This window comes from Chrysemys picta, chromosome 1 (assembly GCF_011386835.1).
Source record: "Chrysemys picta bellii isolate R12L10 chromosome 1, ASM1138683v2, whole genome shotgun sequence".
Lineage (NCBI taxonomy): Eukaryota > Metazoa > Chordata > Testudines > Emydidae > Chrysemys > Chrysemys picta.
The window spans coordinates 72,250,385-73,222,797 of NC_088791.1; the positions used below are offsets into that span (position 1 = coordinate 72,250,385).

Here is a 972,413-nt window from a genome sequence, read left to right on the forward strand (position 1 = left end):
AACCATTGGACCTCATTATGCCTTTTTCTGTTAGATTAAAGAGCAACCTACTATCAGAAATTTCTTCCACATTTTCATGATCATCACCTCGTAACTTCCTCTTGGATAAATTAAATAGATTAAGCTTCTTTAGTGTGTCACTATAAGGTATTATTTTCCAGACCTCAAATCATTCTTGTAGCAATTTTTTGAAGACTTTCCAATTGGTCAACATCCTGCTTGAAGTCTAGACATCAGAACCGGACAAAGTATCAGTCTCACTAATGCCAACTATAAAGGTAATACCATCTTCTTGCTACTACTTGCTATTCCTCTCCTTATGCATTCAAGGTTCATGTTTGTTCCCTCAGGCACAGCATCGCCCAAGTCGCATTATTCTCCTAAATCCTTTTCAGTATTACTGCATTCCAGGATACTGTGTCCCAGTCTGTAAATGTAACCTACATTCTTTGATCCTAAATGTATGACCTTGCATCTGTATTAAAACACATGTTATTAAAAGAGCCTGCCTTACCAAATGATCCAGATAATTCTGTATAATTTACACCATCAATTATTTAACACTCAAGCAATTTTTTCTGTTACCTGCAAATTGTACCAGCAATAATTTTGTATTTTCCTCCAGCACTTTGATAAAGATATTGAATAGCATTTGCCAAAGAACAGATTCCTGCTGGACCCTACCTGAAACATGCCAGATGATTCTGATGATTTCCCATTTACAGTTATTTTTTGAGATCTATCAGTTAACCAGTTTTTAATCCATTTAATATTGAACTATCAGTTGTCTGACTATCAGAATGTCATGTGGGACTAACTCAAATGCCTTATAGATGTCTAAATATATATAACAACATGGGTATATAATACATTTTGTCATAAAATTCAAGGTAGATTCTAATTAGAAAAGTCAAACCAGTTTTTACGTGTAAGACAACAACTGTTTGATGTAATTTAACCTTGCACGTTTCTAAGAAGAAATGTGAAATTCTGAAAACTAGGGTGCCGCATAGGAAAATGATGATTCTCCTTAATAAGGATGTCTTTTTTCCAGGGTGAACTCTCACAAACTTTAACTTCCTCACTGTCTCCAAAACTGAGTTATCTTTGATATAATGCAGCGATATCTGGTGCTCTGATGCAATCAGATTAAACAAGTAACAAATATAAAGCATTTGATACAGTTCCACATGGGAAATTATTAGTTAAACTGGAGAAAATAGGGATTAATATGAAAATCAAAAGGTGGGCAATGAATTGGTTAAAGGGAAGACTATAATGGGTCATGCTGAAATGTGAAATGTCCAGGTGCAGGGAGGTTATTAGTGGAGTTCCTCAAGGATTGGTTTTAGGACCAATCATTTACCATTTTCATTAATGACTCTAGCACAAAAAGTGAGAGTGTGTTAATAAAATTTGCAGATGACACAAAGTTGGGAGGTATTGCCCATATGGACCGGAATATCCTACAAGAAGATCTGAATGACCTTGAGAACTGGAGTAATAGAAATGGGATGAAATTTAATAGTGCAAAGTGCAAGGTCATGCACTTAGGGACTAACAACAAGAATTTTTGCTGTAAACTGGGGATGTATCGGATCTTCTTCGGCACATGACCAAGATTCATCACCGAATTTGATCCGCTGGTTATATCATTAGCTTCTCTGGGATGGGCCAAGTACTGACAGGGAGTGCGACGTGAACACTGATCCATTAAAAAGGCTAATGCAATCCTAAAATGCGTCAGGTAAGGTATTTCCTGTAGAGATATGGAAATGTTATTACCATTACGCAAGGCACTGGTGAGACCTCATCTGGAATATTGTGTGCAATTTTGGTCTCCTATGTTTAAGAAACATAAATTTGAACTAGAATAGGTGCAGAGAGGAGCTACTAGGATGATCAGAATACTGGAGACCCTACCTTACAAGAGGAGATTTAAGAAGCTTGTCTTGTTTAGCCTAACAAAACAAGAATGAGGGGAGATATGATTGTGTTCTATAGCTACATTAGAGGGATAAACAGCAGGGAAAGAGAGGAGTTATTTAAGTTAGGGGGCCAAAGCTGGTACAAGAACAGATAGATATAAACTGGTCATCAACAAGTTTATGCTTGACATTTAGAAGAAGGTTTCTAACCACCAGAGGAGTGAACTTCTGGAACAGTCTTTCAAGGGGAGTAGAGGGGACAAAAATACCTAATTTCTTTAAGACTAAGCTTAATAAGTTTATGGACGGGATGGTATGATGAGATTGCCTACAATGGCATGTTGCCTATCCGCAACTGCTATTAGTAAATATGTCCAACTGCTGATGATGAGACTAGAGGGGGAGGGCTCTGAGGTATTATGGGGAATTCTTTCCCAGGTGTCTGGATGGTGGTTTAATTTATTGCCATGTTTGGGGTCAGAAAGGATTTTCCCCCCAGGAGTGGGGAGGTTCCCTTTCCTCTGCAGTATGGGGCACAAGATACTTGCTGGTTTGACCTAAAATAAATGGTGGGTTCTCTGTAACTTGAAGTCTTTAAATCAAAATTTGAGGACACAAGTAGCTCAGCCAGAAGTTATCAGCCTACTACAGGGAGTGGGTGGGTGAGGTTCTGTGGTCTGCAATGTGCAGGAGGTCAGACCAAATGATCATGATGATCCTTTGTAGCCTTAAAGTCTATGAGTTTATATAGCATTAGTGTCCATTAACATTTATCTAGTTAAAATAGGAGCTCACATACAAGAACACAAGGTTTTTTAAATAAAAAATTGGTTGGCAATCTAAAGATGGTGGTGATTAATCTCCTAAAGCCAGATTCACCTTTACTCTATGGTCTCCTTACTCTACTCTGGTAGTGTAAAGAGTCCTTACATTGAGCATAAATTACATTTACATGCACTTTAAAGATTTTTTAGGCTGCCAGAGTGGTATAAAAGGGCCTGCATGTAAGTGAGAACCTAATCTCTCATCCAAACTAGAAATTTAAGATTCATTTGCAGCCAAAACAAAATGAAAACACTTAATTATACTTCAAGCCGATAAACAATAATATATTATAAAAAGGAAATATGATATAGCTATTGCAAGTTATCGCACATACATGAGCTAAGGCAACATACTACCATATTGAATTGCCAAACCGTGTGTGTATAGTGCATCAATTTATCTCCTTATTAGCATTTATCTGGAGAGCTGACTGATGAATCCCTGTAGTCCAGTGACAGAGATTTTTAGACAACAGTTTCTGAGCTAATGGTATAGTATTCCCAGCTAAGTACTAGTGTAATTGGTTCTGCCTATCAAAACTACTGTTTATGCTATTATTAAATAAACATAGCATTTCTCAGCATGCACTCTTTTCTTGATAACTGAATAATGGAACACAAATTAAATGCTACCACTAAGTTAGTCCATGCTACAGCTGCAGATGCACTTTCAGGAAGCAAATGTTTTTCTATGGAATAATACGAGCAGCAGAAAATGGACTCTGTCATAAAAGATAAATTAACTAAGGCCTAGACTATGTGACCCCCTTTCTGCACTAAATTGCATTTTCCTTGTTCTTAATTCAACTAAAATCTTAAATAAACACTGATAAATAGCAATGAGTGATCACATTGTTGCTAAAAGCTGGGCTTTACTGCACTCAAGTTTCATAAACGAAATAATACTTTGCCTTTTGTCTGTGCAGGTACTTGTTTTGTGAATACTTCTTTATTAAATCAGACATTACAACTTAGAAATAGAAAAGTACAGACAATGAAATGAAGCATCTGAAAAATAAGGTGAGTGATAAATGCCAAGAACTAAAATGGATTGATAAGATGACATATAGCCAACAAGAATGACTTTATTGTGCCATCCTACATGGATAGACTCTGAAAGAACAAAGAAATAGACACCAGAACAACTATTAGCTGTACAAGAAAATCACAAGTAAAGAAAAGGCCCACTTAGCCCAAGTTAACTGTGTCTCAGCATTTATATTTCAATTCAACCAATATCTACAAGAAATCCTATGTTCTCTGCCCTATAAGAAGCCCACTTAAAAGGCCCTCCATGTACCAAGTTTAAAAATGACTAAGATGTGCAACAAAAATAGTGGAGGACAAATCTAGAAATTATGTGAGGTTAATTTACTGGACATACATTACAGCTGTTATTATTACAGTGCCAACAATGTCATAAGCACTTTATAATGTTTCCTATAGCTTTGCAATCTTGTGAGCATTTCTGATATCAATAAATTATCATTAAGCTGTGAAATAATATGATTTGTTTGGGACATGGTTAAGGCCTCGATTCAGTAACCCATCCCTATTCAACAAAACACTTAACCAGGAGGCAAACTTTAAATGTATGTTCAAGGCCCATTGACTTTAACAGAACTTAGGCATGTGCTTAAAATTAAGGAAATGCTTAAGTGCTTTGCTGGACTGGGACCTAAATTGAGATTTCTCAAAGGAGTGAAGTTACTTGGTACCATCAGGGAAGAGTCAAAGTGGGATGGCTGGCAGAGCCAGTCAAAAGAGTTAGAGATCTCTGAAGCAGACAAGGCAGCTGCTGGAGAGGGAAGCATTATAGATTATTTTGAACAAGTTATCTGATCATTAAAATTTTGTAATAAACAAATGGATTTCCAGTCTAGGTTATTCCAGAGATATTTTTAGACCACTTTAAGAATCAGGTGCAACTGAGAGATAAACCTTACTAAGAACTCAGTCTCCAATTACTTTTTCCATTTATTCTGCTAGAATGTTACACCTGGAATTTTAAAGAAAGAGTTGTGCATATTTTCTTCAGATTAATAGAGCTATCCACTTGTTTTATTCTTAATTAAGTTGTTCTGAGTCCTTGGGAAAATGCCACATGCCAAATGCCTAACTCATGTTGCAGAGAGTGCTGGCATGTTATCTGGAGAGTGCTATGCAATCCTTCACCATTACAAATTTCTATTTCTTTTCTTTTCTTTCATTTCCTTATTTCTATTTCTACAAGCAAAGCCTATTGTTACATATTTCTCTGTCTGTGTATCTGTGAGTAAACCAATACTTTTGCATACTTCTTTAAGAACATTTTAACAGAAGAATAGCCTTGATGTAGAACCAAGTTCAAACTTTAGACTAACACTTCCTCTATATTCCATATCACAAATCTAAACAAATACAATTTTAGAATAACTATTAAAAATAATATTGCAACAATAAATATTCCATAGTCTGAGGCTGAGGGACTAAGTCTTTCCTTCATCTAAACTCCTGATTGTGTCTACCAAGTTTGCAAGATAAATGCTTGCAAATCCTTTACAGATACATAAATCATCTTGAAGTAAGTTGCTTCTTTTACCAATTGTTTTGTAATATGAATTGATTGTATTGTGCACTCTGATCAAATTTGCATTTAAATCATTCTTCTTTTATTAATTTTTAATTGCTTTTTTCAGGTAAATAATTTCATTCATCATGGAGGAAAAGGCCAAAATTAAAAGTCACATAAACTAAGCAAAGCTATTAACATTTCTCTCCCCCGCGACTAATGGACTCAACATTATTTGTAACCTCTTAAATAAGTGTTGAGTTACCCTACAGGCATAGTAATTAAAAAAATCAAAATTAGTGTCTTCATGAATTCACTGGATTAAGGTCTCCATTCAGGAAAATTGAGATAGCATTTAAATACATGATTAAGTCCCAAGGAAAATGAAATGAACTTAACTTTAGACACATCCTTACATCTTGAATATAAGGATGGAGTTATGCATAAGATGAAGTGTCTTCCCGAATCAAACCCCAAATCCTGCAATATTTACTCAGTCAAACCTCTCACTGATGGGAATAGGAAAGATGGCAGGATTTGACCCACAGGTTTTTTTTTTTTTTGGAGAGATCTTACACCCAGGAATTGCAGTTTAATTGCACACGCAGGCACCGATTTAAACCAGATCCTATACTGCTAATTCAGATATATCCTCTGAAGTCAGCTAAAAACCTCAGGCTATGCTATTAATCCAGCTGGATAACAGGCCTCTCACTATGCAGCAGTGGAGGTGGTAGCAATAAAACATTATAAATTCCTGTGTGTAGTTCCAGAGCAAGAGGTTACTTCTACCAGGAAGAATACAGATAAACGGTAGCATATGTTACAGCATACTCTGAAAGAAAGTTTTCATAGTAGGAGAACATGTGCTTGGTTCAATTGTTTGTCAGCCACTGCTGTATATCAGAATGGTATGAATACTAGTATTATAGGTAACTGTAATGGAGTCATTGCATAAGCCATAATTTTGTGAGGCTTCTGAATTGGCTATTTCTAACTGACGTGAAACATAAATGAACGGCTGAGGTGATGGGACCAGAACAAGAGCATTGCTTCAGCAATGGCTGATACTAAAATATGCATCAAGGGCCATATTGTGCTATTGATTTAAGCAGAACTCCCTGATGTAAAGGAGAGCTCTGATTAAATATTAGTGGCACAATATGACAAGGAGGATTCAGCAGTTGGCCTCACCATAACCCCCAGCTGCCCACCAAAATGCTAGGTTCTTTTATTGTCCTAAAATGTTGACTTTTGCATAGCCAACGTTTTGACCAAATTTCCCATAGCCCAAGCTATGGGAGAAAAGCTTTCTACCTAGCACATGCAGCACATCTTGAAAGTGAACAAGAGCCCGCCTGGCATTTTGAATGAAAATTAGAAACAGTCAAGTTACTATAGTAATGTTTGATAAGTAGCTGTTCGTGTTCAGCAAACATGGAAAGTACTTTCAGAAGCTGTCAATGATGCAATACATTATTATTTAGCACTTGTATAGCACTTTTTATGCAGGACTTAAAGCAGTTTACAAAGCTGAGTAAGCTTTATGGTCAGGACTGACTAGGATCGTAACATCATTAAAGGCCCTAGAGTGTACATAGCATCCTAAGGTCATTTTAATGCATAAGCCTGTGTGCTCAAGATATTTCTAATACGTGAAAGCTTCTAGGGTTGATTGGCATTTCTCTTATAACCAGCTCTTTTGGGGGGAAATAATATATCACAAGTCAATTTCAATGTAAGCTATCAGCAGGTTAATTTTTTTTTAACAACAACAACAAAGTCCTAAAAGTCACAGAAGCTATTTAAAGAGAAATGATACAGAGTAGAAACTAATAAACAGTTTGTTGTCTACGTTTGGGGATGGAGGTGGGGAGAAGGCATTAGATTTTTGGCATCAAAGATGAGCAGATTTTGAGAGGTTAAGAGATTCAGTGTATACCAGCTCTTATCAATCAGTGTGTTACAAAAATAGCCATGTTTAAAAATAGGTGTGAAATAAGTTTGTGTTACTGTACATACTTCTTTTGTTGGCCTATGTAGATAGAAAATGACTGTGCCACAAACACATTTAAACATGGTTATTTTTGTAGTGTGATCAGTACGCTGAGCTCCTAAACCATGGCTCCTAGGTAGCTTAAGATATCAGTGATTGAGCTGGAAATAACAGCTAGCATCTTATTTTGAACTGGTGGTAAAAAGGGTAGCTGCTTTCTAAAAGGACTATGGATCTTCTGTGCAAGTGCTCAGAACTATATAGGGGGGAGGGGGAGGACACATTTCTAGGGATGGTTTGAAAATAGGAATGATGTGACATGAAAAATTTCAAATGAAATGGAACATTTTTCATTTCATCTGAAAATGTTCATAGCATTTTTCCATTTTTCATCAATATGGTTTGAAATGAAAACTTTCATTTTGAGTCTGTTGAAAACAAATTTTTTAAAAATCATTTCAAATTGTTTTGTCAGAAAATTGGAAAATTTCCAGCAATACAAACCATTCTGCAAATCTTGTTTTGTGTTTGAAAAGCCATTTTTTTTTCATTTAGAAAAGTTTCAATTACATTTTTTTTCAACCAGCCACTTCCTCAGTTTGCCCAGGCAGAATAGCCAAAAATATGGGCAGAGGCAAATTGGCCTGAAGTCTATCTGCTCTGAAGTTGAAAATGTTTCTATATTTAGTTAAAGGGCTAGGATAAAATTTTCAAAAGTGCTTAAGTGACTTAGGAACCTGAGTCAAAAGATTCTGCTCTTTGCAGTAATCCACCAACCACAGTTGGTGAGTTGCCTTTTTCTCCTCCAAATTTTCAGAGACTTTGTAAGAAGGATACTAATTACACCTTATTGTCACTAACACTGATACTTTATAATTATGTAGCGATGTGTGTGAGATGGATGAATGAAATTCTTGGGGAAAAATTCAACATGGCTGACATCAAGTGAATGTAGTGCCTTTGAGATTTGACAGGTTGATGGCTCTATAAACAGAACTGCTCTATCCACAGAATGGCCATAAGAGAGACAATTAGTAAGACTAGTGTTGTTTAATATATATATTAATGAGCTGGAAAGGGGATGAATGGTGAGTTGGCAACATTTGCAACATTAGTTTGGTTAGTCAAGAACTAGAGAAGCATTAAGCATTTCAAATGGATTTTAAAAACTGTGATGAATGGGCAGTATGATGACAGATGAAATTCAGTGTCAGCAAATGCAAGGTAATGCATGTTGGAAGAATCATTCAGACATTTTACTAAGTTCTAAATTAATTGTAAACAAATGGGGGGGGGGGCAACCCAATCATCCATATAGACCTTTCAATGGAGTTCTCTGCTTAATTTGAAATGGCAGTCAAAAAAGGCAAATATGATGTTGAGATGTATAAGGAATGGAATAGAAAATTACATATATAATGGCATTCTAACATGTTAATAAACGAGACACCTTCACCTGGCATACTGTGCTCAATTCTGGTCACCCCAGCTCTAAAAGGGCAGCAGAAATAGAAAGGTTCTAGAATCAGAAACTGAAAATGATTTAGCAGCATGGAAAAGAGAAACTCAAAACTCTGGGAGATTTAGAGAGAAGACGAATAAGAGGGGACATATAGAGGTTCAAAGCAATGAATGGTATAGAGAAGGTGACTCCGTATAGCGAATGGTATAGAGAAATAGAAGGTGACTTCTATTTCTCATAATACAAGACTAAGGAGATAGTCAATTTAAGAGCAACCAATTTTAAATAGCTAAAAGGAAATATTTGTTACACAACCAGCTAGTTCTGCAGTCAGCAGAACTCATCACTACAAGGTATAAGTAAGGCCAAAAGCTTAGCAGGAATGTAGTGGTTCTCAAACTGTATTGGTTCATATACCACCTTCTTAAATAACTTGGTGAAGAGAACCACGGAGCTCATTTATCACCAGTAGCACAGGAACCTGGTTTGGGTATTCATGAATATGGCCAGTGAGAGCAATCCAGTTACGCTGGGCAGCATGGTCAGTTAACAATCTACCCTGAGTGACTTGGGGCAGTGTATAAGTGCACAGCACCAGGAGCAAAACAGGGACCATGTTGTGACTCTTCAAACCCTGACTCCCTCCTTGTTCTAGGATGGAAGTAACCAGCACTATCTAACCTGCACTCTGCTGCACTAGACAGTACACTGGGATTGGCCAAGTCCTGACCCAGCCCACACACTCTTTGACCAGATGCTCAGGCGGGGAGTAGTGGCCCTGTGGTTGTGGAGGCTGCTACCTCCCCCCATAATATGGGTAGCTCACACAGCAGAGTAAAAGAGTAAGTTATATCCTCTTATTCTTCTGGATGGGCATATAACACAGGTCTTAATTCAGCCCGTTATTATTATTAGAGAGGGTTTGAAAAGATCTACCGGTAAATTTTGATGCTTCAGGACATACACCAACCATTAACTAGAAAAGATCTACTTCTATGGGCATGCTGTCCATAGTTCTCTACTCCAGGGAGTATCTGATACTGGCCATTGGCCAATTTTTGGAGACACGGTACTGGGCTTAGTGTGTTATGGAGCAAGGTAACACTCACAATCGACTCAGGTTCAGCAGAAGCAGCATCAGGCTTTATTCTGAGACCATAGCACCTGGTGGGTAAGGAGCCAGCCCGACACTGCACTGAGCAGACACTGACTGGCACTCGCTGAGTTCTTATGTAGCTGGCATGGGAGAGCTCTGGTGGGCAATGACCAATGGGGTAAACTACAAGCCCTGCATAGGCTGCATGAGTTCCTTACATGAGGGCCATTGGTCTGATCAATATGTGGTGTTGTACGGTCCTGTGTGGCAGCTCACCCTTGCTTTCCGTTGCCACATCAATATGTCTCAGTGATACTTTGAAAAGCCAACCAGAAGAATAACTGTGTATTCCATCCTAGGTCTCACTATTGAAGGAGTACCAGTTAGTGGAGTGGAATCACCAGCTAATTTCACATAGGTCAGTTAATACCCTCACTTGCTAATCCCTTTCAGTTAATATGAAATTACTTACAGAGTCAATTTATTAATAATCAGCCAAAATACAAAATAGGTTTGCTAATAAAATATGTTTGAGATGAGAGTAGCAGAAATCATCCCAGAAGCTGAAAAGCATCATAAAGCCATTCAAGAAAGAATATAACAAGTTCCATAGTTAAGCATTCAGAAGTATTGTTCTGTCCATAGGGAGGTCACTTTAATCATAAAGTGGGAAGACAGAGCACAGCTGAGATGGGACTTAACATCTTAGTTTCCCCTGTTTATGCTACAAAGGCACAGTAGCAATGGAATGGAAAAGGATTGGCCATGCTGGCTAGTTCTGGTAATCCATCAGTCATAAAACTTTAATACACCTAATAATATGTGGCAGGTCAGAGATAAAGAACCTCTGTAGAGTTACAAATCGTCCCATGGACTAGCAGCTAAACTGTGCAGAGAAGCATCTGGACTAAGCTAGCCTAGAAGAAAACAGACATACACTAAAATTAAACAAGGAGCTATGGTGAGAACTGGGGATTTTAATGTCTATTATTTATTTATAAGTTTTCCTATATCACCATAGAATCTGAACAGTGCCCAACATCCCTGTGAAGTAGAGCAGCATTGTTATCCCCTGAGCCCCATTTCAGAGCTTTTGCTCAGACCCCATGAATTGTGCTGCTTGGATTATTCACCTCCATTCTCTTCAGGCCCTATCTGCCTGAGCTGTGCACATTTAAATAAAAGCTGATTATGATAATTTCTTTGCCCTCCTCTTTAGAAAATTCAAAAATAAGAGGTTGGAACATCAGTGGCTCCTGGGAAGTGGTGAGGGAGGTTCCTGAGTGCAGTGGTCAGAGGGTGGGAGATTCACTGGGAAGTGCAAGGGACTGTCTCAGCAAAGGGAGGAAGACCAGAACAGAGGAAATAGAGGAAGAGAGGAGAGGTAGAAGGAGCATAATGCTGGAACAGAAAAGAGGGAACCAGAGGATGTTGGGGAGCAGGAATTGTGCCAGATGGACAATGGCCTCCAATACCACGCATATTGAATTTGTTTTAACATCTTTGAAATTCGTTATCTTAAAAATGCAATTGTGTATATGCTATTGTATGTATTTCCATGGGAAGGGTAAACAGGAGAACAGCAGTGAGTGATTAGGCAAATTCACTCAGGTTGTGACATTGACAGAGAAGTCACACACACACACCCCGGACAGGGATGCATATACTAGTTCCAACTGAATTCTCCAGGGACCAGCAGATAAAGAAAGAGGTTTTGGATAAATTGTCTTGTTTTAAACTGGCTCAGTATCTTTTTCCTGATCCAGTAAATAGACAGGACCTTCGATCCCTGGAGGGCCTGATCCTTAGGGTAGGGTTGGAAGGACTGAGTCTGCCAGGTTTGGAATTAACACTGGTAAGTGATTAGCGTACGTGTGGGTTCTTCCACTGTTTTTAATACAGTGTTCTCTGTAATGCTTTTTACTTTAAGAATAAAGTAGGTTTACTTAAGAAGTGCTGCCTGGTAACTTATAACTGTTGACAATCACTCTGTTTTCAGTCTCTGAAGAGAAAGAAAGCAGGTGTCCTTGGGCAACCTGTCTGTGCTGTGCCACACACAGTGAACACAGGGACCTGTGCAGCCTGGGTATACCGAGGTCAGAAGGGAGAGAGATGCAGCTCTCCACCCAGAAAGGCAGCAGCTGGGGAACTGGAAACTGAGAGTGGGTGTCCTTGCTGAACCACTGAGGGGAAATACTGGTGCAGTTGCCTTGAACGGTGACAAGAACAATGCAGTAAGAGAGGGGAGAGAGGAGAGACAGACAGAGCAACTGAAAAGGAAGCAGAAGATGCAAGCAGGAGTCAAGTGAGCAGGGAGGCCTGACGGAGAGGTGTTGTGGGGGACCAAAGTAGGAGCAGTACCAGCGGGCCAGTGGTAGTGGCAGCTATATGCCAGCTAGTGGAGAAAAGAAGCGTGGGCTATGTGCATGTATCACTGGTGAAGGGGGAGGGGCCTGAGACAGGAGGGACTAAATGAGAAAAAAAGTGGAGTGATGAGGAGGAGCTGAGAACCAGCCAGGGAGACTGTGCCCTGAAGACTCAAGATCTAATGGTAGCACGACTCAAAAGCACCACAAGCCCTTTCATCAAAGAGCAGTTCTTCTTCGGCACTATTCGGAGCCCTGGCAGAAAAGGGTTAATCCTGTGTCTAGTGTCAATTCATTTCCTCTCTGAAAGGATCTAATCCACTTCTTCTGGCCACGTCCTCTCATTCGGAGTGCCTGGAAATATTTATATGACTGCCAATCTGAAGGCATTATAGAAAACCCATTCTTCCTCTTTAGTCGGTGAGATGACAGGATGTATGTAACACAAAACATTTATACATAATATACTTTCTCCATCATACAGCATTTAGATCACCTCTTTCAACTGGGCTTGCACCCGTTCCCATTGAAGTCAGTGGGAGCTTGCAACCAAATGTACTGTGAGCAGGATCAGCACCACCTGTGCACAGGCCACACCTCAAACAGAGTCTCTCCTCTAACAAACAAGCAGCGATGAATGGGAGCAAGCTGCTTCCCTTGCTCTCTCCTGAAGCGCTATTTTATACCCACCGTCTGCCCACCCATCTGCTCAATCTAGATTACCAAAAACTGAAACCATCCACTGCTTTTTAAATGGAAAAAAAAATACATTTTAAACAGGACCAGAACTCACATGATTTCCATGAAACGGCTGGAGCATTGTGCCCTGTGCTGCTGGATATGTGAAGTTAGATGAAATGACAAAGTTTGTGTCTTTTTAATAAAAAAAAATCTTTATACATTCCCAGGAGCTCATGAAAATGGTTTGTTTTGTCAAAAATGTATTGCCAAGACATGGATGACCAGCTCTGGTGTAACTTGTTTGCTCCAGGTCCAATCCTGCATGGTTTATTCTGGTGAACAGCCCCACTGATGCCAATGAGAGTTTTGCCCTGGTGGGTGGACTGCGGGGATTGGACCTGCATTTTTCCCCCAGATTTCTGTGAAATTCACTAAGCAACACCAAATGTCACAGAATGATGATGAATCATGGCAAAATTGCACAGTAAGATTTTAATTGGTGAAACTTTGTGTCACAAGGTGAACCTGGAGGGGAGTTGACCTCAGTCCCAGGTGATGAATTACAAGTGGTTTCAGCTTCTAGTATTAAAAACATGCAGATAACCTTTGGATCTCTTTAATTAGTTTAAAATCAAGCAGCTCCTTCTGCTCCTAGCCCTTGATGCAGCACATAGAGAAGCTTGCTGCATAAAGAAGAGGCTTATCAACAAGCAATTTGTTTTTATTGGAGTTAAAGTGTACCATTTTTTCCCCACCAAACTTGGCTTCCATTAGAAAAATTTATATTACAAACCACTGAGCCGCTGTGGCGATGCACTGAGCAGCAGCAGATTCAGATTCCATTTCCAGCCGAGTGACAACGGACTGCAATTATACCTAAAGCACAAGAGGCCAGAACACAGCTTGCGGGCCAGATGTGGCCTATATTTAGGATGACCAGATAGCAAGTGTGAAAAATCAGGACAGGCAGTGGGCAGTAATAGGCACCTATACAAAGCCCTGAATATCGTGACTGTCCAAAATCAGGACATCTGGTCACCCTACCTATATTGTTCTGAAATGTAGCTTGTAGTCCAGCTGCTCGCATTTGAAGTGGTGGCCCTTGGAGACTGCTAGTCCCAGCATGCAAAGTTCAATTCTGATACCCAGAGCTAGACTGTTTCCATAAAGTCATAGAGATTAAGGCCAGAAGGGACTACTACATCATTTGTCCTCCTGTATATCACAGGCCACCAATAACACCCAGCACCCACACACTAAACCCAACAAGGGTAATGAGACCAAAATAAATGAGGTCCACAGAAGATTAGACTGTTGTGGGCCACAGGCAGAGAATAGGAGGGACTAAGGTGCACCAGTACTCAAGGCCCCTGCAATGGCAGGGAAATGAAGGAGCATTGTGTGATGGAGCCGTAGACTCTGCATTGTATATCTCCATATTAAAGATAATAGTTGCTGCAAAAGATCCATTTCACTCAGATGGGCTAAGGCACTCAGACTCCTGGCAAGTTGTCACTCTGCCCGCACATAGGCAACGTTTGCACTCTGTCTTTCAGTATGATGCACAAATTGCGCAGTTTAGGCTAATACTTTTTTTTTAACAGCAAAGTGAGAGCTTTCACTCTTCATTGTCTCTAAAGATGATATGTGAGGATTTTCTTTTCTTTCTTGTCTGTGGCTTACGATGCACAAACCAGTTTGGCTAAAACAAAACTAAACCTTAATCCTAACTCGAACCAAACCTGGGCTTTTTGTGAGGTATGTGGAGATATATAATATTCAGATACCACTGCATTTCTGGCTGGGGCTGAAAGCAAAAATGGGGGAAGATTTGCTCTGTTGCCAAGGCACAGCCAGAAAGTACTACAAATTTACTCAAAAACTCAAAGCAGTCACAAGTCATGTAGGCTAATGTTGAGACTGACAGTTGCACATGTCCTGTGCTGCCCAAATGGCCCAGCATGCACTGTCGGGGTGACCTTACGAACATACTTCACTGCTAGAGTGTGCTGTGTGTTTGCCACAGTAATCCCAAGCTGTGTGGGTTCTTCTGTTCAGGGGTGCTCTAGTTTAAGGGTTTCTTTTTGGAAGTTTTAGGCCTCTTTATTTCCAGCACATTTTTTTTATTGCAATCACTACTTTATGTATCCCAATGACCAGTATTTAGTAATAGCACTTTGCTGAATGTTATTAACATAGCAAAGGAACAATCCTAAAATGCCATGTGCACAGGCTGTTATAGAGATCTGACCACAATCTCCACAACTAGGAGCAAGTACATAAATGCATAGTAAATAACATCTTGGTGATGGCAAATGACTGTGGCTAATGCTGAAGAGACAAGATGGGTGAGGCTATATCTTTTATTGGACTAACTTCTGTTGGTGAAAGAAACAAGCTTTTGAGCTACACAGAGCTCTTATTCAAGTCATGCTAATGCTGATAGCAGTCATGAAGAAGGGAGACCAATATTTTGGCATGTGTGTCCAAACCAGTAGGGTGGGTTTCAGACTAGTCCAAGGAATAATAGGATTACAGCTGTGCAGGAACCAGATTTTCAGTTTCACAGGCAACTCCACAATGTTGATTTTTTTTATGTTCCTAAACAGAATGAAAAAAAAAATTAGAAATTTCATGTGAAACAAAACTCTGAAAAAAATAGTTTTGGGTTGATCAAAATATTTAATTTTGATAAAATCAAAAAGTTTTGTTCTTATTTCAACTTTTTCATATTATTATAACAATTTTTAAAAAAAAATTGAAATAAAGACATTCCCATATACAAAATGAAACGTTCTCTTCCAAAAAAACAACAGAGGGTCCTGTGACACCTTTAAGACTAACAGAAGTATTGGGAGCATAAGCTTTTGTGGGTAAGAAGTGAGGTTCTTACCCACGAAAGCTTATGCTCCCAATACTTCTGTTAGTCTTAAAGCTGCCACAGGACCCTCTGTTGCTTTTTACAGATTCAGACTAACACGGCTACCCCTCTGATACTCTTCCAAAAAAAAAAAAAAAAAAGCAAAACCTCCTGTTTCGACATTCTTGGAATGGAGTATTCCAATACTTTTTACAACAAACTTTTGTCAAATTACATGTTTGGCAAAATGTTTCAATTTCAACAAAACAGCATATTTTAATGGAAATTTCCTACCAGTTGTAAATGGACCATAGAAGAGGAGCTATGGTGGGGGAACAAAGATAATCTTGGAATCCCCCTGCATTCCCCACTGCAAACATGCGCCTTTTCTTAGAATTGAGGGAGTTTCTTGACACCCAACCCTTTCCTCCGAGCTCCTATAGTGGTCACTATCTCAAGGAAGAGTGCAAACCCTGCAGCATCTTTGCTGTCTTTACAGATCAACTCCAATATTGACCACATCCAACCCCTAATTGGCTTGTGCAATCTAAGGCTATTGCAGCTCGAAGTCGTGCAGCAGCAGTCATTATAATCAGCTTGAAGTTTCAGTTCCAGGCACCGGTGTGCATCATGAGCTAAATGAGATCTTATGCTATGTGGCTAATGGTATAATTGCCGTTGTCAGCATTGTAAGGTTGTGACTGTCATCCCTCTGCAGTAAATATAAATGTCTGTGCTGGATTTCAGGGGGTTGCAGAAAGGGAAGATTTAAGGTGCATGGAGAAAATAATAGGTTAGAAACATGAATTAAGCTAGAAATTTCCAAATCCCACAGGAAATAACATGTTTTCAAGGAGGATGTTCCCCCCCCCCCCTTACAGTGATGTCTCATTGTTAGGTAATTGCTATATTCAAACTGAATGATTTTACAACATTTTTAGAGATAGTCTGGTGCTTATTAGTGTCAGGAGCGTGACCATTTTAAAAGGGAGATAGACAAAACAGGAAACTTTTACACTCTGTTTTTATTGGTGTGCAATGCTATTGGATTTTAAAGTCATTTTTTCCCAGTTAAAGGGCTGCTTTGTAGCTTTCACAACTACTATATTTTCTTCTGACAGAGAAGGTGTTCAGAGGAGCATTAAATATGACTTGTCATGTTTATTATCCTGAAGTTTCTATGTTTAAAAATGGAAGGGGCAGGCGATGAAGGTGTTTTTCCGAGACTAAGGGAGTATATCACTAAGGACACTAAAATGTATTTCTCCTTCTCAATGTTTTAATAGTTTGTATGTTTGCTTGATCAGGATGGATGTGTAAATTTTACCTACCTTCTATAGACATACGTGGCTGGTTTTATATCATGAGTATAATCTGGAGGAGGACATGCCGCACAGTGTATTTACTGAGTTTGTGAGGTGAAATTAAACAACAAAATGAGTTACAGCCCATAGTGATAACTCCTATTAACTGTGTGACATATTTTTGGGGGGGAGGGTTACTCCAGTTCCTCCTATCTGTAAACTTTAAACAATTTTCCCAAATGCCACAATAAATCTCTGCCTTTTTTCACACCGTCTGGATTAAAAGCAAACTGTGCCTGCTTTGCACAGCAGAACAATTTAAAAGATCACCGGATGTATGTGAAGAATGTCTCACTATTTGCATGCTACACAGGAGATCTGTGAAACAGGTCAATATCCTGCCAGGAGCACATGGTGCCAGCTGCGCACTGGGCATTTGAACCAGGACTCTGGGCTCAGCCCATCTCCCACACACATGAATGCAGGCCTTTCATGCTCTTGACCTGAGGCTGAAGTCCTGAGTCAGACCTTATTCAGGCAAAATGTTCATTGGAGTCAATTGGAATTACAGTCCAGAGGGTAATGCACTAATTTAATACTTGTTAATATCTGATTTCTGCTAGTGATGGTGCTGTCTACATCTAGGAAATCATGGGAGCTTACAAAATGGAACCCAAGTGGGACACCAACTCCAGTGGTCCTGCAAGGAGGCTTTGTAGAGAGGAGCGTTAAGGACCTCAGAAGGCAAAGGGGTCTGAATTGCCTCGCTCCAGAAGTTTGTCTGTAAATAGAAGCCATCTGGTCCAAGCTGGTGCCATAACCAAGCCAACCTTGCTGAGCATCAAGAATCAGGGCCTGCAGCAGAGCTAGTCTCCAGGCAGCCTTATCCGTAGAGCTGACCTGCAGCAGGCTGCCTGATTAGCCACCCCTCCTGTTTGGCTGCAGAGCCCAGCAGGTTGGCTCTTAAGCCATTGGCAGCAGCACCTTGCTGGCTTCTCAGTGCTCATGCCAGCCCCTTTGCCTGTCCCAGCCTCAAACCCTCCCTTGCCTGTGTGATGCTGGCAGATCAGGTGCTAGTTCTTGCCAAGGCTGTGGGCATCAGCTGAGCATTGATAAATTCATAGCTGGATACCAGACCAGCTCACCTGTTTGTTAGTATGGTTCAAGATAGGTGTTAGACTTGTAAGGATGTGTTTAGTGTTTAGACTCTATCAAATGCTTGTAAGTTACTGCATGAGTTCATCTTATGTGTAGTGTCTGTATCTCATGCTATAAGACAATATGTAAGTTTTGCTTTATGACTGTAAAAATGCCTGCTCTGAACTTGTGAACCCAGCCAGGAGGAGTGGTTCCTTTGCCCATCAAGAAGGATTATCAAGACTAAGAGGGCCATTGTAAAACATTATGATACAAAGACTGGGTTGATGGTCCTCTTACATCCATGATGGTGGTATGTGAGAGAAAGCTCATCCCATCAGCTTAAATTCTGGAAGAAGGAAATAAAAACAGCTGACATGAAAATTCTTCATCTCTTTGCTGTTTGGACTCTCACAGGGTTGGAGATAGGGAAAAAAGCAGAGATTCCCAGCACCAAGCTGGGTTAGCCCTAAAAGACATTCAGTGTTGACAGAATACTACAACTCTGTCACCTTTTGGAACCATAGACTCTAACTCATTTGTATGCATATGATGCCTGCTTTAACCTGTGAATAACTCTATGTTCCTAGTTTATAAATCCTGTAATTAGTTTACTATAGGATTGGTTACAAGCATTGTCTTTGGTGTGAGATCTGAGGTACAAATTGACCTGGGGTAAGTGACTGGTCTCTTGGGACTGGAAGCAACCTGAATCTTTTGTTATCTTTGGTGTAAGTGACCATTTACCACTCAGTGGCAAGATAGACTGAAGGGGATTGTCTGTGACTCTATGGTCAGACTGTTATAGTGCTTCAGGAGTTCACACTTGTTACTGGGTTGGTGAAATCTAATTATAGAACATACAGCCAGTTTGGGATGGTTGCTCTGCTTTTTTGACAGTCTGTCTTGAGGCTGGCACTCATGGTTGCCAACCACTCCAGACAGCGTGACAGCCAGCTACCCTGCTTGCTCCAGTTCCTGCCTTCCAGTTTGACCATGGCTCCAGCTTCTGACTAGTGACTCTGGCTTGACCCTTGGCTCTGTAACCAGTTCCTGCCTTCCAGTTTGGCCCTTGACTCTGGCTTCTGATCCTGGCTCTGACCCTAGCACTTTGGGCTTGATGCCCACTGCATCCACTAGGCATGACTGCCCTTATCCCAGTCAGCTGACAATGAGCCAGGGATAAGACCTCTGTGGCGGGAAGACTTTAATATCTAGAGAGAGGATAAACCTTACTGGGAAATACACTCTACCAATTTAGACACTGACTCTACCCACAATTAATGTGTATTCTTTGATATTTCAACATGCTGATATCTCATTTAAAAAATAAGCTTCCTGTGTCTCTGTTGCTTTGGTGGTTCTAATCCTCCACTCTGCATTTCCTTCCCTTCCTATCTTTCCCTGTCTGCCATTCCTTCTTTCCTTCTCCTCCTACCTCCCTCTTTTCCCATATTTCAAGTTGTCTCCTGCCCTTCAACATTCTCTCTCCCAGCCTGGAGTTGGTAGGAGTGGTTTTTTCTTGGTTGGTTCCCTCTGTGCAGTGGGGAGGTACAGAACCAACATATTGTTCACCTGAGGTTGAAGGGGCACAAGAAGTACATATCTCCTCTGCCCATACATCAGAGGGGGGAGTAAGTAGGCCACTTGGAGCTGGACCCTCAAGCAAATATTTGGAGTGCAGCATCTTGTCACCCAACTTCTGTTGTCCCTCCATTTCTTCATGTTTAATACTTCCAGAGCAATTAGAAACAACAAAGCTTTTTCACTGAGCAATATATGGGAGCAGCAGCACTGCAGCCTAGCCAGAACACTGGCTCATGCCCAGTTGCCTTTGACAGGCCTGCTCTTGAGTAAAGGCTGGGCATTTTTTTCTATTTGTCTGTCTTTTCCCTGACAGCACCAAACCCTGCTGCTTTTGTAGCAGAAGCTGAGGACTGTTTGAAATTCCCTGCAGCCAAGGACTCCTCAGAGAACATCCCTGAACCAAGGGTTGGCCCACGTTATTTACCAGTGGGGCACTAAACGATTGTAGCTACATTTCTGAATCAGGGGTCTCACTGGTCTGGGCAGTACCCAAGGGTAGGGCACTTTTGTTTGTTTTTGTTTTTCCAGAAGAGCTTGCAGTAGTAAAATATTTTGTTTACCCTTCATCTGCATAATTGTTTGAAGCCATTGGTAACCAGCCAGTGTACCTATTCCATATGGTTATCAGGTTCTGTAGAATCTGGACATACAAGAAACCTTTTTGGTGAGGTCATGCTGCTTCTTATTATTAAAACAAATACTTTTATTATACTGGGTGATTAATGATATTCTGACTGATAATTTACTCTAATCTTCCTGCTATCTGATTGCAATCATATATTTAGAACAAAATGAAACATGTACATTCATAGATCTCTCCCCACAAACCAGGGGAAGGAGAGAGAAAAAGAAAGGGATCTTCCCTTTATTAGGTTCACTTTAAACATTTGTACAGTGTTCTGATACCACCCTGATGGTACAGTATAAATTGAGAGAATAAATGGATGATAGGTTGTGTTACATTTTAATTGATGTTGCCTCCTAAGAGATAATAATCATTACAAGGCCAGATCCTTCCCAAGAGTACATTGGTGTGACTCTACTGACTTCAGTTGAGCTTCACCAATTTGCACTAACAGAGGATGAAATCTCATTGAATCAGATTTCACTGTTCTGCAGTATTAAAGTCTGGCTTTAAGGAGTTATAAGTCACTTATTCTAGCAGGAACAGTCTCTATCTTTCTTTTTAATATTTGCAGGCTCTTCCACTTCTACTTTGTCCATTCATGTTTTTTCTTGTCTCTTTCTGTATCCAGTTCCTTAATGTTTCCTTTTAGTAAAGATGCGACAGGAGATGTCAAAAGAAGGGGTGTGTCTTAAGCAAACCATAGCTTTTATTATTTACTATTAAACTAATAATAGAGTAATATAGGAGATAATTTATCTCCTACCGGCCTGACCAGATTAATGGCCCATTATGCTAGGAACTGTACAGGCAAACAGTAAAAGAATGTCCCTGCTGCAAAGGACTTCAAATCTTAAGGATTAGAGGCAACAAGTAGATGAAAGAAACAAAAAACCCAAGGAGGGCAAGAAGAGGACTAGGTAAAAAATAAGAGTCTGTTTTTACAAAACCTATCTGTGAATAACTCATAGGTGTATTAAGCTAATCAGTAGTATAGTTTGCCAGCTGCCTACTTCTGTTGTTTAGTCTTGCACTTAGAATAGACTATGCAGAATTGAAATTTCAGAGCATAACATCTTACCTGTGCTTATATTACTCATCTGTGTCATAGCTGTTTTCTTTCTTTGCATATTCCTGTGTGTCTAGAAACAGTCATTGTACTTTAATCTTCTGGCTAATTGGGGAACTGGACACGATGAAACAAAATGGTGTAAAAAAAATCAGTCTCTGTCAGCAAGGAAACTCTGTATGTTCCCTCTGTAATCAACCACATTGGAAAGTACTGTTTAGTGTCCTGTAGACAAGTTGTTCTTTCTCAGTTCATTAATCATCTAATTCTACACAGTGAACCCACTCAGAGATGTAGAAAGCAAGGGCAGATCGCTAAGTTAGTAAGTCCGCCTGAAATAGAGATGTTCTGAAAGAGTTCCTGGGCAGAAGACCTTCCATCCTAGTTCTGAGTTCTTAGTTAGAGTTGCTGATTTTTCCTTTTCAAGCACCCTATGCCTGATGTTATTTCAGTGCAAATAACATATGTATCCAAGCTTTTTTTTTAAGGTGTAAGAACTAAGAGATAATTAGGAAATCAAAGTTTGTGATATTGTTTCATTCCTTTAAATAATTACCAGGGAACACTGCAGAACAGCCAGACTTAGCATGATAATTAACCCCAGCATAATGTTTAAGAACATTTAGCCAAATTCTCCTCTCAGTTTTACTGCTGGCACCCACTGTGTTCATTATCTGTTCCTTCCACTGCAAATGCACCTCAGATAGAGGGGTCCTCCTGTTATCTGTGTTCTTTCATTAAGCTTGTACACTCCAGCTATGAATACTTTCTTACCAAAATCATTATTGAAGGTTCAAACATGCCTAGGAGGACACTAACAACTCCAGGAATATTCTCGTCGAAAAAAAGACAATACCTGGGTTTGACCAGAAATGAATGATTGACTGAAATATAACTATACTGCTGCAAGATGTGAACTTCAGAGTCTTAAACCTATATACAGCCTGCTGTCCAAACAATGCACAAATGTGTTTATTTCTGCTAATAAAAAATCATTTTACAATTACATGGGTAAGCACTACGAAAACATGAGTTTTACTGTTTTGCAACAGACCAAGCTATCTTATTCCGTTCACTTGAATTTCATTCAATACCTCTTCATTTCTCTGAGGTTTCTTGTAAATCTATAGAAATCTCACCAGACTCCTGCACAGAGTGACTTGGGGGAAATTATACTGCCTAGTAGTATATAATTATATCTGATCTTAAAAAACAAACAACTCCCGCAAATTTTAACACCTAAAAACTAATAGCCTGATCTTGTAGTCCTTCACATTGACTAAATATATCCATTCAAATCAAGGGTATCTTGTTTTGTTTATGGAGTGCAGGTTGATGCCTTAGCATTCAGTCTCATTTCAGAAACATTCCAAGTAAGAACAGATAAGCTTTTTGACCCATCTGACACTACTCACTTAGGACCAGATTCTCCCACCCTTGACATCACATATGGCATCAGGTTTGCTTTTGAAAATAAGATACAGCTCTCTTCCTCCTTTGAATATGCGGTATAACATATTGGCTTAGATTTTCAAAGCCATCTAGGAGATCTAGACATCCATTTCCCAGTTCGCATCCAGATCCCTTAAATGGCTTTGAAAATCTCGGCCTATCTGTTACTCACACTCTTGCAGGCAATCTAAAATCTCCAGTGGGATTAAGGCTATATTTGGGAATCAATCCTCAAAACCAGGTTATTTCACTCATTTCTAGATGCATCTTATTGTCAGACAAAATCGGTGCTGAGCATCTGTATAGAAATAAGTTGATATTATAAATGTACCCTTGGGAGCAAAAATGTTCAGCAGAAGACTTTTTTTTTTTTTTTTTAATTTTTCAGTCACTGCCTTAACTTGGATTCCAACAGGCATATGTTGCTTCCTTGATGCCTATATGCAATACATGTTTCTCAAACACAGGATGTGATGCTGATATCTTTTCAAACTGTACTCTCTATTCTTTTTCCTGCCTTTCTGTTAGATAGATTTTCTGTCTGCCCACTCTTAAATGCATCCATCCCTTTAGCATCTAAGTGCAGAGAGACAATTAAGAGTTGCACTGAAATTGTCCATAAGATTCTACTCTGCATCATGCCTTGCTTCAGCTGTTATTACTTAGGCTTTGGGTATACTCAAGAATATCCCTGACATAACCACCACTGAAGTCCAGCAATTGGTCTGCTACACTGATGGTGGCTCATAATGGCACATCTACACTGCATACTCCTGTCAGTGGCGTGTAGAGTACACACACGGCTAGTCCCCCTAGCATGGGTATAATATAGCAGTGTGGATGGTGAGGCATTACTTAGGCAAGTAAAGAAACTTCTGAATCCTGTGGGTATATACTCTACTATGTACCTTATATAGCACTCAGCTCGCCAAGCAGTGCCTCCTGTCTACACCGCTATTTTTAGCAGTGTGGTTTCCTGCTGTCTTCCCACTGCTGGAATCTTTCCCCCTGCAGAGAAGACTCTTGTAACAGGGAACTCCTAGCACTCAAAAGCTCAATGCCCAAGGGCTCCGGCAGCTCCCTGCAGCAGAAATCTTTCCCTGTGGTGGGGAAAGGCTCTGGCACCTCCCTACTGCAAGGGCCTTTCCCTGCAGCAGGGAAAGTGTCCAGTGCAGAGGGAGGCTCCCTGCTGCCGAGCCTTTGCCTATATCTCTCACATGCCAGAGTCTTTCACATGTAGCTATACAACACAGGTTGGACGCAACCTGCTTTTCACTATAATGAATAGCTACATGTACCTTACACACTGCCACAAGAGTTGTGCGCTGTAGCCATAGCTAAGTGTACACAAGGAAATGCAGAAGTTTGCCTCTATTAAGTTAATGAGGGTTCACCTTTATTTATAATCAGGTAAACCCCAATTAGCTCAGTGCAAACCCAGTCTTGATGAGATTTTTCTCTCTTACTCCTCCTGCTTCCACCCTCTCATCATCACTTGTCCAAGAAAATGATTGTCATTATTGGGGCTGCTCAGTGCTGGAGTACACCAAACCACTAAGGTGCCAGTCAGGTGTACTGTGCCTCAGAGGCAAGTATTGTAGGTGCTTCAGCAGTTAGGCCTTGTAGCTGCTAACCATGGTAGGTCCCAGTTACCACTCAGGGACAGGGCTAAGGGAAAGAGTGTTTAACTCGAGCTGGCAGGAAAGGGAAAGGTAGATACAGAGGCTTAAAAAGTTACAATTTAATGTGAGCAACCACAGTTTCTATTTGGGTCCCTGGGGCAGTCCAATCAAAAGTCAGGGCTCTTTAGGACTAGTGCCTGGGGCACCTTCTCCAATCCGGTGTCTATTCAAGTAAATAGAAGCTTGCAGGTTTCCAGGCCGCACTCAGTTAGTGTGCCTCATTGGGCACTGTACTGGCTCCATGCCCAGCTGCTTCGGCTCTCTCCAGAAACCCCACGCAGACCTGCACCCAGCTGTAACATAAGGCAGTCACAGCTTGTTCCACACACAGCTCTGAGTTCAGTTCCTAGGGATTCTGCTCTGCATCCAGCTTCCCTGCAGATCCTGGCTTGCCATACAACAGCTGCCTCCCTATTCCCAAAAGACTCTGGTCACTCCTGGTTTAGGACCTTTCCCCCTGGCCAAGGACAAAGGGAAGTGCAGTGAGAGAAGGGCAGAGGGTGTTGCAGTCTCCTTAGCAGATCCATAACATGATGGGTGTCTCTTCAGGCTTTGTTATTTAGGGAATGCATTTGAGGAAAGGGTCTGGCATCTTGTTCTGAAAATGGACAAGTAGGCCTCATTCTGATCTCTTGAAGTAATTTGCTCCACAGTTGGGGCACTTCTACTGAGAATATTTTCTCTAGCCCCCAAGAGTTTCAATAGTAAAAATATAGTGGAAGAAGAGAGTGATTTCAGTAAGTTGACTTTGGCCTTTAAGACCATGGACTTACTGGATGGGTTCTCCTACAGATCTTTACAGAATATCCAGCATTTCTCAATGAGTTGGAGAATTCCTCAGGGACAGACTCAAACATGATTGGAGGAACATACATATCTCAGTCTTGAGAACAGTTGGGTCAGTCACACAATCTTTAAAGAAAACTCTCCACTATGGAAACCTGTGACAGCATTTATAGGAAAATTATCTCCTGGACTCACAAAGTAGTCAAAATTCTTCTACAGAAAATTGAATCTCTGGTTATTGATTTTCCGGCTGAGAAAATTTCAAGGGGAATATGTTACTTTGAAATAAAGTTACAAGCTTTGCCTTGGCTTCAGTGCTCTTTTGTGAAAAAAAATACTTGAGAGCTCTAAATCAGCTTCCCTAGTGATGTATTAGGCTTCACGCACTCTCTAGGATGATGACCTAGTTGAGATGTTTGGCCTACTTCAGAAACAGAACTATAATAGTTGTGGTAGAGGTTTTTAAGTCTAAATGGTCTATATGGCTGTTGACATCTAGTGATTATGTTGCAGATGGTAAGGCTTGATATATTTGGCTTTTATTAGAATTCCTGGGATGTACTATTGGATGCTGGAAACTTTCTCTAAAAACAAACTTTTTCCCTTCCATTTTAAAAAAACATTCATTGTATTATAATGTGCACAGTCAATGCTGTATACTGAAAAACTGCAGGCACTTTTGATCCTGGATAACTTTAATCTCATTTAAGGAAGTGAACATGTTTTAACAATCTCATTCTGTTCGGAAGTTATCTAATACTGAAGTTGTTCATCAAAGTTTAGAGCTTGACACTGTGTCCCCTTGGCAACTACTTTGGGCCCATTCCAACACTGTGTTAAGGTTGAATGAGAAAACCTTCAAATGCAAGCTGCTTTTGACTGACACTGGTGGGGTCAAGCTACTCTAAGGTGCTTCTACTGAACAGGAGACTTGTTAACAGGACATTGGAGGAAAATAACCAAGTGAGCCCTAAAAATCTGACGTGTCTTGCCAGTGTCAAAATCTCACTGTTGTTTGGCACAGACAACAAAATAAAAGTTATTTAAATTGTAGCTGACTCCCATGTCTAGATAAAGAAAATCCCTGATCAATTCCCCCAGATCCCCATTGTAGAAAAACTTGCTCTTGAATTACCACAGTAGGGCTACATTTTTCTATCTTTTCTTTACTTTCACCTTCTTCAAGGAATGATGTTTTTTTATACAGTGATGTACTGGCAGGGTCTGTGCTCTACTTTTTGTGCTGCTGCTAGTGTGCCTTTTCTTCGGTGAGTCCATTAATCATTCTTGATGAGTTTTACTGTGTACCTGCCACACACTGTGTTTCTAATGACATTTTTACTACGAATGTTGATGAGTGTTTTCATTCTTAAACCAGTTTTATATTTTACAGTATTATTATTGTCTTGTTTTTGAAGCAGGTATTGGTGCAAAGTCAGCAGGGTGAAAACTAGTTGGGGATGGGTCCTGGAGTGGCCTATGAACCTTTGAGATGGGTTTTAAAAAACAGCAGCCAGTATGATGAAGGTGTTATTTGTATGCATAGCTGCTATTCCTAGCTCTGATGGAAGCGAGAGAGGGCTATAGTAGGCAGCACAGTAAGTAATATAGACCCACTGTGAGTCAGCTTAGACGGTTAAGAAGCTTGTCAGACATTTTTGATAGCGTGAGCATGGCCACTAACAGACTCTCCAGGCCCTTTGCAATTCTTATTAATCCCATGAAGAAGAAAAAATACTTTTTGCTGAGTAAAGTGGACAAATACCAATTTGCACATACCGTACATACTCTAATTTACATAATGGGTGTGGTTTGGACATAACAAGATTAATGGCCTTGCATACGCTGTCTGATGTCTCTGTTTGCGTATAGTGAACTGACACATGTTGGGTTTGGAAGATTTTCATGCCAGCGCTAGAGGACATTCTAAAGGAGGGTGGCTCATCTGCTTGCTCACAAGCTAGAAGTTGGTTATGGGGGGCACCTCTTGGATCATCCCCCTTCCCCACCCACACACACCAGCTCAGAAAGGGGCAAAATCTCTAGGCTGCTAGGACCACAGGGAGACCCTGGGGAAAAGAGGGAAGGAGTAGCTTGTTCCATGCCCGTTGCTGTGGCTGCAACATGTTGTTTTTCTCCACACCCACCATCATCTGATTTAGTTGGTGTTGGTCCTGCTTTCAGCAGAGGGTTGGACTGGATGACCTCCTGAGGTCTCGTCCAACCCTGATCTTCTATGATTCTATGATCGCCATCTTCTCCAATTCCTTATGCAGCTGCTAAATCTTCATCTTCCTCCTACCTGCAGGGTGCTCAGCTAAAGAGCAGAGGCAGCAGTGCTTCACGGAGTTGTGGTGCCAAACTTTTTTGTTTTCTTATGTACACTCCTGATTTTCCAACCCCCAAAGAATTTGTAAATGGTATGTACTGTAAACATAGAACATGTATAGTATAGTGACAGTAAGATTTCTAAATGACTATATTGTTTAATGCTAAGGAAAAGAATACCGCAACACTGGAAATGTCAGCAGCATTTTTAATGACTCAATTTTTTTAATCAATACTAGAGCCTTCTTTCCACTACCCTCCGACTGCCATGCTTTACAAAGAGATAATAGTAAATGTCATGTCTAGAAAAAGCAAGTGGCTTTGCTGCTACAAATCAATGGGAAGCATTATTCTGCTAAGTGTGACAGATATAAGTGACACAAATGCCATCTTCTCCAAAAATCACTATTACAATATCTGATCCAAAAATGGATGCCGGGGAGTGCTGCATACAGCCTTGGTCACTGTGGATTCTGTCTGGCAGCAGAAATGCTTGCAGATATTAGGAACTGAATTTGATTGGAGTAAAAATGTACAGTGTGTCCTGCTTGTTGTTGGTACAATCATTTTTTGGGGAGGGGGCATCATAGAGCCATTTCCATAGGAAAGTGAATTCCTGACGTATTTGAACGGGCTTGCATTCCTCTTTAATCATCTTAGACATTCAGGTTTAGAAATAAAATAGCTCAGATCCTCTCATATGTCTAGCATAATTCTAAAACCCCCAGAATCATAGCAAGGGATTTTCTTTATGGACAGATGGAGTTTACCTTCAAGGAGAGAGAATCACCCAGGATGGGATTCTTTGTCTTTTTGCTGTCTTCTAATCTCTGCAAAGATGACAGTCTTTGTGGTTAGTTCTGCAATGTTCTTCTGGGAAGTAGGCAGCAGTAAGAGTCTGTACATTTAACAACCAGGTGCACAAATGTCTGGCTTGATCAAAACCACAGTCTGGCACTAGCCCTGCCACTGAAGTAAATGGAAGAGCCAGACTGTCACCTAGTAATCTCAGTGACAAGCCTTCATTACATCAATGCCAGAGCAGGTGAAGGATGACTAATGCCAGGGTCTAAACTAAAGTATGTTAAATTCATCCCATACCCTGAAAGTCAGGACATTTGAATATTAAAGTTGCACTCCCAACCTTAATTTTACTTCCTTGCACTTTATGCAATGGTCTATAATAAGGATGGGGAATATATGTGTCTAGAGTCCTGATCCAAAGCCCATTGAAGCCTTATGAGCAGTTACTCCCTTGTGTAGGCATGTTCCATTGGCCACAACTGTTCCCTATGCTAGGCACGCAAAGGTACAGACTCGCAGGTCCAGCACCTCAAAGGTACTGAGGCTACCATTTAAGCACCACTGAGATTTTCAGAAAGTGCTGCTTAGTTGCCATGTAACCTTGTAGGTGCCCAAGTCCCTGTGGGTCAACATTGGCAAAGTCTTGCTGCCACCCGCAAGCCAATGAGCTGCTCAGAGCGATAGCTCAAACCAAAGCCCCAGTGGCCCCAAGGCTAGATTCTCAAATTGGGAAGCAGGGGCTGATCCTGCAGGCATGCTCCGGGCACGCCAAACACCTGAGATTCATCAGCCACAGCAGGAGGGCCAGATGCAGGCCATTGGTGGGTGTGGTGGTGGTGGAGCACCTGCTAAAAGACAGCAGGGGTCACAGGGTGGTGTAGGGTATGTATGGGAGAGGTATCAAGTGTGAGCTGGAGACACACAGAAAGAGAGCCTGTTTTGGCTGAAAAGGCATGGGCTACCTAAGCCACTGGCCTGGTTTAGGTATCCAATAGCTTGTCTACACATTGAGTTACTGTGCAGGGTGTGAATTGTCAGCACACCAGCTTGCTACACAGTAACTCACTGTGTGGACACAGCTGCAGTGCAGTGCAAGTCCTGCAGTGCAGCTCGGTAGCTAATTGGGCCAGTCACTGTACTGTTAAGCCACACTCGAGGACTTTCTCTGTGTTGTAGCAGTGTGCACACAGTAGGGTGACCAGATGTCCCGATTTTATAGGAACAGTCCCTATTTTTGGGTCTTTATCTTATATAGACTCCTACTACCTCCCACCCCCTGTTCCGATTTTTCACATTTGCTGTCTGGTCACCCTAGCACACAGTGAGTTACTGCATGGCAAATTGGTGCACTGTCCTGACTTGCCATGCAACAGCTTGCCATGTAGACAAACCCTAATTTCAGAAGAGGGTTTGCAACTGAAGATTGTGAGTGGAAGGAGGTGCCTATCTCTGGCTTATCAGCCAGCACACCAGCTCAGCCAATTAGGTGCCTAAGCACCTCTCTTCTCTCCACCAGTTCATTTCTGGTTAGCTTAGGCAGCTCCCTGCTCAGCTTGCTGGTTTCTAAGGATCTGTTAGGTGTTCAACTCTCCCCTCACATTGCATGGGGAGCCTGGACGCCTGACTGGGGGCTGGGGATTCCACCTGCCTATGGGTTCAGCGTTAGAACGCTGAGGGAGCAATGCCTAGATATCTTTTAGGATCTGGACCTCAGCACCTTGCAGCAACCCTGGTCTACCTGGATGGCTGTTGCTTATTGGTCAAGCTTGCCTCTTTGGCTCACACTATGCCAGCTCCTCTTCACCCACTTCCTTCTCACTGCTCAGCATGCTGCCCTTATAGAGTCACCCCACCTGAGCCTTTCCTAGGCTTCTCTAAGAAACCCCTGCCTACTGCCCAGTTGCCAGACTCTTATGCCACATTTCCTAACCCACTTCTTCTCTATGCCTGCCCACCCATTCATCCTGAGTTTGCTTTTTCACCACTGATCATTCCTAAGTGTCATGGTTGGGTGAAGGGGTTGATGTCTGAAAATTAACACAATAAAATAACACAAAATAATACGCACATTCAGGGAGGTTGGAGGGGGACTAACATATTTGCTGGGAACATTGGAACTTCCCAACTTTTGTGCACTTAAAAATGTAAATGGCAACATTGTGTAACTGTAGGTTTTGCATTTAATTTTATTCTTACAAAGGCCTGAAATGGAATGCTCTATGTGAACCCCACTGAGCCTTGGGGACATTCAGATTTTGAATCCAAATGTTTCTGCTGCCTTCAGTAATGGCTTGAACTGTGACGTGGAATCCAAAAGCCCCCAAACATAGGGGAAGCTTGGTTTGACATTTGATGAGAACCCCGGGAGTCAGCTTTCCATTTATACTATTAGACCCAATGTTATTAGTTTTTAAATTTAGAGCTGTTAACAGACTTTTCTGCCTTCTTTTACTGCTTTTTGAAGACAGCTTCTGTTTCACTGCAGCTGAAAGATAATAAGGACCCCAGGCAATGCAGCTCTTGCTGACCTATTTCTTTAAGTGTAGAATTGGCAACAATTCGGGTTCTGGGATTGGAAAACATTCTTTTAAAAAAATCTTCTGAAAGATCAGACTGTTCTACATACAGTGTGTTTTGCATATTTGTCTGCTCACAGACTAATTCTATTGACATGGTTTGTGCCTGTAGGAACCAAAAGCACTTAGCAGAGTGGGTTGGTGTCTGTCATGAACAGTGATAAGTAAAGTGGGATTTGGGAATACATTAAATGGTTGAATATATAGACTCTTTAGGTGGAAAGACCATAATTGCATGATCACCTTCCAGCTCTGAAAAATGTTCTTACTGTGTGTTACCCAATGTACACTACCCATAATTTTGGGGGCAATTTCATTTAGTTTGACCTCTCAGCAGGAGAGGTATTGGATCTCTTGCTTGAACTAATGGAGCTCATTTAATCTGACCTCATGCTATAAATGTTACCAGGCTTCCTCTCTGACCTGTGAGGATTCAGCCTTGCCATAATTCCATGAAACTACAGGCTAAAACCTGGCCTCTGATAAGGCTTGTTTGCATTGGCAGAGCAACTAGATCCAGATACAATTGCTCTGATTACATGCCCTAGTGTGAGGAATCCCCTAACTCCTCTATGCTATCCTGTTCTTGCCCGGCACAGAGGGCAGGAAGAGGATGGGAAAAGGCATGGCAGGAGTGTACTGCCCTTTGCCAATCCCTCGCCATCATAATAGTCCCTTAAGGCTATGTACAAGCCAGCAGTGGTTAGAGCATCCCTGAGTCTACTCCATCTATAGAGACCAACCCACGCCCTAGCAGCAGTGGGAATTGGACGAGTGCAAATCTGGCTTTGAGATACATCTTTGCCTCTTCTCAGATGCACTTAAGCGGGGCTCTGGCATACTGAGAATCTAGGCTTGTGGTTGCAAAGGTGCTATTGTACTCTATTTCAATGTAACTAAACATCACTAGTTCCTTCAAGACCTATTATGCAAAAGCATCCCAATGTCATGTGTCCAACAGAAGTGCTCTTGCACTTTAAATATATTGTCGAGTGGTTTACTCCAGATAGTGCACCACACAGATATTTAGGGTATGAACACTGCAATTGCCCTTCCACCTTCCACCACAAACTGAGTGTAAATCCCTCAAAAAATGGTTGTAACTCCACTCCCTTTCTTTTGTTGATTCAGGCCCCGAATGAACCAGGTACTGAAGCGTGTGCCTACATTTAAGCACCTGAATAGTCCCATTGATGTCAGTGGTACCTCCTGTGTGTTAAAAGTTGGGCCTGTGCTCCGCTGCCTTGCTGAGTCAGTGTTCCACTGAAATTCTCACAGATGATGTCTGACAGACCAGACATGTCTTAGATATAACATGAGACAGCATGGTGATCCTGCAGTGGGAATGCTACAGACACACAAAGCAAAATAGCTAATTATGTCCTAGGCAACAAAATATAAGCAGCCACCATGGTTCAACTTTTATTATTTGGCATGTATTCTTCACACTAAAACACGGATGGCGATGGCAATGGCAATTGCACAAAATCACTATATTACCACAGTAAAAATACTGGTGCTCCTCTGAAAGGATAAATAATATTAGGAACCATCAGTGCTATAATTCCATTCAGACGTGTTAGTTGCTGTGATGTGTGCATGGCTCTGAGCGCTGCCCTTTGAAGAGCTTTTCTTTGTCAGCAAGTCCTGTCATGTTCTTGGAAACCCTATTAAGATTTCTGGGAAACCCAAGAAATGTATTTGCTTAGAGCAGAACAACAGAGAGGCTTATCATAGCAAAATATTTCCCGTGCTATGGCATCCAAGATTGGGCCACAAGATTATAATTGGGTTATAATCAGGAAATAAATTATCATACTGAGGGGGAAATAATTCAATTCTGCTTGTTAAAATAAAATAACTAGTGTGCTAAATACAGGCAGGGAAATGTTCAGTGTTTACTGGATAAGTATGCCAGATGGTAGGCTGGCCCTTTCAGAGATTTGGGCTCTGCCCCACATGTACCTTGTTATCCAGTCTCAGGTGATGGGTTTGGGTCAGGTGACCAGGTAGAACAAGGGAGGGAGCTTCCTATAAGAAAGAGAAAGCTCCCTCAGAGAAAGCAAGACCAGGGGATATGGCAGGGCTTTTCAGGACTCCGGGGAGCTGAGAGAGTTAGGGCATGAAGCTCTGATGCAAGGGTATCTGGCGATCCAGGGTCAGAGAGGCCCAGAGAAGAGGTTCTCCACACCAGCCAGAGGCAAAGGAAGCAGAAGCCTTAGGGGGAGGAATAGTGTTGAGAGGCAAGAGGCTTGAGGAAACACTAGGCAGCAAGACCTGGGTTTTGGAAAAAAAACTGTTGAGCTCAGTACAGAGCTGTAGAAGCTCTAGAAGTGGTGGAGCGGGCCCTTGTTTTGGTTTAAGATGACATCTGAACTATGATAGCTTAATAAGCCAGATTCCAAGAAGGGGTGTTCATTGACTTGCAAGCAATGGGGGGTGAATTTATTGGGAAGCCCCAAAAGGTGAAACAGAAGGGTCCAGCCTCAGAGAGGGTAAAATCTTGTTAGTCTTACCTAAAATTATAATCAGAATAGCCTTGTAACACTGTCCTCTGTTGCACAAATGGATGATTCCTGTATGATTGTGTAGGCTCATGTAGATTCATTCTCATAGATGGAAATTAGAATGCAGGACCAAAAATTGCATAGCACATATATGTAGTGACATTTGAAGCCATCCATTGAGTGTCTTGGGAATATATTCATTTTTAAAGCAGATTAATTATGTAACCCCCTTAAATCCACTAGGGATTTAATCATAGATGTTTGCCAGATGTTGCATCTGGGACCTAGACTCTGGGACCAGAGTCTAGATTATTTGTTGTAATCTGCTTCTTTTATTGTGATGCTTCTCAAATGCTGCATCATACCACACAGGCTCCATGTTGGTTTTACATACAGTATATTCTATCATTAGAAAAAGCACTTAATGTGGGAGCCCAATATTCGCTTGTTCAGTTTTACCCCACAGGCCACTTTGAGATTTAGAGTAAGTATACAGTAATTTCTGGGTTTGCCAAACTCAATTTAATATTTATAGCCTCTGCAGTACAATATCGTATTTAACAGGAGAGAAAAATGAAGATCTGAATTATGCTAATACAGTGTGCCCTCCCTTTAGTATTCTTGTTCAGTGTAGACAGAATTTCTATTGTGACTGGAACAGGTAAACTTGCCCATCATTAATTCAAACCCAAATCTGAAGAAGATTCTGAGCATTAAAAATAGCTAGATCTATTCACTCTCCCCTCTATGGACAATGATAAGCTATTTTCAATTTACTATTATAGCCACATAAACAATGGAAGGTTCAGGGAGACAAGAAGGGCCTAAGTCCACCACTAAGTCCACTCTCTAATGGTATGTGGGTATGCCCACCTGATGCTAATGCATGACTTGCTTCCATAATTTAATATTCCAGAAAAAGCGGAAATAAAGAAGATCCCTGGGAATATACCATAGAGGGAGGGATTCATCTGCCACCTCATATCTGGCAACCAGTTAACCCTGAGCACATGAGCAAGAATCCAATCTGTTTATAACCTAAAACTCTGAGTAGTTCAAATTGTATCTGTTCATTTGACTCCTTGATTATTTGCCATTTTTGTGTGTGAGGTATAAAAGGAAGATTCTGAGTAGCCAGCAAGCTATCCAGTGCAATAATAGGAGCCAAGCCGTCTGCCACTTCACCTGAATGTAATAAATAAACTAAATAAATGTATAGCTTTCACAGCATGTGGATATCCTGGTACAGTATAACCTCATCCCCTGCCCCATGTAATTGCTACCTTAACTCTTCAAGAGTCATAACATGTGACACACATTTTGTGTGTAGTGCTATAGCATTCAGGGACAAAGGGGGCTAATATATTCTGAAAACGTATAGTATTCGCTGAAACTACTACAATTACTGTTCCAGATTAGCAGACTCTAATCCTCAGTACAGTAGTCTATTACATGATTTTAAAGAACTATGATATGCATTAAACATACTGTCCTGGATATGCACCGACACAATGCTGAATCTTGTTTGGCCAGCCGTTTGTTTCCTATTCTAATTTACTTCTGATGCTTTGCCCTTAGTAATAGTCTTTTCCAAAAGGACTAATAAAACCTGTCACCTTAAAAATGAACAAAATACATTTGAAAACAGCAGGGTGTTCTCAGGGTAACCAAAGTACTACGATGATATAATCCAATTCCCAAAGCACATGATCCATAATGACAGGGAACAACTGTTCATGTTGTCATGGCAACAGGAAATCTTAGGTTTAAATGTGTGTAGGGTTGCATATTCATAATTTAAAAAGATGATCCGAGCATGCAGATAGTGCTTACATTGCAGCTACAGCACCTAGAGCCAGTACCAAATTGCTGGCATATTTTTTTTACCTGCACACCTTTTATTATTATTATTTGAAATGCCATTCTGGTTCTTAAAAGGGTTTGTCTACCTTTCTTTTTATAATGTTCTTTTTAATCTGGTTTTATGCTATTTTCTAACCTGCACACATCTTTTCGGTACATGACTGGGGAGTTTTGTTCATCTATTTTGGAATATCAGATTATGGGCGGTTATTTTTAAATGAAGTGTGCTTGTATCTTTCTTAAGGCTTGATTGATTTTGTGAACTTCTCTGCGTACTGTCGTGTTGGAAGTGTAAGAGTTAATAAACTAGGTGTTGTAATCCAAGAAACCAAAGCAATAGCATATCATTGCTATCTGGCTAGTTCAGCAGTATCTTTACGTTGTGAAAGAACCTCTGTAAACAATAATAGAAAACAATAATCAATCGTCATGGTTGTCGCCTAGTGAAATGTTCTTGATGTCCTGAGTACTGTAGCACTGCACTGATAGCTGTATTATTTTCTGAAGCCAGGCAGATGGATATTTTTCTCTGCCAAAAGTTAACCCTTGGGTGATGGAAATTGGGATTTCCCAAGTACCTTATTAATGGTAAATGCTTAAAGCAATCAGCCCTATAATAGTAACTCTGAACCAAACAGCACTAAAAAGTTAACAATATGCAGACTATACTATAGGTAACATATTGGGTGAAATCCTACTTCTACTGAAGTTAATGGCAAAATTCTCATTGTCTTCAGGGGGGACAAGGATTTTAAAATAAGAAAATGTCCTGATCTTAGCTGAATGCTGAGTGAAGGAAGGCATATAATAAATCACACGGTGTCCTTTCTTGATCTAAGACACAAGACTATGCTACCAATCGCACAGCATGAGGGAGTAATCTCTCCATGCTGCCATGTAGGGGCAATGGCTGCATTTCTCCATCTTGATTACTTATTTCATGCCTTTGCAATGAATTAGCACCTGACCTTCAGGATGGTTTTCCAAACCAAGTCTTTGAACCTTGCTTATCCTTTCTGAGGTGTTCAGATACCATGGTGATAGGCATGGTGTGGGAGCCATGACAAACAGATACATTATTTCTGACCCACATACTGATCTCCCAACAAGGACTCACATAAGAATTTGGCAGTCTCCTTGCCAACAGGTTTACTAGAGAACTCTGTGCAGTTTTCAATTTAAAATTATTTAAGTATCACTAAAAATAATTCCTGAAATATTCCAAAATGATTAAAGCAATGATGGGATGGAGGGGAGCAGGCAAGACATCACTCTGTAAGCCGTAAGAACATCAGTGCATTGAAGAACACTGACATGCTGCAAAAAGGCTCAGTTTGTTTATCAGTTCACTGCATCATATTTAGAACTAAACCCCTAGATTCAACACAGCAGTGTTTGGTGCATCTGGGCAGGCATGGGCAGCTGAACACAACCTATCTGGTGCCCTGATATTGAAGGCCTGCCAGGGAACAAACCAGCCTTTGGCACAAGTTAGAGAATCCTCGGGACTTCTCTAACTTGCAGGGCCATATAGCAGCTCCCAAGGAGCCACTATGCCAGGCCAGCCATGATTTCTGGAGTGCATCACATTCCTTCCTGCCACCAAAATGCCCCTTCACTACCCTGGAACTCTCTGTGCAAGAGAGGGTGTATGTGTGTGTGGGGGGGTGTCTGTGGAGGAGGTAGGTAGCCAATCTATGCCTAATGAGGATTTCCCTGAGGGAATCTTCAGCTGCTCCCATAAGGCAGATGTAAGCCCTATAGTGGCACAAATGGGACTTTATTAGTAACCAAGAATCTGGCCCCCTCTCTTTCTATATGGCAGGGCAGGGAACTTTATAATGATCTTGATGGATGCTTAAAATGTAGGTGCTTCCTTCAACCTGTATTTCAGTGGTTTTCAAACTTTTTGTATTGGTGACCCCTTTCACACAGCAAGCCTCTGAGTGAGACTCCCCCCCTTAAAAATGAAAAATGGGGGGTTAATTTAATTTAATGGGGGCTCAGGGCTGTCAGCCCTGTGGAGCTGACAGCTCATGACCCTATGTAACCACCTTGCAACCCCTCTGAGGGGGACACGACCCCCCAGTTTGAGAACCACTGCAGGTGTATTTTTACCCCTTTGCTTGTCCTCTATTACTGCCGCAAGATTTAAAGGCTATGTGACCCAAGCCCTGAGCTGCCTGTCTGTTCTGTTTCTTCAAAGCCCCATTTCTCTGGCCTCTCAGTTCTGCACAAGGACAGAACCCTTGAAATCGATGTGGTGTGACCGCAGCATCCGAGTAATGAGTATCACAAAGAAAGTGGGGATGTGCGAGCGGGGGAGAATTCATCTGTTTAAAATGTCAAAGCCAAAAATGCTGCTCCCCAGGATTTTCAGGGCTGTTTGAACCCAGCTGTGAGCTGTCTGCTTGTTCCACTTCAGGCACTTCATCTTCAAAGAGCTATGGCCTGTTTAGAATAGAGATATTTTTCAAATCTGGATTCACATGCTCCCTAAAACTGTTTGTCTAAAAATTCAGATTTTTAACAAAAATAAAAGTAACTATGTATTAAAGTACTCCAGGGTGTGCATTTATCAAGGTACACGTTCACTTTAGAGGTATGCTGAAGGCAGGAGGTGTGACATGCCTGCTGGGTGTAGACAGAACCTTATACAAAACCCATTGAAGCCTTGGTCCTCCTTCCATTGACTTCAGTGGAATATGGATCATGCCCTTGCTGAGTGAGGAATGCATTGTGTTATTGCTTACATTTTATAGCTCTCCAATTATCATAATTTGATTACAACAATTAATATTCATGTCCTAAAAATGGTAGTGGCAATTTTGCAAACAGAGTGGTTTTCAAAGTACCCTATGTGCATATAAATGGTTTAATTTAAATAAATGTTATAATTATCATCTTATTTGTAACATAAATCAGGACATGGAAATGCTAGTAGAGTGCCATACAATACAGTATTTTTGACAGAGAAAATTCCAGGCATTTACAAATATGTAAATGGGCGAGGGGACTCAGCACGTCCCCTGGACTGTTCAACCTGTGAAATCTTCAGAGGTGCAGGGAATCATATAATAAAATACAAGAAATAAGAAAGTGAAAGGCAAGCAAACGTGGCAAAATTGAAGCCAGAAAGCACACTGCTGTGGCAAAAAGACTGAGCTGGAATTACCATGAGAAGATGCTGAGTTTGGATCCACTCAGCTGTCAACATTTCAGCATTTTACTGCATTATTTTTAGTAAAACACACAATAGAAAGCCTTTTCCGGATGACAAAAGCCAGTCTTCCTGCAGAACTATAATTCTAGACTAGCAGGGTGGAAAATAATAGCCTAGCAGCACCAGGCTGTACCGTCAGCATGTCAGCTTTCAAAGAGTAGCAAAGCACGCCAAATGTTAGCTCTGCTCCCCTGCTTCCCAACACAGATTTCTGGCAATGTGAAAATGATTCCCAGCTTATCTGGGGCTCTATCTGCAATATTTCGCTGTTTCAAAACGTTGTTTTACACTGAGGATGTTAGCAAACAGCACTGTTGATGCATTCCTCTGAGATGTAGGGGAGACTTCCATTTCCTAGACCATTCTCTTGTTATCACTTTTTCTGAGTGGACTGGGACTTTTCACCTCCTTCAGGGCCGTGTCACCATTTCTTCATCACTGCTTATGTCACCACCCTTAATATAACACAACGGGAATTTCAGACAGGACTGGATGGGATTCCCTTCTGCATCTGCCCAGTCTGCTCCTTAAGGGCCTGATCCTGAGAAGAAATGAGCATCTTCAGCTTACAAGGGGCTGGATTTTCATTTTCACTGTGGCCACGCTACCCCATTCTGGCAGTGTAAAGGAGCCTTGAAGTGGAAGCAAGTATAATTACATTTCACTTCTTTTGGAGTGTTCAGTTTTCCCTTTCTTCTAAAAGCATATCTCAGACACATCCAGATAAGCTTCTAATTCCTGACTGGCAGGTGGAGTAACAGATAATGCTTAAGATGGCTACTCTACACATCGATCTGTTCACTGGATCAATAATTGATTCCTCTCACCTAAGACTGTACCTTGGCCATGCCCTGTGTCTGCTCCCTCATCCTCATTAGGAATAAATGGTCAGTGTTATGGGGTGGATTGGCCCCACACTGGTACAGCGGGAATTAATCCTTCCCTCCTAGCAGAGGAAGCCACGCCTCTGAGGCTCTGCCGGGCATGCTCCACTTGGAAGTCAGGTATAAAAGCCTGCAGAGCTGCTCAGTTGGGGCGGACCGCTGGAGGGGAAGAAGGCTCATCGCTCTCTCCAGCAGAAGAGAGGTTTGCACGCTGAGATGCAGAGGTCAGATACGCCCAGCTGCACTGCAGAGGGGAAGCCGAGGATGCCACGGACCTGGCTGAATCTGAGAAAATGGTGGGAAGTGACCCAGGGAGTTCTTAAAGGGGAACGATGCTGAGACTGTTCAGGCCGGCATGTTTCAGGAGAATCCCCGCTGGACCACTGGTGAGGAGAACTCACCACTAACAAGGCCCTGAGTCAGGACCCGGTGGAGTGGGTGGGCCCAGGTCCCCCTATCTGGATCACCCTCCTTTGAAATGAGCTGGCCCCACACAGTGAGTTATATGGACTCTGGCCATTGGGACGCATTGCCCTAGAGGCATATTGCATGGACCCCAGCCGCTAGGCTGCCTTACCCCACTAGGGGAGGGGAATTAGGTGGACTCCGGCCATTGGGCCACACCGCCCTAAGGGCACATTGTATGGACTCTGATGCTAAGCTGCACTACCCCAATTGGCAAGGGGAATTAGATGGACTCAGGCCATTGGGTGCAAACTACAGAAGGGTTTAGAACACAGACTTGGGTGTAGAAAGGCCACGCTAATGTGACATTATTGACATGAACTGTAACCATATAGATCATTGTTGCAACCAGGATCCTATGGTTGCACCAGGCCTTGTACAGAGGAGACCAAGTGGGGTGTCTATGGAAAGTTTGTAGTTCGTTGGTTATGATTATGCTGTCTGTATGTGTGTATCATTTTTGTATTTAAAGTTATGAATATTGGCTATGTACTTGTATCTCAATGTGTTTGAGTCTAAGTAGCTTCAAAGAAGCATTTGGTCAGCTGCTTGAGAAAGGCTCAGTAAGTGCCCAATCAAGAAACACTTACATGACAATGGACTTTGGAAGATGCCAATCCACATCTGAGCTTTCCTGGGAACGTTCAAACTAAAGTGTAACAATGGTGTCGGCCTGCAAAAAGCTGAATCATTCATGGACATGTGACTTGCCCAGGTGGCTACAAACTTCATCTTGTTGCTGTGATTTTGCACAGAAGAACAAAGGGGTTTCTTCCCACAAGAGAGAGCATATAAAAGGCCCTGGAAACCCCTCAATTTTGTCTTCAGCTGGCTCAAGAGATAGTCTCTCCACCCCCAAGAGATGCCTGAAAGAAACTGGAACAAAGGACAGTAACTATGGGGGTGTGAGTGATTGCTGGACCCAGACTAGCACCACCACAGTCAGTTTTCAGAATGGAGAGAAGTACATAGTGGTGTCCTCCAGGGGTCAGGACTGGGACCAGTGTTGTACCACATATTCATAAATTATCTGGAAAAAGGGGTAAACAATGAGGTGGCAAAATTTGCAGATGATACAAAACTCCTCAAGATAGTTAAATCCAAAGCAGACTGCGAAGAGCTACAAAAGGATCTCACAAAACTGGGTGACTGGGCAACAAAATGGCAGATGAAATTCAATGTTGATAAATACAAAGTAATGCACATTGGAAAACATAATCCCAACTATACATATAAAATCATGGGGTCTAAATTAGCTGTTACCACTCAAGAGAGAGATCTTGGAGTCATAGTGGATAGTTCTCTGAAAACATCCACTCAATGTGCAGTGGCAGTCAAAAAAGCGAACAGAATGTTGGGAATCATTATGAAAAGGATAGGTAAGAAGACAGAAAATATCATATTGCCTCTATATAAATCTATGGTATGCCCAGATCTTGACTACTGTGTGCAGATGTGGTCGCCCCATCTCAAAAAAGATATATTGGAATTGGAAAAGGTTCAGAAAAAGGCAAGAACAATGATTAGGGGTGTGGAACGGCTGCCATATGAGGACAGATTAATAAAACTGGGACTTTTCAGCTTAGAAAAGAGACAACTGAGGGGGGATATGATAGAGGTCTATAAAATCATGACTGGTGTGGAGAAAGTGAATAAGGAAGTGTTATTTACTCCTTCTGATAACACAAGAACTAGTGGTCACCAAATGAAATTAATAGGCAGTAGGATTAAAACAAACAAAAGGAAGTATTTTTCACACAACACACAGTTAACCTGTGGAACTCCTTGCCAGAGGATGTTGTGAAGGCCAAGCCTATAACAAGTTCAAAAAAGAATTAGATACTTTCATGGAGGATAGGTCTATCAATGGCTATGTGCCAGGATGGGCAGGAATGGCATTCCTAGCCTCTGTTTGCCAGAAGCTGGGAATGGGCGACAGGGGATGGATCACTTGATGATTTTTTGTTCTGTTCATTCCCTCTGGGGTACCTGGCATTGGCCACTGTCGGAAGACAGGATAATGGACTAGATGGACCTTTGGTCTGACTCAGTATGGCCGTTCTTCTGTTCTTATGTTCCTCTTGCTCAATAAAATGGAGAGCAGATATGCAGGTTTGCTCACATTGCTCAGGACTGTGGGTACTTTTCTTCACTATGCAGAAGCTGCTGAGGCAAGTACTGAGGGCTCAGGCTCTTTCCATTTCTTCATCAGTGCTCAGCAGCATGCAAGGGTTAGCCCTAAACCAGCAGAGAAGAGCAATATATCAGGGTTCTTGTACTGTGTAGATAGACTACAAAGAATCTGTAGATTCACTGTTAGTATATAAGCTGAAAAGTCAATACAAAGATTATTTATTAAAAATTAATTAAAAATTCCAAGGAAGTGGATTTAGAGAATAGCGCATTAGGCCTGACCCATCATGCGTTGAAGTGAAGAGAGTCCTTCCATTGACTTCAGTGGGAGTTGGAATAGACTCTTACTCTCTAGATCATTGTATTACAATAGTACTCAATCATCCTATGTGTGACTCTGCAAGGGAGGGAAGCAGTATCCCTATTTAATAGGTAAGCAAAGTAAAGTAGAGAGGTTAAGGGACTTCCCCCAAATTCAGGACTTTGTAAAAGTTGTCAGGATTCTGTTTTAAATGAACCAAAGAAAAAGTTCCAAAGATAGGCAAGTATTCCTAACAGGCCATCATATTTAACATTGCACACAGCTATGTACAGATATTCATTTAATATTGATTATTTATATTGTGATGATGCCCCAGAAAGTGCAAGGGCACTTCGAAACATCTAGAACAGGGATCGGCAACTTTTGGCACGTGGCCCGTCAGGGAAATCTGCTGGCGGGCCAGGACGGTTTGTTTACCTGCAGCATTCGCGGGTTCGGCTGATCGCAGCTCCCACTGGCCACGGTTCGCTATTCCAGGCCAATGGGGGCTGTGGGAAGCGGCAGCCAGCACATCCCTCAGCCCATGCCGCTTCCCGCAGCCCCCATTGGCCCGGAACGGCGAACCACGGCCAGTGAGAGCTGCGATCGGCCGAACCTGTGGACACTGCAGGTAAATAAACCAGCCCGGCCCGTCAGCGGATTTCCCTGAGGGGCCGCATGCCAAAGGTTGCCGATCCCTGATCTAGAAAGAGGCAATCCTGCTCTGAAGTACTGACATTATAAAAAGACACACAAAGGGTTTCAGAAGGGACTCAATATCAAGGATGCCTCACTTTTTACTTTTGTAAATCTTACTAGAAATTCTAACAAAGATGTACATCTTTTAAGTTTGCTGATGTTTAAATCTTGAGATTCACTGGATTTTGTTTGTGTTGGGGTTGTTTTATTTTGCTTTATTTAAGATTTCCATCATATTACGAACCCTCTTTTGTTTGTAAAGCGCTTTATGGTTTCAGAGCTGGTGTTTTTATACTACAATGGCTACATTATAAGATCTGGGAAATTCAAAGGCAATGACAGAACAAAAGTGGAGAATGTGTATGAAAATGATGATGGATAAACAATATCTATTTATTACTTTAATAAGAACAGAAGCGCCCTTTGGAGCTTGCACAGGAAAGATGGATAGTATCAGTTTTTTAGACAGTTTCCCAGGAAGCTCTCATTATTATATATGTTCTTAGTACTTGAACTGTTGTGAAACATTTTGTAGTCTCTGGCAGTTGTGATGCTTCCCCAAAGGCAAGGTTTATGTTTAAACCACCATTGTTATATGAATACATTTCACTCTAGAGAGAGGGCTAACCAAAAGTTAGCATTCGCTTTCTTCAGGGACGTTCTGATCCAGATCTCAATTTTGTATCTCACCCCATCACTGGTTTTTTTTAGCCAAGTGAGAATGGCAAAGCTTTTTTTCTTTTTCTTTTTTTGGCTGAATTATTTTTTTAGTGAAAAGTTCCATAGCAGAAGAAATCATTGATAAGGATTGATAATTGTTATCCTCTTTCTCTTCTTCAGACCTTGACAAAAACACAAAAGAAGCCTCTATGCAATCAAATATTACTTCTAAATAGTAAAAGATTTTCAACACAATTGTAGTTCTGGCTTAGCTTGACTCACGCTGTTCTCTTAGTTCAGAAGGAAGTTAATATTAATGGTATCTTAATTGCACAAAAGGAATCTGGAAATGTAATAGCAGCATGGCATACCCCTTTAAGGGCCAGGGGCCTGGACCAGCCAACCTAGATACTAAGGAGGCACACCTGAACAAAGACAGTTGATGCCCTGCAAAGAATAATAGGAAGTGGAAAATTTGTAGCTGAGAGAGTTGCAGGAGCTACAGTAAAAGGAATGAACTGCAGGGACTGCCAGAGACATTAGCCTTGGAGGAAAGACCCTGAGGCCACAGACTAAGGCCAGCAGGGTAATTGCCTAATGTTTTCACTTTGGATTTGTTGTTTCTTGGAAAATAAATATAGCCTTGCTGAAAGGGCCTGCAAGACTGATCTGTTGTGAGATTAGTTAGGGGGCCCTTGGAAGGAGTGAGATAGGACATGCCCTCAACCAACTGATAGACTAAGGAACGTTTCTACACTGAGGCAGTGTCAGCTTCCTCCTCCACTTGTTTGGGGGCAGACTGACACTGCAAGCCTAATATGAGTGAGGGGCTGTGGAAGGCTGCTCCTAACCAATGGTGGTGGTGGTGAGACATGGGGAATGCCACCAGGGACTAGAGGTCATTGAACTCAAAAGGGACCCTGAGACCGAACTGAACTTCTTCTGGGAATGTTGAGATTGTCCAGGCTCCCATAGGGGCCCTAGTGGCAAGACACGAAAAGAGACTCTGGCTGAGCCCAAGGTGGGGGTTGGCTGACTACAAGAGGAGGAGATTCATGGTGGGGTACTGCAGATCCACTCAGGCCATATAGGGGTGCCACGGAAAGGGTGGATTAGTTACAGACAAGATTAGGCATTTTGGGAAAAGGAGTTTCTTTGATTAGCACAGGACAATGATGTTATGGATAGTCTGTGTAATGGGGCATCTGTCCCACACCATCCCATAAGGGGTTAATAGAGCCCTAGGGAGGCTGCACAGAAGGCAGCCAATTAGAGAGGGGCTGCAAGGGGCAGCCAATCAGGGTTGGAATGGCCCATATAAAAAGGGCTGCAGAGTAGAGCAGCTTCAATCATTCCCTGGGGCTTGAGGAGGAAGGTGGACTGGCTGCCTTGCAGGCTGAAGGCAGCAAGAACCCTGGACAGAGCAGTGCTGAAGGCAGAGACCTTGGGAGCTGAAGGCAGCTGTTAGCAAGCTGCAGGGATCTGCAGACTGAGGCCAGGGCAAAAAGAGTGCTGGGGCCATGGGGAAGTGGCCCAGGGAAATCTGAGTAGTCGGAGGGGACGTAGCAAGTGGCAGCATCTATAGGGTCTGTGGGCCAAGAACCGGAGTATTGGGCAGGCCCGGGTCCTCCCCACCCCGCGCCTTGCCACTGAGGAAGTGGCCAGACAATTGGCTGCAGCTGGACAGCGGACAGTGATGCTGTCCCCTGGAAGGGGGAGCACAGAGTATGGCACAGCCTCAGGGCTGTGTCCTGAAGAGGACGCTGTGGTCCTTGGAGTGATGTGGGTCCTGGAGCAGAAGTGACAGTGTCAAGACATCACCAGAAAAGGGTGCACTGGCAAACAGAGCTAATCCCCAGGACAGCCAGCAGGAGGCACCACAGTGGTGAGTGAATCCTGTCACAGTCTGGAAAACTATTGCTTCTAAATCATTCTGAGATGACAAATGGAGGGAGTATATGGGTACCTCTAAAGCAGTGGCTCTCAAACTGTAGCCTGTGCGCCATAATCCTGACACTCTTCTAAGCAGTGTCTGGAGCTGTTTCTATCACACTGATGAAATATGCATAATTGAAAGGAGAGTTGATCCTGGAATCCTATCATATTTCAGCTATCAAATAGTAGGTCTTTCATTTCTACCAGAGTCCCCTTGGATTCTTCTGCCTGTTTATTGTACAGGAATTGTAGCTAGTTAATGTTTGTTTCTCTATTGAGTAGATGTGTTTTAATATATAGATGATATTACTATTGAAGAATTGGCAATCACACAGGAGGATAAAACCAAACTGCAAAGTGACCAGGGCATAGAAGGGAGGGCACCAGACAATGAGAATATTCAGTACTGTTCATGTAAACACTTAAACTAAGGAAGAGGAATTAGGCAGTAAAAAATGCAACATACATGGAAGAAGCCAATCAGGTTTTCCAACAAGCAAGTTCATTTTCACTGACACTGTCACCACCACATCATATGAGAGAAGAGTGACATTGAAATAAAGGGTGAGATTTTTGTGCTGTGCCTTTAAGAGACGCAGCACAGAACTTGCTTGTGAGGGGGTTCTCAGGAGGCAGACTTAAAGCTGTCTTCCACAGTTCCTGCACTGGGGGAATCCTCCCTTGTCTGGAGGGAGGCTTTCAGGGACCCTTTTTGCTGCTCTATCCCTTTTATGCAGCATACATGGCCTGGAGCAGGGATGAGGATCTCAACCAATATTGTTTTAAAACCCAGCAGTCTAAGTTACCACTCTCCTTTGGGTCTCCCAATGTTTCCTTTCTTCTTCAGGCCTGTTCTTTGGACTCTCCAGTCTTGCTAACACTTAAGCACAGGCATAACTCCACACATTCAAGGGGCCCCCTGGTTTTCAATTGGGTTATTCACTTGAGTGATGTTCTGCATGTGCTTATGTGGTTATAGTATAAAAGCATTAAATAATAAGCTCCCTGGGACAGTGTACGGTGTTGTACAGAATCTGAGGACTGTAAAGTACCATTCTGAATAATTAGATGCCTAAATCCCATTAAAAATCTGGCCTTTATGTGCTTGGGAAAGACTGTTAGATAGATGGGTTAGTGAAGGAGAAATAGAGCTCAGGAACAGGTTTGCGGAGTTGGAAAATGAAGGAGGGGCACAGCAGGTGGTTGCTGAAGGTGAGAGGGCAAGGAAGAAGAGAAGAGCAGCTAGTCCTACAGGAAGAGGGGAAGAGTCAATGGAGATAACAACACCAAATATGAACCCCGGGAGGATACGGGATGGGTTGCGTAGGATTACAAGGGACAATAGAAATCGAGAGGACTTGCACCCAGAGGGAGCAGGGGATAGACTGGAGAATCGCACCATTACCAGGAAAAGGCAGGTCTACGTGATTGGGGACTCCTTACTGAGAAGAATAGACAGGCCTGTAACTAGAGCTGATCCAGAGAACAGGAGGGTGTGCTGTCTGCCGGGTGCTAAGATAAGGGATGTGGACCTGAGGCTGAAAAGGATCCTAACGGGAGCGGGAAAGAATCCACTGATTGTCCTTCATGTGGGAACAAATTATATGTCTAGATTCTCGCTGGACCGTATCAAGGGAGACTATGCCAGGCTGGGGAAGACGCTTAAGGAAATCGAGGCTCAGGTGATCTTCAGTGGGATTCTGCCTGTTCCTAGAGAAGGGCAACAAAGGTGTGACAAGATTATGGCGATCAACATATGGCTCAGGCAGTGGTGCTACAAGGAGGGCTTTGGGATGTATGGCCACTGGGAAGCATTCATGGACAGAGGACTGTTCTCTCGGGATGGACTTCACCTGAGTAAGGAGGGAAATAGACTTCTAGGATGGAGGCTGGCACAACTGATGAAGAGAGCTTTAAACTAGAAATCTGGGGGAGATGGTTGGGAGATGTCCAGGTAATCTCCACGCCGGAATTTAACATTGAAAAGGAAGAAAATAAAGTAAGAAAGGATACAGCCGTGGGTATGAAAATGGGTGTAAGGAGGAAGGGTTGTGTAGATACCAGTCTAATAGGTGACACTGGCAGTAGAATGTCTGTGCCTAATTGGGTAAAGGATGTCAGTGAAGCCAAACGGCAAAAATTAAGATGTTTGTACACTAATGCAAGGAGCCTAGGTAACAAAATGGAGGAACTAGAGCTACTGGGTGTAGGAAGTGAAACCGGATATTATAGGGATATCAGAAACATGGTGGAATTGTAGTCATTACTGGAATACAGGTATTGAAGGGTATGTGCTGTTTAGGAAAGACAGAAATAAAGGCAAAGGTGGTGGAGTAGCATTGTATATCAATGATGAGGTAGACTGTAAAGAAATAAGAAGTGATGGAATGGAGAAGACAGAGTCTGTCTGGGCAAAAATCATATTGGGAAAGAAACCTACAAGAGCCTCCCCTGAGATACTGCTTGGGGTGTGCTACAGACCGTCGGGATCCAATGTGGATATGGATGGAGACCTCTTTAATCTTTTTAATGAAGTAAACACTAATAGGAATTGTGTGATCATGGGAGACTTTAACTTCCAGATATAGACTGGAGGACAAGTGCTAGTAATAATAATAGGGCTCAGATTTTCCTGGATGCGATAGCTGAAGGATTTCTTCATCAAGTAGTTGAAGAACCAATAAGAGGGGATGCCATTTTAGATTTGGTTTTGGTGAATAGTGAGGACCTCATAGAAGAAATGGTTGTAGGGGATAACCTTGGTTTGAGCGATCATGAGCTAATTCAGTTCAAACTAGATGGAAGGATAAACAAAATTAGATCTGGGACTAGGGTTTTTGATTTTAAAAGGGCTAACTTTAAAGAATTAAGGAAATTCGTTAGGGAAGTGGATTGGACTGAAGAACTTGTGGATCTAAAGATGGAGGAGGCCTGGAATTACTTCAAGTCAAAGTTGCAGAAACTATCAGAAGCCTGCATCCCAAGAAAGGGAAAAAAAATCAAAGGCAGGAGATGTAGACCAAGCTGGATGAGCAAGCATCTCAGAGAGGTGATTAAGAAAAAGCAGAAAGCCTACAAGGAGGGAAGATGGGAGGGATTAGCAAGGAAAGCTACCTTATTGAGGTCAGAACATGCAGGGATAAAGTGAGAAAGGCCAAAAGCCATGTAGAGTTGGACCTTGCAAAGGGAATTAAAACCAATAGTAAAAGGTTCTATAGCCATATAAATAAGAAGAAAACAAAGAGAGAAGAAGTGGGACCACTGAACACTGAGGATGGAGTGGAGGTTAAGGATAATCTAGGCATGGCCCAATATCTAAACAAATACTTTGCCTCAGTCTTTAATGAGGCTAATGAGGAGCATAGGGATAATGGTAGGATGACGAATGAGGAGATGGAGGTAGATATTACCGCATCCGAGATAGAAGCCAAACTCGAACAGCTTAATGGGACTAAATCGGGGGGCCCAGATAATCTTCATCCAAGAATATTAAAGGAACTGGCACATGAAATTGCAAGCCCATTAGCAAGAATTTTTAATGAATCTGTAAACTCAGGGGTTGTACCGTATGACTGGAGAATTGTTAACATAGTTTCTATTTTTAAAAAGGGGGAAAAAAAGTGATCCGAGTAACTATAGGCCTGTTAGTTTGACATCTGTAGTATGCAAGGTCTTGGAAAAATTTTTGAAGGAGAAAGTAGTTAAGGACATTGAGGTCAACGGTAATTGGGACAAAATACAACATGGTTTTACAAAAGGTAGATCATGCCAAACCAACCTGATCTCCTTTTTTGAGAAGGTAACAGATTTTTTAGACAAAGGAACTGCAGTGGATCTAATTTACCTCGATTTTTAGTAAGGCATTTGATACGGTTCCACATGGGGAATTATTAGCTAAATTGGAAAAGATGGGGATCAATATGAAAGTTGAAAGATAGAGAAGGAACTGGTTAAAGGGGAGACTACAATGGGTCATACTGAAAGGTGGACTGTCAGCCTGGAAGGAGGTTACTAGTGGAGTTCCTCAGGGATCGGTTTTGGGACCAATCTTATTTAATCTTTTTATTACTGACCTTGGCACAAAAAGTGGGAATGTGCTAATAAAGTTTGCGGATGACACAAAGCTGGGAGCTATTGCTAATACAGAGAAGGACCAGGATATCATACAGGAAGATCTGGATGACCTTGTAAACTGGAGTAATAGTAATAGGATGAAATTTAATAGTGAAAAGTGCAAGGTCATGCATTTAGGGATTAATAAGAAGAATTTTGGTTATAAATTGGGGACACATCAGTTGGAAGTAAAGGAGGAGGAGAAGGAGCTTGGAGTATTGGTTGATCACAGGATGACTATGAGCCACCAATGTGATATGGCCGTTAAAAAAGCTAATGCGGTCTTGGGATGCATCAGGCAAGGTATTTCCAGTAAAGATAAGGAGGTGTTAGTACCGTTATACAAGGCACTGGTGAGACCTTATCTGGAATATTGTGTGCTGTTCTGGTCTCCCATGTTTAAGAAGGATGAATTTAAACTGGAACAGGTACAGAGAAGGGCTACTAGGATGATCTGAGGAATGGAAAACCTGTCTTATGAAAGGAGACTCAAAGAGCTTGGCTTGTTTAGCCTAACCAAAAGAAGGCTGAGGGGAGATATGATTGCTCTTTGTAAATATATCAGAGGGATAAATATCAGGGAGGGAGAGGAATTATTCAAGCTTAGTACCAATGTGGACACAAGAACAAATGGATATAAACTGGACATTAGGAAGTTTAGACTTGAAATTAGACGAAGGTTTCTAACCATTAGAGGAGTTAAGTTCTGGAACAAGGAGAGTAGTGGGGGGCAAAAGACATATTTGGCTTCAAGACTAAGCTTGATAAGTTTATGGAGCAGATGGTATGATGGGGTAGCCTAATTTTGGCAATTAATTGATCTTTGATTATTAGCAGGTAAATATGCCCAATAGTCTGTGATGGGATGTTAGATGGGGTGGGATCTGAGTTACTACAGATAATTCTTTCCTGGGTGCTGGCTGATGAGTCTTGTCCACATGCTCAGAGTTTATCTCATTGCCATATTTGGGGTCTGGAAGGAATTTTCCTCCAGGGCAGATTGGCAGAGGCCCTGGAGGTTTTTTGCCTTCCTCTGCAGCGTGGGGCATGGGTCACTTGCTGGAGGATTCTCTGCACCTTGAAGTCTTTAAACCAGTATTTGAGGACTTCAATAACTCAGGCATAGGTTAGGGATTTGTTACAGGAGTGGGTGGGTGAGATTCTGTGTCCTGCGTTGTGCAGGAGGTCAGACTAGATGATCATAATGGTCCCTTCTGACCTTAAAGTCTATGAGTCTATGAGATGATTTGCCTTGAGTTATGGTCCTTAATATGTATACGAATCACTATTCTTAAACACCTTCATAAGAGGGGAAGGAAGGCTTCATGAGTTTCCACATTTGAACACCTACTACTGTTTTCCCTAATCAAAAGTCTTCTATTTTCCTCTGAATCTGGATTTTGTCCATTAATATGTAGATGTCACTGTTGTACAGATAAACTTCAACTCAATGTTTATTAGGCCATTAACAGGCCAAGAAATCACTGTGTTGTTTTCAAACCAACCTTCTAATGGTATTAGTTTGACGCTAAGTGCCTCAATGACCAAAATTATTGCTTTCAGACATAAAACAAAGTGCTATAAAACTAACATAAACACTGTGGACTGATCATTTTTGTTGCCATGATACGTAGTTAGATTCTGCTCCTAACTCCCTCAGATGAATCATTTGATCAAAAGCAGCTTGCACAAAATCTGATGTTTCACATTTGCCAGGTGTTTGAACCAGGAAGCGTGAAATATTAATTTTTAAGCACTAATATCATCCATTGAATATGATGATATAATTTACTACATACTAGGAACAATCACTGTGAACAAACAACAACAATATGTGTAGATTCCTGGAATTGCTGTGTCATGTTAACTCATCACAGTTTTCTTTATGAAATCGTTCACTTCACCACTAGAGCAGCACCCACAGTGAATGTCTGATGAATGAGAGCTGTGCTAAATTATTAAAAACTTTGTAAACAGAAAAAAATCCATTTTAAAGATAGCAAATGAGGAAATTTGATTATTTCTACAATTAAAAATCTTAAATTGGTATTTGTTTCCTAACTCTGTAACTAAAAGCTGGCACTTAGTTCTGAGAACATGAAATCTAGTAAATCAGCATTCAGTTAAACTTCCAATCTGCAATGTAAAGAGATGCTTGTATTTTAAAGCAACTTGGGGGCCCTAGTCTGCTCTTTCACACTCTTGGTAGGTAGAGGGGTGATATTTTCTCCATTATGAGTATACAAGTCTATTTTTGTCCTTCAGTGTTCCTTGGGTCTAATATCCAAGGTGCATCTTTAAGTCCATACCCCTCTTAGGCCAGGTCTATACTACCTTATTGCTATAACAACTTTGGTCGGGGTGTGAAAAATCCACACCCCCTGAATGAGGTGGTTACACTGACCTAACCCCCCATGTAGACAGCACCGAAACTCTCCCATTGACATAGCTACTGCCTCTTGGGGAGATTGATTAACTACACCGACGGGAGAAGCTTTCCCGTTGGCATATAGTGGCATCTTCACTAAACACTGTAGCCCGTAGACAAGTCCTTAGAAGGATGTAAAGTCTTAGGCCTGGCCTACACTGCAAGGTTAGGTCGAATTTAGCCATGTTAGGTCGATTTCATAATGAATGCGTCTACACAACCAACCCTGTTCCGCCGACCTAAAGGGCTCTTAAAATCAACTGCTGTACTCCTCCCTCACAAGGGGAGTAGTGCTAAAATCGACCTTCCTGGGTTGAATTTGGGGTAGTGTAGGCACAGTGCTGGGCAATTCGATGGTATTGACCTCTGGGAGCTATCCCAGGGTGCTCCAATGTGACCGCTCTGGACAGCACTTTCAACTCTGATGCACTAGCCTGGTACACAGGAAAAGCACCGGGAACTTTTTAATTTCATTTCCTATTTGGTTAGCGTGGGAGCTCAGCAGAACAGGTGACCATGCAGTCCCAGAATTGCAAACGAGCTCCAGCATGGAGCGAATGGGAGACACTGGATCTGATGGGGAGAAGAATCTGTGCAGGCAGAACTTCAATCCAGCAGAAGAAATGCTGATATATATGCCAAAATCGCACAGGGCATGGTGGACAGAGGCCACGCCAGGGACACACAGCAGTGCCACGTGAAAATAAAGAAGCTCTGGCAAGCCTACCAAAAGACAAAGGAGGCAAACAGTCACTCTGGGTCAGAGCTCCAGACATGTCGCTTCTATGATCAGCTGCATGCCATTCTAGGGGGAGACCCTACCAGTACCCCAACACTCTCCGTGGACACCTGCAAGGTGACAGCCTAACACAACACAGATGAGGATTTTGTGGATGAGGAAGAGGAGGAGGAGGAGAATGAGCAGCAGGCAGGTGGAGAATCCATTCTCCCTGGCAGCCAGGACCTTTTCCTCACCCTGGAGCCAATGAATTATGAAGTTATGGATGTGGAAGAAGCCAACCCCCTGTACCCTTTGGCTTACCATGGCTACCTGCAAACTGAATTCTGTTGCCCAGCTGTGTGTGATGTGTCACCATACCAGCAGGCGCTCAATATAAAGAAGCAAATTGCGACCTTGTACCTAAAACACTTGTGCTGTCTGCTGTGAATTGCTTGATTCACTGTGAAAGAGTCTCTCTTTTGTTCTCAGAAATGTATCTTCTCAAAAGTCTACTCTCCCCTTTTTCCCCCCTCTGCAGCTGCAAATGCTTCTAGGCTCCCCGCATCAACCTCATCCCTGAGGTTATCGCAGATTAGAAGTCGAAAAAAATGCACTTGCGACGACATGTTTTCAGAGCTCATGCAGTCCTCCCGCACTGATAGGGCACAGCTGAATGCATGGAGGCATTCAGTGGCAGAGGCCAGGAAAGCATACAGTGAGCATGATCAGAACACGCAGAAGGAGATGCTGAGACTAATGGGGGAGCAAACGGACATGATGAGGCATCTGGTGGAGCTGCAGGAAAGGCAACTAGAGTACAGACCCCCGCTGCAGCCATTGTGTAACTGCCTTCCATCCTCACCAAGTTCCATATCCTCCTCATCCAGATGCCCAAGAACGCAGGGGGAGAGGGTTAGGGGAGGAGAGGCTCTGGGCATCCTGCCACTCAACTGCAGGGGATGGTCCAAGCAACAGAAGGCTGTCATTCAAACAGCTTTGATTTGTAGTGTGGCTACAATAAGCAATGTAGCCTTGTCCTTCCCTCCTCCCCCACCCCACCCCGTTATCAAACCCTTTGTACACCCAGGGTTCATTTTACTAGTCAGCGTTGTCAGTGATCGAAGGGGAGAGGGGTATTGGCTTACAGGGAAGTACATTCACCAAATGGGGCGGCTTTGCATCAAGGACAAACACACACACACACACCTGTCACACCATAGCCTGGTCAGTCATGAAACTGTTTTTCAAAGACTCTCTGATGCGCAGCATGCCTCAGTGTGCTTTTCTAATTGCCCTGGTGTCTGGCTGTTTAAAATTGGCCACCAGGTGATTGGCCTCAACCTCCCACCCCGCCATAAATGTTTCCCCATTACTCTCATAGATATTATGGAGCACACAGCAAGCAGCAATAACAATGGAATATTGCTTTCGCTGAAGTCTAACCTGCTCAGCAAACTGCGCCAGCACCCTTTTAAATGTCCAAAGGACATTCTACCATCATTCTGCACTTGCTTAGCCTATAGTTGAACTGCTCCTTACTGCTGTCCAGGCTGCCTGTGTACGGCTTCATGAACCATGTGAGCAAGGGGTAGGCTGGGACCCCCAAGGATAACTATTAGCATTTCAACATCCCCCACCAGTAATTTTCTGGTCTGGGAAGAAAGTCCCTTCTTGCAGCTTTCCAAACAGCCAAAAGAGGTTGGTGAAATGGCGTTATGCACCTTTCCTGACCATCCCATGCTGATGTTGGTGAAATGGCCCTGGTGATCCACCAGGGCTTGCAACATCATTGAGAAGTACCCCTTGTGGTTTAGGTACTCTTTGGCAAGGTGGTCTGGTGCCAAGATAGGGATATGTGTTCCGTCTATCACCCCACCACAGTTAGGGAACCCCGTCGCAGCAAAACCATCCACTGTGACCTGCACATTTTCCAGAGTCACTACCCTTCTTAGGAGAAGGGTATTGATTGCCCTGGCTACTTGGATCACAGAGCCCCTACGGTAGATTTGCCCACTCCAAAGTGATTCCCGACTGACTGGTAGCAGTCAGGTGTTGCAAGCTTCCACAGGGCTATTGCCACTCGCTTTTCAACTGTTAGGGCAGGTCTCATCTTGGTATTCCTGTGCTTCAAGGCAGGGGAAAGCAACTCACAAAGTTCCATGAAAGTGGCCTTACGCATGTGAAAGTTTCGCAGCCACTGGGAATCTTCCCATACCCACAAAACTGTGCGGTCCCACCAGTCTGTGCTTGTTTGCCGGGCCCAGAGTTGGCATCCCACTGTATCAATATGACTCAATGCTGCCATGATATCCCAATTGCCATATCCTGTGCTTTCAGTAAGGTGTGTGTCCATGTCCTCCTCACAATCTTCCTCGTACTGACGGTTCCCAGCTGGGCTCTGTATATACTGCAGGATAATGCACGAGGTGTTTGCAATGCTCACAAAAACAGTGTGCAGGTGAGCGGGCTCCATGCTTGCCAAGCTATGGTGTCTGCACGGATAACCCAGGAAAAAAAGCATGAAATGATTGTTTGCCATTGCTTTCAATGAGGGAGGGGAGACTGACGACATGTACCCAAAACCACCCGTGACAATGTTTTTGCCCCATCAGGCATTGGGAGCTTAACCCAGAATTCCAATGGGCAGCGGGGACTTTGGGATAGCTACCCACAGTGCACCACTCCATGTATCGATACTAGCCACAGTATTGAGGATGCACCCTGACGACCTAATGCGCTTTGTGGGGACATGCACGATCGACGATATAAAATCAGTTACTAAAGATCGACTTCTATAAAATTGACCTAATTTCATAGTGTAGACATGCCCTTAGGCTCTTAATCTCACAGGCCCAGGTGTGGTTCTAGCTGTGAAATTATAGGCAACAGCAGAGTGCGAGATTTGTAGATTACAGTGGAGTCTAAAACTGGGATTTAGACCTCTAAGTCAGGGGTATAGATGCTCTTTACCTTTGAGGATCTGGACCTAAATCTCTGTCCATCCTTAGAGGACCTGTGGTCCAATCCTTGCCCTCCAAGTCACCTAAAGTAGAGAAGGAGATATGGAAATTAACCACCCATTTATGAACCTTATAATCATGATGCTGCATCACCTACACTTAATGATGTTTAACTATATAATAAAGAAGAAATACATCTTTTTCTTTAGATTGTAAGAACAGAATAGAGTCTCAGTAGAAGACCAGGAAGTTCTTCTGTCTGTGATGGGATGTTGGCAATATTCCCATAGTTGCCACTGACAGCTGGAGAGGAGTCAGAAGGATGGGTTTTCTGGCCCATGTATTGATAACAAGATGTTGTGTAGTGACTCTTAGAGGGAACCCTGTGCTGCACCAGTAGCTCTGCAAGTGAAGTGGAAGTGCTGTGCAACCATAAAGGAACCTAAAGAAGGCTAAACAGATGCTTGTGTAGGCTCCTTGTTGAGGGAATGAGGGAAGGGAGCCACTTAATAATATGATTGGACATGGGTACTCTGTACATGCATAAGGAGACTGTAACTAAACTGTGTCTAATGGTCCAAGTAAATGGTCCATCTAAAAGACCTTTACCTGTTTCATTCTCTGACTTTGGGGCTTCGCCGGGGAGCTTATCTGTTCAGCGCAATGAAGCCGGGTGGAGGATTCTTCTTGTTGCCATGGTGTTCTCTGTAGTGCCTAGTGCTTTTCATCTGTAGATTTCAAAGTGATTTAGAAAAGTGGGCAAAACTATAAGTATTCCTATTTATTTTATAGGTAGGGAAACTGAGGCTCAGGGAGGCTAAATCTCACACAGTAAATCAGTAGCCCAGATGGGTGTAAACCTCAGTTCTCCTTGGGCCCAGTTCCATGCCTTTTCCAGTGGACTATACACCTACACCCCCTCCCCCCTGGTCTTTCTTGTCCCCTTCACTGTCACTGTTTGGTGAATACCATCAATACTTAAATAATAACATTATTGCCTTTCATAGAAACTCATTAGATCACCGTCCCCGTGTGATGGGAGTTCCCAGATGTGGGAAATGAAGGGTGAAACAAGAAAGGCGCTCATCGCCTGGACATTTGCATTGTACTTAATTTCCTTTTAGAGGGTAACAAAAGCTGTTGACTTCAGTGACCTTTCGATCAGGCTAATGGGGACCGCTCTTTTTTCCACTGAAGACAATGACAAAACCAACAGTGACTTCACTGGGATCAGGATTGGGCCCAGAGTGACTTTTCTGTATTAGAATAATGATAACTGTGTGAATGATTTGCATTCCAAATTCAGCTGCTGCTGCACCAAGAAGGAATTTACCGATAGATTGATGCATCTAAATATCATTTTGTTGAGGGATTGTAATCTAAAAGTAATCCATATAACAAATAGAAAAGGCACAATTGATTAAATAGAATTAGAACCCTTTATCTATTCATGGAACCGAGTGTTAATCTCATGTGACAGGTCTGAACAACTTTTTGTCTCTACAGGAATAAAATTAAATAAACGTTGTATTTGGCAAATTGAATTGCAAAGCTTCAGAAAAAAGTGGTCTACAGTGCCTTATTACCAAAGTACAGTGTTAGTAATGTCCCAGATTCATTTTAAGTCACACCTGGTTAATAGGAATCGGTTTGAAATCACCACTTTATTTAGTTTGGTAACTACATTGGACTTTCCTCAATTAGGCCCAATTTAGCAATACATTCCTATTCAGCAAGGGCCTGATCCAAAGTCAATGGAAAGACTCCAACTGATGTAAACGGGCTTTGGCTCAGGCCTCAAACTGTTTAAGAATGTACTTTGGTCCCATTGACTTCAATAGATCTTAAATGTGTGCTTAAATACTTTGTTGAATAGGGACGGAGTTAAACATATGTTTTTATTATATTTCTGAACTGTGTCCTTTATGATTCACAGTCTATAAAACCAAATATCCAGAATTTAGAATAAACCTCACACAAATCATGCTTCAATCTAAAACATTTCTATTCTACTTATCAGATTCTAGTGTTTCTCATTTGTTTCTGTTGCTGTCCTGTTTGATGCATTCCAAATTCGTTTGCCTTTCGCTGTAATGCTTGTTATGCTGGTTAGCATCATGTTCATTTTGACTGAGTAAAGGATGCTATAACAGCAATCATAACCTGTTGTCATTTAGGACATAACCTGTTGTCAGAACTGGAATCTGATTATGATGATTTTAAAAAGTGATTTGGGAAAATATTCCTTTTAATCACTATAGGTGTAAACCACTTTCAGACAGGTTGGAAAAAAACATCTGACTCAGAAAAAAAACCATCATTTTTATGGAAACTTAAAATTAGAATGGAACTCTACTGATTTACACCTGCTGGGGATCTGCTATCAAATTTAGCCCAGAGTGGCAATGAATTTCTTTTGAGTAACTGTTTCTGCTATGCTGTTCCCATCCTCTTCTCCTGACTTCTAAAAGACAGTGACTGACCTGCTTTTATTATGGATTCTCTGTCAGACAAAAGGTAAGTGGGGCCGTCTCTGCAGTCAGTGTGAGGTGACATGAGGAGCATAGTGGAACAATGGGCAATGTTATGAAATTCCAAGGGAACGGGAGGAAATCTCTTCAACTTTCACCACTGGAGAGAGATTTGGGGTAAAAGAATCAATTTTCCTCACACAACTTAGGCGTCACTGGTATAACCTTGTCCTGCCAAATCCTCGGTTGATTGTAGAGGACAGGAAAAATGAGGTGTCATTAATCCTATTGCTACTTTCATTGGGCATTTCAGGAGTGCAGTGTATTTCTAAAGGTTTTCTGAAGATGGAATGTTTTCAGATGGCTCTCTTTGCAATTACTGTGAGGGAGTAAATTGGTATCTTAATGAAATCCAGCCACTCTCTTCACTGTGTGGGAAAAGAAGTTCCAGTGAGTGGGATGGGGAACTGTCTCCTAAGGATAGGGCTAAAGGGGTGTGTGTATGTGTTTTTTTTAAAGAAAGTTGTGTTGGATCAGCAAAAAAAACAAAAAAAAAAGTGGGGCGGGGAGGGGGGAGCTACACAGCAAGAGGCTGCATGTATTCACTGTGATGGAGGCTGGCTTCATGGTCCAAGGTGACATTTCCAGCTTTGGTAAAAAATCAGCACAAATACTGATAACAGGACCATACATTTATTTTTCTTCTTGCTTTCACTGCTTTTCTAAACTTCACAGTTTGATGCTTAATCCCTAACCTAAAATTTGCAGCTTTTAGTTTGTTGGATTTTTTTTTTGGCAAAATGCCATGATGTAACTAAAAATAACTAGGACAGCATGAGCCAGGGTGGTTTTACAAACAGTAAGTGGAGCTTAGCCATCTTTAGCCTCTTTTCTGTTCAGAGTGGAGGGTGGGAATTGACCTGACCGTGTACCTAAAGAGGATTGGTGTCCCTCCATTCAGTGACTTTGCCCTGCCTCATCTCACCTTGAACAAAGAGCTTTGAAAGGCATCCTGTTTGGATTTATTTCGACTGAAACTATTGGATCAGCCTCATAAAATTAGCCATTGGGAAAAGGGAGGATGGGTGAATAGCATATGAGCAGAGCTGAATACTGAAGATAGTTTCCAGCCCATGGTGAAAGGAGCTTTAAGAAAGCTGGGCTGGTTCCTTCTTGCAGGCCCCCACCATGGAGTGAGTTCATGATCCTTGTCAGATATTTTTCAATTAAAGCTCCTTCCTTTACCAAAAAAAAAAAAAAAGAGAGAGAGAGAGGTACATATTAGACAGGGCAGCCTGGGACATGTGCTCACTGCTAGAGGCTCTTCTTCAGCAGTCTGACTAAAAGACTGGCCTTAGGCTAGACCGCTGTGGAAAAAAATGTTTCTTGTCTCCTTGCAAGGTGAGGCAAAGGTGGAGGGTTTTTTCCACTGTATGTATTGTTTTCTCTATGTATAACTATCCGTTGTTATAGTTCAGGCTGCATCTGTATGTATTATAAGGCTGTTTCTAATAGTCCAGCCATTTCATATCGTGTCTGAGGGAGACTTGAAACGCAGCCTGTGAGCCTAGAGACAAACTCATTTTATTTTGCAGAAAATCCCCCTAAGGAGCCATATCATTTTTTGTCACGCGGATAGGGGATAATGTTTAATTGTCAAACTCTGTAAATTTCATCTCCAGGAGACCCATCACATGGAGGCTGCAACTGGTACGCAATACAGAGGCTGAGATGAGGGCATCACATTTGTGCTCTGCAACGTCTGCTGGCTCCCCATTTCCAGACCAAATTCAAAATCCTGACCCTAATCTAACTGATTAATAGAGAATTAAAGGAGGGTACTATAATTAATGCAAATTAACCTGGGTTTATGGAAAATAGAGACTGTAAATAACTAAATTTTTTATGAGAGATTACAAGTTTGGTTGATAAAGATAATAGTGCTGACATAATATACTTAGACTTGGAACTGCATTGAATTTTGATATTAAAAATTAAAATGATATAAAATTAACATAGCACATATTACATGGATTAAAAACTGGCTAATGCACAGGTCTCAATCTGTAATTGTAAACAGGGAATTGTCATCAAGCAGATGTGTTTCTAGTGTGGTGTCACAGGAATCAGTTCTTGGCCCTATGCTATTTAGCATTTTTATTAATGACCTGGAAGAAAACATGAAATCATCACTGATAAAGTTTACAGCTGACACACAAATTGGGGGAATGGTAAATAATGAACAGGGCTGGGCACTGATTCAGAGCAATCTGGATTGCTTGGTAAACTGGGTGCACTCAAACAAATTGTTTGACTCTAAAAAGGGTTTAGGGATCATGATAGATAACCAAACATAGCTCCTCCTAGTGTGACACTGTGGCCAAAAGAATTAATGCGACCCTGGGATGCATAAACAGGAGAATCTCAAGTAGGAGAAGTAGGGTTATTTTACCTCTATATTTGGCACTGCTGCAACCGCTGCTGGAATACTCTATCCAGTTCTGGTACCCACAATTCAAGAAGGATAAATTGGAGAGGGTTGAGAGAAGAGCCACGAAAATGAATATAGCATTATTAGAAAAACATGTCTTATAGTGATATTCACTGAGCTCAATCTATTTAGCTTAACAAAGAAAAGGGGTGATTTGATTACAGTCTATAAGTACCTACAAGGGGAACAAATATTTAATAATGGGCTCTTTAATCGAGCAGTGAAAGATGTAACATGATCCTCTGGTTGGAAGTGGAAGCTAGACAAATTCAGATTGGAAATAAAGTATACATTTTTGACAGTGAGGGTAATTAAGCATTGAAACAATTTACCAAGGTTCATGGCGAATTCTCCATTACTGGCAATTTTTAAATCAAGACTGAATGTTTTTCTATAAGATATGCTCTAGTTCAAAGGGAACTATTAGAGGAAGTTCTATGGCCTTTGTCATGCTGGCGGTCAGAAGAGATGATCACAATGGTCCCTTCTGGACTTGGAATCTCTGAATCTACAAGACACTAAATAGAATTAGTACTTGGCTATCTCATAAGGCCAGCTCATCATCTGTGAGCCCCTGGAGCTGCCTGTGCCCCACAGTAGCAATGGAGCTGCAGAGACTCTCAGAGTAAAGCTCTGAACTGCTGGGTGGAGCATTTGTGGCAGTTGGACTGCCAGATCATGGACCACTTTGCCAGAGGAGATCAGACCAAACCCACACCTACATTCCTATGACATGCAGGAAGTCATATCACATATTTTAAGTCCCTCTGTGCCTTAAACTCTATGAAAAGCTATTCACATCAAAAGGCCAGGCTCCCATTTTCAATTAAGCATTTTCCCTAGCAATGACTTCCCACAAACCAACAAATCCCTAAAACGTGGGCCAGAGCAGAGAAGAGGACAGTTACTGGATGTAACACAACTGATTATTCCTTTGTGGGAAAGAGTAGTAGCTGTGAGGAGGTGCAGGAAGTGTGGGCTGCCAGTATCTTAGTGCCTGAGGATCCAGAGAGAATCCCATCCAAACCAGGTCATTGGGAGAAAGTGCCTTCCTCTCTGCAATTAACAGTCCAATGAGGTGTGCTCTCATTGGTTGCTTGAATACTCTTACCCCTTTGGAGGGAGCTGGAAATTATGGAATGAAAAATTAATGCTGCAATGAGGAACAATTAATGTCTGTGTTAACCAACAATTCTTCCACTGCTGATGCTTACAGCTGTTGAATGGCTTCATCTGTCTTTGGCTAGTCACAGCACCATTTTCCCCTAGTGCTTCAAATGCATATTTGGTAGAAGGGAGTATGCCACCTCAGGGGAAAAGGAGGGCATACAAACTAGCCTCATTTCCCCTCCTTCCGTGATTTACGATTGTTTGGCCAGTATTTCTGGTCCTTTGGCTCCCTTCTTCCCATACAGCAGAAAACATTAGACTGTTGCATTTAATTGATGGCTAGGTGGGTTGATGCAGGCAGTTTAAGTTAAAGAAGGTATTTTTCATTTTCTACATTAAATGGTTGTAGGCACACTTAAGAACTTGCTGCAGTGCATTTCAGGAGGGACTATGTGTGGCGGACAAAGTGATCCCTCCGTGTAGTTTTCATATTATCGTTTGCACTTACATAGCATCTAACATCTGAGGATCTCAAAGCACTTTATAAACCCTGAGCTAAATGTCACAAAATCCCTTTGAGATAGGGAAGTACCATTATCCCCTGTTTTACACCTAGGAAAACTGGAGCATGTACTGTAGAACTTAACTGATTTGCGTAATTCCACATAGAAGCCAGGAACAGAACCTGGTTCAAAAGTCTAAGAAGAAAAGGAGACAGGATTCCCTATGGCCAAGCTACACCCAGATGTAGTGAAGAGGAAGTCAGTGGCTGCCTCCTGATTCAGAACCATCCAACTCCTCTGCCAGTTAAGTCTGCACATGAGCCTTTTACCAGGGGAGGATTGGGAGTAGCAACTCTCCTTGTTCAGCCTACACCCCTCCCCTGGAATGCCCCTGTGACATATGCTTTCGTTCTCCTGATGCTGCCTCCACCAGACTTATGTCAGCTGAGACTTCCCTTGCACAGAGGGAATTTTCCATTGGCCATTTCTGACTACTTTAAGGCCATGTGGTACAAAGTGGCCCTAGTGGACCAGAGAATCTGGCCTGCAGAGAGAGAGATCCCTTGACTCCTGTTACAAGAGATGTCTGTGTATATATAAATAGTTAATAGGCAAGGTACCAGTAGAGGATGCATTACATTATGTTGCCAAGTTCCTGGGTTTTGTAGGACCAATAAAACTTCTTGTTATGCACAGCAAATGGCTTCCTTTGTGCAGGTCTTTACATCAGCTCTTAACGACTCCCGGTTCTGTGCTTTACTAGCAATACCATCCAGCTGAAGTTTTCAAAGACACTTTGGGGAATTGAACGTCCAGTTTCCCATTACAATTAATGGGATTTGGGTGACCAAAGCCCCTAGGCAGCTTTGAGAATCTCAACTTCCTTCTTCTCGAGTTTGTAAGTGCTTTGAAATCTTCAAAAGAAAAGCCTGAAGTTGTTCTTATGGGCACTAGCTTTTCACCTGTAAAGACAGTGGTCCAAACCTGCTTTATTGTACATGAAAGGAAATTTCATTGATTCAACAAAAATTGATGAACATATGTCCAAAATTCAGTGTGTTTGGTGATCTCTGCACTTGCATGTCATTGCTCAGTAAGAAATTGATTAAAAATCCCAGAATATTATTGGTTGCTGTTCAGCAGAGATCCGAGAAATCCGATTCCCATGGAAAAACATGGAATTTGCATTTTTACATAGAATCTTTAGTCTTTATATTTTGTGAAAAATTAAAAACATATATTAACTATTAACTAAATTTTATTGAAAGTACCAGTATCACTTATTCAATGTGCACAACTTCCCCTTCTTACGGTTGATTTTTGAATATGCTTTAAATTGACATTGGAACCTCATTTATCTGATCTAATTTGGACCAGATTGGATAATTGAATTGGGATAACAAGGAGAATTGGCAAAAAAACTTCCTATCCCTATTTTCAGATGGAAGGTGGAGGTGGGGGAGTGCTTGGGCCATCAGTCCTGCACGGAAGGGATCAGGTGGTCAGCCTCACGTGGCCCTGACAACCAGAGCCCCAGCCGCCTGGGGTTGACCACCCAAGCTCTACTGCTGTCAGCCCTGATTGGCTGGTGGTTTGGGTAAAATGGAGAACCGGATGGTGGAGGCTCAGATAAATGGGGTTCTACTGTATATCAATAAAACATTGTGTTCAACTGATACCTATATATATTGTGGTTTGGGAAACTAGATTTCAATGTTTCATTTTAATCATGGAACAACACAGATTTTTATGGTTGTTTTTTTTAATCAGAAGTTGGGGTTTTTATCACTGAAAACTAGGATTCCTGCTGTTCAGAAACTAATTTTTTTAAATGTCTTACAATGTGGCTGAATTTGGTACTCATAAAAGCATATAAAGGCAGACATAATAGCTTCCTCTACCAGCTGGAGGTACCCTCCAAACACTTAGGAAACACTTTGATGCGCTAAGTGATTGCTTTGAAAACTCATGGTGATTGGGGGAGGACTCGGATGACTGGAAAAAGGCTAATGTAGTGCCCATCTTTAAAAAAGGGAAGAAGGAGGATCTGGGGAACTACAGGCCAGTCAGCCTCACCTCAGTCCCTGGAAAAATCATGGAGCAGGTCCTCAATGAATCAATTCTGATGCACTTAGAGGAGAGGAAAGTGATCAGGAACAGTCAGCATGGATTCACCAAGGGCAAGTCATGCCTGGCTAACCTAATTGCCTTCTATGATGAGATAACTGGCTCTGTGGATGAGGGGAAAGCAGTGGACGTGTTATTCCTTGACTTTAGCAAAACTTTTGATACGGTCTCCCACAGTATTCTTGCTGGCAAGTTAAAGAAGTGTGGGCTGGATGAATGGACTATAAGATGGATAGAAAGCTGGCTAGATCATCGGGCTCAACGAGTAGTGATCAATGGCTCCATGTCTAGTTGGCAGCCAGTATCAAGCGGAGTGCCACAAGGGTTGGTTCTGGGGTCAGTTTTGTTCAATATCTTCATTAATGATCTGGAGGATGGGGTGGACTGCACCCTCAGCAAGTTTGCAGATGACACTAAACTGGGAGGAGTGGTAGATATGCTGGAGGGTAGGAATAGGATACAGAGGGACCTAGACAAATTAGAGGATTGGGCCAAAAGAAATCTGATGAGGTTCAACAAGGACAAGTGCAGAGTCCTGTACTTAGGATGGAAGAATCCCATGCACTGCTACAGACTAGGGATCGAGTGTCTAGGCAGCATTTCTGCAGAAAAGAGCCTAGGGGTTACAGTGGATGAGAAGCTGGATATCAGTCAACAGTGAGCCCTTGTTGCCAAGAAGGCTAACGGCATTTTGGGCTGTATAAGTAGGGGCATTGCCAGCAGATCGAGGGACATGATCATTCCCCTCTATTTGACATTGGTGAGGCCTCATCTGGAGTACTGTGTCCAGTTTTGGGTCCCACACTACAAGAAGGGGGTGGAAAAATTGGAAAGTGTCCAGCGGAGGGCAACAAAAATGATTAGGGGCATATGACTTATGAGGAGAGGCTGAGGGAACTGGGATTGTTTAGTCTGCAGAAGAGAAGAATGAGGGGGGATTTGATAGCTGCTTTCAACTACCTGAAAGGGGGTTCCAAAGAGGATGGCTCTAGACTGTTCACTGGTACCAGATGACAGAACAAGGAGTAATGGTATCAAGTTTCAGTGGGAGAGGTTTAGGTTGGATATTAGGAAAACTTTTTCACTAGGAGGGTGGTGAAGCACTGGAATGGGTTACCTAGGGAGGTGGTGGAATCCCCTTCCTTAGAGATTTTTAAGGTCAGGCTTGACAAAGTCCTGGCTGGGATGATTTAGTTGGGGATTGGTCCTGCTTTGAGCAGGGGATTGGACTAGATGACCTCCTGAGGTCCCTTCCAACCTGATATTCTATGATTCTATGATTCTCTGTCACTGTTTGTTTGTTTGTTTGTTTGTATAAATTATAGCAGTGCTATAATTTTTAAACCTTCCAGGAGTTCATCCTACTTTACCATGAGCCACTTATAGCTTCAAGAGCGCTAAATCAACACCTGCAAAGCAGTACTACCTCTTGTTCCCTTTGAGATACTACTTTTTGGAGTGCTCTAGGTCTAGACAATGTATTATTGTGATACTAGTGGAATCAACAGCCCAGGTAGGATGGGCAGATGCTTTAAAATAATAGAGGGTATAAAATTTGGGGGGCTTAATGTAGAAGTCAGACGTTTGTTTCTAATCCACAATTAAAAGGTGAGTAGCAGGTCAGTCACAACATTGCCATGCTGGTTAAAATCCAGTCAGGCAATAGTCATATGAGAATTCAGATAAAAATCTCCCATATGGTTTACTTTGTTATGCTTACAGTTAACATCTAACAGTTATGTTGTACATTGCAGTAGCACTTATAGGCAGTGTGGGTCCTGTTGTGCTAGGTATTGGGCAGACACACAATAATGGTGCTGCTTCTTCTTTTTTTTTTTTTTTTTTTAATTCATTCAAGAAATGGGCTGTACCACCAAAGTTTTGGCACAACAGCCTTTGTGGGGGCTTGAATACATTGCCTCAACTCGGATAAAATTGCTACCGTGTATTGGGTGTGTGTGCATTTGAATAGCTAGAACAAGTTGTGGAATGCAGAATTTTTCTGTGTATAGCTGTTGAGAAATTGCACAGGTTTCTTTTTAAGGGACCACTGGATCCCCAGTCTTCACCCAATACAGGCCAATTCAGAAAAATAATTAGTATGTGCAGTCATTTTCTTTATTAGAGAGCCAGATGGGCTGCCTCTCAGACCTATATTGAGGAGAAAAGACAGCAGGTTTCCCAGGACCAAGCCAAGTGTTGTGAAATAAATGCAGTATGTAAAGGATGTGACAGTGAGCTCAGCAGGATGTCAAGAGATATGGATATGGTAATTTCTGCATTATTATTTGTTATGAATTTCAAAGATTGTAGACTGGACTCCAGAGCAGTTTATTAGCTGGGTTCAGTGAATCACCTCTGCCCTTGTTTACTGGTATAACTGAGCAAAGAGGGAATAATACTGTAATTCAAGGAATTATAGAGAATTCATTACAGGGAGTGTTTGCACCATATAGCCAGTTGCTAAATGACATAAACATTAAAAGGCAAGACCCCACTTATGCTTTTGGAATGGGTAGAACCTCTGTATCTAAGTGAAAAATAATGTTAACCTATTTGAAAGCAATAATCCAAGAGGGTATTGTTGATTCATGTACACTTTAAGAAAAGCATATCATCATTACCAGCTTCTGCAGGCTGATAATTTTCTTCCCTCCCACCCCCCATGTTTGTTTTTTTTCCCCTGTAGCTGAGCTCTGATTGTACTATTGGCTTTTTCATCCCCCAGATGGCAGTGCTGCATTCCTAAATTATAATGCTCAGTAGCTCTTGAAGAGGAGTGCGTGCAGTCTCTGCTGGTGTATGTGCCGTGTTTCTTCGTTTCAGAGAAAATATGCTACAATTCTCATGTCACAAGACTTTTGTAATGAGGAACAAATAGCTCATTCCAATCTAACACAGAAGCCATCTCCTACCGGAGGCATGTGCAAGATCATAGCCAATTATAATAAATAGGTCCTTTGAATGTGATCAAATGTTAGGATTTACCTTGAACTTTATTTTAAACATTTATTTGGTTAGGGTTTGAAATGGTCTCCCAGATGAAAAAGGCCAAAGAGGAAGAGGAAAAGGTGTGTTCATCTCGGGCAAGAAGTCCTTCACTGAGGGCCCAGTCCTGCTTTCATTTAAGTCAGTGGAAAAATTCTCATTAATTTCTTTGGGATAGGATGGGACCTTAAGAGAAGCAGTGTTGCTCAGTGGGTAGAGCTCCTCATTAGGACTGGGAAGACCTTAGTTTTTTCCAGTTCTGCCACTAGCCTGCTGGGTGACCTTGAGCAAGTCACTTTGCCTTTCTGTGCCTCAATTTATTATTTTGCTAAGTGCTTTCAGATTTATGGATGAAAGATGTTATATACACATTAAGTATTTATTATTAATAATTAGTATTATTTGATTAGGGTGTAAACCAGTTCTCATAATCCTGAGTGGGAGTAATACTGGGCTGTTAGTGGACAATCGCTGACACTACACACTCAGAGGGACAATTATATCCTATACACAATGAGTACAAATAACAGATACAAATTATAGGTGAATGGAAACCTCCTGGGAAATCATAACAACCAAATCCTAAAACGTCCCATCACTTCAAAGCCAAACCACATACACAATATTTCTTTACCAGACAAAAATAAATGACTTAAATAAGGAGGGGCACTTGCCTCATAGAAGTTTTGGAGAACATGTGGACCACAGTGAGAGCTCAACGCCTTAGCTCCAGTTCTTAGATGGAATGAGGAGCACTCAACATATCCCTTGCAGAGGATCGCAGAGAACAGTCTGGGGTGAACAGCTGTTACGGCTGGGAGAACTTCAGTAGGGTGTGATAACCCCCCTTAAAAGGTTTAGAACATTCTCTTCTGTTCTGTTTAGACTGGGGAGGGAGGGCCTGCCCAAGTAGCGGTCAAAGTGGGTTTCCTAAGCTCTTGCCTCTCAGTGCAGCCTCTCAAGTTGTTTGTATTGTTCCTTTTTGGTTGGGAGTCACTTCACTTCCTGTGTTTTGGTTTGGTTCAAGAGCTCCCCTGCAGTCGTGCCTCTTTCTGATGAGGGAGAAAAATCATACTAGGCTAAATCACAAAGAGCAAGATTGTGCCTCACTCTATGCTCCACGTAGAGTAATGAGGCTTATAAAATGGCCCTTATTCCCCTGCCTGGGCTGCCTGCTTCGAGGGCTATGGTGCAATGAGGAGAGCAGTCTTATGGGGCTGCTACTCTGCTTTCTGTGCAGCTGGGCATGGAATGAAAGTGCGTGGAGCCTTGACTCTGCCCTGTCTCCCCCTGTGCCAATCAGCCAGCCAATGTGACCAAGGCATCAGAGTGGGGGGAATGAGCTGCTGCTGAGACAGGCTGGTTTAGATGACTTCCTGCTGGAGCAAGGGAGGAGGGAGACCAGGAACTGAATTGAGACCGTCTGAATAAAGGTTTTGTCCCTCATTTGTTCTGGGGACAGTGCAACTCTCTGCTGCTCTTTACTCAAGGTTAGTGGTAAATCTAACCGAGAAGATTGGGGTAACAGGATAATAGAAATATAGATTTGGTTTGGCCCAGATACTCTTATTGCTAATGGTTCTTAAATCACATAGCCTGTCCTCAGTCTCCTCACAACCTGAACAGGAGCATTCTCCCTACAGTCCTACCTGAGAAATCCTTCTTGAAGAAGGAAAATGTCTCCAGTCCCTCCTCGCTCTCTTTAATTCACCCCACCTCAGCATGCCTGTCGTACTCAGAGTTACAAACCCTTATTCCCATGACCACCCCCTCTGGAGTGCACCTCTGTATTTAATCTAGGCAGAGGTAATCCATGCTTCCTAAAATGAAGAGATAATCATACATAAATCATACAGTCTCAGCTCTGCTGCAGCATGGAATTTCTCTTCTCAGCTCTCTTACATATAGAGAAGCATGGGGGGGGGGAGATACAAGCAATAATTTCTTTTAGCTTCTTGATTAGGAGTACTCAGCCCTCCAGTCGACTGACAAGTCCAAGACCTCCTCGTCACTCTTGTGCAATAGCTCAACAAATAAGCATAGTTGTTAATAAAAAGCAAAACCAGCTATGATATTTCAGACAGAGGGGAAGCAAGCTGTCCTTCAAAATGATGCCTGGGTGTAACACACTGTTTTCTCAACCTAAAGCCCTTTCTTCTCTAAACATATTACCAAAGATGGAAAAGAAATTATTTAGTATGGTTAGTGTTCAAGAGCTGAATTAATTAGATCTTTAAATTACTTTTATTTTTCACTTAAATCTACCCTACAGTGGGAAGCTGGAGGGGGGATTCTGCCATTTAAAGACACATCTGTTCATCACAGGAATCTGATTTCAGCTGTCACCAATTCACCTGAAATGATTATGTGGGAAACGAAGCTTATCAACTCCAGTTTTCCATTTCTGGTGATTATAGCAACTTGCAATTCTGATATTCTTTGTTACCTGCAGAATGTGGCAGGCTGAAACACACTAATGATTTATTTTTAAAATAATCAGATTGCTCAGTTCTAAAGAAAAGCAACACAAAATAAAAGCAACATTTATGTTGCTTGTACATTATAGATTCTTGCACATCTATCATAAAAATATGCAGTTCTTTGGAATAAGAGTGTTTTCAAGTAAGCTGCTATGAAATTACCCATAGCTAAGACATAATTTGGAAAAATGAAAATATTCAAGGTTTACTCAATAGAAAGATGATTTATTTCCAGTATGACATACAAAGCCCTTTCTCTCTCTAAAGTAGAAATAATCAAGTTTGTATCACACTTGGAAAATATTCCATTGTAAATTTTGAAGTGGCTTTGAGGCTTTCCTTTAAATGAACCGAATAGATGACTTCAACATAACACTCAGAAATGATGTCTGCTTTGTTTCAAATATTTTAATTGGAGGATAAAACGGTACAATATACACATGATATAACAGAACATATTATATCTTAGCCTGCAGAAAATGGATACAGTGTATACTGCAAATTAGTACCTTTCAAAATAGAGATGATTAAAAGATTCAAGATGTGACAAAGACATCCGCCTCAGACTGTCAGTGGCTTTACTTTATTCTTTGGTAGTCCTATATGCTATATTTATAAGGAACAATGTTTAAAAATCATTTTGCTAATAGAGTGCCACCCAAAAGGAGCAATCATAGATCTACCTACTTTTGGAAGAGAGGGAAGACCATGGCTCCTCTTCGTCTGTTTAAAAGAGAAGGAGACCTCCGCCTCTTCGCTCTTTGTACCTTTTCTCCCAGTTCTGTGTAAACTGTTCTTCCCTGTCTCCTCCTGGATTAGTGTGGTGAGAGTTCCCACTTATGTTTCGATCTACTTCACCCATTGTTTATTATGCAGCTGGATGATAAAAATTCACTTTAATTTTAATTTACACCTGAGCCTGTAATGTCAAATGGTGGAAAGAGCAAATCCCTTGTTGTGAACAATTTTGGGTACTGGGTATGTCCAGAGGTATTCCAACAATGGCAAAAGGCTTCATAAAGCTTTCCATCTGACTCAGGGTATGTCTACACTACGAGAGTAGTTCGATTTTACTTAAAGCGAATTTGTGGAACCGATATTACAAAGTCGAACGTGTGTATCCACACTAAGGATAGTAATTCGACTTTGTGAGTCCACACTAACGGGGCTAGCGTTGACATTGGAAATGGTGCACCATGGGCAGCTATCCCACAGTTCCCGCAGTCCCCGCTGCCCATTGGAATTCTGGGTCAAGCCCCCAATGCCTGCTGGGGCAAAAAATGTGTCAAGGGTGGTTTTGGGTAACTGTCGTCATTCAACCCTCACTCCGCCCTCCCTCCGTGAAAGCGCCGGCGGGCAATCAGTTCGCGCACTTTTCTGGTGATTGACAGCACGGACGCCACAGCACTGCGAGCATGGAGCCCACTGCGATCATCGCTGCAGTTATGGCTGTTGTCAACACCTCGCGCCTTATCATCCACCTTTTTCAGAGGCAGATGCTGAGAAATTGGGCGAGGAGGCTACGGCAGTGCGGTGAAGACATTAAGTCTGAGAGGGGCACAGACCTCTCACAAAGCACGGGATCCCACGCAGTGAACATCATGGTGGCAATGGGTCATGTTGATGCTGTGAAACGGCGATTCTGGGCCCAGGAAACAAGTACGGACTGGTGGGACCGCATAGTGCTGCAGGTCTGGGATGAATCACACTGGCTGCGAAACTTTCGGATGCGTAAGGGAACTTTCCTGGAACTTTGTGAGTTGCTGTCCCCTGCCCTGAAGCGCAAGGACACCCTGATGTGAGCAGCCCTGACTGTCCAGAAGCGAGTGGCCATAGCCCTCTGGAAGCTTGCAACGCCAGACAGCTACCGGTCAGTCGCGAACCAATTTGGAGTGGGCAAATCTACTGTGGGGGTTGCTGTGATGCAAGTAGACAACGCAATCGTTGAGCTACTGCTCTGAAAGGTAGTGACCCTGGGAAATGTGCAGGTGATCATAGATGGTTTCGCCACGATGGGATTCCCAAACTGCGGTGGGGCTATAGATGGAACTCACATCCCTATCCTGGGACCGGACCACCAGGCCAGCCAGTACATTAACCGAAAGGGCTACTTGTCAATGGTGCTGCAAGCATTGGTGGACCATAGGGGACGTTTTACCAACATCAACGTCAGATGGCCGGGCAAGGTTCATAATGCTCGCATTTTCAGGAACTCTGGTCTGTTTAGACGGCTGCACAAAGGTACTTACTTCCCGGACCACAAAATAACTGTTGGGGATGTGGAGATGCCTATAGTCATCCTCGGGGACCCAGCCTACCCGCTAATGCCCTGGCTCATGAAGCCCTATACAGGTGCCCTGGACAGTGAAAAAGAACTCTTCAACTACTGGCTGAGCAAGTGCAGAATGGTGGTGGAGTGTGCTTTTTGGATGTCTGAAGGGGAGATGGAGAAGCTTACTGACTCGCTCTGATCTCAGCTAAACCAATATCCCCATTGTTAGTGCAGCTTGCTGTCTGCTCCACAATCTCTGTGAGAGCAAGGGGCAGACGTTTATGGCGGGGTGGGAGGTTGAGGCAAATCGCCTGGCTGCTGATTACACCCAGCCAGACAGCCAGGCGATTAGAAGAGCCCAGCGGGACGTGCTGTGCATCCGGGAAGCTTTGAAAGCTAGGTTCCAGAGTGAGCAGGGTAACCTGTGACTGTTAAGTTTGTTTAAACAGAAGCTGAACCTGCCCCCGTTTCTTTACCCAGTTAATGTTGACTATCCTCACCAGTTACCAACCCTCTTCCCTCCCTTCCAACACACCTTTAAAAATAAAATAAATGAAACTTTGTTCATTAACACCATTTTCTTTATTAAGGATTTCGTGGTAAAGTGTTGAAACTGGGACGCAGACTGTGGTGGGGAGCGGGTGTAGTGATGGAAAGGACGCTTCTAAACTCGAGGAATGACAGGCTCCTGCTCCTAGAGCGGTCCGCAGTGGTGGACTGGTTGTTTCAATGGAGCCTGCCACCCCTCCTTTTCGGGACTGTGTGTGTGGGGGCTATGTGACTTTGTGGTGGGGGAGGGCGGTTACAGATCCCCTGCTGCATGGCTCTGTCATCCAGGCTAAGGACCGCTGCATAAGATCTGTAACCGCCCTCCCCTGCCACAAACTCACATAGCCCCCCCCCACAGAACATGAAAACCACCTCCCAGACTGTCCAGTGACTGCAATGTGTGTGTGACCTTCTGCTGAACCTGCCCCCGTGTCTGTACCCTGGTAAAGGTGACTGTCCTCTCCAATTACCAACCCCCTTCCCCCCCTTCAAACACACTCTCCTCTAAAAGAACATGACGGAAACAGTAATTAACAGAAACGTATTTTTTTATTAACAACTACACAGTTAGGGGATGAAACTGGGACGGGGGCTTGGGTGAGGTGCTTTTGGAGTGAAGGAAAGGACTTATCAAATCTTTGGGAATGAGAGCCTTCTGCTACTTGAGCAGTCTGCAGGGGTGAAGTGACAGTTTTCACGGCCCCTGCCGCCCCTCCTTCTTGGGACTTTGGGTGAGGGGGGGATGGGAGTTTGTGGTGGGGGAGGGCGGTTACAGAGAGACTGCAGCGGGGCTCTGTCCTCCTGCCTCCGGTCCTGCAGAACATCTACAAGGCTCCAGAGCATGTCCGTTTGCTCCCTCATTAGTCCAAGCAGCGTTTGAGTCGCCTGCTGGTCTTCCTGCCGCCACCTATCCTCCCGTTCGCTGTGTGATCACTGGTATTGCGACATGTTCTCCCTCCACTGGGTCTGCTGGGCCGCCTTGGCTCAGGAGCAGCCCATAAGTTCTGAGAACATCTCGTCCCGTGTTCTTTTCTTTCGTCGCCTGATCTGCGCCAGCCTCTGGGAGGGGGATGCCGGGATAGCTTGGGAGACACTCGCAGCTGTGGGATGCGAAAAAGGGAGTGAATTCCTCACAAAGATACAGTTTTGCGTTTATAGTCTCTCTGTGAACAAGACCATGCACAGTACCTTTCACATGCGCACTCAGTACAAGGTCAAATTTTCGGCCTTCCCATTGAGTGCCTGGGGTCTTGCTGTACAGATCACACAAGCGGGGCCGGACAACGGAATTCGGCTAGCAGGCGGACATGGTAAGCCGTAGACTTTTGGCTGCTTAAAGCTTAATTTATAGCAGTGCCCTTCTTTCAAGTTCCAAGCAATGCTCCTAGCGTTGGCCAGTTCCTGCTGCCGGCAAGCCGGCCAGCATGAACTCTGCCCCTGTCCTACCCCCCTCATGGCTGTCCCCGGGAAAGATCCCTGCATGCTGCCCCTGTCCCGCCTCCACCACGTGGCTGTAAACCGCCAGTTACAGTTATGTAAAGGAACAGGCAATCAGTTCCAATACTAACATTCCCCTAATTCAAAGCAGGTCACCATGAGTGATATCACTCTGATGAGGATTTCGGAGACAGAGAAATACTGCATGCTGCGTGAATGCCAGCAAACACCAGGGCTGTATGCCGCCATGCTTTGTGAGGCAATGATCCCGGAGTACTTGCTGCTAGCCTGGCATGGAAAAGTTTCCTACCATGGAGGACGCAATAAGGCCACTCTCCCCAGGAACCTGATGCAAAGGCTTTCACAATACCTCCAGGAGACCTTCGTGGAAATGTCCCAGGAGGATTTCTGCTCTATCCCCGGACATATTGACAGAATATTCCAGTAGCTGCACTGGCAAGGACTAAAAACTAAAGTGCCTAGGGCAAACTAATCATGAAAAACCCATTGTTAAGATACCATTCCTATTCTGTTCAAAATAAATGTTTAAAACACTTACCTACTGATCCTTCCCCTGATTCACGGTCCAGGTTACCGCCTTGGGAGGGTTGGTAGGGGATCTCCGTGAGGGTGATGAAGAGATCCTGGCTCTCGGGGAAATCAGCGTTGAAAGCGCTGTCAACTCTTCGTCCTCCTCATCTCCTTCCTCATCTTCCCCGTCCATGAACATATCCGAGGAAGCGGCTGTGGACAATACCCCATTGTCAGAGTCCACGGACAGTGGTGGGGTAGTGGTGGCGGCCGCACCTCGAATGGAATGCAGTGCCTCTTAGAAACGGCATGTCTGGGGCTGGGATCCGGAGCATCCGTTTGACTCTTTGGTCTTCTGGTACCCTTGTCTCAGCTCCTTGATTTTCACGTGGCACTGTGTTGCATCCCGGCTGTATCCTCTCTCCGTCATGGCTTTTGAGATCTTCTCATAGATCTTCGCATTCCGTTTTTTCGATCGCAGCTCCGAAAGCACGGACTTATCGTCCCACACAGCGATTAGATCCAAGACTTCCCAATCAGTCCATGCTGGGGCCCTCTTTCTATTCTGCGATTGCATGGTCACCGCTGCTGGAGAGCATCGTTGCCAGTGCTGCTGAGCTCGCCACGATGTCCAAACAGGAAATGAGATTCAAACTGCCCAGACAGGAAAAGGAATTCAAATTTTCCCGGGGCTTTTCCTGTGTGGCTGGTGGCTGGTCAGAGCATCTGAGCTCGGACTGCTGTCCAGAGCGTCAACAGAGTGGTGCACTGTGGGATAGCTCCCGGAGCTATTAGTGTCGAATTCCATCCACACCTACCCTAATTCGACATGGCCATGTCGAATTTAGCGCTACTCCCCTCGTCGGGGAGGAGTACAGAAATCCATTTAAAGAGACCTCTATATCGAAATAAATAGCTTCGTTGTGTGGACGGGTGCAGGGTTAATTCGAGTTAACGCTGCTAAATTCGACATAACCTCCTAGTGTAGACCAGGCCTCAGATTCTGCAATCCTTACTCATGTTGAGTAGTACCTTATTTTGTGAGTCAATTGATTTCAATGGTTTGACCTGAGTGAGACATCAACGTGCTTAAGGGTAGCAAAATGCAGCCCACTGCAATCATTACCAACCAACATTATCTCCACATGTACTTGAATTCAGTCTTATCCAGATATTGCCAGTTTCAATTAGTTTTTTTCTTACTCTGACCCTTGAGTTAGCGAGAAGCATCTATAAAAGAACCTGATTTTTTTTAAAAGGTCATCACTGTCAGTCTAGTGGTGAAGTCCACCATTCACTGTTCAGTAAGACATTTTAATCACTGCTGAGGTAAACGTTGCCAACACACCTACTGCATATGATCACCGAGGGACAGATTCTGCTATCCTTACAATGAGCTGTGTCTTAAACCTCAAAGTTGACCCATTTAAATTTAGAAGCTAGATTAATATGCAGAGGATGACTCTAGAGGGAACTGTACTGGGTAAGTGGGTTCTGACCCTAGGGTATGATAGAGATGCTGAAAGGGGTGGACTAGCATGAGGGGAAAAAAGAAAGGAAGGGAAGACTAAAACCAGTTCACTTCTGCTTCACATAAGGAGCATATATACTTTTGTGCAGTGCTTCAGTAATCATAACCTAACATTCAGCTAAATTCTGCTTTGGCGTCCCATACTGGAAAGTGGTCTATACAGTCTGGGGCACTGGAGTATCACTTCTGCTGTAGGCTTTAATGGGTTTGGCATTAGGCACCAGCTAACTTGACACACAGGCAGTCTGTGGTAGAGCCAGGAACTAAACCCATATCTGCTAAGTCCCAGTTCAGTGCCTTAACCACAAGACGATCGTTTTCCTCTATTTTTTAGTTGAAGATTAATGACCTGAACCAGTTCCCATTCAAGTCAGTGGGAAAAAAAACTCACAGTGACTTAATTGGGAGCTGGATCAGACCCTGTTCCTACATGGTAAACATTTTATTGTCAGTTGCTCTGGTGTTTTACACCATACAATTCTTTGTATTTAAAGGAAAGGAGCTCTCCTAGCCCTCCCCCCACCCCCAGAAGATGTGCAAAGATGTTGTTTTGGCATTGCGCACCAACCAATTTAAAAAGTATATGGGTATCTACTCCTCAGAAATAGCCTAATAAACTTCTGCCAAACAGCATAAGATAAAACATCTAGATTAATTTCCTATTCAATCAGCCAGATCCTCACTATGATCTTTGCAATACTGGAGATTGATGGTTTCTGGTTAATTGATCCCACTATCACTTCTCTGTGATGCTGGATAATCATATGCATATAGGCACATTCAGTTGTTTGAAGCATTTATTTCATTGAAGATTTTGTTGCGTGGACATACAACATGATCCTTTATCCCAGCGTGATTCAGAAAAATACGCGATTAATTTGCTACTGTGTAGTACAGCAAATCCCTCCCATGGAAAGAGGATGACTCCTTCAGAGAAGCAAACAAGTTTTGGATGGTGCTATCATCAGCTGTTAAATACAGATTGTATTTTCTTTACCAAACTGGAAAGAAAAACAAAGTTTACGGTTCAGATTCACTGAAGATTCTACAGTGAGAGAAATTGTCAAGCCTGACCTGCAGTGCCCAGGATGTTTTACCCTAGGCAGGCCGTGGGATTTCTGCACCGTCTCTCGAGGTTTTCTGTCCAGGGGAGCACCTGAAGTAATGGCTGGAACTCCATGGAGTGGAAGCGGCTAGAGACTGTCATCAGTCCAAGGGAGCAAGAGTTGGTAATTCTCTTACTTTTTGTCTCTGATGGAGGATCTTTTTGTGGTTTTGCTCAATGCGTCCTAACTATAAGATCAAAAAGTTGTACAGTCCAGTTCTGCTTCCTTAAATGTTGTGACTTGAGTCTCCCAAAGGTGGTTTAGCTTACTTGACTCTTTTCCCTGCTGCACAACTAAACACATGGGAGTCAGATCCTATCATTGATTTACCTATGTTAGTATTCCGAACCTGAAAAAAATTAATATATTTTGCAAGTAAGTCTGCTAATATTTCTTGACACGTATCCAAAATTCAAGATTTGGGGTGATATTTGGAGCTTAGTGTTAGTGAAATTCATAAAACTTTTCAACGAGGAGTCTCCGTGACACCTTAAAGACTAACAGATTTATTTGGGCATAAGCTTTCATGGGTAAAAAAAAACCCCCACTTCTTCAGATGCATGGAGTGAAAATTACAGATGCGGGCATAAATATACTGACACAAGAAGAGAAGGGAGTTACCCTCCAAGTGGAGAACCAGTGTTGACAGGGCCAGTTCAATCAGGGTGGATGTGGTCCACTCCCAATAACTGATGAGGAGGTGTTAACACCAAGAGAAGGAAAATTGCTTTTGTAGTGAGTCAGGCACTTCCAGTCCTTATTCAAGCCCAAATTAATAGTGTTAAATTTGCAAATAAATTATAGCTCTGCAATTTCTCTTTGAAGTCTGTTTTTGAATTTTTTTTTGTTAAAGTATGGCTACTTTTAAATCTGTTATAGAATGTCCAGGGATACTGAAGTGTTCTCCTACTGGCTTTTGTATGTTACCATTCCTGATGTCTGATTTGTGTCCATTTATTCTCTTATGTAGAGACTGTACATGGCAGAGGGGCATTGCTGGCACATGATGGCATATATCACATTTATGCCTATAAATGCCACACAAGCTAAATCTGTAATTTTCACTCCATGCATCTGAAGAAGTGAGGTTTTTTACTCACGAAAGCTTATGCTCAAATAAATCTGTTAGTTTTTAAGGTGCCACCGGACTCCTCATTGTTTTTGTGGTTACAGACTAACATGGCTACCCTTCTGATATAAAACTTTTCAGTTTTGTTTAGTATTCTTACAAGTAAACCCATCCATATCATAGAGTAATCTCTTACCCCACTATCTATTCAGTTAAATATCAGTTAAACTTTACTGTGATAAAGGAGAAAACCCAATTCCTAGAATACCTTTCCATCTCTAATGGCTGGATCCTTTTTGTTAGTACTCACTATGGATCTGAGGCAAAGCCTACCACAGTCAAAGGAAAGTTTTCCATTGACTTCAATGGGCTTTGGATCAGACCCAAAAGGAATATGACAACTTTCATTTTAAGGGAAAAAAAGCCGCCTTACAATGCATTGAATTGGACCACGGAGGAGAGCTAAAGTTTCTGTCCTTTCCTTTGCTCATTTAAAAGCAGAACCGAGCAGTATTGGTAGAGAGCAACATATATGATAGGGTGGACTACTCTTAGGTAGCAAGGGTGAAAAATCGAAACAGGGAGTGTGTGTGTGGGGGGGTGGTGGTGGTGGTAATAGGCACCTATATAAGATAAAGCCCCACATATTGGGACTGTCCCTATAAAATCAGGACATTTGGTCACCCTAACTACTCTCATGGCAACCATGAGGTAAAATTGCACTGTAGTTTTGCTCAGTGCATTTTTGCACTAGTTGCAAGGGCAATACAATTTGAATTAATGGCCCCATTTGTACATACCTGGATATTAAGATTTTGAAGGGCAGGTAAGTTGGCAAAAGTAGAAATAAGTTAGTGGACCTTCAGAAATGCAGTGTTTTGCCACACAATCAATGCCTAGAGGCTGAAAATGTAATTCTGTAGTTAAAGCAATGTGCTGTGAGATAACAATAGCTCCCTGTATTCAGTGAAAATCTCTAAGTATAGATTGCCTGCACTATATCCTTATTGTCCAAGAGCCTACATGTGCTGCCAAGAGATTATTAGTATTTACTAAGGAAAAGCACTGTGTGGAGGAGTGAGCTGGCAAATGTAACAAACATCTTCCTGATTTCCTCCTGCTACTGCCTGACTCACACTGTGACTGCAGAATGTTCTGGAGGGAATTTCCTGTTGAAAAATGCCCTGGTGAAAGGACTCTTCAGAGGGTTAGACAGATAAAGGACTGTTAATGGCATCACCAGGAAGTTTGGGGATTTGGATTTGGACTTGTGTCCCAATAATTGTCAGATACAAGGTTCAGGGTGGGGTTCCATGCAAATCCCTGTTATACAAGTGCATTATCATGCACAGAAGTTGAGATTGTGGATAAATCTATTACCCTGAGAAATCAGCACTGCACCTAAAATTAAAGTACAGTACAGTAGTTAAGAGGCACAAGTCATGTACCTCAGTTATAAACACAGTATGGATGAGCTGTAACTTGATTTATTTATTTGTTGATATATTTATAGCACTGAAGTACCTATCCTGAACTGCTTAATTTGTGACTTTTCATTATACCAGTACAGGCTATGGATATGTGTACCAAACCCAAACTTCTCTTGGATTATTTTATTCCAGAAGGTCAGCCTTTGGCAAAAAATGTACTCCCTCATTATCTATGGCTCTTTCAAGCATGCAGCGAGGGAACAGATGAAGGCTTGTTAGTGCTGCTGACTAATTTTAGAGCAGAGCTTAGACTACTCTACTGTGAGGAGTCCAGTCAATCTCAGAACCTAAAGAAACTTCAGGGATCGATCACAAGCTACATTTTATAGGAGAATGAGCTCAGGAAAGATTACTTATCACAAAGTGAGGCTGGAAACTGGCTTTCTTTCCTCCAGTGAATTGCTTTGCATTTTCTCTCATTTAGCTGTTCATCAAACATTTCACAGATAACAGTGGCAGAAAATAAATCACCAAAACATTAGATTTTTGCACCTGAATGATAAGAATTCCAGCAAATCTCAATATTTAAACAATGTGAGAAGTGAGAAAAAATGATCACCACTTTGATAAACCTTCAGTTTTCCAGCTTTAATCAAGGAATTTATGCCCTGGTAAAGACTGTGTGCTGCTGAATTATTTTTAGGAGTGTTTATCACAGGTGTTCTACACATGCACAGCACACCTAAATTCTAATCCTTTTAATATGCTCAGTAATAATAAGGCGGTTTCCTGATAAAAGGCATACCATATGATTTTTGTTTTCCCAATTACTTTGGTCGTTAGTTTTAAATAAGGACTACCTATATGAGATTTGCATTCTTCTTCTATCAGTCAGACCATATAGTTACAGCTTAATCTGTATAAAAGGGCATCTATGCTGGATAACTCCTACTATATAAAGATAAATTACATGTATAAATGAAAAAAAATCTGAGTTTTATACCAATTCCCTCTGTGCACACAGGGTTCAACTACTGGGAAAAACTGACCAGTTGCCAGCACTTTTTCTTCTGATGTGCCCCCCTCTTGTGCATCATTCATCTTGTTGATGAGAATGTGGTCCACACCGTAGGGCTACACTGGTATGGTGCTAACAGAAGCAGAAATAACTTGCCCTCCCCACAATACACTGATTAGTCTCATTAATTCATTACCTGAGACAGAGTTCCAAGCTTCTCTAGTCAGATGATGGATTGCAGCAAGATTCATATGTATCTCAAGCAAAAGGCGAGGGCATATAACGGACAGTAATGTCCACGAGACAAAGTTTAGAACTGGCAGTATCCAGCAGGGAATGTTGCTATATGAAAGTTTTAAAATGTTATTTCTGAGTGGCTTATTCCCTTTTTGTCAAAATTATACTTTTATTAGAAATGTATGCATTTATTTAACATAATGGGAAAAATGTTCTATGTGAGGAGACTGAATGTCCCAGAGGGCATGTAGCACCTGAATAACGGCCTCTGGAACATATTCAGAATGGTGATCCACACCATTTCTAGTTCACCATATGGAACAGTGCTGATGTTCTAGCATTAAAATGACCTTCAGTGCATGAAGGTCAAACATGCAAAAAAACCTAAACTCTTTTCTTTGTAAGCATTAGCAGAGATATAACTCACCCAGGAAGTGCATCTGTTCCTTAGCAACATTTCAGAAACTGGATGCTAGAGATCTGCAAGCCCATTAAAATATGGAAGTAGTATCTCATAGTCCATACCAATATGCATATCACAAGCTTAAAATAAAACCCATCAACATACTGTATATAGCATTTTAAGTATGCTTTTTATACCGGGATCCAGTTTCATGTGGGATTTCTTTCAGTAGCATGTAGTAAAAAGCATTGCTTCCTCCTGGTCCAAGCCCAGTGTTAGTGTTCTTTTTTGACTCAGTGGGGAGGCGAAAACCAAAAATCAAAATAACGCAGTTAGCAGGTGTTACTTTTCCCATTCACAAAATGGCCAAATTCTCAGCTCTACTCAACATAGTCTACATCACCTTTCTACTCCTCTGAGCCAGGGATCATTGGGGGCTGTTGGGGCTGCTTTAAGCAGAGGGAGCACTCCACCAGATGAGAACTGGCCAGGCTTCCCCTTACACCCCTCACTTTACCCAGCTTTGCACCACTTTAGGCTTCTCCTATGTCAGGGGAATCTTCAGATGCTCCTTGAAAGGTAACTTTCCTACTGCTTTGCACTGCTTCAGCCATGCAAACAGACTGAACAAGGTCAGAGATGTGGTCTCTTGTTTGGATCAGGGTTGCATAAACAAACAACACGCAGGCACTGAGCGCTAGTGGAACATGCCTACCCATCTCCTGTTTGAATGATCCATGGTATTTTTCTTCACCAGTTGATATTGCAAACAGTTTCATTTACACAACTCTCAAATACTTAATACACAGAATGATTGCTCATTTATTGTCTGTAAACACTCAACCCTCCCAATTTTGTCCAATATTAATCCTTCCAGCAGCTCATCCAACAGAAGCATTGCTCTCTTCTATATAGGCTCTTATACCTTGCTTATCACTGTAGTATCAGAATGCCTTCCAGTAGTGCATTAAGCATCATGACTACACATCTGGCATGTGTCTGCTTCAAATTAAAAAACCCATTCAGAGAGATTCGGACTGGAGAACTTTACTAAATACAGTAGATCTCAAACAGTTTTTGTTCCTTCTAACCAACCTCCAAATCTTGCCAAAATATTCTTCCTTGCAAAGATACTGTTTATACTTGTAAGCAGGACACCTCACAAGCCTCAGTGAAAAGTGATACATTTGAGGGTTTTTTGTTTTGTTTTTCAGAATACAGCCCAAATACACTCCCTGCCAATCTAATTTAACTGGAAACATCTGAAATGACATCAGCTAATTAAGTATGATACAACCACTGATTTGTGACTTCTTAGCCATTTTTAAAAAGAAAGTCTGAAGGCATATGAAATGTTGCCAAAAAAAAGGACAAAACTATTTTTTATCACTGCAGGTGATTGAAAATAGAGAAGTACAAAGTCATACACAGTGAAGTACACAATGCTCTATGAGACTGGCACAACATTATGAAGCATCTTATTTCAGCTGTCAAAAGGCTCATATTGATTTTCTTTTATTATGTGCTTTTTTTTTATGATGTGCTGTATGTGCTTTTATGGATACTCTAAATAGAGGCTCCATTTTACTTTTATGAAACCCACCTTGCTTAGAAAAAAGTAAATAGTGTTTTCCACTTGGAAAAATAGCAGCTTAGGTTGGCACTTTAAATTCCAGTCATTCCTCAGGTCCGAATAATTGAGAGGTCAGGCCCCAATATAGCAAACAGGGCCTGCTGTTTTCCCCCGTAGGTTGCCATTCCTGGCTACCGTGGAAGAACCTACACTAGAACTTTCCTGATTTTGGATCTTTGTACCCTGCCTCACCCCCTCCCCCCCAAAAAGTGCAGGAATCCTTATATCTGGCATTCTTTGCATCACATGCTTGCTTGTAGTCACATGCTCTGTATCCAATTTTAGAGTGGCCAGGGGCCATAACAGGTGCACTATATGCATGTGTCCCCAAGGTCCAGTGCCCTGTTACAGACACCCTATTCTGTTGCTATTTAGGACAAGAGAGAGAAAAAAATGTCTTAATGAGCTCCAGTGTGGGATACTAACAGTTTTAGGGAAGAAAAAAAAGAATCTTATGACTCAAATATTTTCTTCTTCTTATCTGTCAGAATTAAAAAGCCCACAGGAAACTAAACATATACACCTGACAATGTATAGCTTAGGCAATGTGAAGTGTGATTATGCCTGACTCATTCCCATTCTGGGACACCAGTTTTCTTTAAACATCTGGGTAGGTCCTGTTTAAAAAGTGACATTTTACAGCTCCATTTTCAGAATGATTTTTAGTTATTGTTTATAACACTCAAATAGGAAATTAATTATTTTATTTTTAATACTTAATTCTAACTAATCAAAGTATTATAAGTTTACATGCCAGATTATTAATGAAAATATTTTAGCAGTATGTTTCTAAGTTGTGTTGAAATAACTCTTCTGTGGGTGACTGTAAACTGTATCATTGAGTTGGTGTTGATACAGTCCCTGTTGCTGCATGTTCTACTGCAAAGGGAATTGTGCATCTTGACCTGAGGGTGACAAGTTATTGACAATAAATAATAATAATGCTTAGTATTTATATAGCACTTTTTATCTGAAGAAATGAAAACCCTGTACAATTATTAATAATTTTTCATAACACCCCAAAAATGTTATGGAGTGATATGTGGGGAGCACTTTATCCAGCACTGAATGTAACCACTTCTTATGGATCACAGTTGCTATTTACAAGATTTCATCAACAATACACAGTAGTTTAGGGTATGAAAAATTGCTTGATACCATTGAAACTGTAGAGGAATTTGGGTTTTCAGAATGCAGTAACCAGAGATGGACTTTGTTCTGGACACCTGGGCTAACACCCTTATTTACAAAAAATCACAGCAAGTGTTTAAGAATCTCCATTTTAGATCCCACCAAAACATTAAACCTCCAGCATCACAGTGGCCTCTGATAAAATCCTGTTGTGGCACTGATTCAGTCCTGAATCACCAGCACTACGTAGTGCTGACTCAGCCTAACATTGCTTAACTTGAAAGATTTGTCAGGCTGACAGCACAAGGTGGCTCAGTGGTGGGAAGTGCTGCCAACAACAACAACAACCGAGGACATTTTCAGACGAGTTTCTTTTATTTGTTCATTTCTGAGTATTTCTATCACTTTACTCTTATTATAGATGGTGCAGGTAGTGATGCCTATAGTTAAGGTTCTCACAGTTTTTACTGAAAGACCCTGTCTTCTGTTGCTTATAACATTTGCAAACCATTCCATCTGAAATTTTCCATGCTGCATCTGCCGCAGACGGAATTGTTTTTGGAAAGTTTCAGCTGTTGGTGAGACCAAGTTCAGAGAAAAATGTGGTGCTTTGCCATGTTAAACAAATTCTTACATCCATTTTATTTGAGAAGCTCTAGTGCCTCATGCTTTGGCTCAGAGACTTGAAATTTAGCAGGGGTCATGCTGGTATCAGGGATGTGCTTTTTGCTGTTACCATGAAAAAAAACATACCCACATTTGGCCAAAATCTCAGTTTGTACATGCTCAGTAGCGACTAGTTAGTTTGGCAACTAAATTCTCTGATGTTCCTATGTGCCAGCTGGACTATTCAGGCACTGTCCCTGTAGAGTGACTAAGCATGCTTCAGCCCAGGACCAGAGGGGCTGAGCAAGACTTTCCTTGCAATTGCTCCTTTGGTCAGGTGTGCACCACTGTGGCAAAGGCAAAGGACTCTCTCTCCTGTGCTAGTGCCCAGGCAACATGGGGAAACAGGGGGGTGGGGAACTCAGAGGAATCATAGAACTGGAAGAGACCTCGTGAGGTCATCTAGTCCAGTCCCCTGCACTCATGGCAGGACTAAGTATTATCTAGACCATTCCTGACAGGTTTTTGTCTAATCTGTTCTTAAAAATCACCAATGATGGAGATTCCACAACCTCCCTAGACAATTTATTCCAGTGCTTAACTACCCTGACAGTTAGGATGTTTTTCCTAATGTCCAACCTAAACCTCCCTTGCTGCAATTTAAGCTCATTGCTTCTTGTCCTATCCTCAGAGGTTAAGAAAAAACATTTTTTCCTCCTCCTTGTAACAACCTTTTACATACTTGAAAACTGTTATCATGTATCCTCTCAGTCTTCTCTTTTCCAGACTAAACAAATTCAGGTTTTTTCAATCTTCCCTCATAGGTCATGTTTTCTAGACCTTTGATCACTTCTGTCGTTCTTCTCTGGACTCTCTCCAACTTGTCCACATCCTTCCTGAAATGTGGTGCCCAGAAGTGGACACAATACTCCAGTTGAGGCCTAATCAGCGTGCAGTAGAGTGGAAGAATTACTTCTCATTTCTTGCTTACAAAACTCCTGCTAATATATTCCAGAAGGATGATTGCTTTTTTTGCAAAAGTGTTGCACTGTTGACTCATATTTATCTTGTGTTCCACTATGACCCCCAGATTCCTTTCTGCAGTACTCCTTCCTAGGCAGTTCTTTCCCATTGTGTATGTGTGCAACTGATTGTTCCTTCTTAAATGGAGTACTTTTCATTTGTCCTTATTGAACTTCATCCTATTTGCTTCAGACCATTTCTCCAGTTTGTCCAGATCATTTGAATTTTAATCCTATCCTCCAAAGCACTTGCAACCCCTCCCAGCTTGGTATCGTTCCCAACCTTTTAAGTGTACTCTCTCTATGCCATTATCTAAATCAGGGGTCGGCAACGTTTGGCTCATGGCTCGCCAGGGTAAGCACCCTGGCGGGCCGGGCCAGCTTATTTACCTGCTGACGCAGCAGGTTTGGCCGATCGCAGCCCCCACTGGCCGCGGTTCGCCGTCCCTGATCTAAATCATCAATTAAGATATTGCACAGAACCGGACCCAGAACAGATCCCTGCGGGACCCCACTTGTTATGCCCTTCCAGCATGACTGTGAACCATTGATAACTATTCTCTGGAAACAGTTTTCCAACCAATTTTGCACCCACCTTATAGTAGCTCCATCTAGATTGCCTTTCCCTAATTTGTTTATGAGACGGTTGTGTGAGACAATATCAAAAGCTTTACTAAAGTCAAGATATACCATGACTACCACTTCCCCCCAATCCACAAGGCTTGTTACCCTGTCAAAGAAAGCTATTAGGTTGGTTTGACACAATTTGTTTTTGACAAATCCATGATGACTGTTACTTATCACCTTATTATCTTGTAGATGTTTGCAAATTGATTACTTAATTATTTGCTCCATTATCTTTTCGGGTACAAAAGTTAAGCTGACTTCCCCGGGTTGTCCTTATTTCCCTTTTTATAGATTGGCACTATATTTTCCCTTTTCCCGTCTTCCATGACTTTTCAAAGATAATTGCTAATGGCTCAGATATCTTCTCAGTCAGATCCTTGAATATTCTAGGATGTATTTCATCAGGCCCTGGTGATTTGAAGACATCTAATTTGTCCAAATATTTTTTAACTTGTTCTTTACCTATTTTAGGGAAGGGGAAAGATGTAGATGGGAGTGGGGACAAGGTGGTTAGGAACAGGAGCTAGGAGGGGGTTGTTGTCAGTAGCTACTGGTGTGGTGCTCTGCTCTTGTTTGATGTTGATAACGGTGGGTTGCGTGCATGTTCCCTCTGTGTGCTGCCCCAGTTCTGCACAAATAGCTGACACAGCAAACCCCAAGAGAACCCCCAAAGACCACAGACTCTAGTAAGGTATGAAGGAACCGGAGCCAGGTTTATTGTCAAACGAAGCACAGTAATAGTTTCCCGTAGACTCTACAAGATATACTACGAATTTGTGCCCCCTGGCAATGAACCAGCTCAGTCAGTGGTGGGACTTTCCACTGCCCCCTAGGCCAGACAAAGATGTGCACTCTGGGACCTATTTTTATACAGTTACAGGACAGATTACTCCTCCCTACTGACGTATTGAGGTACAGCCCCTTGACTCATTAGGGTGCTGTCTCCCCCTTTCATCAAGTTGTTTCAAACAAACAGATCTATCCATCATGCCGTCCTTTTGACCCTGTCTTTAAGATGCACCTGCCTGTTCCTTGTTATCTCTGTGGAGTGTCCTCATATCGGGATGTCCAGGTGCCATCTTGGCACAAGTTCCTCTTATTAGCATTTATATGTGGATGCACCTGCTTCTAGCAGCCCTCTTCTTGCCAACTTCTGTGAGTGGGACCTGCCTCTGGCTCACAGCCCAGCTTTTGCTTAGCAATGCCTGGAAGTACTTTGGTTCAGGCTTCAGGCCTCAGACTGGGCCTTTGATACAAGAGTTTATGTTTCAGGGCCTCATCTTACTACAGGCGTATAGAGACAGAAGATGGGGAAATATAACAAGAGTGGGGGAGAAGGCCAGGAGCAGGAGGGAGGTTAAGATATAAGTGGGTATGGGGACAGGAACAGAGGCACGGGGTTGGGCAGCAAGTGTTATGGAGGGTAGGGATACAGGCAGGAGTCGGTAAGGAAGGTAGGAGGAGCAAGGGTGGAGAAAGGGGCAGGAACAGGGGAGGTGGGAATAGGAGCATAGGGGACAGAGAGAGGCTGGGAAGGACAGAGGGCAGAAGGGCCTGTAACCACAAGTGCATACTCTCCTACAGAATTGGGAACTGAACCCAGTAGTCCTCAGTCTTAACACCTTTTCTGTTTAGCAACTAGCTGTGAAACCCACTGGCAAATTGTGTTTCACCATCCCCCTTCAGTGGCAGGTCCATATAGAAGATTATAGCCTTTTCCTGCTACCAGTTACTGTATTAGGTCAAGTATAGAGGGCAGTGCTGTGAACCTAAGATCAGAGCCTTGATAACCCATAGTCGGAAGGGGGTTAGGATGGTTCCATATGATTAAATTTTTGCTGTTTCAGTGTTTCAATTTGTGTCCCTAGGAAGGGACATAAAAGGCAATATGGGGTTCTTTAAATACTTTAGAAATGAGAGAAAGAGGAAGGAAAATGTAAGTCCTCTACTTAGTGGGAAAGAAGAACTAATAACCGCAGACATCACAAAAGGAGAGGTGTCTAATGCTTATTTTGCATCAGTTCTTCACTAAAAGGTTAATGGTGACAAAACAATTAATCTTAACAACACAGGAAAGGAACACAAGCCAAAATAGGGAAAGAATAGGTTAAAGACTATTTAGATAAGTTGGATCTATTCCAGTCTGCAGGGCCCAATGAAATTCATGCTAGGGTACTTAAGGAACTAGCTGAAGCAATCTCAGAACCATTAGCAATTATCTGCAGGAACTCATAGACATTGGGTGAGGTCCCAGAGGAGTGGAGAAGAGCAAAGATAGTACTGCTCTTCAAAAAGGGAACAATGTGGGTCCGGGGAATTGTTGACCAGTCAGCCTAACTTTGATACCCAGAAAGATACTGGAACAAATTATTAAACAATCAATTTGTAAGCACCTAGAGGGCTAGAAGGAATTTGTCAAGAACAAATCATGCAAACTAATGTAATTTTCTTCTTTTGACAGGGTTACTGGCCTAGTTGATAGTAAGGAAGCAGTTGATGTGGCATATCTTGATTTTAGTAAGGCTTTTGACACACTCCCATGAGACATTCTCATAAGCAAATTAGGGAAATGTGGTCTAGATAAAATTATTATAAGATTGTGCACAACTGGTCGAGTATGGTGTTTCAAGGAGTAGTTATCTAGTGGGGTCCCTGAAGGTCAGTCCTGGGTCTAGTAGTAGTCAAAATTTTCATTAATGACTTGGATAATGCAATGGAGAGTAGATTTATAAAATCTGCTGATGACATAAGCCTGGGAGGGGTCGCAAGGACTTTGGAGGACAGGTTCGAATTCAAAATAACCTTGACAAATTGGAGAATTGGTCTGAATTCAACAAAACAAAATTCATTAAAGACCAGTGCAAAGTACTATACTTAGGAAGGAAAAATCAATGCGCAACTACAAAATGGGGAATAACTGGTGAGGTGGTCATACTGCTGAAAAGGATCTATGAGTTATAGTGGATTGCAAATTGAATCTGAGTCAACACTGTGATACAGTTATGAAAAAAGGCTAATATCATCCTGGGATATATTAACAGGATTGTCATTTGTAAAATACAGGGGGTAATTTTCCCGCTCTGTTAGACATGGGTAAAGCCTCAGACGGAGTACTTTGCTCAATTATGGGCACCACACTTTAGGAAAGATGTGGCAACTTGGAGAGACTGTAGAGTAGAACCACAAAAATGATAAAAGGTTTAGAAAACCTGACATCTGAGGAAAGATTAAAAGAACAGGGCCTATTTAGTCTTGAGAAAAGAAGATTGAGTGGGAACCTGACAATAATCTTCAAAAACATGACAGGATGTTCTAAAGAGGACTGTGATCAATTGTTCTTCATATCCATTGAAGGTAGGACAAGAAGTAATGGACTAAATCTGCAGCACAGGAGATTTAGGCTACATCTACACTAGAAACTTCAAAGTTTTGAAGTGTGAGTGTGGTCACGCGCAAGTGCTGGGAGAGAGCTCTCCCAGTACTCCTGGTAATCCACCTCCAAAAGGGGAATAGCTCCAGGCACTGGGAGTGGGGCTTCCAGTGCTTGGAGCCTGTCCACACTAGCGCTTTAAAGCGCTCAAACTTGCTGTGCCAGCAAGTTAGAGCGCTATAAAATGTAAGAGTAGACAAGCCCTTAGATTAGATATTAGGAAAACGTTCTTACCTTGAGGGTAGTTAAGCTCTGAAAAAGTCTTTCAGAGGATGGTGTGGAATCCCCCTCATTGGAGATTTTTAAGAACAGGTTGGATAAAGACATGTCAGGGATGGCATAGGGTTATTTGATCCTGCCTGAGCACAGGGTGCTGGACTAGTTGACCTCTCAAGGTCTTTTCTATTCCTATATTTCTATGAATTATATTACTGTACTTATTTTTTTAAATCTATTTCAGTGCTTCAGAAAACAAAACCTACTCTATGGTCTCATATTTAACATATTTGGAGTCCTCCTTGGTTTGAGGAATTTTTAAAACTTCTTTAATTTACAAAAGGTGTTACAGCCCTGGCTGAGTCCCTCCCTTGTGGATGGTCAGTACACAGTTATAACCAGACCTAACCTTTGGATCCCCATGCTTCCAAGCCACTTGGGTCTGAGCAGAGTATAAACACGGTCTCTAGTTCTGGTCTCTTGGGCACATTCCCTGTCTGGTACTCCTCCTTAAGATTTAGGACCCTGCAGTCCATCTGGCATAGGCCCCAAGACCAATGCTGAACCCCCCCCAAGTCTTCCCATTAGCCTATGCATGCTGATCCCAGAGCTGCAACCCTGTGGGCACTCCAATTTACAGTTTAACTCTTCAGGGACTATATGATAGTTAAAGGAACACACATTCTTTGTAAAGGACCTTCTTAAACCCATGCACTATTCTCATAGATAGCACAAGAGATTTACAAACCTATGGAAAAGCAACAAATGGCCGAACATAGTTTCTTCCCTAAGAAGCCTAACAACTCCTCGGAGTCGTTTGGGGTTTGGTCAGTGTCCTTCAAGGGGGTCAGGACCTTCTGGCTCCTATCCATCTTACTCGGTCTTCTGATTCTGGTGATGGTCTGCCTCTTTTCTTGCTAGAGAACCTGTCCCTTTTAAAAGCAGGGTCTCACACCTCTTCTTGCTTCTCTTCTCATGCTGGGATTTTCCATTTTCCCTGCCCAGGAGTAGGGTTGCTGACAGAAGATCATTAAGTCTGTCTCTCAGCCTGCCACCCCGACAGTATCACTGAGTTAAGACTGTTCAATTTTTGATAGCCTTTGGTAGCCCTGTTTCAGATGCACAGAAATGGTCTGTCTTCTTCCATCAAATGGAAGTTTTAATCCACTCTGAAGATTAGTCATAAACTGAGCTCATAAATTCAAATGGGATTCATAAGATTACATAGATAGATTCCCAAAACTGTCACCATCTCTAATGCATTTGGAAAATTGTTGACACTTGAACTTAATTTGAGGATTTTTCTGTGCAATGTTTTTTGGCTACTGTATGTTTACATAATTTGGATAAAGAGTAAAATTATGGAAATTGCTGTGAATCATTTCAGATGTTATTCACTACTTTATTGCAGTCATTAAGTCCATTATTTAAGCTCTGACTGATGTAACTTTCCATTATCAAAAGACATAATTACGACACTGTTGTGTTTCTATGCCCATGAGTTTGGAGGAGTGGAAATTTTCTGAGAATATTCTTACAATTTTTCCCCCTCAGGAAGCCCTCCAAATTCTTTGGCATCCTGAGTATTTCCCCATTGTATGCACTTTCTATCTCTTTCCTCATAGGCACCACAGTGGCGTAACCTCTTCTCTAACAGAGGAAGTTGGACAAAAATATCATTGACTCTGTCATTTCTTCTCTTGTATAAACCAGATGGGATCAATAGAAAGCAACAAAAAGTCCTCCCTCCATTTCCACAAGCACTGAGTTTACTACCACCACAACACTCCTAGCCTCTGCTAGTTGGAGTGCTCAGGATTTGAAATTAGATTCCATGCAGGGGCAGCATGTTGCTTGACTGCAAGGCTATCCCCCCGCCCCTTCTATTGTTTTTTTAATGGTGCCACACTTTGTCCTTTTGAATTTTTAAGTAGTGAAAGATGCATTATGAAATAGACTGCCTGACTTGCTTGATTTTGAATGATCAGAAAGTAATTTACCCAGTAAGGATGTTTAGATTGTAATGAAGAATTAAACACCTTAACTGAATGTCAGGGGATTTGCCAGATTTACCCAGGAGCTTGCAGATACAAGATAGCAACCAGTACAGATCAGCAAAGAATCTGGTTATTAATGGAAATGACAAGGAATCAACTTCTGTGATAGCTAGGCCATAGCTTAATACAAGCTTTCCGTGTTACCCACCAGCCAGCATGCTGTAAACAGGATGAATGCAGGTTTAGAGAAACCAATACATTCATTATGTCATTCACTGTGTTCTCTGCAGAGCTCCAAATTAAGATTTCAGCCCTTCTGACCAAGATTACTATTTTTTTAAGACAAAAAGCTAGAGCAGGGATCGGCAGCCTATCAGAAGTGATTCTATGATTCTAAATGGTGTGCCGCGTCTTCATTAATTCACTCTGATTTAAGGTTTCACGTGCCAGTAATACATTTTAACATTTTTAGAAGGTCTCTTTCTATAAGTCCGTAATATATAACTAAACTATAGTTGTATGTAAAATAAAAAAGGTTTTTAAAATGTTTAAGAAGCTTCATTTAAAATTAAATTAAAATGCAGAGTCCCCCGGACCAGTGGGAAGGACCCGGGCAGTGTGAGTGTCATAGGTTGCCTACCCTTGAGCTAGAGCGAGAAGTTGGCATTATTGCTGGGGAGATATAATAGTCCATAGGAAACAAATATTCAGAGTCTCTGGACACTGAATGACACACTTATATTAAGTAAGCATGATACTTGTAATTTCTGTGGCAAAATAAAACCTTGGCACTTCCCAAAACATCAAAAAGCTGAAATTTTATCCCACAAGAATTTCACACCATCACAAAGTGTTGGGAACCTATTACCTATTAGCCATAGTTCTATTCGGAGCCTTCCTCTATAAATAATATAGCAACAGCTTTGTTCAGGAAAAGAGAGAGCGAAGACTCAATTTCTACAGCAGGATTAGCTGGAGGGGGTGGAATTTGGGAATCAAGCCCCAACTTGCCTTTTACTTTGGGAAATACAGAAATTTAGTATTCATCTAAGAGGAATGCTTTAAGGGATGCTAATGTTAAATTTTGGATTAGTTCACTAAGAGTAAGGTTTGCAGGATGCATAAATATCTGGGAACGGTTTAGCTTGATGTTAACCCTAACCTTCAACTACCTGAAGGGGGGTTCCAAAGAGAATGGAGCTAGGCTGTTCTCAGTGGTGGCAGATGACGGAACAAGGAGTAATGGTCTCAAGTTGCAGTGGGCGAAGTCTAGGTTGGATATTAGGAAACACTATTTCACTAGGAGGGTGGTGAAGCACTAGAATGGGTTACCTAGGGAGGTGGTGGAATCTTCATCCTTAGAGGTTTTTAAGGCCTGATTTAACAAAGCCCTGGCTGGGATGATTTAGTTGGTGTTGGTCCTGCTTTGAGCAGGGGATTGGACTAGATGACCTCCTGAGGTCTCTTCCAACCCTAATATTATATGATTCTATGATCAGATTAACTGAGAGCCTTTAGGAGCCCAGATGTATTTCTGCTTATCATTTTTCAGTTTGTGAGGGGATTATGGAATATTTAACTCCAGTTATTGGTATCTAACAACTGATGCTACAGTTTTCCCTTGACAGCCCTTGAAGTGGTAGTCACAGAAATAACATTACTGCATTGACCAATCGGCTATCTAAGTAACCTATTTGTTTATTATGGGTGGTGCTACCAGCCCCACATATTATTAAGGTTGTCAGACACTTCCCATTATAAAACGCTGTTTTAACTGTTGTTTTTAACTTGACCAAACTTTAACCAGTCAAAATGAAATTTTCTGTGCTGGGTGTATGCCTCAAGCTGTTTTTATTTTTTCCCTGAACATATCAGCCAAATGGTTCAGCCATTTACGAGAACAGAAGTAGGAAAAAACACATTGTTTTGCCCATGTTAAAAAATTCAGTAAACCTTTGTAGCAGGGTGTCATAACTATAAAGGGAAGGGTAATAGCTGTCCTGTGTACAGTACTATAAAAATCCCTCCTGGCCAGAGACTCCAAAATCCTTTTCCCTGTAAAGGGTTAAGAAGCTCAGGTAACCTGGCTGGCATCTGACCTAAAGGACCAATAAGGGGACAAGATACTTTCAAATCTTGGGGGGGGGAAGGCTGTTGTTTGTGTTCTTTGTTTGGGAGTGTGTTCGTTCTCGGGACTGAGAGGGACCAGACATCAATCCAGGTTCTCCACATCTTTCTAAACAAGTCTCTCCTATTTCAAACTTGTAAGTAAATAGCCAGGCAAGGCGTGTTAGTTTTCCTTTGTTTTTCTCAACTTGTAAATGTACCTTTTACCAGAGTGTTTATCTTTGTTTGCTGTACTTTGAACCTAAGACTAGAGGGGAGTCCTCTGAGCTCTTTAAGTTTGATTACCCTGTAAGGTTAATTTCCATACTGATTTTACAGAGATGATTTTTACCTTTTTCTTTAATTAAAAGCCTTCTTTTTAAGAACCTGATTGATTTTTCCTTGTTTTAAGATCCAAGGGGTTTGGATCTTGATTCACCAGGAGTTGGTGGGAGGAAGGAGGGGGGATGGTTAATTTCTCCCTGTTGTAGATCCCAGGGGGGTTGGAACTGTATTCACCAGGAGTTGGTGGGAGGAAGGAGGGGGGATGGTTAATTTCTCCTTGTTTTAAGATCCAAGGGGTTTGGATTTGTATTCACCAGGGATTTGGTGAAGGTTTTTCAAGGTTTCCCAGGAATGGAATCCATTGAAATGGTGGCAGCCGAACCAGAGCTAAGCTGGTAGTTAAGCTTAGAAGTTTTCATGCAGGCCCCTACATTTGTACCCTAAAGTTCAAAGTGGGGATCCAGCCTTGACACGGGGTGGTCACCCCGCTCCTGCCTGGAGGGGTTAAAAGCAGCCCTGGAGAGGGCTGTGGCAAGGCTGATTGTGGAAACAGCCACAGCTGAGGCCATGCCCCAATCAGGCCACAGCTGGCTCTATAAAAAGTCTGTGAGCGAGGAGCTCAACGGAGACTCTCTCTAGAGCTTATGAGAGAGAAGGACCTGGCTGCCTAGGAGCTGGGTAGGGTACCTGAGGTGGAGCAGTGCTGGGGAAGGGCAGAGGGAACTGGGGAGCTCCAGCATAGCAAAACCCCAGGCTGCAGGCTGAGTTAAGGGCCCACAAAAGGGGGGGGAGGGATAGCTCAGTGGTTTGAGCATTGGCCTGCTAAACCCAGGGTTGTGAGTCCAATCCTTGAGGGGGCCACTTAGGAATCTGGGGCAAAATCAGTACTTAGTCCTGCTAGTGAAGGCAGGGGGCTGGACTTGATGACCTTTCGGGGTCCCTTCCAGTTCTATGAGATAGGTATATCTCCATATATTATATTAAAAGGGTACTAGGGCTGCAGAGGGACAGCCCAGATATAGGCAGAGACAGCTGGTCCAACCCCCCTTGCCAATGATGAGTGGTTTATAGACTGCAATCTGCCCCAGGGAGCAGGGGCTAGATGATGACTGGCAGTAGCCACTGAGATAAGGTGGGGATAAGGGGATGGGGGTTCACCTGGATGGGGAGAACCAGATTGTGGGTTACTGCAGGGGCCGAACCCTGACATAAAAGGGCACTGGGTTCTGGGAGGGACACGGGGGCCAGCGGTAGGCAAGACACCGGCCTGCAGAGGGTGCTCCAGGCTGGAAAGAGCTAATTCCCCGGACAACCAGCAGGAGGTGCCACACCAGTGAGTCGTCGCCCCACCACAACCTTTTATTTGAAAAGCTCTAGTATCCTCATACTTTGGAGCAGGGACTTGAAATCTGGTAGGGGGTGACTTTTGCCATCCCTGTGCAAATCTGTCAAAATTTGGCCAAATTATAAAGCCTTTGAAAAATTGCCATCTGCACGTATTCAGTGGTGACTTCTTTGCCTTTAACAGCTAAAACCTCTGAAGATTCTGTCCCCACTAAGCATGCTCAAGTCTTTCACAGCTACTAGTCCTGACCACACTGCTGATGTGCATACCCCCTACAGAGTGACTGAGCACCTACATGTAACAGGAACTCACATGTGCCATCCCCACAGATCAAAGCAGGCTCCATCTCCTCACAGCTCCTACATGTGAATAGTCTGTGGGGATAGCACACACACAGGGTGATGAAGCATGCTCCAGGTCAGGGCCACCAGAGCTCAGAAGGACTTTCTCTGTAATGGCTGTTTCAAGCTAGAGTGGGCCAGGCACTGAGAGCAGGGAGCCTGTCACACCTATGTTCTCACTGACCCTCCCTCTGCTGGCACCCAGGAAGCATGGAACCAGAAGCTATCTGATTTAAATGCAGAAGGGATAAAAGCTGAACCAGGGCGTAGTGAACGAAGTACACATGGACAAGCATCTGATAAGTTTGGGACTAGGACAGGGAGAGAAACTGGGACTTGCTGGGCAAGAAGACTAAGTCACAGCCAGGAGGAGGAGAGAAGGCTGGGAATGGTCAGGTGGGGAAGCTGGGACTTGGATAGGGAGGGACAGATTGGGACTCGGAGCTAGTAAGGGAAATGTGGTGGGGGACTTCGAGCCAGTTGGCTGCGATGATGAAGAATACTGAGATCAGCCAAGAAGCTTGGGGGAGACGGGGACTGGCTGGACAAGGAAACTGAGATTAGAAACCAGGAGGAATGGTAGTGGGGGGAGAAGAGGAGGAGCCAGATATGATGACAAGTCAGGGTGTGCGGGGAGAACTAGGACTGGCTGGATAAAGAGACTGGTACAAGGAACCAAGGGGACTGGGACAAGGAGTCAGGGAGACGTGGGGATGGGAAACTAAGATCGGATGAGGGTTGGGGAGGGAGAGTAGGACTGGAAACCAACGTCACAGGGAGGAGAGAGACATTTGGGACTAGGAGCAGATAGGGGGAAACTGGGACCGGCTGGAAAAGGAGACTAGGACTGGGATGGTGAGGGGGAGAGATTGGGACTCGGCCAGTCAGCTTGGAGAAGGAGACTAAGTCTGGCTTAGCCAGTATTACCTTAATAAAGTTTAAAAGATAGCTGGGAGTAAGGGAAGAAGATTATACTTGTGGACATGTAGAAAACCCTATAATAGCTAAATAGACCGACCACTGTAATGCCAATCAAAGCACATCATATATGCAATCACATAGCAAAGACACTTTGACCACTAGTTTTGAATATGTTTGGCCGATAGAATAACATAAAATTTTGGTCATGGCACTTAACCCTCAATATCAAGACAGCTGCAGACCACAAGTTTATGAAACCATAAGAGACTTTTTTAGAAGATTTTTGATAAAACGGATTTTTCTGGTTGCTGCTAGTTTTATTTGGCAGAGTCTCTCTGAGCTATACAAGGGTTAGGTTTAAGGCCTGTTAATACTCACAGAGAAACCTTTGGAGTCCACTGCAGAATTAATTTTTCCCGAACAGTAGCCTGAAGAACTTCCTTCTTCCACCTTGGTATCTCACCAGAAGATACAAATATGAAATGCTACTGGAGATTTTGGAGGGTGTCATTGAAAGGCCACATGACAATAGTGAAGGAGTGCTGTGTAACTCTGCACTTTCTGCATTCATGATTCTGGAGCATCTAAGAGAGATACCAAAAGAACTCCATTCCTGTATGGATGTCACTGGGATTGTGTTAATGGAGGGCATGTATATTGTAAAAATGCATTGGTTCTGTCGCCCATTAAAAGTTGTTGATTTACTTGGAAAATGAGAAATAGAAAGATGTGTTTGTGGATAAGCATTCAAGCTTGTCTCTCAGTACAAAGGACTGAGAATGGAGGTGAAGAAGCCAAGGAATGAGAAGAATACAGAAGACACCCATGCATCTGGTAAGTACCATCTTGTACAATAAGTGACATGCTAATTTCCTTTCTGAATATTACATACTGTGTCCTTGCTAACGTTTATTATCAAGTAAATTAAACTGGAACTTACTGCCTCCAGTACATCACCAAGTCCAGAGAATAAATACATGTCATTACTTTTTTAATGCAGAAAAGAAAATTGACTTTATTTCCACATTACCAGTCAAGTGGAGTAATGCGTGCTGTCTACGGTGTGTATTAGGTGCTGTATCATCTGGTTACACAACACTGCATGGGGTTGCTTGGAAGCCAAGGCAAATTAGGAAAATGACCATAAAAAATCCCAACTTCTGAAAAGCTTGTTAATTTCATTTCCGCTAAGAACTCTTTTAAATAATGTGAAGTGATTGAGGCAGAATGAATTATTCTAATGTTGACCTCTTGATCCTGACCTACTGTCTGAGAATAAGGTCTGTGCTATTTCTATGATCATTTTAAAAGTAGTGTATTCACAGACCTGCGAGCTCATCTTTATTTCCCCTGCAATCAAATCTCATGTACAAAAAACAATATTTTGACCAGCAGGAGTTCAGGGACCTTATAAGGTTGAACTCATGGATGGTCCCCAGAAACAGAAAATACAGGGATAACAATTTGCCTATTAGCAATAGTAGTTGCTCCCTTTTGGGGTTGGAGTGCAAATCAGACTGTTGTCCTGGCAAGTTGACACAGGTTATTTGATGTCTATATTGACAAGGTTTCTTCAGCAACAATATTTTTATGAGTTGATTTTGACTTCACTTGAGGTACATGTGGTAACCTATGCTAGGGGAGGTGGTAGAATGTTTGGCTGTCGATGCTGCTCATGCAGCTGCCAGCTCTCTAGCTTCCATTATATGTTGTCTATTCTCCTTTATCGGGTACAAATCTGGTGTCAGCTAGTTATCACGGATTTTAGGGAATCATATTGTATTGCCTCATATGATGCACTAATTTCTCAATATGGGATCCTGTTCAGCACTCTCAGAATGTCTCCTGTCTGCGCCATAGGCAGTGCTAGAGAATTTCACTGTAAAATATAAACATCCATGAAACTGTAACTCCTTTATGAGGTACCATTTTCCCCAAAAGAAGTAAAGTTTGATTAGAAATAAAGAAATTGCTAGCTGATGCCATTACTGAGCTCACTGATGTCTCCATGTGGGCGTTCCCTATTGTAGTTATGCAGAATAAATCAGGGGCTGTATGGGTGATTTAGGGGAAATTAAGAAAGCAATTACAGCAGATAGTGGCATAGAACTGGGGTGAGGTGGAGGGGTGCAGAATAGTGTTTCAATAACATGCTGGCTCCTCACTTTTTATCTCACCTGTCATGGCCATGTACAGTTTAAGGGGGGACAGAGTGGTTGGGGGTTAGGAAGAGAGATTGGACTGGCCTGGGGGAAAAAAGAGAGAAAGAGGTGAAATAAGGACAGTCATGAAGAGGAGGAAACTGTGGGAGGAAAAAGAGGGGCAGATACAGGGGAGAGGACAGAGTGAAGGAGGAGAGGAGGGAAGTGGAAAGAGGCTGAAAAAAATGGAGACCATATTACTGGGGGTCTAGCAGAACTTTAGAGAAAGGGGATATGGAAAGAGGAGACACTGGAAAGAAAGGCAGAGGGTTCTGTGGATCCTGGCAAAGGTAAAGAGAGGCTCAGGGACTTGCAGGGGCATGCACAAGGGGGGGCAAGCAGGGGCAAGCATTAATCATCAGGGGCACAGAACTCCTGCAGCTCCAGAGCCATGGTGGTGGGGATGGTGGGAAGAGTGAGCTCCTGCCAGGGCAAGGAGGGGGAAGGGAAGAGCTCCTGCTGTGGTGGAGTGGGTGGGAGGGAAAAGCGAGCTCCTGCCAGGGTGGGTGGGAGGGAGGGAAGAGTGAGCTCCTCCCAGGGCTGGAGCAGAGGGTGCACCCAAAAAGGGTCAGAGTTAAATTTCCTGGGGATTTGTGAGGAAAAGAGGGATTAGCTTACTGGGGGGGGGGGGGATGTAAAATTAAATACTGCAATACCTGGTTTGGGGGATCTGAATATATAATCCCTGATTTCAAGTATCACCTGAATATTTTACACAATTTGCCCATTTCTAGTAGGAATAGCTGCTTTAGTGAATGCTAAACTTTGCCACCCCCATTTTATACAAAACAGACTAAACAGTGTCAGCAGCTAAAGCTCCTGTGTTCTGAACAATATTCTTGTTCCAGTAATCCATCAGTGTTATCTCCTGAACTGCCGCCTTCTCTTGTGAGCCTGCAGTGAATGCAGTCGCATTGCACAAAGCACACAAATCACCTTTGAAAGTCATTTATATCAGTAACATCAGCTAACTAAAGGGGTGCACCATTGATCAGCTTCACCAGGTCTGAGTCAGCTTCAGTCCCTGTACTAATTCATGATGGGAGAGGTATTGATGGTGCCAGACATTGTGAGGTGGAGCAGAAGTTCAAAAGCCCCATGATAAATTCTAAAATGAACAGCAGTGTGGGTACTCTGGGGGTAAAAATGAAATAACACAAATTTTACTGAGCTGGGTGGGGAAAACGTGATCAGCAAAACAGACTACTACTTTCTATGGCTTTGGATAAAGACAGTCCTGTTTTAGGCCAGGTTGTCTGCTAGTGCGAATTTTGCTACACCAATGTAGTCTATGTGTCAGATTCTCATTTACTTCAAATCAGCAGGGCTTCATTGACTGTAGTGGTGCTTAACTGACACTGATAAACTGAGAATCTGGTCTTGGATCTGTCTCCTAAACTTTCATTTACACATTTGCACAGTCAACCTGTAGAACTCTTTGCCAGAGGATGTTGTGAAGGCCAAGACTATAACAGGGTTCAAAGAAGAACTAGACAAATTCTTGGAGGATAGGTCCATCAACGGCTATTAGCCAGGATGGGCAGGGATGGTATTCCTAGCCTCTGTTTGCCACAAGCTGGGAACAAGTGATAGGGAATGAATCACTTGATGATTACCTGTTCAGTCCCTCTGGGGCATCTGGTATTGGCCACTGTCGGAAGACAGGATATTGGGCTAGATGGACCTTTGGTCTGACCCAGTTCTTATGTACTTCAACATTGTTCATGTTCCTGTGGAATAAAATGTATCTTTCACATCTGTGGCCTAGTAGTCAGCGTCCAGAATCGGAAATCATGGAGTTCAGAGTTCGAACAGCCCCATTGACACTGGCACATCCTGTTGCCTCAAGCAAATAATTTAATCTCAGCACCTCTATCTCCCCATGTGGGAAATAGTTTCACCCACGTGGGTGTTGTGAAGATTTATCTGAATTCACCCCTGCAGTAAGTCAATGGAGTTTGTAATGTGCTTGGAGGATGTAAATGCTAATAATTTTTAAATCTCTACTTTCATTGCAAAAATGGTTCAAAAAAAATTCCTTAGGGCAAAGTTATGTCTGTTTTTTTTTTTTAAATCGGTCTTAGCATAGATTTTGGATTTTTTTCATTGCCATAAAAGCTGTATTTGTTGATTAAAAATAGTTAAATTTCACCTTTAACGGAATTAGAACAAAAGTTTAATTTTTCAGTACAAAAAATGAAGTGAAGACTCTTTGATACAGCTCAATCAGATGACTAAACTCTTCTCCGCTTTGCTCATAGTCATGGTCTCTCTCCTGTGTAGTGTAAATAACTAGTAGTTAGATTCAGTGGTCCAGATTCACTGGACTCAAACCTGGTCAGCAAATGCTGACCCAGACCCATGAGCCACAATAAAATAGCTTCAGGGCTGCTCTCTTATGCCAGCTGGTTGTTTCAAAGGGCCACCAGGGGACTGCTGGGGATGAGGAGGACATTGACTCCCCATCTATTCCCTGAAGGTTGGTGCACAGGAGGAGGGGCATGAAGTAGGAATCACTATATCATTCAGGATTCTCCTGTGCTGTGATAATACCTAGGTCACCCACAGTTCTAGCACACCCACGTAGCAGTGGTTTTTATTTTGCTGACAGTTCTGCTAGCCTCTTTCATGGCACAAATATTCCTGAAAAATGTGTGTATTTGTTTACTTTAAAGTTCAATTAAATGACAGCACAACTGTTTTCTGAAGGCGCATGGCACTGTGCTGTCACTCCACAACTACAGACTGGAATTAAAGGGAGTGACCCGACCAGTTGTTTATATTCCAGATCTGAATCCTTTCCATGCTGTTTTATTGCAAAGAAGACTTTGGTCCAAGATTATGTGTAATGTTCTCCAAGATTGACTTGTAGTTTGAAATCCACTGGTCTCGTTCACCCTTCTCAGACCCCTCTTCCTCTTTACCCTGAAAACACAGGGGGTGCATAGAGCCGCCATCATTCCAAACCCATAAAGCAGAGTGCATGGTACATCCTGGGCAGCCTCTCTTTATGCAATGCAATCTTGGTAGTTCTGCTGCTGTTTGTACATTGCATGCCTGTGCAAAGCAGGATTTGTCCTTATACAGCAAACTGAATATATATGTATTCATCTGAGATAAATGTGCTAGAAAGATTGAGACACTGTTATGCCTGCCTCCTCCAGATTGATTCCTATTGTCTGTCAGTGTTTGATAGATGATAGTGCTTCATAGCTAGCATAGTTGGTTCCTTGCTTTAACACTCAAAAGGGAAAATGTAGCAATTTACTAGAAAAATTGCCTGTAAACATTATGCACAAGCTAAAACCTACTGCTTGGTACTGCACAACCAAATGACAACATAAACATGGTGCCACACCGAAGATCTGCAAACTCCAAGAAACCAGGTGTGGGCTTGACAATTGCAAGAAGAGTAAAGGGAAAGCCAAGGTACTATATATGCTACATAGACAAACCAAAAGGAACAATAAAGTAGTACTGAATTAATACTTCTCAGGTCAGTGTTAGCTGTGTCTATTGCAAAAGTGTGCACTTCTGTGTCACAAAATATAAGCATTTCAGAAGATATTTTGAGTGTACAGGAACCATCTGTAAATAGGTGTATTGGATTTATCTCAGGCTGGAAAGAACTTGGAAAAAGGTCACTGCACATTTCCATATGCTTTGGCCTCTTACTACAGATTCTGCTATATCTGTAACAGTGCAAAGTTCTTCATTTTATCCCACACACTGTTCCCATGTTTTTTATTTAGTTCACCAATGGCTGTTATAGCCACATATATAGCCAATAACAATAAACATTTTTAATAATTGTTGGCATTACATAAATTAATGTATCAAGCTTAATTCTGTGGTAATTGTTCCAGATTTTAGCCCTTTTCACACCTTTCTAAAACAAAGCAGAGCATACCCTATGGCACTTAAGGTCTAGCTTAGGTGTAATATTCTCCCAGTCTTGTTTATGTCTTGTCCCATTAAGGGAAAACAGTCAATATTTTCAAACATGGGTGTCTAAAGTTAGGCATATCAACCCATACTTAGGCACCTAAATAAGTAGCCTGATTTTCAGAAGTGCTGAGCTTCTGTAGCTGCCACTGGCTGCAATATATATAAAACCTTGCATGCTTTGGGTCCTATTGAACTATAGGAACAAGTAAGTCTAGGAACAAGTAACCATAGCAAGCAAAACCAGAAGAAACTGGAAATTCAGAAAATCAAGAGAATTAGCTACTTGTGCATAATGCTTGGAAAATTTTCTCCACCTGTGTAAATACTGGGACATGGTGTGTTTAAAACACACATTACTTTGGTGGGCTTAACCATGTGATAAATTGTGGCCCTGTATAATATATTACAGAGCCATGTGATGAACTTCATTTGCATGCATTTTAACATCATCATCCCCACTGTGCCCATTGCTCAGTCTCCACAGATAGTACTTTGAACATTCCAAACTTATCAAGAAGGCAAAAATACCAACATGCCAGATAAATGTTTCCTTTTTTCTGCAACTGATGTGGAATTTATATTCAAGTCTTTTCAAAACCAGAGAAAAGGGAAGGGTAAGTCTGTTTATAGAGAGGTTCAATGGCTTTCCGTTGGATAAAAAAATATTTATCTTCCCTCCCCCCCGTCCCCAACATCATTTAAAAAGTGGTGTGACAACCCAGGTGTGAAAAATAGTGTGGTTATGTTCCCTGATTTATAAATAGGAATTTATAATGAAAAAGTTGTCACAACCTAAAGTATACTTGTCTCAAACACACTGTCCTAATCAACAATGCATTAATTAGCAGAACAGAGATAAATACATCAGGAAAAATGTCTTTTGTTTCTCACCAAATTTCACTCTTTGAATACTGTACCAGAATTCAGTATATACTATTTCCTGTTAAGGGGATACTCACTTGGGTTTCATGGGCATATGATGTGTAGTGTACACTTTATTCACCAAGGGGTATAGATTATTACCTTTAAAAATGTGCTAGTCCTGATTGAAAAGCTCCACAGAAAAAGACATTCTGCTTAAAATATAGAAAATAAATATTTGTTTTACCATTGATTCTTAGTATTAAGGACATTTGCCTAAAAAACATTTATTCCTTAAAGCTCTGATCCTGCAAGTGACTTCATGCAGGATGCGGAGACTGTGCAGAGCAGGGTTCTGCCTACACGGAGTCACAAACAGGAGTGGGACACAGGAGTTAGTTATCCTGCCCCTGAAGACATACCCTTCTATCTGAAACACCACAATTAGTTAACATGAAGAGCCTGTGATGTCGATGGTAGATGCTGTGGGAGAAGTGATCAACTCCTAAATAGCGAAATTCCTGTTTTCAAGCAAATGTCCATAGTATTAAAATTTGAGGGGAAAAGAATACAGAAAATGGATGATAAATAAGCAAAGCTCTTTGCTAAACCAAACAGTTTTCCAATGAGATGATAGTAGGTTTTTACAATGACATTTGTAAATTGGACATTCAGAGTTTGGCTGTGATCATTTGAAAAAGAAATGAATCAGACAAATTGCTCTCAATGTTCATCCCTAAGGCTAGCATTATTGATATTTAACAAGTACCTATCACTTTACTGAAATACCAAACTACCTCTATTTAAATCTAATGTTATAGGCACCCCGAATCGATAAATGTTCTGTATGTAAATCAAGCCATTACTAACTTCCACATGGGTTTCAAAAGACAAATTAAATGGTTAATCAACTGATCATTAAATTTCATAATCTGTAATTAGCAATTTAGGTCTTCAACTATTCAAATTTCACTTTGAATCCCTGATTGCTTTCCTCTGACAGTATATTGTATAGCTCCATTTTTCCATCTCATTCAGATACTCAACAACTAAAATGTTTTCAGTGAAAACAATTTAAATTACAATTTAAAAACATGATCTGGGATATTTCATACAGAGAGATACAATATACCTATATAAATACAGAAGTATTTATATACAAATGAATATACACAATCTCACTTGGAAAAAATATTCACTTTGATCATCAGCATGATGCCTATTTAATAAGGATGACAGCAGGGAGTGCATTAGGATGCATAAAGTCACTCAGACACTGCATTCAGTTGAACAGGGTAAAGCCATCACAAGGAGGATGGTCTCTTGTTTTTGCCTGTTTCCAATGTCCATACTTTGGACTTGGTTCACACAGTGTATGTGTAACATTCTGGTAAAGTGTGTGTCATGCCATCCCACAAACAGAATAACAGCCCACTACTACTTTACCTCAAGCGATGGAGATCTGTGCTTTGGTGCAGAAGTTTCAGTTCAAACATTGCTGACAATCCATTGTGGAGGATATGACATAAGGCTTTTTTTTAAATTGTATGTAGGTGTGGGAAGAGAGGGTTCTGCCTGGATACTCAGAGGACTGTTTGTGATCCTGTGTAATTTTATAACCAGCACATAGGTAGGACTGGTCTTGCTCAGTTTTTGCAGAGACTAGACTCTCTGGTTAGATCATCAAAGAAAAGTCTAAAATAAACACAAAACAAAAGTCTTCCAGCTCCAGTCTCAAATTGGCCACCATCCATTCTTCCCGAGGATCTATATTTTCTTCCTAGCAGGGAGAGATTGAAAGCTTCCCAGGAGAGACTGGAAAGAAAAGACAGATCCTCAGGAAGAAGGGGCAGGGATCAGCTTGGGCCTGGAAGTCTTGTTTCATGCTTACTTTGGACTTTTCTTTTATGACTTAACCAGAGGGCCTAGTCACTACAAAAACTGGGGCAGCGCTGAGCCTGAAGCCAGACTGTGTAGATGGTGCTGTTACAACTGGTGTAGTCAGTAGGGTTTTGTAAGACCCACCTCCCATCAAGGAAGGATGACAGAGTAGTGAAGACAGCAACAGAAAAGGTATATATAGTATCAAGGAGAGATACTGAAATACCTGCTGCAGCAACAGCAGACTCAGGCTGTCCTCTTGCAACATCTGCAAGATCAGCAGAGGCAGCAGGAGATACTGAGAGTGTCCCAACAGAATTGGGAGGTGTGTCTTCAGGTCCATGACTGTCAGCAACAGAGGGAACACCTGGGCTCCTCTTTTAAAGGTAGGGAAATCTGGAGGCAAATGTTTGAGTACCTCTGGTGGCAGCATGATGACTGTGTGGTCAGGTCAGGACTGGAGATTCTGGGAGGAACTGACCTGAAAAGGTATGAATGTTTTAGGTGTGGAAAGATGGGACGCAACAGTCTGGTCTGCCCCTTGAAGAATGAAGAACATGGCGTCAGAGGCAACACTTTCGGGAGGGGACAGAGAGTCATGTGCCCCCGCACCCAGATTTCTGCCAGGGTGGGAGTTGGCCTGAACATGGCTGAGGGGGGACATGCCTGGGGACATACACTCCCGCTGAGCCCAGCTAGGAGAAGGGATGAGAGATGGGATGGCAGGGCAGTTCTGCCAGAGGGGTGCAGGGGAGTCCTGTTAGCCCCATCCCTTCCTCACCACCACAGCTACCTACTCAGTAGTAGGTGTCTGGTGCTCACTCTGGCCTGCACCATGCCCACAGCAGGGAGCCGATGGAAGAAGTAAGTGGCGAAGGAGCTGTGAGGGAAGTGGGGCAAGGTGGTGCCAGCTTAGAGTGAGTGTGGGAGGCACAGCGGGAGTGGAAAAGGGGCTAGAGGCTACACGTGGGGTGGTCACATGCCCCACCCCAACCTTTAAATGTTGTGGTTCCCCCCCTCCCCCATATCAAGAGTTATGGGTCATCTTTGTATGGGTGGGAGGGGCATGGTGTCTATTAGACGGGAAGAGCCCTGTGGACCCAGTATAAATATTCCCCAAGCAGAGGCCAAGGGGGAGATTTTGCAGGAGACCCCAATGCAGAGACAAAGGCCAAGCCGCCATTCACAGCATCAGAATCTTAGAAGCAGGGACTTGAAATTTGGCAGGGAGTGACCTTTGTGTCAGGGATGTGCCTTTACTGTTTACATGAAAATCTGCCCAAATTTGGCCAAATTATAAGCATTTGAAAAATTACGCTTTGCACATGCTCAGATTTCTTAGGTTTTTAGCAGCTAGGCTCTCTGAAGATTGTCCTGGACATGTTCTAGCATGTGGTTGAGCAGCCCTTTCCCTGCAATTGCAGCACTGGGCTGCTGCCATGCAGGGTCCAGGTAGATGAACTGAAATCAGGGAGCCTGTCTTTACTGTGCCCCAAATGCTTCCCCTTGCTGGGCCCAGGCATTATGCAGGAATAAACTGCCTGATTTGAATGCATAGGAGACAAGAGACAGACCTGTAGGGTGGAGAGAGGACTGTGACTGGAGGTTGGTGGGGGAAGAGAGGGGAAATGGGGACTGTGAGTTGGTGGTAGGGAGGAGGGGGGCTGGGATTGGCTGGGCAAGGAGTCTAGGAGTGGAGGATGGACTGGGAGCAAGTGTTTGTGAGGTGGGGAGACTGAGATTGGATGAGGTGCTGGGGGTGGGAGTCAGACGGACTGGTTAAGGAGACTTGTGTGGGAACTAGTGGGATGGGGAGGAAGGAAGTGAGTGGAAGGGGAGACTGAATTTGAGGAAGAGTCAGGATGCAGTGGGAGAACCTGGACTAGGTGACACTGAGTTTGAATGAGAAGCTCAGGGAGGGAGACTAGGGTTGGGATAAGTGGGACTGGTCAACTAGAAGCCAGGGTGGAAAGAGAGAGACAAATCAGATGAGGAGCCCAGGGGGAGGAACTGGGACTGGCCAAGTAAGAAGACTGGGAGTGAAATAGAAAACCTGTGCACTGAAGGAGGCAGAGGTTCTGTGGAAATATTAGTGATCATGGAATTAGAGACTGTATCAGTGAGCATATTCACAAGGGGGCTGAATTAAGGTTATGCAGGCAACCTTAATTCTGGCTTTTCCTAACTGTTGAGTGTTTGACTTTGCAACCTAACACTGTTCTTTTAACAGTTGTGTGTAATTTTTATATTTGGCCTTTTAAAATCTCTGACATGTTAGCAAGCTTCAGCATTTCTTTTCTCTTTATTTACTAATCACAAGTTCTGTTAGACCATAGAATAGACTCCCAAGGGAAATTATGGTTGCTTCATTGCTTGTCATTTAAAACTAGAATGTACAGTACAAAGAAATTAACAGTATACTGTAGGGAACAACACTGCATAGGTAAGCCAATGGACTACGGCTTAGTAGGCTTTTGTCTCTCTCTGCTTTATATGTTTCTGGGAAAGGAAGTTACCTGTTCTCATTATTATCTTGTGACTCTACCTCATGGAAAGAGCCTAAATAGGGTAAAATAATTTTACCACCTCTCCTTCCCTTTCTCCTGGCCTCACATACAAAGTTACTGTGGTTATATGGTCAAAAGGTACACAAAGCATGTAGCTGATCAGTTCTGCTGCCATCAACAGGAATGTGTGTTACTCTGATGGCACTAGGGATTATGGAGATATTATCTGACCAGCAAAGAGAAGAAAAGCCACCCAGCCTTTAATAAATTGGTGGTATCAATGGAAGCTTGGGAAGCACTTGATCAGTTTAAACAGGATAACATTTAGAAGAAAGCTGGAGGATTATCTTTTAAACTCTATTTGACATTGAAAATGGCTAAGGCAAAATGTTTAACTATGAAAACCAAGTGCCTTTTCCCTCAAAGCATGCAGCATATATGCATAAATCAGAACTCAAACTAATTTCTTCCCATCTCATTTGCATTTATTTTCTTTTCCTTTGTGTAGGAGTCACTCCTGCAACATTGCCTGGAAAGCCCTAAGATCCCCACAATTGGGCCCTGCCTCCTTGATTAGTTACTAGGAAATTGGGGGCACCTGGCTGAACTGCTGTCTTTCCCTCCTCTCAGACACTGTTCTAAATTTATAATCTCCCTCCAACAGCTGCTTGTCTTTTTGAAAACTCAGGGAATGGAAACCCAGCTTTCAGACTGAGTGGCAGTGTTGCTGGCATGTGAATAAAGAGCTATACATCTCAGCATTGGTGATGTCTGTAGAGTAGCCTGAAGAAAGAAATATTGCTGTCTAAACAGGGTAGGTAAGAAGGGGAAACAACTTCAGCAAATACAGTTGTAACTAGCACTGTGACATTTGACGTGATTTCTTCAATTACCTGCTCCAAAAATCATGTGTTCCTGAATTATAGTGATACAGGTAGTATCTACTATAGTGAAGTTTGTACAACAGTTCCGGCTCTAACCCCCTGTGTTCAGATGCTGATCACTTTGTTGAAACATTCAACTATTGGCTAATGTCCTACCTAATAAAAAGAACAGGAGTACCCCCCAACCTAAAGCAAATACTCACCAGCAACCACACATCACTGAACAAAACCACTGACCCAGGAACCTATCCTTGTAACAAAGCCCGATGCCAACTCTGTCCACATATCTATTCAAGTGACATCATCATAGGACCTAATCACATCAGCCATACCATCAGGGGCTCGTTCACCTGCATATCTACCAAAGTGATATATGCCATTGTGTGCCAGCAATGCCCCTCTGCCATGTACATTGGCCAAACCGGGCAGTCTCTACGCAAAATAATTAATGGACACAAATCTGACATCAGGAATCATAATACTCAAAAACCAGTGGGAGAACACTTTAACCTGTCTGGCCATTCAATGTCAGACCTGCGGGTGGCTATCTTACAACAGAAAAACTTCAAAAACAGACTCCAAGGAGAGACTGTTGAGCTGGAATTGATATGCAAACTAGACACAATCAACTCAGGATTGAATAAGGACTGGGAATGGCTGAGCCATTACAAACATTGAATCTATCTCCCCTTGTAAGTATTCTCACACTTCTTATCAAACTGTCTGTACTGGACTATCTTGATTATCACTTCAAAAGTTTTTTTTCTTTTACTTAATTGGCCTCTCAGAGTTAGTAAGACAACTCCCACCTGTTTATGCTCTCTGTATGTGTGTATATATATCTCCTCAATATTTATTCCACTCTATATGCATCCGAAGAACTGGGCTGTAGTCCACGAAAGCTTATACTCTAATAAATTTCAGAGTAGCAGCCGTGTTAGTCTGTATCCGCAAAAAGAAGAACAGGAGTACTTGTGGCACCTTAGAGACTAACAAATTTATTAGAGCATAAGCTTTCGTGGACTACAGCCCACTTCTTCGGATGCATATCTGATATGCATATCTGATATGCATCCGAAGAAGTGGGCTGTAGTCCACGAAAGCTTATGCTCTAATAAATTTGTTAGTCTCTAAGGTGCCACAAGTACTCCTGTTCTAATAAATTTGTTAGTCTCTAAGGTGCCACAAGTACTCCTGTTCTTTTTGCGGATACAGACTAACACGGCTGCTACTCTGAAACCTGTCCTACCTAATGTCTTCTCAAAGGTAAAGGCAGAACAAAATCAAAATTATATAAGATGTTCCTACATACTATTTCCAAATAATACATTATAGTCTACTGTCTTTCACTACCACCTTAATTAAACATGTTCTATATTAAATGTTCAAATCCCATCTAGTCTAGAGAATGTAATTCTCTTGTTGTTGTCTTCCTTAATTGTGTCAGGGAAAGGTATTTTTTGTATAACAAGTTGCTCTAACATGCTTATATAGTGGGTAAGACACGTCCATTGCTTCAGTCTCTCTACACGTTTAGAAGATTGTCTTCTTAAGTGTGAATTAGTGCAGGGTCTGTCTTCACAGCCAAAAGGGCTCGAACTTTAATAAAAACAAACAAACAACCTTAAATTTTACAATTTAGATTAATTTGGTGGGCCTAGCCTGTGCTGCCTTATCACGTCTTTAAGCCCCTTAGCTCCTCTATTGAATAGAGGTGTCATCTTGGGTGCAGTTGAGGTTACATATCTACAACTTTGATGCTGGATTAGTACTGTAATACTTTCATATAGGCAATCTAAGCTTTAATGTGCTCTGTTAATGATGGCTGTGTAAAACTGATCTCCTGCAGGTGCTGTTTCAATGGGATGAAACTAAAACTGTGTGAAAGCACATTTTATTGTACTAGAAGGTCGCTACTCCTTCACAAATGGTTCAATCATTTAGAGGCATGGAGTTTCCTGCTCTGTTCTAGAAGACACTTCCTGTTTTGCTAACTGTTCCCTTCCCTTGAGACCTCCCTGCTTCCACTGTATGGATGTAAACAGCCTCCCGTCACGGCTTCCTATTGCCTGCAGAAGCTAGAAAGCAGGGAGAGAAAATAATCTTCCCTGAACTGGAGGTCAATGATATACTGCACCCTGGCCATCAGAGAGTACCTAAAGAGCAGGCCAGCCTCAGCATCCCTCAAGGTAGTTTTGTCTAATGGTGTGAATATTGGACTGGGAGCCAGAACCCCTTTGCTGGCTTTGCTACTGAGTTTCTAAACAGCTTTGAGGGGTCACTTAAATTCTCTCTTGCTTCTGTCTATCCAGCTGAAAAATGGGGATGGTATTTGTTCATCTTTGTATATTGAGATTTTTTTTTTTAATGAAAGGTGCTATGTAGTGGGAAACATTATCCTCTCTTCTTAGTTACATGGCAGTATCTATGGAGGAGGGAAGAATTCTCCTGATCTCATTCCCAAAACTTTGCTCTAGTTTGTGACTTATTGCTAAATTCCAGCCTTGCTTTATAAAGCTTTGTTGGAGGGAAAATGTTCTATCAAAACCAGCAGACTAGCATTCAGTTCTTAAATGCTGTGCACTAGTTTAACGAGCATTACCCTTGGTCAAGCAAGCAAGAGACTTCTTCCTCAATGAGTAGCATGAGATGAAGTTGAAAAATGATCTGCCACTTGTGTGAATTGGACAGATTTAAGAGAGCTTCATCATGGTGGACAGAAAAGATTAATGGGAGCCGGGACTTGAGTCAATTGGTGTCAAAACTAACCAAAGCAATTGGTTAAATCAAACCACTTAACAGAGCCTGTATCAATAAATAAAGATGACTATTGATGCAGACTCGAAAGAAAGTGTGACTGCTACAAAGAACAGAAAACAGTTGAAGGAGAAGAATTTCATGATCTCTCAGTAACTGATCATCACGCCATTAGGATTTGATCACTGTGGAGAAAATAAAAGCATTCAGCAGATTTGATTCTTGACAAACACTCTCCTAGGGTTTGCTCAGGAAAAACAGGACCATTTCCTGTCACATAGTAGTTCTGTGTTTAACAAATATTCCTTCTGCAATTAGCCCATACATCATTTACATGGCACATCGCTTGTCTTGTTCATTCTGAATGTGAATCATTCCATTGACTTCATTATATGAATGAGATGAGCAGGATTTGACCACTCTGGGGGGCTATTTTAATAACACTTTTAAGTATAAAAACTAATGTTCAGACCATGTTCTTCCCTGTAACAGGGTTACTGCAGTGTGTGTGTGCACATGCACGTGTGGAGGGGGGATCAGCTGGGATTGTTGGCCTGTTCTGGTCTTAGCAGGAGGTCTAGGGGTGGAAATTAGTGTGAACAGGTTGATTATACTGCTGATAGCAATCCTGTGAATGGCAGCAGGGAGTGCTGAAGGGGCTCCTAGGTATGAATGTGCATCTTTCTTCTTCCATGGTGGTAAAGAGGGGCAGGGAAGAAGTTGCCCCTCCGCAGAGGGAACTAGGGGAGGAGATTGCCACTGCTTCAGGCTCCTGTTTCAATTCTAGAGTCAGGAGGGAGGAGGTAAATGTGACGGAGATTGAGAAGGATGTGGTCTTGGCTGTAATCGGGGTCAACCCCCAGTATGGACACCAGTGTAGTTACACCACCACAACTGCAAATTGTAGGGTAGATGGGCAAAGCACAAGTGGTTGCATTAGTGCAGCTACATTGATCATTGTAACAAGGATAAATGTCAAGTGTAGTCCAGGCCTGTGGGTAAATCTGCACCACGAATTTAAGGTGTGATTGTAGCCCAGGTCGGCATGGACTTCAGCGTGGGCTAGCAGCCCCAGTACATACCCACCAGGGACCCTGGGGGTACACTTGGGTTGCTGACCCATGCTGAAATCTTTACTGCCACATCTTCCCTAATATTGTGACCTGTACCAACTAGATTAAAGCTAGTGTGGGCAGGCGTACCTATCATATGCCACAAATTAAGGTGTGATTGTAGACATACCCTGAGAGAGGGGAACAGAGGCAGAGTGTGTGAAATGAAGAAATGACTGGTGTTGGAGACTGGGGAAACAGTGGTGTGTGAGTATGAGTGAGTGATTTGGGGTGAGGAGGGAGAACAGAGAGTGACCTGAAAAGTGTTTTAGAGATTAATCTTATGCACTATTTTCTTAAAGGACTGGTGTGCCATGTATTGTAAGGGAACCCCAGGACTCTGGCATAACCTGGGGAAGATAACACATTGTTACTAATACATTCTATATAGAGCTATTTGATAAGCTTTTAATAATAACTCAGCTAGGTTTTGGGTTTTTTTTAGGGAACTAGAATAGGTGTCTGGTCAAATTCATGGAAAAACTGGAATGGTTTTACCTCTTGTTTTGAGCCCCATAATTCCTGACTACAACCCTGATAACTTAGGCACTGGAAATACATTTAGAAAAAATATAAAGTTTTCCTAATAGCTTAATTTGTGATTAGTGTAAAGTTATCTTTAAGATACAGACGCCTTTCATAAAGTGATGCAGCTTGGAGGGGAATATGAAGTTCCTTGTATAGAATCAAATTGAATTAAAATGCCCTTCTGAGTTGGGATCTGTCCGGGATAGATAGAAGAAACAGAATAGAACAATATCATGTGGCTTAAATTAATCTTTTTGTATCTCAGCTCCAGGAAGTTAGTGTATGGCATGACCTCACTGAGGTTGATCTTGTTGCTAAAGGGATTTTTTTCCCCCCCTGAGTAAGAGCAGCTAAAAAAGCTAATGCAAAGAGAGAAAATGAATGCTACATCTACCACACTGAATGAGAGAGAACAGAATTGACTCTTGGCCTTAATGTTGCTGCTAATAAAATAAATTGTGGTTTTTGCTATTAATTTAATTCAGAGCAGAAACAAGCTCAGGAAGTATTACTTTTTTTTTTTTTTTTTTTTTTTTTTTTTACAAGAGAGCTGTTTCTAGTACTTTCAAGCAACATCAACAGTAGAATGATACAATATTTTTAGAAGTTAAATTTCCCTACTCCATGTAAGTGAATTTCTGCACGCATTTAATTAAGAGGAAAATTTTGCCAAATATAAATAAATAAATTAATGGTGATATCCTATCTCCTAGAACTGGAAGGGACCTTAAAAGGTCATCGAGTCCAGCCCCCTGCCTTCACTAGCAGGACCAAGTACTGATTTTGCCCCAGATCCCTAAGTGGCCCCCTCAAGGATTGAACTCTCAACCCTGGGTTTAGCAGGCCAATGCTCAAACCACTGAGAATTGGGGGGTGGGAGGGATTCCCCCACCCAGGTTTTGGTAAAGGATCCCTGTGATTTCCCAAAAATTTGGGACCTACTGTAATGAACAAATTGACTGTCTAAAAGATGTGGAACATTGTGACCGAAACCAACTCTCATTTCTTGCTTTGTCCTTCAGACTCTTCTTTGTATTTGCCTACCAAGGCCTGATCGAAACACAACTCAGAGCTTGTGTTCACGTACAGTACAACAGCGGCTCTGCTGCACCGGTGCAGCTGCGCCGCTATATGTGCAGATGTTACTATGCCAACTTCTTCTATCAGCGCAGTTAATCCACCTCCACGAGCTTCTCCCATTGACATAGTGCCTCTCCATGGGGGGTAGGAGATTTTTCACACCCCTGAGTGATGTAGTTATACCGATATACAGGTCTGTAGTGTAGACTTGGCCTCAGTAGGAATGACAACTGTGTTCGTGCCCCTTGCTTGAGACTGAGAGGAGAGTGTAGCTTGCAGACATGGCCTACACATAAAATGTTTTACTGCCATAACTATGTCTATAAGGGATGTCTGTCTCGCTCTCTCTTTCTCGTGCTCTCTGACTCTCTCTTTTTTTTTAACAGACCAATTTTGCTAGTGAAAGTCCACTTATGCCAGGGCAAGGAGTTCTACAGCAGTATAACACATTTTGCTTCCCTGAACTGGAATAAACTGTACTGGGGAAAGCACTCATATCAGAGTGTGTAACTGTCTCTATTGGTGTGGATGTAGTCCTTGATTCAAACTACTAAATTCTAATGTAAATTCATGGGGCGGGAGGGGAGGCTAAAATCATAGGCCAGCATCCTTCTCCTCTTCCACTGCCACCACCTCCTCCTTGCTCTGCTAAGGGAGCACTGACCACCCGCAACAGCACCGTCTGCTCCACCACCACAACCCTCATCCCAGCCCATTGTGGAGGGGAGCCCCGAAGGTGGGGACACTGCAGGATTGGAGAGCAAGCTTGTCCTCCATTCACCCCGCAGCAATGACTCCTGTCCCACAGGGCTGCACCCGGCTCTCTGCTCTGGGTGTTTCAGCCTGTGAGCCATGTTACACCACCACTCACACATATTTGGCCGGGTCAACCCCTGTCATGACAGTCAGACTAAACGTGAGCTGGGAGAGGGGGCCTGGTCAACTGCACCCAGTGCACATTGGTTAATCTGGGCCTGACTTCGGTAGGTGTTGTTGCACCCCTGGACAGCTCAAAAGCAGCCACTCATCTACACAGGGGGATTTTGCTTTTTGTCTATGCCGCATAGTTAAAATGGCAACATTTTAAAGTGTGGATAAGGTCAAGAAATTTTACTTGTCATCACCTCTCCTTAGAGGCTGCAGGGTTCTCTTCTCTGGGGTTCTCTGTGTGAAATTATCCATATGACAGCAATTTCCATGTGAGAGAGAGAGAGAGTGAAAGGACGTCTACGAGACTCACACAGGCGGGGGAATGGTGCTGCTGAAGAAGTGGTCTTCCCCATACCCTGTTCGCCGGCTGCCTTTGCATACCTACCCTCAGAGGAGATTTTCAGAACCTGTCTCAAAACTGTCTGAGTTTAAGTTATACAGTCCCCATCTTTTATGTCAAATTGATAGGTGTAAAGAAATGTTAACTTTAGACTTAATCACTGTGACATGCAAAACCTAGGAATGGATAGGAGTTCAGTTTTAAGTTTCTCTTGCTTTCAATTCCCAAAATCATAGGCCGGCGTCCTTTTCCTCTTCCACTCCTGCCACCACCTCCTCCTCACTCTGGTTAGGGGGCACTCACCACCCACAACAGCACAATCTGCTCCAGCACCACAACCCTCATCCCGGTCCAGTGTGGAGGGGAGGCCCTCCCTTGCTAGTGTGAGATTCTAGCCCATCCTGAAGTTAATTTAGGTCAGGAGTAGCAATAGGTGGCAAATCTGGACCGCCATATGCTTTTGAATGGAACCTGAAATCTTTTTATTTACTTATAATTATTATTATTTTTTTTTTTTCCCCCCCCTGGAGTCTGGATCTTGACTATGCCTTGACCAAGAAATTTGGACCTTGACAAAAAATAATTGACTACCCCTGATTTAGGTAGTGGTGTCTGCAATCTTAACTTAGTGCAGGCCTTTCACGTTAGGCCTTGGTGCTCCCAGAGGATTTAGAGAGGGTCTTGTGGGCTTTATAGATTTTTGTTTGTTTGCTTGCATTTGCCTGAATTTCCTTTAATTAAAAAAAAAGGGGGGTCTGGGGGGGAGTTCCTTTCTGAAATCCCAGAACAGAGGCAGAGGAAAGTTTGGGGGTTTTTTGTTCTGTGACGCTTCAGAGAAACTTTCTATCCTAGGTACTGCAGGGAATAATAAGAGTTTTGACTGTAACAAGTCAGTGTTGTTCACTTTATATTCTTGAGATATAAGCCTGGGATTTCCATTGAATCTAGTCTCTGGATTTCTTTCTGTGTCTCCTTGTCCCATAGGATAGCTGTGCAGACTAATAGGAAAATCCAAGTAGCCATTTTAAACACTGGAACAAATCAAGAGCTTTCAATTATAGGGAAGTAGTGAGGATACCAAGAGAGGACTAAATCTGGCTTCTCGAATCCTTATTTAAATATTTTGCACTTTCTCACTGAAAACTGTGTTTACAAGAAATGCGAGCTAAGGTCCTAATCAATTTCATATAACACCAGTATGAAGTTGGTGGTTTTATATATATTTTAGCAATGGGTAAAAGGATCACAGAGTGGTTGTGCTTTATCCAAATTCTACAGGGAATCAGTGGCAGAGAGCTAAAAACAGAACCCAGAGTCCTGACTCCTGGGGCTAGATTCACAAAGCGATGGGGGCACCTAAAGTAGCAGCTAGGCCCCCAAGTCCCAGATGTAGGTGCTATTGGTATTCACAAAACACCCACTCAGCTGCTATCTAAACTTGTAGGCACCTAATGTTTTGCAGTAAAAGTTCCCTAGGTGCTTATGTTTCTGCCCCTGACCATGTGCACTGCTGCCTCCCTCTAGGCATCCAGAAGTCTAAGACTCACAGGACTGGTGGAAGATAGGCTCTCCTTCACCTAACTTGCTTGCGGGGCCTGATCCAGTAGGCACGCGCACCCAAAACTGCCTGGGTGTGTGGGGGAATCTCCTTCATAACTCTTAGCTGGTTGGTTGGGGTTCTCATCTTCCAGAGGGGTAAAAGGGATTCGTACAGGGAGATGCCACATCTCAGGTGAGTGCCCTAGTCATTGTGCAATGTGATACTCTGCTGTGGGGCTTCCTCAATCTCCCCTATTGAAGCTGTTCCATTGTATATCAATTCAATCATTGGGACAGAAAGAAAGAATGACTTCTTAGCCTGCTGGCTAAGGCACTCGCCTGAGAGGTGGCAGATCCCTCTCCTCCCTCAGGGCAAGGGGGGGAAATTGAACCTGGGTCCTACCTGGTATGAGTAATTACCCTAACCACTGGGCTGAAAGCTATGATAGAGGTCATTCTGTGGCTGCCACCATCACCACAGCAGCAATAGCATTTCTGGCAAGAAATGCCTTAGTCCCCTGACTCCAGGAGAGGATCCATGACTGAATCCTAAGCAGAGGTAGGTGCCTCCCTGCAGCCTAGACTTAGGTGCCATCTCCGAGAGCAGGATGGGGCTTCGCACACACCCTGCTCTCCTTGACATCTGCCATGGGCTAGTTTTAGGTGTCTCCGGACTCAGCCTGCACCCTTTGGTGAATCCCATTCCTAAGTGCCTCTCTCTCTCTCCTTGTTCACTGTATAGAGACCTAGGTGCTGAACCCAGGCTTTGTGAACCCCAGTGATTTTTTTTTTATTTGCCTATAAGTTGTGTTCTAATGCTGAGTGTCCCCAGTGCCCAAGTCCCTTAGTAAATCTAGCCCATAATATCTCTTCCTCTGGAGAAAGGGTGATGTTTCAACTGTCTAATCTTCTACAGTCACATGTGGTATTTCATGCTGGTCCCAATGGTTAACGTACTGAAGGACTGAGTGTTTTACCCTGTGACTATAAAGCAACCTGCTGAATTGCTCAGAGATAAATTAGTCACAGAAATCAGATTTGGTACTTCAGTTTTAGCAGAAAGTAGATGATTAATATTTTAAAATAAAATTAGTGACTGTATGAGGAGTGCAGTGTTGTTTGTGTGGATAGCAAGAGTTGTCCCAATGTATTTTGAAGTATTACTTTTTAAACCAACCAAGAAACAATAAGCTGGAAGTAACTTTTTGATATTTATTCACTGAACAATCTAAGTGTTTCCACACAAACTTAAATCCTTCCCTGGTGTAACTCCACTGAGCTCAGTGAAGTGTCACCTGGAATGAATTTCGTCCTGTGTGTTTCTGTTGTACCTACCAGAAATAAATGATTCTCAATAGACTAGACATATTAATCATCCCTCAAACTGTAGACAAACCTTGAAACAGCTTTGTGTTCTTAATAGAGGGCTTCCAATTCCGTTTGTTTTTCTAATTGAAAAAAACAAGGCTATTACAATTTTCATAACGAATTGAGTCAATACAATTGATTTACAGTGTTTACGCCCTGAATTTAGGATTACAATGGTCTCTCAATCATCAGTTACTAATAAATCATCAGTTACTAATAAGCGCCGGAAAGGTATGACTTTAAAAGCATATTTAAAGCATGTTATATTTCCCAAAATGATGCACCAATAAAAATGGGGCCCTTTTGACACTTCAGTGACTGATTTCCCACCCACAATTATGCCTAGTAAGTACTAAACTGAAATTGCATAGATCTTAGCTACTATAATCTTCAGATATTTGGTGAAATATTCCTCGTTTACTATATATATAATGAGAAACACGTGGGGCTGTGGTGCACTTTCACAATACTTTTAGTTGGGCAGTGGGTGTGGGGGTGGGTGTCAAAGTTGTATTTAGCAACTAGATCCAGTATTAGTCACATGTTTCCAGAAACTGGTACTGTTTTGGATAAGGAGGCCAGATAAGCAGCCTTGTTTTATAGTACAGAAAATATTTGTTTTGCTGAAAGTAATTTGGAATTCAGATATCTGAGAGAGTTATTGCTTAGCCACCCCTCATGACCCCAGCACAATATTCCTGTCCTCTCCCTCCTAGTCGCCATTCCTGATACCCAATTCTGCATTCGGTATCTGAGAGTTGTTTAGGCTAAATTCTTGGGACATACTGAAGTCCCCCCTCCCCTCCCAATAATTGCATCCCGACAACCAGCAAGGGTGTGTCTTCACTAGGGGAGAAGTGTGTGTGTTTAACTGGAGTTAAATAACACAAGGTAAAATCCTAAAGAAAAAGCAGTCTGCAGCTTTCATCTGAGTGTTTGCAGGTCAAGTTCGACTACGGGGGAGCGTTTTACTTTGACTGCCTAACTTGGTAGGGTTTACCTTGATCTCCTACCTCATGTGATAATTACAAACTGCCTTGTCTTCAGTAGCATTTTACCTCATGTTATTTAACTCGAGTTAATAACTCTTTCCCCTAGTGAAGAGAGAGGTAAAGAGAGTTGGTGGATGAGTGTGAACGTAGTGCTGCCGCTTTGCTGAGAAGTGTGTGTGTTTTAAGAGAGCTATTGTTTGCATACAGAAAAGGCTTCATTTTGCAAATAGACCCAGTAGCTACGGTATCTTGGCTAAAATAGTTGCTTTTTTGACACTCAGTGAATGTCTGCTTGCCTGGGTGTTGGCCTTGGATAGCTACTGGAGGAAGGGTGCCTTTGGTAAGGGGGGAGAAATAGAAAGAGGACTGAGCCACAGAATGTTGAGTAAGAGATGTGGGAGCACTGATGCAATGACAGTTCTACAGTGTGCTCCTCAGGCAAGTCTGTGCTAGTCTGCTGCCTGCCCACGGACTGCACACATCTGCAGGCTAAAACTCAATGGATAGACTAGCCCTAGGATATAGGGAAATGTCAAACATGATTAAAGCAGCTATTTCTATCCACACCTAACCTCTGTCAACTACTCTTCTGTTATTTTCTTCCCAACTGTTATGCTACTTTAAAATCAGACTGTATCCAAAGATCCGTAACACAGGCAGTCCTAGAGAGCTTTTAGTTGCAACCTTATTCTTCCATCTGACCCATTTTGGAAATCCAACTATAGAGATGTTTCCTGATCAATAAAACACTGTCTCTAATACCTACACCTCACCTATATATTTGCAGACCTAGTGAAATAGTTTTGTGAAGGAGTTAGAGCCCCAAATCATCACATTACTATTGATGTTAAGAGGATCAGATCAGCATTACTGCAGCATATAGTAGAAAATGATTTCTCCTTAACCAAAGAGGTTGTTTTTTTCTTTTTTCATGCCACCTTGAAATAGTCAGAAGGCCAGCATGCATTAGGCGTGAGCAGCATATATCAGGGGCACTTGAGTCAAGCTAAAGTCCTTCAAGCATCAGTTTGTAATTAGAAATGAGAGTAGAGGCATGGTCCTTAAATCCTGATTAGAAGTCACTTAAAATAATTACAAAAGCAATGCATGCAATTTGAATTATTCACACACTGCTAGGGAGCAGCTAATCCTGATTGGTGAGCAGACATTGCCACAAAACATTCTTGAAACTGCTAATGTAAAATTTAACACATTTCAGAAATTCACAACTCAGATGCAAAAACAAAAACCAGCCCAGAGCTTAGAGAGCCAAATCCTCAGCGGGTGTAAATTAGCATAGCTCCACTGACTTCTGTGGAGTTCACAAGCTCTATTTACAACATAATACTGATCTATTATTTGTATTTGCCTGAACCCTTCTCTCCCTATGTCTTAACCTCTTCCTTCCGCCTGCCCCTTCCTAATTTTGTCTGATTTAGGGTATGTCTACACTGCAATTAGAACACCCCTAGCTGGCTGACTCAGGCTTGTGGGGCTATAAAATTGCAGTGCACGTGTTCCGGCTTGGACTGGAGCCCAAACGTCTACACTGTGATTTTTATGGCCTGCATGCCTGAGTCAGCTGACACCGGCCAGCCAGGGGTGTTTTAATTGCAGTGTAGACATACCCTAAGTCTGTAAAATTGTCCGCATCAGTGAGCCTTGTCTCTACACCTTCTGAAAAGTGCCTAGTACAATGTGAGTAATAACTGTTTAAGGATGAGGTTAGACGTATGGGGGATTTGCTAAGATGTTTTGTTTTGTTTTTAAATCTGGACAGTGTGACACACACGTTATGTAGTGTAGTTGTCATCTCAAGGCAACCATCCACAACACATTGACCATTGTTTCATTTATCTGCTTAATCACATCATTTGCATGACTCATCAGAAGCAGGGAAAGACCAGTTTGCTTTTTCTGGCTAGTATACAATCATCTTGAATGTGTTTTCTGATATTCTAATTCAGTGCAGAGTATTACAAGGCTATTGGACAAGAAATGTCTTTAAAAGCTTTTGTGTTGCTACTGTTTCAGCAAAAAAAGCTTTGCAGCAAAAAAAGTCTTCTTTTTTGGTCTCTCTGTAGGTGGGGGTAGCTGTTCTATTACAATAATTTGCTTTTCAGTCCTTGCACAAGTTTTGATCCATTCATAATCTGCAAAGAAAAATCAGAATTCTTAGTAACTCTTTTCCCCATTTTTACAACTATTGTTTATTGAATAGGAGACAAGCAGGCAACAACATGACTGTGAGGTTTATAAGATACTCATTTTTCTTGCTGGTTTGCAAGGAAGTGTAAGTACTTCACAATTTTTAAGTTCCTACTGCTTTTTGGCACTATTTACATAGCTCCTTAATTGTCACAGGTGCCTTACAATGACTAGATTTTATTAAACCAAGAACAAAAAACCTCTGCGCTAAATTTCCAGCTTAAGTAGAAGACAGTACAATAATAAATCTTTTCTGAGTCATGGTGTATATTATGACTCTGAAACATTATGAGCTATGGTGCAATCAGTACTCATTATTTATACAGTGCCAGAAGTATGCATAGTGCTTAACAGGCATGAGATGACATAGCCCCTAAAGATCTTGTAATAAAAAGGTCTTCCGACAATAAAAGGAGAGTGGAAGAGGAATATGACAGTCCTTGTAACTTGGATTATATAGGTTAGGAATCCTTATTGTTTTCATGGTGAAGTCAACACAAAAGTGGCAGAAGGAAGATGAAAGGTTTCAGAGTAGCAGCCGTGTTAGTCTGTATCCGCAAAAAGAAGAACAGGAGGACTTGTGGCACCTTAGAGACTAACAAATTTATTAGAGCATAAGCTTTCGTGGACTACAGCCCATCCGAAGAAGTGGGCTGTAGTCCACGAAAGCTTATGCTCTAATAAATTTGTTAGAAGGAAGATGGCCATTTTAACAGATTTGAACCTGGCATTTTTGCAATTAAATGTATTAATTTGTATGCATGTCTGCCACTGATCTCTACAGGAAGGAAATATCTATTATGTCTGCTCAATGTATCCATTCCCTCTATTGGCTAAGTTAGTCAAGGTTGCTTTATTAGCACACCAGGTAGAGATTTGTGTGTGTTCATGTGAAGCTCTGTGGTGTTCGCTATTGGACCAACTTGTTTGTGTATTCACAGATCCTTAAGCTGCTTATATTTTTTCCAGGTACTGATAGAAAAACTGGCCTGTATGAAAGGGAAAGGTTGAGCATGTGTCCGAAAAAGTGTAGAAAATGGGACGGTACAGAAGTTAATATGAAGATTTGTGTTCCCCTCTAAAAATCTGTATGTTTGCAAATGATGGGTGAACAGATTACATACTAACCTATATGTTCAAATGCAACTCTCCCATTTAAAAAAAATTCACGTTGACATTAGAAAATATGTAATTTTATGCTTTGATTTCTCTCTAACTGAAGGCACATTTTGGATTTATTTTACAATTCATCATAACATTAGATTCTAACATAATTCTTTACCATATTACCTTAAATACTAAAATAGCTGGTACTTTCATGTTTTAATAACAGGCTGAATATTCTTATGGGATTCTTTGAGGGAGCTAGAGATGTTTTGGATTCTATTTGTATTTGTCTCTTTTTAGAAAGTATAACAGAACCTCTCTCTCTCTCTCTCAAAAAAAGAGAGAATTGCTTTCTGAGGCTTCTTATTTTTAGGAATCTCTGGAAAGGACGCACAAGGACTATTCCGTGCCTTTTGTCAAACTTTTAATTACAAAGTAAATGAATTTCTGATCCATGGTGTAATTAACTTTGTTTCGTACTTGATTTGTTACTGAAATGAGCTTTGAATTAGTTGGTTAAGCATTGATAATAAGAAAAAAAAATCATGTCTTTGGGTGAAATATTTAGATTTAATTATGAGATGAAATTATTACTTACTATCTATATTGGGGTAGTTCCTTGGGGCTTCAATCACAGATCAGGACCTCAATGTGCTAAGCACTGTACAAACACACACAAAAAGACAGTCCTTAAATATAGGTGGCAATTCACAGTTGCTTAGTTGTGAGCTCATTGCCATTGGTACTTGGGAACTCTGTTCAAGAATGACTTGAGCTTTAAATTGAACATGACAGGAATATGCAAAGGCAGCACAATTGCTTAATTACACACAAAAAATCTACTTTAAAGAAAACTAAGGTTGTAAATTCAAACACTCAAAAGTTAGGCAATTCCAGAATTAAAACTGCCTGTGCACAAAACCCCTATGATGGGGGTGGCTGCGTATTTCCATTTTACGGATGACAAACTGAGGCACAGAGAGATTAAGGTCAAAAGAAGCCACTAAGTTTGGGGGGGTCCAATCTGAGATATACAGGACTTGGACTTTTTTCAGGGTACTTAGCATTATATGGCACTTACATGTTCAAAGCACAGCTCACATTGATTTCAGTTGCAGCTGTGAGTACTCAGCGCTTCTGTATCTCAGACTCCAGGACCTCAGGTTGAACACCAAGCAACTGAAGAACACACAGTAAGTAATCATGTGTGAAAAGTTTGGTTTAAATGACTTGCCCAGCATCACATTAGAACTCTGTAGCAGAGGCAGAGATAAAATCCAGTGCTCCAGGGCAGCATTCAACTTTCTTTCTCTTCCTGCCATCCCTGCCTTATTCACCACATTCCTTCTAACTTCTACAACAAATGAGGCAGGGGCTCTTAGATTCACTATGCAACTCTGATTCATTCCCAGAGCAACTCTATCCTGTGGAAAAAATAGTCTTTAATTACATGAACACATACTATCATAATGCACATGTGCAAGGAGGCCGAATTAAGGTTGACTAGGGAACCTTAATTCTGGTATTTCCTAACTTTTTTGACTATGTGACATTGCACCCTTCATCTTTTAATGGGGTGGATGGGTTTGTGTGGGGGAGATTTCCCAGGATTTTGAAAAAGCAAACTGAAAAACCAGAAAATAAATCATGTGACATCATATTGATATCAACATGGTTCATCACCAGGGTAGAAACCTGTAAGTCCACCACACAGACTTCTGCCACGTGCAGGGCCAGTGCAAGGAAGTTTCGCGCCCTAGGCAAAGGCGAAACTTCCACCTGGCGCTCTCCCCCCCCCAGCCCTGCGGCAGCTCCCCCCCTCCGCCCTGAGGCGCTCCCCCCGCGGCAGCTCCCCCCACAGGGAGCCATGCGGCAGCTCCCCACCCCAGCTCACCTCTGCTCCGCCTCCTCCCCGAGCACGCCACTGATTGGCGCTGCAAGCCTGGGAGGCAGGAGAAGTGGAGCAGCGACTGCGCACTCGGGGAGGGGGGCGTAGGAACGATATAAAAAAAATTGGGGGCACCGCTTTTTGGCGCCCCCAAATCTTGGCACCCTAGGCAACCGCCTAGTTTGCCTAAATGGTAGCACCGGCCCTGGCCACGTGAGTTAATGAGTAACTGATCGAGGAGGACATCCTGCTATTGCTGTGTGCACTAAAAGTACAAGTGGACTTGACACACACATTGCCATTTGAGTTTTGCAGATATTTGCTGACAGCAAAGGAAGGGTGAGAGTCTGGAATCCTGGGTTCCAGTCTACACACTCAAGTGTGCTCTAGTGGGCCCAGACTCTTCTTAAAACTTCACCCCCACCCCAAGCTTGATCCTTTCTGCCCCTTCCCTTCCACCCTGTGCTAGTCCTGTCTCTACTCCATCACTGACTGCTTGTCCTAGTCCCATTCTCCTCACCTAGTTAGTTCCAGTCTCCTTACACTCCTTACGTAAGTCATAGTCTCATCCATCCAACTTCCTTCCCTGTCCTAGTCCCATTCTCCTTGACCAGCCAATCCCAGTTCCCTCCCTCACTCCCTGATGTCTTACCCACCCATCTTCCCCATCCTCGTGGCTCCCAGTTTTCTCCCCAGACAACTCATCCAAACTGTGTCCTCAGCTCCTTATCACAGTCTCTTTGCCAAGGCAGTTCAAGTTCCCCTTTGCTCACTCCTGATCCTTGTCGGACCTGTTTCCTCTCTTCTCCCATCTCCCTGCCCCCACCAGCTCCTTGTTTCCCTCCCTGGCTCCTAATCATAGAATCATAGAATTTTAGGGTTGGAAGAGACCTCAGGAGGCCATCTAGTCCAATCCCCTGCTCAAAGCAGGACCAATACCAACATCCCAGCCAGGGCTTTGTCAAGCCGGGCCTTTAAAACCTCTAAGGATGGAGATTCCACCACCTCCCTAGGTAACCCATTCCAGTGCTTCACCACCCTGCTAATGAAATAGTGTTTCCTAATATCCAACCTAGACCTCTCCCACTGCAACTTGAGACCATTGCTTCTTGTTCTGTCATCTGCCACCACCGAGAACAGCCTCACTACATTCTCTTTGGAACCCCCCTTCAGGTAGTTGAAGGCTGCTACCAAATCTCCACCCCAAGGTTTCTTATCCCAATCTACTCCCCTGCAGTGCCTTAGTCTGGCTCTCATCTCTTCTGCATTTGAATTGGATGCTTGCTCCTCATTGCCTGAGTGCCTGCAAGGTGGGGTGGAGGTGTAATTGACACTGCACAAGAGAGAGGCTCCCTCACTAGTGCCGGCTTCCTCCTTTCCCCAGGAGTGCTCAACCCCTGATCAGCCCCAGGCACTGCCCCCACTCCACCCCTTCCTCCAAGCCCTCCCCCCCTCCAGTTCCGCCCCCTCCCCCAGGTGCACCCCGCCCTCACGCCTCCCCACAGTGCCTCCTGCATGCTGCAGAACAGCTGATTGTGGTGGATGGGAGGCACTGGGAGGGAGATGGGGACCTGGCTGCCAGTGGGTGCTGAGCAGCCCTGCAGCACCCATGGAGTTGGCACCTATGGGCTCCCTACTATCAGTTCCAGTGTCCAGCTGGGAGCAGTCACTACAAAAAAATCTGGCATTGTACTGTAGTTCTGGGCTGGAGGGAGCATGCTCAGCTGATCTGTAGAATGGCAGGTGCATGGCCCAGTCACACACAAGCTGAGACCTGGAGCATGCTCACTGCTCTGTGGGAAGGGTGCACGTGTAACGTTTGAGTGGGTGGTGGGCTAGTTTACTTCACTGCACCTGTCTTAGTGCTTATACACAGCTCCTATAGAAAAGCGCATGGAGACCCGGAATTCAGTCACTGAGGATTTTCAGCAAGGATTGCACAGTCAACCTCCCAACAATCAAGTCCAAAAAGAATTAAATCAAGTACCAAGTTTATAAAATCTTATAATGCGAAAGAAACATAATAGCTTAATTCTCTATATAGTAAGGCTATTTCATAATCCACATGAATTATCTTTAGGTATACATCAATATGAACAACCCCCAACCACCACCAACAATCTAAAGAGGTTAGTTCCCTCAAACACACAGTGGGAAGTAACTCAGAGTTCCAAAAACTTAGCTTGATTTCACCTGAATCTCAGCTAGAGTTTTTGTTCATCAACCATCAGCTGAGTCAAAAGCACTGCAGTGCTATCTTCCTCCTCTAGCTTACAGAAATTTCCATCTGGAATCCAGGCAGACTGTTTATCCTCCTCTTCTGGACTGTGGAATTGCTCTGTTAGCATGTCAGCTCCCCAACCTACCAACCAATCAGTATTAAGTATATAAATAAAACACCTTGTTACCAGAAAAATACAGAACAGAGAATACCAAAATATAGATAACTTTTCCCCCGACATCACATTTAACTGAGAAGAGAGTTGGTGAAGCCTACTGGTTAAGATAATTTAACTAAACCCACTTAGCTAAAATCAAATAACATTCAGTGCATACAGTTGAAATAAAATAAGTTAGTTTTCTCTCCCAGGTTCCTGTTCCTTTAACTAACACTGCCAGGGCTTCCCTGGGTTGGAAAACTAACAATAGCACTAATCTGCTGCAAAATGCTTCTGAGGCCTGGTCCACACTAACCCCCCATTTCGAACTAAGGTACGCAAATTCAGCTACGTTAAAGTACCTTAATTCAAACTTACCGCGGGTCCAGATGAGGCAGGCAGGCTCCCCCGTCGATGCCGTGTACTCCTCTCGCCGAGCTGGAGTACTGGCGTCCGGCAAGCACTTCCGGGATCGATTTATAGCGTCTTGTCTAGATGCGATAAATCGATCCCAGAAGATCGATTGCTTACCGCTGGACCCGGAGGTAAGTGTAGACCTACCCTGAGTTAGGGGAAAGCAGCCTCTTTTCTGCTCCTGTAGCTCAGCTTCTCCCAACATAGCCATGCAGATCACATGCCCTTATGTAAACCAGCTGCCCTGACTGCTCGCGCTCAATGGCGTCCAAGTCCAGTTAGGGGGAACCTTTCCTGAACTACTGCACCCAATTCCAAAAATTTCCGGGTGTGGAATGCTAATTGTGCATCAACCTTGCCCAAATCTGGACAGATTTTCATATGGACAAAAAAGGCACATCCCTGACACGCAGGTCACTTTCTGCCTGTACCAAAGTATGAAGGCATGAGAGATTTTCAAAGGCAAGGTCATTTAACATTGAAAACCATGTATTTTTCCTTAGCCTCATTCTCAAATAGCTAACCATTGTGGCTGAAACTTTAGCAACTCTCCTCCCTGTACTACCTCCTCCCCCAAAATCAGCCTGAGGCAGACACCTGCCGTGGAAAATTTCAATCGAAATGGGCAAAGTCTGGCAAAGTTATAGGTAACTGAAAATGGGGGTTATAATGGGAAGTGTTGGGCAACCTTCATAACAGGTGGCACTGCCAACCCCACCTATTACACCCTATAGCAGCATTTGCTGGTGGCCTGTGGAGAGCTGGCACATTGAATGAGCCTGAGATCCTATACTAATCACATAATTGAAGACTATCATAATGTATATTAACAAGGGGGTTGAGCTAACCTGGCCATGAGCAAATTCAGTCTGGAAAGTAGAAGGCTTCTAACCATCAGAGGAGTGAGGTTCTAGAACAGCCTCACAATAGGAGTTGTGGGGATTAACAATGTAGTTCCAAGAAAGAGGTGGACAAATTTGAGTGAGATTGTATGACTGGGTATTTGTCATGGTTGGGGGCAGGACTTAGCAGCCCTACGGGTCCCTTCTCATTTCTGTCTTATGTTCCTAAAGCTTATGCTTCAGGGCTTCAGCCAATCATCTGCAGGGGTCAGGAAGGGACTTATTTTTTCCTCCAATATATTCTGGGGTGGCTTTTTTATTTTTTTATTTTCTTCCTCTGAAGCATCAGAGATGGTCATAGCTGGAGATAGGACACTGGGTCGGGTGGGCCAGGGCTCTGAGGTAGCACTGAACATTCTCTCTTTTGGGTCCTTGGCTGGCTGGCTCTGGCTCGTGTGCTCAGGGTCTAACTGATCACCATATGTGTGGTGAAGAAGGAATTTTTCTCCAGGTCAGATTGGCTGTGACCTTGAAGATTTTTCAACTTCCTCCACAACATGAGGTAGGGTCATTCCCCAGGATCATCTGGATGTATCTTAGGGCTGGTCCACACTAAGCCCCCAGTTCGAACTAAGATACACAACTTCAGCTACGTGAATAATGTAGCTGAAGTCGAAGTATCTTAGTTCGAACTTAAAGGTACTTACCGCGGGTCCACACGCGGCAGGCAGGCTCCCCCGTCGACTCCACCTACTCCTCTCGCGGAGCAGGATTACCAGCGTCGACGGCGAGCACTTCCGGGATCGATTTATCGCGTCTAGACAAGACGCGATAAATCGATCCCAGAAGATCGATTGCTTGCCGCCGAACTAGCGGGTAAGTATAGACGTACCCTTACTTACTCAGTTCTCTGCTACTGCAGGGTCCTCAGGCATTGATCCATCTCGGGCCCTCCTAATCTTTGCCTATGGCACATTAGAGTTTAGTATACTGAGGACTGTGATTCTTTGGTCTAATTTTGGTTGTTTGGTTTAGTCCGTGGGTGCTGCATGGAGTTCGTGGCTTGTAATAAACAGGAGCTCAGACTAGATAATCTGGTGGTTCCTTCTGGCCTTAAACTCTGACTCTGTTAAGGTTTCATGGAGAACCTTATCTGGCATTTCCCCATGCTGGCTCTGGAACTTTAATGTTCTATTTTAACTCTTTCAAACATAATGACTATCTGTGAACCACTGCACAGAAAGAATACAATGAATTATGAGAATACCCCAAAGAGCTAATATCCTACATAGCTTTGCTATCCGTGTATTTCAAAATATGGCCTGTGCTTATTGACATACCAGTGGAACTCAATGGAAATGTTTTAGTTATGAACGTCTGTCTATAAATGTTTATTCATTCCCAAAAATTAAAAATAGATTTCATGTACTGTAGGGCAACCAAGAAGATCACAAGACATGAATGGGAACATAATGCTTCACAATTAAAAATGCTTTAGCAGTGCAATTCCCCATGACATTACATGCTCAGCTAGAGGAAAGAAACAAATTTTAAAAAAATCATTACTGAAAAGTGGAAAATGTCATTCCCTATGCACAAAGTTAGCATTTAATATATCCTCAGCTGTCTATGAAAAATAATGAAATGTTAGTTTGAGGGCTGGAAAAACATTGTTAGATTATATTTTAATACAACGGGAGGGGATGCAGTAAATTTCATGCTGTAAAATGAACAGTGGTGCCTGTGACACTTGTCAAGCATGCTCACAAGCACTGCCATTCAGTTGAAGGAACATGGTATGTATTTACTGAAACATGATTGTACATTTTTAGCAGGATGCATGGGAAATTGGGTATATTGCTTCAATGGTGATAACAGAGATGTGTGTCTAATACCCTATAAGCTGACCAAAAAAAAAAAGTTAGAGGCTAGATCCATGCCAGGGTCTTCATTAATTTCTGCTCCCATAGACCCTGGTTAGAAAGCATGGTAATGGAAAGACCACAAGGGGAGGAAAGTATAAGTATGAAAACTTGTAGCTGTTGTCAGATGTTTGGCTGCATGTGTGTGTTCGCTCCTTGTGCTGTCCCAGCTCTGCACAGACAGTTGGCACAGCAGACCTTGATCAGACTGCCAAATAACCATAGACGCTGACTTCCTTTCTACCTGGGGGGTGCTCGACCCCCCCCAACTCCACCCCTTCCACAAAGCCCCTGCCCTGCCTCTTCCTACCGCTGCTCCGCTCCTGCCCCACCTCTTCCCACTCCCTCCCCTGAGCACGCCCCATCCCTGCTCATCTTCCTCCCTCACGGAGCCGACCTGCACACCGTGAAACAGGGGCTGCTAGTGGAGGAAAGGTGCTGGGGGGCAAGCGGGAGCTTGGCTGCCAGTGGGTGCTGAGCACCCACTAAGTTTTCTGCATTGGTGCTCCAGGGCTGGCACCCATAGAGTTGGCGCCTATGCAAATAACTACAGACTCAGTTTGTAGTGAAGGCACTTGGTCAGGTTCATTGTCAACCAAGCATGGTTCTAATGTCCTGACTCAATGGTTACAGGGTACACTAAGGCCTTGTCTACACTGCCACTTTACAGTGATGCAACTTTCTTGCTCACAGGGGTGTAAAAAAACACCCCCTTGAGCAGTGCAAGTTTCAACGCTGTAAAGTGGCAGTGTAGACAGTGCACCAGCGCTGGGAGCTACTCCCCTCATGGAGGTGGGTTTTTTCAGAGCACTGGGAGAGCTTTCTCCCAGCGCTGGTGCTGCGACTACACAGCTACGTTAAAGCGCTGCCACGGCCATTGCAATGGACTAGCTCAGTTAATGGTGGGACTTTCCACTATCCCCTAGGCCAGCCAAAGACACTTCCTTTGAGATACCTCTTTATACACCAGTACAAACAAGTTACATATTGCCCCTGAAGTGGCTTGGTGCCAACCTCTGATGTAACTAACCAGCACCCATTACCTTGTACCTATTGGTTTGGTCAAAACATCTTTATCCATCATGCTGTCATCCTCACCTTGTCTTTAAGATGAGTCAGCATGTCCCTCTTATCTTTTGGGGAATGTCTTTGTACCAACTTGGTATCAGGGTTTTCCGGTACTACCCTTCTGGAATGTGTCTGCAAGAGTATTTTGTGCCTAGCACTTCTTAGGAATGTGTGTTTCTGCAATATCAGCCCTGTTCTTGCCGGATTTTGCTCACAACTTAACTTTGCTTTATATCAGCAAAGCTTTGACCACTAGTTTAGCCCAGGCCTCATACCAGGCTTCTGATACAAGGACTTATGTCTCAGGTTCTCTTCCTGCTACAGTAGCTATCTCCCTTGCATGTGAATAGCCCTAAAAGTGGTGACATTGACTGGGAAGTGGGTATGACCAGAACAGGGTTTGAGCTCATTTAAACACCTTTGCAGTGGATCCTGCCCAAAGAGCACATGTTGAGCTACTACTCAGAGACTAGAGGAAGACTGGCAGTTAATACTCTTGCCTTTCCTCAGAATGAACATTTCCTAGTGTGTAAGGGTAGTGTGTGTGTGGGGGGGGGGGGGAAGTGATTCTCATTGGTGCAGCCCAGTCTAATTCACATTTCACTGTGCCACCTTGTTGTTCTAGCCCTGTATCTCTAGGAGGTAACATGTATGACTGAGATTTTCAAAGGATTCAATCCTCTTAGGCTCCTTTGAACATCCCAACCTATTTGTTTAAACAAGTTATGTACATCAACATAAAAACAAATCAAAATAAATACTGTGGCAGCTAACTAAATATGATCTGAATTTCTCCATGGGGCTGAGTACTAACACTTTTCACTGAAACTGAGGGGAGCTGTGAGTGCTCAGCATGTCTGGAAATTGAGCCACTCTTGTTTTAGGTACCTGGAAATGGAACTGGGAGCCTAACTTTAAGCACTCAGGTGTCAAAATATTGGCCATAGTTCAGCAAAAGTTTCCTTTTATAAATATAACCTTTCATTTTCCTCATAGTCCTCCGAGATAGGAAAAATAAAATGCCACCCTCCTCACCATGTTTCTTGCAAAATAGCTGATAGCTATTTAAAAAAAAAATCTTAGAAAAACATTCTATTCAGGAGCAATTCTGGCTGAACAATGTGCATTTTCAGCAATTCTTTTCTCTTGGTTACAAAGGAAATTTATGAAAAGCTCCATCTGCTTATTTCCTTCATGAAGTTATAATTCTGGTTGTGACCTCCTAACTATTTTCACAGCAGCCAAAGATGTCTCAAACAGATATCAGAAACAAAGCCTTACATTTCACGAAAATAACTCGGGTGGTGATGAAAAAGGGGAGAGGAATAGAAAGTGTGGTATGTTAAGCAGAACTGTTTCTAAATAGGATGGTTCCTCAAAATTCTCCATAAGCTGCCAGATGAACTCTAAAGGCTTGTGTGTTTCAGCAAGTACAAGCTATGCTTCAGCAAGTCTGAGTGTAAGTGACAATAACATTAAATGAATATTGCCCACTTCTGTAAAAAGAGCAGTAGGAAAAAAAAATAAATCACACTTGTCTAAGGATTCAAGAAAAGGGTGATTTGTGGGTGGATGAGATTTAAGTGTCATATAAATAATCTGACTTGTGTTTTTGAGACAACTGGAAGCTGCTTTAGAAAGCAATAAAGACATAAGATTCAGTGAATATAGCAAGGCATTATAGTCAGTATATACACTGCTGGAATAGATGAAAAGCAAATATCATATTTCTGGCTTGACATTTGAACAGTACATGTAGTCCCAATGACAACAGATAAACAGCATTGGATGTAACTTTTTGGTACAGTAATGTGACAGTGAACATTACCTTGTGTATACATATTGGTAGAGAATTGCTGTAGACGGAATATATTTAGGTACCTTCATTGTTAAAAATATTGTATAAATCAGAAAATTTCTCTAGAGCTTCAAAGTATTACACTAAAATTAAAATGATCACAAGTCACTGCTATACAATAATATTTTAATATCATGTTTATGTACAGATACATATTGTAGATAACGAGTATATGGAAGATCTCCCAAATGAGATCCAGAATTAGATTGTTCTATGTGGGAGTCATTGGTGAATTACAGATTGGATCTGATGTAAAGTGATTCAAAATATAGGAAAATCTTTTAATAATAATACTTATCTGTGTACTTTCTATTTTGCAACTTGGAGAGCTTTATCATTTTAAATGAAATCTGAAAATGCTTATTTTTCCTCTTGCCTCCATGTTCTGAAGTGGCTCTCTAAAGCACTTTTCAATATGTATCTGCTCTGAGGACAGTTTAAATGACTGGGGAAATAAGGCCTCAATTCTGCAAATGCGTATGCATGTGTTTAACTTTCACTTCAATGGGACAACTCACATGCTTGAAGTTAAGTATATGTATATCTAGCTTCCAGGCAGGGGTGGCTCCAGGCACCAGCACACCAAGCGCGTGCCTGGGGTGGCAAAGCTGCGGGGGGCGGCCTGCCGGTTGCCATGAGGGCGGCAGTCAGGAGGCCTTCGGTGGCATGCCTGTGGGAGGTCCTCCAGTCTCGCGGCTTCAGCGGCAGGCATGCCGCCAAATCCGCGTTACCAGCTGGACCTCCTGCAGGCGCGCCGCCGAAAGCCACCTGACTGCCGTGCTTGGGGCAGCAAAATACATAGAACCACCCCTGCTTCCAGGATGAGGGTCTATGTTTGCAAGCAAAATCTTCTCCTCGGGTATTTGGATAGCCCATTCCATGATGTGATCCACATCTCTGGTGGAGTGATCTTGTTTAGTGAAGGTGGTTTTAAGTGTGTTTTGGTGTGTATTGGCAACTTCCTCTTCAAAGCAAATTCTGTGGTATCTAAGTGCCTGTCTATAACATAGACGGATTCCATGGTTTGTTTTGGGGTGGCTGTGGAAGTTTCTGCCCACTAACCCTTAATTGCCCGCTTCATTTTAAGTGATCTCCTACAGCTTGTGTGATCCCCTTATGGCTAATCTGTCCTAGGTTTTATTTAGCTTAGAGAGTCTCTCTGGTTACATTGCCCAGACTTGAAGAAGAGCTCTGTGAAGCTTGGAAGCTTGTCCCTTCTACCAACAGAAGTTGGTCCAAAAATAAATTACATAACCTCACCTACCTTGTGTCTTTCATATCCCGGGACTGATGTAGCTACAAACTGCAAACAACTAAAGATTAAATGTAATGCATAATTTCTCTCAATTGATCTGCATACTCATTTGTCTGATACTAATTCATTTTAACTGACATTAGGACAATTCTTTGCTCCTGCTTTAAAACATGTTAACATTCTATGTTCAGAGATCCTTTATGTATTTTTTACTGCCATTTCATAGAATCATAGAATATCAGGTTTGGAAGGGACCTCAAGAGGTCATCTAGTCTAACCCCCTGCTCAAAGCAGGACTAATCACCAACTAAATCATCCCAGCCAGGGCTTCATCAAGCCTGACCTTAAAAACCTCTAAGGAAGGAGATAACACCACTTCCCTAGGTAACCCATTCCAGTGCTTCACCACCCTCCTAGTGAAAAAGTTTGTCCTAATATCCAACCTAAACCTCCCCCACTGCAACTTGAGACCATTTCTCCTTGTTCTGTCATCTGCTACCACTGAGAACAGTCTAGATCCATCCTCTTTGGAACCCCCTTTCAGGTAGTTGAAAGCAGCTATCAAATCCCCCCTCATTCTTCTCTTCTGCAGACTAAACAATCCCAGTTCCCTCAGGCTCTCCTCATAAGTCATGTGCTCCAGACCCCTAATCATTTTTCTTGCCCTCCACTGGACTCTTTCCAATTTTTCCACATCCTTCTTGTAGAATGGGGCCCAAAACTGGACACAGTACTCCAGATGAGGCCTCACCAATGCCAAATAGAGGGGAATGACCACATCTCTCGATCTGCTGGCAATGCTCCTACTTATACAGCCCAAAATGCCGTTAGTCTTCTTGGCAACAAGGGCACACTGTTGACTCATATCCAGCTTCTCGTCCACTGTAACCCCTATGTCCTTTTCTGCAGAACTGCTACCTAGCCACTCGGTCCCTAGTCAGTAGCAGTGCTTGGGATTCTTCCGTCCTAAGTGCAGGATTCTGCACTTGTCCTTGTTGAACCTCATCAGATTTCTTTTGGCCCAATCCTCTAATTTGTCTAGGTCCCTTTGTATCCTATCCTTACCCTCCAGTGTATCTACAACTCCTCCCAATTTAGTGTCATCTGCAAACTTGCTGAGAGTGCAATCCATGCCATCCTTCAGATCATTAACAAAGATATTGAACAAAACCAGCCCCAGGATTGACCCTCGATACCGGCTGCCAAATAGAAATGGAGCCTTTGATCACTACCTGTTGAGCCCGATGATCTAGCTAGCTTTCTATCCACCTTATAGTCCATTCATCCAGTGCATACTTCTTTAACTTGCTGGCAAGAATACTGTGGGAGACTGTATCAAAAGCTTTGCTAAAGTCAAGGAATAACACGTCCACTGCCTTCCTCTCATCCACAGAGCCAATTATCTCATCATAGAAGGCAATTAGGTTGATCAGGCATGACTTGCCCTTGGTGAATCCATGCTGACTGTTCCTGATCACTTTCCTCTTCCTCTAAGTGCATCAGAATTGATTCCTTGAGGACCTGCTCCATGATTTTTCCAGGGACTGAGGTGAGGCTGACTGACCTGTAGTTCCCTGGATCCTCCTCCTTCCCTTTTTTAAACATGGGCACTACATTAGCCTTTTTTCAGTCATCCGGCACCTCCTCGGATCGCCGTGAGTTTTCAAAGATAATGACCAATGGCTCTGCAATCACATCCGCCAACTCCTTTAGCACCCTTGGATGCAGTGTATCCGGCCCCATGGATTTGTGCTCATCCAGCTTTTCTAAATGGTCCTGAACCACTTCTTTCTCCACAGAGGGCTGGTCACCTCCTCCCCATACTTCGCTGCCTAGTGCAGTAGTCTGGGAGCTGACCTTGTTCGTGAAGACAGAGGCAAAAAAAAGCATTGAGTACATTAGCTTTTTCCACATCCTCTGTCACTAGCTTGCCTCCCCCATTCAGTAAGGGGTCCACACTTTCCCTGATGTTCTTGCTAACATATCTGTAGAAACCCTTCTTGTTACTCTTAACATCCCTTGCTAGCTGCAACTCCAATTGTGATTTGGCCTTCCTGATTTCACTCCTGCATGTCTGAGCAATATTTTTATACTCCTCGCTGGTCATTTGTCCACGCTTCCAAGTCTTGCAAGCTTCTTTTTTGTGTTTAAGATCAGCAAGGATTTCACTGTTAAGACAAGCTGGTCGCCTGCCATATTTACTTTTGTTTCTACACACCAGGATGGTTTGTTCCTGCAACCTCAATAAGGATTATTTAAAATACAGCCAGCTCTCCTGGACTCCTTTCCCATCATGTTATTCTCCCAGGGGTTCCTGCCCATCAGTTCCCTGAGGGAGTCAAAGTCTGCTTTTCTGAAGTCCAGGGTCCGTATTCTGCTCCTTTCCTTTCTTCTTTATGTCAGGATCCTGAACTCGACCATCTCATGGTTACTGCCTCCCAGGTTCCCATCCACTTTCGCTTCCCCTACTAATTCTTCCCGGTTTGTGAGCAGCAGGTCAAGAAGAGCTCTGCTCCTAGTTGGTTCCTCCAGCACTTGCACCAGGAAATTGTCCCCTATACTTTCTGAAAACTTCCTGGATTGTCTGTGCACTGCTGTATTGTTCTCCCAGCAGATATCAGGGTGATTGAAGACCCCTATGAGAACCAGGGCCTGTGATCTAGTAACTTCTGTTAGTTGCCTGAAGCAAGCCTCATCCACCTCATCCCCCTGGTATGGTGGTCTATAGCAGACTCCGACCATGACATCACCCTTGTTGCTCACACTTCTAAACTTAATGCAGAGACTCTCAGGTTTTTCTGCTGTTTCATACTGGAGCTCCAAGCAGTCATACTGCTCTCTTATATACAATTCAACTCCCCCACCTTTTCTGCCCTGCCTGTCCTTCCTGAACAGTTTATATCCATCCATGACAGTGCTCCAGTTATGTGAGTTATCCCGCTGTTATTCCAATCACATCATAATTCCTTGACTGTGCCAGGACTTCCAGTTCTCCCTGCCTGTTTCCCAGGTTTCTTGCATTTGTGTATAGGCACTTAAGATAACTCATTGATTGTCCTGCTTTCTCAATATGAGGCAGAAAAAAGTCATCGAAAAAGAAAAGTATATGAAATTTCTTGATTTAAATTTTTACTTTTAATATTATAAACACACAATTACAACTTCCTGGGGTTTTTATCCAGGTCTGGGTCCCATTGTGTGAGGTGCTGTACAGGCATATAGTAAAAAATCTGGTGATTATAGCCTCTGTGTTCATCTGTAAATAACATTTGCTTTGTGGCTAGTTCTCCAGACAATACTTTTCTTATTTCAGCACAGATATAATTTAATGTGTCTTAGTTCATATTGCTCAGCCTCCTGACATTTTATATCTTGTACTGCTTTCTAAAAGAATTAATGTTATGATTTTTATAAAGAAAAATCTAGGTCTTTTTTTTTTTTTAAACTACAATGTTTGGTAGGTTCGTATAAGATTAGATTATGTTTTGGGTTCTTCCAGGCATTTCAAATGAGTTTCTGGTTAGTAGTGGCTTTAAAGTGTTGCCTTCCCTTGATCTTCCAATAGGCTCTAGCTGTTCCCTCAATCTTGATGTATCTCCAGAGCCTCCAGAGGCTGATTTCTTCCCTTGTAATTCTTCAGTAAGGTTTGGACCCACTTTCTTTACCCATCAATCTCTACTTGGTCTGTATTGCCCTTTATTAAGGGCCCGATCTAAAGCCTTTTAAAGTCAATGGGAAGACTCCCATTTATTTCACTGGATTTTTAATTCAGCGCAGGTCCACACTGTGACCCTGCCAAATACCCCCAAATGTCTCCTCCTTTCACACAGTTCTCTTCCCTCCTCCTAAATTTGGAGATCCACTGCTGGGTCAAACAGCTGTCATCTTCTGTACTGTATGATGAAATCTGGAGCATATATCCCACAGCACAAGCAAGTTGAATTCAACTTTCTAAAGCATATGATTTGAAAGCAGAAAGTCATCATAAATTCATAGTTTTATTACTTTGGCAAGCTTTAAGCAACTGTATATAACTTTGCCCTCATAAAAATCTTGCTCTAGATCCCTTTAATACATGATTAGCTCTTTTTGTATTCCAACTACCCATAGAAGCAATTGAACTTGTTTCTCTTTCTCAAAACATCCCTATGCTGACATTTTTTTCTTTTAAACTATTGGCATATTTAATGGAAGTGGAACACATCAAGGGGAGAAGAATAGAGACTGCAGAATACGCACTGAATATTTTGTTTCTTTAAGATGAGGCAGCATCAGTAGATTAGAAATTTTTCCCAATAGATAGAGAAGGGTGATTTAAGCTTACACAATAACTTTTCTTACTCACTGTGTTGCCTGTTATTTTACGATCTTGAAGAGTGTGTGCGATGAAATGGGTCTTTCATTTTTCAGAATGTTACAATAGGAAGCTCTTGCCTCCCCTATGAAGCTTTCAGTCATTCTGCCATGTAGTCACAGCCAATATTTCAAAAATAAGTCTGGGATGCTATTCAGACTCACCACTGTGCCGCCTCCATGACAGATGGCATTCAGTTATGCAGAGGACACAGCTGAAAGTAAGTTATGGAGGTGTGATTCCACTGTAACGATCTAGTGCTGCTGCTCGGGCAAACTCCAGTGCAGGAAGGTAACAGCTTTAAATTCCTCTGATGTACATTAAAGAGTTTATTCACCCATTACACAAAGGTCTTGAATATATTGCAGTGCCCATTAACATAAATGGGAGTTACCTGACTGCCATAAAATCTCTTGAAAAGACAAGGTGGGTGAGGTAATATATGAACACCTACTTCTGTTGGTGAAAGAGACGAGAAGTTGATCCAAAAAAAGACATTGTCGGTCGCCGGATGTTAGGGAGACGTGGCTACAACTACACTGCGTGCATAAAATCTCTTGTACATCCAAAGAATAGATCTGTGAAATCTTGGTTTGCAAAGATGGCAGTGAAAAATATATTATGCCAAAAGATGCTAATGTCTTGCACATTAGTGGTCATTGATATTTAAGCATCTACAGAAAAATCTCACCCAAAGAGTTAAGGGTATCTCGTAGGTTAAAACATTCTTCTTTGTCTGGGGCTACTAGACCTTTCTGCAGTTTCTTTCCATTGCAAAGCAGCTGCACAAAAGAAGGGTAAACAGCCAGGCTCATCTTTCCAGGACATGTACTCTCAGGGCTTGTCTATACTTACTGTGCAGCTGTGCCGCAGTAGCGCTTAGTGAAGATGCTACCTATGCGAACCGGAGAGGTTCTCCTGTCAGCGTAGGTACTGCACCTCCCTGGGAGGAGGTAGCTAAGTCAACGGAGGAAGCTGTCCCATCAACATAGCGCTGTCTAGACTGGGGGGTTAGGTTGGTATAACTACAGCATTCAGGGGTTTGGAAACTGCACACCCCTGAGCAACAGCGTTATAGCTACATAAGTTTGTAGTGTAGACCAGACATCAGTGATCAGCCTTGCTCTAGGGATTTTCCATATGAAAAGTGCTGGGGCTGAGGGGGGAAAAGGTATACAGAGTGTGTGTAACCAGTTGGATCTTTTTTGAGACTTACTTGAGGCCCCGGAGAGGAGCAAGACAGCTGCTTCTGGGAAGAGGACAGAGCTGTAAACCTGAAGTTTTCTGCAAGATGAGGTTGCCTATATGCAGTCTGTTACCACTCCTGTACAACAGAACTGGATTTGTGTACACTTAAACAACTTATGCTAAGAGAATCTTTATTTACTGACTTCCACATAAATGATTTCTGCTGCAAATGGGAAACTGAACTGCAAGGCCCCAAAGGCTACCACTCATTGAAGGGGAAACTGTGTAAATCCATTTATTTACATTTTCATATTGCGGTATCTGAGTGTGTGATGTAACTCTTTCTATAAATCAACTTATATAAAATACTTATGAAAAACACCAGGCAAATATCTCACAGGTAAAAGAAATTCATCCTGCAGAATCTCTCTAACCTCATTTGGCATCTCTTAACCGCATCACATCCCTACCCTTTATTTTCCCTCCAATCAGTCTACTCCTTCCCCAAGAAAAGTCTGGGGAAACAGAGAGACAGATCCTTCAGCATCTCCTGAATGTCACAACGCCTGTACTCTGAACCAAGGAAGGAAAAGAATTCCAGATTGTTCACTAAGAACATCCGCTATTATGGACTTGATACAGAAATTAGCATGTGATAATCTATGGCTTGTGTTAAGCAGGAAGTCCAGATAATAATGGTCCCTTCTGATCTTAAAATCTATGTATCCTTCGAGCAGGCCCATCCAGTTATTACAATTACTGAGTTAATGTACAAGGGTAGCAATGAGCCAAGGTATTTAGGGCTTTAATTTTAATTTTAAAATACCACCTTTAATATTCACTTGCAAGTTAATTAGCCATACAGAGGAAAGCACAAGTGTAAAGTGCATGAAATTTTGTTTAGCAACCTACATTTTCTCCACCATGACTCTTGATGATAAGCTGTTCCAATGGTTAATTATTCTCCAATGGTTAATTATTCTCCCTATTTCCAGTGTGAATTTGGATTGTGTTATCTCTTCCTCTTCTAAATTGAAGAGCCAATGATTAAATATTTGTTCCCCATGTAGATACTTATAGGCCTTAATCAAGTCATCCCTTAATTGTCTATTTGTTTAGCTAAGTAGATTGAGCTCGTTGATTAAAGTATGAGAAAATGTCATATAGTGATTGACTCAGTCTCATGGCCCTTCTCTGACCCACTCTTCCTTAGCAACATGCTTCTCAAACCTTGGTCACCAGAACTGGAAACCGTGTTCCAGCAGTGGTCACACCAGTGCCAAATGTAGAGGTAAAATATCCTCTCTACTCCTACCTGAGATTCCTCTGTTTGTCTCCTAGGACTGCATTAGCTCTTTTGGTCACAGTGTCATGCTGGGAGCTCATGTTTCACCATGACCCCCAAATTTTTTTCAGAGTCACTGCTTCCCATGACAGTCCCTCATCCTGTAAGTAAGATCTGCATTCTGTGATCCTAGATGTATATATTTACATTTAGATGTATTAAAGCTCACACTGTTTGCTTGAGTCCAGCTTATCAAGCAGTCCAGATCTCTCTGAATCAGTGACCTTTCTTTTTCATTATTTACCATTCCTCCCATTTTTGTGTCCTCTGCAAAGTTTCAGTGATGGTTTTGTTTTCTTCCAGGTCACTAATAAAAATGTTAAATGGCATACAGCTAAGAGCCAATTCCTGGGAGACCCCATTAGAAAAACACCCATCTACAATTAGTTTGAGACCTATCAGTGAGCCAGTTTTTAATCCATTTAATGCGTGCCATGTTAATTTTACATCCTGCTAGTTCTTTAATCAAAATGTTGTGTGGTGTCAAATCATCCATATAGACCAGAATGTATTAGTAGATTAAAGAAATAAAGGACAAATAAAATTTCAGGTAAGAAAGCAGAGGATGTGTCTCTCATGAAAATCCTCTCTCTGTGATCGCCTCACAGCCCTGCCCGCTAGCAGGTGAGCAAACCTATTACATTTAAAGGCTAAAACAGAATTGGAACTACATATACCAGAATGATGATCACTAATGAAACCACAGTGACACTTACATGTACAAATACTCTACAACAGGGATCGGCAACCTTTGGCACGCGGCTTGTACCTTGGACCACGCCGCTTCCTGCAGCCCCCATTGGCCTGGAACGGCGAATCACAGCCAGTAGGAGCTGCAATCGGCCGAACCTGCGGACGCTGCAGGTAAACAAACCGACCTGGCCTGCCAACAGATTTCCCTGATGGGCCGCATGCCAAAGGTTGCCCGATCCCTGCTCTACAAGAAACCATGTTACTGATTCATGTCACTTGCTCTCAATGGGACAGTGCATGTGAGAGTGACAGATGGGTTACTGAGAGTGGGCCTAAAACAAATAGATATAAACTTGCTTGGGCCTCCCACCATGACCACCCTGATTCTGAGAGGTCTCTTCCCCTCATGTTTTCCCAGTTTTATACTTTTCATTTGAGGCATTATGGTTTTCTTGTAAATAACTCTGAGGGGCATGGCTCTAAATTGTTTTCAAGCTGATGACTCCGTTTTATAAGCTGATACACACTGCTCAGCATGTTTTAATGTTTTTTATTTTTCTACAGAAATTAAAACACTTGCCAACAATGTGTTTCTCCTGTTTAAATGTATCTTTTACCACCTTGTTAGCTGGCGGGATTTTTATCCTACAGGTGCACAGTTCCGAGCACAGCTGTGTCTCTTGTCTTTTCAAGAAGACTTGTCATAGGTTGGCAATATTTTTATTTTCTGACTTCTCAGAGGAAAAATGTGTTACTGATTATCCATTTTTGTTTTCTCCTGTAAAATAACATGCAGGTGTTCAACTCCTGTACAAACCTGCCTCGTGTGCCCCCTTTTAATCTTGTTGCAGAAAACAAAAATATTTGCCAATTTGTCTTTAACAAATATATATATATAAAATGTGCATCAAAGTGACAGTCTTACCATCAGTCTGGCAACCAAGGTGGAAAAAACAACCTGATGCTTTTGCAGGTTGGCAGCCAAAATGGGTTTCTGTTGGCTGGTATTGGCAACAGCTTTCATAGAATTAGGGTCTAGTCTCAAAGATAGACTTTAATAGTTGGACACTAAGGCTCCTATCTGTGCAGGCAGACCTGTGTGCTGTATGAAATCCCCTGGAATGACTTGTCCACTGTGGATAAATACTTAGGTCATTATTTGTCCAGAGGCAGGGAGTAAGAATGACTCTGTTGTTCAGTGTTCATGGCACCAACCTAACAAGCTCTGGTCTAGGCCTCATGCTCCAATGACTCTATTTAGCCACATTGGAGCAGGTTCATCAGGAGAGTCTGAGGGCTTGTCTACATTACCGGTCGGATCGACGGGCAGCGATCAATCCAGTGAGGTCAATTTATCGTGTCTAGTCTAGACATGATAAATCGACCGCCGATCGCTCTCCTGTCAACTCCGGTACTCCACCAGGGTGAGAGGCGCAGGCGGAGACTACAGGGGAGCATCAGCTGTCGACTTACCACAGTGAAGACACCGCGGTAAGTAGATCTAAGTACGTTGACTTCAGCTACGTTATTCACGTAGCTGAAGTTGTGTAACTTAGATCGATTCCCCCCCCCCCAGCGTAGACCAGGCCTGAGGGAGCTCCACATCAGAATATCTGATAGTTCAGCAGTTAGAGCATCGTCCTTCCGGGTGGGAATCCTCTGTTCAAATCCATCCTCCCCCATAAGCAGAGGAAAGGGGAATTGAATCTGGGTCTCCCACATCCCAGGTGAATGCTCTAACTACTGGGGTAAAAGTTGTAAGGTGGACTGCTCCTCCTCCTCATCCTCCTTAAAAGGCATAGGTGCCTAACTACAGGAGAGCTCACATCTGAGGGCACGTCTTCACTACCCGCTGGATTGGCGGGTAGCAATCGATCTATTGGGGATCAACTTATCGCGTCTAGTGAAGACGCAATAAAATCAATCCCTGATCGCTCTGCCGTCGACTCCGGCAATCCACCGTGGCAAGAGGTGGAAGCGGAGTCGACGGTGGCGCGGCAGCGGTCGACTCGCCGCCGTCCTCATAGCCAGGTAAGTCAACCTAAAATACGCAACTTCAGCTACGCTATTCACGTAGCTGAAGTTGCGTATCTTAGGTCGACTCCCCCTGTAGTGTAGACCTAGCCTGAGAATGGCAAGCACAAAGAGGTGCTTCCCTGCAGCCTGGACTTAGGGTGTATCTATACTGGAATAAAATACCCACAGCTGGCCTGTGTCAGCTGACTTTGGGCGAAAGGGCTGTTTAATTGCGATATAATGCTTGGGCCATTTGGGTCCCAGAGCACGGGCTCCAGCCCGAGCCCGAACATCTACACCACAGTTAAACAGTCCCATAGCCCGAGCCCTGTGAGCCAGAGTCAGTTGACATGGACCAGCCATGGTTGTTTACTTGCTATGTAGACTACCCCTAGGGGCCTATTTTGGTATGAGGGGCAGGTCTTAACACACATCCATCTTACGTTGGCTAGTTTAGGTGGCTTCCCATCTAGTGTGCTGGCTTTTTGCAAGTCCCATTCTTAAGTGCCTTTCTCTCCCCATTCATTGTATAGGGTGCCTTAATCAGCCTTTGTGAATAGCAGTGATTTTTCTAGGTGCCTACAAGTTAGGCACTGTGATGCCCAGCTGTAGCTTCTTTTGTGCATTCAGCACATACTGTTTAATTTTACAGTGCTAAAAAGTCCTGGAGAATGACGACAGGGTTTCCCTGCAATAAGAATGAAACCATATTCCAGCATACTTAGAATAAATGTTTTTGCTGTGAATATCTGCTGGCTATTTGAATTCTTAAATATAATAGTGTGCATGTATTTTTGCTGACATAGGCTTAACAAACAAAATAGCCAGGGATTTTTTTAATTGATTGTATTTGGCAGAACCCTCAAAATTCAACCCTTATAAAAAAAAATAAAATAAATTAAAAATCCTTGCCACTACTGACCAAATCCTGGTTATTCTTCTGATGTGGCTGATTCCTTTGATTATTCCTTGCCTGATTAAGATGAGCAGGATTTAGCTCTTTTAGAATCCTTAGTTGGATTCATGAGTATGGTGATTTAATGTTTTACTTTCTTCCAGTGTGATAGAGGGACTTAATCAGTAACACAGGACTATGAAAACAAAAACAAAACAACCAAGCAACCAAACAAAATACTTAGTGAGGGCTACTCCTATAAAATATTTAAAAACCTCTTTACAATGCAACGGCTGAACAGAAAACTCTTAAATTATCTTTGTTGCTCTTTTAGTTGAAGATACTCCCACAAAACAATTTGTCAGAATGAAAAGCTCTTGAAATTACAACATTCCTAGAAGAATGTAATTCAAAGCAGCAATGTAAAAGTTGTAGGCAATATTGTATATGTATGCAATGTGTATTTTAACAGTTCTATTGTTTTTTTTTTCTAATAAACGGCTCAATCCTGATTCCACTGAAATAAATTGAAGTATTCCTCAGTGAGGATCGGATAAGGCCCATCGTCTTGTTAACTGTGATTTTTTTTCTTATTTCTGTTTTAGCTTCCTGAAAGAAATCACTAGTTTGCTGTGTGGGACATCAAAGCAGTAAAATGTTGGAGTTATAGTGACATGTGCTTTATTATCTCTTGTCTGCCGACAGCATGATTTTTGCCTTTTGTATTCCAACATCCATTTAGCCTGTACATAAAATGAGATTGTGCCATCTCTTCACAGTAACAGTTTATTTGGTATTTCTCATTCCACCACAATAAAATAGTTTGTTGTTGCTAAGGGAGGAGCAGTGTTTTATTTTATTAGCTGTGGAATAATATCCTAGAAATTAGAGAAGGCTATTTGGTACATCACTCTGACAATGCAGGATTATTCCTTAAATTCCATTAATAGTACTTCTCCTAATCCAGTTTTAAATGTTCCATTCTTCCACCATTTTACTTGAGAGATTATTCCTCACAGCCAAGAATTGTTTCCTGATATTAATGCTAAATTTTATTTATTAATTTCAGCCCATTTTTCCTAGTTATGCTCCATTGTACCAATTAAAAAAAATCTTCTCCCTTGTTGGCATTTATTCTTCAAATATTTGTAGACTTATATCTCCTTTAAGTCATTGCTTAGCCAAGTTGGCATGTATTTAGCTCATCTAATAAATTCTTATCTCATTCCATAATTCCATTTCACATGCACTTATTCATTTCTCTTATGCTTCTCTGAACTCATTCTAATTTGTCACTGTGTCTCTGTAATGAGGTGTCCAGAACTGAATGCTACTGTAGGTGCAGTTGAATCAGAATCCTACACAGAGGAAGTAGCCTCTGTATTCTTATGCAATACTTCTAAGTGCAGTTTAAAATCCCTATAGCCTTTGTGCTACTTGCCATGCCACAGCGCAAAATCACTGCCAATTTTCTGTCTATTACCACTGCTAAGTCGTCTTTTTATATTACTAGTTTCACATTTCTCCTATCCATTGACATGCTTGTTTCAGTATTTTTTGTATTTAGTTTGCCTTTTCCTAAACTGAATATCATTTTTCTAGCTCATATGCCAATTTACATTGTCAGTCTTCATTGATGCAATAATCCAATCTTCTGTTCCCTGTTAAGCATAATCTACAAACTCTGTTAAACTACTGTTTACCGCCCTTTCCAGATAATTAATGAAGATCTTAACTCAAATGAGGACTAGTATCAATCCCGTAATAACCTCTCTGCCCAGTTCAATAGGTTTATCATTAGTCTTTTGTTTTAGTCCTTCCAACAATTCTAAGTCCATGTAACAGTTTTCATATCGTGCCAATTAAATTTAGTTTTTAGTTAATTTCATGACACGCCATATTAAATACTTCACTAAAATTCTCCATTGGATCATAACATCATCCCTTGATGTTTGTTTGGCAGAATGTGTTGGCTGTCTGGTTGCTACTCTCTCATTTTATTAGAGTCGCCTGTGGTTTCAAATACCTTCTTTTGTTGTTTGTTTGATGCTCTACCATCAATGCTCAAGTTGTAAAGTTCTCAATGTGCTTTCAGTCTGAACAGACCCATTGGCCTAAATTCTGCTGACTCACCCCTGGTGGAAACCCCACTGACTTCAATGTAATTTAGGACAGAATTTTGTCCATATGCTGTACTATACGGACTGCTAGGAAAGAGGTTTATCTTAACTCTAAAACTCGTTTTTGGCTGATAGAGCAATCTTGAAAGTTGGCTAGAATGAAAAAAAGAGCTCTTGTACTCTCCTCCAGTTCTGGTGGCCAGTTTAATGTCAATTTTCCACATTAAGTTCCAGGCAATCCTCTTTCAGCACCTGAAACGGATGGTCATCTAAAATGTGACCTACCTAGTATATGCTTGTTTACTATGCTTAGAAATGGTGAAGAAAGAAGACTGGACAAAGAATCTTGTTGTAGATGCTTCCAGGCCATTTTTAGTTTGTAGAGTTTAGGCTTAAGTTCATAGGCTATTTTTGTGGGGAAAGTATATGCTCATAAATTAAGCTTGCTGTGTCTAAGACTTGCTGTGTCTAAGAGTTTTAGTTTTTTTCTTGCAGTTGGTGGTGGTGAAGATGTCAAGGATAAGGTAACTTTCCCATTGGGAATTGCTCTGTGGATTCATCTTTGCTATGCCAGGTGCAGCTGAAGATATTTCAAGAAGTAGCCAATGATCTTTAGCGTCTCTATTGGGGATGTAAAAACAGAGTCCTAATTAAAGAATTGTCTTTTTAAGGTATTAAGCTGGTTACTAGTAGACTATGTCTAGGCTCCTTTCTGATTCTTTTTAAAAACAAACACACAAAAAGAGTCAGAGGATGATGCTGGTGGTGGCTGCTATTGCTTCTCTGACTATGGCTAGATAGCTAGCCAGCAGGAACCTCTGATGTTTCTCCTTTTTGTGTGACTTAAAAAACCTCAGCCATCTAGCTGGGCACGTAAGTTGCCACTAACAATAGATTTCATTGCTGTTCCCTTCATCTCCCTTTCTCAGCAGCTTGCTGTTGTGTGTGGACTTAATTTAGGTTCTGATCCTGCAATAAATTACATCCGGCTTCATTGCCGATGGGGGGCTTAGATTGTAAACTATCTAGCTTACGGACTTCATGTGGATTTACCTGTATGGCACCTAGCACAGTGGAGTCCTGATTCTTACTGGGGGCCCGAGGTGCTATTGTGATGCTGCTGTTGATTATTTCTTCATTGAAATCTTGATCCAAAGCACATTAAAGTCAATGGAAAGACTCAATTGATTTCAGTGAGCTTTGGATCAGGCCCCAGGTGTTCAAAAGTGTACTAGGTGCTATGCAAACATAACAGATGTGGTCGCTGGCTAAAGAGCTAAGGGTGGGATTTTATAAAGTCTCACAAAGAGATTCAGGTACCTAATTGCATCTTTAGGTGCCAACTCCAACACTTATGCATCACTGACCTTCACAAAAAAAACTGCTCATCTGCTGCTTAATCCTATAGGTACCTAAAGTTCCTCAGGTGCCTAAATTCCAGTAGGATTTACAAACTAGGTGTTCCCCCACCTAACTTGCTTTTGGGACCCTATCCTATAGGCATGCTCAGAGCACATCGACACCCACACAGAACAGCAGGAGGTAGAGGTGGTGCCTTGTTCATAACATTTAGTCCAGTGGCTAGGGCACTCTTCCAGGATGTGAGAAACTTGGATTCAATTTCTTCCTCTGCCTGATGTGGAAAATGGACTTGAACTTGGGTCTCCCACCTCCCAGGAGTGTGCCATAATCTAAGCAGGGGTGGCCAAACTTATTGATCCTCCGAGCCGCATACAACAATCTTCAGAAGTTCAAGAGCTGGGGCACACTTGCTGGGACTAGGAGCTTCTGCCCCGCAAGAGGCACCTGCCAGGGCTTGGGGCTTCAGCCCCACTCCTGCTAAAGCCCCGAGCCCTCGCAGGCATGCCCCATTGGGCTGAAGCGCCGAGATCCCCTCCCCCAGGGCAGAAGCCCCTAAGCCACCATCTCCCTAATGAGATCCCTAATCTCATTTGGGGGGGGGGAGGAAGGAAATGCAGTGTTTTGATAAGTGTGTTTTTTGTTTTAAAATGTATTTTCATATTAACATAAAATAAAAAATATAAAAAATTCAAAATTGACACAAAGTTTAATTTTTATAAAATTGAATCCATTTTTATTAACCTGAAATGTTTCAATTGACCCCAAACTATGTTGTTGGTTGTTTTTGTTTAGGTTTTCCCCAGAGATTTCGTTTCATGGGAAATTTTGATTCTTTGTTCTGACATTTTTCTTTAAAACAGCAGAATTTCCTGTGGAATAGAAATTTTGAGTTTCAACTGCCTCTAGTGTCAAAGTTGGGATCATGAGTGACTTGGGCAAGGACAATATAGTAGGAAGCTAAATTAGATCGTAATCAAGAGAAGTGAAAGACATGAACTGAGGTGCCATTAATAGTAAATAGTAAAGCATTTAGGTTTTGTAGAAACAAATTGTTTGTAGTTTTTTCAAATGTCAGTTCAGATAATACAGGTTAACATGAGCACAGTCTAGGTTCTAGATGATCTAATAATCCTCTAATTATTCCTACAACATTTATCTGATCTTCATCTTTTCGCAGCGCTTGGCCCCACTGAAGTCCCTGTCTGTCTCAGCCTTGTGCAGCTCCAAGCACATCAGTGCTTAACAGATCAGAGATATGTCACTGCAGCCATTTAGAGGTCAGCATAAGTTCTAATACATCATTTAACAGAAACTTTCATCTGAAGAACAATTCTTCTGCCTAAGGGAAACTTCTCATTTGGCAGCAGCTTTCCATACCCCTGGTTTGGAATGCTGTAAAATTTCCTTCACTTTTTCCAGAGGGCAAGTAACACAAACTGAAGAAAACAGTGCTGATTTTCCAAGTAATCACCAAGACACATAGCACAGCAGTCAAAGAATACTCATAACTAGGCTCAACTGTGCAAAGTAGATAGAAAGCTCAGATTGATGGAAATCATAATTAATACAAAGATAGCTTTGAAGTGTCCAAATGCATCCATAAAGTATCCAGAAGTAATGAATCATGCTATGACCATCACTTAATGAGTACACAGAGTAACAGCATTCACAGCTGAACATCAACATCTTAAATATTTTTATGAGGAGACATGGTAAAGGAGAATAAATTGCATATAAAAGCTATGCTGGTAACTGAATTCATAGTTCCCAACAGTTATTTCTCTTTGAATCAGATCATTAATTTACTTAGAGGTGAAAGCTAATTAAGACTTCAATGAATACATACAAACAAAGAATGTACCATTTGTTCATTATTAGAATGAATGGCTCTCACAGACCTTCCAACATTTGCAAATACAGAGTGAATGTAGTTATGTTTACAGCTGGCAAACATAACTGAGAAGTGCCTAGAATAGTTCATAATAAAAGCAGTATGTCCAGTCATGGACAAGGGATTATGTTATGCTTCTAAATGTAACTGGGGTTGCTGTAATTAAATATTTCCAAAGAAAATCCATTGTGGAGAGACAGGTTGTTGACACGTGATTCTTTTCAAGAGTGGCTGGTAGTGTTTGTGTTGTCGAGTGTTGTTATTGCTGCTGGTTCTGGAGCTCCTCTGTATTCAGCACCAGCATAGAGTGCAGTTTGCTGATTCATCAGACGTTGATGTTACTCATAAAGAAAGACCATAGGCTCAGTTCGGTGGTGAAAATGCCCGGCCAGGTTTATTGTTGACAAAGCATGGTACCAGTGCCCTGGCTCAATTGTTACAGATACACTAGCACATGTATGCCCTGACAAGGTAGCAGCTCAATAACATAATGCTGTCCCCTAGGCTGGTGCAAAGATGCCCCTCCTATGACTTCTTCCTTATACATTGATACAAACAAGTTACTTGTTACACTCCAGATGTTTTTAGTTACCAACCTTATACCTGCTAGTTCAAACAAAACATCCTCATCCATTATCCTGTCATCTCCTCCTTATCTTTATGAGGGGTTGATGTGTTCCTGCCATCTCTTAGGAATGTGTTTATGTAGCTACTTGAGCATTTGGTGTGTTCTGTACCACCCTCTCAGGTGAGGAATGTGCTTACTTGGTTAGCTGACACCTAGTGTGTTACCATTCTGACAAGGCCTACTCTGGTTCATACTCTTAGTTATGCCTAGAGCTCCAGCAAAGCCTACAGCTGGCTTGTAACTCCTCTGTTACTGAGCCTGGATTTCTTTTGCATGTGGTACTGTATGCCACAGCCTTCCATCCATAATAGATTATCAAAAATCTAGTTTAAAATTAGAAGAGTTGGGCAAAAGATGTTTGACTAAATGTTTTTTCTGTCAAAACCAAAATGTGTGGAACACATATTTCAATAAACTTTTTACCAAGAAGGTTTCTTAGGTCCAGGATGAGAGAGAGAGACACCCACCCCAAAATTACGGGTGGTGGTTAGGGTGCTCAGCTGGGGCTTTGGAAGATCCAGGTTCATGTCTCTGGTCTCCCACATCCCAAGGTGAGTGCATAACCACTGGACATTCTAGGGTCGGTGTGCTGCATGTTTTCATGAAAAAAATTCAAAAGATATCATTTTCATTTCATATGGTGATGAGAACAAATTTTGAAACCTCAATTTTTTGCAAAATAGAATTGTTATTCCAGCTAGCCCTATTTAAAAGCAAACTTTATTGAAACATCTTATTGTACACAGTCTAACTGAGGTATGATTGTCAAATTTCTCCTCTGATTAGTAACCCAACCTTGCCAATTACCTTAAATAGGTAAAATAGTTTGGCAAAAATACAAGATAAGATGAACCTGAACTCAGAATTTGAATCAGATCTTTTCTTTGGTTCAAAAATTGCAGAGAACATCACATTTCCCAGCTCTCTCTTTTTAATAATCTGTGGCTTTGCATTTCCTAGTTTTGGTTGGGCCCATTGATAAACTTGTTAAATTTTAAAACAAGCATCTCTGTGTTTTCTCCCTTGTAGCCCATTGCACTTGGGAGATGTGCTCCATGCACATCTACAAAGCTACCTGACTATTCCCTTTCAAATCCCTCCTTAAATTTTCTCGTTTGTTGTGACGTGAACATAAAACTTGACAGTGGCTGGTGTGCTGAGACCTCTGCTGATTATGCTGACCAATCTAGTCTCATTGTTTACTTGTACTCCCTTGCCTGCCTATCTGTATCCATTTGTTGCTGCTTGTCTTAAACTTAGATTGTAAGCTCTTTGGGACAGAGACTGTCCTTTTGTTCTATTTTGTTCATGACTAGGACTCCTAGGTGCTATGGTAATCAAATAATAAGTAATAATTTAGTCTAGAATACCATGAAAACAGTTGTTCTGTGGTGTTCCTAGTTTTGCAGATTCAAGTGGTTTGGATTAGCATCCTAATTTCTGGAGTGAAATCCTGGCTCCACTAAGTCAATGGCAAAACTCTCATGGGGCCAGGATTTCACCTCTGCTTTTCTAGCCAATCCAGAACGAATCTCTGAACTATTAGAGATTCACCCATTACTATAAATTGTAGGCATTGGAGCCAATCCAATGACATGCTGCATTAATAAAAACTGAAGCACGAATATTTTAATTGTGATGAGATTCTTTCATAAAACTATAAATATTCTGTCCAAAGTGCAGCATAAAATTGTTAGACTGCTATTCCATTAGCTCAGAAGCCAGAATGAAACTATATAATGTTACTTATATAACAACATCAGAAGTCTTTACAAGAATGGTGTGGCTTTTCTTTTTGTGATCAGAATAAGAGGAAGTATGGTCAGTGAAAGAACCATTCGATTGGCTCAACACTTGAAGCCACAGAATAATTAACAAGGCACTGAGGAACAATGGAAGAAATGTTCCAGGAGGGTATACTATTGAAGTGCAGTTGATCCAAAGCCAACACTCTGGAGGTTCAGACTTGCCCACCAATGCTGAAAATAAAGATTATGCTGTCTTCCAGATTTTGGAATAAGTCTTCTAATTTACTTCAATACAATGTTAAGTTTGAGAATGTGCATTCTTTGAGAAAATTCAAAATTAACTCAGCCAAAATATATATCCTGTATATTGTGTGGTAAAGATTAAAGACAACACTGCAAGGTTCATGCTCCTTTGAAAACAGGAGTAGAAAATATTTCAGTACCTATATGGAGTATGACTGATGTAACATTGGGCCTCTGTGGCAAGGTGAATCTGAGTTGGGATGGCAGAGGGGTATTTTCTGTGCCCTTCTACACTCATTGGCACCCAAGAAGCACCCTTAAATGACCATAGTATATCTGTGTGAAAACAACTTGGGATTTTGTACGTGGGTTGTACAGAGATTTTTCCCAGACCTTTTCCCAAGGGTGAGTGTAAACTGGTCTGAAATGCTACAGTGGAGAAGTTGGCGGGGAGCTGCTAGGTTTCCATAGGTAGACAAGGTCAGAGGTAGTGTGTGTCATTGAGAATGGAAAGGATTAGTAACAATCCACCAAACTATTATATCTGGTACCTGAGGGATGTTGGGGTACACCTCTCCGAGTGGGGAATGGATATATTTTTGGCTGATGTTAGTTAACAATTCCTTCCCTATCTGGAAATCTGTTGCATGTGGAAGGGGAGGAGGAGGCAGCCAAGCTAATTGCTAGTGCCTCTTTGTGGCAGATGTCCAGTACAGGTACTCATTCCATTGGGATGCTAGTTCCCTGATAAAGCGGAACTGGAGGTGGATTCAGGAGAAGGTATTCTCCAGAGAAGCTGGAGAATGGTGGGTGAGGTGCCCAATTTCTGGTACAGCAAGGAGACAACCCACTTACCTCTCATGTGAGGGAAGGATGGTGCGGTTCCAGCAATAGGTTGGGGACCAGCTCTGGAGGGATGGGGGTCTGATGGCAGCCCTTTACTAGGTAGAAACAAATTAAAGAAGGAATGATGCCCTGCACTGTGCAAGTTATTGCTGCATAGTTTCCAGATGAGTTAAGTTAATAAAATTGTGGCCAAATTAAACCACATCTCATACAGTTTTTTGTGTCTGGGACAAATGCCTGACGCAGAATCAGACCTGTAAGGTTCCACAGAATTCTATGGGTCCTAGGTGTAACTAGAACTTTCAAAAAGTGTTCCTATCACAGTCATTACTGTGGAAACCATCCAGACATATTTGGTTTGTGCAAGAATTATATAGAAAGAAGAGCTAAGTACACAGAGATGGACGGTCCCCATAAAAATCACTCAGACAAAAGGAATACAGAGATTTTAAAAAGAAAAACTTTCCATGGATGTGTCCTGTCTCTCCCTCAGCTGGTCACAAAACCAATGGCCGACAATAGTTTGTGTAAAGACATGAAATATAGTGAAAGCCATGAATTCAAACTCTTAATAATTAACCAAATCAGTTTCACTTTCAGCAAAACATAAACTGTTACACATCCAATTCATGGTTACCATGGTAAACTAAAGTACACAGTGTAACCCCAGCTGTGAATCATTATCCAAACATTCAATTATTAATTCAAGTATCTTCAGTCACAGCATCAACTATTGCCATGTCAAACTAAGGTGCATAGAACAAATGTATTTAGATCATCCATGCTGCAGAACATGCAGCTAGGTGATACGGTATTCTTGAGTATTCTTAAATGCTAATAATGATATTTTCAGTCCAGCATGAAGAGGAGAGCTCAAAGGAGGAGAATAGCCCACTTGGAGGCTGACCCAGAAGGAAGACAGAACTCTGTCTTTCTGGAGGGTGATTGCAGCCCTGAGATGGAGCTCGCTTGCCAGCCAGATCTGCCCTCCTTGAAAGACAACCAGAATTGGGCAGGGACCAGTGGAAGAACAGACTGCTTGGGAGCCCTGAATGGAAAGGCAGGGCACCATCAAAGGTTCACCTGTTTCTGAGTTATGAGTGCTTTGATTACCTTTGAACCTTAACACCTGAAAGTGGTAGGACTAAGGGATGCTTTGTCTGGAAGACTGAATCTCCATTACACAGATCCTCATAGAGTATGTCTACACTGTAATTAAACACCCGTGGGCCCAGGTCTGAGTCAGACAGAACTGTGTGTAGATGGAAGGGGGATTTTGGCTCTAGCCTGAGTCTGAGACCAGGCTTTCTTTGCAGTGTAGACATACCCTCAAAGCTGTAGTAGCTGTAGTACTGTAATAGTTCTGATAAATCCAGAATGCTTTGACCCTCTAACAAGGTCATGTTTCTCTGGCTGCAAGGATTCTTCAGACTTCTTCACTGATGATGGGATCCAAACTATTCAGCTTGCCACAACAATAGCGGATGGTAGTGAAACTGAATGGAATTCTACCATTCAGTTTCTATAACTGAAGTTTTGGTTACATGGGGAGTTGCAGCTGACCACTTGAACTTGGACTTTTGGCCCTCCTGTCTTGCAAACACCAGCCCAGCAGTCTTAATCCCACAATTGATGGACATTTGTAATGTCCACTTTCTTACTATCCTGAGTGAATATTTTTTACTGAGCCACATGTGAACTGTTAATGTTCTGTCATTTTTTTCTTTAGATGGTGCGCCTGTGAGTAAAGTCTTAAAAGTGAACTTTTTTCAAGCTAAAAATGTACATTTATATCCTGCTAGGATATCTCAAAAATCGCTGAAGTGACTTTCCTCTGACTTTATAGATCAATTAATATTTTGACTGAGAACAAGATTGAAAATTTCAGTCCAAATGAAGAAACTTTCACACAATTAAATTAGTGACAGAAATGAAACTTATAAATATCTTTTCTATTTCCTTTCATTTGGATTTATCAAGTAGCTGTCCAAAGTTCTAGATGTTAGACATATCTTATAAACATCCACACATAACAACCATAACTATAGCATTAGCTACCCTAAACGGTGGTTTAAAGATTTACCTCAAGAACTGTATGAAATACAGCAAAATTGAAAATGCTTAGGAATTGGCCTTTTTGAGTCTATGGAGCACCACAACATCTCAGAGTCTTCTACGGAACTGAAATTTTGTCCAGAATGAGCACAGAACATTTCCCGCTCTCCATTGAAACTTTGTGGCAACTTTTCATGGTGTATTTATTTTATTTGGATGGGGATTTGCTTGGCAATCCAGTTCAATAGGATTGGTATCGATTTGGCTGGAATTGGTTGCATGGTTTCAGTTACATAGTCCAGTGGAGTGAGGATTTTACTGAGTGGAATCAACATGATTGGCTGGATGACTTCTGGTGTTCTTAGTAACTGGGAAGGCAGGCTGGCTTCTGGGAAACTGAACTAAGTTAAACATCTGACCCCCCCCAATTCAAGTCCCCTATCTTCCTTTTTTATTTTTTTCAATTTAAAAGACTAATTTAGGGTGACTAGTGTTTTCCCTCTTCATTGATTGTGCAGAAAGATCCTAGTTATTGTGACAGTGCTTCTACACTCTTTCTAATTTTATTTTTCAATACAGTATTCCTCTCATGCTAACTTGAATGTAAATGTGTGTTTTGACCTTCACAGTTTTCAGCTGACAGAAGCATTTTAAATTTCCTTCTCTGAAGGAATAAGCTTCAGCCAGCTAAGCACTGGGAAGCAAAACATTCACAATGAAAATAGTTGTCTCGCTAAAATAATGCTCATGAGAATTTATTATTTATAATACATTGCAAGATTTCATGATGTGTTAAGTTACTATGGGCTATTTACAGTATTTTATATTGACATAATGGGCAGAAAGTGAGGTAATGAGCTGGAAAGTATTGTAACTTGCAAGAGAGAAATTCAGATTTTCAGTCTGTGTATGTGTGTGAGGGGAGAAGGAAAATTTCCCATTACAGAAGGTCTTACTTTGGACTGAGGCCGCCTCCTTCCTCAGTAGATACAATAGATATCATGCCAAATTTTCAAAATGTTGTGCACAAATTATTTGTGGCCCAAATGAGGGTATCTACATGCACAAAATTCCAGTTGTATGCAAACATAAGGCCTGATCCAAAGTCCATTGAAGTGAATGAGAGTCTTTCCATTGACTTGACTGAGTTGTCAATCCTTTCCATAGTGTTCATAATGTATGCATGCAAAAATCATATCTTATTTGTGAGTACAAATGATAACTTGGAAAAAATCTGCATGCCCAAGTGATTTTCATGCACAAAAATAGAGGCCATATTGAGGCCCTTTAAAATTCCTGTTCCTCTCCTACCTACACACTGCAGGGTAAGATGTATTCTGTTTTTGTGTGTGTGCCATGTACAAAATTCCCAACTAAATTCAGATTCCAAAGTCTCCATGCTGGAGAAAGAAAGGCAGAAAGAGCACTTCTGTTTTTGATACCAGATTCAGTTTGAAGTGCTGGCAGTCAGAAATATCTTGGAAAATGAGGAAGCTTCGTACAAAAATCAGTGATGGAGAATAATTGTAGAATGCCATATAGAACTGAGATTTGGGGTGGGGAGGGTCATTTTGTTTTTGTAACTTGCAAAACAGCAGCAGTCCTTTTCTTTATAAGGTGAAATAGGCAGAATGAGTACACTGGACAGTTCCAGTCCTATGGCTCAATCCTGCCCCTATTGAAATCAATAGGAGGAACAGGGCTGTATAAAGATGCACAAACGTATTTTGCCTAACTTTTTGGTACCTCACTAACATCCTGAGTTTGAAATGTTGACTGTAATATTACTGGGGTCATTGGCACTTGAGAGACTATTAAAATGGTCTGATTCTAATTATGATAAATTAGAGTTGATATAGAGGCTGTCCAGCATTGTCAGCCTTGGTTTTTTGTTGTTGAGAAAAGGGTTACAGGAAAAAATGGATCAAAACTCTCACTAATTTTGTGAACTCTCCAAAATTACTTGTGATTCACGTATGTTTATTGCTGACCCTAACTACTATTTTTTGGGAAAAGAAAAGGATTAAAAGTTCTCAACATCTTTATATAAACTGCAGATATTTTAAAAGAGTCAGGGGGTATATAATGGACTGTCCTATACCTTAGACCATTTTGCCCTTCTTAAGACAGGGGGGTTTTCTTCAAATAAAGATGCTGATGTGTATTAGAACACAAAAATACTTCAGTTTGATTCCTTACCTGGTGGAATTGCTGATTGTCTGCTCCAGACTTTCTGCATAGCTCAGAAATTTGGATATGTAGAAGTCTGCTGTTATAAATTGACCAGACACTTGTTAATAAAAGCACCTGAATCTTCTGATTCTGCGAAGCTGCTTTGGGAGTCTACCCATTTAAAGGGCAAGCAAGGAAAATTCTGTTGTTCTGTCTGAATGTAAATTAGGCAAAGCCAATTAAATCCTTTGTTGTGTGTTTGAATGTAATAACAATTCGAGATCTCCAAAGAACAGGCTCAAATGGAATTATTTAATCAGAGATTAGTACAGCACTATATGGAATACAGAAAGAATAGATCCATCACCACCTTTGGTATAAGAGCTGACCTCTGTGTCAGGTAAGATGCCGACAGTTTTGTATTCTCCTTCTAATTCCCAATACCCCTGTCTTTTTTTATAGAGTATGAGACAAAGAAACCCCTTTTGTGGATGGAAAAATACTTTCCCATGATCAATTTCCCCATATGATATGTTTTAACATTTTTGTTTACCTCACTATTTATAGAATTTCCACTATGGTATCTTTATGTTACAAGATTGATAAGCAAAAAGAGAATTCTAATTTTGTCACTATCCCTACAAGATGGGTTAACTGGCAGTTTCCCAAAACCTCTTTTTCATGGATCCCCATTTCTTCATTGCAGCCTGCATCTGCAATCACAATTATTCCTGATCAATCAAGCAGTCCTGCTTATGTCACTGTAGACACTTTTGGTAGTTCGAGGGGGGAGGTCTCTTTTCTGGACATCTGTTTTCCTATAGACTTGGAGGTGCCAGCCAGGATGGATTATAGTCCAATATTCAATCCTAAAGAATTCCTGGATATAGGTCACTCACAGGTTATGGACCAACACTTTGGCCTTACTATCCAAAAACACTCTTTGCTAATACCATAAGGAATTTTGGTGAATAGTTAATACGTAAACAAAATTAATCTTCAAAGGAGAGGACTAAAAGGGTCAATATTTACTGACAAGTACCAACACCTTTTCCCAATGTAATTTATGTGGATGGTTGGCACCCCTGTGTGAAAGATCACCTTACCAATATTATGTCTCTGTGGCTTTTCCCCCTCTTCTATTCAACTCTGAATTGAAAGTATACACGAAGATAATCGAAGCAACTGATGCTCAGTCATGCTCCAGAACTACCTTTTGGTGTCCATCCACCCAAATTCAAATAGCCATTAAAAGCCACAGATGGCCAATATCACAACTCCATAGAATCACAGAAATGTGGGTCTCAAGAGGTCATATAGCCCATCCCCCCACCATGCTCAGGGAGGACCAAGTATACGTAGGCCGTCCCTGACAGGTGTTTGTCTAAACTGTTCTTAAAAAGCCCCAGTGATGAGGATTCCATAACTTCCTTTGGGTAACATACTTCTGTACTTCACCATCCTTGTAGTTAGAAAGTTTTGTCCCAATATCCCATTAAATCTACTTTAAAGGTTAAACCTATTACTTCTTGTCCTACCTTCAGTGGACATGGAAAATAATAGCTCACCATCCTCTTTATAATAGCCCTCAACATATTTGAAGACTGTTATCTGGCTTCTTCCCTCCCCTGTTCTCTTTTCTCAGAACTAAACATGCCCATTTTTTTTAACCTTTCCTTTTAGGGCAGGTTTTCTAAACTTTGTATGATTTGTGTCCCTCTTCTTCCCTGGTCTCTCTGCAGTTTGTCCAATCTTTTCTAATTCTGTCCTCCAATGTACTTGCAATCCCTTCCATCTTGATCATCTGCAAATTTTATAAGCACTCTCTCCACTCCATTATCCAAGTCATTAATGAAAATATTGAATAGCACTGTACAGACCCCTATGGGTTCCTGCTAGATACGTATTACCAATTTGACAGTGAACCACTCATAACTATTACTCTTTTAACTGAAGCTCTTTATTGTAGGTCAGTCCGCAGTGACTAATCATAAAAACAGCCACAAGTAAGGTACATGATTGACCATCTCCATGCTGAGGAGAAATGCTGAACTAAGAAAGCATGAATACTGAATCATTTTCTCGTATGTCAGGGTAGAGTCACTGTCAAGCAGTATGGTGAAGTGCTTTAAAATGCAGCTGCCTTTAATGCCTGTGACATGGCTATAAACAGACTTTGGGCTCCATACTCATTGTAGAACCTTCATGGGTATAACTAAACAAGAAAATGAAAGATATACTGTGAGACAAGTCCCTTGTTTATGTACACTTCAGCAAAGTGCAGTATAGGGACCTTATAGTCTCTTAAGATGACCGCAGGGAACTATCTTTTAGGATAGTCAAAGAGATATTTTATTTCTCATGTTTTATCTCTGCTTGCCTTTTTTCATCAAACTGCAGACTTGCCTGGAATAAGAAGTGAAGTGTCTCAGTAAACTGAAACTGTCATCCTTTATATCTCTTGCTGCAGATTTGTTCTGTTGATCAAGTCAGTTTACCCATCCCAATGGAGGTGTTGGAACATCAGGATTGCAGATATGAAAAAGGTTGGGATAAACTAATTACTGTTGCCAATTGCTTTTTAGGTGGAAATATTTATTCATATTGGAGAGACAGAGGATGAAAGAATAACTTTAGAAATTATCTTGCAGCCCTGATGGAAGAGATTGCTAAAACAGTAGTATGTTTTGGGTATGTATGTGTAAGACATTCTACACAAGAGTGTAGTTTCATAATAGCTTGTTCATGGTTAGATACTATAGATTGTGGGTTAGATTCAGTCCTGGATTGTGCTGTCTTCTGCTGACATAACCTAAGGTTATGCGAACAGCAGAGGCTAACAGCGGGAGTTTGCCTGGGAGTTCGTGTGGGGAGAGCGCACTGAAGCTTTCATCTGCAGGTTTCTCTGAGTAGTTCCTGCAGCAGTTGAGGAAGCTTTTAAGAGGACGGTGATATGGAAGGTGAGCGATCAGCTATTGTCACCTGCACAGGTTGTGCCATGTTTGTCTTTCTTCCACAGGACAGAAGCGACTTTGTCTGTACAAAGTGCAAGCTGGTCTCCATATTGGAAGAGAAGGTTCGAGGCCTGGAGAAACGAGTGTCGACTCTGCGTTGCATAAGGGAAAATGAAGATTTCCTGGACAGACATCAGGAGATGCTTCTATGGCCACAATATTCTGAAGATTCAGAGCAGGCACAGCAGGGACAGAAGGATTGTGAGGAGGTTTGGCAGCATGTGACCTCCAGAAGGAGAAAGAGGAGCGTCCATGCACCAGCAATGGAGATACAGGTGAGCAATCGTTTCCATGTTCTCTCTACAGGTACTAATGCGGAGAGTGGACTAGATGACCCATCTGAGGGAAGGGAGCAGAAGGAGACTCCACCGATTGGAAGGCAAAAGATGCACTGTCCTAGGGGTGGGGGTTCCACGACCACCACTCCCAAGAGGAGGAGGAGGGTGATGGTGGTCGGGGACTCCCTCCTCAGGGGGACTGAGTCATCTATCTGCCGCCCCGACCGGGAAAACCGAGAGGTCTGCTGCTTGCCAGGAGCTAGGAGACACGATGTGACGGAGAGACTGCCGAGACTCATCAAGCCCTCGGATCACTACCCCTTCCTGCTTCTCCACGTGGGCACCAATGATACTGCCAAGAATGACCTTGAGCAGATCACTGCAGACTACGTGGCTCTGGGAAGAAGGATAAAGGAGTTTGAGGCGCAAGTGGTGTTCTCGTCCATCCTCCCTGTGCAAGGAAAAGGCCGGGGTAGAGACCGTCGAATCATGGAAGTCAATGAATGGCTACGCAGGTGGTGTCGGAGAGAAGGCTTTGGATTCTTCGACCATGGGATGGTGTTCCAAGAAGAAGGAGTACTAGGCAGAGACGGGCTCCACCTAACGAAGAGAGGGAAGAGCATCTTCGCCAGCAGGCTGGCTAACCTAGTGAGGAGGGCTTTAAACTAGGTTCACCGGGGGAAGGAGACCAAAGCCCTGAGGTAAGTGGGGAAATGGGATACTGGGAGGAATCACAAGCAGGAGAGCACAAGAGGGGAGGACTCCTGTCTCATGCTGAGAAAGAGGGACGATCGATGAGTTATCTTAAGTGCCTATACACAAATGCAAGAAGCCTGGGAAACAAGCAGGGAGAACTGGAAGTCCTGGCACAGTCAGGGAACTATGTTGTGATTGGAATAACAGAGACTTGGTGGGATAACTCACATGACTGGAGTACTGTCATGGATGGATATAAACTGTTCAGGAAGGACAGGCAGGGCAGAAAAGGTGGGGGAGTTGCGTTGTATGTAAGAGAGGAGTATGACTGCTCAGAGCTCCGGTATGAAACTGCAGAAAAACCTGAGAGTCTCTGGATAAAGTTGAGAAGTGTGAGCAACAAGGGTGATGTCGTGGTTGGAGTCTGCTATAGACCACCAGACCAGGGGGATGAGGTGGACGAGGCTTTCTTCTAGCAACTAGCAGAAGTTGCTAGATCGCAGGCCCTGGTTCTCATGGGAGACTTTAATCACCCTGATATCTGCTGGGAGAGCAATACAGCGGTGCACAGGCAATCCAGGAAATTTTTGGAAAGTGTAGGGGACAATTTCCTGGTGCAAGTGCTGGAGGAACCAACTAGGGGCAGAGCTTTTCTTGACCTGCTACTCACAAACAGGGAAGAACTAGTAGGGGAAGCAAAAGTGGATGGGAACCTGGGAGGCAGTGACCATGAGATGGTCGAGTTCAGGATCCTGACACAAGGAAGAAAGGAGAGCAGCAGAATACGGACCCTGGACTTCAGAAAAGCAGACTTTGACTCCCTCAGGGAACAGATGGGCAGGATCCCCTGGGAGAATAACATGAAGGGCAAAGGGGTCCAGGAGAGCTGGCTGTATTTTAAAGAATCCTTATTGAGGTTGCAGGAACAAACCATCCCGATGTGTAGAAAGAATAGTAAATATGGCAGGCGACCAGCTTGGCTAAACAGTGAAATCCTTGCTGATCTTAAACGCAAAAAAGAAGCTTACAAGATGTGAAAGATTGGACAATTGACCAGGGAGGAGTATAAAAATATTGCTCAGGCATGCAGGAGTGAAATCAGGAAGGCCAAATCACACTTGGAGTTGCAGTTAGCAAGAGATGTTAAGAGTAACAAGAAGGGTTTCTTCAGGTATGTTAGCAACAAGAAGAAAATCAAGCAAAGTGTGGGCCCCTTACTGAATGAGGGAGGCAACCTAGTGACCGAGGATGTGGAAAAAGTTAATGTACTCAATGATTTGTTTGCCTCTGTCTTCACGCACAAGGTCAGCTCCCAGATTGCTGCACTGGGCAGTACAGCATGGGGAGAAGGTGACCAGCCCTCTGTTGAGAAAGAAGTGGTTCGGGACTATTTAGAAAAACTGGACGTGCACAAGTCCATGGGGCCGGATACGCTGCATCCGAGGGTGCTAAAGGAGTTGGCGGGTGAGATTGCAGAGCCATTAGCCATTATTTTTGAAAACTCATGGCGATCGGGGGAGGTCCCAGATGACTGGAAAAAGGCTAATGTAGTGCCCATCTTTAAAAAAGGGAAGAAGGAGGATCCGGGGAACTACAGGCCAGTCAGCCTCACCTCAGTCCCTGGAAAAATCATGGAGCAGGTCCTCAAGGAATCAATTATGAAACATTTAGAGGAGAGGAAAGTGATCAGGAACAGTCAGCATGGATTCACCAAGGGCAAGTCATGCCTGATCCACCTAATTGCCTTCTATGATGAGATAACTGGCTCTGTGGATGAGGGGAAAGCAGTGGATGTGTTATTCCTTGACTTTAGCAAAGCTTTTGATACGGTCTCCCACAGTATTCTTGCTGCCAAGTTAAAGAAGTATGGGCTGGATGAATGGACTGTAAGATGGATAGAAAGCTGGCTAGATCGTCGGGCTCAACGGGTAGTGATCAATGGCTCCATGTCTAGTTGGCAGCCGGTTTCAAGCGGAGTGCCCCAAGGGTCGGTCCTGGGGCCGGTTTTGTTTAATATCTTTATTAATGATCTGGAGGATGGTGTGGACTGCACTCTCAGCAAGTTTGCAGATGACACTAAACTAGGAGGCGTGGTAGATACACTAGAGGGTAGGGATAGGATACAGAGGGACCTAGACAAATTAGAGGATTTGGCCGAAAAAAACCCGATGAGGTTCAACAAGGACAAGTGCAGAGTCCTGCACTTAGGACGGAAGAATCCCATGCACTGCTACAGACTAGGGACCGAATGGCTAGGTAGCAGTTCTGCAGAAAAGGACCTAGGGGTCACAGTGGACGAGAAGCTGGATATGAGTCAACAGTGTGCTCTTGTTGCCAAGAAGGCTAACGGCATTTTGGGCTGTATAAGTAGGGGCATTGCCAGCAGATCGAGGAACGTGATCGTTCCCCTTTATTCGACATTGGTGAGGCCTCATCTGGAATACTGTGTCCAGTTTTGGGCCCCACACTACAAGAAGGATGTGGAAAAATTGGAAAGAGTTCAGCGGAGGGCAACAAAAATGATTAGGGGTCTGGAGCACATGACTTATGAGGAGAGGCTGAGGGAACTGGGATTGTTTAGTCTCCAGAAGAGAAGAATGAGGGGGGATTTGATAGCAGCCTTCAACTACCTGAGGGGGGGTTCCAAAGAGGATGGAGCTCGGCTGTTCTCAGTGGTGGCAGATGACAGAACAAGGAGCAATGGTCTCAAGTTGCAGTGGGGGAGGTCCAGGTTGGATATCAGGAAAAACTATTTCACTAGGAGGGTGGTGAAACACTGGAATGCGTTACCTAGGGAGGTGGTGGAGTCTCCTTCCTTGGAGGTTTTTAAGGCCCGGCTTGACAAAGCCCTGGCTGGGATGATTTAGCTGGGAATTGGTCCTGCTTTGAGCAGGGGGTTGGACTAGATGACCTCTTGAGGTCCCTTCCAGCTCTGATATTCTATGATTCTATGATTCTATGATTCTAAGGTGCAGGGCTCCTGGCATCAGAAAATATATCAGAAGGGGATTGTGGGAACCCATCTCCACTAGGGGCTTGCACTTGCATCCTCAAAAGTAAGGGAGTGCAGTTTGGAAGAGGGTAGGGTTAGGGAGGCTGTGGGCTGTATCAATTCTGCACATGCCCCGGAGAGTCTTTGCTGGTGGAACTTTTATGAAGCTCCAACTGCTCACTGTTCAAAGCTGCCCTTAGCAAACCCCCCGTGGGAGGGTTGCAGAAACCTGTATGCTCTCATCTGTGGTGAGTCCTTAAGGGGCACAGCTCTCATTGGTCAAGGAGGTGCAGTTTGTACTGTCTATCGCAAATGAACGGTCTATGGCAAATAGTGCAGCCAGTGCATGTAGCCTATATGTTATAAGGGATTATATTAATTCCCATTTTCTGTGGAAAAATGGACAATGAAACATCACAACATATTTAAAGTATGGTTACGACTAGCATCTGTGGAGCTTCTTGCCAATCAAAGATCAGTTCATGATAAGTAAACTATTGCATATCTCCTTGGGACAGAGACCATGTCTTCAAATGTGTTTGTACAGTTCATTGCACAACAACTGTACAAAACAACAATAATGCTAGAGCTTGTTCCTTGTTCTCCATTTATTAAGGAACTCTGTTCCTGTAGAAAATGGATCTCTCCAGCCATCCTTTTGCTGAAGTTCACCTTTAGGAAATCTAATTTTGAAAATGTGGCGAGTGCAACAGTGAGAATGTCAGAAAGGCCTGAAAATTCATCTCCTCCACGTCTATTACTGTCAATGTTCTTTTCATTATGATTTCATCAGGATTAATTAACAGGATCTGTGATAATATGATGCATGTATTTGATATACAAAACCAAATTAGCTGTACAATTTATGCTTCCGTGCAGCTGCTACTCTATGTTTTGATAGTCAGGAGTGTAGATTGGATGCATTAGCATACACCAGCTGTCTGTGACACTACTTGGCTTCCTGCTGTCTGATACCCATGAGGTGACATAGGTCACAGTGAATGCTGGTGCTAGTGGTTGAACTTGCTGGAGTCATGGCTTCTGAAGTGGACAACCAATACAGAAAATCATAGGTTTTCTTACAAGCATATGTATTAAATGTTTTTATATTATGTTAGAATACTATATTTTAAAAATATTTTGCGGCAGATCATGGAATGTCTAATAATATTTGTTTTTCGTGTGGTTTCTCAATAATCATTCATGTAAGAAACTTGTAAGATATATTACTGGTATGATTTATCAGTAGCTACAGTAAATCCAGGAAGAGGCTGCTTGTAAAATTGTTCAGAGGAGGAGGTCAGATTTAGCACAGACAAGCTTTAACCAGATACTACTGGAGTTATTGACTAATCTCCTTTCTGTATAACTACCTGGTTCTGACATGAGAAGTCACTTTTACAGGGATTATTTTCTCAGCAATTTAGTAGAGCAGTTAATAGGTTAAACCCTTGGGTCATATTTCTATCTTTTTAAAATATAGTATACCATTCTATGCACACAGAAAATGCTGTATTGACTATGTTTTGAGAGCCTGATCTGAAGCACTTAAAATCAGTGGGCATCTGATCCCTGCCTTCACAGGGTTTCGCATTAGGCCTTTAATATTTACATTTTAATCTTTTCCATTTGACTGTAGTATGTGTTCATATTTGGACTCAGTCTTGCGAAAGATCTCAGGCTGGCAGCCCAGGAGACTGAAGCCTTCTGTTTATTCACAAAATAGGTACAAAGTTCAAACTTCCCTCACCAGTTAAAGTGTCTATCCCGAACTGGAGGGACCACTACAAGAGATGCAGTTGTTCAGTGTCCATACTCAGTTCCTTCACCTCTCAGAAGGCCAACAAAAAGAAGCTGATTTAATGTCCGCTGTGGTGGGTTTATTTTTTATTTAGGGAGCAGTGTTTTTTTTGTTTTTGTTTTTTTTAAATGGATATGCTCATCTACTGGTAATGAAGGCACCAAATAGCCATAAGATGGGAAACAATTTTGGGTGACTACTGACCTGGTCTGGATTTGAACTGATGATGTAGAAGCAAAAGACTACATTTCACTACGGGTCCCAATGCACTATAATTAGAGCTTGGTGAAATTTTTTAACCAGGACTTCTTTTTTTCAGTGAAAAATGCAGATTTGGCCACACTGAAATATTTCACTAATTATATCCATTTTGTCAAATTGTTTTGAATAAAAAAAAAATCCCCCCAAATCAAAATGTTTTGTTTCAACATTTTTGAAACATTTCAATTTTTCAGTTTGGAACAACTTTCTGTTTTGAAACTTCCTTTAATTTAATTTTACAAAAAAATCAAAAAAATGTTTAAAAATGTTTGAACTGGAAACAATGTTTTGTTTTATCTGAAACACTTCCCCCCCCCAACTTTTTGAAATTGCCAACAGGCTGAAAAATGCATTAGGTGGTCAGCTCTCATTATAACATTGTTGTGAGGGTCTTACCAGAAGCTCAAATATTTTTAAAATGTTTCAGCTAATGAAGGAATGCAAAACAGAGGAAAACATGTTCCATGAACATGTAGTAGGGGTCTCTGTACTGAAATGTGATTTATATTTAATAGAAGAGGGTAGCAGCTCAGATTATAAATGTAATGCCTTTGTATTATACCCGATGCACATTTATCTAAACAGTGTCGGGCTTTAAAACAGCTGACATTAACTCTGCATATGTGCTGTGAATCCAGAAAGGACTTGAGGTTTGCTCAGTTAAGCCATTTTTCATGGTTTTGGCAGGTGAGAAGGAGCTTGTTACTGATACATGTTTGCTTCCCTTCCCTCCCCTTCATTGCACACTTCTGAAATGGACATAGTAAATGAGGAAAGTAGATTGATTCTAAGATAACAAATGGAGTGAGAAGGAAGGCACATTAAGCAACAAAGAGGAGCATATTACAGCTAGGTGGATTATGGGAAAGCTCCAAAAAGTTTCCAGTTCTCACTTTGCTCCAAAACTATTAGGCCTGACAGTTTAACATGCATGAATAGGAATTTCTCCAGTGTGTTTCCTTTGAGATAGTATTGCATGGAACACTTATGGGACACCACAGAATGTCTATGCAGATCCAGCAATCCTTCTGCTAGTAGATAAACATTGTGCCACCTCTTTATGGGGTTCAGTTCATTCCCTCCATTGTGCTTTGAGAAGTGGTACAGAAGGGCAGAGGGAGAAATGCACTTGCTTTCTCCTTTAGGGCACTGCGCATCCCTTATGGTTCCCTCTCCCGCCTTATGTATAGTGAGGCATGTGTCTGCATCTCCCATAGTATAAAGATGGCTATTCTGATTGCCCACAACGTCCCTCTTCTCCAGGTTGCACACGCACATAAGAATATGACCTAGAATAAATTATTTGTGCAAAAGTGACCCTCTTCTCAGAAATCTATTCGCTGATGCTCTGTTTCTCCATCTTTAAATATCGAAATCATTGTCTTATGTGGGGTAGGAGAAAATAATACATTAGCTGGCCAGTGATTGCCACTTGGCTAGCAAATGCCAGGGCATTCTCAAATCCAAGTCTCTTAACTGATGCAAATAATTTCTCCTTCATGACAAGATCCACAGATCTATTACAATGGGCTCTTCAGTCTGCTTGCAGTTGGGGGGCAGAACCACACCTGACAGTCACTGACAAGTTGGTTCAGTAATAAGTCTGTCAATTCCCTGTGTCCCAGGCTGCATTTGATTTTTGGGGATGTTGTCCCTTCAGCACCACTTCCCCTTCTGAGGTATTTGCAAGCTTAAGGGAGAGAGGGAGGGCAAGGAAAGCCAGAGGCAGAAGGGAAGGGTCTGTGTCTTTTGCTCCCTTCCTTCTTGAGTGTCTTATTGGGGCACTCAGTGAGCTCTTTGGGAACAGAACAGTTTCCCACACAGGCCCGACAGGGTTACCATGGCCCCCTGCTCCTTGGCAGGAAAGCAGACAGGCAGGATGGGAAAAGAACTGGCTCTAGGACAAAGTCACCCGTATCTCCATGAGGGGAGCAAAGCCAGAAGGGCAATGCACTGCACAGAAGATTGCAGAGCTCAATCTCCTCTCTCTCTGCTTCCCCTCAAATCACTGATGGAGGGTATCGGACACAGAACAGGCACCATCAACACCAGGGAATGTGGTAAGGGGGTCTTCAGTATTAGTTCCCCCCACCTGCTTCTGCTTCTATAACACCCCCCCACCCTCCCACTGGATATCCCTACTAGGATCCCAGGTCAAGATCTTGAGGGGAAACACTGACCTCTCTGGCCCAAGTGGACCCCATACAACAGAGAGGGGTCTAGCTTCTGGGGAATCCATCCTTGAGCCCCAGGCCCTAGTACCTCCCTTGAGAGATCCAAAAGGGCCCCACGTTGTTGGAGCAGGGACATGAAGTCAATCATATGCCTGAAATGAGGATGAATACTATCAGATACAAGGTCTCATCTCAGAAGGCTGGTAACAGAAGATTCAAATGGCCATAACAGCAAACAAGTGGTATCACAGAACAAGAATCCAGTTCTGATTGGTGCCTCATACAGAAGCATGCTTCAGTGAGGCAGAGTTCACCTGATACATATTCAGTAATTCTGGGTATCCCCTCTGCAGCTCACCTGTTGGCAGAGATCTAGCTCCAATTGTATATTCTCTGCTCCCTCAAATGGTGAATTCAGAGAATCAGATACTTTTAAGGGATCCTTCCAATTCAGTTCTGCAGCCTGGGATAAGTTTGGGTGCACATGCATGAGCCATTAATAACTGGTGAGTTATGTACATTGTTTAATAGATGAGACTGGTGAATCACATAAGTATTGACATGAACACTTTATTTACCATCCAAATAATTAGTGCGACTGAGAAAAATACAGATACATACAATAGAAAGGCCGCTTGTGCGGTCATACTATCAAACTCCTGGAAGCCATGGAAAATACATAGTAGAAGATAGTTAGTGGAGTCCATCATAGGTGGAGGCAATGGCCCAGTTTACACCAACCTGTCAATCCCGATATGTCCACTAGGGTCGGGCAAACACTTTTAGTAGACCTTTATCCCATTCTACCCACATAGATCCTGGACCATATCTGATGAGGTTTCAGCCCCCTGCCCACGTGTGGTATTCCAGGAAGCTTTCTTTGGTAATGTAGCTAACCAAAATCAAACTTCTGAGGCCAGCCTACATTATTTGCATCAACTCCTTTCCCAATACTTTTGAGGTGCTGTTGGCGTCATGGATACATTTACTATAAATCCCCCAAAGCTACTATTTTAAACTTGTTTTTGCTTTAATTGTTTGTCAAAAGTTGTATATTGCTAAATCCTGTGATCACTGGTCAAGTACTCCTGCTTAGGTAGGCTTTTTATTGGGGCATATTTAAGCTCAGCCTATTACCAATAATAATATGTCCCTACTTGTGTTTCTGCTATATTAGCATCATTTATAAAACACTTTTGCACATAACATATGAGTTAAGATTGCCTCATAACTTCTATAATATCAGGCTCTGAGCCACAGGTCAACAGCTCAGAGAATGGGCACAAGAAAAAGAGAGCACAGCATCTACCAGTTGGAACACAATGATTCTCAGAGTATGACTGCTTCCATGGATAACAGATCTGTTCTTTTTATAATAGTCAATGTGTCAGAGAGGGTTTTCAACAATAACTGGGAAGAAAACACCATCAGCCCTATCCCAAAGAGTGAGTCTCCTATCCTGGATGTAGTAAAGCTTCCTATCTCAATGTGCACTGCTCACCCAGGGGAAAGATGAACTTCAAGGCTTACATAGCAGAAGTCGGATTAGAAGAGCGGTTCCTATACCCGTAAATATCTCCGTCATCGCAAGTCAGTGTGGCTGGCTGGAAACTGACCTCTTTGCATCTGAAAATGAAAATGGTAAATAAAGTGCCTTGCAGTCTCTCTCTTTCAGGACTCAGGTTGTGGAGATGGTATATGACCTCTTGCAAAGCTAGGCAAGGTCCCTGCCATGTCTTCCCACCTTTTCCACTGCTCCACAGGAGAATACAAACAAGACAGTGGCAGGGATATTTTCTGACATTCTGGCTGAAAAGGCAATGGCTGTCAGGCCTGGTTAACCTAGCACTGGATCATCAGATATTTCTGTCTCTCAGAGGAGGGCTGCTATGGCAATACCAGTCCTCCATCCTGGACCAGACATGTTTAAAATAAATATTGGATGAAGTGATTTTATTGCTCTCATGGACCCTAAAAGAGAAGTCAACAAATAGAACTTATTCTACTGGCTGGTTCAAAGTTCACAGTATAACTACCATGCTAAATCAGTGAAACATAGTCTTGAATGGCCATATCCCAGGCAGGCTTTATTGTGGGTTTGCAAAACCGTCCAAGCAAAAAGGTCAAGTCTCTGTAGTATAATATTCTCAGCATGTTCAAGAGAGTGAAGCTTTGTACAAATCCCTATATTAAATGCTCCCATAGGGCACCAATCTTATTGCAATCCGGTGAGGTCGAAGAGCATGACTTTGGAACCCCATTCTACTGCTGACACACTGTCTAAGCTGAACTCCTGCTGAATGTGTCACGGTACTTTCTATCCATTAGAGTAAGCTACTACCTCCAATCAAATGAATGTTTTTATATGAAGCAGGGAACTTTCTCTGAGACCCAATATTGTACTTTTCATTCAGACAGGAACTCCTCACAACTGTCACAGTACTCATTGCTTAAGTAAATTCAAGAAATATTCCTCCTTCCGGTAAGTATCAGTCCAGTCCTTCGGCGCATTGATAATATCAGGGCAAAGTAATCATGTCGCCTGTATTGAGGCCATTAGTTCCCCACATTTTGTATATTGGCTATCCTGTTTTAGATTATGCCATTTCCTTCCTTTTGGCAGAAGTCTTCACCATGCTTTAGTGACCAGGAGAAAATGGAGGAGATTATATAATCTATTTTGGTTTAGATTACCATCTTTAAAGGATGATTCCCTTTACCACCCTGGAGGTACCGAGCTCTGAAAATGACATTGTAATGGATCTGTGGAACTTAGCATGAAGAAGAATAGAAAAATTCATGTGTGCTTGCTTGAAAATTTCCTTTCTTTTGAGTAATAGGGTTCACAGATCCAGACTACTCTAGAGAGAAATGGATTATGCATAAGGCTGCGATTTAGTCACGGAGGTTACGGGATCTGTGACTTCCAAAGACCTCCATGACTTCAGCCAGCACTGCCTGGGAGCTGCGGGGTCCCTTGCTGCCTTTCGAGGCAGGGAGCTGCAGGGTACCACCGCCTCCCCAGGCAGCAGGAGACCCCCAAAGCTCCAGGCTGCTGCCGGAGGCAAGGGGAGCCCCCAGGGCTCTCAGCCCACCAGAAGCTGTCCAGGCTTTCCATTTTGTCATGGATATTTTTAGTAAAAGTCAGGGACAGGTCACAGGCTTCCGTGAAATTTTCATTATTGCCTATGACCCGTCCGTGACTTTTACAAAAAATATCCATGACAAAATCTCAGCCTTAATTATGCAGAATAGAGATGGAAATTTACACCCAAAAATTTGGGTTTGTTGTCAGTAGGTAGAATATTCCATGCTCTACATTAGGAGAAATTGTTGTTTTTCCACAATCTGTAATATAAGAAAGTAGGTTTGAATTATTCCAGCTGTAGAGGGAGGGAACTTCAGGAGGGAACTTCAGGAGGGAGGGCATTCTCCTGTTGCCACTGAATGACAGATCTGGTTTTGACCCTAACCTCTAAGGAGGGGGAAATACCACTATTACATCTCTGTGGATCTTACTATGTAATGGAAATGTTTCAGTAAATACTAATATAATTTCCTATTCTATCACCTACTAGCCTTTTGAAGAGGCTTACATACATAACATCTCTGTAAAATCTCTCAGATAAAGTTAAATTTACAAACACAATTCATTATTATTATTTTACTGTGTATATTTTAGAAATGGTTTCATTCCTTGTCTAATGAATGAATTTGAATTTGAATTTCACTGTCCCTCAGATCTCCTTTCCTGATGCATACACACATTTCTAGTCTGTATAACCCAGCTTCAAATACTTTCTCTTTAAACAGAAAGGGAGCTTGCTTTTCATTATATGACTTCCAAAGGCAATTGCTCCACTAGGAAGATAAGGTGAAGAGGCGACTGAAATAATATATATCATTAAAACTAAAATGTGTTACAATTTTGGTGTAGTATTACTGAGGGAATTCCATTTCAACATCCTTCCGTCTGTGCCCCAAAGCATAATAGACTAGTGAGCGTTCCCACTTTTTTCAAAGTCCCAGTTATGACATACACTGGAGTATATGTGCTGCAAGCAAAAAACAAAACTTGTTCCCCCAACATAAAATCTCACTAGCTTTAAATCTTCTATTACTGCTGGCTACATTATAATGGAGTGCTTGTACATGGAAAAGTGTTGTATATCCTCATTCCCTAAGAAAGATACTTTGGGGGTCTCAAACAAATAGCAGTACAATATCCTCAGTGTGGTCATGCAAAATTGTCTCAGTTAATCAAGTCCATAATATGCTTTTGGTACAGTGTGTTGAGTAATATCTCTTGAGAGCTTTGTAATAGCAGTCTGTAAACTCTGTGGTTGGTCCAACACATCATCAAATCTGGACTTTCATGTCTCACACTCAACAAAAAGCTCCACCTATTTATTTGTGTTACATTAGCCCCTAGAGGGTCAGGATTGAGGATCTGTTGTGTTTATACATCATTTAACACAAAGTAGAACAGTAATCCTTGTCTCGAAAAGCAAGATATAACAAATCGTGGGGGAAAGAGGGATGAGGAAAACAACAAAAAGGCTCCCTCTCCTCCTTTCCTCACTACTCTCTACCCACAAATATCCATGGGGGGTCAAAGAATAAAAGTCAATGAGTTGGACTCTAATCTACATGATCAGAAAACCTACTGAAGTCCACTTAGAGAATCAGTTATCCAAGACTGAATAACAGCTTCTGTAATTTCCTGGGGTGATACTGAGCAGGGATGCAAACAGTAACAACTCCTCTCTTCCCATTCTCGTCTTTGTGTGTGGGTGTAAATATGATTCAATACAAAATTGTAACATCAGAAAACATCAACAACTGGGTGGAGGGCTCATTTCCAAAAGTTTATTTCAACTTGGAAAAGGTTTTGGATGAGGGTGTCGGAGGAAGAGATAATAAAAGCAAAATAATTAGGAGAAGGGAAAAGTAAGAAGAAGTCAAAGAGAAAAACCTCCATTATTTTCAGTGAGGCCAGCATAAGGTGTTGCCTGATTTAGGGTGTTCATATATTAATTTGGATAGTATGGGTTTTAGGCTCGTCAGTCTGTTAGATCAGAAGATAAAAGTTCTTGTCCAGAATCAGGCTCCACAGACTTTACAAAGGACCGACAGGAAGCTCACACTAAGACAGATATAGCCATAAAGCCTTTTTATTAAAATCAATGGAATAGTAAGTAAATGGTAAAATAATCAGAGTTACAAAGTTACAATTGCATTACTGCTATTCAAAAGATACATATGGTATTATATGCTACAAAGCTTTGGTTAATATACTCATACCTTTCCTCGATAACCTGGTGGTGAGGGACACAGAACAAGCCTCGCGGTTCAGGTTTCTCAGTTCTTGAGTGAGAGATGCAGTGCTTAGAAGAAGCTAATGCTAAGAACTATCTCAAAGCTAACTTAGAGTTTACTTGATTAACTTAAATGTAAAATCAAAACCTAATAAACAAACTAAAAACAAAAGTTTAGGGAAACCAAGCTTAGCCAAGTCCCCTCGGAACTTAAAGTTTGAAAGAAAATGAGTACGGCCTACTAATAGTTAGTAGTGTCATAGATAGATAGCATAGACAGAAGAGGAATAGAGTAGAAAATAAAGAGAGAGTACTCTAGCAAGGTGGGGTCACCTCTTTTATAGGGCACAAGTGCCAGAAATCCTTCCTCCTATGCGCAAATTTCATTCTTTGCCCACAAAATGTTAGTGTATGCTTACTTCATAGGCTAGTATGTTTGTGCGTATTGATGACATGTACATACGCACATATGTTATTTTTGTTCTTTTTAATCATTTCAGTTCTTTCCTTATGGTGTACCTGTTAAGACTGTGGGTACAAACTTGGAAACCCCCTATACCATTCTTCCATTATCTATCTGTCTAGATAAAAGGTCTTAGATATATACATGGGTGCTTATCTAGGTAAAAGGTCTTAATATAGATATGCTAACTTTGCCTTAGCTTAACATACAGGATATGGCTTGTAGGTCCCTTGCATTACAGCCAAACTTACTTTAATATAAATTCATATAAACCTATTACAATAAACCAAAATACTTAAACTATAAGAATATATGCAAATAAGCAGGTTAATCCTATAGGCTACATGCCCACCTTTGATGGGGTGGTTTGCACCAATGAACCCTGTCACATAGGTACCATGTAGGTGGTTAAGTATTTAGTGAGTGTGTACTTTGGATAGTTAAATCCTGATAGGCTGGGTCGGACGGAATAATGGTGATGTTCCTAAAAGTGGGAATAGGGAAAATAGCTTGATTTCCTATTAAAATAGGTTGCTTTGGAGTAAAACAAACATTTGGTTCTGTAACAGGACACTCCAAGGGACCATATTGGTACCGCTTTTGGTTGGTAACCACACAAAATTGGTTATTTCCAGGATAGGTCACCCTCTCCATCGGCGTCTTCCCACTTGGTCAGACTCACTAGGCATGACAATGATGAATTCTGTACTTTCTCTCCCTGCAGTCCACACAGAACTGTTTCAAACATGTTACACCTACACATGTACTGAGGCCCCTTTTTAGAGCAACAGTCTATTTGTGTCACTTTCCAAGTCTGAGTTGGAGTGTGATAGACCACCAGGGGAGGTGCATTAATGCATTCCTTATAGATGTTGACTTTGAGGTGACCTATAGAATGGACAGCAACCAATTGCCTGTACACATCCTGTTTGGGTCAAATACTGGTAACGAAACTGTAAATGAGACATACAAGGATCGTGCCATCATATAGTCTTTTGAAAGAGAACAACTGTCTCAGTTGGGGTGAGGTGTCACAGATCTCATTTCTCTTATAGCACCCACTGATAAATGCTGGCATGAATTCAAATATGTGGATCGTTCCTTTTCCAGCTTTTGAAAAATACTTGGGACAGTACCAACTTAACAGTTACTTATCTTTAGTTAAATCAGGAACCTTTCACAATTTTAAGGATCATAATGCATCAGTGATTGCATTTACGACGTATTTCCCATATGAAGAGCATATAATTTCCTTTCCTAAATGTTGATCCCTGTGCTGATCATTCTTTAAAGCGATTAGCTGATTAATTTTACGTTGGGTCTCATTAAACAGTTGGGTTATGTTATGCATATTATAAACAGTAAATTGCTCTTCCTGTGGATAAGTCCTGGGTTGAGTATAATAGTCCGTTTCTTTTGTGTTGGTATGTCCTGTTTCACGTGCTCAGGCAATTGAGCATGACCGTGTCGTCTGGTTTTATGGGGTTGTAACAGTTCAGTTACAAATTTGTGATTTTGGCTCAGTCTTACCCTTAGAGCAATGATAAGGGTGTAGTAAATCAGAAATATTAATGTCCATTTCATGGTTGCAATCTGCTGGACTCGTTGTCGCGATTCTGTCAGATGCTGTTCACTTAAGTGCTGAGGAGGAAATTGCTCCTGCAACCTGAATGATTGATACAGCTTTAACTGATTAGTGTGATAGATTTTGTTTCTATTACACTTGCCTCCTGTTATCCTAATTTTATATACTGCTGAACTGAGTTTATCGATGATTCAGAAGGGTCCGATCCATCGATTACACAGCCCGTGTTCTGGTGTTTTATATGAGAACAGCATTACTTGGTCTTTAATCTTTCAAGTATTCTCTCTTTGGTTTTTGTCAGAGTAAGCCATTGCCTTTCCTTTGGATTTTCCCAATTTGGCTGATACCTGCAAGTGGATTTGATTTAAATGTTTTTGCTGATTCTGCAGGTAGGTATCCATTTTTATTCCCTCTAATTGAGTGCCACTGATGTGCCAAATTAAATGTTTTGGTAATCACATCGTTCGGCCTGTCATCACTTCAAAGTGTGTTTTATCAGTAGATGCAGCCAGTGTCACTCTCAATTACATTAAAATTAGAGGCATGAGAGTGTCCCAGTTATGTCCATTGGTATTAACCAGTTTCCTCAACATCACTTTTATAGGACGATTGGATCGTTCCACCATCCCAGATGACTGTGGTCTGTATGGGATGTGTAGTCTCTGCGGAACTCCCGTTAAGTTAAGACCGACCCTAAAGAACTGTCCAGTGAAATGTGATCCCTGGTCCAATTCTACCTTTGCAGGGATCCCCCGTCGAAAGAAGACTTGCTCTATTAGGACTTTGGCAGTGGCTTTTGCAGTATTGGCATTAAGAGGAAATGCCTCTACCCATTTTGAAAAAGGATTGAGAACTACTAATAGGTATTGGTTACCTCTTTGAGTCCTTGGCAAAGGACCTACAAAGTCAATCAGCAAAGCCATCCAATGACCTTCATACACCTGAGATTTTAATGGTGGATTTCTTTTGGATGGAGTTGAATTGGCTTGGGCACATGCCAGCTAATGTTAATGGCTGAAGTAAAGTTGATCCCTGCCTTATTGTGGGCCTAATTCTGTGGCATTAACATCAGGATAAATGTGGAGTAATTCTACTGAAGACAAGGGAGTTCATATTTATACTGAGGTAACTCAGAATTTGGCCCTTTAAAGAGTGCAGGTTGGATGGTGTAAAGTCAAGAATTCAGGCATTCACGCAAAGTTTGGTTCATTGAGCAGTAAGGATAAAAATAATTAATTTGATTTCTTTAAAAAAAATAATGTGCTTCCTATTGATAATAGAAATTATATTTTAGTTTTCGTTGACGGCAATTGTACTCTGTGCCATCTTGCTCTTTGTATCTGTTTTAAGTACTATTTCAAAGTGAAAATGTCAGTCTCTTTCCTCATTCACTGTACATCATCCTTGGTAGATTTTTATCTAAACCCCATTGAAGTCCTTTGGAAAGACTCCCAAGGATTTCAATGGTCTTTGGATCAGGCTCTGAATGAGGTGGGGGCTCCTGTGGAAAATAATAGTGTGAGATCTTGTAATTAGAGGCCGATGCAAAAGGGGGAGGATTTAAGGTAGCATAGGCAGCTGTAACTTTATTTCTTGAGTGCTTAACTTTCCAAATTGAATGTTCTCTTAATATAATACTTTGTTTGAAGTTTTACACTGTAATTGTAGGATCATTTCCCAATATTCTGTGCCCTACAATCCTTATCAAGAGATTGGAGTCCTGTTGCGCATTTTTCATTTCCTATTAATAATCTTGTTCACCAAACTGGGCATCAGGAATTGAAGGTCTAATGTAATCTTGGAAATTATTGTAATGTGCTAAACTAATTTTGACCTTTTCAAGGCTCTCCATTTTGATTGCCTGGCTATCCCACCCCTTCAGCATGAATCAGTGAGACTGCAATCAAAGGAGAAATAAAAATAAGCAGAAAAATGTGAAGTATGTTAAAGTTTCAAATCCTACATCTCTTGATATGATCCAGAGCTACTGTCAAAATCTCAGGGCAGGTCTACACTACCGCTTAAGTCGCTGTAACTTGCGTCGCTCAGGGGTGTGAAAAAGACCCCCCGCGAGAGACACAAGTTACAATGACCTAAATGCTGTCCATATGGGCGTTACAAATACGTTACGCCTCTCGTGGAGTAATTTTGTCAACCGGAGAGCGCTCTCCGTCGGCATAGAGTGTCTTCATCAGACACACTACAGCTAGTGCGTCGATGTAGCATTTCTAGTGTGGAATTGCCCTCAGTATCAGTGCTTAATCTTCTCCTGGAAACACAGGAGATATTAACATTGGTTTAAATGGAATCAGTCACATACCACTTCGCTTGCTAATGTGAATAAATGCTTGCAGGAGTGATTATTCTCACCATTCCCACTAGATTTTGACTGCATGATATACTGGAGCAACCACATTTTTGTGATTTTTTTTTGCTTATGTTTATGACTGGGAGCTACATAACAATTAACTGAGAACAAGACCCATTACAAATGATTGATTGATTTATGTTGCTTCTGCGTATCTGTTACAAATTGCCAATATGAATTGCATTTTAATTAAAATTACTGCTTTTGTTAATAAATGTGACTATAACCAGCTGAATATAAATTAGGAAAACCTTGTATGCTATATCCCCCTTTATAGACACAAAATGATTTTCTATTCCTGTTACCAGGATAGTGTTTTGTGTCTCAAATCAAGTGTTTAACTCCATTAATAATATAAGAAAGTTTGTGCTACAATCAACAAAAGCAAAAAAAAAAAAAAAAAAAACAACCAAAAACAAAACAAAAAAACCCTGAAGGTTATATCTCTGGGAATTTGTAAAGGGCTTATTGCCAACAAATTTCAGTTACTTGCAAAGTCTTGACCCCCAAACCTGGTGCCTTTATAGCAAGTCTGAACTGTTATTGGTAAGAGATATGATTGAAAACTGGGTTTAATCCAAGTTTAGAAATAAATTGGGGATATCTTGCATGGTTTATTTTTTTAAAGCACTGTCCCGCAAGATAAGTCCATGGATCAATTGTCATTGCAAGAACATGCCTTGAATTAAATGGCAGCCTGTTTGTACGAAATGATTCTCTCAGATATACAACCATAGGACACAGAAGTTAGAAATTGAAGAAACCTAAAGTCATCTTGACCATCCTCTTCTCCTCTCAATGCAAGACTATTCTTTTCGGGGTATTTACTAGTTCTTTCTCTAATATAATTTTAAGTGTTTGTATCGCCACTTCACTTGAAAGGCTATTGCACAGCCAAATAGATCTCAGCATAAGGAAACTTGTCCTAATAATCAGCCTAAATTTTCCTTTTTACATTCAGTCTGTTACTCCTAGTTGCCTCCCTTTAAATTTGTGCTATCCTAATTTCTGCATCTCCTTTGTGCTTACATTTGGTTACCTTCCCCCCTTTCCCCCCCCCGCCTCCCCCTCCTCCACACAGATGTGTCACTTAGCAAGGCTATTCATGTCCACGTTGTGCCACCAGTGATGACTTTGGTCCAGTATGTTCAGTTTGTTTGTGAAAAGTAAAAAGTCGAAAATGAAAACACTTGTAGAGCTAAATATTGGCATCATGTTGAGTATCATAGTTATTGATGCAGGATGTTGTTGCTTAGAAGCAATTTGTAAGCAGGTCAATATTCTTACCTTAGCAAACAAGGTATTATATCTAGTATGTTTGTTTTGCATTGAATGTTTGTTTTTGCAATTTGCTCAGTTGTTATGTTGGGCTGGGGGATTAAGCTAATCATGTTGGACAGAAGATTACAAAATTCCATGCCTATTTATAAAAAAAAGTATACAGGGTTTGTGTAGCCACAACATGCAAATTATGTGGTTTTACTAGGGAAGAAAAATACTCATCTTTGCAATACAATAAATGTAATCTTTAAAAAATGGTAGTAAAGTAGCATCTGCCTATGGGATATGTCATATGACTGTTCCTATTTTAAATCATGTTCTTCAGGGGGTTCAGGATATCATGCCATAGATGAAGCTTACTGTTTTAAATTATCCTGCTTGACTGTATGGAGTTAAATTAAAGGAGGCTGCTTGGTGTGGAGGGAGGGGGAAGCAAAGGAAATGAAATAATGACAAAGATAAGACTCCTTAGGGGAATAAAGGGGAGGGGCAGCCGTTAGTTGGGCAGAGGGTATGTAGGAAGAAAGGAAAGAATTTAGGATGAGAAGTCAACAAGACGGGGACAGCAGTAAAAGCTATTCTGCATCAAGAACATGTGGAGAAGGAAGTTAAAAGGTAGAGACAGAGAATGGATGGAAATCAAAGCAATAAAAGCCAAGGAGGCAAACAATAAAGAGGATTCTAAAAAGCTTTTTCTAGTATCCAAACAACTGATATCACAAGTTTTAAAACATGTGGCATTGTGAAGGCTTAGGATGTTTTGATATTAAACCACCGAGGAGGGACAGAGACCCCACTGATATGAATATTTCCAGGCTGTGCCTAAGCAGCCAGACCCACTAATACATTGAGAGATGTGAAGAAATAGTGGACTTACCTCTATCACTAGGAATAATTGCCTTTGCAGAAGTAACTAAGGCCATAAAACAACTGAAGAGTGGCAAAGCACCAGGCTATAAGATAGATGCTGAAATGTTAAAAGCTGGAGAGGAAGGGATGTTGAATTACATTTGCATGTTGTATACAATAGTTTGGGGAAAGGTCTGTCCTAGAGATTGGAGAAGAGCTGTTATCTGTAAAATGCCTTAAAAGGGGGACCAGTTTATTTGTGATAACTGGAGTGTTTTGTATTATCATTTTGAACAAAATGAAAACTGCTGTTGACAAAATACGCAGGGAAGAACAGGCTGGATTTTGATCTGGTGGGTAGTGTTCAGATCAGATTTTCACTTTGAGAAGACTTATTGAGAAAGGCCTAGCATACCAGCAGAAGACTGATTTTTACAAAAGCATTTGAGTGTCCACAGAGAACCCCCCTGGAAGTTCCTGAGACACTATGAAATTCCAACAAAGGTAGTGAATTTGATCAAAGCTTTGCATGATGAATCCGCAGGCTGTATCAGGACAGAAAATAAACACATGGAATGCTTTAAGATTGTGACTGGTGTATGGCAAGGTTGAATACCCTCTCCACTTCTCTTCTGCATAGTCATAGGCTTTGCGATGAGAAGAGTGATGGCTGCTGTGGAGGACACTGGTATTGTTTCAGCAAGACTTAAGTTGCAAGCCCTAAATTTTGCAGATGACGTAGTCATGCTGGTTTCATGACTGGACCATGGGCGGTCTGATCTAGTGGTGTGAGCAGGGATCTGGAATCAGGTCGGGTCAGATACCAGGCAGAATCCAAGCCAAACCAAGCGTCACATGTCAGGAGGCAGGCAGGATCAGGTTACCAGAAGATCAGTAGGAGCAGGTATTACAGGGGGAAGCAGTCCTAAGCAGGGAGAACCCAGTTGCATGGACAACTTCCTGTTGCTGTATTGGGTTAAATAGAAGCTGGGGACCAACCAGGAATCTCTAGAATTCCACCAAAAGAGTTGATGACTTTGCTTATTTTGGAATAACAGTATCTGTTAATGGCCAGTTCACTTAAGAAGTGAAGGCAAGAATCGGCAAAGCCGGTGGATCATTTTCCCATTTGTCAAATATCTGGAAAACTAAGACGATATATCTAACTAAAATTAAATTTGTAAAATGTTCTTGTCCTTCCATCATGGCTGTATGCTTCAGAAATATGGCAGATGGTGGAAGTACACAGCAGGAAGTTCAATGCACTCAATCAGCTTTGTTTAAGAAGAATTTTTTGGAGACCATGTGTAACCAATGTGGAGGTGTTACACCACACAGGTCAGCAGATAGTCGACTCAGTAATTAGACCATAATGGAGACTGCTGATCAGCTATGTCATCAGGCTACCTTGTGGTAGAGGCACAAAATATGTCTTAGATTGGATTCCACTTAGAGGGAAGGGAACACGTGGAGGACAAAAAATGACCTATTGCAGGATGAATCATTCCCATCGTGGAGACAACTTCTGATAGAGACAGTCATCTTGCTCTGAACAGACAGAAAAAATGGGTTGCCTCATTTGCCACTAGGCGCGGGTGTCTCTAAGTCTAAATAAGTGAGTGGCTAGTGATGAGTAACTGACAGAGTGGCTCTTCCAACCCACAGATAGAGGTAACTGGGCTGAATAGATCTTACCACAGCTTGCCAGGAAAGATTAGGTAATGGAAGTATACATATAGGTCCTTGTTGTTTTTACCCTTTGCTCTACTTTTGGATGAATGAACAAATAATGCTTTGTTTTTTAATAAGCTTTTTTTTTTTTTGAGTCGCTTGAATCAGTTGCTATCACATGATCCTGGAGGAAAAGGGCTTACAGGTGCCAAGCACAGTGAGGTATGTCATGTTAACACTGTTGGTATAAAGAAGGGGCTACAGATCAGAGAGCCAATCTAGGAGTGCTAAGACTGCATGATGCCACCTGGAGAGGAGTGAAGGTAGCAAAACCTGTCCTCAAAGGGATGCACTGGAGATGGACTAAAGAAAAACTCACCCTATAACTGTGACAGCTACCTTTCAATATAACTGAGACAAATGGGGGTAGCCAACTGGGCCGTGGGCTGTCATGCCTAATGTTGGAAGTGAGAGTTCAGCCTACAGGTTAGAACTGGGTCCTGGGTGGGGAGAGGGACAGAAGCCAAATGCCAGAGCTGGAGGGTAAACAGGAGTTGTGAGGCAGAGGCAGAACCAGGAATCAGTACCGGAAAGGCAGAAGCCAAATGCCAGAGCTGGAGGGTCAACCAGAGTCATAAACCAGGGATTAAAGCCAGAGGGCTGAAGCTGAAAGGGAGCAGAGTCTGAAAGCAGGCTGGAGCAGGGACTGGAACAAGGGCAAGTGCAGCTGTGGGCATGGTACATGTTGAGCAGCTGCTCGTCTGCTGTGGGGGCCAGACTTATAAGCAGGGCTGCTAAACCAGCAGCCAGTCAGGGGCTGTGGCCACTCTGTCAGTTCCAAGGCAGTGCAGTTGGGCTCACTGGTTGCGCAGCAGCAAAATTTGTTAGGGAGCAGGCCAGCAGCTGGTCCTAGCTTGTCTGGTCCCTGACCATGGGTAAGGTAATATCTTGAGACCAACACAGCTACAACAACACTGCTTTCAACATAGCTCTGAGTCAACACCTTTGGCAATAAAAAGGTGGGTATGTTAGCTAGGCAGATCCTATGAACCATTTCCCCAAGATTAACTGTATAATCTAGTAATCTGGAATCAAAATAAAGGTTTAGAAATTTAGAAATTTGATTATACTGTGTATACTATAACTGGCTACACAGTAACACTCTGTCAACCTGGTGTATTGGCTTCTACACAAAATTTATATGTGAGGCAAACGATGCATACAGCCAAAGTGTGCTTTTAAAAAATTGCTCATGTTTCACCCAGTTCTGGACATATTGTACACACATGCTCTTCTAATATATACTTTCTCGTAGAAGCATTAGTAAAACTGGGCAAAGGAGTATGACACGACTCCAAAAATTCCATGTACATCAGATATTTTGTAATTTTTTTTTTTACAAGGGAGCCCATCAGCAAACTAACCGTGTGACAAACCTAGAGGCGATTCCAGAGCTACTAGCTTAACTGCCAAGGGAGCCGGCCAACACGCCAGATGTCACTAGGAATGTTTCTGTCACCACTTAGCTTCTGGGTCTGTGGCTGCCCTCAAACAGGAGAAGAAATGGGACAATATATCTCACTACTGTAGGGCAGCACCCTTTCTATCACTCTGCTGGGACTTACTGCAGCTATTTAAAGCAAATGTTGGGAATGGGGGAGGGGAAATGTCATTACAATAACGTATAATGAAAAGTCTTTCTAATTTATTAAAAAAATTTCAGTAAATTGTAACTCTAGAGTAGCAGAGTTTGGGTCAAGACTTTCTAGTTTGGTTACAGTGGTTTGGTTTTGTCTGTTAGTAGGGTTCTCCATGCAGATGAGATGCATTTCAAAGTTTCCCAAAGATAGGGAGAACACATCTGGAGCTTGTGCTCAGGCCCATCTCTGGACAAAATATCAGTCGTGTTTGTCCCCATCTTTGCTGTAGTTACCAACCATCACTTTATATATTATTGATGCATGTTAACTCAAACATTTTTCTTTTCAGGAAAAAAAAGTGTTTGCAGTTTCCTGCCTGACTTCAGCAAGGTGGCACCTCTGAGAGTAAAATTAATGATGGAAATCATGGTTAAGGAAGTACAGATATGGACTACTGCATGCTGCAGAGGAGGGAAGGTACAGATATACAATAAGATAATGCTCCAAGTGGCAGTGCAGAAAAATTCTGATTTGTCTCTATTTTTAGACACATGGCATGACCTATATCTTTAGTATACTGTTACTGTGTGTGAGTGACTGAAGTGCTTTGTTCATCCAGATGGCAGTTCATCTCTGTGCAAAGGGCCAGAAAAAGGCCTGTGCACTACTCAAATCCCATTTGAGTTCTCAAGCAAGGGCTTAATTGTAACTGGTGTATAGGCTTTGTGTTGGTCCTCTGTACAGAGGTGATTTTTTCGCTTTCACTGAATAACACTGTGTGGTCTTCCCAGCACCAGCCTGCCAGTGTGCCTTATATCTGTCCTTGAGTGACCAGCCCTAGGGTTAACTGCACATTTCTATATTAACAAAAAAAACCGAGGCGTCCTTGTGGCACCTTAGAGACTAACAAATTTATTTGGGCATAAGCTTTCATGGGCTAGAACCCACTTCAACAGATGTATGAAGTAAAAAATACAGGAACAGGTATAAATACATGAAAGGATGGTGGTTGCTTTACCAAGTGTTAGGTCGATCTAATGAGGTAAATCAATTAACAGCAGGATACCAAAGGAAGAAGAATAACTTTTGAAGTGGTAAGAGTGGCCCATTACAGACAGTTGACAAGAAGGTGTGAGTAACAGTAGGGAGAAATTAGTATTGGGGAAATTAAGTTTAGGTTTTGTAATGACGGTATCTAGTTTGCAAATTAATTCCCGTTCTGCAGCTCCACGTTGGAGTCTGTTTTTGAAGTTTCTTTGTTGAAGAATTGCCCTTTTGAGGTCTGTTATTGAGTGACCAGAGAGATTGAAGTGTTCTCCTACTGGTTTTTGAATGTTATGATTCCTGATGTCAGATTTGTGTCCATTTATTCTTTTGCATATAGACTGTCTGGTTTGGCCAATGTACATGATGGTATATATCACATTGGTAGATGTGCAGGTGAACGAGCCCCTGATGGTGTGGCCGATGTGGTTAGGTCCTATGATGGTGTCCCTTGAATAGATATGTGGACAGAGTTGGCAACAGGGTTTGTAGCAGGGTTTGTTTCCTGGGTTGGTGTCTTTGTTGTGTGGTGTGTAGTTGCTGGTGAGTATTTGCTTCAGGTTGGGGGGCTGTCTGTAAGTGAGGACTGGCCTGTCTCCCAAGGTCTGTGAGAGTGAGGGATCGTCCTTCAGGATAGGTTGTAGATCCTTGATGATGCGCTGGAGAAGTTTTAGCTCGGGGCTGCAGGTGATGGCTAATGGCGTTCTGTTACTTTCTTTGTTGGGCCTGTCTTGTAATAGGTGACTTCTCGGTACCCTTCTGGCTCTCTCAATCTGTTTCTTCACTTCACCGGGTGGGTATTGCAGTTTTAAGAATGCTTGATAGAGATCTTGTAGGTGTTTGTCTCTGTCTGAGAGATCGGAGCAAATGCGGTTGTATCTTAGAGCTTGGCTGTAGACAAGGGATTGTGTGATGTGGTGGCTCTTCAGTCCTTTCCTTTGCTGCTGAGGAAGAAGCAAACTGTACTGTTGATGCCTGTGCAGTGGAAGATAGACTGAAATCAGCAATTTAGTTAAGGCAGGCCACTAAATAGCCCTCACAGGATGGGGACTGGCTATTCCTACCAGCCTGAGATGGCCTCACATCACTGAACTAAATCAGCACTGAGCACATTGGTAATCACCTGAGCCAGCCAGTGTCCCTGTCCTCCTGCATACATTAAACTGTACAAAGATTGGTCCCTTATGTAAGTGTATTTGCCAATGCCTTTTATGAAAATTATATTTTGCTACCTGTGGGGACACATTAACAAAAAAAATTACCCAAAACTAAGTGCAATGCCCCCCATTGCCTTGGATGTTATGTTGAGAGAGTCCAGGAGAATTCACTCCTATGGTAATCTGAGACTGAGAAATTCACAGTTGTTTTTCACATTCTGCTTCTCCAAACTCCTTACTGCTGCTGTAGCTTTACCTCTCTGGTGATGGGTGACTCCTCCACCCCTCTCCGCATTAAAATAAAATAGGATTAGGTTTCAAAGGCCCTGATGCTTAGTGGGAGGAAAAAGAAGATTCTTGTGTTCAGCATCAGCAGCTGCTACTATCATTACAGCATCTGTCCTCTGCCTCTATGCTTATCAGTACTGTGGTTATCAGGCTTTGCAGCAGTGGCATCTGTAACTGCTATTTCCCCCCCTGTTTCTTTTAAATTGAAGAAAACATGTTTAAAAATGTATTTGGTCCTGGATGGTCTTCCCAAAATTTGCTTGATTTGAATGGGACTATTTATGGTTCCAGATACTAATGAGTGTGAGTAAAGGTAACATAACCCGGCCCTTAAACTAGAATTACAATAACCCAGACATGAATTAAAATATCCATTCAAGTGTAAAAGGAAATAATACCATCGCTATGCGAATTAAAACTGAACAAAACATCACAATAGGATCTTGTATTTTTAAATTTCCCTTTAAATGTGTTTTTCAGATTTTTAAAAATAAGATAATACAAAATTGTGATGATGATTACTGGCAGTTTTGCTTTATTTCTTAGCCTGTCAGTTTCTGATTGGGAGATAGGAAATCTGAGTATAGAAAAATTGGGGGGGATAAAAATAAACAAAAGACACTTTGTTTTTAGACACTAAATAATCCTGTTTGGGTTTTTTGACCTCTCTAGTTCCAAGAATTTGGCAAGCTTTTTTAATTGATGGTATAAATTGTCAATACTCTATATAATGTGTTATTTAATTTCCATAGGAATATATCTAGACCTGCTACGTATCCAACCAAATGCCTTTAGCATACTAGACTATTCTAGAGACATCACTTTATTGAGGGTTACTAAAATGAAAGCAAGAGCCCTGCACGTTAAATTCTTATTTCAAAAGATTTCCATTTTCTTCTGCAGACCTGTCACTTTACTCTCTGGTTGTATTATGAAAAGCTGTGCTAATAGTAAAACTATTGTCAACTGAAAATAGAAAATGCTTTGCTACAAGGGAGTAGCTAATTCACTATTCTTCAGGGACTGATATTCATCTGTCCTTCAATAAAAGCTAATGGCTAAATAGACTCAATGCACTCAGCTAATCTAGGAAGAAGTCAATGCTTGGGGGTTGGGATTCAATCAAAGTTCACATAGAAGTGCTTGTATTGCAGACAAAAACATACTTACATTTACCTTTAACATATGACAATGTTATAAAAATAGTCTCAAATAGTTGGGTAATTTTTTTTTACAAGAGGAAGGACATGTCATCAGACTGGGTCACAGGCAGTCTGCCAGTGGTCAGAGTCTAAATGCCAGAGCCAAGAGTTTGAGGCAGAAGCAGAGGCAGAACTGAGGTCAGAACCGGATTACCAGGAGTCAGGAAGGCAGGAGTAGGGCTGGCTCTGAGGCAGAAGCAAGGCTGGAACAGGATGCGAACAAAGCTGATTGTACGGCAGGATCTGGGCTAGAGCAGTGGAGAAACAAAGCAGGAGCGGGGTTTGGAGAGTCAAGCACAGGGAGGCAGAGAGTCCACCAGCATGTGTATTGAGCAGCCAGTGAGCTACTGCTGCCGCAAAGTTTAAGAACCACCCTGCTGGTTTCCTCAGCCAATCAGGCAGGGTGGCCCATCAGGCAGCCTACCTGACTCATTAGGGCATCAGAAGTACTGACCAGGCTGAGGGCCTTATTCCTGATAGTACTGGAATATCCATTTGGTTGCTTCTGCAAAAAAGTGTTTTGTTGTTTTTTAAACATATAGCACTGTGTTGTACTTATTTTCTTTGAAAGGATTTGAAATATTTAAGCAATAGGGTTTTTTTATTATTTTCTGTTTTGGTTTCGTTTAGGTTGGTGTGTTTAATAACCCACTGGCTGGTGTTTTGCCATTTGGATTCTAACATAAAAGGCAATTTTTGCTGTGCATTCCCAGAGGGATGGGAGAAGAGAAGAAGTTTCTCTTCATATAAACATCGCTCCGGTTACAGGTACTGCTGTGCAGTGCATATCAACTAGTACCAAGAAGGGAAGAATTCTCATTTGAGAAATCAGCAGCAGAAACACCCAACCAAACCGAAACCAAACAAAACCACCCACAACCAAAATAGTAGCCTACACAAGTGCAGAATGGGTTTTTACAAGCAAGGTTACAACTTGAAGTAAAATATGCAATCATGTGGCTTCTGGACAGCTGCAGCAGCCTATGTCTGTTTTGGTTGGTCCTTCAACAGATGTAGTGAAAATGTTTAATCTATACTTAAGGGAATAGTAATATAGCCATTTCGTGCATGCACACCAAGAGTTATATAATGGTCTGAATACAACAACTTTTGATTTAACTGAAGTATGCAATCAATAGATCACAAACAGCCTACTTCTGCTCCCACTGAAATCAATGGCAAAGTTCCCAATGGTTTCAATGGACGCAGAACGGTACCCAGACTGACTGTGAGTCTGTCATTACTTTAGCAAGAATTCAGGGGGAATGAAATAAGGTACTCTGTATTCAGACCATGCTTGTGGATCTAAACTGATAACCACCAAAATGGAAATGTTTTCATGTGAACAACATGACACAATTGGATAGGTTCTCTGTGAGAGAGGCAGAAGATTCATTGCTTTCTCTGACCCATTAGGCACTGGTCACCACCAGGTGGGGGATCCCAGACTGTGAGAATCAACTCCTATTCTCCAAATAATCTCTAAACATACCATTTACATTTTTAAAAATATTATTCCTCCTCATCCACTACTGCATGGCTAAAGAGATCTGTGCAGATCCCTAGAGCATCATCACTTCAGGGTGTGCAGGAAGAGGGAATCCTCTCGAATTGGACACCGATACTAGGAAGATGGGATTGTCTTGTGGTTAAGGCACTGGACTTAAAACACCTGGGTTCAGTTACTAGCTCTCCTATTTCTGTATGACCAAAGTGCACTGACCCTAATTCTTATCTGTCAAATTGGGATAATATTTCACTATTGCACAGAGGTGTTGAGATTAAATTAATTAATGTTTGAGACACATTTATGTTAATGTGCAGATATATTGGAGTCCATATATGAAGCCATTCTAGTGAGCTGGCCAGCAGCTTTCATGTGGTAAAGGAATTGCAGAGTAACTGCAACCAATTGTCATACATGTGACAATGGAAATTTATTTGAATACTTCAGATAGTTTTGTTATGTACTTCCCCTTTGATATGAAAGATATACAAACAGTGCTTTTCACCAAGGGGCGAAAACTTGTTACAGTAATTGTGTAGCCATATATTTTACACTCTTCAACATATCAAACATAGTCTTGGACACTATAATCCATTTTAATGACAGGGAAAATATTGACCAAGACACACATTGCCCCCTAATCTTTTTGCAATTAAAAGTGCAAGGTTACATTTCACTCATACTGGGACCAGAGTGTCAAACTGGTATTTATTTTGGTTCAGTTCAGTTTTGGGTTCACTTGCATTCAGTGTGTTTGGGTTCAGTTCTGGTTCAAGCCACCAAAACCAAAAAAAATAGTTTGGTTACTGGTTCAAATCAAATTTCAATCATAGTGGAAGTAAATTCAAAGAAGAGAGTTGAAATTTAAAATTGAAACTATTTTTATTTTGACCATTTATTTATTTATTGAACTTTACATAGGTTTTCCTTATGTGTTTGCGTTGTCAAATCAACCAAATTATTTTTCATGAACAATTTGTTTGAGCGAACTAAAACAAAATAGTCAATATTTGCTCTGCCATATTGGACTTTTGCCATGAAAGAATATATTTGAGTTTGGGGCATGGGCCCTGCCTCAAGTGGGGCAATTGGAGGAAGGATCTGCCCCAGGGGTTGGGGATGGGTGGGAGGAGACCAGTCTAAAGGGGAGAAGGGTTGGGAAGCCATTACCTTTTTCTATAGGCTTGAAGAGTTATTGTTAACTTCTGGGACCAGGAAACATTCCACCTCTTCTCTTCCTAGTGGGGAGTCTGAGAGAGTTCATATATTTCTGGGGGGCCCCCTGCTTCTTCATGTGGTGTGTCGGCAGCTACTAAGCATCCCCTCTTCCTCCCTACTCTTGTGGGCTGGACTCCTTCTGTTCTCATTTTCTTCTCATTACCCAGGCACCAGTCTTTCTGGTAACAATCACATGCCTATTTGTTATTTTGTTGTCTTGTTTTATAATGAAAATGAGATCATAGTACTGTAGGGTTGTTGTTTTTTTTAATCTTGAGCTTAAAAAAGGTTTAACTTTATTTTAACTTGTGACCCACATTTTTGGAGTTCCTTTCTGGTTCAGTAGGAAGGACAAAATTATGGTTCAGGTTTGGTTTTGGTTCACGTAAAAATACCAGTTTAAATTGGTTCTCGTCCAACTCCCTGATTGGCACAGCCACCAGAGTCCAATAGAAGTAGTCTTGGTTCAGCATTGCAATCAAAGGACCATACATTAGTGGGAAACTATTACAACAACAGACATCCCCAGTGCAGTTGCACTGGCGCTAAGCTGCTAGCATAGACAAGATTTGTGAGTTTCTGTTGCTGTGTCCTGAAAATCTACTCTGAGCAAGTCTCAGTTACGTAGTGGTGATAAGCTGTGCTACTGCTTACTATCATTGCAGGTAGTATGATATGGCTACTAGTTTTTCTAGTGTATACACTGTTGTACATATTCTAATGTTTGTATTACCAGTAGGAACCTAAAACCTGGTGGGGGAATTTAACTTATGACCTCCATAATGGAGAATACTATCACTGTAGCTATGATGCCACTAGTGTCTTATCCTATCATTTAAAAGCTGCTCAGTATATTCCTTTTTAATTGCGCATGAGGTTCCAATTAGCAGAATAAAATATTCTAATTTAATAAACAACTATAGTGTTATTAATTACTGTTACAATAATGACCTCTAGCAAGAGGTACTGCCACACACAGCACAGTAATATACCACAGGTAGATAGGTGCTTAGATCTGCTAAAATTACTCATCTTCCAGTTTACACAAGAAGGGAATTTTAAAAGTTGTTCTGTGAAAGATCTGCAGCTGCTGTTTGCTATCATTTAGAATGTCAATGACTCCTTCAAATCGGTTTGTGAGTGACAGAATTGTTTAAGGAACGATCACTGAGGGCAATGATTGATTTAAATCACACCTTAAAACAGCTTATGAATATGTGGTATTTCATTTCCCAGAGTGGTGTTTTTACTAAATTAAAATGACCTTGGAGAACTAAATTATTTGGTGAGTTCTCTGAATATGATGCTTCTGAATCAATTGTATTGAATGGTTATAAGTGGAAAGACCTGGCCCATTCAAATGCATGGTTTTTCATTGAAGAGTTCTGGTAAATGTACTGCTGAATGTAGATGAGGCATTTAATACCAGACACAGAGGTCACAGTCAGCTTGAAAAACAGAAAGAAGCAAAAGTGCGAACCAGCTGATATATGTGAAGGAGGGATATTGAGTAAAAAATAAATCCCCCATAAATTCACATTATGTTTCCTTTTGCCTCTTCTGCTTTTGTAGAAACTACTGACTTTGCTTTTTAAATGTCATCCATATTTATCAGACTGCATGGTTCTTGACATTTAGGAATATTTTTTCATCAAACTGTAACTGAAGCTTTGACAAAGGGTGCTAATTATTAAGGGGCTGGAGGGTTTGGGTTTTTTTGTTGTTTGGTTTGGTTGGTTGTTTTAAGAACCAGCAGACTATGGAGACAGTGTGAATTATCAGCCACTCTCAAAGCTGTCTTTTCCCCCTACAGTTACAAAAGTAGTTCTAATTTTGAATTAAAATAATGACTGAACCATGTACAAAGTATAGTGGGAGTTGAGTAGCAGTAGATGCCAAATGACGGACAAGTCATTAGGTTAGTTACTCTAACGCTTTCTGGTAGTACTACCTGAAATAGCAATTACCGAACAAAAAAGGCCTGACTGAAAATGCTGATAACTTGTTGGTGATGATTTCTTTGCCTTAGGGATGCCCAGTTTGTGCAATATTACTACATGACCCATCGCAAAAATTGCCCCTAGAGTATGGGAAGTTGTATGAGCAAATTGCTCTAATGCTTAAACAGAGGATTAGAAAATGTCCACAGGGAAGAAAGCTGCATTTTTGATAATCTGGTGTTTGTCACTAAAAGTTGTGCATAATGGAAGCACTCTGATGCTCTTGTCCTCCTTCATTGTAAAGATGTACTGAGCTCTGATCAGCCACACAGGGACCGTTTGTACAAATCCTTTCCATGCTCATCCAAATGAAGGCTAATGTAAGAGTATGGATATACATTTGCATTCTATTATTAATCCATCCTCAGTTGCCTAGCAATGGCACAACTAAGGAAGCAAGAAAGATATGTGGTGTAGAATAAATTTTTATTGGTATTGATAATCTTGGCTCCATATAGTTCTTTTCCACTGTGACGCTATGTGCCATCACCTATAAATGATTTGATTTCCTTGGCTGCTCACGTATAGCACACTTTTGGCTTGAAGCAGGAGTTTTGCCTAAGTAAGAAATGTTGTATCAAGCCCATTAGAAAATCAGATTTAATTTAGTTTCTGTGTCAAAGGTTACTTTGAATATGTACTCCATGATTTCATCTGTGCTAATAGTGACTCTGAGGTCAGGTTATCAGAATCAATTTGATAAGAGCCTAAGGTAAACAGCACTTGTATATCTTGTGCAGGGACACTTTAATGTTGTTAAATGTAAACTGACACATTGTCCTACTTTAATGACAGATGGGCATCCAACCCTGGTTTCTGCAGTGAAAGTATAAAGCCTTTCTTTGCTGCAGAAGTGAAGCCAGTCTCAAGTGGGCACCTGTGGCAGAAGAAAAGTAATATAGACCTAAGCACTTCTGATAAGGCTCTGTACTTCTCCTAATGGTGAGCCTATCTTATCTTCACTCATTTCCACCATCTCTGCATAGTATTTCTTAATACAAGTATAAAAATAAGAAACATTAAGATGGACATTTGCTTGCATGCTTTGAATCCAATAAGGGAAAATAAGTAGAAGTGCCTTTGAGAAGAATGCACCATAGGTCCCAGATTGTTCTCACATCACTCATAACCTTATCTTATGTACTTGTTTTTATCTCTGAGAAATAATTCTGGCATTAGTGAAAAATCCATCTTTTCCAGATTACTGAAAAAGTAGGAGTTTGGGGGCCATAGTGTCCTTCAGAAAGGTTATTCTCACTTAGAGAACTTCATCTTCATAGGGTTTACTTTCTATGATTCTATGCAGAAGGTGAAGATTTGGGCCCCTATGCCTCCCACCCCAAGTGTAATTGACAGTAGTTTAACCCATATAACCTCTGGATTTTAGTGGATCAAAGTGAAAATTTTATGTTGCCTTCTAATACAAATATTATCCCTTAAGTTTTCTTACCTTGGAAGTCCAGCTCCGAAAAAGACCCAGAGCACAGACTGGGAACGCCATGTCCGCATTAACGTAAGCAGGAAGTTTTACCGCGGAACGGGAGACAATTCTGCAAAGAACAATACATCTGCCTGGCCCCACCTCTTACTTACCCACATGGCCCAAGCCCTACAGAGAACCAATAGAGGGACTTCAGTGTTGGGGAACAATGTCACAGCGGTGGTACTCTCCCTTAGCCCTGGCATACAGTTGGAGAGGATGATTTGGCCCTTGGTTCTTCAAGTGATAGGACTTCTGCAATTTTTTCTAGAAGTCAGAGAACTGAGAAAATGTATTCTGGTATCAAGAATTGTGCAATATAGAACACTGAATTCAGCAAGTAAACCAATAGATAACTGATCTAGATAGCTTTATGTCAGTTACTAGACAAACTTAAGGACTACCAAGTCCTTAAGTTCTGTGTTATATTAAATTAGATGTGGAGTTATTAAGCCAAATTCTGTAGGATTTATCCCATTTTATATATAGATAATTAATTTGCACACCTGGGCTTAATTCTCCACTGTAAGCAGCTACACCTGCATAAAGTGGGTATAAAGTTTACCATTATTGGATTCTCTTCTTGTACAAAATAGATGCAATTATTGTTAAGCTGTCTGTCTGTGAGCTGAGGAGTGATCATTAAAAAGGGTGTGATTAGCAAAAATCTACATTGCCCTTATTCTCTGGCTTGGTGCCTCTGTAAATCTGGTTTAATTGGCAGGTGTCTGATGAGACATGTCCCTTTTCATATTATCCATTCTGTACTTCCACTTTTGTATATTTATTGTCTGACAGGTGGATCATGGAAACTGCATTTTTGTCTGATATGGAGGCACTCACTGACTGACCACATTTGCATGGGCACAATATTTGAAATTCACCGAGGGCTTGTGCAGACAGGAGAAACCAAAGAGGAAAAAGTAGCAAAGAAGCTGAGAGGATGGGACTATTTAGAGAATCTATCTACAATTTATTAATTCTGTTTGCGATTGTGAAAACTCTATGTTTAAGCATTTATGATGATCTTTACTGCATTCTTGCTTTCAGACTCCTTGTGCAAAGGAGACAGGGAGGAGCACCTGAGTCTCTCTCTGAACAGCTGAGCCATTAAAGACTGTCAATACCCGAATAGGTCTTACCTGAACATAGCAAGAGGATGGCTGCATCCTAGGTGAAATCAGCTTTTTCCAGCTTGTCTGCCGAGAGCTAGGGTATGGAGAGGTAGAAAATCCCCAGAAAGAGAACAAAGAAACCAACTGTTAGTTCAGGCCTTGTTAAAGCCACAGAGACTGAGAAATTTGGAAGAGAGGAATAAAGGGTCAGGTTTCCAGAGCGAGGAGGAACGTTTTTGACTGCCTGAAAAGACACTGACGCAAATCCCACAGAATGCACAAGAGTGGTGAAAAGACTGGGGGAGGGAATAGTGTAAAGATGTTTCTTGTTTTACCTGAATCTGGGTTTCTCTTGGGCCATCTAAAGTAAAGAGTGATTGTCTTAGAAATCCTTCTGCCAAACTATTATCATGTGTTCCTGAAGGGGTAAACTATAACTGTCATGCCCACAAGGAGGGAACTCTGGGAAAGGGTGTTCTTAGGCAACTGGGTTGTCTTGGAGGGGTGGGACTCAGCATGGTGCTGAGGACGTAGGGCAGCTGGGCAGTGGGATCCTACTTCCAGAAGAGGTATCAGACAGATAGCTTCCACCCGGGAAGTATGCCAGAGAGAGTTCCGGAGAGTACCCAGAGCTAGGGAAGCTTAAAGGTGCATGGGTCTAGCGTGAGGGATCCAAACACTGCAGCTTCGTGAGTGTTTAGCAGGGGAAGCCTGAACAGGATTATGACAGAAGGTTATATTGGCTGGTAAAAGTGGAGCCTCTTCTTTCCAGCTAGACCTTGTCAGGAGTAGGCAAAAATCACTTCTAGGCTGAGACTTGATTATTGAACTAGTGGAGATGTGGAGAACTTTAGTGGTTGGGGCATGGGCATGAGCATCTCTCCGAAGATGCATTCTTTTTCTCTGCAGAATTATTCTGAATTTGCCTTAGAGCTACTTGTGCCTGTTTTTCACATAAAGTCAACACAGATCTCTTTTACCAGTGTGCTACTCTTCAAGCACACTCTAAGAAGCAGTGACAGGATGAGCAGGTCAAGGATTCCAGTGCCCTGGTGAGCTACAGCTACAGAAGGGAAAGAAGGAATCAAATATGTGACTGAGAAGCTGATATCTTTACCCAAAGTTGCTCCATCTATGCATCTATCTATCCATCATTCTTCGATACTCATATGGCCCTCACTACTGTTGTATCTGAGCACCTCACAATCGTCAGTGTATTTATCCTCACAACAACCCTGTGACGTGGGGAAGCGTTGTTTTACAGATAGGGAACTGAGATGCAGAGAGACTAGGGTCCAGATACTCAAAGGTGCCTGACTTCCATTAATTTCAGTGGGAGTTAGGTGCCTAAATTCCTTTGAGGATCTTGGCCACATTCACCCCTGCGCCTAGGAGCCGGACATGTCGGCCGCTTCCGGGAGCTGCGCGGATCCAGGTCAGGCAGGGAGCCTGCCTTTGCCCCTCTTGCACCACCAACCAGACTTTTAGCAGTTCTGACCAGAGCCACCGGGGTCCTTTTTTGACTTGGCATTCTGGTCGAAAGCCTGGCAACCCTATCCCAGGTTAGCACCCCAACCACTACACCATCCTTTCTCACTCAGGCATTTCTGCTGTAAAAACTACTGAAGAATCAGAATGCTGAAACTCACATTTCTGTTGTCCCAGAGTTATCCATGGAACTGAAACTGCAGTGTGCATTTTACACCAGCACTATCCACTCCATTGTCTCTTCATTCCCCATCCTTGAGATGTCTGATACAGCAATTAGCAATGTTGTTGAATTGTGATGGGGTGTCTACCCCCACAGATGACTAGAAGGGGTTAAGATGACCAGGTAGGCCAATTAACTCCACAGGCTGCACCTGGAGGAGGACGCAGGATGCAGGGAATTGATTGGGAGTAAGCTCAGCTATACAAAGTCCCAAGAGCTATCATCAGAAGAGGCTGCAGGGAAGTAGGCTGTAATCACTCCCTAGGAAAAGGAAGGTGCATTAGGGGCTAGAGGTTAGTCCACAGTTTCCCTGAGAGGAGGGAGTTGGGAGGCTGGTGAACCTAGACATGGGGAAAGCAGCAAGATTGGACAGTGCAGGCCATTGCTGCTGGTCAGAGGGCCCCTGAGCTGGAACTCGGAGTAGAGGATGGGCTCAAGTTCCCCTACCAGCCACTGGGGATATGGCAAAGTCCAGACAGAGGACAGCAGACTGCCTGGGATGGTTTGTCTGAGAAAGACTTTGTTACATTCCCCACCCCAGAAGGGAAATACGTGTGGTGACCCAGCCAGAGGACTGAATCACGAAGAGGAGGCTTCAGTTCCTGGAATGAGAGAGGCCACAGATGAAGATAGGATGGGTGAAGCCACCACCTGAGGAGGGTGCAACGCCTGGAAGAGCTAATCCCCAGGATGGCCAGGAGGAGGCACCACTAGCAGTGAGTGGACCCCATCACAAGAATATAAACCTATTTTGCCCCCCCCCCCCCTTTTAATTGTGTTGCATGTAAATAATGGTACATTAAAAAAGGTAAAGTTTTTACCAAGTGCTGGAAAATCAAAGGGGTCTTAATAAATGTTTATATATTCACGGTAGTTTTAAAATAAACGTAGATTCTGAAGTTATATTTTGAAAGTTTATTTAATCTGTTCAATCAGTTGTTTCAAGCACTGAGGCTTTTGGTTTGTGCTGGGTCAATGCGTGGTCAAGCTCCCTGGCACAAGCAGCACTGAAACAAGAAGCTTTGATATGGAGATTGCCAAGAGCATACAGTAAACACATTTTTAAACTGTAACAGTACAGTAACTCCTCACTTAAAGTCGTCCTGGTTAACATTGTTTCGTTATTAGGTTGCTGATCTATTCAAGAACATACTCGTTTAAAGTCGCACAATGTTCCATTATAAGGTTGTTTGGCTCGCCCCGCCCGGCATTCCAGCTGGGGATGGGCAAGCCCCTGACTCTGCTCCCCGGCAGGAGCGCCGGGCGGGCAGAATGGGGCAAGTCCCCACGCCTCGACTCTACTCCCCAGCTGGAATGCTGGGTGGGCAGAGCAGGGCAAGCCCCCATCTCCTGACTCCACTCACCAGCTGGAATGCTAGGTGGGCGGAGCAGGGCAGGCCCCCGGTCCCAACCCCGCTATGCCCCTGCCTCAACCAAGCTTCACAATCATCATTGGGGAGTACAGTATTAAATTGTTTGTTTAAAATTATTTAAAATGTATACTCTATATGTATATAATGTCTTTTATTTGGCAAAAAAAATTTCCCTGGAATCTAACCCCCCCCACACACACACTTACATTAATTCTCACGGGGAAATTGGATTCGCTTAACATCATTTCGCTTAAAGTAGCATTTTTCAGGAACATAACTATAATGTTAAGCAAGGAGTTGCTGTACAGCGGGGGTGCACATATAAATGGTCATATTTTAAACATAGCTGCCTTGTTGCTGACCCGGGGCATACAAGAGGGCAAGCTGGGGTTTTCACCCACTGAGCAGTTCCAGCCCTGCAGAGACCAGCATCCAGAGTGTCGGAGATGGGACCCAGCACTGGCTACTGAGAGTCAGCCAAGACCCCAACGGGACTCCGAACTAGAGAACCAGAAGAGGACCCTGCCCCTCGGAGGGGTGAAGACAATGTAAGGGGACCCCTTTTTGTTTTAGCTGGCCAATGTTCTCAGCACTGCAGCACTTATCTCCAGACTTCTCCTCATCTGCCTGAGAAGGTGCCAGGGAGGTAGCCGGAAACAGGGCCGGCTCTGGCTTTATTGCCGCCCCAGGCAAAAAAGCCTCCGGCCGCCCGCCCCCCCCCAGCGCGGCAGGGGAGGGCGGCCGGAGCGCCGGGGGGAGGGCGGCGAGTCCCGGTCGGGGCTCCGCTCTCCCCGGCGGCCAGAGCGCCGGGGGGAGGGCGGCGAGTCCCGGTCGGGCCTCCGCTCTCCCCGGCGGCCAGAGTACCGGGGGGAGGGCGGCAAGCCCCGGCCGGGGCTCCGCTCTCCCCCCGGCGGCCAGAGCGCCGGTGGGAGGGCGGGAGCCCGCCGCGGCTCTGCTGTCCCCGGCGGCCAGAGCGCCGGGGGGAGGGCGGCGAGCCCCGGCCGTGGCCCCGCTCTCCCCTGCATCCGGAGCCGGAGCACCGCGCCGCCCCCCTCCAGGTGCCGCCCCAAGCACGAGCTTGGTGGGCTGGTGCCTGGAGCCGGCCCTGGCCGGGAACTTGGGATAAATTGTGTGTTGCGAGATGGGGAATTTGTTGATTTTATTAATGTTTAGTACTTAGTAATGAACCCTCTTCTTCCCCAAACCCTTTTTTCCTGTTCCTAAGAAATTCCCCCTTTGTTATATTGTTGTTTTGGGGTGTGTCATCTCCTTGCTGAGGTTTGTGTTGATGTACTTGGTTTCTTGTGTAGGTTTTATACAACTTGCCAGCTGTGGTAGCATTATTCATTTTCCTAGGGACAGCACCCCTTGTGTCCCAGGCACAGTGAGTAGGCACCGGGGCGTCACAAAAAAAGAACCGAGGACCCAACCCATAAAGGGGAGAAGCCACGCCAAGTAGCAAGCACCAGGGAGGTGGCTTGAGACACACCTCTGGGGAGGGGCTACATTGGAATTTTGGTTACGCTGTTAGCCAAAATCAGGCAAAGGCTCTCTCAGGTTGGGCAACCACAAAGTGAAGCACCAAAAATCAGTGGCCACTTTTGAAAAATGTAGACATTACCCTTTCTATTCCTCAGTTTCCTTATCCACAAAATAGAGACCAGAATACCTATCTCGTATGAGTATTGTAATGTTTTATTCATGTTTATAGAGTACGCAGTCAGCAGGCACTATTGAAATACAAAATGTTTTTTTTATTAAAAGCCATTCCATGGCCTTGTCCTATTTTATTTATTCCTGTTTGACCTTTGAAATTGGTGAATCCTGAACTTCTTACCATTCCTAAATATCATCTGAAGTCATGTGGTTATAGAACCTTTAGTCTCTTTGCTCTTTAGCTTTACTTATCATTGGTGATTGAAGTAAATGCATCACCTGCTGATGCTTTTGAGAGGTAAAGGTTATGTTTTCTCTTAAGTATTTTTATAATCATTCTTTTAGGAAATATCCATGCTTTGGTATTAACAGTCCGTGGCTCAGTGCACTAGACAACTGGATTTGGAAACCGTCGCTACAGGGACTGAGTTTGTTCCTGTAGTGCATAGGAATTGAATAGCATTCCTTTAAATAGTTTGGGGTGCCTTCTAATGGATCTCCCTGCCTTCTATTGCAGATGCCACCAGAATCCTGCCAGAAGGGCAGTGTACATAGGGAGACAGGCTTTGTATACAGTTAATAAACATGGTTATTTGGAACTCAGTTGTGTCTCCTTATTCTGATGGGCATGTAGAGAGCAAAGACTCAACAGTTCCCAAATTGGAAAATATCCCGATTTGGAAAAAGTAACTAGCTATCTGATCAAATTCAATATGTGCAATGGGCTGGGACTCAGGCAGATATGATTGGTAATAATAACTGCCCTTTGTTAAATTTCCTTAATAGTATGTTGCTTGAAGATGAATTCTTAGTTATCGGACAATGCAGAGGTTCAATTATCTACCAAAAGACAGGCAAAACATTAAATTTAAGCCTGCCTCAGTTCTTTTTTATTTTTTTAAAAGGCAAAGTGATGGGGAGGGGAATGTATTTTCTTTTAGCAAAATAGCATAAAGGGCTGTTACATCAGAGGACCACTTTAGTAAAGTCAGACAGAGAAGCCATTTCTAACAGATAAATACTGCAAAGGCATGGACTACATGCATAGACAAAGACAAGGGGTGCTTAGATCTTTAATGGACTGTAAAAACTGTGTTAGCTTACATTAAAATGGTATATGAAGGATTTAGGGATGTAAACCCTCTCCATAAAATTTTGAAAAGACTACTTTCCTGCAAAGCTTTCTAGCTGCTACCTGAAAAGGATATCATTACTAGGGGAAGCAGATGTCCATCTTCAGGAAAACGCTAGGTGAAACTACCATTGAAGAGATTCCTTATGGTAAATGGTGCTACTAAACCCTCTGGACAACATATGGGAATAATGGCTTCTCCTGGAGACTTCTTCCCTACCTTGTGTAGAAATCACTGTATATTTCCCTCAGACCTATTTCATGTGCATTTAATCCATTCTTCAATATAATTGAGCCACTGTATCAGTTCCTTCACAGTTTTGAAAATAGTATGACCACTTATGAGTTACATGACTTTTAACTTTGAGAGCTATTCTTTTTGCAGGTCCTTGTAGTGTATTTTAAGGTGCAAGGAACCATCTCCTGTATGCAGGGCCAGCTCCAGGCACCAGCAAACCACGCAGGTGCTCGGGGCAGCACATTTTCAGGGGCCACATTCCAGCCAGCCTCTTTTTTTTTTTTTTTTTTGGTGGTTGGGCGACAAAAGCCTAGAGCCGGCCCTGGCAGCAGCAGCGCGTCCTGCACTGGTGGCGCCCTGGGGCCGCTGTGGTTCGCGTCGGGGAGCAGCGCCCGCACCTTATGGCCGGGCAGGCTCCGAGCACGGGACACTCTCAGGCTGGGGGCCACCAGTTGGGGCACACGGAGCCGCCTGCAGGCGCCGCAGGGCGGCCGCCCCCCAGCGCCGTAGCCGGGGCTGGATGAAGCAGCCAGAGCCGCCCAGGGACTGCGGCAGGGCGGCCAGGAGCGGGGCCATAGAGGGCGGGGCGCTGCCGTGCAGGGCCCGCATCCCACTCTCCGGGGCTCTGTTCCCTCTGGGGCTGCCCTGCCCCGGCTCCTCAGCCCCCTGCCGGGGTGGTCCCCCGGCTCTGTCCTCTCCGGTCCTGGCCGGTCCTGGAGGCGGGACCCCCGACTAGAGGGACCTGGGCTGAGGCGTGGCCTGGGAGCCCCGCTGCTTACCCCGACCCTGCCAGTGCTGGACCGGCTGGAGGCGATGGGGGAGCCCAGCGCTGGGGCGGCGGGTGGGGTGGGGGAGAAGAGCCCAGGGTTGGGGTGGCAGGCGGTGCGGGTGGGGGGGAGAACCCAGGGTTGGGGTGGCAGGGGGTGCGGGTGAGGGGCAGCCAAAACTTTTTTTGCTTGGGGCGGCAAAAAACCTAGAGCCGGCCCTGCCTGTATGATAAAGACAAGAACCTCAAAAGCCTTGCCAAGTCACAGAGCAAACTGCAGCTTAGGTGGCTCATATGTTTATGGGATGTCTGTATGTTCACTGGAGATACAAAAAAATTCATGCACAGTTCCAAGATTTTACAGAATCTCAGAACTTCCAACCTGTCCTCCCTTATCCCTAAAAACCAATCTACAACCTCCTTTCCCACTCTAACAGCTGCCCCTTCTCTTTTAAGAGTCAATGAGCATACAGCAGGTCTGGTGGCCTCTTGGCTGGACTAAACATGTCATTCCTTTCACATTTGTCATCTTTTGGGCTTTCTGGTTTTTGTTTCCCATGGGGTTCTGTGCACCACCTCTAGGCTTGGCAGTTTATAGCCCCAGCACCTCTGGGCTTGCTACATCAGTTACGAGTGTAAAAAACTTGCTTGAACCCCAGCATCTCTTTCATTACAAATTAAGCACTGTATTTATCCATTACTAATCTGGATTGACTGCCTTGATTCCTGTATATCACAAACCAGCAAGTGAGCTATACAAAATACCTTTGTCCTGGAGGGAGTCTTCTAGGACTGGTGCCAGACTACCAAAAGTTAAATAAAACAATTGGGTGATAGCCTAACAATATTTCAGGATGTCTCTGCAATATATCTTTCTGTCTTCAGAGAATACATTTTCACTTAAGGAGATACTTTATAAGTGATGTGATGGGGGATGTAAAATGAATCTGTTTGGGGTATTTCAACAGAGCAGCATGGGTTAGTAGATAGAGCCCTGGACGGGGACTGAGGAGACCTATGTTTTATTCCCAGCTCAGCTGCTGGCCTCCTGCTTGAATTTGGGCAAGTCACTTCCTCTCTCTGTGCCTCAGTTTCTCCACCAGTAAAATGGAGATAATACTGACCCCCTTTGTACAGTACTTTGGTTTTCTTTACAGCTACTGAAGTGGTAAAAATAAAGGGAAAGCAATGTGTACAGTAAGGAGCTTTTGGGGATTAAAATAAAATGGTTAGGTATTGTTCGGTAGCCAGAGACCCAGGGACGATAACTGTTTGTTTGTTAGCTCTGTAACTGTGCAGTTTAATCTCATATTCAACAGTGGTGATTCACGTTCTCCAGCATACATCAGTCTGAACATTTCATTCATTTAACTCATGTACACGGAGGCTCCAAAGTTCTACCTGAAGACCTGTTGTTCCATGCTGCCCTCAGGCACTGTTTTGACTCCGTGTCAGTGTATGTCCCTTGAGATGTGTTGACAAGATTTTCCAAGAGGGCAACAGTCCTTATCCTGCAGAGAACTCTCCAGGCCTAAGTGCGGGGAGATGGTGACCCTAAGGTGTTTGACCTTGCCTCTTCTGAATAGAACGGAGGAAGTTCCAGAAAGGGGACCCTTTGTTCACAGATCTCAGCAGTATGATCTCATCCATTGTTCCATTTTCACCAAGTGCATACTTCTATCAATTTATTGATCACAACATTTAATTAAATGGAGGCTTCCACTTAAGGAAAAAAAGTTATTTTTTCATATTGTAGCCATCTGCAAAGCTATTCGCTCCCAAAGGCTGACACGAGATGAAATAATTCCTACAATTTCAAAACTGCCCATTTACTCCGTTTTGAATCATTTCTTCTTTTTGGTATTTGACAGCATGTAAAATAGACGGACTGTGTTATGCTCCTATTCACTACATATCTGCTACTTCCTGACAATACAATTTTGGCTTTATAATAAATCCTTGCTGCAAATCATTTTAAGAATTCCAGACCCATAATTCGCCAAAAGCGTTTTGACCTTGTTAACTACAGATTTTAGAGTAGAAGTTTGAAATAAATGTCAACCTGGCTGATGCGGTCTTATTGTTTCCTTCCATTAAGATAACTTAATAGGCTTAGACGGCTGGAAGTGAATATCCTTTATAAATTTTAAGAGCCATCATTAATTTACTTTAATGAAAAGCAAAACAGAATGACAACAACCTTTGTAGTGGTCTGTGTGTACTAATGAAGTACTGAGATCTGTAATGAAACACTGTTAAAGATGAAAGGAATAACCAAAAGAAAGTCCTCTTACTAGTTGTTTGTTATCCATTAGATTATCATTGCTAAGATTGGTCCAGATAAATGAATGTACTGACCCTGTAACAATAAAGGGAAGTGTGTTTTGACGTTGCTGCTATTGTAGCAGAAATAAAACAGCAGTATGTACCTGGGATGCTTCATTGAAGGCCTGCTCCTGCTCCCATTGAAATCAACAGGAGGTTTGCCATTCACATCAATGAAGTCAAGATTGAGCCCTGAATGAAGTACACTGTTATACAATGAGGGCTAATGGGACAAAGTCCCATCAATTATTTCTTTAAACAAAACAAAAAAGTTTGTGGCCAATGCTCTTCTTCCTTTCGCTGCCTTCTCTCCAGCTGCACAATGGAGAGAAGAGAGCAGTGGGGCGGCAAAGAGAGGCTGGCAGCATCTAGTTCTTTTTGGTACAGTAGCACCATGAATGCAATGAGGAGTGGTGAGCTGGTGACTTCCAGACACTGAGATTACTCCTCCCTCCACTGAAGGTATAGACAGGGCCGGCTCTAGGCACCAGCAAAGCAAGCAGTTGCTTGGAGCAGCATATTTGCAGAGGCGCAAGAATCCAGCATGGGAGCTGAGAACCGACAGGGAGCCCTGGGAGCTGTAGTTCCTTGGTTTGCTCCCTGCTTATAGAGCCAGCCCTGGAGCAGGGAAAGAACTACATTTCCCAGCATTCCCTCGGCTGTTAGTAATGGGAAAGGGAGGGGGAAGGAGTGTGGAACTGAAACCTCATGCTGCAGCTTGCTGTGAATGGTAGGGGCAGAGCCAGCTGCCGCCCCAGCTCTGGCCCCCACCTGCACCCCCCTGCTGCCCCAGCCCTGGGCTTCCCCCCCGCACCCGCACCACCTGCCGCCCCAGCTCTGGGCTCTTCCCCCCCCCTCCCCCCCGGCACCTCCTGCCGGCCCAGCCCTGGGCTCTTCCCCCCCCCCCGCACCCCCTGCCACCCCAGCTCTGAGCTCTGGCCCCCACCTGCACCCCCTGCCGTCCCAGCTCTGGCCCCCACCTGCACCTCCTGCCGCCCCAGCCCCAGAATAGCTACTGATTTTTCACACCCATGAATGCCATAGGTATGTCAATCTAAGTTTTAAGTGTAGTCCAGGCCAAAGAGTCTGAGTCCAGGTCCAGTGCCAGTGTAGCTTAGGAGAATCTAATTATCACAGGTGTGAATAAGAGACCTTGTGCTTCTCCCATTACAGCTATTGCTGTGTATTCCCAGAAAGACCTGTCTGGAGTTCCATCTGGGAGTTAGCCAGAAACATCTCATGCTATTGTCAGGCTCGGTGGGCTCTCCCGCTAAGGATGTCTGCATGTCCTGCTTCTCCCACATAGTGCACCCAGTATAAAGCTCCTCACATACTCTGTTACAGCCACGTAAATCCCTAATATAGTACTACACTGACACTTGTGTGCAGCAGGTGTAGGACGGAGTGACAGCCAAAACAACAAAGGAATGTTGGAAGTTTTTTTTTTTTTTTTTAAGGAATTCATATTTGTGAAAAGTGGAGTAAAGCATTAGGGGCTGCTGACAGTGTCAAAGGGACAGGTCCCCCTATTGTACAAAACAAAATGATAAATACACAAACTAAGCATGGCATGAGCCTGCTGTGGTTCCATGCAAGTGGACCTTTGCACCTGTGCAGAGCCCTATCGACTCAAAGGGACTCCGCGCAGGTGAAAGGGTCTATCTGTCCTGAGTGGAGCCAGTCACAGGTTTGGAACTCACTGCCTGCTCTTTAGAATTGTAATGATGCTTTTAATCTACAGGAGTTCCTGAAGACTTTGTACCTGAGGCAGAACAGGGGTGGCTACTGCTACAGTCTTTTAACAAGGTAGTATTTGCTCCCACTGCATCAGATCAGCTCTGCTGAGAGCCTCTTTGGACCTTCTAGTGCTGGCTGCAGCACTAGACTTTCAGAGCACAGCACTGAGAAGATACTGCCTCGACTTTTTAAAGAATGGTTTCTATAATTCCTAAAGGGCTAATGCCTGCCAAGGCATCTCACTGCTCTTTGGTATCAATTTCATGCAACTCTAAGCTGTCTCCCTTGTTAAATGACAGAGATTTACAATACATTTAAATGGAAATTTTTAAATATATCATGAGTGAATTTAGTGTCCCTGACAGTAAATGACTAATACTAGGGCCTTAAGTGAAGCATAAGGGGCAAACAGGTGTTAGTGCGCAAGCTGTCCTAGGACATTCTGCCAATGCTCCTCTGTCCTGAATTGCAAAACTCCTACCACTGTTAGCTCTGGGTTTTTCTTGAGTAAATCTAGCCCATTGGCCTGTATTTTGCCATGCAATATTGGAGGTGTATGTGTGAGGTATGTAGAAAAATAAGACTACTAGAGTGAAGCTGGCACACTCATTTTTGTTTGTGACTTGCCCAAACCAGAATATTAATCATTTTGTCTTTTTATGAAAATTAAACAAATTAAACAACAGAAAATACAAAAAGGTATCATACATTTCACAGGATAGCCAATAAAATTACGCAACTGAACAACTTGCCCAAGCTGCAAGACCAGACAGTACAAAATCAGACAATATTACACAGACATAACATGTTAGGGCCGGGGTGACAATATATTTAAAAAATGCATAAGTAGGCAAAAAGGGGAAATAGGGAGTGGTGGGAGAAGGAGGGAAAAAGTGGAGAGGTCAGGTGGAATGAAAGTCTGGCATCTGAGCTACTCAGCATTCTTTATCCAAATGCTATTCAAGAAACAGGGTTCAAATTTCTTCAAATTCATGTTGCTCTTTTCATCGATAAAACTATTCTTTCTTTCGCTGCTAACTCAGACAGGCCCGAATACCTCTGCTCTATTCTGAGCGTAAGCCTACTCCTCCATCTTTGTAAAATCATTTGCTTGGCTATCACTGCAGCCTTGTGGTAGAATTAAATCCAGCACAGTAGGTACATAACCTAAGATACAATTTTCAGCTGAGGTTTGGTTGCTGAAGCCAAGCACTATTTTCACTCTTGTGTCCACCTCTTTCCACAGCTGCCTGACTCTGGAACAATCCTGTAGCATATGTGTCAGGGTTCTTTTTCCTTTATGACAGCTCAACAAATGGTAAGGAACAAGGCTGCCAATTTGCACAACTCTGTGGCATCCAATACATTTTGAATAGACTCTCTTGCTGTAGTAACGTAGCCTGAGATCCACTGAAGCATTTTTAACATTCCATAATATGCTCTACCATTATCTGTTCAGGGCTGTCATAATTCCCCTTCCCATGCTTTCACAAACAACTCCACATCAATGGAGTTCCTCTTCATTAATAAGGCAGACAGAGTGGACATGGGCCTGGGGAGTTTCTAAAGCGTTTCCAAGGTTCTGGGGCCTCTGGCAGTTCTAGGGCCTTCGGACCAAACCGATACATTAGTAAGTTTTTAGTTTTAAGTATGACCATACTGCTTAGAGTGACAAGTCATATTGTCACTTTAGTGTTAGAAAGAGACTAAATGGAAAATGTTAATGACCGTTTTGCATTCACATAGCTAAAGCCTGGTCTAACAGCTGTTCCCTGGCATGCAGGAGGCTCTGGGAAGGAGGGGGAGGAGTTGAGTTGATCAGCGGGCCCCGTGGACCCCCTGGAGTACCCTCACAGACCCCCAGGGGTCTGCGGACCCAAGTTTGAGAAACGCTGATATAATAGGTCGTTTTCATCTCCATTGTATATGATTCACTGAATGCGGGATACTCTCCTTTATCTGAAGACCTGTAAGTATGTCAGATATTTTAAATTACTAATCTGGAGGGGAATTACAATGATTCCATCATGTTGCAGCATCACTGTTGATGCCATAGTCTTCTTAGAAGCTCACCTTCCCCTTTAAAATGCTTAGGGGTAGGTTTGATATTTTGTGATGCTTGAATTTGTCCTTCCTTTCACCCCCACATAGAATTTATATTGAACATGCACTGTACTCATGGTAATATATTGTGGGGGGTTGTGTATAAGAGGCAGGCAAATAGTTGGTCAGTAGCAAAAAACAAACAAACAAAAAAGATCGTAATGGATGTTTAGCCTTTCAGATTCTCTCTGAGGTTGAAGATACACATTTTAGTTGGCATTATAAGATGTTTAACACTTGATGGTTAGCTCATTCTTCTGAACCTGCTACAGTGAGCATGAAAAAATACCACTTGCAAAATAAATTAAGCAAATTATAGTGAGGGCTACAAAGAAGAAAATTATGTGTTGTCACCAACTTAGGCAATAGAATCATTTAAATAACTTTCTCCATTAATTTTGTCATTCCCTTTGTCACTTGTACATTTCTGTTGGCTGACTAAACATTATAATGGTTTAGAAAGGCACAGATTAAAAGTTTTTTGTGCATAAAGTAAAGATTTCCCAAGCACACTATGTTTAGTTTATAATTCTTTGTTGTTTTCTCTTATTATTCATTTAAGATTCAAAGATCAAGAATAAAATTCCAGCTGAAAAGGCAGCCAGTGTTTAATTTGTACACGAATGCAGACTATATCCACTTGGGCAATTGATGTTTTGTTTCCAACTGACAACACTGACAAGAATATATAGTCTTTTGTCTTGTAATTATATTAGCCTGGGAAGATAGCCCAGTGGAGCAGGTCACGCTATTATGATTTCAAAAGAGGTCTTTTCAAATGCTGAGCTGCTAAAAGTGAAGAATGGAGTCTGTTAAGTCAGATAGCTGCATAACCAATGGATGTTGGTCAGCCACAGAGTTGGAGCAGGAAGACGATGGGGGAAAAAAAGATGGTAAGTAGCCAGAAAACCGTGTTTGAAAACACATGAGCAATTGCAGGCATAAGGCACTGTGGACAACCATAGTGCTTCCCTAGTGACACAAAGTATTGTTAGAAAAGAGGCTCCATCAGGGTTGTAACAATTTTCAGATGGAGCCACTAAGCAACAATTCATAAACAGCTATGAGGGGCCTCCTTTTCCCAACCCTTTCTAGCACCCTGATCTTTTCAGGCCACCCTGTGCCATGTCTGTACTAACACGTGCCTCCCTCAAACAAACAAACAAAACCAAATCAGTGATTCTGCCCCTTCAAATGTTTGGTGTTTTGCTAAAAGCTGGGCAAAATTCTTAAGACAAAACATTTTGTGCCTCAAAAATGCAGATTTGATCAACCAAAATATTTCACAAATCCATGTAAAATTTGCCATTTTTTTTTCACTTTAAAGCTTTTTTTCAACTTTGATTCAAAACAAAGTTATTTTGAATTTTACTTTGATTTTATTAAGATTTTTTAAAACGTAAGAAAAAAAAAGACAAAAAAAAAAAACCCCTCAAAACATTTTGTTTACTCCCAAATGATTTTGTTGTTGTTGTTGTTGTTGTTCAGCCACCAAACCAAAATATTGGTTATTTACACAGCTCCTCTCTTCACTCCCCATGATTTCTATTCCATTCCCCCTCTGCTGCCTGGGATGCCTCTGGCAAACAAGCACAACTGCTGCTGGTTGTCAAAAGTATACTTATGCCTATTGCTACTCTCCTGTATTCCTCTCACAACTTGCTTCTGCAGGGCCACTGGAGGGGATGTTGGCAGGTAACAGGCTGACAGTTCAGCAGGTGACTTCAATGAAGTTTTATTCTGCTTCCCCTACTCCCTTTCTGCAATGAGGATGGGATCTGGCAGGGTTTTTTTTACTTCCTCTGGTGCCTCAATCTTTCTCGTTTTCCTTGCTCTCTATCTCTCCCATTTTATGCAATCTCTTTGCTCCTCTCATCACTCTGATTTCTCCTTTACCCCTTATGTCAGACCCTTCATTGCTTTCACCACTGTTTCCCTTCTTGTCTTTTATTTTCCCTTTTCTATTTCCTCTTTGGCACTTTCTCCTGTTTTTTCCCCTAAGTTTCTCTGTTAATTCCTCCATTGTTTTATCGGCTCCCTGTTTTCTTTCTCTTTGCTGTATTTTCTCTTATTCTTCATCTTTACCAGCACAGTTACACAGCAAGAGAAATCCTCTTAGCTTTGATTATCAGCCTTTGCCAACTGCTATACTCTGTAATTGATAATGTCTTTGTGGTATGTCCTGCCTCTGTGGGACAGTAGACGCTCATTAGTAGGAACATCTTGGTGCCCTTTTGCTATGTTGCTCCTAAGCGGCTGTTGCTATTATGGGGAGTGTCCACAATTCACAGTAGGGAAAGGTTTCAGAGTAGCAGCCGTGTTAGTCTGTATCCGCAAAAAGAACAGGAGTACTTGAGGCACCTTAGAGACTAACAAATTTATTAGAGCATAAGCTTTCGTGGACTATAGCCCACTTCTTCGGATGTATATAGAGTGGAATAAATATTGAGGAGATATATATACACACGTACAGAGAGCATAAACAGGTGGGAGTTGTCTTACCAACTCTGAGAGGCCAATTAAGTAAGAGGAAAAAAAACTTTTGAAGTGATAATCAAGATAGCCCAGTACAGACAGTTTGATAAGAAGTGTGAGAATACTTACAAGGGGAGATAGATTCAATGTTTGTAATGGCTCAGCCATTCCCAGTCCTTATTCAATCCTGAGTTGATTGTGTCTAGTTTGCATATCAATTCCAGCTCAGCAGTCTCTCGTTGGAGTCTGTTTTTGAAGTTTTTCTGTTGTAAGATAGCCACCCGCAGGTCTGACATTGAATGACCAGACAGGTTAAAGTGTTCTCCCACGGGTTTTTGAGTATTATGATTCCTGATGTCAGATTTGGGTCCATTAATTCAATCCACACAAGCGGTCCATTTCCTGGACACTACTGTGCTAATAAGCGATGGTCACATAAATACCACCCTATACCGGAAACCTACTGACCGCTACACTTACCTACATGCCTCCAGCTTCCATCCAGGACACACCACACGATCCATTGTCTACAGCCAAGCTCTAAGATATAACCGCATTTGCTCCAATCCCTCAGATAGAGACAAGCACCTACAAGATCTCTATCAAGCATTCTTAAAACTACAATACCCACCTGCTGAAGTGAAAAAACAGATTGACAGAGCCAGACGAGTACCCAGAAGTCACCTCCTACAAGACAGGCCCAACAAAGAAAATAACAGAACACCACTAGCTGTCACCTTCAGCCCCCAACTAAAACCTCTCCAGCGCATCATCAGAGATCTACAACCTATCCTGAAAGATGATCCTTTACTCTCACAGATCTTGGGAGACAGACCTGTCCTCGCTTACAGACAACCCCCCAACCTAAAGCAAATACTCACCAGCAACCACACATCACTGAACAAAACCACTGACCCAGGAACCTATCCTTGTAACAAAGCCCGATGCCAACTCTGTCCACATATCTATTGAAGTGACATCATCATAGGACCTAATCACATCAGCCATACCATCAGGGGCTTGTTCACCTGCACATCTACCAATGTGATATATGCCATCATGTGCCACCAATGCCCCTCTGCCATGTACATTGGCCAAACCGGACAGTCTCTACGCAAAAGAATTAATGGACACAAATCTGACATCAGGAATCATAATACTCAAAAACCAGTGGGAGAACACTTTAACCTGTCTGGTCATTCAATGACAGACCTGCGGGTGGCTATATTACAACAGAAAAACTTCAAAAACAGACTCCAACGAGAGACTGCTGAGCTGGAATTGATATGCAAACTAAACACAATCAACTCAGGATTGAATAAGGAATGGGAATGGCTGAGCCATTACAAACATTGAATCTATCTCCCCTTGTAAGTACTCTCACACTTCTTATCAAACTGTCTGTACTGGGCTATCTTGATTATCACTTCAAAAGTTTTTTTTCCTCTTACTTAATTGGCCTCTCAGAGTTGGTAAGACAACTCCCACCTGTTTATGCTCTCTGTACGTGTGTATATATATCTCCTCAATATTTATTCCACTCTATATGCATCCGAAGAAGTGGGCTGTAGTCCACGAAAACTTATGCTCTAATAAATTTGTTAGTCTCTAAGGTGCCACAAGTACTCCTGTTCTTTTTACAGTAGGGAGAGTGTTCCCTGGGGAAATGTTGCTAGTGAGCAGCGGTTGCTACATGTGAGAGAGGGGATGTTATGGTGGCCTGTGGGGATTAATTGCCACGAATTACCCTTGTATGCTGCCCAAAGATGTAGACAATTACTGTATCTTCCTCCAGGCAAGAAGGTAGAAAAGTAGCTTTCAGATGGAAGAGAGCAGCATGAAAGGGGACATTTAGAAGGTATATTCTTGCTTTGAGATGGGTTATCTTACTCGGGGAACTCTGCCATAACAAAGCATGCTTACATATAACAATGTTGTGGTACAGACAGTACTGCATGACAATTGATTATTTAAAAAGAAAAGGCGGCCAATCAGAGATTAAAAACATAAAATGAAATTCTTTACATAATCAAAGAAAATGCCAGGTAATTTCACTTGGTTGTCTCTTCTAATTTTAGTTTCCATTGTTTAAAAATGTAGCTACTTAGCAATTTTATCCTTTGACAAATGAGGAAATATTTATTTTATTCTGTGGCTCTAACAATACTTCAAATAAGTACATTTTGTTCACTTTTTGTATATTGTGACCATCAGTGATTCATGTGCACAGGGAATAGGTTTTGTTGGTGTATTTATGTTCTAATTCTGTAGCAACCCAGTAAAATAATATTTAATTTTATTCAGGTCCTGTATAAAGAGTGATCACTTTTTGTTACAGTTCCACAATTACAATAGTGATAATTTCTCATTTAGAAGCCAACGGGCATTTCCCAAAAGATTTATCTTCTTTCAAAGTATACCAGGTTTGGATTTAAATAGGTTGACAATGTCCATTTAAAGATGCACAATCCAACATACTTTCTCTGAAAGTCAGTATCAAAAGTGGGTTGGTTTTTAAAGAACTACAGTAAGTGATTATTTCTTTTAACAAAGCACACTAGGTCATAAATGTTAGATTTGCAAACAAACTGTTTTTTTTTTTCAAACTGATATGGCTGGCAAACTGTTCTGTGCAGAGCATCCATTTGTATAGATTTTGAACACTGAAAAGAACCAGAAACAAAAGTGGACATTATTAAATACCAACACTGTCAACAGTAAGCTTAATATTACAAACCAGCGAAGAAAGATTTTGTCCTTTCAGGCTGAGACTAAATTATGGTTTGCTAACACAGATTAGACAACAAGCTGAATCCAACTAACATTTATTCAAAAACAGTATTGTCATAGAAAAACACTGTACAATTTAGAATACAGTACAAAAAACACTGCCTGTTTGTGCACAAATCCACCTCCTGTGTCTATCTTGGTAGCTTGTAGATCCAATCAGCATAGTAAATGAGAACCATAAACAAATATGTCCGTCATAAAACCACAAGTAGTCCCCATAAAAATCTACATTGATTTGCTATTTTATTGGTTTATTGGCAATTGTCAGCTGGCAAATGTTATGAACTGTGTCAGGTTGATTATGGTATGTGGGTGATAATCTTCAAAGCTGCAATGACATGAATCCCACTTTAGTACTCCTGCTGGAAGAAACAAGTAGCTCTGTTGGGAGCCGCTTTGTTAAAGTCAGGCCTACTACACATTTTGAAATATCCTCGATAGCCTAAGTAAAATGTGTTTGAGAGCTCGCTATAGTAACCACCAAAAGATAAGCTGATGATCAGCATCCAGACACTTTGACATGTACCCATCACTAATATATATTTTTAAAGCTTATATTTTCTTGTGTTGGGGGTGTCTGAATAAATAAAATGAGACCACAATTGTCAAAAAACCTTATGCTGTCAGACCCTTCCTCACAAAGCAGTGCCTGTCTCTTTATAGAGCAACCACCCCTCTCCCCACACAGTTCAAAAGAACATTTTGTTTTAATTTCATTTCCATTTCCTCCATCTCAAGCCATGTTCACCTGCAACACTGCGAAACTCTGAAACTACCAATCCCATGAGGCAATGCATCACTGTTGGTAGATGCAGTTTATTGTTGAACTGATTTGAAATTAAATGTTTTGAGTCTGTTCAACAAATCAAGATGAAGCATTTTGATTCAGGAATATCAAAATGTTCTGTTTTAATAAAACATGTCAAAAATAACCTGTTTTTCCCTTTCCAATTCAAATTATTTCAAAATATTTCCTTCAATGAAAAATGTTGACATTTCAACTTTCTCCTGATCCGAGATGCAAGCAAACATTTAAATATTGGAATTTTGGATTTTTCGCTTAGCTCTGCTTATATCAAAGATGCACTAAATTACTTCAACTGGTAAATTGTTAGTGGTTTGGAAGGTTGTTAAAAGTGAAACACCTATAAAGTGTTCACATTTTATGGTATAAATATTACTTTAGTTTAGAAAAAAGTTATGAAATCATGCACATGGAGAAAAAAATAAAAACTGTAGAGTTTATTTGGGAGGCCAAGTGCTGCTTCAACCAGGATGTTCAGCACCTTGCAGGAGTTGCTCAGGTTTTGGTTCCTGGTTGTTTGTATGCTTACTTGGATAGCCCCTTTTTTCGTGTATGACCATATGCATATTCATGAAGATGCCAAGGGGCGACAGCAGTGATACAATTACATTCTAGAATACTTCCATAAATCACTCACAATATAATTTAGGACATTAGGTTGTAACAACTACATTCAGTCTAACAATCATCACTCAATCAAATAAACAATGCTCATTCTAGACAACTGGGAGGGCTTATTAAAATAAGAGATTTTTTTATAACTAAATAATGTAGGTATCTTTTCAATGGGTTTTAATACTGCAGGGTTGTGTCGCCAAAACCCAGCCCTTCACCCCAAAATATAGGTGGCTTTTTCTATAACTGTCATCAGAAAAATATTGAAAGTTAGCAGAATAATGAGCCAATTTCTATGGAAATAGTCTCGTTATTATTTAATCAAGCCAGCAACTAAGCGATTCATGAACGGCCTGTTGAAATTCAATAAGCAGTTCATGAATCTCTCAGTTCAGGATGTCTAAAGGAAAAAAGCAAAAAAAAACCCACCCAGGAATCAGTAAATACTTTGTGTCAATGATGAATGTCACCCAATTTACTTCAAAGCAGTTATGAAGCTCCTTAGTACCTCTGCTCATTCTGAATCCACTTAAAATCACTGTAGCGTTGCTCAACAAATATGACATCTATACCTATATGCTGAAAATATTTATTTTATGTATTGCGGTAGCATGTAAGAGCTCCATTCATGGATCTACTGCCCATTGTGCTAGGTGTTGTACAAATCTGGAACAAAAAGACAAGCCCTTGCACAAAATTGCTTATAGACATTAATGTGGCCAATGGTGCTTAGGTTGCTAGGAGGGGAAGCTTACCATCCTTCATTGATTGCTGCCACCATCTATTCTCCCACTGAAATTTGGGAGTATGTTGAGTAAAGTCGGAAGCTTAGCTGTACTCAGCGGTAGGAATTGAGACATTAGAATAAAACTGTCACATGTACTTCTAATGGGAATTATTCCCATGCGAGAGAATTATTTTTAATTGTCCTCTTAAGATTCCTGGCCTTAACTCCAGAGGAGGAAGATGTCCTCCACCATTATCCTTATGTTGTGTGTGGAAACTTTAAGATTTTACACTCTTCTTCCTTAAAGAACAAACATAAAAAGAGACATGCTCCTGAGCTAAAGACTATTCCACTAATGTTTATAATCAACTGATGCTTAAAATAGGTAAATGAAGGAATTGTGTCTAAGCTCATTGCGCAGAATGAATCCAGGCAGCTAAAGCAGATTTCCAGAAGAGTGGTATTGACTCCTTGGGGACTTGAAGCTTATCCACCTTAATATCATTTCTGCCACCAACTAGTCTCCTACCCAATAAGGGTAGGAGGAAAAGGAAGGAACTGAGGACAGAGGGGGAAGGATGGAACACAGCTTGCCACTGGAACAAATGACACACATTGAATTCTATCGGTGTTCTGTTCCTGTTTTTAGACTGGTGATGTACACAGCTTTTTTTTTTAAATGGAAAAAAAAAGTAATCCCTTTAAAGTACCTGACTGCTTTGCTCTTGAGTTGCATCAGTTTTCTGTCTCCTTTCATCTGCTTTTTTAATTCAAAGTATAAATGCAGTTCCATTGCTTTAACAGAGCACAAAAAGAATCCTTGTGATGTTTTACCAAGGCAAAAATACATTCTCTCTCTCAAACAAACACACTTGCTTTATTATCATTGCTAGCTTTAGAATAATAAAAGCACAACTACCACCTTAAGCACAGAACTCAGAAGAAATATGGTTGTTTTCCAGATCATTCTGGATGTACTGTGGCTATTGAAGTCAGTGGAAATTCAGCTTGTGCATTAGGCCCATATCCTCAAAGCCGCCTAACTCTCGCTGGAATCAATGGGAATGAGACACCTAAATACCTTTGAGGATCTGGGCCTAAGTGCTTTGATGAATAAGGATGAACCGCTGGATCTGGGCCATGGTGCTTATACAAATTTGATTACAAAAGTGATGACAGCATGTTGAAGGCAAATAAAAAATAAACTAGGTAATAAAGAAGGCTACTTACACAGGGACTTCGTATAAAATGAAAACGAAAGCTGAGAACTGTCTGTAGAAAATAGCTGGGCTTTCTTCAACTTCTACCTTCTCTAGAGTGAAACCAGGCTGCTTGCTGTCAGAGCAAAGCATGTGTTCACAGTCTCTCTCTCTATGCTTATATCTGCCCTCTTGATTATTGTAACCTGCCCTGTAGAAGGAGGTCCTTCTATAAACAACCTCTTCTCCATTTTGGATTCTTTGTTTCTACTGGTGCAGAGAGCAGCCAAAAGCAAGGTAGCTTTTACCCCAAATAAAAAGGGAAATAAAGACATTGTGCAACTTTCCTATTGGTCCTAACAACTAGTGGGATCCTTGATACTGTTTTGCTACCTCAGAGTTTTAATTAATGGGAAGGTTTGGTTTGCCTGACCATCCCTAAGAAACTATGGAGGAGGAGAAGGCTACTGGCTTTTCTACCTTCCGGTTTCTTGCCCCAGTTTGTTAGTATGAGGCAGATTTTCACTTCCAGGCATCTGTCTCCCTGTCATGGGGCCAGTATATTCCATCCCCCTGGAGACAAGGCAAGGGAGGGGTAGGCCCATAGTTAAAGTCAGTAGGGCTCCCCTTGGCTGCGGGGAAGCGCGGTCCAATGGCCAGTCAGTGGGGGGTGGTTTGGTGGGCCACCCCCCAAAGGGGGCAGCCAGGTAGGGAGACCCAGGTCCTCCCTGCTCCACCAGGTCCCAGTCCAGGGCCCTGGTAGTGGGAAATGGGTTCACCACTAAGTCAGCGGGGAATCCACCCATAACACACCGACTGCTGCCAGGACACTGGCTAGTCCCTCCCTGGGCTACTTCTTACTGTGACTCCTGCAGTTGAAGTCGAGGTGTCTTCAGAGTCTCTGGGCTCCTCAGGTGGCAACTGCAATCTCCCTCTGCTGCCTTATCCTTGGGGCTTGGCTTGGTAGGGATTTCCCACTCAGTGCACTCCATGCCTGTGATGCATCTCTGGTCACCTCCTGCCCATGGGGTTAGTGCAGTGAATGCATGGCCTGCTCCTGCCAGCTGCTGCTGTCTTGCTGCAGAGTTAGAAGTGCTGAGACTCCTTGGCACACACATCCACGGCAATGCACACAGCACAGCAAGGTGGCAGCAGCCAGCAGGAAAGGGGCATGCAGTTATCATCCAGGGGTGATCATAGGTGACCTGACCCAACCCTGAGAGGGTTGGGTTGTTTTCAGATCAGACCCAACCTGAATCTGACAATTGAAGTCACTGGGTCCTGTCAAGCTTGGGTTGAGTTTCAAGGCCCTACACCAGGTTCCAAGGTGAGTGAGTGACATTTGCCTCAACTGCTTGTTTACATGTTTATTGTGGTGGTAGCTGTGGGAGAAAGTTGCTTTTTAAAAAACGCCTAGGGGGACATGTTAAGGGGGAGGAGAGAATTGCCTCGCTAAGCATTTTGTAACTTTTTTAGGGCTGTCAAGCGATTAAAAAAATTAATGACTATTAATCACGCTGTTAAACAATAGTAGAATACCCTTTAAATATTTTTGGATGTTTTCCACATTTTCAAATATATTGATTTCAATTACAACACAGAATACACATTTATTTTTATTACAAATATTTGCACTGTAAGAAACAAAAGAAATAGTATTTTTAAATTAACCTAATACGAGTACTGTAGTGCAAACTCTTTATCATGAAAGTTGAACTTACAAATGTAGAATTATGTACAAAAAATAACTGCATTCAAAAATAAAATAATGTAAAACTTTAGAGCCACTCAGTCCTACTTCTTGTTCAGCCAATTGCTCAGACAAACACATTTGTTTACATTTGCAGGAGATAATGCTGCCCACTTCTTGTTTACAATGTCACCTGAAAGTGAGAACAGGCATTTGCATGGCACTGTTGTAGCTAACGTCGCAATATATTTACGTGCCAGATGCACTAAAGATTCAAATGCCCCTTCATGCTTCATCCCCCATTCCAGAGGACATGTGTCCATGCTGATGACGGGTTCTGCTCGATAACGATCTAAACCAGCGCGGACTGACCCGTGTTCATTTTCATCATCTGAGTCAGATGCCACCAGCAGAAGGTTGACTTTTTTTTGGTGGTTCAGGTTCTGTAGTTTCCGCATCAGAGTGTTGCTCTTTTAAGGCTTCTGAAAGCATGTTCCACACTTCGTCCCTCTCAGATTCTTAAGCCTTGGGTCAAGTGCTGTAACTATTTTTAGAAATCTCATATTGGTACCTTCTTTGCGTTTTGTCAATTCTGCAGTGAAAGTGTTCTTAAAATGAACAATATGTGCTGCGTTATCATCCGAGACTCCTGTAACATGAAATATATGGCACAATGTGGGTAAAACAAAGAACAGGAGACATACAATTCTCCCCCAAGGAGTTCAGTCACAAATTTAATTAATGCATTATTTTTTTTAGTGAGTGTCATCAGCATGGAAGCATGTCCTCTGGAATGGTGGCCAAACCATGAAGGGGCATATGAATGCTTACCATATCTGATATGTAAATATCTTGCAATTCCAGCTACAAAAGTGGCATATGAACGCCTGTTCTCACTTTCAAGTGAATAAGAAGCGGGCAGCATTATCTCCGTAAATGTTCAGCCAATCACTAAGACAAACAAGTTTCTTTACAAGACTTAGGGTTGAGTGGACTTGTCGGCTCTAAAGTTTTACGTTGTTTTGTTTTTGAGTGCAGTTATGTAACAAAAAAAACCCCACATTTGTAAGTTGCACTTTCATGATAAAGATATTGCACTACAGAACTTGTTTGAGGTGAATTGAAAAATACTATTTCTTTTGTTTATCATTTTTACAATGCAAATATTTATAATAAAAAATAATAATATAAAGTGAGCACTGTTCACTTTATATTTTGTGTTGTAATTGAAATCAATATATTTAAAAATGTAGAAAAACATTCACAAATATTTAATAAATTTCAATTGGTATTCTATTGTTTAACAATGTGATTAAAACTGCAATCAATCGCAATTTTTTTCAGTTGCAATTCATTTTTTGAGTTAATCGCATGAGTTAACTGCGATTAATCGAGAGCCCAACTTTTTATACTTCTACTCACAAATTCTTACATTATGAAAACATTAAAATTTGGCTCAACCTGGTTGCTTCTTGTGGTCCCCTAGGTCCATTTATTGTGCTGTGCTGAAAATAAGAGTCGATGTATAAATATTTATAGTATTCCATTACTGGAGAAGGTATTCTAGAGGCAAGGGTGAAGGAAATATTCCTGTCTGGGTGTGCTTACAACACAGGGAAATGAGCCTGCAATCAGACCCTTATGGACAGACTCATGGACTTTTTTAGAGCCCCATTGACTTCAGTGGGACTCCACATTGACATAAGGGTCTGTCTGTTTTGATCAGTCAGCGGGGTCAGGGACTAAATTAGACAAAATGCAGATCAAGAAGGCAGGAAAGCATTGACACAAAAAGCAAAGGGACTCAGTATTTTTAGCACAGGTCTTGTTAGTTTGGGATTTTTAAAAGATCTATTTTTAACCATCTGTTATAAAGTGAGCACAATTGAAAGCTTTAGGAATGTGAGAACTGTAGTGGAGGTTAACAGGTGGACTGCTAGCCACAGAAGTGAGAGATTATTGTAGCTGCTCCGTGCTGGGGTACACCAGACCTCTAGGGGTGTTAGTAGTGTGCCAGGTGTACTGTGACTCAGAGGCAAACATTGCAGGCATTTTAGTGGCTAGGTTTTGTAAGCACAAGTGGGTCCCAATAACCACTCAGATTCATGCCTAAAATGAACGGGTATTTCACTAAGCTGCCAGGCAAGGAAATGTTGGGAAAGGTTGCAGATACCATATGTCCAGTGGCTTAAGCAGTTACAACTCAGTGAGACAACACTGTTTCTTATTTGGTCCCCTGGTGGAGAGAGGGGGCAATCCCATCAAGGGTTAGGGCTCTTTGGGTTGCCCTCCCCAGTGCAGGCTTCTGTTCAAACCAACTAAGAGGTTGCAGGTTTCCAGGTGATGTGAATCACTGAGGCTCCTCTGCACTCCCTCCTTCCCCAGTCTCAGCACAGTTGTGTCTGGGGCACATTGCTCCCCAGTTTCTGCATAGCCTGTTGTGTGCCTGGTTCTGGGGGGTTCTCCTCTGCAGGTGACTTCTCTGTTGCTCCTGGCTTCCCAACAGCTGCTGCTTCTTCAGAAATGCATGGTCATTTCCTGGGTCAGAGTCTTTCCTTCTACCTGGCCATGAGGAAGGGGATGGGCAGTGGGAATCATAGTCTCTTGCTTAACAGGCTCATCACATGAGTTGTAGGCATGAAGTTGCTTGATGAACTGGAAGAGGAAGTCTGTTCCAGATGTAGGGAGTGAGATGAATAAAGGAGCAGAATTGTGAGTGGCAGAGGAGAGATATAGGGCTTCAAGGGGTAGGAAAATCTGGCTGAATATTGTGCACTAAAAAGAAATGTAATAGGAACAGAGACAATGTATACAGGGATGATCCCTTTCAGAGCCTTGAAAATGAGGATGAAGCGTCTGCCAGTAGTTATATGTAAAGCTGTAACCTGTTCCTTATCATAGATGCAAAACTGTGGAAATTCATATTTAGCAATCTCCAAACTCAGCCTTGTTATCCAGCGACTACCACACTGAATAAATAATGTGAACCATTTAAAAGCCCCATAGGCTGTTCAAATGACTCGAAGCCACTTGCACTAAGCTCTGCTGCCTGGCTATTGCTTGCTGTAAACGTGGTGCTCTCTAGGAAGGCTGCTCTATGGTTCCATGGAATGGCTGCCCTCACTTATATGCTGACACAGTCAGATTACTGCTCACACAGTGGCCTTGCAGGCCCTCGATGAATAAATGTTCTATGCAAGTAGCAGCTCTACTTTCTGGGACACTGTGTTCATAAGGCAATCATTTATTCTGCACTTACTGTTGTGTATGACTGTATAATCAGGAAGAGCAAGGGGAACAGGCAGCTGCTTACCAAAAAAATGCTGTAAATAAGAGAATCTGTGCAAGAGGCAGAAATAAAAACCTGGAGGGAAGAGGCTGCTTTCTGCGGACTTCATTGTCATCTTAGAATCTCTCCTGAGAGACGGCCAGCATATAGCTGCAGTGCCCCAGGAGTAGTAACTCTTGGGGCTTCTCTTCACTGCAGAGTTAACAAAAGCTCTTACTCAGCTGTTGCCTAGTTTACTGAGGTGATAAGAACCTTGCGATGTGACCTCAGAAGCCCTAACACCTCACACAGTTGAGTTATGGCACCAGTGTGGACACAGTTGAGTGGACTACTCACGCCTCAGAGCTGATCACCTGACTTAATGCTGCAGTGAAGACATGCTATTAGGCTATTTCTTCACTGCAGTTAACTTGCATGATCCCCTCTCAAGTGAGTGCTAACTTGATATGTAGCTTATACTCCCTGGTGGGCCAGACAACTTGAGTTAAAAGCACCAGCACCCTCAAGTTAAGGGGTTTTGTGTGTGGATGGGACTTGAATTAGGGGCAACGCTCGACTTACAACTCTAGTTACTTTAGCAGTCAGGACCAGCCCTCAGCCACAATCGGGTTGCTGTTTCCCCATTGCTCCAAGTTGGGGAGCAGTGATCTGCATTAGCCCTTTGCTGGTTGGTGCATGTGAGTAGAACCAATGCGCTGCCCACTCCACAGCCACCTGTGTGAGATGGGAAACATCAGCCCAGTACAGGCTGAGTTTTCATCCCCTAATTGGCTTGGATGATGCAGGAAGCCTACACAAGCTAGTAATGAAGATCCTTTCTTCCCTTTACTCCCCTCAGATGGTATGCTACTGGGCTCACCATTGAGCCCTACATGGTTGGTTTAAACTCTGGGTTGCAGTGAATATAGCTTGAAACCATTAAAAATGTTATTTCAGTTGTGTAGATAAAATAGCTGCTTTTCATTTGAACTGCCTGCTACCTTGGAAATGTATAATATGGTCATTTCTTTAATAAAATGTTTTAATATCAAAAGGTTTATAAATTTGGGCGTAAGGGAAATTTTGTATATGTACCCCTAATCTGACGGAAAATTTCACACCATTTTAGAGATTAAATACCCTTTGGCAGATGCTGTGTCAATGCCCTTATTGCCTTGTTACAATATCTAAACCAATCGTTGTTGCTGTCAAATCAGATTTCATACAGGATTTGGGTCTCAGTACATATGGTATGGGCACTATGAAGCCTGCACTTGGATCCAGCCAGACTTACAAGAAGTATATTTCAGATTCTTGAGCATCTGGAGACTGTGGGCAGACTGCTCAAAGAACATGTAAACTACTTAATGCATCCAAACTGGAAATATCCATGCCAAATTAGCATGTGGCTTGTGAAATGCAAATTAAAATGAAAGGTTAAAGATGAGTTGGATTAGCAACATTCTGGTGTACGTAGGAAATCCATGTTTGGAAATGGCATCAGGTCTCCTGCCATCCAGCATGAAGCATTACACAACAGGTGATACACTTGAATCTTGAGGGAGTGGGAGCAATTTGCTACACAAGTAGATACACCTATGCAAAGTGGCGGTAAAAACACTACAAGACCAGCATGGTAGCATTTTACATTAACTGTGCACTCACTCTGCACAGTTTTTTTTGTGTGTGTGTGTTTAATTTCTAACTTATTTTCAAAAAAGCAGACACTGAAAAGTACATAAAGGTAAATGATTTACAGCTTGTATATGTTTCCAAATACCGCATGCTTCACGGATTGCTAATACAATTATGCAGTTTTACAACTTGTCAAAGCTGCCAGCCCAGCCAATAAAAAACAGCCAGACCTACATAGACATAGTATATTAGGGTACTATAATAGGGAAAGACATGCACGAATAAGGAGCGGAGGGGAAAAGAGGAGGGGTTTGATGGATAGAGGTCTGCTATTCTTTGAGCCATCTTAACATTTTTATCTAAGTATATCTAGAAACAGGGTCCAAATGTCTTCAATTTCATATAATTGCTGTTTAGGACAGTTGTAAAGGTGTAGTCATTTAGCATTTGGCCTGTGGTGCATAGGGAGAAATTTAAATATATAAAATGAAAACAAGCATAGGGAAAACAAGTTAACAGCTCAAATGGTTCTTTAGAAAGCAGGTTCTTTAGAAAGCTTGGTGCCAATGTTACAAATACACACACATGCATGCACACAGTGTGATTGTACATGCTAGGTGCTTACAGGAGCTGTGATTCTGTAGAATAAAGTGGGCTAGAGGGAAATGAAAAATAGAAAGTTAAAGAAAATTTGTCAAACATCAAATAATCTTTAGTTTGAACTTGAGACAAAGGTTTGTTGATTGGGTCCAGTATTACTTTCGATGCTCACCATCTCCACCTTTAATGCTGCCTATTGGTACTGAAAAGGATGAGCTATAGTAGAAGAGAGTAAAATATCTGTGTCTGTGGGGCTATTTTATGTAGCGGCTGCTACATACCCCTATGTCTCACTTGTTAAAATATATTATTACAAAAGAATAGACTCAGCTAATTGCTTGGGTAAGGAACCAAACTTTGCCCATCTAGTTTGTGTTTGCCACTCTTTCTTTAGTAGTCAGCATCTGATGACTCACTGGAAGGCAAAAGCCCTTCCCTCTCTCTCGAAAAAAAAACAAAACAAAACCCAACCAGCATACTGTGACCCTGCCCCTTTTGCAATGCTGGGATTTCTTCCGGAACCTTGAAGGTAATCCGTTTAGGCATAAGAATAAGATTTGATTGCTCTTATCTCACATAGGTACATACAGTAGTTTTTCCACCTGTTTTCAGATCCATTCAGTGCTTATTGAGCTCTTGCTGCTGTGTATTGCACACGCAGACCATAAGGTGTATCAAATAGTATTTTCTGTACATATCTTGCCCTTTAACCTCATGGAAAAAATAGGATGCTGGATGTTAGTTTCAGCTCAGTGATGTTCTTATTTTCAGGTTTTGTCACGTCATCAGCACTCGTATGTGATTTCAATGTAGCATGAGCCTGAGAATCAACTTGTCTGGGTCTGTTTTGTTGGCTGGCATTGGACATGTTACAAGCTGAAGCTGCTAGTTCAGCAGTCAATTCAGTTAACGGAGAAGCAACTACAGGTCTACTGTGCTGTGTATTTAATAAAAAAAGCTAAAATCTCCATGGGATCTCTAGGTGAGAACCTATTATATTTAGAAATATGCACTTTCTAAAAGATTTCTAGCAGCCAGGATGTGTAATGGAAGTTGTCTTTCCTTGGACGTTTACATAATCATTTAATTTGATCCTTCCTGAGATATTTCTCATCCACTACTTTAGTTCTTTGATCATAATACAATAGGACAAATGTCAGAAAATATGAGCCTACAAAGTGATGTAAATCTTGTTTCCTATCAGAGAAATGACTAAGAATGTTACCTTCATGATAATTGCATTGTTTTCCCAGTTCCATGGTAAGAGTGAATATTGATTTTTTTTTTGAGTTAAAGATAAGATCACACCTACATATCAGGTAATCAGACCCTGGCATCTAAACTGGTAAGAAAATATTTTGGCTTGTACTATTTGTGGAGGAAAATATTTTTGATAAAATTGGCCTGAATATTTTTGGTAAGCTGAGTGATGTTACATTGTTTTTAACGAACCATAGGTATTGTCTTAAGTGGTGCTTGCCATCATTTCAACTCAATTGCTATGATGTATGACAAGACTTACATTTATGTGTCTCTCACATATCAGTCACACAATGAACAGCACAGAAAACAATGCTTTTCTTACCCTTTGATAGCTTGGGTTATTATGAATTACTGTAAATTGGAAAAACAAAAATTTCAGAAGATAGTTGATTTAGATCATTTTATCAATAAAAGCAGCAACAAAGGGCATCCAGACATATAAATCTGTATAGTTTCTTGCAAGTTTTATATTTGTCAGTTTAAAATAAAGAGAGCTAGGAAACATTCCAGTCCTGTGATAACCTGACTTTTATATCCATTTCATCTGAGTTTCATATGAAGATATGGTACAATTCAAGATTTACAGTAAAAGAAAAATTGGAATAAAATGTGGAGGACCTTGAAACAGAGTCGAAAAGTGTTTTATATGCTGCCATCTAATATTTCAATGTTTTGTACATAAGGATATTTTTTCTCAACAATGAAATCCTAGCCTGCTTTTAATTAATGCCACATTACTCTTTGTAATAACATCAGTTAGATGTCTCAAACAATAAATTAATGGATGCATTCCAATGGCATTCTATTAGGTTTTCCCAGTTAAATTAGCATGATGGTCTTTTAATGGATATTTTAATAGACATTATTAACCAGAATAGTGTAAAATTAAAATCAGACTCAGTGAGTACTTTGAATTCCTGTTGTAATAGTCTTTGCAGTCATTGATGTTGAGTCTCTGAGGAATAACTAGATATACATTCATTTAGTTTGTGACATTTGGCAGGAAATAGGACATGAACATGTACTGTTTATGAAGAGAAAAAAACCCAAATGTTTACCTAATTAAATGGCTGCTGATTTAAAAAAATAATCTGATACTTCAATTCTGTGGCTTAATGATCTTCTTAAAATATTGGTGGCAGAGAGAAACTAATTTAACAGATTTAGAAACTTTTGGTTATTCCTAAACTTTGGGGGGTGGGGTATCTGTGGCTACTGCAGAAAGTTTCTACATCAGTAGATAATCCTCCAAAGCATCATACACATCAGAACTCAGCCCTAAAGAAGTTTTCTTTTCCATACTAAGGAGCCACTTTCTCTGGGATCAAGTATCAGAGGGGTAGCTGTGTTAGTCTGGATCTGTAAAAAGCAACAGAGAGTCCTGTGGCACCTTTAAGACTAACAGATGTATTGGACCATAAGCTTTCATAGGTGAATGCCCACTTCGTCGGATGCATCCGACGAAGTGGGCATTCACCCACAAAAGCTTATGCTCCAATACATCTGTTAGTCTTAAAGGTGCCACCGGACTCTCTGTTGCTTTTCTCTGGGATGATATGCTATTCTCTTTATGCAGTGTCATCAGCCATTTCTATTTGTCTCTGACATTAAGTCAGACCCTTCTTCCAATTTTTTTTTAAAAATACACATAACTAAGAAAGCTATACCATTTCTTCACTAGATTTATTTGCTTATCCTCATCCCCTTCCATTCATCTTTACATTGTAAATCCTTCAAGGCAGAGGATTGTCTGTCTTCTGTGTTTTTACAGCATCCAGCACAATGGGGGGCCTCAATCCCAACTGGGGCCTTTGTCAGATACCACAGCATACTTAATAATCATTAAGGTATGTTGCATCAGACAAAGAAGTACTCCAAAACTGGGCAGAAGGAATGCTGCTGATCTATCTGCAGAACAACTCTTTACAGTAGTTTCTTGGCAAAAACTGAATTGAGATGAAGGCGGAGAATACTTATTTAGTAGACTCCATGAATCAGTATTGGAGTATGTGCAGTGAATTCCGTGAACACACTATGATTTAAATTCTTATAATTGATTTTCTACATGCCAACCAGATTGCTGAAAATACATATTCATCCACTGCAGTCACTGTGCTCATTCTCATAAATTAAGAGCTGCAGGCCATATTCTTTCAGCAGCAATTGAGACACATGTTTTTAGTTCTGCTTTTATGTTGATTCTTTTTCTTCTTTATGCTGTTATATTGGTGCCAAATGGCAGTCATATTTAAGAACTTAATGCTCCAGACAACATTTTTGGATGTTGAACCCCACATTTTCATAAGCCAAGTGGATCAGGATTGTGATGGTTGGTCCTTGTTGGATGTATTGCCTAGTGGTTGGGGGGGGGGGAAATCAGTTCCTTTTTAATGTGGAGGGGATACTGGGCAGTCCTCCACCAGACTCCAGGCCAGGATCTTGTGTGGGTTACCAAAGGCCAGACACCCAAGGGTGCCTTAAGGCTGCCCTCCCTGGGCCACTTCCTATCCACCACTGTCTGGTCCAAGCTTTGCAGTCTGTAGCAAAAGGTGCTAACTGCATCATCTATCTACCTGGGGCCCAGGGGTAGGTTCCTTTTTTCCCCAGAGGGGCTTCTGCAGCCACACTTCTCAGGAGATTGCAGAGCAAGGTAGGTCCTTCTCCCTGCCTTGTCAGCCCCCTTCTGAGCTGCCTGGCTTCCCTTTTAAGCTCCACCTTCATCTGGAGCATACTCTTCAGGTGTGCCTGAGTTAGGTCATCTGGGTGCAACGTTGCTGTTTAACCCCTTCAGTTCCGGTGTGGGGTTTACACGCCCTGTCAGAAGGATAACCAGTGGCCTGACATGTTGAATAATTTGTTCTCTCTTAGATTTGGGCATAACTTTGAAGAACTCTCCTAGTTTTGGGTGCTCTGGAAACACCTGCCAAGATGTGTTCAAACCTGTAACTTCTGGGAATTTGGGTGAAAGGTTTTCCCTCACTCGAGTGACTTTAATCACTAGGGAGTTTGTTTCAAAAATCAAAATGTGCTTGTCTCATTGTGTAATGGTTTTAATTTGGTAAACACACACAACTTGCAGATCTGGTATGAATTTGCCATTGATATGAATCCAAACCTTAATGAAAAGGAAGAACTAACCAAACCCCTTCTCATCTCTGTGACAGGGTATGCTAACGCCACACTAGACAACAGGGGGTTAAGGAGCTGCTCTGGGCTCAGGCAGCTCCGCCCACCACACCTGCAAAGCATGCACAGCCTGGAGGAGGAGTTTAAAAGAAGAACAGAACAGCTCACTTGTGAGTAGATCAGGCCAGAGAACAGACATTCAGCTCCTGAGAAAAGCTGACTGAATGCAAGGGTTTCCCAGGTGACCACTGCCTGCAGGCCCTTTCCTGAGGGAAGGGAGAGCGAGATCCTGATACACTATGAGAGGGAGTCATTTCCCTCTGTTCCTTATTAACTCCATTTATTTGTGTTAATTTCCCTTGCATTTTTGTTCCTGGGCTACCCTCAAAGGGGAGACACTTTAAAGTGACCTGCCTGGTGTGCCACATCACAGGAAGAGGCAGGTCACTGCAGAAGGAGGCTCCAGCAGTGAATCCACCCCTTCACGTCTCACAGAATGTCTTGCCAAAACTTGTGTGAACTGAAATCTCCATTTCTCATACATCACTCTGTTACCTGCCCACATCTAATTTGCAGCTTGTGAACATTGTGGTGGGTTCCTGACCTTCCAGACTTGTCCTGTTTCCAAGTAAACAAATGTCATTTGTAGTTTGAAGCGTGTGTGCTTTAGAAGCAACACACAGTCACTAAACAAGCAGCATGATCACACCTATTTGGTGGAAATGGTAGGGGAATCATATATTGTTTGCAGCAAGAAGAGAAGTTTCTGTATTTTAAAAGTCCAGCCTTTTCATATATAAATATTAAGAAAGTGCCTAAAATAAGCTGTTTGAAAAGTGGACTGGAGGGACATGTTTCTCATAACGTTGAACTTCACTCTGTCTGCATTCTCTTATGTTGTGCAGAGAAGCAGTTGTCAAAAGAACATGCCTGGAGGCTCTTTCAAGAAGAGAAGACGGATTTATTATAATCCTGGATCTCAAAAGTTCCCACAATGCAGCGGGATGCAAACAAACATGAAAGCAAACTTTGTTATAAGAAAAGGTGAATTCCTGCAGTGCTGAGTAGGCTGGAATACACTGCAAATTCCTCAGAAATCAGCATTAACACCCTTTTGGAAAGAGAAAAGTAGAAATAGGGTTTTATAGCAAATCTGTGGGAGATGGTTGTGCCAGTTGTGCCAATTTTTAAAATGGGTAAATGAGATGACCTAAGTAATTACAGACCTATCAGCCTGACATTGATCCGGGGCAAGACAACAGAGGGCCTGATACAGGACTTGATTAATAAAGAATTAAAGGAGGATAATGTCATTAATGTCCATCAACGTGGGTTTATGGAAAATAGTAGAGCTGCCCAGAGGGGGGGAGGGGGCAAGTGGGGCAATTTGCCCCATGCCCCACAGGTGCCCCCATGAGAATATAGTATTCTATAGTATTGCAACTTTTTTTTTACGGAAGGGGCTCCCGAAATTGCTTTGTCCCAGGCCCTCTGGACCCTCTGGGCGGCCCTGGAAAATAGATTGTATCAAACTGACTGGATATCTGTGCTGATGAGATTACAAGTTTGCTTGATAAAGTAATAGTCTTGATGCCATATACTTAGACTTCTATCTGGTGTTTGACTTGGTACCACACAACTAGAACAATATAAAATTTACATGGCACACATTACCTGGATTAAAAACTGGCTAATTGATGGGTCTCAAAATGTAACTGTAAACAGGGAATTTTCATCAAGCAGGTGTGTTTCTAGTGAGGTCCTGAAGGGATCGGATCTTGGTCCTATGCTATATAACACTTTTATCAATGATCTGGAAGAAAACATAAAATTATCACTGGTAAAGTTTGCAGATGACACAAAAATTGATAAATGGGAGTGGTAAATAATGAAGAGGGCAGATCACTGATACAGAATTATCTTGATCACTTGATAAGCTGGGAACAAGCAAACAATATGTGTTTTAATATTGCTAAATGTTCCTAGATGTGTACATTCACAAAGAATGTAGATCATACTAACAGGATGGGGGTCTCCATCTTAGGAAGCAGTGACTCTGAAAAAGATTTGGGTGTCGTGGCTCCCAATATGATGCTGTGGCCAAAAGAGCTAATGTGATCCTGGGTGCATAAACACAAAATCTCGAGTGGGAGCAGAGTGGTTATTTACTCCAGTATTTGGAACTGGTGTGCCTGCTGAGTTAGTGCTGCTGAGTACTTAGGAGCAGCCTAGTGGAAGGCAGTGACAAAAATCTTGGCGCCTGGGAAGTACTGGGGGTTTACAAAGGAGAAAGCTCCTGAAAAGAACAAGAATCTAGAAGATAGAGCTCTGTGCGGATATCCACACATATAAAGCAGATATCCATGGAGCTGCAGGGCTCTACCAGGAGCCACAGCAGTGAAATCAGCAGCATGTTGGGCTGCCGCTCGCAGGAGCCAACGCTCAGTCCGGGCAGCTCCTCCAAAATGGCTGTACAACCATAGATGACCCTTGCCTGATGACAGTGGGAGGCACAATCCCAGATCAGCTGAAGTCATGTCCTTCCCCCTCCTGGTAGCTCTCCCTCTTTCCCCCGCCCCCGGGAAAGCAGCAGTCTGTCTGTGCAGCTCCCAGCTGTTCCTCTGCCTCTCCCGGCAGAGTTAAAGCAGTGACACCTCCAAGCAGCTCCCAGCTGTTCTTCCACTCTGTCCTCTGCCTCCACCTGCCCAGTGCAGTTCCCTGGCTCAGCTGCTCTGCAGGGCGGGAGTCCAGCCGCACCATGGGAACAAGCAATCTGGTGGCCATGTGATCTCGTATTCCATCCCCCACGTGATGCCTCTGTGTACTGTCCCAAGCCTGCCCACTGGGGCGGGCACCAGACACACCAACAACTGTCCCTGGTTGCACTAGTATGTGCAAGTGGCTCACACGCTCCCGGACAGGAGACGCAGACCCGCTGCATGGAGGGGACTCCTGTCCAGCAGCATGCTAGCCACTTGCATATACTAGCATTACCAGGACAGCTGCTAATGAGCTTGGTATCCGCTCCAGTGGGCAGGGCTAGGCAGTACATCCATGCCAGAAGAGCTGCCCCGGCTGGGCACTGGCTTCTGCGAGCGGCAGCCCAACACGCCGCTGCTTTCACCATTGCGGTTGCTGGTAGAGCCCTGCAGCTCAGCGGATATCCGCTTTATATCCGTCAATATCCGCATCTGCAGATATAAATTTTGTATCCATGCAGGGATCTACTAAAAGATAAGAGTGCATCTATGATTGTAAAGTATAGAAAAAATGTAGAAAAACAAGAAAAGATCCTGAAACTGAAAAAGCATCTTTAGAATTAGGAGTAATGTTAACATTTACAGCAGAGATGGTACCTTATTGGAGAGTATAATAAAGTCATTAAGACCTAGAGCATTAACTCTGTTTTTTCACTGTGTTGATGTAGGTCATCTCATTCATGGAAAAGAGAAATAAATCTTCCTTGTATTGAGGAGAGGTGTTAAGAAAATATCTTGCAGCTAGTATATCTTTCAGATCTGATCTTATAACGTAAACAAGTGACAGTATGATTTTCTTTGATATGAGACTTTCTTTAGTGGTTATTAAATCTGCTGTGCAATAGACAAAGTTGTTCTACTCTCAATTACTTGTAAACTGTGACACTGAGCACTTCTTTCTACTTTGTTATTCTTCTGTCTTTTCAAGAAATCAGTTGGGTATTTACAATAGAAATGAAATAGCATCCATGGTATTCTCCTATTTTTATTGTATTTTCAATGCTATAAAGAAGAACAGAGGCAACATTTTTTATGGTCAATTATTTTTAATGTAAGCTATTCAATCTAAAAAGAAGTGTGGTCTGCAGCAGGGAGCCCTAGGGAGAAGACTGGCTTCCTAGGGGGCTACAGAGAGACCAGTACCTGGGGAAGGGCAGGTGCTAACAGGGACCAGGGGAGCTAGGGAGAGCTCCTGATGGGCTACCAGGACTTACAGGCTCAACACCCTGGGAAGAGGACAAAGGAGCTGGAGCCAGAGGCAGAAGCAAAAGGAACTAAGGCTGTGAGGAAGCAACCCAGGGAATAGAGATAGTGAGCAGGAAGAAAGAGGCAGCAGGAAGTTGCAGTTTGCAGGGTCCTTGGGCCGGGCCCCCCCTCCCACTAGCCACTGAAGGAGTGGCCCAGCTGTGGACTGCCAAGCTGCTGTGAAGAGTGGCTGGACTTTTGTTGGAGGTGACATGGCTGGAGGGCTGTGCTATGAAGCAGACGCTAAGAGAAAGGAGCTGTACCAGGTCTGCAGGCAGAGGCGAGGATGGGAAATCCACTACCACCTGAGGGCTCCCCCCTGGGACTGAGGTAATTCCCAAAATGCCCAGCAGGAGGCACCAGTGTGATGAGTGACACCATGACAGATCAACATACCTTAAGTTAATCTCAGTCATACCTGTCAGTACATTAAAGATACTTATGGCGAACACATCTGGTGTAGCTCCAGAAGGAAGTTCTGTAGCCAGTCCATACCTGGTATAGAAGACTGTCCTACTAATAGCAGTCCTGCAACCTACAGTGTACAAGGTGTACATGACATGATGTCAGAAGTAAAATAGTGCCAGAGGAGAACAGCAACAAAGGTTGCAAACAGAAGAAACAAAGGCAAGAGAGGTTGCAGGATTTAATCAACACGCCACTTTTCATGCGTCCGACAACTTCAACTTTGATCAGACCTTCCGAATGGACAGACTGGAAGCAGTGTTTTGCAAAATTTCCCATTGCTATAAAACTCCACAAGGAAATTGAGACATTCAGATATGCTCTCTAATTTATGCTATGGGGGAGCAGGCATAGTATATCTTTAAATCCTTTGACTTTACTGAGGATGGTCACAAAGATGACTATGAAAGATTATGGCTATGTCTGATGCATACTTTATACCTCATGGAAATGTGGCTTATGAATGAGCATGTTTTCTCCAGAGAATTCATGGCTAGAGGAAAATGTTGCATGTTTTATAAAAGTTCTGCATGTATGAGCTTAAAACTGTGATTTTTTTGGGACTACAAAACATGAAAAAAATCAGAGGCAAGCTGGTTATTGGGTTAACAGTCAAGAACCTTTTCACAGCAGCTACCAATGAAGACAGTCCTAACCCTAGACTCAGCTATATAGATAGCAAAACAATCTGAACTAGTCAAACAGCAGAACACCAGGCAGGAGCAACTTGGAAAAAAACTGAAAAACGAGAAACTAGCTTAGAAGGTGTAAACAGCATGAATGCTAAAAGTCATTTATCATAAAATCCCTGAGGCAAGAAGAGAGAACTTCCAGGCTAAGTAGGACAAATACTAGTCAAATGCCCAAACCTTCCAGCCTAAATGCACAAGATGTGGAAAAATACATTGCACAAGAGATGGTGTATGTTCAGCCAAGGAGCAAGGTATAATAGATGCACAAAATATGGACATTTTGCAGTTAGTTTCCATACCAAGCCATTGCTTCTGGGATCTATCATGTGTGATAACAGAGTCTACCTGCAGAGCGAAACGGAATATTTGTGGAAAGACTGTTGACTTTAAAATTGACTAAGGAGCAGATGTGACCATAATCTCAGAATGGATTTATAATCACCTTCAAGCCCTCCCAGAGCAGAAATTACCTTACACCGCCTTGACTATCTGGAGGTGTTCTGAACTGCATGGGCCAAGTCACTACAAAAACAACTTACAAAGACAATGTTTTAAATTCAGAGTGCATGTGATCAAAGAATCAAAGATCATCAACCTTTCAGCTGAAGCATGACAACCACGATGGGCCTAGTGAGAAAGGTGGAAGAACTCAATGGAATATTTGCTGATATTGAACTTTTGAAAGGAGATCCAGAACAAATTACTTCAAGAAACAATGCTGACACACACCTCAAGACAGACCTTGAAAGAGGCTAGCTGAAGATTTATGCAAATTCAGAGAACATCATTACTTGGCTGTAGTAGACTGATTTTCCAGGTATATAGAAATAATGTACTTGAAAGACACAATATGTCATAGTGTTGTCAATGAACTGAAGTGCATTTTGCTCACTTTGATATTCCAGAACAAATATGAAGGACAATGAACCACAATGCATTGCAGAAGAATTTAAATCATTCTGAATGAAATATAATTTTGATCATATTACTAGAAGCCCACATTACCCACAAGTGATTGGAGGGGCTGAGAGAACAGTAAAGACAGCCAAGAACATCCAACATTAGGAAGATTCATTCCTTGTTCTTCTGAGTTACAGATCAACTCCATTAGCAGCTCCTGGATATAGTCCAGCATAAGTCCTGATGGGAAGACAATTCAGAACTGCTGTTCCAAATTTGGAAAATAACCTATTTCCAAAGTGGCCAGACATGACGAGAATAGCCAATGCATATAAATGGGCAAAAAGAGCTTACAAACTCTTTTAAAACCAACATCACTCAGTTTGAGAACTGCCAGGTCTAGAACTCCCGCTGTCCATAAATAAAAAGAATTCAGTGCCCGGATCATATGAGATCGAGACTGACAGTGAAGAGTTCAACAGAAACCATTGACATCTACAGTTTGTTCCTCAGAAAGAACAATCAACACAGTAAACTCTTCAGATGGCAGAACAAGAAGACTCAAAGATTCCAAACAACTGCAGCCAGTCATTGTAACTAATGGCCAGCCAGATGACCAAGTTATTACCTGTTTGGGTCATGCAGTTACAAAAAGATTCAGAGAAACTTAGACTGATCCATACTGAACTTTCAGGATAGGGTGATAGTGTACATTTTGTAAATGATTGGAACGTAAAACTTAAAGGGGCAGATGTAATGGAATGCTAAACTGTATTATACTATTCCACCAGTAGGTGGTTCAGTGTACAACATCCCTTAAAAAGCTAACCTCAGCCATACCTGGCAATACATTAAAGGATCTTATAGTGAACACATCTGGTGTATCTCTCTCCAGAAGGAAGCTCTGTAGCCAGTCCATGACAGGCCATAGCTGCTCTTCACAGGAGATGAGACCTTTGTGTTTCAAAGGGGGAAGGGAGCTTCTTTTGGGCAGGGGACAGGGGCTTGGTATGTTTAATTGAGGGAGCTGATTTCAGGTGCTCTTATGTCACATTGAGATGAAGTTTCTCATTGTATGGGTCTTTGCTGTCTGAAATTGGGGTTCTTTATATGATGAGGCTTTAGTATTTTAAAAGGACAGAGGAGCTATTAATTTTGAGTATGTGGGAAAGGAGAATATAGGGATTCTGAATTAATGAAAATGTATCTTTGGGAATGTGTCTAAGCATCTGCACTGTATGGGTTTCCCTGTCTCAAACTGGGTAGGAGGGATTATTCTCTGTTGGAAGACCTCATGTTTAGACTGAAGGAGTGACTCCTTGTAGGTGAAGTTTCAGTGTTTGAAGGTAGTAGGTGGAGAGAGAGTGCTGTTTATTTAGACTTTACTTACTGGCGAATATTGTCTGTATGTTGGGGTACCTTGGATATCTCAAGTGAAAGGGAAACTTCTAATTTTGGTAGATCTTTGGGCTCTCTTTGGTAGAAATTTGGGATCTCTTCTTTGTGAAGATCATTGATTGTCCCAAATTGAAGAAGAGGAGAATTGCAGTGCCTCAAACTGAGGAGAAGCTCTTCCTTTGGATGACATGCTATCTATAGCTTTACCTGGATGAGATAATTTAGGCTTTCTGTGTCTGAATTTGGGAGAGCATAGCTATTACTTCTGCAAGAACTGTGTCTGAGGAGCAGGTTTAATTAACATTGTAGTAAAGACTCCAGCAGTTGATGAAGTCTTTATACCACGGTTCCCAAAGTATTAGCACTGGTTCAACCTCAAGAAGAACCTTTCATAGACAGGGATTCTGTGTCTGGAGCTTCTCCTTGAGGTCTATTGACTTCTTGTTCTTCTGGCCTTTTGTTTCTGCTAAAGCTTAGATAAGAATGCAGCAACTGGAAGTTTTTCTGTATCTGATGCATTGTTAGTAAATGCTAAGTGATCTGGGTTGCAGCATGTTACTTTGGTGCCTTCAGTACTGGCAATTGCAAGCATTCAAAAATCATGAGCTAGGCCTTAAAAATCATAAGATCAACTTTAAAATGAGATTTTTAAAAATAAATGTTGATATCTTTTTATTTGCATTTTTGAGGCTTTAGATTTAATGTTTTCAAGCTGTTGTCTACAACCCTCAGGACTAAAAGCTTACTTAAAATAAATAAATAACGCTGAGATTCTCATATAATCCTAAAATTCTAGAAATGGGGTTTTAAGAAAAACACCAAATATTGTGAGTTGGTAATACCGTGACTTCCCAACTTTGTTTTCCATTTCATATCTTCAAAATGGTTGCTATCTTGTTTGCTAAACTGGGAATTACAAGAATGTGCATTGGAAGCAGCAGAGAACAGATGACTGAAATCAGGTATATAAATTAGTCCTCATCCGGATTATCATTTTAATCAGGTCATATGGTTCCTGTCATATTGCATCATACCATGTCGCTTGTTTTCAAAACAGCTCCTTGCAGAATCTGATAGGATGTTTATTTGGCAACCGATCTTTTTTGGATAATCATGCATAAAATGACTTTCAAATTTTGTTCATGAAAGAGAGGAAGCATCTGAATTCTGTGAGTAACCCCAGCCACATGCCTTACTGATATAGCAGTTTTTCTCCCTGGCTGGAGACTTATTTCACTGCTTGTAAGTGATAAGCGGACATTTCAGCTTTCAAACAGAAACATAGGATTTCTTTTAAAAAAGCAAGAGAGAGAGAATGAGAAAGAGAAGGCTGAAATCATGACAGAGTCAGAAAGAGGGAGACATAAAACAAAGATCAAAACTATATGGAAGCTAATACTTACATTTTAAAGCTGGAAATGTTCTACTATAATATAACTAGGTTTTTAAAAGCAGGAGAAGATGTTTAATGAGGGATCACACGATGAGAGGGGGATGTCGTACAGTTTTAGCCCATACTAGGAACTGCTGACAGTTACTAAGACAGATTTCATGCAAATCAATGTGGAAACACTTTGAACCTATCTAATAATCATTATGGACTGTTGCCTCCATTGTGAAAGATCCATTTTGAGTGCTTTCAGATAAGAAATCTGAGTACTGCAGGGCTATTTTTCTCAAGTTACTCTGCCATCGAGCACCTGCAACTCCACTGACTTCACTTGGACTTGTTGCTGCTCAATAAAACTGAAAACTAGGCCCCCATAATATTTTATTTGTTGTTCTGCCTCCCACTTTATGTTGTTGACTCTTTTAAAATAGTTTCTTTGCATTTGAAACACAATTTAGCACTTTTCCTTAATTTTAAATAAGGCTGGCTGAGCTAGTTCTGACAAAAAAAAGAACCAACTTGAATCTTTGTCTGAAATGTGAAAATTAACCAGATAGTTTGCAAAAGCTTGTAACTTTTCCCCCCCTTGAGTTCATTTTTATGCACCTCTCTGTTTCTTCTTTTTATCCAGAACCTGAAGGAAAAACGATTAAATTGATTTAATAAAGCATAGATGAAAATGTCATGATATATCAAAACTATAAATACATTTTAAGCTTTGATTAAAATTTGAATAATAAGTCAATATAAATCTGGCAAGATGACTGTGTAGACTAAAAACAGAGATGGTAGGAATGGAATTTCTAGAAAGAGACTTAAAATTGAGCACAGTTTCTAAGTGGGAATAGATGCAGAAATCAAATTATGCAGGTAGAATAGCATTTCAGAGTGAAAGGCTTTTAATGTCAGGGTCAACACCATTAACTATATATATAAAAAGCAGGTAGTCAACTGAGGCATATAAGTAACAGGATTATATGTAAAAAGAACAGGAGTACTTGTGGCACCTTAGAGACTAACAAATTTATTAGAGCATAAGCTTTCGTGGACTACAGCCCACTTCTTCGGATGCATATAGAGTGGAATAAATATTGAGGAGATATATATACACACGTACAGAGAGCATAAACAGGTGGGAGTTGTCTTACCAACTCTGAGAGGCCAATTAAGTAAGTGGAAAAAAAACTTTTGAAGTGATAATCAAGATAGCCCAGTACAGACAGTTTGATAAGAAGTGTGAGAATACTTACAAGGGGAGATAGATTCAATCAATTTAGGATTCAATAAGGACTGGGAATGGCTGAGCCATTACAAACATTGAATCTATCTCCCCTTGTAAGTATTCTCACACTTCTTATCAAACTGTCTGTACTGGGCTATCTTGATTATCACTTCAAAAGTTTGTTTTCACTTACTTAATTGGCCTCTCAGAGTTGGTAAGACAACTCCCACCTGCTCATGCTCTCTGTATATGTGTGTGTGTGTGTGTATATATATCTCCTCAATATATGTTCCATTCTATATGCATCCGAAGAAGTGGGCTGTAGTCCACGAAAGCTTATGCTCTAATAAATTTGTTAGTCTCTAAGGTGCCACAAGTACTCCTGTTCTTTTTGCGGATACAGACTAACACGGCTGCTACTCTGAAACCAGGATTATATGTGAGAATTGGTTTTAATATGAAGAGGGTAGAGACTAATAAACAGCAAATAGACCATTAAAATAGTCCATATGTAAAAGAATTAGGGCATGTCCCAAAATTGTGTCAGTTAGCACATAGGCCAGGATTTTTGAGAACTTGAATAAAGGAAATTGTCTTGTTTAATCCTCTATATGTAAGGGAGAATGATGTATTTCAAGTATGTTAGGTACTATTTAAATAATACTCAAGAATTACATCTAGTCCTTCAGCCATTGGGTCTGGAGAAATGTTGGAAGAATTTTCACATAGAGACCTGTAAGTAGTATGATGAAGCCAAAATTTGGCTTATCTGTGTTCTTAAAAATAAATAACAGTACTCCTCTAGTTGGGGACATCTCTCAGACTATGATAAATACATAAATGTGGAACGCAGGAAAATATTGAAAAAGTAATATAAAGATAACTCCACCTAAAACTAATAAATGGGCTGAGTCATCAGCATCTGGAATGGGAATTGAATGTGAGCGTCTCCAAATTTCAGGGCTGACCAGAATTTTTCTGTGAGCTCCATTTTATGGAGGAGCCTGAGTCACAAAGGTCCCAAATCCTGTAATTTGCATCTGCATGTAGCCCCATTGCAGTCATTGAGACTCTCTGTGGGTGCAGTATTCCACCCTTGTGCAACAAATTACAGAATCCTGGCCAAAGTGTGGCTCTGGATCCAGATGTGAACTTCCCAATAGTTTGGGTGGGAGTTAAGATACAGTGTTTCTGTTCAGGGCCATAAGGGATGACAATGCACTGGGTGGCAGAAGGTAGATAGAAGTAGGTCTAATATAGTTCTTCTGTGGAACAAGCAACTGTAAATAGTATGGCAAAGATACATCAGAAGCACAAATTGCCCAAAATGACTGGTGAGAAGGTCATCTCAAAAGTGCCACCGCTGGATAGACAATAGTGATGATGATCAAGATAATAGTTTCAAGAAGATCCAGTGTATCAAATGCTGCTGATGGTTCCAATAAGAGCAGAAGAGATTACATTACCATGAAGATAGCCACATCAAGGGAACTGTATATCTTTATCACAATGGTTTCCATCAACTGCCACACTCTAAACCATGACTGAAGTGGTTTTATCTGAAGATAGAGGTGTAGTAAAAGCTGTTCCAGAACATGCACTCTAACAGCTTTGAAATAAAAGGAAAAGAGGACTGTAAAACATCTAGAAAACTGTCAAAACAAACTTTCATTCTGTTATATTTTCTGTTGTGGAAGATTCTGATTTTTTTAAAATAAAACCGAAGGAATAGATGTACAATGAATCTCAAGGGAAAAAGTAATATAAAAAGGAAATGGTGATATTGAAACAGGATATAAAAAATTATTTATAGGGAGACAATCTTTGTTACTCTGAAGTAGCCTTAACTGCATGTATATCCCACTCAACCAAACCTTTAAATCAAGGAAATACCATGTTGAGAAAGTATCTCCTACATCTGGAGAATGCTGTCAATAAAAAAGGGCATCCTTTTTTATTCCAAAATATACTTCAAACCCACTACACACTCATCATGCCTTTAGCAATGCCCTTCTGACTTCATTACTATACCAGCTTTAATACTGTTCCTTGCGGAGGGTGCATATCAGTATATATCATTATGATTATATGCATCTTCTCTTCCTAGAATGACTCTGTAAGTTGGACTGGGGTAAAGGGCTCCAAACTATAATGGGGAAGTTGTACAGAGAAAGATGAGCAAAGATGCTGAAGTTTCCATCCTGTACTTGGAGAATGTGAACGGGTATGAGGTAATACCAGTGGCAGATCTACACTCTGGTACGTTCAACACACTGAACAAACATTAACTGTTTACTCTTCCTCTCCTGGACACACATGGACCAGAGAATTTTTTTCCGAGCTGCTCCCTGGCAACAGTGTGGTCAGATGGCCATGAATCTGCTGACATTGTGCCTCTTATAATCTGTTTCAATTCATCCTGGAGACTACAGTGTGTCACACTGACTGAGACATGAGTCCATTCCCAATTAAGCTGTAAATAACCTTTTTATATACCTCTTTACCCAGACTAGGCAAAGCCATACTTCTTATGGAGAGCTAACTGTAGGGAAAGCCAAAACTTGGAAAAGCTATATTTGAGTTGTAGTATAAGTGGACAAATAAATTAGTCTCTCTGCAAAAGTCAAAAGTAATTTTTTGGAACTCTGTAATACAAAAATGGCTTGACCAATTTCCCACAACAAAACGTTCAAGTTTGGTCTGAGATGAAGCACAATAATTTGCAGGCAGAAAGTACCGGTAGTTATTTAGCCAAAGTTAAAAGGTGCTTACTAATAATGTTTAGAATAGAATAGGTCTTTTTAAATTTTAGAGTTATGACTTATTGCTCCTTAAATCATGGAGATTATCCTGCATATATGACCATATATATGAGGAAATACAAATTAGTGTCACATTACAACTGTGGTATGGGTCAGATATTTACAGGGAACCCAAGGACTCAAAAAGTAATAGCAACAAAAAAAAATTAGGTACATCAGAAGCAGGAAGCATGCTAAACAACCAGTGGGGCCACTGGACAATCGAGATGCTAAAGGAGCACTCAAGAATGATAAGGCCACTGTGGAGAAACTACATTAATTCTTTGCATCAGTCTTCACGGCTGAGGATGTGAGGAAGAGTCCCAAACCTGAGCCAATCTTTTTAGATGACAAATCTGAGAAACTGTCCCAGATTGAGGTGTCATTAGAGGAGGTTTAGGCACAAATTGATAAATTAAATAGCAATAAGTCACCAGGACCAGACAGTATTCACCCAAGAGTCCTGAAGGAATTCAAATGTGAAATTGCAGAACTACTAATTGTAGTCTGAAACCTATCATTTAAATCAGCTTCTGTACCAAATGACTGGAGGATAGCTAATGTGACGCCATTTTTTTAAAAGGGCTCCAGAGGTGGTCCCAGCAATTACAGGCTGGTAAGACTGACTTCAGTTCTGGGAAAATTGGTTGAAACTGTAGTAAAGAAGACTGTTATCAGCCACATAGATGAACATAATTTGTTGTGGAAGAGTCAATGTTTTTTGTAAAAGGAAATCATGCCTCACCAATCTACTAGAATTCTTTGAGGGGATCAACAAGCATGTGGACAAGGGGGAACCAGTGGATACAGTGTACTCTAGATTTTCAGAAAGCCTTTGACAAGGTCCCTCACCAAAGGCTCTTATGCAAAGTAAGCTGTCATGGGATAATAGTGTAGGTCCTCTCTTGGATTGGTAACTGGTTAAAAGATAGGAACCAAGGGGTCGGAATACATGGTCAGTTTTCAGAATGGAGAGAGGTAAATAGTGGTGTCCCCCAGGGGTCTGTACTAGGACCAGTCCTATTCAACATATTCATAAATTATTTGGAAAAGGGGGTAAATACTGAGGTGGCAAAATTTGCTGATGATAAAAATTGCTCAAGATAGTTAAGTTCCAGGCAGATTGTGAAGAGCTACAAAAGGATCTCTCAAGACTGGGTTTCTGGGTAACAAAATGGCAGATGAAATTCAATGTTGATAAATGCAAAGTAATGCACATTGGAAAATATAATCCCAACTACATGTATAAAATTCTGGGGTCTAAACTGGATGTTACCACTCAAGAAAGTATTTCTTCACACATAGCACAGTCAACCTGTGGAACTCTTTGCCAGAGGATATTGTGAAGGCCAAGACTACAACAGGGTTCAAAAAAGAACTAGATAAATAGATGGAGGATAGATCCATCAATGGCTATTAGCCAGGTTGGGCAGGGATGGTGTCCTTAGCGTCTGTTTGCCAGAAGCTGGGCATGGGTGACTCGATGGATCACTTGATATTTACCTGTTCTGTTCATTCCCTCTGGGGCACGTGGCATTGGCCACTGTCGGAAGACAGGATATTGGGCTATATGGACCATTGGTCTGACCCAGTATGGCTGTTCTTATGACAGAAAGGAATTCATTACAAGTATCAAAGTTTAATCTGAGATCTCCTGAAAAAGAACACTTTAATTTAGAATTCCAGTATCAATAACTGTATGAAATAGTCACCCCTTTGTAAAACGCGGGACCAGGACGTATCTGGCAAAACTCCTTAAACTAATCAGCACTAAACCATCATTCGAGCTGAGTTTTTTACCCGGATCAAACTCATTAAGCTAGTAATATCCTAAAGCGACTGAACATCTAGACTAGAATGAGCTTCTGATACTGGAGACCAGTTTCATAATCCCTTGTCTCCACCCATTTTGGTGTTTAGCCAATCAGACTCCTCTGCCTCTCCATGCAGCTTTATTTAATTTATTTATTTATTTGGATATGTGCATGTTTTTTTCCTTTCTATATTAAAACATTACTTATTACTTCTGACCACCCCCACACCACCTAAAATAAACAAATCAGAATCAAAGCCCTAATAATTTAGGGCTTCTCTTCACTGCATTGTTAACTTGAGCTATAACTAGTTTTGCCCCAACCTGATTCATGTCCATACACACAAATCACTAACTTGAGTTAATAGGTGCTTTAATCTTGAGGTAGCAGGCCTGCCAAAGGGGGGTGGAAGGATGGAGGATAAAGGTGCAAATAACAAATTTTTGGTTTGCTGGCATTTCCAGAAAAAAGTATTAAGTAGTAGTTTTAGGTCAAACAATGTTTCACTTGACCCAAAACAGAATGTTTTGTTTGATTTCACGCCTTTTAAATTACTTAAATTTTTAATAAAATTAAATAGGGCTGTCAAGTGATTAAAAAAATTAATCTTGATTAATCACATGATTAAAAAATTAATCGCGATTAATCGCATGATTAATCGTGCTGTTAAACAATAATAGAATACCATTTATTTAAAATTTTTGGACGTTTTCTACATTTTCAAATATATTTATTTCAATTACAACACAGAATACAAGGTGTTTTTCATTTCACCTAATACAAGTACTGTACTCCAATCTCTTTATCATGAAAGTTGAACTTACAAATGTAGAATTATGTACAACCCCCCCCCCTGCATTCAATGTAAATCTTTAGAGCCTACAAGTCCACTCAGTCCTCCTTCTTGTTCAGACAATTGCTCCGAAAAACAAGTTTGTGTACATTGGCAGAAGATAATGCTGCCTCCTTCTTGTTTACAATGTCACCTGAAAGTGAGAACAGGCGTTTTCATGACACTGTTGTAGCTAGTGTTGCAAGGTATTTACGTGCCAGCTGCAATAAAGATTCATAGTCCCTTAATGCTTCAACTATCATTCCAGGGGACATGCATCTATGCTGATGACGGGTTCTGTTTGATAACCATCCAAAGCAGTGTAGACCAAAGCATGTTCATTTTCATCATCTGAGTCAGATGCCACCAGCAGAAGGCTGATTTTCTTTTTTGGTGGTTTGGGTTCTGTAGTTTCCGCATCAGAGGGTTGCTCTTTTAAGACTTCTGAAAGCATGTGCCACATGTCATTCCCCTCAAATTTTGGAAGGCACTTCAGATTCTTAACTCTTGGATCGAGTGCTGTAGCAATCTTTAGAAATTTTACATTGGTATGTTTTTTACATTTTGTCAGATTTGTAGTGAAAGTGTTTGTAAAATGAACAACATGTGCTGGGTCATCATCCGAGACTGCTGTAACATGAAATATATGGCACAATGTGGGTAAAACAAAGAACAGGAGACATACAATTCTCCCCCAAGAAGTTCAGTCACCAACTGAATTAATGCATTATTTTTTTAACACGCGTTATCAGCATGGAAGCATGTCCTCTGGAAGTAGGACTGAGTGGACTTGTAGGCTCTAAAGTTTTACATTGTTTTTGTTTTTGAGTGCAGTTATGTAACCAAAAAACCTACATTTGTAAGTTGCACTTTCATGATAAAAAGATTGCACTACAGTATTTGTATGAGGTTAATTGAAAAATACTATTTCTTTTGTTTATCATTTTTACAGTGCAAATATTTGTAATCCAAAATAATATAAAGTGAGCACTGTACACTTTGTATTCTGTGTTGTAACTGAAATAGCTATATTTGAAAATGTAGAAAAACACAAAATATTTAATAAATTTCAGTTGGTATTCTATTGTTTAAAAGTGTGATTAATTGTGATTAATTTTTTTGAGTTAATCGAGTGAGTTAACTGCAATTATTCGACAACCCTAAAATTAAATAAATGTTCAGAACATATTAATTTTGAATCAAAAAATCAAAACTGCATTTTGAAAATTCCAGTACAAAACATTTCATTTTTTTCCAGATTTTTTTTTAGGTTCTTTTGACCTAAACAACTTGGCAAAATGAATACAGATTTCAGGGGGAGGGATAGCTCAGTGGTTTGAGCATTGGCCTGCTAAACCCAGGGTTGTGAGTTCAATCCTTAAGGGGGCCACTTAGGGATCTGGGGCAGAATCAGTACCTGGTCCTGCCTAGTGAAGGCAGGAGGCTGGACTCAATGACCTTCCAAGGTCCCTTCCAGTTCTAGGAGATAGGATATCTTCATTTATTTATTATTAAATGTTTCAGTGTCATCAAATCTGCATTTTTCACTGAAAAATGTTTTCTATTGAACACTTTGCCCAGCTCTATTGCTCGTGGTTGAGCTAGCAATGAAGTGAGGATTCAACAGCTTGAATTACGACAACTCATCAGATGCTTATCAAATCACTCTGTGTAGTTCCAGTGTGTTGCAGTGTGATCATTCTTTCTCAAGGGAGGCTACATGAGTGCATGAACTTGAGCTAATAATGCAGAGAAAATAAGACCTTTGTGTTTGTCCATTTTCAGTCGGAAGCAGCAGTGCTGCCTTCCTTCCAGTACTACCTTCATAACACCAGATGCTGCTATGTAAGATACAAATAGCAACACTTATTAACTCCCTTAGATAACCTAAAATGGAGTCCAATACTATGGCTTCTCATGGCTCCAGAGAAAGCTTTACCTCTTGCAAATAATGAAATTTGTGCTCCTACTTGAGCCAGTCTAGAGATAATGGAGAAGCTCCAGCCTTCACAACATTGTGGACTGCACAGGGGGAGAACCCCTCTGATTGGCTGCTTTCCCACCTCCTACCAAAGAACAACCCACCACAGCTGCTGCAGGAGGTATGCTGAGCAATTCCCTGTACGCCTCATGATACAGAGAAGTTTTTAGATGGGGGGAGGGAGAGCAGAGGAGCCAACTTATACTATGCTCACAGTGTGGGAGGAAGAAGCAGAAAAAGCCTAGAATCTCAGAGTGGCTCTTCACACCCACAACCCGTGTGTGTGTGGGGGGGAAATGGTTTGGCTCATTTCTGCTCCTTCCTCCCCTCACTTCTCTCCAGTGCTGCAATACCAGGCCTAGAAAGGGGAGAACAGGACTTCCCCTGGAATTCCCCACCTCCACACAATGTAGAAGGGGTGCAGGAAGAACAGAGGTAAGTTGGGGGGCAAGCGGGATGCAGAATTGTTGTGCAGCTTTCTGAGTGGAGACCATGGGGTGTGTTGAGAGTCCAAAATTAATTGATTTGTGGCTGGGGGTGAAGAGTTGATGTAGGAGGAGTGGCACAAAACAGGCAGTTGTAGAGAGAAGAAGTCAGAAAGGAGGTCTGGCAGGAGGTCACAGCAGTATTCTGCATGGCTGGAGACAGATGAGCATGGGCAGGCTGTGCCCACCAAAGAGAAGAGGACCAGGAAGAATTCCACACAGCTAGAAGTTTTCCATTAATACCAGGTCCCCAGCATGGAAACTGGATGATACCTCTCAAGATCCAGCTGGTCCAAGAGACTGGAGAGATGTGTGGAACACACCTGTGGATGGTAGCTCAGCCCAACCTGTACAAGAATCAAGTTTGCCCACAAAGAGTTCTCCAATCGGCCAAAGAAGACAACAGTCTGTGCTGGACGATCTACACTCAGAAGAATCGAAAGAACATTCTGCAAATGACAGGCAGACAACAGATCCAAGACAAAAGACATCACTTTAAGATTGGATAGGCTTTTGAAGCTGACTGGTAAAGATCTGGTGTTGATGGTTCATATTGGCACTTATGACACTGTCACAGGATAGCTCATAGATAATAGCTGACTTCAGAGAAATCAGAAGTGTGCTGCTGATGAAGAAAAATGTCCACGCAATCTTCTCTGAGATCCTTCCTCTTCCACACAGCATAGAGAACAGAAAGCAGAAGCATCTGGATGTAAACCACTGGCTAGCTAAGTGGTGTATGGTGAAGGATTTTGGTTTTGTGGAACATTGGTCCTCCTTCTATGGAGAGAGGGGGCTTGATCATTTGGATGGCCTTGTGTAAGTCTTGGACTTCTACTTAGCAATAAGATTGATTCAGCAGAGCCCTCGAGGGTATTCCCAGATGAGAGAGTTGTAGGATTTTTGAAGGTCAGCCATTAAATAATAGATCAAACCATGTGTGGTGACACTCTATTGGCAGTACAGCATATATTATCATCAGTGTAGTGTATAGCAGTGATCAGAAATTAATAAACCAGGGGGAAGCCATAACATCCACATCAATAATTTATGAGGGGGAGCAACAACATCTGGGAAAACTGGAAGCTGTGGTTCAGCACTTCATCATTTTATATAATGAACTGTCTAACTAAAGGACTGAGAGGAAAACAGGAGTTCAGTGGCGATTTTGTCCCAACCGCAATGAAAATATCATCCTGCATTGGTTTGAATCATATCAGTACCCCCTGGCTACCTTTAGAACAACCTGATTTTCAAAGAAGGAAGGCTCAGAAAAACTTCGCTGTTAGCCCAAAGCAGGATCCCTGAACAAGGGGCACCATAAGAACAGCCATACTGGGTCAGACCAAAGGTCCATCTAGTTCAGTATCCTGTCTTCTGACAGTGGCCAATGCCAGGTGCCCCAGAGGGAATGAACAGAACAGGTAATCACCAAGTGATCCATCCCCTGTCGCCCATTCTCAGCTTCTGGCAAACAGTGTCTAGGGACACCATCCCTGCCCATCCTGGCTAATAGACATTGATAGACCTATCCTCCATGAATTTATCTAGTTCTTTTTTGAACCCTGTTGTAGACTTGGCCTTCACAATTTCCTCTGGCAAAAAGCTCCACAGGTTGACTGTGCATTGTGTGAAGAAATACTTCCTTTTGTTGTTTTTTTTAAAGCTGCTGCCTATTAATTTAATTTGGTGACTCCAAGTTCTTGTGTTATGAGAAGGAGTAAATAACACTTCCTATTTACTTTCTCCACACCAGTCATGATTTTATAGACCTCTATCATATCCCCCCTTAGTCGTCTCTTTTCCAAGCTGAAAAGTCCCAGTCTTATTAATCTCTCCTCATACAGAAGCTATTCCATACCCCTAATCATTTTTGTTCCCCTTTTCTGAACCTTTTCCAATTCCAATATATCTTTTTTGAGATGGGGCGACCACATCTGCACGCAGTATTCAAGATGTGGGAGTGCCATGGATTTATGTAGAGGCAATATGATATTTTCTGTCTAATTATCTATCCCTTTCTTTTCAGAGAACTATTCACAATGACTCCAAGATCTTTCTTGAGTGGTAACAGCTAATTTAGACCCCATCGTTTTATATGTATATGTATAATTGGGATTATGTTTCCCAATGTGCATTACTTTGCATTTATCAACATTGAATTTCATCTGCCATTTTTGTTGTCCCGAAACCCAGTTTTGAGAGATACTTTTGTAGCTCTTCGTAGTCTGCCTGGGACTTAACTATCTTGAGTAGTTTTGTATCATCTGCAAATGTTGCCACCTCACTGTTTATCCATTTTTCCAAATAATTTATGAATATATTGAATAGGACTGGTCCCAGTACAGACCCCTGGGGGACACCACTATTTACCTCTCTCCATTCTAAAAACTGACCATTTATTCCTATACTTTGTTTCCTATCTTTTAACCAGTTACCAATCCATGAGAGGACTTTCCCTCTTAACCTATGAGAGCTTACTTTAAAAGCCTTTGATGAGGGACCTTGTCAAGTGCTTTCTGAAAATCTAAGTACATTATATCCACTGGTTCCCCCTTGTCCACATGCTTGTTGACCTCCTCAAAGAAGTCTAATAGATTGATGAGGCATGATTTCCCTTTACAAAAACCATGTTGACTCTTCCCCAACAAATTATATTCATCTATGTGTCTGAAATTTTTGTTCTTTACTATAGTTTCAAGCAGTTTGCCCGGTACTGAAGCCCGGCTTACTGCCCTGCAATTGCCGAAATCACCTCTGGAGTCCTTTTTTAAAAATTGGCGTCAGACTTGGACTGCAATGTGTCCCGTTAGTATGCGGCTGACTTCTGTACAAAGCAGATGCTAGCTGGTGTAACTATACCTGAACTCCCCTCACTGGAGGTTTTCCATGCACTCTGGTTCCTTGGGCAGATTTAATTTGATTTACTACACCCTTGAACTAATTGTAAGGATATCTGTCTCTCTTCTTCCCCTCTCCCACACGCTCTTGTACCTAAATTCAACTGAAGGTCTCTGGACAGGGGGAACTACTAGAATATACTTGATTTCATTAGCTGCGTATAGCTGGGTAGCTTCTCGTGTATTCATTTGTCTTTCAGAGGATGGTTCTCACTTCTGTGTCTTACCATCATCAGTTGTTTCCATCTGTTTCACATCAGTCTCCCGGTACAAACTCCACTTTCTGTCTCTAAGAATACACTTCCTAATTGCGCTATGGCCAGATGCTCAGATGGTATAAATCTATATAGCTCCACTGCAGTCAGTGGAGCGACACCAATTTCCACTAGCTAAGGATGTGATTTCATGTCTTAGTGAGAATCTGTCCTTGGATCCCTTATAAATTCAGTCTGGGGTGTGCATTTAACTTAAGAGAAGAAAGGAGATATAAAATGGAGTGTTTTCAAACCACAAAAAATGAAAGAGCTAAAAAGGGCTTGTACTCATGCCATCAGAACTTTTCCGGAAGTCCTAACCCATCTGCCATCTCCTTCAGTGCTAGCTATGTGGACTGCCCACAAACCAACATTTCTGAGAGTCACAATAAGCAAAATAAATCAAAGAAATAAACTAAGTATGTAACTTACTAACTAAGTAACACAGATCTGTTGGACAACATTGTTTGAGTCACAGATGAATCCTTATTAACTTACTATTCTAAATTATCTACTTAATAAGTTAACAATGTCATCAATATCATTCACTTTTGGAGGCATTCAAGGCACTTCCATTGCAGATCCACCATCTTGTGCATCTAACTCTGGCTGTGGTATTATTGATGCCATGTCTACATACAAAATTAAGTCTACACAAAGCTGCTGCAGCAATTAAATCACTTTTGCATGTCTACACTATGCTCTTTATGTTAGCAGAGCGCGCCCTCACTAGCAGCGCTTCCATAGATGCAGAGAGCAGTGCACCATGGGTAGCTATCCCACTGTGCAGCTCTCCACCTTCTAGCACAGGGTGTTTTGGGAAGGGGCAAATGAGTCACACAGGTGATTGGGAACATGGGTTTAGCGTACAATGATGCAGTTTTCTCCATCCCATCATTCCATGGGTATCCTATTAGATTTTGTACCTCTTCTCAAAATACCCGCAAACCTCCACATCCACCATCTCTGCGAGAAGCATGGATCCTGCATTGCTCTGCAATACTGTGATGAGCGGTATGAACACAACCTGCAGTATTGTGATGAGCATCATGAATGCGCCTGATCATGCAATATTTCCAGAGCTGTGAGATGGAATATGACTGCAGGCTGCCTTGCTGTTTGCAAAGGGAAGAAACAATTCAAGGTTGTTGTTGGCATTCATGGAGCAGCTGAACACAATGGACTGCCATTTATGAGCCTGAGAAACAAGCACTGACTGGTGGGATTGCATCATTATGTAGGTATGGGATGATGAGTAGTGGCTGCAGAACTTTCAGATGCACAAGGCCACATTCATGGAACTGTGTGTGGAGCTCACTCTAGCCCTCCAGCACAGTGACACCAAAATAAGAGCTGAATTCACGGTGGAAAAGTGAGCGACAATCGCTGTGTGGAAGCTTGCAATGCCAGATTGCTACTGATCAGTCAGGAATCAATTTGAAGTTGGGAAATCCACTGTGGGGGTTGCTGTGATATAAGTGTGCAAGGCCATTAATTGTGTCCTGCTACGAAGGACTGTGACTATGGGCAATGTGAGGGAAATAGTGGGTAGTTTTGCAGCAAAGTGGTTCCCAAACTGTGGTAGGGCGATAGATGGCATGCATATCCCTATTTTAGCACCAGACCACCTTGCCACAAGGAAAATCAACAGAAAGGGCTACTTTTCTATGGTATTGCAAGCGTTGATCGATCACTGGGGTCGTTTCACCGACATCAATGTGGGCTGGTCAAGGAAGATGCATGACACATGAATGTTTAAGAACACAGGAGTTTACAGAAAACTGCAAGAAGGCACTTTTATTCCAGATCATAGGATTACCCTTGAGGATGTTGAAATGTCAGTAGTGATCCTGGGAGACCCAGACTACTCCTTACTCCCTTGGTTCATGAAGCCTTACACCAGCCACCTCGGCAGAGCAAAAGTGCTTCAACAACAGGCTCAGCACATGCAGAATCACTGTTGAATGTGCTTTTGGCTGTTTGAAGGGTTGCTGGCACTCTCTTCTCATGAGATTAAACCTTTGTGAATAAAATATCCTCATGACCATAGCTGCCTGCTGTGTGCGTCATAATATCTGTGAAGCAAAGGAGAAGTTTCTGCAGAGGAAGGGCACAGAGGTGGAGCGCCTGTCTGTTGATTTTGAGCAGCCAGATATCAGGACTATAAAAGTGCTCAACGGGGAGCTATACAGCTCAGGGAGGCTTTGAAGGACCATTTTAACAATGTGCCACAGTAATATGTTACTGTAATGTGCTGTGTCTGGCACTGGTTTTTTTGCACCCTGGTATGACCCTTGTAAGGAGTGCTGTGTGTGTGGCAATAGAACATTTCAAATGCATCTATTGCTATTATCTGTGAATGACGTCAGTCCCAGCAACCGTATGTTGTAGACTAATAAAGTTTCCATAAATAGTGAATTAAGTTTCCATAAAAGTACCTTTGAAAGGGAAAGAACAGTCATTTCCATTTCACAAACACATACATCAACTGTCTCTCTCATAGGTCAGTGTATGTGCAGTTGTGATTGTGTGTACTCTCCTGTGGGGTAGAGTGGTAAGAGAAGTGCTGGTATCCTGGAAGATACATGGAATGGGCTGGGGGGCGGGAAGAAGCATAAGGAGGTCCCGGAATGCAGTTCTTTATGGGCTACAGGGGGAGGCAAGCATAGTTCTGTTCAGCCTGAAGTTCAATCAGAGACCGCAATCATATCTCTTTGCTCCATGAGGAGTGCTATCATCTCTTGCTGCCCATTTCTCCTATCCTCACTAGCCCTCTGCAGTCTGTCCTTGAGCATGACTCTCCAAGCCCTGTGCTCAGAATCTGAAGCACAAGAAACTTGCAGGAGCTCCTGGAACATGACTTCCCTTATCCTCTTCTTTTTCGTCCTTATCTGGCCAAGCCGCTATGCTGGTGTGGATGGAGAGACCCTCAAGGCCACATTTCTAGCTGCTAAAGAAACAATGGACAGAGGTACTACTGGGAGTGCATTCACTCTCCTTGACAAGTTAGAAGCACAACTTTTACACTTCTCCTTGGGATTCATAAAGCACAGTGGCAGTCCCAGCCATGGTGAGTACAGCCCAGGGAGGGAAGGGGGCAAGTTGGGACAATGTGGTGGGTAGCTCAGGGGCATCAGTATACGTGGATAGGGCAATTGAACTAAATGCTGGCACCGTTTGGTGATTTTAGCTGATATCTCACTCCTGAGGCTAATGGTGGCTGAAACAGAACAGTTCCTGCACGGGTCTGGCTGCAGATCAGGTCAATAGGCTGCTAGCCTGTGTGCTGCAATGGTGCCTGCTGAAGTAATTGCTGACTGGCATGGGAAAGTATCTTACCATGTTGGAAGAAATAAGGCAGCCCTCCACAGAAACCTGCAGCAGAGGATTACAGGCTACTTTCAGGAAAGTTTCCTCTAGATCTCCATGGATGATTCACCGGACATCCCAGTGCACATAAACAAACTGTTCCGCAGGGTCCCCTCTGCCTAGCTGTACAGGGGAATGATAAGTAAATAGCAAATATACCTCTACTGGTTATTTCACTACCTCTTCGAGCCTGATATTTTTTTTTTTAAAGTAACAACGGATGAGTCCCTGCAATATTGAAGCAAACTGCATACTCCCCCACATCTGGCTTGCCCGTGCGGGACTGCTGGGGGTGGCTCGTTCAGGAGTCAAAAAGAGGTCCTGGCTCACCATTCTACAGGATCCCCGGGTCTCCTGTCCCCCATCCTGCTCCTCCTCCTCTTCCTCGTCCAACACCTAGTCCTCAGGGTTTATTCCGATGGCCTGTGACTCCAGTTCCCCTGAACTATCCACGGGGCCCTTGGGACTTGGGTCGTCGCAGAGCATGGCATGCTGCTCCTTATAGCAGTGGCCTGTCTGAGACTCCACACCAGAGCAACTGTTTGCCTCCCTTGCCTTCTGGTTTGCCTGCCGCAACTCCTTGATTTTCATGTGGCACTGCTGCATGTTCTTGTTGTAGCCCTTCTCCCCTGCCCCAAATCATCTGTCCGTAGATTGTGACATTTCAATGGCTGGATTGGAGCTGTGACTGCACAGCCTCCTCTCCCCACAAAGCCAGGAGATCCACCATCTCCTGTGGACTCCAGGAAGGAGCACGTTTGCTGCATGGAGCCAGCCTGGTCAGCTGGGCAGTTGCTATGTGAACTCTCCACACTGAGCAAACATGAAATGGAATTTAAAATTCACAGAGCTTTAAAAGGGGAGGGACATGTTCCTGTGTGCCTGACCGCCAGGCAGCAGAGTTCAAAACCAGGGTCAGAGCAGTCATGGTGGGGCATTGTGGGACACCTCCTGGATTCCACTAAAGTTGACATAAGTAACATAGTGTATATGCTGACACTGCATCGACCTAACTACATTGAACTAAGCGCTATGCCTCTTGCGGAGGTGGAGTTATTAGGTCGATGTAGCGGGCGAGTTAAATCAGTGGGAGGAACATTGTAATGTAAATGTTTACTCAGTTAGGTCAACATAAGCTGCCTTGGATTGACCTAACTCTGTAGTGTAGACTGGGCCTGAGTCACACAGGGGCTGACTTAGAAAGGGAATCCTGTGGCAGTATAGGCCCAGAGGCAGGGCCCCAATGGCTGGTTTGAGTGTGCTGTGGGCTGATACATTACAAATTCTGTCATTCCTGAATCTGCTCTTTATCTGCTGTAAAACTGGTAAGAGCTTTATTCATGTCATGGCCTGAGCGTGTGTTTTTGGTTTCATTTGCTCCCAGCACTCTTAGGCTCTCTCCATTTTGTGGAACTGGTTGGTCTCCTTTTTTCTCTCTCTCCACCACCATTTTACCGCTATGGTCCATATTTATTTTCCTTTCCCTCCCCCCTTCTTCCAAGTCATAACTTACAGAGAACAGAAGCATAAAAATGAGAAAGAAAAAACACGGTGACATTCTAGTATTTTTATTTAATTTTTGAGACAGGCCATGATTTTCAGTTTCTTCTCTGATGCCCATTGTAGCTTCTTCTATTCCAAAGCCTCTGTATTGTGACAGTTCTCCTTGCTTAGTGATCATTTAGAGTAGACTATGACCAAGAGATACAGGGTTAAATATGGGTCTGATCTTGCAGCTTATTGAGGTAGGATCTCTCATGTAATAACTGCATGATTGGGCCCCACTTAATGTCCTTTTAAAAAATGAAAGGGTAATCTAATGTTTTAGAAGTATTGTTGGCCCTGCCTGAGGGCATTTATTCAGGAGGTAACCACAATGCTGATCATTGTGCTTCATGAACGCAGTGGGAAAGGCTAACTAGCCCTTCTGGTCAGATTGGACATTCCTCCATGGATTCTGAGTAAGGCTATGAGTTGGTCACGGACTCCGTGATTTTATGTGACCACCGCAACTTGAGCCCTGGGTGGCAGGGGCTCCGGTTGTCAGCCCTGGGTGGCAAGGACTTGGGCTGTCAGCCCCACACTGCGGGGACTGGGTTTCCGTGATTTATTGTTTATTGCCCACATCCTGTCCCTGGTTTTTACTCTCTAGGCTTGTTGCAAGACTTGTCTTTTCTCATGGCTGTAAGAATTCCTTAGGAACTTGGTAGCAATTGGTTTATCGCTAGACACTCACCCTCTTTCCCCTGAGAGGTGGGTAGATATTCAGTAGGGGAGTGAAGTTTGCTTACAGTAAGGGAGGCATCACCACATAGGCTAAATAATGTTTTGTTTGTATAATGTAAAAAAGTCATAGGTGCTTTGACTGGGCTAGGAGGGGCGCATGATGCAAATTCCCCCCACCATCAAAACCCCATACACACACCCAGCCCCTACCAAATATGTCATTGCCTTAAACCAGGCAGACTTCCTGTGGAGGACCTCTAAGATAGGGATGTGGAGCTATGCAGTTCTCGTGCTGCCTTCTCCACATGTGCTAATTTCTGTTCCTTTCTTCTTGCATTATAGGAGGGGTGCATTGGGCTTAAATTATATAAACAAAACACTGCTCAACCCTGTAGGACGTGATTCTTGCATTCCTTGTGCACACAAAACTCCCATTGACTTCATTGTGCATGTGTGAGTGTGCCAGGGATGCAGTATTGTGTCTGTAAAATTATTGGCACTGAAATAGCTTTCTTTTAACTCACCAAGTAAATGACATATAGAAAGAAGCTGCTGGGGTCTTTGGATCTGGGGACAGAACAGCAGTTTTTATGGACACACTGGAAGTAGGTGTGTGATTTTGGCTCTGAAATTTGTCAAATACCACATTTCCCCCAAGAGCATAGCTAGACCTCTTGGGCTAAATTATAGCTGTTTCTCCATGGTGCATTAGATGGGTGCAAATAGCCCCTTCCTTTACCCCCTCCCTTCCCACCATCATGGCCTAACACACCTGTACAAGAAGCAGTCACACTTTGACTGCTAGAAGTGGGGAGTTGTCTAGCACTGATAGGACCAAAGGGTGTGTATTTGAACTGAGCAGGAGCAGGGCCATAGCTTTCCCCTGGAAAACACCACTAGGGAAGTGTTGGGTATGAAAAAGCAGACTATACTTTTTTTCCCCTGAAGGTGTAGTAAGACTCATTGCTTACTGTGCTTCCAATGGCAGCTGGGGCATTATGACTTCCAGAGTTGTCATGCCCTCATACACTACTGCTGATGTGCGCCCCTTCCTTTCCTCTCCTCTCCCCCCAAATCTAGATGCCATAATATACATCTTAGATGTTAATGCATCTTTCACTAAGCATACTAAATAAAAACAGGCACATAGTTATGGAACCTATTGCCGTATATTAAAGCTTAATACAAGAATTGTAATCCTGTAATAGTCTGTACTGGCCAAACTATGGTGTATAAAGTGTAGATTACGATTCACCTTTGCACCTGGAGTGGTACCTTTGGCCAATGAAAAGGAAAGATATTAATGTGACATTATTATTTATAGAATTTAACGTTTTCCATTTGGCAATTCTGAGAAACCTTGACACCCTGTGATTTACATGCAGTAATAATGTAATTTAGGCAGGAAAGAAGCTTATTCTTTTTATATCCATTATTTATATTTGCAACCGCTACATTTACATCTAGAACTGCCTCCATTTCCCCTTGGAACCTCCGAGTAGCTCTTTATGTTCTATTAAACATTAGACAAAGAGGACAGGTCTAATTAAAAGTTGAAGAAATGTGCTTCTGTTAATTGAATTTGTGGTACAGTTACATTTTGCGGACCAATATTAATCAAAGCTCCAGTTCAGAGTGGACGGAGCTAGGGAATTAAGTTAGCTGTTATATTTCCTTACCTGAAAACGCCAATAAAATCTGCTCTGTAAAAACCAAAGAACTCAATTATGGCGAATTTTATTTGCAGCCATTGATTAGATGTTACTGCACACGAACTCCTCAAAGCTGTAGGGTTGGAAAGCGCCCATCCAGAAGGCAATTTAAAAAAAAAGGAGTATTAAAAAAGGGTCAGAGAAATGAACAAGTTCACCAGCTCCGTTTGCACCTGAAAAGCAGCAGCAGCCGCCTCCTGGGCTCTGTTTCTGATTAAGACTCTTGCTCTTTTACTTTTATTAGTGCCTATGGTTCCTGCTCACCCCTCTGCCCCATCCCCCATCTCCTGCTTTTCTCTTACTGTGCCTCTCTTTGTGGTCGGTAAATGCCATACTATAAATTGCCTGAAGTCCCAGGGGGTGGGGCGAATCAGGTCACCCAGCCGTCTCTATTTCCAGCGCGCAGCTTGCAGCACTGCTTGGGGGTCATCACTTTGCCGGTCCAGAGGACTGATTTGATGTCCTTGATTGTCATTCGCAGGGAACTCCCTCCCAGCCCCCTTGCCCGCTGGGGGGGACAGAGACTAACAGATCCCTGGGATGGGCGATGCCAGCTGAGCAGGTCCACCTATTATTAGTGCTGCCTGATTGGATAGCGGAGGCAGCATCCCCGCCTCTCAGCCAATCAGGCAGCCAGGGCTGGGGGATGATGGGCTGCCTCTCACTGGAGGGATTCCTGGAGAAGCTGCAGTGTGGTGATGCTCTACAAGCTGCACAGCCCCCAGTATCTCTCCTCCTCCTCCACCGCCCAGCCAGCAGCAGCTGAAACTTAACACCCAACACAAAGCGAACCCCACTGAGAGCAGGGGGCTATAGAAACCTGCTGGTGGATGTGGGAGGTCTGCCACACACACACACACATCTTTTTGTATTGCAGTCTCCTCCCATGAGAGGCAGAGAGAGCGTGTGATTGCTACTAGACAAGGAGGCGAGAGCACTGAAGGACAAACAGACTCCTCCTGCCCTGGTTGCCAGGTAAGGCAGTGGTGTTAGTGCTTCTGCTGCTGCTGGATCTGTCTGCAATGTTTGCTGTCTTGCAGTGACTTGGATTTTGTGGTTACCGTGTGGGGGGGATTAAGAGATGTGTACAGAGAAAGAGAGAGGGAGACCCAGGTGGTCTATTGTGTGGGCGGTGATGAGAGCGCACATGTTCCTGTTAACAGAGGCTGGAAAACAGTTTGTCCGGTGTCTCCTGATTTGAACGCTGGGTTCAATTCTGGCAATCCCCACCCGCCCAGTGTTTCTCCTGTCTCGGAGAAGGCTGCTTTCCAGTCCACTGGAAGGTGGCATGGGACGAAATTGGGGGAGATCGGAGGGGTGGGATTCTGCAGGCTAAAGGAAACTAGAGGTAAAAAACGGAACCTAAAGCAATCAAACTGCTTACAAGCGAGGAAGCAAATCCTCGAACTCCTGCTGTGGGAGAGGGAAAACTGCTTGACTTTACTCGTCTTCCAAGTGGATCTGCCTTTCACTTGACTTGTTCAGCTGGAAATAAATACATGTAATTGTTGGTTTTAAGCGTCAATCACCTGACTTCTCATTCCTTCTCTGACCCCCTCTTGCATGATTGTTTGACACCGAAAAAAGAGTTTCAGTATCAAAAACTTGAAATCTCAGGTAACAAAATAGAGAAGGATTCGTTTCCAAGATTTGCTTGCAATCTTTGAACAGATAGTGTTCTTATTAAGACTTGTTGTTTGAAACACTGGTGTTGTTCTCAAAGCACTATTCCCTGGAGGATCTGCTTTTCTGATGGTAGAGGACTAAATTAATCCGCTTTGTATTGCAGTTAAAAAAAAAAACACCTTAATTAAATGCCATGACGCCTGCTTCCCTTTCTTAGAAAAAGCTGACAAATTAATTTTCTTTAGATTTTTCATATAACTACATCTTTCTACCTTTAGACTTGCATCTTTCTACTCTCTCTGTCCTCCTCTTTATACTCCCCTTTTGCCTTGTTTTCTAATATTTTGCAGTGTGTATATTATGGGCACAGAGGGTGCCAATATGGGTTCAAAACTGTGTTTAAAAGTTAAATGTGTATTGGCTTAGGCACCTATCACATTACAAAAAGTTTAGGGAGTATAGACAAAAAGTGGCACAAATGTTTAATAATTTTTCACAGAAAATGGTGGTTCTTTTTTGTTTTAAGTCTTGTAAAATAAAGACCTCAAACAACTACAAGCTTCTAGCCCCGAGCAGAGTAAGTAAATTAAATGTACTCATTGGAATGAGCCTTTATGGCAGTTTTAACAATGTGTAATTCAATCATCACTGATACAAGCTGCCTTTTACCATTATTCATCAGACCCAGCTGAATGATTTCTGTCAGATGGGAAGTAGAAGAGAGAAATCTCTAGGTAAATGTAACTGGAAAGCTTTCCAAGAGGAGTCCTAAATGAGCACAGAAAAGCACTTGGCCACAATCTGCAGACAGATGTTAGTATCTAAATAAATCTTTTCCTTTGATTGTCAGGGGGGAAGTCAAGTCTTATTTTTCTTACTTAATATCTATTTGTGAATGAAGAAGGGGGATCTCTGTGCTTAGATGACTATGACCTTTTACATTTAGTGTAAAATGCTGTATTTCAATAGTATTTCCCTATCTTTCAAATGCTGTATTTTCTATACAAAGGTCAGTACAGTAATTTTAGATACTCGTGTGTTGTCGCCTGCAACCAGACCCTCATTCTGTCAACTACATATTGATCCTCTGAACAGATATCCTATTTTGCCATCCGTGTTTCACGTTCATCATTCTTATGCATTTTAAAAAGCGCTGTTTCATCTGTAAGAGTTATTTCTTCTTCAAAACCAGACATTACCAGCAGTTGTAGATCTGAGAGGAGACCACCTCCCTTGTGGAGTGGCATCCAGAATTACATAAATGTAATTATTTTAGGGGTGATCTCATACCAATATTTAAAAACAAAACACTACCTATAACCTTCCTGCTCTTTTAAGAAATGATAGATTTGGCTACAATGACAAATGGGCAATAAATTAATTTACCTTTAGTATAGTGTATGTATGTAGGAATTAATAAGCATTAGTCATGGTAAAATGGACAAATAGCAAAAGTATAGCAGAATTCCTTATATTCCTTCCTGATATGGTCAGAATAGTATTTTCTTGTCTTTATTGGGGAAAAAATAAAACTTGACCTGGCTTTATGTCTGAGAGACATTTTTTCTCTCCAAGTTTTTGCAGTTGTAGTTCTATTAGTAGTGTCCAAAGGGAATATACCTCAATATGGTATGTTACTTGACTTGTGATGTAGTTGCTCAAAATTTGAATACATGCTGTTCACAAAATGAAAAGTATGTAGCTTGGAAACTATATAGCTTAAAAACATAGTGCAGATAGCCTGAGTGAAAAGAGAGAATTTTAAAAAGAACCACAGGGCAGAGGATAATGACATACTGTAGGAAATTATCGTACTACTGCACTTGCAAAAGCATGAAATGTCCTAGTGTAGCCATTTCATACAAACCCAATTTTCCTTCACGTTAAGAGCGCCTAAGTGAGCCATATTAATGTTTGATGCAAAAGATGCTAAATCTATTTTCAAGTATTTATACTGGACTTTTAAGCATTAGCCCATAGATCAAGAGTACTTGTTTGCTTTTCTACACATAAGTATAAAAATAGTTGTTTACAATGTATAATAGTAGCGTAAATGAAATATAGGAAACTCCATAAGAGATGAGACTAGCAATTTATCCTGCCAATAAATCATGGCTACAGAATAATATTTGGTTTACAATACAAAACTTTATCACATCTTATTCTTAACGTAAACCAAATATCTGGAAAACACTCACTGTCTTATATTGGCTTGATAGTTTTAAGGATGTAAGAGAACTGGAAAAAATCTGCATTTGTCCAATTACCATAAAGAAACCATAAGCATAAACTCAGGTGGTTTCCCCCCCCCCCCCCCGCCCACACACACACACACATAATCTTTTGACAGGTTCACTATCGCTATATTATATATATTATAGCGCAGGGTCTTAACACAAGTTTTTAGAGCCATTCACCCTTCTGGAACTCAAAGTTAATTGATGCCTCAGATGAAACAGAAACTCTTATTTGTCATACTGTGTCTTGCCTATACAACAATATATAGGATGTTACCGTTTAGGAGATCCTGGTATATAGAATGTTACTGGTAAATGAGATCAAAGTAAAGATGACAGTGCATCCTTATGACATTACATGCTGAGAGACACCAAAGTTCACAATAATATTGTAAAGGGCAAGCAAAGATTTCCCAACGTTCTCAAATAAAAACATGGAAGCATCATTACTTATAGATTCCATGTTCTTCTCAAATCTGCTTATGCAGCGCATCTTCATGTTCAACTTTACAAAGAAAAATATCTGACCACTTTGGGTTACTTTGATCCTCTACAGGATATGTTTGTTTTAAACATTATTCTGTATCTTGGAAGAGCTTAATTAGAAATACACATAAGGGAAGCTTGCTAGCCAACTATGAATTTGTATTTACCAGTGACATTTACAAAAGATACTTCAGGTTAAAATAAAAGCATTTGCCAAACTGAATAAACAAATCATTATGTTAACAAATATTTTCAGGATCTTTATATATGAAAGTCCTCTTTGCTACAATCGGCTTAACTCATTCGTGATACACTCCAATCAAAGAGAGAGGATTACAAAATGCTGGAAATAATATTGTATCTTTTTCAAAAAATAACAGAGTAGTGGAGAGTTCAACATTAAAAAGAGGACATCTATATAGGGCTTTTAGTGGTTCTTTGGATGAAAGACTAAGACCAGCTAGAGACAATGCTAATATGCTGTCTGTCTAAATCTTTCTCTTTACTCAGGATTTATGTGGATTTGAGGAAAGGTTGTTTATATAAACAATGAGTGAAAAACTTGCCCAGTCAAACAAAATGGAAATCTACACTTAGACATTTTTTGTTCTAAAGGAGAATATATTTTTGTATGCAAGACTTATGATTTGAAAGTATGAGACCGGCTGTGATAAAACTGTTTTCTAATACTTTTATCAGCTGTTGCAATCAAAATGTTTTTTATATTAAGCTCTTATTTATTCAAGGGATTTTATGAGTAGGCTATCATCAGTTTTATGGATTTTCAGTTTTTTGGGTTATTAAAAATCCTTACCAAAGAGTTTAGTATTTTCTTACTATGTTTTTATTTGTCTTTGGGAACTCCCCCAAAACTGCATGCATTTAATGTCTCCTTTTCTTTCTAGAGGGACTGGGGCCTCCCTCTTTAAGATTCTCAAACATTTGCTAAGTCAAGACATCACTTTCTCTTTCAGCCAATTAGCTATTACCTAAAATAAGTGTTTTAACATTCAGCAGTTGTTAATTGTAACATTAATATAAAATCTCTTAGTTAACTGTGATTTAAAAATAATTATGATTACTTAACTGTCTTAAGGGTAAATTTCCAATGACTCTTCAGGATATATGGATAAGCACAATTTTATCGTGGTGTGCCTACGTAGTAGAACTGATGCTGTGTGTTGTCTGCTCGATGCGTTTTGTCTGCTCACTGCTGATTTAACAGAGTTTGTTATAATCCTGTTTACCTATTCTGTTTGATACTTTTTGTCTGAAGAAATAATTTTATTGCAATGAGGGTGAAATTCAATTCACCAGTGTAATGTGGGGGAGCTAGGGAAACACAAATCTACCATTATCCAACCTGGATCCAAGACATAAATCTGTAGAAAAGAACCTCATCCCTGTCACTTGGTGACTGAACCTTTAAGAGGTGATGGGTCCAGCCCCAACCTGTGATGCACTTAACGACACACTTAGCTCACCTCCCCAGGTGTTTGGGTTTTTTTGTTTTTTTTTAAAGCAAAGCTCATGGCAAGCAGGTCATGTGGCTAAAATCAAGCCTTCTGGGGTGGCTATAAAAGCAGAAGTCTCTGGAGAGCCAAGGAGGAGAGAGAGAAGAGAGGCTCCGCAAAGCAGATTTGGACCCTGGCTATTGGAAAGCAGGGAAAGCTGGCTTGAACCACTCCGCAGTCCCATGGAGAACTGTAGAATCCTTAACAAGGAGGAAGGGTTTGCACCTGAGGGGCCAAAGGAGACTATTTTTTATAAAGGCTTAATAAATTGGACCCCAAGAATGGGAATATTACTCTAAGTACTTTGGACTGTGAACAAGTTATTTGGGGAGTGGCAAGAGGGTGACATACTACACCCTGTGAGCTGAAATGTGACCATTGCTCATTTGTACCTCTTAGAAATGTAGGTCAGTCCAATGGTCCATCCAGTTCAGTACCCTCTCTCTGACAATGATCAATACCAGATGCCTTAAAGTAAGAAGTACACCCACACAGAGGCTCTGACTTCCAAAGTTCTTGGGGGTGGGATGCTCCATCTTCTCTCTGCCCCAGGCCCTGCCCCCGCTCCACCCATTCTCCCAAGCCCCTGCCCAACCTCTTCCCACCCCGCCTCTTCCTGCCCCCCATGCTCTGTCCCCCACCTCTTCCCACCCTGTTCTGCCCCCTCCCCTGCTTCTTCCTGCTCCTCCCCGCTGTACCTCCTGCACGCTGTTGAACAGCTGATCACCGACAGGCAGGAGTCGCTGGGGGGGGGAGAGCAGGGAGAGCTGATCGTCAGGGCTGCCAGTGGGTGCTGACCACCCACTATTTTGTGTGTGTGTGTGGGTGCTTCAGCCCTGGAATACGCATGGATTCGGCACCTATGCACCCACATAATGGGCAGCTAGCAATAATCTTCCAACAGGCTTACTTTCTTCTTAATTCCAGGTGTTTAGTGGTTGATTTATGAATGGCATGAAGGTTTTTATCCCCTATACATTTTTGTCCTATCTAATGAAACTGCTGGTATTATTATTAACCATTGTCTCCTCTTTGAATTCTATTAACAAGCCTTGGAACAATGGGGAAGTTCCAGAGGGCTGGGAAAAAGCTAATTGTGCCAATATTTTAAAAGGATAAATGGAATAACCCGAGAAGCTTTAGAACAGAGAGCCTGACACGGCGCCTGGACAACAACATGGAAAAGTTGATGGGGAATGCAATCAGTAGAGAATTAAAAGATGCCAATAATTAATGTCAATCAACATGATTTTATGGAAAATAGGTTTTTGTCAAACTTGATATTGTTTTTTTTTTTTGGAATCACAAGTTTGGCTGACATAATATACTTAGCCCCCATGACATTCTGATTTTAAAAAACAAAACAGAAACTCACTATACAACAGGTTTCAGAGTAGCAGCAGTGTTAGTCTGTATCCACAAAAAGAACAGGAGTACTTGTGGCACCTTAGAGACTAACAAATTTATTAGAGCATAAGCTTTCGTGGACTACAGCCCACTTCTTCAGATGCACCGAAGAAGTGGGCTGTAGTCCACGAAAGCTTATGCTCTAATAAATATGTTAGTCTCTAAGGTGCCACAAGTACTCCTGTTCTTTTCACTATACAACATCAGTGCAACCCCTATTAAATCAAAGAAAAGCTGGTTAAGTGATGATTACAAAAATAATTATAAATGGGGAATCATCATTCAGAGGGGGTATTTCTAGTGGGATGTCACAGAGATCTTTTCTCAGCCCAATACTGTTCAATATCTTTATCAATGATCTGGAAGAACATTCGCAAATCCACACAAAAATTGAAGTGGGAAATAGTGGTGGGGCAAGACTGTTATACAAACTGATCTGGATTGGTTAGTAAAGTGGAATGAATTGAGCAATATACAAATGCATATTTGTAAGGTCCTAGTTCTAGAAACAAAGAATGTCAATGACACTTACAGTTCCCCTACTTATATCCTGGAAAGATGTGACTCTGAAAAGGACTTAGGTGGTCCGGTAGATAAGCAATTGAATGTGAACGACCAGTGTGATTCTGTATCTCAGAGGGAAATATGCAATTCTTGGATGTATAAGCAGGGAAATATCCAGTAGGAGTAGGTGGTTTTATCACTTTATATGTCATTGGTGAGACTATTGTTGAAAAAATGTGTCCAGTTTTAGTGTCCAAACTTCAAAAAAGATGGTGACCAATTGGAAATGGCTCAGAAAAAAGCTACAAGAGAATAATATTAGGTCTAGGAAACGTCTTCTAGCGAGAAACTAAAGAAGATTAATCTATTTAGTTTATCTAAGAGGTTAGAAGGTGCCTTGATCTTGGGCTACATGGAGAAAAGGTTTCTGATAGAACATTCTTTAATGTATCAGAAAAGGCACAATGAGATGCAATGGTTGGATTCTGAAGCTAGACAAATTCAGACTAGAAATAAGGCACAGTTGTTTCTTTTAAATAGTGAGAATAATTAACCATTGGAATAATTTACCTAGGGATTCTTGGTCACTTGAAGTCTTTAAAACAAGACTTGATCTCTTTTCTCTTAAAAAAAATTATAGCTCAAACAACAGTTATGGAGTTCTTGCAGAAATTACTGGGTGAAGTTCTTTGGCCTGTGTATGCAGGAGCTCAAACTAGATGACCATAATGGTCCTTTCTGGCCTTAAAATATATGAATCTGTGAGCCTTTTAGCCTGAATATCTTGTGGCAGTGAGTTCCATAGACTGAATAATTCATTGTGTAAAAGAGTAAAGTATTTTCCTTGGGTAGGGATAGGGTACAGAGGGACCTAGACAAATTAGAGGATTGGGCCAAAAGAAATCTGATGAGGTTCAACAAGGACAAGTGCAGAGTCCTGCACTAGGACAGAAGAATCCCATGCACTGCTACAGACTAGGGACTGAATGGCTAGGCAGCAGTTCTGCAGAAAAGGACGTAGGGGTTACAGTGGACGAGAAGCTGGATATGAGTCAACAGTGTGCCCTTGTCACTAAGAAGGCTAACTGCATTTTGGGCTGTATAAGTAAGGATATTGCCAGCAGATCGAGGGAGGTGATCATTCCCCTCTATTCGACATTGGTGTGGCCTCATCTGGAGTACTGTGTCCAGTTTTGGGCCCCACACTACAAGAAGGATGTGGAAAAATTGGAAAGAGTCCAGCGGAGGGCAACGAAAATGATTAGGGGTCTTGAGCACATGACTCATGAGGAGAGGCTGAGGGAACTGGGATTGTTTAGTCTGCAGAAGAGAAGAATGAGGGGGGATTTGATAGCTGCTTTCAACTACCTGAAAGGGGGTTCCAAAGAGGATGGATCTAGACTGTTCTCAGTGGTACCAGATGACCGAACAAGGAGTAATGGTCTCAAGTTGCAGTGGGAGAGGTTTAGGTTGGATATTAGGAAAAACTTTTTCTTTAGGAGGGTGGTGAAGCACTGGAATGGGTTACTTAGGGAGGTGATGGAATCTCCTTCCTTAGAGGTTTTCAAGGTCAGGGTTGACAAAGCCCTGGCTGGGATGATTTAGTTGGGAATTGTTCCTGCTCTGAGCAGGGGGTTGGACTAGATGACCTCCCGAGGTCCCTTCCAACCCTGATATTCTATGATTGTATGATTTCTTTTATCACTTTAATCAGTGGCCTTTACATTTCAGAGAGTATATTCCTGATTCTTGTAATATCGGAAGCATGTATTTGAGCTGATCTAAAGCCTGTTGTAAGTCTTCACATTGACTTCTGTGGGCTTTGGATAAGTCTCTATGACTCTCTTATATGAGTCTCTCAATGCCTCAAATTATATTTTATCAATGAGAATTCTGCTTAAAAAGTGATGATACAATAGGGCTCTCTGCTAGGTTCTTCTAGTGTTCCTACATAATATTAGGCATACAGATAGTTTGCTTTCTCACTGTTCCCTAGCACTACTTTTCCAGGCAATAATTAGATTAAATGCTGGGTGAATCAGTTTGGATCCTAAATGAATGAACCATTTATTTTTACTCTTTCTATCTTTTAGCCTGTTTCCAATCCATGACAGAATCCTCTCTCTCTCTCTCTCTCTCTCTCTCAAGATTACTTTACCGGCATTAGTGATGGACTTTATCAAAGTCTTTTTTTAAAATCCAAGTAAAGCTACAGGTGGTTCTTTAGCATGTATTGTTGTGCAAGATTTAAGGCCACTGAATCTACATAGTGGATGGATTTTGTAGGTCTGTAATATGCTTACATCCAGCAACATGGCTCATGCCAGGCTTTGAAAGGTCAGTTTGGATACCCCTTCTTTAGTATACAAACTCCTCCCAAAGTAGCCGCTACATCAAGAGTCCTCTTCTAAACAAACCTAATGGCGGTCTTGTGTTATGTGGATGGCATTGTCCCGGACCTCTGAACCAGAAGGAATTTCATTGTGCAGATACTACCTTGCTCCAGGGTAACTTGATCTTGTGTGCATCACCTTCCAGACCCTAGGTGCTAGGAAATTATATTTACATACACACGCCATAGACCAGGGGTCGGCAACCTTTCAGAAGTGGTGTGCCGAGTCTTCATTTATTCACTCTAATTTAAGGTTTCGTGTGCCAGTAATACATTTTAACGTTTTAGAAGGTCTCTTTCTATAAGTCTATAATATATAACTAAACTATTGTTGTATGTGAAGTAAATAAGGTTTTTAAAATGTTTAAGAAGCTTCATTTAAAATTAAATTATAATGCTGAGCCCCCCGGACCGGTGGCCAGCACCCGGGCAGTGTGAGTGCCACTGAAAATCAGCTCGCGTGCCGCCTTTGGCACGCGTGCCATAGGTTGCCTACCCCTGCCATAGACTGTTGCCACTGTTTATAAGTGAGTCCTTTTCATTTTCAGTGAACTGCCTTGGTGAATTGACAAGAAAGGATGGTTGGAAGGGCTCTTCTCCTCTGGGTGTGTCACTGAGTTGTAGAAAATGGGAAATTAGGTGGCTCAGGCATAATTGAAAAGATGCTTATTGGGGTGGGTGGAGCAACATCAATCTTCTAGATTTCTTGTGCCTGAAATTAAGAAATGATGTTTCTATTTGAAGGGTCCAAATGTTTAAGTAAACATACATTTGGTAAGCTATTGCTTTTGATATAAATCTACAAATTGATCACCTTTTTATTCTTCTACACTGCATTTTACCATTGCTGTTTCCTGTTTAATAATAATCAGGACACATCATGAATTTGTTCCTCACTTTGATCTTTCTGAGTAACTGATGGTTAAAGCAGAGAGACAAGGGGAACATGTTCAAGTGACCTTGGCAGAGGTCAAATAGATCTGCATGATATACTAGAATTGCTTAAAGCTATGAGCAATCTGATGTGTATTGCTTTTATTTTTATAAATACTTGCAAAATGGGATTGGAATGAGGTTTTATATATTAATGTGTATTTAGTACCATTTAAACATGTTGGGATAAGTGCTAAAACAGAAGCACTCTGGGACAAAATAAGCTTGCAGGCATCTAATCTAACTCTATGCACTGTTGCATTTGTTCTTTTCAAAATTTATATCCATTTTTACTGACCTTGACAATGACTTAAATTTATTTTAATACATGATCTTCAAAAGTTGGATTTACCACTTGTACATTAATTAAGATAACTGTTAGCTGGTTACACATGAAAATTAATTTCTTTATAAATGTGGACAGAAATCCTGTACTTTTAAAGGTAAATAAGGCATGGAACCCACTATGAAAATCAGCAGTGTCTAAGAAAATAGTGGCACTAAATATTTCTAGCTCCCAATCAGGCAGCTACAAGAAGCTGCAATCTTAAATTGATCACTGTTTACCCAAATGTCAACTGACTTCCAAAGTAATAAACAGCTAAGTGTTTACTAAAGGTGATGAATCAGATTCCTGGAGGAATAATTGAGACTGTCTTCTCTGACTATTCTTGAAGGATTCAAACGTATCCCTAAAGCCAAAATTTATTTCTGCTTTTCTGACTAACTTGTGGACCTCTTTATCCGTCAATTGGATTCTAAAATGCACGTATCACATCTTTGTGAGATGAAAGATAATCAGTGCTAGCATAATGAAAGACGACAGTGCCCCTCTATTGGAATTCCCTTTTTTAAATATCAACATGAGTTTTGAGTAGCATATAACTAATCAATTTGCATTTTTATTGGGTTGAAATTTGGCTCTAAGCAATGGCTTTTTTTATTCAAATAATTTTTTGGTTTTTAAAAAGACATAAAACAGTTCAGCAGTCTTAAGGGCTCATTTCAGAGCTACAAGGGAAAATTCTTTGCTGTAAATTGACTCAACTTACTCGCAAACCATATGGTGCTCTCCCTCCCACACTGCAGTTTCAGTACAATGGACACCTTCCTGAGATGAACTAAAGCCATCTCCTCTGAGGAACTCTGTATGTACAATTTGTAGTGTGTTAGCCTTGTAGGTTCTCAAGAAGATGAAGGAGTGTAAAGTTAGGGAGATCTGTTGCTGATGCACTAGGGTAGAAGGAAGGGCTCAACATGAGTATGTAGAAAGTAGTGAGCCTTGTTGAAGGGTAGAGCTTTTTGTATGATAGTGTAAAAGGTTGAGCACATTTGTTCCCCCTGCTAGGCCAAACATTTTCTACCATACAGGTTATTCTGAGGATAAATTGTATTGCCCCATCATTGTAGTATCTGAGCACATCAAGTATCTAGAAACAAGTAGGCATGCAAAATGTTGGTGTTTGTCTAGTCCTTCCCTAGTTACACCCACGATACTACTAGGGCTGCATAAATGAAGTTGCTTTAAGCAGGCTTAGTGGTAATTATGCTGCTCAAATTCTCAGTACAGTTTCTGGGTCAGCTATGATGTCAATAATTTTAAAGTTCTAACACAACTCAAATGTTTCCTTTGAAATATCCATAAGGGTCAGATTTAAGCCATTTAGGTAAGGGCACTTTAATTTAAAACTGTTGTTCCATCGTCAGTCAGATCACGCTTTCGCGTCTTCATGAAGCTATTGCACACATATCAGACTGCCCACTTTACCATCTGAAATTATAACAGGGCTTGGTGAAGTTAAAGATAATGGGCTATGTTCAGTCCATGCCTGCATGGGTGTATAAGGAGGGGGGGAAATGTGTACAGTATTAAAGAGTAGCTGCAAAAATCTGTGCCCATGATGTTGGGGTAAATATGATATATATCATAACACTACCTGCCAGAGTGAGACTGTTGCTTCAACAGGGCTAGGAGCATGGAATGAGCAAATTCACCACAAGGTCAGCCAGAGTCCTGGCAAATGTGTACATAGTCATTCACAATAAGCACAAGCTGGCAGCAATCACAGCAAGTGAGTTGCTCAGAAGACCAGGGAAAGTAGCATGTGCCCTGTAGCACATACAGGGCAGCCTGAAATGGAAGCCTGCATTGATGGAAGGTTTCTTGTTGCAAAACCGGTTGCTGTCCCATATTCCCTTGCGTTTGTGCAGGACTTGGTGCTTTGTGGCACACTCCGCTCTGAACATCCTTGCTTTTGTGCATTTAAGTCACATCTTTCTTTTAAAGCATAGTTCTATAAAATGTAATTTCCTTTCATAGGAGAAGTTTAATTCCATCTTCTAAATTTTAATTTAGATTTCAAAGCACCAGTGAATAAGCCATGTGAATGATGAAGAAAGTTGCACAAAACAAATCATCCCGTGTCAATCATAATTTAGACAACACGAGTCTAAAAGCCTTAACCGGATATTACTTTTCTTTATATCCCATCTCTTGTCCTGCTTTCAAGGGCTCAACAAATGATTGAGAAGATCGGTTTCAAAATGCACTCCCAGTTGTTTGACAAACATAAAATATAGTTGGCAAGTTTCTTCCCTTTTGCCTGAAAAGGAAAAGTAGGAGCGGATGGTACTCAAATTGTCCTTGTCCTCATATTAAAACTATGTGAGTTTATAATGGTGAGTTGCAATCAGTGGCAGCAGTTTCAGAAAGGAAAAAAAAAATATTCCCTATCAGGAAGAGGCAGCGTTTACTCTGATTGTAAACCTTTCAGAACAGGGACCATCATTTTAGTTGTGTTCATATAGTGCCTAGCACAATGGGACCCTGATCCCTGACTGAGAACTCTACCTGTTGCTACAATACAAATATTAATGTACCCAAGTGCTCTAAAGGTGGGGTCATTTATGGTACCTGCAGATCAATGAACACTTTGAACGGTAGATCTCTGTAACCATATTAACCATCTCCATCATATTATGGATCCTGATTGTGCTTTAAAACTAGTGAACATTCTTTATTTGTTATACTGTTATTTGCTAGATATACAGGAATTGGTAACAATACAAGTTATAATGGGGAACAGATATACTAGGAAATTGGGATACTGGATTTATTAACTATAATTAGAAAGGTTTCAGAGTAGCAGCCGTGTTAGTCTGTATCCGCAAAAAGAAGAACAGGAGTACTTGTGGCACCTTAGAGACTAACAAATTTATTAGAGCATAAGCTTTCGTGGACTACAGCCACTTATGCATCCGAAGTACTCCTGTTCTTCTTTTTATAATTAGAAACTAGTTCTGTTTGGTTACCCAGTATACCAGCTTCCCAGTATAGCCAATAAATCCATTTTCTAGTTTATAAGCAGCACAAGTTTCCCATTATGCCAGTTTCCCAGTATGTTCATCCGCCAGTTTCCAGTATAATCCCAGTGAATTGTTTGCTAATTTTAAAATAACTAGCATATACATAGGGCCAGATTCTCAACTGAGATATGGCTCCTTTGCACTATAGAGAACCCAAAGGGGTTGGATTTTGGCTGTAAACTGCCAGCAAGGAATTTAAATGGGCTGTAAATGGCAAGCTGATGAGGTGGCTCCTGTTTCAGCAGCCCCCACTGCCTCTGGTGTTGGAAAGGGAGGGGACATGTCAGGGGCCTAGCACTTTTTGTCTTCTTACAGTACGTGCTGCCCACAAACCTGTTTATGTTGGTAGCTGCCTATATGGTGGCCCCCATAAAAGCAATATCTGACAGCTTCACATCACATTAATAAATGCCCTGTTGAAGTAGGGATGTATAAACCTCTTTTTACAGATAGAGGTGGGGGATAACAGAGGCACAGCAGGTTGAAGTGATTTATCCAAGGTCATTCTGGAAGTGTGGCAGATTTGAACCCAGATCTCCTGAGTCTCAGGTCATGGTCTTAGCCCCAATATCACCGAGGGAAGTAGAATAAGGCCCATGGCTGTAGAGCTAGCACAAGAAAGGCTCAGTAGCATTGTAAACTAAAAGATTTTTCTTTCAAACCCACTGTGCGCGATATAATTAAGTGGGTTTTGTTTTGTGTGTGTCTTAATAATGGAGGTGTCAAGCTAAAACTTTGGTTAAAATAAAAGCAATCATATATTTATTTACTTTGCTGGAGTTTAGACGATTGTATTTCCTTAAAGGTCATACGTACCCCCACCTCTAGCAGATATTTCATTGCAATATCTTGACAGTATAAGGGAGTAGCTAGTTAAAAATAAACCACTTTATTCAGAGCTCAGAGTGTGTGCGCAGTTTTGCCTTATTATAAAGGAATTGATGTGTGTGTTTGCCAAATCCCTGCAGAGCTGTCAAGAAAGAACAAACTTTCTATCCTTGAGCAAGATTTTGAATGGTAATTAAAACTTTACTATTGGCTGCTTAGAAAGTTGTAAAGTTAAGAGCCAGTAAAACTTTAAATGAAGACCTAACACAATGCTTTTGGGGGGAAAAAAGTTTTCTTTATGTCCTGAATGTGATGGGGGCAGTGGTTAAAGATAAAAGGGTAGATATTTGTCTACCTGCCTACAAGTGTTCAATAGGGAGAGGGTGAAAAGAAGTTTCCCCCTGTCTTATTGCTCTTGCACAAGGTTTATCAATAACTGTGATTCCTGAGGCATTCTCCAATGCACATTGAAGTCCATGGGAAAACTGCCATGGTCTTCATTAAGCTTCGGATCAGGCACGTCACGTTGAAGGAACCAAGGAGTTCAGCACCAACGGTAGTGCCAGAAATATCAGAGGGTGAGAATGATGAGGGTGGAACCATGGCTTCTCCTCTCTGCAGTCTGCAATGTTGGTCTAAGTTGACTAAGCAGTTATGGTTTTTGAGCTGTATTATAAAAAAACGTTTAAGATATTTTGTATTATTTATCTGTACGAACTTGTTCAGAAGATCTGGGTAGCTTGTGACCCCCTCAAAGTCATGGCATCACAGTTCTTTAAATGGGAACAGTATGTGATGTTAAAGCCTCGGGGTGTGAAAACACGTTTTCAGTGTAGTGCTGGAAAATATGCAGGGGAAAAGAACTCTGCTATATAAAGATAAAAGAAAAGCTGGCAATGTGGAGAATAAGATATTATGTATATTTTAGGCTTATAAAGATTTTTTTTTTTTTTAAATCTGAGACTGGCTGTTGTTTCACAGTATCGTATATTGCAGAAAGTATATTTTTACATCAGCTCTAAAGAGGAGTGTTAAGTTAGAACAGTCTAGGAAGCGAGATTCAATACAGCATGTGAAAAATCAGATCCCAGCAAAATGGTCGTCCTTGTTGATCTCATTTGCCACTAAAATGTATCACTCATTTCCATCTTCCTTCAAACTAACAGCTAAATGTGATGTTTTGGTAGTTGATTTCTGGCTTATAAAGGTTAATTTAACTATATATAAATGCAAAATAGTGGGTCTACAACTGATTTCTCTACAAGTATGGAAATTCTCATGTATCTGGTTTCGCTCCCTCTCCTACTTTCCCCTTTGTATTTTGATATGAATTCATGTGAAAGAGGCCAATTATACTTTGACCATAGTATAAATAATGCAAAAGTTGTTGCCATCAATAGAGGAAACAATTTATTTTTAAAAACCTGTGACCAAACACAAGTTGAAATGTTGAGGAGGGGATTAAAGGGACCTTTTAAAAAAGAGAAATAATTTTCATTCTCTTTATCACCTTATCACCTGTTAAAATACAGTGAAACACAATCTTAACAATTTTAGCTTATGTAGTCTTTTTTTTTCTTCTTCTTGGTCTGAGTATTAAATTTGATAATGAAATCCCAGATCATCCTCTGAGAACTGTGCGCGTAAGAGCATCTTCCATGCATTGACCTCCTCCTGTGCTGCCTCTGTAACATTGCCCTCCTATTTTCTCTAGAGCCTGTGGAAGACGATGCACCTTCATTCTCAGTCAATTTTGGGAGAGAAATGTTTACTAGAAGACACCTAATTGTCCTTCTCTGGCCCTATGGAGAGTACCTAGAAAAATTAATACAACCACGGACTGTTATTTTTCTGTGGTTATCTGTAGCTATCTTCAAGCGTCTGCTGTTGTCAGAGGGAGTTCTTGATAGCACTACTTCAATGGAACCATGCTACAGATTACTGGGGAGGTGGGAGAGAGCAGTCTCCATGAATAGATTTGTAGTGACATTTCCTCCCCAGTGATTTCTCCCTTGGGTTTCATTCTGGGGGAGAGTGAACTGGCTTGAAATTTGACACAATCTATACATTAACATTCAGTGGGGCTTATCAACCTCTGTAAATCAGCTTATAAAAATCATCTGTGAATCTTGCTGGACCATATGCCTGCTTCTCCCATGGTGCCTCCTATTGCAGAATCAGCATTGGCTTAAGAACTGACTTCACATAATTACTTGTTCTGTTTTCAAAAAGAGGTGCTGTTAAAGGTAAAAGAACCTTTCTAATGGGAAGATAAATGAAATACTGCATCTTCACTGGGCCTTAAAACAGGAGTAATGAGATAAGCAAGTATCTTTTCTCTCTTTTTAAACAGGGAGCTCAAATTTATGCTTTTCTTCTTTATCTTGATGCTTTCATGATTGAGCTGCTTCCTTCCAGATGGCGCCTATGCGTGCAAGGACTGGAATACACATAGCTCAATCTGTTCAGCTGCAGGCCTCTGCCATCAAAGGGAGCTGTAGGTGCTGGACAGGCTAGTCTTTTCAGAGTGGTTCAAGAGCCCATCTCTTAGCAAACATTCTCATTTATAATGCTTTTATTTCCAGCTAAAAAGGCTTTGGAGTAGTTCTTTTCATAGTTGATGATAATAATACTGTTACAGGATTCAGCTGATAAGAAATGCAAAAATCCAGAGATATCTACCACCTGTCTACAGAGGGAGAATTAATTCTCATTTCCAAGCATGTTCATGCCACCACAGAACTGTGACCTAGCATTCTGAGTTTGCTCCAGGCTTTTGCTTCTTAGCGGCCAACTTCTGTTCATTGTGTTGCTGCTAAAATGTCTGAAATGTTCAAAAACGTAGCATCATATTGGAGGAAATGCCAGAAAGAATGTTTAAATGGTTGTAAATTTTGCAAGGGACTTCTACCAAAAACCCAAAGGGGTGAAGAGTTTTGATCTGAAAACAAAAACTCAATATGCTTGGCCACAGAAATGCTGGTCAATCCTGGCAAAGGATCTAAACAAATCTCACATTTTTGGGAAGCTTCATTTTTAGTCCCTCATTGTTTATGCCTCTGGCTAGATTATGTCTAACCAGATTGAATATGTCATTTTTTTCCTTATTTTCTCCACTCCCTCCCCTTCACTCTCTCTGATTTCCTCCCCCCTCCCCCGCTTGAAATGAATACATGTGCAGTAATAAAATTTGATTGCAAGCCAAAGAGACAAAACAGATTTACCATACTGGAAGGCTCAAAAGGTGCCATGTTCATAATCAAAAAATAACTGTCAATAATACAGTAAACAAGATGATTATATACCACATTGTTGACCCTGTGTGTTCATTATTGTGTTTCAGTGGGTCACTCAAGTTGCTATTTGACAGTTAAAGAGGGTGAATTTTTTCAGTGCTGCTACTGTATTCCCACTGGGAGGTTATAAGTTAAAATGTAGTTTCCATGTTTGCCTACATTTTCAAGACCCTGATCCTGAAAGGTGCTCTGTGCATATGGACCCTTAACCTACACAGATCCCCATTAAAGTCAGTGGACTAGTGTGCAAGCAAAAAGATTCACCCACACAAAACATCTTGCAGAATTGGACCCTAAAGATATTGCCATCAACTGATTGCTTAAGGAATTGAGTCCACATACTGTAATGGAAACCTTCATCCATTGCTAGTCATTTTAGTCAGAGACACAAAGCCATTTTTCTATGCTAAGGATCATCTCAAGTAACACATTATCAATATATTTGTTTATGAAAGAATACTATAGAGATTAATAGAAAATTATATCCTTGTGTAGAATTCTATGAGACATTTCAAAGAGCCTATGGAGAGAACATCATTCTCTATGACATTCTGGTTACAAATGCCTGTTAAATTTACATAAACCCCTATTGGCTTAATCCCTATTGAACACTCTATCATTGTTTTCTTATCAGAAAACATTTCAGAAATATGTTTGTTCTTAAAACTGAAAAAAACATAGATTTATGTTTGTTATTGCACGTAAGACTGTGACTGAGGCTCTTTGGTCTTAGAATCTATTTGCCTGGAAGTTTGTCTGTGTTTAGAAACATACATTCTTGAATCAAAGATACATTTGCTCTGCCATATTACAGCAGTGCTAAAAATAATAGCTGTAAATGTATAGGTTCAGACGGCTATCATGGCAGATAGCTGCAAAAGAATGAAGAAGTCCCATGTGGAAAATATTGTCATTATTCGCATGATCTCAACATTTCCCAGAATGATGAAGGTCATTTTATCAGTATCCAGTATTAAAGAGCCCAAAGAACAGAGCCCTTGGAATTGTATTTCCTGTTTCTTTAATGGTCGTTTGAGAGAAACGAAAGAGAATTAAAGGATTGCTACTTCTTACTACAATGAGCAGTAAAACGAAAGGAAAAGCAGTCATTCAAGTCACTTGGTGACATCAGTGAACCTTCTGTACAGGTTAAATTTTTATTTTATTTTTTGTGGTAGTCAGAATTGATTTCTCTATTCTGCTTTTTGTAAAAACTAAATATATATCCCTGGATTCCCCTCCCCACACTTAAAACAACACCATAATACATGTCATGCTAAATTTGTTTCCCTCCTCAAGTGGAAGAGCGAGGGGTTTATTTTCCTGTCAACAAGTGAAGACAAATTATATTCCAGTTTCCCTACATCATAAGAAGTAGTGATGTATCATGCCTTTTCATTTAGGTTGTGCTTCATAGCTTTTGCAATAGATATCCTTGGGTCATACTCCAAACTCAAGATGTGGTCAGTCTGCTACTAGGATTATTTGGTTTTGGGTGGTTTTCTTTCTTTCTGCCAGAAAAGGAATTACCGGTATGTAAAAGAAGCCTCTTCAGTGAACAGTTTGCTTGTACTGCTATAGTTTCAGAAAAGTTGAGTGAGATAAGAACTAATCAATTTTAATGTAATAAATGATTTGACCTCACTGCACATTCCAGGCAAGGATAGGAGCTAGTGCCCTCTTAAAAAAAAAAAAAAAAAAAAAAAGGCTCAGATGAATTCATCTCCTCAGTTTCTTATTGGTAAATGACAGCACTGAATAGTAAATTACTGTTATTGATAAGACTAGTGATTTAGAGTATCCAACTTAAAACACTTTTAAAAGGGCTTCTTGTCCACAAGTGCTGAGTACACACACTTTGGAAGTCAGGCCCTGCACAAGCTCCACCCAAAGGCTATTTTCATTCATGTGTGGCAGAAGCTGAAGTACAATTGGATAAAAGCATTACGACAGTCCTGATATAGGTCAGGAGAAAGTTAGTTATTCTAGCTAACTAAGGGCCTGACTCCTTGATGTACATGGAAAGATTCCCATTGACTTTGTAGGCACTGATTCAGGCCTTAAATGTGTAACAGTGCTACCTAAGAGGCACAACTGGGGCATATTTTTCTCTGCTTCATGGAACTTGCTGTTTTGCCTTGACAAGTATTGAAGATCTGATACCAAATAGGAGGTGGGGAAATTCTGGCTTATCAATTTCAGGCTTCAGTTGCCATAGAATTAGGACACTGATGTCCAAGTGGAGATCAAAGAGCTGTCAATGTTTGTCTCACCCCGCCTTCAAGCAGGAAATGTGAAGCCAGATTTTATTGACTAATAAAGAGGAGCTTAGAAAGATGCACAAATTCTACTTTTTTGTGAAATAAATGTAATAGATTTCCCTGGGTATTGACCAGCTAGTATGTATTTATTAGCTACAAATCACTCAAACAATCTGTACTGGTAAGGTAGAAAAAGCACTTTAAAGTAATGCATTCATATGTTAAAATCTAATATTCTTACCTAACAGTGTGCTGGTGAATAGTTTTGTCATTATTCTTCTTTGTATCTGATACATATTTCACTTGGTGTTCTGCAATTGATTTGCATGCATGATACTTTGATTTTACAAACTTGAATTTCTGCATCTCTTAAAACACAAACTGCATATGACATGAAATGTTCCTTAATAGGCTTCTGTAGAGTGCCTTTCAGTACTCAGTCAAATGTTTACATGATCACTTAATTGGAAAACAGACAGAGCAATTTAAGATTTTTTTTTCTTTCTTTCTGTCCCTGGAAACCATAGATATGTGCAAATATCTCAGCCCAAAATCTGGAAAAGATGGTATAAAATGTAGTTGTGCAAAGCTATCTGAAAGGCTGATTTCACCACCTTTTTACTATATATAGAAATGTATGGAATTTTAGACATATCTTAAGTAAATAAAATATATTTGACTGAGGATATTTAGGTGTGTTTTTTTTTCTTTCTTTAATATTAAGCTTACATTACCAAGTAAACTGTTACTAGCACTTGTACCTCTCTTCCTTGTCTCATTGGCGAACCCTGTCCAGCATTGCTATAGATTAGATTTTTTTATTATTATGATTACTATGGTAGTGTCTAGGAACCCCAGTCATGGGCCAGGGTTGCATTGTGTTATAGGAGCTCTACAAACTCAAAACAAGAATTTTGCCACAAAGAATTTACAATTCTAGCATACTTATTTCAAGCTTAATATAATCTGAGGCCAGTTCTAGATTTGCTAGACTACTTAATTTTTTTTTTGTTTGTTTTGAGGCAGCCAACATGCATAAGAATATCTAAATATTAACAAAGCCAATTAACAATACACGTTTGCTAAATAATAAAAAAAATGTGGGTTTAGATAAAATATCCAACCCAAATTCTTCAGGCGTTATATAGGCAAAATTCCCAATGATTTTGAATAGTCGTCAAATAAATCTCTTCTTCCTGTTAACAGTCCCTGAAGTATTTCTCTTTTGCTCCATCTGTTGGCTATCTTGTGCTCTCAACAACTGCTGAGTTTACTTTCTCATTGTCCGCAGCCAGTCAGAAGTAAGACTATAATAATGATAATTAGCTCCTAGCTGAACCATGTTGTATGGAAGATTTATTATAAAGCCATATTTTTCCCTGGAATATGCAAGGGTGGGAACCTCCTCCCCCAAAATCCATCACTTATGAGAAGATGGAATATTTGTTTTAAATCAATGTAATATGTACTAGATGGAAATAAACTCCAACCCTTTTCACACCTTCATGAGATAAAATCACTGACCATTTCATGAAACAAGATCTCTTTATTAGAACTATCCACTGTATGTATGTATGTAGATGAATAGGATCATTCTTAAATGTATTCTAGCTAAGGCCCCAATACAGTAATACATGGAACCACTTCTTACTATTAAACATGTGAATAGTCACATATGACCTGAGATTAGTTTTCTATTTAAGGATTTTGTCATACACCACAGTGGGACTGCTCATATAATCTTAAAGTTACGTGCACTTAAGAGCTTTGCTGGATTTGCTGATCCAAAGTCCATTGAAGTTAGTCTACACTAGATTTTTTGTTAACCTCAGGTTGATTGTTAATTAACTCAAGGTAGTTGATGAGATGCATCTGGAACTGCTCTATAATAATTTATTAATACTGGATGTTGACTTGATTATGAGGATGTTTGCTATATGAATATATTGGATAAACTGAATAAAGGGATGTTTAGAAAAGCAGGCAGGAAAGACGAATACAGTAGAACCTAAGAGTTAAGAACACCCCCAGGAATGGAATGTTCATAACACTGAGCAAAGCATTATGGTTGTTCTTTCAAAAGTTTACAACTGAACATTGACTTAATACAGCTTGGAAACTTTACTATACAGCAGAAAAATGCTGCTTTTAACCGTCTTAATTTAAATAAAGCAAGCACAGAAACGTTTTCCTTACTTTGTCAAATCTTTTTTAAACTTTCCCTTTATTTTTTAGTAGTTTACATTTAACACCATACTGTAATGTATTATTTTTTTTTGTCTGCTGCCGCTGCCTGATTGCATACTTGTTGTTCCAAATGAGGTGTGTGGTTGACCAGTCAGTTTGTAACTCTGGTTTTCATAACTCGGAGGTTCTACTGTAGTTCAAGATAGCCACTTCTCAGCAAACACTTGATAGCTGTTAAGGGATAATGCAAGGACAGGAAAAGGCCTGCAAACACAAGAGATCAAAGGAATTCTGGCAAGTTTAAATGGTACCTTCTATCAAGAGAGGTAGCAGCTGTTCAGAGAAACCAGACTGAGACACGGGCACGCTGTGGGTGTCTTGCCAAAGTTAGACCTGCATAGGTCACCATCAAAGGATGTAAGAATCTCTAAAACAGTCTACAGGCATGTCTACCTTGCCTAAAGTCGTCCCCCTCCCAGTGCTTATTTCCTACTGTTAAAGTAAATAAATGTCCTACTGTTTGCTTATTTCCTACTGTTTTTAAGAAGGTTGCCTGGTCGCTACATAGCACTAGTCACAGGCTCCCACAGGGAAGAATCATGGATACCTGAACTCAGTTGGGTTAACAGGGTCAGGGCCGGCTCCAGCGTTTTTGCTGCCCCAAGCGGCGAAAAAAACCCAAACAAACCACAATCAGCGGCACTTCAGCGGCAAGTCCTTCCCTCCAAGAGGGACTGAGGGACCCGCCACCGAATTGCCGCCAAAGAGCCGGACGTGCTGCCCCTTTCCGTTGGCTGCCCCAAGCACTGCTGGTGCCTGGAGCCGGCCTGTACAGGGTAAGCACAGTGAATTCGGAGTACTGCAGCCTAGGGCCCGTCTAAGAGTGGGAGAATTGCAGAATTCCAGCCCATGACAGGAAAAGCTATAAGGCCAAGCACCTGCTATAAGGGTGCACTCAAAGGGGACACAGATGCAGCTAAACCTGTAACTGTACATTTGTAAAGGCTAGTGTGGTTACCCCCAATGTTTGTATTCTGGAACAAACCCTAGATAAAGCACAAACATTTTTTTGCCTGGAAGAAGCATTTGGAGATCATCCACACTGGTCAAATACGTTAACCACCTCAAGTTAATTGGCAATCAGTTAACTGCGTATAAAAGAAATCTAATGTAGATATATCCTCAATGACTATAGTGAGTTTTGGAGTAGACATGAGATTTTTTTTTTTTTTTTTAATTGGGTTCTTTTATTTGCCGTCTGGTTTTGCTTGTTTTTTAGCCTGGCAGAGGGAATCACATTTTCAAGCTATTCTCTATAACCATGAGAGGTAGAGCCCTTTTTTTTTTAAATGCAAAATGTGATTCTGGCATAATCATGTGACTCTAAGAGCTGAGACTTTAAGATATTGCAAATATTGTAAGACATTCAGTAAAATCTTGAGATAGACAATACTGCTGTGATTTTCTCTTTCCTGTGTAACCCACAAACAATACATGATTAAATCCCTAATATAAAACAAATCTCACAATGTATGCTATTAATGTTTAAATGGTAATTCCAATTAACAATATAACATATTGAAAGTGTCTTTAAAAATGTAATAAGTGATTGTGTAACAATATTCTAAGAAAATGTCACAAAATCAAGAATATGTTTCCCTAAATAATCCCTAATGGACAATGATGCTAGGGTTAAAAACAAAAACAAAAAAAACCCTCTTTTAAACAAGCAATTATAAAACAGTCAATGGTAGGTTTAGTTATTAACCATTGAACTTATTTACTGAAAGTTACTTAGGACTTGACTGGTCTACACAAGAGCAATGTGATAAGTAAAACGCACTAACATGCTGCACTTTAATTTCCCTGAGTAGACCCTTCTGGTGAGCTCTAAAAGGTAGGTAGTTTGCACGAACATAGGAGTGTTTGAAACAGGACTAAATTAACTCTAAAAAGTACCTAGTATGTGTGCGCCAGCAGGATCTACGTGGCAGTTAGAGCACATTGCCAGCTCTGTAAAGACAAGCCCTTAGTTCATTAGAAGACTAGTGGCATTCAGTAGGGAATAGTAAATAGGCAAGAATTTTTTTTGTTTTTGTTTTTTGCACCACAAGAGAAGAGTAATTCTCAGCATGTTTGGCCTAGCAGTCTCTCTAGAAATGGGCATGAATGTTTATAGCATTTTCTCTAGAAAGGTGCAGTAAAATTGAATTATGTTTAAGGGAGCACTTTTAGAAGTTCAAGAATATTTTCTCTTCTCTTTTTGTATCTTTGGAAAAAATAAAATGAACTGAGATGCAAGTCGTCTCATGCTTTTACTTATAAGATGCCTGAAGGTGATACTCTACCTTTTGTAGTTTAGAACCAAATTCATTTTTTCTCATTAAGGACTGAAAGTTTTGTTCCGTTGCAGACCGTGGAACAGTATACAAAAGACATAATTTTTAACCATATATTTCCTTATATCAGCTTCATGACTGAGCTCTTCTGACATATGTTGTTTCTTGTCACATTGTTCATGATTTGAAATGTTAGCTAGCTAGCTAGGTTTACTGTCTTGTCTTTTATGATCTACTTGAACCTTACAGATTTAGTGAATCCCTCTGGAACACACAGTGGGAATAAACCCTTTTATAATGTGCCTGAGGCATACTTATGTGATGTGATTAAAAACGAGGAAACTGTTCAGTTCAACCTACCACATTAGAACCAAAGTTCACCAATTTCAGTATACAAAGCCAGCATAGATTCCATTGTGTTACTAGCTGTTTTTTAAAGTTAAAGTACCACTGTTTTTAAAGTGGTTTTTTGTTTGTTTTTGTTATAAATTCAACCTTTTTAAGTTTAGTTTCTAGCTATCTAATTTCATGAATGTGTTGTCTGAAACCTTTCTTTATCAATTATTCTGAGACAAAAAGCCATCACAGGAAATAGAAATAGTGTTACATTTTTATACGAGTTAGAAGCTTGTATATCTCTGTTAGTATAATAGCACTTCATATAATATTGGGGGCGGAGGGGGGGGCGGAATTGATGCCTATATTTGGCTCTGGGGCCTGAAAATGTGCAACAGGTAAATTAGTCTGTAGATAGTGAAGAACTGACTAAAAAGAACTGGAAGAATATGCAACTGAAAGTGATCTTTTGTAGTAAGTGTCAACAGGGCTGGTGCAACCCATTAGGCGACCTAGGCGGTCGCCTAGGGCACTACAATTTGGGGGGCGGCGACTGCGGTGGTATTTCGGAGGCGGGACCTTCTGCCGCCTCTGTGGGGAGCGGCATTTCAGGGCGGGACCTTCCGCTGCCTAGGGTGGCAGAAAAGCTGGCAGCGCTTCTGAGTGTCAAACAAGTCAAGGTCAGTTTCCTGTAGTGTTTGTTAGGCTAATGAGGAAATATTAGCCAAATGACACAGTAAGAAAAGAAATCAAAAAATTAAGATTGGAACTTGAAAAAGAAACTGAAAAACAGCAATAGAGGGAGAAGTGAACAAATGGAAAGAAAAAGGAAATAGCTTTATCTACTAATAAAGATATTTAAAGGAACCAGTAGCTTGGACATTAAATGAAAGAGGGGTCTTCTGTATCGGTATCTGAACTAGAGGGTGTAGTCCTGGTGGTGACTGATGGAGATTGTGGCATTAGATGGCTCAGGAGAATGAGACTTGGAGAGGAGACTTCTGAACAAGGTGTTTCCAGAAGTTCTGCAACTTTGTGAGGATCTGCTTCCAGATATGACTGTCAGCAGTGCCTTGCACCAGAAGGTACAGGATTCTCCAAGGTTCCCAATCACCGGAGTGATGTAAAATGGGATGCTAAAGAATTTTATTAGTTCCAACTATGCTAGTTGTACAGAAAATATGGGTAAAAATAATGAAGGAACAGCCAGAACTTTTTTTCTGGTTTCTTTTCCTCCTGGATAGGTGAGCCCAGTTACGATGATTCTGACATTATAATGCTGGGTTTTACTGTGATCAGTGAGTACTGGTAGGAAATTTAAATCCTCAGCCAAACATTCTGATTCAGAATTCTGTATCCAATTCAGAGTTCTGAAGATTCTGTCCAGGAAGGGATTTTTGGCTGCCTTTTCCCCTCTGAAATGATGGATGGGCTCAAGATTCTAAAGTCTCTTTGGGCTAAATTCTCTTTGGGTTTCTAGGAGACTTGCACTGTGAATGTGATAAAGTGGCTGTAACACTTTGGATGTTAAAATATTATTGTTTGTGACACTTTCTTTCTTCTTTTTAGCTTTTATGGTTAAAGATCTGTGCTTCACTGATTCTAGAAGTTATTTGAATACAAGAGCATATGTTGATTGCAGCTGAAGAGATCATGAGGCAGATTTTCAAAAGTGCTTGCCACCTAATAGCCCTCATTTTAAGTATACCATAACTTATGGTTTTTCAACACTTGGGTAACTTCCTGCCCCAAAAAATATTAAAATGGCTTAAAAATCTTGAAATTTTAAAAATTGTAGGTTCTTTTTATTTGTCTTCTGATTTTTGAGCCTTTTTTTGTGCAACCATGAAGACTTGAAATCTTTTTGTTAAATGAAAGCTGATATTTTCACATCATGGCATGACTCCAGGAGCTTGAGGCTTTAAAAAACCAAATATTCCTGGACTTACACTGCTTTTTGTGAACATGAGAATGGTATATTGAAAGAGCTGATCATTTGAATGGAATACTTAATTATGTTCTGTTGGTCCTAAAATCTGAATGCTAGAAAATAAAAACAAATAGATTTAAAGAAAAAAAAAACTGGCCAGCTGCTGTTCTCATCCAAAGTTAGGATATACCCCAAAGAACTTAACAAAAATATGGTTGACTGACCATCGTGGTTCAATGGAGTTCACTTAGTTGGATTCATAGTGTTTACTGCTACAGTAGTATGTTAATCTGGTTGTAATTTTAATGTTCAATAAATACTTCATACTAACATGATTGCCACTGACACATCATGGCAAATTCAAAATGTTGCATCTAGGTACATATCAATGTTGATATGCAATTTGGCTTAGAATTGATTATTGATGGCATCTATTTGTTAAAATTAATGTGTCAAATTTTGTTTCCTGTCAAATTTCCTGGTAGTGGGATTGCACGGGTATAACTGAGAACAGAATTTGGCTCTCTGATTGTTCTTTTCATTTACTTTAGAACTTTGAGGCAGATTAAAAGATTACATTTGGACCACAGTGAGAATTTCTGATCTATAAATGAATAAAGAGGTATAATGATAGCAATACATTAATTTATTTCTACTAAACATGTACAGTAAGATTGAAGCAGCCTGACTCAAATGCAGAGGGGACAAGAGCTTGACCTGGGCTGGGGGTGAGGGCAGAGAGAATAGATTGGGGCAAGGAGCCTGGGCAGGGGAGACTGGAACCAGGAGCTAGGACTGGCTGGGCTAGGCAACTGCAATAGGATGCCAAAGGAGATGTGGTGGTGGTGGTAGTAGTAGTTCTTGGGAGTCAGTGGGGTGAGAGTTCAGATTGGAGGAAGAGCTGTGCAGGGGGATGCTGGGACTGGCTTGGAGAGGAGACTAGAAGAAGGAGTGAGGAAGGGGAAAGGCTGAGGGAGGAGGGACTGGAACTGGAAGTGTGAGGAGAAGACCAGGACAAAAGAGATCAGGCTCTTGGGGAATACAGAGCAGAAAGGTCTGTGACCACAAGACCTACTGCCTTTCAGAACCTGGAATAGAACCCAAGATTCCAAATTGTCACTGTTCCTCTGTTGTTAGCCAAAATCGGTGAAATCTACTAGCAAAACATGCGTTCCATCCCTCTCCTTCGAACTGGCTCACATAGAGGGTGACATACCTGTAAGGATATGGAGGATTATATAAAGCTCTGAATGAGAGTGGCCCTGGTTATATTCGAGACCTTCTTCCTGAGCCACCACCTGATAGGTATTAGTGGGCAATCGAAACTTTGCTATGGCAGGTTTGACGGTGTGGAACTTGCTCCCTCCTGAAATCCAGTTCATTTCATCTCACCCATTTAAAAAAAAAAAAAAAAAAAAACTAAAAATTTACTTTTTTCAGAGCTCTTTTTAAATTACTATCCTGGTCACTGTACGCCACAACATAATCACGACCGCTGGCTACTGCAAGAGTCGGTCTGCTGCTCCAGCCATGGTGAGTAAGGCCACGAGGCATGGGGCGAGAGGTCTTGTGCTGCAGCTTTTGTGAAGACATCCTTGGGATCACAGGTTGGAACTGCAGAAAAGCCGCCTTTCCCCTAGCAACCTCCATGTTGCTTGAGAACAGGCACCAGTGTAAAGTCCCCCCAAAAGTTTGGTTTTTACAGAAGCGGCACCAGGTTGGGGGTAGGGGGAAGGGCGGAAAGGGAGACAAACGGGAAGCCACCCCCCATTTTTAAGTGCAGATTGCAATACATGGTGATCACTTCCAACCACAACCATGGCACGTTTAGGAAAGCGTGGTTGTGTGACCCATATTTGACTAAACAGGGTGCGGATTCCTTGTTGAATTGTTTGCAGTTTAAGGGCTAGCATTGAGAACTTCCCCCATTTCCTCTAGGTGACCCTATGCAATATCACTCTCCTGAGGATAACACAGGCAGCAAAGGAGCAGATGCTGCAAGCGTCTGGGTACAGACCTGGTCCTTATGCTGCAATGCTGTGTTCTGCAATGATGCCAGCAGAGTTAATACTGGAGTGGCGCGGGAAAGTGTCATACCATGGTGGACGAAATAAGGCAGCCCTTCCCAGAAACCTTCTGCAAAGGATTGAAGAATATCTCCATGAAAGTTTCCTAGAGATCTCCATGGAGGATTCCCGGGCCATCCCCGTGCACATAAACAGTCTTTTTCGGAGCGCACGCTCTGCGTAGCTGGCGCGGCCATCGATTCCCACTACACCTACTTTTTTGTTAAGATTAAACATAAAAAATAATAGCATGTAACCCCTCCAGTTTGACTGGAAATGTGTACTCACCAGTGGTACGTTCCCCAGCATCACGCACCGCCGCCAACTGGTCCTGTGAAGGGATGGGCCCCGGGGTAAAAAAACGGTTCTTGGCTATTGGGGAGAATGGATCCTCTGCTTGCCTGCCTCACATTCTCCTCCTCTTCCTAGTCAACAATGTCCTCCTCATTGTTGCTTGAGGTCACCCAGGGCTCCTGGGAAGTATCCAGAGAACATTTTGGGGTAGTGGTGGGGGTCGCCACTGAGAGTTGCATGCAGCTCCCCAGAAAAGCAGCATGTCTGTAGGGCAGAACCAGAACTACTGTTCACCTCCCTTGTCTTCTGGTATGCTTGCTGAAGCTCTTTTATTTTCACACGGCACTGCTGCATGTCCCTGGTGTAGCCCTTCTCCCTCATGCCCTGTGCTATTGTAACCCACTCACCTCCTGGGTGTTCTGTTCTGTCCCATCTAGTGGCTCCGAGACCACTTGGAGATTAATGAGTTTGCTCTACATCCTTAATTAACAACCAGTTGGCTTTTAGCTCATGCGGTAGAGACTCATGCTTTAAGTTCCAAAGACCCCAGGTTTGATCCCACCCGCCGATGACCGGGGTCTGTTGGGATTGCATCTCTTGGCATAGATGTCAGCATTTCTTCTGCTGGATAGGAGCTCTGCCTGCACAGACTCTTCTCCCCACACAGCAATAAGATCCAGCATGTCCGGTGTACTCTATGCTGGAGCACTTTTGCGGCCTTGAGTCTCAATGATCAGCTGTGCTGGTGAGCTCTCCACGTTTATTAAACAGGAAATGAAAATTCAAAAATTCTCGGGGCTTTAACAGGGGAGCAGCTGTTTCCTGTGTACCTGACTGACGTGCAGTGGAGTTGAAAGTGCTCTCCAGAGTGGTCACAGTGGAGCACTGTGGGACACCTCCTGGAGGCCAATTCATTCCAATTACACAACGCAGTGTCTACACTATCCCCATCTTGACCCATGGATGTCGAATCAAGCGCTACACCTCTCGCAGAGGTGGAGTACAGAAGTCAACTTTACAAGCCACTTAGGTCAGCGGAAGGGACTCAGTAGTGTAGACACATATGTTATTAGATCGACTTAATGCGGTTATGTCAACCTAAGCTTGTAGGGTAGACTAGGCCACAGTGGGGGTTTTCTCTCATCACCTGTTGCATGACTGGAACAATAAGCTTCCATTAAGCAATTGATATAAATTGGGAAAATGTATGTGCTTATCTTAAAAACTGTAGAGTGTACCAGCTCAAAAAATGAAGTTAATTCATTCAGTAATAGGTCTTTGTTCATTGCTTAGTCACACAAATTCACGTTGATTTTTCTGTGAAACTAATTTTCGTCGTGTGCTATTTAATAATAATAAAAAGAGATTGTTCAGTTTATAAAAGCAGATCTGCTTCTTAGATGACAGTTAAATGCAACTAAAGAGAAGAATGGTTTATATATATATATATATATATATATATATATATATATATATTAATAAGAGAGAAACTTGTAGAATCTGTTTAATTTAAAAAGTTATCTGCAATTTATTATCCAAAGTTGTTATCCACTTCCTCTGGCAAGATAAAATAAATTACAGTATATTGTTGCATTATTACTCTGTTTCTGAATAATATTGAGCTAGAAAATGTCTGAAATGGTATACGGATAACTGTTGGCTACTTATTTTTTGGTTTCTTTGTTTTACTTGTTTGTTTTTTTTACTGCCTCTTGCATAAAAGTAAACGATAAAATCTATAGGTATTTTAGGTTACCTTGACTACTATTCATTAATTGAAGAGCACCATCAGATTGGAAATTTATAGGATCTTTCCTGGGATTTATTCCAAAATCTGGATTATTTTCTTTGTTCTATAAATGAAAGCAGTTTGAAGATCTGAGCCTTTAAAATAAGCCAATTGCCTTAAAGTCAGAATTAGTTGAACAAGAAAGTGGCCTTTTATTGTATTACAAGGATAGTTGAAAATGCTCTTTAAATCCTGCTTTATCTTTCTTTAGCTAAAGAAAGCTCAAATTGCAGTGGCTGGGTTAACTCTTTCATCAAGAAAGATCAGAACATACCAGGGCTGAGCAATGAACACAAGAGAACAGCACTAGAGAGATACGTTTAATATGCCAATCTATTAAAAACTGACCAACATGGAATCTGTTTGAAAGATAAAAATTCTGCTAAGATAAAAAATTAAAATATTAATAATTTGTCTTCTGTTTTTTAGATTGGAAAAAAACATTTAGAAAAGGAGATGCAGTTGTTGTTTCTTTTAAATATGTCTGATTTCTTAGGATAGAGTATGTAGTTATTTTACATCATCATATATTAGACCAAATATTCCAAACAAGATGATGATGTTAGCAGAGTAATTGTGACTTTGTGATTTTGCTTCCAATAATAACCAATTTATTGGAAGTAATCTCATAGTCCAGGGGTGGGCAAACAACAGGCCACGTCTGCTCCGTCTGCCCTTTTAATCCGGCCCTCGAGCTCCTGCCTGGTAGCGGGGTCGGGGGCTTGCCGTGTGGTGCCCGGAAGCAGCAGCATGTCCCCCTCTCCAGCTTCTATGCGTAGGGGTAGGCAGGGTCTCTTTGCATGTTGCCCCTGCACCAACTGTCGCCCCCTGTAGCCCCCATTGTCTGTGAACCGGGGCCAATGGGAGCTGTAGGGGCGGCACCTGCGGACTGGGCAGCACGCAGAGTCGCCTGGCTGTGCCTCCATGTAGTAACCAGAGGAGGGACATGCCACTACTTCTGAGCGCCACTTGAGGTAAGCGCCGCCTGGAGCCTGCACCCATGAGCTCCGCCCGTGCCGCAACCTTCTGCGCCAGCCCTGATCCCATTTCCACCCTTCAAACCCCTTGGTCCCAGCCCGGAGCACACTCCTGTACCCCAAACTCCTCATCCCAGAGCCTGCACCCCTAGCCGGAGCCCACACACACACCCCGCACCCCAGACCGGAGCCCTCTCCCACACACTGAACTCATTTCTGGCCACACCCCAACCTCCAATTTCATGAGCATTCATGGCCCACCATACAATTTTTATACCCAGATGTGGCCCTCAGGCCAAAAAATTTGCCCACCCCTGTCATAGCCTGATTCTGACTCGGGGTGCAAATATTTAAATGTATTTCAACTGGTATAAAATTATAACAGATGTTCATCTTTGAAATCTCCTTCAGGTTTCCATTGGGCTGAACACTGAGTGCTTTCTTCTTCCTTGAACCTCAGTGATTCTACAAATTATTATAATCTGAGGTCCCTGGATCTGACTGTTAAAACACAGCACCACGCCACACACCAAGTACTAACCTTAAAAACACTCGCACAGGTCCCATCTGCTATAGGAGAATTTATGCATGTTTGTTAAATGGCAGAATTTGTCCCACCACTGTGATACAGTAGATTGTCCAGCTATACCAAAAGAAGGACAGGAGACACTTGAAATAAAGATTTAATCAGGCCGTAACTTTATTAGATGTCTGGGACTACCTGGCAAATGAGAGTGTACAGTGCAGGAAATTCCATGTTCATTCAAATAACTACCTGGGGCTTCCACCAGCCCCCGCTTCATTTTCCATCCAGGTTCCCCAGCCAACCCATGGCTGGGACCTTACCATCCAACTCCCCCACACCCCTGAGAGTTAAGGTGGCTATAAGAAAGTGGGTTGGCTCCCTGCCATACCAATTATAGGAGCCCTGAATCCTCCCCCCCCCCCCCCGTTTTGTTCCTTTAAGAAGCACCTCCTTTTTAAGTCCTTTAGCAGGGCATTTATCTGGTCACTGGGTGCCTTCCATATGGAGTACCTGCACTGGACATCCATCCCACACTTACATAAAGGGTGTGACATCATAGCTTAACTCCCTTTCCTTCTCACCATAATAGGTCCTCCCTGACACCCACTGTGGAGAAGGTGGAAAAAAAAAAACATTCCACCTAAGCCGATATGGTGGTGAGGGAAAAATTCCTTCCCAGCCCCCTACAAAGGAGCAACTCGCTCAATACCCACAGCAGGCCCTAACCCAACCTCATATTTATCACATCGAGGGGAGAGAGGGTGGGTACTGCCTTGCCAGCTGTGTGGCAAAAGCAGGGCCGGCTCCAGGGTTTTGGCCGCCCCAAGCAGCCCAAACAAACAAACAAAAAGCCACAATCGCGATCTGCGGTGGCAATTTCGGTGGGAGGTCCTTTGCTCCCAGGCGGAATAAGGGACCGTCCGCCGAATTGCCGCCGAGTACCTGGACATGCCGCCCCTCTCCGGAGCGGCCGCCCCAAGCACCTGCTTCAGAAACAGGTGCCTGGAGCCGGCCCTGGGCAAAAGGGCTTCTAACGCCAGGGCTTGCACCTTTTAAAGCCTTCCACCCTTATGGTTCCAGGGGATGAGTCAGCATCGCCGAGCTGACCACCACCCACCTTTTTGCAGCAGTTTCTGACCTCCTTCCCCCTGCCCTCCCCCTAATAAAGCACTGCTACCTTCCTCTGGCAAACCCAAACAATGTCCCCTCTGCTTCGGGTGCAGTGCAGCCAACCTCTCTAATCTGCACTTTCCTAATCCACACAGTTTATAATCTCCACAAATATTGGTGGTGTCTCGTCATCTCTCAGGAAAACTTTAATAGTGAATGCTAATAGCTCTATGATAAAAGCTAGTACAGTGCATTTACTATTATACAAGGAAGCATTATCATGAATAATTAAAATTAAACTACAAGTGACAAAATAAATGTGTACATTTAGTAATGCCTTTTTGTTTGTTCATTTAGGGTCAGGTTTTTAAAAGTACCTAGGTGACTTTCAATGGTACTCCTAAACAATGTAGAGTCTTCTGAAAATCCAACTTTTATTCATTAATTTGCAAAGTTCTGTAATTTGCAGTAAATCTTCCACTCGAGGTTCAACTGAACATTGGCAGATGATGATGAATTCTTAATGAGAAACATTTACTACCTTCCCATATATAATTGTATCTATCAAGGACACTGACATTTTTTGTATTGTATTTCTTTCCATTGCAATATTCTAAAGGCCTAATTCCTACTTTTGACCACTGTGGACATCTTTGAGTAATGTATAACCAAAAGTAACAATGAACCAAATTTCTCATTCTATAACTTACTCTGCATGTGCTACTATGTGAACCTATTGGTCCAGACATCAGTGTAGGCTACTTGCCAATTCCCCTTTACCCGTGTGCAACACACATGGGTTGACAGAGCTGCATATTTCATGCTCAAATAAACCTGGAGGAAACCCAAAAATATTTAACCAGAGAGATGGGACAATAGGCCATTCTCTACCACGCCTTTGGAATCTCAGCTCTGGGCTTGGCACCTCACACTAGGTCTGGGCACCAGAATTGAGAATAGGGAGACTGCCTCTCCTGTGCTCTTAATGACTGCATGCTGGGCCTAGGCTTCATGCAGGAGGAAGCTTCCTGCTTTGACCATAATGAGAGAACAAGATCCAGACCAGAGAGAAGGGCATAGAAACTGGCACAAGGATCTTAGGGGGAATGGACATTGTGATTGAACAAGGACCTCTAAGAAGGAGACTGAAACTATGAGCCAGTGGGGACAGGGAATGAAGGTGGGAGAGGACTGGAAGTCAGAATTGGGAGCAAGAGACAGAATGGTCGAGGAATTGGGGTGGGGGAAGTGTGGACTGGACAAAGAGACTGGGGATAAGGACCAAGAAGGAAGGTGGGGTGCTGGAATGGCTGTCAAGGAGACTGGGATGGGGAGTCTGGAGGAGTGAGAGTAGCATTTTCTGGGGAAGAACACTGGGACTTGGGACTAGGATGAGAAGCCTGAGGACTGGAGACTGGGAGTGTGTAGGCAAGGAGAATGGGATTGGGAAAAGGAGCTGGGGGTGTAGAAGAGACAGGACAGGGACAGTTTGGAGGGAACAGGGCAGAAGCGTCAAGCTTAGGAGGAATGGGCAGAAGAGGCTGTGCCCAGTTAGACCACACACCCCTCCAGAGCCAAGATTCCTGAGTGTACACCGTTCCTTTGCTATCAGTACACATCTGTGAAACCCAAATGGCAAGGTGTCCCATCCCCCTCTAGTGACAAAACCTGCCAGATCTGAAGAGCATATGTGCTGGTTCACATGGAGTATGACAACATACTACTGGTATCAGTTACTCGATGAGCTCAAGTGACAGAGGACTGTGTGGTGAATCTAAAAATGCCATCCCTGCTGATGAACAATGTGAGTATCAATATACCACATGAGGGACTTTCTATTTGCTTTATAAATCTACACAACTACACAGAAACTCTCTATACTAAAAGAACATTATTAAGATTACAAAATCAAGCACTCAAAATTTAGGAAATGCCAGAATTAAGGTTGTCTGTGCATATTATTTCACCCCCTTTGTGAATATACATTATGATAATTCCATGATCACCTACTATTTTTTCCTGGCTTTGAAAGAATCTAAAAATTAGTGAAAAGGTTTCAACTTGATGATTTGATATAGTCATAATTATAAAACTGCATAACTGACTCTTCAAACTTGACTTCAACTTATCTGAGAGAACCTTAATGCTGAGTTGCCTTATCACAGAGGAATATTTATAATAAAAATAGTTCTCCGCACTTAATAGTATAATTTATTTATAGGCTTTCCTATGGTGATTGAGTGCCTCACAAACATTATTGAATGTCTTGCAATACCTCCAAGAGCGTTATGACTTCCTCGCCTCATTGACATCATTGAGACCAGCAGGTACTCCGCACCTTTGAGAAGCAAGTCAAGTTTCACATCCATCTAAAATGAATGGTCGCTTTTGAAAATATTGGCTTATGTGACTTGCCCATCACCATATAGTGAATTAGTGGCAGAGATGAGAACAGAGTCCTGATTTTTTGAGTCTCAGTACAAACTTTTAACCATGGACCCATGCTACCACTTTTGGACTTGCATAGATGTTGAAGCATTTCACAACTATTAATGAAGTAAGCCTTGCAACACCTATTTGAAGAGGGCAGGTGTTGTTATCCCCAATTCACAGATGAATAATTTTAGAAGGGCATGTCTGTTTTCGCTCTGCTTCCACAAAAAAACCTTTGCAGATGTTAAACAACTTGCACAAGGTCACACAGGAAGTCAGGCAAAATTGGGAATAGAGTCCAAATCTTCAACTACTAGTCCCATGCCATAACCGCAACATTCAACCACATTATTGGTGGAATAATTTTTTGCCGTATTCAGCCAGCTACAGTGAAATTAGTTCAAAACAAAGCACTTCACAGTTCAGTTTGTTTATTTTATTTCAAGTAATCCTAATTCTAAAATTACTGAATTTAAGTTAATTTTCTTCAGGTTTGTTGTGAAGATGTCAATCTTCACTTAAAAAAAGCTTAAACTTTTTAAAAAATCTGGCCAGCTCTGAAGAGCATGTTTTTTGGTTGTTGTGTTGTTTTTTTGTTGTTGTTTTTTTTAAGTATGCTCACAACATGATTTCTTAAGCACTGGCATATTTTGTCCAGTCAGGCTCTCTGCTCCCCCTAATAGAAGCATTGAGAATGGTACCCATCACAGAGAATTTGCACAGATATTTGTGGAAGTAATCCTTCTAATCTAAGGGCTGCTCTACACTTAGGTCAACCGAGCTACGTCACTCAAGGGTGAGAAAAATTCACAACCCTGAGAGACTTAGCTAAGCTCCCCTAAACCCTTGTAGAGGCACTGCTAGATTAGCGCAATAATTTTTCTATTGACCTAGCTACCATCTCTCAAGAGGGTGGATTTACTCCATTGATGAGAAACCATCTCTAGTTGCTGTAGCAGGTGTCTACGCTGCAGTAGCATAGCTGCACTGCTGGAGATGTGCTACTATAGCACTTATAGTGCAGACACAACCTAAGACTCTTCACACACAATATCAGCCTCAGCTTGAGGAGCATGTAAATGTGTGCCAGCTCACACTGATGCTGCTTCCTGGTATCATGGAGACTGGCTCTAATACAATCAATTTTCTCATCAAAAAAGTTCTAGAATCTCTCCTAGTGATCAACTGATGAACCTGCTTTAGGGAGAGATTCTCTGGATGCACCAGACTCTGATTTACTTCCCTGCTTTAATAAGGATGAAGGCATTCACTTGTGCTAAGAAGAAATGGAAATAGGTGAAGTGGGAATATACCCTGTGCTATCCCTCTGAGTGTGTGGCTGTTTGAGGAGTCCTGATTAGTGGTAACAGTTAAGTGTATTGTCCATTATTGAGGTAATTTGCAGTGATGCAGATTTCCTTCAAAATTGTGCACTGTATGGTTTTGACCCCCTTCTTCTGCCCCAACCCCAGTTGGGACTAACATTCATAACTAAGAAAGAAAACTAACATTTTCAGCTTCCCCAAAGCTAAGAGGGAATTGTATGACCTAAAACAGGGCATCAGACATTTGAGACTGCAGTTTGAGCTTTTGCTTTGTCTGTCGTACTTTCTTTGTTTTGCTGATATTCTGGTGCCTTTCACTTACTAAGACCATTTGACTGAGTGCTTGCACTGAGGCTGGTCCTTAATGAAAGGTGCTGACTGTTTATCTTGCTCTGTTAGTAGAGCAGCTCTTACAGAAGAGGTGGGGACAATATAGTAGTTGCTGCAGTGATCGATTTAAGACTTGGGATATTGTCTTATGTTCTGATAAGCAGAACTGAAATTTCAGGAAGATGTACTGAGATTACACACATATAAGGGAAGAAAAAGTAATTGTAAATCCAAAGGAGAACACAACTTGCACTTGCACAGGCATAACATTTTTCACAAGCTGTGTTTCAAAACAAGGTTGCCTGAATAGTCATGAGGCGCCTAGAGGTGTGGTCACTTTTGAAATGTGAAATCCCACCACTCAAAGTAGCTGTGAATTATTTGTCTCTGCATCCAATGTAGTTGACTCATTTTCACCTTTAGGGTGAAATTGTTGTGCAGAGCCAGCAAAAGACCTATGCACAATTTAGATCCCAAGTGTTTTGAGGACTCAAGTTGTCCATAGATCTGTGCTGCTATTCTGTACAGAGTGAATTTCACTATTAATTAACACTGATGCGTTTAAAATCATCCCAATACAGTACTTTAATCAAGATTGTGAGTTTCAAATGAATGATGAATGGATTTTATTATTATAATTTTTGGAAAAAACTATTAAACACGAAAACCTCCTTTCCCCTATATATCCTGTTAGTAGGCAAAAACCCATCTCTTCTTTTTATTCCCTTTGCAGCAGTATCAATCTGACAGACTACATTTTAAAATTTGTGAGCAGTTTATAAGGGATTTGTAGAGAACATAATTCCTGTCTATGTTAATCCTCTCTGTGATTTTTCATTTCTGTCTCTCCATCAATAAAACTAGTATGCTGCTTCTGATTGAAGCATCTTAGTCACATGGCCTACCAGTGAGAGTGGAACTAGAAGCAGGGGACACAGAATTGTCATGGCATCTCAATGCTGCCTACTGTTGGTAGCCAGTTAAGCTGGCTTTCCAGCTGCTTCATCCTGCCAGAACATAAGAGAAGGTATAGGCCTAGATACTTAAAGCTTGATTGAAATATGATTGATACAATATATATTTGCAAATACTGGGTTTCAGTTCAGGGAGGAATTAATATAATTAGTGGGCCACAACCCTGCTTACCGTAGTGATCTTGTTTTTTATTTTTATTGTGGCAGTACCTAGGAGTCCAAGTCATAGACCATGGCGCTAGGTGCTATAAATACACACCCTGCAGCGGGGGTGGTATCATAGAATCAGTTCTGTAGCAGTCGAGAGATTCTCTGAGGTAAATACACCTCTACCTCGATATAACGCTGTCCTTGAATTCGGATATAATGCGGTAAAGCCAAAAAAATCTTACCGTGTTATAGGTGAAACCGCGTTATATTGAATTTGCTTTGATCCACCTGAGTACGCAGCCTCCCCCCCCCCCCCCCCCCCCGGAGCACTGCTTTACGGCATTCTATCCAAATTCGTGTTATATCGGGTCGCGTTATAGCGAGGTAGCGGTGTATCACATATTACATACTAGCTCTCACCCACAACCATACAGACAGTGAACTTCTTAGCTTCTGAACAGTTATATAATTATTTTTAAACCCATAAATACACATACCACCTACCTCCAAAAGCAATTAAACACATTTTATAGAAAATAATGTGCACTTCTTGACAATAGAGAAAATGGTTCTCAGCTGTGCATGCTAACTAATAATTTAAAAGCAGGAGACCTGCAGCAGGAACCAGATCAAGTCATCCCAAAATCCTAAGAAAAGTTTGTTTTGGGAAGGAAAAAGGCAAAAAAATGTTAGGTTTTGTCTGATCCTTTGGGGATAGTAGTCACTGATCCCAAGGCTGCAGCTAGCCTTTGTAGTATTGGCACTTGTTTTCAATTACTCCATATAAAAGACAGTTAAATGGTTGCATTTCGAAATGTAAACAAGCTCAGAAAGTAATTGCCAATACCACTCTTAACTTCAACACACTGTTGGTTCCATGTCTCAAGTATACAATGCAACAAGCTTGTTGGGCCTGAAGAAAAGAAAGGAAAAGTGTCTCATGCAGTTCATGAATGCTCTCCTTTGACCGTACATTATCTTGTGCTTACACTACACTTGAAACTGCATTGTTTCTTTTCAGTGCACAAATTTCTGTGTCATGACCTGGTTTCAGCAGAGTAGCCCTATGAAAATTTGATTATAATTAGCAGGGCATATTATGATTTAAATTACCGACATGTCTGTAGATATTTGAATTTCTAAAATCTATACCTACCTTAGTGTTTGATGTGTAAAATAGCAGTTCAGGTTAGATATTAATGATGAGCAGGGATCATAGAAATCCATTCCAATGCCAAATTTGTGTTTTTACAGAGAACTTTTAGCTTTTACATTTTTGTGGAGGAAAAAAAATAAAAACATATTAACTGTTAGCTAAATTTTACTGAAAGTACCAGTGTCACTTTTTCCAGTGGTGCCCAACCTTATTACACAAGAGGGCCACATAAACCTAAGCCCAACCTTGTGTGGGCCGAACAGATTCTGCATATTTTAATAAAATTTCAGCTGGCAGTGGGAGCCCTGCCACCCAGTTGAATAAAGTAGGAGCTTTATTTTTTGTTCATTTAAAAAAAAATTCTGAAAATATAGAATACAGACATAGAAGTATTTGTATATGTAAGAAATACACATTTCAGTTCTACAGATTTTATTTTATTATAATGATTGATGACACTGGTAGGCTTTGCACTTGCTTAAAATTGTAAATATATCAATAAAACGTTGTGTTCAACTGATACTTTTATATATATATTGTGGCTAAGGAAACTAAAATTCAGAATTTCATTTTAATTGCAGAAAAGCAGATTATGGGAGGGTTTTTTATCTGAGAACTTTTGGGGGGTTTTCACAGAAAACTAGGATCACTGATGATGAATGTAATGTCCTTAACTGAAGCCTTAACTATTTTAGAAACTCAGATGCTGACAATATAACTTAGTAGTTGCTCTTTTATATAAATAAGACTCTGTCATAGGAGTGAAACATCCCATCACAGACCATGTGAGTTCTGTGTGTAGATGAGCAACCTAACTATCTCTGGCTTAACCAGTCCACTTAAAGCCAAGGTCTTGACAAGTTCTCTCCAAGTTCTGGATGAGCAAACCACTGCATCTTAATAATGATGCATTCATTGGGCCACAGTGAGAGTAAGAATGGCTCTATGGTCTAGTGGTTAGGGCACTCAGCCAGGTATGTGGAAGACTCAGGTTCCAGTTCCCCTGCTCCACATCAGTCAGATTGGGAATTTGATCTAACCACTGGGATAAAGGTTATAAGGGGAGGCACCATCACCTCTTCCTCTATCCTTTGTGTGGATTTAGGCATGCTACTGGACTGGGTTCCAATGCAAGATAGGCATAGGAAGCCTAGTTTGTGCATCCCATTGGGGCTTAGGCATGAGTTAAGTGCTGAGATGTTGGGCAGTGTCAGGACTTGGACAGCTACGCACATGCCCTCCCACTGAAATTTAGGTGACTGTGGAACTTTAATGGTGGAAACTTAGTTGTCTAGGGCAGCAGTTTGCAAATTGTGGATCGGGACCCCAAAGTGGGTCGAGACTCTGTTTTAATGGGTTGCCAGGGCTGGCTTAGACTTGCTGTGGGCTGGAGCCGAAGCCTGAACCCACCACCTGGGGCTGAAGATGAAGCCTCAGGGCTTCATCGCTGGGCATTAGGGCTCCGATTACAGGCCCCCTGCCTGGGACTGAAGCCCTTGGGCTTTGTCCCCCCCACCTGGGGTGTGGAGCTCGGGCTTCAGTCCCCCCTCCTGGGGTCATGTAGTAACTTTTGTTATCAGAAGGGGGTTGCGATGTAGGGAAGTTTGAGAACCCCTGGTCTAGGGACTTTAAGTGCCTATAGGGTTAAGCAGCAGCTGAGCACGGGTTTTGTGAATGCCAGTGGTGCTTAAACATTGGACTTAGGTACCTAAAGTGGCAGCTGGGTACCTAAGAACCCCTTGTGGTTCCAACCCCCTTTTATCAAAAATGATGAGTTGATGCCTAATTAGCAGGAAACAGGGTTACCTGCAACTTCTAATCACCACCAGGTTGGGAGACCCAACCCCTTTCCCCCTAATAGTTATATTGTCAAAGTGTAATTTGATCGTTGCTCCAGGACCAGCTGCCACAGTGTCCCTACCCGTGATCTTAGCTGTTTGAATCTGTCCAGAATCTGGTTTCCATTGTTTTTCAAGGAGTTTAGTATTAAGTAACAATTTAGACACAGTTTAACCTCAACCTAAGGCCATGTGAGATTCAACATAACCTTAAAGTGTGTTTGGATGCACTTCCATATTTCACATGTGAAAGGTGAGATATGGTGACGTGGCTAAATAGCAGCCAGAGATCACCTTGTCAAGGGAAGTTACCGGGGATAAGGCAATGGAGCTGTAACTGGGCTGCACAAGTACAAAACATGGCTCTAGGATCTATGTATCATGAAGAATTTAGTTTGCAAGGACTTGCTGGAAGGAATTGATACTTTGGAGGCTACCAAAATGCAAGTGTCAGAATAACTTGTAAATAAATTTTGTATTGGTGATTGGCTTATCCGCGCAAAACGGGAAATAATAAACTCATTGCTTTTTTCCTAGACACTGTAAAAAGCAACAACTTTAATGACCAATTTTATTAAAATATATCTAAAATCCACTTGCGCAGTTTCTAAAGTTTCTAAACATTAATAATCGTTGTTCAGTTGCATTGCATATGCATTAAATTAACAATTAGAAAACACGATTGAGGTATTTAACCAAAACAAAATATATTGTCTGTTTACCTCATTATGGGCTTGCTCCAGCTCCCATTGATGTCAACAAAAATGCTCACAATGAGAGCTGATTCAGGGCCAGTAGAAAACTAGCAAAAGTATATTTTTGTCTATTTTAGGAGAAAGGATAAAACATGGAGAGTTATTTTATTTGTCAGTTTCTCTACCTACCTATTTTCTTTATCTTTTTTAATAAAAAGGATGGGTTACATGCGTTAGGACTAATCTCCCTTGATCATAGTAATTCATTTTATTTTTGAAGTGTACCTATAAAAAAGGAAAGGACAAAAATACAGAACCGGATGACTTTTGATGGTATAAATTAATTTTGGTTTCACTTCTGGAAAAGGGTTTGGAAATGGCAATCAACTTGTAAAATAAACTATTAGAAACTTCAGAATTGCAGATTCCAGCATGATATTAATGTCTTAAATTATTAGCTATCAACTTGGAAAGGTAACGAATGAATTACAAAGCTCATTTAAGAAAAAAACAACAACCCACTTTTGACATGTGCACCCCCCTGTCAAGTCCAAAATGTATTAAGGGATATAAGCATCTTTTCTAATCTTCCTTCCCAAAGCTGATTTTCTTTCTGAAAGCGTAATAAAATAGCAGAATAATTAAAATTTACAGTAGAAAAGATTAAGCAACACAGGATTCTAGATTAGTTCCACTTGTTCCAATTTCAACATCAATAACCCCAAGTAATATCTATCTGTTCTAAAGATGAAGTATACCCTCTGAAAATCATAACAGAATTATCCAACCAGAGAAAACATTAAACCAGAGATAATTCTGGTTGCTATTTTCCACTATGGTTCAGAATGCTAATTATTTGGTTTTTAATAGGGTATCAGAGCAAGTAAAGCGAAGCTGAGGGAGTTTTTAAAATGTGTATATGTACATACAAGTTTTCTTCTCTTTATGAACAAAAAATATTAAACAGGTGGTGGTACTAATCAAGGAGTGCTTTTTAGACAACTCTTCTTAACCCATTCCAGCTACTGGATTGTTTCTAATTATGCAGTGCACTAATCAACAGCTCTGATTCCATCAGCTTGATTAGTAATTTTTAATCATTAGAGAGAGGTGGGAGAAAATGCTAATATATTGTAAAATAAAAGTAAATTGAGCTCCATACACCATGTGTGGACATTGTTTTTCCTTGCATAAATACGTATCAGGACTGCCTTGACTAATAGATCAAAGATGCCAAATGACTTACAGATATTAGGCATCACACCCAGGTTGGGATACAAATTTGTCTGGGGGTCTGGATATGTGATACTGGGAGCCAGCAACTCCTGTCATCTCATTGTCATGCCCTTCCTGGCTTGTGAAAGAGTCATGAACAGCTGGTGCCTCTCCTGACCAAAATAGCCAGTGCTTCATTCAGAGAAGGAATCTTCCCTTCCTCCTTCAAATACACAGTCATCAGACCAATTCTGAAAAAAAAAAAAAAAAAACCTCAGCCTGGATACTTCAGTTGTATCCAACTATCACCAGTGTCAAACCTTCCATTCCTGAGTAATCTCCTAGAGAAGCTAGACAAAGACTGACTACATGCTCATCTAAGTGAAGCCAACATTCTAGACCCAACATAATGCAGATTCAGGCCAAGACATAGAACTGAAACTGCTTTAGTGGATAGAGGACTGACATCCATTCTCATCCTTCTGGACCTCTCTGCAGCATTCAATGCTGTTGACCAGGAGATACTGCTGTCTTGCCTGAGAGAAGGGGCAGGAGTCCAGGCAATGTGCTAAAATGGTTTTAGCTCTTCTTGGGAGGGATGCAACCAAAGAGTAGTGATGGGAAATTGCACTTCCACCCCTAGACTTCTCATCTGTGGGGTTCCACAAGGATCAATTCTCTCTGGTGCTTTTCAACATCTATGTGCAATTACTAGATGAAATAATCAGACATGGACTCAAGTGCTGGTCATAAGAACATAAGAATGGCCATACTGGGTCAGACCAAAGGTCCATCCAGCCCAGTATCCTGTCTACCGACAATGGCCAATGCCAGGTGCCCCAGAGGGAGTGAACCTAACAGGTAATGATCAAGTGATCTCTCTCCTGCCATCCATATGCAGATGACATACAGCTCTACCTATAGTTCACCCTTACTGCCAAGATAGCCCAGAGCTTGGAAGAGATTCGTTCCTGAATGAAGAACAGCTGACTGATGCTGCACCTGTGCAAACCAGAGGTGATACTGATGGGCAGAGGAAAGTATTTTGAGGAATTTGCAGCCATGGTGCAGTCTCCTTTGATTAAAGGTTCACATCTGCAATTGGTCAATTCAGTACTTAGTCTTGGAGTACTCTTGGATTCCTCTCTGACACTTAGCTCTCACATTGCAATAGCCATGAGTAGTGCTTTCTACCATCTCCAATTAGCTAGGAGACTCCATCCTATCCTGGCAGATGAAGACCTGGCCTCATTTATTCATGTCTTCATCACCTCTCAGCTGGACTACAGCAATGTGATATACCTGGGTATAAAACCTTCAGCACATGGGAAACTCCAACTAGTACAAAATACTGCAGCGTGTCTCCTCAGGAACACAGGCCATTGTGAGCGTATCACTCTTGTCCTCCGCTCTCTACACTGGCTTCCCATAGAATTTTGAATCAAGTTCAAGGTCTTGGTCTTTGTTTTCAAAGCACTTGTGGTCTGGACCCAGGAAACCTAAAAGACCATTCAAAGATCCGGGATGATGACTGTCGTCCATAACTTCGCTCCTCTGGCACTATGGAATTCTCAAGAGTACGAGTAAAGCTCATCTGTGCAGGAGACAGAACCTTCTCTGGGGGTTGTCTGAGATTGGGCAATGAAGTTCTCCAGGAACTAAAGACTATCACAAACTTCACCACCTTCCATTTCAAGTGCAAGGCACATTTCTTTTACCTTGCCTTCTCTAATAAACATACCTGTTGCTATGTATTTATAACAGCAAACCAACCCCCTCACCAAATCAAGACATTCAACTCCACATGCTTCTCCTTCTGGGGAGAAGCTGAGAGAACAAACAACACATGATGGATGTGTAGTCACGTTGCCCTGCACTACTGGAAGACACTCAGATACTACAGTGATGAGTGCAGTTTAAAAACTTATACAGAATAGAATAGAAGTGTGGCTCTGTCTCTTTATAATCTTGGCTAAAATTTTCAAAAGGCGGTCTCTGAATTTTGGTGCCTCCATTTTGGATGCTCAACTTTAAGTACCCATGAGCTTGTTCCACTCCTGCTGGCCTCCTTTTGTGGCAATTTATCTGGAGCAGTCTCACAGGTGGTGAGAAGGCCTTTCAGTCTGGATGCTTCATCTCTACACCTCCACCCCATGAAGCCTGACTGCAGGGCCTGTGTGGTGTCATGTCATCAGGGTCTTGCTCCCTGGATGTGTTGGAAGAGTGAGGTTTTGAATTATGGAGACCCCTTGTAGTTTTCTCATTTTGCCATAATCTTGTAATACTCTTTTCAGTTATTCTTTCCTGATGAGATCGGCTTTTCTGTCTGAGCGGTTGTGGATGGCTCACTCAGCCAGTCTGCCTTACTACTTCAACTTCCTCAGACTGATTCTCTTGGTCTTTGTTTTCCAAGTTCCCACACAAGACTTTGATTGCTGGCACTTGGTATTTTTTGCCTTTAAAAAGAAATATAAGGGTATTTTGCCTTCTTAGGTGAATGCTACTGACATGGTTCCTGAAGGCACATAGGAATGGAGGGGATTTCGGACAGATTTAAATAAAATATAGTAGGTTGGTTACTTGTCTGTTTTAAATTTGTCTGATTAAAAATTTAGCTTTGCAATGCATGACCTGAAAACAAGTTCACCTACTCTCCTCTTAGGACATCTCTGAGAACAGAAATAATTGGACTGTGATTAATATAATTTTTATGACAGTGAATGACTCCGTAGTAACATCTAGTTAATGAATCCTAGCAAAAGTCCATTACAACTTGATGCTTTTTTTTTTCTGCATAGGATAGAATGACATAAAGCATACATTAAATCTTGTTTCTTTGGTACTGTTGATTTGTACCATGAAGGTTGTGCTGTTCCCTAGATTTACATATGGAGGGCATACATGCATACATAATGTTCATTCAGCTATTACTAAATAAAATATCCCACAAATGCAGTGGTGGTATATGTGAGGCAGCCATGGCATTAAATGTGAGGAAGTGTATGGTCCATGAATGAGTTTTCCCTACCTTTCAGAGCTTATTCTATTCAAACTGTGGGGTTTCCTTTACTACAACCTACAGGACTGTAAATGAATGAGGCTAGTTGTTTTGTGCAACATTAGAAAGTGACCTTTTCCCCTGAAACACTGCTTGAGTCATTGCTATATTTGCTGTATTTTTCAAAAACAGCAATATGCTGGTACTGTGGTGCAATTGTGATACAATATGTTTAACCAGCTTCCAGATTCTTGACTATAGACAAGCCTCGAGCCCCTAAGCAGTAATTCTTCACTCACAACTCCTCTTTCTGAAATGATCGACCACTCTGGAGACCTGGCTGCACATCTATGGCTCTAAGATAGAAAGCATCTCTCTTCCTGCCATTTGCCTTGTGTTCACATACACGTTTTCCCAATATTTGTACAATATCATGATAAAAGGCCTGGTTCTTTTCCCATTGAGGTCAATGGCACAATGACCATTGACTTCAGTGTGGACCAGGATCGAACCAGTGGTAGAAATTGTGTTTTGGGAGATTAAGGGTGGGATTTTCCAAAGTGTTCATCGACCATCAACTTTAATGAGAGATGAGTTAGGCCAAGAGCAGTCTAGGCCTAAATGTAAATGAAAGATCCAATTACATGAAAATAACTGGAGTTCCAGAGAAATTAGACCCATTAAACATTTTCTTAGTAAATACATTTTGATTCAATACCTTATATTAGGAAAATAACCTCAGCTCCATAGTTTTGGTAGTGCACAATGATGTGAAGAGGATATTAAGAAGAGGGACTTTCTTTTGTTTCTGAAAGTGATGCACTTAAAGTGTAACTAGATCCCGCTTTCCCCCAGAGTCGTCTTATATAAACATAGTTATGCTTAGAACTGTATATACTGCTTTTCGTGTTCAAAACACATTACAAAAATTACCTTAATTAATCCTCACAACCCCTGTGAAAAAGGTAAAGCAAATATAATCCTCATTTTTACAGATTTTATCCAGAAACTTGCGTAATGACACAATGGGAGACATGGTCAGAGCTAGGCTGGGAACTCAAAGGTTCTTTTTTCCCAATCTTTTACTTTGTTTGCTGCAACACAATTCTTTCATACAAAATGTTTCTCAGAGTTATAAATTTTTAAGATATTACTGGTCACTGTTGGACTACAGTGTTTTGGTTTGTGTTTACCCTTTTTGGTCGAAGCAATAGTTTAATCATGGAAGCAATCGAATTCGTTGAAGGTAGAATATAACACAATCCCTTTAAACAAAAATGTCGTGTTACTCGTCTGTTGGGTCTATAATTAGATAGCAAAAGGTAGTAGGCAATGTTGATTATGATTGGTTCATGCAATTCTGCAAAGTCAACAGTCATTTAGATATTTAAGCGTATAATGGAATAGGCACTGTTCTATGAAAGGAAGATATGTTTACTCTTCTCCTGCAATCTATTGGTTCAGGGCACATTAATAGAACAGTGCCATATTACAATAAACGCACAACATGCTGCTTGTGAAGATTTTTTTTCAGTGCCATGCATTTTGTTTGACTTCAGGAAAAATGCACATGCTGTGCATATATTTATTGGAGTAGAATTTTCTGTTCTGATAAAAAGGAAAAACAGGATATGGGGTTGGTAATTTTTATCCATTTTTTGAGTGTAGTTTAGAATGCCAGGAATTGAAAATCAATACTGTGCTTCTCCAATTATACTTTGAAGGGAGGCATGACTGTATTGGGTGTCTGCAAAAATTCTAGAGTACCATCTATGTCTTAGGTCTCTAATCCCGCAAGCAGGAAGACATGTAGAGGCTGAATATGTTAAATGAGTTTCCTATTTGCTCAGCTTTTGAGGGACAATTTGACACAGTATAAAACCCTAGAGAGTCTGGAAGGTTAGTAAATAATACATTTTAAAGGGGAGATGGAAGAAGTAAAAGTTAAAGGAGTGGGATGGAACTTTGGGATGGAACTTTGGGATGCCCTGAAAAACTGTAAGTCCTGCAGAGCATATATGAGGAATCTTTGGCCTGATTCTCCACTGCCTTACACCATTTTCACCTGTGCAAATAGATTGCAAAAGCGGGTGTAAAATGCTACCCCTGGAAGTGGAGAATTCTCCATTGGTAGGTTTTTACACCCACTTTTGCACTCATTTACACAGGTGTAAATGGTGTAAGGCAATGGAGAATCAGCCCTTATGAATTTAACTGAAGGACAAGATTTTAGTAATTTGACCTGACATTTGACTGGCTACATGTGCAGGGTTAGTAAGAAAGAACAGGATCATTTACCCACAGGTAGCAAAATTAGTCATCAGCTGAAGTGTTAAGTAATTTTTCAGAGTAATTATTAAACTTACTACAGTTGCTAGCGTAGTTACTATAAGATATGGAAATTTGAAATGTCATTAGCTAGCACCCTCCTCCATCCTTTTTAAATTTTAAACTGCAGATTATCCTCTCTTACGATTTAATCAAAGGATTGGATCACATACAAATGTAACTGTTTATGATGCATGTTATCGGAAATAGTCATTTCTTACCAGTCCGTCAGTTCTCTATATAATACATACACTTATTTTACAAATCACGGTTTGTAAGTGCCTTATTCCATTAACTATATAGAAAGTGTTTATCCTTTTTGTTTTTCACAGTATGAATACATTTAGTAGGCAAGAGTTATTTTAAACTGTTCTTGGAATCTTAACATTATACACTCAGTAAATTGCCTCCTTGTCACTGGATTTTATTTAACAACCTCGGAGAATTTCAGAAAAAAAAATATTGCAATTTTTAATTATTAACATTAATAGCTATTCCAAATTATTTAGCATTCAAATTTCTTTATTTCTAACAAATTAAATCCTCTGTAAGTGTCCTTCCAAAATAATCTACTATGAATATAGCAGTGATTATTTTTCTTTTGTTAGCTACAAATTTAGTGAGACAAGACATTTTCCAAAAATATGAACACTAAGGACTTTTATTTCTTTCATTCCCCTCTGCTGCAATCTCGTGCAAAGGCTTGAGTTTGAGATAATCACAAAGCAGTGCCAGGTTTTGATTTACAAGTCAAAAAGTCATTTTGTTTTGTAAAGTCTTCTGATGGATTTATTCAGATGGTGATTAAGGCTCAGCTGGCAAGTAGAGTCTAAAATTTGAATGTTACATGCACAAACTAAAAGGTCAGAAGGTTACAATCTTCTCTTTCTGATCCCCTTTTCTGTCATCTTTCTCCAAGTGGTCACAATCTTTCTTAAGCTTCTGTGCTATGGCTTCCAGGATTCTAGGAAATTTTATCTCAATCTCGCCTCAAAACCAGTGAGTCTTCATCATGACTAGATTTCTCCCACGATTCTACTCCATTTTGTACTCAGTGTCATTTCAAGTCACCTCAGAACTCTTGATTATGTGTCGTACTCATCCCTGAAACCCCGCGTCACAATGAACTCACACCTCCCTGGTTCCTTCACAACTGGCTAGCATTTGGCTCACTCACGCCTCTCCCAACTGGAATGCATAGATAACAGCAGCTTTTAACAGCTTGGGAATCACTTGAACCATGTCCCTGGGGGAAAAAACTGGTAGACTTGAGTTTTGTTCAAAGTCTTTCTTTGCTTTCCCCGAGTTTATTCCAGAAGTTGGTACTGAAGAGAGGTGCTTTTGATGCCCTATATTTTTTTGTAAGTGACCTAACATCTGAGCAATAAGGGCACTGATACGGTTACTAAGATAATAGAGCCACAATATGCAGAAGTGTTTAAGTGTGCAGGTATCTGAGGAGGTTTTTATTAGAGCTTCCAGGATAACTGGTTTGTCAGTTTATCAGAGGTTCAGAAAAATCAGAAAAAAAAAACATTTTGGGTTAAACAAAATGTTTCATTTTGATTTCATGCTTTATGTTTTTTAAATGAAAATTGAAGAAATGTCAAAACCAAGTCACTTTGGATCAAAATGGAAATGTATCATTTAGAAAATGTCAAAACAAAGCATTTTACATTTTGTTTAAATTGTATCTGTTTTTGTTTTTTAAGCAAAACAATTCAGCAAATTTGACAGAAATTTGCAAAATGTTCAGGTTGACCCAAATCTGCATTTGTGGCTGAAAAATGTTTCAGTCAAAAATGTTCACACAGTTCTAGTCATTATAGCAGATATCAGAATGAATAACTTGAGGGGAAATATAATTTTGCAATAAACTGGGTAGATCTAGATAAGGGAAAGACATTTTAAAAGGGGAAATGGAAGTTAAATCACCTGAGTGCAGTCACTCATTGTGAGCTGAAGGTGCCTGCACTATTCAAATAGCTGGCAAAGAAATATAAGACTCTACCTATAATCTAATCTGTCTAGGTGCTTGTGTGTATATAACTGTATGCACACTGAGGAAAACTTCCCCATTCTAGGCTTACCTGAAGGATGGAGGGGAAATGAAAACCCATGAGCGATAAGGATACAGATTGTTTAGAAAGATATTGGAAGGGAAGTATTAGAAATAGCTAATACTTCAAATATACTGTTATGTTCAGGTTTGCATAAAAAATAAAACCGAGAAGAGAGATTATGTCCCCAGAGCTCAAACTTTTACATAGCTCCAACAGATTGGTCTGTGACTTCAGTGAATAAAATTCTCTGAAATCCTTGGCATATTGTAACTCCCTGCTCCTTCCTTTCTCTACAGTTTGGGAATGCATAAAGGTCTCAAGCATCTGAGGATATTATTCTTGCACTGCACAAAAAAGATGAGTGAAACCACATTTGGGATACTGTGCAGAATTCTGAACAAAAGTCTGCATATCAAACCAAAAATAATTTCAGGATAATTCTTTACAATGCAAATAAATAGTACCTGGGATAAATAACTAAGCACAGCAATAAAACAAATAGTGTAGACAGTTTAGTAAGTATAATTATTGTGAATTATAGCAGCTAACCAGATTTGCTTTCGACTTGAAACTTCCTGTGTTCCTGTTTTGTTTCTGTTTTGCTGGTATTCTACTGAGGACTGTTGTCATGAGAGAGAGAGAGAGAGAGAGAGAGAAAGGATTACCACATCTTATTTACTCTTCTTTGCAGGCAGTGATGGAAAGAGGTTCTTTTTTATTATGTTTGATGAGTAATAAATTTTAAAAAGGCAGATTTTTGTTAACAGCTTGTAAGTTCCACAAAGGGTAAGTTTATTAGGTTTTTATTAAGTAGGCATCCTTGGCCTAGTAAATGAATCCATTTCTTACAAGTGATGTTTTCTTGGATGGCAAAGCTTGAATAAAATGTGAAGCAAACTAACCTGATTCTACAGTTATTCTAATATATTCCTTTTGGGTAGGTGTCAGTTGACTCTAGTCCAGTGGATTTTGTACATCTAAAGTGAAGATTAAGTGAAGGAGGCCAGACTTTCCCTTACATCAAAGGAGAAGAATTAATGTCCTCCATAAGCTAGTTATTTTGCTACTGTTCAGTATAATATAGCTGTGATTAATCAACTTAGCCAAATTGTCCTTCGCTCCTGTCAAGGCTGATTTCCCCACTCAGGCATTTTGAGTGCAGAAGGTGGGGGCCCGCAAGGATTCTAAAAATTAATACTGGCCACTCCAGGCTGGTATTAAATTCCCAAGGTTACAGCTTTTCTTTGACCTTGGATGGGTATATGGTGCCACCACCCAAGTGCAAAAAAAAAAAAAAAACCACCGCTTTGAGAACTCAGGAAGGAGCACTTGGAAATTTCTTCCTGTGGGGTACCCTCAAGCCCCTTCACCCCCCCTTCAGGGAAGAGCTGAGAAAGAAAACAAAGAAAATCAGCTGTTGTCACCAGTTAATTAAACAACATGTGCACAAACATCTTAGGACACAAAATCCAATCTTGTTCTTTAAAAAGGTAAATTTTATTACAAACAAAAAGAAAAAATACATCTAAAAATTCAGACTATTGCTAGATTTTAAAAAGAACCATTTATAAGGAGTAAGCATTAAAATAACTTCCTTGAGGTCCAACTTAAAGGTTACAAGCAAAACAAAAGCACCCGGGGTTAGTACAGAGGAGTCCACAAGCCATAAAGAAATAAAAGAGATAAACCTAATCACGTCTTCCTTGACATTTCCTAATCTACTTACATATCTGGAGTTTCAAGTGAGTAGTTTCTAGGTATGATTTTATGATTTTTCATACTTGGCTCAAAGCTGCTTACAGCATTGCTGCTCTGTGTCTCGTCTCCGCAAAACAAGACAAAAAGGGGACAGACAAAAGGGGAGTCTTGTTTCAATTTTAAAAAGTTATAGCCTTCCCATTGGCTCTTTTGGCCAAATGCCCACTCACGTCCCTTTAACTGTGCATGCAGTCAGATGTTTTAACCCTTTACAGGTAAAGCAAATAGAGAACAGCTACTAACGGGAATTTAATAGCTAACCGGCTGGCTGGGTGTCCATAAAAGGTAGCTCTCCCCCCTTCATTTATCACACTTCCTATCCCCAATTTACTTCTGAAGAGACTAGGTAAAATATACAAAATGTGGGCAGCATAATTGCTTGCTTATGAAGAGTTTATTTCATTGAAACATTTGTAATTCTAGACTTAAAGTAAGTGAAGTAAAGGTATACATACAAATGATATATACGCTAATTACTTCTAAAGCATATGGACTCTGTCTGATCCAAATCTCACTGAAATCAGTGGGGTCTTTCCATTGGCTTTACTGGGAACTGGAGCAAACCCAAACGAATTCAGTCTGGAAAAAAAAAAGTCAGTTGAATAAAGCCTGTCACGTGTACTATATAGAAAGAGTATTTAGTAAAATAATATAAATAGGTTTAACAATAAAAATAGATTTCACAGCAACGAGGAGACCAGTCTTTTGTTCCCACGCAGAGCCTCACTGACTTAACAGGGACTACAAGGTGGGCATAAAGGTCCATTCACTCAGGTCCATTTGTAGGATGGGGCCAAAGTGAGACTACTATTTTCATCTAGAGCCTGAACTTGATTGTTTTAATTGCACAATATAAAATCTTAATTCAGTACACATTATAGATCAGATATGTCTTGGCAGCAATATCAAATGGTGAACTTTTCAGTGACAGTAATATATATTGCTGACAAGACATCATCTGATCTTTATAAAAACTTATTTCAGTATACATTATATAATATGAGAAAGAGAGACACTTTGCAGTATCCCACTTTTTGATACTTGGTACAATACCGGATGTTTTTTACATGATAGGGAAGTTTCCCACAGTGATTATGTATGAGTTTGTTGTATGCATAAAGTAATTAATGGCATTCATCAAACAGTTTTAAAAATATCTCTTCCAAAATGCAGGTTGTGCAAATACTAATTGTGACCCAAGTGCAGCTACCCTTACTCAAATTAAGCAGTGCTTTTCTCTACAAGGAGTCCCATTGATTTTTATTGGGACTAGTCACAGAGTAATATACTACTCTGTGTGCAAGTTCAGCAGAACCTGGCCCTATGTTATTATCAGAATGCCTCAGTCAAAAACAATTTTATTTTTATAGCCTTCATTAGAGAGGCTAGTCTAGAGTATCATTTTACAAAATAAAGGCAGCCCAAAATCTGTAAACTAACCTTTATATCATGTTGTTTTTCTATCCAGTTACATGTGCATCGTATAATATTACCTACAGAAAATCAAAGATACTAAGTAAGCCCTCAAGAGGAAATGCGAGAAGCAAGGCTGCCCACACAATTTTAAATTTGTCCACCTTGTGTGTACATGTTATTGTAGTCTTTCCCAACATCCCACGGGAAGTCTATGGTAGAGCCAGGAATAGTACCCAGCACTCCTGCATCCCCATTCTGTTCCTTAATGTCAAGAGACCCTTGCTCTTATTGCAATCCTCAGCTTTCTTTACTGTCAATGAATCAGGGGTCCTGCAGAGCATAATATGTGATTATATAATTCTGTCATACTGCATACACAGGAGGGGGTTGAATTAAGTTTGCTTGGGCTTTGCTCAATAATAACCGCTATAAATTCCACAGAATGATTAATACTGGTAAATGGAAGAGATGGGTGTAGAACCCCTGTTTTCTTCCTGGCTCCTACACACTTCTCATAAACCAAATGTCTGCTGCTGCTACATTCTGTGTCGATGTAAGCTTGGGAGGGTATGAGCGCATCCTTAATGAAGACAGGCTGTTCAAAGACTTTAGCAAGCCTCCAAAAAGCTCTGAGCGTGTCAAGTGGCAACTTTTAGCAGCTTATATGGTGCCCAAATCTAGGTATGTTGTCATGGGAACAGCACAAGGCATCTTTCTGGATTCTGAACCATGCCTGTGTCAAATTTTAATCTTCCTATTTCAGACAATGGAAGCAATTGGGGGGACATGGAATTTAACACTTGCAAAACTACCTGTTTTTTCCCCATGTTCGTTCTTGGAAATGGCTGAAAATTTTGCTGCAACTCTCCAAACAAACTTCAGGCTGATGCAGGGACCAGGCATAGAAAGTTTCAGCCCAAATGGTTAAAGTTTGGCATGGATATAAGCAACTGAAAACAGGGGTTTTATAATGGAAAGTATTAGATAATTTTATCTATAGATAACACGGCCAGCTCTGCCTATAGATTTATGAAGAAGATTTTTAATATTATTTTAATACTGACATCAAAAAAACTAGCTACCAGTTAATAAACACATTGTTCTAATAGTGAAAGTCTGAACAATATTGAATAGAGACAGCTCTTCAGCTAGTATAACTTGACATAATTGCATAGAAGTCAATACTTAATATAGTTTAAAAGGAAAAAGAAAGCAAATGCCATCTATGATTATTTTGGGAGCTGTAGAAAATTGTTTTTATGTGACCTTACAAGCCATTTAATGCATAACATGGATAGAGAACAGTAAACCTGATTATTGATCAAATATTAGTAAATTAGTTTCAACATACAATGTTTAGAGTCTGTTACAATGTCTGCTGAAGTAAATGGAAAGACTCCTGTTAATATGCAGCTGCTCTTTAATAATTTATGAATACTTTATGTTGTTGTAACTATTGGGATGAGGTTTATTATATGTATCTATTGCTTTAACTCAATAGGTGTCTATCTGGATTACTGGACCAACATATATAAGATATTATCTCACCCACTTTGTCTCTGTATCTGACATACAGGCAGGAAGGAAAAGAATAGTTCAAGATAGCTACCAATCAGCAAACACTTAAGAGTTGTTAAGGGAAAGTGCCAGCTCTGTTAGCCTTGGTGAGTTTGTCTCTGGTCTCCAGCCAGCCTATGAACCTGGTTTGTCCAGGAAATGACAAGACCTGAAAAACACAGAAGAACAAACAACTCTGAGCATTTAAAAAGGGCCCTGTCAGGGGAGGGAGATCAAAAAGTGGAGGGGGAGGGGGCAAACTGAAATGAGGTGCAGACACAAGAACCCACTGAGGGTGTCTAGAGAACCCAGGCCTACCTAGATGGCCATCATAGAATGGTAGGACTTTAGGCAGAATAGACATGCACGCCAATTGTTCGTTGTTTTAAAATCCTTTTTTCTCTAAAGCTTTGTTCTTACTGATAAATAAAAAACACTTTTATTTTTAAGAAGGCTGTTGGGTGCATCACTGGCCACAGATGCAGGTGTCCAGTCAGTCCTGCAGGGTAATAATTGGTTGGCATAGTGGTTGTGCCCAGATCCCATCTAACAGTGGGAGAAATGCAAAAATTCCAGCTCAAGACAGGCATGAGGTCTACAACCTAGGGGCTGCACTCAGCGAGTCAGAAAGGGGACAGCACAGGAAGCAGTCCCATAACAGTGACAACTCCCATTGATTTCAGTGGGTGTTGGATTAGGCCTTTAATGGACATGTCAAATTGTGCAACATTTAATAACAGAAATGAGTCCAAACCAAAACCGAAGATTTGAACACTTCTGAATTTTGAGGAAGTTCAGATCCAGATTAGAAATTCAGACCTTGTAACCACGGCTAATTATCAATATAGCGGGTGAAATTGATTAATGGTGCATATTGTCAGAGCTGGAGCCTCAAGGAGTGCTTGTACAAACTATATCTTGATCAGATATTTCATCTGACTATGAAATGTAATAGCAGATGTAATTTCTAATAATAATGCTTTTTTTTTCTTGCAGGAGAACACATTTGTATTGACATTTAAGTATTGCTCAGCTAAAAAGTCACACAGCTGAGGGAGAAGGGAAAACTTTCACTTCCCAACAAATTATAATTCTTTCTTCTGAGTGACTAAATTTGACAAGAGGGGAGGGACAGAATAGTAAAAGGGCCACAGAAGGATAAACACTGTTGTTCCTACCTGCCCTTTGCTGTAATGTGTGCCAGTTTTTCAGGGGCTCTCTGTGGTTCCACTTTCCCTCCAGCCTACTCCATCCCCCACCAGCACCCTTCCCTGTGACAACCCTCACCAGTGACCCAGATCTTCATTTTGAAAGGCAATCTGTAGGAGGTGGTTCCTGCAGCCACAGCTCTTATTTTGGGGACCAGCTGCCACTGCTAGGTAACAAGAAGAGAGAACTTGGTGACTAGTTGGCAGGGAGAGAAAATGTTGTTCTTTTGCTAAAAATTGTTGCATCTATTTAAAAACAATCCTGTCACCAATTCTTTCCAAAGACTCCAATAGTTCAGTCTTCCTTAGTCTTTACAAGAATGTAGCTTGGAGCTTAAAGAATTCACTAAATGTTCTTTAAATAGCATCAGATATTACACTTAAAACGTATCTACAGTTATCAGTCTCTTTATGCTGACTGTTGACATGTGCTGAAAAATTTGGGTACCAGAGTTTTCTAGGTGCTTTTTCTAGCAGTCTAGTTTTCCCTAGTATTTAGTAGATTTAAGTAGCGGAATATAGTGAATTTATTCTATATCTTCAGAGAAAGAGATTTATAGTCTGGACATGATATACATTATTCTAATCTAATCCACTCTAAATTTACTATGCATTATAAAATTGAAATACTCTCCAGTTACTAATTGGGCCATTTTGGGCCACCATCAAATGTAATCAAGATGCCATATATACTGGAAATATTCAGTTCAGACAGGCTGCTACTGGAACAAGGTATAGTAATAAAAGAATTAACTTCAATCCTTTTGCAAGATCTAGTGAGAGATGTTTTCTGAATTCTGATGAGTTACTGCATCTGTGAACCATTATCTGAATTGGGGTAATGGCTCACTCTGGCATCTGGAGCCTATCTTGAGATGTTCAGTGCAATCATGTAAAATCTTCTGAGGTGTACAAGATTAATCTGCATCAACTCTATATTATGTGCATTGAACCCTGCCTGTTTTGGAGATCAGCAATAGTGCAACCTTGTGGAAGAATCCCTGTAGTAGTTACATATTCAGGATATTAGTGTAATTGCATTTTGTATACCAAGAAGTGTCAGTTAAGAACAACATCTAACGAGGAAGTAAAATGAAAAAGCTGACTGTATGCAAGGTCCCAGTTATCTTCCTAGATAGTTCCACAAAAAAATGACAAATGAAACTCTGGCATCCCTAAGGTCCCATCAGCTTAAAATAATAGTAGTCTTGGATTTGTTTAGTATACACTGAGCTTCTTAATTGACCTTAACATGATGCATAGCAAGGTTACTTCTAGAAAGGCAACAGTGCCAAAAATGTTTGACCATGCAGCGTGAACAGAAGGTTGGTTGACAACTGCACACATTGTATTCCTGTGTACCTGTGAGCATTTGTACAGTGTAATATACGATGGTGGTCCTCAAAGCATGCAGCTGGCTGTTCTTAAGTGTCTTATAAAATAAGAACACAGGTGGTAAAGGTTACATCAACTTTTAATTTATAAGTTGCCATTTCTATCTCAGCTATTACAGTTTATTTTCAGTTTGACAAATGTTCTCATTTTTTTAGCTTTCTTAAAGTTCTACAGATAGAAAATAATTTAGATCTAGTTTCAGATTTTTTCTCAAGCTACAGACAAAATAGCAAACACTGTTCAACTTTGACAAACAGCATTTGGAATGCAATTAGTTCATAGATATCCAAGTACAATTGGTATATGAACTAACAATTCTTGTAAATATTTGAGGTAATGAGATTTTGAAAACTAGCTATTAAGAGTACCTAGTAGACAATTTCAGTAACTACAGGTGAACAATTTTATTAAGGGATAGGCTAAAAGCTAACCCAAACCTGAGCCATTCTTTTTAGGTGACAAATCTGAGGAACTGTCCCAGATTGAGGTGTCATTAGAGGAGGCTTTGGAACAAATTGATAAACTAAACAGTAATAAGTCACCAGGACCGGATAGTATTCACCCAAGAGTTCTGAAGGAACTCAAATGTGAAATTGCAGAACACTAATTGTAGTCTGAAACCTATCATTTAAATCAGCTTCTGTACCAAATTACTGGAGGATAGCTAACGTGATGCCAATTTTTAAAAAGGGCTCCAGAGGTGATCCTGGCAATTACAGGCCGATAAGTCTGACTTTGGTACTGGGCAAACTGGTTGAAACTATAGAACAAAATTGTCAGACACATAGAGGAACATAATTTGTTGGGGGAAGAGTCAACATGGTTTTTGTAAAGGGAAATCATGCCTCACCAATCTACTAGAATTTTTTCAGGGGTCAACGAGCATGTGGACAAAGGGGATCCAGTGGATATAGTGTACTTTAGATTTTCAGAAAGCCTTTCACAAGGTCCCTCATCAAACGCTCTTAAGCAAAGTGAGGTGTCATGGGATAAGAGAGAAGGTCCTCTCATGGATTGGTAACTGGTTAAAAGATAGGAAACAAAGGGTAGAAATAAATGACCAGTTTTCAGAATGGAGAGAGGTAAATAGTGGTGTCCCCCAGGGGTCTGTACTGGGACCAGTCCTATTCAACATATTCATAAATGATCTGGAAAAATGGGTAAACAGTGAGGTGGCAACATTTGCAGATGATACAAAATTGCTCAGGATAGTTAAGTCCCAGGCAGACTGTGAAGACTGGGTGACTGGGCAACAAAATGGCAGATGAAATTCAGTGTTGATAAATGCAAAGTAATGCACGTTGGAAAATATAATCCCAACTATACATATAAAATCATGGGATCTAAATTGGTTGCTACCACTCAAGAAAGAGATCTTGGAGTCATTGTGGATAGTTCTCTAAAAACATCCACTCAATGTGCAGTAGCAGTCAAAAAAGCGAACAGAATGTTGGGAATCATTAAGAAAGGGATAGATAATAAGACAGAAAATATCATATTGCCTCTATATAAATCCATGGTATGCCCACATCTTGAATACTGCATGCAAATGTAGTAGCCCCATCTCAAAAAACAGATATTGGAATTGGAAAGAGTTCAGAAAAGGGCAACAAAAATTATTAGGGGCATGGAATGGCTGCCATATGAGGAGAGATTAATAAGACTGGGACTTTTCAGCTTGGAAAAGAGATGGCTAAGGGGGGATATGATAGAGATCTATAAAATCATGACTGGTGTGGAAAAAGTAAATAAGGAAGTATTATTTACTCCTTCTCATAACACAAGAACTAGGGGTCACCAAATGAAATTAATAGGCAGCAGGTTTAAAAGAAACAAAAGGAAGTATTTTTTTCACACAATGCACAGTCAACCTGTGGAATTCCTTGCCACAGGATGTTGTGAAGCTCCAAGACAATAACAGGGTTCAAAAAAGAACTAGATAAATTCATGGAGGATAGGTCCATCAATGTCTATTAGCCAGGATGGGCAGGGATGGTGTCCCTAGTCACTGCTTGCCAGAAGCTGGGAATGGGCAACAGGGGATGGATCACTTGGTGATTATCTGTTCTGTTCATTCCCTCTGGGGCACCTGGCATTGGCCACTGTCGGAAGTCAGGATACTGGACTAGATGGACCTTGGTCTGACCCAGTATGGCCATTCTTATGTTTATGTTCTTAACCAGTTATACAAATTCCCCCTAACCTTTAAGGAACAAGTTATTACAGTGGTTAGAGCAAATCAGAGGAACTCAAGAGAATTGTGTCCTAATGCTGTCTCTGCTACAGTCTCACTTTTTGACCTCAAGCAAGTCACTTAACTTCTTTGTGCCTTTTCCCTCCTTCTGGATAATAGTATAGATAAAATAAATCCAAATTTTATGACATTTATTCAAAAATACCTGGGCGTTCCTAACCTAATAATGGATTTTTGTATTTTCCTCTGACTTTACAAAAAGTGGCTGTCCCCTGAGACTTTATAAAATCTAGGTTTACTTGTAATAGCTTTTGTTAAAGCATTCTGACATTCCAGAATGGTGGTTGCTATATACATGTATATTATTGCTATAATAACTATAAAATGGCATCTAGATCCACACCACCATTTTTTACATTTAACAAGATAAAACCTGGACTGGTGAGAACTTGAAAACCCAAAGTCACTCAAAGTTTTGCTGCAGACTGGAATACCCTAACCATGCTGCTACTCCCAAACTCAGAGGTTTGTCTAAAATTGGACAAACATTTGAACCACTCCTATTTTGCAAAACAAAACCAAATCTCAAAGTACTTTACAACCATTATTAAATGTCAGAACACTTTACAACCATTATTAAACGTCAGAACACTGCTTTGAGTTGATTAAACATTATTTACCTTATTTGACATATAGGAAAACTATGGGAAATTTATTAAGATGCCAATCCTGTGAGGAGAACTAACTATCTGTGCTAAGTGCTGTGTTTGTGAGGGGTCACACTGAAGTAAGTATAGGCATATACACTTGAAGATGAGACGCCTCTGTGGCTTATGCCAGGCCATGCAGTGAGTCTGTGACAGAGTTCAGTGTAGAAAATCCTAGGAATGTTGCCACCAAGTCTTTTATCCCCAGAACTAAGCCACACTTCCCTATTATAACTAGTGCCCTACCAAATTCATGGTCATGAAAAACCCACTCCTATACTATACAGATTTTGGAGGAGGGGTGGGCGAGACTAGTGTTTCTCAAATTGGGGGTCCTAACCCAAAAGGGAGTTGAAGGAGGGGTTGCAAGGTTATTTTAGGGGGGTCATGGTATTGCTACACTTACTTCTGCGCTGCCTTCAGAGCTGGATGGAAAAAAGCAGTGGCATTTGGCCAGACACCCAGTTCTGAAGGTGGCATCTTTACCTTACCTTACCTTACCATGCCATCCTTACTTCTGTGCTGCTGCAGTCAATGGCTCTGCCTTCAGAGCTGGGCTCCCGGCCAGCAGCTGCCATTCTCCAGCTGCCCAGCTCTGAAGGCAATGCTGCCGTCAGCAGCAGCACAAAAGTACGGGTAGCAGTACTGCAACCCCCCCTTCAATAGCCTTGTGACCCTACCCCCACAACTCCTTTTTGGGTCAGGGTCCCTAGAATTACAACACGGTGAAATTTCAGATTTAAATAGCTGAAATCATGAAATTTATTATTTTTAAAATCCTATGACCATGAAATTGACGAAAATGGACTGTGAATTTTGTAGGGCCCTAATTATAAACTATTCAGATTTTGTAATACGATGAGTTGAAAGCTAAAACCATTTTTGACTCCATTGTACATTGTAAATAAGAACAGGATCAACTATATGGAGAAAAGGCTAATGCTTTGTATCTAATCTTTACAATTAGCGTGAGGTTTTTTTAGAGTTAAGTGGGGAGGTAAGGCTTCCATGTGTTGTTAACTTGTCCTGTTGTGTCTGGGCATTATAGCACATATGGTGCTCTATCAGGAGTTCTAAGAACAGTGGGAGAACTTACAAACCATATGTTCTGCAATACCTAGTCACTTGCAGGGAGTTGAAGATGATGTGGCAGTTTTAACTTATAATTTCTTTTTATTGGTATGTATCTCAACTTTAATGTCCTCATTTGCATAAGTTTAAATAACTATGTAAATTATAGCTTTGAAACTGACATATGGTATTTTTATGTGCACATCTATCCTCTAACATATACTTAAGGAATACAACACTTTGACTAATAGAGCCAAAATGCTATACTAGAGACATGTTGCCTGCTTCTATAGTTTCTACATTTCATGTCTGAATTAAAAAAAAAAAGTCCTTTTTATTCTGCGATAGTTATTATGTAGGATGCAGTTGAGTCTAGCTTGAATTCAAATAGAACACAATATAACGAAAACAGTATGTCATAGTGAGAAGTCTAAGGTATTTACAAAACAGACTTATTTAGATTTTTAAAATCTAAATGGACCTAAAGTTTAATGGCTAAATTCTTAATAAGAATATTTTCATGAAAGGAATATTTCAGAACTCTCCCAGAACTCCTTTTTCAGAACACTTGGCAAAATTCTTGTTTGCTTACCTGTATGCTTTACTAAGATGCACCTGGCAATCTTTTACAAAAGGCACCATTACAGAGTTGGCCACTACTGTTTATAGTCTCCACACTGTCACCACAGATACCTCCTGTAGTAAGTATAAGTGGGAACTATGGTAAACTCAGATAAACTCAGTATGTGGTAGTTCTTTGTCAGTGTGATTTTAAATGAAAAGAAGGTACATTCGGGTGATGTTGGTGCATCCATATAAACAAACACAAAACTAAGTGATAGACAACTCAATAAGAAGGAAATATTAAATACAAAAGTTTATGAGTTGGGGAGTTTGACATTATAGAGCACAGGGAGAAAATGGAAGAGTGAGTGATGAAATTACTAAAATCCTGAAACTTCATTTCCCTTAAATTAAGGCTGCTGGTTAAAAGCAGCTGTCACTGATGATAGCTGCTATGGAGCTCTATGGCTGGCAGATCCATTTTAAAAAAGCAAGCTTTATTTTTTTTTAAATGTGAAGAAAGATGGGGGATTTTTTTCCAGCTAGCAAGATACTTACCACTAATGTTATTACATTTCATGTTTAATGCAGAGGATCATCCGCTTCACTATTTTATTTCCCTAAGGTGAAATTCTTAGCTCCAGTGCAAACTCTGAGTAAATGGATTTTGCACAGGTGGGGGAAGGATGCAAAACACCTTCACAGCTGATCTTGCAGGTAGAAAGGCTTCACTGTTCACAGACTGGCTGGCCAGCCATATCCCTACTGTAAGTTCAATCTACCTACAAATTCTCCTGTGTACCTTTATGGAGTTCTGCTACATGTCTGCTCTTCCACCTGCCTCCTCTCACCACTGATCTTGTTTCTTGCAGGACCATTATAAGTCTCTTTGTCTTTGAACTTTCCACAGTGGTGGGATGGGTCAGGATTTCACCTTTTGTGAGGCTAGTCAAAGATAAAGGCAAAGAGCAGGAGAAAACGAAACACATTTTATTTTTTCTCTTATTCCAAGTGTAATTGGAGCTGCATAGCAAATTATGAGTTTACTATTTAAAACTCTGGAATGGGAGAAACAAATATCTCTTGACATATCCTTTTGAATAAAAAGTGGAGTTTTGCCCATAGCTGAAGTGCTCTTAAATCCTGTAGCTGTCCCTGTGGGGTGAGGGATATGCAGTAAGTAGTAAATCAAGGAAGCTTTTAAAAAGCTAATATTAATGTTGTACTTAAACCATCTGTAGCTTAAGAATTTTGTTGTCAATAACTAAACCTATTTATTTTACTAACTTTAAGTTTACTTCCATCCCTTGCCCTAACAATTTTAAAAGATGTTTATTTGAATTTCACAAAACATGCATGGCAATACGCTGAATACATAACTCCTGGGGTTTTTTAAGTAATCAGAACTATATTTGTTGCAGTGGATACTTTCCCCACCCATGGTTTATTTTCCTTTTTCTTTGTTACAATAAGACTAATCAGATGAGACAATGAACGGTAACTAAATGCTCAAGAATTCCTCTTTTCACAGATGCTTCTATACATTATTTTTCAAATAAGAATATACATTCACTTTTTAAAACCCAGGTTATAATAGCAGCAACATGCCAAGTAGCTCTGCACTTTTTGGGTGCAAGAAGATGATCTAACATGCATGTTTCATATATGCTTGGCGTAGGATTAGAATTCAAATTAAAAAACAAAAACTGACAATGTTGTGCACTTCCAGTTATGGCATCTGGTAGACAGAGCACAGGATTGAGATTCAAGAGACGTGGGTTCTATTCCCAGATCTGTCACTGCCTTACTGGGTGACCTTGGACAAGTCACTTCACCTCTCTGTGCTATGGTTTTCCCCATCGGTAAAATGGAGATAGTGATACTGACCGCCTGATGAAAAGCACTGTATAAGAGCTAGGTGTTATTTATTATGATAAGAGATATTAGACCATATGAGCCAAAGCTTGCATTCCTGCATCCTATATAGAATTTATAGTGTAGTCATTTCTAAAAAATATTCAGGCTTAATTTACCACTGTTATTCCAGTGTTACACCAATAAAATGTCCTAGAAATCAGTGAAAATGCCATTGAAATCAGTGGTAAGTCAGGCCCAGTACACTTCTAAATGACAATGAAAATGGCAGGCTGCTGCTTTCTTCTATTTCATTTTTCCTCTCTACACCCCCACCGTTAACAAGCGAGCGTTTATTTTTTAATATTTTACTCATGTACTATTAAATTAACCCCCTCTCCGCACATGTCGCATGTCACCAAGAATTATGCAGGGGGTTCAAGTGTCCAAATTTGCTTCTATTTAAGTCAATGGCAAAATTCCCAATGACCTCAGTGAGAGCTGGATCAGGCCTTTAATGGGTAGGGGATGGATTATTGAAACATACGTACCAACCTGTTGACAGGGCCAGTGGATGCAGCATAGTCTCTCTATGATCAATATTGCAGCCTATGGATGCTTGGGACTATTTAGGAGATTAGAACTATATAAACATGAGTCTACCCCCATTCTGCCCAATAATACTGGCCTCTTTGGAACAGCATGGAATAACCTCTATGGTATCTAGGAGGTGTGGGGACCTGCTGCTTCTTTCACATCTGTGCTGTATTGAAGGCCTGTGTGAGCCCTGTACACCTGGGTGGATTTTACCAAAATTTGCAGTTTTCATTCAGCAACATACTCAGTTATCTCCATACTGATTTATACCTGCCTCTGGAAATTTCCATTACTTGCATTTGAAGAAGTGAGGTTCTTACCCACGAAAGCTTATGCTCCCAATACTTCTGTTAGTCTTAAAGGTGCCACAGGACCCTCTGTTGCTTTTTTCAGTTTTCTTTAGCTTCCTTACTTTTCTTTACAGTTGCATTTAAAACGAGCAGAATTGCATTTTGATTACTAGTGAGCCTGATGAGCCCTGCCATTATGAAGCAATCAAAATGCTTTTTAATTACTTTCATTACTATATGTTTGATAGTATTCGTTCAAATTGGGGCTTCTAATTCCGTCTTTAGTAGTTCATTTCTCCTAAGGAATGTCATTCGTTTGAAACTCTGCCTTTTCACATCGTTTAAGGTTTTACTTCAGTGTATTTGTGAAGCACCTCCAGTGCAACTTCTATTTGTGCCTTCTTCAATAATTTTTGGTCCCTACACCGGTATCTCCTGCATATTGTCCTTTCTAGGACAATATCGTTAGAAATACATGCATGATACACCCGTATGCAAGGTTGATGCCAGCTTCCTTATAACAGCAACATATTAAAGCTGCCCGCTTTGACATGCTACTGCCAAATCTCTCTCTCTCTCTCCCCCACTCCCCTCACATCCTTGTTTTTCTTTCTTTCTTCTCCAGGGAAAACTCCTCTGTGGAGCCAATGACTTACTAATAAACACTATGGCCTTCCTCCCCAGTGCTGCTAAAAACATCTACTACTATTAAAAAGCTCTGTAGTTTGTTAGGTGACACATTAGCTCCCTATTATTCCAGTCCTGTAGTCAGAATAAAAGGTGCCACCAGGATCCAGAAAACGAAAGCTTGACTTGCTGATTCCCACTGTTTTTCACAGTGCTAAGTAAAGATCACTTATCACATCACCATTATGGAGCAACTGAGGAAACAAATTCACCTGACTGAGAACTGCAGAAAAAGCAGCTTTAACTTATCCAGCCTCTGAGTAGTCTTTCAGCGACAGCAAGTGTGTAATGATGCAAAATGATTCTAATATCTTGGGATTTAGACATTTCAGACAGGGAAACCTCTGAGGCACCCTCTGTCGGGGATTTAGTTCTCTAGATTCTTCATGAATACAAAGTCCTGTGATGCAAACAATTGGTGGTTAACGGTGTTTAGTTGAAATGATTAATTTGAGAACCTGCCAGGTTCTTAGGGGAAAAAAAATGAGCAAGTGGATAACTTTTTCCAGTAAAAAGAAGAACAGGAGTACTTGTGGCACCTTAGAGACTAACAAATTTATTAGAGCATAAGCTTTCGTGGACTACAGCCCACTTCTTCGGATGCATATCTGAAGTGGGCTGTAGTCCACGAAAGCTTATGCTCTAATAAATATGTTAGTCTCTAAGGTGCCACAAGTACTCCTGTTCTTCTTTTTGCGGATACAGACTAACACGGCTGCTACTCTGAAACTTTTTCCAGTAAGAATCTGGCATATCTGGGGCAAAATTGTGTCCTTGTTTTTGGAGGGCACTTTGTGGGGTGGGTGGTGGAAGAGAAGGTGGGTGGGAAAGAGATAGAAGATCCAATGAGCCGCTTGTCTTCTTCATCCCACTGGGCATCTAGTAGTAGAGCAGGTTAGACTTTTTCTGGCGCTCTAGCTCTATGCTTGGCTAACATGCACACTGATGTTCTACAGGACCAGTGGGAGAGGCCATTAACCCCACTGTATGCATGATGCAGTATGCAGCATGGGAAAGGTGGATACAACCACATTCTGGTCCTTTGAGGAGCAGAAGAAATGTGTGCTCCAGAACACATTCCCTCGGGCCTCCTTAAGCATCCTGACCTGCACCAACATGATAGATGCAAAAAGCTATTTCTAGCAACAGAAAGATTTGCTTTTAATTTTTCAAAAACAAAAACATATTTGAATGTGGTTTTACAGTTATCTGACCAATATGAATGGTGAAACAGGAACTTAGACATATTTCTAAGTTCCTTCCTCACAGGTCTTCATTATTCAGTAGGTTAATAAGATCAGCTGCATTACTAGTGCAAGGTCTTGTCACACCCCAATTCTCTCCCACCTCTGGTTTGTGTTTGACACATCAAGGTTTGATTAAATATGTAATCTTTTAGGTTTGCTCTTCCTAATACACCACCAGTGTTTTCTGGCATTCACTGCACCTGAATAAAACAGTCAGTGTTCCTTTATCTTTATCAGAAACTCCTCTTGCTGTTTATTTGTTTTAATCTACTGATGGACCGACAAGTACATATTTAATACTTTAATTATGATTGTGATAGCAGCTGCTTGCTTAAATTTGAATTGACCCAAGTTAACTTTAATATTATGTGTTGGAGCAGGAACACCAGAGAATGTTATACTGTATTTTCTGTTAATTCCCTTGGTCGCCCATGGACATCTGCTCTGTGGAACTACCTCTTGACCCACGGACAGTTCTGCTACCAGATTAATGCACTCTTGGAGTGAAAGCAAAAAGTGAATTTATCTCACTTGATAGCGAAAAGGCTGGGAGGCAAGTGTGAACTGAGTGGATTGAGAAGCGAATTAATGATATTGATGTGTGAATGGGGACTGGTGGAATGTCACAGAATGAGTGGGAGAAAGACAATCACATATTCTCTCTACCTTCATTAAGAAGATCTAGGGAACCAGGAACCAGTAGCTAATGTCAGGCAGTAAAGGGGACCATTCGATACCATAGCGAAAGGGCAACCTTATAAAAAGCCTCAATAGATAAATATACTTGGGAGCAAAGCAACGGCAATGAAACTTGCCTGGTGTCAGTGTGACAAGGGGAAGTTGAATGTAAAGTCTGCTAGAGGGTCATTGCATTTATTTTTCTTTGTCTGTCAGGAAAATACCCAGGTATTTTTAAAATCTAAAGTCCACATAAGCAGCCAAATAAAATGGCTATAAGAGCAAAAGAAGACAAGAAAAGATTTGAAATGGCCTAATAATTCTCTAAGCACTGCTCTTCGGGTCCCTGAGTCATGACTCCAGTGTATAAAGCTCTGTTAGCCAATAAAGAAACAGGAACATTACCATGTAAGTTAGGTGGCCAATTACAAACTGAATGATCATAATAAGTATATATAGAATTTGCATATTGTCTATAGACTGTCATTTGTTCGTATAAATAAATTGACAAACTCTGGCAAATAATGAACCAATAGAGGGAAAAACATGACTGGCGGAGCTTACCACAGATCTCAGGAAGTGGCTGCCGGGTCCCTACAGCCCCTAAACACATGGGCGGCCAGGGAGGCTCCGCACGCTGCCCTCATGCCTGCAGACACTGTCCTCGCAGCTCCCACCGGTTGCGGTTCCCAGCCAATGGGAGCTGTGGAGCCAGCCCTTGGGGTGGGGGCAGTGCCCGGAGCTTCCCTGGTCACCCATGTGTCTAGGGGCTGCAGGGACCTGGTGGCTGCTTCCAGGAGCCGTGCAGAGTTAGGACAGGCAGGGAGCCTGCCTTAGCTCTGGGCCCCCCTGCACCACCAACCGGACTTTGAACGGCCCGGTTGGCAGTGCCGACCAGAGCCGCCAAGGGTCCCTTTTCACCTGGGCATTCCAGTCGAAAACCAGATGCCTGGCAACTCTATCCCTACTGCGTTTTTAAATGCTAACCTATACACTTGAAGATATACATACCAAAGGGAACTTGTTATGCATACAATAGTGCAGATTTTTATAGCGGCAAGTTGGTTAAAGGGATAGGACATAACAACATAGTGTGACAATGTTCTTGAGAGATTAGTGAGACAGGGTAACTTTCTGAAGGGAGAGATGATGGAGAATGTTTTCAGATGCGACCAGGGATCAGCATAGATGAGATCATGGATAAAAGAAGGGAAGGGAGAGGGTATGTTGTCAATAGCCAAGGATAAGACTGGGATAAATGACAGGACTATGGAAGCTAAGGATGGAGGTGAAATTAGAGGAAAGAGAGTGAAGATGAGTACTTGACTGACTCCCACTACTCTTAGGCAGATGAGCTTTAACTCCTCATAAGTCTATGGAGAGCTAGTCCAGCATCAATCCACTGATCTCCAGTTCACTGTGAGGGAGAGAAATGAGAAATGTCTGGGGGTGGTGGGGATACCCCTGACCATCCCCTTGTACAGAATGTGCACTGCGGATTAAAGGTTGGAGGAGAGAAAAGGCAACTAAAAAAATTGCATCAAAATTGGAGATGAATGCTAAATATTCAGTCATAACTTGGAGTTGGAAGTTAATGAAGTTAATGGAAAACCAAACCACTCTGCCAAATGGTTTCTGCTAGGTTAAAGGTGGCTAATTTGCAACACCAATATAACAAAATTTGTTATGCTGCCTTTGTTTCTTACACAGAACAGTATAAAAGTGTGTATGTATTCATAGTATTGTATAAAATGATTGAGGTCCTCAGCTTTTCTCCCAGATTTTAAAGTTGTCCATGGTACCTTCAAACTTGAATAACGTTGGTTGACAGTATTTTGTGGTTTAGATTTATTAATTATTATTATTATTATATATATTTTTGCATTCTATTCAATTTGTAAAATCGTCTTTACAAAAACAAATTTCTCTCTCTCTGTTCATATTTTGGATTAGGTCAGAGTAACCAAAAATAATCAATGGTTAATAACTTACTGTATGAATTCCATCAGATTCAAAGTCATGCCTCCTAACCCAGGCACTTCCCACATTAAATAATCATGAAAGTGCCTACATGTTTAAAGCACTTTTAAATATTTCATTTAATTTTTGTGATTATTTCACTTGGATGGAATAGGAGATGTGAAGGTAGAATGATTCTGCTGCAACTCCTCAAGGATCATAATTACTTGACCCACTTTGCATGGGTACTGTAATAAGCTAGCTGTGTTTGCCTGGAACACTTGCCTCTCCTGTTGTTAGCATGTGTTGCTCCTGCTTAGAGAAGATTTAATAGGGCTCTACTGATTCAGAGTCAGGTGAGTTATTAACCTACTGGTATAAAAAGGACATGTGAGTGTGTGGCCCTCTTAGAGGAAACAGGCTCTAAGATGTGGACTGAGCAGTCCTGAGGGGATACTCCTAGGATCACTGAGATCTGGAGAGAAAGTTTGAGACAATGTTTATTATCTTATTGTTGTCATTGTTAATCAAGTCTAGGGAATGAGTGTGAACAGTGGTTCTAAGACCAGTTTGGGGAAGGTGTCTGTTTAAACAGGGTGTTGGAAATTATGAAGGGGGGTTGGTTGTTTTTTTTTAAACCCTCTGCAAGAAAGGTATACAAAGGAAAAATGGAAAAGAGATTGAAATGGATGATGAAGCAAAAATGACAGCAAGCCCAAACTACGGCTCAGCACCACCGACTGTGCCAGGAACTGATGTTATAGAAGCTCACTAACCTCAAGATAAGGAATTGGAACTGGCCACAATTTCTGAATACATCTAGGCTTTTTCACCCCAGCTTTGACCTTATTCTAGAGGTGATGACATATACTAAACCCTTTCTTGGAAATTACTGTAAGATTACATTGTCACCAGTGCCTCCACTTTATTTGTACACCCACCCAAAATGTTTAAACCCCTCTGAATTTTCATATGCTCTGAACCCCATTTCTCTTGGCTAAAAGTGATATTATAACACCTACATTACAGGCCAGGTTCTCCTCTCCATTATATCAGGGAAAGTTAGCGCTGAACTGGTATACCTAAGTGAAGAATTGGGCCCCATACCTCGCTCAACAACATTAGATAAGAATAACATCAGTGACATTTGACCACTTCTTATTAAGTATTTCCAATTACATTACAGTGTTCTCACCAAGTAATTACTCTATAAATAGATATTTAAGTACAGGTTTGTTACATGTAACTATACATACTAGCAATTTACATAATTGTTATAATTTGTGATATCTGTAGGTACATAATTACACCAGTTTATTGGATGGATTTGTTGGGTACAAAGTATTCCTTTTAACAATGTCAAGTCTACATTTTCATAGTGTCATCGGTTAGCTCAATTTATAATTCACTACATTTGCCATTATCCTTAATTACACAGATCAGGAGACAGGATTACTCCATTAAATAAAAAGTCAAAATGCACCCAGCTTCAAATCTCACAATGGACTTGTATTGTGCTCTAATTAGACATTTCAAATGTACTTGTTGAATAAGTACATGGACTTCATATTTACAGTCTTCTCCTTATATATGTACTTAATTTAGAATCTCATAATTTATGTATATTTGAGGTGTCTAATGCAGTCAGGAAAACTAAACCTGGAAAAAAATAAGAACAGGTTTATTTCTAGAAATCATCACTTTAATAATTTTCTGGTAGTGATAACATACAAACTTCAGGTACTATGGAAATAAGAGACTTTAACGATACTAATTAGAAAGTTTTATCATCTATTCTTGTTTCTACTATCATTGTTTTGCATAATGATGTATACTGTAACTAAGTCATAATTAAGTAATATCTTGGTTGGTTTTCAGAGTGGCAATACTGATGACTACTTCCTGTAATACAGATGGATCAGTATAAAAAGTACTGTATAGCAATGTTCTTTTTTTGCTATCATAACTAATGTAAAATTCTAGCATTTATTTGAAAACTGTGTGGAAGTGTTGAAGCAGAAAAACAAAATGGTTGCACAGTAATTGGTTCCTCTTTGACAAAATATGTACTTTCAGCTACTCTGTCATGTTAGCTCTTACACCACTGAGGGGAAATTATTCCCTTAACAAGAGAGTGGCTATCTGTACTGATATTCTCTTTCTGGTGTGTAGGTGTTTTTTGTTTTGTTTATGGTGGTTTCTCTGATGTTTTGGGGATCATCTGGACCAGTAAGGGGTTCTGTCAGCACCTACCTTGTAACTTCGGGTGCTTTAATACTATGCTACTATGACTCAGAGCCCTGGCACCAATAGCCAGTGCACAAGCATGGAATTTTCACCATGGTTCTCACCAGCTTACTTCCTCCTTGCAGGATGACACTAATAGCCCTGCTGGTCCTGAATCTTCCCAAATCCATCTACCCCGAATTCTTAACTACAAGACACTTGGACTTTTCCCTGCTGGTTCATCACACCTGAAGGTGTGAAAACCTCCCCCAGTTATCAGTTTACTTTGGCACCCACATGCCACACAGTTTGCACACCAGAGACCTGCTTGGGGTAAAAATAAACAAAACGTTGGTTTAATCGAAAAATCACAGATTCAAAGATGAAATAATAAGGAAAAGCAAACCCATACAAGTCACACAGAAATAAACATCAAGACACAACTTCAGTCTTTACGTGTCTATATTAGATAAATGTCCTTCTCTTATACAAGTTACCTATTGCCTTTGAACAGTTTCCCAGCATGTCCCAGCCCTAAGGTGCGATCTAGTGTTCCCAGATAGCCCCCACAACTCCACTGCCTTTGAGACTGTCCCTCTGTTCTGGATCAAGACTTCAGTTTCAAGCTCCCTTTTTAAAAGGCCTTTTTTTCCTTTTCTTTTTCTTTTTTTCCTGGTATGGTGACTCATGGTCACTTAGGATAGGGAACTTGTAGCTGGGATTTCTCAGTGTTTTTCCATTAACCCTAATGGCCTAATTTTGTCTTTTTCCTGAGTTGTACAATGCCAGGTGCTTGGAACTAGTCTTCTCTGGTTGTGGAGGCAGCCCCTGCCTGCTTTTACTGCTCTGTTGTCAGGTGATAAGTTGCATCACAGTTACAATTAGAATTTGCTACATATATAATACATTCATAACTATAACCTGTATACATAGCTCACAGGGACCAAGTTCAGAACATTACAAGCTTTCATAAAAGACCTTGACCTATTTTGATACACAATAACATTGTATACAACCATTTGATTCAATTGCTTATTCTTTGGGGCTCAGACCCCCTAGTCTCCTCTTGGGGGGTCTGCACCCTGATGGTCACAGTTTGTTTTAAAAAAATCACATTTGGGATTTGTTGGTTTATATGAAATTGTTGTATAGGTACTTGGAGACATTTTGCAATGGATCCTTTTTTAATACATTGAAAAATAGATATATAATTACAAGGCATCTGATGTTTTGGACCCAGATTCTGCAAGTTACTCCATGTGGGCACATCCCCTGCATCTTCCCTGAAGTCAGTGGAGCTCCTCCCAAAAACAGAGTTAATTGTGGGATTGGAATTTTGGACTGTGATCTCCTTAGGACAGGGATTGTGCCACTAGCTTTTTTTGGCAAGCCCCCAATATATTGTGAGTGCTACTAGAACTATGTAATAGACAATAATAATTTACTTTGTTTATTGGATAGTTTTGGAGACCTGTCTTACTCTAGACTGATATGACACAGAAAGGGAGAATTGTGTCAGTTCTCTTCTTGCCCCCCTTTGGGATATATTACACAGCAGTGTGTGTTGAACATCCTCTTTTAAATCTGATCTTTGCTGCCTCATCCTTACAAAATTTAGTATACAGTAGTAAGGAAATCAGATTTAAGACAATCCCAGGGTGGACAGTCTACCATTTCAGAACCCCTGTAGTGTATGGACGTGACTTCATGGAATGGTCTAAAACTAATATACAAAGACATGTTGGGAATAATTAAAGAGAATATCAGCCTCGACTTTCCACTTTGAATTTTCCTGCTTCTGTGAATCTGATGGTTATTTCACATTGATTTTAATTAATCTGTTTGCTTTAAATTTCATGGATATGTGACTTCTGTGTTTTAGAAAACAGTATTTTTGTTTTGTTGATTATTTTACCTCTAGATACTAATTTTCATCTCATTAATCTTCTACTAGATGTGCTTCATAGTGTAGTATCAAATTTATTGGTACACTTTTGCCCAACCTCTAACCTCAGATGCATAGTAACAGATTGTTTTCAAGATGTGCTGTGATGTGCTCTATGCATTTGACTCTTTCTATGATTAAAGTAATATTTTAGGAACGATTTACTTGACTTTCCCAGGGTGGAAAAAAAATGAAACAATTTTTGCCTTAATTTGATTTTAAAACATCTAATTAACATATTTTAAAAATGCTGTTGGGACTTGTGTTCCCCACCCCATTAGATGAAGGCTATCTAAGGGTATGTCTACACTTCAATTAAACACCCATGGCTGGCCCATGCCAGCTGACTTGGGCTAAGGGGTTCGGGATAAGGGGTTGTTTAATTGCAGTGTAGACATTCAGGCTCACACTGAAGCCTGGGCTCTGGGACCCCATGGTGGGGGGAGGGAGGGAGGGTCGCAGAGCCTGAACATCTACACTGCAATTAAACAGCCCCTTAGTCTGAGCCTGGCGAGCTGAGTCAGCTGGCACAGGCCAGCTGTGGGCTTTTAACTGCAGCGTTGGCATACCCTTAGAAGTGATTCATTTAGACAAGGGAGTGGAGGAGCATTAGGAGTGCTGGCTGTACTGTTCAGCACTCTTGGTTAATTCCTGGAAGAGCAGGCTGCATATATTACTGCAACATCAGGGGTACAGCTGCTTTCTTTGTGCACTTTCACAACTCCCTTAAACAACTGGCTGATTAGAAATTGAGAAAAAAATGCTGCTCAGCACAAAACAAGAAGGTAGGTGTCTTTCGTAGATTCCAAGGCCAGAAGGGACCATTGTGATCATCTAGTCCAGGGGTCGGCAACGTTCGGCACGCGGCTCGCCAGGGTAAGCACCCTAGCGGGCCGGGCCAGTTTTATTTACCTGCCAACGCGTCAGGTTTGGCCGATCGCGGCCCCCCACTGGCTGCGGTTCGCCGTCCCAGGCTAACGGGGGCGGCGAGAAGCGGCGCGGGCGAGCGATGTGCTGGCCGCGGCTTCTCGCGGCCCCCATTGGCCCGGGACGGCGAACCGTGGCCAGTGGGGGCCACGATTGGCCAAACCTGCCATGTCAGCAGGTAAATAAAACTGGCCCGGCCCGCCAGGGTGCTTACCCTGGCGAGCCGCATGCCGAACGTTGCCGACCCCTGATCTAGTCTCACTTCCTGTATAACAGAGGCCATAGAATTTCTCCAAAATAATATCTTTGAGAAATGCTGATCTTGATTTAAAAACTGTCAGTGATAGAGACTCCACAACTCTTGGTAAATTGTTCCAATGCTTAATTACTCTCACCATTAAAAATGTACACCTTCTTTCCAGTCTGAATTTGTCCCAGCCATTGGATCATGTTATACCTTTTTCTGTTAGATCGAAGAGCCCATTATTTAATATTTGTTCCCCATGTAGCTACCTAAAGACTATAATCTGGCCACAAAGGAGGATGGAGAAACAGCAGGTGGTACAGCCTGGTTTAATGGACACAGCATAGAACTGACAGCAGAGTATTCCTATCTTCTAATCTAGCTCCAATATATAGTCTGGGGCCTTAATCATGTTGCTTAACCTTCCTACCTTAATCTCCGTGCCCATAAAATGGGAATATGTGCCTCTGTCACAGCGATGTTATGATGATTGTATAATAAAGCTCACCTGTATGCATACATAGGCCCTCGGTGACTGAGGCTTAATAGACTACAGGCACCTGAGCTAATTAGAGAGAATTTTTTCCTTGAAACACTTTTAATTGTTGGCAACCATGCATGGCACCACGCACACCAGCTGGGCTCCATGCTTCCTCCCTCTGTATATACATTGAATTAGTTACATTTGTTGTTAATTGAGGATCTCACTGACTCCAGACTTCTAAATGCCCTAATCCTGGCCTTGCCTGCACATACTGTTTTCAGTTACATTTGGAGTGGAGTGCAGTGGATGTAAAAAAAAAAGGTTTTGCAGGCCCACCCCAAAATGCAAAGCCTGGATCAACTTATGATAACAAAATATGTTTTCCAGCTACCTCTGCCATCAGAAATTATGGTAATTATTAAAACTCCGCTATATTTCCCATCAGTCACTCTTCTTAGATGGCTGGAGACTTCATTTAACTGTCTACAGGCAAAGGCGGGACGCTTTGAAATTCTACTGAAACCAGTGAATGTGCTACAACAAGGGCAGAAGATGGATTTATATTTATATTCATCTTCACCCCATCTTATAGAAAATTCCTGTTCAAAAGCCAGGGCACACTATGAAAACAGGACAGACTGCTTACGTTGACGGAACACCTCACTTCAGACAGCCATCAGGGAGTAAGTACTAATCATGCCAGTACTCAGTAAGCCATGTCTGAAAGCTTGCTTGTTCCTCTGGGCTTAATATGGATAAAGCAGGTAGTGAAAAGAAAAATTGGGAAATGTGGTTTTACTGATAAGAAAACCTACCATAAAGTTTGAATTAGTGGCAGTGTAACAGATTTGCTTCTGGAGTGTTTCATTAGTATTGTAGGGGCTCCATTGCATTTTAGCTTTTTGCTGACCTGATGTAATTCCTGTTCAAATACATGCATTTAAGAAACAAGCTAGTTTCTCACAATCTCCCCCCTCCCCGAAAAAAATCAGAATAAAATGACAGATTGGACCAGAGACATAGATCTAGTCTGTCCAGGCAGTGAAGCTGTGTATGACAACATTAAGCAAACAGCTGCTGTCTTTGTGTTGCTCACTATATAGGCTGTTTTTTGCAGATCCTAATGAGGACAAAACCAATTAACAGATTAGAAATTGCCAGGAATAAAAGAGAGAGTACTTAAGTAGCACCAAAAGTAAAAATGCATTTCATCAGTAGTGTTGCCAAGTACTGTTGATCTAAGGATTGTAGGAGAAATCACTGAGCAATACATTGTTTAAAAGGTCATATTTGTCCAACTCTTTTTTATTTTGTTTATTTTAACTGAGATCTTGATGAAATTCCAGCATTAAACAAGTATACATTCTGCAGCTGAAATAGTATGCTTTTAAAATGGAACCTCAGAGAACTGATCAAAGCTAATATTCAAGGGCTACATAAAATAAACTGCAAAACTGTACATGTTAATAGTTTTAAAGTAACATGAGAGATATTTTTCAAAGAATATCTATATCTCATTTAAATGTAAATTTGGGGTTCAGTTATCAAAGCAGACATGGCTTTTTATAGTCCTATATTTCTAGAGATCTGGGATCAAAGTCATTGATTGGACTTGCAAACCAAGTGTTTGAGGTGGCTAGTGGTAGGGTATGAATTGCATCGAAGGTAGAGTTCTTATGTAACTTTTGCAGCAAACAGAATAAAACTGAATTAACAGTAGAGAGATTCCAGAGTAGAGAGATTCCATAATATAAATAATACTTTGTACCTATACAGCATTTTTAACTATGCTCTCAAATGAGTTTACAGACATTAAAAGCCAGATTTTGCCTAGGCAGGTGCAGAAAGGAAAAAGGGGATAGGGGTAGGAGCTGGACATGATAGTAGTTCTTGCTCTCTGGCAGTGCAAGAACTTGGCAGCACCTCTGATACGAGCTTGTGTAAAGGGGGCATGGATGCACCTGGAAAAGACCATGCCTTGGGGTGTGTAGGTGAAGCCGGTCAAATGTAGTGGGAAGTGCCTGCAGCACTTACTTTACTTTGAAGGTGGCATAGCAACTGCAGGCCAGCTGGTACTCAAGCATTGTGTCTTCCTAAGGTATAGTGCATACAATTTAACCCTGACTGACGCATTCCAGGGCAACTCTGTATGCACCTGCGTAATCTGTAAGCAAGGTAAATTGAAACATTTCTGTGAGCTTTTGGGGGGTAAAAGAAGATGAACAAAAATTGTTCAGGAAAGATTAAATTGAAGGAAGTAGAGTCACTGAGCCAAATTCCAAGTAAATCCAGAAAAACTTTAGTGGAGTGAACACTTACCAGAAAAGAGCTATCGTGTTAATAATCTAGAGAAGTAATGTTGAGTAGCCATATGTTGTAGTGAGACGTAAGAGGAAGGGCCATACATATGAGTGGCTGGTCATAAAATTGTCAGCAAAATTCAATCAGAGATGTACTTCTCCTTTTCTCTCTCTTCTGTTGAAGTGTATAAGAAATCTGTTTTTATTACTTGTATCACATGCAGTAAGCTGGGATAGAAATGAAGTGCTGTTATGTCTATTCTTTATGGAATGATGCATTTGTCTTTCCTACCATCTGCCTTTTTGTAACTGTTTGTTCTGATATAGGTGATTTTTATTATGGCTTGTTGTTGTTATTAAAGGAGCTGTCATTTTAATAGGCAATTAAATCTATGGTCTGAAACTGAGAACTGAATGATTGCATTTCTCTTTATAGTCATGCTAATAGTATGGAACTTCACAAAGTAATTTTTGGAACAGTCTCTGCTGTTGTGAGTCAGGTGTTAGGAAGACTCAGTATCATGAGCCGATCACCACCAATGGGACATTGAAAAACCTCCAGAATAAACAGGGTGGACAGAATTCAATTTTTATTTTATATAACATTTTGAGAGACAATATCAATGTTTAATTTTGAGCATATTTTTATTTTTATCTATTTAATTTTTTTACAGTTGCAGAAAATTATGAGCGGGGGGTCAGACAATAATTATTTTGATGGCAGATTTTGAGATTCAAAAAGTTCAAGCTTTATAACTGTTAAAACACCAAGGATCAACATCACGTGTCAAAAAATGCAGAGTAAATAGCCTTATATCAAACTCTAAGTTTTCAAGCAGCATTTTCCTTACTTTGCCTATGTGTAAACTTTGATCATTATTGATGGAAATATTTTGTCAGTTTTTGTGTTTGTATGATGGAATTGACATTCACTGATTAAAATCTAATCCTTCTAAGCCTAAGAATAAAGTACAAAACCACCCCACAATGGCAGACCACAGGATAAATTCTATCTGACAACTACTTATTCTATCCAGATAAGTAACTCAGTCACCAGCTCTACATTACTCCATAGTAACCATGTCTTGGAAATTAGATCTCAACCATCCCCAAAAGTGGGCTTTTCCCAGTCTAACCAGACCCTGCCTGTTCACTCAGCATCAGAGAGAATCCTGTGCTTAGCTCTAGGGAAAGGAGTAACTGTACTGAAGAGGCAACTAACCTGTCATCCCCCGTATCCTTAGTCTGATCCTTAGTCATTCTTATTTCAACAGATGACAAGGGCAATACTCTCTAAATATCCCTTTGTAACTGTCTAGAATAATTCAAAATCCCTAAAGTCATGTGTCTAGTTAAATTAGCTTGTTCCTTTATAAAATAGTAATCCAAAGACATTTATTTCTAAAGAGGTCAGAACTGAATGCACATGCATATCTATCAAGTGAAGCTATGGTTAATTGAAAGAGCTCAGCAGATATGTACCATAACCATCCGGGTTTCTTGTATTCATTCAACTAAGTACATTTTGAACTATGTTCATATAAGTTTAAAAAAAAAATAGCATACCAGTGTTGTATCAACCATTGGTCTCCAAGTATGTTGTTACAATATATTAAACAAAAGTGTATGTATATTGAGAGAGGAAGGATGGTCTACTGGATAAGTCACAGAAGTAGGACTTTGGAGATCCATTTTCTGTTTCTAGTACTGCATTAGTATACAGCCGAGGGTCTCGTATACTATGTTGATGAGCCATAGAAAAGCCTTTAACTAAACATATATTTCACCTTCCTCTAGGTAATGAGGGGGATTTCTTATTGTGTATAGAAGTTGAAAATTCCTTACTTCTACCATATGCCAATTTCAGATCAAAATATACGGTCCCAGGTCCTTTGCAGCACAGGACCATTGGCATAAAGCAATCCTGAAATTAGTATAGCCAGCCATGGTAGGATCACCTCACCAACATGGTGCCTCCTATGCCTCATCCCTATTGCAGTTTTACAGGCTTCCTTATGCCCTGGAGAATTAAGGTTGCAGTGTCATTTCTTGAAACTTAAAGCAGGATTGGGGTGGGAACACAGCCAGGCCTGCTTAGGGATGTGGGAGCGCTACTTTTGCACAAATCATTTCCTGAGTAGAGCTGGGCAAATAAAAAGATTTTTTGGTTTGCTTGAAAAATTAAAAAAAATATCATTTCAGATCAAACAATGTTTAGCTTGAGCAGAAACAAAACATCTCAGTTTGACTTCAAGGATTTCAAATTTTTTAAAAATTAAATTAAAGGAAATCTTGAAATAGTCATTTTGAATCAAAACGTTTTGACCTTTTTCAGAATTTTTTTAGGATTTTTGGACCAAAGCAATTCAGTGAAATCAACATGAACACTCAAATATTTCCATGTTGCCAAATCTGCATAGTCTTCCCCCCCCTCTGCCCCCAAAAAAAGTTTCAACAGAAAATTTCACCCAGCTCTATTGCTGACCAATCCAGTGTGTTCCTTGGCCATTGGTGAGGATCTGGTCTAGAGGCTGGGAAGTCCTATTTTGTAATGTCCTTCTTACCCTTTGTGAGTTTAACAATTTCAGTTTTATTGCGATGCTCTGATTTTATGGCACTCCCATATTTCTAAATGTATTTTTATACTCTTTTGTTAAATGTCTGAGCATCGTAGCAGAATTCTTAAGCTAGCATTTTATAAGCTGTCTAAATAGCCAGTAGGCTGCTAGTTGTGTACCGAGAAACAGTATTTGGACTATCAAGAAAGGAGGCTTGAGCAAAGCACAGACAGCAGGATCAGAATTATGAATTTGTTCTGAAGGTGAAGCTCAAGCTTTTTATAGAAGAAAGGGGAAACTGGTGAAGGTATTTTAAAAGAGAGACGATATGGTCTGAGTGTCAGGACAAGAGTATGATCTTCACCATTGAATTCTGTATAGACTGAAGCAAAGAGATAGGAGAGGACAAAGTCAGAGAGGCAGGTGGTCTTGCCTTGTAGTTATGACATGAATCAGATGTAGAAGGCAGAGCAGGTGTCTAGGTTGGGGAATGAAACTAAGGATCAGCACCAGAGTCCACTGCCAATTACCAGAGCCAGGGGCCAAGCCAGAGTTGGAACCATTAATCAAAGCTGATGGTCAGAGCCGAGGTCAGATACCAAATGCCAGAGCCAAGGGTCAAGCCAGAATCAGAGTCAGAAGTCAGAAGCCAGGATCAGAGCCAGGACTGGTGATTGAAGGCAAGGTATAAGGGCAGGAACTGGAGGAGAGGCAAGGATCCAAGCACTGAGCAGGAGCAGAGGCAGGAGTGGAACAGGAATAGGGTTGGGTACAGGAGACAGGTACAAGCTGGGTCCAATGCAGCCACAACAGGAAATCACCTCACTGGTCAGACAGCTTCCTGTGCTTCCTTTTGCCTTAAATACCATGATTGGCCCAATTGTTGGAGTCAGGTGATCCTCCAATCAGGGCTTCTAGGGGTGGAGCCTTGGCTGAGGCTATAGTCCTATTAGCTGTCTGAGGACTCCCAGGCCTGGGTTTAAGACATGGAATATGACATAAGGAAGATGAAAGCGAACTACCTTACCTATGATATACATGGCATAGAGAGAGAGGCTGAATTTTGTATGTTATAAATACAGTAGTGATAGGATTTACTAGCTGTGAGGAGAAAAGGTGAGAGAATTATCAAAAAGGACACTATGATGTCGAGGCTGGATGCTGAAGAGGTTGGATGCTCACAGAAGTCTGCAGTAATAGGATTAATAGAGAAAGGTTACAGATGTATGGCTGTGGGAGGAAAATGAGAAGTGGGTCTAGCCATGTTGGGCTGAAGTGGTAGAGGTTAAAAGGAAATACGATATAGAAGCTCAGGGATTTAATCTCAGTTTAGTATGGCTTTTTTGCTTAGCTATGGAGAAACATTTTGGAACCTTATGCCAACTTTCTTGACCTCATTCACCCACAACATGGCTGTTAGTGAAATATAATCTTTTGACCTTTGGAAAGAGCAGACAAAATATTTTGCATGCTGATGAATAATGCAAGCACACTGTAATGTGGTGCATTAGAAGTGAATTAAATTTTCTCTTACCTGCCAAATGCTGGGGCACTGTGTAATTTAGCTGCATGTCTCTAAAAAAAACTAGTTTAATTGCTGATAGAATCCAATACTGAGAAAATTTCCTTTGCATTATCTATTATCAATACCCATGTAAATAATTCACTGTTAGATCTCTTCTGTACATTAATGTATTAATGCAGAGCAGTGTCTTCTGAAGTTTCATATCCCAGGAAGCTCACAGGGGTTTCTGTTAAGACTTTTTCTTAGTCATTTATTTATTTATCATTTGGATTTCCTCCTACCCCATTGTTTGTTTTAACTTGTATAGAAATCAGCATGCCTTCGTTTTGTTTGTTCCCTGGCATGTGAGGGAACAATACTGATGATGCTAACAACATTGTGCCTAACTCTGGAGAGTAATGTTTGTTAATTGCTGCTGCATATCCAGGAGAGGAAAAACAAGAGTATCAAAGATTGTTGGGTTTCTTTTGCCCAAGTCTCATTTGAATAATGTCTTCTGGGAGGGGTATGTGGCTTTATTTTACATGAAATGTTGCCCAGGTTTCACTACACACTGCTGATTCCTGACTCTGTTTGGCAGCTGGCATAACTTACAGTAAAGTTTAGACTGCTCAAAATTGCACTGGGGGATTGGTCTGCCAAACATCAGGCTCAGCACTCCATCTTTGCACTTCGTCTTGAACAGCGTTGTTTTCTCCTCAGCTGTGGCTAGGGAGCTGTGCCTCTATATTTGATGGGCGTACTAATACGAGGTATATAGCTAGATGGGTGTTCCTTTCCCCTCATTCTTGAATGCTTATCTTAATCCAAGATAGTGAAGTTTGTCAGATATTTTTTAGGTAAAAATGAGACAAATTTCTTGTATATATCTCTGTAATGGCCTAATCAATTCCACAACTCTGAACATCATATGCTTTAGAATACTGGACTGAGGTAATAACTTTGAGACTCAAACCCATCCCTTGTACTTGGTGGAATAATGTAATTGATGTAGCTCAAGTTGTTGGGCCAAAAGGTCCCAGTTGGGGAATATTGTGTCAGGTGCTGTACGTACACACACACACGAAAGATAGTCCCCCAAAGAGCTTACAATCCAAATGTAAGACAAGAGTCAGTAGGTGGATGCAATGGAGCAAGGAGGAGACCAAGTTAAGTGTAATAAATGGGGGTTGCAGCTAGAAGTGGGTGAAACTTTTCAGGCAAATAGCTAATTCTCCCAAAAATACAGTTTTGGTTGAACCAAAACTATTCATGAATTTGACACAAATTCGCCAAATAGCTTCAGCAAAAAAAAAAAAGGACTGAGGAGCCATTTGCAAAAGAGGAGGAAGTGGAGGTGGTAGTACTGCCTCCTTTCCCTCCCCACAACCCATCTAACCTTTAACCCAGTGATTAGTGCACACACCTGGGATGTAGAAGATCCAGGTTCTAATCTTCCCCCTCCAATTAACACTAATTATTTATATGCCGTGGAACAGCTTCAACAGGAGAGAGAGTGAGTGAGCCATCCCTGAATAGCCTGGAGTTAGGGCAGGAACCTGACTTCAAATTCCTGTTCCAGAGCAGGTATTCAAACCTGGGTCTCCCCCATCCTAGGTGAATATCCTAACTACTGGGCTAAAGGTTATAAGGGGGCATTGCCACCTTCTCCTCCAGCCATTTTGTGAATCTATCCCCTTAAAATGCTCAGAAACAACCTGTTTTGGATTGAATGTAACATTTAACACAGTCCAAAATGGACTTTTTCGGTTCAGCAAAAAATTCAGATTCCATTTAGTCAATTGCCTAGCCAAGTGACAGTGCTACAGTTTGAGAACCTTGATTCTAATCCCACAATGGATGCATTTTGCAGGCTAGATAATTACTGTATTATGTAATTCAATTTGTTTAGTGATATTTTTTCCACTATTAATTTCATCTAAATTAAAATCCCAGTTCTGCAGCCTTTATACTGAGTAGGGTTTACTCATGTGAGTGGGGCCATTAATTTAGTTAGCAGCATGCCATATAAAGACAACAGATTTGGGCCCTATACTAGCAGTTATGAACTACACATTTTTGTTTTCCAAATTTTAGTGGCCTCTATCCCACAGTAAGGAGTCAGCCAGCATGACTCCATGCCTGTCAAACTTCAGTTTAATTCTCAATGAAAAATAGCAAGTGATGTTTAATTGTACTTGCCGTATGGCAAAAATGGCTTATGCAGTGACATGAGAAACCTTTCATAGTATTATCTTCTTTGGGTGAAGGCCTTCCACTGGTGTGGAAAAAATACCTCGTGCAACAGGAGGAGTTTCACAAGGATAACAACAAAAGGTGTTGAACCTGATTCATGTTCCTAATTGAAAGGCTTATGGTAATTCAAGTCTTGCATGCAAATATGTTCTCTAATAAATCATGGGGATAGCTGATTTAGGTGAAAGGGATGAAAACACTCTGTATAGATCAGGTTTTTTTAGCTGTATTGCGACTTACAAATGTCAGCATCGTGGAGTTTATACTAAAGGAATTGTAAGTGATTTAGAGGACTAATATTTTATGAAAACACCACCTACCTCAGTAGCATAATATTTAAATGATTAATACAGTATAAGGAATAGTTATGAACAAACTGCAGGCAAGACAATAAATTCTCCTCAGCTAATTTTAACCATTTCATTAAGAAGACGTCAATAATAATAATTTTCTTGAATTACATTCTGAATTGTCAAAGTATAACACGATGACTTGTTTTATGAAACATTTTCAATCTAAAGACATTAGCATCATTTTATTTGCCTTATCATAGCACCCAGGAGCCCTAGTTTTGGAGCAGGACTCCATTGTGCTATGCACTGTACCAATACGGAACAAAAGATAGTCCTTATTTCAGAGACTTTACAGCTTAATCATAAGAAAAGAGACAACAGATGGTTAGAGGCAAATGGGGGAGTACAAGGGAACAATGAGACAATATTGGTCAGCAGCACTTGAGCAGTCTAACTGTTGTCAATTTTTTTTGTAGGCATAATTTTGAGGAGGTTTTTGGGGGATAATGAGTGAGTTTTGTGGATGTTTATGGGGAGCTCCTCCAAAGCATGAGGGGCAGCATGGAATAAAGCATAAAGGTGCTTGTCTGAACATTTACCAAGTGAGTGATGGAGCTAACATCATGGTCTGATCAGAGGCAAGAGTCAACCTCCAGATAGCAAATGAGAAATGGGAGCGAGAGAGGGGATAGGCCATGAAGGGCCTTGAAAATAAATACAAGCAGCTTATATCTGATGCACTAGAGAAGGGAACTGTAGACTGTTTGCTCAGTCAGTTTAGAGATGGAAGGGAGTTGGGCAGTGGGATCAAGGATGTGAGTGTGGTTTTGTTTTTGTTAATATATATGGAAGAGATTAATGTATGATAATATTGGGGGCGGGAGACAAAGGAAGAAATTGGTGAGATCGTCTGTGGAGAGAAAAGTGGAAGCAGGAAGAAAGGAAGATTTGAGGAGTGAGTCAAAGGTGGTGAAAAGGATTGTGGGCATAGAATTCAGGTAAGGTGGAGAAAGAGTTGTTTAGCAAGGAAGATGGCAGAACTTAAAGAGGAGAGAATGAATTTGTAATAGAGGAAGTTGGCTTGGTCATGGGATTTCCACCAGAGACACTCTCCAGTGAGAAAGCATGAGTGGGGGAAATGGGTGTAAAGGATGAGCCAGGGTGGTTGTTGACAGGGTGGACTTTGATATAGGAAAGAGGGTAAAAGAGTTAAGGATGGAAGAGAAAGAAGCCTGGAAAGAATCGACAACTATATAAATGGAAAAGAGGGAACACAGGGCATGGAGGAGAAGGCTGAAAATAGATGAGAAGCCACCAGTGCTGGATGGACTGGAAGTCACAGAATGGCCAAGTAACAGGGCATGGGAGGGGGAGGTAATGCTGAAAGGTAATGCTGAAAGACACCAAATGAGGGTGGTAGAGGGAGATGGGAGAGAGAGAACTCCGCAACAGAGATTAAAGAGAGAGCAGTGCTTGATGAAGACCAAGTCAAGTGGGTGGTGCTTTTGATGAATAGGAGAGTTGAACTAGAGCTGCAGGTCAAATGAAAAATGTGCAGCTAAGGAGTTGGATGGGTAATCATCAGGGAAGCTTGTGAGGACAGGATGAGAAAGAGAGAGATAGGAGTTGAAATAGGAGAGAAAGGCTGATGGGGAGGAGGAGGTGCACGGTAGATGACAGAAGAGTCTGATGCAGTGCTGTTAACGAGAGAGAGTGGGAAGGGGAAAGGGTGGAGAGGGAGGAGATGGAAGCAGCAGGAACCAGGCAGAAGCCCAGCATGGTCTGATCCAGGGGACCTCATCTTGGAAAAAATCTTTTTATTTGGCTTTCAAACAACCCCCCAACCTCTCCAAGCTCACCATTAGAAGCAAACTCTCATACACCAGGACATACCAACTCAAAGTGGCACCAGACCCTGCCAGAACAACAGATGCAAAACCTGCAGACATCTCTCCACTGCTACAATGAACAACACACCACACCTTTCAAGATCCATGGGTCCTCTACATGCCTATCACAATCTGTGGTGTACCTCATCCAGTGCACTGAATGCCCGCATAACAACTATGTGGGTGAAGCCAGACAATCACTATGCTCTCTAATGAACTCACACAGGGAAATGATTGATAAAAGATAAAAGCATCCTATCATCTGTGAGTGAACACTTTTCACAAACCAGTTACTCTATGGCTGACCTATCAGTCCTCATCCTCAAAGGAAATTTGCACAATGCCTTTGAAAGAGAAGCCTGGGAGCTTAAATTCGTAATTCTGCTGGACACTAAAAATCATGGGCTGAACAGAGACACTGGATTTATGGCTTATTACAACAATCTATAACCCACTAACCCCCTCTTTTTGTCTTATGACTGTAGAGGTGTTAACAGGCCACTCGACTTGGAATGGTCCCTTAGAATATGTGTTGACCATTTATGCTAAACCATATGTTCCACCTTGGATTTAGCTGTGTCACTCAGAGTACCTTTCCCAGACCCAAAGATTAGCTCTGTGTGGCTTGAAAGCTTGTTTCAACAAAAGTTGGTTCGATACAAGCTATTACCTCAGCCACCTTGTGTCTCTAACATCCTGGGACCAACGTAGCTACAACTATGCTTGCATACAACATTTTTAATTACTGGCCATTATCTTGTGTAATACTGAGTTTGGCACTGAAAGTGAATGGTCATGTAGTCTCTAGTCATAGTTCTGTTTGTTGGAAAGGAGCCAATTTTTCTTGTGGCCAGATGCTTCTGTGGCTACACGTTGCTGTCCCTTCTGTAGGTGCGATGCCTGTCCAACCAATATCAAGTCCACTACAATTTAATACAGACTTTCAGCTTTCTTTTCAATGTAGCATGCGCTATGAAGTAGCCACTCCCCAGCTCTAACCCCACTCTGGCTTGTCTCCTTCTTTATCCACTCCAGGTGGAGACCCTGAGTGACCTTGTTGATTAATACTTATTTTGGGTGAGTTAAATATACATTTCCCATATATCTCATATGCAAATCTACATGAAAGAAAGGATCAATCTTTCCAGATTTCATGTACCTAACAATATGCTCTAGACTAATAGAGCACTGTGAATGTTAAAATGTTACTGCTCTATTTTTCTGTGCTAGAATGATGGTGGTTGTGGGAGCTGATCTCTTTATTTAATCATATTCTATAAAATCATTCCAGTATTTCACCTGAAATGAATTGCTGTCCAGAGGCCTTATAGGGTCTTACTTCTGAGTTTCTTCTCGAATACTAATGTAGGCTGTAATTAATCATTTGTGATCTTACAAAGCATAAAGCATTTATATGATCTTCATACCTGACATCTGAACTCTCCACAAGAGACTAGCTGAAATAGGACTAAAACAAAAAAAGTATATTTCTTCTAGAATGTTCATACATTTGTAATGCTAGAATGTATGTATTTAAAATACGCTTTGAGAGAGGTCGTTCAGATATGCCATTTGATCTATAGCTCTGCATACAGTCTTGATTTTTAGTGTTGACATAGTTAGTTCCCTTGTACCTATTCTTAATATCTAAAAGGTATTTAAATAAAAAAATACTTGCTTTGGTTCAGTACTGGTGTTTTTAGAGAACAAAATACAAACTTAAATGTTAATTACAATATTTAAATTATTCTGTTAAACTGCCAAAATTGTAATTGTAGCCTTCACATGACTATTTCTGGCTTACAACCCTGTTAGTTAAAATGTTAAAAAAATGAAGTAAGGATGAGTAGTGCCACTCAAGAAATAAGCAGTTTCTTAAAGGACCTCAACACGTTTTGCTGTTTTTAGTAACATTGGTAATGTCTTTTTTTTTTTTAATCCCCAAAACTTCAAATAAATAAATCAGTGCATTGCTGTAAATAACTTTTTGCCAGATATCAATTAGAAATGTTTTTAAAAAATCAAAATCTTTCTTAATAAAGTATTAGCTGTAATAACTACAGGTTTGTACAGTGTCTAGCACAATGGGGCTTCACCCGTGTTTGGCCCTCAGGCTCTATCGTCATAAGCATATTGATGAATAATAATAATCTGAATGGAAATAAATTTCAGTTTCTGTGAGATCTTGTGCCTAATCTGTCACTGGTCAATAGGAGCTATCATAGATGTGAATCTAATTTTCAGTACAAATAATAGTTCTTGTTACCCATGACAGTTTATGAAACCTACTTGCTATATCGTGCTTTCACCTTAACAACAATATTGTAATTAGATGAATATAACCTTATATCTGCACAACTCCTAGCACAGTGCGTTACTAACTGGGATATCTGGGTGCTGCTGCACTAGGAGTAAATAAGAATTCTAAGGGGAAAAAAACATTTGTTATAACACTTGGACATACAAACACCATGACACCTTAAAGAATGATAAAACAACTTTTCTTATTTTGAATAGATTAAACAAGGAACGGGATGCTCTTTGGAATTACCATGGATCCATCATGCTACTCATAAAGCCCTGTTCAGTAAAATGCATTAGTATATTCATTTTGATATAGTTTTCCAACATGACCAAATAGGTGTTCTGGATGCACATCTGTGATTGGAAAAACTCTGAATTGCCCATCTGCAGAAAGCCATATTATTAGCAAGTTTTCTTTTCTAAACACCACTGTAAGTCATTTCTTAATAGGAGCATTGTGGAACTTGACTATGGGGAAGCCAGCAGCTGCTACGGCTTGTTGAACAACTGAGTGCTCTCGTAATGAGGATCATACACTTAAATTTGTTCTATATTGTCTTTCACCCACACAAGAAATGGGTGAAGATAACCAACTTTGTAATAACCCTAAAACAAGGTCTTTCATATTTTGCAGGTACATTTTTGTGTCCATAATAAACTGTGGTATTAAATTGCAAGCACAATTAATTGTATGCATAAATAGTATTTAGACATCTGACTTATTGATTGTACCTGCAAACCAGGTTATTAGCAAGCGATATGATCAGATTAGCATTAGCAATTAAATAAATTGAGTAATAATGTAATAATGACTGCTAAAATATTCTCTCAAAACTGGACATCTTTATTTAAAATGTTGGCTCTGTGTGAAAATGTTAAATATGGCATGTGAAAGAAACATTGAGCTGAGCAAAACGTAACCTTCTTGGGCTGGATGGTGGAGAATCATGCAAACACAGAAATTAGAGATGGAGACTGGGGTTGGGTTATCTACTTCACTCAGCCACATTAGAGTTTGATTCCCTTTAGCACACCTGGTAGAGCCACTGCCTGCAGGTCAGGTATCCTCCAGTTTAAGGTTTGTTCTGCTGCTTTGAACATTATACTCTGGTAACTAAATCATGGGAGAAGAGTCTCTGCTAGTTGACCTAGGGCCAGATTTAAAGGTTTTTAGATGCCTAAAGATGTGGATAGGTGCATTTATAAATCTCACCAGATGCCTAGGTGAGTTAAATACCTAACTCCCATTGAAAGTAAATGGGAGATAGACATGTAACCTGCTTAGAAGATTTTGTAAATCCCATTAGGTTCCTAACTCCCATTGACTATCAAAGGGGCTTAACTCACTTAGGAGCATTTGTTAATCGCAGTAGGAGTCTAACTACCTTTGTAAATCTGGCCCCTACTCTAGACAGGACCTCATACTAATCATACATTGATGTAAATTAGGGGTAACTCCTATAGAAGCCAATTGAGTTGCACTAGTTAAAATTAGAGTGAGTTCAGAATTGGGCCCAATGTCTCTGGTTGTCAGTGGGCAGAGAAACCAACAACAACAAAAATGCAGAAAAATGCATTCTGAAGACAGGAAGACAAAAAATTAAATTACATCCATGTGACACAAAGACATTAGAAGCTTGATAAATTTGGATTAGTTGCATCTTTAACAATAGCTGATATTAAATCCCTGGCCAGAAGATAGATAATTGGAATCACACAATACACAGCACTTTGGTTTGGCATCAGTTTCATAATATAATAAAACTTATCATTTGTAAGCTTGTCTGGTTTTTAGAAAGACTTGGAACAATTTGATCTGTCCTGGTACATCAGACAGCACAGTGCAGGTGGCTTAAAAACAAAGCATTTAATCAGGCAAAATTTTACTTAAACTACCTGATGATTCATCATCCAGTCCTTGTTCATTGTCAGTTGTCTTTCTAAGCTATTATTCACAGAATATTTAAACAGCATGGACTGCATGTGCCACTGCCATGAATGCTATTGTACTGTAAATTACAGCTCCAATTTGTTTCAGATTCAGTATAGACTGTCAGCATTGCAGTGACTCATCCTTCTGTGTCTATGAATGCTCTGCAATAGCTATACAGAAAATCAAGCTTTGCCACCAATAATTTCTTGGTGACACTGGAATATTCTTAGACTATTCTTTTGTGGGCTCGAAGAAATACTAGAAATTTAGGCAAATCAGAAATGTAACATTTATTCTTTCCCTCATGTTTTCTCTGCCTCTTATACATGCCGCAGTATCGAATTCTATTGAAAATTGTGCCTTTGACAATATGGGCTGTTATTTAGGTGCAGTCTCTGTGATCCCAGTATCAGCAATGCATTTAAATTCCAAACTGTTAGTCACATTTTACCTGCTTCTCCACAGTAGTTCCCTGATGGTCAGAATAAAGCAAAATAAGGAGCTTTCATAACTGCTTTTTGATTGGATTGCATGGAGTATGGGGAATGTCAGGGCGGTCAGAGGGAAATTGTAGTAGTCAAAGTATGAACTGATCAAGAGCTGCACAAGACTTTTGGCAGCTGGAATAGAGATGAAAAGACATCGTTGAAGCAGCTGTAGAAAGGTGGGGAAGCAGGATTTTCTGGTAGTTTCTCTGTGAGGCATCAAAAATGTCAATATAATTTTGAGGCTGAGAGACAGGAGAAGGTGAAATTGCCATTGGTAGTGATGGGTACAGGACTTGAGAGAGATGAGTATTTTTTACATTGAATTAGTGGTTGAGGCTAGAGATGAGAGACTAGGTCGAGTGGGAAAGGTCCTCTGGGAGTCCATGACAGTAGTTTAAGCTTAGATAGAGTGGCAAAGTTAGGGATTGTGTGTAAAGATAGAGCGGGAGAGTCAAAAATGGATCCCCCCAAGGGACACTGGTAGTGACCAGAGCAGGCTGGGGGAAAAAAGAAGTAAAATTTTAATGAAGAATTTTTATCAGTGTCATATTTTCAAAAAAAAAATTGATCACTCTGTAAGGTGGTCAAAAAACAGCAAATATTTTAATTAAATTAATTTTTATTAAAATCCAAACATCATCTGGAACTAGCAGTGACCTATTGCTTTTGTGTGTATACTTCTGTATTCATGCATGGTGATACCTTACCACCACACCCCACTGAGCCAGTATTCTAAAGAAGCTCCTTCAGGCCCTACCTGATGTCCTAGAGCCAGTGGTTATCACAATTCCTGGGATCAGCTCAGTAAACAATTTTGTAGGGTTTCGAAAAGAGAGACCCCAAGACCCACTGGTACTGTATCATTCAGTGGCAATGACTGACCAACCTTCAGTACCACAGGATTGCCATTAGGTACCGCACAATCACACTCAGGTACCTACCTCCTTGGCATCAGGAGACACCCAGGAGCAGCAGAAACCCTAGATCAGAGGTGGGCAAACTACGGCCCACGGGCCACATCCGGCCAGGTCCCTGAGCTCCCAGCTGGGGAGTTAGCCCCCGGCCCCTCTCCTGCAGTTCCCCCTCCCCTGCAGCCTCAGCTTGCTCCGCCGCTGGTGCAATGCTCTGGGCAGCGGGGCTGCGAGCTTCTGGGGCAGCGCAGCTGCAGAGCCGCGGCCTGACCCGGTGCTCTGTGCTGTGCGGTGACGACGATGTGGCTGGTTCCAGCTGGGCGGCGTGGCTGTAGCGCTGCCAGCCACCGGTGCTCCAGGCAGTGCAGTAAGGGGACAGGGAGCGGGGGGGTTGGGCAGGGGAGTTCAGGGGAGTGGGCAGTGGTGTGGATAGGGATCGGGGCGATCAGAGGGCAGGGGTCCCGGGGGGAAGTCAAGAATGAGAGGAGGGGTTGGATGGGGTGACGGGGGGGCAGTCAGGGGCAGGGGGTTTGGAGGCAGTCAGGGGACAGGGAGAAGGGTGGTTGGATGGGGCAGGGGTCCCCGGGAGGCAGTCAGGAAGGAGCGGGGGTTGGATAGGGTGGCGGGGGGGCAGGGATTCCAGGGGCAGTCAGGGGACAAGGAGAAGGGATGGTTGGATGCAGAGGTCCCAGGGGGGCCATCAGGAATGAGAGGAGGGGTTGGATGGGGCAGTGGGGGGCAGTCAGGCAGTCAGGGACGGTGGTTCCAGAGGCAGTCAGGGGACAGCGAGTGGGTGGGGAGGGTGGATGGGGCAGCAGTCCCGGGAGGGGCCATCAGGGAACAGGGGGGGTTGGATGTGACAGGAGTCCCGGGGGGGGAGGGGCAGATAGGGGATGGTAGCTGGGCCATGACCGCCTCCCCTAACCGACCCTCCATACAATTTCCGAAACCTGATGCAGCCCTCAGGCCAAAAAGTTTGCCCGCCCCTGCCCTAGATTGAGGAAAACTGATCTCCATCAACTAAGGCTCAGAACACTACCAGTACCGAGTCCTTTCCTTTGGGCACTTTGCAGCCCACACAGTCTTTACAAACTTCTCACAACACTGATGGCCCATCTATGTCAGAGGAGAATAGCAATATTCCCTTACCTGGATGATTGGCTCCCGAGGGGTCAATCAGCTCTACAGGTCCACTTGGTGAGCAACATCCAGAACTCTAGCCCTATTTCAGGGTATGTCTACACTACGGGATTAATCCGAATTTAGATAATTCGGATTTGAAAAACAGGTTGTATAAAGTCGAAATGAATGTGGCCACACTAAGCACATTAATTCGGTGGTGTGCATCCAAGTACCGGGGCTAGCGTCGATTTCTGCACCGTTGCACTGTGGGTAGCAATTCCATAGCTATCCCATAGTTCCCGCAGTCTCCCGCGCCCATTGGGATTGTGGGTTAAGATCCCAGTGCCTGATGGGACAAAAAACATCGTCGCAGGTGGTTCTGGGTACAGCCTCACCTCCTCCCTCCCTCCCTCCCTGCATGAAAGCAACGGACGGCAAACAACCATTTTCACGCCTTTTTTCCTGGGTGGGTGAACACTGCAGACTCCATACCACGGCAAGCATGGAGCCCGCTGAGCTCAAGACAGCAGTCATGAATATTGTAAACACCTCGCGCGTTCTCGTGGAGTTTATGCTCAGCCAGGACCAGAAAAACGAGGCGAGGAGGCAGCGCAGCGACAAGCATGATGAGGACATGGACACGGATACAGAAACCATGGGCCCCGGTGCTTTGGAGATCATGTTGTTAATGGGGCAGATTCTATCCATGGAACGCTGATTCTGGGCAAGGGAAACAAGCACAGACTGGTGGGACCGCATAGTGTTGCAGGTCTGGGACGATTCCCAGTGGCTGCGGAACTTTCGCATGCGTAAGGGCACTTTCATGGAACTTTGTGACTTGCTGTCCCCTGCCCTGAAACGCCAGAATACCAAGATGAGAGCAGCCCTCACAGTTGAGAAGCGCGTGGCGATAGCCCTGTGGAAGCTTGCAACGCCAGACAGCTACCGGTCAGTCGGGAATCAATTTGGAGTGGGCAAATCTACTGTGGGGGCTGCTGTGATGCAAGTAGCCAAAGCAATCACTCAGGTGCTGCTACGAAAGTTTGTGACTCTGGGAAATGTGCAGGCTATAGTGGATGGTTTTGCCGCAATGGGATTCCCTAACTGTGGTGGGGTGATAGACGGAACCCATATCCCTATCTTGGCACCGGAGCACCAAGCCACCGAGTACATAAACCGCAAGGGGTACTTTTCAATGGTGCTGCAAGCACTTGTGGATCACAAGGGACGTTTCACCAACATCAACGCGGGCTGGGCGGGAAGGGTTCATGACGCTCGCGTCTTCAGGAACACTACTCTGTTTAAAGGGCTGCAGCAAGGGACTTACTTTCCGGACCAGAAAATAACCGTTGGGGATGTTGAAATGCCCATAGTTATTCTTGGGGACCCAGCCTACCCCTTAATGCCATGGCTTATGAAGCCATACACAGGCAGCCTGGACAGGAGTCAGGAGCTGTTTAACTACAGGCTGAGCAAGTGCAGAATGGTGGTAGAATGTGCATTTGGCCGTTTAAAAGGTCGCTGGAGATCATTATTGACTCGCTCTGACCTCAGCCAAAGAAATCTCCCCATTGTTATTTCTGCTTGCTGTGTGCTCCACAATCTCTGTGAAAGTAAGGGGGAGACCTTTATGGCGGGGTGGGAGGCTGAGGCAAATCGCCTGGCTGCTGATTATGCGCAGCCAGACACCAGGGCGATTAGAAGAGCACACCATGAAGCGCTGTGCATCAGAGAAGCTTTAAAAACCAGTTTCATGGCTGGCCAGGCTACAGTGTGAAATATCTGTTTGTTTCTCCTTCATGAAAACCCGCCCCCTTTATTGACTGATTTTCTGTAAGGAACCCACCCTCCCCCTTCCCCCAGCTTGCTTTCAAACCAAATAAAGTCACTATCGTTTAAAAATCATTTATTTTTTATTAATAGATTAGAAAAAGAGGGAGGGAACCCGGGTGGTATTTGGGAGGAGGATTGCTGGGAAGGAAAAAGCCACAAAGAAAAGGTTAAAAAATGACAGCCTTTTGCTTGGGCTGTCTACTGGGGTGGAATGGGAAGGTGTACGGAGCCTCCCCCCCCGCGTTCTTACACGTCTGGGTGAGGAGGATACGGAACATGGGGAGGGGGGAGGGTGGAACAGGGGCTGAAGCGGCAGTCTGTTTTCCAGCAGCCGTTCCTGAACCTCCACCAGACGCCGGAGCAGCCCCAGCGTTGCATCCTTCATCCTCTGGTCTTCCTGCCGCCACCTCTCATCTCGAGCGTCTCTCCTCTCCTCACGTTGGTCCCTCCTCTCCTCACGTTGGTCCCTCCTGTCCTCACGTTCACTGACTTCTTTCCTATACTTTGAAACTGTTTCCTTCCACTCATTCAGATGAGCTCTGTCACTGCGGCTGGATTCCATAATTTCCGAAAACATCTCGTCTCGCGTTCTCTTCTTACGACGCCTTATCTGTGATAACCTTCGGGATGGAGGAGGGAGGCTTGAGGAATTTGCAGCTGCTGTAGGGAGGGGAAAAAGAGAGAATTGTTTTAAAAGCTACATTTTGCAGAACAATGCTTATACTCTTTCACGGTGACCAACACTGTTCACATTACATAGCACATGTGATTTCTGTGCAAGGTCGCATTTTGCCTCTTAATGCTGAGTGCCTGTGGCTTTGCTGCTAGAGATCACAGGTCTGGGCAACAGAATTCGGCTTGCATGCGGCCATGGTAAGCTTCTGCGCCCTCCTTTCCCACATACCAAGCATAGCTTGTAGAGTGCTGCAGAAGCCTGGCCAATCTCAGCCAGTTGGGGGGGGGGGGGCAGTGTGGGGGGGCTTGTCTGGGCCCCTTCAGGCAAGTAGAGTGCTGCGGTTTTTCTGTTAACATTCATCAGCAGCAGCAGAAAACAAACTAACCACCCCCCCTCCCGCCATGAATTCTCTGGGATGATCACGGTACCCCTCCCCCCACCGCGTGGCTGGTAACAGGGAAGATCCCTGCTAGCCAAACGCGAAAAACTCAGGGCCAATTTCCCATCTGCGCTTGGCTAACTGCAGGGAAGGATTTATTTTCCGCCACAGGCAAACAGCCCAGTAGGAACGGCCACCTCTGTCCCCTTAATTAAGTTCCCGTATTTCAACCAGGTTACCAGGAGTGATATCACTCTCCTGAGGATTACACAACAAGATAAAGAACAGATGTTGCTTGAATGCCAGCAAACACCGGGACCATACGCTGCCAGGCTTTGTCAGGCAATGATACCAGATTACTTGCTGCAAGCATGGCGTGGTCAAGTGTCCTACCATGGAGGAGGGAATAAGGATGCACTGCCCAGAAACCTTCTGGCAAGGCTTTCGGAGTACCTCCAGGAGAGCTTCATGGAGATGTCCCTGGAGGATTTCCGCTCCATCCCCAGACACGTTAACAGACTTTTCCAGTAGCTACAGACTTTTCCAGTAGCTGAACTGACCGCGAATGCAAAGTCAGGCAAAGTAATCATTAAAAACCGTTTGCTTTTAAAACAAGTTTTAAGTAATCATTAAAAACCGTTTGCTTTTAAAACAAGTTTTATATTTTAAAAGGTAAACTCACCTGAGGTCCCTTCCATGGGGTCAGAGTCTTGGGTACTGGCTTGGGAGGCTTGGGAGGGTACTTCAGTCAGGGTGATAAAAAGATCCTGGCTGTTGGGGAGAATGGAGTGCTGTGTGCTCTCTGCAAGCTCATCCTCATCCTCCTCCTCTCCCCCATCGGCAGAATCCTCAGGCATCGCTGATGAGACTATCCCCGACCCAGAATCCACGAACACAGGTGGGGTAGTGGTGGCAGCCCCCCCTAGAATTGCATGCAGCTCGGCGTAGAAGCGGCATGTCCGCGGCTCTGACCCGGAGCGACCGTTTGCCTCCTTTGTTTTTTGATAGGCTTGTCTGAGCTCCTTGACTTTCACGCGGCACTGCTCAGAGTCCCTATTGTGGCCTCTCTCCATCATGCCCTTGGAGATTTTTTCAAAAGTTTTTGCATTTCGTCTTTTAGAACGAAGTTCTGCAAGCACTGAATCCTCTCCCCATACAGCGATCAGATCCAGTACCTCCCTCACGGTCCATGCTGGTGCTCTTTTTCGATTATCAGCCTGCATGGTTACCTGTGCTGATGAGCTATCTGTGGTCACCTGTGCTCTCCACGCTGGGCAAACAGGAAATGAAATTCAAATGTTCGCGGGGCTTTTCCTGTCTACCTGGCCAGTGCATCCGAGTTCAGATTGCTGTCCAGAGCGGTCACAATGATGCACTGTGGGATAGCTCCCGGAGGCCAATACCATCGAATTGCGGCCACACTAACCCTAATTCGAATTGCTAAAATCGATTTTGGCACTACTCCGCTCGTCGGGGTGGAGTACAGAAATCGATTTAAAGGGCCATTTACATCGAATTAAATAGCGTTGTTGTGTGGACGGTTGCAGGGTTAATTCGAATTAAAGCTGATAAATCCGAATTAAAGTCGTAGTGTAGACCAGGCCTCAGTCTCTAGGCTTTTGCATCAATCAAAAGAAGTCTACATTGACCCCAATCCAAAGATTAGACTTCATTTTAGCCACTCAGGCTCTGGCAATTACAGAGTCTAATCTCCTCACAGAAAGATTCGCCACTCTGTCCAGTTTAGTCTCGACAATACAACACAGCCCACAAACAATGGCAATGTTTGCTCGTAGGCACGTGTCAGCCTCCACATTCATCACCTTTCATGCAAGACTGCACCTGAAGTGCCTTCAATGTGGCTAAGGTTGATGTGCAACCCAAACAGACACGGTCTCTCCAAACGCAACACAGAACCTCAGAAAGTTCTGGACTTTCTCGGGTGGTGGAAAGACCCAATGAAGGTCTGCATGAGAACCCCATTTTCACATCCCCCACCCTCAAGGATCCTCACAACAGATGCTTCTCTTCTGGGATGCGAGGGGCTCACCTCTAAGGGGCCATCGCCCAGGGCAAGTGGTCCATACAAGAGGTAATGCTCCAGGTGAACATTCTGGAGCTGAACACAGTTTGTTGTGCTTGCCAACACTTCCTTCACACCATCAGGGTAATGCTTGACAACAGAGCAGCAATGTATTATATCAACCAACAGGGAAGAGCAAGATCTTGTGCATAAATTGTGTAACTGGTGCATTTCCCATCGGATAGAAATCTCAACCATCTATCTTCCAGGCCTCCAGAATACAATGGCAGACTCCCTGAGCAGACACTTCCTTCAGGACCACAAATGGGAGATCAGTGATTCTGTCTTCCACAGCATCTGCCAGACATGAGGCTCCCAAGGAGCGGACCTCCTTTGTCAACCTAAACAATGCAAAATACCATATTTTCTGCTCCCAGGGAGGATACAGCTGCAACTCATAGGGAGATGTCCTCATGACACTGTGGCCCCTAACCTACTGTATGTTTACAGACCTCTTCCTCTAATCCTCAAGAAATTACTCAAACCATACCAAGAAAGAGCAAAGGTTATCCTCATAGCACCATCCCCCCCAAGATAAATGTAGTACTTGAACTTCCTTTACCTCTCTGTGGCAATGCTTCTTTGAATATCTCTCAGGAAGGATCTCTTGTCACAGAACTCGGGGGCCCAGATCCATCCTAAGCACTTCTCCTTGAACCTAAGAACATGGTTCTTAAATGATTCTCAGGCATGGAACTCATCTCTTTTTATGAGGTCCAGTCAGTTCTCCTATCTAGCAGAAAACCTAGACCTTGCAAAACTTACCTTCAAAAGTGGAAACAGTTCCACTCCTGGTGTTCCTGTCACTCTTCCCAAACCTCAGATGTTCCACTCTCCAAAATCCTGGGCAACCTCTTGGATTTAAAAATGCAAGGTCTGTCAATGAGCTGAGTGAGGGTACGTTTGGCCACTATAACAGCCTTCCACTCACAAATTGAAGGCTTCACAGTGTTTGCCCACCTTCCAACAGCTAGATTCCTCAAGGGCTTATACAACTTGTTTCTCCCCCGCCCTCCATACAGAATCTGGCTTTTCAGTGGGAACTCAGTTTAGTTCTCAATTCCCTGAGGAAACCTCCATTTGAACTTGTGTTAATAAATACAGGTTTCACTGCATCCCCATCCTTGCTTCTCCCCAAAGATCTCTTCAGAATACCACATTAATTAAGAGATACACCTGCCAGTGTTCTACCCAAAACCTCATGCTTCTAGAGAGAAGACCAGCCTACGTACACTAGATGTCAGAAGGGCTCTCGCCTTCTATCTTGACAAGATTAAGACCTTCCAGGCTTCTCCTAAGCTATTTGTATCACTTGCAGAGAGGATGAAGTGTCAACCTATTTCCATTCAAAGACCGTCAAAGTGGGTTTTGGGTTACATCTTAATCTGCTATGAATCCACTGGGATGGAAGCTCCTCATAGAGTGACAGCACATTCCTCTAGAGCTCAGTCCACATCTATGGCTCTACTCAAGTACATTCATATAAGAGAAGTGTATAGGCCTGCAATTTGGTCTTCCATTCATACCTTTGGCCAAGCATCCTACCTGCTTCCAGGGATAACTTTGGCAACAGTCCCCTGAACCATCTTGGACTTCCCTCCTTAGCACCGACCTCCTCATTGAGTTACTGCTTGAAAATCTCCTATGGTGGAGCACCCATAGGGACATTTACTTGAAGAAGAAGAAGGAAAAGTTACTTGAGTTCTTTGAAGTGTTTTGTCACTACGGGTTCTCCACCTCCTCCCCTCCTTCCCTTTGGGTGTGGAGGCTTTGCTTTACTTTTGAGAAGGAACTGAGTGGTGATGGGTCCACACCAGGGCCGGCTCCAGGCACCAGCTTACCAAGCAGGTGCTTGGGGCGGCCACTTCGGAGAGGGGTGGCATGTCCAGCTGTTCGGCGGCAATTCGGCGGACAGTCCCTCACTCCTGCTTGGAGCGAAGGACCTCCCACCGAATTGCCGCCACAGCTCGCGATCGCGGCTTTTTTTTTTGTTTGGTTGGGTTTTTTTGGTTTTTCTTTGGCTGCTTGGGGTGGCCAAAACCCTGGAGCCGGCCCTGATCCACGCCTACTTATATGCCCTAATTTGGAGTCATGAGGTGTTGCTCTGCACAGGTGTGGGCCTGCAGCACTGCTTTTCATTCTCCGGTTGAGAATGCACTGGTGTGTGCTCATCCTATGGTGGAGCATCCATAAGGACAAAAAATCTAAAAACTCAAGTTACTGTAAAGTAAGTAATCTCTCCTTTTTTACTGTGAGGCAGATTTTTTTGTGAGTGATATATCTGTGAGGAGCTAATGGATCCAGGTGGTGCCATAGGCACCGACTCTGGGGTGCTCTGCGTCCGCCGCCAAACAGCTGTTTGGCAGCCTGGGCACGCTCCGGGAGGGAAGGGGAGGAGTGGGAACATGGTGCGCTCAGGGGAGGAGGCAGGGAAGAGGCGGGGCTGGGGCGGGGATTTGGGGAAGGAGTTGGAATGGGGCGGGGCATGAGTGGGAAGGGGCAGGGCAGGGGTGGGGCCTCATGAAAGGGGTGGAGTGGGGGCAGGGCTGTGGTCAGAGGCGGGGTCGAGCACCCAGGGGAAAGAGGGGAAGTTGGCTCCTATTGGTAGTTCTGTATCCTATTACTTTGTTTGTCAGTTAGGGACATGTTATAAGTAAGAGCTTACTCATGCTACTCACGAACTATCAAGCATTTGTATCTGGTTATTTTCTGCACATTTCATTTTGAGGCCTTGGAAAAATAAAAGCATTAATCTGCAATTAGATCATTTCATCTTTCAAAATGTCTAGTTAAGGTGAAGTGTATAATTAGATGTATAAAATTGCATGCCATTGCCACCCACTCAGAGGCGACATGTGCTATTTTCCTTCCCCATTAAGTCCTGTACAAGAATTCTTTCATGGTATAATAGAGCCATGGCTTCCAGGGTAAATAAAAGTAACTGAACATGGTATCTCCATCATTATACTGGATGTTCTAGTATGATAAAATGGATGTTGGGTGGGTATACTGTATATCTAATATATATTAATAGAAGGAAGGTATTGATAGAAAAGACTCAGTAAGTTGTGTAGTATTCCCTCTGCCAAGGCAGGATTGTACCCTACAGTGTACTTTGTTGTATTTGCAAAAATTAGTTTCAAATATCTCAAATATTTTCTTCCACTGTATCTTTTGGGGTTAATTTTGCTCTTGGGGATGTGATCTTTGATGTTCCCCTATATAGTCAGATCTTCTCCATCACCTCGTTTTCCCCCACCCACCCAAAATAATAATAAGAAAACAAATGAAAATGTAAAAACTATATTGGCCTAGCTGAATTGTTGTCTTTTAGGCAACAGAATCTCATACATCTAGTTTAAAAGGAAACAACTCACGTTATAGTAAACAGTCTACTTGTTGCAACTAAGCTATAACACAATAAATGACTACATCATGTGAAAATGAAGTGGTAGTGAACTTTTTTTTTTCCTTTTAGTGTGAACACTAATTTTCAAGGGAGCTAATTAAAATCTTTATCTGATCCTTAGCTATGAGAAAGCTCTGCCTGGATGCACGTGATAAGTTCATAGCCTTTGGGATTTTTTTTTTATTGTATGATTTTGAGTTGTCATGACTAGAGGTGGTTTTTTTTTTTTTAAATTATCATAGACATTTGTTGGAGCAAACAGCAACCTCTCCTCTAAATGCTGTTGCTAAGGAACAACCATTTAAAAATGAAAGGTGTGTGTGCGTGTAAATAACGTTTATTTTAGTTCATCATGGCTGACGGGGTAGGGGGAGAGAGACACATCATCTCCCTCCTTACTAGTTAATGAGTTGTTGTCTTAAATTCTGTCCAACAGAGGGTACAGTGTATAGTGCTCAGTGTGATACCTTGGTAACTTGCAAGATCAATAGTCAAAGCTCTGAAAAAAGTATTGTTTTATCAGCTTAAAAAAGTCACACAGAGGTCTTTAGATACAGAGTGATATTCTGTATCAGTTGGACATCAGTAAAGAGCAATAAACTCTTATGTTGGGGTTATAGGCTGTCAGCTGATCACATCAGTTGACTTTAATATTTTCTAAATGAGCACTTACACAAATCAAGAACAGAGAACCTCAAAAAAAATTGCCCTTTTTCTGACAGCTTGTTAGTTTTATGTGTGCAGGTTTTTTTTCCCTTGTAGCATTAAAAAACAAGTTTTTTTTTCCCCATCTGCACAAGGGTCTTATACCAGCAGATTGATCATGTTTTTTGAAGTCTTTCATAAATTGAAGGTCACACTGATAGTTTAAGCTTGAGATATTGTGCTTTAGCAGCAAGTAAATGAGTTGATCGGTATGGAATTGGGTTGGCAAGGGAGGTCAGAATGTAGACTTACGGACAGGACCTGCTGCATTATAAAGAAATGGTGTAAAATGCATGTGCTTATTGTGTAGTGACCTACGGATTTATTTATTTATTACTGTATATTCCAGCATTTGTGCCTAGGGATAAAGCTTATGGGACATCTAAGCAAGAAGCTCTCTGTATATTCTAACCTAGCTATAGAAGAAAATCAAAGTTAATAACTTGAATTATAGTTTAAAACCAAAAATATTCTAAGGGGTAGGAGAGATCCCAATTAGGGGATTCCATCTGATTCTGGTTAATTGCTGACAAATAGTTTGTGTGTCTGTTATAGCCAACAGGTCTCTTCAGAATTTGATGGCAAATGCAGAAGGGACACTAGCAGATTTTCTAGAAGTGTTATAATCTATGTGACAATATTAAAAAGCTATATAATTTGGGGAACCCATGCTGACACAATTTTATAATCTCGCTTGCACAACACTGACACTTTTCTAAAAAACTATATACACTTTATCGTCCTATGACTCTTGAGAAGGAAATAGAGAAAGAGGGCCAAACTCTGTTATGTGTACATCCTGAAAAGTAATCAGTTAAAGTAATAGAGTTAAGAATTTTGCACAAAGACTCCTTTACCTGTAGTCCTGGTAGATATACTGGAAGTTAAGAAGAAGGTAAATATTTTCTTGGAAACAAGGATGGCTGATTCTCTTCCATGGCCTTAACACACAAGGTATTGTACAAGTATTCTATTGAGCAGAGAACATGAGTCACAGAAAAGTCAAATGGCCTAGAACAATGTGTGAGCATCAGCTGGGTAATGCTGAAAGGTAACACACAGATGTTGGCAAGAGAACTTGCAGGTCATTATTTTTATAGAGGTTCTTATAAACAATACCGAATACAATTTATATGAATAACACATACTCTGTAGTGGCTGCTAAGCAGAACAGGAACAGTCCTATTGCATGACAGCCATTCATGTGCAGCACTGGCTTTACTAAGAGTTAGCCATGCCACCAAGCTGGCAGGATCTGTGCTAAAGTTGTCTCTATATAAACGGATACAACATCTGTATATAAAAAAGATTATTTATTGTCTCTCATCCCTTATCTGCTACATCCTTTAGTTGCAGGAAAAGAGAGTGGGTTGGAGAAAATATCCTGCAGAATGTAATCCCAAGATGGTTGTTGCAAAGTTACTTGGCTGGTCCAGAGTTATTTAATCTCCCGAATAGGACTATATGTGCTTATGCAGTTCTTTCTGGTCTTATATTTTGGCAGGGGGACTCAGTACACCTGGTATTGGCACTCTGGTATCCTGCAATAATTTTTGCCAAGTAATGGAAAGGAAGCATCCCAAGTTAAAGCCATAAAAAATAATTTGGCACAAATGAATGTGCATTAATTTCAGTTCATGATTCATGATTGGGGCAAAATGCAGAATGCATTCTTCTCCCCATGCTTGCACAGCCTTGCCTAATCCCTTGATTGATCAGGCATCAATTTACATATCTGCCTTTGTTCAGATATAAAATGTGGTATAACTCAAACCTTGCCACTCTGGATGGGATTTTTCATATGTACAGTACTCTACTAAGCCTTCAAATTTTATAAAAATACAGGATTGGCCATTTGTTTCAATACAAAATATTGCAAAACACTTAGTCTCTGGAATACAAAGACTATACCAGAAAACTTCCCATGATAGTTTTTACATCCAGAGAATATAATTTCTCACTGTGCAGTTCTAGGGCAGAAATGACAATACTGACAAATGTTTCCCCACTGCATTATTTGTGGAGTCCATTGTGAACATGGTCTCTATTAATGCTACACAACAGCCCATTAACATTGTTAGTAGAGTTAATTGCAAAAAAATTAATGTGGAGACTCAACATTTGGCTATAGAGTGCATATCAAGTTTTGTAGCATCTAAATGTTTGTTAATATCCTAGCTATTATTGTACAAGCTGTGTACGAAAGCTATGGAAAAAGCGTACGGTGACATAAGCCGGATTTTGTTGAAACCTGGGCAGTTATCCAAAGTATCAAATAGAAGGGCAAGGAGGATCCGTTATATACCAACGAAGCCCTTATTATTTATATGTTTTGTGATTTTCATTTAGACAGGAGAATCATGTAATAAACTTTTTATATTGTCCCCAATTTAGTGTGGTGTAGCTTAAAGATTGTAGTGTAACTGAATCATAACAAAATATAATGTGATCCAAATAGCTGCGTGTGTCACCTCATGCATTTAGGTCAAGGCTGACTGAAAGCTCTTACTGTATAGGAACAGATGCCAGACTTCTTAGAGATTCTTGTCCCCATTGTTGAACAGAGATAAGTTTTAACCTGCCTCAGACTAAAATAAATGCTATTATGATGCAGGAGATAAATGTACAGTAGGCAATCAGATAAAAGTTGAGATGATTTAGTATATTTTAGAATTATAATAATATTTGAATTTTACTTGTAGATTAATGATGCTTCCTGAAACAATTCTGTATTTTTATGGCTCTAACATCTTAAACTAAAAAAGGAACAGTGCAACACATCGTATAGTATTAAAATCTGATTTGAGAAAGGATTGAAAAGTTTAAAGGAGGTGTGAATATTGGGTCAATTCATAAGCTCCTTGCACTGGGCTAGATTGTGTTAACTGCACACACCACAATAGAGGGTGATGCAGAGAAAGAATTTTTATTCTGAGCAAGAAAATTCCTCTCAGATTCCAGGTGTGCAATGAAGACACACCTGCTGCTTACACCCTTCCTCTCCCCTCCAAAATACTCTATCTCCCTACATTCTCCATCACCACTTGCAGTTCCAGGATGCTCTCTGTCATTTTGGCTCACAACTTCATTTCCATTTTTGATCGCTGTCCCTTCTCCTTCAACATTAAAACTGTCATTGTTTTTTTCCCCCCATAACAGCTTCACCAGAAATCTGTCCTTCATCCTGAGTCCAACCCCCAAGCCCTTTGTCCAGGTCTTGATCCTTTTATTCACCTTAGCTACAGTAACTTCCTCTGCTCCAATCTCCCTGATCCTTACTTTACTCCAATGAACCAACCAATCAATCCAAAATTCAGCTGCAAAACTGGTTTACCTTGTTCTCTGTTCTAAACCAGTCTAACCCCTCTATTATATACAGGGCTTTGGAGCTGTGCTCCAGCTCCGGCTCCGCTCCAGCTCCAGGCAAAAACCTGCAGCTCCACTGCTCTGGAACTGCTCTGCGCTCCAGCTCCGGGCTCCGCTCCAAAGCCCTGATTATATACCTTTGCTGTCTTCTCCTAGCATTCCTGATCAACTTCATGCTCTTTGTACTTGCTTTCAAGCACCTATAGAATTTCTCATTACTACCTCTTGGTACTAGTCTCTCTTCCCTTTCTATTTTATCCCCTTTGCTCTACTCAAGTTGTTCAACTAAACCTCTCCCTCGTCTCCTTCCATGCTTACCTATTCTACAGACTCCCTGTGCCTGGATCCCCCTTCCTGACCATACCCGTCAAGCTTCCATCCTTTCCTCCTTCAAGTCTGTTCAAAACAGTCTTTGGTGAGACCCAATTTTTCCCTTGTGTGTATGTTTTAGAAATAAAAAAAGCCTCCTAAAACCCTCAAAGCTTTGTAACCTTCAAGATAGATTAATTTACTAACTTCAGTAGCTGCATAATCCATTACTGTAGCCCTTGTCTTCCCATTCTCTTATCATCCCAGTATTTATCCCCATTCTTTGTTAGATTTTTTTGGTCTTAAACGGCAACCTTCTTGGAGAAGGTATGTGCTCTGCATTGTTTGTAATGGCTCTTAGCTCTTCCACTATAAAAATTGTTCCAGCACCCCTGCTTTGGCCCATTGGGGTTTGGTTTTTTGTGTGTACTGAGAAAATATATAGGATACACAAGTTCAACCACTAGCTGTTGAATGAAACCAGTCTGGATTTTTTTTTTTTCAATTAAACATTTTTTGTTGGAAAATGTAGATTCATCAAAACTGAAGCTTTTTGTGGAATTTTTTTTGGCCAAATAGAATTCTTGTTTTTCAGCCAATCCAGTTGTGGAAGAAACTAGGAATGTCTCATTAAGTATCTCGGCACCGGTTGGCAGATACCAAATACTCTGTTTCACCAAATTTTCCTGTGGACACTACTGTAGCATAAACATATTTTTGTAAGCATTCAGACATGTTAGTTTGACTATCATTACATCATGTCAGCATGAGCTCATTGTGTGGTTCACCAGACCTCTTTTTTGGAAGTCTACAGAGAATATTTTCCTCTTGCAGAAAAATTTCAACTTTTGTAAAATCTCTTTCTCAAGTTACATTGACTGTGTTAGAGATGTTGGGAAGTTACTCGGGCTAACACACACCTATTTATTCTAGTCTTTACAATGCAACTGAAACTATGATGGTCTTTAAAAAATTCTCAAACATCTTCAGATTTAAATAAACACTGCAGTCTTCATATGCAAGCAAAACAAGGGAATGCACTGACCTCTGTATCCTTCTAAGAGGGAGTAAGCACTGAACTGCCCTTCTTGGGTCTGGATAATGAAGTCTACTGTAATCAACTGGTAACAAACATTTTGTTTCAAACTGTGGAAATGGCCAGTCAACGTTTTTTGTTTGTTTGGACTGAATTTTTTTCTAGACAAAGTTTAGACTTAATGTTTGATTTTACCTACATCTTCCAGTGCTGCTATTACTATCCTGTACTAGTTGATCACAGACCTTTCTAGATAAGAGAGCCTTTTCCTGCCCATTCATGATGACTCTCTCTCCTTCTTCCCCTGCCCTTGAAAAAAGACACTAATTGTGCTAGGAGGCTGTCTGAGGACCAGGATCTCAATGAAGAAAGGCTAGTTCATTTTTTTTTAAATGGACTGCCTAAGCCACTAGCTTGAACAGGTATTAATGAATCTGAAAATTTGGATACAAAATGCAAATGGAAAAGATTTCTGCATGTGATTTGTATTTATACAAAAGATATGTCAGAACTTTTTCCATAAAGAACCGTTGGTATTCGGCAGTTTGCTACATAGCCCATCAAAGTGCTGATAGATGCAGTATTGTATAGAAATTTAAGGACTATATTCAGGTGTTCTATATGCATCATGCAAATAACTGAGAACTGAGAGTGAGAAGTATTATGAGAACAAAGCATTTAAAATCTGCTAACACTGCTGTATTTCATAATGTTGTAGGATACCAAAAACATCTGCTTGATTTTTCCTGCTGCATTTTGTCTCAATAGCCAAGTTTGCATATATTTAGGCTTCTTTATTTCATTATGCAGAGTATTATGCATTGTTCGTCCAATAAGTGAGGCACTCATTTTGTAACCCAAGGGACTTGTTCTTGGCGATCTAAAACATCTCTTTATACTTACAAATACTTGTTAAAACATGGATCATGTTTCACTATCACTTCTATTAATAATCTAAAATGTACATTGTTGACTAAGTTATCTATTTCTTCCTGACTCCCCAAAACTAACTCCTGTTGGTATCAAAATATTGCTGTAAATAGAGTTTTCACACAAGGAAGACTCTTAAACAAATAGTACTCACCACCTAAGGTTTGCCCACCAGTTTCCATTATAAGACCCTGTTTTCAGTTGCTTATAACTTCACCAAGTTTAACCGTTGGGATGAAATTTTCCATTCTGGATGTCTGCTTTAGGCTGAATTTATTATTTATGTAGCCCATAGAATTATTTTGCTAGCTATTATATCCTACTAATCCAGCCAGCCGTATCAAATAATATGTTTCTCTTTCTGAATTAATCCATTTCATTCTTGTATTTTATCAGTATTAATTCCTTTGAATTTAGGATGTGTTGAGGCATATGATATGTGTTTCCTCATAATTATACATAAGTTTTGCTGAAATGCAAGAAGCCTATTGGCCTGTAAAATCCAGTAAGATCTGCTATATAGCAAAATGTATAATCAGTTAAGAGTATGTCAGCATAAAAGCTGGTAACCTTTGGCACAGATAAGAATGGTCCCTGAACCTTGGGGAACCAAAGGGAAGAACTATACACATCACTAAACAGGTTTATCTGGCGTCTACAACCAGTTGGTACCGCAGGGTAAACCACAACTTGAAAGTCACCAAGAGAGCCTAGATTGCAGTTTTTGGTGTGAGATAATCCTTATTAATATATAGAGAGTAAGTGTCATAAGCCACTAACCTATAGGATAAGGGTACCCATAAATTTCTTAGGGTATGGAAATAAAATTTGGGTATAGTAGGTTGGGCCTGAATTACATAGTGTCAGGATCCTATAAAATACCTTTTAGCCCTCTTTGAGCGATTCTTCTAGTCTTTAGCTCTTTCTTTAGTTCTTCTATATTCTATAGACTACCTTTTTATCCACCTATCATTCTATCTTCTATCACGCTATCAGCTCAGCTTGTGCAGTATAGTATTACTACTCAACATTTCTAACTATTGGGGGAAGCCAGAACCATCGCCAAAACTTCACCTCCTATTACCAGGTCTTCAAGGAAGGGTGTGAGTATGTTAAGTTAAGGAACTTAGAGTATGTCTACACTACCCGCTGGATCGGCGGGCAGTGATCAATCCAGCGGGGATCGATTTATCGCGTCTAGTCTAGATGCTATAAATCGATCTCCGAGTGCTCTCTCGTCGACTCCTGTACTCCAGCTCGGCGAGAGGTGCAGGCGGAGTCGATGGGGGAGCAGCAGCAGTCAACTTACCACAGTGAAGACACAGTGGTAAGTAGATCTAAGTACGTCGACTTCAGCTATGTTATTCACATAGCTGAAGTTGCGTAACTTAGATCAATCCCCCATCCCCACCCAGTGTAGACCAGGGCTTATAATAAGAACGTTACCATCAGAGGTTTTGGAATTCTTTTACTGTTTTGCAGTTATAAGTTTCATATCATTTATTATTCTTTTGTTAATCTCAATAAAGTTTTTATCAGTTTGGTGTTGTCCTCAGTGCAAGTGTTTTTGCCAAGCACCCCGAGAGTCCTCTCCTGATATAGAACTCTCTGAGTTCTTGAACCCTGTAGTCTGAATTGGACAAGAACCTATAAATCTTCTAGTCAGATGCAATCAGTGGCGAGCCATAACAACTAACCTATCAAATTCAGGTCAACATTTATTAATTATTATTATTATTTTATTTCAGACAAAATGGTGCAGCTGTTTCCAAGAATGAGATTAGGGAAAATTAGCAGGGACTTGAAATTTGGAAGAGGGGTGGCCTTTGTGTCAAGAGTGTTGTTCTTTGACATCCCTGTAAAAATCCACCCAAATTTGGCCAAGATATATTGGAAAAATTGCAGTGTGCGCATGCTCAGTAGAGACTTGCTAGAGCTTAATAGCTAAAATCTCTGAAGATTCTGTCCAAGGAAGCATGCTCGAGTCTCTCACAGCTCCTAGCATTGACCCCATGGAGCAACTGAGCATGATCTATCCCCTCAGAGATCTTACACACGACAGGACTGCATGCTCCATCCCCACAGAACAACTGAGCGTGCTTCAGCCCAGGGCTACGAAGGCTTTCCCTGTAATGGCTGTTGCCAGATGCTCTGGGCTGGAGTAGGACAAGGCACTAGAGGTGAGAGCAGGGAGTCTGTCTCTTCTGTGTTCAGTGCCTCTACCACAACTTGTTGGCACCTGGGTAGTGGGAAGAGGGAGGTGTCTAATTTGAATGCAGAAGAGAGAAAAGCGAGACTTGGGTGGGGGAGGGGGGAGAAGCAAAGAAGTAAGTTGGGACAAGGAGCTTGGGGCAGGGAAAGTGGGAGAGGAGGGGAGAAACTGGGAGTTGGAGGGGGAAGACTGTGATGGTTTGGATAAGGAGACCGGCAGATGATGGGGAAAACAGGGCTGGGTGGAAGAGAGATCTGACAAGGAGCTGTGGTTCAGAAGAAGAAATGGGACTGTCTGGGCAAAAAGACTGGGTTCTTGTTCCATGGAGGGGGTGTGGTGGGGACTGGAGATTGGATGAGGACCCTGGGGAAGGAGACTGGCAGGCATCAGGGTGGGGAGAGAAGTGGGGAGAGACGAACCAGATGAGGAGCAGGGGAGGGCTGGGACTGGCTGGGCAAAGAGATTAGTACTATGTGTAGGGAGGAGGTGAGACTGGGGCCTGGATCCATAGTGTTTATCTTGTGAGTGCCTAGAAAATCACTGGAATCCACAAACTGGAGGTTAGGTGCCTAGGGTCCCTATGCAATGAATGGAATCCATAAACGCCAGCGTGCTAGGTGGGGAGCTGGCTATGTCAGCCAGTGGGAGATGCTGGTGAGAGGAGTGTATCCTAAGCTCCAACCCTCTCATGAAGTGAAGTGCCTAAGTCTGTGGTGGAGGGAGGTACTTATCTGGTCTTGGGATCCATAACTGGGAACCCCTCACCTGGAGTCAAGTGTCCAAGGTGTTTCCTGTGAGAATGGCTTAGGCATCTAACTCTACACTACATCCAGGGGGTGGGGAGGAGGAGGTGACCTCCCTTATAAACTTTAAACCAGTAGTTATGGTGCTGGGCTAAAGGCTATAAAGGAGGCCTCTTTCTCCCACCCTAAATCTGGGATTCAGGCACTTAAATCCATTTGTGGATCTGGGCCTGAGCATCAGGGGGAGGGGAGAGATTGGGACTTGAAGAAGGAAACGAGAGATAGCTGGGTAAGGAAACTGGGACTGGCGTGAGACATCTGAGGACTGGAGACAGGGACTTGGTAGGCAAGGAGAATAGGACTGGGCCAAGGAACTTTGTGTGGGGAAGAGACAGGACTGGGACAGGGTGGAAGGAACAGGGCAGAAGGGCTCAAGCTTGGGGAGTGGGGATGGGAACATGCAGAATCTGTGCCCACTAGAGCACATTCCCCTCCAAAGCCTAGAATGAAACCCAAGACCCCTGAATCTCACCATTCTAGGAAATAGCTGTGGAACTCACGGGCAAAGTGTGTGTCTCATCCCCCTCTAGTGTTGGTCCTCATAATAAGCTACTACTGCTATCAGTTATCATTACCTCAAGTGGCAGAGTCTGGGCAGTAGATTTAAAGGTTCCAAACCTGTTGATAACCGATGTGGGTGTCAGTACGATGCCTCATGATGGAGTTTTCTATTTATTTATTTTTTTAGTTTTCTTCTTTGAATCTCAGAAATTGCACACAAAATAATGTTAAAACATGATTAAAGTTACAAAGTCAAGTACTCAAAAGTTAGGAAATGGCAGAATTAAGGATGCCTCTGCTTAAGTGGCTCTGGAAAAGCTAGATTTGAAAGTAATTATTTCCCAACCGAGGATATTCTTTGAAGATTCACATGCATCATGGGGAATTTTGAAGAATCCTGGATTTATACATAATTCTGTTTTGTCATTTTATCCCCCCCCCCCCCCTTTTTTTTTTTTAATACTAAACTGTTCTTTTGAAATTTATACTGGCACAGAAGAAAAGAGGATATTTTCAAGCATCTAAAGAGGAGTTGAAGAAAATAGTCTAAAGCTATAGAAAATATTTAGAAAATATTTAGCAATATCTCTAAGCACAATCTCCTGTTTTTTCTGCAATTTTAAATGTAATCCTGTGCTTTCAGTGATTTTTAAGAAAGTGCATTTAATGTCTTCTGCTACAATTGTTTCCAAGACCTTGCAAATATGGAAAAAGCCTGAACTTCACAATAATGTGAAAAAGTCACTTACTTTTCTGTGCTTCAGTTCTCCATCTGAAAACTGAGTAGGACACATCATTTCTCCTGTCCTTTGACTGCCTTGTCTATTTAGATTTCAGTTCAGCGACTATCTCTTATTATGCATTTGTACAGCACTAGCGCAGGGGCATATAGTCATAACTCTAATGTTAATAATATGCAGCAAAGGCTATTTAGCTCTTTGGATGCAGCACCCTAATGTGGACTTGCATCAAGGGACCCGTTTGCCTGAAACACCCCACCAACTTCAGTAGGTATTGATCTGGGGGAAAATTGGTTCTACTAAATCACTAGGTGAGGTGACTCATTTACCCCACCTGAGGTCGGATGTAAGGTGTGGGTGGAAATTTAGGAGTAGCCAAGACTGTAGAAAAAATTTGAACTGATCTTTGTTACTGCTGCATCTTTGTCCAAGTGGGTTAGCCAATATTCAGGGCCTTGCTGCGTTGTTTCATTAGGAGGAGAAATTGATGATGAGTAAAGTCCTGTTTTCCTGACCCCAATTGGAATAAGCAACAGCAGGGAGTTTTCTTGCTTATCACTTCCAAGCCTGCCTTTCCACCCTCACTCATGCCTTCTTTTCTGCCTTTGTCACCCACGCCCCACACAGAAAACCACAGCTGCAACCAAACAACCTCCCAGCCCTTGTGTTCACAGTCAGTCCCAGGGAGAACCCTCTCACTCTCCCTGAGTTAGTTCTTGCCCGGGTCTTCTCCTGTGGCACAGTGTTGGGGAGGGAGGGGGGGAGGTCTGGTTTTTCAGGTATCTTATTCCATAAATAACTGCTCCTTCCATTTGGATGAATGAAGGGTGGCTCACATGCCTATAAGCTTTAATGAGGTCTATGATTGCCTACAGCTCAAAAGACTTGCTTGCTCTCAGTCATTAACACCTTCCAGCATAACATTATGTTGTTGTGGTTGTTTTCTTTGTTGATAAAGCTAAACCAAAGGAAGACTTTCCATATTGTGTGAACTGTGTTTATAGAGCAGATTGGAAAAGCCACCTGCTCAGAGGGCCAAATTCTATAAAGACTGATCCAAAGCCTATTAAAATCAATTGGAGTCTTTTGATTTATTTCAGTAGACTATAGATCAGTCCCCATAATCTTTACCCAGAAGAACTCCCATGGTAATCAACTGAATCCATTAGGTATATTAACTGAGTAAGACCTGTGGGCTGTGGCCCAAAACAAAGTGTTATTCCTGCAGAGCAAATTCTTCTATCCTCACATTTTACAGTAAAGAGTTTACTCAACTCTGACTAAAGTAAGGACACCTGGGATTCCTGTCTTCAGTTGCCACAAGTTTCCATTGACTTTTCTAAAGTCCATATCAGCAAAGCATTGTGGTGAGAGTGATAAACATTCACATAATTTTGGTTATGTATTAGGGCCTTTAATCTCAAACAGGCAGAAAGAGGAATGAATCATCAAGAAGTTAAAACTATGGAATCATTCTCTCACATGTTTATCAGCTGGCATACAAGTATCTCATTGGTGTGACAGCACTAGAATGGCAAATTCACCACGTCTGCCTCAGTTTTAAAAAGTGCAGAAAACAAAAAATATTGTCACATTAATAAATTAAATAAATAAAACCCCATGTGTCAATGATAAAGAGTATCAACATAAAGAAGGAAGAAATTTCTTTATCCAAGGTTCATTTTTCTAGATCTTATGATTGATTATCCTTTGTTGCCACTCAACCTCTCACAATCAAGAAATGAAGGGGATAGAACAAACCAAGAATAATTAATGTGTTTTCTAAACAGAAGTTTGTTGTGGGCAAAGAGATAATAGCAAATGCAAGTAGAGAGGTGCCAGACAGTGTTTAAATGGAATCTCTCTCACTTTCTCTTTTTAAAGTGAAAAAGAAAGGGGAGCTTGAGCAGTGAAGAATTTAGAACCTGACTGGTACATACTTCACTCGAGATTTCCCTGTGAGCAGAAAACTGCATTGATGCCGATCATATAAGGTATTTTAAAAACACCAACAAATGTTTGGTATCCTTGTGGATTTTGTATAGCTTGTGGTATGTTTTAGTGCAAGATACTTTTCTATAGAGAAAATTATTATTTTTTCTAAAATGGCTTTTTCTGATTTCAAGGGTATGTCAAATTAGTGGAGGCGTATTTTTATGGCTCTTATGTTGCTATTTCAGATTGCAAGGATAAGCAAAAAACAATCTGTATGCATTTGCTGACTGTTCAAATATTTCTTGCATTCCTTTGACTTCTTTCACTATCAACTTATGCTTCATCAAATTCAAAGTTGTCATGGTTCATTATCCATAGATGATCTTGAGCAGTCTTGCATCATAAAAAAAATATGCTGTGGCATCTGCCTTTGAGCTTTTGTGCACCACTGTACATATCACTTCTAGGCAAGGTTATCTATCTTTGATTTAACCTATGTTTAATATACAGTATTGATGGGTACAGCAGGATGTATCATTGTTTTACATATGTATGTCTCAATCCATGGAAACTGTATACATTACATTGTTATGAACAGTGTAGTTGTGTTTATAAAATGTCTGCTTTATTGTTTTAGCTAATGAGTTTCATCCAATTCAATTATTTCACAGCTCAGAATCTTCATTAGCCAATCAAATTGCTCCCTCAGTCTGTCATTTTGAGTTCTTGTACTGAATGTAAGAGAGTGTTTTGAAGTTAGTTGTAATTGAATTATGAATAATGATCTTTTTATTCAGTCCCATGTTTTCTGAATATTCAGATTTTAGAAACCATAAATGAATTCCACAATCCTGACACTTTATATTATTAATATTGATTATATTAATAAAAGTTAATTATGTCCAGACACTCAGAATTATGTTTAATGAATTGAATAACCATAGAGGAAATAAAGATTCAAGTGGTTACTAGTTTAAAAAATACCTTTTTAAAATGAAAACTTATGTACTTAGATAATGGTAAATAAATGCCAGTTCATGCTCTTTTGTATCCTACAATTCACATGCTGAATGCCTTTGATTAAGGATGTTTTGAGGTTAACATTTCTCTATGTACTACTTTGATGGGGTAACATTTTAAATTTAATCAGATGTTAACTTACTATTAAAACTGCATTCATTACTTCTGACTACTTTATCTGAAAACAGATGCTTTCAGTAGTGCCATTCACTACTAATTCTTTTAGCTTTGTTTCAATGCCTCTTGAATTAGTAAATGTTTGAAATAATATTGTCAAGGCTACTTCCCCACTTTCAACTTTAGGGTACAAATGTGGGGGCCTGCATGAAGACTTCTAAGCTTAACTACCAGCTTAGTTCTGGTCCGCTGCCACCATTCTCAAAAACTAATTCCCTTCCCTGGGTAGCCTTGAGAAACCTTTCACCAATTCCCTGGTGAATACAGATCCAAACCCCTTGGATCTTAAAACAAGGACAAATTAACCATTCCCCTCCTTCCTCCCACCAACTCCTGGTGAATACAGATCCAACCCCCTTGGATCTAAAAACAAGGAAAAATCAATCAGGTTCTTAAAAAGAAGGCTTTTAATTAAAGAAAAAGGTAAAAATCATCTCTGTAAAATCAGTATGGAAAATAACTTTACAGGGTAATCAAACTTAAAGATCTCAGAGGACTCCCCTCTAGTCTTAGGTTCAAAGTACAGCAAACAAAGATAAACACTCTAGTAAAAGGTACATTTACAAGTTGAGAAAACAAAGTAAAACTAAGACGCCTTGCCTGGCTATTTACTTACAAGTTTGAAATATGAGAGACTTGTTCAGAAAGATTTGGAGAACCTGGATTGATGTCTGGTCCCTCTCAGTCCCAAGACAAACGAACTCCCAAACAAAGAGCACAAACAAAAGCCTTTCCCCCCCCCAAGATTTGAAAGTATCTTGTCCCCTTATTGGTCCTTTGGGTCAGGTGTCAGCCAGGTTACCCGAGCTTCTTAACCCTTTACAGGTAAAAGGATTTTGGAGTCTCTGGCCAGGAGGGATTTTATAGTACTGTACACAGGACAGCTGTTACACCCTTCCCTTTATAGTTATGACAAATATGAACTGAAATAATTGGCTTTATGTACCCAAGTGTAGTTTATTCTTAGTACACTATACACAGGTACTTCTGCCTACTACAGCCCAGGGATTTAGAGACACTCGGGTGACATTCTCCCCTAGGAAGTCATAGCACAAGAGAAACATTAGATTCCCTATATTGTTACAAGCTTGATACAACTTTTGATTAAAATACCGTAGTATGCACCATTCCTTCTGACTGTTGAAAGATATTTTCATAGTCTGAAGTTATTTTCAAGACTTTTGATGTATGTCACACATTATTCATATCACTTTTTTCTTGCTTACATTGCAAGGACTTCATTTCAATAGAGCTTCATGCTGCTTGTGTGTGTATGTGTATGTGTCTGTGTCTGTCCCCTATGAAAATAATACACTTACAAAAGCTTAGTATTATTTTTCTATTTGTAGAGGGGGGTCCCAGTGAAGCTAAGTCTTTCAGTCCATCTGTGACCTTAGCTATGTCTCTTGTTTTGCCAACAGCCTGTTTTATTTTCAGTACAAAAAATTCAATACAACTTTTTGCAATTTGTAAGAAAGGGGAGGAGAGATGGAGATTGGAAAAAAAAATATCTTCTTACTCCCCCAACACTTTCTCACACAGATACTGTTGAAAATGAATCTTGATTGCAGTAGGAGTGTGTTCATTAGGATGATAAAGATTAATTTCCATCTCTGTGTGCAATCATATGTGTCTCAGTCATGTGTAGCTTCTTCTGGGAATATGAACTACTTCTCATGAATGTGTCTGGGAGTTAAATAAGTCAGCAATGTTTAAATCTGTTCTCATAGATAACTCATTCTAATTGAAATGAGAACTGGCAAACATTTTGGGATCTGAGAGCTGAAGTTCCTATTTGAACTGTGGCTTCCAGGACTTGCACTCACATCTGACTGTGTTTGAACCTGGATTGCTACTAAACAGCTTACCCACGAATACCTGTGATTGACAATAAGATACGTAACTAAGAACATGGAATAGAATAAAGTTTCCTGTAAAGTAAATATAAAGTGGAAAGTACAAATGGAACAAAACTATGTCTAGGCATATTTCAGAAAAATCTATAAAGGGAATGTTGGGACTGAATGGGCTGCACAAATCCACTTCAAGCACTTTAGCAATGAACTCTAAATGTCTGCCAGGTAGCAATCACCATCCCATTCTTTCTTAGCTGAGCATTCCGGCATTGCGTTTTTAATAGCATCTTCTAATATTGATAATTGTGCAATGTGTTACAAGTTATCAGTAAAATTTTGATTAAAGGGAATTATCTACTAAGATCTCAATTACACAATGGGATCCATGCAGATGGACAATTATGCTGGCACAAAATCCACTGGACTTCACTGGGATCCTATTGCATGATCAGAGTGTGTATCTTTCAAATTACAGATTATAACATTTTGTATCAAGTGACTTTGGAAACTTTGGATAAACTCAACCTTTGGGCCAAACTCTTCCCTATCACAATTACCTTGGCCTCTCCAGAAATTCAGAGTGACTCACCAGAGATGTAAAACCACCTTATCAGAGCCCCTGGGGATTCTCATACTTTAAGAGGAATCCTCAAATGGCATAGAGCTGTCAAAGCAGGCCTACTTCAGCCCACCGGCTCTGCCCCTGTCATAGGTGGAATACGCAGGAGAAGGCGGGATAGCCAGTGAACCACTATGCCCTAGTGATTCCCCAGTTATTGGAATGGCCCCTTTGGGACTAGTAGCAATACGAATACTGCGTACAGATGTGGTCTCCTCATCTCAAAAAAGATATACTGGCACTAGAAAAGGTTCAGAAAAGGGCAACTAAAATGATTAAGGGTTTGGAACGGGTCCCATATGAGGAGAGATTAAAGAGGCTAGGACTCTTCAGCTTGGAAAAGAGGAGACTAAGGGGGGATATGATAGCGGTATATAAAATCATGAGTGATGTGGAGAAAGTGGATAAGGAAAAGTTATTTACTTATTCCCATAATACAAGAACTAGGGGTCATCAAATGAAATTAATAGGCAGCAGGTTTAAAACAAATAAAAGGAAGTTCTTCTTCATGCAGCGCACAGTCAACTTGTGGAACTCCTTACCTGAGAAGGTTGTGAAGGCTAGGACTATAACAGCGTTTAAAAGAGAACTGGATAAATTCATGGTGGTTAAGTCCATTAATGGCTATTAGCCAGGATGGGTAAGGAATGGTGTCCCTAGCCTCTGTCTGTCAGAGGATGGAGATGGATGGCAGGAGAGAGATCACTTGATCATTGCCTGTTAGGTTCACTCCCTCTGGGGCACCTGGCATTGGCCACTGTCGGTAGACAGGATACTGGGCTAGATGGACCTTTGGTCTGACCCGGTACGGCCTTTCTTATGTTAATTGCTACAACTTAGAGCTGCCCACAGGCTTTTGTGAATTTGGTGCTTTTGGCCCTAAAATCAGGAGCCCAAAGCTAAACAGTCTTGAGAATATGGCCTCTTGAATTCAGTGAAGTTAAGCCTGCTTATGTCAGAGCTGAATATGTTCCTGTTTGGCAACTCTTTTGCTTTCTTCTTAACAGTGTTCTGTAGCCCATTGATTCAGAAACACAAGAACAAAATCTGGAAACCTTATTCAGTTCTCATGCTGCAAAACTCTGGTGACTCTAATAGAGTACAGGGATTCCAGGCAAAACTCCATTCTAGTCCATGGAGTTGGCCAGTGGAACAAATGGAGAATTTAGCTCACAGACATTTTATCTTCAATATAATGCACTTATTAATCTTATAAACATATATGAATATCTACATGTTTTTATGCAGTTAGCATGGAGTAGATATTATGCCAAAGTGTTGCTTCCTGAGTGTTCTTTAAGTGGGTTGAGAAAAATGACAGGTCATCCTAACTAATCCCAAGTATTTTTTCCTCTTTTCAGAACCCTTTTTCCTTGCCAATAGACTTACCAAATTCTCTGGACACCGAAAGTAAGGCATTATAAAGTGTTTCTATATCAACACCAACTATTTTCTGAAGTAAGGGATAGTCCAGCTGATGAACTCTCACTTGAAACTTGTTCATTGCAAGTGTTCTTCAAAGCTGTTAGAATTTGCAGATTTGTCTCAAAGAACAAAGGTCATAAAGTGTAATAACACCTATGAAAATATGAACATCTGTCCATGTTTCCTCTTTCCCATCTCCCTCCTGATCTCATAACCAGTACTCCTTTCTTTTCTTAATCCTCCTCTGGTTACCCAGTGATAAATAAAAATCCCTCTATGAAAACCTCTTGGTATTCCCTAATTAACTTGGAAGTAACACAAAATTCTTCATTCTGTGGCATCACCAATACCATCAGTTGCAATGAGACTTCTGTTTTTTTTTTGTTTTTTTCCCCAGATATCAACAGTGAACAAGAAGTACCAAGAGGATTTTGCAGGAAAAACTAGAATTTAAAGCAGGTAGCGTAGCTAAGCACAGGCTTTATTCTCCCGTATCAGAGAGAAAATAGAAATGCTGGTCCAAAAAGTTTTTTCCTCTTGGTGGGGTGCTATATTTATTATAGGCCTTTAACAAAGTTTGTAAAGCCCCCCAGAAAACAACCACAGCCTCTCTACATTGGGTCTCAAGCCTACTGTTTCTGTTAGTCTGAAACAGAAACAATTGTGCACAACCAGTTCAAAAGCTTGAAGAATCACTCCAGCCAACTAATTGGGGTAGGGGCCTTACTGTGAGCTCCCTGCTGTCCTCGGTCTCCCAAGAACCTTCCCAGTGGAAGTCAACAGGGAAGCTGGTCAGGAAATGGGCTTTGTTTCTACAGAAGACTTCAATTTTTTTCAAAAACTTGAAAACCAAAAAGATTTCAGTTTTCATCAAGGGGGAACTGAACAGCTTTTAAGGAAAGACAAGGTTTGGCGCAAACATTTTCATTGGATCGAAAACCCAATTTTCTATGGAAAAAAAGTTTTGAGGGAAATTGTTTGACCAGCCCCAGTCACCAGATTGTGATCCCTAATTGGCAGGGTGATAGGTCCAACTCATTGTTGCACAATATCATTGAGGCCAAGAACATAGCAAAATTCCAAAAGTCATTGGACATTTATATGGATAACAAGAATATCTAGTGTCATCTTAGCAAATTCCAAGAGAAAGTTTTAGAAGAGAGAGAAAACTGCATGTTCAGGGCATGAACCAATCTCCAATTACTAGATGTTAAGAGGAGCCTCCCACGGAGGTCAGATTATACTACATCTAACTGCATGCATCTTCCTCTGAAGTATTTAGTCCTGTCAGATACCTTGAGTCAGATCCACTATTGCAATTCCTATCTCTCTTGCATCATAGTATGAGATAGACCCTCTTCACTAAAAGCTTGATCAAAACCAACAACTTGACATCCAACCATAGCAATCCATTGTGGGTTCATCTGAATAATTACATTTCCCATCCCTTTACTCCCTGTGCATGGAAGGTACTTAAGATAATTAATTAAAATATTGATTCATGCTATTTTTCCAGCAATTCAATTGTTTTGTTTTGTTTTCTGGTCTGTGCATTGGCTGGAAGATAGGCCAAATTTTTCCCTGCTTGCAACTCAACAGACATCTGGAGGGCAAATTTGGTTCACTATGACACAGTGGTCTCAGAGCTTTGCAATGAAGCATACACTGTGTAACTTCCCCCTCTAGGAATTTAGTAAAGAAATTACTAGGATTAGGCCTGTTATCTTCATTACCTCTTGTTTCCAACTAATGATGCTCATGCAATTTTTTTTCTTATCTTGATGTTTCTCTGTTGTGAAGAAACCTTAGCTGATGAGCAAAAACAAAGAGCGCAAAAAATATAGTTTTGTGTAAACTAGGAGACAGTGTAGACTGACTAGTTTATACAAAAAGGCAAATACTCCTCTCAATTACAGCAGTGTAAGTTAGGAGTAACTCCTTTTTAAGTCAGTGGAGTTACCTGAGTGTGAGAAGAGTATTTGGCTTAATATACATTTTGGGGGCAATTTTATTTTTCTTCCAGGTGTATAGTGATCCAGAACTTGACTTCCTGGACTAGGAAGAAGTCCATCTCTTTCCTAGGACTCGGAGATAGATTTCTCTGTGCCCCAACTATACTCTTCCCCTTTAAAGGTACAACATTGGTTGCCTTTTCTTCCTTACAGTCTGGAAAAATTCATATTCTGTGGACACAGGGGGCCTGGCTCTTCTTTTATCTTGACATCTAGACATTTATATTTGAACAAATCAGAATGGAGTCTATAAAGAGGATCAGAAGTTTAGTGCTATGGCCTAAGGCTAACAAGGATCTGAACTAGTCTTAGTTTTTATAAATGGTATTGGAGTCATGGACCTGAGAGGGGAAAGAGCCTTTGCCAAAACTTAGTCCTTTCTGCGCAGAAAGGACTAAGTGTAATAGTGAATGACTCCTGACATTTGTGTATGATCTCTATATAGCAAACACTGTGTATCACCTTAAACATGAAATGCACATTTCATATTTGAAGTTACTATAAAGAACAAAACGGAGCTGAGTTTCTATTATTAGCCTATCCAAATGATGAAGAAATTCTACTTAGGGCTTAATCCTGCAGTCAAATTTTTCACATTTAAAACTCCCCGTAAAGCAGAGTTTTGCCTATGTAGGACTGCAGGATTGGGTCCAAAATAGGGTTGCCAGCACTCGAGGATTGTCTTGTGGTCTCCAGGAATTACAGATTTATCTTTAATTAAAGATTATGGTCATGGGATGAAACCTCCAGGAATATACCTATCCAATATTGGCAACCCTAATCCTAAATATGTATAGTGTTACTGTTTCATAAATACTGAGCCTGGTTCTGATGTGGGTTTTTTATTATTATTATTGCTGTAAGAACATTGATTTCAAGGAAGTTCTTCTGTCTTTATGCTTCCTATGAACTCAGAATCTGCCCCAAAGTTTATTTTATGGAAATAATTTTATTTTCAGCAAAACTGTGTTTATGGTAGAAGTGGAGAGCCACTGATTTTTGTTGTTTAATTATTTGTATCCAGTGTGCCTTGAATCTTGTGCTAGTAAAGAAAAGCAAGCAGGCTAAATTCTGCCATGGTGCATCCTACTGCCCATACTTCCTATCCATTCAGCCTTGCTGGCCTGATACAGATAAAGAATGCACAATGTACATAGTATGTGTGTGTTTATAACCACCTCTTAACTGTCATCATTCAAATTCTATGCTAATAATGCCACAAACACCACATTAATGGCCAACTTTCTAATGGCAGCCACAGTATGTAATGACTGGTATTTATATTATATATGTCTATATATTATGGAAATGTATAGGGTTAGAGTGATATCAGCATTACTACTACTGTTTATTCCTGACATTGTGAGGAAAGACAGAGAACCAAGCAAAGCAATTCACTGACTTTTACAACATGACCAACTGGTTTGAACAGTTTGTCCAAACAATTGGTTTCTTTTCTTCTATCTTTTTTTTTTTAGATGATATGATGTGAAATGTTTGTATTTTTGGAAATACAACTGCTTATCTGTGCCTGACACCACATCATATCATTATGAGAGGTCCAAAATTTGCAATTCTTTCTTGGATTTAATTATCTAGCACTTTTCAACAGTAGCCTGACTGCTACTGACATGTAGAATTTCAATTTGTTCAAATATCGCATGTGTGTGTGTGTGTGTGTGTGTGTGTGTGTGTGTGTGTGTGTGTGCCGCCTCCTTGATATTGATAACAGTGGCTTCTGTTAGTGCTTATCTACTTTGATTCTTAAAATGGAATAAAGAGGGAAAATACAAAGTAATAGCTACATGCTCTAGTTAGCGAGGCAGCGATCAAGGCTTTTTATCACACTAATATTTGGAAAAATACAGTATGCGTGTTGAAGCTTAGTTTTTCAGATATCTCAAGGAAACAGAGATTGCAAGGAACAGGTTTGGCATGGCAAATATGCCCACAAAGCAAAACAAATCATCATCCAAACAAGGAGTGATTGGTCTTGTGGGATTCTTTGTTACATATTCCTGATAGCTTTCTGACATGTTAATTATCGTGTTTATCTCGCTTGCTAGCTACAGTTTTTTGATTCTATGGTGTACTTGATGTTTGGGTTCGTTGCCCAAACACAGCAGAGATGAGAAAAGAAGCCATTGTTAGTTTTTCAGTGTAACATGAACCAGTCAGAGTGGCCAGTCAAGGTAAAGAAAATTGTGAAGAGAGGAACCCTGTATTCTTGTGTTTGCGAAATAAAATAGATTCTCTAAGTAATGAACAGTTGGCAAAATGGAAGCAGAATTGAAAATATGGGTGAATTTGAATTCATCTGTAAAGGAAGTCATAAGATTCAGAAAGCATGGATAATGTAGGCACAGGTCAAGTGTTATATTGTGCTCCCTTTTAAATGAGTGGAAACATTGAAGACCTGTATATTAAAAATACACTATAAAACACAACTTATGTTTATAAAATATTCTTGTGGCCCTGCCACACCCCATCCCAGAGAAAGGCAGTAGAGAGTTCCTCCAAGTTGCCTAGAGTGGCTGTGTGGGAAGCAGCCAACCATGGCCCAGCGGGTCAGTATAAGAAGAGCTGCAGGGCCAGAGTGAGTTCAGTTCCTTGCTAGAGCTGAAGGAGAGTGGATGGTGTTCCAGGCTGGCTGCTGGGACTCCATGAAGACAAGGTCCTGAGGTAAGGGTGAAGAGTGTGTGTGAGCCACGGGGAAGTGGCCCAGGGAATTATAGCAGCAACACAGTTTATTTAAAGGGACATTGTGAATGACTGCTATCTATAGGGTCCCTTGGCTGGGACCCAGAGTAGAGGGCAGGCCCAGATCTCTCTCCTCCCCCCTCCCAGCCACTGGGAAAGTGGCCTGGACTTTGAGGCACTCCAAAAAGGGGACTGAACTGTAGTGGGCCAGCTGAAGAGTTGGGGCCAGAAAGGCCCTGAGAGGGTGAAGACACTGCCTCCAGGGAAGGAGCCCTGGAGCACTGCTCTATTCCAGAGCAGGGACAAACTGAGAGAGACTTCACAGAGGGCACTGAGAGAGGCCCCTGTTGGACTTGTACCCCAAAAGGGGTTTGCACTGCTTTCATCACAGATGGACAGTGTATGCGACTTGGCCAGAGGGCTGAATCACTGAAGACCTGGCAAGAGAGAGTGCAGGCAAATGCTCTCAGCTGGGGGGCACTCGTGAGAGGTGAGTGCAACTCCGTTACAATAATAAATACAGTATGGTGGTGTTTAGTTGACATTTTGGGGGTGAAAATCAAACATAGTCTATAGAAATATGAAATGCTGGTATTTTCTAAGTTGCAATTTACACAAAAGTTTAGTCTTAAAGAATATTAATTCTATTTTTATAGCTGTCACTTAGGAAACTATTTTGGGCAAAGCAAAACGTTCTTGATATACAGTGCCCTAACCAATGGACTGTTGGATGCACACAGGCTATCAATTCCTCTATGTTGTTTTTTTGTGAATCCAGCCCTTTATATCTTTTGCTTTTGTAATGCCCAAACCAAAACACTTTGTGTGACAGACTACATTATTATGTTCACCTTTTTTATAAAACTATGATAAATTTTGTACGAAGAATGCTGTCTGAGGTATCATTTGAAAACTCATAATTTGCTGAACATTATTGTTCTGGTAAAATATGTGTGGCACCATTGTATGTAAAGTTTATAAGATTCATCTGTATAACATTGCTGTAACATGTTCCAAAGTTAGAAAAGCAGACCCAAACCAGTTCTTTAGAGTCAAAAAGAGACACTGAGGCCCTGGCCAGGTATTGGCATAATCAAATGGACTATCCTGAACTATCACCTGGCAAATGGCCATTCTTTGGAAGGAAGAAGGGTGTGAGCAAGAACTTTACATATTGGCAAAGACACAACTGGGGTTTTTCCATGTAAACAGACTATTGCCTGAGCCCCAGCTGGAGGTAATCCTCAAATTGGGAAGAAGGGTATAAGAATGAGAAACAGAGGCACCCAAATCACCTCTTTCCCCATCTCTACTCACAACATCAACATCTTAAAGACAAAGGAAGCATTACTGAACTGTGGGGAGGTCCTGGCTGAAGCAATCCAGCCCGACTGCTGTAAGCTTATAGTGAGGAAAAACCTTTTGCTTTTAAGTACACATAGCTTGATAAGTATCAGAGGGGTAGCCGTGTTAGTCTGAATCTGTAAAAAGCAACAGAGGGTCCTGTGGTACCTTTGAGACTAACAGAAGTGTAGGGAGCATAAGCTTTCGTGGGTAAGAACCTCACTTCTTCAGATGCAAGAAGTGAGGTTCTTACCCACAAAAGCTTATGCTCCCAATACTTCTGTTAGGCCAGGTCTACACTACCCCCCTAATTCGAACTAAGGTACGCAACTTCAGCTACGTGAATAACGTAGCTGAAGTTCGAAGTACCTTAGTTCGAACTTACCTTGGTCCACACTCAGCAGGCAGGCTCCCCCGTCGACTCCGCGGTACTCCTCTCGCCGAGCTGGAGTACCGCAGTCGATGGCGAGCACTTCCGGGTTCGACTTATCGCGTCCAGACTAGACGCGATAAGTCGAACCCAGAAGTTCGATTGCCAGCCGCCGAACTAGCGGGTAAGGGTAGCCAAGGCCTTAGTCTCAAAGGTGCCACAGGACCCTCTGTTGCTTTTTATAGCTTGATAAGTTAGATATTAGTTTGCCTCTTATATTTTATTTTCTTTGTGACCAATTCTGACTTTTATGCCTCATTACTTGTACTCACTTAAAATCTGTCTTCCTGTAGTTAATAAACTAGATTTATTGATTTTTATCTAAACCAGTGTGTGTTGGGAACCTTCACTTGAGATAACAGGACTGTGCATATCAATTTCCATTAATGAAATGTCAGACTTTCTATGAGCTTGTATTATGCAGGAGGTTGCTGGGCAGTACAAGATGAACATTTCTGGGGGACTATCTGGGACTGGGAAGTTGCTGGTGTTGTCCTATATATAATTAATGAGTGGCTAGCCAGAGCATTCATGTAATTCATCAGGGAATGATGTTGTAGGTACTGGCCAGGAGTGGTTGTTCTCACAGCAAAGCAGAGTAAAATGCATCCCAGCTTGGAGAATTGAGGGGGGACAGCTGCTGAACAGTCCAGATTGTACGCTGCAGAATATCACACTTTGTTACACCCAAAATGAAACATTTCCAACTTTTTTGATTTGCTGACAATTCTGAAAAATTTTGGGGTTGGGTGGAACCAACATTATTTTTCACTTTTTTGGAACTGAGTCTGTATAATTTGAGTTTAAGAGCCAAACTCCAAATTTATTAGCTGTAACACTCAGATATTCTCTCTAGATTGTGTATATAGTGGCAGGGGACATGTAACATGCACTGACCAGCGGGAGGGTGGGGGATCAGTGTGTGTAGAGTCAGAGGGTGGGAAGAAATCTTTCTTTATAATTGTGAGCCTCGCCAGGAGGTGGGACAGTTGGGTACATCTGATATATTGGCTCTTGTAAGTAAGTTTTAAAATCTACTGGAACAGCACTAAAAAAATAAAATTAAAAAAAAAAGAAGCAGGTGGAGACAAGACAGAGAGCTTCCATCACTTAACATCATTCCAGTTCTTTCTTTCTTAGAAACAGATGGTTGCAATGAAATGGGATTCCTTTCTATTTTATAAATCTTAGTACACTTTAAAGTAAAATTGTACTTTGTACATTGAATTTATAACACAGGGAGAGAACATAGGACTACCTTTCAGGGGAAGGAGAACAGATGAAAGACAGCAGGTTGGCATCCTTAGTATATATGATTGGTTTTGGCAGGAGAGGTGCAGGTCATTTTACAGTATTTACTAAAAGACAGCTGCGTTATGATTTGTATTTGATGGTAGAACTCTCGTCCACATCAGTTAAGATGCACATGTACTGGAGAATATAACACCTAAATAATGGACAAATTGTCTTTTGCAAAAACTTGAATAAATGAAGCACAGCGTGTGAAATTTCATTCAACTGCAGCAAAATTGTACATATTTATGAACGTGGGGGATGCTTGATACTTCTTTGGTAAGCTTGGAAATACTTTACAAGTGAATAGTTGTGTACATCACACTGTGACTTACACACATTTTTTCCAGTATATTTCTGCACTGCTGTTCATTCTGCTTCCCTTTTTCACCAGCAACAAAATGGCTTCTTCTGTGTTAATATATTTTCCATGTTTGCTGCTGTAAGCAAGATACATTCTGGTCTTTCTATACTCCATGTTTTAAAATGTGCACTTTGTCCATTTATAAGCAGCACGGGACACTACCTAGCTTTAACGTCTGGCATGAAGTATTGCATGGAAAAATCACATTATAATAGTGAGAGATGTATATGCAGCTTTATGTTTAGAATGCAGGCTCATCCATATGGCCACTCAGACGTGTTCTATCTTTAACAGCATAAGGAGGCTGGCTAGATGATTTTAAATTCCCAGACATTTTCCTCTGCTAGGTTTCTGTGATTCAGCTACTCCAATTACAAGCCAACAGGTTTCTTTCTCTTTAATTATGAATATCACAAAGTAGCCAGTATTTAACCAGGGGTTGTTGGGTTTTGTTTTGTTTTTGTTTGTTTTCAGGGGGATTTAATCATCACTTCCATCCTCTTCTTCAGCCTGTCTATATCACAGTTCACTTACTGCTTGAGTACTGAAGGGTCTGGTGTTAGATGTCACCACTAGGCCATTCTATTATTATGGTTTGGTTAATGTTGGTTCCCTGGAATAAAAATATTTAACCGCCTTCAAGAACCAAAACTTACTAGGACAAAAAACAAATCAGGGAAGCAGTGAATGGAGAAGTGTAAGAGTGTTGGACAGACTGGTTTGAATAAAATAAGCACTGGTCCAAACCTTCACCTGTCCCTAAACCAAAATGTGAAGCAAACACTTTGAAGATTTGAAAAAGTTCTGAACCTCATTTACTTGCCTGTTGCAGTGGATCTTTTGGGGGTAGGAGAGGGCTTCTCCTGTCCCTGAAGAGGTTTACTTCCTTCTCAGTGGGCTTGGTGTCCGCATTTTTAAATGCAAATATACTGTATCACCAATCTTCTGTATAACTTGTGACCATTGTGTTCCTCTTAGTTTTTAAAATCCCCAGAACAAGTATGAATCCCTATCCAAAGGTTAGCAGGAAGGAAATGAGCTATCTAATGTGCTCTGGAATTTTACTATCCATCACTGCTTTCCAGGAAGTCCCAGCGTGCCTTTCCATGTTGAATTATAGTTCAATAGGGCTGAGTTCCACCTGGTGCCTACTTATTGCATCCAGGTGGGGTTTGGGAAAGCTGTCTACCTCACTGTCCTCTAAAGAGGAAACCTGCTTCCTAGCAAGATGCAGTAACTCCTCACTTAACGTTGTAGTTATGTTCCTGAAAAATGCGACTTTAAGCAAAACGATGTTAAGCAAATCCAATTTCCCCATAAGAATTAATGTAAATGAGGAGGTTAGGTTCCAGGGAAATTTTTTTCAACGGACAAAAGACTATATTTTATACACACGCGTACACGTATGCGCGCGCGCACACACACACAAACAGTATAAGTTTTAAATAAACAATTTAATATTGGTACACAGTGATGATGATTGTGAAGTTTGGTTGAGGTGGAGGAGTCAGAGGGTGGGATATTTCCCAGGGAATGCCTTACTGCTAAATGATGAACTAGCAGTTGGCTGAGCCCTCGAGAGTTAACGCTCACATTCTACAAGGCAGCAGGAATGGAGGGAGGGGAGAGAGCATCGCAGACAGAGACACACACCGTGTGTGAGAGAGATGCGCATTTCACCTTTAAGTACGCTGACCCTACTCTTAAGTACACTGCCTTGTTAATTAGATCAGCTTGCTGAGACCGCAGCTGCTGCCAGCAAGCTCCCTCCGCGCTGAGCCCTGTTGTTTGTCCCCCCTGCTCTATGGAAGATGGGGCAAGCGGTGTGCAGGAGCAAGGGGGAGGGGACACCCTGACAGCCCCCTCTTTCTCCTCTCCCACCTGCACAGCAAGCAGGAGTCTTGGGGAGCAGCTCCAAGGCAGAGGACAGGAGCAGCACATGGCAGTGGGGGGGAGGGACAGCAGCAACTGCTAGCCTGCTGGGCAGCTGCTGCACAGGGAACTTAGGGGAGCGGGGAACTGATTGATAGGGGGGCTGCCGGTCCACCCTGGTTCCAAGCCCCCACCAGCTAGCTGCAATGGGCTGCTCTTCCTGCAAGTGGACAAAGCAGGCGGCTGCCAAACGACGTTAGAAGGGAGCATTGCACAACTTTAAACGAGCATGTTCCCTAATTGATCAGCAACGTAATAACGAAAACGTTAACCGGGACGACTTTTTAAGTGAGGAGTTACTGTAGCATGGACCAGCTGAGCTACTCCTCTCAGCTAAAGTGGATCTGCTAGATGAAGGCTGGTTAGGTGAGAGGGTATTCTTTACTGGGGAGGGTGATGCTGGAAGCCTATGGTTAGGACAGTTGAGAGAGATTTTGAATAAACATCTATAATTTCAAGTGCTTATCTAAATCCTTTGAGGTTTGTCCACCACTAATGTATGTTATGTGCTCGCACCACCCATAATATGATCTCTTGCAGGAGCATTTTGTTCAGTTAGTGACTTGGCCAGCCATGACCTGATGACCAGTTAACGTGAGTGCAAAGATGCAGTAATGCACAACATTATGTCACTAAGATCAATTCAAAGTGCTTGACTTGTAATGTTACCACTTTACTTTCCTACCATTGCTTTTGCAGCATGTTGAACATACTACTACCATTACCAGGGGAGAAAGGGCTTTTTCAGCCTGCATGACCAGGAGGAATTCTTTTTGATGCAATTTTTGCCCCTTCTGACCCTCTGCAGCAAATGCCCAAGAAAAAGCTTCAACTCTTGCTGTATTTAGCAGCTGCCGCTTGGCAAAGTGCCTCAATCTTATCTGTGAAATTCTGCTGGGGATATATGGATATTTTTAGCTTTGATTTCTGTCTTATGCAGAACATCATAAAGTAAAGACTTGTAATGGGTGGCAGTGTTGGCCTAAACTACTCCACTCTCCAAACAGATGTTGCTGTTATGGGAGGAAGAATTAAACTGGCTCTGAATTTCTATGGCAGGTGACTTATTTCCCTAACTGGATGTAAGAGAAGTGGGAGTAACTCTCAAGAGAGATGGAGGATCTAGGGTGGAGGAACTAAGCAGTCTTGGGATAGCAGTCTCTTGGAGCAGTCAATCCTGGGAAGAAGGCTGGAGTTGAACTTTATTTTAATTCAGTTTTTTTTTTTGTTAGCAAAGCCAGAATCCAAGAAGAGGATTTTTTTTTTCTACCCGATGTGCAGACTTAGTTATAGAGCGGGTTCAGAAAGGCACTGCTCTCTGGCTGCTCACACACTCCCGTTGACATTAGTGGTCATGTCACTCACGCTTGGGGAAGAATAGGGCCCCAACTCATTTAGGGTCTGCTCTCCCCTTGCATTCATCTGTTCAAGTCCCATTGATGCTAATGGGACTTTTCAATATGTATTGACAGGAGAATTAGACTTCCTTTTTTCTTCTGTCACTTGGTATTTATATAGCTTGACTGCTTCACCGAGAAAACTGCTGTTTTGCCGATAGAACTAAGTTTAAAGAGAGGATCAGATGGTGATGACATAAGGGAGGCTGTTTTTCCTTTTTACTTCAGTGTTTTCCTACATGTCTCTCCCTACAATTATCAATTTAACTCAGGCTTTTTCATACCCGTCCTTTCCTTGTTCTTGCCCATCACCTTGAAATTCCTCCTAGATACTAACTGTACTTCTGCTGATCCACTGACTTCATTTTAACAAGTGTCTGTTCAGCCAGGACAGTGCTAGTGTTAATCAATTACATGGCTAGGGCCAGCAACCCCTAACTGCCAGTTAAGAGGTGACTGCTAGATTGAACACATCTTTCCTTGAACACCTAATATCACATAGCAACACTGCAATATCAGTGCTAGCCTTGGGATTAGACATAGATTAAAATTATGTAACCCTTCTGCCATGGGCTGTCAGCAGCAAAACGGGCTGTGTTCAAATATCTAGGGGTTCCTCTTGAAATTTACAAATGCCACTGGCGCAAATCCCAATCCAGAAACCTGGGAGAAACTAAATACCTTCCCTGGCCCGCCTTAACAAACACTGCTTCCTCTCTTGCAAGCACAATCTGTGTATAACGCAAAGAACTTTATTAAGGGGGAAACGACCACAGCATTAATTTGGGGAAACAAAAAACAATAAATGTAAAGTATGTTTGTACAAATTGTAAGTAAAATGCGAACCTTGGGCAGTAGTTCTTTGCCTCGGTTTCTTGGCCTGCTGGTTTCAACCTGGGATTGACAAACAGTCCTGGTTTGTTGTCAGTGGTTAATGAAGTCCCAGAGCCTAGGAGTGCACTCGGGCAGGTCCATCTCAAGCCTCTGTAGGAGGGAAGAAGGTCTGCCTGGCTTCCATGAAGAGACACAGTCTCCGCCTGTAGCCACGATGCCATCTGTGTGCTGTGCTGTTACCTCTAGCTGCACGCTGTCTTATGTGCTGTCGCTCCTAACTGCCTCTGTATCACTGTCACTGCACCACTGTCTCCATGCCATCGCTCATCTCTAGTCACAATTCCAGATCTAGGTCTTCCAGTTCCTAACTCAGCTATAGTGATCACAGCTCTTAGAGTTGCTGGTAGATGCTGGATCCAGCTCCTTGCCAATAGTCCTTCAGCTCTGTCATTGTACTTGGAGGGAGTTCAGTAGTACTGTATGTAGGACAGTTGAGTAGAGCCCTTGCTACTAGGGATTCACTCCTCCCTACAAGGTAGAAGTCTGTCTTTCTAATTTCCATTACCCAGCAGTTTTGGTTAGGGCATATCTTCACTCTGGTCATATCAAGTACAGTTGTATTGCCCTTTTGTCACATAATAAGAATATTATTTTTTATTTGTATAATTGTAGCATATAGGAATTCCAGTCATGGATCAGGACCCCATTTTTATGAATTTTAACCAAAATGCCCCCACTGGGAGGGAGAGTAACAAACATGCAAATAAGGCTTGCTCATTCTAGCTCAGCCGTCATTCTCCAATAGAAGGCAGCAGAGAGCTCATTCCCCGGAGCTGCAAAGTTGCCAGAGGTTTCCATATATTATCCTGCTGCTACTGTTGCTTTGTTTAAAGAGTTGTGTTCTTTAATGATTTCAGATAATTAAAAGTGACAATGAAGCTATTGACAAGCTTTGTGCTAAATTTCACTTCCCCAACCAGTTAGTCCATTCTGTGAATCATAATACTTATCATAAACTGTGTATATGACACAGATGTGTGCGGGTCTATCTGTATGTGGAGAGAGAGAGTGAGAGACCGAGAGAACACACACAAACATAGCACTAGAGCTTTACAATTACATTTATCCTGTGGGAAAGTAGTTTCTGTATTTTTGGGATGGAGGGGATGGTTATTTTTATTTTAAAGAACTTCAGCGTTCAGTGTCTTGCAGAACATCCTCTGCAGGAACTGTGAAATCTTGAGGTTCAGAGCTCTGTGTGTGTGTGTGATATTTATATAGTTATTCAAATATATGCTCCATCAGCGTGCCCATGCCTAGCTCTGACCACCCTTCACAAACTCTTAAAAATACAGATTGTGGCAAGTGCCGACAGATAACAGTACCCTGGCAGCAACATAAATAACAAAAGCTTAATAAATCCCACCAACAAAACCACAGCCAAAGTCTCCCTCCATTCTTTGCATGATTTATATGGCTTTAAAACAGCAGTCTGTAACTGTCTACCATGACCCAAACTTGCACTGCAGAAAGACAAAAGAATCTTGGACTTCTGTGCTCCAAGTAATGGATAGCAATACTAAAGGTCAAACATCATGTCAGCTGCACTTCCAGACTCTGATTGTATTAATCAAAAGTAACATAATAAGCAGTCTAATATTGCATTCTTCATCCCTGTATATTGTAGCATCATTGCAGACCTTTAACTATTTTATGCAAAACTGACTCAAGACTCAAACAATATAACAACCTATCTGTTGAGAAAGAAAAGAAAGAAAAGACTACCTTGTGGTGCTTAAATACATAGGAAGTAAAATGTTTGCTGCAGCCTCTTGTTATGTTACAAATCATAGCTTTACTTTTCACTTTTTACGTGGATTTTCTTGTAAAACTAATAAATTGGACAAAGCAAGATACAGTATATTGGAGTATACTTTGTCATAAAATGTCTAATCTCATAAAAGTGAGAGACTATTGGCACAGGGAAGAACAGGACTACTTGTGGCACCTTAGAGACTAACAAATTTATTAGAGCATAAGCTTTCGTGGACTACAGCCCACTTCTTCGGATGCACAGGCTAAGGCCAGGAATCATGTAGCTAACTGCTATATGAGTTTCCTCACACCATTCTGCCAATTTTGAGCTCAGTTCATACTGGTAAAACTGCTATTTCAATCCTAACCACTCTTGGGCAGAAACTCAGCCACACTAAACTATCCAAAGGGTTTGAACTGTGAACATATATGTACTAGTTACCAAAATCATTTTTACTTTTTACCAAGCTCTAGTGTTGTGCCAGCTCTTGAGAAAGGACCGTGCCTTGCAATACACGTCCTTTTTATACCGAACTTATAGCTTTATATTGTATAACTACAGACCCAGAGGTCTGTACTGGGACCAGTACTGTTCAACATATTCATAAATGATCTGGAAAAAGGGGTAAACAGTGAGGTGGCAAAACTACTCAAAATAGTTAAGTCCAAAGCAGACTGCGAAGAATTGCAAAGGGACCTCACAAAACTGGGTAACTGGGCAATAAAAGGGCAGATGAAATTCAATGTTGATAAATGCAAAGTAAAGCACATTGGAAAACATAATCCCAACTGTACATATAAAATGATGGAAAGAGATCTTGGAGTCATTGTGGATAGTTCTCTGAAAACATCCACTCAATGTGCAGCGGCAGTCAAGCAAGCTAACAATGTTGGGAATCATTAGGAAAATGATAGATAATAAGACAGAAAATATCATATTGCCTCTATATAAATCCATGGTACGCCCACATCTTGAATACTGCTTGCAGATCTCATCATTTCATCTAAAAAATGATATATTGGAATTGGAAAAGGTTCAGAAAAGGGCAACAAAAATTATTAGGGGTATGGAATAGCTCCCATATGAGGAGAGATTAATAAGACTGGGACCTTTCAGCTTGGAAAAGCGACAACTATGGGGGAATATGATAGAGGTCTATAAAATCATGACTGGTGTGGAGAAAGTAAATAAGGAAGTGTTATTTACTCCTTCTCATAACACAAAAATTAGAGGTCACCCAATGAAATTACTAGGCATCAGGTTTAAAACAAGCAAAAGGAAGTATTTCTTCACACAACGTACAGTCAACCTATGGAACTCTTTGCCAGAGGAGGTTGTGACGGCCAAGACTATAACAGGGTTAAAAAAAGAACTAGATATACTTATAGGATAGATCCATCAAGGGCTATTAGCCAGGATGGACAGGGATGGTGTCCCTAGCCTCTGTTTGCCAGAAGCAAGGAATGGGCGACGGGATAAATCACTCGATTACCTGTTCTGTTCATTCCCTTTGAAGCACCTGGCATTGGCCACTGTTGGAAGACAGGATACTGGGCTAGATGGATCTTTGTTCTGACCCAGTATGGCTGTTCTTATGTTTTTAAGTACAATACAGATTATTTAGGGCAAGGTTCTACCACCCTTGACTATGGTAAGTAGCGCCTTACTTCACAAGTAGTCCACTGGTTTTAGTGGGAATAATCATGGATTAAGATGCTATTCAACATGAGTGAATGGCAGAATCTACCCCATAAGGTCCTAGTCTTAAAAACCCTTAAACAACTAGTTCTTGTCAGCAGCTAACGAACTCACTCAAAGGCGAGGAGTAGAAATAAACCTGCAGGTAGTTAACGTTACAGCATAGTGTTCATTAACTTTAGCAAGAGGTGATTTTGAGGGGAAATGTTGCTATCATCCAATGTGTTAAATAAGCAATCATACCTTGGACCATATCTTGGATGGTTTAGACCCAACAAATCCTGCATCTGGGCATGGGATTAGACTAGATGACCCTTGAGGTCCCTTCTAACCCTGTGATTCTATACCAAACAGGTGATGGGCAGAGATCTGAGTTTCCATGAGACAATAGGTGGGAGGCAACTCATTTTTCCCCAACAGATATAAATCTTGCATAGTGAATTGTGTAACTGTAATAAGAAATGTTGTGTGTCAGGTATATGAATCATAGAAGCTGAGAAATTTAAAGACACATTTTGAAAGGGTGTTCTTGTATTTCTTTATTTGTTTTGTGCTAGAGGCCTCTATAGGGGTTCAGGCCTGATTATGCTAGGCACTAAACACACACATAATGGAAAAGACAGTCCCCACCTCAAAGACCTATTTATTTAGCACTAATTTGTTTGTGCTCACTGAATTCAATACTGCAGCAGTTCTCCTCTTTACTGCCCATTAGTTGTGTATAAACATCACTCAGATGTGGAATATTACATCTATAAAAATGTCGATCTTTCAATATGGGTAGTCTGCTTACACATGATGAAATACAAAGAATAATATGATGTGATGAATGAACAGGTTTGGATAAAATAACTCACAACCTGATTCTTTGACCAAATCTTGCATTAAGTAATTTTTTGAGATTTAGGGGGTTAAAAGCATTTTTGTTTTGTTTTTTTGCCAGTACTTTTTAATTTAGCAATCTCATTTGATTATTAGCTTTGGCTAAGAATGAAAGTTTGAAGTTTCAAAATATTCTTAGAAAATCTGTTCTTAGGAAATTTCCAGTTCTCTTGACTTAAAGGTTAATATTCTGTAGCTTTGTTCAGCATCTCAGCTTTCAGTGCTCATCCAAACAGAGCCACTGACGTGTCTGAGCTTCACTTTTCACTAATACCGTGTGTTCACTTTCACATACTGTGTGTGATTCTCCACTGCCTTAAACCTTGCATGGTCACACCTGTGCAAAAACAGAATGAAACACTCCCATTTGGATTTGCTAGTATTTTATACCTGCTTGGCATAGTCATTTTCACTTGGTCAAGGTACACGGCAATGAAGAATAAGTCCCATTGTGCCTGGGTAGGTTTTGCATTATCCTGGATGGGCTAGGGATATAAAGGTATGCAGGTGGTAGTTAAAGATCTCATGGCACGTTTCAAACAGAATAGTCCTCAAGTGTCCCTTTGTAGTGTCCACCCCTTGTTCCACTAAACACTCTCAGATTCTCTACTCCCAAAGGAATAGTACATACTGGCTTACTAGTTTTAACCCAGGATCACCATTCCATTTAACACATAGCACTCAAATATATTTGAAGTGAAAACAAGAATAAATGTATTATCAAAGAACAGAGATTCAAATGATAGCACATAAGAATATTGGAAATAAATGGTTACATATAAAACAAAATCGTAACATGCTTTCTAGAGCCTAAACTTAACTCACAAGACATTCCCCTGTCTACTACAGCATAGCTTACCCCAAATCCTTTCCCCAGCTTTTTTGCCCAGGATGGCTGAGATCTTTTTTTCATAAATTAAAGCCTGCTGGCAATTGCCTTCTCAGACCAAAGGATACCTACATCCCAGATATACCAGACCTTTCGATCTTTGCCTGAAGACAGGGTCACCCCACACTGTTAATTTTCTTTGGGAGTCCCCATCCCCCAAGCTCTTCATTAGCATTTGACTCGGTATGGTAATAGACTTCTATTATAAGATACACACTACACAATGGTTAAGTAAGGAGATAAGCATCTCTCACCTCCCGTCTGGAGAAGTTTGTCTCAAGGAATGCACGCTCCCTTTAACTGCAAGGCCTTAAGAACATAATTTCCAACATATCTTCCAACATACCAATGATTATGATGACCAGTGTGGTGCAGGCTTTCATTAGAGGTTTTAAGTGACATTCTTTGGGACACTAGGATATAGACACCAGACCCAGAGGATTCCTGTAACACTGATTTACCTCTGTGCCCTCTGCCAGTTGGCACAATGAAGGTCACAGGTGGATTCTGTTTTAATAGGTTTGCTTGCATGAGTCCGTACTATTCAGCTGGAGTAAGAGTTGAAGGAATGGCTTTCAGAAGTGGAGCAGGAATCTGAGCTGAGATTAAACCCTTTCTCACCAGACTGAGCAGTGCCTCTACATCCAATCACAGCTTTCTGTACAACCAAATTCTGTCTCCTGTAAGGGAAGTGACAAAGAACCATGGAGAAGAATAATTCAATGACTGTGTGAAGTGTGTGCCATTGTCTTCAGTGGAGAATATTTTTGTAATATTAATCAAAAGGAGTAAAAAATGTTTTGAATTATATGGAACTCAGAGTCCTACAAGAAGTGGAAACTAGGTCAAATTACAAAGGATGAATATAAACAAATAACACAAGTACGTAGGGACAAAATTAGAAAGGCCAAGGCACAAAATGAGATCAAATTAGCTAAAGACATAAAGGGTAACAAGACAACATTCAACAAATACATTAGAAGCAAGAAGAAGACGAAGGACAGAGTAGGCCCATTCCTCAGGATGGGAGAAAAACAATAACAGAAAATGTGGAAATGACAGAAGTGCTAAATTACCTTTTTGTTTCAGTTTTCATTGAAAAGATTGGAAGTGATTGGACATTTAACATAGTGATGCCAGTGAAAATGAGGTAAGATCAGACGCTAAAATAGGTAAAGAACAAGTTAAAAATTACTTCGATGTCTTAAAGTTACCAGGGCCTAATGAAATACATCCTAGATTACTCAAGGAGGTGACTGAGGTGATATCTGAGCCATTAGCAATTATCTTCGAAAAGTCATGGAAGACAGGAGAGATTCCAGAGGACTGGAAAAGGGCAAATATAGTGCCCATCTATTTAAAAAAAAAAAAGGGGGGGGGGAAATAAGGACAACCGGGAGAATTACAGACCAGTCATCTTAACTGGTCTGAGTCCAGTTCTGTTCAATATCTTCATAAATTATTTAGATAATGGTATAGAGAGTACACTTATAAAGTTTACGGAAGATACCAAGCGAGGAGGGGTTGCAAGTGCTTTGGAGGATAGAATTAAAATTCAAAATGATCTGGACAAACTGAAGAAATGGTCTGACGTAAATAGGATGAAATTTAATACGGACAAATGCAAAGTACTCCACTTAGGAAGACACAATCAGTTGCACACATACAAAATGGGAAATGACTGTCTAGGAAGGAGTACTGTGGAAAGGGATCTAGGAGTCAAGTTAAATATGAGTCAACGGTGTAACGCTGTTGCAAAAAAAAGCAAACATTGTTCTGGGATGTATTAGCAGGAGAGTTGTAACCCAGACAAAACAAGTAATTGTTCCACTCTACTCTGCACTGATTAGGCCTCAACTGGAGTATTGTGTCCAGTTCTGCGTGCCACATTTCAGGAAAGATGTGGACAAATTGGAGAAAGAGTACAAAAATTATTAAAGTTCTAGAAAACACGACCTATGAGGGAAGATTGAAAAATTGAAATTTGGGTTTGTCTGGAGAAGAAAAGACTGAGAGGAGACATGGTAACAGTTTTCAAATACATAAAAGGTTGCTACAAGGAGGAGGGAGAAAAATTGTACTCCTTAACCTCTGAGTATAGGTGAAGAAGCAATGGGCTTAAATTGCAGCAAGGGAGATTTAGATTGCACATTAGGAAAAACTTCCTAACTGTCAGGGTAGTTAAGCACTGGAATAAATTGCCTAGGGAGGCTGTGGAATCTCTATCGCTGGAGATTTTTAAGAGTAGGTTACCCAAACCTCTGTCCCAGACGATCTAGATAATACTTAGTCCTGCCATGAGTGCAGGGGACTGGACTAGACCTCTTGAGGTTCCTTCCAGTCCTACGATTCTATGATTAAGGCAACAAAAGAATTTTTTTGGTTCTTTGTTGTGACTCTCAGTTCTTCATCTAGGTGTTTCTTTCAGCTTTCACTTTTTCTTTATTGTAGTAAATGCTAATTTTTTGGCAGTCTCGCCCTCCAATTCAGAAAGCCTGGGAATGTTTAATTTGCATGGATTAAGCGAATGATTAGATTAACTGAGAGGTTTGCTTTAGGTAATTTCAAGCTTTTGTAATTCTACTTTAAGTGCATCCTCTGCTTTAATTATTTGCATGATGAAAGAATTTAAATATTTAAAATCAAGGACCACAGGCACATCAAAGAGTTTCTAAATCATTATTGAACAAAGTCTAGTATATACTGGATCTGTAATGCTACAAAAATGCCTAATTAAAATCACTTTACAATAAAGATTTTCAACACTAGATGCAAACTTTAGAAGAAATTGTATGGAAAAGGTAAGTTTAATAGCAGAATAAAGTATGTCAGTGCGACTCCCCCCTCCCCCCCGGGGATGGAGGGAATCGTAAATTAAAAGTCGTCATGGCACGCGCTTTCTACTCATTCTTTATAATTTACATTCATTAATAACTTATTATGTCTTATAGCTGTGATTTTAGGAGAAGGAATAACAATATATTTCTAGCTTCAAGATGAAAGATTCAACATGCTGCATCTAATCCTCCCCAACCAAATGCTTTTGATTTCTACTTTAAAAAAAATGCTTTGAAAATATAAATATTTTCTGATCATCTCCTCTTCTCCTGGTTGGTTCTTCTGAAATGGTTTGGCTCTTGACTATCCATTTCAGTACCTAGGTGACTATGCTATAAATGGTCTGATGTTATATTTGAGTTGCCCTGAACTCTTGCCTCCAGCTTATTCAATTTATATGCCATGTTAACTCTGGCTGTGCAACTAGTATAGCGTCACTTAAAACTACATTCATTTAAAGATCATATTGTCTTTGCAACTAAATTGTTAACAATTCCTATATCATTTGCCCATTCTTAGTTAGGCTGAGGGAAGGAATAACTGATTTAAAAAAAAATCCTGTGTGAATAATGAATTATGGTTGGTCGCGCTCTCTCTCTCTCTCTCTCTCACACACACACACACACACACACACACACACACACACACACACACACACACACACACACACACTCTAATATGTGGCAGTACAGTATCATGATTTTATAACCATAAATTTGCAGTGATCAAATGTACTAATGAGTGAGTTATGTAGGTCATTCCAGCTGAGTGTGCATTAAAATCTTTTTATTCTTCAGCACACAACATATTGTGTTTATACCATATATTTTAGAGAAGTTATATTAGAAAATTTGTTGAGTTTCAGATTTTTGGGTGGATGTAAAAGTATTATTTTTCATATCCTCTTAACTGTAAAGTCAGTTTGCTTTAGTTCCCATATACAGAGGGGAGAAATGCTATTACATTTTTAAAACCTCTTAAAGTGAACTTCAGTAACTATTTTATAAATCAGGAATTCATTATTTTAAGGTCTGAGCGCTTGCAAACTTCCATGAATCAAAATGTATGTTGTTTCTCACTGGTAAGCCTGGAATCTCAACTTGCCAGTGAACAGAATGTATTTGTAGGCAAAGCAAGTCCCACTATCAGACCATAAACTGTCACAGGTATGAACATGAATATTTCCAGTTCTTGATCTTGAACCAGAGTAACTTGCTTCTCTGATTTCATCTGATCCATATTTGAGGGTGGGCTGAAAGGGGGAAGGAGAAATACATTTTGAAAGATTTTAAATAGCTTCTTAAATATTAGAATTTGATATGTTGGAAATGTAGAAGAAATAGAAGCAATTTTGATCAACTTCAGCTGCAAGTCATGTTAGCATATGCGAAGTATCAATAGTGATTAAAATGTATGTGAGTTCAAAGGTGCAGAATAACAGCAGTTTATTTCATGGTTCTACTGTTTATTCTATGGTTATAGTAATAATGGAATTTAATCCATGCTTATATTGACTGTATATGTGGTATAAATAAGCGTGTGTGTAGTTTCAATATCTCAGTAAAGTGGGTCTGAATTGTTGGAGACATGGGGGGAAATTTTCAAAAAGTACAAATGACATTTAGGTAATGGGAGTTGGGCACCAAACTGCCATTTGTGCTTTTTTTTTTAAATCTCCACCAGATTAATTAAAAAACTGAGGTTCTGATTGCTTAGGATCATTAATGAGCCAAAAGCACTATGTAAGGGCTCTTTAGATACTAATTTAGATTATTATATAGTGTCCACCTATGCCTAAAATTTCTCCTGCAGTAATATGTGTATTTACACAGAATACAGCAACCTCTAGAGTGGAACAGAGTATGGTAGTTTCTCAACATTGCACAGGAACATAACAATTTAGGACAGGAAGTATGTTTTAAGCATTTGGAATTTTAGGTAAGTGGCTTTAGACACATCCTTCTCTTGCAGAAACTGTGCAAGCTCTTTAAAAGTAATCAATCAGGATCTGAATTTTATTTGCCAGGACTTCCACTTCACCTGAAAGTGCCTCCAACAACATGATGCCATTTTAACACCATGCCAGAGTACTCTTAGAGAAGTACATGCTAGGGAAGGCTGTGTCTTCACTGAAGAAAAGGTGTGTGTTTATACCAAGATAGCTAACCGAAGAGCGCTGCCTTGATGTATAATCCTAGTGGAGACAAGGCACTGTAGTGTTTACCTTTCATGTAGCTTGCTGAGATCAACCACAAGTGGGTAGTTGATCTCTATTAGCCACACTGAGGTAAAAACTACCTATGTGTTGTCCTCACTAAGGTTTTGTACCAAGTTAGCTATCTCAGTATAAGTTAGCTACATATATGTTACATCAAGTTAGCAACCTCTGATCCAGAAGATGACTGGCCCTGACCTTGCTTAGTTTTGATTTCTGGCTGCAGGCAATGAACTAAAATTGATTTTAATGCAAGAGGGAAAATGTACTTGAGAGGCATGTGCTTACACTGTAGTGAGATTCTGTAGTAACAAGGGAATAATTTCTTGGCAGAACATACTAGGCCTGATCCCCCTCCCCAGTGTAACACCTTTGCCATTGATAAAGTTACTACTGATTCACACTGGTGTGATGGGAGAATGGCTAATTAAAAAAATATTGCAGGGGGAGCATAGCTTCATTTCTACTAATTACAGAAAGATTCATTTCATTTTATAATATTATGTACAGCTTTCTTATCTTCTTAGGCCTAATCCCCTAGCAACTAGTGCACTGGATGGTGATTCAGGAGACCTGGGGTTCTATTCCTTGCCTGGCTGTTGGGTGACCTTAGACAACTCACTTTGGCTTTCTCTGCCTCAGTTTCCCACATCAGTAAAATGGGGATAACAATTCTGATCTCTTTTATAAAGCACTTTGAGATCTACTGATGAAAAGTGCTATATAGAGGTTTGATATTACTACTGTAGGGATAGTACAATAATAAATCTTAATTATTGGTCAAATTCACCTAGTTGAGGGTGCTCAGCACCTTACATTATCAGACTCTATGTTCTTGTTTCTGCCTTCTAGTAAAAACATTGTAATCTTTTTGAAGTCAGATTGATTCTGCATACTACCAGGCAAGATTTGAATTATAACTCTGTAAATAAACTATTTTCCACTTTTAATGTATTTATGATAGACTCTTAAGACATCTGTTCATTGAAACTGCCTTAGCTATGAACTCAGTATGGTTTTAGAAAACAGTCCAGTATGTGAGAGGCTGAAGTCCAGGAGGCTTTGTGAATCAAAGCTTGGGCCAAGATTTTCAAAAGTGTCAACTTATTCAGAGTGACTCATTTTTGGGTGCCCAACTGGAGATACCTAGATGAGGCCTCAAAATCAGGACCCTTTAAGTTGTCTCAAATTGGATACCCAAAAATAGAGGCACCCCCACATCACTAGTCTTTTCAAAATCTTTCAGTGGGTTCTTGTTTTTTTTTTTTTTCTCTTCTTTGCTTTGGTGGTTGTTTGATTTGTTGTTCTATCTTCCTTTGAGGTGGGGGAAGGTTGGACCCATAAACCTTGTGGCCTTGTACCTTGGGTCTGGCCTAGTTCAGTGCAGGACAATGTGGTCAGGGCACAGATGGCTTTACTTTACAGACCTCTATTCTCAGTTCCTGTCCCTAATTTAGCATCCAGTGGATATTAGAGCAGCCTGACTGCTGCTCTAACTTGTGTCTGGCTGCAGCAGTCTCCAAGGGGCCATCTCAGAGGCTGAAGATCACTGGAGCACAGCACTGCTCCAGCCACATCCTCTGACACATTCCCTTTACCACCCAGAGATTCCTCTGTTCTGGACTGGAACAAGGCACCTACAATCAGAGCTAGAATCTGGCAATATATATTTCCCACTTTATTAACATTAACATTTAAATAACTGCTGTCTCATTGACAAAGGTTAAAGGTGCTTAAGTACATGCATAGGAGCTTCGTTAAATGGGACCTATGTTGAGAACGAGTGCACCTACAAAATGTCAACATCACCCAGAGTCTCCTTTTCAGGAAGTCCTCTGTTAGCACAAAAATGACTTTTAGAAGGCCCTCAAAGATCAGAATACTTTGCATTGGAAATGTAAGGGCCTAATTTTCTCTTGGTTTGGCTTCTCTGAAACAAATCTGCAGGGAGAGCTTGGTACTAAATGTTGTCAGTACTTCTAGCATTCAGATCTTGTAAATGTTAAAGCTACTTTTTACACTTTCCGTGTCGATTTATCTGAAATGGCATGACTCCTGACAGTCTAGCTGTAAAAGAGTCATTCACTTTACTCTCAGCTCATTAGAAAGCCGTATATTTAAGGGTAGAAAAGAGTAGCAGTTAATTAAGACCTCTATAAAATAAAAACCCAATTTCTTTTAACATCCACTTTTGTGTGCTATAGAGTTTGAGTTAGTGGTGCACTGATTGAGTAGACGGAGCAGTAATACTTTCAGTGCTGCATGGGTGGATGTGGCAGCAGGCAGTAATCTATATTGCCTTACACTTCTACAGAATTATGACTTGTTAAAGAAATTCTATTACAGTTGGGAGATTTTTTAACATAGTGCTGGGACACTGTCCATTTTAATGTTTATGACACAGCTATTTGTAGATAGAATGGAATAAGAACAGCAATAGTAGACTCTTAAAATGCATGACAAGGTTTCTTGTAGATGTAGTGCTAGAAGAGTTAACTGATGCAAAAATATCAACAGATTCCCTAAAGTTTATATTAGGACATTTGACATCACTTTCACTTTTAGATGTACTAGGTGGGTTTTTTTTTTTCATTTCTTTCCTCCAACAGATAAGAGTTCTTAAGAGCTGTGCTTCTTACAGAAACCCATTTCTAATCCCATTTATTTTTCTCCTTTTATTTACATTTTTAGATCTTCATTTGACCTATAAAAATCTTATTTGCTGAGCTGATTTGGGATGTTCTGTTTTTTTCTATGTCAAGATTTGTGTGTGTGTGTGTGTGTGTGTGTGTGTGTGTGTGTGTGTGTGTGTGTGTGTGTGTGGTTTTTTACTCCTTTCAGTTTGGTGGTGGTAGTTAATTTTTAAGTTGATGCGTGAAGGCACCAACACCTCTGTGTTAGTGTCTGACAGCTTTTGTTGTGGGTGTTGTGAAATGCAATAGTCTAATAGAAAGCTTGTCAGGTCCCTATACCTAATCTGAACAATCCCCAACCTGAACACTCATCTATGTAAGATAAAATCCTATTCACCTAATGTATATTTAGATAAACACCAAAGATGTACAGCTCTGTACAAGACACAAAAACATCTCTGGCTCGAAGTCTTTCAGACAAAAAGACAGATGTATGTAAAAGAAGATGCACTAGAAGGCCTATGGGTTTTTGTTAAGTTAGCAAACGTATTTCCTTCCCCTCTAATACAATATGGAGGTGAAGAGACTATTTAACCAATGTGGATTAGTGTTTGTGACTTCACGCATTAGTGTTTAGAAGTGGTTTGAATTGGAGAGAAGAGTAGAGGCATCTGTGGCACTGTGGTTGCCTTGGGGGCAGCTTGGAAGAGGTCACAAAGCCAGGAGTTAGAAAAGGAGATGAACAGAGGGGTGAAGCTAGCATCACCGATAGGGTGAGGAACAAACAAGCTCTGAGGAGTAGCTTGGAGCAGGGACGTGAAGGTGAGAAGGAATAATTTATACTTGATATGATGGGAATTTCAAGAGGATAATTGTGTGATCTGCTTGGGTGAGGAAGATAACTTTAGCTGTTGTATTGTAGGTGGACTTCAGCATACCAATGTGGTAACAGGGAAGCCAGAGAGATGGAGGTTAAATAATGAAGGCAGGAAATGACCAGACCCTCACAAGTGTTTTGGCTGTTGAGAAAGAAGGGTTAGGGGTGGAAGGTTTTTTCTGTATTGTGGAGGAAGAAGTGATAGGATTTAGGGCTTGTCTTCACTACAGGGGTAAGTTGACCTAAGTTATGCTACTTCAGCTACATGAATAACATAGCTGGAGTTGACGTACCTTTGGTCAACTTACCCCAGTGTCTTCACGGTGCTGAGTCAATGGGAAATACTCTCCACTTGACTTCCCTTACTCTTCTTGGAGAGCTGGAGTACCAGGGTCGATCGGAGAGCACTCTGCCATCAATTTAGCAGGTCTTCACTAGACCTGCTAAATCGATCTTTGCTGCATCGATTGCAGCAGTGTCGATCTCCCCATAGTGGAGACCAGCCCTTAGTAGCAGCTTGGTTGTGTGGAAAAAGGGTAGAGTGTGACCAAGTTTTATGAGCCTGAGTGATGGGGGAAATAAGGGCTTTGTCCACAGCAATGAAGAAAGAAGGAAGCATTTGGGAAGAAAAATAAAAACTTCAAGTTTGGCTCCGTTAAGTTTGAGCTGGTAGCAGATCACCCAGGATGATACATTGAAAAGATAGTTAGAGGAGACTGAACAGTTGGGGAGAAATAGATGTGAGTCATAGGCATAGATATGATAGTTGAACCTACATGAGGTCCCCCAACGATAAAGTTAAAGAGAAGGTGACCAAGGACTGAATGCTGTGGGGAAGAGGAAGGAGGAACTACAAAAGGAGATGCTGGAAGAGTAGTTGGAAAGGTGAAAACCAAGAAAAGACAAGACCACAAAATCTAAAGGATATCAAGGAACAGGGAGTAGAGAATAATATCAAAGGCTGCAGAGCAGTCAAGGAGTATGAGGAATAGAGGCTCTAAGAGTGAGTTGGTTGGGAAGAGATCACTGGAACCCTTGGGGAAACCGTTTCAGTGGAGTTGGGGAGGACAATGTCCCGACTGGAGAGCATCTAGGACAGCGTCACAGGAAACAAAGTAGTTATAAGGTGAAGGGGATGAATAAGATCAGGGCCGGCTCTAGGCACCAGCAAACCAAGCATGTGCTTGAGGCTGCACTCCGGCCATTTTTTGTTTTTGTTTTTTGTTTTTGCTTCAGGCGGCAAAAGCCTAGAGCCAGCCCTGGCAGCAGCAGCGCGTTGTGCGGGGGGGGGAGGGTGCCCTGGGGCCACTGCGGTTCACACCGCGGGGGAGCAGCACCTGCACCTTGTGACTGGGCCGGGCAGGCTCCGAGCGGGGGACACTCGAGCTGGGGGGCCGCCCCGCTGGGCACATGGAGCCACCTGCAGGTGCCGCAGGCCGGCCACCTCCAAGCGTTGCAGTAGGGGCTGGGTGAAGCGGCCCAAGCCGCCCAGGAACTGTGGCAGGGCAGCCAGAAGCAGCAGCAGCAGCGGGGCCATAGAGGGCGGGGCGCTGCCGTGCAGGGCCCGCGTCCCACTCTCAAGGGCTCTGCTTCCTCTGGGGCTACCCTGCCCCAGCTCCTCAGCCCCCTGCCAGGGCAATCTCCAGGTTCTGCCCTCCCGGGTCCCGGACAATCCTGGAGGTGGGAGCCCTGGCTGGAGGGACCCTAGGCTGAGGCGTGGCCCGGGAGACCCGTTGCTTACCCCAACCCTGCCAGCGCCGGACTGGCTGGAGGCAAGAGGGGAGCGGGCGGAGTCAGCACTGGTGGGAGGGAGCCCAGGGCTGGGGCGGCAGGGGGTGTGGGTGGGATGGGGGGGGGGGAGAGCTCAGGGCTGGGGCGGCAGGGGGGCAGCCAAAAATTTTTTTGCTTGGGGTAGCAAAAAACCTAGAGCCAGCCCTGAATAAGATAGTAGATAAAGAGACAGAGTCTGCTTTTTTTTTTTTTTTTTTTTTTTAAGAATGTGGACTATTGTAGCATGCTTGTACTTTGAGGGGAAGAAGTCAGAAGAGAAGGTGAGATTGTTGATAAGGAAGAGGGAGGGATAGCAGTAGCAGCATGGGACTGCAACAGTCAAAAGAAAACAGGGTCAAGGTAAGGTCATAAAAAGGTTGGAGGCAGAGTGTGAAACACTTCAGTCAGCAGCTAAGAGAAAGAAAGAAAACACAGGAGGAGGGAGGAGGAAGAAATAAACTCATGCCAGATTTTGTCAGTCTTCTCTTTAGAGAAGTCTGAAATAACTCAAGGGCAGAGTCAAAGGTGGCAAATAGGCATTGCAGTTATCGTCATCGGACTCAATGAGGCATGAGAAATAGAGCCATTTGGTGAGGAGAATAGCTGTGCTGAAGTGTGGGAGGACAAACTGAAGTCAAATTGAACTCACAGCTCATATGAGTGAGACTCCGAAGGTCTGGTCTATAGTATATTTTCATTACAATCCCAAGTATGAATTGATAGCACATATCACAAGCATAACACTTCTAACCCATAGATTCCCAGCAATGGCTTAGTCTTTTAAATGTTCAGCAATTAAAAGATTAACCGTTTTGAAATACCACATTATTTTGAGTGTTACCAATTCATACTTGGGACTGTAAAGAAAATAAAACTGCGGGCTAAATCCTGTTCAATCAGATAGTCCCACTGACTTCAATTAAAACGGCACATTGTATGTTAAGGGTGTAGATAAGTACTGATCCACCTAGCCCATCCAGCACCCACTGGGAAGAACACCCTGCTTAGCAGCAGGCAGACCCAGTAATATTATTGAAGATGTAAGTACATTCTCTTATGATCATTCTTTTTCCTACTTGCTCCTTCTCCAGTCACCTCTTGTGACAGCATAGAAATGCATCTTCTCCCTTCTCTCAGATATGTCATATTACTCCTTTTTCCAGCTTCCAATTCAGTTATTTTCTATAATCTGATCAGCTCTTTCTCAAGAATACCAATACATGCTATGATCAAGCCCCCTTTTACTCTTCTTTTAAATGCTGGACATATTCAGAGCTCTTGAAGCCTTTCATCATAAAATAACTTTTTAATCCCCAGATAAGCCCTCCAGCTCTCCTTTGCATCCTTTCAAGAATATGAATGTCCTTAAACTTGGAGTCCAGGACTGGACATGACATTCCAAGTGTGGCATACAAGGTAATGTTTGTACCTTGCATCTGTGGGTTATTTAGCTTTCCAGTGTTAACTGGCCCTGCTCTGTGGGAAGACTTCAGCCTTTCCGTACTGGACTCTATATTCAGTCACCTTTTCTTTGCCTCGGTGGAAGCCTGTGACTACTTCACTATCAACACCCAATTCAGTTTAGATTAAACAAATAAGTAGTATTTATTGGGAACTAACAGAGCACAGAGACAACAGTAAACAGAAACTAACTAAAATTTGTACTCTAGCATGTACAAATTTCTCTAGTACACTCTTCTCCTACAGGAAGAACCTAAAAGCTAACGTGACGAGTATGAGTTACAGAAGAAGATTTTAAGATTTCCTTGACTGTACCTTTACCTGTCAGAGATACTGTACCTCCAGGAATGGTGGCTCTTCCGAGAAAGCAGTATTTTGAGCCATGGGAAATCTAGCCCACATGTAATAGGTGGTTCCTGCGAACTCAGTTTGTCAAAAGATAGGTTTCCCTTATGATATTATATCAAAAATATATCCGCTTTTGTTGCAGACACCTGGCCCATGTGAAGTTGAGAGTACACAGTTGACTACCCTCCTTCCTCTTGGATTATCACTGATTTTCCTTTTTATCTTCCTTTATATTATTCCAGTTCATATATAGTCATCCTCTATTACCCTGTTTCTGAGTAAATAAAATTATTGTGTAAAGTTTAATCATCTCTTCAAGTTGCCTATCTAAAGATTGACAGGAACACCATTTCTGCCATTAAAAGGGTAAATTGTCAATTTTTATCTGCTTTATGTAAGGAAATCTTAAGTTCGCAACCGTAGAGATTTCAACTCTTAAAATCCATATGTACAGTTATTTCAAAGATTAAAAATTTGGAGAGGCTGGATATAGCCTGCAACATGAGGATTTGGTTTAATGTAACCATTATTTCTTTTGATTCATAACTAATCCCTTTCCTTATGCATCCTAAGACCTTACTAGCCTTTTCCTTTAACAATTGTCACACACTGGTATTCTATCTTCAAATTATCACATACTGATTTCAACAGTGTTACCTGAAATGTAGGATATAGGCTTGTATTGCTTTTTGATTTGCTTTCCCCAGGTGCGTAACACTTATTAACCTTAAATGTTATGATTTCATGTTCGCCCCATATTCCTGTCCTATTTAAATCCTCTTCTTAGTCTGGCAATGTCTCCCCTGCTAACCACCTCCAAGACTTGTCTCATCTGAAAATTTTATCATTATTCATTTCAAATCCATTTCTAAATCATTAATATGAACTTTAAACAAAAATGGCGTATATGTTAACAGTTCAAATTCAGCCCAAACCTGTAGTGGCTGAAAGTCATTATCGGCTGATGTCTGCTTGGTGGTTTATTTGAAGCGAGCCATTTGTTACTCCATTTCTCCAGTCCAGTATGAACAGCAGCATTTTTGACCTTTTTATACCGGCTTCTTGTGAGATACTTTATCAAAAACTCAGCTAAAATCGAGATAAATTAAGTCAGAAGATCTCCCTTTATCTAGTTAGTTACTCCATCAAATACTGTGGCTGTTGTTGGAGATTGGATAAGTTTGGTCTGTAATAGGTCAAGTGAAAAATTCTCTAAGTTATATCAAGCACCGGAGTAATCACTGTACAAGTTCTAGATTAAAATATGCAATAATAGACATACACATTAGTGATCCTTCATGATTCCACCCTTCTGGTAACTGGAATTAAAGCTCAGTTTTTTTATGTGTTATGAAATATGTCCATAAGTATTATGTCTGCCTTTAAATAACATTGTTCATATTTAAACAGCTGTTGTGTCTTCAGCTGAGTTTCATTTATGCTGGTTATAATTGCAGTGCTGTACAAAATAGCTATTCTATTTTAATTTAAAGCCTGACATATGAGTAACTTTACAAGTAAACAGAGAGAGGTTTTTCAAAATCGGAATCAATTTAAATATTAACTAACAGCAGTGGTGGAAACATGGGACTGCGCATTCAGACATATAAAGTAAAAAATACATTTATAAAATTCATGAGTACTTGTGAAGATGAATTATGCTTTATTAGTATGACTTGACTTTTGAACTGGAAAGACTGTTTCCTGAAGAAAAGTGTAAAAATTTTTCTTTTACTTAATGAGTCATTTTCTTTGATTGCAACTGTTGTAAGTGCTTAACAGTGTCTGCTTTTTATATTTCTGCACATGCTTGGGATATTAAATGTCAGTAGCAACAGGTAAAATCTGGCACCTTTGCCAGTCTATGGCAGCACACTCAATAACTGCCAAATATTCCTTAATTTTCAAGAAAGCAAGCTTTTACTAATTCCATTGGGGAAAAAATCAATTAAAATAGACCTTTACTTTCTCATAAATATGTAATTTATTCACTTTCTAATCTCTATCTCTACTATTTGGGTTTCTTTCCATCCTCTTTGCAACACACTTTTGTTTTCCTTAAAATGGGAAAAAACCCTCCTCTAATTTACTCCCTTGCTTCTATCTGCTACCAAACTCATTTTACTCTCCTGGCCTTCTTCCCTTTGTTCCCCTGTAATTTGGCTTTTACCCCTTTTACTCCCCAGATTAATCTTTAAGCCTTAGAGAAGTGCCTTTTCTTTGTCCTTCTGAAATACCATTCAAGTTTGGCTGAATTATACACTATGAAAATTACCATTTCCCTTCTGTTGTGTGCTTTGCGCAGGAAAATATTGGCAGCTTGCCAGTATCATTGAACATTCTGGGGCCAGGCTCAAATTGCCACCAAAAGCAGCCGCACATGACTGTATTTTCCATTGCCCTGTTGTTTTTTAAAGGTTTAGCACTCCAGAGTGTGAGGTCCTGGCAGCCATGGGCTTTTGTGTGCTGTGTGCTCATGGTTTGATCCTTGACAAATTTCAATAAAATGATCTAATGTGAAATAGTTCAACCTGGTCTGGGAGTGTAGGGGACACGTTATACTGGGAATGCCTGAAAGTTGCTGAGGCAGCTGTAGTTGGGGGTGAGAGAAAGCCAGCTGGACTCTGCCCAACCACCTGCCCCTGAACCCAGCACATGATCTCAGTAAGACTATCCTGGGGTGGGAGAAGAGAGAACAGTGCCCAGGCCGCCGCCTCCTCCTCCTCCTCCCCCTTCATTGGCTAGACCAAACAACTGGGCACCAAAGCCTACCTTCCCACCTTTCCCATCCAGTATGATAAGCTTCACCTATGGCTAGCTAAAGCAGTTTGTCCTGTAGTTCAGGTGGTTGAACTCTGTACCACAGTGTGAAAGGTTCACATCCTCTTCATGTACAGTTGCATGTAATTTGTTTTTTACCTTTTTTAAAAAAGAGCTTAGGAAATGACATTTAAAAATATGTTAAAAGAACATTATTTAGGTTGCAAAGTCAAGCACTCAAAAATTTAAGAATTGCCAGTATTTAGGTTGCCCCTGAAATCTGAATTCTCTCCTTGATGAATATGCAATATGGTACAATCTTAATTACGTATTCATATACAGATATTTTTGTTCTGTAGAGCCCTTGCCTCATCCTCATTCAGTGAACAAGATGGAGGCACAAGTGGGCAGAATTAAGGTTACACAGGCAACCTTAAACTGGCCTGTCAAAGACAGAGCAGGGCCAGTGTACCTGTGCCACATCAGCTGGACAGGATTAGGCTTTAAAAGAGGGCACATGGGCTTAGGGAAAAGGGATGTCTGGTGAGTCAGAGCTAGGAAGCTGCAGGATGGCCAGAGTCACCTGAGAGGGTAGGCTATGAAAACCTGAGAGGACCTGTTCTGAAAAGGGGGATTCAGGGAGAAAAGCACTGGTGGGTGGTGCTCAGGGAAGAAGGCAGAAGAGATGGGAGCAGGACTGTCAAGAGTTCCCTGGGTGGGGATGGAGTCAGAGTATGTGATGTAGAAGGGAAACATTGGTGAACTGAAACTGTTTATTTTTGTTTGTTCTGTTTAAGATTGATGTAGTAAATCTGCCTTGAAAGACTGTGGGTGTGGCAGTGTCTTTGGGAGCTGGGGAGGAGCCCTGCCTAGTTATACATGGTGGAGAATGTGGGCAGACAATTGGTCCCTGGAACTGAGGGGAAATTGAAACTTAGATTTGACTGTGTTGGGATTTTGTGGTTCCCAATGAGTTAGATGCTGGGCAGAATCAAGGGACTTCGATTCGATGCGATGCAATTCAATTTGATTCGATTCGATTCAATTTGATTCAAAAGGCTTTATTCAATGTGCACAAAGGGAGAGCCCCTGGTACAAAAATCAGGCAGAGTCCCTCCAGGAAGGAGACCCTCCCATTGTTATTTTATAGCATATGGCACTTACATAACAAGTTACATAACACAAACCTCTAACCAATCGTATTTAGCCTTTCCATATATGGATTTGTTCATCACATGCTCATAGTTCTCCACTCCACATGCTGAGCTCACCCTCCTCCCCTTGACCTTCTCTAGAAGGGTGGTGAGCCACAGCATGCTTCCCTATGCATAAGCACCCTGCAAACCACATTTTATCCAAAATGAACACAAGCATACCCTTCAACTGATACCCTCAACCCAATTTGAGTGACCAGGAATTGATGGAGCTGAAGTATGGGGAAGCCTGCTTTGCTAAAGGTAGATCCATCCTCCCAAGTTGGTGCAAGGAAGAATGGCAGCAACTGGAGGAGTTCCTGCTCCAGTTTCCGCAGGTGGCCAGATGACTAAAGCAGCAGGAGGAGGTGCAGCTTGATCTACAGAAGTGACTATCCATACTCAAGGAACAGCAGCAGCAGCTCCTCCTGGAGATCCCGCAGAGGGAAAAGATCTGTGGGCACAGGTATAAAACAGTAAAGTGGCATTTGAGGATCATGCAACATGCGGCCCAAAGGAGGGAATGTTTTGCCTCAGGGCAAGAAGGACATATAAGAAGCATTTCTCCTTATGTGAACTGTGCTTTTAAGACTGGCTCAACTGTTCAGAACATAGAAGAAACAGGAGAGTCCTAGTGAGTCAGAGCAGACTGGTTCAATTCGGAAGGGCAGGTGACAGCTGCCAGAGAACAGGGGACCTGAGGAGTCCCAGAGGGCAGCAGGGAGAGGCTGAAGACGGGAGAGAAGTAAGAGGGGTTTGTTGGCTCGTGTCTCCAAACCAGAGAGCCAGGGCTGAAGGAGAAGCTTGTCAGCTCTCCAGCCCTGGAGATGACTGTAGGTAGTACAGAGGCTGTGGAGTTCCTACTGGGAAAAGTGGGGGTTGCACTCTAGCTGTAAGGACTGAGGTGGCTGTGAGCAGGAGAGCACTGCACTGAAACCAGGGCACGATGAGGAATGCTGGGACTGCGCTGGAGAGCCCAGGTAAAAGCAGAGAGGTACAAGGGAGTGGAAGCTCATGGTGGAGGCGAAACACTTAATAGCAGGGACCCAGACATGCCTTCGGCTGATCAATGTGTAGCAGGGACCCAGAGGGCCTCAGAAGAACAGTGTCTGTGAGAAGGGCACAGGTATGAAGATTGCAGGAAAAAATGGATGCTGCAACACTAAATGCATCAGCACACCATGAGAGGAGAGGCGAGGCAAGGCCTGTTTTTTGTGAAGGAAAAGCGCTGGGTAGAGCTTACTGCTTCTGAACAGTGCTGGCAGCAAGCCCTAAAAGGAAAGGAGTAGTTGAAAGAAATCCGAGAGTTGAAGTTACAGGTTGAGCTCCTGGAGGATGAGTGGGATTTGAAATATATCCAGGGTTTGCAAGAGGTGCTCCAAGGGAGAGATGAGTTATTCTTTGAAATCAGCCAGCTAAAGGAAAAGCTGGAGCAATTACAGACTGAAAAACATACTGGTAAGGCCAGAGATGGGGATGATGCTCTAATGGTGGTGCCCTGGTGTGGGTATGAACTACAAGGCTAACATAAAACCCAGAGTGGCAGGGTCTGGGGACTTGTTTCCTCCAGGAGTGGTGTGTGTGTGTGTTTGATTTTTTTTTTGTTGTGTTTTTTTTTTTTTTTTTAAGACTTTGAGGAACTTTCTGTGCCTGAATGCACATGGAATAATTGGAGTAAAACATTTGTAGGGAATGTGGGGAAAGTTTGAGAGTCCACTTTGGGGGGCGGGCTGGACTAAGGATGGGTTTTAAAAGGCTTACCCAAGGGGTTTGGGAAGAAGTGATACAGGGTGACACTGGCCCTCTAAAAGGGAATAGGGCCAGTGCACCTTGCTGCATCAGCAGGGCCGGCCCACAACATTTTGGCACCTGAGGCAGGGAGCTCAAATGATGCCCCCAAGTCCCCTCGCTTGGGCCAAAACTTTGAAAGGTCTCAATTCTGCCTTCTTCCTGTTCGTCTGCTCTCATGGTACTGCTCTGCTACCTACCCCAATAAAGGAAAACTAACAACTTAAAATGCCTTGTTCAAAAATTTTAAGTAACACTTAACTTTCAAACACCTGAACAGCAAATGTAACCTTTCTTGTCTGCATAGTAAACACTGGCATTTTTATCTGTTTGAATAATCAAAGTGATGCTTTCCCTGCTTTCTTGGTTGCAAAGATTTGAACTGCTTCCCGCTGAAGGTCCACAGTCTGGGCCAGCTCATGCTCTATTGAGATGGTTGCAAGGCCGACCAGCCTCTCCTGTGTCATTGTGGAGCATAGATGTGTTTTTATTAACTTCAGCTTGGAGAAGCTGCGTTCTCCACTGGCAACCATTACAGGAAGTGTTTAGAAGTATGCGCAGAGCAACAAAAGCATTTGGAAAGAGGGTGGTCATCTTATTTGTGCACATATATTCCAGAACAGCCTTTGGAGTTGATCCTGCTGAAATGTATCTTGAAAGGGCTTTCAGTTCATCACCTAAATCACTCGCATCAATATCGTGCATCTCATCATGTGTCAACACTGTCTCTAGTGCCCTGCATTGCTGGTGTAGGTCTTCTTCAGGTATAGTGAGGAGTTTTGGAATATCGTACAATATTCCAAATATACTGCTGTGTTTCTTGAGCTGCATGAAACGTTCTTCAACTGACTATATTGCACAATCTAGCAGCTGGTTAAAGAATTCAACTTTGAATTTTTGTTTGGGGTCTCTTATGGGATTATCCCATGCCTTGTAATCAAAATGTTGTCTTCGGTGACTCTTGTATTCTTGAATGGGTGGGAAAATAGCTTCAGTGTGAAGTTCCTCTGCCAACTTCGGTGCACTCTTCAGAACATTTTGAAATCCCTCATCTGACTGGTCAGACTGTAGGTATGACTTTGCTTTGTCCACTTGTTCCAGATATATCAAGGTCAACACCTTGGAGTCTCTTGCTTACAACATTTATTTCAAACAGTATGTCATGCCACAACACTAAGCCACACAGAAATTTCAAGTTATGTATGTTTCTGGTGATACCATTTCCCTCTGCCACTGTTCTCCCATGAACAGTTCCTGTCATAGCATTATCCTCCATAATGGCAACTGTGGCATCATCTATCTTCCCAATTTGGTGTTTGATAGGCTTTATTGCGTCCACTCGACTTTCCCATCATGTGGCACTCAGTGGTTTCAGTGTCAGAGAGGATGTTCCCAGATGTTGCTTCAAAATTTGCCATCGATGAGTTGATGCAGAGAAAAATACACAGATGCTTTGAATTACCTTAAAAAATTCAGCAGCCTCACTAGAAGCTGATGCTGCATCACTGACCACCAAGTTCAATGAATGAGAACTGCATGGGACAAAAAAAGCTCGAGGGTTTAACTCTCGGATCCATGTCTGCACTCCTCTGTTCTTTCCTCTCATGTTGGCACTGTTATTGTAGCCCTGACCTCTCATGTCAGTTATTGCGATTCCCGTATCTTCCAGCTTTTTAAGAAGCACATTTGTCATACCAGCTCCTGTAGTATTATCAATGTCATTAAATTCTAGAAAATGCTCTCTGACAGTCACCATTGCAGGGACATTTTCACTAGGTTCTGTTGTTGTAACAAAACGCACCATTAAAATCATTTGTTCCTGTCAAGGCTGTATCCCCACGTTGAACTTTAGGGTACAAATGTGGGGGCCTGCATGAAGACTTCTAAGCTTAACTACCGGCTTAGTTCTGGTCCGCTGCCACCATTCCCAAAGCTAATTCCCTTCCCTGGGAAGCCTTGAGAAACCTTTCACCAATTCCCTGGTGAATACAGATCCAAACCCCTTGGATCTTAAAACAAGGAGAAAATAACCATTCCCCTCCTTCCTCCCACCAACTCCTGGTGAATAGAGGTCCAATCCCCTTGGATCTTAAAACAAGGAGAAAATAACCATTCCCCTCCTTCCTCCCACCAACTCCTGGTGAATACAGATCCAACCCCCTTGGATCTAAAAACAAGGAAAAATCAATCAGGTTCTTAAAAAGAAGGCTTTTAATTAAAGAAAAAGGTAAAAATCATCTCTGTAAAATCAGTATGGAAAATAACTTTACAGGGTAATCAAACTTAAAGAGCTCAGAGGACTCCCCTCTAGTCTTAGGTTCAAAGTACAGCAAACAAAGATAAACTCTCTATTAAAAGGTACATTTACAAGTTGAGAAAACAAAGTAAAACTAAGACGTCTTGCCTGGCTTTTTACTTACAAGTTTGAAATATGAGAGACTTGTTTAGAAAGATGGGGAGAACCTGGATTGATATCTGGTCCCTCTCAGTCCCAAGAGCGAGCGAACTCCCAAACAAAGAGCACAAACAAAAGCCTCCCTCCCCCCCCCAAGATTTGAAAGTATCTTGTCCCCTTATTGGTCCTTTGGGTCAGATTCCAGCCAGGTTACCTGAGCTTCTTAACCCTTTACAGGTAAAAGGATTTTGGAGTCTCTGGCCAGGAGGGATTTTATAGTACTGTACACAGGACAGCTGTTACATCCTTCCCTTTATAGTTATGACAGTTCCGTATGGCTGATGTCAGGTGTGCAGTCCAGAATAACAGAGTAATACCTTGCTGACTTCAGATCTGCCACAATCTTCTGTTTGACTTTTGTTGCCAGTACCTGTATGATCTCATCTTGAATTGTTTTTCCAAGGTAGTGGTGTGTGTACATTTCTTGGGTGGTGACTCTTCTCAGATGCTCCTGGAGTACAGCTTCAAACTCAGCCATCAGCTCCACAATTTTAAGGAAGTTTCCATTGTTTGGCACATACAGCTGATCTGAAGTGCTACGCAGTGCTAGGTTTGGGGTAGCAAGCATTCTCACAATGCCAATGAGCCTTTTCAGAACATTTTGCCAGTAAAGAGACTCTGATGCAATCTTCTCTTGATGCTGATCATTTATGGTGGCCTTTAACCTTAGTCTCATCTCAAGCTCTTTCCACCTATGGAATGCTCTCTGGTGATGTGCTGCCTTCTCATGCTATGCCAGATTTCTAGCCAGATTTTCCCAGTCCCTTGTTTCTGTAGAATCCAATGTGGCTGGAACATTAGACTGGAAGAGTTTGCAACAAAAACAGTATGCAGCATTCTGGGTTTTTGAGTACATAAGCCATGGCCTCTCCACTTTGTCACCATTGGCAATTTCACGCCAGTAATGTGTTGGATGGAAACTTCTATTTTCATTGTCTTTGGGGAACATGAAGTTTTTCACTTGCTGTGGCCTGTGCAGTACAAGGAAGTCCCTCAGGCTACTGCTCAAGTGGGTTCACAGTCCTGGATCATCTAGACTTAAGGAACTAAACTCAGCAGCAGCTGTTTCTTGAGCTTCCACCACACTCTTCTCTGAGCTACACTTTTCTTCAGGAATGTGCATGGTTACATCCATTTGAGATGGAGATACGGATGCTGCAGTAGCTGCCAGGTCACCTGCACTCTGACTAACTGGAAGATCAGGCATCTCCTCACCATTCACATCCTCACTGGGGCCGGAGGGCTCACCGTGAACATTTGTGTCTACGTATTTCAGGAGAGCTCCTTCCTGCTTAGATAGAAAAGCTTCCTTTGCTTTCTTTCTTTTTCTGAATGCTGCCCTAGAGGGGCGTTTTCTTTTTTTCACTCATGACTGCTGTTCTGTGCCAACTATAGTGGCTCTCAACACTCAATTGAAGGGGACAAATAAGCAGGCTGGTAGCAGGGCCTGAGTGAGGGAAGATATCAGCGTCTTAAGGGCCTAACTGGCTCCTACTACTTCAGTTGACTACCTGTTTTCCTCAAGTGGGTTCACGGAGGCAGCAGGAAACAAGAAGCTCCCTCAGAAGCTGGTGTTAATCAGTCCAGGCTCCTGGGGGTGCTAGAGAGGTACATAAGAGGCTTCTTCTCCTCCTCCTCCTCTCCCTGCGGCTCCTGCTGCTTTCTATTATTCCCTCTCACCTTTTCTCCTGCCTGCTTGTGATGTCTCTTGTGCCCTCCTTCCTCCAGCACAGCACTCCACCCATCTCTGTGCATGTAGAGCAGAGAGAATACATATGCACCAGCAGCAGACACACTTTTCTACACTCTGGGTCCTAGTGGCGCCCCCCCACAGTCTGGCAGCCGCCTCAGTTCGCCTCATGGTAAGGCCTGCCCTGTGCGTCAGCTAGCCCAGATTAGCCTTTCAAAAAGAGCACCTGGGGATGAGGGAAACTTGGTAAGTCAGAGCTAAGAAGTAGGACTGCCAGAGTCCTCTAGGAGGTAAAGTAGTGAGATCCTGAGAGGTAAAGGAGAGATGAAGAATTGTTTGTTGTTGTTCGTTTTATTATTTATTTGTTTTTGTTTTTGCTTAAGTTTTGGACACTAAAGCAGCCTGAGACTGTAGGTAGGGCAGCGTGTCTTTGGGAGCTGGGGAGAAGCCCTACCTTGTGATATGGCCTTTCCGAACTCTCAAGTGCTTGACTTTGCAACCTAAATAACATTTTTAACAGACTTTTTATTTTTAATGTGTGTCTGTTTTAAAACCATATTAACAGAGTAACTTAAGTAATTTAACTATTAAGTCTTCTTTCCAGTGACTTTCTAGTATACTTATCTTTTATGTTTGTTTTTATGATTGACACCAGTTGAGAACAGCTGACCTGAGTCCAATAGTTCATTAGTAAGATTGGTATGGGAGTTATCGGAGCTTGCAACAGCATAACTCATTAACATAAACATTAAAAATGAAAGCATGTTACTGCTGTCTGACAGATACTCTATTTGTACTAAATGGCCTGATGGATAGTTGAATAATGCTGAAGCATTGTCAATTAAGTATGACTCCAATAGCATACTTCAACCTATTTTTTTCCTGCAATGTAGCAGATACAGAATAATTGTGGAAAAGATCCTGGCAAGGACTAATTGTCTCTTTATTCGTATTAAAATATTTTCCTTTTTCATAATTCATCTTACCAGTAGGTATTCCCTATCAAGCAAAATAGATTAATTTTTTCTATCCATAATGTTACACGTTGCTTTTGAATGATACACTGCACCATGTAATGACACTCGCACACTGAGCTGATGCAAAACTTCATTTTGAGAAACAAAACTAGTGTCAATTTATGGCAAGAGAATGAATACTATATTCTTAACTCATATAGGATCTGACATTTCAAAACTAAAATAAATTATTCGGAAGGCCTACTCTCTTCTTCATTGACCTTGGTATTAATAATATTTGTGCCCCCAGCATGTAAATGAGGCCCGTTACCAAGGCCCTTCTCCATCAAAGTAAATTAACAGCTTTTTAATTCATATATCTACGATTTATTTTCAAACAAGTAATTTCCATCTATCTAAATCAATTTAACCAGGAACAAGGTTCGGATGTGACTCATTTGTTTCATGCTAGTGGTTAGCATTACATTGTCAAACAAGAAGCCCTGACAGATTTGTCTAGACAGATTTGTCTAATCTGTTCTTTACTTTACTAGAACTTTACTGGCTATTTCCAATTAACATAATTCCCAGCATCTTCCCATGCTAAAGCCCAAATGTGGGATGCAGAGTGTGACAGAAACTTTACATGAAGGTGACAGACAAATTCATCTAAAAATACTTTTAGATTAATTCTTTTAGGGTAAATTCTTTCTATAACCCCAGTTTCACCATTCTTTCTTTGTGACATAAATATCAATCTCAAAAAGGAGGCAACACCAAACTTGTGTGGCTGGAGGTAATTTTGGCACTAAAAGTAAATGATGTCCCTCACTGAGGGACATGTAAAGAGGTATGCTTTCCATGTCAATAGGATAAGAAACACAAAGCATTTGCAGTCAGTAAAAATATGGATATTTAATGGGTCAAATCCACAAATCCCTACTGCTTGCTGCTCAAGGTGAAGAAAGCTTCTTGAGAGGGGTTCAGCAAAGTGCTGAGCTCTTCCCAGGAGGCAGTCAGCACTTCTATTGGATCAGGTCCTCACTCAGGTAAAGGCTCTGTGGAAGTCAACTGGAGTTTGGACTGAGAAAACAATGAACAAGTACTTCAGGTGTTAGCATTATTAATCAAACCATCCTAATGACAAAAGCAGTAGGCAACAAAAATAAAAACAACAAAATACTAGCTTGGGCATGAAATGTGTGACTTTGTTTCTGTGCACGCATTTGGCATATTTTTTCTTTCAGTTGCACCTGTGAAACCCCAATTTACTCTTCTCTTCGGCCCTGATCTTCTAAATCCACGATCGGCCGAACCTGCCGCGTCAGCAGGTAAATAAAACTGGCCCGGCCCGCCAGGGTGCTTACCCCAGCGAGCCGCGTGCCGAACGTTGCCAACCCCTGCTCTAAATGCTGATCCATGCGCTTCACTTGATGCCTACTTTCTTCAATGGGACTGTTCACACATATAAAGCTAAGCATACCTGTAAGCATTCACAGGACTGAGGTCTTTTGAGGGAAATGTTTTGGAAATAGTGGTCAGTACACGTAAGCCTTCTTTACTTGCAACTGTATCAAGAAATGTGTTTGTTTACTTAATTCATGAGAAATTCTGGGCATAGATGCTGGATAAATGGACAGAAGTGGAAAGACAGAATCAGGTGTTTAAAATTCCTAGTTAATGAATTGGGTTTATTTTTCTATGATAGCTCAAAGCCTCGTATTTCCAGAATTAGAGTTAATGTTTTTATTTGTTACTGGATCTTTGCTCTTTAAGTAACACTTACTTATTGTAGCTATTATCAGTGTAGCAAAATCTGCAGTACTTTTATGAGTTTTGAAAAGGAAATTAACAAACGAATATCTGGAAATATGCACTAAAATATTAAAAAAAGAATTACTCTTTTTGGAATATATTTTTGATCAATGTCCCTTTTTTATTAAAAGATTTTAAAGAATGATAAAACTGAATCACAAGGTATTTGTTGGAGACAAGGAAGTAAACACAAGCAAAATCCCCTTTGAACTTGAGGGGGGAAATATTAGTAATACTAAAAGCTAACTTAAGATGAAGCAATATGAATAACTTGTAATGTGAAGCACCTTGATTTTTACACCCAGTCAAAATACTCAGCATAAGGTTGACTAATGTACAAAATTAGTTTGTGGTTAGTTTCCTCCTTTATGGAAGACTCAGTCACAGATGCACAATATATTGGGATTTTTCATTTCGCTGTCCACCAAATTTTGTGGCCAGGATGTAAAGAAAAAGTAGTTACAAAAGGGGAAATATTTTTATTGTTACTGTTGATCTAGCCTAGGTTAATATGAACATGCCCTCTTATTAGATATTCACGTTCTCAGGATAAAAAGTTCCCAGCTATAAATTCTGCCCACTACATTCATATAGAATCATAGACATGTAGGACCATACAGGACTTCAAGAGATCATCTAATCCAGCCCACCTCACTAATACAGGACCAACTATACCTAGAGCACTGCTGATAGGTATTTGTCTAATCTGTTCTTAAAAACTCCCAATGATGGGGATTCCACAACCTTCTTTAGTAACCTATTGCAGTGCTTAACTACCCTTATAGTTACAAAGTTTTTTCCCATCTAATCTAAATCACCCTTGCTGCAGTTTAGTTCTTGTCCTACTTGCAGTGGACATGGAGAACAACTGATCACAGTCCTCTTTGTAACATCCCTTAACATTATTGAAGATGGTTATCAGGTCCCCTCTGAGTCATCTTTTCTCAAGACTAAACATACCCAATAGTTTAGCTTTCCTCACAGGTCAGGTTTTCTAAACCTGTTATCATTTTTGTTGCTTTCCTCTGGACACTCTCCAATTTATCCACATCTTTCCTAAAGTGTGGTGGCCAGACTTGAACACACAACTCCAGCTAAGACCTTACGAGTGCTGAGTGTAGCTGGACAGTTACCTCTCTTGTCTTTGGTATGACACTTCTGTTACTATACCACCAAATTATATTAGCCTCTTTTGCAACAGCATCACACTATTGACTCTCATTCCATTTGTGATCCATTATAACCCCCAGATATTTTCTGCAGTACTATTGTTTAGCCACTTATTCCCCATTTTGTAGTTGTGTATTTTATTTTTCCTTCCTAAAGTTCTTCCTTAGTCCTTTCCACTTTTCTTTATTGAATCTTATTTTGCTGATTTCAGAGCAATTTTCAAATTTTTCACTTTGAACTCTAATATTGTCCTCCAAAATGCTTTCAATCTCTCCCTGCTTGGTGTCCTCTGCACATTTTATATGCATTCTCTCCATTCCATTATCCAAGTCATTTAATGAAAATATTGAATAGTATCACACTCGGTAGCAACCTCTTTGAGTATGGTTTTTCAACCAGTTGTGCACCCACCGCATAGTAACTTAATCTAGACCACATGTCCGTGGTTTGCTTATGAGACTATCATGTGGCACTGTGTCAAAAAGTCTTACTAAAATCAAGATATATCTTTTCTACATCTTCCCGCCCCCCATCCAGTAGGCCAATAACCATGTCAAAAAAGGAAATTAGGTTGGTCTGGCATGATGTATTCTTGACAAATCCATATTGGTTGTTACTTATCACCCTATTATTCTTTAGGAGATAACCGTATCCAGTATCTTTCTAGATATCAAAGTTAGGCTGACTGATTTATAATTCCCTGGATCCTCTTTGTTTTCCTTTTTAAAGATATGTACTATGTTTATCCTTTTCCATGTCTCTGGGATCTTACCTGTCCTCCATGAGTTCTTGAAAATAATCCCAAATAGTTCTGAGATTGCTTCAGCTCTTTCCTTACCTAGGGTAAATTTTATCAGGCCCTCTGACTTGAATACCTTTAATTTATCTAAATATTCTTTAACCTGTTCTTTCCCAAATCTGGCTTGTGTTCCTTCCTCCTTGTTGTTAATATTGTGTTGAGTATCTCGTCACCATTGAGCTTTGTAATCAAGACTGAATCAAAATAGGCTATTAAACACCTCAGCCTTCTTAATATCATTTGTCATCAGCTGTCTCTCTCCTAAGACCTACACTTTCCATTATCTTTCTCTTGCTACTAATGTATTTCAAAAACCTCTTTTGCCTTTTATGTCTCTTGCTAGAATATAGTAACTTATTTTGTGCCTTAGCCTTATTTTGTGCCTTAGCCTTTCTGCTTTTATCTCTACAGGCTTGAGCTGTTCTTTTGTATTCATCCTCAGCAATTTGTGCATGTTTTCTTTTCTTTTCTTTTCTTTTAATTTTTTCTTTTCTTTTCTTTTCTTTTAATTTTTTCTTTTCTTTTCTTTTCTTTTCTTTTCTTTTCTTTTCTTTTCTTTTCTTTTCTTTCAGGATTCCTTTTTGATTTTCAGGTCATTAAAGAGCTCCTGATGCAGTCATATTGACCACTTACTATTCTTCCTATCTTTCCTTTGCATTGGGATAGTTTGCTGTTGTGGCTTTAATATTGTCTCTTTGAGAAACTGCCAGCTCTCCTGAACTCCTTAGTCCCTTAATTTTCTTCTCAAGGGACCCTACCTACCAGTTATCTGAATTCATTAAATCCTGTTTAAAAAAAATCCGTTGTCCTTATTCTCACTCCTTCCTTTCCTTATAACTGTGAAATCTATTGTTTCATCATCACTTTCACCCAGATTGCCTTCTATCTTCAGATTTGAAGGCAATTCCTCCCTGTGAGTTAGAATCAAGTCTCACATGGATGCCCCAATGGTTACTTCCTCCATCTTCTGAAACAAGAAGTTGTCCCCAATACATTCCAAGAACTTATTGAAGATTTTGGGGTTTTCCAAATTCTTTTTCCAATAGATATCTGGTAGTAATGGGGGGACTTTACCCAGGTTTTGTGAGTTGGATATTTGTTCTAGAAATGCCTCCTCCTTCTGGCTTCATGGTATGTAGTAAACACCCTACCATGACCTCACACCTGTCCCTTGCCCCTTTTTTCTTCACCCAGAGACTTTCAACTGATCTGCTTCTCACCTCCTTTTTGGACCTCAGAACAACTGCCTACATTATTGATGTATTATGCAATACCTACTCCCTCCTTTCCCTGCCTGTCCTTCCTATACCTCTCTATACCAATATCCCAGTCATTAGATTTATTCCACCAAATCTCTGTGGTGCCAACTAAGTCATAACTTAGTCTGTGTACTCAGACTTCTAGCACTTCCTGTTTATTCTACATATGCCTTTCATTTGTGTATAGACATCTAAGATATTGAGTAGATTCCCCCATTGTATTTCTCTTGTTGTTCCTGTGACCCTGTTGTAACTTATATTTTCCCACACCAACTTCCAGAACTCTGATAAGGTCACTTTTTTTTTTTTAAATATCAGAGCTGGAAGGGACCTCAGGAGATCATCTAGTCCAACCCCCTGCTCAAAGCAGGACCAATCCCCAACTTTTTTTTTTTGCCCAAGATCCCTAAATGGTCCCCTCAAGGATTGAACTCACAACCCTGGGATTAGCAGGCCAATGCTCAAATCACTGAGCTATCCCTCCCCCACTTACCTATACAGACTTCCTTCACAGAACAGCAACCCCTCTTGTCACACCATTTGTGCAGCCTCACACTCATCTCCAAGATCGGCATGTCCTTGCTTGGCCCCTCACCCCCAATCAGGAGGATGGATGAGAACACCCAACTCCTCCACTCTAATGTATGTGTCGTTCTTATGTGGTGTATGTACAAGATCTGCAGGTTTGTTCCACCTATTCCATCTCACAGGTTGGTTAGATCCTTTCACTGAGAACTAGAACAACATTCTGGAAGTTCTATCTCTGCGAGAGGAAATTCTTCTTTTATGATAGCATTGCCATACTGGTGACATGCTTTTTAACCTTGATTAAGGTTAAAAGTGATTTCTTTGGTTGTCTATTTTTTAAAAAACAACATAATGTGTCTATATGCACACTTTTAGATGTACAGGCCAAGATTTTCAGAAGAGGCTAGTGATTTTGATGCCTGTTCTTGGGTCTCCAAATTGAGACCCCTTAAAAGGGCTTAGTTTTTCACCGTGGGTGTACTGCACTTGAAAATCAGCAAGGAGTCTGGTGGCACCTTAAAGACTAACAGATATATTTGGGCATAAGCTTTCGTGGGTAAAAACCTCACTTCTTCAGATGCATAGAATGAAAGTTACAGATGCAGGCATTATATACTGACACATGAAGAGCAGGGAGACCCCCTGATACTTGAAAATCAGGTCTTTTTCAGGCATCTCAGGCTGGGCATCGAAAATCACTTATCACTTTGGAAAAATCTTAGGTGTTGTATGTAGAAATGTAGTACAATTACAGGGAAAACAGAGGTACAAATAACAAATGTGTACATACCGTTTGTTAAACTGACTGCATTTACAGAGCTCTATCATGTAATGTATTCGGATGGTTGGGTATCGATATCTTACATTACTGTAACTCAGCTAACTTAAACAGTCTAGTAATAGGAAGATATAATTATTATTGTACAGGACCTTGGGACTACCACACAGTATTTATATATTTTTGAGAAGAATGAGCCAGAAGAGAGGTCAAAGAGCAGGGAGGAGAAGGGGGAGAGTAGGATCAAGGGAAAACACTCAGAAAAGAATTAAGTCAAGCTGGGGGGCGGGGGGGATGAGAAGTAGAAGGCTTGTAGTTTGAAAAAGTAGTTGTAGTTAGAAGCAAGGCGGTATGGAGTCAAGGGGGGATTGAAGATCAGGAGGAGTTGGAGTTTATGAAAGAAGAGAAGGGGGGAGAGGATGTTCAAAGCAGAAAAGTGGGGCGCAGGGGAGCAACAGATGGGTGGAAAAAAGAGGTCAGGGAGGATCATGTTGAGCTGTTTGAAGAAGTCTATAGATCTCATGCAGGGGACCTTTAGAAGGGAGTCAAAGACTAAATAAGTAGAAGGTGTAGCATTCATCTAGAGTGGAGAAGAAGTGTTACTCAACAAGGAGAGTAGCAGAGCTGAAGGAGGAGAGAGCAGACTTGCAGTGGAAGAAATCCACTTGGTCCCCAGCTTTCTTCAGAGGCATTCAGACTAAACAGAAATATGGTATGGGACAAGGAGGCTAGAGGTTGGAAGGAGAGGGAAGTACTAAACATGTTGATTATGTTTGAATTTAGTTCTAAATCATTTATAAATCCCATATTTCATTACATTCATCAACTTTATCCTGAACTCTAAACACAAATCTCGTAAGAACTGACCTCTGAAACTCAGAGCCAATTTAGTTATTGCAGATGTCCTTCCAATATCTGAGCAATGTCATTGTATCTATCAAACTTATCTGGAGCCATTCGATTCTAGTGGGAATCAAAATAGAAACCCTAAAACAAAAAGCCAGTTTAAGTATGTTTTCATGTAGCAACCTTCTTATTCTATCGCTATTCTATATGGCTTTTTAAGCCATGATCATCACCATAGTACCTGAGTGCCTTTCAGTAGTGTACACATTTATCATGTTTGTTCTCTCATCCTGTCCCCAGAGGGAGAAGTGTGTGGAGTGTCTTGTTTTGGTAGGGTGTAGTTTTTATTATTGTTGTTAAATATGCCTATTGCTCTGTGTATGTTAGAGAAGGCGAGGTCAAAGAAATGTGCCTTGCACTTGGAGTGGAAAGTGGTGAGGTTTGTGATGGCCCTTAATTCCTGGGGTAGTTCATTCCACAGTGTTGGACCATTGCCATAGAAGGTTCTGTTTCTCACACAGACAACCTTTCTTTTATTGTTGAGAATTCCATTGTGCCAGAGGAGCAAAGTTGTCAACCACCGTCTTTGTCTTGGAGCTTTAAACAGTCTCCATGGCCTGGGCCCCCGGATTGCTTTGAAGATAAGGACAAAGACCTTGAAACAGATTCAAAATTCCATGGGAAGCTAGTGTTAGAGAGAAGAGGACAGGTGATCAGCTCATGGTAGGCTGTGTTGCTGAGGAGATGTGCTGCAGCATTTTGTACTAGTTGGAGTTTAGTGCTGAAGGTTTTGTGCATAGGTATGTTGCTTTGCTGTAGTTCAGCCAAAAGGTGATGAAAACATGAATAACTGAGGCCAGATCTGCATCTTCAAGTAGGGAATGGAGTCTCCTAGCCAATGGGAGATGGTAGAAAGCATTACTCATGATCACTGTGACATGAGAGCTCAGTGTCAGTGAGGACTCCTAGACTACAGACTGAATTGACTAATTGTAGATGTGAACCTTAAATCAAAGGAGACTGAGGAGTTGGCAGCCACGATTCAAAATAATGTGGACTTGAAAGGGGTAGTTTTAAATGTTTGGACACCGAGTAATTTTGTTTTAAAAACGACTACAAATATTTAGTTCAGAAAAAAACAAGAAATGGTAGGTCAGCTCTTACTAATTGGTTCTCTGACTGCCAACTCAGCGGTGTGGAGCCCACTATTGAGTCATAGGGGTTCTTTTACATACTTTAGAGGCACCATGATCAGGACTAGGCAAAATAATTATCGGTATTGACCATGGCTACTTTATTGTTCAAGAAAAGAAATCTGCTTATTTAAAATGTTGTGGTCTATTTCAATGTAGTTGGGCTGAGAGGGAGATAAACAATTTGCAAAATTTTACAAAAAAAGCCATTTTTAAAGCTTTTAATTTCAAAAGCTATTACTCAGTTTCTCAGAAACATCTTGGAAAAATATCCGTTGCTACGAAGAGCTCGACCTTAAAATGTTGAGAATATGGTCATTTTTATTTTTGGAGTTCGTAGGGATAGGACAATATTCCTGAGAATGGAAGCCTGGTTACAACCTTAACAGCAGAGCTCAGAATTAGAGAGAGCCTACAAAGAGTTCACATACTTTAGATGCGAGCAAGACAGCCTGTATTACCTTTGTAATCCTTTGAGATGACTTGTATGAAAATCTATTTAACCTGAGACATCAAGCAACAAACTGGTTCATGACAAAATACTGAACTTGTACTCTGGACACAGAAGTGTATGATTTCAGAAGGAACATAATAGGTAAGGTCAACAACTGGGTATTCTGTACCTTTTTAAGGACATGAAACTGCTCTCATTGAAGTCAAGTGTGTGTTTTTCTTTGAATCACATGGGCTAGGATCAATTTCAAACTGAGATAAAGGCATACAGAGCTTTGTGCTTATTTTCCTGAGTGGAAAACATGCCTGATAATCCAAGATAATGTCTGTTTGCACATAACAAATGTAATCAAGTCATGATCACTTGCACCTAAGCAACCACTAATACTTAGTTCTGGGATCAATTCCTCTTTACCTGTTTAGATGTGGTCTAATATAGAATTCCCCCATGTTGAATGCAACAGCTTTAGTTAGGAAATTGTCATCTATAATTTTTAGAAATATCAAGGACATTTTAGTACTGGCAGTATGAGACCTCCAGCATATTGAAATCCCTCCCATGACAGCGCAACTTTCCCCTCCTATATATGATAGATCAGGGGCTCTCAACTTTTTCTCTCTGAGGCCCCCTTCAGCGTGCTATAAAAACTCCAGGGCCCAGCATAGGTGGGGATGGGGACTCGGGGCACGAGGCTGGGGATGGGCTCTCAGGCATAGGCGTAATTTGAATTATATTTTGGGGGGAAGAGGCCAGTGTGGCTTGAGCCAGCTCTGCACAGCAGGGTCCAGGAAGGCAGCGCCACCTCCACCCCGACTCACCTCAGCAAGCCACCCAGACTGTCGGGGTTGTGTGTGGTGGGGATTCGGCTCAAAAAATTAGAAAACTCCTCAGGGTACAGAGACGGGGGTAGCTACTGGCTGTGTGGAGCCAGGGGTGTAGCTTGGGGTTCAGGAAGAGGGTAGCTAGGGGCTGTGTGTGGGCAGGAGGGCAGCTCAGGATGCAGGGAGGGAGTTGCTATGAGCTGTGTGCCAGGAGAGCTCCCCTTTAGTCACTGCTCCCCAAGGGCTCTGCCGGCCACAGAGCAGGGTCCCCCTGCCTGGGCAGCTCTTACAGGCTGTGTGAGCTGAGGAGCAGCTGCAACCCCAGGCACCAACAGCAGACGGGGGAACGCCGTTGCTGCCTACTCCATGGCACTAGCCAGAGCAGCAGCTGCCCCACTGCCCATTCCATCTCCCGCCTCCGACCTGGCCAGGGGGTGGGGCCTCGGGGATAGGGAGAGGAGTAAGGGGGGGGTGGAGCTTCTCCCGGGACTGCCCCCCTTTGGCACTGCAATGGGGGAGGCAACCAGTGCTCAGGGTTTCAGCCCTGTGGCGGGGAGCGCCGGGGCTCCAGCTTTGCGGTCCCTCTGAAAGGGGGGCTGCGGCCCCCCCGTTGAGAACCGCTGTGATAGATGGTCAATCTGTTCTTTAGTGTGATTTTACTGGTGTGTAGCAGACAACAACTGGTATTCCATCTTGTGTGTTTTATCGATTAGAGTGTTGATCCATTAACATTCAAGATCACTTGCTTCTGAGTTGTCAGTGATCCTGAAATAGATATTTGATGTATCTCCCTCCCCTTTTGCCAGCTTGATCCTACCTAAATAGATTTGTAAAATTGACTTTAACATTCCAATCATGCACATCTTCCCACCAGGTTTCAATAATACCAACTAAATCAAATTTATGCTCATAGTAGAGCAGTTCCAATTCCTCTTGTTTGTTACGCATGCTCCTTGCATTGGTGTATAGGCCATTAAAAAGTTTCTTCTCCATGGCCCTTGGTGTCTTGATTAATTTGTTCTTAACATCTTAATTTTGTGCTAATTTAGTGTTCATTTTTTTCCGTCTTCACCCTCCCCTTTTGCTGTTAGTTTAATAGCCTCCTGACTGCTCTAGCTAGCCAGTCCCCTGGCAGATTTGCTCCCTTTCTACTGAAATGGAGGCCATCAAACCTGTATAGCCCTCTTATCCCATAGAAGGTGAACCAGTGTCCACAGAACCAAAACTCTCTATTTTACACCACGTATCTAGCCAGTGGTTTGTTTCTAGAGTCTTTCGACTTCTGTCTTCCTTCACTTGTGGGACAGGGAGGATCGCCAAGAAAATCATTTGGATGTTCTTTTCTTTCAGCACCCTTCAGAGTTCCCTGAAGTCATCTGTGAGGTATTACGTGAAGCAGTGTAGCTAGCGCCCATATGCATCATCACCAGTATGGTTCCTTGCACTCCAACTTCAGAAGTCTAGCCAATCTTAGCGTATGTCTACACTGTGAAGTTGTCGATAAAACTTTTGTCTTTCACGGGTACTTAAAAAAGCCCCCCTATGAAAGACAAAAGTTTTGCCGACGCAAATTGCAGTGTAAATGCAGCTTTGTCGCTAGGAGTGCTCTCCTGCTGACAAAGCTAATGCCACTCACGGGGTTGGAAGTATTCTGTCGGCAAAAGTGCCGACAAAGTACTGACAAAGAGCGTTTACACATGCTGACTTTTAGCGACAAGGCTGTGTCGACACAGCCTTGTTGCTAAAAGCTGCGTGGTGTAGACAAACAAGCCCAGAGTCTTATCTCATGTTTTGACTCCAGGAAGACAGCACACCATCCTGTTGTCTGTTTGTCCCTTGCAGAAGGTTGTTAGTATAGAACACCTCAACAAGGATCTTCTGTCTTCTTTGGATGGTTGAAGATCATTCTGGGAACACTTGATTGTCTTGCAGGTTGGGCTGAGCTGCCATTCACAGTTGTGTCCTGTATAATGATCTGTTCCATTTGAGCAGCTGAATCTTCAGAGATAACTTCTGTAGTTTCCATGCTGAGAACCTGATGATAATTTGAATACTGCTATCTGTGTGGAATTCCTCCTAGACGTCTTCATTTTTGCTCGGGGCAGCTTGCCATCCTCCACTTTTGTAGAATGCCACCTGGTCCAGTTTCCTCTGGTGCTCTGCCAAGCACCTTCTTTGATTAATTCTCTCTCTAGTTCCTTGATGTCCAGCTTCTTTCTTCCTTGAATTTGGGGTGGTGATGTTTCCTGAATCTTTTACAAAAGAACTCCTCTCAGCCTCTATGCTCCATAGTATCTGTACTTACAAACTGTTAATCTTTTCTTCCCGCATGGCCACCAAGTTGCATTTCATACACCAGAAATAAAAAAACACAACATATCCATTGCAGGTCATAAGCACTGATTCATTACTGACCATTACATTTTTAAGTTTTGAGTTGTACCTAGAAAGAAAGCCTCATGCACTCTGACATACCGGCGTACAATCCAGACCAGTGAGGGGCCTTGTCACTCCTGCCCTGTAACCTGGGGTGCCTTGCAATGCCTTGCCTTGCAGTCTCCAACCTGGTCTGCTCACAACCAGCCATCTGCATACAGGTCTGTCTGTATGTATTCATGTAACTGCAGCCTGCCAGTTACACCCTGGCTCTCACTAGTGTTGGCTATACTGCAGGATGACCCCAACACTGGACACTCAGTCCTGGACTCTCCCCAGAAAGATATGTTCTGTACTGCCCAGTCCTCTCCTAGACAGTCCAAATATATTAAGTCTGCTATTCCTTTAAAGGAATAATATACACTAACTTGTTATTTTAAATAGCTACCCAGACACTTCTGCTTAAACACACTGGGTTAGGTAAAACAAACTTATTAACTGCAAAGAGAGATTTTAAGTGAGTACACGTGATTTTTATGCCTCATTAGAAATGGTTACAAGAAAAATAAAGATTAAATGTTTTCTAGCACCTTACTTAACAAACTAGATTAGATTCAAGCAAAACTTCTCACCACATGCTTTCCAGCAAGATTACTAATTAAACTCTTCAGCTCAGGACCACCCTTCTCCCAGTCCAACAGCTGTTTCGTTTTCTTTTCTCAGGTGTGGATAATTGGATGGGCAGAGGCATGGGGGTGCCTTGGGCTATTTGCCCTTCCTTTTTATAGTTTCTGTCCCCTTCTTAAAAAATATGTCCAGCTGAAAACCAGCAGACAAAGAGTCTATGTGGAAGGATGTTCCCTTCCACCTATTTGAGCATCCTCTGTTTTCCCTTCCTGCTTGATGACTGTTTATTGCTTAAATACAAATTAAGACAAGCAAATAGTCCTTTGTTCAAGACAGACCTGTTTGGCCAGTTTGGTGCTACATGATTCTGAACATGTGTTTTTTAACATCATTCAGGGGAAATCGATAACTTTATGCATAAAGCTGCTGCACACATTTTACCATGATATTACTGATCAGCACATTATGAGCTTTCAAGTGATACCTCGTAAGATATACCTTGTACAAAGATTATTACAATAATGTGTAGGGTGTGAATATAGGGGTGTATTCCATCACACTCCTCCAACTTCCTCCAAAACTCCCCGGTTTGACACTTTTGTTTGCCTGCCAGAGCTGATCTCACTAGGAACTTAGTGAGTAGGCAAAAGCTTGTTGTAAAATCAAGAAACACGTTTCTATGTAAACTCTAGCAGCAGTCTTTCATTTTGTACAGAGGCAGGATGCAACTCTAGAAAATAGGGCAATGTAATGGCCTGGTAATTTGGAAAATATAAATCCAATCAATTAAAAAAAAAAAGGAAGTTTGAGGAACTTGGACCCAATTACTGTCAAAAATACTAATTGGGCAATTACAGTGTCCTTGTTGTAGTATTTTCTCTAGTGAGGAATGCGTATGTATCAGCACACCTGCATTGTATCTCGGAAACATGCTCTAGTGTGACTTTGTATATTTGTGGAACTAAAATTAATTTGATTATTTTTTAGTAAGAGGTCTCAAGGACCAGATCCAGAATCATGCTTTGCCCTGCCCCCTGCTATCATCCTTCTCTGATTTTTCTAGGGCCATATGCTACCCTCCCCTATCCAGTGCCAAATTGAATTGGCCTTGTTAGCACTGACCCTCCACTTGGTTAGGCAACTCCCATCTTTTCATGTGCTGTAATATTTATACTGCTTACTGTATTATTTATTCCGTGCATCTGATGAGGTGGGTTTTAGCCCACAAAAGCTTATGCCCAAATAAATGTGTTAGTCTCTAAGGTGCCACAAGGACTCCTCGTTGTTTTTGTGGCAGAATAGGATCTCATTTTAACTGTAGAGCAGGAAGAGCAGTGGCTCCCAGGCATGCCCTTCTTTGGCCCTAAACATGTGAGTAGCCCCACTGGTGCTACTTCTTTTTTATCAGAGGCTTCATGACTAGGGCTTGGTAGAGATAGGAACATTTGTGGAAAACCCTCTACAAACATATGAGAGTTCACAATCTGAATTAACACATGACACAAGCTGATATAACAAACCGAAGGAATAGAAGAGGAAGGTAAAGGTTGACGGGGAATATTGTTCACTGGCCTCTAATTTTGTTCCTAAAATCAAGTGCCTGAGAATCCGAGGCAAAACCAGTTGCAAACAAAAGATAGAATTCAGAGGCGGAATTCTGAAGTGCTCAATGTCACTCTAATACTGCTCCTGTTGAAGTCAGCAATTGTTTGGTACCAACTAAGTCCCCAGGCCTACAGTCTGATTCATGCAGGCACCTATTAAGGCTTAAAAGGCTATATTTAAAAACTTGATCTTGTGTGTTCAAACCATTGTACAGACATTAACTAATTAATCCTCCCAACTCCCTTGTGAGTTTTAACTTAACTAAGGTCACAGTGAGTCAGTGGCCAATCCAGGATTAGAGCTCAGGAGTTCTTGACTTCCAACCCTGTGCTCTTTCTTCCAGACCATGCTGCCTCCATAATAACAACTCGGTACTCACTGAGAAATTTTTGAAACAGTGAAAAATGTATTTGTCAATAGCTCCTTTTCTTGCCAGTACAAGAACGGTTCCTATAATACATTTTCTAATGTTTTTCTTCATTTAGTTTTAAGTGTCCCAAGCAATAAGGCTTCTACCACTTTTCTTGGCAGACTATCCCCCAGCCTACTATGTCTTAAGGAAGCTTTTTCTGATAGTGAGCCTACACTTCCTTTTTCTTAATTTCATTCTCTTATGCCTACTTACACCTGCTGGTAACACTTCAAATAGCTCCTCTTCAATCGTGGGTGTTTTCATCCTTCAAATTCTTACTGTGCTAGTGTCTGCTCTGAGTTTTTACCTACCACATTTATATATATTTCCTCATAAATCAATCTGTTCAGGTTCCTAATCACTTTTGACAAAATGGAGGAAATACAGAGAAAGGTGACAGTCTTTTCGTGATATTGATGAGCCCAGAACTGAATGCAGAATTCTAAATGTCATCTCATGAGACCCTTATAAAGCACTATTGTCTCCCTGTAACATGCACTGATGCCTCTGTGTGTGAAGCCTGAGTTACATTGGCTTTTTTTTTTTTTAAATTTTAGCTGTTACATTGTAAACTCACACCTTAGGACAGTGCACTGGTTAAATGATTGGAATTAGAGCCCAGGTCTATAGTCCTATCAAAGACTTCTGTGTGATTTTGGGCAAGTCACTTATCCTCTCTCTGCTTCAGTTTACCCTTATAAAATACTTATTCTGTTCTCAGGGATGTTGTGAGGTTTAATTTGTAAAGTGCTTTCCCATCTTGGACTCAGAGGAGCCATTGAGGTGCAAAGAATCCCTTATTACTCTCTTATTGTGCAGATGTGACTCTAGAATTAAAGGCAAGTCTAGCATTCTATTAAGTCCCAATGTGTCTACACTACAAGCAATACAGCGGTTCAGCTGTGGCACTGGAACTATGCTGCTGTAGCGTTATAGTAGTAAGTGCCCATACAACAATGGAAGAGGGTTTTCAATTGCTATAGTAAATCCACCCCCTCAAAAGGTGGTAGATAGGTTGACAGAAAAATTCTTTGCACAGGGCTGAGTGACGTAGCTAGGTTGACCTAAGTTTTAGGTGTAGACCAAGCCTCAAGTCGGGAGGAAGCGGGAGAAGGTGAGGAAACAAGACAGAGAAAGGGGGTGAATCAGGGAGATGGGGGAGATTTTTGGTTTCTTTTCAGTTACATCTTGTCTCTGAATTTTTAGGGGTTTCTATTGTTTAAGAAGTACAAAGTGAGGTAATTTTGTCCTTAAGTTACTGATATGTGCTATCAATCTTAAAGTCAGTTAAACAATTATGTTGGGTTATTATTTATTAACCCTTCTTGCAACTTGTTGTGAGCAAGGAACTTTCTTTGTTGGATCCTAAAATCTCCATGTGTCACAACTCTGTATTAAAGATTTGCAGACTGAATTGTACAATTCCATCGAGTGAATTTACTTCATGTGCCACACTTCTGTTACCCCAGAGAGAGCACTGAGAGCTGATGGAAGAGGGCTGATTTTGCCAAAGGGAAAAGAAGCAGACATTCAGAGTTTGCTGACTGGATATTTAATATCACTGGAAAGTTGAGATTAAAAAACTGTCTGCATACTTCAAAGATAGTAGAAATTGATTGAAACAGTTGATTGTGTTCTATTCGAGGAAATTGATGGTAGTCATATGAACACCAAATGTGCCAGCCAACTTCAGCAAGTGCAGCTACTGATTTATTAACTTGAACTTCAGATTTCCTTTTTACAAAAATTTATATTAAAAGCTTCCCCTCTCCGGATTATCTTTATCAGATGTTTCCCCTTTGCTGAAATGTAATTTTAGACACAAACATTCCACGGAGCAGGGTGGGATTTTTTTTCTCCCCAAAAAATCCATTTTAAATGCTCTTAAAGGTGCTGAAATGACAGCTCCACTTAGTGAAGTCTTGTATGTAATCTCCCTCACACATGCACCCACATATTATTCTTCACTCACTCACACATCCACAGCACGTTCAGTTGTGTCCATCTATCATTCATAGTTTTATTTTCCTCAGCCCCTTCCCCTGCCCCAATAAGCTACAGTTGAAAGAACTGTCCAGTGGCATTTGGTAAGGGCTGTCCTGGGACATCCAGCAATGGATGTTTTTGGAGTTGGTGTGAAGGCAGCAGCAGCAGTTTGGAAGCTTAGATGAAGAGAGAAGGAAAAAAATCTTCACTCCATTGCTGGACTGACTAATACTGGGGATGCCATTGAAGAACTGGACAAGGAGGCTAGTAGAAGTTATTTATGTGGAAATTATTGCAGGGGTTGCTCCCTGGAGTTTGTCCACTCAAGCTGTTCTAGAAATAGTAGCATTTCCTTCCTGAAAGGGGTGTGAGAAAGAGCCCTCCTAAAATGTTTAACAAAACGTAATTAAGAGAACATATTACAGTACTATGTACACAATGGCCAAACCTCACTTTGTCAGTGAGAGAAATGAACAAGACCCATTTTGGAGGGTGATTGTGCATTGAGCTAGAGCAGGGGTCAGCAACCTTTCAGAAGTGGTTTGCTGAGTCTTCATTTATTCACTCTAATTTAAGGTTTTGCATGCCAGTAATACATTTTAACATTTTTAGAAGGTCTCTTTCTAGAAGTCTATAATATATAACTAAACTATTGTTGTATGTAAAGTAAATAAGGTTTTTAAAATGTTTAAGAAGCTTCATTTAAAATTAAATTAACATGCAGAGCCCCCCGGACCAGTGGCCAGGACCCGGGCAGTGTGAGTGCCACTGAAAATCAGCTCGCGTGCCACCTTTGGCACAAGTGCCATAGGTTGCCTACCCCTGAGCTAGAGTGTATACCTGCCTCTAGTCTAGACAATACAGACATCTGTTATGTTTTCTAACTTTGTTTCTTGCTGTTTTGTGTTATGGGTAGTACAGATTGCTTTTGTTTTATAGGTTTTGCTAATATGTTTGCAAATTACAATGAAAGAATCTCAGAAAATTACTCCATACATCAGTGCAGACAGTACAAATGATTTTTCTCCTTCAGACTGTTCTAATGTGCCACTTGAGTGCAAATCAGCACTTATAAAGTGGCTAAAATCAGGTCTGAATAAGGTAGCTATGCTGTAAAGAACCCAATAATAAAATTAAAATGTTTTCCCACAACAACTAGAAAGATTAAATTAAATGGAGGTTTAGGTCAAACGTGGTTCTACAAAGATTTACAAATATTTCTACATGGATTACAGTACTTAGCATCATTAGTTAAACTGGCCCAATTAAAATATTTGCCATATGTCTTTTAGAGTTTCAAATAGTCCTGGTTTTCATTTTCCTTGATACAGAGATACCAACATTGAATACAGCACATTTTATTTTAGCTGAATAAATCAGCTATCCCTATCAGATGTCCTCTGGCAATATCTGGCTGAGACTGATAATTTTATAGCCAAATGCAATAGCAAAGTGTCTCTTCTTCATTCAACTATGTAAGAAGCAATAACCTTAACTGCCTTTTTTGCTGTTTCCAGACATCTCTACCTAGATTCATTGCATGATGTGTTGCTTTCTGATTGGACTGTCAGACTTTCTGAAGATCTTCTTGATGGTTCCTGAATTGTCCTTTCATCTGAATTTGCAAAATCAGGGCTTGTTTTATGTGTTGTATCCTGTCACAAATTGCTTGCATTTAATCTGCAAGGATTGCTTCTCTAGCACTCTATCAGCGGAGTCCAGAGTAATAACTGTATAAAAGAAGTTAGGACTGAATTCTGCAGTCTCTATAGTTTTTGCGTCTAGTTTCATGACAAAAGAAGTCCATGGAATTTTTATCTTTAGCACCCCAAAATCTGCATTACAAAAATTGTGTGTATTTGTAAAGTATATGTAATGTTATGAAGGACAAATTTAGTGCATTTCAATATCTAAATTCCTTATCAAAAGGAATTACTTTCTGCTGGCAATAGGATAATCGAGTATCATAGCTGTATAATCTAATAACTTTACTCATTTTAGGCCTTTCCAGGGCACAACCTGAATTCGTCAGGTTTTATGTAGGGCTAGCTCCATAGGAAAGTGACATATATCCTCTAAACTGTGGAACGGCTGTGCAGCTACAGTTTCTGAGGCAGCTATAGCCCCTATGGCTACACACTATATCCTCCAATAACTTTCAGAGGCCATGGTCATGCAAGATCTCCTCTCACTCGTTCAGATTATATCTTCTTCAGCAACTTGTATTCTGACCAAAAAGTTCACCATTAGCTTGCATTTATATTAATTACTTACAGGGCCGGCTCCAGGGTTTTGGCCGCCCCAAGCAGCCAAAAAAAAAAAAAAGCCGCGATCTGCGGGTCTGCTCCATCTGCGGGTCTGCTCCGAGCGGGAGTGAGGGACCATCCGCCGAATTGCCGCTGAATAGCTGGACGTGCCGCTCCTCTCCAGAGCGGCCGCCCCAAGCACCTGCTTGCCAGGCTGGTTCCTGGAGCTGGCCCTGATTACTCATAGCTCTCAACTTGCATGGATTTTTCACGCAATTATTAACTTTGGCTCTTCCCCTTTGCCCTCCTGGGGTGCCCTCATGCACTTCTCTTCTGTGTCTAGGCAAAAGCTTTGCAGGAGCAGAGAAATCCAGTGACTGGTGCTCAAGTAGAAGTAGTGGAACACCAATCACATTGCTTTGTGCTCCTTAGCCTCTACTTCCCTAGTGATGCTATTTGCTGATTTCCCCAGGGCACAGTCTTACATGTTACCTTGATGATGGGTGATAAAAGTTCCCAGCCAAGTGGGGCAGACAGGTGATAGTGGCAGTAGTAGATTTGCAAAACAAATGTAACCGTTTTTTATAAAAACTAGACTAGTCAAGCCTCAGTGGCACCTCTTTAAAGTCCTGTCTTCTTTACTGCTTGTCAGTTTTTTTCTTGTTTCTTTTTTCTTCTTTTCTTGTTTTACAGCTTCTGAGAGTTGTAGAATCATCAGCCAATCAAAATGCAAATTTCTTTACAACTGCATAGTTTTTTCCACTAATTATGCAGAGGATTAATATTCCGATGTCTTATTCCAATGAAGAAGACTGAAGGTGGCATAATGTGAATTCATGTTCTTTTGAAGAAAAAAATTGTAATGAGTAAACAGAGACACTTTTTTTGTTGTTGTTGAAGGGTTAGTAATCAAGTTTTTGATAAATTTGATTAATAAACCCCTGTCTATTTTAGCTTGAAAACATATGACTGGCCACTTTAAAACCTCCAAGTAATATTTTTATCAGCAATTTCAATATGCTCCCATTTAAAACGATTAGTGTTTATGAATTTGGTAGGGGACTTTCACAGTGTCTTAAATAAATGGCCCCTGGGTGATTATGACTAAAGACCACATGAAGAGACAAAAGGCCAGACCATTTTCTCATGCAAAGGGCATAGCTTTACTGAAGCCAGTGGAACTTCACTCACTTACCTTCACTGAAGAGTGGCCAATAAAATCCTCTTTGACAGTGGTCAGGTGTCATGCAAGGAGGCAAAGGTAGTTTTGTGCTGCACAGTTTCCAGCTCTTTGTACAAAGATTAAAAGGGGGCAGGAGTGTGGTAGAGCAAATCATGTGGCAAAGAATGTGACAGATCATGCCTGAAAGGAGTCAGAAAGTGACGCATCTTTATATAATATTAGTTCTGCTACCTGCCAGTCCATACCTTTGAGCAGTCCTTACCTCTTGGATTAGTAGATAACAGAATGGGGGGAGTGAAAACTTTGTTTATGATTGGCTTCACCTGAGGTGTGTTTTAAAAATAACACAACTGAAGGATCACTACTACATGAATAGGTTCATAATTGTTATGTAACCCTTTGGCCAGGTGGTGTAGGCAGCAACAAGGGCTGGATTCAGTATTTCGGGATTCCTCTTAACCATATAAAACAGACCTAGCTCAAGCCCCCACCCAAAAATCTGAGAAAACTGAACACCACCCCTGGCTGCTTCTAAGAAGTAATACTTCCCCACTCACAAGCATTGAGTCTATGTATAACACAAGAAGAAGAAAACACAGCATTAATTTGGGGAAATATTGCAACACTAACTTGAAAGAACCCAACCAATAAGTAAAACACCCACCTTACAATATCTTGGGCAGTGTCTTTTTTTCTCTGTTTCTTACCTTGCAGTGGGGAAATCCAAGAGATGAATGTCTCTTGGACATGCCACTCCCCTTTTCCCTCCACTGCACTCACTCATAGTTTGTTGTCTGAGGTCAGTTATGTGTCCAAAGTCCAGGCATGTGTTTGGGTGGCTTCACCTCCCGAGGGGAGAGAGTGATTGTGTGAAGCCTCCACTTCTGCTCATCAGTGTCAGTCTTTGGCTGCTATATGTTGCTATCACTGCTGCTGTCATTGCTGTTGCTTGTAGCTGCTGCTGTTGCTGCATCCTCTCACTGCAATGCTGTGTTCTGAGGTCCTACCAGTTAGCTGAAATCCCTGAAGTGTGTTGTCTAATATTTCACTGGGTAGTGGGGAACCTTTCTGCTGCTGCCTCTTTGTTGTCTTTTCACCACAACACTGTCTCTCTAGCAAGTCTAAGGTTCAGCCCCTTACATCAGCAACCTTGGCACTAGTGATCACGGAGAAAGAAAAAGTTGCTCAAATGCATCTAGTCAGCTCAGTCTTTAAACACTGGAGATGGAGGGTCAAATGGCTTCTGGGAATCTTCAACAAGGCCACACCACTAAAGAGGAACACCTGTCCCCATCCCCAAATCGCACTTGGATTTGGCATCACTATCCTCTGCTTAGCAAGTGAGGTTAAAGTTAGGATGACCCTGTCAGTTAGGGTGATCCCCTCAGTGAAGTGCCATCCTGCTGCCCTTTACTCAGGATAACATTTCATTACCCCTGAATTTTCACCCCGAACAGCCAAAATTAATCACTTTAACAACACAGGTCTGTCTGCTGTTCCCTTAATCAGAGTAGGTGTGTCCATGCAAATACAGTCTGCTCTCGAGGTCTTTCCCCACCCCAGTTCATTACCAGATGTCAGGGGAAAGCTCATTCAGACCCTGGTTATGGTTAGTTTACTTTTATTTTCAAGCTTTTGTTTTACAATAACTTTTAGTTATTAAGCCAAATACCCATTTTATAATAATCACTTTAAGAGGAGTTCCATCATAAGTATTAAAACAATAGTAAAAATTAGAAGGAGCTGTATATGAGAGAACATCTAAGATGCTACTTAAACCCCAGTCACTCTTCAACAATCCATACTAGTTTTAGTGCATTTGTTCTCGTGTACGTCAGAGTAACACTGGCTGTGTAGCTGTTTGGGTCACTCTTAATAGTTTTCTTTGAATGTATCTAAACTGCCAGTAAAGATTGAAGTTGCTGCTGTCTTTAGTCACCCTTTGTGTATTATGGCTATGAAAACAATTTACCCATAGGATTATATTACTTGATCTGCTAAGGTGCTACTTAGCAAGTTAAAAGAGTATGGATTGGATGAATGGACGATAGGGTGGATAGAAAGGTGGCTAGATTGTCGGGCTCAACGGGTAATGATCAATGTCTAGTTGGCCGCCGGTATCAAGCAGAGTGCCCCAAGGGTCAGTCCTGGGGCTGGTTTTGTTCAACATCTTTATTAATGATCTCAATGATGGGATGGATTGCACCATCAGCAAGTTAGCAGATGACACTAAGCTGGGGGGGAGAGGTAGATACGCTGGAGTGTAGGGATAGGGTCCAGAGTGACCTAGACGAATTGGAGGATTGGGCCAAAATAAATCTGATGAGGTTCAACAAGGACAAGTGCAGAGTCCTGCACTTAGGATGGAAGAATCCCATGCACCGCTACAGGCTGGGGACCGGCTGGCTAAGCAGCATTTCTGCAGAAAAGGACCTGGGGATTACAGTGGATGAGAAGCTGGATAAAGTCAGCAGTGTGCCATTGTTCCCAAGAAGGTTAACCACATATTGGGCTGCATTAGTAGGAACGTTGCCAGCAGATTGAGGGAAGTGGTTATTCCCCTCTATTCGGCATTGGTGAGGCTACATCTGGAGTATTGCGTCCAGTTTTGGGCCTTCTACTACAGAAAGGATGTGGACAAATTGGAGAGAGTCCAGCGGAGGGCAACAAAAATGATTAGGGGGCTGGGGCACATGATTTATGAGGAGAGGCTGAGGGAATTGAGCTTGTTTAGTCTGCAGAAGACAAGAGTAAGGGGGGATTTGATAGCAGCCTTCAACTACCTGAAGGGTGGTTCCAAAGAGGATGGAGCTCGGCTGTTCTCAGTGGTGGTAGATGACAGAACAAGGAGCAGTGGTCTCAAGTTGCAGTGCGGGAGGTCTAGGTTCGATATTAGGAAACACTATTTCACTAGGAGCGTGTTGAAGCACTGGAATGAGTTACCTCGGGAGGTGGTGTAATCTCCATTTTTAGAGGTTTCTAAGGTGCAGATTGATAAAGCGTTGGCTGGGATGATTTAGTTGGTTGGCCCTGCTTTGAGCAGGGGGTTGGACTAGATGACCTCCTGAGGTCTCTTCCAACCCTAATCTTCTATGATTCTATGATACTCTTTGGAGTGTTTTATGAGTGAATTGCTGGCCTACATTAATGCTTCGTTGTAAAGCAGTATCAAGACATTTTATACATCAGACTTTCCGAACAAAAAGATCAGCAGCATTTTGAAACATGTAATCATGTCACACAGTGGATTGCATAGCATTTTGTTGGCTCTTTTGTCCTGTGATAAAAGCAATTAGATATTGAACCTCTTAACACTGAAAGACGGCCAAGTGAGTATCGAAGATACTGAAGTTCTTATAAGTGATTGCCACTAGATAAACTAGAGTTGGTTGCATAACATACACCATCTGTAAATGTCAAGATCTATGTTATCTGGCTGGGAAGGAGTTGGAAGACTGATTAATAACCTTCATTTGCTGCTGAATAAAAGCTTTGATATAGAGTTTTAGTGAACAACCCAAATATGATTTCTGAAATCCACTTCATGCTAAAAACTGTTTTATTTCAGATCTAATATAATCAAAGAAAATCTGTCAGATTCCCTTTTTACTCCTAGTTTGTTTAGAAGCAATATGGGGGAAAGTAGTTGATTTATTTCTGATTCTCCATGGGGAAATAATTTAATAGTGGCAGTTTTTTGACTTTTTGTCTAGGAATGTCAGCAAATATTTCGATTCAGATTTGATAAACTACTGTCATCAATGTTGGTAGTTTCTACTGATGTCATGGGAATCTTTACCAAGCAAATTCAAGGTAACTTCTGATGCATAAGCTACTAAGGACTTAATGGTATTAATATGCATGTTCTAATGGTTTTATCTGTGTGTGCATATCTGGACCTATGTTTTGTGCTTCATGTAGAGCCTGAGGGATGCTTATGTCTTTATCTTCTAAGTGGCTTTGGACCCAGGGCCAAGCTAGAGTAGCAGGCCTTGCACTGGATACATGGAAGTGGGAACTGGGGGACCTGTGAGGGGAAAATAATTCTCTTCCCACACCTAGGAACACCTGGAGTCTTGCTACATGGAAGTTATAGTCCAGATACTGAAGAATCCCTCCATAACCCGTTGTTCTGCCCCATCTACCACCTATTCACTGACAGAGAGAGCTCCTTGGAGATGGGTCCCATGCCATATGAGGTGCATGCTTCTTGCATATCCACTCCCCACCCCTCCTCATACAATAGAACCACATCAGTTCTGCTGCCTGGGGTATCTCCATGAAGGTGAAGCTGGATGTAGCATTGAATACAAGGGAAAAACCATAGTAAAGTTTCAGAACTCATATCTTTTCAGGACCCCTAGATATAAACATGTCTCCTCATATCAATGTGATTCTAAGTAGCTGATTCAAATACTGATCTGTGACTGTGCTGTCATTGGCTACACAGTGTGTATTGTTTCACTTTAAGTGCTTAATGTGAGAATGATTTTGTGGGTAAATAAAGGTGTCACAGTGAAGTAATTAACAGGTTTTTTTTCTCATGAAAAGAGAGCACTGTAATGCCCACTGATTCCTGTGATTGTTTATTGATCATGGTGCTCTGATACAGAGACAAGCGTTATCATAGTTCAGTTATCAGAGTAGTATGTTGTCAAATGATGTGCTCTTTTGACTTGGGATCAAGCTGAGGATGAAGCAGAAGTTGCAGAAAGCTATATAAATCCATCACAAGAGCTATGGGAGCCTTGAATCCTTCCAGGCTTCTGTCCCCATTTCAGTGTGTCCACCTGCTGCAGAGCGATATTGACCAAGATATTTAAATCTCTGAAGTTGTGCTTCAGAGGCTGGGCCCTATTAACCAAATTGCCTCTGAGGCCTGGGCACCAACACTTTTAAGACAATGAAGGAAAATGAAGCTAAGCCCTTCAGTCTGGAATTTCATTTTAAAATGTATAACACGATGGTAACTGGGGCAACACCATAAGGAATGAGATCACAGAGGTGTGCAGCAGAGTGGGTTCTGGCAGTACATATAGTGAAGAAGTTGGACTGGTGAGGATGGAGCTAGAGAGGCAGGCAGGCAATTAGGAGTGGCAACAGCTACTGCTACCAGATTATTGAAGGAGCTATAGCTGCCTGCCAGCTATGCACAACAGAGAAACAGCATGTCAAAGGAGAGAGGATGGGGGAGTAAAGAAGTGAAATTGGATGGAAAAGACTGATAGGGGGAGTCAGAAGAAGATTGTAAGCTGCAACCCTTTGACCGCTAAACAGTTTTGGACTGACTTTTTCCCCTGAGGTGCCAGTGAAGTTATATGGAAGCAATGGTGCTCACCACCTTTGAAAATCTGGTCATTGAGATGTTGGGCTAGCTAGATTAGAATGTGAGTGAAAAGAGGCCAAAAGATTCAGGCCTATGGCGTTGTTGCTAACATAGTAAAAGTGTTTCCAGGGACAATTCTCCTAACGGGCAGGGTTCTGGGGGATGTCTTGGAGGCTGAAAGTGGATTTTGGTGAACTACAGGCCAATTTAAATATGAATATCCTAGTTCAGGGTAGGGTTACCATCTTTGAAATGCAACCCACACGCGGCAAGCCCTCCACAACCACAAGTCAACTCCGTAACCCCCTCCAACAGCCACTTATAGTGTCTAGAGAGATAACATCCCACGTCTCCTCACTCTTGTGTGACTCAAACCCTTTCTCACACACGTGCGGTGCACTTGTGCATTGGTGGACAGACAGCTGCTGTATTTTCAGCAGTTTTGATCTGTTATTGCATAAACTGCAGAAGTGGGAACACTGCAGCATCTTTAGCTGGACACAAACTTTTAACATTGGCTATTCTAGTGTATTGTGATAATAATAATAATAATAATAAATTCATAATAATAATGCAAATCTTTAGACCCACATAAAAAAAAAACCAGCAGATTAAATTATTTTTCTAGCAACTGGCAAATCCATTTTTAAAAAAAAGCCAGATAGTAACCCTAGTTTGGGGCTTGAAAAAGTTTGGGGGCTAGAAAAATATCTGAAAATTTGGATATTTATCCAAAACTGTGGAGATCCCACAACAGACCCTTCCTCTCAACAAATGTTTTGTCTCTGGATGTCTTCTTGTGAGGAGGCACTCACTGGTGTATTTGGAGGAGGACGACATTCCTCCAGCATCTCCCTCTTGGGGAGAGGGAGTGGAGACAGTTTGGAAAGGGATGGTAGGGCTTTTCCTCTCTCTGGGATACTTTCCTTGAGGGGAGATAGGGTTCTCTCATTTCTCCTGATTTAAAATCCCATTTTTCTCTCTCTGCTTGGCCTTTTGTCCTTGTGTGTATCCTCCAATCCTGGCTCCTTCTCTGTCTTCCCATTTCAGTGTGTCCCATCTATCCTCCTTTGTGCGCCCATTCCCTCCACCACCACCACCCCTCTGTCTCCCTTTCCCCTTCCAAGTAGATTCCTTTTCCATTTCCTTTCCCTTGCCCTCTCTTTCACTGCTGCATTGGGGGGGGGGGGTGTTCATGATCCTCCTGCACTGGGCAGAGGGACGTAAACAGGGAACTGACACTCCTGCTTCTGTGTAGAACCTGCAGGCAGGCAGCCACATGACACAATTTCCTTTCCTACTTCCTGTATTAGCTTCTCCTGCTGGTGCACTAGAGATTACAGAGAGGCTAAGGAAGGGCTTGGCCCTGCCTGCTCTGTACAGAGACATCTAGTGGCAGGAACACTGTTTGCTCTCGTTTGGTAAGTATACCTAGGAGTGCTCATGAAGTTTATCCAGACCTGCACACAATTTTAGAGGGCTGTTTGAAAACATGGCTCAGATCAGTGTTTGCATTGCCTATGAAAACTTTACTTTTTAACAATACTGAATAGTTCTCAAATTTAAATCAAACATTTTGTATAATACATGTGTGTTTGTGGTGTGTCTGCTCAGCAGAGCACTTTCTGCTACACATTTTTGGTATACAACATAGCGATGACTATTGAACGTCTCCTTCATTATTCTCTCACCAAACTGAGTCATCACCCACAACCATTCAGTACTAACATATTTGTAAAGTAAAATGGATATTATTTTTTGCTGTATACTGTCTACCATTTGTTTATATGGTGGTGAATGCTGTCATTTAAAATTAATGAACTTGAATGAATGATATTTAGTCTTTTTGTTTTTCTTGGTATATTTAAAAGCAGGTTTCCATTCTATTACATTAAAGGCCTCAGTTCAGACAGTAATGACCTGAATAGTGCCTGTTTTAATGTAATCTCTGCTGACTGCTGTTCCAAGAATAAAAATTTAAGCCCAAAGATTTAATGAAATCCCTTGAGATTAGTGCTTACTGTGCTGAAGAAATTGCATATCAACCTTTTCTCTGCACTCTAACCATAAGGTTTGGTGTTTGAATAGAAGGGTGTCCAAGAGAGAGACAACTCTGAGTTCATCAATAATTTACATTTTTGTTACTTACAAACCTGGTATTTGGGATTCTGTTGCTATAGCAATCCATCTGGGCCTGAATGGATAGTGTTTTAAGTGGTGGTTGTATACGGATTCACAGTGTGTGCTTTAAATCCCATGCTAAACTAATCCTTAGATCTGTGCTGTGAATTATTTGAGGCTTCAACAAAATCAGTGTTACTTACAGTTAATGTTACAGACATATTGAGAAAATTAAGCTTATTAAATATTTGAATATGAATATTGGGAAAGAGTTTGAAATTGCACTGCATTGCAACTTTCATATGAATATGTGAGGCATTTAACAAATTTACACAACTCCCTCTATTCAAAATAAATCTAATTTGTTGCAGATCTGGAATTTATGTAGGTTATATATTTTGATTTAAGATACAGACCGGCTTTCTACATAATCTTACATATCCGGATATTAGCTTGGCTTTCCAAGGTACCATTGTTATGTCTTAAGAACATCCTGTCAGTCATACAGTATAACTCCAGTCAGCATACAGTATAACTCCAGTCTTCAAATAATCTGGTTTTATCTCTGTGAAGGTAGTCCGGGTTCTAAGGCTGAGAACAAGATTTTAAATTCCCATCTGCTTTGCTGACATTAAACTAAATTTACTATTTGCAGTTGAGGTTTTAAATCCAGCTTCATAAAGCCCAGCAGTTTTATTTCACACTTTGGTTTCAATTTGCATGGTTTTGCAATCCCAAAATTCAAAATGAAACTAATTTGACATCACCTGGTATCTACATAAAACCATAAATCTGCCCGGGGTCAATGAAAAATTCAAAGGCATGAGCATCTCAGTGAACCTGAGCTGAGTTTCAAATTTACTGCAAAACCAGAAACGAAGCAAGTTTATAGATTCATGGATTCCAAAGCCAGAAGGGACTATTGTGACCATCTAGTCTGACCTCCTATATAACATAGCCCATAGAACTTCCCTAAAATAATTCCTAAAGCAGATCTTTTAGAAAAACATCCAATCTTGATTTTAAAATCCTCAGCGTTGGAGAATCCACAACAGTATTTGGTAAGTTGTTCCAATGAGTAATGCACAATTTTATGTGGCTTCTGTTTTTTACAAGAAAAATTAATGCGGTTCGAATCTAAAATTATAGTCAAATCTGTCATATGCCGTCATGACTTTATTATCCCAAAATAAAGAAATTCCAGTTTGGAAAATATTCCCAGTGTTCAAAAGAATAGATACGTAAATACACAATAAAGTAAACAAAACCTGGACATATTGATCCAAAAATTTAAGGAGATAGGAATTGTTATCTCCATATAGAATAGACCTCCCCATTCATCTTGGGGGTGTTGTGCATGCAAAACAGTAATAAAGTAAAACTGTCACAAATGTTCCAACAAGTCTTGAAAAATGTTTAATTACTACACAGCTACTCTTTTGAAAACAGGTCTCTCAGAGAAGAAGGAAGCATGAAATAGAGGGGGGTCTAGTTTGCTAATGTTTTTATAAAGTAGAGGGGTTCCATGTTTCCCGTAACAAGTTCCAATCTACTTCTGTTCTATTTAAATGATTTAAAACAAAACAAACCCCTATTTATTTTAAAGTTATAGGTGATATTCTGGCTCCATTGAACTCCCCTTGCCAACGTATTAAGATTTCACCCCATAGCGACATACTCGGCATATTGGACTAGGTTTATTTTAGGGGTCCCTAAAAAGGTTTATTTTGATCCCCTTACTTAATGGAACTGTTCTCATAGTAGGGTACTATTCTGTGTAACTGGGGGTGGAGGAGTTAAAATGAGACCCAAAATGGCTTTATTTTGTTGGGTGAGTAGTCATGAGTAAATGAAATAGACGTTGCAGGTTATTTATGTGACTGCTTAGTGCCCTGAAGTATCTTTTGTAGACACCATATGTAAAATATAGATTATGCTTCAAACAGATATTGTAAAATGCAGCCAAGCATATCTAAATGTATTTTATTCTGTTGGTATTTCTAATGGCTTTCATTAGAAAACTGTTTCCTTTCAAATACCATTGAAATGAAACCAAATCGTGCAAGAGACTAGTAATGTGACAGATGCTACATCTGTAGCTTTGGAAATGTAGTTGTCACTACAGGGGATCTTTCGCACTGAAGACCCACAGGAGCCCATAACTAAAGCTGAGTAAATTAATCTTCCAGCACATCTCATCAAAAATATTCTGTTTAATAGTAAGCAATAGAAGCACAGATGAACTCCCATTGTAGAGACATTTTTTATCTTCCTTTTACAGTATGTATTTTTTATTTCTTTTGTATCTCTATTGTATTTCTGAACTCTGATAGTAACTTTGAGAAGAATTTCAGTATTTAGTCTAGGCAAAGCTTTCTGGTCATTGTGCTATGGGGTTTTTTTTTATTTAATTATTTATTCAAGGCTGTTAATATGTCACAAACTGTAGCCTAATCTGTGTACCATTATTACCTTGAGGGACACTCCCTCTGTTAACACCAATGAAGGTAGACAGGCTCTCTTTATTTTTCACTTAATAAACCACCTGACATGGTCATGATGTTGCATAATTTTGTTTCACTTTTTTTGTCTTCTCTGGGGCAGGGACTATATTTTTATTCAGTCCTTTTCGATTAATACTCAAGTAGGAATCTATATTTTCATAACTTTATCTGGCATTCTCTGTCTTTATGGTAAAAAGAAATAGTTTTCCTCTGTGACACATAGTGATAATATGACACAGCTTGACACTGACAGCTTATATAAACAGAGTAAGACTGAGACAGTATACAACAGCGCAGGTGTGACTGTGTGTGTTAATTTGTCTGAGGCTCGGTAGTTCTATCTGATTTAATACTAAATGTACACATGGATCTGAACCCCAGGAGTAGGTTTGGATCCAAATTTCTAGCTGAAACATATCTTTGTAATGAACCAAATGTGAATATGCTACAATTTGGGAAGGTTCAGATTTGGGTCTGAATTTCAAATTCCCAAATTTTGGAGGATTTGAACCAAAGTTTGATCTAGAGCAGAGGTGGGCAAACTTTTTGGCCCGAGGGCCACATCTAGGTGGGGAAATTGCATGCAGGGCCATGAATGTAGGGCTGGGGCAGGAGGTTCGGGTGCAGGAGGGGGCTCAGGGCAGGGAGTTGGTGTGTGGGAGGGGTGCAGCAGGGGGTGTGGGATGCAGGAGGGATTCGGGGTGCGGGCTTTGGCCCGGCACCGCTTCCCTGGAGTGGCTGCAGGGTGGCAGCGGGGCTAAGACAGGCTCCCTGCCTGCTCTGGCCCTGTGCCACTCCCAGAAGCAGCCGACACCATGTCCCTGCAGCTCCTGGGGGCAGGGGGGGAGGCAGAGGGATCCGTGTGCTGCCCTCCCCTGCGGGTACCTCCGCTGAAGCTCCCATTGGCTGTGGTTCCCCATTCCTAGCCAATGGGAGCTGCTGGGGGCGGTGCCTGGAGGCGAGGGCAGCGCACAAAGCCCTCTTCCCCCTCTCCCCCAGGGGCTGCAGGGCTGTGGTTTCAGCTGCTTCCAGCAGCGGCGCGGGGCCCACGGCACCACAGGGGTGGCAATCCCGCTGGCCAGATCCATAGCCCTAATGGGCCGGATCCGGCCTGCGGGCCATAGTTTGCCCACCCCTGATCTAGAGGTTTGGTTCAGCCCACTGTAGAAATAAGAAGCTGGCATCCAGGAATTTGGATTAGGCCCAACAATGGCAGAATCAACAGAATTTATATTGTATCTAAGAATGACCAAAGTCATTGTTCTATATGCATGCATGAGATTACTCACAGCTGAACTGAAAAATCTGGGGAGGAAATTAGTTCAACCCACAGCTATGTGTTGCTAGATTATTCTAAACCTAACCTCTTCTTTTTGAAATAATGGTCTCCTGTAATCCTGCCAGTCAATTTTCTATTATTTCATTGCTCCAGAACTCTTCGTCATTTTGTCATACCAGCGACTCTGCTAGATGGAGGAGCTAGAACATATAGTTTTGAAAAAGTTTAAAAATTAATGTTCTATCCCAAAGGCTGCAAAATAATGTTTTTTTTCAATGTAATGGAATATGTAACCCATCCAGCTCCATTGTCCAACAGGTGTCTCTAGCTGTGACATGTGAAAGGATGGGTTTTGGGGCACCACAGTGACTGGAAGAACAGCACAGGAGCTAAAATTAATGCTTTAATAAAAAAAAAAGGAGGGAAGCAGATTTACAATAATTTACATGCTGAGTCCTTTGCTAATTGTGTCATAAAACATAGTTGCAGGGTTAACTAATTTGGAGTGGGATGATGGAGGGAATAACAAATTATCTTTTTTAAAAATATGATATGGTTTAAAGGTTTTCAAAGAACTCAGCCCTAGGTACTGCCAGTGCTATTCCTCTGTAGAAAGGTTGAGGTAAAAGTACAACTGCATTTACCTCTCTTTGTAACCCTCCACCTGGCTTTCTAGTTTCCACTGTATCAGACAAATTGCTCATCTTCACTTTTAAGTTCCTTCAAAGATTGGTCCTTCCCTCCATTTAATCTCTTATATCCTAGCAACCATCGAGTTCTGCCAATGATGCCTGCCTTTGCCCAGTAGTCCAATTTTCCCTCAAACACCTTCCTGTTTTTACTATGCTGCCTTTATGCATGGGAATTGCTCCTTGTAACAAACTGTGAAGTCACTATGTTACACGCCTCCAAATCCAGCCCTAAAACTCATCTCTGCTGTGATGCCTATAAAACACCTGACAATGGTGAGGTAGCTGGTTGCTGTGATCACTGCTTATCATATAACTGACTGACTGCATGACAAGGTGGAGTGAGGCATGAGGAACCCCTGCAGCATTTTCCCCACTCTTCCTCTGTCAGGAGAGGGAGAAGGCTGAGGCAGTAACAGCGAAGAAATAGCATATGTCTCTAGCCTCTTCATTTTCATGGGGACCCTGTTTAAGAGTTAATACAACCAGAATGTGAAATTTAAGTGGAGGATTTCAGTGGACATTGCCCCTAGGTGAAGGCCTGTCAGCATAAGAGTTGAGGAGAGCCTCAGGAGTACCTCAGAGGCCCAGATTTCAGAAGATATTGGACAATCCATGGGTTCTGGGGGGGCCAATCTCTCTGCTTCTACTGCAGGATACAAGAGTCAAAACCACTGGGTTCAAAGGAATCTTTGGAAAGGGAACCTTGAAGATTTTCCTCCCACTCTGTCCCCTCCCATGGTAAACCTGGGCTGTAAATCTTAGGCTATGTCTACATTGTAAATGAAGCTGTGATTGTAGCATGGGTAGGAATACCCATGAAAGCTTTGATTGAGCTGGTCTGGGTAACAGTGATAGTAAAGTTGTGGTGATGCGGGCTAGTCGCCTCACTACATGCCCATTCGGGATTCTGTGTATGTTCTCTGGTTGCTGGCCCACACCAGGATCTGTACTCCCTCATCTTCACTGCTATTGTTAAAGCTAGCAAAATTTAGTACCAGCTCTAGCTAAATTTAAATTAGTGAGGGTATGCCTACCCGGGTTGCAATGACACCTGCATTTGTGGTGTAGATGTACCCTTAGAGCGTACACAAGTTAACTAAAAAGGCGAACCTGTGGCATGAAGTAAATGACCTGATTTGTTTTATGCATATGAGAAATCTAATTAATGTTTTTCTTACAGAAACCTGGAATCCTGAACAAAGAAAAGATTTGGTCACAGAATCTGTATTCTGAACAGTAAGTAGTTTGATTACACACTATAAAGATGAACATTGGTTTTTTTACCCCACTGTAGGTAACTTTCCACATTTGCCTTTCTTCTACCTGTGTAAGAAATTTAGTGTAGTAAGCAGTTTCTGCCTTCTCTGAAAACTCAATTTCATTTCACTGGAGTGGATTTTTATTAATTTACCCTATAATCCTCTTAGATAAGATCATGATAATCCATGCAATGTATCTTTGGGTCAGTACATAGTGAAAATATTGGTGTTGCTTTTACTTTTTTTGTTTTGTTAACAAAAGTGCATTGTTGTAATACTTGAAATTAGCAAAGTAATAAAGAATAATCTGAAAATTGGTCAAATCTGGGATTCTATGTAGTTTAGTGATAAAACAATAGCTGGCTCTTCGGTTTGAGATATACAATTCATTCAACGTGGACAGGGTGAGGAGAGAATTCTGTGTGCTCATGTTATCTCTTTAATCATTAGTTCAGAATCACAAAGTGCTGACATAGTCACCTACAAGCTTAAAACTTACAGCTGTTCTGTAAAGATTAGTCTTTGATTTCTACTGCTTCATAATGCATCAGGAAATTAAAATTGTCTGCAGAGATCAGACAATGAACCATGATGTCTGTGTTGTGAATAATATTGGTATCTTCTTTTAAAAGAATTTTTCAGGTTGGTGATGAAGTTCAAATTGTGGCCTGAAAAAAAATGCAGACAGTGTTTTTATTTCCAATCCTCAATAGTATTCTTTGCAGAAAGTAGCAAAAGGTATATTAGTCCTGTATCTTTGGGTATCAGAAGTGACAACTCTCTAATAATCAGCATAAATAAATGTGTTTAAAGCATTTCTATTTACAGTTCAATCCAAACAGCTGGTGTGCATTATGCACTAGTAGAGGCTGCCTCTTTGTGGCAGAATATTGTGGGCAATGTGTATTGTACATAAGACATATACTATTCTTTACTATGCTTTGTATACTGTATAGTGGAAATGAGGGCCTTTTCATGGTCATATTTGAAATCTCTATTCAGATAACTAGTTTGTTGTATAATCCTAAATAGACTAGAATAGAATCACACATTGTGAAGACTCTTCAGCAACACAGTGTGGCAATATACTTTGGCTGCATAGAAGATCCATGGGAGGCCGTGGGGGGATTTATATATGTAAGTTTTTAAAAGCCAGAATACAGCCCTTGATCTCTGTATGTACCCAGGTTCAGTGAATGGTTTTAAGATTCGGTTAATCACTGACATCATGAAAAGAATTATGTGACATTCTGTTAAGTTGCGTCAAGTGGTATGCTTCTTTGAAAACCTTAAGCTCCATCTTTGCCGTTGTTCATATAGCACCCAAAAGTAGGTACTTTACCAGCATAGAGTGAATGCATGCCCTATACCGCTTATCTAAAAAGAATGCAACATTTTTTAAACGTTTTATCCATCAACTAGTATAATGATTGCAACCAACCCTGAGCTCTTATTTTCCATTTTTAACTACACTAAATATATTGCAAAATATGTTTAATTTTTTACACTTTGTTCGTTCCCTGCAACTTTTGTCCGTTCTCCCCAAACTTTACTCTTTCCTGCAATTGTTTTTCCCCATTTCCTACTAATCGTAACCCCATCCACTCCTCCTCCCCACCATATAGCCACACAACAACCCCTAACCTCACTTAGTTTCTCACCACGCACTCCTACCCAAAAATCACCTGTCTTCCTCTTCACAGAGTTGGCTTTTAGTATGTTTCAGGTTAAAATATTACAGTATACAAATCAGCCACTATGGATAAAATTGAAATTACAAGCTAAACTTGTGTCCTAAACTAGGCAAAATGCTTAATTTCCAAGTGTAGTATGGGATAGAGGCCATGTGTGTCAAGGCAACCTGATAATGCAGTGAATAGGTTCTCATATATATATCTAAGGAAATTGAGAGGGATTGCAAAACATGAAATATGGATGAACTGTTGCAATTTGTATTTGAAGTTAGACCTGCAAAAAGATAGCTTTTTGACATTGGAAAAAGGTGCAAATAAATCAATTATAATTTAGCCTCAAAGGTTTAGGTTCTAGCAGTAGATCATTGATGGAGGTGTGTGTACATGGATTGTAGCAACTCCCCAGTATTTTATATTGCATTAATGGTTTATGCATTACAAAAAATTTCATGAACCTCTATATTTCTGTCTATAGAAGGTGAATTTCTCTATCCTCCCTACACATTCACATACTCTCACAAATCCTCCTCACCTGTCTTCCTCTGCTAACTGGCCAGAACTTTTTAAATAAAACAGCTGTTTCAAAAGAGTGTGAATTTATTTGTGTACACGGAGAATAAATTAATCAACTTTCACTGGTGCTCCATCACATACAGATTCCTTCCCTCCCGCTGGCAGAATAGGATGATGGAACCTTTTCAGAGAATCCATTACTTAATTTATCAGTCATGGTATTATGGTTATAGAATACAAATGCCCTATCCATAAATATATAATTACAGAAACGGAAAAATACAGTGATTATTTAACATTTGTAATACATAATTTATTTAATATCCTCTTTGGAGTATATGTTAGAAATTAAAATAAACATAGAAATTTATTTTTATCTTACACCCATCATCTTCAATAAGTCACATTACTAATTTGATCAGGCTATACATCCAATCATATAGAGTAAATTCAACTCACATTGGCTTTGTACCATTCAGCTTAATGTTTTTCACATGAATTGTACATTTCTTATACACTAGAATGTTGTCATTCATTTGACCTGGGATAATAAATTATATATTACCATTTTAAAGTATTTTTATTTCTCAACCGTTTCTCACAATGAAAATCCTGAAATGTCTAGAGTTAGTGTAAAAATACAGAACTTATCTCAAAAATAGGAGGAATATAATGAATATTGCATTAAATGCTCACCTTGTTTAGCTATACAATATGACATTTTGAATTATGTTGATGTGTTATTTTATAGTGCACTTACAGGTGCCCAGAAAATGCACAGAAGACAGACTTCTTCAGATATTCAGTCTAAGGCCCCAGTTCAGAAAAACACTTAAGGATGTGCTTAATTTTAGGCAAATAATTACATCCCGAAGTTCAGAGGGGTAGCCATGTTAATCTGTATCCACAAAAACAACTAGGAGTCCGGTGGCACCTTAAAGACTAACAGATTTATTTGGGCAAGCTTTTGTGGGTAAAAAACCCCACTTCTTCAGATGCATCCTTGTTGTTTATATCCCAAAGTTAAGGACTTGCTGAAGTACTGTCCTGAAAAGGGATACTTTCCTAACTCCCATGATCTTCAGTGGGCTTTGGGTCAGGCCCCAAACTTACAAATGGATCTGCATGAGCATATCCCTGTGTTTGCACAGAGCTCTGTTGACTCCAATGCAGCTGCACACCAGTGCCCATTCTATTTGTGTACGTATGATTGCAATATTAGGGACTTGATAACAAACCACTGAAGATATAATACACACCATCAAGGCGGAAAAATCACAGGTTATGCATATACAGTTATGCACTCTCTTTGTTCAGGCAGGCATATGTCTAGTCTGTGTCTTTGATGGGTTTCTTTTGTTGTTAAAAATACACTGCTGCTTACACTTTAGGAGTGACTCAAGCAAGATTACGATGTAGGCTTGTTAAGTACATTTGCAATAACGTGAATAGTGTCTTCCAAATCTATAAAGTTCTGATTAATAAAAACATTCTTATTCAAGACAGCACTTAAGCAAGTACTTAAATTAAGCATGTGCTTAAGTTGCATGTAAGTTAATTGCCCCATTATGTTTAAAAAATTACCATCCCATATCATTATTACATCTTTGTCTGCTTGCTATAGAACTAGTGATAACGAAGGGGCTGACTTCCCTTCCATCTTCCTATTGACTTTAATGGGAGCTGGCTCAGGCTCTCATGCTCTTCCTAGAGCTCTGCTCATTTCTGTTTATTTTAATGAGAGTTCATGCAAAGACAGAAAAAGATCACGGAAGGGGCAGCCATCTTAGCTTTGGCTTAAAAGGCTTAGACACCAAAGTAAGTGGGGGAAGAGGGGGATGCAAACTATTCTGTGCTTTTTAACTTTTAGCATCTTCATTTGAAATGCAGCAGCCCTTGTAATTTGGCTTTGGTATTTTAAAAGTTCAGAATCGTGCGGCTGTGGAGGAAGAAAAGAATCTTGCAATATGTGTACCACAAGCGGTGTTCATCATCCTTCCGCATTTAACTGCAATCAAATTTCATCTGTCACTACACATATTTTGGTTTATCATGTAATTGACAGCTTTGATGGTTTTTAATGGCTGTCTGGTTAATGACAGGTTTTTTTTCCATTATTTATGCATAATAAAGACAAATTCATGTAATGTAATATAAATTAGGAGACTGCTCAAATCAACAATTAGTGCATGAGGAGCCTGGTAGAACTATAGTCTGCTACAATGAGATGAGAGTGGACTTATTCTATTGAAAATAATTGCATGGGCAGTTTCACTCCATTACTTCTAGAGGAATTGAATTCGTGTTTTACTTATTAGCTCACAAATACCCAGTATTATAGTGTGTTGTTTACTCTAACTTCTGTTCTGAAGCTACCGTCGTATAGAACATTCATGTATTGTAATATCCCAATAAACAGATCCTATGAGAAGCAGGTATTTTGATTTTGGAACTGTCAATTTTGTATAAGATGAATTTATAAAGATTTGAAAAGAAATAAGTCAGTGCTTTCTGAATCTTTCATGGCAATCAGGATAATGTTATGTTTCATTAAAATAATATACATGCTTTAAAATCTAGAAGCAGCATGCAGTCACCCTCATTCCCCGTGCTCCTAGTTTTCTGATTGCCCATCAAGACTTGTGTGCATATACCACAGCTTGGGGGAGGGATAGCTCAGTGGTTTGAGCATTGGCCTGCTAAACCCAGGATTGTGAGTTCAATCCTTGAGGGGGCCACTTGGGGATCTAGGGAAAAATCAGTACTTGGTCCTGCTAGTGAAGGCAGGGGGCTGGACTCGATGACCTTTCAGTTCTAGGAGATGGGATATCTCCATTAATTATTATTAGCTATAGATAAAATAATTAATTCTAATGCTCACACTACCCAACTTACTCCATAGTGTTCTCACATAAATTGATTTTACATAATTTCTATGAAAGTACAGACTTTTGTTACTGCAGGGTATAGCATTTGCACAGAATAGTATGATTTATTTGTTTTTACCTCTCTTTTTGTTGTCTTCTAAGAACTGGTGAAAGCAGCACATTCTTTGTGACTTGCCTGCTCATGAATTCTTATGCACAAAAACTATTTTCCTTCCCCCATCACTTGTCTGTATCTGATATTAGGGCTACAACATTACATTTTCAGCTGAGAAACCTCAGACAGATTTAGATTCAGTAGTGCTTTGAGATATACTAGTTATGCAACCTAATTTTGCAAAATGGCTGTCTACATATTTCCCTGGGGCTTCAGTTTAGTTGTCGTCTATCATTTTAGCACCTTGATAAATTAAATAGCAGAGAATAATCAATCTTCTGTTTCTTAGCTTTTTCTTCAGTTGGCAAATACATACTTTTCTAGACATATTTTTAAATGCAGTGCTTGCCAAGTGCCCTAGAAGTGATGCCTGGAGCCACCTCTGGTCAGAAGCTACAATCGTGCTCATCTAGTCTGACCTCCTGCATATTGTACTAGACCCCTAACCTCTGATTGAGTTACTGAAGTCCTCAAATAGTGATTTAAAGACTTTATAACTGCAAATTTACTGGCTTAATGACAGGCTTCTTTGTAATTCACAGAATATTTTCACTTTAAAATAGAAAAGTAAGCACATGTTAAGTGTGCTGGTTTACTAACTTTTGACATTTTGAAATATGAAATAACCAACACAGTATTGTGACTTTAAATTAGGTTACTACACACACTTCTGGGAATGTTTTTCCATTTAAAAAAATCAGGATTTTTTGCATGAAGATTTAGTGTGTATGTACATTTGGCAGCAGGAGTGAAATGACTGACCATAACATTTCCAAGGAAGCTACTGCAGTTTATTGGGTCTGTGATCCATGAATCAAGAAGCTTGCACTTTGAATTTCTTTGCTTTCCTTGTTTTGTGTAGACTTTAAGGCCCAAAAGGACAATTGTGCTCACCTAGTCTGAACTTCGGCACATTGCAGGCTACAGAACCTCACCTACCCACTCCTGCAATAGAGCCATAACCTCTGGTTGAGTTACTACAGCCTTCAAATCATGATTTAAAGACATCAAGTTACAAAGAATCCACCATGTACTCTAGTTTAAACCAGCAAATGAGCCATGCCCCACACTACAGAGGAAGCCCCCTCTCCCCCCCCCCAAAAACCAACCAAAAAACAGGGTCTTTGCCAATCTGACCTGGGGGAAGATTTCTTCCTGACCCCAAATATGGAATCAGTTAGATCCACAAGCCAGACACCTGGAAAAGAATTCTTTGTAGTTACTTAGAGCCCTCCCCATCTCTGGCCCTTGGAAACATTTTACTCCTGCACATGTCCAGAAAACAGAGGTGAGGCCTGGGGGACACACCGGGTGATGTGCCACTGTCCCCCCCGGCTCCATTTCTGCGAGTGCAGGGCTACCCGGCTGAAAGAGGGTGCCACTTGCTGACTCTGCAGCTGGATACTGCCTCCTGGGTTCTTGTGTTGGTTGTGCTCCCTTTCTGTGTGCTGGGAGCCATCCTGTTCTCTGTACAACAGTGAGTGCCCAGACCCCCTGTGTTGAGCCCCAACCACCCTCACCTTGACCCTCCCCTGCACAGTCAGAACCACCCAATGAGCCCCTGTGCATCCAAATTCCTCACTGAGCCGCCCACTCCCAGATTGCCCCAACGCAGAACCCTCTTGCCCTCCCCCCCGCATACGCTTGGATCCTGCTGAGCTCAGCCTGCCTGCCCACACCTGGGGTGTCTGTTGCAGAGGAGTAGGGCGCCAAAGTGTTTCTAGGGCAGGCCCGGCCCTTGCACTGTGTCAGGGCCGGCTACAGCCTCACTGAGTCTGTGGCCCAGGGGAAGGGGGGGAGGAAGGGCTCCAAGGTGATCTCCCACCTCTGTGCAGCCAGTCACCTATGCTTCCCACGGCCATGCTGGAGACTCCACATTTATTTATTGACAAATAAAATTTGCAGAATTTTAAAATATTGTTTGCAGATTATTTATTTATTTATTTATTGTGCAGAATTCCCTCAGGATTAATATTTGCTACTAGCAGTTGCATATGGGCCGCAGGACATTGTAGATAATTTCATCATACCATCTTCTCCATAAGTTAATCAAGCTCAGTCTTGAAACCAGTTAGATTTTTTTGCCTCCACAAATCCTTCAGGGAGGCTGTCCCAGAACTTCACACTCCTCTGATGGTTAGAAATAGTCTTCTAATGTCAAGCCTAAACTTGATGATGGCCAGTTTATATCCATTTGTTCTTGGGAAACATTGGCACTTAACTTAAATAATTCCTCTCTCTTCCTGGTATTTAACCCTCCTAATGGATATACAGAGAGCAAACATACCTCCTCTCAGCCTGTCTTTGATTAGGCTAAACAAGCCAAGCTCCTTAAGTCTCCTCTTGCGAGAGGGGTTCTCTATTTCTCTGATCATTCTAGTAACCCTTCTCTGCGCCAGTTCCGGTTTGAATTCATCTTTCTTAAACATGGGAGACCTGAATTGCACACAGTATTCCAAATGAGGTCTCACCAGTGCCTTGTATAATGGTACTAATGCTTCCCTATCTCTACTGGAAATACCTCACCTGATGCATCCTAAGATTGCATTAGCCTTTTTCATGGCCACATCACACTGGCAGCTCATAGTCATCCTGTGATCGACCAAAACACCCAGGTCTTTCTCCTCCTCTTTTGCTTGCAACTGATGAATCCCCAGCTTATAGCAAAACATTTTGTGCATGACCCTGCACTTTATTAAATTTCACCCCATTTTTTTTACTCCAGTTTTCAAGATCATCCAGATCTTCTTGTTTGATATTCTGGTCGTCCTCCTTATTGGCGATACCTCCCAGCTTTATGTCATCTGTAAATTGTATTAGTATGCGCTCACTTTTTGTGCCAAGGTCATTAATGAAAATGTTAAATAAGATTGGAACCAAGACTGATCCCTGAGGAACTCCACTAGTAACCTCCCACCAGCCTGACAGTTCACCTTTCCGTATGGCCTGTAACCATTCCTTACCCATCTTTCAATTCTTGTATTGATCCCCATCTTCTACAATTCCCCTGTAACCATTCCTTACCCATCTTTCAATTCTTGTATTGATCCCCATCTTCTACAATTCCCTAATAATTTTTCATGTAGAAATGTATCAAATGCCTTACTGAAATCAAGGTAGGTTAGATCTACTCCATTTCCTTTGTATAAAAAAATCAGTCATCCTCTCAAAGAAAGATCAGGTTGGTTTGGCACAATCTACCTTTTGTAAAACCATGTTGTATTTTATCCCATTTACCTGTATGTCCTTAACTGCTTTCTCTTTCAAAATGTGTTCCAAGACCTTGAGGTCAAATCTAACAAGGCTGTAGTGTCCTGAATCACTTTTTTCGCTTTTCTTAAAAATAGGCAATTCTCCAGTTATAGGGTACAACTCCCGAGTTTACGGATTCATTATAAATCCTTTGCTCTTGGATTTGCGATTTCATGTGCCAGTTCCTGTAATATTCTTGGATAGAGACTATCTGGGCCCCCGATTTAGTCCCATTAAACTGTTTGAGTTTGACTTCTACCACAGAGGTCCTTGTTACTTTCCCTCAGTTTTTAATAAAGGTATTTATTTAGATGTTGGACCAGGCCTAGATTATCTTTAATCTCCACCCCATCCTCAGTGTTTAGCGGTTCCACTTCTTCAGTAAGGTGGAAGCTGTAATTTATCTGAAGGATTTTCTTTGGTTGTGGATTGTACTTAACATTTTGTGGGGAAAAAATCTCTGTTCAGAAAAGCTGTTCAAGGCACAAATTATTAGGTTGTTTTTTTTACTACCTCAGCATAGTTCCAACTGTGCCATATTCCTGCCTTTAAAACAACAAGTAAATAAGACATGCACTTCTCCGAGATGCAATCAACAACCTGGCGTGCACATGTCAAAGACAGTGTGATCAGCAGTTGTTTTTCTTTCTTTGGATCAAAGACTGTCCCTTCACATCCTCCCTCATTCAGGGAAAAATCACTTTGGATTCAGATACATATTTAGTTAATTACCAGTCAGTAATCTCCAGCCCATATTTCATTAAAATGCTAGAGATAGCAAATGTCACAATCCTGTCATACCTCTTGACATACCTTACTGATTTCGTCTTATGAGACTATCAGAATTCTCTTTTCTATCGATCCAGATGTTTGACAGTTATGGCACACGAGGTTTAACTTTGACTTCTCAATGGTATGTTACAAATAGCTGCATGTATAATTTAATATTGCCTGGCTGAGATGGGTCTCTGGTGTGCAGATAACGCTAGCTCATGATATTGAGTCTTTATTATCTTCTAAAAATAATTTGGTAGTTTTGGGTAAGCTCTGTGTAAAGACTTATTCTTCAATGCTACTTTTTCTTGTCTTCCTGCTTTTTCTTTCAAAGATTTCCAATGTAGACTTTCATTTTAGGGATTTGTAGCCACCATAAATATCACACTCTCAGAGATTTTGAATCAAATGCTCAGCCTGTACACATTTTTTTGTACCTAAGGTTAGAGACATTTTGTTCGATTGGCTGAAGATCAAACTGATTTAAATGGGTTCATCCAGAGTGGGAAAAGGTATGTCTGGAACATATTAACATCAAACTTGACCTTCATCTGTTTTGAGTCAGTGATATGCTGCCAAGATTTTAACATTGAGCTTCTTGTAGAGAGAAGGGAGAGAGGGTTGGGAAGCCTAGTCATTCATTTTCTTAGTATATGAATACTTTTTCAGAACCATAACCAATGAAGGGTAGAACTGCTTGGCAAAATATATTAAATGCATATTGCTAGAGAAGTTTATACTTGATTTCTTACAAATATTTTGCATTACTGGTGATATAGGAATTATTTTTGAAATATCTGTAAATATCTGTTACTTCGTGCTGCTGGGGGCATTTTGAATAAAAATAATTTTGCATTGGCGACGTATTTTTCTGTTTCCTCTGAATAAGGGGACAGAAATGATTTAGTAGCATCCAGAATGAGAGTGAACTCTTTCAGAGGCAAGAAAATCACCTGTCACTTCAATTTGTTGGAGCGTTAACAAGCAGCTCCCACAACTCCAAGTGCAATACAGCACTGATTTGAGCTGAAGGTAAAAGCTTTCTTAATTACAGGTACATAACACGGTCTAATTTTTTTTTTAAAAAAGGTAAGACAACAGGTGGCTGTAAGCCAAGTCTAAAGAAGTCTACATCTTCAATACCATTGTTTATGCCTAGGCATTGCTATGACAGTACTGCCAACCCCAAGCACTCAAACATCATAAGTCAGACTGTTGAAAATCATGAGATTGGCTTGAAAATCATGAAAGTTTTTCAAACAATAATAGATGTGGGGTTGTTTTTTTCACTTGCCTTCTGGTTTCTGAGTCCTGACACTGCACTTGGGTCACATTTTCAAACTTTTTTCACAACCATGAAGGCTAGAATCTTACTACTTTTTTTACCTGAATTGTATGAATCCAGGAGCTGGGGCTTTAGGAATAAAAAACAAATATTATGAGACCTGTGATACCATTCACTGAGAGATTTGACAACACTGGGTAAGATCCCTCACTGGTCGCAGGACTCTGTTAATACTATTAATCTCTTCCAGATCATGACTTGCCCAGAATCCTTCTCACATGTAGCAGAGACCATCCCCGGCCATTTAGCAATATAGGAAGGGTCAGGTGGTCTTGACACCTGGGCACTTATTCACACGCCTGCACGTTCATGATGGTCTCCAGTTGAGAACATATACTTTAGAGCAAGAGGGTAAGAAAAAGGATAACATGTCACTTGGGACGTAGAATCTTAACTATTAATTTTTTTTTAACCGAATTGTGCTCTGGGTAACACATGATACAGAATGTGACTCTTTAATTTGAATCAGACCCATAACACAAATAGGGTGTTTAAAGGTTTTTAGCAGTAATTTAGGAACCCCAAAAGGTCTATTAAAGTGCAGTTTAAAACTATTAGCTATGCAATTATGAATTTATCCCGTAGACCACAATGATTCCTTCTGAGGAGTTATGGTCTGTTGGGCAAATATGTATTTAGGGAGCTTTTAACATGTGAATTACTTCCTAGACTATATAATTATGTATTTAGACCTTTCAAAAAGTATAGTAATGCCCTTATTTATACAAGGAGTATCTGTTTTGTTCTAAACTGTAAGTAAAGTAGTAAATCTGCAGTAGTTACATTTCAGTTGCTGTATCTTTGTCACTTTAATATTTTAAGTAAAATTTCTTCCAGGTCATTGATAAAAATGTTAAAAAATGTAAGGCCAAGAACAGATCCGTGTGGGACCCCCACTAGAAACAGACCCATTCAATGATGATTTCCTGTTTACAGTAATATTTTGAGACCCATTAGGTAGCCAGCTTTTAATAATATGATGTGTGCCATGTTAATTTTATATCATTGTAGATTTTTAATCAAGATGTTGTGCAGTACCAAGTCAGTGCCTGACAGAACTCTATGTACATTGCATCAACACTACAAATTTGGTTGATAAAGGTAATAATCTCATCAAAAAAAGATAACGTTAATTTGACAGGATCTATTTTTCATAAACCCATGTTGATTGGCATTAACTATTTTATCCTCCTTTAATGCTTTATTAATCAAGTCCCTTATCAGCCACTCCATTATCTTGCCTGGGATACATGTCAGACTGACAGGCCTATAATTACCCGTCATTCTTTTTACCTTACATTTTTCTTGCACTCAACCCTTCGTGGGGTTACAAAAGGAGAATTTCCCTGTACTTTCCCCCACTGGCGTATCTTCACAGTGCCAAGTGACAGAGTCGCAGTAAATTGGCATTTTCCTTGTTTTTATAGCCCATAATTACCATTTGAGACCTACCATCTGAGTGGCGCACTCAGACACCACCTGCTTCCCAGGGATCTTACCATGGCTTTTTTGCGTATTCATTTTCAATTGAGGAACGGGAATCATACTTTGGGATGTTCCCTTCTCCACTTGTTTGTCTCCAGCTCTTCCCTCTTTGAAGAAACATGGAAAGACATTTTTTCTTAAGAATGATTTTTAATATGATCACTATTGTTCCCATGTTCTCTTTCTCCACACCCCATATTTTAGACACTATGAATTTATTTTATATACATTTTAAGGGGCGGGTAGGTGTGCACACAAGAGACTTTTTTCATGCTGTCATCAGTAATATTGTGGAGTGGTCTAGAGGAACAAACATAGGATGCAGAGTCAGGAAATCCTGAGCGTTAATGCCAGATCTTCCCATAACTTTCTATGTGCCCCTGGGCAACTCACTTAAACGGTCTCTGAGCCAGTCTCCCGACCTTTGAAATAGGGATGATTGTAATTGCATGCTTCCCAGGGGTTTTGTGAGGATAATCCTGCCCTGAAGTCAGTAGGATTTTTGTCATTGACTTAAATGGAAATGGGACTGGGCTTTTAATTAGTTAATGTTTACACAGCACTTTGAATATATAAAAGCTACATAAATGCTAAATGTTATTTATTATTATTAATTCAGACTTTGAAAGCTCCATAAATATCTATTTGCTTGATAGACCATAACTACATAGAAGAAGCTGTTATGGTGGAATATTAGGTTAATGAATTTTCTCTGCGTCTAATTATGTTGAGACCATGTTTATTTAAGCTGCTGTTAACTAGAGAAACCTTTAAATTCCTGTTAGTTTTCCTTGACTTCTTGTGGCTTGAAAATAGTTGGTGTAAGTTGGATGAATGCTCAGAATTCAGTTCCATAGTGGGCTTTTAGTCATCAGTATCCTTGTTTTTGTTGTAATGTCAACATTTGAGGCGGGGGGGTGGGAAAAGGGAAGGGAAGGGGAATGTTCTGATATATTACCATCTTGATCTGCTGCCGCCTCTTTTTTTTTTTCTGCCTACCATTTAGCCCTTACCCTACCGCATTTTTTCATGCCCTCATCTCTCTTTTGAGTTTTACTCATCTTCCCCCTGCAAACAGGGAAGTTTGGGAGTGGGAGAAGGAGATTCCCCTGCTGAATGAACAAGGTGCGAGTACTAACATTAGGGTGAGTGAGTTTGTTTGGCTGTTTGTGTTTTTCTTTCTCTTTCAGGTTATTTCAGTTATTTCAGTTACTGGGTCAGTTGGGATTGTGTGTCTGGGGCCTGTTTGAGCCTTTGTTCCGTGGATCATCCTTGATCATCTTTGATCAGCCTCAGTCAGCTTTGTGATCACCCTCACCTGTGTGATTAACGAGGGAGTAGGGTTGACCTAGGAGAGAAGGGCTTAAGAGCCAGAGGCTAAGCAACTAAGGGGAGCTAGCGAACAGGGGAGTTTGTAGGAGGGAGTTGTAATATAGTCACTATGGTTAGGAAGGGCTGCTTTGCCAGTGCCAACGCTGCTCCTGTTTCCTCCACCTGCCCCTGTATCCAGACAGACAGCCTAATCATGGATGCCGCTACCCAGATCCTGGTGTGGATTTGCAGAGACTGTGGCCTGCATTTCCCACTCTCAGAAAGCCAGGCTGGGGGACCATCCAGCGTGAAAGGTTCCTGCTGGTGGAATTTCTCAGGAAGCAGGTGGGAGAGCTACAGGAGGAGGTGACTAGGCTGAGGAGCATCCGTGCCCATGAGGAATTCCTCAAGAGTATTCACATGGAGACATCCAAGGCCGAGTAAGCTATCCAGCTACAGAGGATTGCTGTCACACCACCAGAGGAGGAGGATATGGCTCTGTCACAGGGAGGACACTGGCAGATGGTTACTTCTGGCAGCAGGCATTGTTCCACCCCTACCCCAACCCACCCACCATGGCGATGGAAAACTGATATGCTGCCCTGGCAATGAGCGATGAGGAATCACCCCCAGAGGATAAGGAGAAGCCATGTATCCCCAAGGCTGGGAGGATCACAGCCACCACTCCCAGGAGGAAACACAGGGTAGTGGTGGTTGGTGACTCTCTTCTGAGGGGCACGGAGATACCCATCTGTCGCCCTGCTATGGCATCCCGGGAGGTATGCTGCCTGCCAAGGGCCAGTATCCAAGACATTACGGAGGGATTGTCGAGGATCATCCGGCCCTGTGACTACTACCCTTTGCTACTCATCCACGTGGGCAATAGTGATACTGCGAGGCATTACCCTCAGCAGATCAAAAGTGACTACAGGGCTCTGGGAGTTGGGAGCACAGGTGGTGTTCTCTTTGATCCTTCCAGTCCAGGGTAGGGGCCAGGCAGAAACAGATGCATCCTGGAGGTGAATGCCTGGCTGCGAAGATGGTTTTGCCAGGAGGGCTTCGGCTTTCTTGACCACGGGATGCTGTTCTGGGAAGAAGGATTGCTAAGCAGAGATGGGGTCCATCCATTGAGGAAGAGGAAGAGCATAATTGGATACAGACTGGCTAACCTAGTGAGGAGGGCTTTAAACTAGATTCGAAGGGGGCAGGTAACCAAAGCCCAGGTACCATAAGTCAAGAACATGGAGACCTGGGAGAAGGCTTGGAATTTGGGAGGAGCATGGGCTGTTATAGCAGGGATAAAGGAGAAACAAGACAGAACTTAGATGTCTGTATACTAATGCAAGAAGTATAGAGAATAAGCAGAAAGAACTCAAAATGCTAGTAAATAAACACAACTATGACATAGTTGGCATCACAGAGACTTGGTAGGATAATACACATGACTAGAATATTGGTATAGAAGGGTACAGCTTGCTCAGGAAGGACCAGCAGGGAAAAAAGGGAGGATGTTGCCTTATATATTAAAAATGTATCCACTTGGACTGAGGTTGAGATGGAAATAGGAGACAGACTTGTTGAAAGTCTCTGGGTAAGGATATAAGGAGTAAAAACAAGGGTGATGTCATCGTAGGGGTCTACTACAAACCACCTAACCAGGAAGAAGAGATGGGTGAGGCTTTTTTTTAAGCAGCTAACAAAATCATCCATCACAGGACTTGGTGGTGATGGGGGACTTCAACTACCCAGACATCTGTTGGGAAAATAACACAGCAGGCCACAGATTATCCAATAAGTTATTGGACTGTATTGGAGACAATTTTTTATTTCAGAAGGTGGAGACAGCTACCGGGGAGAGGCTGTTCTAGATTTGATTTTGACAAACAGGGAAGAACTGGTTGAGAATTTGAAAGTGGAAAGCAGCTTGGGTGAAAGTGATCATGAAATGGTAGAGTTCATAATTCTAAGGAATGGTAGGAGGGAAAACAGCAACATAAAGACAATGGATTTCCAGAAGGCAGACTTTAGTAAACTCAGGGAGTTGTTAGGTAAGATCCCATGAGAAGTAAGTCTAAAGGGAAAAACAATAGAAGACAGTTTGCAGTTTTTCAAAGAGACATTGTTAAGGGCACAAGAGGAAACCATCCCACTGCGCAGGAAAGATAAGAAGTACTTCAAGAGACCACCCTGGCTTAACCAGGAGATTTTCAGTGATTTAAAAATTAAAAAAAAAAAGAGTCCTACAAATAGTAGAAACTAGGTCAAATTACAAAGGATGAATATAAACAAATAACACAAGTATGTAGGGACAAAATTAGTAAGGCCAAGACACAAAACAAGATCAAACTGGCCAGAGACAAAAAGGGTAACAAGAAATCATTCTACAAATACATTAGAACCAAGAGGAAAACGAAGGACACGGTAGGCCCGTTACTCAATGAGGGGAGAAAAATAATAACAGAAAATGTGGAAATGGCAAAGGTGCTTAATGACTTCTTTATTTCGGTTTTCACCAAAAAGATTGGTCGTGATTGGATGTCTGACGTAGTGAATGCCAGTGAAAATGAGGTAGGAACAGAAGAGGCTAAAATAAGGAAAGAACGAATTAAAAAGTACTTGGACAAATTAGATGTCTTCAAGTCACCAGGGCCTGACGAAATGCATCCTAGAGTACTCAAGGAGTTGACTGAGGAGATATCTGAGCCATTAGCGATTTATCTTTGAGAAGTCATGGAAGACGGGAGAGATTTCAGAAGACTGTAAAAGGGGCAAATATAGTGCCCATCTATAAAAAGAAATAAGGACAGCCCAGGAAATTGCAGACCAGTCAGCTTAACTACTATATCCAGAAAGATAATGGAGCAGTAATTAAGCAATCAAGTTGCAAACATCTAGAAGATAATAAGGTGATAAGTAACCATCATAATGAATTTGTCAAAAACAAATCGTGTCAAACCAACCTGATAGCTTTCTTTTACAGGGTAACAAGCCTTGTGGATAGTGGGGAAGCGGTAGACGTGGTATGTCTTGAGTTTAGTAAAGCTTTTGATACTGTCTCGCATGACTTTCTCATAAACAAACTGGGGAAATGCAACCTAGATGGAGCTACTATAAGGTGGGTGCAAAACTGGTTGGAAAACCATTCCCAGAGGGTACTTATCAGTGGTTCACAATCATGCTGGAAGGGCATAACAAGTGGGGTCCCACAGGGATCAGTTCTGGGTATGGTTCTGTTCAATATCTTCATCAATTATTTAGATAATGGCATACAGAGTACACTTGTAAAGTTTGCGGATGATACAAGCTGGGAGAGGTGGCAAGTGCTTTGGAGGATAGGATTATAATTCAAAACGATCTGGACAAACCAGAGAAATGGTCTGAAGTAAATAGGATGAAATTCAATAAGGACAAATTCAAAGTACTCCATTTAGGAAGGAACAATCAGTTGCACACATACAAAATGGGAAATGACTGCATAGGAAGGAGTACTGAGGAAAGGGATCTGGGGGTCATAGTGGACCACAAGGTAAAGGTGAATCAATAGTGTAATGCTGTTGCAAAAAAAAAAAAAAAAATCCTTCTGGGATGTATTAGGAGGGTTGTAAGCAACACACAAGAAGTAATTCTTCCAGTCTACTTCGCTCTGATTAGGCCTTAACTGGAGTATTGTGTCCAGTTCTGGGCACCACATTTCAGGAAGGATGTGGACAAATTGGAGAGAGTCCAAAGAAGAGCAACAAAAATGATTAAAGGTTTAGAAAACATGACCTATGAGGGAAGATTGAAAAAATTGGGTTTGTTAAATCTCGAAAAGAGAAGACAGAGGGGACATGATAATTTTCAAGTATGTAAATGGTTATGAAGAGGAGGAGGAAGAAAAAAATGTTTTTCTTAATCGCTAAGGATAGGACAAGGTGCAATGGGCTTAAATTGCAGCAAGGGAAGTTTAGGTTGGATATTAGGAAAAACTTCCTAACTGTCAGGGTGGTTAAGCACTGGAATAAATTGCCTAGGGAGGTTGTGAAATCTCCATCATTGGAGATTTTTAAGAGCAGATTAGACAAACACCTATCAGGAATGGTCTAGATAATTAGTCCTGTCATGAGTGCAGGAGACTGGACTAGATGACCTCTCAAGGTCCTTTGCAGTTCTATGATTCCTCTGTATCTCTATCTCTCATTTTTACCCATTTCTCCAGATCTTTGTCTCTCTTCCCCAGTCCCAAATCCACCCGAACCCCTTCCCCTCTGTCTCTCTCCTCACTCCCCAGAAAAGGTCCCGATCCCCTGTGACATAAATTGTCCTCCTTGGTCTAACATACCCTCCATTGTCACTCATTACCTGTGTTCCTAATGTCCCACTGTAACAGAGCGCACTCGGCTCTCCTGGCTCCTGCCTCTGCTAGGCTCAGATAAAGTCACTCAGAGACCCTCGGGTTCTGAAACCACTGGTGCTTTTATTTACAAGTTTGTGCTCCCACCACCTTCACACCATACAGCGTACACAGCTCTGGGTTCCTTGTGTTCCTACGTTAGCTCGCTCGCTCTCCTCCATCCCACCACCCTGGCTTCCTACTTCCCAGCCTCTTTTATAGCCCTGGGCTAACTGGGCTGGCAGCTGGCTCTCATTCCCCAATTAGGGCAAGTTCTTTCCAGCCAGCTCCACTTTATTCACCTAAATGGGGCTGGCGTGGCAGGGGGCGGGTTCTGCAGTCTTTCTGCTCAGCACCCTGTCACACCCACTCCCAAGTTTGTTCCCCACCCCCTGTTCCTTGCTTTGTGGCTGGCCATGGAACAGTGAATGGGATGGAGGTGGCTTCCAGCTGGTGGTGCACAGCACAATTGCCCTTTTAGTTCTAAGTGAAGTAACTGAGAAGAATGAAGATAGTTATCTTCACATCCACATATCCACATCCACATATCCTCATCCAGCTGCTAACAGTTCTTGCAGCATGCTACAGCGGATGGCATGGTGGTGGGGTAGGGACTTTGGAGCAAGCTTTCTTTCCCAACTGTTTTCTTCATTCCCTGACCTTAGCTTAGAGCAGAGGTTCTCAAACTTGGGGGACTGTATTCTGGGAGGAGGGCAAGAGATGCTTTGGAAGGGGGGAAAATTACAGCACACGTTTTACTCTCAGCAATGAATAACTAGCAAAGCTGATTCGTCCAGACATATCAGATCCTCGGATGGCGCTGTGCCTTTCACTCTAGATTGGGGTGGGCAAACTTTTTGGCCTGAGAGCCACATCGGGCTTGCGCAACTGTATGGAGTGCTGGGTAGGAAGGCTGTGCCTCCCCAAACAGCCTGGCCCCCGCCCCCTATCTGTCCCCTCCCACTTCCTGCCCCCTCACTGCTCCTCTCAGAGCCCCCAACCGATCCAACCCCCCTTCTCCTTATCCCCTAACTGCCCCATCCCAGGACCCCCGCCCATCCAACCCCCCTGCTCCCTATCCCCTGACTGCCCCGACCCCTATCCAAACCCCCGCCCCCTGACAGCCTGCCCAGGACTCCCACCCCCTATCCAACCGTCCTCTGCTCCCTGTCCCCTAACTGCCCTCCCGATCCCTATTCACATCCCCACCTCCTGACCAGGCCCCCTGGGACTCCCACTCCCAACCCTCCCTGTTCCCCATCCCCTGACCGCCCCCTCCCAGAACCTCCACCCCATCCAACCATCCCCTCCTCCCTGACTACCCCCCAGAACCCCCCGCTCCCCATCCCATTACCAGCAGCAGGAGCTCGCAGCCGCGACACCCGGCCAGAGCCAGCTGTGCTCCCCACGCTGCCCAGCGGGAGTGGCGGGCCAGAGCGTGGCAGTGTGGAGGAGGAGGGGGGGGCAGCGGGGGAGGGGCTGGGGACTAGGCTTCCTGGTCGGGAGCTCAGGGGCCATGGCCAGATGGTCCCGCAGGCCGGATGTGGCCCATGAGCCATAGTTTGCCCACGTCTGCTCTAGATGGTGCTGTGCATTTTGACGGATTTCTGTTAAGCTTGCATAGCATTATACAAAGTCGTTGCCATCTCTACATTAATCCATGTGCTATGACACAATGTGCACATTTAATTGTAAGCATTGACCACTATAGCAGCTTTGCTTTTGCTCTTATTACAATGGATCGTTGGCTCTGTTTGAATCAATGCCTTACTGTTTTTAATATTTAGTGAGAGTTGCATATTTTGTTTTGTTTTTTATCAGTATATGTACTTGTGTGGTGGTGGGGGAGGCATAAACAACTACAGACACAAAAAAGGGGGGCATGATTGAATAAGTTTGAGAACCACATGCTTAGAGAGAAGCTCTTTGGACACTGGAGGACTTAGTTTGCTTCATCTGCAAACTGCCTCCCGCTGCTTCACTCCCACCACTTTCTCCCCATGTAGTGACCCAAATGGAGCAATTTTTAAATTATGCAGTAAATGCTACAAGAACTTCTTCCCCAGCTTTTTGTTGGTAGTTTAATTGTTAACGTTAGCAAACGGAACTGTACCTAAATTATCTGACTATAACACGCATTGTCTCTGATCTGTTTGAAGAGTTTCTGCTTGCTGCTGTGATTAGGTATTTTAGTGAGAGCTCCATGAAACTCTATGTTTATGGGGGAGGGGGAGATTGTTGGGTTTTTTTTTTATTATGTTTGCTGGAACATCATGTCCTTGGTTGTCAAATAGCTTTTCTCAGCTGAAGTTTCAATGCTCAATTGAAATAAATTAAGCAGAAGCACTGGAAAGTGGCTCATTATTACAATAAAACTGAATTTTAAAACACAAACTATTCTAAAACACAAACATTATTTAAAAAAAAAGAACCCTGCTATCTCCACGAAAGGCTCACTAAGATACAGTACATAAAAATACAAATGCTGTGACACAATGATTATGGAACTCCACAATTTTTTTATGATGTACTTGTTTGGGTTCAAAACAAAGCTCCCTCTCCTTAATTCTAAGTGTCCTTTCATTTGTTGCAGTAAGTTAAATCAGGAATAACCCTCCAAGGTGCAACTTCTCATTAACATTAGTGTCCTGGAGGTACAAAGCTAATCTGTAGCAATCAATCAACTAAAGATTGACACAACACAAGAAATAAATATGGATGGTTAGGCAAGAAGACATTAGTGGTACATAGATCATAATATCCTTCTTATTCATGCAACACCAACAGGAGATTTTTTAAAAATAACTAAGTATACAGCATTCAATAAATGTATAGCTGCTAATAATGTGTCTTTATTGACTTGTTAAACCAATGTGGTGAGTTAGTATGTTTGTCTGAAGGAGAATGGGAATGACAGATTATGAGTTATAGACTTCCAGGAGTTGTGAGCTACAAAGAAAGCAGTTAATATTCATCTAAGAACTGTATGACAGTGGTGAATCATAGCTGCATAAAAAATCTCAGGTCTACAAGCAGATATTGCAATCTGCAGTAACATTTTCTGCAAACCTCCCTACCTGAATTTTCTCTTCTTTTTTTTTTTTTTTTTTTTTTCCTGAGGTGGAGATCACACCCTTCTAAGGAAATGCCCATGAGAGGAGGCCTAAGCATGAAGCCTTCACTATGTTCCCTTTGCATTTTCCTCTGAATTCTTTTGTTAGGAGGTGGGATTTGCAGGGGGTCAAGGAAATCTTAACAGATATGCTGGAAGCATACCGCTGTCTGTGCAGAGGCCCTGTACCTCTGCACTGGCTGTTGGCCTCCTGAAAACCCTCTAGTTCCCTGGCAGATTGAGTCCATTGGAGCCCTATTTCCAGTGACTACCCATCCAACAGATACCCTGAGACACCCCAATAAAGGGATTTCTGTAGCACTGAGAGCAACTATGCTAAAGTTACTATGGAGCTTGAGGACCAGAAGTAAAAATGCACAAAGCCCACCAATCCCACCGGAGCCTGTCCCCTGCCCAGGCATGCAATCCAAATGCCACAGAAGTTGCTCCATCATTTTGTTGCCCTGGGGAATGAAGGGGAAGTATCCTATAAGGGCTGCACCTGCTTCCAACTCCACAATTCATTCCACATGTAACAGGAGTGGACCATGAAAGCAGGGTCTTCTCTTCAGGTTGATCCTGCGGTAAAGAGGCAGTTCCTTGCCCCACCGTCCTAGATTTATAGTGAATTCCCACTTTATTGAGCTATCCCAGACAAAACCTCTTGGTTTGATCAGATTGTGCTAACCACTTGGTGAGAATCATCTCAAATGAGGTTTTAAAAAATTCTTTGCAAGAAAGACTTGGATAATTTTCACTTGTAAGTGTTTTTAAATTTAATCAACTGTTTTATAAGAACTGTTCTTCTTCAAGGGATTAACATGATAGCAGTTTTCAGGTATCTAAAAGGGTGTCATAAGGAGGAGGGAGAAAACTTGTTCACCTTAGCCTCTAAGGATAGAACAAGAAGCAATGGGCTTAAACTGCAGCAAGGGAGGTCTAGGTTGGACATTAGGAAAAAGTTCCTAACTGTCAGGATGGTTAAACACTGGAATAAACTGCCTAGGGAGGTTGTGGAATCTCCATCTCTGGAGATATTTAAGAGTAGCTTAGATAAAAGTCTATCAGGGATGGTCTAGACAGTATTTGGTCCTGCCGGGAGGGCAGGGGACTGGACTTGATGACCTCTCGAGGTCCCTTCCAGTCCTAGAATCTATGAATCTATGAATCAGAAAATCCCTGCCACTCAATACTGCTTGGTGGAAAATGTACAATGTGCTGATTTCAAGGGTGGTTTGCTATTAAAAGTAACTTTGAGATTTGTTACACTTATTAAAGCGGTTTCATCCAAAGTAACTACAGAAAACTTTTATTTTGTTTAATAGTTTAAGAATGGGGAAAGGGGGGGGGGGGATATTTGGCTTAAGCCTGATCTGAGAGCAGTGTGTATATTATGACAATATGTGAATACATTTAGGCAGAAACTTCTGTATATATAACATTATAATGTCTATAAGGCTAAATATTCCAAATATGGCTTTCTGTGCAAGAGCAGCTTTGCTTGCAAAACACTTTTGTGCATTACTATTTCTGCATACAAAGGATAGAATTAATACATGTATTCCTAATTCATTTAGGACATTAGAAAATGGATTACAGAACATATGCAACACTTAATTTTTGGTTAATTTAAAGTATGCTTACTGAACTGGCTTCTTTACACAAGCATGTGGATGTATTTATTTGTGCATATGTGAATTGGACTTATTATTTATTTATTTTACACAAATATCTTGCCCCCAGTAAGCACAGTCTTTGAGCATTTTCAAGGCTTTGAGAGTAGCTCTTCCATAGTTTGGTTGCCTTGTTATTTTCTGGTGCTGCTGATACAGTGATGCTTTTTCTTTGGGGTGAAATGTATAGGAACATTACCCTGCTTTTCTGGAACAGTGAGCTACAATACAAGATTTTCCTCAAGAGAAACCTGTGAATGAGGTTTCTTATTTTGCTTTTGCATGCAGTTTAATTTGCTAACTCTACTAATTATGCTATCACCCTGTGATATAACCATAGCTAAAATACTGTGCAGACCTTTTTAAATGACACTGTCTAGGTTTTTTAAACAACTTATGTAAGAAGATAACTTGTAGCATCAAGATTTCTTAAAAAATAATCCAAGGCAAAATGAATTGAGACATAGTGTCGCAGGTATTCGCTGACGCGAATGCCTGCATTGGTGATCAGGTGCACCTCTGTTAGTGCAGAACGCCCTATGGCAGGGGTTCTCAAACTGGGGGTCGGGACTCCTCAAGTGGTTGCAAGGTTATTACATGGGGAGTCATGAGCTATCAGCCTCCACCCCAAGCCCGCTTTGCATCCAGCATCTATAATGATGTTAAATATATTCAAAAGTGTTTTTAATTTATAAGGGGGGGGTTGCACTCAAAGGCTTGCTATTTGAAAGGGGTCACCAGTACAAAAGTTTGAGAACCACTGCACTATGGGGCCTGATGAGTACCTTATCGACAATGTAGAGGTGGAGGTATTGGGGCTGCCCAATACAGTGGCCAGTTGTTCTACCACTATGTGGATTTACAAGTCAAATCTCATCTACCCCAGCAGGACTCCAGTTGCTACTGTAGCTCATGGGCTGTAGAGAAACTGATCAGGGATAAAGATTCCCTCTCCTCTATCCTTTCTTGGATGCCTTGTGCAAAGCTCATTTACTCTGAATTAGTCAGAGGACGGCAGCATCTCTCCATCAGTGGGGAAAAAAGCATACCCTTGCTAGAAGTTGTTGCTAAGTGGAAGTGATTTCCAGCAAGGTAAGTCTTGCTAACAATGAACTACTCTAGTTGGGTGAATTTTACAGGGAAGTCACCAAATTAATTTCTTGCATGTTTAAAGTAATCTGTTATTTCTTGCTCATTAGTTGTGTGATTCTCTGCCCTATGCATCTTGCCATGTATTTGTATTTTTTTGTGTCTGAAACAATATGTAGTTTATTCATTGTACTTTAGATGTTAGGGTGGCTGATTAATAATTATTATGATGTTGATATTACCAGGCCTAGTGAATGTCTAGTTAACTCTGGGCACTGGTATTTTTCATGCAGGAAAGTTGTCTTTTTCCCCTAATTTTCATTTGTACACACTATCCTGATTCTTAGGAAAAATGTAGTTGATTCCCAGGAGCAAAAAGCTTTTCATGTGAAAAGTTGGCCCTTTGTGTGTAACAGAAGGCCCTAAGTATTAAAATGTTGGCTTTCCCTTCATCACTCATTACTCAGCCATCATCATAAGATAGACACTTGCCAAGAGGCTGTCTCCTCCATGGCAGAAGCTCAGACAAATTACTTCTGTCCAAGGGTGTGCGTGTGTGTGTGTATGTGCGCTTTACTGTAAAAGCCCACCCTTTTTCAATAGTCCCTCGTTATCAGGGAAGGCATTCAGTCCACCCTTAGGTCACATCATTGCTGCTTCTTAAGCTAGCAGCTAAGGCTTGCTTGAGGATAGCACAATATGGGGCATTTCCCCAGAGACTGAGCCTGTCACATCCAACCCACTCTGTGATGCCTTTGAAATTTAAGTACAAAAATATCACCTGCTTGTGCCAATGGTGCTGTCAAGACAGCCAGGTAAATTGTGAATTAAACATGCATCTGAGTTACAATAGCCTACCAAAGGGAATTCCCATAATGAGCTTGTTCAGATGCCCCACGCTATAATTTACAGCTGGTATGCGAACATTTGGATACTCTCTCTCTCTCTCTCTCTCTCTCTCTCTCTCTCTCTCTCTCTCTCTCTCTCTCCATATATATATCTTTAGGTGAGGGATGTACACATGTAGCACATCTTTCTGGGAAAAGAATAAACTGGTTAAATTCCATAGTTTCTTTATGAAATAATCAAAGACTCTCCAAGCCATGTTGCAAATTAAACAAAAATGTTGACTCAATGCAAATCTGCAACACAGGACCATTGACTAATAAACAGCATATCTGGTTTTGGAGACTCTTAAAAAATAGCTCTCAGTTATCATTTTGGCTACTGAAATATATGGAAAACAGTAAGTTGACATAGTGTTTGGTGCAGCATGTGTTCCCCAAAACAATATCAGCAAACATGATGTTGTTGTTGTTTTTTATGGCTACATCTGAAAAAGACTATTTACCTCGGGGACTGTTCATGGTCTAGTGATACTCCAGGTCATAAAAGGGAAGTTGATAATGGCCTTTAATGTAGTTGAAGTAGCATGTAATAGTACGTAATAGTCCTATATCCAAAGTCACTGTATAATAGAGTTGTTTTCTGAAATATGCATAATTATCCACATTTCAGTGTGGGTAACTAGCAGATGTGAAAAAAGATGTATGATTTTTGCCTGCACTGTTGCTTTCCATTCCCTAATAAGTATTAAATTCATTCTATGCTACCTGAATTAATACTGGATGTCAAAGCTGGGGGGGGAACCCCAAGTTTTTGTGTTTATCATGGAAAGTTACACTGTAAACTGTTTTTGGTTACTGCCAACTCATGTACTTCGTTCCAAATAAATATGCATCTATAAAAACCAAAAAAGACGTTGAAATTATTATTGCTGGGTAGATAAATGTGCAGCAATTTATTATCATTTATCTAAATAACAATTAAGTGATCAGATTTGCTCTTAGAAATCCATCTTAGCCCTTCTACTTTCCCTTTTACGTATTGCCTATTCTAATCATGGTTTTGTTTATTGGCTACCCGAGGGTTAGATTTTCTAATTTTGAAAGATTTGTTAGGCTCAAATAACCTCTGAAACCTTTTCATTTAGTCGTATTGGTTTACTTATTTCCTTACTGTCACTCTCCTTGTTCAGAGGTATGAATGCCTTCTAAGGAGCTATTATTGTATTTTTATGTAGCATCTATACCACATCTAAGAATTTTACTTCCTTTACTTTTAACATTTTTAAAGCATTTTTGACTAGATGCATCGTTTTACTGAACTCACTCATGTCATGGAAACTGTTGTGATAAAATAGAGCATGATCACCTAACTTTAGCATTAATTAATAAATAATTAGGATCAGATTGCTCCTGAGAGAGCATTGTTGGTTTGGGCTTTTGCTAATTATTTAATCTAATTTTTGGTTTAAGTGCTAAGAACATATTAAACATGTGGAAAACATAGTTTCAGGCTATATTGGCCTAAGTCCTGGGCTGTGTTAGGAGAGCTTTGTGCCAGTCCTCTTAGTCTAGTGGAAGGTTACTCAACATTATACTACTGCAAATCATCCCTAGATTGGTGAGCACAAAAGGTCGCCTAAAACTAGAGCTGGTCAAAACTCAAAATTTCCATTTTGTAGGGAATTTTGACATTTCAAAATTTTGTTTTCATTCTGAATCAGAACAAAACCAAATATTTTTGGAATTTCCTGCAAAATAGAATTTCTGAAAAAAATCAACTTGGAAAAATTTATTTCTTAAAATTTTGAAATTTCAATTCAAAATGTATTTTATTGTTTCTTTGTTTATATTTATTATACTATTTCATGACATCTCACTGGTAAAGCACATAAGATGACATACTACTATATGCCTGCTACTATACAGTGCTGACATGGCATATGACATAATAGTCAAAATATTCTATTAATTTATTTTCAGGTAAGTACTCAGTGTACTGTTAGAGCAACAACCGTTTTCAATATCTAGAAAAATTATTTCAGGATGTAGCGGGGTGGTCACCCGCTCCTGCCCTGAAGGGCTTGAAATCAGCCCTGAAAGAGGGCTGCAGTGGTAAAAGCAGCCCTGGAGAGGGCTGCAGCTCTAAAAGCTGGGCTGATTGGGGAAGCGGCTGCAGCTGGGCCCCACTCCAATCAGGCCACAGCTGGCCTGTATGAAAAGGCTGGGAGCCAGGAGCTCAGAAGTCTCTCTCTGCATTCAGAGAGAGAAGGGCCTGGCTACAGGGAGGTTAACCAGGTATCTGGAGTGGAGTAGGGCTGGGGAAAAGCCAAGGGAGCCAGGCAGCACCCCAGACAATAGGGCACCGGGTCCAGAAGGGACACGGGGGGCAAGCGGTAGTGGGACACCGGCCTGCAGAGGGCGCTCCAACAGCTGGAGAGCTAATCCCTGGAGACGACCAGCAGGAGGCGCTGCAGGGGTGAGTCCCACATTGCTACGCAGTATAATACAAGAATATTAAAAACAGCTTGTATTAATAGTACACTTAGTGCTTATCTGATTTTCTTGTACAAAGTGTCACACTGTTTCATTACAACACAAAGCATGAGAAGGAAGTTTCAAGCAATACAAAGTAGCAGCTGCCCTTAATGTGTATAAAAATAATAAAGAAATATTCCATTATTTTATTTTAATTGCTATAATATGTCATAGTATGCCCTTTGACTACTATGTCATAAAATGTAAAAATAATAACATACAAATGAAAAACATTTTAAAACATATTTTCCAATTTGAAATGAAATTTCTAAATGTTCCCAAAACAAAATTTCAAAACACATTTTTGCTATCCAACTATTTGTTTTTGAAGGAAATTTTATTGAATCGCTATGATTTTGGAAAAAAAAATCTTCAGTTTAGATGAAACAGTATTTTCTGTCTGAAAACTGTTTTGATGAAAATTTTTCACCTAGCTCTACTTAAAACCACCAACCCCTTTTTTCTGAGCTTCACAGAGTTCTCCTCTGTCCCAGCCCATGATCTGAGTATGCAAGATATATTTGCATGTCAGCAGTGATTCCAGGGGAGAGGTTACAAGCCCATTCTACTATCCTGAGAATGTCCACGTATGAAACAACACATCCAGTTGAGATTACAAAAATGTTTCCAGTCCAGTTCTGTTAATGAAGTTGAAAGGGGATTGCAAATCTGACTGTCACATCAGCTTTTCAATAGGAAAATAAGAATGACCACAGCGACCCTATGAGGTCAAGGCTGGGGAGAGTTTCATCCCCTTCCTGTCCAAGGGCACTGGCCTTCTCATGTTGTTGTTACTAGAACCAGCCAAATTACTAGCAAGTCATAAATTCAAAATATTGTATAAAGAAAACTGCCTATAAAATTAAAATCCCTTTTTCTCTTCTTGTTCTCCAATCTGTTTTCCTATATCTTGGTGCACTTTCTCAGTCCTTTCCAGTGTCCATATTTTCCATCCAAGTAATTTTTCAAATGTTTCCATTAATTTTCAGAGACTCTTCTTTTTTGATATTTGCCTTTGTCTCTTAACTTTTACCCTCAGTATTTTCTCTTTCCTATCTCTGTCCCAACTTCTCCCCACCATTTCTTCCTCTCCCCAAGTCCTTATTGGATAAGAGCTTGAGCACAGATGATGAGTGGTGACAGAGTGTATTTGCTGTGTATCGCTCCAAATGTGAGTGAGCTGACGGCCCTGCATGTAGCTGGCTGGGAAAATCCTGTTGTCTGGAAGGCTAGAACAATGAAAAACCAGTTTGGACAAATAAAATGTAATTACATGTTGCCCCACAAATAAGCAGCTGACCTGTATTTTAAAATCCTGAGTACACAGATTGAGTGACATATGTCAAACCTGAGGCTGAAATGAGAATGGACCTTCCACCTCAGTTTCCTTGTATATGCCACGGAATGACAGAATTGTATGACTTGTTCAGCTAGCCAACCGCTTTGCAAAAAATTCTTCTTCTGGCCCTGCTCAGTAAGTTATATTCCCCGTATTGTATCTTAGAAAGAATGGACATGGCTAACTGTATTTCCTCTACTCTACGTTTTTATATGGGGCACAACTGCAGTTCACTGGTATTTACAAGAAAACTGAGGCAGGAGAGCAGTTCTCTTTTTCAGCCCCAAATCTGACACATCAGTCAGCAAATCCAGGATTTCTACAGTCAGGTCAGATCAGGTCAACAGCTTGTCCTTGACAAAGAGACATACAACATTGTCATTTTGGGCTGGTTTGAGTACTAAATTTGGATTCAGGTTATTTCTGGACAAATTGCACATAAAGCATGCCCTAGCAGGTAGTAGCATGTGTGTTTTAAAAAGTTTGGCTTGAAAACACCTAGTCTATTATTCATACAGCTGAGTAACTAAAATAGTCTGATGTAGTGAATGTTCCAGTTGTGGCAAACAAATGAAGCAGCCTTCTGAATACGCTTTTCAATATTGTCCACAAATAATGCAAGTGAATTTTGTGTTTTCATACCTTATTGAAGTATGACTTCGTAATATTCGGTACAAATGAATAACAACAATTAAAATAGAAAATCAGTGAATAAGAAAAACATTGAAAAGGGTCAGCAGAATACGTCAGAAACACATTTTTGCATCATACTCTTCCTGTAGGGATATTTTTAAACATTGATATTGCTGTTTGCAATGGCATTAGCAGCCGAAAGCCCAGAATGTAGTTTAGCTTGTGTATTTTAACAGACTGTTTCATCAAATGCAGTTCTGTGTACTGTTGAAATTATCTTAAGTTTTTTTAATTCATTCCCTGTTTATCTAACAGGTTTCCATGATAAATAGCTAAGAAAAACTCATACGGAAGTAGATAAGGAAGCACAGCTTTGAAAATACTGATACCCTCAGTCCTGTCAAAAAATACTCATTCTTCAAAAAAGGAGCAGAGCTGGAGTTTGCTTTAGTGCAAATTAACCATATATCTTGTTATTCCAGCTGAGATTTATTCATGTAAAATTGTGGCTGATGGGAGGTGGATAAAAATTAATGGAAGGAGGGCTCCATCTTGTTGTGTGTGTCTCTGCTTGTATGTGTGGGTTCATGTCCATGAGAATTCTACATTGATGTTTTCCAAAGGTTTGACATTAAAAATGTCAAAGTAATTAGTGGCAAACATGTAAATGTCCAGACTACCGAAGAATGGAAAATGGCACTTCTTCTATATGTAATGCTTTTTAAAGCCTGGAATAGAAAGGGTTGGTCAAGAAACAAACCTTTAAATTAGTTCTATGAAAAAATAAATAAAGTCACATCCCAGTGAAATATTAGATCATATATAATATATATGTAATCATAGAATCAGAGAAATGTAGGTCTGGAAGGAATCTCAAGAAGCCATTAAGTCCATCCCCGTGCACTGCGGAATGGATAAGTATACCTAGGCCATCCCTGACAGGTGTTTGTTCAACCTGTTTTTAAAAACCTCCAATGATAAGGATTCCACAACCCCCTGTGGAAGCCAATTACAGTGCTTAACTACTCTTACAAAACTGGACACAGTATTCCAGTTGAGGCCTCACCAGTGCTGAGTAGAGGGGGACTGTTATCTCCAGTGTCTTACGTATGAGACTTCTGTTAATGCACTCCAGAATATTAGCCTTTTTCACAACTGCATCATATTGTTGACTTTCATTCAGTTTGTGATTCGCTATAACTCCAGCTCCTTTTCAGCAGTATTACCACCTAGCCAGTTATTCCCCATTTGATTTTCCTTCCTAAGTGTAGTACTTTGCACTTCTCTTTATTGAATTTAATCTTGTTGATTTCTGACCAATTATCCAATTTGTCAAAATCATTTTGAAGTCCAATCCTATCCTCCAAAGTGCTTGCAATCCCTCTCAGCTTGGTGTCATCGGCAAATGTTATAACCATACTCTCCACTCCATTATCCAAGTCATTAATGAAAATATTGAACAGTATCAGACCCAGGACTGACCCTACAGGACCCCACTATATACACCCTCTCAGTTTGACAGTGAACTATTGATAACTACTCTTTGAGTATGGGGTCTTTCAACCAGTTTTGCACACATCTTATAGTAACTTCATCTAGAGCAGGGGTTTTGCAAGACATTTTTGGTGGCCTTTAGTGCAAACACCAATTCTTGCTGGTGGCTGCTCTGACAATTTTTCTTAAGATACTTAACTTTAGGAAAAATAAATATGCACATATACATGTCCAAATCATTGTAATTTATTTATGTAGGGTTTTTGCTGACTCAATAATAAAAATAATATACAATTATCTCTATTCTTTACTGGACATAAACAGAATAGAAACAAAATAAGGTGCTTTGCATGGTCTTGTCCTTTTTTGTTGTTTCTTTTACTTTTTTTATTCCTTTTCTTTAGATTTGCTAGTAGTAAGTCTACTGCTGTGAAAACTGATATTTGCATGTTTGTTAATATCACTTTTAACAGCAGACTAACTATCTAGCTAGGAGGTAGTGAAAATTGATATTAACAAACATACAAATTTCGCTTTTCACAGCAGACTTACTCAGCCCCGGCACAAGCCGGGTGACAAATTAAGCCCTGGATAGAGAGGTGGGTAGGGAGCCAGTGCAGGTCAGGGCGATGGAGGGCAGAAGGGAGTGGCGGGGTCCAGGAAGAATGGGGGGTTGGTGAGCCTGCAACCGGAGCTTGAAGCCCTGCAGCCGGGGGATGGAGCCCTACAGCTAGAGTCAGCCGCCCGCCACCCCAGGGCAGAAGCCAGAAGCCTGAACCCCACTGCCCCTGGGAAGATGGGGAACTCACATCGGCTGCCTGCTCCTCTGGCATTCGTGGCTCCAGAGAGTGCCAGGGCCCAACTCCTGCTGGTTGCCCCAGGAGAGGGGCCACTGCTTTGCCCCCCCATCACTGTCCAGAAGGGTGTGGCCGCAAGAAGAGCCCCTGGTGACCACATTTGAGAAACACTGATCTAAACCATATTTCCTTAGTTTGCTTATTGAGAATGTCAAGTGGGACTTTGTCAAAAGCCTTACTAAAATCAAGATATTTCATATCTACTTCTTTCCCCCATCAAGTTTGGCATGATTTGTTCTTGACAAATCCATCTGGCTATTCCTTATAACATAATTAGCCTCTTACTGGTCTTCCTATCTTTTCTTTGCATTGGGTTAGTTTGCAGTTGTGCCTTTAATATTGTTTCCTTGAGAAATTGCTAGCTCTCCTGAATTCCATTTTCCCTTAGATGTTCTTCCCAAGGGACCCTATTTAGCAATTATCTGAGTTTGTTAAAGTCTGGTTTCTGAAGACCATTGTCCTTATTCTGCTGCTCTCACTCTTTCCTGTCCTTAGAATCATGAAATCTGTCATTTCATGATCACTATCACCCAAATTGCCTTCCACTTTCATATTTGCTACTGATGCATTCCTGTTGGTCAGAATCAAGTCTAAAATGGCTGTCCCGTAGTTGTTTCCTCCATACATTACAAGACATCATTGGGAATGTTATGTTTTGCTGTATTACTTTTTCCAACAGTAGTTTGTCCCCCATTACTGCCAGTTCTTGTGTTCTAGATATTTATTTGTTCTAGAAATGCCTCATCCACCTTCTCTTTCTGATTTGGTGGTCTATAATAGATTCCTACCAAGATGTCAACCCTATTTTTACCCCTCTTATCTTTACCCAGATACTCTCAATTGGGCTGCCTCCCACTTCCTTCTGGACCTCAGAAAAAGTGTATATATTCTTGAAGTATAATGCAACACTCCTCTTTTTTTACCCAAGCTGTCCTTCCTGAACAAGCTGTAACCCTCTATACCAATATTCCAGTCATGACACTTATACCACCAAGTCTCTGTGATGCCAATTTGTGATAATTTAGCTTATGTACCAGTGCTTCCTGTTCATTCCCTATAATCCTTGCATTTGTGTATCGATCTTTAAGAAGTAGAGCAGATTCCGCCACTGATTTCCCTTCTGTTGATCCTATGACCCTATTGTCATTTTCTATGTCCCCCTCCAACATCTAACCCTTTATTAAGATCACCTTTTTTTATACTTACTTGTGGGCTTTTGTCACCTGCCCCCTTTGAATGTAGTTTAAATCCCTCCTCACTAGGCTGGCAAGTTGATGTGCAAAGATGATGGGCCCCTTCTTGGTCAGGTGGACCCCATCTCTTGCCTTCTTCCCAGAACAGCATCCAAAGGTTGTGGAAGCTGAAGCCCTCCTGAGAACACCATCTGTGCAGCCATGCATTCATCAAGATGGGAGTGTCCCTGCTCGGGCCAAAAACAACAAGGAGTCTGGTGGCACCTTAAAGACTAACAGATTTATTTGGGCATGGGCCAACAGCTTCAGTCGGGAGGATGGATGAAAACACAGCCTGTGCTCCTGACCTTTTCAGCCTAGCTCCCAGAGCCCTGTAGTCACTGCTGATCTGCTCAGTGTCAGACCTGATAGTATCCTTAATGCCCACATGAGCAATGTGGGATACTGATCAGAGGAATGGTACCCTTTCTCTAGTGTCTCAGCTGTGGGCTCCAGGCAGACAACGTGCTTCCCAGGACATCATATCAGGCATGCAGTGTAGTTGTAGCCATGTCGCTCCAAGGGTGTTAGAGAAACAAGGTGGGTGAGGTAATATCTTTTATTGGACCGACTTCTGCTGGTGAGAGAGACAGGTTTTTAAGTCATACAGAGCTCTTCTTCAGGTATGCGAAAGGTACCCCAAGAGTCACAGCTGAATGCAAGGTGGTATCGATTGTTTAGCATAAGTAGTTCGCACATTTCTAAGGGATTATTCAAGGTAGAGCTCTGTGTGGCTCGAAAGCTCTGTCTCTCATCAACAGAAGTTGGTCCAATATTACCTCACCCACCTTGTCTTCATATCAGGTAGGCAGATAGATGTCTCCATTCCCCTCAGAGGGGAGTCCCCAGCCACCAACGCTCTACACCTACCTGACCTGTGTGTGGTAGCTGTAAGTCTCCCAGCCTTGGAGATGAATTGCTTCTCCTCAGCCATTGGGGTCTGCTCCTCGCCTTCTGTTGCCATTACAACATGCCAGTTTTTCACCTTGATGGATGGGGCACTCGATGGGTGGGTGAGTGGGTAGAGCACTGTCTACTGCCTAAGGTGGATAGCAGCTAGTTCTCCCCTTGTACTGCCGCCAGTTTTCCTTCTTCCTCTGGTGTTGCTGTAATCCTCTGTAGTCATCTAGCATCCTCTATCCCAGATGGCTCCATGTGCATCCTGTCAATGAAGTTCTCGTGTTCCCAGATGGTATGCAGATGAGCTGCCTCCTCCTGTAGCTCTCTTACATGCTTCCTGAGGGACTCCACCAACAGACTCTTCTCACACTAGATGGTTTTCAATGGAAGGAGTATGCAGGCTGCATTCCCAGCAAGTCAAGATCAGGGCCTGGGGGAAGCCTCCAGAATCAGAATGCTTGTCTGATGGGGGCTCCAACAGGTGCAGGCAGAGGAAGAGCAAGCAGTGTGTTGACGACATGTTAGGGCAGGTTCTTTATTGTAGGGTACCTGCAAATAAAGCAAACAAAAAACAACTCTGCCGCCCTCTGCTGGCAAAATTAGCTGGTTAATTCTCTTAGTCTCCCACCTATATTCATTTCCTATATAACATATATAGTGTGTGTGTGAGAGACAGTTGTATAAATAAAAAGACTTTGCAACCTTAATAATGTTCTTTTAAATTTAGGCACTCAGAAGTTAAGAAATGTCAAAATTAAGGTTGCCAGTGTAACCTTAGTTCAGCCTCGTTGTGTATATGTATTTTGATACAGTCTTTATCACATCCTACATTTTCTCCTGCCTCGTGCAATGCACAGAATAGATGGTGCTAACTTAATGAGGAGAGATTCAGTGTTTTGTTTGTTTGATGTGTGCCCCCTCTTATTTACTGTGCACTCTTCCAGTCCTGCTCTGAAGACAGAATTATTAATTTCCTCATGGGCTCCCCTATGGTGCTCATCTATATGGTATCGGAGTGCTTCACAAACAATAACTAAAAAGGGATGAGAGACTCAACTTACCAATGGGTCTCTCCGATATTTGTTGACACCAGAGGCATGATGAGGAACTTTGGGTTCAATTCCAGATAGTAGAGGAGTGTCTTCTAGTGCAGTGGTTTTCAAACTGCGGGTCGTGACCCAGTACTGTTGTGGACTGTAGAGCACTGGGTCACAGCGGCTCTGCCAACTGGGCCATTAAAAGTCCCGACAGCGGTGCTGCCTGGCTAAGGCAGGCTAGTCCCTTCCTGTTCTGACACCGCACTGCACCCCGAAAGTGGCCAGCAGCAGGTCTGGCTCCTAGGCGGGGGGGCCACGGGGCTCCACACGCTGCCCCCACCCCAAGCACTAGCTCTGCACTCCCATTGGCTGGTTGCTGGGGGACGGGTGGTGCCTGCAGACAACAGCCATGCGGAGCCGCTTACGTGCCTCCGCCTATGAGCCGGACCTGCTGCTGGCCGCTTCCAGGGCACAGTGTGGACTACAGTGCCAGGACAGGCATGAAGCCTGCCTTAGCACCCCCGCTGCGCTGCTGACTGGGAGCCGCCCAAGGTAACCCTGTGCCCCAATGCCCTGCCCCAGCCCTGATCCCCCTCCAAACCTGGAGCCCCCTCCTGCACCCTAAACCCCTCATCCCTAGCCCCACCCCAGAGCCTGCACCCCCAGGCCAGACCCCCTCCTGCACCTCAACCCCCTGGCCCAGCCCAGAGCCCCCTCCCACATCCCAAATCCCTCATCCCCAGCTCCATTGGGTCGCGGGCATCAACAATTTTCTTCAACTGGGTCACCAGGAAAAAAAAGTTTGAAAACCACTGTACTAGTGGGCAGAGCCCTCCTGCCCCTGTTACTCCTTCCCAAACCTGATCCCTTCTTCCTGTATGTCCTCCAGCCTTCCCTGTGATAGCCCTGTTTTCCCCCCAGCTCCTGATGCCAATCTCCCCCACCCAGTGCCAGTCAGTCCTGGACTTCCACTCTGAGTTCTTTGTCGAAGTCCACATCTCCCTCACAACCCAGTTTCCTTGCCCTGCCAGATCCAGTCTCCTCACACTCCTGTTCCCACTCTGAGTGGTCTTCTCCATGGGCTCCCAGTTCACATCTACCTTCCCCCACCTCCATCCCAGTTTACTTGCCCAGTTTTGGCCCCAGTCTCCTTGCTCAGCCTGTCTTAGTATGTATGTATGTACATTTACGCCCCCCAAGCGCACACCCTTAGGCTAGGTCTACACTGAGGGGGGGGATCGATTTAAGATACGCAAATTCAGCTACGCGAATAGCGTAGCTGAATTCGATGTATCCGAGCCAACTTACCCCGCTGTAAGGATGGCGGCAAATCGACCTCCGCAGCTCCCCTGTCGACAGCACTTACTCCTACCTGGGCTGGTGGAGTATGCGTGTCGATTCGGGGATCGATTGTCGCATCCCGACGAGACGCGATAATTCAATCCCCGAGAGATCGATTTCTACCCGCCGATCCAGGCGGGTAGTGAAGACAAGCCCTGAGTCTTCCCCTAAACCCCATGCTGACTCCTTATCCCAATCTATTCCCTGTCTGCCAGGATTAGCTCCTCACCCCACTGAATTTCAGTCAGTCAGCTTCCTCCTCCGTGCCGCCTGGGAGCCAATGGGAGGGTTATTGAGAGCTTAGGGGAGACAAGCACCCTGTTCTCAGTTCCTGGGTCCAGGACCCCTGCAGTCTTGGGAAGGAACATCCTTAGTGAAGGTGGAATCTTTGGGAAATTTAGCTGCCAAACACTAGCCAATCTCTACTGAGCATTTATGGCCTGAGACTATTTCAAAGGCTCATCACTTAGTTATATGTAGATGATTTTTCACAGGAATCAACACATTTCTGACACCAGAGCAAATCTCTTGGCAAATTTCAAGTCTCTGTGCTCCAGTCCCTGGGGATGCTAGAACCGCTCAGTGAGAAGTCGGTAAGAAATTTTTTAACGTCGATTAAAACAACATATTTTCCTCTAACCTCTTTCTGAGAATGGCTGAACTGTTTTTACTGAAATATTCTTGAAACATTCAGTATGAGGCATACTCCGGGTGTGGGAAATTTCAAAATGAAATGTTTAACTTTATCAAAGTTATAAGCAATGAAAACTGGGTCTCCTAATGGGAAGTGTCGAGCAAATTAAGTATAGCTGGTGCTACTTGTCTTGTCTATAACATTTTAAAGAATTTATTTTTTTATCTATCTCTCATATATTTATATGTAATGACAACATTAGTAACTTTGGTGTGGAGAGGAAAATCTTTAAGCTAAAGTTCCAAATGACTTTTTATTAAATGAATGGATGCATAAATCTAACTCATTAAGCTGGGGGGACAAAGCAAGAAAAAATTCAATTATAGGATCTAATAGTGCATTGTGCTGTGATTTAAATGAGTCCCATGAAAGGATGAACAAAGTGCTTTAGATTTTTATTTCTTGACAAATTATTTCCATTCAAGACTGTAAGCTTATTTTCATTAAAACCCTTAACTATGGGAGTATCTTCCTTTCTTCAGGAATCTGGCTGCTACACGTTTTCAGTAAATTATTTTGCAGTTTTGAATGTCAAAACTTTCTAAAATATCAAGGTCAAATATAGACTTGCAAATGAATGCAAAAAATGTAATTAACATACCAGTAGTTATTATTCTAGTCAAATGCCACTATTTTTACACTGGAGGATGCATTTTAAAAAAAAATCTTTAAATTCTCTGTGTTTTTTACAATTTTATCAGCTGAAACTGATGGCTTAGTGTCATTGGTTTAAGCCAGGCATGATGCAGGCAGGTGCTGTGTAAGATTTTCCCATGGAACTCTGCCAATGTAACTCAGTCCTGACCTGAAAAAACCCTGCTAATCTAGTCCTGGCTCTCTTGAACAGAGAATGACACTCTTGCCAAGCAGCATGGTACTTTTTTTTTTTTTTAAGTGAACAACATAGAAAATAAAGATAACACTACTGAATAGGCAGGTTCCTGTTTAGGCTAAAGTTCAGATTGTTACAAGGGGCTAGCATTTTTGCCTGTCTTAAATAGAGAACAAAAATCACGTTTTCACTTTATTTTCTAGACCTCTTAGCATGAAATTCATCCATCTGCAGAAGTGAATATACGTAAGCGTTCCCAGGCCTTGTGCAGGCCCCCTACATTGAGGGTAATTTCAGCCTTTATTCATTTAGAACATGCATGTCTATGCAGAGGTCACAGCACTATTAATATCATGTAAGTGCAAGTAGAACATCTTTCATGTTAATACAGGAGGGACATGTTCACATCCATGAGTTCCCTTACACAGGGAACATCTTAATACATACATAATTATATCATGAGTAGTACTTCTGGTCTCAAAGTGTTCCTGTTATGCTGTGTCTCTCATAGAAATTGGAAATCATGAGTAGAGCTGGTTGGGAATTTTTCAACAAAATGTTTTTTCTTTGGAAAATGTTGATTCCTCAGAACTGAAACTTTTTGAGGGGACCATATTGGTTTCAGTGACCTTTCATCAGGAAAGGATTCTCAAGTCCAGCATGGCATTGAGAGAAACACCCACACTAGAATAACTAATAGCCCAGAGGGTCAGGTGCTCACACACCATGTGAGAGATACAGGTTCAAGTCTCTGTTCTGCCTGATTCAGACTGGAGAGCTGAACCTACATCTTCCATATCCTAGGTCAATGCCCTGTCCTGGCTATTCTGGGGTAGGGTGTGTGTGAGGTTTCTCTTGTTTTTCATGAGAAATGCCAAAAGATCTTGGGTTTGTCATAATATGGAATGGGAAACATTTCAAAAGTTTTCATGGGATCGGAAGACTGTTTCTCGTCCCACTCTAGCCATGATTCTAAGGATGTACCAAACAGTTTTCATTTGCAACTCTAAAAATTAAACCATCATTTTAACTGGAAAAAAATAGTGAAGTGAAAATAGTAAAGGCTTGGATAGTATCACGGGAGAGCCAGTAAACAAGTAAATCTAACTTAGATACGAGGCTAGTATTAATTCAGCAAAAATCCTTTTTTGAATTTAGCAAATTAGTGAAGTCCAAACTGTGGAAAATGTGGGGCAATGACTAGATTGCTGATCCATGTTACAGGATAGCAGGAGGATAAAAGTTAGAAGCAGGCTAAATATCATATTTGAAACAGAAATGCCAAAGGAACATTTGATCTTTGTCTTAGCCCATCCAACTTTCTATTGTACTCTAATTCCTGTTTTTAAAAAAAGTGTTTTGAGCTGCCTGTCTTCCTAAAAGAATCATTTTAGAAATTGAAACCCATAAGTCAGTTAAGTGTAGCAATTTGGTATTAAAACCTTAGGATCTCTTTGAATATTGGCCTGTTAACTGTCAAAGCAAATGAACATCATAGAAAATATCTAAAAAGCTAAATAGTTTAGCTGACTAGTGTCTTCATTTTAGTTTAGGCTTCTACCTTGAGCCTTACATACCAATTTCTATATGTGGCAATGAAGTTGTGGTGAGGGAGAGCTGTTTGACAGTGTCCACACCATGTCTGTCTGCAAGTATAGACTCTCTTCAGCTAACAGACAGAATGAGGCTGGGCTGTCAGTCAGGATAGGATTTTAAGTAAAAGGCAAGATCATTTTAAAAAGTGATAAAAGGAAGAAAGTAGTCAGAGAGCAAAATCACTTAGACAGGAGGTCAGGTGCCTTTTTTGTCTAAATCTTAAATAATTTTGATTTCTAGACACCAACTATGGTCCTTACTAACCCCATCCTTCTCCTGCACCTCCTTTGGATCAGGGGAGGTTGTATAATAGAAATACTCTTGTCTTGGGCTAAAAAATTCAGTATCTAGCTGTGACTTATGCTTTAAATGACTAGATGAATTTGTCAGAAGGCTCTTCCACCAGCTTTTGTGAGCCTCCTATCTCTGCAGCAGGCCAATTAAGTCAACAGCAAGAGAGACTGGTACATGCAGACAGCCACTAATGGTTACAGCTGGTAAGAGCCCGGAAAAGTAAGGCATACATTTCCGTAACCCTGCTTCACGTGCAGGATGCACCCTTATTGAAATGAAGCCCTCACTTGCATGAAAATGATGTGCTCTGATTTACTGTTGCATTCTAATGATTTTATAATAATAATAAACATCTGATGCCATTTTGTTAATAAGTAAATATAGTAATTAATATTAAATTGCTGGGAGCAATTTGAAAGGAAACAGCTCACTAGTTAAATGCAAATAGTTTTAATTATTAGCTATTAGGCCACAGGTTTGAAGAGGCTAAGCATAGTATAACAGCAAGGGAGACAAAGCAAAACTTCATATTAGTTCCACTGGGTGTCTTGTTCTTTGGTTTGAGTAATGACATGGATAAATGGACAGTTTCCAAAAGAGGATGGAAAAGCTGGTGCTTGCTGTGTGTGAATGAGAGAAGATGAGCAGGGGAATGGGCAAATCGAATATGAAATTTGACAAACAGCATGAATGTTAATGGGATCCAGCTGGGTAGTACTTTGACTCAGCACGTTTCACTGATATCTATCACAAGAGCAGAGAATTTCCTTAGACTCCGTGCACTCTGGGTCATCTCGGAGCCCCAGATTTAAAGGGCAGCATAGAAGCAGCAGAATGGTTTCCTGGCCCACTGTTTTCCAGTAATTCAAAAAAAAGTTTGTGTTTTGAAGCAGACCCACCTTGCTGGCTCCCTGATGCTCATCAGGGGGAAAACAGAAACTAGGAGATAAGGGATCAAGGCAATGGCTGGTCACTGAAAGTATTGGAAAGCAAGGGAGTTAACTACAAGTAAACTTCCCATCTTTCACCTAACCTTCCTCCCCCGCAGTATAACAGTAGATACCAATAATGGAGAGTCTTATTGGAGGGAGAGAACCATAGAGCATGAGAAAGAAGGATGAGTCATTCACATTGGGGGTGTGAATGTTTTCTGAATAGTCAGACCCCCAATTACTGTGTGAATATCATCAACACTAAATAATTAGCTACTAGCCCTTATTAGTGAACAACCCCTACCACTGGACCAGATTGTGTTCCTCTTACTCCAGCTGCTGAGCAGTTACTCTCATGAGTCCCCCCACTGACTGCTGCAGAACAGGAGGAAGAAGGCAGGTTCAGGAGAAGTCAAAAGGAAAACACCTCTGTGTCTTGGGTGCTCTATGGCAGTGGTGGGCAACCTGCAGCCCATCAGGGTAACCTGATTGCGGGCCGCGCGACATCGATCATCCGCAGGCATGGCCCCCGGCAGCTCCCAGTGGCCGCGGTTCATCATTCCCAGCCAATGGGAGCTGTGGGAAGCGGCGGGCCGCAGGAACATGCTGGCCGCCGCTTCCCAAAGCTCCCATTGGCCGGGAATGGTGAACTGTGGCCACTGGGAGCTGCCAGGGGCTGTGCCTGCGGACGGTCAATGTAAACAAACTGTCTCCCAGCCCACAATCAGATTACCCTGATGGGCCATGTGCGGGCTGCAGGTTGCCCACCGTTGTTCTATGGCCTCAACTGTCCATGGACATCCAGAGGGAAGAAATATGACAAGGTGGAGTAGGGGTGCATGAACTGCTGACCTAACACCTGGCCATTACTGCTGCTCTAGCCCAAGGGCTGGAGTAGCATCTGCTGTGTGGAGGCTCAAGTGCCTCCTATTTAGATGGAAGAATTTTCTCCTCTTTAACCTCAGCATAGGTCACCCTTGCAAAACCCATTCATTCCCCAAGGGAATAAACAGTTATTTGTGTTTTAAACTACCTCTTTGATGTTGGTTGCATAGGTAGGGAGTTTGTGCAAAAGCTGTTGGAAAAGTTCCTGGTGTACCAGTTACAGCCAAAGAAAATCTATCCTGGAATTTCAAGTGTCAGATATTTTTAGTCAAGCTTCTATACAGATGTGGAAACTCTACTAATAGCTGCTGAGGAAACAATCAAAAGTGACCTTGGGGCACTGTGGAAAATAAATAGTTGCTTATTGTCAATCACAGTTGAATGTCAAGCTAACTGTAGATAATTTTGTTGTCGAGCTCTGTTTCTGGTGACTTCAAGCTATTGGATTTCTGTCCCGCCTTTCCTTGGTACTTCATCGGCTCAGAACTTGGAATATGAAATACTGTATGTTCATTAGGAAACTACTAAATTGCTGCTTTGAAATGCTGATGCTGACACGATAGCTCTTTATAAACTATTTGTGTGTTGCTTTGCCTGGAATTTGGACAAGCTGGCCACCGAAGCAGAAAAAGCACAGCCAGTGTTGTCAACTATTATTGGTGCAATGTGCCTTTATATGTGCCTGGCTGAGCAGCATCAAATGGCATTTGACATGGTTCTTTCCCAAGGCCATAGCTTGCTGTGTACAGCAGACTCCAAGTTAAATCAGTTATAGATAGAACAAGATTAACGTGAAGAAAAAATGATATTTTACAAAGTAGGCTGGTGCATTATAAGTGGAAATCCTATAGAGATGTGTATATATCATACCATGTGTATAGGGGGCCTTGTTATAATGCCTCAGCCTGCTTTGCGTAAATTTGTAAAGTACCATTTTTTCAGGTTAATCTTGCGCTCCGACTGATTAATCATTTGAACCATAGCATCATTACTAAACTAGCTGAAATGAACAAGCATGAATGCATACAACAGTGATGCTATACAGCAGTCAAAAATAAGATTTCTTTAATAAGTAATAAAGAGCAGGCCTAAAACCAGTAATTTAGCTGCTATTAAAGGATACTATTGGAATTTTTCTCGGTGATTCTTTTGGATGATGCTTTTCAAACCTGTGAATATTTGTTTATATAAAGCAATGAATTGGCCTTAGAATTATGGGAGTACATAAGCATTATTATTTGTTTCTGGTATCAGTGCAAATACAAATCAAATCCATTAAGTAATATGTTCTACTCTGAAAGATGAGGGGAAATGTCAGAGTAATTCTCAAATAGCATTATTTTAAAATAAGCCTGTGCTTTATTAGTAAAGATTTCTTTAAAAACCTGTGATTCAGCTCCAAAAAAAGCAATGCTTGTTTACAGCACTCCGTTATTAATATTCACTTTGGAAGTGATGAAAATAGTATTTCAGATCCTAATTACGATTGATGCCCAACATGCATAAACCTAACACGCTAACAAATATGTGCTTCTCTTTTTGCACAAAATCATTTCCTAGACCAATAAACATAGTTAATAATTGGAATTAATATTGGAGACAGGCTGCAAGTGAATATAGCTTGTGTAGGTCTAAAGAACTGAATATGTATTTATTTTTTAGTTGAATTCTGGCTAGTACAGACAGAATAATAAAGGTGAATCATATTCTTTTTTCTCCATGCTGTTTTATTTTCTGTACCCCAACTCACTTGAGGCTGAGAAAAAAAACACCTGCCAATCGGTACTGAAACATTTGTGTTTCATGGATTGCTACCTGCAGGGACTATCCTAGTAATGACTGTGTAACAACTTTGGGGTGAAAATGATCTCCTTGTCTAGTCTTGTGTGGGATAACGCCCTAGTGTGAAGGACAAATGGCCAAAACCCCACTGCTGCTTTGCTCTAGGCTTGTCTTTTCAGTAAGATTTTATTCACCATGCTTCCTTCCTGCTGCTAGCTGCAGATGTATTTTTTAGACATAGTAGATTCTTTCTTATGAAAAGACAGTTTTTCTTACCATATTCAAGTGATCCTATTAAAACCTTTTGAAAGGTTTGAAACACAGTGCAATTAAAGCCTGTGCATTCTATCCTTATCTTGACAAGACAAATCAAAGTATTAACTTTTGACTCAGATAATCTATTTTTTAAAAATTCTTCTAGCATCAAATTGGAAAGAAAAAAAATATGGTGGATTATTTCATGAGGTAGAAAATAAACTTTAGATGGTAAGAATAAGATGTTTTGGGGCATAATATAAAGCTACCTCAGGCTTAGTAAGTCTCTTACTTCTTTACTCAACCCGATGGTACTTAACTGTATTACTTTATGTTGGTGATCAGAATGTAAAGGGACACCATCAACTTGGCATCTTATCATTTAAAAAATGTATTTAAATAGGTTCAGATACAGTCCAGCCTCTCTACCAATTTGTGATTTTTATAGTAACATTTTTCTAATTTTTCAATATTTTTCTCCTCCCCTTGGTGTGTGAAAGACCCATACCAACAAATGAGGAAACTGCCTCCATAACTGTGAAATTGACTAGACACAGTGTGCTATGAGTAGAGCTAAGTGAAATTTTTCAGACAAATTATTACAATCTTCATAGCACCTAAGAATACCAGTCACAGATAAGGACCCAATTGTGCCAGGTGCTGTACAAAGAGAATTTTGGGTGAATAGTTTTGGCCAAGAAAAAAAGCAATGGACATTTTTTTAAGTCAAAATATTTCATTTTGACATTTTCAGAACGAAACATTTCAAATTTTCATTTCAAAATAACATTTCAGTAAGAAATCCAGCTAGGATTATATAAGACACAAAAAGGATTTTACAAAGCTGTAAATTAAATGAAGAAGACCGTGTTTCAGCAAGAAAAAATGGAAAATTGGTGTTTCTAGTCACCTTGAAACAAATTTTTTTCAGATTTTTTGTTTCAGCCACTAAACCAAAAAAATTATTATTCTCTGAGATTTAGCTGTCAAATGCGCAGAATAAACTGGACACGATTAAAGAGACATATTTCTCCTCTAACCTTTTTCAGTTATGGCAATGTCAGGTGTAATAGTATGGTTCAATTTTGTTCAAAAGAAGCACATACAAACCATACCTTGGTACCATTTATTTCATTTTCTGTAGATTTTATGTTTAACATTTATTTAAACTCCTTTGCAGTACATTCATATCTTCATGCGACAGTATTTCTAGGGAAATTTTATTTCCAGGATAGCTGTTTTTAACTCATTTGAACTGAGAATTGTGACTTCTAGATACTTTTTGCTAATTGAAAGAACAGATTTCTCATATTGTGTGTAGCGTGAGGGTGGGTTTATATTTACAATTTTCTGCAAACCTGTCAACACAGCAAAATGTCATAGCAGACTTTACTTTTTTTTGGGAAGGCGGGATGCCTTTTTTTCATTATATTAATGTAACCTGGCTTGATGAATTCCACTGAATTCTTGTTAAAAAGACACTGCTTTCTTGTAGGGCAGGTGGAATTTTAAGCTTTAATGTTGCTTATATTATCAATATGCAAATCGTACTATTTTTGGTGAACAGAAGATTCAGGACTTCATCTGATTTTAAATTTCTCCCCCCTGAATATGAACTCTTAATTTTGTGACTGGGCACAGGTAGATGAAATACTCCTCTTCGGTGTCTTCTGGATGCTTGAAGCTTGAACATATTGGCCAAAATTTTCAAAAGAAACTAGAGAGACAAGGTGGGTGAGCTTGTCTCTTTACCAACAGAAGTTTTTCCAATAAAAGATATTACCTCACCTATCTTGTCTTTCTAATATCCTAGGACCAACACAGCTACAACACTGCATACAAAAGAAACTGGTAATTTTAGGTGTCCAACCTGAGATGCTTCAAAGGGGCCTGATTTTCAGTCAATCCTGAGCATGTACACTCTGAAAATCAAAGTGCCTGCAAGGTATCTCAAATTAGGCACTCAAAAAAATCACTTTTGAAAATCTTGGCTATTGCTTCTCTGAAGTGATCATATACAAGAGCAGCTGCTTGCCAATGGAGACCCCTTTCATGATCTGTTGATATATTGAGTTCTTTTGTGAACTAATAGGCATCGTCTGAGACAGATCTGATTTAAGAAGAACATAACTTTCATGATCCTAGAATTGTTGCCTCACCACATATTATTTCAAAGCTTGTGAACAGCACACTAAAAAGGTTGTTTGAAGAGCAACTTGAATTGGTCCACTATATGAGCATTGATTTTTGTCCTTTGGAGCTTTGCCATAGTTACACTAGGAAAAATAGAGAAATAACTGCAGGAGGCACAACCCAAAAGCAATTTTCTACATTGTGAGCACAATCAGAGGAGAAGGTACTGTTTTAATATGCTCAACACTCAATAGCCCTGTTTTTGCACGGCATCTTGGCTAGTGACAAGACGGTAATGAAGATTGAACCAAAAGAGTAGGTAGGATTCAGTCCTGGAGGATGTGGTATCTTTAGTGTCCCTGCTAGACAGGAAGTGAAATCATTCACATCCGTATTACAATGAAAATGAGTTGCACATCGTTTTGTCTGACCTTGGAAACAGCTAACCAAACATTTTAAGTTATTCTATTCAAATATAGTAATCCACCTAGCATTCAAAAAGATTTATTAAACCAAACACTAAAGCCTGGTTGCAAAAAAAGAAGATCAAGTCCAATAAATGTTCCTTTCTGATGGTCATTATTTATTCATTGCAAGTAGAACTTTAAAGCAAGGTAATTTGGAGTAAACGGATACATTGTTAATGGTTATTCCTCACATAGGAATAAAAATTAAAAATTTAAGACTGATAGGCCTAGAAGGCTGCTGTTTTGTTGAAAGTGCCCTTTTTAAGTGCACAAGAATGTAATCATCTACTAAAATGCATTTTGGAAGTATGCATTTTATTTTTCAAATATTGGGTCACTCCTTGTGACCAGAGAGAGAAAATGAAGTGATTTATTTTTTCAGTAACATGCACTGCTTTGTTTTGATTTGTTTTCATTTTAGTCTTAATTTTCGCTGGGGTTTTAGAAAGTATGCATGCCTTGAGAAAGGAAAAACACATTTGAAATCTGCCTAATTAGCTTTTAAAAGGACTCTGACCAAAGACAATTGGCAAAACTCAACCCTTTTGTATCTCTGTTGAATTTTAATGCTTAACATCTATGGATTTACAGCAGAGATGAGATTGACCTACAATATTTTGTCTGTTGTCAAGCCATTGTTTCTATTTGTATATGGCTCAGACAAGATTATACTTATTTTTCTGTGTACACACAATCTTGAAATAAATATAACTATTAAGACAAATGAGATTGTAACTTTAGCTTCATGGTATGTGCTTTCATGGGAATAGTTTACTTACACAAATATTAGAAAATACAGAATGTGTTGAAAAAATATTTAAGATTCCTCAAAAAGGGATTTTTCTTTTCAAAAGATTCACTGATAAACCCAATGAGTGAGATTCTGTGCTCTGCTTCTTTGAGGCCCCTGTACCTATGCGAAGCTCATTGTAGCACCAAAGCCTAGTGATGCTTTGAGAAACAGTGGACTGGCTGGAGATTATATGTAGGGGTTCACAGATGATCCAATCCCCCTTGCTCCTGAAGTTCCGTGTACCTCCTTAAAAACATACTGCGTACAGATGTGGTCTCCTCATATCAAAAAAGATATACTGGCACTAGAAAAGGTTCAGAAAAGGGCAACTAAAATGCTTAAGGGTTTGGAACGGGTCCCATATGAGGAGAGATTAAAGAAGCTAGGACTCTTCAGCTTGGAAAAGAGGAGACTAAGGGGGCATAAGATAGAGGTATATAAAATCATGAATGATGTGGAGAAAGTGGATAAGGAAAAGTTATTTACTTATTCCCATAATACAAGAACTGGGGGTCACCAAATGAAATTAATAGGCAGCAGGTTTAAAACAAATAAAAGGAAGTTCTTCTTCACGCAGCGCACAGTCAACTTGTAGAACTCCTTACCTGAGGAGGTTGTGAAGCCTAGGACTATAACAGAGTTTAAAAGAGAACTGGATAAATTCATGGTGTAATGGCTATTAGCCAGGACGGGTAAGGAATGGTGTCTCTAGCCTCTGTCTGTCAGAGGGTGGAGATGGATGGCAGGAGAGAGATCACTTGATCATTGCCTGTTAGGTTCATTCCCTCTGGGGCACCTGGCATTGGCCACTGTCGGTAGACAGGATACTGAGCTAGATGGACCTTTGGTCTGACCCGGTATGGCCTTTCTTATGTTCTTAACATCCAACAGACACAGTGGTCACCAGGACTGAAGTAGTGGCTTGCAAAGCTGCTCTGCAACCTTGGAAGAGGATTGTATTCCGTACCTTTTTCTTTCTTCTCACAGAGTTGTATTTTATTTAATCTGTGATGAACTCAAGAGGGACCTAAGTAGACACAGAATGAGAAAAGGTCCATGAAAGCAGCAATTAAATACTATCAGAGTTGAAGACGCTTCTTCTGTTGCTTTGGAAATGCTGTGTACCATACGTCATGTGACTTGCTTAAATATTTGACTTGAATCATAAAAGTTGTTTGAAAAAAATCAGCAGCAGAAAAAAATTTGCCCCACAGACTGTTCAGGTTTTACTGAATGGAGAGTAGGAGGAATTGTAAAGAGACTCAGGGCTAATTGACTCATAAAATCCTCAATCAATTAATAAGTCATTTTAAAATATATAAACTTCAAACCCGTCCGAACAATGAATCACAGCATTTTGTAACTCATAAATCATTATTAATACATTAAATTTCTTAGAATAAGCCTTTTCTGAATTAACTCATTTAGGCATCATTTATGTATTCCACAGGTATTCCAATCAAATTTAACATAAATATTCCTTTGTTTATGCCCTAAAATCCTGCACAACGGGAGCTGTCCATTTGGTTGTAAAGCTAACACTAGATAGTAAATGGTAAAGGACTCTTTGGGACAGCCATATGGAACAGTCAGTACTAATTCTAAATCAAAGCATGCAAAACTGCTTTGGCTTCATCTGCCCACTTCATATTCTTTTATGTGCTCCATGACATGGTAAATGATGTTGGATGACATGATATGTTATAAATTATAAGTTAGAAAAACAGACGAAGGTGAATACAGGCGTGTGGAATATTTCTGGTGAAGCCAAGGACATAGAATGTCAACTGGAAAACAAATACATTGTTTGTAAAAATGAGGCACTAGTAAATCCACAGCCATTTCAAACATCTGGCCTTCTCTACGGTTCTTTAATATTGTAGTATCATTACAACTTAGGGAAATTGGAAGCCCAAATCCGTAATATAGTTTTGCTTGGGAGTTATAATAATTAGGTGAACTTAAGCAGGTTTCAAAAATTGTCCTAGAATGTATGCTGCCAGACAGCTAAAATGTTTCATTTAGCCAATACTACAGTGATATCCCTTTAACATAGTTAATCAGTTGTGTTACTCTGTGTCTGAGAGAGCTGTCTAATCATCCATTAACAACATCTTTAGTTATTCCAGGGCCACAAAATGATGCCTGTACTCCTGTTCAGTGCATTTAACAGTTTACTTGTAGGGAGATTTGTACAACTTACCCTTATTATGGAGTAGAGAGTGTGTCACAAATAACAGCTACTGTAATCTATAATAATACAAAATAGAGTTTGGGTAAAAACCAAACCATCAAGCAATTTTGATGGACAAATGCTGCAGCTCACTCTACACAGACAAAGTAAATAATTGTTAATCGTCTAGACAGACCCTTTGGTGCTGATCTACTCCGTGTAGGTTGTGGCGTGAATTTAAAATGTGGCATAGCTCTGTGCTGTGGTTGGTGTGAAGTTGCATTTCATCAGTGAGCTAAGTAGTGAATGAAATCTGAGGATCATAGTATGCAAAAGGCCAATCCCCACATATCTGTGGCAGACAATGTGAAGTGGCTTTTCCTCCACAGTCCTTCAAGCCATCCCAAGCAGGTGGTCTAGTTACAATGCTGCCGTTGGCTCCGAAGCTGTTGTAACCCCACGCTAAGGTTGTGTGGCTCTTTATCCCCATCTAGCAGCTAGATCATGTGTAGAAATGTATGAGTCTGCTACTGCATTTTAGCTAATGTACATGGCTTAAGCAGTAGAAGTTCATGCATTTAGATTTGGAGGTCCTGAATTCATTCCCCAGAAAATATCTGTTTTGGGGGCACTGTTACAAGTGTGGCTTCCTATAATGAAGCTTCTGATCAGGTCAATATGCTTGGGACCGGGTGCTTTTCCCTGTGGCTGTGCGCTGTTAGTCAGCCTCCATGTAAAACCCATGGAAGAGATCGTGAAACAACATGAACTAATTTGCCAGTGCTGTGCAGATAATATTCAGCTCTGCAGCACCTTTGCATTTGGTGCATACAGCACCATCTGCCACTTATCTCAGTGCCTTGATCAAGAGAAACTTTCTGAAGCTAAAATGATGATGGAGAAAGACAAATATTTCGAGGAACTGGATTCACTGATGTCCACAGCTGCTAAAAATAATGCTTCCCAGCTCTGGCTGCTCAGAAGTCTGCAACCTCTCCTCAAAGATGAGAACCAGGTCATGGTGATCCACTTATTTTGCACTTCCAGGTATGGCTATTGCAGCACATAACAGGGAATAAAAACAGGGTCCCTGAAACAACAACTGCTGGTTCAGCAAGCAGCAGCACACCTGCGCTTCAACCCAAAGCACTAAGAATATATCACTCCTTGCCCAGAGACTCTCTATTTGCTCCCCACTGAATACTGGATCCAAATCACAATTGTGCTCCTAATCTTCAAAACCCTTGAGTGAGGCAGTTCAAGGCAGAGTTTACATTACTGACTTTTGTCAGCATAGCTGTGTCAGTCAGGTGCATGACAAGTTGTGATCCCTGACCAACATAACTGTGTGGGCAAAAGCCTGTAGTGTAGGCTGCTGTAACATCAAAAATGTGCTACTGTTGGTATAACTTGTTTTGCTCCAGGGCTGGAATAAGTTATATCCGCAAAAGTGCAGCTTTGCTGATCTAAACAGCATCTAAGCAAGAGGCACTTAACTTTGTTAGTATACTGTTAAAATTATACTGTGGAGGCTAGAAGCATTTTGCCCTGGCCAAAGAAACCTCAAAGATCACTTGTCACTTTAAGATTAAAGACCGCTTCATTACTTGAGGACACTGGAGTTGTCAACAACTAGAGTGAAATTAGTGGGAGTAGGGACAAAACTTTCCTGTTAGATGGTCCCGTTATGGAATTCCCTTCCTAAAGAGCTGTGAAAGAGTCTGTGAAAACAGACCTGGCTCTTAGTGCATTCAAGACAGAATGAAAAATCCACCTTTCTGTGTTGTGTTTGCCAAGAGGATGACTTATAAAGCAAACAACATCCACATCAAAAGCAAAGCAGAGAGGGCAAGTATTGAATAAAACTGGAGACAATTTTTTGTAAGTCATTGTTGAAGACCAGTGTCCCAAGGGGATGGTGGATACTTGTATTTCAGCCTGTGCTGTGCCTTTTCTCTGGATGAATGAGACTCCAAGTGCTAGGGCTGCCAACAAGCAATTTTTAGGAATACCGCATTCACTTAACTTTTTAAACAATATGGTTGTCTTCACATAAAACAAAAAGAACATCCAATGGATAATCCTTTTACTCTTCATTGAAGTTTACTGTAAATGGATGATTTTGGGAGATGTGATGGCATCATGCACATTTCTGTGATGAACTCTTTTTTTGTAGTATTTATTTTTAGATAATGAACCTACTGTAAGAGCAGAATATACATCTTTTCAGCAAAACGATACTACACTGGCTGAATCATGGCCTGACTAGTACAGGATGTAAGGGAGTTTAAGGCACCCCCTTTACACCTCTGTGTTGGCAAAGGCTCTACAGAGCTGCTACATCCCCTCTGTGTGCAGGTGAGCAGGAGACAGCAGGGAATGGATGGAGTCTTGGCTCTACTCCCTCAATATGTCCAGCAGCATAGCTGTGCCGGCAAGTCCAGGCGCATATGCAGTCTCAGTATAGATCAGAATGTCATGATCTACCCCCAGATAAGTAATGAGAGAAGGGAGTGGTTCCTTTGTAGCTGGTGTAGCTTTATGCCCATTGTACTTTTAGAATACAAATAGTTGCTTAAAGCTATTGTTTCTTTTGTAGCACTTCATCTGCAAGAAGTGATGTTGACAAGTCTTGACATGCACCATTAGCACCTTAATGAAATTGGGCTTTTATTTTTATAAGGGCATGAGTAGAAAAAACAACAGGATACTATTGCTTTTAGCAATTATTTACCTGAACTGATAGGCTGGAAAATTGACTGGAGTCTTCCTGGGTCTTCTTTCCAGATTGTGATAGCCTGGAGATAAAGATGTGCGACAGAACGTTTTATAGATGAGCACTATGTCACTGCTTAATGTTAGTCATCTCTTCTCTTCTCTTCTCTTTCTTTCTTTCTTTCTTTCTTTCTTTCTTTCTTTCTTTCTTTCTTTCTTTCTTTCTTTCTTTCTTTATTTATTTTTATTTTCTTGGTGAGAAATAAATAAAACAGAAGACTCTACAAGTAAATGTGTTGTCTCTGATCCAGGAAGTTATCGTCAAAGACAGACAATGGTACTGTAGCTGAACTTCCTGGTGTAAATTGACTTTACAATGCATATAGCTTCAGAACATTAATGAGGGGAAATATTTATGCTCACTCTGTTGATTCATGCTCAGTTCAACCATATTTGTACCCCTTTGTCTATGTATTTTTGTGAATATATTTAAGTTATGGATTTGTTCATCTGAATTGAAAAAAAGCTTAGGATTGTAGCTAAAATTCTTTTTTGTGATAATATACATTTGGTTTGCCTGAAAACTAAGGTAGGGGGTTTATGAATGACAGGAGACTGAGTAAAAATAAGAAGTTTAGTTGGAGAGAGAGTCGAGGAAGAAATTGGAACAGAGGGGAGTTGGAGTTTGAGGAGGAGGGAGTTGAGAATGAGGGCGGGAGAAGGCAGATTGTTTTTGTGTAAGTATTTTCAGCATAAAATTTGTATCATAATTAGGTGTTACTTAGTTTGGTATAAAGCATTCTATAGTTCTTTGACATAGCTCTGAGGTGGAAGCACATTTGGGTTACTGGCATACCAAAAGAACTCCGTCCAAAATACTATAGAGATGTTTTGCAAAACGTACTCTCCCACATTGAAAATCAGAGGTGAATTAGTACTTATGAAAGATTCTGCATTGATGGCAACTGAAATTCTGCCTTTATCTACAGAATAGATATGAACAGTGTCAGTGAAAGCTCCTCGAGATTGCCATAACAGTGCACTTGAGCCTTTTTCTGTGTTTAAATTATATATTATATTGTTATAGTTTATGTTTAAATTCAAGCTATATCAACATATATAGAAGTCAGAGGGACATTCTGGGTACTGGTAGGCTGATAAGGTCATCAAGAGCTTCCCAGAATGTAAGAGCCTTCTGTTGTGAGTTGTATATTTTGACACGTGAGCAGGGCTATTGAGGACAGAACATGACCCTCCCCCCCAGATATGTGTATTCATCCTATTCAAGGTCCTCTGTGTGGAATAGCAGTCTGATTTAGCTAAAACTGGGTATATTTCCAAATATATTCTCTAATGGAATAGACTCACAGAGGATGAATTTGGAGACTACTCTCCATCACTCTCACTTGCAAAGTACATTCTGTATAGGGTGGGGAGTCAGTGTCCAAACTATTCACTGTGTCACCAATTTGCCTGCATCCTGATTGAGCTGGGAGAGATTTCTGTGTACTAGAATGCAAATATCCATATATAAGGCAAAATAGTGCTGATTGATGTCAATTCATAAGCTACCACTGCTACTAGTAAGACATTCTTCTACCTCACAGCTACGTAACAGTAGTGCAAGCATATTAGTGATGCACAAACAAATTAGTGATGTTTAAAGGTTTGGAGGATCTGTTCAGTTCTGTTGCAATATGCACCCCAAAATAGACAGTTTAATTTCATACATGCAGGCTTTCCTTCTGGCCTGACTGGAAATCCCGAAGCAAAGTCTGGGCAGCCTTTCTCATGGTATTGCTGCTTTTGACCTTAGCCAGTACTGGAATTGCAGAGAAACTTGCAAGTGAAAACGTATAGGGTCAAAAGTGTTTAAAACATTTTCAAACTTCTTAAATTTCATTTGGACAGAGTTTTCATTGAAAGTTTTGTTTGGCTCATATTAGGTCTGACCTGTTTTGCTCATCTCCATAGGAGTAGAAACTCTGAAAAGTAGAAGTTAGTCTGGAATTTTCAGAGGCCTAAGAGTCAGGTACTTAACTCCTGTTGAATTCTGAAGACCCCTTTGAAACTCCTAAACATATTAAGTGTAAAGAACGGCATGTAGTTTATTTGCTAGTTTACTTAGAAAACGTCACTGATATTTTAACCACTCATTGATCAAAATTCTTAACTGAATTCCAGCTGAGCAATTACTTTCTGCTTACCTCAAATTGTGTCTCCTTTGGTGCCATACTCTGCACCATGCTCTGTCCGGAACCGTGGCATAGTGCAGTGCGCTTTTAAAGTGTTGCTCCCTTCCACCCCAAAGATGTCTGCACTCAAGAAATGCATGAGTGATTTCCTTCCAGTGTATTCTGGGAAAGGACGGCAAGCAAGCTTGTTCTCTTTTCCAGCATCTCCCCTTTACTTCTTTTGGGTCATACTAAAGGGGTATCCTCTTTCTTCCCTTGGGAAGGCAAGAGGATACTCCCCTCTCCTTTTACTTCTGGGAAGTAGTGGGCTTCCTCCACAGCTCCCAGATCCCTGAAAAGATTTCTTGTGCACTTTAAAGGCTTTAGGACATGGGACTTCAGAACTTTATCTTGAAATGATGGATGAAGTACCTGTTGGCCTTTTAAGCTGAAATCCAATAACATCTACCGAGAATGGCCCTAATGATCATGATAGCGAGACACTTTTTTTTTTTTTAATTGGAAGGAGTGTGACTTTTGTAGCCTTATTACCACTTTAATTGATTTACAGTTCAAATGGTGAAAAGTTGGATTTTCTTATGCAATGTAAATGTCTAGCTAGAATCACACCTCACCAAAATGAAGAATGAATAAATAAATATGTAACTTTGTTGCTGCAGATAACTGAACTACTGTTCAGCTTTACAACAAAAGCTACCTGATTTCTCCTTGTTTTAAGCCTCTCAAATCCTCATGATTTAGTTCTACAAATATAACAAATCATTTCTTTCCCTGGGTTGCTCTGTACTGTTAAAAAACAGAGGAAGCTACATGAGGCCAGTATGAAGAGACTGTTAGTGTCAGTACTTTACAATACTTACGATTGTACTTGAAGATGTCTTTGCATTATCTATGTATCTTTAAGAAGTGCATTCTTCTAGTTCATTCCCATAAAAGAGAAGAACTAAACTTGAATCTCCCCATTTGATGAGTTTTTCAGGCTGTACAAAATGGCTATTAGGACCAGAGAATTGTGACTCAGTGGGGTTAAATTAGATTTGTTACTGCTTGCAACTGAACTCCCTTTGGTAGTTGGAGTGAGCTTCTATAGCAGATGGAAAAAAATAGAGCATGAGGCACACAGCAATTTTTCATAGTTATTACAGGTGACATATCTAAACTGGCAGGATGCAGGCACAGGAAGGGCATATAAATTAGACAAATAAAAGTTTCTGTAGACTCATTCAAAATCACCAACAGAAATATAGATAGAAAGAAATGAACTTCAGTGGGGTCTGAGTGTGAATAAAATTATCATGCCTTCTTAGATATCTTTCAAAGAAAAAAACCTAGAGGAAAGAAATGTAGCTGTGGCCTTTCATTGCGGAGTGACTCAAAAAACAAGTGTGACATTTAAGCAAAATCTGTACTAACTTGCCCTGCTTCAGAGAATGGTGTGCATGATACATCGTCCTTTCATTTTAGAAAGCATTTAAAAATCCAGGTCATTAATGATCTCTTCAAGGATAAATATTTTGTAAAGGGTTGAATCTTTCTGCTCCGTGGATTTTATTAAAAGATTGTACACTTTATTCACATTTTTATTGTGTGAAAAGAAGATTCAATAACAATAGGTCACAAGTAGCATGTGCATCATACTTAAAAGCTAATTCCTGTGAACATTTTTCCCCATTGCAATACAGCCACACTATCTGTTAGGGGGCATATGATTATTGCAAGTGAGGACTACTGATAAAGCGGTCTGAAGATTAATTCAAGCAGGGGTGCTGAAACAATTTGTATGGTGAGAGCCATTGAACCAAACTGTAAACCCTATATATAATTGAATCCACTTCAAGCCAGGGGGGTGCAGCAGCACATCCCTAGTTCCAGCACCTATGAATTCAAATATTAACCAGTGCTACAGTACTCTTGTTATTCTATCTAATCTTATCAGATTTAAGGCATTTGTAGTGCACACTCTGCAGTGTTAAATACAATAGTAACACAGAGTCCTGTGGCACCTTTAAGACTAACAGATGTATGGGAGCATAAGCTTTCGTGGGTGAATGCCCACTTCGTCGGATGCATGTCACCCACGAAAGCTTATGCTCCAATACATCTGCTAGTCTGAAAGGTGCCACAGGACACTCTGTTGCTTTTTACAGATGCAGACTAACACGGCTACCTCTCTGATACTAAATACAGTAGTGCAATTTTAAAATACTCACTTCTATGCGAAATGAATTATTTATCTGCTCTTCCCTCACACAAGAGATCTTCTTATGCCCTGTGCTGGGGGTGGGTAGGTAGAGGAAGAGAACCTTTTTCCTTTTCATTTCTTGTTTTGTTAGCCAATTTTATTGGAGGTGAAACATGGACTCACCTTGATCTTCAGTGGTGAGAAGCTACACAGCCGAAGGCCTCTCTACCGCAATTGTCCTTTCTCTGTTTTGCTAGAAACGTATCATTGGCTCCATCTACTGTAATAACCCCACAGAGCAGTGCATTCTTGGTTGGCTGCATAAAGACAAGGGTCCCTAAGATTGTCAGACTGAAGCCCACTGAGAGCTTCTACTAATCTTTCATTTTCAGGAACATCAAAACTGTACAAGTGAAAGTGGAAAAACACAGGCCTTTCACTTGAGAGACGTGCAGAGAAAGAGTCAGGAAGAAAATAAGTATTTTGAGATGTAAAATCTATATTTGAAAGAAACTAGTTGTTAGAGTTGAAATATTTCTCTCTGTTTCTATAAAAATGATTGTACTTTTGCATTAGTCTCTAGTAAATCGAGGCCAAGGTATTATTTCCCAACATTATTGTGAGGCCAGTCTTACTATATCCTCAAATAACTAAGGCGGTTTATAAATGGTCAAAATAATTTTGTTGAAGAAAAGGTGGATCATGCTGGTTATTAATAACCAGACAGTTGATAATTGGGCAAAATAAACAATCTTAATCCCATGAAATTAAAGAAAATATTTAAATCGGTTACTTAGAAGAAGTCATTTAAGGAGCTGTTTTAGGCCTATTACAAGTATTTGGAATCTCAAAGCAAACTAAATCCCACCATTTACTTGTTTACCAATGGTCTCTTCTCAGGAATACATGGTCTCACAATTTGGTGATTAACAGGAGATACTGTTAATATTTTAAATTACAATTGCATTTCAACATTCCAATAAAATCATTACAAGAGATTTTAAATCTAATCCCTTGGCAATGTCTTAGTTAACTTTCTTTCACCAATCCATGTTGACATTTTTGGGAGGATTTCCTTGGACTGGTTTCTTCTTGAGTCGTCTCTGTTCTTAGCTGTTTGTAATAGTTTGCTTGTAGAGATGGACAGGATGAGTTGTGAAGCATTTGCAGGGTAGCAAAGGATGTGTGTGGGGGGTGCTCACTTCAGAACTCTTCTCCTTCCTATTTCCATGAAATTATAGGAAGACACACCTGCGTCAGGCTTGTTTAGATTCACAGTTGATTGCTGTCACCTTTTACCTGGCTCCATGGCTTTGGGGTTGGCTTAGGTGACACCTTCAGCTCCTCAATATTCAGTCTGCATAATGAAAATGCAGCTAGCTAGCAGGAGTAGCAAACAGGAGTTTTATGAGGAAGTTCTCCAAATGAAGGAGGAAAGACTACATGTCTCTTGAGGTGAGTTTGTCTGCCAGTTTGTTTTGTTTGTTGTGTGCTTGCTTGTTTTCTGTGTCTCTGGCTGATTAAAGAATACAGTGTTGTCTGTTATGTGGGCTGTGTGCTGAGCCAAGTGGGCCTGCTAAGCTAGGCTGAGAGCTTCTCCACTCTTTTGTTCCCTCACCCTTTAAGCATTCCTTGAAGGGGGGCACTAACTCAGGGAGAACAGGGGTTTAAAAAGGAAGCTCCTAAGTGGCAAGAGCAGCAAATGGGAATTTTTTGAGGGAGTTTAAAAAGGGAGTGTGAGAGGCAGATACACTTAACAAACATACTCTAAACTTAGGCCAATAACCCTCCATCCCCCATGCCCAAAAGTACCCCTTGCAAGAGGGACAATGATGCAGCCAAAAGTCCTGCAGAAGATTGGAGGCTATTCAGGTTATTGCTCTGAATGCAGAATACATGATTACCTGTCTCATGGGTAGGAGGCATGTGTGTTCATACAATGCAAGCAGCTCTTGGCCCTCAGAGACACCGTACAGAGTCTTGAGGCCAGAATGGCTGAAGTGGAGGAGCAAAGGAAGACAGAACAGTACACAGAGGAAACTTTCAGAGACACAATAGAGCTTTCCCACCTCCAATCTTATAGGTTGTGTACTGTTAAGGAAGATTAAAGTCTCTCAGGGTAGGAGGCCATCAGGCTGGAGTGGAGGTAAAGAATTCCATAGTTTGGACCCTCCTTTCAGATGATGTCATGGTATCCTCTTGCACTGAGGCTATCCCTCTAGGCGAGGGAACCCCAGTTACTAGGAAGGGAAGAGCCTGATAATATTAATGGGGGATTTGATTATTAGAAATAATAATAATAATTATTATTATTAGAAATAATAAATAGTTGAGTTTCTGATGACTGAGAGAACGGCATGGTGAATTGCCAGCAAGATGTGAAGGTGGCGGACCTCTTGAAACATCTAGATAGACTTATGTGCAGTGCTGGGGAGGAGCTAGTGGGTGTGGTAGCAAGGTAGGTACCAGTGACATAGAGAAATGTAGGAGAGAGGTTCTGAAGGCCAAATTTGGGCTTCTAGATAAGAGATTAAAGTCCAGGACCTTCATGGTAGCATTCTATGAAATGCTTCCAGTTCCACGTACAGGGCCAGGAAGACAAGCAGAACTGCAAGGTCGCTATGCATGGAAGAGATGATGGTGTAAGATGTTGTAAGTTTATTAGAAACTGAGGAACCTTTTTGGAAAACAGGAGCCTATACAGGAAGGATTGGCTCCACCTAAATGAAAAAAAACAGATTGCTGGCATATAATGTTTTTTTAAAATAAAGGCTGGGGTAAAACTGACAGATGCAGTGGAGCATATGGTTTGAGTGGAGACATCTCCTAAGGATGCATTTGTAACACCGACAGCCCCTGGTCATCGACGGGTGGGATCAAACCTGGGACCTCTGGAGCTAAATGCATGACCCTCTATTGCATGAGCTAAAAGCCATAAGGCTATTAGCTAAGGCTGTAGAGCAGATTCATTAAACTCTAAGTGGTCTCAGTGCCACTCTGTGGGACAGAGCACCACACCCAGGAGGTGGGTGGGTTACACATTTATTAAAGGAGGAACTCTATATCCTCATAAAGAGGATAGGAAAGAAGTTGTAAAGTCCTGGTAGGAGCTAATGAGGAACAGTCGTATTTAAAAGAGTCCCATTTAAATATAACACATGAAGGCAAAAAACTGAATATTGACAAAATGTACAAGTGCTTATATACAAATGCTAGAACTCTAAATTCTAACATGGATGAACCAGAGTGTCTTGCATTAAATGAAAATATTAATATAATAAGAACATAAGAATGGCCATACTCAGTCAGACCAACGGTCTATGTAGCCCAGTATCCTTTCTTGTTTCAGTAGCCAGTGCCAGATGCTTCCATCGAAATGAATTTATTGAGTGATCCATCCTCTGTCATCCAGTTCCAGCTTCTAGCATTCAGAGGGTTAGGGACACCCAGAGAATGGGGTTGTGTCCCTAACCATGTTGGCTTGTAGACATTAGTGGACCTGTCCTCCATGAACTTATCTAATTCTTTTTTTAACCCAGTTATACTTTTGACCTTCACAACATCTGCTGGCAATGAGTTCCATGGGTTGACTGTGTTTTGTGAAGTACTCCCTTATGTTTGTTTTAAACATGCTGACTATTAATTTATTGGGTGACTCATGGTTCTTGTGTTATGTGAAAGGTAAATAACACTTCCTTATTCACTTTCTCCACACCATTCATAATTTTATAGATCTCTGTCATATCCCCCTTTAGTTGTCTCTTGTTCTAAGAGAACAATTTCAGTCTTTTTTTGTCTCTCTTATGGAAGTGCATGCATTTTGGTTGCCCTTCTCTGTGTTTTTTCAATTCTAATATATATTTTTGAGATGGGGGACCAGAACGGTATGCCATAATCCAGGCATGGATATACCATGGATTTGTGTAGTGGCCTTTACTAGCTGTGTTTATCTGTCCCTTTCCTCATGGTTCTTAACATTCTGTTAGCTTTTTGACTGCCTCTACACACTGAGCAGATGTTTTTGGAGAACTATCCACATTGACCCCAACATTTCTTTCTTGAGTGGTAACAGCTAATTTATACCCCATCATTTACTTTATATAGCTGGGATTATTTTTTCCAATGTCTATTTGCATTTATCAACATTAAATTTCATTTGCTATTTTGTGTCCCAGTCACCCATTTTTGTGAGATCCCTTTCTGATTCTTCACAGTCACTTTGGACTTAACTATCTTGATAATTTGTATCAGTTGCAAATTTTTCTACCTCACTGTTCACCCCCTTTCCCCAGGTCATTTATGAATATGTTAAACAGCACAGGTCGCAGTACAAATCTTTGGCAAACCCTGCTATTTACCACTCTTCATTGTGATTAAAAACCCATTTATTCCTACCCTTTGTTTCCTATCTTTTCACCAGTTACTATGAGAGGACTGTCCCTCTTATCCCATGACTGCTTACTTTGCTTAAGACTCTTTGGTGCGAGACCTTGTCAAAGGCTTTCTGAAAGTCCAAGTACACCATATCAACTGGATCATCTTTGTCCACATACTTGTTGACCCCCTCAAAGAATTATATTAGATCGGTGAGACAAGTTGTCTCTCCCCAATATATCGTATTCATCTATGCGTCTCTGATCATTCAGTTTTTTCCTATAGTTTCAACCAATATGCATGGTGCTGAAGTTAGGCTTACTGGCTTGTTAATTGTCATGTTATTGCCATTTATTTTTTATGCTTATATCTGACACCACTTGAATATAGATTTCAAACACAGTATGGTATGACCACTTCTATCCCTTCCCCTTCTCCATTTTGTAACAACATATTCAACATCCCTTTATGGTAAACTTTTGCCAACAGCTGTTCCACATGCCCATCAGCTGGTTGTTTTCAACCTTAATTGGAAGCAACTAGTTCCAGAGATACTATTATGGAACTGGTTGCATCTTCTGAAGTTTGACCGTAGTTCTACCCAATCATGCTTCAGGAGCAAATTCGCATCCAAGTATGGATGTGATCAGTTAGCTGTCAGCAGCAGAAATCCTCTGGCTTTTGAAGCATGAAGGTGCAGAACTCCAGTCAGCAACATCTACTAAACAGATGGTTGCTGTTGTTTAAATTGGAAAAAATGGAAAAGGTAGAGTTGATGGGTCACACAGGAGAAACTTTGAAATGAATTCTTATAAAGCCATATTTATGTCTCTTGATGTGTTAATGATTTGGTGACTGTTTCTGCTATCCTATGACATAAGGCAAGGGAAAGAAATATTAGAGACATATTCCCAATTTGCTTTACCCTGTTATAGATTAATAGATTCCAAGGCCAGATGGGATGGTTGTGATCATCTAGTCTGATCTCCTGTATAATATAGGCCATAGAACTTCCCCAAAATAATTCCTATAGTATATCTTTTAGAAAAAACATCCAATCTTGATTTAAAAATTGTCAGTGATGGAAAATCTGCTGCATCCATGATAAGTTGTTGCAGTAGTTAATTACCATCACCCTTAAAAATTTACACCATTTTTCCAGTCTGAATTTATTTGCTTCAATTTCCAGCCTTTAGATAGTATTATACCTTGTAGAGCCCATTATTAAATATTTGTTCCCTGTGTGCATACTTATAGACTGTAATCAAGTCACCCGTTGGCCTTCTCTTAGTTAAGCTAAATAGATTGAGCTCTTTGAGTCTATCGCTATAGGGTATTGTGATGGGGTTGTGACGGGATGTACCCCTGGGATGAAGCCTGGAAGATGTTGGAACCGCTGTGCCCCCTAACTATTAAACTGTTGGCCTCTCACTCTGCTTTTGCTGATGACACACAGCCAGCCCCTCCAGGCCTTACCATTCAACAAGACAGCAGGTGATGCCACACCCCCAACTGTTTCATGTGAGTGCTTTACCTAAGTAGGGTGACCAGATGTCCCGTTTTTAAAGGGACAGTCCTGTTTTTTGGGACTTTTTCTTATATAGGCACCTATTACCCCCCACCCCCGTCCCGTTTTTTCACAGTTGCTATCTGGTAACCCTATACTTAAGCCACTCATGGACCAGCAATGGAGGCACCAGCCAATTTCCTAGCCTTGCACCCTACTGGAGTATAAACCCAGAAATATACCATCTTGCACTGCATAGGGATCTGTGCAGTGCAAGCTCATTAATTAGTCTGGTCCCCCCTCGATGTGGGGCAGATATACACTACCCTTTGTTAGCAGAGCTAAGATTCCCTAACACTTCACTCAAAAAAACCACTGGTTAAGATAAAACCTAATACAGGTTTATTAACTTTGGAAAGATAGATCTGAAGTGATCGTAAGTGATAACAAACAGACCAGAGCAGGTTACCTAAGATTTGATTCAGCAACATCTCACCCTCAAGAGAGAACCAGAAGATGTGTTCTGGTGTCATTTGCATTCATCAAGGAGGAAGAGGATCTGAGAACTTGAGCCCTGAGGTAAGGGTGAAGAGAGAGGATTTATACGGGAAAAGGCCCAAGAAATAGCAGCAGCAAACTGGAGGTAGCAGTACATGGATGCTGTTTATTGGGTCCTGGGTTGGAACGTGGAGTGGTGGGCAGGCCCAGGTTCCCCCACTGGCCACTAGCAAAGTGGTCTAAATCCCAAGAAGAGGATAAGGCTTGCTAAGAAGCTCAAGTGAAGGGACTTAAAGGCCAAGAGATGGGGCTGAAGACCCTGGTGAGAGCAGATAGGGGTTTGTTTGGGTTTTTTTTTTTTTGGACTTTTGCTACCACAGAAGGGGTTCATCTATTTTGATTGTGAGACGTGGCTGAAGAGCTGAGCCACTGAAGACCTGCCTAGTGAGGTCACCAATCTACAGGGGACATCAGGAATAGGGAAAAAAGATTGCACACTACACTCAACTGCTAGGAGGCACCCAGGAGCTGAGTGCCCAATCACAGGCATGTTTTGTAATCCATTAATAATTCTTGTGGCTCTTCTGTCAACCCTCTCCAATTTATCAATATGCTTCTTGAAATGTAGACACTAGAACTGGATACAGTATTTCAGCAGTAGTCAAACCAGTACTAAATACAGAGGTAAAATAACCTCTGTATTCCTACTCAAAGTTCCCATGTTTATGCATCCAAAGATTGCATTGGCTCTTTTGGCCACAGCATCACACTGGGAGCTAATGTTCAGCTGATTATCCATCATGACCCCAAATCTTCTCAGAGTCACTGCTTCCCAGGATAGAGTATCCCATCATGCAATTGCGGCCTACATTCTTTGTTTCTAGATGAACACATTTACATTTAGCCATATTAAAATACATACCATTTACTTGTGCCCAGCTTACCAAATGATCCAGATTGATATGAATCAGTGACCTGTCCTCTTAGTTATTTACAACTCCCCCAATTTTTGTGTCATCTGCAAACTTTATCAGTGATGATTTTATGTTTTCTTTCAGGTCATTGATAAAAAATATTGAATAGCATAGGGTCAAGAACCAATCTCTTTGGGACCCCATGAGAAACACACCCATTCAATTATTTCTTTACAGTTACATTTTGAGACCTATTAGTTATCCAGATTTTAATCCATTTAATGTGTGTCATGTTAATTTTATATCTTTCTAGCTTTTAATATAAATGTCATGCTATGCCAAGTCAAATGCCTTACAGAAGTCTAAGTACTTTATCTCAACACTATTACCTTTATTAACCGATTTTGTAACCTCATCAAGTTAGCTTGACAGGATCTATTTTCCATATATCCGTGTTGTTTTTTGCTAATTACATTACCCTCCTTTAATTCTCTATTAATCAAGTCCCATATCTGCCTGTCCATTACCATTCCCGGGATCAGTGTTAGACTGACAGGCCTATAATTACCCACATCATACCATTAATGCTTTTTAAATATTGAAATGACATTAGCTTTCTTCCAGTCTTCTGGAACTTCCCCAGTGCTCCATGTTGAAAATTAACATTAATGTCCATCGAATTCCTCAGCCAGTTCTCTTACAACTCTTGCATACAAGTTAATCAGACCGTCTGGTTTAAAATTGTCTAAATTTGTTAGCTGCTGTTTTACATCCTCCTGAGATATTAGTGCAATGGGAAGAGTTATCATATAATATGATTACATCATCTTTCTTTCCTAGATGCAGAACAGAAATATTTATTAAACTCTACTGCTTTTTCTGCATTATTATTGATAATTCTAGTAATGGACCAATATCATTGTCAGTTTTTTTTTTCCTAATATACTTTAAAAAAATCTTTGTTGTTCTTAACACTGTTGGCCATAGATTTCGTGTTGTGTTCCTTGGCTTCCCTTTCAGTTTTCTAGAGTTCTGATTTATACATATTACTATCAACTTCCCCTTTCTTTCATTTGTTGTGTTATTTTTATAACTGTCTTCACTTCCCCTCTAAATCAGCTTGATTTTTAGCCAATACGACTTTCTTCCTCAATTGTAGGATTGTATCAGAGGGGTAGCCGTGTTAGTCTGAATCTGTAAAAAGCAACAGAGGGTCCTGTGGCACCTTTGAGACTAACAGAAGTACTGGGAGCATAAGCTTTCGTGGGTCAGAACCTCACTTCTTCAGATGCAAGTAACGGAAATCTCCAGAGGCAGGTATATATCAGTGTGGAGATTCCACACTGATATATACCTGCCTCTGGAGATTTCCATTACTTGCATCTGAAGAAGTGAGGTTCTGACCCACGAAAGCTTATGCTCCCAGTACTTCTGTTAGTCTCAAAGGTGCCACAGGACCCTCTGTTGCAATTGTAGGATTGTGTCTTTTGGGTCATCTAGTAACGTGTTCTTAAATGATTCCCAATGATCATTCACATTTTTCTGATTTAAATTCTTCATCTCAATTGATTTGGCTCATAATGTGTCTTCAGCTTTGTGAAACACCACTTATATATCACTGGTCTGGACTTCATTCTGTTTACACATCGTAGATGTGATCAAATTATGATCAGTTGTACCTAAATTACCATTAGTTGTGGTCAGTTCCTTTATCTATCAAGGTGAGGTCTAATATAAAATTCTCTTTTGTTGGATGCAACACTTGAGTTAGGAAATTGTCATCTATAATATTTAGAAATTTCAGTGATGTTTTAGTACTGACAGCATGAGACCTCCAGCATACGTCACTCAAATTGAAGTCCCCCATGATCACACAGCTTTTTTTCCCTACACAATCTAGACAGGTATGTGGAGCTGGTTATCTTGTTCCCTAGTGTGATTTGCTGGTCTATACCAGACACCAACTAATACCCCATCTTGTGCTTTATCTGTTAAGACCTTGATCCATAACTTTTCAAGATCATTTTCTCCCAATTGATCACTGGGTATGTCTACACTGCAATTAAACACCCATGGCTGGCCCTTGTCAGCTAACTTGGGCTCGCAAGGCTCGTGCTATGAGTCTGTTTAATTGTGATGTAGATGTTCGGGCTCAGGCTGGAGCTTGGGCTCTGGGACTCTCCTGCTTTGCAGGGTCCCAGAGCCCAGGCTCCAGCCCAAGCCTGAACATCTACATCACAATTTAAAGAGCCCCTTAGACTGAGTCAGCTGACACTGACTGGCCGCGGGTGTTTAATCGCAGTGTAGACATACTCAGTGACTTGGAAACAGTTTAGTGCCATATCTAACATAGAGTTAGGTTCAGTGAAAAGGTTAGACACATTTGTAATATGAATGGTATGGTGTTTCTGAAAAAGGAGATGAGAATACATCTGAGCAGTCGGAAAATGGCGTGATGTGACACCAACACACATGGGACTCCCTTTTCTAACAAAGTTTAACTTGCTGCTTCTTTCTTGTTAAAGTCAGTGGTGGTGATACTTTAAGAAACCATAGGGGGCTACGCCAAGATTTTTTAAAAAGCGACTAGTGATTTGGGGCACATCAATTTTTGGGTTCCCATCTTCTGGTCCTTTCAAGGGGTGCTCAGCACTTCCTAAAAATCAGACCTCTGGAGATGTCTTGAGTTGGGCACCCCAAAATTGAAATAACTCCCTGCTTTTGAAAATCTTGACTTTACATATTTACACTAGCTGAGGAACTGGATCCAAATGGTGTAGGTGGCACCACTTTAATCTTGTAATTAACTATGACTAATCCTGCTGCTTACTGCAAAGCTGTGAGTATAATGGAGTGGTTTTATATTTCTGTATGCATGCACAGTACCCGCTCGCTATTAAAGATTGACATCACAATTAGAGGAGAGGAACTTTGTGGAGTTGGACAGATTTTTAATTTAGCTTTCAAATTATTTTGGGGGCTCACCGTGTTCACAAATCTGGTTGGTTTGTGAATAATTTCTTCCTTTAATTTATAGCTATGGATTTTTGCCAAGAGAGGTTTGGTTTTAAAAAACAACTAATACAAAGTCAGTGTTCTGTGTTAGGTACAGTATTAGGGAGAAGAAAATCCCTCAAAAGCTAGGCTGACAATCCGGTACCCTAATAAAGTAAATGAACAACATTCTTAATTGAAATTTTCTCTCGCCTTCTCAGCTACTTGTTTTACAGACTCTTTATATTTGTTTGTCCCTCTTCAAGCTTTGTTCCATTTTCTACTCTTCTCCGCCCCCGACACACAGACACATATACACACACTGGATTTTTCTCTGTGCCTTCATTTCCATCCCCTAAACAGAATGTGAACCCAGAGGTGTTCAGATGAACTTTTAACCCCCATGTGTGTGTACTAATTTGAAAGTAAGTACAGCAAGCAGTCCTATTCCTAACAATGGTATCATGATAATACTTGCATAGCACCTTTCATCCAGGGATCTCAAAGTGCTTTGTAAATGTAGGAGAGCATTATTATCTCCATTTGACAGATGGGGAAACTGTGGAACAGAGAAATTAAGGCAAAAATGGGTGGCTTAAAATTAGGCACATAACAAAATTCATTCCACACATGGATGGAAAAAATTAGAGGGAACTGCTTATGACTTATAATGGGGCCAGAAACAACGGTATTCTTAATATTTTATTTTTATATTCCTGGCTACTCGGTGCTTAATTTGTGCCGGGCCTTGCTGGGGCTATGCCTCGGCGCCTCTAGGCTTGGCAGTTCTTAGCCCCGGCTCCTCTGGGCTCCCAGCCATCAGCCACTGACCAGCTGGCTGACCAGCCAGTGCTTAATTTGTGCCAGAGCTTGCTGGGGCTAAGCCCTGGCATCTCTTCCATTACAAATTAATCCCTGTGGCTACCATTTTTTTCCATTTTGGGGGGTAGTCCAGAGATCTCGTCACCCCAGGGAGAAAAGAATGCAAGAGGTGCAAATATACCAACTATTTAAATAAAAGTACGGCAGCATTTTTATGGTGCAATATACGGGTAGCAATTATAGTATCTTTCATTCCTAGTCTAGTTCAAAGCACTCAGACATTCACTGCACCTGAGTTAATCTGTATTTATATGTATACAACTTGTGAGTTATTACTTAAGAAATATACTCAGACTCTGTGATATAGGGAAAACTATAGCATGCATTTCCCAAAACTTTATAAAGAGAGTTGACAAAGGAAACATTGTAAAAGAATCTACTAATGAATCTTTTGTGTGTGCAAAAGCTAATTAAATATATTAGTTGATTGCAATTTGAATAGTTACACTGCAAGTAAGAGTAGAAGTTACAAAGAAAATGTAAAAGCTTAATCATCTAATTCCAGAGGTGAAAGTAGCCAGTACACCCCGGTACGCCGTACCAGGGTGGATCAGCTTCCCTTGGCAGCAATTTAAAAGGCCTGGGGCTCCCAGCAATGGCTGGAGCTCCGGCAGCCGCTCCGCCCCAGCCTTTAAAATAGCCACTGGAGCCCCGCCACCGCCTCCCCAGGGCTCCGACAGCAGGGCTCCAGGGATGATTTAAAGGGCCCGGGGAGGTAGCGGCAGCTGCAGCCGGAGCCTTGGGCCCTTTAAATCACCGCCCGAGCCCCGGCTGCCACTGTTCTCCGGGGCTCCGGCAGCAGGGCTCGGGTGGTGATTTAAAGGTCCCAGGGCTCCCACTGCCGCTACCCTCCGGAGCCCTTTAAATCGCCACCCGAACCTCACTCCTAGAGCCCTGGGGTAGTGGCAGTGGGGCTCTGGCAGTGATTTAAAGGGCCAGGGGCTCCCGGCTGCCGCTACTGCACCGGGGTAGTGGCGGCAGCCGGGATCCCCCTCCAATGGTGATTTAAAGTGCCCGGGGCTCTGCTGCAGTAGCGGCCTCTGCAGCTGGGAGCTCTGGGGGTGATTTAAAGGACCTGGGGCTCCCAGCTGCTGCTACCACAGCCCTAGCCCCGGTCCCTTTAAATCCTGATTTAAAGCACCCGGGGATTTAAAGGCCCCACCTCTTCCGGTAGAGGCCATGCCCCCTCCTAAGGACTCCGGAGTACCGGTAAGTCCTTTAAGTTACTTTCACCCCTGTCTAATTCTTACATTTTCTTTCCATAGTATTTTTATTGCTTAATATTTTCCTCCATTATTCTCTATTCCAAAAATTAATAAGGTTTGAAATCTCTTTTCAATATACACCCCCAAGTGAAGATTCTTGCACTAATTATTGCTTCCCTTATCTACAGCAACTCTTCTAGCAATAAGCAGTCTCTACATGAATCATATGTAAAAATTTGTTGAGGGGGGAGGGCGAGAAAGAAATCATGATTACCACTCTTAGAACAAACTCAGTGATTTATTTCAGTTGGTATAATCCAAGAAATATCATATAGAATATAAAACATAAAAGGGACTCATTTAATTTTTATAACAACATTATTTGAAACAGCTCAACATTTAAATTCAATGAGTGAGATTGTGGTCCCATTGAAATCAATGGGAATTTTGTGATTGACTTCAGTGGAGTCAAGATTTCACCTATTGTGGATGTTAAGGGAATATGTGTAGAGATTTCATGGAATATATAGATGTTTTAATACATAAATAAAATTTTCATATGGGTTGCATTGTCTTTGTTATCAATATGAATAACATTGCCTATTCACCAGTTTCTTGTGCCTCCCAGTTAGCCATTTTCTATTTATGTGCTTGCTCAGTGCTTCTAGTAGCTATCACTAATGCATCTCAGTAACATAAGTAATATAAAGATGGTGTTTTAAAAATAAATCTAAGCACAAAATAAACATATCAAAGAACGAATGCTACTTAGTTCAGGTGAGCAAGTACCTGACTTGACTGTCTATACTTGTGGGCCAGGATGAAAACAGTTTCAGCAGATTAAATAATATATGCTGAGTGCAGGCGTGGGAGTCTGAATCTTCATGAATTTCGTACTGCATGTTCATTTCTCAAAGTCTAAAACAAACCATGATGGCCAGTTACACCAAATCTATGTGTGGGTAATGCTTAGTAATTAAATGGTTCATTTTTCTTATTCAATAGGAACAAAAAAAAAAGTTATTCAAACAATTCTAACCAACATTTCTAACGTTGAACTCTCTGTCTCTCTGAAGACCTAAGTCTCTCATTCAGGTTCTCATTATCTCTCCCATCTTTGTCAGTGTAGCTTCCTCTTCACTGATATGCCCAACACACGCATTGCTGTGCCCCCCTCCCAACAGTCCGTATAAAACCACCAGCAGAGATCTTATGTTCTGTTCCTCTGACCACATCTTGTCTCTGAATCTCTCTTCTCCACCACATCAAGTTCAAGAGTCTTGTGAAAGCCATTATGACACTACATGGCTCTGCCCCACTCCTGTTCTTGTCTCTCCTTCAATAACCCTCCTCTTTCCATTCTGTCAACAATTTCAGCTTCGTAACAGTAGGGAGGAAAGAGACATATTTTCAAGGTGGGTGAGGTTATATTTTCTTAGTGCACCAACATCTGTTGGTGAAAGAGACAAGTTTTTGAGCTTCTTCAGCGCTCCGTGTAGCTCAAAAGTTTGTTTCTCTCAGCTACAGAATTAAAAGATATGACCAATAAAAGATATTACCTCACCCACCTTGTCTCTCTAATATCCTGGGACCAAGACGGCTACAACAACACTGCATACATATTTTCAAGTTTGATAATGTGTGTGTAAAATTCACTGGTTAAATCTAACTGCGCTTTGAAGTGTTTTAAGAAACTTTGGCAGCATGTGTAAACTTTAAAGTTGCTCTTTTGCGTGATTGTTTCATTAGTGAGAGATGATCTCTTTTGATTAAACTAGCTTCAAATGATATGTTTGAAAAAGGACATCATTTTATGGAGATATCTTTCAAGATTTTGTAGAGGACCTCTCCTTTTTCTGTATAAAAACAAGCAAATTTCAGTTGTCAGAGAGTTCATCTAGTTTGCACATTTTTCCATGTTAGTAGCATACTGCATCCATTAAACATAGATAAAAGGTTAAAAATGGCAAGATGTGATCACTTTTAAACGGGATTTTTTGGTGATATTTTTTTCACATTGTGTCAGTTAAATGAAAAGTCAACCCGGCTGTCCCACTTCGTTGTTTAACTGTCCTAGCTGTGGCTGCTTTGAAAGTGCCTGTGTGACAGTGCAGGCAACAGTTTTACTGTAGAACATCCCTTCAAATAAATGGAATGTCAGTATGTGCCAGGTATCTTTCATGTGCCCTTAGAAAAGTGCATTCACTAGCTGTATCTGCTCCATCATTAACAGTGAAGTGGTTGACATCATTGACATTTTGAGATTAAAAACTTAACAATTGAAGCTTCAACATTAATACCACAATCAGATGAATCAGGAAGTTCATACTTTTTTTCCTTGGTGCTAGTGTTTCAACCTGTTAGGTTGCAGGCTAGGCAAGATGACAGACCATTGTTTTACTTTGCAAAGGTTATCTTCACAAGCAGAAGGGCTAGCAGCCTCCTCACTATAAAATAAAAGCTTAGATTTTGGAAGACCAACAATCAACGTAAGAAATCCCTAAATCTGCACATTTCCATTGTCATTGGTTACATTAATAACTTTACAATGTGGAATAATGTGTTGCTAAAATACGTCACATCAATAATAAATGGCATATATAATAATAAAAGGATTCAAGATGTGAGTTAATTTCTCTTAAGAAGATAAAGGAGTGGATTTGGACACAAGCTCAGAAAATGATTCAGTAATTTTTATTTACGTTATGGTATAGTTTCTATGTGTGGCCTGTCTATCTTGATTACTGTGGAATATGAAGGAAAGCTGCTTGAAATTAACTGCTGTGAATAATCCTCGTATTATTTCAAATGGGCCCTCTGTGTGAGAGACAATAGCCTATCACATCTCATGCTTGCCAAATATGGCTCCCATCCAGCAAGTTGCTGAGCATCCGCTACACCCACTGGTGTTAATGGGAGTTGAGGGATTTCAGAACCTTGTAGAAAGCACTCTGAGAGCTTGTCTATATGATCATCTCCAGGGATCCCGCCAGCTTGCTTCTGAGTGAGAATTGTTTGATTGTTTTAACTATTTGTTGGGAAACTCCTTTGCATTTTGTATTGATCTTACTTTATAAAATAATACAAGAGTGTTATACTTTTGACACATCACAGGACCTTGGGCCAGATCATGTTCTCAAGTAATCATCTCCCCAGCCTTATATCTTGCATTTCTGCATAGATGGGTAAGAACCAGTTACCTTCAGGGCATTATCTCCCCTTCCTAAAATCCTACAGAAAGTTGTCCATGGAGTTGGGATCTGCAAAGGAGAGAGGAGGGGGTAAGGCAGGCTTAGGAGCTAGAAGAGGATAACCCTATATTGGGCAGAGTTTGGGTCAACTTATATACGCTGTCTCCACTCATTCCCAGGCAGCACAGAGCTTACATGGTGGGGATTCCCATTTAAGGTGTCTTTGTATTCCTGACCCCCTCAACAGTCTAGGAAGAATCATTTTCAATTGACTCACCATGTGTTTGTTTGGTCCTAAAGCATCTCCAGGTGGCTTATCTTATTACTTTAAACTACCACAGCTTGCTGTAAAACAATCTTTTCCTTGCCTTTTGGAAGCCCTTCTGCCTATTGATTCCCAGTTATAAAAGGTGTGGTGTGGTAAACTATTTTTAACCTGCAATGGAGTCCAGTGACTGGACACACTGAGTCACTTTAGGGAATAGATGAATGGAGTCCAGTGACTGGACACACTGAGTCACTTTAGGGAATAGATGAAAATTAGTTATGTTAGGGTTAAACTTTCCAATAGTATTTCTTTATGCGAAACTCCCTTTGACTTTCTTGGATAAGCAAACAAGTGGATAAAGCTTGGGCTCAAAGGAGTTAGATGACACCTCCTCTCAGGATAGTTTATAATTTTCTACAGATGGAAGCACTGGGTGCACCACTAGTAAAACTTGAGGACCACTGGGGAGAGCTTGTTGGATCCAGAGTTTTTTCACCATGGGTCGTCCCAATTGCGCGTTCTCTCACTCTTTTGACAGGATGATTCCTTTAATACCAGTGCTGCTCTTAGCTTTCTATCTAGATGCTGATGTGGCTCTCATTACAGTATTTTCTCACAATAATTAATTGATTTTTATCTTCAGAACACCCCTGTGAGGTAAGCAGTGCTATCCCCATCCGGGGAGTCGAGGCACAGGATACAGTGACTTACACAGGAAGTGTGTGGCTGAGCTTTGTCTTAGCCTATCCGTTCTACCACTGTGCCTTATCCATTAGACCATCCTTCCTCTAAACCCTTGTCTTTTCCCAAGCCCATCCACAGAGCTCCTCGAGGGACTTCTTCACTTTTGGGGAGCTACGGAGGAGAATGCTGTGGACATGCAGACCTCTCCCTTCATGTCTGTGGCCCGTTCTCTCCTGCTATGTTCTCTTTTGCCTTGTCAAGAGGAGAAGACCCTGTTACTCTGAATAAGGAATACAAAATCTAGCCTTTGGTAATTTGTACTCTATACAGAACCTGTGTTGCCAGGCTTTTTCTTACAGTGGGCATCATTTACAAATTTAACATTTGCTATTCTGCAGTTATTGTCATGCTGCAAAATCTGCTATCCTAAATGCAGTTATTGCAGGTATTGAAACTGTGTTTCCAAGGGTGCCCACAATATGCAAGCCCAAACATGGGTGGAAGGCTCAGTTATTGTTGCTGCTTAATATATATCAAGCCTTTTATTTTTTTGTAAATAGATAACTATTGAGGTGGCTTTCAAGAGACATACTCTCCCCAATGTCAATAGTGTATCAGTTTAATACATCCTGTATCTTTAATTGGAAGAACAAATCCTGATACTGTATCAGAATGTTTTTCAAATCTTCTCCTGTTCCTCATTTCAGAATACAGAACAACCTTGTAGCATATGCAATAAAATTCAGAGAGCTGAAAGCAGAGCACCCCTTTTCTCATAGCAATATCTTTAAACGTGATTTCTCCTTGGCCATAGTCTATTCACTGGTTCACATTTTAATGAACTTGATCCCCTTTGGTCCCAGTTCTGGAAAATGCTGAGTACTGTTAGCTTTCATTATCATCGGTAGAAACTCTGATCCTCATTCAACAAAGCACTTAAACAGTTGCTTAAGTCCAACTGAAGTTAATACTTTGCTGAAACGGGGTCTTGGAACACTCAGCACCTTGCTAGATATGCCCTAAATTATATTCAATATACTTAATTGATTCCAGTACAAAGTAAAGAGTATTAATGCACTAATTACTGCATTACTACATTAATTCAGTAATTAATATGATTGTAACATTGTTAATAAATAATACAGAATTGTATTTTCTGAACCTTTGAACCTGTAAACAAAGAAATGAGTAGAATAGCAATGGGAAAAGGACATCTAAAACAGGTTTTGCTAGTATAGGTGCTACTACTTTTCAGATATCTAAATCCTGTCATTCCTGGGGAGTTTGGCACACACCTCTCTAAAATGTAGCCATGATATCAATTCATTTCATTTACTGTTACCAGTATTACCTTGTCATGTTACAAGACCATTTGATGTTAGCCTGCATTGAAGGCTATGTGATAATCAGAATGTTGCATTAGAATACATCATTTTCAATTACAATTGTGTACATCACTTTCACTACATCAATTATGAGTTGTCATTAGTTAATGCTTCATGCATTGTAGAACTATAGCTAAAACTGTAATTATCACATAAAATCAGCTTCTTACAGAGGTGATTTCATACTAGACCAACCTTCCAAAATTCTACTCGCTTATCTGCCTGGAGGAGGTGAATAATCTTTTTGATGGGCAGATAAAATGTCACCATACCATTGCCAGAATGAGCATGTGGGGTTTTTGCTTAAGCTAGTATATTTTTCACAATGACTTCATAAATCTCTATTAGCCTATTTTTCATGGATTTATAAAGATTTTTCTTTGCAAAGGAATGTTAAATTGTTGCTACCACAAAATATCATTCTGTGTTACTTTAACAGAAAGGTCTGTATCTCTGAAGTGAATGGTTGAGAAAGCTGCCCACCATGTGACTTGGGAGTTTATGAATAGAGACTATAATTTTTTAGTACTGGTGCAAGTTCCTTGTTTTTCATTTGTAAAAAGTGCAAAAAAACAAACAAAAAAAGATTTTAATGGATTTATTATGTTGTCATCTTGCTGCTCATCCATTTATAACATAAACCACCTTCCACAGAGTTTAAGATCATTTTGTGAAATTTTCCATGTAACAAAATATATTTGTATTTAATGCCTTCTGACTGCTAAGTTTTTATTTGAAGCGGGTATTTTATAAATGCATTCACAGTGCTTTCCTAGATATCAATCAGAGTTTTAAGAAGTTTAATTTGGCCTCTCTTGCTTTAGAGCTTAGTAGGAATTCTTCAATTTTAATGCTGAGGATGAACCTGCAAACACCGTGGAAGATAAATGTGCTAATGAGAAAATATTCAGGAATGCTTCAAATCTGTTTGTAATATTTATTTATTTATTTATTTTTACTTCCTGCATTGACTGTTAAGTAAGAGAGGGTAGCTTAATGACTTATAACATTATAATAATGTGTCATGGTAATTAAAAAGGTACGTGAACATTTTACATAAGATTGTAGGCTTTCTAATTACAGCCTGAGAAAACCCACCTGGTGAGCAAGCTTGATTATTATTGTTAATTTTATTTTACTCTTTTATGTATTTTATGTAGTAATTTTTTTCGTTAAAAAAATCACTTCACTGATGCTCAGATTCTGCAATAGGTTGTAAGCCCCATTGAAGTCATTGTTTTAGTCAAAGCTCCCTGATTGTCAGGGCAGATCGAGGCTACAGTGAACTCTGGTGTAGGTTTGAACAGCATGGGGGCTGCTCTAATTTATGCCAGCTGGTTATGGTGCCTAAGGAAACATGCACCAATTCAATATAGCTGAAGTGCAGTGTGCTCCAGTTCCTATGCTGGAAACAAGTGCGGGGGCATGGTGCAGCAGAAGCTATGCTGGTTTCATGCCTACTTAGAGCTCCCCCCATGCCAGGAATTGCTTTCCAGTGTTCTGTGCTGCTCATGTGGCTCAAAGGACCATGTTCTTGGTTGCTTTCTGGTCCTACTATGGAAACACTTATGATCATGTCTGATACCGTGCAGCAACAAGTTATGTTCCTACAAACTCTGTAAATTTAAAATAAAAATTGTGGCCCTAGGGATAGCATAATTAAAGTAAAAGGATCAGTGAAAAAGGGAAGGTAGGATTGTAAGAAAAAAACAAACTAGAAAGGAAGAGAAGATAAAAGGAAAACAACGAGGAAAAAATAAGTGTGACACGGTGGACTTTAGACAGAATTGAGAAGGGAAGATTTGGTAATGGTAATCTCCCTGTTTAAAGTATCCCATATAGGGTTCTGCATAAGAGGCATGCACACAATTGTGCATATCTGCACAGATTGACTGGGAGAAGAACAAAGACACTGGCCTTAGTCTACACCACAACAGGCTCCATGCTGAACCAGTTCCATTACTCAAACTTCCCTTTCCCGTTCCACCCCTAAGTAGCTGCCAAATTCTCAACAGTTTGGAAATAGATTTTTTCCCCTAATTGTATTGCATAATGCTGCACCATGGCAATATTGGGAATCACATATAGAGATAGGAAGATGAATGAAGAAGTCAGAAAAATTACTGGACAAGGTACCCTCTCACAAATAATCTACAAAAGAAGACATCAGTGGCTGGGACATGTGCTGAGAATGGAAAAAAACGCTTACCAAATACCGCCCTTGAATGGAAGCCAGAAAACACAAGAAGAAAGAGAGGAAGACTGCGAATAACATGGAAACGAACAGTTCTGAACGACATCAAGATTTGGAGAGAAGGGCAGTTGACAGGCAAGGATGGCAAATGCGGGTAGCCCAATGTGCAGCAAAGCACGGGATGGACTAAGGTCTAAGTCACCATGGTGTTGGGGAGCTTCTGTGAAGGAAAAGGATGTAGTGAAAGTGCTATCTGGAAAGTGTTCACTGATATCCCTGTTTTTTTAAGCCTAGATTTGGCACTGATTCCATGTGTTGTACCTTTGCTGGACTTCGCCCTGGCTGGTCACAGCTGCAGCTGTAGTACAGGAACTTTTTATAACTAATGCCTGGGTTGATATATTACAAAACCCATGGAGGTAGATCCCATAATAGTGGCCTTAAATGTTCTTTATTATTTGGCTTTTTTCATTATCTCTGAGTCTCAAGTGAGCTTTTTCCAAACTAGTAGCCTGTGACCCAGGACTAAGGAGATAAAACATCTTAGAAATATAAAAGGCAGAAAAAGAAATTGTGAGAAAAATTAGTTTCAAGCTTCTGTTGATAGATTTTTATATAGTAAAATAAAATCTTTGCCCATTATGCCTAGACAATGAAGTGATGCTAGGCTGTTGTAATAGGTGTGCAGCCCAAAGCACAGCAGAGAGAAAAGCATACAGTGTTCTAACAGTCAGGCGGCGATGTGTCCGCACTTAAGGGAAGATCTCTCCTCCAAAGTTTGCTATTTTACTGTAACTTGGGGGCAGAATCAGCACCAGCATCTGGTATGGATGGCAGAGATGATGAGAAAAAAATCTGTTTCATGAAAAATATTGAGGTTTCAAAATTTGTTGCCATTCCAACATGAGGCAAAAATAAACCCTTTCACATTTTGTGAAAAAGAGAAAGAAAGAGACCCACCTCAAAATAGCCAGTAGCCTGGTAATCAGGACACTCATCTGGGATGTGGAAGGCCCAAGTTGAAGTCCCCGATTCAAATCAGATAGAACCAGTTTATGAACATGGGTCTCCTACATCCTGTGTGAGTGACCTAACCACTGGGCTACTGACTATTCTGGGTTGGGGTAGTTTGAAATTTGTGTTGAAACCAACATATTTCCATTAAACACTTTGCTTTTGACAAAATAGCATTTTTGATGGGGAATAAAAATCATTTTTTTTCAACCAGCTCTTCCAGAGAGAGGCCAGGTGATGGAGGAAGTAGAACTCTGGAGATGTGGATTCAATTCCTGGCTTTCCCACAGGCTTCCTGGGTGACCTTGGATAAATCCCTTAATCTCTCAGTGCCTCTCTTCCCTGTGTGTAAAAGGAGGAACATAACATTTCCTTTCTCCCACCCTTTGTGTGCCTTGTCTGTAAGCTGTTCAGTGTACGGATTGTTTCTGTGTTTGTACAACCCCTAACATGAGGGAACCCTACACTTGGTTAGGGCATCAAGGTACTACTTATTAATTATTGCACTGTATTGTATTAATTGAATTTAAAATTATTTATCTTACTAGATGATTGCTCATCTACATAAATATTGAAATGTTCATAACTGAATGTTTCAGAAGATAGAATAGAGAATTTAACTTAATGAACACAGAGAAGGGAATACAAAGTTGCAAACAAAGCTTAAAAGCACAACAGGCCCAATCCTATGTTCCTTACTCATGGAAAACTCTGATTTACGTCTGTGGGAGTCTTGCCAGAGAAGGATTGGGACCTATTTGTGTTAAATTAGAAGTGCAAAAATGGTGTGAAAGGAGTGGTGATAAAACACAGCTGTGGGAATTAATAAGCTGTTTCCTTCCCCTATGAACAGAAATACAAACAGCCATAATATGACTGCAACATGCTGCCCTGATCGCTGTGTTGCCATGTTTGCTTTGTAACACTTCATCAATATGCAGTATGTCACAATGCAGTGTCATCACATATTAACTCAATACAACACAAGTATGTCAACACAATGCCAGGAATGAATGGCTCCATTCAACACAATATATCCCTCTTTCTCCATCCTCCCTTCTGGCTGCCAGAGAGGAAGAGAGAGAGAGACCCCAGCAGTTCCTTATCTCGGATTTGCGGTTTGGGATGGCGCCCAAACCTCTGATCTGTTTTCATTAGGGACCACTAATCAGACTGGTATAGTCAGTAAGAACCACGAACAAACAGCTGCTAAGTATGAGGCACGTGAGCTACAAGCAAAGTATCTCTGCCTTAAGACATAGGAAAGCAGGGGCTACGGGACACCATTTGAAATGGGGGACTATGCTAGGTGGAGAGATGAGTCCTGCCCTCTGGGGCTTGTGATACAGGGGTGGGGGTAGCATCCTGCCCTCATGGGTGAAAAGTCCTGGTTTGGGGGTGGGAGGGTTGGACACCAATCCCATCCCGAATTCACCCCACAGTGGCTCCTGTCCCAGAACTGGTCTGCTTCTCCACTCTGGCACATTGACTTTCCACATCATGCAGGCAGGGCCCTCCTCCCATGATTCCCCATCCCCACCACTGAGTCTCCTGCCTCAAGCTGGGCTAAGGTGGGCCAAAAAGGTGTTGGGCCATTGTTCGGATGACCGTTCACCCCTCCAGCTCCATAGCGTATGCAGGACAGTATTGCCAACCCTAAGAGTACAAAAATCACAAGTCAGAACAATCAGAATTCATAAGAATGGGCTAAAAATAATGAAATTCAAAAATATATATTTTTGTTAGTCTGATTTCTGGTTTTTGAACTCCCAGTCTCTGCTTGTGTGTGTGTGTGTGTGTGTGTGAGAGAGAGAGAGAGAGAGAGAGAGAGAGAGAGACAATTGCAGGGTGAAAATTTAATTTTAAATGCCTACAGAATGTGTGCACAAGCCCTGGGCTCCCCAAATCATCCCCACTGGCAATCTCCCACAGCTGCCCCATCATCAGCCAGCCCAAGAAGGGCTTCCAGAGGGCTCTTCCGTCCCCCTCACTGTACTGTGGTGGAGGAGGAGAGGGCGCTACTGCTGAGCATGGAGCAGGGGCCAGCTCTGCTGTACAGGGCCTGCTCATGACCACAGCCCCCTCCAAGCACACAGAGGTGTCTGGAGCTCAGGTATCTCTAGTGGTCAAAGATGGAAATTGCAAGGAGTTCTGGCAACATTCCTGAGCTGGCTGTATTTCATCACAAGAAACCCTCAAAGTCTATAAAATCACAGTAGTGCCACAAAGTTGACCCCAACTGTAGGATGACCTTGTAAAACAACTTTCTCTCATCATTCAGTGTGAACATTTTTGCCGATTGCACATGTAAATTCATTTAATTAATTTCTAACTGTTTGTTTGCACAAACTTTCATCTATAAAAGCAGTAGAGGTTACAATGGGTATCACAAAACACTTACAAAAACGAAAAAGATTAAATATATTCTACTCCCAAACTTAATTATTGTTGTTACATAACATTTATAATAGGATATTTGGAAACCAAGAAAATCCTTAAGAATATGTTGCAGTAATTGTTACTTGACAAAAATAATTATTGTGAATGATCATTCACTTGAGATAATTCATTGCTTCAGTGTCAGTTGGGAGATCAACACTTATGCACTACACTTTTTTGCTTTGATCATGCAATCAGTGTCTCACTTGCTAACAGCCTATATGCTGTCTCACTGAAGGACAGGCTGGATTTGCGCAGATTCATAGACCTTTCTGTATCGTTCTCCTTTCTCCTCATTTCCTCAGCCCTCTTCCCCATGAAATAAATTTTTAGCCATTCCAAATAGAGTTCATGCTGCATAGGCTGTTTCTCTGCATAAATGCTTAACTTGGTAAGGAAGATAGTTGTAATATCCATATCCATGACTTTTGTTACTATGGGAATTCTTATATTGTGGATTGTTTGGCTGGTGTTTGTTCATTTTCTTTATACACATTGATACAGCTGCAGCAGTGTTATATAACTCAAAGTGTTAATAAAAAAAGCATACATGTGCTTAGAAATGAAACATAAAGACTGGGAGCTAAATCAGTGCAGCGGCTAAGAGACATGTCATATTGATATTTCCCTTGATGAGAGGCTATGAAAATGTTCAAAGTGTACAGTAAAACTTTATAATGTTAGATCATTGTCTGAATCTCTGTAATCAAATGTATTTTAACCTCTTTAATCAGTCTAGACTGTTCCACAAAAAACATTGGGTTTAAGTTAGAACTAGACTCTAGTATTCATTGCATTTTCTATCATGACTTTTAATCATTTATTGATCAAGTGTGTGTATGATATTATGAGACAGTAATAAAACATTACATTGTGAATCATCATTCATTATTCAGGTTAAATAGTCTGTCATTGACTGGGGTATCTTTCTTCAGTGTACTCTGATGTGCACCAGGACCCAGCAGCTTGAGATATGGAATTAGCATATTGTTTCTCGGGGAATGCCCTTGAATGTGCTTGAGTAGCTGTCTTTTGCAAGACGTGAGCTGCATTGCTGAAGGAAAGAGGGGAAATTTTGTTTCTGGCACCAAGTATAAATCCTGTGTGGCTGTGTCTACTTTTATATCTCAGGAAAGCTCTTCAGAAATGTCAGGATCACTGTTCAGTGATTAACGAACAGCCAGTGCTGGACTAGTGTTGCAGCTGGGGAATCAGTGCTAGATCACTTTACAGCACACTTGTGTAGAGCTCCAGAAAGGGACTATATTGGGTACCAGGTAAGAATCTAATCCTCACGTCTAATGCTCTGAAGATATTGCTGAGAAAAAGATAAGCAGAGCTAAGGCCTCTCCGTTGCTACCATATGAAAAATCCCCTCATGTAAATTTTTAAGAAAGACTTTTATAATGGGTGGATTTTCTGAAATGTATTTAAGATTTAAATAGAGGCATGATTGACAAATCTCACTGAACATAAAAAGCTATCAAAGATCAACCTTGATGTGACCAGCCAAGAGAGACAGCCAGCATGACTTTTTATTAATGTCACATGCCAGGGAACATTGTGTCACTTGCTAAGATGGATGGAACAAAATGTTTCCATTTGGCATAATGCTAAGAAATGGAGAAAATTGCAATCAATCAAATGCAGCAACCTTAGTAAATCAGGAAAAAAAATAACACTAGCAACATACTGTGTAACTGTCTCCTATTAACACTCATTTATTTTATGTACAGAAATATAAGATTTAAGTCTTTTTTTTATTTTCAGACTTTTAATCAAAACTTGTATTGTGAGAATTAAATGTGTGTGGACCTACTGCTTGAAGGAATTATTCTGTACTTCCCTCATCATTTAAAGCTGAAAATGTCTGTGCCTGCCTATAGTGTACAGTACTTTAATTAATTTATTTATGGTAATCATGTGAGCCACAGAAAGCTAGAAAAATATTACTCTTTGAATTAGGCAATATCAGACAACAGGCTGCAAATTGTGATGAGCACTGGCCTATGTCCACATGTACCTTTTTGTGTGCAAGGTAAATCCAAATGCTACCCAGACATGTGACAAGTGAGGATATATAGCAGAGTGCAGACCCTGGATATTTTTATTGTAATGGCATGGGTTTTTTAATATTAAAAAAGTCGTATTGCTGTGCAGGATCATAGAGATACATTTTCTGTATGCAGGTAGGTACAATATCTAACAATGATGCTAAGTATAAGTTACATCTTTTAGCAGGAGATCTTTCAGTAATCATAGGAACATCACCATTAGTGAGAGTCATATACATGTATGCATACACTTTCCCATAATTCCCATCAATCCTTTGTTATGTATTATGCTCTCTCTGTGTGTATGTGTGTTATGTTGTCATAGGTAAAGCTTAATAGATGTTCCCTTCCTGTTAAAGAACATACATCACTCTTGGCATTAGGTAAGGCCTCATCTACATGGGGAGTTGTTGAGGAACAGCTATTCCTGATTAACTCCCCGTGTAGACTTTCTAATGCTACATCTACACTACAGGGGGGAGTCGATTTAAGATACGCAAATTCAGTTACGTGAATACCGTAGCTGAATTCGACGTATCGCAGCCGACTTACCCCGCTGTGAGGACGGCGGCAAAATTGACCTCTGCGGCTTCCCGTCGACGGCGCTTACTCCCACCTCCGCTGGTGGAGTAAGAGCGTCGATTCGGGGATCGATTGTCGCGTCCCGATGGGACGCGATAAATCGATCCCCGGGAGGTCGATTTCTACCCGCCGATTCAGGCGGGTAGTGTAGACCCAGTCTTATTCCCAAATAAGCATGCTTTTATTCCAAATTAACTTAATCTATTTTGGAAGTGAATTAAGCTAATTCATAGTAAACTAATTTGGAATAAGAGCATCCACATAGGGAGTTAATTTGGAATAGCTATTCTGCTTGAAATTGACACCCAAATTTCATCTGAATTAACTTCTCAGTGTAGACAAGTCTAACCTTAAATAAAACATTATTCTTTGCCTGCAAGCTTCATCTCATTTTCATTCACTTTTTACTTTACTATAAAAATGAATGTGTTTAGCTTTCTTACCTTTATTTTTCTTCATGAAGAAAACAAACTCTCTGCCATCGTGGGTGAAAATTGCTGCTGAAAGCCGTAGAGGAATCAACACAGTCAAAGAGCAAGAACATTTATAACAAAGAGAAGCTGTTGTCATTGCTGCATGTTGTAGTAGTGCGGCAACTACAGTCATGGCACCTATAACTTTGATTTTGCTTTGGAAACCCTAAATCAGGAGAAGTAAACATCTCTTGGCTAATCTAGATAAAAGGGGGCAAACTAGAAGCAATGAGGCCAAAAGTGAAGGGGTTATTTGAAGACTAAAGCCCCCTAGAGATGATGAAACACAAAGTCTCTGGAACAAAAAGCACATTTTTGCTAAAAGAGATTATGACCCTCCCTGTGGGAGAGATTCTGCCTTGGTTACACTGGAATAAATCTGGAGTGGCATATTGAATCCACTAGTGTTAACTCCTAATTTTTTCTTTGGTGAAAATGGGAGCGGCACCTGACCCTATACTAATCCTTGTTATAAAACTTTGCATGGTCATTTTTTAAGTTCCATTCAAAGGATATAAATTTTACAAAACATCATTGATATGCAGTAGACTCTGTCAGATAACATTAAATTAATTGGGCTAAATTCAATTCTCATTTACCTAAGTCAAAATATGCAGCGGATCTGTTGAAGTCAGTGGAGTTACTCCGGGTTTATATTCATCCAGTTGAGAGCAGAATTTGACCTGATAATTTTAGATGAAAAAATTTAAAACCTCATTCTGTAAAATGCATTATTTAGTATTGACTCCACCATAATCTTATTTGGCTAAATTAAGTAAAGCAAACAATCAATCAGTGTTTCATTTCCTTTTAAATATCTATGTCCATCTCAGTTAAACTAGTTTCATAAGCACTGACATTGTTTAGTTCTTTGTTAATTAAACAATGTTTCAGTCATTTGCAGTCTTTATTTTTATTGACCCCCATCATGTGTGTCATTTTTCATTTGCTTAATAATTGGCAAAAGCCTGTTGCTGAATTTCCTATTCCCCACCAAGTCATACTTGCCACACACACACACACACACCCCAAATCAAAGTGTTTCAAACACATTTCTACTAATTTCCATCACTAGGTTGTTCAAAAAGCCGGAAGCACTGATCCTAGTGAGCGTCACGTCCTGGCCACTCACTGGCACTGCTGTGAGGAGAATCCAAGCTGCAGCTGCTCGGGACCCCCACCCTGAAAGTGTTTAAAGCCCTGAAGTCCATCCATTGTCCCAGTACCCAATATCAGAGTCACTAGGACACTCAGGACACAGACTTTCTATCGGTGTTGGAACCTCCATCCAGCTGCCTAGCCCCTTTGAACACACCGCTGACCCTTCACACTCCCCAGCACTTAACACACCCCTCTCCCAGAACTCCACCCAAAAGGTCTGAAACATCTGATTTACAGTTTAATTCTCTCAGGAGTCCACAGCAGTTGTTGAGCAGTTAACACACACACATATAAAGCACTGGGGAGTACAGATCCTGCAAAACAAACATCTCAGATGGCAATATTCCTCATTTTCTCACATCCCTTCCCTTGTGAGTCCTTGAGGAAATCTCCATGTCCAGGAAGGCAGGTAGGCAAGGTGTTCCTTGCTCATGCAGGCTGTTGCATGCTAATTGGTCTTTCTCCGTCATTGGTGAGGGGACCCAGCTTCTGTGACCTTACTGTCTCCTGCCCCATGCTTCCTCCTTCTGAATGCCACCCCACCTTGTTCCCCTGGGTTTCACTATGCAACTCACCTAGTTTTCTTCTTCCTGTCTTTTGGGTGACTTTCCATTGTGCTTGCCTTTTCCCCTCCCTTTGGAGGAGTTAAGCTAAAATTGGTTTTCTAAGGATGCAGTTCACCCATTGTTCAGCTGTTTGCATCTGAATAGAGTCATTGAGTCCCACCCCATTGTTTCTCTGGTGTGTGTGGGAGAAAGGGGGGGAGAGAGGGTAGAGGACTTGTCAGCAGTGGTAGATCCACATACATATAGATATTCATGACACAGCAGTTTTTCATAATACAACTTCACAATATCAGCCAGAATTCTTAAGTGGTACAGATTTAGTGACAATGCATCACAAAGGATAATAAGCAAATCTTGCCTTTTTATGGGGAAAAGTGTATAATAAAGCAGACCCATCTAGTTTTTATTGCTTTTCAACGTTATTCTTTCTACTTCATTCATAGAATCATAGAATATCAGGGTTGGAAGGGACCTCAGGAGGTCATCTAGTCCATCCCCCTGTTCAAAGCAGGACCAATTCCCAATTAAATCATCCCAGCCAGGGCTTTGTCAAGCCTGACCTTAAAAACCTCTAAGGAAGGAGATTCCACCACCTCCCTAGGTAACCCATTCCAGTGCTTCACCACACTCCTAGTAAAAAAGTTTTTCCTAATATCCAACCTAAACCTCCCCCACTGCAACTTGAGATCATTACTCCTTGTTCTGTCATCTGCTACCACTGAGAACTGTCTAGATCCATCCTCTTTGGAACCTCCTTTCAGGTAGTTGAAAGCAGCTATCAAATCCCCCCTCATTCTTCTCTTCTGCAGACTAAACAATCCCAGTTCCCTCAGCCTCTCCTCATAAGTCATCTGCTCCAGCCCCCTAATCATTTTTGTTGCCCTCCGCTGGACTCTTTCCAATTTTTCCACATCCTTCTTGTAGTGTGGGGCCCAAGAACTATGTGCTTAGCTTCTTCATATATTAGAATTTTCTTACCACTGTGGTTCTAAGCTACATAGAATGGATGGTACCCCTCAGATAAACTCTGCTCTCAGTTATGCCAGTAGCTTCAGTAGACATATTGACTTTGGTGGATTTACCTTGATGTAGAAGACAACAGACTTTGGCCCCTTGCCGTCAAATAAAGAGGTTCCAGGCATGAACTCGTGCAGCCTTCACAAAAATCCCATATGCAGCAGACACGTTATGATGAATTAGTGATTTCAGAGAAGAGAATGAGAGAACTTGTTTGCCATAGCTCAAGCAATACAACAAGCACAAAAAAACTGTCTGTTTTACTGATGTGCCATTATGTACATTATCAGTCTACAGCATATCATGAGTATCAGTTATGGTATATCATCTGAAGGAATTTATGTGTTACTAAACTGGTCAGCATCCTAAGATTTATCTTTAAATAAAAACCAATCTGTATTGGTTTATGAACTCATTTACATATTTAATTGCTGAAAATGTTGAGAATAACATGTAGCTGTGATTCAATATTCAACCCATGAAGTATGTCATAAACTACTGTAAAAAAAAACAACCACTTATTAATGGTGAAGTGTAGAAATGGACAGAAGACTGAGTAGCAAATAGAAAAATGCACCGCTATATTGGTGCACTGGGCTGGAGAATTAGTGTCTGAAATTTCATTACAATGAATTATTAATTTTGAAAGCCAGAAGAGGTTTTTTTAGATGAAGATGAAGAATAATTTGTTGGCTTGTGCAGGGTTAAATTGCATTTAGAGAGCTTGGATTTAATGTGTCTGCCAAGCAGTGACCAGACAATTTAAGTGTATTTAGGCAATCAACAGTGAACCTCTATTCATGGCTGAGCTTGTTTTTGTGTTCACCATAAGTGACACAGCAGCCATGCCTCACAACATGACATTCTGTCTGCAGGCAGTGTTTTACCTGGTGTGGTAATAGGAGCCAGTAAAATTTGTGCTAAGTTTTCTCACCTGGAAGTCACTCACAAATATGACACAGAGACGAAGGAAAAATAATTAGAACTGGTTAATATGTAAAGTAGGCAGAGCTACTTAGGAGAAAGCAATATGGGATATGAGCAATAAGAATTTGACTCTTGTGGTTTTTACACCTGCTATGGTAAAGCCAAAATGAGTAAAGATCTCTCTTTAGGAGGCCAGTATCAGGGGATAGCCGTGTTAGTCTGTATCTACAAAAACAACAAGGAGTCTGGTGGCACCTTAAAGACTAACAGATTTATTTGGGCATAAGCTTTCGTGGGTAAAAACCTCACTTCTTCGGTTGCATCCGAAAAAAGCTTTTTTACCCACAAAAGCTTATGCCCAAATAAATCTGTTAGTCTTTAAGGTGCCACCAGACTCCTTGTTGTTTCTTTAGGAGACCGTGCATGAAAACCTTTATGTGTTGGTGATGGAGGAGGAGGAAAAATGAACACCCATGTTAAGGTGTAATTGGACTCTACACATTTTAATGCTGCATCTGGAGAACAGATTAATATAAACTGCTGCAGGTATAATTACTGAAGATAATTGCAATGCAGCATGGGTGGGGGGGGCGTTTAAAAAACTGCCAAGCAAATAAAACCACAAGCATCAAAAAGACAAAAAGTTTGTGATAAATGGTTCATTTAGGTATACAGTGCTGTGTGGGCAAAATTGGACTGCAATCATAGCCATTTCAAAAAACGAAAACATTAAGAGAAAAGGAAATTGGACAGAAATGGCATGGAAATTACAGCCTTTGATCCGTTTTTGAAGAACCTTTTATGAGGCATCATCATGAGTGGGCAGCAAATTCTTTCCAATCTCCTCTTAAAGCACTTGTGAAAGCCTGGAGACCATGAGACAGAAATAAATGTTTAAGTACAGATTGTGGTGGCATATCTCTCTGACCTTTTTTTAGCTTTTATAAACAGTATAAAATTGCACTACATATTTAAATTGTTTTCAGATTTTGATATGGAAAGGAGACCATATTTTTTTTATAGTACCATTGACCTACTCACCAATGTTCTGTTAATAATCAAGAGCTACTGAATGAAAAACACTGGATATTACTGTTCGTGAGGTGTTAGAACGGCAGGTAGTATTTGCAGGTTTACTGTCTGAAGGCTGATTTGAGTTGGGTTGGTTGTTTTTCTCTAGCCAAGACAAATCTGCCATCTTTATTCTTCTTAATCTAGTAATGTTTTGAATCTTTTGGGTTATCCTGCTATCTTGAATGAATGATGACTTCCTTTCAAATATACAATAAAATAAGTAAATGTAGACCATGTTTGGAGTGAGGAAGTAAATTGTTAACATGAATAAAATACTGTAATTGCCAAGGCCTGCACAGTCCAGCTCTGTATTAGCTACAATTAGATTAAGCTCTGAGGCTATAAAACAATGATCAGAGGCTTGTTCAATCCAGTATTAAAATATCTGTAATTCTGCTGTAACACATTCATGTATGGATATACTCTTTGGTGTTCTTTATTAAGTACCAGTAATTAATGGGTTCAACATACACTGAGCTAGCTGACCCATTTTGTAAAATCAGAGTAATTAGCTTTCAGGTAATTGGTCAGATTAGTTACTGTACATATAATGATTGCAGAATGTTGTCTATGAAAGGGAAAATGTTACATCCTGATTTCAAGGAGCAGGGATGCTGTCATATAAAAGGAATAAGCACATTATTTTACGTTTCAGTAAACAACAGCTGGATTCTTCTGAGACTGCTGCTTAAATCAGATTCGGGCTGCCTGAAGCAAAATCTCTGTTTATTTTCTTATTTTATTTGACTTGACTGGGTTCTGTTTTCATTAACATTTCTATTTGACCTTTTGAATTAGAGAACCTTTCTATTCTACGACGATGTTGCTATTAAAAAAAGGTGCCAGTTTGCTTTAGATCTGTGAAATTTGGGATCTATGGCTTTTTGTAGCATTAATAATGTGAAAATAGAGGCCAGATATTTCAACCAAAACTAGAAGGGGAAACAATATAAATTCATTAAAAATGTTTTCTGGACTATAAGTGACATACAACAGAATGTCTGTCTGGGTTTTGTTATTGTTTTATTGCATAGATGGTGGAGATAGATTTGTAACTTACACTGTTGTTGCTTATATTGTTATTATTAATAATAATATATATATTTCCCAAAGGTTGCTATTCACTTTACAAGCAAATAAAAGATGCAGTCCATGCCCTGAAGTGTTTATAATCTAAAATTAGGCAAAGCACAACAAGGGAGACAACACATAGCTGTGCCTGGGGCAAGGGAAGAGGAGAACAAGAACTATGTGATGAGAGCATATTGTTGCGCTTCTTAAAGATTCTACATTTGAATCCTTACATTTTCTTCTCATTTTACATACAGCAATAGCTAACAAAATTAGTAATTGTTTAGGTGGGACTAGCCTGAAGAGATTGGGGTTGATATGAGGGAAGTGAGCATTTGAGAGGGGAGGTAGAGGAGGTCTTTTGCAGAGTAAAAGGAGAGGGAAGAAGAAGAGATGGACACAATGAGGGGTGCAGATGAGAGAGAAGGAAGACAAGAGGGGTGCATAGATGGAGGCAGAAGGTAGATCAGAAGGATGAGATGCATGGTGGGCATGTGAGTGTGAAGCTGGTGAGCAGAGGGAGTGGCTAAAGACCTGATCCAATGCCAATTGAAATCAATAGAAATCTTCCTGTTTATTTCAACAAGTGTTGGTTCAGCTCATAAATCCTGGAGGTGACGGGATGTTAGAAACAAGAGATACCACAGTCAAGACAGAGTTCATTCCTGAAAGTTCAGCTGATGCCTGGGGCCTTTTGAGTTTGAAGCTTTCCTCCTCTACCTCCTGCTGCTGTTGGTGGCTGCTGCTGTTGGGACATCTGGAGCTGGGGGCCCTGTAAGAGGTAGCATTAGGAATAAATATTGGTTTGTGGAGGTTTTTGAATGATTATCTGCCTCCCAATGGTGCAGAAGTGAATTGATTGAATGACCATGCAGAGAGTTGTATGCTGTGTTGATGTAGCCATATTGGTCCCAGGATATTAGAGAGACCAGGTGGGTGAGGAAATAACTTTTATTGAACCAACTTCTGCTAGTGAGAGAGAGAAGCTTTGGAGCTTACACAAAGCTCTTCTTCGAGCTCTGTAAACTCACAAGCTTCTCGTTCTAACCAACAGAAATTGGTCCAATAAAAGATATTTCCTCATCCATACACAGGATGTGTTTTAATACATCTCTTCAAAACACACTGAAGTGGTGTAGAATGAACTCTGGGCTAAAATGATATTGTAAATTCTCAAGTTCTCACAGGAAAAGCTAAAAGCAAAGCTTTGATTTAGAACTTAAATTATAGTATTTTTTATACTGAATCACTGAACTATAAAGAAACTTAAATGGTCTTTATCAATTTAGCACAAGATTTGCCAGTGGGTCTGCTTTGCAAGAAATTATACTGTATGCACAGTATATCATGAAGCCCTGAGCTGGTAGTTTAATTCAGTCTTCCCCGCCTTTCTTTACTTTTTTGGCATGCACATGCTTTTTTTTTAAATTTTAACACTATTCCATCATCTAGTTGTGTGATAATGTGTGGTATACATGCCAATGTTACTTAGCCAAGAAACTAAATGTAACTTCATCCAACCTCAAATGCTAATCTGCAAAATCATTTAAATTCCATCATTGAGAGCTCTCTCCATGTTTAGGACATTGCTGGCCTGTTTGTTTCCTGCTGGGAGGATAAGTAATTGGGACTTGGCTGTCTTCTCTGATACTTCCCATATTGGTCCATGTGTTGTCGTTGGAGAATGCTACAATGTATATTTATTTCATGTATTTATTTTGATTTATAAAATACACCAATAAACACAGGAACCATAGAAATCCTTTGCAAAAAATCCTGAAAACGTCACACTGTCTCATTCACAAATGCTCCAAAATAAAGATGAGTTTTATAGTGTGTCCAAACAGTTGGTAAAGCAGACTTCTGGCAGACCAAGGCAGGAAAATGCATTCCAGAGCAAAGGTGTATACCCCTCTCGTGTAGATCTGGAGTGCTCTCGCTTGAGCACAACTGTACAGAAGTTTGGCAGAAGTAGAAGTGGGGGGGAGGGGTCAGGTATAGCACATTCCCCCCCCTAGAATCATAGAATTGTAAGACTGGAAGGAACCTTGACAAGTCCCCTGCACTCACGGCAGGACTAAGTATTATCTAGACCACCTGTGACAGGTGTTTGTCTAACCTGCTCTTAAAAATCTCCAATGCTGGAGATTCCACAGCCTCCCTAGGCAATTTATTCCAGTGCTTAACTAAAACTCAAGCACATTAGGCCTTAATAGATATTCATCTGCATCTCAGATCACAGCATACAATAGGTGAAGTGAAAAAGGATTTAAATATAACAAGCAGGTAACAAAGGCAATCTTGCTTCAAGTAGGAACTCTCTATACTTAGAATAGAATTGTATGGCAATGGAAAATGTGCCGAGTCCCATAACTGTTCGTTTCTAGTCTTTTTTTTTTTTTTTTTTTTTTTTATATTTGGAATTACTTTAAATATTAGGAGGTTTGTACATAAATTGTTTGTTTGTAATTGTTTGTTTTCGGGATTCTCTGGAATCCATAGAAAAACACAATCACCCTTATTTCTTTTTAATGGGTTTTTTAATGTGTGTGAGTTTTTCTGTCTTTCAATCCTTTCTCTCCATCCAAATTGAGATTGGGACTGTAAAGTATTGTTTTATAGTAAAGAGTCCCATTTTATTTACAAACTTCAAGCAAATAATATAGAAAGTTGTTGTTGTTCAGTAATATTTGTAAGGATATTGAAAGAATATTTTATAACAAGATGTTTCTCAGGTTTTAACATACTGACTTTTTCATTATTCTTTCCAGTGGTCATTTTCATATAAATGAAATTTGTAAGTAGCAACCTGATCCGTTTCCGCATTGGATTGATTACAGTGAATGGTCCCAAGGCCAACAATGTAGAGACAATCTTACCTCTGCCACTCTTTCAAGCTAAGTCAAGGATCCAGAACTTTTTTCAATAAATGCTGGATGTTATCAACATAATAACAAAGAAAACAACATTAAACTATCTTTCTCTTATTTCTCGTTTATTTCCTTTTTCCCCCCCATAGTCACCACTAGAGCTGTGCAAATATATTTTTAACCCAAAGTGAAATTTGCTAGTTCTTCTTTCCGCAAAACATTTCTAACAATGTGTCTGAAATGTCACTGCCAGACTGGAATACTGGCCCTTTCCTTGCCTCACCTTCTGCACTAAATAGAAATGAAAACCCTTGAAAATCACAGGCCTGTTAATTATTTTAAAAAGAAAAAAACAATCTAAGGAGTGGGTTTATACCTCTGAGTGCTACCTCTTCCCTTTCCCTCCTATGTTTTCTTGTCAGTTTCAGCATCTTTTCCAGCCTGCTGTCTTCCTGGAGTTGTAAGGCAGTGCATTGTGCCTTCCTGCAGGCACCAGTGCTGTCTGCAACCTTCAGAATCTTGCCACTAGGCCACCAGGGATTTGGTGGCTCCTAGGAGGACAAGGTAGAATCCAGGCAAAGTTGTTAAAATTCCTTAGAAAAACTCATCTCTTTACAAAAACTATTATTTTCTTTCATGAAAAGGAATCCATTACCTAGTGCTGATTACTGTCTGTAGAAGTTACAGATTGCTGATTACTGATGACTTTTATATTACTTTGGTGTCGTATGTTTTAGCTGCACTGTGACAATTTAGCTTTTTGGAGTGCTGTGACAGCCTCCCTTACACCTGGAACATAGATGACTAGATTGGTTAGAAAAGCAGTGTAAAGCTCCCAGAGAAGTATTTCAATACAAGTTCCTGTATCTCATCTCAGGCGGGGAGGAGGAGGAGGAGGAGGAGGACTTATCTTATTAATAATTAATGATTAATTAATTAATGAAAGATGTCACTAGGACCCACAATGAAAACAAATGTTGCTGCTTGTGGAATTCCATGCCTAATCAGTATTCCAAAACCTACTCTCCAAGATGCATTTTAACAAAGCTTTTACTGGCATGGTCAAGTGGAAGCTTGCTTGTTGCTCAGTGGTACAGCTGCTGTGTTTGATCCATGAAATTCCTCATTACAGTCGTGGATAAAATAACGTTAAGGTCTTGCACAAAATGGGGGGGCTCTTCCAACTCCTTAACGAATGGATGAATGGACTATAAGAGGGATAGAAAGCTGGCTAGATTGTCAGGCTCAACGGGTAGTGATCAATGGGTCCATGTCTAGTTGGCAACCGGTATCAAGTGGAGTGCCCCAAGGGTCAGTCTTGGGGCCGGTTTTGTTCGATATCTTCATTAATAATCTGGAGTATGGCATGGACTGCACGCTCAGCAAGTTTGCAGATGACACTAAACTGGGAGGCGTGGTAGATACACTAGAGGGTAGGGATCAGATACAGAGGGACCTAGACATATTAGAGGATTGGGCCAAAAGAAATCTAGTGAGGTTCAACAAGGACAAGTGCAGAGTCCTGCACTTAGGACAGAAGAATCCCATGTACTGCTATAGACTAGGGACTGAATGGCTAGGCAGCAGTTTTACGGAAAAGGACCTAGGGATTACAGTGGACGAGAAACTGGATATGAGTCAACAGTGTGCCCTTGTTGCCAAGAAGGCTAATGGCATTTTGGGCTGCATAAGTGGGGACATTGCCAGCAGTTCGAGGGACGTGATCATTCCCCTTGATTCAAAATTGGTGAGACCTCATCTGGAGTACTGTGTCCAATTTTGGGCCCCACACTACAAGAAGGATGTGAAAAAATTGGAAAGAGTCCAGCGGAGGGCAACAAAAATGATTAGGGGTCTGGAGCACATGACTTATGAGGAGAGGCTGGGGGAACTGGGATTGTTTAGTCTGCAGAAGAGAAGAATGAGGTGGGATTTGATAGCTGCTTTCAGTTACCTGAAAGGGGGTTCCAAAGAGGATGGATCTAGATTGTTCTCAGTGGTACCAAATGACAGAACAAGGAGTAATGGTCTCAAGTTATAGTGGGGGAGGTTTAGGTTGGATATTAGGAAATACTTTTTCACTAGGAGAGTGGTGAAACACTGGAATGGGTTACCTAGGGAGGTGGTGGAATCTCCTTCCTTAGCAGTTTTTAAGGTCAGGCTTGACAAAGCCCTGGCTGGGATGATTTAGTTGGGGATTGGTCCTGCTTTGAGCAGGCGGTTGGACTAGATGACTTCCTGAGGTCCCTTCCAACCCTGATATTCTATGATTCTGTGATTCTAAATCTACTCTTCTCTCTGACCACCTGTTGGCAGACAAAGGTGTCTATTCATTTAAGAAGCTTTTTATCACAGCTTAAGCAGACTTCCTCCATGAACGTCTGTTCTGTTGTATTTACCTCTGTGGAAAATGATTCCAAAGAAGCTTGTATCTGTTATATTCTATTACAGTTGATTCCTAAGATGTCTAATATCTCTAGTAATTAAACTTCAATTTCCCTGCCCAATTCAGCAAGATTTAAATCGCTAGGTTGAAACTACTCAATTGTGTCTTAAGGACTGTTGCTGAGTTGGAAGTTGGAATGCATAAAAAAAGTTAGCTTAAATTTATGATAGCTTAGTGATTACTTTGACATGCAGTTCATATCTTTTTTAAATGACTGTGATTAAGCTCAACTGCTGATGGAAAATAGTATGCATTAATTAGTACAAGGACTGATAAGCATATTAAATCAGGCACATTTGTTGCATATAAATTATAATATTACGAAAGAGAGGTTGATGATCGGGATGTACTAGTGCTAATGGTGATTTATAAAACAATTTTTAAAAAGGAAGTTGATAAAAGCTGCCCTCAGAGGTAGACATTCAACATACAGAAAACTTCCTTACTTTTCTGTCTTCTCCCTACCTCACGCCAACCCTTTCCTTGATCAGTTACTCTAATTACATAATTTTAATAAGAGAAACTCCATTTTCCCACTTCTTCAACATGGCCTCTGAATAGAGTCTGGCATTTAATTCCATGCAGGTTTCTTTTATTAGGCAACAAGCATGAGCATGTGTCAGTGCTAATGGCAGAGGAGCAAATGATCAGTATTGTTCATCCATTTTGTAGTTTGACAATATTAAACTTTACAATCAAATTACCCATAAACTATTACCTGAACTACTTAGTTTACTCACTTAGACTAGAGAAATGTCTCTACTCCTCTAAATTTATATTAACATCTAAGGTTCAAATGTACTGAAAATTAAGCCACAGCAAACTTTTTGTATTATGTTGACATCATTTCACAGAAACTCTTAATTCCCTTCTTTGAAACCACACACAATAAATAACAATGGTGATAAAGCCTGTTGAAGTGCAAACTACCTTGATAAGACACCGAAGGACAGGTATTGCTCACTTGTTTGCGAAACCTTAAAACATCGTTAGATTAAAATTAATATGTCCTATAAATATTATTTATATTTTAAACAGCTTTTCACTCCAAAAGATTCCAAAGCATGTGAGAGGTGAAGGGCTCCCACTGAGGAGTTTTACCTGTATAGGGAAAGCAGGCTTGTGTGTGTTTGTACACACCCATACCTACAACCACCCAACCCTCTTCGCCCAAACACACACACAAGAATGCACTATTTAAATGCAACCAGCTCTGGGGAGGAGGATGCAACATATTGCACAGCAATCGTGGAAGGGTAAGTTTGGTTAAGAAAGCCAGTTTTAAGGCCTGCTTTTTCTAAAAGAGCCATGAAAGTTACAAAGTCCACAGATCAGAGAGAACCTCCAGCCAAACTTTTCAAATGTAGGTGCTCAAAATTAGGCATTTAAATCTATATTTAGGTACCTAAATAAGAGGCCTAATTTTCAGAGGTGCTGGGAACCCACAGCTCCCATTGGCTTTAAAAAGCATTACATGTACACAGCAACTGTGAATAGCTAGTCACTCATTTATGTGCCTATGATTTTAAGTACCTATCTTTTCGGCAGTCAAATTAAAAAGTGACTCCAGTGTTCTTTAAGGTGTCATCTGAAAGACCCAGCTCCCATTCCACCTCTGCAGTAAACATTATGGTAATTAGTCTATGAAGGATGAAGAGCTGAATGAACATTGTTGAGATATGAACCACTGTAATCTAGGAAGTCCACGTTTTATGATAACCTCTAAATTTGTGCCTGCCAGATACAGATTATATTATAAATAAAGAGCTGTTAAGAACCCTAAAGCACGAAGTTTGAAATGTTAGCTTTTTCCATTTTCTGATATAATTGCATGATTGTTTTAGAATTCACTTATTTTAAGCAAAGTAAAAAGTATTAAAATACATTTTAATTTAAAATATAGTATTTGCCCAATGGGCATTGACATACAAGCTGTCAGTTGGAGCTGTTAACTTGTTTTTTTTTTTTAATTAACCATAATTATTTTTTTGGCGAACTTATAAGGCTGACTTAATGCCTGTAGTTTTTAGAAAGCTGTTAATAATTTAGAGTTGTCCTAGATTCAGAAAATGTTGTTAAAATTTGTGGATTAAAGTATGCCTGAGAAAGACCCATTGTTATGGGTTAAAATTGCCTTTCTTATGTGGAATATATGTTTCCCTATATTTTTATTTGCTCTCTAGTGGAAAATAAGAATTTCATCTTGTGTTTGCACACACACATTAGGTTTCCTGTGTTCCTTAATATTTACTATAGTGAATGAGATGCAGTCACCTCTCTGACAATCTATTGGAAATTCTTAACTATGCACCAATTTGGGGGTTATGACATTTATGTTGCCTCTCAATAATTCCTTTACGTTTTTGTTTGTTTGTTAGTGCTATTTCAGTGATCTAGCCTTTTGGCAGGCGGCAATAACAGACTTACAGTCTTAGACCCTAATGCCTCAAGGTCCATAAGCAAATGAGTGGTCTCACTGAAGTCAAATTTGAGTAGGCAGGGCCGACGTTAGAGGGTAGCAAGCAAGGCAATTGCCTGGGACCCCACACCACAGGGGGCCCTGTGAAGTTAAGTTACATGATATCTGCAGAGTCACTGTGAGTAAATGGAGTATGAGTAATTTAATTTCTAAGGGTGGGAATAAATCACACTAAAGCAGAGGTTTTCAAGCTATGGGGCACATCCCCCTAGGGTAGGGTTACCAGACGTCCTCTTTTTCCCGGACATGTCCGGCTTTTCGGCAGTCAAACCCCCGTCCGGGGGGAATTGCCAAAAAGCCGAACATGTCCGGGAAAATGGCAGCTCTGCTCCTCCCCGACTCTTTGGCTCTGTTTAAGAGCCGAGCTGCCCGAGCGCTACCGGCTTCGGGCAGACCCTGCGCCCCCAGCCAGGCACTTCCCCTCCCGGGCTCCGGCGGCGCAGGGTCCAGAGGCACGGGGGCTGCCCGAAGCCGCTAGCGATCGGGCAGCCCGGCTCTTAAACAGAGCCGAAGAGTCGGGGAGGAGCAGAGCCGCCGCGGCTGGAGGCTCTGCTCCTCTTCGGCTCTGTTTAAGAGCCGGGCTGCCCGAGAGCTACCGGCTTCGGGCAGCCCCCGTGCCTCCGGACCCTGCGCCGCCGGAGCCAGGGAGGGGAAGTGCCCGGCTGGGGGCGCAGGGTCCGGAGGCATAGGGGCTGCCCAAAGCCCGAGCGCTACCAGCTTCACGGTTTGCCAGGCAGCCTCCAGACCCTGCGCCCCCGGCTGGGCACTTCCCCTCCCGGGCTCCAGCTGCGCTGGCCGGCCGGGGGCGCAGGGTCTGGGGGTTGCCCGGCAAACCCTGAAGCCGGTAGCGCTGGGCAGCCCTTTCCCCCCGGCTGGGAGTGGGAGGGAGGAGGGGGCGGAGTTAGGGCGGGGAAGGGGTGGAGTTGGGGTGGGGCTAGGGGGTGGGGAAATGGGCGGGGTCAGGGCCTGTGGAGGGTCCTCTTTTTTTATTTATGAGATATGGTAACCCTACCCTAGGGAGGCATAGAGGAACAAGGGAGGGCAAGTGGTGACACCAGCCGGCTCAGGCTTTAGACCCAGATGGTGGGGCTCGGGCTTCAGAGCCAGGTAGCGGGGCTTGGGCTTGGCTTTCAGACTCAGGTAGTGGGGCTCGGGCTTCAGTTTCAGCCCCAAGCGGCCAGGCTTGAGCTTTGGCTTCAGACCCAGGTGGCCTGCTGAGTCCAAGTGCTGTCTGCCTAGAAGTACTATTTCAGTGTTTCTGCAATAGTGTATGCCGGTGAGCACAGCATTCAGCTAAATAATCAAAGTAAACTATGATTATTATCTGCTGAAAAAAACTCCTCTTCTTTAAGTAGCTAGGTTTTAGGGTAATTGTAGGCTCTGTAATGTTTGGGGCTAGGGCTTGCAGCAAGAGCTGTTACAATGATTAAATATCGAGACATTTACATTGAACTGGGTTTTCCCTGTGTTACTTTCAGATGAAGGTTATAGTAGTGAAAGGTTGTTCCCAGGCTACATACTCCATGTAAATCACATTGTGCAGTTCGGAAATGCCAAACATGAGTCAATATTTATTGTATTAATCTGTACAGCACAAACCAAATCTTCTGCCATCAGGGCAAACTCTGCTGACACAGGTTGAAATTTATCCAGGTATGGAAGGGCTGTGCCAGACCCTCTTCATTTACCCTCCATGTTGGTCCCAAACAGGTTTGAGTTGGGAAGATGATGTGGGAGGGCAGAGATTTACACAGATAAGTAACCCTCACACATTGATCTTATGTTTTCAGAGTTGGTTGCTGCAGAATGATATTCAAGCTCCATGTCCTGGCACAAACTGAGGGTTTGAATTTTACCTCTGGACCCCTGCTAATTTTAGTTCACCAAGAATTTTGTCTGCATAAGGGCTACAGAATTGAGGAATTTAAAAGGGGTTGTGGGGAGAGAAGCTGGTAGCGACTTTGTTTCCTTTCTTGCTGCTGGAGAATACAAAACAAGTAAGTTCTGCAGAGCAGTGATTGTCTTTTTCTGTGTTTGAAAGCACCTAGCTCATTTTGGTTACCACTGCAATTATTAGTAATAATAGCTGATATTAACTGTAACCACAGGCTACTGCTTCTATACACAGTGTACAAAATGTACCGTGTATGACTACAATATGTTACAATCTACATGTATTCAAACAGATGCTTAAGTGATCTGTAATTGGCTATTGCAATTTGGGGCCAATTATTTATCATTACAATAGCTGAAGAGGTTTTTATTGGCAGGCATTTGCTATTGGAAGAGTTGTTTTGTTTTCTGTTCTAAAAAGACTTTATAATTGATCAATATTTGTTTTATTAATCTTAAGTCTTTTATTGCCCTGCGTTTATGGAAATTTTATTAACATTTCTCTACCCTGGTTTAGTCCAGGGTTTAGGGGAAGTAAGAAGATCCCTATCCGTTTGTCTGAATACACATTGGTATATGTAACCTCAGTATTTCTCTGGACTTAGAAGAGCAGTTACCTGTGGGTAAATGTTGGCTTTTTAATGGTAACCACTGTATAAATCATATACGTATAGATGGGCATGAAAACTCATACTTTTCAAATGTATTGTGGTGTTTGGTATGGCTGGAAGATGACACAGATCATCAACTGTTTGTGGTTTCCATCATTCGATCTGAAGTCAGCAAGTGATCAGATCTCTTTTTTTGTGGTGAGACTTTGTTGAATCCCCTCTGCCTGAAATTTCATCCCTCTTTACTTAAAAAACAACAATAACCAAATCTCAAATACTTCTTTAAATCCCCAAAAGTGTTTTTAGAATGGCTCTCTTAATGTCTTTCTTTCCTTTAAGATTGAATACCCTCCCTTGTTTTGTCTTTGGATTTTCAGGTTGTGTTGTTTTATTAGGCTTTTATTATATTGCATTTGTTTTTATTCTGTTGTATAACAGCTCAAATGCTTTGCCAAAGCCATTCTATGTAAATAAAATTATTTTATTGTTGTAGTTGTTAATAAAGGAGACACTGTCAAAGTTGACTGGCCAAAATCCTTTTAAGAAAAAAATCCTCCTGGCTTATTTTACGCTTCTTATACTCTGGTTGTTGTATCATTTTTGTGAGAAGATGGGACATTTAAATGTTTAAGAATCCTGCTCTTTTCACCCCTCTGGTTTACTTCAGCAATAACTCCTGCATGATTTTTCACTCATAATTCTGTGCTCAGAGAAGGGGAGCATGCTGTGCACATGGGGAGCTCCCCTTTCCAGATGCCACTTTTAGACCTACAGAAACAACCTCATGGGTCTTTGATGGAGGGGACTTCCACAGTGTCCAGAGGCAAGAAGGGATCATATCATGGTGGCTTCTCCTGCTCCTGTAGATTTGTGGAGTTTTCGGCCTCATTTTGCTCTTTGCAACACATTCTGGAGGGCTGCCTATATGACGTTCAAAAGGCAGCATGATTGTTGCTCATTACATGATATCTCACTAACCTTAACCTCAAATTTACCTCTGTGCTGTGAAGACGTGGTGTTACCTCCGGTGTTTATTTGTTACATGAAATGGTGATGTAGCCATCTGGGTCCCAGGATATTAGAGAGCCAAGATGGTTGAGGTAATATATTTTATTGGACCAGCTTTTGTTGGTGAGAGAGACACAAGGGCCTGGTCTACACTACAAAGTTAGGTCAAGGTAAGGCAGCTTACTGTAAGTGTTTACACTAAAATGTAGCTCCCACCGTAAGTCGCCCACTATATCAACTTAATAACTCCACTTCTGTGAGAGGCATAGCACTTAGGTCGATCTCATTAGGGCGACACAATGTTGGTGTCAACACTACGTTACTTACATCACCTGTTGACTGTCAGCCTCACGCGGGGGACAGCTAGAGCCATGCCACCCCAGGCAGGGAGGGCTCCAGCTATGAGCCGCGTGCCCAGCTGACAGACTGAGCTCCGGATGTGAGCCCTGTGCCGGGCTGACTGCTCGGGTTGTCAGCCTCAGGGCAGCAGGACTCCAGCTGTCAGTGCCCCACAATGCCCCGTTTCAGTCGATGGAAGCACTCCTGGTGAGGCGCACACTGCCAACAGAAGGAGCATAGTGTGAATGTGAAACACTTTAAGTCAACTTAACTTAAGTCAATTTTTGTAGTGTAGACATGGCCAAGATTTTGAGCTTACACACAGCTCTTCTTCAGGTCTGGGAAACCAACTCAGTGTGTCATGGCTAAATACAAGATTTGAACAGATGGTTTAGCATGAGTAGTTAACACATTTCAAGGGACCATTGAAGGTGAAATGGCCTGTTAACATCCTTCCAATTCAAAGCTGTGCCAGACCCTGCCAGAACAACAGATGCAAAACCTGCAGACACATCTCCATTGCTACAATGATCAACACCCCCCACAACACACCTTTCAAGATCCATTGGTCCTACACATGCCTAACAATATGTGGCGTACCTCATTCCTGCACTAAATGCCCCAATAGCAACTGTGTGGATGAAACCAGACAAGCACTTATGCTCTTGAATGAACTGACACAGGAAAATGATAAAAGACAAAAACACCATGTCACCTGTGTTTGAACACTTTTCACAAACCAATCACTCTATATCTGACCTCATCCTCAAAGGAAACCTGCACAAGACTTTCAAAGGACGAGTCTGGGAGCTTAAATTCATAACTTTGTTAGACACTAAAAATCAGAGATTGAGTAGAGACACTTATAGTTTATTATAACAATCTATAACCCACTAACAGCCCCACCCCAATTACTTCCCCCTCCTCCTTTTTCTCACTATGACTAGAAGAATGCTAATGGGCCAGATTTCCCAGACCTGAAGAACTCTGTGCCAGCAAAACTTAGCGACAAAAGGGCTAATGTAGGCATGGCCACAGTTTCCCAGACCTGAAGAAGAGTTCTGTGTAAGCTCAAAAGCTTGTGTCTCTCACCAACAGATAAAAGATATTACCTCACCCACCTTGTCCCTCTTTCTATTTGTCGTAAATTAAGACATCAGAGATGCTCTATCTTAAAGCAGAGGCTATTGGATATGTGCTAGGTCAAGAAATTAACCACACAGCATTTTAAGGTTTTGGTTGTTTCTCATTTCCATTCTATTGTTGAATGTTTATGTCCATATATTGAGGGCCATCGATGTCACAGCATGCATGATGCTCTTGTGATAAAGACACTGGAATGGGATCTGGGTTCTGTTTTGAGTTCTGTCACAAACCTCTCTTAATTTTTATGTGCCTCAGTTCTCCACTTGTAAAGTACAGAGATAATACTTTTACACCACCCCAGGGATAACCCTGTGCTGAGGGAATCCTCAGCTGTCCCATTATTACAGTCCTCTTTGCAGTGCTAGTGTAATGCGAAGGGCCATATCAGACCAAAAATCTTCCTCTACTTGTTTCACGCAGCACTTTTCTTTACAAAATGTCAGCTAATTAGTGTGTTGTATGTATTATATGGGAACAAAGACCCTGCACAAAATGAAGTTACTAAGATGTAGTAAATCAAAATGATATATTTCACTGTCATGGGATAAAATCCTGGACCCATCGAAATCAATGGCAAAACTCCCATTGATTTTTTAAAGGACCCAGGATTTTATCCATTATTTACATCTGCTTCTTGGAGTTCATATATTTTACACAAGTGACTGATTAAAGGAAAAGTTCTGTTTAATATTCAAGTTGCTGTGCCAACGTGTGAATGGAGTTTATGTGAATATAAGTGGGTATGTAGTGGCAAATTTTCTAAATGGCCTTTAACCAGCCTCCCTCTGTGCACTTGCAAACAGCAATATGCACAGGTGATCCATAAACACCTAGGTGTGGAGGTGGCAGTGTGAAAAGTTCAGGTGCCAGTATTTGCACGTGCAGAATGGCATGCACATGGATGGGAGTCGTGTTAGAATGTAGTCCATAACTTTCAGAACTTCACAAAGGGTAGCATGGGCTAATTTGTTTATCTCTGGGGAGGTTGTATTTATACACAATACCATTTTTTAAAACATTAGTTTGAATCCGTTTGGCATTGAACACTATATAGCTTTACATGGATCTGTGAGAGTTAGAATACTTGGCAATATTTTGCAACAAAAAATACCAATCCAGTACATATAAAACATGCTTTTTGAAAGTGGGTTTAAGTGCACATTATTCCAAGAATCCAATCTACCTAGCCTAGCAAGTTTGCCATATCTCAGATAGATTTATAATGAAAATAGATTTGGGAAGTGCTAAGTAGAAAGGTTGACGGTGACCATATAAGAGAAATACCTATTGCAAGATATTGCCTTGAAATGTAGGACAGTAGAATAATGAGCAAATCAAGGCTGATTATACCTTAATCAGTAAACAACATGGAGGAGCCAAGAAAAGGATCATGACTAGGTTTGTTTTCACATTGTCTTCTATACTGTAGTTAAAGGGAAAGAGTCAAGGCAAAAATCATGTTTTTAAAAACCAATTTCCTTATTTGTGTAATAAAAAAACAAAACCCAACCCCCAAAACCTACAGTGGTTAAAACTGAAAGGGTTTTTATCATCTGATGTTCTTCTCTCCGTGCTGTTTGCTAACTTACAGCATTTCTCTGAGCTTGGTCAATAATGGGGACGGGTTTATAGTCAGTTTCACAAAAAGGTTCTCATTTTTTTGCACAGTGCTGCCATGTTTGGGTTGCAGGCACTTCAGAGGTATGTTTACATTCATATAAAAATGGTTTCCATTGGGATTTTAAAAAATTGAACCCATGGAGTAATTTTAGTTTGTCTATGGTTATGCAATTTTAATTTTTACAAACCTAAATTTTAGGGCAAATTTAACTTGGCAGTATCCCTTCAAAAGGCACTTAAATGTGAAACACACTAAATTAAATCACATTGTACCAATTTTCATGTAACATTAAAAATATACTCTGGCAGAGCATCCCTGCTCATCACCAGAGCAGGCTGGGAGCAGGTGAGGTGTATGCTTTAGGTCTGCCTACCCTGTTATGGATGTAAACAACTTCTATTGGTTCCCTTAATATCTTGTTGCCATTTTCTGCCCATATCCTGTAAATAACTGAACTAGTGCAGACCCCTATGTGATGGGATCTACAAACCCCACTTTGGGCAGGAGGGAGTCAATGAGGGCCTGTGGACCCAATCAGCCCTGCCTCACTACAGCTGCAGTCAGTGTCAGAAGTGTAAAGGGGAGTTAAAAAGAGGGCTTAGGTCAATTGGGGGCTGATCAGAGAGGAGAGCAGACCTCTGCCTCACTCTCTCTGAGGGAAGCCTCATTGCAGCCAAACCTGAGTCTGCCTGGTAGCTAGGTGGGCCTCCCCAGGGACAAGGAGACAAGCCCAGAAGAGAAGGGCAGGGTCCTGCTGAAGACATGATATATGACCCCCTCTTCAGTTCCCTGTTCACCCAGAGAGAGGCAGCAACCAACTAGAAGAGACCCTATGGCAAGGTGAGTTGTGCCATATTGGACCATAAGGGGGGCACCATGGAGGTAAACCCTGCCATACCCTGCAAGTCTTTGGAAACCTGTGAAAGTCTGGAGCCCTGCATGAACACAAATGTTTATATTAGCATACCTGCTTGCAGGAACAGGCCCTTAGTTTTGAGGTTTCCACTCACTGTTGGATCCTTTCCTTTCTGTCAAATAATGTTGTCCAAGTGAACAATTAAAATATGACAAGGGCATTTTTAAAAAATCCCTGCTCTTTCTTCTCTGTCTGCTGGGACCATAAACCTATCTACAGGATGTTGTTGGCCCACTTCCTTGTAAAGTATATAACAGAAATGACCTGGAGGTGGAGTATGACATCTACTGACTAATGCTATTGCCAGGATGGCACACAGCTTTGGAGGGAGCCCACAGGGCAGCACTGCCAAAACCAGCCCATTAAGGACCTCTGTCATCTTTTGGTTTACATCTAAAATGAGCTTGACTAGCACCTGGCTTAGCTTCTCAAATTATTACTTATTAAAAGAGCTGTGTTAAATTGGGTCTGCAGCAGCAAGAGGGCTAAGACACATCTTAGGTCTGGAGTGTAGACCTAACCTATGTCGGTAAAATTACATTGCTCAGGGGTGTGAAAAATCCACAAAACCCCAGCGACGTAGTTATACCGACAACGCCCCATGTAGACAACGCCATGTCGATGAGAGAGTTTCTCTCCATCAATGTAGCTACCATCTCTCAGGGAGGTGGGTTAACTACACTGAAAGGAGAGCTGTTTCTCCCATCAGTGTAGGAGCGTCGTCACTTAACAGCTACACATCAGTGAAGCTGCGCCAATGGAGCGCTTTTAGTGTAGACCTGCCCGTAGAAAAGCCTTTGTGTGGTACACTGCTTTTAATGACTGATGACCAAACTTTCAAAGGTTCTGAGTACCTTCCTCTCCCATTGACTTTAATAGGATTTGTGACTGCGCCATACCTTTGAGACTCAGCCCTTGAAGTTATTTTCTTTTCTTAATGTGAAAGTATTTTATACATTTTACTAACAGGTAAAACAATCACAATTTTCCCTTTCCATTTTATCAATGTAATAAGTTACTCCCTGCTGTGCTGTAGATCTGATCATTTCTCTTCTCAGGTGAGTTAGGGGCACTTGGCTTCTCATAACTCACTGTGCACTGAAGACTCCCATTAATCAATATGAAATATCTCTCTTCTTTTTTCTTAGAGGCAAATAAAATAGTGACAACTTTAAACTAATTTTGCTATATTTAAATGAACAGATTCCACATTTTATTTTGATAGCTAACTGTAATACACAGTGAGTGCATCTTTGTAATAACCATATTTTCTGATAAAAATCATTCACTCAGCACCTTAGATTACAGATACAATACAAACAGCCTCCAGGTTAATAATGGAGAACATGGTCTAATAATGAGTAATCGCCTCTACAGTAAAAGCAAACCAATGTGCTCAGCTCTTTCTTAGACAATTAAATTATAAATCAGATTCTCATTAAAGGAGATGAGGTGCTTCAATCTGTTTTGAAGGGATATAATTGGTGCCACTTCTCTGTGTTTTTGCACGTGGCAAAAGCCTGCTTGTTCTGTAAAGTATGGGTGCACGAGAACTTCAAGGGGTGGCATGCTACTGCAGCTCAGGCACACAGGGTGGAGCATTCATGCTGGCCCTCCTCAACCCACTACTCAATGCTGAGAGCTTAAGCTGGTTAATTCACCTAGTCGAGGATCCACAGAACCCTACCCTACCCTTTGCCTCTCTCTGCATATACCCAAATCCTTCCTCCCAAGCTAACTACTGAGGCATTTTACAGCCCCTGAATACCTTGTCCTTTCTTCCATAGTGGAACTGGACCATTTATGCTGCATTGAGGGCTCCTCATTTGGTCCAGAGGATTTAGCCCATAGAAAGCTGAAGTTTTTACAGAAGTAATTTCAAGGGTGCCCAAACTTTGCTTAGTTAACACCAGTGTTGGTGATTTACCAGGAAACCCAGAGCTATAGCTAATTGCATTAAAAGGAGCATGTTGTACCCACTATTCTATTTAATATAGAGGTATAGTCCTAGGGTGCTGAGACCAACATACAGGAAAGTTTAGAATCTAAGGGATTGTCTACCATTCTGTGTTTGTACAGTGCCTATTGCAATTGGGCCTGATCTTGGTCATTACCTAGGCACTACTACAATAAATATGATGAATATAACTAACACTGTCATCTGTGCAGACTGCTGCTTCATATTGTTTTAGTTCATTAGACCATCATCACATCTAATTTAGTAAATTAAAGCTGTACAGCATTCATTGGATCTAATAATGCTAAATGGTAGTGCTACATAATCAGAATTATTCTATGATCCATGAAAAATATTCCATTGTCTAATTGACCTTATATGTGGTTTCTTTCCTCATATCTAACTTAAATGTTCTCTTAGTTTCAAGCTATTACCCGTTGTTTACCACTTTAAACAATTCCTCCTTCACTTTTATGTCATTAGTTCTCAAGCGTGTTGAGAATGAGAATGAAACCCGTTGAGATATTTAAAGTATCCTGGCATTACTGATAGCCTTTTTTAGAATTAGACCAAGTTCTTCATTACACAATGATTTTAAAACCCTTTTGGTAATTTTTATTGAATAAGTTTTCTAGATAATCACTAAAGATGAGGACAAATTAAAAAGATGCATAAGTTGTACTTAAAATTTTTCTATCCGTATGAAGGGATTCATCAGCTTTAAAAATTTAGTCCTCCAAGCCCTTTTGAAATGTTCTTGGTATGGACAATATCTGTTGATAGTAGACATACTGAATAATAGAGTCAAAGCAATCATTTCTATTTTGCTTTTTATAGCTTTCAGTCCTACCTCCTGTTGCTGTGTGCGGACGTATCCGTTTTGTTTTGCAAAATGTAATTGGATTATGCTATTTCAGAGGTGGTTAGTGTGACAGCAACTCACACCAGGCTCTTACTGGTTTTCACTCAGCTTCAACAAGTCAGCATTTATTACTTTTGAACCAAGACAAGGGTTTGGTTTGAGAACCTCTTTTTTCTAAAACTGAGTAGGACTTTCCTTTTAACAGTAATTGCTCTTGTAGGAAAAGCCCTATGGAAATGAATAGGGAATGATGAACTTCATATAGAATTTTTAAACCAATCTGCAAAACTTAGCTGTATGAGTATAATTCTGTATTAAATTGTTTTGGGGGGTTGAAAATCCTGTAGAGACGTAATAATTCCATACGTTTTCAGTGTAATTTCTGTAGTAATTACTATTGGATTCTTTCCTGTTCAATTTAATAGGACTTTTCCATTAGAGACTGATATTGTAATTATGTCAGAGCCTGTGAGAGAAACAGAGTTTTACCAGAACACTTTAGTTTTTGGAGACAGAGAGATGGTCTTTCTATTGCATTTGTGTGAAGCTGCAATGCCATCCAGTGCTTTATCTGGTTAATATTATTAGGTTTTTGTTTGTCCCAAATCATATTTCATAATTAAGGGTAGTGTTATGAGGAGGTTCTTATCATTTTATTTCTCTATTCAGGCTATTTCTATTGAGCACTTTCTTGTATTGACAGAGAAATCATGTAGCAGTGATCATTGAGAATCCCATGGCAGCAATTTATGCAGCATATGGGGAACTCATGACTCTACCCTTGGTTGCATCTAGTGATTTTTAAACAAGTATATTAGAACATATCTGGAGTATACAGGCATGGGAATTTTATTAACTGATATTTTATGCACTGGTATACTAGCTTCAGAAAAACCGACATTTAATGACTATGGCTAGCTGTGAAAGGGGAGGATTATGCGAGTAGCCTTACTAAAATAAGTTGTATTATATAAAAACACATACATTCCTTCATAAAGTATGAGGGCTTTGAAATAACCTTTGTACTATATGAACTGATCCTGTTTGTTTTCCTAGAGAGGCCTGAATTTAGAACAGCACTGCTCAATCAATATGAAACACGAGCCAGAAGTGGGTCACAAAGGTCACACACCATACCAGCGAAGGGGTGGCGGGTGAAATCAAAAAAATTCCTCACTCTTTACAACCCAGCTGGAGCCTGTGGAAGAGAAGAAAAGAACAACACACTCCCAGACAATCTTCCTCTGCTCACGGCTTCTGCTGCTGGTGCCATCCCTCCACGGCATGCCCCCTCATTTAAGCCAGTCACACTGGCACTCCCCTCTTTCCCATCTAGCACTTGGCTCTCCGTGCAGCAGTACCAGCCTCTTCCACCAAACAAAAATTGCCAAACAATTCCTCTATAGGTTATTCTGGGTTAAAGAACCAGAGGATTAGGGAATATACGTGTTCCCTGTTTAAAAAGTCGACATCTGACAAAATATGTAAATAATATATGAAAAGATTATGTTGTATTTACATTTCCTAAGCAATCCACTATGCAGTTCTCCGTTGCAATTGATTTTTAAAAAGTGACCTAGTCCGTCGTCTTTTTCTCGTATTTTTTTTTAAGTCCACACTCCATCCAGTATGAGGACTCTTCAGACCCTTTATGATTGTCATCTGACTTGTATCACAAAGCCAGGCTCCTTCAGTGTCAATAACCCATATTGGGAATGTGTCCAGGAAGCAAGGCCTAAAAGAAAATGCAATGTTCATAGCAGAGAGAAGACTGTGCTGATCATAAAAGGTGCACATGGAACACCTATATTCTGCAGTAATTACTGTCCTATTGGTGTCATTGTAAGTTCAGTGCCAGCCAAGATGTTCTCAGTATCTCTCTTCTCTCTGCGGATGCTATGCATGTCCATCAATCTCCTGGCAATGACAGTGGCTGTTCCCCTGCATGATCAAAAGAGAGTGTATTGGAAATGCTGCTTCCAAAAAGAGGCACACACCTGGGATCATGGTGTATTTAAGGAGATTTTGTAATTTTTGTGTGTTTTAGCAGTGAACACATTCCCAAAAAATTGTTGTAGAGTTCTATTACACATTCATGTATTCCTGCTCCACATCTGTCAGGGAGCATTATAAAAGCCTTTATGAAAGAATAAGTTGAGCCCTGTTCCTCCTCCTCAAAAACCACTTTCACATCCTTTGCAGTTTGTCTATTGGGTAATTAGGACACTTCCTCCAATCAGTTGGGGTCAGTTTACAGATGATGAGACTTGATGGCCTGCAGGAAGCAAAGCACATTTTCTGGTCCTTATAGCATGACTCCTGCGATATAATGGAATCAGAACTCCATTGACCTGGGAAACAAGAAAAGTAAAGCTCCTCTTAAACCCAGCTTTAACATATATCAGCAGGCAGAAACGATGCATAACTATGGATAGTGGGGGGGCGCACAATTTAAAGGTTCTAGAGGGGAATTTGACTGCCCCACACGTCTGAACTAAATCTAAAACAGAGGTTTTCAAACTGTGGAGCGCGCCACCCTAGGGGAGTGAAAAGGAACGTTCGGGGGGGGGAGGGCGAGCAGTGATTCCAGGTGGCTTGGGTCAGTGATGTCAGGTGGTTCAGGCCAGTGACACCAGGTGGCTTAGGCATCACTCTAGGGCTTGGGCTGGCCCCACACAGTGGGGCTCAGGGAGGGAGTGCCACCTCCACCCCATGACTCACCTTAGAAGGAGAAGCAGCCGCATGTAGTGAGGGCGTGGGCAATGCTCAGCCCACAGCCAGCCAGCCACCCTGCTGCTTCCTCCCTCCCAACAACGCTGCACAGACGCACAGTGAGTGCCACTGCCAAGGGGAGCCGCTGCATCCTCGCTGCTGAACATCCCGGCGAGAGGTGGGCCAAGGCCTTGCTTGCCCCTGCTGCCCTGTGGGGCGCAGTCTGCAACAGCACTGTGGAAGGGTCCCTTCAGATCATTTAGCTGTTGCTAAATGGAAGGCAGAAATCTGGAGGAGCATGTGACCCAACGTACCCCCACCTCTCCCCAAGCATCATCTATATCAGCAGGCTCTGATACTGTGAAACTATCAGACCAGCTGTATCATCTCTCTTTCCTGGGCATTTGTATCATTGGGATCACTTGTGATGTCTGGTTTTGTCCACACATTTCAATGAGATGTCAGGTTCAAAACATGCATATTTACTTTTAAATCATGCTTTTATTGTAGAAACATTGTATAAGAGGGTTTTAAATCATTAATCACATGAGACTCTGCCACAAGTTGCATGTCGCTTCGTGCACTATTTGGCCTGTCATTGTACTATATTTTTATTTGCACCATCTAATTTTATTTGATTATGCTGATATATTCAGTGACTATAGATTTTCAAAAGACCAAAATGCTGCATCATAGTTTTTGAATGTGTTTTCCCTTGCATTTATACTTCTCAAAATACCTTGGAATTTTGTCATGGTGCCTTTCATACATATACATGACACGCCACTGGAGAAGACCGAACTCTTTATTTTTAGAACTTATGAAAAATGCATCCAAACTTCAAAGATGAATTAGAAATCAAGCTTTCTGATCAGATATTTTAGGATTTAGATGATGTGAGACTACGGGAGTGTAGACAGTTTAAAAAAATGTGCTGTTTTATCTCTGGAGGGGAAAAAGAAATGTTTTATGACTCCTGAGTGACCATCCAAAAGTTCAAAAGGCAAGAAGGGGAGGCCAGGCAGAGTGTCAGAATGACTCTCTAGCCTGTGGTTAAGAATGACTCTTCTATGGAAGACAGGAGACCCATTTTCTACTCACTCTGCTCCAATCATATTTAATTGGTTATGCCACTGTGTCAGTGCCTTTCTGATTGTCATCTGACTTGTATCACTGCACCAACAGGAGAGACTGAGAGAGCCATGTCCCAGAATACCCCATAGAATAAGGTTACTCATCTGGGAGGTGGGAGACCCAAGTTCAATCCTTTTTCACATCAGGCAGAGTGGGGATTTGAACCCAGTTTTCCACATCCTGAAAGAGTTCCCTAGTCACTGGGCTGAAAGTTTTATAAGTGAGAACTACTACTTTCTGTGGGTTTAGACATACTCTGAGCATATCTACTGGATGGGGTTGGCAGGCAGGGGAATGACTAGTTTGTGAATCCTTCTGGGGCTAAGGTGTTAGGAGCTGAGCTGTGGGGTGATAGAATCATAGAAGTGTAGGACTGGAAGGTCATCGAGTCCAGTCCCCTGCCTTCACAGCAGAACCAAGTACCATCCCTGACAGATTTTTGCGCCAGATCCCTAAATGGCCCCCTCAAGGATTGAAGTCACAACCCTGGGTTTAGCAGGCCAATGCTCAAAACCACTGAGCTATCCCTTCCCCTCCCCTCCCCCCCCCCGCAGGGGTGCCTAAGGTGGCAGTTGGGCATCTAAGTCCTCCTTGTGAAGCCCACCTGAAATGTGAAAGTTGAGGTTGAAAGGAGAACTTGACTCCCTAATTACTGTGGTTTATGTTGTGTAAGGCTTTTTCACGAATAACATGCTATTTCTAAAATATATGGATAGCTATCTGGCAGCTCGTAATACTGTGTATTACTTTATGGAATGTATGCTCATTATGTTCATTAAAGTAAAAGTATATAGTAACCAACTTAGACAATATAGTATAGTATAATGAGCTATAATTCCAGAATAATTAGTGAAAGGCATTCTCTTGGCATATATAAAGCTTTTCAATTAAAGTATGGAATTGACTCCCAATAACTACATTACCATCCATACTGCTTCATTAATACACTTATTATAATTATACTATTATTATTTAGTGCAATTAAATACTTTGCTGGAACTATACATTTTTAAAATCAGATGATGGGCAACGAACAGTTTTACTTTAGTTGTAAAGTTAGAAATACCTTGTTAACATTCAAACCAGCAGTGCACAAATATAAATTCTTTACAAGAAAAGATTGTACAGTATTTTAAATACAGTATATCAGAACCTTGCTAAACCATGCTTTCTATTCTATACAAAAAACTTTGGTATCTCATGCCACCTTTCAAAAAGATTTAACAGATGCAGTAGTGAAGTCCATTGTAATGAAGAAATTAGTGTAAACATACAAGACTGAAATCATATGTGAATCTGATGTAGAAAATAATTTTCTGCAATATCATTTGAGAAAAATTATGTGATTATAGAATTAAAGACTAGTCATAATTCACATGAATAACCAGGAAAGCTAGTTTCACGTTCAACATTGGCATTGCCAGTCTATTGAACATTTACATTTGTAACAAAGCTTTGGTAACATTATATTTTAATTTCCTGTTTCTTTGCAAGAAAAAACAGGAAAAATCAAACCGTCTTATGTTCGTGAAGCTTGTAAGATCTTTGAACTATGTTCAAGGCCTCAAGCTTTTGGAATACTCAAGCTTTGCCATTTGAAATTGCTTCATCAGTTTGCTCTTCCGGTGATTATATATTGTGCCAAAGAAAGTGTCTCTTCTGTGGAGTTCTCAAGCTAAGCCCAAGAAAGAATCCCTGCTGTGTAGTTTACAAGCTGTGTAGCAGAATAGAGACTTCAAAACAGAATCCGTTTCCACAGTGAAATCTGTCTACAGAGAAAATCTTCCATGTTTAAAACTTTATATATATATTGCGCTAGATCTTCAGTAAGCATGCCCATTTAGGCATAACTGTGCTCATTCACACCAGCTGAGGATCTGGCCCATTACGTATAATATTTACTTAGCATTGCACTTAGCATAATAATTCGTCCCAAAGGCAACAATAATTCGTCCCAAAGTTACTATTGCACATATGCAGAATTGAGTTTTTAAATAGTCGCAGCTTATTTTCTTCAACCAACAAAAGAGCTTAGTTCTCAGTGGGGACTAGACAACCTGAACATTTCAGATGTGCAAAGTTCTGCTGTTTTTTTGTTGTTTGCGCAAAATGTGTCTGCGTGGACTCAAAACGGAAAGTGTGCATTTTTCATTCTTGATTAATTCAGACATCTGAAGAGACTTTGCTCAACAATTAGACGCCACCACCACACACACACTGTCACTAATGTGCTGCATGGAAAATTTCAGGGAGGAAAATTTTTGCTAGGCAAGAACATATGAAAATGGAATTTTAATTGAAAGCCCTGAAGTTAACTTTGATCATAGAAGGCACTGTGAGGCACCCACTAAAATGACTTCAGAATTTTGCAAGATACAGTATTGCACTGTGAAAGGGCAACAGTGAAAGTGGTTATTGCTGGTACGTTCAACTGCCTAACTGAAACCGTGTTTAAATGTTTAGACTTCTTAAATGTTTGTAACTATTTTATGATAATTAAATGTAGTAGTGTTGGATAATTATCACCTAAATTCCCATATTTACAGAGCTTAATCATGATTCATATCTTGTGTGAATTATGCAGCAAAATCACAGTTGGAATTTGGCCAAATGCAGCTGCTCCACATGTATACATATGGAAGAATATAGTAATTTACTATACCGGATCAAACCTATGGTCCATGTAGTCCAGAATCCTGTCTCAGACAGTCACAGATGCATCAGAAGAAGGTGCAAGGTTCCCCAAAGTGAGTTGTTATGTAATAACCTGCCCATAAGGGAAGCTTCTATCTAAACCTCTGTCAGCTGGAGGTTACCTTATGCCCAAAAGAATGAGCGTGTATACTTTCAATATACTGACGGTATCGATATATATATGGGGGAAGGGAGAGGGTATTGGAGAAATGAGATTTGATAAGTCGGGGTCGGAGGGGTGTCTGTTTGTCACATTCCATTTCCCCTCCACATGGACACATCTGATATGAGCATGGTCAGTAGAATGGCTTATTGCTTACTTTTTATTAGTGTATGTGGTGGGGCGGGGGCGCAATTTCTCAAGCTGTTTGATATCTGGTTTTGTTTTAGGAGAGCATCAAAGAAGAATCACATCTATATCTATATATGTATATGTATGTTGATTACAGGCTTTTCTTGACACAAATTAGTTCAGATGAAAGAGCCCCAAGTTATGAGTGACCCTGTGTTTATGTAGTGCTACTTTCCATTACTAGTGGAAGAGATGATCTTAGAAATGTAGCTGTTTAAATTCTACACAGCATCATCAGGGTGCAGTACTCAGCAGGGCACCCAGGGTTGGGTAAAGAGCTTTGGTTTTTGTTTCCTATATTATTATAATGATTTTTCTATCACAAAGAAACCTTTCAGCAGTCTTATACATAATGGGACAGTCCCTTCATTTTAGATTCTAATTTCTTTCACCCCCCACACAGTTGTGATTTACTAACATCACAGGCATGAGCAACGTTAAAAAAGGCCTGCTTATTATTCATATGGTATTTCCAGCTATACTAATTGGATGGATTCTCCACACCTGTACTCTCTCTTAGAAAGAGAATATCCAGCCTGCTCAAATATCAAACCTGTGTTCTCTCTAGTAGTTGAACTAATGACTCTGCAGCTTTAACCCATTGCATGGATGCCTGTATTATTTTTTGTAAGCAACTGTCAGGAATTCTATAAGTAACTTATTAAACATTTATACGGCCCCATTATCAATTTTACTTGGTACTTTCTGGGAAATGTAAAAGGACAGTCCCTGCCCCAAAGAGCTTGCACAATCTAAATTAGAGAAGCAAAGAAAAGTAAAGATAGTAGACAAAGGAAGGGGACAGGAAGGGAGGGAGGGAGAGAGAGACAAAGGGTACAAGAAATAAAAATTAGTCTTATTCTAGAATAGGAGAGTTAGAGATGTAGGGGGAGATTTTTAAAGGCACAAATACAGACACCTAAGTTCCCTTTATGCCTTTGAAAATCTCCCCATAGAGAGTGAGGTAAGGCAAATGGGAGGAGTAAAGCAAAGAAATGAAAGAGCAACACAGGAAAGAGCAGGAGAGGAGGGAGCTTCAAGGAGGGAGCTGAAGAAATGGTGTGAAGGCACTGATGCACAGGAAGAGGGGTGTTGTTCCAGGGTTAGCAGAGTAATATGGAAAAGGCACAGAGGTGAAACTTGGAGGAGAGAAATGGAGTAAAAAAGGCAAGAAACCTGGAGCAAGTACAGGGGTGAGGTGAAAACAACTGGAGATAATAATTGAGATGGAAACAGAATCTTTGAAGGGAAGTCAAGAAGTATGAATTTATGTAGAAAGAAACAGACCTGCATGATACCCACATATGAGGGAGGAGGGCATTGGGCTAGAGGTGATGGTGTAGGCCCATGACATACCCTTTATGAAAGACAATATGGCAAAGAAGAGGAGGCTTGGCTCTATATGTCAGATGAGGTTCTGTTCTCAGCTGTGCCTGAAGTGACCAACCACTTAGTTACCTTATTTGTAAAATGGGTGAGAGACACTTGCCTGCTCGGAGGGCAGGAGTATGAGGATGTGGTCAGAAATATGGGTTGTGAACTGCACAAAAATATTAACACTGCTCTAGGCAACACTCTCCTCCTAAAGCAAGAAATAGAAATCAGGAATTCTCATACCCAACACTCCACCGTTGTGTAACCCTCTGGCAAAGTGTGTGTTGTATTCTCCTCTTAGAGGACAATAGACTACTTCTGTTACCAGTTATTCCTTTAACTCAAGTAGAAATTCTCTACTGTGGATCTAAAGACCTTGGATTCAAACAGTGTTGATGGTCTAGGTCAGAAAAAATACTATGTGATCATAATACACCTCTACCTCGATATAACGCTGTCCTTGGGAGCCAAAAAACTTACCGCATTATAGGTGAAACTACGTTATATCGAACTTGCTTTGATCCACCAGAGTGCGCAGCCTCGCCCCCCCCCCCCCCCCAGAGCACTGCTTTACCGCGTTGTATCCAAATTTGTGTTATATCGGGTAGCGGTATATCGGGGTAGAGATGTATATAGGCACAAAATGATCAAATTAAAGTTGCACAGGTAACCTCTATGTCATACTCCCTAACTTTTGAGTTCTAAACTTTGCAACCTTAAAGTTCTTTTCAAACAGCCTTTTTGTATGGTAGGTATATAGACAGATATACAGACAGGAACTCCTCATAAGTCAACACTTACTGGGGGACGGCATGCCTTGGGACACTTCTAATCAGCTACTGTTGTCACCAGTTTGAATCCAGCCCAGCTCGTAAGGATTAAAAGGATGCAATCTTCAACTATTCCCAATTTCACGTGCACAGTATGCTGCTAATGGAATGTTATACCACCATGGATTGTTACAGAAGGCTGGTAAATTGTATAAAAGGGATGCAAACCCTGAGTTGTGTTCCTTAAAGAGTCCCCTACTGATTTTGGACTCGTGGGATTGGTGTGTAGGATAAACAAATAATTAGTCAAGCAACCACCAAGCTTTAATCATGGTTTTCCATCCACAAATGTTAGTAAAGGAATGTTTGAGTGGGAGGGCGAAAGGATGAATTTGTTGAATCTAAAACTCACTAAAGCAGCATCATTACACTACGCTGCTTCTGTTAAATTTTATTTTGCACACAGGCATGAGATTTCCCAATTAATTTTCTGATTGCACTGTATCTAGACTTCTTGTTCTACTATAGTGACAACCTTTAGTTTGGTTGGTAGTAGCACAGTTCCTACATCTTCAGCATATCTTCCGCAAGAACTGAGAGTGTTTCACAGAGATGGAGCCCGTCCTCCTTTGGAGACAGCCAGCTGCCACTATATTCTTTCTCTCCCAGTGGAGTACTTTGGCAGTAGATTTCTTTTACAGTTGTGACTACAATTTCAATGAGGAGAGTATTGGTTTAGAAAAGGAGGTATTTAGCAGAGCACAGAATTATTGTTTTAAATGGCTGGGAAAGTGATGAGAATTCCACTCCCTGGGTTGATCTTGCAGATTAAACACAAATATTACTGGCTACCATAAATGTTGCCTTTTACCCTGTGTGACACTGGGGCAGCTGAGCTAACTGAGACACACATGCAGGAGTTAAATAGGAAAGGGCTTTCAGAGAGGGTCTATTGAATCTAAAACTTCAAACTCCAGTGCTGCTCATACTGACCACAGATTTGTTAATCTCTTAAAGGACTATCACATTACATGGGCTTTTGTATGTGGGAAGAGATCTGAGGTTCTTTTTCATTTGTGGGTATTGGGGTGGGATGGGGGGAGAGACAGTTGGAGTTATTTATTGGTATTGAGCCACTTTGTAAAATTATTCATTATTTTTGTATTGTAAGTGTGCTAAGAAAATATGCAAGTTAGAGAACTAATAAAGTCAAATATGGCCCTATTTGAGCTCAAATTTCCTTTTAGTTTTTGAAATGATCTTAACCTATTCTGTTTGACTTCCTTTAGCAGTAATAATGTAAATAAAATGAAGTCCTGGTTGCCTTACATAAAGTACCATGATTTAAAAACCCCAGAACATAATGCAGTTACCCTAGTTTGAAAACTAAACCAGTTTTTGGTATTTACTGTATTTGTTTAAAATGACTCTGACCTGCTAAGTGACTTTTTCTCTAGTACCACCTTCTCTTCTGGATATAATGTTCTTTGTTTATGTGTCTCCCAACAAAGTGCTAAATTCTGGCCTGACTTAAATCATTGGCTTTGTTTGGGTTGCACCACTAGACGTCAAGCTAGAACTTGGACTATAGTCTCTTTGCATTTCTAATAGTCTTTGTCTTCCTTGTAACATTCCCTGTATGTTGAATCTATTTTGATTCCCGTGGTACTCTACTCTCCATTATAATAACCAACTTTCTACTTGTACTGTACAATCCCTAAACTATCCATCCTTTGCTGCTCTGTTTTCATCAAGGTCCTGCCCTTGGCAACTAGGATAACAGCCTGCTAGAGAAGATTTCTTCCTTTCGCACACCACAATACATCTTTACTTTTCCAAAGAGATTTCTGAAGCTCTTCAGACAACCTCACTACAAAACAATGTGTCCATGTGCTCTGTCCCAGATAGCCACCTTTTCTTCTCACACAGCTTTGAAAGAATGCCAACTTATTTATTAGGTTCATCTAAACATAAAGCAAACAATTCATTATTCATGTTAAATCCTTCTGTGCTCCCTTTTTATACAGTTGGTATAATAGCTTCTGAGGAGCTCTGTGATTTCTTTAGCAACCAATTCTGTAGTCATTGTGCAGCAACCAAGTTCCAACAAGTGTCATTTATTTCCAGTCCAGGATCCAAACCTCTGACGTAGCTGAAATGCACAGAGTACATATTAGGAATATGTGTGCAACAGTGGCTCAAAGCTCAGGTTTGCAGTCCCCTGACCTTGTTGCGATTCTGTGCATACTAACCCCACCCTATACTGAAAAGGCTTCTTTAATTTATGCCAGCTACAAATGGTATAGGACTGCTACAAGAGGTTGAAACTGAAGAAAAGGATCTATGTGGCATCCCAGCCACTCCCTCTTTCCTCTGACTGCACCTTCTTTTCTCAGCTATACAAGCAGCAGTGAAGATGAACGACATAAGAACTCCGCATACTGACTCTTCTCCTTTAGAGAATCTATGTTTTGTCGGGGTGACTCCTTGAGTTGGTTAACCCCACTTCTCAACCAGATTGTGCTGTCATTTTAAAAGTAGCCATACCCCATTGGAGGATCTGTTCCTTAATGTCTGAGTTCTATACTCTTAAATGCTCTCTGACTTCAGGGTGTCTGCTTCTCATATCATGGGATGGTCAATAACCATGTTTTTGATGGATAAAATTGTGTTGATTAGATCAGTGACCATGATTGCCAATTTGTTATGTCATAGCTGAACACTGAGCTTTCCAAGAAGTTAGAGTAAAAAAAAACAAAGTCAGGACAGAATCTCTGACTTGAAAAAACTTCAATCAGAGGACATGCATATGGTCATGCTAGGATAAATTACCATATATAATCGTTCATAAACCGAATATTTTTGGAAAAAAGTTACGCAGCAAAGAGCGGGGGTCGGCTTATAAACGTGTCTACACCAAAATTTTAAACTCTATGGAATCATTGAATTGAATATCTAATACCGTGTTGTTTTGTTTACCTGGACCATCTGCAGGCATGGAGCCCCTCGGCTCCCTGTGACCGTGGCCACTTCTCGCAGCTCCCATTGGCTGGGAACAGCAAACCGTAGCCACAGGGAGCTGAGGGGCTCCATGCCTGCAGATGCTCCAAGTAAACAAAATGTCCTGCCAGCAGTTTACCCTGACAGTCCGGGAGCCAAAGTTTGCCGACTCATTTATTGATGTCAATATTGCAGCCTTTTAAAGTTGCAAAGGCTTTGTTTAGTGGACTAGATTGGCATGAAAGGAATACTAAAAGAGCAGTGCTGCAGATCTGCATGACATTTGACCCATGCATTTCACAAAATGCTATGCCTTACAAGCCAATCAGAAAAATGCAGCGAATGATCATATTATAGCATTGGTGTCAGTCCACTACTGTGTAATTTGATCTCTTCATGCATTTCTAGCAATGGACCTCTTGGAGCGTCTGCAGGCACAGAGCCCCTCAGCTCCCAGTGGCCGTGGTTTGCCGTTCCCAGCCAATGGGAGCTGTGGGAAGTGGCGCGCCACTTCCTGCAGCTCCCATTGGCTGGGAACGGCAAACCGCGGACACTGGGAGCTGAGGGGCTCCGTGCCTGTGAACACTCCAGGTAAACAAAACGTCCAGGCCCGCTAGCAGCTTACCTTAATGGGCCAGGAGCCAAAGTTTGCCAACCCCTGAAATATAGGGTCGGCTTATGAAAGGGTCATAGAGTTTTTGCTATTTTTACCTAATCATCTTGGGGGGTTGGCTTATAAACAAACGGGCTAATGAACAAGTATATACGGTAAGTGTGAAAAGATGACCAAATTATTAGTATGTTTCACAGGTGGGGTTTTAGAAATGATAAGGTGGAGAAGCAGGGTATCAAAGAGAATTGTGAGTTCTTTCATATTTCTCTCTTGACTTCAAGCTATTCTGATATTTTGTTGCACAAACATTTGCTCACTTGCACATCCCCTGTTGGTATTCAGCAAAACCCAAGTGTATCTTTACTGTCTATTCTCTGCTTGAGTAAGGTCCATGTAATCTTTCTGGATCTTCTGCTGTGTTCATTCCTTCTGAAAATGAAGACCTGTTAGCAGATGAATGTAGCACCCCCTATCCACCTAGTTACCTCCTTTAACACCAATGTCCTTTCAGGTTTTGATGGACAGGCCTGGGTTCTTCTGGATCCAACCTCCAGCTTAGCAGGGTGTAACGTAGTTTATTTTCTTCCCATATGAATTTATTTAGCAGTGTCTCTGCCCTCCTTGCTCCTTCCTGGCAGGGTCACCAGGACAGCTTGAAAGGAAAATTCTAATCACAAGGAAACGCCCAGTTATTTGCCAGATAGTTGGAAACTCCCAGGAAATAACACAAATACATACAATATATTCAACAGAGTAATTATATTAAACAGGAAGTAAATATAACAGAACAGGGTAAGACAATACTCTTAGAGTCACTGTTGCCTGCACTGATAATATGCAGTGAATTTCCCCAGTCATGTGACCTGATATAGCAAGACTAAAGTTTAGTGTTCCATTGGTACGCGTACTTTGTAGGGGTCCTTGATGGTCTGTGACCATGATATTCTCTGTGCAGCAGTTAGCAACTTGGCCGACTGACTTCAGTGCAGTCCAAATGACATGGGATAAGATGGTAAATCCCTCCACAGATTTAATAGCAGCAGGTAATAACATCCCCAAACCCTTATCCCCTGGCTTGAGGACATTGGGATCTCCCATGCAAGTTCCCTGACTATCTAACTAGCAGATGGTGCACTCACAACTCCGTGAATGCACCTCAGATTCGGAGATGACTCTGGACTCCTCAGTCACTGCACAGTGGCTGATGACCACTGCTGGCAGGGATCCTTTTCATGCAGGAGTCAGGCTGCTTCTGGTCCTCAGATTTCCCCTCATCACAAAGGGAAGCAGGGTTCAAGGTGCAAATTACAAAAACTCTATGAAAGACCCTAACTTTAGTCTCTCCCCTTGTGCTCAGATATACTCACAGCAAGCAAGCAGCCCTGGATTAGCAGCCAGTGAAGAGCTGACTGATTATGCCTATAGAGCTGGAGGGCTTCCTCTGCCTGGCTGGGTGGACAGTTTTCCCAACAAAACTCTATAAACCAGCTCACCCACAGCCAGTCTTGCCCTTTCTGTGGCTGGCTCCAGACTACTCCAAAGTGGCTTTCCCCTCTCACAGTGGTCTCAAAGGTGAGCATCTCACTTCCTATTGGTCAGGCTAGCTCTTCTTCCCAGGCTTCGTTGGAAGGGCGAAGTGGACGATGAGAGGAAGATGAAAAAGGAGGGGAAACACACACCCAGCAACATGAAAGGCTGTGAAAATATTACCATTAAGGGTGCACTCATTGCTATCTTTAATTGCTGTAGAGCACGTAGATACCAAGATGACAGGCACTTTAGAACAGAGGAAAAACATGTACTTCCAATTTTCAAGCACTGTCGATTTGCTTTCTTACATGCTAGATATTAGTAGAAAAATTGCTTTGTGTACACCTCCCCTCCCATTCGTAATCCTATAACATCCGTGTGGCAACTACATGTTACATAAGAGTAATAGTAGGAAAATGACATTGTTAGCCACTTTAAATGTGATTTAGCAGGAGGAGAGTTAGAACTGTGCAACAAGCTAGCTCTCTGGACCACCAGGAGCTGCCCCATGGCCTCCAGTGTCACCCAAACACAGTTTAGGAACTATTAATTTATAGATTACACATCTACCATAGGTACAGTACTTCTGCCCTAATTCAGATCTATCTCAAATGGTTTCAATCCTGAGTTTCACAGGGCAAAATGTCTATAGTTTGAGATTTACTCCTAGAAATCCCTATATAAGAGCTAAATGTCATTAAATTCAAAATCCTCTGACTGCTTTCTTCCTCTCCCTTTGTTTTATCTCTTCATCCTCATGCAAATGTTGTCTTCACATGTGTTCTATGTATATATTCGGTTGCAAAATCCTTCAAACAGTGCCTTTGTCTTGAGTGCCTAGCTCTTCTCTGGAGCCATAGAAATAATAACAACAAAAATAATGATTGTGATAAAATTTTAATATCCTAACTCACCTTGGGATCATCATTCATTGCTAAAATAATTGAAAATGTAAATATCACTTAGATGGACCATTTATAAAGATCATTCTCCAATTCACCATAGGGACTCCAATCTTTATAATCGTAAATTAGCTTGCTTTTATTTTCAGCAGAAAAATGTTACAAATTAGGAACTAATTGTCCCATGATCGATTGATAATTTTCCCTCCCATTGTGTGTGGAAAGCTACTAGATGGCAAGCATTCCGCTTCCAACAGCAGGGGAAAGTATCAGTCAATTATGAGACAATTAGTTCAAATTTCTACTACTTTTTTGCATGTGCTGACAAGATTGCCTTAAAAGTGTAAAAACAGTGATTAACCATAGACAACATGTAACTTACTTTTAAACTTAAAAATCAAACCTAGAGGCAGATGCTTCCAGAAGTCATTGTTTCTTGGAGAGGTGAAATTAATGAAATAATAATTACTGTTTGACAGCAATTAGTAGAGACTGTCATGACCAAGTCAACTTACATTTGTGGTTTTTCAAGGCTGCTCATGATTGCAGCTTTGACATGACATGAAATGTTCTTGAAAACCTCATCAACATTGTTAATTAATTTAGACTGTGCATCATAGACAAACCCCTTACTTCACCACAGCACCCCTGAAATAACCCCCAAACATAAGTTCCTTTATGCGAACATTCGTGGAACAGAAAACATCACAAACTTCAAGGATCAAGACATAATAATACTCATTAGGTCAGCTTCATTCTCGCCCTTACTGAATAATAATGCATCACTAATCTATAGGATGTATCTGAGATTTATTCATGTAACTTATGTATGTGTATATACACTACATATATTAAGTTAATATTTGTGTGCTAAACTCATGGTCATTTTATAAATTACATTTGTCCTGCGCCTTTTGAGTGCAACATTTGAGTCCTCTATTGCATTCACATTTGCAAAGCTTTGAAGCTGATCTTCTTGATTCAATCAAATTCAAGTATTCTTCCCATTAGAATGCTTGGGTGACAAATGTTGAAGTTTTAATACCAAATACCAACCATTTTCAAGTAAAATGTTTTTCTAAATGCCAATGGTATAAACTCAAAGAACTGAAAGACTAACTGAGTTATTTCCTTCTCCTACATGCCACCAGTAACACAGGCCAAATTTTATGCCCTTTGGTACACAACCACGTGTAACCCCAGTATTCTAATTATGCCTTCAATGACCATACTGCCTACAATAAGCTTTCACAAATGTATCTGACTGGCCCTTGGAATTTAGTAAATAATTCTGTTGATGATGATGCACAGGAGGAATAGAATCCAGCCCACATTCTCTTAGTTGTTTGGCACTGCAAATTTAACAGAAAGAAAAAATAGTCAATACTTAAGTCCAGATTCTTTAATCATTAAAGTCAACAGATATGACTGAATATACACAGGGAGCAGATCTTTTCAGAGAGAAGGTGCCATTATATATAGTCACTTGTCAGAGAAGAACCACGTTTTAAAGTACCAGTTATTTTGCAACCTAATTCTAAGGATTAACTACACTGTGAGGTAACACTAAAATGTGCTTCTCCGGTCCCTGTATTTAATACTTCAATGCATGCATCATCCTGCATGTTCCTAATTAATTTAACTAATCCCATGGTTACTGAGTGCAGAAATTTGGACAAGTAAGAAATATCAATTGAAGGAAAATTCAAATGGGAAAAAAAAGTGAATTCAGAATTGTGGCTTACAGATATTAAAGAAAGCATGTTACAGTAATAGCATCTGTCTTTCATGAATTTTACAATTTCTGTTGTATTACTGCTTATGAATTTTATCACTTCATATTTAATCTCTATGGCTTGTTATTAGTTTCTAGTCTTTTTTTAAAGACAGTGATTTGACAGTAGCCAAATATGTGAATAGAAATTGATTTTATGCAATACACACAACAAGAATTTTATTGATATAAAGGGCTTCATTATTTGTAGAATTACTCTAAAATTATTTTGGAACAGCAAGAACTCTCTCTGGACTATATTAAAATTTCATGCCTAAATGCAGTTGAACATTAATTTTTATGTGAGTTCTTTGTTTTGTGCTGCAGTATAAAAGAAGTCTGTTGGAAGTAAATATCAGGGGAGTACAAATGCAGATTAAAGCTTCAGGAAACAAGATGTAAGTGTGAAAAATGACAGAATGATCATGTGGGAGGCAATAGCTGTAGCTTTTTTCTCTCCTTCATTCCTATTCATAATTATGGTTAAGAGCAAGGACCTCAGTCATTTTACTGCAGCATTCACAGATAATCGCGGGAGATAGTGCGGTTAAATTATATGCATTCAGACATTTTGGCAGGTTCAATAATCTTACCAATCTTGATACTCAGCAACCATGTCAACATCTAGAGATACAACTTTGTCTCCAGCACAGTTTCCTTTAATATTAAGCAAAAACATATTACTAAGAATTTCTGTATTTAGGGTCAAATCCTGGCTTCAGTGTATAGCCCATTTAACAGGGGCTGGCTGGAGTTCAACTCCAGCCACATGTATGTATTGGGAATGTTTGCAGGGGATTTGTGTATCAGGATGATGATGTCTTTACTCTACCCCAAATTGCCATTTTTAGGCTGTTATGTCTGCCTTATAGCTGCTATTATGACACCCTCTTTGCATAGTGGAATGGCTATTGCAATCAAGTTGCTAAGGCTGGAATTTTCAAAATCATTCATTTCAAAAGTATTTGTTGGCCTACCTTTGCTCTCATTGAAATCAATGGGAGGTTTACTGATGACTTCTGTGAAAGCAAAGATACACTAGTCCTGAGCACTTTTGAAAATCCCACCCAGAAATTGAATGTTGACTGATATTACTTATCATTACATTGGGCTGATACATTGTCTAGGCATGTCGCAAAATGAAAATTAATGGAAGCACATGCAATTTAGAGGCTAAGATAGAAATTCTATATGCCATTTATGCTTCTCGATACAGTTACTGCAAATCCACGTTTGGCCCAGAAACACAGTTTTCTTTGGAAGAAAGTTCAGAATCGTTTTGAACCAGGAGTTGATGTTCACTTGTGTTATCTGCCTGACCAATGAAAGGTGGCAGTCCTAGAGCTTTTAAATGGTCACGTACTGGTAACAAGGCTTGGTAGTACCACATGCTTTCTGAGTGGCTGTTTTACAGTTTTGTGTATGACTGTTTGACAAGAGACCGATGACAGTTTTAATGTAGTACTATAGCCCTGGAGAAATGTTTTGAGTCGCAAAATAGTAACTTTGGCCTGGATACACAAAAGGAACTAGGTGTTGTGTTGCTGAGCATCACAGCACCTAACTTTTAGGCACCTAGAAAATCACTGGGATTCTCAAACCCTGAGTTAGGCCCCTAAACACTTTATACAATGAATGGGGGGAGAGTGGCACCTTCACAAAAGCCAGAATTCTAGGCAAGGAGCCACTTAAGCTAACCAATGGGAGATGCTGACCAGAGGGATGTGTGAGCCTCTCGCAGAGTTGGGTCCCTAAGTCAGGGCTGCAGTGAGGTGACGATTTTTGAAGTTAAGCAACTGCTTCAACAGGAGAGATTGAAGGAACCCCACATTTGAATATCCCTTAGGTCAGTGGTTAGCTCTGACAGATGTCAGACCCCTTTTCACATCCCTTCTTCCCCCTGAGGCAGAGGGGAGACTTCAACTGGGGGGTCTCCCACATCCAGGTTGAGTATCCTCATCCCTGGGCTAAAAGTTATAATTGATGATGCAAAAATCTAGGTGCCTACAGGGTTCAGCTTGAGTTTTGTGTACCTTAGAGATGCCAAAACTGGGATTTAGATACCTAAAGCAGGGATTTAAACACCTAACTACTTTTGTGTATCCAGGCCTCTATAGCTTAGACGGGAATACCGTAGCTGAAGTCGACGTATCTTATTCCAACTTACCTCCCATCCTCACGGCGCGGGATCGATGGCCACGGCTCCCCCGTCAACTCCGCTACTACCGCTTGCTCTGGTGGAGTTCCGGAGTCGATGGGGAGTGCGTTCGGGGATCGATATATCGCGTCTCGACAAGAGGCAATATATCGATCCCTGATAAATCGATCTGGACATACCCTAACACTATAAGGGATGTTTTCTACTCCTTTAATCATTCTTGTGGCTCCTCTTTGAACCTCTCCAAGTTATCAACATCCTTCTTGAATTGTGGATACCAGAACTGGATGCAATATTCCAGCAGCGGTCGTGCCGATGCCAAATATAGAATTAAATTAACCTCTCTACTTCTACTTATGATTCCTGTTTATGCATCCCAGAATCTCATTAGCTCTTTTAGCCATAGCATCAGATTGGGATCCCCCTGATTACTCACCATGGCCCCTGTGACTGAATGCATCCCTATATTCACACCCTGCACACATTTATAATAATCTCTATAAAAAATATGCCTTGTAAGGTATCATTTGAAAACTAATAACTCACTGGTCAATAATATCATGATGAAATGTGTGCAACAACATTATATAAAAAGTTATAAACATAAGCTGAAATTAGGTCTGAAATGTGTTTACCAGACAAGTCTGGGTAAACCAGTTTCTCAAAGACAGAGGACAAGCTGACACTTCTAGCTAGCTGTCATCAAAGCTGATGGTCAATCAGCTATAAGTGGTCTTTTTTAGCAAGGAAAGAAGGCAGGAACAAACAGATCATGGAACAACATCATGGAACCTTTTTTAACACCAGACTCCTTGTATCCATCCTTAGCGGAAATGAGCTTTCTCTAAAGATAACCCTCAGGAAAATGCATGTCCAAAGGGTGACTGAACTATAAAAGCTGTTGGACTTTGGGTACAGATCCTGGCCTAAGAATTTGGTGAGCAGTGTTACTGGAAACATGTGGTAAGGGATTTCACCTTGAACCAAGTCTAGTTCACTAAGTTTTAGTACTAGGAAGCATTTTATCTTTATTTCTCTTCGAACTATTTCTGACTTTAATGTCTTGTACTCACTTAAAATCTCTATTTGTAGTTAAATAAACTTGTTTTATTCTTTAATCAAAACAAATCAAGTGTTGTGAATTGTTTGAGTAACTCCATTTGGGGTAGCAAAGTGTTTTATGTTGTTCCTTGCCAGCGGCAACAAACCTAAAATATCTGAACTGTCCAGGAGAAGCTGGACAGTGCAAAACACATGTTCTTGGGGGCAAATTCAGGAGTGTGTTGGGAGTCACCCTGCAAGTAGTAACCAAGGCTGCTGGAAGCCAGTGCATAGCTGGAGTGTGCTGACAAGCTGCTACGGTCAGAGTTGCTGGACCAGGGCTAAGGCTATACACAGACACTCTCAGCATGACCTGCATGCTGACAGGCTGATTGGGTGCCCCACAATGCTTTGCTGTTGTAGCTTCCAACTTGGGTCGCTCACAAAGTTGCAGGGCAGGAGCGATACAGCACCTAAGTTCCCGCTAAGCTGTGCAGCTGCCGATTAAGCCCCGTGAAGGAGCTCAGGTTTGTGGCGGGGAGAGATGCCTCTCCCCCAGCACGGACTTTCCGTGGCCAGGGGAGAGGAGCCCCTCCTTCGGCCTGGCTCGGCTCGGGCCCGCAGGAGCTGCTGGGAAGAGGAGCCCCTCCCCAGGACCACTAGAGCTGCCTGGCAGAGGAGCGCCTCCCTCGGCCCAGCCCAGCCCCGCTGGAGCTGACATGGCTGGGAAAAGGCGCCTCTCTCCCAGCCCCAAGCTGCTGTGGCCATTCAGCAAGAGAGGGCTGGGGGGAGTCCTCTCTCCCCACCGCAGCCCCGGGGCAGCCTGCACCCCAAACCCCTCATCCCCAGCCCCACCCCAGAGCCTGAACCTGCTGCACCCCAACCCTCTGCCCCAGCCCTGAGCCCCCCCCACTCCGAACCCCTTAACCCCGGCCCCACCCTAGAGCCCGCACCCCCAGCCAGAGCCCTCACCCACCCCCCCGCACACCAACCCCCACAACATGAATTTTGTTATGTGCACCAATATGAAGGTGATGTGTCACACATCACCTCCATATTGATGCACATAACAAAATTCATTCCGCACATGGACGTAAAAAATTAGAGGGAACATTGCATAGCACCTCACTGGTCTGGATTGCATCCTGGAATGTTACAGCCCCCAAGCCTTTTTCAGAGTCGCTGCTTCCCAGGATAGAGTCTCCCATCCTTTAAGTATGGCCTACGTTCTTTGTTCACAGATGTATCCATTTAGCCATATTAAAACATATATTGTTTATGCCCAGTTTACCAAGTGATCTACATCGCTCTGAATCAGTGACCTATCGACTTCATTATTTACCACTCCTTCAATTTTTGTGGTATCTTCAAACTTTATCAGTGATGATTTTATGTTTTCTTCCACCTCATTAATAAAGATGTTAAATGGCGCATGACCACAAACTGATTCCTGTAGGACCCCAGTGGAAACAGACCCATTCGATGATAATTCCCTGTTTACAGTTACATTTTGAGATCCAGCTGTTAGCCAATTTTTTATCCTTTTAATGTATGCCATGTTAATTTTATATTCTAGTTTTTTAATCAAAATGTCATGTGGTACCAAGTCAAATGCCATACAGAAGTCTATCTATTAAATCCACACTATTACCTTTATCAACCAAACTTGTATTCTCATCAAAAAAGATATCGTTAGTTTGACAAGATCTATTATATAGGCAGATAATGCCCATAATTGTTCACATACACATTCCTTCCACATAAAGGGCAACATAGATCCCAGGGAGATTTAAATTCCACCTTCATCATGTTGCCTTTTTCACAAGAAACACTGGCCATTTCCTGTACCTTCTTTAAAACCATACTAAATACAGTTTGTATTTGAAGGCTCTGTGGCAGTGTTGAAATGGCTGTTTTGATAGAACATCTTTATCATGACCCTTCCATTCTTCTGAAAACATAGTTACAAGCCTATCTTTACAAAATGCTTAGAAAAGTTCTTTTTGGAGCTTGTCTTTTTAAAATAAATGTCAGTTACTGAAGCTCGAAAGATAGGCTATTTCATTAATGGGGAGATGAATGAGGAAGAAATGTATTATTAACGCCAGAATATTTAAACCTGGGAAGAGATCATTTATTTCAGATATCTTTAGACACTCTGCTAATGCTTCTATTTTGTTAATGATGAATTCACTTCATTTAAAGAAAAAACTAATGGAATTTGGTACATTTTCAGTATAATGTGAAACCTTTCTCCATTCCCAGTATATACTTATCCTGGCCCTACTGTCACTGAAGGTTAATAATGTTGTCTCTCGCCTTCATTGTGCTATAGGATATAGCTGTAAACAGAAAATGATAGAGCAACTAAAGTAATTTTTACTTGCCAAGTATTTAGTTTTATCTTAGTGGGTTTTTTTCCTAGAATGTGTTTTGTAATTATGTTCAAAGTAAGTATTGTGGTGAAGATGTTTGGGGTGCTGAATAGATCTACTGTACTGTATATACCATGCATAATCTGGAAGCAAACTTCCAATATTTGATTCTGATTAAAGTACTGTACCCCTCACTGTAGTTGCACCACAATCATTGAAGTAATGTTCATAATTATTGCTCAGGGTTTTATAACTGCCCATCGAAATCTATTCTGGTGTGAAACTTGCCATAACAGGACTTTAAAAAAAAAATAGTTTCAGCCAATTTAATTTGTAAGAGGGTGGTAAATAAATACAGTTGGTACTTTGCAGATCATGTTACTTACTCCTTTAAATTGATAATACTTTTTTAATGGCATTGATGAGGTTCCGAGTTGGTCCAGATGCAATATTTTGAAATGGCCAAAGATCTCAAACATCTCTAAAAATCTTCATATTAATGATAAGAGGAAAAATAAAATAAACACTTTCCAGTAAGTCTCTCACTGATCAAGCTGCCTTGCTCCTTCAGTTTGGATGTAAAGGAGCAAACAAAGACAAGGCAGGTGCTTCCATAAAGAAACCTCTGATGAATCCCCAAGATTTTCAGATTTGTGTGGTTGTAGACTGTTCAGATACTAAAGAATCAACAGTGTCGTACCTGTCCTAAAAAGGTATGTACCTTCTTCAGAGGAAGAGTTAGGAAGAAACCGAGTTGACACTAATGGAATGTCCATTCTCTAGTGATTATTCATGCATAGTGGAGATTGGAACCATAAATTCTAGCATTCTCAGTGGTTCAGATTATCATCTCTCCCAGAATTAGTTTCCAATTCCTGCAGATTTCTATATAGAAGAGAACAATTTTCCTTAATAAGAGCTCTCGATAACACTTTTACATTCTCTGTCGGCTTGTTTGGTTCTTTGTTTTATATCTAGCTTTTAAATATGACTTCTAATAAACTAAGTACTAACATGTGTGGATAGCATTAGTGATACACAAAGGAATCAGTATGCATAAGGATAACAATTGTCTGTGGGGTATTTCAAAATCACGCAATGTTGACAGTATTACACTATTTGGCAAATGCATTAGAATATAACACAAGGAAACTGCACTTTTTCTTATAACTGTAAATCCATATGTAATATTCCATAGAGGTCAGTATAATCATATAATAAAACTGTATTAATGCTGCAAAGGGAATCATAACTTCATTCCATGGCTACTTATTTCTTAACCGAAATTTAGTTTTGATTATTTTGTGTGCTTGTGTCTATGGCTGTCACTTCATAAATCGCAAATATTCTACTATTGTAAAAAGCTTTATCTTCACAAACACACTGTAGTATTAAAGTAATCTTTATTTTACAAAAGAACAGTACACTAATCATTCAGACTCTATGCATTATAATAATGCCACTACAGTGTTTATACCCTCCCTGTGGAATAGAATAGTAATATGGTAATGGCAGCCATTGGGTGCCATCTCTGTGCACATACGTGCTGCTCAGAAGCTTGAAATTTATTGCAGGGAACTTTTCTGGATCACATTTTTTTTTTTCTTTTAGGTCCGTACACATCTTCTAGAAATATGACTGTCTTTGGCATGTAAAGGTGGAAGGCTTTATGGCAGGTCTCAGAGTATTTGTGCATGCCTCATTAGATATAGTGACCTCTTACTGCACTATGAATCTAGAGAGGACTGGTCCTAGAGATCAGAGGAATCTATTTGTTTCATTATTTTTCCTTCCTTTTTTTTAAGAAACATTTCAAATGTGCTCTTCCAGTACATTTTTAAAAAAAATGTGACTCCAAAATTATAAATAAATAAATTACAACATTTGCCTTAATTTTTAATTAGCTGAAAGTCATCACTGGAAATTGTGTCTTCCATTACAAGCCAGAATATTCAACTGCCAGGCCTGAAATAATTAAGCAATATATTACAATTAAGCAATGTAATTTTAATTTAATTATGATATATCATAGGCTCTGCTTCTGATTTAACTGACATTCATTGACAAAATGCTATAACGTAAAATAACACTAAAATATACAGCTAACGGCTCTGCATGTTTTATTTCATAGTATTTGGCATTTATCAGAGCATAGGGAGAGAGATCTTTCTAGTCTGAAATAGCTGGCATGTTTTTTAGTGCTGGGCACAAATGCTGCAATTTTCATTTTGCCCTAATGTAATTGTGGTCAGTGACTGAGGAGAGTTAGTCATAAGACCTGATCCAAAGTCCACTGAAACCAATACGAATATTTCCATTGACTTAAGTGTGCTTTAGATCAAGCCACTCTTGAACTTCCCCCACCCCATTATAGGCAGTAGGTAAATAGATTCATGTTTGCAAATAACATAAGCAATGAAATATTAGACAAAGCTATATCATATAACCTCTGGTGCATCATTGTCGTCATCCTTTTCTGTTAGGCTGGAAACGGCACAGGGCAGATGCAGAGAATAAGGTAAAAAGCAAAGAGCAAGACAAGGAACACAGGGGCACTCAGCTCTGGGGTGGGGCCGGGGATAAGGGGCTCAGGGCTGGGGCAGAGGGTTGGGGTTCAGGGGGTGAGGGCTCTGGCTGGGGGTGCGAGCTCCGGGGTGGGGCTGGGGATGAGGGGTTTGGGGTGCAGGAGGGTGCTCAGGGGCTACAGTAGAGAGAAAGGACTCCCCCCAGCTCTCTCTCCCCACAGCAGCACCTGGGATGGGGGGCAAGAGGCACCTCTCCATGCTGCAGTGGCTCTGGGGCTGGAGAATAGACGCCCCTCCCCTGGCCCCAGCAGGTCTGGGCCAGGGGAGGGCCGCCCTAGCCCGCCTGGGTCCGGTCCAATCCAGGCCGGGCCACCCCGGTCGCAACTGGGGCTGGGCCGCTTCAGCCATGCCAGGCTGCACCGCAGCAGAGTTGGGACCAGGGGAGGGGTGCCCCGGCCACAGCAGGTTGGGGGTCGGGCTTGGTGGGAGCTGGGGGAGGGACGCCCCTTCCCCGGCCATGTCAGGTCCCCAGGCGGGTTCCTTGAGTGCCTGTGTGGTGCTAAATAGGCTGCTGCATGGCCCTGCAGCTTACAGGGAACTTAGCTGCCAACTCTCAATTGAGTGCTCTAACCAGTGGGCTCTGGGATAGTCTAATGTGGGGCTCCCTCAATCTCTCCCTGCTGAACCTGTTGCACTGTGGATAAATACAGTCATTGGAGCAGGGGGATTGGATTCTGGGTCTCCCACATAGTGGGTGAGTGCTCACTATTTTAAAACATTTTAAAATTACAAAATATACACACAAAAGATATTCATAAAATAAAGCAAAACATAGCTTAATTAAGTGAACATTTAACATGAATCACTAAAACATCATCACCAAGTTCACTCAAAATATTGTTAACACCAAGTCACCCGAAAAGTGTCCAGGTTACATGTCCGTTTATGAAAAGTATAATCAATCCATAGCTGGGCCACAATGGTGCACGTGGAACAGCTCTAGCATGTCACACCCCATAACCCCAGCTACTATGTTCTCATGAAATTTCAAAAGGGCTAGTTTTGCCTGACCCGGAAACCAGCCAAATGAGAGCACTGTCTCATTCCCAGAACAAACAGGCTTGGAGAAAACTCATCCCAAACCACTGAAAACTGCTGCAAAAAAAGAAAAAGAGGAATCAAACAGGGGTGTCTGAAACAGAGCAAAAGGGATACTGGGCAAATGCCTCGGGGTAATATGGTGCACAAAATAATTGATTGCTACAAGTCACTGAAGCACTTAGGCAGAGGTTTGTACAATGTACTCCAAGCCAGGGATATAGTGTCACCAGGGACAGAAGCATCCTACAGGCTGAATCAGGAAGATCAGAGAGGGTGGCATAATACTGCACTTTGACTCATATATTACAGAGTTGCTTCTTGCTTATGGTTGCAAAGGGAACATTCACCAAATCCTTCCAGTACCAACAATCTGCTGGTTGCACAAGGATCTCATCCACAGAAGGGGAGTCAGCTAGGGAGGGGAATACAGGATTCAATCTCTGCAATCTTTGCAAAAAACGTACTGCAAATACTGAGCTGTCTGTTGTCGAAGCAACACCTGCAGTTCAGCGAGGACCTTGTCCAAAAAATGCACAGACCGGATTCTGGTCTGAACAGCAAGAGTTGTTGTCAACTTCCAGCTTGACCAACTAGAAATAATCAGGTAGGAGAGCTTGGTCAACCCAGCCTACATAAAGGCAGGCAACAGGCTCCTGGAGGAGAGCACTTCATCAGGAAAACGTGGGTTAAAAAACAGCAGCTCTTCCGAGAGCCATAAACTGGAAAACACCTGCTCAGGCTGCACTCTTTGCAGAAGTCACCAGGCATTAGAGATCATTATAGAATCGAAGCAAATCTAGACTCTGTAACTGAACAGGTGCAATAAAAATAGGTGAGAGTCAAAGTCCATCCCCCCAGCACAATGGAGGAGAGAAAAAGCAAGCGACTTCCAGGCCAGCAGGGAGTCAGAGTACAGCAAACGCTAAACAGACTAGAGGCAAAAAGCTGCCACCGGACTGACTAAATCAGTGAGCTTCTGGCCTCCTTCATCTAATGACAGGAACAGCAAAGCAGGGCACAACCAATGGGAACTATTTAAAAAAAATGATTAATATACCTCTGAGTACTGTCCCAAAAGCCTGGGGAGGGTCCCAGACACATTAGCCGGTGCCACAACATTGAGGCCACAGTGTTGTTGGCAATCAAAAACCTGTCCCCAAAAAGAGTCCTGGAAGGAACCAGCGTCATTTCTGCCAGGTGATCTTGCACCTTCTCCTTGGCCGCCTCCTAGTTCCTTAGCGTATATTGCTCAGATCCGGAAAAGACCCCTAACATGTTAGTCTTAGAGGTCCCCTATGGCAATTGTTAGGGCAACAAAGGGGGATCGCTACACTGTCAAGAAACCAGTAAGACTGAATTGCTCTTAGCCCAGTAATGCAGGCAGACAATGCCTGTTCATACACTTGTAAACAAGCGCACAGTGCCTGCACGTCACTGTCAGACGCGAGGAAAACTGGCAGAGAAAGGCCAGACAGTTTATGAGGCAGCAGTGGCTCCAAACTAAAAGCATACAGCATCCCAGAGGACACCACTGACAAATGCCTCTGTGAACTGGGAAGTTGAGGCTAAAACCCCCTTTAATCTTTTAGGAAAATAAAAACATTATGGTACAATAAAGAAATGTATGAAGCAAACTCTGGCCCAATCCCAAAAGCTTCTATCATTTATAAAAGAAAGTTATAATTAATTCTGTCAAAGGCCTTCTCCTGGTACATTGAAATAAGCCCCAGATCCAGATTACAAAGTTTGGTAACCGTAGTACATCACCCATCAAAAACAAATTATCAAAAATACAGTGTTTAGGAATACAATATATTTGATCGGGGTGTATCAAAGAATCCAGATAGTCCTTCAGTCAGTTAGCTAAGGTCCTGGATAAAATCTTATAATCAGAGAAGAGAAATAGGTCTCCAGTTCCATGAATCACAGAGGTCCCCTTTTTTGAGATCACTGCCCTGCAGCCACTGAGGGGCAGTTTTTTCTCCTGGATACACTCCAGCACCACTAGAAAAAAGTCAGGACCAATAAGATGCTAGAAATGCTTGTAAAATTCAGATTGCAGCCCATCAATATTTGTGGCTTTGCCTGTAGAAAGCTGCTGGACACCCTGCAGTGACAGAAGGGTGTCCAGGCACCGCTGTTCCTCACCAGTCAGACGGGGTAACCCCTGGTCCAGCTCCTCTATTGCCAGCACATCACAGGCATCAGGTGAGTACAGAGTAATGTAAAAAGGAACAGCTGCTTTCCAGCTCTCAGCAGGGTCAGCCGTCAGATGACCACCCAGCAGTTGTAGGCAAAAATCTGCTGACAGCCCATAGACTCTTTCTCCAACCCGAAAAAGAACATTGTAGGAGCATCAATTTTATGCAGCTGAGTAAAATGGGCCCGAACCAGGGCTCCTTTGCACCTTCTCTTCCAACAAGCACCTCAGGAGCTGGTAGTCCTCAGTTAAGGTTTGGTGAATCTGCACCTGGTTTCCCACATCAAGGTTGCCATGAAAGCCCAAGATGTCTCATTCCAGGGCATTGATGGCCTGATGCAAAGACCACGTGGCAGCATGGGTATACTGTTGGCAGAACAGTTGAATCTGGACCTTTCTGACATCCCACCACTGGTTCCTGTCTAAAACATAATGTACAGTGCAATTGAAATTTCTTCCCAGAACAATAATATCAGAGGATCACAGTCAAGCATGGCATGGGCAAGTGTCTGCAGAAAGGAGAAAAGATGTCGCCTCAGAGTAGGGACATGCACAGTAAAAAGATTAAAAACAAAAGTGCCAGTAGGTGTTCCCTCTTGAAGAAGCCAACCCTGCACAGTCTCCTTCATAGGAATGATCTGTGCCACTGCACCCTGGGAAAAGAGAACAGCCACCCCAACAGTGACATTGGCTCAAGGGAGCTGTCTGTTCCTTCAACCAGTTTCCCTGATTATCAGAGTCCGAATTGCATCTCTTGCAAAAGGATAACATCAGCCCGTTTTTGTCTGAGAAAGAGTTGTGCCCTTTTATGACCATCCCCGCATCCATTAATAGTTAGAGTGCCAAAGTTGAGCAGCACCATAGACTCTAGAAGGAGAGAGTCAAGCAGCAGAGAGAAACAATGGAAAGTGGAAATACTTTGAACAAAATGAGCCATGGAGAGGCCTCCCCACATGCTTCCTCACCTTTCTCAACAACTTTCTGAGATGGAAATGTTTCCTACAATCAGCCGAGGTATCCCTCTTTGTGCTTGTGGTGGGGTGTATAAGCCCCATACCAGGGGAAAAAGGGTTAATGAACAGCTCTGGGCTCAGATGCCCTGCCCAGCCACACCTGCTCGGCATGCTCACAATTGAGGCAGAGCTCAAAAGGGAGCATCCCAGCTCAGTCAGGGCAGACTACACAAGGGAGCAGTCCTAGGCTTGTAGCTTCTCAGAGAGGCTGCAGGAGTTCCTCACCACCTGGACCAGACCCTGCTGCCGAGCTGCCGGAGGCCCCCATGTAGACTGGGAAGGGCGGGCCACGACTAACAAATAGAAGCCTCCGGACCCCGGTCATAGAGAAGCCCCCCTTGGTGAGTCCATAAGCTGACTCCGCTGTGACTTTGGAGGTGCAGAAGCCACGCTAGGAAGTGACCTAGAGAGTAGGTTTTGTGGCATCTGCCCCGCAGGCTACATATCCAAACAGCTAGTCACAGGGCCCCGCTTTGCAACCTGTTGGAGCAGGAGGACCAGGTTTCCCCTAATACCGGTTGTAGACTCTTGCTGCTTGGCAACATGGCCACAGGCTCTCGGCCACAGACTCTTCGCTGGGCAATACTGCCAGACTCAAATGCAAACCCCCCAACACAGTTGAATGAACGAAGCACTGTAAATCAGGGAAACAGGCCTCGACGTCAATTCCCCGCTTCTCTTTAGCGCTATCTACAAAGTTACTAATCTCCGTCATGCTGTACCCCCCTTTCTATACAGCTGACTGGCTGGGACATCAGGAACCAGTGAAGAGTCAGAGAGATCCTCATCATCTTCTTCCTCTCCCTCAGATTCCACCATCTCAGAAGAATGTTGAGCTGCTATTGTAACATTCTCATTATTCATGAAGGAGCATGCTGACACATCTATTTTCCCAAGAGTGGGAGGCAGCACAGCCTCAGGCTGGGACCCAGCATCATCACTGCAGCATGCAAGACTGGAGGCTTGAGGACTCACGATGCCAGGGGAAGGCAGTACCCCACTGGGAGCGCCACGCATGGAGCTATCACCCTTTGCAACACTCTGTTCCTTTTCAGGGCATGCAGCTCCATTCTCAGCCACTGCCAGCAGCTCAGGGGTTTCCAACATCTTAGCCCTTTCAGAAATAATCTCAGATAAATGTCTCGTTGGTTTGTTCTTCACCTCCATCTCTAGAATCTGTCTCTCCTTCCTCCGCAGGGAGGGGCTCCTCAACCTCCTTGCTTCTGTCCAGGTACAAGTGATTGAGTCACAATAGAGGTTTCCTTGGAGAAGGGGAGGAGCTGCTCCCTGAACAACAGCAGACCATATATGGCAAGGGGGGAGATAGAATCTGTCAGTACAGTTGCCGGCTGTTTCCTGCTGCTCCCTTGATGTCCCAGCCCCTTCCCCACTATTCCTGGGTCTCACATTCTTACCAGGGGCCTCCTAGCCAACAGTGGGCAGGAACCCTTCAAATGACCAGGGCCACCACAAAAGAAATATTTCATGTTTCCAGAGGTAGCAAATACTGTCTAATCCACCCCATCAGTGTGGTACTTTAAAAATGGGTTCAAGGGCTATTTGGGGTTATTTAGAGCCCCATAAACCTGGTGCCAGAATGACATAACATGCCTCATATTTGGGTTTTGCATCCTAACAGAAATAGCGTAACAGCAGAAACTGCCTTCCCATAATGGGAGAGAGCAGACACTATCATCTCATTGTGAAGGACATGTGGGACTTTGGAAAAAATTACTTTAGCAGGAGGAGTAAACAAAGGAAAACATGAACAAAAGACTCCTTCACCCAAAGTCCCTCCTGTACCAAACAATTCACAAACTGCTCCTGGGCCAGGAAAATCACTATAGATTTGCTCATATGAGAGGCAGATTTTATAGTAGCACAGTCAGTACCTTACCTACTCTCAGCAACATATCTTCCCCAGTGCAGGAGAGAGCAGGGACACACAAAACCCCTTACTTACGGGTCAAATTGCTAAACCCATCTGAAGTGGGCCCCATGGAGAACCCTCACCTAAGACAAAAGGGGAGACCCAACAATGCCCCTAAAACAAAGAAACAGCCAGTAACAAAACAGAAAACAGACTAACAGAAACCAGCTAGTGCACACAGCATGTAACAAACACATCTTCCGTCTCAGGGGACCGGGGGGCGGGGGTGAGAGAGAACAAGAAAAAAGGCACAAACATAAACACAAGTGACTTTATAGAGTGGTGGTTGGAGCTCTGACCCAGGATATGGGAGACCCAGGATCCAGTCTTCCGACTCCAATTACTCTAATTATTTACCCAGAGTGCAGCAGCTTCAGCAGGAGAGGTTGAGGAAGCCCCACCTCAGAATATCCCATAGCCCAGTGTTTAGAGCACTCATCTAACAGGTGGCAGATTGGCAGGCAAATCCCTTCTCCCCCTCAAGGGGGGGGGGGAATTGAAGTGGGGGTTTCCAACATCCCAGGTGACTATCCTAAGCATTGGGCTAAATGTTATGAGGGAGAAAGTCCTCGTCCTCAGCCTTGTGCAAACATGGCATAGGGGCCTAACACCAGGAGAAGGTTTATAGTTGAGAATCACTAGCAGAGAGAGGTTTGAAATTAGGCCCCTATCTCCATGAGAAGGATGGGGCTTAGCACACATCCCTCTGATCAGCATCGCCCATTGGCTAGCTTAGACGGCATCCTGTGTAGTGTGCTGACTTTTGTAGATCACCATCTAAGGCTCCTATCTCTGCCCATTTATTGTGCAGGAGCCTAAGTGCCTAACTCAGGCTTTGTGAATCCCAATGATTTTTCTAGGTACTTAGAAGTTAGGCACTGTGATATTCAGCATCACAATGCCTAACTGAAGAAGTGGGTTTTTAGTGCCTCTGAAGTAGGTATTTTACCCACGAAAGCTTATGCCCAAATAAATCTGTTAGTCTCTAAAGTGCCACTGGACTCCTCATTGTTCTTATTGCCTGAGTAACTTGAAGAGGCCCATGATGTAAGTTGAGAAAGATTTGGGTCTTGATTCATGAATTTGCTACGTGGAAGTTTTTTGCTCATTTCATTTTCATGTGTCTCATTTTGTTCATTTGGTGGTTATTTAAATTTCTCTATGGAAGGCTATAGGCCAAGTTCCTTTTGGGACTGTGAGAGCAGTAGTATACTCAGAGCAATAATGAATGATTGTTATCTCTCAAATCCCTTCTCCCTCTGGTTTTCTGAAATAAAAAATGAAGGATGATTAGTCAAGTCAATGATATTTAGGACACAGTGGAACATCAGAACACTGTTAAACCAAGACAAACACTTCAACCAACCCTCTGGTAACACTAAAATTGTGCCACGTGGGCCCCATAACAAGTTTTTATCCTATAGCTCAAGTAAAGGTTTTGCAAAATGCACCTCAAATAAACATTACATTAAAAGTATGTTAATGTGGGAGCATATGTGTGTCAACATTGTGGTTGCTTCAGTCTGGCTTCAGTTAACTACCTCATCGACATAGTTCATGAATACACCGGTGAAACATAATTTAAGAGAATATTGTCTGTAGCAAATGTCATAGGAAATGACTAGAAGGGAAGTTACTTTCAAAAAGTGAGGATCAGGAATGGATACTAATCAATTTCTGCATAGTGTACAATTCTGCTTAACTGGGTACAACAGTAGATTATTGGTTTTGCAAGAAAGCTTGGAGGTGTTTTTCTTGTATGATTATAATTTCTTGATTTATTTTACATAAACATCTTGGCTCTGACTCTTCTCACCCCCTACCAACACACACGCACTTCTGTAAATACAATATAGTGTTTGTTTATCTTGAACTGCTGTCAGTGAGTTTACTTACACTTTCAAAATTAAAGGGCAAAAAGCTAAATCTAAGCAACAGGGTTATAGCAACTGTGAGGTATCTAACAGATTCAACAGTTCAAAACTCAGCAGTGTTGGAGAAGGATCATAAGATAATAACTACGGCTGATACTACCTCTGGAAAAGACCCTTCCCTGTAGTCTAATAAATATTGTATGAACCAACAAGAAGCAATATGCTAATGATGTGATATTTACCCAGTATGCTGGAGCATCCATTGATGTCCTGTATCTTTGAGACCTGTTGATATGAGAACCATTTAAATATTTTCTTTTGTTTCTATTTTTCCAGTAGCTGTTTCCCTGGAAACGAAAATGGTGAGTGAAAGTCGTCACGAGGCCCTGGCCGCACCACCAGCCACCACCATTGCAGCTTCACTGCCAATTAATGTCACAGAACCAGCCAGTCCTGGAGCAGGAGGTGGAAAAGAAGATGCATTTTCAAAGTTAAAGGAGAAGTTTATGAATGAACTGAATAAAATTCCATGTAAGTAAAATATGGTTAGATAGACACTCTAATGGTAAAAAGCTACTGCTAATATTCTAGATCTTTTTGAGAAAATATTTCTACAGTTTAACTAGAAAATATTAAAACCATATTTGTGGGCCTTTCAGCAAATCAGGTGGATGCACCAGGAATGCTGACACTTGATTAATTTTATTTTCAGTTTCCAAAACATTAACTATATAGTTATATATTTTCCAAAACATTATTATATGACCAAACCTCTTTACTACATATAATTATATATTATTAATAATAATAAATAATAATAGTTTATGAAAATAAAGTACAGTTAATAGAATATTATTAGAACCATTTCTGAAGTGATATTGCATTTAATTATAAAATTCCTTTTCATTTTAAAAATTTCACACAGTGACACAAATAGGTTTTTTTGATACTTTACTAACCTCCAAAATAAGTTAAGGTTTTTTTTGAATAGCAGCTATCATAACAATGTCCATGCTCTTAAAAAAATAGCAAGTAGACAGTACAAGCAAATTAAAAATATATTTGGAAAAGCATTACATTTAACAAAATAGGTTTTTTCCCTAGAGGTTATAACTTGTGGAAAGGTATAATATAGTGTGACCAATAATGACAGGTAACAAATCAGAATATTAATCGATTTTTGTCTCTGAAATGGATTTTGGCAATCTGGCAGATGCAATTTTTGCTAAATTGATAGCAAACAGCTTTGGTCTGTCACTCCAAATTCCCACTTGTAAGAATAGAGGTGTTACAATAGCAAGAAGGCTGCATGTCATTAGTTTGGTAATCTGCACAGTCCAGCATGGACCACATTCAGGCAGAATTGTCTGATAATATCATGGGGAAAACAAAACTACTAGGAGCAACAAGAAAAAAAAAAGCATTTAGGAAAGTGGTAACATGGGAGCATCTTTATTGTTTAATTTATAGTTCAGGGTGTTATCTAAATGAGGCAGACTAGAATTTTATATAGGATATACCTTTATTTTTCGGCTTTGATGTTAATATGACTAAGGGCATGAATGGTTTGTACTATGCGAAATTCTGTAGGTTGCAGGTCTGGGAATGGAGTCCATACACAGAGATAAACTTGAAATGCAGCACATCTTTCCTTTCTAAAATAATAATGAAAACAACTGGAAAGCCTAATATTGAGAATTTGCCTTTTGTTTTAATAAAAAGCTCCTATGGTGCACAGCATTATGGATGAAGGAGGATAACCTACTATTAGTCTCTGAAATTACTTGCTGGAAATTTTTTTTTAAATCCTACATGTTTCATGCACTATTTCATAATATACTAAAAGTGACATGAGTCTGTACCTTGACAGTTTCAACATGACTTGTTCTTCCTACCTGCGTTAACTCTTAGAGAAATACTGTTATGTATTATCATTTAAAAATGGAGAAAAAAGGACTGTATGGATGCAGAATACCAGTAAGCGAGCCAAGCCCCAAAATAATTCAGTTAAGCTAACTATCTATATTCCTGAATGATGCTGGAAGTGGATCAGATGACCAGCTTGGTGATTTCCATGTGTATTACCTACCCTTTAGATAATTCCCCTACCTGGAAACATCTGTGCATGGGGATAGAAAACATCACAATGTTCCTTCACAAAGTTTCACCAGATCATGCTTTTTGGAACAGAAACCCCTGGTCCTTAAAAAGTCAGGACCTTCATTGCATCTCCACACTGCCTCCGGGCACTCTACAGCTCTCTCGCTCTCCACCAGCACAGCATCAGTGAGCTCTGTAGTACTCCCAATATATCCCCGCTGCCACTCCCCAAAAGAGGGTTGCATAGTGCAGAGGGGCTCCACAAGAAAATTAATGCAACCAAGCTATATTACCCATTTATATGGGCCCCCATCACGATAGTCTGAGTGCCTCAATCTTTAATGTATTTGTCCTCTCAACACCCCTGTGAGGGAGAAAAGCGCTATTATCCCCATGTTGTAGATGGGCATCTAAGGCACAGAGAGGCTAACGGCTAGCTTTTTAAAGGGATTTAGGCACTCGAACAGATATATGTCTACATCCATCATGTAAGCACCACTGGCATTTTCCAAACCTCAGCTCAGGTGCTGCCTAACACCTTTAAGTGCCTGTGCTTCCATCAGGTGACATTTTCCAACCAGCCAAAATGCTACTCAGAGTGATAGCTCAAACTGGAGCTCCAGAGGCCCTGGGGCAGGATTTTTAAATTAGGCAGGGAAACACCTATCTTGCCAGCAGGGCCCAAACCTGTAGGCCTGCTCTGAGCACATCTGAGACCGGTCAGACCCTGCAGCAGGAGGGCTAGATGCAGGCCACCAATGGTGCAGGACAGCACAGCACCCAAACAAAAGACAGCCAGGGGCACAGGGCACTGCAGGGTGGCCGCGAGAGAGCTATTGAGTGTGAGCAGGAGACACAGAGTGAGAGACATGGTTTTGGCTGCTAGGACATGGGTCTGTATCAGCATAACTATATTGGTAAACATTGCACCCGTACCCAATACAGTTATAGTGGCACACAAAAAAATGTGTGGGGACTAAATTGTTTACAGTCACATTTCCCTACCTACACACACAAATCATAAAATGTCAAGTCATGGATATTTTGTAAAAAGCCATTGATTTGTGGCGTGCATGATGACAGCCACAAAAATGTAGTCTCCCTTTAATGATCAGTGAACACGCCTGAAATATACCTTTCCTTCCAGTACTTTTCAGTGAAAACTGTATGATTTATTTTAATGTGGATTAAAAGGGAATCAAAAATCTTTAAAAATAGTGCATTTTGTAGAACATTAAAGGTCACATGCCTAATGTAATGTGCAGGCCTAAATAAGAACAAAGACAGTAGGCATGTTTTAAAGCAGAAATTTAAATATCAGCTGGCTCTTAACAAACTAGCCAAGATTCCAGTCCAAAATGTTAAATTTCACCTTACTCTACAAAATTCCAGCGTGGGATGCATTGGATTTAAGTGACATTCATCATTGTTGATGTGCTTTATAACACAATAATTCTATTCCTCCCAAAGGCCAAGGAGCTTCCCACAGTGAGGGAATAAAATTATTGCCAAGGAAAAGAGAGGGGGCCAATTACACTATTGCTGCTATAAGCTTAGTTAATACAAAATTTAAAAACCTTGTTACAATTCCTACTTATAGAGGCTCAAATCTTGGCCTTTCACTGATATCTGTTCCCCTAAAAAAGAACAGTGTACTGTCCCCCATGTTGTGTACGAAGAGTCTGAGCATCAGAAGACATGCAGAATGTTCAGGAAGATGTCTCATCATTCATTCTACTGTGGATAAAATGACTGGAGTCATTTTATTACAGTGACTCATACAATTAAAGTGCAGAGATGCTATAAGGTTACTGAGGCACAACTGTAGAGATTTTTTTCTCAGTAATGCAAATCCCTGCACTCTGGTTGTGAGTGTCTGATTTTCATAATCACAGAACAGTTTCTGAATAACTGTACTGTATGTAAATCTCTCTGTGCTGATTGGCTGCTGTAATCCTTCCACTTTGAATTGTCTCCTATATGCAGAAATTTCAAACTATTTAGAAGCAACAAAGACTCCATCTCAGCTTTTTACTTCCTTCATTTTAAACAGAAAAATCCCAACATTTAAATGAAAGAGAAGGAAGAAACAAATCAAAAGGAAAGAAAATGGCACTGTCAAACTGATGAAAGGGAAATTGCTTTGAAAAGTTTTTCAGACCTCCTTTTATTCATTTCTTTTCTTTCTCTCATCGTTTTTCCTCTTGGTCCCTCTCTACAGGCCAGCAAAGCTCTTGTCCTTACAGTAACTGATGTATATTAATGTTCATTTTCTTTACATTCGAGAATCCCAGCCCCGCCTCCTAAATTCTGTAGTGAACACTATGTAAACAAAAGTGTATTGCAAGTGGTTGTGGGGACAAGGGCCTTACAGTACTGAAGGAAGGAGAGATCAGGGAGGGAGAAGGTGAGAGGGAAAAGGATAAATCATAGAACAGAGGAGGGGGAAGTAGAAAGGGCAAAGCAGGGGGGCTACCCCTTTTTAAAAAAAATCCCTTTAAGCTGCTTGACGGTCCCCATGGGATTTTTATTGGGGTGATTTCCCCCTTAATTTGAAGTTTAAATGTTTAGTTTAAAAATTTGATGATGATGATGATGATAACGATAATTACACTACATAAATGAGCACCCATCTCAAATGCTAGATGACTTTGAAAAACTCTTTAAAATATATTCATACATAAACACATTCCTGTAATTGCCCACAGATAACACTCTCCTGGGAGCAACATAAGTTTAACAAACATAAATAGGCCCCACAACAAAGCCTACCAGTGTTCCCCTAATAATAATAAGTAATAATAATAATAATAAATATGAGACTGCTTCCTGTACCCTTAGAAGTAACTGTATTGGAATTCAGCTGTCATAACTTCCAGAGCTTGATGTATGTTTCTCCCTCCCTGTCTTTCTTTTTCTATCCATTCTGGCCCCCTTGATTTACCAGTTTAGGTTGGATTAAGTGTTCTTATTACCCCCTCTAAGAGACATTAAACTCATTTCTTGATTTTTCTCTCTTCCTTGACACCGGGATTTTGGGCTATTAGTTTGAATGATACTTTCTAATTACATTTTGGGTTTTTACACACACTCCTACATGGTATTTCTGAAATCTAACTTTTATGGGCCAGCCATTTTTACTGTATTTAGAAAATAACTTAGGGCTTTGTTCAGCTTTCAACTTTCTCCATAGTTGTCACTCCACTGAGGTCAATGGGACACTCATGAGGTTCTGGTCAGTGTGACTAAGGATGGATAGAGAATTGTCGGAGAAAAATACAGTTCTCACTTTTTGTTTGGGTACAGCAAGTCTTTATTTTCTCTCTATCAATTGCATAGAGGGAGAGAGCTAAACAGGTCTTTCAACAGGTAAACAATTACAGCAAGCATTTATACCTTTTGTTACAGACAATAATGAGCAACAGCTGCATTTTGTTTATACAAAGGTCATTCTGATATCTTGTTTTGCTCACTAATGTAGATTCAGTCTACATTCCATATTATCTACACATTATCTACACAAGGTCGCAACAACTTCTCACACAGTTCTTTCCCACTCGCCTCACACATTCCTCGCGTCTACAAATCTCGCGTTATTAGGGTTACAGTTAGCATAACCCTTGCTAACAAACTGTCATGCATTGCATCCCCTTCCTGTCAGTTCTTTCTCTGCTTCCACAACCCCCCCTTTTGTACTACTAGTACAACAAACATTTTTCAAATCTCTATTTGCATTAAGTCTTGGAATTCAGATTCTACTTCAGATGCTTCAACCTTAGGGTGGATAGATCTGACCCAATCATGCAAACGGTGCTCAGGAAGACCTATTGAGTTTCAAAACTGTTCTAATACGCAGAGACAACAAATATAGGAAAATCAGCATTAACTTCTTATTAATTATTTGTATTACCATAACACCTAGGAGCCCCGGCCATGGATGAGGACCCCATTGTGCTAGGTGCTGTACAAACACCAAACAAAAAATCATCCATGCCTCAAAGAGCTTGCAATCTAAGTATACGACAAGAGGCAACAGATGGAGACAGCAGACAAGGGAGTGCAAGGAAACAATGAGACAATATTGATCAACTGTCTCAGTACTCCGGCAGTCTAAACCTTGTTAAGTATTTTATAGGCTTCGTGGCAGAGGAGAGTTTTTAAGGAGGAATTAGAAGGAGGGTAAATAAGTTAGTTTTGTGGATATTTATGGAGAACCCCTCCTGAGTGTGAGAGTCACCACTGGAAAAAGCACAATGGTCCTATGCTCACTTCCTCCTGTATCACCCCCCCATCTTGCAACACATGTTCAATTGGCTCATGTCATTCAAAGACATTCATTGTTCTACATGGGTGGCAAATATGAGTAATTATGAATAGTGCCTTATTGGTGACATACAATAGAAATGGGAAGAAGATATGACAGGGCAGTAGCAGGACAAATCAAAGATCCAATGTTCTTAACTACTGCAATTTTTTTGCAAATCTCATAATAAATTTCATTAAAAGCCCATCTCCTAGAGTCCTCCGATTACATAAAATCTCAGCTTTCATTCTTTTTAAAAACAGTTTGTTGTAGAGACAGGCTAGAAAACATGGCACAAATGCACCCTGAAGACTCAGAAACCACAAGGTAAATAAAAAGAACCCAAATTTATTATTTTTTTTAGAAATCTCATTTTATAAGCCACCTCAATTTTGGGGAGCCTGACCCTTAATTTTTGAATGCTCAGGGTTGATATTACTGAAAATCTGGTTCCAGAATGTATTGCTCTCTATGTCGCTATGAGTGAGTGGAAAATATAAACTAAAAGCTCATTACACAGAGCACGACTGAAAAGAAGCATTTGTTAAGCAAATCACAGAATCTGACATCCTATTTGATTATTTAGTGATGTGGTGCTTATATTTGAACAACTGACACAAACAAACAAAAATTCCCTTAAGGAAATAATGATTAACCCAGGTTATCCTAGTAAAATGATGATTGATATCACCTCTTTAAAATGTTCTGTACATGATGTATTAGGGTGCATGTCTAACAGGCAGCATCTTGGTTCTCAGACTAGGAACTGAACTGGGGACCTACAGAGCTTAAAAGGGGCTATTACAGACACATATGCTCTGCAGATCAGGCACAGGGGGAACCTGTAACACATACTCACAAGCAGGTTACATCCTTCCTCTAATAAAAGAAAGCTTGTCACAGACAGCTGAGGTTTACAGCAGTTCTAATCCAGGGCAAGCCCTGAGTTATGTGATGACCACCATCTTGGCTGACATACCGAGGATTGAACCAGAGACCTCAATCAAAAGTGAGAGTTGCTACAACCTCAGCTGAAGAGCCAGCTGTAACACACACACTCACCCGTGGAGGGAGGGATTTGGCAACCTATCAATTTGTTGTCCTAAGTATAAAAAATGCTTTCTCTTAGCCAGAACCCCAGAAAAAGCTAAATCTCCCTGCCAAAGAGAGTGACACACTATTAATTACATTTTCTGGAAACTCTATATTTTGTTCCTGAAAAGGATACTAATTAAACCATTCATATAATATAGTGTTTTAATTGTGTGATTTGAAGTGAGGGGAAGACAATTAAGACCTCATAAGGGACCTCTCGTGAATGTTTTTGAAAATACCTGGTGCAATCATATTTTCTCTACCACAGGGAGAAAAGGAATCTATGATAAAGAGGGGGTTGAGCACATACCATACATTTGGTGACAGGATTTTAAGAAGGGACTCCCAACAAGCATCAAGGGTCCCTGTTCACCCCACACCAGAAAGGAAGGGATTAAAAGCAGCCTCGGGAGGCTGTGCAGGAGTAGCCAATCAGGGGCTGGTGGGCTTACATAAAAGGAGCTGCAGGGCCAGAAACAATCAGTTGCTTTGGGGAGCCCCAGGTGTGAGGGCTAGCAAGCTGCAGAAAGGGTAGCACCTTGGGCAGAGCAGTTGCTGGTAGGGACTTGGGGAACAAGAGGGAGCTCCTGGCTGGCTGCTGGGATTTGCTGGCTGAAAGCTCTGAGAAGAGTAGTGGGCGGGCCCAGGTCCCCCTCACTCACAACTGGGGAAGTGGCTGGACTGTTGAACTCAGATACTCCTCCCGCCCCCACCCCGGGAAGGGCGGAAACACAAATGGTGACACGGCTGGAGGGCCAAGTCATGAAGAGAACGCTGCGGTATTTGGACTGAGCAGGTCTGCAGGCGGAGACAATGATGGGAGATGCACCACCTGGAGAGGGTACACCAGCTTGTGGAGCTAATCCCCGTGATGGCCATCAGGCCGCTGTGGTGAGTAGACTCCGTCACAGTCCCCTCCAGCACATCATTGTGTTTATTTCTTTATAGTCATTACAATGACTGTGTAGATATTTTATTGCATTATGGATATGTCAAGTTGTGGCAGTTCTTATTAAATTGAGTAGAGAATTTAATTTGCAACCAGAAAACTGTGAACATGTTGTTCACAAGTTTATTTTCAGCACTGGGAATTTCTTTTTTAATTCTTTATATTAGAAAAAGGTGGTACAAATGTGTTAAAAATTATTTACATATATTGTATAATAATTTTGCATGTTCTAAAAATTACATGTAGATGGATTATCTACTAAAATTATGCTATATGTATAGTTTATTATGCATTATTGTACTGAAAATTCTTGTGAAGAAAAGGTGCACAGGACAGTTATGAACTCACAATTAGCAATATATTAAAACTGAGTTTTTCTGCAGCAATATATTATGTGAAGAAACATGACATTCAGTACTAAGTTTAATACAGTTATTTAAAAATCTAATAAAGATATCACAAAATCAAGGATATTCAAATTTAAGCTTGGCATTGCATCTTTAACTCATCTATTTGTGCCTAGGTAGCATAGCATCTCTAAGCCATTATCACACAAAGTTATGAAAAACCTGCAGTAGGTTGGCACAGAGGTACAAATTAAGAATAGACCATCGGTCTTCGCTATTATTGTTTGTTAAACAGTAGTGTTTCATGGGATGTGCTTGGTTCTGCAGAAGATCCGAAAACAAGTAAGACTTCCCTGATGCATATGACAACATTAATTTAGGTTTGTGTACGTTAACTATCTTGTTTTGTTAACTTTTAAAAAAACATTGCTATATCTTGGAAGGCTTGCTCAACACTTCTGACAATCAGGCCAAAGTCACTCATGTTGGGCACCCAAAAACTGAGGCACAAAACTGATGGATCCTTTCAAATATTTGAGCCCATTAATTGTAGTCCAAAGTACATTGGATATAGCTTTCTTCACCTTCCTCTGGTCTTTATTCAAAAAAAGTCTTCCACGGCTAAAACTAATCCTATGTCTAATATACGTCATCTGTAAGAAAATATGTGAATTAATCAGGACAAGCAAGTGAATGGCCACAACTTTATTAAAATTGAACATCAGAGTGGGGGGAGTTTTTTGCCCATCTCCCAATACCAGGCATTCAGGTGGGTCCAGTGCAATGTTTACAAAACAGGCCATCTATCATATAGCCCATAAGTCAGGGTAAACTGTCCACTGCCTACCCCGAGAATTCAGCTTGTTTTGCGGAATCCTCTCATCTTCCCCCTACAAAGGGGATAGAAAGTACCAGATGGGACCCTGATCTGCAGACTTCAGGTCTCCTTTTTGCCCATAGACTTGGGGTCCACCAGCAAAATCCCATGTCTCTGATTGTTTGCTCTTTGGCCTTTTATTCGTGCTGGACTCTGGCTGCAATTTATGACAAACTAACATTCATACGATTCCTAACATTAAACTCCAAAATCCTATATTTATCAAATCTAACTGTGTCTCCATGATGATATGAGGAAGGCAAAAAAAAAAAAAAAGAACTAGGCCCCAGCCAATTGGCTCCAATGGGAAGCCTTACTGGTCCCTTCAGCAGGTGATCAGTCAGGCCCACAGCATCCTTGTACTCTCTTACCTTTTATCCTATAGCTGTCTGGCAGCTTGCAGACCCAATAAAATTTCCCACCTGTTAAATCAGCGGGTGGCATTCTAATACTCGGATTTGTCAGAATGAGAGGGAACTAAGCATTTACTTTATTGTGTGGTTCCTAAATATGAAGTTAAACAATTTTATAATTTCCAAACATTTTGAAGATGGAATCACGGAAAACATTTATAGCACCAGGAATAGGTTAATATTAGTTGATTCTGTAGACCAAAAGACTTTGGTACACATTCTGGATCACTGCCTGTCATTGACATTTCGCTGTTCTTCTGTAGAACTGCATCCATGCTGAATTCTTCCTGAATTCTCTTGTTCTGTTTAGGCTTATAATTGCACTTCAAGCCAGATCTTCGACTGGTGTAATAGCTTTATTGACTTAATTTGAGTTATGCCAGTTTGCGCCAGCAGAGGACTTGGCCTCAAACCTTTATAAGAATCCTGGTGTGGGTAGGTGAGACGCTTACTATACAAAAGAGACTATAAAACCCTGTTGGAATGATGGGCTTGTGAAGACTCAGTTCCAATTGAGTAATCCATCTGCTAAATCCCATGCAGGCTTCTCAGTCTGAATCTAATCTTAATTATCAGCTTCGGCAAAAGCAGCCTAATTTGCTCACTGCCCCTATATTATCTGGGGGTACGTTTCAGTACTCCGGCCAGCATCATTTCCCAAACTCGGGAAAGGATTGCCAAAACGAAAGAAGAGGGGATGGGTGGGTCTTTTCAAATGGCACAGAAATCTACTGTGACCTTTGACCAAAACATGTCCTCCATCTCTTGGTCTCTTGTTGTCAGTGTTCTGTAAGCAAGACTTTGTCATTCATTATGTTATCTCAGTTCCCACTGAGTGAAACACTTCATTTACTAAAGATGTGAAGTTTACTTTTCCTATCATGAATGTGTAGTCCAGGAAGGCAACATGTTGTTGGTGTTTAACAGTAACAAGTGGGGATGTGTGAAGACAAAGCTTTCCTCTCCCAGGTGGTGGTGATATTTATTTTTATGAGTTATTATTACAGTTTTCAATCACTCCTCACCATAGAAGACTTCTCCATTTCCTTGCCATGTCATTTCATTTATGCATTTATTAACACTTCCTTATTAGTCAAAGTCACGTAGAAGATTTGGCCTGAGCATGGCCATCACTATGCCAACGTTGAGGCTTGTTTGTTGTCTTTGCTTAGAAATCTCCTTGCTCTTCCTCCAAGTCCAGACCTTTTATAACCAGGTTTCTCAGCTCACAGCAACCCACTTGCTCTGTGCTGAAATGTAATATTCTAGGTGTCCATCCAGGAGCCAGCTATTTGTTTGTAAATTCCAGTGATGCAGATTTACGTGCAGCTTGGGCAATGGAAGAAAGACAGTGGAAGATAAGGCAGGTTTACTATTCATAACTTGCAGTCTAGCATATCCTTTTAGATTATACCTCTGTGATGGTAATCACTTCACATGAAACTGCTCCAGAATACCAATTTCTAAACTATCTTGCCTTGTGAAACATTTGTTGAAGGGTTTTAAGTCCTAGGACTGGCGAGATGTCCCAATGCACAGAAAAATAAGTTTTTTTTTTTTTTTTTTAAAGATTAGTAGACAAATAGAAATACCTAATGTAATCTTAACTCGGGCATAGCATTTAGCCTTATAAAATGTCATGGAAAAAATACAAGTCAAAAGTGACTTGACTGATAGCAATTCTGAAGCAGCCATGCGTATATTTAATAATGATTGTGTGGTATGGAGCTATTTAGTCACGTCACCCTCTTCATCTAAATACACATACTGTAGGAAGGAACAGACAAAATTGGAGAGAAAAAATCTTTACTTAAAGTCTTTTTCTATTTAATTAATATATAAATAGAAGCTTAAGGTATGTCTACACTACTGCTGGGAGCTAGCACAAGAAAGTAGCAGTGTAGTTGGGGGTAGCTTGGGCCATGGCTCAGGCTAGCCACCTGAGTACACACCCAGGGAGTCTAGACAGGTTGGTATTCAGGCAGCTAGCCTGAGCTGCCCTCCATGTTACCGCTGGCTACTGTGCTATTTTTAGCATGTTAGCTTGAGCAGAACTAATGCAGGTCTGTCTATCTGCACTGGGAAGCATGCTCCCAGCTGCAGTGTAGACATACCCTTAGAGGCCTGCAACATCCCAAAGCCTGCTTTTACTGAGGGTAGGTTTACACTATGTAGCTATTCTGCCATAACCCCATAGTGTAGACACAGCCTACACTGATGGACAAAGTTAGTTTTGTGGTGTAGGAACATCTCAAGCAAAGTTAGTTAAGTTGTCAGAAGGATTCTTCCATCGACATAGCTGTATCTATGTTGGGGGTTAGGTCAGCATAGGGTTACCATATCTAATAAATAAAACAAGAGGACCCTCCACGGACCCTGGCCCCGCCCATTTCCCCACCCCTAGCTCCACCCCAACTCCGCCCCTTCCCCGCCCTAACTCCGCCCCCTCCTCCCTCCCACTCCCAGCCACGGGGAAAGGGCTGCCCCAGCGCTACCGGCTTCACGGTTTGCCGGGCAGCCCCCAGACCTTGCGCCCCCGGCCGGCCAGCACAGCTGGAGCCCGGGAGGGGGAGCGCCCAGCCGGGGGCGCAGGGTCTGGAGGCTGCCCGGCAAACCGTGAAGCCGGTAGCGCTCGGGCAGCCCAGCTCTTAAACAGAGCCGAAGAGTCGGGGAGGAGCAGAGCTGCCGCGGCTGGAGGCTCTGCTCCTCTTCGGCTCTGTTTAAGAGCCGGGCTGCCCCAGCGCTACTGGCTTCGGGCAGCCCCCGTGCCTCCGGACCCTGCGCCGCCAGAGCCCGGGAGGGGAAGTGCCCGGCCGGCGGCTGGGGTCCGGAGGCAAGGGGGCTGCCTGAAGCCCATAGCGCTCAGGCAGCTTGGCTCTTAAACAGAGCCGAAGAGTCAGGGGAGGAGCAGAGCCGCCACTTTCCCGGACACGTTCGGCTTTTTGGCAATTCCCCCCGGACGGGGGTTTGACTGCCGAAAAGCCGGACATGTCCGGGAAAAAGAGGACGTATGGTAACCCTAGGTCAGCATATCTATGTCAGTTAGGGTGTGGTTTTTTCACACTCCTGAACAACGTACCTATGTCAACCTAACTTCAGTGTAGACCAAGCCTCAGGCACAGAGGTAATTGCAGGATTGGGGCCTTACTGCCATGCTTGTGTGACCAAAGAAGGAAACCAAAAAAATAATTTATTTAACAATAAGAACAACTAACATGATTCATTTTTCTATTCAGAGCTGAACAACAAATAACCCCATTGAGGCAGGAACAGAAGATTAAAGGTTCTTAAAAAAAAAAAAAATCAACATAAGTTGCCCCACTTCAAACAGTGTCAACACAATGAGTCCAATTAACAGACTGGTGTGCCACAATCTACTACAGGTTTTAGAATCATATAGGCCTCAGTCCAGAAAAGCACTTAAGCATTTGTTGACCTTTAAGCACTTCAGTGATCCACTGACTTCAGTACAGCACATACTAAAGTGCTTTGCTGGTTCAGGGCCATAAAATCTTAATACCTCAACTGCATTTAGTTTCATTTAAAACAGGGACAGGGGGCAGAGGGTAAGAAACCTGAAAAAAAAAAAAAAAAGACACATGCAGCAATTTATTTAATGGAATATTGTGTTCATTCACCTGTTTTTAGATTGTTTTTCCACATGTAAAATAGTTCTACTGTATTAATAACTTTATCTTAATAGAGAAGACATTTAAAACAAAATAAGATGCAATAGCAAAAAAGTGTATTGCCATGATGTACTATATGTCAGAATGTTCAGTACCAGAAAAATTTCCTATCAAAATATTCATAAATACAAACCTGTTTTTCCTCCCAATTCATTTTAGCGTTATTGTTTTCCACAGCTGCTTGTTGAGTGTGTGTCCTTTCCATTATATTGACCCAATGACTCATTATCACAACATGCTTCTTCAAATTTGCTTATCAAAGAGATGGTATTTAGCTAGTTGTTAAATTCTAAATGTGCAATATTTTTCTACTTTGACATAATTATTTGGGGAACTATTCAAAGCTTCCAGTGAAACTGCTTGGAGAATTCAGGTAGGGAGAATATTACTATCTTTGTTGAAATTTTCGCCAGATTGCTAAACATTTTAATCCAATTCCTTCTGAAATGATTGAGCATCTTTCCATTTACTTTAATAGGAGTTGGATTGGGCCCTCAGGCATTGCTATCCTTGTAAGAAGTCCCATGGGGATGTTTAACCACAGGTGCTCAGTACATAAGTGTTATGCCATATTCAAAGGACAATACCTCCTGTAGTAGAGTGTTTTCCACGCCATCTCTGGGCAGTGTTATTAACTCAGAGGGAAGCCTGCCACCTTCAGCCTGTCTGAGTGGGGTCCAGGATACCGGCAAATGGCATTGTTAATTTTCTTCCTGTCTATTATGTTTATGTGGTCACACACACAGCATGGTGATCTGGGTGGCTGGTGGGATAGTGCTGATGTGTCTATAACAGTGATCAGGGAGTGGTTATAACATCTTGCTAATTCTTCCATTCTTTGGGTTCTTGGTTGGTAGAATTTTCTGTAAGTGAGCTTTGGAATCTGGCAGGGTCCAAGAGTTTTCAGTGGCAGTGGAAGGTGAGGCTCTTATTCTTGTGGAGAAATGAGTTTTCAGGATACTCTGGAGGTTGATCCCCAGACCATCTACTGCTCTCTGGCTGAGCTCCAGCATGGAGAAGAATACAGTGGAAAAAATTGTCTTGGAGGTGTATGCTGATTTGTGAGTTCAAGATCTCCATGTTGCTGAAGTACTGGATGGCCCTGAATAATACTGGGGACTTCCAGACTGTGCTAGTGTTATTGGTGGAACTCACTTCCTAGTTCTTTGCCAAAACTATTATAAAAGGGGATAGTGGGCCACATTTTGTTATTACTGTAAGTCATGCTATGTGGTCATACAGGCTGTGGAGTATCACAGAGGGCCACTTTTGGATGGGCTGGTAAATTTCTCAATGCCAGAATATTTTGTAAAAGATGTACAGGAAAGGACAGGCTGTGATACTGTTACCCCTATACTAGGGTTACCATTCGTCCGGATTTACCCGGACATGTCCTCCTTTTGTGTGCTAAAAATAGCGTCCAGGGGGAATTTGTAAAGCACTCACAATGTCCGGGATTAGCAGAGCGAGTGGCTGGGAGGGCTGCAGGGAAGTCCCGGGCTGGACTCAGGAGCAGCTGTAGAGGAGCCGGATCCGCCCTGCATTCTGAGCCAGCAGCTCCCTTGCAGCCCAGTCCAGCAGCACTGTGCAGGGCCAGACCGGGTTTTGTTGTGCAGGGCCAGGGACCAGGTTTTGTTGTGCTGGGGGAGCTCAGCCACGTGTCCGGCTCGGCTGCACAGAGCCCAACACTCTGTTTCTGAGCAGCTGGGTAAGGAGGTCAGGGGGCAGGGAAGGTTCTGGAGGTGGAGGTCAAGAAACGGGGGGGGCTTTTTGGGGGGAGTGGAGAAAGTTTTGGGCAGTCAGGGTACAGGTAGGGGGTAGGGTCCTGGGGGCAGTGGGGGGGGGTCTTAGGAGGGGGCAGTTAGGGGGACAAGGAACAGGGAGTCTTAGGTAGGGGTGGGGTTCTGGAGGGCAGTTAGGAGCAGGGGTCCCAGGAGGGGCAGTCAGGGGACAAGGAGCAGGGGGGAGTGTTTGGGAGTTCTGGGGGGGGCTGTCAGGTGGCAGGGGTGGGGAGATGGATCGGAGCAGTCAGGGGACAGGGAGCAGAGGGGTTTAGATGGGTTGGAGAGTTCTGGGGGGGGCTGTCAGGGGGTGGGGAGTGGTTGGATGGGGCGTGGGAGTCCCAGGGGTCTGTCTGGGGTGGGGGGTGTGGGATAAGGGTTGGGGCAGTCAGGGGACAAGAGGCAGGGAGGCTTAGATAGGGAGTGGAGTCCTGGGGGGCAGTTAGGGGCAGGGGTCCCAGGAGGGGGGCAGTCAGGGGACAAGGAACGGGGGGAGGGGTTGGGGGTTCTGGGGGGGGCGGGAAGTGGGAGGGGCAGGGGCGGGCTCCTCCCGTCCTCTTTTTTTCTTGCTGAAATATGGTAACCCTACCTATACAGCAGGGAAATAAATGGTGTGCCTGGTGCTGAGGTACACAAACCCCACACTGGGCAACATGTGGGTTAGTGAGCTAACGTGGGGCTCAGGTGGTCCCACCCCATTACACAGTGAGTGATGTCAGAATTGGAAAGAAGGAGCTTAAGTGGGAGAAACCCAGGTGAGTTAATGGTAGGCCAAGAAGGAGCAGACCTCATACCTCAGCTTCTGGAGAGAGGGCTATGTGAAGGCAGGAGCTCTTGGAAGGCCCCTCAATGAAAGAAGGGAGGACCTGATCCTGACTCACTTTGAGAGGCTATTCCTTAGTGTTTACCAGTGAACTCAGAGAACCTTAACCCAGCTTTGGAATGATTCCTCTGGGTTTAATTCCCCTTTTGTTCTGTTCATTGACAACCCGAGAAGGGGCAGACTATCCAGGATCAGCTGGAGGACTGAGCATCTTAGGACTGGGACTAGAGTGGAAAACCCACCTGGACATTGCAGAGATGTGGCCCAGGTTAGTGCTGGGGCTCTGCCAGAGCCTACTAAAGGGTTTGGCAACCTTCGGCTCGCAGCCCATCAGGTAATCTGCTGGCAGGCCGCGAGACATTTTGTTTAGGTTAACCATCCTCAGGGCACGGCCCCACACAGCCCAGGAAGTCGCGGGCCGCAGGGACGTGCTGGCCGCCACTTTCTGCAGCTCCCATTGGCCAGGAACGGCAAACCACGGCCACTGGGAGCTGTGGGGGGCCATGCCTGCGGATGGTCAATATAAACAAAACTGTCTCGCGGCCCGCCAGCGGATTACCCTGATGGGCCATGTGCCAAAGGTTGCCGAAGGGACTCCAGTGACAGTCTGTACTTACTGTAATAGTTGGGGAGCCTGCTTATCCTTTATTGGCCTGGATGATGAAGCTATACCCAGGTTCTGAGGGTGTTGAGAAACAGCAGGTTAGTGACTGTCTCAGCACTGACAAAATGGTGGTGGTGGTTGCTGACACCGTCCATTTTCCCAGACAAGCATGGTAAGGGTGGCTCTATGCCATTGTTTCATTCAGACTGTTATTCAAGGAGTGGTGAATGAGAAGCTATGAAATCTCCATGTTCATATTCTGATGTTACATGACCTTTCATTAAATTGCATTGTAAATAGATAGTTTTTGTTAGTCAATCATTCCTATAATGTAATAAGGAATTTGACTGAAAAACATTTCCATGGAATCCAATAGCACAAATATTTTTATTAAACAATAATGAATACTTTTAAAAACATTTCAAACTATGTAGAGCCTGCAAGCTGAAGTGCAGCTAATGTGCTTATATGCAACAGATGGATCACAATGATAGTTCATGTCTTCGCAGTACCTACAGGAAGTAGATCTGCTGTTTTGGAATAAATAGGCCCTTCATTCTAGGAGTAAAGGAAATAAGAATCATTGCTATGAAGTATGTTGATTAGAGATGGGGCTGGAAAGTATCAGAAGTCATATCTGTGGTCTGGGAGTAAATGATATTAATGCAGCCATCATCATATGTACACTATAAGCCCATATCTCTATCTGTTGACTGCAACTGTTCTCGTGAGTCTCCATTTCCTCTGTCTTTTCTTTCATCTCTTTCTTAGTCTCTCTTCCTTCTGCTTCTCTAGAAAAACCAGCATTCTGTCACCCACATTATCCATAAAGACCCTCCTGGAGTCTATAGTCTTCTCTTAATTTTTCTTCCTTATCTGCCTTAAATTAATATCCTCTGACACTCTCATAGGTTACTTTTGACATATAGATGATGCAGGGACACTACGCATTTGGAATGGGAGGAGGGGTTGTTATACATGGTTGCATCCTCAGGTGGTCTGGCAGGCCTGGGATTCTGTTAGTAACATGTGAAGCATTTCACTCTGTGAATTTAATCTCATCAGCCTCTGAATGTGAGCTACCCTTTCTCTGCTGAACATTGTATCCCAGGTTCAAATTGTGACCTTGATGTCATTTTTTTAAAACTCTTCACTACACTTCAAGTCAACTGTGCTAATTTCTTTCCTTAGAAAGGACAAAGGAGGGCTGAAAAACATCCAGCTAGCCTTATAGCAAACCGGACCACTGGATAGTGATTTTTTTTAAAATAACTTCAAGTCTAATATACTGCAAAACATATAGAATTCAGTAACACAATAGCGGGACTAGTGAACAGAGGACTCACTCTTTCCTTCTTGAATGCTTCTGCCATTGATTGCCCATTACCCACTGTGACTCTATTGAACATTCCTCTGGTGACCAGTGAACTAGAAGCTAAATCTCTGCTCAGATTTCTTAAAACGGATATGCTCCTATATGGTTGGACAAGAAGGGTATTTGGAAGTAGGGTCAGAAGGTAAATGTGCCCCCCCCCCATCCCACCCGTGACCCTGGTGCATCAGTGGCTGTCAGGAAAGTTCTATGTCATCTTAGATAAAGGTCAGGGAAAGATACAAGCTAGGATAAACTTCCTCATTGGCTAGAACACAGAGTAGTGAAAGGAAGAGCTATGCATCAAGAACTGGTTACAATGCTGGCTCCCAGAAAGCGGTAGGGTTTTTCTGGCATGAAATGGCTTACTTGAAGGCATCCCAAGACCATAAGATAGTTACTAGCCACCTGCAAAGGGGTTATTTCACAGAAATTGGCTACAATCTGTGCACTCTGCCCCCAAGGGGGTCTAGCAAAAAACTCCTCACTGATGGCCCCAGGATAAATTGACTGCCTACACAACAATTTAATAGTTTCTTTTAACATATTTTGGATGTTCTGCTTATGGAATCCATTACAAGGATGCTGGATCTCTGAGCTGTCAGTACTGAAGGGCATGTCATTTAACTTCTGCACAATACTGCTTATGCTGTTAACAAATGCTGCACCACTAAGACGTTCTAGGAAATGGTGCAGTTCCATATTCTGTTATGCAATTCAGGGAGCTTTGGTGGAAGGGGCTGAGGCAACATTACTAATGTGAGCGATTATTGATTGGGGATTGGTTGAATATTAGTCACAGCAAGAAAACAATTCTATCTTCTGGGCTCACTGCAGACTGGAGGAAATAGAGAGAGAGCTTCTATCCTCACCGTAGGACAGTTTCGTCATAGCAATAAAAACTGGCATGGCTCTATTCCAACACTCACCATCTGCACTGACCAGGCCCCAAACTGCATTCTGTATGTAGCAGCAGCTGTGGCTCCATAACCATTCTATACTTCTAGCATGACCCATAAAACAGTTTTCAGTGTTGTCTTCCTTCTCATATTCCACTTGCAACTTGTGGACAGTGATGAACCTGATCCCAAGATTCATGGGCTCTTTGGCAGGTCTGGTTATGAGCACCTGGTCCATCTCCTCAAAAATGAATTAGGTTGTCTGCCGGTTGCTGGAGACCTTATTTGCATCCTTGAGTATTGGACCTGCATGGGCTTTATTTTTCCCCAGTACTGTAGCAGTCCACATGGTTAAGGTTCAGCTGTTAATAGTATGGCACAGTAAAAGATGTCTTTGTGGTCAGAGTCTTAGAATCTGATTTCCCTGGATCTTTGAGTCCCAATGTGAAATATTTTAAAATAGCCACTTACGAGCTAACATTTTTTTAAAAATACGGTCTTATTTACAAAATATTTTTATTTTAAACTACCATTTTTACATATGTTTGACCCTGCCAGCAGGTAGGGGATCTTGGGGGACAACTACTGCACTGGTGGGGTGCAAAATAAACTTTATTAAGAAAATGCAAAAACAGGGAAAAAGTCAATAGTGAGGGGTACGGGGTTTGTTAAGGTAGACAATTGGGGAGGGGGTTCTTTTAGTAAATAGGATAGGGGGTTTCAATAGTGGGGTACAATACAGTGGGGTCCAATACAGTTGGTAACCAATTAACACTGAAGTATAATTGTAACGGGTAGCTAACAGTTCCTATGTAAAGGGTGTGTCACAGCAGCATATAACCAACTAACAGTTATTGGTAAAATGTGTTAAATAACCAACAACTCTAGGTAAAAATATGTCACAGTGGTGTAAATGTAAAATGTGAGGTGTGTTAGAGAGAAAAAGGGTAACCAATGGGGTTTTATGCTAGACTTCAGTAATACAATTGAGGTTTGGCAGCAGCAGGAGCGGGGTGAGCACATGGGGGAAGGGATTAAAAGAGAGAGAGAGAGAGAGAGAGAGAGAGAAAGAAAGGCAGTGGTAGAGGAGTGCGGTTGGGGGATGGGGAAAGAGGAGCATGTGGTGGAGCAGAGACCAAAGGCGGAGGCGCTGCGGAGGGAGATTTAAACTCAGGGAGACACAGAGATCAGACAGGCTGTAAGTTTAAACAGCAGAGAGATTGCAACGAGTGACTGGGGAGCTCAGGGGGAGACACGGGCAAGCTCGGGGGGGAGGGGGTTAGGGCAGCGGGAAGACAGACTTAACCACAATTATACAGAACACAGTAAAATCTTATCTATGATCTAACTTAACCAAGACTATACAAATTAGCAAGTAACAGAACACAATGCAACAATTTTTTTTTAAACCTAACTTACAGAGCACAATACAAACAATTCTTTAAACCTAACTTAACCACAGCTATGCAAAATGAAATGACAACTTATCTAGACTAAGAACCTGATTCTAATAGGTGCACCTTACACTATGCCGCCTCTTTGATCGGGAGGGGGAACAATTCCAGAGGGCAGAATGGTGTGTGCCCAGGGTACAGCCCTGGGGGGGGCTTAACTAGTGGTGGCTGTAGCAGTGGGGTGGCTGCAAGCCGGCAGCCCAGGATACAGTCCAGGAAGGCACAGCCTAGCAGCGGCACAGGCTTATTTCCAGCAGCAAAGGCGCTGCGGAGCAAGAAACAGATTACAGATACAGACCAAGGAGTTAGCTTGGGTCTGTCTGCTGGGAAAACAAGGCCAGCAGCTAGGACAGGGGGAGTTTGCAAGAGGGAGTTCTTACCAATCCCCAGGACAGCAGCAAGCACAGAGACAGGAACGGCAGTAGCATCGGAGGATGGAGAGAGGACTCGATTCGCTTACAATAATCAGGAGATCTCCAGGCACAAATTTTGTTGTTCATGGGAGGGGAGTTTAAAAACGGGGGTATGCTCAAAAACAAACGAGAGCAGGGAGAGGGCCCCCCAAAGACCCCTAGCTGATCAGACCAGGTGGCAAAGCAAGGACCTTCTCCGAGGTCTGATCAGAAAATGTCCGGCTTTAAAGACAAACTCAGGCAGTTTCCCACCAGTACTTTTGATTGGCTCCTCTTGATACAGGGGAGGAGAGAAGGCAGGGAAAGGCTGCAGGTAAGCATAGGCATGCCTGGGCATGTTCTGAGCCACAGGTATGACTCATATGCTTAATTAGTTGGCCACTTCAGGTCTTGCATTTCTGGGCAGTGCCCCCCACACCAAGCCCAGGTCTGAACAAAGGAACCAAACAAAGAAGCAAGAAGCCCCCTCCCTAGGCAGAGCAATGGCTCCAGTTAGTCTGTACAAGCCATTCCTATGAATAGGGCTGTGACTTTAGTTAGCACAATGGCCGGGAGGGGCGGCCACACAGGACAAACAGAAAGGAGAGGGGGAAAAGGAATGCAGCAGGGGGACAGCTGTAACAGACAATGTTATAGAAGGCTCCTGGGCTTGCAATCTTGATTGAGGTACAGGTACTTCACTGGTTACTGACCCTACAAGGCATACATACGTTATACAAGGAGTTTACTCTGTATACAGTTTGCTCTGTATATTTCAAGCTAACCTAGAAAACCAAAGTGATCAAGGCCAGAGCAATACAAGTAACTGCACTATGTCTAAAGTGCTGAATGTTCAGCCAGTTGCTTATAGCCTTTTAAAATCCACGGTACAAAATACAGTGAGATCAAAATAAGAATTTTAACAATAACTATTTCTTCTAAATTCTCCTCCACACTCTGCCACAAAATTATGGTATCTGGAGAACTTTACACCAAGGAAACTCTACTTTGGATTTTGATTTTTTAAAATCTCTGTCTATTTATTTAAGTGCCCTAAAGTGTTTTCACTCACGCCTCTATTCAGTTTATAAACAGAAAAAAAAAATACAATACCTTCTAAGAGGGCCCAATTGGCCTATGCCTTTATACTGTAGTTCCCAGCGCCATTAATCCCGAGTGTACTTATTCACATAGGGCAACATTCACCCCAGTGCAGAGGTCTGTACAAGAGTCCATGCAGCACTTAAACCTCACCTTAATGTGGGTCTTAAATTATACAGTGCTCCTTAGCAGGCCCTCTACACTGCAGTGAAGAATTTTTAAAAATACCATGAAGATTGATCAATGAATTGAGTCTGACATTTTATTTGAAAATTAACTATGACTTTTTCTGCAGATGGCAACTGATGGTCTCTGGCAGGTTAAAGTGACACTGTCAAATTAAAAAAAAATCAAGCACAAACACTTCCTTACCTATGTCGTTAATTCCACCTCAAAACCTAGTCCGGTCCACATTAGTGAGCATAGTGCTTGTTGCCATTAATGGGACTACTTATAGCTGGAAGTACTGCACCTGGGAATAAGTGTTTGCAGGAATGGGCCCTTCAATGGTTTAGAATAAATAAAAAGTAATGGGATTTCACTCTAATCCCTGCTTACTGAAACACAGTTAAGTGTAAATGGGTTTCATTGTATACTGAACAAAATATTAAAATAAAGATAAACAATAGAATAAATATAGCGTACAGCAATCAATTGTGCTATCCTTAAACACACTAACATTCCTAAATCTGTTACAACATGGCTCTCATTTCAATGATGAATCCTTATTTTATCCTTACAGTGGATCCAGATGGGAACTGCTCCTGTCCAGAGGCAATGGGCAGGAGGAAAGTGACTTCGGCCTTCTTTGTGATTCACAGTTTCTGGCCCAGGCAAGGAGTTTGTCTATTTTAGCAGCCCCTACAGTGGCTTCCCACAGCCATCTCTGGGCTCCTCCAACAGTCCAGAATAGCTATAGCATAGTCTGGCCCCACTTTGTCCTTCCTCAAGATGGGGTGGCATAGAGCAATTCTGCCAGCTCTAAACAAGCAGGGAAGCTTTTTTATGCCGCTGTTTTTCCTAGGATCTGTCCCCCTTCATACTCCTTTCCCACTACGTGAGCAGAATGAAGTGACCAGAGCATGGAGAGAGAATTGAGGCCTGTATTGTTAGTTCTAACACTACACGTTCTTGTTTAAATTCATTATTACTTTCCTTTTAATGTAGATTGAAACTTCTCTTATTTGGTTCCCATCTTACTTTGTCTAGACAGAATGGTGAAGACCCTGGGGTTTGTTCTTTTAAAATTCCCTGTCAATGTGGTTTCACACCCTATGTGAGTGTGCGCTGAGGAGAGGGGCATGGGAACTAATTTCTAGGTGTTATTTTATTCCCTCATGGAACATTTTGATTCTCGGCATTGATAGCTGTTAGGTCAGGATTTTGATCATGAGCAGTGAGTTTCCTTGCCAAAAGCGTGTCTGTGAAATGATTATTTACTAGGGGAAAGTATATTAAAAATATATATTCCAGCTACTTCACAAGCTAACACCCTGATCCTGCAAACATTTATGCCCATGCTTAACTTTACGTGCTTGAGTAGTTGTGTTGAACTCAACTATTCACACGAGTAAAGTTACACATGTGCTTAAGTGTTTGCAAGATCAGGATCTCAGTTTATTAGTGTCCAATGCTGCTTTTCTCCCCTCTATGCAGTGTTGTGCAATGAAGGATCTTAACACTAACTAGAAGTGATTTTGTTAAAAGGCAATTCCAAAGAGTGAGGAAGCTAAATAGCAGCCTGACCAGCTTCCAGCAAGCTCTTTACAAGCTCAGAAGGCATTCTCAGTGCAACTGTGTTCTATGCAGCTCTCAAGCTGCTTTGCAGATCCACCCCATATTTAATTAGACAAGGCTTAATTAGATTACAAAGGCAAAGTTGCATCTGTGTATCACTTAGTACTTTCAGCCAATAACAAACCAGCAGCTCATTTGCATTTGTTTTAAAATAATTAACCTTTTATTTGCTGGATTACGTGCTGTGCAAAGAATATATATAACACAGAGGTTGATGTGTAGTTATTATCGTGCAGCACCTTAGAGCAAAGACAACAGGCCCAAAAGATAGAATGTTCAAGGGAAGAGGGAGGTAAGTTGCTCTGGAGAATAAATGTGCTGTAAAATGTTTCTGAAAACTCATTAATACTTATCCAAATAACTTTAAGAACACTTATTTTCCAAGGCAGTTTTTGCTAGCCTTTTGCTGTTTTTTTTTTTTTTTTTTTTTTTACCCTTAGTAACCACTTTCTTCTGAAAGTTATGTTTTCTTTGTTTTCATTTCTTCATGCTTCATAGACACTATTTTCTTTTGCTCAGTGTATCTCTCTCCTACAGCTAACTTATTCAGAGACAAAGAATTAATTGTTCAGTGCTGGTGATTCTACAGGTTTGAAAGAATTGTCAATTAACTATAACAAAGTTTCTGTTAACATGAGAAAGCACAGCTGCTCCTTTAGTTAATGGCAAAACACTTGCCTGGGTAAATGAAGACCTGGGGTGAAATGCTGGTTCCATGGAAGTCAATGGGAGTTTTCCATTGACTTCACTGAAATAGGGATTTCACTCTTGGGTTCCAATTCCAGTGGTGATTATTTTCCCTGTGTCTTAATTGTGTTTTTTTTTAACATCTCCTTTTAATGTTTTTATTTTGACTGAGCATAGGGCTTAACTACTTGCTGTATATTTGCATTTATATAAAGACTGCAGCAAGAATCCACTTGTGTGGTTTTTGCTGTAAGATTTTGTGATTTTCAGCTTAACAGAAAACTTGATCTATAGCAATGAAATGGATCCACAGGCAAATTGTTTTTTCTGGCTTTTGCCACACACAAAAAAATAAAGCACAAGGCAGAGGATCCCATTTGGCATTTTTATTTTGATTATACAGCAAAAAAGAAGACTAGTCCATATGCAGGAGCTTCTGGGGGTAATTCACAAATTCTGAAAAACAAAACTATGCTATGGTGGGAATGCTGACCATCCTAATAAGAAAGATGTGGTCTGAGTGTCTTTTTTTGTAAATCTCTTTTTTGACACATATGTCCTCTGTGGCTTTAGACAAGTAATTTATCCTCCTTGCCTCAGTTTCTCCTCTGTAAAAGAGGAATAATACTTCACCTCTCAGGAGTATTATGAAGATTAATGACTTCATGTTCATAAAATGCTTTGAAGATGAAAAGGAATATTTAGAAGCCAAGCATTAACATTATTACATGGACATTGGGAAAAGTAAGCATGTTGGCAAACCCCATACTGTAGATCTGAGTCCTTTATGGGAGTATGGAACAGATCCCAATGGCCATTTAATGGAGTAAGATTTTACATGGCGTTTATTGTTTAATAGAGTGTGTGTGGAGGGGAGTTCAGAATATACAGTTCTAAATATCTCTTTCCTCTGGAATTGTGGAGGTTGGGGATATTGCAGAGGTTGGGTTTTTACTGAGCCTGTAGCTGTTATGTCAAATTCATTTGGCGAACAAGGCTTGACCAGGACATAACCTTAAGACTCCATGGCCAATTGGCCCTTCCATTCATGGCAAGATACTCAATAATATCAATGGAAGGCTGCACATGGAGTAAGGGTAGAATCCGGCCTTTATCTAGTCACTAGCATTTAGTTACTATTATTTATGAAGTACATTGTCACAATCAATAGGCTATTTCTTCTCCTCCAACTTGGGCCACTTCCTTCATATCTTTTCCTTCCTCACCCTCTCTTCTCTTTTTCTCATATTCTTCTTGGTCTTTACATCTCCTGTGTTCATCCTCTGCGTTTCCTTTCCTGGAGCAATACCCAGTTCTCACCCCCATTAGACTTCTCTTCCTTTTCCCTTCTTCGGTCGATCCACTCATAATCAACAATGCAATAATTAATGTGGACATTAAAGTGTCATCGTTTTAGCTGACACTCCAAGGAGTTTAACAGGCCACAGGAGTGTTTGCATCTCTGAGTCATTATTTCAAGCTCGCTGCAAACTCAGGGAGGTAACACAGCAGTGGTTTGCCTTCAGTTCCCATTTGGAAGGGTTTTTTTTAGCAGCCATGAGAGCTAGAAAGATATTATTTTATGAAATATAAAGTCCCTCTATTCTGGATGCTAATGTTACCCCAGTGACTCCACTCCCCTGTGCACTAGTCCGGAGAGCAGGCCAGCTATTCAGGGCAAGAGCAGGGTCACTGTTTTTTAGGATGATGCCTATGTGCACTCAGTCAGACACGGTCCCTCCCAGAGCTTCCCCCAGGGAGGGACAATTCCGTAATTCCCCTACTCAAGGTTTCAGCTAAATATTGCAGTTCACATCGGACAGATGTGAACCTTGTGCTGTGGCTGTAACACACAGTAAATGGTCTAACGGGGTTGAGGGCCAGCCTAGAGCATATGTGAATTAATTATGCATACTATAATTAGTCCAAGTCTAAAGCATAACATGAGGCAAAACCTATTCCTGGAATGCAAAATGAATAGCTACTTACACCATCCTCATCTGCTAGGTATGGGAAGTGACAAGTACAGCAGAGATTATGATTGTCTCACACTGGTGCCCTCCAGAACAATAGATGAAGGATAAGAGAAACAATTTGTAGTTAGAATGTAGAAAATCTAGATTAAAAAGCCAAAAAACAGATTGCAGTCTTGTCATTTCACAGTCACGGAGAAGCCAAATTATCCACAACACAATCCAGCCTTTCCATGTAGATTTTTCAGTGTTTGTATGAAATTCATGCTGTATAATGATTTAATAGATTAGGCGTTCCTAATTCCTAGCAAATGCTAGAAAATCAACCCTGCAGATATTTTCTCCCTCAAATTAAACACAAGGGACTAATTAATCAAAGAATATTCCCCAACATTCTTGTTTGGCATTCTATATTCACATAGGTTTTTCCTGATATTTTGTAAAATGTTCCCTGATCTTTGATAGTTACGCAGTTTAAGCATTCAACACTGCCACCCCTCACAGGTCCCCTCTTCTAAATCTGACCAGTAGGTATTTTAAAAAGCATTCACAATATCCATTCATTCAAGACTAAAATTTTTATACCATATATAGCACTTCTTCAGTCCAAACATCCAGCTCCCACAGAGACCAATAGAAGTTGCAGATACAGATCAAGATCAGTATCTGGCCTTCTGTATATGGACTGCTGGGATAGTTATGAAGAACGTTAGGACCCAACAACAGATGCTTATTCTCCATCCCCAAGTTATTGTTACTCAGAGCTTCAGTACTAACATAAATGGCCTTTGAAAGCTGAGCAATTTGCCAAGATACACAATCTTCATTGGCCTTGTACAGAATAAAAGCTTGTAGTTATTTTTTTGTTGTTTTTGAATTGAATCCTAAATACGTTTAACTGACTTTGTAAAAACCAATGTGCTCCAAAGCCAAATAGAAAGAAAAGAATAAGGCAATAACATTTGCTTTAAAACATTTTGGGTGAAATCCTGGCCCCACCTGATGTTCAGTGGGGCAAGATTTGACCATTTGAGTTTATTGGGACTGGCAAAAAGAGTCTCAGTCTACTCTCCTAAAATAATTGTCCTTCTCTTTAGGTACATGTAACTTTGGATTTGATTAGAAGCCATTAATGAGGTCAAATAATGCTTTAGTCTAGTAGCTAATGTAAACCAAATCTATTTATCACCTTGGCAGTGGCTTCTGCAAGGAAGTTAATGACCATTACTGCTCTGCTACTTAGCCAATCAGAAATCATGCTTTTTGTGCAGAAAAGCAGAAGCCGGTAATCAATCATCATCATCCTCATCATAATAGCATGTTAAATGGGCCTCTAAAAAGGAAAGAAAAGCAACTTGGCTATTAACCTCAAATGCATCTTCGAAATTGGTTTCTTTGTACATCGGCTGTCTCAGAAATCTGGGTTACATTGGAGGTGAGAGTTCCTTGCAACTTAAAGGAGGTGGAAACACTAGGCAATAGGAGAACCCACGTTTAGATGTTTTATTATATCTTTAAAAATAAAAATGTATGTTTAAAAAAAAAAAAGTTTGAAAAAGAAAAACCACCCGTTTTATTTCCCTAAAGACTAGTTTAAAATAATAGGTAAAAGCACCAATTTCTTATGCAAAAGACACAAGTTTCATGCAAACCATAGATAATCACATGGGATTTCTTTCTTGTCTCAGCATTGTAAATGGTTAATAGCTTCCATGCATGGATGTATTAAAATTACCTCTCTCCCCCACCAACAACTCACCTTTGTAGTAATGCCTACAAAGAACTCAATAATGGCTATGCAGTTGGGGAGCTGACACTGCTACATAAAATGCCAAAGATAATTGTTTCACTTGTTTCTTTTCCTCGCCCTCATTTGTTTGTTTTATCCACCTGTTGTCTCTTGTCACATGCTAAAGTCCCCTTCCCCCAATCCTGCACTGTAATTGGCAAGAGTGAACTGGTGCATCCACACACAACACATCACAGACTTGAGGCCTTAGGGCAGGGGTGGGCAAACTTTTTGGCCTGAGGACCACATCGGGGAATAGAAATTCTATGGCGGACCATGAATGCTCACAAAATTGGGGTTCAGGTTTGGGAGGGGGTGAGGTCTCTGGTTCAGGGTGCATGCTCTGGGCTGGGGCTGAGGATGAGTTTGGGGTGTAGGAGGGTGCTCTGGGCTGGGACCAAGGTGTTCAGAGGGCAGGAGGGGGATCAGGGCTGGGGCAGGGATGCAGGTTCCAGCTGAGGGTGTGGGCTCTGGGGTAGGACTGGGGATGAGAGGTTTGAGGTGCATGAGTGTGCTCTGGGCTGGGATCGAGGGGTTTGGGGAGGGGGATCACAGCTGGGGCAGAGGGTTGGGGCATGGGGAGAGGTTCAGGGGTGCAGGCTCCGAGAGGCACTTACCTCAAGCAACTCCCGGAAGCAGTGGCATGTCCCTTCTCCGGCTCCTATGCTGTCCCATCTGCAGGCACTGCCCTGGCAGCTCCCATTAGAGCACCGGAGGGGGCCACTGGAGCGCGGTAGGAACCAGAGTGGGGCCACATGGTGCAGCCCCCAACCCAGCACCCCGGCTGGAGCGCTGGAGCAGAGCCAAGCCATGTGTTGTGGCACATGACCCAGCGCCCCGGCTGGAGCGCCGGAGCGGGGCCGAGCCATGTGTTGCGACCCACGACCCAGCACCGGAGCGGGGCTGAGCTGCGTGGAGCGGCCCCTGATCCAGTGCCCCGGCTGGAGCGCCAGTGCAGGGCCAAGCCACAGACCCCGCACCCCAGCAGGAGCTGGCGGCCAGGCTTAAAATGGCTTGCGGGCTGGATGTGGCCCGCGGGCCGTAGTTTGCCCACCCCTGCCTTAGGCCAAAAAAAAAAACCATGGCAGAGGGTCTTGGAGCCCAGGTTTACAGCTTTGGGCTCATGCTCTGACACTAAAAATAGCTGTGTAGACAGTCAGGCTCGGGTTGGAGTTCAGCCTCTGAAATCCACCCCAGTTCCTGGCTTTCAGAGCCCAAGCTCCAGCCTGAGCCAGAATGTCTACATGGCTATTTTTAGTGTCACAGCCCAAGCCCTCTGCCACTGGGTTTTTCTCTTGCTGTGTAGACATACCTTAGATTGTAATTAAGCCCTTTGGGCAGGAACTGACTTTTTGTTTCGTGTGTATACGTTGCTGAGTACTCTGGGGTCATGAGCTTTGATTGCGGCCTTTAGGCACTACCATAATTCAAATAATGTAATATTAATAATGATAGTATTGCATATAAAAGAGTCTCTGTTAGTTCAAAGCTAAATGTGTACAGTTAAAACATGAGGAAATGTGGAAGTTGAATTGATTTGTTGGGGTTGCTGTTCAGCAAAATAAATATGCATATTCAGAATCATTAGATACTTTTCTGGCACAGGAAAGACACAACCCATCCTCTCAACAATTATTACATACCTAATACAATTGACCTAACATTCAGTATATAAAAAAATATGAATAAAACTCTGAGAGTAATTGGGTTTTTTGGTGTGTTGTTTGATTGATATGCTAGTTGAATTTTCAATACTCCAGGCGTGTGATTTAAGAATTTAATGAGAAAAAAAATCGCTGACAAATAGGGAAGACTTTAAAAGAACTCCTGTCCCTACTTGGGAATGAAGCCACTCCAGCTGTTAACTACATTTAAGCAATGCTTTCCTATTGAAGTGATAAGAAGAGGGGTTTCCTTTTGAAAAATTACAAAGGTTTTTAGGACTGAAAATGTTAACCGTTTTTCACAGTCAGTTGTTTCCCTGATTTTTAACAGCAAAAGATACTTAAATCCTGGGTCATTATGCTGCAAATAAGTTATGGATAAAGACCCAGTTTTTCATCAGTGCCTTCTCAAAGTCAATATAGCTCCACATAGTCACTCTGGTGGATCGCAGTGCAAGATCAAGGCCTATGGGGCATTTCTGCCATAGCTCTCTTGGATTCCATGAAGTTCATCATTTAAAAAATAAAAATCCTTGGCTCTTTACCATGTTGGTCTTATATCATACTGGTAGGCAGTAAACAGTTGCAATTACAACAATTACGTTGAGAATCTCAACAGCTGCCAGTTTAAAATCTGAGCTGGATGTAAGGCTGAGCGACAGCAGGAACTGTCCGATATTAGGATTAGTGGTTTCCCACAGGGATCTGTGTAAGTGATTCCAGGCAGCTCCCTGCAGAGATTCAATACTATTTTGATTAAAATAATACAAACCATGGGGAGTTTAGCATTATTTTTATTATAAATTCATGACTTGTGCCTTTTCTCCAACATCTAGTCCATGTTTTTTTGGATAATTTACCATAAGGGAACCAGTAGGAAAGGGGGTAGGGGGTCAGATCACACAAGGGACCTAAAGTCATTGCTGTTTGTTGTTCTCACAAACTGCCATCACAACTGGCACCCATATGGTATTGTCAATAGAGACTGAATGAACTCCCTCCTAGAAGTAGCTCATCTACAGTAGAAATGACTCATTATGGTGAATAAACGTGCACTGCTGTTTGCCTGACACCTTTTATGAGCACTAAATTTACTTACAGTTTTTATAAGCTAATAAACATCCTGCTGATACTGGCATGGGACTCAGGAGATCTGGTTTGTATTCCCAGCTCTGGCTTACTGGATGACTTTGGGCAATTCACTTTCATCTCTCTGTGCCTCAGTTTCCCTGCATGTGAAATGGGGCTAATCATACTGACCTCCTTTGTAAAGTGCTTTGTGGTCTATTGATGAAAAGCGCTTTAGTCTAAAACAATATGACCCAAGCAATAAAACTTAATATTCCTCTGTACTATGCTTGATGAAGTTAACACTGAGTCTTATTTTGAGGTCTTCTAAATTAATGTTGAGCATCAATAAATCAAAGTAATGACTTTCCCTGGGAGTTGGGCATCTAACTCCTAAGACTGCTGAGTCACACAATGTTATGTGTTTTCTTAAAGTCCCAACTCCTGAATTCTTGCAGTAAGTTAGCATATCAGCTTTTATTTGAAAAAATGAAGTATATTTCTAGCCCTCGTGGCTTCAGGACAAACATTGAAAATGTGACCCAAATGTGACCCAAAAGATCAAAAACTTAGAAGGCAAATAAAAATAACCCAAAATATATTACTGTATTTTTAAATATCTCATAATTTTTAAGCCAATGTAATGAATTATTGAGGCCTGACTCAGGATTTTTGGATGCTGGGGGTTAGTATTACTGAACTTTCTTAGCTGCCGTTGAAAATCCCAGTCTAAAATCATAGGCAGATGTCTTGAGTTTTTCATTTGTTTTTTTTTTCCTTGAGACTATCGATCAAAGCTTGAAGTGTAACATACAGTAAATGTCACAGGAAAAGTGAAATGCTCTTTAACCACAAAATACCATTGTCCACAACATGATTGAAAATGCTGTCTCAAGCTTCTACAGGTTTTTAGAGCTGAATATTAGCTCCTTGAATTTCCTTGTTGTCCTCCACTGGCAAGTTACCTGCCATCACCGTATGTTTGCAAATGCACCTTTCCTGAAAGCCTGCAGCAGAGCTGCCTCCTGTCCAGCTTTTGGCTGGAGGCTCCAGCTTTCTGCACTCTTCTCCAGTTGTGCAGCATGCCCCTGCTGCCTTTGGCATTTCTGGAAGTCATCCAGAGCTTTTCATTTTGTTATGTTTTATTCTAAAGGCTTTATGGCCACAGCTACGGTGCATTCCCCACTAACTGCTAGACAGGCAGGAAGCATCAGGCTCAGAGACACACTTCCTTCCCTGGCCCAGTTGCTATACATGCACAGGGCTGGCTTTAGGAAGTGTGGGACCTGATTCGAATACCCGGCGGTGGTCCAGGTCTTCGGCGGCACTTCAGCGGTGGGTCCTTCATTCGCTCCGAGTTTTCCGCGGCACTGAAGGACCTGCCGCCGAAATGCTGCCGAAGACCCGGAGCGAGTGAAGGACCCGCCGCCGCAGTCCCGGACCGCCGCCGGGTGAATAAAAATTAAAAAGGCGCCTAAGTTAGGTGCTCTTCTTTAGGTTGCGGGGCCCTCTTAGGCATGGGCGCGGGGCCCGATTCGGGGGAATCGGCCTAAAGCCGGCCCTGACATGCAGTGAGTGTGCTAGGGGCCTGTTGGAAAGGAAGAGATTTGGAAACCCCTCTGCCCTTCTTTCTTGACTCTGCAGAGTCTCTCAGAAAGGATGGGTCAAAAGGAGCAGGTGAGAGGGGAGTAGGCAGAGAGATTTGGGGGGAAGGGGGGTAAAGAAATGTGGGGAGAGAAATTGGTGACAAGGAGAAAGGAAAAAAAGACTCACCCATACAGAGGAAGATGGGGTGCTGGCCTGGTGTTTATCTAGGGAAGAGAAGCCTACCATCTGCCCTGAAGATGAAGTAATTAAAACAAATTGCATTTCCAATAGTTTGTAAAGCATATTTATGTAAATTAGCATCCACTTTATGCAGATTTGGCCTCAGGCATTTGAAGGGCAAGGTAAGCAGGTCTGCTCAGCCAGCATTCCAAGTGTCTTGGCTAGGTGTATAATCCTGTCAAATGCTGCCAGATAACAGGCTGCAGCTCCTCTGTGCCTGCTAGACTGCAGGTCAGTTCATTTGCCAAGTTTGGAATATTCAGCCATACAAAGTGTGAGTGATTTTGCATGATAACAGCTAACAAACCGTTTAGGCAGCAGCATATTCAACAAGTGAAACCCATCTGATCAGCACACTTTCGTGTCACACTATTTTGCATGGAGGGAAGTTTTGCTGTCATAACACACATCTCTTAGCTCAGTTACAGCTTCAGTAATTTCCAGAAGGTATTCATGGAGACTGCCTTCTGCAATACCACTTTGAATGCTCAAACAATAGACAGTGGGGAAATGTCAGCATCATTCCATTTCATTAAGATGCTTTGTCCTGGTTCCCTCTAGTGGTAGGTAGCATTTAAACACACATTATAGTAAGCACTAAGCAGAGCCATATAGAAAATCTAAGATAGAAGTAAGGAAGTGAAAATGGGAGTGAAGTGTGAATGCCATATGCAAAGTGTGCTCACAGAGCCACACAGCATATGTAACTGTGTCTGGGAAAAAACACATGTGCAAGTAGTGAGTGTTAATATTTAAACTGTATTGATATGATAGGTGGTTTTTCTCTTCATGCCTTCCCAGTGCATTCTGGCATTCTAACTAGTCCACACCAGTACTTATATTTGTGTTTTTTGGTAACCTGCATACTGCCTCCTCAGTCAGCTGTCGTATCTTCTTCCACTGTTTACATTCCAGGGTGGGTTCCCAGAGCATATGTTCTTCAGTCAGCCTCAGTCTCATCCTTTCACCTGTGTTGCAGACTAGTTTGGTGGATGTGGATTTTGGGAGATAGGGACATTTTTTTAATACCTCCTGAGCTGTAAAGGTACTGTTGGACAGCTGTGAAGCTGCCCTTTCTTTTCTGTTTTGGCATCATCAAAAGTAAATAGCAGGAGTAAGTCTAGAGCATATTATAGAAAAGACTAGACAAAAAAGTACCCGTGCATCTACACAGTACTTCTTAATAATAAAACTGGGGTTTGTTAGTCAGATGTGCAATCCGGAGATTTTCAATCGACAACTTCTTATGGATGGATGCACAGAGAGCAGCTGTTTTCAAAACAACTTTCCAACGTCAGTGCTTGGCAATAAGCTTGCAACCCTTTTTTCATCTGTGAAAGTTGTCAGAGTTATCCATGCTTTTGCCACCACAGTTGGAATGTTTCAGTGTGCTTCACATGGGATTACACCTTCAAACCATTTGGAAATTGCAGCTGCCTGCTTACTGAGTAGTATGTCTCACAGAGAGCATGATTTCTGGCTGAGATGCTGATTTTGATCAATACATTCCTAAATGGTTTGGTTTCTGACTGCCTTAGAGACCGCCTACAGTTGCAAACCCTCCAGGATTGTCCTGGAGTCGCCAGGAATTAAAGATTAATCTTTAATTAAAGATTATGTCATGTGATGAAACCTCCAGGAATACATCCAACCAAAATTGGCAACCCTAAGACCACCTGTTTCCCTGTAGTATACCCTGGCAGTTGCCATCAGCTATGGGGAATTAGCTACTATTCCCCTAGCTTAAATAGGAGTGGGATAGTGGCAGGGCCTTCTTGATAAGGGGCCCTTAATTTTGGAATTCAGTTCACCCTCTTGGTCCAAAGAGCACTGTTCTTTTTTCCCTCTTCCTTGTTTTTAAGCTTCAGAGCACCAGGCTTTTCCCTGATGTTAAAGACTGGATGGAGGAAGGGGAGATGCTTACTGGTGTGGGTGTTTGGTGGGTAGTGGTTGTTTTTGTTTTGGTGGGTTTTGTGCCTTCCTCCCTCACTCCCACTTCTTATAACTGTACAGCACCTAAAGCCCTTGTGCTCACATAAATAAACTAAATTTAGGAATGTTAACGTTACATATGCTGTTTTTTGCTTTTCCTCTCTTTGTTCCTTTCTTTTTCTTTCCCCCTCCCACTTCTATTCTCTCTCTTTTTTGTGGCTTGACTTTTCTCTGACTTAATTGGGTCTCCCTTGTTGTGTCCTTGGGTGATTTCAAAGCACTAGTCCTTTATACAATTTTTCCTTTTTTTCTGCTGTCTGTTTTCCGCATTCCCTGATACTTCCTTACTCCAATCTCTCCATCTTTTTTCCCCCTGCCTTTATCCTTCCAAACATCTGAGCTCCCTCCAATGGAGGAGAATTTTTTCTCCTGACACTGAATGAACATACCAACTTGTCTGATTTGGCCAGGAAACTCAGGGTTTGAAGGGCGCAATCTCTGTTCAATGCAAATAAGTAAGGGAATTTGGGGGCCCAGGATTTGGTGTGTATTTAGTTTAATTAGAATATATTTTACCAGTGTCAAGCTGTTATGCTATAGAATTCTATTTTCATACCAAGTAAGATTCAATTTTTTTATCATTTAGTTGTTAAAAAAAAAATTTATGATCATCTAAAACCCAGAAAATTTCCACTGGTATTTTCAAATCGGTTTCCAAAGGCAGATTCCAAGATTTTAATTTAAACCAAACAAAAAGCCTTAACAAAGTTGTCCCTTCTGATCAATTGTAAATGTTGGCAAATATGGTAATTTGTGTCAATTGGCAATTATCTCTTTCTTCCCTATCCTACCCTGTGTGTGTGTGTGTGTGTTGCTAGGCTATATAATATAAGACAGGCATAAATCAGTAGGACTTATAAAAGCAAACTGGAAAATATGAGGATTTCACAAACCGAACCCATGCATAAAAGTTCTGCTCTACTGAGGTAGCAGCCACTGATGTGCTAAATTAAGTACTACTTTGCTTTTGATTATTCCAGGATAATCCATTATAGTTGGAGCAAACTTGTTGTCAAGCTCTGTTCCTATATGCATATTCATACATGTCTGTGTTAGGGTGATACAGTTCAAAACATCAAACTTATTGGACTTCTGGTCACCTTGTAGTTGTCTGTAAGTTAGCCAACACCAGGAGGATAATACATGTCTGAGAATTATGACAAGCCTGATGCCACAGTTATTGCAAATGTCCTTATAAAAATACAGTTTCATTTGACTAGGGAGTGTCGAAAGCCAGTGGTGCATGCCCTGAATTAGAACCTGTCAAAATCAGTGTTGAAGCTTTCCAAACAAGGGCTTTTACACCATTTTGTAGTTTTATAGATATTCACATTTATTAAGGCATTTTTGAGTTGTTTAGTAGGAGGGACTCTATCTATGCATTAGTACTTTGATGCTGATATGCAGCTTTCTTCTTCCCTCACTTTGCCTCTTTCTCTGGGATCAATTGTCCTCCCTGGCAGTTAATAGTTTTAGATTGTCTCGCTGGAATGTCAGTATTGAACTTCTCCAAGCATTTTTTGTAAAGCTAACCACAAAAAAAAAAAGGTTTTATACAAAGGACACAATTTTGCACCTCTTCCCATTTTGCAGCTCACTCACGTAAGTTGTCCTTTTGAACTTGGTGGATTCAGTGGGACTACTCGCATGAGTCATTGCTGCTCAACATGAGTGAGGTCAACAGAAATGGTCCCTAAAATATCTTGGTTAATGATACAATCCTGATGCTTATCTCTTTGGTTCAGTGTTATTGTTTAGGGGGGGAGCTGTACCTTTGCCCTCTCTGTCTCTCCATGGGTACCCTTTCCAAGTGATAGGCCTACACCTGAACTTCTCTGCATCAAATCCCATGATTCACCCCACTTTAGACTGGATCACCAGGCTGCGGCATCCCTGTTGACAAACCATGCTACCTTCAGCAGGTCCATCTTGGTTTGGCCCCTGAAATAGACTTCTTAAAAGCATGTGACCGGTATGAAATTGCAGTGACTCAGGACAGCTTCTTCAAAACAAGTATTAGGTATTTGTCCACAAGAACATATCAGGTAGGGAAGACAACACTGAAAAGCCTACATTCATGTTATCTTACTTAAACTTTAGTCTTTCCTTGCAACTATATCTTATTCCTGCTTGTTTCAGGCACACCCACCCACCCACCATTGGGGCTGGGTGAGACAGGCTGTACCTCCTACTGCTCCTGCCTTTCTGATGGTCTGACCCACCAGTCAATGTGTCTCCCTCAGGTCACAGTCTGCCTTTTTATCCTTTTCAACAGTTCAATGATTCTTTTTTTCAAGAGTCCCTGCCCCAGATTTCCTGGGGTTTTGAGCAGCCTGAACCCGGTCACACATTTCTTCAGAGGGGGTCCGAGATCGCCTTCCAGCAATGTATTGCCCATTGAATTAGAGTCTTTGCCAGATTCTTGGATACCCGGCAAGAGATCCAGCTGGAATTAACCTTTAGGGTTCCATAAAGCCAGCCACCCCGTAGTTACTACCAAATCTACAGATTATAAGCTTCATAAAATTAATACAGATATCTCCCTCATTCTTCATATTCAGTATGTCAGAAAATTAAAGGCTATAGGCATACATTTGCAAAAGTGACTAGTGAGTGCCTCTGTTCTGGGATGCCCAACTTGAGACATTTTAAAGGGGCCTGATTTTCAGAGGCTCTGCTCTTTCTGACAATCAAGCCCCTTTAAGGTATCAGAAATTGGGGCACTTGAAATCACTAGTCTCCTTTGAAAATCTTGGCTTTATCATATAGCATAAGTAATTCTATTCAAAAAGATTTAAATAAAATTTCTATGAAACATTCTGAAAACAAACACTGGTTCTGTTTCAAAGCCTATACAGTTGAAATTTTACTTGTTTTAAACCTCATTTGTACATTCAGTGCCAGTAATACAAGGCTGAGTGCTCTCTGCCAGTAGCAGTATTGTGATGAGCCATCTTCTTGACAGAGATTGTACACTCATATTGAAGAAAATATTCTTTACAGTCTGTCTGGTTTGGAGTTTTTTCCTTTCTTTTCCTGAAGATTTGGTTGTTGACGTTTTTTTGAAAGTCTCCAGAGTTTGAACTGCTTTAAAAGCTTCCTTCCGTTATACCTGTATTTGCTTTAACAAAAAACTGGGGAGTGTCTTCTTTGAAGAGATCAATTAAAAATTCTATATTGCTTTGAGCATCGCAGTCATTTGTTTGTGATTTAATTATAACACAAGAGTTACTGTCTGCAATTAATTACAAATGGATTAAAATAAACAGTAAACAGTTTAACAAAGGAGCTGAGGGTCTGTGTGTCAAGGCAGCAGTGCTTGAAGAACTCCCCAGGGTGCTGCTGCCTCATTACTCTGGGGAACCAAGGCAGCAGTGCCAGAGGACCCCTTCATTCAGTATGGAGGCATCTGACTGCCCCAGACACCCCCCTCTCATATCGTCTTTCTTCCCAGGCAACGTGCACATCCACGCTAACCCCCATCCTGCTAATCTCAAGTCTCAATCCCTTGTGTCCCCCACCCTGGGTATATTCTGTTTGCCTCTCCATATCCTCCCTTTCTCCCTCTCCCCCCACACAGAGTCCCCTCTTTCTTCTGAAGTCCATCTTCATACCTCCTGTTGCCAGCCTGCCTCCCCACATCACTGGGAGTATGTGCAAAGCACAGCTGGTGAAGCGGGTTGGCAGCACTGGAAAACAGAAATAGTTGATGGTTCTGAGCAGTTCCTTTGGTTAATCTTGGCATAACGCAATTAGATGATACCAAGTAAGGAGACTAGCACTTTATATTTAATTTCAGATGTTAAAAGTGGTCTACACGTCTGTTGTAGTTGTAGACTGTGTTTACATGTGATGTTTGGAATTGACAAGGACTGTGGGCTGGTGGACGGGGGGGTTAATAACAGAGGAACCCAAAGAAACATGAGGAAAATAAGGTAAAAATTCCCAAAGGCAGCATTTTAAAATGGTTTCTTCTGGAAAAGTTAGTAAATACTTTACAAAAAAATAAATGACATAGAAAAGTCAATTGCCCTCTAAAGTATTGTGCCAAATTTGAAAACAAAATTCAATCGTTAAAGCATGAAATGGAGATTTTAGTCTTGCAATAAGTGCAGATTTCAATGCAGCCTTAACTATGGAATTGCTACTCCCACCTCCATAAAATCTCTCTCTTAAACAGCTGCTAATCTGCTCACTGTATCTGTTAACATTCATTTCTTTGATAATCAGTTCACATTTATTCTACATACGGTACAACATCTCTTTTATGGCAACTACATTAAATGAACATTTGGAGACACATAAAGTGTTATGGAATTTATTATTTAACTATTCCAAACATGTCTCCTACAGTCTTTTTATATCTATCAGTAAAGCAGTTTGAAAAATAAAAAGTACAAATAAGGAAGCTGCTCACTAACACTTTAATTTCCTTTTGAAGTGGCAATCTCTAGTGCAACTTCCAGTATTCATGCTTTCTACTCTACTTGGCTGCTTTAAGCAATTAATTTTTCTGTATTTTCACTATCCATTTTCCTTTTGTAATTCACTGATGTAAATTTGGTTACCACTTTCATTGTGCCCTGTATAATTTTAGAGATTTTTATGTATTGAGTTGAGAGAATACCTTGCAGATCTGATAGGCAGAATACATTTCAAGACACAAAAAATGTTTCTCCTCTTTAAAACCCCATTGTTTATCACGTTATGTATTTTGTCATGTATGTCAATGAAAAGTATGGGAATCAGAAGAGGTCATATTAAAGTTTACTTATGTGAAGATAAGTCTCGTCTTAATTTTTGCAAGACCAATTCATCATCATTATTATTATGTATTCTTTGTTTGTATTACAGCAGTGTCCAAAAGCCTGGACTGAATGAATAAACTAAATATGTTTTTCTTTATAAGACTTCAATGAAAACATAGATGTACACTGAATCATTGCCAATATCTGAAGGACTTGATGGTTATCAGCATAGATGCTGGATTGAGCAGTCCTCTGACCTTGGTCATTGTTTACTGATAACCTTGACCTCCATCTATAATGAGTAGCTCTCTAGTCTGTCAAATAAAACAGTGGAAAAATGCTGCTCATTAAAATTGCCTGTATGGATCAGAGGCACTTCTTTACCTAAGCTCTGTTGGAGGCAAGTCCCCAGTCAGCGCCACATGACTTCAGGCTAGGTTGGTTTACCAGGCCATAATGCCAGGTGGGTTACAAGAATGATTATACAGAGAGATGTAAACAATTTCCTCTAAACATGATTAACATTTTAAAGGTGGTTTTTAAATTGTTGCTAGATGCGTATCTTGTGAGTACATTAGACAAATCAAATTATTCCTGCTGATTAATCTAAATAACTGCAAGTTCCATTCTTTGTTGTTTATTTCCAAGTATGTAGATAGATAATGCTTGCTTTGTTATATTAATGTTCTCTGTGTAAATGTTCAATTGAGGGAAATATACAAATTCAACAGAATATTTTTAGATACATGCTCAAAAGGTTGATAAAAGGTTTGGCTACAAATGAAATCTATTGGTTTTTACATTTAAATTTACTAACAGTGTGCCACTTTGTGTGTGTTTCTTTTTCTCTTCCAGTGCCACCTTGGGCCTTAATAGCCATAGCCATAGTTGCAGTCCTATTAATCCTTACCTGCTGCTTTTGTCTCTGTAAGAAATGCTTGTTCAAAAAGAAGAACAAGAAGAAGGGAAAGGAAAAGGGAGGGAAGAATGCTATTAACATGAAAGATGTTAAAGATTTAGGGAAGACCATGAAAGACCAGGTAAAGTAGCCATCCTGTTCTTGGACACTGTTTATGTTTAAAGTGTTAAGTCTTCTAGCAATTATCTATTTATGGTATTGCTCAATGGTTGGATAGTGGTGCTGAGTAGTGGAGACCAGCTGTCTGCGCTTTGTATTGGAATTCCAGTTAGTAACCCCCTGGTGCCCACTGGAGGATGCCGACTCTACAGGCAAACGCTACTGGTGGCAGCACTAGTCAATGCTTTCAAAGCAGCCAGTTCACTTCTCTCCAAATGAGAGGAGGAATACTGCAACTGGTCCATATAGAAGAGAGGTTTTTTGAGAAAATGGTGGTCTCAAAAATATAGCTGTGGGAGAGTCTTACAGCCATATCTATATAGGACTTTGACTAGGACCAGGTGCAATAGTGAGGTAGAGAGAACCCATGTTTGGATGACTGGTACTAATCAAGTTCTTGTGAGACTAAATGACATGCAAGAGTGGACCTGGGCTACTAAATCTCTTGCTGCACAAAAACAGAAGCTTACCTAGAGAGAGACCAAAAGCAAAGTGCAGCAGAAGAATGGTGGAAGAGACACAAAGGGACAAGAAAAGGAAAGAATAAAAGAAAATTGGACAGGGGGATGAAGGCAGAGTTATATATGTGGGAGGGAGAAGGAGATTAAAGGTGACAGAACACAGTTTTAGCTGAGAGCCAATGAATGGCTCGGGGACAGATCATCATGCTGCTATTTGCGCAACATTAATTGGAGAACAGCAAAGAAACCCTTGCTTCTGACCTGTTGTGTGTGAGAGAGGTGCTATACTTGGGCACTAACTGGAAGGTTGCAGGACCCTGCATCTAATCCAATGTTCCCTTGGCGCCACAGAATAGATTAGCATTGATCTGGAAGAAGACTGTCTACACTTTTGATCAGAGGAAAATTCCACAGTGTTGGCTCTCTTGTGGGATGGGGTGGTAAAGAGTTCAGATGTATGGTAAATACAGGGGTGGTAAAATACAAACGAAATCATCTTCACTAGTTATCTAGTTAGTGCTAGGGTTGATGAGTGGGGATAAAACCATACTGTTGTGTAGATCATCTGGAAGTATTTCAGCAGCTAAGGCCACACAGGAGTACATTTTTCAAATAATGTATATTCAGGAGAAGTAAGGAACTGCAGCACAAAACCTTTTCAGCTGGAGTAGATGCTTCAGCTTCACTTCTGCAAATAATTAAGACTTTGCATGGGGAAGATTAGAATCTGAAGGCACTCTTTGTGCACTTGGGATCTAATCCTGCACCACTGAAGCCAGTGGAAGTTCCACGGTTGACTTCAGCGGCAGCAGGATCAGGCCCTTAGCAGCATGCAGTATCCAGCTAGAGAGCTCTCTAATATTTCCTTACTCCTTACATTTGCAGGCCCATTGACTAAATTTAGAGGCACAGTTTGCACATAACTGAAAATGGACTCTTCATTTACACACCATTTGAAAGCAATTAGCTTTATCAAGATATTACAAGCAACAAAGAGTCCTGTGGTACCTTATAGACTAACAGACGTATTGGAGCATGAGCTTTCGTGGGTGAATACCCACTTCGTCAGGATTCTTTGTTGCTTTTTACAGATCCAGACTAACACGGCTACCCCTCTGATACAAGATATTACAGGCATTCCCTATACTGAATAAGTAATATTGTGGGGAAAGCTCATTACTTTAAGACTATATGGATCAACATTTTAATGGTGACCACTGTATATAGCTTTCTGTCATCAGAAGTGCCACAAAATATGTTAAATTTCACAGTTAAAGGGCTCAATGAGGTGAAGCTCAGACTATTACTGAGCAGAAAACTTGGATCCTGCCTTGCAAAAGTCTAATGAGGATTTTGTTTTACTTAATATGAGAAATGTGAAAAAGAAATGTCTTATACTGTCTTGATTCAGGCATTTTGAGGAGGCATGCTTGGACTCCCTGTGTTTGAGCTATACAATTTGTTCTAGTTTATTAATATTAAAGTACTTGTGAGATATTTCCCTCTGAGACATTGTCTGAAAAAGCAGTCCATTAAATGCTTAGTTAGCCCTGGCCAACTTTAGCAAACTTTTGACCGTAGAAGTGAAAATAATTTGAAAATACCATTTGAACATTTTTAGGATAAAATTCACTGTGTTTGTTGTGTGCTATGAAATGATACTAACGATAACAAACCTAACATTTCTTTGTAGGACAAGTAACGTATGTTGTTAGTAGATATCTGTATGAGATGTGTTCTGTATCATATAAGACTGTTCTTGTACTTATAGTATATTATTAAGTATATTATTAAGTACTTATAGTATATTATTATACTTGTTATGACCTGGATAAATGACCAATGACTCTAGCATTGAAATATAAAATTACGCTTAATAGTTAATGAAGAGTTTGACACATAGTCCCTTTTTGGAGGAAAACAAAGGTCAAATTCCAGTTACTAATTCATTGTCATGGAGATAATCAAAACTTTGCAAAAAGCATACAAAAAGCTACAGTTTCAAGTCATATAGAACTTAATATCTTCACATGATCTTTATATTTATTTTAAAATAAATGTGTCCATATATTTAGAATTTAACTAGTGGTCTGTTGATAAATTTATGCACCACTGAACATATAGGATTGGATCCTCAGATTGTGGCAATTGTTATATCCATTGAGGCCAGTGGAGCTATCACAATTTCCACCAATTGAGGATATGCCTTGCTTGCCAACATTTTCAGAAATGGGTTGCTAAAGTTAGGCTCTTAGGTCCATATTTTGGCATCTAAATCAGTGGCCTTATTTTCATAAGTCCTAAGTACCTATCAACTACTATCAGTTTTAATTCCTAATCTGGAAAACCTTGACCATAATTTGCAGTATTTGTTTTTCAGTATAAGCACAATCAGTTAATGATTTATTCTTGAATCAACACCTCAGGTTTTAGCACTTCCACATGAAGACAGTGTATTGCTAAATTGAATGTAAGCTATTTCAGAAGGTAATCATTTTAGTGCCGCTGTTACAAATAAAATGGCAAGAGAGTGCCTCTGAGATATCAAGGAGATACATTTTAAAGCAAAAAGACAAATCTATATGAAAAAGGTCTACTCTAATCCACCTGGAAAGAATTATTGCATTGGCCATGTATGGTACCAGAAATCTGAAATGTTGCCAAAGCACGAAGGCTTAATCCTGTAGTCATTAGGCCCTAACCTGCAAAGTTCTGATCACCTCCTGGATTCAACACAGTGCCTTCACTTCCCTTTGATTTCAGTGGAAGTTGAGTGCTCAATACCTCTTGGTAGGCAATAGGCAGCTTGCAAGTTCCAGTCCATAGTGCATGCAGAAGTCCCATTAACTTCACTGGGAATTATTCCATTTGATAGAGCTAAAGGATTGGGCCCTCAAAGTAACTTCTTTTTTTCTTCTTCCAATAAATATTCATTAAAATCAATAACATTCCACTGACTCTAGGCCCTGATCCTGCTAATAGCAGCCTCTGTGCCCACCTAGAGCCCCTCTGAAGCCAATGAGGCTCTGCATGGTCACAGGTGTCCATACTAGTAGATCTAGGGTGACCAGCAGAAACGGGACAGGGGGTAGGGGGTAATAGGCGCCTATATAAGAAAAAGTCCCAATAAACGGGACTGTCCCTTTAAAAACGGGACATCTGGTCACCCTAAGTAGATCTGATTGCAGAGTCAGAACTTTAGCCTTATCACTGGTAACTGTTAGACACGGAATTGTGTAATATCCAGTATTCAGAAAGATTTGTCATATTTCAGCATGTTCTTTTTCTTTAACATAATTTTCATATGATATTTTGAATAAATGTTGTTGCTGTGAAGAGGGAGAATAGTTAAAGTACAGATTAGGATCCTGATCTTCAAACCCTTACTCATGAGAGTAATTCTTATTTATGCAAGTAGAGCTATCTGCTCCAGCAGGACCAATCGCATGAGTAAAGGTTGCAGGATCAGGCCTTCCTTGTGTAAAGGAGGTGAATAAAGAATATATTATCTGTGAAAAAGGTCATTTCTCCATGGTTTTTACTAATGTTTGTGCGTGGATATTTTAATTTTTATTTCTTCCTTCTATGTCATCCTTATCTATGTTGTGTCTCATGACTGTTCTGGATTGTCACTTGCGGTAGGTTTATTTTGCTATTTGGACACGCCTAATCTAAAGCTCTGATATATTTAGTCTCCTGACAGCTGTGGCTCCTCAGCTAAGATTTATACATAGCTTTGACACATCAAAAGGCTGAACTAAATTGATTTTTTTTTTGGTGGGATAAAAGGTTGTCATTTTCTCCATACTTAAAATATATTAAGTCAAAATGTACTAGAAAGCTCAAGTTTAAAATTGGTATGCGCAAAAAAAGAAATGAACTGCTTTTATTTCTTTTTAATATGCATTTTCACTGTATCAAATCTAGACCAAAACAGAAAAATATTCAAAAACACCAAAACAATGGTCTCTTTCTACTGGTGCTAAAATAATCGGTAACTCATGCTATTCCTTTATTCTCGTTATTTTGTAGTCTTAATACAGTGAGTACACTTCAAGGTGTCAGCCAAAGTCTACTTCACACCAGATTGATTTTAGTGGGGTAATTCCAGAATGACACTGGTGTACCTGGATGCAGACGGAGTCCAACATTTTTTAAAGATATCCCTATCACAATTTTCTGTGCTTCAGTTTATCAGTCTCTACCAATCTCCCATAATTTTCTCCTGTGTTTTTTTTTTTCATCTGTAGAAAAACATCCAACTCTAGAGACACTGTAATAGCTGCTGATTTAATGGGTCTGAATTTAATGCATTGGTACAGCAAATTTCTTGCTTAAGCTCAGCCTTTGGGAAAGGAATAGACTTATTCACTTCTGTGATGAACAGTGGCACTGAAAAATTATCAAAAATTCAGCCCTGTTTCTTGGAGAATAATTGCCGTGATGGTCTGCACCTTTTATTGGGTCACGAAGTATTTGTGAAGAAGGCGATTTAATATCTCAGCCATTTCTAATTGCATCAGGCTGAAACACTGCTATTTGTGAGAGATTTTTATCTTGGGAGGAGTTTGTGTATTAGCGAAAGCAGAAGATTGGAAATCAGGCTGTATGGATTCCATCCCCAGTCCTGCCATTGACTCACTGTGTGACCGGGGGTAAATCACTTAAGAACATAAGAATGGCCATACTGTGTCAGACCAATGGTTCATCAAGCCCAGAATCCTGTATTTCGACAGTGGACAGTGCCAGATGCTTCAGAGGGAATGATGGACCTATCCTAAATGAACTTGTATAATTTTTTAACCCAGTTATATTTTTAGCCTTCACAACATCCATTGGCAATGAATTCCACAGGTTGATTGTGCATTGTATGAAGTACTTCCTTATGTATGTTTTAAACCAGCTGCCAATTAATTTCATTAGGTGACCATTAGTTTTTTTGTTATGTGAAGAGGTAAATAACACTTCCCTATTCACTTTCTCCACACCATTCATAATTGTATTGATCTCTGTTGTCTCTTCCCTTAGTCATCTCTTTTGAAAGCTGAACAATCCCCATCTTTTTAATTGCTTTTTGTATGGAAGCCATTCCATACCCTTGATCTTTTTTCTTTCCCTTTTCTATACCTTTTCCAATTCTACTATATATTTTTTAGAAATAGGGCAACCAGAACTTCATGCAGTATTCAAGGTGTGGGCATATCATGAATTTATATAGTGGCATTATGATATTTTCTATCTTATCTATCCCTTTCTGAATGGTTCCTACATTCTGTGGGACTTTTTGACTGTTGCTGCACATTGAGCAGGTATTTTCAGAGAACTATCCACAGTGACTCCAAGATCTCTTTCTTGAATGGGAACAGCTAATTTAGAACCCACCATTTTGTATGTATAGTTAGGATTATGTTTTCCAATGTGCATTACTTTGCACTTATCCACATGGAATTTCATCTGCCATTTTGTCACCCAGTTTGTGAAATCCCTTTGTAATTCTTTGCAGTCAGCTTTGGACTTAATTATCTTGAGTAATTTAGTATCATCTGCTAACTTTGTCATGTCACTGCTTAACCCCTTTTCCAGATCATTTATGAATAGGTTGAACAGCAAGCATAGCAAATGCTCTCTCTGGTCATTCCACTTTGCAGCTCAGAGTATAGTCCAGTCACTATCTCAAGCAATTGTGCCAAAGGGGAAGACAACTCATTGCCTGATTTTAACCTTTATAGCAGCCTGGGGCTTCACATATCATAAGGCTGGCTATGCTTATGTTAATTGCACTGTAAAATGCATACAGTCCAAATTGGATAAAGTGACCTATTGTGGTTATAATGATTCATTTAGATTATCATGTTCAATTTCAGCAAACTGATACTGGCTGCAGATAAAGGGGTTGCTTGTGGGGACCATATCTCCCACACTTAGTACAGTGTCTTCCAGCTTCCAGTCCATGTTCAGATTGCACCAAAGATAGCAATATGGCTACAAACAATACCCAAATGAGCCACTGATATCTAATGAAACACTTCTAACCTCACAACAGTCCTCAAAACCAAAACATTTTGAGTAACTGGCTGTCCATTTAAAACCTGTATAACAAGGGAGAAAGTGATGTCAAAACACTTCGTGTTGGACACAGCTCATTACGTGCCTCGGTATGGCCCACTGCTGATGCGGGACAACAGTCTTGCAGCAGTAATGGATAAAGTAGATTTCACAGTAACCAAAGCCTGGCTCAGCCACTGGAACCTGAGAAACAAAATGGGTTTTTAATGAATTCATGGAGAGAAAGCAGATGCTGGAAGAATGAGACTTGCCTCTCATTCTGAGGGACTCTGATAAGCGAATGTAGTTACAATAGCGAGGAGACCAGGCTGTTGTTTTGGTGGATGATGGGAAATCAGCCAGTAACTTTTAAAGGTCCTCCTGTCCCTATGGGATAAAAGATCAGGAGAGTCACAGCTATGCTGTTCTTGAATGTGTGTGGAACTGATATGATAAAAGATATGTACTCATATTGTGGGGATTTCAGCAGTTCCTCATTGTTTTCTTTGGATATTCAATCCACCTGTGGAGGTTAGAAAAAACAAGCCTGAATGATTATGCTTGAGTTTGGCTTGAAATAAGAGAGAGATATGGAGCTTGGCCATCAAATTTGGGAGAAGGAGGGAAATTGGCCTTGCGACAAACTGCATTGTTGGACATAGCACAAAATTTTCTCTTTATAATATGAATATTGTTTTCCTGCCTGCACATTCAACAAGCTTTGCACAATCCTGAGGCCAGGGCAGCATGCAGGCATTTAAAATAACCCTATTTTTCACCCTATGAACAAAAAGATTGGTTGATGGGATAGCCTTGGGTGGAATTCAGACTGCAGTGAACGTAGCTTGGCAGGTAGACTTACAGACTGTACTCTACATGATTTTGTTTTATTTTTACTACCGAGGTGCTTTCACGGTTGCTTTTGTTAACTGTGTTTTGAAGCATGAATTCATGGTCCACTTAGTGGGTGGAAACAATCCTGATGAAGGTATCCTTCTATAAGTGACACTGAAAGAGTTTAGCCTATTTGGAGTCCTAGTGAGGTCACAGTGAAACTAGTGAGGAGCTAGCAAATGCAATCCTGTAAGATAACTGAGACCAGAGGCATAATGAGCTGTAGACTTCTTCATGGATCTTTGCATGGAGATCCCTCATACATGATTCCTTTCCCTTTCTATGTAGTAGGTGGAGGAGGACAACCCTTGCTGCAGTATTTTCCCATTTTGTGATTCACATGGCTCAGCTCTGTGTTGATAGAGATTCAGGAAGTTGAGGAGGATCAGAGGACCCACTATGCTCAGTCCCTTGCAGACCTTCAGAGTTTCCATGTGAAATTCTGAGAGTGAGTAAATAGAGCCTGGAGCTGTTTTAGTCATTTGGGGTCCCCTTTGTGGCTGATGCTGAGAAGTTACAGGTTAACCCAATCAATGGGAGCTTGGCCCTGATGGGGGGCTATGCTGTGAGGAGGGAGGAAGGGAAGGACAGGAGAACCAGCAGAAGAACAGCTGTCCCTGCAGGATAGCTCCTGTCTGCACATGAAAAGGGCTTGTAGGGTGAAAATTCAAGCAACACTCTTCGTTGAAGCCTACAGAATTCTGACTCCTCCTAAGTTTTTCTAGCACTGAGGGAGTCAAGAAGAGATGAGACTACTGAAAATGAGGAAGAGAAAGGATCTTTGTTCATAGCAATGCACAAGGAAATAGAAGTGTACAAATCCACCCTTAATTGTGCTATGGAAATGAGGAAAGAACAAGCACGTTGTGACTGTCACTCACTTCTGACTTGAATTGTTCTAACGTAGTTTTCCGGAAGGCACTTAAACAGCAGAAGAGCTTTAAAAAGAGTTAACTAAAACATGGCACAGAAAGGGAAATCAGAGTGTCATATGTTAATTGATGTCTGGACTATTGGCTAGAACTAGTTACAATGGTCATTCAAATATGGATCAAATAATACATTCGTCAACAATCTTTATAATCATCAAAGTACCGTAAAACATACAAGATATATAGTGTGGCTGAGTTATGTTGTAGCTGGAACCTTAACTTTTGCATTTCCTGACTTTTTGTGAGATGCGTGCAACCTTTCACCTTTATGTTGCACTAACACAGGAGTTTTTTTGCACTGCTCTGCATGTTTACATATATGTATATACACAAAACACACATACATATGATGATATGGTATCATGATATTATTGTTTTTTGTATATATTACTCAGAAATGGTGAAATCTCATGAGTGAATTACGAAATCATCCCAAATTAGTGCACATAAAGCCTATCTCCACAACCTCTCCATGATGTAGTCTTTTTATGCTGGATATTTTACAGAAAAACAAATTTTAAAAATATTTAATGGCCTTTAAAAAATTATTAGAGAAACTTTTCACATCCCTCTCCCTGTAAACCAGTGCTACCTGAGTACCATGAAATCAACTGTACAGGCATGAAGAGGAAGAGAAATTATAATTATAAACTTTTTAATAGTACTAAAAAAAACCAAAATAGCTTACAGGCATGCTAGATCACGAAATATTGGACCTAAAAACTAAACCACTATGATCAGCTGGGGAAAAAAAACCCAAAAAAACCTGAGGGTCACAGTACATTTCCTTTAAATATCCCCTATCCAAAGAACCTCAACATAAAATAAAAATCCCTAGGTGGTGCTTCAACTACTTTGACACAATCCAGTGCTTCTTCCTCTTTGGAACAGAGTAGATGCATCACACGAGAAACTTCTGTGCCAACTTCTTTTGACCCAGATTCTATTAAAGTACCAGCCTTTGATTTGAAAGCAAATTCCTTCCTTAAAGATAAAAATTATTGTACACAGCTTGCTATGGTAACAACCAGTCCCTCCTCGTCTCCTGACCTTGGTAAAATCAACACACTTGATCCTATTCTCAAAGTTTGATAAGTCTCCTGTATTTCTGGTCCAAGGTCAGAAAGAACGATCTGGCTCCTTGATAGAGACAAGTCATATGGTACCTTTTCTTTCTCTTCTACCCAACAGATGCCTTCTATAATGCATGTGGAAGGGATTCTAATAATTCACTGGGGTCTGTGTGCACTTAGCATTGTGCAACAAATCCACCACTGTTATAACTTCCTGTGTTCCCTGTTTTGTTTTATTTGTTTGTTTTAAGATTTGTTTGATAGTGAGATCTCTGTAGCTCTGGCATCTGTGTAGGATACTTTTTCTTCCCTAGAGAAAACAAATTACTTGCATGTAATTCTTGTTCTCTGCAGGCAGTATCCTAGATTATAGAGACTTATTCTCACCGACCACTTCTCAGTGAGTCAGTAGATGGCTAACATCACTAAAAATATAGTCAGAGAGGTCTTCTCTCCACTCCCTGAAAGACAAAGGCCACAGTATTTGGCCTCTTTCCCCCTCCCCCCGTCCCCCCCCTCCCAAGAAACGGCAGCAAGGATGCCCTTGCCTTCAAGAGAGGCAGGGACAGCAACAGGGGGATCTCCTCTTCCTCTGCCCCTTCCTTCCCCCCCCCCCCCCCCCCCGATACAGAGGATGGGCAGTGCTCACCCCAGCAGCTAGGGTGTATCTGGATGAATATGCTGGATCTGTTTAATTCTCCTGCCACAGAGTCCTCTGCTGCGGTGATGTTAACAAGGCTCCTCAGAGCAGTGCATCATGGTGTTAACACACAGTTTGCCCCTCTCAGAGCTATTATTCCTGGCAGTCTGCAGACTCAGTCACATGTCTCTGTCTCAGTTACACATGGTCGCAGCCTCAAATTCTTCTTCACAACTGAGGGGCCTAGAAATGTACTTTTATTTTTTAAAATGAAAATGGAGATTCTGATGTAATCACATGATAACTCCAAAAACTGGGGCCCAAGACATGGGCCTTATTCTGGCCCTGCTCCGATGCTATCCTTTGTTACCAGGCAGATCATTTTTGCAGTGCCATCTTTGCCAGCACTTAAAAGATTGCCATTCAGCCATAGCAAAGGAGCTTCAGTAGAGACCAGCAGCTCAGGGATTAAGAAATGTAAATGTTACTCACATTTTAAATAGGTTTAGCACAGCCAAAATGAAATATTTTTTATTAGAAAAATATTCCACCATCTCTTTCAGGTTTACTGACTTGACTTCATAGGAGATTTTGATCATTTTTAACGTTTTCTCCCTTGTTAAAATATCCAGTAATTTATATTCTTACTAAGAGAGCTCAAATCATTAATTGGCATCCATCATTCACTAATAGAATTGGTATCTGTAATATCTGGACCAGATCCTCATCTTGCATAAACTGATGTCACTTCATTGACTTCAGTGAAGAAAGTATGCTGATTTACACAAGCTGAGGATCTAGCCCATTAGCATCAGATTGCAAAAGTTTATTATAGTACTTTACAATTCTGAATCTGACCTTTAGTTTACAAGTGATTCTTGACAAACGAATGTTTCTGCTTCAGTATTCCTATTCGAATCACTGTTGCTCAGCGCCTGCTCTCTTTACAACTGACTAAGAAGGTTGATGCTTTTGCAGAGAACTCAAGTTGGCAAAGTTGTAATGCATGAGTTTTTGTGAGAACTGGTATGATGTCACACAGTCCCCCGATCACAACTCCAGAAAAAAACAAAAAGACTGAGTGAGGTTGCTGAGAGGGACAGTCTTTTAGTAAAGCTGCCTAATATCATTCAGCTCTACTTTCCCATCAGTGACTCCCCTCTACACCACTCAGCTTCAGTTCCTGTCTGCCCACTGGCTGATTGGTTCTCACTCCCAAACAATCTGTCTCTGGCCAGCACCCCCCCACACACACACACACATTCCAGAAGTGCATGGAAGCAGGGCACTCCTCCACCAATGAGGGGGCTGTGGATGGCATAATGGTGGAGCCCCCCTCCCAGCTCCCATGACGGAGGGGCAGCTGGTCTAAATTTAAGTGACATTGTGACCCAGCGCATGGGCTTCTGCTCCTAGAGATTTCATGAAGTAAGCATGAATATGTGAGACAGGGTGTCAAGGCATGAATGTGACATAAATGGTCTGGCTTTTGCAGCCAATATTTCTTTGGCAATGAGTGCCAACTGTAGGTATAGCCTTTGTCACCTTCATTGTACCTGGATCTCAAGTATATACACCCACCTGACATCTGTGTCTTTACAAATAATGTCGATTCATTCTAACCATCTGATGGCATGACAGGAAAAAGAAAAACAAACAAGTGGTTCTCTCACTGTCCTGTACTCTCTGCATTTTATTACAAATGAGTAATATGAGCCCTTTTGAAAATAATCAGTGCTTTTATATTGAATGCCACTTTCATGCTCATAAAATTTGCATATATAACACTGTATATCCATACAATCTACTGGTGCAAACATGCCAATTATCCCTAGGTAAAAAGAACAATCTCTGATTTTTTGCAAAATATTTAGCATTTTACCTTCCAGAAATCTTAGTCCAGTATTTTAAAGGGGTTGAAAGGTACAATCCTATTTTTTCTTCCCACAAGTCCCTCTTCTAAAGTTCAAGTGCTAGCAAATATCCTATATATTCAGTAAAGAGGTTATTAATAACAAAAACAAGGATAGTTGGAACAGGTCCTTACTATTTGACTTTCTGAGCTAAAGCATTTAGGACTTTCAATAATGAGGGGCATTGGGATACCAGGGGCCAATCTTCTTCACATCAAAGTAAAAAACTAAACTCCCGTTCGCTTCAATAGAAGTAAGATCAGTGTATATTGTCTTCACCGCAATCACTGGCTTTTGGGAAGTTATAGAAATTTCAGAAGCTTTTCAAGTACTCCCTAAAAGGTACATGCAAGAGTGTAAATCTATGATGAATTCAGTTTTTCTCATATCAATTCCAGGTAAGTATTCAGTGTTTAATTCTTGATATTATTTTCATGCTTATGAGGAAATATTAATCATTTTATTTTAATATTTGGCTCATTACCCTGAGCCCCATCCTTTAGTTCTCCCTCTGGCAAAAGTTTGCAAGATGGGGCAGTTTTAATGTTTTCATAATTGTATGTATTCCTTTGCAACAAGAATACTTCTGCTTTCTGGTACAGCACAAAAGGATGTTTTCAAATTGTATTTTTCTCTTGTGTAGCATCTAAGATAGCTGCTGCGTCTTAAAAAGAAGAATGCTGTTTTATATAATAGACAAAATTTATATTTCTCTCTAACATTACTAAAATCAGTGCATCTGTAAATCAGTTTGGTTCAGCCTAGCTTTGTATAAACAATGAATAAAAGGACAATGGGACTAGTGTGATGGCCTTTTCTATGAACATGCATTTGCTAGTGGCATGGTGATACCTTTTGCTTTCATATTCATCCTAAATAACAATCTGTCAAATGTAGGAAGAACTCACCCACAATACTCTCTTTTTACCAGCCGTAATCCTACAGAAACCCATGGCTCTATTGCAAATAATTCACAGCATGCACAGCTAGATTTGACATTGCTGAGATCTCTTTAAGAGGAATGAATGTGACTTTGCCTACTTAATAGCATGTTTGTCCACATTTGGCCTCTTTAAGAGGCAATTGGATTAGAGCAGACTTTTTAAAATATCAAGTTGACATTTGCTTTCTGTTTTCAGACTTTGTAACAGTTCTTGCTGGCCATGTCCCAAGAAGCTTTCTTCCTACTTCCATTGCTTCCCTGCTGCTTGCTGATTTAAAAAAAGTTTTCTTGCGCAACTTGAATACTATAAATATATGTAAACAGCATATATGGATTTGTGCCATCATGCTTGCTTTAATGGCTTTACAATAGATTTGAGGACAGAGTATCTATTTTAGGTTAGTGTTAAGAAGCTAGTCATATTTATTATGGTTTCTTTTCTTCTTTACAGGCCCTTAAGGATGATGATGCTGAGACTGGGCTGACTGACGGGGAAGATAAAGAAGAACCCAAAGAAGAGGAAAAATTAGGGAAAATCCAATACTCTTTGGATTATGACTTCCAGAACAATCAGGTGTGGAACAAACAACCAGTGATACATTGCTGTGCAGGTGAAAGGAGACTGCAAAAATACAGGCATGCAGAGTAGATACTTGGCATTCTAGCTTGCATTGAAGAAAATTAGAAAGCAAGTCTGAGGCTTTATGAAACCATTCCTTCTCCATTTGTGTTTAATACATGTTAAGGGTACACTGCATTTCTAGAAAAAACTTTGGCATAAAGTTTGATTAATGATGATGATGATGATTTATTAACTATTTGTATTACAGTATCGCCTATAAGCTCCAACTAAGACTGGGCCCCATTGTGCTAGGCAGCCTATGAATGCATTGTAAGAAACAGTCATTGCCCTAAGGAGTTTATAATCTAAACAGATAAGACAGACAAAGTGTGGGAGGGAAAATGGAGGCCCAGAGAGGCGCAGTGACTCATCCAAAGTCTCACCACAGGTCAATAGTACAGTGAGGGATAATCTCCTGACCGCCAGTCTAATGGTCTATACATTGGCCCATGCTGTCTCTCTAATTAATTAGAATTCCAGGCTCTCTTATCTAGTTCTGTTGGGTTGAGCAGAAATGTACAGCCTGCTAATCAGTTCTTAGTCTGTCAGTGAAGTCCAAATAAAAGGGCTCTGCCCCTAAGAACTCTGCAGGGAGTTGGGTAGAAAAAAATCTCCTACCTCCACTAATACCACGACCTGAAATTTGGAGGCTAGAAACTGATACAATTGAGGTTTGGCTGCTTCTCCAGACTATGAACAGGAATAGCGGCCATAAAAATTTCAGGGGCGTGGATCTGTTTTGTACAGACCTGCTTCTCATGTCTTCACCACTCCCTGAGCTTGCCCACGTTCCTCCGCTCTGCTTGGCTTCTTGCCAGGCATGGAGTGCAAAGCTTCCTTGTTTGGGATCTGCCTTCTTCAGTCTCCACAATTTACATGCTCGTGCATAAGCACGCACTCACATTGAATAGACTATTTCATTTATTTGGGACAGAAAACTCCAAAGAATGTTTCTTCTCCAAGTTATTGTCTTTGGGTGAACTTTTCATTTGAGAAATCAAATCAAAGGTTTGTTGTCTTTAAGGCAATTGTTCTCTATTTAGGGAAAGAAATTAATATTGACTGAAATTCCTGTAAATTTCTTCATCTAAACTAACTTCCATATGTAGTTTGCAATCTATTTCCACTAACATAAATTCAGATTCTTTAGCTAATGGTCTTCTTGGCATAACATATGTTTGTTTCAGGGGGCGAAGGGGGAGTATAGGCAAAAATTAAGTAAATTCCCTGTATCTACAGGAGGACATTGCATAAGGCTATGTCCTGGCACTATACTCTCCAAATCATTTAAACTAACTTCTGTCCCTGCTTCTGCTTTTCAAAGCAAGAGGCAAAAAGAATTCTGAAATCTTTCTAGAGCCTATGGATGAAGGAATTTTTTCCTCAACTCCGCAAGAAAACACTGTAGTAAGAATTCTCTGCCCTATAGTCCTTTACCTGGCCTGTCTTCATCACTTGAAATCCGTAGGAAACTTTAGACTCTTCAAAGGGTAGAAGATCTAAGAGAGAAAAAAGAAAAGAAAAGCTGCAAATCTTTTGTGATAAATAGATCTGAGATCCCATAGGAGATGAAAATAAACTTTCTTTGCGAATTTTATTAAGGAAATGCCACACTGAGGTTGAGAACTAAATTTTCCAAAAACAAAATAGAATGTGATGAAAACCATTTATTTCTTTTCCCCACACCACATCTTTGATAGTGTGCCGTGTTTAATTAAGGTGCGAAATTGTATGGTGTTGTGGGTTCCTATTTTATTCTGCTGCCCTAACTCTAAGATTAAATTTCCCTTCTGAGCTCTGGTACTTCCTTGGGATTGGATGTTAGTGGTGTGATGGTGCAGCACAGCTGCATGGAGCTGGAAACCCAATTACCATTTGGTGTGTTCAGCTGGGTTAAAAATGGGGACAAGCTGACCAAAATACTCTCTCAAGCATGATGTTTCCGTTTTAGAGTGCAAGCTTTTAAAATGGAAGTAAATTCCTTTTCCACTCTGTTAACTGTCATAGGCTCATTTTTCACTCTTTGATGTGAAAGATTTGAGGTAGATCCTGAGCCCGTCCATGTATTCATGAACTATTATGCATGTAGAATAGCAATGAAAGAGAAAAGGAAAAGTGCCGAGTAGAGGTAAAGGAAAAATGCTTCATGGAGCTTAAGAAGGTAGGAAAGCACATATGACACATTTTGAATTTAAAATAGGCAAAAATAAATCCCACTTTTAAGAATCTATGAGAATACAATTCCTTTCCCAGGAGAGAATTTAGTTGTTCCAATTGCTTGAGCTCCTATTTCTAATTTTCAAACAACTGGTCTATGAGAACAAAGAATGTCTTGTGGTAAAGGCACTGGATTGTGTCTTAGAAGGATCTGCTTGTGTGTCCCAGCTTTGCCTCACATTTCCTGTGTGACCGTGGACAAGTCATCTGGGCCCAGAGTTTTAAGGTATTTAGGTATTGCTGCACACAGTGTTGCAATGTCTAACTAATCTAGGAGCCTAAATCTCAGTTTCAAAAAAGGATTTAGGCACTCTGAGTTGATGGGATTTTGGCTCCTGTGTACCTAAATCCCCTTTTGAAAGTGAGATTTAGGCTCCTAAATCAGTTAAGTATTGCAATGCAGTGTACAAAGACGGCTAAATGCCCCTTTAAAAATCTGGGCCACAAGGACTCTCTGTTTCAATTCCCTGCCTGTAAAATGAGTTTGCTAATACTGCCTTTCTCTAACCCTTTGTATGTGTTGTCTATTCAGCTTGTAAGAGCTTCAATGCACGGAGTGTCTTTTACTAGCCATATGTACAGCATTTAGCAGAGTAGGGCCCTGATCTCAGCTGGTTCTCTAGGGGCTACTGTAATACAAATAATAATCATCATCCGCTTTAGAGCAGGACATCCATCCTTCTGTGACTGAAAAAAATGGATACTGTGGGTAAAATTACCAAAAGTGCCCAGGGCCCAGGTTTTTAAAGGTATATAGGCATTGCTGTGCTCAGTGTAGCAATGCCTAAGTGATTTAGGAGCCTGTCACATTTTGAAAAGGGGTTTAGGCACATAAATGCTTGAATTCATTTTAAAATTAGATGTAAGCTCCTAAATCAGTTAGGTATTGCAATGTTGCATGCAGAAATGCCTAAATACTTTCAAAAATCTGAGCCAAAGTGCCTTTGCCACCTAAATCTATTTTCAGAAGTGATTTAGACACCTAGAACCTAAACCTCATTGACTTGTAGTCATTTATATGCCTTTCAGAATGTTACTGTTTAGTGCCTAAGACCCATGTTTGCATAGAGAAATAAATGTGAAATGTGAAGATTGCAAGACCCACTTGTTTCTATGAAAATTCTATCCCATACCAAAGATTTGCATTTAACGTTCTTGTTTCTTTTTTTATGTAGTTTGAGGATGGTTTTGGAATACAAATTTCATAGTCAAAATTGCACAGTGCCCTGCACAGAAAACGAACATACAAGCAACTATAGCAATTGGGAACCTATTTGATTGCAGTTTAAAAAAAATGAATTTCATATTTAACTGTAATCAGCTGCTCTTTAAAAAGCTTCTTTTCTGCTTAAAAACACACTGCCTGGAGTCTCCTTCTTCCATAATTGGTTTTGTGCAGTCTATAGCTTTGCTCCATTTGCCTTGTGTGCAGAGGCTCTGGAAAGGATGGTAGATGTTTTTGTTTGCTTTTTTCTTTTAAAGCCGAGCAACGAGCAAAAAAGAAAGGGTAGTAATGACAGAAAAATCTCCATTTTTTGACTACATAAATCTTTCCTTAAATGTCTCTTCAGTGTTCCGTTCTCTCTCTCTCTCCTTTCAGCTTTTGGTAGGGATTATTCAGGCAGCTGAGCTGCCTGCTTTAGATATGGGCGGAACATCTGATCCCTATGTGAAAGTTTTCCTGCTGCCTGATAAGAAGAAGAAATATGAAACAAAAGTCCACAGAAAGACCCTTAACCCTGTCTTCAATGAGCAATTTACGTTCAAGGTATTCCTTTGATAATTATGTTGCATTTATTTCTTTGCTCATTATATAGAGTAAAGGTTCATCTCATGCTCAGTTACAGTATTGCTCATGTCTTAGTTAGTTGGTGACCTGAGGCACAGCGGATTTTTCTGTTGCAGAAACCTTTGAGATTCAGTCTTGTGATGAAAAATGTAGTCACATTGGGCCAGATCCTTTGAGGGTGTAATTAGACTTAGCTTAATTGTAGTGAGTGAAGCTATGCCCGTTATTCTAACTGGGGGTCTGGCCCCTACCTTGTAGTTGGAGACTACTACAAAATAGAGTGACACTTTGACAAAGGTCTATGTGAATTTCCCTCAAGCAGCATTTTCTTAAAAATCTGTTGCAGTCTGATTTATGAATTCTGGTATAACACTCCTTTTCCCCCTCCCAAATAAATTAAAGCATGAACAAGGCATATGGATGAAGAGAACAAGTATGAGATCAATCTTGCTCAGTTTTCCTATATCCTGACATAGTAATGCTTTACCATGCTCCCTTACATAAGAGGCGAAATCATGACCCCCAGCTTATAGGGCACGTATTAAATAAATGTAGTTAAGGGTTTGGTTGTAAAATTTCAGCAGCAGTATTAATAGTGACTTAAGAAAATTCTAGCCATGCTAAAAGTCCAGTTAAATGTAATAAAGAAGCATCGGGTAACATATTTCAAAGGGATTTTCCTAATGCGTGTCTTACTTCTATTACTTTAGGCTCTTCCATGTATATGCTCAGTCTTATAATGACAGCTCCAGTTTGAGAACAGGAACAATAAGAGACTCAGGCTATGCAATCACTCAACGAGAAAGATATCCCCAGAGGTTACAGCCACTACTGCATACATAGTCTGTTTTTCCCCTTGAAGATGTTCATAAAAATAATCCTTTTTTGGGACATTTCTTTACTGAGCTTTCCTATGAGAGTATTTAAAAGAAACCAGAGCTATAAATTACAGATCCCAGGGTAACATACACAAGAAACAACAAACAAATCTGTCATCTAGCAGGAAGACACAGTGAATAAATCAAAACACTCACTCACAGGCAGATAATGTCCACTTATTTTAAGTCACAGCTTTAATAGTCACATTTTGGAACCCAGAAGGAAGTGTATGCTGAAATCTTTTGCCTAACAAGCTGTGACTGAGGTGTTTAGGTGCACCATAACACAGTACTGATAGTGGGCTAGATCCTGCAGTCTTTACTCAAGCAAAACTGACGGTGGTTTTGCCTAAATAAGGACTGTAGGCACCGGCTCAGTGGTATAGTTGCTTTACTTTCTGCAACATCAGTCGTTTGTCTGCATGGCTGCATGCACGCATTGCTTTCGGGTACTTCAACACAACATGATTTTATCTTGGTTTCACTGCTTTGAAGGATAAAAGCAGCTGTTCTTTGAAATACCCACTGTTTAAAACATTCTAAATTCTTAAATTACATTTATTATCATAAATATTAAGAGGGGGGAAATTTAACCTATACAGCTACAGCTTGCCCACAATGCATGGAAATGGGAATCCAATTGAATGGGATTTATTCCATTAGCATATGGAGGTAAAGTGCTGTTGTAATTTAAAGGGTTCTCTTTGGAGGGAAACCCCAGAAACAATTTCTTGGTGGTGTAGGGTGGAGTAATTTCTCAAAAAGAAAGAAATCTTCAATCTCTGTGTTTTCTGGGCTGCTATCCAGTGTCTTGCAAAGAGAAAAGTTCACCTCAATATCTCAATTAGTGTAAGTTTTGCCACTGCCTTCACTGGGGTCAGAATTTCATCCTTTATATTGTACATTACACCTGGGAGAATTCTGCACTACTGCATGCGTGAATAATTAATGAGCTGTGCATTTGCGCAGAAAAAAGCTTCTGCTGAAATGTTGCTGCAGTTCTGCCTTTTGCCCACCTGAAGGCACTGTGGTGCAAGAACAGCAGCAGCTCCCAGCAGAAAATAACTTCTGCAGTTCTGCCTTTTGCCCACCAGAGTCCACTGTGACAATAGAATGGAGCAGCAGCTCCCGGCCAGCTAGGGAAAAGAAAGAACCTGCCTTCTTCACAGCACCGGTCAGGCTGGGTCAGGAGACAGGGGTTATGGGGAGACAGACAGAGTGGGGTGCTGTGGGGGATCAGGCAGGGGCTCATAAGGACTAGTAGGGGAGGACAGACTGGGGCAGGGGCTGAATGGGAGTGGAGGTACAGGGCCACTTGGTGATGGGGGAGGGGGTGCAGAGCTACATAGGGATGGGGGTGGCTGAGTGGGGTTACAGAGACACATGGGGACAGGGGGAGGGGATACAGGGACACATAGGGACAGAAGAGTGGCTAGGTAGGGGCACAGAGACACATAGGGATGGGGGAGCGGGATGCAGGGCCACATGGGGAGGGGAGAGTGTGTGTCTGAGTGGGGGTGGAGGGATACATGTGGAGAGAGGGTGAAAGGACATATGGGGGTGCAGGAACATTTGGGGACAGGGGCATATGGTGCCTGACTGAATGGGAGAGCTGAATGGACTTCCAGCTGTCAGTGAACATGGAGGTAGGCAGTACAGCATAGACCATCTGAAAATAAGATTGGTGACTGTATGCTGGGCTTGCCAGATGCCATCATTTTCTTGGACACAAGAGAAAGAAATCAAGACACCAGGGATGTGGTTTAACTAGGTTTCAGCTTTATTAATTAGTGACGCATCTGGAAACTAGCTGGTAATAACTTGTCCAGTGCAGGGACAAGTACCTTCTGAGTCTGTACCCACTTGGTAAAGGGCTCAGCCCCCATCTCCTCCACACACACCATTTACCTGGCCCCAGCACCATTGCAAGAAGAGCTTGCACAAGGGCTAAGGTAGGAGGGGGGAAGTTTCCATGCTGCACCAGACATTAGAAGCCCCAACCCCATTCCCCACCACCTTTTGGGGATGCCTTTTTCTAATCCACTTCCAATTCCTGCTTATCAGGGAACTAGACAGGAATGAGTACCTGTAATGGGCACTTGCCAAGTTGCAACATCTTGAATTTTACAACCTAACTACCCACCAAGTCCCTGGGCTGCTGAGAGAAAGGTTAAAACCCTGCTCTGCACAGGCCAGTATGGGAATGAGGGGGAAATTTCTTCCCAGATTACAAAAGGTGACTAATGCAATGCCCAGAGCAAGGCCCAAATGTCCAGTCATCCTCTGATCCTAATTGGAGGAATGGGGAGCATTTCCTTATGGTGCAGAATGTCACCCTGTGCAGGGGGAAGGGCTTATAAACCTTCCCCTTATAAGTGAAGTAGCCAATAGATTTACATTGTTTCCCTTCTCTCCTAACCAATCAGCCGTAGAGCCTGCCTCCTGAAGCCCGCAGAGAAAGAAGGAAATGAGAGGGTACCAAGGGTTTTCTTTGCCCTGCTGGTCCAGACAAACCCTCCCAGCCTCTGAAGCAGGGGAGAAGAGGAGGTGGCATTGTTGCCAAATCTTCTTTTAAAATGTATTTGAATAAACTAAACTTTAACAAAATACAGTGCCTAAAGTTACTGAAGATAAAAATTAAATAATGGCTAATATACCTTATCAAATTGATAGGGTACATTAAGTCTAATGCACAGTGAATATAAATTTATGAAAAGGGACACTTTAAGACATGTCTGTGTTCAGGAATTTGATCTTAATATTGCTTTTAAATCAAGCGGAAATGTACTTAAAACTTTTCTTACTGTATGTTTAAACCTACTACACCATTTAAAAAGCACTCATTACAGAACTAATTTACAATATTCAAAATACATTTTGCTATTGTGTTTGTACCATGTTAATGTGCAGGCCTGTTCCCACTGAAGTTATCATAGACTTTAGCAGAAGCAGGATCAAGTCCTTAACTTGAAATATTCTGTGTAATTGTTCTATAACACTTTTTGATTAAAGGTTACATACCATTGGGTCAGTCAATATTTTAAAAAGCAAGTGAAAGCCAAATAGTCACACAATATTTGAAGACCCAGAGCTCAACAGACTAGAACTTTTGGGTGTTCATGTGACCAAATATTGTGCCACGCTATGGATTCCCTTTTTATGTAGACAGTTTACTAGAGAAATGTTTACTGAAGCATATGGTAATCATTTAAACTTGCAAAATATAGAGAATTTATTAAAATTGACCAAGCCTTCAATGCAAGTTCAAACAATTTTAATTAGGCTTTTCTACCCAGCTACTCAAGTGTAGCTTACCTGAACTGCATCACTTATCCCGAATATTAAAAATGTGTCTAATAAAGATCCTAACCCAGAGCATCTGTCCCACACCCATCAGAACAGCTGGAGAATTAGTCAGGACTTGGCCTGCTGCCGCCACAATTTCTAACCATACACTGTGTCTTAGAATGAACTTTAGCATCTATGGTGTGAAAGGTATAATATTGAAAAAATATACCTGGATAAGTAATAAATAGTTACCCTGTAAGAAGACGATCTAGTCTCTAATTACCTTGTGTCAAATGCAGTAAGTCAGTTCTGTAGTTTCTCATCAGTCTCTGGGCTACCCTTTTCTGAGTGTTGACAGTATGATTTATTGGCAGAAACCATACTGCAGTGTTAAAAGCTCATGTATCTTTGGGGCAAATAACTGGCCTCCAGTTTCAGTTTCACCACACACAAAATAATAATTGAGGACAGAGGGCAAAAACTGGAGAGTGATAAGTGAGCTGCCACATTGTTCTATTGAGTGCCATATTCTGGTCTCGGGAAACAGTGCATCAGATGACTACAAAAATATATACCTCATAATTTTCCCCCCGTTCAATTTACCCAAGATGACAGCTGGTAAACCAAAGAAATTGATTTGCATTGCAGTGAACCCATCTTTATTGTCTGAGCTAGAGAGCTTGTCATTTTTTCTTCTTTATAGGTGCCATACTCCGAACTGGGTGGAAAAACCTTAGTGATGGCAGTATATGACTTCGATCGTTTCTCCAAACATGATATCATTGGGGAATATAAGGTGGCCATGAACACAGTGGACTTTGGTCATGTGACTGAGGAGTGGCGGGATTTGCAAAGTGCTGAGAAGGAAGAGGTAGGAAAAACAATTGTCATATTTTTGGCTGCATACTTTTATCATCGCCTGGTGAAACAGTCAAACTAGTAAGTGGGAATTGACTTATAGCAAGAAACCTATCAATATTTCTCAAGTTAACCTGATAGCAACTTGATGGAACTAAACCATCTTGTAAACATGTATTGCTATCAGAAGATTTTCATGGTGCATTATACCTTGTTACCCCCTAGTTCCAATCATTTGTGACAATTTTGGCACTTTGTTGTGGGACAGACTTAAAAAGGGTGACCTTTCTCTTCAGTGGGTGCAGTTTGCACCTACAACATTTGCACCCTCATTTGCAGTTGAATAGTGAGAGTGATTTACACCTGCAGTTAATAGTGAAACATACATTTGAGAATTTGTATTTCTATGCATCAAATTGTGAGGGAAGATGTTGTTGGTTTTTAACATACAATCATAGAATATTAGGGTTGGAAGAGACCTCAGGAGGTCATTTAGTCCAAACCCCTGCTCAAAGCAGCGCCAACACCAACTAAATCATCCCAGCCAGGGCGTTGTCAAGCCGGGCCTTAAAAATCTCAAAGAATGGAGATTCCACCACCTCCCTAGGTAACCCATTCCATTGCTTCAACACCCTCCTAGTGAAATAGTGTTTCCTAATTTCCAACCTAGACCTCCCCCACTGCAATTTGAGACCATTGCTCCTTGTTCTGTCATCTGCCACCACTGAGAACAGCCGAGCTCCATCCTCTTTGGAACCCCCCTTCAGATAGTTGAAGGCTGCTATCAAATCCCCCCTCACTCTTCTCTCCTGCAGACTAAATTACCCCAGTTCCCTTAGCCTCTCCTCATAAGTCATGTGCCCCAGCCCCCTAATCATTTTTGTTGCCCTCCGCTGGACTCCAATTTGTCCACATCCCTTCTGTAGTCGGGGGATCAAAACTGAACACAATACTCCAGGTGTGGCTGGAGTAACATGTGGCTTTAACATACTAGATTGTTATTATCATGTAACAATTCAAACAGTATTCAGTGATAAAAAATGATATATTAAAAAAGAGTGCATTGGAATGAACTGTACTATACCATAATATTATTCTCTCCCTTGCCTTTTGCTGTCTCTAAAGATCTGGTTGGTCACAGTCAGCTTCAGAGAAGGACGTTTATAATAATTTGCTATCTACAGTGCTGTGTACACATATAGCACTCTTTAGAAATATTTAATGACTAAATTGTGCATTCTGCAATGTTGTTCATACCAGCATATCCACATTTTGCTTATCATGAGAACATTTTTTCTTAAATTTTACATTTTTCATTTTGATTGTCAGATAATAAATAGCTTCCCACTCGTAATAGACAGAATGTACAGCATATTTCAGTTTTCTGGTGAGGCTAGAACGAATCTGAGTCTGATTTCCTTATTGTCTAGTTTAGCCAATAAATTGCTTTAGATTCCAACCTTGTTTTCTATGATTAGAAGGACAACTACCGGATAAAATTCTTTGCCAATCCATGTGAAGAAAAGCTGAATACTGGATTCAGGTTCCTTGTTCTGAACAAAACATTTAAATTTTCTTCCTTCCCGCTTTATATCTTCATCACCAGTGTCTTCTCAGATCTTCAATTATGTATTTCATAGTCTGCCTTTTCTGTGTTAGCTTTTGATGACTGTATCTGCCAATAGATTTCTGTTTTTCTGGTGTATACTCATTTGAAAGTCACTGCTGCATTTAGATATTTTTCTGTGGCATTTTCTTGGTCATCACATCTTTCGTAGGTTTCTCTTACTAAAGAAGTCTGTAACATTGGTAGCCGTGTATTGTGGCATGTTTCTATCCCGCTCTTAAAGCAAAGGTCGAAGTATGTGAATCATATTATCCCAAGAGGGCCTGATCCTAGGTAACTCTTCTTTAAAGTCCGTGCACACAGGAGAGTCAGAAAATGTTAAACCAGTGTGTATTTGATCACTCCACTCTGTAGTAAGTGCCATGAATGTCATGGAATCAGATTTTTACTTCACTATCTCATGACTTCTATTTTGTCACAATAAAAGCTACAATCAGACAGTATCAGGGTCTCACACCACCGCACCTCAAAAAGCATAAAATGAAGCCAAATGATGCATGAAAAGTATTTGAACCTTTACCTCTTTAACAAAAACTTAACCTTTCATACAAACTATTACTTTCATGTGCAGACAGCCAGTAAAATAATACAGGTTAGTGCTGGGTTTAGCTTGTAATGTGACAGATAACCGTCTGTTGAACATGTACTTTCCATGTTCGCAGTAATATTTGCCTTAGTCCCTCTGTTCTTTGGTAAAGTTCACACACTGCTAATACAAAATGATGTTAAAGTTGCTACAGACAGATGTTCCACAGTGCATGCTAACTCTGTCAGTCAAATACTTGCACAACAGACTTCTGACTTGACTGGAGCCTGGCTTTTTATTAAAGGTGAAGCGAATTAATTAAAAACATACATTGTTCCTGAACTTGGAAGTTAATAAATATAATAATTCATGTAAAGTACATACGGCCTAGGGCTGCAGGTAATGATGCATTTTATTTGTAGATGCAGGGGCCATAAATGCACGGACAAATGTGGTATTTTTATGTACGCATAGAAGTTAGACATCTAACTGGCAATGCACACATACAGATACCATGTTTGCATGAGCATTGTGCTAACTAATGGATCCCTTCATTGATTCCCACCAGTTCACATTTAAGTTTTTGCCCTCACATGTAAAGCCTCCTACAACACTGCCCCTCCCTATTTATTCACTTTGTCTCTTATCTCATTGCCCTACCCTCTTCTATTGTGGTTTGATCCTGCAAGGTGAAGACTCCTGCAAGATACGAACTAAGTGTCCTCCACTCCCATCAGTGGGCTGGGGGTGCTCAGCTTGTTCCAGAATCAAACCCTTAATGGCATGGTAGGAAGATATTTGTCAACATGTCATTTCCTAAACCACCCCACCCAGGCGCATGCCCAGCTCAGTAGGTGAAACTCCAGGTCCAGCAGCACCAGGGCCAGGAAGGGACAGGACATAGCCAGGGAAGGGCCCCGCCTGCATGCAAACATGCATATTGGTGATGCTGTGACAGGTTCCTCTAAACCCAAGAATGAGGCTGGAGCAGGGAGCCAGGCCCAGCTGCACAGGACAGGAAGCACTGCTACAGGATGCAGGCAGAGCTGGCTCAACACCGCCCCCCACAAGAATATTTTCCCCAGATGCCTGTAGCTAGGGTAAATAACCCCAAGAATGTATCATTTCCCACATCCTCCCTCTGTTCTTCTCTTTTTATTCATTATATTTACTCATTGAAGTAGTTTCAAATTTGATTGCAAGGTCTTTGGTGCTACCCTAAGTTTGTATGGCACCAAGCATGATGTGGAACTGATCCTGAGTGGTGTTTCTATATGCGATCACAATATGAATAACAAATAAAGATAATAGCTGCTACGCATGCAGGTCAGGTGTGCAATTGTGCATCGCTCAGGGCTTCTGTCCCTTTGAAAATCAGGTCCCTAATCTCAAACACATACATCAAAAGACCAAATAATTCCCATTTCTCATTCATTTTAAGATTAATTCTCTTCTCTATTCCTGCCTAATTGCTCATGGCTATATTCCAGGTATCATATGTACAGAGGAGAATTTCCATTTGTGTATAATCTGGTTTGATTTGGTTTCCCACTATTATTATGTGGCGATTTCCCTTTATAACCGTTAGGCAATTTGACATGGAAAAATTTCCCACTGCATAAAAATATTTGTCTTGTAGATGATTGAATCCAACCACTAAATACATTCCCATAGTAAATGGAGTAAGTTTCCAATTTCTTTTTATATCTCTGATTATATGCCACATCTATTCATGTGAGTTTCCAATAAATGTGGAAAATTATCATTGTTTAGGTTAGCTGAAGACTTAGATTAAGTTTAGATTTCTTAATGTTAGAGCAGTTGTTCTTTTGACAGTATACAGCACTGCAGTACACACAGCTATCACTGCACCCGTGCCAGCTGTGGTATTTTTGTTGTTATCGTTAATTATTCTAAGCTCATTTCTTGTGGACATCATGGAAAAAGTGGGATTTTAGGAGCAATTTGAATGAGGGGAGGGTTGTTGTGCAAACTGTGATGCATTGGATAGGTAAGCTATTTCACACAATAGACTCAGACCTTACTTCCACTGGCTCCCCCCTCTCCTTTCCCACACCCATGACAGACTTATACAAACCTCCAGAGCCCAAAAGAGAAGAGCTCTTTGTTTAAGAATATTGGATTTTGCACTGTTCTTAGTAGGTCTCTGAAAGATGAGCCTTGCACACAGTCTCCTCAGAATGGATTTTGTTATTCTCCATTTAGATTCTAAAGGACTTAATCAGATGGAGATAATAACACTACAGTGATTGCATAGGAGTTTTTTTTTAAACATTCACTAGTCTAAAATCACTTACGGGTTCTTTACTAACCAGTTTATGAAATGTGCAGTGCAATACACTGCAGTATAGCGTGATACTGTATTGTGTTTTGCAAACAAAAGTCTCACAATGTACTACCATTATAGTACCATATAATGTTTTCAAAATGTAGTAAGAAATGAGAGGTAAGCGGGAATGCAAGGAACGACCCAGGAGGTATCTGGATATAGTCAATATAGGAGAGGTGCTTTCTGAATTGTGTTGTTAAAAGTATCAGTGAGAGAGGCTTAGCCAAGGTTCCCTTTCACCTGGTAGGGGGAAATTAGCATGCAGAGGGTCTCATCTGTGCGTGATATTGTGGTGGGGGAACAGTCCTTCCCACCCATTCCCTTGGGTGAGATCAATGACAAGGTCATTTATTGGAAAGGCAATTCTGAACTTCTTTCCTTGGGTTGATAATCAGTATTTACCCTTCACCTCTTGGGCCCCATGTTATAGGGGTTGGATTTCATTTCTCAAACCACTCAGCACTTCACTCACAGTTATGGCTACATCTTCACTGCAGAATTAACTCAAGTTGACTCCCCATGAGTTAGCCTAACTTGAGTGAGAATTAATCCTTGAGCTACACTGAGTGCTTGGATTACGGCAAAGAGTGGTTGTACTAGCAGCTGATGAGTTGTACAAATTCAGGCTGTAGCCTGTACTCACAGTGGGCTAGCCAACTTGAATTAAAAGTACCACTAGGCTCGAGTTATGGGTGTGTGTGTGTGTACAGTACTCAAGTTAGGGGCAACACTTGGGTTATAACTGCAATGACGATAAGCCCATATAACCCAGTTATTTGGGTTCTATGCAATGGATTTCATCCAAAGAGTCTTTATGCATGTTTGGTCTATTATGAATCCTATGTTTATTTGTCTTACATTGAGCCTGATTCAGAAGAACTTCATTGCTTATGCTAATTCTGGAACCTAAATCTCTCCAAGAACAACAGAGATAAATCTGTAAATGGTTTGGAGAAATTTATTTTGCAGGACATTTCTTGGTTTTATATTTTCTATTTCTTGGCATTTAGCTATCAGCAATGTTACAATCTGCTCCCTAACTCTGCAGTGACGATACCAAACAGCCTAATGGCAAGACCTGACTCAGGAGAATCTCTAGTAGAGCTTGCTCTGAGGACAGAATAACTTATGTTTGGTGCCCTGTTCTTCTCTCCAAAGATTAAGGCGACTGGGCCCTTAGGATTTGAACAGCCTTCATTGATTCAGGATCTTAGGAAATTCCCAAAATACTGCTTTCTCATTACAAATGAGGAAACATTTTAAAATAATAGTAGTCTACTTTATATGAAGATATAAGGAGTCTGGATATTTTGTAATTCAGGAAAAAGAGAGCGAGAGAGACTGGTTTGGTAAGCTAATAGCAAACTTCTACTGCATGCATGCATGCAAATAACAATCCCTTTCAACTTGCTCCTGTCATGACCAGGACATAGGGAGCCTGGCCTAGCGGGTAGAACCAGGAGTCAGTAGCAGACAGTCAAATCAACGGTTGGCACCAGAGTCAGGGGTCGAGTCAGAAATTGTAGCTGGAGCCAGGGATCAAGCCAAAAGTCAGAGCTGAAGAACAGAACCAGGGTCCAAAGTAGGGAACAAAAGCAGGGTCTGTGGTAGCAACAGGCCAAGTACTGCCAAGTTGCACAAACAGTTTCCTGGAACTTATTCTATGTTTGAATAGTGCACCTGGACCAATCAGAGGTCATGGGGCATGCTGTCAGTCGGGTCTTCTGTGGGCAGCACTTCCTGTGGTGCTTAGTTACCCAGAGTTTATAGTGCTTTGATTGCAGCTCTGTGATGGCTGCCGGATGGTGGCGTGGAAAAGTCAGTCACCTGAAGACTTGGGTTCTAGTTTTCTGAATCCTTACAGCTTCTACAGCTCAGGTTCTAGCACTGATTCTGAATCAATCTGGGTTTTAGCTTCAAATGTGCATATCAAACACCATCCTTTGCTTCAGACTTACTAAATACAAGACTGCCACTACAAAGACAAGAACAGAGTTTACCTAGGCTAGATGTACAGCAATGGACCGAGGCGTGTCTTGTTAGTGCTCATGAGCATGGTGCAGCAACCTAATCTACTAATTACAACCAAACATGATAAAAATAGGATAAAACCCTAAGGAATTGGCTAAAATTGTATGGACAAATGTAATTACATTAGATTACTGCAGTGACATTTTATAGCATATTCCACATATAACTGCAGAATGTAATGTTCATCATTGAAAAGCAAAATCCGTATATAGTCCGTTCATTTATAATATCCATTATATGAGGAATATCATGTAATTTATTTGCTTACAACATTAGTTAGGTTTTTTGGGTCCTAACAACTTGTCACTAAGTGGAATTATAAATAAATTGGCAATTAAGTAGATGTGAAGTCAGATGCTGAAATGCTCTTAATATTTTAAATGATGACCCTGAAGTAAGATGTATTCCAAAGTGTGTTAATGGCAGTCATAAGCAATCACTTTGCAAGAGTCACCTAAGTGACCTCAATCAACTTTAGCATGAAGATCCCGTTTTATCGCCCTTTACATAGAATTCAGTTGTTGCACATAATAACACATACATTTTAATGAACAGCACAATCACAGAGGAGAAAAGCATCTGATGAGCAGTTAGCCTCCTTTTTGTCCACAAAGCTCCTCTGTGCGTCTCAGCCTCTTCCTAAAAGTATCTCAGAAGAAGTCAGAGGGTGAGAATTTAATGAGATATTAGAAGCTTCCTTCTACTCTCATGACCCAGTCAAATTTGAATGCCATCTTTTCCCATCTCTCTTGGAAAAGGATGATTAATAAGTTAATGTTGCTAAAGCCCTTGAAAGATAAAAGTCTCTATATAAGGATTTGTTATGCACTATGCAAGTTTTAAAGAACAGGGTCACTCTGCTCAATGATTGCCTGATATTGGGCAGTCCATTACACATGAACTACATGCCCAGAATCCATTTTACCTTAGTCCTGCTATCTTTGTGCATAATTGCTGCTGATATAATATATTCTTCAGGTTCACATGACTGGAAGAGTGGAATTGATGGAAGAACTGTTTTCCTGCACCAACTTTGGCATGTAAAATTTTGGGCAGAAAATGTAGAAAAAAAAGGTGTTGAAAGGAGTTTGCTCCTCAGTGGCATAGGCCAGATGTTGTTGCAACTAACTTCATATGCATCGTGTGGATGTTAACACTTCAGTACAGTGGACTAGAGATACCCCCTTAATGCTTATTGCTTTGTGAATCTTTTAGAATGTCACCTTCATTTATTGCACATGATTAATTTTTTTTTCCTTCAGACATTTTGACAGTATTTGCACTTAAGCCGAGATACAGCCCCAGTGACCAGTCCAAGGAACTCAACTGGCTGATGGGAATCTCTGTGGGGGGGAAGGAGAGAATCTTCCTCATAGACAGCAGAGCAAGAGCAGAGCCATTAAGGCCTGGAGTAAATTCCACAACCCTAATAACTTCCTTCCCTGGGGAGACGAGCTGCCAGCACCCACTGCAGAGGGAGGTGTGTGTGTGTGTGTGTGTGTGTGTGTGTGTGCCATCCTTCCCCTTCCATACACAGTGGTTCTGCTGTGTTGGGGACCATCAGTACCTGACGTGGAGGAGATAGGAGTTGGGCTTCCAGGGGGGACTTTTTATTTTAACACTCAAGCAAGCTTCATAGAAATTAAAGATGGAAGATACCAATTAAACCATCTAGTTTGTTGAACCCCCAGTGCAGAAACTCTGGAAGTGAGAGTTCAGGTCATTTATACAAAGAGGAGTTCACTTCACCAGTCATTTTCTGTTATATAAAAGATGGACAAATGATCTAATAGGCCTTTTCCATCTCTAATAATAATATTTGGCTCTTACATAGCTCTGTAGATAGTGATTTACAAAGGAAAGTATCATTATCCCTATGGAGATGCTGCCCACAGTGCCAGACACATTTTTTAAAATTGAAGTTTTTATTTAACTGAATATGAAAATGAACTTCTGTGTTTTCCGCTGTGGTGTTTAATTATATATTAAAATTATTTTACATTTTTAAAATTGTCATGGTGGTGCAGAATTGTGTATTATCATTGCACCATGCTGTGTTATAGCACTTCTCAGCAGGAGAGATAGGGGACGGTTGGGGCTTTTGGAACCTGCGAGGCAGTTTAGGTTTGTGGGAAAAGCATCTTAGCTGGACGTTAAAATCACCAGCAGTTAATTAGTTGCTGTTTACCAGGAAATATGCACCATAAAATGTTATAACTTCAGAGATCACACCCCACTGAGATGAATGGAGTGGGGGGTGAACGCTGTCTGGTTGGAACTATTGTTTCAGGATTTGCAGAACTATATATTTCCTTCAGGGCCCCTCATATTTACGATGTTGGTAATCCTATTACACACCTTCTTTGAAGTAGCATCCTCTTTTTGTACTCCCTCTCTGGAAAGAAATGTGCATATGGTGGTCATGGGCATTTTTATGTCATAAATGAGGGATTTAATTGGCTCATTGAAATCAAAAGGGGAAAAAAGCCTATTTGTGTGTCTTGATTCACCTCAGACTACATGGAGATATTGCCATAAAGTGTACCACCAAAACAGTAAAAAAGAAACCAAATATTCCGTGGTGGATTTAAAATCTGCCTCTTTTGGGGCCTTTCTGTTTCTGGGCAGCAGGCTGAACAGAGTGTGTTCTGAGGTCAGAAAACCTTGTGTTGCTTATTTGTCAGAAACAAGTTAATTACCCATTTGACTTCCACATGTAGAAATATGTCTTGAGCTAATCTGCTGAAAAAGTACTTCCTGGCATCTATATATTTGCAGCTAGTGTTAAAACATCTTTTACCAATCAATATACAAAAAAGAATAATACCAGGCAGAGTACATTCCTGACAACGAATAATACCAGATGGAGTACATTCCTGACAAGTGTGCAGAAGGTCAGTGGAGCAAAATGGAGTTACAACAAGAAAGGTAGAGAAAGGTAGGAATAGCAGAGAGAAGCTTTGCTTTTTTTTTTTTTTTTAACAATAAAAAAATAGTTTTTTTCCCCCCATGTTGAAGTACAGGACAGAGAATAGAGGAAATAGATAAATTCAAGTTCACTAAACTTGAATGATTAACATGCTATGGCATTTGGAAAGTAGTGTTATACAGGTTTTTCTATAAGCTTCTTAGAAACATGGTGGGAGAGGTCAAAATGATCTCAGCTAATTCTTTCTAACAGGTTTACGGAGAGCCTGGATTGCTATGGGGCGGGCAGTGGTCTGCCAACCAATTACCTCTAGGTCTTTAGTTCAGATGATTGGTATGCCAATCATTTACACTGGTTGAAATCCAGTTCAAGGGAAAGATTCTTCCCTCTATGCTGGAGATGCATTGGAGAGGGCTTTGTCTTGCTGTGGAGCTGCAGGGGGAATTCTGGTCTAGTCAGCTATAATTTCTTCTGGGGTCTCCTGGTGTGCACGTATTGTAACAGTAGCTCTGGCACCCTGGGGGAGATTGCAGCACACTCTGTGCTCTGCTACATCTGGTGGCTGATGCAGAGGGGCAGTGGATATGTGTCCCTTGTTTTGTGTCTATGAGTTTGCCTGCATCCCTCTTTCCCAGCCTTATTTAGACAGCCAACGTCTGGGATGTACTGTCCAGAAGCAGAAACTGCATTCCTCAAAAGGATTCTGGTCATTCCCCTTTAAAGAAGTCCAAGAAGAAATGGGAGCTCCATGCATTTCCCCACACTCTTTGCAAACCCATGCAGGGTGTGGCTAGATTCTGGCCCCAAGTCAGCAAGTGACCAAAAATCATTATCTGATTGCTGTTAGATGAACTGACTTCATGAGTCAGATATTTGTGTCTAAATAGTATAATACCCCATCATAGGTGTCAAGAATTGGCAACCTTGTTTGGTAGTCTCTCAGCATGGAGATCTCAGGTCTATTACAGTGCAGGAAATACCAGCTTTCACACTGGTGAAATTGGTCCACTCAAAAAAAAAAAAAATTGTTGAGGCACATTGGTGTTGCAGTGCTCCTGCTACCCATGCTGTACCTACTCTGTGGAGAACTAGAGCTTTCCAGAAGCATCAGAAAAATGCATTTTTGAAAAGGTTAAAGACAAAGGTTTGGGAGTAGTAGTCCATGAAAAAGAGAAATTAGTCATTTTCTTCATTTTCTTTTTTCTGGCAGTTCTTAAACACCAATTTAGACCATGTCATCGATTACCATAGTAACCATTTAGCCTCTTTTCTGAGCCTTTTGTGTTTCAGTTTAGTTTAACAACTTGCTTAACTGACAGCTGAAGCACTTCATACTGTAGCTATGATAGGTACTGGTAGCATGAATTGCCTTTTTTTTTTTTTTAATTGCAGCTATAGTCTAAAACACACCACAGTATTGTAAACCGTAGTGTGTTGGACTTTTACTGTAGATTACTGTAACATTTTAAAAGATTAGATTACAAGAAGTTAGTGTATGATATTGTCATGTGTCTGTTGGCCCCTTCCTATTTACTTTCTGTGATAGGTGGAAGGCCTGCAGGGATTACTAATACCTATTTTATATCTTAAAAACTGTTTTGGATCTATCTAATTATGCACATAACTGGTCTCTGTAATCATATGTCCTTATTGCTATAACTCTCATATTTCCTTTCCCCTTTCCTTCATCTCTTTATTACACTTACTTGTTGTTATCGTACCCCTAGAAAGACCATTGGCTGCATCATGTCTTAAATTAGAATATAAATTCTTTGAGGGGAGCCTTTTATTATGTGTTTATACAGCACCTAGCACAGTGAGGCCCTAGTCCTGACTGGCACTAATCAGTTATACATAATATAACTAATAATGTGTAGAAAAACCCCTTCCATTTAATTTCTGTTTCAGGATTTTATGCATTCCTTCCTGCTATGCTAGTAAGAGACTGCCATTTCTAGGTTTTAAGACTTTGCAGTGTGTCTTACATACATGCAATCTCTTTTTGTAGGAATGATTATAGTGAATCTTTAACTTCAGTCACACAGATCAAGGTGAATAATAAATTCATAAGATTACTTATCATTCTCAGATATTCACAGGTAGCACATATAGGTTGCACAGAGAAAATATTTAAGAAAACAAAAGAGGGCTATACATGCTGTTCTGTAGATTAGTCTAGAACATACATTTATAAAGGTGGTAAAGAGCAATTTGAATTGTATAGTACCATCTGTATCATCTGGGTTTCTCACACTGGAATCATTCTCAGAACTAGACTATTCTGTGAAGATCAAACCAACACCCGTCTCGACATTCTCTCTCTCACTGAAATCACTGACACCCCCATTCTTCCCCACCCCCCACCCCCCGATTGGAGATCATAGTAAAAGTTAGACTGATCTCCTAACTTCTCATCCTGGTTGGCTAATTTTGAATTGTTCCATCCTTCTGCATATGTGATTTGGATATGATAGCTTAGTTGCACTTTTTAGCCTGTGTACTTTAAGGTGCTATTGCTCTTTCATGATGGCTCTTTGGTCAAGATATTCAACTTTTGTGAATCGTTCTCTGCTAAGAGCATTTTCATTGTGCATATGTTAAAAATGCAGGCCTGGGTATGGCACAGAAACATATCTGTCTTTTCTGATCTAGCCACAGTGGAAGAAACCAATAAAGCCTCCATGATGATTGATTTAGTTCTGTTAGCAGCCTTTAGTACCATTGACCATGACACCATTGACCATGACGTTTTGTTGACTCATTTGTGGTGCTCTGATTGGATAGAAGGATGGATGAAGTGGTCCTTTTCTTCTTCCTGCAGAGATGCCAAGGTGTAGAGTGAAATCTGCCTCAAAGAGGCTTTAGAATGCATATTGCCACAGGGTTCCATCTCATTACCCCTGCTGGCTGCTGGGACAGAGTGCAAGGCATTGTGGGCTGCAGTCATCTGTATGCAAGTGACATGCAGCTCTGATCTCCTTTTGAATCCACATTGTACTGTCTCTGTGCTTCTCAGTTCTGAGTGATGATTTGGATCTGGATGGGAGAGAACTGACTGTGATTTAACTTGATGACGCTGGTGGGCCTGAAGATTCATTTTAAGGATCGTATCTGCACTTACAAACATAGAAATAATGCCAGAGAGCAGCTGTGAGCTTGAGTGCCTTTTTTTCATTTGTGGCTGACCATAATACTGCATTCTTTCTTCTTCAACACAGACCTTGTCACAGAAATCTATACCTATGGCACTTCCAAGCAGAGTTAGTGTAATGTGCAGTTTAGTTTCTATAGGTTGGAATCCCTATAAAGTTGGTGCAAAACATGGCAGCCCACCTTCTAAGTGGGTTGGATGGCTGACTATGTGTGTTCCACTAGCTCCCAAATCAGTTGTGGGTACAATTTAAAGTGCTTGTAGTCAGGGCCGGCTCTGGCTTTTTGGCCGCCCCAAGCAAAAAAAAAAAATAAAATAAAAACAGGGCGGCCAGAATGGCAAAGCAAAAAAAAAAAACTGCGGCGCAGCCAGAGCCAGGGTGCAGCAGGACTCCCTGCACTGCAGATGTGCCCCGGCTGGCGGGGGAAGGGGGAGGGGGCGGGGGGGAGCCCCGCCGCCTGCCGGGAGGGCTCTGCACTGCTCCGGTCGGCTGAGAGGGAAAGACGCGGGCTGCCCTGCCAGGCTTGCTGCAGGGCGCTCCCGTCCTCTGTGCCGCCGTCCCGTACAGGGTGGCCGGAGCGGAACACCACCAAAAATAAATAAATAAATAAATAAATTTTAAAAAGTGGCCGTGCCGCCCTAGGATTGGGCAGAACGCCGCCTCCTACAAGCTGCCGCCCCAAGCACCAGCTTGCTCGGCTGGTGCCTGGAGCCGGCCCTGCTTGTAGTAGTCTTCTAAAGTTCTACATTGTCTGATACTCAGTTATTTATGTTCTGCCTCTCCTTATCTTCCATAACAACTTTTAAAATCCATTGAGGAATCTCTGTTGTTGATGCCTGGCCTTGCTGCCAGTTCAGAAAACTGAATGCGTTATCATCTGAGTACCCTAATATCCTGAACTTACTTCTCCCGACTGTCTATTAGTACCCAAGCCAGAGATTATTTAGTTTCACATTATATTGCACATGTTTTTGGTTCATTTAGGCTTTTATATTAATCAGTCAGGCTGAACATTCATTTCTTCTGATGATGTTTTCTGTGAAAGGCAGGACATTTGAATCAATTTTGATTACTCTAACTTTCGTTTGCACTTTTGTACAGAAGGTAGACACAATTGTTAAAAGTGCTATACCACCAAAATAAATTCTGTACATTTCCCCTCATGAGGAAATTTCCTTTAGTAACCATGGTTTTCTTTTTTGTAATTTTAGATGTAATTTCCTTCATTTTCTTACTTTTCATATTACTTTTTAAAATATTAACCTGTATATTACAATGTGCATCAAAACCCTACTAAAGAAACCTCAGTATTTGCATGTGTTATCCAAATATGCAACTAATCTAATGTTTTTGCCTCATTTCTACAATGGGAGATGTTTCAGCTCATTGACATTTGACATAGCTACCCAGAATTTTTTTTTAAATCTATTATTTACTGAACAGTGTCAGTTAATATTTGGTTTCAGAGTAGCAGCCGTGTTAGTCTGTATCCGTAAAAAGAACAGGAGTACTTGTGGCACCTTAGAGACTAATAAATTTAAATAAATAACTAATAAATTTGTTAGTCTCTAAGGTGCCACAAGTACTCCTGTTCTTAGTTAATATTTGATACTGATTGCTACAGGAACACACAAGTATGCAATAAATGTGCCTTCATGTCACCAGATCCTGGCTAAAGTTTGAATTTTCAAATAGCAAATGAATCATGTTAGAGAGCTTATTCCTTCACTCTCCCACCTCCCTGGTCCTTCTCGCATGAACAGAGAACAACAATACCCAAAGTCCGAAGGTACAAACAATTCGATGTTTATTGGGGTGAACTTCCAGCAAGCTTAAATCCAAGTTCCTTTTTCCTTATTTTCGAATCCCAACTTACTTCCTGTTTGCCCCTAATTTATATAGTAATATTCCTAGCTATACCTTAACCAATCATTCAACTGAAATTTACCTAACCAATCCTAACATATTGTAACATGATTAGCTAACCAATTATATCCCACCACCTTAATTAGTTTACACCCAGCAAAATTAATTATACAGCAGACCGAAACAATCACAGAACCAGACAGAGACCATGCAAATATACAATAGCAAAGTGGGAACTATAATGACAAAACAATACAGAAGTGAGGATTTCACAACTACATCTATACAGACATAAGGGTTTCCCAGCTGTGTCTATTGATAAGTGAGTTCTTACCAGACAGAAAACTATCAAATTACATTTCCTTTTACTGTTCCCTTTCTCTGGAGGTGATAGCTCAGATCACCTTCCTAACAGCCCCAGATCGCCTTATTTCAATATGGCTAGTTTGGAATGTGAGGATGTGACCGCACGCTTCCCAGCTTATGGCTGCCTCTTAGCCAAAGGCACTGGCCTAAGAACAGGGCTTCAGACTGTCACAGTGAGAGAAGGCCCTTACACAGATTCTTTCTTTTATATCTCTATAACTAGCTAAATGATAAACCTAAATTCTTAAAGTATAGGTCTTTACAGACAGGCTTGAATATCCTAACAAATCATAGAAGGCAGAGATAGAAATAACCTATTGGATTATCCAGTCAAATTTCTTGCCACGGCAGAATTGTTCTCTATTGTACATTTGCTAGTATTCTGTCCAGTCTCATTGTATATGTTCCATGTGAAGGGGGTTCCATGTCGTTCCTTGCAATCCTATTCCACTGCCCTAATGCATTTTTGTCAGGAAGTTTCCCCCTGATAATATATCATCAAAAAGGAATGACTATAGCTAGGTATTATTCACAAACAGAAGAACTGTCCCCCTTCCTAGACTGGACACAGCTGCAACAAAACAGAGGAAGTATATATAGGAAAATACTTTTGGAAAAGAAGCATGTAATAATGCAATTGTTAATTATGTGGAATTAATTTTATGCATCAATTTACTAAAGTGTCCGTCTCCAGAAAGAGTTTATGGGACAGGGTCCATACTTTAGATAAATTTAAAGAAAGCTAGAGCTAATTCCTAAAAAAACAGCCATTCCTTAAAATCAACTGACCAACAAAAGAAGAAGTTATGAAAAAGAATGGGCAAAATGATCAAGGTGTTACCCATCTTAATAGCAATCTGCATTGCACCACGCCTCAAAAACAGCCACAGAGGGAGTTCCATAGATTGGATCCTGACTGGAGACCTCCTCTCCCACAGACAGCTCAGATGGAACTTGTAGAGAGAGAAAATCTATATGATCTCGATATGTTTGGAGAGTAGTGTGGGAGAGAGAGTTGCTCAAATATTTTTAATGGACTTCACACAGTATGAATAAGGCCTTAAATGAAGTATGTGTATAACTTCTGCAGTATTTATAAAGTTTAAAAAGTGTTCTAATGTCTCTGAGAGCTGTGACTAAATCCATAATGGTTTCTTCATTTGCAGTGCCAAGCCCCCTTCCCGGTTTTCTCAATCCCAGCAGCGCTGGTCCTTTTCAAGCTGTGCACCACCATCTTAGCTTCAAGATCCTGAAAGTTCCATGGTTTGCTGTGTTCTCTTTTTCATACTCTTTCTTTCCTATTGACACCATTTTAGGTTTCTTGGTCTCTGATACTGCTTTCTTGCTTTTCATCCTCTTGAATTTTCTTTGTCATCTTCTGGCTCTCTGGAATCTTCACAACAGGAGGAATAGATGTAGCCGGAGCTGTTGAAACATTTTGCAGAATTTATCAGCAATTATAAATAATTATATTACTATGACCCTATCCACTCTTCTCTTGATCCCCACCCACTGGTTTGTTTAATCTATCTGTTTACAATCTTGATTAAGGACAAAAGCAAGGTCATTGCGTCAGGAAATCTATTTATGCTACATGTTTGTACAGCACCTAGTACAGTGGAGCACCGATTCCTGACTGCGACCTCTAGGTGCTACTGTAATACAAAAAGTAATAATGTACTAGGAGGTAGTTTGTGTGTACAAAATTAAGCTTTGCTCACATGTGTTCTTAAGCTTTTAGAATCCAAACATTTTAATTACAGTCCTCTGATGTCTACTGGCCTTGTACATTTTCTGATATGCGATATAATGTCAATCTAAAATCTCTGATACAGTCACTTTCAGAATCCAAGGTAATCGTTCGATAGTAGGAACTGCATTAACTAAGCAGTAATGTGCACATACTTATTATGAGAGATGTCTTTAAATCAAGCAAGGGCACTGTACTATGGCCTCCCTTGTCCTCTCACAATAGGACAAAGATTATCTTTAGCGTGGCTACAATAGACACATAATTTTACCATAATTATGGAAAAGCGTTCCTATTTGACTTCTTACAATATCTGGTAATCAAAAAAAAAATTCCTTCAAATGTATTACATTTCCTCTCGGTGTTGTACTTAGACTATTCACTCAGAGAAGAGCCTTGTGACATGCTATAGTTAATAAGTTTTCCATGCTGTCAAAAGTAATAATATTAATGTGCCATTCTGAGTTAAATTAATTTTGTTTTGTGCATTGGCTTGCATAAACGTGAGTGACATTTAGAAATATGATCAGGCAGGAGCTGAGGAGAAACCAAGTGGCAAAACAGAATGAGATGCAATCATTAGAGCATAACAGCCAGCTGCAAGCATTTGTGGGGTAGGCAAAGAGTTACAAAACGCCATTCCATCATGCTTTTGGGGTATTTGTTTTAGTTCATTTTCCCCCTTCTCATTTATTCAGAAATTACATTTTCCCCTTTTTAATTAGGAATTCAAGATGTTTGGTAGCGTGGCTCCCTGTTTTGAAATGGAAGTGCACATTCCTGCTAATCTCTGATTTCAAGTGCCTTGAGCCACAGCTTATTCTCATTCCACAAGAGGCAGCTGATTGTAATAGCTTTTAAACTGATGACCATGAAGTGGTATTTTCAACTCATAATGACCGTGTTTATTCCTATTTCTTCTGCTTTTTAAAAAAAGCATCAGTAAAAGTGCTTTCTATAAACAGTTAAAAGTAATGAAGAGTACCAAAAGGAGGAGGCTAACAGAGGATGAATAATAAATATTGTGATCAAAATGATTGGTCCAAGTTGTTGCCTAACTTGCCCTCAGCTCTGATTTGCCAATACACTGGAAAGCATTAAATGATTAGGCCATTTAACAAAATATGAATCCATTTATTTTTCTACATACTTTTCACTGCTTTGTTACTGTGACGAGAGAGAGGCCATGAAGCCATGCACTAGTAACCAGTGATATAAATTAGTGCAGTCGGATTTAAAAATAAACAAACAGCCCAATTTATATAGGTCTGCTACCACTACTCTGTCTTTTCTCTCTGAGAAAAGATGCTACGACTGGTGGGACCTCTGCTATTTCTAACCTATGGGGAATGTAAGTAACAGATCAGTAGGTGTGCGAAAGTTACGTGCCAAAGGAGTAAGAAGAGTAGGATGTAGTAGGAAAAGCAACCAACTGGAATGTACAAGATCAAGCAGCTCTTCCTCCTTTCTTACCAGTCCTATTTCTACACCCAGATCTCCTCCTACTTGCTTAGCATGTAATTTTCACCAGATTGATGATTTTGCTCTTTCCATTACACAGATTCATAATTTATACCACTATGTACAGCAGCTTCCAGTTTGGTCCTTTACTTCCATGTTTAACCCTAACTACCATGTTTTCACTGAGGAGCCAGAGCTAGGATAGATCTTCCAGTACTTTCAATAAATTCTCCTGATTCACACAACCATTTCAGGTTCCGGTTCAAAACTGCCCTCCTAGTTTTGAAAACCTACCTCCTGGACCTTGCCTCTCTGATTTCTTTCCATCCCTTCTCAGAATTTTGTCACTGTTTGATGCAAAAACCTTCTTCCCTGTCGTTTGGAACAGGCTTGCTGCATCTCTGTGCCCTCATGGACTTTCCACATCTCTTCTTAAAACATAACATTTATCACTTGACTGTGCCTCTTAATTTTCTCTGAGTTTGTGACCAAATGCTTTAATTTTAATTAATTTTTTTAATTTTAATTTTAATTCAGTTTTGAGGTTCTACCAAGGCATGGGAGGTTTGAAGGGAGAATATGACCAATGTATTGTATCTAAGCCCCAGTAATAGTAAAATCAAGCAGGGAGATATTTTGTCCATTGGTACTTGAGATCACCTTGGAGGTTAATCACCTGGACTCCTGTGAATAAAGCCTGCTCTCCTAAGTAAGAAGGTGCATGATAGGACAGCTATCTGTACATTATTTATATTTAATGATAATTTAAAATATTTTAATCAGGAAGTGTGTTTTGTGCAGTTCTGAAGATTATTTCTTTTTTAAAAATAACTTCTTAGGGATTTTTAGCACCTGTATAGGTACATTGAGGCAGCTGTTTTCTTGATAACATGGAAGCAAAATAATCTTAGCACTGCAAAGGAATAGTTCTGCTTGTCAGGTTAATAATTTCATAGAATTCATCTAGTCCAGTCCCCTGGACTCATGGCAGGACTATGTATAATCTAAACCATCCCTGACAGGTGTTTGTGTCATTAAAGTCCCTAAATGTATATTTAGAGGGTCTATAATCTACACTTCAAAAGTCTGTAAATATGTATTTCCATAATCAGCTTTTTGAAAAGGTTGGGGGAAATTATGCTACCAGTCTCACTGAATAGCACCTTACCCCAAGAGCAGTTCATGAGCCCATGGGCAAGATATTACTCAGTGTGAATGAGGGTGGCAGAATATGCCCCTATGCAAATATATAGTTACGTTGTTGTTAAGCCACTTTTGAAGATTTCCTGGTTTGTCATGTGAATAATAATTACCTTCAGGTGATTTTCTGTCTTTCGGGGCAGTTTTGCCAGCACAGTTGCTATTGATGTGATTGAGTTTATTTTGAAAAGAAAATTAATATACACACAGAGTTGCTTGAGTAATGCTCAAATTGTTCCACAAATTGACAAATCCAAAAAGATTCAGTGCTACTACTGACATCCTATTCTGAACTCTTCCCAGTGCCCCTCTAGACAGGGCACCTCTTTCAGATTTCGGTGTGCAGAGAAACAGAGACATCTTTGGCATCATGGGCCCATCATCCCCTTTTGCAAAAAAACCCATGAGAGAGGAAAAGATACTAAGGAAGGTCTGTGTGGTTCAGCAGGTGGAGTTTCCTAGCTACCAAACGCTCAAGAAGAGAGATTTGCAAGCATGTGAGGGCAGAGCGAATGAGGATGGCCTTCCAGCAATGTGAAGCATGCGACCCAACCTGGCAGAACTTGATGCAGTTGAGAGACTGCCCCTCCATGGGTGTCCATCCTCACTTGAGATATGTGTTTCTAGCACCTAATCCAACCTGTGCCATCCCCACTTTCCCAGAGAATTTTAGAAGGTGTTGATTGGCAAGAATGCTACTGAGAGCAGCATAAATTCTGTCTGGAAATGTTGCTGGGGATAATGATACATGAAGGAGTCCTTTTCTCCCCCTCCTTCCAATCTAACATGTAAACCTATGGCCAAACCCAACAAATTGCAGTTGCAACTTTCGAAAGCCACATTGCAGCCCCTTTAAATGCTCCTTTTTCTGATCATTTTCTACTCCTCTCAGTGCTGCACAGCGGACAAGATAAGGCCCAATATTGTTTGGGGGTTTTATTTGTTTTTTAAAGTATGTCAGAAACATCAACTTTTTTGTATCCTTCTTATAAAAAGTATGAAGAATATTATATGCTAGAGAGGGGCACTATTCCTAGAGATTAAGCACCATGAATGAGAGTAATCTGTGTATACAGCATTTTTTTTTTCAATACCTCATTAGGAAACTATTTTACCAAGACAAAACTGCAGAATCAAGAGAAGAATCATCAGAAAAGCATGAGGCACTCAGAGGCTTCTCTACAAGACAGCGTCTATCTCAATAGGTCTTAAACTGGCCTTTTGTAAAGCAGCAAAAATGGTGCCTGTGCTGTCATGAATTCATTTCTGTTCTGCTCAGTTGCAGCCTCTTTAAAAGTAATGAAATTATCAAGCTGCTTAGATGGAAGGAGCCTTCTGATTGGCAGTTGGACGTTCTAAGAGAATAGGTTAATGTCTGTGAACCTCACAGTTGGATGTTTCTAACACTATAACTGGAAGTTTCCATCCAGTGATCAAAGTAATTTATTAAAATAAATTATTTATACACAAAGCTGAAAGAAATTCAAAATGACAATAAAGCCCCTGCATGAGATAATCACCCCATCAGAGGCACTAATCTGTATCCTGTAGCCCTGTAGGGGTTGGCAATTATCTCACAAAAACCACACCTCTACTGATGGCTTTTTATTGCTTCACTGCAATACTGCCACTCAGAGTATTTTGGCTGCTGAATATTTCAAAAAGTTAACAGATAAATTACAGTGCACATTAGAAATATAAAATTGGATGCAATATTGTACATATTAGGAATAAAAACTGGACACAATAATTTACCCCAGAGGCAATTTCTTTGATGTGTAGGAAGCATTTACGGGACGCACTAGCACAGATTTGAACAAAAAATTGTGTACTACATGGTACTTTACAAGCTTTTAAAGAAGTGCTTAAGCTGTTTTCTCAGGTTTTTCATTGTGATGGGCCCATGTTTTAATGCAGTTTCCCAAACTGTAGTCCAGGTAAAGCTTGTTGGTGATCTGTGAACTAGCTGTTCACATGGTATTGGCTGCTCCTCCTTGTTTCCTAGGTGCTAAATTGCATGCGAAGAGGCTAAAAATAAATGCTTTCCTAAAGTGACATGCTTTCCTGCATGTAAACAATTGTAGTAGTTGCCACAGAGATCTTACATGATTGCGAATGGGAAGAGAGGTAATCCATATGAGACATGACAGTCTGTCTTTTAGGATGTGGTTCACCCCATGAAAAAATCCGGGAAAGCCTAATTTAATGTGTTGGCATATGAGAGCCTGTAACTTTTAAAAACTAAAAGCATTATTGAATTGTATGAATATCAAGAATTAAAATCCCCTAACTTAGGGTAAAATGGTATTCCTTGTCATAAGGGGAGCTCTCTCTTGAGTTCTGTACTTAATTTTAGAATAATTGAAAATTAAAAATTGATTTAAAGGAATACTGGGCTGCACAATGCAGAGATATTCTTACTACTTAAAGCCCTGATTCTGCATTCTTCTTTCTTCCTTTCTTTCTTTCTTCGTATGGTTGGGGTAGGTAGCAACAACTACAAATGTATATCTAAATTTGATAACCAGCACATTGCTGCAGCACTGAGCTGGTGAACGTCCTTCAGGCTCCCCAACAATAGAACGAAGGGAACACTCAGATACGATGTGCTCCATTTTTTTGTGCCTGGTGACTAGTAGGGTGACCAGATGTCCCGATTTTAAGGTCTTTTTCTTATATAGGCTCCTATTACCCCCCCACTCCAGTCCCAATTTTTCACATTTGCTGTCTGGTCACCCTAGTTACTAGGGTTGCCAAGCATCCAGTTTTCGACCAGAACGCCTGGTTGAAAAGGCCTGGCGGCTCCGGTCAGCACAGTTTACAGGCCTGTTAAAAGTCCAGTCGGTGGCGCAACGGGACTAAGGCAGGCTTCCTGCCTGCCTGCCTGCCTGGCTCCACGTAGCTCCTGGAAATGATGAGCATGTCCCTGTGGCCCCTAGGCACAGGTGCAATCAGGGAAGTTCCATGCGTTACCCCCGAACCCCTTGCCCCAGATCAGAACCCCCTCCTGCACCCTAATTCCCTCCCAGACACCGCACCCCAACCCCCTCCCCCAGGTCGGAACCCCCTCCCGCACCTCAACCTCCTTCCCCAGCCCAGAACGCCCTCCTGGAGTCCACACCCCGTCCTACACCCCAACCCCCTGCCCCAGCCCAGAGCTCCCTCCCATACCCTGAACCCCTCATTTCTGGCCCCACCCCAGAGCCTGCATCCCCATCTGGAGCCCTCACCCCCTCTTGCATCCCAACCCCCTGTCCTAGCCCAGTGAAAGTGAGTGAGGGTGGGGAAAAGCGAGCAACAGAGGGAGGCTGGAGTGAGGGGATGGGGCCTCAGGGAAGGGGTGGGGTGGAGTTGGGGCAGCGGGGAAGGGGGCGGGGCAAGGGTGTTAAGTTTTGTGCAATTAGAAAGTTGGCAACCCTATGTGACCACAGTTGCATACAGGTGTTTGCCTCATTTTCCATTTAAAGAAGGTTTGTCCACATCTCCCATGAGTTGTCCTGATGCGATTCAATCTGTACCAGTCTTTCCGACTGTAGCGGGGTGGTCACTGAAGGGGTTAAAGCAGCCCTGGAGAGGGCTGCAGCTAGGAAAAGGTAGGCTGATGGGGAAAGCAGACACAGCTGTGGCCAGCTTAATCAGGGCCCAGCTGGCCCTTATAAGAGGGCAGTGGGCCAGAAGCTAACACACACACTCTCTCTCTCTAGCTTCCTGAGAGAGAAGGACCTGGCTGCCCAGTAGCTGAGAAGGGTACAGTGAGAAGGGTACAGTGCTGAGGTGGAGCAGTGCTTGGGGAAGGGCAGACGGAGCTGGGGAGCTCCAGCTTATTAAAACCCCAGGCTGCTAAGAAGGCCTAAAAGGTACTGGGGCTGCAGGGAGGCAGCCCAGAGACAGGCAAAGGCAGTAGGTCCTAACCCCCCTTGCTGATGATGAGTGGTATACAAACTGCAGTCTGCCCCAATGAGCAGGGGCTAGATGGAGACTGGCAGTAGCCAGTGAGGCAAGGTGGGGATAGAGAGTTGGTTCCCCTGGGTGGGGAGACCCAGATTGTGGGTTGCTGCTGGGGGCAGAACCCTGATGATAGAGAGACACCGGGATCTGGGAGGGACACAGCGGCCAGCGGCAGGCAAGCCACCGGCCTGCAGAGGGTGCTCCGGGCCGGAAAGATTTTATTCCCAAGATGGCCAGCAGGAGGCACTGTGCCAGTGAGTCGTCGCCTCGCCACACCAATATAAATCAAAACCCAGTGGTTCCTTGTTAGGGTCAACAATGAGCTGTTTGTTTTGAGCAGTCAAAACACTCTATGTGACTCTCCATTGAGCCTCAGCATCGAAATTGGCTGTAAGGGTCTTGATGCGGTTCCATAAAGGGTTGCGGGATTTTAATCTTGTCTTTGGCAGGTTCTGCAGCTCATCGTGCAGCGGGAGCCTCACGTTTGCATTGACATGGTTAAGAAAGCGAGATGTCTGAGCAGCTCTTCTAATCTGTGGAGGGGCTGGATGTGCTGTAGGACCGGGACACAGTTGACTGGAGTCGATTTGAGCGTCCCTGTCGCTATGTACATAGCATTATTGAGTTGAGTGTCAAGGAGTTTAGTGTGACTGCTGTGAGACCACACTGGTGCATAATATTCTGCTGCAGAATATACCAAGCCAATTGTTGCAGTTCGTAAGGTCCATGGACTGAATCCCATGATGTTCCAGCCAATTTTCTGATAAGCGCGACATGAGACCTGACCTTATCCCGGTCAGGTGTTCTCGAAGTGTTGTCGCAAGATGAAACTCCAGTCCAGTATAAGACCAAGATATTTTGGACCTTGTGGTTGATGCTCTTACCGCAGAACTGCACATCAAGTTTGGTATTAGCCATTTTATTGTTCAGATGGAAAGCAGTTATCATGTTTTTTTTTTTTCAGGTTAGGCCTAAGTTTCCAGCATTGGAAATAATCAGCCATTGTGCTAATATCTCGGGTTAGGGTGCAGCTGATGGTATGGAGGCTTGTATGCTGAACAGCCAGGGCAACATCATCCGCATACATGAATCTCCTTGACTCCGTCATTGGTATATCTGTGGTGTATAGATTAAAGACTATCAGAGTCAGGTCAGAGCCCCGAGGAATGCCATTCTGCATTGAAAACCATGTGCGCAGGCCCCTGCACACTAATGGAGCCCTGCTGAAGTCAAGCCATCTAGTTCTTAATGTAGGATTGGGGTGTAACATTTCAGTATGTGCTGCATGGATGCATATATGTCTCCGTGCTGACAGGCTATGGGTTCAAATCGCACAGCAGGATCTGGTTCATATTGAGTGTTGACTTTGAAATGATGGTGTAGAGGAGGTACTGTCCTATTCAAAGTATTGATAGAGAAGTTTAACAAGAACTACAGAGTAAATATATAAAATATATATTAATCACTATGGATGATATTTTCAAAAGCATTTAAGTTATTTAGGAGCCTAAATCCCAATGAAAGTCCATAGAAATTATACTGCCAAAGTCACTTTTGAAAAATGGGACTTATGCTCCGAAACCATTTAAGCTCTTTCAGAACTTTTACCCTGAGTGTCTAAAGATAAATAGGTACCTAGCGGGCTTTTCAAAAGCAGCTAAGCAGGTAAGATGCTTAATTGCTGTTGCCAGAAATAAAGTTGCTCTGAAATAATTTCCTAACTTTTGAGTGCTTGACTTCGCGACCTCAAAAATGTTCCTTTAATACAGTTATTTGTATATAATATTTATCTAAGGGCCAAAACCTGATTTTTATGCAGGACTCTCCATTGTTTCCTTTGGGGAGTTCTGTGTGAAGACTTTGAGCAGTGTGTGGTTATTAAAAAGTGGTACTCAAACTTGCTGAGCTAGACAGCAACTTTGTCACTGAACAAAAATTAACAAAATCCCATCCAGTGTGGGAAAATATGATTACAGCATAGGGGAGGCTTTTCTGGATGTTACAGAGGGTAAAATAGTAAATTTGTCCAAATTAGATAATGACAATGCCACTGTGAATTCATTCCCTCTCCCTGTACTGAAGTACACACTACTTAGGAAAGCAAATATTAAACCTGCCCAAATAATGCAATTAAAATACAACTGTGTATCATTAAAAATAGATCTGACGTGAAATACATGTAATAGACAAAAATAATATCGTTACTTTTTTATGCCTCCCTTATCTTTCCCTAATTATCTTCCTTTCCATCTGCTGTCATCTCTTCCTATGTTATGTCTAATTTAGGCCCAGTCCTTGACTATGGTGGGACTTTGTGCCAGAGTAAGAGTCTGTGCATGCAGCTTTACGTTGTAGGCTCCTTAGGACATGAACACTCTCTTCTGCATGTCCGTAATATTTCAGGCACACTTATGGATCTGTTTAAACAATATTATCAGTGATTTTCCTCCTCTTTCTTAGCTGAGGCTCTGATTTGTACACTTAGTTTCTTCAAAACTGGCAGCTGCCATTTCCTCTCCAAGTTGGGAACCAGCTGCACTTTCAAAATTGGCTAATTCGGACGAAACAAAAAAATCGTCAAATAAATAGACTTGTACTGTACTGCAAAGATGCATTTGTGGGCTGGAAAGATTTCTTTGAAGATAGTTCTTTTCTTTGCTCCCAAAATTAACTGTGGGATTAGATTATGTGCCAAAAGGAGTGCCATTGTTTGAAAGAGAAGCAGTGATGTCTGAAATGCCTAATTGAAATGTTTAGTGTAACCTGATTCTTCTGTTTGCTAAAGCAACACAGATAACTCCCCAGAGGCACCATTGTGAATGAGAGGAGATAGCAGATCTAATCACCCTCATGATCATTTCTGAAGAGTGTTTTTGTTCATTTATATCTCTCTTGTATCTTAAAGTTCAGAAGTATTTGTCCTTATTTTTAACACAAAGTTTCCATAATTTTGAGAGTAATTCAGCCTTCCCTGAAGTGCCATCACTGTAACTAATATATTTAACAGCAAAACACAACAGGTTGTGGTCGCAGGCTCCCCACTGATATGTTGTAACGCTCAAAGCAAAATGAAGTGCCTCCAGGCACTCAAGATGTGTAGAGGTTAGCACTGTGACCCTTCCCAGAGCTGCCATCCTATCCAATCTGGTACAATATGAAGGAGACAAGACCCTTTTGCAATCATAGAAATGTAGAGCGGGCAGGGACCTTGAGAGGTCATTTAGTCCAGTCCCCTGCACTGAGGCAGGACCAAGAAAACCTATACCATCCGTGATACATGTTTGTCTAACCTGTTCTTAAAAACGTCCGTGGACGGGGATTCTACAGCATCCCTAGGTGACGTGTTCCAGTGCTAAGCTACCCTTATAGCTAGCAAGTTTTTCCTAATAACCAAACTAAATCTCCCTGGCTGCAAACTAAGACAATTACTTCTTGTTCTACCCTTGGTGGGCATAGGCAGAGGGTGAAAATATTGTTTGGGTGTGAGGGGCTGAGGAAAACTTAATAGCTACCCAGAGAGGACCGGGGTGTTGGAAAGTGACTCTACCCCACATTCACCGGCCTGCAGTGTATGTACTGAAGTCCCCTACTACTGCCACATCCTCCTTTCTGCAGGAGAGAGGGGACCTTTCTGCTCCCTAGGGGAGTGAAGCCCCTGCTACCATTCCTGGGAGGGAGGACAAGGAGTCCCAGTGCCACAGTTCATGCCTCGCTGGGAGAGGACCCCTACCACCAACACTCCTAAAAGATAGGGGATCAGAGTGCAGGGGCGAGTGACCCAGGACATAGTGGGCCCAGTCAGGTGACTATTCAGTGGCCTACCAAATCCTTCTGTGGCATGTTTAGAGCATCCATTACTGTGGTACAGAGGTCTATGGGAAGCAATTTGGTGGTCTCAGTTCCTTTCCTGCTGAACAAATATCCATGCCCGATACAAATATTTACAAGTATTTTTCCAAAGCACTGCAGCTCACCACGAAAAATGAAGGGACATTTCAAGGGCAATAACTGACATTCTTAGCTTAGAGAGGCCAAAGACTGTACAGGTCAGGGAGACTGATATTTTCTGTCACACACCGATCAGGGAGAAGTCATGTTGGCAGCAGTGGCTTCTGTCCCCCAGGGCTGGGCCCAGGCTCTGTGCTGGGCTGGCATGGGGAAAACGGGTGGTGAGGTTGGAGAGTGGGCCTGCACTCACCCAGGGGACTTGGGAACAAGCCCACCCAGCCCCATACTCACCCCCAACAGCAGTGGCTCCCTCCTGTCCTGTGGGGCTGGACCCAGGGCTTGCAGAGACAGTTCAACTAGCTCTGTGTTCAGTCTGGGCAGCAGCAGTTCCATCCTGTCCCAGAGTGCTGGCCAGGGCCCAGTTCCCCACTGCGTTCCATTGGCTCTTGGCGCTAGGAGGAGCCAGCGACTGCATCATGTGGTGCACATCAGGGCTGGGCATGTGGTGGCAGGGGGCAGATGTGTGCTGAGTTTATAGATCTGGGGGGGTCTGGACCCACTCTATCCTAGCCACCCGATGCCTGTGTTGGTGGGCCTGGAGAATATTGATGACTGTCTCTTTATAACAGCTTCTGACATATTTGAAGACTGATATCATGCACCTCAGTCAGCCTTCTGTCCTCTAAACTAAACATGCTAAAATTCTTACCTTTTCCTCATAGATCATGTCTAAATTTCTTATAATGGCTTCTGTTTGCATGGTAGGAATGACCCTAGTTTACTGTTTCACTGACAATAATGTAATGATTATTTGGATGAGTGCTAACCAAGCAACTGAAGCTGAAACACAATATGAGGAACAAAAATTGTAACTCTGCTGCTTTGTGTTACAGCACAAGTGGAACCTCTGAAGGCCTGATCTTGTGGGGGGCTGACTTTGTGCAACTTGCACTGAAGCCAACTGAACTCATGGGCATTCAGCACCTCACAGGATACAGCCCAACGAGCTTAAAACAGAGTTGCTGAAGCAGGGTTCAGGTTTCCCACTTTTTAAACTGAACAGCTTGAAGCTGATTTCTCAGACTGTAATATTACACATTTTATTTTAAAACAAGTGTTTGAAATACAATCCAATTAACCTACTTTGTGGGCTTTCAGAAATCCATGTTTTTTTAAAAAACGTACTTAAACTGATTAAAAATAGCACATTTCCTTGTTTGTTTTCATAGCAAGAGAAGTTGGGTGATATCTGCTTTTCCCTTCGCTATGTGCCTACTGCTGGCAAGCTGACTGTCGTCATTCTAGAGGCAAAGAATCTGAAGAAGATGGACGTGGGTGGCTTATCAGGTAAGTTTAAGGAAGTCTGCATGTAGCAGATACTCTGCTAACCTGTAAAGCAAAGGAACTGCTTTTCCACAATAGCCCTCTCCCTTGAGAAAGTGAAAAGTCTTGCTTATATTCTGAAGTGAATTTTGCAGTCACTGGTACTCATTGGATAGCTGTGTACATGAGAGCCCATACATAACTTAAAAACAATCCAGTGCATTATGCATTGCATTCAGGACTTAGACAAGATCTAAACAATTAAACAGTCAGATGACATTGCAACCTCACTGTAATTTCTTCCTTTCCTGTTGCCTGGAGATAAATCTGGATTATTCAAGAGGAAAAACTCTGATTATACTTCTATTGTCTTTCTAATCTCCCACCAAACCTTGAGAATGAGCTGCATTTCTCTGCAATGTTTCAGACACTGTATAATACAGGTACTTACAATAGGTCACTATACTGGCTAGTGATTGAGGTGCTGGAGGTGACTGTGTCTACATTGCAAGGGCTTGATTGTGACTGGCTCATGCACAAGGGTAGGAGGGACACCCTCTCTCTTGTTCCTATGTGCGGGGGTGGTCACAGTTGCAGTCCCTGTACTTGTGGGAGAACAGGGGTTGCTTCCTCCCTGCCCCATTGGTTGCACAATGCCCGAAAGGGGTTAGGAAAGCATGGCCCCATCTACCTTTTGGCAACAGCTCATAGTAAGGTTGGCACACTGTGGGTAGGATCATATGCCATTCTAAGGGATGGTGAAGCCTGCACATGGGAAGATTGGAGCAGGATTGTGAATCACAGTCCATTCCCAAAATCCTTTGGGAGTGGTGGAGCTCCACACTGATCTCCATTCATGGCTGTGTCTAAAATACAGAATCTAGCTAATGCATGAATTACGCATTAGCAGAAATCAAAGTGTGTGCTGTTAAATAAGATAGTTTGTACAAGGAGAGATCTTACAAAAAGTTTTTTTTGTTATTCACCTCATGTTTAGAAGAGACTATTTGTAATTTCTCATCAGTTTATACAAACACAATGGGAATGGGGTTGTTTCTAATAACAACTAGGTCATGGTCTAGAAATAGAAACCTTTAATGATGTCACTACGGTGGAGAGAGGACTGGAGACTATACCATAGGGAATGATCTCCAGTTGGCAAGGAGATGATGGATGAAATGATCTCATAGGTATGTTTTGCTTATTTCTACAAATCTATGTTAGGACTAGAAAGAGTTGTGTCAAATATTCATACAGAACTCAGGAACTTGCTCAAACGACGTACTGCATTTGATAAACTTAAGGAGGGAAGGTCACAAAGTGAGGAAATCTGAGTTCCTCACTAGCTGCCTAGGTCCCTTCTTTTCCCCACCAAATTTTGGGTCCCCACCCTCCCCCACTATGTGCCATTTTTTTGTCTTCAGGGAAACAAGGTGACCTTCCCTTCTGATACTTCCTGTGCCTTTGGGGGCAGAGGTACCCACTACTCCTATCTTTATAGAGGGACTGCCAGCCTGGGTCATAGCCCCTAACTTCTACTTACAGGAAAACAGAAGATGGAAACACTCCCATTTTCATCACATCTAGCTCTGTAATAAGCCAAGAGGCAGCAAGTACCCTTAAGGTTTAGCATAGTAATTAGAGATTCCCTAGGAAATCACTATCTATCATGTGCTATCAGTAATGTATTCACAGACCATAACGATAAGACAGACAAACTTGTATTTTTAAGATAGCAGACAAGGGAACATCCATAATGAAGATTCATAGATTTTAAGATCAGGAAGGATCACATGACCATCTAGTTTGACCTCCGGCATTACACATTTTATAGAATTTTCCCCAGCAATTCCTAGATGTAATGCAATAACTTCTGGTTGAGCTTGAGCAAATCTTTAAAAAGATATCCAGGTTTGATTTATAGCTTCAAGTGGTGGAGAATTCACCTCATTTTCTGGTGTGTTGTTCCAATGGTTAATTCCCCTATTAATTCTTTTATTGAAACTTTTGCTATTCTGAATTTGAATTTGTCTAACTTCATCTTCCAGCCATTAGATTTTTTTATGTATTTGTCTGCTAGATTAAACTGCCATCTACTATCAAAAATCTCTTCTCGTTGGTAGGTACTTATATACTGTGATCAAGTCACCTCTTGACCTTCTGTTTGGTAAACTTAATAGATTGAGCTTCTAAAATCTTTCACTGTAAGACAGTTTTCCTGAACCTCAAATCATTCTTGTATCTCTTTTCTGAATCGTTTCTAATTTTTCACAATCCATTTTGACACGTGGACAATGGAGACGTGGTACTGCAGGAATAGCCTCATCAATGCTGCATATGGAATGAATTGCAAATAGATGCTAATGTGCATCTTCTTTGAGCCTTATACTGTGATCCTTTCAATAGCATTTTTTATACTTTGTATTATAACCTATGATCAGGTTCACATCATGGGGTAAGTCTTGTGACTCAGTTACAGGGCAGAGAGTCAGGACATCTGTATTCTACTCCAGGCTATGCTACAAACTTACTGATATTGGAAAACAGTAATTCAACTGTGTAAGTAGTAATGGGACTACTCATGTGAATAAGGGGATCACAATGTGGCCCTAACCTCTATGTACCTTGGCGCTCTCATCTGTTGAAAAGGGATGCTAATTCCACAAAACTGTTTTGTGAGATTTACAAACCTTAATGAATTAAAAGCATTCTGTGAATTTCAGATGGAAAATGTTATCTTAAAAATGATTTGCAAATAAGCATGTTTAGTATTGCTCTAAGTGCTGAAATGCCTCAAATAGTGCAAGAGATTATTTCTAGAAGGGGGAGCCGTGTTAGTCTGAATCTGTAAAAAGCAACAGACATCTTGCATCTGAAGAAGTGAGGTTCTTACCCACGAAACCTTATGCTCCCAATACTTCTGTTAGTCTTAAAAGGTGCCACAGGACCCTCTGTTGCTATGTCTAGAAGGGAATTACATTCTGCATTCCTTTGCTAGGACCAACCCATCCTAAAGATACCACCCCTCCTCGGCAACAAGCAAACCCAACAGGACCCAGCAGTTGTAAATGGTGGGGTCTGAAAGTCAGCTGTAGAAATATGAATTTCTGCCAGAGCCTGTTTATTTGGAGCCTTTCAGAACATAATACAAAACCTATTCTAGGGTAGATGATTAAAAAGAATAGAATAGAATTAAAATAAAAAAATAATCAAGATGATTGATCACAGATGGCAGCGTATTACAGTCCTCCATGCTGTTGACCATCATCATTTTGCAACACATGAATTGAGATCCCCTCCACAAGAGTTTTGTTTGCCTGACAGTCACAAATAGCAGTAAATACAATATCTCTAATATAAAAACCAAGGCCTTGTCTATACTACACAGTTCTGTCACAAAAGTCAGCTTTTGTCAACAAAACAGCAGAGGTGTACACCCGGAAATGCTCCTCCTGCCAATCCCCTGTTATGCCGACCTAATAAAACCACCTCAACGAGAGGCGTAGGACTTATGTCGGTGTAGTAAGGGCGACGCCATGACTGTGTAGATGCTGTGTTCCTTACAGCGGCTGTTAGCTGTCATTCTTGTCTGCTGCCTAGTCTCTGCTCCAGGCTCCCCACTCCCTACCGGGAACCCTGCTGCCCTCTGGCTCCCTGCCCCCCCCACGGGAAGCCTGGCAGCCAGCTGGACTCCAGGTGTAGATCTCCCTGCTGGAGGTGAGAAACCCTGAGCAGCCTCCCCCTGCTCCTGGCTGGGAGCGTGAAGGTGAGAAGCCCTGGGGGGCAGCTGGGCTCCCAGTGGGGAGCTACATGGAGCTGAGAGCCCTCGCTCTGAGTCCCCCACAATGCCCTTCTTCAGTCGGTGGAAGTGCTCCTGGCGAGGATGTGCACCTCCGACGGAAGAGGGAGGGTAGTGTGGGTATCAGTAATTACTGCGATGGCTGTAAGTCAGCCTAAGATAGGTCAACTTATCTTTGTAGTGTAGGCATAGCCTAAAGGTGACATAATGTTGGTTTAAAGTGGGAGAGCTGTTTTTACCATGGAATATCTCTCTCCCACATAAATCATGCAGAAGCAACTTTCAAAACCAAGACCCAGATTCTGCCCCCACCTCACACTAAATAGCATCTTACTCTGCAAGTAGAACTACTCTTGGAATAAGATGTTATTCAGTATAAGTTGGGGTGGCGGGATGTGATCCCAACAAATGAACTCCTTTCCCAGTATAGTTTTGTGATTTCTGTCCCCCAGAAGCAAAAATTGCTTTTCATTTTGTAAAACTGCATCACAGTGGAGGTGGGAATATGTGAACAATCAAACATGATCTTAAGCTGAATATTGCCCACACATTCAACAGCACTTACTGTCACTCGGAGGAGGCCATTAGCAGGAGATGGAAATTATGTAGGTGTCACATGGAAAAAAAATCTTAAAAGTTTGTGAAAAATAGAGAAAAGTCTGCTGTTTTTCAAGTTAAAAACCATTTTATTTTTTGTTATCCTTTCCTGTTGTGAGAAGGGCATGCAAAAGGGGGAATAGGAAGGGATATGGCATTATGTTACATCTGAATTCTGCGCCCCACAGAAGAGTTTGTTACCTGTATGGCACGTTCAAAGGAGGAGGAGCACCCCAGCTCCTGTGGAATTCTGACATGGGCATGCTTCTGGGCAGCACACAGATTGCAGGTGCATCAGAGAGAGGGCAGCAGGTTTCCTTCACCTTTTGGGTTTTGTTGCTGGTGTTGGTAAATGTGCAGTGCCTTTTTCACATGGAGGAAGATCCCTGTGCAGCATTTTAAGGGGGTAGGAACTAGTACCCTCAGGGTATGTCTACTCTGTAGCACACAGACTCACACTAGCGGGTCGGGAGCTATAATGCTAAAAATAACAGTGAGGACATCATGGTTTGGGCTGGAGCTTGGGCTTGACCCCCTAGGCTTCAGAGCCCCAACTCCAGCCCAAGTCATAACAACCACATTTTCATTTTTAGCACACTAGCTTGCAGGGGCGGCTCTAGGCACCAGCAAAGCAAGCACGTGCTTGGGGCAGCCCATTTGCAGGGGCAGCAGGGATCCAGCATGGGAGCTGAGAACCAACAGGGGGCCCTGGGAGCTGTAGTTCCTTGGTTAGCTCCCTGCCTATAGAGCCAGCCCTGGAGCAGGGAAAGAACTACATTTCCCAGCATTCCCTTGGCCACTACCAACAGGAAAGAGGGGGAGGGAGGGAGGAAGCTGAGACCTCATGCTGCAGTAGGGTGACCAGACGTCCCGATTTTATTGGGACTGTCCCGATATTTCCTTGTTTGTCCCGCGTCCCGACCGACATGCGGTCGGGACACTGGACAAACAAGGAAATGCCCCGGAGCCTAGAGCCCGGAAGTGCTCGCACCCCGCCCCCGCCCCGACTCCGCCCTCTCCTCCCCCGATTGGCTCCCTCCCCGAATCCCTGCCTCTTCCCCGGACTCACCATTCCCCCTCCCTCCACAAGCGCTGGAGGGAGGCCCGGCAGACGCAGGGGAAGCGCGGGGCCGGGGTGAGTAACAGTCCGGCCTGGCCCCGAGCAGGCAGGACTCAGTTGGGTGGTTGGGAGAGGAGGGGGCGGCCCGCGGTGCCAGGCGGCGGCTGTTCTCACCCCCAGGCAGCGGGACTCGGGAGCAGCTGCTGCTGCAGCTCCCACTGCCGCGGGGGAGGAAGCGGCCATGGCGCTCCGCGGCTGCGGCGCCTCCGAACCCCCCGAGCCGGGGCCTGCTGCAGGGACCCAGCAGCGCGTACGCTGGGCCCAGCCCCTGGCCGGTCGCGTCTGGGCTGCTGCCCAGCTGGTGCTATCCCGCGGCGGCCCCGGGGCGGAGGCATCGGCAGCCCAGCCCCGTTCGTTCCCCTGCGGGACGGGGCCGCCACTCCGGGGCCGCCGCGGGATAGCACCAGCTGGGCAGCAGCCCAGACGCGACTGGCCAGGGGCTGGGCTGGGCGCAGCGTGCGCGCTACTGGGTCCCCGCAGCAGGCCCCGGCTCAGGGGCGCCAGAGCTGCAGCCGCGGAGCGCCATGGCCGCTTCCTGCCCCCGCGGCAGTGGGAGCTGCAGCAGCGGCTGCTCCCGAGTCCCGCTGGCCGGGGGTGAGAACAGCCGCCGCCTGGCCCCGCGGGCCGCCCCCCTCCTCGCCCTACCACCCAACTGAGTCCTGCCTGCAAGGGACCAGGCCGGACTGTTACTCACCCCGGCCCCGCGCTTCCCCTGAGTCTCCCGGGCCTCCCTCCAGCACTTGCGGAGGAAGGTTTTTTTTTTTGGCCCCGCCCCCTGCCACGCCCCCCCCGCGTCACCCCCCCCCCCCCCGCGTCCCGATATTTGTCTTGGGTGATCTGGTCACCCTATGCTGCAGTCTGCTTTGAATGGAGAGCTGCACTGTGAGTAGGGATACCATATTTTAACATTCAAAAAATAGGACACTCCACGGGGAGGGAGGGTAGCCCCACCCTGCCACCATCCACTCCCTCCGACTGCCCCCCACAGAAATCCCAACCCATCCAACTCCCCTGTTCCTTGATCACCCCCTCCCGGGACCCCTGCCCCAACTGCCCCTCAGGACCCCACCCCCTATCTAAGCCCCACTGGTCCTTGTCCCCTGATTGCCCCCTCCTGAGACCCCCCCCCAACTTCCCCCCCCAGGACCCCACCCGCTACCTGTCCCCTGACAAACCCCTGGGACTCCCATGCCTATCCAACTGCTGCCTGTCCCCTGAGTGTCCCCCCGAACCTCTGCCCCATCCAACCCCCCCACTCCCTGCCCCTTGACTGCCCCCCCAGAACCTCCTACCCCTTATCCAACCTCCCAGCCCCCTTACCGTGACACTCAGACCAGTGTGTCTGGCTTCGCGCAGTGCCAGACACGCTGCTGCATACATGCTGCCGTGCTCCCCTGCGGAGCCACAGCCCCCCACCCACCCCCCCAGCACCTGCCTTCCAGATTTGATCACCTCAAAATTCAGGAGTGCTCAAGCTCAGTTACTTCATTTCTCCCAAATCAAATATACTGATCCACTGTAACTTGCTGTAGAAAAAGTAGGATAAAACTGAGCAAGAAATGCTTCCCAGTGGTTAGTAGGACTGGAATTGCTATTTTCAGCAGCCATTGCCTTTTTTGTTTGTTTGTTTAAAAGGAAGACCGTGATATCGCATTGGGAAATTCCCCATAGAAAGAAAGAGTGGAACAAAAGAATAATAAAGGCACCTCAACTTTTCCTCATTTATGGAGGACAGTCTTATAATATGCATCCAGATATCCTCCAATCACACAAGCTGAAAATTGTTCCACTTTACTGCAGTTCTGTAACCATATGGGAACCAATTCTGTCTGTGTTCTGTGCACATCCAAAATTCCTGCTGAATGACCTGCCCTGGGAGCAAGTTACCAGTGACCCAGGGCTGCAGCGGAAGGAGGGTGCAGGTGGTGGGGGGAAAGCCCAGGGCTGGGGCGGCAGAAGGTGTGTGTGTGGGGGCAATGGTAGGGGGGTAGGGGGGAGCCCAGGGCTGGGACGGCAGGGGGGTGCAGGTGGGGGGGGTGAGAGCCCAGGGTTTGGGCAACAGGGGGGTGTGGGGGGGACGGCGAGGAGCCTAGGGCTGGGACGGGGGGGGGGGGGGGGCAGACAACATTTTTTTTGCTTGGGGTAGCAAAAAACCTAGAGCCGGCCCTGCTAGCTTGAGTTGCACTAGCATGAGGCTGTCTAGCTGGGCTGGGAGGTTCAGTGTAGACATACCCTCTGTCTTCCTCTGCCCCTCTTCCCCCACATAGAACTGGCCATGATGTCGCCCAATAGCTTCCTAAACCTTAATTTAGCAATTTGTAAAATTGTTGTTGTTGTTCTAAGACACCCCTGTTCAGGACAGCATTTTAATTTACCATTATAGTCAGTGGGATTTAAGGAGATACTTAAAATTAATCATGCATTTAAGTGCTTCCCTAAATAGGGATGGGCTGAAGTGCTTTCGGGAATGGGCAATAAACTTCTAGGCCTTAAACTTAATTGCAACATCAGGCAGCAACTAAAGCAAGCCTTAGCTTGAAAACTGGAACTGCTTGGTCCTAGCTCATCAGCTCAACAGAACAAATGGAAATTCTTGCTGTTGCTGGATTAAGGCTTCTGGCAAACAATTATGTATGTTTAAAAATGACATTTTTAATATTTTACTGCACTTTGATATCTGGAAAGTGTTATCTAGAAATGTTGGGTGTGAAAAGATTGTCTCTGTTTGCCAACATTTGGTAAGACCTTGCTACATGGTTTTATAGGTAAAATTTTCAGAAGCATCTAAGTAATTTAGGCACCTAAGTCCCTTTGCAAGTCAATGGGAGATCAGCTCCTAAAGGACTTAGGAGCCTTTCAAAATTTCATCTATATTATTTGGACAAGTTAAAAAGATTTCAAAAATGGGTTGCAACTCAGCCCCTCCATACAGCCCACAAAGTAAGCCCAGATTTACAGCCTCCTCCCTGCAGATACTGTCTGCATTTCCCCAGCAGGCATAAAGCCTGTATGGCAAGCTCCTATGACACCTGAGCATAAAGGGTGAAGAGGAGCATGGCTGGAGTGCACTGCATTGGACAGTGACTTCGGATAAATTATGGCCCTAGACGGCTCTAATCTATGCCAGAGTCAGGATTAAAGAAGAATTGGGAAGAGAATAGAATTGTAATTGGCTCCTTGGTGGTCCTTTCTGCAAAATCAAGCAGATCTTGGCATAAAAGAGAAACTGGCCCATAATCCAGCCCATTATGTTTCTAAACTAATCTCAATATTAATGGATTATAAATAGAAAATACAATCAGATTTTCAGCATCTTTTTGTCTGCAAAGCAAAATACCATAAACATAAAACTATCCCAAGGGATCAAATTATATTACAACAGAAATAAAGCTACAGTTTCCTGTAATTAGAAATCTATTTTCAACACCACCTTCACATTTTAAAAGGCTTTCTTGGGTGTCTTATAAAAAAAAAAGTCATCGACAAGAAAAAAATAGTTTAGAGTCAGAATTTTTGAAGAGATAGTGAATGCTCATGAATTATGCAAGTCAGAACTTTCATTTTAATAACTTCATTAAAATATAAAAAACCTTAAAAGCCAGCCAACATGAATACATATAATATTGTAGAAGAGAAATACATTGAGTGCTGTGACCTTGCTACCAGCCATATTGAAAGAATAACGCGAAAAACCTTAGAGGAAAAGAAAAGAGATTTATTAATGGGCAAAATTAACAATAAAAAACAAACACCACCACAACTACATATCCACCTATATTAATCCTAAAGACCCCATCAGAGTCTTTACACTCTGTACAGAAGCTATCCAGCCATCTTAGGGTTGTCTGTAATGCCTATCACCTTAACATCTAAGCTGTCACTGACTGGCAGAAACACAGGCAAAAGATGAGTGCAGCCTGCATAGTTATCTAATCCCTCCTGAACAGCCTCATGTGTGACCCCAATGTAAATTCTGTCTGTGTTAGATTGCCCACCTGTGGGGCGGGGGGAGGGGTCAACTCAAAATAACCAGGTATCATCTTCATAGCACCCTTGTGTTGAAACTAACTCTTCTATGTTGATCAAAATAGCACCTAATGATGTCCTCCATATCACTGTGTAGACAGAAATTTACCTCTCTGATCCCAGCCTTTCTCTGCTCTGGCACAGCTGGTAATTTCTGTGCAGTCTTTTACCTGCACAGAAATTACCTGGCAAGTTGCTATTTCGGATTATAGAAAAGGCCTAAGGGAGTTGGTCTGTCCAATCCAACTCTGTCCATTCCATCCATCAGTTGATCATTTTCCTCAACCGCGGAAGCCAGTTCTGAGGCTGAAAGCTTCAGGGATTTGACATTTATATGGGCTAAAAATCTCCATATTATATCAAAATTAGAGCTGCAAACCTCATACTTCAGGGCATATGTCAGCCTGGGTTAGGAAGAAACTTTCCTTATGGATAGGTTTTCCTATGTTTGTTCATTTGTGGCGTGAGTGGAGGAAGGGAAGAGAGGGTTGCACTTTCCACTGAATCATCTGCTACAGGCTACTTGACTGCAACAGCATATTGAATTAGATGGACCATCTAAAGTATGGCAATTCCTACTAAGAAGGGACATTATTTCAGCAGAGTCAAATTGTTCTGCTATGTTTTCTTGCAATGCCTAGGGTGAGAAATAGATTGCACATGCCGATTAATGATTAAATTAGAATTGTACCGAGCTTGTAAACATTGCTCTCAGAAGCTTTAATACAAGCCCTTTACTACAAGCCAAAGACATATCGATTCATTCAGGATTTACATACAGTAGCTATTTTAGCAACTGGATTATTTGAGAAGGGAGAGATTTCTAATTACATGTATAAACACCTATAGTAATACACGTTGACCAAGGATAGAGTGATCAACAATCAGCTGGTCAGATTGATAGATGAACCTTGTAAGCAAACTGATCATTATCTCAACTTCAGATCCGCAAAAAAAAAAAAAAAATGTGGAGGAGGAGAATTTATCCTTCCAGTGCTAATTTTCCTTTCCTTCCCTTTCCACTTTTAAAAATTAGTAATCTTACCTTTTTAAAACTAGATTTTCTCATTTGGTCTAATTTTAAGAGGGTTTTTGTTTAATTTATGTTGTACACCTCTACCCCGATATAACGCAACCCGATATAACACCATTTCGAATATAACACGGTAAAGCAGTGCTCCGGGCGGGCGGGGCTGCGCATTCCGGCGGATCAAAGCAAGTTCGATATAATGCGGTTTCACCTATAATGTGATAAGATTTTTTGGCTCCCGAGGACAGCATTATATCGGGGTAGAGGTGTATTTGTTTTTATTCTGTTGTACAGCAACCCCAAGCAAGAGGAAGGCCTATCTACATATAATTATTATTAACTTATTAATAATTATTTTATTAAAAATGTAGCTCTTAATAGCCAAGATTTGGCTTAACTCTACAAGAACATCATAACAATACGAGCAGCTGTGAAATAGATTCAGAAATACTGTAGCTAGTGTTGCAGTGCTGGAGTTCTTGAGGCGATTAGTCAAACAGAGTTGCACATAGGCTTACCAGCAGGTTTAATTTGCTTTCAATAATGCTGAAAGCTGCCGCAGTTGAGATACTGGCTGTAAAGCTGCTGCCTATTTCTTGGTTTTGCTATAATTGTTTATAAGAAACAATTTTAAAAAAAATATTATGCTAAAATCAGGGAAAAAAGAACCAGAATAAATATATTTTTAGATCAATGCTTAAATTTTGGCAAAAGCTTGAAAAATATAGTTTAGGATATTGGGGGTGAGGGAGGGACTCCGTAATGCCACATGATTTGTAAAGCACCACAAGCATTTTATTGACATTGCTGTGCACTTCAAGTTCTAGGGAGCTTGTATTACTTTCTAATGAAATTATAAAACTGATTTGAAAATCTGATTACACATTACTTACATTTTACATGCTTTTTTCTCCTTGTCTAAGCCTTGTGTGGGCAGGACAGGTGATTGATGTGTACTATTTTGTGTGTGACTGTTTTATAGGCTTCCCTGTTCTGTTTGTAGTTGGGAAACTGGCATGTGTGTGCATCTCAAAGGAAAGGGAAAAAATCACAAATTAGAGCCTTGATCCTATATTCCCACTGAAGTCAGTGGTAGTTGTTTACAGTAATGAGAATTGAGACGTCTAATGCCCAATACTGTGCTGAAAATATACCTGTGAATGTATAGGAAATGGTGGTTCTGGCACTTCTATTGCTAATGTATACTTTTCTTGTAATAAAATATATAGGAAAATGGGTTATCTATTTCTTATTCTCTAGCAATATTGCCAGTTTATATATACTTTTTCAGGTGGTTTGTTTGTGGAAATTTGTTTACTAGTCTGAAGACTCAAGGTTCATCAAATATGTTAGAAAATGTGTACTTGTCACTGGGAGATTAGATTGCCAAACAAAAATAAAAGCAAAGTTCCAAGTTACAAAACTATGCCATATCAAAGCTCTTCTGTTTCAAGGTAAATAAAATTAAGAGAACAACATGATTTCTTCTCTCATTGAGTCCAGGCTCCTCCGCTTTCAGTTATCCATTTCTCTTCTGCTTTCTGTGAACATCAGCTTGATTCTGTAACATAATGTGCCTCCACAGCATTCTCTCCCCAGCAACTTTACATGTCCTGGTTTATTTCCATAACCCTGGAGAAGTGACAGAGAAATCAGGATCATGGGCCTTGGTCGTACCTGGGCAACACAAGCCAAGCTGTCTTTGGGCTACTGTGTACAAAGGGGTAGAATATCCATGACAGTAACTTAGTTACATGGGAATTAACCACTTAAGAGGATAATCAAATAGCTATGGAAAGTGTAGAATTACCATTTTTGCCTCTTCCAAAAGTAGGACGATGATGATGGAGCTGAGAGAGCAGTGTGTATCAATAGCTGCATGGTACAGTTTCTTGATTGCCCTTCTACGACAGCTGTGGCCCTGAAATCTCCAGTCCTTTTATTCTAGATGTTATCAACCTAAATTACAGATTTGGGGGGAAGGGAAAGGAATTAAGAAGAGCTGAGTGTACCTCATTATGCAAGAAAGTCACTATGTCCATTCACTTGGGATCATAGTATATGAGGAAGACTGAGGGCATCATTAGAGTTCAGTGGCCAATGGAAATAAAAACATCAGTGTTTTGAGTTTAAAGATCTGGTATCCATTGAGAGCGCTTGTTGCTCCCAGCACATTAGTGAATTATCAAAACTAACTGGGTAAAATGCCCATGACTGACTGCTCTTTTGAGACTATTTTTCATTGCATTGGGTAGCTTCTTGTTAGTACATCTGACAACAGTGCTGCACAAGTTTTGAGCACCACAGTTTAGGAAAGATGTGGATAAACTGGTGAGAGTCCAGAAGAAAGCAACAAAAATGATAAAATGTTTAGAAAACCTGAGGGCAGGTTAAAAAAACTGGGTGTGTTTACTCTTAAGAAAAGAAGACTGAGGGAGACCTGATAAAAAGTCTTCAAATATGTTAAGGGCTGTTGCAAAAAGGATGGTGGTCAATTGTTCTCCATGTCCACTGAAAGTAGGACAAGAGGTAATGGGTTTAATCTGCATCAAGGGAGATTTAGATTAGATATTAGAAAAAAAATCTAACTATAAGGATAGTTAAGAACTGAATAGGTTAACAAGGTAGGCTGTGGAATTCCCATTATTGGAGGTTTTTAAGAACATGTTGGACAAACACCTGTCAGGGATGATCTAAACATACTTGATCTTGCCTCAGAACAGAGGGCTGAACTAGATGACTTCTCAAAGTCCTTTCTAGCCCTATATTTCTATGATTCTCTTAAAAGAATAAATATTTTATGCCTTGTAATGAGCATATTTAATAGGCTGTGTCCCATGGTTAGTATAAACCATACAAAATTAAGTATATACAATACTTCGTAACCGCTTAACCGCATCTGAGTGTATCAGGTATGTCTTTAGCAACTGGGAAATGTTTGCATAAGCAGGTGCAATGGGGGCACAGCAAATGAGGTTAAATTAAAATAAATTATACTAATTCATAATGCTCTTTATTGGCAAAAATACAAATTTTCAAATAATTTTAAAGGGAAAAAAAGCTCAGGAGAATTACCCATTTCCCATGTTAAGACGCATCAAGCAAAGCAAGGATGCTGAAATATTTTATAATCATTTGAATAATGAGTTGATATGAGGAAAAAAACCCTAAGACTGAAATTTTTAAATTAAGGCACCTAAAGTTAGTCCCTGGGATGAGAATTGCAAGTGGGATTTGAGCATCTAATTGTCTTAGGTTCCCTTGAAAATTCATAGAGTCATATATTTTAAAGCCAGAAAGGATCATTAGATCATGTAGTCTGACTCCTGTAAAACAGAGGCCACCGAATTTCCTCTTGTTATTCCTGTACTGAGCCCAATAACTTGTGTTTGGCTAAAGCTTATCTTCTAGAAAGACATCCAGTCTTAAAGACTTCAAGAGATCGAGACAATTTCACTTGCCTTGGTAGTTTGTTCCAATGGTTAATTGCTTTCACTGTTAAAATTGTTTACCTTGTTTGTAATTTAAATTTATCAGGCTTTAACTTCCAGCCATTGGTTCTTATTATACCTTTAAAAAATCCTTTAGTACTAGATATTTTTTCACCTTGAAGATACTTATATATTATAATCAAGTCACTTCTTGATCTCCCTTTTGATAAACTAAACAGATTGGGCTTCTTAGGTCTCTCACTGTAAGGGTATTTTTTCTAGCCCTCAAATCACTTTTGTGCCTTTTCTCTGCACCCTTTGCATTTTTTTAGGGATAAGCATGGGCTTGCAACATGTAGATTTTTTTTTAAGATCAGAAGCTATGGCTGTGCAGAAGATGAGGGAGGGATAACTCAGTGGTTTGAGCATTGGCCTGCTAAACCCAGGGTTGTGAGTTCAATCCTTGAGGGGGCCACTTGGGGATTTGGGGCAAAATGGTCCTGCTAGTGAAGGCAGAGGCTGGCCTTGATGACCTTTCAAGGTCCCTTCCTTTCTAGGAGATAAGATATCTCCATTTATTTTTATATGAATAAAGGTTTGTTTGACTTCACGATATCATCTGCAAAGTGTTGTAGAGCAAAACTCTTCCAGCTGGTCAATAGCTAGATTAAATCTGGGTTAATCTCAGCTGCATTTTTTTAGTTATAGAGTATTGGTGGGATAGGGTGAATGGTTAGAAAAAAGTTTCATGTTACTTTGTAGATAAAATCATTTGAATGTTTACAGAATTGTCTACTGCAGTGGAAACACAGCACTGTTTTGAGGGGAGTCTTCTCTTCTTGCTACTTTCACTCATGGTCCCTCATGCTAGGGCTGCTCCAAGTTAAAGGGGTCCAATGGCAATTAGACCAACGTCCTTCCTGGCTGGTGAAGGCAAGTAGGGAAGTACTGTCTCAGTTGTTGCTGGAGATTGTCCATGTTACCTTGTGTGTATGCATGTGGAGGTGGGAGCTATGGTGATGGCTATTCTTAAGAATGTTATTATCTGGCTGTGGTGGGGTCCCTGAGGTGCAACCTGGATTATGGGACTGCTGAGCCCTCCAAACCCACCAACCTGGGTTGCCTCTCACATTGTGATGCTGATGTCAAGCTACAAGCCTCTGAAAGGCACTGCACTCACACAGACATCCACAGGCAGGGACATGCCTAACTAGTTTCATGCATGATCTCCCAGCTAACTGTGAACCATCAATAGGGAGGCTCCAGCCAATTCCCCCCGCCCCAGCTTCCCAGTCTTGCACCCCAGAACTGTACCATCTTCCACTGGTCAGAAGCCTGGCCAGTGTAAACTTAGTTTGCCACTTTGTCAAAGGAAAGTGGACATGCACCAGCCTTTGTTATCTGAGCAGATTTCCCAAGCACTTTAGACAAATTCACTTGTAAGGATAAAACATTAAAATAAGTTTATTAACTACAGAAAGATAGATTTTAAATGATTATAAGTGGTAGGCATCAAGGTCAGAGATAGTTACCTTAAGAAAATAAAAAGTAAACATGCATTCTAAATCCTAAACTTTTAGTGTAAACAAGAGTTGAATCAAACCGCTTTTCTCACCCTGACAAATGGTACAAGGCTGGAACTACCTTCCCGCTTGGGACCAAACTTCCTCAGTTCAAAGTCTTTGTCCTCCAGACATCCTTCCAGGTGTTGAGTTGGGGTGGGGAGAGAGAGAGGCCAAGTGATGATGTCACTGTCTCTGTCCAGCTGTTAGAAAGATCCTTGCTGTGACAAGGGAGGTCAGTCAGTCCCCATTGGTCAAGCAGTCTCCATTGTGTATGTGCCTTCTCTAAGGACTCTCTGGAATAGTGGATTGTGTGTTGATGAGTCATTAATGCCATCTGGCTATTGATGGCTACTCCTTTGTTGTAACTGAAAGGCTGGTTATGAGTGTTCCCAACCTCACAATATATTTCACTAACACATATAGCAATACTTCATAAATTTACATATAATGATAGCACTTACAATCCAACAGGATATTAATGTTTAACAGATTGAGACTTTTAAAATGATACCTCACAAGGTATACTTTGTACAAAACATATCATAATTAGAAGACAGTAGTGAATATGGGGCTTTCAGGGTGCTACTTTGAGGTATGGAGTGTCACACTGGCCTCTACTCAAGAAACCAAAATTCAATGAGGATAAACAATTGGCCTGGTTGAAAACTTTTACTGTGTTGGGATTAGTCACTGAAAAGGTTGTAGTAGAGCCATTCCGGAAATTTCTTGAATCTGCAGATTTCTTTGACTTCTGTCAGGCAGGTGTCAATCCTGGGTGTGGGGTAGAAACTGCTCTTATAGCACTAGTTATTGATCTCCTCTTGGCCATTTATTATGTTAAAGGGCCTGATTCTCCTCACACTTACACCTCTGTTAATCAGGAGTAACTCTTGGCGTGAAGTGTTTTGCACTGTTGTAAACTGGAACAAGTGGGAGAAGAATCAGGTCCCAAGTGTCCATGCTCTCGTTTTTAGCTCTGTCAGCAGCCTTTACCCCCACTGACCACATGTTTCTACAGACTTATCTTTGGACTCCAGCTTGGGTGGGACAGCATCACTCCTAGGTGCCTCCATTTTTATTTCCCTGAGAGGAGTCAGAGGGTAATGGGTGGGCAATAGCTCCTCTGCATGTAAGATAACATAGGGGTCTATTCTGTCCTTCCTGTTGCTCAATGGGTATAAGAGGCTGTTGGGAGGGTTAGTGAGGAGACAGAGACTACAATGTAACTCCGTATGTTCATGTCTCTGCCTCTACCATATCTGACTTGGTTGGAATTCCTCTCCGAGTGCAACTTTGTTTACCTTCTGGGCGCATTGCAAGGCCCATCTTTTTTCCCAGGCATGTGGGAAGCAGGTTTTATTTCTCTGCTTGCTGTGGAGGAGGCTTTATTTTGTTATTAAGTCATCTGGGGCACATTTGTTCATTTATTGCAAAGATATTCATAGTGAAAATTAAAATGATGTATGTGTCCCGTCCGTCCCCCCCCTCCCCCCCCGAACCTAGGATAGATGATCTTTTATGTTTTTTTAATCAAAATCAATTAATCAATCAGCACATCTCCCATGTACCCTGGTCCCACCCTTCTCTGTCTGTCTAATATATTTATGCCATAATATCTAGGCGTTGTCACAGTCAACTCAAAATCAGACAGAGGATGGGCTTTGCACTGATGGAGTACCCCAATGCCCTAAAATAAGCTGACCAAAGACAAAGCTGAATATAGTTCTATACATATATATACACACATATAGGACTATATTTTATATATATTTTTTTAAAAGATCGTACATTGTTCTGTACAACTGCAAACTGCAGAGACAAAAATTCTTTGCTGATTTGTATTTCACTCTGTTCCAATTTACTTATTGTGTGTCTGGTTTCAAGCCCTGGCTAAAAGAAATTAATACAGTTTTTCTTTTTGGTTTCTATACTGTTCATAACCATTCCTAGAAGCCATTACATTCCTCTTCATTTCTGATTGTACTGTATCCAGAGAGGACCCTGAATCTGGGGATTGCGTTTCAACAGCCAGACTGAGTGACCTAAATCATACAGATTTTATAAAGCACTTTCTGCAGCTTCTGTTCACTCTTGATTTCAGCACAGAACACACAGAGTCCCTAAGCCATTGCTATTTGCATAAGGGTTTGCTTACTTGGAGTCATTCCTAGTATAGACACATTGACTTTCCTTGTTTACATTCTGTTTGCTATATTTTCCCCTTGTTTACAGTTTTAGCATATTTGAATGCTGATAGAAGATGAAAAGGAAGAATAGAATCACCCAAAGTGCTGCTGCCTGACCTACCCAACACACATCTTGCTTTTAGAAAAAACCCAATCATTCTTCAGCAGTGCTTTGAGGTACATTCAAATCTGCTTTGGCATCTGTCCAGCCCTGCATAATATCAAGCAGGGGACGTCCTGTCTGAGAGAACAGATTGTTAGTTCAATTATACTCCTGAAATTGAGTTAAATTTCCATGAAATCTGCTTCAAAATGTGAAGAGCCCCAGGGGAATTTTTTTGTTTGTCTGCTATTACAGCAATCGGGCATATCAAATGGAAGAATGACATATATTGTATACGTGTGTGTTTTGTATGCTGTTTGTGGTTGTTTATTTCACGTGTTGGGTAACAAGGCAAAGGTGAACTGCTGTAGCTTGAGAATGTTGATAGTGCTGCCATCTAAAGACAAAATCCAGCTGTTGTACATGCCTCAGTAATGAGAAAGGAGGAGCTGTGACTTTTTTACATTTAATTGTATAATAATGTTATTATATTATAACCAAAAGGAAATTAGGAGTGCTTTAAGAGTCTACCTCTGTAAAGATGACTAAAGGAATTCCTCAACAAGATAGCAAGCTGTTTATATCGTAGGTTTGGGTCAATAGTTTTTAAAATGACCCTTATATATTGTACTACCTGGACTCTTCAGGACCGACTTGATAGCAACCACTCTACTAGTACCTTATGTTGTTGTTGCTAGAATAATAACAATATTTCCCCATGAGCATCACATCTGGTGCATACACAAGCATGACGAGGTTTCCCTGAACTTTACTGCATCACACAACTTTTAGTTCACTTTCTGGCAAAGGGACATACGGGTGCAACTTTTTTGGCAGTGACCCAAATATCCATATGGTACAAACTTGCTCTGCATTGATTTCAATATTGTTTTAATAAAATATATTCTTCTAGTTACATGGATCCTGTCACGCCTGGTTTTACATGTTTTACCTTTGATTTTCACTCTCCATTTCTATATTTTTCTCTAAAGTTTGAAAACAGTATTTCCCCCTCCACCTGTTTTGTCCTTTCCTTTACAATGAACATTTATTTTCCTGCCTCCTAACTTCACACATTTCTTGGGAAACACAAGTCAACACAGCTTTAACTTACCTTGGGTCAGAGTCTACCACTCCTTCTCAGGTTGATAACATACATACTCACAAATTGTCCCATTGATTTCAGTGTATAACTTGCCTCCACCTTCAGTTTTTGAAACATCCTTGTTTAAAAAAAGGTCAGCAGTGTCAGCACAGGTTTGAGAAAAAGGTTTGCAATTTAGCTAGAGCTCTCTCTGATGGGTAGATAGCTGCCTCTCAAGAATCATCAAGGAACTTTGTCTATTATTTATTTTTAATTTCTTGGTGACAGTTGGTGGATTTTTGTTTTTAGCTTGGAGAGGGTTGGGGGTGGTTGTAACAGTTTTATAAAATCCAGAGGACCTTTTCCAATATGCCAGTTCTAAGAACGGTCAAATCTAGGTCTTGAGAGTGTCCTTTTCGTTGAAAAATGAGAGAAATAAATGCTTATTAATGTCTATGCTGTATCTTAGGCAATTCATGGCTTTTAAAATAGTCTGCATTTTACTTGTAAGGCAGTAACTTTTTTTCATTTAAGTATAGCACTCTTTGATTCTTTCCTGCAATTTTCCTGTCAATTTTTACTTGCAGAGAATGAAATTAGACTGTATAGCACATATTCCAAAATGGAATTTAAGGCATAGAAAAACAACAACATGTGATCAGATATTGCCTAGCAAGCTTATCAGATATTGTCTAACAAGCTAATCAGAATGTAGGAAAGACAATAGGCTATACTAGAAACAATAAATCACTTGATGACTTAATTAGGTTAGCATGACTTCCACACAGTGATATACTGTAGTTTCTTAAAACCAAATCTCTAAGAAAAGTATTTGAAAGTAATGACATGCAAATTGTCAGGAAGGCAATAAGCTTGGCTTTCCAAAGGACACCAAGAGGTGCAAGCTATGCATCACCACAGATTGTTAAGGCTGAAAGCATGCTCACACGATGGGTTTGATAAAGATCATAAAACACAAAGTAACGTAGAACAGTACAAGCTGTGCAGTATCCACACTAATCTACATAAAACTTGTGCATGTATTTATTTATTTATTTATTTATTCATTCATTTTTGGCATGCACTCTTTCTCTGGACATGTCTAAGTAAGCCCAAGTATTAGGATTGGTTCAAATGCATATTTTTCAAGCTTTACATCAACTCATTTACAGGATGACAGAGGGTAGAGATGGATGGCAGGAGAGAGATCACTTGATCATTACCTGTTAGGTTCACTCTCTCTGGGACACCTGGCATTGGTCACTGTCGGTAGACAGGATACTGGGCTGGATGGACCTTTGGTCTGACCCAGTATGGCCATTCTTATGTTCTTACATTCTTTTACACTGCTTTGACAAGTAAAGGAACCTTCAACTGGACAGAAATCTCCCCACATAATACCCCTTGTTTATTAATTAAAGACACTTTAATTCATATAATACCTTCTAATGCAAGTAGCTCTATAAAGAATCTTTTGGGCTTAAGCTAATGCCTACCTGAGCTTTTTCAAATTTGTAATCATAGAGAAATACTTGACTACATCCAATTTTAGTCATCTATCAGCTAACTGAGATATCCAAATTCAAAAAGGAGCATTCGGAAGAATCAGGTGGATTTGTATTACACGCCCTTAAGTCCTTAACTCCACAAACCCAAGACTGGATTTCAATGAGAGTTAAGCACAGTGACAAATGATAAAATGTTATTTAAATGAGAGTTGTGGCCATTACTTCAGACCACTACTCTGAAATTTTCCAAGAGGTAAAACAAAGAGAGATGACTAAAAGAGAAAGAGAAATTAATGATATGTGTCTGGGATATGCCACTAACCTCTGCATCAATGGGTCTGTGTAAATTATAGTATCTCCCATGGCCTGGGCACCATTGTTGTGCATGATCCAGTTGATATAGTTGATGGGGAGGCAGAAAGTCCAAGATAAATGGTCAATTTCTGCTCTGATTTATAAGTCTCTTTGCCTGTATTGACGCCTTGTGTTTATGTAATAGGAAACAGAATTTGAGTCAGAGAGTTTAAGGTAGAGCGTAGCTCATTATATTGTAGTAAATAGGGCAGTGGCGAGGATTCAGGAGACCTGAGCTCTATTTCCAGCTCTGCCACTGACCTTTTGTGTGACCTTGGGCAAGTCACTTCATCTCTCTGTGCCTCTGTTTTCCCTTCTACCATTTGTATTGTCTATTAAGGTCTTGAGGTAGAGGCTAGCTCTTACTGTATGTATGCACAATGTGACCTCTAGGTGCCACTGTAACATTAATAATAGAATAGACACAAATTCTTTGAGCCCTTCTGCACTCAGGAGCACTAAGCTGTGGGGGTTTTCTGCCTCCTTTTGGCCTTGCAATCCAGGCTGACCTTTTCCCTGTATACATGGCCATATTTCTATTGTTTATTATTTGTGGACAGTACAAACACAGAACAAAAAGACAGTCCCTACCACAAAAAGCTTGCACTCTAAGTAACAGTCCAGAATAGTCAAATTAAACAAGAACCAATTTGTGCTAAATGTACTTGCTCCTCCCTACCACCTTAACATGAGAGTCGGGAATCATACTGGTGGGCAGACAATTTTGTGCACATATGATAAATGCTAGGGGTAGAGCTTTTGTTTTTCTTGGCTTATTTATAATTCATTGCTAGTGGCATGTAAATTTAAGAATCATATGATATTAATCCATCCCAGTACTTACAATAAAATGCAGGTTGAAAGAATCATGACTGAAAATGCGATGGAATGCATTTTTATAACCACAAAAGGTCCATTTTGCTGTTGTCTGTTCTCTCTTTTAAATTTCCTATGTACTCAATCCTGCTGATTGAATTAGAGAAAATCTCCACTCCATTCAGTAGTAGTAGGTACCTGAATTTTGCTAAACTATTTGGTACCTCTGTAGCTGAAACTGTCTCAAGTTTCCACTGAATCAGATAATTCTTATCAGATATCCTTGAGGATGATAAGAGGATCAGTGCTGTCACCAAGAGCAAAGCAACACAAAATTATGGTTCAGTTTAGAGCTGTTTGCTGCCATCCTGGTACTGTGTGGCAAGAGTTTTGAATGATTTGAATATGAGATTTCTGATACAATAATTTCTGCCATGAATGAGACCTGAAATGATTACTTGTCCCTGTAGGGTAAATGGAACAGCTCATCATGAAGGTCTTTGTAGAGATAATGCATATACCTATTAGGAAGATTTAATATTCTTGGTTGAAATACCAGGTCTGCAGCTCAAGGGTTAGGAAGGATGGTTAAGCTTTAAAATTATTTGGAAGCAGCTGATTTTAAGTTGCCATGGCAAAGGATTTTCAGACAATGAGAGGCTTTTACATTAATAGCATTGTAAGACTTGTTGTGATAGAATTGTCTCACTGAAGAGCAGCCTCTTTTTTGCTCCTGCCGACACACACGCTGATAAAATCATAAACTAATTATATAGTGTTATAATGATTTCTGGATACCTTTTCTGAGGGCTTTGTAACTGGGTTGGAGATTACTTTTCTGATAGATTTTTCTAATAGGACCTGTACTATTCAATATTTTTATCAATCAATTATCAAAATATGCCCCAGGACTATAAAAATGCTACTTTATGGAAATGACAATGAATTTCAGTTATGTTAGTCTGTTAAACTAGAGGCATGGCTGACTGTGAACAGGCTGCTCTTTACTTGAAATGGAAAATATTTTCTTATGGTTTATTGTGATTTTCCTTTAGATTCTTCAACTTTTGGGCTGCAGTGGCCTCTATGTGCTGCTGATGTTCAGTTGCACATCTTCTCAAATCCATTCCCAGTGTGTAGCCAAGATAGAGGGTTGGAGAAGTGTGATCCAGCTGAGGTTGAACCTGGATAGGACTGATGCTTTTTGGTAGGGGAATGTGTTTGAAGGAATTGATAGGGGTTTATTCTCCTCCCTGTTTTGGATTCCTGGGGTTGTCTTCCTTTTCCAAGATCTCCATAGAAGCAGTAGTAGCCTATAGTGCCCCTTTCTATGTATGGCTATCTAAAAAATAAAGCAGCTTCTCTTTTGTAATGCAGAGCATGAGTGAAATTCTGACTCTGTTAAGGTTAGTGGGAGTTTTGCTATTCACTTCAGTGAGTCCAGGACTACACCGCTTGTCATTGTTATCTACGTCTTTGTAGCCTGGGAGACAGATGCGCTCCCCTGGTTCCAGGTGCTTTGCACTTCTCAGGTGGTACAAAATGGCTGGAATCTGGCCCTACTAACTGAAAACGTGTCTGGCAAAGGGAATCTCTCAAATGGCATAAATCCAGCATAAGCAGCCCATGTGTCTACTGCCCTTCTGGTGTATGGGGCATGTTGGAAGTGGCTGGGGGAGAGGCAAGGTGGAGTGGAGCAAGTCTGTGCCCTGCCAATTCTCAACTGGAGTTTGGTCCCTTGGGAACTACAGCCCCCTGGTGTAAGCTGGAGTAGCTCCTAGGTTGCTCTAATTTACACCAGGGCCACAACTGAGGAGTAGTAAGTAGCTGACTGACTGCACCGACCTGCTTCTCATCCCTCTCCTTTCCTGACTAGGCTTCAGTAACAAAGAGAATATAGGCCAATATTATATGGCAGTGTCCCCTACTGGGAGCTGTCCACTCCACCACTCAGAAGCCTGCAACTGGTGCAAAATACTGCTGCCCACCTCTAATGTGGGAGAGGATGCTGAAAGCCCATCATGTTGGTGCTCTGTGTTTTGCCCTTTCTCCCTATTGACTTCGGGGTGAAATTCCAGGTGCTGATTGCATGAATAGTCTGGAAGTCAATTATTCGAAAAGCCCCTTCTCTTCCTTACTGCGGTGACAGGATAGACTGTCACTAGTCACTCCTGAGATAGAGCTCTCTAGGTTGACAGCAAGGCTGTTTTGGCCGCGCCGCATGTTCATTTCCTGTGGCACTCTGTGAGACCAGAGTTTGATGGGCTTCAGGACGTAGTATGAGGCACATTTGTTCTGACAAGCTTTTAATTAAGGCTTTCATCTGAGGCTTTTAATTGAATTTTTGCTTGACACTGACCACTTCCTTGTTCGTGGTTCAACAGATCTAGATAGATTTTAGTGGGGGGGGGGAGGGTTTATAATTGTAGGTTTAAAATGTAGTTATTAGTTATATACTATATGGGAGTGCAGGGAGTGCACTGTTTCTTGTATGTTAGCATGGTTCAAAGGCTGCTTAACTGAGCTGCTGTGCCTGAGTTGAGGACTGAATCCCCATTACAAAGCATTGGCTCCACGGTCTATACTGCAGCCCAGGCAACCTATTTATGTAGTTTTAGTGATAACAGCAGTACACAAGAGAAAGGGGGTCTGACAGCATGTTGCAAATATTGTCAATTTAATGGTGTTCTGTAAGCTATATGAAGCACCCAAGTGCCATGGTGATGTACAAATGTAATACATTTAAACAATTATTTAAAAATAAATAGATCAATCCAATGAATCTCCAGTCCATATATTTTTGTAGTAGCATGTGGCCTTTTAGCTACTCAGTTCCCATTAAAGCTCATGGCTGTTGCACAGAAAGGCTTAAAAACCCAAACTCCAAACCCTGCTCAGCTTTGAAAACCCTCAGTCATTAACCCTTGAAACTAGACAAATTATTTACCCTGGGTGAAATGAAAAGATTAGGTAAGGATTGTAGAGGCAACTGAAATTATTCACAATGCGATATTAAATAATTTATCGTAGCCCCCTGAAAAGAAGTCATTTTGGAGGAGCCAAAGTTATTAAAATCTGCAAAAGCACGGCTAGAGAAGATTCTGAACTGTTGAGATTAAGATGGTTACATGATAATGGTAATTTATAAAAATGTTACTTATAGATACAGCAATATAAGAGAAAACATAACTGCCAGTTGTTGATCTTGTTAGCACATGACAAATTTCACTCAGAGACCCCCAACTTTGAGAAATAACCACACTGCAGGATTTTCACATGTTCAAAACTCCTCTGAAATCCTAAAGGGCCATAATTTAAAGCCGCAGTGAGATTTTACGGCACTTTTGATCATATGGTTTGCTTTTTTTAAATTAAACTTGTATTGGTATTTTCAATATAGTTGACAAGATATTAATTCCAATCCTATCCTCTTTATTTAAAAACAACCATAAATGATCCTAGGCTTGATTTTCAGATGTATCAAGGTCTCAGTCGCCTTTCTGACTACTCTGAGCCTGACAGGGGAATAAACTGACCCTCAGCATACCTTAGAGATGCCACAGGGCTGCTTTAACATACAATGGCTGGAAACAGTTTCTCAGGGGCCATTCCACTGACTGGACACATTCACAGAAGCAAACCACATTCTGGCCATACTGCAACTGCTCCTTTGGAACTCCCGCTGTGTGGAAGAGGGTGCAGTGGGTGGTATAGAGACATGCCATGGTGGCCTCCCCTACATTAGGGAATACCCAGTTGTCCTTTATAGTCCTGTTTGCACCAGTGGAGCAATCTGATATAGGGACCTGGCCCCTTTTACGTGTGAGAGAACCTGTACGCTGACGTGGATGAAACAGGAAATTAATCATTTAACACTTTTAAAGTTTTGCGACAGAACAATTTTCTATGCCACAGAAGTAATAACAATAATGAAGGTAAAAGTAAATGAAAAGTAAAACTGAAAGGATAGAGGGTCAAAATATGGCAGAAAAAAATGTACCATAAAAAGGGCAACTAGAATAAATAGCTGTAATTTGGGATGGGTTACAATTAACAATAGAACCCTATAATCTAGAACAGAAAGCTATTTATCTACTGAACTAGAGCTTGTAAATGTTAGCATTAATGAACAAATAAATCCCTTGAGTGGGAATAATCCTCCATCTGGAGCACGACTGTACAGATGCCCTCCAGTTGCCCACACATCAGACCACAGGAGAGCAACTTGTAGTTTTCAGAACCAGGGCAATATGGAACTAATGAATGAATAAACATCCAGCACACAACATTAAGCGGATGGTCCACATCTATGTTCATCACTGGCAGGCATTTAGGATACACACATTTGTGCACTTTGCTACTGTCAACAAATGCATTGGTGAGTTTTTGATGATAAGTGAAAGTCTCTTATTTTCCAAGTATTTATTTTTCCATCTGGATTTTCACCTATAAATTTAGGAATTGGCAATACACAAAAGAAGAATGGAGAATAGAACTAAACATGACAGAATTATTTAAGATTTCAATAAGGTGTATATCAACCTTGCTGCTTAAATGTCTAGAAAACCAAAGCCCACAAATTCTAGTGGGGTTCAGGAACCATAGAATGAAGAAAATGGTTTCAAAAGCCTAAACTATTGCCATGTAGTAGGCTACCACTATTCAGCATAAAAAATGGCTCCATATTGATGCCTTTTGTGGATCACATACTGGATTGGAATCAGGGCAAACCAAACTACTGTGGATGATAGCTTGGGAAAACAGCATAACTCACTACATTATAGACTTATAGTGGGAACATAATGCCTGTTTGAGCGGCAATAACTTGATGTTGGCAGAAATTTTCTCCTCAGAGTGGAAAGTAGATTCCAAAGCATCCTGGGTAAACTGCAAATACTGTGAGGTGTATCCCAAAGGGGTGAAAAAGCTTATTGCAGGTGTAGCCATAAGTGTAGCAGTGCAGTGCTGTGTTTCGTTCCCCAGCAAGGGAATTGACTTTTTTGCCTTTCTTTATCGGTCATGTCTAGTCCTTCTTACTGCCAACTACTAAAAATACTTCCTTTTCTCTTATGACTGGGTGGCATTCTATACATCAATTTGTGCAGCCCGTTTTTGTAATGAATTTGTATAGCATTTTTCCCCTTTTGCACATTTTTATTACCTCTTAAATAATGAAGCCAATTTATGTGCAACCCAATTATTTTGGAGGAATTAGAGTTTTCTCATTACATTTTAAATTACATTGTGAGTCCAGTGCATTTGAGTGGAGATTCAGTTTTCGCACAAAAATAGTGGAGAATTGTATCCCCCACACTGTATTGCCAGTTTTAATATATGGTTCCCTGCTATATCATAACACGTTTTGAAGAGTCACATCTACCTATGAAAGAGTATGTTGATTCTGTTTTCTTGGCATATATGAAAGAACTTTATTGCTCTTTATATGTGAGGCTTAATTGGCTTTCTCCTGAATTACACAGACAATATGTTTCTTAATTTGTTTGTATATAGGGTGTTTAATATCAAAAACTCTGAATTATTGTTTGATTGTTTACCCTTTTCCAATAATGATTATTTACAAAGAGTAATTTATTGTAAACATCTGGTTTGTGGATATTGGTATCCAATTTGGAATAAGCTAACTATTACACTGAGAACTGTTCTTTAAATATCTAGGTTTAAGAATGTAAAATGTAATCCTATTTGTCAATGAAATTCTTGTGGTATTTGAATGTCACTTTTGTTTGCTATATTTCTTGTGGATAATTAGTTTTATGCATATTCATTGCTTATCTGGCCACCCGATTAGCATTTAAGATGATTCTTTCTTCCTTCTTTTTATACAGTTGACAAAATATTCAGTGAAATATTAACTGAAACTATGTTTCCACAGAAAATTAGCAACCAAGATGTTCAGGAGATTGTGACCTAATCATGGCATCATGAATCCTTGCTGTACTGGACGGATTTTTTTATACAGAAGTTGTTAAGAGGTTTCAGATTTGCTTAGTCATTTGAGACACAATAACTTTTGTGTTGTGAGTTCATCTTGAGAAAAAAAAAAACACTTTTTGAAAAACATGTAGAAAATGACTAGGTTAATCAAAATAAACCCAGCCAGGGTCATGCCAAATGTGCCATCTGTTGAGAGAGACAGTAGCCTGACAGTCCAGCTTAGAATTGTTCAGCCATTTTGACTGCAACCACACTGATTCCCTTCCTTCCTGTGCTAGTGAGTTCTGACAGTTGACCCTGCTTCAACACTCATAAATACGCTGTCATGCAAGGTACTGTACCAATTAGACAATACGAGAAAATGTTACTTTTCATTTTGGTGGTTGGAACGAAGGGGATCTCTTGCCTCAGATTAGTACAATAGCCATCCAAGGGTCACACAATGACTTAACATGGAGAACTTAGGAGCTTTATTTAATACAGTGGTTAACATTAATAAGTCAGCATTTGTCAGTATTTAGCCATAGAGTGCAGTCTCAGACACTTGTTTTACATATAACCATTATGTGGTAAGGGTGGCCTACTAAAAAGACGGTTACTCACCTTTGTAACTGTTGTTCTTCGAGATGTGTTGCTCATATCCATTCCAATTAGGTGTGTATGCGCGCCGCGTGCACGATCGTCGGAGAAGTTTTTACCTTAGCAACACCCGGTGGGTCGGCTGTGGAGCCCCCTGGAGTGGGGCCTTCATGGCGCTGAATATATACCGCAGCCGACCCAGCGCCCCCTCAGTTCCTTCTTGCCGGTTACTCCGACAGTGGGGGCGGGGGGCGGGTTTGGAGTGGATATGAGCAACACATCTCGAAGAACAACAGTTACAAAGGTGAGTAACCGTCTTTTCTTCTTCGAGTGCTTGCTCATATTGATTCCAATTAGGTGACTAGCAAGCCTTACCTAGGCGGTGGGGTCGGAGTGAGACATTGCCATGTGCAAAACCGCCGATCCGAATGCAGCATCGTCTCTGGATTGCTGTACAAGCGCGTAGTGAGCGGCGAAGGTGTGGACTGATGACCAAACTGCAGCTCTGCAAATGTCCTGGATCGGAACTTGAGCCAGGAAGGCAGTTGAGGAGGCCTGGGCCCTCGTGGAGTGAGCGGTGAGGTGCGGAGTCGGGACACCGGCCAGGTCGTAACAAGCACGAATGCAGGACGTGATCCAAGAGGAGAGGCGTTGGAAGGAGACCGGTAGGCCCTTCATCCGGTCCGCTACTGCAACAAAGAGCTGCGTCGTCTTACGGAATGGTTTTGTATGTTCAATATAGAAAGCAAGGGCCCTGTGCACATCCAAGGAGTGCATGCGCTGGTCTTGACGCGTGGCGTGCGGTTTAGGATGGAAGACCGGGAGGAATATATCCTGGTTCACATGAAAAGCTGATACCACCTTGGGAAGAAAGGCAGGGTGGGGGCAAAGCTGCACCTTGTCTTTATGGAAGACTGTATACGGAGGCTCAGACGTGAGCGCCCTGAGTTCAGAAACACGCCTTGCTGAAGTGATGGCTATGAGGAAGACTGTCTTCCACGATAGGTAAAGGAGCGAGCAGGTAGCCAATGGCTCAAACGGAGGCCCTGTGAGCTTGGAGAGAACCAGGTTAAGATCCCACACCGGAACAGGTTGGCGCTGCTGCGGGTATAGCCGGTCCAAGCCCTTGAGGAATCTGACAACCATCGGGTTAGAGAAGACCGAGGAAGCGTGTTCTCCTGGGTGGAACGCCAATATAGCGGCCAGGTGAACTCTGACTGACGATATCGCCAAGCCATGCTGTCTCAGGGACAGGAGATACTCGAGTATGATGGGAATAGACGCCTCCAGAGGGGGCGTGGCCCGCTGTTCACACCAGCAGGAGAATCTCTTCCACTTGGCTAAGTAGGTGGTCCGCGTAGAGGGCTTTCTACTTCCTAGCAGAATCTGTTGCACCGGATGTGAGCATTGCAGTTCCGTCTGATTCAGCCATGGAGCATCCACGCTGTAAGGTGGAGCGATTGCAGGTCGGGGTGACACAATCGACCGTGGTCCTGGGAGATCAAGTCTGAGCACAAGGGAAGCGTGATCGGCGTTTGAATCGATAGCTCCAGAAGCGTGGTGTACCAGTGCTGTCTCGGCCAAGCTGGCGCGACTAGAATCATACGCGCCTGGTCTCTGCGTAACTTGAGTAATACCCTGTGGACCAGTGGGAACAGAGGGAAAGCGTAGAACAGCTGGCCCTTCCACGTTAGAAGAAAGGCGTCGGAGAGGGAGCCCGGAGATCGCCCTTGAAGGGAGCAGAACTCGTGGCACTTCCTGTTGGCTTGAGATGCGAACAGGTCGACCTGGGGAGATCCCCACCTCTGGAAGATGGAATAGATGATGTCCGGGCGAATCGACCACTCGTGAGTCTGGAAGGATCTCTGAGACGGTCCGCCAGAGTGTTCTGGACTCCAGGGAGGAAGGATGCCATGAGATGTATCGAGTGGGCAATGCAGAATTCCCACAGGCGAATGGCCTCTTGGCATAGGGGAGACGACCGGGCTTCTCCTTGCTTGTTGATGTAGAACATGGCCATGGTGTTGTCTGTGAGGACCAACACGCAGCGGCCATGCAGGTGACCGAGAAATGCCTGACAGGCTAGGCGTATGCCATGAGCTCCCGAACATTGATGTGCAGAGCTAGTTGGGATGCGCTCCACAGGCCTTGGGTATGGTGTTCCCCGAGGTGAGCCCCCCAACCCAGAGACGAGGCATCCGTGACTAGGTGCAGGTTGGGCTGTGGGGCGTGAAACGGTATTCCTGCACAAACTGCCTTGTGATCCAGCCATCAGGTGAGAGAGGTCAAGACCGAGCTTGGAATCGTGACTACCATGTTCAAGCTGTCCCGAGAGGGGCGGTATACCGACGATACCCAGGCCTGAAGCTGACAAAGCCAAAGTCTGGCATGTCTGGTTACATAAGTGCAAGAGGCCATGTGGCCTAACAGACTGAGACATGTCCTTACAGTGGTGATCCGGAAGGCCTGAAGTCCGTGGATGATATTTGCGATGGCGTGAAACCGAGTGTCTGGCAGAAGAGCTCAGGCAAGTGTGGAGTCTAGGACTGCGCCGATAAACTCTATTCTCTGGGTTGGCTCCAGAGTGGACTTCTCTTTGTTTAGTAGAATGCCTAAGTCTTGGAATGTTTGTAGTATTAAGCTGCCGTGTGCCCGAACCTGTTCCCTGGTACGGCCGTGGACCAGCCAGTCGTCTAGATACGGGAACACCTGTATCCTTTGCTGATGAAGGTATGCTGCCACGACAGCCATGCATTTGGTGAACACTCTCGGGGCCGCGGACAGCCCGAAGGGAAGGACAGCAAATTGGTAGTGTACCTTGTTTACTACAAAACGAAGAAAGCGTCTGTGTGGGGGGTAGATCGCTATATGAAAATAAGCGTCCTTCATATCGAGGGCGGCGTACCAGTCTCCAGGATCCAGGGAAGGGATGATAGTCCCCAAGGAGACCATGCGGAACTTCAACTTTACTATGAACTTGTTGAGTCCGTGCAAGTCTAAGATGGGTCACAGACCCCCTTTTGCTTTGGGGATCAGGAAGTAGCGGGAGTAAAATCCCTTGCCCCTTAACTCTGGGGGAACCTCCTCTATGGCCCCCATAGAGAGGAGCCCAGAAACCTCCTGTATAAGGAGATGCTCGTGAGAAGGGTCCCTGAAGAGGGACGGGGGGGGTGGGTGGGAAGGAGGGGAAGAAGAAAATTGGAGAGCGTATCCCCTCTCCACCGTGCAAAGGACCCAACAGTCCGAAGTTATAAGGGACCAAGCACGGTGGAAATGGGAGAGGCGATCCCGAAAGGAAGGAAAAGGATCCTGGGTGATGGCTGGTATGCCGTCCTCGGGCGCAGCTTCAAAAGTTTTGCCTAGGGCCTGGAGGTGGCCTAGGTGGTTCCTGATTCTGACCCTGCTGAGGGCTAGTCGACCTCCGTCTACCACCTCGTCCCCGCCGTCTGGGGAAGTCCTGTCTCGGACGAGGAGGAGGAGGGTAGAACCTCTGTGGTTGTGGCCTAAATGGTCTGCGTTGGGGTCCTGGGACATGCATCCCCAAGGAGCGCATCATGGTTCTCGAGTCTTTGAGGCTCTGTAACCTAGAGTCCGTCTTTTCCGAGAACAAGCCTTGTCCGTCAAACGGCAGATCCTGCAGGGTCTGCTGTAGTTCCGGTGGCAACCCCGAAACCTGGAGCCAGGAGACATGTCGCATGGCTATCCCCGATGCTAGTGTCCTGGCAGCCGAGTCCGCGATGTCTAGGGAGGCCTGTAAGGAGGTTCTAGCCACCTTTTTGCCCTCCTCCACCAGGGCCCCAAACTCCTCCCTTGAGTCCTGGGGAACCAGCTCCTTAAATTTCCCCATGGAGTTCCATGAGTTATAGTTATATCTGCTTAAGAGCGCCTGTTGGTTTGCGGCTCTAAGCTGCAGACCCCCCGCCGAATAGACCTTGCGTCCAAACAAATCAAAGCGTTTGGCGTCCTTTGATTTGGGCGCTGCCGCCTGTTGTCCATGGCGTTCTCTGGCGTTCACTGATGAAACTACTAGTGAACACAGTGGGGGATGTGTGTAGAGGTACTCGTATTCTTTGGAAGGAACAAAGTACTTCCTCTCTACACCCTTGGCAGTGGGAGGGATGGAGGCCGGGGTTTGCCAAATGGCCGTAGCGTTAGCCTGGATTGTTTTGATAATGGGTAATGCTACCCGTGTTGGGGCATCCGATAAAAGGATGCTCACCACCGGGTCCTGCACCTCCACTATCTCCTCGGCCTGTAGTTCCATATTTCGTGCCACCCTACGTAACAGATCCTGGTGGGCACGAAGTCTATAGGAGGTGGGCCTGCGGGTGTTGTACCCGCCACTGCCTCATCTGGGGAAGATGAGGAGGACGCCTCAGGGGGTAAAGGACCTGAGTGGGGTTCCGGCTCCACGGGACTCGGAGGTGCCGGATTCCCTGCACCAGGATCTGGCTCTTGCATGGGTGTCGGGGCCAGGGCCTCCATACCCCCTGGTGGGGGGCGGGAAATGGTGGCCTCAGGAGCCCTGTGCTCAGAGTGAGTCAAGCGAGAGGGCACTACTGGAGCCCCCCTGAGCCTGGTGATACGCCCAAGGGGTCCAGAAAGACCAATGCGTAGGGTCTTGTCGCAGGTCTTCTGCCACTTCCTGCCAATGGCCCAAGTTGTCTTCAGCTTGACCTTGAGCAGGGTACACTGAACGAGAGGCTCCTTCAGATGAGCGCGACGCCGATCTCGAGGGCCAGGGTGGTGCCGAGCGTGTGTGCAATGAGTCGTCTTGATACGGTGCCGAGTGGTGCCGACCCAATGGCGAGCGACCTCGGCACGGTGCCGGCGAACGGTACCAGGATTGAGAGCGGTGCCGATGACCATGTCGGTGCCAAGACCCAGATCTCGATCTGGACGACGAAGATCGTCTGTAACCACAGTGCCGGGAGCGGCTTCGCGAATGTGAGCGGCGCTCGTACCGGTACCGGGAGTTGCGCCTTGACTCCGACCGGTACCGGTGCTCGGGTCGGTGCCGGGAAGAAGATCGGTGCCGGGAGATAGATCTATGCCGCGAGTACGACCGGCGCCAGGATGGAGATCGGTGCTGGGACTGCGAGCGGCGTCGAGACCTGCTCCGCGAACGGGAGCGGTGCCGCGAGTCCACGCCTGGATACGGCGGGCGTATCAGGGTAGGCTTGCCCCTGGACTGTAGTGTACGAAGCGGTGCCGCAGGTTGAGAAGGCGCCGGCTCCGTGAGTGCGATAAGGTCTCGCGCCGTGGTGAACGTTTCCGGTGTGGAAGGGAGACAGGGCTCCACCACCTGACGAGGCGGTGAGCCAGTCCGCGCCGGACTCGACGGCTCTACACCCAGTGCCGGAGTCAACGGTGCCGATGGTCCTTGCACCTTCTGTCAATCAGGAGCCGGGCGCGGCTCTACCCCGCAGGGGGAGCCGGTGCCTGAAGGACCGCAACGTCCTGAGTCTTACGGGGCCTTTTAGGACCCAGAGGCAGGGACCGGCGCCGAGGGGCTTGAGGTGGACGCGGTGCCGAGGGAGGACGGTGCCGAGATGCCTTCCCCGCGTCTGCCCGCGGTGCAGTACCGGACGGTGCCGCTGGGGCGCTACGCACCGAGGCGCTCGGTGCCGGAACCTGGCGCGCCGAAGGAGGATCCGGGCTAAGTGCTGCCTCCATGAGGAGCTGCTTAAGTCTGAAGTCCCGCTCCTTTTTCGTCCTTGGCCTGAAAGCCTTGCAAATTCTGCACTTGTCCGTTTGGTGAGACTCCCCTAAGCACCTCAGACAAGAGTCATGGGAGTCTCCCGTTGGCATAGACCTAGCACATGCTGCGCACGGCTTGAAACCGGGAGCCTTGGGCATGAGCCCGGCTGTGTGCCTGGGGGAGGGGGAAGGGGGGGGAATATAGCCCCCTTAACCCCCACTAACTTACGAAAACTATTTATAACTATTTATAACTATTTATACTACTAATCACAACTAATCTAAAGAACACAACTAACAACTATCTACAATAAACAACGGGTAAGCTAGGAGAGTGGAGGACAGCTATGCCGCGCTCCACAGTTCCAACGACCGTCACGGGCGGTAAGAAGGAACTGAGGGGGCGCTGGGTCGGCTGCGGTATATATTCAGCGCCATGAAGGCGCCACTCCAGGGGGCTCCACAGCTGACCCACCAGGTGTTGCTAGGGTAAAAACTTCTCCGACGATCGTGCACGTGGCGCGCACACACACCTAATTGGAATCGATATGAGCAAGCACTCGAAGAACCCAGGGTTATGAGTTCAATTCTTGAGGGGGCTATTTAGGGATTTGGGGCAAAAATCTGTCTGGGGATTGGTCCTGCTTTGAGCGGGGCGTTGGACTAGATGACCTCCTGAGATCCCTTCCAACTCTGGTATTCTATGATAAATCTATGATAAATCTCTATGATAAAAGTTCTATTTTAATTGGCACTTCTCTACTGTTGGAGGGGAAAAAATCTACCTGCTGCCTAGGACTCATCTAAAAAATCAGAGTTAAAGGACTGTCTCAGCTGTAGTCTCTGGAACTGTAAAAAAGATGGTGTTTACATATAGCATTCATGGTTTTTACATTGCATTTAGATTGTAAGTATTTCGGGTCAGGAATTATCTCTTACACTCTGTTTATAATGGTGCCCCTTTGACACTATCATAAAAACATAACAGATAATAATATATCACATTTCTGTATTTTAATACCAAAAATAATAAATGTTAAAGTACAGAACTTGTTACCAGAATTTTATGATTCGAAAAAACATGTTACCCAGTAAATGGTCACCTGAGCAAATTTCTGAATAACATGAGTCATGTAGACTTGTTTTGGTGGCTCAGACATATAAACGTGTCACAAAAGAGCAATGATTTAGAAAACAGAGAAACATTTTTTTTCCAATGCCAGAATATCAGGACTAAGGGGAATTTGGAAGCCTGGTGCTTAGAATTTTGAAAAGCTCCTTGGGAAGGGAAGAAACTAATTTAATAAAGAAAGACACAGTCCATAGGTCATTAACTCCAAAGCATATATCGGGAAGATGGCCAAGAGCTAAAGTGGACTCCTTTCATTATTTTCTAGACATGGATAAGATTGCCAAGAGCAAAGAAAGACATTCTCTTTTCAGATCATTAAAGTAGAATCTTTAGTTGATCCTCCAACAGTGTTGAGTATAGATAGCAAAAATTACACATGATTACACCACTAAGGGAAGTGAGAATAGAAAATAGATTGTTTTTGTTCAAGCTGCTTTGCTTGTTGTGATGAGAAGCCAAAGAAATTCTAAAACACCTGAGAGTGCAAAATATGTGTGAAAATACAAGACAACAACATGAGTCTACATATGGCACCTAGCTGAAGCAATGAACAGAATAATTGGGCACACAAGTTTCTGAGATAACAGTCTGCAAGCTAATATGTTCTAGTGTTGAGAACCCTCATGCACTAATGAATATTTTATCGGTTCCCAAAAATTACAATATTCTGCTCCACTTGAGCATTTTAAATGGCTGTGAGAATACTCCTGGTGCTGTAACCAAACACACTGTGGAAAGATAGACAACAACCACTGATGGTTTTATTTTGTTTCATCCAAAGGCAAAGGTTAAATCTGCTTGAATAGTAACAATAAAGCTTGTGGCACCTTAGAGACTAACAAATTTATTAGAGCATAAGCTTTCGTGGACTACAGCCCACTTCTTCGGATGCATCCGAAGAAGTGGGCTGTAGTCCACGAAAGCTTATGCTCTAATAAATTTGTTAGGCCTTGTCTACACTACGAGAGTAGTTCGATTTTACTTGCATCGAATTTTTGTAATCGATATTGCAAAGTCGAACGTGTGTGTCCACACTAAGGACAGTAATTCGACTTTGTGCGTCCACACTAACGGTGATAGCGTCGACATTCGAAGCGGTGCACTGTGGTCAGCTATCCCACAGTTCCCGCAGTCCCCTCTGCCCATTGGAATTCTGGGTGTAGCCGGCAATGCCTTCTGGGTAACAAAATGAGTCGAGGGTGCTTTTGGGAAACTGTCGTCATCCGTCCATCACTCCCGCCCTCCCTCCCTGAAAGCGCCGGCGGGAAAACAGTTCGCGCGCTTTTCCAGTCATTGACAGCGCGGACGCCACTGTACTCCGAGCATGGAGCCCGCTGCGACCATCGCTGCAGTTGTGGCCGCTCTCAACGTCTCGCAGCTTATCATAAAGGTTTCCCTGAGGCAGATGCAGAAAAGTCAGGCAAGGAGGCTACGGCACCGCGGTGATGTCCTGAAGTCTGAGAGTAGCACAGACCTGTCAGAAAGCAGGCGACCCAGCGCCGAGGACATCACAGTGGCAATGGGTCATGTTGATGCCGTGGAACGGCGATTCTGGGCACGGGAAACAAGCACTGAGTGGTGGGACCGCATAGTGCTGCAGGTCTGGGATGAATCCCAGTGGCTGCGAAACTTTCGCATGCGGAAGGGAACTTTCCTGGAACTTTGTGAGTTGCTGTCCCCTGCCCTGAAGCGCAGTGACACCCGGTTGCGAGCTGCACTGAGTGTACAGAAGCGAGTGGCCATAGCCCTGTGGAAGCTTGCAACGCCAGACAGCTACCGGTCAGTCGCGAACCAGTTTGGGGTGGGCAAATCTACCGTGGGGGTTGTTGTGATGCAAGTAGCGAAGGCAATCGTTGATGTACTGCTGCCAAAGGTAGTGACCCTGGGAAACGTGGAGGCGATCATAGATGGCTTCGCAGCGATGGGATTCCCAAACTGCGGTGGGGCCATAGATGGAACTCACATCCCTATCCTGGCACCGGACCACCAGGCCACCCAGTACATTAACCGAAAGGGATACTTTTCCATGGTGCTGCAAGCACTGGTGGACCACAGGGGACGTTTTACCAACATCTACGTGGGATGGCCGGGCAAGGTTCATGACGCTCGTGTTTTCAGGAACTCTGGTCTGTTTAGACGGCTGCAACAAGGTATTTACTTCCCGGACCACAAAATAACTGTTGGGGATGTGGAGATGCCTATAGTCATCCTCGGGGACCCAGCCTACCCGCTAATGCCCTGGCTCATGAAGCCCTATACTGGCGCCCTGGACACTGAAAAAGAACTCTTCAACTACCGGCTGAGCAAGTGCAGAATGGTGGTGGAGTGTGCTTTTGGCCGTCTCAAGGGGAGATGGAGAAGCTTACTGACTCGCTGTGATCTCAGCGAAACCAATATCCCCATTGTTATAGCAGCTTGCTGTGTGCTCCACAATCTCTGTGAGAGCAAGGGGGAGACCTTTATGGCGGGGTGGGAGGTTGAGGAAAATAGCCTGGCTGGTGATTACTCACAGCCAGACAGCCGGGCGATTAGAAGAGACCAGCGGGAAGCGCTGTGCATCCGGGAGGCTTTGAAAGCAAAGTTCCTGAGTGAGCAGGGTAACCTGTGATTTTATAGTTTGTGTACTGAGAAGCTAAACCTGCCCCCGTTTCTTTACCCAGGTAATGTTGACTATCCTATCCAGTTACATACCCCCTTCACCCCCCCTCCAACACACGTGTCGAAATAAAAATAGTTCTACTTTGTTAAAGCACACCGTTTTCTTTAATACTGTTTTAGCGGGAATTTTTTAAAACTGGGACGCAGACTGTGGTGCGGGGCGGGTCTAGTGTTGTGATGCGAATGCAGCTTCTAAACTCAAGGATTGACAGGCTCCGCTGCGGTGGGATGCTTGTTTCAACGGAGCCTGTCACCCCTCCTGATCGGGACTGTGTGTATGGGAGGTCTATTTGACTTTGTGGCAGGGGGAGGACGGTTACAGATCCCATGCTGTGTGGCTCTGTGATCCTGTCTAAGGACCGGCGCTTAAGATCTGTAACTGCCCTCCCCCGCCACAAAGTCACAGAGCAACCCACCCCCCCCAACATTACATCAAAACAACCTCCCAGACTAACCGGGGCAACTAGTCACTGCATCACTGCACTGTGTATGTGCCCTGCTGCTGTGCCTGCCCCCGACTATGTACCCTGCCAAAGGAGACTGTCCTGTCCAATTTCCAACCCCCTTTCCCCTCCTCCTCCAAAAGAACATGATTGAAACAGTAGTTAACAGAAACGAATTTTTTATTATCAACTACACATGGCATTGGGAGGTGAAACTTGGACGTGGGCTTGTGTCAGGCGGGAAGGAAAGAACTTTTCAAATTTTGGGAAATGAGAGCCTTCTGCTACTAGAGCTCTCTGCAGGGGTGGAGTGAGAGTTAGCAGGGACTCTGCCGCCTCTCCTTCTTTGCACTTTGGGTGAGGTGGGTATGGGACTTGGTGGCGGGGGAGGGCGGTTAGAGATGGACTGCAGCGGGGCTCTGTCCTCCTGCCTCCGTTCCTGCAGAACATCCACAAGGCGCCGGAGTGTGTCCGTTTGCTCCCTCAGTAGTCCAAGCAGCGTTAGAGTCGCCTGCTGGTCTTCCTGCCGCCACCTCTCCTCCCGATCCATGTTGGCTTGGTGCATTCGGGTCAAGTTCTCCCGCCACTGGGTCTGCTGTGCTGCCTGGGCTTGGGAAGAGGCCATAAGCTCAGAGAACATGTCCTCCCGTGTCCTCTTCTTCCTACGCCTAATCCGCGCTAGCCTCTGGGAGTGTGATTCCAGGCTAGGTTGTGAGACAGTCGCAGACGGGGCTGTGGAAATGGGAAAAAGGGAGTGAATTCCTCTGAAAGATAAATGTAGTTGTGAACAAAGAACATAGTCTTTCTCTGTGAACAAGACCATGCACAGCACCTTTCACATGCGCACTCAGCACAAGGTCGAATTCTCGGCCTTCGCATTCTGTGCCTGGGGTCTTGAACAGCACATTTGAGAAGCGAGGCAGCACAACGGAATTTCTGTTGCAGGCAGACATGGTAAGCCGTACACTTGTGGCAGTTTAAAACTTTTATATTACCACTGGCCTCATTTCACATTTAAATCAATGTCAGTCCCTGCTGCCAGCAATCCGGCAAGCGGGAACTCTGCCCCTGTCCCACCCCCTCGCGGCTGTCCCCGGGAACGATCCCTTTCGGCTGCCCCTCTCCCGCCTCCACCGCGTGGCTGCAAACCAGCGGTGACAGTTCTGTAAAGGAACGGGAAAGCAGTCCCAACACTAACATTCCCCTACCTAATTAAAAGCAGGTCACCATGGCCGACATCACCCTGATGAGGATCTCCGAGAGCGACAAAGAGAGAATGCTCCGGGAAAGCCTCCAAAGACCAGGGCCGTATGCCGCCCTGCTGTGCAGAGCAATGATCCCCGAGTACCTGATAATCTCGTGGCGCGGCAACGTGTCATACTTCGGAGGACCCAATAAGGCCGCTCTCCCCAAGAACCTCATGCAACGGCTTTCAAGTTACCTCCAGGAGAGCTTCATCGAGATGTCCCAGGAGGATTACTGCTCTATCCCCGCACATATAGACCGCATTTTACTGTAGCTGCAGTAGCAGGGAATACACAGTAGAGCGGCTTGTGCAGGACAATCACTGAAAACCGGACATTGCTAGATTTCTTTTCAAAACTTGCACTGCCCCTTACTAAACCGTTAAGCGCCTAGGGCACACTAATCATGAACAACCCATTCTTTTAATTGTTAATATTCCTGTTTTGTTAAAAATAAATGTTTAGATGTTTACAACACTTACTGGCTGATCCTTCACCAGATTCTGTGTCCGGGGTAATGGCTGGGGACGCTTCGTAGGGGATCTCTGTAAGGGTGATGAAGAGATCCTGGCTGTCGGGGAAATCAGCGTTGTGAGAGCTGCCAACTGCCTCGCCCTCCTCATCTCCTTCCTCATCTTCCCCGTCCCCTAACATGTCTGAGGAACCGGCCGTGGACAGTATCCCATCCTCAGAGTCCACGGTCACTGGTGGGGTAGTGGTGGCGGCAGCACCGAGGATGGAATGTAGTGCCTCGTAGAAACGGGATGTCTGGGGATGGGATCCGGAGCGTCCGTTTGCCTCTTTGGTCTTCTGGTAGCCTTGTCTCAGCTCCTTGATTTTCACGCGGCACTGCGTTGCATCCCGGCTGTATCCTCTCTCTGCCATGTCTTTAGAGATCTTCTCGTAGATCTTTGCATTCCTTCTTTTGGATCGCAGCTCGGAAAGCACGGACTCATCGCCCCACACAGCGATGAGATCCAAGACTTCACGATCAGTCCATGCTGGGGCTCTCTTTCTATTCACAGACTGCATGGCCATCACTGCTGGAGAGCTCTGCATCGTTGCCAGTGCTGCTGTGCTCGCCACGATGTCCAGACAGGAAATGAGATTCAAACTGGCCAGACAGGAAAAGGAATTCAAATTCAAATTTTCCCGGGGCTTTTCCTGTGTGGCTGGTCAGAGCATCCGAGCTCGCACTGCTGTCCAGAGCGTCAACAGAGTGGTGCACTGTGGGATAGCTCCCGGAGCTATTAGCGTCGATTTCCATCCACACCTAGCCTAATTCGACATGGCCATGTCGAATTTAGCGCTACTCCCCTCGTCGGGGAGGAGTACAGAAGTCGAATTAAAGAGACCTCTATGTCGAACTAAATAGCATCGCAGTGTGGACGGGTGCAGGGTTAATTCGATTTAACGGCGCTAACTTCGACATAAACGCCTAGTGTAGACCAGGCCTTAGTCTCTAAGGTGCCACAAGTACTCCTGTTCTTCTTTTTGCGGATACAGACTAACATGGCTGCTACTCTGAAACAATAAAGCTGAGTTTCAAGGCCCTTACATATCTAAATTGAAGAGAAACAAAAACTGAAGTACATGAGAACATTTTTTGTTAATTTAACATTTTCAGTGAATTTAATGCCAGGTATCAGAATGACAGCCCTGAGCTAGATGCTCTCTCTTCACAGACCAGGTAGTGCCACTGCTTGGGCAATGTGCAGCATCAGCCATGTTCTGAAAGGAGCCACTGGTAGGCATGAAAGCATTATTTCTGGTTAACCTACTGTATGTAAGAAAATCAGGACTCTGACAATACAGTAGGTAACATGAGCACTTTATATTAGATTTCAGAGTAGCAGCCGTGTTAGTCTGTATCCGCAAAAAGAACAGGAGTACTTGTGGCACCTTAGAGACTAACAAATTTATTAGAGCATAAGCTTTCGTGGACTACAGCATCCGAAGAAGTGGGCTGTAGTCCACGAAAGCTTATGCTCTAATAAATTTGTTAGTCTCTAAGGTGCCACAAGTACTCCTGTTCTTTATATTAGAAGAACCCCTTAAAAAGAAGGAGGTCATGTCACAGGGATCAGAAGAGAAGATTCCAGAAGGTGGCAGGTGAGCTCAGCTGGAGAAGGTGGAATGAGAGCAGGACAGGGTGGAGTTCACTATATTTTTCTGATTCAATATACATAGACATTTATAGCAAATAATATTACACAGCATATTTTGGGTGCATGGGTGTTTGTATTGTTAACTAAACAAGAAAACCTATTGTAATGAAGCAAATCAAAGACTCCCTTACTGTGTGCATACTGTACACACAGAACATGCAACTAACATTTCAGAGAAGGCTATGCCATTTCCATGGGATGTATCTTTTTAAGTCAGTACCGGCCGCTGTCTAGGCCTAAGACCTCATACTGCAGTGAATAGAGGTGATGCTATCAGTCTCTGGGAGAGAGTACAAAGCATCTATCATGTTTAACACACTCGAGCAGTAGAGTACCAAGAAGAGGTTATAGTCGCAATGGAAAATGACTTCGCAGCTGCAAGTGCAGTGACTGCAGTTGCCAAAAGGGAGCAGGGACTGAACAACTCAAGTAAGATGTGAGGAACACACAAAATGTTATTCATATACAAATGAGGACAATACCTTCATAACATTTATATATTGTTATTTAAATCTGGAATTAGAGAAATCATTCGAGGGAGAAGATAGACTCTCTCTCCCCCATCAGCCCTTCAGCTGGACTTCAGATTGCAAGCTAGAAAAATCATTATTAAGGAATTGTTATAGAGAGTAGATGAACCCAGATTTCCTAGGTGGACAAAAGGTTTTACTCATTTACCCCTTTGCAAAGTAGATATAAAATGCCACCAGATCGGAATGGCAGGGTTTTATATTCACTTTGCACAGATGAAAATAACAATGCCAGGTACAATGCGGTGGACAATGAGGCCTAAGGAAAATAACCCCACAATTTTGGACTGCTAAGAGGATTGCATCATGCTGGAAGGTGTCCCAGGTGTCTGAATGGTGAGTTTATACTGCACTTATTAAATTCTGACAAATTTACCATTCCCTGCTGCTTATCCTGATATTTCTAGTGGATATGACTAAATACAAGTAGTAATATACTGATCTGAATAGAAATGGGCAGGCTGATATTACTGTAAGTTGGGATGTCCCTCAGGCTCTTGTCAAAGGGGGAAATGTTATCACTGGTTTTGCTTGGAATAAGCAATTGAAAGTAGAGCAAATAAAGAAGGAAAAACTTACAGGAAAAAGACAAACAATGGGCCAACATTATCCTAATGCAGCTTGCAATTGTTCTGGTCTAGTGAAGATGACGTGCTGTAGTATCAAAAGCAGTGCACCTGTTGTAATTCAGTATTACAGTATAATGCCATTTGACAGCATAACAATAAAACCTAAGCTGATGTTGATAGTATAGGATCCAGGTGCTCCTACCCAATACTTTGTTCATATACATAATGGTGGGAGGAGAGTCCAATGGATCTCTGTTAATCAGATTTTGTTGAAGGAAACATGCCTGAGTTAATTGTCTGTTAAACCTGATTTAATTGGTTTTCTTGTGAAATTCTCTGCTGGTGTAATTTGACAACATTTCATTTAAGTCAAGGGTGATGTGCCCTCTTACGCTAGCAAAGAACTTGGCACCATATGTTTGCTGTAGTTTGAAATGTCTTTCTGGCTTTGTTTTGTTAGAACCCTTTTCCAACTATATTAAACCAGTGCACTGGGGGCTGGTTCATGGAGAGCACTGAGAGGCATTATTATTATTTATTATTTGTATTATGTAATGGCAGCTAGGTGTCCCAGCAATGGAACAGGGCCCCGTTCTTTGCACGATACAAACAGATGACAAATTATGGTCCCTGCCCCAAAGAGCTTACTGTCTATTCTGCTCCAGGGAGATTGTTACAATCCTTGATGGGGAGCAGAATAATCTCCAGCCTGCTCTGTACCACTTGGAAGATAGAGAGAGAACACTCCCTCTGCGCCTCTGAATATAAGCCTGTAGTTGTTCCAGACTCTTATGTGAGTTACTAAGGAGGTTGGGGAAAGTATGGTCTGGCCCTAAGCCATAAGACATAAGTCAGACAAAACTCCCAGTGACTTCAGTTGCCATTGGCTATTTCTCTCTGCCTGCATATAGCTCACCTGCCCCAATGTACTTCAATTAATATTCAGGAGACCAGTGTTTCTCAACAATCAGTCCATGGACTGGTGTCCGTCCCAGAGATCTCCCTGACACAATTTAGGAAGGCAGCAAGCCATTCTCTGGTATCATAGAAGGTTGAGAAACACTGCAATGGACATGTCATTGATTTTTGACTGCCTGGGTCATCCTTATTTCTGAGGTTACCTGTGTTTTTGTGAGTATGGTTTTTACTGGCAATGAGTCCAATCCTGAAGTCCTTGTTCAGGCAAAAGACATATTTACTTCAGTCTGAAATATCCACAGCAGGAGTGTCAGAACTTTCTGCGGAGATGGGCAAATTCCATTTTTAATTATAACCTGTGAGGCACAGTATAAATTTAGCTCTGCACCCTACCCTCACTCCACAGCACAATTCCTACTGATGTCATGGGAGGGCTGCACAAAGATCCAGGGTAGAATACTGAAGGACATAAATCTAAGGTCCTTCACACAAATTAAAAAGGAAACAAGATGTGTCTGAAAGGGGATGAGAGACTTCTATCCCTGGCCTAATGAGGTGGTAAAGTAAACATACTCACCTCTTTTGGATTTCAGTCTCAGATCCTCAGCCAGTTCACAAACTTGTATCCCGGACGAGCCCCCAAACTGAAGGACATAAATCCACACCGTGTAGAGGTCAAAGCATAGGGGTTTATTACACACAGCGCTGGCGGAGTGTCACCTGGCTTATTAGGCTCAGAGACACTGTCAATTAATTGATTACAATGAAATATATAGATTTTCCATGGGCGGGGGAAAGTGACGGGGTAGGCAGTTCCACACCCCGGGATAGGTTTTGCAGCAAGACAAGATAGCACAATAGCCAATGGTTAAAAGGTTACACAATGTCTCCGCCCATGGTCTCAAGTTAGCAAATTAACATTTGATTAATACTTTGATAAAATGTTATTAGTATAAAATATATATGTTGAATTCTGATTTGGGGTCCATAGGAATGGAGTAACTCCTTTGATTGTCCGACAGGTACATGTCTAGGGGATAAAGCAAAGAAACAGTGAAAGCATATGAAAATAGAGATTGTCTCCTTTATGTCTTAAGGCAGGGCATTGGTCCCTTGGAAGGGAGGTGGAAGGGTGCCATATCATTATAGTGACATGTGCCAATATTTCATAAACTCAAGGTTGGATCTGTGGGAAGACTGTTTTCCCTTCAGGAGAAACACAATAGGAACAGGGATCCTTTGTTCAATTTGAAACATTGGATGAAACATAATTATTCAGTTATTGCTTCAACATCTGGCATTTCTACTGACCAAGCAGATCTTAGTAAAGGCAATGTTATTTTGTTTACCCCAGCTTTCTCGTAGCTGATCACTATTAGCTAGGCCTCTGGTCTCCAGACCAAACTCTGGACTTCGGGTCTGAAAAAGAGCTGGCACAATCCATATATACCAGGTTGTTATATAACATGCACATGGATTTTAACCCTTCACCCAGCTTTCTCGTAGCTGATCACTATTAGCTAGGCCTCTGGTCTCCAGACCAAACTCTGGACTTCGGGTCTGAAAAAGAGCTGGCACAATCCATATATACCAGGTTGTTATATAACATGCACATGGATTTTAACCCTTCAGTCCCTCCTCTTGACCCTAGGGTTCCGTAACCCGCCAGGTCAAATATACCAATTTTAATGTACTCAGCCTACTGCGGAGTCGCCGATAAAGCACCAGTACCATCAGGAATGTTAGGATAGACAATCCCCACATAACTTGACAAAATAACACCCAGATCCATCCCCAGGGGACCTTGTCACCTGAGATGGCATCGCCCATAATCATTGCTTTAACCTCCACTGCCTGGTTCCTTGCCTTTGAGTACTTCACATCGGCCTGGTCCACGGTTTCTCCTATCTGAGTGTACCTCAGACGGCCTTCCCCAATATGCCTCTGGGCCTCGGCCACCAACTCCTCGATCTTCGCCTGCAGGGCCTGTAGACCCTCCTCTAGATACTTACTGCCGTAGTGCCATTCCGGATCCCATGTTAGGTTACCCATCATTGGCGGAGTACGGTGAAGCCGCGTCCCGTCAACAGTCAGGGTTGACCTTCGGGGGACCGTCATGCACACGGATGGATGTCTCGAGGGGCAGGGCTTTCCATTTAGCTCGATGGAGTGGTTCTGGGCAGTCACACACTAGTAGGTACCGTTCATCTGGACCAGCTCCGTGTGCGCCAGTTTCTCAGTAATGGCCACTTCGAACCTAGACAGATTCGTTAGAACATTATATGGACATGTACACAGAATTTCCTTATCAGAATGGGTGCAACATTCACTAGGATACAATGCTCTCCCTGCGACCTCAGCGTATGCAACGCCTTCTATTTTAATAACATGACCCCTTCTCCATACTGGCAGGGAGGTCACCATCCTAGCTTGTGGCAAATAAGGGATGCCTAAAGGTACCAGAAGGCTAAAGAGTATACTGTTACCTGTCCAAACTGGTCTTTGGACTCTCATTGATTCTCTGTTTCCCCATGCCCACGGAGGGGTACTGGGGAGATAGGGTCCCACCACTTCCATAAGGGCTGGATGGACCCGGCCATCAAGGAGATCGGTTACAATTCCTTGTGTGGTGATAGCCAAAGTTTGTCCTGCTCTCCAACAACTTTCCTCCAGTGCCTTTATTTTAGTCCCATTTATTAGCAGGCTGGTGACTTCTTGACCCAGGTATTTTGTTATATCTAATGAGGTGGATACAGAGTTTGACAGATCCTTTAAGCTATCTAGGATCAATCGACTGGCCTTAGTAGTATCCAGTCCTCCCCGGGCATTAGAAATTACAGTGTCAGCCAACCTTGATTCCAGCCGGTCCCTCCTCTCAGCTTGGCGTGCTATGGTATAGGAGTTGCCAACAGAACTACCTGCACCAAACCATCCTGCAAGGGTATCTAGTAATCCCCTCTTCTGTCTATTTAAGCGCTCACCAATTTGGTTTGTTAGGCTAGTAATGTTTCTACTCATTCGAGGCCTGACCTTTGCACATTGTCTGTTCACTTCCTCTAAAGGAATACGCACCTCGACCCTGTAAGTGTGGAATACCACCGAGGTGAGGATCGGTAGAGCTGGTCCTATCAGTATCAGTCCTGGTTTTGGAACAGGGATTTGTTCAGGGCATGACACACAATCGGGTGGTTCCACTCTGTCTCTGATAACCCGGTTAATTGTTACCAGTCGTGGACATTCTAATTTGGGCCATCGTTTAACAAATGTATGCCATGCCTTTGGGGTTACCTCCGTTCGGGCTTTAAGTGGTAAGCCCCATCCTGATTCAACAGGCCCAACCTCCACTGGTACCATGTCAGTATAATTGGCACATAATCGTTCATGAGTGTTTGGTTTCTTTCCCACAAAATCCCACACAAATTCCAGTATCGAGGTCTGTGTGTTTCCTCCCAAACCATCGTGGCAATATGCCATGTAATTGTGTTCAAATGAGGGATAGCCCAAGACTTTGTAGTCCCCTTCACTAGTAGTACGCAGCTGTCCCCCTTTAAAGGTAACTCGGACACTGGTTGCATTAAGTATAGACACTGTCCCTCTAAGAGGGCCACAACATCGTCTAAGAGCGTCACCCTGTTCAAAGGGGTAGCTTATACACTTCCATGATTCCTTCCAAATGCCTCCATGAAACTCCATAATCTCTGGTACTTGACACCAGCGAATAACAGGGCAGTCAGCTGTTATCAAAATTGTAATGTTACTAGCCTCCCTGTTGTTATGAGCATCAGTGTATGATTTTATTTGGACCTTCTTGTGTTCTACTGTGTGCTCATGTCCTAACCACAGTGCCACCTTTACTTCTGGCCAAACTTGTTTATTGGCCATTGCACGTGTCTTGCAAAAGCTAAGTGTTTTCTTAGTGCGGCAATTAAAACGAAGCAAACCCGGAGGAGGGGGGTTAGTGACCCATTCCCAGTCCTCCTTTTCACATGGCATACTACTTGCGTCCTTCCTCATGCACCACATGGACAGCAGGAGCCACAGCAGAAGCCTCCCCATGGTCGTTCTGGTTGTCCTGGTCACCCTTCAAATACAGCCTTTATATAGTAATTAAGTTCTTTGTTATGATATTATATATGACCTTTTCAATGCCTTATTCCTGTACTCAGCTTCAATCAGCAGAAAAATATGGTCATCGCTGTTTCTACTCTTTCTCTTCCTTCCCCATCATCCTTCCTCTGTATCTCTCTCCATTCCTGTTTGTCATATCTCCTGTCCTGTGTTCCCTCTGAAGTACTCATAATTCTACACACACACACACACACATACATATATATTTGGGGCTTTTTTCTCACCCTCTTCTCTGTTCCATCTTCCAAAATTATCAGCAACGAAATTGTGAATGTTGACATGAAAATGTCATCAGAAAGCTTTAGAGGGAACAACCCAGTGAGATGAATGCTAAGTGGGAGAGTTCACTCCTCTCCGATACAGGTAGCCTCTGGGGTTACAGGTTGCCTGTTTGCAGACTCAGAAAGATAACAGTGCAGTAGTTCACATTCATTTCACATCTGGAAGGTTATCTTTGCAACCATGTGAATTAAAAATATACACAGACAGGCTCTGAACATGGCATGAGGGCCACAAAAATACATTTAGTCTGGCTAGCTCCAGCCTATCGGCTGGGTGTTTGACATCACTGACAAACAGGATCCAGCTACATTATATGGAATATATTTTACTTATGAGTAGCCATAGGCATTTGTTAATTTTGTATCACTTCTTGACCTTATTAAGGAAGTGTAGTGGATGCAAATCACAGATCACACAAATGCACCATAGCTACATAAGGGATTTGCACATCAGCCACGCTGATAGCTAAAATCTCCACTGAAGGCAAGGCCCTAGTGACTCAGAAATATACCCAATTTATCATTTTGTGACTAAACACAGAGAGCGATTGGTCTGTCGCATAACAGAGTGGATTGAAAGGGAGAGTGAAATCTCCTAAAACATGTTGTACCGATATTCTACCTCCAATACATGAGTGGAGCTGGAATTCACAAAGTCAATAATAGAACATCATTTGTGTGTCAGTAGATATCAAATTAGTATAAAATAATCAGCCCATATACTTCTTATAAAAAGAATGTTTCCCCTTGTTCTTTTGAGCTGGGTGTACAACTTTCTTGTTATTAGAATGATGGTTATTGGGTAAATTTGAGACATCAATTTGTACAATTTTGGATTCATTTCAATATGCCTTTTTTCATCACTCATTACATTGTGCAGTAGTCATTATTTCCAGCTTCTACAGCTGCAGAGAAAATAGTGTGAAGATGAAAGTCAAACTATTATACTCCATTGACAAATAGTGCCAGGAAAAATGACAAGAATTTCAAGACTGAATCTAATAAATGCTAGAGTTGTGTCAAGGGCACCTTTTCTTTAGATGGTAAAAATAATTCTACAGGGGAATTATGGTACAAAGCATATCTAGAGATCTCCTGCTGTTCTTGTGAGACATGATATTTGAAACTAATCAACTGGTTTTGTTGACATTAAGGACTTCATAGGAATAGGTTGCTGCACCCTGCCAATTACTTTTGACAAACTCTACCAGGACACAAAATCTTGTTTTGATCTACTCTATAAGTTCACCGGTAGAAGACCATGAAGAGGTGTGGAATTATAATGCTTTTCTCCCACTCTAACAACTCTCCCCCTTCTGCTTATTCTTATTCTGAAAAAGATAATCCAAATCACGAATTAGCAATGGTATAACCCATTAACCAAGGCTGAGTAAATTCAGTAATGTCATATGTGCCGGGTAAATAGACATTTAGATGAGCAGTCTGTACAGACTCTTCTACAATGCCTTTTGTTGTGCAATGCATCTTTAAACATAATCTTCTATAAAATGGTTGCCATCAAAAAAGTCAAGATTTACTGTTCCTTGGTGGTTGTGTTGCTTTGGTACTCCAGTTCTGAATATGAGTAGTAAGTACTGAGTTTTTAGTGCATCTACTATGTAATACCCTAAGAATCAATACAGAAACAAGGCAAAAAAATACATCAAATTCAAAGATACTTGTGGTTCCTTAGCGATGTCTGGGTTCATCGGGTTTCTTTAAACCCCATCAAAGCCAATCAGGGGACTGCAGAGGGCTTATAATGTACGTAACAGGAAAGTATATTAATGTAGTTAGCTCACATTGTCTAAATGCAGACTGTGTGAGCCAATTGCATTAATCTGAAGTCTTTAAATCAAGATTGGATACCTTTCTGAAAGGTACGCTCTAGCTCAACCATAAGTTATGGCCTTGAGGCAGAAATCACTTCATGAGATTCTGTGGCAGGAAGTCAGACTAGGTTGTGATTCCTCCTGGCCTTCAAATCTACAAATGAAACTGAGATTTGAGGAAAAATAAACTGCAAGGGAGGATGTGCACTGGCTTCTGGAAATGTGATCAGATTCAGGACATAATGATGACTTAACAACAATGGAAGTAAGATCCCCTTTCATGTAAATAAAGGCAAAAAAGTGATGTTGTGTATATTTGTTATATCTGATTAACAGCCCTGGTTTTATATAGTATAGTTTAAGATTAGGGTTGCCAACTTTGGTTGGATGAATGCCTGGAGATTTCATCACATGACATGACTTTTAATTAAAGGTTAGTCTTTAATTCCTGGAGACTCCAGGACAATCCTGGGGGGTTGGCCACCCTATTTAAAGTCAGCAGACATTTTCTTCTAGCTACAGTCGACATGAAAATAGGAAGAGACAAAGTGGGTGAGGTAATATCTTTTATTGGACCAACATCTAAGGATGAAAGACCAGCTTTTGAGATGATATAGAGCTCTACTTCAGTGTAAGCTCAAAATCTTGTCTCTTTCAGCCACAGAAATTGGTCCAATAAAAGATACTACCCCACCCACCTTATCTCGCTAATATCGTGGAATCAACCATGCAAACAACATGTAAACAAGAAGTAAGACAACTGTGCTTTAAATAATCCAGAGCTTGTAAATCCATGCTAACAGACCACGGGCAAGAAATCTGATGTTATTCGTTGAGCATATTAGCCTACAGAAGCGTTCTTACTCAACCCATGAAAGTTCTCTTCCTAAGTATCATGATCCTGGGCAGGAGTGAATTCTTGTTTCATGCTAGTCTTGAGAGTGTTGCCAAAGCTCTAAGTCTGACCTCCATAGAAACAGAGCAGGACAACCTGGCACCTGAATCAGAATTATGCAGCACAACTGCTTTGCTGTGGAAGCCACAGGAAGATTTTGTGACAAGGACTGCAACGATCTACTTTTGTCTGATTAGATTCCTAAATTTGTTTACTTTTTTGCTCATGAGTGGCAACCTAAATAACAATAATTGACAGTGGTTGTTATTTCCTCCTACCACATTTTGAATGTGGGCTATAGGAACTCTGATGAAAAATCGAACAGCAGTGAAGAAGCATAACTGAGGTCAGAGCTTTGAGAACTGGTGCGTGCTTTAGCTCACCGCAGTCTGGTAGTGAATCAGACAACACAGTTTGAAACCTCTAAGAAGAGCCCCGGTCTCCAAAACTTTTGCAGCACTTATAAAAGACAAAGCTGATGCCTTGCCCAGTTAAGTTCAGTGTGAGACAAATCCCACCACAACAGGTTGAGAGCAGCAGGCAGGGACATGTAGAAAACTCGGGGGCGGCATATCATACTACTATTCACTTTCACCCCAACAAAAGAAGGTGGGAAAGTTGGCAGGTAGGGTTGTTAATGAAAGGGTTTATTGCTATTTTTTTAAGATTTTATCATGGCTATATTATTATTTTTAATCCGAGAACCACAAGACGAGAGGTAGTAAGGTGATTTATGTTCTTCTGTTGATAATTAAAGGAGAGTATCAGTATTGCCAACGCCATTGGTTTAGAGATTGGTCTTGATATTGGTTTAAAAACCCATGAAATTTTTTAAAAATAATAAATGTTGGGTGCTTTCCTGGTTCTGAGCCTTTAGGGTTTAGGTTTTCAAGCTTTTCCTTACAATTAGGGTGGCTACAGAAATACTTTTTGTTTCAAGTGAAAGCTGAGATTTTTCAGATGATAACATGCCTCCAAGAGTTGGGGCTTTCAGAAATACATAGCATATTTCAATACTTGCAATAAAATTACACAAAAGTTGGCAGCACTACAGTATTCCCAAAGGAAAATTTATATACAGTTGATTTTATAGTCTCACTTCTATAATGATACAGATCTTATGGCAGCCAGTTGTTAGCAAAGCTGGAGTTATTAAATCTATAGCCATTAAAGGGCTTGATGCATTAAAATGAAGTGTGTATTTTGATCCACATTAAAAGAATGAGTATAGTACCCTTTCAGAACTCAAACAAGAGTGCAGAGGCAGCCTGAAAGCCAATATGATGCCCAGGAACCAGTGGCAAATGAGAATGTTTAAAAATAACTGCTTTACTTGTTAAACAAGCTTAGCAGCATCACGCTGTTTGGCATAATTCAAGTTTAAGCATTAGTCTTCATCTGTGACTTTTTGTCTTCTGATTGCAGTGGCTGTCTCAGACAAGAGGGAGGGCTGTCTCTGTCATGAGGAAGGGCAAGAGACTCAGCTGACATTTTGCTAGAGACCTTTAACACTGTATGGTCATCTGTGACTCAGACAAAATGCTGGAAAATAAAACACTAGCTTTTGCTGTCATTGAACCAGCAATATTTAAAATTGCCACTACTTTCTTTTTGGTTTTGGTTTTGTTTGCTTTAATATGAGAGCAGTGCACGAAAAGTGGCTACAAATTTCCCAAAAGCATCTTTCTTCCATTTTTATAAAGTGGTCTAGTGCATCTTACAAGTTTTGGCGTACAGTAAGTATACTTATTACTGTGATACAAAATTGGTTGTTCTTTTAAATGCCCTCAACAATTTTCCCCTAAAATGTATTTGATTGCAGAACAACAGTAAGAACCATTTAAATGTTCAAATGCTTCCTTTCCTTCCAGAGCAGCCATTTTTCAAGGCAATGAAGTTTTAGGTTAAAAATTTCTTAGGTGCCTAATACTATATTCTGACCTAGTCAGTGACTGGAAACTATAAGAGGTTTTCTCTCAGCTTTTGTGCTCCGTGGCTGCATTAGTGACTGAGTGAAAAATGGGATATGACACAGGCGTCTTACCCATGATCAAAGTTTGGCAAAGTGACCTATTTAGTCATGAAAAGTAAAACATATAAAGGGTTGTTTTTTAAATCCCTCTCCATCTTTTTAGTTGTCTACTACTGCTTCTCAGTCTGGGGTTGGATAAAGAACAATATTGTCACATGTAAAGACATATTTATGACATGTTCAAAAGCTTAAGAGGCAAAGATATTGATGAAGGAAGAACACCGTGCCTTGCTACCAGTTCCAGGGACTTAGGTTGAGGCTCTCTTTTGGGGTTCTCCAAGGGCGGCATGTGAGGGTAAATGTAGGATGAAGGGGAAATTCATAAAAGGATTATTGTGGTGCAGTGGATGTTGCACCACAGGTTAAGTTTGGTTTACAGAGTTCAGTTTTAATAGGAGCTTTAAACCTTTATTTGTAAAAATCTCATTGAATTGTGAAAAACCAAAGCATAGTATTTCACTGGATTATCTCATGTTTTTAATACCTCTTTTGCAACAAATCTAAAACAGTTTGGGACCTCTGTTGTGACCAGAATATCCTCATGTGCTTATTCCTAGAATATCAGTTACACATTGGTAGTGTTTGTTATAGACTATTTTATAACTTTAGCCATAACAGAAAATATGCCTGTCAAACTGATGACAGATTGGTTGTGGTGCAAATGCCATCATTCACTTGCAGAAGAGAGAGGGAGTAAAATGAGACCCAGTTCAGGACATCCCTCCCCCCCCAGCACCCACCTATATACAGAACTGTGCAGGTTGGGGCCTTCTATTCTGAGGCTTGTGAGAAAACTGTAAAAAGAAGCCAGTAACAGACTGTAGCCAATGGGGGCAGAAACAGCCAAAGCAAGGGTCTTTGGACATTCAGAGAACTTTCTACAGATTTGTTTGGAATTTGTCTGCCCCAGTGGTTCTCGATATATTTACCATTGTGGGATGCATATGCAGTTCTCTATATGTTATGTGGGCCGCATCCGCACAATATATATATACTACCTGTTTGGCCCTGTGGATGTCACATGGGCCGCAGCTGTGTGCTGATTGAGCCACAAGCGGCCTACGGGCTGCAGGTTGAGAACCACTGCCCTATACTGACTGGCTGCTGGCTCCAACCCTGCTGCTTCTCCTCTCGCAGCCTCTTCACCTTAACTTCACTCCACGCCTGTTAGGGTGACCAGACAGCAAGTGTGAAAAATCAGGACGGGGTGGGGAGTAATAGGTGCCTATATAAGACAAAGCCCCAAATATCAGGACTGTCCCTATATAATCGGGACATCTAGTCACGCTAACGCCTGTCCCTCTTATCCTCTCCTCCCCTGCTCTGTCTTTTTTCAACCCTTTCCTCTTCCCCTCCAATATTGCCAACGTCAATGGATGGAAAATCATGAGATTGCCCAAAAATGTCATTAGATTTTTTTAATATATTGTGGGTGGGTTTTGGTCTATCTTTTGATTTTTTTTTAATGCCCCCTGCCCATCCCGTGTCTGTGGATGGGAGTATATGAGAGAGAGAGAGAGAGAGAGAGAGAGAGACACACACACACACACAGTTAGTATTGCCCGCTCTCCTATATGTATGGGGTAAGATGATTTTGGCTCCACATCCACAATCTGTCCATCCCCTACCTAGCACTTAATCCCGTTTCCAGTCCCCACATAAGTTATGTCCCAACCCAGCCAACTCATCTGTTCATGCCCCACCCCTCTCAATTTAACGCCACCCCCCCAGCCTCACCTCTGCTCCTCCTGGAAGTCTTCACTCCCCTCTTCCAGGCCTGGGGGGTGGGCTGCAGTAGGGTCCCCTCTCCCTCTTCCTGCCTGGGGGGCAGCTCAAGGGGCTCTTCATCCCCTTTTCCTCCTTGCCAGGCCAGGGGCTATGAGGGGGAGGGGGAGGAGCAGAGCCACCATCCTGTGAGAATGGTGAGCGGAGGGAAGACACTCTACTGGTTACTAGGGTGACCAGATAGCAAGGGTAAAAAATCGGGACAGGGAGTGGGGGGTAATAGATATCTATATAAGAAAAAGCCCCAAATATTGGGACTGTCCCTATAAAATTGGGACATCTGGTCACCCTACTGGTTACCAACAGGGTTGAACGTCTCCAGGGGACCAGAGCCTCTTGCGGCATCATGAGACAAGCTTCAGAATCCCCCAAAAGCTCATCATTTATTAAAAAAATTATGAGAGTTGACCACACTGCTTTCTATTTCCCCTAACCACCCACCCTCTTCCTCCCCCCACAAAAAAACAGTGTGGAACTAACATGTGGTTTGCTATCATCACTGTGTTCACTGCTTGTGTGTTACACTCCTTCCCCCACCCTTGTGGCTGTCATGTCTGTTTAGATTCTAAACTCTTTAGAGCAGGGTCCATCTACTACTCTTTGTTTGTATAGTGCCTAGCACAACGGGGCACCACTTTTGGTCAGTCCTTAGGCACTACTGTAATAAACATGTTAAATTTAAAAAAAGGTCTATCAGTCACCCCTTCACTAAATACCTCAGAAGGCTAGGGCACAATCTCTGAGGTAAGATAGAGAAGGCTGTGTAAAGTCCCATGTAGTACACTAATCTTAGTATTGACTTCAGCTATGAACGCAACCTAGAAAACATTTACAAAAGAGCTACTTTGAACATTCCCCCCTTTTTAAAATAAGTTATTTCATTTTTATTGATTCTTATCCCTCCTTAAAACTCTCAGTAGCTGTGTAAACTACTATATCAGTGGCAGGTTTTGTTGTCACCTCTAACTAGAAAGAAACCTCAACAGTGTTAAAACAGGTTAAATTCCCTAATGCATGGAATTTGTGATAGATGTGCTGACCTATTGATATAATTGTACATGAGGTCCCTGTTAAGGTTTTTCATTGGAGTATGAGTTTGCTGAGGGGGCACATAATGCTTTTTTGGTACAGATGGAAATGAAAGTTTTATGGAGTGCTGGAGTGTGCTGACATATTACAGGCAATATAAAGGTGGAAAGGAATGCACAAATCTTTCCCGTTGTTTTTTTATTTCCTTCCTTCCTTTTAAGGTTTTGTGTGAATAGAGAGTGTCCTGTCGCAATCTTGATGGCCACTAAGCGTAGTTGTGTTCATAAGTTTTGTGGCCGTTTGGCTGGCCAGATAAGACTGACTTCCATCAGGTTGAAGGCTCAAAATGTCAGTATATCCAAATAGGTGAAAAGACAGCACACAGTCATTAAGCCATTGGTAGAAGAAGAGACACCTTTGAGGATAGAGCCAGTATGCCTGAGAGGAAAGGAAGTGTCATATTACCACAAAACAGCAGCTCCTTTCCCTTAGCAAAGACCAGAGAAAAGCGCAAGTTACAACTGCCAGGGCCACTCCTTCCTTCCCCTCAGCCACTGTTTATTTCCATACCATGCAGAGGTGCTGGCATAGAGAATCCCTTTGTGTCCCTCTGTAATCAAATCCCACTCTAGGCTGCTTTAGGCTCCTGCCCTGTCAGAGGAAAGGTTAGTGGGACAAGACCCAGAGGGAAGTCAAAGAAGCCCAAGGAAACAGGGCTTAGTCTAGGTATGTATGCAGCAATTCCCTTGCTTCCTCCCCAGTGCTCCCAAGCAAAGGCTACCATCACAAATACAATTCTAGCCTTTTTAGAAGGTAGAGGTACTGCTGTTGCTTAGCAATGTACCACTCCCACTCCTCTCCCCACTCTTATTTACCATGCAGATGGTTTTATGTCTGTGGAAATTTCAGCTGTCTAAAACTGAGTCCACATGGATTTCAGAATGAAATATCTACTGGTAGAATGTTGTTCTAAAGAAAACTGACATGCAGCAGAAATATTAGTTTGCATGAGGTGAGAGAGGGTCTGCTTCACGGTTAGCATGATTATATTATGAGGTCGTGAGTAACGTGCCTGAGATGACAGGCTAAATAATATAGTTTTAAATAAAGGGAGTTCCAGCCACCATGTCTGTTAGCTTTCTCCCTGTTCAGATGAAATCAGAAAAGTTTGTGCATTCTGAACACTCCCATTATAATCCTAGGAATTTGCAAAGCTTGAGGTAGGATTGGAATTTTTGGAGTAGAATCTATCAGTCTCAGTGTGAACTCCTGGACTGCCAAGCAGCAGGAGTGAGCATTTTCTTGTGTTTTAGTGGCTTTTGGCTTATGTTATTGTATGTTGTGCTATTACATTCACTCATATTTATTATTATGTTAAGCATTCATGCTTTATCTACACAAGCCATTTCTCCTACCTAAAAGCCCCAATCCTCCAAAGATTTATGCATGTGTGTAACCCTTCTGCCAGATGGAGCCAGCAGCAACAAGGGCCAGGTTCAGTATCTAGGGGCTCCTTTTCCACAATACAACACAAAACCAGCTCGAGCCCCCACCCAGTGACCTGGGACAATTACACATCACTCCCTGGGTGCCTCTAAGAGGCAATACTTCCCCTCTCACAAGCACAGAGTCTGAGTGTAGCAAAAACTTTTAATAAAAGGAGGGAAGCAACTCAGCATTAATTTGGGAAAACACGGCAACTAGGGTTCATAAACACAAACCATGAGCAAAAGACCCACCCCCAAGTAAGTTGGGCAGTGTCCTTTTCCCCTCAGGGTCTTAAGTCCAGCAACCCAAAAGTCCCTTTAACGTGCCCATCCCTTCTCTGTACCCCACTCACAGTTGGGGTCCTTGGCCAGTGCAGCCCCAGAGTTCAGAGGTTCATCCGCAGAGTTTGCCTCCCACCCTGGGTGGAAGGGGGTTGTAAGGAGGCACCTTACATGCTCCGCTGCTCAGGCAGTCGCTCGTCGTCCCAATGGCCAATTGCTGCACTTCTCTGTGGGACTCTGCTCTGGCCCTCTCTGCCAGCCACCCTGCTGGCCCCTCACCAAGATATCAGGGCCCCCCACTTAACATAGCTCTCAGTGATTTCAGCTCTTAGTGAGGTAGCCTCACTGCTGGTGCACACTGGGCAGCTTCTTGCCATAGAGACACTGTCCCAAAGTAGGTCTAATACTTAGACCTCAATATCAGTGATTTCAGCTTTCCAGCATGCAACAAGACTATGAGTTGAGTCTAAATTAGTTTTTTTTTTTTATTATATCATGGAGAAAAGAAGGGTCAAATAGTTTCCAGGACCCTTAAACAGGGCACACACACCACCCAGTACAAATATCTGTCCCTGCCCTCTCTCAGTTCATTGGGCTTTGGAACCAATGTCCCCTGCCTAGCGAGTGCCGTTCAGTTGAGAGTGAGTCCCTCCATCACGGTATGCCAGGTACGGTTCTGTTGCCCTCAGTTCACACAACAAGGATAACTAGCCTTTATTATTCCTCCCCCAATAACAAGGAGACCGGGGATCCAACACCAGTCACAAGTGATCATTTGGACAAGCAATCCCATCATGCTAAGCACCTAGACAGGGTGGGTATGTCCATGCAAACGAGATCAGCTCCTGAAGTCCTTTTACACAGCTCACCACTAGATGTCAGGGGAGAGCTCATTCAGACTCTGCTTACATATGCTTAAATTTAAGTATGTGTGTAGTCCCATGGGAGTCCATAGAACTATGCACATGTGTAAATTTAAGAAACCATGTAAGTCTTTGGGACCTTAACTTGTTACCTTCTTTCTACATAATGCTATTCTACATTGTGCCATCTGTTATTCACTACAGCAAGAAGATCTATGCAAAAACAGTTATAGAGGCCCTGATTCAAGTTGATCTTTCCATATTTGTGCCATGTCTCTAGATTTGCCATATTAGCTCATTGCTTATAAACCATGGTCTTGGCCTAGGTAGTCTTGAGGCAATTACAGAAGGCGTTGCACAAGACATGATCCTGTTTAGATTGTCTTCATGCATGTCTGTCTATCATGTTTTTGGCAATATGTACTATAAGTAACAACAGACAACTTAAATGTACTACCTAGTCTCTATCCCCTACTCACAACTTCCATGGGAGTCATATTATTAATTGCCTTTATTAATCTGTGTAGTTTTAAACAACATTTCATATGACAAAGGATTGAAACTTGCAATCCCATGTTTCCAATTCCCATGATTTTAATCTTGTTTTTCTTAAAGTTCCAGCTTCTGGAGGCAACCAATTATGAAAGAATCTCAGCTTTCTTTCTTTCTTTTTTTTTTAAGTAAATTCTAGCCCTCATGGCTGGTGAGAAACACCTGAAAACATGAACCAAAAGGCTCAGAAACCAGAGGGTAAATTGAAGAAAAAAGCCCACATTTATCATGTTCTAAAACCTCATGATTAAGCCAATCTCAGGATTTGGGGGGTGTGGGACTGACTCATAAATTTTGACTACTTACGGTTATCAATACTGCAATCCTCACACAGACCAAACTCCCAATGGAACTTCAATAGGATTTTGCCCTGAATAAAGACGGCAGGATTTTCTCCTTTAAGTTTAATTATCTCAAACTCATATGCATCTGAGCATCTCTCCCTTCTATCCTTTATTTATGTTTCTTTACCTGTTTGGGTATTTTTATTATTATTATTATTATTTATTTTATTATGTATTTGTATTACAGTAGCATTTAGGAGCCCACATCATGGATCAAGATCCCATTGTGTTAGGTGCTGTACAAACACAGAACAAAAAGATGATTCATGCCCCAAAGAGCTTACAGTCTAAGTTTAAGAGGACATAACAGACAGACACAGACTAGACAGGCATGGGACTATGTGGAAACAACAAGATAATATTAGTCAGCATGATAGGCTGTGCTATCAGCACATGTACAGACTGTTTTGTCAAGTTTTTGGTAGGCTTTACAACTACTGAGTTTTAAGGAGGGATATGAAGGAGGATAATGACATAACTTTGTGGATATTCATGGGGCGCTTCTCCCAAGCATAGCACAGTGTGGGAAAAAGAACAAAGATGCATGTTTGAAAATTTAACAAGGGAGCAATGGAGGCTGGTATCATTAGTGATTTGGAGGTGGGAGACAACATTTCAATAATGAATGAGAGATAGGATGCAGATGGACTGTAAGAGCCTTGAAAGTAGCTTAACAGACAAGTATCTGATGCAATAGAAAAGAGGGAGCCAATGGAGAGATGCAAAAAGAGGGGTGATGTGGTCAAAGTGATACGCCAGTAGGAGAATGATCTACGCAGCAGCATTCTGAATGGATATGAGCGAGGTAAGACTGCATTTGTCAAGACCAGAGAAAAAGATGTTGCATTATGCGAGACACAAGATAAGAGACCAGACAGGAGTTCTAGCTGTGTGGATGGATAAGGAAGGATGTATCCGAGCGATGTTTCACATAAAGAATCAGCAAGATTTAGACATAGCCTGGATGTGACGGCCTATAGAGAGATCCGAGTCGAAGATGACACCCAGGTTTCAGGTCTGAGTGACAGGCAGGATGGTGGTGTTGTCCTCAGTGATTGAGAAAGGAGGGCAAGTAGGGGTGATCTTCAGTGGAAAATATTAGGAGCTCTGTTTTAACAAGTTGAACTTGAGCTGATAGCTGGACATCCACAGGGAAATACCAGAAAAACAGGCCAAGATTTTAGTTTGGAAAGCATGAGACAGACAGGTCTGGAGTACAGAGGTAAATCTGAGTTGTCAATATAGAGATGGTAGCTGAATTTGTGTTTGTGGATGAGATTACCCGAGATGAGGTCCAGAGGGAGAAGAGAAGGGGACCAAGGACAGAGCTCTGCGGAACTCCCCACAGAGAGTTGGAGAGAAGCATAAGGAAGATTCTCCAAAGGACTTCTGTTGCTTCAAATTCCTGTATCAGGCTTCATCTGGCTGCATGTAGTGATTAAGAATTTCAGTCCCAGCACTTCTCAGTACTTGGTGCCTAATGTTTAAGTACAACTGAAGTAAAATCTATAGATTTTAATCATTTCCACTTGGGACTTCTTCCTTACACTGATGACACAATGAGGTAAATAGCCTGTTACTGGGGATGGCGCAAAAAGCAGCCATAGATATGTTTTGAAGTATGATATCAAGTACTACAGCTCTGCTTTCATACACAAAGGGCTGGATCATTTATAAAGCATGTACTTTAAATGAGATTTTCTATGAAGTACAAGACAGATCTCCAGTCAAAGAATTACTACACTTATGATTACAGGAAATCGCAGTAGAAATTGAATGGACAGATTATCAAGTGGTGTGAACTGACATTTACTTCAATAGAGCTATGCCAGTTAACACCAGCTCAGTTTCTTCACTGCAATATGGGCTGTGTATCTGACCCAAAAGGATTTATTAAAAATATTAGCTAACTTTTGAAACTAAGGATTGGTGTGTGACTCACAGCTCAGAGGCACAACAAAATGGAAGTAACAAGGTTTTCTTGTGTGTCCATTAGATCTGCTGGTTTCTAGCCAAAATTTAGTAGAAAGTCTGATAGAAGTGATGGGGCACTATAATAAAGCCTACTAGTCATTTTTTATTATTACTGTTATTTATTTTGTTTCCTCAACCATTTTGCTTTACTCATTTAGCTGGAAGGCAAACACATTCCCTGTTGATTATCCCCACTCAGCCATAAGCTTCTGCTACACATTTTGATTCCTAATATGGTAGCAAGAGATTTTGTATGAGTTCCAAAGAGCTCCTCTCAGCTTGTGGAATGCAGCAAGAAAAGAATCCTGCAGAGACAAAGATCTGTGTACTTGTACTAATAAAGAACAGAAAATGGACTCCACATACTCTAAAAGTTTGTGCTTTCATTATTCTTGAAATCACCACTTTGTCTTACTTTACACCAATGCTACAAATTTTCTGTTATTTTCCTGAACAGACTTTATTAACCATTTCAAAAATCATATGTCCAATAACTTTGAGGTTTCCTTTACCAAGTCTACTCTATCAAGATGAAGTTTTTATTATACTAGCTTATAGCCTGAAAGCGTGCTGCTGTCACAGTACCAGTAGATTAGTTACAACACAAGGAATGAAATGTTAGGGGAATTGAGAAAACTTAGAGATTTCATTTTAAAAAGTATTTTAAAACATTTAAAACTTTTCAGTGCTGTGAAATATCTGCTGTCCATTCACTGGATCGGGATAAGACCAGTTGTTTATAATCAGCTTTTGTAATGTTTATGAAGTGCTTTCCAGATAATTTTCTGGACACTTCACCAAATCCAGAAATGTTTGCTGTTTGAGCAATAACCTTGTGTGGGCTCTGTTCACTGAAGAAATTTAATCCTTTGGGTCTTGGTACTGTGGAGTGTGGAGTTTATTTCACCCAAAATAATGAACAGTTTGTAGTAGTCTGGCTTTGGATAAATATTTCTTAAAGTTATATCCTCTTTAAGCCTCACCTAGCTTCTGTAGAAAAGGTGTCATAAGGCAAATATAGTCTTTCCTGAATCTTACTGATCACTTTTTTGTGTGTAACTTTAGCGCCCTCGTGGCCAAGATGGAGTCTGCTCTGCAGACAGCTCTGGCCAAGAGAAGGCGCGCACAGGAATGCAGCAGGAGAAATCCCTTCCACCCCAGAGGCACCTGTTCCAAACCCCACAGAGTGAAGACACACACCCACAGGAAAAGTACAGTGGATATAACAAGGGAAATATTTATTTACAGAGGGATGAGAGGACAAAAACAACAAGGGGAAATATAGGGGGAGCAATAAGACAGGGCTGCATCCAAGCCAAGGCCCCACAGGCCCAGTGGTAGCACAGTCTAGAAGGGCAGACACTGAGCAATGTATCTGCACACAGAGTTCAGGAGTCCTGAGCAAAGTTCCAGTCCAGTGGTGAGTCTTGGGTGCTCCTGGTCGTATTCGGCACCAGTGAACTTTCCCCCAACAAACCCCTCCAGTGCCCTTTTCTGCCGCTCTCTGCAAAGCCACCCAGAGCGACCACCTCCCCACTTAACTAGCTACAGCCTCCCTCCTTGTTCCCAATGCAGAGTCACAAGCCCCAGTACTCACAGCCCCATGCAACTCTGGGCAGCAGTGATACTGGGTCCAGCTCCGGCCTGTCCTTCGCGGCAATTCCTCTCTGGCACAGTGCTCCTCCTGGCTCCTGTCCTGGGGTGTCCCCGATCGGCCCTGTCCTTCTCAGGCCTCGGGCAGGTTCTCTCTGTTTCACTTTTCCAGGGCCTGCAGGTTGCCTCTCCCTCTCCTTGGAGCTCCAGCACTGCCCCCTGGAGTTTCCCTCCTTTTTTCTTACTCTCCCCCTTAGGAAAAAGCTTTAAAGGGCCATGCTCTCTAAACCCCAAAGGGGTTACATGTGTGTTTGTGTTTTTAATTTTTGGTAATAGACCATCTGGTCTTTCTTACTGACATCCACATATTTAAGATTCTTGCTGCCACTTGCCCTAGCTCTGGATGGACAGTAAATAATAAGAATTTAAACTATTAATGTATTAACAGGTGACAATCCCAATTCTCAGCATTCAGAGATAAAAGGCTTGATTTTCAAAGCTATGTAGGTACCTTAAGATACAGATAAATGCCTAGTGGGATTTTGAAAAGTGCCTAGCCACTTTACTCCTATTGATTTCAATACAGGCACCTATATAGAAAATTTGACCCAAATTAAATATTTCTCCACCATCATAATGTTTTCTGCCATTGTTTCTGTATCACTTACACTAAGTAGTGCCTTGGCTAGGATAGAGAACACCATCCATCCTGTCCCAGCTATCATATTATTTTATTGAGCTTGAATACAAACATTTATCAGTCCTCCTACGCTCCCAATAAGTGTAATAATCTCAAACAACTAGACTCATTCTTTCAACTCTGAAATTTCAAAGGTCTTCTGAAATTCATACATGATTTATGGGTTGTTGGTTTTTTGACATAGCAGATGTTCCTTTGACTAGACTGTGTCCAGATCTTGTCTCAATAGAATGGCAAACAGAAATATGCTGAACTGCTCAAATTTAATCGAAGTAGTCAGTGAACCACAAGATCTGCCTGCTCTACCACTTTCATACCGAATTGGATATCTGCAATCCAAATCTGTAGCTGAAAACTATCATGTACCTTCAGGTTTCTGATAGTTTGTGTCATGTTTCACTGCCTTTTAAGCCAAAGTGAGATGCAGTAAGTGGCAAAACCGCAACATGTCAATCAAATACCAATTTGTATTGGTGAATGGCTGGAAGAATTTGAAGCATCCTGAGATACATTGGGCCACAGGCTACTGACCACATTATCAGAAACACTTTCTCCCTTTTTCTAATGATGCAGTTTGCCAGGTCTTCTTTTCTCTTGTCTGATAATAGGAATAACGTTCTTGGTGTTGGAGTATTCTCACCACTGTTGTTGATAGCCTTGAATACTTTTTCTCCATTCTGCCTTGAATATTAGCACTTACATACTTTTCAGGACTTTTGTCTGAGACAGAAACCTTTTCATCTTGTACCTGTTTGTAAATTGCCATTCACACATATGGTGTTATACAATAAATAACACGTTCATTCTTCCAAACAATTTCAACAGTTGCATGTATCTTTTGAGGTCTGACGCTCAGTCACGTTCCAGTTGTTCAGAGAACTGTACATCATAAGTTAGTGGCTGCTACTTTTCAAGAAGAATAACAAATAGCTCTTGAAGAGAAGCACCTAAGCCCAGATGTATCTTTGCAAGCACTTGTGTTCAAAGTCTGCCTTCAGTACGTTTCAGATTTAAGTGGAGAGCGGAAAGAAGTTAGTTTTATTGTGAAACAGCAAAATTGCTTTTCACCAGATTTTAAGACGTCAGCTTGTTTCTTGTTCAGCTAATTTCTTGCTACCAGTTAGCACAGTTGCAATCTAAAGTTCCACTGAGACATTTTTAGGAAGTGGAACCCTGATCATTAATATTATTTAAAAGCAGAAATCATGCAATGAGGCAAAATAGTAAATCCTGAAAGCCTAATCTCTGAATAACATCTGTGAGTTGTCTTTCACCCTTCCATTAGTATAGTAAGGGACAGATTGCGGCTATAAACAACTTAGCACAACAAAGGGTAATGTGACAAGGACATACTGGGCAAGATCAAGTTGCTGGTGCAAATTGAGCCTAAACAACATCTCAAACTACTAAAACAGAGATAAGGGTGTTGTCCTGCACTAGGAAATGTGGTCAAGTTTAGGTTGGGTTTCTCTAGCTTGTGGTAACTAAGCCCTATCTAAACTTGACCACTTTTCCTAGTCTGGACAGAGCCAGTCTCTCCAGGAGTGTCAAGGGAGCATGGGCCAGAACTGCCCCTTTCGCACCTAGAAAGGATGCAGTATGTACTCCTTCCTGTGCCAGCCCCACTGCCAGTTTCCAGTCCTCACCCCTTTAAGGAGGCAACAAGAAGCACACAGGCTGTATTTGTCACTAGCCCCTGCACAGCAAAGAGTGGGGAAAACATCCTCTATCAATAAGAATGTAGAAGTAGATGTCCATAGCTTATTGCTTTAGGTTTCAAATGTAGGATTGTTGATATAAGCTTTGAGCCACTAAAGATTGCTCCAGCCTTTTGGGAAAAAGTTTTGTTACCTTGGGGAAACCAATACAAAACTGTTCACGGTGTATTCAGAAAAGGCTGCTAATGGAAGAGGTGTGTATGTGTGTGTTGGGAGGGAGGGATCTGTTAAACAAATACTTTCTCCAGGTGTTGGTGACCTAGTTGTTCTGGTAGGCAAAAGCAACACAACAATCGTTCAAATATACTGAAGATCTGGAATTTTTTTCCTTAAAGCTGTAATTGCTAGAAAGATGCAGACACTTAAAAAAACCCACATCACTGAGCTACATGTAAATATGAATTTCTCAGGTAGAAAAAGGAAGTTGTTTCAGATTGAGAAGAAAAAAATCTGAGTTAGTGGATCCTTTTTATATAAAACCATTGATGAGTAAAATGTGGTATGAAAGTCATGATATGCTCTTGAAAATAAATATCAGCTTTGATAAAGCGTAACTAGGACTGGTTTCTCACTCAGCTGTGAAGTGTGGAGATCAGGTTTCTTTGATGGTCCTTGTAGTTGCAGAAGCTATAAGAAGAAAACTCCAGGACTGTATTTTTTATTCTTTCTATACTGCAGTATTCCTACAGTATTAGATGTCATTGATTTGATACTTTTGACTTAATGATTTGAATCATAAAACATGCCTCTTTCATGCTGTCAGATGTCAAAAGACTGCATGTTTTCCTAAGCTCGACTAAGAAAAACATTGTCAATAAAGCAGCAGCAATGGGCTTTTAAACAAAATTCTACAGTTGTACAATCTGTAGTTTTGCACATTTTTCTCTATACCTGATACAAATTAAAAGTATTTTTCAGGCCTGAGTAATTGGTTTCCTTACCTTTATAATGTATGTAGCTATATAGATGTGAATTTAAAATAAAATGAATTAAATTTTAATCACTCGTACATTACTTTCCTATTTCATCATCTCCCTGTCCTCTCTACTTTTTCTCCAACACACTTATTTTTGATTAGGAGTACGTCATATCCAGTCATAACCATGTTTGCTGAATTTGGGGAAAGACTAGCTTGTAAGTAGAGTCATAGCACAGTAGTTTGTATAAGGGGCAGCCTTTTTCTCTGCTTCTGTCATCTTTCCAAATATGTTGCTTCCAGTTCTCTGGATAGGGGAGGAGGAGAGAGATTATTCGTAAACATTGTATCATCCTTTTTTCCTGTGCTGAAAAGCAGAACCATGGTGATGTGCTGTCAAGCCACAAAGCTGTAGTGTAGTATGATGCAGCATTAAAAGACTATCACATGAAATGTACATTTTTGCTACAGTAAATTGCTAATAAACTAATTGGACCTGTTGCTGTTGTTAATATACTTCCCTTTGATAAACATTGTCACTCAGATTCTCTTTTTTATCTGTGATAGTGAAAGTATTGCCTGCCCTCAGGTCAGTTTGGGATTAGATGAGGTCTTGTTACTTCACAGTGACCAGGCTGTTTTTACCATGAGAGACGTTGTTTTGGTCTCAATTAGTAGTTTCTGGGAATGTAGACAGGAGTTAACTAGAGATAGAGAAAAAAAATCTATCAAGTCATTTTTGGTAGGCAGTGCCTGTCCCAATACAGGATTATTCCCTATAGCAATATATACTTTACAATGCTTTGTCCCATCCATTTCTAATTGATTCAAGTGATGGGACTTGAACCACTTTCCAGGAGAGACTATTCTAGTATAATAATTTCTTTTCTGATATGTGTTCAATCTAAAACTTCCTTTAGTTAATTTCATCCCCATTTCTCCTAGTTATATGCCCCCTTTCGACATCTTAAACAATTCCTCTCCTCAACCTTCATTGACTTTCACACGACATCATAACCCCACTTAGTCAGTGTTTGGCCAGGCTGCACACATTTAGTTCTTCTACTCTTTCGTCCTGTCAGTCACTCCAGTCACTTAATCATATTTGTTACTTTTTTCTGAATTACTTAGTTAAATAGCTGCCCTGGTTCTGGAGAGCTCAGAACTGTACCCAGTATTCCAGATGCTTCAGCAAGAAACCATTTCTGTGGTTCTATTAGAATCTTTTTTCCAGTTGGCTTCCTGATATTTCTAACCTTTCCAAGCCCCTTTGTATTCTTTTTCTGTCCTGCTCATATTTGCTCTACCACCCAATTTAATAATATCTGTGAATTTAACTAATGTCCTGTTTAGCCCCTCTTCTTCCATAGCATTAATCATTATCATTAAAACACTAACTAAAACCATGCCCAGCACTGATCTCAGCAGCACCCCATTGAACCTCTTGTTCCAGCTTGATAGATTGCCACTTCCCTCTGTGTTGAGTCTTTTAGCTCGAAATCAGTCCCTGTGATGCTGTTTATAGCCGCACAATTTGAATACATGTATTGAGAAAGATTGCATTAAAGATAATAGGTAGGTTTGAGTTATACCCACTAGTTCATGCTCGCCATCATTTAGTATCAAGTCTACTACAGCTCGATTATGATTACCCGCACTGCTTGTGTTTTTGCATAGCCACAAAGTATAATACCATTCCTTTCTATTTTTGTTGTTGTTGTTCTTGCCTAAAATTGAAGGACCACTCCTTCTTCTTACTCAAACTAGAAGCACATGCTGAATTTTTTTATCTGCATTAAAGCCTGATCAACAAGCAGCTCCACCCCCTTTGAAGTGAGTAAGCTGGTGCCCCATCTGATGCAATGGAAACAGGTTTACTGCTTTGTAGTTTGGTATTTCATTTGTAATCAAAGTGCTTGATTCGGTTGCTTTACTATTACAGCAGGGCATTTAGTTTTGGCTCAGGATTAAAACATAAGGCATGTTTTGCTGCTGGGTTCAGCCCAAATTTACTGTGCTTTCTAAAACAATTTGTTTTGCATATCTGTAGCTAGGTTAAAATGGCTGCCAGTATTCAAGTGAGACAGATCAATTGCCCATTCTTTGGCAGTAAACTTTACCTCAGGCTCATAAGCACTAGGCTGTGCAGTTTTTAAATAAGTTTGGGGGCGGGGGTTGTTTTGGGGTTTTGTTTTGTTTTGTTTTTTCATTTAATGCATCTTTTCCCATCTGGAGTTCTAACATTTGTTGTACAATTCTGGTTGGAGACCACTGTGGATGGAATTACAGCCTCAGCTTCTGTCTAAATAGTCCTCAGGCCACTATGAACAATTCTGTTTCTACTGTCTGCTTTACATGGTTAGCAATCCCAGCCTGGAATTCTCAGATGAGTAAATCATTGGCTCTTTGTCAGTTTTCCTCCCTTGCCCCAATGTTCTCTGATTCTCTGGATTCAGCATTTTAAGACCAACTTCATATTCATTTAATTGTACAACAGTGAAAGGTTGTTATTTTTGAATCGTGTTTGGCTTCTTTCCCCATTTTAATTTCCTTTGCGGCATAGAGGCTATTGTTAGTACTTATAGGGCCGGATTCACAAAGAAATTTAAGCATGGTGATGCTGAATAAATTTTAGCTGCCTAGAAAATCACTGGAACTCACAAAGCCTGAGTTAGGCTCCTAGGCTCTCTATTCAATGAATGGGGAGAGAGACAGACACCTTAGACTGGGATTCACAAAAAGTCAGTGTGTTAGGCAGCTCCCCAACTAAGCTAGGGATGCCAAGCTGAGGGATGTGCTAAGCTCCACCCCCCTTTTCAGATCCAGGCCCAAGTCCAGGTTGCACAGAGGCACCTTCCTCTGTTTGGGATTCTCAGCTGCAAACCCTCTCTTAAAGTTAGGTGCCTATGCTGTTCTTGCAAAGGAGGAGGAGCAGCTCTCTCATAACTTTTAGCCCAGTGGTTGGGGTACTCACCTGGGATGTGGGAAATCCCTGGTTCAAGTCCCCCCTCTGCCTAAAGGGAGAAGGTTTTTGAACAGGGATCTACCACCCCTCAGGTGAGTGCTCTGAGCTATGGGATAGTCTGACATGAGTAGGGCCCTACCAAATTCACGGCCATGAAAAACACGTCATGGACCATGAAATCTGATCTCCCCTGTGCTATCTGTCTATTGTAGGGGAGGGGCAGGGCTGGGGGCTTCCCAGCTGAGGGCTCCTACCCTGTGCCGGGCTCCAGCTGCTAGTCCTAGCCAGGCTGGGGAGGGACAGAACTTCCTCTTCTCTTGCAGGGGTGGCTCTCAGAGCTGGTTCAGACCCACCTCCGTGAACCTCCCCCAGCTGCAGGAAGCTCTGCGGGTGCTGGCTGGGAGCCCAGCTCTGAAGGCAGCGCAGAAGTTTGAGAATGGCACACCTTCCCATGCTTTCACTCTCTGCCTCTGGCCCAATGACTCTTTCATTATTTATTCACAGTGGAACAGCTTCAACAGCTTTCCCCTCCTCCTCTTCCACCCCATTAATCATTTTGTCCAAGCTCACCTATAGGCGCTTGCTTCAGTAGGCGAGGTCTGAGCATGCTTACCAGATCAGACCCCATAGATGAGTTAGATGGAGGGAAACCTATCTTTCCCTTGTTTGTGCATTGCACTGAGGCTTATGTGTCTGGGTACATGGTAAGGGGCTGCAGTATACATGCACAGAGGCAGAAACATAGGTACCCAGAAAACTTATACTGCAAAAATGTAGGCACTAAGCAAGTTTAGAGGGGTTAGCAACAGCTGAGCAGGTGGTTTGTGAATCCCTGTGGACGTGAATCTGGGACTTAAAGACCTGAAGAGGCATTTAGGCATCTAAGTCTTTTTGTGAATGTAGCCCATAAATGTGAATTCCGTGTAGTATAAAAAAGTCCTTGCTATCAAAAAAGTTGCTGTTTCTGTGAGAAAGATGTTTAATTTTAATGAAACCACATTTATAAAATGCTTCCATCTCAAAATTCAGCACTCTGTGAGCTCTTCCTTTAGAGGGGCTTATTTAACGATGCGTAAAGAAGTAGGAGTCAGTCAAGATATGTAAAACTATAGACCTTATGGACAACAAATTCCAAGGCTTGGCCATGCTGCATCTGGTTCAGATCCCAAAGGAGGGGCTGTAAGCAAGCACCGACCTGGTCTCTGACAGAAGGTAGAGCAGCCTTGAGGCTGCTCTATTTTACACCCAGTTGCATATGATGCTCAAGGGCCAATCTGGCAGCCTTATAGACTAACCTTATCAATGACTCTTTGCCCTGGCCACGGCCACTATTCCACGGGGTGGCATAAGGCCAGCTTTCAGGAATTCCCCCATGTAGCAGAATCTCCAGCATGCTGGTTAGGCTGGCTTTAAAGGCTGCTCTGTATTGTTGAGGCCATGGGTGGCACAGAAATCACCGCAGAATCAGGATGCTAAAATGGGCACTTTTGCAGCCCATCCTTTCCCACCCCCAGCTGAACCCAGAAGATACTCGACACATCTCAAGATCTGTCTCATAAACCTCAAGTGAGTTATGCTGTTATGGAAATTGTGATGATGTCCCAAATCAAAGAAATCTTAATAATGGTTGAGGAATAAACATTAAACACCAAATAAACTCCAAGGACTCAACAATCCCATTTTCATGCAAATATTGTTGGCAAGAAAAACAAACAAACTATATTTTATGCCAAGAGAATTGTTTCTAATTACAAGGTTTTTCAGTGTTTTCCTTGAGATGTCAGCTGCTCTTAAAAGATAACACTACATCTTGCTCATTTGTGGAGGCATGTAGAAGGCACAGCAGCATGAGTTAATGAGTATAAATCATAACTTTTATGAAATGTAGAATGCAGCACAGTATTTGTACTGATTCTTAGCCGTTGTGCCATATATTGCTGCTTCCCCAGAGAGTTCAATCTTTCTCCTTCTGGCTTTCCTTCCAGTTCCAAGGATCACTCAACACTCATTAGAGGTTAGTTCCGAGGCCTTAATTATCCCCTCCCACACACAAATACACAAAAGGAGAAAAGTTAAGGCAAATTATTATCCATGGCTTGAAAGCCACAAGCATCAGACTGACTCATCCCCTCTCACAAGGGAGGGAATTGTGGGCCCAAGGAGAGAGGATGTCCCAAGATCCATGGGAAAATCCAGCCATGGTGAGGAAGCCACATGGAGGGCTTGCCCTGCAGTGCTCCTCTCTCAGGAGCTATGCTGCTTCTGTCCGCCTCCTCCCCCCCCCACAACCAAACCCCTGCCCCACCTCTTCCAAATGCAGGAGACAGCATAGGGTAGACTAAAAGCATTAACCCCCAATTCAATTGCCATAGAAATTCAATAAGTTTGCTACGTAGAGCAGGCAAGGAGCTGTTCCCCATGCTGTCCTCCCATCGCCACAAAGCCCTGTCTGCACAGTAGTTGCAAGGAGGAGTTGCAGCAGGCTCCGCATAGCATAGTGCTGTACTGATTCCATTGCCTGTCTTGCTTCAGCCTTTGGTACAAATCTTTTCCATCTCTCTGTGCAGTGGCAGCCGGGAGAGAGCAATTCTAGCCCTCTGATATCTTTCTCATTATAGCTTTACCCTTCAAATCACCTCTATTCCAAACATGTTTTGAGATCCATGTATAAAACATGCATTTCCAAATTTGACTTTATTGGATGCATTTCTGGGCTGTTCTCAACAGTTTATTCTGTTCCCTAAAATGGAAACTGTACTGAACACTTGGCATTTTGTGGTACTGCTTTGTCATCAGTTTTGATCAACGTTTCTCCTTAAAGGTGGAATGTGCTAATTAGCACCCTGAACTTCATAAACAAAAATTTGACTGTAGGCAATTCTAACCCTATGTTTCTGCCCAATTACCAATTTTAATTGCCAAGTATCATCTGACATATAATTTTGTCATGTGAAAATTTATGATTATGCAACTGCACTTATTACTAGATTAGTCTGGCTCGGTTTTTCATCTATTATTAAGCGTGCTGGCTCACTCAAGAGTTACAGAATTTGTGGGTTTGGGGTGGTTTTTTTTCTGATCTCCACTCAGGACTGTGCAGATTTATTTCTTCTTTTAAACAATCACACGGACCCCTAGGAAAGTAGTCACTCTTGTAATCAATTTCCAATGTTTTCACCTACAGCAGTTTCCAAATTTGTCAACTTTCTATCTGCTAGCTTTTCGTACTTTGATTAGATTACCACAGAACAGAGACCTGACAAATATTTATCAAAGATCAGCACTATTTTTATGTTTGTGTTCAGAATAAACCCTTGTAGTAATACCATTCCTATTTGGCTGCTTTGTTGACATTGCTGTGCTGAAGAGAATTTGTTTCACCAATTGGAAATTCATGTGTTCTGTAAATTCTGTTCTTTCTGAAGGAAAATAATACTGATTTTTCATTTAAGACTAATCACCCACAACTTGATTTTCATCTTAAAATCCGCAGACAAAGGCTCTCCAGCTCCTTATTTTGTTTGTCAGAATATTTTTATCTCTATTTTGTTGCACTTTACAGACTCTATCTTGACCTTGAATTTTAGATGTTGCTGACACAGGTGATTGACTGAAATGTGCCATTTTCTGAGATACACATTATTTTCGCTTGAACGTCAAATACATTACTGTTTTTTCTTATCTAACAAATTAAATGCACCCAATCCACAAAGTGGTGGTGATCTGGGTATTAGTTTTAGCAGAATGATTCTGGTATTTTAGTAGCACTGTCTCTAAAATCAATAACTGTGTGTTTACTGCCTAGTTGACACTACTTCAGCTTCCATTTCAGAGGAAGCACAGATCTTTTAGTTTCCTTTAAATAACACCCTGACATTTTTACGGTAAACTTCAACAAAGCAAAGAATGCCAGGTTGGCACCCCAATGCTTTAAAAGCTGCCTTATTAGCCTCCCTTGAGATATTTTTGTAAAACCCATGATGCACAATTTGAGTGATGATTTTTACAGCTTTTTTGCATTTGTGAATAGAATGTTAATGAGAGAGCAACTGAAGTAGAAGCAACTAGTATTTAATCCCACCGTCATCTTAATATGAAGTTAGCAGGGGAGCATGGCCAGTCCTATCCCCGAGGGAGCCCTATCAGAGGAGTACCTGTGAAGTTACACACACACAGCCCTTCCTCTTTCACATGGGCCAAGGGAGATCCACAACAGAGGATCCCCTCATTGTGGAGGTAAGCTGTGCCCCTGTCTCAGTTTGATCTAGGCAAACCGTTAAAGTTGATTCAAAGAAGTGCACTCTGCCTTGTGAGTTGTGGCTACATTCATGCTGTACAACTTTTGTCCATTGTGCTCAGGTCTATCACCCTTACTCATGTTGAATAGCATCTAACTCAATTAGACTATTCACATATAAGGTATCACTCAACATGAGGAATGCTGGCAGAATTGAGCCTTTGGTAAAACTAGAAAGTATAGCTGTTCTCACTAAACTTTATCACGGAAAATCACTTGCAGTATTTTTCTGTGACTTTTCAGATAAAAGAACAGTCTATCATCATTATTTTCACTCTGTTATCTTGTGTTCTTGCAATGGTTTGCTTCTGTTAGTTTGTGGAAGAGAGATTCTTTTTAAAAGGGATAACTTTATTTTATTTTTTTAATTGAAAAATCCTTTCCTTTAAATCCTTACATATTCTTTGTCATGCTTTGCTCTAGAGGGATAATCCACAATATAAAGAAAATATTTTAATCATAAATGTGTAATACAATCTTTCTTTGCTAGTAGTTGTAAAATTTGTTGAATTATGTAATGAAGTAAGGTAATTTTTTTGGCTATAATAAGGGGGGGAAACAACAAAGTAATAACCATCAATGGCTATTAGCCAGGATGGGCAGAGATGGTGTTCCTAGCCTCTGTTTGCCAGAAGCTGGGAATGAGAGACAGGGAATGGATCACTTGATGATTACCTGTTCTATTTATTCCCTCTGGGGCACCTGGCACTGGCCACAGTCGGAAGACAGAATACTGGGCTAGATGGACCTTTGGTCTGACCCAATAGGGCCGTTCTTATTTCTTATGTTTGCCTTACTGGTTGAAATTTTATTATTAATTTCAGTTCTAACACCACACTTCACTGTAGCAGATCGTAGCCTTCTGAGATGAATGGCTACTACAGGTTACATGCAGTGTTGTTTTAATCGTGTTGGTCCCAAGATATTAGAGAGACAAGTTGGGTAAAGTTATATCTTTCATTGGACCAATTTCTGGTGGTAAAAGAGACAAGCTCTACTTCAGGCCTAGGAAAGATACTTGGGGCATGTCTGCACTTAAAACACTGGATCAGCGCAGCTGCGCCACTGTAGCGCTTTAGTGAAGATGCTCTATGCCAACTGGAGAGAGCTTTCCCATTGACATCGTTAATCCACCTCCCTGAGAGGTGGTAGCTATGTTGGCAGGGGAAGCTCTCCCGCCAGCATAGGCCTGATCTACACAGGAAGTTAGGTTGGTATAACTACATTGCTCAGGAGTGTGGATTTTTCACACCCTGGAGCAATGTACTTATACCGATATAGGTCTGTCATGTAGACCAGACCTCAGAGTGTCACAACTAAATACAAGGTGGAACAGATTGTTTCACATAAATAGTTAGCACGTATTCTAAGAGACCAGTGAAGGTGAAGTGGTGAACATCCCTGTAGTCCAAGGACAAAAAAGGGCATTAGTGGGTTACAGATTGTTGTAATAAACCATAACAATGTGTAACTCACTAAACCCCCCTTTGTCCTACGACTACAGATGTGTTAACGGGCCACTTCACCATTTAGGTGGCTTGCTGCCTAGTGGAATCCCTAGCCCCAAGTTAGGCACTTAGGCTCCCTGTACCATGTCTGGGGAGAGTTAGATGTCCTCTGTGTACAAAGCCGGCTCCAGGCACCAGCTTACCAAGCAGGTGCTTGGGGCAGCCACTTCGGAGAGGGGCAGCACATCCAGCTGTTCAGCGGCAATTCGGCGGACGGTCCCTCACTCCTGCTCGGAGCAAAGGACCTCCCGCCGAATTGCAGCCGCAGATCGCGATCGTGGCTTTTGTTTGTTTTTTTGTTTGGCTGCTTGGGGCAGCCAAAACCCTGGAGCCGGCCCTGTCTGTGTATATATATCTTCCTACTGTATTTTCCACGGCATGCATCCGATGAAGTGGGTTTTAGCCCACGAAAGCTTATGCTCAAATAAATTCCTTAGTCTCTAAGGTGACAGAAATACTCCTGTTCTTTTTTCTTTGAGCATAAGAATGAGATTCACAGAGGCCAGCAAGCTGAGCAGAAAGCTGCTAATGCTAGGGAATGCTGAGAGAGGTGTGTGGCCTAAGCCCAGCCCTTTGAGTGATTTAGGTGCCTAAATCTAGACTGGAGGGAAGATCCTGCCTCTGCCCAGATTCACAACCATTAACCCTTTCCTGGAGTTAGGCACTTAAGAGGGTTTTTGAAAGACACAACATTGGTGGTGCTGCTGCTGTGGTGGTGGCAGCTGCTGCTTAGCCCTTCCTCCCGCCCCCTTATAATCTTTATCCCAGTGCTTAGAGCACTCACCCAGGCGGTGGGAGACCCATGTTCAAATCACTCCTCTGCCTCATGAGAAAAAGAAATTTGAACTTGGCTCTCCCACCTCTCATGAGAGTGCCCCAAGCACTCGGATATTCTGGGCTGGGGTCTCTCACAACCTTTCTTTTTCAAACCGAGCCACTATATGCAAATAATTAAATATGTATTGGGCCAGAGAGAGAGTGAGAGAAAGTGACTCTGTAGGCCAGTGGTTAGTGGCATTAAGGCTCCTAAGTCTCTGTGAAACTAGTCCTTTGCTTCTGTGATTTTCTTCACCCACCCCTAAACTTCTTTAACACTGTTTTCCAACCAGTACTGATGCTGAAATGGTCTTTTATTTCAAACCAGCTTTACACTCAACATGGAGCCTTAGCAAAACCGACAATCTAGACCACTTCTTTCGGGGAGCAGAGAACCATCTGCTTTACACCATCAAATCCTTAAAAGCGCTGGTGCTAAACCCAGTGTTGAGGCTGCAGGGGCAATAACTCTTCTACTGAGAAAAAGCCAGGAGAGTTTTAAAGCTTTTCACACAATACTTCCTTATTGTAGGAGGATGCAATTGTTCCCAGATTCTTCAGGCACCGATTCTATTGGACAGTCCTGGAAGATTGTGTACTCGTAGTAAAGATAAGGAAATTTAACAACAAAGTGTTTACTGGTTTCCCTTCCCCTCACCTGCTTTCACAGAAGGGAGTGATGCTCTCTTTGATAGAAATAATTTAATAAAAACCTTCATGCAAGATATGCCAATAGCGACTTCCAGCTAGCAGGCATTTGGCACAGATCCTGTTGTTTTGCCCTAGGGGAGGCTTCCTTGTTGCTTACATTGCAGAATTGCTATCTAAAGCCACAAAGGTTGTTAGTCAAGTCGTGGCTGCAGTAACGTACAGGATGTTACAAACAGTGAGCCTGATTCTCTCTACCACTCAGTGCTTTAATTGTGTATGGCTTAAAACAAGTGACTTAGTGAAGTTACTCCTGATTTACACTGGTACAAGAGGAGAACTGGGTCCAGTAAGTCCATTCTCTGAATGGGGAAAAGGATCCACTAAGCACTCTGTCCTAAGCAGGCACAATTCCAATTGAAGTTCTAGCCGCCAAGATATTATTTCAAAGCAGTAACTTCACTGGGAGTTGAGCTTGTGCAAGGAATCTGTGATTAGGTGATAAATCTGTTCTTACGTCTGGCCACCAGTACTCATACAAACTCATGAACAAGCAGAATTCAGTAGAGAGTAACAACACTTAGTTATATATGTATGCGTCTGTAAAGAGCACAGTAGTCCCCTACCACTATGTAATCTGCCTGCTTCTACAGACAATCAAACCCAGTGCACATGGGAGTTCGGGGGAGTAAGAAGAGCAGCACATGCGGGGAGATTGGGATAGAACTATTATGCAGAGTTAGAGTGGCTGGGACTGTCTTCCCAGATCATTATTCTCTGTGTTCTAGAAGTGGTAAATGCCAATTTCAGTGAAAGGCATTGTACTAGACCCTGTACAAACATATACCATGGAGCAGAGTGAGGTTGGGATTTACCTCCTCCTTGGACTTGTGCATAAGTGGATATAACAAGAACTGGTATGTACCTTATTTAGTACAGTTTGTATTTAAATGCCAGATATAGCACTTGATCAGATTTCGTCCAATGTAAATACAGACTTTGTTTAAATGACCATTGTTTGCTATGAACATGTCTAATTTTTCACCAAATAGTCATTTCAGGGATTACTCTATATGGGGATAGTCAATTATTTTTTGTGAAGGTCCACTTTTCTTGGTCAGGGAATAATCAAGGTCCAGACTCCAGAGAAAATAATAAATAATTATTATAAGTAAATAAAAAGATTTCAGGGTCTGCTTAAAATCTGGATTTGGCCCGCAGTCCACCTGTTGACTACCCCTGCAATACACATTAACTTGATTATCATTTCTTAACTACGCTTTTTCATTGTAATTATTCAGATCCCTATGTGAAAATCCATCTGATGCAGAATGGTAAGAGACTGAAGAAGAAAAAGACAACAATTAAAAAGAACACTCTGAACCCCTACTACAATGAATCGTTCAGCTTTGAGGTACCCTTCGAGCAAATCCAGGTAATGTCAAACCCTGCTTTCCCCTTCCTCTGAATTCCATTTCTCAGCCCTCATAAATATTTAACAGGGACCTTGTTAATTCTGAAGTGTGCATGCCTTAATTAGCACCTATGTGCCAGCCCCGCTTTACGTTAGATGAGTGTGACTGCTTCAAGAGGGAAATGATAACATGCACGGAACTTATGAAGTGTTGATTCATCAGTGAAAAATGGATAACTGATGTTTTAATGTCAGAAGCAATGGATTCCAAAAAGAAAAACCAAACAGGAAGATAGTGATAAGAGAAGAAATGCACTAACAAAAGTTATAGGGATAGGAGTTAAATGAGTTTCGGCCATTTTCCCCATATCATATTCATTATTTAATTAGCCTCATCATATCTGTGGTATCTGGGGATGGAGGTGTGATGTACAGTTTCAGTACAAAGGCTACAGTGGCTCTACAGAGTCGGGCCCATGCTCAGAAGGGGCCCCCGCCTGCTCTGCTTGCACTGCACCCCGAAACCCCACTGGCTCCCCCGGCCCACCACTTGCTCCTCTCAGCCCCCTGGTTGGACCCCAGTGCACCTCTGGCTTGGGACAGTCTCTGCTTCCCACCACCTGTGAGTCACCACCTATCTCCCCGGAGCTGAGCCGCCCAGGACTGGTGTAGAAGCCTGGCCAATCTCAGCCAGGTGTGGGGGGAGACAGTGCGGAGGGCTTGGCTGGGCAGGCCCTGGCCTAACTGATCGCACCACTCCCAAAGGGCCGGAGCGATTCACGGCCCTGGGACCAGCCCTGGCTGTGCTGCTGGCTCAGCCCGGTAGACACGGTCGCCTCCCAGCAGGGCTGGTGAGTGCGGCTGGGAGGCAGGGCTTGGGGAAATGGGTCTGTGGGGAGCATTGGGGGATGCTGGGCTGTGAAGGGGCGGAGAGGATCTGTGTGTGTTGGGGCACTAGGTAGTGATGGTTCTGTGGGGGGTGCTGGGCAGTTGTGGTAGGGCTGAGGGCAGAGGGGTGGTGTTGTGCAGGGTGCTGTACATTTGTGGGTGGATCTGGGGGGCACTGGGCATAGTGGGTCTGGGGGGGCCTCTGGCCATAGGGAGTCGGGGGGCGTTCGGGGAGGGGGCTTGTGGTGTGGCTTACGCCCACCTCCAAGGGGAAGAGGTATGCTGGCAGCAAAGGGCCAGGCAGGCCATTTACAACTGCCGGTTTGTAAATAGCGCCCTCGCACTGGATGGAGTAGGGCCTCCCCTGCCATGCCATGTCCCATTGCCTCTGGCTGGTCCCTCGCTCCAGGGACTGACCTCCCCACACCATGCTCCATTGCCTCCATGGGGGCCCACAAATATGTTTGGCACCAGGCCCACAAAAGGTTAATCCGGCCCTGGCAGTTATAGTTCCTGTTGTTTGACTCTTCTGAATTATCCATTTTAAATGGAATAAAATGCTTAAACACAAGTAAGTTAACTGACAGATCAAGAAAAATTTTCAAAAGCAGCTAAGTCCCATTTTCAAAAGTGATTTAGTAGCTAGATTTATCTAAATATCTCAGTAGTCAGGCACCTAAATATAAAAAAATCAATGGGAATTAGGCACCTAACTCACTTACGTGCTTTTGTACATCTGACTCTTGGGAGCATAAGTGTCCAAGGCCCTGATTTTCAAAGGTATTTAGGTACCTAGCCCTCTTTGAAATCAATGGGCCTAAATATCTTTGAGGATCCTGGCCTAAATCACTTATGAAAATTGGACTTAGGTACCTTTGAAAATTTTACCCGTCCTGTTTTAATTGTTTCAAATTTAACTTTCTTGTGGTTCTGTTAGAATGGTTTTATTACTGTTTACCTCATCAGGGAGTCTCAATTCAAAAATATGTAATAGGGGACCAATATCATAAGTCATTGTATTTAGGTATTTGTTATAAGAAACTGTAGTTTAAAAGGTAAGTTGTGGTTATGTTACTTCCATTTATAGAAAAACGTATTTAAACATTATTTAAATGAATACTGTAAATGTTGCTGTGACCTTTGGTACTTCAGGTATAACATTCATTTAGGTAAACTTCCACTAACATGTCGGGTAATGGAATAATGGTTATACCAGGTCCAAGATCATTAGAGAGCAGAGAAGAAAGGGATCTTGGAGGCAAAGCAGAGTTGTCAAAACTAGTAGGAACAGCTCGTTAGCAGCACCAATGTGGACCGTAAAACAGGATACGAATAATGTCTTTCAACAACCTCATCATAAATTCAGATTTGTGTATTTGTGAACAGTCTGCAGCTATGCATGCACACAGAATTGTGCAAAAGAGAGAGGTGATCCTGGAGCACTGAGTTTTTAAAAAAAGATTTTAGTGAACTGCTATCTTAAAAGTGCTGAGTCGACCCCACTGGAGTGTGAAATCCTACACAGGACAAGCACAAAATAGGCAGCTACCCCATTCTGTTCTGCCAGTGTCCAGCTGTTAACCTCTGAGTGTGAAAGAATAGTTCAGGCTCCATGCCCACTCTGGCCACTCTGAGGTTGCCAATACAGGTGCTTATTGCTGTTAATGGTCTTTTATAGCAATATCCACAGACATTTGCACTGAAACTTACGTTTCAAATAGGCCACCAATCAGCCACCAGATGGCAATGATTTTCAGTCACTAATTAAGCCGTGCAGATTTGAATCAGTGACCAGAAAATGAAACTCATTTCATGATCAATCCTTTGAGCCCTCCATTCCCACCCTCTCAAGGCCACAACACTGTTTGTACTGTGTCCATCCTTGGGGGTATGACAATTAAAAAAAAACATTCCACTAGTCATTAGGCTAATGGTTCCCAGTAACATCAGGCATTTTATTTTGTACCATAATAAGAATTTTAAACAGTTTTACACTAAGATAAAGCCAATCCACTTTAGAGCAATGATCATACCCTGCTCTAATACATAAATGTCCATTTAGGACGATCATTGACAATAAAAACAAATACACTGCAAGCAACATTATGTTGTAAGACATCATTCTGGCTTCTAGAAATAGAAGCATGAAGGATATTGCATTTTATCATGACTGGATTTGGGGAAGAGAGTCTGAGTTTGATGTGCACTTTTGTCATAAATGATTATGTAAATACTTACATGCTTGGAGCTGTCATATCCTCCTCTGGCTCATTGATTTGTGCACTCTCTCATGGGAAGGGGCTATAAAGAGTCATTATGACTCAGCTCTTGTAGCCTTTACTCACAGGAGTAATCCCATTAATAGTAGTGGAACTACTACTGCAAGTAAGGACTGCAGGATCTGGCCTTTTTAGAATAAAAGGATGACTGACCCCTTGGCACTAAAAATATTTATCTTTGTAAATTACGTTTTCCCGCAATTCATAAAACCTACCTGTAGAAACAAATCCCAGTCTATCATGAATCCAGGAGCTGTGTACATTTATAATATCATGAAGCAGAGTTGGGAAAACAGGCATACATTCATCTTTTAAAATGAAAGTCTCGAAGGGAAAGTGTATACAGTTAAGTCAAATCAGCCTGAGGCTGTTTCATCTCAGATGCTATTGAGGAAAACCCAGTTTCACTAGGGGAATAAGTTATGTTTGTGCTATTCAGACAAATAATAAGGACCAAATGAGCACACACACACTTACTAATGCACAACATCGACACCCTGAGATTCACTTAGACTGGGCCATATGGGAGGCAATACATAAAACGGTGTAATATCCAATCTCATTCCAACCTCCTCAGCATGTAGATTACATTAGCCTGACTTGCCTTAGACTTTCTCATGCACCTAAATGTAATTTACACCCTTATGTAACAACTCTGAATTTGGTCTCCTGAGTCTACATTGCTGTAACTAACATCGTGGAGGACTAGAAAAGAGGCCTGGAACACAAAATGCAACTAACAACGAGGCGAGTCTAAGAAGTTGTAAGTCACACTTCTGAATCTGATCCTCTGAGTTTGTGGGTGTAACTTACACAAAGGGGAGGATATAAGTTACACCAATGTCAACACTTTTAGATTCACATCTCAAGTTAGCCCTACAAGCCTATGCCAGTCTAATCATCTTTCCACAAAAAACAAGTTAAGCTGTTCGTCTTTTTAAAAATATTGCCTCAGAACCCATTTGAATAAGAAATTTGATTAGAAGAAAGCTGTGGGAGGGACTTTGGCTCAGAACCCACCCACAGTAGCTTTCTTGGAACGTGCTGTTTATTGTCCTGCTTTAGTGTCCTGGCTTCTATTCCCGGCTCAGCCACTGACCAACCTTGGAGAAACTGAGGCACAGAGAGGGGGCAATGACCTGCCCATCTGTAAAATGAGGATAATGATGCTTACCTCCTTTATAATGCACTTTAAGGTTTACTGATGAAGTTCACTATATAAGAGCTAGGTAGCATTATTATTGACTTCCAAGGTGGGTGCAAAAGCCCATTCCATGGGAAGATAAAGTGCACAGTAGTCATTTCACATGCTCTGTTGCTGCCTGCAAAAAACAATAGCACTCTGACTCCTATGTAATTCTGTTTGTTTGGGATTTCACATCAGAAGCCCAAATAAAAAGACGAGAATAAACAGCTGTGTTTTGGCTCTGTGGGTGGGTTTCTTCTCCAGAGAGTTGTACTTTTGCAGTCATGTTTCCTGTCGGAGCTGATTAAGATAATAATAATAATAAATTTTCATGTGGTTTTGAAGATATATCTCATAGTGGGCCAAAAAAAAAAAATAACAAAAGGTATATCCATACCTGGCTATCGTATTTTACTTCACACACATCTGATCCCTACTCACATGGTTCCTTTCAGCCAACCACTGCTTTCTTTTAGAATCTTTCTAAAGTCCATGTCTTCAAACATGCAGAAACAGGAGCTACATCATCTTATGTTGATATAAATGAATGTAGACCCAGGGTGCAGCCCTCTTGGTGTGGCAGGGTGGAAGAGCCACCCTACACATTGGCTGTGTGTACGCGATTTGGGGAGCACAAGAACACTGGGGTATGCCACCTCTTGAGCTGCACTGTGCATTCCTTAGCCATAACAAAGGATCTCGTCCATATAATGAGCGTACCAATCAATTGCCATGGCTGTTTTGATCTTGATTTCATTCGTAGGAGTTTGCTACCTATTATTTCAGACTTTGAATTCTCATATCATTAGGAATCTGCTACTACTCATTGTGCTACCCACCCTCCCCCTTCTCACCCACAAACTCTGAATTCCAGTTCTGTACTGTATTTACCTGCAGGTCTTGCTCATTGCTCTTTCTTATCTCCTTTTAGAAAGTGCAAGTTGTTGTGACTGTTTTGGACTATGACAAGATTGGCAAGAACGATGCTATCGGGAAAGTCTTTGTGGGCTACAACAGCACTGGTGCAGAGCTACGACACTGGTCAGACATGCTGGCCAATCCAAGGCGACCCATTGCACAGTGGCACACCTTACAGGTTGAGGAAGAGGTAGACGCCGTGCTTGCAGTCAAGAAGTAAACAAAAAACAAAAGAAGCCTTTCTGCATTTGCCCACATAGTGCTCTTTAGCCAGTATCTGTAAATACCTCAGTAATATGGGTCCTTTCATTTCCAGCCATGCGTCCCTAACACAGATGAGTGGTACTTAAAATCCCGTTTTAATTTGCACAACTTTAAATGTAGAGAGCCCTCTAAAGGCCTTTCATTTCACCACTGCCCCCAGATCTACTCTTCTTTTAAGCAATATGATGTGTAGATAGAGCATGACAGAAATTATTTATTGTATCACACAGTTGTATATACCAGTATGCTGAGAATTTATTTCTAGTTTGTGTATTTGTATGTTGTAAACGTTTCCTAATCTGTGTATATCTAGATGTTTTTAATAAGATGTTCTATTTTAAATTATGTAAATTGACTGAGATATAGGAGAGCTGATAATATATTATAGGGTAACTATTGTATCGTCTGCATTCCAGCAAAAATTCCAACTTGTAAGGCACTAGTAGTGTTACACTGACGTATTAAAGGACAACTTAAATCTGAGCTTTCAAGTGAACCGTTTAAAATAACAAGATATGCCTACGCAGTACACCTTGGAGGGGTGAATCCAATTTTGTAGACTTCTTTTTCACAGGCAACTTAGCATGATCTGAGCAGCTCTGTGGCTGACCTCAAGGAAGCGTAGCCAATATATCATTTTTTCTGTATATATTTAAAAAACTGAAATCATGGCTTTACACTGACAGTTGAGGAAGCAGTTCCATGGGAGATAATTTAACATAACAACCACATGGGGGAGATTGTGTAGGGGGTGGGGGGAATTTCAGCAGTAATGAAACGCTGCATAGAACCATGAAAAAAAAAGTAGCTCTCCATTATCACCTTTATACAAAATTAACATACTGTGAATTCCAGTTGCGATTTCACATTCTAGGATTCTAATGAGTTTGCACATTAGACTTTGTAACAAAATATTTTATTATACTAACAGATTAGAAGGAATGCAGAATATTTTTAAGCACAGCCGTGTATGTTTATTATACAAGTTTCATGGTGAACAGACAGTATTGTAATCCCATCAAAAGAAGACAAAAATTAGCCATAGTTCTGAATGCACTTCAAAGTAAGCCAAAAGAGAACAGCTAGTGACCTTTTTATATACTATTTATACTTAAGTTTTAATTTGTCCTTTAAAAACAAGTGAAACAAAACAAACAAGTTCAAGAAAACTGAAGCAACCTCTTATGTATACTAGATGCTCATTTCAGGAGGAGTTTTTAAATGTTTTCAATGTTATTCTGTAGTAAATGGCACTATTATAAAGCTATTAGTCATTCCATAAGAGTCTTGAAAGACTGCTCTGTGTACCACTGTGACTGCCGTGTGTGCTTAGAAATGTAGTTTTCTCAGTGGATAGCAATCAATTTATTCCGTAGTGATAGTGTACTAATACTGCCATTCCCTTCTACTGCACTGCCGAAGGAGTGCATAGCACAAGCACGTCTAGTTACTATGGACCAATTTAGAACTGACGCGCTATGCGTAGGACAAGGATGTTATATAGATTGGGATGACCACACAGCATTTTGTCCAGCACTGTGCAATATTCCACATTCCACCCCTTCCCTCCCACCCTCCATTTGTAGACAGTTTCGTCTCATGGCTAGACAGCATATGATCTCAGATTGTAGAATTTCATCCTGTCATTTTGGGCATTACGTTTTATCTCACATTTCATCCTTTGAGACTTTATTTTATGGACTGTGAATAATGCTTTGAAGACTTAGTTCTTTTCAGTACCACTAAACACCAAAAATACACAATACACCTTTTGGAGGTGTGATTTTCTTTAAAAAAAATAAATAAATAAAGCTACAGCCTGAAATTATGTTAAACTAAACAGGGGTGTGAGCAATGGAGTCCATACTGAAAAATAAATTCCCCAGCCCCCTCCAGATTTTACTTATGAGGGATAAGGTGTAGTCCTACAGAATTCAGCCCATGTGTAGCAAACCAACCCAACTCTCATTAAACTGGGAAGCCCAAAATGGATATGAATCACACCACTATAGTCGCTCCCCACTCCAAAATATAGGAATAGCAACACTGATCATTTTTAGAGTTGTTTCTTTTGACATGAAACATGGAAAAGGTACAACTAAGGCATATTCTGAGATAACATGTGTGAACACAGGAAGTGTCAAGCTGGAATATTTTTTAAAGGACCAAATCCCACCAGAGAAAGGAACTAGGTTGACAGAGTTGCAGCAGAGAACAGGTATTCAGCTTCATGATATCCAGCTTTAAGTTGTTCATTCAAGAAATTTGCAGGTTCAAACTGCCAGAACCGATTCATTGTGTTAAGGTATTCTTAATGCATTCCTACACTGCCAGACTGAATGTCACCAGAGAATTGGTTTGTAATGTACTATGACTCTCAGAGACCGAACCTGCTATATGACCAAGATGACATATTCATCCTCAAAGAAGCCACATGTACCTTTCTGACAAAGCTGTGTAAAGTATTAGAATCTGATGCTGTAGAAAGATCCTAGTTGCCTTTGTGTATATTTACTGCCTGCTTGAGTGTTTCTACATGTGGGTTTTCTCTGTATCTTGTAGAAATGTTTGGGGTGTTTTATCCTGCCATATTGCTCGTGACCCACGAGCTGACAACTTTAGCTGTATTTTACCTTCATTTTTGATGAGGTGGTTTATATTTTGTTTCACTTTGTGTAGTAAATCCCCCAGTAGAGCTGTCGTTAAAATAACATACATAGATATTCAATAAAAATGTTTTATTTCCTGTTGATGTCTCAGTCTTTCAACTCTTTTGATTTAAAATAAAAAAGACATTGCTCCCTAATGTTTATGAGCACAGTCACAGTCTGGCTTCACTCTGATACAAGTGGACAAGTAACCAAAAATCTCAAACTTAACAGCTGCCTGGTCTCTGTAAGTATAAGGGCTAACTACGAAGAAAACCCAGACACTGTAAATGTGCTTCCATTACTTTCCATCAGTCAAGGGCAATAAATTGTTTTTACAGCTCAAGTACTGTTTTCCCAAGTAGTTTGAAGTACTGAGTGTTTATTGGTGTCTATATTATGATTTAGGACTCATACTGCCCCATCAGGACATGCATTAGCTTCTATACCGAGGCAACGAGTAAGCCCACCCAACCAGCTTCTATCCATTTACTTTGTGTTAAAGTGACAAACATCAGAAAAAATACTCATCTTTTTATTTAATTTCCACTCCAAATAGTGAGTGACTGAAATATCTGGAGGAACATGACCAGTGGCAACACAAAGCACAGAGAAAGGGTTCAGGATTTAAGTAACTCCTTCCAAGAAGAATGGTAAAAAATGAAGTAAGTTTTTAAAGGCATTTAACTGTCATTTAACATTTACAAATATTTATCACCCTGTGGGATTCCACCTACTGTCATTGCTTTCCTGTTCTCAGACCAGGAGGTAACTGTTTGGTGGATCCCACACAGTGGTAACTGTTGATAAATATCTTTTAGCAGCAACCTCTGTATTGCACCACTGTTTATCAAAAAGTACAGTATCAGGGGTAGCCATGTTAGTCTGTATCCACAAAAACAACGAGGAGTCCGGTGGCACCTTAAAGACTAACTGATTTATTTGGGCATACGCTTCCGTGGGTAAAAAACCCACTTCTTCAGATGCATGGAGTCATGCATCTGAAGAAGTGAGTTTTTACCCACTAAAGCGTATGCCCAAATAAATCAGTTAGTCTTTAAGGTGCCACTGGACTCCTCGTTGTTCAAGAAGTATAGCTTGTTTTCAAATTGGTTTTGTAATTTTTTTTTTGGTTTTTACACATCCCTGATTATTTTGTTTTATGAGTTATACTGCCACCACATAATCCTTATTTCATTTGCATTCAGGGCTAAGGGTAGTTTTCCGTGCTCCTCTTTACTGTCCAAATAGCATTTGCACAGTTCAGTGTGTTAGGCTGGTTCCCTCTTTCCTGTAGGCCTTGATTCAGCAGTCCATCCCTATTAAGCATGTGCTTAATTTCTCTTTGACATAAGTACTCTACTGAAGTGCTTTGCTCAACAGGGACAGCTTTAAGAACATGCTTAAAAGCTTTGATAAATGTGGGGCTCTAGTGCTGCCCTTTCTAAGAATAAATGACAGTCTTACAGTCAGCGTTTAAGACCAGACGGGACCACCAGATCATCTAATCTGATCTCCATACAGCACAGGCCACCAACACACTGAACCCAGCAACTGCAAATTAGACCAAAGTATTACAGCCCACAGGAGCCTAGACAGTTATGTGTCACAGGCAAGGAACAAAAACATTATGTGACAGATAATTCTGGCAAGTGGCCCTCACCCACATGTTGCAGAGAAAGGTGAAGAACCTCACCATGGTCACAGCTAAGCTGACCACAGGGAAAATTCCTTCCCGCTCCCTGACATATGGTGAGCAGCTAGACCCCGAGCACATCACCAAGAACCAACCAGCCATGCACCTGACAGACAGGAAATGCTTGATGTCACCTCAGAGTTGTCGTTGTCCACCCTGCCCAGTGTCCCCTCTCCAGCCATGGACATCCCGGATGCTGCAGAGAAAGAGGATTTTTTTTTTTAAACTGAATACATTTGGCGGGGGAGAGAGAGAGAATCCCTTCTTGACCCCTGCAGGTGGCCAGCTGAAACCCTGAAGCATAAGCTTTTAGGCACATAAGACAAACCATAAGTGAGCCCCAGGGCTGCTAACTCCTGCTCCCACCCACAACAATCGACCCTGTTATATAGTTGCACTCAAATTTGTCCAGCTCTCTCTATGTTGTTTGCCCCCACAATTCCTTTTGCAAGACTGGTCCAGAACCTCACCCTGAGATGGTTAGAAACCTTCTAATGTCCAGCTTTGTTCATTTGTTCATGGCCACTTTATACCCATTTTTTTCTTGTGCCAATATTATTCTTCATCTTAAATAACTCTTCACCCTCCCTGGTCTTTATTTATAAAGAGTACTCATAGCCCCTCTCAGCCTTCATTTTTTTGCTACACTGAACAAGCCAGGCTCTTTTGGTCTCGTCTCATACAAGAGACCCTCCATTCCCCGGTCATCTTACAGCTTTTCTCTATACTTGTTTCAGTTTAACTTCACCTTTCTTGAACATGGGTGACTAGAAATGTACACGGTATTCCCAATGAGGTCTTTCCAGTGCCTTGAACAAAGCCATTAATAATGCTCTATCTGTGTAAATGCATTGCCTGATACATCCTAGGATCACATGGGTGGTTCACAGTCATCCTGTGCTCAACCCACATGCCCAGGGCTCCCACCTTATCTGTCATTTCCAATCAATAAGGCCCCCAGCTTGTAGCAGAAATTCTTATTATTAGAGCCTAAGTGCATGACCTTGCATGTTGTACTACTGACTTTCATCCCATGTCTATCATTCCAGTCTTCAAGACCATCCAGATCTTTCTGTATAATAGTCCAATCCTCCTCTGTATTGCTGATGCCTGCTAACTTTGTGTCATCAGCAAAATTTCATTTGTGTGCTCCTACTCTTTGGGCCAAGATCGTTATAGGCTTGACTGCAGCTCAGGTTTGAGAGCCCTTCAAGCCTACTGAATACCATGAAGAAGTTCAGCACCTCACAGGTGTGCTGAGCAGTTTACAGGATCAAACTCAAACTGATGGAAAATAACGCAACTCGTATTTTATGGTAGACTTATGATGAAATACATGTATCAACAAACTACAATTATAAAGCAAGCCTTTGCTTACAGCCATGTAACCAAAGAAGACTTGCTTTTGTTCTTATCTAGCCCTATGAATTGTCTCATCAGCAGCGTCTGCAGATGATCAGAGTTAGCCAGTGGGTGTCTTTACAGTCGTCTGGAACCCTTAGTCGGTCTCCCAATTCAATCTACCAGATAAACCTGACCTTGCTGAGAATGCCTAAAGATGCTAATGCCCGCAGACTATTCAGAATGTCCTCTCCTCCCCTAGTCACACTGTTCCCCCACCAACCAACCAACCAAAACCTTGGGTCACTGACAACTCCAAGCAAGACAAAGCAGTCATACGTCTTCTCAAGTTTCCAGCCCCAAAGTGATCTTGAGCGCAGTCAGGCTTTCAGGTAAATGATGCATGGAATCTGCATCCATGTATTGTCAGAGATGCTGTGAGGCGCTCTCCCTACAGGTGCTGCAGTGTACATAACTTCCCCCAAGCTGCAAGTGGTACCAACTTCAGGAGAAATTGGCTTCTTTTTCTCCGTTCAATCTAAGCTTCTGCATGTTCATAAGAAGCATCTGGTGCCTCGGCTCAATAGCTTCTGATCCCATATGAGCAGCAGTTTGCTTGAACACAGTTTTTCCACTTTGTCCTAGCGCATAGGAAAAAACAAACAAACAAAACAAACCCCCATGCTTCCGTTATCTGCTCAGTTTCCATTCTTATCAGCCATTTTAGCTGATTTTCAAAATGCTAGCCTTATGGCAGCCAAAATCAGTTTTTCTACCATGGATAATCAGTTAAATCTTGTCTTTACAACTAACATAAGGGGAAAAAATGCTTCAGATAATAGCTGTTATACTAAGTGGGAAAAGCAGCAAAAATTACTCATTTTATTCAGCTCATTTAACCCCTAATCAACTGTCAAGTAAAATATTCTTCCCAACTGACAGCCTCAGTTAGCAAGGACCTACATCTCTCAATCACTTTTCACATCATGAGTTACTGAAAGAAAGCTAATTGCCTCCTACTTATGCAAAATGAGAATGAGGACATTATATATTCTGATTACTGTATAGGCCAGTTTCCTTATTTATTTTTCCATTAGTATTTTCATTTTATATATTGTCAGATCAACTCCTTACCCTTAAAACTGATTTTGCAAGATATGCATTAAGAAAAAACATTACTGCCGGATTCCTATTTCTGGCGTCAGTTTAGGAACAATTTTATTATCCACACTTGATTTTTTTTTTTTAATTTTTAAGAATGTTCAGTGTGCTAAAAGTTATTTTTTTCCCTCCTACAGATACTAATGTAGGACTTTCTTAGGTCACAGGAAGAACAAACACATCATTTCTGTCTTTGAGTGCTACAGTAGTGGCCATTGGCAATTTTGCCGAAGATAATTAGTTACGGTAACCTTGTCATCTGCAACACTCCTTTGTACTTAATATAGGGTAGACACTGAATATTGCAAATATTGAGGTTACCTAATTTCACTCAAAAGTTTAGGGGTGAAAAGTTACGTTCTGCAAAGCGGTATTAACCGGTATGGTACTTGGCGATAACTACAGTAATGGGCTCTGAAACAAGTAGCATCACCAAGTAGTTTATTAAGATTTATCCTGTATTCAATATAAAATTACATTTAATTACTAGGGACACATCCTGTGTGATACTTAGTGGCTCTTCTGAGACACCAAACCTGCCAATGGGAGGCAAAAGTTTTACTTGGATTTTTAAGCTCCCTGGGCATGGGCATATCTGTGTGTACAGTGCCTAGCACAATGAGACCTGAATCAGTGGTCTCTAGGCACCACCCACAATATAAATAAATAATGGGGGCTTGGCCTCACACAGGATTGTGCCTACCATGTGACTCCTCAAGCTGAGCTCTTAGACTGATTCAGTGAAGATTTATTAACTCTCAGTCTTGACATGTACTATATGTATCATCATTATTTAAAAACATTAAGTCATGAAACCGCTGCACAGGCTACTAAACTAATACCACTAAAAAGCAGTGCTATTAGAAGCAGCCTTTTGCCAAAGAAAAGGAAGGCATAATTCCAAGTGGCCATTATACATAAAATCTAATCTCCAAGCCTATCCCACATTCCTTCACAAATCCCTCAACATTTTACCACTTCATCCTTCCAGCCCTCTTATCTATGATTCCAGGGACATCTCTGCCCTTATAGTCTTATCACATGTGTTGCACTTGGCCAGGGATGCCTATTCTTTCATCTTGTCTCTTTTTCCTAAAATATAACTCACATCACCCCTAAGAAGTTGTTTCCAGTGCACTGAACATATATTTGTCATCAAAAAAATTCCAAGTATGGGCTTAGGATAAATGATCTATGGGACAAGATAAACTTATCACAAGGAAGTGGTCTGTGACTGTAAATCCTGATTGAAAGTCTGTCAGCTTGGCACTCGGAATGTAACACTGCAGTCAATTGTTTCACACCTAGTCAAAAATGTTATCATCCACTTGTTCTGGCAAAAGACAAAATGGAGTGTACTCACTCATATCCCACTTGTCACATTTTCTTCTTTAGGAGAATGGCAATTTTATTAAACCAATTTCTTAGAGACATTTTCTGTGACATTCAGAAAACCAACTGATCTTTCATATGCTGTTTCTGAGTTTCTTTTTCTTATAAAAAAAGATTGTCCTACTCTTACACCATGAGGGTTAAGATTTTCAAATATGATTCACTGAAATTAATAATGTGTGGTTAACTTGCCTCGTTGGTTTTGACAATCTACACTTAACTTTGGTAATCTTTTTCAAGGTTCTCAGATTTTTCACTCATTCCTTCCTCATAGCTGATCTTGACTGACAAGGTCCCAGCTGGACATTTTTTACAGAAATTAAGTGATCATAGGTTGAGAGGTAGAGCTCTCGTCATGGATTTAAAAATGGCTACGAGATAAATCAAAGATAAAAAATAAGTGATCAGTTTTCAATATGCCATCAAGTTAATGGAGAAGTTCCAAAAGGCTCAGTACTGGAACTGATATTTATTAATGATCTTGAAAGCAGAGATGAACCGTGAGGTGCTGCATTTGCCAATGCACAAAATTATTTGTGTTGGAACAGATCTGAATTATGAACCCATCTCTAATTTCAGCACCTTTAATCATAAATATCCATGTAGGCACTTCAGCCTACAAATATTGATTACTTTTTCCACAGTGGTCCATATGCATGCGTGTAATATCTCCAAAAGATACCAAATAAGGGGTAGAAACCACAACTGCTGCCCACGTCATTAATGAAAAGCCATTAATGAACAAGAGGACAGAACCCCTTACACTTATACAGAGCCATTACGACAAAAACCAAAAAGCTCTTCTTGTTGATGGTCTCCTGGCCATACTATATGCACACATATGCAGGATGCAACTAAAAGTTCACAATGAACTATATATTGAGTGTTTTAAGCAAGACACAAGAAGAGGTTACTTCTGTAATTGGAGGTTCTTACAGATGTGCGGGCCCTACCCACATTTCACACGTGGGGTGCACATATATGCCTTGTGCCTGAGGCCGAAGTTTTCTCCAAGCAGTGTCTGTTGACCTGCAAATGTGCAGTGTCTTCTCTCGTGCTTCCGACCGAAGGTATAAGGCACGGTCTGGGTCAACGCCACTCCAGTTCCTCCTCTTACTGCAATGCAATCAAATCTGAAGCAGAGGGGAAGGCGGGTGGGTAGTGGAATACACATAGGGACCATACATATGTAAGAACCTCCAGTTACAGTAAGTAACCTCCTCTTCTTCAATCATGGGCCCTATAAGTATTTAACACATGCAAGCAGTGATTAGTGTGGCGATAGGTGCAAGGAGGCCGGTGGCAGAGCAGTTTGTAATATAGCCCTTCCTACTGCTGCAGCCATGGCTGTTGCTTGAGTCAAGGTGTAGTGTGCTGTAAACAAGTGGACAGATCACTGTGTTGTGGCTTTGCAAATGTCCTGCAATGGGCTGGCCAATAACAATGCCATGGAGGCAGCCTGCGCCTGCGTAGAGTGAGCTGTAACATTCCCCAGGAGAGGGAGGGTTTGCTATCTTATAGCATTCTAATATGCAACCCACAACGTACCTAGAAATTGTCTGAGAGGATATGGCTTGAACCCCCCCCCCCTTGATCTTTCTGCTCTTGCAACAAAAAGTCTTGGAGACTTTCTAATGGGCTTGGGTCTTTTCAGCTAGACAGTAGGCGTGTCTGACATTAAGGGAGTGCAGTTTCTTGTCTTCAGGCGAGGCATGTGGCTGATTGTTTGAGATGGAATTCAGACACAACCTTGGGAAGGAATTTGGGGTGTAACCATAGGGCAATCTTCTCCATGTGAAAAACCATATAGGGAAGGTCTGCCATCATGGCTGCTAGCTCACTGATTGACCTGGCCAAAGTGATGGCTACTGAGAATGCCATGTTCATGGAAAGGTGGCTTATGGTACAGGTTGCTATAGGTTTGAGGAGAGCCCCTGTGAGAGAGACAAGGTTAAGATCCCACTGGGGCATGGGTTTGACAACTGGAGGAAGGAAGGCACTAAGCACCACTAGGTGTACTTGGAGGGAGCTTAGGGCTAAACCTATTGTCTTTAGGATAAGGATAAGTGGGCTGCTCACTGTGTTGAGAGAATGGTGATGGCGGTGCACCCACACCGAGAAGTGGTGCCACTTAGCCCTGTAACATGCTCTGGTCAACTCTTTCCTGCTCTGATTAAGGATCTCCTGGACCGAGGCAGAACATTCACATTCTATGTCTGATACCCACCCAAACACCAGGTCATGAGGTGGAGAGAGCTCAGACTGAGGCGCTTGAGCCTCCCATGATCCTCTGTGAGAAGAACTGGGAACAGCCAGACCCGATTGGTGGAAAGTCTCAGGAGATCTGGAACCAGAACTCCCGGGGGCAATAGGGTGCTGGGAGGATGCCCATGGCCTCATCCTGGCAAACTTTCTGGAGAATTTGGGGAATGGGGGGAAAGCATATCGAAGGTCAACTGTCCAGGGGAGCAGGAAAGCATCGCCATGGGAGTCGCTGCTTATGGCCCACCTCAAGCAGAACATGTGACAGTTTAGGTTCATCTGGGATACAAAGGAGTCCTAGTGGGGAGTATCCCACCATGTGAAGAGATTGGTCAGGACTGGGACATGTATTTTCCATTTGTGGCCTATACCAAGAGTTCTGTTCAATGTGGCTGCCAGGGAGTTCTGAGTGCCCGGGTGGTACATGGCCTGCATGGTAACCTGGTGCCTGACAAAACCAGTTCCATGTTCTAACCACCTCAAAAGCAGAGGGAATAAGATCGCACCCCTCCCTGCTCGTTGACATAGACAACAGAGGTCAGACCTGCGGACAGCAATTCTGGGCCCTGGGGCAGAACAGTCAATGGGCACCCTATAAAGGGATGGCTGAGGTTTGATTCATGCAAGGCGGGCTGGAGCCAGGCCCCACGCTGCTAACGGCATCATGGGCACAGAGCTGGACCATGTGTGGCAGCTGGTACATGCATGCACAAGCCACGCCCGTGCAGACGCAGTCCACCTGGCATTGGGCAGTGCTGCGCCTGCGCTGGCTGGTGCCCAGCAAGCTGCTGCTCGGTGCACTCTTCCGGCACAGCTAGTATAGGCACTGACTCCGTGGGTACTCCAGGGGGAGCACTCATGGGAAAAAAATGGTGGCTGCTGAGCACCCACTGGTAGCCGCCCTACCAGAACTTCCCCAGGGCTCCCAGCTGCCACCACCGCTACCGCAGCAGCTAGGTGGACAGCTCTGAGCTCCAGTATATTAATGTGCAACCTGGTTTCCCGTGGTGGCCAGTCACGACCCTGTGCCATGTGGTGGTCCAGGTAGGTACCTCCCATCCCATAAGGGAGCTGTCCATCACAATGGTGGCCCTCAGTAGGGGAGGGCCGAAGGGAATCCCAATCATGACCTTGGAGGGATCAGACTACAAAATGAGAGATGCCAGAACTTCTGCATGAACAGTGACTCTGGCATCGATGAGCTACCTGGTCGTCGAATGGAGCCAGGCTTGTAGGTACCGCAGGTGGAATCTGGAAAGGGGTGTCCCATAGACGCAGTGAGAGAATGCGGCCGAGCAGGGTGCCTATCGCAGAGAACCTGTCTGCCGGAAAGAAGGCTCGCATGGAAACCAAATCCAGCCTTGCCCCTATAAAACTCATCATCTCTGTGTGTGACAAAACAGACATGCCTTCATTCAGGCAGACACCTGAACTGTATCAAGAAGGCAATTTCTTGTTGGGATTGTCCCACCAGAAGCCAGTCATCCAGGTACGGAAACACCATATGGCCTTGACGTCACAAATAGGCCGCTACTACTGCAAACACTTTCGTAAAGACCCTTGGTGCTGTCTCAAGACCGTCGGTGAGGAAATGAAACTGGTAGTACCGCTGCCCCTCCTTGAATCAGAGGAACCTCCTGTGAGATGGGTGAATGTTGACATGGAAATACACATCTTTCATGTCTAGAACCACACTCCCTCCTGGAAGGAGGAGATTATCAATGTCAGTGTGCCCAAGCTAAATTTCAGCTTCCTGATGAAAATATTGAGAGGTTGAAGATCAGGATGGGCCTCTGCCTTGTTTTTTTGTTGTTTGTTTTTTTGGAACAAGGAAATATGGTGAGTAGAGCACACTTCCCTGGTATTAGGCAGGACACCCTCTATCGCAACCTTGAGGAGCAAAGAGTCTGATTCCCACTCATTTGTTGGGATGGGTCCCTGGAGGGGGGCGGGGGGTATCAGGTGGGAAGGGAACTCTATAGTATGGATAATCTCCAGTACCCAGATGACCTATCAAGGTACCTTCCAGTCCTGTATTTCCATGATTATATCCAAATCATAGAATTGGAAGGGACCTCGAGAGGTCATCTAGTCCAGTCCCCTGCACACAAGGCAGGACTAAGTATTATTTAGACCATCCCTGACAGGTGTTTGTCTACCTGCTCTTAAAAATCCCCAATGATGGAGAATCCACAACCTCCCTAGGCAATTTATTCCAGTGTTTAACCACTCTGACAGTTAGGAAGTTTTTCCTAATGTCCAACCTAAACCACCCTTGCTGCAATTTAAGCCCATTGCTTCTTGTCCTCTCCTCAGAGATTAAGAATAATTTTTTGCTCTCGTCTTTGTAACAACCTTTAATGTACTTGAAAACTGTTATCGTGTCCCCTCTTAGTCTTCTCTTCTCCAGACTAAACAACCCCAATTTTTTCAATCTTCCCTCAGAGGTCATGTTTTGAGAAAGGATTGAAAAAATTGGGTTTGTTTAGTCCGGAGAAGAGAAAACAGAGGGGAATTCAAATTCAAATTCCCAGTTTCACATAAGCATTATATTCAGCATATGTTGTGTTATATAAATACTTTGCGGTTCAATAGTGTCTTCCACCCAAAGTGCTTTACAAATAGTGAACTGAGCCTCAAAATGCTTTATAGGGAAGTATGTTGATGTAAAAGCGTACTGTAGGATCTGGCAAAGATTTGGGAGAGCTCTTCTGTTGAATCTCCATGGCAGCCAGATCAATAGCTCTATCAGAGGATATTAAAAGATTTGAGTGTATCTGCAGCAGAGGGGCACTGCAGGGAGCAACCCAAAAAACAGCCAAGCTCAGGTGAAAGCACTTGCAAATTTATTTTGGTTGCCATTTAAATTAATAGCAAAGAGACTCCAGAAAGTGGGTATGTATGGAGCCTGTCTACAGTCTGTGCATTGTGTTAGACCATGTCCATGCTATGGGTCCTTCAGCGCTGCAGCTATAGCACCATAGTGTTGATGCCTCCTACATCGACACAAAAGTTTTTCCCAAATCGCTGTAGTTAATTCACCTGTCCGGGAGGCAATAGCTAGGTCGATGGAAGAAATCATCCGTTGACCTCTCCAAGTATACGCCAGGGGTAGGGTTGGTTTAACTATGGCACTCACCCCGAGAGATGCAGCTAGGTTGATCTAATTTTTAAGTGTAGAACAGGCCTTAGATGCAGGTGGGAATGCCCCATACTTATGGAACACATTATAGATGAAGAATTTGAGGTCCAGACAAAGGCAAGGAAGAAGTGCAGAGATGTGGGTTGTAGTCTAGGATCTGCCATGAAACTCTCTGTGCTTTAGATACAAGACCATTTTTTAAATTTGAGAGTACAGCAGGGATCGGCAACCTTCGGCACACAGCTCGCCAGGGTAAGCCTCCTGGCTGGCCAGGCCATTTGTTTACCTGCCACGTCCGCAGGTTTGGCGGATCGCAGCTCCCACTGGCCGTGGTTTGCCGCTCCAGGCCAGTGGGGGCTGCGGGAAGCAGCGCGGGCCAAGGGATGTGCTAGCCGCCGCTTCCCACAGCCCCCATTGGCCTGGGACGGCAAACCACGGCCAGTGGGAGCCGCAATCGGCTGAACCTGCGGATGCAGCAAGTAAACAAACTGGCCCGGCCCGCCAGGGCACTTACCCTGGTGAGCTGCGTGCCGAAGGTTGCCGATCCCTGGATTACAGTCACTATACCAACTGAAATTTCATGTTAAAATTTTGACGATATTCTTACAGTTTGTTATTTCTTAAGATTTAACATTAAAAAGAACAGCCATACAAAAGCTCTGAGCACTGTGACCATAATCAGACTCACAGTGGCTACCAATCCAGCAGCATAAATACTAATATACAAATAAATTAATTCCTCCAACCAGCAACCTTAATAATCAAATGGCGATAATAATTTACCTCAATCAGCTGACAATAAAAATTTCCAGAAAAAAAAAAAACACATCATACCTAGGCTGGCATCCTCATATAGGGCAACCAGATGTCCCAATTTTATGGGGACAGTCCTGATATTTGAGGCTTTTTCTTATATGGGCACCTCTAGCCCCCCACACTCTGTCCCAATTTTTCATACTTGCTGTCTGGTCACCCTATCCTCATATATCCCCCAAATAGGTAATCAAATGTTGGTTATTTTGGACCAAAATAGGGAGCAAATTCCAGAGGTTGGGGGCTCTCCCTGAGAATACCCCTGTGACCAGCCCCATCTCTTTTTTAGACATTTAAGCGTGTCATAAAGTTTCTCAGATGAATGCATCTCCACTGGCCTGCAGACCAGGATATTAATCATCATGATGTGCTCATAAAATCTGTCCTATTTCTACCGAAACCACTGTAGATCATACATCGCCCATCTGATGTACTATCTTATTTAGCGTATAAAACCTTCATCAAGCTGAAAGGAACATTAGAAGATTTACAAAACAAAATACATTGTGGAAGAAACTAACTCCCACCACCGTCAAAGTGATTAACTTTTTACGATTGGGTTACCCTCATTTGCATTAATGGATAATTTCCTATGGTTTGTACCATCTACTCTGCACATGTTCATACTTTCCCTTTCTGCTCCCAGACCATATTTTCATCTCACAGTTTTCTTCCCCTCCTCCTATTGAGGACCATTGCTGTACCAAGGCTACATTTTTTCATTAGGCTCCATCTTCCCCCCTATTCCTATCATAATAATGTACACATACAATGCCTCCCATCCTGTTGATCCCAAATATTTGCTAATCTATGACAGTATGGATCACCTCTGCAGTGCTCCATCATTCATCTAGCCAACAAACAGCTCAGCTGTTAATTCTTCCCATCCTTCTCCTTTCTGTACCATTACTTCTATACCTCTTCCCTTCCTGATGCTTTCCCAGACTTTACCTCATAAATGGTTCCTTCATGCATGGAAGAATCCCATGCACTGCTACAGACTAGGGACCGAGTGGCTAGGCAGCAGTTCTGCAGAAAAGGACCTAGGGGTTACAGTGGACGAGAAGCTGGATATGAGTCAACAGTGTACCCTTGTTGCCAAGAAGGCTAACAGCATTTTGGGCTGTCCTCTATTCGGCATTGGTGAGGCCTCATCTGGAGTACTGTGTCCAGTTTTGGGCCCCACGCTACAAGAAGGATGTGGAAAAATTGGAAAAAGTCCAGCGGAGGGCAACAAAAATGATTAAGGAGCTGGAGCACATGACTTATGAGGAAAGGAGAATGAGGGGGGATTTAATAGCTGCTTTCAACTACCTAAAAGGGGATTCCAAAGAGGATGGGTCTAGACTGTTCTCAGTGGTACCAGATGACAGAACAAGGAATAATGGTATCAAGTTGCAGTGGGGGAGGTTTAGGATGGACATTAGGGAAAACTTTTTCACTAGGAAGGTGGTGAAGCACTGGAATGAGTTACCTAGGGAGGTGGTGGAATCTCCTTCCTTAGAGGTTTTTAAGGTCAGGCTGGACAAAACTCTGTCTGGGATGATTTAGTTGGGGATTGATCCTGCTTTGAGCAGGGGGTTGGACTAGATGACCTCCTGAGGTCCCTTCCAACCCTGATATTCTATGATTCTATGCAGGGAACAATTAACCGTCACTTAATAACACAGGATTTGCTGTATTAGCCTTTACAGTTAGCCAACACCTGATGTGTCAGAGGACACAATGCCTCTAATCAGTTCCACAGTACCATATGTGCTGTGCACGTGTGATGTGATTTGATCAATATATGCAATTCCTTCCTGATGATCACTTTATGACCAATCAGTGTACCATATACTGATAGGTTAACACTATCTTGAATTCCTCAATCAAATCCCCTGTAATCCCTTTAGATTTTCCAGGCTGAATAACCTTAGTCTTCTTCAATTTGTCATTGTAAGTAAATTTAATTGTAGCCAAAATTGATATATGGGTCATCCCCATATATTCTGGCCTCAGCCAGTTTTCCACTAGCCCTGTTTGGAGCGGGAATTGCAACCGCTTTTCTCTTGACTAAGCGCTAGACAATTGCCTTAACTCCTGGCTCAGCCTCTAAGGTCTCAGCTCAGGTTCCTTCTCTCCAAGACATCTCACAATGAGTAATGCGAACTACACCACATCCAAATCCAGTTATCTTAATGAAGAACAAAGGTTATATGCTATAGAGTAGAAATTAAAAATGAGGCAGAATGCAAGTATAGCTAATCACTATGAAAAGCACAACTAACTGGGATCTAAATTTGTAACTACATATTAAAGGTAAACAAAAACCTTTAATATTAGAGTTCCTTTCCTCACCCCACCTCTGCTGCCAGGATATCTTCTTTAAAGTGTCTGAGTCAAAGTCTCTTTAGTAATTTGTATTACATCAGTTATTGATTAAGTATCAACTCCTTCATCCCGCTTATATTCTTGATATTTCCCACAGTTCAACTCTCCAAGGACAAAGAGGCTCCTTCACACAGTAAGTTTCCTGCAATAACACAATGTGGTTCTTGACCATCAGTTGTTGAATATAAAAACTTCTTAAAATGTTGGGTCCCCTGTATCTCCTGAAAGTGCAGGTCTCATTACCATGTAAATAGCAATAACCCGTTCCCTGTTGACTATGCTGGATGACATAACTTCCAGGACCACAGCATTAAAAAAAAAGCTTTCAGAACCCTAGCAACTAACTTTGCAGATTTTTAAATACCTGCAGATCTACAGACAGAGAATCTACAGACAGACACAGCAACAGTCATGTACGCCACCAGTCAGATCAACAGTCATGTACGCCACCAGTCAAATCATCTTAACTGAAAACCATATGGACTTTCTCTCAAAACTCCATAGAACTTGCTGTGCACTTCCTCCTCCAGATATAAAGAGAAGTAGTCCTAATACTCTCTTCCAGTCCATCCCCTTATTAACTTCTTTCCAAGTTGTAGATCAGCCATTCACCATAACTTGGTTTCATTGTGCTTAGCCAGTTTTTAAATCCATGCCAATAGCAAACCCTCCACATCTTTGCTACCTACCAGAACCCAACAAAACATTTGTCCCTATTCATTTTCAAGAGGCTGCTCTAAAATAACTGATTCCTAACACATCACTTCTTCAAAGACTGTCTGAAGTAAATGGGCTAACTTTAGCTGTCAAGGTAGGAGGAGGTTAACAGACATCTGGGGCCAAGTTTAGAGACACTAGCTACTTGCTCATATTGTGAAATCAGTCAGCCAATTTTCCTTAGGTTATTACTGCAGTATGCTTAGCGCCAAATTCTCTGCCCCACAAAAGTAGCACAAAGCAACCAGTTTTGTCAGGACCAGGTGGGGGCCTGTCAAAGATGTGCTGATTAAGGGCAGGAAGGGGGCAGAACCAGAATCTCTGAGCTCTTCTGGTGGCCAGCCTAAGTCAGAGCAGCCATAAACCTGCTCTAACTGGTGCCAGATGTCTGTTAGACCTCCAGCAGCCACAGAACTGGGAGAGGAAAAAGGTGGCTGAGAGCCCTTTTCTCTCCCCAGCCTCCCATCAGCTGTGCCAAGGTCTGAGGTTAATAAGTCCTTGACCTCCAAATACATTATTGTAATTTTATATCAATAATAGGGCTCAATCGTCTGTACTGTATACAAATGCCTTCAATCATATTTTTCCTGAAAAGCCTTTGTATTTCTGTACATAAAAAAATGGATGTAGCACAGTTATGAAATTTTCTGAATGTGTTTCACCATTTGCAGCACCTCTGACTTCGGCACAATTCCTTTTGTATGTGACAATGTCACATTTGGTATTCTCAGCACTTCAGCATTTTGCATGGTTCTACTTAGCAACAATAATGTTTATATAGCACTTAACTTTTCAATGTTCTGTACACGTTTTAACTATGTCATTCTGAAAATACCTGTGTGAATGGTAGCATTGTTACCCATTTTACACATGTAGAAACTGAAGAACAAAGGTTCTATGTTTTACCCCAGGCAACATGGTAACTCAGTAGCATAGTTGCAGTTAGAACATTGGTCCTAGCTCAAATTTCAAGACTCTGTGGGTTCTCTGACACTGCGAGTAATGATAATTGGAGGAATTTATCAAAGGATTTTAACAAAGCTATGTTATTATTATTGTATTATATATCACTGTACATTTACACTTTACAAAGGAAGGAAAATATGAGCCTAAGAAAGCAACAACATCTGCATACAGATATAGCTAGATTTCTGACATAGGGCTTGTCTTTACTACCGGGAAATCGATGCTGCTGCAATTGATGCAGCAGAGATTGATTTAGCGAGTCTAGTGAAGACCCACTAAGTTGACAGCAGAGTGCTCTCCAGTCGACTCTGGTACCCCAGCTCCCCGAGAAGAGTAAGGTAATTCAACCGCAGTGCAGTGAAGACCCGGGAGTAAGTCGACCTAAGCTATGTTGACTTCAGCTACGTTATTTACGAAGCTGGAGAGGGTAATTTAGGTCAACTTATCCTGGTGGTATAGACAAGGCCATAGTTGCAAGACTGAGCTGCTATGTACTTCCACTTTAAAGATGAAAAACGTATCTGCTGGGCACTAGTCACTACTCCTAAATGAAAGCACTAGGGGACCTGTTCTGAAAAACAAACAACTCCCTTCCTTGAGAGAAATATACTAGACTGCTGTAAGATAAGTTTTGTATCCTAAAGTAAAGAAATGGCATGGCACAAGGAAGCACTCTATACACTTCATTGCTCACTTGTGCTGGATTAAGGTCAGAAGCCCAATTTCTGCACCTAGCGATCCACAAAGTTAGACTGATGAATTATCCCTCCTTCTCTTTCAGTTGACAGGCAGCACCTTTGGGTCAGTTCAGACTATGATTTCCTTAAGTGTTGATCCCTGATACACATTTACTTCTCTTAGTGCAGTTGTAGCTCCACTGTGTGGAAAATGAGGGAAGACAGAAAGAGATCCAGGTGTGATACTTACATGGTTATGTAGAGGTTTTCCAAGCCTCAAGGATGCATAGAAGATGTGTATTTAGAATCTAGGGTATGAAACGTCTCATCCACCAAGAATTAATCACTAAGCCTTCTCTGTATCTGGTTATATATTCACAGTTCTATCTGAAAAAATATAGCTGAGACTTGAAGGAAAATTTATGAGGACTAAACCAACCCCCACCCCGTTCATTTTCAATGGAAGGCTTGCACATTCTCCCATAAATCTTTGCTACTTTTCAGTGCTCTACATATAGATATCACTGAAACAAAATACATCTGCAAGATACTGAAATCAAGAGACTGAAGGAAAACGATTTCCTGCATATCTAGGTATGCAGCCATGGAAACTGGCAGGCCGCAGTTTCCAGCTCTGTAAAAGGAAAGGATGCTTTTTCAGCATATGCAGTCTCCTGTTGAGTATCATGATGGGAATTAAAGTTTTTTTCCCCCCTTAGAAAATCTTCCATTTTTAGCGCCAACGATGGAGCTGCAGTAATATGAATTTGGGTACCCAGATACTATAGTGATGGATGCCTTCAAAATGTGTGTAATAATTAATAAAAAATAATAATAGTGATTTTCAAAAGACTGCTTTCCTCTTTCACACACTGGGGTGGGTTTCATGGCATTTTTTGCCATGAGGGACTGGATTTCTTCAAATGATCATCTGGCCATTTGCTCATCTGGAGGTTTTTCCTGTTTAGATGGTAAGGGCTTAGAAGCCTCTGCATCCAAGTAACATCCCTCTTCCTTTTCATAGGCAATGATCATCTTATCACAAACAGGTGACGCAGTACAACATGTTGATGCTGTCAGAGTACCACTGACAGAGACACTGTCTGCACCTTTCCTACCAGCCCAGGTTGTGCTGGATGTCATGTCACTGAATAGACCCCTCTCACTACTGTCCAGGTTCCGTGCTTCTGTGGAAAGTATTCTTCTCTTGATCATGGTCAAATTGGACACGCTGAGAGCCTTGATGCTCTGATCAGTGCTGGATACAACAATTCAAGATACACCAATTCAAGTAGGATACAGCTTGTCATATCAAAATAGTGGAAGCAGGGATCTAAGACTTATCTTTTCAGACGTACAGTGCTGCAGGTAGGGACACCAGTCTCAACTCTGGATCCTTTGAGGCCAATGCCTTCAAGGGTTTCTAGGCCACCTTCAAGCCATGCTGAGCAAAAGAACTGAGGGCAACCAGGAGAGCTTTGGAATGTTTCCTCACTGGGCCATCAATCGCCATCTCTCTTAGCGCAGTCATTAGCTTTGTTGAGGAGAAAGGGGGAATGATGTAGGCATTCTCTGAACACTTTCAACATTTCATTTCAGTACTGCTCTATCTGAAAGAAAGAAGGAAGAGGAGAAAGGGGGGAAAAGTAACAAAATAATTTGATGCAACATTCAGAGAATGTTGAGTTGGATGCCTCAACTACTGCTGAACTGGAGCTCTGACGCCTACGTTCAGCATCGAGGGATGCCTTGAAGCAATAAAGCATGAAGCTTGTAGCACTTGAGGAGAGCACTGAAAGCTCAACAGTGGTCCAAAGGGAGCAGAGGAGAAAGCTTGATGCTGCTGGGTACCTTGCTGATGGCCATATGATCAAAGGAGACCTCCCCCTAAAGAGCTCTGCAAATAGGCCTGGAGCCCTCACGTTCATTGACTCTGCACCTGCACAATAGTAGCTCCAATAGGAACAGGAGGGGAAGGCATGAAGCTCTAGTGGAATGGACAATGCCAGTAAATAAAGGCTGAGAGGAATCACCATGGAGTATTGTGTAAAGGGATCTGGGGATCATAGTGGATCACAAGCTAAATATGAGTCAACAGTGTAACAATGTTGCAAAAAAACCAAACATAATTCTGGGATGTATTAGCGAGTGTTGTAAGCAAGACACGAAAAGTAATTCTTCTGTTGATACGGCCTCAAGTGGAATATGGTGTCCAGTTCTGGGAGCCACTTTTCAGGAAAGATGTGGACAAATTGGAGAAATTCCAGAGGAGAGCAATAAAAATGATCAAAGATCTAGAAAACATGACCTCTGAGGAAAGATTGGAAGAATTGGATTTGTTTAGTTTGAAGAAGAGAAGATTGAGGGGGGACATAACAATTTTCAAGTACATATCAAGTTGTTACAAGGAGAAGGGAGAAAAATGTTCTCGTTAACCTACAACGCTAGGACAAAAGCAATGGGCTTACATTTCAGCAAGGGAGGTTTAGGTTGGACATTATGAAAAACTTCCTAACTGTCAGGGTAGTTAAGCACTGGAATAAATTGCCTACTGAGTTGTGGAATCTCTGTCACTGGGGGGTTTTAAGAGCACGTTAGGCAATCATCAGTCAGGGATGTGTAGATAATAGTCCTGCCTTGAGTGCAGAGGACTTGAACTAGAAGACCTCTCAAGGTCCCTTCCAGTCCTACGATTCTATGATCTACTCAACTAGCATTCGTACAAACTGCAGACTCTTCAAAAGACATTTAAAAAGATATAAATGTAATGTCTTTGCAATACTCTTTTTTTTTTTTAACAAGAGTCAAAAATGATTGAACATCTTGGAAAAAATAGAAGATCCTTTGGGTCTGAAGTTCAAATAGGGTGACCAGATGTCCTGATTTTATAGGGACAGTCCCGATTTTGGGAGCTTTTTCTTATATAGGCACCTATTACTCCCCATCCCTTGTCCCAATTTTTTACACTTGCTATCTGGTCACCCTAAGTTCAAATTAGTCCAACCTGGGAAAACCCAGTGGATTTCTCATGAACGATCCTTGGCTGTCGTCTTAAAATTAGTGCAACCATTATTACTGGCTTTGGGAAGTATCTACCAACATGGGACAGATCTAAGTAGTGAAGCTGGTGGACTACTTTTGCTACTACATTCAGAAAAGACAATCGCCATTCTCTGTCTTGTAAGTCTACTGTTGAAATCTTTTGGGTCATTAAACAATGCCATCCAGGGATCTGCTACAACTGTAGTAGATCTTTGTCCAGCAATAGAAGCTACACTTGGATCTATCAGAGATATATCCATTGAAAATGTACTGGGAGAAGTAAAGACTTCAGTCCAGAAGTCAGCTAACCAAGGCTCTTACACTGAATCCTTAAGTGAAGAGGACAAGAGGTATTTGTTAAGCCAGCTGAAAAAATACACAGACTTTATTCTTACAAATCTACAACAGTGACTTCTGGATTCTACTCAACCTCTATGTAGCTTTTACAGATGCTTGTCTTTCAAACAGTGACAGTTGAGTGAAGTGAGGCACTACCAGAAATGGGCCTCCCATGTAATCAGGACAGAATAGAGAATTTGAACACAGGAGTGGAATGTCATACAACGAATGAATGAAGATTTGATTTCAACTTATTTTTTTATCATTACTAGTGGCTTGACCCAATCTTTGTACGATGTTGCCTGGGATGAAAGAAGTAGGAATTCATCCCTTGCTACTTCCAGTCACAACAGCTATAGCTGAATAGAATTTGGTGTTCTGAAAGAAGACAACAAGAAGGATGTAGAGGTTGGGCTTCATCGAAAGCTTGAATAGCCAACTTTAATTTGTGTGATGATTTTAAAACATAAGTTAAATCTAATAAAATGGTTGTGACACATTTTTCAATTTTTACTATGGTACCATACTGCCTGCCTTTGCCTTCACGGTCTCACCCCTCACCCATCCCCCTGTAAATTCAAACCCCTCCCTAATTTCAATTCCGGGGGGGAAATACTGAAAGTGTCTCTCTCAGCGGCCCAGGGCAGCTACAGACTACAGCCAAATGAACTGACTATTGGAGTAGTGGCAGCAGCCTATGAGACATGCCCAGCTAGTGCCAAGGGCTTAAAGAGCTTTAAATTCCTGCCTGCTCCCCACACAGACCCATTAATCCGTGGTGGGAATTCCCGGAGACAGATCTCTTTAGAAAAATCAAAATGTCTCCTTTCTTGGATAGCTCTAGGGCTGCAGACCATGTAAACAGTTTGAGTCTCTGAATGAATGGAATGTTGAGTGGAATGAAGATGAGGGAATAGATGAACAAAACAGGCAGCTTCTTTAAAATTAAAAACATACCTATCTACCCACTGCTTCATACACATGCATGACTGGTTCAGGTTGTTCCCAGGAAGAACAAGATCGAGTCGTGCGGCATGCAGGAAAAAAACTTTAACCTTTACTTAAGGAAATGAACTTTATGAGACTCTAAAGCATGTGTCACCGTGAGGCTTATCTGTCAGTAGGGAGAGACCCTGAAGCTGCCGAGTGAATTGCTGAGTTAATTTGAAAGCAATCCAGAGCCATCACAGGAGAGTTAAACACATCGATTTTATATCTTGTGCGCTTAAAAAAAAATGCTCTTCCCCTTATTTCTGAGCCATGATTTAAAAAATAAACTATGTATTGGTGACCTAAAAGCTAGGAGAAACTTAAAGACAAGAGACTATCCAAAAGTTTGGGTGAGATTTTGTGTGTGTTCATGTACGAAAATAACCTTAAATGGTTGTGAAACTTGAATGCAACTATTTCACAAAAGCCTGGCTCTTACTCAGAACCTGACGTTACAGTCAAACTCTTCAGTACACTAACATTCAGTATTAATTTATAGGCTCATCTAGAGCTAAGCTATATGTTGCAGTGGGTGACAGTCAACACAAGGTGGCAGAAACACACTGTGAATTCATGCTTCTTAGCACAACAGAACTGAAAAAAGGTGTCTTAGCTACAGGAGTCTCACAGAATCTGCAGTAGTAAACACTCCCTTCATAAACAGCTGGCTGGTACAGATGCCAATGCTAATATTTTAATCATTATTTCACACTCACGGAGGGTAAGAAAACTAGGAAACATGTTTATGACTATTTGTTATTCCAGCAAAAAGGTGAAACAATATTATCCTTTCCACCTGATGTTGTTAGTGCTCTCAATTCTTCATCAGAAAAGTGATCAAGCCATAGCAGAGGTAGGTATTATTATTTTTAAATACTAAGTGTTCTATACAGATTATACATGCTTAGGTCAAGGGGCCAATGCCTTTTTTGTTTAAAATGTAGTACCACAAATCATTTTGATAGCAGAACACATTGGAGCCACAATTCAGTCTGTATACTGCAAAGTTACCATGTTTCCAATACGTAAAGCCACTGAAGCAAGGATTTGAATCAAACCCTTTTACGCCATTTTATGTAAGGAGCCTAGGGGTGGAATAAACTTGAATATTGTATTGTGTATATTTTTTCCTGTCCACTACAATTCCTTTTACTTCATTCAAGTGAAAATGTCAATTGTCATTAGTGAAACTGAATTCAGTATACTGTAGACCTAAATATTCGTGAAAACGAAGAATATGGTGTCTCATCACTCTTTGGTCTTTCCCTTCGCTAGGAAAATCTTGACTCTTTGCAGGTTTTTGTGATGACATGCTCTTATGTTTTCAGAGGGTGTCTAAACCAATGAAAACCCCCATCCATAATCCTTAGTGACTGGAAAGTGCAGTAATGCAAAGAATCAGTAACAAGACTCTGGAGAGTTCACTCACAGGTGGCTCTGGTCATCCATCATAGGCCGTTTAGGAACTAATTTCCAGCCTATTTGAAAACATTCTGTACAAACGTGTCCCAAGAGCTTTCAGTAAATGGATTACCAAGTCTTTATGCTGTCCAATTCTAAATCACTAAGGATCCTATAGACACTTGACAATCACCACTGCTTTGGCAAGTCTAAATTCAATAGACTTCAAAACATGTGATTTGGCTGTCTTGGAGACTCTTTCCATAAGGCTCCATTTGGCAATCTCCAAGTTGTTCCGACTCCCACAGATGCACAGAACTTCAAGAAAGAACAGCCTGGATTTTGTTTAAGTGCCAAAGTCCTTTTTCAAATACCCTGGAGATAAGGCCTTGGCTGTCCCAATGTTAAACAAAGGGACTCGGGAGTTGAGGGTTGGTGGGGGTGGGGGGGGGAATGTATTTTTGGTTCAGTAACTAAACTGACTTCATGAACTCAGATCAGAGTATTTTCTTTCTATAATTAGACAATTAAAGCCTTGTTTACAATAAATAAATACTTTACTGCCGTTTTTAACTCTTACAGGCTTAAAATAAGCTACATTCACTATCTGACTATGTTCATTAGTTATTCTAATCATTCAATTGCCCTGCAAAAAAATTGTTCGTTCTAGGGTCTAGTACTGGACATTTTTTATGTAACTCTAATGCTGCAGCTGCATTAATCTTTTAGTTTCTAATAAATATACACTTTGACACTCTTGTCCATGCCTCACAGAAGTGGATTACCATTACACTACGATTTTTTTCTTGTTGTTTCACATCAAACGAACTAAATTAACTCAGATTAATGAAGCCCAATTTGATTCTAATCCAAACCACACACCCTATAGGTTCCTGCCAAATGGGCTTTGAATTACCAAAAATCATGAGCACTTCTAATTTAGTGACCTGCAGTACTGGAATTTATAATAGGGTTGACAGGATAGCATTGCAGGTCAGGAAAAGAATGTTGAATGTGGAAGACAGTAAACAGATTGGCCCAGAGACCTAACTTTATCAAAACTATGTTTCTCATGGAATTCACATGCTAAGAAGAGAGCAGAACTTTGTATCAGGAAAGACGAGAGAGAGAGAGAGAGAGAGAGAGAAAGAGAGAAAAAAAGCACTTTCTTTATATGCGCAAAATAATCTTTCATTGTTTTAGTTACAAGGACTGGGTAAAACTGCTTCATGAAATATTTGCAATAAAATTAAATTACTATGTGGGGCTGTACAAGAGAATAGAGACTGAAATTAATTTCCCCCCTTTAATAAAATTAGCAAGTGAGTCAATATTTGAGTAAAATGATGTAAGCGCTGCCTCTTCCTTATTACAAACACTTGGGAAGTCTCTTGTTTAAAAGGCATTCCTTTACCTTAGCATAAAGACAGCACTAAGCCAAAATTCATCATTCTTTTTACCCATGCCTTCCCACCCACCCACCCCTTTTACTATAGCTCTAGTAGTTATATTTAACTTGTGTTAAGATATAGTACCTTTTATACATTGAAAAAAAATGCAGATGGACTGTGAGCTAATATTTCTAAACAGTAATGCCAAGTAATCCTGCAACATATTTCAGCTTAAACAAAATGACAGAGTGATAGTGTGGCTTACTCTATGGTGCCACCAGGCCTCAGTCTCTCTCTGGCTGGTTTGGTCAACTCCAGGTTTGTAGGATGATTTTAGTACTTTGGTTCTCCCTTTCCATATCAGAATAAGAATGCAAACGAAACACACAAATCCAAATGGAACACGTTCTTCAGGGTTGACTCGATGTCTTTTGCCATATCTGGGCTAATCGTTCCTTCACGCTCAATGCAGGACTCCCCTTCTCCCTTTGTATCAGAGCTGACCACAATCCCTGTGTTACACAGCACAGTTGTCTTTTGCCTCTGGTCTTAAGACTCTTTATCCTTGAGGCAGGAGCTTCTTTAGGGGACATCATAGGAAGGTCCTAGCCATGAGGGGGGATTTGATAGCAGCCTTCAAATACCTGAAGGGGGGTTCCAAAGAGGATGGAGCTTGGCTGTTCTCAGTGGTGGCAGATGACAGAACAAGCAGCAATGGTCTCAAGTTGCAGTGCAGGAGGTCTAGGTTGGATATTAGGTAACTCTATTTCACTAGGAGGGTGGTGACGCACTGGAATGGGTTACCTAGGGAGTGGTGGAATCTCCATCCTTAGAGGTTTTTAAGGCATGGTTTGACAAAGCCCTGGCTGGGATGATTTAGTTGGTGTTGGTCCTGCTTTGAGCAGGGGGTTGGACTAGATGACCTCCTGAGGTCTCTTCCAACCCTAATATTCTATGACTCTATGGGAACCTAAACTGTAGGCAGTAGTTTGCTCCAAGCCCAAGTCTGCCCTTTCCACTACTTCCCATGGCCATTTACTCCTTCAGGTCTCAGTGAGTTGGCCCTCTTCAAATGGTCCTTTGCTGAGCCCCTCTTGGGTGTTTCCCTATTTTCTCTGATCCAGACAATCACCAGACGTACTTCAAACCCCTGGCTGCTGAAGAGCTTTTCCAGCTAGCTATTGCCCACTCCAGAAAACTCTGCTCCTGGCTCTCCCAGATCAAGCCCCTCCAGAGGCCTGTTTCTTCTTCAAGAAGTGCCTCACAACATATACTGCTCAGCTTGAATCTCTGTCTTGAGTAAGGCATTGTGATGTGCAGGAAGTCTTAAGTAGTCCTGCCCTCACATGATCCTCCATAGTATGACCCTTCCTAATCAGTCTCAAAGAGCCCATAAACCCTAACAGAAAGCTTGGTCCTTAATGGACCAGCTCACACTAACAAATATTTGTTTGAAATGTCTTGTCTGAAATGTATGTTTTCATTTGAACTGCATGATTACAATAATTAGACTATTGAAAGCAAAAAAGTTGACTTTGGATGTTGATCCTGCAGTATCTGCACAAGTTTATATCATCTCCTATTGCACAGTCTACAATTTTCAGAGAGACAAGTTGGGTGAGGTAATATCTTTTATTGGACCAACATCTGTTGGTGAAAGTGACGAGCTTTTGAGCTTCACAGAGCTCTTCTTCAGGTCTGGCAAAGTTAACCAGTGTGTCCCCGCTAAATACAAGGTGCAACAGATTATTAGGCATAGGGAATTAACACATGTTGCAAGGAACCATTTAAAATGAAATGGGAAATTAACACCTCTGCTGTCATACAATGAAGGAAATTAGTCAGTTACAAATTGTTGTAATGAGCCATACAACCAGGGTCTCTGTTGAGTCTAGCAGTTATGAATTTAAATTCCAAGGCTTATCACAATTCTCCAAACAGTTCATCACATGACACAGAACTGTTTCATTAGCAATAAGCCATGCAGTAGACAGGCAGTGTTGTAGGAAAGAGATTGTTACTAAGTATGCTGAGAGGCCAGTGTTATATTCTAGGGCTCCAGAGTTCGAATGCAAGCAGCCTCTGACCCATCTTGCTTTCCTGATTCCCTTGGTATGACACCAGACTAGGTCCCTCCTGAAACCTGACCTTTTGTTTCTTCCAGTTCCACTCATCATATTACAGAATGTGGAAGAGATGTGAGATTCATAAACAACTTAATACCAGTGTCTCCCCAACGGTGGTCCTTAGAAGTATGTGCCGGTGTTTTATGGAGAGCTGGCGGGTCATATGATGATCCTTGTGTTTTTTCAGAGAGAAACCAAACAGGAGGAGAAATGCAAGGAAGAGAAAAAATAGATAGTGTGGTTAACATTTTATGCAAGCATTTTCTGTAGTTGTCACAGGGGTAATCTACCATCCTCAGTGGAAGGAGGGGGTGTTCACAGTACTCTATATAGTGAGGTTCATATTATGGAAAATTGTGGAAATTCCTGCCTTATACTTATTATTGTTGCTTGCTGTAGGGTGACATTTTTCTAATGTGAAGGCCTTCCACTTGGCTTGCTGTAACATTTAGCCCCCCTACACTAGGGCTACATGAGGATAAGGGAATGTAGGTGGAGTCCAAATAAATGTTGTTATATCTGTTTTTTTAACTGCCTTTTTATTTACTTAGATGTATATAGAAACCAGATTCTAGAATGCTCATCCCAAGCTCTGGGCACCCCTTCCAAAACATAAAATTCTAAATAAAAATAAGACAAAACAATTTACTTCCTGTATTTCCAGTCATAATCAGATGTGGGTCTAGAATGCAACTCTCCCATGCCAATAAAGAACCCCATCGAACTATCTTTGCATTGACTCTCCAAATGCTGGGATGGGTTTGGGGGGAAGCTGAGCTTTACAGTGTATCCAAAAGGGTAATAAGTCCAAGCTCCTATATAGTAAACATGAATGCATAGGGGGAAGCGTAATCCAGAGCTGAGGACTTCTCAGGGAACACACCCTACCAGCAGCTCCCTCTCCTTTATCAAGGAAACACCCTCGTGAGTACGGTGACTTGCCCTTTAAAGTAATCTGGAGAGCTAGTCCAAGATTTCTGTGTGTGAGATTAATTTTATTGATTTTCAAAAAGAAGCAGACAATGAGAAGTACAAAAGGTAAATGATTTACAGCAAATACTGCTTGCTTCACAGGATCACCAACAGAATTATGCAATTACTCAGCTTTACAAATGGAAAGCTACAAGACCAGACAATACTACATAGACATAACATGTTAGGTGGGGGAAACCATAATAAAATAGGAGAAGACATACAGGAATAAGGAGAGGAGGAAAGGATGGGACCAGCAGGGAAGGGGAAAAAAAGAGGTCTGGCATTCTGAGAGTCATCTTACTATTTTTTATACAAATGTATCTCCAGAGAGGTCCAAATTTCTTCAGATTCATATAATTGCCTTCTACTTCAATACACTATTCTTTCTTTGGCTGCTAACCCAGACAGATCCAGACAAGACCAACACCAACTAAATCATCCCAGCCAGGGCTTTGTCAAGCCGGGCCTTAAAAACCTCTAAGGATGGAGATTCCACCACCTCCCTAGGTAACCCATTCCAGTGCATCAACACCCTCCTAGTGAAATAGTGTTTCCTAATATCCAACCTAGACTTCGCCCACTGCAACTTGAGACCATTGCTCCTTGTTCTGTCATCTGCCACCACTGAGAACAGCCGAGCTCCATCCTCTTTGGAACCCCCCTTCAGATATTTGAAGGCTGCTATCAAACCTCCTTCACTCTTCTCTTCTGCAGACTAAACTTCTATGATTCTATGAACTAAGTGCTATGTGTTGGCAAATACTGCCCATTTATTGGTGACCACTGTATCTCAATGCCCCATTCTGTATCCTGGTTATCAGAGTGAGTTTCTTCTCTTGCTGTGGAATTATCAAATCCCAGACATTTCACTCACTGGTTCATGAACTCCCTGGGAAACTCTGTTTGCAGCCTGCATTGCATGCTGAGTCACAGACCTCTGTGCAATGCTCCCACCCCACCCTGGCAACCTACATTCCGTAGCTGCTCGCCCATCCCCAACATATGAATTTCAAACAAAAGACTAGAAGGACACACCCACACATCCTCAGAAAACCTCCCTAATTTCAATTACTCATTCTAAATCCAGAGTCTGCTGTTGCTTCTGTTCTCCTGTTTAATCACTCCATGTGGAGCAGAGAGACACCTCATTTCTCTTTCCACTGCTTCACATTGCTTACATTTTTAAAAACGTGTCAAAGTGTCCTAAAAATACATATACATAGTACATCTGCTACCATCTTCACTAAAGGCCGCTACAAAGTAACATCAGACTTTTTATCAACTAAAGATTGACCAAACCGCTAGCATCTAAAAAGAATTAACTGCCTGGAAAAGGAGAACCTTTGGCCCTTACTTTTCAGTGTATAGTGTGGAGGCCATTCTGGATGACTGTTTGACTGCTATTATTTTTGCTGGATGCTGGAACAGGCTCCACTCACTCTTCCCTTGCATTTCACTAGCTGTCTCCATTTTCATTTGTTTGTTATTTTAACTCCTTCCCTGATCAATTTTATTTGGAATACTGTACTTTGATTTGTTACCTTTCTGCCCCTTTTGTTATCTCTTGCCTTGAAGATCGCTTGCCTCTATACCTCCCTTCGCACTGCCATCACTCCCTATTGCACTAAACAAACAGTCCTAGAGTCAGAAAGCTCGGGATTTCGATTTTAAACCAAAAACACCACATTTTTGCAGGTTCAGTGTTGCTTGGCTAGCACAACAGCGCTTTCCACAACACAAACATCTCACCCAACAGCACTGTCTTTGCCCATCCCATGTCTGAGTCTCCTCCCCTCCTATTGCCCCAAGCTAATGCATCTTCCCACACATGCACCTAACTCCACTGTGAGTCCCCTACCTGTTGTGCAGTCTGACCTTTATTCCAGCTCCTCTCTTGCTGACACACCCTAGAATTCTTTAAGCAACAAAAAAAAGGGATTTTTCGTATGAACACTGCAATACAGTTGAGCAGACTAAAAAAGCACTAATTGAGAAAGATAAGAGACTCCATAAATCCACTAGGCATTTTCCCTGACTCTATTATATTTCATTTGATTTCAAAGGCTTCCTTTCACCAGTCTTGCAGCTTACTCTTCCAAGCCTGTTACCTTATAGCCGTGCTATTAAGAAAATCCAGCTACTTGTTTAATCTGCACACCTATTTGTTGCGATCTTGGACCTCCAGCACTAGGTAATGTAAACTATAGCCAAAGCTGCCTTTTTTTCCTATGTATTTAAACTATAGCCAAGGCTAATAGAGACAAGTCCTCTAACACATGCTTGAAGAGTATAATTGTTCTGCCACTGGTAAATTATGTTACAGTGTGGATTTTTAACAACTTTTATTAAAACACTAAAATCTGCAAATTACTTTTCCATTTTGACATTTAAAAGATTCAGTTATAAACTTCTATTAAGATCTTGTTTTACAGGGATCTGATTTTATAAGTACTGAAAAGGTTATTCTTCAGAACTATGTATTATCTTTTCTTTGTCTTGCAAGTGCCAAGAATGTTTAACAAACCAAGGAATGGAAGATTATTCGAGGAACAAAATAGGATTAACTTTCCTCACCGCAGTTCTGAATTAGGACATTTTTTGCACAGATAAACGCAAAGACAAAAAAAAAAAAAAAAAAAAAACCAACGTACTATTTGTTTTCTATGTCTTAAAACAGTATGTTATTTTAATTCTTGTGTAATTGAGGAGGAAAAATATGTTTTGTTCCAATCTCTTTGGAGAACTTTGTATGGCTTTGTGCCATAGTGCTGGGGGGAGGAATCTCTCTTTAGTGCTTAGTAAACTATATCCTGTGTCTCACTGCCTCAGAGCACTCCAGAACAACCAATAGCTCTGTTTCTTGGTATCAGAGCATAGTGTATTTTGCATTAAAAAAAAAAAAGAGAGACAAAAATTCAGAGATTTGGGGTGATGGGGAGAAAATGACATGTTGCCAGTCTGCATGAATTGAAGTTGATTCATACTGTCTTTTGGACCCCCATATCAGCACTTGGTTAATGATTCTGCCCTGTAATATGTTGGTTCAACACTCTAGTCATAGCAGGTTACTAAGACAGGGCAAGTGTAAGGTTTAAGAGAAAAAAATAAAATTATTTACCAGTAACCATTCTTCATCTCAGTGGATTACTTTCTCGTAGGCTCTGGACATCTCTGTGCTTCCCAATGCGTAACCACGCAGGACTTCTAACAGAGTCAAAATGTTGGGTGTTCAGAGGCACCACGAGGAGCGTCTCATAATATTATCATCATTGTGTGCGCTTCTGTCAGTGCCTTAGGCTGCCCGTATTAGACTAAAAGTCCAGTAAAATATACAAAAAAATTACAGAACTCTCAAAGCTCAGAGAAAGAAAGAGGGAAGCTGGTAATCCACTGGGATATCCTTTGGCAGATAAAAGAATATATAAATAACTGGATGCATCTCAGGGGAGTTTAGCTCTTGAAGACTAAAAGAAAAAAAATCAAGGGATGTCTGTAAAATGAAGCATAACAGAAAAACTGCAATGGAAGAAAATTGCCAACTAGACTTTTGTGATGTGGAACTCTCAAGAAAACAGCAACCAAATGAAACTAAAATAAAAATAACTAATACTAACAAACAGAATGGAATGGTGTTGAAAAGGTACCAAACGGACCGTCTGGAGAGTAGGAGTACTTTATTAATCTACTGAGTAGGCAGAGCATGGACATCCGCTTCACTGTGCACCCTACCAGCGTTCTGGAAGCACTGCCGTGTACTTGTACCTGGAATGGAACCACCCCACTCATGTTATGTAGGCTGTCATGAAACTTTGTCAGTCACTACCATCTCTGAAATATTAAAGATTTCCAGTATCCGTTATATATCCTACAAGGCAATCTACTCTACTGGATTAGGAGACCATTAAAATCTGCTAGGCTACAGGAGAACAGTTTTCTGCAAATTCTTTGCTGCTTCCATTGGTGGAGTAAATTATAGCTACTGTGAACCACCGCTTCAGAATATGGACTCCTGCCGAAGGTGTCTAAAGTAATTTGATCTGTTGTCAACTCTCTCAGATAAAATATTGATAGTGTTCGAAAGCCTTCTGAAATTGCAGTAGACAGGTTTTAAAATAAAAAAGGATGAGATAGCTAGACAGACTGTTACTGAGAGAGGCAGCTGGCTGCTTTAAAAGGAGTTTGAAGAAAGAGAGCACGTAAAGGCACTCTAACTTTGAAATCTAATGAGTTTATTTAAAAAAAAAAAAAAAAAGGAATTCAAAGAGGTTTTAGGTAAGTGCCTTTCTTGAGACCCCTGCTCATTTTTGTGGTTTTACAGTCACAAAAGAAACATGTATACAAAATATTTTTCTCCCGCTGTTGCTGTGCAAAAGAACCACCCAAAACAAAACAGGAGAAACTGATTAACTCAACTGATTTCAGAGCGGAAACAATAAAAACTACTGTACACATAGTAAAATAGAAAAAGTAGAGAACTTTTTTTTCCTCTAATCTCTTTCAGTTTTAGTAGTCATAGGTGTTACTTGTAACAATAACTACTGTAGATAACCATTACAATACATGGAGAAAAATGGCTTGCTAGTGGCCAATACTAGGGATGATCAGAATGTAGTAAAAAGTGTTAGGTCACGACACCAGCCAGCATAGTTGCTAATCCTACTTAGTATTTCCTGTAGGACATGGCTATTTGACAAAAACAAATTCAATGCAATAATTTAAAATAGTGTAGAGGAGAGAAGTATGTTCGTTCTAAAACCAAAAAGAATCTTTAATGTTGGACACTTAAGAAAAAAAATATAGTGCCAGGGTGACTTAAATGCAACATGTTTAATATGAAAATCTATATAATTCTATTGTCTGCCAATAAATAAATGATATGTGAGCAATATTTTAACCAGTTTCCCATAAAAAATCCCTGTCTTGGCATGTAATGCACCCTGTGTACCATCTGTGTGTTTGTTTGCAGAACTGTTTGCTAGTAAACACAATGGATTGGGGAGTATAACTGGGGGTAGAGAGAGATACCTGGGATCTTTTTCACTGAGGAGGCAAGCGGATAGCGTGACTTGTCTCATGAATGGAAGATCATAGGGAAGCCTGGCTGTAATACACTGGAAGGACCTGGGGGTGAGTATTTCTCTATAAGACATGACAGTAATTAGTTAAGTAAGTCTAGGTTCTAGAATATATATTGTTTTTATTTTATATGTAACCATTTGTTTCCAATATTTCTACTTGCTATCACTTGAATCCCTGTCCTTTGTCAAATCTTTTACTTGTTTTCATTATAAACTTATCTAAGTGCTGTGTGCTAAACAGAGCAGTGATCAGAGATGAAGCTGGTAAGCTGGGGTGTATTGTTTCTTGGGGAAGCAGTAACTCTGTGAACACTAAGTGTCCAGTGCAGCAGGGACTCCAGAGGGACCTATCACTAACTTGTAGATATCAGGACCCTGCATAGACTGAGTGGGCAATACTTGTGGTGCCTGTGGCCAGTGGGATCAGGGAGTTGACTCACGGCTGGCACAGAAAAGGTTTCCTTATGCTAGCGGCAGGTGGGAGAAAGGTGCTTCACCACACTGGGTACCCTTGGGAAGTGTCACAGGACTGCAAATATTTAGCCAATACTTCGTTCCTAAAATATAGGCACACAAGAGTACATTAGAATATATGTAATTGGGTGATTTTAAACCTTTTCTTCTCTATTTTAAACTATTACACAAGCACCTACATACAAGAATATGTGATTTAAATTAAATCAAAGTTAATCAAATGAATTGACAATATAACACTATGTCCCATTTATGTTTTAAAAGATGGGAGAGCTGGTTTTTGTTTTAAACATCTGACATAATGCAACACGGTACATTCTGCAGGCAAAACATTTGTCTTCAGAAGCCCCAGGAATAATTCATCTTTGGCACATTTTATTTTACAGCATGCAGAGAGAGGGAAATCACAACTCCTCTGCAATTTTCTGACAGAATTTTAACAAGAGACTCCCACCATAACCCAATAGCCACCTCCAGCACATCACTGCAAGGGATAAATAAAATGCTAAATAACCAGGGCCAGTTTTAGACAGACTACCCAGTCAAAAACACAGTATTACCACCCCGAGCCAGTTTGCAGCCCTTGACAATTGGTTGGGGCTGGAGTGGGGGTGGGGGTATGGATATCCAGGAAGAGTAGTATGATTTGGCATATAGCCCCAAGTCCTCTGCCTACAACCCAGCCAGGACTGAGAAAGATGATTTTTAAGAAACACAATTCTAAAGAATTCCTTGAAGAAGCAGCTAGGAGCTATTGTCTCTTGGTTTCTTGTAATTATAGTTCAGTCTTGTGCAGGGTAGGGGAAAACTAAAGGCTGAAGCCACTATTGTTCGGAGTGGATCCTGGACCGACTAGACAGGAGGAGTGGCTTCAGGTCCTTATTAAACAGGGGCTTCAGCTCCCCATTTTCCCCTCTATTTGATGCTGCCAGAGTAATGAAGTGTCACATCATTTTGTACGTATATTTTGCTACAGAATACAGTAAGCAGGAGTAGGCACATAAATAGAGGTGGGAAGAGAATGTCCCTAATAGACAGAATTAAAATCTTTCCTTTCATTTATCCATGGAGAAATTTGAGAATTGTTCAAGTTTATTCAAGAGTCTAAACGCATGAAGACTCGGTAGTTTGTATTCTCCCCTCCTCCCAACCCTTTAAGCATATTTGGTTGACTGCAACCACACCTACACTGCTGCAATCAAATATTAAAATGTTTCTAAAATGCATCATTGTTATTAAGAGCCTTGAGTCAAAAACATGGATTAATTAGTACAGAGAAACAAAAATTTCATTCCAGACTCTTGGTCTACAGAATCCGTCCGAGTTCCAGGGATAAATACTAAGGGGTCAATGTCAACATGCCAATAACCATATTGGAGATTGTTCAGGTAGTCTTACGAAACACAGACCCTGGGAGCCTAAGCTTGAATGTTTAGACTGAAATTAAACAGCCTCACAGCCTGAGCCAGCAGGCATGGGTATCTAATTGCAGTGTAGACATACCCTAAACATGACCTACGTATTGACATGCCATTTCTGTCTGATACATTTTCATCATCTTCTGATTACTAGCAATTTCAGTTCCTGAACAAAATTTTATCTCTCATTAGCTACAGTAGTCCACTTTTTCATTAAAAATATACAGCACCACACTAAAAACAAAGTATACTTAGTTTCTTGCTCTCTGTGGTAGATGACTTCAGTTACAGGTTTGCTCTGCAAAGACGCCAGGAGATAAAAGGTGCTGTGTTTAAGGATTTGTGAGGTAGCAATTTTTGACTCAAATATTTGCTTGATTAAGACTTAGATTTTTACTGTTGATGGCTTGTAACTGTTTTAGCACTAAACAGTTGACATTAAAGGAATATAAACATTTCTCTGAAGAAAGCCTAAACTATAAATGAAAAAGTGAGAGAATGCATCATGACCTCTTGGAGCAGGTATTAAAGCTGGTCACATACCATTTATGAGAGTGACATAATAAAGAGGAGCAGAACTGGCATGAGAAAAGAAAAATTATCCATAATTTTGATTCTCTGAAGATATCTTTCAGGACGAGTCTGAGCTTGAGATTGGCAAAACGACCTTAGTTCTCAAGGTTTTTGACCCTCAAAGCCAGTAATAGTAGGGCAGAGCATGAGCTGGGTTTTCTAAAGGCTGTTGCACACCAAACCCTGCTGAATATAAAGGACTGCCCTCCAAACATTCCAGTCAGTTTCTTAACTGATCCGGAGGTGAAGATTCCATAAAGAAAAGTTAATTCAAGATGATTGACATGCAATACACTAACAATAAGGTGCAGGAGGGGGAAAAAAATCTAAAAAAATCCTCCCAAGCTCTTTAGATAGGTGGACATGTGAGTGGGAATCCTGCAAGAGGATACATTTAATTCTGCTTCTCTGTAGGCAAGTAATTTCCCCTTCATAACAGAGACCATCTGTGCAACAGTTTCCCACTCTTGGACAGTAAGAAGTTTGAGGAATGCACAAAAGAACATGAGAGAAAAGCTGCAAGGAGAAGCAACAAAGCTAATACCAACAGTGCGAACAGAGGAGTTTGTTTAATTTCTATTAGATGCATGTCAAAATATATAAGGTATGATTGATTTACAAGTCTATGCAATGAGAGCACAGTTTGAGAAGAAAACCTTACTGAAAAAATTTTGGTCACCCCAAACCAAAGGACATTCCAAAATTAAACAAAAACAAAAAAAATCCCTTATTTTTGCAAGGGTGGCAGATTTTGTCCTTCAAAACAAGTTTTGAAGCAGAAAATCTAAACCAGGATTCCCTCATGGAGACTAGATTCAAGCGGTAATGCTTTATGAAAGCGTGGTGAGAACCACATAGCTGTTTTACAAATATCTGTGAAGGAAACATCTGCAAGGCAGACCTCCTCTCAGCAGGTAAGCCTCAATGTGGCCTTCTAGTTTTAGGCCAACCAGATCATAACATTGGTCCTCTTGGCAACAGCATTATTTAACAAACTCAATTCAAAATGAATAGCTAGATGGGCTTTCTAAGAGGTTCAGTCCACTTCCAGATTGTGCAGGCATGCCACTATTACCTCCAGGTATTTCCTCAGAACATGCAATGGTGACAATAGTCTAAAAGGCAAGTCATTTAACCCTACTACAAATACAAGATACTTTCAGTACTTAGTAATTATCCTTATGTACACAAAATTGTCTGCAAGAGCTAGAATGAGTGGCCAGCTGATCTTCTCTAGAAGAGCTATGATAGCTACCAGGGTAATGACCTACAAAAAAAAAAAAAAAAATTCGGGGGTGGGGAGTGGGTGGGAGGGAGGGCATGGGAGATAATTTAATCCCTTTCATCCAGGATGGGCCAGAGCTTTCCAGTCTTTCGCACTATCATGAACTATTTGGAATAATACCCTCTCTTTTCTTTCACCCAGTGGCACAATGATGTTTACCACTGCAGCTTCCTTTGATATTGAGAAGCATGAGATCATTTTGGAGGGATTAGAGGCAATTTGAAGAAAAACAAAACTTCCTCCAAAGAACTGGATCTTGTAGTCCAGCCCTGAGCCTTGTTCAGTGGAGGAGTCTGTGGTGACCATGGGATATGCAGGATAAAAGGTTCCTCTGTCTGAGGCAGACTTGAAGCCCCAGCCTGCTACTGGTAATAGAAGACTATATAAATGCTAAAGGCTTTTGAAAAGTTTGAGTGCTTGCTGAATGAGGACTTTGGATCCCCTAGACAAGTACCCTGTGGAGGACAGCCATTAAGGACACTAGATCTGAAAGCCTGATTTCCAGACAGAGCTCTTGCTCTGACGGAGGGACCCAAGTGACTAGTCCAAGAGAATGAAGTGCAGCCTTTTTAAAGTGTAAAAAGGTCTGCACCTGCCTCCCAAGCAAGTTCTGTGGTTTAAGGCATGTGCTTGAGATTTCTCTAAACCTCGTGGTGGAATCCAGATGCCTTTAGCCAATCAGACCTACAGGGAGATCCACCTTTGAGGCAATGGCAAGAGGCGCAATAAGACCAGAACTTCCTGAACCAGAAATGCCAACTCTTGGGTGCAAGCATCAGTCTCAGTGCAAGAAGTGCTCCAACTCCACAATATCCTCTGTCAATGCAGACCAAAAGAAATGCAATGAAGGTGATAGCTGGGCTTCATGGTTGTCTCAGAAAGGATCAGGTGTGATCAAGCTACATCACTGAACACATGCTAAAGATCAGAACTGCCATCAACCTCTCTACTTTGAATACTTAAATGCAGAAGGGAAACATCTGGAGACTTCACTATAGGAACCCTGACAGAAACATGTCAGAAAGCAACTGGTCCTCTCTTGGTGCTTCCTACTTGGCTAATTGCCAAAACTCAGCACCATTGACTTTAAGTCCTGAATGCATCAATGAGTCAATGCTTGGCAGTGTCATCAGCTTTACTGGTAATAAATGCAGGAACTTCAGGATGTAAAGCCACCCCATTGGGTTTACCTTTGAGAGAGTGGTCCTGACACTGAGATTTAAGCCTTGAGTATTAACCCTTCAAAGCATTCTGGCCAGCTGAGTGTTGAATTTACAAGAGATTCCCTGGGATGTCTCAAAGAGAACTCAAAAGATGCTCACTATGTGTCTCCAGCATGTGGTGTGACATCTGCAGAAATATCTGGCATTCAGGCATGTTGTAGGAACACAGAAATTGCTATACTGGATCAGATACGAGGTCAGTCTAGTTCAGTATTCTCTTTCCTACAGAGGCCAATACCAGATGTTTCAGAGAAAGATGTAAAAATACTTATGCAAGCCTTCCATTCCAGAATGCCTTGCATAAGTTGGATTTTGAGTAAGTCGGGAACATATCTCCGACAATTACGCAAAAAAAAAAAAAAAGGAACTTATTCCGTAAATCCAGATTTCCGTAAATTGGACTTGCATAACCTGGGGTGTGTCTGTAAACAGATGAGGGTAATTCTGCCCCCCACATAAGATCTCATCCTGATTTCTAACAGCTAGAGATTGTCTTGAATCCTGAAGCCTGAGGTTTAATATCCTTTCCAAAGTTTATAATAATTAGAAGTCTGGACAATCTTGTTATCCATATATAAATGTCCAATCTCTTTTTGAATCTTTTTAAGTTCTTGGCCTCAACCGCTTCCTGTGGCAATGAATTCTACAGTCTAATTACTCACTGTGTGCAAAGTATTTCCTTTTATCAGTTCTAAATTGTGTTGGACTCTGAACAGACAAGACAACAAAAATGGTTGCCAATCAGAGATGTTGTTTTGCCATACAGACGTGCTTTGAAGCTGTTAAATGGTCTTCCTTTTTCCACTGATTCCAAACCTACAAAAGAAAAGTGGATAGTTGTGCTTTGAGGGAAATATTGGACCAAGCAAAGAAATATGTGCCCAATACCAAGATCATATAGATGTTGAATTGCAACATAAAGAAATTTGGCAGCAAAGAAGCAGAGCAGGCATCTATGCACCTTGACTTAAGGTTTCCTAACAAGAACTGGGACACAAAAGATAGACATTGAAGTGGCATGAAAACAGATGCCAAAGCACCAGAAGTGCTCTGAATTACTCAAGACAAACACCTAAAATTTGAAACTCTGAATTGTACCTCACTGGAAAGATTAGCTCCAGAGTTAAAAAACAAAACAACCTTCATCAGTCTCTCATAAAGGTACTACCATATAGGAGTGATACCATCTGTGCAGGTTTATCTTTAAAAAATAATTCCAATAATTAAATACAAACACATACCACGTCTTATTCAAGCAGGTGTTTTTAAACACATTGATTATCATCATCATTGTGGTATTTCTGTAGTAAGTGGATTGTTTGAATCAAAAGATTAAAATCAATATTATAAGCTTCAAAATAATTCATTTAAATCGGTTCCATTTCCCTAATGCTCCGTACTGTTGCACACCGATACACAATAAAAAAAAACGAACAAGTGTATGCACTAGGCTGCCCTTGAGGCCTCTGCATGTACAAATGTACACACACACACACACACATGTGCAAGTCCCAGAGGGACTGAGTGTATTGTGGAGTCAGTGCTTTCAGCACCCTCCAGGAGGAAGCATCTTGTATACATCTTCTAAGACCTTCAGCCAAGTGAAATAACTGGACTTACAGCTCTAGAAGCAGCATTTCCAGATCTCTTTACTGAAGGTAGGACATGATTTCAGTCTATGAAGGTGAAATGGGATACAGGGTAAAAGAAGAACCAAGTAGAAGGCTACAAGTGGAGGTGGAAGGTGGTTCTAAAGTAGAAATTAGATGTAGCCAGACACAAAGAAGGTTGTAGCTGGATCTGAATTTATACTTTGTTTTTAATCTATAGGTCTGAAGTGTAATTTCAGAGTAAAAATAATGAAACTAACAGCAACTTACATGTGAGAACTTCCCAACTTTGATGATAGGCCACAGTTAGTGTATTTGGTATTAATTTTAGTCATATACTATTATTTCTCTTTGAACACATTCAAGAACAAACTCAGACTTAAAAGCATTTTGTTTTTATTTGGACAAAAGGAACACAGTCTTTATTGGTAGGTTAATAGGGATATCTTACCTGCAAAAGTAAATTTCTCAATACCATTTTTTTTAAACAAATGTTATCATAAGATAGGAAAAAACACAACTAGCCAATGTTCAAAAATAAAAAACATTTAGTTCTTTATAACTAAGTGATGATTCAGCTTTTTAAATACATATAACGGTTATATTTTAAAAATGACTGTACATAAATTTTAAGACTGGATTATGACTGAAAATTTTAAATGAAAAATGTAGTGGGTATAACAATTTTGCCTCCTTTCCTCCGCCCAAAAAAAAAATCTCACAACCACAACCCTGAACAACAGTACACCAGAAATCCAAGAATAAAAGCAACAAGACTAAATTAACAGAATAACGTACATCTGTTGCAATATGAGGAGAAAGGCATACATTGAGATACAGAAAAAGTGATTTTAGTAAGTTAACACTTTAAATTCATGACTTGGTACATCAGCTGCATAGTTACATCATTTTTGTCCTGCATACATATTATAAGCGGTTCTACATAAATGCATAACACTAATATAAGTCATGTCTACACATGTATTGACACCAAAATTATTGGCAGGGAATAGACCTATAGTGGTATGGAAGTTTTCTTTTACGGCTTCAAGTTACCTGATCGCTCCCAGTAACCAATTTTTTCATTTGTTACTGTTTGTAGAAATGCTATAATCAAATGTTTAAGTTGGAAAACACATTTTTATGCTTTTCTTCCCATTAGCTGATTATGACTGTGAATTCACTGGGTTCATAGATACTAGTGCAGACGGGTCCACGGGGCTCATCTATTCTGACCTCCTGCATAGCTCAGGCCATAGAACTTCCCTGAAGTAATTTGTTTGAACTGGATCAGACCTTTTAGAAAAAATATCCAGTCTTGATTTAAAAATTGCCAGTGCTGGAGAATCTACCACAACCAGTGGTAAATTGTTCCAAATAATTAATTACCATCATTGTTAAAATTTTACACCTTATTTCCCATCTGAATGAGTTGGAGGAAATAAACCGTTTGCTCTGGCAGTTCTCCTTCATGACAGAAGGCCATCTTACTTGCTTATGATGCCAGCTGTCTAGATTATTAATCAATACTGATGAAAATGCATCAATACAACTGACATCTTCATCCAGAGAAGTATGAACTCAAGAAATACTGAGAGGCAAACATGATAGTAATACCTAAATTTAAAAATAAATTTGCATCAATAATTTCCACTAATTCCCAATAATCACCTCTCTACTTCGCTGCTATATCAAATTACTTTGCTTCCAGCTGGAAAAAAGTAGCAAAGACCTTGCTCCAAGACAACAGTTGAAGCCTACATCTCTCTACGTTAGTAGTGCATTTTACAAAGTAATGCGATCGCCAGCCTTCCACACTGACCTCTCTTACAGCAGCAAAATCTGCATGTTGCCAGTACACTAGGCAAGCTGAAATGCCACTTGATGGAGATTAAAATCAGCTTGTTTGAGCTATATTAAAATTATTGAATAATGTTAATGCCAATCATATTCACTTTAGCTAGTTCTCAGTACAAATAACAAACAAATTGCTAGGTTATGCTTGATACTTTAGGGCTATCAGTTGGTTAATAAGTACATCAAGTAATGTCAAAGCATAAGGATGACAGCTTAATTCTTTTAAAAATTATAAAAAGCTATTCTGATTTAAAATATTCATATACCATTAATTTCTTATCTTCAGAAAAAAATCCCCAAAATATTAATGCATACCATTTGTGGTCAGTATCTACATGTGCTATTTTAAATTTCAGGTCTTCGGACATAATATCTGTCTGCTGCACAACAGAACTTGACAGTCATAGTCATAGAAAAACCTCATTAATGCATGGCAGCTCATCCATTATGGAATATATCATGTGCCATTCATTATGAAAATAAGATAAAAGGAGATGTCTGCCCTATTAGTTTTATTAACAGTCTACACCGACATTGGTTAAAATTTCCAAAGGTGACCAAGTTTAAAAAAAAAAAAAAAATTGTAAAGAAATATGTTAAGTCTATGTAGTTTGGTCCCATTTTTAAGAGATGAAAGTACGTAAATCTGTCTCACAAATTTACTTGCACAATTTATATCAGAACATTAGTGAAACCAAACCTCTTGCATGTTAGGTTCACCTTACTACAAAATATCCAGATCAGCTTAGGAAACATACAACCTTCCCAAATGAGGTGGGGTTTCACTTTAAGGCCTATTAAGCTATTGCTCAATTTCAGTGTCCCTGATATTTAACTCACCCCAGTCTACATTAATTCCGAACAATCCAGCAGTAAGTAAGTAGGTAGGAGAAAATAAACAAACTGTAAACGATCAACAAAAAGTCCTTATACTAGAGTAGCTAAAGTAACACCCTCCCAAACTACTTAGATTAAAAGCTTGCTGTGTGTTTGAGTTTAAGGATACCCTACTAAGATAAAAAAGTATTGGCTACACAAATATTATCAGTTTAAGTACTGCATCATTTTCCTATAGAACGAGACTACCAAACTTCTGCCAAGAGCCTGATAATACCGTAACTTACCATAAATTTTTGCAGTGACTGAAATACTTTCCACCGGAAATATTTAAGATCTACAGGACAGTTGACTGAAGTGTGGGGGATCTTAATGGTGCAGTTGTGTAAGATCATGCAGGGTATTACATATGTGCATTTATGCAGAGCCACATTAATGCCATGAGCCACTTTCTGTCTAACTCCCACAATTTGTATTAAGGGACCACACTTAATGATGGCACTGTAATTGAGTTGAAGCACAGTCATTTTCAAGGATGTTAAAAACTTTACCTCAAAAGCCCCCAGGGAAGTCTATTGTAAATACTTCTCCCATACTATTAAAAAATCCCTCTCAAATTAAATGTGTCAAAAGGAAAAAACATTGTTTGTGAACTTCAGCCATTATCTTTAACTTAATTCGTTAAAAAAAGTTAATTTATGAAGAGGTAATGAGATATAGAGAAATACTGGTCCATTTGCTTTTTTTTCTTTCATGGGCTGAAAATACATGATTATCTAAGAGACAATATTAAAAGACAAAAGAGCAAACTATCCTGATGCGAAGAAAAGCTCAGAAGAAGAATAAAGGACCAATACGCCTCCATCAGGAGTTCTTTAATGACCTGAAAATCAAAAAGGAAACATACAAAAAGTGGAAACATCGACAGATTGCTAAGGAGGAGTAACAAAAGAATAGCACAAGGATATAGGGACAAAAATCAGAAAGGCTACCCTGTTTCCCCGAAAATAAGACAGTGTCTTATATTAATTTTTGCTCCCAAAGATGCGCTAGGTCTTATTTTCAGGGGATGTCTTATTTTTCAGAAATGAAAAATGCCTTATTATCGGTGGATGCCTTATTATCGGGGAGGTCTTATTATCGGGGGGATGCCTTATATTACAACGAGAGGCAAAACTGTAAGTAGGCCTTATTTTCGGAGGATGTCTTATTTTCGGGGAAACAGGGTAAGGCACAAAATGACAGTAAGAAGAGTTTCTATAAATACATAAGAAACGAGAAAGATGAAGCAAAGTGTAGGTCCTCTACTTAATGGGGAATGAGAGCTAATAACAGACAACATCAAGAAGGCTGAAGTGTTTAATGGACTATTTTAATGCCTTCAGTCATCACTTAAAAGGTTAATTATGACCAGATACTTAAAACAATATTAACAAAAGTGGGGGAGAAAGGAAGCTAAAATAAGGAAAGAATGGGTTAAAGAATATTTAGATAAGTTAGATGTATTTAGGGCCTGAAGGAAATCACGCTAGGTTACTCAGAGAACTAGTCAAAGAAATCTCAGAACCGCTAGCGATTATCTTTAAGGACTCACAGACAACGGGTGAGGTCCCTTAGGGGACAAAGGGGAACAAAAAGGACCTAGGTAATTTTAGGCCAGTCAGCATAACTTCAATACCTGGAAAGATACTGGAACTAATTATTAAGCAATTTCTATGCACACAGAGGATAATAGGGTTATAAGTTATAGCCAGCCTGGATTTGTCAAGAACAAATCATGCCAAACCAACCTAATACACTTCTTTCACAGGGTTACTGGCCTAATGGATGGGGGCAAGTTGCAGATATGATACATCTTGATTTTAATAAGGCTTTTAAATAAGTCATGACATTCTCATAAGCAAACTAAGGAAGTGAGGTCTAGATGAAGTTACCATAAGGTGGGTACACAACTGGTTAAAAAATTACTCCAAGAGTAGTTATCAATCATTTGCTATCCAACTGTTGGGACATATCTAGTAGGATCTTGTAGAGGTCTGTCCTGGGTCCGGTACTAGTCATTATTTTCATTAATGACTTGGAGAATGGAGTGGAGAGTATGCTTATAAAAAAATTTGCAAATGATACCAATTTATGAGGGATTGAAAGCACTTTGGAGGCGAGAATTAGAATTCAAAATGATCTTGACAAATTGGAACATTAGTCTGAAACCAACAGGATTAACTTCAATAAAGACAAGTGTACACTTGGGAAGAAAAAAAAAATCAAATGAACAACTACAAAAATGGGGAACAACAGGCTAGGTACTTTTGAAAAAGATCTGGGGGTTATAGTGGATCACACATTGACTAAGTCAGTAATATGATGAAGTTGTGAAAAAGGCTAGTACTCTGTGGTGCATTAACAAGAATGTTGTATTTAAGACACAGAAGGTAATTGTCCCACTCTATTCACATGTTGAGGCCTCAGCTGGACTACTGTGTCCAGTTCTGTGCACCATACTTTAAGAAGGAAGTGGAAAAACTGGAAAGGGTCTAGAGGACAGCAACAAAAATGATAAAAGGTTTAGAAAACCTGATCTTTGAGGAAAGGTTAAAAAAGGGGGCACATTTAGTTTTGAGAAAGGAAGCTTGAGGGGTGATCTGATGACAGTCTTCAAATATATTATGGACTGTTATAACAACGATGGTTATCAACTGTTCTGTGTCCCACTGAAAGTAGAACAAGTAGTAATGGACTTAATCTGCAGCAAGACAAATTTATGTTAGATACAAGGAAAAACTTTCTAACTAAGAAGATAGTTAAGCACTGGAATAGGCTTCCCTAGGAGGTTGCGTAATCCGTCATTGGAGGTTTTAAAGGACAGGTTAGACACACACTTGTCAGGAATAGTCTAACTATACTTGGTCTTGTTACAGCATAGGGGACTGGACGACATGACCTCCTGAGATCACTTCCTGCCCTACATTTTTCTGTGATTCTATGTGAAATATAATTTAGAAATATCCAGTTCATAACTGTTTATATCTGACATTATGGTCTCTGTATGTTCAGAGTATGACACTAAGCATCTAAATTTTCTTGGTATTACATCAAATATAAATTTGGAAGCACACTCTACAAATCCTTAAATTTTGCCTACAGATTAAATGGAGAGGGAAATAGATGCTATTTCAAATAAAGTTTCAATGTTCGGTTCAGATCCATTAAGCCCACTTACATGTGTGACTATTATATAAAGTTGTTCTTTCCCCACCTCTACATGTTTAAATTTCCAATTTTGTAAAAGTGATCAAATTAAGGACTTATTATTGCTGGACCAAGATATAGATTAGTGCTCACTCATGATCTTCACCCTTGTGCCAATTAAACCCTGCATTAAGGATTTAAGCTCCGAGTAAGACTGTGTGGGCTCACTCCTACTGTGAGCACTAACTTCCAAGCACATTAGAAGGTAAATGTACTGTGTAATACTTCTTAAGCTCTCAATCTCTTCTCTCTCATTGGAATACAAAATAAACAAAGCAAAGTAACCTGTTCAATATTCAGAATGAAACCAAAGCATCTAACATGGAGTGATAATTCCTGGATTTAAAAAATTAAGAATTCTTTAGTCTCATTAAACACAAAGACTGTTTAACTCAAAACGGAAGCTATGGGCAAATCTTTGTAGATGGCCATCATTATGTATTAATGTTATCTTTATATTTTAAGGCAACAAAAACTGTAGATGTTTCAAACTTTGTATTCTGGTATATTCAAGTTATGAGAGGAAGAATGCTCGGAACTTCAGGAAGGTTTTAAAGCTGATTTTGTAACTCAAACGCCTTAAATATTTTTTAAAATCAGGGATGAGTCCAAGCATAAGTTTCAGTCTAGCAAGAATTTTTAGGCCAGAATTATTTGTGACTGAAGACAGTGGTTTATATATCATGAAAGTGTCATCTTGTACTAAAAAACAATGCTAGCATATTGCCCCAAGTGGCTAAAATTAACTGCATATGCAAGCTTTAATTTTCATACGCACTAGCAGCAATTAAGATTCAATGTTTTTATTGTATGTTGCATACTTCATGTTTTTCAAAGGCCTAAATAATTTATGAAACTTCCCTTTCATACATGATAACTAACAAGCTTTATCACAGCTTTAAAAACCCTTAAAACTCATTTATTATGAGCACTAAATATTTAAAATAGGTAGATTTAAATATAATTATGTTTTAATACTTTTGCAAAATGAAAGCTCCAGGCTTTGTTTATATTCTCAATACACAAAACAAACTTACTGTAGGATAGTAAATTTGCATTTCACTGCTAAAGCACAAGCATTATGATATACTATAGTGCACAACAGACATGTTACAAAAAAATTTAATGTTGGTAACTACAGTTGATTTATTGAATTTTAATAAAAACTTATTTTTCCCCAAGACAACTGCTATACAGAAGAAAATCACTACTCAAACATGGTCTGTCTTTCAGATATAGTAAAAAACTCACAACGTACAAGTTTTGTATTTTAGAACAAGTAATCAATCTGCAAAATGTTACACATCAATAAGGCACCTATACTTTACAGCGGTCGAAACAAAATGAAAATATTTCCCAAAATATATATATTTTGGATCTGTGTAAACAAAGCTTATTTTTATTGCTTCCTTTCGTTCAAGAAAAAAATATACACCCAACAAAGACCAAAAGTGATCCTGGCGCTCTGATTTTTAAACTACTATAACCAGATTATATGTAGTAAGAAGACAAAACCCAATACAACAACCATGAATTTAATGTTTTTGAAAGATATCAATTGTTAATTATTCTTGATGTAAAAGGTAAGGTTAAAAATACCCACAAAAGTTGATGCCATTTTACTGAATGAAAAAGAATGTATTATGAAAATAAACATCCATCTGGTTTCCTAATAATAAATATAAAGACTTGGTTATTTTAACATACTGCAACACAGGAAGTATTACTGTAATGTTGACTTTATCAATCAGTAGTTTTTAAATCTCTCTCCTCATTGAGGTTTGAATCTTCTACCTTGTCAGCTGTCCAACAACTTTTAAGAGGGTCTTATTTTCCTGCTTTAATTGCTCATTTTCATCCTCTATATCATCTAGGTCCTTTGGGGAAAAAAATAAAAACATTTGTCAGGATGCAATAATGGATTCTTAAACTAGTAATTTAAAAGTCCTGGAATTTAAGAGATCAGTACATGAAACCAAGAGATTATAGGGCAAAGACAGAGGAAGAGTTAGTTTCACAGCATATATATTTAAAAGGGCTAATGAAGCAAAGCAAAAATGGCTAAAAATTCACATATTTCCAATGCTACTGTCATGACAAAACATTCATTTCACATTCCCAGGTGACAAGCTTCTTTTCAAAATAAATATATAATCAAAAACTGACTGTGTCAGGAGATTAATAATAAGAAGCCACTTGGCACGTGCCCATGTTACTTCATATTTGCAAAATACAGGGGCTTTCGCGCACCACAGTGCACTAGTAGCCTACTGACATACACACAGTTTATTAGCATAGGACAGCATATTAAATTTTATGTATTTTTTTTTAAATATAAGTTTGTTGTCAGAGGCTTATGAAAAGTAAGTTAGCACACTTTCAATTCTCATTTTCTATTTGAAAAAATAGTTGAAAAGCCGTATCTTGCCCGTGTCAGAGTTCTGATTATAGCTAGATGGCTTGAAAATTAGAAGTCCAATTTATTTTTTTCAACAGAAGGCCAGGGTAAGGGGACCAGAGAACAGCAGGGTTGATTAAAAAAAGGGGCATCCTATTTCTCTGCTTCCGTCTTTCCTTCCCTCTTCGCTCAATATTCTGCCTGCCATTCCCCCCATCTCTCTCGCCAGCTTGCCTCTTCTTCCTCCTTTGCTTCTTCACTTCTGCTCCCACAGTGAAGTTTAACTGAAAGGCAGCACAGCTGCTATGGTCGGCAGTGCCGTAGAAGAAGGGAAAAGAAGAGAAGTGGAAGGAGAAGGGGAAAAGGTAGAAAAGTTGCCCGGTGAGAGGTAAAAAGAGGTGGATGGTGGAAGTTTGGAGGAGAAAAACCAGAGATGGGGAATTAGGGTTTCCGCTTCCTTTTCAATGAAATCCCCACAATAGTTATGTCAGATGGGAGGGGGAGGGGAAAAAAGTGGTGAAAGATTATCCACTCCCCCATTCCCTTAATTTTGAAACACACACTTAACAAAATGATCATATGAATTTGCCTGTTCCTTTTGGTGGGGGCATCCCAGAAGTGCACCTTTGGGCCTAGGTGCTTAGCTGTGCCATCAGTATAAAGCTCCAGCCTGCCAACCAAAACATGGCTTTGGCAATCAGTGCTCAAAGCCACACTGCAGTACCTTTGCAGTTACTCTTTTGTCCTATGTAGCATGCAATACAGAGATTAGCAGCAGAACATCTTATGTGCCTAACAAAAATACAAACATTTTAGAGATGTTATATCAAAATACAGCTGGCTTTCTGGAACAGATGATATTTAATTGTTCTGAAGACACAGATGAACCAAACATTTAATCATGATATATAAATCTGGTAATTTGTATTTAGAGGTAAAAACAGTGCATGAACACATAGCACCTTATTTTAACTAACCATTGTAGGCTTTGCTTTTTCTATTGCAAAGTCCATGTCAGCAACAGATGTAGTGGGAGCAAACAGTTGTAAGGAATAATGAAACGGCACCTTTTCAATAAAATGGTTGAAGTGCAGCTTTCCGTAATCATAATTTTATGCTTATTTTTGAAGCTAACTCAGCCAATTATGTACTATAAGTAAATGGTAGATGACTCCATTACATCGAAACAACTGTTTAAAAGCCTTTGGACAAAAATATTTCAGAGTTACTCAAAAATTAGATAAAATATAAAAGACTTTGTGGAATGTTTATGCTACAAAAATAACATTCCAAAGATTACTGTAAGTATGGGCTACTTGAATACAATCCAGTAATAACAACTGACTGTAGTTTATATATCTAAAGAAATAATAATAATGGATGCATACATGTAAGTGACTTTTACCACTTTAGATTTAAAAAATTACATTATTAATTTAATACTGTTTATTATAAAAGAACTATAATGGCAGAGAAGTGTAGGCTTCAGATACCAAAATGACAGATGACTAAACAACTGATACTTTAATCAGAGTGCAAATGCTCTCTGAATATATTCTCTCCAAACACACATTTAACTACAGTGACTCCCCAGTGAGGTCACAGATGACCAACTCTAAACTACTCCAAAGTTGAACTAAGTCAACAAACAGTTTAATATCTTCAGATGCCTTTCCTTTCAGACAGCTGGGAACTTTATGTACACATTCTCCCTTTCTTTTAAAAGGTAGCGAAGTTCATCAAATAGCTCAGCCATTGAACCGAGACAACTCCATTTATGGCACAAGGTTTTTGCAGGGTTCTCAATGCAAAGGGATCTCTTGTTCTAGAAGCTTCTCCGTAATCTGCTGCCTGGTTTTAGTAAAAATCTTGCAAGTAAAAAGTTATTTAACCTAATTTACTTAGAAGGGACACAACTTAAGAAGTTTTCTAGATTCGTTAAAAAAACAAGTTACAAAAGTGAAGATTTACTTACCACTGACTAGAGTCCTTGAACAGCCTTTGTATACCCACACTAATGGGGGACACATCACTGGTGCAGCAGGACCAGCAGAAACCTCTAGAAGTGGTGCCTAGAAGTTGGAGTGTGAGCCTATGCCTGTTGGCAGCTCTGAGTGTTCCGAGAGCTAGACTATAAAAGGGGGCATCATAACAGCTTCAGTTCTTTCCACCACAAATCGACCGCCTAGTAAATAGCAAAAGGTCTCTAAGGAAAAAGGGGAAGGTGGAGGAATAGCTTGAATGTCCAGAGGCATAATTAGAAGAACTCTATCTATTTATAAGGAACCTTCAGTACTTCTGTGAGTGGGCCTCTGATAAACTCCCGTTAGTGGGAATGTATAAACAGTGCATCCTCTTTTCAGAAGAGTGGGATGAGGCTGACTAGCTAAGGAGTAATTGTAGTACTGATCTCCCAAATTGGGATTCTGAACCTAATGCTAGGTCCATTGCATAATGTTCTGTGAATGGGTGGATTGAGCTCTAAGAGGCAGTTCTAAAGATCTCAGCTATTATGTTATGCCTCAGATAAGCCATAGAGCCCACTCATCTAGTGCTAAGGCAACCTCTCAGTCCCTCTGGCACAGGGACATTAGCCTTCCCCAATACACAGCCTGATCCAATTGGTCAGGCATTAGGTTGTAGGGGCCTTTTACCAGAAAACACAAATGTAACCAGGGCCGGCTCCAGGCACCAGCCCAGCAAGCAGGTGCTTGGGGCGGCCAAGGGAGAGGGGCGGTACACCGGGCTCTTTGGCGGTGGGTCCCTCACTCCGTCTTGGAGCGAAGGACCAGCCGCTGAAAACTGAAGCGGCAGCGGTAGTGCGTAGATCACGATCGCGGCTGCTTTTTTTTTTTTTTTTTGGCGCTGCTTGGGGCGGCAAAAACCCTGGAGCCGGCCCTGAATGTAACCTCAGAAACCTTCTATACCCTTTTGACTTACATATATGAAAGGCTACAATCCGCAACCTCACCTCCTGGGGATATGAGCGTGGTTTTGGAAGAAATACTATTAGATTCAAGGTTTGGTTAAGATGAAAGCCAGTTACCACATTGGTGCATAAATTTAGTTGCCTCTGAAAGAACTATTTTGTCCTCATGGGAGCCCATAAAGGGTGGGGTCAGCAATGAGCATTTGCAGTTCAGAAACTCACAGCTGATGTCATGTCTAAGATAAAGACGGTCTTGATGAAGAGATGGGAAAGGGAACATTTTTCCCTGGGTTCAAAGGAGAATGCATCACTGAGTGTCACACCTCGCTGAATCCTTTAGTGATTATTCATGCTAGTCTCGCTGATTCCTGCTCATGTGGCCAGCAAGCATGTTGTCCTTTCCTGCCAGATGGGCAGCCACAGGATAAGAGAGAGAGGCGATGCATCACTGTCATAGGATATTGCTTCCCTTCACTGCTGGGTGGAGGGAATCCTTCCCTCCCCTTTTTATTGACATAAAACATTGTTATGGTATTGTGGGTGACTATTTGCACCACAGGTGACAGATTGAAAAGGTCCCTGCAGAGTTATAAGTGGCTAACTTAGTAATGGCAACCTCACTGGGGATGATTTGTTGGTTAAAAAAAAAAAAAAGAGAGAGAGAGACTGAAGGGGGCCTACGGACTTGGAAACAGAAACTTGAGAAGTTTTCACTCCCATATCTGCAGTCTTAACTTTTGCCCTGGAACCATGATGAAATGTCTCTCTCTTAGGAAAGGAAGCCTATGTATCTGTTTTATGCTTCTGTCCTTCTGTCCCTTGTGTGTAAGGGTCAAAGAGAGAGAACTGAGTCCCAATTGCAATCAGGGCCGCCTTTAGGCCGATTCCCCGGAATCGGGCCCCACGCTTAAAAGGGCCCCGCGCCTTAGGCACCTTTTTAATTTTTTTTACTCACCCGGCAGCAGTCCACTCTGGGTCTTCGGCGGCACTTTGGTGGCAGCTGGTCCGCTCCGGGTCTTTGGCGGCAGGGGGAGTCCTTCAGTGCTGCGGAAGACGTGGAGCGGACACCCTGCCGAAGTGCCACCAAAGACCCAGACCGCTGCCGGGTATTCGAATCGGGCCCCGCAGGTCCTAAAGCTGGCCCTGGTTGCAATTCTCCCTCATCCGGATTCAATACCAGGTTTGAGGGCCATTCATGGCCTGGGACCTTAACTGAAATGGGAGCCATGGATCTGCAATGGCCATCAACTGGGGCGCTGGGAAAGACTGATTCCCTATACTCTGAAGGAACTGCTGAAGCTTTCAAACAAGGCTTGGTCAATAGAATGAGCCAGTAGGTGGAGGTGGTCAGATTCATACGTGATGGATCCATGACTATAAACACCTTTAGGCTTAGGTCTACACCCAGAAGCCAACATCTTAACAGGCCAGTTCCTTTCTAGCAGTCGGATATGCATGTCATAAGATCCTTATCAGCTGAATCTTTAAATATGGCTCCATGTATGGGGACAGATACCTGAGAAGCAATTTGGCCAGGTCTCTTAGTCCTTAGGAAGGGCATTAGGACCTGAGGAACACCTCTCGAAACTTAAAACATTCAAGGAACCAGGAGTATCTAAAGCAAACATCTTTCCCATTAGAGCCTCTAGTAGGAAGACTGTCTACAACCAGTTCTGTAGCTCCTTCCTAGCCTTTTGGGTGAAAGTCTTGCAGACAGACCACCTAGGTGCGGGATAACATTCCCATAGAAAGTTCAGAAACAGTCTCTGGGTATCTGAAACCAGGAAGGTGGCAGGAGTAGAGGGGCACCTCTCAAACTTTGGTCTCTTAGCTTTGGAATCTACCCTCATGAGTATGGGAATGTGCAATATGTGGCAGAAGATCCCTAAAGGCCCAAAATATTCCTAAAAATTATCTAAATTACCGATACTCACTGGAACTAAAGTTTTATTTAAACAACAATAAATTTGTGTAAGAAAAGTATTTGAAAACCAAGTTTCCAGAGAATTGAGTCAAAGTGTCAGCAGAGAGGATCAGGAGCCTCATTATTGTGATTGGAAGGAACTAAAATGGTTAAGCCCGGCCCTACCCATTTTTATAGCCTCTCAGAACATTCAGAGCAGCAAGGGGGAACATGCAGGCACTGTAGTGGGCATTGCGTCTAGACGTTTCCTCTGGTCCAGTTGTAACACTGGCACTTTACTGGGAATGGGCATAGGCCACTTCAAGAAAGAAGTCTATTAAATCTTAGAGATGGAAGAATTTGGAAGCTTTTCTCATCCTTGTGTAATACATGTACTTACTCTGTTTAATAAATCAATTTCTTCCTTCAATTTCCCAATCTGTTCCTCTTTGTCCTGTGTCATCCTCAATAATCTTACATTTTCTTGCCTCTCCTTGGCTAGTTCCTATTAAAGACACAAATTAACAGTCTCAAATTGAATGTTCTTCCAGCACTCCTAAAAAGTAAATTTGAAAAAGGACAGTTTTAATATACTGTAATTAGGAAAATTTTGCTTCTTACCTGAAATTTCCTTTCTTCAGATAGCTAGGCCCACAAATCCTGCAGTGTGTCTTCAAGCCCTTGTAGTTCAGGGAGGCCAAGCAGACCTGTTCTGCCCCTGAAGAGCCCACCAGTGAGATGACCTCCAAAGCTGAGCTTTTAACTGATTAATTTCTAACTTAAGCCCTGATCCTATAGTGAGTTCTGAAACAGTGCCCAAATTGGATATTAAAATCAAAATATCAACTCCTAAAGTAATCACGCTGGTGGGCTTTTCAGAGGCAGAATATTGCTCCGATGTATGACTAAGGTCTACTTGGCCTCCTTGACCTATAAGAGCTTGAAGACCCACCCATGGGCCTGAATACAAAGGTGTATGAAACATTTGTCATACATGAGGCTTCAGTTACTGAAGAAGTTATTCAAACTCCTCCCCCATCTCTTGCTATCCTTTTGGTAGTTTGACTGGTTTGGGAGGAAGCCAGTTTTGGAAGGGAGAGATTACAAGGCAATTTCAGTTAACTCAAGGATTCCGTGATTCCTAAAAATATATATATAAAGGCTTCCTGGTGTTTTACTCCCATCCTTTTTAGAAGGAAGATCTCCCCCAAACAATATTTTTATTTAGCAACTTTCATCTACAAGGATTCAAGAGTATTTGGTAGGTTATATTATATATTATATGGGGGGAGGGATAGCTCAGTGGTTTGAGCATTGGCCTGCTAAACCCAGGGTTGTGAGTTCAATCCTTGAGGGGGCCACTTGGGGATCTGGGGCAAAATCAGTACTTGGTCCTGCTAGTGAAGGCAGGGGGCTGGACTCGATGACCTTTCAAGGTCCCTTCCAGTTCTAGGAGATAGGATATCTCCATATATTATTATTATTACAAGGATCACTTCAGAGGGAGCACGGAACCGCAGCAATATGACAGATCAATGGCTCAGGAAAACATCTGTAAGGGATTAGGGTTTAGGTTATGTTTCAGTGCCTGAGAGGAAAACAGGAGGTGGTTGGTTCTCTGATCAAATCACCTTTAGCCTTGGTATTATTCCCTGGTTGGGCAAATGGCAATTTAGTATTTGTAATAATACAAATTTCACATTCTTCTCAGACAATCTGATTCTGTATGCATATTGGTATTCACAAGAAATTATTGCTACTTTTTATTAAAAATGTAGGACCATTGCTTAATATTTTTGTAATACTGACCACCCCCAGTCATCATCAGCGATCAAACCTGGGACCTCTTGAGCTTATTGCATGAACCTCTACTGCCTGAGCTAAAACACACATCTCTTAGCCAAGACTGTAGCAGGCTCATCAATCTCTACCTGGCCAAGCCACCACTAGAGAGGGAGAGAGTTCCACACCGAGTTGGCATGGCACTAGTATCTCCTCATGGAATTTATAAAGTATTTTATTTTGAAACTAACATTGGGCATAAGTTAAATTTGTATTTACCCTTTCAAGTTCTTCAATCCTCTTTTCCAAAGCACTGCCTGGTACAGAATTCCCAGAAGAATTTGCATCCCTGCTGTATCTGCTATATCCTGTCCTGTCTGTTCGGGAATATCGATTTGGACCATCATCTTCAGGTGCATTAGTTGCACTGTGAAGTAAAGATTAAACTTTATTACTATGCCTAGTGTAAGAAATAGGTTTTAGTAAATATTTCCTGTGTCCCTCATATTTTTCTCCTAGTGCCCATACATTCATGTAAAATTGACTTATTCATATTGTAAAATGACCACTACTTCAAGACAACATGGATAAAACTTAATTTTCTTACCTGTAATTTTGTCTTCTCTGAGAAACAAAATCAGTTGCTCGGTCAGACCTGCAATTTCTGGGTTTTTCTGTCTCTAACTGGATTTTCTTTTCTTGTCTCTAAGGCAGGACAGCGGTACCTGTTTCCCAATACCCCCAATGCAATCTGCCTCTCATTGATCTATATAGAACTGCACAGCTGTTGCTCCAAAGTCCCTGAGTTTCTAGGAACTCAGGTTAATTCCTTCAAGGGGTGCATGGGATCCAGGAGGAGGGTGGGAGAACAAGTATTTATATCCCTTGGCAGGCACAGAGTATTTTTCTCTGCCAATCTGAGGTGGGAGGAAGAGAAAATGGATCTGCCATAGGGACCTGACAGGATCCATAATGGTCCTGTTGAGGGGTAGGGTCATCTTTTATATGCGCTCTTAGTTGTCTCTTTCCAAGCTAAAAATTCCCAGTCTTTTTAATCTCCTCATATGGAATCATTTTTGACCCAGACCCAGAATCATTTTTGTTGTTCTTCTCTGTATCTTTTCCAATTCTAATATATCTTTTTTGAGGTGGGATGACCAGAACTGCAGGCAGTATTCAAGGTGTGGGTGTACCATTACTTTATATAGCAGCATTGTTATATTTACTGGATTATCTATCCCAGCGGTTCTCAAACTGTGGGTCGGGACCCCAAAGTGGGTCACAACCCGTTTTAATGGGGTTGCCAGGGCTGGCGTTAGACTTGCTGGGGCCCAGGGCCAAAGCCCAAGCCCAAGCCCAACCGCCCGGGACTCGGACACTCTGACCTTGGCTTCAGCTCCTGGTGGTGAGGCTCAGGCTTCAGCTTCAGCCCTGAGTGACAGGGCTCGGGCTATCGCCCCCCCCCCCGGGGCTAAAACCCTTGGGCTTCGACTTTGCCGCACCTGTCTGGGGTGACGGGGCTTGAGCTTTGCCCTCCCCCCCCCCCCCACGCCCGGGTTGGTGGGGCTTGGGCTTTGCCCCCCAACACACACACACACACACAGGGGGCGGTGGGGCTCGGGCGGGCTCAAACTTCAGCTTCCTCTCTCGGGGTCATGTAGTAATTTTTGTTGTCAGAAGGGGGGTCGCAGTACAATGAAGTTTGAGAACCCCTGGTCTATCCCTTTCCTAATTGTTTCTAACATTCTGTTAGCTTTTTTGACTGCTGTCACACATTGAGCAGATGTATGCAGAGAATTATCCACAGTGACTCCACTGTCTCTTTCTTGAGCAGTAACAGCTAATTTAGACCCCATCACTCCCTATGTATAGTTGGGATTATGTTTTCAATGTGCGCTGCTTTGCATTTATCAACATTGAATTTCATCTGCCATTGTTGCCCAGTCATCCAGTTTTGAGAGATCACTTTGTAATTCTTCATAGTTCTTTGAACTTCTATATACTGAGTAATTCTGTATTATCTGCAAATTTTGCCACCTCACTGCTTATGCCTTTTTCCCGATCATTTATGAAAATGTTGAACAGCATTGGTCCCAAAAAGAATCCCTGGGGGACACCACTATGAGAGAACCTTCCTTCTTATCCCATGAGTGCTTATTTTGCTTAAGAACCTTTGGTGAGGGACCTGGGCAAAGGCTTTCTGAAAGTCTAAGTACACTGTATCCACTGGATCCCCTTGTCCATGTTTACTGACCTCCTCAAAGAATTCTAATAAATCGGTGAAGCATGATTTCCCTTTACAAAAGCCATGTTGACTCTTCCCCGACAAATCACATTCATCTCTCTGTCTGATAATTCTGTTCTTTACTATAATTTCAATCAATCTGCCTGGTACTGAAGTTAGGCTTACTGGCCTATAATCACCAAGATTGACTCTGCAGCCTTTTAAAAAAAAAAATCGGCATTATATTAGTTACTGTCCAGTCATCTGATACAGAGGCTGATTTAAGCAATAGGTTACATACCACAATCAGTAGTTGAGCAATTTAATATCAGGTCCTGGTGACTTATTGCTGTTTAATTTATCAATTTGTTCCAAAACCTCCTCTATTGACCCCTCAATCTAGGGCAGTTCCTCAGATTTGTCACCTAAAAAGACTGACTCAGGTGTGGGAATCTTCTTAACATCCTCTGCACTGAAGACCAAAGCAAAGAATTCATTTAGCTTCTCCACAATGGCTGTATCTTCCTTAAGTGCTCCTTTAGCACCTTAGATCATCTATTGGCCCCACTGATTATTTGGCAGGCTTCCTGCTTCTAATGTACTTAATTCATTTGCTGTTAGTTTTTGAGTCTTTTGCTAGCTGCTCTTCAAATTCTTTTTTGGCCTGCCTAATTATACTTTTACACTTCATTTGCCAGAATTTATGTTCCTTTCTGTTTTCCTCAGTAGGATCTGACTTACAATTTTTAAAGAATGCCGTTTAGCCATGGTGGCACTTTTTTGGTTCTCTGACTGTATTTTCTGATTTGAGGTATACATTTAATTTGAACCTCTATAGCAGTGTTTTAAAAATATTTTCCATGCAGTTTACAGGCATTTCACTTTTGTGACTAACAATTTCCATTTAACTCACTTCTTTATTTTTGTGTAGTTCCCCTTTCTGAAGTTAAATGCCACTGTGGTCAGCTTCTTTGGTGTTTTTCCTCCCACAAGGACATGAAATTTAATTATACTATGGTCACTATTACTGAGCAGTTCAACTATATTCACCTCTTGGATCAGATCCTGTGCTCCACTTAGGATTTAATCAAGAATTGCCTCTCCCTTTGTGGGTTCCAAGAAGCAGTCATTAATGGTGTCTAGAAAGTTTATCTCTGCATTACATCCTGAGATGACATGTACCCAGTTAATGTGCGGATAGCTGAAATATTATTGAGTTTTCTTTTTTTATAGCCTCTCTAATCTCTCAGAGCATTTCACAATAACCATCCTGGTAAAATGGTTGGTAGTATATTCCTATGCCTATATTCTTATATAAGAATATAGCAGTGTGTATATAATATAGTACATTATAAGTGTGGGTGTATATTTAAGTCTATTGCAGTTGCTTCACAAGTGTACCTGGCTTTGGCTTTAAATCAAACAGTTTTAAGCTGGAATCAGTTGAAAATAAAGATGTGTAAACTTCTGTGCTATTCCACTATCAGATTTGCAAGTGTATATGAAAATGAAAGAACAGACCACAACCTCAGTCCAAGCACAGTATTTGTTAGTCTACATGGAGTATACAATTTTCACTCCAAATCAATTCTTTAACTTTTTTAGTTTGTTCTATTAGGGAAAAAAAAAAAAACGCTCTTCTGAAAGCATTTTATTAGCCAATGTGTAACAAAATTCCTGATACCCAGTTTAAAAATCTTTAATAGTGTTAAAAGAAAATGTCAAAGTCTTCTGAAATACCAATATTAAAAAAAACCCAATCTATTTAAAAGCCAAGCAAGGTGGTTTTACTTTAAAAAGGAGGGTCTGACAAGAGTCATCATCAAAAACTAGAGTTTTCATAAATGCGTTTTAAGATGGGAAACTCATATCTCAACCTCATACTAGGAGCTTCTTCAAATTAAGATCAGTCACCTAATGAACTAAAGCACCGTGATAGACTCCTTAACAAATGGAAATTGTCAGAGCACAGATCCCCATTGAAACAAAACTTAAAGAGGAAGTGCAACTACATTTTCAGTTATGAATATGAAATTTAGATAATATAAAATATGGCCAATTTTTAAAAGTTACACTGTGAAACATTTTCATATGGGAAATCTCAGATTCAATACTGCCTCTCTTCAAGTTTGAATAAGGGGCAATATTAAATAACTCTGAAGTAGTCCATAGCTACATCTCCTCAACCAGGACAGTCATCACCCACAATGCAGACCCTCAAGTAGAAGTTACTGTGAATAGTAAAATATATATATAAAAATAAAAATATTTTTGGAAGTTTTCTACATTTTCAAATATATTGATTTCAATTACAACACACAATACAGTGTACATTGCCCACTTTATTTTTTGATTATAAATATTTGCACTGAAAAAAACAAAAGAAATAGTATTTTTCAATTCACCTAATACAAGTACTGTAGTGCATTCTCTTTATCATGAATGTTGAACTTACAAATGTAGAATTATGTACAAAAAAACCTGCATTCAAAAAGAAAACAATGTAAAACTTTAGAGCCTACAAGTCCGGTCAGTCCTACTTCTTGTTCTACCAATTGCTCAGACAAAACAAGTTTGTTTACATTTGTAGGAGATAAATGCTGCCTGCTTCTTGTTTACAATGTCACGTGAAAGTGAGAACAGGCGTTTGCATGGCACTGTTGTAGCTAGTGTCGTAAGATATTTACATGCCACATGCACTAAAGATTCATATGTCCCTTCATGCTTCAACCACCATTCCAGGGGACATGCGTCCATACTGATGATGGGTTCTGCTTGATAACCATCCAAAGCAGTGTAGACCAATGCATGTTCATTTTCATTATCATGAGTCAGATGCCACCAGCAAAAGGTTCATTTTCTTTTTTGGTGGTTTGGGTTCTGTAGTTTCCACAAAGTGTTGCTCTTTTAAGACTTCTAAAAGCATGCTCCACACCTCCACCCTCTCAGATTTTGGAAGGCACTTCAGATTCTTAAACCTTGGGTCTAGTGCTGTAGCTATGTTTAGAAATTTCACATTGGTACCTTCTTCGCATTTTGTCAAATTTGCAGTGAAAGTATTCTTAAAATGAACAAGATGTGCTGGGTCATCATACGAGACAGCTATAACATGAAATATATGGCAGAATGTGGGTAAAACAGAGCAGGAGACAAACAATTCACCCCCATGGAGTTCAGTCACAAATTTAATTAATGCATTATTTTAACAAGCGTCATCAGCATGGAAGCATGTCCTCTGGAATGATGGCCGAAGCATGAACAGGCATATGAATCTTTAGCGCATCTGGCATATATGTTTTGTTTTTGAGTGCAGTTATGTAACAAAAAACCCTACATTTGTAAGTTGCACTTTCATGATAAAGAGATTGCACTACAGTACTTAGTATTTTTCAATTCACCTCATACATTTCTTTTGTTTAGCATTTTTACAGTGCAAATATTTGTAACAAAAAATAATAAAGTAAGCACTGTACACTTTGTATTGTGTTGTAACTGAAATAGATGTATTTGAAAATGCAGAAAAACATCCAAAATATTTAATAAATTTCAGTTGGTATTCTATTGTTTAACAGTGTGATTAATTGGGATTAATTTTTTTTTGAGTTAATCGCATGACTTAACTGCGATTAATCGACAACCCTAATATATACACCTCTACCCCAATATAACGCTGTCCTTGGGAGCCAAAAAAATCTTACCGCGTTATAGGTGAAACTGCGTTATATCGAACTTTCTTTGATCCACCAGAGAACGCAGCCCCGCCCCCCCCCCGGCGTGCTGCTTTACTGCATTATATCCGAATTTGTGTTATATCGGGTCGCATTATATCGGGGTAGAGGTGTATGTGTGTGTGTAAATAAAAAACCATACACTGAAGAAAGAAAATATTTTGTGATTGGATGGAAGAGTAAATGATATTATATATCTATCACCCCACACACAATCTCAACTGCCAAAGAAGGGCAGCAAAACCTAGTTGGAACCATCTTCCAACAAGAGAATTGCAAATCATAAATCATGGGTCTGAAATGAGCATGTGATGCAGGGAACCTAGGATGCGTAAGCAAAGTACCACCACTGTACCATATATTATTTCATTTAAAAACACTTAGAGTCTGTTTAAAATGCTCATTTAACAACCATGCATTTCATAATTTTAGAAAGCCCTTGACAATGTGCAAATCTAGATGGATAAAGTGCAAATTAAAAGCAGGCATAACTTGGCATGAGATGATCTTTTCATGGATATAAATATTGTTATGCTCCAGTATGTGTGAAGTTTCCAAGGCACACTGACAATTGTAAGGAATTTCCTAGCTTAATGTTATCACCATATTTAGCACTGTTTATTCTTCATTTAGAAGGTTTAAAAACAAACAAACATATTTCTAGGACCGGATATGCATGTTGCAACACAACAGAACAGAAATATTTTAGATTAACCCCATAAATCCTAGAATATTTGATTTTTAAAAAGATTTACTTTCTACTAGTCTACGCTCCAAGTGCCAGGAGGGACTCGGAACACTATAAAACTAACTTGCTTAATCTCTAGTCTCATCACTCAACAGTAACCCTTTTGCCAAGACTGGAACAGTATTGACTTGCTTCAGTCAATCATCTTTGGCGGTGCTCTTATGTGAAATTTGGAAGAAAGAAACTATAGAGAGGATTGTTTTCAGTGGTGGTGAAAAGGATACTTCAAGGGAAATAAGGTATTTTTAATTGGTAATGTTCTCTTCACATCCTTGCTTTAAAGGAAACCTTCTTGTATTTGACTAGGGTAGTGGAAGAGGAAGGGAGACTTAGACCCACCTCTCAACAGCCCCTACTAACCATAGCTGATGTCGATTCATTTAGCCTCAGTAGCAGAGAAGCCAGATAGGAACATCTTCATGAACAGGCAAGTAGAGCCAAGAGCATGGCCTGGCATGCTATAAAGAGAATTTTGAAGTGGCGTTGGAAGAAGAATCATGGAAGAGCTCATATATCAAAGAGGAATCAGATGACATTTTTCACTTAGCTGAAACAGAAAACTGATAGAATTTATTATGCCATCAATTATCTAATGGCCAGTTACTTTGATAGCTGCGCCCCACCAATAGCCACACATGATGCCCAGGAAAGTAGAGCAGCACTGAGGACCTCTTGAGATCTGGTGGACAGGAAGAAAACCTTTCACAGGGAGAGGAATTTCACAGTCCTATTGTGACTAATATTAGAAAAGTTGTGGGAGGGTAGAAGAGTCCCTTTATCAGATAGAAATTAAATTATTTCCTGTCAATCCTATAGGCTTAATCCAAGGCAGTATACCAAGGGTGCAAGGCAATGTCTACCAGAAGCTCTAAATTCCTGCCCTTGCTATTTAAAAAGTGCTTGGTCACTGATAACACTGTCACTATGCAGGATATAATTATGAATAAAACACTTGATTTACTCTTGGACTCATGAACTATATGAGGCTGCAGAATAATCTCCGCACATAATCTGCAGTTCATGGAATACAGATAGTGGCACCTAACCCTCCTTTGCAAACACGTCTTTCCTCAGAGGTCAACAAAATATGCAGACAACTTACAAAAGATGTAGAGTCTGTGATGGAATGCTCTGAAAGTGTAAGAAACAGCATCAGAATGTTTGGTACTTATGTTGTTCTCATGGAGGAGGTTGGCTGCTGTATCTGTAAAATGCAGATCAGCAGAACAATTCTGAATTTTGGAAGGATTGAGGAGGACTGCTTCAGCACAGGAACAAAATCTCTGTCATTGCAAAGAACTGTCAATTTATTTCTCAGATCAATCTGTGGGAGCAGAATGCAAGCAGAAGGGAAGAGATATATATCCTCTATTAACTGATTTTCACTCCATTTGGATTACTGAAGTTCTGGATGAGTTTAGGACATTCATTATAGCCAGCCACCAGTGAAATGAAGCTGTGTCTTTCATGGCAGATTAAAAGACACACACTGGCCCCTTTCTATCTTTTGAGAGTTATTAAGGTACTTTTTCAGGAGGGCAAGCCACTGAATATGCTTACATAGAGGATAGTAGTTTAAACATTGTTTACTCAAGAAACAATCTTTGGACTTTAATAACCTTTCACATGATCATCCTGTCCTGAACTTCCTTTTTTGAGAAGATAATCAACAGGGTGATGTGCCAGTTCCAGCTAAACCAGTACTCCATTATTGTTTAATCTTATCAGTTTTAGTTCAGATGAGGGCATAGAACTGAGAGTGTATGGATGATTTACTTCTAGCAATGAACAAACAAACTGGCCATGCTGAGTACTAATCATCAGCAGCTTTTGATATTGAATATAAGGCATTGTTTACTTGCCTACAAGATTTTGTGGTATCATACAAAATAGCACCTTAGAAGGCTCCTGCTTCTCACAGAAAAAGAGGTTACCACAGCAGTTAGAGGCCGTGCAACTGGAACTAATTTCCTTGGTGCCCCACCCAAGTGAAAACACAACTTCTAGGGAACAATGCTGTGTTTGTTTTGTTTAGCATTGAATTAACTTTTGTGCATGTTTCAATACCTGCAGTTGAAACGTCTTGCTGGCTTGGCAACTGGGAGTATAGTAAGTGATATTATAATTTTTCAGAAAGAACATCTGACAGCTTAATTATAGCTGAAGCAAGACTTCTGTTCTTATATCTGAAGGCATATTTGGGCATTAAGTTGAGCAGATCATCAATCGGGTATCAGACTACAAGACTACAATGCTTGTATGATTCTTTAGCAAACGAGAATGGATTTCGTTGAACACACTAGTCACTGTTATGTTAATAAGGGGAAGAATCTGGCCCAAGTGATAAGATGTTTAATAAAACCCTTGTTACTGTTACAACATTAAATATTGAAGCAGAGTCCATAGTTTTCTGTAAAGTTATCGCTAGCTACCCCAATTGTAACTACTAAGGTGCCACAAGTACTCCTGTTCTTTTTTACTATAATCAAAACCTTTTAACAAACATGGGGGGGGGGGGCAAATTCACACAAAAGAGTTAAAAAACAACAGGACAGATAGAAAAATACATTTTCTCTCTTTTTTTTTTTTTGCTTGCAACCAATAGGGCTGAGAAATTGTAGGCACAGCACTGTATTGTTAGCTACTCAAACCTGGCAAACTTATCAACCTCAGGATTTTTAAGGCATTACTTTGAGCTTGTCTCTAAGATCACAAGATCGCAGCAGTATTGCAAGCAGGTGGATATGTCTTGGCTGGCTATGCTGAACTCTTACTAGATGGATGAGAAAAAAGAAGAAAACACTGAGAAGGAAAAACACTAAGGAGAGGGTAAAAGCAGGAACTTAAGCTCACATCCTAGGTGTTGTTCATGATTTAGCCAAAGCTATCGAAGGTGGTAATATAATCTGGTGCGCTCTCTCTCTGACTTGGCCTGGTCGAGACAAAAGGACCAAGGGTGTTATGCAACACCCCAATGTGGGTTCCAGCAGACAGATGTGAGCACTGCTTCTTCCAATCCAGCTCCTCCACACACCTCATTGTCCTACTGGCTCTTTCAATTGCTCCCAAATAAGCAGCATCCACAAATGGTGCCAACCTCATCTCATCGAAGTTACCCAATCAAACATACATTTTAGTTATTTAAACTAAACATTTCCTTGTATTTCTAGAATGTTTCAGCTTTATGTTATGCCAACCCACTATGTTACAGGAGCCTTGAGGACTCCTAATCAATTTTCTTAGCCAGAAACACGGCTATCTAGAATTTTTGATTTCTTTTATACAGTATATATACAGGTTGGTTGGACTTTTGTTATGTTGGACAACTTAGCATGCAGAACTCTGCACAACATCAGTAGGGGCTACAAGAGGATTAAGAGTGAAAAGATCAGAGTGCATGTGCCCACTCAACTTTCTTCTCTCACACCCTGAAGAGGACTCCGATATCCCCATCCCATCTTAAAGAAACTCATGGTCTAGCACTATGGTAGCTGCCTCATACCCAACATAAGACACCTTAATTGAGACTACAAGTCTATTGTGAGGCCCAAACATAACAGTTAAGGGAAGTATTTCAAACCTCACAAAAATAAAGGGAATCCTGATGTTACAAAATATTTTTGTGGTTACATATTTTGGTTTAGTGAGACTCAGGAGCTGAAACTGATATGGGTGGAAGCTTTTAGTCACTGAAGTAATACATTTAGCAAGAAATTCTAAAAGGCTTTAACATTTCATCCATAGTACTTCCAATTAAGCTCTACTGATTTCTTACAACTTATTTAACGTAAGGGTTTTAAAAATGCATTTCAGAGCACAACATACAATCTCTTGGAATTAGAGGGGGCAGTTTCTACCCGCTTCATCTCAGTGTTCAGTACTGTCAAATAAACAAAACCAAGAAGTTGGGCTTCTATTTTATTTGTAAACCATATTGTATCAATTTCCAGTATGGAATAAAAACTACCAGGTGAGCATACCCCACAAGAGTCACTAAGAGTGTGATAAATGAAAGGGGGCGGCGGGGGAGAACCCTTTTATGGACATCCAGCCAGTTAGCTATAAAATCTCTCAGTAGTTGTTCTCTACTTGCTTTACCTGTTAAGGGTTAAAAAGTCTCCCGGCATAGGTAAAAGGAAGGGAGTGGGCACCTGACCAGAAAAGCCAATGGGAAGGTTAGAACTTTTTAAAATCGGGGGGGAACTTCCCCTTTGTCTATCTATGTTGTTCTCCTGAAGAGCAGAGACAGAGCTGAAACTATGCTGTAAAAAGCTTTGGGCCAGGTATGAAAAACCATCAGATCATACCTAGAAACTACTCATTTGAAACCCCAGATATTTAAGTAGATCAGGAAATGTCTAGGAAAATGCGATGAAATTTATCTCTTATTTCTTTATGGCTTGTGGACTCCTCTGTGCTAACCCCCAAATGCTTTTGTTTTGCTTGTAACCATTAAGCTGGACCTCAAGAGAGCTATCTTGATGCTTAATCCTTGTAATTGTTTTTTTTTAATCTAGCAAAAAGCCTAAATTCCTAATGTATTTTCTTTCTTTTTGTTTTTAATAAAATTTACCTTTCTTAAGAACAGGATTTGATTTTTGAGTCCTAATAGGCTTGTGCCTATGTTGTTTAATTAGCTGGTGGCAACAGCGGATTTCCTTTTTTTCCTTTCTCAGCTCTTCCCGGAGGAGGGGGTGAAAGGGCTTGAGTGTACCCCTCAGGAAGAAATTCCCAAATGCACCTTCCTGGGTTCTCAAAGGGGTTTTTTTTGCACTTGGATGGTGGTAGCATCTACTAATCCAAGGTCAGAAGAAAGCTGTAACCTTGGGAGTTTAATACAAGCCTGGAGTGGCAAGTATTAATTTTTAGAATCCTTGCGGGCCCCCACCTTCTCCACTCGAAGTGCCAGAGTGGGGAACCAGCCTTGACAAGGAGGTTCTCATCTGACTCTTATTGTAAATTGATACAGCCAAGTCTGTCTGATCCATGAACCATTGCAAAACCTTTGAGTTATTTTTAAACCCTGATTTGCAAGTTTGTTGTTTTCTTAAATTAAGACTTTAAGACATTTTAAAAACACTTGATCATAGACACCAAATAGCTCCAGAGCTAGTAAATGGAATTCAAAATGAGCTGTTAAAGTGAACCGTATCTGTATTTTCTTTTTTCCAACTCTTTTGTGTTTAAATTCCTTGCCATGATGTTACATTTTCAACTGAATTTCTGTTAACAAAAAAGTTGATTCCTGTGGATATGTACTCTATGATCAAACATTCAAATAAAGTCAGCCTGATTGTGTCATTTCACCATGAAACCATCAATTATACATTCAAATAAATTAGTTTCTTAGGCCAGGTGATATAATCACAACCCACTCAGAAAAATCAAAGTTACTTCAAGGGGATGTGTGCTTGACTCCCAAAAAATGAGTGCCCACATAGCGACTTGGGGACTGTAAAAATCCAGGGGTTTGACAGCTTGCAATGAGTAAAATGACACACACAGGTCTGGGTTAGGGTATAACTGAAGACATTTGGAAGATGAGGAAGTGGGATTTTGTCACAGGAGAGCATTTATATGAATGTTTTGTATAAGCAAAGCATTGAGAAAGTATTCATTCCCTTTTTTAGGCCTTTCATACCCCATAGTGTTAGCAGTAGCTTTCCTCCCACTGACTACTAGATGATTGAAGGCAAAGCAGATTTTTTGTCCTGGCTGGTGTTTAAAACTGTATACTGAGTCTCTTTCAAAGATATAAAATATTAAATTTTTTTTAAAGCAAAATACTTAATCATGTTATAAAGTAAATATTTGTAATGGAGCCTTTAATTATTGGCAACAAGTGAAGTGACACCTTAAATCAGTGGTTCTTAACCTGGGGTGCATGCACCCCCTGGGGGTGCGAGATGCCTTTTCTGGGGGTACGAGACATGCCAGATCTTTTTTAGAAGATAAATCATCGAAAACACAAATTAAGCACAGGAACGTAAGTACAACTACTTTGTTTCATCAAACCTATGTATTTATTAACATTATACATTTTAACAATTACTGTAATATTACTGTACAACTACTGTAATATACAAAAAAATATCTAGGTTTAAGGAGTGTGAGAACATATTTTGATTTTTGATAAGGTGTGCAAGAAGATATTTTGAGAACCAAAGGGGTGCAGGCTGCAGTAAAGGTTAAAAACCGCTGCCTTAAATTCTACTACTCCTCAGATAAAATTCTCTGTGGGAGGGTCAGTGTGAGGGACTTCAAAGTTCAAGGAAGAAAATTATCAGAAAGTTTCTCCTTTTTGATTTTTGAACCTTAAGATTGTGAGATAAGAAGACCAAAAAGGGAAAGACTGTCTCTGTACTGAAAATGCTTCCTGTGGTAGCAGAATGGCAGATACTTGCAATGTTGAAGGGTTTTTGATTAGAGGCAATCCAGAGGCAGGGTCCCGCAATTGTAAACTAAGATCTGCATACTGAACTTTCATTGTCCAATCATTAGTGAGGCAGACTCAGTTTGTCTGGTCAAGCCATGACAGTTGTCAAGAAGCAGGATGCTTCCTGTCCACAAGGTAAAACCTTCTCTATCGATAAAATGTGTGTTTAACTAGGAGAAGGGAATCTGCATCCACGTCAGGCTTGTACGCTGACAGGAAATAAAACCTGGAGTACTGGTTGGCCTTCTAACCTACTGAGGAGCTCCAGTTCCACTGGCCCTGAAAGCAGGGAGCCTGTCTCTACTGTGCTCTCAATGAGTCTTCTCTGCTGGGCCCAGGTAGTGTGGATGAGGAAACTGACGGTTTGAATTCAAAGTGAACAAGAGACCAGGGTGGGAGGCTATGGACGACAACTCCATTCATTATTCTTTGAGAAAATGAATAGCCAGGAACAAGGAAAGGCTGTAGCAACGGGAAGTATTCACAGACCACATATACAGGTACTAAGAGCTTGAACACCACCCACTTATGTCGGTATAACTTGCATGGCTTAGGGGGTGTGAATAAGCCAGCCCCTGGAGTGCCATAAATTACACTGACCTAAGTGCCAGTGTTGACAGCACTATGTCAGCAGGAGAGCTTCTCACAGAAGGGGTTTTATTATGCTGACAGGAGAGCTCTCTTCTATCAGCATAGAGCATCTTCACCAGACGCACTACAGCAGCACAGCGTCATCAGTTCAGCTGTGCCGCTGTACCGCTTCTAGTGAAGACTAGCCCTAAGACTACCGAGGATGTAGAATATCAGCCACAGACATAAAAGGATGAATGAACAATTCTGTGGGGTAGAATGACACTCCACACTACTAGAGATACTAAGGGTTAGTTACAACTATTCTAATACAATAGCCTATGAAGACAGAAAATAAATTTGGTAGAGAGAACAAAAAGATTATCTTAATGTAATCAGGAAAAACCAAAGGTATGGCAAAGTAGCTTTTGAATAATGGACATTAAAAAGGGAACATTCTTTGGTTGAGTTTAAAACAAAAATCTATTGACACATTTTGTTTTAGCTGACATGTCCACAGATTCTCAGTAATACTTCCTAATAAACTGACTGAAACTGAGTGGTAAAGGATGGCTGTATCTATATTACTGCTAGGTTGCCAAAAATTACAAGTTATTGCAATTTTATACTCTTCCACCACTGTACCAAACAAACTACTGCAGCACTATTCTTCTCTGAAGTTCCAAGATTAGGACCACAAGACTCTTGGTTCAAAGGCTACGAACAAGACATTAATGAATAGAGAACAGGATGTTGGGCATATCTATCTCTAGTGGCAGGTATAGAATCATAGAATATCAGGGTTGGAAGGGACCTCAGGAGGTCATCTAGTCCAACCCCCTGCTCAAAGGAGGACCAATTCCCAACTAAATCAGCCCAAACAGGGCTTTGTCAAGCCTGACCTTAAAAACCTCTAAGGAAGGAGATTCCACCATCTCTCTAGGTAACCCATTCCAGTGCTTCACCACCCTAGTGAAAAAGTTTTTCCTAATATCCAACCTAACGCCCCCCGCTCCCTCCCTCCCCCCCCACCCCGCAACTTGAGACCATTACTCCTTGTTCTGTCATCTGGTACCACTGAGAACAGTCTAGATCCATCCTCTTTGGAACTCCCTTTTAGGTAGTTGAAAGCAGCTATCAAATCCCTCCTCATTCTTCTCTTCTGCAGACTAAACAATCCCCGTTCCCTCAGCCTCTCCTCATAAGTCATGTGCTCCAGCCCCCTAATCATTTTTGTTGCCCTCCACTGGACTCTTTCCAATTTTTTCACATCCTTCTTTGTAGTGTGGGTCCCAAAACTGGACACAGTACTCCAGAGGAGGCCTCACCAATGTCGAATAGAGGGGAATGATCACATCCCTCAATCTGCTGGCAATGCCCCTACTTATACAGCCCAAAATGCCATTAGCCTTCTTGGCAACAAGGGCTCACTGTTGACTCATATCCAGCTTCTCGTCCACTGTAACCCCTAGGTCCTTTTCTGCAGAACTGCTGCCTAGCCATTCAGTCCCTCGTCTGTAACAGTGAATGGGATTCTTCCATCCTAAATGCAAGTGCAGTATGTTGGTGAATAGGACAGTACCAAATCAGCCCAAGGACAACTGTCCCCCAAACCAGAGGAGTGACTTCACATGCAAGATTGAGACAAACAGGTGGCTCCTATGTTACTTCAGACAACAGACAACTTACCTGCTTTGGTTGAGAATGCTATGGAGAGCACCAACTCCAGTAAAGTCTGACAAAATGCTGGCTTAGTTGGTTAAAAAATGGCAAAATAATAAAAGAACTATTAAGAGATGGTTACATCTCTTACTCAGGTCCTGTGATTAAATACTGGCCCAAAAATCAAGTCATGGTATTTACAGCAGAGGGAGTAAGGCCCTACTGTTGACAAATATTCCAAATGTTTAATCAACTTCACTTCACTTTAGACAGGTTCACAATATGCAAAGATTATAATATTTTTAGAAACTAAGTCCCTTACCTTTTATATCTGCTTGAAACTGTCCTAGAGGATTCCTACAAGAAATTGAAAAAAACAAAAGGAAAATATAATTTCATGCTTTTCATTAAATACACTAATGCTTTTAGGAACACTCAACCATCTCATATACAAGCAATTTACAAATAATTAAAAATTAGACTTGCAATTTCAGATCAACATAAACATCTAGCTTTTACATTATCCTGTCTATGACCTACTAGTCCAAAAGTAGCAGGTAGTAACTATAGGGTGGGGTGGGATAGGAGATAGGTGGGGAGAAGAAGAAAGGGCCCTACAGCAGAGGTAGAGCCAAAATTCTGATGAGAAATCCAGATCGCTGCCTCATCCATGTGCTGCAAAATCCAGATCCCTGCCCTACTCAGATGTTAAGGGGCAGGGTCCGAGATTTCTATAAGGACATGCTTTCTACATTCCAACTGGAAGTTTTTCATTTCAGCCTTTAGTTAGTAGGAGTCACATAAATTTGAAGACCCTTCCAGAATGTTCTGGCTACCGAATGTGTAGGTAGATGTCTCTCCATTATTCTACCCTTCCTTATCAAAACACCAATGTCTGTTTCTACTGTTGCTCCTCAGTTTGTTAAAGGACAGCTGAGTGAAACTGCTACGATTCTTTAGGGCCACTGCTGAACGACAAAAGTAAAACTGTCCAGTGTTTTAATTTCACTATGTAACTGCTGAGCAGCAACACTGAAGTATTCTGTCTGCAGACTCAGTAAGACAGTACTGTGTTCATTTGCATTCAGTTAATTTTGCAAAGTAGTTCAAATGTTGCAAAATGTATGTTTGAACTTCGAACTTGACAGGATCAGCTTTGTACTCATCACTGGTTCATGGATTTATTTTACTTTAAAAAAAAATCTACTTTTCTGAATACAAGCCATGAACATATTTGCTTTTTTCACCGCTGCTATGCAATGGATGCAGGTTTTTACTAAGTGGTCTACAACGTTGCCTAGGCCTGTTTTTCTTTTAAGTTACAGTTAAATTTAGAACTTGTCAATATAACAGCTTTCTATATCTCAAGCAGTCCAGGATTCAGTTTGCGTTTACTTATCAATTTTTTCAATTAACTGAGTTTCATTTTTCTGTAATGTTCATAGCATTCAGCTTAGAACCTTTATTTTTTAGGACCTTGAAACCGTACCGCTTGCAACCACACACTTCACATTGGCTATTTTTAACTAATATTTTGGTCCATCAACCACAGCTGGGAAACCTCCAGCACAGAGATGCATCCTCTGGGAGGTGAATGGGTGTAGCCAACTTGGTGAAACCTAGAAGATTGCAATGAATATTACAGAATAAGGTGCTGTGAACCAACAGTATGTAGGAGAAGGATGGCCAAACCAAAAATCCCAGACTGACCACATTATGATTAAAAGGCACGGATGCCACTTCTATGGACTAATATCCAACAGTGACCAAGTAGGACAGTAATAATGAACTTCTAGCAGGAAAAATTAAGTTTAAGTGGAAGAAAGAGATGGTGCAACTGGAGCCAAATTTGATTTTGATAAGTTAAAGGATCGCTCTGTGAGGGAGGAATACAAGGTAGCGCTTGCTGGGCATTTCAGGCTATTAATTTGCGATGAGGAAGAAATCTCACTACAGACTGGATGGAAAATATTCAAGGATGCAATACAAAACAGCAAAGGAAGTTACTGGAATGCATAAGCAAACAAAAGCTGTACAAACAAGGAAACAAGAATATTACAGGAAAGGTGTAAACAAGCTAAGAATGCTGGGAAAGTGAAAGTAGTAAAAGCATTATGCAAAGTGGAGAAGTCAAAGGTTGGACAAGCAAAAGTTTTGGAAAGAAGATGCTCAAGAACTAGAGAAGGCATCAAGAAAACAAGGTGTAAACAATATACAAAAAGGTAAAATTATGTGAAAACTCAATCAAGTCAATGATGCAAGTGGTGAAGAAGGCTGCCAGTGAATGGACGACAAATGCCAAAGACTTGCTGGAAACCCGGAAGGAACATTTTGACAAAGTGCTGAACCCTGCATTTCACCCAGAAGCAAGCATTCTAGACATGCAAGATGAACCGGGCAGCTTGCAAGGCAGAATGGATATCAGCTCTGAACCACCATCAGATAAAGAAAGAGCAGTGAAGCAGTTAAATGGGAAAGCTACAGGAATAGACAACATAACAGCTGAACTGCTAAAAGCCAGTGCAACAAGTGTTATCAAAGCATAAGGAAAAAAACAACAACAACAACAAAAAAAACAGGGGATATCTGAGCAAGAGGAGCTATTAGACAACTGGCTAACAGCAATAGCTGTACTAATCTTGAAGAAAGGAGATTCTGCCAATTCAAATAATTATAGATATATAATGCAGAAGAAAAACAGATGACATGGTGGCAAAGAAAATAACATAAGCACAACCAAGATCAGTTTGTCCTAGAGGCTGACCACCGGCTAAATGGCAGGATATTGTACACAGGGACACGAGCAGGCGGGGCTTAACAGAGGAACAAATCATGGACAGAAATGAATGGTGCTGCTGTACTGCTCCCCGTGTCTTCAAAGATGCTCTGGGATTAAAGCGAGACAGGTAGCTTATTGAATAACTATTCAGTGTTGCATTCTTTTTCTGTAATAATAAAGAAACTGAGCTACCCTGAATCGTTTCCCCAGTTGTATTGGGTTTTGGGGGTTTTTTGGTAGAAAGATGTGCACTGAAACAGCAGAAATGAATATAGCATTTTATACCCTGCTGATGGATCTTGGCCAAAAAATGACCGTGCAATTATTTTTATTATTATTATGCCAACTGGTAGGAGTATCCTATGATTACCCACTTAAAGATGTTGAAAAACAAATTTACAACTGTTGTGTGTGCATTCAGAGAGTTTTACAGCTACCTGTTTCTCTTCAGGCTCTGTGTGGTTTTCCCTCCTCTCCCCATCCCCAATGTGAGTAAGTGAAGCTCCAGTGGAAACAGAATTCACCATTTCTCTTTATTATTAAAAAAATCATTTATCACTTTTCTATTCTGGCATTGTAGATAGGAAAATGGAAGACAAGCAGAGAGTCAATAGGACTTTTTTTCCCTGTTACAGTACTTGTGATAAAATACACTATGTATATTAAGAAATAAAAATACTATATGCAAGGATATAATCACGTCAATACCTAGTGGCCATTCAAGATCAGAGGTTTAGAGGGGATCTACATGGAAAGGTAGGACATGTTCAATCTAGTGAAAAGATGGTTGAGGTTAGACACGGCAAGTCTACAAATATTTAATGAGATGTTCTAAAAAGAAGAGGAATCAATTATTCTTTTGATCGAAGCTGGTTGCAACAATAAAGAAAAATAGTTAAAAATTCAGGAAACACTTTAAGAAAAGTTAAGCAAGGGAAAAGGTGCCTAATGAGGCTGAACAGTCATTATCACGGATTATAGTAAAGAATGTAACAAGACACCCATTGATTAATGATAATGATCTAAAGGTCTAAGTTCATCAATGAAGCGAAAGGTAAGAGATATTTTAGTTTCCGCTCTTGTAAAGGTCTCTCTAAGCCCTTTGCATCCTGGGTGTTAAGGGTGTAATGTCTTACATGTAGATAACGGTACAAAAGTAAATTAGCCAGCGATGATAAAGAAAATTATGATCTCCTTATGGAAAGATGCAAGCTAACTATTTTAACCTGACATCAAGTGTTAGCTATTTTACAATTCACAATGGCTAAAAGTGGGACTTTTATACCATTGGAAAACTAGTCTTTGACAGCTTTCAAAGAGGAAACAGTCACTTCTAGCTCTGGATGGCCAAGGAAATAGAACTTTAAAATTGTTACATTAAGTTTACAAAGATTTATTCACTTAGGTTCTCCCTCCCTCACCCACTCCCTGAACCAGTGAACTCACAGTGGTGAAGAGTATGGCTTTATAAAAGTGGAAGGATGCAAGAAACAGTACCAATTTATTACATTACAATATGGTGTTGTATAAAGTTTCACCACTCATAAGTTAATGCAGCCATCCTATGCTCCTGCCCCACCCCAAAAAAACAAAAATAAAAACTTTTGTCCCAAACAGCATCACGTACTTCTTTAAGCTATTTGTGTTATTTGTAAAGCAACAACAATACGCTTAAAAACTTTAATAAAACAAAAATAGAGAAAGTAATTTGCCACAAAAAAGTTTGTGATCTACAAGAAAAACAGAAGATAGGATTAACTGGAAATCCCACAGGAAGGGGCTAACTTGTACAAAGTTTATTATTACAGCTCACTGCTTGTGCGCCTAAATATATGATCAAGTCCCTTCCCCCCTGAACTTTCCTCAAGATCTTATTTTTTCATGCACTAGTTACATCATTACACTGAGTTATTTTATTTATATATATAATAAATATTTATTTATATTTATATATATATATATATAATTATTATTATAATTATTCTTGCATTATATTTGTTTATTGATCACTAATAATACCACACAACAGGGGCAATAACAAGAGTTAAGAGATTCAAAATAGGCTGAAGTGAGGGAGAAGACTTCAATTCTTCTATACATTTCAGCAAGCTTTGTTCCACTTAGGTAGCTCCAAGCTGCCATAAACCCAGCAATAGTGGTCACTGGAAAATTCCACAAGCACAGCAGAATCGTCAGGTGCCACAGAGTAGAGATCATTCTAAGCCCTTTTCCTCCATACTCCAGAACAACATTTGATCACCAAATGATATTTCATTGAATAAAGCTTTTTTTTAATTAAAGAAAAATTTAATCTTTTTAATCACTTCCTCACAGTAACAAAAGGTACAGATTCATATCACATACAAGAGGCAACTCCCTCTGGAACCAAGGTCTGCACTGTCAGCACTCTGAGTTCAAGAATTACTATCCTTCCTTGTTCTCCTCTCCTTGATCTCCATTCTTCACTTCTATTAGCCTAGTGACAGAAGAGTTAATGTGAACATGTATCTAATATTTGGCAATTCCACAGAATGCCACTCTGTCCCCTCTTCTTTTTAATCTAGAGAGTGGCCTATATAAATATTTATATATGGGGGACCAGATGGTCAGAAAACGGAATATGGGACATAGCACTTTTTAGACTTCAACCACTAGTCAAAATATGGCTCAGATCAATAGTGTGTGAAGAGATGGCTGTTTGCTACCTTATGTGAAAAGAATTTGGTCTCAATCTAACTCCCCAGAACATCAGTCCATGGTATTAAAAGACCCAGCATGACTGACACTAAATAGCATCCTGTGACAGTCTCAAAATAAGCAAAGAACCAAATCAGTACCTATGAGCAGTTATTCTCTCACTTCTAAAAGTGCTTTCCCCTGGTCATGAGGGAAACATTTCTACTGTGCATGCCATATTTATCCCCTGAATAGAGGACACCAGTCTCCAGCTCATAAACATCCCATTTGCCAAACAAACATTAGTGTGTCTTAATATTGTAAATTGTTTATACATGACAATTCTGAACTCCTTAAGTGAGGCACTAAAAGGCTGACTAAATTCAGATATGATATGGGCCTCCACTCATCTTCCTACAGAGGTCTTTACTGAAGCGACAAGTAATTACAGTTAATGGCATATAATGTATACACATATTATTGAAAAAGCTTGAAATAATGATGTCAGATAATGTTTACCATTTACATAGGATTTAAGAATTAGTAACCAATCACCAATAAAATTAAAAGGTAGTTCCTATAACCTCTATGGATCTATTACACTAGACATTATCTTAATATTGCAACACAGTATACAACTTCACTGTTCTCCAAGGAGAAGAGGAACTTTATAATGCTTTTTAAAAAAAATCACTTACTTTCATTGATGATCACCATCTTCATGTATATAATGCAAATACCTGGGGACAATTTTCCAAAGGCAGCTTCTTTAGTGTGGGCAAATCAGGCAGTGAGGTACACAATTACATCCACTTGTAAGACAGGAATTAAAATGTGGGGAGAGGAGCAGGTAAGCTAATATCTTTTTATTGGACCAACTTCTGTTGGTGAGAGACACAAGCTTTTGAGCTACACAAAGCTCTTCCTTGGGTCTGGGAAAGGGACTCAGACCAGCTCAATACTACAGACCTAGATCGGTATAAGTACATTGCTCAGCAACATGAAAAATTCACACCCCTGAGCAATGTAGATATACCAACTTAACCCTCGCCCCGGTGTAGACACTGCTATGTCAATGGAAGAGCTTCTCTTGTCAACATAGCTACAGTCTCTTGGGTAGGTGGATTAACTACATAAGTGGGAGAGCTTCTCCCGTTGGCGTAGGAGTGTTTTCACTTACACACTGCAGTTGCACCGATGCAGTGTTTTTAAGTGTAGACCTGCCTTCAGAGTGTCACAGCTAAATCCAAGGTTGAACAGATAGTTTAGCATAAGTAGTTAGCACATACTCAAAGGGAACATTCAAGTTGAAGTGGCCCGTTTACACCCCTGTAATCATTGGACAAAAAAGGGAGGTTAGTTGGTTACAGATTACTGTAATAAACCATTAATCCAGTGTCTTTAGTAGGACTGTGATTTTTATCGTCCATCAAAATTATGAATTTAAGCTCCCAGGCACATCTTTTGAAAGTGTGCAAGTTTCCTATGAGGATGAGGACTGGTAGGTCAGACAGAATAATCAGTTTGTGAAAAAGTGTTCACCCACAGGTGAGAGGGTGTTTTTGTCTTATTTTTCTGTGTGAGTTCATTTGAGAGTGTGGTGACAATCTGGTTTCACCCACATAGTAGTTACTGAGGCATTTAGTGCACTAGATGAGATACACCTCATGTTGTGATAGGCATGTGTAGGACGGCTGGATCTTGAAAGGTGTGTTGGGAGGGTGTTGACCATTATAGCAATGGAGATACATCTTCAGGTTTTGCATCTATTCTTCTAGCAGGGCCTGCCACTTTGAATTGGTGTCCTAGTCTATGGGGAGCTTGCTTCTGACGATGAGCCTGGAGAGGTTGGGGGTTGTTTGAAGGCCAGAAGAGGAGGTTCAGGAAAGATCCCCATCAAGTATGATTGCAGTTGTTTGATATACCCCAAATGGGTTCAAGGATGAATGGACTATAAGGTGGATAGAAAGCTGGCTAGATCAACAGGTAGTGATCAACGTCTCGATGTCTAGTTTGCAGCCAGTATCAAGTGGAGTGCCCCAGGGGTCGGTCCTGCGGCCGTTTTTGTTCAATACCTTCATTAATGATCTGGATGATGAGATAGATTGCACCCTCAGCGAGTTCGTGGATGACAATAAGCTGAGGGGAGAGGTAGATATGCTGGAGGATATGGATAGGGTCCAGCGTGACCTAGACAAATTGGAGGATTGGGCCAAAATAAATCTGATGAGGTTCAACAAGGACAAGTGCAGAGTCCTGTACTTAGAATGGAAGAATCCCATGCACTGCTACAGGCTGGGGACAGTTCTATAGAAAAGGACCTGGGGATTACAGTGGAAGAAGCTGGATATGAGTCAACAGTGTGCCCTTGTTGCCAAGAAGGCTAACGGCATACTGGGCTGCATTAGTAGGAGCATTGCCAGCAGATCGAGGGAAGTGATTATTCCCCTCTATTCTGCACTGGTGAGGCCTCATCTGGAGTACTGCATCCAGTTTTGCCCTCCCTACACAAACACACTACAGAAAGGATGTGGACAAATTGGAGAGAGTCCAGCAGAAGGCAACGGAAATGATTAGAAGGCTGGGGGCACATGACTTATGAGGAGAGGCTGAGGGAACTGGGCTTATTTAGTCCACAGAAGAGAAGAGTGAGAGGGGATTTGATAGCAGCCTTCAACTACTTGAAGGGGGTTCCAAAGAGGATGGAGCTTGGCTGTTCTCAGTGGTGGCAGAGGACAGAACAAGGAACAATGGTCTCAAGGTGAGGTGGGGCGGGGGGGTCTAGGTTGGATATTAGGAAAAACTTTTTCACTAGGAGGGTGGTGAAGCACTGGAATGGGTTACCTAGGAACGTGGTAGAATCTCCATCCTTAAATGTTTTTAAGGCCCAGTTTGACAAAGCCCTGGCTGGGATGTGTTAGTTGGGGTTGGTCCTGCTTTGAGCAAGGGGTTGGACTAGATGACCTCCTCAGGTCTCTTCCAACCCTAATCTTCTATGATAGGTGACAACTAGGGGTGTGCAGTTGGAGGGGGTTTTATTTCTGTATTGAAGCAGGTTGTCTCGGGGTATTTGGCCCATTCCATGATGCGATCTACTTCTCTGGTGGAGTGTCCTTGTTTGATGAAGGCAGTTTTGAGTGTGCTAAGGTGTATATCCCAGACTTTCTCCTCAGAGCATATTCTGTGGTATCTGAGTGCCAGAATAGATTTCTTAGTGTGTTTGGGGTAGTTACTGAAGCTCTGAAGATAAGTGTGGTGATCTGTGGGCTTCTTGTATATAGTTGTTCATAGGCTTCCATTGTTGAAACGGATTGTGGTGTCCAGAAAGTTGATGCTTAGTATAGTATAGAAGTGTTCCAGAGAGAGTGGTGGTTGCTGAAGTTGTAATGGAAATCTAAGAGGGAGTTTAAGTCATCTGTCTAGAAGATGAAAATATCATCCATGTATCGTAGGTATATCATTGGTTTCCTGGTGCACTTGTCCAGAAATTCTTCTTCAAAGTTGGCGAATAGGAGAGCCATCCTAGTACCAATGGCTGTTCTCATGGTTTGGACAAAGTATTTGTTGTTAAATGTAAGATTGTTATGGTGAGGAAGAAATGGATGAGTTTGAAGATTTATTTGGGGTGGCTATCTGAGGGTTATCCATTGTCTTATAAATATTTGAGGCAGGCAGATATGCTGTCATTGTGAGGGATGTTTGAGTATACAGAAATGACAACCCTAGTGGCAAAGATGGTATACTGAGGGAGGGTGTTAATGTCATGGAGTTTGTGGGGCAAGTTGGTTGTGTCCTGGAGGAAGCTGGTCCTTTGTGTGGTCTTTTGTTTGAGGATGGTTTCTACAAGTCCCGATATTACTTCAGTAAGAGTGCCATGGCCAGATATGATGGGTCTGCCTGGGTTCCCTTGTTTGTATATCTTTGGAAGCATGTAGAAGGGTCCTGGGGTAGGTTCATGGGACATGAGTTTATAGAGTTTCTCTTGGAGTTGGAGAAAGGATTTGATTATACCCATAAATTTAGGATAAACTATCGTGTGGTTTGTTAAACACTTTTGCACCAATAATGTACTTTAAAATAACTTCAAAGGCATGGCTTTCATCTCTTGCACTTTATTGCGACAGCTTTCAACAATAAATGTTACTGTTAACAATTTATGTAATTTAAAACTGTTTCTTCTCTTTCCCCATCTAATCAATTCAGATTAACTTTCCTTCCAGCTACTGGTTATTTCACTTGGGCCACATGTAGTTTACAGAAAATCTGGATGTGCTCAAAAATGTGTTAGCCAACAGGTTTGAACTAACAGAGTTGTCTGGTGTTGGCCACAACTAGCTTACAAAAGATCTGTTAAACCTTATACATACTAGTGTTCAAAAACATGTTAGTTAAAATGCATTAGTTCAAACTTTTTAAAAAACATGATTTTCTTAGTTTAGTTGATCCCTGTGTTTGTACATTAGAATGTTCATCTTCAAGCACTGTTCCAATTATTAAAAAATTAGTTACAAGCCACTGCCATTAAAGTAGACTATGTTGCCTGCGTACAACCATACTATTGACATGCACTAGTACCCTGTGGATATGTCTACATTACAATTAAACACCCGCAGCTGGCCCATATCAGTGACTTGGGCTTGCGGTGCTTGGGCTAAGGGGCAGTTTAATTGCAGTGTAGACTTTCAGGTTCAGGCCACAGCCCAAACTCTGGGACCCTCTGACATCACAGAATGTTAGAGCACAGGCTCTAGCCTGAGCCTGAACATCTACCCCGCAATTAAACAGCTCCTGAGCCCAAGTCAACTGGCATGGGCCAACCGTGGGTTTTTAATTGCAGTGTAGATATACCCTCAGTGTCTATCCCTTCACAGGCTCAAACTATAGCTCCATCAGCTTTTTAAAACACAAATTTAAAAGTCCAAAGATGCAGGAGGGAGGACACATGAAGTGGGAAAATAGGTCCAAACTCTTTCAAGAATTTCAGAATGGTACGATGTAAGAGACTGAAGACCCTCAAGACTGAAGGATGGTATACTAACAACTGCAATATTAACTGTAACTGAAATCTGGCACAATCCAAACTAAACTAAACAATCAGTGATAGTTTACATAATTGCCTGCAATTTTGATTAAGATTACCATACCTGTTGAAAACTCAATGAAAATGTTTTCCATTTTAAGGCATAGGCTTTCTTTGTTGAAGACTAAGAATTGTCCAAGTAAATCCTGTTTAAATTCTCTGGAATAGTCTAAGCTATTTTTCTTCAGTAAAGACAATGTGTGTTTTTTTACACACAGTGCTGGTGGAGACATGGCACTGGTAGATTTAAAACTCTATGTAGTTAGAGGAGGTCTATACCCCACAACTGGGATGTACCTTGACTATGTCTACCACTGTCTTGTAGGATTTTATATCAAAATATCTATAAAAAGTGTTTATTATATGAATGGTGAATACACAGCCTGCCAGGCTAAGGAAGATCTTGAAGGGTCTCACTGATCAACATATTTGGGAAGCAATTTTCTCCTGGGTCAGATTGCGTAGCTGAATTTGCGTATCTTAAATCGACACCCCCCCCCCCCCCCCCCCCCGTAGTGTAGATGTAGCCAGTGATTAGACCCAGAAGAAACAGTATCTGAGCTGGAGATTCTGATGTGAGGACTGGGGAGGTTCAAATCCCAAAACTGATGTGCTCAAATAGAAAATAAACTACTATGAGAGGTTACATCCAATCTTATCACTCTTTGAAGCAGACTTATTTAGAAGGAAAGTGTATATAAAAACAAATCTTGACTTCAATATAGTTGGGAGTTATTTATCAGGGATGCAGGGTCTCTCCTGGCTCTAGAGCAAAACTGGGAACACTGTGTTTTCTGTCATAATTGTGCTAACTGGGATTTTCTTTATTTGTGAAAAAAATTGATGTAACACATGAATCCTTTGAGACTATTTGTCTGGAACACTACATTTTCAACTCCGATTGCTCTCCAGCATGTTCTCTTGGCTGTGGCTCTCTGTTCCTAGCAAAGGCACTATGTAGCTTGCAGTAAGCTGGACTAAAATTTTGTGATGAGGTCCATGGAATCTGCAGAACTTAAGCCTGGCAAAATACAAAGATCTACCAAAGGTTTATTTAAACTTAAGGAATTGCAGAGAAAGAGGATGCAGAGAGTATGCTCCAGAACCCCAGAACAAATAGCTATGGGAATACTGAGAGGCCAAAGAAGTACCCCCTCTACTTCCCCTACACCTCCCCCCCCCCCCCACTCCCACCAGGTCTCCTTGAGAGAACTGTTGTGTTAGGAGTTATAGTGTCATAGAAATCCCACCTACAGTTGATTCCAACCCCATGAAGATTTCTGGAGGGAATTTTCACACAAAAACAACACTGAAGTTGTTTTACACAGTAAAGCTTTCACAAGTTGCAAGCTATCCTTGCAGCTTCCATCCTGTCTCCTCCTGTTCACACCATGTTCCCGTGAAGCTGGGAGTAGAGGTATTTATGCCATTTCATCACATTCCCATTGCTCCCTCTATGCCACTGTAACTGTACAATGTCCAAACCCTTCTACAGACAGAGGAACCCCACCCCCAGCAATAAACTCCCCATCAGATTTTATATTCAGATTTCCAAAATTACTCTGTTAAATATTTTTTCTGTTAAGGATTTTCTAGAGATTATTTCAAAATATGGAGAATCTTTATTTATCGAGTAATCTCTCTCTCTGATAAGTAGCCGTTCTAAAAAAGTAAGTTTTGTTTTGTGGAACTGTTGGGTGGTGATTACCTCATCCATTCTTATTAATCAACTAAAATAAATTTAAACAGGAATCTGCTAAAAATCAAACAAAAATAAAGGCTGACCTATTGTAATTGAATAGCTTGACAAAAAATTTTCACATTTTGATCTTCCTTTCATTTGCACACTGTCAAGGCTGGAACCAAGACCATTTAAAAGAGAGTTATGTAATGTATACTTTTTGTGTTAACATGGCTAACAGGATGGGCAAAGATTGGACCACAGGAAAAAAAAGAAAAGAAAAAGACATTCTTTTATTCCTGGGATTAACACTCAATTGTTAATATATACATATTGTAGACCCCAGAAGTCCCTATGAGGATCAAGACTCCGTTGTACTTGACATGCACAAAACATATGAAAACATGGTCTTTGCCATGAGTATACACTCTAAGACAAAAGTTATGAGATGGGGGAAAGATACAAATGGGGTGGGGGAAAGATACAAATAAATACATACAAGTTTTATATACACACACCTTAATAAATCTGCAAATGGCAAAAGTAATATGCCCACTACTCCCAAGCTCTGGATATATGGACAGCTGCTTTGAGGCACTGTGGCAGATATTAGGGTTGCCAACTTTTTAACTGCAGAAAACCGAAAACCCTTGCCCCACCCTGCTCCTTTCCCGAGGCCCCGCCACCCGCTCACTCCATCCCCTCTCGCTCTGCCGTTGGCTCTCCCCCCCCCCCCACCCTGGCTCGCTCACTCACTCATTTTCACTGGGCTGGGGCATGGGGTTGAGGGCTCCGCTGGGGGTGTGGGTGGTGAGTGTCCGGCAGAGGGAGCTTAATCCAACCTGTGAGAGCCTCCATGAGAATGGTGCTACCACGGGACAGGTGAGGAGCATATCCAAGGGAACAGGGATAAAAAAGGACCAAATAGCTGGGCACCACATCCAGGAGAGAGGGCAGCCAACAGTAGGGTAGGAGGTGACGATCAGGGAACAGAGAAGCTTGTATAGAAGAGAGCGCAAGGAACAGAAAAGATGGAAGGAGACTAAATGAAGAGCAGCAGGAAAATGACGTATAATTAGCTTTTTTTCCAAGAGCAGACACTTGGCAGTAAAAATATATCAACATTTTTAATGCAAGTAATTGCTGTTTTTGCCACCATGATGTTATGCAACTGTAAGTGGGAAGGACAATATTATGATACACACTATGAAAAGGTTTGAGAACCCATCTATACACCTGTTTCTATAGCAAAATATTTTTTTGCCTATGTTTTCTGCAAGATAGAAAAGGAATCTATTTTACTCAGTTAGACATGTATGAATATATTTGGCAGGAGTCCACCACATGACAAGCCCTATTCAGGTCTACCACTTTCATCTAGATACTCACAAGGCCCACATCATTGCAGTGTAACCTGCCTTCAAGCTCATGTCACAATTTGCATTAAAATAGTTCTTGGAGATTCCAGGTGGAATGAACTTTGCTTGACTACCAGTTACATGGATCTGCTCTCTTGGATAAGTAAAGCCCATGAAGACTGAGTGATATAATGAATACCTTTCTCAGGAAAAGCAAGCTCTCAGGAGATCTTAAACATTTTGGGGTTCAGACCTTGTTCAAAAACCCAATGCTGAAAAACAATCACCTTGCCAGTACTACAAAGAAATGACGGAGGTGACTGAGGAAGCCATATCCAGTAATAAGAATGAGGAGTATTTGTGGCACCTTAGAGACCAACATATTTATTTGGGCATAAGCTTTCGTGGGCCCACGAAAGCTTATGTCCAAATAAATTTGTTAGTCTCGAAGGTGCCACAAGTACTCCTCGTTCTTTTTGCTGATACAGACTAACGCAGCTACCACTCTGAAACCATATCCAGTAATGACACCCTCTGATTTTCTTGGATCCTTGTAAGCCAAACTTTCAAACTTGGATCTGGCATGAAAACAGCATTAACTAAAGTGTTCTCTAGTTTAGGGGTAGTGGACAGATGCCAGACATCCATGCTACTAGTAGCAGCAGCTTTTGACATCAGTCATGCGATGCTACTTACTATATTAGAGGACCTGGGAGGAGTGGACCTGCCAGTTTAAAGGGGCTTCACTTGTTCCTTTCAAAATCTTTACAATTTATAATGCAAGATAGTACCTCTACCTTCCCAGAGTTGTCTCAGCTGAGTAATGTCACAGCACTTTGTCATCACCACTCCTGCTCAATATTTATATGAAACTGTAAGGGAAGATTGTGAGGAGCTGCAACAGCATTCAGCACAGTGTCTTTTTTTTTTACAGATGAACAAAAATTTCTTTCCTGTTCTCCCTAGTTATTTGAGAGAAAAAGACCTGGCTGCAAACCAGCAGTCTCATGTTCATTCCAGAGGAGACAAAGTGATGCTGGTCAGCAGAGGAATGCACACAGAAGAACTGGCAAAGCCATCTGCTCCTTCAATTGAGGGTATCTGCCTACCAAATAAAAAAAAAATGGCTTGGAGTTTGAGTTATTGTGCTTCCCATTGCTCGTGCCAATATGAAAGTTCCAGCTGGTACGGCATGGGCTAAAGAGGAAAGCAAGATAGGAAAACATCTTCATGAACCTTCATGAGGGTGAAAGAAAAAGTAATAAATCAGGCTACTAATGCAGAGTTAGGAAGTATGACATTTAACACTTGCACGACCCTGTAAATAGATATTCATCTCAGCTGTGTCGATCTGTGAATGGGAAAACCACAAAAAAACTGAACAAAAATTTCTTAATGGAGACATCTTATTTGAATTTAGAGAAACGAAAGACAAGAAATCCAGACTTATTGCATCTCATTCTGTCTGCACTAAGCTGCACTAAGACCTAGAATTAAAGGACACAAAAGCCTTAAAGATGAAGTAAGAAGCCTCTACTGTGACATGCCCAGTTCTGGGAAGTTTAAGTTGGTCCAGTGTTATTTTTATGTAGTTCTTATGATTATATTTATACAAGAACTCGTAATCAATTATAAAAGACTTCATGGGTAAGTTTAATGTTTTGTTAGTGGCATTGAAATGCATTTGTGGAACAAAACTATCTGAATTTAAACCACTGATGTACTAAAAGTACATTTTATTGAACACAGATGATGAAAATATGTCACTTTAAAAAAAAAGAAAATGAAAGTTTGTCTATCATCAGTAGTTTAATCTATTCTGACAAATGTTAAAATACTGAGTTCACATCAAACCTTCCAGCAGAGATTAGACTCTCTCAATGGTTACATATACAACTTGCTATAATTACATACAAGTTTTCTTCTGCCAAAATAGATGTGATTTCTCTTAAACTATAGATCACATTTAAATATGAAAGGTATGTGTGACAACCAGTGCACAGACCTCTGACACTTGCGCTCACGGAGTATCTGATAGAGTAGGCTGTGACCCATTAATTATGCAAACTAATATTAGAGGGAGAGGGACACTTAGCCAGTGGATTTCACAGATATTTACTGACGGGAGAGGAATGGTCAGACCCAAGAAATCTGGGTTCTGTTCCAGGCCCTAGGGGAAATATGTTCTAGTGGCCATAGACCCTTCTGTCCATTTCCCCACCAGCTTGACCCCTTCTATCCTAATCCTGTCTCTTCCCAGTGCTGGTTCCTTGTCCGAGTCTAACCTAGCCATTCTCATTGCCCACTCCTCAGGCTTCTCATCCCAGTCTCAGTCTCCTTGACAAGCTACTTCCCATTAGCCCAACAAGAGATCAAATTTCCCACCATCCCAGCTCCTCACCAGATCCATCTTCCCTCCACCCCTGCCTCACTGGTTCCCAGTCTCAATCTCCTTGCCCAGCCAGATCTCATTTGCTCCCTAGTTTCTCATCTGATCCATCTCTTTTGCCCTCCTTTACCCATGTTCCTTCTGTCCACGGTCTCAGCTGCTCTTCCTCTGGCCATGGGCTCCCCCTCCAATCTGTGACCCACTCCGCTCCCCACGCTTCTTGTCCCAGGCTCTTTAGCTCAGCAAGTCTTAGCTCTCTCCCAGCACCCTGACTCCTTATCTGAGCTCAGTCCTCCACCCCGCATTTACTGGCTCCCAGTCTCCTTGCCCAGCCAGACCAGTGTTTCCCCTCCCAAACTTTCTGCCAGCCTCCAGTCCTAATCTCCTCTCCCAGCAGCCTGGCTCTTGTCCCTCTGCTTACAAATCAACAAGTATAGCCTGGGCAGTAGCATGCCATCATTCCCTCCACACCATGTTTCACCTGTGTCCTGGACATGAGGTGGTAGTTCAAGTCCATGCCCATTTAGTCCTTTGCTGAGACTGACAAACAGCATGCTGTGAGCCTTTATTTGTTTGGAGCAACACATCATCTCTCTCTGGTGAGTCAAAATAAATCATTAAACTCCTTCCCCATGAGGAACAGTACATGCTTTACAGGATAGGGTGTTTCAGATAAATATTGCCATTCTGGTACTGCCAATCTGGAAGGAGATGCCAATGGGGGTAATGGAAGCAGAAATGATAGTGATATAGTGATGTGAATTCCTGGTCATTAGAAAGTTGACAGACTAGTAGTTTATTTCATGTAGAACACTGAAAGATCAGAAAAAATTTTGTCACTTCCATCCCGTGCTAAATTCAAACTGTGAAGATAGAACTGAAAATCCTTGTGCATCTCATCACCAATACCTTGAGCCACACAGGTCACCATCTAGTCATTTTGAGAGACAATTTGCATTACTCCCACAATTGATCTAGGTCTAAATTCTACTTAAATGTTCCAATGTACAAATTCACAGACTGACTACTTTTTGAAGCAGAATGATAGATCTTCCAAAAACAAAAGTAATTTCCTGTTCTTTCCAGTACTTCCTCCCTATTTAATAGGGTTTTTTATAAATACTATCAGTCTTAAGATTATGTACAAATGTTATTGTATGTCTACCTGTTAATATTCACAATATACAGAATTTATAAAATACACACACCATGAAAGAGGAGGTTACTCACCTGTGCAGTAACTGACATTCTTCGAGATGACTGTCCCTGTGGGTGCTCCACTGTAGGTGTTGGTGCGCTCATGCGCCGCTGTTTGGAGATTTTTACAGCAGTACCCGTATCAGCCGCACATGCACAGAGCCTGCCTCTCATACCAGTCTTGTCTTAATAGTGCGCATGCGCGGCCAAACTCCTCAGTTCTTTCTCTACAACGGAGGCTGCCCCAGCTCCGAAGTAGAGGGGAGGAGAGTGGGGAGTGGAGCACCCACGGGGACACTCATCTCAAAGAATGTCAGTTACTGCACAGGTGAGTAACCGCCTCTTCTTCTTTGAGAGGTGTCCCTGTGGGTGCTCCACTGTAGGTGACTGAAAAGCAGTATCAAGGAGATAGGAACTTCAGCTCTGGAAGGAATGCAGTAGATAGAACAGCTCTGCCCACACGCATATCGGTGATGGGTCCCTGTGTAAGAGCATAATGTTTTGCATATTTTCAGAAGCCCAAACGGCAGCTCGGGAAATGTCCTTAAGGGAGACGTTACGTAGAAAGTCCACTGAGGCTGCCATGGATCTGGTGGAGTGAGTTCTGATAAAAGTAGGAGGAGTCACGTTCTGTAGTTGATAACAGAGAAATGCAACTCGAAATCAGGTTGGAAAGTCTGTGGTTAGAAATAGATGAGCCCTTAGAGCATTCTGCAATGGGCACGAATAGCTTGTCAGAATGCCTAAAGGTTTTAATCCTGTCCAAGTATAAGGACAAAGCTCTGCGCACGTCCAAAGTGTGCATCGTAGATTCACAGGAATTCGCATGTGGTTTTGGAATTGAAATGGAAAGATGAGTGCACCTTTGGTAGAATTTTGGGGAGTAAGTGTAGGGTGATTTTGTCCTTAAAATATATGGTGTATGGCGGATCTGCCATGAGTGCTGCAATTTCTCCTGCGTGTCTCGCAGAGGTAATCGCTAATAGAAATGCAGTTTTCATAGAGAGATGGAGGAGGTAACATGTGGCTAATGGTTCAAATGGTTTTTGGGTTAGGCATGTTAAGACTAAGGGAAGGTCCCAAGGTGGATTAGGCGGTTTGATGTCTGGGTATAGGGTTTGGGGTCCCTTAAGGAATCACTTAGTAATGGTGTGAGTAAAGATAGTCCTATCATCGATGGCATCATGGAACACTGCAATTGCGGCCAAGTGGACTTTGATGGAAGTCAGGGAGAGTCCAGAGAGTTTAATCTCCAACAGATAGTCGAGGATTAGCTGGAGAGAAACAGAAAAAAGGAGCGGTTTCTGTGGCAGCCCACCAGTGTGTAAATCTTGTCCAGTTATAAAGGTAGATGGTGCATGTAGAATTTGTTGTGCCATGAAGGAGTACATTTCGAACCTGTTCCGAGCAAGTTCACTCGGCATGAGAGAACCATGAAGGAGCCAAACCTTGAGGTGTAACATGGTTAAGTTGGGGGTGGAGTAGTAGACTGTGTTGTTGGGACAAGAGATTTGGACAGAGGGGTAGTGGGATGGGTGCGGAAAGCAACATCTTGGTAAGGAAAGGGTACCATGCCTGTCTGGGCCATGTGGGGGCTATCATTATGACCCTGGCTTGGTCTGTTCATATTTTTATCAATACTTTGCGTATGAGAGGTATTGGAGAAATGCATACATTAGGTTGGTGTTCTATGTGAACATGAACACATCCCCCGAGGAGTGTTTGTCTAGTCCTGCTCTGGAACAAAATCTTGGGCATTTCGTGTTTGCTGCAGTTGCGAAAAGGTCTGTGGTTGGGTATCCCCATGTGTGGAATATGTCTAGTACTATATCCTCGTTTAGTTCCCATTTGTGGTCTACAGGAAATGTTCTGCTGAGATAGTCTGCGGTGGTATTGAGAGAGCCAGGTAAGTATGCAGCTGATATTCAGACATTGTGTCTGAGACACCAGTTCCATCGTTTCATCGCTTCTGAACAAAGGGAGTGGAATTGTACCACCCCCCTTGCCTGTTTACATAGAACATGCAGGCAATATTGTGGGTCATTATCCTGACGTGCTGGTTTTGTATGAAGGGGAGAAATTGGAGGCAGGCCTTTTGTATCGCTCAGAGTTCTAGACATTGATGTGAAGGGATGTCTCGGCAGAAGACTAAAGCCCCTGGGCAGTGTATTGGGGCATGTGTGCTCCCTATCCCGTAAGGGATGCATCCATAGTTATGATAACCGACGGGGTGTCCTGTAGAAAGGGGACCCCAGAGCAAAGGTTGTGAGGCACTGTCCACCAGTGGAAGGAGTCCTTGACTCTGGGAGGTATGTATAAAAGTTTGTTCAGACCATGGATATTCGGTCTGTAGACAGTGGTCATCCAGCTTTGGAAAATCTCATGAAGAGGCGACAGACTACAAAAGTGCAACAGGCCAAATGGCCTAGGAGTTGTAGGCAATCTCATGCAGTCATCTGTGGACTGTTGCACAGCTTGGCAACTAAAAGGTTGATGGTGTTGAAAAGGTGGAGTGGGAGAGATGCTATTCTTTTGCATGAGTCGAAATGTGCTCCTATGAACTCCAGTTGTTGGGTGGGAGCGAGCGTAGATTTTCTTTGTTCATTTGCAGGCCAAGAGCATGGAAACATTGGACTGTCCGTTGTTTGGATTGAATGGCTTCTTGGAGGTTCCTGGCTTTGAAAAGGCAGTTGCCGAGGTAAGTAAAAATTAGGATTCCCTGCCTTATGAGATGAGCTGTTACAACTGCGAGGAGTTTGGAAAAGAACGAGGTGCAGTTGACAGGCTGAAAGGTAGGACCCTGTACTGGTAGTGTTGTGAACCCAGAACGAAGTGAATAAAAGGTCTGTGGGCAGGATGTATGGTCACATGAACATAAGCGTCCTGCAGGTCGAGGGCTGAAAACCAATCTCCCTGCTCCAGTGCTGGTATTATGGTTGCAAGAGTCACCATTTTCAATTTTTTTTTTTTTAAATGAATTTGTTGAGGCATCTGAGGTCGAGAATGGGTCACCATCCCCTAGTATTCTTTTCTGTTAAAAAGGAGTAGAACCCTTTTCCTCTGTGTTGGTCAGGCACTGGCTCTACTGCTCCTAATTGGAGGAGGTGATGCACCTCTTGGTGGAGCGGTCCCTGAAAAGGGACTGGGGGGCAGGGTGGGTTAGAGAGGGAAGATAGGAAGGGAATGGGCACTGAAGTAGGGATGATGTTTTCTGTACCCTCGACCACATCTTCAAATTTGCTTATTAATGGGAGGGGTTGACATGGAGCCGATGAATTGGTACAGCGACGTTGATATCTTGGTTGCTGACGCTGTTGTTCATATGGTCTATGAATTTGTTGAGTATACGTCGGGTAGTGTGGACATTGAAAAGGTTGGTATCTATATTGTCTCCTCCTATTTGCAGGGGTTTGGATACCAAGAGACCGTAATGTCACTCTTGAGTCCTTCATGGAGTGAAGCCCATCGTTGGTGTTGCTGGCAAATAGTTTTTCACCATCAAAAGGGAGATCTTCTATGGTATTCTGAACCTCGCGAGGAAAAGATGATGATGAAAGCCATGAAGCTTGACACATCATGATTGCTGTAGCAGTGGACCTTCCAGCTGTATTAGCAACATCAAGAGCAGCCTGTAGTGCGGTTCGGGAGATGATTTGTCCCTCAGAGACTATGCTTTAAACTGATGTTTTTTGCTCTCTGGAATGTCATCAATAAAGTCCACGAGTTTCTCATAGTTTTTGTGATCATATTTTGCCAGAACGGCCACATAATTAGATATCTGGAATTGTAATGTGGACGAAGCATACACTTTACGACCAAGCAGGTCCAGCCTTTTACTGCCTTTATCAGTTGGGGTAGACCTGGGAAACCGGCGTTTGTTCTTTTGGTTAGCTGCCTCTACTACCAATGAGTTTGGCACTGGGTGAGTAAAAAGGAACTCAGACCCTTTGGAAGGAATAAAATATTTCTGGTCAGCTCGCTTACAGGTAGGTGTGCTAGTAGCCAGCGTCTGCCATGTTTTTGGCAGGATCCATAATGGCTGAATTTATAGGTAAGGCAACCTTGGATGGGGAGGAAGGTTGCAGGATGTCAGTCAACTCATGTTGGTTTTCAGAAACTTCCTCCAGATAAATCCTCAACTCATTGGCGACTCTTTTGAAGAGGTCTTGAAATTTTGAGAAATCATCCGGGTGTTGGTGGGGGAGGCAGTATAGCTTCATCCTGTGTGGATACGGGCTCCACAAGGTTTGGGGAAGCATGTGTAGCATGTTCATTGAAGTGTGGAGTAACAGCTTGCTGTTGTGTCTCATTCGTAGCCGTATGCACTGGTGGTGATGAGGTGGCATTGCTCCTATTTCTGGCATCTTGGCGATCATAGTGGAGTCGCTTATATGGAGCCCATGGACCCCAGTATTGCCACTAACCAGGGAAGGGCATAGGTGGTGCCATACACAGGTTTGTATACCAAGGAGGGAGGTCTTTGATGAACAAAGACCTAGATTTTCTGTGACCAGTGCTGATTTGGATCCGTGATGGGAAGAACTGGTATGGTGAAAAGTCTCCCTGCACTATGGCTTCCTCATCACTAGAAAAGTGAGATTCAGCAGGAGACAGCTGTCTGGACCACATGCAAATGTCCGGAGAAAAATAGGTGTCAAGTAGAGGTGACTGTAGGTTAGGTGACATCTGTAGCTCTGGTGAATGAATGAACTGCAGTGCCGGAGAGCCTGAGAGAGATGAACCCTCCGTTAGGAGCACCTGCGATGCTGGAGGGTTGTTCGGCATGGACGTTCTCTGCACCGTAGTGCTCAATGCATGCGCTGAGGTCGGTGGAGCTGTGGAGGTAAGCGCAGCCCGTGTCTGTTCGGGCAAGGTCATCTGTGCTGGTACCGTGTCCGTTGCAGTGCCGAACGGTGCCGTGAGAGAGGCAGGCAACTGGAAGACTGAAGCCTCGGCACTGGGAGTTTGCGCTGTCGCCGCAGCCACAGGCCGGATTAGCGCGATGCTGGAGGAACCCGGCACATCAAAGGTGCTGAGCCGGGGGAAGGTCTGCATAGAAGAAATAGACCTGCTCAATGACCTTTTTGCTTGCAATGTTTCCCTTCTGGGTGAGGGAGGCAGGCGTTTTCTTTTTTTGTCCTTTTTGGAAGTGGGAAGGCCGCGGTTCACTGAGGAGCCCGCACCTGGGTCAGAAGCAGGTTCAAGTGACTTCTGCATAAGAATAATTTTCAGTCGGATTTCTCTGTCTTTACGTGCTCTGGATTTTAATTTGGAACAATGGGCACATTTTTGAGGAATGTGGGATTCCCCCAGGCATTTTATACACTGGGAGTGACCATCCGAGATAGGGATGGTGTCCCTGCATGTAGCATATTAGCGTCAGCTGGAGGCTGAGAGGAACAAGCGGGAACGGATTTTTTTTATTTATTTATTTTTAAAGGGATGAACTTATCTAGTAACTAGAGTGCTAAACTAAGGGGAAAAGGATGCACAATGGATAAGAGAAAAAAGTTTTAATGAGTCTGCTGTAGGTCTGACTCCGGCCGGGGACGGCAGAGAAGGAACTGAGAAGTTCGGCCGCGCATGCGCACTATTAAGACAAGACTGGTATGTGAAGCAGGCTATGCGGATGCGCGGCCGATACGGCTACTGCTGTAAAAAATCTCTGCACAACGGCGGAGGGGCACACTGAGATCTACAGTGGAGCACCCACAGGGACACCTCTCGAAGAAGAATCTCAAAATCTGAATTTGTTCTTGACCTTCTTTTGCCATTAATACTTCCTTTAGCAAAAGTATCCTTAAAGCAAATACCGTACTGAAAGGATGTTAAGTCCTGACATAGGGTTTTTTTGTTTGTTTTGTTTTTAAGTTACTCTGGGGTGCTGCAGAGAGTTTTGTTGTAATAAATACCATGACTATTCTGTGTGAAAGCCTCAAAACTCAAAGTTTCTCTTCAGGCTCACTTATGAATTACTTCACCTTCTCTTCCCTGTGGAAAGCTATGCATCTCTATTTAAGTCATCCATTTTCTATGCACATTCTACTTGCTCACTGTGTTTGGGTACAAATCCCGTATCACTTGCATATTATATTTTGCACAGCATATGTCTCTCCTTATGACTGGGGTTCTTAGAGAAGTCTCTGATCATGAGATACAATTGTTTTGATTATATTTAGACAGACTATGTGGTACTAATACACTTTTTTTTGATAGGCAGAAATGAAAACTTGCATTAGGAAAATATCCTTATAAGGTATTAATGCACACCTGAACACATACGCAGAGCTCCCATTTACTTTAGTGGAAACCAAACACACATGTAAGAGCAAAATTTGGGCCTTAAACAGAATGGTCAACTAGATATGAATTTCACTATTATTTATTTGAAGGTAACAGGACTTACATGTGTGTTTGGTTTCAAAATACATTGTATAATTACAGTGTACCGTCTGTCTGCCTACCTGGTGTTTACCAACTGTTTCTTTTTTTACAACCGTGTCATACAGCTTACTTAGCAGCGTATTCTTTGGCAACAGAACTCTCACAATGCTCTGACATCAGGCAGGTAATACATAACAGTTTTTTCATACAATTAGAGTGATGTGACATCATCTGATTAAAATAGGACCATATAGATCATTGTTGCAACCACTGTTCTATATTTGCAACAAATCTTGTACAAAATATGGCATGTAAGATGTCTATAAAAAGGTGTGATTTGCTGGTTATGATTATGCCACCTGTGGGGCAGAAGCAGGGCTTGGAGTGAGGCGAGCACAGGGAGGCAGAGAATCTGCAGCTGTGTGTGCTGAGCAGCCAGCAAGCTACTGCTGGGTTTAAGAACTGGCCTGCTAGCTTCCTCAGCTAGTCAGACAGCGCAGTCCATCAGGCAGCCTAGCTGACTTGTTAGGCTATCGGAGACTGAGCAGGCGCAGCTGTAGGGCCTTACTCCTGACATCTCCAAGTAGTTAAGAGGATTCCTTTCAGAGTATTTATTTTCAACATTAAATGGAATGACTTGTGAGCAGGATGACCAGATTATGGCTATGCGGAATGTTGTGTTGATTCTAGAAGTTGAAGTGATACTCTGACAGCAGGTATCAACCTCAGATGCACCAATGTAATCATATACACGACAGTGCTGAGTACACGGACAGAAAAAAGTTGAAAGTCTTCACTCTGCATGCTAAGATCTCCAAGGGAACTCTGTATTGGGACCAAGCTTTGGCTATTCTGATGAAGTATACACATCTTTGAAGCGGATAACACAGAGCTATGGAAACAGGATAGCAAGCTATCCTGTATGTCCTTCCATGCCTTGGCCTCAAGGATGATAACTGGCGTGGACGCTATGGAGGCTGCAGTCAGTGGCAGTTTATCTTTAGCTTCAAGCTATCTTTACCGTGAGTAAATTGGAAGGTGTCTCAAGAGTTCAGAGGGCTCCTGTCTGTGCAGAGCTATGTACTTTGGGGGAGATTAAGAATATACTTCAAGTCTATTCCAAGGCAGTATACCCTGTTTCCCCAAAAATAAGACAGTGTCTTATATTAATTTTTGCTCCCAAAGATGCGCTAGGTCTTATTTTCAGGGGATGTCTTATTTTTCAGAAATGAAAAATGCCTTATTATCGGTGGATGCCTTATTATCGGGGAGGTCTTATTATCGGGGGGATGCCTTATATTACAACGAGAGGCAAAACTGTAAGTAGGCCTTATTTTCGAAGGATGTCTTATTTTCGGGGAAACAGGGTAGTGAGTGACTCAATGTTTCACCATAGCACCAGGGTATCACACACATCTGGATGCTGAGAAGGCAGGAAACTTTGGAGCTTAGCACTTCAAACTTATACTGATGTAAAAAGCACTGACACCATCAACCAAAAGGTAGGATGTTTAACTGCCTCTATTGAGGCTTCTGCCTTTGAAGCTTACCAAGTGAATTAATGCATGAGACATTCAAAGTGTGTGCAATTGCAGACGAATTTTATAGAGGATAACTATAATAGGATTTTAAAGAGGATAACTATAATAGAGACATTGGAAAAAGGGTCTGATGAACAAGGGATAATTTTCTTGGAGATTCCATCATTGTCGCAGCAACAGCCGAGATCCATGCAGGAACCCCCAGGAAGCCCCTCCACGTTCAGAAGTGGAAATGAACGGATAATTGAGGCACTAGATTATTGCTACTGTTTCTAATTACAGGTGTGCCTAAGGACCCCATACTATACACCGTACAAACACTTATTGAAAAGACAATAAGCACGACTGCAATAAAAGGAAAGTGAGCCATGTCTCCTCATGGAGCCTCTAGCTTTAGAGCTTTTAAGATATGGAAGACTCCCTCCCCTCCCCCTGGTTTGTGCTAGAAGCACAACTCAAGAGCAGGGATATATTAGAGCCCCTTTTAGAGATCTGTTTCTTAATCTTTTGAATATCATGAATGCCCTAAGCTCTCACCCCTTCCCTACCCTTCCCCTCATTTAGCAATATGGGAAGGGCAAAATGGCTGAGACTCCCTGACAACAGATATGTGTGTCACAATGCCCAGGAAGAGAATTCATGTCATGTTTTGCCCCTGGAGAGAAGCATTCAGAACAAGCCAAAGCTGAACTGAGAGATATTCAGCAAGGGCAGAAAACCACATTCAGCACAGAAAATCTTTGCATCTACTCTGAGCTCGAACAAGAGATTCAAAACTTTGCCACACATGGGTCAATAAACTTTTATGTGGAAAAGTAGTTTCCAATGTTGACAGCCCATTTCTTTGCATAAAATAGCGAAGAGGCATGCGTTAGTGGGCTTACGTTTAATAAATTACACAAATTTTACAGTTTCATTAAGTATCTTTTGCAGTTCCATTGTCATCTCTACTGCTAAAGCTGTTAAATAGAATGGATGGCCCCTTTGCTTTCCCTATCATAGCCTGGGCATCATCTGGGCAGACACCTGTTCAATGACGCAAACCCAACCAAGCTACAAGAGAGATAGCTGTTGGAAAGATTAAAAGATAGCCTGCTCCTTCCCTCTTTTGGGCAGCATGTCCTGTCAGTGGACAGCAAAATTCATGTATGGATTCTTCCAACTCAGATTGCACAAAATGTTAGAAGTTGAGCAGAAGAATCCACATCTTAGTTTCATCCTGTTGCATTGAGAAGTACTGGCCCTCCTGAACATCTGCAGATATGGTCAGGAATACACAGGCTGACTGTGTTACCGGAGGGGAATTGTTTCAATTTGACTCTCAGTAGCAGATTCCAACATAAGTTAATGACATCTAAGACAGATGCAATCTACGGTTCCTCGGTTTTGAGGATTGGCAGCTTTTGCTATTTGCATGTTTGATGGGCATTTCTGTTTTCAGCATGGTCATTTAACAAAACGATATTCTGATTTTGTAAACCCATTAGCTTTCACTTGAAGAATTCAGTGGATTTCTTTTGTAAAGACTGATACCTAGTCTCCAACTGGCTCAGTGCTTCCTCCTTTTAATGGCCATAGGCACACCTTTGGAAGCTTCTGGAAAAACTGCAGTTCGAAGTACTGCAGCAGAATCTGGTGTACATTTCAGTCCAAGACTGCAAGAAAAGAAAGTCAGGCTGCAAGTGTCCTGCTGTATCTTGGTGCCCCGTGTCTCTGTACCCACCTGTTTCACCTTATATTTGATTGCAAGATCTTTGAAACAGAAGTCTTGTACAAATAAATACTCAAACTTTAAGGCCAGAAAGAAACCCAAGATCATTTAGTCTAGCCTCCTGTACATCGCAGACCATTAAATTTCAACAGTTACCCCTGTATTTAGCTCAATAACTTGTGTCTGACTAAAGCAGGTTTTCCAGAAAGGAATTCAGTCTTGAATTTAAGATACCAAGAGCTGCAGAATCCACCACTTTCCTTGGTAGTTTGTTCCAGTAATTAATAAACAAACATCACTGTTAAAAGTGTGCCTTATTTCCAACTTGAAGTGGTCTGGCTATGACTTCAGCCATTATGATTTTTCCGCTAGATTAAGGAGCACTTTAAATTTCCAGTATTTTCTTCCCATGAATGTACTTATACACCACAATCAACTCACTTCTCAATCTTCTTTTTTATAAATTAAAACAGACAGAGCTCCAAGTCTTTCACTGTAACGCATTTTTCCAGCTCTCAAATTAGCTTAATGGTGCTTTTCTGGCCCATCTCCAAATTTTCAACATTTTTTAAGATGTTACCACCACGCCCAACTGCAGTATTCCAGTATCAGCCTCACCAATATTGTATGCAGAGATAATCATTATCACCTCCATATTCCTACTGATACTCCCCTGTCTACACATCCATGGATCACATTAGCCCTTTCAGTCACAGTGTCACACTGGAAGTTCATGTTCAGTTGTTTGTTCACTATGACCCCTAAAATCTTTTTCAGAATCACTGTTTTCCAGGATACAGTCCCACATTCTGTAAGTGGGGGCTTCATTTCTTGTTCCTAGATGTATGAAAGTTTGCATTTGGCAGTATTAAAAACTCATTTTGATCAAATGGGTAGGTCCATATTACCAAACGATGCAGATTGCTTTGTATGGCTTATTATTAAATCAGTCTGCCAATTTGTGTCATCTGCAAAGGTATTCAGCAATGATTTTATATTTGCTTCCAAATCATTAATAAGATACTGAATAGCATTGGGATCAGTACTAATCCTTGAAGAATCCCACTGGGAATACCCCCATTTGATGACTCCCTATCAACAACTACTTTTTGGAAGTCTGCGGGTTAGCCAGTTCTTAATGCCCTTAACGTGTGTTTCACTGATATTGTATAGGGCTTTTTTCTTTTAAAGCAATCTGAATGTAGTACAGTGCTGCTTCTTCACCTTACCCCCATCAGTCTGGGTCAGTGGCTCTTGTTCTTCACCTCCAACCATTCTTGTCAAGTGTTTTTTCCAAGCTGACACCAACCTTCCTCAGGTCTTCCTTCAGCATCTTGAACCACTTTTTTCTAGGGCTTCCTCGTGGTCGCTGTCGTGTGATTATTACTCTCTTGTATCCTTGACCAATATATCCCACATCTTGTCATCTCACATCAATCTCAGCTAATACTCTCTCAGCTTTTCTGTGATAGAGGCTACCTGTCGCATGGCTCATATTATTTCACTGTGTAAACTACCAACTCTAGCCTGACCCAGTATGCACCTGGCATTCTCATTTTGGCAGTGTAAAGTAATAATTCTCTCTTCCTCATTGGCCAACATTCAGACCCATATGTCATGCCTGGCCTAACAGTATTCTTATAGGCCTTGCTTGGTAGTCCACTTGGCATATTCTTATCACAGAGAATTCCCATTAACTCCCTCGAATTACATCAAGCACTCTCCAGGAGGCTCCTAACATCTGCATTCATATTCCCATCATGGCTCAACACTGAACCAACGAATTTAAATTGTTGCATACACTAACTTTATACCATCTACTTTAATTGGCTTCTCGTTGTCCCTCTCTCAAGAAATCATCATATGTACAGTAACTCCTTGCATAACATTGTAGTTATATTCCTGAAAAATGGGACTTTAAGCGAAACAATATTAAGCGAATCCAAGTTCCCTATAAGAATTAATGTAAATGGGGGGGGGGGGGTAGGTTCCAGGGAAATTTTTCTCACCAGACAAAAGACTACACACACACACACCATAAGTTTTAAACAAACAATTTAATACTGTGCACAGCAATGATGATTGTGAAGCTTGGTTGAGGTGGTGAAATCAGAGGGTGGATTATTTCCCATGGAATGCCTTAGTGCTGAATGATGAACTAGCACTCAGCTGAGCCCTCAAGGGTTAACACACTGTTAATGTAGCCTCACACCCTACAAGGCAGCACAAATGGAGGAAGGGGAGACAGCATGGCAAACAGAGAGAGAGAGAGAGAGAGAGAGAGAGATGCACATTGCCCCTTTGAGTATGCTGACCCCACTCTAAGTACATTCCCTTTTTAAGTAGGCCAGCAAGTTGAGACAGCAGCTGCTGCTAGCAAGCTCCCTTTGTCCTGAGCCCTGTCGTATCCATCCTCTCCCCCCCCCCCCGCTCTATGGAGATGGGTTAAGCGGGGGGCAGGAGCAGGGGGGGGGAGACACCCTGACATTAGCACCCCTCCCCCGCACAGCAAGCATGAGGCTCCCGGGAGCAGCTCCAAGGCAGAGGGAAGGAGCAGCACATGGCAGTGAGGGGAGGGACAGCTGAACTGCTGACAATTGATAGCCTACTGGGCGCCTGCCACACAGGGAACTTAGGGGAGCTGCCAGTCCGCCCTGGTTCCAAACCCTCACCAGCCAGTTGCAACGAGCTGCTCTTTCTGCAAGCAGTGGACAAAGCAGGCGGCTGCCAAACGACGTTATAAGGGAGCATTGCGCAACTTTAAACGAGCATGTTCTCCAATTGATCAGCAACATAACAAAACAATGTTAACCGGGACGACTTTAAGTGAGGAATTACTTTTCAGATGATTTGTAAGCCATTTTCTTCTAATACAGCCCTTCCATAGTACTAGGTCCATTTCCAGTTTGTATTTATCTTCGTGGCATAATTGACAATAATGTCATTGACAAAAAAAGCATGCTTCAGAGTCTCCCCTCTAATTTCCTGCATAAAGGTGTCCATTACAAATCACAAACAGTAATGGGTTTAACGCTGATCCTTAATGTAGGCCTACCTTCACAGTAAATAATTCATGTTGTACCATACCAACTACACTAAGCTCTCTACAGAAGTCTAGGACTATTACATCTATGCAGTTATCTTTATCAACCAAACCTGTAATTTCCTTAAAAAATGAAATCGGGTTTGTTTGACAAGACCTATTTTCCATAAAACTGTGACCGACTGGGCAAGAGACTAGGACAAAGCACCTGGGAGAACAGAAAGGGACAAGGAGATTGTATCCCTGTCTCATTCAGTGCACAAGATGGACCTGCTCTGGGGATGAATAAGGATTATGTAGTGAAGCAGACAGGTCTGTAGAACCCTTGCCTCATTTGTTGCAGAAGTTGGAAGGTGTGCAGTGAAAGGCAAGGGATCGAAGGGAGCGAAAGGATGAGCTCATGGGTAAGCAGGGCCAGCTCTGGCTTTTTTGCCGCCCCAAGCAATCCCTGCATCTGCCACAGAGAGCTCCTAGGTGATGCTAGGCAAGCCATTTAAACTAAACTTTTCAAAGGTGGTCACTAACTGCGTTCTCATTTTCTGGGTGCCTGAATTGAGACACTGGGGTCTAATTTGTAAAAGTGCTCACAATGCACAAATACAACTGAAATCTATGGGTGCCATACTTTGAAGTGCAATGCCCCTGCTTGTCAGTATTTACTTCTGGAATATTCAGAAGTGAATACTCCCTAGTTAGTTAGTAAAATAGGGACTTTATCATACTTTATTTCTGGAGAAACATCTCACGTGCTTTGAGCATATATAATGCCATATAATTTTATGTAATTGGAAAAATTAGGCTCTAGGCATCTCACACTAGACATTTTTATCATCATTTTAGAGAGGAATCCAAGATCAGACTTATAATAGAAAATAAGTCTCAATCTTAACTGAAGAGGAGCTGCCACAGATGATTCATTACAGTATTTTATTTTAATGATATTAAAAAGTTTACAGTTTGTAGATTCTTACTCAGTCTTTTACTAGCAAAAGAGAGGTTACAATTTTTGAGAAGTCGTCTGCTTCAGAGACAAAATGTGCTATTTATTATGTATTTTGATGTGCTGAATTCAAATATGACAATTAAAACAACTGATTGGCTACTGTTTCTAAGATATTTAAGTTTTTACATTTTATGTCTATGTATATTATGTAGATAGTAGAGTTTTAATCATAAATTGTAAACCTAGGTCTTTTCATGTGTTTATGGTTGCTTTACATGATAATATTTCACCTGTCCTGTTCATGTAACACTTTAAAAATCAGCAAAAGGGTTATATAAATAAAATTTATTATGAAACAAAAGGCAAAAAGCTATTATGTACATAGTTTAGTCCTATTCAGTGTCTACTTGGCGCTTCTTGGCTTGTCTCTTGTATTTATTAAATGAGCATCTCTTGTCACTGTCCAGCAATAGTCTGCAAGCATTGATGGGCTCCATTTGCCCTGATAGCGTTTCTCCATTGTTGCAATGTCCTGGTGAAATGGCTCGCTGTGCTCGTCGCTCACTGCTCCGCAGTTCGGTGGAAAAAAAATCTAGATGAGAGTGCAAAAAATGTATCTTTAGTGACATGTTGCAACCAAGGCTTTTGTATGCCTTGAGGAGGTTTTCCACCAACAACCTGTAGTTGTCTGCCTTGTTGTTTCCGAGAAAATTTATTGCCACTAACTGGAAGGCTTTCCATGCCGTCTTTTCCTTGCCACGCAGTGCATGGTCAAATGCATCATCTCGAAGAAGTTCATGAATCTGAGGACCAACAAAGACACCTTCCTTTACCTTAGCTTCACTTAACCTTGGAAATTTTCCACGGAGGTACTTGAAAGCTGTTTGTGTTTTGTCAATGGCCTTGACAAAGTCCTTCTTCAGACCCAGCTTGATGTGTAAGGGTGGTAACAAAATCTTCCTTGATTCAACAAGTGGTGGATGCTGAACACTTTTCCTCCCAGGTTCCAATGACTGTCGGAGTGGCCAATCTTTCTTGATGTAGTGGGAATCTCTTGCACGACTATCCCATTCGCAGAGAAAACAGCAGTACTTTGTGTATCCAGTCTGCAGACCAAGCAAGAGAGCAACAACCTTCAAATCGCCACAAAGCTGCCACTGATGTTGGTCATAGTTTATGCACCTCAAAAGTTGTTTCATGTTGTCATAGGTTTCCTTCATATGGACTGCATGACCAACTGGAATTGATGGCAAAACATTGCCATTATGCAGTAAACCAGCTTTAAGACTCGTCTTCGATGAATCAACGAACAGTCTCCACTCATCTGGATCGTGAACGATGTTGAGGGCTGCCATCACTCAATGTTGTTGCAGGCTACAAGATCACCTTCCATGAAGAAGAATGGGACAAGATCCTTTTGACTGTCACGGAACATGGAAACCCTAACATCACCTGCCAGGAGATTCCACTGCTGTAGTCTGGAGCCCAACAGCTCTGCCTTACTCTTGGGTAGTTCCAAATCCCTGACAAGGTCATTCACTTCACCTTGTGTTATGAGGTGTGGTTCAGAGGAGGAGGATGGGAGAAAATGTGGGTCCTGTGACATTGATGGTTCAGGACCAGAAGTTTCATTCTCTTCCTCTTCCTCGTCTGACTCAAGTGAGAATGATTCTGGTGCATCAAGAACCGGCAGTCCTTCTCCGTGGGGTACTGGGCGTATAGCTGATGGAATGTTTGGATTAAATGCACAGTCCACTTTTTCTTCTTTGACACACCTTTCCCAACCGGAGGCACCATGCAGAAGTAACAATTGCTGGTATGATCTGTTGGCTCTCTCCAAATCATTGGCACTGCAAAAGGCATAGATTTCCTTTTCCTGTTCAACCACTGGCAAAGATTTGTTGCACAAGTGTTGCAGCATATGTGTGGGGCCCACCTCTTGTCCTGATCTCCAATTTTGCAGCCAAAATAAAGGTGATAGGCTTTCTTAACCATAGTGCTTATACTGCGCTTTTGTGATGCAAAAGTCACTTCACCACAAACATAGCAGAAGTTATCTGCACTGTTCACACAAGTAGGAGGCATCTCTGCTCACTTTGGCTAAACAGAAATGTGTCCCTTTGCAAAATCAAACACTGACAAATAAGAGAGCATGACACTGTATGAGTTCTAGAGCTGATATAGGGCAATTTGTTCAGCAGAGTGATGTAAGCTTCGTTATGATTGCATCATCCATGACTTCTAGGAATAACATGATGCAATTCATATCATGTATGACGGGGGGAGGGATAGCTCAGTGGTTTGAGCATTGGCCTGCTAAACCCAGGGTTGTGAGTTCAATCCCTGAGGGGGCCATTTAGGGATCTGGGGCAGAAATCAGTACTTGGTCCTGCTAGTGAAGGCAGGGGGCTGGACTCGATGACCTTTCAAGGTCCCTTCCAATTCTAGGATATAGGAGATCTCCATTAACTTAATACCAGCTTCAGATTGCATCATTCATTGTTTTGCCTAAAAAGCAAGTACTGTCCAAACCCAGTCATAGATTTATTCATAGAGCCAGTCAAAGATGTATTTTAGTCATTTCTGGTTTAAATTGAGATCCCTTCCCTTTATAACTCACTTATCCTCCGCCATTCCCCAGTCAAGGGTCATATATACTGACCCAATAGCATATCTTGAAAACTAGAGCCAATCAACAATTTTAAGCATTGTTTTCATTCTCAGTGACCCAGAATTAGTAAAGTTTGACTACATTTATTTCAGAAGCATTTTGGCTGTAGAGCAGTGTTATCTGTTGACTTCCTGAAAATGAAATCTTTATTTATGAACATAGACATCCTTTGCCATATAACAGTCTAACCATTAAAAACAAAAAGATAGCAGATATACACATTCAATAATGTTTAAAAAAAAAAAAACACACTTTGCTTATTTGTTTAAAGGAAATTTTCCTGGGACAATGCAATGAACAATAAAGTTCTTAAAAATACACTACACTAATTGTTTAAAATGGTTTCCTGTTCTCGAAAATTTGTTCACAGAAATCATTCAATTTAATTATAGTTTAGAAAGGTCAATAAACAAATCACATATGTCATGATAGATCCCAGTATGTGAAATTTAAACATAAATAAATCAGTAGCTTGTAGCCCATAGGACTAGCCTGCTTGCTTATATATAGGGCCCTACCAAATTCACAGCCATGAAAAACACATCACGGACTGTGAAATCTGGTCCCCCACCATGAAATCTGGTCTTTTGTGTGCTTTTACCCTATCTATATATACATATACATATACATATACATACACACATTTCACGGGGGAGACCAGCATTTCTCAGACTGGGGGTTGTGACCCAAAAGAAAGTTGCGGGGCGGGGGGTGTCACAAGGTTATTTTAGGGGGAGGGGTCATGGTATTACCACCCTTACTTCTGCGCGGACTTCAGCCGGAAAGCAGTGGCTGTTGGCCGGGAGCCCATCTCTGAAGGCAGCACCGCGCCAGCAGCAGCGCAGAAGTACGGGTAGCAGTACTGCAACTCCCTCTACAATAACCTTGCAAACCCCCTTGCGCCCCACCCCTCACAATTCCTTTTTGGGTCAGGACCTCAACAATTACAACACCATGAAATTTCAGATTTAAATAGCTGAAATAATGAAATACATGATTTTTAAAATCCTATTGCTGTGGAATTGACTAAAATGGACTGTGAATTTGGTAGGGCCCTACTTATATATCCTTTCTTATAAAAGAAAATCAGGCAACAATGTAACAAGACAAATAGAATTAATGAGCATTTAAAATGTGATAAAAATGAATGATGACTAAATCAATGTACATTTTAAGTAATACAATGGACTACCTATTTTGAGAACTTGTTTCCACTTACAAAATAGTTTACTGCCTTGGTTGGAGTTGAAACAGAAGTCAGAAACATGAGATTAACCAAATTTAAGTCTGGAATTAGCAACTGAATTAAATTTTAACTGGAACAAAATTTTAAGTTCTCACCTGTATTAGGTATGAGCCACCTGGGTCTACACTGGCAGATTCATTCTGCATTGTATTCTGCTGTGTAATAGCATCTTCCCTCTTTCGCTCCTTCTGTCCTGTTTCATCATCGTCATATTCATCTAGACTCTAAAAACAAAATACTCAGCTGAAAAAAAGCTATTTTACGTTTTGGATTTGTATGCAAACAAAAACTGAAGCAGTCTATGAAGTTTATACATCAGTATTAATACTTTCAAAGGTTAGTTCAAGATTTATGTATTTTGTTTAAATTAACATGGCATTTTGATTCTATATTGGTCATGCTAAAATAGTTTAAATATAGGGATCAAGTTTGGGAAACTAATATTGTTTTTTAAAAAAAATAGTAGTTAAGAAAAAGTCAGTTCCCCAAAAAACTCCCAATTGGCATGAGCAACATTTGTAGTCCTGTATAAGCCCAACAAAGAAATGTAGAGGTAAAGTAGAAAAACTAGACTGACACTTCCACACCCACCACTGGACCTTCTTTTTGGCACAGCAGCATTTGCTAAGATTGGAACGTCAATCTGAATTTTCTGCCTTAATTTTAAGTTTCCATGCTTTTGTCATCTCAGTTGCACTCTTAACATTAAACAAATCTAGTGGTCTGATTTTGTTTTCAGTAGTTTGTGTAGCTTGAAAGCTTGTCTTTTTCACCCATAGAAGTTGGTCCAATAAAAGATACTACCTCACCCATATTGTCTAACTAGTACTAATGAGTAAGGCTGCGTGACTGTCACAGAGGTCACGGATTCTGTGACTTTCCATGACTTCTGCAGGTGCCGGTTCAGGGGCTGGCCGCCAGGCAGCCCCTGGGCCAGCAGCAGCAGTTTGGATGTGTGGGAGGGGGCTCAGGGTTGGGGCAGGGAATTGGGGTGCGGGGCAGCACTTACCTGAGGGGGTCTCCCCGGCTCCCACCGGCATATCCCTGCAGCTCCTAGGCTCTCATTGGCTGCGTTTCCCAGGCAGTGGGAGCTGCCAAAACCAGTGCTTGTGGTGGGAGCAGCACACAGAGGCCCCCTGGCCACCCTTCCCCCTAGGAGCTTCAGGGACATGCCTATCGGAACCAGGTAGGGAGCCTGCCAGCCCCGCCAACCCTTTCTCCACCCACCCACCCCCCACACACCAGCAGGGGTCCGGGTCGCGCGGTGCCACCACAGCCCACCTCCCCGACCCCAGCACCAGCAGGGGGTCCCGGGCCATCCCCCTCCAGCAGCCCCGGTTCCCCCACCCAACTTTTAGTTAGCGGTATATAGCAAAAGTCATGGACAGTTGGGTGGGGGAACCGGGGCTGCTGGAGGGGGATGGCCCGGGACCCCCTGCTGGTGCTGTTTACTGCCCATGACCTGTCCGACTTTTACTAAAAATACCCTTGACTAAAACGTAGCCTTATTAATGAGAGAGATTCTCCTCTTAAAGACAGAATACACTAGCATTTATAACATAGAAAATGCTACAGGCTATAGCACTAGAAGCTGAAGACCAGCCATTATCCTAATAATTCATTCTGATGGAACACAAGACTAAATAAAACAAACCCAAACAACTGAAACCAAAAAGAGAAAGGAATTCATCTTTAGTTCTTACAAAGTCAGACTTCTACAAAAAGAACTATTGACTTGATACAAGATTTCTCAAATGAAGGGAAGATTAGTGTCACACAGTGTATGTATGATACTTTACTGGAAAAATAAAAACGAAGATTAAAACTCAGTGCAGATTCTGTCCCCACATTTCAAAATATTCAATTAATAAAGTGAAAACCCTGGAAAACCTCAAAGGAAAAAAGTTTTCAACTTTGAGATTAGAGTGAGGAAAGCTCTCTCAAACTATCATGTAATAAAAAAACCAAGCAGAAAGCAATTATTTCAAATAAACTCTTTACATTTTTAAAAGGTTATCAATCTAAATTTACACAAAATGTACACAGAATACAAAACCTCTCAAGTAGTTAAGTTGCTATTTTAATCAGAAAAAAAACCCTCTTCCTCTGCTGCTTCAACTTCATCTCAAATGCACCTAATTTAGATTTTGTAGCAATCATAGTGAGACGAAACATTTTTTCCCCCACCAAATATGATTAGCTTTTCAGTGCAAGGATTGTCTACTTGTTACTAAGAATTGTATTGAAAATACCCTTAGCAGTTTTGGACATTATCATCGTGATTGGTATGGGATTCCCACCCTCAACATTTTAGAGAAAAATATTAAGTTAGCAGCACATTGAGCAGTGCATCTCCCCCACCCCTCATCACCATTACCATGAGCTCAAAGGACACACAATAGTGACAATAAATCGATACTGTCAAAGTGCATTACACACAAATACTCCAAATGAGATTGCAACTGAACTGTGTAGTGTCAGGCTCACTCCCTGACAGGAGAGCAGCTGTGTAAGCCTAAAACTGCATGATTAGGATGAGAGGAGGGCGGGGAGATTGCCTCCCCTCCCAACTGAAACATGGAGCAGAACCCATAGACCAGCTCGTGCTAAGGCAATTGTGAACTGTGCAGAGCCACAAAATGCTATGGTGCCTTATGACTGCGTACAGATGCACTAAGAGAAGTTTGCTGAGATCCACCTGTGAAATGCATCATCTGCTCCTCATGGTTCCTTACAGCTAATAAAGCCTTGACAAGGATTGTTAATATCTCTCTGAAATGGACAAGCTGCCAGCAATTTTCAAAACCTGTTACAGCCTCAAGAAAAACAAAAAATCCCTAGCTGAAAACATATTGACGTGCTAATATAGACGTAATATTTACAACTATTTTAAACACAAGATGTTTAACCTAATATTTTCAACAATATTTATGAAGAGCTATTCTTAGCTTTCAGTTCTAGTGACCATGGTTCTAAGTTTTGGAAGTAAAATATGATATGTGACAAAACTTGAGACTTTTACTGACTTTAAGTGGTAGATTTAATTAAGAAGGTATTACTTAAAAGTTAGAAATATACAAAATCTCATTGCAGTCTGAGTATGGTTATTAAAAACAGACTCTCTTACTGCTGCAATTATCTAGACCATTAGGACATTTCAGTCAACTGGAGTGTTGTTTTGCCTTGCATTCCATTCTTCTCTGAAATAGTTTGCTTTGCTTCATAAAATGGTTCCACATCATTAAACACAACAAATACAAGAATTCATGTCTCTGTCAGCAGTATCAGCGTCCTGTACTCATGTCAGCATCACACCTCAGCGGTTATCATACTTTTCTTGCTTTTTTTTAAATTTTGCTGCTCGATGCAAGGGATTTCAAATCTCTAAAAAATGTATTTTCCATTCAAATCACTTGTGTTCTGGTACAGCAGATATTCAATGTGACATTTGCACATCTGATCTTAATACTAACAATCCACAGAAATTCCTTAGGTTTTCTAGCATTTCAATAAATATTTGATGCTGTAGCATAAACAGTTTTCCTATAAACCTCTACTGTGGAAAATAAAAGTAGGAAGTTTTCTTCATCATTCTAATTCACTTGAAAACAGCCACAAAGATATTCCTGCATTCCCAACTCACAGCCAGTTTGCAGTTGAATTTGACTTAGTAGAAAGAAAACATTTTAAATGAATCAGAGCTGTACACAAACACTTTAGTGAAGTGACTAAAAACAATTAGAGATTATGTTTTTTCCCATAACTGAAAATGGTGTTTTTCTAATGGAAGAAAAGTCTCTAACTAGATCAGTTTACACTAAACATCACATTTGAACACATATGAGCAACTACTGAAATTGCAGAATTCAAGCACCACTGCTTGTTATTTTGAAACTTCTTTATACCAAAAATAACTTTACTGTTTAGGAGGCAAGACAGATATGATTGTACAGAAATTGGTTAGAGAACAAAATTCATTCTAGTCTACAGCAAACAAGCCTTTAATCTAGTAAACAACAATATATTAACAGCAACTTTAAAAAAAAAAAAGTTTGAGGTGCTAAGGATTCACTGGTGTTGAAAATTAAGCAGGCAACCACGGAGACACAGAACTGAAATAGTTAAAAGATTTTCTAAGATTCCCTTATATCACAAAAGAATCAGCCCCAGAACTTGGCTATAATGGAATTCACTTTGAGAGTAACCAACATCTTGCTTCCTCAGCTGATTATTTATAAAAGCTTGATAAACTTAGCTGCAAGTGTGAAAGGACTACCTTACAAACCCCTCTTTTAAAGTCACCTTTTTTCTTAGCATTCAGTTTCCACTGCTGCGCTGTCTGCTCTTACTGTCGCACCTAACCCTGGTTTGTCACCAATCTGTCCAACTTCAGTCATAAGGCTTCATCTTCCTATGTTTGTAAAGAGTGTCATGCACACCTATGAAACACTAAATATATATATTTATATATATTTATTTAAAAAAATACAAGCCTCAAATACTATTTGGGGATATAGTACATTTTCCCCAAAACCTTCAAAGGAGGTGGAGCCACCACACGTTTATTTAGGTCATATCTTTTTGGCAATTCCTGAAATATTTAGCTGAACCTGTAGTAATTGCTTTGCATTTTTACAGAATTCTTTGTATGTAAAGAACCTAATGGCTTTGCAGAATTAGCTAGTCTACAAACACACACATCAAAACCAATTAACACAGCCATCTCAAGTGTGGAATGTTCCAGATGTTTAACAGAGAACACCAGCACTACAGAACTGTTTAGGCCAAAGAATGGTGACTGCAAGATAGGCCAACAGCGTTCAAGCAAGAATCAAATGTTCAAATTCTGCCTATTTAGGAGCTTTACAAGACTCTTTAACAGCTTGTTCAACACTCTTCCCAGGAACCTGCTCAACAGGTTTTAATAACCTATGAGAGATGTGACAAATATTTGGATCTTATACAAGGCCTTTTGTACTCCACATATCTCTAAGTGCTTTCCATGTAATAGGTTAAATACTAGCAAGCAGTGACTATGCTGGATAAAAGGGCAGGTATTATACACTCAATTCACTTAGTCTTTCAGTCTATAATCTAGAAACTATTTTATTGAAAAGGGAAACACAGTGACATTAGGATTAGCCACTTATCTTTTATTTTATTTTATTTTTTTAAATGCTAGACTCTTACTACTCTCATAAAATAAACATGAGTGTCCCAAGCAGGGGCTTCAAACATCTGATCTCAAGGAAGGAACATTCAGAAGTGCAGAAGGTAACCATATCAAAGTAGAGCATTTCAGCATCTATACTGGTCATGGTCATAAGCATGGATTTTCAAATAAGGGGCAGATTAAAGGCAGAAATCTTTTGTATCAAAGAACATCTGAATGCAGCAATGGATCAGTGAAAAGCAGGTGGCCCACAGTTGATTACAGACTGCATGGTGGAATGCTTTTGGGTTGATTGTGATGCCTCATTTGGAAAGAAAGACAAGGGTTCAAAAAAAAAAAAATGACAACTGTTCCTGGGGATGGAAATAGGAGCAGGACTCCCTATGGGGAACCTCAAGCTTCTGGTGGTTATAAGCCACATTTTACATGAATCTTTTCAAATTGATTGTCATGGTAATACAAGTTTTGCAGTCAGTTGCACTGTTGCTATTTAGAAGACCATGTATAAAAATGAAACTGAATAATTATGTAAGTTACATGCTGCTGCTTGGAGAAGCTACTATATGAGCAGCTGCAGGCACTGTGGTTATCCAAAGAAAAACATCTTTACCATCCACTCCAAAAAAAGGGAGAGGCCGGAAGAATAGTGGCCATGGCTCCCTTTTCTCACATCAGCCAGGAGGCTTCAGCAGGAAGAGACAAAGCTCTGCCTCCCTCCAGCAAATAGATGGGTTGGCGCTTCAGTTTAGTAATCATGTACATGCTAAAGGCTGATACTTAAGCTGGAACTGCCCCAAGATACCACACTGCTAGAAATCCCTAGCACCATCCTCCTTCCCACAACTGGGAACAGTCTCTTTACCAAAATGATGTACTTGGACTCACTAGTGGGGGCTCCTTTACCATCAACAGGGCTGACCTTAGGGGTCGGAGGGCTGGGGTGCCGCTCAGGGCACAGTACTCAAGGGAGCGCTCTGCTAGTACCTCCCGCCCACCTTGGCAGCCAGCAAGGCTTAGAGGCAACCAGGCAGGAGAGGGCAGATGGATCAGGCTACAGTTTTATTCATACGCTATGAGAATATTCCCAGATATACATACTCTGGGTTAAGAACAACTCTAATATTACATTTTGACATGGAGTCAATTCCCAAAGCTGCCATTCTTGGTATTACACAGTTCCATGTCAGCTTGAAGTGATGATTCCTCTAGGTAGGAACATGGTGTGGATAGCGGAGAGGTGGGTGAATGGCAGAAGGGGATTAAACCCAGTAGCAGCAACAGCAGGAAGAGAAAGGAAGGAAAGTGTTTTACTTCCTTGATTCCCACTGGGGTCTACCATTCACAGGATTTTGCCGATTTTTGTTTTTCCAGCCATGTGTACCAATAGGCAGCCTAAGCTTTCAATGACCCTCAAACCCAGTATAGGTTAAGAAACATTGCACTAGAGCAGGGGTCGGCAACGTTCAGCACGCAGCTCGCCAGGATAAGCACCCTAGCGGGCCAGGCCAGTTTATTTACCAGCTGACTCGGCAGGTTCGGCCAATCGCGGCCCCCACTGGCCACGGTTCGCCGTCCTGGGCCAATGGGGGCAGCGGGAAGCCACGGCCAGTACATCCCTCGGCCTGATGCTGATGAACTTGAAGACATGGAAAGGCCATGCGACAGAAGAAGAGGGCAGTGACTGATGAGTAATGATGAAAGACACCAGGTGATGGTTGGACAAAGGAAAATCAGCATCAGAAAGATCAAAGGGAGAGCAGTGCTTGGTGAAGACCAAGTTCAGTGAACTTTTTGAGTGCGAGAGTTGAGCCAAGGCTGCAGGTCAAATGATGAAGTGAGGAAATGCGAACCTAAGAGTCGCATTGAAATTTCAGCCACTGAGGAGTATGAGAGACTGGAAGGAAAGGACAAGAGTGAGGACTCAAAATCAGAGTGGCTTGTGGTCCACGGAAAGGGAGAAGAGCACAAGAGCCAACAGTCCCACTGCATAAGCAGGGGCGCTGGAACAATTTTTATAGTGGGGGTGCTGAGAGCCATTGAACCCAACTGTAAACCCTGTATATAATGGAAACCACTTCAAGCCAGGGGGGTGCAGTAGCACCCCCAGCACCCCTAGTTCCAGCACTTATGTGCGTGAAAAGGATACAGGTATGGCAAGAGACCACCCTGGCTTAACCAGGAGATCTTCAATGATCTGAAACTAAAAAAGTCCTATAAAAATTGGAAAGTAGGTCAAATTACAAAGGATTAATATAAAAAAATAATACAAGTATGTAGAAACAAAATTAGAAAGGCCAAAGCACAAAATGAGATTAAACTAGCTAGAGACATAAAGAGTAACAAGAAAACATTCTATAAATACATTAGAAGCAAGAGGAAGACCAAGGACAGGGTAGGCCTATTACTCAATGAGGGGGGTGAAACAATAGCAGCAAATGTGGAAAGGGCAGAAGTGTTTTTTGTTTCAGTTTTCACCAAAAAGGTTAGTAATGATTGAATATCTAACATAGTGAATGCCAGTGATAATGAGGTCAGATTGGAGGCTAAAATAGAGAAAGAACAAGTTAAAAATTACTTTGACACATTAGATGTCTTCAAGTTACCAGGGCCTGATTAAATACATCCTAGAATACTCAAGGAGATGACAGAGGAGTTATCTGAGCCATTAGCAATTATCTTCTAAAAGTCATGGAAGACGAGCGATTCCAGAGGACTGGAAAAGGACAAATATAGTGCCCATCTACAAAAAGGGAAATAAGGACAACCCAGGGAATTACAGACTAGTCAGCTTAGCTTCACTACCCAGAAAGATAATGGAGCAAATAATTAAGCAAGCAATTTCCAAACACTTAGAAAATAATAAGGTGATAAGTAACAGTCAGCATGGATTTGTGATGGGGGTAACAAGCCTTGTGGATTGGGGGAGCGGGGAGAGAAGCAGTAGATGTGGTATATCTTGATTTTGGTAAGGCTTTTGATGCAGTCTCGCATGACCTTCTCATAAACAAACTAGGGAAATACAACCTAGATGGAGCTACTATAAGTAGTGCCTAAATGGTTGGAAAACCATTCCCAGAGAGTAATCATCAGGGGTTCACAGTCAAGCTGGAAGGGCATACCAATCAGTTCTGGGTCCAGTCCTGTTCAATATCTTCATCAATTATGGCATAGAGAGTACACTTATAAAGTTTACAGAGGATACCAAGCTGGGAGGGGTTGCAAGTGTTTGAGGATAGGATTAAAGTTCAAAATGATCTGGACAAACTGGAGAAACTGTCTGAAGAAAATAGGATGAAATTCAATAAAGACAAATACAAAGTACTCCACTTAGGAAGGAACAACCAGTTGCACACATACAAAATGGGAAATGACTGCCCAGGGAGGAATACTGTAGAAAGGGACCCCATAGCAATGGAGGGCACACAGGCAAATAGAGATGATGATCCAGATATGAAGCACTGCAGCGTGGGATAGCAGTGGGAGGACTGCCTGAAGTGATATAGTTAATTTGAAATATGGATGCATCCACACAAAACTTGTACCAATATTATTCATTCTAGAATAGAGTAGTGTTGCATACAAAGTGAGTTAAATGGGGGATAAGACAACAGAGATATAAATAGATAAAAGAAAAAGAACTTGTATGTGGACACAAGGAAGTTTATGTAGGGAAAACTAGTTATACCAAAAAAAGATTTCTTAACCTAACAAGGTCTTTTTCAGTTTGTTCAAGGAATGATGCAGTTTTTGTTGTTTAGGGATTTAACATCAGGCTATCCCATGCTTTAATTGTAAAATATTGGAAGTCCTCTGGCCAATATTCAGCAGTCAAGATTTCGGATTCCTGTGGGAGGCTGCCGTTTTAGGACAACAGATCCTTTACAGTTTGTGTATTTTCAGGTCACATACTTAGCAAGATATCAGCTTTGTCCTAGTAACTGTTAGTAATAAGACATTTTATTTAATGATGAAGCAAAAAGTCAACTACATATAGTTTCCTATCTGTAAAATAGGGATAATGATACTAGTTTCCTTTGTAATGTGCTTTGAGATCTATTTATGAAAAGCAAAACGTAAGAGCTAGGTATTATATATTGAAATTATGATCTTTATATGCATGCATCCTATTGGGAGTTATTCTATATTTTATTGGCCAGGAGCTCAACTGCTAAGGCAAAGAGTAGCAAGGCTAAGGGTAATCTTTATCTGCTTTTCTATTGTGTGTAAGGGGGTTCTGAGTTTAAGCCATTCACTCAGATTGGTGGGTATGGCGGGGGGAATGAATACAAGATGTTCATCCATGAGATGAATTAAACTCCAAATCCCATGTGGTGCAAATTAAACTGCTATTATCACTACTTTTATTCTGTGGTAAACTCTCGCAGCATCCAGTGATAGACCAAGAAGGTTACTGCCAGAAAGTTTATGGTTCAGGTAAAAACATTTAGAGTTATTGCTACAACTGCACTATAATAAATCCATTTGGAGGAGGTGGGGAGGAGTCTGGATGAGGAGTCTGCTACTCATGTTATTAAAATGTGCTTTTAATTTCTCAGACTACAGGCTAAAGCCTGTAATAATATCACTTGGAAAACAGAAGGCTGAGTGAGCATGAGGTAAAAAGGAATGTTTTCACAGGCGCAGTTAGTAAATACCACTGGCTCTAGCAGACATTCTTCCTTAAATGGAAACTAACACTGATTTAGCTAAAAGAATCTTTTGCTACAATAGAAGTGACAGGCTAGCTATTAACCTTTGTAGCACCTGCTCTAAAACCCCTAAAAGCAGTAGGATACTTGAACACATACATTGCTTTTCAAGTGTGTTTCATTCTACAATACTTTAGAAAGCTTCATTTTCCTCCCATTTTATGTTTGGTTTTTGTATAGCTTTGGCAGAGAGAAAAAAAACAGAAGTGTCATATACAAATATAAGCATTATAAAAACAGAAATAGCTCAACTAGGGCAAATCTTATAAGGCCTTAGACAGTTTAAGGATCGGAGAACTAGTTCAGATAAAATCAGAACTGAACCTTCATCCAAAATTGTGGGCGAGTTTCATTTGCCAATTTAAAAAAGGATCGCTCTTAAAAACAATAAAAGTGAAAATAAAAATTTTCACACACTCTGCAATTCCTTATTCCATCTGAGAAACACCACAGTGCTCTCTTCAGCTTCCACCTCCCACCCAGATTTCCAGTCCAGTTTGACAAACATAATAGACTTTGTCATATTTTGAACTATACCACCCCAAAGTCTGGATATGTATCTGAACTGATTCTACTTTAGTGTATGAGTCTGAACTGAACATTTCTAGACCTGACTGTCACCTCACATTAACTGTGCATGCTTACAAAGGACAAACTCTGTGCTTCTGGATTAAAGATTTACGAATGCAAGAGAATTGTAGGACTTTTCCCTAAAAAATTCCCATGGTAGCAGTTTCCCATTTTCCCTGGTTCTTCTCCACTGGTGTTAGCAATGATAAGAACATTAGTTTACGGCGGAGATTCTACAGCTGCTAGAATTTTTTGCTATCGCTTTGTCTAACACACACACATACATCTTGGTAATTAAAGCATTATCACCTTGTACACTCAACCATTACCAAACACTGTTACTTCCAGTGGAGGCTGACCTACTGGTAACGATGGTGGGAAATTTTTAGGAAGAAAAATATGGTGTAGACATGACCACAGAGACTGCAACATAACAGTTACATTCCACCTAACATTCTAGGGTTTTAAGCTTCTTTTATTCCTGTTTTAGGTAAATTTTCTGCTACATTAGGCTTACAAAACCGCTTGTTTTCCTTAGCATGGTTATGCTCTATCTAGACTTCCAGCACATTGTTCAGATAACAATTAAATATGCTCTTAAGGCTTTGGACAAGCCTATAATACAGAGGCACAGCTACGGTGCTGCAGCTGTGCCGCTGTATTGTAGCTACTTCCTAAAATTGACAGTAGTGGTTTTTTGGTCTATGCCGGTAATCCACCTCTCAGAGGCAGTGGCTAGGTCAACGGAAGAATTATTCTGTCAGCCTACCTGCAACTACAGTGGAGATTAGGTTGACAACTACATTGCACAGGTATGAATTTTTTCAGAATCCAATTTTTAGGTGTAGACCAAGCCTAGAGCCCTGTCTACACTAGTTTTATTACAGAGCTAAAAGAAACAAAACATGGCTAAATAAGGTATAAATTATTGGAGCTGTACTGGGTTCTAATAGTTTGTCCAAAATGGGCTAGAACCCTCTCTAGGAACAACTGAGTTAGAAATGCGTGCAAACACACAGTTTAAAAGTGTTTGGGCTGCAGACACATGCATGCTACGTGCTCCACTTTCAGTGAGTACCTTAATTTTTTGTTTTGCTTCCCTAAGTTATTTAAAAAAAATGTATATTTTAAAAAATATATATTACAAATTGAAAGAGTTTACAGAAAGGAGAAAATGCATGTGCTTAGCATTAGTACTTGAAATAGTCCATGTAAGTGCTGACATTCATATCACTTTTATATGAAAGCTGAGTGGAGGATTTCTGCCACAGGTGCACGAATGCACACACAGATTGGCCAACCTCATTGGGTCAGTGTTAACAAAATCCCACCTTGTTAACGGAATACAGCCTTCTTGATGCATTTATGTAGCCCTCGAATCATATTCTGATTCTGCAGAACTTCAGCTTTCATTTTAAAAGTCTCTCTCTCGTGCTAGCAAAGAATATCTACCAGTGTAAACCAATGCAGTGATGTCTTCCAGATCCTGTAGAAAACCTGCAGCAGTGACTGAGGGTGTGCCTACACTGGAAGTGAAGGTTTGAGTGTAGCACAGGTAGGCATACTTGCACTAGACTAAAGCTAGCTAGCATGAGTAACACTTAAGTGTAGACATGACAGCTCAGGCTACATTTCCTGGGCCCCAATGGGCTTGTACTCTATTTGCTATCCTGTGCTGCCAAGTCTATACTTGGATGGAGTTACCTGTGCTTGCTAAATTAAAGCTAGCTCAGGTATGCCTACCTTTGTGCTACATTTGCAGTGTGGACATACACTGAGGTATGAAATGCAACCTAGACCGAACTACTATAAGATGGGTGCAAAACTGGTTGGAAAACAGTTCCCAGAGAGTAAGTTACCAGTGGTTCACTGTCATGCTGCAAGGGCATAACAAGTGGGGTCCCGCAGAGATCAGTTCTGGGTCCAGTTCTTTTCAATATCTTCATCAATTACTTAGATAATGGCACAGAGTACACTTATGTTTGCAGACGATACCAAGTTGGGAGGGGTTGCAAGTGCTTTGGACGATAGGACAATGATCTGGACAAACTGGAGAAATGGTCTTAGGTACATAGGATGAAATTCATTTAGGAAGGAACAATCAGTTGCACACATACAAAACGGAAAATGATTGCCTAGGAAGGAGTACTGCAGAAAGAGATCTGGGGGTCATAGTGGACCACAAGCTAAATATGAGTCAACACTGTAACACTGTTGCAAAAAAAGTAAACATTCTGGGATGTATTAACGGGAGTGTTGTAAGCAAGACATGAGAAGTAATTCTTCTGCTCTACTCTGTGCTGATTAGGCCTCAACTGGAGTATTGTATGCAGTTCTGGGCACCACATTTCAGGAATGATGTGGACAAACTGGAGAAAGTCCAGAGAAGAGCAACAAAAATGATTAAAGGTCTAGAAAACATGACCTATGAGGGAAGATTGAAAAAAATGGGTTTGTTTAGTCTGGAGAAGAGAAGACTGAGAGGAGACATGATAACAGTTTTTGAGTATATAAAAGGTTGTTACAAGGACCAGGGAGAAAAATTGTTGTTCTTAACGTCTGAGGATAGGACAAGAAGCAATGGGTTAAATCAAAACTATGGCACAGCTTTGTAGTATAGAAAAAAAAAGTTTCCAGATTGCTTTAAAAAAGCATTGTGTTTTCTCCCTGTGAAGGTACTTCACCTTTCATTGTTCTTTTTGAAAAGCTTAACAGATTGAGATCTTTAAATCTCTCACTGTAAGGCATTATCTCCAACCCTCAAATAATTTTTATGGCTTTTTTCTGCATTCTCTCCAATTTGTCAGCATCCTTTTTAAAAATTTGGACATGAGAACTGGACATAGTATTCCAGTATCAGTCTCACCAATACCATATACAGAGGTAAAATTACCTCCCTGCTTCTACTCACTATTCCCTTGTGGTCCTGGGGTGTATAAACATTAGCCTTTTTTCCACAGCATCACACTGGGAGCTCATGTTCAGTTCCTTGTTCCTAGATATAAATCTTGGCATTTGACTGTATTAAAATCCATTGTGTTTGCCTGGGTACAGCTCACCAAGTGATCCAAATCGCTTTGCGTGACTGCCATCCTCATCATTTACCATGCCAATTGTTGGGTCATCCACAGGTTTTAAATCAGCAGATTTATTTACTTTGAGATCACTGATGAATACCTGTGGGACCTGCAAGGAGTCTGGTGGCACCTTAAAGACTAACAGATTTATTTGGGCATAAGCTTTCGTGAGTAAAAACCTCACTTATTCGGATGCATACATCCGAAGAAGTGAGGTTTTTACTCACGAAAGCTTATGCCCAAATAAATCTGTTAGTCTTTAAGGTGCCACCAGACTCCTTGTTGTTTTTGTAGATACAGACTAACACGGCTACCCCCTGATATTTGGGACCTGCAGAACCCCCACTAGAAAAATCCTCAATTCAATTATTATTCCCCATTGACAAGTACTTTGAGATGTCAGCCATTTTTAATCCATTTACCATGTGCTTCACAGATATTGTGAATTTTTAAATCAGAATGTTGTGAGGCACTAACACCTTAGGAAAGTCTAAATATATTGCATCTACGTAGTTACTTGTATCAACCAAATTTGTAATCGCCTCAAAGAAGGAAATCAGGTTTGTTTGACGAAACCTACTTTACATAAAACCATGTTGATTGGCTCTTATATTACTATCTTTTAATTCTTTATTAAATGACTCCCATTTTGGCTTTTCCATTATTTTGCCAGAACTGATGTCTGGCTAACCTGTTTATATTTACCCAGGTCATCCTTTTTGCCCATTTGGCCTTTCTGAATTTTGGCATAACATTAGCACTCACTCAGCATTCTGAAATTTTCCCAATATTCCAAGATCTATTAGAAGTTGTCAGCCACACCAACAATCTTCTAAAGGAGTTGGCTGAGAACTCCTACATGCAAGTTATCCAGGCCAACTGATTTAAAAATGCTTATCCCTAGTAGATGATGTTTAACAGCTTCCTTGGTTACCAATGAAATGGAAAGTATTTCATCATCCTCTAGTGATGCAAGTGCACAGCTTTGTTCCAGATACAGAACAAAAATATTTATTGAACACTTCCTCCTCCTCATTCATGGCAAACACCTTGCCATATGCCAGATTAGTCCTTCATGTAAGCAGAACTTGGGCAAAACGAAAGGGAAAGGGGAGTAGCGTGTCTTGATTTAAGACACCTCCTTGGGGACCCCTTTGTTAGACATGTAATCTGCACTGAATTCACTGAGTGCATCTGTATCCCTAATGTTCAGTTTTCCCATGAGTGCAAGCTTTGAATATTACTCATCTCCCCCTTCATGAGAAAGAGCTGAAAACCATTAACTGAGCCACTTATGGCCCAATTAGACTAACTCCATGACTTGAGTATCACTACTTATTTTTACTAATGATAAGATCCAAATTGGGACCTCAGAGAAATCTTACCCAATATTTCTTTTAAATGTACAGCCAAGCCATACCTTTGATTTTTAAAGTATTTCCTGATGGTTTAATTCATAATCCCCCACTTCAGCAGAAAGAGTACAGTGTGCCCCACTGCATCAGAATAATTACAATAGTGGCTAGTTTACACTGGGGGGTTGGGCCCTTTTTCTTAACCTATGATTGCTTAAATACATGCAGGATCAGGCTCTAAACTAAATACCAAAATGTATTTGCAAAGAATGCACATTTTGAAGCAAGTCTTTTCAATCAGTGTGAAAACCCCTAGAACAGATACCATGCATTCCTAGGAGGACTGAAATTTGTTTGAGGAACAGCAAAACCTGGGTTTTGGGCAATGGTTTGGATTTAAACCTTTTAAAAGTTACATTTTTAAACTTTTGAAATATTCTATCAGTTCTGCTGATCACTACCAGATGAGGACAACAAATCTGTAAAAACTGACTTTACATAGTGAGAGAGATTTTTTTTAAAAAAATATGCAGGCTTAGTATGCTGTATTTCTAAAGTGTACTTCGCTTAAATGTGTTTTATACTTTTAGTAAGTTCAGATTCCAGAGTAGGTTGTTGATTTCAACTGAATCTTTGAAAAGTAATAATTTGAATAGTTACCTGTAAATTTTTATATTCTTCAAGTGGAATTCCTAAAAGGTTTTTGGTTTTATTGTTGCTGGAATTTGTTTAAAGGCAATTTCCTTGTTGCGTATGCCAAACCTGATTTCCCTCCCACCTGCCCAACTATAAATCAGTCATTAGAATAAAATAGAGGTTATTAAAAAATATCAAAGAATCTCAAAATAGTCTTACTAAATCCACCTCCCTTCTCAACTATTCAGCTTTCAGTCTCTCCTCTTGTGGTAACATAACTTCATTAGTTCTCCATTCACCGTGGAGTCATCCATGGTAAACAAGGCCAGAATTATCTACCATAAAAACAAGTATTGTAAAACGGCATGGCTGTAAAGTAATTTAGAATGGTCTGTAGGCTATACATAAAATTGTACCACCAAAAGGTAGGGGAAGGGAGGTAGGATACGAGGGATTTTTTTTGACAGTAGATGTCTTTTTTTAGTCGTTGCCGTGGCACTCAGCAGCCAAATGCTGCACCAGGATTAACCAATGGGAACCACTTTTTAAGGAGAGAAAACATTGGTAGTTGGGCGCAGCAGCACTACCTGGATGTATGGTCCATCCCACCGACTATCTCTTAATCCAAGTCAAGGGGAAGACTGACTCAATACAAATATTCATAGGATAATAATGAAAATTTGCATAAAGCTAGAGATAAGGACAGCTACTGACAGTTTCCCAATAATTTTAGCCTTTTTTGATCAGCTAAGGACTATTCCGATAATAAGAGATATGAAACAACAAAATTAAACATTAATATTTACACAATTTCACAACAGAAAACAGACTGCAACAAAGTAGCAAAATAGGTATTTTTAATTCTATAGATACTTTTCATTTAAACATTATAACATCAGTAGTTACTGTCTCTATTTAGACGAGCTGCAAGTACTGTACTGAAGTCTTCCTTTCCAACTGCTCTTTAAACAATATTTGCCAGAGAGAGGGGATTGGGTGACAGTAATCAGCATGGAGGAGCAGAGGGCCCAAGGCAAAAGCAGTGAGCAGAGGACTTTAACATAGACATTAATTCCCAGAAAATGTCAGACCCCACTATCATAACTGTGAAACATTTGAGATTAGTAAATGAAAACAATTGAGTATTTAGTGTTTTATTCCTGTGACTGATGTAAGCTGTGGGGTTTGTTTTGCTTTCAATACCACACATTTCACAGCAGTTGGCAAAAGGTTGAGTAAAAAAGGGAAGTAGGACTTTACATCTAATGGAATTTAAGAACTCCCATTTATAGTTCAAATCATAAGTCTAAAGAATAAAAGTGATGAGGTTTCAAATGCATGATTTATAACGTGCAAGGATAATGCACAGCTCATGCATTAAGTTACCCTGACATGATTCACATTAATATCTCTCTCTACAGAACCAAAATGTTACATGACTTATATTCTTGAAAAACAACAACACAATAGTTCATTCCTTTTGACAGTCACACAACCTTCAGTTTAGTAAAAATTAAAGTATTTTACATATATAGCTTTTCAATTGCAAAATAAGGAGGAAGAGGAAGTGCTTTTATTTAGCTTTCTTTGAGAAGTACACCATGACATGAAAATATGCTATACAGCATGCGTATATTTGCCATGTGCATACGTAAAGACACATGGAGGAAAAGTCAGATATTTGGGCTAAATGTTAGGTGAACCCGAAGAGTCCTGTATAAGCCTGAGAGCTTGTCTCTTTCAGAACAGAAGTTGGTCCAATAAAAAAGCATTACCTCATCCACCTGTATCTAATAGCCTCATTTTATGTATTTATATATATATATTAGGGCTGCCAAACAATTTTAAAAATTGCAAATAAACAGGAGAAAAAAAAATAATCGCCGTTTTAATCGCATTGTTAAATACTAGAACACCAATAAATATTTTTGGATGTTTTCTATATTTTCAAATACACTGATTTCAGTGTCAAATATTTACAAATATTTGCACTGTAAAAAAGAAATAGTATTTTTCAGTTTACCTCATACAAGTACTGTAGTGCAATCCTTTATCGTGAAACTGTAATTTACAGTGCAGATTTTTGTGTTACATAACTACACTCAAAAACAAAACAATGTAAAGCTTTAGCACCTACAAATCCATTCAGTCCTACTTCTTGTTCAGCCAATCGCTAAGACAAAAAGTTTGTTTACATTTACAGGAGATAATGCTGCCCACTTCTTATTTACAATGTCACCTGGAAGGGAGAACAGGTGTTCGCATGGAATTGTTGTAGCAGAGGTTGAAAGATAGTAACATGCCAGATAAGGGGCATACAAATGGTTAGCCTATCTGGCACATAAAAACTTTGCAATAACAACAACAAGTCTGCATTTGCAAGTTTCACTTTCACGATAAAGAGATGCAATAATGTACTTGTATGAGGTGAACTGAAAAATACTCTTGCTCCCAGGTCTGCAAGATTTAAAAAAAAAAAAAAAAAACTGCACTGCCTTTTCACAGCAAGCCCAAACCAAGCCAATCCCATTTCGGAGGCACTGCTAATCAAGCCAAAAACAAGCCGCACACTTCAATGACAAAGCTACTTAAAGAAAAGCAACAGGCTTCTTAATTTAAATGATGGGCAATTACATACACAAAGAAGCCAATATAGGCTTGCTAAAGCAGAAAAACAAAACAAAAAAAACCCAGCCCATCCCCACCTGGGAAAAACCCCAAAAGAAGCAACAGGCTACTTAAAGAAATGAATAGGCAATTAAAGTAACAAAGAAACCAATATCCGCTTTGCTGGGAGCTGCCTTGGCAACAAAATATATTTGTAATAAAAAATAATATAAAGTGAGCACTGTACACTTTGTATTCTGTAATTGAAAATAATATATTTGAAAATGTAGAAAAACATCCAAAATATTTATTATAAATTTCAGTAGGTATTCTAGAATTGTTTAACAGTGTGATATATAAATAATTAAATAAATGGCATTTGGCCCAGCAATTTTGCAGAAAGTGTTTGGGCAATTAGGATGAATTTAAGACAAAGGATAGAGAAAAAAATGATATTTTTACTAAGTTATAACAAAAAATGTTGTAGTTCAATTATGGACTCAAACTCCACATCTTACACTGAAAGACAGCCAGCTATTCACTGTTTTTCTTTTTTTAAAAGATGTTCTAACCTATTTACAATACACTACCATAAAAAGGTTCACAGATTGATGAGGTCTGGTCTATACTACCCGCCTGAATCGGCGGGTAGAAATCGACCTCTCGGGGATCGATTTATCGCGTCCCATCGGGACGCGACAATCGATCCCCGAATCGGCACTCTAACTCCACCAGCGGAGGTGGTAGTAAGCGCCGCCGACAAAAAGCCGCAGAAGTCGATTTTGCCGCCGTCCTCACAACGGGGTAAGTCGGCTGCAATACGTCGAATTCAGCTACGCTATTCACGTAGCTGAATTTGCGTATCTTAAATCGACTCCCCGCTGTAGTGTAGATGTACCCTTAGGGCTATAGTGGCTATAAGTTATAACATTTATCACAGAAGATGCAACTTCCAAAACCTTTCTTAAATCCTTGACATGCTTTGCTTTAGAACCAAGTCCTCACCTCATTCCTTTAGAAAAGGATTTAATTTTCATATTAGCAAAGTTAGCGTGATCATAAATTTTGTTTATTGTAATAGTTAAGAAAATATGAAGGGAAAATTCATGTGTGCACTAATACAATAAATTATTTTTTAATAAAACTGGTTAGGTAACAAAACATGATATTTGTATTTGCAATTAAATTATTTCATATCAATGAAGGACATCTTCAGAGCAAAATAATACCCTGCCCAAAGAAAAAGACATTTTACTTCATTGTGTAAAACAGCTATTACCCCATATTGAGCCCAATAACTTGTCCAAGGCTAATGCATATCTTTCAGAAAGTCAGTCAGTCATGAGCGAAGATACCAAGAGATGGAGAGTCTACCACTTCCCTTGTTAGTTTGTTCCAATGGTTAATCACTCTGTTAAAAATTGTGCCTTGTTTCGAACTTGAATTTGTCTGGCTATGCTTTCCAGGCATTTCGCCTTGTTATACTTTTCTCCACCAAATTAAAGAGCTCTTTAGTATATGCTCTTTCTCCATGAAGGTATACTGTGCAAACAGTGTAATCAACTCTCAATCTTCTTGAGAAGCTAACCAGATTGATCTCCTTAAGTCTCTCACTGTAAGGAAGTTTTCTCCAGCCTATGAATAAATTTACATGCCTCTTTTTTGCACCCCCTGAGTTATCTGCACATTTTTATCAGCAATGGTTTGGTATTTACTATCTGATAAATCAATAAAAGTATTCAATAATGTCCAGGCTAGTAGCACCCTCCGGAACCCCACTAGAAACATCGCCATTGAATAATGATTCCACATTGAAATCTCAGTTAACCAATTCTTAATCCATTTAATGTATGCTTTATTGATAAAATAACATTATCTCTGTTACCAAGGAATAATTTAACAGATTTTAGGATTACAGGATGGCTTTGTGGGCTTTCCCTAGATTGCTCTGAGAGACTCCCTGGGTACGAGAAGCTCAAGTAATTTATTCTTTTTGACCATGTGGCATCACATCCCTTGTGTTGACAGTTAAAGCACATAACTTGCCCACATAAAAGTTTACAACCAACATCACTAAAGAATCTTGACAGAATGATAAGGAGCAACCACTCTTGAATGATTCTGCTATTAGTCTACCACAGGCATGATGAAGAAAAAAAAAACCTGTCATCTACCTTTCGTAACTATTGTTCTTTGAGATGTGTTGATCATGTCCATTCCATTCTAGGCGTGTGCGTGCCCATGTGCACAGCCCTTGGAGATTTTTGCCTTAACGGTATCCGTAGAGCCGGCAGTGGTGCCCTCTGGAGTGCCGCGCTCATGCTGCGGTGTATCAGGCGCCGCCGGCTCTACCCCTTCAGTTCCTTCTTACCAACAATTCCGACAGGGGCAGGAGGGTGGGTAATGGAATGGACATGAGCAACACATCTCGAAGAACAACAGTTATGAAAGGCAGGTAACTGTTTTTTCTTCTTCAAGTGCTTGCTCATGTCAATTCCACTCCAGGTGACAAGCAATATCAATGGAGGTAGGCATGGAGTTCACCGTCATGCAGCTTGTAGCACAGCTCTGCCAAAGCCAGCATCATCCTGAGCTTACTGGGTCAATGCATAGTGTGAAGTGAATGTGTGGACAAATGACAAGGTCATGGCCCAACAGATCTCTTGGAACAGTACCTGAGCAAGGAAAGCTGCCAAGGATACCTGCACCTTAGTCAAGTGAGCAGTCGCTATCGGCAGCAGGGACGCACCTTCGCTAGCTCATAGCAGTAGCAGATACAGGCTGCGATCCACAAAGATTCTTTGGGCAGACACGGGGCAACCTTTCATCCCATCTGCCATCGCCATGAACAACTCCGTTCACTTACGGAATGGCTTTGTTCTATGTCAGGGGTCAGCAACCTTCCAGAAGTGGTGTGCCGAGTCTTCATTTATTCATTCTAATTTAAGGTTTCGCGTGCCAGTAATACATTTTAACGTTTTTAGAAGGCCTCTTTCTATAAGTCTATAATATATCATTAAACTATTGTTGTATGTAAAGTAAATAAGGTTTGTAAAATGTTTAAGCAGCTTCATTTAAATTTGACCCGGGCAGTGTGAGTGCCACTGAAAATCAGCTTGTGTGCCGCCTTCGGCACACGTGCCATAGGTTGCCTACCCCTGTTCTATGTAGAAGGCCAGAGCACATCTGATGTCCAGGAAATGCAACCTGCATTCTTAATTCATTGCATGGGGCTTAGGACAAAGAACCGGCAAATATATATCTTGACCAGTATGGAACTGGGAGATAACCTTGGGCAGAAAGGCTTGGTATGGACGCAGCTGAACCTTGTCCTTATAGAAGGCCGTGTAAGATGGTTCAGATGTTAGCGCTCTGATTTCGGACACTCGACGGGCTGAAGTTATGGCGACTAGGAAGGAGATCCTCCAGGAGAGAAGCAGTAGAGAACAGGACGCTAGGGACTCGAAGCGGGGACCCATGAGTGGTGACAGCACAAGAATCAGGTCCAAGGGGATACCGGATCCCCAACATGTGGGTAAAGGCGCTCCAGGCCCTTCAGAAACCGTGCAGTATAGGGTGAGCAAAAACCGACCTGCCTCGAAATGGAGGATGGCTCTTTATGAATGGTAGTGTTACAGCTAAAATCTGGTTTCCATGCTGCCCCATCCCCTCAAACTTGCCCTTTTACAGGGACTTTCTAAAGCAGAATCTTTCTAGATGATCTCCAAAATGAAATATTTTTACAAGCAACAAGAATACTCTTTCCTCAGTTGAGGACAAAGACTTGTTCCTGAAAAGCTGTCAAGGCAAAGGAGGTATTGATGGCTTCTGGGGACTTGAATGAGGATGTTGCCCATGTCAAAGTAAAGGCAAATGCCTTTAATCAATAAGAGTGCTATCAGAATGACTGGTATCCCTTGGGAAAGTTCCAGACGAAAAAGGAATTAAGGTCAAATAGACTAAGCATGAATGCCAACTATGTAGTTTGGATTGAAACCTCAGTAACCTTGGGTGTCTGAGTTTGATGAATATGTCCGTGCATGTATTTAGTGATCAATTGACGTGAAGAGTATGTCTCCTGGAGACAGAGTTCCATGGCATAACAGAAGTCCTTTCATCACAAATTCTGAGCATTTATTCAAACACCCCAATCTCAAAATGAACAATCTAAAAGATATGACCTAGTTCAATCACAAGTTACTCAACTTGGTGAAAAAATTACTGGTGAAAGTCTATAACCTAACTGCAAGTGGCCCGACAGATAATCACAATGGTCACTTCTGACCTTTAAAAATCTATAAATCATCATTTAAGTTTCCTGGGATTTTGAAGACTCCCAGGAGATCTAGGATAGGACATATCTGAGGTGGGGGGGGGAAACTGAACTCTAAGCTTCCCTGAGCCAACATTATATTGGACCTATTTCCTAGGTATCTGTTAACAGTTCTGCAAAGGGAGACATTACAGATTTGGGAATGAGTTTTATTGTTCCTGTTCCCACTGGCTGGCTTTTTTCATGATGTGGACATTGAATAATTAGAGCCATTTCTGCAAAGCTTATTCTGTTAATAGGTCCAAAATGAACTCTGTTATTTTCTGGTTTATTTAGTTATTAACTTTTTTACATTGTAAGCAAAAGCCTAGCTTAGTATTTCCTAAGGAGCTTCCTTGCACAGAACTTTGAAGCAGAGAGGGTTTTGCCTGAATTCTCTGGGCATAAATCCAGACAGGTCTTCTGAGAACAAAGGAATCAACAGACCTGGAAGAAATAAGTAATCAGAAGCACCATTTGCCATGAAGGATGTTGCAAGAAACATTTCCTAACTGTGCAGCAAAAAAGCTGCTCATTTCAAAGGTTCATTCGCCAAACAAATCATGGCTTTAACAAAGAAAGTTGATATTTATCCCTGATTGGAACAGAGGAAATGTCAGTGTTTCACATAAGTGAATCCTTTATCTAGTTATAGGTCTGTTTTATATAAAAATAGCCATGTATAAAGCAGGAGGGAACTACTACATCCAAATCTGACCATAAAAGACTGTTCTTATCAAGTTTGTCAAATTTCACAAATTGGCAGTTTATTGGACTGCTCCCACTCAGTCTGACCTTTGTTTAGAGGAATGACTCAACATTTCACATAGACATACCAAATCCCTCAATAAAACTATATACTAAAAATAGGTTAATTTAATGTATACTCTCCCCCCCCCCACCAAATGGCCAACCCTTCTCCACCCCACCCCACCCCCCAAGTGTTGTAAAGAGGCATTAGATTTCTGACAAGGTAATAGAGTAAATATGTGCTTTCAAGAATGCACACTCCAGAGCACCACTTGGAGCATTAACCATTTAAAATTAGAAGCCTGCTGGTCTTTTTTCACTACTACTAGCTTTCACATGACACTGGAAGAATTTTTTTTTTTTTTTTTTAACTACATCCTTCTCAAACATCTATTTCAAACTTCATGCACACGCTACAACTCCATGCAAAGGGCACACTCTGAACACTCTAGCATGTACATTCTCAGAGCACATGAAATATGAATTGAATGATCAAGTGAACCTGACCTTTCAGGATACAGTAATATACGCATAAACACATCTCCCGCTCCCCCGCTCAATTTCTCATTTTAGCAGACACACTCCTTCCTACACCCAAGAATAAGACTAACCTGAATTGTACATGATTTATCAAAAAGATGAAGTGACTACACAAGAGATTACACAAGAATGAATCCAGTGATGAGAATTCAGTAAACTGGAATCAGTTGCCTAACCAAGTTTATTTTTCATTTCAATAGATGTACCCCAGGTATACATAGGACTACTACGACCAGTTGGCTCTGTGATTCAGCACAAAACAAGACATTATAGGCCAATTTTTAGAGTTCACCAAAAAAATGATTTCCCCGTCTCCAAATTTCCAGGTAATGTTTTAGGAGTCTGACACGTCCTACTCAGCTATATTTCTTAAACACATACTTAGTTTTATGTAAGTGTTATGGTGTTGATTTGTTTACCTGCTCCTCCCAGCTTCCTTAAATCTTTTACAAAGCCCTACCCTATATACCGTGAAATCCGATCTCTCCCGGGAAATCCAGGGGCTCCTACCCTACGCAGGCTGCAGCTGCTAGTCTTGGCCAGGGATAGGGAGGGACAAGACTTCCTCTTCCCCTGTTGGGGCTGCTCCCGGGGCGGGTCAGACACACATCCAGGAACCTCCCCTGCTGCAGGAAGCTCCACAGCTGTCACCTCTCCGCCTGGAGAGGCTGCACCTCCAGCTGTCAGCCCCCAACCCAGGCGGGAAGCTGCCAGGAAAACTGGACATACGGTAACCCACCCCCCCATAGCTTGCAACCTTCACTTCAGAGCTGCTGCTGGCAGCAGTGCTGGCTTTAGAGCTGGGTGCTTGGCCAGCAGCCTTCCTCTCTGGTTGGCCAGCTCTGAAGGCAGTGTCCCCAGCAGCAGCACGGCAGACGTAAACGTAGCAATCCCACAATCCCCCTACAATAGCCTTGCAACCCTCACCCCCGACCACCTTTTGACTCCCACGGTTACAATATTGTGACATTTCAGATGTAAACATCTGAAAAGGTGAAATTGTCTAATTTTAAATTCCCCTGGCCATGAAATCGTCCAAAAGTGCCCTACCACATTTACAGTCCTTAACTATAACCTATAATCAGCAGCTATATTAAGGCTCCAATTCAATAAGGCACTTAAGCCTAGGTCTAATTTAAGCAGGTGTAGTCTTACTTATTCAATGGGAATAATTCAAGAGCTTAAAGTGAGGAACCTGCTTAGCTACCCCACTAAAATCAAGACCTAAATGAATACAACGTCATTGATTTTTCTCTTTAAGTCATAATGACATACTATAGATAGCTGGTAAAGCTCCTCTCCTGAATCGTGACAGTTTCCAGGTTAAATGCAAAAGTTTTTTTTATTGCCCCCTAGTTTTATTTTTAGATCTTGCTTGGTTCTCAAAACAAACTGCATTTAAATAGTTTCAAATACCATGCTACTACATCTGGACTTTCCCCAGAATCCTCCAAAGGGGGGACGGGGGGAGAGAAGAGAATGAGTATTTTGCTAAACAAACAGTTAAAAAATAAAATGATATGCCAATTTAGGTGTTCTGCTAGCAGGTGGCAACTACTGTGCACTAGCGGTTATGAAAAATTTAGATCAAATATTCACTATCCAAATGGGATGAAAACACCTAATCAGATTCCTTCTGCCTTATTTTTGGACATCTATTTGATGTTAGCACACAACATGACAAATGAATGACAAAGCTGAATTCTGTTTACCTTTACTTGCTATAAAAGTTTTATTTTCTATTTAGATTTAATCATACCAAATGCTAGAATGAACAGGACATTCTGATCAGTTGTTCCTCCACTAAGCTTGTGTCAAGCATTTCCCAAAAAACACCCACAGAGACATTCTGCTGGAGGAGCAGTACGTTTAAAAATAGTACTATTATTTGTACAGAGATGCCGACCAGTTCTGTCTGGTGCTGCAGAATTTGTCTTTTTGACAAAAGCAGTACAAGTTCAGACTGATTAGGCTGAAAGATGACTACCTTAGTGCTATCTTCAACTCCAATATTTCCTAAAATGGAGAGGAGATGATCTAGAGCAACCGCAATTTATAGCTCCCTGATAAAGAACGAAAGTTCAGGTATTGGAGCACAGAATTGTGTTTTCAACAACGGAAAAGGAGACTTTTAGGATTCAGCAGTTAGGTTTATGAAATGAATCTATTAGAAATGAAAACAAAAGATTTTTTTTAAAAAATTTGCTGGTCAATCTATATGCTTTATTAAAATTAAAACTAAGAATCAATACACAATAAATAAGTATTTGCATTTAAGCAGCCAGTATCACATACATGAAGGACAAATTCTTCAAAGGTTTTCCAATAAGAAATGTTAAGATAAATGTAGACATTTTATCAGAATGAAACTTGCTTGTATTACAGTTGAAGGCTACAAAGTTAAAGTAAAAGGCAAAAAGAACCAAATGCTCACACTGTTTAAACAAACAAAACAAACAAACCAGCAACCACACATTTTCTAGCTAATTTTAGTAAAAAATTATCTCTAGTCCACCTTAATTCCACACTGCCTGCTTTGGGGGGAATTTATTTAGATCTCTGTTGTGATCTCCATCCCCTCACATTTTTGAACAGACCGCTTGATGCTACTGGCCTCACTAAATTCAAGGCTGCAAATTCCTGACATTCACATCTTCTTAGTCTGCTTAGTCTACTAACATAAAACTTGAGGAGCTGGTTAAAAGTTGACCTTTTCTCTGCCTCATCTGCACTTGGAGAAGAAATAGAAGGTCTAGTACATGCAATATGCATTCACAATCTGAATGAACAGGGTTTTTTGTTTTGTCGGGTTTTTGGCACTCAAGCTTTAAAAAGTAAACCATTTACAAATCCAAAAGGTGACTGTTTATTTATATATATATTCATGTATTTTACTGATACAACAGAGGTTTTGCTAGGAGTATTATGACCACCACAAATTCATATAGGTAGTGAAGTTTTAAGCTGATAAATTGAAGAACAACAAGTCACTAGAACATCCATGAGTTCCACAGGAGTTTAGCAATTATTGACTAAACTCTTAATGAAGATATATAATCTCCTTAAAAATCAACTACTACACCAGATGACAGAGGTAACAATGTACAAGTTACATCAGGGGTCAGCAACCTTCCAGAAGTGGTGTGTCGAGTCTTCATTTATTCACTCTAATTTAAGGTTTCGCGTGCCAGCAATACATTTTAATGTTTTTAGAAGGTCTCTTTCTATAAGTCTATAATAGATCATTAAACTATTGTTATATGTAAAGTAAATAAGGTTTTTAAAATGTTTAAGAAGCTTCATTTAAATTAAAATGCAGAGCCCCCCGGACCAGTGGCCAGGACCCGGGCAGTGTGAGTGCCACTGAAAATCAGCTCGTGTGCCGCCTTCGGCACACGTGCCATAGGTTGCCTACCCCGAGTTACATAGTTGACAAAGGTTATTGAGAAAACTAGTCATGGGACAGAGATAAAGTACTGGCATGAATTTTAAAACGGCTTAGAAGACAAAAAAATATAACATCTTGCCATATTAAACATAACATAACATAAAAGATAACATCTTGGGAGTGCCCCAAGGTTCCATATTAGGATCAGTTCTGCTCACTATATTGATTCATGATCTGGAAAAGAGGATAAACAGCAAAGTGATCAAATTTGCAGATGATGCAAAATGACAAAGTAGTCCGACTAAAGACAACTAAGGAATTTTAAAGACCTAACAAAGCCAGGTGAACTGGCAACACAATTACAGATGAAATCCAATGTTCACAAATGCCAGGTGCACACTGAAAGGAATAATTTGAACTACCCCTACATAATGCTTGTTTTTTTTTTATTAACAATCATTCAAGAAAAGATTCTGGGTGGACAGTTTAATGAAAAATCTCTGTTCTATGTATACACTGAAAAAAGCAAAGAAAACAAAGATACAAAACTGGGATCAAAATTCCTGAAAACATTAGGAAACTACAATATCATATAAATCCATGGAATATCCTAATATAGAATTCTGTATTCACTCTGGTTACTCTACCTCAAAAAATATTTAGAAAGAGAAAAAGAATGAAAACTAAGGGCATAGAGAGACTTTTGTAGGCAGAGAGATTGGAAAAAAATTGGGACTACATAGAGAAAACATGATAGAGCTATAAAAAAAAACCAATGGTATACACAAGGCGAGTCAAGGGCTCCTATTTATCTTCTCCTGAAATACAAGAACAAGGAGACTTCACTAACATGACAATGCTGAGGACTCAAAAAAGGGTTAATACAATTATATGGATAAAAAGAACATTTAAAGCTACAGCAGAGAGGATAAAAAAATGTTTGATGTACATTTTTGTTTTGTTTTTAGAAGGAATATAAACATTCATGCTTCAGTACATAATTTAACTAACTGATGAGATATTAGGAAGAAGTCTTTCTCTATGAGCAGGTTATTCCATGACTAACATGATTTCTTGAACTTTCTTCTGAAACATTGATATGGGACATCTTCTGAAACACAGGATACTGGACTAGATGGACCAATGATCTGGTATGATGATTCCTCTGGTCCTACAATATCTATGAAACCTTCACGGCACACCACCCCGTAATCTACGGTATATGTTTTACAGAACATAAAATAGTGGTAATGGAAATGAGTTTTAAATTTAAATATTTTATCTCCAGTCCCCCTACCTGCCCCCATACCATAACTCCAACTACATAGGACATGGGAGGGAACAAAGAGTAGCACACAATACTTCTAGAAATCTCTAAAATACCTTTCCAAAAGCTATGTCCCAGTTACCAGCCTTATCTCCTTATGCTGCTGCCCTGCTTTCCAAGGTGGCTGCTGCTCCCTTTTACTGTCTCCATGGTGGTTCACTTCAAGCCCTTGAGTATAACTGGGCAGGAAACAGAAAAAAGAAATCAGGACAGACTTCCTAATGGTGAACCCTATTAGCCTGTCTCCTGCAAATCAATCAAAGCTCCATCGTTTGGGACCTTTAAATTGAAATTGACAGTGTATAGGAGAGTATCCAATAGGAAACAATTCTGCAGTAGAAGAGATTGAGAAGATGACCTAGTAAATGTTTTCTACATCTAATATTTATGAAATCCAGCTACATGGGATCAAGATCACACTCTTTGTCAACAGATATTAGATACTCAAAACAATGACTACTTCATCTTTGATCCAAAGATGATAGCCAGAAAAAAGTATTTCTTATAGCTAGAGAATATTCGTTTTTCATTGTGAAAATAAAGAACTGCTGGTCTAACCTGTTCTTAAAACCTCCAATGATGAAGTATCCACAACCTCCTTCGGAACCTTATTCCAGTACTTACCTATCCTAACAGTAAGAAGGTTCTTCATAATAATCTAATCTAAATGCTGCAGATTAAGCCAATTACTTCTTCATACCCTACCTTCAGTGAACAACAATTGATCACAGTGTTCTTCGTAGAAGAAGAAAGTCAAGGAAAGTGTGGGCCCCTTACTGAATGAGGGAGGCAACCTAGTGACAGAAGATGTGGAAAAAGCTAATGTGCTCAATGCTTTTTTTGCCTCTATCTTCACAAACAAGGTCAGCTCCCAGACTGCTGCACTGGGCAGCACAGTATGGGGAGGAGGTGACCAGCCCTTTGTGGAGAAAAGTGGTTCAGGACTATTTAGAAAAACTCGACGAGCACAAGTCCATGGGGCCGGATGCACTGCATCCTAGGGTGCTAAAGGAGTTGGCGAATGTGATTGCAGAGCTATTGGATATTATCTTTGAAAACTCATGGCGATCGGGGGAGATCCTGGACGACTGGAAAAAGGCTAATGTAGTCCCCATCTTTAAAAAAGGTAAGGAGGAGGATCCGGGGAACTACAGGCCAGTCAGCCTCACCTCAGTCCCTGGAAAAATCATGGAGCAGGTCCTCAAGGAATCCATTCTGAAGCACTTAGAGAAGAGGAAAGTGATCAGGAACAGTCAGCATGGATTCACCAAGGGCACGTCATGCCTGACTAACCTAATTGCCTTCTATGAGGAGAGAACTGGGCCTGTGGATGACGGGAAAGCAGTGGATGTGTTATTCCTTGACTTTAGCAAAGCTTTTGATATGGTCTCCCACAGTATTCTTGCTGGCAAGTAAACGAAGTATGGGCTGGATGAATGAACCATAAGGTGGATAGAAAGCTGGCTAGATCGTCGGGCTCAATGGGTAGTGATCAATGGCTCCATGTGTAGTTGGCAGCCGGTATCAAGCAGAGTTCCCCAAGGGTCGGTCCTGAGGCCGGTTTTGTTCGATATCTTCATTAATGATCTGGAGGATGGCGTGGTCTGCACACTCAGCAAGTTGCAGATGACACTAAACTGGGAGGAGTGGTAGCTATGCTGGAGGGTAGGGATAGGATACAAAGGGACCTAGACAAATTAGAGGATTGGGCCAAAAGAAACCTGATGAGATTCAACAAGCACAAGTACAGAGTCCTGCACTTAGGACTGAAGAATCTCATTCACTGTTACAGACTAGGGACCGAATGGCTAGGAAGCAGTTCTACAGAAAAGGACCTAGGGGTTACAGTGGACGAGAAGCTGGATATGAGTCAACAGTGTGCCCTTGTTGCCAAGAAGGTTAACGGCATTTTGGGTTGTATAAGTAGGGGCATTGCCAGCAGATTGAGGGATGTGATCATTCCCCTCTATTCGACATTGGTGAGGCCTTCTCTGGAGTACTGTGTCCAATTTTGGGCCCCACACAACAAGAAGGATGTGGAAAAATTGGAAAGAGTCCAGCAGAGGGCAACAAAAATGATTAGGGGGCTGGAGCACATGACTTATGAGGAGAGGCTGAGGGAACTGGGATTGTTTAGTCTGCAGAAGAGAAGAATGAGGGGGGATTTGATAGCTGCTTTCAACTACCTGAAAGGGGGTTCCAAAGAAGATGGACCTAGACTGTTCAGTGGTACCAGATGACAGAACAAGGAGTAATGGTCTCAAGTTGCAATGGGGGAGGTTTAGGTTGGATATTAGGAAAGACTTTTTCACTAGGAGGGTGGTGAAGCACTGGAATGGGTTACCGAGGGAGATGGTGGAATCTCCTTCCTTAGAGGTTTTTAAGGTCAGGCTTGACAAAGCCCTGTCTGAGATAATTTAGTTGGGAATTCGTCCTGCTTTGAGCAGGGGGTTGGACTAGATCTCCTGAGGTCCCTTCCAACCTGATATTCTATGATTCTATGTAACAGCCCTTAACAAATCTGAAGGCTAATCAGGTCCCCCCTCTGTCTTCTTTGCTTAAGAAAAATCCCAGTTTTTTAAACCTTTCCTCATTAGATGAGTTTTTCTGGCTCTCCTCTGGACTCTCTCCAGCTTGTTCGGATCTTTCCTGAAGTGTGGCACCCAGAACACAGTATTCCAGCTGAAGCCTTCCCAGTGCCAAGCAAAGCAGGATACTTATCTCCCATGTCTTACATACAACACTCCTGTTAATACATCCCAGAATATTAGCTTTTTCTCAACTCCATCACATTTTTGACTCATTCAACATGTGATCCACTATAACCCCCAGATCCTTTTCAGTGGTATTATTACAAAAGCCAGTAACTCTCCACTCTGTATGACCAATGCTGCACAACCAGAATGCAAAAGGGTGTCAAGATGGTAAATATGATGTTTGGAATTTATTTATTTCTGTTTAATTATCATTGCATGTTAATTTTTTTGTATAATTACTGCTGCAGACATAAAATATAGAAAGAACTAGAAAACTTTAAAGGGGCTGTTAAATATCCCACGAAGTAATCACCTGTTATCCACACCTTATGAGCAAACCGCCACCACTACATGTTAAATAATGATGTTTGGTTGTCAGGCCACATGAGTTTTTCATTTCTAGTTTATCAGATTTAGGGATTCCTATCAACTTCTGGTTGGGAACACAGAAATATCCCAAATATAGATCATGGGTTAATACAAACTTTGAAAAAAAATCTTGCATTTTATGAAAAACTAAATTAACAAATTAAAATATAGCCAAGAATATAGTAATCGAAACATTTGGGAGGTAGTTTACGAACGAAATGCAATCTAGGGCATTAAACCCATTATTTACATTGTACAAAAACATCATGTTCTATTTGTAAATATTTTCCCTCCAATGGATTCCAAAGTATTTTACAAACTGTAAATCTACACTATTCACTTCGCACAGCATTGAAGAGGTGAGCAGAAACATTAGTGCATAGTAATGCTACACAGCAGTTTGGGACAGGAAGAAACGGTTACCATATTCCACTGAAACTGTGAAGGTAATTAGACAGAATTTGGTCAAGACTCCGGCTTCAACACTGCTATCACCATAGCATCTTTGGATCTGTAATATAAATGATCAAGACCTCATAGAATCAGAGACGTGTAGGTCTTGAAAAGGACCTCAGGAGTTCACCTAGTCCATTCTCCTGTGCTAAGGCAGGATCAAGTATACCTTGATCATTCCTGACAGGTGTTTGTCTAACCCAGGGGAGTCAACAGGTGGACCGCGGGCCAAATCCAGACCTCCAGATGCTTTTGAATGGACCCCAAAATTTACTTACTCTTATTATTGTTATTTTTTATATTATTTTCTCTGGAATCTGGACCTTGACAAAAAAAAAAAAAAATAACTGACTTCCCCTGGTCAAACCTCATCTTTACAATGAATCCAAAAGACAGCAAACACCAACACCATTCCAGAGCAATGGTGCAATATAGTTTAATATTAAAAAACAAAAAAACAAAAAAGATCTACCATCTGATTTCCCAACACCATTTTATGCAATAGTCCATATTTTTCTTAGTTTTCCTGTTCAGTTATTGTATTAGCTTACAATATATTTCAGAATCTGTAAAAAATGGGAAAACTGCATAAAAGCTCGTCACAGTTTAGGGATTGTGATGGAAACTTGTTCATAAACGTTAAGGCCAGAAGGAACCATTAGATCATCTAGTCTTACTTCCTATCTAACACAAGCCACAGAATTTCTCTCAATTATCCCTGTATTTAGCCCAACACTAGCTGCCAGACTCAAGCATGACCCTCAGAAAGGCACCAGTCTTGATTTAATGATATCAAGAGCTGGACAATCCACCACATCCCTTGGGAGTTTGTTCCAATGGTTAGTCACCCTCACTGTTAAAAATTTGTGTCTTATTGCTAATTTGTCCAGCTTTAACTTCCAGTCATTGATTCTTGCTTTGCCTTTTTCCGCTACATTAAAGAACCCTTTAGTAGCTGGTATTTTCTCCCTGTGAACGTACCTAAAACACCAAAATCAAGGTGCCTCTCAATATCCTTTTTTGATAAACTAAACAGATTGAGCTTTAAGTAACTGTAAGGCATTTTCTCAAGCCCCCAAATAATTTCTGTGGCTCTTTTCTGAATCCTATGCTGTTTTTCCATCATCTGGATACAATATTCCAGTACTGTTCTGTTGCTCTATACCAGGGGTAGGCAACCTATGGCACGCGTGCCAAAGGCGGCATCCGAGCTGATTTTCAGTGGCAGTCACACTGCCCGGGTCCTGGCCACCGGTCCGGGGGGCTCTGCATTTTAATTTAATTTTAAATGAAGCTTCTTAAACATTTTAAAAACCTTATTTACTTTACATACAACAATAGTTTAGTTATATATTATAGACTTATAGAAAGAGACCTTCTAAAAACATTAAAATGTATTACTGGCATGCAAAATCTTAAATTAGAGTGAATAAATGAAGACTCGGTACATCACTTCTGAAAGGTTGCCGACCCTGCTCTATACCAAGGTAAAAACCTCCATACGCCTATTCACTACTTCCATTTATACATCCCAGGATTGCATTAGCCCTTTTTGCGACAGCATCGCACCGAGAGTTGATGTTCAGTTGTTTGTCCACTATGACCCCGAGCCCTTTTCAGTTTGTTTTGAACAAACTAGCTAGATTTGCAGGACTTGTTTAACAAATTGTCATGAAAATTTATCAGTTCAAGTACAAAAATGTATGCCCACTTTTTACCGAATTAACTGATAATACAGAGAAAAAAAAACCACTTCACTTGTTCATAAGTCTTACCCTTGGCAAATATAATTTTGCAAAGCTATGTTAAACCGAGTTAATTTACACAGAAGTGTAGCTGCAACTAATCTCTCTCTCTAATGATTAGAGGGAGTTCTAGAATCAGATTTATTTATTTTTAACTAGCTCACCAAGTGACCAGGAAGATTTTCCTCCATCTATTCAATAGATTACAAACATTCCTTTTAAGCAGACCTTGCTATGCACATTTGTCATTGCCAAGTGTCTAATATGGCAAATTGCTATCACACAAAACAAAACAATTTAAGGAAGAGAGTATCACCTTCCCTTGTAAGACTTTAAAGATTCTTTGCAGCTTGTCTTGGGATTTCCTGTAACATAACCTTGAAGGCATACATAGGATAAATAACTAAGTGCGAGGTTAAGAACTGGGTAACTGACTAAGTATAGGTCTTTAAAGAAAGTAATTGATTAGAGAATGATTTGAGTTGAAGAGTGATGTAAGTGGACATGGGGCTTCAAGATTTGCAATGGCATAAGGTTTCGTTTTATGGGTTGCTGGTATTTTTGTGTTTACAGTAATCAGAAACCTAATTTTGTTTTCACTGAGAATCTCACTAGAAGAGAACATTGTCTAAGAGGATACTTACTTTCATTAGCACTTAAACTTCCTCAATGTTAACACCCCTCTGATACTGAGAAGTCTCCAACACTCCTTCTAGAAAGGATGTCAAAAGGGTCATGATGGGCAGCTGAACCTGTGCATCAAGATGTTTCATCTATGGAATTACAAAAGGCTCCGCCCATGGTCCTCTGCTCTTTAACATGTAAGGAAAGTTTCTGCAAGAGACCATGAGACAACAGGACCTCAAAGGCCAGCAACACAGACAACATCCAGCTCTGTATTTCCTTTACCACAGTACAGACAGTACCATCACCCAGCTGCTCTGGTGCGGAGATCAGAACATGAATGAAAAGAAAGATACTGGTTGAAACTGATCTAGGTAACATGGAAGAGGAAAAGATTTCAAGGTAACACCATTTTAACCTTCTGTGAAATCTCTAATCACTAGGACTGTACACAATCTAGGAGTCCCCCCTCCCCACCGCCTGACACTTGACTACTACTGCTAAAGACCCAGAAGCCTTAGCTTCTAATAACTCCTTCCATCTACAATGGCCAAGAAGCTAGACCTCCCCCAAGAGATCATTGAAATGATAATGGATGCTTTTGTCACCTTTACTATCTACAACTGAATGCACTGCAGTTGGGAATGTCAACAGGGTCACTGCAAAAGCACAAGCTGGTACAGAATGCAGCTTCTTGTCTGCCAAAATACCAACCTACAGTTAACATATCACCCCCAGTGCTCTGAACATTCTACTGGCTCCCAGCTGAATACTGGCTCAAACTCAGGGTCCTAGTCTTGTTCTTCAAAGCCCTCAACAGACTTGGGCTATTTCAGAAAGTGCTTCTCACAGAGATAAAGATCCACCACAACAGCTATGATGAAGAATAACAGAGGTGTACACAACTAGAATGAAGATTATGAGAGCAGAAGACAGCTCTTAGCAGCTCCATGGCAATTATAGAATTCCAGTCTGCAAGACCCAAAAATGACCATTTTCATAGTAAGACCCTTTGACTTTTCATTACACATACACACCTGCAAAAAGTAGTAAATGCACTAAAACATGTTGTCAAACATATAGCCCAGGAGATGGATCCAGAACCCAGGGTTTTCTCTATTGCTTTGCAGAGCTCTTTTAAATTAGAGGGATGTATCCCACCACTACACAGCTCAGAGGGGCTGGGGAGAGCCTGCGTAGGATACTGAGGAAGAAACTCATGCCTGGTTGGATAGCTGATAATATTCTTAGCCTTCGTCTTAATGAGGCTTTTAAGTCATGTTGAGATTACTCAATAGAGGCTTAAACTGAAAAGACACTCCTTCCCTTGCTGCCCATCAAATCAGCAATGGTCCCCCCGCCCCTTGCAGCACAGTGGCGCAGACACGTTAGCCTGGCTGGGACAAGGACCACGGTGGCTCTCCCGATAAACCTGCGCAAGCGCATTGCACACGTTCTGGATGAGACATTCGAGGAGATTACAGAGGCCGATTACCGCGATGTGATAAACCACATCAATGCACTATTCCGCATCTAGGCGTGCATGCCTAACCCTTCTCTCCCAAAGAGGCCGCTCCGAAAAAATTCCTTCCCGAAAAAAAAACCCGCTTACCGGGAACCTGCTCTTCTGTTTGTCCTCCACCAAGTACCGGCCGCTGCGACTGGCTACCTTCCTCCTGGCTCGAGAAGAGCTCCTGGCTGCATGGCTCCAGAGATTCCGGGATGTCTCCATCCGGCCCACCACCATCACTCCCGTTTTCCCCACACACACACACACACACACACACACACACACCGGCTCTGAAGTGTCCATGATGGTCCTCGGAGTGGAGGTGGGGTTAACCCCAAGTATCGCATCCAGCTCTTTGTAGAATCGGCAGGTCGCGGGGGGAGCACCCGAGCGGCCGTTTGTGTCGCGGGCTTTGCGGTAGGCACTTCACAGCTCCTTCACTTTAATCCTGCACTGCAGGACGTCCCGGTCATGGCTCCTTTCCATCATGTCCTTTGATACCTTCCCAAAGGTATTGTAATTTCTACGGCTAGAGCGCAGCTGGGACTGTACAGCTTCCTCCCCCCAAACACTGATGAGATCCAGCAACTCGCCATTGCTCCATGCTGGGGCTCGCTTGGCACATGGAGGCATGGTCACCTGGAAAGATTCGCTGATAGCACTCCACGCCACGCCGGGCTGAGCAAACAGAAAGGGGATTTTTAAAATTCCCAGGGAATGTAAAGGGTGGGTCACATGGTTGGTTACCTGAGGCCAGGGCAGTAGAGTTTGAACTGATGACCAGAGTGGCTAGAACAGGCATTGTGGGATACTGCCGAATAATTCTGGAGGCCATTCACAGCGCATTGGGCGGCCACACTGGCACCACAGCGGCAGTGCAATACTCGCAATTCCTCTCGGAGAGGTAGCGTATATGCAGCGCTGCAACCATAGAGATACAGCGCTGCAAATGCCTTGCCAGTGTGGACGGGGAGTGAGTTACAGCGCTGGGGGAGCCTTTACAGCGCTGTAACTCGCAAGTGTAGCCAAGGCCTGAGAGAAGATTCCTGTAGGTAGGAAAGGGACTAAATGTCAAAGATTCATTTTTCCCCCCTTTAATAAAGCAACTGGATTGCTGTTGCACTATAAGTCTTTTACACCCATCTGAAGAGAGGCAATAATATAGCTCTATAGAAGTTTAGAGTTAAAAAGATTTTAACTGAATTCCTTCTTCAATCCTTTAAGATAATTTGGGGAGGGGGTGAGGGGGTGTTTTCTCCATCTTCCTACTTTCCTTTGTTTAAAGCAAACAAACAAAAGTATAAATGAAAGAATGTGCAACTATTCTCAGATGGTTTGTCAGCTGCAATTCCTTCAGGATTAATTTTTCTCATGGCTAGGTGGTTCTTTGTTTCACTTCAGAAACATTTATTATGGGTTAAATGCCTTGTCTGTCAATGAGAATTTTTCTATAGCTATCATGCATCATTATCTCAAATGAACTTGTTAGGACATTTAGACTCTTGGTCCTTTCTCCCCTTAATTACTAGCACACACGGTCCTGCTAGTATCTGGGCACTGCCAGAATTTTGAGGAAGAAAGAAAAGTCATGGTTGGGAAGACAAGGGACTAACAGGATTGTTTAATGGTTTTATAAGCCCTTGTGCTTCTGATAGAGAGAGAGTTCCCATCTGCCCTCGCTGCTATTGGCCTCAGGCATTTTATTTCTCATGTAATTAGGACATGACTGAACTTGCAATTTTGAGGAAATTCTTTAAGCCAAGTCTGCAGCTAAAAGCGATTAAGAGAGTTCCTTTTTTGGTTACAATCTATGTAAATAGTCATGGGCAGAAAATGCTTGAGGGTAAGGTAGATTTAATAAGCAGAAGACCTGGCTTCATTGTTAATACATTTTCACTTCCACTCACAGTGGCACGTTTATTTTTAAGCTCATCTCTACCACCGCCAGCCACTAACTAGTTATGAAAACACTAGCTGGTAGATTTGTAACTGTGTGCTGAGAATTACAATTACTATTCTGATCAGACTTACCTAGCTAAAAGTGAAGTACACCACAAAAAAGTGTTTGCACCCTTACTGCTCCTTTATTTCCAAACAAAAGCTTACTTGACAAACAGCTGAAAGCCTTCCTTGGAAGCTAGCTACCACCCCACAACAAATTTTAAAATTTTATTAAGAGGTTAAAAAAAAAATTGTGAACAGAGTTTGAGCATAGACATTTCTGGTTATCAGGGAATAACATACAGATTATTGAGGGTGCAAAGTTTGGTTTAAGATCAGGTGGCATGAGGAATACATAATCTGCAATATCCCCGATTGGGGGTAAAAGCTTGATGGGTCAAAGTACAGACATTGAGATATGAGGGTATGAAGTTCATAGAGTGATTGTGTTCGGATATGGAGTATAATGAGTTGATATGATGATGAGGATGGATTGACCCTCATTTGGTGAGATTTAATGTTTAGGGAGTTTATGGTTCCAGTTCATATGATCCAACGGAGAAGGTCACTTGGTCCCTTTCTCGTAGTGGAAGAATTATGTTACTCTAGCTCACGCCTCCTGGTACTGTCGGTGGCTGGTGATGTGCTCGATGTAGATGTCCCTGGACCATCGGATATTGCACTCTTTACAAACTTCTACACCTTTTTTATATAAAAGGTTAAGACATCTGGAAAAGCCCAGTTAAGGAATCCAGCAAGCATCCCAGTGTTTCTCCCCCCACCGATTTACATCAAGCAGTCAGCCTTAAACTTGTCCCCTAACAATTGCAATAGTATGTGCAAGAGTCAACACAAGTTACTAAAAAATTATTGACAATCCCTTGAATAGGAAATGGGGTTATATGATCTACTAGAAAGTATTTTTTGAACTTAATGTTGCTCCCAACCACTCATTTCCCAGTATTTAAAAATCTGGAACATTTAAAAAAAGGTGTAGAATTTCTCTGGAGAAGCTTAACATTCGTTTTGGGTTCCAGATAGACTAGACAATGAAACAATTTTCTGGCGGAGCTGCAAAAGTGTGATTGGTGTACAAGGTCTGAAGGACGAGAGTTCAACTCTGGCAAATCTGAAAAGGGTCACAAAAACTGGGTTCTCCTCCAGCACACTTTAGCAAATTTATGGAAGGAGCGAGGGGGAGAGAGAGATGGAGGTATCTGTGCCCTCACTGGAGGGGTGAAAAAAAATCATCTCTCCATCAAGGATGTAAAGTCCTGGTAGGGAATAGGGAAAATTGTACCTCAACGTAGCTGGTTGAAATCAGCCCCAGGTGAGGCTGTAGGGCTGACCGTGACCAGTTACAATGTCATCTGAGCCTTTGATCCACTAGAATTTTACATTAAGACAGCTATTCAAATTTAAAAAAGCAAAAAAACACTTTTTGCAGTGAAGACAAAGCTTTTGAGAGGGAGGATTTAACTCAACACAAAAATTAATTTTTATTTCTAGAAAATGAAGTATTTGAAGTCTCTTGCCTTTCCCTATCCCTCTGCATGCTCCCTCTCCTTGTCAATTCTTTCCATCCTTCTCTAGATCACCCCCACTGGACTACTGCACATTTTTCCCATTATCCTTCCCCTCCATGATCTGCCATTCTCTTAGTTCCTATTTCATCCATCTCCTGCATTCCAAAGACCAGGGGCCTGCCTACACCGAACCTGCAATAGAAATAACGAAATAAACTGTAATTCACACTGTTAGGGCTGGTCTACAATACCAGCGATCGATCCAGCGGGGGTCAATTTATTGTGTCTAGTATAGACGTAATAAATAAACCACCAATCGCTCCAGCATCGACTCCGGTACTCCACCTCAACGAGAAGCACAAAGGGAATCGACGGGAGAGCTTCTCCCATCGTCACACCGCAGTGAAGACACCATGGTAAGTAGATCTAAGGACATCGACTTCAGCTATGTTATTCAGCTGAAGATGCGCAACTTAGATCGATCCCCACCCCATAGACCAGCCCTTACTTTGGTGCAAGTCTGTGCAGACATTTCATAATAAGAGCACTCTTATATAAAACTTATGGTGTGAATTACAAACAAGTTATTTTGGTTCCAGTTTCGGAGTAAACAAGTGCCTGGAAACAGCTCCATACCATGTAGTCAGGTACCCCCAGTTCATAATCCTCACAGTCCATTGGCCCTTCAAGCACACCTTTTCTGCTCCGCCCCACTCCAATTCATCCCTAGAATTGGTAGAGGCTACTTAAAAATTATTTTAAATTCTGCCTTGCATACATATGAGCACAGCTCTATGAATTTATACTCCAGTTAACTGAAAGAGAGGGAAGAGGATGGGAACAATGACAAAATATTGCCTCTAGCCTCTTTAAGGCATGCACTCCCTTTGTGCAAAGCATTTCTTCAGCCAAACAATGTACAAGCAGTCAGAATCAGCATAAATCCAGCAAGCAACAGACTTCTCAGATAACACAGTCCTGTACCATTCAGCATTTTATCCTATAAAGCCAGCACTTGGAATGCCATTTAGCAGCTTACTGGAAGCCAGTACGGCTCATGGAGCCCGGTCTAATGTGCTCCCAACATACAGCTGCACTCAAATAGGCTACAATGTTTTGTATTAGCTTCAGCTTCTTTATGCTCTATAGGCCTATGGAGAGTGCATTATAGAAATCTACCTTCAAAAGGGGGGGGGGGGGAAGAGTATCAAAGAGAAAAGGGATACATTTATCTTGACAGGTGAAGATAGTAAAAAGCCATCTTCGCCACAGCCATTACTCTTGCATACAGAGGAATCGCAGGTTCTAACACTACCCCCAAGTTACACACCTCTTTTGCTAACGGTGATTGCATTACCTCAATAAGTTCTGTTCCAGCTACTTCCCCCAGCAGACCAACACTGTTTTCAGTCTTATCTGGATTAAGTCGCAGCCAACTAGCGCTCATCCAAACATAGCTAAGTGTTTTCAGCATAGGGAAAGCATTGCCACCTCATATCTCATTAACTCTCCTCACAGTCTCATACACATTGAGCAAGAGAAATGAGAATCTATACTCCTATGGCATTCTGCGAAAGAACCCTCAGAGCAAATTAATAATTGCCTCAGTTACTCTATGTACTCTCTCAAAGACGGAACTAGAGCTACTCAAGAGCAGATCCATACACCTGTTAGTCTTCGCCAGGGGTTCTCAAACTGGGGGTCGGGACCCCTCAAGGGATCATGAGGTTATTACATGGGGGGTCGCGAACTATCAGCCTCCACCCCAAACCCCGCTTCACCTCCAGCATTTATAATGGTAAATATATAAAAATGTGTTTTTAATTTAAAAGGGGGGAAGTCACACTCAGAGGCTTCCTATGTGAAAGGGGTCACCAGTACAAAAGTTTGAGAACCACTGGTCTTCACCCACAACTCCATAAAGTCTCATGATCAGCAGAATTAAAGGATATGAACAGATCTAGAAAAATCAGCAAAGACTATCTTCATCCACTGTTTGGAAGAAGATAACGCAACCAATACGGTTTCTGCTCCATATCTAAGTCTATAGTTAGATGACTGACCAAGGTCAAGAAAATCTGAGGAATCAAGAAACTGCTTGAGTAACCCCAACACAACCTTTTCAATAACTTCGCTAACAGTGGGAGGTGGGATACAGGTTGACTGTTGCTGCTTTGATCTGTCATAACTCCAGGAGTAAGTTCAGCCAATGAAGGTAACAGAGGTTTCAGTCAGTGAAAGCAGGGGGATTGTAGAATGACACTTGAAGATCCCACAAGAAAGGCTGCAAGAGAAACACTTGAGGTAGATTGTTTCTGCATTTCTCTGGTCACAATCCAAGTAGTGGCCAGAGACAACTGCAGAGGTCAACTTTCTGCACATGGTAGGACTCAAGCTGGAGAAACAGTTGTTTTCTTCTTGCTGCAGCACAGGAGTGAGTCTGGCCAGAAAGCCAGAATCCCAGCTCTCTCATATTTCCCACAGAAGCTTTTCATCAAAGAGCTAGCTTCTGTAGGATTCAAGCTTCTGTGTTAAAGCACATTAAGAGGACTAGTTAAAAGGTGAGAGAATGAGATCCTCTGAGATGTCATCTTTCCTGAAGGTGACAGCCTGTCTCTGCCCCTCTAGTTTGTATACTTCAAGTGCTTCTTGAACTCTAAACCTAGCCTTCCTTGGGTTACACAGCTCTTTTAAGCCTCTGTTTTGTAGATTTGCAGTTCTTTGTCCTAAAACTAAATTCCTGGTACCATAGGACAGTCACCTCACCCAGAACAAGAGAGTGCTCTATGCTGTCCTGTAGTCCTCTGTACTTTGTTTTGCATAACAACCAGGCGGCCCTTTGCACCAGTCACAGATTTTTCACCATGCATAAAAAGGACCTCACTTTAGAGCAGGCGTGCACAACTCGTAAAGCGGTGAGGGCCATATTACTCCAAAGAAAACAGCTGACAGCTGAAGGCCGAAACCCCCCGGCCCGCCCCCCCCCCTCCCCAAACACAACACCGCCCAGCACCGCCCACCCCACGGAAACACCTCCCCCCCAGCGCCACCTGCCCCCCCCAAAATAACCCCATCCCAGCACCGCCCGCCCCGTGGAAACAAACCCTCCTTCCCCAGCGCCGCCCCACCGAAACAGCGGTATTGAACCTTGGTAATATGTTATAGAAATGGAAAAACTCTCCACACAGCTTTGGCCTAAGAAGGACCTTTCAAAACATACTTAGGCTTATTAGAAAGCTTCAGTGGAACCCTTTTTCCATTTCTCTTGCATGGTCCAAGGAATCTTTGTCACGGTCAAATGGATATAAGTTCACTATTCAGGAGGCTTACAAAGCTACAGAAGTTCCTGTCCAGGGAAACTCAGAGCTCACTCCAGGGTCACCCCTAACTTGGAGAAAGGAGGCACAGGTGGACAAGCTTCACAAAGCTGTGATTTTGGGTACCCTGCACTCTTTCATTAGGCACTATCAGCAGAACACACAGGTATATGCAGATACAGAGACAGCCCTTGACCACAGAGCATTTAAAGCTTCTGTGAGAAGCCCTTACTTTTTCTTTCTAGTTCCCCCCATTCAGTCTCTTGTTCTGCCTAAGGTAGGGTACTGCCATGCAGAACTTGGTGCCTTCACTATTGCGAAGAAACCAAAAGAAAGGTCTTTGAATGTTTATCTTGAATTTGGGTCAACATATTAAACTTCCTCTTATGTAAATACAGTAGCTTTATTTGTCTGAACATAGAAAAATAAGTTAATTTCTCACTTTAGTTAGAGCACATATACATTTATGTGCGCTATAATACTAGCATTTGAGATTAGGACATGCTTACAAATATATACATTTCATTATGGATAATTAAAAGTATGATATGCACCTCTTTGGCATGAACATCCTCCATTCTCCATCATCTTTCTTTTCCAAATCTTTTTTTCTGGGCTTTGTCAACATGACAGCTTAAAACTGCCTGCTTTGCCTCACACACACTCATTTTAGAAGCATTTGCTAGAACAAGATGAGAACCCAGTCGTCTAAGCTTCATTGATATTAACACAGTTTTAAATATCTCCTGCAGCAGAGCTTAGTGTCTTCTTTCATCATCATCTTCAAATATATTTTCTAGTAATTTCAAGAAGTTACGATTAAGCAACCACTATTATTAAAGCAATCATATATGTAAATGTGAGCACAGGGCAGGGAAGAGAAGAAGAAAATTAAGAAAAACAAAAGACAAAGGGGGAAAAGAAAAGGATATTAAATTGGAAGTGAAAGAATGTAATTAACTACTGAGTTACAAGCAAGCAGAGATCAAACTGCCTCACATCTTCCCCAACCCACTTCAATCAGATTTTGGACTAACCCTTTTCTAGAAGTCAAAAGGGACTCAATCTAGTCAATCCTTCACCAAGCGGTCCCCAAACTGTTGGGCGTGCCCCCTGGGAGGGGCATGGAGGAACATTCAGGGGGCACGATGGGACCCGGTCTGCCCCCACAAGGGGTGGGGAGGAAGTGCCCCTCAGCCCCAGCTCCGGCCTTGGCCTCTGGGCCCCGCTCCCAGCAGGGGTCACAGATAGATTCCATTGCGGGTAAAGGAGGGACAAAGTTTGGGGGCCACTGCCTTAGCTAGTCTGCTTTATGTACAATATTCAGGCTATGGGACAGTGAACTGTGATTTATTTTACTAGAGCCAACAAAACAAAAGTTTAAGCACTTCTTGCTAAGTAAAGCAGAGGGCAACAGATTGATGAGACTGAGCTGCCTTCTTGGCTATTAATTCTTATTTTAAGAGACAGCACTATTCAAACTAGAATGCATTCTAGTGGCTCTCCCTAAACAACCATTTTTCATTTTAAATTTTCATGCTCTTGTAAACATATTGAGTATGTTAACACTAAACTTGCATAAAAAAAATCAATAAGCCTATATTACTTCAAATGTGCATCTAAAATAAAATGTAAAGTGAAGATATTTTCTATCATATTGCATTTACTATGGCCAATAATATACTGTAGTAGTTCAGCCATCTAATTTTAGTTTAATCTTAACCATTTGTACAGTATTAATAACTGCTAAACTTGTTAAAATGTTTTTAACAAGACAAAATTCCCGGTCCAGAGAGCTCAAAATCTACATAGACAAGAGACAAACGAAGGAGACAGAAAAAGAGTGCACACAAGCATGCACGCACCCACAACTGACTGGCTCCAACATCCTACTTTTTTACTCTAGACCTAAGCCTACCAAATCCCCATAAGATTGTGTGTTTGTTCTGAGCTGAAGTTGTGAACTAAAACCACAAAGAAACTCATTGGGGGTGGTTTTGAAAGTCTGCTCCTGCCAGAGCACATAAAAGAAGAAGAGATATCGGACACTGAGCTGCTCAGTCAACATACAGTAGCACCTATGCTCAAATTACTTTAGGGTAAAGTTGACAAAACTGAACTGACATCTGCAGGTTCCAAGTTTAAATTTGCTCTTTTAAAAAAAGAAAAGAAAAGAAAAATACAAACATGCACCACAGGCCTATATTATGATGCCTATTTTAGTTTGATATTATGCAGTGGCTGAAAAATTGTGGGAAGAGTCCTGCAGCTTCCATTCTCAGCATCTTCCTAAAAACGACTGTCTTAAATACGGTGATAATTCCGACATTTAGTTGTAAGAAGCACCCACTTGAGACTTCTTGCGTCATACAAAACAGAGATACATGTATTCGTCTCATCAGAATGCAAAAAGTCTTTCTGAACACTTATACAATAAGTTTTCTTACCTGGTAATTTTTAAAGGCAGTTTATGGCCCAGCTGCTTTTTAAAAAATCCTAATATATTTGGAAATACTAAAACTTTCATGTCTTGCTAGCATTGGGAATCCATGTAAGGCACGGGGGTGGGGGGGGGGGAACCTTATCCACCAAGTAATTAGATCTGTCCCAGAGTTTTTCATTCCTCTATCTTAGAAACAAAAGCTAAGAAGTAGAAAAACAGCTTTCCATTCAAGATGCCTAATAGAGAAGATTAGGACTAACAACTTTGAAATTTAGTGCCTAAATTTAGACAGCTAAAGCCATACTTAGCCACCTAAATAAAGTGGTTAACTTTTTAGAGAGACTGAGAACCCACAGTTCCAATATACTTCTTGGACTTTTCAGTGCTCAGTACCTCAAAGTCAACCCAATTATTTAGCTGCTTGACTTAAGACTCCTGAGTGAGAAAACTTTAGCATCTATGTATGAGCTGGTTCACACTTCAGCAGGCAGCTTTAGAAAGGAGACCATCCTAGGGGGTAAAGAGATAAGAAAAGTGGAAATAAGTTTAAATTCTCTCCTAATATTGTCCATTCTTAGTGTGCAAGAAATGCTCTACAAAAATGTAATGTAAAAACTAAACTTATCACAATACACTTTGTTACTTGGAAGACTAGGGTTATTTGAGCCAGAAGTTGAAACCAAAGCTAAAAAAAGATATCAGATAAAGAGCAGCTAGCCTTTCACCTGCATTAAAAAAAACAAACTATTGCTATAGAAGGCAAATGCTACAACCACTGAGAGCTTAGCTATAAATAAACCTCTAATCAATGTTTTCCCAAGAAGTATGTGTACAGTAAGTTTATTTTACTCTCTCACATACACACACCCTGCTCATATTAATTTTTTGGGGGGGTGGGGGTGGAGGGAGGGCAGAGTCCTAACAGTATCTACATTTCTCAGGATTTCTTCAGAATACAGAATGACCAAGCTTTCTTGCCCATGACCAAAATAAGTGATACAGTACTTTTCACTAATTTACTCCTAGGGAGATGCACTTAAATATTTTAGTGATACAGGATTTATTACACTAGCATAAATCTACCCTACAAACTTGTGCATCCTTAAAATAGCCAAAATACACCTATTAGATAACATTAGAAATAAACTGCTGTCCACTAAAAAAAAATTAACAAAAAAAAATATATATCTACACACATCAGTGTGAGGTACTAATGGATGGTAAAGAGAAATATGACTTATACCGGTGGCTTTTGGGGAGGGATTTTTTGGGGGGGGGGGGAGGGGGAGGAGAGGGGAGAATCCAGAGACTTCTGAAATTTCCATAAGGATGGTCATAAACTCAGCCAAACTTACAGTCAAGAATATTTCAGGTTGTCAGTACATTACTGTGACAGACTGACAATATTAGACAAACCTTATGAAATTAAGATAAACATTACTGAAGCTTAATACCTTCAGAGTCCATTGCATTAAAAAAAGGAACTGTCTGTTTCTCTCTGTTTCCATGGGAAGGACAGATAGGAGAACAGGAGGGAGCAAATTCACCCACACTAATATCTCCAGAGAAAAACCACACACCGGATATACTAGTTCAAACTGGATTCTCCAGGGACAAACAGACAAAAAGGATTTTTGGATAAATATCCTGTGGGCTTTTTTAAAAAAATTAGATCAGGGCCTTCTTTCTGATCCAGCAAATTGACAGAGCCTCTCGTTCATGGTCGGAAGGCCCCACCCATAGGGAATGGTTGAAAGGACTGGGCCTACTGAAGCCCCATAAGACTGTGTGCTTGTTCTAAGCCGAAGCTGTGATGAACTTGAAAGCACAAGGAAACTCCTTGAGTGGTCTGCTCCTGCCAGAGCCCATGTTAGGGTTGGGGTGATCTCTGGAAAGCTTTAGTATGTGTGCAGGTTCTTTTATTGTTTAATATGTTTTCTCTGTACTTTTACCTTAAGAATACAACAGGCTTCCATAGGAAGTGCTATGTGCTACCTTATAATGGTGGGGAAATCGCTCTGTTTTTAGTCTCCAAAGAGAAGGCCAGAGAAGCTTGCTTAGGGCAGCCTGATTTTTGCTGGAAATAACACAGCAGCAAACTTATCACCCTGGAAATACATCTCATTCCCTCCTGACCAGGGTATGTCTCCACTCAAGAGAAGTGACAGCCAGAGGAGCCGAAAGCCTGAGTATGATTGCCCTTGCTGAACGATAGAGGGGGAATACAGGTGCAGTTGCCCTGAACTGTGGCAATTACCTCATGCATTTCAGCATCTGGGCTCTTATTTCCTTCCGTCACTGCCAAATTCCCTACTTCTAGACAGCCTCAAGGACTTACTGCAGAAATCTACAGGATTTGTATCTCATTCTGATTGATATTGGTGACCTGATACCAATTTTTAGACTTTCCCCATGGCACCTCAGAATCATATTTTACATACAAAACAGTTTCTAGTGTGCAGAACTCACTTGGTCTAAATATCTGCTTCAGTTCATCTCCCTTAGCCTTTAGATAAAAAGAACACGAAGGTTTTTCCAGAGAAGTTCTCTCGTTTGGTCAGTGTTAGACACTTGGAACAGCTTTTCCAAATTTATTTTTGACACCAGATCATTTGGCTTTTGAATTATATAATCCTTTTTTATATTCGTTATATTTAATTATATTTTAAAATGTTTGTGCTGTACTGAGAACACCTTGGTTCTTTACAAAGATAGGTACAGCAATTACTGTATACATAAGCCAGACCTTCATCCATCCATCCATCCATGTATATGGCAACATGCAATAAAACTTCTGCTCTTGTTTATATAGGATATTTTAGTGTGGGGATCTCAAAGTACTTTATGGGGGGAAAATTCTGAACATAACTGTGAAACATATCGATCTGTAAAATACAAAAGCAAAGAGGAGAAAGGTTAAATAGCTTGTCCAGAATCATAGTAAGTCAAGGACAGAGTCAGAAACAGAACCCAGAACTTCTGAATCTGTATCGTGTTCTAGCTACTAGACTATACACCTTCCAAAATGCATAAATTGTTAATCAAAGTTGACTTCACAGAAAACTGAATGTAATAAGTTTTTATTACTACTTACATGGAGGAGTTCTGCAATAGTCAGTTGAGTTCAAGAGGTGATTGTACCTCTAGAACAAATACTTGAGAGATAAAGCATATCATGGTTGATTTAAGAAGGTTAAGGATCCATTTATAGTGACCCCGAATAGACACCAGCAGAAAGTATAAACAAGGCATATCTTTGGACTTGTGACACTGTCCTTAGCCACTTAATTTCTAATGCCTTTACTGTAAGAATGTGATTTTTATGGAATCAGGAAGGGACAGGATGGAGGAGGAGAAAAGACAGCATCTTCCATACAAGAGTGCTCCCCTCTATACCTCTCGCTCCTGTCTTCCCAAACTATGACCCTGTTTCACAGAATAGGAGGAATATGGCAAGGGCTGGGGGGATCAGGTAGCTCAGAGTATGATAGTAAGATATTCTTAGATATTGTTACCTAGCTCTATGATTCTCCTTTGCTGTGCCTAGCAGCTTTAGAGCTTGCTGAACAGATGCAAATAGATAGGAGTTGTTACTGTTCACACTGTATATGGTAGCAACTAAGAGTTTACACACCCTGGCATCTGCCTCTGATCTGTAATCAGTACTGTAGCAATAAGTCTGTTTATATTCAACACTATAAAGTTAGAATGAAGAATCTGTTTAAACAGAACATTTCAAAAACAAGATGTGCACCCAGCAGAGTTTTAACCTAGCTAAGTATTAGTTATTTATATAGCTAAATCCATTCAATTAACTCCTAATTCAGTCTCCAAACAGAAAGGAGACTACTTCCGTGCAAAGAGTTGGAAGCTATATTACTAGAACAGTTTTAAAATATCATTCTAATTGCATCTTGTGGAATATGTATCCAGACTAAGTAATCTGCTCTAAGTATTTTTTAGAAAGAACTTCACTTTTAGTCCCAACTGTAAGAACTCAATGTTAAAGTGTAATAGAACTAAAGTTACTTGCTCCTGCACTATTTCAAAAAAAAGGCATTGAAAAATATTTTACTTTGATATTTTTCAGCTCTCTTAACAGAAATCCCTCCCCCTCCAACCCCACATCTGCACTCTATGAAGAATTCCATTCATCTGGGTCAGTAAATTAATAAATAAGACCAGAAGGGACCATTGTGATCATCTAGTCTGACCTCCTGTGTAACAAAGACAACAGAGCATCCCTGAATTAATTCCTGTGAAGAAGAAGAAGAAGAAATGCTATTTCCTTATAAAAATGGAAAGTAGTAGTTTTATCAAAATATGTAATTCAATTTTTAAGAGTTGTCTGTTTCCATATTCAATTTTAGTCTTGGATAAACTAATACATAACTCAACATTTATGAAGAAAGGGAGGCTGAAGGTGACAACTACAAATGTCCAGTTTCTGATTTACTACCAGCCACACCACGTCACTCAGGGGTGTGAAAAACCCTACACCTCTGAGCGATGTAGTTAAGGTGACCTTACCCCCAGTGTAGACGGTGCTAGGTCAACAGAAGAATTCTTCCACTGACCTAGGTATGGCCTCTTGAAGGTGATTAACCACAGTGAAGGGAGAACCCCTCCCATCACTGCAATGAGTGCCTGCACTGAGGTGCTACAGCTGCGCCACTACAGCATCTTAAGTATACACAACCTCCTTTTCCTTTACTATCGTCTGGTGGGAGAAAGGGTGATCAGATAGCAAGTGTGAAAGGGGGGGTAATAGGTAACCATGTAAGAAAAAGCCCCAAATATCGGGACTGTCCCTATAAAAACAGGACATCTGGTCACCCTAGGTGGGAGAAAGGGTGTCAATAGGTATTATAACAAGGCAAAACACTTCTCTGTTAACTATTGAGAAACTATTTTTTTAAGTCAATGACCCAGTCAAGATTGAAATGGAAGTGTTTTTACTGTAAATTATTATTTGTACCAGTGGAAATATATTTATATGTTGGGGAGAGGTTAAGATATGTATTTTTAAACAATGTGGGCCCAATTTACAATGGAGTTTTGACATGCTCCACACTTGCATTTGTACTAAAAAAACACACCACACCAAGCATCACTAAAGAAATTAAAGACTTTACATAAAAATTTACAAGAGTGATCCACTGTTTTGAAAAATGTTTTAGAGATAATAATAGCTATATAAAGAAAAAAATAGCATCAAATAAAAACTTGAGCAGATTATTTAGCATTTAAACTTGTAACAAATTTCTTTAGGCAAAAAGCAAAGTGCTAAACGCCTTGTTGTACATATACCTACCTATATCCATGCAACATATCTTTTATATAGCACTCAACACCTTTCTGCTTTTATGCACCATATAGGAAAGAATGCATGCAGACACTTCCGAATATGAAGATCCAACCAAACTATAACGGATAGCCTGGGCTGCCATATCTCTCACACAACACTCATGCATTTGGCAGCCCTGTCATGCCTCCCCACAGCCCTTACTCAGAGGTCACCCATTTGCAGGGCTGCCAATACTGTTCTGCAGCACTCCTCAACATCATTGAGCTGTGGTGGTGCCTGCTCTGCAGCTGCCAGACAGCCTCTCTGCCTCACCTCTCACAAAGGTGCTGCTGACTGAGGCAACCATGGCAGTAGCAATGGCAGGTCAACAACTAATAAGGTGTGGAGGAGCACTGGCCTACCCGTCTCCTCCCAACCGTCCCAAGCAATCTATAGGCGCGCACACACCCCCACATGCACACCCACACCCACCCCGCACTGCCCAGACACATTACCCAAGCCACCACTCACTCCAGCCCAACTCAAATTGCTGCAGGCACCCTCACCTCCCAAATATCCCAGCCCCAAATGCCTCACCAGTCTCCTCCCAACCAGCCTCCAGCAAGAGCCCTTCTCCATCCAACATGCTACCAACCTCAGCAACTTCTGCCCCCATCCCTCCTTAGAGAGGAGATCCGAGCATGTACACAGAGGGCAACCCCTTCAGTATGTGTTTCAGGAGGCTTTCCCCTACAATTCAGGGTGCTAGGTGGGGGGAGGACAAAAGTTATTCTCTCTCACCTGCATGGAGTCACCCTGAACTTTGCAGCTATGTATAGCCCTTTTGGCTCATTGAAGTTCATGCCAGACTAAGGAGCTGGTGAACAGTGCATCTATTACTATTTATTGAATACTGTGCTTGGGAATGAGCCAAGAGAAGGTAGATTTCAGAAAGATGGATCCTTGTAGCCATTACATAGAGGTAGACTATCACTTCTGTTAATACCCCTACAAAACAGATTCAGCCCCAAGGTGTTCTCTCCTTTAGCTCTTACTCACTAATAGTTTCTCTACTATTCTTTACAACTAGGTCAGGAGATTGTCGAAAACAATGCATATTAGCCATTTTACACAGTTATATTTGCAGCTGCCACAATAGTTTTCATTAATTTAAAATGACACTATCCCATACAATAGTAATAGTTGCAGATCAAGCACATTAAAAAGCATGGACTAAAACATGGTTTGGAGATTTTAGTTGTTTTATGTTATTTCCCATGCTTCACAAGGTCATGGGAAACAAAAGTTATCCACCTACACTTTTCCATTTGAAAGGAAAACATCTTTTAACTAAAAAAAAAAAAAGTAGTACCATCCAGAGGCAAAAAAGAGAAACAGTAAAGCCAAAAGTCCAAACATTAATAATGTGAGTGGGTAAATCAATACATTCAAGGATACTGTATGCCACAAACTTCACAACTGATTCTTAAGCAATGCTTACCAAATCTAATAAATTACAAGGCTTCTTTACAGGGCACATCTGTGTACTATGAGTTATGGAAGGATTTTTTAATTATATAACTAAAGTTTTAGAGATATTGCGAAGCCTAACAAGTGGGACACTCCCCTTCCCCCCAACTCTTCCTGTTGACAAAACCTTTGCCCTTTCCAAATGGAAATCAAATGTAGTGAAGAAAACGTTTTTATAATACAGCATGTAAAACTTCATTGATTAAGCAAGTTCCGGTTTGCTTTATACATCATCCTCAATTATGGCTAAAAATAGATTTAGTAAGTTAAATCTAGGACATTAATGCTGCATTAAGCACACAGTGCAAAAGTTAAGGTTCTCATAGCAACATTAATTTGATCATACTAAATGTACTGTAGATATTAAAGTATACATTTAGTAATTAGCAAAAGGGGAAATCCCCCCTATTATATAACACTTGACAGGATTATCTGTACCTCCCAGAACTGTTTTGTAAATCAAACTTAAAAAAATTCAGGACAATTTACTTGTATAAGATTGTGACTATCAATATATTAATTACCCCCATCTTGGTTGAAAGAAATTATATACTTTCAAAAAAGCAATGTACAGTTAGTAGTACAAGAAATAGAAAGAACAGCCACTTTGCAAAACATAACAGAATTTTGTTTGTGTCATATCTCAACTATTTACAAACTACTGGATAATATTTACAACTATGGAACGCTGAAAATCTGGAATTGTGTCATTCAAACTAGCTGTAGGACTATCATGTGTCAGGAGAGGATTTCCAGTTGTGCTTATCTGCATGTCGTCATATTTCCATATCTTAGGATTTAAAATATTTCAAAATGTGAGTGTTTCTATGCCTTTTCACCTCCTTTTGGAGGGTGGGGTATTTAAGTGTTTCCATTCATAAAGATGGTGTAACAGGGTGTGCTCCATCCCTGTCTTAAGACACCCCAGGAACCTCTCAGACTGTCCACTGAATGGCAACTTCATGTTATTTACACTCCCATCCCCAACAACAGAGTCCCATGCAGCAATATTACACATAGTGCTTTTCGGTCTTTAGCCCTTTTCCACAGGGCTGGGGAAGAACTGAGATCTCCCTCCCTTAAGATCTCTGCAAACACTGGGCTCAGCTAGCCTTGGTTACTCCCTTTCCTGTGTCCTTCTTATACCCCTCAGCTGTTGGGGTAACTGGCTCATCCAGACTCATCAGCCAATTAGCTTGTACATCCCCCTATCAGCCTTTTCTAGGGGGGATGACTGGTGCCTCATGATCAGAGTGCTGGCTCACCTGCTAACTTACCCCCTGCCTCTCAAACCTTCCTTGAGCAGTTCCTGGAGGAAGGTGCTCCCTGACCACCCCTCACCCCAGGCCCTCCAGACCTTTTCATCAGGCCCCTACCCCACAAACCCCCCCAGCCACCCCCTCTGCATACCCAAGGTGTCTGTACAACTTGAAGCCAGTTCACTTCTGAACCGTGCCAAGGGCACAACTGTACACGCTCATGCTCCACACATTTCATTTCCTCTCTCGTGTCCTGCCCTGATACCAAGTGGCAGGACCTTTTACCACCTGCTGAGGGTGAGAAACCCCAGTGGGCCAGCCTATATTCCACTGGGGATATCAGCTGGCGCTGTGAGCATGGGTGTGTACCTGGAGCAGTTCACTTCCATCTGACTCCTGTCCTTTTCACGGCTTAAGGGAGACCCTGGCACACGTATACCTGCAGTGTATCAGGTTGCAGCCACTTTTCCGGCTGCTCCAGAAGCTCCTGTTGAGGTTCTGGCTGCACTCTTCCCCCTCCCACCCTACCCCCCCACACACACCTTTTTCCTCTATGCACACCCTGTCCATTGCCCCATGAAGTCACAAGACCTCCTCATCAACCTCCCCTGGTGCTGGCCAAAGTGCCCATTTATGACACGAGGAGGAGGATGCTGGACAGGGAGGTGCTCTGTGACTGTGGGGGCTATTTCTGCTCCTCCTTTGGCTCACGTATCTGGGCAGAGTTCCTCTGGGCCGCATCCGCTGGCTCCCTATTTGAGGAGCAGTGGGTACTGTCTGAGGTTCTATTGTGGGTGTCCGCTTCTGGATCTCTAATTTTGAACCTATGACCCTCCTGCCCATTCCCATTTTATCATTTGTTGTCATCCACTTCCATTTGAACCTCTGGTGTAGTACAGTTTCTCTCAAATGTGGCCACCAGGGGCTTTTCTTGCGGCCGTAGCCTTTGCGGCATTGACTAGAGGGGTGGGAGAAAACAGTGGCTCCTCCCCTGGGACCGCCAGGATGGATTTGGCCCTGCCCCCACTCTGGAGTCACAACGCTGGAGGAGCAGACAGTGCGAGTTCGCCACCTTCCCGGGGGCAGTATAGCTCTGGCTTCAGCCCTGGGGCAGCGGGCTCCAGCCACGGGCTCTGACCCCCCAGCTGCAGGGCCTGACAGGCTCCATCCCCTGATCCATCCACCCTGGCCCTCACTGCCTCCCTACTCACCCTCCCCCATCCAAGGCTTAATTCATCCCCCAGCTTGCCAGGCCTGAGTAAGTCTGCTGTGAAAAGTGATATTTGTATGTTTGTTAATATGACTTTTCACTGCCTCCCAGCTAGCTAACAAGTCTGCTGCTGTGAAAAGTGATATTAACAAACATACAAATATCACAGAAGCAGACTTACCAGCTAGCAAGTCTAAAACAAAATGCAACCAAAAAAAGCACAAGACAAGAACAGACCATGCACCTTATCTGTGTTTCTATTCTGTTTAGGTCTAATAAAGAAGAGAGACAACTCTACATTATTTTTATTATTCAGTCTGCAAAAAAACCCTTACATAAATAAATGACTGATTTGGACGTGTATATGTTCATATATCTTTTTTCTAAAGTATTTTAGGAAAAATTGTCCGAGTGACCACTAGCAAGAGCAGGTGGCCGTACTCTGAGGCCACCAAAAATTTTGTTGAGAGAACACCTAGTCTAGTAGCTCCTCCCCTTAGGTTCAGAGCGGACTTTCAGATGTGGCGGACTACCACCCACCCGCAGGGTTCAATAGGTGCTACCTTCCAGCACTCTGTCACACATGGAAATAGCACAAATAAATCATACGGGCAAAAGGCACTTGTTAGCCACTTGCACATCATCTCGGACTTTGCACACAAATTCAAGTTATGTGAAGTGAAAGACTTCCAGTAAGAAACCTATATGGCCTATTAATCATGACAGTTGACCCGATTTCAAAAGAAAATTCCTGATGAAAAACCAAAGTTTCATCTGGTATATGCACACCCAGATCAGTACAAAAAGTTTTGGAATGGACAGCTAGAAAGATTATAGAATAACTCATATCTTCTGACTCTGTATGGATTATTAAACTTTGAAGAGAAACAGAATGGATGGATGGATGGATCTTCCTTTTATAGGGTTAAGTTTGGAGGCTGGTGTCTTCCCAACTAGATCTTTGTCCAACAGCTTCTATAGGGAGATTTTACTATCTGGGTTTTTCCAAGTTTTTGTTCAACACAATAAAAATTCTCTTATCACTGTATCTAAATACAGAGATAATGTATTTCTAATTTTTAATTTTCATAATGAAGGGCATCTCCTGGTCTGGACACACCTTGCCTGTTTATCAAATTATACCTGGTAAAATTAAATTTGTAGGATGTTCTAAATTCTATTGGACCAATCTTGTAATATACAGTGGTTTTATTAAGAATATATTAGGGCTGTCAATTAATCACAGTTAACTCATGCAATTAACTCATAAAATTAATTGCACTATTAAATAGAATACCAATTGAAATTTATTAATTATTTTTGGATGTTTTTCTACATTTTCAAATATAATCAATTTCAATTACAATACAGAATATAAAGTGTACAGTGCTTACTTAGCACTGTAAAAACAGTAAAAATACAAATATTCATAAACAAAAGAAATAGTATGACGTGAATTGAAAAATACAAGTACTGTAGTGCAATCTATCATGAAAGTGCAACTTACAAACAATGTTTTTGGTTACATAACTGCACTCAAAAACAAAACAATGTAAAACTTTAAAGTCTACAAGTCCACTCAGTCCTACTTCTTGTTCAGCCAATCGCTAAGAGAAACAAGTTTGTTTACATTTATGGGAGATAATGCTGCCCACTTCTTAATTACAATGCACTGTTATAGCTGGTGTCACAAGATATTTATGTGCCAGATTTGCTAAAGAGACATATGCTTCAGTCATCATTCCAGAGGCATGCTTCCATGCGGATAATGCCCATTTAAAAAAAAATAATGCGTTAATTAAATTTGTGACCGAACTCCTTGGGGGGGGAGAATTGTATGTCTCCTGCTCTGTTTTTACACACATTCTGCCATATATTTCATGTTATAGCAGTCTCAGATGGACCCAGCATGTTGTTCATTTTAAGAACACTTTCACTGCATATTTAACAAAATGCAAAGAAGATACTAATGTGAAATTTCTAAAGATAGTTACAACACTCAACCCAAGATTTAAGAATCTGAAGTGCCGTACAAAATCTGAGGGATGAGGTGTGGAGCATGCTTTCAGAAGTCTTAAAAGAGCAACACTCTTTTGGTGGTTTGGGTTCTGTAGTTTTGTACATAATTCTACATCTGTAAGTTCACCTTTCATGATAAAGAGTTTGGACTACAGTACGTGTATTAGGTGAATTGAAAAATACTATTTCCTTTTGATTTTTAAAGTGCAAATAGTTGCAATCAAAAATATAAAGGGAGCACTGTATACTTTTTATTCTGTGTTGTAATTGAAATCACTGTATTTGAAAATGTAGAAAACATTGAAAAATATTTATATAAATGGTATTCTATTATTAATCAATCGCGCGGTCAGTCTTTTTAAAATCGACTGACAGCCCTAGAACGTATTAGTAGAAAACATTAATTTTAATTTGGAAGTCATCTCCTGGGGTCACTACAGTGCTGCAACAAAGGGAGTCCAAAATCAAAAGGGGGAAGAAAAAAGTTTAATTGTAATGGAATGTGTGGTTGTAATCCATGAGTTGCACCCAGATCAGCATGCGCCCTCCAGGATTGGGGGGAGGGAGAGGGCAAAGAGGGGAGCAGAAGGAGGGGGGGGGAGAAATACAAAAAGTGACAAGGAAACCGTTTTAAACAAACCATTCTGTGTTTTGCTATTTACTCTATGCATGTCAGTCCAAAAAGAGGCACTCTCAATATTGCGAAGCCCAAGCATTCAGAAATCATGAGACAAGAGAAAACCATGAGATTTTTAAAATGATACATTTGAATTTTTTTTTTTTTAATTTTTTCTGGTTTTTGAGCTTTTAGAGAGAGTTACCACATCTCAGACTTTTTTTCTGCAACCTGAAAGACTAGAACTTAGTTTAAAATACTTAAGATCTGAGATTCGTGTAAAACACCCATCTCTGGAACTAGCTGGGGCATTAAGACAGATAACTACCATCCTGAGAGGTAGCAACATGGCCTTGGAAGTAAAGCCAAAAACATCTGGGCAATTTTCTATAAAATAGCCTTCATTTATATTCTTGGGGGGGGGGGGGGGCTGAAGGAAGAAGAAAATCCACGGGAATAGCCTTTTCAGACTTAATAGCTTTATGTGTTAGAAAATTTGACAATAAAACAAGGGTTATGACTGAGAAAGGAGAGGTGCTGAATTCTCACTATGTTTAAATTTGTATCTTTCACTTGTCCTAACATGTTGTGTGCAAGTGAAAATGAGCAATGTTTGTCCAAGCTGACTGAAGTAAGAAAAGGTAAAACCAATCAAAATGGTGATGAATTAAACAAAAAACCCAACTCTAGAGTGTTTAGTTGTAATTACATTTCTTTTACTTTTAGAATTACAATTACCACCTTATTAGTATTCATTTAAATAAATATTTTCCTCTCTGTAATAGGAAAACTTTCTAAAAGTCGCCCTGCCGTTGCCAAATCCAGCTCAGTTCCACCAGAGCGTTAGCAAAACAGAGTCATAATGTAGCCAGAATTTAACACTATCTCAATTAGATTTGCTCTGAACCAGGAATAGGTGACAATGTTAAAAATGCCAGTAGAAGCCAGCAGCTTATCTATGCTAGAACTCCCTATGTTACCAGCACTGGTGGAAAGTTAGAAAGTTTCCCTAAAATAGAGACACGGCCTATGGTCTGTTATACTAAACTATGCCATGAGTAATAAGGGTTTGCCACACAGGAATGTTGGAAAGCAAGGGACTAATTCCTGGCCCCAGTCACATGACCTAGGTCAGGATGATGAAGGTTAATACCCTTGTCTTATGACAAAAGTCAATACTGCCTGAATTCCAGCAGCTACTGTAATGCCAGGTAGTTTCTACAGAATAAAGAGCAGGGAAATAAGAAAGATTCTATTTAGATTTGAAATACAATCTCTTGGAAAGTAACTAATAATTTTTTATGGCATTTACACCTGTGAAACAACAGAACCTAACTAACCCAAAAGCAATGTTTTCTCCATTGCAGGAGACCATTAACCTAGTAATTAAATAAGGCATTTCTAGTTCATCCAGCTTGAGGGAAAGATTAAAACACTTTACAAGCCACCACAAGCAATTAGCAAGTGCTTTGAAAATGACCACCATGGGTTGACAAGCCATACACAAATTCACTGACTTGTTAGGGTGCATTATGAAATGCACTCCATTCTTGTGGAATAAGAGTACTAAAGGACACACACCTATTGGTTTAATCTGAAGTGCCATAGCACAGATTTTCCTCTAAAGGTCACAGGGGTAGATCAATCATCTCTCTTCAGTCAAGAGAGAATGTAAAAAGGTTTAGTTTATAAGGAGGCTTGCTACAGGACTGAAATGTGGACAGCCCTGATAAAAAGGCAAGAGAAAAAGGTTACCGGGCAGAGAGCAAAGCTACAGATTTGAAGGAAACTTTCAGCCACTGATTAGAATATAAAGTGAGAGGACAGAAGGAAATATCCTTTTGTGTAGTCCATTAAAAGTATACAAACATTATCACTTGTTTTCATTTTGCTTATATTGAACCTATTTTCTCCCACTGGAATTTGTCAATCCATACTTGCAAATAAACTTGAAATATACAATGGAGAGAATAAAGCACCCTAAAAATAAAGTGACAGAGTGTCCAGAATAGCTATACCTAATTACTAAAGCTGAAGCTAGTCCAGGAATACCACACCACTGTTCCAGAGACTGCGCTCAGAAGTAAAAAATAAATAAATAAATACAAATGCTGAAATCAAAAGAAGCTATGGGGACTTCTGCTACTTTTCACCACTGTCCATTCCATGTCACCAGCATTCAGTGGCACATAAGTTACTAGTCTCTGGTCAACTGCAAATATCCACAACACAAAAATCACCATCATAACCTACCTTTGATGAAAGCCTCACCAGACAAAGATTAAAGATTGCCCTCATCTCTTAAAGTGACCATTCCACAACTGGACTATAGCATGCACTATCCTATTTTATCTGCATGAAGAGGACTTCTGTTTCCAGTGTCACCAATCCTGCAGTTTCAGGAGCTCTACATTTTAAAATATATGAAAGACACCAAAAAGAGAGGAACATCTACAAAAATACAGGATGGGGGGAGGTGGTGATGAGGACAAAGACAGAAAGGGGAGAGGGCTGCATTATTTTTAAAATAAGTTACAAACAAGGCAATAAGATGTAGAAACTGTAGTTATGTTCCCACCAGGAACAAATTTGTTCTGTTTACACTGGCAAACTTTAAAGCTGTAATTCATTATCAGTGCAACTCCACCAGCAGTAACAGTGGTAGAAGCAGTACTGTAGCCTGCCATAGTGGTAAAATAAATAAATGCTGGACACCATATCTATCTACTGTTGCTACCACTTGTCATGAGTTCGTGTTAAAAGTGTTTGGTATATAGACAACACCTGGGAGCAGAGGGCACTCCTCACAGGATTAGGCACTCATGTTGTTTCCAACCAGAGCTCTCAAGCTTTGAGAACTCATTTTCCCTCCAATTGAAATGTTCTGTCATCCCTGCTTTAATATCTCCTCCCCTCACAATACCAACATTTATACAACCATTCATGTCACCAGAACATGAACTTTAAACCTTAAAACCACAGTTGCATACTCAATCTTTGACTTATCAAGTTTTAAGAAGGGAATTTCTTTTTTGGGACTTTGTTATCTTATCTTCCCAGCATGAGCAAGTTTAAAAAAAAAAAACCACCCACTGATTTAGCTATTGTTTACAGTTTCAATGAGTCAAAACTACGTATCAACGGTTTGCCATTTTATTAAAAGCTACAATTGAAAAGTTACATAAAGTTCACAATACAGATTTGCTCCAGCAACATACTGCTTTATGTGGAGGAGTTTATTTGCTCAAAACTAGTTCACCCTAACATTAGACAAAAGTGTAATTACTGTAATTTGGCAACAGACATTATTTGAAAGCTGGATTTATAGTCAAATGGGCAAATATAAAACAGTGTTCACAATTTTGTAAGAAAAATATTTTGAAATATATACTTTTACTTTAGGAGGGTTGATATAGTTTTTTTAATTGCTGTTAAACATAGTTCATGTCAACCTTGTGTAACCTACTGATATTAATTCTGGTGCAAGAAAGTTTTCCCTATAACATTATATACAGCTCTCTAAAAGTGAACTTGCACTAAATATATTCCCAACAACCCATGCAAATTCACTCACCTAGTCTCATTTTTCAAATTAAACAGACTTCAATTTGTGGGCAGGAAGTAGGAAATCATAGCTAAGATTTTTTACCTACTGTAAATGAAAAGATCAAAGGAAAGAAGTTTCTGATTTTTTCCAGCTTGACTCAAGAAGCAGATGTCACTGAAGGTACTTTAACACCAAAGATTGTGAAACATGATAAAAATCCAGATAGCTGGCAACAGGATAGCAAGAGGATAGCTGTGGCTGAGAGGCTGGGAGTGCGGGCCCTGGGGATGAGGTGTTTGGGATACAGGAGAGTGCTCCTGAGGGCGGGAATCAGGGCTGGGGAGGGGAGTGGGGTGCGGGGGGCTGAGGGCTCCGGCTGGGAGTGCAGGCTCTGGGATGGAGGAGGAGGGTTTTGGAGTGCAGGAGGAGGATCTGGGTTGGGGGGCGCGGGGGGGCTGGGGCATGGGCTTACCTTGGGCAGCTCCCAGTCCCTGGCGCAAAGGTAGGCTCCCTGCCTGCCCTGGCTCCGCACCCCAGAAGAAGCCAGTAGGTCCGGCTCCTAGTCAGGGGGGGGCCAGAAGGGTCCTCATGCTGCTCTCGACCGCAAGCACCACCACCCCAGCTCCCATTGGCCACGGTTCCTGGCCAATGGGAGTGCGGAGCTGGTGCTCAGGGCGGGGGCAGCATGCATAGCCCCGTGCGCGCCCCCCCCGTCTAGGAGCTGGATCTATTGGCCGCTTTTGGGATACAGTGTGATGCCAGGACAGATAGGGACTAGCCTACCTTAGACCTGCAGCACCACCAACCGGACTTTTAACGGTCCGGTCGGCAGTGCTGACTGGAGCCACCAGGGTCCCTTTTTGACCACACGTTCCAGTCGAAAACCAGACACCTGGCAACTCTATTGCATGCTCCTCTGTTTCAGCATTCTAGTTCTACCAGTTGCTTGAAATGGGTTTCATTGCTTTGTGACAGCATGAACATAATCTCCTTAGGCAATGTAATGAATTAGAAAGATTATTTTCTCTACAGAAATGGTAGCTCTTTATTCAAGTGCTTGTCCACGCAGCAGATTCTATCCTGTGACTATCTAGCATTTGTCGAATTGCTTGGAGATGGTCATTAGATAAGGACAGTCCTATCAAAATGGGTATCTGACTGGAAGCCCCTAAGGCAGTGGTTCCCAAACTTGTTCCGCCGCTTGTGCAGGGAAAGCCTCTGGCAGGCCGGGCCGGTTTGTTTACCTGCTGCATCCGCAGGTTTGGCCGATCGCGGCTCCCAGTGGCTGCAGTTCGCCGCTCCAGACCAATGGGAGCTGCTGGAAGCGGCACGGGCCCAGGGACGTACTGGCCACCGCTTCCAGCAGCTCCCATTGGCCTGGAGCGGCAAACTGCGGCCGCTGGGAGCCGCGATCGGCCGAACCTGCAGACACGGCAGGTAAACAAACCGGCCCGGCCCGCCAGGGGCTTTCCCTGCACAAGCAGCGGAACAAGTTTGGGAACCACTGCTCTAAGGAATAGTAAATAGTCCAGTATTACTAAAATAGGTGTTGAGGGATACAGCTGGTGATGAATTGTGCAAATAGAAAACCTTGTCCATTTAGCTATATAAGCAAGTCTGGTTGAAGGTTTCCTGCTTTGGAGAATAAAAGTTCTGATCTTCAGCTGAACAGCTTTTTTAAGTGGACATCAGCCAGCCAGGATCCACGCTGTTAGATTGGCCCATTGATCTGTGGGACAGTGTCAGCCAAAGCCCTTCAGCCATGGGGGCTGCACCAATAAGTTAATTAGATACATGATACTTAAGAGGCAGAAGGAGGTGAGTGAGGAAGAACATCAGCTGTCAGGGGAAGAACTGCTGCAATCACTCCATCCTTCTTAGATGAGGCAGTGAATTTACCCATGTGTGCCTCAGTTGATGAATTCAAAGTATTCCAGAACCTAATGAAGTGCATGGAAGCAACTTTGAATAGCCCCTTCAAAGTGGTTCAAGAGAAGCAACACGTCTATCACGGTGGAAGACTGCCTGCATGTTACCACAGGCAGTGCTAGACATGTCTGACACTACAGAATGCCTGATGGCCCCTGCAATAACCATAAGGAGGTCAGCATGGCTTCAATCTTCAGGGATCCACAGGGTAGTCCAAGTAACAATGAAGACCTCCTATTCAAGGGTAATGAAATGGATGAGACCCTTCTCCATTTCCTTAAACTCTTCAATGTCACAGCCCTATCTGGGCCTCTACATTCCTACCTCATGGAGGAAGCAATCATGCCAACAGCCTTCTTTCAGACAGTGCTTCCCTGTCCAATATTACAGTGAGGCAAGAGGACCTCAGAACTGCAGAGGAGGAGACAGACTCCATCATAAACAACTCTCTGCCCACAGTCTGAGGCTTCCACCAGGCAGCAGACATGATGACATTGTTAAATTCCTGGTAGAATGACCTGTGGATCTCTCTGCTTAACACTCCCTGCCCTTTCTAGGAAGAACAGCTTCAGAGGAGTTTTACTCACTCAGTGTGCTTGGAAAAAGAGCAACAAATGGAACATCACACCAGGATTTGGCTTCCAAGACAGAGCAATCACTGTTAGTGTCTGTCATTAATAGGCATTAAAGCATCACACCCATCTTAAATCCTGGTGACTTTACTTCTGCCATAATATACTAGTACCTATACTTAACTGAGGGAGGCCGGGGGCGAGAGAACGAGTTAGCCTCACTAACAGTGACTGAAGGGTTTTGTTTTGTTTTTTAATATGTTTTGCCAGTGGGTATAACAGAAACTACACTATCTAAATATTACATACAAGCCTAAGGAATATAACACAATATAGAGAAAGTGGACACTGGAGGGGTTCAGTCTTATGTAACAAGGAACTGAGGGACAGTTGGGCCTGCTCTGCCCATTATGCCCTGGGGCAGGAGGGCACAGACTTGCTCCAAAAGGATACTGCTAGCCACAAGAATTCATGCTCTCAGCATGGGGCACATCTGCGCCAAGAGTGAAATCCATGTGAACATTCACTCTAAGACCACCATTAGCTCACACCGACTATGCTTGGGGCATTTGCTCACTAAATTTGTCTAATGAAAACTGAGTTACTCTCTATCGTTCCACACAACAGAACATACTGGAATACTGTGGTAGCAGGAATTTTACCTTTAGAGTGTTTATTTCTCTGCCTCATTTAGAACTTTCACTTTCTGTAAGTTCTGGCAGTATTAAGCACCACAGATATAATATGCTCTAAAATGATTAGGCATCTATTACTTTTTATTGAATACTGTGTTTGGGAATGAGCCAAGAGAAGGTAGATTTCAGAAAGATGGATCCTTGTAGCCATTACACAGAGGTAGACTACCACTTCTGTTAATACCCCTTCAAAACAGATTCAGCCCCAGGGTGTTCTGTCCTTTAGCTCTTACTCACTAATAGTTTCTCTACTATTCTTTACAACTAGGTCAGGAGATTGTCATGTCTAGAATATGGTAGCCACAAGTATAAGATATATAGATCAGAGTTCTTTACACTCTCTTAAATCATTCATCACCCTGTCAATAACAAAAGAACACCTCTGAGTTTAGAGGACATTTCCTAGTGCAAAAACATAAATGCTGTCAGTGAGGGTATTAAATCAAAACCAACTGTCTAGCTTGCTGTCCTACATCAGCATATATCAGAAACATGCATGCGTCTATCATCTGAACAGTAAAATTTTGATTCATTATACCTTTTAAAATATAATTTATTATAATGGGGAGAAATGTAGTCCATAATATAGCTACTATTTTTGCAGCTTAAGTGAACATTTACAAAGTACTATGTGAAAATAAAACATCTGCTAGCACAGCTGAGAAACCATACGAGTTTACACTATATGACATATACTTTGTAGATTTATAGCTAACACTTCCAGCAAGTAGACAAGTGTCTTAAAATTACTGGGAGGGAGCTCTACTATAGAACTAAAAAAGTCTCTCAGGTCTAAGATTAATGCTTCTACCATTAACAAAGAGGCGTATTAGTAGTTCTTCCTAGTAGTAGTTTTCCAAGTCCCCCTTAAAAATCCCACTCCTACAGACACTTATGCAAAAAATGGCCCTATTGAAATCAATGTAATTATGCAAGAACATGCTTAACTTTACTCCTAGAAGTGTTTAAGATGGAGCCCTGAAACTTATTTTCTTGTTGCTTACAAGGAATGAGAAACTTGACCATTAAAATAATAACCTATTGAAAACATAAAGATAGGGACGTACAGCAGTACAGACAAACAGGTACCCTTTCCTGCCCTATTCCACTACTTATTTGTTGAGCTCACTCATTGCATTACATTTTTCACCAGTGCCATCCTGCTGATTGGCAACAGAGGTGGAGGGACAGTAGCATGAGTACTTAAGGATTTTTTTGCCACTATGAATATTTAAAAGTTCTCAATTCTGATACATTAGGGCATCTCAGTGGTGAATTTAGAGAACATAAGACTTACAAAGAAAAGGAACAAAGACAGTAAAACCCAGTTGAGTCATAGAACATACTAGGATGTAAATATAATTTTTTAAAAGTACCCGATTAAAATTATATTGGTTAATCATTTAATCGTTAATCTACCCCTGGCTTGGGGGGAGCACCCACCCTGCCGTCTCTCCTTCGAAGTGGAGTGCAGTGGGCTGGGGGATCGTTTGTGTACGCAAGGCTGGGCGCCGCGTGCCTTGTTCTGATCCTATCCCTCTATCTCCCAGTTACTAAGTGCGCTAGTTTGGCAGATCGCTGCTGGGAAAGCAGTGGTGCCAGGGCAGATCCAGTGGTTCCCTGGCAGACCCACTGCTACAGCCAGCTGCAAGAGAAGCAGAGCTGGGAGGAGGGGGTTGCCGGGCTGCCCCCAGCAGTGCCCTTTCCACCAGGCACGGGCTGCTCCAGCGATGCCCTGAGGTGGAACTGCAAGCTCCAGCGCCACCATCCCCACCGGTATTGCTGTGGCATTTTTAATGTGCACATTAGGTATTACAATGTCACGAAATTATTTTACCAATCTGTTTTAAATGTTAATTGCAATATATTAATGGTAAGACTAATACTTATCGGTTAGGTATTTAACCATTCACTATTTCACATCCCTAGAACATACTAGGGCATAGGTGCTGACTCCCCGGGGCTGGAGCACCCACAGGGAAAAATTAGCGGGTGCTCTGCACCCACCAGCAGCCAAGCTCTCCCTCCCACCACCCCCCCCCCAAGCACACCACATCCCCGCTCCTCTCCCTCCCAGCACTTCCTGTCCACCCCACCCCACCCCCCAACTGCCTAATAGCCGTTTGGCAGCACTTAGGACTTTCCGGGAGGAGTGGGAGGAGCAGGAACGAGGTACGCTCAGGGAAGGAGGTGAAGAAGAGGTAGAGCAGGGGTGGAGACTTGGGGGAAGGGGTGGAATGGGGGTGGGGCAAGGGCAGTGCAGGGGCAGGAAGAGGCGGGGAAGATGGGTCCAGCACCCACTGGGCAGAGGGGAAGTCGGCGCCTATGTAGTAGGGTAAATTTTAAGAGTGCTGATGGGGTTAAAAATGCTTCTGTCCCATTAAAAAGTTAATATACGGAACAGCTAAGTCACTATGTATAGCATTAGAAAAATCTATCTAGCTACCTGAAAGAGGAAGGCGTCAACAGGTGCCACTGGTTCTGTGTTTCTCATTCTAACATTTTCAACCCAAGTATAGAGATCATCATCTGTCCAGCAAACTTAAGGGTTTTTTTTGTTTTGTCTTAAAGTCATGTAAAGGGGAAGATGTCTTTACCTTATGTACACATGTTGCTTTAAAGTACAGTGTCATCTCAAACTATATGCTGAACATACGAAAGGATGTACGTGTAGCAAATATTCAGAATACTAATTACATAATTAATTTGGTTTATAAAGTACTTATACTAGAATATTTTCTTGAAGCTCAGATAATACAGAAATGTATTAATGAATTCTATTTTTAGTGACAATAACTATAATCAAGTCTCACGCCTCAGGGTTTCAGCTAGTCGCATGCAGGGTCAGGAAGGAATATTTCCTCTCCCCATGCACAACTGGCCACGCATACTCTCAGGTTTTTGGCCTTCCTCTGAAGCACCACAGATTGGCCAGAGTGGGAAACATAATACAGGATGGGGTGGATCAGTGCTCTGAGGTGGTACAGAGAATCTTCTCTCTTAGATGTCTGTCTGAAGTGTCTTGCTCAGGGTCAAACTGACCACCAGATTTGGGGTCAAGAAGGAATTTTTTCTTCCGGTCAGATTGACAGAAACCTTGAGGAGTTTTCATCTCTATCTGCAGCATGAGGAGTGGATCACCACATTAATGCATCTGATCTAATCAATTCCCTCCCATTACAGTGGCCTGTTCTCTGTCTTTGGCATACAATTTAGAGCATGCGTCCTAAGCATCTGGGAGTGAGCCTCCCAGATAGGTCCACAGACTCACGCTAGCACTCCAAAAATAGCTGTGCCGATGTTGTTTAATATTGCGGCTTGGGTTAACAAGTTCACAGCCCTGCAGACTTCAGAGCCTGATCCCCTGCCCAAGCCACAACATTTACACAGCTGTTTTTAGCGAGGTGGCACAAGACACGCTAGCACAAGTTTGCAAACCCAGGCTAGAACGCTCATTCCCAGATGCGGTGTAGACATGTCCTAAGTCTTTTGAGAACTGAAATGCTTGGGTCTAACATCATTAGGCTTAACATTGGGATATCTGGATGAAATGTAATGGCTTGTGTTATGTAGATCAGACAATGATTTGAGGGTTCCTTCTGGCCTTGAACTATGAATTCTTAGTGCTACATATACTCCTATTTTAAAATGTTAGTCTTAGACTTTCAAGAAGGTGGCCAGATCTCAAAAAAGTCAGTTTCATGTAAATATTTGCCTGTCAAGATGCAATGTTCATCACTTATGAATTCTACCCACAAGCCAGAACAGCTTGGGGGAAAAAAAATGCAATCTGCACCTTAAGCACTCCCTCAGATCTGCAGGTTAAGTAATTTTATTTAGCTACCATCATAAATATAAATGTTATAACAAAAGTTGACATTAAAAAGAAATCAGTTTCTTGGTCAAAGTGTACCTAATTTTAAAAAGAGACACTAAAAGGTGTGAAAGAACCCTTTGTTTATTGTTACTGGCTATGAAGTTATTCAAAGTTTTAAGACAAAACATATACCATGGCAAAAACTTCATTAAGTTATTCCAAGGAATGTTGACACGTGGTGAAAGATTTTGCGAAGTTATTCTTAAAGAGACAGATAGAAAAAAAGTGGTCACCCAAGGCAAGCAGATATTTGGGACCAAATGGGAAAAAAGAAGCTGGCTGTCTCTTTGGAGTAGAGAAGAATCACAGTGGCCCCAACAAATCCACTGCTTTATAAGACGGGAAAGTAAGGGAGCAGACCCATCCAAGCTATTTGTGACTGAAGAGAGGGAGAAACCAAAAAAAGGGATAGCAGGCCCTAAGCCACTGCTCCTCTAGTAGTAAGGGAGTGTAAGCAAAAAGCAGAGGGCCCAGGTTCAAGAGAAGGGCAGTAGAGGTGGGAGCAACAATAAGAAGGCAGGACACTACTGATTTAATGTGCAGGAGCAGCAATAACTGGTCACATGAAACTGATTATATAAAACTATTTATTTGGTGGAATGCAGATGTGGTACGTAATTTAAATAGGTGTGGTGGTGCAGGTATTTTTCCACACAGGCTAGAAGGATCAGTCTTCAGGCATGTAGGTACCAAGGAAGTTTTCAAGCTCTGAGTTTTGTTGTGTTTTTTTAAACTCAGAACTTTCTTCCCTTTCAAGAGTGTGAGTACTTAGGATCCAGTCCTGCAACCTTTCACTGCAAAGTGAAGCCTGTGCAAGTAACGAGGCTAATCACTTGAGTGAAAGTTATGGAACTGAGCCCTAAAACAGAATTTTTATTTAAAACTTCATTTGTTCCTGATGCTTATTCCTCACCTGACAAGTGGTTGCTGTGAAAGTGATTATGTCATCACAAAGGAAGGATTAGTGACTTCAGGTGAGGAAAATAGGATTTCATCTTCTCCTGCTGCACAAGACACAAAAGATTGTTTTTCATGCAGCAGTCCCTAGTAGTTGAGGAGAAAGAGTGATATAAATGTTTTCTAAAATAGTGTTGTTCTTTATCATCAATAAAAAATTGAAGAATGCAATTCAGCTTTGTTTTAAGTCTGCAATTCAGCTTTGTTTTAAGTCTCCTCTAGCCTTTAGCTGTAAAAAGCAAACGATCTGGTTATCATGCTTCTGAATTCCTATAAGAGTATTTTAAATGAATGCCAGATTTTCATGCTAGTAGCAAACCACAAAGAACAGTTGTGTTGGCTGATAAAAATATTCTTCTCAGCGTCAAAAAAATGCACTTCAAACCACTGCATTTTTTCCAGTGCAGGAAATTATTTTAGATTAAGAAGTATATTTACACCTGAATATTTATCCAGAGCTTGATACCATGATGTCCTTTCTTCAGCGTTTAGATAAGTAACTGACTAGTAACATGAACCAATGTACTTTTCAGATTAAAGTAATAGATGACAAAAACAAAAGTATCATTAAAGATTACCTTTGATAAAAGATCACCACACTGAGTCTTAAGTGGTGAGATAACCAGACTATAATTAGGACGTTTCATATTAATGAATACTTTGCAATTCTTCTAATGCACACACACACTATTTCACATCTTAGTTTCAACCAGGACACACTAAAAAGTGCCATACTTGTACTTATTTTAAAAAGTGCTCAAGGATATATTGAAGATGCTATTCCTGTCAATGTTCACTAATCCTTCCTCACTAGGAGCCCAAGCCTGCAGCCATGCAAGCATCACAACATTGGGCTCAGACCCAGCCCAAAGTGTTTGGAACAGGAGGACTCTGTTTAATCTTGTTTTTAAGCTCACAGTTTTAGTGTGTTGGGGGGGGGGGGGGGAGAGAGAATGACGTTACAACCCTGGTCCAGCACATTGCCAAAATCCCACCAAACGATTCCCAAACCAAAACCTTTAGCTTTGCCACTGACAAGCCTATTATTGGTCCCCAGAGGGTTGCGGACAGGATGGACGATGCTCCGCCCGCGTTAAGCGCGCAGCCTGTGATACAGCACATCTCACGGATTAGGCAGCTTCCCCACACCTCATCCTGAGCAGGAGAGAACAAGCCTCCTTCGCTGCAAGAAACTGGAAGCAATCCCACCGTCTGAGCAGCTCGAGGGCGGGGGTGGGATCGGCAGGCAGCAGAGCTCACAGCTGGGCGCTGGCTGCTCAAGTGCAGCATCCCAGCAGGGCTGCAGCCACCCTTCGCCCAAGCAGCGAGCTCACCGAGCCCCTGAACACACCCAGCACCCCCCTATCCCGGGCAGGGGCGCAGGGCTCACCTCGGCGGCGGGGATGTTCACCACACCTGTCGATCGCCTCTTCTCCCGCAGCTTCCTCTTCTCGATCTGCCCCTTCCCCTTCCTGGCGCTGGGACCGGAGCTTTTCCCCTTCGCCACCGCCTTCTCCTCCTCCGGGGAGCCGGGCGCGGCGGGGGGCTTCCCCGCAGGCTCAGCCGCTCTGCCCCCGGCTGGGGGCGGGGGCTCCTTGGAGCCGGCTCTGGCGGAGAGGGGGACACAATTCGTGCCCCCGCTGGGGGACGGGGCGCCCCGCTCCGGGGGGTGCGGCGGAGCGGCCAGGCCGGCGGGGTGCAGGGTGCTGTTGAGCTCGGCAGCCGAGGAGGCGCTCCCGGGGGCTTTGCCGTCAGTCCCGGCCGGTGCCCCCGGCGGCAGCGGCGGCGCCTGCTTCGCCCGCATCTTCTCCCGCTTGGCTTTCCACTCCTCCAGAAAGTCCGTGGTGCTGCCCCCGCTGCTCCGGTAGCCGCCGGACGCCATGTTCCCAGCGGGGCAGATGGGCGATGCTCCGGGGGGAGGGGCGGCTACGGGCCCAGGCACCAGAGCCTGCGGAGAGCACAGGGGAGTGAGTGAGCGAGCGCCGCCCCCGGGGAGCTCCGGCCACACACCCCTCCCCAGCGCCCAAGGCAAACGCCGCTCAACCCACGTTCCCACTACCCCCCCACCTGGGCCCCTCACTAGCCCCCCCCAACCGCCCCCAGGGGGGCCCTCACTAGCCCCCCCCACCCGGGCCCACTTCCACCCTAGGGGGCCCCTCACTAGCCCCCCCCACCCGGGCCCACTTCCACCCTAGGGGGCCCCTCACTAGCCCCCCCCTCCCACATCCAGGAGGCCCCTATGAACTCCCCCCAACAATCCCACACCCCTCCCCCAGGACAGCCCCTATTCGGCTCCCCCCACGGGAAAGCACCGCTCATCCCCCTAAAACAAAAAACAAAAAAAGCCCCCCCCCCCCAGGGCGTCTGTCCACCCCTCCAACAATCCCCCTGTGAGTGTTAACCCCCCATGGGAAGCCCCCCCCCCCAGCAAGTCACCCCGCTCCACACGCTCCGGCTGCTCCCGCGCCCCCCTACCCCAGCAGGGCCAGAGCAGCGAGCGCCCCCCAACCTGCTCTAGGGTGGGGAGGGGGAGTAACTACCGGGCTAGTCCCGGGCCCTCCGGCGGGGGCTCTACGTTACCCGCTGCAGGGGGCCACCCCGCCAGGGGAGGCTCCGCCGCGCAGCCCCGTCCCCGCACCACCCCCTCCTGCAGCAGCGACTGCCGCGCCGCGCCGCCCCGCTCCCGGACGGGGCTGCTCACCTACCTCGCCGCTGCGGGGAAAGGGGCCGTGGCGCTGCCTGCCCCGGCTCCAGGTGAGTCGCGGCGGCTCGCACTGCCCCACTCCCGGAAGGAGCTGAACGGCTGCTCCGAAGTTTCCCGAGCGCCCCGGGCCGGGCGGCGGCGAGCAGAGCCGAAGCGCGGGCGGAAGCGGCCGAGAGGGCTTTAACAATGGGGTGCGGGGGAGGAGGGGGGGCGCCCTGCCAGTGCCCGGGAGCGCGGCGTCCTACCCGCAGCGCCCGCCCCCGGGCGACGCCAGCCCCGCGGGGACACCTGCCCGCACGTGGCGAGCCCAGCGAGGCGTCGGACACGGGGACCCGGCTTCTCTGCGGGGCTCGGGAGGGTCCTTATGGGGCAGTTCGAGTCCGTAAGCGCAGAGCGGTGCGAACCCGCCCGCTTCCCGGTTCGCCAATACGGCCGCTGCGCTGTGTCCCTGTGTGGGGAGAGCCCGCAAACAGCTCTGCCTTGCCGAAAGCCCGGTCCCCAGCTGAGATGCCTCGTTCTCACCTAGTGGGAGTCCACCTGTGTTTACAGAAACAGGCGAGCGCCACCCACTCGGGGGGTTGGTTAACCATTCCCACAGCTCAGAGGTTATCCCCAAAATTGCCCCCAGCTCGTCCATCTGCAAAGCGGGCTGGAAAATGTAGATTGTGAGGTCTCTGGCACAATGACAGTCTGTGTTTGTACAGTACCTTGCACAATATGATCTTGGTTTTCCAGGTGCTACCACAATATACATAAATAATAATGATAATGGGTCTTTGGGAAGGTTTCTGGCCCTACAGTCTGACCAGAAATACCATGAGAACATCCTTTCCTGCCTTGTGCTTATGGTTCCAGACAGGAAAGGAGATATATAAATTTATATGAAAACTTCAGAACCTCAAGAAGTTTAAATCCAAAGATTTGAGAAAGGGTGTTCTTATTCAACAGAACCATTGTCAGATCCTACCTGCAATACATGTAAGAAACAATTGGTTTAATAGTATCTCGGCTCTTTGAGCTCTGGTCATGTGTTACTGGTGTTTTATTCCTCCTATTAACTGGCAGAAGCTAGCCTAGGAAGCATGATCAACCAAGGTTTATTTCCCTGAATATCATGGTAGATACCCTGAAATGTAATGGAGTTTTTAGACATTAGCAGTTTTAATATCGTGGAACTTCATGATCCACCTAATCCTGGTTCACAAGGGGTATATTAACTAAACTGAATGATTTGCTTATTTCAGTAGACGCAGGCATCTTGGGACAGTGGGAGGGAGATGTGGTAGCATGATATAGAAGTTTGTGTCGTAAACGAAGGAAATCCAGATACCTGGAACTGTGGAAGTTGGAGCATATCTCATTATCATCCATCCATCTCTTTCCTATCTCATTCAAAATCCATTGCAAATTTGGCCATCTGGTTAATAAAACTCTTAATGGATTTTAAAATGTAACCTCTTCAGGGGTGGGGGGGGAGGGATGGTTCATTGTGTGTTTAGCACAATGATGCCCTATACACTGAATGGGGCATCTAGGCATTCCTACAATATAAATAATAGACTTAGTCCATGGTTCTACTTTGACCTCATGTACCTCTCCTCCCTGCTCTCCCCTCCAGTGTTAGCACTCTGTCACCTGGCCATTCAATGGCTCTATGGTGATCACTTAATTCACTTCTAAGTTTCACTCTCTGTGACAGTATTTTTGAGGGGCACATGTGAAGAAAAAAAGTTCACACTTGACACTTGTCAGTCTAGAATGATTTCTCTTGTATTTTTCAAGGCAAGGGAATAGTCCAAATCATAAAATTTAATCCGTTGGGATATTTTGGAACACTTTCAATAATAAGCAGGATAGTAACTTCAGAAAAGTTAATTCTGCACCAGCACTAAAATTATTTACCACAGTATTCACTCAGCAATATGTACATACTACGGCTGGTTGACATTTTTCTAATTTCCACTTATCAATGACGTTTTTGTCTAAACCTTCTCAAAAAAAGAAAATTCTCAGATTTGATTGTGGTGGTTTGTTTCTTTTGTTTGTTTGTTTTTGTTATTCCACAGGCCATAGAGCTGTCAGTTTTGAAAATGATTGAAATGTAAAAACAGTAAAATTTAATATCCTTCAGATGAGTTCTGAATTTATGTGGCAGACATTGCTTCCACTCTGTAGCATTCTTCCTGACAATATGCAAAGGGGCATTCTCTTCAGAGAGAGATGCATCCAACACAATACCAATTGTTCTCCACTGCACACACTCCCCAGAGTCGCTGATGAGGCAAAAGAATAGCTAAAAACGGACCCGAAGTAGAGAAACTATTCTTTCCATGTAATATATTGTGTACATTTTCTACCCCTTCTGGGCTGTAGCTGCATCAGCCATTGTTAGATGTTTTTGCTTCTCAAAAAATGTGTTGTTGTTTTTTAATGCCAAAAAAAGCTCTGTGACCCTCACAGTCTGTTATTTATTAACAGAAGTTATGTTGTGGTGAGGTTGGTTTAAGTGCCCAATGCAAAAATGCTGACTGTCAGATGTTTGCATCTTAATAAGGATGTCTGTGCTGGTGATCTTTCAGGGATAAAGTCCCAAATAGTTTTAGTATCTCACTGCATGTTTTCCTCAGCCGCAATTGGGAGAAACTTACAAAGTTGGAAAACATTTTCAGAACAGCCTTTTCCTTCTAAAAATCTTAAGCACATGATATTTTCAAGGTCTAGAAATGCACTTTTATTTCATAAGTTACGTATTAAACAGCATGCAGACAGAGGATCATAAGCCTAAAATAGTGAATTTTACATAGCTTTTATTATGGAGTGAGAGTCTCTTCTCTTCTCCTTAGTTAAGGTTGCAACCAGGATTTGGAAGGCTAATTTTAACCTCCTTTGTAAATCAAAAAACAATAAATGCTCATGTTTCAAATGTATATGGTTAAACCTGGTGTGCATTCTTAAAAACTTGGGGAAATTTAGTATGTATTGAGACTATGCACCTTAAAACTGGTTCCTTTTTAAAAGGTTGCAAATTGTCTAATGTTTCTGTCTCCTTCTAGCAGTGCAACCAAATTACCCAACACCCCCCCCCCCAAATTCCATGCAAATGTAGATTTTAACATAGACTTATGCAAAGAGGCAGTTTACAAGGGCGGGATAGTAAAATGTTAAAGAAATGTACATTATTGTCCTAATGAAGCAAGGCCCTGAACTCAACTTCATGGCATTTCTCCATTTGTCTGCTACACACAACTTCCCAAACCCAGTGAAAATCCTCTGTACTCATTTCCCCACTGAAATTTACCCTTTCCCCACCTCACCACTTTTAGAAAAATCTCCCCCTTCTGGTGAACTCCACCATCTCTCTCTCTCTCTCACACACACACACACTCTCTCTCTCTCTCCTCTACTTTAGTTCCACCCCACCCACTTTACCTAACCCCCCTATGAAATACCCACTCTCCCTAGAGCCATCTCCCTGCCACTACCCCCCCAGCCTCATCTCCCCGAATGAAATTACCCTATCTTCCTCCCTTGCTGCCTCCTCCCCCTTGAAAATCCTCCGACTAACATTCCCAGTGTTCTTCCCCCGATACAGCCAGTACAGCTTGTTGCCTCACCACCCCTATGAAGCTCCCTAAGTAAGAATCATCAGTGAAATCACTTCCAGTGCCTCAAACCCATCCCATTAAATCTACCTTCCTACTGCCTCAAACTTCCCCTGCTGAATATTCTTCAAGTCCATCACTTCAAACCACTGTCACTTACATGCCCACTGTCTCAGCACTCCCCTACTGCCAGTAAATCACCCTCACTGTCTTATCTCAAGCCACATCTGGTGACAACCGTGCCTCAGACCACCACCCCTTGATTAAATCTCACCAACCTCCCTCGTGAAATACCCCTTCTTCAGTCCTTGCCCATGAAATCCCAACCCACTGCCTCAATTCCTCTTCTCCATCCTTTCCCTTGCTACTATCCCCACCCTCCGTAAAATACCCCCACACTGCACCTCATCCCCTCACAAAATCCCAGTATTGCCTCACCCATTCATGCTGCTGCCTCCTCCACCTCAGCTCAAATCCTCCCCCACTTCCACCCCCATCCCCATCCCCACACTGCTACCCTGTTTCCTCTTCTCTTTTTCTATCTCAGGCTCCTCTTAATGATGTTCACCCACTTCCATTCCTCATGGTGGTACTTACCTTCCCCTGTACTTCAAACCCCTCACCCTGCCTCACCCAGGTATACATAAGACCTTAACCTTGTGGGATGAGTTTCCCAAATGCTCATTTATGCCCCTCTCTTCTGTCTCTCTGTTCTGTTACTCAGAATTACCTTTCTGATGGCTGCAACGTAAGTCAGAAGAATTTCAGAACTTGAGGCCTTATCCATAGAACTTGAATATTGCCCCTTGCACATGGACTTCAGTGGGACTCTGCCAAGGTGCAGGGGTTTATTATGTAGTCTCGGGGCCTTGAAGAATAAGGTGCAGGGGTTTATTATGTAGTCTCGGGGCCTTGAAGAATAACTGTGGAGCATTCTTTCTGATTGCCCTCTGGCCACACATTCTGTCTCACCAGCAGGCTTCCTACTTTTCGGATACTCAAAGAGTTTCATATTTGTCTTTACACTGGTAGCTGTTTGTTTTTCAAATTCCCTCTTAATCTCCATTTTACATTTTATCTACCAAAATGTAAATTCTGTTCTGTTATCACTTGTTAGGTTACTTTTTTAAAAAGATTATTTTAGTGTGAAAAATCTCGTATTTCCTGCCATTTAGCATGGTATTTTTCTTGCTCCTTGTTCTTAGCTATGCATACCACCTGTGACTCTGATAAGACATGCTTAGGCAGCCCACATGGTGATTATGTTGATTTTCATTTCCCAACTTTCCCATTAAGTTGTTACTAACTTCCTCATTTGTTCTTTAAATCCCTCTCCTGAAGTTTAGTGTCACAGTACTTACCTACTGATAAGATTTCTCTCTACAAGGATCTCCCACTTAATTATGTTGTAGTCCAGGGGCGGGCAAACTTTTGGGCCTGAGGGCCGCATCGGGTTTAGTAAATTGTATGGAGGGCCGGTTAGGGGACGGGGTCGTGGCCTGGCCCCCACCTCCTAGTTTGCCCACCTCTGTTCTAGTCACTAGTGTTAGCATTTAAGATTGACACTAAGTCCATACCTTTCAGTCTCATTTTTGCACTTGAGAAAAGGCAACTTATTTTCTTATCCTTCTTGACCTCAATGTAATAAAGACCCAGATCCTTAAAGGAATTAAGGTGCTTAACTCCCATTCATTTCCATCATGGAAACTCTGTTCTTGGACTCACAGCCTCAAAATTGCAATGAAATCCCTATTGATACTATAAATATGTTAATCAAATGCTGCCTTCTTCACAGAGGCCACTCACTTTTTGAGCTCATCCTTAAACAGTTGCTCACCTTAGCTCTGCCCTTGACGTGACAAGTAATAGAAAGGCTAAAAAGCTGAAGCACAGAACTTGAAACCTTGAGAGAGGAAAACATTTTTCCTTTTCTGTATTGTGGTGGTTGTTGCATTGAAATATAACAGAAAGAAAATGCACACAGATTACCTTTAATGTATAAAGGATGGCAAATGTATAAAAGATAATATGTTAGCTGAAGGCAGAGATTCTAGCAACTATAAAACACATTAAAAGGGTCATCATGTTTATAGTATGAAAGCCAAAGCAGTATAATCTCAATTCCATGATTAATAAACTGTCCCAAATAGAACAGATTTAATTTAAATATGCACCCAGTCCTATATAAAATTTTAAAGACTACTGATGAGTATTTAATTACAAAGTCTACTTTATTCCCATTGCATCAAACTCCATTTTTCCCCACTATTACCAATATTTCTACTGCCCTAACTACCATAGTGTACCGAGGCCTCACATTCTTAAAATAATTTTAAAAGTATACACTACAGTAACTCCTCGCTTAACGTTGTAGTTATGTTCCTGAAAAAATGTGACTTTAAGCAAAACGATGTTAAGCAAATCCAATTATCCGTAAGAATTAATGTAAATGGGGGGGTTAGGTTCCAGGGAATTTTTTTTCACCAGACAAAAGACATATACATATATACATATATACATATATATATACACACTCACACACAGTATAAGTTTTAAACAAACAAATTAATATTGTACACAGATTGTGAAGCTAGGTTGCGGTGGTGAAGTCAGAGGGTGGAAAAGGGTGGGATATTTCCCAGGGAATGCCTTACTGCTAAATGATGAACTAGCTTTTGGCTGAGCCCTCAAGGGTTAACCCATTGTTGTTAATGTAGCCTCACACTCTACAAGGCAGCACGAATGGAGGGAGGGGAGACAGCATGTCAGACAGAGACAGAGACACACACCCTGTGTGAAAGAGATTGCCCCTTTAAGTATGCTGACCCCACTCTAAGTACATTGCCTTTTTAAGTAGATAGCAAGTTTAGACAGCAGCTGCTCCCAGGAAGCTCCCTCCATCCTGAGCCCTGTGTGTTGTCGTCCACCCCCCCATGGAGATGGGGTAAGTGGGGTGCAGGAGCAGGGGGGAATGGGACACCCTGACAGCCCGCACCATCCCCAGCACAGCAAGCAGGAGGCTCCCAGGAGCAGCTCCAAGGCAGAAGGCAGGAGCAGCACATGGCAGTGGGGGGAGGGACAGCTGAACTGCCGACAATTGATTGCCTGCTGGGCGGCTGCCGCACAGGGAACTTAGGGGAGCGGAGAGTTGATGGGGGGCTGCCGGTCCACCCTGGTTCCAAGCCCCCACCAGCTAGCTCCGACGGGCTGCTCTTCCTGCAAGCAGTGGACAAAGCAGGCGGCTGCCAAATGACGTTATAAGGGAGTATTGCGCAAATTTAAATGAGCATGTTCCCTAATTGATCAGCAACATAACAACGAAACAAGGTTAACCAGGATTCATAGATTCATAGATTCTAGGACTGGAAGGGACCTCGAGAGGTCATCGAGTCCAGTTCCCTGCCCACATGGCAGGACCAAATACTGTCTAGACCATCCCTGATAGACATTTATCTAACCTACTCTTAAATATCTCCAGAGATGGAGATTCCACAACCTCCCTAGGCAATTTATTCCAGTGTTTAACCACCCTGACAGTTAGGAACTTTTTCCTAATGTCCAACCTAGACCTCCCTTGCTGCAGTTTAAGCCCATTGCTTCTTGTTCTATCCTTAGAGGCTAAGGTGAACAAGTTTTCTCCCTCCTCCTTATGACACCCTTTTAGATACCTGAAAACTGCTATCATGTCCCCTCTCAGTCTTCTCTTTTCCAAACTAAACAAACCCAATTCTTTCAGCCTTCCTTCATAGGTCATGTTCTCAAGACCTTTAATCATTCTTGTTGCTCTTCTCTGGACCCTTTCCAATTTCTCCACATCTTCTTGAAATGCGGTGCCCAGAACTGGACACAATACTCCAGCTGAGGCCTAACCAGAGCAGAGTAGAGCGGAAGAATGACTTCTCGTGTCTTACTCACAACACACCTGTTAATACATCCCAGAATCATGTTTGCTTTTTTTGCAACAGCATCACACTGTTGACTCATATTTAGCTTGTGGTCTACTATAACCCCTAGATCCCTTTCTGCCGTACTCCTTCCTAGACAGTCTCTTCCCATTCTGTATGTGTGAAACTGATTTTTTCTTCCTAAGTGGAGCACTTTGCATTTATCTTTGTTAAACTTCATCCTGTTTAACTCAGACCATTTCTCCAATTTGTCCAGATCATTTTGAATTATGACCCTGTCCTCCAAAGCACTTGCAATCCCTCCCAGTTTGGTATCATCTGCAAACTTAATAAGCGTACTTTCTATGCCAATATCTAAGTCGTTAATGAAGATATTGAACAGAGCCGGTCCCAAAACGGACCCCTGCGGAACCCCACTCGTTATGCCTTTCCAGCAGGATTGGGAACCATTAATAACAACTCTCTGAGTACGGTTATCCAGCCAGTTATGCACCCACCTTATAGTAGCCCCATCTAAATTGTATTTGCCTAGTTTATCGATAAGAATATCATGCGAGACCGTATCAAATGCTTTACTAAAGTCTAGGTATACCACATCCACAGCTTCTCCCTTATCCACAAGACTCGTTATCCTATCAAAAAGAGCTATCAGATTGGTTTGACATGATTTGTTCTTTACAAATCCATACTGGCTATTCCTGATCACCTTACCACCTTCCAAGTGTTTGCAGATGATTTCCTTAATTACTTGCTCCATTATCTTCCCTGGCACAGAAGTTAAACTAACTGATCTGTAGTTTCCTGAGTTGTTTTTATTTCCCTTTTTATAGATGGGCACTATATTTGCCCTTTTCCAGTCTTCTGGAATCTCTCCCGTCTCCCATGGTTTTCCAAAGATAATAGCTAGAGGCTCAGATACCTCCTCTATTAGCTCCTTGAGAATTCTAGGTTGCATTTCATCAGGCCCTGGTGACTTGCAGGCATCTAACTTTTCTAAGTGATTTTTAACTTGTTCTTTTTTTATTTTATCTGCTAAACCTACCCCCTTCCCATTAGCATTCACTATGTTAGGCATTCCTTCAGACTTCTCGGTGAAGACCGAAACAAAGAAGTCATTAAGCATCTCTGCCATTTCCAAGTTTCCTGTTACTGTTTCTCCCTCTTCACTAAGCAGTGGGCCTACCCTGTCTTTGGTCTTCCTCTTGCTTCTAATGTATTGATAAAAAGTCTTCTTGTTTCCCTTTATTCCTGTAGCTAGTTTGAGCTCATTTTGTGCCTTTGCCTTTCTAATCTTGCCCCTGCATTCCTGTGTTGTTTGCCTATATTCATCCTTTGTAATCTGTCCTAGTTTCCATTTTTTATATGACTCCTTTTTATTTTTTAGATCATGCAAGATCTCGTGGTTAAGCCAAGGTGGTCTTTTGCCACATTTTCTATCTTTCCTAACCAGCGGAATAGCTTGCTTTTGGGCCCTTAATAGTATCCCTTTGAAAAACTGCCAACTCTCCTCAGTTGTTTTTCCCCTCACTCTTGATTCTCATGGGACCTTACCTATCAGCTGTCTGAGCTTACCAAAATCTGCCTTCCTGAAATCCATTGTCTCTATTTTGCTGTTCTCCCTTCTACCCTTCCTTAGAATTGCAAACTCTATGATTTCATGATCACTTTCACCCAAGCTGCCTTCTACTTTCAAATTCTCAACGAGTTCCTCCCTATTTGTTAAAATCAAGTCTAGAACAGCTTCCCCCCTAGTAGCTTTTTCAACCTTCTGAAATAAAAAGTTGTCTGCAATGCAGTCCAAGAATTTGTTGGATAGTCTGTGCCCCGCTGTGTTATTTTCCCAACATATATCCGGATAGTTGAAGTCCCCCATCACCACCAAATCTTGGGCTTTGGATGATTTTGTCCGTTGTTTAAAAAAAGCCTCATCCACCTCTTCCACCTGGTTAGGTGGCCTGTAGTAGACTCCTAGCATGACATCACCCTTGTTTTTTACCCCTTTTAGCCTAACCCAGAGACTCTCAACACGTCTGTCTCCTATGTCCATCTCTACCTCAGTCCAAGTGTGTACATTTTTAATATACAAGGTAACACCTCCTCCCTTTTTCCTGTCTATCCTTCCTGAGCAAGCTGTACCCATCCACACCAACATTCCAATCATGTGTATTATCCCACCAAGTTTCAGTGATGCCAACAATGTCATAGTTGTATTTATTTCTTAGCACTTCCAGTTCTTCCTGCTTATTACCCATACTTCTCGCATTTGTATATAGGCATCTAAGATACTGGTTTGATCTTTCCTCCCAGTTTTGTCCTGACCCTCCTTTCTCTCTGTCAATATAGCCCACACTCCCTCTTGTTTCCGACCCATCTCCCAGGTCTCCATGTTCCCCACTTACCTGTGGGCTTTGCTCACCTGTCCCCGTCGACTTTAAGTGATTAATTACTGTACTGCCCACATATGATAGTCAAGCAACTATGACTCTGTAAGCTTGTTAAAAGCAATATAAGATGGAAACAAGGTGGAAAAATAGGTCTGTGGGTAAATAATGGTATCATTATTCACATAGAAGAAGCAGAATTACAAATCTATAAATTCAAGGTAATATGGTTTTTATCTGATCAAGAACAAAAAACTTTATTTCTATTTATGGTACATAACACCTCCATTAGCAGTTGCCAGATTGTTTATCAGCATATGATGGCCTCCATTAGTACTTAATGCAGATTCTTTATACATTCCAACAAGCTACTATTATTAAAACTGAAGGGCTACAACCATCTTTATCAACAGTTGTGCAGCCCCTACAGCCAACCTTTTATATTAATTTAAACCATGATTTCACTTTGTTCTTACTGGTTTAATAGACCCAATATATGACACAAAAAGCCATTCCAACTCCTGCCGTCTTATACCTCCAAACAAGAAAGTATGTAAAACTCTTTAGATATGAATATTTAGAAACCAAAACCAACAGTTATTGGCTCTCTGTCAATTTGTGTCATGTGTGTACTAGTTAACAGAAACTCAGATACCTTTAGGGCTCTTTTACATCAACAGCTCTATAAATCTTATCATTTATTTTGATACTCCCAAGGACCGATATAGAACCACTAAAATAGTTTAGGCCCTAATCCTGCTACACTTTGGCAGAGCCCAAGTGACTTCACTAGGGCTCTCTGCAGGCAAATGGGATGCACATTGCAGTCCTCCAGGCCATGTAGTATGGAACATTATGGAATGCATTGCCAAACGTGTGACAATAACACTGCCATGTCCCAAAAGAATTAGAATTATGATTTACAGGTCTCCTCAAAAAGATGATGCAGATTAACATGCTTGGCCTTGGTAGATGCTGCATGCATGGTTTTACGTTTTATGTGAGCCTTCAGTTGATTTGGAGATTTTATTTGTTTTTATTTTTTTCTTAGCAACAATATTTCAAGCGTCTACACCCATTAATAGCGTGGACAATAAAGGAACATCCCTGTAAAGAGAGACAGTCAAATATGTTAGGAATTTAGTTATCTGACAGTGTCCAAACCAAACACAAAAGAAATCACAGTCCTTGCCCCCACAAGCAATCAACGAAAGGCCATGTTATTTCTGTGGGGGATTTATGGGAGAGGAAGGCAAGCAACATTCAAGGGAAGAGAGAGGTTTAAAAAATATACAGCAAAACATAATTTTACAAAAATACCGTAATAAATGTCTGAAGTTAAAGTTGTTAGCATTTTCCATCATACATCATATTTTGAAAGACGTGTAATTTTACTGTAAAAACTTGCTTACAGCGAGAAAATTTAGGCATAAATTGTTTTGGGAGAAACTGGAGCAAAATCTGTATGACTATAAATATAATTAAAAAACAAATATGGAGGACATTTAAAACATTTAGGTGCCTTAAAGATTACTTATTTGTGATCTGTTTTTCAGAAGATACTATAATTACATACCTGTTTTGAGAGAAAAATCAAAGCCTACCAAATTCATTTGTTTATTTAAACATGGATCAATTTTGCTGTGAGTGAGTATTAAAAAGCGCAAGGAATTCTAACACAGAAAGTTACTTGAAAAGAATGTAAATTTCAGAGCCCCAAACCTGAGAAAATTCACAATTAGTGTTCAGATGTACCATTTGTTCAACAGCTATGGATAGGCACAACAGGAAATAATCTTAATTACTTCCCTATTGTTCCTCCTGTGATCTATTTCACCAGAAACTGTAGATATATTTGTTTTTACTCTTTTGACACTAACTTGAAGCCAAAATTTGGCAGACTTTTCAAAATTCTATGAAAACCTCATTAAAGACTTAAATCCTGCACTCCCACCCCCCCACCCCCACATAGATTGAGTAGGCCCTTACTTATAGAGCTGGTCAAAAAACTGAAATCTGTTTTCAAGTAAAATTAAAAAAAAAAGTTTTCATTTCAAAGTATTCAAAACTGATCGTTTTGTGGGGGGTTTTTTTATTATTATTTTTTCACAAAATTTATCGACATTACCAAAAATGTTAATGAATGTTTTTGTTTAAATGACAATAACTATTTTGATAATTGTTTTGATAAAGTTTTTGAAAAAGGGGCATGAATTTTTCTTGCAAAACATAAATTTCAACAATATCAACAATTAACCAAAACATCATTTTTGAAACAAGGCTTTTTTTTTATTTAAAAATCTTTCTTTAAAGAGCTTCAAGCAGTTTTACTTATGACACAAGTAGTCCCATTGACATGAGCAAAGGTGGCAAAATTAGGTGTGCAGTACTTCCTTTCCTATCATTGTTGATTACCTAAGTGTTTAATATAAATAGAAATTCCCTCTTTTATAACCAGCCTCTTCCTGCTTAATGTATTCAGTTATGCCACAGTTCAGAATTCAGAATTTGTGACATCATAGGTAGTTCTCTTCATGAAAACACTGGATTGTAAACATCAGTTGATTACTTGTACACATCAAAGGCATTGTAAATGAAAATGTGGAATGTTCTTCTAAAGGATATGGTGGAAGTTCCATTATGAGTCATTTAAATCAGACTAGACAAAGCACTAGAAAATACAGTGAAAATACAGAAACAAAACTGCGTTGGCAGTGGGATGGACTGGATGACATACTAAGAGTGTGTCTAAAAAGGGAAATTGGTATAGCTATTGTGGAATAAACTAATCTGCAATAGCTACTTTGGAACAGCTCTCCAAGTGGACACACTGTTCCAAATAAAGTGACTTTTATTCCACAATTGAGTGTCCACACAGGGAGCTATTTCAGAATACCTTACTCTGGAATAGTTTATGCTGCTCTCAGTTTGCTGGTCAATTTTCCTACGTAGACAAGGCCTAAGTGTTTTAAATCTCTAATTCTTCTTGTTGTTTGAGATTCAGGAAGAGGTGGAAGGAGACTAAGGCTACGTCTTCACTACCCGCCTGAATCGGCGGATAGAAATCAATCTCTCGGGGATCGAATCATCACGTCTCGTTGGGACGCGACAATCGATCCCCGAATCGACGCTTGTACTCCACCAGCGCAGGTAGGAGTAAGCGCTGTCGACAGGGGAGCTGCGGAGGTCGATTTGCCGCCGTCCTTACAGCGGGGTAAGTCGGCTCGGATACGTCGAATTCAGCTACGCTATTTGCGTAGCTGAATTTGCGTATCTTAAATCGACCCCCCCCCCCCCCGTAATGAAGACGTAGCCTAAGAGCGAGCATCTGTCCAGAAAATGTCTTGATGGGAAAGAAAACAAAAGAAAATAATATGATCATTGAATCAGCTGGGTAGAGGCAAATGGGAGAAGGGGCTGATTCCTAGAGAGAGACTAATTGGGCTGTGGGCAATGGATGGATTAAGTAGGGACAGACTGGTATTAAAATAAATAATAATAATAAATGGAGATATCCTATCTCCTAGAACTGGAAGGGACAGTCATTGAGTCCAGCCCCCTGCCTTCACTAGCAGGACCAAGTACTGATTTTGCCCCAGATCCCTAAGTGGCCCCTCAAGGATTGAACTCACAACCATGGGTTTAGCAGGCTAATGTTCAAACCACTGAGCTATCCCTCCCCCAAGGTAATAAGTGTTCAGCTACTATACTGACAAGCATGGTACAAGAACCAAAATGGATTAGTGGTTGTCATAACTATAAAGGGAAGGGTAACAGCCCTCCTGTGTACAATTCTATAAAATCCCTCCTGGCCAGAGACTCCAAAATCCTTTTATCTGTAAAGGGTTAAGAAGCTCAGGTAACCTGGCTGACACCTGACCCAAAGGACCAATAAGGGGACAAGATACTTTCAAATCTTGGTGGGGGGAAGGCTTTTGTTTGTGCTCTTTGTTTTTGGTGGTTGTTCGCTCTTGGGACTGAGAGGGACCAGACATCAATCCAGGCTCTCCAAATTTTTCTGAACAAGTCTCTCATATTTCAAACTTGTAACTAAACAGCCAGGCAAGGCGTGTTAGTTTTATCTTTGTTTTCTTAACTTGTAAATGTACCTTTTACTAGGGTGTTTACCTCTGTTTGCTGTAACTTTGAACCTAAGGCTAGAGGGGGTTCCTCTGGGCTCTTTAAGTTTGATTACCCTGTAAAGTTATTTTCCATCCCGATTTTACAGAGATGATTTTTACCTTTTTCTTTAATTAAAAGCCTTCTTTTTAAGAACCTGATTGATTTTTCCTTGTTTTTAGATCCAAGGAGGTTGGATCTTGATCCACCAGGAGTTGGTGGGAGAAAGGAGGGGGAATGGTTAATTTCTCCTTGTTTTAAGATCCAAGGGGTTTGGATCTGTACTCACCAGGGAATTGGTGAAGAGTCTCTCAAGGCTACCCAGGGAAGGGAATTAGCACATGGGGAGTGGTGGCAGCGGACCAGATCTAAGCTGGTAGTTAAGCTTAGAAGTTTTCATGTAGGCCCCCACATCTGTACCGTAAAGTTCAGAGTGGGGAAGGAGCCTTGACAGTGGTGATGGAGGGGACATGAAGTAAGCAAGGAGGATAACTGGGATGTCATGTGGGGAGTGAAATGGGGGTAAGGAAAAGGCTGGGAAAATAGAGAAATTTCTTATGATTGGATTGGAACCTTTGAGTTCATCAGGGATGTGTGTTTCTGAGCAGTGGGGGATAAGTAGGTGGAAAAGAGTAGTGGGAGAGGGACAGGAGGAGGAAGAGACAAGTGGAGCAGGAGGTGTGTGTGTGTGTGTGGAAGCCACTGAAGTGCTAGAAAGACAAGACAAGCTGAGGAAAGAAGCTGTAGTGGTAAGAGCTGGCTGGGGAACTTTTGCAATGAGGGAGAGTTGGAGGAGTGAGAAGGGAAGAAGTAGGCGGGAAGCAGCAGGATTAGTAGTGGAGAGGTGGGTAAGGAGGTATTTAAACAGGGTGAGGCTGGGTGTGGGACTAGAAAGGCCAGTGGGAAAGAGGCAGCTGAAGAGCAATTGCATCAGGGAAGCAGTGCTTGGCTGGAGCCACTGAAGCAGGGGAGAGATGGAAAGACCAGCTAAGAGGAGGAAGGCAGAGAGAAGCTGTAGCTAGAAAGAAGAAAGCAAATGGGGTGGGGTGAGAGGAACATTATAGTGGAAAGGAAGGGGCAGCAGAAGCCAGGGAGGCAGCTTGGGAAGAAGAGCTGGAAAACAAATGGTGAAGGAGGAACTTTAGAGCAATGGGAGGGGCAGAGAGGAGTTGCTGGGGAGACTGGCAGCCAGGGAGAAGCTGATGGGTGGGCATGTTTGTGTGATTGAAAAGTTGTGTCACGACAGGAGAGCTGCAGCAGTTTGTTGGCTGAGCAAAGTGAGATCTTACACTCAGCTCGATGGCATTTCTCTTTTTGCTTGTTTGTCAGTAACATAACTTTTGAATGCTGCATCTGATCAAGTGCAAAATTTCAGGGAATGTTCTAGGCTTCAGTGGCCAAAACCTTTTTGATTTTGACACCCTGAATGATTTATCAGAAAGAAGAGCAATAAGAATGGTGGAGTGGAATGGGGCACACGGAGCCCCTGATATGGGGGGAAGTGGGGTGGTGCACAGAGCCCCTGGTAGAGGGAGCACATGGGAATTTCTGGCAGGATATGTGGGGAAATAGGAGACCTTGGTATGAGCAAGAATGCAACATGGGAGAAAGGACAGAGAATGAGGGGGACAATGAAGGACAATAGCTTGGGGGACACACAGAGCCCCTGCCACATGGCAGAGGGTAGAATGGGTCACACAGTGCCCCTGGCATAGGGGGAGAATCCCTGGCATAAGGGATGGGTTGCTGGGGGTCCCTGAAATAGAGGGGATGGAAGGGTGGCACGTAGGGAGTTTGAGGGGAGACTAGAAGAGGAAGGTGCCCCTGGGGCGTGAAAAGACAGTTACCTTTTCTGTTACTGGTGTTCTTCGAGATGCATTGCTCATGTCTATTCCACAGTAGGTGTGTGTGCTCACCACGTGCACTGGTGCCAGAAGTTTTTCCCCTAGTAGGACCCGTAGGGGAGCGCCCCACGACCCTTGGAGTGGCACTTCCACGGCGTGGTATAAGGGGCGCTGCGCGCTCCCCCCACCCTCAGTTCCTTCTTGCCAGACAACTCCAGCAGCGGGGAAGGAGGGTGGGATGTGGAATAGACATGAGCAAAACATCTCAAAGAACACCAGTTACAGAACAGGTAACTGTCTTTTCTTCTTTGAGTGATTGCTTGTGCGTATTCCACAGTAGGTGATTCCAAGCTATATCTTTTGGAGGTGGGTAGGAGTTCACATGTTCTTGGGATGGAGCATAGCCCTGCCGAACCCGGCATCTTCCCTGGTTTGGAAGACGATTGCATAATGCGAGGTGAAAGTGTGAACTGAAGACCACGTAGCAGCCCTACAAATGTCCTGGATGGGGACATGGGCCAAAAAGGCAGCCGACAAGGCCTGCGCTCGAGTCGAGTGTGCCCTCACAATTGGTGGTGGAGGGATTCCCGCCAGGCCATAACAGGTATGGATGCACGAGATGATCCAGTTGGAGAGCCGCTGAGTGGAGATTGGCTGACCTTTCATGCCCTCGACTGAGGCGATGAACAGTTGCGAGGACTTTCTGAACAGCTTACTCCGCTCTAGGTAGAAAGCCAGAGCCCATCTCACTTCCAGCATGTGGAGGCGGCGCTCTTCACTGGACGCATGGGGCAGAGGACCAGCAGAAAAATGTCCTGACCCATGTGATAGGCGGAGACCACCTTCGGGAGGAACGAAGGGTGTGGGCGGAGCTGGACCTTATCTTTATGAAACACCATGTACGGGGGGCTTGGAGGTCAGGGCCCTGAGTTCCGAGACCTGCCTAGCAACCAGGAAGGCCACCTTCCACAAGAGGTGTGACCAGGAGCACGTGGTTAGCGGCTTAAACGGGGGCCCCGTGAGACGGGCCAACACCAGGTTTAGGTCCCACTGCAGGACAGAGGGCCTAATATATGGGAAGAGATGAACCAACCCCTTAAGGAATCAGCCAGTCATAGCATGGGAGAATATTGTGTGGCCCTGCACTGGCGGATGGAAGGCCGATATGGCCGCCAGGTGCACCTTGACTGACGAGGGCGCCAGGCCCTGGGCTCTAAGGTGAAGGAGGTAGCCCAGAATAGCTGGATTGGAGTGGCCACCGGGGAAACGCCCCGCTCATCCGCCCATCTGGAAAACTGAGACCACTTTGCCAAGTAGGCTCGGCGCGTGGAAGGGCACCTACTTTCTAGAAGGATGTGCTGAACCCCTTCCTTTCCTCCCTACCTCACCATTGAGCAGCCATGCCATGAGGTGGAGTGCCGCTAAGTTGGGGTGGAGGAGGCGGCCCTGGTCCTGGGAGAGCAGGTCCGTGCGGGATGGCAACGGCCACGGCGGGGCGACCGCCAGGCCAGTGAGGGTTCCATACCAGTGCTGCCTGGGCCACTCCGGGCCATCAGAAGGACCCGAGCCTTGTCCGACTTTATCTTTTCCAGGACCTTGCCGATCAGCAAGAACGGGGGAAAGGCATAGAGAAACTGGCTTGACCAGGACAGGAGGAAGGCATTGGAGATAGCGCCCCGTCCCAGCCCGCCCAGAGCAGAACCAGGGACAACAATGGTTCTGCTGAGTCGCGAACAGGTCCACCTGGGGAGTTCCCCACACTTGGAAAAGTCTGTGCACCACCTCTGGGTGAAGAGACCACTCGTGCTGAGAGGAGAAGTCCCTGTTCAAGCGATCTGCCCACGCGTTCCGGGCACCCGGCAGATGGAAGGCCTGGAGGCAGATGTCGTGGGCTATACAAAAGTCCCACAGCCTGAGGGCTTCACAGCAGAGAATTGAGCCCCACCTTGCCTGTTGATATAGAACATTGAGGCCGTGTTGTCTGTGAAAACCCTGACTACCCGGCCCTCCAGGTGCGAGTGGAAGGCCATGCATACCAGCCATACTGCCCTTGACGTTTATGTGGAGGGTCAGATCCTGAGCCAACCACAGACCTTGGGTCTGAACGTTCCCCACATGGGCCCCCCATCCCAGGTCAGATGCATCGGACACCAGTTCCAGGATGGGGACCTGCCCCTGAACGGGACCCCTTAGAGCACATTTCTCAGGAAGGACCATCACCGTAGGGAGGTGATCACTGGCTCAGACACCGTGAGGACTTTGTCCATCCTGTCCCTTGCCTGGGAGAACTCCGAGGCCAACCAGAGCTGAAGGGGCTTCATCCTGAGTCTGGCGTGATGGACCACATACATGCACGCCGACATGTGACCCAAGAGCTGGAGGCACGCTCTGGCTGTTGTCACCAGAAACCTTGTGACCGTGTCGATGAGCCCCTTCAGGGTCTCGAACCTGTCTGGTGGGAGGGGGGCTTTTGCTGATGAGGTGTCCAGGACCACACCGATAAATTCTATGCATTGTACCGGGACTAACATGGACTTGGTGTTGTTTACCAACAGGCCCAAAGTGGTGCACGTGGACAGAAGGAGTACCACGTGATCCTGCACCTGCAACCGGGAGCTGCCCTTGACCAACCAGTCTCCAGATAGGGGAAGATCTGGACCCCCCGGCACCTGAGGTAGGCCTCCACCACCAACATACATTTCGTGAATATCCTGGGGGTAGTGGACAGGCCAAATGGGAGGACCATAAATTGGCAGTGTTCCTGCCCCACCGTGAAATGGAGGAAGTGTCTGTGCCCCTCGAATATATTAATGTGGAAGTACTTGTCCTGCAGATCGAGGGCGGCGTACCAGTCCCCGGGATCCAGGGAGGAGATGATGGAGGCCATGGAGACCATGAGGAACTTGAGCTTCACCATGTACTGTTTCAGGCCTCGCAGGTCCAAGATGGGCCTAAGCCGCCCTTTGGCCTTTGGGATAAGGAAATAGCATGAGGAGTACCTCTTGCCTTTGAACTCCCCCGGTTCTGCTTCCACCGCTCCTAGGCCCAGGAGCCGCCCCATCTCCTGGTCGAGCAGAGCCTCATGCAAGGGGTCCCCCAGGAGGGACGGAGCCTGGGGGTGGTTAGGCCGGGAGGAAGTAAACTGGAGGGTGTAGCCCCGGGAGATGGTGTTGAGGATCCATCGGTTCGAGGTCAGCCGCAACCACTCCAGGAGGAAACCACACAACCGATTGGAGAAGGGAAGCTTTATTGAGGGTGGATCCCTGATGAGAACTGGCAGGGTGCTCCCGGGCGTCCCATCAAAACTGCCTTTTCCCCGCTTGCTTGCCCTTGGAGGACCCAGGCTGGGGGGTAGGCCAAGACTGCCTCTATGGGTGCTTCTTATAGTGGCACCCATAGACACATACAGCGACTTCTTATAAGCGGTCTCGTATTTTGACTGGGTAGCCTGAGCAGGAGTATGCTGCGGCTTGAACTTAGGTTTAGCCGGAGCCGGAACATAGAGACCCAGAGTCTGGAGAGTCGTGCAGGAGTCTTTCAGGCCATGCAGCTTTGTATCCATTTGTTCCGCAAACAGAGCTTTGCCGTCAAATGGGAGTTCCTGCAGGGAGGTCTGCGCCTTGCTGGACAGCCCAGATTGCAGGAGCCATGACACATGGACACCGCGGAGGCCAAGGACCGCGCGGCCGTGTCCTCTGCATCCGAAACTGCCTGCAGAGTTGCCCTGGCAGCCGCTGTGCCCTCCTCCACCAGCGCTTTGAACTCCTTCCTGTTGCGCTCCTGGAGGAAGTCCTCGAACTTGGGCAGAGAGCCCCTCAGATTGAACTCATACCGGCCCAGGAGAGCCTGGTGGTTCGCCACCCATAACTAGAAGCTCGAGGATGAATAAATTTTCCTTCCAAATGAGTCCAGCCTCCTTGAAGCTTTATTTTTCAGGGTAGGGGATGATTGGTGTTCCCCTACGGGTACTGCTGGGGGAAAACTTCTGGCACCGGTGCACGTGGCGAGCACGCACACCTACTGTGGAATACACATGAGCAATCACTCGAAGAAGAAATGTGCTTGGCCTACAAAAGCAACAGAGTACAGCCCTCTAGTTTACACAGTGACCCTGACATGTTGTGCTGTTAAAGTGAGGTGTTGGGGTGATGGGATTAATAATGTTTTTTTTTATATATTTCAGCCAGATTCAGTGCTGAAGTAAAGAGCTGGCTGGTCAGCCTTAGAGACTGAAGTTCTTTCTGGATTCCCACACTGTCCCTGATCTGGGAGCCTCTAGGGGAGTGAGAATAGTTTAGGATCTAGGTCGGGGTGGGCACACTTTTTGGCCCGAGGGCCATATCTGGGTATAGAAATTGTATCGCAGGCCATGAATGCTCAGGAAATTGGGGTTGAGTTGCGGGAGGGGGTGCAGGCTCTGGCTGGGGGTGCGGGCTCCAGAAATGAGGACTTCATGGTGTGAGAGGGGGCTCCGGGCTGGGGTGGGGGGCGGTGAGGGCTCCAGCTGGGGGTGCAGGCTCTGGGGTGGAGCTGGGGATGAAGGGTTTGGGGTGGCTCAGGGGCACAGGCTCCAGGCGGCGCTTACCTCAAGCAACTCCCGGAAGCAGTGGCATGTCCCCACTCCAGCTCCTATGTGGAGGCGTGGCCAGGCAGCTCTGCTGTGCATTGGTTCCTGGCCAATTGAAGCTGTGCTGGTGGCACTTGGGGCAGGGGCAGCATGTGCAGCGGAGCCCCCTGGCTGCCCCTATGCGAAGGAGCTGGAGGGGGGACATGCCACTGCTTCCGGGAGCCAGGTGAAGCAACCCTCAACCCTGCTCCCCGGCTGGAGCACTGGCGCAGGGCAAGCCCCAGAACCCGCTCCCCAGTGTGAGCTCGAGGGCCCAGATTAAAATGGCAGGCAGGCCGGATACGGCCCGCTGGCCATAGTTTGCCCACCCTGATCTAGGTCCACTCTATGCATAGCCTGACACTTCAGTGCTGATTATGAAGTTGCAACTTGTCCAGTAGGAACCAAATTGAGCCCACAATCTCCTTTCCCACAGACTGATAAGTAGCCATCCTTGGGTAACAACTTTCTGTCACTAATGACCTTTGCTGGATTTCAATTGGCAACCCAGATGTGAAAAACTTGGTGTCCCATTTCCAATATTCTGAGTCTGCAGGCCCTTTTAATGGGCTCCTGATAAAATTGGCTCTGGTTCTGCATGTTTTTGTGAGAGAATTAACTTTAGATTTCTATTCAGATCAAAACACTTCATCTCTCATTTCAGAATTTGTTTAACATTCATCAAGGCAGATTTTTCTTGAGCAAATACTACATACTCATGTAAAAAAAAGCTGTAGGAACCACACCATCCTTCCAGGCAAATACTACATGGAACTCATAGACAGGGCCGGCTCCAGGCACCAGCTGAGCAAGCTGGTGCTTGGGGCGGCAGATTGTTCGAGGCGGCGTTCCGCCTAATCCTAGGGCAGCACGGCTGCTTTTTTTTTTGTTTTGTTCCGCTCCAGCCGCCCTGTAGGGGGTGGCGGCGCGGAGAACCAGAGCGCCCTGCAGGGCAGTCCTCTTCCTTCCCTCCCTCCCCGCCGACCGGAGCGGAGCCCTCACGGCAGGTGGCAGGAGGCAGGAGGCGCCGCAGCGGGAGGGGCCGCGTGGCAGCGCCCCTGCTGTAGCCCTGGCCCCCTTCTCTCTCTCTCCCTCCCGCCGGTCCCCCTGCACCTGCGCTCCGGCCGCGCTGCAAGGGTTTTTTTTTTTTTTTTTTGCTTTGGTGTTCTGGCCGCTTGGGGCGGCCAAAAAGCCAGAGCCGGCCCTGCTCATAGACTTTGTGCATAACTTTCTAGATCAGATTTTGTTTAGAAGGGTGGTGGTTCATCCTGTCATGCACTGAGATAAACTGTGGGCAGGACTGAAACAGCTTTCTCGTGCCACCTACTGGCTCACATTATAATATGTAAGAAATCCCTTCAACCATGTTGATGCTTAATCTGGAAGGTTCGCAAAACTGCTCCCAATGTGATTGTCTGTTAGTATGAGTAAAGTAATATTATAGCATTAAACATTCATGCTATAACTGAATCCACATGAGCAACTTTATTTTTTCCCTCTTGTAATCATCTTTGGCAACAAAGCAGTAAATCTAATCAATATCCAAGTTTTGTTTTAAAATGCATTTACATATGGGAACAGAAAACATATTAAAAGTTTGCACCAGGGTTCTTTCAAACTTCTTCAGTATGCAGATCACATCTTAATAGAAGCTGTCTTGTGCACATGTTCCTCTCCTATTTGGAGTCAACTACATGTGTCAACTAAAACATTTGCTTACATAGAATGATGATGGAGTCTCACATTGGTGTGGACGTACAAGGATTCAGCAAATGCTATCATAGGCACCAACTCTGTGGGTGCTCCGGGGCTGGAGAACCCACGGGGAAAAATTGATGGGTGCTCTGCACCCACCGGCAGCTCCTCCCCCACCCACCCCCGGCTCCAGCTCACCTCTACCTCCTCCCCTGACCGCACCACTGCGTCCTGCTTCTCCCCCCTCTCTCCCAGCGCTTGTGCCACGAAACTGCTGTTTCGTGTGGTGAGGGGGGAGGAGGGGGAATGTGGCGCGCTTGGGGGAGGAGGTGGGTCTGGGGTGGAGATTTGGGGAGGGGTCCAATAAGGGCAGGGAAGGGCGGAGTTAGGGTGGGGACTTTGGGGCAGGGATGGAGCACCCACCGGAGAAAAAAAAAGTTGGTGCCTGTGAATGCTATAGGTGAACACATATCTGTGATGTCAGACCAATGGGAGAACTGCAGGCACAGTTACATGTGGGACAGACAAGATTGTCCATGACCATTGCAGGCTGTTGTACCCTTGCTTTGCACTGTTCATGTTTTTCACATAAAATGTTAATGCCCCTTGCTTCAAAGCTGTTAACAGCAACATGGCAAATCTGCCACCATCTTTCTCTGTCATGGAGTGTTGCTTCCCAATTGCGAGGGTCAACCAGACATGCTTTCAATTATGATTTCAGTGTCTCTATACTGTTTGCACTGGCCCCTATGAGAATGGGTACCTTGATTTAGCTGACCATAAAACTCAGCCTTGGGTATTCGCGAGTCAGCCATACATGAGGTAGAGGTGTCCTTTATGTGCTCCTGCCTGGAGTACAGCGGAGTTGCTGGATTTGTTGGGAGAGGAGGCTGTGCAGTTGCAGCTCTGATCCAGCCATAGGAACTTTGACACCAAGAGCAGATTGCTCATGCTTGTCATGGATGAGAAGGGGCATGAAAGGGACACGCAGCAGTGCCATGCTAAGATAAAGTTGCTGAGGCAGGTGTACCAGAAATCAAAAGAGGCCAACTGTCACTCTGGTGTGGCACTGAAAACATGCCACTTTTACAAGGAGTTGCATGCCATGCTCACTGGCGACCCCACCGCCACCATCCAGAGCCCCTTGGATACTTCTGGGGGACTGGAGGCAGCGGCCACTGTAGTTAACCCTGAGGACGAAGGAGGAGGAGGGTTTGGGACAGGCTCGTCCAGTGGCGTGGTGAGCCAGAACCTCTTTTTGATTCTGGAGGGGTCTAGATAGTCTGGCTCTGGTGCACCTGAAGCAGAAGAGGGAAGCTCCAGTAAGTATTCATTTTGCTTTTATATTGCATGGTTACATGAGGTAGACGTCTCCTTTATTTTGTTACATGGTGCACTTGGGAGAAGGGATTGAAATTAGCAACACTAGGTACTGTTTGCAACTGCTTCGCATTCCCCTGTGCAGCTATGCAGTGGGGGCCTTGCAGAAAAGTTTGTTAATGCACATCAAGATCTCCTGGGAATTCTCCATAAAGACCTCTAAGAAACTTTTCTGCAATACTCTGCCAAAGGTTCCTTGGCAGAGCTGCTTTGTCTTTTCTCCTGTGGTAGGAAACTTTGCTGGGCCAATCGGCAACTACTTCTGCAGGAACCAAAGCAGCACACAGGTGAGCAACATATGGATCCTGTCTGAAGCCGCCCACATGCAGGAGATGCATCCCTGCCTCTTTGGTTATCCTCAGTAGTGTGATTTCAGCTTCAATCACCCCTCACCTGTGGAAAACAGTGCCAGTATTCAGAATAGTGTCTGTAGGCGCTTGTACTGATCCCCTTCTGAAACCACCCAGACCCTTTGTCCCATCTTGCACCTTCTTCCCCCCACCCCACCCCCAGCCAAACTCACCATGTTCAGTGCTCTGGCCATGCTGCGTGCTTGCCAAGGAAAAGTGAGAAAGCGGTGTATGCAACTTTTATGATTCGAGACTGAGTGCACACACAATACTGATTCTGTGTATTGTTTCTTTTGCTTCTTCAGATGTGCCTTTGAGGGCCAGCTCCTACACACTGGTGGAGGACATATTTCAAGACGTGCTGCAATCGTCTGAGCAGGCTTGTAGCGAGCACAGAGCATGGAGAGTGACAGTAAATGAAAAACTAGAAATGAATATCTAGGAAAGGAGACGGGGGATAATAAAAGGGCAGGAACAGATGATAAAGCTCATGGAGTTCCACAGGTTGACTGTGCGTTGTGTGAAGAAATACTTCCTTTTGTTTGTTTTAAACCTGCTGCCTATTAATTTCATTTGGTGACCCCTAGTTCTTGTATTACGAGGAGTAAATAACACTTCCTTATTTACTTTCTCCACACCAGCCATGATTTTATAGACCTCTATCATATCCCCCCTTAGTCATCTCTTTTCTAAGCTGAAAAGTCCCAGTTTTATTAATCTCTCCTCCTATGGAAGCTGTTCCATATCCCTAATAATTTTTGTTGCCATTTTCTGTACCTTTTCCAATTCCAATATATCTTTTTTGAGATGAGGTGACTAGATCTGCACAGATGTGGGCGTACCATGGATTTGTATAGAGGCAATAGGATATTTTACGTCTTATCTATCCCTTTCCTAATGATTCCCAACATTCTGTTAGCTATTTTGACTGCTGCTACACATTGAGTGGATGTTTTCAGAGAACTATCCACAAGGACTCCAAGATCTCTTTCTTGAGTGGTAACAGCTAATTTAAACCCGTCATTTTATATGTATAGCTGAAATTTGCCTGGCTCATTTGTGGGTTAATAGTGATAGGATAGGTATTAGAGTTATAAGGAAGCGTTTAGACTATTAGATGCTCGTGAGTTGCTGCATGCATTAATCTTACTTGTAATATCTGTATTACATAATGTACTGTAATATTTGAGTGAATATAATGTGAGCCTCATGACCGTATGAATCACCATACAGGAGAGGGGCATTAATTAGTGGGAAGAGTTGCTCTTTTATGGAAATGGTTATGCCCCTCCCAAAAGAAGAAACTCCTGGATACCAGTCAGGCTACCATTGGCTCTTACAACTGGAAACTCCCCACCTGTGGATTGAGAAATTGTTAACAAAAGGTTTAAAGACTTTTATTGTTGTTCTGCTCTCCTACATATGAAGATGAATCATGCGAGTGGACTCTTCCCGTCATCTGAGTTTGCCGCTGAGAGCATATACCAGGAGGGGGATAAAAACCTCACACAAAAGGAACGAAGGATCTTCTCTGTTGCTTGCAGGGGGCTGTGGGCAAGGAGTTTCCTAAACATAAGAAAGAGATCCCAAGCTGCTTAGCTTGGGGTAAACCTAAAGGACAAATAGAACTTACTGATTATCAAAACCACTATTACCTTTTAAAATTTAGGGCTGTAATTCATTCATGTGTCCATATTCGCTTGCTTTAACATTGTAAATAATTCTCTAGTTTCCATTTCCTAATTACCAAATCTTCATATAGTTTATTACAGAATTGGCAGCAAGCATTGTCCTTGGTGTGAGCTCTAAAGTGCAATTGACCTGGGGTAAGTAACTGGTCCTTTGGGACTAGGAGTAATCTGAATATTGCTGTGATTCTTGGTGTTAAGGGACATTTATCACAGAGATAGCCTGGTTTGTGTTGTCACCAGGTGAGTGTATCCAAGGGGAATGTCTTTGACTCTATTTAAGGCTGTTAATGGGCCTGAGGAGTTGGTTGGTGAAATCTAGGTTTAAAACTCATGACCAGTTTGGGGTTTGTGCTGTCAGTGTTTTGCCAGTCTGCCCTGAGATTGGTACTCACACTCTTGTATCACTGGTGGGACCATCAAAAAGACTCTTCAACTCCCATGACAAAAAGTAAACACATCCAAATAGTTAGGATAACCCTCATAATAGTTCTACTGCTGTACTGTGGGCTAATCACCACCAGCACGCAGCTGCTGGCCCATTTTTACTAGCCCTAGACTAAAATATGTCTGTCTGATTACTAATGATGATGGAGAGAGGAATGACTGGCTTAGAGGAAAGGTCTACAATTGGGTAAACTTAATACAGATGCAAAAGTCATCCCATCAGCATTTTTACAGTGTGGGGTCCAAATTGTAGGAGGCGGCGGGGTGGGTTATTTTGATTATCAGACTTGAGGGTCGGTCCCTTTCTTGCTTTTGACAGGTCCATTCCTGAGATAAGAAATTTATACCATCCACTCATTCTTCCAAGAAATGGGAAGGTAAAGTCAAATAGCTGTCAGAAAAAAGCTCCTTGCTTGAATTAATGAATGGACTTGTCAGCCAAGAAGGAACCAAACAATGAACTTCAGTGCTTTGTCTATTTCAAATTCTGTCTCAGGTGCATGATATGTTGGCAATCAGAAATTAATCATATCTGATATTAGAAAAGTGGAGAGACTTTAATCTTACCAAGGAGTCCAGTTATGGAGTCACAGATCTTGAAAACAGATGTTCAGAGGCTATTAAAGATCAAATTTTCAAAGAAAGTTAGAAAATACCCTACAACATAGGAGTAAGTTACCATTTTTGACTAGCTGAAGCTCCATATGATACATAGGCAGACAATGTTTGGGTGTGAGATTCAGACTTTGATTAGTCAGTAATGTTGATTTCAATTATAAAAATCCTTCTCCAATCCAATTGTGGCCAGAAAACTACAGCCTTCTCAGTCCATTTCCACAGACATCATCCATGCCCTTTTTCACTCTAAGATGAGGCTACTGTAATGCACTCGATGTGGTTCTATAATTAAAATCCATTAAGACACTGAAGCTGGTACAGAATGCAGCAGGCCACCAACATATCTTACTGAAATCACATCACCAGGGCTCCATAATTCACAGTGACTGCCTCTTGGTTTCCTGGTACAACAAAACAATGGGGTTTTGTTCAAACTTTAATGATCTGGAACCTGTTGGTCCAAAAGTCTGCTTCTCCAACCTATGGTATGCTGTTGCAGTTGGAATCAGCAAGGCACTTAAGCTTGGTTTAGGAGAGGTATTCAGCGTGTAGGATGCTTGACACTCAGATACATTCCCTTCCTCAATTCAGAATAGACCAAATTTACTGGCCTTCAGGGTGGGGAGCAAAGTCCCAGCTTTATGGGGAGAGTGAGGTAAGGAGAGAACAGGTCTTCGAGGCAGGATGAGAGAACTTGGATGTTGTTGCTCTAATTATAAAGGTTATTGGTGTTATGGAATTGAACTGACTGGACTGGCTTTTCCGATTTCTAATTTAATAAAAATATAGGTGACAGATCTTTTAATTTTCAGGGGACCTAGAGCTCTCCATTTTTCTCCAGTACTGATTAGATATGGAAAGTATGTATCCTTTAGATGAGGAAAGAACAGTTGGTTTAGGGCAGTAGTTCTCAAACTTTTGCATTGCTGACTCCTTTCTCACAGCAAGTTTGAGTGCGACACCCCCCCCCCCCCATAAATTAAAAATACTTTTTTATATTTAACACTATTGTAAATGCTGGAGGAGAAGCAGTATTTAGGGGTGGAGGCTGACCACTGGTGACCCCCCTCTAATAACCTCACAACCCCCTCAGGGGTCACAACCTTCAGTTTGAGAACCCTTGGTTTAGAGTTTGTTTGAAGTGCTGTCACCTGTTAGATGTCTAAAGTTTATGTTTACTAAATATTACGAAGGGGAAGATGCTTTTTTCTATTAAACACTTATTTTGCAGAGTTATTTAATATTTGAAGGAATAAGCAGGCACAGCTATTGTCTAATGTTATGGCTGCAGGATATTTTAAGTGCAGAATAAAGCGTATTTAAGACTAAGTGAGAAATAGTTTGACACTTGGCTTCCCAGGAAAGAAACTGCTTCTCTTCTGCCTCCTCACCCCTTTCTCACTGTGTTTCCAGGGTGTTTTTTCAAATTAATTATTTTTTAGCAAAAACAAACAGTGCAAGTTTGTGTTTGCCTAGCTCGCTGGCATTTAACACAGGGACGCAATGCTTTGGGAGATGGATTGTGCTGCCTTGCCTAACTCTTCTTGATAAACTTCACTAAGCTAGCAAGACAAAAGTGTAAGGG

The 972,413-nt window shown here is 41.5% G+C and overlaps 3 protein-coding genes and 4 long non-coding RNA genes across 34 annotated transcripts; 3 read left to right on the forward strand and 4 right to left on the reverse strand.

Annotated features, from left to right (window-relative positions):
- The first annotated feature begins 258,563 nt into the window (after window positions 1–258,563).
- On the forward strand, window positions 258,564–769,478 carry SYT1 (synaptotagmin 1). 23 transcript variants are annotated; one of them, XM_065559576.1, is made up of 12 exons: window positions 258,588–258,899; window positions 260,233–260,363; window positions 373,266–373,375; window positions 452,189–452,244; window positions 592,104–592,298; window positions 632,367–632,551; window positions 645,942–646,064; window positions 649,930–650,097; window positions 654,988–655,155; window positions 683,526–683,643; window positions 761,081–761,214; window positions 766,478–769,478. In XM_065559576.1, exons 5-12 carry the CDS (start codon window positions 592,127–592,129, stop codon window positions 766,682–766,684), a joined length of 1,275 nt encoding a protein of 424 aa, XP_065415648.1. In that variant the 5' UTR covers window positions 258,588–258,899; window positions 260,233–260,363; window positions 373,266–373,375; window positions 452,189–452,244; window positions 592,104–592,126; the 3' UTR covers window positions 766,685–769,478. The 23 variants fall into 23 exon arrangements, with proteins under 23 accessions (XP_065415703.1, XP_065415723.1, XP_065415728.1 ...); XM_065559578.1 differs by lacking the exon at window positions 260,233–260,363 and adding an exon at window positions 346,677–346,718; XM_065559641.1 differs by having other exon boundaries at window positions 258,589–258,899; window positions 645,951–646,064.
- LOC135974003 (uncharacterized) lies at window positions 692,743–746,414 on the reverse strand. Its single transcript, XR_010591119.1, has 5 exons — window positions 746,216–746,414; window positions 702,591–702,699; window positions 699,238–701,614; window positions 696,002–696,150; window positions 692,743–695,823 (listed from the first exon to the last, which is right to left on the reverse strand). It is a non-coding gene; the product is annotated as an uncharacterized LOC135974003 (long non-coding RNA).
- LOC135973994 (uncharacterized) lies at window positions 721,868–724,419 on the reverse strand. Its single transcript, XM_065559694.1, has 2 exons — window positions 723,432–724,419; window positions 721,868–722,437 (listed from the first exon to the last, which is right to left on the reverse strand). Exons 1-2 carry the CDS (start codon window positions 724,006–724,008, stop codon window positions 721,962–721,964), a joined length of 1,053 nt encoding a protein of 350 aa, XP_065415766.1. The 5' UTR covers window positions 724,009–724,419; the 3' UTR covers window positions 721,868–721,961.
- A 28,450-nt stretch (window positions 769,479–797,928) lies between the features above and the next one.
- LOC122173762 (uncharacterized) lies at window positions 797,929–809,157 on the forward strand. Its single transcript, XR_006174527.2, has 3 exons — window positions 797,929–798,371; window positions 801,147–801,307; window positions 805,150–809,157. It is a non-coding gene; the product is annotated as an uncharacterized LOC122173762 (long non-coding RNA).
- A 1,122-nt stretch (window positions 809,158–810,279) lies between these two features.
- On the reverse strand, window positions 810,280–944,708 carry PAWR (pro-apoptotic WT1 regulator). 6 transcript variants are annotated; one of them, XR_010591118.1, is made up of 7 exons: window positions 944,195–944,707; window positions 942,880–943,437; window positions 872,959–873,087; window positions 838,487–838,521; window positions 823,076–823,223; window positions 821,415–821,570; window positions 810,280–815,661 (listed from the first exon to the last, which is right to left on the reverse strand). XR_010591118.1 is itself a non-coding variant. In XM_042850763.2 (7 exons), the coding sequence occupies exons 2-7, from the start codon at window positions 943,369–943,371 to the stop codon at window positions 815,575–815,577; spliced, it is 996 nt and encodes a 331-aa protein (XP_042706697.1). In that variant the 5' UTR covers window positions 943,372–943,437; window positions 944,191–944,703; the 3' UTR covers window positions 810,280–815,574. The 6 variants fall into 6 exon arrangements, 5 of the variants coding, with proteins under 5 accessions (XP_042706697.1, XP_005308562.1, XP_042706701.1 ...); XM_042850763.2 differs by having other exon boundaries at window positions 821,415–821,519; window positions 944,191–944,703; XM_005308505.5 differs by having other exon boundaries at window positions 821,415–821,519; window positions 944,195–944,702.
- Window positions 898,794–901,472, reverse strand: LOC135974005 (uncharacterized). The gene is made up of 2 exons (XR_010591120.1): window positions 901,364–901,472; window positions 898,794–900,214 (listed from the first exon to the last, which is right to left on the reverse strand). It is a non-coding gene; the product is annotated as an uncharacterized LOC135974005 (long non-coding RNA).
- LOC122173761 (uncharacterized) lies at window positions 943,929–963,951 on the forward strand. Its single transcript, XR_006174521.2, has 3 exons — window positions 943,929–944,243; window positions 962,600–962,718; window positions 963,622–963,951. It is a non-coding gene; the product is annotated as an uncharacterized LOC122173761 (long non-coding RNA).
- Window positions 963,952–972,413: the final 8,462 nt, after the last annotated feature.

Excerpts from the sequence above, each read along its gene's own strand:
- LOC135973994 (XM_065559694.1), bottom strand. The coding sequence starts at position 724,008 with ATGCAGAGCTCTCCAGCAGTGATGGCCATGCAGTCTGTGAATAGAAAG. Across the intron at positions 722,438-723,431 it reads ATCTGGTGAAGGATCAGCCA|CCCCGTCTGCGACTGTCTCA; the intron begins GTAAGTGTTGTA and ends CCATTTCCACAG.
- PAWR (XM_042850763.2), bottom strand. The coding sequence starts at position 943,371 with ATGGCGTCCGGCGGCTACCGGAGCAGCGGGGGCAGCACCACGGACTTT. Across the intron at positions 838,522-872,958 it reads GTGGCTCATACCTAATACAG|GAATCCTCTAGGACAGTTTC; the intron begins GTGAGAACTTAA and ends AATTTCTTGTAG. Across the intron at positions 823,224-838,486 it reads GTTTCAAGCAGATATAAAAG|TGCAACTAATGCACCTGAAG; the intron begins GTAAGGGACTTA and ends TTTACTTCACAG.
- SYT1 (XM_065559576.1), top strand. The coding sequence starts at position 592,127 with ATGGTGAGTGAAAGTCGTCACGAGGCCCTGGCCGCACCACCAGCCACC. Across the intron at positions 592,299-632,366 it reads TGAACTGAATAAAATTCCAT|TGCCACCTTGGGCCTTAATA; the intron begins GTAAGTAAAATA and ends TTTCTCTTCCAG. Across the intron at positions 761,215-766,477 it reads TACCCTTCGAGCAAATCCAG|AAAGTGCAAGTTGTTGTGAC; the intron begins GTAATGTCAAAC and ends ATCTCCTTTTAG.